The sequence below is a fragment of the Ischnura elegans genome, chromosome 4 (assembly GCF_921293095.1).
Source record: "Ischnura elegans chromosome 4, ioIscEleg1.1, whole genome shotgun sequence".
NCBI lineage: Eukaryota > Metazoa > Arthropoda > Insecta > Odonata > Coenagrionidae > Ischnura > Ischnura elegans.
In genome coordinates, this window is record NC_060249.1 from 96,686,855 (window position 1) to 97,785,813 (window position 1,098,959).

Sequence of the window (1,098,959 nt, forward strand, 5' to 3'; positions counted from 1 at the left end):
GCATGCATCTAATTGAATATTGAAGTCAGAATTCCTGAGAATAAAAATATCCGGTCGAAATGCCGATATCGATTATTTCTTTCCCTTCTGTAACCTCAGATTCACAGCTGTTAATTTTGTACAATATATTTATTATGTAAATATTTATTTGCTGACCTCGTTTTCGAAAACCTTAAAAAAATTTTGCCTTAAAAAGCTATGTACATGTTTTATAAACGTTTTTAAATTCAATTATCATAGAAATTTTAACCTTATTTAGCTCTTATCTCTACGTTGTATAAATTTGAGTGGAAAAAATAATGTGACATTTATTCTTAATTTTTTGGAATCACATTTAATTGACCCCTTGAGATAAGCCTCTATGCATGCCCTCAGATGCAATGAAGGGCTAAAATTTTAGGAAATATTCCGAAACCTACCGCACGTGCTCCCCGAATTCGGAAAATTCTGACTCTCCCTCAAGCAAAAACAGCTCATTTCCCTTTCTCGGCATTCTTTTTGTCGTGGTCCAGGCACGTCTGTGTTTACTGCCTGATCCCTTTGTCCCGTTTGGAGCGCAGCATTTCATTTAGCGAGCGAAAAGTGAAAAATGAACAGACCTACTCCTCGCCTCCTCGGTCGGAGCATCTCACCACCGACCGTGCAGGTTTGTCTGTAATTCCGCCCACCGCGAATGGACCCGAATATTTTGGGATGCTGCACACACGATGCCCTTTTTCCTCCCCACTCACCGCCTCTCTGTCCATCAAGGATTCCTGTGAATGAGCAACTCTTTCCTTTCACTTCTCTGAGCTCTCAAAAAACTCTATCGCCTTCCCTTGCCCCTCTGCTGTCATAATCCAAATCCCTCCCCTTTTACGTTCCATCACCTCCCCAGCTAAATATTCCCCTCTGCATCCTATGAGTCCCTCGAAAGTGCGCGCTGCACTCGCAAACAACCCCTTCTACCCTCTCTAAAAACATGTTCATTTGTGCGGTACCTTGCCAGCCATCTCTAGTGTATTTGGTCTGGAGTAAGCTCTCACTGCCTAGCGCTTGCCGTCGTTACTTTTTGCTCGTGACCAACTTTTCGCTATGTAAGGTCAGTGCTAAAGGGATTCTATCTAATTTTTACTATTTACAGCTTAAAATTTAGTTTTATTGGCATAATTACACAAACTTAGTTTATTCCAAGAGAGGTTGTATCAACATTAATATATCAACAATCTCTTGCGTATTTTGTGTGGAGTAAGCTTTCCGTAGCGTATCCTGTACTATTGACTAATTATTGGAAGTTATAAGTGCACACCTTGCAGAGCCAGCGTTAGGGGGCGTATGGGGCTGATAGAGTTGTCCAATCCTCATGGTAAGCACTCCTCTAGATATTCAAAACCATAATTATTCTATTGAACCACGAACTAAATGTTGTGCCACGTAAGATTTACCGTAAAATGATTGTATACGGATCAAGTCCTTAATCCTCACAATCCTTATCACTTCATTAGGTGGACGGAAAATATACCTAGGTTCTTTTCCCTATCCCATCTCCTTTATTATGCCTTAAGGATAAGGATTGAAACATATGGATGGGGATTTTTGAATAGGGATTGGTACTTAATTGGGGATTTTTAGTCTCTTACAAATTATGACAAGCCATCATGAGGTTTTTTGAGGGAGTTATACCTTATTTACTGTACTAATCGTAAAAGTACCCTTACCAAAAAATAAAAACTGTGCAAGATACTTCTCCTCGTTCACATGCCAAACTAACTTCTTGCCTGGGATATTCCTTCCATTCTCTCGTCCAGTCGGACTGGTATATGAGTTTCCCAAAAGGGTTTGTTTGGCAAAGAGGGTGTGGGCATAAAATATCGTATACGGAGTAATCTCGGGTTCGTTCGGAGCTTCCGAGTCCCTAGGGTAACCACGCCTTTTTGTTTTCTCCGATGTCATCGCCGACTTCAAAGGCATTTCGTTATGATCTAATGGAAGTAGGTCATAGGCAGCTTTTTTCCCTCAAAGTCAGGGTATCAGCTTTGGTTGGCTTACACGGAGCATTTGAGAATCAATGCGGCTTGTCTTTCCCATTCACTGGAAGATCCATTATTTTGAATTATATAAATATAATGCATGTATTCTTCCTTACCATTCAGCGCTAACGTATTTTCTTCCCTCAAACAAGGTTGTTGATTTTAGGAGGACGGGAGTATCCCACATTCTTGTAGGACAGGCATGAGTCACTCTGACCCTTATTTCTGTCATCAATACTTCCCACTTAAAAAAAGTTATATTTTAGTAATTCATTTAAGTGCTTTACACCATTAATGAATGATATTAACTTCCTCAAACTGTTTTATTTTTGGTTGAACCTAAGAAGACTGATACTTATTCATTGCGATTTAGGCAACCTGCAAATCATTACAAGCTCCTCATTAGAATAATGCCATAAAGGCTTCGAATGAATATTGATAAAAATGTATTCTTATGTGTCATAATTTCTGTAAAAAATTTCTAGGGCTTAATGGAGAGCAGCGGAGAATCTGTGGGGGCTATAGCCCCCCTTGGGTATCCAATTTACACTAGATAAAATAGGGTGGTTTCTTATTATTTTTTTGCCTAAATCGAAAGATTATTACTCCTAGAATACGTACTTCGCGCTTTTAGATTTTTAAATGACGATATCTATTTTTCGCGATCAAATGAAAAGTGAAAATTTTCAAGCGCACGAAAACGCGTCGGCTAAGTATGAATGCTGGGAAAAGCCCATGTGACATCATTCTGGTTCCGGCGGTCGCTGTGTGAGGCCACCATAGGCAGGTAGCAGAGTACCCTGCTAGCAGATAGCGCTTGGCTTTAATAAGGTCTATTTCCCTGAGCTCTGTGCCTTCTGACTCCTGACTAATCGTATAGAATCTAGGCCCCTGTGACATCACGTGGAGTGGCATTGCAAGGGTGCTAATCTGGCCTTTTTCAAATGAGGCTAAAATTGACCATAAAATTCGTTTAAATTGGGATTTCTAAAACCAAATAATTTGTATATTATGAATACACTAATGGTGACTAACGAATCGCAATCAATGCCTTTCGTTTTCTTTGATGAAGGATACTACCCTATTGTAATTTTTTTTGGACCCCCGCTTCTACTGGTAGGTTAACTACCACTTAGCCCCCCCTTGGCCCTTTTCCTGGATCCGCTGCTGCTGGAGAGGAAGGTATGCGGAAAACAATGCCGGAATGCAATAGCCTACGTATCATAGCCGTCCCTCTGGGAATAACAATCATCATAAAACTTCCTAAAAACAATTGTGGAATCTTCTTTCTGTTTCTGTATTCTAAGAGTGAAATACTTAATTTTTTTGAACTTTCGTTGGAATAGTGTCATAGTGAGAGATTAAATTCGATTTTGGTCGTGACACGTGGGTATATATGGCCCATTCCGTTCTGCTAATGTTTGTAGTGTTATCGCTTAGTACTCGCACCCTGTTGTCACATATGTATCTTCTCCTGAAGATTCCGCTTCTCTCCTGATGGCAGCAACTGAAAAAATATAGTAATAGAAAAACGTAATAAATGATGAAAAATACCATAAGTACCGGTTGCCTCATTCAAAACCCGTAATAAAAAACATGTTACTAATGTAAGATTTCGGATTTTTTGGAATTTGAAGATAGCTATTCTTTTTTAAATCTTCGGTAACACAATGTTTTGAACCAGATAACTTAAAAATGGTTACGAAACTTGAAGGGAGAAGCAAATATTCTTGCGGTACAAATGGACTCAACGTCTGAATATCTTGATTAATTTGAGTGATTGCAAGTTTTATAGGTTATATTACTTGGAAGCTAAACCTCTCTACTTTCAATTAATCTGGTGACGAGCATTCTCAAGTTTAGAATTGCATGTCTCCTGGCTTTTGTTGTGGACGTGATCTGGGAGCTGACCGAGTAGGTGTTTGTAAAAGTTTTTTAACTCTAGTTTTGGAGGCACCTATCACGTGGGGGACTCAAAGCTCCTTAATCTCGGATAATAGGACACTTCAAGTAGAATCCCCTGCTTCTTGCATATAATTCACGTCCACCAAACATTTTCCCTAGAATATCCTCCGTGTTAAATTAAATGCTCTGTCCCTACCCCTTGTGATGTGGCATTATTGTTGGAGAAGTCCAACAAATTTTTTACACCTTTTGATTCAGACATATAGGAAAGAGAATGAAAAAGAAATACAAAAATTAGAATACACACAGTCATAATGCAGCCAGTTCTCTTACATGGTGCGAAGGTATGGACCCTAACAAAACAGACCCACAAGAAGTTAATATCATTTTAAAATGAAATATATTGGATATTCAGCGCTTAACGTTTTAATCTATTATAATATTAAAAATTCTTAAAGAGAGTAAAGGCAATAGTCATGCCAGAGACACGCGGCATTACTCGTATTACCTTTTTCTGAACTATTTCTAAATGCTTCATATTTGTGTATATATATATGTGTGTATAGTCAGCACCGCAACACAGACATGCATCTGAATGTTGCCTTCATTGATCATCCAGCGCTTAACTTTTTAATAAATGTCTTGATTCTGCTTAAGTACTCCGGTTACCAGGGTAATACCTGAGTGGTAACCACTCTTCATGCAGAATTACGCATCTTCCTGAGTAGCGAGAGCTTTCCGTGTAGTTTTTACGTCTCTCCCCTCTCCCTCAAGTGTTTTTCCCCGAGCACTTTCATAATGTTTAAGTCAAATAACTCTTTCCGCGTTCCTCCACCCACTCCTGCACGCGCCGTCTCTCTCTCTCTCTCCTGCACTTCGTACTCGCTTTACGCCACGGTTTGACGCGCTGCTGTCTTGTTTTATTTATTCCACCGGTAGACGAGGAGTGGGGAAGGGGGAGGGACGGATTATCATGGAGGTGCGGGACTCGCATCGCATCCCCACGGATGGCTACGCTCATTTGTTTACTCTTTCAAGGGAGACGTTTCTCTTTTATTTCCCGCAGACCTTATGGCAGCGGGGGAGGTGCGTTTTATTTTTGGATTACCGGGATGAAAAATTAAATAGTGGACTGTGTAAAGACGGACGTAAAGATTTTTCCTTAAAGATGATATCACTACGCTTTGTAAGACCTCCATATAGTGCCCGATTTACGTGTGTGGGAAGTGGATAAAAATGATTGTCATGTTCAAGTCTCATGGCTTTAGCGTTGAATGGTGCTTCTGGTGGAAGACTTAAATAATTTTAATTGTATTTATTAGATACGTAAGCTAATTGGTTTAGGCATCATCCAGAGATTTTGCTTCCGCTATCATGTTGTTTATATATTCGTCTCCATGGTATTCTAAAATTCTGACAAGTATTTTTGGGTGGGTTTTAGTTGTCCCCAATATGTTCGTCGGAGTGTGGCATACATATATGCCGATTCAGAAGCTCTGTCAATGAATGCATACACACCTAGAATTCTCATTTAATAGTTCTAATCAAGTATACCATCTATACTTGTGAAATACCCTAAAACCATGGGCATTTTTCCCCCATGAGTAATGCATAAAAATCCGGAATAGTACCAAGAAACAAATACCTTTCCGTTGAAAATCCTTCTTTTCAGATTATGCGTGGAACCCTAACCCGTCTCTGCGTTCGATCCGCGAAGAGAGATTCATCCTTATTAATTGATCGCAATGGTAATATTTACTTATTCCGATACAAATATACTCCTTTTTTAGCATTCCTAAATATCATTTTTCTATTTTCGCGTGAGAATTATCCAAAAAATCATATTATTTCCCACCGTTTGAAGCATAAAAGTTATCTACCTGGAAAAGATAGATACCTGGAAACTTTCACGCAGTTCAATTTGGTTGCACAATCTTTTTTTCTATCACATAACTTGATTGATAACAAATTTAACTGCCAAATTGCTTGCATTGATGCAATGAATTCATTGAACCAATACAAAGGTACTGAAAAGAAAAACTATAAATGTGTCGGAGTGATTGCGCCAGTCTCATAGAGCGGCACAAGCATCCTCCTCCCCGAAAAAAATCGACGATAAAATTGGAGGGCGGTGCATTCAGAGTCAATTTAAATGCTCAAAATTTCATTTCTCCGTGAAAATTCCTTTATGCGTGCATTTTTTCTTTTTATATTGCCGACCTAACGTTTACTCCATGTAGAGGGAAAGAAATATTTACACAAGCTATGCAGCTATCTGAGCTTTGAGTGACATTCGAACTAGCTGATTGCCTTATCAGTTTTTTTAAAAGGTTTCCCTAGATTTTATGAAAGCACTCTGCTTTCCATTTTTTCCTTCGTATTTTTCCTTGATCAATTTTGTCCTCGGTATTCCCCCTGTGTTTCTCATTTATTGCCTTTCAAAAACCGTGGACCCCCTTGGACCGTGGACCCCATGTTTTCCCCTTTCCATTTAACGCGGCCGTCGGCAGAAGAGGATTAGAGGATCAGCAGTCTCCCGTCTCACCTTTATGAGGAAAACTTCTAGGAAATGAGGAAGTGAATGGGGTTATTATGTAAATGGAACTTTGGCCTTTTGAAATTTTTATCGATGACACATCCATATATTTCTGATAGCATTTTTGATGCTCAAAATTCCTTCCTATGAACGTGCTAGGGAAATTTTCAAGTATTATTTGGTTTAATGATGTAACTGTTGATTTTCATTTGGCTTAAATACATCGTACGTTAAAAAAGTGACAAATCCGTCCTGTTTATCGTGTGGAATTAATAAATTTATGTTCTTTCAAATATCCTACATATGTTGCCTCACAGAGTCTGTTCGTCGTTTCTCAAAGTATTTATTTAAATTGATACTGTGATCTCATATTTACCTATACCTTTGAAATAATTCACAATCTCTAGCCTTCATTTCACCCCTTCCAATGGAGATAATTTTCTCCATATCCTCCTTTTATTGGGTGAAGGTAAACTGTATGTATGCAAAAAAATATTATTTTAATTACTTGCTCTTTAGTTTCTCACAATTTTCTATTTATTAAATCTTCATATTTGATATTATCAAATCTTCATCGTATTGATCATTGAAAACCTAGAAATTTTTCTCTTTCCGACATCTTATCCATATTGTCTGAGTTCAATTTTCGCTAGTAGCGAGTCAGAAATGTAAGTTTGAGTTGTTGGCCACATCCTCAAGTTGGAGGCATGGTACTGGTTTATTGATGACATTGATTATGAAAGAGAAAAAATACCGTATAGAGTAATAAAGATAACTAAATTAAGAATACTCAGAATGAAGAATAAGCGGAATGCTTTGAAATTACCTTTACCTTTTTATATATTTTTGGCCACGTTTGGACTGATAGCGGTGCATGGGTTCCGAACTCAGTTTTGGGTTTGCAATCAAGGATGAGCATATTTACCAATGAAGCGAGCCTTATTGGTTCTATATTTTTTATGACTGTGTAACCTTTGATACCCAACCATCTTAAACCTCTCAAATTACTCGATTCAACCGATGTATTTCTTTCGGTTTTCGAGTTGAAGACTTTGGAGCTGTTGGAAATAAATCTAATAACATCGGGTTTACGAGGAGTAGCATGATCTTTGTGTACTCAGATCTTGTGCACGAAGGGGTAAATGCGAGGATTATGATCCCAAGGGGGCCCAATATTGTGTACAAACTCATTTCGTCTCTGCCTTCCTTCAGATTTGGGCGCGTTGAGCGGCTTTTGATGGCTTCACAAGGGGAGTGTGAGAAACCAAATAAGGCCCTCCGCTGATTCCTTGAGCCGCGTCCTCTACTCTCTCACTCGCTGATGGTGTTCTTTCTCTTTATACCCACTTTTCAAGGGCGGTCCTTTTTTTGCGGGAGAGTTCAGTAACGTGGGAGTGAAGCGCATGGGATAATCGTTTGATCGTAAAAGTTTTCCGGAGCCTTGAAGTGTGCGGGGGCGTGTATGTTGCAGCCAGGGATCTCTTGGCTTTGGCGGTAAATATGAGCCGCTCTTCCTGCGGCATCTTACCATGATATCCGTCTCCCCCTTGCCCCTCTTCGCCGATCCCCCGTGCGAAGTTATTCGTGTGTCGGCTCTGCCAAAGAGTAGTCGAATTTCTTGTTTACCGATAAAATTCTCCGGATTACACCGATAGAAAACTGCCTACTTACTACCTAACGGCAAAGATCGGCAACATGAGGTTTTGATATTATCTAAACATCAGGTATTTGTACACAAACTAAGTGCTCAAGTGTCGAAGCAAATATCTTTGCAAAGGGAGGGAAAAATCTGCCTAGATCCTACCTTTTACTGGTTACATCAAGTTGAATGCAATAAGAAAATGAGACATTAAGAGGGCGCTCAATCGGTCTTTTTTCATGTCATTTTACACATTTAAAACTTAAGCAATAATCTTGTAATTTTTATAATGCAAAGAGAGACCCTTGTGAACAATTTTTCTGTTTCTCAAAATTGAAAATTACGTATCGATAATTTCTCAAGTTTAAAATGACTACATTTGAGATGCAGGGAAATGTTGAAAAAAGTCTATTATTAATATCCTCAATATTCAGCATGACACATTTAAAAAATAAAATTGCCGCCGAAAAAGTCAAAACTCGATCAGTCGAGAGGAAGTGCACCTACAGAGGCGTTTGTATTATACCCTGACGTCGTTGAATGCCATTGGTTCTCGTCTTGGATGCGGCTATGCGTTTCCTTGGCCTTTTGTCCTGGGTCCCACTGTCAACTAGAGGTAGTGCCATGTCATCTAGCTGCTGTACTAGTCTAAGAATAAAGAAGAAGTTACGCGTCATCTTCTATGAGCCTTAGCGTACATTGCCTGGTCACTTGGCTGCAACACCTAGGAATGCATTGGTCGGATGTGTGATAGGAATATTTTATAGAAATGAGAGTTTCCGATACCTAGAAGAAGAGTTTAGTTTTGATTTGGAATACTGGCCGCAGGTTCACTCTGAGAGATCCACTCGATAGATCTAAATGACGGAGAGGTATCAAAACAGGTAGTTTCATTTTTTTCACGAGAAAATTTTGTGTTTTGAGAGATCGGGGATCAATGCAAGGGCGAGGTGTCGTAAGTAAGTGGCGTCTCCGTGGTCGGGTTGTGGAGGTGCAGGTTACCCAAAGGGAAGAGATAAATTGCTAGGGTATAAGGATCCGTAAGTAAGATTCAAATTTCAAATAATGGGAAAGGGTTGGGAGAAAAATGTCTGGGATTGTTTTGTCACTGATTTAACCTTTTTCGTCGTGGTTTGTCCCTTCTTCTGTCGCCACTGTAATCTTTTAGAGTGTACCTTGGTTATTTCGCTTCAGTGGCTTATGTTATTTTTTCATTTTAATGCGAAAGTTGAATGTATCAGCTTTGTGCTATCTCCGCTGGAGTAGATGAATTCTTCTTTGAAAAGAAAGATCCTTCTAAGGTACATGGAATAAGAAATAGAAAAAAACTTATAGAAGGGTAATGAAAAGTGATGTTAAACTTTAAAGAGTGATCCTCTAAGTAGAAATAAGTTGAATGGGTATTATGGTAATATTTCCTGGTCATATAATTTCCAACGATGGGACTTAATTATATTTTTCGATTCTGTGAAAATACTTCAGGAAAAAAAATGGAAATGGAAAATATTGTCCTGTTCCCTTCTAACTCAGGAATAGGGCAAAGATTTCCTTCCGTTCTCACCTTATTTACGTGATTATTTATTCTGACATGGTTAACTTTTATGGTAGTCCAGATAATGCTGTCTTGCAGTTAAACATGTTGATTCATTAAAAATAAAGATTTATGTGGAAATGTGCAAAGTATCATTACTTCATATCTTTTATCATAACTATTTACCGGTGAAGTTAGGTTTACTTGTAGTATTTGGCTTATCAACCCGGCTTGCTATCATTCCCTCATCATATGGCCTTCCTCAGCTCGACAAAAGGCCATTAATCTTTAATTCATCCTAGTATATTTTTCACTTTCCTTCCTCGCTTGCTCAACATTATTCCCTCTAGTACTGTTCGTGGGAAGCCTCCTTACACACTCAGCCTACAGTGCCCACTCCATCCTCACCCTTTGCGTCCTCCCTATCTCTCACAGCACCTCTTTCACGTCATAGGTACACATTATCTAGAACTTACTCCTACTTTTCTTTCTTCGTTCATCTCATTTTCTCCGTTCCCTTCCGTACTCCGTAGGTTGTTTAGACTTGCCACCAAGGTTCCATTGCTCCATTTTAAGCATTGTTTTCAAGAAAGTGGTCTAATAATTTCCTTTTTATGTTATTTCCCTCAAGATTGAGCTGTGATATTTTTTCGGCCGAATGATTGAAGAAGTGTTTACTTATTTCAATCAATTTTATATAATCTTCTATTTTCCTCAAAATCATGTTTATTGCTGGAAATTCGTGTTTTGCAGTAAAATCAACCAGAGCCATCAAAAACTAGCGGAATACACTATATCCTATTTATTTAATATGTTGAATACAATATAATATTTGCAAAAAATTTCTTCTGGAACTTCTGACCTTGAAACTTTTTCATGAATAAAATAATTCACTACTATTATTGGCAATATTATGACAATAAAAGATAACATAATATCAATAAAATTAATTTTTATAAATAGCATCTAACAATATATTTGACTATCACTTTTATGCTTTTTATCTTATTACCCTTTTATGATTATTTCTATGGAATGGTGATTAGTGCTGGGCGTTTACAAGAATAAATCTTCCTCTTCCGATCAGTATTTTCTTGCATATATTTTAAGGTAGAGAAATAGACTTTGATAGGACAGCGTTTGGCGGATTGTTCCAGGGTAAACCCGCGAACAAAGTTGGCTTTGCATCTCTTGAATTGTAGTCTATCGGTAGTCGCATTCTAGGCACTCATTATGCTCCGAGTCCGCCCCTGTATTGCTGCAATTGCCAAGTATGGAAATGCGCTCGTGGGCAGCTGACAGCTTTTTCCACAGGCTTCGCTTTTCCTCCACGGATGAAGGGCTAAGGTGCCGGGGGAGTTTATTACCGAGGGTAGGTAGTGGCATCGCGTGTGAGAGAACGCGACACTGTAGGGCTGTCTCTCGGCCTCGCGTTGCCACTCTTGGGGAAGGTGTACTGCGAGGGGAAGGGTTAAGGGGAACTCGAAAAGGGTTGCTTGCTGCTGCCTTTTCATTTTTAAGGATTACGGAATGCGAGGGGAATGGAGTAGTAAGCGGTAGTTTCCCCTCTCCTTCCCTCTGCACCCTCCGCCACGGCACCGTTCATGCACCGCGTTTCACGCATTGGTATTTCACGTGCGTGAGACACGCAGATCGTTACTCTCGCCACAGTTTCGCATTTATTTATTCCTTCTTTTTTTATTCTCCTTCACCCTTCCTCTCAACTTCTCTCACTCTCCGAACCTCGCCACGTATTCTGTTTCAACCCTTAGGTAACCGAGCCAGCGTCATATTATATTTTTTCCCTGCATTTCTTCCTTTTTTTCATTTTTTTTCTAGTCTTTTATTCGCACCGCTGTATTCATTTGGCGAAAGTGGTAGTGGTTGGGAAACTTACGGCGGTTGAAACGTGCACGCGAGGGGTCGTCACAAGAGTAAGGGTCGACAGCGAGGGAGAGAGAGAGCGCGCGTATAGAGATGCATTACGGGGGTTGATGTGGAGTTGAGGAGGGATGCTGGGGAGAAAGTCGCGGTTTTCTTGTGCCAGGGTCAATGTCACGAAGACTTTCATTTCTTCGTCTATGTCTGCTACTTTTTTCAGGGTCACCCTCATTTTATCTACGCATAAAATGTGAGCACGTGGCCATGGAGGGGATTATAGGGGTTTAAAAACCCCAACATTTCCTTGGAACTCCTCAAGATATTGCTTACAACTTAACATTATACCGAGTGTTCTTTGCGCCTATTAACAAAATATTTCATCTTCAAACTATAAATATCATGGTTATTTAATCATATTCTTTCAACTATAAATTAATATTTTTGCAACTGTCGCAAAATGACTCCCTTCACTAAGGGAACGCTAAATCACTGATGGACTTGTCATATATCGTGAAGGACAACTTTCTTAAAAACTTGCGCATCATCTTGGCATTTTCAGGGTACATAGATTCTACACAAGTTAACACTTTCTTGTTAGACAAATTTAAAACTTTTTCATCGATATTTTTTCAATATGATATTTTTATGCATGAGATGAAGTGTGCAAGATATTAACTTAAGTCTACTCTATGCTAGTACTATGAAAATTTCAAGATTATAATTAAATCGGTAGAAGAAAACGAGATGGTTCTTTTTCCACAGGATTTACTTTGACTTTACGCCTATCAACCGCTACATCATCATCAGATACAGTTGAAACCGAAGTAACACTTGCGGGTAAAAGTGCTACTTACCTTGTTTTCTTCAACCAATACGTAATCTTTCCAATATATCTCACCTGCCTTAAGGCCGGTATACACGGTGAATGATCATCCGAATGATTATGCTGAATGGTTACGTGATCATTCACAGGATCATGCGAGCAAAATAGAGCATGTTCTAAATTTCACTAAATGATCATGCGCATGAAGATTCTTTCGCGAATTGTTCCATCATACACGATGAATGATCATGCGCATGATCATGCTGAATGATCATGCAAATGAAATCATTCGCCGTGTATAGCGGCCTTTAGTCAATATTGTAATTAAATTTGGTTTGGTTTCAACCAGTTTTGAAAAAAATCGGTTGAAATGTGATGTCTCCTATTAATAAGCCCGGGGAAAGGGAAGCAACGTCAAGTTTGAGGTTTTTTTTGGTGGTATGGGGTAGTTCTCGAATTTTTGAGGATACCTGGAACAGGAGGATGATAGCGCGTTTGGCTTCGAAGGCGGTGCTTGTAAAACTTCCTCCTGCTCACAACACAGTTGGTGGGTGGCAAAACACGTGTTTCTGTCTTGTCACGGGTCATCCACACCCCATTCCCGGAAGAGAAGGAGGGGGGAAGGCGGCAAAAGAGAGTAGAAAAAGCCGTCAGTTTGAGTGGGTGGGGTGAAGTTCGGCGGTGGCCCTGCCGATTCACGACGGGGGTCCGGACTCCCTCGCCAGGAGGGGGGTGCTGCTAACATATGGGCGGGGAATGAGTACTGCGGCATAGGGCATCCTCCGAAAGAAGGGTGCCCTATATGTTGGGTGTTTTTATTAATTTTTTGAGTAGCAAACAAAAATGTTCATAAGACATTCTCGAGAGAATAGCACTAAAAATTAAAAGAAACTTTTACACAGTCCCTGGTAACATAAAATCATTTCACAAACGTTGTTACTACTTTACCTTATGAACATTCAGAAAAAGCACGCACGCACGCACGCAACGTATTTCACATCTTTTTATCAGTAGTTCCCAGCCAATGGCTGTCTACTACTTGTTTCAATTTCATTGTTGTCGGCCAGGTGTGAGTCATGCATATCCGATAGTGGGTTCAGAAGTAGGAATAAGTTAATAATAGCCAAAAAGATCGAAATTGATATACGACCCTCTTCGTCGTAAATGGGTTAAAACTTTCGCGGTCCATGATGTCCACAGGTATTCTCTTTTAGACGTACTCGATTTACAGTTTGGTTTACTGGCCAACAGTTCCATCATCACTGTTGGAGACCATCTCAGGGCAATCGGAGACCTCCTCAGGATAGTGGAGACGAAGCTGTTGGCCAGCAATTCAAACCTTCCAAGCTTTGACGCGGGTATCCCCAAAAAAGAATACCACTGGACCCTCTGAATATCAATGATTTGAAAAGCTCAATGGTGTAAAGCAGATATTTAGCGAGATATATAACTCAGAGGCAGAGAACAGGATACAACACAAATAAACAAAGATAAACTCACATCACTTTCATGGCGTAGACGTTTACGAGGACTATTGATGAGTATTTCTTCTTTTCGTCCCATCCAAAACAGCCTTTGTGTTGAAGCAGGAATGGGGAGCGCGTGAGCGTCTTTAGGTTGATTACTCGCTTACATCAAAGGTAAGGATTCGAAAACATGGTCTTTTGTCGTAAATTTTATAAAAATATTTGGAAAAATCTCAAATTAAGGCAAAAAAAATCGAAGTGCCTCGCAATGCCTCATTTTTGTGTGATTCTTTTAGTCATCATCCTCCGAAAAACATCGGTGGTGACCCTAATGGGGGAAATGGCGCTAATGGATTTCTCAAGAATTCCCAGTGCATCTGCCGGCCCACGGCTGGGAAAATGACGGATGACGCCGTCGGGTACCCTTGTAAGGTGTGCCCGGGTAATCCGATACCTCATCGGAGGGCGTCCGAAGTCACCGAGGCAATTTGTTTCTGCGGCCGGTTACAGTGGAAGTCATACAAGCTCTCGCGGCCACCCAATCCACCCACTTACCCCTATCCTGTTCCTTCTCCATCCTTTTTACGCAGAGAAATATTTTTTTTCGACAAAAAAAGCAGCGGAGGCCCCTTTTTTGTCCTTTCACGTATAGAACCATATTTCACTTCCACCTCTACGTTTATATCTCGATGCCTGAGAAATAGAGTTGATCAAAAAATCATTTTTTACGCATTGCTCTGTGGTAAGTGCTTAAAGTATTTGTGGTTGGTTGTCTCTATGACCCAACTGGATCACATTATGGCAGAAGTCTGCAATTTCATTGGATCAATTGAATTTTCCAGTAAAGGGTTAAAAAATTTATATTTTTTCCATAAGGTTTCTGATTGGATGATGTTTCAGTCCGTCTTCAGCTCTCGTGGTGTGCGGATCGGTTGTTCTGCTCTCGCTCGTTCAAAATGCCCTCCTGTGCAATCTGTATTCAAGTCGTTAAGCGTGGTCAAACTACCTTAACATGTGCCAAATGCAACGAAGTGTCACATTCACAGTGTTTGTCACTCTCGACAGAGGAAGCAAAGGTGGTCGCCGAGCGACAAAAGTCTTGGAATTGTGAAAAGTGTTTGTCCTCAGCTCGATCAATACGCGGCGACGACACTCCAATAAAACCCTGTGCCAGTGTGTCCCCAAGTGATTGCAGTGGATCCTTGCAGGAGTTGCTCGCAATGGTGAAAGAGATTCGTGAAGACCAGGTCTCGATTAAGGCTTCCATAAGTAATCTGGAAGATAAAGTTGGTAACTATAGCCAAGCTATCGGTGCAATAAGCTCCTCCTTATCCAAAATCACCGAAACTTTATCTCTTTTGACAAGCGACACCGAATACCTGAAGAAGAAACTCGCAGATGTAGAATTCCGCCTCAGTCGTGTGGAACAGGAACGACTGCGTAATATAATAGAGATTCGTGGAATCCCTTTCTCAGACACTGAGATCACCGAGGAACTTGTCTGCAAAGTGGGGGCAGCTCTAGGAGTTACGATCGAGACCAGCCAAATTGATTATTCCTACCGCATTCGACCTAAATCCCAAACGCACTCGTCCCAGGCCCAGAACACGCCGACAATTGTCGTTCGTTTCGTAAGCTCCCGTGTTGCCGCAGGGCTCATTCAAGCCAAGAAGAGGAAACCTAGCCTTATACTAGGGGACTTAAACACAGGCTTGAGCCCGAATCACCTCCGCATTTACGTCAATGAGTCATTATCCCCTCAAAATAGACGGCTATACGCAGCTGCTCGCGACTTGAAGAAAGAAGGAAAAATCCGTTATCTGTGGGTACGAAATGGACGTGTGTTTGCCCGTGTCAACGACGGTAGCGAGCGGCTTTCCATCGTCGTGGACGAAGATCTGAACAAACTCTATTAACATCAGGCCCCCCTGTTACTCCCTAGAGTCGACAGGTCTCGGAAAGAAATCACTGTTTGCCATGTGAACTGCCAATCTCTTATGTGCCACATTGATGAGTTCAGACTGCACTTCGAATCAAATCATACAGACGTAATCTGCTTGACTGAAACTTGGCTAAAACCCAGTATTATTGACGATATGGTCAAAGTTCATGATTATCACCTTCATCGTCATGACAGAATCGATAAAGTCGGTGGCGGGGTTGGAGCCTTCGTCCATAACCGTCTCAAATCATCAGTCCTTGCAACTTCGGCACCTTTGTACGAGCCGAGACCTGAATTTATAGTAATGGAATTAACGGGGGTTAACCTTTCAAAACTGCTATTGTTAGTCGTATATCGACCTCCAAAGGTCGGCCACATCTCTGATATCGAAAATGTATTTATTAAATTTAGTCCTACCTTTAATAACATTGTAATTGTTGGAGACTTTAATGCTGACATGTTGCGTGATAACTATTACAGCGCATTTCTACGTGACTTTATATACTCAAACGATCTGTATTTGCTTCCCTTGGACGCCACCCACCATACCGAAAACAGTCACACACTACTCGATCTCTGTATTGTTGATTCGCAAGATAAGATTTCCTCCTTCAGTCAGTCCCCTGTTCCTTTTCTCTCGGCCCATGACAAGATAACCGTGACATACAAATTTACTGGACCTAAAATGATTCCATCCACTCTTGTATTCCGTTCAAATAAAAATTTCGATACCGATAACTTTCAGAGAGAATTGTCTGAAACAGATTGGAGAAAAGTGCTAGAATCCACCAACGTTGACTTGAAAGTGGAACGCTTCAATCTAACATTTTTAACTTGTCTTGATCGGCACGCTCCAAAACGAACGATCCAACTTAAAAGACCGTTAGTTCCGTGGATTACACCTGAGTTGAAGGCACAAATGAAAGTGAGAGATAGACTGAGAATCAACTCCATTCGAACCAAAAATAATGCCATATATCAACTATTCATAAGGCAACGCAATCTCGTTAAGCGATTGGTGATCAAGTCAAAACAACAGCATTATACTAGTATTCTCTCCAACCTCACGAATTCAAACGACCTTTGGCGCGAGCTTAGGAATCTCGGTCTAGTAAGGCAGAGTAATAAAAGTTCAGTTCTCGGGCTATCATTAGATACCATGAATGAGTACTTTGCATCATGTGGCTCCCCCCTGCCAAACGGGAATGATGCCCATACTCCTAACATCCAATCTATTGAAACTTTTGTTCCGTTCAATGACTCAAACTTTTACTTTAACTATATAACCCCTCATGTCTTGCATAATGTCCTACGAAACACTAAATCAAATTCTGTTGGAATTGATGATATTTCGGTGAAATACCTTAAAGCCTCACCTTCATCCGTGATTCCAGCCTTACTTGATATCTTCAACTCGTCTCTTATGTCTAGCACATTTCCTGCAGTTTGGAAATCATCTTTGATTCGACCGATCTGTAAAGTTAAGACTCCCACTTCTCCAGGAGATTATCGACCCATATCTATCCTCTGCGCCGCCTCAAAATGTCTAGAAAAGATAGTCTATTCACAGGTAGTAGATCATCTAACCGCTAATCAGTTATTAGACCCATTCCAGTCTGGTTTTCGAAAGAACTACTCCACACAGACAGCCTTGATTAAAGTTACTGAAGATATAAGGTTTGCTATTGATAAAAAGATGGTGACAATATTGGTCTTGTTTGACTTTAGTAAGGCTTTTGATAGCGTGAACCATGCTCTTCTCCTACAAAAAATGAAAAATCTCAAATTTTCAAGTTCATCCCTTAACTGGTTCCATTCCTACCTAAATGGACGTCGTCAATCTGTCAAAGATTCCAAAGGAGACTTATCTAACTGGGTAACAACATCTAGGGGTGTTCCACAAGGTTCCGTTCTAGGGCCACTTTTGTTCTCGTTGTATATCAAAGATCTTCCAAATTGTATTGATCACTGCAAATACATGATCTATGCAGATGATTTGCAGATCTATTGCCATTGCTTTCCAAACAAACTCGGTGATACCATCAATAAGGTTAACGAGGACGTATCTGCTATTACATCTTGGTCTAAGCTAAATTTCCTCGTGTTAAACTCTATAAAAACTAAATCCATTATCATTGGCAATAGCAAGATAGTATCGCATTTAAATATCGCAGAACTGCCAATGATAATGGTTGAAGAAGTAAGCATACCGTTCTGTAACAGTGTGAAAAATTTGGGGCTGACATTAACCAACAATCTTTCATGGAAAGAACACACGATGAGGATATCCAACAAAATAAATACAATTCTACATCAATTAAAAATCCATAGAAATTTACTGCCACTTCAGCTAAAAAAGAAACTAGTCACTGCACTCATTCTCCCTCACTTAGACTACTGTAGTCTTGTGTATAATGATTTAACAGAGGAATTGAATATCAAACAACAACGTCTGTTGAACACCTGTGTGAGATTCATTTTTAACTTACGGCGAGACGAACATATCACACCATATTTTAAAAAACTGTCCTGGTTCGACCTTAAAACAAGGAGAAAATATAGCATGGCTTGTTTTATATTTAATCTATTTGAACATGATAACCCTCTGTATTTAAAGGACCTTTTTCTCCCCAGTTGCAAAAACACTACTGTTGTTACAAGACAAGACCCCTGTTTTCTGTATGCTCCACAGTTCCGCACAGCTACAGTGCAGAAGTCATTTACTGTTGTTGCCGCAAAGCTGTGGAACGGCTTGCCGAAATATGTTAAAGACAGTGCCTCACTGGAAATGTTTAAGAAAAGGGTTGTCACCCACCTACTATCTTGCTATCCATAAACAGTGATCATATAATTTAATAACCATTCATCTCCTCATTTATGTGACCTATACTTATTGTTGTGTTAGAAGTAGTAATCTAGTTTTTGTTCATTTGTAACCTAAATTTCCTTTTTTTTAAAGAGTGTTTCATTTAATTTTTGGTATGTTTAATGTTCATTTCTCCGCTTGAAAAAAAAAAATTCTTTTCCAGTTTTACAATGTCAATTTATGTTTACTATACTATGCTGTATACTATGTATATCTTTACTATGTTGACCGTACTGCTCACCATATTCATGATTTGTATGTTCCAAAGGAGTTATAACTCCTAGAGCAATAAATATGTTTATTATTATTATTATTGGAGTTCCGAGATTAATTTAAAGCTAAATGAATTTATTTATGTTCAATCGGAGTGATTTCGTTATTTTGAATCAGAAAATATGTTTTATAGCCTCTCTGTTTATAGCTCGACAAAAGGTGTCACAAATTTTAGAAATGTTGCGGATTTTGGGTATTAATTGGCCAGGTAAAGAAAGTCAACGCCACTCAGTGGCGCCGACTCAATGGGACCTTAGGGGGCCCGGGTCCTCTCAAAAATTCGTTATGGGTGTGAGGGAAAAAATGTGTCAGGCTTTCCGATTTTCCCCGAAGTGTCCAAATATCGAGATTCGAGTTAAATCGAAACTTGAAGCTTTTACGCGGTGGAAGGGCTCCATATTAATAATGAGATAATTGCGTCAATTTGGGCTCTTAATCTTTCATAAACCTTGTTTCAAGAAAAAATTCAATTTCAAACCTTCCACCAGTGACAAAATTCGGAGCAGTTCGCTTCATTTTCGCCGAGGAGGTGTTATCCGGAATCGTCCCTTAATTATTTTCCGTCATCCTCCTTTCCGCTTGCATGGGCGTGAATGAACAACAACAACAACAGGAACGACACAGCCGGCACCTTGTCGTCATCATACGAACAAGCGTGTTTTCTTTTTCACTGGCGTCTCTTCCTTCCTTTCTCATAAACCTCTCATCCCTCCCCACCTTCCTTCCTCAATCTCCCAGGCGCCACTATCGCACCCTGCACGTCCTGCTCGCATGCACTTCCCTTTCATCTGACATTCCTCCTTCCTTTTCAACTTCCTTCACATCGTCTCCTCTTCATTTACTCCGCCGTCCTCATGCCAAATATCTGCCACCCTTGTGCACGACGATTCCCAACGGACTTTCATCTTCTCTTGCTCGTGCACTTCCTCTGGTTCTCGTCTCGTGGTGCGTCTCTCTTACTCTTTCGGGTGGATTGAATTACGCACTGAGCGCAGTGTTTGAAAAGCTTTCCTCGCCACTTGTACTTGTTTTTCGTCAAAAACATCGTTTTAATGCAGTTTTCAGATCTTTTGTTGCGTCGCATTTTCCATAGATTCAAACCAATAATGAAAAACACTTTGTTAGTTCCACCAAATTCACAGAGTTACTATTTTATTACCGGTTTCGGCTCTTACACCATTTTCAAATAAAACAAATAAAATAAATACAATAATTTTCAAATACACTGTATTTGAAAATGGTGTAATAGCCGAAACCGGTAATAAAATAGAAACTCTGTGAATTTTGTGGAAGTATCAAAGTGTTGTTCATTATTAATATGGAGCCCTTCCGCCACGTAAAAGCTTCAAGTTTCGATTTAATTCCATAGATTCAAGTTCATGAGGATTTAAGGTAAAAAAGCTAGTTGTCATGTTTAATAACTGAGGCATAGAATTTAAATGATTTTATTTGCATGTAAGTGTCTAGAAGGAACAGAATAAAATCGATTCCGATAGGTTCAAATCCCAATTGATATATTTATTGGCCTGCGGGATGTAAGTTGTCGGCTACAATTGGTAAATTTTCAATTCCTTCAAATTATCTCTTTTCTTCGCTGTTTGTTGTTATGAATGCATTTATCAAATTTCGTAGCTAATTACACTTCTTATAGTATCAAGACGAGTTTCAAGGTTTATCAGGATATAAGGTTTTATAAGTATAAGGCTTTTGCATCCCTGAGTTTAAAGTGATTTGTATTTCTAGCTTAAATATACTTTCGCCGAAGTTAATATTTAGAGCATAATCTGTAATACAGGAAATATTTTATAAATGTAGGCGGGGAGATAAATGATCTCATGGGATGCAATTTAAAAAATTGATTTTGCGGAGCGTGACCATGTAAATTGAGTTTATTTCACGCCTAGTTCCTAAGTCTTAGTGTGGAGCTTATACGGCGTGAAACAGGTTTCAGCTCATAAGCCTTTTAATGGACAAAATCAGTTTTCCATGGACATCAGTGGTCATCAGTGCACGAGAGCTCATTGCTCTTCAATTCCGCCTTGAGAAACGAGCGATTTGATGGCCGCAAAAGTCATCTTAGGTCAAATCATTTGAATGTTAGCTTGAAGAACGGTACAGGACATTGGCTGCGGTTGGAGGCAGAAGTGTTTGTAGACTCATGCATTTTAAATCCATTTTACTGTCGATAATGCAGAGGAATCCATAATCGCAAAAATTATCTCAGTTTAGGACCCTCTGAATGCGAGCCGGAACGAGAGTGGAGGACGAAGGAAGACCGAAGTGTTTCAGTGACTCATCCGTTGACGGACGAATGGCGGACATGTATACGAAAACATGACGCTCCAGAGGTACCCTCATGTAAGTACTGCACTGATATGTGCTGCATCATTTCCATTGCTGATGCGAATGAAGCTACCATGGTCGTCGCGATATACTTCTTACCTAGGATCGTCAGAAAAGAATCAATAAATTAGTATGGAAAGGAATAATGAAATTCTGTAATGATTTGTGCACGTTTGGGGGTAGAATATTAGTTACATACATATAAAGGGGTGCGTAAGGTTAGGAACTGCTGATTTGGAGGATAGTATTATCGCGAAAATCATCTCAGTTTAGAATCCTCTGAATGCAAGTTGGAACGAAAGTCAAGGACCGAGGAAGACCAAATTTTTTCAGGAAGACCGTGCGTTGACGGACGAATAGGGAAGACAAACACGAAAACATGTCTCTCCTCAAGTACCTTCACTTAAGTATTTCCTGGATTTTAGCCGCATCCATTCCATTGCTTATGCGGAAGAAGATATCATGGTGGTTAAGTTCTTCTTATTTAGGATCATTAGAAAATGAATCAACACATTGACGAATTGAGGGGATGATATCATACCCAAAAGAATGTGGTGCAATGATTTAACAATGCATGTTCAATTCATTTTACTGACGATACTGTAGAAGATGTCATAAATGTAGTAAATCTAGTAAATATACAATCTGCACTGTCATGATAATCTGTGGGTGAGTTCCAATGCAACGCAAACTTGTGCATATTTTTTCCTGTGATGGCAACGTTTTCGATGCCAATATTTTTACGCTCATGTACCACATGCATCGAGGTCACAAAAATCATCTCGGCTTCGGATCCTCTGAATGCGAGTTGGAACCAAAGGCGAGGACGGAGGAAGACCAAAGTGATTCAGAGAGACTCCTTCGTTGACGGGCGAATGAGGGAGATGTAGTATACGAAGCGAGAGAATAAAGGAGAGGGAGAGACAAGGGCGAAGCTCTCTAATGAGAGGAAGAGGGTGGAAGACAGAGGAAAGGAGGGAGGGAGACGATTTGAATGGAGTTAGGGTGCAGGAAGGAAACCGAGGGTACACTACACTGTGCGGGAGGAGGAGGAATGGGTCTATGGGACGAAGGGGTAATGAGAGGAAGAGAGGAGGAAGATGCAAAGGGAATGGATGAAGAGGGGAGAAGAGAGACAAACATAAGGACGGAATAATGAGTGAAAACGAAGAGATGTGGAATTATCCATATTGGGTGCGTGAGAATTGGTCGTAGCGAAAGGCGGGAGAGAACCAACCATGTGTAGGCATCATTATAGACGCGCATGCGGGAGAAAAACAATCTTCACGGCCATGATAATCTGTATGTGTGTTTCCAAAGCAACGGAAACTAGCGTATATTTTTCCGTGATGCCAAAGTTTTCGATGCCAATATTTTTACATTCATGTATCACATGAATCGTGTACCGAAAGCTGGGTGAATGAATGAAAATGAATTTCGTCTTCATATATATTATGATGCTGTCGAGAAGGGGTCGGTAACCTTTTCATGTCTGCATTTTCGAATAGATAAGCCTGCATTGATTGCAAATATTAGTATCTTCCTGAAATATTTTGATTATAGATTGCCTTTGAATGCTAAGAGAAAATGGCATATGAAATTTTTCACCGACGTTTACGCGACGGGATTGAAATCAATTACATTTTCAGCCTATTGCGGCGATAGCGATGGAATGGGGTTCACCTGTCGGTATCTTAAAAGCTCGTGTTCCCTTTCGTTGCCGAACTTGATGGACCGCAAGGGCTTAGCAGCCAGGACCAATGAGCATCGGTAAAATTGCGATGGAAACTGTGACGTTACGTCGTAAATCTAGTTGATTTTTCACGTAGGCCCAGACAAGGGAAATACTCCAACCGTCGGTCACAAGCTGGATCAGGGAAAGACTCCACAAACAAGAAAAACAGCTCACCAGAAAAAGGTAGCCAAAAATAATTTACGAGTTATTACCGTTCGATATCTATTCAAAGTAGAGTATTCAAAATCAGAAGTATTACAGAAAACAATGATAGTAATTCATGATCCAAAAGGAAACATTACCAGCTAAATACCAGCAGAATAATTGCTCTAAATTTGCCATGTCTCACTAGACATGCGTCTACGACCAGGCCACGAGCAGAAGAGGGCTTGCCTATTGCAAGACGAGACAGGATTTGAGGGGAGGGGTTTTTCCAGGGAAAGGAGGGGTGGTCAGGGCGAAGTCTTGACTGGTGCGTCACTGCCCCTGTAGACCGGCCGCTCCGCAAAACATCATCCCCTGGGTTTGAGTCAACAGCATACCACCCAGAATTTTACCCTCAACTTCTGGGTTTGAGAAATCAGTCGAATCAGAGGGATATTCATTGGAACACATGGAGGGGAAGGAGATAGTGGGGTGAGGTGTTGGAGGGAGAGAGAGTTGTGATAGGACAATGGTAAAACTTCTCACTCCAAAGTGCAATACTATGGACTTAGCACCGATTTCCCCTTGCTTGCCAAGGAGTAAGTATTCCTCCGCAGTAGTCCTATATAAGTCTTGGATTGCAGGTAGGCTGGTTTCGGGGCTGTTTCGGGGCTGTTTCGGGGCTGTTTCGGGGCTGTTTCCAGAGGCTGAGTTTCCAGAGGCAGGGTTTCCAGAGGCAGGGTTTTCCAGAGACAGGATTTTGCGAGACAGGGCCTTTTGCTACAGGCCTTTTGCGCCAAAAGCCTTTGCGCGAAAAACCTTAGCGCGAAAAGTCCTTAGCGGGAGAAGTTCTGCGGATACGTTCGGAGGAAGTTTGAGGAAGTTCGAGGAATTTCTGGGGGAGGGGTACCAGAAATTTTGGGGGGGGACACACTAAAAAATGCCACAAAACTTAAAAAACCCGGATAACATATTGATCTGCGCAGTGGTCTGGATAGTCAAAGATCTTTGGTTTGGGTTCTGGTTCAGGGAAGTTTGTATTTATGGTAATCGATACAAATTTAGAACTTTGTGTTTATTAAAAATGACGTTTTTATTAACAATGGGAGCATGATTAGGAATTAGAAAATTTATCTGTGAAGGAACAGAATAGTGGCAGTAATCAAGAAGGTGGTTAGAATTTGATTTTTTTGTCCAAGAATCATTTTCTGGCATCTCATATTATTTTACACTTAAATTTTTAATCATCAGTATAACGTATTTAGTAAGTCTGTTGTTATTTTAACCCATTTTATGTCGATACTCTTTAAGAGAAATTCAATACATCAAACACCCGGTAAAACCTCATCGTCATTGGTATGCAAAATAAGATGTGCGAAAATTCTCTCCTAGCTTTTCTTTCAATCATAAGTGTGGTAAATACGTCAAACGCTCATCGGCATAACTCTTAGAAAATGCAAAGCAATGAAACGCTCCATTAATACCACACGTAATTCTACTTTTCTCCACCATAATGGAAGTACTTCGTTCACCTTTTGAATATAATCAATCTCATGTAAACACATCTTATGATAATAAAAATCTTCTTTTTTTTCTCTTCTTGGCCTAACATTTCCGGTTTTATCCGTTCTTTTCCTATTATTCCTGTAATTTTTGAAACCAAGTGAGTGATCTATGATTAGATCGCAGTGCCTACTTCAATACGAATATCATTTGCTATTTATGCTCTTACTTTTCTATTTCCTAGTGTTCCTTGGTTAAGTTTTAGGAGACGATGAAATAAAAATAAGATGCGCAGCAACTCAATAGCCTTGATTCTTTCATATTTGTGACAGAATCCTTTTCGCATAAAAATTATCTTGTATGCCTCTCCAATTTCTACTGAGGTGGATACTCATATCATCCAAAAGTTAGAAAATAATCCGCCGGTCTGTGGCGTTTCACAGAACGTGTTTTTCCACATCTCAATGGATATTAATTAGTTTTTTGAGGATTCAAAACATGTTATCTGGCCACGGAAAAATAAAATAGTGGGCAAAAGTTATTAATTTGAGACTCATAAGAAAAATGTAAAAGTTCTGTTGCGCCATGCATTTGACTAAAATTTCATCTCTTTTGAATAGTTACGTCACGTCCTCGCGCACATGAATACGCGAAATACTCATTGATTGAACCACTTTATTTTAGTAAATTAATTCTGAAGTATACAGTAAAAGAAAACGTAAAATTTCATTCCTATTTGTATTCATTCCGTTACTACTGCCTTAATTATAGCATAATGAAGTCGTCAAAATACATATCTACTCTGTCTTTTAAATAATCAAAAATCAGTATCGTAAATGTAATGGAATGAAGTGACATATGCTGAGTGAAATGGATATCTGTGTTATTAGTTCTTTTGGGAATCCATGATGAGGAATTTTTCTATCGTTGTCTCATCTATAAGTCAAGAAGTATCTAGGAATTACGTTACGCACATGCTAATGCCATTTTTAGTCCCTTTCTCTCGTCGTCATATGAGGATTACGCCTTAAATTTCATGAAAAACTTCTTTAACCGCTGTAGAAGAATCACCCTGGATTTGCTGTGCATTTCTCTGAACAAATATGTGCACCAGAAGACCAAGAACATGACGATTGCCGATTTATTTAATGATTCGATTAGATAGATGTATGATTAAAAGAAGAACACAATGGTAATTTCCACACTTTTAATGTCACAACTCAGCAACCTTTCTAAGTTTTCTAACTTTTTGGTTGCCGAGTTGTGACATTAAAAATGTGGAAATTACCATTGTGTTCTTCTTTTTATCATGGATATAAAGAACTTCCACAAAATCGAGCAGGATACGATTTTATAGATAGATGTATTCCTGATGACATTAAAGATTCCAAACAGGAAAACACAGGCCCTCGTGGCGCTTAAAGAATTCACTTGTTTATCACAGAAACGCTTTTCCCAGGATTTTCATATACTGTTCACCATTGCCCGACTGTGAAACGTTTGTTTTGAATCAGTTTATCGACCTATTATTTTCAAGTTAAGGTAAACCAAATTTCTCCTGCTGCTAATTTAAACCATCATTCACTCTTCTAATCCTATGGAGTGAAATCACATTCTAGATGTTTAAGAAAATAGAGAAAATTTGAACAAAGTTTTCCTTCTAATTGTATTCATCCGATTAGCCAACATTTTGAGTTCACTCGCGTAATGCCTTTTCGTAGATCCTTCACGGGGTGATGACGTGTAATATGGCTCACTCGAGAGTGAGTCGCGTTTCCTGGCATGCGGGTGCACTGTTTAAGAACTTTCTTGTACTTACTGGATGTGAATTATTGCCGTAATTACGACGAGAAGTCTTGGCCAAGCTCTTAAGTCTGTCTATGGTATGCTTCGTTCCTTCTTTGCAACTCTCACATCAGTTTTTTTTGCGGAAGTGGTGCGAGGTATCTCAGTATTGAGTTGAAATTGGAAGCGCAAGGGTAAGAGAGAAGGGTTTATTCGAGGAGCACAATGAGGTGAGGTATGTGGTTTCGGCGAAAGAAAGGGAGAGGGAGTTGGGCTGGGTCACCCCCCCCCCCCCCCCTTCGGACCCCTGACCCCAGATGTTTAGCCCCCTCGTGAGTGCCACATTCACTCGGAAGTTCTCAACGGATGGAAACCTTGTGGGATTTTTTTTATTCGTGGTTCGCGTGGTTTGGTTACGCCGTCTTTTGTTTTCGGTAACTCTCTTCTCGCTTGCAGCGTGGTGTGGGGAAAGTGAATCAGTCTCTCTCGTTCTCTGTGATTGTGAGATGAAGTAAGACTGTGGTGGCTCCGGAAGCTTTTAGTTTTGTGGTAGTTGAAAGGTTTGCGCGAATGCGTGAAATTTGGGGGTGCTCGAAGGTTATGCTCAACAGCTGTGAGAAAAGGAGTTCTATATTCAGCACCTGGGATTTTTTAAATATACCATATGAAAAATAATTTTATCCTTTTAAAAAAAATTTAAGTTTACTTCGGTATCATATACGTAGTATTTTTTTTCGTTGTCACTCTTCAAAGAGTTAGTGTGATGGCCAATAACTCATCAGCACTTAATCTCGCGGCTACACGTACAAGTACACGATAAATGTAACCTATTGCAAAGACACTTTCTTTAAACATTTTCTGGTCCGCTGAGTAAATCTGATGCATATAATGCCTGTGCGTAAAGATGATATTGATTTTGTACTGTGGCACATGCAGATTTCATTCAAACGACGAAGATAATGTAATTTCATCAAATGTGCTATATTCTCACCCAAAGACGTTACCGGCAACCATCCAAGTCAATCTAAAAAGCCAAATTTCGAGGCAGTGCTGCATGATTGTTAAAAAAGTATTTCGTGATCTGACGGACTACTTAATCAAGAAATAATCGAAAAATCGTGCTCCTAATTACATTTGAAAAGATTCAAAATGACACATTTTCGTCCATTGCTTACGTTCATTGAGTTAAATAATACGTAACTTCCCCTATTGTTGCTTGGCTACTGACTGCCCGTTTAATGTACAGTAATGTACAGGCGTACTTTTATTTTAATTTGCATCGTCAACTTTGATGCTATATTTGACGCATTGTCTGTGGTGCTGACAAAAGTCACCCCTTAGAAATGAAAGTGTGCGTTTTTGAGAAGGATTCAGATTTGAGTACATTTCTACCAGCTATAAGTAGCAAGTATTCTCAGCACGCGCCTCCGTTCAAACAGCAGATTACCCACCGCGGCATCGAAGCACGAACCCCAAAACACAAGCATCCCATTCTGCGCAGGGCAGCGCAATGCCGTTTGATAATACCGTTTCGCACACTTCAATGAGAACCCCTCACTACACCTGGTCGATCGGCGTGAGGCGCCATCAATTGAAGTTCAGTTCACTTCTGCTTACAGACGGCTACATTGTCGCTCTCTCCATCAGGTAATGAGTCCATTTGGTTTGTGGTGCAACTCGTTCCACGTAATGGTTAGAATTGAAGTTGCAATCGAATGAGAAGAGGAAGGATGGAGTATAGAATTTCTGATAGGCTTTAAAGAGAATATGATGTCGTATTGGTTGTATGTAATTTTACTCAATTGCATGAAAAAAAATAAAAAATCACGGTTTCACCGCATGTTTTGCAAATTCGCTTTCAAGCATATTTCCTTATCTTTCTTGTATCCAGATTCTCACGTCCCATTGATCCCTTAAAAATGCATAAATAAGTAATCAAATATGTCTTTGTGCAACTTAAATGAATTCGGCGATCATTGTTATGTCGATAAAAGGAGTCATTGCCAAGGTATCCTGTATGTCCATATGGGCATATTTTTCCCTGTGTAAGAGATATGTTGAACAGAATGGGTGATACTAATCTTACCTAATTTTACGTCGTCTTGCGTTCATAATGCCGATTGAAAAGTAATCTTAATTACAATGCATTAAATTTAACGGTATATATCTTTAAGAAACTTCAATGAAAAAGGTTATTTTTGATAGATTCCTTACTTTCATTAAAATTTCATTCACGGAAACGCAATGGATGGTTTATCCATCAGTACATACTTATATTTTTCTCGTTAAACACACATAACGGGAGGTGATGGCTTGTATCGATGGGTGAGAAGATGGATGAGATACGTAAAGTATATAGTTACGAATCTAAAGAAACCCTCAGTGCATCAGGTGATCATTGATGGACGCCATGTTTTTATGCCATCTGAATCACTGAGAAGGTAATGCAAAAAAACTATAGAATTCCATAAATGTGAATATTTTCATAGGTAACGCTTACATAAATCTACATAATTTCCCGCAAACCGCCTAGCGTTTGGGACTAGCGTTTATTAAAGTCCTTTATAGTTCGGGTGAAAAACGAATTCCCATATCTTCCGTTCGGCAAAATATCTCTCTTAATTTATCACTTCTATCGGACCTGGAAATATAGTGTGGCTCTAATATTATGTTCTCCGTGTCGCCCTTGAAGATATCCATTTTCAATTGTTCAAGCAATCTAAGCCTAGCGCACATAACGGAAAGAGAAGGAAAAAAATATTTATGTTGGATGAACAGTTTTCAACATTAGGCAGCAAGAGAAGAAGTATTAAGGAGCTTAGATAATTAGGGTTATTCTTTCCTTTCCTTCCTCAAATGTTTCCCCAACTCAAGAGCGATCTTAAACGGTCATCTAGCGTCGTCAAATACCTCGCTACAACCTCGTTACTCAAAAATCCTTTTCTTGAGGAAATCGAGGGTGAGGTAGTGATTCAATTCTGACGGTTAATTACACATGTTTCAGAGTTTTCATATTGATAACAAGTACTTACTTTCGAATCTATTGTCAAACCAAACGATGATATTCTCTAAGATAAACCGGATTTGAGACACGACTATGACCCATCACGATGACAGAATTAGATCAACCCCACTTAAAATAATACGGTTTATCAAAGTTTCTCTGCCAATCTTTCTATCTTTCCATGGTTCTCGCTTCTTCTACACATTAATTTTCTGGGCCTTTTTATTCCTTTAAAAATAGCTTAAATCGATTGGAAAACTTACAATTAGGGAAACTCACTAGGGATGCGTAGTTATATGAAGTATGGTGAACACACAGTCGTCGAAAATGCTTACGCCTTTAAATTATCAGAGCAGAGGATAAATGTATGGAAGGGATTTGGGAAAGAAACAAAGGGAATATTCAGCAGGGGTCTTGCAATATCTCCATCCTCAACATCCGTTGCTTGCAACTTTTGACCCTTATGGTCCCAAAATAGTCACCTACTCACTGAGATTATGATTGTCCTGGAGATAGGGCCTTCTCTTGTTTCATTTATATAAAAGTGGAATCTTGCAAAATTTGTATTGTCTATGACAATCCTGGCTGTTCTAGGTAACATAGTGGAATTAAGGATATCAGTAGCAGACTTAGATGCATCTAAGTTATCGGGGAAGTTTTAGAAATTGTTTTAGAGGTCTTTCCTGAGAGCTTTAGTACTTTTTACATACAATTCAAAATATTCTATTTATTTGAAAAATAGTTTTCACTCTCAGAGGTTAACATATGAGAATGTACTGAGAATGCAATAGAACATATATTATTAACATTATCAGCAGAAATGAGTAAAAATGTCACAAATACTTCCTTTTTTTAAAAATATGTATTCATTTTCTACAATGAATTTTTTTACCCTCTTTGTGTGGTGTAATCAATTATTGTGTCCAACTTTGTTTTCGTTACTGTGGGAAAAATTCGATGACTTCCCTGAAAACATCGAGTTCTCAGGACCGCTAAAAGGGATGAGGTGAGGCTTCTCTTTGGGGAAATAGAATACGTGAGAGGGCGCAGTTTACGACACCGTATTGAAGAAGAGAGCCATCTGTCGTCCCTCCTGACGTGGGCCACCGGCTTATGGCCTTTGTCCATTCCAGTCGGCCGCGTGGGCCTCTCGATGAGTACCTATCCACTAAAAGCCGTTGGCCCTCCTAATCCCACTCTAGGGCGCTTATCAATCCATCCAATCAACCAGCCAAATAGTCCAAATAGTACCGACGCACCGCCCAGCTAAGTATCTGACACCCACTGCCACACACCCTGCTCCGTTCTCCGTCTGAATTCTGGATAATTGCCCGCAGGGAGAAGGTTCTCAAGCACTAGACGGACATCTATACTCTGACGCACTCGATCGGATTTTGGTACGAGTGGGTGTAATTCTGAGCTAGAACTCCTGTGCTAAAATGTCTGTAGGAACCATCAATCTTTATTCTCATTGGGTTTAGTCGTTAGGCGCTGTAGATATAAATATGAGGCAAGTTATAGTAATAATTACAATAATGTTGTCTTTATTTCAATCGCATTTAGGACTAGACAGTCGTTTATTACAATTTACTTGTTTGACAATCACTTATTTCCATGCCCTGGCCGGTGGTAAATCCATCCAGTTGGGATTCCTACCCGGTACCGCCAGGTTGGCAGTAGGGGACGTCACCCCGGCGCCACCGAGCCCAGCAGTGCATTTGCGCCACTATCAAGCGACAAATGTATGGATTATTTCGTAGCGAATTCTTCTAGCTGATAATCAGCTTTTCATTATTTAATTTAAGTACTGAGGATCGCTTACACCAGAACACTTGTAATGCAGGAGTTGAAAGTGATGCAAAATCGATGTATGGAATCGATGCATAATGAGGCTTCACTTACTTCCACGAGTAATGTTCCATCCAGTGTCCTTTGCTGAAACAGTACACTGAGTAGGGCTCATTCCTCTCTTTTCGGCAATTCTTAATCTCATGGTGAACCTTCAAATGAAAACATGTCGAGAGGATGGAAGCCTACCAACTCAAGGCATACGGGTATGCAGGCACCATCCATTCATTTTCGTAAAAAGCCCTCATCACTCACAACGGAGATAGACTTATATTGTCCATTAGTGCAATTCTAACCGATAACTATTTCCCGTATGTGCTCTAATTGAGTTGGCTCCGCAAGCATAATTGTTCCCTTTGCTATCGTTCCAAGAGGTCGAGACGAAATCAAACACTGTGCCTTTTGTTGTAAATGATTATTTCTGGTTGGATTTTCAAAATTAAAGCCGACCTCAAAATAAGATATTGCTTGTTGAGATTTTTAACGTGCAAAGAGTAAGAGACTTGATAAAAAATTCTAGGCTCATAATTCCTGTCCTTAAAAGATTTTCTTTCGTCTTCAACGGAAACAGAGAAAGAATGTTTTATTTGAGATACATGTTGTATTCTCATAATATCCGCCCTCAAATAAATTAACATACCCACTCAGCCACCATTATCAAGTCATATTTTTGATCGAAACTTCGTGTCTTGTATAATGGTCAATTAATATCAGCCGTTATCCATTTACAACGGATTCACATCTGGCATACTCAGTCCCACTACAACCTTCAATTTGCTGGAGACACATTCACGTGCATTAGTCTACTTATTTTTTTATTTTCCCCCTACTAAAATGTATAGTTATCTCATCGAATGTATTATTTTGTTCAAATGATTTTCACACTTATGTTTTGGGAGCATAATGTTTGTTTCGATGAATTACTTTCTTTTATCGAGTGTAATGCTTTGTTCTACAAAATAAAATAATGTGTACCTACTACTAATGGTAGATCTTTCAAATCACGGCGTCTTCGGCAAAGCCCGACGAAAATAAGTTTATCGTTGCAAAATCCCCCATTTTAAGAATTATTTTTGTATACCACACAACTCACTGATCAATGGGTTTTGCAATACATTAAGAAAGAACTAAATACAGCGTGTGATGTAACTGAATAACACCTATCTCCTCTCTTCTTAAGTCTTAACTTTCTCCCGTTGATAGGAGTTAACCATCCTACTAGTAAGAAATTTTCATACACCCTCAATTTGTTATTATTACGTGCATCTGTGTGATTAAAATGTTATGGCAGTATTTCATGGCTTCGATTGAAGGAGATATATTTATGTTCTTAATTAATTAATTGCAAAGTAAGCACGAATAGCCAAGCAACTTTCTTTCCGTGCATAATCCGCGTATCGTACTCATCGTCTTAGTTTTCATAACTGCGGTTTCCTACCGTCACCACTCAGTGTACCGAAAGGAAAATTATGCGACGGTGCAAATATTTTTAATTTTGAAAATAATCTATGAACTGGAAACTCAGCTTTTTGTAAATTGTTTTAGCTGGCTATCATAATTGTATGAGTTGTCGCAAATTTGTACGTGTTTGGACGTCAGTGTACGGGTCGCAAATTATTTCTTTGTAACTCAAGTACATATCCATTATTATCCATTAGATTATGTTGAGCCATCCATATATTTACGTGTCCATGTTATCCTGCGTGCCACCTCTACGGTATTTGTCAGCGTTCTGTTCAATAATAGTATTTCCTCAAATTATGCACTGAGCTGCGTGCAGATCAGGGTGTGACTTGTTTTAAAAATATTCTCGATTTCAACTTCTTAAAATTCGCTACGGGGAGTGGAATCAATCTGTTACAAATTCCATGTCAACTTCTTAACATTTAGAAGTCGCTCAAGATCCCATAATGCAAATTCTATCATTTTTTCAAGTAAAGAAATCAACATCGTTTATTGAGATAAATTTAGAAATTGCAGAGCAAATGGGCTATTCTTCTCTCCATTTGTACTCCGAGAATCCGTTTTCAATGCACATATATACAAAGAATGCGGTCGCGCACCACGCTAGGTGATCTCGAGCCAACCCTCTTTTAAATAAATTTCCCATTACAACATATGGCAAAAATTAAGTACTTCTGATTACTTAAGCACTTTTCTTTATATCTTCGTCCACGTGCCAGCATCGTTTTCACTTTTGGGATCCTTTTCACTCTGCCTCTTCTGTTCAGGCCAACGAGATCCGCGGGAGACGCTCAGTGTCAGATCGCATAGTGAGCCCTCCAATCTCTGAGCTGAAGATCATTTCAAGACTTGTGTCGGCGAACCATCTGTGAGTGAAGCCTTATCCATCCTCATATCGATTTCCCATTGCCATTATACGATGTCCGTTACTTAATTGATATTTTCGCAGGGGAGGGGTAGCATATAGATGGCCCTCTATATTTCCGAAGTCGTCCTCTCATTATCTTCGATCGGTCTATCCACTTAATCGGCGGCTCGTCTTTCCTAGCTCTCCCTTTCATGTATCTTTCGTTTCTTTTCTGGTTTTACTTGCGAGGGAATATAGCGGTGGATGGTTACATTGGGAAAATTTAATTAAATACATTTTCTTCGCATCAGCACAGGTGTTATCCTACGCGCTATCTTATTTGCAAAAGCCTGTTTGTAAAAGTTAGTTACTGTTTATAAGGGTTTTCTACATATGACTTCTGTTTTCTCTCCATCATTTTTCTTTGTTTAGGATTGCATGCTTTTGTTTGTTATTCGATTCTCCTATTCCATAACCCAAATCATTGCTTCCTTCGATCGCTTTTATGGATATCAAGAAGTGACGAGACACGTTGATGTTGTTTGTGAGTGACATGTTTCACTCTGTTGTATGTATTCTTTGCGAAATAAATCTTTTTTTTCAAGAGGTATATTTTGTTATCCTTCGCTCCTAATGATAGGTAGATGTAAGCAGAAATGAAACGATTTGTAATTCTTTCGCTTCCATACTCCCACAACTACCCGCGCTGACAACATTCCTTAACCTTTATACCTGCGGTGAAAAAATGGGTACTGAGCCAGATATCTCACAGAATACTTGATTTTTCGCGCTGTGAAATCGCTAGCAGCAGACAGAAATAGATATTTTCCATCGAAAATCCTTTTCATCATCCGTTACATTAATTATTCAATCAAATTTAGATTTACATTTGATATGAACAACCCTTTATCGTCTTTAATTGGCGTAGCATAACAATATACAGGTTAAAGACTTCAATCGTTGCAGGAGAACGTTTACGAGACATAAAGTGACTTCAAAAATATAGCACAGGAGGGAGTCTGATGTACCTGCTGGTGAATATTTTTTCACAAGTTTTGAATGTTTCCCTTCCCATTTTACATCCTGAGCTTTATTCTGGCATAAAGTCATCACTTTTCTCAAAGAAATTTTCTAAGATCGGCATGTAGTTTCATAAATACTCCTCATACATCTTACAACTATCCTGTGATCCATGTGTAATATCCTCTTCTGATTTCAGCGATTTAATTCAGTTTAAGTATGAATTACTGAAACCGATCAGTCCTACGAAATGTTGTCCTGTCAGAGGAAAGCATATCACCCATCAGATTAAAGAATGTGATAAAAACTGTAATGCCATTGAAAAAAAGATTTTTTTGGGAATTTAGTCGTGTTTTTAAAAATTAGCTTTCCCGGGTGTATTGTCGCTGTGCAGTTTTTCGATTTGAGACAGTAGAAATATTTGGCAAATTGGTTCCTTCAAGCACAAAAGCGCTTTCTTACAGTGAACAGAGCAGGGTAGGATATCTGGCCCTCGACTCCGAATGTAATTCCGTGAAACGGATAAATCAATAATGCCATGTTCCTCTCCGCCGGAACCTCTCCCCCAATCAGCCTCCGCTGATATGAATTCATTCGTTCCATCATCTCGCTGTTTGCTTCCTTCCATGTCCTCTAATCTCAACCTCTCGAAATCCATTTCTTTTGTCAAATACTCACCTCCCTCCCTGATTCTACGGATAATAAGAATGGATATATCTTACCTGGACTCCCGTGTCTGTTGCTTATCCTTCCTTTTCTTATCGGTGTTTCCGTAGAAAGAGTTGCGTATGAAAGTGCAGGAATCTATTATGTCTTAGAGGCTAGGTCCAAAACTTACACAGTGAGGTCAAAACCAGGTGGCACGAGTTCTTTCGGTGGATCACGAGAATATTAATAGCATAGATAAACATACATGTTAATCCATTATTGCCTAAGCGTATCTTTAGATTTTCCAAGCTTTAAAAATTTATTAATTCTCTTAAGTTAGCTTTTTATGCAATTTCTTTGTAAGATATGACAGAAGAAAGTCTTTAGATGGTATACATGTAATTTAGAGTAGTTTATCCTACATTTTAGATTGGTTAGGCATTTTGACCAGGTAGATCATGAGGTATTCAGAAATCGCCACGCTATGGTCATGTGTTACTTTAATTTTCATATTTAGGATTGAATTATTTCAATCCAGTTTTCCCTGTTTTATTTAAAATAAATGGAGTAGTGTAAGATTTCACTTTTTCCCGGCGTATGATGGCGGTGAAATCTTCTCGGGTTTCCATCCGGGTGAGCTCCATCTCCATCGCTGCCGAAGTTTCGATAGAATCCTTTTCTATCGGCCCTGATGACGATAGAAAAGGATTCTATCGAAACGTCGGCAGCGATGGAGATGGAGCTCACCCGGATGGAAACCCGAGAAGAATTCACCAAATGGAATAGTACTGTATTTGAAAAGAAATAAATTTTGCATGCATCCTCATGCCAAAACTTATCTGTAAATTTCCGTCTATCTAATAATACGTCTCAGCATTTGTGTCAATAACACTTTAATTTTTTTTAGTTATTGCTAACTCCATTAATTGATTTAAGAGAGGCATAATTATTATATAATAATGATTGTGAGATAACTCAATGACAAATATAGTCTTTTGCCATTTCATGAAGAATGAATGTTGAACACTTATGTAAATGCTGCAAAAACAGGCTTTCTCTCAGAGTTGCTACATACCTTCATTGTAAGCATGAAATGAATCAGTGTTGACATCTAGAGGCATAGGGTCTCAGATGCTCGCAATATCAAGCTGTCTCACTTGGTATCCCTCGTATTTTGTTTCGCCGCAAGGCAGATTGAATCCGAACTTTTAATACTTAATTCTTCGTTAAACTTTCAGGAGGCAATAAAATCCAGATAACAAGACGGAATTCAGAGTAGAAAATAAATAGCTTTGCTCGGCATTGATAAGAAACAACTACGAGGCCGCGCTTCCCAAATTTTTGTACTTTGTATTTGTGCATGAATCATGCAAGGGTGGAAATGCTATAAGAAGAGAAGGGTGACCTAAAATTTTCTTAGCTGTCTCTTTCATCAGTGATTTTTGAGTTACTTCTGTCGCATGTGACTTGCTAAATAAACCCAGAAAACAACATGTGGGCTAACATTTACCACTGAGAATGGAATATGTGCCAAAGTGACGGACTGGTAATTAAATATCGCCGAAACAGCTGTACGATGTAAGCTGTCTAGAAAGAGAGGTCAAAAAAAGTTCCCAGGAAAATTCTAGAAAATGTTAGTATAATTTATTGCATACTGTCCTCATTTTATCGAACTTGCAATCATACGAATTTCGCTTTTTTTGCAACATTTTTCACGTTTTTATGAAATTTAGCTTTTATAGCAAATTTGAAATAAAGAAATAAAACTTGTAAGGCTCAATATTATTTTGATATGGGCACGACCAGGGTTTCGTAACGTGGTTACATCTTCAGCTAGACCTCAACGTTACGAAACCCGGGTCGTGCCCATATTAAAATAATAGTGAACCTTACAATGTTTTATTTCTTTATTTCCAATATGGGGATGTTTCACAGAGTAAAGCCTGAAGTTATCAGTTATATTTATAGTGAATTGTTGCAGTCTCTTTGATAAAATACACTTTCCATTTTATTAGGTTTCATCGATTGTCGGTCAATGAGATACTGTCTTACTGGAGGACGATAACGGGTAGCAAAGTGAAATCATAACTATTAATCCATCTGAGGGCGTCCTGCATATGGACACAGATGAGAATTATGAAGTATTGGCTTCAGAAATTAGTGGTATTGCTGAACGCTTATGTTTTTAAGTTGCCTTTAATATTCTACTAATTTCGTCTTTGAGTCACGGGGTGTCGTATTTTAAGGCAGTATATTTTTGAAGTTTGAATGAAGCACTTAATTTAAATTACACGGTAGTAGCGAAACATCTTTGAATGCCTAGCGGGCAGAAACGTTTTATTTGGGGTCGAAATGGGTCAATCTGTGGTATGAACACCATCACGGTGAAAATTAAGTCGGGCAAAGCGACCGATTGCATGTACCATTGTTCAATGGAGTGGACGACTCAGCGGATGCAAATAGCCTCGGGTCCAATTCCCCTTTATTGTACGGTCCGAGGTAGCTTTCAACATTGCAATATCCTGCATCGTGTAAAACAGCTTTCAGAGATGAGCCTCTCTCAATGGCCATAGAAATTCAGTATAAATGGACTTGGAACTCATCAATCGGAAGCAAACTTTTGTGCAATCAAACCATGGGAAAGGAAAAGTAACGTTTTTAAAAATAGGAATTATTTTCTATAGCTTGCCAACCGCCATATTGCGGCGCGATGCCCCCAAATAACTTTGCAAGAATTCTTCTTCTTTTGTTTCAAAATGTTGTCAGTTTTCCTGTGCCTTCTTCCTATTAAAGTATTGAATTTAATAATAGTTTTATTTCTGTACGATGAACCTAATTATATGACGACCTGACGAAACACGAGTCCTGGCAAATTAAGCAACCTGCTGAACTTATCTATGCTGCTGTTGCTGGATATGAGGTTATAACAAATATTATGCAGAGAAGGTAATTTTGGTCGATGAATCTACTTAAAGGCCCTTCAACAATACTCTGTTAATATCGATAATAGTCCATAAAAATTCTGAAAATTATAATGCAGTATTTTTATTATTGTTTATTATGCTCCCCAAATATAATCGAAAATGAAGTAATGCTTCGAATGCAGTACTTGGAACGTCGTTTTTAGGAGTCCATTTATAAAACGAACTGAGACTCACCTCGGATATGAGTTTTGAATCTATTTGTATATTAAAGCAAAACATCCGTTTAACTGGTATCTCTACGATTTTCTAGTTTAAATCTACATCAGTGGCGTTATCATGGGGGGAGAGGGGATAGATGCTCCCCAAAGCCTTAGAGAAATAAAAAAATAAATTTAAAGCTATTTTCTTGTTTCGACTAAAATATTCAGTTATAAAAATAATAATAGTAGTTATAAAAAATGAATCTGCCTAAAGCTAATTTTTAATGACCAAAGGATGGGAAATGTATCTCTAGGAATGTAATTTTCCCAAAACTTTCCCCATGCCATCCCATCCCATGCCCCTAAAGCACATTCCTAGTTACGCCACTGATCTACAAGCTACCCCGCAAGCCGCTTCAATTGGAGGACGTTTACGTGCTTATCGTAGATCCCCTGGCTGAAATTCGGGTATTTAGTTACCCCAACAAAATTATTCACTCTAGATATATTTCCGAGTAGATATGCAATAGAATTAGTTAGCGTATGTACATGATCGAGGTAGAGACGTGACTGCGAATGCCTATCGCTGAATGCCATCGTCATGATGTTTTCCTTTCACCGAATCTCAGGCTTCAATATTTTTTTTCGAAATCGAACGTTCATGATCGAAGAACCTCTTCATCGCCTCTCTCTGAGTGAAACATGGCAGTTTTCATCTTGCTTTCTTTTCTGAGAGTACTGTGGAATGGGAAGTTCTGCACACGGTGCGGGCGAAGAAGCCAGTTTCGCTCCTTGGGGCTCGCGAGGGATGCACACAGATGGATAAATAGCCGAGTAGCAAAGATTGAGCGTGAGTCAGACGTTCTCTTCCTCTTCAATTGAGGTGTCGGAAACGTTTTTATCGCCCTATAAGTGAAAAAGTTCTCCTTTCCGACCACAAAAAAGACCGTTTTCGCACTCCACTAGTTAAACTCTTAGTGGCCACACAAAAAATCGACTTCCTCGAAGTTGCACTCGACACTCGCATTGGGTTTTTTTTTTGTCTGAGCTTTCTCCATCCGTCCGGGAAAACTTAATCTCCCTCATTCTTCAGGACGCTCTCTCCTTACTTCCCAAAAACATCCTCAAGAAAACTCCTCCAATTTGCTAATACCTTAGCTTATCCCCCTCTTAACTTACTTTACTCCATTTGAAGTGAGTAATGCTTTCTGAAAGCGGCTAATTACCAAAGGAAAAAGGATAAAAAACATCATATGACATTCAATTGTTACATTGATTTTTAAAACGTGTTCTAGAATTTCCTTTTTATAATTTGAGCCATGTAAGCTGATTTTACTTACCAAACGCTGGTTGGGAGAATTTTGTTCTCATATTTTTACTCTGCGTTCAAATAATGTGCTTCATTGTTGTATGAAACCGTAATTATTCGCTCTATTTAGATTGTATTTTTGTAATAAGCCTGTTATACCGACAAGATAATTAAGGGTGTTGAAAATATATTTGGGTCTGAGAAATGTATAAATACATCGAGATCGTAGAAATCAGTGAAAATGTGTATGCAATAATTTTATTTTTTATAACTCTTTCCTTTCACGTAGCTCTCAAAAGTCGGGAACGAATCAGTAGGAGGTATGCGATAGCATGATACTTCAACAATTTAATTCCCCAATGCGAATGGCCAAGTTTTTAATTTTGTCGATTCATGCACTTTTTTTTTACAATGTTTTTCACCGTGATCTGTCGGCGACTGACCATCCATCATTCACCGACCACCTAGAGTTCGCGTCCTTATGAACTATGTAAAAATGAAGACTTCACATACTCGACTCACATACTGTACCTTGCTGTCACCAGGGATGGCAATAGAAACTAAATGAAAGTTAAAATTTAAATAGTTTCGTTCCAGGGAGCGATATGCAGAAACGAAACGAAATGGATTTAAACCCGGGGAGCTTAACTCGGGGTTGAAACTAAATCGGAATCAAAAATTCTACGGGTCGAAACTAAACTAAAACTTTGGGACGAAACGAAACGCAGATAATGTTTCGCAGCGGAGGGACCACGTGCTTTACCTTAGAACGGTTTAGTTCCGACCAACGCACCGAGTACGAAGTATGGTTGAATGAAGTAGAGGTTCGGCGCACCGCCATTAGATGCATAGGGCACTCATATTCTTACCACTAACAGGAGAATGGTGAACGCAAACCGGCCATTCGATTTTTAAGCTCAATGTTATAACCTCTCTACACGTATAGCGGAGTTTCGATTAATTTAGTTTCATTAAAATAAAGTTTCGTCCCGGGTCTAAACTTATCTCCTTGGTGATTTTAATTTCGTGCAGGAACGAAACTTAACCTATGCTTCGCATTTTCGTTTCCCTCCAGGTCGAAACGAAATATTTTCGTTTCGTTGCATTTGCCATCCCTGGTTGCCTCAGAATAAGTCATCAAGGTGTTGATAAGTAAATTAAGATGGAAAATAGAATGATTGATGGTTTTTTTGGGTTTTCAGAAATGTTGATTGTTGTTTGTTTTGCCATTTGTTTTTTTGCCAAATTAATTTGGCTGGAGTTGACATAACATTTTTCATAGCTTATGAGATATTTGGCAGCAAGGAAAAAATGTTGGTTGTCCTTATAAACCTAATCTCTCTCTTATTTTCGCTTTTCGTTAAAACCTCACTGGAATTTCATCTGAATTACCATATTGCTTTGCTTTGTCGTTGTTTTATAATGGTGTCCTCCCGAAGGATTGTTCAAGTACCGGTCACATTTAGTAGATTTCATGGAAGCCGAATGTAAAATTGATATCATTGCCTTATTTTATTATTCATTATGACTTTGGCAGAGGTATTTTTTCCTATTATGCAGAGGTAATTTTTTCCACCTGTATTTAAATATTAAGCGCTTTTGCGGACTTGTTTCAAAGCGATTCGCTGAAAATTTCCGAGTAAGCCCTTGAAAATAAACAAACATTGCTCTCCCACGAATTGAGTATTTACCGATCGAAAGGACTCGACGTTCGCGCAATGCCTCCGTGGACGTCACCGATGAAGAGGAAACATTTTACGACACCAGATCAAAGGCCCGCAATTCAGAGAGTGGTGTTTGCTTTGGGCCCAGCCATCCGGCGGAAGTGACACAAGCGCTCATGTAACAGACCCAATCAATCACCCCCCAACATAACCTTGAGGCCGCACTTAAAGTGGCCTCTCTCCGATGCAGCAAATGGGCTGGACGAGTGACGAACGTTTCCTAAGTTCGCAGTTTGTCAAAGATTCCCTTGGGTGTCTTGCCATCCAAATCGTCCACTGGTTCTCTCCGTTTCCGCTCATCCGGATGCATTTTCGCCCTCATTTGTTTCCATTGAGGAGCGAGGTAGCCTAGTGAGTTGACCTGTAGTTGAATTTGGGATGTCTACCGGGTGAAGATTTCCATGACTAGCTAGAAATATATCTTAAAATATTCCAAAACTATTTTTCTAAGTATTTTAATCAAATGCTAATTCCAAAAATACTCCATAGAGACCAGTGGCGGATCCAGGATAGAAACACGGGGAGGGCTAAGTGGGGGTACGCTCTCATCAGCAGTGGGGGTCCGAACAAAATTACCATTCTATCTAGTGTAAAATGGACACCCAAGGGGGGGTAATAACCCCTTAGCTATTGTTACAAAACACCTTTTATGGTGCTCCCGGAAAATATAGTATATATTTCATTATCATCGTTAGGTGATTGTCGAATTAGACTAGACAAAAAAGTGTTAGAACGTTGATTTCCGCGGCGATGGTTTGATCATTTCTTCAGGGTTTTCTTCCGCGTCAGCTTGTTTGTAGACAACAGTTTCGCTGGCTATCCTGCCAGCGTCTTCAGGTCGAAGGTGTCTGACGTGGAAGAAAACCCTGAAGAAATGTATACAATAAGGTTCGAGTCAGGAAGGTCTTATTCTGTGCTCCTGCAAAAGAGAAGAATTGTGATACCTGAATCGACACGATCAGTACATATGACATGGTCTTTCACGGTGCGAGCATATTTCAGAATAATCTTAAGATATTCCTCTAGCTAATCATAGAAATGACATCAATGGTTCGCTATCAAGGGCCAAAATATCGGTCAGGCGGAACAATTCATTATACATAATTGGCTAATAATTACCTGATTAAGGAGATAAAAAATAAACAAATGTCGTATCTCAAGAAAATACCAACATAAAAACACATGGTCTATCTTATAGGGACAATAAGTTGTTTCGAAGGTAATTTAGAGGAAAAACATAACCAAATTTAATTTACTTATCTATAATTAGCAAATTTTAAGAGGAGCCTTTGGTATATGTCTTCATAAGCAATCAAATTATTGCTCATAAGAGGTGTTGTGTGAATATCAATGTAGTGTATCCCATTAGCTGATTATGCCCTTAATTATTATGTAATACAATATTTTCAAGATTTTTTTACTATGATCTCCCTTTACGTTCCGTAACTATGTTTACTTATTTTCTTCCCTTTGAATGTTCACTTATTATCACTTGGAAATCATAATCACTCGAATGCAGCAGTTATGTCCGAACACCATCCGGAGTCATGCAAAAATCTTAAATTTCTCATCTCAAATACTTAACTTAAAATTTGCAATATAACATGAATCCACGAGATACTCGCGATAATCACGAAGACTTAGTTACAAGGCATCATTTCATGATAATTTTACAAAATGGTACCGATTCATACCGCATTGACGATCGCTCCGTGTTGGCACTCTCTTATAATTTTCGTTTCATGGTTAGATAAGAGTAGGGTAGGGAGTCTGGGGCCGTATTCTGTAACTCCAAACCGATCGGTGCGGCACCGATTCGTCGGGTGCGACGTCACACCGACTCCCGGTAAGAAGTCGTGCGATTCTGTACGAACCCAATCGGTGCGGCACCGACGTGAGGGCGAGAGATCGTCGGTACCCGTACCAACAGCAAAAAGGTGTCGGTACGGCCACCGACTAGTGGGTTTCATCAACTCCCCGGTGCGCATTGTACGTTTTATTTTGTTTTTATCTCATCACCGAGTAAATAATGAGGTTTGCTGCAATGTTATCTTTTTCTGCCCCTTCGAATAGGCCACTATAATTCACTGTGTCAACATCTATATCGATTACCTTGACATAAATATAAGATATTGGTTAATAAACATGAGGTTTGCCACTATATAATGACTTTCTCTCGTTTATGTTACCACTTTCACTCGCTTGTAATAGGATTTCTTTCATTCTATCATCATTTATTTGCTCATTTGACATAAAAAAGATATTTTTGATTAAATATGAGTTTTGCCGCAATGTTATCACTTTGTATCACTCTGAATAGGCAACTATCGTTTCACTCAATCATCATTTGGCGTTTCCCTCGGCATAGAAATAAGATCTTTTTATTTAAGTATGAAGTTTGCCACAACGGTATCAGTTTCTTTCATTTGTAACAGGCAACTATATTTCATTTTATCGTCAGCCATTGATTCCCTTGACGATAAAAGAAGATATTTGTTAATAAGTATGAGGTTTACCGCAATATTATCATTTTCTCTCACTTGGAATGCGCAACTTAAACATATGTATTTCACCCAATCACAATTTCTTTACTTCCTCGTCATTACACTTCTTTTAATTACACCCAGTTCCATATTTTTATAACAATTTCCTAACTTGTTCCTCTAATATGACATTTACATTTGCTTTTGAATCCTACGTTCACGTTCCATGGTATGTTATTTTCGTCTGCTACGGTGCCAATGGCATAACCTTCCGTTGATAACATTTAGACGGAACTTACTTAATAAAAACTATATTACCAAATCATGAATACATAGCAATAAACGGAACCAATATTTAAAAAAAGAAACTACGATCTCAAGGATAGTTTCAATAATTCATTCCAGCAACAACAATCTCCATCACTTACAAACTTTATTGTGATGTTGTAATATTGTTTATTTCGATTCTGTAGGTACAGCATTACTACCACACATTATATCAGCATTGTTAACAACTTATCCAATATCGTTTATCTTAATCTAGCAATAAGTCGTAATTTCCGCAAATAAAAAGATTGAGAATGACGACAACAAACTGTGCCAATGAGTCTTCACTTGTTTTTACCCTTCTTTCATTGGTGGAGACACGTTAGATGACTTCTAACTTCGGATATATTCGGATTTTCCCTGTTTGAGAAGGAGGGGGAACCGTACCGACTGGTTTGATACCGACGACCATACTGAATCGCTGAATTAGCCGTCGTCGGTATGGAAACCGTCGTCGGTACGGAATGATGTGCTGTCGGTGGGCTGGTAAGGGAAACCGACCGGTGCGGTACCGACGAAATACAGAATACGGCCCCTGGATGGAGCGAGAACTAACCGGGGAGAGAATGTTTATTTTCCGGCATCTTCATATCGATTCCGAGATCATTGAGTTTTAAATTATTGGATGAGAAAAAATAAGGTCTATTTATTCAGCTGTACATAACTTGACGTAAATAGTATGGAAACACTTTCCATATTTTAATGGTTTCACAGGAGAAATTCCGAAGCAGTTGAATCTGGTTTCGGAAGTATTGGCATCCCTCCTTTGGCCTGATCGATTTTCTCTTAATTTATTCCAGGAATAACATTGTATCGTGAATGTGAATGAGGTTTGTTTTACTACACATTTGGTTCTAGCCCTTATATTTATGGATCAAGTTCACGGCAAATAATGTTTACCAAAGCTGAATAAATATTTTTGCTAAATATTTTTGTGTGTTTTCAATGGCTGTATGGAAAATTGTGTCCAAGCCACCTCACGAGCTACGTTTTATTATTTGCAGGGAATCGTCTTAAGGCACGCCAGGTACCCACTGTGGGTTGTTTTGAACATTTAACGGTTCGTTGCAGATTGATAGTAAAATAGTTGAAGTTACGAAAGGAAATATTTTTTCAACCAATATTTTTGTATGAGGTATTTTAATACATTCGATTTTACTGTTTTATATTTCGTCAGTCATCATCGCCCATTTATTCATTGCATGGAGTAAAAAAAGTAGTTTTACCTTTTGAAAACTTAATAAAATATTGAAATTCTTCGGTCACTGACACATAATAGGGTTGGAGCCAGCTCAAGGGGTGACGGAGGTTATATCTGCGATGGATTAGCTACCATTGATGTAAAAGCTTTTCAATCGCCTGTGACGGAGACGGTTGATGCAAGAAAAAAGTGGATTTGGAATGAAAATGCTCCAGGGAGGAAGGTATTGAGGTAGAGTCGTCGAAAGATAGATGACAGAAAAAGATTGAGGAAGGTCTTGGATTATGTCGAAGCATCAAAAGGACGGATGTGGGCGGTCGATCATCTGCGACGTCTTTAAGAAAATCTCCGATTCCCTCCCAGTCCCCGCTGGCAGAAATGATTCCAACGGCAGCGTCTAGAACGCGCTAAAAAGTTGAGATAAGCCAGTGCATTTTTGATGACATCCAATGAAGAAACATTACTGGATTGTACCAAGGACGATATTTTATAGTTTGATCTCACATTCCATCATTTCTTTCTCCATCTTTAAGGCTTGCTCAAAATATACGGAGCGCACAAAGTGTAATAATTATTTTATTTCTTCGATCATAAAATACCACGTAATTTTATCGAATTCTCTGAAAGAAAAGTTCAACTTTAAGGAGCATAATTTGTTCTACCTAAATTTTTTTTTGTTTTGTTACAAAAATCTCTAAAAAATTCCTCTCTCTTTCGTCAAATATTACTCGATAATTGTGATGTTTTTTTTTTTGGGTAAATAATGAGGCATATTCATTGAGTGATTAATAATTCCTACGGCGTTTTCATCACCTTTTATTTCCTTGAAAAATTTGTATTGTTTTTCTCGTTTTTTCTGAGTTCTAGATCATTTTTCACGCAAACCAATCGGTTGGTATTGCTGGAAAATGCTGGCCGAGAAAAGACCTCACAAGGTATTAGTATAGCAATTACTTTTGCGGTGAAAGAAGCCTCCTCGACAGGCACATGTTTGTGGTGCTGAAATATCTAGTTTTAGGCGAGCATTAGTGAAAGTTGTTGGTTTTTGTGGACCTTTACAAGGTGAACCTCCTTCTCCCAATGATTACACACGAAAATACTCCAGCACATAGACGGATTTTGGGGGGGACGGGCGCACGTGCTCCCCCCAGACGCTTTAAAAAAAACAAGATTATTAATTCGGTTATCATTACGCCCGTTTTATTTTGTGTATTACGGAGCCTCAATCATTTAATTTAATATTATTAACTTTCATATCAAAATAAAGAGAAGATTTTCTGCAGTAATTGTTGTATTTTGTTTTTAATCTCAAATATGAGACGACCTGAAAGACCCTTGTGGCACCCCCAGAAAAAAATCCTGGATCCGCCCCTGCTCTAGCATTGTCGGAACGTATGACAATCTCCAGTTCACACATTGCATGTTGTCCCACGTACGTCCGGATAACTAACCACGAAAACCCCTCCGTATACTATCATTCCTCTCTAACGAGCCACGCTCCGCAACTCGTAAGGAGAAGCGTATTCGAAAATTTCAATTGATTCGCCCGCGAGTGAATGAGAAAAACGAAACGCGACCGTTAATTGCCGCGTAAGTACCCCTTGCGCCGCTACAATTGAACCGGGGAGGGGGAGGCTGTAAACGGGGGAGGGGTCCAGTTGTTGGACGACGAGAAAGGCGACGAACTTAGGTTTTCCACCCTTGCCCCAACCTATCCCGCGATCATCAAGGCCGAGGGAGGAAAGGGGGTAAAGATGCGTGCGATACGGGGAGGCAGGGGAGTGTACGTATGCGTGCAAGTTGCTGAGCGCGTAGGGTGAGGGATTGACGTATCCCAACGATGCGAATGGTGTGGGTCGGCTGAAGAGGGAAGTGGAGAATTTTTTTTTAAATTTTTTTTTGAGTTGATACGGGGGTGGGGTTTTCGCTGCTGGTGAGGTTGAATGGGGTAGTGGCACGTTGGAGTGCCCACTCTCCACCCTCCGGACTTGTGTTGTGTACTGCTGCGTCGAGAGGACTGCACAGCGAGAAGAAAAGGAGAAGGTTTTTAAGGGAAGGAAGGAGAGGGGAGAATTTTTGAGTTAGGGGAGGTTTTGCGCGATGTAAAGAGGTGGTGGGGGAAGGGGGAGAGTATATCTTTTCAATTGGGGGGTGGGTGGTGGGGTGAGGTGAGTGGTGAGATGATAATGAGGGAGGAGGGGAAGGGATGGATGCGTGGAAGCTTAAGGGGGATCTCCACCTCGGCGAAAAACGTTGCAGCAGACCATCACGATTCCTCACATCGTTGCTTAACCTTGTTGTGGTGGACTTCACTGCCTAATATTTGACCACATGCCAGCGCTTTGTAAATCCGATTGCTATTTCTGTTTCTAGTACTAGTTTGAATTGATGTTTTATGGATTTTTTTCATGTAATTAGTTTTATTCTTCATAATTTCATTTGGCTGGCTTCGGTGGAGGCGGGTTTGAATCTTCGCCTTTTAATCTTAAGGTCGCGGGTTCGAGTCCCGCCTGGGTAGATAACTTCTATCCAGGGTATAGATGTCAGTTATCGTCTATCGTAGTTATGATCTAACCAACCGATGTAAAGGCCAATCATTGCTGTTTTCGGGGTTAAGAAAATAAATAAATAAATAACTTAGTGTGCTAAGGATGCGCTCACTAGCAGCCTTTACTTCAATTTCTCCTTCAATTACTCTGGGCAGGTATAAACTGGTCCCTTACGGTTATGTCGAGTTATTACTATTCCCAATGCTGTGTCTCATTATTCTCAAATGCTTTTCTCGTGCCAACGGCAAGCTCATCAATGCTGAAATGGTTGTTCATTGTGCACCCAAGCAGCTGCAAAAAATCCGGGCTGAAAAGCCCAATCAATGAGGGAGCGAGCAAGCGAACTTCACTGTAGCAATTCATTCTGAGGGAAGGATGAATTTGTGCAGTTATCTTTCGAGGTATCCTTCATTTTATCAATGAATTCAATGAAATAATAGCCATTAAACTAGCATTTTCCGCATATGTTCAGCAGTTTCGACCCCAAGAATGAGCATATCACCTAATAGGAGCAAGAATTCCAGTATTATCACCTTAGCAGTTAATGGCAGCAAATTTTGATCTTTTAACTTCGAATGTAAATGACACGCATTACTTTACTCGTGAATAAAAAGCAACATTATTTAAAATGCTTACGGATGTATCCGAGATTTTGCACTTAATTGTGCGCAGAATTTTCCGCAGAACTTAAAAAATGCGTAAGTAAACTCAACGTTAACACTTCTATATTCAGCATGATCATGCGCATGATCATTCACCGTGTATAACGGAACAATTCGCGAATGAACCTTCATGCGCATGATCATTCAGTGAAAATTAGAACATGTTCTATTTTGCTCGAATGATCCTGTGAATGATCGCGCGATCATTCAGCATTATCATACACTGTGTATAGCCACGTTTACAAAGATATCTTTGAAAACCGATTCAAAAGCAAGAAGTAGCGACGAAAACGAACCTTGTACGGAATGGACTGAGCCCTCTTCTAGGTAGTCCCCTTGCATTAGCCTCAAATTAATTTTACATGCATTTATACCTGGGATGGCTTACTTAAGTATGAGTACCTACCGATCGTTTTTCGAGAGATAGGTACGCTCTCCGCCGTTGTAGTGTGGCTGAGCAAGAGAGTAGGGGAAGCGTTAAAGAGGGGTGTGAGTTAGCAGGGTTTCCACTGTCCCGGGAGGGGTAAGCGCGGGGTTGGGGTAGGGAAGGAGAGACTGTGTGTAGTGAGGAGGGGAGGTTTAGGTGGTAGGGGATGATAGCGAGGAGGGGTGGGATGGAGGCAGACAGACTCACAGACCACGAGAGAGGCCCGCTCTTCATCCGCAGCCGGCAGTTGTGTTGTGCCGGGCGTGAGGGGAGGTGCTGTTACGCTCGCCTGCCGGCCGAAGGCGTACGTCAAACAGCGAACCGTCCGTCAATGGGCGCGGACACTCGCCGCTCGACGTAATGCGCTCCTAATTTTGGATTCTCCTGCTCATACATCTCGATTTATCGCATGGTTCTGTGTGTTCGATTGGTGTTAACACTCGTGGATTTCTTCCTGTGAATGTCATAGACATAACCGATCGAAAACAATTCATCCTCACGGCTGTCAATCCCTGTGCAATATTTATGGAACTTAAACACTTCAATCCTGAATGAATTGGAGATATCACGTCGACTTCACGTGTCTCTGGATGCACCTCGCTTTATTTAGTGTCCCCAGTGTTTGGTGGATGTGTACCTACATTTGTGAACTTCTGCTAAATCTTTTGGAGAGACTCGAGAGAAAACATTCCCATGCCCCCTGGCTATCTAATATTTGTGCAATATCATTGTATTTATACATTTCTAACCTGGACGAATACGTGAAATTGCGTCCGTTTGTGTCGAGACTGGATACATTTGGACTGGAGCTTTTGGAAGGATATGCCGCCTCTTGTGTTTGTTGCTACGATTCCAAGTTGACAGTTTTTTCATCGCATGAAGGACGTGGTGCGTGACTTTTTTCTGTGAAAGAGGAATAAGTTATTGGTGTCTCAACCTCCTGTGGATACATAAAAAAGTTTTACGTACAGCGAAAGTTGATTTCGAATGACCCTGTTACTCTTCGAGAAAATATTCATCATTAGAAGCCAAATGTGAATAATTTATCCCATCAACTTTCGTTTGTTCTCCCATCCAGCGAAACACATGTGACTAAAGATGACATAAACAGTGTGACATAGAGGTGGTAGTAGTCAAAGTAACGGTTGTTCTTTGTCTAGAAATAAGTTCTTTTATTTCGACTTCATCAGTATCCGTATCTTCAGATCTGCACTCCTGTTCTTCCTCCTACTTAGGGATGTTTGTAGCGTTGAGTGCGTCGTGCCGAGCGTAGAAAAACTTTCGAACGGAACATTTCAGATTTTCCCGCCGCCTTCGCGGCCCAGTTTTGAAGGAACCCGATGAGAGATACAAGGGAAAGAAAATTCCGGTGACTGTAATAACTTATCTGCCATACTCCTCGTAATTATATGTGCATTTATGAGCGTAGTGTAGTTTTCATCAGCTAAATAGTCAAATAATTGTAATTTCAACAGTTTTTCGTCTCGAAGATGAAGTTGTTATAGCCGACGATTGTTGCACTGGGTAGTAATAATTCACAATTGGTGTATATCGTTAGAATTTGTTGGGAATTTTTCTGTGTAAAAAATGTGATTCGAGACCAGAATACGAATGAATTACATGTGTCGAAGATTAAGGCAGATGAAAAAATCGTAGAAATACTATAGAAAAGGGGTATTGTTTCACCACAACGGATTGCTATTTAAGTTACATGGCTTTTAACATTGGCCCTGTGGAATTGTTTAATATTTTATTTGTGGTTGCAGGACTGAAATTAAATTATTGATAGTCATTACCCTCAGATGAGATAAAATTGTGTGTCCAAATTTTATTGAATACGATATTTGTAATCAGCGAATTTGTAGTTTATCGGTGTATGGGATGATGGATAATAGTCTAGAATGCTCATAGTACACGGCGAACGAATACGCATATATATTAGCCCATGACAAGAGGTGTTGTAGCTAAACAGATCGTTGAATGAGCATATTCTTGAATTTGCAGTTATTCCGTAGGATAAAGCTGTTGTTTTGTACCTTGTAGGAAGGCGGACCGAAACTCTCGTAAACAGGACAATCGTTAATATTCATTTTGCCGGAGGTCTGTTTTCTCATCTCAGATATAGCCAGCTCATTCCCATTGATACAACTTCGCTCGACGCTCCATCAACGAAACGAACTGTTTACTCCGAAAACTTTTAGCACGCCGCAGACGAAACCGATTGCCGGCCGGCGCGTCGGGAATCGCCGGGAACGCCCCCTCAAGCCTCCCGTCCTCCGTCCTCGCTTTGTGAACCATTATGACCGTTATATGGAGCTTGTTTTTCTCCTCATCTCAGCCATTACTGGCTGATTGAATCATTTCCCAAAACTGATCTGGAAACCAGCCAGGAGGAGAAGCTCGGTTTTGCTATCAAAACTTCGTCTCTTCTTTTCAGGAGTGAAAGTTGAATTCGAGGTTATCGCGTGTGTTGATTCGGCGGCGACAGCCCGAAGGCCGAACGTTTCTGGATGAGAGGGAACGTGATTCACGGTGATACAGTAAGGAGGAAAGTTGGGAATAAGGTGAGTCATCTTTTTTTTACCCATTCGAATTTTATAAACCTTTTACGTTGCTACTAGTTCACCATGATCGAATATTTTTCCCATTGTCTTGAGATTGGATTTGGGGTTACTGTCGTAACTTGAATGATAATAAATATTGTATTGTCGCGCGAGTTTCACACGGCACATTTTTTTTGTGCGTGAAACATTTGATTTTGTTTCAAGTTTTTCTCTGTCTAACCTGTACCTATTTGATGTGTAGATTTTACTATTTAAGTGTTAAATAGGGTTTTATTTTTACCTTCTAAGAAATCCAATCAACAAGTGCAACAGTAAAAGTTCTGGTTGATAAAATAGCGTATACACTAGAAATTCCGTAAAAACAAATATTGATCTTAAAATGATCTCAAATCCGGATTTTAACAATTATGTTTCATTTTGGACCAGAGAGAAAATTACATAATCCCAAAAATTGTCACGAAAAATGGTAAATGTCTAAAAAAATCTTGTGTGAATACTACGGTTCGAGATATCACTTCATGCAATCGGGAGTCGCTATTCAAAGGAAGGGATGGAAGAATGATAACGAACACGTCGCGTATTCGTACGTCAGAACATCATAGTTCATTCCTAACCCTTTTCTGCGGTAAGATGCTACTTTTTTACGTAGCTTTGGAACTTGAAATTGTTTGCTACACCAAAGAAAAATCTTTCCGTCTTTAAATTTCTCATAACCTTCAGTTTTTGTATTTCTGTGAGAGTGAATTAGAACAACTTGTAGCAATTGTTTGCGAAATTCCTTTTCCCACTATTTATCTAAATATCATTTTTATTATTAATGGAATGACTAAATGCTTAAATTTAATCGAACCGTAAATGTATCAGACATTTTATGTCGTTGATGGTTTCTATGCAGGTAAATTTCATTTTGACAAGCATTTCTTTGTCTAGCGACTTTAAAGGCGAATGAACGCTGACAGTAGAAATTTTATTTCCCATTGTAAGCGCCGTGGAATTTATGTTTGCTATGAATGCTGCCTTGCTCATCTCCGTAGAGCTTTTTCCATCGCATCCACAAGTCGAACCTTAATGCCTATCAATTATTGATTACTATAATAGATTGATATTTCCATAGACAGTACCTATTTTTATTTTTTTATTTATTGTCTGTTTTTATTTCTTTTTTTATATTTCCAATAATCGTTTCTAATACTTAAAATCATTCGTCATTGAGGGTTAGATTAAAAGTATGAGTTGGTCACTCTTGAGGTATATATCATCTTTGGTGATAATATATGCCGACATGGTACTACAGTAATGACCGCAATGTAAAATATTTCTGTTCCTTATTTGTTGAACAATCATCGTCAAGTTACAATCCATAAGTTTTATAGTCAAAGATTTTACAGGTAAAGAATAATTACCCAGAAACTCACCCAAAAAATCTCAGTGAACTGGGTACTTGAATAAGATTCCTTGAGCGAAGACGCGTCGACTAGAGGAATTTGTGTTTAGGTAAAAGAGCTTGCGTTGCACGCTATTTTTGGATGAAACCACTTCCATTCTAAGTTCCATAGAGACCCTTAAAAAATATAATATGCGCTGTCTTAGAAATATTTTAAACTATGAAAGCACTTTTGAAGTATGGAAGAACTACCTTCTCCAAAGCTTTGTTGATATCGAAACGCGGGCCATAGTGTTCTTAATATTTGTGGTACATATGTGAAACATATGGGCATTTTCTGCTGAGAATCTTTTAGCCAGTACGCATTAATTTCTCTCCATAGACAGACTTTTTCGGATATTTTCAACAGGGTTTTAAGTCTTACATGAGCAATTTCCTAAAATTTTTTATTTTTTTTATTTTAATGAGGTGGTAATTTAATAGGATGCGAATGCTTTCCAGTTTTTGAATTGCTGCTTACTATTCGAGGCATTGGCATCTATCTCCATACCCCTTTTCACGGTTAGGGGCATCTTTGCTCCTCACATTCGCATGACATAACACTACACATGGCAATTGAAGAGATTTTTATGGTGACGTCACGAAATTCTCATTCGGGCAGCAACATTTGCAAGTTGTTATTTCTTTCCAAATACTTTTCATCCGTTGAATGCGTGTATTTATGCGCAATTTAGCATTAGTGCAATTTCAGCGGAATAACATAATTTCAGCTATTTTTTTGCAAAATGGCTGTACCTTAATAATAGGAAACGTAAATTGATGAATATGTGGTGAATTTTAGTTACCAATGTGTAATTCGTAACATTTCGTTTTAAACCTATTATTTCGCTCTCAAGCATGCAATGCGTATCTATCCGAATAAACTTTACAATGCTGGACTCAGAAATATGCATGGATCCAGGAGCGGCCAGTAGGGAATCATTATGGGATATTTTGTTGAGTCTTTCGCTTGCCAAGTAGCACAGTGGGCTGAAATCGAAAAAAGCTGGCCAAAAATCAAAACATCGACTTTTTAATTTCGTATCGGGAATAGTATATTATCATTTCAAAATTTCCAGGGCATGTAGAACAAGTTAATTTTTTACAACATAATTCGTTTTACTTTTACAGCTCGACAAAAATCAATATAAATCTATGAAATATAAAGTGCGCGATATTTGCGAAAAAAATTGAATGTTTTTCCCCAAGCAAAGAGATACAATTAATAATTCGGAATTGTTGAGGATATTTGTTTATAATGCTATTTTTTTAAAATAGGAGTGAAATTTTGTTGGAGTCAATTGCTTTTTATTAAATTTATGATTTGCTTAATATACCACAGTTTTTCGTTATTTTTTTACCTATTGCTAGGATGAAAGTAGTTACCGCCGCTCGCCGCTCCTGAGATATTTATTTACACCAGGAGTTAGACTGAAGTCTATATTATTTGACGGAAAAAAATCTTGCAGAAACATGCTCGGCTCCTATTTTTTTGTGGTACCTAAAGCAAAAAGATGTCGGGAGGTTGTCGCGTAGTAATTAGGCGCCGCAAAAAGTAGGTGGACGGACTATCAAGGGTGGCAGCTCTCGCTATTCTTACTTTCTTGCTGAAGGAAAACGAAGGCCCTGCCCTTGTACACGGAGAGAGAGATTCCCTAGATCCACATATCGCACCTCTCCACTGCCCTGTCATTTTTCTCGGCGTGGAAGCCCAACAATGGGCGTCGAGGGTACAGAAGACCCCGCGAACCTCGCGGTGGTCCATTGTGGTCGCGTGTGTTGTGCTCTCGGGGTCTCGAGACGGGAAGTGGTCGGAGAGGTAGGTAGGCTCTGTCGTTGGAAGGAAGGGAAGGCCATTAAGATTTCTTCCACGAGATGTTTCCGGTAAATATCTATTCCCGATATGCGACCGAGGGTCGGAGGGACAAAGAGAGAGAGAGAGAGAGAGTTCTCTCTTTTTATTCCTTTCGAAGGAGAAGGGAAAAAATACGATTTATCCGCGTCATAGATCGTGTCGCTACCGCAAGGGGGAGGAGAAAAAGGTGAACTTCTTTCCTCCTTTACGCTTCTGCCTCAAGTCACATAGCTCCTTCACGCCATCTAGCGTCTCAGACGCATCTACCTACCTTATCACCCTCGTCCCAACAATAAGAATCGGTTGCCTACTCCTATTGTAGTCGCCGCCTGCTTTCTCTCTTGTGTGTCTATCCACTGGAAACACTTTCTGTCGTTTTACATCTCAAGCTTCTTCTCTCGCGTTAACTCCTCGCTATGAGGAAGTTTTACCATCCGGTTGAGATGCATGAGCAGGTGAGATATTATCGTCGTTATCATCCACCACGCACGCTCCTTTGTTCATATCCACTTCGCTATACGTAAAAGATTTCACTCTTAGTAAAAAAAATATCATTATTCATAGCATTTTACACAATTCAAGTCAAATCGCTCTGAAGTAGGCAGTACTTATGACTTTCCACTTCTGGGAGTTCCTTCTTGATTATGAAATAAAACAGCGACATTCACTGCAATATTTTTTTAATTTCAAAGATGACTGAATCCATACCTTCATAGTACGGGAATGGTGTAGCCATAGGGGTTTAGAGTATTTCACTTAAAAGTTTTATTAAGCCAATTTTCATTTGATACTATGTATGTTTATCATTTACAAGTTTATATTTAGATATTATTGATATCAAATAAATATGTTGACAGCATGAAAAGTTAATCTTTATGTAGGCTGACTATTTGATCACGGATAAGATTTCTCTTGGAAAACGATGGAGTTGTACGCGGATCCCACAAGATCAATTCGGATGGATACATTTATCGCTTTATCTGAGAGTCCTGTGGTATAGAAGCACTAGGTTCTCAAACACAGAACCAACCCTGAGGGAATTTAACACCTTTGGAAGTTTACATTCTAGACTACAGTTCAATAAAGATCTTCAGAACTCATTGTTTAGTTCTGTACTTTTTTCAAATTTCTATGACTTTCCTACTATGTATTGCTATTGCGGCAGAACCAAATAAGTATTTACATGTCTTTTAAGATTATTCGGGATTCCTAAGGGAAAGAAATATAAAAAAATTATCTTTCACATCGAATTTTCACGTTATCTTTTGAAAATTTTTAAGGAATCCTATGAACAAAACAATGATACAAAGTAAAAATGAATGGAAGGAAGACGAATTACTCCTGAACCGGTAATCTGAACTATTAGTTTGCTAAATTATAGTAAAAGCAGTGAAAGAGTAATCTAACGAAAAAGTTATAACATGCTGGGCACCTGAAATGAATGGGTGTTATGAATCAACCTCTATCTGAAGCATAACTTTTGGGTTATATACGTTTAAATGTGGCCTCTTTTATCGTCGTTAGTTGCTGAGAGAAGGAAAAGTATCTTTCAACTACCTTTTCGTTCATTCCTCGTATGCGTTTCTGCTATGGCTTAGGTAAGAGAGAGGAAAGCATAGTTAACTGAAGTATTAGTTCTGAGCAATCAAAATGTCTCGCGTGATATGAGGTCCACCCTTCGTGATGATTCTTCTTTCTAAACTCTGGATGTAATCAGCCATTGTTTCCACCACTCCAGGGTCTCTGTTGGTTACACATTCATTTCTCGTCGAAGCTCTTTAAATTGTCTAACCCTAGCCCGTGAGGAGCTCAAAGTTTAATGACGTATCTGAGAGGAACAGGGGTTGGTAATTTGCCTTCTCCCGCTCGCAACTAGAAGGTAGGATCATCTGGAATACCTAGGCTATTGTTCTCCTTTACGAGTTTTGACTTCACCCTTTAACATCGCCGTCGAGAAGGCAAAGAAGAATTAAACAGCCGATTCTGTTGAGAGGGCTTTGCAGTCATATAAGTTTCTCAGAGATACAAGAGTTCTGTAAAAGTGGCTTTATTGCAATAAAGCGGTAAAATAATCATAATTTCGAAATTATTTTAGCGTTCCCCTTATTGAGATGGTGAAAATTTTCTGAAAAATCCATGCTAATCAGTCACTTATAATTTTAATATCTTTTTCTATATTTACAATTTCCTGCTTTCCTAAATCAATCCACTTTTGCGACAGCGATGGACTTAAATAATAAATGTACTGTGTGATCTTCTACCTAAAACATGGGCTGGGTGATAGAACGGTGTGCATTACGAAGATCTACATCATGGTGCGGGGTCTGCTGAAAACGAGTCACATTTTTTTACACAAAGCCTCCAGGATCACCCGTGATATTATTTTGTAGATTTTTATTATTAGATTTTGACTTCGAATGATTTTCACTCAACCTTTTCATCATTTACCACACGATTAAGTGTGCTTACTGGCTTCTTACCGAAATCCATATTTCGTTTTTAAATTACTGTGCTAATAACATGTTCCTTAAAAACGAAAATTTATCGATCGATAATATAAAATATCCAAGTTTTCGTTACAAGACGAGTTGAATATTGCTGGCGAGCGTGAGCGTAACGATATTGTAAATGATGAAAGTTGTATCCATTGTAACGATGCAATTTAGCTTTTAGCCTTATATTAATTGATTTTTTTTCTATTTTATAATACATTTCATTGTTTATAGAGAAATATTGTTTAAATTGTGTGATTCTTTATTGTGTACTATTTTGTTTCATCGTGAGAAATACGCATAGGTCTAGCGAATGAGCAATTAGGATGTCAATGTGTACTATAAGGGTTCATTGCTCATTCGTAAATAATCGATTTTGTAGTTTTAGTTGCGGTTGTATACATTTTAATTATTCCTATTACTTTGAATGTATGCTTCGCTGTATTTTATTTATCTGAAAGACATTAGCGACGGTGTTTTTTTTCATTTATATTGTCCTATCAGATATTATATTTTAGATATCAGATTTTTATTTCAAATCACGTGTTGCGGATTACTGTCGTATCTCCTTCATTATCCTGCTCTTTCATTTTTCGGCCTTAATATTATCGGTGTGGTAGTTACTGCATGATTTTATTGTTCGAAATGTAGGAGATTTTTGTCAGATACATGCTATAACTCAATGTAACGTGTACGACGCCCGTTTCTAGGATATATAGTGGCAACGTCATCGTGCAGAACTACACCCAAATATTATATTTCGGAAAGTTTGTGCCCGCTTTCATGAACGAATTCAAAACAAATTCCCGGAACAATTTTGTAAAAACTGCCCCCTTTTAATCGATGTGGCATTCACGTCACGGCCACGAATATTTTGATAAAGTCATCTCTTGATTTTGCTCGGACAACGTGACAGTTGGATATCAGCAAGACCCTGTCCCTTGTCGAGAACCTTATCTTTCTGCACAAAGGGAGCAAACTTGGAATTAATGAATATTTATAATCCCGAAAGTTACTATCGTTTTCGAATTTTCTACTCAAGGGAACCGTTATCGAGACTTTTATTTTATTCATCCTTCGTACTCAATGCTTTTAAAAGCCGTATCCGCCGTAGTAAAGGGGAGGATAATGTTCCTTGAATTTGGGCTAAGTGCGTAGGTATCGATCTCGGTTCTTCAAAGGGAAAGATCGATTTTCGACACTGTGATTCCCTCGCTTCTGGGGGTGAGAAGGCTTTCTGCAATACGGAGCCTTAACGCCGACCACTCTCCTCTTCCATTCAAAAGGCTTTGGCTTTCGCATTAATTCACGTATTTCTCTCTCTCTCTCTGAATTCCTCCCTCAATCACGATTCCGTTTTATTTTTCGCTTTCCTTCCTTTTTTTCCGTATCCCTTTCTTTTCTTACATGCGCGCGAGCGGACAGGATACCCGGCGTCGTCGCCCTGGCGCGTGCAATGAGCGGGGGAGTGCTTGTCCACCCTACCTACCACTGACCACTCCGAATTGATTTCTCTCGAGTTCATAGCGAACCTTGGCCGGTGAGAATCTTGATTATTACTTTTTACCCCGACCCCTCCGCGACGGAGCGCTTAGAGTGAGCTCAGGCTCCGATAACGCATCTAATCCTTGAAAACCCGTATTCGTCGTCCATGCTTAGGTTGGCGTTTTTCGCCAGGAAGTACGGAGGCATGGTTCACAGAACGAATGATTTTTCGTGTTCCCTGCTACTTCGAAGATAGGAATGTACTGCTAGTGGGGACTCTGCTTCTGATTGTGAGTAACAACAGGGTGGTTTCCTTTACTTTTTTACTGCCTTAATCGAAACATTATGCCTCCTGGAGTGCGTATTTCACGGTGTAAGATTTTTTAATGACGATATATATTTTTCGCGATTAAATAAAAAGTGACAATTTTCAAGCGCGCGAAAGCTCGACGGATAAGTATCAATGTTGGGAAAAGCTCGTGTGACGTCATTCTGGTTCCGGCTCCCACTGTGAGAGGCCACCTAGGTGCGAGGCTATGAGAGCCGTTACGATGCAGGCTGCTAGGAGGTAAGTACTAGACTACATTGCTAGCAGGTAGCGCTTGGCTTAAATAAGGATGATTAATACCCTATCAAACGAGGGAAACTTTCCGACCATAGGCAATTTTAATAGGTGATTAACAAGACATGTTTCCCTGAGCTCTGTGCCTCATGCATGCATTGTTATTTTCAAACGTGTAAAATTCCTGACTACTCGTATAGCATCTGGGCCCCTATGACGTCACGTGGAGTGGCATCGCATGGCTGCCAATCTGGCCTTTTTCAAATGAGGTTAAAATTGACCATTGCCATTCGTCTAAACTGGGATTTCTAAAATGAAATAATTTGTTTATTATTAATACACTAATGGTGGGTAACGAATCGCAATCAATGCCTTTCGTTTTCTTTGATGAAGGAAACTACCATATTGTGTTTCCGATTTTCCAAGAGCTTCCGTGCTTGTAGAAATATCTTATCAGGCCATTAATGATGTAATCACCTTCTATGCCAACAATTTAACTCTATTGTTTCCATTTGGTGTTTTGCAGGAAGAGTTGTAGTTACCTAATCACCGGTATTTTATTTAGAGTAATTACAGTCAGCAACCCCAAAAAAAGCAAATAAAAGGTGACCAGAGTTTAAATAATTTTTTATCTTTAGTTTACATTGAGGTTTGGTCAATAAAAAGTATTTAGCTCTTACCAACGTTCCTGTAGCTATACTTCAGTTATGGATATTATACAACCGAAGCATTTAAGCAGCATTGATAAATAAAATTAATGGGCAGTTTGCAATGATATTAACAATCAGCATATCTTAACAATATAGCACAAACTTTTCTCGTTTTCATGCGAAATAGTCTTAACAATGACAACGTAACGAGTAACTTCATTGGGAAACTCTGAGAGAGAATGCCATCATTTAGTTATTCTCAAACTGCATTGCTTTTGCATGGCATCAAGTAAATAGATGTACTCATTTGATGAAGTTAGTTGAAAGTAAAAGGAAATAAAAAAATAGCCAATACAACCAATTGTGTAAAATCAATAACAGTGTTGAATTATAATGAGGTTCTACCATTTTTGAGGCTATCGCCGCAAAAATGGTAGAACGCTGAACTTCAAGCATTTGTATTAAATTCTGCCGAAGCCCCACAGAATCGTGCCATACATCGTTTTATTTATTGTTTTTTTGACTACAACAGTGAATTATCAAAATTTGTCGAAACGTAAACGTTTAGCTTCTATGGTCGAAAGAGTGAAGAAGAACACACGGAAAACGATGAGACGAAAATCGCCATGATGGTCGAGTGCATGTGCAAGAGAAACGACATAAAAATTTCCGTGCGTGAAAAGTTTGGAAATATCTTTTTCGCACAGCATACGTAACTTCGTTATTCATATAATTTTCTACGCTTTGGATACAACTATGGCCGATGGTAAATAAAACTTTCAATAAAGTTCTTTCACAGTGTGACATTATTTATAGTAACTTTTCCACTCCATTAGCAGCAAAATTTTGTTTTGATAGAAAATTGTAGCATCAATCTCACAGTTTGATTTGAATGAATCTCCAATTTAATTTAGGATTTTCAAGTGAAACCTCTGATTATGCCGCTTGTCTTGAAAATTGCGTGTAGTAACAAGGGTTTTCTTTCCTTAAGTAGGTATTTGCTTCGTGTCTTAAGAATCTTCTTCGGAATGATATGGAGTACTGGCACGGATGACTCATGAAATCGTTGAAATCCTTACGCCGTTCGTGCTATGGTTAGTTAATTTTACCCGGAAGTAAGCAGCCATGACTCCGAGGAGTAAGGAGGGGGTTGTGGAGGGTGGCGACTGTGCTTTCGTCCCTTCCGGTCAGCTGGCGCCATGCGGACGGGAGAGCGCCCCTTTAACCAAAATCCACAACTATCAACCCCTCGCTCACTTCCCCATGCACGATATCCCCCAAATGATGCTCCTTCTCTCCTTATCATGTGGAGCCACTTGCTAGTGACCTGTTGTTGAGTGCTATGCGGACCCTCCACTTGATTTAGGATGTGCAATTTATAACTTTAGCTCGTATGTTGTCAATAAAACATTTAGCCATCATATTCGAAGAAATCCGGAGATATTAAAAAGCAGCATTTAGGTGCACGGAGGACTTTAATAATTCAACGAATACATTTTAAATTACCTACTTTTCCCACTTATTAGAGGCAACCAAAGTGATATTTTATACTGTTATTATTGTAATTATTATATGAGCAAGCAGCTACCGTGATATTAGCATGCAATCCTAGTGTATATAATATTATGATATTAGTATATTACCACCGTTGTGATAATTCTTTACCATTTTTTTTACTAATAATTCAAAAATTAATACTTTGACGAATTCTTGATTTATTTTTATTCGTAATTTTATTGTGTATGCATGTGTCAAAATAACGTTAATATTCTGATATCAATCGAAAATTTTCCTTTAGTTACGAAAGTATCGCCTTTAGATGCTTTGCAAGCCCGATACCCATAAAATATAGCTTTTAAAGCTTATTCACGACGAAAGATTCATCAGGTGGTAGAAAATAGGCAGGTAATGGGTATGGCCGATTTTATGCATGACTGCGAGTTAAAGTTGATCACTTGTGGCGCAAACGATTATTTCCACATCTTCCTTCCTTCTGTTCTCTGTCAATGTTCATGGCGCCAATGCACCGTGATAAACATATCCCTAAAAAAGAAAAAGAGAAGCCCAGTGTAGTTCATCCCAGACGGATACCGTGAAAAGAAAATTATTAGTCTCCCATGCATATGCATAAAGTGCAGAGCAGCCTAAAAATGTGCATACATTCCTCTCTTTTGCGGAAGACTTGCGTCTCGATGCCGATCAAAACCTTTTGATCCTCAACAATCAGGGGTGGATGGCTCCAAACCGTTTAGGCATTGGCGCCCGACGTTCTTTGAGGTGAATTCGTGGATCCGAATGATGGACGCTATTCCCTGTCTGCCTCTTTGTACTCTTGCCCCCTTGATCCTCCTCATCCACGCATCCAATTCCCTCGACCTTTGTGTAGAAGCCATTGGGAAGCAAATATCTCACGGAGAGGGAAGGAGATTGATGGCAAAGTTTAGGGGTGATTGGAAGGTGGAGATGATAATGAGACAAGGGTTGGGGAATAGAAGTGGAGGGGAAGGGTACCGAAGGAAGAGAATCTCTCTTGGTCCTAAAGCAGCGATATTTAGGTAAATGGCTGCCAATATTTGGCTTAAAATCCTTATATGATTTAAAAATTTTCCGGTGAATTGATTACGAAAGAATTTCTTTGGCTTCGCTTCTAGTGTAATTTTGCAGTATCACCTATGCATTAGCTAATTGAAAAACAAGTTCTTTTTCGAAAAGTTGATGCTACTACAAATCATCTATTATAAAAAACATTACGGTTCATGTACCTGTTTAAATCTATCTATACATAATATCAACTACTATCTAACACATTTACCTAAAAATACATACCTATTTTAATGCTAAAAAAGGATCTTTCCAAATTGTTCAAAATTGTCATTTCCTTGTCGACAAAAGCAACTTGTTTCAATTTTCAAGCGAGGTTGTAATACATATCCATTCTGAAATATTTACATGTACTTTTTAATAAATCCTATAATATCTATTCGTACTTGTAAAATATTATACCAAATGACATCACTAATGAGTAAATTGTCATTCATATCCTATTAAATCGTTGAAAAATTCTTTTTTTTAACCCTTTCTAAACCAGAGCTGCTTCTGGGAGAAATCGAATTTTATGATTTTTCATTTTGAAAACTTCAAAATTTTGCACTAAACCATAATTATTGTGGCAGCTAAATATTTCGTCATTACAATTTACACCACAATGTAATCCTTGGTTTAGATATTTCCTAAATAGAGCAGGAAATTTATAAATTTTTGATGTTGCTTAGGAGCAACATTGGGTTATAATGGGTTAATAAGAGGCATTTATTGTATACCTCGGGAAAACGTGTTTCTCTCTAATTGTTCGTGAAAGAGGCAGTGAAGATAACTTCTTTTCAGCGAAGATGACATTATTTATATTAATTTTCATAATATTATTAAAATATTATTTTAATAACCACCTTTTCGTTTGTAAAGGGAGTAACCTATATCCTTATTGGAAGAATATGCTCGGCTGGCAATTGGCACGTGGTTGTTAAGACGAGTGTGGTGGATCTGTCGTAGTTGAAGGATCACGCTGCCAAAGAGGACATTTTGGATCCAACGATCTGAAGTGGCGACGAATAGCTGAGAGAGTATTGTGTGTGACCTTTGGAACGAGCTTGGAATTCGGAGGAAATGAGGGTAGAGAGATGAAGGAGATTGGAAGGTGAAGGAGGGTTGGTAGGTGAAGAAAGTGGAAGTAGTGGTGAAAAGCGAATAGAAAATGCGGGAAGGGATATTAAAGTCAGAGGTGTTTGGAGGGTACTAGGGCTTTGGAGACAAGGGCAGAAGTGAGAGTGGAATTAATTTGAAGACTGCTGGGAAGAGTGTTTGGTAAGGTGTCGATATTTGAGGGGTCCAATGGTTGTGAGGGATGAAGGGATTACGATCGCTAAGGTGCGATGAGAACTGGTGGAAGACTTAGTGGGAAGAGAACGGGTTGAAAGAGGAACATTTGAACGTTGTAAAAGGTTGAAAGTAGCTACTTAACATCATGTGCTATTATATTAGTTGTGAAGTATTTTGACAAATTCTATTTAATGATTTGGTCCATGTAGATATCGTATAAGATTTGATTAGTCATAATAAAGAAGTTAATGAAAAACTCCTGCTTATTATTTCTATTGATATTTTTGATACAGTTCGTTCTTACGTCAAAATTAGGTATAAACCCTTAAAAGTTCTCATCCATGCAGTCAGTAGGAGATATGCTATAGGAAAAACTAGTGGGATAAAGAGGACGGTTCTTAGAAGCCATGACGCTTAGTGGGCAGAAATCGAAAAAAAAGCTTGACAAAACTAATATCTTCGTTTTCATTTAACGTATATCCACGATTTTTTCATCAATAATGATTTTTATCTCCTAAATACGAATCTAATGACAATTTTACTGTAGACCACCCAGGTCTACGGTAAAATTGACATGTGACATAAAATTGACCCACCAATGTGCGTCATGGCTTCTCTGAAACAATATAGCGGAAACAGTAAAATAGTTACCCTTCTTTGAAAATCAAAAGCACTGCATGTAAGATACATCATATTTTCCTACACGTAGGTACTATGAATGAATTATAAACATAGATCCATAACCCAGATTGACTTTTCCGTGATTCTTCGATACTCAGTATTGATACAAAATACCATATAGTAAGGATAGGAGTCTTATCAGTGTATTACACCGGAATTAATTTTTTAATCTTTTCATTAGGAATTAAAACATATTTCTGTATCTGAAATGAATGACTAATTACATTGAAATAATACATGCATGATAAAGTTTAAGGTCACGATCATCTGAATCAATCTCATCGCTGTTTCCGTCCGACTCTGTGTTCTCATCAATTAGGAAATTCCTAGCTTCTTTGGTTACTTTAACATTTCCCGATTTCACGGTCTGTTGATGATATTATGGGGGCAGAATATAGAAAAAATCTTCGAAAGATATCCACGTCATGACGTGGCTGAGAGACGAGAAGGAGTAGAATAGGTTGTAAAGACTCACCGGGTACAAGTAAAAGGTCCTATCATTGTGTTTTGTGGGATATTGCTTGGATTCTCACTGTCTCATCTTGGTTAGTGAGTCGGTTATTCCAATCAGGAATTGTAATTTTATTTATGAGGCGGATGAAGTGGAAAATAACATTACGGGCCAATTATTATCAAAGTACTAAGGTTTGCAGGGAGTATTTAAGAAGTATTCTTGCAGTATCCCCTCTCTTCAGGGACTTCTCTCATCTTTTTATACAAAGGCCAACTCCATTTTATTCTATATAAAAATTTTATTCTCTTATTTTCTCTCACTTCTTTACCCAATATTCTTCCCTCTAACAACGTTTTCAAAATCCCCTCCCCACTTAGCACTTGCTCAAACTATACTTTGTGTGAAGCTGTCTCCTTATCCACCATATCAAGCACTTCGTCGTTCCTCCTCCATTCCGTCCACTTTTCTTTCACATTATTCTCCACACCCACATCTTAAGAATCTACAGTCGTCTCTCGCCCTCCTTTTTAGGTGTCCATGTTTCCGCACCGTAAAGCGCTGCGCTCCAGATCAGACTCTTTACTAACCTTTTCTATAAAACCTTACGTAACGATCCTCTCATAATCTCGATATAGATTAAAAAAAAAAATAATTTCACTTCAGCCGCATGCAAAATTTACCACCTTCTCCTAGAGCTTTTTTTTCTAGTCAATTGATATCCAGTTTAGTACTCAATATAGTAATCTGGAAGTAGGGTGAGAGGATAGCTCCTGTGCGCCTTCAGTGATTGGATAGTAGCGTGGAATGACGCCAAGAACTCATATCTCCTCTTTCCGTGATAGAATAGAGCAAATGTTTTGGTGCCAAAAATTCTAAAAGTAGCCAAAGGGTAGATAGAAAATTGGTGAGAGTCTGGCCGGCAATCGGCTAGCCTTAATGAACCAATTATATTCGTAAATTAAAGAAAAAGAAAATGGCTTTCGAGCCCGAGCTTCTGTCTTCCTTGTCATTAAACTGCCTCTTCTATCAACATAGTTTTAGTATGTTGCAGACATCAAATTTAGTATGTTGCAAACATGAAAGGATAAACTATGCATGTTACAGGATGCTGATAGCATATGACCATAATACAACCAACATGTAATAAGCTCACAGCTGCACGCTAATACGACGGTCCGTCTGTTAGTTTTTAGACACCGATGAAAAATGTTATTTCATGAATTAACTTTGTATTTGATGTAATCATTCCTCTATTCATAAGAATATCCTTGGTTAGATTCAGGTATGTTATGGGTCCTCCTGGGACAATTACAAATAACTCCCAACATGTTTCACTCCAATACCACAATTCGGTATAAAGACGACGATAAAAGTGAAAAAATCACTAATTCCCGTCTCGGAATAAATATATATTAAGGAGCGCTCACGGTGTCGGTGATATTAAAAATGGCTGATGCTTTCAGTAAGACCCTTAATTCAGTATTATTATGGGAAATGGGAAAATAATCTATTGAAATATTTATAAACAAACTTCATGAAAAACTCAAATGCTTCTCCGACTTCGTGATCGTTAAATTAAATGAAATAAATTCAATTTAATAAAATGTACGATGACAAACTATAGTAGGCCATTGATACCCATCAGGTCATTATTGATGTTGTTATTTCAATCTTCGCGGTATATGCAGAAAATAAAAATCTTTCCGGTTAATTAACACCCGGAAGTTCCGGCACGAAATTTTGTGTAGCTGAGTGGGTTTGAGTTTGGGCGGCATGGGGTGACTGTGGGGGTCCAGAAATGCTATTTTATTGAGGCATTAGCCTTTCGCTCGGTGAAATTCCCTGCTACAAGTGGGCCGAGCGGCCGGAATCAGAACAGAAGTGATATTCTGCTTCCAGGGGTTTGCAGCCGCAGACCACCAGAGAGGGGGGAGCACGCCGAAAGGGTTGGAAAGCCAGAACGTCTCCGAAGGAGAAAAAAAAAAGAAACGAACCATTTGTACTTGCGGTTCAGGATTTATTGCCCTTCACTCTCTCTAGTCTTCCGACAAGCCTCCTTTGCACTGGCGTCAAAGGAGGCTGGAGTCTGCATCCCTACACCCTTCCTTGCTCCTTTGTCGCTTGCTTCCTCTATCGGATATACCCGTCCGTCATGCAGATATGCTTCCCGGGAATTCATAAGCCGCGAAGGGACCATGCGCGCGGGCGAGTTAAAAGGAGCCTAAAAATAGTAGCACGTATTACGTGCGCCTCCCATATCATGTCGAACGGGCCACCGGCGCGGTGGCGAAGAGAATTTAGGGTTCGCTTTGAATCACCTCTTCTTTTTTTTCGAGCGCCCAAGTATGCGTTTACCATCCCCTTTGAGTGAATCCTGTGAACACCTCTCTCATTGATGAAAGGATTTATTACCTTTTGTTGCCTCTTGGGGTGACTGTCAATTTTTTTTACGAAACCGACTTATTTGTTTTTACAGCGCGCAATATATATATTGAATTTGATCAAAACACTGTTTTATATTTAGAAGTGGCAAAAATTTTTTGCCTTACTGTTTCCGTAGAAATAATTGTATTTACTGAAATCTTAAAATCCCCGTTTTAAGCATAATTATTTGTGCCTGTGAAGTAATCGCGTTGACGCTTGACGATTTTTATCGGGGATAAAATGATTAAGTTAGTTTTCCTTTTTGAATTATAACTACAGAAAGTCACCTTATATGTAAATGTATTATATTAATTGAGTAATACTTACCTTCGTTCTTGATGGGAGCCTCAAGAAGGAAGTTATGAAACCAATTCATTTATTTCTACACCGTGAAGTGCGTATATTGAGGGCATAAAAAAACGGATTTATATTTAGTGGTGGAAAACTTTTTCTTGTCTTATCCTTTCTATGGAAATAAAAATCTTAACTAAAATCTTGAAACCCATATTTTACGCATATAGTTATTATTTTATTGATTTGAAATGTAATGATTTTCGCCGGGGATGAAAGTGTCAAGCACATTTTCCTGTTAGAATTCATCTACCTACATTCTAAACAATAGACGTGTGGTGGGGGGTGTAGGGACACCAACGTTTTACAAATAAAATGAAAGTGCTCTGACGAAGTTTTTTCCCAGCTTTATTTAAATTCTTTTATTGTTCGGGGGAAAAAGGAAGTCCCTTTCCAATCAGTTCAACTAAATATCTGTATTAATTCATCGGTTCTGTCAGGCCTGGAAATATGGCACGACTCTAATATGATGTTCTATGTATCGCTCTGAAATATATCTGTTCTCAATTGCTCGTACAATCTAATCATGACGCGCAGCCGAGTATCAAAGGGCTATTAGTCGGGCGTCTCGAGCGGAGTTTTAGAAAGTCGCCTTACTTGTAAATGTCTTTTTTGATTGAATAATACTTGCTAAACAGTGATTAAATTGGATTACTCTCTCGTAAAATCTCCAATACGCTATATGTGTATGTAACTTTTTGCTGGAAGTTCACTTCAAAATAGTGTTATTCATACGTCACTTTTAATTATTCCTTTCAATGTCTCATTCCTGTTTGGCTATGTTTAAGTACAATCAATCCATGCTGTAAGTTCAACTGCCATTAGGTGATTACCCAGGTGAGGACCTGTTAGAGATATATATAAGGATAAGGTGAGAAATGGGAAACCTTATGAAGTAAGTTTTGATTAGTTCCCACTCTCGTCTCCAAATGGTGGTGAGTAAGCTACACCAAGTTCCCTGATAGCAGTTCAGCTCAATGTATACATGAAAAAGCATAGAACTACTTCGTACCCTGTCGTGACTTAATACTTTGAGCGTCAGCAGACTCCTCCATATCGAGACCCTACAACTTGTTATCGAATCCGTCACAACTTCTCGATGTAACGTTTGCGTCATGCATTTCCATCAGTTATATGGCCTACAAATTAACTTGTTCTACTGATGAACGAAACAGCTTTTTCCCATATTTATCGAGAATAGGAATGTTATCGTTTTCAAAACTCAAGTCTCCATTCTCTATATACCTTACTCGATTTTTTCGGTTACCTTAACTCTCTAGTTATCGATATGTCAAAAAAAAATCACCTTTGTGGAAGTTTAAATATTTGTGCTCCTTTTGATGGGAAATTAATGAGTAGTTGCAACAGAGTAATTATTTTTATCAAAATAGATAAATACAAAAAAATCCTCTACCTACGAGGAAACGGTGAGATTGTTTTAGAAATACGTCCATTTTTCCAATTTTCCTATGATTTTGCGCGGGCTCGTTTGCGTCAGTCGTGTATTTTAAGGGGATACTTCGTCAATGGGTGGGATTTCATGGAGTGGAATTTTCGAAGATGGGCAATCAATTTTGCTTCAGTCTCAAGGATCTGTTTTCATTCAGAGACCCCACTTATTCCTTTCCCGAACGCCAGACAACCCTCGACGCTCTTCTTGATCGGTCTCGAGTCAAGGGGTTGCTACCTACGAATTTTGGAATGGCTGGTTTGGGCTCAACCAAAGCATCAAAGCTCATTGCGGTTGAATCTGCATAACAAGGGGATGAAGCGTGTCCTATTCATATAGTGCTGACTGCACTGTATTATTATTTTCAATTAATATTTTTCAAGGCCTTCTCATCCATAGCGTACTCAAAAACCAGACATGGCCTATAATTTATCCCGTCATTTAAGCATGCATTAAAGAGTATTTAGAATAATTTTATAAATGAATTTCATTTGTGTCCAAAATAGTATTTGCACGGCTAAATCGGTAGTCCTTTAAAAAAATACTATCATGCGTGTTGATGAGAACTCGCCTTTTTACTATATGCCAGAGGATTGCATCTCATACCTCATTTCGAGTGACAATTTTGGCTTGTAGACAAATCGTTCAAAGAAAAGTGATGCCGATGTTTTTATTTCGCCAATGTTACGAAGCTTTCGCATCCTTAAAATCCATAAGAGCTCAAAACATCGTTTTTCGTGTTCTTTTTTTTAATTCAATGCGGCGTGCGAGAACTGCATGCATCTGGATTCGTGAGAATGTCAGAAATTTATGACTGTGTGTAGGTGCATGTGTCTCCCTCACATTTCTTCACGCTTCGACATTTTTCTTTGCATTGAAAAGGACTCAAGTGCAAGATCGCGACAGAATGCTGGCTCAAATGTGTATGCATTTTCTGTGTGCAGATTGGTGAGTTGCATTTTATTGCCGTATTCAATGACTTCGAAACTATTTAAGGCAAGAAACTGAGTTTAAAATCGCTAGCTATTATCGAGAGATAATCATTAAGCCACTATCTCGGCACATAATAGTACTAATGCACGCCATAATGTTGCATTTATCGCCAATGTTTCGCGCAATCTAATATTTTTTGTTACCGTTGTGAAAAATCTTTATTTTATACAATTGTCCTTTTGAATCATATGCTCTAAATCTCCATCCATCCATCTCCATTCTACATCTATCTACATGCTGTAAATTGCATCCATTTACGTTCTACGGCCATTATGCTATTTAAATGCTTGACGTAAAAACTCGGTGATAACTACGGTCGTTACTGGAGTAGCAACAAATTTTTCTTTTTAAAAGTTTTAGATGTACGATTTTTCACTCTTTTCTCACGTAAAGACATTGGTAAGCAGTTATCTCACTCCCTCATCTTGGACCAGAGAGCTGCTAAAAATGCCAATTTTTCTTTACGCAAAATATCACTGTCGAACAAAAAACCTCTTTTTAACAAGTCAATTCCTCTGATTCTGCTCGTGGTGCGTAAAAGTTGTTTTAGCATTATAGATTCAAATAAAATAAATGGTTTTCCGAAGTGTCTTTGATTTACATATGGAATGTATTGTTTTTGCCTTTAATGCGGTGTGATGGCTTCACTATCCAACGGTGTTTTCAAAAAAAATTTTCATTAAGTTTGACCGCTGAGACACGTAAAAATATGCAGAATATCTTACAAAATCAGTGCCTGATTTTTTAATATTTCGAACTCAGTACTTATGAAGGGAACTTATCGATTCGAATGAAATTTTGGATATAAAATAATGTGAACTAATGCGAGTCATAAGTTAGAGGAATCTGGTAAGGGTTTCAGTGTTTCCTTATCCCTGAATATCCCTGAATGAATATGTAAAACTGGATTGGCTTTCAAGAATTCTATTTTCTTATCAAAATCATTGGGACTTTAACCTTTGCCAGCTAAAAAAAACTTTCAAACAGACTTGTCCTATACTTAGAGCAAGAAGACGGCTTTTCAGATGAAAAATAAAAAAATCGTGACTAACGAGAGATTTAATGGAGGAATGATTGTCCGATGGATAGAAGTGGGATCTCTAGGCTTAACAAATACCTGGGAGCACCAAGGATGGGCTAAAATCTTTCATGCCATACATTATGCTTTAGGGAGCATACATAACTTGTAGGTTGTTTTTTTTCGATTTATGTGTTAATAGTATAACAGGATGATTTTTTTCCATTCAAAATATATTTTAATTTTTCCCTCTTGTATTGACCTCTTTTTTAAATAATTTTCCGATGGATAGAAGTGGGCTCTCTAGGCTTAACAAATATCTGGGAGCAGCAAGGATGGGCTCAAATAAGTATCTTGGAGTTTTGATTCGATTGTAGCATCTGCTACATAGGACAAACATCACAGTATTTATAAAACAGGATTTCCCAACATAAATCATCAATAAAAAATATATTACTACGTGCCCTTGCGACCCATAACAAAATCAATAGCCATACCTTCGATTTTGACAACACCGAAATTTTGGATTATGAAATTAATTTGAAAAAAAGATTATTCAAAGAAATGGTTCATATAACTAAAACCAATAACCGCTGTAATAAAAGATCATTGGCAGGCATTGAGAACCTTAGTAAAATTTATTTTTATTTAATTAATCCAAACTGATGTTAACTAACAGGTTGTAAGTTAGGTATTAACTTAACTACTATCAATTGCCTACCCTGTGCAAAAATAAGGCATGTCAAAATTCGTGTGTCTTCTTATTTTTATTGTATTATTGTAAAAAAAATATTTGTAGTTTTATTTATGTATCAATATTGTACACTCGTTTTTAATTTAAAGCACTGGAGATCGTTTATAAATAAACCGAAACGTCGGCATAAAAGTTTTGCAACATTTTGACCTAGACTCCTTGATACTTATGACCATTATTCAAAATATACGAATGAATGGTCTCATAATTTATTCTAGGATCTTCTAGTGATAGGGACATAACGATATGGGTTAGTTATTCAAGCCAATGACAATAAGTTGAATTTAGAATTGATTGGACTATTTGTAGGTAACATGGAGGGATGTGTTATTTAAAACCAATATGCAGAAATCAATGGTCAAAAATCATTTTTAGTTTATGTAGATTAAATGTAAGCTAGTTAAGAGCATACAATTCTTTATCGTAGGTAAAATAGGTATTACCTCTTTGTGGATCGAGGGTACAATATATTTTACTTTTTGAAGCATAAGTAATTCTGATGTTTCTTCTGACGGTGCTGACGTATTTATTGACCGATTTTGCCTTATTTCTCCACCATTCTAAAGTTCTTGCTAATAGATTTTAAGCTCTACCCATATCGCCATTTATTTATCCGTCATTCACTCAATCGATGCTAAACTTTTAGTTCCATTAAAATTATGATATCGCTATTTTTTAAAATTCCAATCCCGGGTAAAAGTTTTAAATCGGAATTCAATAGTTCAAGTTTGTCGTGGCTTAATTAGTCCCAGCAGTGTTCCGCCATTAACTTTTGTGCCCAATTCAGATATGGATTTGGTATCGGAGAAATTTATTCATCGAATTTCTAGATGCTGCCTACTGAGAGTGCCTCAGACTGATCGTAACTTCTGCCGTTTTTTTCTGCATCAATATTTACTCTTCGTGTAGTGAGGACCTCTAGTGAGGCCTTCGTAGCCGCTTCCGTCGAAGCGTATTCAACAAGTGGCCTTTGAGAACGAAATTGGAGCATCAACCGTTATTTTGCGCCATAATTCTAGCATGTTAATTAATTTAGCAGCTTCAGAGAGCATTTCTCTATGATAGAATAATTGAATACATTAATATATGTAAATTTATCCATAGATGAAACGGAATTATTCCATAAATACCGAATTAAACTATCTAACATGCCTCCAAAATAGCCTGTTGTCGCTAAACATTGTGAATATTACCTATTAAAGTAATGATATCCATGCAAATAATGTTGGGAATCCGTTTTTATCCCGAACCATGAAGGACGTTAAATGATATGCGTAATTTTGTTTTAGAATTTGCTTTTTATACGTAAACGGCTGGCGTCCTTACACACCATGCCACACGCCTTTTTCGGCGGCTTTCGGGGTAGTATGTAGATGTAGATTAAGATAATTTTAATTTGCGTGGGATTTTATGCCTTAACTTTATCCTGCCGAGAGTACATCTATTCACTGCGTTTAGGTTAAATTCTTAATCACGTACACCTAAGACTAAGTACGAAATGAGAATCCTAGAATTTTTCTATCACGGAGAGGACTTTAAAATATCAATGGACTAAAAAAGCTAATGATTTACTCTTGTGCCAGGAAAAGGAGATCCACTTCGTTAATGGTTTGCGATTATTTCCAACGTTTAACCTACAGTTATTTTATAAATTTTCCGTTTGCTTTTGATTATTGTAATAGATGAAGCGAAATTAAGGTAGTGCCTAAAGTATTGAATATAAAATCCATAAGACCTAATTAATGGAGAACTGTAACGAAGGACTAAGAAGACATTTAAGCGAATTAAAGAAGACAAAGTGGTGATTTTATAGTGTTAAACAAATTGTTTGTTACATCAAGAAGATTAAGGATCGAATGTAAAAGCTCGTGGAGAGAAATTGGTGATCAATTTCATGAGAAATATTGATCAGAAACGTTCCATTCTAAATGCATAACAGCGAAATCCTCCAGTACTGATTCGTAATCTACTCCACTGCCTGTCCCTTCAACCTGGAAATTCTTGAACGCCTTGTTAATTTCTTTATTTCAGTTGTCGGACACCGTCTGACTCCGTAATTCTTCTCGCTCTGAAGTAATGTCTGCTCTATCATTGGTCCCACTATCCTCTCGTAGGAATATTTATGATCTTTTCTTCATTTACAATGCCTTAAATGGCAAGTTCCGATCCTCAGAAATAATCCCTTTCTTTTCACTCCACATCCCACCCGCTTCTCGTAATAGTCACCTACTACACCAACCTAAATTCCGTCTTTTTCTCTCCCAGAGGTCACGTTTTTACAGACTTCCTACATCTTTGAATACCATTTCGACTACTCACCTTTCCTTGGATCTTTCAGTGCCGATCAGATCATTGAAGAGGCAGCTTCGAAAAGCCATCTTGTGAATATTTTTTATAAATATCCTTTTTGTAGTTCATATTTGTTAAAGCTGCATATTTAAAGTATTATATTCAATGTTAAGGACGATTTGGCTATTTTTGGATGATTAAATAAAGAAATATAAAATAAATAAATAAAAAACCGTCACTGGAAAAGTGACGTAGATATCCATCGCGTCAATAAGCCCGCCTGTAATTGATCGCTTCAGCTAATATTTTATTCACAAATTACGTATCGATTCCCGGTCCCCGCTCTCTACTTTGAGAAATAGGCTCGCAAAAGAAACACATGTGGACCCGAAACAGTGAGTGGTGTGCCATCTCCTATTCTCCTCGGCTACTCTCGAGGTCGGAGCGAGGTGAAAATTGGACAGGTGAAAGACAGCCAGTCCAAGGGTCCCCTTCTTCCCTATACATATATCTCTCTCTCCGTTGTCCCAGACTACATCTTCCTCCAGGCTCTCCCTCTGCCTTGTCACTCTTGAATCTTTGCCCTCGGGTCAAACCCTCGTCTTCTCAGCGTACACCTGTGGTTGGATTTCTCATAGCTTATTGTCCGTTTTCGCGAATCTCTCTACCTCTAGTGCCCGGCCCATTTACGGATTGATTAAAGTATTCTTAACACTTTGAGTTCCCGCCGCTAATTTTAAAGCCCTACTGAAAATTCCAGCCATTTTTACTAAATTCGCAAATTGTTTTTTAAAACATTAGCATCAAAAATATATTTATATCGATGTGTATTTCAATAAAAATGAACTTTGCTCTTCTTTATGAATGAGTAGAGTAACATTTATTGCTAACTTTTAAACATATTTTTTAATAATGAAAACCTGCTGTTTTTGAAAAATGAAAAAGTTGCAACAAATGATGTACCGCCATAAAATGTATAATATTTTTTATCATGCTCAATTTGAGCTATTTAAACCATGGAAATCATACGAAAGTATTGCTCCAAGAAAATCATTCAAAATCCTGGATGACAAAAAGGGTCACTGCACCCTCAACGAACGGTTCTTTCCTCCAAAGAATTTTCACGCAAAGTAGGGTGAATTAAGGGTTCCGGTAGCTACAGAGGACTTTTCGCCCTCGAGACATTAAAAGAACTCTTTTTCCATCGATCAGCTGATTTTTGAAATAACAGAACCACTAAGCAGTAAACTGGAAAAGTACCAAGGGCGAAATATTACAGCTTCACGCAAACAAAATCAATAAAATAAATAGACGTAATATTACGGCCATGGCAATCCTCAGAAGAATTAGCAGGACGTAATATTACGCTTAAGGCACATAAGTGTTAATATTAATTAATAATAATAATATATGTTGAAAAATTATTTTTAATTTTAACCCTAAGGGACAAACAGCTAAAGATATTTTACTTAAATACCCAAAAAATACGTGGGGTTATGAGCTTTCTACTCCTATTTTCCAAATGCAGAGAAGCAATGTTATTTTCCAAATATTTTGCATCTATTTTGTGGGATAAGGTAAACGTAATTTATGAGTCGGGTTACATATGGCGATTTTCTTTTTAATATATCCCCTGTGGTTATGACTAAAATATTTTACATTATTTACCACGTACATTCTGTTGCTGAACCCCATTGATAGCCCCTTATTTAATGAAGTCTGTTGAATTTGGAAGTATTTTTAATTAAATATGGGATCTCCGTTATGCCAGAAACAGAAAAATATTGCTAGTGCATGCATGTAAACCACTTCCGTGAGCCTAATTTGAGAATGATCTAGTTGATTTGAACTTTGCAAATAAATGAATGGGAAAAATTCGAATATTATGGATATTTGGTATCTATAAATTCATAAATACGCGTCATTACTGTTCTACTTAATTAAATATCCTGCGTGCAGGAAATGGACGAAGATAATAGATTTTTTATTTGCAGTTAGAGTACAATATGGAAAGAAAAGAACTCTTGATTTTATGAAGAAGTGATACGGCACAAATGAGTTTTCAAAGAACCAGAGTACACAATCTCACTATTTCAGAAACTGCAATGATTCATAGCTTGCTATAATCCATTTTTTCTCAAAACTTTCACTTTTAAAAAAATAGCGCATTATAATATTTTTTCGCTTTTTAAGGAAAGCATAGTGACTAAATATATTTACTCGACGATCTTCCTCATCCTCAACCCACTTTCTTTTTTTCAATTATTTTATGGAGTTGAATGATATGGACACAAAAAAAGAGTGCAATCTTTTTATGAAAAACAACAAATGTATAACAAAAACCTCTGTGCTCGATTATTAAGTATTATAATCCCTTCAGGTTTTCCAAACGAAAAAACTGCAATGCTGTGTTTTACTGCTGTAACTGTTATTTTTAATCGAATTGAAAGTAAAGTAATTTTGCAACGTTAGTTGTTAAAATTATATAAAAAGCCATTTTTATTGATCTATCTCAGCCTATAACTCATGATCTCAGCCTGTAACTAATGAGAATTGTATTATCCGCCCGTTAGTTTCATAAAATATTGTCACTAGAATGTTTCATTTTCTCCCATTTTAAGCGCTGCATGCATGCTGAAGGTAGCTCAGTACTTATTACGTGAAGTTTTTGGGAGTCACGGTCCTGCCTGCCTTTTTGTGGTTAAGTGTGTGAATAACCACCGAATTTTTTTTTTCATTCATCCAATTTCCAATTATAAAGGTCTAGCAAAGGGCATAAGCATAAGACCAGGTCACAACCCTTTTAATTTTATTGTGCATCATGTGAGTTCTTAAAAAAATCCCAACACCTTCTTTATGAAAATACCCTCTGTATATGATGAAATTGTTGTGTGAAATCATTTTTATACGTACTCTCCTATTTCTAATTAATCCGGGAAATGAGTTTTTTAGTAATGGAAAATTTCAGGTCCCACTTATTTTTTATCTCATATTCGGTAATTACCAGACTTTCTTACTTTTTTTATTTTCTCTCGTTCTTTTTTTCATTTAGATTATATTAGCTCATCAGATTGGATTGCGTTGACTGGTGCTCATACAATTTTTGGAAAAAAACAAGAAATACCAGACCCTGGGTTTTCATTAAGCTACTTTGCTATCCTTTATTTGTTCTCATCATGTCTGCTGTCTTTATTTTTTCTCATCTTGTGACCGTATTATAATTCTGCATAGCTGCTTCGACATTTTTCACTTTTTTTAAGGAAATTAAATTAAATCCATCCCACCGAAATGCTTTTTATAGTCCCGTCATAATGCTTATTTAAGATCATTCTCATTTTTACGGCTTTCTTAGGCAGTCAGAAAAATTGCGGATATAAATTTGTCGATAAAATTTCGCCGTGTGAGGATGGCTCTGAATATCTCTTTCAGAAATTGAGGCGAAGAACATATTTATTCGCGATTAGTATTGAGTAGATGCACTTACTTATATTCCGTGTCCTGAAATAGATAATTTCCGGCAATTTGGATTCAAATTACTTTAAGGACGATATTTTGGAAGTAATATCACCCCTAAATATTAACTACAAAGGTCGTTCAATAAGTCTTTAGAAAAAGGTATAAAAACAAATTATATTGGATCGATTTTTTATATTTTTCATTATTGCCTTCTTTCAGCCATTTCAATTTGTTAAACATTTTTCCAAGCTTTTTAAGCTGTCCAATAAGTAGAAATTCTTGATCTCCTCAAAATTTGCATTGGTTTGGGCGATGAATTCCTCCTTAGACTTAAACCTTTTTCCGCCAAGCCATTTCTTCAAGTTACGAAGTTAGAAAAAAGTCATTGCAGGCCAGGTCTGGTGAATACGGTGAACTTTGTAAAAATTGATACCTTAATTCTGTAATTTTGGCTATTGACTCTGAACAGGTGTGCAACAGTTCATTGTCTTATAGAAGGAAGAAATTTTTCTGCTTCAATTGAGGGCGCTTTTCTTGATTTCTACCATCCAACCGATTTCATGATTTCTACCGGTCCAATAAGGATGCATAATACTCTCCTGTTATCTTTTTTCCCCATTTACAATTATTCGATCTTGATAATTCCGCACAGATTCCAAAATATCGTTGCCATGACTTGATCTTCCCCTGCTTTGGAGCCCGTTTATCTTAGAAATTCTATTGTTATGCTTGTTATTTGGTCTCAGCAGTGTAGTGATGATTGCATATTTCATCAAAAGTTATGAATTGATGCGGAAAATCATCAGGATTGCAAAGAAAAAGCTCTAAAACAGCCTTTGAGTTGACCAAACGATTGCGTTTATTCTCCAATGTGAGAAAACGCGGCAGCAATCTTGCCGATATTTTTTTTCACACCCAAGTGTTCGTGCAAAATTAATTATGCATTGCCATTGCCTATGGTATTACCTATATTACGTACTTTGATTCGTCTAGCACTTTAAACCATATCATGGATTTTGTCAATCATTATGGGGAGTAGACACTTCAACAGAGCGTCCGGAGCAACACTCATTTTTTGGATTTACGGCAATGTTTTAACTCATTTACCCAATTGTACATAGTTTCAAACACAAGAGCAGATCTTCCGTAATCTTCGTTCAAGTTATTTTTGATATCTTTCGGCGTTAACCCTTTCAAAAACAAGTTTTTTTCACCACATAAAACTCAATTTTATCAATTTTTATAAGCAAATGAAAGTTATTCACTGCAATCGGTGACAACAATGAAACTATGGGATGGATACAACTGGCTAGTCACGGGTGCTACTTTCTAGTCAACATTAATGTTTTGATTCTAAGATTACAATTTCTTGGAGATTCTAAATACTTATTGAAAGACCCTCGCATTTTCTAGTCGTCATGCTCATTCTCTAATTCTTATTTTAAGCTTTATTTTCAACGTACATACATGCCTATATGAAAAGTATTTTTCTGATTAAATGACGAAAAGGTGCGTCAAGTATCGGTTGATATTCAAGTATTCCAATAATGAGGAATCAATCCATATGGTATTAACTGTGGAAATCCTTTCCTCCGATTTCTCTCTTTTGGAGACACCTCTTTGTTTGACCCACATTTGTGTGCGATGTAAGTGATGTCTATTATGCGCCTTCCTCACTGATTTTTCTTTGGCTGATTCATCGGTCACGGTTTTTAATATTTAAGCTTCATTTTTATACCTTCTACGGTTAGCCTAGTGGGAAAACTGCTTGGCAACCGTCCATAGGGTTCTAGTCTCGCATGATGCCTTTGGATACTTCCAATGAATAGGAAATTATTAGGAAAGGAGAATCTCCTTAACCCTTAACTTGTTTTATTCACACGCCTGTGGATTAGTCTGTGGTGATACTCTCAAATATCCAAATCAACAATTGGATCACATCACTGAGAGAGTGAGTCACCTTTTACGAATGATTTTTACCTTACAGACATTTCTGTGATTCACGGCGATAAAATACTTTCATCATTGTACAATGTGGGTGGAAGAACCCGAGGAAATCGTTTAGAATAGGTTCCTTAATGAGATGGAGTCGTAGGAGTGAGGAGCATTGAGGTGACCCATGACGGCGTAAAGATCCTCACGTGAATATCTTCATTGAAAATTTTCGACGCTGTTCCATCTCACCCATCCTGTCGACAAACCCTTTTCCTCGTGTCCATGACTTCAACCCTCGTATCTCACGAATGGCTGTAAAGAATTCCTCCACTGTCCCAACCGTGGGGGAATATCTCACATTCCTCAAACACGTCTCGTAACTGGGAAGGATATTCTCTACGGATCGGACGGACAAGATGCCTCTTCTATTTCCTTGACCCCCACTCACCCACAAAACCTCGCTCGTCACACCCTTAAGGAAAGACCGGGGAGCGGGTTGGTAGGGGCGGGAGGGGCGGGAGGGAACGTTATGCATCATTCCAGTCAGGTCCGCGGAAATCCTAAACACGAAAGAGTGGAGTGAGCCGTCTATTTTTTTGGACCCATGTGGTGAAAGATGGATAAAAGAGACTATAGGACCTCTTATGACGTGGCGTGTATAGTAACTGTTGTGGTGTGGGATGAAGACAGGTCGCCGGAAACCTCACGGTAGGGTCACCCGCTCGGGAAAAGGCATATTTTCCTCGTCTATCTTTTCCTAGAGCAAGCAGCAGTCGGAATGGTTTCTTGTACGCGATCTCTTTTGATATTTTTTCTATATTTGACGCCTCCAGGAGTGCCTTATTCGAGGGAACAATCTTTATCTTCTTAACGAAATAGCATTAATCCTGTTCATATTTAGTAGAGGTTGCTAGGAGTGGGCCTTCACACCCACAGCCTTCATGATTCCGGTCCTTGGCTGGTATTCGTGCTAGGTAACTTGATTTTCAGATTGTAATATTGAGGGATGAAAGCGGAGAAAGCAAGGATAGAGGCCTTCGAAATGTGGTGCTACAGAAGAATGTTGAAGATCAAATGGGTCGACCGAGTTAGTAACGAGGAAGTCCTAAGCTGTTTTAACACTTTTTTGGAATCTATCTGTGGGATCACGGGGGAGAATCACAAATCAAAAATTATCTTCCTGCTCTAATTTATTCAGTGACAGTGAGATAAGGAAGTTACTTCAAATGAATCCTCTACCTCCAAGATTTTATGGCCTTCCTAAGATTCATAAAGATGGAACGCCTGTTCGCCCAGTAGTGTCGTGCATAGGCTCACCGTCCTATAAGCTGGCCTCCAAACTTAACATCATTTTTAGGCAATTGTCTGGTTTTTCTCCAAAATATAGCATTAAGAACTCCATCATTTTGTCACAGAAACTTCAAAGCCTCACGTTACCTCCAAACGCCAAACTAGTTTCATTTGATGTAAAAAATTTATTTACTTCTGTACCTGTACAGAAAACCTTGTTACTTACGAGAGACTTGCTGAAAGACTGCAACATCGACAACAGTGTGTCTAGTGAACTTCACCGTCTCATGGAACTATGTGCGAACCAAAATTATTTTCTGTATAATAAGAATTTTTATCAACAAACAGACGGCCTTGCTATGGGTTCCCCTCTTTCACCTGTGTTAGCTGAAATATTTATGGACAATTTAGAATGCCAGTTATTTGATTCCAGACATCCACTTTTATCCAACATCTTCTACTGGTACCGTTATGTTGATGACATCATCTGCTGCTGGACCGGAAGTGCTAGAGAATTAGATACATTTCTGAATCTTTTAAATACCTAACATCCCAACATTACGTTCACAGTGGAAATAGAATCCGATAAACAAATAAACTTTCTTGATCTCTCCATATCCATAGTTGGTGACAAACATGAATTTGGTGTGTATAGAAAACCCTGCTATAGTGATACAATCATTCCAAGTGACTCATGCCACCCAACCTCCCAGAAATTATCCTCATTTCATTCCATGTTGCATAGATTGGTGAATTTACCGTTAAGTGCTGTGAATTTCAATAGTGAACTTTCTAATATCAAGTCAATTGCAGTTTCAAACGGCTATAGTGTAAATATCATTACCAAAATGCTTCAAAGAAAGTTAAAAACGCGAGCTATTTCACAGCTTTGCTCCCTTCCCCTCATCACTGAGAAATCCAAAAAATGGTGCCGGCTATTGTTTGTAGGGGATCTTTCAAATAGGCTTGCTCGCAAATTCCCCAAAAATAAATTCAATATCTCTTTTTATAACCCCCACACTCTTGGTAAAGTTTTGTGCCGCAACAAAGACAAAATAGATTCAATCAATCAATCTGGCATTTACAAGGTTAATTGTGAGTCATGCAACATGTGTTACATCGGCCAAACAGGCAGAAGTTTCATTACCAGAATGAAAGAACATAGAAGGTGCTGGAAAAATGGAGATGAAACGTCACTTCTCGCTAAACACCTTCTTCAGACCTTACATTATTGTAATTTTAAACCTGAAATTCTACATTTAGAAAGTAAGGGTACAAGACTGGATGTTTTTGAGCAATTCGACATTATACAAAGTGATTTGAATACGCTTATGAATGAGCAAGTGTTTTTCACCCACTCCCCTCTCCTAAAGATACCCTTCACCAAAACAAATGGTGAAATTCTTTCCTCACCCACGCCTTAAGTGACCCCAACATCCACGGGGTGTTTCCCGTCCGCCCATCCTCTCTAAGCATTTGACCATTTTCTATTGCTGGCAATTTCCTCCCTTGTACCCCCGCTAACTTTCACTCCTTCTCAGCTAACCCAAAGGGACTCCTCACCCCGCCTTTTTTTTTCCTGCGTCGCTACTTACTCCTCTCACTTTCAAAAGACACGCGGCCTCTTTTTACCCTAAGCCCCCCTTTTTTTTACTCTTCTCAACACCCCCTCCTCCTGTTTTGCTATGGTCTTCCGCACGTGTCGTCATTTTACAGTTATGACCAGAACCCTCCCTCCAACGTGGGTTCTCCACATCCCGTAGTTGTATCTTTCCCCATTGTCTATACTCTGTACACCCGTTCCCACCCCCCCCCCCCATCCTCAAAGATGTCAAATCCTCTCCTTCTCCAATACTCTCCTCTCTCAAGGGTATAAAAGGGATCTTCACATGTGTTCAAGCGTCTTGTACAAGATGATGGCTCAGTGAGCCGAAACGCGTTGTACGCATTAAAAATTCTTGTGGAAAAGTGCTACGACCTTTCATTTACTTAAATATGTCTAACTTCCACCAATTGAAGCCTGAATATGTTGAACTAATTCTAGGATTGTTGACCAGTGATGATGATGATGATGAATTGATAGATGTGGTTGATATTTATTTGGGATTGGAATCTATTTCTTTATTATTTTCGCCGATATTTATCGATTATTAGTGGCCGTGGAATGCCCATGGTAGTATATTTCGATGGTCTTCCGTTTTCGTACGTTGTTGCATAAGTCTTTGAATGTCGGTGCTCGTTAGTATTTATGGACGTGGATTTTCAATGTTCCTGTTTATTTAACGGTTATCGGGTAACTATCAATTAAATAAAGCCCTTGAACTTCGACGACAGTTGATATACTGCTTTTTTTAATTGACGTTCGCCGATCGTACGGCTGTTGATTGTCTAGGCTCATCGATTATTGACGATCTTCGATAGACAGTTGTTCGCGCGTCTCGCAGTGGCCAATATTCCATGATTATTCCTACGAGCCGTATGGCCATGGGCTGGAATAATTTTCTGAATTTTTGAATTGATAGGATAATCAATGATATAAGCAGTAAAAGTAGTTAGCTGCCAATGGCCTTCGAAGATAAATCGTTCATTCCGTAAGTATTGAAATTCATCATCTCATCTTTTCTGGTCCGCCCTATTTTCTATTGGCTGACGATGTTATGAAACTGGGTCGTGCCTTTTCCAATATATTTGTGAACCTAACAAGTTTATTCTTCTATATACCGTTTATTATGCCTTAGAATGTAATTGAACCATAATGAAGAACGAGAAAGTAGCTTAAGAGGCGGCATGAATTTTATCAGGGTTTTGAAGTTTGTCCACATGCATGAAGGAGTGGTTTGGGTGATACGACTGCAAATAAAATGGTTTATCTCCCTTGCCGCTGGCGGAAATTCAGCCCTCATTTCTCTTGGGTTTGATTGCCAAATCGTTGGGATTGGGGAAATTGGCCTAAGTTTATGTGTCCTCCCGAAAGAGGGTCTGCTTTACGTGCACAAGGTGGATGGAGCACTCATGCTCCCACGAGTCCTAGCCATTTAAAGAGGACGTTAGAATTCATGCATGGAAGGAATATTTCTTAAAAATCAGACAAAAGTTATACAATTCTTCTAGACATACATTTATGTTTAGATGAATAAATGACCCTTTATTTTTTTCAAAACAAAAATGTGCATTTGTTAATAACGGTAAACGATTAGTACTTTCTATTGTCATTCCTAAAGATTTATTTGATCGATTTTTTCTTCCTTAGTATAAATTATTATTAATTCTCAATTTTCGTTTTCATAATTTTTCTTTGGCTCCTCATATTCGTTATTAACTCGTTTCTTTCTCTAATCTTTAACTCATTTCAGTTACCTCTTTACTTTTAATAATTTCGGTAAGACACAGATGCAAATGCATTTACAATATATTGCGCCACGGGTAATGTACAATATCGCATAAAATTTTAGAAACCTCAGAGAACAAATCGTTTCATATTGCAAAAATGGCAAGCATCCAATTCGTACAAAAATATTTATTTTTTTGAAATAATATTGTAAAATCGGCAATTGAAGGGAAAATGAAGTTTTGTTGACACTGCTATTTATGCAAATGTATAACCAATTCCAAACAATTTTCTTTGCACTAGCTGTGTCAGTGACTGTGCACCATTTTTTTTTAAATCTTCATATTACTTTTGGATTTTTTCAGTTTTTATGCTGTGAAAAATTTTTGTAGTAATTGCCTGGATTTACTCCTATTACTTTCGTCGTTATTTATTGATTACTTTATTTTTTGATCCAATTACTTTATTAAAAGGCAAATAACTACCTCTATATGATACTTATAAAATTGGAATCCAATGTTGTATTAACTTGATGTTTTATAACATTGTTTTCGATATCCATCAATCATTTTTACGAATAGAACTTAATTGTAAAAGTATTCAAATACAATAAAAACAGATTAACTAGAAACTTAGAACAAGTCCATATTTAAGCTGCTTTACAAATGGTTTGCTGTACTAATAGCATGGAGTGTGGAATTATTGACTGAATAAGCTTTGGCAAACCTAATTACTGGCTTTATAATGCTTGGATTTCCTCCTCCAATTATCTGTGTTTTATCGTCCTGTAAAATAAAAACTAATTAATTAAATAATTCATGGTCACCCATTGCCAAATGATTCACTGGAAAACATTTGAAAAAATATGAATAACTTTTGCATGAAAAGTTGTACGATTATTATTGTTCCTGTTTCAATGCTGCTTTTTAACTTTTTTTGATGCGTAGTTTTCCGCGGCGTTGTCTAGATGATGTCTCCATGCTTCTGGGTTTCACCACGAATTATTATTTATTTATTGTATTTTAACTTTTTTCTATATTTTCGGTAGTATATTTGATTGCATGTTTATGATTTGATGTGTATACTGTTGCATATAGGCCTTAATATTGTTAAGTATTATACTCCACATTAAAAATAAGATTTAAGCTATTTTAATATGATTTATTGTTTTTTTTTTGGACACATTTAAATGCGGAAGCCTGCTATCTTTCTTTTTGAGACCTGTCTTACTCTGGGAATTTCATTAAATAAGGATTTTCTCCTTCCCTCTTGAATTTCAAAAATTTTCATCGTAAAGGGGATCAGAAGCCATTTCATTTTCCTCTTTTGCTGCAAGAGCAAGAATCTAATGAATCTCATGATGAGTGTTCGCGTTTCCTCTATTTTCCCTCCACAAAATAAATTCGCGGAGATTTGAAAAAAAATACTGCGAATATGGTGCATGAGACTCAGTAATAGATGACGTCATTCAAGGCCCTGATTATCAACCAAGGCTGGAATTAATAGGATGGCTGTAAGTTTTTTCTGAATGCCGATGTCACCGAGAAATGTCGCTTTTGTCATCCCTAGTTCTCTGTCTGAATCCAAATGAATGAGGTTCGAGAGATGAGTTTTTTTACATTATTCTTCTATTTAGACGTGCTATTTTTACAATTTAATTAATTGAAGGTTATCTTTTCCGGCTGCCTATATTACTTATCCTGATACTTGTTTTCTGTGTTCGATTGCCCTGCAAAAGTGGTACTCGTAAGCCTTGTATTTTTTTTGCAGTTGACTTCTTTATCTTAATATTGACCGTAAATAAATAGTACATTTCCAATATGTGGCCAATTAAGTATTTTATGATTTTGTAGTACCGCAATTGAAATTTATGATCAATCATTGCGAAGTAATGCATTGGAAAAACATTGGACAAAGTACAAATAATTTTTGCATGAAAAAGTTTTACAATTTTTCCTGCTTGAATACAACTTTTTACCTTTGTCCTGAATTTTTGTCTTCGGTATGAATTGTTTATTTCGTCCATTATTGTTATTCTGTAGCTGTCCCGGGGTCAAAATACTCATCCGTAACTGACATGTAGGGAAACTGTAACTTCAGTGTATTTACTGGGCTTTTTAACTCGTTTTCTCGCAATAATTACAGTGGAAGAACCAAACCTCGAGACCTGAAGGATAGGAAATGAAACGGCTCTCATTAAATTGGAATGTTTTCGAAACATTTTAAAGGCTCTAATAGAAATATTCCTTTCCTTCCTGCCAACCGATGTATTTTCTTACGAATGCGTAATAGCGCGTCATTTCCGAATGTTTATTGAGGTGAAAAATTTTAATGGCGCTCATACCCAACTTTCCAAGTTTTTACGGCATAAGTGAAGTATTCAATCTCGTATTTACGCATTCATATTCTCATATGCGAGATGAATTCCTTCTTTTAATCCCTCTTTAAAAAAATTAATCTCAAGACCAAATGAAACATCTTGGCAGGCGTCTCATTTTTCAAGTCTCGCTCAGACGCTTGACTTCGCATCGTTATTTTTCCTTCAAAACGCAAGTTCTTCTCCCGTTGTAGATGATGCGTTTGCAAGTTAAAAGGCGTGGTATTTTCATTTATTTCCGGAAGCAGAATGTGCTTTTCTGAAATTTCTGGTGCTTTTTTTTACGGCGGTATTCCTAACATTGGTCTAGGCTCGAAGGAGGAAAGGTTGTTAATGTCTTGTTGTTAATCTCGAATATGAATTCTTTTCTTCAGCCCTTCTGTGCCATGGATTCGCTTCCTGAGGAATGATTAATGTCAAATATGGCTTTAAAGGCTGTTAGGAGCTTCATCCATGAGTTTTAGATTTTTTTTTTCTTTTTTTTTCGAGTTTCCAAAAAGAATTGCAATTTTTAACGGCTGGGAGCAAACCGACGAAAAATTCACGTCTATAAAATTCTTACTATCAATGAGTTCGTGCTAATTTGAAATATTTGCATAGTTTTTCACAGCTTTCGAGCAACAACGATTGATGTTTGCTAATTTTTAACTATCTTTGCCTTTACCTGCCTTATCTATGCCTTTACCGGTCAATAGTAACTTTTTCCTCACTAATCACTTGTAATATTTTTAATAAATAAGTGTAATGTTTCCTGAGGAGCATGAGATAAAATTGATCGTCCACCTAATTTTCAAAAACCTTATATTTGAAACCTTATACCAACTTTGATTTTCCAAGGCGCCACATACTCTCTAGCTTTGGATTTTCAAAAGATAGCTTCAAGCAGTTTTACAATCGATGCTTGAAATATTTATTGCTTCACACAGAACAATCTTGCTAGCAGGCGTTGAGTTTTTGGTATATTTTCTCAAATTCCGTAGCTGTTATCGCTTTTTTTTGTTTCGTAGACTGATGTTAATTATTATCCTCTTAATGGATTACTCTTGACTAGAGGAAAATTAGTAGTTCCCTTAGCACTGATCACGTGACATCACCAAAGTATAAAATAAACTCCAAAATATAACAATAAACGTCAAAATATTTACTTGACCTCTTTCAATTCGCGCCCACAGCCAGATCAATGATAGCCCGGAGTGAACCGTCTAACCTATACATACCGTCACATTAAACTATAATTTACCATAAATCGTTCGCCGTCAGATCTACCATTACATGGAATTAAGTTTCTAGCTACGTACATACTTGTTCTAATGTGGAATCTATTTAGAATGTATGTTATAAATATTTGCTACATCAATATTCAAAATATTTTTATAAAGTATCATAAAGTATGTATATACTTTCATAGTATTTACGTTATGATATACTATACTTTCTTTCACATCATAGTATAGTTTCATAAAGTATATACCTTATGTCACGGTTATTTCAAGTGTGTGAAATTATGTCTGTTCTTCATTTTATATATTATACTACGTCATTCATTGTCGTTTTTACCTAGTGTAAACTCAAATGGTCATGTTTCTAAGTGCATTTGTTCTTCTTATGACAATGTACCCAGAACATTGGCTAAATTTCATTTCGTTTCATCACGTTTTTTATGGGAAGGTTGTGGCTCCATCCAATGGCCACAGTTGAAAATCAAGTTTCTCATTTTATTTCAGCGTGATGTTACCGTTAGGCTGGAAGAAAAATGAAGCACTACAGAGCCACCGATTATATTCTTGCTCATTTTCGATGCCTTTCCAAGTTGTTGTGCCTGCGCTATCCCTTAGAGCGTGTCACTTGTTTTTCGTCACTCATTCCTCAAATCTGGAGAACCTCGCTTCTCAATCACTCGCCACTTTTTTTTTAAAGAAACATTTTGGTGAACGTAGGATAGCGGAAGTATTTCGAAATGATTGCGGAATATTTATTTACTGGATGCCTTTTAGTTCTTTCATTTTTCCGTGGCGAGCCTCGTATCTCAATTCAGAATTGTGCTTCTTTTTTACGCTCCCATCGTTGCTCAACCTCTATTTCTTTCATCAGGTTTACATTTGTATCTTTTGTGTGCCTTGGGTTTTCTTCGGAGTGGAGCGATGACGCTTCCTCGCGAATACGGGAACTCTCGTGAGTCCTCCAGCGAGGACGTTAGGGTGCTGGAGCGTTTCCGGTCCAAGCGCATTGGATACCTACGCTTGTATTGCATTCATCGCGGTCTTGCGCTACATGTGGTCACTGAGTCGAAATATTTGTAAGATATATTTCTTAAGTACATTGGAGATAGATATGTCACCATTTATTTCTTTTATATTCTGCAATTTCTTTTAACCCAAAGACTAAGGAGCGTATAGAATTGGGGTTATAGTTCATGTGTACGGCTAGGCAAACGCAACGGAAAACAATTGAATTTAAATGCATGATACATGAGTACGTTTTTGAAGAAAAACGTTTTGCCAAATTATTTAAAAATATAAGGTTATGAAGGTGTAATTTAGTCCGTGTTATAATCTTATCGTGGAACTAACAAAAGAATAAGATCTTTTTAATGGGAATAAATATAACCCAACTCATGGGTCGATGTGCTTAATATTAATTTAACTATTTATGTCCTAATTCACCTACCCTTATACGTGGTTGATAATAATTTTACCACTCTGTGAATTTCTCCAATCCATCATTTCCAGTGGCTTATGGATTAACTAGGGCTTATGCATAAACTTCCTGAGGAGAATGTAGGCAACTGATAAAATTTGTGGTTAACTTATTGAAAAATAGCGACTAACAGTTCCTTCAGAAAATTCCCTGTACCGCATATTATGGTTTCGTAGGCCATGAATCTTATACCACGACAGTTCAATAGTATGGAAAAATTGCTCATCATTCAATTTTGTCGATGAAGATTCGAATTTTTGTTGACCAAATTTATGGTTCTCTTGGTGTATCGTGGTCGAGTCCCACAAGGTTTACCCTGCGTCATTGCATCCGTTGCCTTTAGATTAGTTGACTTCTTATCTGCACTCGCTGAAGTCACCATCAAAAGTCATTGCCGGTTAGGTTCATGTGGAAGGCATGCGGCAAGTTCTAACTTATCGATTTTCAATAAAAGATTTTCTTTCTTCAGTCTGCGTTGCCTATTTTTGTGGTTCATAGGTTTCGTGATAGTCCCAAGTAAATAACTGTGGCTGGATATTTTTATTTAGCATTCGATATTTATAATTAAGAGTTTTGATCTGAGCGTTTTTGTCATAAAAATATTTCATAATATGACAATATCCTTTGTATAGAGTACGCTATTACTTATCGTGTTCAAATCAATTTAATTTAAATTTTGTCGTACTTGGTAGGGTTCTTAAATAATTGCTGGTAAGATATATTTATTGTGTAGAAAGAGTCAAATACATTGTATTACCTATATTCCATGATGGCTTTTTTATGTGAAATAAGATCGAGAAGAAATTCCATTGTGTTAAAAAATTAACTCTACGTACCTAACTAATCCGTTAAAAGAATGAAACCTCGACCTGTTTTAACTTTACTGGACATCATTCTGAGAAGAGATGTTTATTGTCGAATATGCCTGTGGGCGAAAAATGAATGTTTGAAGCAGTAAAGGGTATTACGTTAACTGTCTCTCTTCCAAAATAATGTTTAAATTGTCTTTCCAGAATTATTATTCATTTTCATTGGTTTATAAAATATTGTATGTATTCAAACTTTATAAAAAAATAAGCCATACCATTCTTGTACTTAGCGAGTTCATATGGTACTATTCTCTTTTGATGCCTTTTTTAATTTGCTCTAAAGTAATTGGTGTTAGAATTGATGGCGTTCTAATGCCGGTTAAATGAATTTTGGTTCATCAGAAAGTTTATGCGGCCGCAACTTTATTCCTTTAATAGTACCCCAAATATATGCATAAAAGTACTTTTCATTATAACTGCGAATCCTTCTTGGTTCATTTCTCTTCGAGACAATAGGGTAGTTTCCTTCATCAAAGAAAACGAAATGCATTGATTGCGATTCCTTACCCACCATTAATGTATTCATAATATACAAATTATTTGGTTTTAGAAATCCCAGTTTAGACGAATGCTAACGGTCAATTTTATCCTCATTTGAAAAAGGCCAGATTGGCGCCCATGCGAGTCCACTCCACGTGACGTCACAAGGACCTAGTTTCTATACGAGTAGATAGGAGTTTTACATTGTCTGAGATTGCCAATGTATGCATGAGGTTCAGAGCTCAGGGAAACATCCCTTAATAATCACACATTAAAAATACCTAAGCTCGGAAAGTTTCCTTCGTTTGATAGGGTAATAATACTCCTTATTTAAACCAAGCGCTATCTGCTAGCAGGGTACTCTGCTACCTGATAGCAGCCTGCGTCGTATCAGAGCTCAAGCCTCGCCTGAAGGTCACCTCACTCGGCGCAGGGGGAACCAGAACGACGTCACACGGACTTTTCCCATCATTCCTACTTAGCCGTCGCGTTTTCGCGCGCTTCAAATTTTTCACTTTTCGTTTAATCGCGAAAAATAGATATCGTCATTCGAAAATCTAAGAGCGTGAAATGCGCACTCTAGGAGTAATAATCATTCAATTTAGGCCATAAAAAAATAATAGGAAATCACCTTATTTGTTTATTTCAGTGGTAGATGCTCTTATTCCAATCGGCGTTAGTTTATCGGAGACCAATCGAAGTCTCTTATGCAGCTCCTTCCTTGCAACTTCCAAGTTTCCGGTCTCTTCCTCCCACTCCATAGTCTTCTTCGGCCACCTCAGCTGATTGTTGGGCAGTGTGGAGATGGCCTGCGGCAATCGGACTCATCTGAGCTGCTATTTATGGTCCAATAAATTCCGGGTCGCCTCCAACCTCTTATCGGCCGCCTTCCATGCTGTGTCGGCGAAGTGTTCCGGGCCATCGTCGGCTCCTTCGGGAATCCATTGTCCAGCCTGTGGTTATTAGAGTTTTTGCTTCTTCAAGGACTCTCTACTCAAGAGAGAGGGGGTATCTTTGTGGTTTACACGTATGACGACACAATCTCCACCAAGGAGGCAGTCTAGGTAGCACGTTACTGAGAATCACGAGGCTCTCTCAGGAAAAAGTTGAGATAAAAACCCTATTCCTAGAATATTTCCTGTGGAGAGGCAGGGACTCTCCAGTGGAACTATAAAAACGTTTTTTGAAAAAAGGAACGACGGAAAGGTAAACGAAACGTCATGATAGAGATAAACGGTCATGGTTTATTACGATAGAAGAGTATTAGAACGTCCTAGGGAAACAGTTTTTTGATGATCAATGAAACTTTTTTTTCCCTCTTTGTCTTTATAACTTTGTAAGTAAAAATGATGTAGTTGAGTTAGTAATATTTACGTAGCCTGCGTAGAGGCTTCATGGGGGAGTATTTATTTTTCAATTTTTTGCTTGGAAAAATGATTACCGTACCATAGATGACGGTAAAAATGTATCCTCCATAACTTTTCATCGTAGTCTCGTTGGAGGCCTCAAAGAACTGACATGAAAAAGAATGCGTGACTTGGTTGTCGGCAGAGGATAGGAGATAAGGAACACTTTATTTGCTCTCGAAGGGGTTAGGGTATAAAAATCCTTATTCCTGTGGGCGTCCCTTGTGATGACGAGATTAGTACGCTATTTTTCTTTAAGTTAACCCATCACGTAAAAATGACAGCAACTAATAATGAGGGTAAAATTGGAAGAAGTAATTATATAAAAAGACAACGATGCAATCATCACTGACTTTCTTGCTAACACAACACAGAAAGAAATGGTTTCTTTGTCGGGTGTGTAGAACTTGGAATTTTAATATCAGCGATTCACTTAATGATTCCTTCTCTTCAAGCATTTTAAAGGCACCATTTAACCTCTTCTTCCGTGAAGCCATTGTTTACAGTAATGAAATACCTACCAACTTAGTTCGGGCAAGGTCAGTTAAAAATACTTCAATATGGTAACCTTGACCCTTGCCTCATTTATGTTGCGGTAAGGATAAGAAAAACACAGTAGGGGGCGTGCACAGCGGCTTTAAGTAACTCGAAGCAGAAAGGAGTTACACAGTCGTAAAAGTCAATCGGCACTTTAACCTCAGGCTCGTTCTACTGACAGCGGCTTCCTCCTCTCAGAAGTTAAAAAGAAATACATTCATTTCGGAAACATTGTTGTCCCTTATTCTCCCTTTATGGTGACTATAAACTGTTACGGAGAACGTGGAGAAGAAATAATTACTCCTGTCACCCTTAGTAATTTATGACCAAAGCCAGACAAAGGATTCAAAAGCTGGAAGAGTAGTTCAAAGACCCCCTTCGCCGCTAGTGAGAACGTGACAAGTGTTTCATTGAGAAAGCTGTTGAAGGAGAGACAGATTGACTTCTTTAACTACACAGATTTCCTCATTCATTCTTTGCTTATGGATCTCAAATAATGTGAAGTTTATTATAATATCGATGACTTCATCATAAGGCGAACACAATCTTTATTTATTTTCCCTCCAGATTTCTCCAGCTCATGTATATTCTTTGAAATGGAGTCATTCTTTTGATCGTATCAAATTTAACGTTAAAAATATTGGTTTTTAAATAAAAATTATCCGTAATTTATCGGGTCAGTGACCTGATGTCTGTTAAATCACAATTCCTTACGTTAGATCTTTTCTTAACATCTCGAGTGCAATCAACTGAGCTTGCAAATTTCCTAAAGGAGTTGTACAAAATTTTTGCTTAACCTATAATCAGTCTAAATTCATTTTCTTTTATTTCGCGGTTGTGTTATTTCACGCATGAACTCTTTCTAACCAGCCTCTTGTCTGCTGGAGTAGTCCGTTCCATATAGAGCATTTTGTTGACTCCTTTATGTCCAATACAGTAAGTAGCCTCGCAGACATGTTCCCTTCGTTCGAGTCCATAATCCATACTCAACTCAGTCGTACGTTACTAAGTTCTCGTTCCGGAATGTGACATTGACTTACTGCTTCGTTAATGGTATTCACCCTTCCTGGATAGACTGTTTCTCTGATCTTCCGCTTTTATGGAATTCACCTATTCTAACCCTTGCCTCGCTATTTTGTCTTATTTCGAAACCGTTTATTGGTCACCGTTCGAAGCAGCCGCTGGTTTCAGAGATTGAATTTTCCGTTATTCATGAGATTAAGATTGCGAGCCTACTCTTAACTGAACTACTTAGGTTCATTTCACGTTTCTAAATGTTCGAAGGCAAAGTGAAATACGAATTAAATAATAATTATTTATTAGCTGAAATTTATAGCTGCTGGTAAGCTTGTGTCTATGATAATTCATAGGATTAAAAACATGCATTTGTGTCATAAATTTCACGTGCGTCACTTTTCAATAATGCTGCCTTTCTGTAAAACCTAGAATATAATATTATTCCCCGAAAACATACGATACCTGATAAGGGGCTGACCATTTATGAGTGAAGTCATAAATGGTCGGGGGAATCATAGGCAAGCTGAAGGCGATCATAAAAAACGGCCGTTATCTAACGTGGCAATAATCTATTGGGGGTGACAGGGTTGCTCTTGTGGTGCATTGCACTCTTATCTCTGTTTCCCTTCACGCCCGTCATGCCTTTTTGTTGCTTTTATATTACTTAAGTATCAACTCTTGTATCGCAAATCGCCCATTTAGCTCCAAATGAAACTCAGAAATGTGTTTAAAATTTGGGAGATCTTGGCCAGAAAGATAACGGATTTCATTTGCAGTTACATCGCTGGGCAATGCAATTAATTCTAATTCTTTGCATTACATCACTGATTACAGGCTAAAATTTGAAGCTGAACATTTAGATATATCTAGATTTTTAACTAGGGATGTATTGACGGATAAAGACTAAGCTAGAAGACCATGAGAAATCTATGGAATTAAAATTTAAAAAGCTGATTATCTTAGAGTTATCTGTAATAGTTTTAACCTTGGTTAAGATCTTTCTTCATTGCATATTGTCTCGATATGATTTTCATATTTGGACAACTCTTTATCATCAAGTGAAGGGGCTCCTCCATTTTTTTTCCTTTTTTAAGTTACTCCTTCATTCTCGGCCTGGTAGTGAAACAATAATTAAACGAGGAATTTCAGCCCCTTCTTGATGAAAAAAAGTGTTTTCCCTGTACCTTACAGCCGCTAACCGCTACTCTACTCCAACCATTATTCGCGCTGACATCGTCTTTTATTTCATCGTACGTACCTTGAGCAGCGCGAATAAAAATGTCCCGCCGTGAAGCCAAACTTGGGAATGCTCTCCAGACAACAATTTCTCGCGTAAAACGGGGAACAGTTTTTAAGTATATCGTGAGTTCCTGGGAGTGCGGAATAAAATGAGAAAAAGGAAGGAAGAATTCTTATTTTTTCGCCTCTTACTGGAAAAGCCACTCGAGGGGACACTTAATTTTCGCTTTAATATCAGAATCTTGGGGAATCTGCGGAGATTTTTCATGTCTGAGAAGAAAAATCCGCTGCCATATAGAGTCGTTGTTTTTATCGCTTTTTATGCATTGTCGAAGAATTGCTGCTTATTTATAATCAATCCTCTCGTTATTATAGCCTTGTAAAATTACAAGTTTTACTGCAACAAGAGGGTAAGAAGGAATATCTATCCTAATGTGGCCCCATTTCTGATCTTTTCACGTAATTTCTGATGTTTTCACGGTATTGATTTTAGTGCGTAGATTATAGTAGTTTGAAAATTATTTTATAATAATTCAAGTAGTAGATTTAAATGAAATTTGAGTCAAACCCTCATCTCAACTCGATTAATTACTGTCTTCCTCAGGCTTTTCTCCAGTAGACTCTCTGAGTGTGTAGTTTTGGCATCAGATTAATGGTTAGGGCCAATAGTGAACCACTTTGAAAACTTGTGTATTCGTAATGCATGCAGATTGAGAAATAACTCACAGGGAGTCCGGACACTGAAGTCCGTCGAGAGCGGACCGAGTCTATTCCCGACCTCGCGCCGTTAGCCGCAGTCTGGCGGCACCTGCATCAATCTGAAGGGTTTACCCTAGAAGACTTGTCTCAGTGATTTCCGCAGTGTCGATACGCCGCTGTTTTAATTAAGTCAACGTCACTGTGCCATCCGGAACTGAACTTTTTTCACTCATTCATACACTGTTTTGGGGAGGACAAGACCAGCCACGGTTACCAACGGGAACTCGTCTCGGTTTCATTTCCCTATGATGATTATCGGTTTACGAGTTCCCCGCATTTCTTTTGAGGAGTAAACGCCTACGTATTTACCTGACTTTGAGCGTGTAAATCCTTCGAGAGATATCTGCAGCTGGATCCCGAACTTCGGAAGGGAACGTGGCATAGTCTTGTGCGCGGCTTGGTGCACAAAAATGTCCTTTCGACCTGAGCCAAAGGCGTGTGGTATTACACATTAGGGCGGATCGGAAAAATCGATTTTTTTCAAATCCATCTGGCCCAATGAAAAAAAGTTGTGGGACCGATCAAAAATAAGGCCTGAAAAATTTGAGACCTCTAGGTGAACCCCTGACCCTCGCTCAAATGCAATTTAGGGGGGGAAGGTCGAAATTCGAGAAATATAGTTTTTTATGGTCATTTCCTATAGATTTTGCCGAGTTACTGCCCTTTAGGGCAAAATTTTCATGCATTTTGACGTATCTGCCACCGTTTAGCCACAAAATGCCTAATTTGAGTCCGCGTCCGCGAAGAAAATATTCCAACGCCCACGCAGCGTCGCGGATACAACAGCCACAGGCCGATCCCCTCCCCTCCACGCTCGCTTCTACCCCTCCCACGCCTCCAATACAGCAAAATTCATCCCGCGTATGCTGCTAGGAGGTCGTTTATCTTTGATAATATAAATCGGAAGATGGTAGAAGGTAATAAAGGAAGCTTAGTGGGACGACTTGTCCCTTATTAGGCGCCTCCTCGGGGTTAACCAAATCGATGTTACCAACTTTTAGAGAAGTGATGAAATAGTTTTAGATCCGAGAACGCAGGAAAGGAGCCTACGGTCCATGAAAAGGCCTCTCGAGTGGCTATAAAGGTGTGCGAACTATGGTGACGCTTCCCTTCCATTATGTGTGTGACTAAATGGATTTAGCGGTACAACAGAAAGTACTAAAATTTACGGAAAATGCGAATAGTCCAAAAGTATGGTTTTTGCTGAAGTAAAAACTCAAGCACTTTTGAAAGAACATTTGAAATTATACGATATTTTTGCGTCTAAGTGCAAGAAGGAGCATAAGGTTCCCCCAATGAAGTAGTATGCTGAGAGACCAGCGGACGAAACTAAAGATGATGGCTGCTGGATTGAGTCCTTAGGAAACTCGACAACTGAGGAAAAAAAAGAGAATCGTCGTAAAGCGTTGAGTCGACATCTTCAATTCTTGTATGGGAAAATAGTATCAAAAATTTTCTTCACCAGTTCATCCGAAGAAAATTAAACTGAAGTGAAATCATCCGATTTTTATCTCTACGTTCCTCATCAAATAAAAATTCAGGACTAAACTCAAACTGGAACTTCTGCGTGGAAAATGCGTCTGCCAAATGTGATAGATGTATATTCCAGAAGTGATGTCTGATGTATAGAAGTATACTCCAGAAGTGATGTCTGATGAAAAAAGGCAAGAGCACTTATCAATCCCAGTTTAGAGGGGAATGTGTTATGATAGTTGAAAAAACAGGGTCCCACTTTTGGGTTTGCGTCCCCCGTCGGAGGATTAGCAAAAGTTATAAAATCTGCGATTCTCGATTCCTTTCCGAGTGAAAATTAGATACACAAAAATAAAAAGGATTTGAATGCGATGGTGAATACCGCTAAATGTGTTAGAGGTATATTCTAGAACCAAGAAACAGCAATGATCGTCCCCGCAAATTTAGCGGACGCAAAAATCATAACTTCGTAAGAAACATCCAAGGTAGTGTGCAAGAATTACTTACGTAGACAGAAAAAGATGCTAATTATTGTGAATACGAAAAGTAAGATATCAAAGGGTGTCATCAAAGGGCTACATTTTTATGGAGTGAAAGACTATACTTTTGTCGGATGAAAAAAGACAAGAGCACTTATCAATCCAAGTTTAGAGGGGAATGTGTGATGTTAGTTGAAGAAACAGGGTCCCACTTTTGGGTTTGCCTCCCCCGTCGGAGGATTAGCAAAAGTTATAAAATCTGCGATTCTCGATTCCTTTCCGAGTGAAAATTAGATACTCAAAAATAAAAAGGATTTGAATGCAATGGTGAATACCGCCCAAAAAGGAGGCATCATCCCTATGCTACAAGCATAATTCCAACATCCCTTGCTATGTGAGTAAACTCTTCTCGGGATTCCCACCGGGTTAATTTTTCCATAATGGCAAACGTTTCAAGCTCCGACTCGGGGCTCATCATCAGGGATAAATTTCGTTTAATCCCGAGAAGAGTTTACCCACATCATTCGCGGGGAAAGCATCAAATCATATTTCATCCCTTATAGAGGTCTATTTGCTAATTGCACTAAGTTGACTTAGATTTGCGACATAAACATTGGAAGGGCAATCTAAGGACCGAATTTGCGTTGTTGACATATTGGAGAGAGACCACAGTACCTCCGGCTACATCTGACCTTAGTGCTGTGGATTTTCAAAAATCTATTGATGAACGTTCAAATTTGAAGTTAAATATTTCTTTTTATTATACATACGGACGAGAGATTCGTGAAAATTTTCACCAAAACTTTGTTGACAACAGCGAAAGACGAGGAATGACACTGATATAAGAAATACAGATTGGAAAGCAGATAATTGAAAAATTCTTTCGTGATTGTTCCTCCACAGACGATACTGAAAAATTAAATATTTAGAATAACGAAGTAAGAGGCACTTGGTGTGAATTTTAGTGCATTTGGCGCGTAGGAGAGGCTTGCGGGGAGGGGACGCGAGCGGCTTTCGCCCAAAATCCATTTAATCATATCTGTCGGACAATGCCGATATTGGAGCGCATATTCGAAGTTAGCACACCTTTACAGCCACTCGAGAGGCCTTTTCATGGACCGTAGGCTCCTTTCCTGCGTTCTCGGATCTAAAACTATTTCATCACTTCTCTAAAAGTTGGTAACATCGATTTGGTTAACCCCGAGGAGGCGCCTAATAAGGGACAAGTCGTCCCACTAAGCTTCCTTTATTACCTTCTACCATCTTCCGATTTATATTATCAAAGATAAACGACCTCCTAGCAACATACGCGGGATGAATTTTGCTGTATTGGAGGCGTGGGAGGGGTAGAAGCGAGCGGGGAGGGGAGGGGATCGGCCTGCGGCTGTTGTATCCGCGACGCTGCGTGGGCGTTGGAATATTTTCTTCGCGGACGCGGACTCAAATTAGGCATTTTGTGGCTAAACGGTGGCAGATACGTCAAAATGCATGAAAATTTTGCCCTAAAGGGCAGTAACTCGGCAAAATCTATAGGAAATGACCATAAAAAACTATATTTCTCGAATTTCGACCTTCCCCCCCTAAATTGCATTTGAGCGAGGGTCAGGGGTTCACCTAGAGGTCTCAAATTTTTCAGGCCTTATTTTTGATCGGTCCCACAACTTTTTTTCATTGGGCCAGATGGATTTGAAAAAAATCGATTTTTCCGATCCGCCCTATTACACATACAGGGAAGGGGTTCTAGTGGTGTTGATCCCTTTACACCCGGTGTTGATCCCGGTACACCACGCACTTCCATCGGCTTCAGCAAATGCCAGTGACGTCATGGCAAAATCAGCAGTACCGGAACGCACATTCCTTAATTTTTTTACAAGTGAAATATTAATATGTGTTTTTTTTTAAAGTTATTATTTACAATTTATTACATTTTTTTCGTTTTGGTTACGTATGTATATATTAGAAATTTTGCGGCAACAAAATTGATAAAAATGTTATTTGACTATTAGGTGTTTTTTTAATCAGTGCGCTGTGTTTCGGCGCGTTTCGGCACCATGACACCACTGGCAAATATCTACTTACCCTTGATGAAAAGTATCATACAGTCAATTTTACTAAAGAGTATTAGTTTATTCCAGTAATGCAGTGAGACTTAGATTGATGTAGAACCATTGAGAGAATACGCGACTCGTTGCTCAAGAGTTCTAGACAGGGCGGAGAAAATTTATGTCACGAAATTTTTTACCCTGTATGGCTGATGCCAAAAAAAAAGGAGAATGGAATGTGATCAGATGTGAAGTCTGAATTTCAGTCTATTCCATTCTCCTCTTACATGTTCATTTATTCCGTAATAATTACTACAGAAATTTTGGGTACCTTTAAACATTTTACCCCCTAGTAAATGAAGTTACAATTTTATACAAAAGTATTATGTTAGAGAGAAACAAAAATAATTAACTTTTAACTTACAAAATGAAATGATTAAGCTTTTAGTATTACAATAGAGTACTAAATTAAATTATTGAACATTTTCATTCTTAAGATTGGAAGTGTTTTCTTATCTTCTATGTCTTCCTTCTTGCTTATCTTCTTTCTTGCTTAACATGATTAATCTGCATCTTCTATCTTCTCCTCTTTCTTACTTAACAATTTTTAACGTCTTCTTCTTTCTTCTTCTCCTTATCTTCTTTCTTCATCCTACCATCTATCTTCATCCTCTTCGTCTCCATCCTCTTCATTAACGTCTCCTTGAATAATTCTGCAGTTAAAAGCAGTGATAATTTTCCCATTATTGGGTATTAGTTTTCCAATTTTCATCATTTCTGGTGGCCATTCTTCGAGGATTTTCCGTAGTTCAGCTCTTTCAGCCTGGTTTCATGGCTGACGCCAGTAGGAACAAATATTTCTAATGATATTAAGATCGAAACCGCATCATTTTTGAACTACAGAAACATTGAGGCTAGCGCTCCGATTGGCCGCGAGTTCTCTCTGTTGCCGGATGCTTTGGGCAAATCAAGACTTCGAATCAAGGGGGTTGTAAATGTCTGGCGGCGCTGCTTCCTAGTTTTTAGCGTGGTCTAGTCGTGGTCCCCATCTTGGTTTGACAATTTTTGGAATTATATTTTTGACTGATTTTTTGAGGTTATTAAGTTTTGTTCTGAAAATGAACTTCATTATTTTAAAAATGCTGCCATTATCATTACTATTTCGCCGGTGATTGACATTGGATTTTTCCCATCATTCGCGATACTTCTATTAATGTATAAACTTTGTGTTTGTTAGCCCCTCTTCTGGCGGTGATATCCTTGAAAATATACTTTATTACTCTAATTGTTAGATTCCCGTTGGCTACAATAAAATTAAATACCGGAATTAGTGCAGGTAAATGACTAGTTTACTCTCGCAAAATTTTATTTTCAGCTTAGCTGGTTGTAGAACGTAACCGTGGTGATTAATAATAATTTTTCCCTGGGAAAAGATGCTTGAGTCATAGCTTCGCGTAGCCCACCAATGAATTAAGATAAACATGTTTACATTGTGCGTTTCACAGTTAATTTTAATCTATTAACGAGTTCTGACCAAAAATTTCACCATATAGTAAGCATTGACCCTTATGGGATTGTCAATGTTTTGGTCAAAGTGGGCGTGGCTTGTCCTATCCAAGAACCCCCATTCCGGCCACCCTTCGCTCCACGCTCAAAACCAGTGGTGCCCCCTCCAGTTATTTACAACCTCCATGCTTCGAATACTTTACCTGTATTTGTATTTACTCTGTCCAGAGCATCTGACAACGTAGTAAACTCGCAGCCAATCGAAGCGCTTGGCTCAAAGTTTCTGTAGTTTAAAATTGGTGCGTTTTTGATCTAAAACATCATTAATAATTTTGTTTGCTATTCGCATTAGCTATCCAGGGTTCGAATTTCGTTTTATAATTTTTCTCCATCTTGTATGGCCTCGGCCATCGGTCATAGAATCGTTCATTCGGCCATAAAAAGCATCGCCTCGTACCAATGGCACGCCTCTCCTAATTCTTACCCGCTAGATGTCTCATTCAGCGTCCGCCGAGCGGCGACGCCGAGCGAATTCACACAAGTGTTCCCGACCGCCCAACTCGAAGCTGCCCTCTCTTCCCCTACTTTCGCTCCGTTTGTCGGCTCCGCCTTTGAGATTAGAGTCGCCTCCGACCAATCAACATAACCATTAATGTTGCCGCCTCCCCGCCCTTTAGAAAATGTTTTCCTGGCTCTTCTTTCATATACAACTGCTCCTGGGTATCTGCTCATTTCTTTAGAAGGATCTATGGAATAACTTCCTTCCCGGAACTCATTAAAATAAAACTGCGAATGATTTGTTCTTCCCATACGGTAGAATTGGATTTTGAAATGACTAGTGAAAATCTACATACTAACTCCAAACTGGGACGGTACTAACCCCTATAGTGTATTAGTAGTTACGCCATTCGTATAGGTAGTATATTCGTATGAAAACTATAATACTCGTATTCGTATGAAAACTATAATATTCGTATTCGTATGAAAACTATAATATTCGTATTCTTGTAACGAGTTCTGGTGGCGGGGATTCGTAACTTTACCACTAGTATGACCTGTGTCTTACCATTGATTTATTATTTTTATTATCGTAATCAGTTACAATTTGGCAACTGGTCAGGTGGTAACATGTACATCCAAAAAAGAAACCACAAAATAACCATAATGTCACGTATAAACTAGGCAGTGTACAAATTTTAAAAATTCAATTAAAATTTCGAAAAAATAAGTCACTTTTTTCAGTTTTCTCTTAAATATTTTTACATTACCAGGAAAGGGCTCAATTAACTCTGCAGGCAATCTGTTCCAATTTACAATTGTTTTATTTAGGTAGGAAATTTTTTGAACTTTAGTCCTCTGCGCCCGGCATTTAATTTTGAGCTGATGATCGTTCCTACCAATGAAATTAGGTTTTCCAACTTTGTTGCTAAGTTCTCTCAATGCTTTATCCCCTTTGTATATTTTATACATACTGCATTTTACGCCTTATAACTGATTTCTTCTCAGGATTTTTTCAGAGGAATTGCTATTTTTCCCCGATTCTGGGCCCTGTGTTAAGCAATTTTTAATTTACGCTCGTAATTTTATTGCTCATTTTTACCTCTGTCAATTTCAATTACAATCATTGCGAGATTTTTCTTATAGAAGAAAATGTTCCCATGCGAATGGAATGTTCGTTTTCAAATCATTTTCCTATTGCTAGTTGAGAGCATTTTTATTCCTCACATCGCAAGTGTCCCGCAAAAAGTTCGAAGCAAACTAGTGAAGCAAATCCTTATTTACTTATGAAATTTTCTTTTTTATTTAATAAAATTTTCCTTATTGAAGTAATAAATGGATTCATACGCCGATTTAATGTGTGTAATGCAATGTAATAAAACGGAATTTTTACTGTGAGATGAGGGAATAGTTTGCATGGAATTAGAAATTGTCTCAATCTTGCCATTACCACTAGGGCCTCCACGTATGTGACGAGCAAATTTCTTAACTTGATGCTCGATAATTGATTATTCGTATTATATTACCAATATCAATGAATAAGCTGTTCTTAGGTTTTACTCCTGTTTGTCCACCGAGAAAGCGTGAAGTATTTCATTACTCCCTCAACCGGTTGTGGCTTAATGGAAGTCCATTCTTCTTCGCGTTACCATCCTTGATGGCCCGCTGTGGCAATATAGGAACCTGGATACATAGTGGTATGGTATGGTATTTGGAGGAGGCGACCGACAGCTGAGGTCATTTGCGTCATGAGGGAAGGGTGTGGAAGGAAGGGTGGAGAGAAACCCGGCGTCGGCGTCAGCCTGCTCTTAACGAAAGGCGCCAAGGGGACCACGGCTTAACGTCCCATCCGACGGACGGAGTGATGCGCTTGAAATGTCCTCCACACAACATTCAAGCAGGGATCGGGCAGTCTCTGAAAATTCTCTGCCACTGCCGGGATTTGAACCCGAGCCCGCCGGGTGGGAAGCCAACACTCTAGCCACCACACCAACCCGATCCCCATAGTGGTCTGCGCAGTAGTACGGAAAGCCAAAGGTACGTGGTTCGATTCACGGTTCAGGGGAATTTTTTCTCGTGGAAGTTTATGCATCTTCAATTACAAATTTGAAACTTTAGATATAGAATCTTTAAAATTTGCCGGCCGATCAAATTCAACAATGCCTGATTAAAGTAAAGTATTCCATAACGAAGCATCTCAATCACTTAGAATTGCCGACGCATGTGCTCTTTCAGTCAAGAATCCACAGTATTTTTTTGTTTGGCTTCAAAATATAACCTGCGTGAAAGTAAAGAAGAAGATGAGCGTGTTCTAAGAAAGCGTTCTTTGAAGTGTAAGAGTAATTGAAATCCATATTGATGTGCATTTTACACTCTTCTAGATTCAACAATGCATGTACTTCTTCAGCTAGGGAGCCATAGCATTTCTTTGGTCGGCTTCAAACTATAACCTCTTTGGATGTAAAGGAAAAACGGTGGGCTTTGAGGAAGCGTTCTCTTAAGGATAAGAGGAATGGAGTTGGCGCCTCTCATCCTCAACTCTGCTCTCCACCTCACACCCTTGGCTTCCCCTTCCCTCACAGGCTGCTTACTTCCCTGCTTAGAAAATAAATCTGGTGTGTATCTCCAGCAAGAGGGCAGCCGAAGCGGAAGTTGGTTTCTCTCGGTGTTAGCATTATTTCCATTTTTTTCACTCTCTCTCCAGTTCGCTTTCTTTCCTTTAAACTTCCCCACTATGCCTCAAACCCTGAATTTTGCGCTCCCCTCCCCTTCCTCCTGTTGAGAAAGACTCAGACTCTTTGATGGCACGCACTACATCCCCTTCGTAGTGTACACCAACGGCGTGGGCTGTTTTTTCTCTCAAGACTGTTTTTTTCTCTCCTCGAGGGCAAAATCTTACGCGTGGACGTCTTGTAAACAGTTTTGTCTCATAGTTTGTTCACCTCGGCAATGTTTCAGCGTGGTTATTTGAAGATCTCCGACCGAATACATCGTTTTGAGGCAAAGGGAGCTTGGTGAGTCACGATGGGAATGATTCCTTTTACCTACTGGGATAATCATGGAGGAATAGGATATATCTGTGCGATCATCACCCCTTATTGAAAGCTCTCTTAATTAAAATTCATAATGATAGAAAGTTTACGTTTTGAAATAGAAAGTTTAAAGTAAGAAGATTAGTTTACTATGTGTTTCGTTATTAATCAACTACCAACTTGGAATATTTTGAGAGAGAAATTTCACTGGATATTTCCAAGCAGTCTATTTTCTTGACTGCTTGGAAATATCCAGGAAATATTCTCGATTGCTGACTGTGATGCATGTATCTTCTCTCTTTGCTCGGTATTTCGTGGTGGAAAAATTCCGAGTGAATCATCTTTCTGTTTATTTCGGTAAGATTCTGTGGGTCTTCTATAACTTACATCCCTCTTACTTGATGTAGATATTTGCTCAAGATTGTTTCTGGTTTCAATACCTACTTATCGTAAATTCATCTCCCGGTGGGATGGACTCAATCTATGTGTGAATATATTTTTCTATATATATTTTTTTATATCACGAGATGTGGGTCAATATATTTTTCTTAATCTGTTGTTTTTTTTGTTTTTCGAAGGTGGTTATTTCCTCTTGATTTCTGTATTGATACTTTCATTTAAATTTTGCACATTTATAAATAATATCAATCTTGAATGAACCAATACGCTACGGAAATAATTGTGTGCGAAAGAATTTGTGGTAAAGTAATTTGGCCAAATATCGTGTACAAATTATTTGCGTTCCTGGCAAATGGTGGTCGTATTTCATTCGACGCATTCTTTATGCTGTTTGACTTTTATTGACACTATTTTAGTAATTAGGTCTTAGTTGTGATTCAAAAATTCATGAGATTCCATATAAAATATGTTTTTCGGTGCTGGATCATTAATATGGTACCTGTGAATCTTTCACTGTGTATTTTTCTGTGTAAAACAGCGTTTTCTCTGTGGTCACGTTATGTTTATGCTTGTTTTACCATATGCCACTTCACTCAAACCCATTAATTGGCCTTGTCTTTAAGCTGTCATGTAATATGCTTATTTTTATATTGTTTATGTATTGCTTATTTTTTAATTATGATACGTATTCATGAATTTGCATCATGTAAAACATTGCAATGGACTCCCCGGCCTCGCTCATTTTCTCGCATTAAAATTTGGCTCATATTTTTCTTAATCGACGTTATTTTTTCTCTCCATATATTTTACACCTCCTTGTGGGCTGCTTCGGTTGAATAAAGGTCAATTACCTTATGGATATTTTGAGTTTATAAATATTTAATTCGTTCCGAGCGCTGCGTGACATACTCCTGCTCCACGCTGTTTCCCGGACAAGATCCTGAAGAAATCCACCGACCCAACCCATGTTAATTTTTCCCCCTCATCTTTCCGCTAAGCGCTTGCAATTTCACCGGAACGAAAGAGAGAAGGAAATTGAGAGGAAACCACGACCACGCTAGGGAGTTGCCGGCAATGCAGGCGGAAGGAACGAAAAAAATAAAAGAGAAAAGAAGCGAGAAAGGTCTCGCGGATCATTTTGCTCGGCGCTTTTTCGTCGCTCCTTCGCGACTCATTTGTTTTTCGTCATTCATATGTTTTTTTTTCTCTTCGTCCGTTTCCCGCGCCGGGATCACACACGTGACTGACTGCTTACCAGGTGCGTCTCTGTTCGCTCACGGGTGGCGTGAGCCGTTCTGTGTATGGCTCTGAAAAAAATAAACATGGAAGGCATTCATTCTGAGCGTAGGTAATACCTTCGTCGTGTGTGTGTGTGAGTCTGTGTTCGTATCGACGGAGGCGTCTGGGTCATGAGTCTGCAGGGGGTGGAGAGGAACATAGCATGGCCTTCAGTCTGCGCACCTAGTTGGAGCGTAATGGGCGTAGAGCAGTTGCCTGTGGCCCTCTGTTCACCGAGTCTCTTTTATTCTCCCATCTCCATCCCCTCCCTCTCTTTTCATGATCTCCAATTTCCGACGTGCACTTTCGACACAGCACTGACTAGAAACGGGCGTTTCAAATCGATTGACAGTGTTGGAACTAACTCCTAGGTCTATTTTTTTCATCCTCTCAAATCTTACGCGACATACCAGCTTATAAAACCTCGCAACCAGTTTTATAACAAGGCTGTAGCCTTTTTTATTTTATATTTTCATGTTTTGAGATTTTTAACTTCAAAGTACATTCAAATGAACTTTCCTCCGCACTTGAGAAGTATTCCAGATTTATATCATTACTAGAGCGTTTTACACCTACCCATATATTATGATTCCAATCAGTAATTTTCTTCATCCTTAACCAAATCTATCACTATCCACTCTTGACGCCATCAATTTACGACTAGCACATTCAGTTTATCAGCCCGAAGGTTGATTTTTGGAGAAGTTAGGGTAAAGCTCAGCCCAGATTAAGCCACAGGCGTGTGAATATCACGCATTCAGTGTAGGGGGGGTTCGTATCCCTAGGTTACTTCACACTTCCAGGATTTAATTTCGGGAGTGCAAAGGCATCACACGAGATTTGAACGTGGGACCCTTGGGTCAGCATCCAAATGCTCTACCAACTAGGCTACTAATGTCCTATTCTATGCTATTCATGATTTGCATACTCAATTCGTCACACCTAAGGTTGGTTTGGCTAAGGCGTGTGAAATTCACACATTCAGGGTACGAAGCCAGTTCCTTTCCGTGGGACACCTCGTACAGAACAGTATTTTTGTGTGAGCTATTCCCAGGGGTTCAGGCAGGGTGGCTAGGATAGGGACAGCCATTTGGAGAAAGAATTCGATAACTCCGTATTTGTAATTGAGCATAGAGGAGATGAATTATGCGGGAGGGGCTAGTGAGAAGAATAAATGGAAAAGTGTGCCAAAAAAAGGCAGAAAGGTCAGCGTAGAAATTCAATTTTTATGTTGGCCATTCTGCTTCAAAATTGAATTTTGAGCCATATTAGAAACATCGAATTGCCGTCCCCCGAATAGTAAATTTTTCGTATTTCACTCATCGCTATCCCTCCGAGGAACGTGCAATAACGGTCAGAATTTTCTCTGGGAATGAGAAGATTATTATATCCGCGAGGACTTCACCCAAGTTTTTCTAGAGGCTTTAACCCAGACTCAATTTTGTAACATTTCAGGCCATTGCACATGTCCCTGCTCTCGGGGCTACCACATCTCAGAGTGATAGAGTTAATGCGTCATTGATGGCATCAGTAAATTGCGATATTGTTGGCTAAAATGATGCAACTTGATTAAGAAGCTAATTTGCTTTACCTTTCTTGATTTCGTGAAGGGTAAGGACAATAGGACATCATTATTATGAGTGCTCAGGTTTCGCCCTAAGTGGATTCATAGTGCTGACGATGCATCTTACTATACTATATGCTTGACCTTTACTTAAGTATAAAGCCGAGTAAGAGCTATAAGCATAGTAAGCTTGGCTGAAATACCATCGCTGTGATCATCACATAGTGTCCCCAAAAAAATTCTTTAAAAAAATGAACCTCACCTGCAAGGAAGTCAATTTATCGAGTGTCAATTCCTCAACTCAAACAATTCCTTGAAATAAAGACATTAAAATAAGAACACATTATTTTCCTTACTTTTCGTTAATTCTTCTCGACCGTTTTCAAGCCATTACAATGGCATAAAGAGTGGCAGTGGATATTATGGCGAAAACAATGCCTAGGAAATGACGTTATGAGCCCTGTAGAAATCGGTCGACGTGATTAATGTGCTTTTTAATCTTTTCATCCCAAAGAAATTCCACAAAGTGAATTCGTAGACAACTAATCTAATTCCATTGATTTAATATTCCTCTGATTTTGCTATTATAAGTATAAACCCACGTCTTATTTACTACGGGAAGTAGGCAAGTTTAGATAATTATTAAGGATTTCTCTATCTTTAACGCTTCAGTTGAAATGGAAAATGCTGAAACATTTATTTCCACCAACACCCTTTGCTCGTATGTTGCGTCGGGGTTGTCAGGGGTCCATGAATAATTCACGCGGTGCGAGTGAGAGAAAGAGGTGATGGTTGGTTTCTGGCATGCGCTGGAATTGGAGAGTGGATTTGGTCTCGCCTTCATGCGACGCACCCCCGAATCATCCCTCCAATCTTCCCTCCGTCTTTCGCTTCGGCAGCTCTCGGAATGCATGTGCTCTAATTGGGCCTTTTTCAACCCCTTCCCTAGTCCATATTTTTTTTTTGGCTCTTTAAGAGAATTATACTAAGATATGCCCCTAGCCACCATGTTTAATTTCCTTTTGTTTTAAGACCCATTCACTGCACCTTACCTTGCCGTAACTTGAATTATCCTGTACCAGATCCGTCAATGAAACATTCAATCAATTTAATCACTAGCCGTGCATTACTCGTGAAATCGATTTCAGTGTGGCTAGGTTTGTTTTTAATGTCTATCTTTGCGTAAATATCTTTCCTGCTAGTGGTTTATTTCAAAAGAACTTTGAGATTTTTTATTCTTTTACTTTTCTACGCCACCCCGATAACAGCTCATTGAAAATTATTGTTGTACTAAGTTCGGTTCCGTGTGAAATTGGACATTCAGACAGGTAACACGCCTGAAGAATGGAAGACAAGTCGTTTTCGGAAACGTGGGCCAATATGATTGAATTAACTTATTGTAGAGACCGAGAAGAATTTCTGAATATTATTCACCAGGACAAGTTAATTAAAAAAATAAATTTTTTCCATTCAACCTTGATTTGACTGCCAATAAAGTGTCTATTACCCACAACTACGCTAATCGGATGGAGGCTGATCAAGATGCCTCCAGATGGCCTATTGTTCGTAAACGGGAAATCGTAATAATTGGTTCGTCTTCGCAAATCAAAAAAATTGCTCTTTCTTCTTCCGACTAATCGCTCTCTATCTTTCACTATCTCTTATTTATTAATTCACTGTTCTGCTCGTCATTGGCGCAGCGGGGGGGGGGGGAGGTTTGTTTGGGGGATAAACCCCCTCAGAACTCAGGAAAGCTTTTAAGTTTAATCACTTTTACTATGTAGACCTAAATTGTATGGTATGAAAGTTAGCAGGCAGACTAGGTTTTAACTTAGGAGGTTACTTTACTTCATTTGATTAATATACTTGTAGAAGAGTGTAAGGATTAATAAATTATCAGAAAGCCATAAAACTCAACATTTTGAGCCATTTGTCTTAAATATATTCTGGGGGAAGACCCCCCCCCCCACCTCACGCTTATCCTGGCTGGTATACTACATACCCCAGGTCTAGTTGCGCCTAAAACCCCAGCTAGCCTTAATCCCTAGTTGCGCCCCTGCTGCTTTTACCCCTCGGTCCAGTTTAGAAATAGTCATCTCCGAAATCTCCATAATCGTCATGGGTCGAAATTATTCCGTCGCCTTGCCTCTTTTTCTCGTTTGCTGTGTATTCTATTTCGCATCTCATTCGTTCATTGTGTTCATTGATTCATCCGGACTTGAGCCCTCAATGCTAAGGTGCTCGGCTTAAATATTTCTATTATTTTTTTCACCACCGTGATGTCGTGATCCTCTGCTATAAGATTGGTGGAGAGATACCTTGCCACGCGGATGAAAGATGATTGGACGTGGGGATTGAATGGATGGTGGCATCAATGATTCATCGACCGCAGATTGATTTCTGGGTTGAATTCATCTCAACTGAATATGTCTTCTTGTCGGGAAATTTGTTGGAATAAACTGTAAGCCTTTTCAGGCCATAGGTGGGGCCAAGGTTAGGCTATGATCGCATCAGTCACTCCGCATCGCCCTAGGCTTTGGTATTTATTGCTTTGTGAAAAGTCTATTTTAAAGCACAATATGCTTCTTTGCATAAATGGAAAATTTGAGCATTTTACTTATAATGATTACCTTGATGGTAACTTTCTCAAAAATGGTGCTAGAGTTTGTAGTAACTTAATTTTACGTATTTAGGCTTGAATTTCAGTTCATATTCAAGCCAGAACTAAGCAAATTGAAAGGAACATCGAAGGTCCTGAAACTACGAACTTTACCGCTATAGATTTCATGAGTTATGCCTGATATGAGTCGTATTTGGTTGAATATAAATTTTTCTGAGCTGTGGAATTTGCTGAGCCACTGAGAATGGGTTTATCTTTACCGTGAGGAGTTCGGGCTCTGTTTATTTGAAAATTTCCATCTGCCACTTGGTCGCTTTATTTTGAAGTATCAGTACATCACTAAATTTTTGGATCCAGGAGTGAACTTAAAATGCTGTAGCCGGGCTTTACGTGTAATTGTACCTTCGAGATTGGATGTATTTCATTTTGACTGGGCTACAGCTTAAACGGTGGAATACTGAACCATGAATTTTCGCCCTTCAATCTCCTCCCTCTCAACCATTTTAGAATATTCCTACATGCCATGGATGAAACTTGGAAGGGCTGCATGCACCGTGCCAAATTCGCTTATTGGCTTTCGATTTCAACGTTGGACTTCGTCCAGTTCGTTAGGTAAATTCGAACGCCCTTTTCCTCCCGCGTCCCTTAATTTTTTCTGCTTCTCCCCCTCCCTTTGCGGAGGTGAAAATCCACCCTTCCGAATATTCATGACGTATATTCGGATTAGTTGTTCAAGCGGAAGGGTTTTTGATGGGAGAGATGCTGGTGAAAAGGCCCAGGTATCTAAGGTGATAGACAAATTGAGATGTTTAATTGTTAATGACATTGACTACAAGTATGTCAAAGCTAGATAACATCATAGTGCAGCTGTTATCAAGCTAAAATATCTTTATCTGTTCCCAACGTTAATCCTAAATGTAATTCTGGATCCAGTACTAAGCATGCCAGTGGATGTCGTCAAAATAAATTTTTTATTGTTAGTCCCCGCAGTTACATCGTGTTGTAGTGGTAAAATATCTTAAATTCTCTATATATTTTTTCTAAGATTCACCATCCCGCTATTTTATGCATACATTGGTGATAAATGAACTAGCTCGATTGAATACAGCCCTGATGTCTTTAGGGTAATGAAGATATCCTTCCTGTGGTGACTATGCTATACTTCCAAATGAACCGCAGACGCAGTTTACTCTGAAGGCTGTGCAATTCGCATTAAACTAACTACCTAATTATGGGAATGAGCTTGTCTAACTATCTGGGTAACTTCTAATAATTTCTTCCGTTATTTGTAACATTAAGATAGCGAGATAAACCCTGTGTAAGCTTTTGTAGGAAAAAATTCCTACCTCTTTCCTAGATATTATCATTTGATTGATACATTATTCTGATCTCCTTCTATTAGATAAGGATTGTAGATTTCGTCATTTCCTCTAGTCACTGCTGTTGCCATTTACGAATGACCGTGATAAATTCGAAAATATAAACAAAGAATGAACATACTCTGGAGTTAAAAGTGACTGGTAAATATAACTGAGCTCTGGCTAGTTGCAGTAAATTTTGTCAGTGAGATTTTTTCCACCTGGGTGTTTACTTATTATTTCAGACGAGTTTCCTGAAATTTGAAATAATCATAATTTATCATATGATTTCTTTTCTTGGTTGTTTGATAAGTATATACCTGTGTACACTTTATCGCGTACAATTAGTTAACCCTCGTCACTTTTATCTCGCATCCACTTTTCATCTTTTATCGCTCATTTTATATATTGATTGCGTACTTCATGTTTTAAAGAAAGATTTTGTGCTTAAATAGACTTCGTGAAGAGTTCTCGGGATTGTCTCCGGGTCAAGAACGGTATAGCTGCCGACGTTTCGATGTCCGACTGTCCGACTCGATGGTCCTGAGGACGTTGGCGGAGTCGGACATCGAAACGTCGGCAGTTATGCAGTTCCTGACCCGGTGGCGATCCCGAAAACTCTTCATGAAGTACTTAAAATTTTGCTCTCCAAATTAACCATCGACTAAAGATTTCCGATTAAATCAAAACTTTTTGGAGGAACATTTCGAGAATTGCTGAACATTGTTCAAAATTATTTCTATAAAATATTACGAGTTAGGTGGTGCAGAAAGCGTTGCGCAGATGCTAAGCAAATTAGGCTGCGAGCCGCAAGAGAATCGGAGGCTGCGCACTACAATTAGATTTGTTGAGCAATTGACAATTGACAATTGGGAGCGACTTGGAGAACATCATATTAGAGCCCCACTATATTTCTAGGTCCAACAGAAGCGATAATTTAAAGGAAATATTTTACCGAACGGATAGATTTGGGAATTCGTTTTTCCGCCGAACCATAAGGGACTTTAATAAATGCTAACCGTAATCTTGCTTGAGCATTTGCTTTTTATATGTAAACGGCTGGTGTCCTGACATCGCCTGCCACAATGCTTTTTAGGCGGCGCTTTTAGTATGTAGATGTAGATGTGACGCATACAGTCCGTAAACCATAGAAAAAGGTTGGAGGGAGGGTTAGTCGAGAGACCACCTGGTACTGCCTCGCGGGAAGCAGAAGTGAAAGCATAAATAAATCGTGACGCGATCGGCGTGAGTCGCTTCCGCACCCTCTGCTCCGTCATGTACCCTGGTATAGCTTCCGACGGACCCTCTCCCCTTTGAAAATTCCGTCCATGCCAAGTTGACACGCCAAATAAATCACGTGGAGCCCGTGTGTACTCTTCATCCTCCCTTTCTTGGGTGTTATGTACCTACTATTCGCGACGATCCTGTAAACTCTTTTCATTATTTCCTCCCGGATACATCTGCCGACTCCTGTTCCTCGTGAGCTGAGGTTCGGCTCTCAGTCACGACGCGCCGGTCAAATAACTGGCTGACGGAGAATCATTCCATCGTCGCGTCTAGTGTCATATTGTACCATTAATACTTGAAATTAAAAAAAAATCAATTTTTTTCGTTTTATAAAAACCAATTACATATCATTTCCCATAAACGTTGTACCATTAAGTGCTACCAATCTGCTTTATGGGATTATTTGTTATACTTCATGTATCTACAAGAAGAAAATTAACCTATCATTATGTTATTGTTATTATTTAGTTTTAGTACATTTTAATGCATCTAATTTATACATTGATCAATAGAATATACGGAAGTTTATTAATATAAGTAGTTTTAGGTTATCTAATGTATTACTCGGCTACTGATGAGTACATATATTAAGTTATTACTACTGTTTTTTCTGAATTACGACATAAATTACCTGTGTTTAATAGTTAATGATTCTCTGCACGTTATTTTCTTATTATCTTATTAAAATTTCAACGAGGTAATTATGATATGGTTTTAGTTCAAAAATGGATATAAGTTATTCATTGTGGATGTGTAATGAAAAGAAATAACATATTTCTGGAATAAATACAAATTTTGTGACATCGAGATTACAATGATCGTGGGTTACCGAACTCTTGTTACTTGGGGTGGAATGATATTAAGGGGGAGGATGATATGAACTGGAAATAATCCTCTCTTGGCGATTATGCTAAAGAGATTTGTTAATTTCAAAGCTTTTCGTTTGGAGTTATCATTTTACGTTTCCTTGAGAAATGAAGGAAAAAATGTATCGTTGGAAGCTAATTATAGCCTTTTCGAGAGATTTGGAATGTACGGTCGATTCGAAAAGCGTTCAGAAAATCTCTTTTCGCGTTTGGATCCGAGGTGGGGTTGTTATCCGCGCTCCTGTTTTGTTGCGCGGGCACGTTTTCTGTTTGCCAACTGTTTGTCTCTCCCGCAAATTCCTTTTGTGCTCAGTCGATGGGATAACGATAGCTTAGCTCCCTTCCCTTTCAATTTCTTTCATCTTTTATTCTTTTCTCCCATATATCTCTCCCTCTTCCCAATCCCTGCGATTCATACGTTTTCTCTGCCACCTAACCATATATCCTTTGATGGGAAGTGAATGCCGCTCGAGATTTTGCAGACGTCACATCCGACGCGGTTGCGTGAGAAACAAATGAATGATTGCAAGCGCTTATTTTCACGCTCACCTGCCCTTCTTGACTCTCCAGTATGAGTTATCCTTCAATAAAATTTTAATTTGCGCAAAGGTTGTTCGTTTTATATATTCTTGCCACGGAGTGGATGGGTATATATGTATTTTTCTTGGTTTATTTTCTCTGTTTTAACATGGCCGCGCATCTGGTGAATTGATTTAGATTTAGTTTAATTCATTTTTTTAAGGAATGAGGTCCAGCTATTCTTTTTCTTTGCGAAATGTTTCCTCAGGCTCTTTATTTTAATATTTCCTAGCACGAGTAACTTCTTCTCAGGGATTGTTGGGAAGGATTAATAAAAATGGAGGAAAACTGCACTCAATTCTTTCAAGCGTGTGCGAGATTTGTTTTTTTTTCACTTACAACCCCAGGATGCATCGCGCTCCAGGAATACATTCATTTTTTTCTCGTTTTTCCACTCTTGCGGAGGATTACTTTTCGCTGCGGTGGGTTTCGTTATTTTTTTATCGAGGAACGATGGGAGATGAGAAAAAAAATAGGCAAGGGTGTAGGTACAGCTTGCGTTTTGTACGCCCAGAGGTTTTCCCGCACACATTTTTCGCATCATTCTTTATTTCGGTTCGAGTGGGTTTTATGCTAATGGCACCACTTTCCGGCTACGAATTATCCCTTCGTGCTGTTGCATTTTCCTTCACGGCCCGCGTAGCTGATATTTGCCTCACTGCTTTCGGAAGGGCTAAATTATTTGTGTACTTAGCATTTTTCCCCGTGATATCCTCACGAGTTGGGTATTGGCCTGGGAAGAGAATTCAGTCGGAGCATGACGGAGGTGGCGTGTCTATCGGCGCTTGCTTGTGCTCGCTGTATAAAACTCAATCAGCCGAAGAGATTTTTTATTCACTCGCCTGCCAACTCATATCGTTTGAGTTTTCACTCTTCCTTTTTTGTGTGGAAAGTTCTCCCATCGTGTGCAGTGATCGATCGCTATCGAAGAAACGCAAGAAAGTACTCAATGCGTAAATGAAACGAAGAATGTTTGAGAAATTCTGTGAGGACTAATTAGGTTCAAGTGAAACAATTTTATCTCTGGCGTTAAATGTACGTAGTCATTTTGAATGTTCAGTTATAAATGTAATTTTATTTTAGAAGGAAACTCTTCTCATGGTGAAATAAATGTACTCTTTTCCTCATCTTGCATACAATGCGAATCGTAATGTCGCGCAGTGGTTTAATTTTTTGCCACTTATAAAAATGACTTTATAGATTTACTTATTCTCGAAACCCTTTTTTACGTATTTATTTCTGGAAACATCATTTTTATTTTTATTGGCTGAATTACTTTCGCACACTCATTGCCATTCTGATATAGGAATTCGATTTTTAAATGAGGGTGAAAGAAATTAACGTCGTTTTTGCGAGATAGAATTAATAATATAATTTGCATATATATTGCTATAATCAGTGATAGAATCAGTTGCGAGATAACAAATTTTATGCTTACTATAATATTTGTTTAAGAATAAGTAAAACAATGAGAATTGTAATTTTCTTTGAAGTTTTTATTTTCGTGACTGTCAGGGTTAAAGTTTTACATTTACATCCTGGTTTTCCGGTAGACAAAGAAATTGATTCCATTCAATGTACTTGCACATTAGTTATTCATAATACACTCAATATTATTTTACTCACTAAAGATCCGAAAAATAAGACCATTTCAGGTAAAATTATCATATTTCAATTGTCTTTCGTCGAAGTCAAACCTATGTACAGTGGCGCCGACTCTAAGGGGCCTGAGGGGGGCCGAGCCCCCTCAAAAATTCGTTATGGGTGTCAGGAAAAATGTGTCAGGCTTATCGATTTTCCCCGGAGTGTCCAGATATCGAGATTCGAGTTATCAGAGTTCTAATGTTGATCATATGACTCTTCTAAAATGGTTAAAAAAATTATAACTCACTACTTACAAAATTTCCCGGGGCAAGCTCTCCGGTTTGGGCCCCCCAATATTTTTGGTAAGTCGCCATCCCTGCCTATGTACTTCATTAATGTAAATCGCTCATAATACCGTTATATTTTCAACAGTAGCTACACAAGAAATTTTAAATTCTGATTTCAGAGTTAGATAACAGCGACTAAGAAAATTTTTATTTGAATTCTAACAGCAAGAAATACCAATTGCAAGTGTCATTGCTTGAACACACTCCATTGGATGGAGAATCAATTGCTAAGATTTATTTTGGTTGGGTGCGCGAGCACCAGTTGGGGAGGTGCTGACGTTTTGGAGTAGGGGATTTTCAACAGTAATTAATGCGTAGCGGGACAGCTTCATTTGTAAGCACGCTTGAAGGTAAGAGTCCAGGTCACTAAAAATTCTTTTACTCCCAATGATTTTGCCAGCATGTGTCCACCCTTTTTTGTGCAGAAGGCATTTAGGGACACGCATGCATTATTTTGTTCACGTGCGGCTTACATGAATCTCAGCTGATATCCTGCACGTATTCATATTTATCTGAAACGCCTTATATTATCTATTGATCACCTCCTGTATACAAATTCAGCTACGGGAGGTTAGTGTGACATTACTCTGCCATTATATTTGTACGCACTTACCTCTCAATGTCGTGCAACAAAAAGTACCGATTTTACTCCTCTTTCTTGCCATTACAGAATGGGGTCATTTATTGTAAGTCGGCTAATACTTTCGTTACTTTGAAACGAAATTGAATTATTTAAGTTGCTACTAGATTGCGGTGGCTAGTCAGATAAGTAAAGGACCAAGTACGATGGAAATTTTAAGTCTAACCGATCGAGTGAGACTAATGTTACATATTTTGTAGCTAACTCATGAGGTATAGCCGCCTGGCTGGTAGCATTACGTTGGAGATGGAGTGCAATGAAGTTAATTCCTAACTTCAATACCCGCTCAAATCAATCACAGTTATTGGGAAATTTATAATGTACAATTACTTATCAAATTGAAATGATAAGTTGTCATCGTCTATCATACATTTTTGCCATATCTTCTATTTAGTGGCTATATTAATATCTATATATTTTACAGTTGAATTGAATATAGGCCTTATTCACTGCAATGGTCAGGAATCCGCTCAGTGGATATTTTCTTAGCGTAAGTGACTTTGTTTATCGTGTGGGTAGAGCCAGTATTTACATCAAAACACGGAGGGAGCAAAAAATATGGGCGAAAATTTTCGCTGCGAAGCATCGCGATTTTCAATGTCGTAAGTCAACCTTGACCATGATGCACTTAAAATTTTCATCATATTTTTAGGTAAGGACAAATTTATGCAGTCATTACGACACATCTTCATTTTGGCATTGAAAATGGGGAAGAGATGACTTTAAACTATAGTTTTTCTCCAATTTTACAGCAAATATTCATGCAGTTCCAGCCTAAAATGAATGTACCTCCTAATAGCTGCAAACATATGGTCCGCAGTCGCTGATGGTAAAAAATAAACAGTACCTACTTAATTTGAGATGTAAAAGTAACATAATATCAAGTGTTTAGGGATATTTAGGATATATTTTCTCAGTATATAATTAAAAAAATATACATTTAGACAGACAATATGGTTTACTTCCTCTGGCAAAGCTAAAATAAATGGGTCTTTGCATAGACGGATTCAGGAGGGGGGCACGTGCCCCTCCCAGACGCTTAGAAAATAAGCAAAATTAGGGATCGTATTGATGTGGTGATTAGCGTGTTGGCTTCCCACCCCGTGGGCTCGGGTTCAAATCCCGATGGCGGCATAAGATTTTCAGAGACTGCTCGATCCCTGCTTGATTGTAGTGTGGAGGATGTTTCAAGCGCAACGCTACGTCCATCGGATAGGACGTTAAGCCATGGTACCCTTGGCGGCTTTCGTTAAGAGCAGGCTAATGCCGACGCCGGGTTTCTCTCCATCCTTCCTTACCTACCCTTCCCTCACGGCGCAAATGACCTAAGCTGCCGATCGCCTCCTCCAAATACCTTGCCAACAAACAAAATATTTAGAACGGTTATTTATTTATTTCCCATTTCCCCGTAAACAGCACTTTGCGGCCTTTATAACGGGTTTTAGAACATCAACAACTTACAACACAAACGTCCATGCCCTGGTTAGGGATCACCTACCCAGGCGGGATTCGAACCCGCAACCTACGGACTGGCAGGCGAGGACTTAACCCCACCGCCACCGAGGCCGGCAATCATTACATTCGCTTCGTTTTGTGTATTATGGCGCCTCAATCACTATATCTTGTTTTTAATTTCAAGTATGGAAAGATCATTTGCCTATCAGACCCTTTTGCGCCCCCCCCAGAAAAATCCTGAATCCGCCCTAGGGTCTTCGAAGGCAAAAAATAAACGCACATCAATGTTAAATGGTAGACGATGAAAATGTGTCAAATCATCTCAGGGTGCTTACAGGCTTATTCTTTTGAACACTAACTTTTTAAAGTAGAACCCTTTCCGACGACCAAATTCAACTCATTATCCTAAAACCTTTTGAGTACCACTAAAGCAGGAGGGTGAGGTGACCAATCAACCGTTCTATGTGCAATCCCAAATCCAGAAGACGCCATCACGCACTGAATACATATACACAGACAGAGCTGACTGTAGGTTGGGGGGATGGAGTGTCTGAGATACATCAACGCGAGGCCATGTAAAAAAAAAATAATCTGCAACCCTCCTCAGTGAAAATCCTTACACTCAACCTCCATAAGACTACTTGTAGGACCCTTCTTTCCCCGAAGACTCCTGATTTCACCTCAAGCGTCGTCGGACGTGAGGGGGAGTTTCCAAGTCCTCTGACCAGGATTACGTGGCGCTAGGAAAGAAAAATTGAGGCTTTGGAAGACCATCCATCATTGAAGGGGAAGACAAAGAAAGGAGTGAAAAAAGACACGAGCAAAGAGTCAGAGGAGTTGTTAAGAGACTTGAAAATCTACAGGACCAGAGTGGTCGTCTTCGGCGAGGAAATGACCTAAGGAGCCTAAGGCGCTACTCACGTTCCGACCCGACCATCCGACACGACCGAACTCCCAGACCATCCCCGTCGGGGTCAGCTCTACAGACGGCCAAACCAATCCACCCGACCCGATCAACTTACCTAATTTTCCTCAGTACACAACGTGGTCGCGTGGAGTGAAGTTGGTTTCGGCTGGTGTTGGCTCTGCGTTTTTAGCCAATTATGTCCTCATTGATGACATCAAAAAAAGGAGAAGATTATGGACGAGGAAGTGGCTGCTTGAAGTTTTACCCTTATGAATCAACTTCGAGAATTGGGTGGAAATGATTTCCGAAATTATTTGTGGATGGACGAAGAGTTTTTCATGGAGTTGCTTGGCGAAATCAAATCTCAAATCGATAGAAAAAATAACCGATAGCGTTACAGACGTTGCGACGCCACAAAAATCGGGGTAGGGCGGTCGGCGGTATTTGCGTGAGCAAGACAACCTGCTGGTGGCCAATCTCGACTTCATGGGTGAGGACTATCAATTTTAATTTTCGAGTCTTGGTATCGAAATTCAATATCATTTTTGAGGGCTGACCATTTTTGTTAGATGTTTCCTGACCTTGAATATTGGTGGATGGACGATGAAGAAATCCAACAAATATCTTCAATAATTCTCAGGATTAATGTCATTACAGAATCACATAAGTGCAATAGTGGAAAAAAATATGGATACAGACTGTTATGACTTAATATCGTTTCCCTTTTCGAGGACTATGATGGAGCTTAATACTTGATTTATCTTAAAAAGAGTTTGAGAAGCATAAAATAGTATTTAGGCGATTTCGGCGAGTATAAATGCTTTTTCGGTCCATCTCGATTATTAAAATCGTAAGGCATGACATGACCGCTTGTCTCTAAGGTCAAAAGAAATCAGGCAAACCGTCCACACTGATAGAAACGGTAATAATTAAACTCTTGAAAATCATTCTTAAACCGAAATTTAATTAGCCACAGTTATTATCGATACAAGAGGTCGATAAGCATATTAAGAGCTTAAAAATCAAAGAAAGAACGATGAGACATCAAAATGTTCCATGAATGTTATTGGAAGAAGACAAGAGCACCAATCCATTCGTTTGGTAACACCAAGGCTCAGCTGGTGACGAGGACTACAAAATCTCCCAGAGCGACAAGCACTCCATTTATGGATTAAAAGGAGAGCCCCTATATGCATTTCTAACGGCCGAAGGATCCTAAAAGGGGCGTCTTCTGCTCCGGCTTTTCATCCTCACGCCCCCCACTCCCAGTCCATCATGCACGCCTGTTTTATCTCCCCCGAAATCACTGTCCAACCCTCAGACTCCACCAAACAACACTGTGCTCTCCAGCCCATATGACACCCCTCAAGCCCCGCGTCATAACCCTACAAAAGCGCGCCTATAGGCCCCGTTGTTTGCGGACCCTTGGCGGACCGGACCGTGGTCAATGAAAGAGTGACAATGGAAAAGCGGGACGCGACAACGCCGCCCGTCTCATATCCTCCAAAACACATGGCCGATGCGCGGAGATAACCTTCGATTTGCAACGCATCTCTATCCCTTTCCTTCGCCCTGTCTTCCCCTAGTCTCATTCGCTCTGCATCACATTAAATCCGAAGGGTAAAAAATAGTCTCCAGTCCTAAGGAAAAGCTAATATAAGGCTGTATTCGTATTTACTTTCCATATTATTCCAAGATTCATCTTTTTCACTTCAAGAATCTCATATAAAATAATTTCTGCATTAAACTCAATTTTAACAGTTCAATGTAAACGTCAAGATGCAGAGAAAGACGAAGGGGGCAAACAAATCACTTGCAGAATCACATTAGTTATAAACTTGATATGATTCTTGAGAATAAAAAATATAAATAAAAAAGTGATATAAAATAATCTCACGAAAAAATCAAAAAAATTGATGCATACAAAGTCTGTATCAGAGTAAAAGAAGACAACTGCTGTGTGGTCGTTAAAAAAGGATTCAGGAGAGTAAAAGACACGATAGTCTTTCCAAACAGAATTTTATTTTCATAGAGCCACAATAAGCCAAACATACTCCCATCGATTGTTAAAAAATAAACTGAACAAACGTAACTACGAAGATATTAGACCCAAAAAAATTCTTATTTGTTAATGAAATTCAAGTAGCACGCGGATGGTGATGAACACAACTTGTGGGCGACTTCAGTTTTACACTGAAAAATAGAAGATAACTTTTCGACACATATTTTCTACTACCTAATTTTTTTCATTCGCCATCTCATTCATACCCACAATTGAACCATCCAGCGAACAAGATCCATTCACTCCACTTTACCACGAATGCGCGTTGTGCTTGACCCCCCCAGGGAGCTATTACGGACCCCCCACTTCACTTAGCGCTCATGTCCGAGCCCGCGGTGTCGAGTTTGCCGCCAAGCGTTCGTTTCCCGCCCGCAGATAGAGGAGTTAAGGGGAAAAGAGGGGCTAATACATCAACTCCACCCACCGCCAGAGGCACTGCAAGCCTCTATTATCCTCGTCCAGAACAATCCTATTCCGCGCTTAGGGCAAATCTTTTTTTTCCCTCTCCAACCTTATTGTTGGTGATGGGGTGGGAACGAACTCTGTAGGCTGCTGCAACCCCAACTCAACAGGCGACGGTCCCCGTGTTTGTGGTTCATGGAATGATTCACTTTTTTTTTAAAAGACTGATTCTTCTCCGCGCATCACCAAGTCATTCTATTGCAAGGGAAAAAACAGAGAGGCTCTCGCGCTTGCAAAAATAGTCAATAGACTCAGCGGCACGCTATTCATACAACAGGCTAGGTGACCATTTTTGAATAATTTACGGCAAGCATCGACCGTAGCCAACCGTTAATAATTTAGGGCCGCACTAACCTGACAGTAAGCTCAACGTTCGAAAGTTAATGGCAGAGACTGGCACCCTACCTTTATAAAAATAATTATTACAGCACTACATACTTATACATCGAGGCGTTTAAAGAGATACACTAACATAATTTTGGCTGATTTAATATTGAAAAAAGTCATTTTTCGACGCACCCTAGTGCGCATATATGTAGATTCTGCTAGGACATAAGAGCCCACCATGACCAACAAGTTCGAAGCTGACAGCCTAGAGGAGGTGATTGTGTACGTAAATTTGCGTCGCTGGATAAGAAAATTTTGGCATAACTCATGGAGCGGCGCCGAAATTCAGCTGCATTCATGTAAAAACAGGATTCAAAAATGGTCTCAAACCGTCGAAAATCGGAATCGCTGAAAAAATTAACTTCTAATGGACTAGTTGGTGGTTTGAGGCGTCACTTTGTGGAATTTACTCATGATGAATGAAAATGAACTATGTTTTTCCTCGCCTGAGGATGACGCTGTGCGTCGAAACCGCGGTCGTGGTTAAATAAATATTTATATGGAAAAACAAAGTTCATTTTCATTCATTCTAATGGACTATGTATTTCTGTAAGTGGGCTTGGTGATTTTCTATATTAATGCGTAATAAGATGTTTTTTATGGTAGGTTAAAGCGATGCAAGGCCGGATAGGTATTACTTTATCCGCAGACGTAGATGCACAGATTAAGCTTGTGACAACTAGGGGTGCTTAAGTAAACGAAATACTCTTGTGAGATCAAAATGAAAAATTCATGAAACGAGATAGCTCCGGCGCGACGCTACGATTGCATAACGTGGGGCTACGGTCGCATTTGTGTTTTGAGTTGCAACTAGAAAATATCTCAGGCAGTCATCTTCCAATTTCGTACGATAATACGGGACGACTAAAAGCAAAATTTAGCTTTTAATGATGCTGAAAGAATGAGAGACTTTTATTAGGAAAATAAATGAAAATATATATGAAGTTCTATAATGCTTCCAAACAGGAGAGACAGTTATCAGCTACCTGATGAAATACCGAGGAAATTTCATGTTGGGATGTTATTCTACAGGAAAGTGGTAAATGGGCGATGGTCGATAAAATATAATAATATTAGTTTCTACGTGATCGCGAAAAAAATAATTGGTAAAATATTCTACTCCAAATGACATCCGAAGAATCATGATACCCCATTTATGTAAGAGTTTGGGGAAGATTTCCATTTTTTTAGAGAAAGATGAACCCAATGTGAGGCTCCTTGATATTTTTATATATTTTTATGTAAATCGAGTGACGCTTTTTTAATTCGTTTGCGGTTGGCCTCAAATCTGACAATATTTACCAAAATCGAGGAAATGGGCATTTTTGAAACATGTTGCTCAAAATATTGCAACATATTTCGCATATGTTGGAGATAAAACTTAGTAAATTGATTTTAATCAATTAACAAAATATTGCTATGTATTACTTCAGAGTTAGTGCTTTTCCGGAAAGAACACAGAATACTGCATCACATAGCGTCCGATATTTTGACTCCAATTGAGGGTCGTCTTTTTGGCCACCATGTGGTTTAATAGTCTATGTTTGTCCAAGAAAAGCATAACTCTCCATATCACTGGAAAACGCAGCAAATATATTTTAGAGCTTATCAAAATTTCAACTGGTTACTGCATTCAAAAGTCATAAATACAACGCAAATTAGTTAGATTAACTACTATCCATTAATCTGTTTCATTAATGGGAGAGAATAAGTTGATGTTCTTGAATTTTTAACTTCATAATACAGCTTGAACTAGGAAATAATTCCCCTTTGGAAGAATCGGTAAAGTAGGGAAAAAAATCAAGGTAATTTAAAATGAGAGAGGAGTACTCGGAAATGGTGGGATTCTTGGCAATCAAGGAAGCCTTATCGATGAGTCCTTGAAGGGATAGGAGTATATAATTTCAAGATGGCAGAAAATGCTTTGAGCTCTGCGTTTAAAGTCACCCATTTGAGTCGAGCCGCTTCACCTTTAAAGGAAGTCCTTTAAAGGTTTCAACCGTGCTTGTAATCACACAGGCCTTAAAGTAGAAGTGCGCATCTGTGAATGGAATCGGTATCGACTAGCATATTGCCCGACTCGTCATTAATATGAACGGCATAAATTTTCTCTCAGTGTAATCATAAAAAAGTCAATACTTTTTGTGTCGCTATATTTCTGCATTAAATCACATCTCTAAAACAATCTGTGGACCATATATATTGTAAACAAAAGGTTTATTAAACGTTTTTTATAATATGTTTTTTCTCCTCGGTTAATTTTTTGGAGGATATGAGGGATTGGATGAAAAATTAAACGTTTTCAATTCTAGTAATTAGAATATTAGTATTGAAACTTGGAAAAATGTATCCAGGTCCTTTGTTACGTTCGTTTTCATACCAGTAGAATGTTTGGTACTGCATTAGATTAATGGAAATTTCATCAATTGCAAAATGATTGCGTATTGTTTCCGATAAAATACACAAAAACGACAGGAGCTCACCTTATTTGCATATTTTCAATTGCTTTTGCAATGACTTCGGAAGTTAGGTGGCGTTTTGCATGAACGGAAACTTCAGCCGTGCAGAGTAAACTAGAAGTATAGTATTCGATTACTTTCAAGTTTGTTCAGGCGTCCTGCTTGATGCTATCTGTTCATTATTCTGATAGCTGGCCAAAGTGTATTACATATCGCTGCCTTACTGTAAAATATAGCAATATATCAGAATAAGAGGTCTCATGAATTTGCTCTTCATACAAAAGTTATCGGTTCTTGAGTCGGTATTCAAAGACACCTATCTTAAACCCCGAAACATCCCTAGCTAGTTTAAAGATCAGAAAAACCCTTCTTAAGAGCTTTAACGTAAGGACGACAGTAGAATGGTCGAACGCTCTAGATGTCTGCACAGATCCGCAAACAGAGGTCTTCTTATGATGTATCGTGCAACTGGGATGAATTTCACCATGATAGGTGGGACTTTGGAGGAGGTGACCCGCGGTTAAGGTCTTTTATGACGCAGGGAAGGAACAGCGGAGTGAAACCTGGCGCAGCACTAGTCTGCTATTAACGAAAGGCACCAAGAGCACTTGGGATTTGCGTCTAATCCTACGGACGAAGTACTTACTACACTATTTAAAGTTCCCAAAGCATTTCAGTAGTTGTTGGGCCAAAAAGGTTGAAAAAATCATCGCCACCGTCGGGATACGAACTATAGACAACACTATAAAAACACCACTCAAGCCACAAGACGAAGCCTCTAGACCGGGATTTTTCAACCTTTTTTAATGGATGGCCCAAAAATCGATTTCTCATCCCCTGGGGGGCCACAATGTTCCACGTCACTTTACCACCATATCAATCGAATTATAAAAAAATATATAATTTAAAAGTACAATAATCTTTATTGGTTGAAAAGTTCAATCAACCAATGCGATTTTTGACGAGTGTGTCGATATATGTTTTGTATTTTGTGGCGCAATACTATATTTTCTTTGGCCTCAAGGATGCGCAAGAAATTAGCTGGCGGGCTGCGGGTTGAAGACCCTTACTCTAGACGAAGGCAAGATTAGCCATCAAACCAACCGGGTCCTCCATCTCACTTCGTTGTAGACTGGAAGAAAAATCAGCACGGACACAACCACGCAAGATGCTTCCCTTAATGGAAAGCGCTATTCGATAGCAGAGGGCAATTGGGTTCTAATTTTACTCTGGTGAAGGCACGGAAGTCCAAGAGGTTAGGTTTGGGTGGACGAATAAGGAGGGCAAAGATGCAACGTGGGTCGAGGACATAGTATGCGGGATCAAACGGAAATTCCTTCTCTCTCCTCGGTCTGCGTCGGGATGGATCTTCGTGAGGCAATCCGTGTTCCCTTCTTCCTCAGCCGGTCCTACAAGTGGGCGTATTGGGGATAATGGAGGAGTTGGGAGAGAGGGCGCGACAATTAGCCGATCAAGTGACAAATGGGTCCACTTTCGAATTGAACCGGCGGGCCAGTCGTGGAAGCGTTGGATTCACTCGCCGGCGTGTCGCTTCCATTCTCGCTTCACGATACAAGGCGAGGACTGTCATCCGCTCGTATATCAGCCAGTCAGATTCGACACCGCAGTTGGGTTTGTGGCCTGAGTTTTCGGGATCAGTGCAAGTGGTAGCGGCACGACTGGGCTGTAAATTTATCCGTTGCGAAAGCTTTATATAATGAACCAACATTGCGGTCAATACAAATTAATACGGAATACGGCCGTATCCTCAGAAAAGCACTAGATTCCACTTTAATATCAATTAAAAGCACTTACCAAAAAGTGTTTTCGGGATGAGAAGTTCAGGGATTTTGCTTCCTTGGGTGCCAAGTGCTTTCTAATTCGGATACTAATGCATGAAATATTTACTTTACGCTAATATACACGATAGTAATCTAAGATCGAAAGCTGATAGGAATATTAACTGGAGCAATTCCATCTGAATTGTCGACGAAAGTCAAGCGTTTCTATTCCTTCAAAATATCCATCCAACATCGCTACTACGACCTCTTACATCAAATTCGGTTACGTACATGAAATGGAAATTATTATTTCACTTTGAAAATTTCGGTCATATTCTCCCAAGTTGAATGATTGTTTTTACTAATTATGCAATGTAATCTGAGTTTCGAAAAAAATCTAGTATGTAAGCATGGTCTGGTATTTTATTCCCTCTATTTAAATGCGCAGAATTTGGCATTAGAATGCCTGAAATAGTGAATATTAGCATTACTATATTAAGCATATTATTTTTTCTTATCGAAATCATGCAGGTCGTTGAGCATCTCTATCCTAACTCCAAAAATTAGTTTGCAAGAAAGTGTTCCGCCATCAGAACTGTGTAGCATAACTTTAGTTTCTAAATGCGTAGCTGGAATATTTTCTTTCGCCCTGTGAAGCTGCTCACTTTCCGGAAATAGAAGAGAATTATATGCGATGTGAGGGTATTGGAATGGTGATGCTAAGGGGGTAAGTCGGCGTAAATTTTCTCCGTCGGGGAAGGAGTAAGACGTTCCTAAATAAGCTTCTGCGGGCGTTGTTTTGTCTGTGCATCGCTTTTCTCGGGCTTAAATTTTCCGCTGCATGCTCATTTAGATGGATGGAGTCTCCCAGTTGGAAGGATATCGTAGGTGGAGTGTTGTTTACTACTACGGGGCGAGATATTGCCAGACCACTTACTCTGCAGGGGTGAATGAATGCTGTGCTATTGGAAATTGGGGTTATATTCTAATGGAGCCTTGCAGTTTCCAACATGTTTACCAGATGAAATGACGTTTCACTGGTTTTTTTGCGGATATAATTATTTTTTTTATTAATAAATTGAAGATAAGTATAAAAATTTATGCTATGAATGTTTTCGGATGATTTTATTTTCCTTCCATTTTTACACATACACGTTTTAAAATTCTATAAAGGCGTGGTTACACCGCACATAAACATGTATGAGGTAGTGTCTGTTAGCATGAATTATTTTTGGACCGGAACGAAACAGGCACGAATACATGAGCCAAATTCTATTTTCTGTGGATGCGTTCGTACTACTTGGGTGCTTAAACCGTGCATTTTTGTATTCATGCACGCGATCAAACATTTAGAAATCAACTCATACTTGCTATTGTATCGTTTAAACAGGCCTTAAGACTGTGTACATCCTTAGAAAGTATTAGATTATAGGGATCTGCTGCTCTGCTGGCGTGAATTGTAATCTATAAGAGAAGAAGAGCAAAAAAATCTCATAACACCCCGAAGTAAAACAAATGTATTTTAATAGGTCTATTGGAATGTACCATGGCGTAAAATTGAAAGTTTTCCTACGAAGAATTTCTTGGAGTATCTAAGAGAGCGATTGCAAAAGAGAAATATTTTAACGGGAAACTTAAGGTGCATAAGAAAAGAAATACTTAAGGTGGTGAAGACATAAATGGATCTAAGAGTAAAATATGAACCAGCCCTAAAAACAACAGAGACTTGAGAAATTTTGCTAACGGAACTTGTATGTGTTACCTGCCAGTCGTATGTATATTAAGTGCAGCAAGCATGGGCAACGTATATGAGTAATAATTTAAATGTACTTCGTTGTCATTCATCAATCCCCACCAAAATAAGTGGAAAAACTTCCTCAGGTAATTTCATCAAGAAAATGTCCTTAAATATCTAATCATCAAGTATCCTTTTCTTGATTATTGACTGCTATTTGTTTGTGTCGGCTCCATTTTTATGAAATGAACTGAACAGTAATTTAAATTTTATCATTTGAACACTTCTGAAGATCAGATCTCTGAAATTGAGTACTTTGGAAGAGCGATTTAAAATACTATCTCGACGGCTCACTGCGAGCATTTTTAATTAATCTTGGTTTTCGAAGTACGTACGTGTAGACCAAATATTTGTAAGTTGAAGTATTTGTGGAATATGCTCTTTTTGGCTGAGTAATTATTGAACACCTTCAGCGTCCCAAAATTTAAGCTCCACCACATCGGACAAGAAGGTAGGCCATTAGCCTTATTGTGGGGAAGGCTTTAAGAATGCATGTTCCTCGAGTTTAAGAACATGCTCGCAATGCTTTCTCGTTAGTTTTCTGGGAAAGTAATAAAAAAATTGCGATTTCGTGATATCCAAAATTGCATGTTCATGAGTTGACGTACTTCATATTGGAAAAATATTATAACTGCTTTTGGGAGTAAGTAATTAAAATAAAAACGAAAACATTTAATCTGTCTAGCAGACGTTGTCGTGAGTTGAATGCCTTCTCCAAAATCGTTCATTGTAGACTTTTTATTCTACGAATTAATCATCGCCGTAATCTCTGTCATCTTCGTGTGCTCTGAATTGAAGGTGACTACCCCGCGAGGGCTTTTTATTCAAACATCCCTCACCCCATCTCCCTCCCTCATTCCCCCTCCCCTCGGCCGTTCACCCCTTCCTCCCTCCACCCCTCCCGGATCTTCCCTCTTCTCATGCACACGCCCCTTCCCCCCCACCTTTCTGCCAAAGAATGGTCCTTTTTACACCCTCTTGATTCTTCCTCTCGACGAGCCATGCATAGAATGTAGCCGTGATTGGAAGACTGCATTTACTTTCTTTTGCTCAATCCACGTTTTTAAAAGCATTAGGTATATATTCATGGTTCCTAGCATGAACGATTGTGATGTATGGACGATCATCGTGTGTTAGGAAAGCGCCTCAGGTGTGATACAAAAACTCCAAAATTTACATCATGGGTGGTGGCCTGTTGACGATGCAGCAGTGGACGAAGCATGGGTGGCACTGCTGCTGTATGCACGTGCTAAGCTGACGCATCAATTGACTGGTCTGTTTTCGCTAAGTGCTCCTTGAACAAATCTTGCGCTATCGACTTGAGCATTTTCAGTTATTTTTACCGTGTAAAATATGAATATGTAAAATATGAAGTTTTTTCACATTCAGAAGCAGGTAAATGTTGACAATCCGTAATGACAACATCGTCAATTAGTGCTTGTTATTTGTAATCATTACGCCAACGGTATGACTCAAACGTATTCGTGTTTTTTTTTATAATCTGAGAGTTTCGGAGTTGTAAGACTCGAAAGTAACGAGCGATGCTCTGTGTAGTACCATTTATTCAACGCAAGTTATTGCGTTGCTAGGCTGATGAGATAAATAACTGTTTAATAGGATTGTGAAATTGTTTCGTGTATGTATTTCACCCTCTTCAATCTTTGCTTTCCATTTTGTCCTTGTTATAGGTCGGAATAGCCGATTGAAGTCAATGCACATGGGGGAATATTGGGATACTAATGGCGATATTTGGGTAATTTGGTAAAGCGACACAGTTATAAAAACATAGGAGGAGGAATGTGGGAAGGAATTGTTGGAATAAAATTGAAACCTGGCTTTAGGCACTTTTACAGAATTACTCACCATCAACAAAGTAAAAAAAGACCGTAACTTTAATGCAAACTTCGTGAAAGAAAGTTGCTTCCACTGAATTTTACCCTTACAGTTAGTTAGATTCCGTACATATATATCAATAACGCTCTGCATAGATTATCAAGTATTGAAAATTGGATATCTTGGTGTTATAGCTGATGATAGAAAAGAAGTATTCTTTACTAATTACTAACATTTTTTGTTATTAAGCATATCATAGGCATATAGGTATCATATCATATGTATAGGATTTGATATCATCAGGATATTTTTAATTGTAAATTAGGTGATGGTGTCTCGTTACTTCTAATGGGACAATCTTCAATATTTCAGAGAAACTTTGGACCTAGATGGGGCTATGTTGATTACCAGTTTCGTTCCTCTAGCGAATATTGCCTTGGGAAGGCGATGTTTGTGTTTCACGACGCGAAAAAAATCCTATACCCTAAGTAGACCACCTAAAGTTCATGATCTCCAAATCCCATGCATTTGCAGTCTGAATGATAAGGGACATAGTGCAAGGGAAATTAGGGTATCATAGGCCTCGTAGAAGAGGATTAGACATCGCCCTTCGCTCTAAGTCTCCAAGGCTTGTCGGAATACCCAAGTCACTGCGTACGACCGACTATCAAAAGGAAGTTCTTCTCCTGTTGGAGGATAGAGTCTCTTTACCCGATTGCTGATACAAAACGTGATCCACCTCGTGTACGGAGGGCAAAGGCCTAAAGGTATTAGTGATATCCCCTCTTATGCAACTTCCTCGTATGGATACTCGCTCAAGGACACCGCGGAGTAAAGAAAGAGTATCATAAAAATATTGCGAGGAAATAATAAAGATTAGATAGGGAATAAATACTTAGCTGATGCTTCTAACAGAATTTTCGTATGCATTTGTATCAACGACGTTTATGCATGTCATTTAATATGAATGCAATACCACTAAGCCCAATATTCGGGTTCTATGTTATGCTTGCTCCTTTTTACTGACTTTCATTAGTTTATTACTCTAATTGAGTCGTTAATTCGTGGTCTACCTGGCTAACAGCAGGTTTTCTAGCAGTTCAGATATGCTAGAAAATCTCTCGATTTTTTCTGTGTATTTTTGTGGCTTTTTATTCTTTTAGTCCTCTCGGATTCGATCGGACAAATTTGGCAGGGATTTGGGAAAGGAAAGTCCAGAGATGTTGGAAAAGTAAAGTTTATTACTTATTACATTGCACTTTGCATAGCGACCGCCCAACCGAGTCCAGCTCTGCTCCTCCTTCACCTTGCTTTTAACCCCAGTCAGCCGTTTGTCGTAATTCGGCAAACGGCGTTGCATTCACATTCCTCCGGGAAAGGTGGATGGCACAAAGGGTGGGGAGGAGGCGTCTCTGCGAGGGAGGGGAGTCGTTGCTGCAATTCGGCAATCGGTCTTTGTTGCACATTCCATCAGTGTGAGGAAAGGAAAAAGGTAGATGGGACAAGAAGGGGGGAGGTGACGAGGCATGAATGCTGACATAGGTACTTACAATTCTGTATTTTGAGGCATTTAGGAGATAAATTACTCTTTCAATGGTATTATGGCCTCGGGATTTTTAGGAAATTGTAAATGGAGACACCGGTACACAAAAAAGTTTTTATTCTAATTGCAAAAAAGAGGCAATTGAATTTCACTTGAAATGCTGAATCCAAAAAATGACAATGATAAATCTGTACCACGTTCAGGTACCATCTGCGGGTACACCTTTTAGTGTATTGGCAAGGATACAATTGGCTTATTGAATCGTAATGTTGGCAAATAGTTAGATATGTTTTCAATTAAACACATATAATTCACACTAAAAATAGCAACATAATTACGAAATCAAGATTCTTTTGCGTATTTATTTTCTTATGTGTCGTGTTGAATAGTCTAATATTCTAATTCCATCCCCTATCCCCATCGTTGGTGGATAGCAGTGGCCGTGTTTTATTAATCCATTTTTTGGTATTACAAGTGCTAGTGCAAATAACGTTGGGGTCTTATGAGTGTTCAAGTTTTCATCTGCAAAGCGATATTAAAAGAAATACATTTTCGGATAAAATATGACACTATAGCAACTTCCTGCTTTAAAATAAGTAAAGGATGCCAAATACATGGGAAATATAATGGTGTCTCGTATATTGTAAAGGGCGCGTCGACGAGTGTAATCTAACGAAGCCAGTAAATGCTTGACCAACTTATTTCAGGAACTGGGACAGCTGCCCATTTCTTTGGGGATAGGAAACGAGGAAATTATTCCTTTGAATAAGGGAGTTATTTTATAATTAAAGTGCCCTAAATTTTAAAATCCCCTCGCAAACTGAAAATCTTTTCTTCTCCTCTCTCTCTATAATCCAGCTCTTTAATCTCCAGCGTTTTCCTCTCGTCAACCGAATCCTCCAGCAACTGACCCGCGCACAACCGCCACTCCAGAGATTTCTGACCCTTCCCGTGCCAACCGCACTATCGCCTTCTCAAGCCCAGCTCCTTTGGTTTCAAGTCCTACTTGCCCCCTGCATTTCCTTCAGATATTCCAGTGCTTTACGTAATTCCCAGTCCTTTTGTGTTATATAAAATTTTTTGTAGTAGCAGTATCACCTCCACCGCTTCGCACGGCTACCATCTATGATAAATTATTTTATTCCTTGATTCGACTACCTGTTTCTCTTCATTAGGCTTTATGTCCATTATAAATATGAGTTTTTCGAGTATTTTAGGAACTGTATAGCGGTTTCCATGGTTCACCCGATCATTTGCCTTCCTCAATGTTATTTTTTAAAGCATTGTCTGTATTATTTTTTTCCGTCTGATGAAATAATTATCGCTGATGAAGTCTTCTCGGGAAATCATCCGGGTCAGGATGGACATTGCTGCCAACGTTTCGACGGTCTTCTCAGTCATCGTCATCAGGGCGAATCATTACATCATTATGCATTAGGGCGAATCATTCGCCCTGGAAGTACCAAATCCTTCATCAAAATAAATGTCCGCTGACATATATAAAAATTTTGCAGTGGCACAAAATTTGCATTGTTGGATTCCCTACGTCCTACGTTTATTTTATAGCACAGAGCGTATTTATTTGCTTTGAATATAATATAACAAATCCGTTTTAGCAGGCCTAAGTATTGAAACAATGGTACGACGCTACTCGACTGGACTAGACGACGATTGGACTGATTTTTAGTGTTTTATTCAGATTTCACAATAATATTTTCAGGTAATAACAGGTTTTTATTTCAACAATGAATTTTTAGTTTTCTAAAACCAACACAGTAGCTACGTACTTTATATTAAGTCGCCATGAATCCTTGACATCTCCCTGGGGCTAGCAAAGTGGGGTAGTCGTCTTCTCAGGAAGTGCCTTAAGTACGGAAGTCGATTTTCATTTTTTCTTCACCTGAATTCCGGACAAAATGACGCGGGCGGATAGGACCCTAAGGACCACACTTGCAACAAGAGCGAAGAGGGAAGAATTGGATTCTTCCCCAAAGTAGTTGGACTCCCGCTTCTCTTATAAAGCGATGCCTCAGTTTTTGGATTCTTGCGGCAGACCTCGAGTAGGATCTTCGAAAAACTGAAGAGAGTCTGAAAGTAAAAACGTCTTCCACAACGTCTGGAGTGGGGAGCATTATTCCCGCGACCTCATCGTGGTCCGCGGAAGATCTCCTGTTGGGGAAATATTTTTTCCATCCACATCGTCTGACTCAAAGATCCCCAGACGGCAATTTTCGGGACATTGTATTTTCAAGGAAGGATTACAATGTAGATTTCGACGGTGGTAGTGAAGCTTTTACAGATGGAAAGAAGAGTGGGCATTATCCGTTGCAGAATAAAAAAAAATACTGGTGGATTTTGGGGTAAAAAGAATTCCTCGCCTTTCCAAAAAGTTCTCTTTGTCCGTAGGTTTAGTTATTTGGAGTATGTTGGATCGTTGGAAAGGTGCTGGTGGTGGATTACTTTTTTCGCTACCTTCAGAATTAGAAACGGGTCGATCAAAACGGAGATTTTTTGTGGGTAGAATGTTGCGACGTATTGCAATACACAGTTACAAGCGGGAATATCATACCGTTTTGTATGTGGTCAGAACTGTTTAAGGTTAATTTCTGTATGTATTTACTAAACAGTTTTTAGTCCATGTAAGTAATATTTATTTTGTCGAAGGATGCGACGTATACCTCGTAATGTAAAACTTCTTCGAAAAGGGTTTCCATTTCACGTGCATTATAGTGTAGAAAGCTGAAACTATTTGGTATTTCTCCGCTTGAATAATGGCTGTCAATTACATTGAAAATGATACGGTACTTGAAAAACTTTCTGCACTCCAATGAAGGAGTGTTGAAAGATCATATCATATGATAGATTCTACATGCGTTTGATGTTCAACCAGTCAGATTGATGCATTAAAATCTGGTAAGCTTAATTTCAAATGTATAAACTCATGGAATTTTTTGTCAAATTTTATTTTATCTCGGCGTCAAGATTCCTCGAACTCTTTTGTTGCACATCCGTGGAGGGGTATCTAATCTGCACGATTTGAATCACGTCTAAATCAGTAAGTAGAGCTGCAAGTAGTTGTGTTAAGTAGGGCTGCATTTGTTTCATCGCAGGTTTATTTGAGTACTTGAGTGCTTTATTGTCAATTTTGGAGCATTAATGACAATTTCGAGAAAATCCAAAATTCTGAAAAACCTTCATAAATATTATCAATTCTTACATGACCCATCTCATCCCTACTTTATTTTTCCGCGCTATAAGTTTCAATACATTACTAAGTAGTAACCTGGGTATTTTGTGCTAAATTTAGAGAGTGGGCGGAAGGCACAATGAGAATGAGCTTTCAATTGCAATGTTACTCAATGTATTTATATAGACTCTAATCCACTGTTAAGCTTTAAAAAAATTTTTAATAGAGAAATTAAAAATGTATCACTGTCATGTCTGTAACGATTCTTCATCTTCCTCTTCCATCTTATAGATCCCTCCACTTCATGAGAAGAACATGATACTTCTCTACTAGACACTGAAGCGAACCTACTACTCTTTCATACATCATTGGGTTTTCACGAAAGGGATGGGACTAGCTCGTGGATAGAATACCGGGGATACATAAAACACGGAGGTGGTGATGGTCCAAGCCGTCTGTATGAAATCGGCCGGCGACTACTGTCACGTAATAAACTGAAGAGTTGCAATGTATGTACGAGTGGTGGATCTGACTGGTGTCTCACCGGTTCAATTCACCAAGCTATCAGCGCTGAGGCTAGTGTGTCAGGATCCCAAATTGGATAAAGAATCCTGTGAAGCTCAAGTCCAGTTATGCTAACAAGCGTATGTGACAAGGAGAGTGATATAATCCTTGTCGTTAGCGCAACCCTTGGGACCCAACATACAGGTGTTGCTTCGCGATGTCCAGACGCTTGGTTTTCTGCGCCAAATTGGCCACCCTGACTCCGTCTCCATAATCTTCTGTAGTATTTTCATTGGGAGTTGAACTTAGGAGTGATACTGGTTGCCAAGAGTGACGGTTTTCCGCATTCTTGAATTGTAAATAACAACTTTGGATGTTATGTACTCCATCGTTCACTAATTAGGAAGTAAATTCACCCGTGGTGTGTCACGTTTGAGTGTTCTCTGCATTTTGAACTTTTAAGCATTCATGTAAAAACATCTATTTTGCCACATTTGCCCTTAATTTGAGTTTTTTCAAGGCACTATCCGCGATGTTGATTCGTTTCATATTATTGATCAGTTTATGCGTGTACAAGGTTTCAGTTTCGTAGCCTTCTCGCTAATGTGAGGTACATTCTGATATTTTTTGATACATAGTCCATTCAGCATGTAAGTGTTGCATTCAGGCAGAGACCAATTTCAATGTATTTCATACCATCGAAATAGCCATGAACATTAAGTGGGTATAATTATATCAGTAATTAGAAAAATGTTTTCGTGAAATTTCAAAATAATAACAGTAATAAATATTTTGAATTAGTGTTTAAGTTTAAAAAGCCATTAGTGTCATTAAACTGAAGCCCCAAAATCCCCTGAGAGACAAATTCGTACTGCCAGGTATTTTTTTAGTGGTCGTTGTGAAAATAATTGTGGTGACATTCTTTTCAAACCCACTACAGCATTTCATACCGCTATCGTCGGAGGAAATGCAAAAATTTAATGGAAGTTGAACTCATCAAATGCGTTCGCGGATGTTAATGACAGCGATAAGCAGAAGATCGTTAACACCTTGCGAAAGCTGTCGCGACGAATATTTCGCCGTCTGAGTCGTCTCATGCGTCTCTTGATAAGAAAAAAAGTAAGCGAATCCTTCTTGTGCGAGACACCTCCAAGTACTCGTCAAACAAAAGAAATTACTCTTGAATCGAGGGGATGGAAGGTTTTCGGCAGGTCTGGGTCGAGTTTTTGTTTTTGAGAATGCATTTTTGAAGTGGACGGCGTTGGAGTGCGTCATAAAGAGGCGAAGAATGGAAGAAGAGAAACCGTGAGAAAGCGTTAAAAACGAAGGAAATTACCACAAAGAGCTTGGAAGGCGCTGGAATCCGGCGTTGAAATTTTTTTCTCCCGACAATGGGGGAAAGGGAAGGACGATAAAGTGCAAGGCAAGAGACAAAATGGATGAGGCAGGGGTCTGGTAAATGGTTTGGCGTGAAAGATTGGAGAAAATTGAGCCGTAAAAATACATAAAATACCTGCATGAGGCAAGCCCCCAGTGGAGGAATTCTGTGGTCGAGCGGCCTATAACAGGAGAGGGATTTTTATTTTTATTCTTGCCCTCACGAGGACCGAGGCGAAAAGAGTCCTCGCTCGTCGGCGATAATTGCGTATCGACAGTTTGCCGTTGTCTAAGCGACGCGGCTTGGCAGGGAACAGTTGAATGAGGGCGGTTGCTGTGGAGCTACCTAAAATAAGGGGCCTCGTAGGTGGATGACCTTTAGATAGAGTATTTACGTCGGCGATAATAGCTCCCATAGTTATCCAACCGAATGGCATCTATATCTGTTATCGTTTTGACGCATTTCTTTCTGTATTAAAATATAAATTGGTAGCGGTAGTGTGAACGGGAGTAAGAATAATGTGAGGAGTCCACTTGTGTACAGTGAAGCGTAATAGCCTCAGCAAAGAAGTCGGGACCAGGAAAATCGTTTTTATTTGAATTTGAATTTTTAAGGAAATGAAGATGATTTTATTTTTTAGATTTTCACATGTATGTTTTGGTTAACTGGCAGTAAATTTATATGAAATAAGAATCAAATTCTCATGTTTAACGATATCAAATAATCGGTACTCTTTTTCTGAAGATATATGCGTTTAGAAGAAAGGTATATACGTCTAATTCTAACATATAAAATTCTCGTGTCATGGTTTTTTGTAGACGAACTCCTCCGAAACGACTAGACTGATACCTATGAAATTTGGTGTGCATGTTCAGTAAGACTGACAATGTATTTTAAGCTATTTTTCATTTTTCTCCAGGGCCAATGAGGCCCTGAAATTGGCCTTGAGTCATTTCTATAAGAAATACATGTAAAGTTTTTTTTGATGCCTTCAGACCTTTTCTCATGCATGTTAAAATTATTGATAATGGTCACATTTAGTTAAGACACATGTCATTCGAAAGAAAAAGAAATGAAAATTTTTATTCTTGCAATCGGTTTTCTTTCCACGTGATACACGGTGAAATTTGAGAAACAATACATAAAAATGCTGAATTAATTTGAGCGTTTTTGGCTAATAATTTCTGTAGCAAAATAACGTTTGCCGAGTCAGCTAGTATCCACTATATAATTTGCCTATTAAGATTCATTCCAATCATTAGGGAAGCGACCCTCCCATTGAAACTCAAATGACTACTTGCACTACGATATAAATAATACAATACCAATTTTACCAGAGGACAATATCTCAGCTTCCTTCACATTGTTATTCTGCACCGTAGGTATAGGGTGGAAGTGCTGGGAGGGCGGATGTGGAGAAATGTGGTGGTTTTGGAGAGTTCAGGGCGCCAGCTTGTAATATCCTGATCCGCTTACCGTTACGTACTATTCTGCTTTCATCCCGGCTTTGTTTTCTGAACGGTTGTGCACATCTCTGCGCGCTTGCGCCCCGCACTTCTCTTTTTTTCCTCCCCATCAAAGTGTGACCCTTCTCTGGCATGAGTAGAATTTGGGTTTTACAGCCCCATCCGTTTACTACCGTGTATTGAACTTCGAATTTAATTCAGTTGTCTCTAGGGTAAGCATAGTACCTTTCTATAGGACGGATTTGGTTCCCAGAAGCTGAATTGCACGTGAGCGTAACTCGTTCATGGTGCATTGGACGACGGTAAAATGAAGGATGGCACACTTGAAGAGGATTCCTTTAATTACTGTGCACAACGGATAGGGTGATAAAAGTATTTAGTAAAAAATCGGTTCTATTTTTCTGGCCAACTGAATTGGTTTCTTTGCGTAGCAGTTAATTTTGTAAAATGAATTTTGCGAAAGCATATTAATTTTCTCTGGGAATTGTAATTTGGGATCTGTACTAACAAATGCAGCCCTTTGAATGTAATATTTATGTAATCAAGAAGTTAATGCTATCTTAAAAATACTCCTCATCGAATTGAAAATGATTAAAGCCACGGAACACTGTGATATTATGGTTACCTTGGTTGTAATTAATACTTTCTCTGGGGAAGAAGCCTACGTTAGTACCTTTGACATTGAGTCAATTTTTTCTGTTAATAAACGATTTATTTTTCAACTAAAAGTACCATGGTTGTATAAATGCTATGTTTGGTTTGAAATTTGGGAAAATGAATATCCAAGGGACCTCCTAGAGTGGGATATTTTTATGATCAGATATTTTTATAGCCTTCACTGTTGAGCCATTTCAAATTGAAACCATTTTTGGTTCACATCAGTATAGTGCAACATCTTCATATGCGTGTTCCAAGTATTGTGGAAGTTCGGAGTAGCCATTCATCTAGATATGGGTATTCATTGGGGGGCGATCATTCCCTCGTGGTACCGATAGCATCACAGCTATCTTTCATCTTGTTCCCATTTCCGGGGTCGAATGATGCACCAATTCTTTTCTCCCCTTTCAAAATTGAAAAATTTTGTCATGCACTGACCCGCTCTGGCGTATTCCATTCCTTAAAAAATAAAATTCATTGCGCACTTGAAACTCGTTATCTCACAGGACATGTATCTCCAAGTACGACCCTCCTTTATTCCCTTATGGAGCATGTGGTTAGTGCACCCTTTTTATTATGGACCCGAAAGCCTCGGGAAATGTATGAAGTCCAGGGGGCCTAATACCCCCTCAAAACAAGGAAGATTTTCGGCGTTTAATCTGTCTAACGCCTACCGCTTAGAACTACTTTAGTCTTTCCTATCCATCTATCAGTGCAATCTTACTTTGTCTAACACATAATTACTTTTACAAGTATTTCATGCGTAAAACAGCATGGGATTTCCTTTTATGAAGTGACAACACCTACCTTATATTAGTGAATTGGAAGCAAAGGGATACAAGTGATTTCTTTTTTCTATACACAGTTAGGTACAGAAATTCGGTATAGAAAACCAACGAGATGAATTAGATATTTGATATTGTGCATTTGATATTCCAGTCGATGTCAGCACAGAATTGAGGCACTCGTATCCCTTGGCAACCAATTTTTATGTATTTCTTCTAACAATTACCTTTACCTAACTCTGTTGAGAAAAAAATCACTTTTACCCCTTGGCTTCTCACCCCCTCATATGATCTTTCCCACCCTGCCCCCAAAGATATAATCTAAAAACGCGGCTGGTTTCGCCCGTGCTCTGCATTGGGGCAGTCCATCGGGACTTACCCGTATTTGAAACCCTTTTCTTTCGCCACTACCCTTGTACTGTCCTTGCGTCCATGCTCCCTCTTAGCTCATCCCATTCTGCAACCCCATCGGCACCACCCTTATCCACGACTCCTTTCCATTTCATTCCCGAAATTTGCAGTTCCTTTCTCCGCAGCCCACAGTGCACAAGCTTACCGCCCTCTGCGTAGGAGGGCACTCACAAATGCTCTTCGTCTTGCCCCGTCGAAGTGCACTCAACACTAGACTGGTCGTGTGCCTTCCTCTTATTATGCTTGAGCTCTTCTCCCCTGCGAGCCAATCCACAGATCACTGCCATTTCTCGCCCCTTTCCATTTGGGCCTCGGTTACTAAAGCGCTGGTTTCGTAAATATGTTAAGGGGTGGATAAATGCGCGACATCCTTGCTTCTATTTCATCCCCCCTTACTCCCAAGAGGTCCGCCGACTGCTGTGTTCCCGGGGTTAACTACACGTGATATTAGTATTTGGCAGAGATTTGCTAATGGAAGTTGAATGTAAAGAACGTTTGGCTTGAAATAGTGAAGCGGTAGTAGAACAGAGATGTGAGCCGGGATTGCCAATTGCCTCTAGCCGGAATGGACTATGGCATTGTCTAATTATTTGATATAACTGGATTTGAATAAACGTCGTCGTGAAGGATATCTTCAATGAATTTGAATTTACTAATATAATCAACAAATACATAAAAATATATGAATTTATTATTTATATTAGTAAAAAATCATTATGTAGTAAAAAAACTCGGTATTTAGCGTCAGTATGTTCTAAAAGCTTTTGCCGTCGGCCAGGTAACCTTGTTAGACAAGTAATATCTCAACATCGTGATTTTGCCTAGCTACTTGGGCTCCACTCTCTCAGCTTCGAAGTCGATTTCCTAACTGCTTGCGGAATATTCCCGTTCTATGGATAAAGATTCGCAAATTTTATTGATAAAACTTTTATTAGTTGTATTATTGAATAGTATGCTGCGATCGATTGCTGGACTGGTATAAAATAACCTGCTTATCTAGTATTACTATGAATAATGAATTGCTTGGAGCATATATCTCTTCGCATGATTCCACAATTGTATTCCTATGCTGCATTATATAATTTCCCTTTCCCAAATTCGAAATTTCTGGTGGAATTCACTTTTAATCGCAATATTACCAATTCTATGCCTTTAGATTCAATTAATCTCAGTCTTCGTTTACTAAACTCCTGTTTTTATTTCTATTTCTGTCTTTTTAGACATCTTTTCATGCCTGGATGAAATGATGGCTCGTTCCACTCTGTCGCGTATGATTTCTTTCCCTTGGCTTTTACACTCAATTCCTTTCAGGGACGAATCAAGGGGACTGCTGACTTTACCCCGGAACGTTCATCCTCTCTCTTCTTCTTGCAAGGGTCAGTGGGAGAGAAAGAATCCCTGGACCCCAGAGTACTTCCGACCCCAATCCCCACTCCGCCGTAGCATTCTCGTATTGGGGGTTTCGTAGGCTTAATCAGATTAGCTTTGGGGGTCGAAGCGGAACCGTTGCGTACCCCTTATACACATTCACCCTCTTCGCAAACCACCCCACCCAAGCACTCATTTGATTCCACCCTCTCATTCTCTCCTATATTTCGTTTTTCTCCGTAATGTATCACATTCGAAGGGAACATGACTGAAATAAAAGGTTCAAATCCTGCATCGAATCCTATAAAATTCCTTTTTCCGTACTGATTTTGCATGTTACAGCAATTGATTTATGTTTTAATGTGATAAATAATCAGTTACACGTATTTTTCTTACTAGTTATTCCCTTCACTCATACTTCTTTTGTTTTAAAATATTGGAGCATTACCTTTTTAATTGCGTCAGAATCTTTTATGCCATAGTCGAATTTGTAATACTTTATGTAGTGATATGTTTCGAACACATAGTATTTAGCGTAACTTAATGTGATACGAAGCACTCGTTAAATCGATATATCTATAAATTTTATCTATTATGATGTGGCGAGTGGTAACGTCTTCTGAAGACATCAAAATTGGACCATCTGAAGTGTTAAGAGTCTAGTGAGAAAATAGTCGATGTGTCATATCTACTTGTGCTTTACCCTCAAATAGTCTTGAAATGCATTTTGCACGCAAGTTCTTACGTACCTGTGTTTTTTTCTCTCAATTTCTATCATCTCGATGAGGTTTCCTTGAATTTTTGTGGTCTTCTTTGATCAGCCCGTATCCATCGTGGAGTCTCCGCACGAATCTTCGGTTGTTTGTGGAACACATATCCAATCGGCTGATTTCTAAGCTTCCGTAGCCGAAATTTATTAGTGTTCCAAGTTTACTGTTAGATGTGGATTGAAACCTATTGAGCACAGAGAAACTAATTTATAATAACATTTACTAGTCCATAATTGCTGTAAGTATGGTGTTATTATGAACCAAAGAATGTGTGAAAAATACTCTTTGCATTCCCTTTTGCCTATAGTGACCGCTGTATGAGAGTACAATTACTTGGAGTTTCTTTTTTTAACTATGACTTACTGATAATTATAGCCACTTATTATTAATTTCTTTCTAACTATTATTTCACTAGCTCATTTTCCCTATTCGGAATCTGATATCTGGTGAGTAGAACTCGAGGCTTCTGACCCAAAAAGTCCGTCTTGTAAATGTCTTATCTTTTTGGACACCTGCACCATAATATTCTTCTTGATACAGTTTTATAATTGTATGTTTATCTGAATGGGCCAAGGGATGGACCATTTCCCTTTGCTACTCTTAGTTCGTGAAAATGATACTTAACTGCTCATTTGGTGGTATATTCATCATTTGTTGTCTTTTGTCCCTTGTTTGTCGTATTTTCCTTCGGTTCTGATCACCTTGTGCTTTTTTGAACTGTTTATTGATACTAATTAATGATCTTTAAAATTACGGAGTGTCTCTACTGTTCTTGACTGACATCTCAATTATTGACCATAATATTATTGTATATTTATTTCCCGGCCGAACTGTGAGAATTCCTACGCGCATTATGTTTCTTTCAGGCTTAATATCGCTAAAGATTAAATAAAGATAACCTTTCCAAAGATGGTGGATTCTTGCTGTTGGTGAAAGTTAAATAGAAATGCGCAACGGTGTTAAAATTTTGTTTCATCGACTATCGATTTTGTTTACCTGTGAAACCTAATTTACTGCTGCTACAGCGCCTACAGCCTTTCAATTTTATTTTCAGAAGTATTATCAGCTTTGAAACTTTATTTTTAAACGAGGAAAATTTGTAATCAATGGTTGAACGATATAAAGAATCATTCACCTTTATAGTTTTGTGCGTAACACGGTAATATGTAATAACTCAAAATTTTCTTAATCGCCTCAGAATTGCCATTGCATTAACTCTGTGCCAGTTCAATATTGTTGGTTTCTGAATGATTGATCGATTGCAGCATAAGAATGAGATGCCCGCCGCACATGGATGCGGTTTTCTGAGATGAGTTATGTCGCGTAAGCTCGTAATCAATCAGATCAATAGGGTAGTTTCCTTCATCAAAGAAAACGAAAGGCATTGATTGCAATTCGTTACCCACCATTAGTGTATTCATAATATAAAAATTATTTCGTTTTAGAAATGCCGGTTTAGACGAATGGCAATGGTCCATTTTTATCTTCATTTGAAAAGGGCCAGATTGGCGCCCAAGCGATGTCACTCCACGTGACGTCACAGGGGCCTAGTTTCTACACGAGTAGATAGGAGTTATACATCGTCTGAGGTTACCAATGCATGCATGAGGCGCAGAGCTCAGGGAAACATGTCTTAATAATCACTTATTAAAACTGGCTAAGGTCGGAAAGTTTTTCTCGTTTGATAAGGTATTAATAATCCTTATTTAAGCCAAGCGCTACCAGCCAGCAGGGTACTCAGCTACCCGCCAGCAGCCTGCGTCGTATCAGCGCTAAGCCTGGCCTCAAGGTCACCTCACAGGGCGGCAGCGGGAACCAGAAATACGTCGTACGGAGAGATTTCCCGGCATTCATACTTACGCGTCGCGTTTTCGCGCGCTTTAAAATTTTCGCTTTTCATTTATTCGCGAAAGATAGATATCGTCATTTAAAAATCTAAAAGCGTGAAATACGTACTCCAGGAGTTATAATCTTTCGATTTAGAAAATAAAAAAGTAATAGGAAACCACCCTATTCTCTCTCATCACACTTGAACTACACGATAGGCGTGCCGAAGAAAACTTCAAGATGGCTGCAGTATGTTAGGCCCTCCACTGACTGGCATGCAAATTGATTTCATCCATCATATCAGTCCCCCCCTTCGCTAATTTTGCGACGTGCACAATGTTTTCACTCCACCTGTCTCTAATGCTTCTTTATTGAATCATGTATGTTTTCCACTTCGGCGACTGGTGTGCTTCGTTTATCAGCTCCCTTGAGGCGACTACGCCTGTCATCGTTAGTTTGAGTTCCAACGAATAAGAAGTGACTTCTCCACTTTTCTTCGATTTCCCACCGTTTTCACGCAATATTAGGAAATAGTAGCTTCTTGTATTCAACTCTTTTACATGTTGTATGGAGCTAATTTTAAGGCGCGTATTCCAATGTCTATTGAATTTTGCTTTAATGAAATGCTTCCTGCAATATAATCGTAGGCATTACTTTAGAGAGGTATACTATTATATTCGATTTCTTTCTGTGCATGTTATCTGTACCATGTTTGATATTAATAGTTTGTATTAATATATAGATAATAATAGACCTAGTTTACGAGAAAATGTTCTTCCATTCATGAGGATACTGGAATCATTTTTCGATGGGCTGCTCCTCACTCATCCGTGCGCAATGTAAATAATTTTGGTTTTCTTGAGAAATTTCAACTTCTTAGAAACTCTCAGCACTTCTGTTTAGTTTTAAATTTCATATATTTCTTGTATTCTCAATAAAGCCTCTACAATTTAGGTTTTAGTGGAAGGGTGTTGACTGTAAATATAACAAAATACTTATTTTAGCTTGGAGGAATGACTTCTACGATAGCAAATTATGGAGAGATTAATTTCCCTTACTGTGTGTGCAATCATTTATTTGTGGAACACGGGTGAAAGGTTTACTAGGACTAGCGTTGCATTACGTAGACTAACGTTGCATTCCCGATCGTATTTAGGTACAAAAATATATTTTTTTTCCGTATAGCAATCGATTTTTATTTGGAGAGCTCAATTTAAGCGGTTCGTATTTTTAAGGTAACCGATTATGGTCGTGGAAGCTTATGGTAGAAATGTGGTACCTACACCCATTGTATAAAACTTGATAGTTGGGCAAGCTATCAGGCCTCGGTAGTTGACAGGTATTCTTGAAAAAATTAAAAATTGTGAATGTACTCTGATCCGTTTCTGTGTTTTGCCTTTATGTATTCTCTCTTTGATGAATGAAACAATCAATATTGGAGTGGAGTTGAATTCAGTGTGGAGTTGGTAGCAAAGCAGAACCCTTGACCTTTCGATATGTGATACACGCTGTAGTACTTCCTCATTTTTACTGAGAAATTGTGAGATTTTTGGCAATAGTTAGATTGGTAAACAGGAGTGTTTTATTGGTTAATCCGTGATATTAAACTACAATGCTCATTGAGCAATCTCGTATGACTGTTGTTTCGAAAAAACGACATTTTTAAGTTTTTTTTAAAATTAAGAATCTATTAATTTTTCTGCTTATTGCGTCTCTTGATTTGTGTGTGACACAGGAAAGAGCGTTCCTCTAATGCGGTGGAAATTTTAACCTACTTACTGGATTTATTCTGATGTGGCCTTAAAGGCATTTTATGATGAGTTAATGAATTGCATTTATTATTTATATTTTAACCAAGGAATTATTAATTTGATGCTTGTGAAAAACTGTACTTACTTGAAGGTTGCAATAATCCTTGAATGAATACCTAATTTGAATATATGGTGATTGCTTTCTTTTTTTTATTACAGGTAAGACGACAGTGCCTGAAGACAGGCAGCTGCCTTGAAATCATGTAAGCACTAAGTGTGATGAAATATTTTTTAATGATTTATATGATTTAGATTGTGATATTTAACATGTAAATTAATATGCGATTAACATATCATGTAGAAAGATTTTATTATGTAAATAAGGTTTTGCATTTGATGCAAATGAAGCTTAATGTGAGCTTATAGCTGCGAGCAATATTAATGCAGGTTTTATAATTTTCCTGTTATTTCAAGTGTATTAATACACGTAATCCGTTAAAATCCTCGAATTTCTTCACAGACTCAAGATAGGTATGAAATTAGATTTTCATTATGTCATGTGCATGGTTCACTAAGCCATGGTTTTTGATAATCTTTGCGAAGCAGCTTCAATATGTTTGCCTAAGTCTCTATCGCACTCGAGAGAACATTCGTGAGAAAAAGAAATAAAAGGACGAGTACTGTAAACTTGGTATCTCATTCCTCTCCTCTTAGACTTCTGAGGGACTGCGGTCAGCACTCTTCTTCAATGGCTTCTGAAATTGATGGGAGTATAAATAAGGTATTTGGATGCGCGGGATGTCAGCCCTCGTACGTAACGTTGACCCTAATAAATGAGTGAATTCATAATTTTATCCCGTCATCTGTGATGCTAGGCAACTGAAAGATCGGCAAGTATATGATTTATACTGATATTGTCCTTCTGTCATTAAGATACATTTAGTCGATTTAATACTTATTAAACCTACTATCTATACATAAAAGATATAATTAGCGGATCGGGTTGATGTGGTGGCTAGAGTGTTGACTACTGTGGGGTTGGGTTCAAATCACAGCGGTGGCAGGGAATTTTCAGAGACTGCCCGACCTCTGCTTGAATGTTGTGTGGAGGATACTTCAAGCGCAGCACTTCATCCGTCGGATGGGACGTTAAGCCGTGGTCCCCTTGGTGCCTTCCGTTAAGAGCAGTCTAATGCCGACGCCGGGTTTTTCTCAACTCTTCCTTCCCTACCCTTCCCTCATGGCGCAAATGACCTTATCTGTCGGTCGCCTCCTCCAAGTACCATACCGGTATAACAATGTTACTTTTTATGTAAGCCAACTTTACTCACATCATAGGTTTTTCCTCACATAGCTCACATCGTATTTTTCGATTGTACATTCCGATATAAATATGTCAGAAATGATGGAAAATTTTGAAAAACCAAACGATAGAATAGGCCTGTTTGGGAATCTAAGATCGCTGGGGGAGTTCTGCCGCCCAAACTCCTCCGGAAAATGCCTGTCTTTCCTGATCACTGCCTGTTCTTACTATTTTCGTCTGCTATTTGTTCAATAAGGGATTTTTTCGGTGATATCTAACCTTAGCTTGATTAAATATGCACAGAAATTTGGTGTTTTCACAATTTTTCTAGGGTTTCACGAATTTAGAGTTGGTCGATTCAATGACTTTTTCGTATCTCATCTCGTTCACCCCAAACATTTGTACGAGTCAGTCAGGCAGTTGTCGGAAGAGGCTTTTTTTTAGTATATACATAATTAACAATGTAAAATATTTCTTCCGTCGCTATATTGGTATAATTATTTCGATTTCGTATTTCATTTCCATGCGTGGGAAATTCTGAATTTTTCATATTTCATCACGAAATTCGTATGACGCTATAGCGATGGGGAGTTTTGAACGACCAAAGAAAAAATATCGTTTGGAATCCAAAAATCATTCCGGTAATTGGAAGAATTACCGAACGCGGAGGCTTGCAGATGCACGAGTGCTCCCCTTCACTGATCTTGGCACGTATGCTCGCTATACCTAACCATTTCTCTCACCAGTGACCCCCCCTCCCCTGCTTCCAATCATGCCGGAGCAGTCGGTTGTCAAGGATTGTGCCGGGATCAATCAGCCTCGCGAATGTTTCCCCTTCTCGTCGACAGAGGACTCGCTTTTTTATCTCTCCCCCTCTATCTCTCAATCACGGATGCGTATTCGCTTTTCATTTTCGTTTTTCGATCGTTTTTTTTTCTCTACATCCCACACACGCGGGCTTCGCGCTTCTTCCGTTTTTATATTCACGCATCGCGAGGTGATTGCCTTCGCCGCTGTGGTATATTTGGTTTCCTTTATGAATGCCTGTGCTCACGTGTACGGGGTTTGCGACGATCTCGGCGATGGGATGTGGCCTTTGGAAATCCATACCCAGTGGTTTCAGAGTCGCATTTGGCAGTCGCGGGTGGGAAACGGAAAATTAAGGGATCAAAATGAGACAGGAAAATGTGAGAAAATCTTTTAACGAGTGACTTTGTTGGCAGCGTTGATAATATTTTCGCACCGTTAATTGAAGTCGGAAGGAGTTAATACGTTCTTCTTTGGAGTATTACGAGAATGAGGAGACAAGCTCTCTTTCTGAAGATTAAAGGCTGTTACTCTCAGTAAAAAATATTTTTTCTACATAATCTGTGTATATATTTAAAGTATGTATCATCTTCATGGAATTTTTTTATTTAAATTAGATAAGAATTGCAATTTACTCAGTTCTTTTTTGTGTAACTTTCAATATTCTTTATGGATAATTTAATTTTATGTCGTACTGGACAAATGTGTCTCGGAGTTTTGATTTCAGAAACGTTTATTTATTAGCCAAGAGCTATCAGAGGTTAATGTCGTCGAGTCATTTTAAAATCCTTCTGTGTACGTATGGAAATTAAGCATCAATTTTTCGGAGAGGCAATTCGAGGACAGAGTAAGGCCATGAGGATGTTAATAGTTTGCCGTTTTTTCGTCTAAGAGCATTTATAGGCTAACCATCACACTCAAGTTATTGATTGGTGTATCCATATATTATCTAACTTGGGAAAAACTGAATAGATGTACAGTTTCAGGAATCATGTGCATCATCTACCAAGCGGTCAAAACTGTTCGCTCACATTTTACTGCGTCCTAATATTCGGTCATTTATAAGCCCTATTACTCGATACCATAAAATAATTTCTTCGTCGTTTGGAAAAAAATGCAGTGCTACATTGTTTCCCTTCTTTCCAGCCTCCATTGTTTCCTTCCTCCCCTTTATTTGAAAAAAAACGTTGCCTAAAAAATTCATTGCCTTACTTAGAAATTAATTTTTTTCCGTTTTCACGCCCCTAAAAATGAATAAAAGTCTTGGGAATTCTCTCAGTTTACGTAATTTTTTCTTCACATTTGCGATAAATTTATATTTAAATCGTAGCTAATTGTGCCTAAAAGTAAGGGAGAAGGTAATGGTGGCAAACATTTGCTAATTAATGAGTTGATTCAAGGTCTTGGCTAAGGTTTTCTTATTGGTTTTTTGAATCTCTTGAGTACACATTAGTAATAGTAATATTGCGTATCAGCTCTGCTGTATAATCTTTGCATTTTATCTAATCGTTTTCGTAAATGTTCATTTGATTTATTTAATTTTTTTACGTCAGTTATGTTCAATGTGAGCCTTACTAATGTTCAAATTCGTACGTCGAATCGCTGGAAAAATCAGAGTGATGTTAAGGGAAATGAGAACCCACTGAAATAAGTCAGTTTGAATTTTTACGTTCCCCTTAACTGTGGAAGATTTTTGCCTGTTTCAATGCTTTTCACTTCTCAGATTTACCTCAAAAACCTATTGTCTCAGATTCAGAGGTAGTATTTTTCATTTTTCTCGATGTATTAGAAAATTCTCAGAAGTCGGTTACAAAACCAGAGCGATAGATTTTATGTAGAGTTCATAATTTTTTCCAAGATTTTCACGGTCCTGGATTCCATTATTTGGACGTAGTGTTTGCAAGGAATGGGAGTGAAGCGAAGTGATGAAAAAAATAATAAATCACGATTCTTGCTGTTAATGATTATTATAATGCACTTTCACGTGCTTTCCTTGCGTCTTTCGTCCTTCCATTCGCTTTCACGTCCGCACACAATGGAGATGGTTTGGGGCACGGAAATAAGACGTAAAGACAATTGAGCGTCTGGAACTTGAACGTGAAGAGGCGCTCGGCAGCAGTCATTTGTTTTTCCCCAGCGATTCCCACGTGAAACAATAGGCTTAGCATCCCTCCTGCCTTTGCAACCTGCTTTATCCCCCCGTTTTGATTCCTTACCACCACCCACCCCTTTCCTCCCTCCCCCTCAAGATCTTCATCTTACAACCTCTCTACCCTCTTCTTAACCATAAAATCCTATCTTCGGGAATCGAGGAAATTATTCCTTGGGCGTAATACCCAATTTCTATTATCTACATCCAATGGTCATTGGCATATTTTTCTAGAATATGTTTCAAATCCATAACGGCTTTGTATAATTTTGGATCCCTTGCAAAATAGTCGAATATCCTCAAAACTAGTGTGCTTGAAAGATAAAGGTATCGAATTTTAATATGCACATGTAATTATGTTTTATTTCGGCCATTCAACTCATATTTATGGTTTTTCCATATATTTATTGAAATGTCATCTATAATAGATTTAGCATAAGGATTAATTTTTGGAGCCGGGTTAGAGTATTTAATTTTTATGGCAAAGTTAAGTAGCTTTTTTTGCTTATTTTGACCTGACAGCGACGTCGTCAGCGTCGTGAGTGTACTGGCTGATACGGTTAAGTTTCTGATCGCTCCGCCGTTAAAGGACTGACATATGAAACTCATTATTAAGGAGCCTTATTTTCTCTTCCTGATACAACCTACTGCCAAGAAACCTATTTCGCATTGACGTCTAGTTTATGCTCGATATTATCATCTATTAAAAAAATGTTTTCTAAATTTTACTGAGGGTTTGCTTAAGTGAAGAATTTTCTTCTTAAATCAATTCCGTTAACCGTCTTCCACCTTCCAAGTCTTTCGTACCGTCTTTCTATCGCTTGCACCGTCACAATTTTCCTCATTTAGAGAAGATTTTCTTTTATCGCTCTCGAGTCATAACTTTTGTTTCTCAGCTCCGTCCTGACATCTATTGCTTCTCTCCGTGATATGTTCGGTTTTTGGTCTGCATCTCATGTAAAAAATAAAACTCATTCCCCATTTATAATGAGACCCACCGCCTCACCCTCTCGTAAATCCAAGTGAATCGAATGTATAATGCAAGAAAAGTGAAGTGTTTATTCGTAAGAATTAAGGTTGGGGGGGTGGGGGAAAGTGAAATATATGGTGTAAAGATGGAAAAAATACCATCGCAAGAAATGCATGCCATGACATCATTTTCTCATCGTCTGTTGGGTTTATCTCCCCATCCCTATCAACGTATTTTTTAAATGCTTCCATTCATTATAATAAAAGTATTTCACTAATTGGATGCTTTCGAAAGTGGAGGATTCTGTGGACAGTTGTGGGATTAATTAATATCATGCTTGTAATTCGTGCCATGTCCTGCGATTACATCACTGCCTGAGGTACTTACAAGGTACCTATTTTTAATTTTTCTTGCGGAGAAAAACTTAATGCCCCGTGTTTTGTCCTACAGTTAGCGCGGGTCATGTAAGTCATTCTTGGCTCGTGCGCGAATTTAATTGCTTTCCGCGAAGGATTAAATTACGGAGGTTTCCTCGGAGAAATGAAGGCTCCACGGCAAGGACTTACATTGTCCCCAATTTGCGTTGTTTGGTCAACAAACTGTAATATTATGTATGGCACACGAAGCGGATTCGAATCACTAGCAGTGCGAAAAACCTCTGTGTGATATAACCTTAATTTTACTGCAAAATATTATCGCGGTCGTTCACTGAGAAGAAGTGAAAGTCTGAGCCGGAAACTAAGAACCGCATGTGTTAAAAAATATTAAATTTTCTTAATGTTCTGTAAATTATATTAATGGGTTGGATCGTTATCATTGTTATCATTGGGATGGATCGTTAACAAAAAAAAGGTTAACTATCAGAAGGAACAAGTTTCTGGGGATGTCCAATAGGGTGAGTTGGAATACTTCCAACTAGGTACGTTAAGAGTTTATCCAGGGTAAGTCAGATTTACCTATAGCACAACGAAATGCATCAGCCACGAATTATGTTAGTTTCAATTCCTTTCCTTATTAATTAAGAACATTTTATTTATCTTGGCAAAATAACAATCGATTCACGCAGGAGAGGTTCAACACCCGCGCTACGCCAATACAAAGGCTTGTCTGAGGTAAAATATCTAGTGGAACTATAACTAATCCATAGTTTTTAGCTTTATAAGCCATTACTTAAACTTATTATCTTGTTAGAATTATTTTTGCATGGCAGCTACCCATAAAAATAAAATGTCACGTAAAATATATGGTCATCTCAAATTTGTAAATAAATCCCCACTTTTTTTCCCGTAAAAGTAGACGTGCGATTGATGGATGAAGTTTTCTTGTACCTGTCAATAAATTGTTTAATCAAATATGTGCTTTTAATCTCCTCTTAAAATTAATAACCTATCTAAATAGGCTTATATATTCGATTTAATCGATTAACCATAGGAAGTATCATATTGGGGAATTTTTATGGCTACTCCTTTTCAGGGTTCAATTTGTATAGTGAAAGTGAATTTTATTATAACCTCGATTTGGCGATGAAAATTTTCCGTGAAAAAGTTTCTTTGCTTTGCTAGAGAAATATTTGCCTTAAAACGATTTCTAGGGAGGCAATTTCGATGCTAACATCTTGAGGAGAATTTTTAGCTTTTAAACTCAGTGTACATTTTGAATTATTGTGACATTAAGGGAAATATATTGAAGTCTTTAGTAATATTTTCTTTATCATCAGAATTGGAACCTATAAAAATAAGGAAGAATTTATTGTCGAGTACTTCCTATGCTCAATTAAGCTAATGCTACGTTTCTTCTTGCAAACACATGTAAGTGATATGGGCAGAACCTCATTCAGGATTTTGGAGTACATAGTTATGTAGCTTTAGAAATTATCATTTGCACGCATAAGTTAGTGGTTTTCTTGCTCTAGGTATACTCAAAGAACTTGAATTGCGTAGTGGCCGATATGATGCTCCAAATATCATTCACTGGTCCAGGGCTATTTTCTCATGTTAATAAATGTAAATAGCTAATGATAGCAAAAATATTTTTGCATACCCTTTTGATTGTACCGCATTGATTTTAGATCATATATAGGGGTAAAATAATGTAATTCATTGAAAAGTGCTTTTCCTGCATCGAAATTACAGGTTCAGCGCGTTTAGGTTTGTTCAGCCATCCGTTATTGAAGAATATTTGCGTCTACCAACTGCTACCATTGTAGGTTGCGAACGCAGTAGTGGTGGGTTCCCCATTATCCAAAGGCATTTCTCTGCTTTGGGAACTTTTAGCCAAAAACCCTTTTGGTAAATGGAATGCCATTTGAGGAATATTTTCTATGGTTTTATTGCGTTAATTCTAGCGTATTTAATGTTCGTATTCATCGATTACAGCTGCAATGTTTGGTTATCATCAAAAATGTTGACATTTATGTTAAATTGCTTGAAATTCTTCCATCAAATTTAAAATTTTATTTTGTTGAACAATTTACGCACCCTTAGTTTAAATTGAATGCCAATGATAATATTTTCCGTTCATTGTGGTGCAAATTTTGATTACATATTCGTTTATTTAATGGTCTTTGCCCAGTAAAATTGCGTTGGCGTATCTGTCCGTTTGTTGTTTAATTTTTATTTATTTTATATTCAATGGGGAATGCGGTTTAAATTTTTCAATTAGTCATAACTCATTTAATAATCACTTTTTCTGTCAAATTTTCAGGGACAATTCTCTTGACTATGCGTTGTTATTTTCAAATGTACTTTTATTTTATTGTATCTGGTTAACTGTTGATTATCATAAGCTGTTTGCGCATATAGTTATGTACCAGTTGTGATGGCCTCTTCAGTTGGGCGTTCCTGGAGGCTGTTAATTTGATACCTGTACTAATTAATAGCTTTGGCTCAAGAGCAGACGTTGGTGTTGGTTTTTTAGAGGAAAATATTTTTACGTAAATGCTACCAATGTTAACACTTCACCTACAGCACGGTCCATCGGATGTCGTGCGGGACGTGTGCTCATAGTATTATTTTTGAATTGGGTAAATATCGAGCTAATTCCATTTTTTCGTTTTTCACCATCATTGCTTGACCATGCTTGCTTCTTCAGGGGAAATTATGTATGAGCCCTATACCTTAAATACTAATACTTTCATTAATTTACTCAATGCCCATTATTTTAAAATGTGCATTGATGGAATATGTCTTCTCGTCTATTTAACGTATACCTTGGACAGGAATGTTGATGTGAAACTCGTCCTCCAAATTCCAGGACCGAAATTTGTATATCCAGATGCTATTAAATTGAGGTTTAACTATTAACACGTTTGATTTTCTTGATGAACTAATATGTATGGCAGTACCATGTCAACAATTTTAACTTGATAAGGCAAAATTTATCTTTTTTTATCACTGAATAGGTCAGAAACTTCTCACTATCGAAGTTAAAATGTGTTGCTCATGATTGGATCACTAGTAGGTAAAACTCCTCTGTATTTCATCAAATTCTTCCAGGTTTTCTCCCGTGTTCAATTTCTCTGAGCAATAGTCACACTCAAAATATAAGCGGAAGCTTACATATGAAGTCTCAGCATGAGACTATATAATAATAGAGACTGTAGAAAAAATGTGTATTTCATTGGTGTATGTTAAACGTATAAATCGTGGCAATAGTATACTCATTTCAGTTTTTATTACTTAAAGGCAAACTGTTGTAATAGTTTATAGCCTCGTTGAATAATGGCTTATAGACGAATTTGTCCCATCATCTTGTCAGCTCGGGCGTGACGAGTTCCCTTCCCGTCCCCTCTTCTCACTGTCCCTTTCTATCCCGCCCACCACCAGTCATTCCCCTTGAAACTTCCAGCGACTGTCCGAATGAGTTACGGTGCATAATTTCGATGTCCTCCCAGCTCCCTTATCTCACGCAATTGCGACCCTTTAAACCGATATCTCTTGCCACTTCCTCCTCGACACCATATCGCATCTCATTCCTCGCTTCTATCGCCCTCGTGTATTTCTCCTGCAGAGATTTTTCTTACTACCCTCCTCCGCTCTCTTACTCTCTTCACTTGCCTCCTGTCATCCCCCTTACGGAAGTCCGTCATGCTATCGCAAAACCTCTGCGATTTGCGATAGGTCAATGCTGATGAGTCATTTGGCACGGTTGCAATCGAGGGTCGGAGCTTGTCCTAGAGATGAGTATTGATTGTGGAGAGTTTTTGGCGCATTGACCTTCCTTGTTTATGTTAGATTGGTGACCTTCCCGTCATAACATTGGCATGGTACATACGTAAAGTTGTATAATTTGAAACTATTTGCTACCCAATACACTGCTATATACAGGGACTATGTCTATGTACTACTTTGGTGGGAGTTCACTCACGGGAAAATTGGAGAGATGCCTATCGCGCTAAAAGGAATTCGTCTTGAAGATAGGTATTTAATCTCGGCACATTCTCTCTCTTCTTTTACTCTCATTGTGTTTATCCCAGATATTGGACCACTCAAAATGCCCGTTTTAAATGGATATTGATAGTGATAATGATTTTCAAAATCTATGGTGGTCAATGCGCTATCGAAACGTAGAAAGAGCAATCTTGGTGAAGGACTTGACTCACCTCAACTTATTCGGCTATCGATAAACTTTCTATTTTATAATGATCTTCGTTGTCCCGTTCAAGATCAAAGCTGCAAGGAGATAGTCTCTCGTTAAAATATTAAAATAAATTCGTCATTTACGTTATTCTCGTTTTACATTGCTACTCATGTCCTTGAAGGCCTCCGTTATGCCATAAAACGTTTGAGAACTTATTAATGAAATGTTGTAACCTTGTAATTAAGGAGGAGGAAGATGAAGGAATTAAGGTGACATCTGAAAACTAAGATTGCCACTTTTGTGACGTTGACTCATCATTTTTATGCCCTCTTAAAAGCTGAAATTGGCGAAGGCTTTTATCTAAATTACTGTTCTTTTGCAATTTGCTATCAATAATCAAACGACGTGCAACAACTTAGAAGTTTTTTACATGAGAAACAAGGTAATAACGTGATATTCCGTCTGTCAAGAACTTAACATATATAGAAAGGCGATTATCAGCCGAATGATGAATCAGTATATTATTACGCTATAGGCTAACTAGGCTACTCTACTCATCTTTTAGTTTTTTAAGAAGGAGAATGTGATTTATTCATCTGCACTTCAAACAAAACTTTGTGGATCTGTGGTTGCTATGACGGCTTCTATTGAATGATCGCTCAAATTTTATTTTCACGTGAATCACCTTTTTCCGGTTGCGCGAATTTGATTAATTTAGAAGCTTTTTCTTATTAATTGGGGTGACAAACTGTGGCCCATGTTGAGTTTAAATTTATTATTTAAAGAAGCAAAATATTTGTGAACCTCTGGATGCCACGTTATTTTTCATGCCAAACTTTTTTTTTCGCGCGACTTATGTGTTTTCAGGATGGAGGTTGGGATACGTCCAAGTTGTTAAGCCCCCTTGCCAGGGTTAGACATTACCTTGCACAACTTCGGTTTTTAAGTCTTATTCAGTATTTGACGTTTTTCCCAACACTCCTTTTGGCCGATCAAACGATATTTAGATATGTAGATTAGGCATAGAATTAAGCGGTCATTCCTCAGTGGAGTCGCCAGGGGGAGGTTCGGACCCCTCCCCTCCCCCGGAATATAAAAACACAATTACTCTGCTTCATAAAAGGAAACAAAATAATGAAAAATCATGAATTTACAAAAGGTTTCTTCGACAAATGAAGTTATTTTTTATTATTAAGTGTTAAAATTAGTTAAAAACACTTTACTGAGTACCCTGTTATTAAAAAATCCCCCCCCCTGATTTTACACAACGTCCAGAACGAAATTCCTGGCTGTCATTCGTTAATGGTCAATGTAATATTTTAGTGTGATAACTGATCTTTTTCGTTGTTCAGCGCGCTGGTTCATATCTACATGCACATACTACCCCGCAAGCCGCCTGTAAGGCCAGTGACAGGGTAATATCTGATATCGTATGTATTAAAATTCTTAGCTAAAGTGGTAAAAATGGTATTTTTCTCACTCAAGTTGAAATATGTTCATGAGAATAAAATAAAATGGAAAACTTCCACGCAATTTTATTTGCTAAAGTACCGACCCGGTTTCGAAGCGTAGTAGCACCTTGATAATGACACTACGTGTCGAAACCGGGTCGGTACTACAGTAAATAAAATTGTGTGGAAGGTTACCATTTTATTTTATTCTCATGGATATAAAACATTTCCACCAGATATCGCCGGACACTGTGAATTATAAAATATTTGTTACTCGCCTCATGATCTTCCATTAAATGGTGACTCAGATATTCTTTTCTCGCCATCTTTTTTTCCCGGATCTGGTGAGAGTGTTGGTTGGACCTAAGCGTTTATGCCCCCTTCCTTTTCTTTCCATTGCAGCACTGTCCCCGCTCGCCATTTCCGAGCTCCCTTCATATTCTTCCCCCTACGCCTCCACTTTCAATGAATCCATTTCGGGATGCAGGGGAGAGAGAGGGAGACGGATAAGTCGTCCTTATCCGATGGGATTCTGACCGGATGCGCGAATATCTGGAGCGTGAATCGTCATCCCCAGCATTCCCCTCTCACGCCGCACGTATCCCCTGGGCACCCTCCGCAACTGCCGCGCCGTCTGCTCGCCGACCGAGCGTAATCGGCTCTGCGCGCAGATTAACAGACGTTACAGCGCGCGATGTCACGTGCTCGGCGGTCGTAATGACGTAAAAAATCCATGAAATCTCATCCTGTCTCCTCGCCCGCAATTTCCTCCGTCCTGGCATGGAGACGACTTTATTAACTGCTAGGCAGCGAATAATTCAGGATTTCTAGGATGGATTTACGTAGTTGTCTATATTCTAACAACTTGAACGTTTTTTCAATGAGGTTCAGGTATAATGGTGTTTATAAACCCATGAAAGTGCTATTTTACTTTTTTACCCGAGTCACTAGAATAGATATCCAGGATTGGTTTTATATTCTATTGCAAGCAATAATGTTGATAAATCGTGAAAAGATCCACAGAGAACAAATCATCCGCCTTGACCGGGATTGAGGCGGATGATTTTTTCTCTGTGGATCTTTCGCACAATTGTGCATTGCGGGTGACTCCCGTATAAGTTCTGGCTAGTCCCGGTATACTTTAAACTAATGTTGATGAAGTTAAAACTTTGAATATATATATAAAAAACAGAAATTCAATTTCTTGGTACTAAAGGAGAAGTTAGAGCTCACTCCAGATTAAACCATAGGGTAATGATACCACATAACCTGGGTAGGGGGCTAATTCCCATCCCTGGCCCACCTCATACTTCGAGAAATTTTGTTCCGGGGTGTTCAAAGGCGCCCACTACACTGCCAACTTTCCCCGCACCTAATTTCTGGATCGTTGCATGCAGCAATAATCGGAATCCAAATGAGTTATGATTGAAGTGGTTTTTTTCTAGTGTCATTTGAATGATGTGATAATTACAAAAAGTCACAGAAAGTACTCTTATACTCGCGCTTAAATAAATTTACAGTCCATCAGGTATGCGCTGAAAAATATTTTTCTTGAGTAAAAAGCGTAGAATCCCTTAGAAGGTTGGGGGAGACGATATAAATTTGATGACATCAGAACTATTGCAGTAGCATGGATATCAAGGATCGAATGATTGGTGACCAAATATAAAGAAATATGAGAAAAAGGACGTCTGAGGCAAGACAAGCGAAAATAAATAGATATAATATCTGATTCCCAGCAGAACGCGAAAGAGATTTTAGGTAGCCCTTCTTATCATTTGGAGAAACGTATTTTCATAACAATCGACAATTTCGTCAATAGTTACAAGATATAATTTAAGGATTCCTTGAGTTGAATACCAATTCTTTGAATTATTTGCATTTAGAATCATTGTTAAAAACAAATTTCACTGTAAAATTTCTTATGTGTGAAAATTTAAATAAGCATGTATGTATCCTAATAGGATAGCGGAAATACACACAACGTACGTATTTAAGACGAAGCTAATACCAAGAACTTGTAAATAAATGGAAACATGTTTACTGGAAATCGATTCAAAATCTTCTTTCCTCGATGATGATACGTTTGCGTCATTTCTCATTACTAATGTCTCAGTAAATGAGCAAGGAAGAAAATACACTAGAAATTGGGATAAGTTGAAATTTATGGTATTTCAACTGTCAACTCGGGTTCGAATCCCTACCAAAACGCCTTAGGCTTGCATGAAGGGGTCCCCGTGTAGACATATCGACGCGCACCGCATACCCTGCGACTAGTAGTCCAGGACGTCATCTAGATGGATTTACCCCATTCGCCATCGGAATCTATGATATGGCTCCTCTATGCCAAGCCTAATCCATCCGTTTACCTCCTAGCGGAAACTCCCCCTGCCATATACCCCAACCCTTCTGCATCCGAGGGGCGAGAGGGTTGAACGTACATGCTACGCAAGGGGTGGGCTGTTTGTTCCCTCCGTTTCTTTCCGTTACCCTCCGCTACGCCTGAACCGATCTAGTGGCACAAAATCCCGGCCACCATAGCTCCTATGACCTAACCCCTTCTCTTCCGCTGTGCCTACGCATTGCGTGGGGTTGTGTCGCCCCTTCTTAGATTTTCGAATTCCTATTGGTCTCCTCCCACTCCCTCCAAGTTGCTCCTCCGCCCCCTCGGCACACTATCCTAGCTTTCCTATCACTCCTCGATCAGTGTCTTTATTATTATTTTTGATCCCCGCTATGCTAGGGCCAAAAGTGTTTGCTCCAACTCACTGTCTTATCTGGCTCTATTCGGTGACTCGTACGCGGGTCATTACAGGGTGTATAAATAACTTGGGATTTTAATAACATACCAGATGTTTGCAAATGCCTCCGAAAGTGGAAGTGATATTTGGCTATGTACTCACCCTCATGTATTCACAAAATATGTTTATCTATGTTTCAAAAATTGTTTACAAAATTTGTTTTAAAAGTGTTTAAAATCATAGTTTCTCATTTTTTCATCATATTATCCAGCCACTCAACAGTTTTGGCTCTAGTTATAGGCATGTATGCGATTGTTACCCAGCTATTCCTCATATAAGTGCGCCCTAAGTTGTGAAATGAAACTATGCCAAATAATAGCACAGCGGTGTAATGCTCTTTAACCTTGCGCTGATCGGTGGGGCAAACTTTGGACCCGCTAATTAATTTGGGCATGTATATCTGCATTAGTAGTACTTTTGATGAAATCCTTCATGCATTACCGTTGTTGAACCATCAATATTGTTCCTCCAAATTTGAGTCCTCATTTGAAGAGTTGTATGAAATATCAGCGACAGTGAACCTTTCATTGGACGTTTTAGGAATTGCTCGAGGAAACTTAAATTACTGCCCCACTTAGAATAGGTTGGCATGCAAAAAATACTACATTATCTCAATTAACGAGTTTTTTAATTCACTATTAAGCCTGTAAATATATGATTAAGTTGGCCTGTATCTATTCGAATACAGGTTCAATAGAATCCTATATTTACAAAATATGTTTTTCTGTTTCAAAAATTATTTACAAAATTTGTTTTAAATATGTTTAAAATCATAGTTTCTCATTATTTCATCATATTATCCAGTGTATTAAATTTTATTCACTATGGATGTTTCTCGGAATCACGTAGCTGTTAGTGGTTATGTTTGCGTGCAAGACTTTGAGTAGTGTACGATTTGTCCTGTATCGCCGTTAAGTGCACAACATATTGTGTGTCTATTTTTGCATAATATTATACTCTTTTCTACGTGTTGTAATACCCTCATAATATTTTTAATGTACGATAACTGAATAGCGGTTTACGATTGAATGCTACACTGGGGTTTGGTTTTCAGACTTTTTGACCCGTACGTATGATGTTGATGTCCTGGCTGCAAAACTCATCACAATATGTAATTTGGTCACGAGCAATGAATTTTCTTACTTAGTGTATGCTGTTCCTTGCGTTATGCTTCTCTCCCATACTCAAAAGTCAATGATTTTAACGCTTATTGGTTCCAAAAACTGTCTAACTTGCAGCTAGCGATTTTTCCGAGGGGCTCATCTAGCATTTGTAGCAGTGTTGCTGAAGGAAGATTTCGCTTCCCAATCTACGCTTTCGACGAAGTTTTTTGTCCGCGTATCAATTTGGAAAATCATCCCTTAAGAGTCGTTACTTGCTCTCCCCACTTCCGCACCCTCTGCTCCCCACCACAGAAGGTATGGGGGCGTGGGTGCGGCTCGGCGCCTCCGCGTGCCGCTGGCGACGCAAGCGGCAAGGGTGATGGCGCGATGGCTGGGATTCCGGGGGCACACACAGAGCGAGTCAGCGCCCGGCAAACATTCCTTAATTGCTCGTCAAATAGGGTCGAAAGGGGGAAGGGAGGTTGGGGATTCCATGGGTGGGAAAGAGGGGGTTGTGTGCTCTCCGACAGGGATGCAGTCTGCGCAGGGGTGGGATGGTTAGGGGTGCTTTCAGCGGGGTAGTGGCGACCCCTGATTCTCGTCCCTTCGACCAGCGGATTCCGGTGGTAGCCTTGTCCGCATTCTTTTGCTCCAGACCCCTATCTTCTTGGTAAGCGTTGTGCAGAAAAGGTGAAAATAAAATAGTGATAGTTTTTCACCATGGTTATCAGGGAATATTTCTTGGTCTTCGCTGCGCGGCCTGCCGCTGTTTGTCCCATCAAATCAGAGCGGTGTTACTTTAGTCATGGATAATATAAGCGAAATTTTTGTGATGATGTCTTGAAGTATGTAACGATTCACTAAATATATTGAAAATACTATATTTTTCAAAGTACGAGGGCATATTGAAAAGTAAGGTCTCCTATTTTTTAATAGATGGAAAATCAATTTATTCTCAGCTTTGCTTAGATCAGTGGAAAGTCTGAGCATTTAGCTATTTTTTGGCATAGTTGCCTTGGTGATCAATTATTTGCATCCTTGTAACCAGGTTTTTACTACCGGCGTCGTACCACTTTCCCGCCGCGTCGGTAAGCCAACTGACGACTGTCTTGCACTCCCTTCCCAAGGAGATTTTTGAAAGCGAGTAAAAGGTGGTAGTCACTAAAGTCAACTTTAGTCGATGATATCACAACGTAATTCATTGAGTAGGACGATCGTTTGAGGTGACTCATATGGACACGCTTTTTCTTGTATTTTTCTTGTATTCTCGGTGAGCTGCTGAGGAACCCGCCTGTTGGACATTTTGTTATAATCGAGGACCTTCGACACATTATTCTGCACAGATAAGTAGTCACACTCTTCTGTAAGACCTTCCCTTATCTCATGAAGGGTTATTCTCCGGTTATCGCGCACCATCTCGTCAATTCAGGCCCCGTTGATTCAGGCAAACGCGGCGAACCCGTTCGCTGCTCATCATGGACGTTTTCCCGTCCATAAGAAAATTTCCAGCACCATATCTCTAACGTTTTGATGACCATACACTTCTCACTTCCACTAACTGGTGACGAATTTCTATCGGATAAAATATTTTTGTTACAAAAATCGAATGAGTGAGAGTAGTTCGCACCTGACGGGCTAGCGGAAGCTCCATCCTAAACCAATGCCACGCAGCAACTGGGCGGCCTAAGATCACGTGGGTGGTTCTAAACTTTGGCGTAGGAACCAAGGAATGCAGTGCTGTAGTTTAATGTTACCTAGAAACTTGTGTTCGGAATTGGTGTCGTTGAAGACCTTACTTTTCAATACACCCTCGCACTATAGGAGTCTATTGAAATAAATCATTTTTCATGGATATAGGGTAATCATATGCATGCGAGTTATTCCTAAACTCAGTTTGAAGTTTTTTTTGAGGAATGTAAACTACTTTTGCCACAAAACTTTTGTCGGTTGCAAATCTTATCATTCTATTTTTTACCTGACTTCAGCTTGCAGATACTTTGCACGTGATCTGATGAATCTGATACTTCGTGATCTCATCTCTCACGTGCATGCAAGCAAGCAAACTCGTAGTATAGTGGTACTTACATTAGGAAAATTTTATTTTTCTAAAATTTCCCTTATCATATCTATATTTTAATGTTTTCATAAAAAATGTCTTGCTATAGTTATTCAATTATCATATGATGTATTTGCGTGATGATAAAATTTTATATTAATAATAGTTATTTTATTTAATACTTAAATATCTAGATGGAAAAATTTCTTTCGCGTGATTTAGCTGTCTGGAAATTGTGGCTGTAAAGTAGAAATATTGCTATGGATAAAGATAGATAAAACTCAATCACCCCTATGATTGATACATACGCTAGCAATCCCATCTTGACTAGCTATATCGGGATAAGATAGCTTTCGTCAACAAAAATTTTGTGGCACGCTGCGCCTTGTTTCTCGTTCCTTTTTTTAAAGAAAACCCTGTCCTTTTGTTACAAGAAAAATTACTGAAACACACTTTATTTGCGAATAATCTAACTTTAAGTACCGACAATCAATAATTTTTCCGCGCATGATAATTCGATATTCCGTATGCATTTTTACTGGATACAGAACCATTTTATGGAAGGGTCAATTTGGTTGCGTACACAAGCATTATCTGGTCCTTAAGAGGCGTATGAAATTCTTTCGTCACAATCGAATTTTTTATGCATTTTTTCAATGGTGAAGATAGAAGATTTGGTCAGTCTTTGCCAATTTTTTTTTATTTCCTATGCTAGCTGAATTTAATTTGCCAAGGTATCTTTGTTTCAATAAATATTTGGTATGAGATGAAATGGCCTCTTTTTATTCGTCCTTGATGAATATTAATGCGGGATTAATAAGGGTGACCCAAAATTTACCGAATAATTCTTTGTTGATATTTTTCTTGTATTGCATTCAATATCGAGGGTTGTACAAAACTAATAATTTGCATTTGCATTTACAAAACGCTTGCAGTGGAATTCGAACATTTTTCTGAAAAAGTCCTGTTTTGAGGTCATAAACCACTTTAACTCATTATAAATGCCTGGAATCCGTGCAAAATGAGGCCTTTCAGTGGAATCCCATTATGTTGGCATAACTGCCGTACATACAATCAATTTATTGTAACTGTAATATGCGTCGAGGAATTCATGGATATGGTCTTATTAACAGCAGAATAGAGAATATGTCTTTTTATTCCCATTAATCGCATTTCAGATGCGAAAGTGGTGAGCATTTTTGAGCTTCTTGTTCCATTAACTAGGTACACTCAATGGCCCTCGGAAATTTAATTCGTTGTTAATGTGTTTCCGTTGTATTAAAAAGAGTTGATATTTTGTTCAGATGACGGTTTATAATGGCATTTTTACGTCTCTTCGTAATTAAAGTATCAATTCCATTTGCTTTATTACCCGCCAATTGCATTTGGCGGCTATTTACTCCTCCCTCTTGTTTAGTTTTCACGACTAATGGCTCATGCCAAACGGGGTCAAGCGTAATGCGATTCCATCATTTCCAAAAAAAAAGAAGGATATTCGATGCATCTGGTTGCAGATGCGGTTCTCTCAAGTATTCTCTTATCTTTTTTTTAATGAATCCACCAACGCTGGAATTATTACTAGTAAAATATTGAATGTCTTTTAATTCATAATTTAACTAATTTAACTATCATTTTCTACAGTTACCTATTATAAGTCGGTTTTGTTAGATTATCAAATGCACCAACCGTTAGGCTTTATGATTTTGACATAAGGCTGTAGGTGATGTGTAGAACGGTGTAGGCTACAATTCCCGGTCCAGGAGAATTTTTTTCCGCGGCAATTAATGTGAATTTTACCGAGTTTACGCTGCAGGATTGAGATATTCCACAGACTTGGCATGGCTTTTATTATTATGCGTTGCAGCAATTTAAAGTTTCCATATTTGATAAGTTATACTTGTGGAGTCTCAGGAACAGCCGCGACTAATTACGCTAAGGGGCAATTTTCTGTGATAGCTTGCATTAGAGAGGCTTTTTGATGAGTCCACGAAAGATCTTGTCGAGTTAATTTCTTTGTAGATGCAAGTTGGTTCTGCGATTAAACTTAACAATCCATCCATTACCAAATTATCGCCTCCGGGATCGGAAAGATATCTCGTCTCCTTTATTATAGATTAGACTCAAACTGCGAGAATGGAGAATTCGGTCACATTGTTGGAGCTCTGAGGAAAGAAGCAAGTCATTTGATTGTCTTTTCCCTTTTCCCTTCAAAATGGCACATTCATAGAAAATTTTTGGTTTTGTTCAACAGTATCTTGGAGTTAAAATGGGGGCATTAGCTTGATTGGTTGGGTTGCAGATATAGGGGTTATTTGCTTAGTAACTTAGGGAAATTACCTTAATTTTCAAATTATGTGAAAGGGCTCTCAGTATAATTACATTGTTCAACAACGCAAGGCCATCTACGTTTTCTACAGCATTTTCCATGAAGGAAGCGTTCCGTTCCTAGCTCCCGGGTAGCTATAGAAGGGTTTCCCACCGATGATAATATTTATATACATACTACAATGCATATTACAATACGGATAAAGAGAGTAAAGTTTTGGCTGGAATCGTTTGCATATTTTTTCGTATAATTCTATTTATTCTCAAAGATAATGTGGATTGTAACTGCTGACTTATTTGGGTATGCATAAGGTACGGGGTATGACTGTTATTTCTTTTCAGTAGCATTCTATTCCTTATGCTAACCAATGAATTATTTTTTCATGACATGGTTAATTAAATTGTCGTTTTATCAAGTTTTACGGAATACATCTCTATGATATTCTATGGACTTCGTCATTACTCACTCCGGCGACTAATTTATTCGTCTAGTTAGGTAGATAGTCTAGGTAGAACCTTATTCCAAATACATCTACTCTTTTGCTGCAGTTTATTCGTAACTATAATATCACATTCCTTAACGCTTTTTGTGTAATTACATACTATTTAATTGAAAATCTTCCCTATGTCTATTTCTTTGTTGAAATTATTACTTAAATCAAATTTTGATTTTTGGGATCGATTTCATCTCTGATGTAACCGATCATTTATACACAACAGGAAATCAATTGTACTTAAATTTTAACGAGATCCAAATTAAGGTATCGTTTTTTCGTTCAAATGTTTTTCTTCCGGAAATTTATGGATTAATTTAAATGATATTACGCATTTTGGACAATTTAATGAAATCGGTGAAACACTATGACGACATACATAAAATATAGTGAATCCCTTAGGATGACGCATCACTATCACTCGCTTATATTTAGTCTTTTTTGTGGCATATTATCGACACCTTAAATCTTAGACAATCAACTGGAAACTTCATCAGGGCATGCGTAGTAAATTATTTTTACCGATTATCTGTATCTCAAGGGTACATATATTTTATGCATATCTTCTGAAAAAATACTTTTTTGAAATTTCAAGAAAATTTTGACGCTGGTAGAAGGTGATAGTGTTTCTTGCACGTAAGTAAATACGGGAGTGGCTCGTAATTGCGCGTTGTTTTCAGGCAATGTTCTTGGGCAATAAGTGTATTGCTGCTTCGCAATAAACATTTATATGCTATTTTTTCCATTTAGAAGTAGGTACTTAAAACTTAGGAAGTTGGACTTCGGTAGACATTTGATGACAGTTGATCTAGTGAATTAGCAGTAAACTCACTAAAATTTTTAGGATAGACGAATTATCTATTACCTTGTAGCCCAGTGATGTCATCTAATATCTAGCGAAGTCCATTTACTGTTAAATTTGATCGAGTGAATGTGTGTTGGGTAAAATAAAGGAAGAAACAGTTTGTGCGGGAGTGATTGGTATTCTTAAGGTGTGAATCGAAAGTTAATTTACCTAGTATAAACGCCGTCGCTTAATGCGAGCCGAGGTGTAACCGGGAACGGATGTTTGGAGCCGACTTAATGGCTCGTAACTAGGAATTTCAGGCGCCGGAGTGAGCGGGGAATGTTACGGCAGACGGGCGGGCGGCAGGGGAGGTGGGCGGGAAAATGAATATTCAAGAGACTCCTTGCGGGAGATTGCGATCTCGGCGGAAGTAGTGAGCTTGCGAACCGTTGTGCATGCCCGCCTCGCGGCCGCGAAAAAGCAATCAAGCCGGCGATGCTGTTGCTCTTTGTTTCCGGGGCTCCTTGATAGGCGCGGTATGTATTTCCTAGCGCTCACTAGTGCCTCAAATGAACTCCGCAACGGCTAGCGAAATTCCTTTAAGCTTCCGGAGCCTGTCTCATAAATACCAAAGTCTTAATCCCGACTCAACGAGGTTATTTTGGAGATCTGCTTAATTTTCTCCCAGGAATTCCAATGGGAAATATTAAATCGCCCCACCCGGGACTCGAGTGAGGAATATCGAATTTCACGAGGAGTGCTATAAAAATAGAAGTAGTTTCAGTGTAGAACACTTTTTAGGTGTGTAGAAAACTTTTTAGATCTTATTTACTTTATGGAGAGCCCAGGGAAAACTAAAGTCCCTCTGTTCTCTCTCTTGAAGTATTATTCGATGAATTTTGTCCTCTGCAACCACGTCATTATATTATATAATATATTAGTATCATGTTACTAGCCCCATTCGTAAATTAAGTATCCAATATAAGTAAGATGTTTACGTTAAAATTAGGAGATATTTTAGTATTCATACCTCCAAGTACTTCTGCTCTCTCCTTTAAGCATAACCTGCCTCTCTGTGGCATTAAGCATCTGATCGCTTCCACATGTTTTTAAAAGATTATACTATAAACGTGCATCTTGTGCCATTTATATGCGTATATATGTGGATTAAGACCACAATTTAGCCCCTGGTAATGAAGTATCGCAGTGATGGTTGGATGAGACCTATGAAGGGGAAGTTTTTGTTCTGTAACACTGCCATTATTTTTAGGTGAAAGAGATAAGATTTCAGAGGCATAATATTATTTTTCTCTTCCCGCAATATTGATTTGGGAGAGTGTTCGGGGAAATAAATTATTACTGAATTATTCTTTGTGTTTTTGCCCGAAACTGCACATTATTTCCCGCGATGGGTCTTATATGAGATATTCTTCGGGAACTGGCCCCCCTTCCCTGAATGTAGGAAAATTCAAATAGCTGTGTTGTGGTTTGTGGTGAGCTCTACCCTAAGCTACCCAAACTTCAGGATGAGTCCCTGATCGAGTGAGTGTTCTTGAAATACCATTGTTTTTAATTTTGCTTAATTTTTATTCTGTGAACTAATAACCACATCGGTGATATCTTTGTCGCCATCTGTTTTCGTGAGTAATGCCGGATCAATGCAATCAAATTTTTTCTTAGTGAAGACACCATACACTTTTACTTGCTATCAGTCTTATGTTTTCTCAATTTTATTACTGATTTGAACCAGCTACCATTTTTTCCGAGGACAAATGTGATACATTTTTAGCATTTTTCAGAGATATGGTTAACTATTTTTACGTTAAGATTATTTCATTTCATTAGTATATTTGATCACTGGTGCGCAGTCTTGCAGTAAGAAAATGGTATTGAGATAGTTCTGACAAATTTCACGCCCGATTTTGTGATATTCTTTAAAAAATTAGTTCCTACTGATTCCTATTCTAGCAGCCAATTACCTTAGAATTGTGATTACTTCGTAGACATCTGTAATGATGGGAATACGTAGTCTCGGTTGATGGCACTTGATGAGGGTATACTTCATGATTCTATCGCTTCCCCGGCGTACTCGTTACGCTATTCCATCCCATCGCCACTCCTACCGCATCCTTAATAATCACCCCATGTCGCTCAACACCTTCTCTCTCTCCTTCACAATTAGCAACCCTAAGGGCGCTCTCTCTCTCTCTCTCCATTCTCTCCTACAACCCTTGCTTCTTCCTCTCTGTTTCCAACCCCTAGTAGCGCCACCACATAGGCGCAAAATAGTCCTTCGGGAGCCGTTGTTGGAGGACCTCTCTCTCTTGCCTCCGCCGCGGGATTGCCCTCTGTCGGCGATAGTGCGAAGTGCCAGGCTGTCGCGGCCTCTCGCCTTCGGGCAACAAGTGCTCCGAGCACGGGTGTCGTAGATGGGGAGGGATGGTTGTCGACATCACTTCGCGCTCTAGACTCAGCGAGTCGACCATTCCTCCCATTTCGTCCCCGCTTCTATGCCCTTCCCTCATTACTAGCCCACTAGTTGCCTAGACTCTGCTTGGGGTGAAAGACGTGAACTCAGCTCTCGGTTGTTTGATCTGTGAGGGGAAAGTAAGTAGGTAAGAACAGACTTAAAAAAAGCATCGGTATTATGCTGATGGCTATTGACCCCATTGGGACCCAGTTCGTAATTAGCATAAATGTGCAGAGTGATCCTGTTCAATATACCATTACGGCGATGGTTTTTAAAGTTCTTAAATATTAAAAAAATCATTTGTGGTACTGCTTGTGGACAGCTCTAGTTCAGTTCTTTGTTTCTCTTATCTTTATTATTAAAAATTGATATCATTGTTAGGATTTCACTCAAAAACAAAAAAAAATCAATTGTTTTAATTGCTCATAACCCCTTAGCCTGAGCCCTTTTATTATAATCCAGGATATAATTGGGTTGTTTCCTATTATTTTTATTCCCAAAAATGAAAGATTATTCCTCCTGTAGTAAGCTTTTCACGCTTTTAGATTTTTAAATGGCGATATTTATTTTTCGCGATTAAATGAAAAGTGAAAAATTTCCAGCGCGCGAAAACGCGACGGCTAAGTATGAATGCTGGGAAAAGCCCGTGTGACATAATTGTAGTTCTCTCTGCGCCGTGTGAGGTGACCTTGGGGCGAGGATATGTGCTCCGCTTAAATGCAGGTTGCTAGGAGGTAGCAGAGTACCCTTCTAGCACGTAGCGCTTGGCTTAAATAAGGATTATTAATACCTTATCAAACGAAGGAAACTTTCCGTCCATAGGCAGTTTTAATAGATTATTACTAAGAGATGTCTCCTGACACATCTGTGTGACACAACACGAATCGCATCAAATTGCCAGGTCATGTCTTTCGAATATTATTCGTCTATGCTCTTAAGAAATAAATTCCACGCCTTACTGTGGATAAATAAAACAACAAAATATATCCAATGTTTTTCGTACACAGTCGATGATGGAGGTATACCTGGCTGACAGCTGTGCTGCGAGTCGTTGAAAACTCTCTGAAGTGGCCAATGAGCAGGCCGCCACTCGCGATCGCGGTGGCTGCACCGCCATTCGACAGATCGATCGACTCTACTCACCCAAATGTTCCCTTTCTCTCCTCATCCCAAGGATCGCGAGATACGAAACTCATTCCCCATGACGCCACTCTCTTCATTCGTTAGAAACAAATTGTTGGCCACAATGTTTACCAGGGGGTGTCCAAATTTGGCTTTTGGGGGGAGGGGCGACACCTGCCCCTCCCCCCAAAAGCCAAATGGCATTTATTTCAAAACGAAATTTTTTGACCAAATTTTCTTGAAATCCTAGAAAAGTGATAGAAGTATTAAACGTGTAATTTAAATAAAAATATTTTTTCGAGCAAATAATTTAAAAAACCAATTAAGTGCGAGTATAATTTTCTTGAAATTTAGTTTTCATAACCTTTTCTGTGTTACAACATGAACGACCACGGCTTGCCCCACTCTAGTTTTGATTCTGGTTACGCCCTTGTGCGGTAGCAATTTGCGTGAGTGCGTTTGACTTTCATTATTGGAATCGGCACGCGCTATAACGATTGCCAAGCTAGGAAATTTTTAACAGTTAAGTTTATTCCACCGTAATACTAATTAGAAGTTTTGATTCGAATTTGCAGACTATCGTTCATCATTGTAATTACATTCATCGGGTCCACTGTTTCCCATTCCAATAAAAAACCTGAATACCAAGAATTGACAGTGTTTGATTTTTCTCTGTCATCGGTGGATTATGCCACCCCGAGTTTATTTTACAACTTCTATCGTTGTCCGGTTTTCTTTTTCTCCTTTTGTATGTGAAGAAATTGTTGCCGTTGTATTTCGAAATAATGTTTTCTATACAATTTCTTTTGGCTATTTTGTTATCCCAATATAGCGTTCGGATTAATAATTTATAGTTACCCATAGATTTCTAGAATTTATTTCGTTTTCAGCTGTAAATCCTTTTCCGAACTTTCTTTTGAAGAAAAACTTGGAATCCATAATTTATTTGTTGATTTCTAATTGATACAGATAAGTTTAACCCTTCTACCATTATATTTTTCCTCCACCTCCCAGATTTTTTCCACGACTTCCCTTCTATATACCCAACCACGTTCCTTCCCCTTAAAAATATTTGGAAGCCATTACCATCCCATCAGCTATATTGCCATATTTTTCGTCTCTTTTTTGACTCGTCGGACTTCCAGTTGAAATAAGCGCACACTGCAGAATGGTCGCTAATTCCCTGAAAAACATCAACGCTTCGATCCTTTTGTATATTGAAAACTTAATTCAAGATTAATATTTAGATTAATTTGGATAAAGGAAGTGTTATCAATAACTGATGGTGTTTAAATTATTTATTTCATAACCTTACAATTTATAGTCAACGAATTTAACCTTATCGTAACTCTTATCATTGAATGAATCTTATTATTGATTTTTTTCTAAATTTAAATTAGCATATCTAATTAATTTATTAATTCAACAGAAGTGCGTGAGGTTATCCTCTCCCTGTACCCATTTTAAAAGGAATGTAGAGGGAAGCTTTTTTCTTACCAAAATTATAAATTAAAGATGGCATCATGTGAGAATGCATGGTCAGCTGCTGCGAGCGAAAGCATTTTGCAACCTCGGACTCTGGCGGCGTCTGTGGGGGGGATATCGTCCTGTAGAGGAGGGGAATGCCGGGTTCCAGTGAATCCACACTCTAGGGACCTATTGACTGAGCCCTTGGGCCGCGTCAATGGCCAGACTGGAAGGCGTAAACGGCTCGGCGTCGCGCCGGGCCCGAGTTGGCATTCCATTCAAGCTGTGCAAAGAATGCTGCTGGACCATTCTTGACGGCGCAGGAGCGGATCCTGCTTGCCGATTTCTATGAGCGCAGGTACTCGACAATGGCGAAGGTTTCAGTCGAGAAGGCGTATTCATTTCTTCTTTCAGGTTTCTGAATCGTCCGCGTTTAGTGTCCGGGTATTGTGCACGTGAAAATAAGAAAAATATCGTTCTTTTCAACATATGCAACACATACTGTGCTTCATTTTCCAATCTTTTTTATAATAAAAAACATATTCAGCCTTTCTCCTAGAGTGCTAAATCGGCAATCAGATAATTTCCGTCCCTTCAAATGGAGGCATCTGAATTTACAATCTTCCTTATTTAAAAATTTCAAAATTGTTATTTGAATGAAAAAATATTAGTATTTGTCATTGAGGAAAATTCCCTTATTATCATTTTTGGTGAAGGCGAGTTGAGGGAATCTATAAATGGTGGTTAGAAGTACTTTTTAGCTTTGAATGACTTTTAAATGGTCTCTTTTTACTGGATATTCTAAAGAGGTAAAACATCGCCATGAATAATGTACGTGTACGTGTGCATTGAATAATGGTGTATAAGGAGTATGTCAGCAATCATTATCTAACCGGTTTATATTGATGTAATTCTCCTTGATGATTACATCAAAGATATACAACTGATTATCATTTGACGAGTTGTAATAATGAAAAAAAATAGAAATTTGTGCTGAATAAACGTTGAAATTTGAAGCACCTGAAGAATATATTTAAGCAGTGATGGTACACCAATCGCTGGTATGAAAAAGTCTGCCAAATTTGTTTACATTTGAGCCCAAATTTCAGTTTTTCTTGGACTTTGACCCCTAAAACGCTCTAATTTTCATAGTGCTTGATACCATGCAATATGTGACTGCTGGTGTTTTTCTTATTCAAAGGGCTAAAACATAATGTAATGGGTATAATATGACTAGGAATAGCTAATATCATATTTTAGTAGTCTGTGGCTAAAGGACTGCTTGCGTTCTTTCTGAGGAGGTAGATATAAATATGAAAAACTCACATGCATCAGAAAGTATTTCTATGCCAGAAATTTAGCGTGCGGAACCACTGTCTCGATCGACGAATCAGAACGACCTGTTGCAAAAGAAAAGGGAAAAAAGTTTTAGAAAATCCTACACATCCGAGATATGGGGTGGAGGCAGAATGAATATTTGTCGGCATTTTGGTGAATTCTTCCTTTACTTCGGAAGTTGCAGGAAGGGCCGTAGAGACTGAAATAAATACCTGCGTATTTATTTTCCGCGTAGCTACTGAATTCTCTCCCTCCTGCAAGTCTTGAAAGTTCATCTCGCCATGGTGGATCGCAACGACGAGAGCAGGAGACATATGGGTGGCGCAAGTGGATTCTATTTTCCTTATTTTTAGCTTTTTTTTCAATGGCAAGCACCTCAGGGTACGGGGTTGAATGGCGCCGGGTCGAGTCAGGGTCGTAGGGGTGCGCTGGGGTGCACGCCGTGGGTCGCCTGTGCGGCGACTGAGAGGGGGGGAAATGAAGGGGAAGGGGCATGACAGGGTGTTGATGGTTGCTTTGGGTAGGTAAGGGTAGCATGTGGACGCCCAGCGCACCCCATTCTGTGTCGGTCTGGCCAGAGTCAACCCTGCCTGTTTCACATGGACGCGGACGGTCCGCGTTCCGCGTTACGCGCGCGGGGCGCGGAGGGCGGTCACCGTTTTTCACACAGGCGCGGAGAAATTCGTCCGCGTCCAGCACAATGTCAGCTGTGTGTAGCTTGCCAAGGTAGAAGAACGTCATACTGCCAAGTGCAATTCAAGCAATTACCTTACACCAGGTTAGAAAAAAAGTAAGAAAAGCGCCCCTCTAAGGAGTATTTGGGTGCAGTCTATTGTGGCACGAAGAATATTAAAAGCCGCTTTAGTGACCATATTTACTGAACTACGCGCTGATGAATATAATTTTTTAAATTATTTTCTCAGTGCCAATTTCACTATCCATGGCGAATAGACGCGCTCGCACTGTTATCTCCAAGCTTGCTCTAATTCTGCTGACATATCCGGTTGGTCCTCATAAGCCGTCCGCGTTAATATGTAAGCACAAACCTGTCTCTGTGTCCCGTACGCGCGTGGATGATTCGCGGGGCAGAGGGGCCACGCGGATGGCTTCTCCGCGTGCGGACGGTCCGCACTCACGTTTAAGCTTCCATGAACGTCAATGGAACCTTATCCGCGCGCGTAGCGCGGACGGTTCGCGTCCATGTGAAACAGGTGAAAGGGAGATAGTTTAAATGCAGAGCGGAGGATAGAGTTGGAGTGAAGGCTGAGGGACAAAGATAGGAAAGAACTTGGAACCGCGAAGGGTATATTGATATTCTATAACTGAGAGAGGGAGCATTTAGGTGGCTCTACGGTGATGTACCCATCAGCTGTATTCCCTTAGTACCTACGTGAAGAGTTCTCCGAATCGCCACCGGGTAGAAACTGCCGACGTTTCCACGTTCGGCTCGGCCGTTGAAACGTCGGCAGTAATGCAAATCCTAACCCGGTGGCGGTCCCGAGATTATTCACGCAGTTTATTCACCAAATATTTCTTCATTTCCAAATTGATTACGGCCTGATAAACAATAATGCCCTTTTTTGATTCGTTGTCTAATTTTTAGAGTTATCGGTGGTTCTTACAATAGTGAATATCACAGTGATGATGTTTCACGAAAATAATAGGCGCGGAAAAGGGGTATTTTGTTATTATCGACAATTCAACCAATATATCAAAAAGGACCTCATCCGAATATATTTAAACTTTACTTGATTTTATATGGCATAGACTTAGTCATTTAGCAACAGAAAAAAATAGCCATTTAATATTCAGTTCGCATAGAGTTAAAGCCGCATTTTATTGTAAGTGGGAGGAAATTACCATATTATTTAGCTTAATGTATGATGAAAATACTTGTAAATGATGAAAATATGTGTGATGAATAAAATTCTGTTATTCATTCACATTACTTCATGGTCTACTTTTACATGCTTAAGTTTAGAAAGTCACTGCAGAATTATGAACTAGAGGAATTATCAATGTACATTTTAGGATTCTTAGTTTAATACACGTCTATTACATTGACAATATAATTACATATATAATCATTGTCAATCATAATTTCTCACGAAGCATTACCTAATCACTTTTTAAATATAATGCCAATTAATTTAAGAAGTGAAACCTATCCATGCAACAATTTTGGTTTTTGACATTGCTTGATTATTAAGTTTTTACCGACTCAAATATGTATTCTAAAACATTTTACACAAAAAACATCTATTTAGCAATTGCATTGCGTTTGTAGCTCAAAATTTCTACATGTAATAATGTGTGTTCCCTGAGAGGTAAAATTTAATCTCCTCGGTTATTTTAGCAACCGATTTTATGGAATAGAATTTCTGAAAACGCTAGAAAATTTGCTAACTTATCCTCCAAAAGTGGACGCTAACATGTAAAAAGCGGCGTACTCATTTGCTCGCTTTCCATTAATCATAATTTCACCATGCGGCGTGTGTCTTTATAAGCCTCTCGCATATTACCTTCTCCAGCAGCCATAATTGAAAGGTTGTTTGAGAGGAATTACGTCTCGCTATGAAGATTTTCTCCCCATAAAATTAGTCCGCTATTAAAAAAAACATCACTTACGAGAAGCGGGAAGTTTTCCTACCGGTCTGCATTTAGTTCATCAAGGCCCGTGAGCGTATTCACGGGGAAAATTCTTTTTGCCTTTACTCACGTGCTGTTGTTAGCTGAACAGAAGTTACGCTTATGCGTTCTACTTGGGCATGTGAAAACGTTCGCCCATTAGGCCTCATCTTGTTATTTCAGCAAAGCGTTTAATGAATCGACCAATCGAACAATGTTCAATCCGCCTCCGAGGGAATATTTCACGCTATTTCATTCGACGCTTTCCACCGCTGTCGATTTACTCCATTCTTCACCTAAGAGGATTAATTGTTTAATCTTCCCCATTTTCTTCGTCTCTCGCCCTTCGTAGGTTTTATTTTGTTCATTGGGCTTTGCCCACGGATATGCCTACTTCACAGACACTGAGCTGGAAAAAGTTCAGCTCACGAGAGCTACACAGAATCTAGGTTAAGCCTCATTTGGTTTGGTGAGCACTGTGAACGGGAGATGGCTGGGGGTATTTAAAAATGCGATAATGTGGGTTATTTTTTCTCTTTTTCATATTGAGCGTTCGTAATCTGCTCAGTCCTCGCGCTATGGTGAAAATGGATTGTTTGCAAAGTACATAAGCTGTTTGTTAAAACGGTTACGACCTCCACTTCCTCGTCTAGACTTTTGTTTACAATCGACCACCCTTTCCTCTAGTACCTTTGAACATTCATGTACCGATGTGTGTATGAGTGTCTCAGGTGACGTGAAAATTTCTCAGTTCTTTCATTTATTCCTCGCCATATGCGTTTGTTATCCTGCAAAAGTTGCTCCACCAAAATTTAACTTCTTTCCTCAGTGCATGCAGGACAACGATCGTATTTTATTCGTCGAGGTTAGACGGTAATGGTATATAAAAGGGTAGCCAATGGGTACAAGTGATTGTTTTTATCTCAACAGAGTTAGGTTAAGTTAATTGTTAAAAGAATTACACAAAAACTTGGTTGCCATGGGATAAGCGAAAGGCATATAAATGAAAAGTTTTATTTATATAATATTTATAGTAAAGTGTTTACAATTGTATCTTACCGAGTTAATGCATTTTTTTTACGGCTGACATAGTTTTTCATCGGTGGAAATGTTTCAACTTTTTTATTTCAGTTCACAAGTCTGAAGTTTTTAAGGTCCCTCACAACGCGAATCAATTAAGGATTTGACATAAGCAACAATTCATTAGTGTTATTAAAATCCACAATTAAGATACTTACGCTTCATTCTAATTAGGTAAATTGGACGCACTTAGGGTGTCATCATAGTTTTATTGCTGCATTGCATCATCATTAGTAGTGATGTTTGGAGAGTGGGAGGATATTGATTCTGATTTAATTTACCTGATTGTAAGCGTTTCAATGGTTCTGTTACTGCTATTGCATTGTGTAATGGGATTCTATAATCTCTTTAATGGACCCTAATCTGTCTTTAGATTAATTGTTTTGAAGTAACCATTTGTAAGCTTTGAAAGTACATTTTTTGCTATCGCTACTGTTGCGATTCCTTTTCCGTTAATGAAGTTAAACATTGCCAAGCTATCGTTTATAAGTTAACAAATTGCACGTTCATCTATGAAAAGGAATGCTCACATTTTAGGACTTGAGAACATTCAAATACATGAGTTAAGTCTATCGCCAAGAACGATTGAATCAATTAGAGATAAAGGCTTTTAATAAATTGCAAGTTCATTTGCTAGGAGCTCAGAATTTCAGACAGTTAAGTGGTTTGCTGATTTCTGCGGAATCCATCATTGAGATTAAATTTCCGCTAATTTGCAGAATTAACAAATTATCGATTTTAAGAAACAGTTCGATTAAATGATTGGATCCTTGTTTTCGATATATATATGATACTATTACAGGCCGTAACGTCAGACATCACCTACTCGAATGCGAGATAATTGGTGATGATGGATATTAATATTTTGTACCAAAAATGTTGCTTTAAGCAGTGAACATTCTGAGAAGTATATGATAAATTTAAGATGGAATCACGAAAATTTTAATGCAAAGAATCTGTTATGCATGCGAATAAATAGGTTATGAAACTCCTAACCTAAAGTTTTTTTTGCATCTGATCGTTTGCGGTACTTACTTAGAGGTGACAAAATAGGAATCGGTCTATTTGGAGTGGGAGAGTAGGTAACTCATTTCGCTCTTTCTGTATTTTATGGAGTGTTTGATAAGCCACTTTTATCGATTTCTTTTGTATCCGGAACCATTTATTTACATCTGTGGGGAAAATTTAACCTTATTTTATAGCAATTAGTAGGTAAGGTGAATGAGATTTAGCTTAGAAAATCATTCTACATTCTTTCATTTAATCAGTTTTTTTATTTATATTTATTTTATTCCCAAACCACCGAATATAGCTCATATCGGCCATTTTATGTTGGGGTATTTCGCAAATTTAACAATTGGACGTACACAAATGACTATGCTCTACATAGGGGAAATCTACCTAGGCGGGACTCGAACCCACGACCACTTGTTTGGCAGGCGAGGACTTTACCCCGCCGCCACCGAGGCCGGCAAAAAGTACAGTTTATGAATTTCCACAAATCTCTTGAAGTGTAAGGGGGACAGTTACTTCTTTCAGTCTTGTTTCTTAGAATTCTCACTCCTTCATTGTTTTGCTGAAATCATTTTCGTTTGTTCTATTCTTTTATGTCTTCTAATAGATTTTCGGATACGGTGTAGGTGACCTATGGAATAAGAATCTGAAGCAGTGCTGAAATTCGGGAGCTCCCGGACTTAGTTTTCTGGATGTTTTCCAAGACCTATTTTCTTTCCTATTTGCGATGGGGATATTATCGTGCCAACTGTCGTACATGGCTTCACGGCATCAGGAGCGTTTCCCATGTTCCATTGCCTACCCAAATCCATTCCGTTGCTTCTAGTCCAGTTGGCGCCCTCGCTAGTTTTCTGAAGAATATTTCTTGTTCCTTATAAAAAATGAATGAAAAAAATGCTTAACCATTGTGTCCCAATAGCCGGAAGTGGGTGTATGTTTTGAAGACGTTTAAACGTAGGTACTTTGACTCTATATCGATCATTGTGACATCTTTACTATAATCATTGCGAAGATTAAATTTCCTGAACTTAAAAAGTACGGTCCAGTTAAAAACATCCTTCCTCTTGAATACAAAAACCTCTGTGTGAACCGTTGTTTGTGACAATCAAGAATAATATTACATTCACAGGCCCATTTTCTCATATCTTAAATATCTGTAAGTCCTTAGTGGTTTTCCTTACTGACAGATTACCGTTGTAATAAAAAAATCCATTAATCTGATTCGGCAACGCTCATTCCATGTATTTTATTCTTCTTTATTCTATAGTACCCTATAACACCTATTATACTTTTTTATCACATATCTTGTGCCTGTGGATTCATTAGTCCATTTAAAACTGTGACATGTGCCATTCATTGACCGCTATCATCCATAATTACAACTATCATCAACCGTTATTAGGTGAAGTTTTGAACATAGCATCTTTCTTGTATGCGTCGTTTACAATTAATAATGCGGAAAATTTACCTATGCCGCAAATTCAATACAGTTACAAGCGGTAGAGTAGTACGAATTGTATAACCTCCGTTGCATTTTTACGTTAATCGTTTTGTTCTCATTTGTCGTGATTGGACGAGGAAATTAAAATTCACCTCCTAAATTCCACACTGACAATTTATTACCGACCATCAACACCCTTCAAAAATTTTATCATTAATCTTGATAAATGTCGAATCCATAGTCGGTAATAAGTTGTCAGTGTGAAAAGTACAAAGTGAACTTTTTCCATATGCGCTGAATTTATTCATTTTCAACTTTCCCGTAAACAGCACATAGTGGCCTTTACGACGGAGGATTAACAAAGCACTACACAAATATCCATGCCCTGTATAGGGATCACCTTACCAGGTGGGATTCGAACCCGCGACCTACGGTTTGGCAGGCGAGGACTTTACCCTACCGATGCCTATCGTTATTCACGGTAGTTTGTTGCGTTTTTTTTCGGTTCGTTCATTATCCACATTTTCCTCATTATAGACGGTATTCATCTACGCTTTTGGTGATGCGTTACGGAGTCATAATCTATACACCATCAATGGTGATTAGCGAATGGGTCATCAAAATCACCAATTTCGTGTTAATATAGTCTGGTCCTTAGGTTCTTCACGTGCCATTTGGATAATTAGCTTCAGCGACGCACAATAAGAGAGGGATGAATGAAGGTCATGACGGAGAGGCTGTAAAGGGAGAGATCGTGGGTAATCCTCGCAACCACTCGTCAATCCTGCGCACTTCACATGATGGAGCTCCATATCCTTTTCCAAGCAAACCCTTTGATGCTGCCGCCTTGTTGGCACCGCACAGCCCTGGAGAAAAATTTGGCGAGGGTTTAGCGAAGGCTGACATCATGACCCTCGTACTCATCTAAACCCTTCGCACCCCTGTACTCGTCATCCATCCACCCTGCTTGTCGCGCGCTCAGCTCACTATAAAAGCCCCCATAGACCGACCGAACTTTATCCGCGGGGCGACAGATGTCTTCCCCTTTCAGCGGCGGCGGTGTAAGGCCGACTGATAAAAAATAGAATGGCTGGATCTGCTATCGCCTAGGTGCACCCGCTCTGCGGACAAGCTTTATTCGGCTCCAGCGGACGATACGGGGTGAGGTTGCCCATGCAGACCTGGTCAATGAGCTATCGAAAGCATCGTGCCATAGCGTATAACTTGCGATATTCATCACGACGGCTGGTAAAATAGTTTTATGATTCGATGACCTGTGGTCAAGTGGATTTCTTTAAGTTGCGTTCTCACAGGGCGATAATCGTGGAGAAAATATTACCTCACGATGTTGCCCAGCGATGTTGAAAGTGTCTGGATACAATAAAAAATTGATGTGTTCCGCGGCAGGAAATATCCGTTGGTGTTGTCGTGTATCCCACTCAAAATGGGTAAAATCACGTCACGCGGATACATGGACGTGGATTATGGCGGGAACTCCTTACTGTATATTCTTTCATGGCGTTTGAAACGAGTGCATGTAGGAATAGGAATATATGTTGTTATGTTACTCTTCATATCAATATGGGGCGCAGTGCTGACATTAAATTTGTTAGTACTTATTTGAAAGCTATAGTAAAGCATATTAGTTGAGATTAACGAATCAATCATTCTACTTTTTATTTTATTTCTGCTTGGAGAGGGAATGTTTTTATTTTTTATTTTTAGGAAAGTTGTTTATCCCTTCTCTTGGTCCGTTAATTTACGGGTTGTACTACCGTAAATAATAAAAAATAGCAGTCAATTGACAAAAGTTAGACGGGTGGCTGACTGTCGAAAGTCTAGAAAAAGTACTTTATTCACATCATCGGCATCTGCAACTGTAAATTGATTTCATTCATCTCAACTCGATGGCCTGGGTAGGCAACGTAGTAATACCTAAACGTAAAAATGAATTGGAATTTCTGAGGAAAAATATATTCAGTAATCAAAATTTTAAATTTAAACTTAAGACTATGCGGATAAAAATATGCTTTTCTTTAAGTATTCAATGAAAATTTCATTGAGTTTTTAACAAATTTAGGTGAATGAAATATCATTTTCCACTTAGTATGACTACATGCATGCATTTTAATTCAACAATAGACGGGAGAACAGTTCCACCACATCGGCGTAAGTATCCTAACGTACAGTTAACAAACAATTGTCATTCGTCAGGCTAAATAATGTAGTCTCGTGGTTGCGGATTGTGTACCCTTGCTAATTGTAAGTGATAAAAAATTCGCACGAAACAAGTATGAGACGGAGGTGATATTAGACGAGTGCACCTTGGAATCACCGTCCAGCATACGTACGTGGCTTCGGAAGGGGTCAAATTGGATCGACAGCTCACGGTCGAGACGTGACGGGGCATGTGTATTCGAATCTTCCTTACGGGCCGTTAAGTTCTGTAGTGGGCCGCGTGAATCGGAGCGGTAAGCCAGCTGTGGAGGTCAAGGAGAGCGGTGAATGGGTGAGATGGGATGGAAATGGGACAGCAGGAGTGTCCTGCAAAAAAAAAAGATCCAGAATGCAATGGGGGAGAGTAAGAACGGCAGAAAGCAGTCTTTGTGCAGAGTACCAGGAGTCAGCTCGCATCCGCCCGTGTTTTTAAGAAGCTCTAGTAGCTGGATACCTGCCAGGATATGACAACCCTCATACAAAAGGGTCTTTTCTTCTTACCACTCGGCATTTTGAATTGAGTCGTCTTGTCGTGTGCCATGCTCTCGATTGTTCGGTAGCAGATATTCGGGCCAGCGTCAACAATGCCTCATTGTGAGTTGGTACCTACTCCAGAAACTAACAGGTGTTCGGTGATATACGAAACAAAACGGTTTTATATGTTGGTATAGCGGGTGGTGTGTCATTTTTATGAAATATTTGCTGGTCGCGATAAAGCGAAAAAATATAGTCCTTCGAATTCGTAACATTATTCGTAACGTTAAAACTAACGAAAATGAATTTTACGCTACTTTGGATGCGTGGTGATAAAATTAATTTCAAATCGAAGAAGAGGAAAGATAAGGAGCAGCATTTCATTTAAATTTTAACCATACTTATTGCTAGAATAATTAAGTCCCTAGTAGACGTTTTTTTAGTAATTTATTCTTTTTCACCCAGCATATTATATTTTGCCCGTCCGATTAAGAAAATGCAATTAGTCGAGTTTGCTTTGCTTCCTTCTCGGGTGGGTTTATATTCAGTGATCTGTGAATTTCTGTGACGAGATAAAACGATGAACGTCATCATCTGATTTTTGCGTTACTATAGTTACAGGGTACAAAAAATGAAATCATTTAGCGCTAGAATTTTTTTTCGGTCTTTTGGAGTCACTTTCATTTCCTATGAAGATTGATAAGGGTTTGTTATGGAATCTCTCTTGTCGATTATAGGACATGCTTGCGCAACTTTTTGAGATTTGTTAATATTTTTACAGAATCATTTGGTGCAAGAAATAGCAAAGAGGTGGTATTCTCAGGGTACATAAGACAAGTTGAAATCATTCAGCATTGTAAATCTTATTCGATCTTTTGCAGTCACTTTCAATTCCTAAGAATATGAGTAAGGGTTAATTATGACATCTACTCTATCAATCTTCAAATTATTTGGCACTCTTTATAGTTAATATTTTGACTGAATTATTTTTGTGCAAGTTCTGCTGAAATAGCAAAGAGGCGGTATTCTAAGGGTACAAAAGACAAGTTGAAATCGATCAGCACTCGGAATATTTTTCGGTCTCTCGTAATCACACGCTTTTTCTACGAAGATGAATAAGTGTTTGCTATGGCTTGTTTTCTGTCGAGCCTCGAATTATTTGCACAACTCTTTACGGTCACTATTTTTACCGAATTATTTGGTGCAGGTTCGGTAGAAATAGAAAAGCGGCGGTATTCTCGGTAGCGTCCCCCCTTTCTAAAACTACTCGAATTCAATTGCGTGTATTTACAAATCGCATAACACCCTCTACATCCACACTTGAAAGTGGTCCGACAACCCTCTATCCCCTCCACAACGTGCCGAAAAACATGCATACGCGAACCAAAACATGCGACCATGCAACCAACCGCGTGCTTTAAACGCGACCCTCTTGTATGTATGTACCTCTCCCGCCAGAGGGGGGTGCGTATACCCCTCCCAATGCGTCCCCCTGTTCTGCATAAACACACCCAGCCTCCCCGCTGTTCGCCCATCCACCTAATTTCATCCACGCGCTCGCAATGGCTCGTAATGCAGTCTGCCTGCCACCCCGTCGTCTGAATCGGCGAGTCAAGGGAGGTGAAGGGGCAAAGAGCAGTCTTCGGTGAGGATCCGGAACATCACTTGAGCCGCCCCCTGAATATATGTATAAAAGGCCTTTAGGACTCAGAGCCCATTTTTTCGGCCTTCTCTGCACCCCTGCTGCAGTCTTCAGTACTTGCTCACCTACCAATTCCAAGAGTGCCTCTCACCGGTGACTGTGATGGCGAGTGGTGATAGCATTTTCGGCAGCCCACGTCCCGGATCACGCTGTTTTTTTCTAGATTTCTAAAATTTAAGGTTCTTCCCCAAAAATATGGAACCCGGGTGGAAATTAGGTAACTACATTTAGGAAGCAGCACACCTGTATCTTACCTTTCTTCATGCTACCCCTCAATAATGTTCTACTCCTTGTTTAAATATGTAGCATGCTACTGTCAGGAATACGTCATCCCTCATGTCTCTCTGTACATGATCCACCCTCACTCATCTCTTTCGTGTTTGTCTTATCCAATAATATCTCTTCTCTTTTAGTAACAACCAGGTTATAAAATAAGTTATGCATGATTTTTCTAGCAGCAGAGAAATAAAAGTAAGCAATTAAAAAAAAATGTAGGATTTTTCATGCTATGACTATGTTAATTTTAGTTAGGTAACCATGTGTGTATTATTTTTTGAAGACGGAAGTATTTCTCGATGTAGGCACATATAGGAGCCGGTACCGCAAAACTTTTATCCTATCTCAATGCAATTATCGATAATTAAGAACTAGGATTTCCAAGTCTGTTAGCTGGGCAGAGTAGCATTGAAAATCACCCTTAAGAATTTAAAATAAAAGCGTGGGTCAGCTTGCATAGCATGAAATATAATATGTTGCAAATAATTGTTTTTTTGTGCCGATTGAATTATTTTTTAATATCCAGCCATGTGAAACGTGGCAAAATGTATGGGTTATACCAACCGTAAGGATACGATAACTGGAATTAAAATTTACAAAGGTATGAAATTATGTTTTAAGTTTTGGAAATATTATTCAATATACAATCGCAGAGTTGATGCCAAAACTGGTTCCATTCCTAGAGTTAAGCTGCATCCAGTGTTATTTTTCGTACGAGTGGATTTTCACGTGCAAGCGTTCGCTTATAGAAACTGGCGCTATGAGAATAGTTTCTTTGGATGTGTATTTAAAAATCATGGATCAAATATTTCTGTGTCGGCAACTAGATGATTTTCGATGTATTTTCGGGCGAAACCAATCTTAAGAATCGGTTATTTGGCTCCAAAATTCTGATGCCGATTGGAAGGTACTAGGAAGTGCGCTTTCGATATAGTAGCCAAAAAGATCCAGCCGCTTTCCTTTGCGTACTCCCGGCAGATAATCTGTGGTTAATTTTTGTGAGGATCCAATTGTAATAATCGAATGATTGAAACTGAATTTATATTATTTTAAAGCGATGAGATATGATAGGAAATATACCCTCAGCTTGGGCACCAAAATTGCTTTCAATTTCTTCACAACGGGACGCGGTTCCTCGTGGGAGATTCCACGGGCGCGTATATGCATGCACTAGCATATCGAAACTGACGCGACGAGGTGAAGAAAAATGGTGCGGGGAGTTTTATTAGGGCGTCTGTGTGGAATGGCTAGGGGAAGGGGTTGCCGGAGGTGCCCCTGGGGGATGACGTTGTGTGGAGGGGGGTGGAACAGGAGGGGCGACCCAGCGGGGACAATCATTGTGTGTCCTTCGCCTTGTGTGGATGAAAGGAGCCTTTTGAATCATTCTTCTCCTTGGGGTGTGACGGGCCCGGGGGTCGATGGGTGGTTTTCGCGAGGAACCAATGGGCCGTGGTAAGAGCCCCCAGCCGGTAACAGGGATCCCCCCATATTGGCGGGAAGGGGCGACCCAGGTCTCCGTGTTAGTACCGCTGTACCCAGGATGCTGAATCTCCGTATTTGCTGCCAGAGATCTAGCGGAAGAGATTACTTGTGGAAAATTTTGTAGCAATCTATATTATTGGAATCTTTAGAAGGTTTAGACTCGAGAATGACGGTTAGAGTCACCTTTGTATTGCATACAAGTACGCGATAAAAAATTCGATTGATTTGAATTCGTGATAACTTGGATACGAAATTCTGTAATACAATAACATGCAACTGTAGTTTTTATTATTTTCTTGATACTCTATCAATAAAACTTACTAAAATAACGCTGGTTATTGTTTATACGCTTTTATATTCATTATAGCATTTCGAAAAACGTTTTTATACCAGCGTATAAATTAATCGTTAGCTTGTGAGTTCTCATAGCAATTGCTGTCTCTTCTTGTATGGTTTCTTCGTCTTGATTATTCGAAACATACGAGCCTTTTGAAAATTCTGCTTTTTGATCCTTGAAGGTGATCGATGTATTTTCGGTGACCAAGATGAAATGAATCACAATATTTCGGTTGTCTCAATCTTGTTCTTTTAATGGAAGACATACCGGAAATCCATTTGCATAAATTTTTATGTCGCGGATTTTTTTTTTCTAATTATAGTCCCCTAATCATTTTGACCGCGAGCTGAAGGAGCAATAACCTGATGTCGTTGCTTGAGTTGATGTTTTATCTAATTTTTCCTGGTGAAATTTCCAATGGGACATTCATCACTATCTCTTGATTCTCGGAAACGGAATGGGAGAATTAGAGGTCTAATCGTTCAAAAGCTTGCCTTTTCAATGGATAAAAAAGAGGTAATGGTTATGAATTGGCAATTATTTTAACATCTTGAATCGATGTTAGGATTAATGATGGAATATATTGAGATCGTCTGCCCATTAGGTCCTGTACAACTCGCTCATAATAAAAAGATGGCTGTCCTTTCCTGGAGGCGTCAGATTGATTGATATTCGTATTCGATTGATAATATTCCGACGGGATGAGACGATTTATTTTTTTTACGCAAATTGACTAGCCATTTAAAGCTTAGTTTGAAAGGCCACAGGACTGAAAGCGTCAGTAAAAGGAGGCAGTTTAATAGGCCTATTTCCAACTTTTAATGTTCTCCACGAGACGCACCGTAAACAGTCTGTTATTTGAATTCGTTCCGGAGCAACCATTTCCTTTCGGTCAATTTGAAGAGTCATGGGCAAGCGTGGTCATAACATAAAAGTTTTTAATTTCAGCATTGAATGCCAGGAGACTTCTGTCGGGGAATTTCATGCTAATCAATTAGAAAGCGGACCAGTGGCGGAGAGAAGCGGAATTTTTATTGCCGCCGATGTTTTAGGAGTGACTCAATTTCTATGAAAACATTTTAACAACTCACGGGACGTCAAAAGCTTGAATAGCTGTCGTCATACGGACACTTTTAGCCGCAGTGTCATTCGGCAATATTTACACTCTCATGAGTCAAGATGTAGCGCATTGATGGCAAAATTGTGACTAGCACAAAATTGAGTGGTTGAGAGTGAACAGTTTTTTGTAAAAAATAATCGCGTTAGCTGGAAATTAGCACTCGCATGATTATTTTATGCGCGTATATAGAACGAAATGAATTATTTTCTCGCAACGCGCATATTATTCTTCCTTCTAATCATTGATAACCTTGGCCTATAAAGAAGTTCCATCGAAATAAACTAATAAATTCAATCTTCCTTACCAGCAATATGACTCTACTGTGCCATTATTTTGATGTCACGAAGTTTATCCGATTCATTTGCATGCATGTGCTAAATGCATTATTATCTTAAGGCTTTCATCTCTTTTACATCGTATTGAGTAGATAGAGGCTTTCATGATACTCTCTTGTATCTATTATTGTCTTATGCTAATTATTTGTCTATGACATAAACATTTATTGTTTTTCGTTAAATCTTGAATTTTGTTTCACTACACAGTGAATGTCAGTGTCAATGCGAGTGTCAGTGAGTTGGAATCGTTATCGAGAATCAGGTTTGAAAAGGTTTTTCTTTTAGTGCGAAATGAATTTCTCTCAATATGGATTTGACCTTGGGGTGGGTTAATCAAGTGTTTGTCTCATCACCAAGTCATTAGATTAATTCAATGACATCGATTGGAATTTTTTGTTTTAGTATCTATCCTAAGGCGACGACTATGTTGAGTGGAATGCGAGCAGAAAGGGGGGCAACTTCCAATTTGATGGACTCATAATATAGAAAAACAAATTTTTAAAATCTTGATCCGTGTAAAAAACTTAAATGGGAGTATTTAATGCTAATAAATTTAGGTGTTTAAAAAAAACAGTAATAACTTTTTCTTGAGTAATCTACATATATTATGCTGATGTTAAAAATGCCTCTTCTAAAAAAAATAAAAAAGCACGATAATTTCGGACTCGAACTCTCCCAGAACTTTACGGCATCTACAGCGCACAGAATAGACTTACCTACTTGGCAACGCAGCCACGTATCAGTGATACACACGTTGAGTCCAAATATGAATATAAGGAAAGAAAAACTTCGCCATGGAGCCCGAAAGAAAACACTCCGACGGCTCAACATGAGGGTGGATGTGTATTACCGCAGTGCATTCTATCCGCTAATATTAATTCCGATTGGGTTTTTACTCCTTGACTTTCAATCCAGCTCCGGTTGCTCAGTCGAGTCGGCGTCCGTCTTCGTAGGCTGCTGGGACCGTGATGGTAAAGATGCTTTTTGCTTCATGTGCCAAACTTCCAAGTTTTCACCGACCCGGGCCCATCAGTTAAGTGGGACTCGTAGGTGTCCACATACTTTTGGAAAAGATACACACGTGTCAACACGATACAGGCTTAAAGTCGGAAAGCAATATTTTCCATTTCTTTTTTAGATTTTAGTGTTGAAATTACCAATCTCTTTCATAATGATAGTGCTAATGTTTTTACTCCGCAAATATTAATTTTTAAACTGCATTGTATAGGGCATTGATAACACGGTCATTTGAGGGATTCATTCAATGTACGCGGCCATTAATAGTTAAAATCGATCTTTAAGTTTGGAATATTAGTAATTTTAATCGAAAAATACTTATCCATGAATTATATATTTTATCACATGTAAACTTTTCTATAACTTTGCATGATAACACTAAATCATAATGCAATGTGCCCTTGGTGTAGATGCTAAGTATCTTTTTACTCCCTATGATGCTTTGCAGGATCGTGTGAAACGTTATTTGGTAGTTAAAAAAATGTCGTGCACGTTCTCCTCATGATACACCATCTCGGAAAAATGCCTTCCTACAGATCTGGTGATCGTCAAGCAAAACGTTTTAGTTACACGAGCGTCGCGATTCTCCTGGAGCACCTCCCGTTCAGTTGCAGCTGAGGCATGCCTCACATGTAGCCCGTAGTTCACAGCCTTAAGCACGTGCTTATCTCCTCCTGCGTTCACGTAAACCTTGACACTTTGCGAGGGAAACTTCGCCCAGACCCGAACCCATGATTCCTTTGCCCCATTCTTTTCTCCTTAGCTAGGCGACGCGACGCCACTATTATCGTCTTCTGCACCAGACGTCGACACCTAAACTTTGCCAAGCGCGCGCGCACACACGACCCGCTATTAAGCCTGTCGTCTCGAGATAGCACCACATCCATCAGGGAGCTTCTTCTTCGGGAGTTAAGATGCTTGTCAACCCTCTCTTCCCCCGCGATATAGCAGTTATATATCCTGCTCCCCGCCCCCTTTACCAACGCTGCACTTCCAATTTAAAATTAAAGCGAGGACTGAAGCAAAGAAGATGCAAAAAGGAGGAGCCAAGTCGTCACGTTGAGGGTTGATTTATGCTGCCATTTAGGGTACATGTCAATCTGTTTTCAAAAGTGTCTACTGCGCGGCGATAAGTGGAGAGCGAAGCATATTAGGCTCAGTATTTGCTATTAAGCATATCCATTCGTGACGGAATGAATTTGGAAATTATGAATTCGACAGCCTATGTCATCAAAAATATAAATGTTGGTGAAAAGCCGTAAATTTAATTTCCATTCCCGTGCAACTCGATTGATTGGAAATGTAATAAAATAGCTTTGATTGTTTCTTTTTCCTGGTTGCTACATTTTATGAAAGTAACCTCCGAATTTCTCGCCAGTACCCCAGAAAGAAGGATAACACTATGAGGTTTTTAAAATGAAATTATTTTTAAATCAAATCAAAGAATTTTCCAATCAAACAATCTACGAGGTGCTAATCTACATTGATGATAAAATTCAGTTTCTGATTTTCCCGCAGAATACTTAAGGTAATATATAGCTATGCTGTGTTAATTTGTCGTCTCCAGCAACGTGGGCGGCAACTTATTTAAGCCGATGAAAATGTTAATAGTGCGACGGAGCATTTTGTGGGTGACGGAAGAATCAGAGGTTGGAGGCTTAACTTAAATAGTAGTGGAAACTCTTATTTTAATGAAGTAAAAGGTTTTGGTACCATTTCTGAATAATTTTATTCATAAAATTATTTAAAAATACTATGGAGAAATCAGCTACTGTTTTTTTTATTATAATGGACTGCCACAAAGTGGAAAAGGTACGAAACGGTTTTTAATTCAAAAGACCGGTGAATCCTCTAAACCTAGTGGGCATTAATTGTGGTCTACAGTAGGGATCTTGTGTGCGTGAGGGGGAGTGATTTCGCGACTTTGCACTCCAATCGGTCCCCGGGCGAAAGGACTCGGCTGTTGCGCGAAATGGGGGTTGACAAGCCGACACCAGCTCCGCGTCGGGTCCCGATGATGCTTTTGAATATCACCCTCATCCCCACGGTTGCGGGGCGTGGATGCGTTTTGACGGGCCACATAGTTGGGAAGGGGAGATGTTTGGAGAAATGATGACTTGGCGAGATGTTTTATGGTTTTCCACGGGGGCGGGGATGGTTGGCGTACCAGATGCGGCAGTGCACGGTTGAGAAACTCCAAGGGTGCTAGAAAGGGGGGGGGGGTCAATTCTCTCTTACCCCCAAGATATGTTAATTTATTTAGGGGTTGAAGGGCGGGGTGAAGATAGGGGGTGCTTGTTATTTTCCTCCTCAAGCTTTCGGCAATGAATGCAATTCGTCATTTTGTCGTAGTGACGAAATAGGTCTTATTGGATGAGTGATGAATGATATCAAATCTTCATTGGTCTCAGATAAATTATTTTGAAATTTTAATTTAATATTAGCCGTTCTTGTGATGCATTCTCGCATACTTGGTGGTAAAATAGATTTATGAAGCTTTCCCTATCTAATTTTATATTCGAATTATTCTTTGATTTTTAAGTCGTTTTGGGCATTTGAATATTTTTTCTCAGTCCAAAATATAAAATTAAAAATCTTTTTTATATATTCAAAAGTTTTATATTCTCAGTGACTTTGACATCTCGAAGAAGTATCACCAAGTGGGTTGGAGCCATTGAAATTTTACCCAAAGACAATTATTGCTTATCAAGGAATTTTCACGGCATAGAATACGCATTTGTTCAAATTTAATCATTATTTTCCTGCAGCATATAGTGTGTATAGTGATTATCCATTACCATTTTTCCTCGCTACTCTCCAATATTTTTTTCTTTAAATTCAATTAGTGTCTTCGACTTCAAAATCGGATAATACTCCCTTTTAGCTTCTTAGCATTTTGATTTTACTGTTTTGATGGGCTGTAGGACGAGGATATGGGTGGTAGCACCTGATGCTTCTATTTCCCTCATCTTGCTTTCCGATATGAATGACATTAGTTATATTGTTCGTGAGGCGAAACAGGAATCAAACAATCTTCTTGGTGCTATCGATGTGCTAATCTACTTTGATGCTAAAATTCAGTTTCTGATTTTCACGCGGAATACCTAACAATAAGTTAATATATAGCTATGCTGTGTTACTTTGTCGTCTACAAAGCACTCACTGTATTTAAAACGTAATGAATCTTTTTCTGGATTTGAAGGAGTATTGCATTCGTTAGCGTTTCCTTTTTTTCATTTTCTTGATGTAAAAATTAATAATCAAGTCATACTTTTTTTGTGTAGTTTGAATGAAAGGCTCCGATTATTTGGGCATTTTTGTGAAAAAAGCCTCTTAAAATCTCAAATTTGTTGACGGCCACTATCATCTAACCAGTAGTCTTTTTTGTAGTCTTGGGTTTTACTCGTTCAATCAACCTAGTATATACTTAGTGTCAATATGGGATAAAATTTTAATTTCATTGACACATTCCCTTCCCATTGATGACTCAGTCAAAAACACGTCGAGTTTCAGGGTTAATTATTTTTGAAATATTCATGAGGACTAAATGCAATCCTCATGAACGTAAGCATGCGTCCAAAGACCTGTTTTTGTTTTTGGCAGCTCATAACTACTTCTCTTTTAAGCTCTCTCTCCAGCCCGTTTCACTGAATATCATTTACTGAATGTGTGCACAAAAAATGTTCCCACACGTACCTCAGGTAAACTGTTGCATTAGATTGAGACCGTGAGATAAGCGGCAAAAGCTGAGGCTCACGCCGGCTTGCGCTCGTCATTTCGGAGTGAAGGAGCCCATATTCCCCGCACCACGGCGCCCCTGTCGACTCCACCACGGTGCCGCGAAACCAGAGTATACGAAGGAACGTCATCCTTCACGAGGCGGAAACAGTATTGATTCCCTTGTACGCACGTGGATTTAAAAAAATCTGGCAGAAAAACGCGAGCCTGAAATCCATACTCCGTAAAAATTCCGTACGTTCGCGAAAATGTCTCACGTGTTTACTCCAAGCGCACGGTCCAATTAACGTCAAAACCGAATTAAAAAAAGAGCAGTAGGAGAGTAAGAGAGCGAAGAGGAACGAAGAAAGACTCAGAAAACGCAACATTTCGGCGTGCACTCGCGTCAATTAAGGGAATCGGTTGAAAGGGGCCATCGCTTACAGTCGAAAGGGGCCTTTTTTTGGCGCGCAAGGTAGGTATGCAGGAGGGGAAAGCAGATCGAATTGATAAAATGAGTAGAGATTTCGCTTTCGTGAGGAATAATTTTTCAAAATATGGCGGGTTTGGGTAGTAGAAATTCTGGGGGGGGGGGGAGAGGGAGAGGTGAGGATTTTGCTGCAGCGAGCCAAAAATATACGTATCTCAGGGAGGGAAATGAGAGAGAAAGGTGAGCTCTTCTTATTATATATTTTTTTTCTTCCTGAGACGCGCGTATTTTGGCATTGAGATTCTGAGGCGAGGGCGTGGTGGAATAAAGGGGAACGGGGCTTTACTTACTCTCTCCCTCGAGCTATTCGCGTTATTTATTTTTGTCCTTTTCAAATTTTCCCTCACCGAGAGTTTCATACCGGTCCTTTCTACATCCTGTTTCATATTTTTGGTCACTCGTATTTGTATCCATTTTGGCAAAGCAGCGTTGACAATGGGAGCCTAGTGGCCTAGTGGTTAACCCATTATGTGTTGCTTCTAAATAACTTCTTCTAAATGTTTTTCAGCTCTATCCATGAAAGATCTTAAACTCGTGTTCATTTGTGCCGTACATTTTAATGGAAAAATATGTAGCTAACACAATAATCATGATTGAGTAGAAAATTTTCACCTTTCTAAAACAGAATTCTTGAAGTATAATTTATCCCAAATGCAGCCGCGATATCTAGGTCAGGAAGGCTTGAGGTCAATGACTACTGAGTGAAAGGTTTCGGTTCAAAACTTGTGTGGTGCCACCGGACACCCACTATAAAATTGCTTCGATGCGTGAAGTGACCTAAGGAATGGAGAATCATCCCCCTGCCCTGAATATGTGCGTGATACTCGCACAACCGAGCCCTTGTCCGGAGTGAGTTCTACCTTCACCTATTCAAATCAACCTTCGAGTAAAATCGATGCGTGAGAGAGGAGTAGGAATACTTACTGTGTTTTACCAGGGTTGGCAATTATCTAACCCGCGTGAGCTGGAGAATAATTGTACCTTTCCTGTTGAGCATACAGAAATACGAATACAGGATCTCAGTACAGTTCAGTGGTGAATTGGAACCGAACTGAGCACAGGATATTTTATGTTCTGGATTTTATGTGTTTTCATACTGCATTCGCGATTACGGATTATTAATTGAATTATAGGATTGTGTTGTTTTTATAAATAATAAGTATGGCATATAAAATAATGAAATCAAAGAAAAGGCATTGGGAGTGAATATCCATGGAGAAAAAATTAGCATGCTAAGATTTGCCGATGACACAGCCGTTATAGCAGAAACAGCGACGGATTTGAAAAATATTCTGGTTAATATGGGTAGGGTAATGGGTAGATATCAACTGAAAATAAGCACGAAGAAAACCAAGATCTTAGTATGCAGCAGAAGAGAAGAAGCCAAGACCAACATTAAAATAAAGAAGCAAAAGCTGACAGAGGTGGATGAATTCTGTTATTTGGGAAGCAATATAACTAGTGACGGGAGAAGTAAGATAGAAATTATCAGGAGAATAGCCCAGGCGAAGAGAGCATTCCACCAAAAGAGAAACCTGCTTACAGCGGGAAACTTAAATATGGAAGTAAAGAAACTATTTATTAGAACCTACATCTGGAGTATGCTCCTATACGGAAGTGAGGCATGGACAATGACCGCAGCGGAGAAAGCAACGATAGAGGCCTTCGAAATGTGGTGCTACAGAAGAATGATGAAAATCAAATGGATCGACCGAGTTAGTAACGAGGAAGTCCTAAGAAGAGTAGGAGAGAAGAGAAGCCTCATGAAAACCTTAATAAGAAGACGGAACAACCTTATAGGTCACATCTTGAGACATGATGGCCTGATGAAGACAATCGTCGAAGGACAAGTGGAAGGCAAGAATGGAAAAGGAAGACCTCGAACCAAATATATGGAACAAGTAAAGAGAGATGAGAAAGAGAAGAAATACGTAGGTGTGAAAAGATTAGCTGATAGGAGAATTGAGTGGAGAGCTGCGTCAAACCAATCCTAGGATTGTTGACCAGTGATGATGATAAAATAGATAATTTAAGTATGGCATAATTTTCGAGAAAAGGTAAAAGTACCTACATTTAAAAAAAAACTGAACTTCAATTTGCAATCGTACTGTATCTCCATGATCGTCTAACCTCAACTTTGACCCCATGATTAGGCGTTAGGATTAGATAATACTTTGTAATGTAAGTAATCATGCTCCAATATACTGAAGATTGTACTGGCAATGGTGGTAAATGCATGGTGATACCACTGAGATTCATAAAATTTATCTTAAATGGCCTAGTGTAAAAAACAAATCTCACAGAAATTTATTGTAGCTATTGGGGAAAAGTTGGAAACTAAATTTGTATACTTAATGCTGCAAGAGGGAAATGTATAATATTTTATAGGTTCATAAATGGAATAAATAAATAAAATAGTTACAGCAGGCGAAGGAGCTGTATCATCACCAGTATTAAACCTTAAAGATAAACGATACGTGAATGCAGATGTCCACGGAAGGGAGTTGTTCGTTCTCGAGTAAAACATGATCGACGAGGAGGAAATCCTGAGAAACGAGCTAGGCGCCGAGGAGTAATATATCTGAAATAAAAGAAAAACTTCATATTTCCTTACTTCCTCGACAAAATTTGTAATATAAAGTTTTAAAAGGCCCGCAGCGCATTTTTTCCGATACGATATTAAGTATATTCCATAAAGTAACGTCATATTAATTATCATATGATCGACTTAAAGACATTCTTCAGAAACTAAGTTGGTCTCTAGGAATGATAGAATGTTAGTCAAAGTTAAACTTTAAAAACTAACGTTTTTATTTATGTTTGTAATTGGTTTAACCCAAAAAAATGCGATAGGTCCGTAGTATTTTGTTTTTTCACGTTCTGTGAAGTGGTTTTTAAGATATGAAATCATTTGAACGTAGGGGAAATCATTATCGGTATTAAATCATAATCATCTGATCCCTTTTGGATCAAATAAAATGATTCCTATTATTTTTTATTGACTAACTGAAATACTATTACTCCTGGAGTAAATACTTCACGTTTTTAGATTTTTAAATGACGATAGCCATTTTTCGCGATTAAATGAAAAGTGAAAATTTTTAAATATGAATTCTTGGAAAGGCCCGTGTGACGTCTGGCTGCTGCTGTGTGCAGCTACCTAAGTACGAGGCTATGAACGCTGCTACTATGCAGGCTGCTTGCTGCCGAGCATGGCGGTAGCGTAGGGTACCCTGCTAGCAGGTAGCGCTTGGCTTAATTAAGCATTATTAATACCCTATCGAACGAAGGAAACTTTCCGACCATAGGCAATTTTAATAGGTGATTATAAAGAGATGGTTCCCTGAGCTCTGTGCCTCATGCATGCATTGGTAATCTCAGACGATGTAAAACTCCTATCCAGTCGTATAGCATCAAGGTTCCTGTGACATCACGTGGAGTGGCATCGCATGGGCGCCAATCTGGCCTTTTTCAAATGAGGTTAAAATTGACCATTGCCATACGTCTAAATTGGGATTTCTAAAACCAAATAATTATTATAATTTGTCTATTATGAATGCGCTAATGATGGGTAACGAATCGCAATATGCGTTTTGTTTTCTTAGATGAAGGAGACTACCCTATTATCGAGGCATTACATCCTATTCATTTCTGGCAATCGGTGCATCGCATCGTTTCAGGGTCCCACAGTGCAAAGGATCACCCCGCTCCCCTCACACCCAGTGGAAAAAGACAGGGTGAGGAGTAGGGGAAAAACTCTCCCTTCGTAAATCTCACGTTCCCCTCCGCTGAGAAAAGGGGGGACCCTCGTCGTGTATACAAGTTTTTTTTAATTCTAAAAAGCGTGCGCTCTTCAGGTTTGTTCTCTCTCTCTTCTCTTGGCGCATCTCGAGGCTTGGGGTGGAAGGAGTAACGGAGGTTGGTCGAGGGAGAGACATTTTCGGGGCGGCTGGGTAGGGTTGGAGTAAAAAACATCTGCTTCGGAGTATGCACGTTCATTTGCGTAATTGAATCGAAATGCCCATTTTACCACGGGCATTAGTTTAAAAAAATCTGCGGATAGCGGCTGCTGAATCTGAGAAGAAAGAGAGGTATTTTATCACGTTTCTGTATCCCAGAGTGGCTTCAATAGCAAATGACTCCAACTTACTTTCCTTTGAAAGCCCCTGTAATTCTCATGAAATGAAATTTATGCCTTAAGATTCTGTAGACTGATTCATAGGCACTGTATTATGTTATTGTTGAAAGTATGATATTATTTATTTTGCAAATTTTCATCTGAATATATTTATTCATGTATCTAGTGAATGGGTTAATGTTGTCCTTGATCATGGTATCCATGCCATTTGAGTAGGTTGTGAAATAATGTTCACTTCAAGGTGGTGTCTGCGTATGCCTGGGAAAATTATATTGAATTATTATTAATATGGAGGATAATTAAAGTGGGCATCATTTGAGCAATGTTTTGTTCTCATTATTCTTTGGTGCGGAATGTGTCATGGGTAGGTAAAAGCCATAAAATAGAGGATAACAGTATTAGGTCACCCACCATACCTGCGGTAAGTTAAATATTAGCTGCTTTGGCAAGTACTTTCTCAAAACCTTATAAGCTAGAAAAAAAATACTTTTTTCTGGGCAGTGTAACCGTCGACGCTAATAATTTTTCTTTTAATTTATAGGACTCAGTTTCTATGTCAAATGCTTGTAGACGTCACAAAGGTTCGCGTAATTTTTCATTTTTTTATTGCCTTCAATTTATTTTATTGGTTAATATCATTCTTGATTATAGACCTTTAAATATAATTGCACCTCGTGTCTTTCAGTATCCCTTCATAGAGTAGATATTGCAAGATATGACATGCTTCCGTTGCGACTGACTCACTTTCGAGTAAAGCGTAATGTGCAGAGAGTGCAGTTTTTCCGAATACCCAAAAATCTTATTTACTAAATACCACTCTCCACTTTTGTTTCGCAAATGTTCAATTGTTATTTTTTTCTTTATTTGGTTATCGGATTGATGCAAAATATTTTCTTCGCTTATCGCTCCGTATGATTGAATCTGTTTTATCCCTTTCAAACATTCTACTCTGATATCCTACCGTGTATCAGAAATTGATACAATGAGACAGTAATTACGGTACTTCCAAACCTCGCGCACCTGCATAATTTCTGGGTACTCCAGTATTTTTTTTAACTCGCGCATTAGTTCAGAAATTTGATGGCGCGCAGATGATATTAATTGCTTTAACCGTTTGGAACATTGAATTGGAGGTATTCGATTCATAGCTCTGCGAGTTCTCAACGCCGTGATTCGAATTTTTGCCTTGTTTGTTACCCCGGTATTCTGCGACGGCGGCGTGGCGGGATGAATCAATGCCGGGAGCTCAACCCCATTAGCGGTTGGAGAGGGATTATTGCAGCATATGCACGCTCGTCGGTGAGAGGAGATGATATTCAGCATTTTACCCCCGAAAATCTCTACCCCAATCTCTCTCTTTTATGTCTCATTCCCTTTCGTACAACCTACCTCTCATGGAAATATAGGCCCCCTCCCACTTTTCATCCCCGACCTTGTCACTTCTCCCCTTACATTCCTGTGTTTATAACATGGTGGCCTCTGTTTTTTTTGCTAGAAATAGTCCATGGTGTTACAAACATATGAAATCTTTTAAGCTTAACTTGGTGGAAATACGATTTATCCATGATAAAATATAAAATAAAAACTGTGATTTCCACTCTTTAAAGTGTAACTCCACTACCAACCATTGTTTTGGCATTCAATGTCATTTTCAAAATTGACCTTGAAATTAATAAAGAATTTCGTAACCATGGTAGGTAGTTGCTAGGCAACCAGGTAGGTAGCAAGTTTTGAATTAAAGCTTAGAAAATACCATTCGCAGTACATACATTTTATCATGGATGTTGCTACATTGAATGTATTATTACTGGACTTTTCTGCAAAATATAACCAATTCGAAAAGGATAACTGTGGTTATCCGTCAATATAACCACGTGAAAAGTGACCTGTGAAAAATAAGCACTTGGATATGTTAGATCGATCCTTATTCTTTGAACGATTGTGGAGTAAAATTTTGTTGCATTTCATAGTAGATTCTTATAATAAAACCGAGCAGATTTCTTCGTCCGCGGCACCTGACAGCCTTAGCTAGCTGAGCACGTGTATATTTGGACATGATGGTAAATGTGCAAGTCCTCTGAGTCAGCTGCCGAAACATCACTGTAGTCTAAGCGCACTTTGTACCACTCATAATTTTCTGGTATCTCGCTGTCTTATGCTATTTTTATGGTTCCACATTTAGTAAAATACCGCAAAATATGATGGGGTATTTTTGGTTTCGTTTTCTTTTTCCACGGCAACTGTATGCCTCGGCTTTCTTTCTCTTTCTTCCTGTCACTCAACGTATTTCCATATTTTGGTCGAGGTTGAATGGCCGTGCACTACCGAAAAGAAGGGGGAAAATCCACGTGATGAAGGAATGAGTAAAATGGGGAGATGATGCGTTGAGTGGGGGGAAGAGAACGAGATGGGAGGGGTGGCATTTGACTCTGACGGGCGCGCGGCGCGGCGCCGAGCGCTTGCTGCAAGCGCCTGGGAGTGCGTGGTTGCCTAGCAACACGCCACCTCGCCCAGCTGCCAGCGCTCGTGTCTTCCTTCATTCTGGCGCGCACCTTGCTTGGTACTCGCATCTCCAGAAGGGGCGGAAAGGGTTCGGTTTTCGGATGGGGGCTGTGATTTTATGCGTGGGGAAGACTCATTGTGGTACGGCGGAGACGCAAGGGTTCACGGGCAAGAGGAATAAAACGGAATTGCACATCATATTCTCATCCCTTCCCAGTGAAATTGTGATTGATATTCAGGGTTCCTATCTCCACCTAACTTTGTAACATCTTTTTTTAATGAAACCAGAAAGGAAAGACAATGGCAGGTTCCACAATTTAATGATTGCTTTCTTTAAGAAAGGAAAGTCCTTTCATCTTCTGTCAGAAGGTTCCATTTATCCTACATAGTGGCAAATTGCAAGCATAGCATTTATATTACATTTCAACTTTCACCTTCCTAAACAAATAAAAAAACAATAACGTGACACAAAAAGTTTTAGGACCTTTGAAACCAGAATATTATACCAGACTATGAAAAACCAGAATATGAGAATTTAATATAATTGGCGGATTAATTAAAGAAATTACAAGTTTGCAGTTTCATTAATTAACCATTCTTTCACTTTTCTTTTCATTTCGGCCGAAGAGTTTAGATTATATAGAGCCTTTGCCATACAATTAAAGGTAAGAGGTACAACATATCTCAGCAACCTTTTACCATACATGATATTGTGAAGATACGTTTTCAACAAAGAACTGTTACGATTACCCATAGAATGTGTATTATAACATTGAATTTTGGATGGTAACGAGATATAAAAATAGTGGAACTTGCCGATCAGCTAATTACAGAAGTTCGTTTTTTCCCCAATCATTAAACTGGTTTGGTTAATGCTTTCAATTGCTTGTTAGTGGTATTCGAACTGGCAAATCACTCACAATGTACACCTACATTATTTTGTGTAAGGTAAACCGGTTGGAACACTAGCACCTCATGGCACACGCTTACGTAGGAAAACTGCGAGGTGGCATGTGTGTGTTTTTCTCTTCCGTATTGAATTTTTTATCTTAATATAAAATTCCGCTTCATCAGGATTGAATCTTCGTATTTTTTTCTCTTCCAACTTTCTCTGATTTTGTTGTTTGCTCTCTAACTTACTGACGAGATGTACGTTCAGAGGTACTCAGAGAAAAAGCGCGTGTTCTATAACTCAATTTTATCTCTTCCCTGCTTAATTCCATTTCTGCGGCATTACTAATTTTACCCATATCGCTTTACATATCCCTTCTCTTCCATTTTTATGAAACTTTCTTTCGTTCACAACTTCATTTATTCCATTTAGGCATTATTTCCACATCGTGTGCTTATCTTGTGAAGCGAAGTTTCCACTTATTAATTTTTATATCATCATCATCATCACTGGTCAACAATCCTAGGATTGGTTTGACGCAGCTCTCCACGCAGTTCTCCTATCTTTTCACACCTACGTATTTCTTCTCTTTCACATCCTTCTTCACTTGTTCCATATATTTTGTTCGGGGTCTTCCTTTTCCATTCTTTCCTTCCACCTGTCCTTCGACGATTGTCTTCATCAGGCCATCATGTCTCAAGATGTGGCCTATAAGGTTTAAACATTTGGGCATTGGAGAGATTTGAACGCCGACCCTCCCGTTACCAGTCATGTATTCATCCACTGCGCTATTCAGACTTCTAATTTTTATAAGGCTGACCAATTGTGTATTTTAAACAAAAGACATGCATAATTCACTCGTATTTATTGTGTTTGTGAAATGAAAATTTGACGTATGATGCTATCGTTACTTTTCAAATACTTGTTAATGTTAGACTGTTTTTGGTAAAAATGCGTTTTTTATTTTAATTTATTGCTTTAATTTTCAGGAGGGAGTAATGGATTCGATTAAACCAGAGCGGCTAAAGACATTTCTGCCAAAAAATATAACTAACGTCATCTTTTGAGAAAATGTAACACCGTTTTTCATATGGAAATTTATTGAGGGGATTTTAGCACAATGAAACACAATTTCAATGTCTGATTATTGGATATTGTGATGTGATCACAAGAAAAATTTCAAGTCGATTCGACGATGAGAAAAAGGCTAAAAATCAATGACAAGATTCTATTGATGAAACAGACAGACTAAGCAAGTCAAGAAAAGCCGAGTTTTAACTTTGGGTACCTACATTTGGTGGTCTTGTAAAATGCTATGATTCTAATATGATTTAACTCAATCTTTATGGCGAGAGGATGTGGAATTATTGTACTATGTAGGCTCCTTTGGATTTTTTCGCAATAGTTTGCTTAATTGAGAAAAAATACGCAAGTCAAATTTAATGGAATCAATAGAGCATTTGATGTTAACGCTTAGAGTATTTAATCATTTTTTAAAACAGCACCAGCAACGGCATTCGTAAATATTGGGTGATAGGTTAAGTCTGGAATTTATTTGCAGAATAAAATTCAGGAAATAGAGGAAAATTTGTTGTACACTAACGGACACACTTTTCTATGGAACTCTTATAAGTCGGCGGTCCATGTGGGTTTTGTTTGCACGTAATTTCGCAGTGTCGTTTGTAACTACCGGTCAGATTTTGGAAGATCGTTTATAATATATAATTCATCCTCCTATGAAATACTTCTCAGTATTGTTCAAATAAAGAATCATGGTATCTGTAAGGCAATCTTCCAGGTATAAGTGAAATAATCCGCCGGTATCGTATCGGATTCCCTACGTGCAGAATAATTTGACTGTTCTCCCCTCCATGGTTTTGCATTGCATGATCCAACCCTCCGTACACTTCAACTTCTTAAGCCGTTTGTAGTTTTCCCCTCACTTCTCTCGGTATATGAGGGCTCATTTCATTTCCATCTTTGGGAAGCACCATCGCCGGCACTTACCCGGAAAAATCCATTTACGGCGTGCAGCTCCTTTCCAGTGAATAATTTTTAAGCTGGTACTTGCTCCAAATGACAAAATTCATCTCCGTATTCACTTCTTATCACGAAAATAATTCTAAATTTTGCTTGACCGTTCAAAGTGAAATATCCAAGGTGAATATAATCTGCTCCTTGCAGCTTGCATCTTCCTCTTGCATTTTTTTCCTGAATATGTTAATTTATTCTCAGCCAAGTGCACGGATTTTAATTTTTGTCATTCTTTTCGACCCAAAGATTTCATTCAGCATAGCGGTTTTAGCGAGGAGAATAAGTGTTTTCCTTGACTTCCCCTTGAAAACATTATTCAGAAAAATTTCAGAATTTTTTTTTGATATGTTCACAGAAGAGGGCGTACGCTTGGAGGAAGGAGGATCCATTTGGAATCGATATTCTTTACATTTCCTTAGACAGTTACTCCTTTGTCGTGATAGGACATTCTTGGTTTGCGAACTTTCCCATTTTCCTATCGGATGTTTAGTTTAAGATGCCTTATGCTTGCTCAATTGACGCCACGTACGTAAATGTTTTTTATCGAAATCAAGCATTCACTTGAAAGATAATGAATTGACCTTTCCGAGTATTTTTTCTGCATGCATAACATCAATCATGGTTGAGTCATGATTGTAAATACGTATCCTTTTAAATTATTAAATACTTACTTAACTTCATTTCAATATATTCTGTTTCCATTTGAAGCATTCAATTGCTCCGCGTACGAGTTTCCTTTCTTTACCATTTGTGAGACCAAAAAGATAGGACCTCGGGGAACTAAGCTCTTGTAATGTTATTTGATAAAAACCATCCCTGCAGTTTAGTCATTGTGGAGTATTTACTTAACACACCATTGATTGTTTTTCATTTATTTTAGGCTTATAGTACTGGGAAAATTTGCTCTTTCTCTTGAATTCTGTTCGTTTCATCTAAGGCACGTTGTTCATCCTTTTTAATGCTCACGTGCATTTTTTTATGATAGACTATTCCTTATAATTCCCTGGCTTAGAACCATTTAATTACTTTTTTACTGTATTTTTTTCTAGCACCGTTGATGAAGACGCCGTTATTGGCAAAGTATTTTTTCCTCCTCCATATCTCTCCCCTACTTGCATTTCTATTCTCTTCCCTCTGTTCACTTTGTCTCTCATTTGATTTCATCTTCATCATTTTCCTTTCTGCCCTTTTCTTTTCGTCTTCCATCTCTCATGGTGTTATCGTGGTGACACTGCTTCTCTTTCGACGATTTCCAACGCAATCAAATGATCAATTTCATCTCATTCCTCATTCTTTGCCCACCTCTCCTCACAATTCGTCCCCATGTATGTTTATTCAAGCTCTTCAGTTCCTTCAGTATTCAAGCTTTCCTATCTCGGAATTTTACCTCTATGGCTGCTATATTTGTCGCTTTTTCCTCTCTTATCATGTTTTTTTCCATGAGGTTCCTTATTCTACACGACAGAAGAAGAAACGGTGGATTCTCGTATAGCATTTCCACCTGTGAAGGAAAATTCGCCATTTTAAATCCAAATTGTGGCTTAGACGGCGGAAACTTTTTACACATACCTCCACTTTTGAGGACTAAACAGTGGAATTCCATTATAAGCTAGTTGGAAATACATTACCGGCTAGTTCACGGCAAGTTGAAGGATTAATAAAATAATAGTAAATGGATTAGCGTTTGATGATGAAATTTATTTTCTTTGCCGCCGATGGAGGTATACCTACTTACCCTTGTATTCGTTCCCTTTTCCATTGAACAACTAGTCTATTGCTATTCCCTTAAGAGTCCCTAAAAGAGTCCTTAATGTGCGAAATTAATTATCTCCCTCTCTGGGATTCTGGGATTTTCTTAATTTGTTTGGTGGCACACAAAATGCTTGGACGGAATTTGGTCTAGTTTCTGTAGTGCAACCTATCATATAGCCTTTGAACTATTGCCTATATCTTTTAATACATCATTTAATTTTTTGAGGCAGAATTTTAAATTCCTGGAAATTTGAATTTTACAAATCTTTCTCCTCATCTCTTTTAAGGAAATCCAATGGTCCTATCGGTTTAAAATCAGAAATTTAGTTTGCCAAATGACGAAACACATATTTTATTTAAGATTACGCGACCGGTGGGTGATTCCGTAGAGGAAATAAACGAATGCCATTACTCGCCCCATCATGATTCCTTAATTACCGCAATAGTGGCTTTTATTACGCAGATATTTTTCCCTTCAAGAATTCTGACTACCTTTTTTGTTCATGGCACTTTTTTCTTTTGGTCTACCTGCGGTTCATTTTCCTTTTTCAGTGTTAACTGTTGCCTGGAATCTTGCATCGGTCGATGAAGGGGCTAATTTCTTTCAAGCCGAAAATTCGGAGTTACGTGGACTCCAGGCCCGAGGCTTTTAGTGGTTCGGATGCTCATATGAAAGCGTGATGGGTCTGCTTTGAAAGCTTTCAGCCACGTAATTGCGTAATTAGCCGGCGAAATTGGCAGTTGATCCTGGATTTCTCATTTGAAAGCGGTTCTCTTGTTGTTTAGCAAATGACCCCGTCGCGGATGATGCTTTCCAAATCGTTCATCACGCATTTCGTCGCATTTTATACATATACTAGCTGACCCGGCGAACTTCGTACCGCCTAACAATCAATGAACTTACAGTTTACTTACACCATTTATAAATCAGGAGCGGCTGTATCGTTTTTAATCATGTTTTATGTCATAATTTATTATAATAAAATAAGGGTACAAATTCAATAAAACTACGTAAATGAGTACCAAAATTGCTTGCCAGAAAGACATTTTCTTTATTGAATCTACATAGGGTGAATCGGAGCACGTTTACGCGGATTTTTTCAACAAATTTTCTTACGTTTTAGCTTAAGAAATGTTGGGCATTGTGGTTTAATAAAGCAGTTCATGAAATAAAAATTATACGCATTCAGTTGTTGGCTATTTGCGTTATTAGCTGTAAAAAATGTTTTTAGGTCCAAGTCCGTTGCATACACTTGGCCCATTCAGGGGGCAGGTTGACACGACCCCAGACCGACGCTTGACTGATGCTCAAAATCGTGCAAGAAAAGCCCCTATGAAGCAGCATTCGCATTAAATGACTTAAGGCGCGCCAGTTTTAGTATCTCTGTTTGGAAAAAATGCACTGTGTAAACGTACTGCATGCGTAAACGCACCACGGTGACCCCTACACATTCGGGTTTAATGTCTTGCGTCAAGCACCTTCTGAGAAACAACAGTTTTTGTTTTGTTATCAGGCGCAAGATGAAGCGGATGAAGCTAAATAAATATAGCGAAGCAAAGCAGTGACGCAGCGAGGGGAGGTTTTGGGGGATGACCCCCCCCCCCAAGAGCTTAGAGAATTTTTTAATGAAAGATTTTGTTATTAATATTAGGGGGACGGATGACTAACAAACAAAACATATTTAACTATTCACACAGCCGCAAAACCCACTATTTTGAACCATTTATCTCAAAAAATGTCTGAGGGAAGTGCCCCCACACTTCCCGCTTACCTTAGCGAGTTTTCTATACCCTACAGACCCGTGGTATTAGCTGCGCCCAAAACCCCCTATCCTAGCTACGCACTTGAAGCGAAGGAAGAAATACAGAGGATGGTTTATCGACTCGTGAACATAGCACGCTAAATTGACCATGAGAAAATCATGGGTTTTCATTAGCACATGAGCACAAACAACACAAAAACTGAAAGAATGACCATGCGATTTTTTAATCGTTATCACGAATGCAACACGAATTGTAAATTGAATACTTTTAAGCTCAAAAGGGCATATGAGTTGAGATCATGGAATCTACGGAATGAGGACTTCCTAACCTTTGAATTTTCCTTTGAGTAAAGTTGCGTGAATCACATTCATCGCCAATTTTTTTAATGATCAAACACGTTCCGTTGGATAGTTATGGTTGGTTTAGGCTTCGAAAGATCATGAGCACAGAAACTACATTTTTCTGTAAATCGTGCCTTGGTAAGCCAGGTACGTCCAAGGACTTAAAATATTCAGATAGATAGTTGGTGATTTCGTCTTCGTTTGTTACACATTTAAAAGATTCGAATCCATGCAGAGTACGAACTATTTGAATTTACCTCGTTTTAGTCATCCACATCTTCGTTCTTGCTCGCTAAATCAACCATCTTTGATTCTTTTGGTGATCAATCATATTCTGGAACTCTTTGTTGATGAGCAAACTACTCGATTCCTCGACAGGAACACGGACATTACCGTTTGTCAACAATTGCTTGGAGATTTGTTTACAAACACGGTAGTGAAGTGTCAACTCGAGCTGGGCCACGGCTGGGCTTACAATCAGCTCGAATTAAATTTAAAAACTGTAATTTCAATTTAATTAATATTTTGAATATATTTAGTAATTAAAATGTTATATTGTTACTAAATTCAGTTATTAAAGTGGTAAAAACAAAACAAATTATTTAATTTGTAGTTTTGACCGACTTATCAATTGTTGTGTTACTATAACTCCTAAATGCATGTCCATAGGAAAGAGATGAATTTTTTGTGTGAAATTATCCTTTTTTAATGGCCTATATGTTAACCCCGCCTGTGACGAATCCAAAGAACCAAATCTCATTGAAATCGGTGCAGCCGTTCTCGAGTTATAAGTGTTCTAACTAACACGATTTTCGACTTTCTTTTATATATATAGATATAAATGGCAACGATGTGAGCTGTCCTCCTCTTTACAGTTGGTGGTTATCAGAGTCCTTAATTTCTGGATTGGGGCATATATCCCGTTGATGGATTCAATTAATATTGGAAAGAATCTGCAACACGTAAAGGTTTTTACTAAAAGCTGTGAGATATCATGGTTTTGACCTTGAAACTTAATTATCACTTTAAAGTAGCAAAATGTGCTTAACTTTGGCAGTAAAGTACTATTTTTGGCAGTAGATTACATTTTATCTCATATTTTAGGTATGGTAGCACTGATGAACCTTATATCTTCAGTTATTTCCTAAATATGTATTATAATTTATATTTGCATCTCTCTTTAATCCGTTTTCATGGTCTATGTGCGAAAATATAGTTTCCCTGTAGGGGTATTCAAACACCCCACCACACTAACGAAGGTAGGGAGAAACAAAATTGCTCTTTTTAGTATATTTATATCTTTTCATATCGTTTCACAAATCGATATTTAGAGCGTATATAGTTATGGCTTGAACTATGATGTATGCACCGAAGGTTTTATGTCTCAGCTCTGAAAATGAATATACTTCCGGTGATGCTCATCACGCTATCTCTTATTTCGCTATCTTCATAGGGTAGTTCCCTTCATCAAAGAAAATGAAAGGCATAGATTGCGATTCGTTACCCACCATTAGTACATTCCTAAAATACAAATTATTTGGTTTTAGAAATCCCAGTTTAGGTGAATGTTAATGGTAAATTTTAACCTCATTTGAAAAAGGCCAGATTGGCGCCCATGCGAGTGGTCTACGTGACGTCACAGGGAACTAGATGCTATACGAGTAGTCGGGAGTTTTACATCGTCTGAGATTACCAATGCATGAGGCACTGAGCTCAGGGAAACATCTCTTAATAATCACCTATTAAAATTGCTTATGGTCGGAAAGTTTCCTTCGTTTGATAGGGTATTAATAATAATCCTAATGTAAGCCAAGCACTACCTGCTTACAGGGTACTCTACGCTACCGCCGTGCTCGGCAGCAAGCAGCCTGCATCGTAGCGGCGTTCTTAGCCTGGCACCCAGGTAGTTTCACTCAGCAGCAGTCGGACGTCACACGGACTTTTCCCAGCATTCATACTTAGCCGTCGCGTTTTCGCGTGATTGAAAATTTTCACTTTTCGTTTACTCGCGAAAAATAGCTATCATCATTTAAAATTCTAAAAGCGTGAAATACGTACTCCAGGTGTGATAATCTTTCGATTTAGGCAAATAAAAAATAGGGAACTACCCTATTATTGGAATGAAGATTGCATTTTAACTCTTCAAAGAGTTACTTTGAATTGTCGACTGAATTTGTAGTTCTGACGCAATAGTTTGCTTAACGCAACACTTTAATACCGAAACAAAATTGGAGAGGGAAAAAATTATACACGACTTTTTTCACTGGGGGTGTCCTAACACTCCACCATACCAACGGTGTACCAAAAGCCCACAGGACCAATGCTGAGTTAAGCATGGGCAGAAATCGTTTTTCCAACATATTTCTCATTCATTTAAATATTTTTGAATCAATATTACATAAAGTTGGACATCTTTGATGCATTTGTAATTTTACCTAGGTCCTTATGATCATCGAACAGTTTTTTTACCCCTTGAGAGATCTTTGATGTGCATCTAACTGTATGTCATGGCAGCTCAGTTTCGTTCGCCGCTGTGGAGTCTTCGGCATTCCATGCTCTTTGCTTAATCAATCAAAAATCAACCATGCCTGAAAACCAATAAGGGTTTTTGTAAAGGAGTTGATCATTGAAATTTTTTCTCCGCATGAGTTCGGAAAAATAATTGGCTCCCGAAAAACATGAAATCACAAGAAGCGGCCGTCGAGAAGCCGATCGGAGATGATACTTTTTTATTATTCATCTGCCATTATTTTCAAAGGGTTAAAACGTAAAGCATTCGGTATTCGTCGTTGGGAATGCATGGCGCATGTAGCGAATTTTGTCAGACGTGGATGGTAAGTTCATTAACGTGTCGAGTCTTTGATTTCATCAATGGTATTTGAGAAGCCATTAATTACCTTGTTTTTAAAATGTTTATTCTTATTTTCTCTTATTATCTATATGAGGAACAATTTTGCTCTTCGGAAAAAGTTTTTGATGAGGATATTTCTTGAGAGTGAAAAAAATTCGTTGGTTTGGCGAATAATGGAATTGGGCCCGAACTCCTCCAGTCACCACACAATACGCGCTCAAGGAGAAAATCTCCCAAGATAGGTGGAACGGAAATAATGTTGCATTGACTTAATTCCTTATCATAACATCATATTTTTTCTAATTGGAAGTGTCAGTGAGATATGGCTATTTCATAGTAAGGAATAATAGGCAACACATCCGTCACTGGATATTGTTTTGATCCATTATAATCGTAGGGAAAATTTTTGAAGTGCTTGGTTCATTCGGAAAGGAAACTTGCAATATTTTTTGTGGTAACACCAGGAAAGTAGAAATATTTTAGGTACACGGAAATATTATTTATAAGCCATTTTTGGATTTTGAAATTTATTATTTTTCAAAATGCAATTCAGTTTCCGAAATTGATAACGTGAAGTTCTGATGCCCATATTCGGATATTTCTGCGCGGCGAATTACACGAGGGTTTCATTACCTTCCAACTTGAAAATCCTGGGATATTTCTCTAACAGTTTCATTAGTTACTAAGGTAAGGATGAAATGTTTCATGAAATTGAAAAAATATTGTTTTGGGACTTATAATGATCCAGGTTTTCTACAGTGGAATTTGAATTATCTTAATAGCATGGAAATTGTTTATTTCACAAAAGTCTGTGTTAATAAACTGTCAGGTTGTTTTCCTATTGTCAGTAAAAACAATGACCTGAGAGAAGGCATTAATTCCGTTCGATCATTAAATTTTTGCAACGAATCACTTGTTTAAAACTTAACCTAAAATCTTCGCAGCAGCAACCGCCACAGCAACCTACGCGGTGGTGAAGAATTTCACTGAACTTTTGTGCTTTTTCGAGTGTAAATTTCTCAAATCGAGATATAGGCAAAGCTTGGTATAAGACTTCTCCACGGTACCTATAGGTTTTCTAGATGACAGAATGGGTTTGATTCGAGTGATACATCGTGTAAAAAAAAACAAAATACTCTCGCTATATCGGAAGTGAAGCGACACCTCAGCATTACCGTAGGTTTTTGGCAAACCCTTTCCTGGCATCGCACGACTGTTGTAGGAGGTCATTACTGAAATTAAAGAAACCCTCAAGAAATGCACTCCAAATATGACGAGTTTATCGCCGAGGAAGACGAAGAAGCAACGCCGAATGCTCGAAATGCATCGTCGCTAGTGTATTCCTCCGCCTCACCGGTTAACCACGAGTGCAACGCGGTGAGCCCGCGAACGCCCCAGCCCGAAGAGTAGCTCGTGAATCTCTCCACGTATACATTTACGTTTTTTTTTTGGTTCGTCTCCGTATCCACCCCGTCGCTTTTCCCCTTTCCCGTTTTCATTCTCCTCCCTTAATGCGTGCTCGTCATCATCGATCTGTTTGGTTTTCTTCGCCCGGGTTGAAGCAGCATCGTCGACGTCGTCGTCGGCGAGGTTTTTTGATGAATGCACGTTAAGGGCAGCTACGTCTGCAGAGAGAGAGAGAGATGGGGTGGAGTATCACGCGGACACGCTCCACCAACTTTTCTAACGATCAGCTTTCGATTGCAAAGGCGACGGCTGGGAGGAAACGCGTGGGAGGGGCTCTGATTTTTTTTGTGGGTATCTTCCAATAGAAAAGCTCGTGTTTACATCGGTGGAACTTCGAAATTCGAACCGATTGCTTTATTTAAAATTAGGGTTGCGATTCTCATTGAGTGATATTTTGAGGTATTCCTCTCGTATTTCACCGGGATCTCTGTTTATTTTGCACATTCGATTGTAACCGTGAAGGCTTGGAAATGGTGGGAGGGTGAGACTTGGATTTCTGTGGAAGGAAAGGTAGCATCATAGGAAGACGAATGTTTAACGTGTTAAGCTATGGAGCCTTGAAAATAGAGCCAAATGTTTGTTATATGATGTCACAATACTAAGAGAAATGGGATGTGGATCCAAATTATTTTTATTTACTGTCAGAATACTAAGAGAGATGGGATGTGGAACCATATTATTTTATGTATTGTCACAATACAAAGAGAAATATTCACAAGCCCTTTCGGATCCTCCACTTGACTGATTTAGCAACCTCAATTCTTTGTGCTATTGTAATTTATACCAAGTTCTGCTGCATACAGATATAAGTCCGATATTCCATCTTATGCAGTTTAATTTCCATGCATAAAAAAGTTCTTGAAATTAATCCTCAGAGTGGAGATTCCGGTTTCCAGTCGCGAAAAACCGTGCCATTTTCGAAGTAATCTTGGTAAGAGTTCGCAATGTTAGGATGGATTTCTTATGATATTTAGGAAACTTAGAAATATGGATAAAATAAGTGGTTGTTTTTATTAATGTGCACCACTTAAAATTCAGTGTCTCAGATCTATGACAGTGAAGTTGGTTATCATTATATTAATAGCGAAATCCAAATTTCAAATTGTTTTTAATTTCAATATGAATTATTTTTTGGTATCATTAAGTTTAAAATGAGCGACATTGAAATATATATTCTGGGTCACTGTAACTACGCCTGAACGCGGTGGTTAAGCCAATGGAACACAATTGAATTTATTTTCTGCGCTAACTAACCTTTGAAATGTTGTTGTTAAACTCTAAACTTAGCCATTATTTAGAATTCACTCTAATTCCTCTTTTAAATATGCGGAACCTCCCCCAAATTCATTTAACTGCTTGGAATTTCATTTTTAAGTGACCTGGGTACTTTTTACCAAATCACCATTAATCTTGTATATCATCTCTAAATTACATTTACGATATTTAAAAACGCTACCTATTATCCAAATAAAACATCGAAAAAAAGAGTAATTTATCTTTTTTTTCCTCCCACATTCGCTTATGCTTGCCCAGGATATTGAGGGCATAAAAATTTTCTTGCACTTCGTAGACCACTAGAGTCAGCTATTAGAACTCTGACTCTGTTGGCCGGTCAACTTGCTCATTTTTGGATTAACATCATGTTTTTAGGGAGTAAAATACAGTATATTCGATTAACGTCGCGATTAGCATTAGAAAGGTCAGAGAAATCTTCGGCAATACATATAGAACGAAATCAACTTTTATTTTTGGAGGGCTTTCCTAGATTTCCAACCCCGTAACCTAAAGCAAAACCTGCCTTCGACTATCAGCAGCGTTCAAATAAACCAAGAAAGCGGACCACAGAGTGCGTAATGGCTAGCGCGGTCGGAGGGGGTTGTTGCGCGACGCAGCCGTACCCCAGCCGATTGTTCCGTTAACGAAATAAACGCCAATGGAGGAGAGTCAGAGCAAACAAGCACGAGGAGAGAGGTAAGAAGAGGAAGAGGATTTCGGTTTTCCTCGTGGCGGAGCAATTCCTCCCTTCACCCGAGGGAACTCACTCCCATAAAAGCCCTCCTAGACCTCGCTTTTAGACGAGGCTGGTCAATAATGAATCTCCTCTCCGAGTTCTCCATTCCTATAAACATCTCTTCCCTAGTTAATCCCACCACATCATCCCCCAGGCCTTTTGCCTCCTTAGTTTTCCTTATTTACTCAATATTTTCATCTTTTTATTACCTTCTTCTATCTTCGTGTAGTGAAATTCTGAATAGGTACTGGGCCGTATATTTTTGTAAAATACTTGTCGACATCCTGCATTTCACCTTTTTAAGGAATGAACGATCGATTTCAATTCTTTGGCCAAGAAATAGATGAATTCACTATTGTGAGCATAATAATTTAAGTTTATTTCAGGCTCAGTTCACCACCTGATCGCATGAAAATTATTATTATAATGATTATTCCTATGTCTAAGCAATGGAAGTATAAATTCACGGGGAAGAAGTAACAAACTATCAGCAGTTTTATGTAATAATTTCCTTCGAAATAAATGTTTACTCTAATTATTCCTTGAGATATATTTTATATGAATCTTTCATAATAGAAATCAATAGTAAAGGTACGACTCGAACCTGGTCTTGCAAATCGTGTATCATTCATTCGTAAACTGGTACTTCACAAAGCATTGTTAGGTATTTACGTTTTACTTCACGGTTTAAATGGAACCGATAACTTTGGGCACCTTAAAAATTCATTTCATGCGTATTTTCTGTTCATATTGAGAGAGAAATAGAGTATAATTAGTTCATGGAAGTACTCGCTTTATGCTCCAATAAGTACAATGTCTTTGTTTTGATAGAAATGACTTATAAATTTTGGTTTTTGATAGACAATTCTGAATGACTGCAAGAAGACGAAAGCACCATTATTTTTTGCTTGTTTAAAGGAAAAAAAGTCTAGGATAGCGTCTTTGAGAGCCTTTATACTCCCTTACAGTAATTTTACGCCTCCTTGCTTTTACTCTTTGTGTGCAAAGATCAGCCAATCGCGATTCGTGGCTCCCTAGCAACCGTAAATAGCAACGGCAACATAATGGCGTCGCTGATAAGGCTTTCATCTCTCCTACAAGTAATTTTGCGCGTCCATGCTTCTCACTCAACGTGCAGCGGTCAGAAAATCGAATTTTCTTTATTCCCAAGCAATCGGAGACAGTAACAGCAACTTTAATCATCACAGCTAAATTGAGAAATAATTGAAATTGCCTAACAGTCATTCACTTCTCTCTCTTACATTATATGGGGCGCAATTTGTCGAACTGAAATGGTAGATACAGAAACACAGTCCGAAAGAAATTTGTTGAACTTTTTGTCGCCTGATTCTCGCTATGTTTTTGAAACGAGCATTGTCTCAAAGATACAGTGTCCGGCGTGATGCGGTGGAAATCTTTGATATTCAGCTTATTGAAACAACTTGTCTGTTTCCACACAATTTTAATTTCACCGTCCATGGTTTCGGCAACTTGTGCCATTGTCAAGGCACAAGTTGCCGAAACCATTGTCGGTGAAAAAAAAATTGTGTGGAAACAGACAAGTTGTTTTAATAAGCTGAGCAATGTCTCATTGATAAAAAGTGAAAATTGGTGCTGATATTATGACGATATTCCGTTAAATCTCCCTCTGCGAAGTAGGTGTTAGTTTCCCTACAAAGTTATATTTTTAATGAACAACTTCAAGATATGATGGTTTGGTTTCTAGATGCATTATATTTTGCTGCCTTACCAACAGCCTTTATCCATGCCGTTAACCCACTGCCGAATTCGATTTACCTACATATCGCTAAACCCTTATGGCACAAAAGTAATTTAACCTACCATTTAAAAATATATATTCGAGATATATCCTTAGAATTATTTGAAGTGTTATCTTCAACGTCTTTTATGTTTTTCATCTGTAATTTCATGAATAAAGCAGCTTTAGTCATCTTAAGAGACAAACTTGCAACGATCATGTGAGGAAGTTCGGTTAAGTGAAATTAATTAAGCTTCAAGGGGATAAATCTTAATTAAGTCTTTAAGTGAATCACCTGTATTTTCCTCTCTTAAAGGATATAAATTCTGCTTTGAAATATTCTATTTTGCGTGTATGAAACGGTCAGTTCGTCAAATTTCACCACCTCTCATGTAAAATCATGGACAGTTTTGAAGTATACTTCTCGTTCTTTGGTTCTGAAATGATTGTATCGTTATTCTACTTTAAATTGATTTTGACTTACCTGTACTAATCGATTATTTGGGTAATTGAGAGGAATTTTGAAGCAACATTTTTGTAGATGACATGATAAATTTTATCACCTTTAAAAATGTACCTACCCATTAATTGAAAACTTAGAAAAAGTGAATTTTGCACTGGAAATACGAAAAATTCTCGAATTTCAGTCTTAAATAAATTCTATTATTAAAGAGTTTGAAAAAGTAAGAAACACATTTTTTCCACTTTTAACGCGTCGCCTACTTCTCGGCCTATTCTTGGGTAAATTTCACCGGCATTTCCCTTTCATAGATTATTTGATGATGTCACAAAATCATGTAGAGAGAGTCAACCTTCTCATACCTCCTCGGCCATTTGGATGGACCTCGCGCGATTCGTACCTGTTGAAACTCTTACGAGTGATTCCTTCCCCCAGTAAAAGGATCGGAGCGAGAGCTTGAACCAGAACCTTAATGACGTCAGCAACTCTTAAAAAATGGGCGCCAACTTTCGCCTTTTTTGGCAGTGAAGATTTTTCGGTACTCGCACCGGGCGAGGTCTTCCATATCCAATTCATTGGATTACTGAATCACTGAGGACAAAGGGCAATTTGCATATCGAAACGTCGGAAGAAGATACGGAGAACCTTTCCCAGTGTGGGACCCGAGAATTCTTCACTGCCATTGTTCGCCGGGAAAATGCCAGAAATTACACCTTTTTTATCTAAAACTCACGAGAAAAAAGCTGCATTGGGATGGTTTGTTTTTTGCTGTAGCATATACATATTTCCCATCCATCTACCGAATTATTTTAATAAATTGGGGTGGAATTGACCAGTCTCATCATCAAACGGCCTGCGTATTTTCTAACCTTGGCTTTCCGCTCCTGTTTTCTCAGGTCCATGGTCGCCGGACCGTGAATCCACGACATCCTTCGCTTGAGGTCAGGAGTGAGTGACTCAGCTGCACATCCCGTTCACACCTACGAGGACGAACCTCTCCTTCGCGATGGAGAGCTCTGGGGGAAGCAGGGCCTCAGGGTCCCGGTCGAGTGCGGCCCCCGTCCGCCGACGGGCCACACCGATACCCATTCTGCCGCCCAGGATCCCATCGCCGATGCCGCAACCCGGGACCTATGAAGCAAGGTAAGAACCTCCTTAGGGCTATTTGTTTTCCATCCCACTCAAATGGTATGTGGGGATCGCCGCGATGCGCTCTTTAAAACGCGCCCCCTCGATGTTTAAAACTAAAGAAAGGAACCACAAATATTGACTAAACCTTTCCAGTGTCCCTCCCGTTTTAAATGTGAATACCACCTATTACATTCAGTGCTCTGATCTTGGCATGTGACTGTGATCAAATTAGCTCCTTGAGCATATGTAAAAATATCACGTGCACGGAGTCTTAATCGCTAGTACGTTTACATGTCCGTTTCAGCGACTATCGCTGCTATTGCCTTTAGGTATATTTTTTAGTAACTAATTTAATTGGCTGAAGAGGTGTGTACATTTCCTTCTTATGAGGTCTTCTCTGATATTCATCCTGTTTAAGTGAATGATCCCTCCGTTTTCGTTATCTCGTTATCATCTCCAGGGAATTTCTCTGATTTAAGAGTATAATAACTGATTGAGAATTAAGGATGATTTCATTCAATATTTTTCTATTATCATAACTGTACATAACCATTGCTTTAGCAATTTAAATTTTACTCGAAGTATATATTCGTCACGTTCTGCCTCAAGCGGAATTCTAAGCTATAATCTATCTAGAGTATACAGCAGTATTTACAAGTGTTTTTACTGGTATATTATCATTGCAATAATTGAATAATTTTTATCAGTGCAGAGTAAATTTTTGTTAGAATATAATTTCGAGTTACAGGTGAGTTAAAACACCCATTGCAGTTGAGGACAAAATTCACTTGCTAGTGGATTATGGGTTATCAGTTGAATTCGAAGAAGTCTAGAAGTGTGCTCTAGATTTGTGTCAGGTTGGAGGAAAAAAATTTATACCTTCGGATCCTCTTCATTTTGTGATTGGTAAGATATGCCATTTTATTTCTACGGTGAATATCCATACCCGATATTCTTAGGTGAATTTTTCTTCATAGGCTTAGTCATGGCAAAGGAAGCTTGTTTTTTGTAAGAAGTCTCTCGACCATGTTACATCGAATCCAGGTCACGCAGGAGGATTATTTAATTAAGTCCGAAGACCAAATCCATTTATGGCCTTCCGAAGAGATTTTGCTGATCCAGTTGATATCCATACTGCTGAGAAATTAAACGATAGGTGCGTCGATTTCTGCCTGGGCAACATAAAAAGAGTGTAGCCATGATTCGATTAAGTGTGCATCGTCCGCAGAAATTCGGTGAAAGTATTTTGTCGGCACGAGTGACTGGAATGCTTTTTATTTTTCGTGTGCCATAGTATACGGGTGCACACTGTGCAAACTATCTTTAATAAGCTTTTTTGTTGAAATATTGACTGCTTCCTTATATTGGTAAAAAAACGAACACTACGAAAAGTCATACATTGATTTATAATATGGAAATTAGAGTATTGAACCCTCTGCAATGAAAAGGGTAATTAAATAATAAAAATTAATAAAAAAAGCATATTTTAAGTGAGGGGAGATAGAATTTTAGGTAAGGATAAAATTAAAAAAAAACTTGTAAAATGGAGGATTCTACATCTCATAATTTCCTTTCAATCTCCTTCAAGTGTGAAAAAAGACTGGCCGTCTAGGAGTAGATAACCCTTTGTAACAGCTAATAAATTATAGAAAACTGGTCAAGTTATATTTGAAATTTTGTGTAGCTATTGATAAGCCGTAGGGTACGTAAATGGAAGGAGCTAATAAAAATCATTCTCTTTTTCATAAGAGGCAGCTAGTAAAGTATATTCAACATCAAAATAATAAGGCATTATCTGTTCAAGAATAATAGCTTATAAAATAGTTTTCAAAATCGCATTTATCATATTCGTATGAATTACGATAAATTATAAGTTCTTTTCGTTAATAAGCTACTTTTATCATTCTAAGCGTATCACGCTTCAACTTAGACAATGCAATTCAGAAAAATTGAAATCTAGTTTTCCCTCTGGAATCTGGATGCAGATTGATTTCATGGCATCTTACAAGGTAAATAATTAAAAGCCTAACGTCACTTTTAGAGACCTCCCTAAAACTTCCATTAATTATTGTTCATGTACATGCGAAGGATGTTATTAATTCAGGAGCAAGTAATATTGTCACTATGTGCATTACCCTTACGTACACGAAGGTCGACATTGTGATAGACTCATATTGCAGGAAAATGCAAAATTACCTCGTACGGCCTGTCCTCCCGGCTGTTTCGTAGAGTTATTGGAAAATTTCTCACAAAATTCAGTCAAATACATGCAAATGGAACAGCAAAATATCACGTGAAGATCATCAATTTGCATGGCGAGTAAATCAGTTTGAAGTCTCAGCCCGGGCGACCTTTTTGACCTGTAATATGCATCGTACTCCTTTCAGTGGTATTTTTTTACCCTTGAGAATATACTTCCCCCGTCTTTGAATATTTTTTCCTTGTTATTTTCCCACCGGAGTTGCAAGTACATGAAAAAACGGGGCTTGCTTACAATATCTATTGATTTCCTGGCTAAAGAGCGAGTTCATCGAAAGTTATTTCCATGGAAAATATCCTTTTGCTCCACGGGGAGTATAAAAGCCGGGAAGATTCTCATTTTTGGGCGAAGAAAAGGAGACAGGAAGGTGGGAGGGAGGGTAAAGGACTTTCATTCCGAGTTTTCGCGTCTTCTTTTTTTTAGCAGTTGTTCGAATAAAAAAACGAATAGTGGAAGAAGTGCATCATTGAGGCGGCTTGAGGGATATTAAATTATACCCTCGAGCCTTCAGAGGATAATTAATCCAGCATTCCGGTTTATTATAATACCCCGGCATCAACTTCACTGGATTCTCTTGTTTTGGATCGGGCATTCTCTTTTTCCTCATCTCTGCTTTCGGTGGAACAGACGTTGCATGGTTTGGGTCCCGAATTTTTACCTCCTCAAAAAGAAAAACGTCTGCCTTCTTCTTGGCAGAGTGGTGGAGTTCGTTAAACCGAGCTCATTTAAAATCTCTCGTTATCTTTTCCCCCTAATATTTCGTGAGAATTTCTGGATAATTACTGTGCATATATCCTTTGTTTCATTTTCGGTGCGATGTACTCTTCCGATTGCACCAAATAATAACCATTATGCATGCCTCTTTATGTAATGAGTGCATTCTTGATGGACTAGTGGCTATCAAGCTTTGCATACCATTTTGTGAGCTTCTTTTGCTAATAAAGAATTCCGAGATCATTAACATCCTATTTAGAGAATTATAACCACCATTATGGTCACGCTTTATTCCTTACTTTAACGGTTGGGTGCGATCAAATCTAAGACTGGTGAATATGACTAGTATCCCAGCTAAACTTCACGATTAAAAAATAATGGTATCAAGAATTTCATTCCATGAATATTCTCGCAATATTTGACTTTTAATACGCTTGAGTGCATTAATTAGCTGTCTGCTGCATTATTTATATTGCTGACATATACTTACGCTAGAAGTAATGAAAAATCTTTTTTTGAAACCAAATGCGCCTCCATTATCCAAGCATTAATTTAACTTTTTACTATTTTCCAGTTACTTTATATACCTCGTGTACTGGCATTTCATTGGTGTTAACTTGATTGAGATTCATTGCCACTATAGCGGTACCGCCTCGTCATGTATGAAATGAACGCTGGTATAATTAACGGAACCCTGATGACATTATAGGATCCGACTCGACAAGTGGCACATTCATAGGCGATATGTTATTCCCCTTGTGTCACCCTTAGAGGGAACTTTGGTTCAGTTTTGCTGGCGGATAATTATACCTGTCTTCTGGAATTCTCCAACGGTCTACTACGATTTCATTTGCTTCATCCGTCGACCCAATTGGTCCATTCCCGCGTAAAATAATAATTCTCATTCCTAGGAATATCCTTTTGGTTGTAAAATATTAAGAATAATTTTTATCCCTCTTATTTTTTGGTACTACGCCATAAATTAATCATTCCTTAAGGAGATCCTATATACCTAATTATGGTAATTGATTTTTTTGGGAGATAATGGAAGGAAATATTTATTCATTGACAGTGGTTATTTCATAATCATATTTCACAACTTGGGGTTTTTGGTTCATTAAATATTTTTCTTATGTACTATTTAAATTTATTTCCAAGATTGATGTTCCCTTACTATTTCCTAACTATTGGGTATCCGAAAAAATAATACGACGCAATTTGATGCCGCTATGTTACCTGAAGCCCTTTTAACAACAGCATCTTAAATGAAAGAATTTATTCCGCTTTTGTGACCGCACAATCACATAATTTATTGCCAACACTACGTTATGTGATGCCAGGTCGCATTACCGCTGTTTTAGAGCTTGCTTTTTTGATTATGAATGGTTGGTCAATTTCTTTCTACGTGTCAATTGTTATCATTTATATGGGAGGCATATCTACGAGAACTGAAATTTAATCGGTTTCAGTTGATTTTGACAAATGCAGCAGCGTGCATATGGTTCTACAAACTATATGTGCATCCTACTCGTATGAAAGTAGGTAAGGAAGAGCCGTCAAGTAAATCAATAACTTTTCGGGGGAAGGTTTTGTGTTTCTGGCTTTCTTTCTTTAATGTAGTCTTTGCAAAGGCGAATTGTTGCGGGCGAAGCATTTCTTCTTGCTTTCGACAGACGTTGTTACTTTATCCAGAACGTCTACAAAATGAGAAAATAATTCGGAGAATAATCCTTTCTTACGTCTCCGTCTTTGAGTTGCATTGAAAAGGTCGGTCTCGATAGGTCGATATCTGAATAGGGGTTTAATTATCGGTAATGGCTTCTCGAGTTTTTTTCACTTTACACTCTGTCTTTCTGAACCATTCGGAGGCGGAAGCGGCCTTTTCAGCCCCTTTTTGAAGATACAAGGAGACTTTCTGCCTCGAGTTTGGACTTCCGTCAGCAATCTAGTTCCAATTACTCGGAACCTAGCCTATCCATTTTTGCAATTGGATATATTGGTAGATTTTCTTGCGTCGACGCAATTCCATGGAATTATTCACCGCTAACAATATTGTTCCTTACTCTTCCATCAATGCAAAAATTACCGAGTTGCTATCTTTGACTACTGAATGAGCTTAATTCTCTATTGTTTCTCGATAAAGTTAATTGCTCTTTAACAGCTCTAAGTAACTAAAGTTTTGTAATATAATATGTTGCGATTTGCTACTTCTCCAAACGCTCCGTTTTCTTTCATTTGATCGAAGAGAAGAGAAATATTCTTCAAGGATGAAAAAAATGAATGATTAAAATGGGAGAAGATATAAGCTGCGTCTTAAAATGATATTGAGAAGATTTTAGGGAATTAAAGTGATTCTATACGCTTGGCTTGAATTATTTTGTAGACGGAGGAGAATTAATTAGAGTGTTATTTATAATAGTGAAAGTAAGGAGATGTTTATGTATTCCACTCAGTTGAAGACTGAGGCAGAGTAATGACAAAAACTTGTGACTTGAAGAGTCCCTACCGTTGCTGGGGGAAAGTTATACAATTCTGATAGTGTATTTCCCTTATTGTAGCTTTTGGGGACATGGTGCCCTTATGAGCAGGGTCTAGTTGGTGCACAAGTCCAGCCTTTGGAAAAATATATAAATAATTTTGTTCCATGAAAAGGAATTTTGGCCCTACCCTGATAGCATTATTTGGTTACTTGCTGGTAGCTTAATCCGAGGTGAACTCTACCTCCTTTCATGAATATCACCATAGAGTAAGTATATTAGTGATACATTAGTATAGTAGTGATATTCACAGATTAAAAAATGACTCAAGTGGTATTAAAAATATTATATTTATCAATTTATTGTATTTTTTAATTTTTGTAATCCCTGCTTATAACCAATTATCACTCGAAGTGTATTCACCGTTTCTTTGGACTTTTGGCATGACCTTTCAGGAACCTGTGACATTGTTTTATTTTAACGGATACAATTCTTCATATAACACTCGTTATATAACCTTCAATAATTCCATAGTTGTACTGTATTTTAGTCTGGAATATACGAATTCTAAGTGAATTGAATGAATTAAGGATAGAAGACATAGAAAACGCAGGAGAAAGAATTCTTTAACTGTCCAACTGAGTCAACCCAAGGTATTAGTATTAGTTACTATTACTTTTAAAGCAATGATTTTCTTTGGTTTTTATCTAATAAATTGAACAGGTTGTGCATAGTTATTGAGATATCCATTCAACCTCTCCAATAAATTAATGAAACCTAAAAATCGGATGAATATAATTAATCATGTGAAAAGCCACACGCAAAAATAATTCACGTTATTTACTCGTTAGCATAAAAGGCTTTGAGGAAGAAAATACTGGATATGCAGTGAATAGTATGCGAAGAATTAAAAGAAAGTCCCCTATATTGATTGGCATTATATGCGATAAGTACATTATTTATTAAAATCGGTCGGTACTTAAATAGCCTTATTCCCTGTCTCGCTCTTTAATATCCAGTTGGAGGCGAAAGAGGTCCGTGAATCAACACTCAAAGTTGCTAATGAGATTCCATTGAAATTGAGCTCATTGACTTTTGAAAATATGATACCGGTAGGAAAGCTACGGCCGGCGAGTCATTAGCGGCTATGGAAGTGATTCTAGTCCCTACGCAATTTTAATGCCGGATAATAGAGTAATTTCAGAGGGTTTGGTTTGCGCCGTCGTCTGGACAAATTAATGAATGCTTATTCTCAAGAATGAGTAATAGAGTGAGACGACTACATGCTTGAATATTAAGTGCGAGTCTGAGGGATCTCGGTAAGGACTCGTAAGAAAGCAAAAAGTCATGCGGTATCGTGTGATCTTGCTGCGAACAGCCACTGAATCGTGCTGCATCGCAACGTAGGATTAAAAAAAGGTAGCATCACGGTGCTTGTATGTGAAGGGATGCATGCTTTGCTGGCATCACTGAAACAGCTGTATTTATTTCATATTTGAAAGAGGGACTCGGATAGGTTACAGCGTAGGGCGAGACATTGAAATTTGATTTTCCACTGACAAACCAGACGATTTGAGAGTTATTAAAGCCTCACTTACTCCAACTTTAATTGGCGTACTTTAACCCGGACAGATAAGTGAAAAAAGATAAAAAATTTTATTTCACTAATATTAAATATACATTTGACCGATATAAATAAGGAGTAAACTTTTTAAAGGGTGTTAACTAGTTCACTAGTAATAAAATTCACCAAAAATAAGGGTGTAACGAGGGAGTTTGGAGTGAAGCACCCCAAAAGAAAGCATTTAATAATAATTAATTTGAGCTTAAAATTCCCGGGATAAATTGTTGCAGTTCATTAGATTGTATTAACAACAAACATAGTTTATTAGTTTATTATTATAAATTACAAATAAATCAGTTTATTAATATGGAGTTACCAATTGAAATTTTATCAATAAATAAACCCAAATATGTAGTACAATCCAAATGCTCAATTTATGTACACATTGCACAAAAAGTGCTATTATTAAACATTGAACAACTGCAGCACATGCTATTTAGTTCATTTCATGTTTTATTTAAATTAACCATTGCATATTTAGTGTTAGTACTTACTTTTATCTTGTTTTTGCTTAACCAATAGGTATCTTAATTTATCGAGATCGCTTTGCATTTGTGACCGCAGATCAAAGGTATTTGAGGCTGAGTAGCACAAAGCGGCATGCATTGCCACTTGCTTTTTCAGGAATTCCGTATATACGAAGGACATTTGCGCGTGTGGTCTGCCTGTTAACTTTTAACCTTTTTTCTAGTAGCAACATACGTTCTTTTAAATTCATGTTCTCTTGCCTCAAAGACTATCAATTCTAATTACGCATAGTTTTAGCACTATTTTCTTGGATAAAGTTCTTGCTGTTCTAATTCTGTCTATTTTAGTGTAAAAATTCAAAGGATTTGCTTATATTTATTTATTTATTATGTTTAACGTTTGCCCAACATATACATAATTATAGAGCGAGCAATACAAGAATATAACTACAAAAAAATTGAAAATAAATTCGTCACAGCCACAAAATAGAAACACTCATGATAACAAATGCTGAAAAATATTAACTTAATACTATCACAGTCGCGAAACATATTCTTAACATCTTTTACAAAGTAGTATTTCTTTTGAGACAAGTCTATATCGTTGAAAGTTTTGTTATATAGTGCACAAATCCTTCGTATGGGCGTATTGGAACAATAATTTGTTTTAACCTTTGATATGTAAAATTTTCTTTTAAACCGGCGATTAGCAAGGTTTATTAATAGATTACATTGGAATCTATTTGATGCCTTTCCTTCTCATTCTATTCCAGCATGAAAATAATTCGTGTGATACTTTCCTTGCCAACTTGTGCTGATGAAATGGCCACCATACTTTCCGTCTCTGATCAGAATATGTTGGGCAACGTCAACATTGCTTTAATAAACTCAATAACCTCCTGGGTCATCTTAGCACAGTTGCCATCGCATTGGTCACAGCATTAACTGAACACAATTTGTAAATGTCGCTTTTGAGCATTTAGTTTGCACACAACACAATCTACCACTTTTATATCTACCTTATCCAAGTGTGAAGTAATTGTAGAGCAAGAATTGAAGACTAAAATAAAGCTGGGCATACTTTCGGGCACTATAAATTTGAACACTTCATTAAGAATTCTACCTTTCACCACCGGCACTACATATCCACATCGCCAGGAGACCACCGCATGACTTCAATTGGAAATTATGCTTCAAATAATGCTGAAAATGCTATCAGTTTTTTAAATTTATTTTTGTGCATGACTAGTGCAAATATTTCATAAGAAAGCGATAGAACTGGCCCGGTGGCTGAGTTTGTATTTTTTTAATGGCTAGGTACCTAGTATCAAGTGGTTAAAAGTGGGTTCTACTTCATTTCGATATAAGTTTAATATTTGAAAGTGGACTACATCAATCGCAATTTGGAGTTGAATGAAACTTCATTTAGGCCTTCTACGTACTTAGGCTGATATTCATTATGTAAAAACCAATTTCTTTTTCCCTTCTCTAGGTAAATCCTCCCTACTGGCGTTAGTGTTTATGATATTTCCTGCAACAATGAGAAGTGGTACACGGGAATTTTACGTTGGAGTTTCATCACTGTTTTTTTTTTTTTGAGAAGGTTTGCGGAGAAATAGAGTTGTAGGGTCGACCCTCTGGGGGTTGGCCGAGGACAAAGAATGCCGATGTCTGAGGGGGTTTGCTTTGAGCGGATAATGGGGTGGATGGGACTGAAAAGGGGCCATCGTGATGCTGAGATATTCCCATAAGGAAGGGAGAGAGCATTGCATTTCCCTTTCCCAAGAGTAATGATATTTTACATTTCCTGTAATTTTTCTATAGTGTATAATTTTTTTATTTGTAAAACTCATTTTATTGCTCACTGAAAGCGTCACTGGAGGAAATGTCTTTACCGCATCATCATTTGGTGAGCAGAGGGAAATTTTTTTGAATTGAACCATGGTGTGAGAATCGCTATGTGAAAAAATATTAATTAACAAGTAATTCTTATGATGACATGAGTTATATACAACAAGGATGAAGTTCGCCATGAAAACAATATTTGGCTTTGATGAGGCTGCATTAGCTATTTGGTGCTTGCCTTCAATTCTAGCTCTTTTTAATCAAGATATCAATGTAAAAAATTAAAAGGTTTGGTACTTTTTCACACAATTAATTTAAGACGACCGGTTTCGTCGCAGAGGCGACATCTTCAGGTACAGAAATCGTTATTTTTATAGTTGTTTTGCTTTTTATTAGGTTGCTATTACGCGTTGGAGGGTAGGGTTGCGTTGGGGTTGGAGCGTTACTCATCTTCAGGGGAATTTCCAAGAGGGGGGAATGGTTGACAAATATATTCTCATTTGCTAAAATCCCATCCTGAAGTGCTTTCTTATCTCCAACTCCTCCAAGCAGCCCATCCTTCTTCCCTTTTTCTCAAGGTGGAGAATTTCCGGAACAAAATCGCTCCTGTGGTCACTCTCCATAGGTGCTTCGCGAAATGCGATTTGTCTATCTCCCCTTTTCTTGAAAGTCTTCAGTGTTCCTCTGATCTTACAACTAAATAACTATAACAATAACGATTTCTGTACCTGAAGATGTTGTCTTTGCGACTAGACCGGTCGTCTTAAATAAATTGTGTGATAAAGTACCAAACCTTTTAATTGTTTACAATGGATTTTCACAAAGTTAAGCCTGAAACAATCGAGTTTAAGATATCAATGCCCAAAAATGTCATAAATTCTTTTAAATCCATCCGAAATTAACAACACGATTGATACCCGGTCTGAGATTTGATTAATACAATCCATCTCTGATTGGTCTGTATTTTAACGAGTCAAGATTGGCCAAGTAAGGTTATTGTGAACGAGGTTTAATTCTGCTCCTGACCCAAGAAATTGACAGGTTCAGAGGTGATGGGGCGTGTGAGTAGGTGTTTAGACCGAAGAGCTATAGGAGATTGGGGGTAAGATTAGGGAAGGGGAGGGGTGGGACCCGACAGGGGACCTTTCTGGTGTGGTGGAGTAAGGGCTGGGAAGGCTTCGTCTGTGTGCGACGATGACTCTCTTCCTTCTGAGTCCTCGGGAGACGAGCTGCTTCCAAGGGACGCCGGGATTGGGATGGGGGGGGGGGATAGGTTAGTGCCGATGGGTGGGGTTGTCTCTCCCAGGGGGGGTGGGTTGGAAAAGGAGTTTTTGGGGGGGGAGTAAGGGGGGTCTGCGCGACTGTTTGTTTTCACTTCCACCCTTCAACCTTCCCCTCCAAAGAATGCTCCAGACTTGACGGAGTTTTTGAGTTGTGCAGGAAGGAAGGAGGGCGGGAGTTCGGATGACTGACTATTGGGATATGGGAGGGGACAGTTTGTCGAGGCACCGTTCGATGCTCGGGATGGCCATGCCTCATTTTCTTTCGGGCACCGGCATCGTGGTCGTGGGCGTTAAACGTCACAAGGTGACGCCATCTTCCTTATTGCGTATAGCTGGATTATGGGGTGAACTAGCATTTAGCTTGGCAAAATCAACCTTAAACTTCTTTACTTTGAAATATTTTGATTCATTAAAGTAGGAATATCCTTGTGAAATTTTCTTGAAGGGAATGAATAGCCGGGAAAAATATAAAATCCCAAAATTTTTCCCAAATTATTCTGCGTATTATTTAAAGTGCTTTGTTTCAGATTAAGGAATCTTATGGGTTAATATTGAAGAATTCAGATCAATATATTATTGAAGATATGAGGAGACAAAGCATCTTCTTTTTGATTTATTGGGCGCAAAAAATGTTAGTTCTCAGTCCTTTTCTGGGAAGACGCTTGGAATTTTCTGTATCTTGTCGGTGTCCTGGCTACGTCCTAAACATCTCGTTTTCCAACAAGCGAATCCTTTTTTCATAAATTCTAACTAAAGCACGTAACAGAATCATTATTATTAATTTATTATTTTATATAGTGAAACTGTATAAATAGGAGTTATGGAATATACATTACAAACGGATACTTCATCTTTTTAGATGATTTTTATTTTTTACATGAATTTTGGTTTCTAACATTGAAATAAGTCGTCAACCCTTACATTTCCATAATGAACGGATTGTAAATGCTTCGGAAAATAGATCGAGAATACGCATAGAGGGTATAGGATGAATAAGTGAGATATTATATGCTTGAGGATTTTAACTAAGTCATATGGTTACTTTTGAATTGGTGTTTGTCCTAAAAACTCCTGCTGCACGCCTATTGAGGCGACCTGCGGGGTATTATGCTATTATACTGACGAGGGTGAGAAGGCGATTTCAGTAAATTATGATTGGAGGGAGGGTAATGGTTAACTAATAATTTATTAGTTTCACCTATAATGAAAACTTTAATATAGTATTTTTTTAGAAAAAAGAGTTTTCAGAGATATGCATAATGGAGTTGTATTTCATGTGGCATTTCATCAACCATCACTAAGCAATCCCGCTAAGCCTTTGAATGATGGAGGAAGGATCATGAATTTACTGCTGAGAGCCAGAGGTAAGCCCTTAACTAAAGAGATATTAAGAGATTGGTTGTATACCAGCATGAAGGATGTTATCGCTGTTGTGGAGATAATAGGGGAGAAATGTTGAGAAAGGCTGAGGGCGGAACGAATTAGCCGCTTATATAACAACCTGCCTCAACCAAGAAAATTTGCTGAAATAAAAAAAATACCTGTCATTAGAAGTACTGAAGTGCGGAATGGTAAGCAGCACTTTCTATATTTTTGTCTTGAGTAATATTACGTAGATGTAGATGTCATGCAAATGAAGGATTGCTTCCCAATGACGCCAGACGAGACTCCTTTTTACCACATAATTTAACACTATTAGTTGCCCTGGGAAAAATTCCTCTTGACTGGGGATCGAAATATTTACCTTTGGCTTTCCAGACAAATGTGCAGAATACTACGCTCTCCAGATTCATTGATTCGAATGGCTAAAAAGTATTCAACACTTTCAGTGCGGGTGTAAATTTTGAGTTCATATTCAATGGCTATTATTTCGTTAATTTCATCTTTAAAAGACTGATTACCGTGCAATTATTTAATATAACCATAGTCCTGCGAAAAAATATTTTATTAAAATAATTTATTGATTTCTTAAGCTGTCATTCGCCATAGCTAATATTATATTATATTATGTATATTTACTACTTCATTCATTCACACGAAGCCTTTAGTGCAAACGTACAGATAATTTCATAGGGTTGGAAAGAATGGAATAGTAACGCATGGTTGAGAAAGGATGTGGACAACGGTGCTGTGGTAGATGGAAAAAGCCTAATGAAAATGGAGTATTTTTGTATTCGCCAAGAACGACTGCTTCTTTATCAACACTAGGACTTTAATTGATGACGACGGGCCGAAAAGAGAACCCTAACCAGCGATGACAGGGTGGGAGAATCGAAAGAACCGTCATAGGCCCCGTGACAGTATAAGAAGTCATCCGCATGGAATGTGTTAAAAAATTTCCATGGGAAGTTTATGTAGTGGAATGAGTAGTGACCAAACGCCCGTTGTTCTATCTCCATTACATGGAGTAATATGTCCTATGGTAATTACATGCTGCACATGTAACCGCCGTTTGCGATTCAGGATTGAAATATTCTAGGTCCACCTTGACCAGTTGAGAACTTAACTGCCATACTTATCGTTCACAGGAGAGCCGTTCTCTACGAAAAAAGTTGAGAGAAATGACCGAGTCGGATGCATTGCTGGACGGAGAAAGAAATCCGATGCATCGTGACGCTTGCGATATCGACCACGCTTTCACCTTTTACCGATATCGTCACGGCAACGGCAACGGTTTGTTGTCCGCCTCCGGCAAGTCGAGGTGCGAGGGATTTCGGCGTGCGAGAGGAAGGCGGCAAAATTTTGGAAGCTGGAGGTGAGTGCGAGGGGGGGAGTGAGAAGACACTTTGGATTCCAAGGTGGAAAGTGGGGACGGTTTTAAGGTTCTGGAAGGCGTGGGAGACGGGGGATTTTGGGCTGGGAAGCAGCGTTGATGTTAGGGGACTGAGAGAAATTGTTGGTGAGTTTGGAGACATGTGTGGGGGGAAGGAAGAAGGGGGTTGAAAAGGGGAGGGGGAGGCTGAGGGGGTCTGTCGATGCGTGCAGTGAGCCCCAGGGGAATTTTTTTTCTCCAGTGGATGGGAGGAGTTGAGGGTTGTGATGTCGGGGGAAATTTTCAGGGGTCACGTGCTCTGTGCCTCATTCTTGCGCACGCAAGGGAGTGGGGTGGGTAGAAAAAAAAATAGAGGGACGAGAAAAAAAAATTCACAGCATCGTGAGACAGTGCTGACAACCCTTAAATACTAATAAAAATCTCCACCCTGTCCGTCTTGAAGGATGAAGCGTTGTCTTCGGATTTCAAACTAATCTTTACCGTGTTAAACACGCTGAATATCCTAATTTGGATCGACGAATTTTCTCATGAGGCTATATATTCAATGGGCCGGAGTAGTATGGATTTGCTTTACGTGGGCATATTCAAGTGGAGCCGAAAAGAAAACATGAATGAACGAATAATTAATTGTCCAGGAAAATAGATGCGTTTCGAGTCACAAACATTTTGGAGAATCGGCCTCCCAGGAGTATTCATATTTATGAACAATAAATGTTCGCAAACTATTAGCTATTTGCTGATTTGTTTTAGTATAAGTAAACTAATCATTGGATAAATTTACCCTTGTGGTTGACTATTAGTTTGGCTACTATTTATCTATATTCAATAGCAGTTGAGGGACTCGTCGCAGATTTGCTTTAAAAATTAATTTTTATGGTAGCAAAATTGAGTAATATATGATATTTACCCGCATGCAGTTTCATTGTTTGATTACAGCTGATATTTTAGCCCGACACCCTCTATGTACGGTCGCGGTATTGGAATTAATAGAGAAATAAACCAACTTTCTGCAGCCACCATGCCTTACTGATACACTGATTTTACCAGTTAAACATGTACCTGATATTACAATTTTAACTCTTCTCTTATTTTTTCTGTGTACTCAGTATAAGTTGTTTTATAGAAAGACATATGATTATCAGCATCCATTATTATGCTGGGGGGGTTAAAGTTATGATAAAAATAACAATAAAGACTTTGAGATGAGCATGAAGAATACAGAACCAAAGAATAAACACTGCTAGTAGTTTATCGGCGGTGGTAAAAATAGCCATGTGACGGTCGATCATGGTTGTTTCACTATATGGCGTCTGAAGTGATTAACGAAAAAAAATTATGTAGGCTCACAAAATTATACATCCCTATTGATGCTCAGAAATGCTAGTAAATAATATGCTCTCTACTTTTGATCTTGGAATAACTTATTTTTTGCACATAATATCTTAAAAATTAAATAGGTTTTGATTTTAATTGATTTAACAGTTAACTATTTTAATAGATTCGTTCCAATGGTGGTCTTATTCATGAGAGTAGCACACCTATGGTGATGGCTCCTCTTCATGTCTCTTGCGGAATAATTACGCGAAGTCTAGAGGAATTTGTATCATTTGTATTTTTCTCATAGTTTATGGTTTTAAACCTTTTAAGAACTGTGTCTTACATCTAAACACAATTGGAAGATGCCTCTTTCTTTTTTAGAAATCTACAGCAAAATTCTATTAATGCATTTTAAGAGTTGGCTGTAAAAAACAGTTTGTTAAATTTTGACCGTTTATGATGCTCGCTGTAGTATATTATTTTTAACTCCCATCGATGAGCTAGATGAATGCTGGACCGTATTGATCAACGGTCGTCATGCCCTTACGCTGCTAGACTGAAGGCTTGTGAAAAGTTTCAGACATGAACACGAGCTTCCAGGAGGTGGGGGGTACAAGTCAACGCGTCTCAGATCAATTACTCCCTCGCCTTTGCTTTCTCACCATTATCCCAGGCGATTTACTGGGGCGAAGTTCCTCTCTGCTTTCAAATTTTTATATAAATATTCAGGAAAAGTTTCTCCCGTTTTCATCCTTCGGCTGCGAAACATAAAAAAGAGTGAGTGACAAGAGGAGCAGTGGTGGTGAATATCTTCCGTGTTAGACAAAGATTCATCCCCTTATCGCTGAAGGGTTTTGTCTCGCAGGAATCTTCATCTGTTAAGACTTTGGGGGCGTGGGATATTTTTTCTTCCAAGTTCCGAGGAAATGTTTAAAGTTTTGACGAGGGAAATGATGGGATGAAGTTATTTCAAAATGAAAAAAAGGTGTGAATGGATTGAAAAAGTCGAAATGGGTATTGGATTTTTGAGCGGTTCAAGATTTTTTGCAAGATTTTTTCACTCGAGATGCTAGGACACACGCATTCTATAGTACATTTTTGTCTACAGTCAAAAAATGTGTAGACGAATGTAATACTACCGTCGTATTCTCTTTCTCTATGTGTTATCGGTTTTCGAATCTTACCTGTGAATGTTAATTACAGCGTATTTTTACGGCATTTATAGGCTTAACATATGTAGATACAAATTATGCGGTTAAATACTAGTCGTGTTCTCAAAACTTTCTTTTAGGGGTAAAGCAAAGTAAAATTTGCCTTGTTATTTAGTTTCATAATTTTAATACTCATAATTTGCTTTTCGCGGTAAAGTTCATTTTTTTCGTACTTCTGTAGTGATGAGCTTATCTCAAAATCTCACTTTCTTAATTTTCTTAAGGGTTTTAAGTTGAGGAATACGAAAGTGAGATGAAACTTGTAATGTTATTATTTCCTAAACAAACATGATTGGATATTTCTCAAAGCGCATTTGATGTTGATCATTTGAATTGAATAAATATGGCTTGTTAGACCTCTTCTTAAATCCATCGTTTCTAGTTCACGTAAAAATATCTGCGTACGTCCCCTATCGTGAGGCAAGTTGATACTGTTATTTGCTACGCAAATGCGCTAAAAATTCTACTCATTATTGATTAAAAAACTTAATCTTTAACATTCACTGAACAAAAATGCATTACGGCATCCTCGTGAAATAAATGTTGATATATTGACTATGAAAGATTTAGCCAAATAAATCGTCAAAGTGTGAGGTGGTTTAGGATAAGGTACTGGATCACTGGTCCTAAATGGTAAATAATTTTTTTTGTGGCTTAACCTATGGTGAGCACAAACTATCTCCTATTCGAACCGACTATCAAGCTGAATAGTTCGGTGATTATGCGGAACTTAAATACCTATCAGGTATCATACATTGGCTAGTCAAGTGGAGATAGCTTACTGGACGTTCGACCAGTACAACCGCAACTTGACCCTTTAAGAGGAAGTCCTGGGAAATATGATTTTTATGTTTTTGCTCCCTCAGAAGTTCCCAAGTAGGACGCGGCCACTGTTGGTGCCATATCCAGAGGAAGACGACTTCGAGTGCCGCGGACGTATCCTGTCTCTTTCTCTCTTTTTTTTTTTTTGCTATTTTGGGAAGATTCTCACACACCGTCGGATCATATATATGTCCTTCCGCTCGGCCGTTGCAATTCGTTAAGCCCGGATGCCTCGAGCGTGATGCTCCGTTTAGAGTGCCCCGGGGTCGGAGGTGAGTGCGAAGGATGAATGGGGGCGCGGATGCTTCAGAAAGGGAATGCGAGAGAGAGAGACAGACACAGAAAGAGAGAGTGAGAGGGGGCGTGCAGTGCGCGCACTTCGCGGCGAAGATCAAAAGAATCCGTTGTGTTCACGTCGTCTCGTTCGCGGCGTTTGCGCTCCGAGCGCGCCTTTTCCTCCGGCGCCTCTTCGTCAAGTCCACTCGAGCCGCGTGGCTCTTACCCGGCGCCTCCACCATTTTCTTCCTTCTTGGAGGAGGATGCACAGCATGTGGCGTATCTCCGACCCCCTTGAAAGTAAAATAAAAATAACTCAACCCCGTCTTACGCGAGAGGCATTAACGATACGATACCCTGGCAATCGTAATGAAACGTGCCTTAACTTCGATGTGCAATGCTAAATTGAAATAAACACTTGGAATATTCCACGATTTTCAATTTGCAACACTCTTAATTTTGCGATTTTGGATTTGCAATTCTTACAATCGTGGAAAATTGCAGGTGATTATTTAAATGTGTAAAATTTCCACTCCATCTTGCTTGTTTCTTCTGATTTTACACAATACTAATGCCTGAATCACGCGACCATGTTTTTTCCTTCAATCAGTGTGATAGCGGTAGATTTTCTAGGGCCAAAGAAGTATTCATTTCAACTCTCCATTTTCTAAATTACACGGCCATTTCCGTAGTCCCTTTTTCCATCGCTTCTTTGTCGCTTTCTGTGTTTACAACTGTAATTACATTAAAACCAAATGTGGCATTGCAACCAATGATAGCGTCAGTGCTTTCTCATTGGCTGGAAGACGTTGCCAGTGATGGTTTCAGCGACGGAAAAATGGATAAGCTGAGTGATGGGATCCTTAGAGTCAGCGTGGTTTATTCTTACCTGAAATGCTCAATTATTCGCCATCATTGGAGCGATTGCTTGGAAGGGACGGAACAAATGAACACGAGAGAAGAATGAATAAAGTGTAATTCAGGCATTAAAGGAATTAGTAAAATTGAACATTGAATTTTCCAAAGTTACAATTTTACTTATATTAAGAACTTCCGCCACATCGTACCTCACATCATGTTACTCGTTGCTGCATTTTCACGCGCAAGTTTATGTGTCCTTGTATGAAGGCGAGAATGATAGAGAAAAAGTAACGTATAAACGTCCAATTTTTACAAATGCATGTATAGAATATAGAACCTGTTGTAATTTGGTCGTAGGTTTTCTGTTCCGGTCCAAAAATGATCCGTCCTTAATGTGGATGTCACGTATCTTGAGTAGGCATCGCAAATGCAGCGGTTTGTACTCGAATGTATAAAATCGTTTCTGGCTTGACTTAGCGGAAGTTCAATTTAATGGCATAATATGTTGAATGCATGGTCGGTAGTTGAGTTTTGTATTAAATTGTGGACATTTCCATTTGTAGTTTTTATCATGGTTTGTACCCGATGCTTATGTGATTCGATTCTTGAAGTCAAACATCGCCAGGACACATTCAACCTCTCACCTCCCTTTTTCTCTCGCTCTTTCCGTGTTTCCTGCCAACCGAGCCAGCTCGAATTGAAAGTAGCAGGGATATATATTTTTTGTGTGCGTTCGCGAGAGCTCGTTGCAAGATCAAAGGGAGTGGTTCCATTCACGGCTCTGGATGGGGATGGTTTGTGTGCCACGGATTCATTTGCGCGAAGGAGGTGAATTCCCACCCCTTTTTACTCACCTGAGCACTTCATACCTTCCGGTGTTGGAATACAGCTCACCCCCTTCATCTTCCAATGCTCAAAAACTCTACCCCAGTACATCCTTATTATGACGTCCATATTCGAGGAAAAAAATGCTTTACACCATAATGGTTTTTCTCCGAGTAACTATGAGTGACATGTCGAAATATTTGATTACAGAGTATATCCCTGAGGGTTCACAGGGAAAGGCTGAGTGGGATTTCAGCTTGAGGTTTTTGGGGTGGCCTGAGTGTGTTATGTTGTCATGGAAACATAGGAGACTAGAAGTGACCACCGCATGTTATTTAGGTTCAAAATATTTTCTATAAATACATTAATCCAGAGAAGAACTAACACATTGATTGTGCTGCAAAAGAATCACTCTGTTGATAAATTAACATATTTGATTTTTTTAATTCGAAATTTTGCAATATTTCATTTTAGAATTAAATGATAAAATACACACTATTCAAGAAATTTTTATGCCTTACGAGCATAATATTTTATGCTGATTCAATAATAAAAATCAAATGTTAGTCAAACAACTCATTATAAACATTATATGTAACACTCTAGACATTTTATCCAAAATCAAATTAAATGCATCGCAGTATTATGACAGAGAAAAAAAGTCAATGACGCGGGTACCTTTTTGTTCGATGTTTACAATATTTTCAGCATTTACGTTTTTTTATGGAAAAAGAAAATACTTCAGTGAATTCTTGCTTTTGCAGCCATTAGTTTACTTCGTGGTCTCCAATTTGATTACGCAAGGTAACGCTAGATATAATGGGCCCGTAAGTGGAAGTTTTGGTGAATTTTTTGAGAATAATTGATAAATAAATATAATGCAGAATGTGGGGATGTCTAAATCCGTGTGTGAAAAAAAGCGGTTTTTCGGGAGGAAGAGAACGGAGTTCTTGAGACGGATTGAGAAAAATCGTATGCATTTTTTAAGAAAAAAAAACACAATCTAGGAATGAATAGCTCAGGTTTGGGCCGATTTCCGGTTTATTTCTAATTGATTGTTCTACTCTTTTGGTCAAAAAACTCTTATTAAATTAATTTGATCTTGTGCGCTCAACATTTCATCAAACGCGTATAATTATATCTGCAAGCACTATTAGACTTTGCTACTTGTCTTTCAAATATTATGGAAAATGCTGATAGCAATACCTGCCCGTCATGGATAATATATTTTAGGCATGGTGATGGAAAAGGTGCTTACAACTTTATCTTTTTCTTTCTCCTTGAAGTCGGTTCAGTGCTAGAAGTGTTCTGCCTCCTTACGTGGCAAATTCTGGGAACGACGTGCGATCCGTTAGGGATCCTATGTGAGTGCAAGTCTCTTCCCGAATTCTTTGAGGTACGTTGCAGCCTCTTATCGACTGTGATGCCTAATCTACCGAGTGCGAATAACCATCATTGAATTTGTCCGTGGTGAAGCGTGACTCTTCGTGGGCCACCAGCACTCAATGTTATACCTATTTCAGAAATCCGAGAACTCTTTTTAGCTTGGAACTCTTTTTAGCTGCCGATTGGCACTCAGATATGAACCGGAAATAGAGGTGCATGGGGTAACGCCCTTTATTGGTCTCTTACATTGTGACGTCCACTGCCATTGCTCGAAAAAAAAGTATTCAGTAGCCTCTGGCACTGGAAGATTTGAAGTTTTACAAAAATTATGAGTATACTTTAGTGAAAGGGGGTTGGTTCTCAGATTCCCATGGTGCTTAGCGTTATTTCGTTGGCCACGAGAGAACTCGTGTGATATTTGTGCTCGTGGTCTCGCCGCCCTTATTTGAGCGCGGGATATGAGTGGAGATTCAGTTATTCAGGTCTCGGTTTAAGGCACCTCTCACACATTTTTCCCGCCGTCCACCGCGACGGCATGTTGTATACTTTGATGCTATTTAAAAATGCGTCTCAAATACCCTGCGACACTTATAAAATGGTCTCTGAATGTCAAAAGACTGAGTTGTATCACTGTGACTTTCCTCTGCCAGTAAAATTCAGTAGGGTTTATATAAAGGCGTCTCCTTCTAAAAGCTGGTGTCCCTCCACTTGAGCTTATACCTCAGGCTTCTTCAGATTATAATTACTTAGTCATGCTAAGCTGTTATTAAGGCTTAGTAACAGGAGTGCATGTTCTGTAGGAATCATAAAAAATGTGAACTCGTCTGACCTCAAAAACAGAATTTTTCTCGGGAGTAGGTACACTCTCAGAATCTTTCTTTTAAGTTTAATATTACCTCTGATGCGTGTGTGAATGGATTTAATTTTTTTCACCGGTAATGAATTGCGTTTCCAACCTCATCTTTCCGGTCTATTGGTTTTCATAAGTTCCGGGATATGAATTTTTCATTTCATTTCCAGACTCTTATTTGCCTTATTGTTTACGCTTAGCTGCTCTATTTTATGCTGGTGGTATTATTTACTCATTCTTTTGTCATGAGAGAGTCACTCAGTTTTTCGTCAAAAGGTTTTGAGCGCTTTGTGAGGCATTATTTTAAACAAGGTGGAGCTTCAGTCGCGCGAAGCTTCGACGACGTGGGACCATTGATTTTTTTCAATATCATTATCACAAATCTCGTCTTTTTGAACTTAAGGCCCTTTGTGAAATTCCTCCGAGAAATATCTCCATAAAAATTTCTCTAATAATAGCTCGATTCCATATTTCCTTTTTTGACTTGGGTACGTTCGTAAATTTCTATATCTCCGAGAAATTATTATCTTCTCTTGGCTGACTTCAAAAGACTATTATAAAAATTATTATGTAATTGCTTTACCTGAAGCATTAATTTTATCGCGTTATTATTATTAGTTGACTCATTGTTTTGAAGTTTACTTTTTTGCGATGTGGGGAAATCAAATATCAATTACTTTCGATAATTTCATCAATAATCAAACAAAATTAAAATATATATAGCCAAAAACTGGTTATATTTACAAAGAACGATGGTCTATTTTCGTCTTCATAGATAAATATTTTCTGTGAAATTCTTGTGGAAATTTAATTTGGTATATCATGTACCGTGTATATTTTGAAGTTGATTATGCGAAGTTCTATTCAAAACGTCCGTTTTCAGTTTTTTAAAGCAGAAAAATCATCCATATGCTATTGTAAGTCTGCGTATATGACTGGAAATATATCCCAAAATTTTGGTGAGGTATTATGTTTTTAAAACCATTGGATGGAGATTGTTCCCGCGTTATTAATACCGGCCCCGGGGGCGAGTATGCTTTTCATTAATCCATGTTGTCGAAACAAGAGGACTTCCTTGTTTCCGCGTCTTCCTCTCCCCCATAAGACCCAACGTACCACGAATGTAAAATTAATTTCCGAAAGTATTTGCTCTCCCTGCCTTAATTTCGGGGATTCCTCCTTCAACCTTGGTTTCCCCCATTCACACCGCAGCCACGGAGTACGGCGGCTGCATCAAACGAGCCTTCCGTTCGCTAGAGGGTTGAATGTAAGGAGGAGGGGTGGGTAGGACGAGAAGTAATTGCGAGACACCATAGCCCTGGCAATCAAAAGATTTCATCTGGGGGAAGGGATAACTTTCTCCTGAATGAGTCGCCCGGGTTCCGCCGCTGAAGTCTCTGGTCTCTTGATCGGAATCGCTTTCGCATAAACGGTTGTGGTTTGTTTGGGAAAGATATTAGAGATTTTCTTTCGTATTAATTGGGGGAAAGCCTATTATTCAGCAAAAGACACTGAAATGTTTGCTCTTGATCTTCAAGAGGAGGTGACGCCATGGCTTTCAAAACGGCTCAAGCCCACTTGCTAGAAATGTTGGATGGACAGTGTTTGGGACTACGACAGGTATTAATTTGGTATTTCTCAATGAATAAATTGTACACAGTGAAGGAGTCATGGGAAAAAATATAATTTACGATTTTGATAGCTTAGAAGATTTTTCAGAAAATTTGGTTCGTTTCAAAACTTTGCCGAATTGACTTGAGATTTTATGAAACCCGCAGGTTCAATTTCTTTGATATTTTATTTTTGTGGACTCCTTTTGGGTTTTAGTTTCTTAGTCAGTGTACAAGCGATCTGCTGTTGGCGCAAAGGGAGATATCTTAGACAAATCCCTAAATTTAGTTGTTGTAAGGAGGTAAAGTAAAGCTGGAGATCTGTTGGACGTCACGCATAGCTGTGCATCTTGAGGTGACTTTATTTTAGAGCAGGATATTGCTGACGATTTCTGCTCAATTCGTGAGAAAAATATCTGTAGCCATTAGATAACAGTTATCGCTACTATCCTGCTTTGAGTCAACTTACAATATCTTAATAAAACACAATATCTTTCGTGTGACGCAACTTAACTCGGTTGTTCGATTCTGATTAATAACTGCATATCAATAGGTTGACTACTCGAGAATTCAATTGAGTGGCAAAACAATTATGTTTGTTTGCGAATGGGAATATGTCCATATTGGTTCATTCATTATGTTCTAGTACACTAAATGCTACTCAGTACTTTGCTAATCGCTCGAGGTACTCGCAAGCACGGAAATCGGTTGTGGAAATGGCTTATCAACTTTAATAAATGATCATCATATTACTTTCCTGATGAACATCACGGCACGAAAATAACATGATTCGTACTTTACGCTAGAAGCTCTCTTTTCTTTGAACTTGAAGAGTGAATTGAAAATTACAAATTGATTTTATTGTTCCGATCAGGTCATATTTTCGTTGGAGTTGAAGAAATAAAAACTTGGCTTTTAGGGCCATATTTCCTAAGAAGTTCGGATACTGTTGTAGTAATTAATCCCTTTGATTTTTTTTATTCTCCAAGGTTCCTAGATTCGTCAATTTCGGATTTGTGGATTTTTGATGAGACACGATGGAAATGGAAATCCAGTGTCAATTCATTTAGTTTCATGTTTACATACGAATAATCGTAGCGATAACAGCTGTTGATTCTTGTACGGAGTCTCAAGATTTGGGGAGGAGGATGCGGGTAAATGCCGAGAAGTGAGATGAGTAAAAGGTGAGTGATGTTCGAGAGAGGGAGAGAAGTCTTTAATGGTGTGCTGGGGGAGTAAGGGATGAGTTGGGCTTCTGGAACTTCTCGCCGCCGGAAGTCCCTTAACGCCCACGTCCCCCTCCCTTCGACCCTGTCCACCCCCTCCCACCCTCCGCCCCCTGCACTCTCCCACCCCCTACTCTTCCTCGATGGACCGGAGATATGGGAGGCCCACGTGCTCCTTTCTCAAGTCTTCTTTCCCTTCCTCCCTCTCTCTCTAGCCGCCTTCAACCCTCCCAGCTCAATATGCATTTTCAAAAATCTACTGCAATCCTTTGACTCGTTCCGAATTCGACAACCCAGACAAGTAATATGCTAACTATCGGCCGAATTCGGAAGGAGATGTCCGAGGATACTGAGCTATTTCAAAAGGAAACCACGTGGGCAAATTATTGGGATTGTTGGTTATTTTCTGATATTTCTAATTATACTTTTGGAAATCAACTATGATAACGTAATGATTAATATTTTTAAGCTTTTAAAATCATGTAAAAGATCTTTCAGTTGAAATTCATTGCTAAAATTTATCATTTACTGGCACAGTGGTTTGTTGGTCTTATGCACTCGTGGTAGCTGACGTGTTACACTGTTTCCTTTCTAGCTTGCGAAGAATAATTTTTTCATCATAGTCATGCATTTATGGTTATTAGGAACCCTTTGAGTAATCGCCGTGAGATAGTAGAGGATATTTCAGCTAAAATGGATGAATTCCTTAATCTTAACTGCTATTTGTAGTTGCCCCTAAGATTCTAATTACTCCTCAAAGCCAAGAAAACACTTCCTTGATATTTTGCTTAATTTTCTTTTATTTCCATGATAATATACTTTAATTTTCGAAGTAGCTCAAATATTCATCCTATTAAAATTCGAAGAATCAAGCGAGATGGAGTGGAATTGATTCATAATGAAACACTGACTTGCAATTTTCCACAAAAATAAAATTTAATTCGACTCGTTTCGATGTTACTACATCATTTTCAAGGTACAACTGAGAGAGGAGAAATGGGCTGTGCCACGTGTATTCAAATGCTTTCATTTCTATGTTCAAAGTTTGTTATCCCTGGAAAAAAACCCTTTAATTTCCAACCTTTTTACCTCCTCTGGTTTTTCCACTCTCCCCTCCCCCCCCACGCCTTGCACTTCTACCCATTCCAGCCACCTCCTTGAGCACTTTCCATCCCATTTCTCCTCTCTCAGTTGTACCTTGAAAATGATGTAGTAACATCGAAACTCGAGTCGAATTAAATTTTATTTTTGTGGAAAATTGCAAGTCAGTGTTTCATAATTCATCCTATTACACCAAATATGTCATCACAACAGTATCCTCGATGCGTCGACCATGTTGGCAAATTACGTCACTACCTTCAGCACCGCCAACGGTGATTTAAGTCTCGAATCGGTGTCGTACCGACTTTGCAGCCGCAACATTGGATGCGATCTGTGATCGAGCATCCCACTCCTCTATCGGCATGATATAAATGACGTGTATAGTTAGTCGTGGTGGCTAATGGACATCGAGGAGGACTATAGCTTATATCCGTGGAGTATCATGTAGCAGGAGATAAAAATGCTTCAGAAATACATAATATTTATGTCGGTTTTTAAACCTTGGAATCCATGTAGTACTAGTTCAACATATATATATATTAGCAAAAAAACTAGAGAATAAAGACTTCGTATTTGGTTAGAGGCAGTTGAATTGTACCATATATCATGGTGAGTCTTCAAATTCATCTCTTTATTAATGGGTAGCACTGTTGCGGTCATAGGAGGAAATATATGTGCAGATTACACAAAACATAACAATAATTGTTGATGGATAAGTGGTACGGTTTAAATTGGTTGAGATGAGCATTAATAAAAATGGAAAACTCGAAAATTATGTAGGTTGGAAGTTTAGAAAGTTTTAAAACATATTATTAAGGCATTAATGAAGGGAAACGAGATATAATATTTGAGGGTACCTATAATACTTTGTTGCAAAGTAGAAAAGTTTTTTGATTAATGAGAATTTTGAAAAACTATTAAACTTATTGAAAGTGTAAATTTATATGCTATCCTTGGTTTGGTTGGCATCGCTGCTTCAGAAGGCAAGAATCTGAAATAAAGAAACTCTCCCATGTATTTAACCAGAGGAAGCTATTTTCGTCAGCGATCCATGCTGCAGTTTCAAAGACCTATGGAAAAAAGCAGCCGAAGATATTTTGAACTAATCCGTAGGATACGGAGAGAGGCAGCATGGTCTCGTGACTTATAGGAAGCGATTATAATCAAGTCCCAGGAGAGAAAAATACTTTGGAATGTGGCGACTGCTATATGACTGTATCTTTCATCCTCATGTATGGTGGAGTTAAAACTGTTTGTTATCAATGGACGTGAAGGTGAGGAAGAGTGAACTCATTAAATTTGAGAAATTTGGGTAGTTTGTTCTTCATTTCCTGATTACGTAGTCGCTTCAAAGAATCCTAAAGGTAATATTTACTTAAGGGTGAGCTTTCTTCTTTCGTCAACTTCAGGAAAGATATTATAAATAGGTAAATTTTACTTTGTGGTACTTCTCTGAAGAAAAACGTCGTCCAAAATGTAGACCTAATGAGCCCTATCCATTCAGTATTTCTTTCCTTATTCATTGGGAGGCCGGAGAAATGTATGGACGGATTTGTTGCTTGAATAACGTATGCGTTCCTTATAATGATAAATGTATTTGAGTTTCGGCCTTTGATGTGTCCATCTAAAACTCTGCGGCTCATTTTCAGCAATTAATGTGCGCCATTAGATATGTGTTTTCCGACAAATCGTTGTCAAGTCACCTAATTAGCTTCTGATGAGCATCACCTCTCCTCGTCACCTCTTTCATGCATATAGGGTGTCTTCTTTCAGGGCTCGCCTTCACATCGGTCTTCTAGCCTTTATCCGCTGTCGCCGTCCCGCTCTAGTGATCCCTTGGCATTCCAAGTTCACGTCTCGGATCATTTCGACCTCACTTTCTTTGGTAAAATATAGTCATTAGAAGATAATAAGTGTGAATTTGAAGGAATCTGAATACAAAGCTTATACTTTTAAGGGAGTTATTTCATGCAATGTAATATTGAAACAACCGAATTTTATTATTTTTATTTGGCCACGAATTTCTGAAATCTTGCTAAACAGAATGGTCCATTTTAGGTTTTCAAGGTTGTTTGTCTTTCATAGATACAATGAATATACCTCATCAATGAAGCTTTGATTAATGAAAAAACACTTCTTAGTGGGATAGAAAATAAAATGTGTAATACCTTGGTTACGCCCTTAACGTACAAAACACCGCCACAGTGAATGATGAATTGCTTCAATGAATGCACACTGAAAGACATTATACATAAATATGAATGCATAAAATATGTTACCAACGACGTTATGATAACTTAATGCCGACAAATAAAAGAGAAATCATAAAATACCCAACAATGCCAATAATTTGGTAACGTGGTTTCCCTAGGTAATTGCTTGGTATTCCGGAGTTTATTTTCGAATTCGGCCAATAGTTGGCTTATCACTTGTCTGGATTCTCGAGTGGTGATGTCAAGGGGACTCAATAAAAGGAGGCCCAAGAACATGGCGGTTAAGCGTTAAATCTGTTGCCCTTTTTCCCGCATTTTGTTCGACAGCGCCACTAAGCAGCTGCATCTCGTTCAGTGTGACTTTCGCCTTCAACCGTCGTGGAAGCTCTTTTTTGAACATAAAATCGTCTCGTATACGTTAAAGGTGTGGTTTATATTAATTTTTTGGCTCGGTTACATATTACGGCCGTGTATTTCATCGTGAACAGTGAATATATATGACTGAAGTCGCGAGTGGCGATATTGAAAACTGATTTTAATAATAACTAATATGGTCTTGGAGTAAGAAGAATTCAATTGTACGTATGGGAAAAAAAGGGTAAAGAATTTGACAAAATTCTTGTCATGAACGCTTTTTGCAGTTTTTTTTTCAATATTACAGTTAAAAATATAAAAAGAATGAAATCGTAATTTTGAAATGTGCAATTCTTTTTGCATATTTTATTTTATCGTCGAAAAAAACATTGTAAAAATCTTTCATGCCTTCACGTATTAATTTATGTAAGTATTATTCATAGTACTGATGAAGATAAAAGAAATGCATCGAAACGTCGGCGAACATTTTTGCATTTCATTCCCTGACCTATAATCAAAGACTATTTAAATTACTTACTATTAAATTGAGATAATGAAAAAGAAATCGATTTACCTGATTTAAATGCGCGTTGAGCGACAACAAGCGTAGCGGCGGACTTGAAAATCCACCAATGTAATGTTCGTGGTTGATGCCTAAACGTTACCAGTCTACGCCTACACACCAATGCGTCCTCTCGCTCTCCCGAATTTTTTTTCCTTTCAACATTTCCCTCCCTTTTCCCGTCTCCTCCCACAAGTGCACACTCGCCGTCATAAACTCCCCGGGAGACGTTTACGTTCCGCTCTTTCCCGTCTTTCTTTACAGGAGCACGCCGCCGCGCACCCTTCCGCCTGTCTTTCAGGGGCCAGCCGGCCCTGCCGCCTTACCCCCATTCCATTCCCCTACCCCTGCCTCCTTTCATCTCACATGGAAGCAGGTCTCCTATTCCTTCGGCTCCAGCCGATGACTGCAAGAGGCTGGCCGCATCCAACAATCCGAATTGTTCTGCCCGAACGGGGACGTTCTTTTAAATCATATTCCGCGGTCACGTTACCCAGCCCTTAACGTTAGTACGAAATATTTATTGAATAAATATCGTATAAAGTATAATATCTATCAACGTGAGGTCACTGTAGTGATCAGTTTAATGGAAAGAAATTGGTGTCATATATATTTAACCTTTAACGAAATACCACTTTTAAAGTACACTGCGAGTAAGTTTCGGTAATGTAGCGCATAAAAATCGTGATCAAGGGGCAGTAATAGTGCAATATATTAATGATTCGTTATTAATGACGTTAATGCCTGCTTTTTAAAGTTTTAGCAGAATATGCCGAATTTTCGAATTTGAGAATAGGTAACAACACTGTCGAGATTTTACAATCCTTTCATCGAAGTAAATTAAATGTTTTAAATTCCTCGATTAAATAACTGAAATCGAATTTGATGTATTTTCGGCATCAGTGGTTCATAATAAATTGGTGTGCTATTTAACCCTTTATTGGTCTTGTCGGGTCATATTGACTCGATTGGATTTACTTACATGATTTTTTAATTAAAAACTAAACTAGCATCGTTCGAAATTGGAATTTTTTCTAGTATATCATTTCTTGTAATTCTACCGCTGAGTAAAGTTGGATTTTCAAAGTATTACTTTGTTTCGCTGCAACCGATATTTTGACCCCGACGCGACCGAAGCGTATCAGATTGTTTCCGCCTTTGACCTTTTAACTATTTTGTCGGTGACAACGAATATATGATTTTTATTTTCCAAATACTAAAACTCTTAAGCGTTATTTTCTGAACACACCTTGCAGGGGAGATTGGGGTAATGGCGGTCACTATGATTTCTCGTAAAGTGGATAACTGATTTGTGCTGCCAACTCACGAAAGTTGATGGATAAACTACTGGAGTCTTCGCAAGCTTGCCAATTGTAATTTGCCTGTTGTGTAAGAAAGACTGTTTTTACGTTTCACCTTACAAGAAAGACAATAATTTACACCGCTATCAGCTCTTACTGTTTATTTTTCAAGGGAATAGACTGATGCAATTACAATGTAAGCCATATGGTTCTATCACGAAGCGTTTTATTAAGGGTTTGAGCTATGATAATTATTTTTTAGCCATTGAATGAAAACTTGTGGTTGGGGTGATGGCAGTCGCTTTGACAACTGACCGGCATCACCCCATTACTACTCATATTTCTTTTATTTTATGCTTCAGATGCCTAGGAAATACATTAGGAAAACAGATAAAGCTAAAGGAATTGCAGAAGGCTTAAAGAAAGCAAAAGCAGCCATTACTGAGGGATTATCGATTAGAATGGCTGCGGATCAATGTAAAATACCATTCAGCACGTTGCAAAACAGAATGAATAGTGGGCGTGATTCTGATCCAAGCTTGGGCAGGAAGTTTGACTTCCCTACTACACACAAAGCAACTATAGCTTGCCACGTAAAAACTTTATCGAAGATTTTCTACGGGGTCACTGCGTTGAAATAAAGAAAAATTGTATTTGAATTAACAGAAAAAAACAATTAAGCCTTAGGTTTGATAAAGAAACAAAAATGGCTAAAAAAATGGCAGTGATCTTAAAATTTTCAGCCCTTTTCTACCATGGAAAGATGTTTTTTTAAATCCATTCTTTCAATTACTTTTTTGTGATTTCTTGTACGCGGAATTATTTAATAGAAAAAAACATAAATATTTCAGTTTGGAGTGTTTATGTCATCAAAATTCCTCGTATTTATTATTTCAAAACCATTTAGTAGAACATGACATTACCAACTGCCTTTACCTCAGGGTAGGAGTAAGAGCGTTCAAAGCTGATTTTGCAATATTTTTATAATATCAATAGGTAAGCTTAATTAGGGCTCAATTAAGATCTGAAATAGGTAAAATATACTATATGAAAGCGATTCCACATGATTGTGTTCTAAATTTTAAATAAAGTGAAGCTTTATACTTATTTTCCCTTAGGTGACCGCCATTACTCCACTTGCCCTTACTACCCATGAAAGTTTGAAAGTAAAAGCATAAGTATGACGCTATTACCACGTCAGAAAAACTCGGTTCGGACGGTAATGATACGTTCCCTACAGGGATAAAAGTGTGCGGAAGAGGAAAAAATAAATATTTTTGCCTAAGATATATCTCTAAATAAATGAAAAGAATATGTTTTAATGAATGTGTATAAATGGAAAGGTAGATTTATTGAGTTAAGCAATGCGAACTCGCATTCCAAATGTAGTTCCGATCATTCATGAGTCCAAAATTTTCCTTTCACGGACGTTGAGAACAACGAATGAAGCCTATGAGGCCTTTATAGCCTGATTACTTGATTCTTTCGATTCCCACGACGAAATCTCTCCGAAGCTCATGAACCCTGGAAGTCATCTTCGAAGAAAAAAAAGGGGAGGTATTCCCCCAATCCATCTTGGCGTGCCGTATTAAGGCACGGGAGTGTTTTAATCTGACGCCGCCGTCGTAAATCATCGGAATTAGTCCTACCGACGAAGTTTTTTTCTCCCTGTTCCATTCCGCGGACCTCCTTTGCCGTCCGGCATCCTGCGCCGAAGATTTATAGTATCACGCTCGTAAAGAACCCTTGAAAGGGTCACGCCTGCCACTAACGCATTAATAAGCATTAATTTCCTCCCTAATGGCGGCTCCCCTCCAAAACGATAAAAAAAATACCCTTACGGAACGGAAATATCTTTTCCGTATTTTCGTGATGATAACGTGTGAATGAAGGTTTGAAGAATCTTTATCGAGAAAGAAATGGGTGAAAAATTTTTTTTTGAGTGATTCGGCTTTTCGTATGATATTTTTTTTCAAATCTAGTATCCCCGGAAAAACCAACCGCGGCGCATCTTTACGAATTGATTTATTTCGTACGCCAAGAGAGAGGGCAGGGATTTGTCCCCGCGCGTGAATTATCGCTTTAAAAAAAAAGAAGTCTCTCGCTGCGATAGGACAGATGAAGACTAATTCACCCATCAGCCAGCCGCCCCCCAGGGCATGTCACGGAGAAATGACGGCGCAAGTGGCGTATCAATTCAGGCCTCGTTAATTTAATTCTTTCCTCTTGTTCCTTCCTTTGTTTTCTTGTCAATTTTCTAATTGGAGATATTTCTCGGTTAAAGTGAGCATTGAAATATCCTTTCTAAAGCGGGCCCGTGTATTAGTTTCTGTCATTTGAATGCGACAAATTATTGTCTGAGCGCGTGATGAATTTAACCTTGAGCGTATGATTTCACTTCTTCGGTAAAATGAAATCTTTCTTCTAAAATTGCCAGAAGAAAGAAATTAAAAATTCTCAACTTTTTTTTAAGCAAAATATGATTTTTATTCAGTATGTATGACGTGTATCTAAACAATGATATAATTCTTTAAAAATTATAAGGAGAAAGAAATGAATATTCCTCAGCGTTTTTAAGCAATGTATGGTTTTTGGTCATTATGTATGACGAGTTCCAAACTAATAGCTTTGTAGAGAAAATCATTGAATTACTAAATTTTTAATTTGAAACATATATAGCGCTTCAGAGAGAACTTCTCGTGTGTCACGAGTTTTCCTTCCAAATATATTGGTTCAACTACTATAGTAGTAGATCAGCCGCATGCAAAAATGTTATTATCATTTCGATGTAAGCCGCCAATAGAATGGGAATACTTTGATCTCCGAAGACTGAAGAAGAAGAAGAAGTTTGGATGAAAATTTCAGTTGCGTAGTTTAATGGGCACAGCCCTTCTATCAGGATGACATCCATATCAATCCATCTGCTGGAGACAGTTTCACCGCTGTTTCGGCAGGCATCTAAAGAAATGATTTCCTGGAGGAGCCTACTGAAAAACTGGGAAATATCGGAAAACGATGTTAACACGCGGATTACATTTCAGGACTGGACTTCAAAAAGAAGACCAAATGTCAAGATATATCTTGTAATACCAAAATATTGTTAACTCTTTGCACTTATTTTGTTGTATGAATGCATAAATCCGTATAATACTTTTTGGGACACTATTTATTTCGTTAAATTTTTATCTCAGTCAGTCCTTCATTAATGTTGGCTCCCTTCTCATCGTATATTTATTAAAATTTACTGGTTCAAATAAATATCCACGATTTCACACATTGCCAAACCGTGATAGTCAATATAGCTCATATATGTAAGTAGATTACGTTATTTTACGCGGCCATTCGTCTATATATTGCGAATTTCACTCAATAATGTGAATTTCCGTCTCATGGGCATCATTTACAACATTCTAATCTCGTAGAGAGGAAGGATAGGTGTCAGAATGTCAAATTTTTAATTTGTTTGAAAAATACATTCACTTTAGCTCTGTATAATGTCTACACCGTGTAAGGGTGGGATATTTCAACCATGACATTCCAATGCTATCATCCATCTCCACTCGTTTGAGTGTATTCCTTATCAACCTTTTGAGTTTCTGAAGCCATTCAAGATACAAAACCACTCCAATTAGAATTCCAAGGTATTGGTTGCCCAGCACGACTCTTGGCTTTTCATAGATGTTTTGATCAGCGTTTTCCGAGGTGAGGGTTCCCCGTACGCGAAGAGATTGGAATCGAAAGATAAGGCGACGGGATGCTGGCGATTTGTCGGGCCAAACTTAATCAATCAGGAGCAGGCCATGGGATAACTGTGGGAACTTTCGTGCCGGGAGGGCCAAGTTTTGAGGAGGTAATTTTCGATTCTCCTCGAAAGAGGAAAGTGGTTAACACCCTTTGGGGTCATCAACTAACCCTATGATCTCCCATTCTTTCGGAGGGCTTTTTAGAGCCAAAATGGGATAGGTGCATGAGAGATCTTACAGAAATTCTCAATTTCCTTGTGTGAATAGGCAGACATGGTTGTTTTTTTTCTATGGTTTATTCCTTTTTACTCTTATTATTCCTTCGGAAGATGTGTCGGATAAGAATAATAAGGAAACGTTTCCCACAAGGGGAACTTCCGATAGTAAAATGGGAGGTGTGGAGGATTAACTCGAAGGAGGAGTGAGAATGGGTCGGTTAAATTCGTGATTGCCTTGATAATAGGGTTCGCACGATTTCGTGGATGGAGGTAAGGCGCCGCGTGTAGTAATTTCCTCCATTACGTCTGCCGCATGCCCCATCATATTTCCCACACTCCTTAAGCGATGCTGCGCCCCGTAATCGTGGATAATTTGCTTACTGCCGATTGTAGCTCGTGTCATACCTTCTAATGGGAATCCTAAAGCTATCGGTTAAAATGAAAGAGAAAGATGAACGAGGCGAAGACCAAAATAATATACTCCACTTGGTGGTTTACCAATCGGGCATTCATGCCTTAAAAGGTTTAATTTCTCTGGTCCTTTGAGTATCTTTCGACGAAGGAGCTGCATTGTGCAGTCTATGAATTCGTGCTGCAATGATTTTAAGTAGAAGTAAACTTAATGCATTCAAGGAGTTGATTTCTTGCGAATCTTGTTCGTGTAATGAAAGTCAGGCGTGTTTTGTTACCCATCCCATACCTAAAAATAGGAATATTAAAGTTCAAATGTTGGTAATGAAAGGAAAATATGTTTTCACCGAAGGGGGGTAGCAGTCCTTCAGAAAATATTTAGATATCTAGGTATTTTGCTTGTTTTATTAAATCAGTTTCAATTCTAGGTTCAGCGGATCTTGATTTCGACACTCAATTTTAACTGATCTTAGTTTCGAAATTTTCTTTTCTTGATAAATACGGAACCTGTGAAAAATTCAGTTAGTGAAAATAAGGATTAAGATTTTTTATGGAAGATATTTCCTTGCCAAATAAAACATTAAATTCAGAACATTCAACTCAGAACATTCAATTCAGAAAATTCAATTATTCCTAGGTATCTAAATACAGAATATATATTTAAAATTTGCTTAGTCCGCCACTAGCCACCTTTTTGAACAGAAAAACATAAAGATTAAAAACTCTTTTTTGATATTATTATGAAATGTGGTGGTTACCTAAACGAACGAAATATTTTCGCTGCTTCTTCTATAAAATTTCATTATTTATTCGAGATGTGAGTGTGGGGAAGAATGGAGAAGGTGTAGTGGACGGAGAGGAGGAGGATCGACGGAGTGCTGGATGTGGTGGGTGAGTAGAGGAGATATTAGATGAGATACAGAGGAGAAGGAAGGTGTATGCAGCGAGTATAGCAGGGAGGGGGTGTATAAAACAGTGTTAGAGGGTAGACTGTTAGGTAAACGAGGAAGAGGAAGGAATAGAATAGGATTATTTGGATAGAATGAAAGGTAGTATTGTGAATTGAAGAAGGGAGGCTCCCAGAATTCCTCTTAAGTCCTCCATGGAAACCGACCTTAATCGGTAAAATACTTTAATTATAATAATAATAATTTAAATAATAAGAAAGAAGGAGCAAGGGACAAGAATTGGAAAAAGAAATAAAAAGAATATGGTATATGGAACAGGTTTACATAACTCCAATTGTCATCTCAGCTACCGGTATCATCCCAAAACATATACAAAACAGTTAAAAAATACTCAACCTTCATCCAAATGCGTACATCAAATTGCAAAAGGCTGTAATAATTTCAACCTGTCATATCACGAGAAAATTTCTCAACGCAATCCAACAGTAAAGAGTTACCTTGGTGAGAACGCGAACGTGTTCTTTGCACTAAAACAACTCAGGGAAAACTGAAGAAAATTTAAAGGAAATAATAATAATAATAACTGGCACTAGCCTTATAGCTAGAAAGCTATTCATTGAATCAGGGTAACATGTAAGTGTCTTCAAACATAGTGTTTTACTTGTTTTCTTTGGTTTATCCTGTTTTAATTTACTATTATAGCATGTGTTCCAGATTTAAGCATTCATAAGAGTGTTTAAGGCAATGTATGTTTGTTTTGCTCTGTTATTCACGTTATTTGCACTATTCATGAATTGTGGCTCTTTTTATTCTTATGTCCATAATATTTTTCGATGACTCGGTACATTTTGCGGCCGATTGCTCAAGTGAATTCCGATTTGTGGACCGATGATTTTTTTATCGGGTCAGCGATAACTGTTGGCGTCAATTTTGCAAAGCCATCATTTACACATTTTTCTCTGGTAGCGTGTGGTCTTTGTTTGGACATTCCAATTCATTGATGTACGTTTCATCGGATGATTTGAATTTACTGCTGTAATTTTTGAAGGAGCTTTTGTTTTATTGAAACGTGGGGGAAATATTATATTACATACTTTGCTGAACGCATCTTTAACGGAACTCTGTGAACTTTGGAAATTGTTTTTTCCTTTTCTTTACACAATATTTGATTTTTTAAAGTATCGCTGTTCTTATATTGTCTTGATTTTCTTAATTATATTGGCAGAAATTTGTGTCACATGCTGTTATTCCTAATGAAGTTTTAAAACAATTACCACCATTCCTTGTATACTCTTGGAAAATGAATGTGTTTCTTTTCCATAGTCAACCTAATTCTTTTTCGGAGACGTTCAATCAGCTTTTCAATCTGGAGGTAAGTTTGATATGAGTTTGGTAGAGTTCACCTCTGACCAGACTAAGCCACGGGTAGGTGGAAAAAGTTCAGTTAAAGTGGCCCGTTTCGTTATAGTCACCTAGCACTCAATGTAGCCCTAGGTGGTAACTGAGGTGTCAACCTAGTACCCATTGGTCAGATGTCAAGCTCACTAGTCGTAAGTCAAGGTTTCGTCCACTAAATTTTTAAAATTTGGATTGCGACAGATCTTAAAAAATGAAGAGACTACATTTAGTTTTTAAACAATCCGTAGCCCATATCTGAAGCTATTTGCGACAAAAAATCGACAGTTTTTACTATTTTACAGATACTTCAATGTTGTGACGAGCTCATACCGAGTTAGTCTCCTTTTATTAGCAATTATTCTGTATGAGCTTGGCGTAGTTCGTCGTTTTTTTACCTCTTGTGAGCGAGTCATACCCTCAGTAAAAGGTCCCTTCTAATGCAGTTGTTGCGAATTTTTCTTCAAATTTCTTTGCGTAATTTTTAGTTCCAGGACTTGCCGATAGGGTAATTCTCTCTACTGCGCATCTTGTTTGAACACCTGGCTAGTTACTTCTCTGAGCACTCATTCGCTCCCTCTCTTTCATTGTCCTCCGACTTGCCCGGCTCACATCCTGCTCTTCTACTCCTCAGCGTTCTCGTCCACTTTTTTTTTGGTGTTTCCTTATTTCAAGCAAACAAACGAAGATTTTTTCGTTACATTACTTTTTTATACTTTCCCTTCTCATTTATAACGGCAATAATTTCGAAGATTGATTTTACGCAGCTCTTCACTCAATTCTTCTATCAGCCTTTTCCCATCTACATAAGCCTTCTGAATCATATCCTTCACAATCTGCTCTATATCTTTCACTTCTACCCAAAAAATTCTTCCCATGAAGTGTGCTTTCGGATCCGACTGAACTATTCTACCACTCTCTCCACTTTCGTAGATGGGCCTGACAAAACTTATCCGCGCCCGCCCAATCTCGAATTTCTATGTTCCTAGCACAATCATGCAAGTACTGGTGTCAGCGGACACGAATAGGGATGGATTGCATTCGTTCGGATGCGATAATCGCGGAGGATTTGGGTGAGATGAAAGACTGCTAGCAGAGAGAGGGAAGGGAAGAGTCTCCACTCAGGTAACACCGCCGCTTTTCATCCGCGTCTCTCGGCCGCCTGCCCGAAAATAAATACCCGAACGGGCCCTCGTCATTCGGCGCTGCGCTCTAGTGTCGATCCATCTCGCCTCGTGCGATGGATTGAAGTTGACAGACAGTTGGCTGTGAGGGGTTGAACCGCTCCGCCCAGTGATTCGAAAAACCACCCTTTTTTTCTTTACCCTCTCCAAACCTCCCTCCGCCTTTGTCCCCGTCACCGTGTGTGGCAGAGTACTCCTAAGACTTGAATGTGATGGGCCAGTTCGATGGGTGGTCTGCTCTTGCCAGCGACTATTGAAGGCTATATTAGACGATGGATTCTGATTTCGATAATGGGTTGTGAAAGCGGACATTGAAGAAACGTTCGTCAGTTTATTCCGCTATCTGAAGATTTTCGTTTGTCAGTCACCTTGTTAGTCAAACGTTGTCGATGGGCGACCGTTGGCAACGATCGTTGCAGATTGTCTTTTTTTTTTAGAAGGATACGTTTCGTTATGCCACGTTATACTTTGCCGAATTTCGCTCGAAAGCAATAATTTTTGATAAGGCAAATCAGAGATCATAGGCTGATGATGTTGTTAATCCACGTAAGTCTGGGAAATCGTCTACCACTGAAAGCAGGGACCCTGTAATATACTGTCATTGATATAAAAGATCATTAATTGTCCATTTTTCCATCATATTACAACCTTAAGGTTTCTACAAGCCTAGTTTGTATATTATAGCCCGCCGTTTTTACCTTTATCAAGCTAGTGCCTAGAGTTCCCCGACGTTTTTCATCATTTTGTCTTTGTTTTATATCTTGGCCGTCCTCTGGGTAATTCTTCCTCATTCCTCATTTCCTCATTTTTCTCCATAGCACTATTTCTCATGTACTTAATGAACTCCTCGATTTTTACCTTATCCGTCTAAGTGACCTTCTACGCACGTCACGTGCCCACTGTCATTTACCTCGTTGATATTGTTCTTGCCGGTTGAAACTAAATTTCAGGTCGATTTTTCGCCTTCATAATTTCCGCGCTTTGGTTGCACTTGGAGATGTCTCCGTAAAAATCCTCCTTCCTGATGCTAGTGTGATAAAGCCTCTTTGTTTTATTCCTTCTTTTTTCAATGTTATGGCATAAGGGGCCTGGTAGGTAAACCAGTGGTCATAGATTTTCCAAACAATGCTATAAATGCTGTATTCCAGGTAGAGCGGATTCAAATTATTGCTGACTTACCATATTGAGAGATTTATCAAATCCGTGAATAGGTTTGTAAAACATTAAATGTTGAAATAATGTATAATAAAATCCACCATGTCATTTTTAAGATTGATAATAAGCGGCTGACAAGACCTCGAAGACTTTAACTCTCTTTTGGTGAGCTTCTCCGAAGAACAGTACCGTGGAATCAGAATCCATGAATATCGTTGATGGCTCAATTTATCGCATCATTAACTAGTTCACCATCCTACCCCATTTAGAAGCAGCCTCAAAAATGTTCGAGGGGTAGGAATTGGGAATGGAGCGAGCCGGGGGAAGGGAAAACTTTTCTTCTCGATCTTGCCGTGGTGGCTGAAGAGCGGTCGCGCGCCAGTTCTCTCTGTGATCCTCGCCTAAGCCTACTCTCTTTGTATACAGAGCCCCCTCATCCCGAGGGGGCGTTTCTATAACAGGCACGTGAACGGGGGAGAGAACTGCCGGGAGAATAACCACCGTCGATGCCTTTTAGAGTTCATCGTATGTGCTCCCGCACCCTCTTTCCAAAGCATCCCATCTCCCTCTTCTGTTCCCTAAATCTGTGGGCCCGCTTTCTTTCAAGGAGCGGATGTCAGCTTCTGGGTTTTCCAGCTCCCCGCGTGGCGAAGCGGCGCTCAGCTCTCGTAGTCTTTTTATACCCGTATATACCGGGGTGGGTGAATTATTTCCAAGGCAGGTCGAGGTGTCGCGACTTTTATTGCCTGTGGCGGAGCGAAGCGTGCCCGCACTGTCAGTGATGATGGCTTCACGGTGGGCTCTTTAAGTGTGCTCTGTGTGTGTGAGGAGAATTGGAGATTGGAACACTGGGCTACCTACCGGAGGGTCCTGCATTTGATTCCCGACCGGAGCCTTTTGGCAACTCTGGCAAAAAATTTCGTATTTCGGCCAGTATTTATACGAAAAATTTCCTGGGAGGGGGGAAGTGTATTGATTCTGTGATGGTTCTGAGCGCGAGAAACTCGATTGAAAACGTTGCTGCTTTATTTGATGTACTTCGTTATATCGAACGCTGCGTTTTATATCACCTAGTTTTGATAGCTAGTGCACGATGGTGAAATATACATAAGTTTCCGGGAGAAAAAAATCCCCTGGGCCTGAAATCGAACCACGGGCTTTCTGGGCCACTGCGCCGACCACTGCGCTATTCAGTTACATGAATTCCCATGGAATTCCCATTGTTTCTCATGGCAATTTATGTACACATTTAGTGCTTCGTCTTATTTCGATATCTTGGAACGGATCTACCGACCCTCGCTAGATGCACCACGTACCCCTGACGTGTACCACAATGATATTCAATTTTTTGTTTGGGGGGGATTCCACAACCAGGGGGATCCTTTTTGGAAACAGGGATTCATTTGAGGGATTTCAACTAATTTTAACACTATAGGTTCGAAGATTTTCGCGGCGTTGATTAGATGAATGAGAATGCAGAGATCATAATTTTAACACTTTTCATAGTCGAAAAAACTTAATTTTTCGAAGAAATCTTTTGTAAATTCATGATTTTTCAGTACTTTGTTTTCTTTTATAAGGCAAAGTAATTTTGCTTTTATATTTCGCACCGCTTAGACCTCCTTCCTCGCTACACCACTGGTGATATTGCTCTTGCTGGTGGAAACTAAATTTCCTATAGATTTTTCGTCAGTATAATTGCCCCACTTTGGTTGCACGTGGAAGTGACTTCGTAAAAATGCCTCCGTCTACACACGGATGTGATTAAGCCCAAGTTGGGGAGGATGTTTTGAGTTATGTATCTTTAATGCATCTGCTTCATGATTTTGAACTCTTCATTCACGTTTACCATTACTCTCTATTCGATCTAATTAAGTTTTTTTATGCATATCTTTGGCATCTCGTTCAATATGTTAGTTTAATCTTTAAAGTATTTTATCTTTCCTTCTTTTTTCACAGTCATGGCATAAGGATCCTGGTAGTTAAACAAGCTTTCATAGAATTTCCAACGGCTACGATAAATGATATATTCTAGGTAGAGCGGATTCTAATTTTTTTGACTTACCATATTGAGAGATTTATGAAATGTGCCAATAATATTGGAAAACATTAATTGTTGAAATAGTGGATCTTAAAATCCGCATTACCATTTAAATTATTTCATATTGATTTTAAGTGATTAGCAGTAAAATAGCTAAAGTTGGGTAGGATGTTTAGAATTATGTATCTTTGAACATCTGCCGTATGATGTTGAAGTCTTGATCAATGTTTACTAATACTCTTTATCCGATGTATGTATGCTCGTTTTATGCATATCTTTGGTATTGCGTTCATAAAGATAGTTTAACCTTCTCTTCATTGTACCGCTACAGGTTTTTTTTTCTAGCTATGTTCAAAATAAATGAGTATTCGTATTACTTTTCAGTATTCATTTTTCACAGTGTAAACGGCTTATCATGGTCGGTACGGACGACCTTTGAAAATATAAATAGCAACGTAATTTTATGGCGGCATAATTGATGCGGCTTTAATTTGTTATTTTTTATTAACTCATAAAAATCTCGAGTGATACTTGAATAATTTACTTGAAAAAATTTCCAATAAAATATCCGGCGAGCGTGATTCATACAGACACTCGAGTTTAACGGAGAGAAATTTTTTTCTCTGCGAAAGAAACAATTCCAGCATTAAATTAGTAATAACTAGAAAATGTAGGAGGCACTGGGGTTGCAGTGGCATTAAAAAAATAAGAATAGCTCCAGGAACGACCCATATATTCTACGCCCGCACGTCGTATCCCTTTTTTAATGCTCTGTTTAAAAAAAAATGGAACTGGGCAGGGAAAATACACTCAAGCTTGCGTAATCTCTCGGTTAACTGAGTACAAGAGAATGCACCTCGGGTGTCCCATAGTGCTTTTATCCTTGGGAAATGCGAACGGATTGGACAGTGGTTGTTTGGTCATGTAGCAGCGGCGATGGAAACCAGTAGGAATGGAGACATCACGAGAGTTCCCCTTTTTTATATTTTAAACTTGTGGGACCGAGGGTACGGCGGTAGGGAATGGAAAAGGGTTTAGTCGTGTCCGTGCAACCACACTTAATCATTGTACAAAGGACCCGGAGTACGATGTCGCCTCAACCCTATACCCCCAATGAACTCTCCCCTCTCTCTCCCCCCCCATGTATTTTCCGGAAACCTTTCCCAGACCCACCCCATACCAGCCAGTGATGCCTCGTTCAGACTGCTATCGTACCAGCGATCGTACGAACTATCTTGCATCCATACTACTACGACTACGAATATTAAAAAACAGGAACCTTAAGTCGGCCTCTAAATGTGTTATCACCCACCACGCATTTAAATGGGTTTGCAAAAGTAGCCACTCGCGTTGCTGATGGACAAATTGATCCGAGTTTCACGGGGAAATGATGTATAATTAGGGGTGTAAAACGAATTTATATTCATGATGATTTTAGTTATCAAATTCATAACTCTTCAATGCTGTTCCTCGCATTTGCAAAGTAATGCAAAATATTGGAGAAAAAAAGGATCGCATTGCACTCATCACAGCGCCGCGGACATTTTTGAAAGCCGATTGATATGCGACCGAAGTGGCTACAGAGGTCAGCCTTCTATGGTATGGAATTGGGTCACCTCTGTGCAGTACCCTGAAGTAAGGGGAAACTTACGCTGCCCTCCAGTGCTGAAATAGAAAGTAAACGAGAAACTGACGGTTAGCGAAGCTGTTTAGGTATGTAGGGTTAAGATATTACTTTGTTCAACGTATATTTAAGGCATACTTCTTCTTCCGCCCATATTCTTCCTTTCTCGGACAACTCCATAAAAAAATGGAGCGATGGTAACTTTTCGTCTTTCTCTTGTCGTTTTCTCTTCCGCTTTCACAGCGCCTAACCATCGTAAAGTCTATATTCGGAACTATGTGTAGGTACCATTAAAATAGCGTGATGGAGTGGAATTTTTCCACATTGAAAGAAAACCTTCCTAAAGCATAATAAATATTCATTCATTCGTTCATTCATTTTTCCGGACTTGCGTTCACGCCAGTAGTTCTCCGAACTATCGTTAGTACGATCGTTGGAACAGTCGTAGTCTGAGCGAAGTCTCCACCGTCCCCACACCCTGCGTTACAGCGCGTGCGTTGGGTTAATGCAGAAATAAAAGAAAGGAGCGACGCGACAGTTGAGTTGCGAGGGAGGTACCTATATTGCCGTTGCTTCGGGAGCCTTTTGCTCTCCACGACCTCCTCCCCTCCCCCACCAGTTGACAAGATCTAAAACCCCTCAACCCTCGTTACATTCCCTGTATTACTACCCCATCTACGAGGCACGTATGCACAATGAAACCACGGATACCTGTTTTAATTGTTGGTCTCTCGCGAGAGTAAATTGTAGGAGCGGGAAAGAACAAATGTACCGCCGCCGCGCCGATGGAGTTGTTTCCCCTGCTATCCAGCCACCGTCTGCCACCGTTTCTCTAATCACCCGCCGGGCTTTAATGAGTCACACGCGGGGAGGCGAGACTTGGTGATACTGCGACGGGAAGCAGCCGTTATACGTTCGTGCTCACCTGAGATCCCTCTCTGCAGTTACGTTTGGAGGGCCTTTTAGTTACCCTCCGTATCAATTGTCACTCTACCGAGCAATCCGTGTGGGGCACCTGCTTTTTTAAAAACATTTATCACGTGCATTAGAGTTTGATTTGTCAATGGAGTAATTCGAAGAGTTAAAAAAAATGATATCGCACCAGTTAGTGGCTTTTTAGCACAGAGAAGTGGCGTAACTATGAGGGGGATGAGGGGATAGATAGATCCCTCCAAAGCCCCAGAGTAATAAACAAAAAAAAACTGATGTGTAGTTTTGATATATAATAACTGCATCTGCTTAGAGTTAAATTTTAAGCGCCAAAATTATGTGAAATATATTTTCAGGCATGTAATTTTTCAAAAATTTTCCCCGACCACCCCTTGCCTGGGGGGGTCGTCCCTGAGGCCACCCCATCCCCCTAAAGCATAGTCCTAGTTACGCCACTGGCATGGAGTAACTTTGTTGCACTGTTATTTTTGTTAACCGTTGTATCGATTGTCACTCTGACGAGCAGTAAGTGTAGGTAAACGATTTATTTTATTTTTTCCCGCTTTATTTAGAGTTTCATTGTGTTATGGACCAATTCGAAATGCTATATGAAATGATATCTCACACTTTAGTGCCTTTTAGTCATCCGCTTTATCTTGTCACTCTACCGAGCAGTAAGGGTGGAAACCAGATTTTGTATTTATTTTTCCGCGTGCGTTCGAGTGTGATTTGCTTACGGCCCAATTCGTAATGTTGTTTTAAATGATATGTCATTCCTTAGTGGCATTTAGCGTGAAGTAAATCTATTACTTTGTGCTTTTAGTTATCCGTTGTATTAATTGTGACTCTACCCAGCAGTAGCGTAGCTAGGAATATGCTTTGGTGGGATGCGATGGTCTGGGGTGGCGACGGGGAGAGGTGGGATAGAAGGGGTCAACCGCAAATTTTTGAAAAATCACATGCCTGAAAATGTCGTTTTGGCACTAAAGATTTAAATATTAGCAGAAGTAGGTATTACATGCAAAAACTAGGCAACAAGTTTAAATATTTTTTTATTTCTATGAGGCTATAAATATATTTTAGACTCATTCAGTAGGTGATTTCATGGAATTATTTCATTTGTATCCGATATATGTTGACCATTTTTTGGTCTTAGAGATTCTCACTCGGAGCAAATCAACATCTCACACTCGTTTTAATTGCTTAAAACCAGAATCTCTCTTTTTTTGCGGTAATAAATTCTATCCGTGGAGTGGATTTTCAAATTTAATGCTTAGTGCAGAGACGTGATGATTTAAAGCAAAAAGCTTTCACCTTCAATGATTGCTTTGATTGTGTTATAAAATACTGTACAATGTTTCCTTTTATTTAGGCATCGATTTTTGTCGTCAGAGAAAACTTTAGCCGCATTATCTCTTTTATATACTTCCTGGCACGAATTACGTTTATTTGAAAATTTTCATTCCTTACTATTGTGAGCATATCTAATTTTGCCTTATTACTGTAACTTGTCTTCATGAAAGCTAGAAAGCCGAACATTTTCACCTTTATTAGCTACACCTCTCTGAGGGTTTATTAGCTACATGTGAGTGCAGCTTCTCCCAATTTGAACCAACGTTCACCGATGCAGATTTTTTTTTAATCTACAGGGCGCGCTGGTTTTTAAATAGCAATTATTTAGCTGTTTAAAATCGGTTAGAAATATGTTTGAGAATCCCACACAGATCAATGCGTTAGAGTTCGACCAAAATTAGACAATTTATTCATAACTCATTTATATTCAGTGTTAGCTCGGTGCAGTGTAGCATTTGAATTCAGAGTACAATGTAAATGAGATTAACTTATTTACTAGGTCGTAAAGGTAAGATAGTCTCGACATTTGAAGTGAATACTTCAGGGCTATACTTTTAAGTGGTCGTGCGCTAAGCGTCACTGCGATAGCCTTAATGGTGGCGGTGGAGGTCCCAGTCAATGTCGGTCGAGCGAAGGACATTATGGGATTGTGGGGTTGCGCTTAAAGGGAGACCCGATTAAGAGGAGCATGTGCAGTGATCTGTCTGATTAACTTACGCGGCTAATGACGCAAATTGGGGGAAGCGGGTTGGTTGTCGCTCGGGATATATCGAGAGGCTGCCGGCGGAGTGACTTATCTCGCATCGGGGCCTGAATCAGAAGACCTCCGAGAGCAGAAATAAATATGCGGCAATTAAGGGGACCTTCCCGAGTTAATGAATCTCTGTTCTCTTTTCCTTCCGAATATTTATCAGCGTAGACTAATAAATTCGAAATTTGCCAGATTCTTCTTAATTATCTCTTTCTCGTCCTTGATTTATATCGTCTCTGGGAAATAATAGAGAAATATTTTGGCGTCGAATTTTGCTCTCCTGCCTTATGAGAAATCATATTATTAGTATAGTAAGGGTTATATAGGTTTTTATGCATGATAATTGTAGGACTACGCAAAAAATAATGTGAAATCCCATTTCGTAATTTCATGGTTACTAATGGCCATAGTATTTCTTTTCGTAGGAACGGAAATCCTGAATATATTTTTGGTAACTTTCGCACATAATATGACAGTAAGATTTCACAAAGTTACTACGTGAGTTTTTACAATTGAAAAATTAAAGGTAGTAGGTATGAATTAGCTCGTTAGACCTTTTGTTTAAAAACAAAGCAAGCATTGTATGAGAACCATATGTGAACTATGTGTGCTTTATTTGTAAAAATATATATAGTGCTACAAGAAAATCTAATGCTCATTTCAAAAATATCATTCATTCTATGTTAATGTCGTAAACATAATTCTTAAGATATTTCTGTGAGCAAAACAGCGATTGATGCCTGTGAGCTATACCAAAAGCTTTCTGAAGTAGATGAGTTAACTACTATACACCATCCATTGATATTCGCGGTAGTTTCAGCTGGGTTAGCTATTAGTTGCATGTCTCCTTTATGTACCGAAGAAGTAGCATGGAAGCCTAATTTGTATCTGAGTGTTTTATAGATAGTACGCTGTAGTAAACGCATTAGCTTCATCAATACAAAATATTATTTTAAGGCATTGCCTCGTATTTAGTGACTCTGCAGCGATGGAAATCGGTGTGTGTAATAAATGAATTTGGGCTGGACGAAGAGTTCTCTCTTTATGAGATACTTTTATTCCTTTTGTCATTGTTTTATAATTCCAGAATATCGCTGCTATAGGGATAGAATATGATGTATATGCACAGGATTACTTAACGTTAATGCTAAGCTGGGAATATTGCATAGAAAGAGCGCCAGAATGCGTGTGAAAAGCTACCTATAGTTAAAAAAGACGATAGTAATGATGAGGATAGAAACCAAACCCATTGCTACTTCAGTGGCACAGGTAGCTTTGTATTAGGAGTGAATACAAGTCTCTTGAAGACCTTGGTAAGAAGACGAAATAACATAATCAGCCATATCTTGAGGCATGGTGGCCTGATGAAAACAATCGTTGAGGAAAACGTAGATGGCAAGAATGGGAATAAGAAGACCGCTAATTGATAAATTTACCAGTCGCGGGTATTTTGTTGATAATGTCAGCATACGAATAATTATTGCAGGACTCATCAGTTTTTATGTTTTAATGTTTTGAAAATCCAGTGATTTAAAATGATAATTTGTTTTAAAAGAAGAAAATATAACACTCGAAATCTGCTGTTGAAAATGAAATGATCAAGATTTTTTGCCACAGCTCAAAATGTATGACGAAATTATAAAACTTAATGATTAAATTACTTTCAAAACGCAATTGATTTTTTTTACTTTAACCATGGTCATTATTCATGAAAATATTTTAATAATTTTATATTTTAGTATTGTTGAAACAGTATATTCAATTAATTGAACGATATGCACGAATATGAGATTCGTTGACAAAACATCCTCCTAATTTGTCGTATGATTTGTCATTTTTCTTCAGTCAATAATTCTGTAATTTTGTTTCATCATAGGGAAAGCAATGTTTTCTCTTTATTCATTCATATCCTATGCATTGGTTTAGGGATTTGTGTGTGGTCATCAACCATCATTTATCTTAAGACTAGCTGACCTGGCGAACTTCGTACCGCCTAACAATCAATGAACGTACAGTTTAGTTACACCATTTATAAATCAAGAGTGGCTGTATCATTTATAATCATGTTGACTTTATTATAATAAAATAAGGATATAAATTCAATAATATTACGTAAATGAGTATCAAAATAGCTTAAGAAATTTTGGGCATTGTGAATTTGCAAAGCAGTTAATGAAATAAAAATTATACGCATTCAGTTGCTGGCTATTTGTGCTATTAACCGTAAAAAAATGTTTTTAGGCCCAAGTCTGTTGCGTAAACTTGGCCCGTTCACGGGGCAGGTTAACACAACGCCAGACCGACGCTTGACTGATGCTCAAAATCGTGTGAGAAGCCCCTATGAAGCAGCATTCGTATCAAATGACTCTAGGCGCGCCAATTATAGTATCTCTGTTTGGAAAAAATGCACTGCGTAAACGTGCTGCATGCGTAAACGCACCACGGTGTGCCCTACACATTCGGGTTTAATGTCTTGCGTCAAGCACCTTCTGATAAAAAAGTTTTTTTTCTTATCAGGTGCAAGATAAAGCGGATGAAGTTAAATAAATATAGCGAAGCGAAGCAATGACGCAGCGAGGGGGGTTTATGGGGGTTAAAACCCCCCCAAGAGCTCAGAGAAATTTTTTTGTAAAAATTTTTGTTGCTAATATTAGGGGAACGGATGAGTAACAAACAAAAAATATTTAACTATTCACACAGCCGCAAAACTCACTATTTTGAACCATTTACCTTAAAAAATGTCTGGGGGAGGGCCCCCACACCTCTCGCTTACCTTAGCGAGTTTTCTATACCCTATAGACCCGTAGTATTAGCTGCGCTTAAAACCCCCCTATCCTTAATTCCTAGCTGCGCCCTTGAAGCGAAGGAAGAAATACAGCGGATGGTTAACCGACTCGTAAACATACCACGTTTAATTGACCATGAGGAAATCATAGGTTTTCATTAGCACATGAGTACAAGCATCACAAAAACTGAAAGACCGACCAGGCGATTTGTTAATCGTTATCACGAATGCAACACGAATTGGAAATTGAATGCGTTTAAGCTCAAAAGGGCGTATAGGTTGGGAATCAATTTTTTTAAATCACCACACGCGTTCCGTTGGATTGTTTTGGTTGGTTTAGGTTTCGAAAAATCATGAACACAGAGCCTACCTTTAGCTGTAAATCGTGCCGTGTTAAGCCAGATACGTCCAAGGACTTTAAATATTCAGATAGATAGTTGGTGATTTCGTCTTCGTATGTCACACAGTTTAAAGATTTGAATTCATGCAGAGTACCAACTATTTGATCCAGACTTACCTAGTTTGAGTAATCCTCATCTTCGTTCTAGGCCGTCAAAATTGTTCGCTCAATCTACTATTTTTGATTTTTGTAGTGATCAATCATATTCTGGAACACTTTGTTCCGAGGAAGTGAAATGAAACTGCTCGATTCCTCGACAGGAACACGGACAATACCGTTTGTCAACAATTGCTTGGAGATTTGTTTACAAACGCGGTAGTGAAGAGTCAACTCGAGCTGGGCTTAAAATTAGCTAAAATTAAATTTTAAAAATACAATTTCAATATTTTGAATATATTTAGTAAATAAAATATCATATATTTTCGGAGTTCAGTTATTAAATTGGTAAAAACAAAACAAATAATTTAATTTGTAGTTTTGACCAACTTATCAATTGTTGTTGCGTTACTAACTCGTAAAAACATATTACTAAGAAAGAGGTGATTTTTTTTGTGAAATTACCCTTTTTTAATGTCCTAAATGTTATCCAGGGCTGAGACGAATCCAAAGAACCTAATATCATTAAAATCGGTGCAGCCGTTCTCGAGGTATGAGTGTTCTAACTAACACGATTTTCGACTTTCTTTTATATATATAGATAGATTGGAACGACGCAGCTCTTTAGCGATGTTTTTCATCAGACTGTCGTGTCCCATCATGATGTGGCCGATCAAACAGCCCCATATTCTATCTAAGGCTTTCAAAATTCTTCTAATCTCTCTCACTCTCCTTAAAACCAGTGCAACACTCGCAAGATCTATCTATTTGGTCTTCATCATTCGTCTAAAACACCACATGCACCAATGGCGTAGCCAGGGGGGGGCCCCCCAGGCTACCTGGACCCCCCCGAAATATGAAAACAATTATTTTCCTTCATAAAAGAAAACAAAATATTGAAAAATCATGAATTTACAAAATGTTTTTTTTAACAAATGAAGTTTTTTTCGATTATGAAAAATGTTTAAATTAGTTACTTTAAAGTTTTTACCCTCTTTTTAAAATATTTTCCTCCATGGTTCTGGACCGCCCCCCCTAACGAAATTCTTGGCTATGCCACTGACATGCACTGAATAATAGAGGCCTTAATCTTGTAGAATTCTATTTTAAGTTGGGAAAAATAACACCGCATTCTGAAATTTTCTTACCTAGGTTTCTCTGATGCTGCCATCTTACTTCTTCATGTCGGTACTTAACTTTGAGAAATTCTTTGAGTTCGCTCAGTTGGCATGTGAAATAGTAGAAAACGTGACATACCCCAGAATTTCTCTCATTAACTGACATTCCGGCTTCAATTAAAATATATTTGGATAAAAATAGGTTATAATCTATCTTCTTTATCTAATTTTATTCCGTCTTAATTCTGCAGATTCATTACTTATGCCTGTTAGTGATATGGTCAAATGTCAGCAAATGATGGGCTTGTATCTGCATATCTCACTATTACTTAACGTTAGGATCATACCTTCGGTCTCAGTTAATAGGCTCCTATCGTATTGGGTAGCTATTCAGCATTCTTTTGCTTTGGGTATCTAGTTATTGCAATTATATGAAAATTTTGCAACTTCTGATGATCACGCACGCACACCGGCATAAAGTCAAAGGTTTCGCCTTAGCGTTATGGACTCATATTATAATGGAATAATTACCTACGTTATTACTCTTCCTTGCTAGCAGTTTAATTATTCCCATAGTTACAAAATGTAACTTTTGAAAGGAGTCTTAAATTTTTATCGATCTTCTTATGTCATCAATGATTCAATCATCAATGATACCTCCATTTATTGCTTGACTGATGAAGAAATATCTGCGGTTGAATTAAAATTTTGTATTGGTCTATTTAATATCATGTCAAAGAAAAATTAGATCGTTATATCACACGTATTGGTAATTCATTCGGTACATTCTGATGTTTAAGGTCTGATTCGTCAATATAATATTTAAAAATAGAATTCAAGGTTTAGCGGGGTCATAATCGTCAGGGTGGGCGAAGTTAAAGGCCTAATTTTACTTTCACCATATGAACCACATTCTCTTGATAATTGCATTGCTGAGATTGAATTGTTATTCAGTAGAGACGCTACCGTTAAAAATATGAAACTGTGATTGAATTCTCTTTTAGTGTTTAAACCGTAAGGCTAGTTTCGATATGCGCCGGTCAATTACAGAATTATATTATCTGAACCGTCTTGTTAAAATGCGTTATGTATTTATGTAGCCTCATTACCTCCATAAAACATTTGTACTAATTAAAAAAATATTTTGTTGCCAAGATCAAGAACTTTGACCAGATAGTCTAAATTGTTAGTCTGGGATATGTAATTGTGTGTTCTGTCGCTCTTTGCTATGCCTCTAGAGAAATCTAATGGATTTCCTAATCTCGCAATTTAGCGACATTAACTAGAGAACTATTAGTTAGCTAATAAACGTCTCCAGGGATTGCACACTCCCCCACCAACATGTCGCCTTAGTGTTATCGGTGGACGCATATTTGCCCAAAAATATACTGATTATCATGTTTTATCTGCACCATATTAAATCTATGACCATGACAATTTTCTCATAAATATTTATGCTAAACATCTCTTAACCCGCATTACCTAGAAGTTGCAGCAATATTATTATTTTTAAAATTATTTTCCATTCCCGGATTTTTACCTGACTTTCCTTCCGTCTTACCTTCCACTCATAAGGTACTCATCGGGTTATTTCATAGTCTCTTTTTCTCACGTAATGGTAAGGTCATCCATCGCATGCTCTTCCGAATAATATAAGTGACCTCCCCGCAGCCTTATTCGAAATTGGCGCTAAAAGGATAAGGAAAACGTGATACGTGGCGTAACCTGCTGCTTCCTTTTTGAAGCGCCACCGCCTAGCAGGCGATACAGGCCTTCGCCGCTAGGTGGCAGGGACGTGCGCTTTCGGATTTTCACACGTTTACGGGGAGTCTCGCTTGCTTTCCCCTGGCGCTGATGCTGGACGAACTCAATCCTCCACCTGATCGTCACTTCCAACAGGCGCGAGCGTTTTCGCTTTCTCATATAGGTACAAGGGCGTACCCTGGATGAAAAGTAGGGGGGGGAGGGAAGCCATGGTTGTTCAAGTTGTAGGTAAGATTTAAGCATGGAAAAGGTTAATTTAATTAACATTTTAAGGAAACTGTAACAGCTCTTTATTAGTTCTTAAAATTATTAGCTTGAAAAAATATTATTTTCCTTAAAGGCATATGCGATTTCTGCTTCTAGGGGGGGCAGTTGCCCCCTCCTGCCCCTCGCTGGGTACGCCCATGTGTAGGTACAGTCATGTTCCCATGCCTTCGAATTAACACCGAAGTTAGAAAATCGCGTTCATTATAGACACTAAGTGGTTCATTGCCTAGTGTGAAGGCAATATATTTGGTAGTCAAATGAATTATGGAGCGAATTTTGTCTCCCCATGTTATAGTATTCATACCCCAATTTAGAGGCGATTTGGATAAACCAAAAGTAAGCTATGGTGTTAATCAGATGAGTAGCGGAAATAGAAGCGAAATAAGGTTATTGCGAAGGCTTCCGAATAGGGTGGTTTCCTATTATTTTTTTATTGCCTAAATCGAAAGATTATTACTCCTGGAGTACGTATTTCACGCTTTTAGATTTTTAAATGACGATATCTATTTTTCGCGATTAAATGAAAAGTGAAAATTTTCAAGCGCGCGAGAACGCGACGCGTAAGTAGGAATGATGGGAAAAAAGTCTGTGTGACGCATTTCTGGTTCCCCCTCCCGCCTTGTGAGGTGACCTTGGAGAGGCTCTGAGCGCTGATACGACGCAGGATGCTAGCGGGTAGCTGAGTACCATGCTATCTGGTAGCGCTTGGCTTAAAAAAGGTTTAATAATACCTTATCAAACGAAGAAAACTTTCCGACCTTAGCCAGTTTTAATAGGTTATTATTAAGACATGTTCCCCTGAGCTCTGTGCCTCTTGCATGCATTGGTAACCTCAGACGATGTATAACTCCTATCCTCTCGTGTAGAAACTAGGTCCCTGTGACGTCACGTGGAGTGGCATCGCATGGGCGCCAATCTGGCCTTTTTCAAATGAGGATAAAATTTGGCCCTTGCCATTCGTCTAAACCGGTATTTCTAAAACCAAATAATTTGTGTATTATGAATACACTAATGGTGGGTAACGAATCGCAATCAATGCCTTTCGTTTTCTTTGATGAAGGAAACTACCCTATTATGAAGTGCCGATATACGATCATGATGTCCATGCTTTCACCGCATTATTCGATGTCAGATGGCGACCGTTTGTGGACCTGAGTGAAAAACGATCACAAGTGCCACTGCTTCGGCGTAAAACAACACTTTTATCAGACTACACGTCTTACCTGAATATCCTATCGGGATTAACGGTGAAACTGTCGTCATATGACATAAAACAACGCGGTTAAGCCCGAAAACCACAAGTTTATCATTTGTGAGAGCCTCAAAAGTATGTAACTTAAACGTTAATTTAGAGGTTTCAAAATCAAACTCTGAATTTGAATTTCTTTTACTTAAAAGCAATGAAAACATGTGATCAGTATAGAATCGGAGGAGAGGGACATGTCTCTATGAAATAACCTTTGCTGAAAATAATATTATTACAGGTTATTTATAGCAAATATCAAGGACATCTAGCCGTAGATGTTATTCTATTTAAGTTGGACGGCATTGCGTACTTTCAAAAACCCACAGTAGTATCTAAAGCATAATCATAAATAAAGTGTCAATGTGGACTGCTGAACGTACCACCGAGATGCATTTTATGAAAATACTTACCGATCGAAAATAATGTCATACACTGGTGAAAGAAGAAGCAGTATGGATAATTACTATTTTATCATCCAATTGATTTCGTAAAATTCCAACCATATCGACCGAAGTATCTTACTTTATAAGTAACCTGAGTTTTACATCACAGGTCCTTTAAATTAAAATATGAGACTGTGATCTGTATTATGAAATAACAAATCAACTTTGTGTGAATCTTCTCTGCGTGACTAAACTGCACTACCTATTGCTAGAAATGATAAGTAAAATATTTGTTATGAATGTTCGCCCTTCGACTGTACAGTTCGCTTGCCCTCTCTGTTGGGGGCGCAGCCAGGAATTAAGGCTAGGGGGGTTTTAGGCGCAACGAATACTGAGGGCCTTGGAGGTATTGCATACCCGTCAGGGTAAGCGGGAAGTGCGGAGGCCTTCTGCCGGAAAAAATTAAGATAAATGGTACAAAATGGTGATTTTTACGGCCTTATGAGAGATATTTTATTGATCCTCACACTATTCTATAAGCAATATCAATCCAACTAAGTAAAATAGATTTAACTTAAAAATTTCTGTGAGCTCTGGGGAGGGTTTTATCCCCCAAAACCCTCCCTCGCTGCGCCACTGCTCTCTGCTTTACCCTAACCATGGTATTTACCGTAAGGTATTCAGTATTCATCTGTAGTGCTAGAAGATACGAAGATTTATTATTTCTCAAGATTCCCGTAATAAATGCTTGGGCATCAAGTGGATGGCGCCGAGTTCAATCCATTGGACAGTTATTCGGGAACCTTATACATGAACTCGTTCGTTGAAAACCTTCGCCACCGAGGAAAGATGAATAATAACTTCAGGGAAAGTCGCAGCGCACAGCTTTGACTGGTTCGAATGGTCGTGAGGGCAATCTAGACGGGTCCGAGTGTTCAATTATAGTTACGGGATTGATGGGAAATGGAGATATTTGACCCTGAGGCGAGGAGGCTTCCTGACCCGATACCAGACGCTTGAATGATTTCCGTTGAATAATCGAGCAAGCTGGTGTAAATCCATGGACTGAACCTGACTAATTCCGTTGACAAATTATTCCAGAATCTTATCTGAATATGCAATGCAGCGGTAACAGAAAGGTAAAACAAAGATTAACGAATGGTATAAAGGGAGAATAGAAGGTTGATTAATAAAAAGTTATTTGGCGTGTATTTGTAGGAGGCGAACTACTGTTTAGATCATTTCGTCATTCTCTTTGGCTACCTCAATGGCAGGCTTTAATTTTTAGAATGTTTTACGCGTTTCTAACTGATGCTGTTGGCTCATATAAAAATTATCCTTGCCTGTTACTGATGGGTAAAGTTCAGGGAAGTCGGATAAAAATTGGTAGAAGGTAGTCATGAGTTGAATATGGAGAGAAATGAATAAGGTGCAATGCAATAATAGTGCACTGCAATAATATCATTAAGAAGACGAAGGAATGAATCAGAAAATGAGAAGGAAGAGATGGAAAAAGAGTGTGCTTTGAAGTTGGAGCAGCTATTTGACAAGCGGGAAATGAAGCTGATGATATTAGTTTTGCAGAAAATGTGAACGGCTACGGGATATATGAACGAGCAATTTTTAAAAATTGGAGGTAGTTAATCACCAATCAATATCGACAGTGGTTATCTGTGCTTATAAGCCTTGGCGCACTAGTCGCTGGAGACTGTATTTAATTTCATTTGAGTAGATTTATATATTTTTATGCCCAGTACCAACCCTTACAGACAACAGTGTTAAGTTCTTGACGATAAATTTTGTGCAGATGATCAGTGGCGGATCCAGGATAGTAACAGGGGGGGTAATCTCCCATTAGTAGTGGGGGTCCGAAAAAATTACCATTATATCTAATTTAAATTGGACTATATACGCCTTAGATTGGCTCCCCCATAGATCCACCACTGCCTATGACCGATTGTCCAACAAACCTAAATATTCTATGAAACATAAATTTCAATTATGGATAGATTTTCTGATTTATATAATCTCCAGAATATATTTCGCGTTTGAATTTTTATTATTTCACTCGTATCTTCACCTTAGAATCGGATATTATCACTGCCCTACACCTAAATTCATTCATTTTCTGGACATTGTGCATATGCAAGCGTCTTTTATGAAGAAATTTATGGCCTTTTGACTTTCAAATTTTAATAATATATTCAAAACATATGTATTTTATGCGGCGTTCGATAGTAAATTATTCAAATCAGCGTTTTTGTGACACTAACTACGTATCACGGAATTTAAACACATCCTTTTTTCACGTTTTCGTTTTATTTGGGTCAATATAGATCTGCGACCGCGAGGAATATTTATTTATATTTTAAAATTAATGTATCGAGCTGTAATCAGGGTTTTTATTTATGGTGAAAGTGTTTCACCGCACAATGTTCGTTCATGTGCGGTATCTAGATTTAACTAGTGTCGGCAGATTTCCCGTTGAGTGAGGGCGATCGTTATCGGTGCGCCAGCAGAAATTGAAAACCATTTGTCTTCTTTCCTATCGATCCGTATTTATGTCACTGTGCGACTTATTATTTTTAATTAATCGACTCTGAAGGCCTGGAGTGAGGGGAAAACAACTGTGGCTAACCAATAGCGCGTCTAGATTTCGCATTTACGTGACCACGGTTCAAATTAATTGATGGAATTCCTCAAAATAGAGGTTTCAGTGTTTTCCCTCCCATTAGAATAAATTCGTGATTTATTCTCCAAACTTTACAGTTGATTTTTTCAATCATTAAAAATATCAGAGAAAAATTAAATAAAAATTGGAACGAATAAAATGATTCATGATTTTTATTCATCGGAGTATTTTCCAAATTGTGTTTGTCATTAATATGAGTGTGACAATGGGATTTAAGGAGCCGATATACATTTTACCTTTTTAATAATAGCCTTTTCGGTGAAACCTGTATTTTAGATGTGAGATAGTTTTAAAATTTGTGTTGCATTTTAATCCAAAATTTTCGATATGTCCCGTTGGATCTAAATTCGCTTTACTCATGAACATACTTCTACATAAATTCAAGAAATATAACTAGGAATATCATGGAAGAATAAACCAAAAGTATTAGTATGTAAGGCAGGAAATAAAAATACGAATAGCTGTGATAGATGATTTGTGAAACCCATGCGAGTAATCTTTATTCTTAGACCTAACTGAGCGTAACCTCAGATGTTCACCTAACTGGCTATCTAAATATGATGAGTCCAGAGATGAAATTGTGAAGCCAATGAACCTTATGGTGTTCTTTGAATTATAAGTTCCCCTTTGATTGTGTCTCCAGCAGTCACCTCCACGTTCACTGAACATTAATTGCATACTATATGTATAGGTGCAATGGATTTGGAAAAATAATTTCTTATTTCATGTCGCTCAGTTTTTTCACATTCTGTTGCACATCTTGATCGCAGCAGCGTAAAATAATCGATTATTCATTTCTCTATGGATTGAATCCTAATAGATAACTCCCCTCATCCGGAAGAAATCGATAATCGCCGTACGCTTCAATTCACGTTCGTCACGGTTGTTTTCGATCCCGCATCGAAAGGAATTTATGAAAAAAATGAACGTGTTTCCGTCACTGATCGACATACTCCGGTGCTTAGAAGTTGATTTATTACGAACAGCGTCTCATCGCCATATTTCATCTTCGTAACATGCATTAACCACATCCGCGTGTTGAGTTCATCGTGATATAATCTGACTACACGAATACTGCGTAAGTTCACGCTAAGCCTTAAATGTGGAAAGCATTTAAATTACTCTTGTCCTCATAAATTTTAGTCGGTAAATGGTCACAGCTTTCTGCGTTAAATTTTTATTGTTTTTACTATTCCTGGGAATTTGGGTATTGTTAGTGACCACAAAAATCCTTCCCCATTTTTATGCTGTTAATATGGTGATCAATATTTATTTATTTTAAATGTTTTATGCGTCTCTGATCGTCTTACCAGGTCATTCTTTTTGCTATTAGAGTAGAGTAGTGCACTTACCTGGATAGCCCCGTCTTAAAAATTCTTAGAATCGACGTGTAATCGTGGAAGGGTGTGCTCGCGCAAGTAGACTGCCGATAGTCTTTCTTACCATCTCGACGGGATTCATACGTGCTGTTTTGAGTTTTCGTAATTGTTGTCAAGCTAAGCATAATTGAGTTTGGAAAAGAGCATGAGTACTCTTTGTAATGCTAGCCTTAGCTATTCTCCTTAGGAAAAATGTTTTTTTTTTGGACTAAATTTTCAGGTAACCTGAATATTTTCGAGATATATGGGCTGTTATTAATATTCTCTCCATGCTTGAGGGTGAATTAAGTATGAAATGGATGTAGCAACATTGGTTGCGTGAGTGTTGTTGGAGGCTTCTGCGGAGTGGTTTATTAGACGCAGCTAGTCTTCCGGGTTGGCCTCCGCGTGGATTCATCGTCAAGACGACAGTTTCACTGGTGTTCCAGCAGGCGTCTTTAGGTTTGAAGTGGACTTCAAACCCGAAGACGTCTTCTGCAACGCCGACGAACCTTTCGTCTGGAAGTTATATCGACGCAGAGGACAACCCGGAAGCCTAGCTGCTCCAACAGGTTGCGTGAGTTTGAACTCGTTTTTAAATTATTGTAATAAATAGCTTAATTATGGCAATGAGGTGGCGCTAAGTTCACGTTGGTTGTGTATTAAAGTAAGACTGTGTAACTTGTGAGTATGGCATAGGTCATCAAGATCTTCTTTTATAGTCACTTTTAAACTTTTAAGTTATGATATATACTGCAAGTTTTGTTGGAGCTTGAAAATGTTAAAATTACCATAGTAAAATTTTTTAATTCCTTTGACTGTGGATAAATTATAGCTGATTAAAGTTTGAAATGCGCATAATTATTTTTAAACCCTTTTGCTGCAAAAGTGTTCATTCACTCGAGAGAAACTGCTACAATAAGTACTACGTAAACACCACCAAAACTTCGTAATTTGACCTGCTTGTCGAGCATATTGCTTCGCGCGACAATGTAATAAAAATACTTTGCTACAGTTGTCTCTGTTTCTAACTAAAAACTGTGAAATTAATATTTTGACGAATAAAATTCCCATGCCCCAAGCAGTAATGCGAGCTAATCATCTTGAACGAAAAGTGGCAATTCGTTTCTGCAACTCTCGATTTTATTGTCGTAAGCTCCAAAATTCTCTAAAATTTTTGAGAGTACGACTTCAAATTATTTTTGTCAATTAATTGAAACTTTCTTTTCTTGACGATCTTGAGGTATGGGGGTTTTCTCTTTAGATGTTTTCAATTTGTTTCTTCTTCAAAATCATGTATAGATCCCAAGGTTTAGTACTTGGTCTACAGTATAATTCGCGTATATTTTTTTAATAATTCTCTCCGATTTAGCTTTTCGCCAGTTTTCCTTACCGTTTGTAAATGCCGTTGATATTTATTTTCAATGAATTTTGATATTTATTTATCTCAATTACCTCCGAAAAGAGCGCAATGAGGCCTTTGCATCGGGAGTTTTAACAATCAACATTTGACGATTACACACAATGTCCTGAAAGGGGCTACCTATCCAGGCGGGACTCGAATCCGCGACCTTCGGTATGGCAGGCGAGGACTTATCCCCGTCGCCACGGAGGCCGATATTGAAGTGGATATTTATTTAACATTGGTAGGTGTCCGGTATTGTTTTGAAACTCGCCAAGTATACAAGCGACACCTGACGACCTGACTCTTGTCCCGATCGTATTCGAATACTCGCTAGTTGATTAAGAGATAGGTGCGTGGTGTGGACCCCACTCCCTCACCTGCCAAAGAGATATCTCCTCTTTCCCGTACCTCTCAATACCTGGTATCATTTAATGGGAAGGTGCTCCAGTGATTGTCACCGCTTGCTCTCTCGGGTATGCGCTAGTGTACCACGCCCATCTGGAAACGCGTACGTGACAGGCTGGTTTGCTGCGAACCGTTAGCGGCCGTACAGCTTCCAGCGTACCATTCTTTCTCGTTCTCTGCATCTGTCCTCCTCAACATCTATCTCTCCAACACTGTCCTCATGTCTCTTTCCCGTTGTTAAGCCCTTGTCTCCTGATACACGCTCTGCTGCGCGACCTCCCTCTCAACTTCCCCCCCGCACGGTCTCTTCTCTTTGCGGTAGACATCTTGCTTACCAAGCCACTTCCACACATACCTTCTCCATCTCGAAACTATTGCATTTATAGCTACCTTCCACTGACAAGGCTCGTTGACTCTCTTACCCTCAATGTTGCTTCTGTGCCTTGTATGGAGAGCATCTGAATCTCGATTTTTAATTAGCATTTCTCATGTTGCATTTCAATTAATGCTCTCAAGTTGAAGTTCTCTACCTGAAATTCCTCTTACTCAGGAGAGGGAAACGATACATCGAACTTTTATTAGCTTAACTAATATTATATCTTTTCCTTAATTTTCCTTCTCTTTTAATTAATAAAGTGTATCTTTTGCACGAAACGAATTCAAGAAAACGAATTCTTGCTACAATTCCTAAACCTTGTTACTATCGTATAATTATACCCGAAGACACCCCGAAAGAAGCAGTATCCCCGTTACATTAAGGGTTCATTATGCGCCTAATAATATGTGTGTCGATGAATTCATCTTTTTGGCGATTGCTCCTTTTAACTTAGTCAGGTAGACATTATCTCGACAGATTTTACGAGTTTCCAATTTTACATCGTGAGATGGATACCATTTTATCTCGGTTTTATTCCAAATTATTTAGACCTGTAGCTTCCATTGCCCTAGACAATGTCCTGTCCTTTCTGGGGTCATAATTTTTTCTTGCTCCCTCCGTTACTCTATACCTATGCCGAAGTAGATGTATATCGCTCTCCCAATTGTTCAAGTGCTACTTCAACTACTTCATCTCTATTTTTATCTCCTTTTACTTTGGCACTTGCAGGGAGAAAGGCTCTTTCTCGGGGAAAAATACGTATCTCTTCGGATGTAAATTAGGTCGAGATGGTTGTGGAGTAGGAGGGAGTGGTGTTAAACAGGAAAGAGGGGCTGAAACGGCTCCTCCCCCGACTCATCCAGTTTGGGAGCGGCAATGAGGTGTCTGGATTCCTGTTCGCGCTTGTTGCCGACACCTCGGGCCGCGGCTACCACCACTTCTTCAACGCGCACGAGTAATACCTCTTTCTTCCCTCACCCAGTGATATCGCCATTCTGTGCGAAACCCCTCTCTGCCCATCCCTTCCTTCCTCTTCTCTCGCAATCTTTCTTTGAGAGCATGACTATTTCCTTCCGTTTCCCACTTTCTAACATCGATCGCAAACGGTTTTGCATGATTATTTTGCACGAGGGGTACGTGGATTCGCCTCTGTGCTTTTTAAATTCATGTTTATTATTTTATTATTTCCAGCTTACCTTTATACACCTCATTACTGCCTTCACAACTGGAGTTCCAACATTAACAATGCCAGCACAAACACCCACGCCCTGGATGGGGATCACCTACCCAGGCGGGACTCGAACCCGCGACATTCGTTTTCGAAGGCGAGGAATTTACCCACTGCCACCGAGGCCGGCTTTGAGGGAAATAGTGCGTTTTACCATCAACCATGAATTTGTAGCTTAGTCTTAGAGGTTTACAAAGTTTTTGTACAAGAAGCCCTTTAAGGAGTGTATAGTGTCTATGATGTCATTATGGGGATTACATTTTAAACTCAAAATGGAGTCGGAGGAGAATTCACGAAAAATTATCCGGCAGACGGTGGCAAAATCTCCCTCCGTAATAGTTATTTGGGGAGATTGAAGGGAATAAAAAGCTACATGTCTGTGCAATTTTTTTACGGGTGGAGAAGAATTGACTTAAAAGCAATCTCTGCATGCACCTCCCTTCTGCTGGTTTTATGCGTTAGCTTATATGTTGATGAACAGGTATGCAAATTTATTTGCTTTTTATCAGTATTCAACAGGCATGCGCAAATCAAATCACCCTGCATTAGTTGTACCTGTGCAACGAAAAATAAATTCTTTCCTGCACTGTATTTAAAACAAATAACGCATGATATAAGGTTACAAGCAAAGGATACGGTATGGTATTGGAGGAGGTGACAGACAACAGAGGTCATTAGCGTCATGAGGGAAGATTATGGAAGGAAAGGTGGAGAGAAACTCGGCGTCCGCCTTAGCCTCCTCTTAACGAAAGGCGCCAAGGGGACCACGGCTTAACGTCCCATCCGACGGACGGAGTGTTGCGCTTGAATTGTCCTCCACACAACATTCAAATAGGGATCGGGCAGTCTCTGAAAATTCTCTGCCGCCGCCGGGATGTGAACCCGAGCTCGCCGGGTGGGAAGCCAACACTCTAGCCACCACACCAACGCGATCCCAGATGAACGAATCTAGTGGGAATTTTTAAGTTTAGCCCCAAGTAAATAATGAAGATGAACTTCATTAAAATATAGATTTCTAGAGCTCGATACATAAAAAATTATTTTCTCAAGGAAAGAGTGCATGTCTCGCGAAGTATTTCTCAAATGTATCTACCTCGCGGATTTTTAGCTGTCATCGTGAATGGTATTGGAGGGCTAAAGTTGTCGTAAGCCATCGTTTTTGCAAAATGTACGTATAAGTACCACTGCATCAATAATATTTCCCTCATACAACATGGAATTAAAAGCATGACATGGATTACCATCGTCAAAATAAGCTCAAGTTCTGTGATATATATCCGAAATGAGTAACGATCATTTGTTAAGCTGAGGGAATGCGTGGTGCTTATGCGTGCCTGCCTATATTGTCAAAAAGTAATTTTTGGGCACTTTATATACTGTTATGTTTGCTATTGTGCTTTATTTTCCACATTCCTGTGTTCCCGAGTGGTAATAATCGAAATGAAATAATTTCGGTAGCTGTATCAGATTACATTGGGTTACCTAGGGTTAATGATTTTATAAATTGTATTGCTATTCATACTTTTTGTATTTTGTGCCACCTGTCTCTCTGATAAATAGCATTTAACTAGATATAATGTGTGCGATTTTATATTTTTGCTTATCTAAGTGTTCAGTTCAGTATAAATGCATGTTATGCGTGTGATGAAATAACTGGTATTAATTTTTCAAGTCTCTTTCGGCCTAGTTGACGCTTTGCCCTGAATTATATTCAAAATATTACATAATGATAAAAATATATTCTATGTGTGTTTCCTTATGTTATATCAAATTAAGTAATAACACTAGTGTCGATCAATAAAATATTTTCTTTTGTTTTCAGGTAAGACATGGAAATCTTTAGTCCTGCTTGATGCTGATTCCCGTTACGTAAGTGATTGTCAAGCATTCTTCCTCATGAATATAGCTCTCTCATGATGCCTACGGTGACATCTTTACACAAATTGATCACACAACTTTCGCAGCTCGTACATTGGTCACGGTTTCTACGCAGTTTATCACACTGTGAATGAAAAAGCGCTAAGAGCAAGTATTGCTTCTTTTTCTTGATATCTTGATTCTTCTATTGCGGAAATATCTTTTGTGCGTAGGTATGAAATGAGGTATCTTAAAATAATCGGCTTTGGTTCTTATAAGTATTTTTAAACAGTTTTATTTATTGTATATAAGCATTATTTTCAGTTCTATGAAATTAGTCAATTTAATTGAGCACCATTTATTCCGCCCGTTTCCTTGTGAAAACGCTCTCGATTCCTTGTTTGTTGTTCATTTTTCCTTCTCTGTATAATCCTTTTTCATTTTAAGCTCCTTGAATATTTCTCGCAATCCTTTCACACATCCTTAGCATATCTTATTCATAACGGTCAGCGTTTAGTTTTCATAACCATGTTTTACCTCTACTTTAAGATGGTTTTGTGCATCACGATTTGGCTCCTTCTGCTACTACTTGTAGTAACCGTTGGTTTGAGCAGATATGCTATCGCAAAATAGCTACGTTACGAAAACATTGTAGAAATCGTTCTCGTTTGATTGAGAGGGTTTCAGATAGGGAGGAATATTGGAGGGGTGGAGTTTTAGTAGTCAGCGCCTTGTGCGAAAATCAACTGAAGCGATATAATGAGTGGCTACGGTAATAAGACCTCGGATCGGACTCCGATTGCTAGGAAGAAATAAAAGATGGTTGTGTTGAGTACCCTCTTTTTCATAGGGCGTGTATCCGGTCCTGCGTATGAGCGCGCACGGCAACCGCCTCGAGGTGGAATGTAGAGGAAAGTGCAGCGTCTTTTGAGGAACAAAAAGATAAGTTAACGCGTAATGACAGTTAATGACCGGCAAGTGCTTCTGCTTCTTGTCCGCGATTCCGCCTGCAAACCCCGCTGCTATCCACTCCACACTTTACATCACTCTTTCCGTGCATTTCTTGAGCATCGTATTTCATTCTTGTGAGGCTGTTACGACTTGCGTTATGTGGTTTCTTGCCCTGTTCTGCCCATGGCTCTCAAACGGTTGTCCACGCAGATTACGCCTTTCTTTCTGAAACGTTAAAAGGGCTTAGTCGCTACGAAGAACATTCATTGTCCGTTTCAGACTTTATTTTTTAGAGCAATCGTGATGTCGTCACCCGCAATTATTTTCTCTAAAATTTATGAGATCTGTATAATTTCTATCAGTTTTTCCTTAGAAACTCAAGTCTTACAATTAATCCTCCGGTAGTATATTTAGTTGTATCTCCATTTGGTTTATTAATTAAGCTTCATTAATTTAACATCAGAACATTTCCCCGGAAACGAGGTTATCGCTAATCAAATAATACGTTTTTGGATAAGCAGAAGATTGACAAGGATGAAAAAATCTTTCTCATCGTTCATTCGGATTATTAGGCAATTCTCAAAACAGTATTAGTGGAATTGATTAATTGTTAGATGTATCGTAAATTCAAGAGAAATGTCGTCGATGTGTAAGAGGTTGATCGAATGATTATTCTCATAGGGTTTTTCCATAATTTAGTATTCTACGCAAACGTAATCTATGATTTCCTGATATGCTGAACTTGTTTCCAATAAAACTGTCTTCCGTGAGTCAGCGGAAATTGACCTTAGAATAGATTAAATGACATTATACGCTAGATGAGGTAGATATTAAGTCGAGAAAAAGTGACTGATTTCAGTCACGGTTACCATTTTGGAGTTATAATCAGTTGCAAGAGTAAAATACAGCCACCATAAGGCATTGGCCTAATCTGTGCGAAGATATAACGATATAAAAGGAGATGAAATGTTTCCCAAATTTATGCGCGCATACATCCCTTTTGACATTGTAGAAGTAAGGGTCTTAGAAGCCAATACTTTTGGAAAACGACTGTCGCAATTGAACGTGAATGCGCGGTAGAAAATACTACTGAACCCGGAAATAAATCACACTTTCCCTCTGCAGCGTGTGTACAACATGCAATAATTTTATTTTCAAAGTGTACCTGACGATGAAAACAAGGTACAAAACAGATCGTTACCGGTTACTCAGTAAGTTATTGTCTGTGATCGCAAGATACGATAGTCTCAGCCGCTGAGCGGCCGCAAGAGAAGAGGTCTCACAAGATACTGAGGCCCATTGCTCCACCCCCAATTCGTTCCGGCCGCGTATCTCACGGCGGCCTGGCTTTCAAAAAAGGGCCCAAAGCTTTCGGTTTGGACCTATGCCTCTACCGCTCCGGGCTTGTGTAGGACCCGGGCTAACAGCTGTTTCGTTTTATCCATTGGGTTGATGGTGGAGGGGGGTGGCTATAGTAACTCCATTGGGATATCTTTTTTTACCTCGAGAGGCTCGTGATATCTAAAATGACTTTGTTGTGTAGTTGCGCGGGTGCATAAAATTTTATAGCTTAATTATGGTACAGCTCGATCATACGATCTTGTAAAGCCACTGGGGAAAATGAGGTCTTTTTTGAGACCCTATGTATAATTAATTTCTAGATGAGATACGGAAGAGGCAGAAGATATGGATGGCGCTAGTACCTAGCGAGGAGGGGATGTTGAAAATAGTGTTAGAGGTAGAATGTTGGGCAAACGAGGGAAACGAAAAAAAGGAATAGGATTTTTAGATGGAATGATAGGGAATAGACCTGATTGTGCTTTGAAGAGGGAAGAATATGAAGGAAGGAGAGGCTGTTAGAATCCTTCCAAAGTGCTCTACCTACCTTAGAAACCTAACTTAATCGGTAGAATGCTTTAATAATAGTTCGATAGTAATGTAATTAATATTTAAATTCAATCGATGAATGGGAAAATAAAAGTCATAAAACACAGATTCTTCCAAATGAGCCAATCATTTTTGAAGTAATCAATGCTTAAATGTTGTCCCTAAAATATTCCATCGACGTGGTCCTAAATTAGAACGACCGACGCGTCGCTCGACGTCCTGACGTTCCGTTTGGTTTTCAGGTCCGAATTTATCCTCTATTACCCCGTATTATACCCTAAACATATCCAACGATGTCTTCCCTTTTCTGTATATTTTTCCAAATAGCGAGGAAATTATTTTCAGGACGCTCAACTGTCTTAGGGGTGTGGAGTATACTTTTTTAATTTAATTTAATGGGAAAAAATCCTTAACGTGATTCAGACTTATTTCTTAGAAATGATTTGGTCATAGAAAACAAAATTTCATTTTACCTCTGGGTGAATAATATGTTTTCAGATAGAAAAGAGAGTAGGATATTATTCCTAAATATCTTTCAACATGACGCATGAAAAGTGTGTTCTAATGATTATAAAATGTAACACACAGATATTTAGCTTTTAAAATTGCTGTTTATTAATTTGTTTCAAGGAGAAGATATTCGTGGTTCTGCATCAACAAATGCATTGTTTACGTACTAACAATGCCTATTGTTGATGCCATCATTGTGAAACACAAATTTTCTCCAGACTCACAGATGGAGCTCTATAAATGATCCTTTTGAAATAATATTGTGAGCTCTTTATTTGACTTATTTTGTTTTGGTAGGTATTCAACTCGTTCTCAAAGCAAATATGTAATAAAAATATGATGGGTATTAAAGTCGGCTATTCTTTGTAAATGCGTATTTATTTTTAATGATAGGTTGATACTTTGTTTGAAGTACGATTTTTCGTTAAGGGAAATATATTCTGGAAATAATAGGTATGTGACTGCACTGAAAAGGCTTTCGTGTTTGGGGTCGTTCGCTCAGTTCAATGACTTATGGGCTTTCTGATTGTTTCGAGCGCATTTGGAAAGCCATTATATTTGTAATGACTGAGCAGCTTTATCGTTATCTTTCTGTAGTAGTTTTCATAATTACAGCTTATCTGCACCCATTATGCATATATGGCAATGACATTAAGTGTTTGATTTAAAGATTTGTAGGTTAAAAATTGTTCGTAATACATATGTTTTACATGATATCGAAAAAATGACGAAATATTTTTTCAATGTAACATCGGAGGGAATGTATAAAAGAATGCTGAAAGGCTATTATAAATAAATTTTAGGATGAAGACAAATCCTTAGACCTATTGGTGACGGTGTGTGTTGTTGACCGAAAACTGACAGTAGGAAACTTAGTTGGAACCTCCTGTCATGTGCGTTTCCTCCTCCGGACATTCTCCTCTTGCGCTTATCTGATTTTGCATTTTTAGATTTACTGATAGAATCAGAGGTAGCCCGGGAGACGGTTCGTCTACAAAAATTTTATGTACATAGTTTATATATTTAAAACTAGCTGACCCGGCGAACTTCGTACCGCCTAACAATCAATGAACTTACAGTTTACTTACACCATTTATAAATCAGGAGCGGCTGTATCGTTTTTAATCATGTTTAATTTATTATAATAAAATAAGGGTACAAATTCAATAAAACTACATAAATGAGTACCAAAATTGCTTGTCAGAAAGACATTTTCTTTATTGAATCTACATAGGGTGAATCGGAGCACGTTTACGCGGATTTTTTCAACAAATTTTCTTACGTTTTAGCTTAAGAAATTTTGGGCATTGTGGTTTAATAAAGCAGTTCATGAAATAAAAATTATGCGCATTCAGTTGTTGGCTATTTGCGTTATTAGCTGTAAAAAAATGCTTTTAGGTCCAAGTCTGTTGCATACACTTGGCCCATTCAGGGGGCAGGTTGACACGACCCCAGACCGACGCTTGACTGATGCTCAAAATCGTGCAAGAAAAGCCCCTATGAAGCAGCATTCGCATTAAATGACTTAAGGCGCGCCAGTTTTAGTATCTCTGTTTGGAAAAAATGCACTGCGTAAACGTACTGCATGAGTAAACGCACCACGGTGAGCCCTACACATTCGGGTTTAATGTCTTGCGTCAAGCACCTGAGAAACAACAGTTTTTGTTTTGTAATCAGGCGCAAGATGAAGCGGATGAAGCTAAATAAATATAGCGAAGCAAAGCAGTGACGCAGCGAGGGGAGGTTTTGGGGGATAACCCCCCCCACCCCCCAAGAGCTTAGAGAATTTTTTTATGAAAGATTTTGTTATTAATATTAGGGGGACGGATGACTAACAAACAAAACATATTTAACTATTCACACAGCCGCAAAACCCACTATTTTGAACCATTTATCTCAAAAAATGTCTGAGGGAAGTGCCCCCACACTTCCCGCTTACCTTAGCGAGTTTTCTATACCCTACAGACCCGTGGTATTAGCTGCGCCCAAAACCCCCTATCCTAGCTACGCACTTGAAGCGAAGGATGAAATACAGAGGATGGTTTATCGACTCGTGAACATAGCACGCTAAATTGACCATGAGAAAATTATGGGTTTTCATTAGCACATGAGCACAAACAACACAAAAACTGAAAGAATGACCATGCGATTTTTTAATCGTTATCACGAATGCAACACGAATTGTAAATTGAATACGTTTTAGCTCAAAAGGGCATATGAGTTGAGATCATGGAATCTACGGAATGAGGACTTCCTAACCTTTGAATTTTCCTTTGAGTAAAGTTGCGTGAATCACATTCATCACCAATTTTTTTAATGATCAAACACGTTCCGTTGGATAGTTATGGTTGGTTTAGGCTTCGAAAGATCATGAGCACAGAAACTACATTTTTCTGTAAATCGTGCCTTGGTAAGCCAGGTACGTCCAAGGACTTAAAATATTCAGATAGATAGTTGGTGATTTCGTCTTCGTTTGTTACACATTTAAAAGATTCGAATCCATGCGGAGTACGAACTACTTGAATTTACCTCGTTTTAGTCATCCACATCTTCGTTCTTGCTCGCTAAATCAACCATCTTTGATTCTTTTGGTGATCAATCATATTCTGAAACTCTTTGTTGATGAGCAAACTACTCGATTCCTCGACAGGAACACGGACATTGCCGTTTGTCAACAATTGCTTGGAGATTTGTTTACAAACACGGTAGTGAAGTGTCAACCCGAGCTGGGTCGAATTAAATTTTTAAAATGTAATTTCAATTTAATTAATATTTTGAATATATTTAGTAATTAAAATGTTATATTGTTACTAAATTCAGTTATTAAAGTGGTAAAAACAAAACTAATTATTTAATTTGTAGTTTTGACCGACTTATCAATTGTTGTGTTACTATAACTCCTAAATGCATGTCCATAGGAAAGAGATGAATTTTTTGTGTGAAATTATCCTTTTTTTAATGGCCTATATGTTAACCCCGCCTGTGACGAATCCAAAGAACCAAATCTCATTGAAATCGGTGCAGCCGTTCTCGAGTTATAAGTGTTCTAACTAACACGATTTTCGACTTTCTTTTATATATATAGATTAGTCCGGAAGTGGTTGAGGTCAGGCTTCACGAAATTGCGTCACCGATGACCAAATTCCTCTTACTAGCTGCGATGTTTTGCAGCTAACTACACGAACTGTTGTATGCATTGGCGAGAAAAATTGATAGCATTGTGGTGGCAGGTTATATGAAAGCAAATCAATATAATTAATATAACTTATATTCAATATTATACTACAATTAATATAAATAATAATTAATATAATTCGCTTTTACGTCTATACTGAGTGAGTTACGCATATAATTTTTAAGGTGCACAGAAATTATTAAAAAATCTTCATATTAAAGCACGCAGCAAAATTTAATCATTGCCATTCATCCAAAGAACTTGTTTCGGTAGATCACCGTCGCTAGAGCCAAGAGTTTATAATTATTTCGGATATGTTTTTAAGCTTTTAATCCATTTGGGAAAAATAGGATAAAATTGCCCTGCAAAAACGTCATTAAAAATTTCAAACTGCTTTAATATAGCCTCCTGAGATTACTGATAAACCACTACAGCCATTGCCCACTCCGATGCATGAAAAGAAATCACATCAAAGATGACGCCATTATTCATATCGTTAAAGGAAACTCCTTGAAGATGACTGGCAATGGGTGGTAAGCATACCCATAAAGATTTATCTCATAAAATATCAGTTTCTACATCGCATGGATGTATATATTTGATTCTAATTAGGGGAATTGGAGTTGCGGACGTTAACACCGGTCCCCGAACGGACTCTTTTTATCACCGGCCACTGGAAATCGGTATCGGAGCAATTACATCAGTCTTCTGCGGAAAAACCACGGCAGCTTATTGCGTTCGGACACGGCAAGTTGGAGGTTAGGGAGTGAATTTTGGTTGGACTGTCGAGGAAGTGGGGACCATGCTTTGTGTATGACTTTAGAAAGCGTGCGTAGCTCACACCATTCAGCCTTAATGCGTTCGCGTGACGTTAGGGTGCGTTCCTCGCGGAAGGAAGGGGAGACGGAGAGTGACAGGCGTTCGGTCAAGAAGACGACAACAGGATAAGGAGGGCTGCTTTGTGTGTTTGATGTTCCACTCGTGGACGTCGTCGTGACTCTTACAAAGGGGATAATGGACCCCATTGTTGACCGCTCGTTTTTCTTTCCCTGATTCATTTTTGGTCAGTTATCTCGCGGAAGAGGTCTTCTCGCATCTTTCCGTGACTGAATGAGAGCACTTATATACCGCTCATCCTGTGATCAATGTTACTTATATCCAGGGCTGGGCAAAATTTCGAATAAAAGTATTTTAAATACGAAATTCAAATACATTTGTAATTTGTATTTGGTATTTTGAATGCACGACCTGAATGAATCTTCTATTTCGTATTTCAAATAGATATTTTTTCGGTATTTTCCCATTATAAAATTTAAAACAAATGTGAAATGCTTTTTAAGTAGCTCTTATAATATTTCTGTAAAATTATGTTTCAGAGATTACTTCGTTTTCTTCATGTTTGCAGCAATCCATGACGTGCCAAGGCAGGCTTTATTTTTCTAAGATGACTTAGTTTTCATTAAAAAAATGTATTTAGTATTTTTAAAGCTATTTAAAATACTATTTAGTAGTTTGTTTTCAAATACCCAATTATTTTGAATTTTACATACATTTGGAGCGGTATTTTGTTTTTAAAATGAACGTCGGCTTGTATTTTGCTCAGCCCTGCTTGTATCCTGCGTTTCATTGCTACTTACCGCCGCCCATGGCACATAGAGATGTGCGAAGTTTTTTTTTAGATTCTTACTAGAAATTGAAATGTGTGATGAAAGATGAGTCTCTTACAATGGAGGTTATTGAAAGCCTTATTCCAGTATTAAGGAATTTGAATGATCACTTTCAACATACTTTTAGAAAGCTTATTCTTCTCCTCTTCTTCGCTGCCGCATTTTCTTTTTATGACATGAGCAGGATTTTCTTCATTCTGCCGGATTAAAATTAAAATATTATATCTGATTACTTTTTGGATTCCATGTGAACAGAATTTCATGTTACAGGTATTTATGGCGTTAAAAGACATAATGGTTATTAGATGATAGTTTAAAGTATTCCTAGCTCTTTCAGTAATAGTGTTGTGGGTTGTTCATATCAGAATTTAGAATTGAGAATGAATATATCTGAAGATCGGTTTTTATAAGTAAGGACCCTAACAGAAATGAGGTATTTAAATCGGCTTTGGATCTTCAATTATGTGATATAACGTCCATTATCGAGTGAAATCTTCCTTAAGGACCACCATGCTAGAGCAATTACGTAAAAATCTAGAAGAGAACTGAAACTTTCCCTTCATCAGCCAGGATGACAGGAATTTCTGCTGTCAGAGCGATGAGGCCAAGCCTGTTGTGACCCTATTTCCCAGCATAGAAATCTGTCCGCGGGCGACATCTACCCCCTCGGATGCGACATTTGCGTGAATGCAAAACTGTGGGAACGGTTCATAGCAGAGATTTACCTCGGTGAAAGTTTAGTAATTTTAATATAGCCAAGAGGGACGAGAAAACGGCGATCAATTGCACCTTGGTGCTACTTGCTGCGTCACGGGAGCTTAGGAGATGAAATGTCTTATTACCGGTAACTTCACTTACTCTGACCTCGATTTTGCTGGTCAGTCAGTTTTAACTGATGTTTAACAACTATCCAGCCTCACTCTCATGAAATATATCAAGTGCAATGTACAATACACTTTCCTTTTCGATTTAATTTAATTTAATGTCTAAAGCGTCTTTCGGTGAATTTTGCTTTTAGAAATCTCTCTAGAATTCTATTAGTATCCTGCTCCGTTATAGCCCTTGTATGAATATTACGATGGATAACGTTGTGAACATTTTACAATAATTTCCAATAAAAAATGCATCAAGAATGACACCCTGGGACTAATATTTTAAGGGATCGCGTTTGATATCTTCGAATTCGCCATTGATCTCCAAAATGGCCTATTGTTTGTTGGACAATATTTATTATACACTTTCTTTATTTGTCATCTAATGCATTAGTATGCATGGAAATTTTTTAATTTCATTTGTGCCTTATATCGCTTACGAGTCCCTTTCTTCTTATATTTTGTTTAAGGAACCTTCTCAATAATAAAAAAAATCAAAGTTATTAATGACATGCATCGCAGGAATATATTTCTCACTCAAAATTGCTTTTTTGCGAATTTCCTTAAAGTACACTGCATCGAAAGAAGTTTTATCTGCAATGAGTATCAGAGATCATTCTAAAACCTACAATGACTTTTTCTCTCAAGGTATTGAACCTGTAATTCCATTAGAAGTCAATTAAATACATGGAAATATACATTTACTATCCGGTATTCCGATGGACATCTCTCAATTCAACTACTCATTGTAGGTATGTTAATGTTTGAAGATGAACTGTCAGAAATACCTCGTTTTTTTCAGACATCATAAGCTCGGTTTTTTGGTGATAAATAATTTGTTCGCCAATCGCCGGCAATCCATTACCTACATCTGAGGTTGTCTACTTGTGAGATTGCACGAAATTACGAAACCAAACCTGCCGGCGGGTATCGGTGTGATTGATGTGTGCCGAATACACACTCTTCATGTGAGGTTAACGAGGTTTCACCGTGGTAGTGCTCCTTTCATTGTTCATGGCAGGTGAGCATAACGCTTTTATGCTTGCGTATGCCTGTGCTATTCAACGAAAGGTCAAGCATCGCACAGCTTATTATCACATGCTCTCTAAGAATACGCTTTCATTTAATTTTTGGCCAGATAAGATCGTGGATGTTTGATAAAGGCCAATAAACAGCGATATTCGTGGGCACAGTGCTTATTTTTTTTTGAAAAGTTTTGCGTAATCAATCAGTATTAAAATTTGGTAAAAAATCTCATAAACACCGGAAATCACATACATCATCATCATCACTGGTCAACAATCCTAGGATTGGTTTGACGCAGCTCTCCACTCAGTTCTCCCATCAGCTAATCTTTTCACACCTACGTATTTCTTCTCTTTCACATCTCTCCGTACTTGTTCCATATATTTTGCTCGAGGTCTTCCTTTTCCGTTCTTGCCTTCCACTTGTCCCTCGACGATTGTCTTCATCAGGCCATCATGTCTCAAGATGTGGCCTATAAGCTTGTCCCGTCTTCTTGTTAAGGTTTTCATGAGGCTTCTCTTCTCTCCTACTCTTCTTAGGACTTATATTACTGCTTTTATGTACTATTACTAGTAAAAATTTGATTCTAAAAACAAAAACTGAGCTGTGGAATTGAAACGCGCGCGTACAGTTTTTGGATTTGTCTTACATGAGATATATAAATACATATACATCAATACAGTATGTACCCAATATATGTGTATCTGTGTGAAGTGAATATTTAATGATCTTTTTAAGGTTTTACCGCATCACAATATTTGAACGTGAAGGCGGAAGTTGAAGTAGAAATTTAAAAATTTGGCAACAAAATGAAGCGTTTTCAAGAATACAACGTAATACATGTACAAGTAAGACTGCCATGCACGAAATGTTCTAAATATGCGTTCCCAAAATGTTTACAAAATTGCATGTCACTTTTACCTATTTTTTTAGTAATGATGCATTTGATTTCTGTGCACCAATATGCTGGTGATTTTTGTAGAAATTTAATGCATATCGATTTTGAAACAAATCAATCATACCTTCAGGAACTTACAATTATATGCACGTATCCCACAATGGTGGTAATCCTCGTCATAATCTTATCAGGTTACCAATTATGCATAAGTGTTCTTGTCGTGTAAATCCGTCAGAGCCTGGATACGACCCAATACTTCACCAGAAACCACCAAGCTCAATGAACCCGTGAATGGTGGGCGGTGCTGGGAGTAATGATATCAGCAGCCAGAAAGTGTTGGTAGGGACCCCAAAGTGAGAGGGAGTAAAAGATTTCCCGTTTGCGATATGGCATCGCAACAATGGTCATTGTGCCTCTGAGGGGTCACCGCTTGAAGAAGCGCGAAATGTCTGGTGGCATAATCCGAATGGGTGGGATCCTCGTGATGTCGTGAGAATTAAAGGAGGGAAATGGGAGGCGTGTAGCGAGAAGGCTACACCTTCGACGACCCGGCCTCATTGAAAAGTCGTTGCCTCCCGACATCTCGTCTACCGTCCCGTTTCGCCAATTCAACTCCACCCATTCGCGCCCTTATACTAAAACCTGACCCCAAAACTTAAAGGGAAATGAATGACAAAACTGCGTTTGGTTCGTTCCGTTATGGGCTCCATCAAGGAAAGAAGTAAAAGTTTTTCTGCTTGGAAACGCCTTTAAAATACAAATTCAAACCACACCATTCCGACCTCAAAACAATTTCACTCTTAATGTTCCATGCATATGCTTTATGTAGCGTGTAATACGTACTTGCAAATATTCAAACGAATGATTGCATGAATATGGGCAGGAAAAATGTAGATTAGAGTTTTAACGTATAACTTTTGTCTAATACTTTATGATAGAGTGCTTTTATGCGGTTCATGACATTAGTACTTCAGCATATTTTCTATTTTAATTATGTTTTATTGATTTATTCTGGAATCAGAATCAAAATTCATTATTTAAATTGGCAGATGCTATATTTGGTTCGAACCGCCGGAAAAAGATCAACGCATTTTAGATACTTACGTATGTATTATCTTATGCTCTCCAGTTTATCTAATTACTCCCTAAAAGACCCCTAGTTTTTGTTCTTAATAAGAAATGATGGAATTTTCTCTTTTAATTGTATTCCGTTAGTACTAGATATTAAAAATGGAACTTGTTGACATGGAGCTGTCGTATTGTCATTAGCTTTAAGACCAGAAGCCGTAATTTCTAACCAAAATAATGGAGGTATCATCATTTTTGTTTTTAAAGGTGCACCCAAAAAATGGAACTGGAACCTGTCGATATAAAGTTGTCGAATTTTTCTTCCCTTTAAGACCAGAGACTACAAAATTTTGCCATAATAATTATAAATTTTCCATTCAGTAAGCAGCATTCTAAATGCTGCGCGGCGCGTTTAAAGGAAGCCACGATCGGTAAAATAAAGGGCACGATTATCGAGGAAGGAATTTCTCCCATCTCCCCTGTGATGAAGTATTATAAGTGTCTCGAACTCAAGTGTTTTTCCCATGGGTGCTCCTTTCCTTACCCCACGATGCCGCCACAGGTCGCCGCTTGCGGGATGAGCGTCCGACACCCCCGCTCTGAAAGGGACCGCTCTCTCGCAAAATGCCGCCAAACCGGTGGTCGGCTCTCTTAACACGCCACGCCCAACTTCTTACGTGCTCGCCGCCCCTCTAACTCCCATCCCACCACCCTCTTCTATATGCCTCTCTCTCTCTCCTTCTTTCTCCACCTGCGTTGCCGACTCTCTCCAACAACCCAACGTTCACTATTTTCACCCGCACCTTAAGGTGGCTCTGCCCTCTGGCGCCCCTCTCTCTTGATTTTTGTGCAATAGGGTAGTTTCCTTCATCAAAGAAAACGAAAGGCATTGATTGTGATTCGTTTCCCACCATTAGTGTACTCATAATAAACAAATTATTTCGTTTTAGAAATCCCAGTTTAGACGAATGTTAATGGTAAATTTGATCCTCATTTGAAAAAGGCCAGATTGGCGCCCATGCGATGCCACTCCACGTGACGCCACAGGGACCTAGTTGCTGTACGAGTAGATAGGAGTTTTACATCGTCTGAGATTACCAATGCATGCATAAGGCACACAGCTCAGGGATACATGTCTTAATAATCACCTATTAAAACTGGCTAAGGTCGGAAAGTTTTCTTCGTTTGATAAGGTATTATCAAATCAATATTGAAGCCAAGTGCTACCAGCTAGCAGGGTACTCTGCTACCTGCTAGCAGCCTGCATCGTAGCGGCACTCATAGCCTCGCACCAAGGTGGCCTCACACAGCGGCAGCCGGAACCAGATTGACGTCACACAGACTTTTTCCAGCATTCATACTTAGCCGTCGCGTTTTTGAGCGCTTGGAAATTTTCACTTTTCATTTAATCGCGAAAAATAGGTATCGTCATTTAATATCTAAAAGCGTGAAATACGTAGGTACTCCAGGAGTAATAATCTTTCGATTTAGGGAATAGTAAAATAGAAAACCACCCTATGTTTTTCCCACTTAGTTTTCAACTATGTGCTTTAATCGTCCGATAATTTTTCCAGGACGCAACCAATACATCTATCAGCTAAAAATCGGTGCAAATAAAACGAAGACATAAGCATGGAGAAAATGAAGTGAACTGCTGGGAAAACATAAAAATAAGAAAACGAAAACTTGATTTGAGTTTATTTTGTGCTGGAAGAATGATATCCTTGGGCTGTTGAATCGTTTTAGATTCTTCCCGATGCGGAACCATTCCAAATGCCCATTTCCTCATTATTGAGCAATATCTTGATTCGGAATCGTAAGTCATCAATCCGAAGATTGGTAATACCTCTCCGCTATGTTTTCTTATCCGATAAATTTATCATATTTACGCATTTGTTCTCTTTTATATTCTTAGCTAATTGTCCTGTGATCGTCAAACTCTGTATTTTCTCCCGTGCTCTTATCCTTCCACAATTGTTTTATTCAGGCCGTCTAGCCTCCCAATGTGGCGGAATCTTCTTCTTTATGTTTTTGTAGACTTGTCTTCTTTCCTTCTCATCTTAGCAATTCGTCATTTTTTACTCTGTTGATCCGATTAATCGTCGTCATTCTTCAGCAGCACCGTCTTCAGCACTCTTGACCTCTCTACTGCTGCCAACTTCCGTGCCTCGCTCCCACGAAGAAAAAAAGATCAATTTGCAGCATCTGACGATTTTTTCCTCACTTCCATTCTCAGCTATAATTGTAAGTAGCTTCTTCTTTATGTGAAATATCTCTTCGCCTGAGCTATACGACTTAAAATTTCCTTCTTGCTTCGTCCATCGTTGGTTAACTGGCTTCCTCGGTAGAAAAACTCATTCATTTCTCAAGCTTTCCTTTTATAATTCTAATGTTTTTCCTGTTGTTCTATCATTTTTGCATACTTATATCATAGTTTTCTTCGCATTGTTTTTTACCTGATAGATATCTTGGTTACGTGTTGAAAACAATATCGGACAACATCCCGTGTGCATGTGGGATAAAAAATGAATTATAAATTGGGGCTACTAGATTAGAGGATTTGATTCGTTGGGCTATTGTTGAGCGTTTGTGGAGTGGAGGATCGTAATCTCTCTGAAGATTAGAGAAACTTTAAGGAGTATATAATATTCAACTTTTCCTGGTGTCAAAACCGTGTCCACCGAATGCAGGACTTTTGTTTTAGCCTACTCAGCCTCCAAGATTTCCTTTTTCCTTTAAAAGTTGTAATGGCTACTTAGGGCGTGGTTCGGCATCTAATTCGCCGAATACGATCCACCATATTATTAAATGGGTCATTTTCATTAATTATTTTAAAGCCTTAGCTGGTAAATTTACTTGTAAAGAGAGAGATAATTGCTTATATTTAGTACCTACATTGATTATTTACCAGTGAGATAAAGAGATTTTTATGAAATTACCGGCTTAAAAAAAAATAAATCTACATTTCGGAGAATAACAAAGGCCACTCGTGCATAATTGATTTTTTATTTCGATTTTGTATGTGGTCATGGATGAGCCTGTTGTCTGATTAATTTTTACTCGTTTGTTGGATAAATTCTTATCCTTGTAACGGATTTTAGGCCTTAAATTCGGAGAATATCCTAAATTAGATGCATTAGTTAGTGAAAAGCTTTAATAATTGATAGAAGCTTTCACAGCATTTTCTTGGTAATCTGTACGTCGAAAACCACTGAAGTCAAGACAGCTTTGCCATTGTGCCCTCATCTAAATTTATTCCTGAATGTACTTGAATGGAGATGATTTATTCAAATTCAATTGGTATAGCATAACCCCTTTTTAAAACTTTCAAAGCTTTTGCTTTGGTTTGTGGAATGATTTCCGTAAACAAAGAATAATTTTAACCGGGAAGTGGACTTGAATTCAGAGTGAAAATAATACAAGATGATTTTTAATTTTCTAAAGGACATCCAATGTGATTATTTCTTTATACCATTCTTAAATTTTGAAAGCATTCAATTCTTTTTAAGAGCTATCTTAAATTAGACGGTGCCTGGAGCACAAATCTTCCACACATTAATGTGGACCAAGTTAGTCTCGCACATGAAAATTGTTACGTTGCATAGAGGAAAACCTCGTGAATATGGGCAATCTAATTGATTTTTTACGTAACAGTTGCTGTCTCGCTCTTTACATTTTTTATTTTATTCACAAGCGCCTCGGCCATAAATTATTTTCACCTCTTTTCATAGTGAAATATTTTCATTCAATGCACATAATGGCAGTCGGATGCGATGATTAATATGCGCTGCATTTTGTTGTCACGCCCGAAGTACCTCTAGGGAATGATGCTGTTCCATCCCTCCGCATTCTATGGCTCCATCGTCACATTCATCTCCCCTCTGCTTCCTCCATTCATTCTTCCTCCCCTATCTACATTCAACGTTCCTTCTCGAGTCGACCTCACCCCCACCAACCCGCCATCTAGTGGTGGGAGACTGGATCGCGAGGAATTCACGCTTCGCCCTTTTGATCCTCTTGCCAGTGTGTCCTTGTTCCTCTCCCCGCCTCGAAGGCCGCCACAAACCGAATGCGAAGCGAAGCAAGACAACTGTTCTCGGGGCGAAATCATTTTATCCTCGAGAAGCCTGGAGTAGCGAGCGTGAAACGGTAGAAAATAACGGACGGAGATTAGATATTTGAGAAAACTCATGCTACTACTGATCAAACTAGGTTTTTCGCATTTTATTTACAGCGAAAGATTTTATCAAGCGTATTATCTATTTATCTTATATCATTTAGAGTGGAAAAAACTTTTTTATTGTACCCAAATTTTCCTAAATGAAAAAGGAATGGGTTTTTTGTAAGACACTCTTCCAATTTGTCTATTTTCTTATTTTGAGTTTTTTTTCAATCCTACGTTTTAGCAAAAAAAACAGTAAATGCTATCTGATACTACATGATTACATGATACCTGGAGTTAGATGAATATTGTGCGCCGATATGAGAACAATCCACGATCTATGCGCGTAAATTGGCTAAAAGTCATCTTTTTTATTTTTCAAGTGCTGTGAAGAAACCTTTCTATTATGTATGTGTTATTTATGTAAAGTCTTTTTAATGAGAAAGAATTTTATTCGCGCCTTAATCACCACCATCACCTTCCTTTTTCTGCCATTAAAAATTATGCCTGCCTTTATGGGAACATTCGGAGTGTATTTTGGGTGCTATTTACGTCCTTTGCATTTGATCAATATTTATTGAGCCCATTTTAGGCCATCAAAGTAAATGTTTGCCTTGTATTAATTTTAAATATAAAAGATTTCTACAGTATTAAAATTATAATAAATTTTCGTCAATATTTCCGGCCGATCGATGTTCAACCTTGTACCTAAAGTCTAAAAGTTCTAGAAAATTTTTCATTGTGAGAGGTGGGATATAAGTATCGGAGATATTAGGACGCCTATAAGAGAGCATCAATCTCTTTTCGCATCTCATTTGAAATTTCACGTCCTTGATCCGTTTCTCTCCACATGAATCTTTTTTCTTATTTGTTCATCCCCTCGTGTCTTGCATGAACGCAGCTCCATAATCCCCTTTAATCCAAGCTCCGATCTAAATGTCTGAGTCGAAATATCGTCAAAAGATAGTCGCATGATGGAGACAGGCTGGAGCCGGAGCACATACACTCTCATGAATAGGTGAAGAAGCACAGATATATTTCCCACACCGGAACTCAAACATAGTTGCTCCTCTCGGCCCGCCCGTGAGAGAATGACGGCTGGAATGAGAGAATCTTCTGAGAGAAAAGGGTTTTTCGTGGGGCATTTCGTTTATAAGTTCCTTTGATGAGGATATCATCCGTCCGTAGATAAGCTGGAATTAGACCACCTATTTTACTTCCCATGTCAGTAGAAGATTGAATATGCTCTCTGAATGATAGCTAAGGTTAATTTTCTTGATCCAGAAAAATGTTTCTCTATTCAAATTACCCTTGAGTGACATGAATGCGTTTAAAAGTATGAGGAAGGAACCTATCGTCTTAAAATGCGCCCATAGTCAGTGTTAATTTTGAACTGTTTTAATCACTGTTTCCCAGTATTCAAGAGTATTATCTTCCTCTGTAATTTCATATGAGATTGAACTCTTTCAATTGCATTTAGCTCTACTTTGGGTTGAAGCTTTATGTGAGTTTAAACTCATATTGACAAACGATGGTTGTTATCTTTCAGCCTCCGATAGGTCATAAGTAAAGGAAAAAGATTTAAATGAAAATTATTTAGTTACAAAATTTAAGAGCACTCTTAGTTACTTTTCGACATAATCGCCTTGGAAATGGAGGAATTGGTCATGCCAGTTGACAAGCTTCACAATACCTTCTTGATAAAACTTTGCCACGAATCTCTTCCAATGAATTTTACCGTATTCCTGAAGCTAATATTCTGGTGAATGCGTTTCCCTTATAGCCGCATTCTCATTGAATCAGCAAATAGATTGAAGTCACGCGGCACCAGGTCGGGACTGCTCAGTGGGTGATCAAAAATGCTGAATTGGAATTTGTTGAGGACCGTTTGGGCTGCACCAGCGCTGAGAAGATGTGGTTTTCATGGATGAGAACACTTTCATGTCTCTTTTTTTGTCTTGAATGGCAATACTCAGTCGGCGTATTGTTTCACACTGATCAGCTGCATTTATCGATATCTCAGACTGCGTGAACTCCACAACCGACTCGCCTTTTTGAATCCATAACACGGTAGAATAACGTTTCGCTGATTGAAGAATCGCCGGAGTTGTTTGGTTTGCATGGTGATTTTTGGTTCATCTAAAGTTGTGATTGTTGCGTTGTTTCAAGTGTTAAATTGAATCCGTCAAATCTTTAGCCACAGTAGATTTTAAACGTGTTTCTCTTTTATTCCAGCCTTTATATCAACTCACCAACCTGTCTGTTTGTTTGTCTGTTTGTCTGGTACAAATCTTGTAACTGAAATTTGACTCACTTCCTGTGAAGCAAAAACGCTGAAATTTTGCACACTTCTTCATTTCCGATGACAATACATGAAAATATAACTTTTTCTCTCCAACCCCCCTTTAACCACCCCCCAGTCAACCTATAGCCCCCCAAAACATGTTTTTGATCTAAGAAGTTCCAAATGGTCGATTTTCGTGTTTTGCGACCACAGTAAAAGTTATCCACCATAAAATTTCCCATCTTTTGACACCCATAAAATCTCACCATATTCACCACAACTCAACATATTCACCACAAATCTTACAAATTTTCCTTTTTTCTGCCTTGTAACCTTTCCTTATTTTTTGTACACACTACACGAATCTTTACAATTTTCTCATTTATTCACATATACATTTAATTTGTGAAAACTGTACAACAGCTAATTATGATCTTCATATATTTATTAACAATTGTAAGGTTTTGTAAATGTTTGAATATTGTTTTACCGTTACATAAAACGTACGGGGTGGCATTTTTAACATAGGGGGGTGGCATTTTTAACATAGGGGTAGGCATTTAAAAGCATAGGGGTGGCATTTTGAAACATAGGGGGCTTACCATTCACTGAAAATTTAATAAATATAGTGCCTTTTTTAATACGTCACTTTTGGTTTTTCGGGGTCACTGAGTTTTTTTGCTTTGTGTCATATATAAACGTTGCTCATCCCCTGTAATCTAAATATAAAGGCTGGTTTTTAAAAAAAAATTTTTTATAAGAGCTTATTGGCATTAAGGTCAATAATGCCAATATATGTCACTTATGTTGCCACTCGGTGAGTTTAGTGACTGTCGCATCGCAGTTCACACTCGGCAGGAGAATCAGCTGAGAAGACCTTGTGAATGAGACTGCTGCTCACCTGAAACTGACTTCATATGTTTGCAAAATAATGAGGGCATGGTACTGAGGACGCGAAGTGACTGTAGCGCAGTACTCGCTTTTCGCTGTTATTGTGGCTTTTTCAGTGATCGGAGGTTGAAAGAAAAGAATTGATCTCTCACATTATTTCTTATCGGTATCCTTTCAATTTTACCAGCGCATAAATTTTTGTGTCATGTTGTAATTTTGTTGAAAAGAAGGCTCCCTGTTGACTTTTATGCTGATAGCAGTTGATTATTTAGCGGCTTAAATATATTTTGGCTTATCAGTAACTTTCTTTCGGAATACGTCAAAATATCCTCATTAATCAGAGAAACATAATGGACTTGGTCTTATTCAAATAAACCAAGGCATAAATTTTATTTATCTACCACCTTATAAATCAATAGTTTCCGTATATTTGGTACACATTTATTGGTGAAAATGATATATAATCTTAAATTTTTGTTTTCGGTAGGATTTTACTTATAGAAATCTTAAAATTAGGTTTTCTGGTGTATTTAATAGGTCGAACTAATTTTCTTCCGTTAAATACCTGATTACCGATGAATATTCACCCCCATTTTTGATTTTTTTCTGGATTAATGAACTATGATTGGATTCGTATTAACCCTGGAAAATAATTTTTCAGTGATACATGCGTCCAAATATTTAGACAAAAACATACTATATCATATAATTTAATCATTTCACGTTAAGTGTGAGGTAAGAGTACTGCTTAGTAGATAACAAATTGGTAATATTGAGTAGTATCATTAATGACGCCTTCATGAGTGTGAAGTTAAAAAATCATTGCTTCAGTAGAGTCCTCCAATGTCTTTGATCAGATCTAAAAACTTTATTTTTTTGTTTGTGGCTTAGAGTATTAAATCGTCGCTTTTGAATGACGTGCTATGCACTCGGGAGTTTTTTTTACCTTCGAAAAATCCACAAGTATCTCGCATCCAAGTCGAAGCGTTTTTTTTAAACCACCACCGGCGTCCACTTTCGAATGTAATGGAAGCGCCAAAAGAACTCCCACCCTTTCGCCGAGCGGGAAAATATTTATCCTCCCCCACAACTGGGTGTACTGCTACCTGCGTGCGTAAACACGTCCACTCCTCGGCGCCCATTCCGTGTCCCACTCCCGTCACTTAACTTGATTTATATCCGTCAACGGTCCTTCGTGAAAAGTTCCACTCACCGGGGGGTCTCAAAACTTCCCCTCACCATATCCCCTTTCTCATTGGTGTCCTCGCGACACGGAAGTGGTTCCAATCTCCTATCGCGATGAAAATTCCGGACAGCTTACACCGCCCCTTCCTCTTGCCCGTCTACTTTCTTCCGCAATGAGATTTTGATGTATTCGTGCTCGCACTCCGCCTGCCTGCAAAAAATATTTTGATCCGCGCTTGAAAATTGAGAGAGTTATAGATGTTTGTTTTCTTACGTGAGGATTAAAAAGAGGTGAAAAATTTAATGTAGGTATGCAATGTCAGTGAAAGTGAAGTATCCATTAATATTAGGAAAGTTTTATTTTTCGATATTGACTTTAAATTCGTTCGTATTTTAGCATAAGGGTATTTAGATTTTTCAATTACCTTCCCTTTTCGTCCATTATATTAAAATATTTTGCTGAAATAATGAACAAGGAACCGCAATGGTCAACATGTCACGAGTGCTGATATGTTGACCGCAGAGTCCTCTAGATTGCTCTCTCAACACTACTCTCTCATCATGTCGAGTCGTCGCATAGGCTTCCACTATGGGAATGACGACGTCCGCCATTGTTAGTCCTAGCAGCCCATTTACCCATAAGGAGATGTCGGCAGATTTCTTCGTTTGTTTGGTATGCAAAGAATGTTGGTAATTTTCGGATAGTTGATACTAATTCCCGAAACCTTCGGTAACATAAATACAAATTATCTAGACATGACAACAATGGAAACGGTGAAAATAAAGATAAAACCACGGCAAAGATTAAACGTATTACGACCTGATATAACCCTTCTTTTAATGGGTTGACAGTCAATTGCGCTTAATAATAACTGAAAATACTATTGTATATTAACAATCATGGACCATCAAAATAGCTTAACACAAGAGCAACTAGTGACTCTGTTTAATTACTCTAGAAGTATTTTGAAAACCATTTTTCAATGTAAAGTAGCAAGGCTGATGCTATAGAAGTAATGAAAAAATGGCATACCTGAAAAATTGCCAGAATATAAACAAAGGCAGTGTGAAAGAAAAGAACTTGTTATGTATAGTTCAATCTTACATTCAAACAAACACGTCAATTTGAGAAGCTACCTCATTTGATAGATGATAAGCATTAACAAAGACTGCGTGCCTATTTTTCAACAACAGTGCTGATTTCTCAAAAAATTATAGATGAATGATAATGCTAACAATTACTTCATTTAAAAATATACATATGTAGTCATATCTCAGCAAAATACCAAGCGCAGGTGACACGTATGGAAGATGAGAAATGACTTACACTACCTAAAGACACTATCATGAGGCATAATAGAAAAAGACAAACTACAAGAGATTTTAGGAGTCCATAACTCAGGGTAATAGGTGCTTATGACATGAATAAAAGCACAAATAAAGACATGCTCAGTATCTCCAGCTCCTAAGACTGCATGTAGCCATCAAAAACACTCAACCCCTCCCAGAAACGAAACCTTGGAATCATCCAGCCATCGACTATGCCAAACATGAATTACACACAGGGGATTTTTTCCAAGGAACGCTATCGAGATACCACACGTCAATGATTTTGGTTTCATGCAAAAAATTTGTATGAAACGATATACGATAAATAGAATATGAGATGTCTCCTCTTTGGTGTAATAGGCTTAGGATAATTCGCGACGTCGAAAATCGTCGGAACATCAGTAGGCTTTTAATTTATTCCAGCCTTCCTTCCGAGCGGATTCAAATTTTGATTCGTATAAGTGCACCTGCGGCAAGGAAAACGAAGATAACTCGCACGAAAATGTTTTCATAATGATTAAATGGCTAAATAATTACGTGCATGTACTGTATGTTGCCTTTCCCTTGGGCTACAACCTTGTCGCGGTGGAAAGGCTTGCGCGTTCCTAATACCCCTAGAGCTGCACTGACGGGATTAATTCTAAATTATTCCCGGTAGGGCCACCCATGCCAGATAGGTCGAAGGGTAGGAGCCAGACGAAAGGTAGTCCACGTGATGGTGTCACGTGAAAAACACTGTTGGAATGGAAGTGGGAAACCCTACCAACTATCTCTTCCCTGAAAACATGGAGTACAACCAAATGAGCCTCGGAATCTCATCGACCGGGACCCGTCCGCAAAGGGCGGGTGTCGGGCACGGCAGCGAGGTCGGCAAGGTCCTCGGGGTCGTCAACATGCGGAATCCTTGCAGAGACTTATCATCATCACCAGCAGTAGCAGAAATGAAGAGAGAAGAAGGCCAAGAAGATGGAGAAGAAGAAGTCGGCTATAAATGTAGGGACGTGGAATGTGAGGACAATCATGAGGGCATGGAAGTTAGAAAATATGAAAAGGGAAATGGATAAAGGGAGGATAGATAGCTTAGGATTATGCGAGGTGAGGTGGAGGGATGGGGGGACTATTGGAGTGATGGGTATAGGGTTATATATAGTGGTGGGGGGGTAAACCAGCGAGGGGTAGCTTTATTAGTATTAAACAGGAAGATGGCTAAGCGTATGGTAGGTATAGATCAGGTAAGCGATAGGATTCTGGTGATAGAAATTGAGGCGCGGCCCACCGACCTTGTGGTGGTCCAAGTTTACATGCCCACTAGCAATCATAGGGAGGAAGAAGTAGATGAGGTGTATGAAAAGCTCGAGGAAATAATTAGAGAAACCCCGGGTAAAAAAAAAATTGGTAGTGATGGGGGACTGGAACGCTTTAGTCGGAGAAGGGAGGGATGGAAGCGAAGTAGGAGAATTTGGATTGGGAATACGGTACGCTTGGGGAGAGAAAGCAGCAGAATTTTGCAGGAGAAACAAGTTATTCATCACAAACACGTGGTTCAATCATCATAAAGGGCGAAGGTACACATGGAAAAGTCCAAGGGATGTTGGGAGATATCAAATACACTACATTATGGTAAGACAGAGGTTTATGAATAGTGTGAAAAACTCGCGTAGCTTCCCAGCAGCAGATGCAGATTAAGACCACAACCTAGTACTTATAAAATGTAACGTAAGATTCAAAAGGCTTATATACTAAAGTTAGAAAGGCGAAGAAATGGAACGTAGAACACCTGAGGGGGAGGATATCAGGAACAAGTGTACATTAGTATACGGGAGACTGGAAGTACACAGACTGAAGAGAAAGGGTGGGATAATATTAAAACGGGAATAGTCAATGCGGCGGAGAAGTCAATTGGCTACGTTGACAGCAGAAGGATAAAGAAGCCTTGGATTACGGAGGGAATGGTAAAAGAAATGGAGGAAAGAAGAAGTGGAAGAACGTGGACACAGATCAGGGAAAAAGAATGTATAGGGAACTAAATAATCGATTACTACGTGAAACTAAGAGGGCAAGGGAGGATTGGTGGAAAAGACAGTTTGAGGAAATGGAAAAGTTCCAGAGGGATGGAGAAGTAGGCGCGTTGTACGCCAAAGTTAAGTCGCTATCGGACGGCAAAACAGGAGAAGCCATGTCTAAAAGTAAGGCTAAAGATGATAGGATGCTAACCGAGCGAGAAGATGTACAGAGTAGATGGAAAGAATACGTGGAGGATCTCTATGAAGGAAGGAACAGACCGGAGAGATTGACTTTAGAGGATGAAAGTGAAGTGGGGAAGGATAATTTTGGGCCGGGGATATTAGATTCGGAAATAGAGAAAGCACTTCGTGATATGAAGGCTAGTAAATCAGTGGGCGTGGACAATATCCCGTGTGAGCTTCTGGAGAATCTAGGGAAGGAAGGTAAGAAAAGGTTTTTCAAACTAGTACGCAGGATATATGAGGAGGGATGTTGGCCGTAGGATTTCGTGAAGACGGTTTTAATTCCGCTACCGAAAAAGAAGAAAGCTGTGGAATGCGGAGATTACAGGACTACCACCCTAATATCGCATGCGACGAAAGTGGTGCTGAGGATATTGAACATACGAATGGAGGCGAGGGCAAACGACTATTTGGGCGAAGATCTGTTTGGTTTTAGGAAAGGGAAGTCAACTCGTGATGCAATAGCGATAATGGTGGTGGAGAGGAACCTAGAATATAACCAGGACGTATATGCCTGTTCCGTAGATTTTGAATAAGCGTTAGATAGCTTGAACTGGTTAGAGTTAATGGAAATCCTCAAGAGAATAAGTGTATATTGGAGGGATAGACGACTAATTTGTAATCTGTATATGGCCCAGACTGCGAAAGTGTGGGTAGCGGACGGAGAACCTGGGTGGGTAAGCATTGGCCGAGGTGTGAGGCAAGGCTGTCCTCTATCGCCGCGTATGCCTACTTTTTATCGTATGCGCTGAGGAGATGGTAAGAGAAGCGAGGGATGAGTTAGAAGCTGGAGTAAAAGTGGGAGGAATGATGTTCAAATAAGAGAGCTAAGATAAGCCAGTCAGCGAGGAGGCTTCAGGCTCTAGTGAATGCGTTATACGAGCGTTGCGAGGAGTATGGGATGAGGATTAATCACAAGAAAACTAAGTTTATGCTGTTTTGTAAAGCATCACGAGCGAGGAATGTGAGACTTAAGATAAAGGTGGGTGGTGAATAATTTGAGCAGGTTGAGCAGTTCAACTATTTAGGCAGTACGTTAGAGGTAAACGGATACTGTAGTAAGGACATTAGGAAGAGAATTGCATTAGCAAAGGAGGCGTTCGTGAACAGGAAGGAAATTCTGAGAGGATTGTTATATAAGAGTTTAAAGAAAAGGTTAGTGAAGAGTTTGATCTGGAGTGTTGCGCTTTACGGTGCGGAAACGTGGACATTGAGGAAAGAAGACGAGAGATGATTCGAGGCATTCAAGGTGTGGGTATGGATAAGGTGAAATGGACGGAGAGGAAAAGGAACGACGAAGAGCTGGATATGGTTGGCAAGGAGAGGCAGCTTTTAGATGAGATACGGGGGAGACAGAATTTATGAATGGAGCGAATAATTAGCGGAGAGGGGATGTTGAAAATGGTGTTAGAGGGTAGAATGTTGGGGAAACGAGGTAGGGGAAGGAAAAGAATAGGGTTTTTAGAAAAATTGAAAGGAAGTAGGCCTTACAGTGAATTGAAGAAGGCAGCGCTGGAAGGATAGGGAGTCTCCCAAATCACTTCATTAGTACTCCATGGAAACCTACCTTAATCTTAATAATTATAAACTGTATGTTGACTATTATATTAATTAAGGAAGGTTTCGCTGTTTATAAATCGCATGTAATTACAAGGTGTAAAATCCAGCATGAATTCGAATACAATTATCTGCAAACATTCGTTACCAATAACGTAGTTCCAAAAGGGACATACTTAAATATTACATTATTTCAGTAAGTCTTTCATAAAAACTGGTATCATTGATTCCATTGCACGTAAAAGTTCCTCATGGTATTTCAAACGTGAAAGCACTTATTTGGTTACAAGTATAACTTTCAAGGACGCTTACAAGTATAACTTTCACGCGACGAAATAATAACAACTAACCACATTCCATCATGTGAATAGGTTGCGTATTCTGATGTTTATTGTTTGAATTAATCACTTGAATGTATCTCGGGTTACTTGTATTAGTTTTACGACACTATGAACGTTTTAAAACACACTATTGCCACAAATAACCTTATAAACATGAAAAACTCTCAACAATAGCAGGAATTATTATGCACTCTTTTCTTTTTACATTACGTACAACGTAAAACTGAGTATCAAAGGTATTAAACTTTGAAATAAATCACAGCCTTTCATCAACTTAAGCTGAAACTAAGTAAAAACTTGATCTTCATATGAATACTTATCCAATACATTGAATTAAATCAACTTCTAACTCACCTCACAAATTGTGGAAGACGGCTATGGTTGCCACTTATCCATCCCGCAAATTTGTAACCATTTCGCCCTTACCTCAGGATTACAAGGAAAAACAAAAACACGGAACCCATCCCTGCAACTAATGGAACAGCTTGGTGCAGAAGAACCACCCATCTCTCTTATTAATCAATTACAAAAATGGAAAAAACTGCACCTACTTGACGTTACGCCTATGCTACAACACAGCCCGCCATTGATGTTTTGGCCAACAATGGCGGATTGCGACGACTCAACTTCGTAGTTATTATATGGCAATATAGAGGACTCTGTGTTGACCGTTGCTGTGAGGGCCCTCTAGCGGTGGTATCATTCGTCAGAGATCCCTTGTGCCACTGAATTGGAATTATATATTGATATAAAACCATATATTTCTGGTTTTATCACAATCTTTGGAATTATGTTGTGATATTTAGATGCTTGGATTTGGCTAGTGATCCAATTCCTATTCAGCCGTACTTGAAGTTGGAGCTCATCAATTTCTGTATGCCAGTTTCTTTGGTAACGATAACGAGCCAACGTATGCAAACAAGTAATATTCCTCAATATGTTTATCTCATTGTGACAGTGAGAAACGTTTCGGAAATGTCTTATAGTTTACGAAAGTATTTGCAGTAATCTAGCTTCCGTCTTCAGCTTAATTGTTGTTATTTAGGTTAATGTATGAAGGTGTTATAATGCGAGTCCTTTCTGGTTAATAACTGATTATCAACAAGGTGGTCGGTAAAATCCATTCCGAAGGTCGCTCAGAGAAAATGGCTTGGTGGTGTAACTGGCTAATATGCCTGAACGACAATTGGGAGATCCGGGCTCGAATCCAAGCTAGGTCAAATATTTTTTCATGTCAAACTTCATCCTTTGGTTTATCCTAGCTAAGGTTGAGCATAACGATGCGATAGAAAGTAACGTTTCGAGGGTACTTCACTACGACATTGCGGTCCGGAATACTTCTTCAGCTGCTTTGGTACAGTTCAATCCACCTCTTCATAGATGTTATATATGCTCAGAAGCACGAAAAAAAGGAATGGAATTTCAAATGTGTATAGCGACCAGTTTGACCTTTCCAGTGCGAGTGAAGGAGAAATTGATACAAAGGCTTCTAGTGAGCGCGTGCAATGCACAGTAGGTACGGTATCGAGGGTACTACACTAAGGTTTAGCTGAACATATAAAGACATTTAGCATCCATATTTGCCACACGTGGGATTTTCATGTTAAAGCATATGAGCTCCGCAACACTAGTCTTGAGTGTTTGACTGGCGGTGACCGTGAACTTAGTCAAGGTTGTTTTCATGCTGTCACGGAAAAAACCAAGGGAGCCCTCTAGCAAGGTTGATCTGAATAGTTTCTGTGATCTATCCATAATAGCACACGTGTAGACTTCGTGTGGGAAGAAATGATACTTCTGCTGTACGATCTAAGCATGCTTGATAGGTAATCGTTATTGAGCTTTTGAGCGACGTGTACCACGTTGCAACGAAGAATTCTTTTTAGTGAGCTCTCGAGAAAGTTTTAGCTGACCTTCTCCGGTGATCTAACCACCATCCTGAGTGGGCATCTCGTGAATAGGTACGGTAATGCACGTCGAAAAAGAGGGATAAAGAGTTTCCGTCGAGATGCTTTGCATTTATTGAGTACCGCACCCAGCCCAAGTTCACTTTTCCGAGCCCTGCTCTTGAAGCACTTCGACCATTCCGTTTAGCGCAGTCGCCACCGATGGGTACCTCAAGGTGCTCTTCTCGGCTCGGTTGGGTTGTGCTACGATGATTGGGCTCGCGGTTCGGGCGTACGACGGTAGAAGGAGTTTGGCGGTCGAGTGTGGGGATGGGATGGAAGAGCAGTTAGGTCAGAGGAGTTTCTTTGGCTCCCGGAGCTGATACGGAATGGTAGGGCTCAATTAATTCCCAAGGCCCGCTAGTCAGCGCACGGCAATCAATGGAAATGGAAGGACAAATTTTTATTTTCATATTTTTTTTACACCTCAAAAGCTTTCATTTCTTTATATTTTCTATGCTACCCTTTTGAAAGTTTCTCCTTGTTGATTTTTTTCTTTTCTTTTTTTAATCTAACATCCAGCTGAGAGGAGTGACCGGGGCTAATGCGTCACGTGACAGCATGCGAGGAGAAACACGAATCGCTACTTAATGTTCATTTTTTTCCCTCGTACCCACTCCAAAATTTCACTCGGCACTTCTCGTATCCATCTCCTCTATACGGTGACGAGTAATGTCATCCCGCTCCCCTTAAGCTCTTCATTCTTGTTCATTGGCGCGTGGTTAAGTGGCATTAGATCACCGTGCGGAGGAATGCTGTTGGATGGAGCCAAGTCAAAAAAAAAAGAAGAGGAAAAAATATTAACTCTAACAGACGGGAGAGGTTCTGGAAGGGGAAATTTGGTGGTTTACCGTCTATTCACGTTTATTTTTCTCGCTTCGCGTCCTTCACGTTCTATGGGTCACGCGTGAATAGCCTCGCGTGATCACCTTCCCCTTGACTAAATGGTTACTGAGGGAACCGTTTGGAAATTTTCGTCGGTTTGAAAAAAATGTGGAACCACTCCGCCATATCCTGTCTCGTTTGTCAGCTTGCCTGTTTCACTACTGGATCGCTAGGTTTTCGTTTCGTGTTGATGAGTATCGCCATCAGACTTGATCGTGAAAATTAATGAATCATGCCAACTCGTGCGTTACAAGGAAGTTAAATTATCCACAAAAGAATATATTGTCAAAAAATATATGCCAAACCCTATCCTGGAAATGTATAAAATAGTTTCAGGCTTGACGTGGTGGAAATGCGATATATCCGCGATAATTCTTACTAATTGCTAATGGTGTTTGGAAATTATTTTCGTTCTTTTAAATTTTATCATGGAATTATCCTGGAAGATTCACTGATAAAAAGTTAGTGCAAAGAGGAAACAGTGTTCATTTATAAAAGCAACATGTTATTTAAAACGGCGTGCCGCTACGTAATTTAATTCTCAGTTATAATTTTGTCATAACAAATTAATAACAGATTTTCTTAACTTTATTCCGCAAATTAAAATAGTGCATTCACGCCTAATAATTTGTTAAATTCTACTCTCCGTTTTAAACGCGAATTTTGTTGGGATTAGTTTTAATTAAGAGTGAGTACCTATTTGATCAGATGTCAATTTTATTTTCCGTTATGCCTGGAAATTCTACTATTTGCTAGTATTATAACGCCTCACAGTTCATTAGTTCTCATATAAAATTATGAACTCCATCGTACAGAGGATAGGTGGAGGAAATGGTTCATATATCAACCTGTACCTCTCAGTAACTCGCATTACGGGTAAGGGGTCATGAAGGGGAAGATCATCCATCAAATGGCTCACGGAGCATCCCTCACACATTGGGACCGTGGCGAAGGTCACCAAACAGAACTTTTCGCACCTCGTAACGTGAGCCGGACCTCCCTTTCTGTGTGTCCGTCCCATTAATTATAATAACAAACTCTTCTGAGGGTAAAGTATACGGCTCGATTTCGGTTTACGAGGCTGTCCGGTTAGGGAAAGTGTGGTCGGGTGACCGAGATCACCGGACACCGGCAATTTTCGCCCCGTTTAATTCGCACCTATCACTCGAGTGTGGAAGGGAGAGAATGAATTCCGGAGACTGGGTTGGCCGACGCACGGCGGACGACTTCAGTGGTTTTAATTGTTCCCTTTCTAAGCTTTAGTGAGGGCTGTCTGGTAAGGTAGTTGCAGAGCCAGTTTTCGGTACTAAAATGGAAGGGAGACGCATAAAATCTGAGCTTGAAACTGTTTGTTGATGCTTTTTTGCGTATGTGAAAATATTACTTAGTTGTGACAATTTTTTTTATTTCCCAACATATCTTACAGCCTCACTAGATTACCGTGCGGAGTCAGTTAGTCACCATGTCCATTCGGTCTATTTGATTGTTTACTCTGGAGTTTTCAGAAAGTATATTTGGTATTGAATTGACGTATTGTATGTCCTCAACGCGTAAGAAGTAAGTCTCTTACTAAATAAAATTGCGTTAAATTGTATTAGTTTATGCAACATCACGGATCATTCAAAAGCATTTAAAACCTGTTGGTGAAAGTAAACAGAACATTTTGTTAAGTAAAAATTGATTAGTGGGCATAGCTCAATGTATTTACCAGTGGCGGACGCAGCCAAACTACACGAAAAGTTTAATCTGTCTTCAATGTTTTTATCCCATAAAGTTTTCGATAAATTTTATGAGTAGAAGTAGCATTGGCTTGCCATCTCTGCTTTCATATGCTCTAAAATATTCACTGCTCTTTATGCGTCATGTAGCTAAAGGCTAGAAATACATTTCCAAAATTATTTCATTCTAATCAGAATGGAAAAGGATGATTTTGGAACACATTATTCATTAATGAGGCCAATTATACTCTCAATATGACTCTATGCCCCGTAAACCGGAAGCTTCCATGAAGATCCCCGGGCCTTGTGGGAAAGTATTCAGAGCTTAAATAATCGCATATTTCATGGTGGATATGCATTGTTAGGGGACGTAGCGAAGCTTCAAGTCGGCCACACGAGGATACATTGTTAAGGGGCACTGCATAGAAGGCGAAGCCACGACGTACTTTCGGCTTCCCCCATTCTCCTTCGTGTGAAAGGATGTGGTTGAATGGTGGAGTGGGTCGTTTTCAATTGGGGTCACATTAATCGAACATAATGACTGGGTAAAGGAGGGTCTCTGCTCGGCTTCTTCATCCTTACCTCCGCCACCCATCTTTCCGACCAGGCACCTAAACTACCCCCTGAACAAGAGAGCGTTGCAGTCGGGGTTGGGGTTTCAGGGGCGTTCTGAAACTGACCCCTGACTCACTTGACTCCCTTAAGATGGAATGAACGCCTCTTCCCTATCTTCGAACACTCGGCCCCTCCTCGCTAATCCCAACACAGCTTTTCCTTCCCCGCCCCCAAAAATATGGCTTACACTTCATGGGATGACCGTTCGGCCCCTCCCTTCCATGCACCGATAGGCATGCTGGGATGAATGAGGTCTAACCATGGGAGGAGACTCGAAGCGCGTGTAATGGTAGGCTATCGGAAGAGGTTGTCCGCGATCTGCCCATTTAGACCCTTCTCCACCGCCATTATGGAAGCTATCCCCTAATACCAACTTCCTCAAAACCCCTACTCCTTGTACTTCTTTCATTGTTAACGATGCAGTAGCCATCTATGAAGCTAGGCTATCTGTAGACGGCTAAAGCCTCATTTTAGACATTGCCATGTTATATTACTTAGTTAATTTAGATAAAAAAATTGTGCTCCTTCTAAATTTCTCTCACGCCGTGAGGTATGGATAGCTCGTAGGATTTTAGATTTTCTAAATCATTACGCCTTATAAGCTTTCATTTTGCTCTTGCTCTTCCTAGTCAATATCCTTAAGAATTGCTATTTCATTTGTCGGCCTCCGTAGCGGTGGGGATAAGTCCTCGCCCACCATACCGAAGGTAGTGGGTTCGAGTCCCGCCTGGATAGGTTGCCCCTTCCAGGACATGGGTGTGTGTAATCGTCTGTTATTGATTAAGACTACCGATGTTATGGCCTCATTGTGCTGTTTTCGGGGGATTTTGGAATTTATAAATAAATAAAGGGTAGAACAGTAGTACAATTATTAAAATTTGCCATTTTGATAACGTGTAGCTCTATTTTTACGCATCCTGATTAAATCATAGAGAAAATTTCATTCTAGCGAGTCCACCTCTAAATTCTTAATAGAGAATGCTGAGCTTATCATCATCGTAAATAATTTTGAGAAATATTTTCAATCCAATTAAAATTTTCAAATTAGTCTATTTACATATCGTATCGTATTTGATATTTTCGTCAACTACAGATTCTTTGTCATATACTCATGTCGCACTTGGGAAAAAATGTCGTAAACCATCTATAAAATGCTTTTTTATGAAATCATTCAATGTCACAGTTTTTCATGAATAAATCACCAGAAAAAATTGTAACAAACAACCTTCAATCAATCAAAAGTCACAAACCTTTCCTTTTGACTGGATAACACCGCCAGTAATAAATATTTAAAGCCGCTCATATGTGCAGTCACCTTAAAATTCGCAGATAAGTATCATGCACATTGTGCTACCCTACGCTAGAAGTTGCCTCGATCGTTCGAAGCTCTGCAAACTGAGTGGGGTAATGGAAGAGGGGTGAGGAGTGTCGTTAAGGGCAGACGGGGGCCTTTATCTTTTGATGGACCGCCCACGCACGGGGAGTTAAAAGTGTCCCTTTTAAGAGAGGGGTCACTCGAAGTGCGGGACGCACCGAAAGGGGAAGTAGTCACCCGCGTTAATCAAGTTGCAGCGCTGCGCCAGCGTTCGCGTCGGGCCACCCCACCACCACGGCCAGTTACTTTCGTTGCCACCGTGGTGGAGTGCTTGGACGGCATGGGGGATGCATGCTCCATTTGACCCCGCAGGATGGCCCGGCAGATTACGCAGAGGGCGATGAATGGCGTTAATTTGTTAGATGCGCGACGTTTTAACGGGAATAGGGGACGCAATGTGGTGGCCCTGGATGATTGAGGAATGATCTCTCTTCCTTGCGTGCCGATATTCGCGTCGAAATTCGATTTGTATTTGTTTGGTTTATTTTTCCATATAAAGATGAAATGTAAACGTACTTTTTCTAGTATACTTATAGGAGTTGCCTATTTGAGGTCACTAGATTTTTTTATCAGCAATTGCGTGTAATTGAGTCAATGAAAAACTTTTCTTGCATCATCAATATGAAATACTTGTGAAAGTGACTGAAACCCAGGTCGTTTTGATGTGCTGTGAAATTTGATATCTAAATAGGTTATGTCTACAACAAGATACGTCAAAACAACAAGTTCATTATCAACAAGACCAGGATCTATTTACCGAGTGCACATTTACCCCCAAAAAATCCCCATTTTCCCTGCATGGATCGGCTTACAAATTATCTAGCTTCCCACAGAAACCGTATGGAAAAAATATATTCCCCGCTTTCCTATTGCGTAAACAAAATCTCATTGGAATTCCCTACGAAATTTTCCTTATAGATTGCACGAGATTAAAGGCAGGCGAATCTAATAGAAAATAAAATAGAAACCCGCTCAAAAAGTTTTCATCGGGATGTTCGTTTTTACATGTGGCCTTTTCCGTCCATGTAAGTTGTCCCTGTCTCTTTGGAGACGATAAGACTGAAAATGATGGCAGTAAAATAAGGGAACACGCGCCAAACTCTCACATGACACGTAACTAAAGTTCTCTTATATATTGTATGCTCTATTCTGCTATCACTTTCCACGATTGCGAGCATGAAAGTATTGGAAATTGTATTATTGTACCTTTGGAGAGTGCTTCGACCATGATCTCATGTCATTCTGGGTGAATTTCGACTCAGCGTCATTGTTCGGGGGAAGAAAAAATTATCATAGTGTAGCAACATCTTTCGATTAGTTGTGTTAGGAGTTCTGATCATTAGATTATATGTTATCAAATTATGCCAAAAGTAATCATTGATCAGCAGTCATTTCACGAAAAAGTTATAGTTCTATCTTTATGGAAATAATAGTGTATGTAATTAATGCATGGATTGTATAGAAATACCTACTTTTCGTCCAAGCCAATTTGAAGTTACTGCTATGACGGTCTGCGCCGTAATAAGTTAATTCAAGTAAAAATTCTAATTATTTTTTCTGGTAGTAATTAAGCTGGTAATTTATGCATGACTTTAATCCATACACCTATTAGGTTGGAAACTTAGTTCTGACCGATTTTAATTTTTTTAAAGTTTTTTTTTTCATGAATTTATCAATAATGTATTTTCCTTTCTTATTTATGTTCATCAAAGTCTAACTATATGCGCATCATTTTTTTACGCGGATGAAGTTATTATTTCTCAGTCAGCGCTCTACATGCGTCTTGAGAGCCGCATTCCGTTCTTACGAAGCAGATGTCGCTATTTCCACATTTGATTGATTGGTGCTTGGGAGGTATATTGTAGCTTAGTGTCAGTAAATGAATAAGATTTCAATGCGTTCAAAGCTTTGGCGTCATTATCAGCGTAAATTGGAATTTAATGCATTTACTAAAAATATCAAAATAAATTAATTTTATTGGAATGAAAGAATGTAAAATAAAATCAAGTCACAAAAATCCGATAGATTAGTAAAATTAATATAAGACACGGTCTTAGGCGTTACTTTGTGGAATTGCTTCATAATAGAATAAAACAAAATTACTTTGTTCTATTCCACACTTTATTTTAAATAGCACGACCCGGGTTTCAGCATCCAATGCTATCAACAATGTATTATTATGCTATAGTAAAATTAAGTATAGCAAAATTAAGAAATTTACTCTTCTAACGACTTGGCTAAAGATTTACATTGAGTATAATAAGTACAACTTGATTCAGTTTCATTCATTCGCATTATACCACTGCTTTCGAAAGCTCCTCTTCATCACCTATGCCATCCACTCAGGCAAAAATCTCAACCCTTGAGTTCTCAATTTAAACCCGCAGTTTGACGTTTCAAGTTTGGAATCGAAGTGACAGGTACTTAAACGATCGCCTCGGAATCTCGTTGCAGCGTGAAATCTCTTCACTATTCCAGCGTGAAATCTATTCACTTTTCCGCGTGGCCCCATTTTTTCCGTGCGGCCACGCGTGGATGGGTTGTCCCTTCCAGCATGGAGGGTCGCGATCAGCTTTCGCCTGTGCAGATGGGCGCTTGCGGTAGAGATCATATGCTCCGCTCTCTGAGCTCAAGTCCGGTTTTTATTCTCAAAATCATTCATCCCCTTCGGTTATTGTGGCGGGTGTGGGCATGAGGAACGTGAATGTTTTTGTCGTAATAGCCGCGCCAATCCCACTCAATCGGTTGTATTTTGTCATTTACCGAGTTATTACTTGTTTTAAACTAGGGTATTATTGAAATTTTCATGGTTAGTACGTTAAAACATTAACAAGGATCTATCTTGATGATGAAAATTTAGACCTTGTTTTTAATGTTGATAAATTTTTGGAAATGAAATGACCTTCGGATTGAATAATTGAGTGATGGAATGTATGCAGCTATGATTACACCAAGTAAAATAACACTTACTTCTGACAGGGTAATAACATGCTTCAGCATCAACTTTTCATAACCTTATCAGAAGTAAGAGTAAGCAAAAAAGTTCAGCTTAGAAATGATTAATATCCTAGGCCGAAATAGTATAGCGAATTCATAGTTTCTATGTAACAATTTTGCTAAAATTAATTATCATTGATGATTCGATTCATTTATCATTCGGTAAATGGATCATCGGAATCAATTTTTATTTGAAACTTTTCTGCTAATATATTGACTATATTCGGCTCATTTTCTGTATATTTTCTTGGAATACTAATTTTTAAAATTTATTTAAGGTCATGAAATATGAGGAAGATACTATCTCCTTTAATGCATTAAGTTAGCTCTTCTGAAACTTTGGTTCATCTTGATAGACAAGAATTCTTTCACGTGTCTTTGTTTGCTGTGAAAAAAATATAAGATATCATGTCATGATGCCACAGTTTGTTCATAGTCACAGGTCTTCATTAAGTCTGCTGAAACTTTCTAGAAATGTTAATGTTTCTGCAATTAATTGCTAATATTTATTCCACATTAATCCGATGGGATTAATTATTCCATATTTTCATTGCGGTTTATTGATAGAATATGACTGCATAATTAAAAATTTAATGCCTTTTTTGTACTTCTGGTTTGTTATTTTTCCTCTTGAACTTGTCATCACATTTTAACAATTAATACTATTAGATCTAATTTGACGATTGATAGGTTTAACCCCACTGATTAAAGTAATGTTCTCAATCATACTCGTCAATACCTGACCTCACGGTTACATGAAAAACAATTAGTGATAAGTGGTTATTTAGGTTGTTATAACGCAAAATTTCTTCTTTTCACTGGAAGGAACTATATTAATCAGTATTTAATTATCAATTCACTTTATTTATGTAGTAACGTCAGTTGCCTGTTTATTCTTTTTCTAATGTTTCAAACCAGGCTGTATGAATTGAATAAAATTTGTTTTCTAGCTTAGTTCTTATCATTTCATGGTGTAGCCTTTGTTTTCCTTCTCTAATATCTTGATGTGCCGAAGAAGGGAAAATACCCAAGTAACACCAGGCGCCAAACAAATTTGTCTTAGGTCATTACTAATATCTCCACCAGCCACTGTTTTCAACAACCAGATGAAGTATGCTCAAGCATTAGCAGCTCGTGGACCGAAACTGGTGGGGTAGGTTTATCTCACTTTTTCATTCTAAAAAAATGCATAAATCCAAGTTGGAGAAGCGTTAAGATAAAGACGAGGAAGCGTTAAAATAAAAATAAAACTAACGGACACACGCTTTTCGCAAAGAGAAGAAAAAAAAAAGTTTCATCGCTCAATTTATTATTTCGATTTATTATTCATTCTCTTTCTCTTATCATTTAAATTTTCAAGTATGCGCATACCTTCCGCTGCTCATCTGGTATTAATACACCTCATAGGCCAAAAATACACACTCGACCGGTTTCGGATGAGTCATCTCGACTGCCGGAGAAGGCTCGCGCGGCTTCCGCAGGTCACCCGATCTTCACCGCCACCGAAATCCACTGAATGAATAATCGGTTAGAACAAAAGACTGTCGACGAGGCGTCCCGAGGATGGACGTCTTCTGGGGGGGGAGGGACTCCTCGGGTTGTAGCGCTTTTTGTCAGTCTGTGGCGTAGACGAGTACGTTGGCCGTGGGTGTTGGGCTGAATTATCGTCCCGGCCCGAGAGGCGCCGCCGACTACGCCGGGAGCGGTGTGTGGGTACGTAGGTACTATACCTCCTTTTGAAATGTGGTCGTCAGACCGTGTGGACGTGTCCGGCCAAGAGAATTTCCGCACAAAGACTTTGGCGGCGGCGGCGTCAAGATCCCCTCGGCTCGGGTTTTGCGGACGATAAAAGGAGGCGTTTTGTTCTGGCGGATTTACGCTAATAAGCGGCTCGAAACCTCTTTTGTGTGCATCGTACGTGTAGTGAGGAGGTGCATTAATGAGGTCGGCACGTTTCATCCTGATCGGTAGAGAAAAAAATGTTGAGAGATTCTTGGGAGGTGTGGTGGGACTTATGGGGAAGTCCTGCCCAGAGGATCATCTCCAGGATGTAAAGAAGAAGCGTATACCAAGAGGTTCAGCCTTTTTATACATTTCAAAGAAACTATTATAATTGTGTGCCTACTGTAGTCATGAATATTAAATAAAATCTTTCCTAGAAGTTCCTTTATTCTAAAAAAAAGTTTCAAAAGGAGTAAGGTTTAAGAAGAAAGATACATCCCTGTGTAATTCGATAGAAATTTTTGATATTAGCATAATGAAAGGAATTATCCATTTTAAAATTTTTTTTATTCTGCTGAACCAAATTTCGGCACATGCCATTTTCAAGGCAAGATCGTTATTCCACTATTAGAAAAGATATTTGCTTACCTATTCCGTTTATTATTCCTATTCTTTTAAATAATATTTATCGTTTCATTTTCCTACTCGTAGTCCCTTTTTTGAGATATTTACGCACAGCCTATCTAATTCTATCCGGTTAAAATTATTATTAATTTCTATCCTTAATAGATGGTTAACTAGTTTAACATCCATCCCTCTGATAATCTAACATTTTAAAATGGAACGTGGGAACTATGAGTCTTCGAGTCTTCTTCTTATATAATGCAAAATTACAGTATATAATAAATGAAAATGAATAATCATATTGTATTTTTATTACAATTTGCCTGTGGTTATACTTCGTAAAACGGATAAAGTAGTAAGATTCTCTGGAAGAGAAATGCATTACCAAAGAAGGCGTTTATGAACAGGAAAGAGCTTATGTGAACATCGTCATGTAAGAGTTTAAAGAATTGGATATTCAAGAGTTTGATCTGTAGTGTAGCTATTTACGGTGCGGAAACGTGGACACTTAGGAAGGAAGACGAGTGAAGACTGGAGTCATTCAAGACTTGGGTGTGGCGAAGAATGGGTGAGATGAAGTGGACGGAGACGAGGAGGAACGATGAAGAGTTGGACATGGTGGGTGAGGAGAGGCAGCTTTTAGGCGAGATACGGAGGAGACAGAAGGTATGGACGGAAGGAGTGTTTAGCGGGGAGGGGATGTTGAAAACTATACTGCAGGGTAGAATGATAGGGAAACGAGGGAGAGGAATAGGATTTTTAGATAGAATGGAAGAAAGTAGGCTTTACAGTGAATTGAAGAGGAAAGTGCTTGAAGACAAGGGAGGCTCCAAGAACTCTTCTTAAGTACTCCATGGAAACCTACCTTAATTGGTTGAATACTATCATAACCATTCATGTGTTTTGTTTAACCATGATCATAACCATTGTTCTGTGAGTTTTACCATGGCCGTATTTCAATGTATATAGTAGGTATTGCGAATAATTCTTTACAGTGTATGTCAATTTAAGGTATTTCATTTCTGCATGGAATTCCTTGATATGGAAAGCAGTCACTTAATTTGGCCAATGTCGTGCCATTGCACAGTCAAGGGTTTTGGCGCCACTACAGCTCCGCCCGTTGGCGCTGACAAAGGGCGAGGTGACGCCGTGAGGCCTGAGCTAATGACCGCCGTCACTCCGATGCCGTAACCGAACGAAGGAGCGGCCAAAATTGACCGTGAAATGGTATTCCGCGTCACCTAAACCGCCATCCAGTCTCCTTCAAATCTCTCGATTGGATTGAGCAATAAATTTGTTTTTTTCGGAAGCGAAATAAAAATGTTTAATTCAAAGGTCATTTATGAGTTCAATTTTTTCTGCATCAATGTTATTTCTTCTTTATACCGTCTTTATATGTCCTCTTTAAGATTTGCCAGGTCAAGCTTCGGATTCCTATGCTTGAAAGTCGAGTTTTTTTTACTCATCCAACTCGGAGAATCATTAATTATTTAACATGTATATTATTAAGTTAGACATTAATGCGGGGCGGTTTAAGTCGGGAATAACGCCAGTAGGCGAGACAGGAAATCAATTACTGGGAAAGGAACAAATGGGAATAACTGGATTTGGGTATGGCATTAATAGCGAGCCTGACTGGAATGACAAATCGACGCCCCTTTTTAAGCCCTGCGGAGGATTGCCGCGTGGATTATTGACCAACCGATGGGGGGAGGGGGATAAAAAGAGGACAGCCGCCCTAATGTTCACATGGCTGGACCAAAAAAAAAAACATTATCATTCGAGTTATGGAGGAGCGCCGAATATAGATTGATCTCAACTTCAATGTAATTAACATATGAGCTGGTGGGGAAATTATGAGTCAATCATAATCGGTGAGACTTGCTGTACAATCTGCGTACCATTCTAAATGTTCGTCTGTATCTCGGATTCTGAGATTTGAAATCACATTTTTTTAAATTTTAAAATCGAAGTACATTGCTGTTCCTAGAATTTCAGGATGGCGTAGGTTGAATAAGTATTCATCATCCCGGAAGAAGAAAACCCTATGACACAAACTATGAAAAAATAAAATTCTACAAGCTTTTCATTCCTCTTCATTAAAGTTAAATAAGATAAAAAAGCTATAATGGAAATTTTTTGAGAATGAGCTGTGATAGAAATATCATAAAACCGAGTTATTCGTTGGCGATTATCCAGGATAAGTGTTAAAAGTCCTTCATATTGGAGTTGGGTATGATAACTACATTCTAGCATCAGAAAGTTTTTCAAAGGAGAATTGACGCTTCTAACGTGATAGATTTCTTTTTAGGAGTGATTATGCCCAATGAATACGCTACCCGTAAATAATAGAACGGGGTGTGTGATTGATTTGAAATATTTCCTTGCGAGTCAATATTAAGTTCTTTTTTCTCCTGACTTGTATTAATTGAAAATCAAACATTCTTGGAAAATTGTTGCACTGATTAGCTCAAGGTGTTGTAGTTTTGAAAGCGTGTGAAGTGTGGAGTATTTTTCATATAATATCCTTTAATTTGAGTCTAGTGATGGAAAAATTGAGGTCGAAATCGATTTTTGAGCGACTGAATTGCAGTCGAAAAGAAAAGCTCGACTTTTCAACAAAAATTGTATTTTAATCCTAACTTTCGATCAATCGAAAAAATCTACGGTTCTTAAATAGAAAATTGTTGTCATTCACTCGAAAAACACTGAAAATACTCAATTGAGTGGTAAAAAATTACTTTGAATATATGCTATTAAACATTAACAAATTCACGCACATTGAAGTTTTGGGATCAAAGCATGGAACCATTCGGCTTCGCTAAAATTTTTAGGAAATATTAACTGATTGAAATGCTTTCTTGATAATTGAGGGAATGACTTTCCAATTTTCATGGTTTTAGAGAAAATTATTTCGCATGGAACGGATGACGTTAGAATAGGCTGATAGTGACGCCGCTTAGATCAGGCGAAATGGTCAAGATCGAGTCGAAAAATCGAGTTCGAGATCAAAACTCGGAGTTGATGGCTCGATCTCGATTTCCTCGATCTTTAACTATCAAGATTGAATTTTCGATTTCATTCGAAATCGATTTTTCCATCACTATTTGCATGGTCAATCTCGAAATAGCATGCGAAAACCGATTTTAACGCAAATAAATAAAATAAAATCTGAGGCACCTATATATCCCAGTGACTACGTTATAGTTCCTGGGATTAACAGGTGTCGCAGATTTTATTTTTTTGCGTTAAAATCAATTTTTAGCATGCAATTTTTATTCATCAGTAAATTTGAAGAAAGGCGATTTTTTTCCTGGGTTTCATTCACCGTGAAAATCTTCAAATTATGGTTCTTCGTACAGAATTCCTTTTTTTCTGGATATTATTTCACACTAGAGTGGTTGATATTCGTGGCTAGCCGTCCAAAGGAAGTATGAATATGCGCATGAAGTTAGTGCGAGGTCCTAAGTTCACAGGAAGGCACCGTTCTCATTATGGAAACTGCTTCCCACTCCGATCTTAGGCAAATTTTTCAAGTCGCGTGACACCGTGGGAGCGTAATGTATTCGGGTGACGTTTAAAATGGATGTGTGACATCCGACCTCGGGGAAAAGTAAAAAAGAGAAGAGATTGTGGCCCACCCACGCGCGAATCATGGGCTTTGTGCGCATGGAAGCGTGAGGGGGCCACGGCTTGAAAAAGGACTAATCGCTCAGAGATCACCTCCGTTCCCCTCCTCACTTACGTTCCCAGAACGTCTTTCGAACTAGCGATCCTTCAAAAATCCTCGGATATTGTGTCTTCCAAATCTAGCCGGCAAAGGGAAACGCTGGGGTCCTACCGCATGTGCTTGAATCTAGGAATATGAATACCTATATTGCACTCGGGTACCTATATGTTAGCTCAATAAGCCTGACGAGCACTCAAATATCCAGCTGGAGCTATACAAATGGTGCTCAAGTCTAGGAATAGAAGTATTCATACTGTACTCGAGTACCTATAGATGTAGTCAAGTATCCTGATAATCACACAAAGATCCAGCTGGAGCTCTACAGATTGTGCTCGAATAAAGAAATACAAATCTTTATTTTGAATTGGAGTACCTATGGATGTAATGAAGTACTCTGACAGCCACTCGAAATTCTGTGTTTTCTTCTAGGTACGCCATGCATATTCCAAAATTCACGGACGAGTAAGCACCTCCTTCCAACCTGTGGCGGGTGATTGGATATCTACGGGAAAAAATACTTGAGTGCGCCCGTGAATACAGCGGAAATTTCTGAATCATAGAAGCATATAAAATTGCCACAAAAAACAAGCATAGTGAGGTTCGCTGCTGAAAAAATCTAATAGTTACGAGGAGGAAGTTAATTTTCCGTAAAATTGGCTGATTAATCCTAAAGCTAAGTAGTAGTGCGCAATCAAAACATTAGATTTATATATGTATAGCAGCTTTTCTTTTCTCTGATGTTTGTTGATAATCTTACTTCATTTTCATGATCTACCTACTTTAAGTTTCGATGTATATCTTATTTCGCATTTGTGGAAATGGATTAAAATAATGTGAAGACATGGGAAGTGTTTTATTTTCGTATTATATTCTTGGGCAAGGGCCCAAATTTCGTTCTTTTTATGTGTTTGAAGTATAGAACTGAAAATAATTTGAGTTATTATCTGTAAACAAATAATTTTAATGATTTTCAGTGAAAAGTTGCCGTTAATTAGAAGAAGCGATTAACTAAAACAAATTAACCAATTGCGCTTTTTAATTTAGTTTGAATTATATATTTTTTGATTCAATGAAACCATGGACTATGGAAGTATGGACTTAGGGATATACCGCCTATTACCAAACTGCAAGCCTGGGTTAGGAGTAAATTCATAAGGTTGTAGGTCAATAAGGTAAAGCCAAGGTAAGATAATGTTCAATTGTCTGTGCGGATATTCGAGTACCTTATGGATACCACCAATAACAATATTAGTACTTCAGTTCATTATGAGTACTCTTGTTTTTGTACTGAAAGTTGAGTACTCTAAACACCGCTCTCTTTTTCGCTATTCTATTCCCCCAGTCTCCGAACAAGTTTCATACTAGCGATATCTGGAAGACTCCCCCCAGCTCGAGCATGTGTCTTCTAAACCGAGACGGCTGAGGGAAGCGCGGAAGTCGTGCCGGGGTCGACCGCGGAAAATGACTCACGGAGCCAGGCGCCAACGTGCCTTTCACGTTTCGGACTCACTGACTCCACGAGACAATGGTTTCGGTTCCTTGGGTCATGTCCTCATGGGCGTGGCGCATCATGTCAGGAGCGGGAATCCATATTCATAGGCGCGGGGCGCTGTGGCCCAGGGCGCCTATGCTCAAGTATTATCCTCTAATTCGTCTCCTCGTATCGAGATGATCGATGACGGTCAACGCGTTTGCCTTTAGATTTTACGGACAACGTGGCACACTTAAAGAGTGAAGGTGCCGTGACTGGACTCTGGGCGTAGTGGCCAAGGAAAGAAGAGAAAAATTGCGTTTGCGAGAGGGACATTGAAATGAAAGAAACTAATGAATCGAAAGAAAAATATTGAGTTTGATGGATCGGAACGTTGAATGCGAGGAAAAATCGTTGTAACTAATATCGAGCATAATAGCAAGTAGCTTTTTTTAGGGGTAGTCCAAAGATAAAGGTTATTTTATGTAGAGACCCAGAAAAATGAATCATATGTTTGCTGGGAAAAATATGTGAATGCATGGTCAAAAAATGAGTATTGAAAGGCAATAAGAAGGCAATAATGTGATTTCGGAAGTGCAATTTAGATGACATTTTTAGATACTTTAGGTGATTGTGTCGTACAATTTTATTCTGCCTTTGTAATAAGATTTCACGGTTTGCCAGCTCTGGTAATAATATATTCGAGTTGAGGTGGTAATTTCGATGCATTATTTTGATTCTTCTTGTTTTCCTACTATTCTAGGTCGGTTCCAAGTTGACTCTTAGGAAAGGAAGTATTTTTAAATTCTATGATTTATTTTCAGTGATTATAACCTCTTAATTATGGTATGAGATTAGTTGTCATTATTTTAGTATGCTTTTTATAGAATGGCCTTCTGTATGGAAAATTCTTCATTCCAATATTTTACATAAATCAGCAATTCAGCAAAATATTGATTCGAATTATAACATTACATGGAAAAATATGAGGATCACATCATCTGAAGTATTGTTATGAAGATTTAAGATAGATGGCTTATATATTTATGACCTGAATTAGTGACTTACATTTACAAAAAGGGAGATTTATGCCTAATGAATTGAAGGTAGGCATAAATATAATGCCAATGAAAATATTTAATTGCCTTCATTGAGCGTAGTACAGTGAATAACGTGGAGACTTTTGACTGGCTCAACCAAAATACAACGCTTTGTAGAAGACATATTTACCTATTCTTGCCCTTCCATGCATTAAATGGCTACTCATATAATCTAACATTACTGTGAGCAATTTAGCAGTGGCGAATTCTCAATTCTTACCTCCTCAATGCACTAATACAAGCTAATTAAAGCTAGTCTATGAGAAGGGTTTTACTGAAAATGAGTTGCATGTATCCCTCCTGAAGGTACTTTTGCTCATTATTTTAGAAAGACTGGTTTTTGAAATTCTATCGCAAGAGGTGCATTGTCTCCAGCTGCCGACGTATTGTTCAAGTCTATTGGACCCCTACTCCCTCCGGACTTTTTTAAAAAATTCGACGAAGGGCCTCCGAGTAGGGAAAACCAATAATGAATTTTCTTTCTTTCTTCCTCCTTCCCATCAAAGTTTCTCGTCCCTCCGAAATATTTTTGTGATGGATAAATTTCTTCTTCGGCCCGCTATGGAAAGGTCTTGTGGTTTATTCAGGAAGTGAATAGATCCAGACAGTGCAGGCGTCCCAGTTTGCCCTCATTATGAGGGGGGGAGTAAGCGAAAGGCATACAAACGCCTGCCCTACTGGTGACCCAGTTTCATGTGACTGAAATTACGCGTTGCATCATATTATTATCGAATGGAGCCTTAAAATGAGGTGAGCGAAAAGGTAAGGCCATTTGAGCATATAGGTGCTATTCATTTTTGTCTTTGGAACTTTCTTCTTATTTTTAAAAGTATCATTTTGAACGGATGATTCATCTATTCAACAAAATTTTGTGGTGATTATGCGTTATTCACTATTTCATTATCATCCGCTAAGGAATGTTCAGCGGAGTGCTATCACTTGTTATTTATTATTTGATTTGAAAGATTTATTTTCAGCTAAAAATTTGTAGGGTCAGTAAAATATTGTGGCATATGAATTCAAACCCTTGTATGGAAACACCTGATATAATTATAATGATGTTGCTAAAAATCATGTTTGTTATAAAATCCTGGGTGTAAAAGATTCAAACACAGATGTGACTCGAGCAATTGCATTTGATAGTTTAGATTGATAGATGCATAGTTTTCTATGTGTTCCTTATAGTAATAATGTTACGTGATGCATCCATACAGATTTTTGTTCTATGCGTTAGTAATATTGTTTGAATTTTCAAAAACTTAGCGTTTGAATCGAATCTGATTGACACATGCTAATAATTGTTGCTTGTAAGGAGGTGATAACTTCATGTTGATGAAGACGTTTATACGAAATGTGTTCTCAGCATAAATATGCTCTTTCATGCTGGTGACGATGATTATATCCCAGAAGTAAAAATCTAAACTTGATAATGCACATATATTTAATGGTTTTCGAAGGCAATCTTACAGAAAAAAACAAGTTCTTAGTACATTATATTGAGTTGTTGATGAATTATTCTGAGCATAATGTTGTGGTGTCTTTGTGATGCAATACGTTGCAAAATAATTACCACATTAAAAATACTGCTCCAGTAGTTTAGAAAATAAAATTTATAACCATTCTTTCTTCTCTAGTTTTACAAATGTAGCGTGTGCGTTTCTCCTTTTTATGATTTGAAGTTAATTGAGGAACCATTTGGAGTTAACTCATAAATATGCAAATCTTAGTGAGAGAAATAGAAGAAAATGAATGTTATGCATAGCTCAAAAATTCCCGACTATATCAATTCAGGCCCTAGGCAAATTTAGGAACAGCACGACGGACCTCTACACTCAATTATTCTGCTAGCATTTTCTTTTTTTCATATTTTTAACATCCTTGTCCACTACATTTATTTTCTTTCTATCTAATCTTTAGCAGTTTTTTCTGCAATTATTCCGATTTAACTCTTTCGGGTCCTTCTAATCATTGATTCTCTTATCGTTTACTCAAATTTTGATTAGACGTTGTTCAATGTTCTCTGTGAAAATTTGATACTTAATGAAAGTACCTAATGAAAAACCTCACTTTACCGTAGGACAAAAAATTTCAACCCAACGATCACATGTATAGAACATTTAGATGGGTTTTCAGTCTTTAACTCAAGGTGCTCAGAAGACTTCACTCTTCCCCTATTCGTCTTGAGACTTCTGCTATAAATATACAATGGGCGTGAATTTTAGCAAATTCACTCGTGAATTCGAGAGTGGAATTCTTTATCCCGTTTATACTCTTGGCGATTTATAATTCATGCAACCACTCTGCTACTGGTTGATATTGCTGACACTGTTCATTTTCATGGTGTCGGATCATTCTCAGAATATCGTCTACCGTCGCGGGGCCAACGGTGAGTCTGGCGTTCAAATCTCCGAGCGTGCCGAGTTTGGCCCACGCGCCGGCAGCCCTCCTGAGAGTACGTGATCGCTCCGAAAAGGACGAGGTCCGGTTAAAACAGTCAATTGACTTTCCTTGTCCACCGCTCGGGTGTAGAGTGCGTCGACGTGATGGAATTGAGAGTGTGCGCCCGAAGTGAGGCCGGGACGATCCCCACGCGTGATTTAAAGCGAAGTCGACCAGCATTGATTAAGAACCAGTTTTTTCCGAAACCTTTTCAACCCATTATAACCCTTTTCAACCCATTATAACCCAATGTTGCCCCTAAGTAACATCAAAAATGTATACATTTTCAGATCCATTTATTTGAAAGATTTTTTTCTCTTTGTCCTTTTGTGCTGTAAAATTTAGTGTTGAAAAATGTAGCTGCCACAATAATTTTGATTGAGTTGAAAAATTTCACTTTTTTGAAAGTTTCAATGAAAAGTCTTGAAATTTAACTTTTTCCCAGAAAAAAGTTTTGGGTTGGAAAAGGTTAACACTTATCATCCTGACCTTAGTACGACACGGAACTTAAGTGCGACACGGAAAACATAATATTAGAGCCCCGCTATATTGCCAGGTCCGACAGAAGCGATAAATTCAGAGAGATATTTGGCCGAACGGATAGACACGGGAATTCCTTTTTCCCCGTAACCACGACGGACTTCAATAAATGCTAGTAGTAGTTTCCTTTGAGCAATTTCTTTTTATTTGTAAACGGCTGGTGTCCTAACTCCTCCTACCACACGCCTTTTAAGGGAGTTTACGGGGTATTATGTAGATGTAGATCTGTAGGTCTGTACTCCATTGCTGGCCATTTTCAATACTTTTGAGTTTATTCTTAACACGCAACCTTTTGATGCGAAGAATAGGTGTTGAGTATCATATTAAGAATGAATTTTCTTGGTTTTTTCTTCATTTGTTTATTTAGGGGTTAAAATTTGAGTTTTACCACTTTGTTAAAAAATGGCAAACTCTGATTTTAGAGCAGACGGATAGCCTAATATTACACCCGGAGCAAAAATCGAAGGATTTCATTTGGCGTAACGTTACACCCATAGCATGCAAATTGTTAACCCCTGCGATATAAGAGGAGCCTGAGGAGAAGGGATAGTACCGTGAAGTAATAAGGCAGGAGCAAATTTTGGCCTCTACACACGAGGCCGAGAATGTAGAAAAGAATCACCGAAATTGCGTGAATAAACTCCTCCCCTTATCTGTGCATTTACACCTACAGGCTACCTCGCAAGTCACCTCAATAGATACGTGTGGCGATGGTCGCCAGCCATTAACAAAAAAAAAGAAAAGGAACGGAAATGCACGTGCTGCGTTCCACGTAGCGTTTATTATTTTAATTTTTTGAGGGAAAAACGGATATCAATATCTATACGTTCTGCAAACTCTCTGTCTTATTTGTTCGTTTCTGTCTTCATGGTAGAGGACCGCGGATTGGCTGGTTAAGTCTGGAGTATTGTTTGATAAATGCAATTTATTTGTTAAATTCCTGATTTGACTTTATTCTCATTGAGTTTAGGCTAGGATTACGGTACCGAACTTTGAATTGAAAGTATTTTTATAATTTTTTTGATAACTTATTCTTTTTTCAAGTGTACTAATTTGTATCACTATCCAGTCATATGGCTTCAATGATGGCCTGAGATTACGAGTATTGCGCTGCCACGTTATTCTCTGCCCGTATTCTGAGAGTAGTTCAACACTCACCTCGTGTCTAGAAGCCAATTTTAGCTGATACAGTGTCGAAGTTGTATGTAAAAGTTTGGGCGAAATTCATTTTTATTGTAACGCATTTGGACTAGATTAGGAGAAAATAAATGGGGTCGACCCTCTAGATTTTCTAATACAATGAATTACAGGATAACTAATGGTTATAAGAGTATCGGACTAAGAATTCATTCATAGAATTTGTCGACAGTGTATCCATTTCTTTTACATAAATGTCTTCAGCAGCTAGTCAGACATGTAAATTATGTTTTATTAAAGGCAAATTAACTGCAAATTTGAGAATAAGACGTTCTATTTTGTATTACACGGGTTGTGCTGCGAAGCTTTTATTGAGAAATTTATGGGGAAGTATGATTTGCTGCTTAATGTGGACACCTATCCAAACAACTTATGTCAGGAAGTCTTCAACAAACCAGAGAGAAGTATTTCCTTATTTTTAATGAGAGTTATTCAGAATGCTCGGCATTTCCTCGTAAAAGTTGGGTATTTCTCTTATATTGTTTTTGATTTTTCTATTATGTTTTGGGTTGTTTTTGGGAAAGGTGAGTGTTTATTAACTTAATTATCAAATTTTCTCTAGTAGGATTGAACCACGGGCTATCAAAAATGGAGGAACCGATAAGTGGATCTGGGATAAGTTATATTAATTGTATTGTTTTACCTTATGCAACATGGAGGATGTATTTTTTTACTTTTACGCAACTTGGGGGATGTTATGACTAATTATTCTTTGGAAAGACACCAGCACTTGACCAACTCTCTCCCATAGATCCTTAACATTCATTGGAAGCGACTTCACCACTGTGGTTAATGGGATCTTCAGACCACCGATAGCCCTCGATTTCCCCGTCCTCAACGCTCTTAGAATGGTAAGAGATTGGAATGAATGTAATTTGCAAGACTGTCAGCTTAACTTCCGCTCCAGAGTTGAGAAGGCCCAGCCTCTTTAAAAGCATCGCTGGTTTTACTTTTCCTGTTTCTTATCTCTGGGGTTAATTTTTTAATGGACTCCTACTTGAAAAACATGGCACTTTAATCCTATCCTCTTCTATCAGGGCGTCAACCGTTAACGTGGAGTATATCTTGGCAAGTTTTCACTTACGTCTTGCTTTTCTTAATGTGAATCTTTCAAATCTCACTGTTTTAATTGATAGAAGCTATATGCGTAAATATATGATAAACTGCGGAAAAGCCGTGCATTTATTATTTACATGTAGAAGTAAATAAGAATACCTGTCTCAATCATATATGTGGTTAGTTGTTTATTTATAAATTCAATTAGTCGCTTCAAACTTAGCGGCATTTTAATTTTATCCGGCATTTTTAAGGTGTCAAGAATAGCCTATCACCTAAGGTTGGAGAAAGTTTTGAACTTTTTACACTCCGTTAGCGAAGGTTATCAAAGGATAAGGTTTTCAAACTCTAAAGCAAGCGTTGCCTTCTTATGACCTGCCATTCATGATGGTTGGCTTAACCTAGAGCTATCTTGAAAATGACTGTATCCATCTCGAAACCTTGGTCTGAATCACTAGAAATTTGTGAAATTTTATTAAAATAGAGGATTTTCTCAAATTTTGGAGTTAGTAAAAGAGTGCATATATTATTTTTGCTATATAATTATTCCATGTTTTCTCTCTCTTTGCAAATTTATAGATGGGGCTAGAATTACGGTTCTGTCACCGGTCTTTCTAAACCTATGACTGCTTTATGCTTCTCGAAGCTTCATGGTGTTAGGTAACTTTTGAGTGATATCTAGAAGAGTTTAGGTACAGTAGAAAGGAGATTTTGGTGTTCAATAATTAATTGCCTAGTAAAAATGCTGGGAAGTCAGTTTTACTTTTTCACATCCTTTTGTGGCATTTTTTAGTGTCCCCCCTCCCCAAAATTTCTGGTACCCCCCCCCCCCAGAAATTCCTCGAACTTCCTCCGAACTTATCCGCAGAACTTCTACCGCCAAGGACTTTTCGCGCTAAGGTTTTTCGCGCAAAGGATTTTCGCGCAAAAAGGCCCTGTAGCAAAATGCCCTGTCTCGCCAAATGCTGCCTCCGGAAAGCAGCATCCGAAAGCCAGCACCGGAAGCCAGCACCGAAGCCAGCACCGAAGCCAGCACCGAAGCCAGCACCGAAGCCAGCACCGAAGCCAGCACCGAAGCCAGCACCGAAGCCAGCACCGAAGCCAGCACCGAAGCCAGCACCGAAGCCAGCACCGAAGCCAGCACCGAAGCCAGCACCGAAGCCAGCACCGAAGCCAGCACCGAAGCCAGCACCGAAGCCAGCACCGAAGCCAGCACCGAAGCCAGCACCGAAGCCAGCACCGAAGCCAGCACCGAAGCCAGCACCGAAGCCAGCACCGAAGCCAGCACCGAAGCCAGCACCGAAGCCAGCACCGAAGCCAGCACCGAAGCCAGCCTACCTGCAATCCAAGACTTATATAGGACTACTGCGGAGGAATACTTACTCCTTGGCAAGCAAGGGGAAATCGGTGCTAAGGCCTTAGTATTGCACTTTGGAGTGAGAAGTTTTACCATTGTCCTATCACAACTCTCTCTCCCTCCAACACCTCACCCCAGTATCTCCTTCCCCTCCATGTGTTCCAATGAATTATCCCGCTGATTCGACTGATGTCTCAAACCCAGAAGTTGAGGGGAAAATTCTGGGTGGTATGCTGTTGACTCAAAACCAGGGAATGATGTATTGCGAAGCGGCCGTTCTTCAGGGACAGTGACGCACCAGTGGCGCAGTAGTTGAATTCGCCTGGCTACCCCTCCACTCCCTGGAAGAATCCCTCCCCTCAAATCCTGTCTTGTCCTGAACACGCAAGCCCTCTTCTGCTCGTGGCCTGGTCGGGGACACATGTCTAGTGAGAGATGGCAAATTTAGAGCAATTATTCTGCTGGTATTTAGCTGGTAATGTTTCCTTTGGCATCATGAATTACTATCATTGTTTTCTGTAATACTTCTGATTTTTGAATACTCTATTTTGAATAGATATCGAACGGTAATAACTCGTAAATTATTTTTGGCTACCTTTTTCTTGTGAGCTGTTTTTCTTGTTTGTGGAGTCTTTCCCTGATCCAGCTTGTGACCGACGGTTGGAGTATTTCCCTTGTCTTGGCCTACGTGAAAAATCAACAAGATTTACGACGTAACGTCACACTTTTTTGCTGTGCTTACGTGAAAAAAATTCCCTAATTCCGCTTAGCACTAACAAATTTTCTACACGAGAGTTTCGAAAAACCTCTTTACCGTTTACTCGAACCGAAAAATGAGAGGAAGAGTCAAACTTTTGTTGCACATCTTGTGATCAACCAAGCCCGGTGAAGCAGAATAGAAAGGAGGTTTTGGCGCCAAATATATTTCACGATTTTTCAGAGTTGTTTTGTCTATTTTTCAGAGTGGGGTCACACTGCGAAGTAAACAAAACTATGATCCCTATCTTGTTGTACGGTAACCAACTTCATACGTCTTCCGTGATTTCGACCACGGCGCGCGTATCTATCGGGAGAAAAGTTTGCGGGCGCCCCGCCGTCGGCGCTAGTGAGCCCGTCTTGTGCGGTTTTATGCAATATTTTTTGCCAAAGCATTCATGGCTTTATTCAGTCCCGACCTTTATTTCCTGTCACCATCGATCATTCCCATCCAAGTTGAATCCGAGAAGAAGTAGGTATTTCAATCCGTCCCTCGTATGTTTGTTGGGAAAAACTTGGCCGAGACGAAAAGGTGGATCAGCTGTTTATACACGTTGCCTAAGAGTAAGCATGTTTCGTTTCTCTCTCGGCGTGTGTCGTCTTGTTTTCTTTTTACGCGATCTGAAAGATTTAATGGCCTTAGTCGGAAAGTTTAGTGGCTGCATTTCCGAATGAAACTGTTTGCGAAGGGGTAAGTTATCCTTATCCAGGGCGTGGGCGTGTGTGAATGTCCTTCATTGTTAATCATTAATTCCTCATTGTAAAAGGCCGTAAATGTGCTGTTTGTGGGGTAATGGAAAATAAATAAAAATAAATAAATAAATTTCTCAGAGCGCGGGCGAAAGAAGAGGAATACTTTTAAATCCCCAGTAAGCATACACCTACTTCTCGTAATCATTGATGATTGCTTCCTCAATATGAAAAAAAGTGCTGACGTTTTAGATTATAGGTTTGTTCGTTACAGCTCCAATCTCACTTTTAAGCATATGAAATATGGTAGGTATTAATTACATAAGATTCTCACTTTCCGTAACCTATGATGCTCTAGATATGTGTTTGTTTTGTTAATTTATTTTACTGGCTGTACATCTCTCTTCAAAAATTACGTCGTTAATTACTTTCACTATCAAATTTCCACTGAGAATATTGAACCACGACCTATCACAAATTGAGTAACAGATAAGCGGATTTGTACTTAGAAGGACAGCAAAGAGTAATCCCGACCCCCCTCCCGAAGTTCGCCTTGAGAAAACGGTTTGGTGGTGTGACTGGCTGACACTCCTGACCGTCAATCGGGAGAACAGGGTTCGAATCCCGGCTAATTCCTAAATTTTTTCATGGCGAACTTCATCCGTTGGTGTCTTTAAATTGCAATCTTTATTAGAAATAACTTTAGCGAAAAAGACTGGCATGTTATCGTTATTCTTTTGTCTTTAAAATTGGAAAGTTTCGGAATCGTTCTTGTCTTGCGTGGCTTATTGGAGAATATGTGCCGAATTTTAATTACCTTTAAAAAAAAAAACAAACATAAATCACGTTTTATCATTACGGTTCAATACACTTCAGCATAAAATGCAGGTGAAACGGGCATGCTCATGTCTTACATTCAATGAAAACTTCTACTTAAGTATAATGTTTTTCAGCCCTCAGAAGTTGAAAAAATAAATAAACACGCATGTGGTAAAGAAGAAAAAAAAAGTGATGGAAGTAACTGGACCGGCGGACCGCAAACGAGGCGGGAGACTTAGAGTTGGGCGAACTTGAGGGTGGTGGTGATGGAGCCGAGGTGGAGAGATTAGATGCTAGATTAAGAAAGAATGTGGGCGGAGTAAAAAAGAAAAAAAAAAGACAAAGAGGTAGAGGGATCTGTCCGGGTGAGGAGGAACGGAGAGGGAGAAGTGAAAGTTTTTAGTGGACCAAAGAGATTGAGGTAGGGGAGAGAGAGGTTGAAGAGGGTCTGTGGGGTCGACGATCGTGGGGGAGGTTCATGAAAGAGGAGGGAGATTCAACCAAGAGTGAGGTCTTCTGCGAAGTGTGATGGAGGCCTATACGTTTTTTGTATTCAAATTTGAATGGCAGATTTCAATTTACAAGCAAATTCATAGTCCTAAAATTTAAAACTTTGAAGCACCTGTCGTCAACATATTTAGATACACCTTTTATTGAGGACGAATGTCTACATTAATGGATAAATAATTAAAATTCTGTCCATATAAAGATTAATCCGTAACAAAATCTACGTTTACTGTAAATCCTACTTTCGACCAATGACTCACTGATTCATAAACAAATTTTTGGAGTGAACGAGACATGAAAAAATTCAGAGATTCGACCCCCTCTAAAATCATCGAAATCGGAAAAAATTGTGCGCGCTATATCTATTACAGAGTTCCCAACTGCCACTATGCCTCTACTTTTTAGGAGAATTAGGGGGTCAAAAAAGCGATTATAATGAGGAATTTGAACATCGCGAAAAGCTTGCTAATGGCACCAAAGTGATTGTGGTAGCCATTTGTCCATCACCTTGTAACAGTTAGAAGCCTGGAAGCCAAGATCAGTTTTGTATTCCTAGGATTCAATTTATCTTTGACGCCCCCGGTAGTCCTCCCCCTGCATAGTGCTGGAGCCGTCTGGCCATGGCCGTCCACTGCCTTAAGAAGGTCTCCAGCACGGGCCTGGTTATACATAAAAAACGATCTTTAAGGGATAAATGGCATGCAAAAGTAATATACTTGCGTGAGTGACCAGAAAAGGCCGCAAAATCGGGTATTTATAATATTTATGGGTCCGAATATTACAGTTTTTACTCAAATAATTTAGTTATGAATGCCAAGTAAGCATTTTTAATGGGATTAAATTTAATCTTTAGGTTGGAGAAAGTGCCAGCTGAATGATTACTGTGATTTTTCAGACAAAAACACATTATTATCTAATTGTAAGAGTTATTAACACATTACTAAATTGTCGTTGATATTTCAATTCATTGGTCGGTTTAAAAAATGAGATATCTCTGCTTCGTGGAATTTATTGTTTCGATTACACGAGAGGTTGATTTCAGTGTGCTATTTTCCAATGAACTGTATTTTTTATGTAAATAACAGAGCTTGATGGAAAATATTTGTAATCATATCTTTCTTTAAAAGATGTTGAATTACTCTAAATTACCTGCATGACAAATGTAACAAAATACCAGTCGATATACATTGAGAAATATATGTATTCCAAAGAGTAGGAATAAACATAGTTGGTGAGTTGGGTACTTCGGGTACTTTGTTTGATTTGGATTGCGGGAAGAGTAGGTATTTGGAAGCTGAGTGGAAGCTAATCACCGGCTTATCTTCTTACTGAAGCTTAACAGGATGCCTTTGTCCGTGGAAACTCAACAATAGGTGTAAAATCACTGTTGATCTTACTTGGTGATGCCCTTTCTGACTTTTGTCTACTGTGGAAACTTAAAAAAAAACTCTCTTTTCTATTGAACCTTTCAGAGTTATGATCCGGATGATTCGGACATTTGAAATCCCTTTTTAACCCTTAATTATTTCTTTCGTGAATCATATTATTTTCAATTGCCTATGGTATAGATGGATTCGATTGATATGAATTACATTTTCATCCTTTCAGTGGCTTTTTTGTTACGAGATTAACTTCAAAGTGGAGGAATATAGTTTCCTGTCATTGTCAAAGTAGTAAAATAATCTTGGAAAAGTTTTATGCTTCGACCTCTAACTTTTTCGTAGAAGTTGCACTCCTATATCTTTCAAAAATTGTTGTGATAAGTATCCCATTATTTTAGTTCCATTTTGATATAATATCTATCATAGAGTCGTAGGAACATTGCGTATTGTCTAAACATCTTGGGGACGCTAAGTCTCCTTCCTAATCATGTGTAAATAAATAATTATAACACGCACGACCTACCTATCGTGGCCGGACATTGATTTCTTGAAAACCTTATGATAAATAATATTATCCATTTTGATTTTAAATTGTGCATAGAATAATAAGGGATTCAAATATTTTAGCGGACGTAAAGTGAAAACTGAAGTTTGCATTTTATTTTTGAGTCTTCCTTTGAACCAAAATCCTCGATAACGTGAAATGTATATCTACGCGTGATGGTCACTTTGGACGGTTTGGGAACGTTTTTATTGCAACCTAGATGCAAGGAAAATGAAAGAGATATTTTAGACTGCTTGCGCTGCACTATTGGATTTCTCCGTACTCATTAAGGCATTGTCTCACTTTACCGATAGTTCCGAAAGAGGAAGTTGGTGGACGCGTCGCTAAGTTTGAGGTATGTGCAATGCGATTTATCGGATGAGTGTGGAATGTCCCCCGATTTCCATTCCCGCTCGTCCTTTGGACGTTCAATGGGAAGCAAACGAGACGGCAGATATGAGAGGAGCAGGCCCAACTCGTGGGCGCTTTCACTGCTGATCAGCACGGGTGCGGCGACCGGTCGACGCGACCTTTTGTTCGATTGTTATTACCTCTCGATCCTGGAGCGCTCTATGCGTAATCAGATCGAACATTATCTCCCTCATCTTGATCGATTTTCTGGGTATCATTCACTTATCCATTCATCGCTAATTATGTGTAAACGAGCGTGATGCGCCCGCTCCCATCGGGCTTCCCCCGCTCTTTTCAATGCAGGTCCTTAGAGGGATAGGCGCCTTTCTAATTTTAAAATGTAGAAAAAAAGGCAGGGTCTTATGTACAAATTTAATTGGAATGTTCATGTGCAAATTGAGGTCAGTGGACCTCTTTAAGCACAACATTGGAAGTAATTACACTATCCTCTGTTAAACGCACATGATGACTCATACGAATCAACGGGAGACTTGAATGTGGAATCAGCCGCATTTTGATAAAAGTTATTTAAAGAATGCGAGATATTGTTGCAAATGAACAAATGTATCAGTTTGTGCGCCGTTAACGCCAGGAATTTTTACCGGTTTTTGTTTTTTGTTTTGTTTTTTTTTTGTTTTTTTTTAATTGCTTAAAAACCAATTTTAGGAAACAATAGCAATATTTAGGAAGTAAGATATGCGTTGCATGTTTTCGCCAAATTCTGTGCATTTTGGTACCTCATTTGTAGAGTTTGGTTGCGTATAAGTTGAGAAAAAGGTATCTATACAGTAGAAATAATATAGAAGATGTTCATAGTCCTTCGTCATCGAGCTCCATGAAATATTTTTTTCCAGCATGGAACCCACCACTCTTTAACGATTATCTCATATTTCATGCTGCGATGAATAGAGAATTTTTAAATAATATATTTGCAGGAGCTTCACACGTGCGCCAGGTGTTCAATATGATCAACTCATGTAAATACACCGACAAAATTTCCAATAATTTAGTCTAAAACCTTTCGCTTGTCTTGATAGATTGTCTGTGTAGAATTCATTCATCTATTCATCGCTAATTATATGCACATTTTCGTGGTCCTTCGACAATAACTTCCATGAAAGATCTTTCCCCAGCATGGAAACCACCACTTTTTTGACGGATGTATTGCATATTTCATTCTAGAAAGCCCAGTACATCTTTTGAGAGACATTTGGGCAGGAGCTCCATGTGTGAACCTTATGGTCAGCAATCTCGATTTCAAGTAGATCCACCTCCAACATTTCCAATACTAAAGACTAATGCCTCAGCTTTGAATCTATTACCCATTTTCCTTGATTTGTACATCATTTTAGTCCCAATTATTTCTTGAAATAGATTGTATCAACTAGAGAAATCCAACGCTACTAAACTGCTGTTTGTGATTCATAGATTGATTGGATATATTTTTCATGCCTTTTACATTTGATTCTCGATTAGATGTATGCCTAGGCTACATGAAATTTTTTGTCTATTAGGCCATCTCGTAATTGCTTTTTATGTAAAACTCCATGTTGAAGCATATTATGAATTTCACCCGCATCAATTTATAAAAATATGTGTGTTGATGAAGCGATTGTTTGGTGAATTTACTTGCAGCTAGATACATATATTCAGGTGTTTTCGACTATTCCACTCTTTTGTGTTTTAAATCCTCAATTTGACTCCATCGAGAACTCTGTTTCTCCTTCTGAATTCTCATCTAACTATGCCACAAGCTAATCAACCTTCTGTTTTTTTCAGGCGTACAACTGCTCCAATACTACGTATTTTCATTTTAAGGAAGGTTGAAAGGCTATGTAATATTTACATGTACGTTGAATCATTCACTAAGATGAATTATTATTTATGTTATCGTGATAATCGCTGTTGCACTGTCTTTAGTGGGAAGAGTCGCTCATTCTACCTAGAAATAATTTCTTGACAGATTAGACTTCCGCACGTACTCTAAAATGGCGTAAGGTGAGTGCATTCATTCCCGATAAGTAATTTGATACCAATCAATATATTTTTTCAAAATTAGGGGTTAAATTTCTTTGCCATACATTTTATTTGTCCTTAATTTTTATTTTTATTTTATATATTATTAAAAATAATTAGTTACTGAAACTCAATCACCTTAGTTATTCATTTCAAAATGTAAGGAAAGTATGGAATGAGGTGTATTTACCGAAGTTACATGACGTATTTAATGTTTTGGCAGTGTAGAAATGGATATAAAGTCTGTTCCATTTTATGTATCTCAAATTTGTCTAGGAAATTCGACATGAAGAAGATTGCACTGCAGTATTTCTTTTTACATAGTTATTTTGAGATGATTAGCATACTCACTCACTCTTGCCCTTTGTTGAAAGATTCCGAACTTTCAAAGCAGTGGGGTAGCCAGGAATTTTGTGCAGAAATTTTTTGAAAAACAGAGTACTAATTGTAAGTATGAGGGTTTTAAACTAATTTTGACAATTTTCATGATCAAATAAACCTGATTTGTCAAATAATCTTTTTAAATTCATGATTTTTCAATATTTTGTTTTCTTTTATGAAGCAAAGTAATTGTGTTTTCATATCTCGGGGGGTGGGGGGAAGGGGTTTGGTCCCCCTGGACTTCCCCCATGGCTACGCCACTGTTTCAAAGCCAATAATAACGTGTGATAATTCTGCAATGGTTCGTTTTTTGTCGTTCTTTATGGTAGTAATTTTTAGTTAGTTTATGTTTGCTGTTTGTTTATATTCTGTTAACCTTTGAGGATATCCTTTTTTTTACAAATGTATATCCTCAACGTAGCGCTCCAGTTCATGACCTTCATCTTATCATTGTATATATCAATACTAACAGTTTCGCCTCGTATGACACAGACACGATGTTTCGTAGCCTTTTCTCGTCTCCTATTCCGCTTTCGTGTATTGGTACTGCAGTAAGATTTGGTAGTAAATTTGTTGGTCTTTGGCCACACTATGCATTAACTCTTAGCATGCTGTGAGCGTAATGTGAAATCCTTCGATTTTTCTTAAGGGCGTAATATTACGGAATCCGTCTTTTGAAAAATTCTTAGTTTGCCATTTTTTCTACAAAATAGTACCAACCTCTAAATAAATAAAATAAAAAAGCAAAAGCATATGCATTCTTTAAAATGATACCAAGGGCCAATTCCTCCCATCAAAGGTTGGTTGTTAATAAAAAGCGCAAAGATATTGAAAATTGCTATCACTAGCGTACAGATCTACAGCACCTAATTCAATCAGCATGGTAAGTATTGAAGCAGTTTGTATATGTACGCACGACAGACTAGTTGAACGGAGATGAAAAGTCATTTTCCAAGTAAAAAAAACCTTTCGATTCAGCGTCTGGGGGAGGTGATTGTCCGAGTCCTCCACTGCGGTGCGAGCATGGCGATATAAAATATGGCCCATTTGACGCTGGGGTTGAGGGACGTCGGTGGGGCATTTGTCATGCCCCATTCAACACAGTAATGTTCTATTTTGGCGCCGCGCCTTGATATCTCGCTTCCGCCTCTTTCCGGGAACGTGGTCGAGGTCAAACTAATACGACCTCGGTGTGCCACTCCTGCGGTCGGTCGTGCGGCCACTCCCGCCGTGATCCGCACATTTAGAATGTGACGAGCATCGAGCGCACCCTTGCTTGCTCCTCCCTCTGCCTCGACAATTGATTCACCTGGATCTGTAAGCTTAACTAAGCCTCCGATAGGATAGCAGAAATTGAGATAAAGCTGCGAGCAGTGTATGCTGATGGGAAGGGTTGGACTTCAGCTGTGACGCGGGTTTAAGTGTTTTCTGCATGCGTGGTGGTAGAATGAAACAACATGTTTGCCATACTGTGTGCATATGACGGTGTGCGCGTGCATAGATAAATACCGTTTTAATTATGTACGAATCTCGTCAAAGATACTATTTCACAATTAAGTCGTACATATACCTCAGTCTTCTATTGCTTACAAATATTTTCCTTCCAAACATATCGTAATATTATTTTTTTTCTCTTTTAAGCTGCGTATAGTTAGGCGTAATACTTAACTTTATAAGTCACAAATTCTATTCAAGTCATAGTACTTAAAGTCATATAAAGATACATTTAGTTTTAACTCCAAAAATCATCTGTATTTATAAATCTCTAACGCTGTATAAATTTCTTTGCAACATTATTTTATATTTCCTTGAACCAATATTGCGAAAAAAAATATTCATATAGAGTAATCTTCCTCTGTCACACATCCACCGTGGATTGCAGATTGGGCAGAAACTAAATTTGAATCGAGCATTTGAATATTTAAATTACTTCTACTCTTAAAGATTTTGCTTCATTGGACTGCTTTTCACTTCAATAATATTTAGATGCATGCTGAAGTCATTAGTTTTTAATATTTTTATCGTAAATAATGAGGTAACTTTCCACGGATAAAACTGTTATAAAACAGCTATTTTTTGTGGAAATGCGTCAAAAATCATGTTATATTGATCATTGGCGGATTCAGGATAGGGACAAGGGAGGGGGGGCTAAGTGGGGATTATAATTCCAGCAGCTGTAGGGGTCGGAAAAATTACAGTTCTATCTAGTGTAAATTGGATAGCTAACGGGGGAAAGAGCCTTTATAGCCCCTCCTCGCCCCATAGATCCACCACCGATATTGAGTCTAGATATACTTGCAATGGAAAGCTTCACTTACGTCAGGACTACGTATAAGGCAATTTCATCCGTCGTGGTCGTTTATGATTCGCAGTCCTTACGGCCACGTTTATTTAAGCGCAAATGCGTCCGTGTCGTACACGCTTTACACATGGGCGTGTTAAGCTCGTGCGCGTGTGTGCCCCGGCAAGATGTTTTCGTTTCGTTGTAAGCGTGGGCGAACTAATGAGTAACACGTCGAAAAAGTGGACGGATACGGACCAGGTCCTAGGACGACTGACAATGCTTTTCTTGATGCATCGCGGGGTAGGGTAATATTTTGTTGTCTTGCCCGTGGGATTCATTTCGGTTCAAGGGAGCAACACCTCGCTCCCCCTCCGCCAACCCTATCCGACCTCCCCCCCCCTCTCACGTCGACTGACCACCGGCTCACGCCAGATGAAGAATCGATTGATCAAAGGTAGAGAGAGAGTACGTGATCGACATGACGTTGCAATGCTGCGCGTACACTCCGGACAAAAGGCACAACTCATCCGTGGAATTTCGGGTGCCGATCCCCTTCCCGTTGGCTTGACAGGTGTTGGGTTTTCATTCTCTGCATGACGATGCCTGAGGGTATAGACTCTTCCACGTGAGCGGCTTAAATTTCCTCCCGACGTCTTTTGGAGGTACGTCCGGGATCATTAAATTTTTTGCCAAGGTGTCAATGGAAAGTAAAGAATATAATCCATTAGCCAAATACAAATAAAGGTATAAATTACATTTTCACGCAGGATGTTTTCACAAATTAGAGATTAAGACGTCTAATATTTTAAAACAAAAATTTGCCAAATCGGGATATTGATTCCCCATTTTCTGTTATTTATTTTATTCAGCCTGACTGCGAAGCAATTTCCTATCTTTAGGTTTCAATATTGTTGTGCGATGGATTGGAATCTTTCAATAAATTCCCGTATTGTGTCCTCTTTACAACGGAATAGTGAAGCATTCGGGCATAACAGAATGAGCGTTAGGTTGCTGATCTGTGTCACGTCACGGATGAAGCCTTCGGACGCAACTATACAGAAATCCTCGAAGTGGCCCTGGGGTGTGAACTAAGCACCCTACCCTGGATTTGAAGTTATCCAGGTTGTCTGGGGTTAGGTATATCTTCACCAGTCCAAACTGACTGTAGTGTTAAATTACTGATTTTGAGTGTGTGACTCACCCTAATCAAAGCAGACGGTGTTATTTAATATAATAATAGTAAGAAAAACCAACATTTTCTATCGTCTTTGTCACAAATCGTTATATCAGAGCCAAAAATTAATTTAAACGTTCATATGTCATATTTCATCGTCTTATATTCCTTAAAACGGTCCCTTGAGACTTCGATTAACTACGAGAAAGGGACTCGTTGGATGAAAAATCTTTGCAACATGGTGATTGGTGTTGCTGAGTTTTATTTAAAAGCATTTTACTTCACAATACCATATGCTCGGAAGAGGATAGCCTAAATATGAAAATAAAATCCATGTAAAAGTAAAGTATATCCCTAAGAACAGTCGTAATCACATTCTCTCGTAATTAAAATGCATGCATCTATATTCGTGTAAAAAAGACTAGTATTATCTCATAATAAATCCTTTGGAAATGTATTACTTTAGTACGCACAAAGATAGTGAATGAATTTTCACCCTTATTTTTTTAAGCTATATATGAGAGCGCATTGGTAACCGCATTGGTAAGCGCACTGAAAAAATCTGTCATTGGTCAAGGTAATGTTTTTTGTCATGATAAGCAAGCAGTAAGATTTCTCACTGTGTGTTGGCCTGCAATAGTTGCACTCCATGGTGGCATATTCTTCGAATCCTCTTGCCTCACCCGCATTCTAATGATAAATGTTATTCCTATTTGAATCAATGACATCAGTGAATTTATTTCACGTACTTTTAGCATCCGGCCCCATGAACCTTTCCATCCAACTTCACGGTCACTTTTCATGCGCTCTGCGGCTGGCGTAAGATTTCTAGCGAAAGACATGGTGCACTGTTCATCTCTCCTGTCGTATGTAACACTTCATTGATTTGGAAACGGATTGTCACATTGGTGACCTTGACTATGAATCGACAACGGTTGTTCTTGTTTTCAAGTCACTAAGTTATGGAAGAAGGGAAATTGGGAGTCCTTCGAATTTAATAATTTTAATAATGGCAATGGCTATTATTTTATTTTTTTAATTGTGGCACAATTCATTTGAAGCGATTTTTGTCTACATTAATTGCCTAAACATATTATTTACTGTAATTATTAAGATGCCGCCAATTATTATATTATCAAGGCGACAGTATTTCATGTTGTACAATGTTGATTTTAATCTTTATTAACTGATGCACCGAATTTTTGAGGCATGTTTTGTAGAAAAGCAAAGTAATTTTATTCCAACCATCTTTATTAACTTATAGAAATCTACTTTTGCTGTAGAGTTTTTACTGTCACTGTATTATTTTATATGCTTTAGGTACTTTAGCATGGATTTTTTTCATATTTAGGCTCTCTTATTCCGGGCATAATGTATTTTAAAATAAAGTGCTTTCAAATAAAACTCAGCAACTACATCAATCGTCATTTTGTTAGCATTCTTCAAGGCAACGGGTCCTTTTTGTCAACTTTTCAACTTCCAAAATTCATATTGCGAGAGGTAGAAGTTCGTTTTATGCCAATATATTTCCATATTCTTATGTATGGAGACACTTAGCTCGTGGTCACAATTTTTTCTGTTTTGAACGCCAGCTTTTTTGATATTAACCTTTCGTCACCCTATTGTTTTTGCGGTTGTAAAATAAAAGGACACCTACAGTGGTTTGGGTCAAGGGAAAAATGCCATTTCTATATACTTTCAAGCCCACTTTCGACCACTGTCTGACTGATCCATAGAAATTTTAGGGGTAAAAGGAACGAGATAAGACTAAAAGTAATATGAAAATAATAAACAATAAAAATTTTCTGAAACCCAAGGAAAAATGCTAGAAACGCCACATTTTCTATCTATCACAGTGTTGCCTACTGCCTCTATGCCTCGACTTTTTTGGGGGTATTTGGAGGTCAGAAAATCGATGGTAATGAAGAATTATAAAAATGCTGAGAAGCTTTTAGTGGCATCAAAATCATTCAGCCATAGGTCCACATCTTGTCACAGTCAGAAATCCTGTAAGATTAGAAATGTTAGGTATTCCTTGGGTTCAATTTAAGTAGGTTAGACATCACGGGAATAGCAGCTCTTAAAGAAAAACTGGCAGACAAAAAATGAAAGAACTGGCAGAGTGACTTGAAAATTACAGTCCTTTTCCGTAGGGGTCTTTGGGGGCTGAGACACCCCAGCGAGCGACTGCGAGTAGATGTATGTGTTCGGATTGGTTTGAAATTTATTCTATCTCACCAATCGTTACACTACATATACTTACCACTGACCACAAGTCTAAGAATAAAAAAACAAGTACAATGAGTTTGTAATTAGATTATCTTATATCTGCTGTGACCTGAAAGAGTCCAAGCAGACTTTAGCTTACATTCGCTCGCATTCGTTTGAATGGAGGAAGGGAAGATTATGACTGCCTTCCTGTGAGTAATTACTTGCGAGCCATTACGATGAATAATTAAGTTTAGGATGATATATGAAAGTGTCTCCGTTTCCTTGCACTGGTAATTTAATGAATTGCCTTTTCAGGTAAAATTTATGCGTAATTTTATTCCATTCTACATTCTTTGTGAATCCAATTTTAGCCAAGTGCTAAATCATATATTTTAATGCCTTCTAAGGCTCTGGAACGAAATTAAATGGCATAGTCGTTAATTAATTCCACATTTTCGCATGACAGAAAGAATAACTCGTAAAAATAGCTGTCGGCATCATATTTTAAGCTTTTCGCTGTGAGAAATCTGGTTGATATAAAGAATATGTTCATTTCAATTAAAATATAGGAAAGAATACTTGCCCACATGACGAGAGAGGTTGAGGAATGGCACGCCTAAAGTTCCTTCAGAGCAGAAAGCAAGTTCCCGACGGCCATCCTATATCTTTCCCCGATCTCTGCGAAGCAGCGAGTTGATCCTTTGTTTGCTGTGGAAGTTTATTCTTCCCGCTCCACCTCGGGTGCGTCCGGCGATGTAAACTTGAATTGCAATTTTCGGCGGACAGTCGTATCTGCTGAACAAATCAGTTCGGTTAGTTGGGGGGGGGGGGGGGGGGGAGGGGAGCGAGCTCTCTCTGGACAGCAAGTCTGGGATGACACGGAGGGGGACAGGATCCTTATCTGGTGCGACTCATCTCTTTTGCAAATCTAGTCGGTCAGACTGCTGTGTCCCTTGGCTTATCAACGTGACGCCATCTTATCGTCCCCCCTGTATCGCCATCTTGTTCGCTTCTGGATGTCCCTCCCGTGACTCTTCCTACTCTATCTCTCTGCGAGCTCTTTTATCTTGTATTCCATTTCATCTTTCTCTGCCACCCCTTCCCCCACCCCACCCGTTTCCGTGTTGTTTTTCCCTCGAGCTCTTGCCCTGTTTCTACCCCACATTTCCGTGTTGTACTTATCAATCATTTGTTGTGTATATCAACCCTTTTTGAGCGATAAAGGAAATGTTTTTTTAGAAAGTTTACGTCGGCTGTTTTCACAATACATATTTGTCGTAATGAGATTTTGAGATGATGTTAAACATCCACGATTATTTAAATTGATGTCTATTTTTATTGTACAAGTGTTACAAAATGAAAGCCATAGTGATGTTTCAAAGCTTACGATGACACTTCGCTCCATAAATATTAATGTAATATTAAATAGCAATGGGATTCTTAACAAACCTCGTGTTATACATTTTTTCTTAATTTTATTCCTTCGTTCAATTTTTCTGCAGCATGTGATAGTGTGTGATATGACCTACGACATTAATAATGCATTCAAGGAATAAATGAATAATATATACTTCATGTATCTCTATATATTGATGTTCTGTTCAATGTAAATGAAGTAATCTCTGGCGGATATATGAATGATAACCTTTATCAATTTAATTTGATTATTTCAGGAATTTTCAGCACATATCTGCATTATTTCTCGCTATTCTATTGTGAAATTAAAATATAAATATTCATTAAAATATACGTGATACTAGCCAATATTTATTGTGTTTGGTTATTTATTGGTTCTGAGTGTATTTTTTAGATTGCGGTAACAATTAATCATCCAAATAATTTGGTTTCTTCTGTGTCATAGACACTCATTAGAGTATTTACCCATTTATTGAAATTGGGGATAAAATACTTTTCCATGCTTTAAAAAAACTACTTATCAAATTAAAATAGCCGCCTTTTTGACTGTCATAACGAAAGAACTTTGTAGTGACTGATAGAATTAATACTTACTAAAAATTTACACACACTACTACTATTGGAAAATATACGTTCACTCTAGTAGTGCCGGTGATTTAAATTGATGTAGTAAACTCATAATTTGCGATTAGGTCTTTCTTACTTGGAAACTATTTACTTCCTGACTACATATTCCGGATTTGTGTTGGTACGATGTGAGACTTCGTTTAAGTAAATTTATGGATGACAAGGTTAAATATTTCTCCCGCAATTTTAAAATGTATATACATAAGCAAACAGGGATACAAAGGTCAATTTTCCATCAATAAGTAATACATATCTTAGTGTAGGATACCAGTTACCTCAACTCTCCCACTTTTTACTCGACACTATTCATAATTAGATCGGGTCACTATTTATTAATTACCTATGTAATAACACGTTCAGCCATCGAATCCGTAATGGTTCTTCAATTAGGAAGTTTGGTATCACAAGTAACATTCACTGAACTCTGAATGAATTGTCCTAACGTATTGGAGTCCATTTTTTTCATACGACTCCATCATTTTATTGTCTTTTTTCTTGCTGGCGGAATCCCCGCCATTGCATGTATTCTCTTCATCGTTTCCAGCTCCTCACTCCTGGCGGAAGCACTTTTCTCGAACTCCGGAATGTTTTGTGACCGCGGAATCCCGCGATTCCGAACGTCGATTCCAGCGCGTAGCGGCATTCGTGGCCTGCAGACAAGTGCATCCTCTTTTTTTCCGAGAGCAATTGCAAGCATTTGGAATGGAAAAAGAAATTTTCTTGCCACCAAAAATGTGGTAGCATTTTTTTTCATGGAATTTCTCCCTTTTTGCAACCAAATATTTCATGAGACCAATTCTTTGGTAAACATGGTTTTTTTCTGCGTGCTAGAATTCGATTAATTTTGTTGAACGGGAAAAATTTCCTTCATTGGACTCACGTAGGTTTTATGGTTTTGTATGTAACGCAGGTGCGTGGATGTCACAGTCATGTGGATTTGTTTTCTTCTGCGGGTTCATTTTCTCTTTTTTCCGATTTTAAAGTTTTTTTCTTCCGCGCCTTGAAATCTTCATCAGAATCTTTCGGTGACAATCCTCCCGTCTTTATTGTGCATTTTAAGGAGGGAATGAAACTGTATCCTCTAAACGGATGAAGAATCTTTTAGAATGATTCCTGAAGTATTTCTCTCCAAAAGGAGAAAAGCATTGATGAAAACTTAGATTAATAGTCGCTATGAATTTATAACCACGTCCCAATGTGACGATATTGCCTTTATTTACAATTTCAATGTTGGCTATCCATGGCAACCTATCGAGGAGATTACTGGGGTGGTTGAGCATATCAAGTCACCATAACTGAATGTAACTTTACGTAATACATTTAAATGGGAATATAAGCGATTCCCGAACAAAACCTTCTATTGAATCTATCGAAAGGTATTTATATCGAACAACATTGTGATGTCGTTTTTTCGTTTTCTCAAGAGCGTTGCGCCTCAGGGGAATCAGAACCAGTAAATAGGACTCACATGACTGCTTCCTTGCATTGGCTGTCGATTCACATTGAAGGCTGTTATTTTAAGGAACACAATGGAGAAGAGTGAGCTGCTGCATAAGACTTGATCCTATTGAGAAGTCAGCCATCGAATGATTTAAGGGATGAAAGTAAAAGATAAGGCTAACGGTATCGGGTCAAAGACCTCACATCTGATTCCTTCGAGATCGCTATTATCCCGGGTCAAATCAGTTAGTGTGCACTTGTCTAAATAGCAATGCCTCGTTAAATAAAGTCTGGAGATATGAATCGCAAACTGGCTAGCTAGACTTCTCGTTAATTCAGAATTGCTCCTAACATTTGGGAGGTATGTTTGGATGATCTGCTATATCTGAACGTTAAGTGGCCAGGTATAGACAATAGCGTGATAATGACCGCCATTTATATGCGTAAATGTTGATAGGTGTTGGCAATTCACGGCCCGTAAGCATCATATGTCCCTGATAACCCTTCGCTTTCATTAAATACTTATACCTGTCAAATGCTTCAAATCCACGTGTCAGGTAATAGTAATTACTGTGCACATTTTTCTTTTTAGTGGTTATTTTCCATTGCACTCTACGGTTCCTCATATTAATGTTTTCATTTCCAGAAACAATGTTGATATTTTTGCCATCTTCACAAAAGACACGCGATGAATCCCTTTTGTATGATGACAAAATTCTCTGTCCATATGATGCAACCGTATAGTTTCTCTATTTTATTTTATTCTCAAACCACTGGATACAGCTTTTATTGGCCATTTTACATCGGGGTGATTAACAAATGTAACAAGTAAACGTACACAAACGGCCAAGCCCTGGACCGGGGAAACCTACCCAGGCGGGACTCGAACCCGCGACCTCTTGTTTGGCAGGCGAGAATGTTACCCCGCCGCCACCGAGGCCGGCAATCTATCACTTGGATAGAAAGTATTTTCACATGTACGCACAGGCTCTGTGTGCTACATGCGTTCGAAATATTCCACGGGAATAGCATTCATCAAGTCAGGTGGCATTTCCCCTCTGGCGTTTTCGCACCAAGTCTTTTTTTTTCCTAAAACCATATGATTTCGTCAGCCGTAATGGGACAGGCAATCTCGAAAAAAGTGTCAAAAGTAGCTGGCGTCTTCTTTTCTCATTTGGGCCATTCCTTTTAGACATCAGCCGCAGCGGCGGCGGCGGGGCCTTCCCTGTAAAATGTTGTGCGTGAAGGATGATGATGTTGAAGGGCAACTCCTGTTCTGCGCCGAGCAACCGGCGTTGAGTGGCAACGGACGGTTTTTGTTCTCTCCCTTCGTCCCGGACGAAATATAGCCGCCGGCACCCTGGGGGAAGATTTCTCACTCAGTTACACGGCTTCCCTGAATACATTTGCAATGCGGAAAAGGGAGATGGATGTTATTTTTTTATTATTTCACTTCTGATATCACACGTGTTGAATTCCGGGGTTGCTATTCCGAATGGCTTTTGATGCTAATTCCGTACATTTTTTATTCAAATCGAAGAAAATTCGTAAGACTAGTGACGATTTTTTCCCATCCGGTTTATGATGTGACAAAAAAATGACGGCTCGAGGTTAACATGTATTTTCATCGTTTGCCAGTTGGAGTCTAGTTTCCATGGATAATCCCTCCAGAATGTGAGACCAAGTTTGTTTTTTTACAAAAATGTGCGCATTCTCAGATTTCCAATTATAGCTTGCTAGAAAATCTTATATGTAAAAGCATTTGAAGTATTTTTTATGCCCATAGGTTAGTCAAAAGCAATTTAAATGAAAAAACAAGTGTGTTAGCTATTTAATAAATCACTGCAAATTTTGGGAAATCCTTCTAAATGGTGCCTCATTTTCCCGGTGACCCCTGATTTCCATCCGGTCGGAAAATATAAAAATATATATTTCCGTCAAATTGACGCGGAATATTTTTTAACTTCTCTTCTTTTATCATACGGGTTTAATGTCGGATTTGCTATTCCGAATGAGTCTGATGCCAAATCCGTACATTTTTAATTCAAATCGAAGAAAACTCGTAATAATTTTGACGATTTCCTCTCACCCGGTTCATAATGTGACCGGGAAAAAAAATACGGCTCGAGGTTGAAATGTATTTTCACCGTTTTTCTCGTTGGAGCAGGCTTGTTCACTGGTATTGAGTGGATATTGGTTGTCCGTAAGTTTTCTCACGGCTTATATAATCGCTCATGAGACCGGGAGGTATTTTATTTACGTCACGATTCTGTTATTTTCCTGGTCTCAGGTTCTGCAGAATCGAGGAGTAAAAAAAATCAAACCTCAATATAAGTCCTTAGCCAAACCCTCAGATTGGGAGACCAAATTTTTTTTGCTGATAAAAATAATGCTAAAAACTAATATTTACAAGTATTTGAAATATTTGTTATGCCCATAAGTTGTTCTAATGCAACCTAGGTGAAAAAACTAAGTGTGTAAGCTATCGAATCAATCGCCACAAATTTTGTAAACTCCTTAATGGAAAATTGGTGGCTCATTTTCCGGTGATCACTGCTTTTCAATCTGTCAAAATACATAAAAATTTATTTCCCGTCCAATTGACGCTACGTATTTCCATATATATTCACATTTTTAATTTTTAAAATTGACAGAGAATGGATTTATTTGGTGAATTTGTTCCCATCAAACGTTTTTTCGACAATAGTGCCATTTTATTGATTTAATTTTGATAGAATGGCGTAATCTCATCAAATATTGACGGAGAAGATTTTCACGTTTAGAAAACGTTAAAAATGTCCTTTCTTCGATATTCTTACGTACTGTAAGTACTTCATACCGTTGCATACCCTAACTCCTGCTTTGAACCACCAGTATCGCTCCAAAAATTGAATTCATGTAATACCCAACGGTGCTTTTAAACGTGCGATTCCAAATTATTTTTTCCACGCATTACTTCGAAGGCTCTAAATCAATTCAACTCCTCTCACCGGATGGCCGATGGCATCCGCTGATACGCTTCCCTACCCGTAATAAATTTTTTCACACGTTTCCCTCGCAAGCACCTCGCACACGTGGCGCCATCGCCGTTCAAATATTCCTGTTGGTGGGTATATGACCCTATCTCCACAAAGACGGCGGAGAAGGAGGGTTGGGGAATGAGATTTCGAGCTTCCGAGAGAAATACTCGGAGGAGAGAATCGCTCTCGGGGAAATGAAAAAGAATCAATTATTTTAAACGCCTCTGCTACCGAAGTTTCGTGTCCCAGAGTTTCGCTTTCAGAGAGCCACGCCCAGCTCTTCGTTTTGCGTATTGCCTCCGCTGTGGTAGTAAGTCAATCCACCCTGCGGCACGAGTTTGGATGGGGACAAGAGGCGTTAAGTGAGCGGGTTCGGCATTTTTCGGGGGAGAGCATTTATGCAAATCCACCTTTCGCACCTTGCCTTGGAACGAGATGAGGTGGGCCAAAAAAAAAATATTCCCCACCGTTTAGGTGCATTTTGAGATGATTCCTTCCCCTTTTTGCCCTAAAGGGAGTTGTCGTAGGCCGAGGAGTAAGAGCTAAAAGTCGAGTTGCCGTATTGGTGTTATGGCGTCGGGCGCATGAAATCTCACTCGAGGCCATGTTAAAACGATTTTTTTCTACCGCGTTTATTGGGGTCTGGCCCTGTTTATAGAACTTTCATTCCTTCAAGGGAAGGGAACAAGTTTCCATGTTTATTTCAGTATGATACCCTTCAGCATTCCAGAAAGAAAGTGTCGAAATTAAGAATGTTACGATTTTTTTACAGTTTTAGGTGAGATGATTAATTCCTAAAAAGTTAATGAAAATTAAGAAAAACATTGTTTTTCTAATAATAATAATACCCTTTTTTCCCGAAAAATATTATTTCAACCGGCCGACGTTATTAACGGACAACGCTACATGCATGATAGAGAGAGACGTGAAGATTCATGAAATTGTTACTGAAAAAAATTTACTCAATTATTCATACTGATTTACTACATACCTACTAATATCTGGTCCCTATTATATGAACTAAGGTATGGTGTAATGGAAAAAAATCTTTGGAAGAGTTTGATTACAAACCTCATGACGGCAGTGAAAATTCTGTCTGTTCTGTCGCTGTTGTTTTGATTTTACCATGAAATTATGAGGAAACAAGTATAATTACGGCGAAAATTGGTATAAAAAACTAGAACTTACTAGCAAAATTAGTCGGTGCCTGATCCATCTGTTTTATAGATAGAAGATAGCGATATAATCATAGAAAATTATATTTTCTTTCCGGAACCTAATGTCCTGTAGCCGTCACTAAATTTTATTCCTTTTTATAAATTTATAGTAACGCAATTAACGAAAAAATACCTTAAAACTAATGCGAATATAAGGCAATATATAAGCCTTGAGTGACCGGATCATGGTAGGAAGGGTAGGTTTCCCAGGGTAACTCGCGAAAAATAATCTGGTCCTCCGTTTCTACCATTTCTATATTGAGGTTGATAGGTATGCGCGCGGGATAAGATGAGACTCATAACCGTCCACGGCTGGCCGTGTCTACGTTACTTACGAAATCGTTATTACGGGAGGCATCATACTCGCTACCTATCTCTCCGCTGCTTCTAGTCAGTGCAATTATCCTGGCGCTCATTTAGTCTCCATGTTTAATAATCCGAGCTGAATCCTTGCTTCCATTCTTTGCCATCCATTTTGTCGCTTATATTCATGCTTTTGACCGAGTTTTTGTTCCAGCTGAAATCCTACTCATGACAAGTAGACTAAATGCTCGCCTACATTTTGGTTAGTGTTGTGACCACTCAGTCCGCGTAATCATTTTCTTGGAAGCTAGGTCCATGCTTTCAGTTTTAACCCAAATACCATCTACCATGCATACCTATTGACTGTTATGGGTAATGTACCTCGAACGAGTGTGCATAGTTAAAGTTCATTGCACTGCCGCATATCTTCTCCAGATAATGTCGTATTTTATGATGTTATCCAAAATTGTTTACCTTATCGCTATTCGCACAAATTTCGTTTAAAATGACTGGATCCATTGGATCTATTCTACTTGAATAATAAACTTGGTCATACACGCAGAATAACTATCGGGGCCATGAGGGACGTAATGTTATTTTCCGGCGAAAGATGTTAATGATGGAAATAAACTTAAATTCTAGATATTAATGGAGTTTTCTCGGGTTACCGTCTGTCGTGATTTTGGCTCATTCTGACGTCTCCTTAGGAACGTGTGCCATCTTCATGAGAGTATGGAACTCTGAAAAGCATAATTCAAGGTAAGTATAGCTATAGAAACTCAAGCAATAACAAAAATCCTTACCTTGATGGAAACTCTATAAAACTTTGTTAACAAGGCTTTTAGGCTTCATACATTCATGCCAAAAACTCTTGGCGACACGGTTTTTTAAAATAAGTTACATTGAACTTGCCGTAGTAGTAAAAATCAAAGAAGAAAATTTAAGTTCTTCCGCTAATTATTTATAACCAACTTTTGAGGTGAACTGCTAAGGAAATGGGTGTAAAAATGTGTGACGGTTCTTCCTGAATTCTAAAATAGGAGAAGAAAACGGAAGAAATGAAAATAATCAAATGTAAGAAAAATGAGGAATGCGAGTTTCGTAGTCCTCTTCTCTCGTTGGGAACACTTACAATAAATATTTTTGTGATATCTCTAAAAAAAAGGTAGTATTCCGTGTGATTTGAAGCTCTTCGGACGAAAAAATGAAGGGGAAGTCCTATTTGCACTCGTCGGGCCGCAACTGGTATTCGCGGCAAGGTTTTATTCGCATACTTAATGAGATGATAAGGGTAGTGACTAAAATTGTTAAAAACTGCTGCGGGCGATCAGAAAGTTCTACACATCTTGTAAAAGCTGAGAGCCGCAAGAGACTTGGAGGCTACGTTCTAGGGTAAGTTAACTTGAGGAATTAACCCTTTATAACCTAGAGCTGCTTCTGGGAGAAATTGAATTTCAAGACTTCTCATTTTAAAAAGTGAAAATTTTCTACTCAATCATAATTATTGCGGCAGCTACATATTTCGCTATTAAAATTAACAACGCAAAAGAAAACTCAGTTTAAGTCATTCCTGAATAGAGCTGAAAATGTTTTTGATGAATTTTTGATGTTACTTAGAAGCAACATTTGGTTGTAATGGGTTAAGAAAAGGTTCCTTTTTGAGTGGTACGGAGAAAATTATCTTAAAACCACATCATATTTCCAGGTCCGACATGAAAGATATAATAAGATAGTTATTTTGTAATAGACATGCAGAGTGCTGCAATCATAAGGTTGGTATACTTCAGCCTTCATTTCTCTCTATTCCAAGCTAGTTATTTTTCCTTCCTGAGCCTATTATTCCCCATATTTATTTTAATAATAATAATTCGTTTATTTTCGTGGGCACTAGATAAATAGAAGAAGAGATGTAAATAAATAGAATTACAGACAAATGCAACCAGTGCAGATCGCCAAGAGCATGAAAACAATTCAGCAAAACAATATTTTCAACAAAAAAAAAGAAAAAAAAATCGCTTTTAAATATAACTGACTGATTACAAGAATCTAAGGTGATAATTCGTTATGACAATAGTGTCAAACAAACAATATTTTTTTTTTCAAAAAGGAAACCAAAGCATTAGGATAATATTGTGATTTAGCACAGTTCTAAACTTAGTTAACCATTTATTCACATGTATAACAATAAAAATAATGATACTAATAATTAGGCTAAACATGAATATAAACAAGAGAAATTCAACTTGAAGTTAAGGAGGTATTTTTCAGAAACACGTATGTGCTATGTTTAAATTTATTGATGCTTGTAATGCTTCTTATTTGGGCTGGGAGAGAGTTCCATATTCTGTCTAAGGTATTTGGGCTTTGGTCTTCCTTTTGGGACTTTTCCATCAGTCTTTTCTTCCATTGTGTTTCCCTCTTAGCTGCTATGTCTGATTTTGAGGCTTATCCACCGTATTCTTCTTAGGCGTACAAGAAATGGATATACATATATCCGTATATATCCGTTTATATCCGTAGCAATTAAGGGCATTGATAAATACTAGGTGGAACTCAAACTGCAAATACTAAAAAACACAATCCTTTTTTCTAAGTGATCTAGATCAAGTTAGGGCTGATGTCCTTACGCTTCTCGCAACACTACTATTTGTCGTGGTTTAAGAGGTGGTGGGTAGATGTTAATGCGATAAGTCTATTCCATATTTTTCGGTTAGAATAGTTACTCCAAAGTTGACCCATGTTGGAAATATAATTGTCTAGCGGTGTAAAGTTAGCCGCGTTTCAGTTTGACGCTATCCTAGGTGATGGAAACGAAAAGGAAAAAAAATGATCGTAAAACGCGATGGAGGAAAGGCGGTCAAGAGGTAGAAACAATGAAATCCAAGCGATCGTTTTCACATGATTAGCGCTCAGATTACAGATAAATTTTCGGCCGCTGCCACCAAACCTGCACCTCTTTCCTATCTAACGCTAAAGTGATTAATAATGTATGGTTCTGTTTCTAGAAGTTTATATATTTTACTCTCAACTATGTTATTCATCAAATTATATTTTACTGGGTAAAACTGTGACATAAAACAGAATAACCGGTTAGGGTATGGTGGATCTCAATTTGCTGTCTCTTGAAGGACATTATTAAAAGATTATTATCTGATTTCCATATTTCAAAAATTTGATTTTCAAATGTGGTAGTCATCAAAAAGGTTGGAACGATTTAAACTAAACTTCGTGTCTAGAAAAAATGACGGGTGAAATAAAAAAGTAACAATAAAAATAATAAATTTAAAAACACAAATAAATATCAATGCATAATTACTTATATATAGTAAATATGTCAAACCATGCAACAAACTACCTATGTATCTCATTTTGTCGTTCATGTCCGACCTAGGAATATGTGTGTTTTTAAGATAATGTTCACATTGCCACTTAGAAAAGTACCTGCTCTTAATTGCTGAAGTTATCTTGACCTGCCACGTAGTCTCCAAGTGTCCATCAGCTGCCAGCTTTTTCTTTTATTTGTTTTCGTATTTATTAATTTTCCATGATAGAAGTAATATTTTGTGAACGTCTGAATCTTGTTTTAAACGAAAATGTGCAAGGGATGCGATGTGTAGGAATATCTATCCATCAGTAACCATTCCTTTTGCTCGCTGAATTTTTTTAGGAAAATGCATCACATTATTAGTTTACTAAGTGGATTTAATTATGCAAGTGTCACTTTCTGAGAATAGATGTTGAAGAATGTAGAAATGCATTTTCGTAGGGATGTACGAGTACTCGAAAATTCGAGTCGAGTCGAGTATTTGGTATTAGATTTGAATGTTTCGAGTAGCATTACAAATGTCCAGTCGAGTCGAGTAGTTCCGGTATCAGAGCTGTCGAGGGTAGTTAGTCCAGAAATCTGCCGACAGGAAGAGCTATCATGAAAAAATATTATAACGGTCCAAATGCTTTTTTACATAGCTGTTTCTAACAGTTCGGATACGTATACATTAATTAAATTGACTACATATTGCTAGAGGTTAATTCATTTCAATAGTGCTTATGGAACTGTTCAAAACATGTTAATTTTCATTAATCTCCTAATTCTGACACAATTACAACCGACATTCCTCATCATTTTTTCCTTTTTATATCAAGCTAAGCACTCAGAAGAGAAAATTCAAAAGGGGATTTGAAAATTTGAGAATAAGTTGTGGCATACATTACCATATTGCCAGATCCAGAAATGACCAAATTCGACTCGACTCGATACTCGAGAGTAGTTTTCAACTGGAATCGAGATCAATAAGCATTTCTCGCACATTGCACATCCAAACACATTAGGTGCCTCCTTAATTTTGATGATGAACAATCAGGGGGAGATAAAGGCGATTGAAGCTATCATAAAATATACTAAATGGAAGTGCAAAGTATCTCATGCAGCGAAATCCTATCCGCGCATTTGGAGACACAAAAGTGACTATATCTCAATTTTTAGATATTGACTCCCTGTGTTGCATTATAAAAATATTCCAGCAGATTTTGGCTAATGGTGGCTGGTTACATGCAGTTGGAAATCCGTTTTCTTGGACAAGCCAATTAATTTATTTGGATTTTGCTGTAACACTTGTGAATATATAACTTACGTTCCGTAAGTATTCCGATTGATAGTAATTCTATCGCAATCCATACCTTGCCGTAAACGGTATAGGAACGTGTTGTTCCCATAAATAGTGAAAGGTTGTAGACATCAAAAAGCGCTAGTTATATACGCTACCAATCGTTTAACATAACTATGTAAGGAAGCGATGTATATTTAAGAAAGTCCATCTTAATTTCTAGAATAAAAACATACATTCTCGCCATAACGCAAAACTTTGTATTTGAATTTTTCCATTGATTGCGATATGGAGTTATCCGGTGATGTTGTCTCATCATTCATGATTTTTTTAGTCATTACGGAAAATGCTGGCATCTCTCCCTCTGGAGCCTCAATGAGGCTTGAATAATATAACGCTAAAAGAGCAATGAATCACGACTTTAAGACTGCATATTGAAGGTTAGTGTGCCTCAGGCGGTGTCAGGCAGAAGAGAGATCCCCGCAGTCTAACTCACGCTGCCTTTCCTGGCTTAGTCCGATGAAATATTGTCTTCCGTCGCCGTTCTTTGAACCTCTCAGATGAGAAACAGCATCCAGCTTCGCTTATATACGCTGGCAAGTCCAATTAAGAGGGCAGGTTAGCGGGAACGTGGTATTTTCCCGGTCCTTTGGGCCAAATCTTGCGATTTTGAAGCAGATTTATGGTTAATCTCTGTTCAATCCACCTTGGTAGAGATATTTATACCTACGATGGAGCTTACTACCTCAGTTATAACGCTGCCGGCGAAAATAATTCAGGTGAGCTTGCTTTGTAAGTTGCTATGCCCGCGGAACTTTTTGAGAGTCATGAATCCGCTAAGCCTCGTGCAACGGTTATTTTTCCCTTAATTTGAATATTTAAGCCATTACTGTTGATTTTAAGAGATGGCCTTAGGCGATCACTTATGATTGTCTTTGGTTATACTCTATTCCATTTCAACCTTATTTTATCGATTCACTCAGCTCTTCTTAGAGAGAAAAGAGACAGCATATTACACCAGTGAAGAGAATATCCAACATACATCAAAATTTTTGTATTCCTGTCATTATCGCAATATGTATCAGCGTTTTTATGGTATTAAAAATAAGAATTATACTTGGCTCATTGGGTTAATGAGGAAATGGGATTCGTCCCCGAGCAGTTCACTCGGAAGAGAGTTCAACTTTTCCATAAAGTAATTTATTTTGCAGGAGACTATGCAGTTAAAATACCGAACAATTATATATAATATATTTTTCTCGCCTTGAGAATTTGGAAATGATGCCATTTTGTCTCAAGATGGCGGTTTGAGCGTCCCGCTGAGTTCTCAAATCTGTATCAAGACCTTATTTTTCGTAAGACTATGAGCACATATAGAGGGTACTACTATTTTTCTCACGCTCACTTAGAGACCTGACGTTTAGTGACTGTTAATAGTATCACTGAGGTCAGTCTTGTGATTTGCGGACAGCCAAAACCGTAAATAGGATCGGACCGTTATTTTTTCGTTAACTTCTCGACTTGTGACTATCGCCATTCCTTTCCTGTGTTACATTTCTCTCGTTTCTTTTTTTCGTGTCCGAGGGTGGAGAAATCAAGGGGATTGAACCGCTCTCCCCCGGGCTACGGTAGCGGGGAAGGAGGAGTAAGAGATAGGGGGAGGTGCGGGAGTAGAGAGCCGTCCAAAGGTAGCCGGAGCATTGGCTGACTTTTATTAAGTGGACTCCTTCCACGCCGCCAGAGCACGGGGCAATCTGGAAATTAAGTTGGAGGGGATTTCGTATTTTTTTATTCTTCTTGTTTCAAAAGTCACTCGTCTGCGTGAGCGGGTAGATGATAACGAGAAATCGCGTAGTCGCTGACGTAGTGGAGCTAGAAAGCGCGATTATTTATTTTTTTAATTCGTTTGAATGTTTCTCAGAGACTCCTACGGAATAACTAACTATTACATCTTCTGAAACGGAAGGTTGTTGCACGTTTCCACTAGTATTTAATGCGTACGATTCGTTTCGGCTCAGAGCCTTCATCTTGCACCAGATGGTGGCTCTATGAGTCGAAACGCGTCGCACGCATTAAATAAGAGTGGACAAGTGCAACTACCTTTCATTTCAATAAGTCGAACTTCAACTATAACACGTCTGAATTGGTTGAACTTATTGCATCCTTAATTAGTTTGAAATGCAAATTCAAGCAGTAAATCTATCACTTCAGTTATCAGTGTAGGTCCGTATATAGTGGGTGCATTGACTGGCGATGTTCTTCTATAAGATGTTTCTTCAGGGTTGTAAAAAATCCAAAGTTAATTTTCTGGATGTTGAATTTTCGTCCGAAGCTTAGCTATTGCTCTCTGCATCAGCTCAGGTCGCTGTATTTTTTTCTGTACTACTCGTTGCGTTTAGTTTAAAGTGGATCTATGTAGTGAATCGCTGCTGTAGTGGAGCCTGAAAACGCGATTTCTTTAACATTTGTTTGAATCATTCTCAGAAACCGTAGGGGAATAACTACATCTTGTACTACTTATGTAAAACGTGGCTGTTATTCTACTACTCCAGCCATCAATGTTTGTTCGTATGCAGTGGGTGGATTGCCTGGCGATGTTTTTCTGTGGGACATTTCTTCAGGACAATTAATTCCACAATTAATTTCCCAATTAATTTTCTCAATGATGAATTTTTATTCAAAGCGTAGGTATTACCTTGCACCTCAGTTAAGTTTGCTGTATTTACTTCTGTATTACTCGTAAATATTAGAGTAAAGTGACACTATTCTACAATCCATGAAGACTAAGTACGATAAAAGCACATAATTTTATTCAAGGTATGGTAATCTTTTAATAAAAAATTAATACATATTACGACTTTGTATTCATCTTCAAACCGATAATAGCTAGTTAAAGAGAATGGTGACACAGGTATATTCTTCCGGAAAAATATAAATACCATATAAATGCCTACGTTTAGAGATATTTGTGGTTTATTGTGCTCATCATAGAAGTGGTGTACATTCCTATAGAAAATAATTTGCTGACCCTTCAAATCACACGATTTAATCATAATAATCACACGACCATTCATCGATTTAATGCCTATAACTTGTGGATTCCCTTTTTCATACCCGAAAATATCCTCCTTTCGAACGGAGCTCGGTACAAGAATGGTCGAGGGTTACTTCAAATAGCTATTATGAAATGTGATTGGATACTTCTTATTCTATAAAATCTGATAAACACCGGTTTTGGAGGCATATTTTTCGGGTGCATCCCTCTAGAAGTGATTGCAAGTCTATAAGGGACCAATTTTGGGGAACAGGTGCTTCAAAAAGATCGACCAAATTGCACGATGATCGAGATAAGGTCTTTTGCTGTACAAAAAAAAGGAACATTATTTCTCCCTCACGACGAACCGTTCTTGTATGTGGTAAATAAAAGGCCAACTCCATTACGCAAGTTTCAAACTGCACACCTCAAAAAGCATTAAGCGAGGCGCGGGAGAGAATGGTGGAGACCATTTCATTATTATTTTCTTTTATCTTCTCTTTTTATTCGCATCAAGTCACGTATTTTTTGTGTTTATTTATTTATATGAGTGCGCTGCCTTCTCCAACGTATTGGCACCTTCGCCTTCAAGCGCCCCCTGTGGAAATTGTGAAACTTCTCACTCCAACCTTCTCCACGATTCGCTGCAATCTGTTTTTCCCAGTCGAAGCGCTCGCCATATAAGGAAGGCAGGTCTGTCCCCACTCCATCTCTTTCATATATGTGTTCTCACGCACTCACGCCCGAACAATCACGCACGGACACTCGGGACGTGCTCACGCACGTACGCTTTTTTCCTCTTCCTCTCCACCCGCCAATTCGAAATCCCCTCGCGGTTTCTTCTCGTTCTCGGCCGAATTCCACAGAATCAAACCTCTCATCCCATTGTCTTCGCACCGATCGATTGCGTATTTTTCGGAAACGAGGAAAATAGGTGTGGGCTAGCAATCTTTCTTTTTTCAAATCATTGGAATGGTGATGAGAGACCTTGGTTTTTGGCTTCGTAGGAATGTTAGCCAGATACTTACAATTAGCCAGCAATTGGCATTAATATTATTCCTGTGTTGAAAAATATGTAATCGCAACAATTTCATTATATTTATTATTCTTAATTTTATCATTCAATTTATTTATTATTTATTGTTATTTATGTCAGTTATTCTAGGATTGATTTAGTTCTCCTCTTCTTTAAGCTAGTACTTTCATAATAGGGTTAACAATCCTTCTCTTTTGTCCTTCATCATTTTTTCTCTCTATGACTGCTTTCTTTGTTCTTCCTGTCGAATTTTCATGTTACGATTGGGTTCATTCAACAGTAGCTTTTGTTTTTATGTCATCATCAAGATTTTTAGAAACCGTTTTTGATATTTTTATCGAACACAATGAATAAATATCAGATTGTACCCGTGAAAATACTAATTTTGGAAATCGCGATTGTGTAAAAACGTTGCTCTTGAAAAACGATGGTAATGGCTGCCAGTTATAAATGTTTTTGATACGAAGGAAGGAAGTTAGGTACTCTTAAAAATAAGATTACCTAGCGATCTCTCCAGCGTCATTGTAGATTACCATTTAAATTTACTTATCTTACCTTCCGAAAAAAGGTTAAATAAGTTTGACTGCTCTCTCTGCAATGTTTACGAATAATCAGGTCGGATATAGCAAAGCTTTAATTATTTTATCCCAGTGCGTACTGGAAAAGTTAAATGACTTGCTTTGAAAAAAAGTGATTTTGTTAATAGCTGCTGAAAGAATTTTGCTTGGAACAGTGCTTTGGAATTTAAAAGACATGACTTAGAATCAGTTTCATGTAAAGAATGTAACGAACCATGTGATTATGAATAAGGGTTTGGATTAGGACAAGGGTCATGAGGCCTTAAAAAATCCTGCCAGCCATCTACTAGAATCATGATCATGGTTTTGCTATCGGAACAATATCCTCCTGAATTCTTTTTCCATAATGATAAGGGCGGATATATTAGTAGAATAGAAATGGATTAATTTAAATTGATCATCGTTCTTAAAATCCATTAGCTAAAATTAAGGTTAAAACAGATCTAATGGTCTAAACTATGCTTTGAATTGCGTATTTCCCACGATGTGGGATATGTATTTGCGAGTATTCGAAATTGTAGGCACTTAAGAATTGGGGGCATGGGTCAATAGGTCGGTGGAAACCCCTTCAACCTCCCCACCAGCGTGATTACGATGGTGCTGCCATCACAATATCTTTCCTGCCTGGCTCCACCTTCCATACTGAAAAGGCTAGGTTGAATGGCGTCTCGGCTGCGATTTTGCTCGGGTCGCCGGCTGGAGAGCGAAGGGGCCAACTACCTAACCATACATATTTTTTTTCCATGACGCCCGGCTAACGAAATATCTCGTTCCTCTTCGAGGAGAGTTACTCAACGTTTCCTTCGCATCGCTCCCAATGGACCAATGAACCCGCTGCAGAGCATTATTACTGCATCATCGTAATTCATCGGAGGACGTTACCTCTAATCGCCGGCGACAAATTTGCCTTAGCGCACGTCTTTTTGTCAACTTCTCCGCGATTGGGTGAACTCGTGCGCCAGTAGTATACATCGCGTTCCAGTCAGCGAGGAATTTTATTAACAGTTGTCGCGACTCAAAATGGTTCCCAGATCGAAAATTACCGGTTATTCCGCGGTGACGGAGGGAAAGTTCGGTTATCAAGGTGGAAGCGTAAATTACACCCTTAGCCTTAATATGGTGGCAAGAGATTTATCTCAGAGGAAGAAATGGCGAGCTGCGACTCGTTTCATGATTATTATTTTTTTCTGAGTGGCGGCTAATTCAAGCGAGGAAACCTAGATTTATACGGAAGGTTTTGAGCCGTACTTAATTCCCGCCGAGACATTTGGATGGCAAAAGCAAATAGCCTTAATGTCTTTCAGTTTGGGGGCTTAGCATCGTGTTTTTTGGCCCGTTTTTATGTATCATTAAATTTTGAAATGACCAAAGGGAGACTTTTTTAAAGAACATAACTGTGATTTCAGCTGCAGCTCCTTGATTATCGCTCCAATTAATTTTTAGAAAAAATATTTTATAAATCATAATTTAATGGAACTTCTTCAAACCCACTGAGTGAATACACAGACTTGTCTCTTGGCACATTGTGTAGTAGCTTTAAACTCAATGTAAAGGCTTGTTCAACTTATAATTGATTATTAATCTTATTTTCGTACATATTCTGCCTATGTGAGGAAAAATCATATATATGAGGGTATTACAGTTTCTCCGGGGAAATGCCACATTTGATTTATTTTCACATACTCTTCTCTTAAAAACTCTTCTTACTGAGAGCGTTATCAAGAGACTGAGTAAATTTTCTATTAGCTGCAGACCAACGGAGAGCTCGTTGAATTTGACATCTGATGCTAGTTGCTTGGTCCAGAACCAGTAGACGTGTTGCAGCCTTTGCTCCTGAGATATGATGTCTTCTGTTGTTAAATGCAAAGCAAAAATTGCAAAATATAGTCCTGTTGAGATTGTCTCATCTGCCAAAATTTTCTATTTCAGATTGTCCACCGCATTTAACAAAACCTGCGGTTTAATCTGCCTAAAAACAAAGTTGTCAAATTTTCGCTTCAATTTGAGAGTAATGGCTCCAAGTATGCTTGGCGATAGGCCGTTCGTTATTCGGTTTACTTTATCCGTGTGATCGCGGTTGAGAATTTCTGAGAACTCCAAGTGATAATTATGCAGGAATATTGGAAATAAAGGAGTCAAACTTTCTCAGGTTCACTCCTTTGTCAGTTTTACTCCTTTATTTCCAATATGGAGAGGTTTCACAAAGTGAAGCCTGAAGTTATCAGAAAAGTATACAGATCATCGGAAACTGACAAAAGTGACTTGCGTGTAGTACAAGTATGATGCCGTAAGAGAGCTTGACTGGTTTACTTTAGTATATTCCAGGCTTTTGGAGTCTGCAGATGATGTGTGACTAGCAGGCTTTCAGACTAGAAGGAAGTATTACTTTACCTCGGCACGATTACAGGAAAGCAATTGATGAAGTTAAGTATTCCTTTTTCAAAGGTATTCCAGTGTACTTATTTTCATATAAGTTTTTTCTCCGTAGAGGATATTAATTTTTAGCATTAGAATTGAAAAAATAGCTACACATAAAAGAGTCTGCGTGAACTCTTTAACATACTTCTACTCACGTTGTCATCAGTGTCATATTAACACAAAAACGAAATGGTGTCATTCTCGTTGACCCTTTCCTTTTTGAGGATTGAAGGCTTTGCTTACTTTAAATATTCAATGTCAATAGCCAACCTGTGGTGACTGTTGGGATAAATCCCCAACCTGTTTTGCTGCTATTTTGCAGGTAATTTTTCCTCGCGGGCATCAAAATCTCCTAAAGGCTCTCACTAAATACAGGCTATGCAATTGTTGTTCGAATATTTTGATTGTTGTGGTTACAAGTATTCGCTGTATCTGTGACGTCCTTGTTACTCACTAATTAAGCGTTAAACTTGGAGCATAAAATAAGTGTATAGCCTGTAGCTGGTAATCTCAAAATTGTATGGGCTTTTGGGGCGTGATTGTAGCTATTAACGGGACTTCTTTTCAGCCCAATGAATGTTATAGTGTCTAGGCTGGCCGATTTTGTATGTATTATCCTAATATAGCTATACATAATCTATTAATGGGAATCCTTATTGTTTGCCATTTTAAGATTCTTTCTTTCACTTTCCCATAAAAAAAGTTTTGGCATACTTATAAATTGTGGATTGTCGAGGACATACGTTTTACGCACAAACCAGGGGGCATCTGTAGTTGAAGAGCCTTGAACCGAAGCAAGCGTGCCACTATGATTCGGTTTTTTAATATATATATATATGTTTTTGCCCTTTCAGCCTGTGCCCTAATATGTTTTCTGTGAGTGGTTTGGTAGTCGAGTGCAATAAACCGCGCGCTTGGCTCTCCCGCTCGTGCTGGTAGGTAGGGAGTGCTGTGCAGATCCGGCTTTTCCTCTCCTGCTTTCACCCGTAAGATAGTCCGACGCCTCATCTTTTTTTTCCTCACGAATGATTTTTTTTCTCTTCAAAGGGGTGCTATTATTTCGCGATCAGAGGTGTTTCGGTGGTTTATCGGAATATTTTCCGATTTGTTTCGATCCCATGTAGAAGGTAACGCCTTCCGAAAAATCGTGTCTGTGATTTTTGGAAGCGGTGTTCCGTGAAGCGATATCTTCAGGGGTAGGACCTCGCTTGGCCGCCTATCCAGAGAAACAATGTATCCCATTATTAAGAAAGCTGATTATGGGATAAGAACCGAGGTAGTAGAGTGAATAGAACACTTGGTAAGTGACCTAAGAGTCCCGGATTCACATTCGGAGTGGAATACCCCCGAACAAAAATTCTCTAAAGTCAAGGTGGCGCTGGTGAATCATGAATGTGTGAATTTTCTACGCGTGTGGCCTATTCCTGCTCAAATATAATAACGTACGTACGGGTTGAATTGATGAGCGAGTCCTATTAGGAGTTGGCAAAACGGAGAAAAATCCGGTGTGTGATAAGATTTAAGAACTTTCATTCGGTCCGGGTGCGACTAAAAAGTTTATAGCTTGAAATTACTATATCAAATATATTATTTTGACCTGTCAATTGAACCTTCTGTGTCATTATTAATGAATGTTTCCAAGGTACGGTGAATGATCGCGTTCATTAATGCAATTTGCAAATTACATGAATCTAAACTTCAGTTCTTGATGTTATTCAAACTTTTATTATTATTACTCACTCTGTTATTTATTAACAAGTATTTTTACCTCTTACCTTTTTAACCTCCAATGCCAGGAAACATCTCGAAATTTAGCTAAAGTCTAAAGCGAGAAAAGTAAATCATCATTCACGGTGTAGCAGGTGTACTTTCCTCTAGCAATCTTTGTGGTCTTGTTAGAACCAATGAAATTCATATAGCTCGTATAAATGAATGTGAGTGTAAAAATAATAATGCTATAATTATGATATAGCTATTCCTGTCTTAAATAAAATTTTCTACAACAAATTCTCTGCGACAATTTCTCTTTCCTTTGTTTGAGCTTGCTAAATAGTACGTAGGTGAAGAGAAATTGATAAGTCTGCAGCTAAATTTAGAGATAAATTTGATACGCCCTTCCTAGTCGTCCCTTATGTGTAGCACGGTGCTGTCATGCCTGGGCATTTACGCAGGGATCCCTGCTGTGGTCACCGGTCCTTCAGTCTTCTTCCGGAAAGGAAAAATTATTATAGTCTTGTCTCCATCTTCCCTTATGGATGGACTACATTATCTCGTACACTGTCATTTGCGTGGCACAGGACCTCATCAGGTGGACTCGGACGTCTCCCAGACATCAGTCCCACTCGAGGCGGAAAAGTGTATGTGTCTATATACATATGTACTAAATATAAGTTCTAGCAGGCCACTCGGCGTTTCTCGGGAAGGATAATACCTAGAGAAGTGGGAAACTTGGAACTTGGAATGCATGGTCACATAGAATAATTTTCATTTTGATAGGTAAAGGAACAAAGCAGGTATGATGATGGTATACCTATGAAATAACCAACAATGGAAATTTCCGTTTTCCGGACGATTTCCGTTCACCGCGCATGGGATCAGCTGGTACCCAGCTACACAACATTGATCATTGTGTGTCCGTACGAGCGTAGACCAAAAACGTAGTGCGAACGCTTACTCCAGCAAAAAGGTTGCACCAACAGGATTAATAGTTAAGTGTACAATGCTTTCAGTAATATTTCTATTCCAGCGTGTCGATATATGTGCCTACCCGGCAGGATGTCCAACCACAGACGGCGTAATAAACCGTAGAAAACGACGTAAAGAGCGCATTGGATACAACAAGAATAGCTTTACGGGCTTTGCAAGCATGAGATACACCAACGTACCAACTTTGGCTGGAATCCGTTTAAGCGTATGGATATACGTAGCGGACAAACAAACAGACATCCTCTTTTTGTAAATATATATAGTACCTCCGAGGTAACTGACACTATGTCCGTTTTCCTAATTTTTCAGGTGAGTAGTTATAAGATTTTAAAAAAAATTAACCATTAATTACTAGAAGATTAGGTTACTATACGAATAAGATTGTGATATAAAAATGTTGTAAGCTTGCTACATATCCTAGACCTTTACCTCCGACCAGCCGACTTCCAAATAATATATACAGATATATATATATTTGGAAGTCGGCTGGTCGGTCTCCAGAGCAGTTGGTAGGTAGGTTTTTGGTAGGAGTCTCTACGGAGGCGACCCCAGTCTCTAAAGCTACATGTCAGTCAAGTCCTTCTGTTTCCTCTTCTTCCTTTTTATTCGTTTCTTTCTCTCCTTAATATTCCCCGCTCTCCTGGTCTCCGTCACCCCTCTCCTTTGGCCCATTACCCGCTTCATTGAGCTCAGTCCAGCGTCGGCTCACCAAAGGGGGTGAAAATGCCGATCCCCCACCTCCGCTGATATCGCGTCTCGACCCCAATCTCCTCCTACCCCCTCACCCCCTTCTGTATCTCCAACCCGTCGACTTCCATTTCCATTAAATCCATTTGCACGGCCACAAAGTCTTCCACTTCTCTCTCACCGGCCGCTCCTTTCTTTTCGCCGAGGCACCGAATCACCAACTCACAGTCTTCCGATCTCTCTCTGCCGCCCTTAACCTTTCTCCTCAGACTTTTCCTCTATTTCCCCACTCCTTCTACTTCTGCAGACCACTCCAACATTTTCTCTCGTTCCTTTGAGGTGATCGGAGCGTTTTTTTATTTTGGAATCGTACTGATTTGTGTGAAACTAAGCACATTATTTTGGTGATATCCTGAGAGATAAAGTGCCCGTGGAAATTCAACTCACCGACTAGTTTAGACAGCGCCATATCCAAGATAGGGACAAGGGGGGAGCTAGGTGGGGCTTCTGGGGGGTATCTTACTAGGAGTAGTGGGGGTTCGAGCAAATTGACAATTTTATGTAGTGTTATTTTGATACAAAAGGGGGGAGGCTATGGCCCCCCTAGGCCCCCTGGATCCGCCACTTGTTTAGATTATATTAATAAATTTTTGCATGATGAGTTACCTTTGACAAACAATTAAAATTTTGTTTGCTATGGAAAGAAATGGTTTCATTTAATGGCCTCAATTTTTCTGTGTCCTACTGATTCACTCCATTGTCATAGGTTTGGATATCTTTTCTATATATTCTCTCTAAAACTCTACTTTTTATGCTGCGATTTTCATTGGTGTTAAAAGTAACATTCCCCGACACAGTCAAAATTGGGACTAGCTTCTACTGTTAATCTTAACGTAAAAAATGGCTTGCGAAAAAAAGATTACATCAAATATTAATCGGCCGATGAAAATTACTTTAGGTTGATGCTTGTTATGTCATTATACAATAATCGTTTACTAGCACATAAAATTCCAAACTCAAGTTCCTTTAGTTTTAAAATAGACAGTACAGCGCAACTTGGTCATTACGGCCTCGGCTGTAGCATCAGCGCAGATATAACGTCATTCGTTCCCAAGTCCCACCGCACTTAAATTATCAGCATCGATAAAACCTCTTAAATATTGTCAAATAGATTACAAAACCTCGTACATTACGTCAACAAAATCCGATTCCAAGCAACTAAGGACTGTTCAAAAGAAAATTATAGATTTCTTTCAGCAGTAAGACTTCATTGAAACGTGCTTGTAAGTCTAGAATTTTATTAACGTAAAGAATTGTGCCTTCACTCAAAAATAATACTGATTTCGTTGCATTAAACCAATTCATTTAATGACTTAAAAAATTAAAATTGCATAACAATATTACTCATAAATTTAGTTGTATTTACCCCAGTAATCTCATTAAAGTATGTATTTCATAAAATATGGTAACTTTTTACTCCTTCTGTTTTATAGATCAAATAGTTAAATAATCATTTTCTAGTGCCAATCTGATATAATTATATAATACAATATTTTTATTCCACTCATACGTAGATGCAATGCTAAGCAGTACATGTATAATTTGGAAAATAGGTCCCCAATTGGAATTAAGATTCCTCTTTGGGGTTATCGACTCTTATTAGGTACATATGGATTTTTTGTGGATGCGATGGGCGCTACATATATGAAAAAAAGAGTCTCCATGCTGGAAGTTGCAAAATAAATACAAGAGTTGCACAAAAAATTTGAATTTTCCTATAAATTTAATAATTAAGAGCACGGGACGAAGACACTGAGATTCCACTAATCTACCTCCTTCCATATTATTCAATGAAATCAGATACATCATTGATGGTAACCAATTAATTACACTTTAACGATAATTATATTCATTATTTGCATCAGTTATACATTTAGGCAACGCACAATATAGTTTGGGTCCCAGGAATTGGAAACATTTTTTGAACATTTCTATTCTATGTCTGGTACATTAAAAAAAATAACAGCGTCAATAATTGTATAGTCCCATGAATGACGTTATAACCATGTTATTCTGTATACCTTGTCGTGTGCGAACTGGCGTTATTCTTCTGTCCGCCTTTCGCGAGGCGCAACATTCCTCGCTACTTTCCCGGAAGACTGTCTATAGGAACGCTTTGCTGGTGGTCTCCCTTTATCATCAACCGTAATCTCTTGGAATCGTTCCTCATCCAATACTCGCCTTTTTTTATTTCATTCATGTGTTTTTATCATTCGTCTGCCCGGGCATGCGTGTGGTGGTCGCGGCTTTGATGGGTCGGCTGTTTATTTTATGGTCATCGTCGTGTGTGGAGGATTCACTGGGTGCCAACGGTTTAAGACTTTTAATGTCCCCTTTCACGGCATCATTTGCATACATTTCGGATGATCGACCGTTTTTTTTCCTCCCAGTCCGCTCCTAACCTTTCTGCGCCGTATCAGCTTCCCGCGTCTAAATTATTAAGTTGAGAGAGGTAAGACCGAAAGTCTTCCCTGGTTGTGGATTCGTGAGATTTTTATTGATCATTTTATAAACTTGAAATTTTATGTGTGCCAGTGTACATGTAGTATTATTTGTACACAATACGGGTCTGAGTCGCGGTTAAATTTCATATTTTCTCTCGCTCTTTTTAATTTTATAATAACCTCTTTTCACCTCGGACGAATGAATTAAAAATCGTAACTATATTTGGTAACGAGAGGGAAATTTTTAAATGTTCTTAAAATTTTGTAAGGATATATCTTTCAAGAACAAAAAGAGATATTAATGATTCAAAGGTGTTTTAAAAAAGTTGCGGCGAAAGAAATTTCTATTCGTGTAAAGAGGTACTATTTATGCCATGCCGAACATTGGAACCGTTTTTCATTAAATCCCGGTAAGAATGACGCCTATTCTAGTACTTAGTTGAAATTCACTCTTTGTTCGCATACTCGATCGTATGGCTATGCTAACCTCATTCCTTTAAACAACCAGTCTCGCATATGCATTATAGCTCTGCTTCAATTTATTTTTCTACACGGAGTAATTTAGACTTTTTATCACACGATCTTAACGCGGTAGTATTTTTTAGATACCCATTTCGTTAAGAGTAACTCAGTGGATATTATGAACCCCTACAGGCAAGTTGGCTAGGCGTAATAAGGTTCACATTCCTGCATGACTATCAAGGAATAAATAAATGCTTAAAATTGAGGCTAGCTTGGTGTAAGCTATAATAATTTGCTGAGTCGCGCCAACACTTTCTTACGTTTTCCAAATGGCGGCATTTATCCCTAGCTACTTATGTGACCATCCAGTCACTCTTGTCCCCGAATTTTACAATACAGGATTCTCTAGTCGGCCGCTGAATGTGTTTTGTACCCATCACGCATTAAAGTGCATTTTCGAAAGTGCAAAAGTGCATAGAGTTTCCAAAGTTTTGCACCTCCTTCAACAGTGGCCCAGGGAACTGACACCCCTACTCTTATTGTGTGAAGTTTTAAAACCTGTGACTTAATTCGAGGTGAGCTCTACCATCATAGATCCAAACAAATATTCTGGTCGGATCACTGAGCGAGTAAGTGATAAATTATGAAATACATTTCTTTTGAATGCAGTATTTTTCAATGATATTTCAATTTTCTCGCGAATATACTGTACCGCAAACCCTGACAATAAATGGACTGCTCTTCGCCCATCGCCATTCGGCGGACATTTTTGAAAACCAAACAAAATTCCCAGTAAGTGGTTGTATACCAAGCATGCATCAAACATGTATCAAGCTTCTACGGGGCGAACTGAGGCCTCTTTTGTGTTGCGCCCTTGCTTTTGTCCTTGTGACGCCAATTCATAAGAAATTGAATTATGTATTTCTCCGAACCATATTTTGCACAATATTATAAATTGCCTAAGCCGTATAAGTTGACTCTTAGTATTAAAGAATTACTTAGTTCGATTTTTCTCGCATTTTTGGTGGAGAGGAATAGGCACTGTCCTCGCATAGCAGAGAGGATAAAAATGTGTGGAAGAGAGGTAAGGGATATAAACGGAGGTGACAAATAGTTTATTGCGGGAAAGATAGCCAGAAACAATAACATTTCTTGAGCAGCATTCAAATTCCTCGGATTCGGATGAAAAATGTTTATGTTGGCATTTATAATAGTTAATATTATTTTCACCAGCGAAAAACGACTTGCAGAAATAAGGCTGGTCGTATACTAGAAGCGTAATTAGGCGACTTCGCGCGGCAAATCCCATAACCCAGAGTCTACCCGCGTCCACTGCAAGCGCTGGAGCTTCAGGCGTACTCTCGCTCGCTCTACACGTCCTGTTTAGGTTGGATCTGTCGCTCGTAAACGCTTCACCTGAGACCTCCTTTGTCAATAATTTATTTAATATGAAATCTATTTAATATTAAAAATATTACAAATAGTGCCTTGAGTTATCCGAAAGTAGTAAAAAAACTTTGGCGGTTCATTTTCCAAATCCATATGCAAATGGTTGTACTCGCCCATCGTCCTCCCCTTCTGATAAATTTGATTCACCCGACAAGATATTTTCTTACCGGCTAGTATCCAACTTCTTAGGAGGCAAGTACTGTGAAGCAGGTATAATTCCCCGAAACCCAAATAATTTCAGTCCTGAAGTCGTCAAGTGCGTAATGCTCGCGCCATAATTATAGCTTAAGACTATAGCTGTCATTTTCATGCATTATTATCTTTTTGAAATCGAGAGCCACTTTTTTTCGCTCTCTTCTGCTGAGTAACCTAACGAAAGATGTGTGTTTGCCTCAGCGTGTTCCTGCCAAAGCATTTTATCAACATTTAATCAATTTTATTCAATGGAACCTAATTAATTCTTATCGTCAATTATATTTCTCGTCAAAAATTGATGGCAGATGATACGCACTACGCTTGTCATTTTGACCGCGGTCCACGTCTTCCTCTCGAACGCCGAAAATCAAAAGCGCAAAGGATTTATGATGTACCCGCAAGGCAAGAGAGAGGAAATGACCCTAGACGAAATGATCATTTTGCGACCTCTCAGAGGTCACAGTCGTGACCCCTTCGCAACGGGAGATTTTGAGCAACAGTCTCACATTTCCCCGTCGAAACGCGGGTCATTTTCTTCCTGGCCAACGTTAAGCTTGTCCTTTTATAATCCATGTTTCGTTTTCTTTCTCCTTGTCGTTAGTAATGAGAAATGGGGAGGCCCATACGTAGTTTGAAAGCAGAACAAATAGCATTTCCTTTCATTCGTCACTAGTTTTCACTACTCTATATATGTGTTTTTTAAAATTTCATTTAATTTGATCATTTTATTTGCTACGTTGTATACACCATTCTGTGTTCATGAACAGTTTTTTGTAACCTATTTTGTGTAGAGTACTTTATTTGATAAATGGGATTAAACATGCTTCATTTATTCTGTACCTACTTGTTTTTGGTATAAATTTTAGCACAGAGTATTTCTTTGAGGCGCATAATTAATCTGCGAATTTTATTTTCCTTGCTATATTTTTTGCGCGGTAATCTAACCCACTCCAGGTTTTTATTTTTCATTATTCATATAATTGTGAAAAGCAGGTAAAATTAATATTATTATTGTTATTCTGAACGGCTTGCCAATGGTGATATCGCTCTGTCTAAATTAGAACATAGTGGGTGGCGCATAAGTCTCGATGCATTCCTTATTGAATGTGATGTTCTAATAAAGAAACTGGATTTTCACATCAAAAATTCCTATATGCGTGGAACTGTTTTAATTTTTCCAATCCTTCAAATGGCTATTATTGAGCGCAGATTACCTTGGAAAATTCATCGAACTGATTTTTATTAAATCTTCTATAACAAAAAAATTTTTAAAACGGTTTTCATTTATGATTTAAAGATTACAAAATTAGCATTAAAATAGCCATAGTAATGTTAGTAAGTGGCAACGGTATAGATATTTGTCAAGACACTTTTTTATCACCAAGTCGAGCTAACAATCACTTGAACAATCTCGTATTTGCTCCATGTGATGTATCATTCTTGTAGTGACTATGTTAGTGAGAACAAGTAAATCATTGGATTAATCTGTAGTAGCAAAATTAGGTAATTATTGCGAATAGCCTTCGGTGTAAATATTTTGGGGATCATGCTTCGTGTTCGGACGATTGCATACCTAGTGTACACAATAATTCTCTCTACCTCGTTTATGATATCATAATATAACGAATGCACGCCTATGCAGGGATTCAAGGGCCAAGGAAATGTGGGTAAACAAGAAAATATCATTTAAATTCAAAGCTACCAGTGAAATATCTGCGATCGATCATTGAACTTTCGGGGCAAACTTGTGTTGAGGCAAAGGAAAATGGGTTTCTCAGTGGTCAGCACACACCAGTGAAGTAAATTGATTTTTATTTCTTTTAATAACCTTGAAAATAAAATTTATCAGGGAATATTTTTCCATGGGAAATTGGAGGAAATGAATTCTTTCATACATTTACATTCTCGATGGACTAATGGAATCACATTCCTTATTAATGTGACACATTATGTATATATCAGTTTAAATGTTTCATTCTTGCATTTTAACCACTGATGCCAGCCAACATGTGGTTGAACTATGTCCTTTCACTCCAGCTGAGTGAACGAAAAATTCAAACCATCAATGGGTTCCTTGGCCCCCGTCTCTCACGAGACAAACTTATCGCCCTCAGTTGAACGAATTTTGCTATAACATGCATAATCACGCCTTTCTTCGTGCAAGTGTGGGTAACTCTCGAGTTAATGAGTCCAAATTGTGGGTGAGGCCGTGAAATTTGCCCGTGCGCTCCGGAAATTAATATCCAAATGCGCGTTGCCTGCGATCGGAAGGGAGGGAATTCCCGGAATGTATAAACGGCGCGAAAAGCTTGAAATAAGAGGAGTAGGTAATATGTGAAATTGTTTCCCTGTGGGAAAACGTTTTGAAGGAATTATTAACGTGGGAGAGTGAGGTAATTTGAGGATTCGTAAAAATTTGAATTTTGTGAGGGAAAATCCTCAAATGGTAAAAGACTACAAGAAAGAAGTTCGGTATGATTTTTTCATTTCACTTTTCTGCAGACATTTTTTGGTCTGTTTGTGTGACGCTTGCATCACATTTGTGTACCATATGATGGCACTTTGTACTATCTTATGGTTTGCTGTTATTTTTGTACCCTAGAGGTATTTTCATTTCTCTTATTTCATCAACTTCATGATAATGATCTTCCCAAGTAGTTGAAACACTTGGATTCTTAGATTACCTCAAATAAACTGTATTTGCGGCGTAAATAATTCCCAATGTTAGTAGTAGGTCAAATTTTAGCCACGGTTTTTGGCATTATTTTTTTTTTAAACATACTTTCTTCAAGGTAGAGCTATCCTACACTCGAAAGTCGACAATTTGCTATGGGAAACACATGCCTAATGGAGACGCATTTTCCGTTATCTTGATCAAGCAAGGTAGTTTTGAAGTAATGAAATGTGTTTCACTCAAATTTATTACTTTTAACCCTTTCAACGAAAAACAATATCTTATTATAAAATACTGATGAATTGATGAGGAATAGAAAAAATTTTTGAGTGATGAAAGGTTTAAATATATGGTTGTTTACAGTGATGTCAATACAAAATTAGCAGCGCCGGAACGCACTTTCCTTACCTTTTTTTAGAAGCTAAGTATTAATCTATGTTTTTTATTTTGTGATATTATTTACATTTTATTACGGTTTTTAAAATTTTGAATACCAATTTTGAGGAAAAAAATTGATAAAAGTGTCGAGTACTATGTCTTTTGTGGACCAGTGCCGGAACGGCGTTCCAGGCTGTCATGACACCACTGGTTGTTTATAATAAATAAAACCTCATCAATGAAACCGAAAGCATTCACCTAATATGTATTATGATTTCCAATACTTTTTTTATAGATTCCTTCACTGAAAAATAAAGTAAATGTATTCATTCATTGCGTTTTTTGCATTTTGAAATTTTCCTGCATCCATTTTTATTTTGGCCCTTACTTCTTTTCATTTTTGAGTAATTACGTTTGTGTATTTGTTTGCACTATCGAATTGAATCTTTCTGCTAGTGAAAAGATCTGATAAAAAATAATAACTTAGAACGTGAAACTTACTGGTAACAATGGCGCCAACAGCCATGTACGATTATGCCTTTTTTCACTTAAACTAAGGCATATTCGGTTTTAATAATTGCTTAGTAGGTGAGCAGTTTTTTTAATTGAGACTCAGTTTCTTTACTCATTATTTACCATCGAACATAATTACAAAAGGAAATCCTAGATTCCTAACAAAAGTTTCGTCTCATCTTTCGTTCTACTTTTTCCGTGAAATTCGAATAATTCCCAAATGAAAAATAGCATTGGTAAGAAAGTCAAGTCATCCATCCATTGGGCTTAATTAAACTAAGTGCCCTTTTGAGGGTGACGCCCTGATGTCCTTTCGGTTAGTATTAGTTTTATTTGCCTGAAAAAAAAGCGGATGTGTGTCCCTTGTGGATTCAGGGAAGAGTGGGAATGACCGAGTGAAGAGTTTCATGATGCATATAATTCCGTGCCGTGGCACTTAAACCATTGAAAGAATGAAAAGCTTTGTTCGAGAAAATACTCTATTAGTGGGCAATGCATGTGAGTGTTGGCGACAATTTTACTTTTTTCATATTACGATGACGTTGAAAGTTGCTTTCGTTTGTTGTTCCCTTGATTTAGGAAAGAGAAATATCTTAACGGGAATCCTAAATATGGTTCAAATGCGGTAGTTTGAGTTTAATTTTCTTCCCGGCTAATGATGGAGGACTTAATCTAGAGGCATATTAAATCGAATAAATAAAGTACATGCAAAATATAAAGGATCGAGCTAATATAAGCAAGGGATAAAATAAACTAGGAATCAAGTGGAAGGAGAAAAGAAGTGAGTAATTGCTAACTTAAGTTTATTTGGTACCATACATGCCATCATCGTACCATAACATATATGGTTATTATTTTATCATTATTTATTTTGATATTTTAACGCATGATCGTTATTCCATTTGAGTATTATAACTGATAATCTTGAGAATTTTGATGTTGAAAAATATGCTAATTCAGGGTGTATTAACTTAAAAAAAAACAAGAAAATCTAGAATACTCTGAGAATTTAGCTCTTCTGGATAAAATGGTAAATGTCCTGGTAAAATCGGTTCTTATCCACGCACCGTACGACAATAACTGGTCCAATACATTGAAGTCTCGCGACAATCGCAAAGCTAAGCAAAAAAAGGAGATAATTTTAATGATATTTTTGTTATACTTTGGTAGTTAGTGGATATGAGAGCTGAATAATCAATCTTAGGAATGTTGACTCGCGATGATGATGTTAAAATGCGTGCTGAAATTTTATGGAATATGTAGACGGTTTATCGAACCACGTATCATTCGGGTAATTTGAATGTGTAGCTAAGTTTCTATAATCTCAAGACGCTACGTTTCATCATCATCATCATCATTAGTCAACAATCCTAAGATTGGTTTGACGCAGTTCTCCATTCCTCTCTCCTATCCTCTAGCCTTTTTATAGCGACGTATTTCTTCTCTTTTACATCCTTTATAACCTGTATTATGTAACTCATTCGGAGCCGTCCATTGCTCTTCTGTCTTTCCACCTGTTCTATGGTTGCTTTCATCAGGCCATCATGCGTAATGTGGTCAACTACGTCGTCCCGTCTTCTGCTTAAGGTTTTAAGGAGGCTTCTCTTTTCTCCCACTCTTCTTAGCACTTTCTCGTTACTTGCACTGTCGATCCATTTTATCTTCATCATTCTTCAGTAGCACAACATTTCGAATGCCTCCACTCTTTGACTTCTCTGCTGCTGTCAACGTCCAATCATCGCTTCCGTAGAGAATCATACTCCCTAATGTAACATAACGCTGGCCTCGCCGTTTTCTTATACCCCCTCATGGTTTATGATAACAATAAGGGACCCACGATATTGTGAATTTTGAGAATAAACAATAGACCTAAATAGCGGCATCTGATGAATTGTTTATTTACTTCTACGCTTGTATTTTCAGCTGTCAGAAGATTCTTCTTTTTGCAGAAACCCTTTTCTCCTGCATTAAAATGATTTGACAGGTATATCTGTGGCCAGTAATTTAATATTCATGAGCAATAATTTAATCAACAGTGCTTATGTTTAGAACAGGGTAGCAACCTGTAAAACAAAGATAATCCCAAGTAAATCTGGAAATGCCAAAGAATCATTCAATCGCTGCTCAGTGGACACCACAATATTATTCCTCAGTCGTTAGGTGCGTATTAATTTCGCGGAGCAATAACCTCTGCCACTATCGATCATCGACACCGTTCGATAGTATCCTGCTCTCTTTAATTGAATCAACTCTGCATCCCGGCTCGACAGTAATCTCATTCATAACTTTACGATCGCGAACGTAACCATCATTACTTGAACGAGTCGACGTGACAAATAAAACGCTATGTTTCACTTTCGATTTGTTGGGTTGGGTGAAATCTCTATCAGCGCACAACGATTCATTGCATAATAACGATTCTTAAGCGCACGCATAGCCACAACAGATGTTAACCTCCAGTCTACTGTTTTCATAGTTCCTTCTGATCATCCGGTTAGCCTTTTTCTTGCCCCAATAAATTATCCCAAGGGACTCATTTCGCCTTCGACGTAGAGGTTATTACCTAGCAGGGAAAAGTTGTAACCCGATGCGTTGGAATTACTACCTACTGTCCGTATTTTACCTCGTTATCTCCACATGCATAAACAAAATATCAGATAAGCATGAGTATCGCTTATAATTACTTCAAAGTTATTCCTCTTCCCTGTGAATTTGGTTCCCTAATAACTTAGTTGTCTGCAAAAATGCCGTTCATCCTTATCAAACTATAAAGAGCCACAAAGTTAATGAGAGAGAATGATGTGGTTTATTCGCAGCCAATTTCTCAGGAATGAAAATAACTTCATTATTGGCGTAAAGGGCACCACAATATTGCGAAAGATATCTTAAAATTGGAGTGATGAAAAAGCATCTGCACAAAATAATGGAATTAAAATAGCTTTTGAGGTCAAAATCTGAATAAAACAATATTCACTTTCACTGATTAAATTAAAACGTGTGAATTCTTTAATCGTACAATTTATTAGAATTAATGAAATTTTAATATTTCCCTGTAATAGTTTTCCAAATGTTACCATGACAGTTCCTCATCCAATTTATCATTCACGCCGGAAAATACTTTTGTACACCTTATTGCTATGGTGGTGACAAATATTTGAAACTTATCCTTTGGAATGGAAAATTATTTTAATGACCAGGATAACGGGAGGTATATAGGTATGTAAAGCTGTTTTCAATAAATATGCCGTGTAGCAGCGATCCGAGATATTACTAATTATGTAATTCCAATTCCGGCGCCAAAATCTCGTCTTCTAGTAGAATTATAGGAATTTATTTCATAATATATTTACCTTTTCAGCACATCGTCATCTTAAGATGAACGGATAAGTAAGCTTTGACAATTGGAGGCAGGATAGAGTACGCGAGCTTTTTGTTAAAAAGCATCAACATTAAAGAACGGTTTGCTGGGAAAAGTCGATAATGTCGATGGGCAAGAGATGCAATAAAAAATGTTACTATTCTTTATATTTAACTCAATTTTGGCTTTCGAAAACTCATCTATTAACATTCTCGTACGAATAACACCTTTCACCGGGTATCATTCAAGCAGCCCTAGCGACGTATTGACCATTCTTAGGCGTAATAAGTCATTTTTTAAACCGTCAACGTTGCCCTGTATCGTTAAAAAAAATCTAGTTGCATGCGATATCAAAGTGGCGTCCAGATGTGGGGAGAGTAATGAGATGGCGTTGGAAAAAGGATTAATTAATGGGAGATCGCCCGGCTGCGCGGAAAGTGATGTTCGTGGATGTAAATGAACTGCCAAGGGGTGAAGCGGTAGCTTTGGTGTTTGGAAGGGGGTGCCACACCACGTAACGAAAGCAGGCGAGTAGGTGCGAACTCCTCTCTGGGGGCAGGTGAGCGGGTTATGGCGGGAAGGCGAGGCGGCATTGGCCGGCAGCATTCCTCCTTGATATGCCTCAGGCGTCACTCTCGTTGTCGGCGGAACTCTCGCCTTGCAACATTCCCATTTACTCCCTGTCCTTTCACCGTCATACTTAAGCTCATACGCTTCACTAGGCGCCATAAAAAAACTGTAATTGGTCGTGGTTGTCCGTAAAAGAGTAGGTTTATCAAATAATGCCCTCCGAGTCGTTACCATTACCGCTTCGTCGTCCCTGTTTAATTATGTGCACATGTTCGTATGATTCGTGGTTGCGGAGAGAGGTTATTGCTTTTGTACTACTAACTTGGATGTCAAAGCCAACTACAACTTTGCGTTATCTAAAAATTAGTTTCTTCTCTTATTTTTAGTTAAATTTTGAATTAAGATTTTCAAAAGGCCTGGATTTAATTATCTATTGGTTGCAGTAAGAATGAGGAAATTTAATGAAGTGTGTGGAATAGAATTATGTTCTTGGTATGATAGGGGTAGCGCCTAGATGAAATGTGAGGACAACCCTGCGTATTTTCATTTGACTGCATTAGGTAGGTCGTAGCTTGACTTTTGAATATTTTTTTTGTAAATAGCTCACGTTATTATGCTAATATTTTTAAAACTCTTTTTTACCATTCTTTTCCTATATTGTCCTCCACTTTTTCCGGTTTCATCTGAATTTTCGTCAATTTGGAGTTAATTCCGAAGTCCGCCGTAAAACCTTAGGAACCAAAATCTTAGAAACACCGTACCTTTGGCATTGATGTTTGTAAGATGTTTATGGCGCGCTATGACAGAGTAATCAAATAGCTTGGGTCTAGTGATATATTTTTCCTGATTTCTCATTGAACAGTTATGTTCCATACATTATCTGAGCCCGTCTTTCGAAATTCTGCTTCTACTATTGCCTGCCATTTAATGGAAATCATGACTTCGAATATTCCAGTGGATACCCGGGAAGGGCTGAGGTGAAATCATAGCTCAAATATCTTGATTACATGCAAATATTTGCATCAGAGCCCTATGGAACCCTGGAATTAGAGTGAGAGTTATTGCATTCTTCGTTTTTTTATCTCCGCATCAGAATGCATGGAACTTTACGGTCCTCAAACCTATTCCTTTGATTTATCGGTCCACGTAGATTTTTGTGATCCTAACGAAGCCGATTCAGGGAGGAAATCTTATTCCTGAAAAGACGAGGATTGTCGAATAATCGCTTATTTTTTCATATAACTCGATTTTCATTAATTTATTTCATTTGGGCAACAAATGCATTCGAGTCGTAATCAGTCGCATAAATTCGCATTTTATAAAATAATGAAATGGTTTTCCGCTTAAAATCTTAGGTTTGCATCTAACAAATGTTTCTTTTTTAAATTCGAATCTTTTAAACTAGTAAATTCAAAATGAGTAACTATTATTATCAATTGTTAATAACTGTTATAATTACTCAGTTATGTTTTTTTATATTCATGTCCAAGATATTATTTGTCGTAAAAAAGGTCTGATAATAAAAATGCTGACTACATTAACGATTTTAATTTCTCCTGGTGAATTATATTGATGAATTCTTTTCGGGTTTGCAGCAAGGTTAACTCAATCGTACAGGCCGGCATTTCGGAAGATGACTTGTGTCTGATTGTCAAGGCGTGCTACTCAATGGAAGTCTAATTTCACACTGAACCGGATCAACCGTTTAGCGAGCTCAACGATATGCCTCAGAAGTCGTCCAATTGGCTGAAGGTCATTTGAAATGCTTTATGTACTTTCCTTACGTTTTTTTATGCAGCTGATAAGAGGTCTCCTGTTATTTCTAAGATAGAAGCCGGTATCGTGATTGAAATAATCCTAAAATGCTCACGAGTGAGATAATTTTGGTGGATATTACAGTATTCCAGTTTTAAATTTTCCTTACTTTGAATGACGGTAGTTTGTAACCAGCCGAGACCTATTTGAGTTAGCCCTGTTTGTGTATTATGAATTTTAGTTTGAACGACATAAATGGACTATCAATTCCACTTAGCTCAAAAGGTTTATTCGAAGATCTTTCAATCTGTAACTCAACTCGAAAACTGGTCGAGTGAGTAAAAATAGAGCTACCCCGCAGCAACCCTTGTGCTTGTGACTTCCTCGTATTCAGCGTGGTTGGGTCAATTCCTTTCCACTTACTATTTTCAACAAAGCTTTGGTAATTATACGATGAAAAAAAAGGTTTAAAATTTAATATTTCAACTACCTTCACTGCAACACTGGCTTGTTTTTACCTTATTGTCCAACCTGAGTCGGAGATATTTTCTCATCGACTGGCACCAAAACAAAGGAATTCGAGAAATCAGTGTGGTTTCGTGGCTCATTAGACTTTTTCCGTGTCGATGTCCTGCGTTCCATTCCACCTCCCCATTTCTCAACAAGCTCTGCTCACTGCTTGCCTTAGCCGTCCGTCTTCCCTTCCTTTAGCCTCTCTTCTCTGTCCCAGTGATTCTTTTGCTTCCTCCTCCCTCATTAAATCTGGTCACAGAGGTTAGTGAAATTAATGGTGATTAGGGAAGGCCGCCGTTCGGACTTCTACATCGGACTCACAGGAGCGGAACTTTAGTCTCTTTTTTTTATTTTTCACAGGGGGCTTGCCCCGTCAAATCATTTCATTAGTCTCGGGGGCGTGTTGGACGAATTGCGAAAACTTGTATCAGATTTCGTCCACTGCTTCTCGTGGGACTAGCGGCCAGTTTTCCTATCCGCCGATTATTCTCTTCCTTTGTCGGCCAGTTGCGTATCTCCGACTCGCTTTTGGAAAAGAATGTGTGATTGACCCTCTGGCGTATAGATATTTCTGTGTCACTGCTTTATGTTGCGTGCACGGTGTTTTATTGTTCAAATAACACCTTTTATGGCCGAGGTATCTGGATTTTAGTGTTGATTTTTACTTAGATAAAAACATTTAATTTCATAATTGTGCTCTAAATTTTTCTCCGTTCTCATCGTGGATTCCACCACCATGTTTTAGTTTGAATAATTATTATTTATTAGACCTTTAATTTTCTAAATAAAATTAATATAATTTTGAAGGCTGCTTTTAGATTTAAAAAGTTTTATTTCGCCCTACAAACATATCACTAACAATAAAATATATAAATAATAAAAAATGAAACATAAGTATTTCGAAAAATTGTATGTTTTTCGAAACACAAGTTGATTAATGTATCTAGATGTCAAGCATGTCATCATTTGATACGGTCCGTACTTTGTTTTTTTCTTCAGTAATTATTCCATTGTCATCTCATGCAAGAACACAAGTTTAGCTCGTAAAATGTCCCGTCCTATGAATACATTTGTAATATTTTTGTTTCACAGCATTAAAATGTAAAAATTTTCCGTGAGTTCAAGCCAGCCAGCCGGCCCCGGTGGCGCCGGGGATGAGTCCTCAACTGATAACCTAGAGGTCGCGGGTTCGAATCCCGCCTGGGTGGCTTGGTCTCCATCAAGGGCATGGATGTTAGTGAATGTCAAGTTAATTGTAAGAGAGGACAATGTTGTTCTAAATTTGCTTGAATAATAAAGACGAAATTATCACTATTAGCACGTAGATTTCCCGGCTTCCAAGGCTCCTTATTACGAGCAATAAAGGCAGGGGGAAGACGCTAATATTTTCTGTAAATGATCAAATTGGCATGGGGTTTTTTCTTATGTAACCTTGATTTTTATAACGCATCTAACCTTGGTAAGTCAGCGTTTGCAATCTTTGTGGAGAGAAAGTCATACTATATTACCAATATTGACTTCATGTGGCTTGTTCCTCACTAAAATACTGAACTATTTTTTCACTAAATCGAGTATCTAAAATATTTCATAATGTTTTAGTCTCAGCTCAGATACCGGAATGTGCCAAAATTTCATTCTAAGTCATTGCTAGGAATAAAAAAAATACATTTCGCCTGGCTAATCAAGAGTTTCCTTTGGTTGATTCGCTGTTATCTATCTTTCTTCTATCCTTCATCTTATATTTTATTTAACTCCCGGGATGAATATCGAAGCAATGGAGTATTTAAATTTTGATTATTTTACATTACTATTTCTGTAGCTTATAGTAATTTATAACCAATGTGCCGTGTGCTCACTGGGGATTCAATCCCCTTTGATACTGGGCATTTTGCGACGGTAATTCGTGGCCGCGGCATCTAAACTGGCAGACCGAGACCCAATAGCTTTCGAGAGGAGATATTTTTTTCCGAGCAGCTAATCACAGTTGACCAGATGCTGCTTGCTGCGTCATCGTATTAAAAAAATCGGACATTCTGCTGCGTCATAAGCACTTTCCGTCAATGGTCACAATAGACATGTGGAGAGGGCACTGACTCTGCACGGACGACAGTATGTCATAGGGGACCACAGAATTTTCCTCCTCTTGTGTGTGTAGAAATTGGGCCATTCGAGTCCTCGTCCTTTTTCGGGTCCTGCTTAAGGATAATGGGATCATCGGGCTATGAATGGCCGGTGGCCAGAGTTCTCGGAAACGACACCGCAGTCGCATTCTCCTCGAATTGGGAGTAATTTGAGCCAACGACCGCCTCTATTGCTCTCATTGCCGCGTTGTGTAAAGTCGATTTTTTTGTGTAAGAGAGATTAATATCGGTGGCAACCATTGGCTAGTCTGAGGTCCGTCTCCATACTCCCAAAATGGAATGTCATTTCCTTATACGTTATAATCTTTCCTGGTGCTAATTTCACCTTATCTTCATTTACTGCCGCAGCGGTTTTAATTCCGAGTCTAATTATGTCTCGCGTTGATTATAATATATTTTGTGCCGAGAATGACTGTCTTTTTATGATTTTTATGAATGTGGGACTAGCTTTTCCCCCATTGTTAATCATTTTAGTGTAGAATTTTCGTTGAACACGTAGAGCGAATCTTCGGAAAATCAACTTCAACTTACTCTGGTCTTATTGGCTGCAAAAGAACCATTGTTGGAGACATTTTTAGTACTATTTCCTTTTCAATCATACTGGAAGAGAATAAAGTTTTAAGACTTGCCATTTATTTCAGTTTTTAAAGAAGAAAATTCTCAATTTTTTCGGCCCTAATAAAATGTAATATCACGTTAGTTCACCCACTTGTTCTTTGCATCCATCTGTTTTCACCTGCAGTGTGAATAGCACTATATTTACGTTTCCGAAATGTTAATTGATAGATAATTGCTGGTAGAAGCAAACAGTTAAATGATACTTTAACCGTTTGCTTCTACCAGCTTAAAGAATATCTTATTTAACTCATTGTTTTTAAATGTTTGAAGTACTTTGTAAAAATGAATACTATTGGAATAAGGTTCTCGAGTGTATCACTTGAAGTGAATGCATACTTCATTACCTTTCCGAGTATTTGGCCGTGCAGGTATTCCCATGTAAATTATTTACAAAATTTATGTGCACATATGCAATTTAAGAATACCGGGAGTAGCCACGGTGATAGGTATCTCTACGGAGTCACCCGCAACGCACGAATTGTACGAAAAATAGGTAGCTTACTCGGTCAGTACTAACGTAACGTTCGATTCTACCAATACTTAAAAGTAGAATCGGACGCCTCGGTAGCTTAATTGGCTAAAGCACTCGACCGGAAATCGGAGGGCTCCTGGTTCGAATCCAGGCCAAGGCGAATATTTTTTCCCCTCTGGGTTTATCGCACAATTTAAACGCATGCACTTTTTCGTGACTGATTTTTTTTCTTACCTAGACTTTTACTCTTCCCACGAAATTTTTCGGGAAGGGATCCATCATCAGATCTTTCCGAGAGTCCCTTGATATCCCGTGGGCCGTGGCATTGATACACGGAAAAAAAAGTTAAGTTAGAACTATCGAATTCTGATGAAATTTATCAAACTTTTGGGTTCATATGGCACATTGAAAAATTCAGTAATTATTACCAAACCAGTTTGATAAATTCTATCAAACTAATTTGGTAATTGTTACCGAAATGGCTACAGCAGTTCGATAAAAACTATCAAAATCGAAAGGGTAATAAAATCGACGTAGCGTGCACATGTGAAAGATTTTCAACCCAGAAAACACTATTATGATTGATAATTATAAAATTAGGAGTTTGGCGTAAGTTTCTGCAAAAAAAATACAAAAAAAAAGTGGAAAAACAACAAGCCTGCATGAAGCATTGAACGTGGGCCCTCCGCGTGGTAGTAACGGACTCTAACAACTAGTCTAAATTTTTTTTTTTATAAATCGGTTGTCATAATAATAGCTAACTTAAACGCTCTAATATAGTATTATTGTAAGTATTTAACCTTTGTTTTGAAATGTGAATAAGGTGTGACTACAGTTTCCCTTTGTATGCTTAAGAGGAATACTTGATGCACACAATTGCATTACGTAGTTACTCCATATGAATATCCAGTGCAGATGCGCAAGAAAACTTTATTTGCAGGCTTATTACATCGATATAGAGATGGCTTTAACGTGCTGGGTGATATCCTTAGCATGGATTGGGTCTAGTATCACGGCTTTTATCACATGTTATTAAACATGATCGCGAATGATTATACCTCAGGAATACCTCTAATTAAAGTTTTAATGTGTCGAAATACACTAACATCTCCTTACAGCTTTAATATCTATGATAATATGCGATTCAATCAATGTCTTTGATGCACCAGCTAACGGGTAGTATTGCAATTTAAAGCAGGAAAAAAACAGAAAAATGAACGTAAACAAAATTAAAACGTTATCGCCATCACAAATAATGAAAAAAAATCATTTCTACCAACTTATCTTTTATGTAAGGCCTGTTTAAGAATCTTTCAACTGCAAATGTGTATTGGTATAAACATAAGAGGAACGATAGACCGTTCGATAGATTACGAAACACTTGGTAAATTCTATCAAACCAAATTTGCATAGCAATGTAGAGTTTGATAATTTTTACCAAACAAGCAATCACCTTCGTAAAATTAATCATAACCTCGATAAAAGTTATCAAATTCAATATCGTATTGAATTAATTCGGTTATTTTTACGAAACTCTTCCGTACAATTGACCAAATTATGCAATACCAAAATGTTTGATGAAATATATCAAGAGCTCACGCTAGCGTTTGGTAAAATAAATCAAGTGCTTAATAATTTGCATCAAAGTTTAAGTATATTTAACAAAAATACTCCCTATCACACCAGTTCGATAGTTTTAATCAAATCTTTTTTTTCCGTGTACCAAAACACCAGCAGCGCGACCGACTTTCCTCATGCGTCATCCGCCTCTGACCAGCTGATCCACTCTCAATTGAGCCCCCACCCACCCCTCGGTCGGGGCATAGCAAACCTTTCCCATCCTCCTCGGCTCCCTCCCCCCCTGTAGCATACATACTTTGCCGCCCCTCCCGTTGCTCACTCACCAGGCCGCAGCCGAGCGCCGACCGGCCCTTCCCTTCAGCGGCGAACAAATCGGACCTTAGGAAGCGATTCGACCAGAAGAGGAAGACGGCCGGGACCAGGAAATACACGGAAAGTAGCCGGAGGGGGATGGGGGAGGGGAGCAAAGTAGGCGGGAGGAGAAACAAAGTGATGCTCGACTCAGTATCTTTGAATGCCGTCAACTTTTCATTAACCTCTGTTCTCAGCGATTGTCGATTTTTTTCTGTCGATACGTCGACGTTATGTCTGTAAATTGCCATAATTCATTGTTGACTCATGATGATATTACTGGTTTTTCAGTGGCGGTCGGTTTTCCAGTGTTATTTGGAATTATTAAGCGATACAATTCCAGCCGATGAAACTTATAGTCAACATAAAATCATTCAAAAATAATAGATTCGATTAATCTCGACATAAGACACTCATTGTTCATCAGACATTCATTGTTCATCAGACACGTCATCCCTACCAGCGACATCGAAACGCACATGGATTGACTTATGATGAAATGGGTCAACCTAGCATGTAATCAGGAACAGGGGCGCAGCTAGGAATTAAGATTTCGGCTGCAAAACACTGGGGTGTCTGAGGGTGTGGAATACCCACCAGGGTAAGCGGGAGGTGCGAGGGCAATCCCCTGGAAAATTTTCAGATAAATGGTTCAAAATGGTTAGTTTTACGGCCTTCTGAGGGATATTTTTAATTAATATTTACACTATTCTATAAGTAATATTAATCAAATATATTCAGTGAAATGGATTAAACTTAAAAATTTCTCTGAGCTCTCGGGGGGTTTTAACCCCCAAACCCCCCTCGCTGCGCCACTGATAAGGAAGTCCTATGAAAAGTATGAGAGAAGAGAGGCCTCATGAAATTGTTGACAAGAAGACTGAACAAATCTGATAGGCCATAACTTGAGACATGATGGACTTGTGAAGAGAATTGTCGAGAAGCAAGTAGATTCCAAGAACGGAAAAGGAAAACCTGGAATGAAATATGTATATGGAACAGGTAAAGAAGTATGTGAAAGAGAAGAAATAGGAGGTTGTGAATATATTGGATGTTTAGAGGATTGAGTGGAGAGCAGCGTCAAATCTATCTTCGGATTGTTGATCAGTGATGATGATCGGAAGTCACCAGGGTATCGCTTTACGATGATGATTTCGATTAATCGACACACCGATCACCCCCGATTCCCTTATACAGCCTCATTTTCTGCATCTCTACAAATAAAGAAAGAAGATCCTTCAGAAATCCTCACTCCTTGTCGCTCTCACCATCGCATTTTCCTCGGAAGTTATCGCGCAGCTAAGGAGACCCGTCCAGTTCTGCGCGATGCGGTCGAGAGGAGCAGCATCGGAGGTAGAAACAAAAAATAAAAACAAAGGAATTACTATCCTCTTGATTCTCTTTTTTTTCCTCTCTCCCGAAAAGCAGAGGAGAAATAAGAATGAAAAAAATGAAGGTATATAGCTCCGCCAATCTCCCCCCTCACTCCTCTTCTCCCGGGGGCTTCTCCTCTCTCCACCTCGACTCCCGCCCCCTGCCCCTCCACGAGAAATTGCCCCCACGAGAGAGAAGGGGCCGGCCGGTGTTCTCTCTATCTGGCGCGCGCCGCTTTCCTCATCCAGTGTTCTCGCGTGCAGCGTTCTTTGTGGGAGCCCGTCCGGCCGCCCCGGTCAGATTCGCCGCCCAGCTCCCGGAGGCCCCATAGCATCGACTGCTTAGGACTGCCATACACACATCTCTCCTTCATGTGAGAGCTTCCGTCAGTAGTTTACGCGCGAATCCACTTGGCGCAGGTGTCGCGGATCTCGCGATGGTGTCTCCATCTCTTACCCCCCCTCCGTGGTTACCCATTCTCCTTCCTCGTGTGCGATCTTCCAGGACTCCATTTGACTGACGGATTTCCTTAGCCGGTCGGCGGAAGAATGTGACACGCCCGCGTCGCCGCTGCCGGAATGATTTGATGCGTGTGGATACCGCAGGTGTTTTTACATGAATCCTCGTTGGGGAATGAATGTTATTTTTTAAAGTTTGCGAGTCTTAGTGTGAGGATCTCTCATATTGCTTTCATCGGAAGTGTCGTCGTGTTTATATTTCTTTAGTGCTCTTCATATGTGACTCGAAAAATTCTTGGAATTTTTAGGGCTGTATTTCCGTGTTACTGTGACTTGGTTGGTCTGTCCTAATCCTCCGGTGACCTAGTGCTTTGTAGCTGTTTATCTATCTTGTGCAACGTTTATCAAGCTTTCAGAATTACGAGGAATTGTTTCCAGTTCTAAGGAAGCTGTCATGTCATTCATTATTTTTGGTTTCATTTTTATGTAGATTTTAGGGTTGATTAGTGTTACTGTTAGGCAGTGACCTATTTATCGTTATCAGGTGTTACTCTGTATGGATTTTATCATTTCCGAAAGCTTAAATTTCCTTAGGTTGTGGTAATTTTAATATCATAATATATAATAGCGCTTGCATTCGATTATTTACAAGGATGATGTGTCTTTCCTACTCCATAACTAATCATATTCATTTTTGAGTGAATAATCCCAATCATCAGGAAACTGTGTATTATAAACAATTTATGGGCGATAAGTTGATGAAGCATTAGTGTTGGTTTGTGTTCTAGGTACTAATGTGTTTTTTCTTGGCCGATTACTTGAGAATTATATAGGATTTACATCACTAGTTCCTCGCTGAAAGTACGAGGAGTGGTCGCATGGACTTATGGATACTTCTCTCTGGATACATTTGCATCATAATGATAGGGAAATTATGCTGATGATGATCTAAAATTCTATCTAATTAGAGCCTTGAATTATCATGCACTCTTATGACTTCCACACGAGTTGGAAAAGTTGAAGAAAAACAAAATTGTCCGTTCCCGCCCTCACGGTTGAATTTCCTCATCCATTCCACCTGTGGAGTTCCTCGCCGCATTCCGGGGAATCTTCGACTGCGGACGCACGAAAGGCAATAAGCCCGCATTAGGTTCGGAGGCCGGGGGATACCTGTTGCGGATCCTCTGGGAGGAGAATAAAAGAGGTGAGTTCCTCATAGTGTTCGATCGGTTTTGGGGTGTCTAAAGTGCTCTCCCGTCCATAAACTTCCAGGCAGACTCCAACGTTGTAACCTACTTATGATGGGTAAAATATATGACGCACCTTGTGTTGTTATAGCAGTTGTAATTTTATTTATCTCAAGTGAAATTGCAATTTAAGCAATTAATATCACTCTCTGCAATATTAGACCGTTGCCCGGTGGTCTCTTGAGTGGGCAATCTAACAAGAATTAATTATTATTGTTACTGTAATATAATATTACTGATTAGGTACTTTTTAAAATCAGAAAATTAAACTCATAATTGATTACTTTTTTACGAAGTAACTGTAATATATCCCAGGGAGCGCAGTTACCTTTTCTTCAGTACTCTTACCACTAACTCTTACCTCATATACTTTTTGGCCATGACAATAAGACGTCTCAACCTATTCTGATTGCCCTTAAATTTTATTTTGTTTCCTAAAATGTTTCACATCCTAATATTAATTAATATTTAATTCTCAATCAATATCGACTCGGAAGGTGTTTAGCTATTTATCCTGAATGTTGTGCGGAATGGGTTGATTTTGATTAAATTAACAGTACACTGCTTAGGATACCAATCTACCAACACGTGCGTAAGTGAAACCGGTTTTATCGATCCCCAAATATCCTTTATATAATAAGGTAAAAAATAATTGATAAATTTTAGTTAAGTAATCAGTCGATGACAATGACCAACATTTTATGGTGGTGGTTGGACTCTAGTACCATGATCATTGATTCAGGATAATGGAGACAATTGAACCGCTAGCCTAAAACGTCGGTGAAGATGCAGCCAGATGATGTGACCCAGCTGCTAGTGATCGTTACGATGCTCCAAGGAATGAAGCAGAACTACTTGTCGTATACATCATACCACAATATTTGTCGTGCACGTTAAAGCCAATAATCCCTTTCGTTCATATTTTATTTGCGGCTGTAACAATTTTTTAAATATGGTAAGGCTCCAGGGACAGTTTTATTTCAGTCATAGCCACTCCAATGAAAGGAGCCCTTAACAATCCTTCTTATTTCCCAAAGATATCAATACCTCAGCTGAATGTTTACTACCAACCAAGGAATAAACCTCTACGAACAATTATGTAGGCCTTCCCATGGCTATTGCGCTTTTATCGCTACCATAATTCAACATTTAAACAATACATATGCATCTTAATGCGTGTCACTTGAGTTCGAGAGTGGCTGAGAAAAATTTATAGCATCCCGATTATGAGATTTTCTGGTTGAATAGCTTTTTCATATACCACTTCTTTCTTAAAAAAGCGACCCGGGTTTTGATGAATAATCATCATCATAATCATCAGTCATTAATTGATTATGTGTTAATCTTATTATTGCAACCTATTTCCCTAACGGAGGATGGGATGCATTTTGAAACGGACGCCAGAATAGGGAAAATGATGGGTAAAGACATTCGTTTATGATAGTGTTGTCCTGGTTTTCAATAATTTTTAAAATTTCAAAGTTCTCTCTAGAATCTAATTCGGGTCGGTCGTTGCATAATTTTAAAATGCTCATTTTAAAATTTATTCCATTGCAGTTACATATTCAGGGTTTAGCAAAGGTACTTTAAATTACTTACTTAAAAGGTACCAAAAGATACCTTAGAATGGAATACCACAATGTTAAAAATGGGTTAGTGAATTTTTTTCCCGATTATCGTTCACATTCTTTCTATGCTCATGGGAATCGTTATGGCTCGGTGGATTGTGATGGAAAGTGTTGACTTCCCACCCCGTGGCCTCGGGTTCAAATCCCGGCGGTGACAGAGAATTTTCAGAGACTGTCCGACCCAGTTTGAATGTCGTATGGAGGATATTTCAAGCGCAGCACTCCGACCTTCGGATAGGACGTTGAGCCGTGGTCCCCTTGGCACCTTTCGTTAAGAGTAGGCTAATGCCGACGCCGGGTTTCTCTCCACCTTTCCTTCCTTACCCTTCCCTCATGGCGCTAATGACCTCTATTGCCGGTCGCCTCCTCTAAATACCATACCATACCTCTAGGTTCATGCATTATGTCCGCGGTACCTCCATATCCATTGGCTTTCAGCCGATCATTCACCGCATACTATTCCCGTGCACTCGAATGGTGTCAGCCATTTCCGTGACGGGTCACGGGCCCAGCTTCGCGATCGTCCTTCCCAAGGTCTCTCGCGGGCATCCACCCTATCCGGGCCTCATTGATTCCCTCCCCATTTCATAGGCCATTGCGTCGTTTCGTTCCTTATCCTCTTAATCCTCCATGCTCCGCTGCCTTTACTCAAAAGACTTTTGCTAATGAATTATGAACGAGATAATATTTACACGTGATTGATTGCTCTTTTAATGGAACCATGGAAAAGACCTTTGCCATAGAAGATGTATGCAGTTTTATGCCCTAGTACTGATATTCATTTTACTGTCTGCTTCTACCCTTAAGGTCCTATCACTCTGAAACTCTAAAATGCTCTCTATTGGTCTGGTTACACGATACATTTACTGGCTGATTGCATAAACGATTTTGGTGGACCGGAGCGGATCATGTACGAGTGCATGAGCCTAATTAGAACAGGTTTTATGTTCTGTACATGCGTTTGCACAAGTTGGATGGTTATGCGGTGTATTTTGGCGTTCATTCCCGCGTTCATACATTCAGCCATTTACGTGTACGTGATAATGTATCCTGTGATCAGGTCTTAATGTACCTTGCTGAGGTCACTCATACGTAAGCATTATTTTCACACGACTGAGTCTTTGTCACCAATTTCCTATATTTCATATTAATTCCTTTTTCATAAAGCCTTAATTTCATAAAGCTTCCTATCTTATAGCTAAATTACGTAATTTTGATGCTCTAAAAATCACTAAAAATGAGTTAAAAGGCCATAATTTCGATGTTTAGGGAATAAATCCTTTTGAAAACCACGTTTAATGGAGGATAGCTATGATGATTTTCAATATATATTTGAACAATATTCGTGGGGAATGCATGTTTTCACTTCCTAGTGCACGTGTATTAGGGGATTTAATCCGTAGGTACTCTTTCTAAGTAACTATTAGTTCTCATCTTATGGCATTCTATGAGCAAATTGCCGATTCCTTAAGGAACCAAAGATATATATTTATATCTTTGGACAAAAGGTTCGATTCTTAAGGAAAAACAATTTCTTCTAGCATGCCATAGTTAAAAAAGCCACGTTCCATTGTCCTATGTCCCATCGGACAGAAGTCGTGGCCGAGTGGAAAGGTGTAGGAATTCGTTTTTCTCCGGAGGAATGAAGGCCTTCTATCACTAAATGATGGAATTCAAAAGTCTAACATTTCCAAAATGCGCCATATTTTGTTTTTTGCAAACGGCTGGTGGCCCACGCCTATTAATACAGATTGCAGAGTAGTGTATTGATGTCGCCTTGCTAATTTTCTACCTTGCTCAGACGTGCTATTGTGCTGAGCATAAGTTGGAATTTCTCTGTTTAATATAAAGCTTTGTGGTTGTTCATACCAGGTCTTTCGAGATGAGAAACCTTCCTCCTAGTCATTCCACCGAATTGATCCCCGATGTCATTGGTTTTACGACAATTTATTGATGATCATCGGCATACTTTGAAAGCAATATAAGTGTTTGCTTTCTCTTTTCTAAGTGTTTTAAGCAATAAAACCAAAAGGGTGTGCTTTTTCTCCTTCTTAAAATATTATAAATTCTTGCGTCGGTATCTGTCCATGGCATTGATCTGATAGGAGCAAAGAGGTCATTATGGTACGAGCTATTTCTGGAATTGCATTTGGTGCCGCATACAACGTTAGTCGTCTCCTGTTTTTAAATTCCTACCCATTAGAATAGAGTTCCCCTTTTATTACGGCTTTAATTTTTTTCGCCGAGAGATCTACTACCGGTGGCATAAAATGTACTAGTTAATAGGAAATACTTAGCATATACTACAAGCCAAATCATGTATCTAATGCAATAGGGCCCTCAATTTCATGAAAAATGCCAGCAATCGAATCAAATACTAGCTCAGTACTTATTGAAATATTTTGCTAGGGTATATCGTTGAGGCATTTTTTAGAAGAGCAAATAAAGTAAAATAGTTGTTCGTCGTTTCGCCCAAAGTTCTTTTTGAATGATGTAAGCTTAACCTCATTCTTTGAATATGAATCTGCATCGCTGTAAAACTTGAGCCGATATAATGTCTTCGCTAGAAAGGAGTGGAATTCATATTTTTTAATCATTTTATCCTAAAGGATAAAATCTGTTCAGTTTTAAACCATAATAATATATAACATTTGCTGATATTTATGTTAGAAACATGTAGTGGTATATATAAGTCCAGGTATTTTCCTTTAACCTATGCATATAGACCTTCTGCTCCTTTCATTAAATATTCAAATGAAATACGATTGTTGAAATTCCGAGGCACGCTTCGAAAGTATATGTTACATAGCATACCCTGAGGTAAGAATTAGAATTGTAATAAATCTGCTCTCGAAATGAGGCCTTATTCACGCTTTGAGCTAAAAACTTCTTAGAATTTACGGCTCTTTTATTCAAAAAGCGGCAACTTCATTGGTATTTGTGGCTTGAAGCTAAAGGATTGCGAAAGACTTTCGCGTACACGTATTTATGAGGTATTCCTAAAAAGAAGTTGCTTTTCTAACGTGGAGTGAATTTTCAAGGATGAATGAGGTCATTTAGAGGAAAGTAGTTCTCCATTTTTTTCCTCAATATTCTTTCAGCATAGTGGTAACTCACCCGTTTAGATTACTTAATACTTATCAGTGAAATATTCCTGTTTAATGTTGCTGAATATCGCAAATTGAGTTCTGGGGATAGAATTTCGCTCCCTTAGTCCCGGTAGAGAGTGGAGCTATTTTTGTAAAGAGTATATGCCAAATTATCAGACACGTGTGGAAAATTTATTGCTACATCTATATCAATATGTCTTATTTATTAGAATATTTTGTTTGATATTTATATCTCTACGGAAACAAAGCTCACTAATTTTCAACCGCATCCCTTGTGTATTCTTTTAATATGCAATTTTTGGCCATAAATATTTTATTTAGCAACACCAAGTGCCCTTGTGAGAAAAAACTACCATGGCACACTTTACTGTTGTTACAAGTGCGTGGCTTGGCTCTTCAAGTTCTATAGTAACACTTTTCATTGTTATGTTTTCGCTAAGGTGCATAAATTTTTCTCTTTTTTATATTAAAATCTATTTTCCTCAAAGCACCATTGAGGTATCCTTATATACTTAATTATTTTAGCAGACATACTGTAATAAACCATATGAAGAATTTCTCTGTGCTTTTTTAATAAAAACCATATTTCGCTCTATTTACCATTAATATTTTTTCCTGCTTGCCTTCATAGTCGTTTTAGACTGTTTATATTTATTAACCGATTTTTTGTGCCTTTGTACGTGTCATATAGAAATATTTTTTTTCTTATTACGTTTTCCTCCCATTTATCTGGGTGTGACAGACGCGCAGTATATTCCAGTGGGTTACGAGAGAATGCAGTTGAAGTCTCTAATTTTCTAGACGATTAATTTGATATTATGTTTAGACTTAACTTTTTCATTACGTTACTGAAATATTTATGTGCAGCTAAATTCCATGAACTCCTCTCTCGTTGAATATTCTTAATTCCATCCCTACGTGGCGATTTTCGCGGGTCCATCCTGTTTGAAAGGTATCCAAACGCATGGCTTTATTTTTGGCGAATCCCTTACATTCGTTTCCTTCTGTTATAATTGGATTCCCCATAATTCCACCATTCTTATTTATATCTCCGTATTGAATTACGAACACCTATTGTCTTCCTCCAAAGATATGCATTATCTATACCCGTGAGAGAGTCGGCTACACGTATCACGTTTGCACTAATTATAATTGGAAGTGGATTTTCATGAGTGGCGGGAACTTTCGAGCTTTCTCTGCGTTATCTTGGGGATTATATGCGAGAAGAAATTTAATTCTGTCATTTTCTACTTTATCGGAGGAATTCTTTGGAACTTTTTCCGTTTATTTTTGCAGGAGTCAGGCGAGACTTCGCAGTAATTACGCGCAAAAACAATCCCATGGGGATTTCTCGCCCGATCCTCCTATTGTTCTTGCACGTGCAAGGGTGGAGAGGTGGAAGGAATTATTTTTTTCGCCACTCGGTATCCTGACGTTATGAATGATCACCCGGGTGACATAATTCTCACGTCTTTCCAATTCTCTCCTTATCTGCTCGCACAACCTCACCCCCTCGCCTTTCTCAACTCCGCTTCTTAAGGAGCTGGACACCGTCTCATCCACTCCGTGACTTGTTGTCTTGGGGACGGGCCACGGGGTGAAGCCGTCCGAAAAATTTGCATAAATGGCTTCTTGGTTTCTCCTTTGCCGCATTCATTTCATTTTTATCTTTGTCATAATGGGATGAGGACGGAAACGTTCCAGGAATCTTCTTTTCTGGCGTACCGTTCCTCAGACTATAATCACGCCACATATATACCCACCCGTCACTGGGTTAATTCCGAGTGAATTCACGCCGAGAATTCATATGCTTCTCTTCCATTTCCTGCAAACCAGACCTTCCGGTTCTCCACTTCAATTTTAATTGTAAAAATATCATTGCATGTCATTATTTTTTTGCCTAAAAAATATATATTTTTGTGTGATTCCATTTACGTTCGCAAGTCTAAAGTTCTCATATCCAAAGAGATGCTTCATGCTTGAATATACTTGGCGTAAAATTATCATAAACCGGTTTGAGCTGGGTGAAGACAAATGATTCCAATTTCGCGTAATTGTCTCGTGGAGACTGTGTTGTAAATTTGAAGACAAATTTATATAAGTTTGCATTTTTAAGATAGTAGGTAAATATGATATAAATACTGTTTCAACACATAATGTTATGTGGGGTTAGCGAGAATATTTGGATGAACTTTAACGTAAGTGAAGGAGATTTTAGTTTACCGAGGGTGAAGGGAACTCATGAAGAGGAATTTTGAGTAGGTTTGAAAAGTATTATTAAGTGATAATACAATGAATAATAATATCAAGCTAATCCGACCCTTTACCTTAGACTGAAGAAGTTTGCAAGAGAAATGAATAGTGGGGGATTTGGAAGGGGCACGGGAAATTCGTTAAGATAGGTCTCACGGAGATACCCCCAGTGGCACCCACACGCTCCCGCAACAATGACGGTGGTTAAGCGCTAAACTGTCGTCACGAATCAACGGAGAGCATCCTTGTTTTCCCAAGGAATTAAACGCAATTAAAGCCTAGCCTCGAGGGTTTCTGATTCGCGGGACGGCCAGGCGGGGCAGCGATGATGTCGAGCTCCTCCCACAAGCGTCGCTGTTCACACCGCGGAGGAGAAAGACGAGGTTGGGTTGGAGTCACCGTGAGTCGGGACGGGCGACTCGAGTCGAAAAGGGGAAAGGGAAACGTTGAATGTCACGCAATTCTTTCCGGTTCCCAAAAATATTCATTTTTTTCCCTCTCTCTCTCTCTTTCAAAATTTTCTCGGCGTCATGCTTTGTGCGCGTGTGATGGTTATGTGAAAGCTGAAAGAGTGGATCAGGGGAGAAGAATGTGTTTCTCTTAACTGCCCCGGCGTACCTGTTCTCTCTCTCTCTCTCGGCATGCCTTAATGTCCCTTCGTGTCCCCACATCATGCGTCTTTATCTCTTTTCCAGGAACCTGAACAATAGCTCCTCCCAGCTCCTCCTTCGTTCCGGCGGTATTTTCCATTTATGGCGCATTTTCCCCTGCACTTACGCCGCAGTCGTCGTTATCAATGGAAAGGGAAGTTTTAGTTTCTTCCTCAGGGTCGTTTTGTGAAATTATTCTTATTTGTCCTTGCGTGAAAACTATCATTTGAGTTCATTGCTACTGTGGGAGCAATTGCTATCGTTGAGCCCCAACTACTTATAGGTGAACTAAGAAAACGTCCTTTGAGCGCTCTGGAAACAAACACTTATTATTCTGCATTTTTTTGGATGAATTTTTCTCCTCTTTTTAAATTTTTACTTCAATATTTGATGTATTTTCTGTAAATTTTCTAATATTTTATCGTTTCCCAGTTGGAGTGATGTCATCACAGTAGGTTTTTAAGAAATTTATGTGCGTGCAATATAAAGCAAATTTGATTTGAAAGCTTACCGGATACACGATTGCTTTCAAGCATATTTTAAGTGTTGAAATCTTTTCCATCAAATATTAACGGATTCATTCTAGTTTGTATCTTCAGGTCACATCTGTGTGCTGAAAAAAGTGGAAATACTTGCGAAACTCTCTTCGACAAATTTACCTACCAAATTTTTCCGCTTATGTATTTTCACACAGAGTAAGAAGTTTTTGGAAACGTAAATTTACATACAATAATTAGCAATGTGAACAAAAGTGCTTTTTTCGTATATTCATAAAAATTATTTCGCACATATGCGCCCATTTTCCTATAGACATTGAATGTATGAGTATTTTTACTCGTATTGATCATTCGATGTTCTTTTTATCCCTGCTAATCTTTCTAATCTGCTATGGGATTTTGTTATCTATCGTGGGTGTTGCACAATGGAGCAGAAAGAATATCCATTCATATCCACAAGAGCCTTTTTTTCAATTCTCTTAAAGGGCCTTTCAGTATTATTTTCCGACGCATTCGCGGGAACGAGGGACTGCAAGGCAAAAGAATCTCTCGAAGATTATTCGCGGGCGTCCTTCCGCCGTTGTGAGCGGCCAGCTGTCAAGACGTCCCAATCCTCCACCGCAGTCATCGCTCTTAAGGCGATGGCCTCCTGCGTGTGTGGCAAGGGACTCCACAGGGATGGGATGGGAAAACACACAGAAACAATACCGGCGAGGGATAAGTCTCATAGGTGCTGTCCATTGGACGGAATGGTGAAAGTTAGAGGAGGGAAGGAATAGTCAGCTTGTAGGAATTAAAGAGTGGTGGAGGTGAATTGATCAATTAAGGTATTATACGGGTTTGGGTAGGATTACGTGGAGACTTTTATGAATCACTCCGGATTTTCAGTTCACTATTAGACCGACTTCATTTTATTCTACAAATTAATGTAAAGCCCTACATATTACCTTTCCAAAAACATAAGTTTAATTTTTCTACCTAGAATAGAACAAGATCTAGAGTCATTTATCTTTAGAGAGACACGCTGAAATTTCGACAAATTTCCAACGTTTTCGGACCTATAAATTTTTTCAAAATCGTCATTTACCTCTGAAAATTGGTATTTTTCCATCTTTTACTAGGATCATTGAATACACCAAATTTGAAAGAAATCTGATTTGATCGGGATGAGTGATGTGTTGAATTCACTAGGAATGACCCATCTATTAATCCCATTGCCTTTCTTCCTGGCATAATCTCCTTTATCAAGGATTTTGTCATTCCCTTCCCGCCTCGTATCTACTCCATATCTCATGAAGAAAATTCCTCTCCCCTCCCGCTATGCCCTACAATTCAAAATAGGGAATCCCGATTCCCAGGCCCTTATCACGCCAATGATATCTCGGTCCTCCAGCGAGCGGCTCTAAAATCCTGTCTTGCTCCAGCATTTCGCAGAGTGGCTGTTTTAATCCCATTCTTCCTTCCTCCCTCCGGTGGCGTTGCGTCTCTCACCGCAAAATCTGTTATAATGTAGGCTATGGACGTGTGTAAGGTCGACGAAACGGCTAATTTAATCTTGACGGGACTCGAATATTCTGAAATACGAATTGGGGAAGCTTTTTATTGAGGTGAATAAATTTGTGCATAATTTGGTGGCGGGTCTTGTCTTCCTGCCCTTGTCTTCCATCCGCTGCTCTGAGAAATGATGGTAACCCCTATTCAGGTACACCGAAGGGGCACCTATATTCTACTCTACTGTTTTATTTATTGTATAGTATTTTGCAATTTATGAATAAGTGGATTAAATATTATTATGATATTATTATTATTATTATTACTCAGAACCACACCTGGTGGAAAACTCGAAAAACTTTCTTTGAAGCGATAAGTAGGTTTGCAAGTTTCTAACTGTCGCGTCGGTAGCAGAGAGCATTGTCGAGACGGAAGAGAGTGTTTGTCGTGAGGATTGGGTGTTCCTCTATGGAGAGGTCGCGAAGGGACGGATGGGTTGGCGGTGTGGCGGGAGAGGAGGCTGTCAGAGATGGGGGCACTGAGATGGCCGGTCGGTCTGCGGTTTTCCTTCGGTCCTCCCTCACCTCTGTCCCATTCATCATCTCACGCGGATCGTGAACCGGGTGCGCGGGGAGAAAATAAAAGAACATCGGCTCCCAATCCCTCTATCACTCATCGCCATCATTTCTCTCTCTCTATTGCGATTGGGTGAAACTTTCTAAATACGCGATACCAGTCGCAATCTCCGCGGCGTCCGGAAAGTTATCTCTCTTCCACGCGGCCACTGCAGTGCGTAGTGTATTTCATAATATTTTTCACCTCAAGAGGATCATCATTGACCTGCATTTGCAACGGGTACTTTCCTTTTTTGATGAGTTTCCTTACAATAGTTCTATTAGCGTGTCTTATTTATGCGATGGCCGGCGTATGGAGATGCCGGAAGAAAAGGCTATTGAACATTGCGTCAGAAATGAGCGTCCATGTAAGACGTGTAAAACGGTGTAAACTCATATGCACAAGTGTGAATGAATGAACGCAGTAATAAATACTCTATTTTGCCTTGATGTCCATTAATTTCTTCAACTCGTCAGGACATAATAATAATAACAATAATAATGTATTTTCTCCTACATTTTGATTTGACAGCTGATTAACAAGATAGCAAATAGAAGGAGCTTTAGGTGGTCTGTAAGGTCCTAGGACCAGAATTGAGCCACTATCAAATAACAAAAATGTATACCAATAAAAGAAAATAATTATGCAGCATGAGTGTCTTAAAGAATTAACATCAAAGTAAGTGTTCAATTTTTGTTAAGTATATGTTCATTGGAAAGATTACTCATATCTGGTGTCTTTAGTTAGGAAAATGAGGGCTATGGACTGAAAGTATAACTTGGAGATGATGAAGGAAGCTGAGCGGACTGTTATGCTCAGTCAATAATAAGAAAAGGACGTTTCGATACCCAAGCACGAAATTGTGGAATAGAAAAGTTCGCCTATGCCGTACATTGTAGTGAGCAAGAAAATTATTTTCTGTCAATGAAATTCCTCAAAAGGATTCCTTTATTGAACTACCACACAATCGTAGAACGTTCATTTAGTTAAAATTGTGAGACATTTATTATCTTCGTATATCGCTGCCCACAATTGACATCAACCAATCATGCCATCAGAAAATTTTCAAATGGGGCGTCATTTACTAAAGCCTACGTCCGCTGAAATTTTCCGTAAGAAATAAACTACGTCCCTACTACGTTCTCTTCCATTTCATCTGGCTACAGCTTCGTATTTATATTGCCGCATGGTATCGATGTACGGAGTCCTCTCCATTGAAGGTAACGTCATTCGGTGCAGTATGTTTTGGTATCAGCTGTTGGCATGACTTCTTAAATCCCATGCCTGTATCCATGGTCTTCGTCATTTCGTTGTCTAACTTTTGCTTCGAACAAGCGAAAGCTTTGTAAGGAAGGGGGGGGGGGAGCGTTCGGTCGTTTAATATGAAGTTCACCTGCACCATCTGGAAAGGTTTCTGGGTTGCCTTCCCCTACCTTCCTCTTACTGATTCGCATTCCAATAGATTACCGCTCGATTTCCTTAGCTCCCGCTGTTCCGCAACGTGGTGGAATGGAGGCTCCTCCACACGCGATGTTCACTTTTGGCCCCACATCTGAATAATCAATCACCGCTGTGGCAAGAAGACTTACAAATGGGGAGGATGGTGAATTAGGGAACTCATCTTATGAGGCGAGAGATGCGTGAATGCGAATTAAACTCGTTCCACTTTGGGGGATGGACAAAAAATCTCCCTTAAAACCGAGCAGAGTTTCCTCTTGCTAAGTTTGCGGTCCTCCAGCGGCAACTTTGCATCTAAACGGGAAAATTTGATCCTAACGTGTTTGTCACTGCTGAGGCCTTTTTTTATTGCTACCGAAATTTCACTAGCTATAGCTCAAGTGACTCTGCATCGTTGGAATTTATAAAATCCATACCAGTTTTGGTGTCCTCGATGACTACGAATAAGAGTTGGTTTCATAATTTTGACCATCCTGGATGAGGATTTTTTGTTGGCCTATGCTTCAAGCTTACTCAATGAATAATAGCTGAGGTATGGATTAATTTCTGTCTCTGTGACCATAAATGGCTATAAATGACTAATTGTTGTATGCTTGTTCTATACGACGCAATTAGGAGCCATTGCTATGTAAATAGAAGTTGAGGATATGTTATAAATTGTAACATCGAATCGATATTACCGATAAATTCTGGGAATAAGTTATATATTGGCGCATGAGTCTACGAAGGTGTATGAATGAAGTCCACTTCCTAAAGGCCTATTTCAGGTTCAAGTTAAACAATGCACTTGATTCATTGCTAACCATCATTAATGTGGTCATACGGTGGCAACTGACTGTTTAGTATAACTGAAACTGTCGGTGTAACGGTTTTGTTTTATTGTTTTTTGTTTGTTGTGTTTTGGTATAACTGTTGTTTCTGTAATTGATATACTTATTGAAATGTTTGTAAAATTCTCCCAGAACAAATTCATTGCATTTCTATTTAGAGATTCGCTGATTTATAAATTAATGAATTTTGTTGATTACAGTAAATTGGGTCAGCTTTTTACACTTAGATATATTCTTTTTCTTTTCTCAGGACAAAATCGGATCATGACAGACAGGGTCATCGAGATGTTGATCAACAGCACTGGTGAGTACCTTCGGCTATCTCTGCATGTGAGGAATAAATCTTAGATATTTCTTTAGGAGCCTCTGCGCGGGCAGTCTTCTGCCTCATTTGTAGCCTCACACACTGAGAATTTGAAATCCTCACCCCAGCCCTCTCAAAAATTATTCACGTTTCCGGCTGTCAAGATTAACTCACATTACAAAGAAATAGAAATGGGATTAGAATATAGGATGTGATGTTATCTTTTGGTGCTATTGTTCCGAGTTCTGGAAGAAAGGAAACAGATTTTGTGGAACAGTATTAGTTTTCCTTTGTGAGGCGGGATATCATGAGAACCCATTAAAAAACCACCTTCCTCTTTGAAAATTATTTCAATTTTCCATTTTCCGACCAAAATTAAAGGAAAATTTAATAGATCTAGGGCGTAGGTAGGCGAGGGATAAGAATTCAAAGACTCAAAGTCGGTCGCCATATAAAAGGCGGTGACATTTGTTAGCATCGCGGGGTAATTTATGGAGTTGACTCCAGATAAGGACGGGGAGGCGAGCATTCCTCCAAATTAATTGAATGCTTCATTCTTTCCTCTTCCTGCCGTGGAAATTCGGGTATCATGTTGCGCTATCGCGCACTTCTTAAGATGAATGCTCAACTCCTTTCCAGCCACCTGCCCAGAACACGAGAGGGTAATCACGCGGTTAAATGCCGCAATAAATCCCGTGTCCGATTCGGCGTTGCAACCTGCGGGCCCATTCCAATTTCCGACCTTCTTTTAAGTTTTACTTTTTCGGAAGGCAACCATGAGGAAGGACCAGATAATCTTTAATATTTTCCCTGGTTTATTTCCAAGTGAAATATATCATTGGCCAGAATTGAGGTGGTCAATGACCAGGTTAATTGGTTTAGATATATCGAGATCTATTAGGTATCTGGTACGTTTTTGAAATACAAACCATTACTTTTGGTAACCGTGGGGAATAAGTAGAAATTCGGCCGACGTTCCGACGCTCGAAGATCCGACGACAACTGAAATGTGTTATGGGTTAGAGGTGAAGAGGCTCTTCCCCAGCTGTAATAGGAAGACTGTATGATAGATAAAGGCTTAATACTTGATTTGATTTATTTATTTCTTTTACCTGGCCCAGATGAGGCCACAATCCGGCCCGCTCTTCCTCCAGGGCTCTCTTCACAAGGCTGTAGATACGGAAATGAAGGAATACAGTCATCAGCAAAAAAAATTAATATGATAATAGATAATTTATATCATTATGTAGCTAGGCCACATTGTATATCAGTCTTTACTTTCTATAAAACCAATAATTACTCTTGGAAACCCTGGAGGGAAAGTGTATGTACACTCAGCCTAAAGTTACAACTGCAACTGAAATATTTCGTGGGTAAGAGACGGAGTGGCTAATGACCAGCTGTTGTAGGATAGCGTTACGAAGAAACACGTGTATTGATATCTAATGCGTTTCATTAATTCGACAACTACAGTTGGAAACCCTGAGGTGCAAGTTCACCCTTTAGTTTCAGCGCCAACTGAAGTGTTTCGTGGGTATAAAGTAGGGTGACTGATGAACAGCTGATTAAGAATGGCGATATGAAGAAAACACGTGTATTGACGTCTCGTCCACCACCGATTTTTTTTCCGTTTCTTTAAAAAAAATTCCGGCGGCCTTCCTTTCCCTTTCTATCCCACACACACGAGTTTGATTCTAAATGGTATTCCTCCCCTTTTTTTTATCTCCCGAGAATGAATTCTCCGTGAGATTCGGCTCCCATTATCGTCGGAAAGCCATCGGGCTGTTTTTAAAGCGCTGAGGTGAGACCTTGGCTGACTCTGGGAGTCGTTGTAATTTGAAATTCGAGGCGTGTTTCCTCTCTGCTTGAGCTCGGGATCTTTTCGCAGATTTGTATTCAATTATCGCGAGTCGCACTTATTATCCTTTCGTTCGAGTGAGCAAACTCGGCGTGATGGTGCTAGAGGTGATTTGTGAGAGCCATCCTCGCGCAGGCTGGGAGGTATTATGTATATATTTGCATTCTTACATAGACTTATTGGTGATCAGGTTTGGATTATTCATGCTTTCCACCAAGGAATTTGTCCCTGATACCCATGTTCAATTGCTGTTTCTTTTCTGTTTTCATCGCAACCACAGCGTGACTTTTACGACTTATCTTTTGTTCTATCCTGTCTATTAACAAGCCAGACGTACGCAAGGAAAGTAGAAAAAAATCATTTTGCTAAAGTAGATGCGTACTTTGTTGTCTTCAATTTTCCTCTAAGTAGTATAAAAATAAGCTCTTATAAAAAATTTTTTTTTAAAAACCAGCCTTTATATTTAGATTACAGGGGATGAGCAACGTTTATATATGACACAAAGCAAAAAAACTCAGTGACCCCGAAAATCCAAAAAAAAAGTCACTATATTTATTAAATTTTCAGTGAATGGTAAGCCCCCTATGTTTCAAAATGCCACCCCTATGCTTTTAAATGCCTACCCTTATGTTAAAAATGCCACGAAACACGAAAATCGACCATTTGGAACTTCTTAGATCAAAAACATGTTTTGGGGGGGGGTTGACTGGGGGGTGGTTAAAGGGGGGTTGGAGAGAAAAAGTTATATTTTCATGTATTGTCATCGGAAATGAAGAAGTGTGCAAAATTTCAGCGTTTTTGCTTCACAGGAAGTGAGTCAAATTTGAGTTACAAGATTTGTACCAGACAAACAAACAGACAAACAGACAGGTTGGTGAGTTGATATAAAGACTGTAATAATAATTTAGCTCGCGTATCTGCCATGGTATGAGGAGTCAAATCGGTTCCTGACTGAAAAATGGTGCTTGTTAGTTTGCTGAGCCTTAATCGTGTTTTCATGGCTAGAATTTTTATGTGGTACAGTATGAGTCGTTGAGGTTCCTGGTTGAAAAATTGGGCTCCTAAGTTTGTTGTGCTTTTATCGTGTTTTCCAGGGCTAGAAATTTATCCAAGTCATAAAATGCAAATTCTTCCGATTCATGAGTTCAAATAGTAACCACTTTCTTTACGATGAAATACGTTCAATGTAAAGATTCATGTGACAATTATGAAAAGCTGCACGATATTTTGTTGCTGATAGGAATGCCCGAAACCGTTTATTGTAAATCGCTGAAAGTATGGTGATCGAAGTTGGGCATTCACTCTTATATAATAAATATCTTTTCAGAATTTTGATTTCTCTCACGTCCTATATTTTGATAGCGATCTTCTCAGCTTCATTGTTATCAAATTCAACTCTATTTAAGTCTAGTGCTGAGTTCCCTTAGATACATGTTGAGTCTAATTGTTTCTTTTTAGATTTATTTTCAGGAGGGTTTTTATATAGCCAAGTAAGTACTCCCTAATATAGAGCTAAATCGAGGGAACTTCGTTATTTGTCTGGTACCGATAATAATTTCATTCTATCAAAGAAGAAATCAGCGTGTGATGAAAGCGATTTTACAGATTTACACTGACAGAGAAACTGTGAGAGAAACTGCTCAAAGCTCACCCATACCATTCTCCGAACGCTGGCCTAATTATATTCTGATCTCTCGGGAGAAGGAAGGCCACTCGTCCGAAAACAAAGCGGTGGAAATGGTTGGATATGATTTACACTCGTATCGAAGAATCCAGGGATGATATTTAATCCTCTGATCAACTCATTGGGAGGAACAATTTCTCCAGAGGCTACCGTCTCGTCGTCGACGATCAGTGAACGAAAATACCGCAGGCGGAGGTGAGGCCTTTTTTTTACAATTTACGATCGCGCAGGGAAGAACGCAGGAAAAGCAGTGGAGGTGGTGGCACGTTGTATGGTGGCCGGCCACAGGGCCTCGGGGGGATATCAGATAAATCACGGCCGTTTAAAAACGGACTGTGGCCACCGTTGGGAGCGGTGCATGTGGATTTTATGCATGGAGAGATTAAAAAGTCTTCGGCCGAAATGATTTATTGGCCGCCGATTGATTTGTCGGGATGACGTCAACAGCCAATAAACTCCAAACCTCTCTCGGGCCTCTCTAACTAATCCCAATCTTCCATTAGGACATCATCATACATATGGAGGTATCGATGTTATTTTTAGCAATTCGTTTACGCTCTTTATGCCCAATTAGTGCGGAATCTCTTTCTTACGGAATACAATTTGGTGAAGTTGAATTATGATGGTAATTTAACTAGGTTTTTGGCTGTTTATGGATATCAAAGTTATTGACGGCAAAATATTGCTGCGACACTAGTACGAGTAAAGGAAGGGCAACTCTACGTTTGAATGTGATAAACGCACTTAGAAATTGGAGAAAATCTCTAGAATGACCTTTTTCAACCTTTTGAATTCTTCGAATGGGTCTATATTTTAAAATGAGATAATTAAAGCCATCTGAAAATATTTTCATGAGACGCATATACAAAAAGAATACTTGTTACTTGCAGGCAATATGTTAGATGACGAGAGTCTATTCTAGCTAATTTTCAGGAGATTTTTTAAAAAAACTAGTCCTTCCATGCACAAACAAATGAATGAAAGCTATGCTTTTGTTAATTACTTTGTACGTAACATACAATTTTGTTTACGTATCCATGTAATCCACGCAAAGATTCGAATTAAGTGCAGTAGAGAAGTATAAAACATAAAGTACTATCAGTATTAGCTGAGCACCAGTTTTTTAATATTTTGTCGTTAAGTGTGTTTATTTATTAATTCAGTGTGAATATATGTAAATGAAAAAATTGATTCGCTGATGACCTGCGTTCATTACCAGCTTTTAGCATTTCCTTAATTAAAGCTTTACTTTTTGGTATCTTTTCAACCACTTGTCCATCTCCGGCTCCATCGTCTTATTTTTGCAAATGGATGAAAGCAATTGGGAACATAATGATGTGGTGAGGCCTATTGTCCGTTGGAGGCTATCCTAAGGGATAGAGAATGGATATCCATAGTTAATTTTTTGTTTTCGAGAAGTGGTTGACTGCAATAATTTGGCGCTGAGAAATCAAAAGAGGATTTTAACCTTTTGGTTGCTGCCTTTACCTCGTGAATTTTATGCATTTAATTTCACGAGGAATTTTGTCGGCTTTTAACAGCCGATTATTTACAAGAAGCGTAATGAGAATCTGAGATTGCAGGGACAAATTTTTCCTAATTGTAATTTTTTTGTCATTGAAATATGCAGTATTATTGTATCGTATTTGTGATTTTACCTTAATAATAACGTACAATTTGTCACTAGGAACGATTGACTTCATGATGAGGTAGACCTCCACTAAGTTGTGCAGGGTGCGATATCTACGAAAGTAGAATTGGAGTTCTTTTGTGTTTGTTCATTCTGTTTGCGGAATCAATACAAGATGTCTATTAAATATGTAATTTTATATACGGGTGTTGTTTTAGTAGATATGCCACGCACGATAGCATCTAATGCAAGGTGACCTATTTTACGCACGACGGGCTCCGGTTGGGCTGAGTATATTCATTACACATTGTAGACTTGAATGCTTGAATTTTTGTGCTCGGCGAATCTGAGGTATTTCCTCGTCCACCCCTCCTGCACGAGTATACCTACTTTTTTGCGTTATTGCTATAGCTTTGTAAAGCTATCTGCCGGCCACATGTTGGATCTATAGTAGTATCCTATCATTCGTAATCGTCTACTATTACTGACGCTCTTCCTTATTTTTTTACGTTCACGTTAATTCTAGGCATAGAATATCATAAAACGTCCTCATTTTAGTTAGTTTTACCAAAAATTGTTACGTTATGTATGTATGTAGGATTATAAATATATGTATTAATAAATGTGCGATTTTGTATCTTTCATTTAATGTCTTCTCTTCTTCATATAATGTCTCCTTTTTGAATTAATGCCTAAGTGAGTAAGTTATGGATTTGTTTCGAGTAAATAGGAAGTCAAATAGCTAGTGGCGTCAAATATTTCGCAGAGTTTTATCTTTTTGGTGACTGCAGTTTTATTCATGTTTTTGCGTTCTGCTGAAGTTATGAAGGAGGAAATTAAGCGTGAGATCATCAAAACTTTCTGCTTACTTTCCGTATGAAATGTTTATGATGACAGAGATTGGAATATTTTTCGAATGCCCTTTGCGAGTGAACATTTTTTAGGTTTATTTTTCGGTATTAGGTCTCTGAATGCTTGTAAAGGGGGACTTATTCTAAAATATGATTCTTGTATCAAAGATGTTCCTCAATAAAAAAGCTAGTGTATGTGTAAGCTTTATCCCACTTCTCTATCGTGAAATGTGTCTCGCTGGGATCCAAAATTTAGGTATGTATATACCCAACTGCTTTCTTACCAGAATCCGTAGCGTTGGTTAATGCCGAAAAAATGAAGAGGCGCCTGTCCTTGGGGTCTTGTTTCCATGGTCACGAAGAAGCTCTTATGTATCCATTCGTCGTCCAGACGTGCTTTTCTCCTTCCAGACGACATTATGTTTTTAATAGCGACGTAAATTCCTCATAAAATTCGCTAGATATGATATTAAGGGGGATTTTCGCATTTATTCTTGCCACTCCTTCTTTCGCTTATTATAGTTAGTTATCATATCAGTTAAAACTCTTAAATTAATATTCAAATGCTGTATTTATCCTAGTAAAGTGATTATATTAAATAGATGATGAAGTATTTGTATGAAAGGCAACATACTATGCATTAAGTCACGGAGAATTGTATTCTCTTTGTAAGTTAGTTTTTGAGTAGTTTAGAAGTCTTATTTTTTCAGGGGTCGTAAGTAGTGGAAGTAATTTCAGTTATTGGACTCCAATAGTTTTTGCTGGGTGGAACATTGTTCTAATATCCCTGAATGTTTGTTTTACCATTATGATACGTTTCTTTGAGTGTCACTGCAAAATTGTTAAGCAGGCTGTACAAATTTAGTATGATGGTTAGGATGAGTAACGGTGATGGCCTCGAGTATTTGAAATTTATGAAGATGGCTGTAAATTAAGGTCATAATATGATGAAGCTGAGTCTAGTGAGCATGCATTTAGGTTAGCAATCGGATAGTTTATCTATTTTTTGCGTTCCTATCTCTTTCTTTCAACTTCCATTTGCATTACTGAGGTTATTTATGCATTTCGTTATATTGGCCTTTTTCCTTTTATTAAGTTTATCGTTATTGACTAGCCTATCTAAATGAACATTCAAAATCTTAGCCAAAGCTTTCCATATAATTTCCTTGTCAGATGGAGAGCTAGTTATAGGGTAGGTGAGATGCCTTCATGGAAGGCGGACTTTCAACATTATGAGATTTGCTTATTTTTTGACTGACCATTTTAATTCTCATATAATAACGATATAGTTTATAAGCAAAATCAGTTTTTGACTGTCAAAGAGCAGTTCAAGCATTTTTCGTTTGATATATTAGAGATTCCGAATTCGTGCGTATAAATTGAGGATTTCTTGTACAAAATGTGCTATTATTCAAGTATATTTGAGTGTTAAATATCATAGGCTGTCCTTATTTAAAATGAGTTTGCCTATCCTCTCATTGGTCGTGCCGCCTCTTCCTATTTATTTATGCATCTATACACAACTGATTTCAGGCGTAATTTTTTAGTCAATCCTTGGATTTGACTCGAATGCATTTCGTTGAAGCCATGAAGGAAGATTACTTACTTATATTTAACAGGACGGAATACTTTTATTTAGGTTTTTATTTAATAGGTTTCACAATTATTTCACAAATTTAATAGGTTTCACAATTATTTTTTGATGCGACTAGTTTCGATTCAAAGTGTCAGGATTGGTATTGAAACCTGTCGCATCAATAAATAATCATGGCTCCCTCCATTGAATTTCCTCTACGTACTATCTTGAAGGAAAAGTATCATATTGACACCATAGGGTGTTTTTGAACAACCTTTGTAATTTTATATCATATTTCCGATTACTTTTGTCGAGCCATAATTCGAACATGACTCTCTGATTCCCCAAATCTCCGGTGGATCCAAACGTGCGGGGATACTTTCGACGAAGTCAAGAGTTAGGGAAGCTTTCATTTCGATGTTATTTAAATAAACCCACTGAATTAAGAATCATGTGCGAAAAATCCACAGAGAAAAAATCATTCGCCTTGATAAGAATCATGTGTCAAGGGAAATTCAGGTTTTACGCCCCAATACGAGAATTGTTATTTCGCCGAAAAATCTCCAAATACTGATGGTTGTGAGTAGAAATCGGAGGGGAATATGTGACAATCATGTAAAAATTTAATTTAAAGGAGAAGATTTTTGGGCTGTGATGCCGTGCGCCACAATGGAAGGAAGGATAAAATAAATCGTGAGATCTTTCGTAAAACGTTTTTCGGGGAGTACCCTCTCCTGTTTCCAATGTGGTTTCTCGATTTACACGTCCTCCTTTGATGATTTCCCCCCTTTTCATTCATGCGCTTCTCGGATATTCTCTTTCTCCCCCATCTTCTTCGACACAGGAGTTCCCGCGGCAGCCGCGCTTGGCGCTGCTAGGTGGGGCTGGTCGGAAACCGATTCGGGCCCCATTTGATCGTCAAAGCAACACGGCGCGTCGATGCGGGCGCCCCTTCGTGTTTTTGGCGAACGCTCACTCGCTTTCGGCACGCGTGTTGCTTGTTGTGTATTTTTGCGTGAGCAGACTGCTACATGCCAAAAGGGGAAGGATATTTTTTTTATGTGTATGGAGATGAACGAAGTGATGAAGGAGGGAGGGATTGGGAAGAAAAAAATCAGAGTAGGGGAGAGATAAAGTATGGGTTTGGGGATTGTGAAAGGGACAGGGCGTTTGATTGTAGTTGTATTTGTGAAGTTAATGCTTATGCTTTTAGCCGCAACATAATCAGAGGATTTCTAGAAGCCTGGTTGCACGATGCATTAACACGTACGAGTTAATTTATTAATGAATTATAGCGGGAATGGACGCCAAAAATGCACTCAGATTGTGCGAATGCATGAATAGAAAATATAATCTGTTCTAATTTGCTTCATGCATTCGTACAGGTTGCGCTCCGGTCCACTGTTACGTGTTCGTGTTTATGTACCGTGTAACCTGTTCTTATAAGAAGATTGATTGGGGAAGGGAGAAAATTTTCATTTTCTTATCTGTTTAGTCTCACTTGCAGAGATAACCAATTTGTCCCGTTTCATGGACGCCGATTTTCTTATGAAAAATATTCTTCCCGCGCGCGCTCAGAATGTGCTAAGTGCCCAGGTATTTGCCTTCAATGGAATTCTGACTATCATATTCTGCAATTGAAAACAAAATTTATAGTTGTCAAAGACTCTACCAGCAATATAGGACTAATTTTGTTAATAAACTCATTGATAACATGTTTTTTTCATTCAATAACTGTTTTCAAAACTGAGTTTTATACTGTTAATTTCTATGGACAGCCAAAAAAATGCTTAAACCTAAAAATATAAAGTATAATGATTTGAAATTACTTCAAATTGTCAAATAAAAGAAGTATTATAGGTAAATCCAAAAATATATGGCGTATCAGTGATACGCCATATATTTTTGATATCAGTCATATATCAGTGATACGGTATCACACAATAAAAATGAGAATTATGATGGTTAGAGCGATTTTTCGGCAGAATGCAGACCGGTGGCCGGAACGGCTAGCGTGCCCATATGGGCACAACCCCTCCAGCAAGAACGAATCAACAGAATTTTAAAACTAAGTGTTTATCTGAATGCTTGGGCAGTAATTAAGCAGGTTATAACGGAAAAACAAAATAAAACTCCGAAAAAAAACTCCGCTGTTTAAGGGTTAATATAATGTCAATTTAAATCGCATGTTTTTCAAATTATCAATTGCAGTAACAAGCAAAATATATAGAGTAAACATAGCATTATTTATTAGAAATACGGGCTATTTAAATACCTGTAACCAACATGCATGCTAGCTCACAGATATTGATAGGAATGCTATTGATGCACAAAACTTAATTCTTGACAGGCTTTTAGAGTAGCTTGATCTAAAGTGTTACGTGTGATATAACATTTTGACCTGTAATTTTCATTTGAGGAGGCTGCGTACTATTTAGGGTACTGTTGGTGAAGACTTTACGCGGAGTAATAATCACACACTTGCTTTTTTGTTAAAATCTTGTTGAAAGTGAGTAAAATTGAGTGTATCATGAATAATGTTTCGTGAGTATGGGATGAGAAAAGCCGTTGGGAGCGATCGCGAAAAAATATCTCGGTAGGAGAGGGTATAATTTAGGGGGTTTTGTGCAAAGGATAGGGTTCTTGGTTGTGGTGGCGTTGGTGTATCACTCTTTTTAATCCTCTTGGGATATATTGGTGGAGTTAGGGGGTTCCATTCTTCGTTGTCAGCGATCAAATCTCTCTGAACTTCAAAGAAATCATTCGGAGTGATTGCATCCATTTGAATGGTGTCTTATGTGCTTGTTTGTGGTTATCAACAGGATTTCCAATTGCAATTTTCAAATTTCATTCTTTTATCACCATGAGAGATTGCCATATGTGATCGGTAATGAATAAATCCGAATCTCTACCTCGAGAATACCTGCGGGAGGATTCTTTCCAGAGAAAGAATCCACGCATCGCATCGGGAGTGACTTACGAAATTAAATACTATTGGCACCTCTCTCTGTTGGCTGGCGGAGTTCTTCGCAAGTCCTGAAAGACTATGTTGAATAATAAACAAGCCTACATTCACCGACCAAAAATGATATCATGAAATAACTTGATTAAGAAACAAGTCTATGATTTTAATTCCCCTCTACCGTTGGTTTTCGCGTAAATAATAATAGTATTCGAAATATTTTGCAGCTTATATTGGGAAAGAACGGTCATATTTACTAACAAAATCTGAATATCACGTCGTTTTTCATGCTTTTTCATGAATATGGTTTTGTGCATTAGTAGCACTTCAATTAAGTAGGAACCGTTCAATAAGATGCATGCTTACAGCTAGTGCATAGATGTTTCATTCAAATAGCTCATTTTTTTGTGAATGCAAAGTTTGAATACTGAATGTGAAATAGTCTGAGAAAACGCAAGAAATATTTAATAAATTTGAATTAAATCACAATAAAATGTATAGTGCTTCTGTAAATTTCGTATGTATTTTATGCCCGCTGGTGTATTGCGGCGAATTAGAAAAAAAGTTGCAGGGTAGTTCTTGATATGGTGGGATAATATTTTATTCAAAGGTTTTTGTACTTCATTAAAATGCGGTATTGATGATGCAGCGTATGAATGGACTCGTGAAAAATATGAATTGCATGGAAGCAAGTATATAATGTCCAGCGAGTTTTGCATGAATATTGTTTCTTTTGACTGATGCAATGCGGAGGACATAAAATGTGGTTGATGAACGCTTCCTAACAAATGGCATAGTGAAAATCCTACGTTTTTTACAAAACTTTCCGAGTTGGACGACTAAGTTTAATTGTTTGCAGCTCTCATGCAATGACAAAGAATTATGAATACATTGTAATTTCGTTTTCTGTCTGGATAACTCAGAATTACACGGTTAAAAGAATTTCACTTACTCCAAAAAAAGTCGCTTGACGTTGCTCATTTGTCTTTTATTGTCCTATGCAAGCCGGTAAGCGCTCTTTTCTCCAAATGAAGTATGAAGGTTTTTGATGCATTTTTGTTGGTTTGAGAACGTGAATCTTCAGATACGGGGTAAATTCTATGAGGCTTTGTAAATCTCATTTTCGTCATAAAATTTTTGTCTCAGACACGAATAACCATAAAGTTACGTCAATTTTTCTCGTGATTACGCCATTTTTCATAGAAAAGTATTCTCTGGAATGTTCAATGTTCATCCGTCAATTTATGCTTACACGAGTCCTATCTCCACCTTTCTTCTATTCATCTCGAAGATTTTTAATCAATCTAATTTATCCATAGCACAGGGTGCTCGGGTGCACAGGTTTCAATTCTGGATAATTTTACCGAACTATAAAATTGATTTCGGAAAAATTCATCAAAATATTCTCCAAAAGGGGAGGCATTGCCAAAAAATGTTTTTGAGCTGCGGTAGTGAAAAAGAACCCATTGTTCAGTGATAATTCATCTTCTCACCCCACTGAAGCGTTGAATTTCATCACTTAGCCAGTTTTATTTCAAATACAGTGAAACACACGTCCCACGGTTTGAAAATATTTTTTTATTGCTTCGTGGAAATTATATTTCGTTACATCATTTATGAGCATTTTTTAAAAGTGTGCGCTAGACAGGCACTCAGCAAATACTCCAATCGCTGCTTTCAAAGCACTCCAGTTTCGAACTGGATTGCTGCTGTACATGTTGTCTGTAATGAAGTGGTTTATCTAATTAATGGAAAGAATGACTTGTGTACGAGAGATAAGGCATTGAAACCGGTAGAGGGCAATGACAATGCGTCGAAAATTTCATAGTATTTTGTTTATATTCGGTTGAAATAAACTGCCGTAAAGTTGGATCGCCAGCAATTGAATTTATTGAAATCATGCTTTTGATATGTCATTTCGAATGATATTCATTCTTTTTAAACGAAATGAAGTGAATTTTTTCTAATGGAGAAACATAATATGCATCAAAGAATTCTTTTTTCAAGGTTCCCGTGTATCCTCCTACGAATGAAGGCATCGACAATGATAAGAAATCCATGATCTCGTATTTTGTTGCTCTCAAAGGTATGAGAGCTGGTTTCTGTGAGGCTTTTAATTGAAAGCCTCTCCTATGTAAATCACCAACTCATAAATGCTACTAAATTTTTAACAAGGCTTTATTTTGGTACAGGCAAACGAAATTTATAGCGGTAATCGAAATTAACAAATATAGGAACCAAGAAGACAGCTACGCTTTTGTGAAAGCATGGAAAGGCGTTTTGCGTATGCATTAGGAGAATTCAAATCCCCGAAGAAACGGTGCTATATTTACATCATCCCTCGGAAGTCTACACTCCGACAGAATAAGAGTTACCTCTCCTTTCATTCTGTAAAGCCAGTCGAATCTAGTAGGTGAAGTTCGTGCTAGGAGGATAGCACTCAAAGAACGGATTTTTAGATATTTATTCCACTTTCACTTTACCGGAGCTGTTTGCGTCGTGCGCCTGAGCATCAGCCCTTTGTTACCTTTGGGCTGCTATCCACGCTAAGAGAGCGCGACCTACCGTAGATCACGAGCAGAAATGCGAGCACGTCTCGAATAGGTTCGCATCCCGGGCCATGCACTTATAAATCACCCTCTCTCCGTCGCAAGAGCAATTCATCAAAAGCAAAGTGTCTTGTAGTTTTTGGGAGTGGGGAAGGAAAGTTTTTGCGGTAAGAGGTTCAATCCTCACCCGTTTTCGTTTGCGTCAGGGCACAGCTTGATATGGCTGGGTTCTTCTCGAGTCTTGACACTTCCTTAACCGGTAGGTTCCTCCCGAGCTACATCCATCGTCGCGACGCGTCGTGACACGTTACGCCCACGAAGAGTCGGGGTCGCAGTGTAGTGAAAGGTTTCCCGTGAAATTGAAAAGAAAATTCAGGGCTGCGATTAAAATTTTGCACTTGCCCTGCTTTTCTACCAGCGCATTCGTCTGGGTACTGAGATTCCAGCCTTAATCTGATTTAAAACAACTTTCCGTATTGTTTAATTCGGTATCTTTTACCCTCTTCCAATAGGTTTTATACAAAGGTGTTCTTAAATTGCTGATATGTGGAAAGACGAGACTGGGGTGTCTAACCTAAGTGTAGGAAAAACGCGATGTGACTGCATTCTATCTCGAGTTTCGGGCAAAACCATCGAAGTTATGTATGCAATTTTTGTTGTTATACTTCATATTCTCTCAAAATGTATCCACGGGTAGACAACGGCAATTTCATGGGAAGGGAATAACATTTACTTTTGTTATCATCCCTCAAGTTATCTCTGACTGCCATGAAAAAATCAATTTCTGGCATGATAAGATTCTAATTTACTAAAATAATTTCATGAATAGAGAATAATTATTTCGCAATTTTAGTACGGATATTGGTCGGTTTATTACAAATAAAATTTTTGTCAAAATTTTCTATTGATTCAAATTACTCGATAAGTGATATAAACTTTGAAAAAATGCACTGCGCACCGTTATCTTAATTGGTCGTAAATACGAATTCGAGTTCTAGCAGATATATTAATGGTCATTATTTTAAATGTGAGTCTGGATCGAGCCTCAGTTTGGTTTAGTGGTGATATAATCGGGAAAAAAGCTAAAATTCATTCCAGGTTAGCTTCATTCAACGAATATCCCGAGTTTTCTGTATGATGAGATCATCGAAGACCTCTGATTACCGTGAAAAATTGTGAAAAAATTACCTTTTAATTTTATGAGAGCACCCCATTGTCATTTAAAAGAGACTGTTATGAGGTCAACGTAAGCTTATAGCTTGACAGAACCAATGGTATGATTTAAACAATGGTGATAGTGTTGCAAATCTCCTAAATCCTCAAGTAGTTTCAGAGGTCTTTGGGAAAAAATTAATTTGAAAGAGAAATTTTTGCCATGAAACGTGGGCCAGATGTGGATGAAGTGCGACCTCGAAATGAATTCCTGTGGGTGTAGCATAGGGTGAGCATTTGATGTTTCGATATCGTGATATCTTCTGGGTGGGAGTCAAGTACATGCAACGGGAAGGTTTTTGTTCTGGGGTGACTGGAGCTGATGCCGCCTTGTCCTGCTTCAGCCCTCGGCCCCTGCCGCCTGCCACCCTCCTATCCATCAACCCTTTCGTTTGGTGGTGGGTTTTTGGTGCAGGGAGCTGACTCCGTGGTTTCTTTTGTCTCCACCCCATATAAAAAAAACACCCAAACAGTTCTCAATCCAACCCGTTCTCCCCACAAGTACATATCCTCGGTCCAGATACATCACCGCTCCCTCCCCTATATTCGCGTCCTGGCCATCGTCAATTTTTTTTTTGTTCTCATTATTCGTCTCTTCAAACTTTTTCATGCCCTTCTCCTCAATCATCTTCGTTCTCTCCCTTCCATTTTCTCGTCTCGCGTTTATTTCGTATGCGCTTACATCTCACGCCTGTCGTGTTCTTCGCTGTCGTGTTTTTTTTACCCCTTTGCTCTCCGTGATCATGTCTCCCTCTCTTAGCCAGCGCCCATTCGTGGTGCGACAGAAAATGAGGGAGGGGAGCGTGCAGTGTACAGTATTCTCAAACTACTCATTCTTCTCCATGCTCAGACTTGTCTGTTTGAAGAAAAGGGTAGGGAAGACAAGTTTTGTGGGGCAGTGAAATGGTTGGGGAAAATGAGAAAAAGAGGTTTTGGCTACGTATAGCGCGTTGGAAAAAATGTTATTATTCTTCTTCGAATTGAGCGTCGTCATTTTTCCTGACGAATGCGTTTAAAACAAAGCACGCAAAATATTTCTCAGAAAGTGGAGGTATTCATGGGCGATTCTGTTGCGCCGTGAAATTAAAAGACGTTTGGCCGGTCTGTTTCTCAAGTGGACTGGGTGCATAGCCATGCTACTGCGGAGAAAATTGTAGCGACAAGAGAAGCTCGTACTCCGGAGCGTTTTACCATGAACTCTTGGAGAATCATATCCCACTAACGTGAAAAGCCAGTTCATTTCAGATATTGTGTTTCATTACTTCTACTCTGGCTTTATTCGAACTATTGAGATGCCCCTTTCTTCTTAAATATCGTTCTTTTTTCAAGAATGCATGCACTTTCCCCACTGTCTGGGGTTTTATAAAAGTAAAAAACCGCTACTTTTTGGTCTTCTTGTAGCATGTGTATGTTAAAATATATCTCTTGTAGGTATATAATTTTTTATATTGTTTTAATGTGATTCTGAATTGAAAATAGCTTCTTTTAGATTCTTTCCATTGATTGTATAACTGGAAGCGTGTTTCTTGAAGGAATACATACAGATTTATTGGTTCTTAAAAATTGGTCGTAATCACTGTTACATGAGATATCATTTGGTCTTCAAAAGGCTTTTAATACCAATCTGTTTCATCCTTGCACAAATTCCGTTGTAGATGAACATTAAGCCTAAAGGAATGTCTTCATTTTTCATCAGCTCCTCATTTATCTTTCTATCAGGCTTAAAGAAAACCTTTGTCTCTTTCCGTTATGAAGACATCGTGACAGTTATTGGGCTGAGTATTAGATAATGCGGCTCCACCCCTTCCACAGCCATTTGACGCTCCGTTTACTTTTAAACTTGTTCGTTTTCCTTGGCACTTAGCCTTTCGGAAGATCCCAAGCGAGACTGTTGAATAGGAGGAAAACATTAAAAGAGGCGGAAGGAGGCATACATTAGGTCCCTTTTTTTTAAACTACGACCACGGCGAGAAAGTTGTTCGGACGGAAAGAAATGGCACCATTTCGGACTGACGGAATGATTGCTACCGTCTTTTTTTATGATACTTCCTATTCACTCATTCGTTCCGGCATGGAAATGTGTGTATGCAACAGTTCGAAGTGAACGCTGGGAAAATTTCGACTCACTCGGAGGAGTGAGTAAGAAAGGATTGGTTCGTTTCGTAGCGGAAGGGTAGCAGATGAGAGGGAAAGGGAGGGAGACGGAGGAGGTGTAATAGCCGTTCATTTAGTCGGCGTGTTGCAGGCGTCCCCCTTAAAGACAGTAATTAGGGGTTGGAGGAGGGGGTTGGGGGTGGGAGATGGTTATCTCAAGGGGACGGTACAGATGCAATCAGCGGCTTTCCTCTCTTGTCTTCTTCTTCCGAGTCACACGTTGACTATGGGCCCGTAGCAATGGGCGTCCTCGACCTCCCTTCTTCTCACCCCGTGCTGTTCTCCTCTTCGGTGAATTCACGCTGCTCTTGTTATCCTACGATTCTCAGTGTGAGGCATGATGTTCTCCATACCTAACATCATCTGTGATTTCGTGTTGATTTCGCGTTGTTCCTCAGTACATCGGTGCGAGAATCGTAGACAATGTAATTTTCATGAAATTTTAATCTTTGCTCTTTGAATTGTAGTTATTTTTAATTATGAAGTCTTTGAGAAAAAACTACTGAACGGTGTGTACGCGAACGAAATAATTACGATGGTTACGCGGCTTGCGCTTGGAAAAAAAATGTTCAGAGTTCACCCACGAATAAATTTAACGTAACTCCATTGTTTAACAAATTGAATTAATCCGCACCTCGGCATCCGCAAATCCGCACCTAGGCATTTTGCGGTGGGAGGAAGATTATTTAAGGAATATTTTCACTTAAATTAAGTTATTTTTAGCACTGATGATTCTGAATGCAGAGAAACGTACTCAATATACACATTCTAGCTCCCTTTGTATTTTGTGAACTTTTACGGAGTCCATTCCCATTTCAATGGAACAAATAATTATATAATGATGACTTCTAAAGGATGAGTATTTGACAATCGACCATTTTCTCTATCAGCTTTACTCGTAAGGAATAAATCTTGTCGGAATGGAGGATATCTGATGCTCAAGGATGGCTCGATTGGCTACTTGCCTCACTGTCTAACAATTTGGATGAAGGTTAGAAGTGCTATCACAGTAGAATGATGGTATCCGAACTTTATCGGCATGTGAAATTCATGTCGCTGTGAGGTACGTATCTTCTTTTAAAGATACAATCGGGACGTGGTCAAATAATGAAATATTATGAGGCATCGAGGTAGCTGCGTTTCGAAGACGTGTCGTACGTCATAATTGAAGTGCGAAAGACAACTTCGGTAAGGAAGACTTCTCCAAACGTACTCTTGGGAGAGTTGGCCATCACTCACTCACCCTTCATTCATCATTGGCATTCGGGGCTCATAAAAAATCGCCTTAGCGTTAGCACCCTTTGCATTATGCATAGCCTCTGAGAATGACGCACTTTACCTCGTCATCACGGCTTCTTTTAGCGATCTGCTCTCCCTGAGCTATTGAAGATGTTATCCGTTTCTCGCCGGTGCGACCTTTGTAGCAATCGCAGTTGCTAGAGTTGTAACAGAAACATCGGGCTTGTAAAGCATGCTTTCTTGTCACGCCGTGTCTCTGAGATGACGAAAAAATGAGCGCTCTTTTGATAGCGCGACGTGCACATGACGTATACCTTGAAAATTATTTTATCTTCTTGAAATAAAAAGTTTACTCCTGACTGAAATATGAGCAAAATTCTCTCTATAACACTCCACAAATTTATTTCCACTTCTCGTACTGCCGATAATTTTCCCATTAAAATTGAGTTTAAAGGTGAGAGTGGGCACTTTGATTACAGCTTTTATATGATATAATATTTTGAGGAGACGACCGACAGCTAAGGTCATTTGCGCTATGAGGGAAGGGTATGGAAGGAAGAATGGAGAGAGACTCGGCGTCGGTATTAGCCTGCTCTTAATGAAAGGGCGCCGAGAGGACAACGGCTGAACGTCCAATCCGACGGACGGAGTGATGCCCTTGGAATGTTCTTCACACAACATTCAAAAGCAAGGATTGGGCCGTCTGGAATTTCTCTGCCACAAACGGAGCCTACGGAGTGGGAAGCCAGCACTGCCTCACAAACCCAAACCCTACCTGCCACACAAACCCGAACCCTCCACCGCTTTGGGATTTATGTCAATGGGTCTCGGGTTCGAAACAGAATAAAGAATTTTGGAAGCTTTTTTGTAAGTATCCTTCAACTCTTTCAGTAAACAAGATAATGGGACCGGAAAAAAAGAATTAATCTGGGGTTTGGTAGGTAAGTGAGTGTTAATGTAGACTCTTCCTGCAATATTGTATCATTTTTCACCTCTCAAACTCCTCAGTCTTCACTCTTCCGGGAAATTCAGATGGGAGATGTCTACCAGATTAATTTTTATCGTTTCTGGTTGATTAAATGGTAACAAACAACATTGATATTTTCTGTGAATCATGCTTCTGTGTGATGCTGTTGCCTGACAGGAAAGACTGAAATAGTTGCAATAAAGACATTTCACTTAGCCAAGCAGTAAAAAATTCAATCGTCGACGAATTGCGTACAATACGCCATAACCGAGGATGTAAAATGACTTTTTTCTTTTTATTACATGGATTCAAGCCGACTCTCGGTACCGCATTTTCTTTTTAGTACTTTTTGCTCTTAATATTTCGCACAACTATGTGAACTTTTCTGTGTGAACCATTCGGGGATCCCTGTGCTTAAGGGGAGCATAGTCTCGAATTACGAGGATTGAATGTTTCCTACCGATCTGAAATCCCTACCTGTAGCCTTCGGAGTGTTTCTCGCGGCCAAATGCCCTGAAAAGAGGCGAATAGGGTTTTATACGACTGCGCTGTCTCGCGCAAAGCTCCCCGAAGCCACGACACCGGAAGTCTCGCCGATCCTCGGGCGATTTGGGCGTAATTGCTCCTATTTTATTTTATCGCATTGTTTCGTCCTCCCCTGGTAGTTTTCGAAAACCGTCGGCTGTTTTAAAAGGCGGAAAGAGATAGTGCGGTTCTTCCCATGCTTCCCTGTAGGCTTGGTCACGAAATGCCTCCAAAAAGGACTACAACATCGTGGCATTTTCCTCCCCCGAGAAAAAAAAGGACGCTCTATCTTCTGTTTAAATAAAGTAGAACGTAATCCGAGAGTATAATTACACTTGATTGGCACGCGGATAGGAATCGAAGCGAGGGTATTTTTTAATGTTTATTCTTTTTTCCGTTTTTTTTAATTCGTGGAACTATTTCGGGAGAATGCAAAAGGCCAGGTTTCACAGCAATTTTGTGCAACCCCAGTGTTCCTGTATAAATTGGATTAGTGTAAGAGATTATCTTTCTGCAGATAGCCTACCGAATAAAGAAGGAGAGCTCGAATTTCACCCAGGGTCAAAGCAATTTAAATATTCCTTTGTGGCTTATTTGATAATTGGTAAATTCCTCTTTTTATAAAATTGTTTGAGTAACTGTCCCGGAGATAAAAATCCCGTGGTTAAAAAATCATCTTCTGAGATATTTTTTGTCCGTTGTGTGTCACATTTGCTCTTTCACACCAGATATTCTCATAGCTCTAAAAGATTTTGGGAATTTGGTAATTGCTTTCGAGTTTCAGACTACAGATGATCACATTTGCGCTCGTTACTAAGAATATGCACTCTCGATGTTATCATGTTCATCTCAGCAGAGCATTCATTGGGATATCCATCGTGAAACCTAAAAGTCGCTCTGCATTTGTAGGTATGGGATGAACTTGCGATTGATACAGATAAGGTGTGTGTACTTAAGATCAGGTAACCTCAAAACATTAAAAGAAATCATCAATCTGCAATGAAAAGACGAACGGTTAATGAGTGGGATTTTAGCATACACGGAAAATGAGAGAGGAGTTGCTATTTAGATACCAAGTTCCATGCCTTTGGACGAAATCGGTTTCTTAGAAGGTATAACTTTACGAAAAATTACTTGTTGGCCATTTTCGCTTGCGCTGAATTCCTCCGTGGGAAAATTAACGCAAAAAGCCTACATTCATATCCTGAGGATTATCCTGATACAATTATTTTCCGTAAAAAACGCCATATTTTGGATAAGGTCAACCGATTCAGGCGTGATATAGTGGAAGTGGAGCGTATTGAAATAAAAGACGGTTGCTTTTTTCCGCAACTAATTATTTAATGCTTGCGACGCATTTCGGCTAAGAGATCCATGTGTCAGATGATGACTCTGTGAGCCGAAAGGCGACATACGCATTAAATATTTGTGAGAAAATGCAAATGCCTTTTATTTCAATAAATTATTTCAATCCACCATATTTTCCCTAATGTTACCTCAACCTAACTTAATGTTAACGCAGAAAGGTACTGTTCGCGTTCTGAGCATTTAAATGCTTCATATGCATCGATATGTCCCCACCCTCGGTCTATTACAAGACTGCCGGAACTAATGGACCGAAGATTGTGAGTTGGGAGCGGCTGCGGAGTGTAAACAAACGAACCCTGCTCGCCCACGCCGCGCCGAGGAACACCTTCCACTCCCCTCCCCTTTCCCACCTCCATGGAAGGGTTGAATGAAGAGTGAATACCAATCGCGGCGTTGGATCGCTTGAGAATAAATCCTAAAACCCCATTGGACGAAAGACTGGGGTCTTTCACGTAACATTTTTTCTTTACGATAGGATGACTTTTGGCGTCGACTCTCGTTGACAAGAATGGAATGCCCTCCAATATCTGCGTTGCACAAAGAAATTGTTTTTCCCGCTAACACGGTCTCTCGCTTCTTCAAAATGAAGGGTGGTTTTGATAGGCGAGGGTAGCTCAACACTGACTCTTTAGTTTGTGAATGGTGTTTATCGTCAATGGCCATACTTTATTCCTCATCCCTCACACTAGGGGTCTCTAAATACGCAGTAATTATTTCTAATCTTGATATATTTACGAATGCTGCGCGGGACATTTATTACCTCAAACTATATTTTTTCCGGAATTGAATGACGGTAGAGTTCGCCGCGGAATAAGCCTCAGGCGTGTCATTACCTCACGTTCTGTTTAGAGTATAACGGTGCCATCTCACATTTCGTGGACTTTTGTTTGGGTGTGTCCGAAGTCTTCTCCCGGATGTGAACCCGCAACCATGGGATCGTCAGACGAAAATTCTGCCACGAGAAATAATGTGAGTTAATACTATAATTTATTCTGTTTTGAACATTACCTCCTCTCCTAGTTATCGGTGGAACAACATTGACATTATTTTTTCGTGACCTTACTCATCTTGATCTTTTCAGGAAAAGGGGTTTGGAAATTTACTTTTCTCATTCCGTGCTCGCCATCAATGTCAATTTTTTTGTTCCCCTTTCCTCATTCAAGGGATCCCTAGTCAGGGACGGCGCTAGCAGGTGCGGGGCTAGGGGCGAACCTTCAGTGCGGGCCCCTTCACTTAAAATATTAAACTCTATACCCCATCTACAAACTCGAGCATTTTGAATCCCTGCCACTCTCTGGCTAAGTATGTGTTCCCCTCCCAAATTCAGACTTCGTAATTACGCCGTTATGATACCATCACGCAGTTGAGTTCAAAATAGTATAATACTAATAAAATTTATAATTATATTTATTCATAAAATTATAACGTAAAATAAACATAAAAAGCGCACTTTTTACTTTAAATTACTGCATTATTATTCCTTTTTCATAATATTATTTTTTGTCTAGCACGGACTTAACAATACAGTAATAGTTGAAAATGCGTTTTCAAACTATCGTATATTTTAATTTTTTCACGAACACGGGGCCACCCAAGGCGCGGGGCCCGGGGCAGTCGCCCCGGTCGCCCCGCCCTAAGGCCGGCTCTGTCCCTAGTGATGCACAATTATTTGTCATCTTGATATATTTATTTACCAGCCTTACGCGGGAAATTTCTCTTCCTCAAAATATATTTTTTTTGCATAATTGAATTGCAAATTTTGGTCCAAGTGAACGAAACCATTCTACACTGGGATTTGAGCTTCATTGTGGAAATCGGAAAATAGTGTACAGTGGCGGTGTTCGTTTATGGTTTTTGGTATTCAGCAACCGCTGGTTTTTTATCTTAGATCGCCAGAGGTGCATATTCTTCGTTTATTCGCTATCATTGAAATTGGCCGGTATTCTGAATCTATTGACTGCCGATAATCGCTTAGTCCTCCAAAATTACTTTTCTTCGATCTCTAATACCCCTAAAAAATAAATGAATATCAATAGTCGCCGGTCATAGATACCTTGACCATGGAGATTGGCAACAAAAGTCACCCAACGACGTGGAAAGCCTCAATTCTATCAAAAACGTTCGATGAAGTCCAAGAGAGTTGTACAATGTATATTATACATTGTACACTCAAAGTGTGATTGCTCGACCCAAAATTTTCTGAAACACAAGATCGTTCCTGCCGTCCTTTTCTTCATCGCTCATTCCGCCACTTTCCGTATTTAAAAATTTTCGTTCCATTAAAAGCCGAACGTAGCGTTGCAATCGCTGATAACGGCCATGCGCCCTGATTAGCTGAAAGATGTTGCCAGCGGTGGTTTTAATGAGTGAAAAATGAAAGTACTGACTGATGGGATTTCCATCCCCGGAAACATAGCGGAAAAATGATTGCTTGAAACGTCACTTTTCCTCAATCATTGGAGCGATCATTGGAGCTATCGCTGGAGCAATCACTCGGAGGGGACGAGAAAAGTGATCTTGGTGAATTCGTCTCGGGTTTTCCACCGGGTGAGTTGATTGTAGGCCGACGTTCCGGTGGCTGCCTCTTCCATCATGCCCTGAAGACGATAGCAGAGGCAGCCATCGTAACGTCGGCCTATCAATTAACTCACCCGGTGAAAAACCCGAGACGAATTTACCAGCATCATACGCCGGGAAAGAACAAAATCATTTGGAAAAAGTGATCTTTTGAATCAAGCTTCAGCGACGTCACCCCTATTTCCGTCCCTCGCCGTCTTTCTTTCCAGCCAGCTCCATCACCTCCCATTCTGCTTCTCTCTTGTTCACTCGTCTTCTTCCCCTCCATCGTTCCATTCATGCGAGACCGCTTCCTCCTCCACCCTCACTCTCCACGAAGTCGTAAAACAAACCCCACCTCACGGATTTATTTTCTCCCTCGTGCCAAAAGGGAGTCGAGGTTGTTGGCCTACGGAGCATGAGATGTGTACACTGTGAACCCCCACGGAGACCTCGGACTTCGGCTGCTCTAAAATTGCATTCTCTTTGAGGTTTATTTATTTATTTTTCACGTTTTCCCAATAACCCAATGGAAAGAATTTTTCAATACAAAGATTAACAACTCCAATGATTATTTCAAAAGAATTATTACATGACAAAAATATTTATTGTATAAAAACTCTCATTTTCAACCATTTCAATTATCTTCCAAAGAAAATATTAAATAACATACAAAAATGCATACTTTGCAGGTTATAATGACACATAATTATTCTTATTTATGATACTTATCTGGGATGTTGATGATACACTCTTCTAGGGCTCAATAATTCTTTGTTTAGGGTTAATCTTTCTGTAGCGTGTATTTTAAAACGTCTACAAACTGCAAATAATTAAAATGCACTTCTTAAGAAGACTCGGCTCTAGTAGTAATGCACCATCCTCTGGACCTGATGATGGTGCTAGGAGCGGGCTTTTCGTCTGAAAAATTGCACTTTATTTATTTGTAATAAGTAAACCTTTTCTAATGTATTGAATTAAATAGTGGAATCTCTTGAAGTCACATGTAAAATATTTTGTTCAGGGTTGGTCATTTAAAGAAGCTATTTTTTGAGAATAAATTTCGAAAATGATTCTGAAATGGTCAACGAATGAAAAACTGCTCCAGCTCCTGAATGTGGTCTAAAAAGTATGATAAATGTGCTCATAATAATTATCTTCTTAATTATTATTTTCAATTTAAAATTTGTATACAGGATACCTTGATACCTTGTTATCCTTGCTGAGCTTATCCCTGGTTGAGCATTATGATTCTGTGGGTATTATGATTAATGACTACCTATTGGATGATTACAAAGCTCTCTTATATTTAACCTTTCACCTATTACATGAAGAACGAGGATCCGAGATGTAGAAAATAACATCTAGAATATTTTAATGCAAAGAAAACAGTTTTTTTTCTCCTGTATTTGATTTTTGGTCCCTCTGACCCAGCCTATGCGGCCTCTTCTTAATGGGTTACGTGCTACTCCTGGCGAATCACAATTCCCATAGCCAGTATATTTTTAATTTTTAGGATAGGTATGCGAAGGTCCTCCATTTATTATTATCCCTTACCTTAACCTGTTTCGCGGCGCTGCACAGTGGTCGGAAATCGAAAAACGCCGGACAAAAGTCCGAAATGGCTTTTTTTGAGGTAGACAATTGAAATTTGGCACTAATACGGGGAAATAGTTGCTGATTTTGAAATAGCAAGTCATTTTTATTAAGTCTCAGCCGTTACGGAGTTACGGAGGCTTAAACATGACGAAATTTCGAAAAACACGCCATTTATCATTTTTCTTCGAAAATGTAAAAAGTTACGCAGATGGTAGAGCAGTGGATGGATTTTCATGAAATTTTTAACATGTTCATCTGTCATTATAGTTTCTTGCCTGTACTTTGCATAAGTTTCAGACATTTTTGTTGATATTTGTGTGCTGTAATGTACCAAAATGGCGGAAGCTTTTTTCAAGCAAAATTTCACATAAAGCAGTCATTATCTTTTTTATAAGAAATATGTATGTCGAGATATTTCGTAAAAATACTAAGAAAACATATTTAAACGTTTGTCTGCAAAAGGTTTGGGAAAAAGTTTGCGGCCCTGAGAGAAAATTCGAATTTTCGACCGCGCGTAGCGGTCCGGCTCCACGCGGCGGACCCCGGTAATATCGATTGCGTGTGATGGTTGAAGTTGTTTGCACCTAAATTCCTCAAATTTGCCTTTTTCAAGCAAAAAACACTTTTGTGGATTTACTAAGGTTCTATATCGAAGATATTTTGAAAGCAGTATTGGTCATTAGGTCATAAAATGGCGGACATTTTGCTAGGCAAAAGTTAACATAAAGTAGTCATTATCTCTGGTTTTAGAAAAATGTATATCATGATTTTTTGTCAGGGTATCAAGTAAACATAATTTTAAAGTGTTCTGCAAAAATCTGCGGAAAAAGTTTGCGACCCTGAGAAAAAATTCCAATTTTCGATCGCGTTTCGCGGCCCGGCTCGGCTCAGCGCGGTCTCGAAACTCCGACTCCCCGCACTGACGAATTTCTGAGGACCTTAATGTCCTGTATTCGCCTTACTCAAGACATCCATGCTGTCAATGATAACCAAATGTCATATATTTATTATCATGGAGGGATACTATATCCAGCGCATGTGTTTGTAGACTGTGATGCCTAACTGTGATGAATATGCTTTTCTTCGGTTACTCTACGGCATGTTTCCTCAAATCATAAGCGTATGTGACTTCATATAAGATGAATAGCGGGGCGTTTAGATGCTACGGTACGAAATATTACATAATAAACATGGTAAACCTCCCGGATAAGATTTGGTATTTTGCTGTGCGACTCCAAATTAGCTGGGTTCTACATGCCTGCCCTGTACTTTCATGGGGTTTCGAGGAAAGAATGGTGTCCCGCGGCGTATTTCCTGTCCCCGACCGAAGTGAGAAGGTTCGAAGTGCGGATTAGCCGGGGTTGTGAGGAAGAAGAATAAGGCTTTGTCAAACCTTCTTTCTCTTCTCACTCCCAAGGCGCCTTCAATGGTAAATTTGTGGTCAGACAAGGGTTTTCCCGAATTTCCCTTTCCACACCCTCATTGCCCTAACGTAGCTTAATGCTAAGTGGGAGGCCATTTCTCGTCCTTACTCCGTGAAAGTACTAAGCAATGAAAGAGAACCCAGCTCTTTTGAAGGAACTGATGTTATGTTATGAGTTTAACCTAATGGATATCTTATACTTTTAATTTTCCCGGTCATTCACACATGCTCAGACTCTGTTTAATGGATTTCTCGTTACCTAAAATGTTTCGTTTTCACACCCTTAATCCTTATCAAAACACCATCATATCTCCCTCTCTCATTTTCACCACCATTTTTTTTAATGCAACGGACTCAATTTTAGGAGATCCATAAGATGATGATGAAATCACATTGAAATTAACGCCACCTTGTCTTCCATTTACGACGTCTACAGAAATTCGGTATCTGATATCAAGTTATCCGTAATTCTCAGAACATGCTGTCATCAATGATTGGAAAAACAAAATTCTTACTTGCTAGTCCTCTGTCAGATCCTGATCACTTTCACTCTCTGACTCCATCTCTCCTTGGTCATCTATGTGTAGGAGTCCTCTCCTTCCCCTGGCAGCCTCCGATGCCTCTTCGGCTCCAAAGGCATACCAGAGGAAAACAGTGGATCTGAAGTTAATAGCAGTCTTTTGAAGAGGTCGTCGTTAGTGGCAACTCTGGAGTGCTTCCTAGTGAACCTTTCACGAAACTTTCTCCTATCTTTATTCCGAGCCTCCATCGCCTCTTCGGACAGCTGACCCAAGGGAAGAATTGATTCTTTCGAAATTTCGCCCCCATGAAAGAGTACCTTATGGACAGTGATTGGCATATAATACCAGGGGTAGAGATCCACATATAATTCTGCAGTCCTTATGCAGTACTGCGAAAACGCCTCGTTATTGAGTGGTAGACCGCTGGATATGGCCTTCAATATAATTGAAAAATGTTGAACTAGGTCATAGCTAACTCCTGGAATAAAAACATCGCAAAATCATTATTGAAAATTTAGCAATGAATTAGGCTATCGTGTGGTGTGATATAAGTGATACCAACCTATAAGTAATTATTTATTTGATATAAGCCATTACCTGTTAGTTCTGAAGACAGTTTTGGGGAATGAAAAAAACGCCTTGCAGTATTCCCATCATTTGTATTGCCTGACCCGGGTCTGGGCACATCAACAATTAAACCCATCCTTTCTCTAAAAGCTTTCTGTATCTTTGTCTTTCTCTTAGAAATTTGTTCTTTTAGATGACCACGAGCCTAAAGAGGAAAATCATCGAAATTTAGTGATAGTGATTTATTCTTTTACATCTTTGAGGTACTATGTTTTATCTAGAGTAATTTTAATGCATTCTAACCTGCCATTGTTTAAAATCCATACGATAGGCTATATGTAGGATGCATTCAAAAAATCTGATGTAACAATGCAGAGTTGACAAACCGAATGAGTACTTGTCTACATCAGTCGGTCGCCGTTTCATCGCATTGATGTCATTCATTTCGGAAGTTTTTGCTCCGCAGATGTAACATCTCATGCTTGCACAGTCAGTCAATACATTGCAAACCTAAGAGAATATTTTTTAAGGTTAATAATTTAAGCCATATATTATTTTACTTCATTTGAGATTGGAATTGGCCTTACTTTTCCGTTTATCATTGTTAATAGCAAATTGAATGCTACTGAATAACCCCTAAAATTCAATTTATCCAATCCATCAATCTGTTCTTTGATGTAATCTCTCTCTGCTTTCGCAACTTCTCTAGTCTCTTTTAGCCACTGAAGGCGAATAGGCCGGCAAAATCTAAAGTACTAAAAATTCCCGTAATGATTCCAATTAGAAAAATTACAGATAAAATAGACACGTAAATCTCATTGGGGCATTCGTATTGTCATTTAGTAACCTAAGAGGCACCAGGGAGCTCATAAATAAATACTCATCTGATGAGTCAGATAGTTCCCACAATTGCTTATATTGGGCATGGCCCGAACTGCCATCAAATCCATATTTGCACACTAGTGTGCAATCTACTTCATCATATGAGGTTTCAGCAGTTGAAATGTATGACAGAATTCGCGAAGCTGTGTGATTTAAGAGAGTTTGAAGACTCACTTCGCACATGTTTTCAGTTACTCTGATTCCTTCGGGGTATGCCATACTTTTCGCGTTTAGGACTCTATCGTAGCTTGGATAAAGCTTGTGTCCATAATTTTGAGCCGAGCGCCTCAGTGTATTGTACTGACTCTTCGTTAGCTCAGTTGCAATAACGAGAGGCACAGCTTCTTCAGGGGCCATTTCCCTCAGGGGATTATCCCTTTTTCTCCATTTAGACAAAACTCTTCTCGCCCTACTAGGAGTGGTTGTCGTTACCTCGGAAATTAGTTCGGCGGCCGCAATATCTCCTTCCTCCCTTAAACTCAGAGAGGTTGCCAATGCGAGCTCCGCAGCAGAGGAAGACATTTTAATATTTTGGACCTTACGTCTTTTTGATCTCTCCGAGGAAACACTAAAATCTATTTCAGGCCTTCCCAGTGAACCTAGGAAGTAATTATTTAAAAGTAAATAACCCAAGAATAAAAATATTATGTCGTTCAATGAAAAAGAAAGGTTTTCACCGGATGGCACTTACTTGTCTCAGCAGAAGTGCTAGTCAAGTACTGACGCACGGTGTCAGGAAAGTTCATCGACTCCATGAGCCATGCGTTATTTCGCTTTAAAAATGTTTTTTTATTCCGAGAACCTCTATTCCACCTTTGCAAATAGGGCAACAAAAAGCTTATTCTGACAAATTCACGAAGACTTCTAATAGCGTCATCAAATTGACCTAAATCTAATCTTCGCACAAGAAAATCCACCAAATATTCCATTTTTTCAGTTGGTGATTTGAGCTTTATGCGCGCCCATCAATGTATTATGGAGATCAAGCCGTGTGATAAAATTGGAAGACATATCCAGTCAGGACTGAAAAACTTGTCTAAGGTCTGAAAATTAATGTAATAGAATGAATCTACCCATTCCACAAATTGTTCAACAACGATAGGCAACATAACACCAGAAAGTAGGGGCGAAAAATCGGTATTGAAGAAAGTTTGTAAAAAATAGTTCAAGGGACGTAAGAAAAATGGGACGAAAAAGCACGAATGACTAACACCAGGCAAAAACACATGGAATCATATCTTACCTCGAATAAGGTGTGGATTGCTGACGAAAAAAACACCGATGTAAACCTTAGAAAAAACACTCGGTAAGGATTCCTATCACTCACACTCAATATCGCGAGTAAAAAAATATTTTTTCAGAACAGATTTCTCCCAATTCACTTCACCACATCACTTCACCACAAATGCCAAGATAGAACTACTGCTCAACATGGATTTTCTTTAAAGGATAGGGAAGGTCCACCCAGGGAAAACCCATCATAACTGTTAAAGGGTGCGCGGTGTCATAAAAATTCCCTCAGGGACCGAGTCGCATGGTGCTGTGAAGGCGGAGGGATTTGGCGGCTTGCAGTTTGAAAATGCAAAGAGAGTGGAAAGGGAAAACAGCCAACCCAACACCCTTCCAACAAAGAGTGTATGAGTAACAAAACACCCTCATGTGCACTCAGGAATTGAAGGAGTTCATAATTACTCGGAAAATTCCGTGGAGTAACCGAAGAAAAGCATATTCATCACAGTTAGGCATCACAGTCTACAAACACATGCGCTGGATATAGTATCCCTCCATGATAATAAATATATGACATTTGGTTATCATTGACAGCATGGATGTCTTGAGTAAGGCGAATACAGGACATTAAGGTCCTCAGAAATTCGTCAGTGCGGGGAGTCGGAGTTTCGAGACCGCGCTGAGCCGAGCCGGGCCGCGAAACGCGATCGAAAATTGGAATTTTTTCTCAGGGTCGCAAACTTTTTCCGCAGATTTTTGCAGAACACTTTAAAATTATGTTTACTTGATACCCTGACAAAAAATCATGATATACATTTTTCTAAAACCAGAGATAATGACTACTTTATGTTAACTTTTGCCTAGCAAAATGTCCGCCATTTTATGACCTAATGACCAATACTGCTTTCAAAATATCTTCGATATAGAACCTTAGTAAATCCACAAAAGTGTTTTTTGCTTGAAAAAGGCAAATTTGAGGAATTTAGGTGCAAACAACTTCAACCATCACACGCAATCGATATTACCGGGGTCCGCCGCGTGGAGTCGGACCGCTACGCGCGGTCGAAAATTCGAATTTTCTCTCAGGGCCGCAAACTTTTTCCCAAACCTTTTGCAGACAAACGTTTAAATATGTTTTCTTAGTATTTTTACGAAATATCTCGACATACATATTTCTTATAAAAAAGATAATGACTGCTTTAAGTGAAATTTTGCTTGAAAAAAGCTTCCGCCATTTTGGTACATTACAGCACACAAATATCAACAAAAATGTCTGAAACTTATGCAAAGTACAGGCAAGAAACTATAATGACAGATGAACATGTTAAAAATTTCATGAAAATCCATCCACTGCTCTACCATCTGCGTAACGTTTTACATTTTCGAAGAAAAATGATAAATGTCGTGTTTTTCGAAATTTCGTCATGTTTAAGCCTCCGTAACTCCGTAACGGCTGAGACTTAATAAAAATGACTTGCTATTTCAAAATCAGCAACTATTTCCCCGTATTAGTGCCAAATTTCAATTGTCTACCTCAAAAAAAGCCATTTCGGACTTTGGTCCGGCGTTTTTCGATTTCCGACCACTGTGCGCTGCTTCATACCCGTATTTTCTTCATTTGCTCCAAAAATCCTAACCTCATGAAACTTCTGCTTTTTCCCTCCATTTTACTTCTCAATTTTTTTTTCTCATAACAAGGCCTTTCCGCCGAGTTATTCTTATCTGATACCCCAGTATCCATATTCTCCTATTTATTCTGTTTACCTTCTCTTCTCTCCCATAATTCTTGTATTTTCTCATTATTCTTCTCTAGTACGTACCAGGGCTTATTTTTCTAACCATTCTTCTAAATTTCTCTATTCGATTCTTAGATTGCCACTGTTCAAACTTTTTCGCATGATTTCCAACTTTCCATCATTTCCAACCTTCTGATCATGGGCGGAGTTTAGATTTTTATGTTAGGGGGTGCCACTAATCCTACCGGGGTTTTAGGAGATGTTGAATATTCCCCAATGAAATGGCGGGGCCCCTAGCTCCCTTTCCTGGAAAATTTGTTTAAATTAGACTGTGAGAATAGCATGTTAAGGACTATTTAGGACTAAAATAGTTTGGCACCTTTACAGGTTTCGTGCTTTTTTCGGCCAAATTATCATTTAAGTTAGGGGGGCCAGGCTCCCCCTGCCCCTTTCCCCAAAACTCAGCCCGTGCATCTAATGCTGAAATAAATTCATCGGCCTCGGTGGCGGCGAGAATACGTCCTCGCCTACCATACCGAAGGTATTGGGTTCTAGTACCGCATGGATAGGTTTCCCCTTCCAGGACATGGATGTATGTGATCGTCTATTGTTGGTTGTTAAAACTCCTAATGTAAAGGCCTCACTGTTCTGTTTTTGGGGCAAATTGAGATAAATAAAATAAAAAAATAAGTAAAAAAGTAACGAAAACTAATTCATCGGCGCTGAGGGCATAGTAGCACACGAAATTCGGCGAGCTCGCGAAATTTTTCCCTAAATATATATATATAGTTCCTGAAGGCATATGCGGTCGAGGGGTGAACGATGACGCGTGTTCCCAGTCACGAACGCGGGCACCAAGTCAAAATATGCGTCGGGAACGTGTAATGCGAGATGGGTGCGTCGTCGAACTGCTGTGTTTTCACCCACCTCTCCCCGTTCTGCGCCCACCATCCCCCGAGGCCTTGCACTGCCGAAAACTCCTTCACGCCCTCTATAATACCCGAGTCTGCATATCTAGTTATTCGTTCCCACATCCTTCTCGGCGTGAGCTATAAATCCAGCCCCGAATGAAATATAATCAGCTTGGCCATGGCTTGACTTTTCGCATTGTTATCGCCCCACGCTATCCCTCCCAGGCTGGCGGAAGCGGTGGAGCTAAGGGTGTTGGTCCGCCTGTGAAGGTGCATGCCTGCATAAGCAAAAATTTCATCATCCCACGCACCATATAAAAGAGTGTTTCTGCAATTTTTACCGGTTTCGAAAAACTAAGGTTGTTTCTTATCATCTTCAACTTATCATATTGGTTGTGTTTAACGATTTTTTTTATAAGTCTACTTCAAAGATTTAATTTTTATGTTTAATGTTTCGAAACCTGTCGCGTGAACGGCGGTGAGATATACATGAATTGGCAAGAGAAAAAAATCCCCCTGGACTGGGAATCAAACCACGGACCGGTTTTCTGGGCCACTGCGCAGTTTGGCCGAAAAAAGCACGAAACTTGTAAAAGTGCCAAAATATTTTTGTCTTAAATAGTCCTTAACATGCTGTTTTTAATATTTAATTTAGTTGTAGTAGTAACAAACCTTCCAGGAAAGGGTCCCGGGGCCCCGTCGTTTCACTGGGGGATATTCAACTGCTCCTAAACCCCCGCGGGGGGGGGGTAGGATTAGTGACACCCCCTAACATAAATATCTAAACTCCACCCATGATCAGAAGGCTGGAAAGATTGAAAGGTTGGAAATCATGTGAAATAGTTTGAACAACGGCAATCTAGGAGTCGAGCAGAGAAGTTTAAAAGAATGGTTATAAAAAAGGAAGCCCTCGTACTGGAGAAGAATGATGAAAAAATACAATACAATACAGTGCTTCAAACCCGGGGCTAAATTGCATAGGTGAGGGTAGAGGTCAACCCGAAGAAATACAATAGCTTCTGAATTAAAAATATTCGGGGTAGCGGACCAATTCTTGGATTCCTGCTTAAGCTTTTGCTAAGGCTTTACTCTTAGGCTAAGTTTAAGGGACTCTTCACTCAGCTGCCAAGCTACCCACTCGTTTTGATATCATGCAATCAAATTGCAAAAAGTCGACGGAAAAAAGGATGAACGTACTACGCTATCCAAGTTCCTGTTTTCTGGTGACAGGGAGTTTTTTCTCAAGGCAATTCACGTGCAAAATTTTAATTTACTAAACTGAGCGCTTTATCTAAAAAAAATGATGAAACATCCCATTTGAATTACAGCTGTGAAGAAATGAGAAAGTAATGGGTTTAAAAATCTAATCAATGTCACCAGGAGAGAAAGGTGCGGCTGTGAGCTGTGAGCTCTTGACGCGCCAAGCTAAATTCTGAGGCATTGTATTCGCTTATTACTGTTTCTTTCCAGGAAAACAAATTATTCCTTTGCATCTCGGCTGGGACAATCAAATCATTACCTCTATCTTTACCCAACGCGTTGCAACGGTCGCATGGTAAAATTGGAAAATTACCATTTGTTGATTCTTAAATCCCCAATTGGTCCCCGCAAATTCTCCATGCACACTAACACGAGATTCACTATGCACTTTAATTTGACGTATAATACCGAAACCGAAGATGAGTTTATTCGTTCATCCTTTTTTCCGTCGACTTTAGTTAATTTGGTAGCATGATATCATAACGGGTGGGGAGCTTGGCAACTGAGTGAAGAGTCCCGGCTGAAACTTCCAAGTGAAGCCTTTACAAAAGCTTAAGCAAGAATCCAAGGATTGGTCGGCTACCCTGAATTTTTTTTTAATTCAGAAGCTTTTGTATTTCTTACGGTTGGCCTCTAACCTCACCTACGCAATTTAGCCCCCGGGTTGAAGCACTTGAGTGAGCATTTCTCATTTGCGAATATATTTTCTCCAAGAAAGCGTATGAAAAATGGAATTACGAAGCAAATTTTTCTGGTTGCTGTTGCAATGGAAGAGTGCAGGAGAAAACGGGGTCGCCCTCTTAAGCAAACACGTCCGCGGACCGTGGACTTTTTCCGGACGCGCCCATATCTGCTTTTGCTGGCACGTCCAGCTCAAGAATGCCTTATGCCTCCGTTGTCTTCGGCAGAGGAAAGAGTGAAGGTACGAGATCAACGAGATTGCTGAGAGGGGTAGTTGCGCGGAGATTACTAAGGATTTCAAGGAGTAATTGCAATTCGAGTTTGGCATATTTTTTCAATTGACATTCGACATGTTAAATTTATCGATCGGCACTTTGATACATGCGATATGAATAAGAACATCGAAATATTGATCGCGTTGATATCATCATGGGTTGGTAAATGAAAAAACTTAGTGTATGTCCACAGTTTCTATTTGCATACGATGCGCTTCAGCTTCGCCATCATTAAGAACAGATACCTGATCTGTACCTGATGAGTGCGAAGCTGATTCGCTGAAATGCGTCGTACTCTAATAAAAACTGTGGACATACACAAAGTTTTTTCATTTATCATTGCAATATGTTCCACAACATCTCGCCGAACACCGTTGAATTATCATTGGTTTTTAATTACTGTACTCGGCGCAATGGAATGATGATCGCAGTATACCACGAACAGGATCAGCCGATGTAAGAACGCGGAACATCCTTTTCAACTGTAGCAGTGGCATTTTGATTTTAACAGAGAGTGTGGGATATATTTACGTAAGCTTGGCGCTAACTGCGGTGCGTAAAATTTCGTAAAGAATCCCAGTGATTTATCGTTAAAACTGTAATCCAACCCAAATAATATATGTCAATCAAAAAATTCAAAGACTCATGAATTTTCATTCAAATGTAGCGCTAACCTCATAGGTCTATCCCAAGGCCGCCAGATGTGAAACATTATTTCCTCGATTGGCGATGGGCTAGCGTTAGTCAATTGTTTGTCTTCAATCTACTTCCTACCAATCATAAGATGTCTCCAAGTTCTTACCCCTGAAAGTCAATAATCATCGTTTATTAGTTTGTAAGTTATTTGGTTTGGAGTACCTGCATTGTCGTGCAAGCCCTATTTTTAATTTTGTATGTCCTTTCTGGAGTTTCCACGTTGTTTTTAATACTTTTATTTTAAATTTATAAATAAAGCTTAAGGTTATTCTTTTACAAATTCAGTAAGTAGTACATACAGTTGCATGTAGTACAACTCGTTACTTCTCATAGTAAACTTTATCTGCATAATAAACTTTCATTGTCTATACTTTAAAAATTATGAGTTGCTAATCCTTATGCGCACCGCATATAATTGTTGCACAAGATGCTGCATTCTACGCGTGGGTTGTCTGTCCCTAATGCAGATTATACCGACAAAATTCACTTATAATGGGACAGTTCTCCAACTCTTGCTCAAGGGGAAAGTTAAGTGTGCCTCACCTTCTAAATAAATTGACGCATCTCCCGCCGCCCGCGGTACGAAACTTGCACTCGCCCAAAGAATCGGTGGCGTGATTCCCCTCACAGCCGTTGTCTGGGCCACGGAGGTCAGGAGGGCACCGTGCGAGGACTTTAAGGGAGTGTCCCTCACTTCAGTGTGCGTGCGAGACCGGAGAGGGAAAGTTGGAGTGATGGGGGAGTTGTTGGCAGATTGCTGCCCTAAGTACGAACTGCATGTTAAGCGTTTTAAGTACGTACGTTAGCCTTGCAATGGAGAAGGTACATGCATGTCTCGCGAAGATCTATAGTTTCCTGTTTCATTGTTTGAGTGAATGGCAACCGTTGCATTAACAATAAAAAATATATATTAGCCACCGTTGTTCGGATTGTTTCCATCCAGGACCAAAATAGCTTTGTGCTTCGTGCTGTGCCGTGAAATTTTAGAGGTATGTTCATAAATGTTGCGATTCAAGGTTTTGGGTGATTATCATCTGTCGGCAAGCTACGTGCGCACCCTATTAAAACCTGTAAACGCCCGTTTCCATTGTGTTTTCGCGAGAAATTGGTTTCGGCTGAAAAGTTGAAAACAATGAATTTCCAATTTGGTAACATTTTGTGATTGCTTTGTGTTTGGCTTAATACCATATTTTCATTCCATATCATGGTGAAGATGTGCACACTATTAAGTATAACATCCAAGTCTTTTACTCATAACGCAGGTTAAAAAAATCACCGGTGACGTATGTTTGTCCTAAATATATGAGAATAAACTGAAATTGACCATTTAATTTTTCGTATATTATCATTTTAATGGCCTTAATACTCTATGTGCATTAAAAAATACAGAAGCGAATAAAAAATAATTTCAATTGAAACCACGTCTGCATCTCCATTTCTCTAGAAAAAAAGGTGTGATTAAAATTTTGTAAATTGTACCTCATCTCTTGATATGAAGTCCCTTCTTTCTAGTTCTATCAAATAACCAGTCAGAGTTTATTTGAAGCATGTGCATTTCTTATATGCATTAAATGTCTCTTGTTTCACTACATATCTCACTAACTTTCAGTGATAGTCTTGAGGAGAGAAGGCTTTGGTCTCCAATGGTTGTAGCTTAACGTTGCGATAGTAAAATCATGTACCAAGAATCCGACTTGCTCTTAAAAAAATTCAACGCCTGTGCCGTCCACGCAAAATCGCTATCAGACGTCTGGCCGAAGGGAGGAGATACGCTCACGGACCATCACCTGCGCTCTATCTCTCCCAGCCAGCACCACCTTAATTATATCGCTAGGCTCACCACGGAATTATATATTGTGATTCATCGTGCTTTTAACCGACATTATGAAAAAAGGAGGTAATATAAGGTTGAAAAAATAACGAATGATTGGGTTCTCCTTTAAATATTAGTTAAATGAGACATTGCAATATTTCCAAAGGATTCATTTGAACGACGAAGCGTTTCGTTGTTACAATAACATCAAGTGAAAGGTAAAATGTTCACTTTTGAGGTACGGGTGTAATATATAAAGAGTTTACACTATACACTCGGAAAATATCATGGTGACGGCGCAATTTTTGAACAAAAAATACGCCACGAAATAGATCAGTGAAGCGGGGCCAATAGAAACCATAATATATTAAGTTAAAAATATGGCGTATTACCCAGTGTTGGTCTATCGATGAAGTCGTAGCAGGTAAAATTTTAAGCAAGCGGGTAGTAACCATTTCGTATACTGGCATGTAACTGACTAGTATTTTTTTAAGTGGCTCAAAGTTTTAGGTTATTTGTGATACCAATCCGTTTGCATTATAAATTTTCTTTCCTCCTGGTTTAGCGAGAGTTTGAAATGGACGGAGAGTTGAAAGAAACGAGGAGGTACTAGAAATAAGAGGTTGAAGAGAAATAATCTCATGGAGAGGAGGGGAAAATATGGTTTGGATGGAGAGCTAACCTTGCGATAGGAGAGAATACTAAAAAAGATTGTTTGGGGGAAGAATTTTATACTAGCGGCTGACTCGTAAAAAAATGCTACATTTCAACCTACCTCAACTCATAAAATATCTTTAATAACTGGTTCCATGCTCATTGGACGCAGAATTTATCCATTGAATCGACCGTGGTGTAGTTTGTTTGGGACTTCGCGTGTGTCTGGACGGAAAAGGGCAATGAGGTTCGAGGGTGACCCGAGGTGAGTGGCCTCTCAGCCGACCGACGCGACGGTGCGTGCGTTGACCACCGAATAAAGTTGCACCCGGAGACCTCATATGCAGAGCATCGCGGGGTCATGAAGGGAATGCCTGAATGGGGAATTCTCTCGACCGAGACCACTTGCGGATGGAGCTTTCTTCGATTTATTTGCAGACTCCAGGGAATCAGGTTTCTGTGCTTGTATACCCAAATTCGGGAAATGGTTCATCAAAGGGTGGAGAAAAATTTTGTCACGAAATATTATAACCCTGGATAGCTGATGCCAACAAAAAGGAGGAATGGAATGTTATCAGATGTCAAGTCGGAATTCCAGTCTAATCCATTTCCTTAAACTGCTACCCTTCACTCGAGGGTGGGCAGAGTATAATTTCAAAACTAAATATTTCTTATTTAAATTAATTAATTTAGTTATAATCATATTTTCAAAAGCAACAATATAATAAGTTTTTCTTCCGCAAGATATGCCACATCGCGGCCAGCGGACTCCTCTTTTCTTCCTTTCTCTTCGGGTATCCAGTCAACCTGCCACTCAGAAAGCTGCAAGGAAAATTACAATATTATTTTTCTTTCCTCTTATCTCTTATTTCTTTCATCTTTCTTCGGAGTATCTTCTTCCTTCTTTTGAGCATCTACTCTCTTTTCACTTCAAGATTTTCTAAATAATTATTCAGGAGTTTGTGTTGAGAATAAGTGTAATATTTGTGGTGAGAATGTTAGTGCCTCTGTAATAGTGGACCCAAAATTTCTATCCATTTCTCACATGTGGTTCAAAATAGTGTATCTTATTGTTTCAAACTTAGTACAAGCTGATTCCAGTAGAAACTAAAATCATTCATGACATTTATGTTGAAAACGCACCATTTTTAAAGTATGGAAACTTTGATCCAAGCGCTCCGATTGGCCGCAAGTTTGCCTTGTTGCCGGATGCTCTGCACAACTCATGGCTTCAAAAGCTTCGGCTGTATTTGCCTAAGTCATGGACTTCTAAGTTTACTCCTTGCAACTTTGACGCCAAAGGATGAAATTTTACTTTTTCGGGAGAATCATAAGTGAAGTATACGTTGCACACTTTATCAGCTATAGTTGGTGCATGGATTACAAGGATTATTTATTTATTTATTGAGGGGTAATATTAAAACTACTTTTCGGTAAGATGTTTGAAGGAAATGATTGGTCTAAATTTTAAAAAAATATTCCAGTAAAAAATTCTTATTTACAAACTTGGTACCTCAGCGTCTGATGATTGTGGTATTATTGTTCCCCATTGTCATATCGAGATTGAAGAATTCAAATCCTTCCATTTTGAATATCCCAATAATTCCATTCATGTTGCTTAAGTCATGCAGAAAGATTTGGTGGTACTGATTTCATGTTCACGGAAATCGTTGCCATGTTCAAAATTTCAATTTTCGTTCAAATATTAGGTAGAATTATTACTATTTTTGTGAGTAGAAGATAAAAGAAGAATACCACCCCTAGAAGGTGCTGAGTAGAGCTAGGTTACTTAGAGCACAACTCCTTAGTATTGGATCTTCGAGGGCCTCGCGCTCAGTACTTTCTCGGATGGAAGTGGGCCACTACATTCGGGTGAGTGAGATGGATGATTCGCGTTCGGAGGACCACAAATGGCCAAGAGTGGAAGAACAATGGGTGGGAAGCCGTGACTTGTACCACTTAACTCACAGGAGGGAATATGATGGAGAGTCAGGAGCGTTATCGAGGAAGGCAAGTGCTCTCAACCGCTGATGTTCACCCGTTATGGAACTAGATGCAGTTCCAGTCTTCCCAAAAGTGAGGGTGAAGATTTTCCTGCTACTGGTGCATTTGATGTTGGTTGGATGTAAAATATAGATATTTTATTCAGTCAATCATTGGATTAATGAGATAATTTAATAATGAATACTTTGTGATTTTTTCCGTATGGTTAAATTTAATTCATAGAAATATCCTTTAAAGAGAAATTTCCTTCAGCTGTTCCGTTCATAAATTTTCAAGTAAAGATTTTTAAATTTCGTTAAATGTATATTACCTTTGAATCGTGGTATGTACATCAGTTGTTTTCCTTAATTATCACTCTATTATCACTAACCCTGTCCCATCTAGTGCATATGAACACTCCCAATGAAAAAATAACCCTGGGTGTCGTGGGAATGTGTGCAATGCGCATGGAACAGCTGTCTTGTCTACACGAAGCCGTCGCGACGTTTCAAAGAAAATATTCGGTTCATCGGAGATTGGAACTGTTATCCTTTCATCATCTACTGAAAATTGGATCCCACGTCATAGGTAGGCCATATGTGGTCTTTATCAATGTATTTTTAATATCTGCATCTCGGGAATAATATGTACGAATTTCCGTTATTTCCTCAAAATATATTGCCTCGTACGTTCAGCAACCCCCAACGTAAGTGCAATAACCGCGGTAGAAAAGGTCTCGTTTGATAGATCATTCGATTTATCTTGAAAACATTCATTTTTAATATCAACCGAATTTAAATACAGTGCCGCGGACCTTTAGGTTTCCAGAATGCACAACATTGCGCTATCCAGTTTCATTAACTATCATTGGAATTAAGGTAACCGGATATCGTAGTGATCCGCGCCGCGCCGTGGCCTGGAGAGCCAAAGATCCGTGGATTGATTTCCGGTCCACTGGAATTTTTTTCTGCGACAGTAATTGTGATGCTGTTCAACCTGTGACAGCATTCTGCGCGTTCTCCGAGGCCAGCGTTGGCGTACAGTCTAAATATTACTCCTGCACGTATGTAAATGAATTTTTTTATTTCCAATAATTATGCAATTTATATATTAAATTTAACGAGCTAATTGAGAGTGTATGAGTAAAATCTAACATTCTGTTCCACGTATGAAGAAGTATTGTACGTGATTAAGAAGATTTGGAAGTTGTTACTGAGCCTGTTTGAGAGGACAATCCAGCCAGTATTCTCGACACATGCCAATTATAGCCTGCTTATGCCAACGATCTACAGTAAGCTAATCCTATGGAGTATTACTTCTAGTATTCACCAATAACTATGCAACTAAGTGAAGGCTAATACTGCCACAACATTATGATCATAGCTAAAGGTATCATTGGGTCTTAATTATCTACCGTTTCATTCTCTTTTTCCATGAAAAATTCACCATATCTTTCATCCTTCGATAGGTATTTTATCCGAAAGTTGTCATTACCTACTTTCAATTTTTTAATGTCCCAGATTAATGCCTAATTTTTTCAAGATTTTTTGATTCCCATTATCCTCTGTCACCAAAAGTGTCGTTAAAAGAATTTATAGTACGTCTTTGCCGGATTAGAATTCATTCAATCACTCATTTGGACGTGGAACTCCGTTGCTCTTTCGCCTCTTAAAATTATTCGAAATTGATGACTCGCCTTCCATTCTCCTCAAACGCCAATTTGTCCTTGCCGTTGTCGCTTAATGAAAAGGAACCTCATGATGCTGTAATTTCCTAGTTCCTTTCTGCTAATGACAGGTTTTAGTTGGTGGACTGTCTAACTGAAAAATTACCCCCCCCCCCCCCGAAAGAGTACCTTGTCACTCTATTGAAAGAGTTTTTAATTTTTATCCTCTCACAGTTTTCATATTCTGAACCAAGTACCGCCGTATTTCTAGTAATTCAGATATGCCTTCACCAAACATTTTAGAAAAATAGCATCCGGTAAATTCACCATAATAAAGCTCCAGTTAGTCTAATTGTTCTATTTTGAAGACAAATATTTATTTTTTATTTAACCCCATTCCCCCCGGAAACAGCGCAATGAAGCCTTTACTGCGTAGATGGTTTCAACAAAAATTAGCAATAGGTGATCACACGTATCCATGTCCTTTATTGGGGAAATCTACCAAGGCGGGACTCGAACCGACGATCTTCGGTGTGGTAGGAGAGGATATATTCCTTCCGTGCCACAGGTCGATAAAAATGTGTTTATCTAAGGGCGTTGGCTTTGGTGGTCATCCTGCATTTATTTACGCCTCTTTATCATCTAAAAGTGTGGAAAATAACACAGTTGGTTCGATTAAATAATTGAGCCATAATCTGCGCCACGGGTGGGAAGTAATTATCCCAGTAACTTACATTCCTCAAAATCAACCATAATTACAATCGCAACCGCGTTGCGTTGCATTAGTTTTCAATCCGCCCATTAATTTACACAGATACGGAATTAATAACGCTCGTGCTTTGGGTCATGATGTTTTTCCACCCGAGGCTCTCCCTCCAGGAGATCGATTTATTCCAGAAATCGTGATGCGTGGAAAGAATTAAAAATCTCGGCCGCGCCTGCTAATAGGCCTGCGATGAGTGAAGGAAAGAAGGCGGAATTGGCTTGCCTCGGTTAGACTTGAGGGCGAACGAAATAAAACAGAAAATAAACGTCTCCCCTTTCTAACCCCGGTTTGCCTTCGAGCCTCTGGCACTAATTATCCATCTGGGGATCCCTATCTCCTATCTTTTATAGTAATAGCGCTGCTCGTTTGCGGCCCACCTCCGGTCTTCCCCACTACCGGCTTCCAGCCACTAACCCGCCTATGACTCCATTAGTTCAGGTCTCGTGTTGCGTTTTTCTGTGCAAAGGTTTAGTAGTCTACTGCTTACTTTTATTCCGAGCTTTCGTTAATTAAAAATTTAGTTTAGCTTTGCCATTCTCTCTGAAACGGTAACGTCTGCTTTTTGTTGCACCATGAAAATCTAAAATTAAAATTATTTTAAATGCCGTAGGTCACGCTACAGTAGAGCTTCCCCGAGTAAATATCAATTTTAACAATTTATTTGCTGTATATATATTAGGAATATTATACGAGAAGCCTGAGTAAAATTCACTTCTCCGCGGTACAATTAATAATTATAATAAATGAACTATGTAGATGTTTTAAATAGCATAAAAATATATTAATCATTACAATAGATGAACTATGCACGTGTTTTCAAAAGCATATAGATAAATGTGATGAACTTTAAGAATTAAATTAATGTCGGTGATTTTTAGATGCGTTTCGTTAAAATTTATCGAGATTTATGGAACTTTTGTGTATCTAGACCCTTAAGATCGATTATTATGGTTGTTTCTGCGCAAAGATAGATTTGAAAGTCGTGGGTAGAGGTAACCCCGAACTAAGGTTTTTGATTTTGAAAATTCTACGTCCACAATAGAGTTCCCATTCCCTATGATAAGCGACCTGTAATTGCTATGAAAATTCGTTCAGCAGAAAACCACCAGGGTTAATTTCTGTAAGGAATGGTTCAGGGCTTTTAAAGGAAGTGAACCGGAGACCCTCCGGTCCATAAACCCACTAGCAAGCCTCCACGACCCCGATATCAGATCGCAAAATTTGGAGTATTTCTCTGATTCTCCGGTGGTCCGATTAGTGTATCAAATCTCAGACTTCAGAGTTGTCCTCTAACTGTTTCTACTGACCATTATTTTAGGGAAACCTTAGAAATTGAGGAGTACGGAAATCAAATTCGTAGGCCCAGTCAGCTCTACCGGCAAATCAAAATAAAAAAGCGAAGCTTCCATTCCTATATTCCTCCCTCTGAGTCTCTCAGTTGGTAATCTCTTGATCCCGCATCCCTATGGTCATTAATTTTCCCCGCAATCAGCGAACGGAGCGGGAGGTCAAAAAGGAGCCAGCTTTGTCCAAAAGAGAGAAAAAATGGAAGTTGACGGTGATTAAGTCCCTCCATTTGTTTTGTTTTTTCCATAACTTTCGGCTGTTTTATTTACTAATTTATTTATTTTTTAGAATTTGGTAGCCACATACCCGTTTTTAATTCGCGTTCTCGCAGATATGATGAAGTCGAAAATATATTTTTGCAGAGTTCAGGTAGTTTTATATCCAGCTCTCTCTCTCTCTTCCCGTTTAAAAAAAAAGGCCCTGTTTCTCAAGTTTCTGCGGAGTAATTAAATATGATAGTGGTGCTGGTGAGGAAAATAGAGAATAAAAAATGGCTCGGTGTCGTATTCCCCATACTCCATTAATGGCCACCAATAAGGCTGCATTCGACGTGGAGAAATGAAAGGATAATAATTCGAGAGAGGCTAACGGTTCTCGCTCAGGAAGTAATAACTATGGACGATTTAATTTATGTAGGTCACTTTTTTTCGTCATCGGATTTTTACCTTGGGATAATTTGCTCGTAACTGTTGTTCCGCAAATTTATATCGTGATACGTATTTGTTCAACCACGAAGAAAAATTAATTTTTCCCGCAATAATAATCTATCTTTAATATAATGAGTCTGAAGCTGAAATAAAATACATACATTTAATGCCAATTGCCAGCCAGCTGTGCGTGTATGTGAGCTTGCCTTGATACAAATCGTACAAGGTAGGCTTTTAGACAACCCTAGCAAAGGCCCTTGAGTTATAATTCTCTGACGCCTGGAACTTTACAAATACCATAAAGTTTCAGAGAAAATAATTATATCTCAATTCAAGTAGTATCTCAGACGTGAAATTTGCACGTATGTGACCTCTATTCTCAGTGATAAAAAAATGTTCTTCGGGAATAAAGTATAGAAATCTAGTTTTAAAATTTGGAAAATATGTAACCATACGAATTTGTTAATGCATTTGGAAGAGGTCCTATTAAAATATTTCTAATTACGATGACTTGTTATTCTTATTACGGGTTTCATTTCAGCAGCTTTACATTATTTTCTTCTCTTATTGCACCTACTGAGTTGGTGCAATAAGAAAAGAAAGGTTTGTTTTGGGCTTATCTATATTTATCAGACGATTTCTCTGATTTCTCTTTATAAAATTATAAAAACCGGCTCCCATTAACCTCAATACTAATTACTATACAAATTTCAGGTATATTACGTACTTCCGTGTGTGGCTATGAATACTCTTCTCTAACTATCAGGCGGCTCATGAATGTGCAACATATGTACGCTAAGGGCGCCCGATGCAGCTTTTAACAATTCATAATCACAACGATTATCCCTGGAAGCCAGCGTAAGACATAATAAATAATAATGATAAAAACATTTATTATCGTGGACTTATTGGTATTTTACATTGAATGAACCACCAAAATTATAAATGTAAACAATTAACATATTAATAAAATATAACAAAATTTAAAAATCAAATATCCTTATTAATCTGAAGATAATATTTCATGAAGGGAATCAGAATATAACAATACAGTAGATACAACAATCAATTTCTCTTTTCATTTCAGCATGTTTAAATTTATTAAATTGAAAACTTTTTTTTAAAGCTTGAGATAGATTTACTATATTATTTGTTGGGATTCAAGCGAACATATAGTTGGCTTCCCTTGTTCCTCTGTGGTGCCTTCATTTTTTTCTGTTTCGCTGATATGAGCGTCTGAATAGCGACACCTCCCGAAGAGTGCGGCTTTATCACCCGTCGGAGGCGGCTGCCACACGCGACACGGTTAATAGTTTAGCGCGCCACTGCGCGAAGGAAACCACGTGACATCGCAATCTCTTAATGCGAATCGAGGCCACCCACGTAGCTGACGATGCCTCCCGACAATGGGCCCGCGAAAGACGGTGCGAATAAAAAATAAGGCACTCATGATCCTCACACTTGGGCAGAGATAGCTTATTCGTGGAGTGGTAAGAAGCGGATATGGCTTCGACGAGAGATATGATAGAGGTTGGAGGAGATAATAAAATGCGGAATGGTAGCGCTCTATCGTTCACGGCACCATGGTTACTATCTCGGGTGTTCCAAGTTCCCCATGCTTTATAGTGCCCGAAAATTTCGATTTGTTTATTTTTATTGCTAGCGTGTGCGCATTTCGGGAGTTTTCCTCGCGGAATTCTTTTTTTTTTGTTATTTTTAATGGCCCTAGGGAACATATTCCGTGTGAACTGGGAGGTAGTAAGTGCCTTTTACAGGGAAAGTTTTTCGACGTGAGTTGTGGGAAATTTGCTAAATTTATTCACAATCTTGAGTAACTTGGGTTCTTTGTGAATGTGGAAACGACTTAAAAATTTGCGAATTCAATGTTATTTAAGCCCAATTCATGACGTTTAATTATGAAACGGTTTTAAATTATTGTTGGTTATATGTAACGCCCATTTTGTTTTTAATTAAAATCTTTTCCGGAATCATCTCCTCTTTTATTTTCCTCTCAATTTCGTTCACTCTTTTTTCAGGTTTTACCGCCGTCTCCCTCGGTTCCCTTCCCATACCTCCCACGCTCCGGTTAAAATTGTATAAATTGAATGCAGAACAAGCGTTTTGTACCTTAAAGATGTCTGGGTAACGTTGAAACCTAGGTCGTAGTAAATTTTATAATCGTGAAAAATCGCTTCTATTCATTTCAACATTTAATTTTTTTAATATCTTAATGCGTTATAAATACATTTGATCGTGTTTTTAAAATTCCAAATTTTATCCTAATATTAGTTTTAAAATGTTGTTAATACTTCTTCTACTAATTTTTGAAATGATGAACTGATACTAGGAACTAATTCCTTTCATGTAATCCGTGTGAGAAGAGAAGGATATTGAAATGAATTTATGCTTTGTTAGCGGATTCATTGTGAGAGATATATTACGTGAGATTTATGGGAGTGGGTTTCAGTCCTTTTTAGCATTGAATGCTGAAGGAAGTTCCGCTTTAGCGTGTATCTTTAGGCTCTACTCACTCCATTCCGTCTCTGGACCGCCAATTAGGCGCCCTGCAAGTAACTATACGAAAGCAAACATACGAGAACAGCGATCCTGTCCTCAACGGTTGTTTTCCTTCGTCACTTCAGAGGGAGTGAATAGTTCCACAGTTGAGACTAGTGATGCTAAAAAAGCATAACGATGGCTAAGTTCTAACAACACGAATCTAAAAAAAGCAACTTTTCAGGAGAGCGAAGAAAGCTATTCATTTTTTAAATTTAATAAAATCTTAATTGAAATTGGAAATCAAAAATACATCAAACTAAAAAAGAAGCATACATTTGAAAAAAAAGAGTTGTTTTTTGAAAACGAAAATGAAAAGGAGACTTCGTTGATTTCCACTGATTTATTTCTTGCGTACGACAAGTTTCGAACCATAGGGGTCATTATCAAGTACAACAAATTTGAATGGTAAGCAAATATATGTACTTCTTTGCCTATTGTGTATTAACTTCCACATAGTTGAGCGTAATACCATTGAACGAGTTGTTTTTTGCTTGCATTTTATTGTTTATTAACGGTATTAGCAGCATTAACTGATACCGGCCAAATTTTGAGATACGTGTTGTTAGAACTTAGCCATCGATATAGTCATATGTGTACGATATTAGTATGGCTGTGGAAAGGTATAAATTGACCATGGGTAGGGATGCTATTTGTCGAATCACCTGCGAAATAACATTCTCAGGTATAAAATATTCGTATCTTAAGTATTTATTTTCAAACTCTTATGTGCTCTTTAATTTTCCTCCATCAGCTGATTTTACATTTTAATTTAATATGAATAAATCATTCTTTAATCTACCTGTGGGTCATATTTTACTTTTACTTTTGAAAATTTTTTTATTTTGCATTATTTTCTTGCTTTCTCTATGGAGCTTTAGATAGTGTCTTATGAAGATTATACGGTCCCAATATTAATGTGAAAAATATCTCGATATCTTTTTGGATGCAGATATTTTTTTATCTACAGCTTTCAAATTTTCATAAGTTTCATTCCTCAAGATTTAACTATAGACTTGATGTAGGTATTTATTTACATTTGCATCAGTTCAGCTTCTAATGCCTCGCTAGTTTTGGGACGTGCTAGTGGAATTGAAGTATATTAGGTTGGACGCAGTGATCGAATTGATTATTATAAATAGTTGCAAAGGATTTTTCATCGATATTGCGCTATCACATGGCCAGCTCCCGTTGGTATTCTAAGATGCACGGAGAGGGCATGAGATGTTGGAGCACTGTGAAGTAGGCATTCAATTATTCATTTTTCAAGAGTAGCTACTCATGTAGTTTGTTCGTAGTGCATAATGGAACCGGGTGAGAAACTGGCTCACCAACTCTGAATTGGTCCAATTCATTGATCTGTGGCTCACTTCGAAGCGAGCTTTAGCCTCACCAATCCAAAACAGCCATCACGTTGAAGCAGTGGTTAATTAAAATACCCACATTCAATAGGATATTGCATTGCTCACTAAGTTACAAAAATGAAAGCGTGATTATCATATAATGGAGCGAAAAATAGAAGATAAAGTCACCGGAGAAAGGACAATAGGTATCCACCCACTTGGAGCAGATTTAAAAGGACACAAGGATAAAGAAAATCGGGGAAAATTCATGGAAAGGGAGCAATGGAGGGCTGATGCTGAGGTACTTATCTTAGGGTTGCATTACATATATGATGCCATCTTGGTACGCGTATCTCTTCTCGAAAGAACTCCTCGCATTTCCATATTAGCTCCTAGAATCGGGGAATTTCCGAATGAGTTCACGCCAGTTTTACCCCACGTTGAGAACCTTGCAGCTGCCGCCTCGGTTCATCCGCCTTCCTCTGCCATTTTCTCATGGATGTTTGAGTTTGTGGATTATCTTCGCAAAACCCGCGCGCCTCATCCAACCACTCATTTCCCTCCATCTGGTCTCCTCCCTCTTGGTTGTTTTCGGCCCATCTTGCATTTTGTCCCGAAATGTGTGCCAGTGACGATGGCAGGAGAGCAAATGAGTGTTCCTCCGTAAAAGAAATTCACTCCGTATATATGTAGTTCACTTGTTAATTTTAAGCTCGTCTTCGCGTTATGGTTGTTGTTTCTCTATTTGGCAGTGTTTATTCAGTGGAGACGACGACGGAACGAGCGATATATACGCTGGCGTCACATGAGTTGAGTTTTCTGCTCTAACGGATCTACTCCTCTTTTCTTTTAATCGTGGCTTCGTCTCTAAATATTATTCCTATCTCCCGTGTACTCAGAGCGAGTGATTGTGAGATCATATTCCCCATCTGACGAGAGAAGGTACTGGGAATGATTCTCTGCGGAGCAGCGGATTGGTTGTGTTTCCACGATGTCAATATGCGACAAATGCTTGTGCTGTGCGTGTTCCAGAAATTTCAGTGTAATTGGGACGAAATAGTAGCATACCTCTTCTTTAGAGATTGTTCTGTTTGCTACGGATAAACAGTTTCAAGATCTGGAATATTATTTGACGCCGTTAATTTGTATAGCGAATAATTTGGGGAGAATATTTGAAAATTAATGGAAGCAGGCGAAATATAGTGGAATGACATCCTGTAAGTATAAAAGAATAGAGAGATTTTACTATTCTTTCATTTTTCTACAGGTTTAAAACCACAGGTGTAGTGTTAGTGAATATTTTACATACCTTGTAGTCTTTAAAATGAGATGGCTTCATTAAATATATTTGTGACATCAAAAACTTTTGGAATCAATGAATATGATCTTTTTAATGTACAATGAATATATTAGCCATTTTGACATGTAACATTGAATGACCTACTTTTTTGAAGACTTTTACGGAAAAGCCATTCCCTCTCACTCCCTATGAATGGTTTTACTTGTTCCTATAAATATGAATTCAAGGTTATCATGGTTTTATTAGGAATTCATGATTTTAACCTGGCGAAGAGAAATTCGATTGATTGGAAATTTTGGAAAAACGATTTTTCCGATAGGATGAGCATATTCTCGCGAGGAATATTTTATGCAAGCATAGTTTTTAACTCCTAATGTGAGATTTTTGGTAAATATTACATAATAGATAAAACGACTACACTCTTGATTTTTTGTATACTTAGTTTAGGGAAACTAAGTGCGTGCATCATGGTCGGTGCGCTGCGAGGCCGCGCACATTTGCGTGAAAGCAAACCTCTGCTACACCATCCTCTGGTCATCATGAATGAAATAAAAGTAAAAAAGGACGAAGACTAGGACTTTAAATAGCCCCTTATATCGTCGTCTTAACGGTCCTCCAAGGTCCGACTAATCAAACACTCACCACGCGAGCTCAGCCGGCCCGTGCAAACAACTCGTGCCGACTGGGTGGCGCGGCGTCGCCCGCCAGCCCGTGAGGAGGAGTCCGCCAAGGACGCCGTCGAGTGCCGATGAGTCTTCAAGAGAACGCAAATGGGCAGCATGCGGCTCTCGGACGAAGGGAAATATTTGAAAACATGGCGATGGGCACTCGGGCAAACTCAAACAATGGCAAATGTTTTTCCCATAAAGCAGTGTGTTATCTTTGAATGTCTCAATCGCTCATTCGAGCGAGCTCATCTTCCGGAAATTCACAGTTTTTCGTACTTATAGAGTTCAAGACGACATGTATATTTGCAGGAAATTTTAAAGGAAAACACTTGAGTAAGTCTACAAGTTAACGATGCGTATCTTTCATGCCAATTTATGTCTGCGGTAACCTATAACAAAAACTTTCGTAAATTATCGTGGGCCAGATTTTTAACCGCCAGATGGCATCGATTCGAAGATGAAAAAAGTAGTGGATCTGCGCATCAACATTTTTTGTTAGAAAGATAGTAACTAATTTAAACCGTTTATACGTTGGAAATTTAGCAAAGTGTTCGCATTTTTTCCTAAATGCGTGATGTATTGTCCGCTGGGCACAATATTTTGGAAATAGTTAATTTGGAAATAGTTAATTTCAATTTTACCTTTATCTTTGACAGAAAAATTTCTTGCTTAAAAAATTTCTGTTGTTTTATGCATAAAGCAGCAAATTTGTTGTGATCAATTTTAACGAAGATATAGAACAGTAATCAAATGCGAGGAAGTTGAAGCAAAATTCCGTGAGAATATGAATCATGCAGCATTCATAACAAATTCCATGTACGGTTAATATTGCAAGATTTAGCAGCTCATTTTTTCGGTGCCTCATTTAAGATGTAGTGAGCTACAACAGTGTGCCAATTTGCCAGCTTAATGCCTACATACATTTGAAAATGTCTCTGTGAACCGCATCGCGTCGCCGATTCTGCTGTAAGGTCTATGATACGCGAAATTATTCTCAATACTTAGAATGCGCATTAGGCCTTAATTAATCTTAGTTTCGCATTTATCAATTCTTGAAAGCCATATTTCAACCGTTAGGGAGCAATTCTCTCTATAGAGATCGTCGGCTTCCATGTCGCTGCACGCCGCACTCCCCAAAAAAATACGCCACCGATATCGAGAAATACTGTCAGTGGACCCTACCCTAAATACAATTTTTTCCTCATTGCAAAATATTCAGTGGATAAAACATTGCTGTTAAATCTAGTCAAAAAATATTGCTTAATTTTTTAAGTCGATAATGAATTAATTTCTTCGATAAAAATTACACTTAGATTTCAACCATGTATTCTGTCTACGAAATAAAGAACAGCGTTTTAGTGTATAAATATTTTTACATATATGTGCACGTAGCAATGAATATTTACCCATGGAATGCTTTGAAAATCTTATGCATTCCTAAAATTATGCATAGAATGAATTCCTGTGGACAAAATTATCTTCGATGTGGACCTAACTACCTGATAATCTCATATCATCATCGGATATTTATTATACCTACTTACGTTCTTCTCCAGACTGATCGATTGTTCCAGAGCTAAGTCTTTAGTCTCCATTCTTTTCCAACTCTCAATACACAATCACCGACGACGATGGCGAAGTTAAAAAAAAAATTTTCCTATGCAGCCGCGGAACCGTTAAAACCAGTATGCTGACGGACCGCGTTCGTAGATGGGAGGAAGGGAGCTGGACTACTGCGCGTGGAACAATGGGGTATGGGGGTTGCCTATAGGTGGCGAGTGTTAACAACAATGGCGGTGGGAGCGGTGGCGGAAGACGGAAGAAGATGGAGTGCGTTGGGGAGGCTGCTGCTTGTCGTGGTGCGGGTGCGGGGGAGTGAGGGGTGCAGGGAGGGCGGGAAAGCGAAGCGTATGAATGGGAGAGGACTGGCCGAGGTATGCACCTGGTGTGGTGGTCAGGGAGAGTGATAGCCGGGGAAAGATAGGCCGGAGAAAGGAGAGAAAGTGGGAGTCAACGCGGCGAGCTGGTTGGAAAGGCAGTACCCACACTGGGGGTGGGCTTGGCTCCACCAGCAACACGGATCAGTATGTGGAAATTATAGTTTTAAAATTTATTTTGACCATTCAACATTTAAATGAAAAAATTGACGAAGGAATCATGGAGTGCAAGCTAAAATTTGAATTGATGCTATTCCGGTCTAATATATCTGATTACCGGCCTAGGTCTATTTCAATTATTATTCATATTTATCTTGTTTCTATACATTTATGAGGAGACATAAAAAGATTGAGAATTTTCATAACGTAAGTAACCAAGTTGAGTTGAGAACTGAAACGAATGTGCGATGAACATGGATTCATAATTCTCGCTTATGTACACTTGTCTATCATTCCTGGGTGATAAATAATTAAATATTTTAAAACTGAAATTTGTACAATTGTATAAGTTCTATAATAATTAGTTGGAAGATGGAAGTTATTTACTGGATAATAAAGACATACATGAGCGTAATATTTGGACAGCAAAATTTTTCTAATGCCTATTCGTTAGAAAGGACTTATCTTATAATCCCAACGATTAATGTTTCGACACATTTTCCTCCGATTTCAGGGTAGGATGTGATTCGCAGGACAATTTGGTTTTACGGAGAGTGAAGTGTGGAAGTTAGTCACTACTAATAGTCACCACTGAGGGGATCGTGGTAGTCTAGTTGGCTGAGAGGTTTGTAACTGATCGATGGGTCCCAGGTAAAGACTTCGAACACTCCAACTCAAAAATCCTCGAAATGCGAGGTCGCCCATGGAAAGGAATTAAATATGCGTTCTATTAATTAAAGCCAATACCTCTACAGATATGTGAATAGCAGCTGTTTAAAGAATTCAATAATTGAAAATACGGAAAAGCAAAAATATGGAAAACATTAATACCAACTTGAGTGAAATTTCAAGGGTTTTAGAGCTACGTGGAACACCAGACCGGCATGGAACCGCAGGGCCTGCGTACGTAACTGCAATGTAAAATGTATTGAACATTCATGATATTTTTTTAAAGCGCAATAGGGTAATTGTTTGTGATAGCATAGTCTCAGACTAATTTTTATGTATCACTTATCAAAAAGAAAGCTCAAAATTATTTTTTTCTCCATAATTAAGTATAGAGGAAGATCAAACATGGATCTAATCTGGGATATGAATGAAACATATGAAAAATCGCAGGATTATAAAAAAAATTCTTTCATATAGCCTCTTACCGAAGCTGATAGTTTTTAATCCAAGTTCTTGATACCTTTTCTGATACGTTTCGCATCCTCTCCAAGGATGCCTATAAAATAATGACACCCTAACCATAATGTGTGAACATCTTTGCCTGTGATCTAGTCCGGGATAAGCTCTGCCCTCACCTATCCAAACCAACCTTCGGGTTGAATCACAGAGAATAGCTGCTACTGTAGTTCATCTTCAATAAGCATATCAGTAAAATTTATATTGCTATTTCCGCGGATAATTTTTTTCGTTCTAGCGGAATATGTTTTAAAACATTGGCCAAATAGTGTGTTTAGCTTTTAGATACTGCGCCCCTCTCAAGCCAGTCGTCGTTGTGTTTGTGGCTGCCGATCAACGGGTTGCGAGAATAGGTGGGAAGTTGGGAAGGGGGAGGGGGGAGGCTTCATTCCCGGTAGGGAGCCCCGTGTTCGGGTGGGAATTACACGGAGTCAAACGGTGGGTGGGTGCGGACAGGAGGAGGAGAAGGCGGGGATGCTGGGGTTAAGACCCGAGGTAACCGACAGGAAGTATCTGCGACTAGTCCCTCGGTCAGTAGCCGTGTTGAAAGAGGAGGCCATTCCTCTTTCGGAAAGAGTTAATAAGTGTGGAGAATGGAGCTAAGAGGCGAATCCGTTGGGGGATAGGGATGGATGGTGGGGGTAAAAATAAAACGACGGGAAAGAATCCAATCGCTGGCTTTCTACTGGCAAACACATCTCTCGCAACATCATCTCTTTTCGGGCGAGAGAAATCCGCTGTTGGGAAAGCCATAAATTATATATTAGCGCTTGGGCCTCATTATTTTCAGGCATCCTTTGTGAGTACGCGAAAAATATTGGGAAAGGTATCAAGATCTTGGATTACAAACCATCAGATTCGGTAAGTGGTTAGATAATATAATTTTTGTGGCTATACGTGTGATTTTTCATCTAGTTATCTCATTCATAACCCAGAATAGATCCATGTTTTATCTTTCTTTGTATTTTTTTCGAGAAGAGAAACGAATTAAGGACTTTATTTTTTTATCGGTGCTATATGAAATTGATTCTGAGGAGAGGAAATGTTTGAAATTTCAAGGAAAGTTGAAATAATCTATACATTGCCATTATTTTCATGACACTCGCATGTAATTTTACAAACAGTTTGCTCCGCTATTGAATTTCCTTTTTGCAACCGTCTCTTTCCGTCCCCGTGATTAATTAAACCGGCTTCTAAAATAAAGTATTGTGTGGATTAAGTTGTTGAAAACTTCAAAAACTTACTAATGGCAATTTGGCGGCAAAGAGAAGTGCGAGTTTTCTTCAAGAGCCTCAGAATGCTAGGATGTAGTCATATGGCTACGATTCGCAGAAATGGTGTAAATCAATATTGGCTATTAATTAAGTCCTAAATAAAACAAATCTATGTAGATCGACCACCCTGTAAGCGGAAGACGCTCCTCTATCTTTGCAATTTTTCATGAAGAAACACTGAATTAAGACCTTTCTTTATGGTCATTGCAATAAGGAACTGAGTCGGTTACCATGCTGTCATAACAGACTGTCGTTAATGAAATGAAAAAACTTAGTCGATTTCCACCAATTTATTTTAACGCATGACTAGTTTTGACGCAGCGGCATCAACATCAAATACTCATCAGTAACTATGATCCGTCAGATCAGTATCTGATGATGACGCTGCTGTGTCGAAACTAGTTATATCTTAAAATAAATTGGTGGAATAAAACAAATTATTTTCATTCCATTAGGTTAAAATGAAATTCAACAAACTTGAGACTAAGACGATCGAGGTAATCAATACTGTGCTGTTGCGCATTTAACAAAGTGTTATGAATGTTAGATGGTCTAGACATTGCAGTTACGTACGCTGGCGGATGTGGGTTAACTAGTCCCCATAAACAGTCGTATCACTTTTGGGCCGCCCGTAAGAGGCTTATGACATTATATCTTACAGTTCGTACAACACCTTTCGCTCTTACCACCTCCCCTTCTTTCTCCCTTTTTCTATCATCTCCCGTTCCCACCTCATTTCACTCACTCTACCCTCCAACCAAATTTAATACACCCACTTGTCGCCGTATTTGCCCTCTCCTTTTCGTTGTGAGCGCGCTGCATCCCATATTCATTAGGTTATCGTCTTCCTGACTTCTTTTTGCCCTCGACGGAGTTCCTTGGTCGCCGGTTTTTATTTTGCTCGAGTGCCCAATTACTTTCCCAGTGTGTACAAGGAGGCGTTATATATATTTCCCTCGATTATTTGCACTCCTCCCCAGCTATTCAAGGAGTGGTGCTTTCCTTAATCCGTCTTGGGATCTTTCAAACCCGAAAGTCGCCGATGGAAAGGCGATACTTACGGTACGTATTTGCTATGCTTGGGTTTCGTGTAAACTCTTTCCAGATTTTTTATCGTATTTTCCGGACTGTCATAACAGTGCATCGTGTTCTATGAAAGTTTATGGAATGAATTAACAGTCTTTAAGCGGTCTAGATTTAACTCGATATGATTTCAGCAGAATAGTGTAATTAATGAAATTATATGGATTAACTTGTTGGAGCTAGATCAATGGAAACAAACTTATCTTAATAATGGGCAATAATTAAACATTATTGCCTTTGTTAACTTATTCAATTTAAAAATGACAGCTTAATGTTGCCATGGCAATTTTGATTTATGAGCAGAATGTAGGAACGAAATTAATTGAAAAAGCTAATTTTTTCCTTCATTTATTTATGGAGGAGCATTCCAGAATGACAGTAGATTTTAAAAGTAATTCTTTCTTTTGAGATATCATCCTTTCTCTCAGAATTCATTTACATGCTCTATCTTATGCATATATGTTAATTTTTACTCTTTCGTTCTATTCATTAAAAAAATATTCCCCTTTATAATTTTAAACAGCGACCACTTTCCTTTTACGCTATACTGTCCTATAAATTAATTTATTCCGAAATCACTAAGCTTAAGTTTCACATATTTTTGTTAGGCTAGTTAAAGTGTCAGAATGTAATTCATCAAGTTCTTCATATTCATTCTGTCATTTTCACATTTCCTTTTGAATGCATAATTTATGGATTCATTAAAATGAGATAATCTCGCAGCGTGCTTGTATTGGACAACTTCAAAATGGCTCCAAAGATATTGTTTTTTTTTTAGATTGTTTCAGCTTCATTGCATTAGAAAACTGGATGTGATTATCCACGATAATGTATTATCCCCTACCTCTGATTTTCCTTGTATTCGACAACCTCCGCTCCCCTCATCGCCGACTCTCCCTCTAACCGCTAGGCGCAAGTACGTAACGGACGCGAGGAGATAAATAGACCTGCTTTTCTCTCTTCTTGCCATTGCCCGATCAGGATGGCTGAGGAACGGCTGGCCTCTGACCCGGTAAAAGTAAAAAGCGGGAGGGGTCTTGTACCACGAGAAGAGGTCAGAAGGGATGAAAGTTGGGGTATAGATGATTAAGCGTTGCAGAATTTTCGTGAGGCACTCGTTTTTGGGACAGCACAACGTTTAAAAGAGGCCTCGTTATGCCGTGAGGCTAATGAGCAAGAATTAGTGGTCACCATATGTTTCTTGATTAAATAAAACATACACGTGTTCTAACATTTTCGTGTTATCTAGGTTCTGAAAAGCAAGAGATAATGATTAGTTCGCTAACCATTCGATTTAAAGTAGGTCTAAATCTTTCGTTATAAATCCTTACCACTGAACGTGCTAAAACATAATTTATCAGTTTGACGTGTTGGAGATGTTATCAGTCTACCAGTCGCGGAGGATATTTTGTGATATTCCTCTTGGAACTAATTTTGCATTTAATTTGCTGCTTTATCGTTAGAATTTGGAGTTATGTTCACTTCTATCCCATTTTTTTCTTGATCGAGTGTTTTTAAGTATAAAATAACGTGGCATTTTTTGCATCAAACTGCGGTGACTTATCTTTGCTTTGATTCAAACTATTTTCATGTGACCTCCTAGATTCCTAAACTTCATTGGCTCTTTCTTCCCTGTCGATGGGACGTGCTCGCCAAAAGGAAGAGAGTTAAGGAATCAATTGCGGAAACCTCGCACGATATCACGTCTTTGCGTATGCATGTATTCTTTATTTGGGTCCGCCTCTTGCATAATGAGGCGATGGGTCAGAGCTTCCAAGCCTCGCGGGCATCGTCGTGACCCGTCGATGATCATGGTGGTATCTTTTTAAACGCCTTCGTATCCAGCGGTAGATGCACTCAAAACATTTTAAATTCTATGAAACTCGCGTGTGCATTGATATTTTTGCTTCGCCAATGTATTTTCTAATATTTAAAAAGATTCTATATATTTACACTTTCTCGGGTTTCTGCGCGGGTATGATATTCAAAGAGCGCCCAAAAAATTAAATAAATTGGCGCTCTTCGAATATCTTATCCGCGCGGAAACTCGAGAGAAGTTTAAATATTCTGTTCGCCGGGAAAGTGTAAAATCATGCATAACAAGCTTCGATGTACATACACTGTTCATTAAGCTTGTTGCGTGTTAGTCTGTCTACATTTTGCGCAGGCATTCTTTAAGGTCTATATCCATCGTACCAAGTGCTACAAGGATATGGTCTGGTGCGTTCGACGCAGAATCTTTGTATAAAATTTTAGACTTAGTATCAGAGCTGCAGCTCATGGCAATGCGCAAAGTTGCGGGCAAAAAACGTGCAAAAATGGTTCAAAAACTGCCCGCCCACAAAACGGGAGACAAATAGTGGCAAACCACAAGTAATTCCTGTCTCCCCACTGCAGTGGTGTTCCTCTTCAAAACTCTACCAAATGGTAGCCAGGCACTGGCATGACGCAGTTAACTCTTTAAAGACCTAAGTAACTTACCAACTGATTTTATATACTTTTTGCATGTCCTATTTTTTATACTTTTATATACTATTATATGTACTATATATTTTTTTATACTTTTGCATGTCCTATTTTTTATAATTTTATATACTATCATACTATACATACATATTTTTTATACTTTTTGCATGTCCCACTACTAATTATGAGATATTTAGAAAGACAATCCGGAAAAAAATTTAAAAAGCGTTTTCAAGCATGTTCCCTATTGGGAACACGCCACCATTTTTTTAAATTACTTGAAAAATAAATGTGCACTTGACCAATAAACTAAGCTAAAAAAGTTTAACAATGCAATATATATTGATCTTTTGAATAAATGAGCATATTTTACTGGAGAGCAAGTCTAGAGAAGAATATCGAATAAACCACATACTCACTACAAAGGTGATGAAATTAACCAATTTTGAAAATGTATAATTAACGACCAATGTATATTCAAGTAATCACAGGTACGAAATATTATTCTCATAATTTTCATAAATCTGTTCCTGAATGGGAACATTAGACTTTAAACAGTTAATTCGATTGGCCCCGAACCTCCTGTGATCATTTCTATCAATCGGCCAATAACTCTCAAGATTGGGCCATGATAATCAATAAGGTAACAACCGGTAGACAAGTAAGTCCAACCGGGTACAGAGTAAGTAATTAGGCATCGCCACTCTATGTTATGCGTCGAAAACTTATTTTATACGGTTCATGAAAATGTCGGTGCGTTAATTGTTTTCAAATTGATAGGATAATATGAAACTATTGCAGCAATAGCTGTTTTTGTGCGCCAAAACTAATTTGTTAGGTGACAGCGAGCCGTGAAGCAGTTGGGGACTAAGCCATTACGTGCCTGCTCATGCATGACTTACGACATTCCTCCTCGACCGATAATGTTTTCGTGACGTATTTCATTTGATATGTTAACCATCAGCTTAAAATTTTGGGGTGCGTAGAATATACTTTTTCAAGCAATACCTTGTGACTTAAATATAAAAAAACTACCTGAGTATTTTCTCATTTTTATACTTTAGACCCAGTAAAATGTTGACAGAGATGTACTCAACGCAACTTGAAAATTTTCAGGTTATAGGAAGGCTTTTTAAAAGTTTGACGCCAAAAATAGAGAAAAAAGTGCGTAATTACTAACTAAAACGCTGGGTAGAGCGCAAGTTTATGAGGGTTAGAAAGTTGGTAAAAATGGTTATTAATATCTATTCCTGCAAAAAAAATGCTATAAATGAATGCATTTAACGGCGAACGAGGAAATAATTTCCAATGGAGACGTCTTTAACCTCTCCTTGCGAGCAATTCAAATGTCTGTGGGTTTTCTCTAATCAATAAACGGTCAACAGGTCGCCATGCTATCGTCATTCAAGTACATCTGCTCGTCAATCGTAGAATCCACAGTTGATGCAATGAAACAACAAAGCCTATAGTCTGCCTGCCAATCTGCCGTTCGTGAGACAATTCGCCGCTACAATCGGTCGACCCTTAATTAAAACACGCAGAGTTTTCCAGCCGAGTGAACTTCCTGTGCCCCCAAGCGTTTGCACTGGAGACGTTTGAAAGGCGCGAGCAAAAGAAAGCGATCCCCGACAGCCCTGAGCTGCATCCTTTGAACCCTTATCCCTCTACATCCCCTTGTGCAAGCTTGTATGTCTTCATCGAACGGCCGCAATGACAAACTAGTTCATTGTTTTTTTCTCCCGTCCTGCTTGAAGGCAATACCTGGTGCTAAATCATCTTAGCAGTTCCTTTAATCGGACGCACATGACACTAAGGAGTTAGTGATGCTAGAGCAGTGAAAACTTTCGATATCAAATGGAACAATTGTAAATTATGTTCCATCATCCAAGATTTCGAAATAAATGAAAACAGAAAAATTTGAAATATTCGAATGAATGTAGTTGACATCGTGAAAGCTAAAGGACAGATTTGTAAAAAAACACTCCACCTCATTCCATTTATGTACGCCATCGTATAATTTAAAAATAAAAATTAAATTATATGTATTGTTGAAATTAAAGCAACCGTGATGAGGAGATGAGTAAAGTGTTTGCTTACTCATCGAGGAGTCTGAGGTTCGAAACCAGCCCTCAACAGCAGAAAATCGGGGTACGAAGTGACTTATATGAAAGCCCTCCCTTCCATTAGTGTTACATTCACGCCATTGGCGTGGTCTGGGATGAACTCTATCCTCATTCATGCAACCTGGTGACACTTAGTGAGGTGATGACGGAACAAAGTAATCCTCGCAAATTCCGATGCTGGCCAATGTTCCCTGACATCGGTTGTGACTCTGCCCGCTGATGTAATTATTTGTATTCACAGTGAAGTCGGCAAATAAATCATAAAATGAATTAGGGTAATCAAATACTCATTTTAGGGCCGATTGTTCCACTGAGTTTATTCATTTTCACATATAACAAGATGAGAAACCAAGGGGTACAAGAGATTTTTTTCTCAACAGAATTAGATAAAGGTAATTGTTAAAAGAAACACATAAAAACTTGGTTGCCAAAGGATACGAGTGAGTCTCAGTTCTGTGCTGACATCGACTGGAAAATCAAATACACGATATCAAATATCTAATTCATCTCGTTTGTTTTCTATACCTTATTTCTGTACCTAAAGGCCGCTATACACGGCGAATATTTTCATTCGCATGATCATTCAGCATGATCATGCGAATGCGATGACCATTCATCGTGTACAACGGAACAATTCGCGAATAAACCTTCATGCGCATGATCATTCAGTGCAAATTATAACATGTTCTATTTTGCTCCCATGATCCTGTGAATGATCACGTGATCATTCAGCATGTTCATTCGCATGATCATTCACCGTGTATAGCGGCCTTAACAGAGAACAGAAAAAAGAAATCACCTGTACCCCTTGGCTTCCAAACCACTCATATAACTTTGCCAAACATTTTTTTCAAATGCACTAGTATTCGCATTTCTTGTATTTCTGACTAATTCTCCCGCGGTGTATTTATGAAAACAACAGTAAATAAGGCACAATTAGAAAATCTTGTTTGGAATTTTTCATTCAAATAATATGTACTTTATTTTTTCCCCCGACAATCTTCTTCAGACGAGAGAGAGAAAAGAGAACGAAGAACCTTTTCAAAACTTTCAAGACAGGAAATTTGAGATCGAAACATTTCTAAAACATTAAGCCCACAAAGGCCATTTTACACAATGACTGATCTCGCACAAACTCTTCCTGATGCTCGCCTATACGTAGCGCGGGCGGGTGGCGCCATGACGAATCCTTTGAAGTATCCTTCATTCGCGCCCCTCTTTCGCGCGAAGAGACCACACCGTCGCACCCCCGACGCCCATCCTCCCCGTGTGTGGGTGCGAGAATGTAAGGCCTTCCACCTCTTCCACCGATTGCTTTCCATCTCCCCATCCCCCTGCCATTTTCCCATGCGTTCCCGCCCCGGAAAACACAACAAAGACTTCGCCACCGGTCATTAATGAGCATGGGGAAAGGATTGTGGGGAACTTTTCGCCCACTCCCTCCAGCATGACCCCTGCCTTTCCTTTCCGCCTTGTGAGAAGCCGGTATCCCGCTCACCAACCCCTTTTCTTAGGGGGTGGAATGTGCATCAAAGGGAGGTTCGATGGGGGACTCCACCCATGTGGGGGTAGCCTCCGTGGTTGTTGTTGTAAAGGGGTGAGGGTGTTTTCCCGATGGCAAGGGTCAGAATGGAAGGCCGAAGACTCCTTCCTCTTGCTTGGGCAGGTTTCCCCTCTTGTGCAGTGCCTTTGGGATGGGAATCTTGAGCGAGCATCAGCTCTATTCATTGAAATGGGTGGAAAACGTTTGAGAATGGGATTCGGGGACAGAATTACCGTTTAAGCGGGAAAGTTCGTTCAGTGTTGAAGAATTATGGTGCGTGTTCTTTGTTCAGGGAGAGTAGCGGATATAAAAAACACTAAAGGGGGAGAGACGCAGAAGGTATCTTGAGTTGCCTTTACTTTTATCGTAATAAAAAATAATCATGTCAAAATTTAATTAAAATGATTATACACACATAAAAGACAATGCCATCTTATGATATAAAAAAGTCACAATTGTGGTTCTGTAATGATTGGCAACACGGACGGACCCGCAAGGGAGGGGCGCGCGCCCCCATGCCCCCCATCTGTAGCCGTCACTGTTCGGCGATCTTATTTATTTGCGGTATTCGCCCGCGGGAATACATTCTTACTTCAATTTATGGTATTCAATTTATGTATGTAAATATCGTCTGGAATAACTCTTTTTTTATCGTTGCTCAGAGGTCTCCTTTGCTTGCCAGCGATCGTTTAATTTCAATAGCCTCTTTGTAGATCATAGGAAGTATTCGCAAACGCAACATCTTTTAGACCGTCGACACTCGAAATATGTAATTCTATCCAATGATACCATCAGAATTTAAGCTTGTTTACACGTCAAAGTTGACTGTTGAAGCAATCGACTACGTGTGGGTAGTGACTGCGAAGCCCTGCGAATAGAATAGTCCCTGATAGTGTTTCACAGTCCACATGTGCTAGTTGAGCGTTCGATTCAAGTCACTTCAACGTATAAACCAGACTTAAAGGTTACCATAGAATCATCTGTGACCGAAGCAATCGAAGAGGTTCTCGATTAATTCCACCACGGACCATTCGACCTGTCCTTACTTAAGCATACGACCATTTTTTGCATCCCTTTGGAGCAACAGCTCTAGGGAAAGCTACAGCGATGGCGAAAAAAACACCGTTTCTCGCTATCATTTCCAGCAATGATTCGAGGCTTTCATTCCTTATTTCCATAACTCATCATGTCCCTTTTCCTGCAGCTGAAACCAGAACTTGAACCGCCCTTCAGCCAATCAGAACACAAGTCCGCTCACCGTGATTGTAACGCCACGTTTGGCATATAATTAAATGACAGTTGTAAGTGCGAAAAGTGACAGAAAAAGTGATGGAAAAACGGAATGAAATGATTGATGGAACGGTATGAATGGATGGAAACGGACGGGAATGGAAGGTAGGAATGAATTCAGAAAATGATAGGTGGAGCGATTACTTTTTCGGCCGCAGAAAACCACGCCGCACATCGGCGTACCCAGCGATGGGCAGGAGGGGGCAGCTGCCGCCCCCCTAGAAGCAAAAATCGCAAATGTGTTAAAGGAAAATAATATTATTTCAAGCAAATAATTTTAAAAACTGATAAAGAGCTGTTAAAGTTTCCTTGAAATGTTGATTTCATTCACCTTTTCAATGCTAATATCTCACAACGTGAACAATCATGGCTTCCCCCCCTAGTTTTGATCCTGGGTACGCCCTTGACGCCGGGGACAATTTTGAAAACCGATAAAAATGCGACCGAAATGGCAACAGAAATCTGCCTTCTAGGGGATCTGACCTAGTACGCGAGACTAGAGAAGTGAGGAAAGAAAAAAAGAACAGGACGACAAGACTAGAGGACAGCGGAGGAAATGGTGGAGTGGAGGGTTAGGTAGGGAGGATGAGGTAATTGGGCTGATGGTGGGGACGGGGGAATAAAGGGAGGTAGGTGGCGGGAGGCGCCGTCCTCTGAGCGGTTGGGGAGGATAGTGGAGGCAATCCTCGACGGCTGAACGACTTTCCACCTCTCGCTTCATTTCGTCTTTCTCGGAAAGGTAGCTTTTTTTCCGAACCTTTTTTACTTTTCGTCATTCCTTCCCTCCTCATCTCCATTTTCCGCTCAAGTGGAAATGCGGAATGAGAGTGTGGGAAGGGAAGAACTTATGTATTTTGGCCGTAAGTGGTGTTCCCCCAAACAGTTAAAAGTTGCTTTCAATTCCGCCAAAGATTTTTATAAGGGATAATTTACAGGTCCCTAACTGGGCGATTAATTAAGGCGTTCCATGGGGTTGGGAGAGCATTTTGGAGCGATTCCTAACTCTTATTATTAATGGGTGTCTTTTCGGAGAGGTGAATCTCGCTCGACCAATTTGCTTTTAAAGATGAAAAGCCGCATCTGTCTGGATAAAGAATCCCTTTCCGGCTATGCCTTCAAGAGTCGTCGATAGGCTGGTTTAACTCTTTAGAATTTAAATCCATTCAATCCCTGTTTTTCCGCTTTTTTTACTTTTCTCGGGGCCACTTGGGGTTTATTTTTTCCCAATATGTTGGCGGAAGAATATTAGTAATTTGAAAATATCGTTGAATTTTATTGAATTCCTCTATCGTTTTGTTTCCTCTTTGGTGGAAAAGAATGTAAAATTTTGCCTCCGTATGGAATGGAAAAAAATATGGATGCTTACTCCTTGTGGTGTGATGAGTTATATTAATATGGAAAAACTCTACAAGGCAATTCTCATTCGGTTTGTGAGTTCGTTGCAAGAAATTATGTTTGCAGTCTTCGTCAGAAACGTTAAGAAACTCAGATACTCGGACTAATGAAAAGGTTATCCAAAAGGAAAATTGAGTTTAGTGCCGAAACATGTCAACCATGGGAATTTTTGCCGATGCTGAAGATCAAATAAGTATTTATGTAGCAGGAATGTCTTTGGTTTAATGGAAATTTTTGGCTGTATTAATATGCAGTTAGTACCGTGCTATTGAATTTTATTACTTTTTGTCGGATATTTCCAAATATTTTTCAATATCGAACTCAATTCAATGAAATGTTCAAGTCACTGACATCCGTCAGACGGTTTTCTGTGTTATCTTTTTCACAATGCATAATTTTTAGTTCAATATTAAGTTCCATACTCAGAAACCAACAGAGCCGTTCATTGCTACGCGTTTCAGAACAATTGAAGGTTTTATCATGCGGGAAAGCTGTGCGGGAAAACTACATTTTTCAATATGATTATTACCATTCCGAAAAAGCGTTTTCGTTATCCATGTCAGCACTTTAACAATAGTAGTAAGCGAATCATTGTGGACCTCGTTTACGCCAAGGGTAAATTTTTTCACGAAGAAATCATTTGGTTTTGGCCAGGATTCGAACCCGTATCTCTCTATTGCCGGTGAGGTATATCATCAGTCACATTACCGACATGCTCCAGTTTTTTCTTTTGCTTTATTCTTCCGAAGATTTATCGAAGAACCCGTTGCAACCTGTTCGCGTGGCTGTTACAAACTTACCGGTTTTATGCAGTCAAATATTGATTACGTATCGATGTTTAGGATTCAGGAAAAAAGTACTCGTTACCGATCAACGGAGTAAGCCGAGGCATATGCCTTATGGCGCGGTATTAGGGCTTTGAATTGTAATTGTCCCCTCTTCGTTTTATCCTTTCGCTCTTCTTTGCCCCCTTTATTTTTTTTAATCAATTGAATGCAATAAAGCCGCATGTATGTACATATCACCGCTTCTAGTTTCCGTCCACTCCTTCCGCCCTCCTCTTTCTCCTTTTTTATTACCTTCCATCTCTCCCCATCACAGCGCGGTTTTCTTCCATTTCTCAAGCCATCTATCTTGCTTCGTAACCTTCAGCCCTCGATTCCTCACCATGGTATCCATCGCCTCTCCTCTTACCGTTTTCCTGCAGTCTTTACATCTTCCTCCGTGGGCCATACTAACCCTGAGCTACTGGCGTGTGGTGAAGGTAGATCCCCAGGCTGGTAAATTTGTTGTTTACTTCCAGGGTGGTTTGGCAGCATCGCTAGCAGCAAGTCTACTCCCCCCCTCCCACCAAACTGTTTTTTTTTCCTGTCTATCTCACCCTTGTGAAGCGTAGAAATTGTGATAAGTGATCTGGGGACTCGGTAGTAGTGAAAGGTTAAAGTCCTCACTAAATCGTGGAAGGTTACTCGGGAATTCCACCAGGTCAGGTTCTACAACTCAATTTAGGCCGACGCGACGTTTCGATATATTCGAGCTGTCCATCGTCATCAGGGCGTGTCTAATCTTGGAAATCGTCCTCCTTGTATTCGGATGACGGCGGTATCAGCTGGGGCAGGAGTTACGTGATTGGTCGAGGAATTCCCGCCTTTTTTCCCGTTCCTCACGAATGCTCCTCAGCACCGGTTTCTATGAGGTGCTCAGTGTGTAACCAGTGTCACGGTTCATGGTGGTGTTCAGTCGAATTTCAATGGCCTCCATTGCAAGTCTTTCCCAAAATTTGTCTATCCGACTATTGTCTAGAATTTGTCTATCCATTGAAATTCGACTGAACACCATCATGGACCGTGACACTGGCTACATAGTTAGCCGAAAGGTGAAAGGATGGCACCGGCGCGCCGCGGTGGTCTATTTTGTACGATTTTTATAGCCAAATTTGATGCCTTTTTTACGCTAAAAGGTATGTCCGTTACAGATCGAGCCCTAGCAAGGATTTATCGCATTGGAAAATGTTGGCATCGCTTGCCTCTATGGATGGCTAGAATAATTAGTTGGACATAACACTCCGAATGTGATGACTGATGACTATGCTTGATGACATTTGTATGCCATAAGGGGTAATGATTATCTGGAATATTTCGATTACCGTTGTTTGTTCATCATCATACCTAAAGAGTTAGGTGCATTTGTGGATTTCGTAATAAACAAAGAAAAATTGGACTTAATGTTTAATGTGAAGATGACTATGAAAAGTTTGCGGTATTTCAGTAGCAAGGAATGGAAGGAGAGATAATAACCCGAGTGATTTCGGCAGGTATGTTCTTGCAAAATATATTTTCGGGGCTAGGTTCATCACTTATTATAATGGGTGGCAATTATATTTTTTATCTGATTGCTGTGTGGGCGGGACTATAGCCTACTGATTCGTGTCTGGAGCCTCGTGTGGAGAATATGCCATCCATCTTTTCTTCTCCTGCTTTGAGGGGTAATTTAATTATTGATTATTTTTATTTTGAGCGCGTGCTTACGCGTCTTGAGGTTTTATCCTGTTCTGCGTGTGAATGTTAAGCTACGAAAATCGATAACAATAACTCATAACTCATTCGACTCGCTGCTAATATTTTCGCACCTGTGATGTTGGATAACAAGAATTAAATGTTGGTAGTTGAGTGTGGGAGTGTTTTTTAATTAACGTTCTTTCATCGTTCAAAAAAAATTACCTCTTGAGTTGAAGCGGGTATCATTAATTTTACCTGTATCTCATTTTGCGAGTTTTCTGTTATGGTCATTTTATTGCTTACATAGAGAGATTTATCTTATTTATTTCACAAAATTTCAACCGTAAGTTTTGTCGTTAAAAAACTCTAAACTTTCCTTCCTCCATTCTGTGTAGGTACCGCTCCGAAATGTTGAATGTTTACTTCAGAAGATATTATCTTGCGTGAAAATCTCAGGTATATAAATCATTTCTAGGGTTTAAAAGAAGTATTTCAGAGGCTATCTGTCACTTTTCACGGAATATCACCACTTAACTTCAATTTTTTCTAATGGGATCTTAAAATCTATGTGTTTTCCATATTTTTATTTAATTTCTGTTTTTGAGGCTATGTATAGGTACAGAGCGCTAAATTGCATTGTCGGAATTTTGACTGTAAAGCATTGATGGGATGACCGTTCTTGTCACAGCTTTGATTTATTTGTTTCCTGCTTATTGAGCTTCCGGAGGCAAACCTCCTAACCCCTCCTACGTAATACGTCGATTAAAGTTATGAAATTAATGTTTTTTCTCAAATCAACCACCTTTCATGTTTATCTTTCCTTACTCTATCTCTTGGATTTCTAACGAAAACATTTTACTTGAAAGAGCTCTCGAATTTCTTGTACAGTTTTTATTGGCGAGAAAGTTGTGCATTCTTAATCGAAGAGTAACATTAATTATGATAACTGGATATCATTTATTTATTTTAATCTTGCCAAGAAAATCATTGTGCAATTGCTTAATTGAGTATATGAGTTAAACCTCATTTTGATCGGAGTTGCTGTCTCTGTTTGGCGAATGCTGTCAATTCAGTGCTATTAGCAATTACTTGTTAATGGCGCCAAGGTGCAATCAATCGCGTCACCCCTTTGTTTAGCGTTCAGTACTTTAATATGGCAGGCTTATGTTGCTTTAAAAGAAAATGGTCAATTTTACCGAGTCAGGCGAAAATCTAAAATAACCTCGGCTCCAGTCGTTCATCGTTCGCAGTTTTTTTTTATGGAAGAGAAATCAACGGAAGTTGGGACAAGCGGCTTATATATGAAGGGGTTCGAATGTATATCGCCATAACCGGCTGCATTTTGATTTGATAGTCGGGAGATATGAAGGAAACCGCGGGAAGGAGAAAATGCATAAATTCCCTCCGAACGACACTCGGGCTTCACGCGCTGCTCTTCGCGAGGCATGCCTCGGGTTGCCGTTGGGGACGCTCGCAAAACAAATGCCAGTTATTCCCGGGGCAGCCGTGATCTTTACGATCCCTTTACGGCCAACTCTTATATCCTCGCGAGATGTCTCCCGGCGTTGAGGGAAGAGTGAGAGTTGGCTGCAGGAGTAATGGCAGGAAGCTCGCGTCAAATTCTGAGCATTTTTACGTCCCTTCGCCAGATGCCAGCGTGCTTCGGATCAACCTTCTCAGAGGGGCCCGTCTTCGCTTGACTCACGAGTTGCGTATTATCCCTTTCCCCATTCCCTCCGTACCGAGTTATCCACCCGTCCCAGGGGGGAAATTTACTCCGGCGAGAGAAGCTAAGCTCCCGTGGGAATTTTTTTTGTAGGGTGGCTTCGAAATGCTGTATTCAGAAAACGCGGATTTGTGATAAGCCGTGCGAGTAGACTCGTGGGTTCGGCTGCATTGTTGCTTGATGACTCGGTACCCCAAAATATTTGGTACTTACAGTTTGATTCTCACTAGTTGTTTGAACTCCTATTTTACAGAATTTTAAGACGGACAGGAATGGTTATTTCTGAAGATGTCATCATTAACTCATCCCCTGCTTGTTTTTTTCTGTTTTAAAGTTTTTGAGGCCAGAAATACTTGTTAATACACTAAACTGTAAGATGTCATTCTTTATCCAGAATTACTAATCAGCGTTTTTAATGACCTTTTTGTGTGCAATAAAAATGATATTGTGCTGATTGTATGGTGTTTTAAAAATTAATTAGTCTTGTTGTTAGATTCGCTTCAAATTTTTCGCTATTTTTTTTCAACAATGTATTTGGATCTTACCTAAAGCCGGGTGCTAGTCATAAGATATCCTTGTCGTTGATCTTATAAAGTGGGGCAATACTTCGATAATTAAAAGTACGGTCTTCAGTACATAATTTTGCATAGAAGTATTTTCTAGTTTCTCATAACGGAGGGGGAGATATTTTCTTTGATGCTCTCGTCCCAAGTTTCTTAAGAAAATTACTTAGGCGTAAGACTGCTGCACCATATTCCATGGATCCGCGGCTGCAAGGTGCTTTTGCTGGCTCAGCACGTAGTGCTAGATTTTAATGACCGCCTCGAGTGGCTCTCATGGACGGCGGAGGTAATTACATGAGCTATTGAAAAGCTTTTGTGCACTTTATGGTCGACGGCAGGATCTATCCTCCTCCTCAGGGCCGCGCGCATATCGTTCTGATCAGCGCTCTCATCTCCAGTCCCTAGTCAGCTAGCCCGGGGACCCGGCATCGACACTTTTGAGGCTCCCTTGACGGACACTAGGAGGTGGAGGCCATCGCTCAAGACTCAAGCCCTTTTAATCATCATGCCGAGCACTTACTTATGCACATCCATTACACTTTCTCATTCACCGGCTAGCAAGGCGTTCTCACGTAGCCACTTAAAAGTCCCTCTCTCTCCGTTCCTCGCTAATGGCACGACCGATGTTGAACTCCCTCTTTGGATTCCATTACCTATTTCTCTCGATTGAAATCTTATCCCATACTCCTCCGGTTCTTCCTAACTCTCTCACACGCTCCATCTTATTCATTTGGAGACGATAACGCGGCTAGTGCACATTCTCCGACCTTTCTAGCTCTTTCTGTCTTCACCCGAGGCCACTCTTTAAATCCTTCACCTCTACGCCAGCGCCCTCTCTCCGTTACCAGCCAGCCCTCATAATTCAGTGTGCCAGGGAACGGACGGATTCAGCCTATTTACATAATATATCCGCGAACTGTTATCATCTCAAGTTCAGTTCTCACTTACCCTTCCCGTACTACCGTGCGTTAATCTCTCCGCCTTGACTCCGCGCCTAACACTGTTATCTCCCCGCGCTATCCCATGTGTTTAAACTTACCTGTCGCTTTGCGTTTGGAAAAATGCTCTAATGGATTGCCCTTTTCGTATTACTTCCCAACCCATTCATCCTATCTCCAGTCCTTCCTCCATGAGCGCTGCAGAATGTGACGGGACGCATTTGTTCAATTTTATATCTCAAATGGTTAAATATTGTGAATGTTCTCATATTATATCTCATAGCAATTTCTTCCTCGTAGCTGTCTTACGTTAAGCCCATTGTGTACAGTGTATATTCACAAATTTACGTGATAGACCCTTTTAATGACCAACTGAAAAAATCCAGCGGCGTCTGACACTGACAACAGCTGCACATAATCAAAATTATAAGGAATCGTCAAAATTGATAGTGTAAAAGGTTCTTCTCAGTCATTCCATGATGCAAAATTCAAAAGAGTTGGCGTTCACGGAATATTTTTGACACCAGCAAAACATTTTGCTAACCTCAAGATTAGAGTATTTTTTGTTAAACTATTTGTTTCACATTGTTTTTAGTTTTACCTCCTATTGAATGTAATGAGATACCTCTATGTTCAATTGACCCTTCGTTCACTCTAACATAATTTTCTGCAATCTTTAATGATTGGAAACAAAAGGTTCCAAATTTCAGTTTTTTCAGGCGCTCGAGAAAAAAATAAAAGATGTCATTCCTTGACTGGAATTTGTTGGAATTTAGTGAGAAGAATAAAGTCATAAATTTCAGTCGATCTCAAATCAATCTGCTTAATCTTTATTTGTTTCACCCTTTTACGTTTTGAGGGTAACTTTCCTTCGGTCTTTTTTATACACGCATTACGCGTTTTTAACTTATATTATCATGTTAAAATTTTCAGGGAACGGAGAGGAGACACCTTTTTATTTTTTCACATATCTCTAATTTCAAAATCTGTGTACAGAATTTCCTCATTAATATTAATGATTCGGACAAATTTGAAGACGATCTTTTCTAGGTACCCCGAAGTTTCAAGATGGTTGCTTTAGTTTTTATCCAAAAATAGGTAGCCTTTGGAGAGAAAAATGAGGCCCGTCGACTTGTAAAATACGCCTAGTATACAAGTTAGTCCTCAAATTTGAGTCGATTCGTTTTTTATAGAGGAATTGTGGTAATAATGCTCATTTTAACCCTCCTATTTGTAAGATTTAACACTTTCCCGGCGAACAACATGTAAAAACTTTTCTCGTGACTTTTTTTTGCTAACCCTCCTGTTCGTGTTTTTATTCGTTTCCGTTCTCAAAGTAACGCACAATTATTTTTGCTACATGACCCCCAAGTCTTTTCTTCCAGGTTCTAGGCTAGTTGACAACACACTGCGTCGCCGCGTGCCGCAAAGAGGGCAAGAGAAAAAAGTGCCCTATGGAGATTTCCTCCGCTCCGCAATCCTTTTCCACCCTCTCCCATTTTTTTCCTCACCGATGGACTCCACAAACCTTTATCTGTCTCAAGTCTCGTCTCACACCTCCGTCGGCGTCTGGAAGGGAGGCAAGGGGCGGAGAACACAACACCTACAATTCTTTCTCGGTCTTTTCTTTTCCGTGTCGGTATCCTTTCCGTCCTCCGTTATCCTGCTTGAAGCAACCTAGCGGGAAGAGGAGGAGGAGGCGTATAGATTACCGGACGGGTGGATCAGATTTTGCAGTCCGAGAGGGATAGGATGGGTGGACTCCAAGGAGAAAACTCTCCGATGGGATGAGGATGAAGGTTAAAGGAAGTTCTGAGGAGAAGAGGGAGGTGGTAGGATAGACTTCTGGTTGTGACTGCCGACTCCTCGGAGCTGAGGAAAGAGATTCGCTGCTAAGACCGCGAAGGTGTGGGAAAATGTGTGAATACAGCATATTTTCTCCACTTTCAATCATGGCGTGTTTAGCACTTTTCCGAAAGAGATCAGGCTGGAAGAATTATGGGACCACAGATCTATTTTTCGCGTGATATTAGTATTCCATGATGTTTCAACATGTTGGCATGTTATTAAGGTTATTAAGTCTCAGATATAAGTATATTTTTAATGCATAATTAATGGAGAAGTATTTTTTAAATTAAATTGAAATTCCAATTTTTTTTGTAACTAGTAAACAACGAGAATTGTATAATAAAGAGATATATTCGTGAAACTAGTATCTGGAGGTTTTCTCGATAATTATAAAACCGTGAGATGATCAGTTTTCTAGTAACATAACTTGGTTTGAGGGTTAAAATTTGCAACTGCCACGACGGTAACGATTGAGCATATAGAAAACCGCGGCTGGAGTGAGAGTTTCAGCCATTATTTACATATTAGGGTATAGTTGAAGTTTTCCCGGATAACCTATGTCTAAATACTCTCGCCCAGTTCACAACTTACTCCTCAAATTCGAGTTGATCCGTTTTCGTTCTCAACACGTCGTTCTGTACACCACATTTCCCACTACACTTTTCTTCCAAATATTTGTCAATTTTTTCCCGAATTTGTCAGTGAATTTTTTTAACGAAACGTTCAGGACATAGTACATTGCATGTTTTTCCGGTGTGAGCAATGGGGACCGCAGAGAGGAGGCTCAATTCCATCCCATAGAATACTGATTTCTGTTGCCATTTCGGTCGCATTTTAATCAGCTCTCTAAAATGCCCGCGGCGCGGTGACGAGTACAATACGATCCACTTCTTTCAAATTATTTTGCACAGCAACGTTTATAATTGCAACGAATAGCTTTGAATTTTTACGCATTTTATAGATCACATCATCATTCGCATGCATTTCCGTTTACACTGCTAAATATACCATATTTCCCCGTGAAACTCGGATCAATTTTTCCGTCAGCGACGCGAGTGGCGACTTTTGTAAACCCATATAAATAGGCAATGGTTTACAACGCATTTAGGGGCCCGCTTGAGAATCCTTTTTTGTAATATTCGTGGCTGTGAGTTTGATGTGGAGCATCCGAGGCTGATTCTCGGAGTGGGTGTCCAAGCGGTTAGCCACCTTTGGAGTCCGTGCATGGCGAGTGGACATGGTTCGATGGGAGGAAAACGCCAGGGCATCCGCCGCCGCGACTTGGAAGGGGAAGGCGATAGGATTCCTGCGACAAGTGTGGGAAGTCTGTTCTCGCCTCGGGTGCGTGGAGGAAAGGAGAGTCAGTAGTACATAGAATTCCCATCGTTGCGCGCGGCGAACAAGAGTGGTGGCGGAGCGGTAGTTCCATACGAGAGCGTTTGTGTCGGAAGTCTTTTGTTTTTTTTCTTCTCCCTTTGCCTCTCCCTCCGTTGGCCACTTGTCTTTTTGCAGCGAGTGCAAGGATCGATGATCGATATTTACGTGGCTCGCGAAGCAAAGCGTGTGAGTAGGTACACTCGCTGTGACTTCGAATGCACAGGTGTACCTTAGTGACTAATCGCACTAATAAACATTGTTTCCTCGCCATCAATAACGAGATAAAATGATAAACCAGAAAGGAGTAATGGATTACGCCTTCAGTTAATGGATATTCTGGCTGTCATGGAGGAAGAAACCGGCAAGGAATAAAACAGTTTTTTTCTGCGAAATGTAAGATGGTTAGGTAACCTCTTTCTCGATACGTTGAACCTAATTTAAAAAAAATAAAAATAGAGCATCTTAGTTCATATTTCCTCGAAGTTCCTAGTTTTTTGTTTGGAAATAATATGTTCTTATGTCAATACTATATGTTGTCATTATAATCCTAATAACAAAGGAAAAAAAATCTATTTTGTGATGATGAGAGTAGATGAATATTCGAGAAATAATTTACGGTCTACTTAGCTGTTCTTGTACCCATTTCAACTTTAATTCTACTGAAAAAAACTCCATTTGATCTAAATGTAAACCCTCTACCATGTGAAAAATAGATCTACTCCTTGCATGAATACATTTTTGTATTCTAAACTATGTTACCTTGTTAATTAAAAAATTTCGGGGTTATGGGAAGATGTGAATTCATAACTAAAGATAAACGTATAATTTTTAGAAAGATTTCAATAGAATTGATATACAAGATTTTTGGAGAATGCTTCATGTAATGAGTAGATGAGCGCATCGGATGCATTCCCATAGATTTGAGTATTTATAAATAATTACTACTAGGGTGGATATATTTACGATTTATTGGGAATAAATGGTATTTATGCTACTTTGATCCTTGAACAATATATTATATGCAGAGAATATAAATTAACGTGGTTCGATAGACCTAAAATGACTTAAAAATAGGCTTTCCTCGATATTCTTCGCCCGCTTTTTTTCTTCTACTATTTTAAAGTGAAAAACATCATTTGATAATGAAATTCGCCGCCTTTCGAAAATAAATTTGATTGTTAAGTGAGGTTGGTTTAAGGATGGCGAAACTTTAAGGGTAGTTTTATGATAGCGCAAGATATATTCATAGTGAATCGATTTCTTTTTTGTTTCCCTTGACTTTATTATCTTAATACCTAGTAGCGTCTCCGAGTAAAGGTCTAAAAATGATATGAAAAGGTTTGGTCAACGTTTCGTTGCATATTTTTTATCTCATTCAGGGCTACAAAAGAATATGATTACATTTAATTAATAGTTGAAGGCAAGGGAGATTATTACAATGTGCTTGTAAAATTATAAAATACAAATAAAACGAATTCAATTGTATTATTTTTAGTTTTTATTTTACCATCGTAAAAAATAGTAATAACCTTTCATGCCTTAAAGTAAAAACTTAATGTAATCATATTCATTTATAACCCTACAAAAGATGTAAATTATAGATCAAGACGTCGGGCAAACATTTTGCCTATAATTCGCAGACCTATAGGTATACTGCGAGACATAAATACAAATTATAGTGAACAGGGAGAAAATTCATGGGGGTTACTTAGCGGAAGAGAGAGAGGGCTGTTGAGGAGTATAACTGGGGAGACGAGTAGAGGGGCTAGCAAGAGTGACGGATGAGGGTGGGAACGAAATGAGATAAGGCGACACGCGGGGTGAGAATGGGAGATTCAAGGATAATGGAGCGGCCCTTTTCGGTGCCATGTTGTCACTGGAAGTATTCCACGCATCCTCCTTCCACGAGCCGACTGACTCGAGGTGAGGGAAAAGAATCTTGAAACATTATCAGGAGGCATTCTTCTCCGAGGCTTCCCAGAGTGGCTAAGGAATGTCTTTCGTTTGTGCCTTCAGGCAGTTGCGGTCCTGAGGTGGGCGTAGAGGAGAATTTAGTTTCTCTAAAAGGATTATTTTGGATAGAGAATTTGCGGATTATCAATTTTTTTTAGAGTTTCTGTTTCTGTCGTGTAGGTTTTTTTTAGGAGATCTATTTTTTTAATATATTTACGACGAAGTGCTGGAGATGGTGGGTGAGGAGAGACAGCTTCTGGACAAGATACATAGAAGACAGAATGTATGGATGGAGTGGGTACATAGTACATAGCGGGAAAGTGATGTTGAAAACGGTATTAGAAGGTAGAATGTTAGGTAAACGAGGGAGAGGAAGGAAAGAAATTAAAATTTTAGATAGAATGAAAGGGAGTAGGCCTCCCTGTGAAGGTAAGGAAAGAAGAGGTAAGCACATGAGGGGACGGGAGACTGCCAAAATGCTTATGAAGTACTCGATGGAAAACTACCTGAATCGGTAGAATACTTAAATTAAAAAACGCTACACCACTACAATATCCACTTAACTGATAAATGTACGTCTTTACACCATAGACTCCAATATTTACGATACATATAGAAACATATGTGCCCAGGACAGGGATCACCTACCTAGGCAGGACTCTAACCCGCGCCCTATGGTTAGCAAGGCGATGGTTTAACCTCATCGCTATCGGGGCTGGCAAATTATATCATATGTTTATTCATACAGAGGTAATGATTATCTAGAAGTTTATGCGCAGGTAAATGAAAATCAATGAATTTTCCTCAATGTCCGCACTATAAACTTAACTGTGAAAATTTATTTTCTTGCCTGATTATCTTTTTAATAACAATACTTCAAGAGTGTTGGTCACATTTTCCTGATTTTGTGCTAAAATGGTGGTGAATAAAAACATTTTGAATGGTGTACCATTTTGTGTAACATTTTTTCCCTGGCATGAAACTAATTTTTATTTAGTGCGATGATATAACTACTCCTTGTTTTAAGTATCACTGCAGTGATCATGTTTCTCTTGAGCTCTTGTTTCCATGGGGCTCAATTATTTCCTTGAGTTCATTAATAATTGAGTTCATAGGAGTACCCATAGGGACTCATTATATAATTTTGCGATTCAAAATCTATTTCCTTCATTAAAAATTATATTTTGTGCGCGGGCATTGTGACTCATCTTTTTGGATTTTTTATTCTTGCAATATCGAGTAGATATTGTACATTCTACTCTAGTCCAATTTGATCTACTTCGGCGCTGCAAATGGTCGGGATGTCCTTGTCCTTGCATTTCTGCATCCGTGGTCTCATACTCGCTTTGTGGTGTCGACGGTCGCCCTGGGGTCAGTTTTTTTTCTGTCTGATCTCGCTCTTCTTCTTGCCTTCGCCATGCACTTCCTTCCCTCAGCGAACGTGTTGCCTGTTGAGCCTGAAGCCAGAGCCATGTAAGGAGCAATCGGTCAATCTTCCCTGGTGGTTGCTCTTCCTTTGAAGAGACCGCCGCGCTGCCGCCGCCGTGCACCTCCCGACCGACGGGTCACTAATCCTCACTTGCACACCTAATCCTACCCTCTTCCGTTTTAAAGACAGGGTCGGAGTTTGCACTCGTTTGTTACTTCCTATCTATATTTACCGATTTTAATGTTTAGTTAATGTTTTTTTGGAGTAATTTAGTGTAAGTAGTGGTAGCTGACATGAGTTGGTAGATGTCCTTCGTGGTAGGAGAGTTTGGAGAAATTGTGTTTGCCTTAGGCCCACTTTGAGGGAATGCCTTGGTTAGGATCTGATTGAAACAAGTCAAATCTACGTGACGCAATGGTAGTGGACGAAATTTTGTGAAAAATTTTCGTATTGGGATGCGTCAGAGTCTTCAACTTTGTATTGTAAAATAGCATTGTTCGTTGTGAATTGTTGCTCTTACTCGGTGTATTAAACCTGTTGGTTTCTCCGGATAGCTGAGGGCAGATATCACCGTAGATTCTTTCACATATTTATGAATTTTACCTACACATTCAGTATAGAGAGGTCAGTTTTTATCGCTGGGAATTATCGCAACGCGAGGATTTGTTAGTTGAGGGTGTCCAATGGCTTCAACGAGATTTTAACCCAAGACCCTCTGGTGAGTAGCCAAGCGCCTACTGGGATATCATGTTCTCTTCTTTAACTTCAAGGATGAAATTTATTCTGAAAAATCCTTTGATTGTGCAGGGACCTGAACCGATATCTCGTAGTTTATGAACATGAGTGGTATAAGTAACACGATCTCGTCTTGGCGTACATTTAACTTGTTGTTTACAACAGGGAGGTTCATATCGTCGTAGGTTCTCTCGTAGTCTACCTAAATTTTCAAAAGGACATAATACGTATTTATTACATCTTGACTCATTTGCAACAACAGGCACACAAGGAATTAATAATCAAATATAGAACTAAAATTTAGTGTTTTGCCAAATTTATTCATTCAAGATCCAAATGCTGCTTCCAATTACTATATCAAATAGGTATTCAATACTTATATTAGTAGACCTTCCAAAGATTGACATAACGGCTGGTTTTTTATTTGGTGCTTTTGATTGTAATACGTTTTAGCCTGCTGAAAATTCTTTCAGGGTTTCAAAAGATAGATACATGAATGAACTTGTTGGAGCTACTAATTCACTGAAGTGAAATTTAGAGGTGTAGATATCTCCTGAACTCAACTTTAATAGGAGTTAGAATCTCTGAAACTGGCTTTTCGGTTGGCTAGGTAACCATCGTAGGATGTGTCTTAATCTGTCCTCTCCCTTAACTCATTTCCGCCCAGAAAACTCTCTGCTTGTGATAGTGAAAATATTTACATGCATGTACCGTGCTCCTTTGGTCATATTTTGTAATCCAGTGAAACATTTTATCGGTGCATCAACTTGTTTCTTCAGAATGACCCGTAGTCTTATAGCTACCCTATGGTGGTTGCGAGGCCAGAATCCAATGTTGTCTAATTTCTTCCAGTGACCTTGAAATAAATCATAAATATCCTGGGCAAGCATATTTTTAATGACGGAAGGTTAAAATGATTTATTTATCCCTGTTTAATTTTATAATATATGCATAAAATTCAATGGCAGAAGGCGTTCATATTGAATTTTTGATTAAAACCAGACTGTTTCCGTCAGTGGACTTATTTCGACCGGCTTCAAAAATAAACTAATCAGTGGATTCAGTTATTCCTAGCTTCGACAAAATATTTCTTTGACAGCAAAAAAGTAGTGCGGGTTATCTTCAAGGGCCTCCAATTTTCAGAATGGAAGGATGTAGCCATATGGTAACGGTGGGCGGAAATGGTTTGTCCTCCGGCAGAATAAGACACATTATTTTACCCGATGATGATAACCTAACCAATCGAAATCCAGTTCGTAGATATTAATTCCTATTTTAATAAGTTTTAAGAGATGCACTTCAAAATTTCAAAAAAATACCTTACCGCATTATAGTCATTAATTTGAATATATGTTAAACTGAATTCTAATAATAAGCCATCTCGTCATAATTTTGCTGTTTTTCTTTGGGGAGGAACCGGCAAATGTGATTAAGCATTTTTAAAATCAACCGAAATCGCCAGCTCATTTTCTGTTTCAACCATAATGCCGCAGGAATGCAAGTCACGTTTCAACTACCTCGAAGGGAAGCCGAAGTCGTTGCGGTAGGTGGCTCTAGCAGGGGGAATGGGAGTCTCGGAAAATGTGCGAGCTCATATTGCAAGGCTAGCGAATTCCTTGCAAATCATCCAGCCGCCTGAATCGTGTCGCGGCCGATGACTGATGCCGCCGTAATTAAAATAGATGTACGCACCTATGAAAGTTTAATGAGATAATGGACCTGAGAAAATGTAATTCAAAGCATCATAATTCAGTATTACGGTAAGACCGTTTTACCATGGTCGCTTCAGCAAAAGGGAACGATTTACTCCAAAAGTTTTAATAGGCTGTACTTCTTGTCCAACGTCGTGGAGTACGATCGTAAGTTTGCGAGTCTCATCATACTTCATTTAACTGGACCTGCTGATGCATTACCCTATCTGAAGTATTAACAGCGTACCTTATGGAGTGAAAACGAGTGTGCTGAAAGAAGACAGTATTTATGATTACGTACATTATACGTTATTCTTCGTCGGCTTTCAAGAGTAATGAGTTCCCACTCCTCGTTTGTTGAACTTTCTCCACTCCCATTGATGAATGCCAATTATTCTATAGACTTCTGAAACAAAGATTTCTTACTTTAATCGTGTGTGTCTCATTGAAATAGAGACTTTAATTTAACGCATGTTTATTCTGTTGATTTATTAGGCTGTTCGAAGACATTCATCAAAAGCATTCTCGAGCATTTTTGTCTTTTTAATATTTCGACTTCACCTTTTTTAATTCCAAATAATATTTTGATGCGTAAAGAATTAGCACCTAATTATGACATCAGATTTGGAAAATAGTCACTGACATGACTGCATTTCTCAGATTCAATGGAATTGAGGGTTGTAAATATTTCATGCAGTTGCATATTTGCACCTGACATCGATCATTACTTTATTCCCATGAGCATACTTTTATTTTTGAAAATAACCGCGGACAACGGTGACACTGGCTGAGGTTCCATGATTCGACTAGAGGTCAAGGGAAATCATTTTTCCACTTCAGCTATTTCCCACTTCACATAGGCATTTATAATGTGAAATACATACAGTTAAATAAACTGAAGTAACTGAGGAAATAATGCTTTTATGGGAGAAGGGTGTTAGATGAGCGAAAAGAGAGGAAGAAGAGAATAGATTAAATTGGCTGAACGAAAGTGAATGGTCCGTATTATGATTTGAATATGGACATGATAGTTCAGACTGGTTTTCAAAATGTGTCATTCAAACCTACTTTTAAAACGCATTTAAAGGAACCTGACCTGGCTTAATACCTTGGACGATAATATTAAACATGAGGAATTATTAAATATGTAAATAGTATGTTTACCGAACCCTGGACCAGAATAATTAATAAAGGATTCCAAACAATTAGCATTGGTTTCTAGCTGTCACTTACTCAGATCACATGTGCTTACAGCGATGAATTCTAAAATGCTGCTTTCTTCTCCGTTTCCATCCTGCCTTTCCTTTCCTATCGGCTCCTCACCACTATCATCATATCCTAACCTCGGCTCTGTGGGCCGACTCTCTTACCGGAACACCATCCCGGTCACGTCGGAGGCACATCCCCGCCGACCCCCTCCTCGCTGGCGGCGACTGCGGGTGACGCCTCCCGCCTCAGATAAGGATCGCCTTTAACCGTCGGCGCACTGCCACGGCTTTTCACCTCGCCATTACGTACGCCACCTTATCCCATGAACCTCCTCCCTCCTTGCCCCTCTCCATCCTTGCTTAAACCTCTCCTCACTTTTCCTGTCCTCCTATGTTGGCACTATTGTAAATAGGCACCTCCAACCTAATGTTAGAGGCCTTACTCCAACTTCGTGTAATGCTTCGCAGCTTGCTTTGCTCGGAGTCCATAATGATAGGTCCGATCGCGATTAATTGCCGGGTGGTGAATAATTGTTTCACAATATTTTAACCCTGGATAGCTGATGCCAGTAAGAACCAAAATACCAATGGATTTTAGGTAGAAAGCGCACCTTTTTTAATCCAGGTGCAAAAGCTTTGAGCCATGCGCTTCGATTGGCCGCGAGTTTGCCCTGTTGCCGGATGCTCTAGACAAATCATGACTGTGAATGCTTTGCCTGACGGATATTGCCATGTGTCCATGTGATCCGGCAACAGGGCAAACTTGCGGCCAATCGGAGTGCTTGGCTCAAAGTTTTTGTTGCGTTTTCGACCTAAACATCATTGGAAATTTGGGTTTCTACTGGCGTCAGTTATCCAGGGTTAGAATTTCGTGCCACAATTTTTCTCAACTCTTTAATCAGTAAGGTCAGTTATTGTAACATGTAGCCAATGTGCCCACGTTTGGGTGTCTTTAGGTGAACGTCTTTTGGCCCATTGCATGTGTTTACGCTATTTTGTCCATATCTCTTCTGTCAAGGAACTTGATTTTAAGAGAATCCGCGACGTATATATGTAATATGCGTCACTTTTACTGCAGGAAGTTCTCATATGTGATATTTTATTCATTATTTTCACCCTTCAAATCAAAATAAATAATGTCTTTATAATCCATCGCGTGTTTGAAAGATGTTTCTTGTGGTGCCGATCTAATTCTACTTTTATGCGTATTGGGATTATGCATTAACCAAAAATAGTTTTATATGCATGCTTAAAGGAAAACTCTACTTAGAGCTCTTTCCGTGCCATTGATGATTTTGTCCTTGACCTATCCGCGGCCTCGATTTAAAGCGAATTTTGAATCATTATAATCAGAACTATTGGTTCTAGCGGGAGCGAATTACAGAATTCAAGCAAGGGTGGATGTAAATATCATGATGGCCTTTGACAGATCGAGAATTATGTTCTTGTTCTAGTGTTTCCTAAAATAGCTAGCGTTAGGTTAATCAATAGAAGTGTTATAACTTTAGAAAATTAGTTGATTGTGTTATTTGGAAGGAGGATTCTTAAATGAAGTTCAAATTCGTAAACTAAAATTTTTAGGTGTTTCGGTGATTTTTACCAAATCTTTTAGCAAAATCGTTCTTTTGATATCTGAAACGATTCGGTGGGTCCTATAATTCAAACGAGTATACCGTGTTTTTTCAGGACTTAAGTGCTTGTAATTTGGCTGATTCAAAAATTCCTGCAAAAGAGTCTTCGTGCTTCTCCCCTGCGGTGTTTTTGACATAATTTGTCATGAGCAATTAAGCGAGAGAGGAAATATATTTTCAATTAAAATTACCATTCACAATCAGGTGTTTTTACTAATTAATGAACTGGTTTTAAGTATTTTTTGGCCGTCTAATTGAGTGATGATTGGCTAAGTCTACGTCCGGTAAATAATTGATGTATCACCTTCGATTAGAGTTGAAAAATGAGACATCAAATGAATTCATTGAATTGTATCGAAACGCCAAAATTTTATTTTTTATCTACTGGAAGAGAATAGAAAAAACTGGAACAATGTTATTTACGTACCCATTGTGACAGGTAAAATGAGTCAAGGGTATTTATGATTAAGATTTTTATGGTGTTGAAATGGCTTGCATGATAGATAATGAAAGCCTTCGGGTAGTTCGTAACCGAGAGAATGGGAAAAGGATTTTTGAACGAAGATGAAATTTTTAAAATTCTGTATCAGGTGAAAAACAAGGCATAGAATGCGTTTCATTTTAGAAAAGTCCGGTTTTTATCAACGCGTTGGAATATTTTTTTACATCGCGTAAATAATTTTTTTCTTCCCCATTACTCGCCATTTGAGATTCGAAAAAGCGATCGTTTAACGCCGTGTCCGATTTGCGATGGCCAATCCTCCGCGGATAGCTTCCCTCACCAAACGCCCTCGCAAACGCCTACACGAACCCAGCGAGGCGCAATGAGCTTCCTGGGGTTCAGATGAGGTAGGAAATAACGAGAATGAATGAGAGTTAATGTTTTCCCCTCACTTTGCCCATGGAATCGTGCCCATGAGCTTTAAATGGCCGACTTTAAGGCGATGGAAGCACTTACTATTGTGCATTTAAGCCATCTGTCCCCATCCTTATGTAGTGTATGGTACTTTTATGCGAAGAAAATTTATTATTTTTTAATTTCCCTATCTTTAATCCATTAGATCTTTGAAGCCTTCCTACTATTTTTTGCAAAATTGTCTTCCGCTGTCATGTAATTTTCTACACTTCTGTTTTGGCTACAATTCCTAACGTAATTGATTGCAAAATTTCTCATGGAAATCCAGTAAATTTTCTGCGACTAATAATTATAAAATTTATTTCCATATATTTCAAGAATCTTCATGATAAAACGAAAGAAGGGAAGATGAAAAATATGATAATAATGTTTAAGTAGCCACGTTTTTGGTTTACTTGTGTCTTATTTCAAGCATGGTTATTTTAAAGAGATTTTTTTATGTTTTACCAGAATCAAGTTTCAAATTTAGTTCCCATTGATATCGGTCATTGGTGGTATAAATGGACCATTTAGGCATTTAGTTTCAGCGGAAAAACCTCCCTGTCATAGAAAAGGGAAGTGAAATCACGGCCTATCGTTGGTGTTGAAATTATGTGGTTCGCTCTTAACTGGATAATTGTTACCTTCTCAAAAGGGCTCATAAATCGAATTTACGAATTAAAAGAGTGCCTAAATGCCCTTCGTTGGAAATATTCTTCCTATTTCCGGAAAAATGCGTGAAATTGCTGCCTACCACAATTTTTTATGTCCGCCAAGGCGTTTAGGAGCGAGTTTTGGAGACACGTTAGTGGTATAATTTATAGACTCGATCGTAATGCTCCTTTATAGTTAGCTCGGTGGTCGTGCTGTGATATCCTTCGTCATGAAATTTTATATGGGACCGAAACAAATAAGATTAATTCACAGTGTTCAATGCATCGCTGTATGCAACTGAAGGTTTTTTTAAAATGTCTTTCTACAAATATTGTAGTGGCGGTACTCACCTTTTGTCAGATCCGCATTGAGGTACGAAGCATATCATGAGGAGAATCATAGTACGATCATAATGTAAATGAATTTTTATGAATTGTGTTTTAAAGATTGCTACAGAGTTTGTATTCAAGGAGTATGCGTTTACTGTTATTACAATTCATAAACTAGAACTGTGACGGTGATAAATCCAAAGTCGCTTTTCCAATGCCGAACATGGAAGCTATAACAAGCCCATGGCTGTTAGAAAATGAATAATACTTGCCCTTGAAAAGAATGATCAATGTAACTGCCATTTATCGGAGTGCATAAGCATTAAAATTGTTATTTTGATTCTTAAAAATGTGGAAGTTGGTTTATTCCTCTACGCCTCTTTTGTAATAAGTTAGACATGTAGCTTTAGAAATTTTAACAGATATTCCAATTGAATAATTTTAAGGAAGATTTTCCGCTATTTCTCATAAATACATATTTTTGTAAAAGAAATTCACTTTCAATTCAAAAGTATAGAAGAACAAGCCTATTATAAAAAGTATCGCCAGCTTAACTACAATCTTTAAGATTAAATTTAAGGATTCTTTACTGGTATTAAAACGACAGAGCCACTTTTCTTTCACCAATTTTTAGACGTCAAATAGGCTCGAGGCAGAGATATAAGTTTGTTTGGGAAAATTATCAGGTCCACCCTGAAGAGTTTAATTAAAAATCGTGATAGCTAATTCTTTTCCTCTAGTATCCAAAAGCTCATGTTCTTTCGGTAGATCTTGGTTAAATTTAGACACTATGCTTACTTTATAGAATTTTCACTTTCCATTTTTTAAAACTTCTAGGCTCGTTACCTCAAGGGTCTTTTGCTATGGCTTAAGTGTCCCCTCGGGCGACGGAACCTTGTGCAAGCCTTTCCCTTGGCATCTTTTCGCGAGTGCTGTAGAGAGGGGGCAGAGGGTGGATGAGGTTGGGAGTTGCCCTGAGAGTGCTTCTAATTTCTCGATCTCCCGCTCAAGATTTTCGTAGCAGTAAAGGGAAAGGCTTTCGCCAAATTAGGAGCCGAAATGAAAAACGCTCCGGGGAACGTTTTGTGACCGTCTTCCTCCGAACTCATTCGCTTTCTCCATCCGAGAGTGGGACATTTCTTTGCGAAAATATCCTCAAGAGACAAATCATTGCTTTGTCTCGAAGAATGTTGTTCCTCAAAACTTGGCTAATGCTACTACCCTTATTCCGATCCAATTACAATGTCATTTGGAACGATTAAGAATGGGAAAGGAAAGTAAATGATAATGTTTTGCTGCGAATATATCCTAAAATGTGAACATTTTTAAACTTATTTAGTGTTTCGAAACATCCGGCTGCCAAATTATCAGCAGTATATTTCAACAATGAAAAATACGGGATCACCGTTACTTAGTTTATTCGGAAGTTAATATTGCGTTTACTTAGTCTGTATCAATGTATTCCTAGGAATTTTCATACTATGGAATTTCAAATGTGTATTTTAACAATTTTAATACGGTTGGGAGGAGTATTTTTTATTGTCTCGTAAGGCAGCAATCATTCTCTATTATCATTACGATTGTCATACCATTCAGAAGTTTTTACTTGATCTCCCAATCCATACTCTTTGCGTTCTTTCCTGTAGCGCCACATTAATTCATTGTCTCAATTTCCTTATTTCCTAAAAATTTTGGTGAATTTAAATACAGTAACAGAAAAATTTATTTATCCGATATCGTCATGAATCAGATGCAAGGATAGATTACAATTTCGTTGCAGAAATTCATTTCCATCGTTTAAAAATATTTACTTTCACCTCATGCCAATCCCCACTGGGGGGGGGGGGGGTGTGGGATTACGATCGGTTCTCGCCGGTTTAAAAAATTTTCAATTACGTATTCCGTCACTCATGAGGTATATATAACCTCGGATGACCCCGTTCCTCGCGCTGAGCTCAAATCCCTCTGCCTTCGTTCCCCAGTGAACCACCACCTTCGAGCCGTGAATTCGATAATGACCTATGACGACGCGATCTTCCGCGGAGTTCATCGAATGTTGTCATAATATCGCTTCGGTTTGCCCTGAGGGTGAACGCCGCGCCCAGATGAATATCTTCTCATATTCCACTTCATCATTCTTTCTCACCCGCACCTCTCATTCTGCATTGGCCAACCACGAATGCTGAAAATCCGCTGAAAGATACAGTTTCCGGCGTGATACGGTGGAAATATTTTATATTCAGCTTAGTAAAACCACTTGTCTGTTTCCACACACTTTTATTTAAACCGACCATGGTTTCGGCAACTCGTGGCATTATCACGGAAAAATATACAGTGTAATGTGATAATTATCTATGACTATTTTGCTGGTTTCTACTTCCAAAGTAGCAAAATCGCGGGGAAAATGAAATTTGTATCCTAGAATTTCTTCATATAATTCAAATTTCCAAGTGCTTGGCGACAATTGTATCCTAATTTCTCTGTTTTGTCACAACTTCATTAGAGTGATCTGAGTATATCTAAGACCACGTCGTAAATGTTACTGATTCTCAGAATACTTAGGTACAGTTTTCGCACGCAAAAAATTCTTGACTGCTGTACGGTTACATAATTACATCGCACTACTCAAAGAATCAGAAACAGGGATCCATCCACTGCGATTTGACTTGATTTTGATATAAATAGATTTTTTGTATCCTTCTTACATCATTAAAATACTGTTTTTTGGTGGCATATTGAGTAAGTTCAGCCCTGCGGCTTTTGCAGTATTGCAAATAGCTTACCTGCTTACAAAAATCACGCAACAATAGTGTCTTCTGCTACAGTTTTCAAGCGCCAAAAATCCTTTTCTGCGGTACGGTCACATTATTAAATCGCAATGCTCAACGAATCGGAAACTGGGGTCCATCCACTGCAATTTGGCTTTGATTTTTTTGTTCCAATCGGTGGAATACGGACCGTGGAAAAGTGAAGTTGTCCGGAATCCATCTGAGAGCACTGGGGCATTCGGTATTCCCCTCGCGCTCCTAACCGCCATCAAATCTGATGCCGCCCCCATCTCCCACTCATTTTCTTTCTCCGACCTCTGACCTTTCCGATACGCTTTGCAGTATTACACGCATGTTTTCATTGGCCGCGAGCCAAACTATTTTCTCCTTCACGCGTGAATTTATTATTCTCTGAATGATGCTCTTTAGTACCCGTCTCTCTCCCTGTATTCACATCCTTCTCTCTCTCTCTCTCGTTGTTTGCGATGTAAAAGGCCCATTTTCCATTCATTGTATGTCAATTGTATTTTTTTTCACGGTTATGATGCATTATTCAAGAGCTTCTTTTGCGAAAAACAAGAAAATGTCAACATTCGTTTTGCGTTTTATTAATAAATGTAGCAAAATTTATGAAGCCGGTGAATGAGTGATTTTTTAAATACTGGAGCCTAAAAATTATAACGTTTGAATGAATGAAGAATTACACAGTAAAATTGACCCAACTCAAAATCTGGGATTAACTTACGATTTACCAATTTTCTAACAGCTAAAAATACCGTTTGAGATCATTTTGTGGGTACTATTCAAAATAAAACACTTACAGCTTTAATAACGAACTGAGTAAAAATAGTGTTCCATGCCTCATTCCTGAAGTAAATTTGCCAATACGTTTAGTGATTCATTTTCTATTTCAGGGTGAATAATTATTTTCTACGTGTCATCATTTTATGCTGCTGTGCTTTCAGTTCCTAAACTCCTTCTCGCTAATAAAAGTCTTGCTGATCTGACATTACATGGTTGTTGAATTTTCGTGATGAGCAACTTAATCCACAATGACAAATTAGGTTTCGAAGTTCCCGTAAAGAGCTAAAGTAGTGTAGAATTAGCAACGAATATATATTTCCACTACTTCTTTATTGGCTATAATGGTTGCATGAAAGTTGATTACTGCGATCAATATTTAGTAATAGTTAATATTAAATATCAGAATTTTATTTTCAAGCAATATCATTACCATATCAACGAAGGAGTTCAATAAAAACACCGCGGCGCGCCATATAATCAAATTAATCGACCAACCCAGATCCATCGATTACCTGTTTACTAATCCTTTGCACTATAGTATTTGGTTGATACTTAACAGTTTTAGCTTGAAAATTGAGCAAAATTATATGATTTTCGCGGTCGAACATTTGTTCTTTTATGTGTCATCAACATTCATCGGTCGAAAATAAAGACAGAGAGGGTGTAAATAAAATGCTAGTTGAAATACAGTGATCACCGATAAACGCTTGCTTTATATGTCACTTAAATGAAGAAATTTACCAAAAGTTGCTATCTCATGGCTTAATTAAGGTATGCATAGTAAAATGTAAAAGCTGGAGTACATCTTTTACTTTTTCTGCCCTTCATTCTTCTTGATTAGAAGTCTTATCGGCTCTTCAACCGCGACAGTCTTTGTATTGCTTTCAACGCTTCCGAGTTTGTTTTGGACTCTTCCAGTATTATTGGAATCTGATTACTGCCGATTGATCAGTTTTTCCCCGACTTTTGGCTCGCCTTCAATTTTTTTCATGATTCAATAAATCATTAACTAATCAAAATATAAATATTATTTCACCTCCATGGTGTTGCCCTTATTTTATTTATTCTTGTATAGCCGAAAACAGCTCCTTTGGCATTTTACATCGGGGTTTTTAACTTAACAATGAAACTTACTCGAACATCCATGCCGTGAGTAGGGACAACCTACCCAGGCGGAACTCGAACCCGCAAACTCTTGTGTTGCAGGCAAGGACTTTACCCCTCCGCCACCGAGGCCGACGCACTTGTACATAATTAGTTTGTGAGCCGTCGAAAGTGCAGCACATTATAAAGACCCGATAATGACTTTCTTCTTGAAATTTGACAGGAAAAACCAAATGAAAAATTTACATGTAATACGTACCAGAAGGAGCTTGAAGACTTGTTGAGCAAAGCTTGCTACCGATGATTAGCAGTTTTCCGATTTGCCTCCTCGTGAACGAGATGAGATAAAAGAATACAGAGGAGAAGGACTCTCCTCCCCCGCCCCTTATTTCACTACAGCACCTGTGTACACCCACTCCCATCCCAACCTTTACCTCCCCTCCGTCTTTACACCCTCCTTCTTTCCCCCCCCCCGTTTCGTTCATCCCTCGAAGCGCGCTCTCATTCACATCGAGAGTTTCGACGTTCCTTTGTTTTGTGTTTTTATTTTCCCGCGCTCCGGAGCGAGACCGCCGAAAAACACTGTCTCCCTCTCTCTTTCTCTCTCCAACGCTAGAGTAAGCTCTAAACTGATCGCTATCGCTTTCACGATTGTTTCAACGGCTCCATCGATCAGGCCCTTCCCCCTCACGCCCCACCCTCCCCCCTACTACCATTTCCACTTCCCCCCTACCATTCTTTTCTTGTTACCATCGCGTTTGAGTAAGCGGTTGCTATGTTTACGCATGATTGTCTTTATTTTTGTTTTTTTGAAAAATTGGATGCTTAATTTACTTGATTAAAGACATTTATTCGCACTTTAAAAGTAGGAGAAAGGTTTTTCATCATAAATTATCATCGCAATGCTAAAAGAAATATTTCTTTCGCTAAATTGTGTTTTTGGTGTCTGGATTACCTATCTATATGGTCCAGTGTATACAGACAGCTTCTAAATTATGCGTTTTTTGTCAATTATTTTGTATGCATTTTAAGCCCACTGTTAAGGTATCCTCCTTTTTCTTTTTATTACCGTGAAAACATGAACTTTATGAATAAATAGGTGATTTATTATATCTTCATCCATTCGCAGTACGTCGCTTTAGCACATGTTGCTTTCAAACGTATTTTTATTTCAAAATTTATCTTTGACGGGTAAATTAGTGCTTCTTTCTGTCCTAATTTTTAATTACATTGAATTTTTTAAAAGTTATGTATAAACTTACGTAGGTAAGATACCGTGATAGTTTTGTAGGTAAAATACTACGATACTATTATATATCTCGAAAGCACCCTGGTGAATCTTTCAGTCACTCCCAGGGGTAAATCTTCGAAGTTGGAGGTGGTCTTGTTCTTAAAATGTGATTTTTGCATATTCATGTTTATACAATCTACGAGTGAATTCCGGACGCCTGTTTCAATCCAGGATGAACACGTTCCTCACCTATCCATACCAACCAGCTTGAATCAGTGAGTGACTGTTTTCCTGTAATGGTTGCGAGGGCGCGCCGATCGCCTTCACTCGAAGAATCGTATGGGACGTTGGTAATGCGTAAAAAGTGAATCTTTGCGGGCGGACGGCTGGCCTAGCGGCATTTCCATGGGAACACTGAGTACGACTTCATCTATGGCGGTCCTTACCCTCCTTAGCAGTACATTGCCTCTCATCTCCGCCCCATACCTTGCTCATGATCCACATCCAGTTCATCACCCGACAGTGCACTTCCTACTCCACCCTATCCCTCCTCCGAACAACCATGACCTATCCGTGACCATAAACTAGAACGTCCTTCTAACGCTAGTGATGGGAAATAATCTCTTAGGAGGATGTATCACTCCCGCAAACCCAGTCGTTTTTAGTAGCGCATTATTCGTTCATGACTCAAGCTATCATCTTTAACTATTAGGGCATGTGGTATTGACAATTTTCAACAGTTGCCTGTTTTTCAAATTTGAAAAATTCGCCGTATTTTCCTAGATATTGGATTTAAATTTCGGATATTCACTTATAAATGATATAGACTTATCGTATGTATTCCAAAAAAGTCAAGTTAAAAGTTCAGCGTTGAAGCAAGTTACATGTAGGGAACAAAGACAAAATACGACTGTTTTACCTGACCCACGAAAGTTTCTTTTGCTTTCTATTAAACACGATAAGTACTTGTCAAAATTCAGATGAATCACCACTACAAATATTTAATTATTAATGTATCTGACTCAATTTGTTGTGTTAAAATTATTTTCTACTTTAAATCTGTGACGGGCACGCTCGTTTTTCGATATTTCATTAGGTACTTCCCAAATTTCGGCGCCATTTCTTTGATAGTATAAGTTATACTTTTTATTATTTAATCATTCCCGGGAATTTTTCATGCATCTTTAAGTTTACGATATCCTGCAACGAAGTTTCTTTTATCCTTGCCTAGAGTGATTTTCAAAAGAATGACACTCATGCAGATCGGATTAATCGCAGTAAATCGTGCTTCCCCGTGTCTCTCTACACTTCTTTACGGGAGTTACGGACTCGGTTCTAAGTCTCGGGAAGGGAGAGGTAGGAAAGATGTCTCGTTCGTAGAGCTGATCCCAATCTCAAAAACCTCCGAGGCATCCCTCTACGCCCTTTAAATCTCGCTATCCGCGCTATTTTTAAACCTCTTCCACGCGAAGCGAAGGAGATGGCTTATTCCTCCTTCGGACCATCGTCCAACCCGTTCGTTTTTGTCCCTATACCTCTCGTCTCACCTTATCTCTTTGCAGCGTCTCCGGACGACTAAACCGTCTCCACTGCGCTCTTCGGCTTCATTTTCAGTCCGCGCCGTCTAGTGGAAGATTTCCGAAGCCCATTGTTGGAAAGTAGTGTCGTCCTTTGCTTTCTTCCCATCTCTGTTTGTATTCCTTCGATGCCTTTCGCAAATTTTTCTCCCGGACCGGAGAACTCTGGCCTATCCCTTTCGCCCTCTCCATATTCTTCTTATTCTTCCAAGATTTCCTTTTTCAATTCTCCATCAGTGAGGTGTGTTGTTTTTTGCTGTTGTTTTTCTCGTTTTATTTGACCCTCATCCTTCTCTCTCTCTCTATCTGCTTCGTTCAGGTCTATTGCTTTCATGAGTTCTTCTCTCTGACATTTCTTTCCCCTCTTATCCGTTCTTTCTCCTTATTTGAAGAATTCCTTTTTTTTCGTGTCTCCGTCCGCGAGGCGTCCTTTGTGGTCTTTTCCTTCTTTTATCCTCCTCCTCCTCTTCTCTTTCTGCTCCGGCCAGGTCCGTAGCTTACGTACCTTCCTCCTTCTCTTTCTTCGACTTAATCTTCCAGTGGAGTCTTCCCTTCCTTTTTATCGTTCCTTTTTCTATCCGACCTCTCCTCATATCTTATGATTCTCGTCCAGTGACCTCCCGCTGGTCATCCCATTCGATATCTCTGTTTGGTCGATCTCAGCGCAGTCGCTCTCTTTCAGTCTATGCTTCTTCCACATCGCGCGGGGCATCGGTTCTTCTTTCCGTTGGAAACCGCTATAATATGGTTAACGAGTTCTGTGAAGTGACTCATCGTTTCATTTTTGTAACCACTAAATTCAAGAATAATGTGCCCATATGATTTAAACCGGAAATGAAAAGAGGTTTTCTCGTGTGTGATATTGATCATTATTTTATAAAAATGCTTATCAAATGTTAAATTCATTTTCGAAACTCATGCATTATGAAAAACGAGCATAAATTTGGTTAAAGCTGAGAAGCAAAGAAGAAGAAGAATATAAATTTGGCAATCAACGGCGAGCAAGCCCAAGAACTTCGACCAATTTATAGGATGCATTTCTTTCGAATCGTTAGCCAATTCCAATGTCTCCAATGGATCTATAATTAATAGCTAGCTAATGCCTGCACCTCACCAGATTTTTCTTCGGCTATGCTACCCTTCGATTTCTTAAATACGCCAACGTCTTTTGCACTGGGTCACTCTAGCCTTAATTGTCCATTTTGGGCGTTTAGTCTCGTTATTTGTAAAAAAAATTGGAAGGATTTTATTTTACCCACTGATTTTGCTAGCTCATGAAGCTGGATGAAGTCTATGGTCAGTCTTCATCAAACCATCAATCGAGGAGATGGCATTTTTTTTCTAGGTTTGGGCAAACTATTTATCATTTTTGAAATTTTCGCAAGACCTAGAGTTTTATTTGGCCAAAAATAGGCAAAAATTGCATCTTCTTAGGTGCTCTCATTCCGTAGGGTTTTCACGCTTGGCAGAGGGGAACAACCTTCGTTATATCTCCACCCCGACGAGCACTCGGATAAATTAGACGGGGGTTCCCCTCCTCTTCCTCCATCCACGGCTCTATCCTGCCGTTCTATCCGTCGCGACTTTCCCTTATCTCCGCCGCCGCCTCGTATTTTGTCTTCGCGAACGCATCCCGCCCCACCCACGGGGCAGCCAACCCTTCCAATTCCACGAGGCCGTCTCATTTCGCTCCGCTCGATTGATGCCTTTGGCCTATCATCGCACGAATGCCTCCAATGAGGAGGGTACCTCTCTCTCTCTTACACTTATCTAATGCATCAGTGTGCAAACGTTGACCCACGTTTGCCTGAGTGCTGAGATTTTTAGGTGCCATGCAAGCGGAGGAAATGGGTGTTAGAGAATTGCTGGGGAGAAGAAAAAAGGAGAATGATCTATTTTAATGGAAAAACATTATTCGTCTAAGGTTTCTGCTAGAGCCTTAAGCTTGACACACCTCCCGAAATGTATGTTCTATCCTTCTTTTCTGTTCTCTGTTTTTCCATTGCAGAAATTATCTTCCAGTGCTACTTAAATGGTCTCATTTTCATTCAGTTGTTTTTTTTAGATTTTTGATCACCATTCCTCATTTCATCAGCAGATAAAACCTAGAATGATTGACTTTTATATAAAAAATTTTCATCTTAGCTTCTGAGTGTCACGGATTCACTGCAAGTAAAATCTGTCGGACGAAATATTTTTTGGATGAGAGAGAATTATTTTATGTTATGAAATGGGAATAAAATCTCTGATACGGACAAATATTTTGATTGTGTACGTTAGGATTATACAAACTACGCCTCGCGAACTGGCGAGGTTCTCTCATCCGCCCCTTGGAGACCTGAATATTAAATAAATATATCAGTGTGTCAAGATCTGTTGGCGTTTAAATCAACGCTGCTATTTTTCCGAGATAAAATTGAAGTTCACAGCGTTATATTTTCCCAAAAATAATTAAAAACATTATGCATTTTTTTACTACTGTTATTTAGAACTTGAAATTTTTGGCTACTCCTCAGTGCTTTGTGGTAGTTAATTCGGCCCTCGGGCTGAGATATTTAGAGACATCTGACATAGAGTAGTCATTCAATGCAGCAGGAATTAATGAGGCTAGCACGGCCAGCTATTGCATTGGAATCTTACTAACCTCTGTATCGCGATCATTATTACTTGCCATGCAGTGGTGAAATTACATAATACTGAGTTTTCTTGACTGTGCACGAAAAACATACTTAAACAAGTAATTTTCTCGTGACTATCAAGTTTTTGCTAATATTCTTTCTCATTATACTTGTATCAGAGATGGTTCCATCTTGCTATTAAAAACAATGGTAAAAAGAAAATGTTTTCGGTGCTTCCAATTTTTTGCTTTCTTAACTGTGAATAATAGCACATGCTGTTTTAAGAATCGAAATGGCACACATCTATTTGCACCTATGTCTTCTTTACCTTTTCCATGAATATTATTTTTGTTATTCGGAATTTGATTCATTTGAATCATCCATACAATCTGTATTGCTTTGCCAAAAAAATGATGCGATATTTATATTTTGTGTTTTGTTTTTAGAAATAGAATCATTTGCGCCAAACAAAACTAGAATTAATCGTTTTTCCTTAGTCATTCCGCCCCCTTCAACGTAAAAATACCACCACTTCTCGTTAAAGCAGTTAAAAAAGATATTCTCTCATCTGCTCATTCTTCGTGTCATCAGAGCTTGAGCACCAGGTCCGTCTTTTTCTTTGTCTTATTAGCATCTTCCTCCCCTTCTTCCTCACGTCCCGTGCGCGCATATATTTTGTTGATCTATGTTCCTCTCTCCACCCTTTGTCAACAAACGCGGTCTCTCCATCTTTTTTTTATTATTTGCCTCTTAAATTTCTTGTTACCATCCCTTGTTTGTCCCTTTTATTTTTCCTGCTCTTTCGCCCAATTCCTGTTTCGTCCTGTTCCGCATTCCGCCTCCTATTTCCTTATCTTCAAAATCTCTTCTCTCTTTGCGTTCCCTCTGTCCTTGCCTCGCACATATGTCGCTCTCTCTTTCTCTCTGTGTGCTTTTACCATCTTTCCCTCCGCCGTAGCCGCTGACTCCAGTTTTGACTAATCGTCTTCGCCGCTAGATTTCTCGCATACCAAAGCCTCCTCTCCCCTCAGCAACCTTTCTCTTATTCCTCCTTTCATATCCCACATCGTAAAAGGGACCAACTTTCGTAATATTTTTTTCGCAACACTTATTATTATTATTATTTTTTATTTGTTTTTTGTCGTATCCCGCTGACAGGTCTTCGAGTCTCGCGTTTTTAATTCTCCATAATTCTCTGTCTTACATTCTGTCTCTCCCTTCCCCTCCTTTCCTCACTCCCTCTCTCCATTTTTCCTTGATACAACTTCATGTTTTATGAGGCGCCGCGAGGAAAAGATATACCCTCTACTTGTCGCACTCCAAATTCTTCTAACTGCATATTTATTTTGCCATAAAAGAGGCTTCTAGAGTTGTTTTTGTATTTTCTTAGCATTTGGGATCTAGTTGGGAATATTTTAGATCTCTTAGATAGAACCTTGCGATAACTCTGCCATCTAATGTAAGATAAGTCTGCCGATAAGAATTTTTGGGAATGTTTTTGTGAAAAGAAGTCCATACCTAGGTGAAAAATTACTCAGTGCACTTACAAAAATTACTTATGCTCATCAGCATTAACATTCGTGAATTTGTTAATGAAGTAATTTACCACCTTTAGAAACCGTATTAAACTACTCAAACTCCAGTTTCGTTCATTTTTTGTTCAGTTTGTATGTTGTCGTTCAGCTGTTTCAATAAATAATGAAATAATAAGGTGAAAATATTAATGATAGGAGAAATTTGTTGGTATCTTCGTGACGGACCTCCCCACATATATGTTCTATCCTTTTTTCAGTTCTCTTCTTTCCCATTCCTGAGTTTCTTTCTGGTGCTACTTTACTGTGCTCATTTTCATTCAGTTGTAATTTTTTAGATCTGCGATCACAATTCCTCATTTTCATAACAGTAAAGGCCACTTCCAGCGAGTTAACTCTTTTAGTTAACACACAGCAAATAATTCTAAGAGGCAGCAAAAAATGGTAAATAATTCAAAGAATCATATGTGCATCAATCGCAGTCTTGATTTTTGCAGTACATGTGCGCTTTTAAACGCGTAACGAAAGCCTATTACGGTGTTATTTTATCCTATTGCTGACCTTTTTCTGCCGTAAAATTATGTTAGAGAGGATTTGCAAATAGATGAAAGCCGATGATGATTGATTGTAAGAGGCTAAAGTGAATCGTGGTACATTTAATAAAATTTTTCTTGGACTGTGCATAATAAATTGCTGTGAGTGTAAGATCTAACTGAAAGAATAGACTCATAATTGGATCAGACATTAGGGCATTCCTAAAATATAGAGTAGGTAAAACAAAGCCTCTTGACAGAGAGGAATTCGTATAGTCCCTCACTGTCATTCTATTCAAACAAAGGCATCACGATCTCACTATTCAATTTAAGCGACAGGTTTTATTTTCAATGTAGCACCTAATGTAGAAAGGCCAGACCAATGAATGAAAAATGGCCATAATGTCTGGCAGCCTGAATGCATGATAAATATTGGCAATTTTTGAAGCCTAGAATCTAGCCCGTTCTGTTTGAGAGGAAATATTAATATGTTGATTTTGGCTGCTTTTAGCTGATAAGCAAGCCGAAAGAAATGAATTACATGTAGTAGTATACTAAGGAAAAATTTCCAAGGGTACTTCCTTATCATACGGGGTTGAAATTTGGAAGAAACTAACTGTCAATGTTTAGCTATTATTTTTTTGTGAAATTCTCAAAAGCTATTTTAAATTCGTTTCGATTATCTTTTTTTTCCGGACCATTCAGAATTTTGGTAATTATCATGCTTTCCCTTTTTGGGTCTACCATGATAAACTATCTATCTATTAATTGGTGGTGTATGTCTTGACTTCGCCTCACAACGAGCGAAGCGCGTGTCGAAACTCTATTTCTTTATATTAGCTTATTGTTGGTTGTCTCAGGTGTACGTATGGTAGCAATTTTCAAATACAAAAGTTTCACTAGTATTTACCCATATATTATTAAATTTTATCCGCTTCATTCACTGTTTTTATGCTGAATAATTTTTTTCGTCATTGTTTCGAGTGTATGACAAAAAAGTCGGATAACTGTGCTCTTTGCTATGTATTTTTCTTGTGGTTCTCGCGTTTAAATGCTCTCTTTCGTAAGGCACCCGATGTTTGCACGACAGATTTGGCTGTAACTTTATTTTAATACCATTTCTTCGATGAATGGAACAGTGGAATTTCGTAAATTAAATCCAGGTAACACTGAGATTTATTTGTAACGATGCGTAGCGTGTCATTAAACGTTCAAAACTTTGTTCTTGTATTGCGTTCTTTGTCACGTATTGCGCAATTTCACGACCGATAGTGACTTGGAGGCAAATGCCGTGACGGATCATCCAAGTAGTCCGTGGTTATTTTTTCTGTGCCTAGTACACTATTTTAATAAAGTAAAGAGCTTTAATTCCACCTTTTTAAGTAACGCCTACAGTATACGCGCGCGGAATTAAATAGGCAATTATTACGTATGGCAAAGCTTAAAAATTTACCTGCGTGGAAGACTACGTTGAGAATTTTTATTCTTTTACGATATTCATATATTTAGTAACATTTCACATTATATTGGTTTCTGGCACTCCCTTACAATGCGGCATGATGAAAAGAGGGCATTTGTCATAACTCGAATAGAATTACTGTTTATTTTCTGTATTTTTCTTACAGAGGATTGTCCTTCACTTAAGTATTTCAGGCCTCTGTTCTTGAAATTCAAGACTTGCTTATCGTGTGATTGTGAGAACTGGTTGAATTCATACAAACGGAACTAAAGTTTCCAGAAAAGTTTTTATATCAACCCACGATGGAATAAAATCAAGAAGTAATATTAATAAAAAAATATTATGAAAGTCGAACTTGAGTCCTTTAATTGGCAACGGAGAATTTGGCGTTAGGAATAAAATAATTTTTTCATTGTATACTCGTATATCATCCGAAGGATTTCTCTTCCCATTTCTTCCTCCATTAAATTTTTTCGCTTATTTTCTTTTGCATCTTCCATTTGGAACTATCCTAATCGATTATGCGTAAAATCCACAGAGAAAAAATCATTCGCCTTGACCGGGATTCGAACCCGGATCCCTCGATTTCCGGCCGAGTGCTTTAGCCAGTAGCTACCGAGGCGTCATTCTTCCCTGTGGAAATGAATGAATGAATCAAGAATGACGCCTTGGTAGCCCAACTGGCTAAAGCACTCGGCCGGAAATCGAGGGATCCGGGTTCGAATCCCGGTCAAGGCGAATGATTTTTTTCTCTGTGGATTTTTCGCACAATTGTGCATTGCGGGTGACTCCCGTAAAAGTTATCACCGTGGCTAGTCCCGGTATACTTAAACTAATCGATTATCATAACGGTTGACTTATCGCCATAATTGCTGCCTCATCGGGTTTGCACGTTTTTTCCTATTCACGATTGTGTTTTTGAACGATCGAATTTAGAAAACAATACCGTTTCCCACGAATTCCATTCGCATGTAATCTTACCAGTAGAGAGCAATGCGGTTGCTCCAAGGGTGACAGAGCCGTTATTATCGCCGTCTGGTACAGTGAAGATGGTGCAGAAAGAGTATATTCCCACGGTTTGAAATGACGGACACAATGGAGATCGGGGCACAATTGGTTGCCCTCGGGTTATGAGCTCTTTTCGCTCTCTCGATGGTTAAGAATGCGCGAGCCACTTCGGTGTTTTTTTCTAGTGCCTCACGGCTTGTGTTTCATCTCCGTGCATGTAGCCTGGCTATCTATTTCCCGCCGCGGTCGTGATCGCTTAATAGAGGAGAGAATCCGTTAACTATTTTTTTTCAGTCTCCTTAGGCCATCCGAAAAATTAACACCAGAAGGACCAGAACCGTCATTTTAAGAGATATTTTCTTCTTGCTCAATCATATTGCCCAGAAATTTTTTTATGTCTTCTTGGTTTTTCTGACTTTAATTTTTTATGGTACGTATGCTTTAATATATAAATTAATTTGTTTCACATAGAAATGGAGTTAAACCACCTGTATACATAGCTTAAAAGATCAACGCCCGTTAACATGATGTAGTAAGCGTTTATATTTTTTGTGTAACGGTAGCGCGTGTTTTATTCAGGATATCACTACACATCTGGCCATTTTGATAATATAGTTAGCAATTTATTCATTTAACATTCCTTATTACATTTTGGATGTAAACAAGCAGCATATCTGCCTTACGAGGTGGAGTGTGGTAGGCCAGGTTAGGAAAAATATAGTAACGTCAACGCTGTTTATTTTGAATTTTTAAAATGTAAGGTATGTGTAAAATATTACTCATTGCCAGTTGTATCGATGAATAAAGGAAAAGGTTACATTTGAAGAAGTTATTTTTTATTTTTAGCATAAATGAATAAATATTTAAAATAACTTCTACCCGTCAAAATGGTCCTTCTAGGTAGCCGTACGACCCCGGTCCTTTTAGCGTTAATGTAAATTTGTTTGGTAGCTTTTGCCTCTTATTTTAAAATGCTCATGGGTAGCCGGTTAGTTTTCATTTTTTAATTATAGCTATAAGTTATATTATTCAAATTTAGCAAAATGGGAGAGTTCTTCTCATAAGTTACTATTTACCTCTTTATACCAAATACCTACTTACTTATTTATCGGCATCAAGAAAAAATAGTTCGCTTGTTTGAATTTCTCAATTAATTTGCTTGGGTACGTTAAATATAAATAAATCAATGTTATAGAAGTACTTTAATTATTATAGGTTATATTAAAATCACTATTTATTGAAGAGCAGATTTTTCATCAAAAGTGATGACTTTTTTGTTCCATCGTGGTAAGCATATGAGCTCTTTTAGGCCCTGACAGTATTGAGACATCAGATCCCCAGTGCATAAGCTTATCCATTCAATTATTTGGTACTCTTATGTTTTTTCATTGGATCTAGAAAACATTCTCATCTAGCTTTCCAATCACGAAAACCTTCCAAAAACGATTGAATTCATTCGCCTTTTCTATCTAACGTTACGGCGATAATAATCAGATTAAGTTGAAGTCTTATCACTTATTTACATTCCTATGTCTCACTCGAATCTTCTCCCTTTCATTTTCTTTACCACCAAATCCATCCTGTAGCACTTTCACTGTTTTAACTTCATCGCCGTGGGGATAGTTCGAAATTGGTTCTCAAGACGTAGAAACAATCTCAGACTCTTTCTTTTGGATATGATGAAAGGAAATTCCCAACTTTCGGTCCACAACCAAAGCTGATTGCTTGCGCAGAGATCAATCATCTTTGCTTCCCCAATCCGCTACTTTACAGGCATCTTCATTGATGCGATATAATATGCACTGCACGTACGTGGTCGTCAATCGGGACAAATTGAAGCTTCATGGGAAAAATGTGTACTCTCACTCCCTTTTTTCTCACCCAAGGAGAACCGGTGCCTTTTGAAATTCGATCAATTTGACGAGAAAGCAATCAAGCTCCTCGGTTCATTAATGCTTCCCTTGCTGAACACAGATGCTATCTTATAATTTTTTTATGGCCTCTGCATTCGTCGGTAAGTTAGTGTATCCCAAGACGATAACACAGAGGAGTTGATTCTTGGTAACTCTTGAGGCAAAAAGTTAGTCGTCGGACAGACTCTGCTGTAACGGACGTGCCAAGCATACCAACCTACTCTAAAGTTTCGACAGAGGTTGGAATAGGATGGAAAACATAGGCGTGCGTGTTTTGTGGTGAAAATAGTAATCAGACTAAGAAATACATTATTCATTAATATTGCTAAAATGAAGACCTGATTGCCAGCGTGATCTGCGCGTTCAGCTTTTTGCGTTGGTAACTATTTCCAACTAAAGCACATTTCCTAGTTACTAGCTCTTACAATCGTCAACGCTGGGAGATTAAAATTCATTATATGTTATGCTTTAGTGAAATCAGTGAAGTAGATGACAAGTTTCTAATTATACGAACGGTACATATGAATTTGACAATTTTAAATTTGAAAATTACTATTTTGACACATTTTCGATTATTTGCGTTATCGTTTTACAAGAGTGACGACGGCAAGTATCACTTACCAAATTAGATTGAAATAATAATATTATATATTATTCGTGACCAAATTTACGGTGAACATTTACCATGATGATGATGATGAAATACCAAGTCGAAATGCACTTATGAACATTTCTTGTTATATCTATCCGCACCAATTAAGGTTTTGATTTCCAGAATTACCGTTACTACTTGTATTTATCTTAGGTTCATATACAAGCACATCTTTAGAAATGTAATACCACCTCTTTTCTATAATGCTCATTACAGTAAATTTTGGAATTAAATAAAAACTTCAAGCGGACAGAGTGGAGAGTGGCGAGTGCTTTGGAGGGGGATGATTTTGGGAGGTTGAGACTGTTGAGAGTCTCGAAAACCGGTTTCGCGGTAAATTAGAATAACGTGCAAAAGGGAGGTGGAACCACCCTCAGAACTCGTAGCGCTCTTCTTTCGGGGGAGTCTTAAAGTAGCCGATGACCAAGGGTGGAGGGTGTCGGTGAAGACCGGGGCTGGAAGTTGGCCGGGGAAAGGCTCTCACCGTCACCAAGATCACCATTCTCCCCATTCCTCCCTCTGGAATCGGGAGGAAAGCGAAAATAGGGATGGAAAGTATGGTATGCTATGAAATTTGGTGGAGGCATTGTACAGCTTAAGTTATTCGCGCCAAAAGAGGGCAGGGGAATGGAGAGGGGAGAGAAACCTGGCGTCTGCGTAAGCCTGCTCTACTGATGATGAATCATTCATTCTCGATTGGGATTATTTTGTTATTTTTTGTGTTAAATAGTTACTGGTACATGGTCCTTACGTAGATATGTTGGATTTTCAGGGTATATAGAATTAATTATTGCCCAAATTTTCATGTAACTCGGGATATGTTTTATGAAAAAAAGTTCCAAGAGGAAAAAAGAGCTAAAATATCAGTTGCCTCGATTTTCTGCCGAATCTCTCCGAATACATCGCTCAAACAGAGAAACATAGCGAGTTTAGAAAACTTTAAATGCATTTATTCTTATCCTGGTTCGATACGTTGAAAAATATTGTCCCTTTTACTCATGCACACGAATTCACGCAATATTTTCATTGTGTAGACCAAAGGGCAGTTTCCTAAAAATATCTGGGGGATGCAATGATGAAATAAGCTCTCAAAATACCGCGTAAGATTCGCTTCTGAGAACAACGAAATAAACTCGCAACCATTCGAATTTGTACTTCGGACACGACACTCATATGCATACATGTTCTACCCTCATTTTTACGATCCCGTCGAACTCTTTTTCCGTGGAAATAAAGTGCACGAGTGGATTGCTTCAGTTATTGGCTCTGAAGTGAGGTTGGCAAGGGGAAGAGGGTGATCGGGAGATGGGATGACTCGTAACTGCTCTTCGGGACAAAACCGAAAGGGTTTTTCTTCGAGGGCGAGCAAGGAATGGGTCCGGCAAAGTGGTTCCCATACGTGTTCCAAATGGTTTCCTTCTTTTTTCCTGCTTTTTAGTATTGCCGCCTTTTCTTCCTCCGGGATCGGGCGACCTTTAGGACTCTCGGAGAATTTGCCGTCACCTTTGTGGCGGTGCAGAGGGAGTCCTAAAGAGAGTCAGTCCGCCCTCCCGTTCCCCTTTCCCGCTGGATGGGAAAATTTACGGAGGGCGAGGCATGCTAATTTAAAGTGGGATCGGCGCGGTCAGCAAGTCAGTGGAGTAGGAATTCTCGGTGTGAGTAAGGGGAGGGGGAGAGCTCTTTTTTTGGGAGGGTGGATCGGCAATTGATCGGCAAGCGAGGAAAAAAAAACTCTAGGGCGTGGAATGGCTTGGCTATTTTTAAGAACCAGCATTTCCTTGATCATCATCCAGCATTGATAAAAGTTTTAAGTGTGTGAGCCTCTTTTTGGTGATTTTCCTCTCGAATTTAGTATCAATTTCATTCCTATTACTTTGCACCTATATTGCGATCTCGGTAATCAGACTCATATGCAGCCATAGCATAGCCAGAATATAGAAAACGCCGAATGATTGAACACGTATAGGAAACAAGCACAATGCAAAAAAAACTTTTTAAGGCATCATTTTGCAGTTTAAGCATATATTAACGCTAACTCTTCCTACTGCTTAGGGTGTAAATCAATGCTGATAGGCACATTAACAATAACTATTATGGTCGATAAAGGCAGAATAAAACCTGGACACCAGTGTGACTCTGCAGAGAATATTTCTTTCAGTGTGTCACGTGACCAGTGGCATAGCTTGGGGGAGGGGAGTCCGGACCTCCCCCAAAATAAAAAACACAATTATTTTCCTTCATAAAAGAAAACAAAATATTGAAAATCATGAATTTGCAAAATATTTCTTTTACAACTGAAGTTTTTTTCCATTATAAATACTGTTAAAATTAGTTTAAAACCCTCTCCTTAGCAGGTACCTACCCTGTTTTTCAAAAAAATTTCCCCCCTGGTTTTGGACCCCCCCTGAACGTAATTCCTGGCTACGCCACTGCACGTAACAATGACGTCATGCAAATTATGAACTGACGAACACCAACATACATAATAATGAAAACAAACATTTGCGATTCATTAGAAAATATTTAATTTAAAACTGGTCTAATTATATTAACTTAATGGAGGTCGCCAGCCCTGCACGCCGGACGAACTTGCCGGATTATCGCAAGGCTGGACTGCGGAGATTGTACTGTTTTGTGTCAATTTTAGGCACTTAAGAAACATAAAAGCATCCACTTGCTATCGCTACTTGTTTATTTATTTCAATTACCCCGAAAAACCACACACTGAGGCTTTTAAATATTCTCAACAATAACTAACAATAGACAATCACACTCATCCATGCCCTGAATAGGGGTAACCTATCCAGGCGGCATTCGAACCCGCGACCTTTGGTAATTTAGGCGAGAATTTATCCCCGCCACCTCCGAGGCCGAGGCACTACTCTTCCATGGTGTGTGTTTATTAGTTTAAAATCAGGTATAGAAGATTCTATTCCCTGCTCTAAGATCATTTGCTTTCCTTGCTAATAATATTGTTGCAAATATGTTGTGCCTTAAATGTTCCCGTTTCTGAAAATTTGGAGAAAGATGTGAAAATCCTGATCTGTCGTAAAATCCCAAAGATTTTCACCCTACTCCTAATGTACAAGCTACCCGTCTCTTTTGTTTCTAGAGGTGTATTTGCATTGGAACTGAAAAGGAATACTTCGAGAGAAAAAACTTGTAAAGGAATATAGAAACTGAGAAATTAATTTTAAAACACTTGGGAACCTCGATGGCAGCGGTTCAATCCCTGAGTTTTTCATGCCCGTAATAATTTTGTGTATCAGTCGCAACTCTACTGGCTTCAATATTGACCTCAATGTTCATTATCCTTAGCATCGACAAGCGCAGTGCCTATATTTACCCCGGAATATAATCATAATTTTCCTCCATATAGCGCAGGCTATTAATTGACAACATTCGCTTAGGTCTTCGTCAAGGCTGTGACTCTAAGGGATGAAATCATGCTAATGAGAGATACGCGCAATGACGATTTGGGTTCACCCCGGAATCCGTTGGCAAGATTGGCCATCATGCGGCTTCTTAAGCCGGGGAATCAGGTGGGAACGGCTGCATATAACCGTAGTCTGTGATAACAGGACTAGAGTTGACAGGCATGTGGCCTGGGACGCCAAAGAGAGTAGTACACGTTGATTTCTCTTTTCCTGTTTTCGTGTTCCTTTGATGTGTTGAGACATACCTATGCCTACATGCCAAGGGACTCTATCATCGATCAAAGGCTCATCTATGTATGGTTTTGTGTCAAATACCTAACCAGTTCTCAGATCAAGTAAATATCTATTTTCCCATGACAATATTGATTCATGGTCATTTATCAAACAAGAGTAACGTATGATGGACCTCGTGAAAATCTTTTTTTAGGAAAACTAGACATTTTATGCTAAATTTGTCTGTGCTAAATGATTTTAATAGGAAGGATGAAATTACATTACCGCGCACTTCCTAATCATTAAAATTTAATAAAGACCTTACCGGGCATACTTAGCTTTTCGATTGCTATGAAGAGAGGGGAGACAAAAGAAGTGATCCAGGGTGATCTTACATTCCCTTGAAACCAATATTGTAATTCATGTGCTATTGATTTCAATATCGCCCATCAATAGCTCATGACGGTTTCTCTTTTATTTTGACAATTCTTTACAAATTCTCGTTAAGTTAATGTTGCTCGTATAAATTCAAAGTTGTGGGAGTTGATGATTTTTGTTGAAGCATTCAAAGAGCAAACGCAAAGGTCGTGTAGTTTCAGAGGCATGGGCGCTGATATTTGCATTTGTTTTCTACTTTTTAAATTTTACACTCTTTCCGGCCGTAAGCAATTGTGAAATGAAGTATAATGCTGTGATTTTGTTGTAGGAACTAAAAGGCATGCTTACATTACATTAATTTATAACATATCACTCTTTCTTGAAGATTAATTTATAACATTTTTCTCTTTCATGGGTGATTGATTTTCTATTAATTTCTATTTTAGAAGTGATACTTTGAAATCCTGTTGTGTGAAATGAAGTTTTCAGAGTAGTATGTAATGGTACATAGTTATTCATATCATTGCTTACGAATGCTTTTCTCATTTCTGATGCTTTTTGTATGCATTTTTTAAACCGAAATTTGCTTGCAATATTGTCAAATTAATAGGGAGATTATTTTTCTGAAATTTTCAGGTAAAAATTTGGTCTATGTGGCTTCCTAATTTATGGAAATTTTATGTGAAATTTGGCAATCATCATCTGCGAGCTATTGGCAAAATAGCCGAAGGTAAATCTTTAGCACCTGATTTTCAATTCTCCGAAAACAGCCCGCAATGGCATGTAGACCGAGGATCTCAGCAATTAACTGCTGTACAATCGCTAACATTCATACCCGGAATAAAGGCAATTTACCTAAGCGGGAGTCGAACCCGCGACCTTTGAATGAGCAAGTCTTTAGGAACTTCACCCCTCCTCCATCGAACCCGGAAATCGGTGAATTATTTTTTGGATTTCTGTGAATTTCAGTTTTCTAAGTCTATGGAAGTTTTGATGTAGTTTCACAATCAAAATTCTGTAACTGATTTGGAACTGTCTGGTATTCCATTTTCAAGTTTCTTTGTTGGATAGACGAACATCTTCACTCATCCTTTTCCCCTATTTTGGCGTCCGTATCAAAATCCTCCTCTTCTTTCGTTATGTAACTATGGTTACAATAATAAGGTAAATGGATAATAATTTACGCTTGGTGGTGATGATTATACATCGAAACCCGGGTCGCTATATTTAGAAAAAGAAGTGGTATGAATATAAGTTACCTAATCAAGAAACGTTAGTTTCACGATGTTTTTCAGGGCTCAGTTTTTAACATTTCATGAAGGAGAGCCATAGGGAGATGACTTTCCCATTTATGCCGCTCTATAGATCAGCCGAGTACCAGGTGTTCACTTCATCTCACTCTGTTATCGAAGGAGGGCAGGTCGCAGGCCTCGGTGACCTGATTCGACCTCTCAATGCCCCTGCCCTCTGACTGCCGAAGGTTGAAAAGACGCTCGCCAGGTCAGTTCCGCTTAAGGCCCCTTTCCATCCAGGAATCCCTCACCTCTAGCCACAACCTCCTCAAGGAATCCCCCTGCATCCGGCACGCAAATATCCAATCTCTCTTCATTGATCCGAGCGCGATAGCCTTAAACGAATATGTTCTTGACACATTAACGACGCAGAAACATAACGAGGGCGTTCCTAAAACAGGAAATTTAATTTTCTCCACTCGTCGATGGGACGTTTGCGGAGGCTCTCGTGGTTCCTCTCCGAATATCATGATAGCATACTCAATGGCTTACGTGTGCTGAATATAGCCGAAAAAGTCTCGTGGAGGTCGTGGGATGATTTTGCACGGCCAAAATTAAATGTCTAGGCTTTTCTCTTATACATGATTTAGCTATCTATCTCGTCGTGGGACAAAAACCGATTGTTTCCCGTTGGAGTTGCTACCGAGGTGTTGGTTTCCAGCTATAATCCAAGAAATCCTTCCTTTCGATGCATCTCCATCCGCAATGCGAAAATTTAGGCATTAGCTTTTTTATATATTGTTGGCGGCGTTGAGTGGAAGTTTACTCCGGTAGATTAGATGAAGCGATGCTGCATTTGGTGAAAATTGAAGGAATCACCGATAAATATGAAGATTGAAAAATTTCCGGATGAAAAATACGAGGATAAGACACATTAAGTGTCTTAAATATTATTCGCGTAAATAAAAAATTCCTAAAAACTCCGTGGGTGCATATTAAATGAAAATTATATATATTCATTTTTATCTTTATTTTAATTTTAAAATTTGATTTTACGCAAATTAATTACCTAGTCCAATCGTATCTCTGTTGGATTAGATTCATGAATTATTTCAGTCTAAAAGTTATTTGCCATGATATCGTCTTGTAGAAGCTGAGCTACATAAATAGATAAAAAACTTAGCGTCGAATTTAAGCGTTTTAGATACTAAGGTCTACTTGGAAATGTTCTACGCATAATATATGCAGCTGCTCATCTGGGAAGTCCCAGTTGGAGAATGTCATGGTTTCATCTGTTCCTCCTCAATATCTATTTCATCGGAAAATAAAATGTCCCATTGTTGTGCCAAGATGATGTCCCCGTTTTCCCGGAATGAGATAAATTTTCCGAGAGGGGAGTTCTCAAGTTAGCGGTGATGTTTTACCAAGAAGTCTGCCAGCAGAAGGACTCAAATTGGTCTTACTCACCCGCGATTAGCGTCTGTTTTATTGTGAAATGGTGACCCGAAATTGTTCTTCCTTCCTTTTAAATTTGACGATGGGCCATGTCGTAGCTGGAAGATGGTAAAAGGAAACGGAGAAAGGTGTTGGGAGGGGATAATGTGTTGAGGGATGCAAACATGCGGAGTATTCAGTGATAAAGACGTCATGTCGGGTCGTCGACGCCTTTTTGAACCGAACAAAAGTTGGCGTGTGTATTCTCTCAGTGACTGCGGTAAGTCTATGTAGCTTCATTCAGTCCTTCCAGAGCACGCATTTCAAAGAAAGGAATTCATGTGATAACTTAATCCCCCTCGAAGTGACATGCATTCTATAGCAATGAAAGATACTTGGTTACTTCCAACGCTTCTTCTTTAATTACTCTTTACGCCATCTTCGTTACTTACTATCTTTCATTGCGTACATGGAGCCCTTCTACCATGTACAAGCTTCAACTTTCAATTTGATGTCGACTATTAATTGCAGATCAATCAACCATTACGTTGAAAGACCATTAGAACCTTTGGGGTTTTCGGAAGAGCTAGACAGCTTATGTTTAATGTCTAGTGACGTTGTTAAAAGATTCTCTTCAGTTTGGTTCAAGTAACCGTACAGTGCAATCGATTCAATCGATGAATTTCCACCAATTGTCTTATCACACCTCTCAGCGATTGATGCTATATTATAAAACTTCCCGAGAGTTTAGAATTATTTTATCTAGCATTGGAGCTCATGTATTTATATATCATTTCCGAGACGTAAGTTTTTAGATTACGTCAGTAAAAATTCCCATGATTCCCGCAACCCTTTGTCTTAACTTTGTGTATGACTATATTGACGCTTTTGTTAATTTTTTACCCCATTCTCACAATGCGCTAATGGCCGTAATTTTGTTCATTCCTCATCCTATCCATTCATGTGCTCTAAACATTCATGTACTAACTTAATGCCAATGCACGCCTTATATATTTGCTATAAAAGTAACGAAAGGACGACAATGGACTACGTTTTTCTCACTTTTTCATGGCGTGCAGTAAACTTTATGTCAAGGGATCAAATTTAAAAGGCAACTACTTATCACACTTGTATGAAATGCAGTAAATGATAAGGATATCATTTTCACCGATTCAATCTGAATCCTAACATTTAGAGACAAGGTAAAATAATTTATTTCTCTAATTTGCCAATGCTTCAGTAGCGCCGTGATACGTCGTTGATGTTCGTGATTAGCCTTTGTGAGCATTCTTCTATGATTTCCACCTGAGATTCTCATTTGCGCCGATAGGGTTTCAAAAACCGCATTACTTCCGAAACACCTACGGTAATTTTGACCCTCGATCGCCTGAATACCCGAGATACACTATATTCCCCGTCTCGGTAACTAATATAGCTTGCATATATTGACCCAAATAAATCAGTGGTGAGGCTGTAGGGTAATCTGAGAGAGCGGGTATTCATAGATGGTTACAGGAAATATATTGCAATTATCAAATTTCGGAAGAGCAGGGCAAAACGATATTTTTCCTGAATATCCTCGGAGCCCTTTGCTTTGAATGTGTGGAGACTGGCTGCTTTACGACTCCTTACATATGACTTAAGAAGCAGTTTATCACCAGAACTGTATCACATGCTAGTAAACCAAGCTTTCGCATCTCATTAGCATGACGTTATTCAACAGTTTTCAGTACATTTTATGGTATTCCCAACATTAGGGAGGCGGAAGGTGGTAGGTAGTTTCATGCTCTTAAAAATTATCCCCCCTGTAATTTACGGGCGATTTAGAGAAGGATTATTGTTTACTTGACATTACTATGAACTTAGGTAAAACTCTGACCCATTGTACATGCAACGTCTCGATCAATGACTTGGTTATCGCTGCCAACGGCACTTAATCGGTGTTTTTTTATTATAACTGGAGGAAAAGTACGTTAGCTAAAGATAAAATTCTCCACAATATATTTTCATATAATTACGATATATTGTTGATTATATATCCAATATTTAGGACCATTGCATTTTTTCTAAATTATGAGAGACGCTTTGGCAGCACACGTCTAGTCCGTGTGAACACATGGGATTCGCTGCTCTGACTAAGAGTGAAGTGTGTGGTGCTGGGAACCTTTTCGAATACGAGAGAGAGAGAGGGAGAAGTGAACGGTCATCGAAGGAGATGAATAGTTTGAGCCCGCGAGGTAGGAGGGGAGGCGAGGAGGAATCGAGAGAAATGTTCGCCCAGGGGGCAGCTTTCGCCCGGGCGGTGCTAAGGGGGAAATGCCTTTGTCGGACCTGAGAAAGACGGCTTAGTGGAAGCACAATGTATGCTGTAGAGAAGGAGAGAGATTCTACATGGGAAGTGGAGGGAAATCCTGTTGGGGCATCGAAGGGAGCAAATGCTTTGAACTTCGGGCTTTTGAACTCCCCGCCTAGGCGTGGAATCCTATCTCCAGTGAAAAGCCACGGGGAAATGAATGAATGGAGTTGAATTGGTACCGTCAGAGCATCCTGTAGCGCATATGCTTCGATCCGGAAAAATAGCTCGATATTTTGAGTCATTCCTTGTTCACTGGGGCACAATTGGGGCACATATTTCATTGCAATAACCACTTCATTAAATAGAAATGTTTTTTCAGTACAAAGTTACAATTTCTTGTCGTACAGATGTATGGAAAATAGTATTCCATTAGAATTTAGACTCCAATTTGGGATTTCCGATTCATTTTAAGCTAGGAAGAATTTGGAAATAATGAAAATAATTTGAAACCTTTCATTATATTAATGCATTTTTTTATATAAGTTACGGTTTCGATATTTTATTTGATAATTAATATTTTATTTCATCTGTTTCCGTTGTAACTACATATTTTTCTCATCATCAACAATACAGAAATGGAAACCTTTTATACTTAAAGAGATGTTATTCAAGTAAGTATAAAAGAGTAGGAAAAGGTCTGAAGCTGATTTGATATAATTGCATACTTAACTGTTTTTCACTTAAAAATCGTTGATTTTAATTAGCAGAGGAAAAATCAATTCATGCAATATCACAAGTTACAAAGATAAAATTTTAAAATCAAACTAATCTTATCAAACTAATACTTGTACAACGTTAATATCAAACTTACGGTATTTAAATCATTCCATTAGCATTTTTCTTTGAATAAACTGGAAATGGAATTTGTATAATATGATTACATTTTTTTAAAGTTTGTCGTAAATTATTTCCCTACAATGTATTCACGGCGATTGGAGTCGGTATGAAGAAGTTGCTCATGAGACAGTGAAACGAGGAAATTTTCAGATTCCACCACCATTTCAAATGCTGCTTTCTCTGGTGTGTATTCCAACCTTTCTTGAATAGCAACGGGAAGAAGGGGCCAGAGATATTGAATGAATGAGGAATGAAATTGGTATTGATCTCGTATAGCCGTGATATTTTCCTCTCTTTCATTTTCCTTCTCACCCATGCAGTCGTTTCGGCGATGGGGGAGTCTATTTCAACAAGTGTCATGAATTAGTGGTATTATAGCTTAGGAACCACTTCCTTTCTTCCTTCGTTCGATGCGAGAAACGCTAGTTTGCCTCTAGGCAATCGTGACTACGAATGCTTTTGGCGAAACAATTGTTGCTGAGGTAATGGACGTAGGAAACCATCAATCAGAGAACTTTGTGTAGCGCTCTTGTCTTTGAGTTATCTTTATATATTCCCAACCTCTCGTTGTTCAGCCTGTTTCTCTGAAAAATTTGCTTACTTTGCCGAAGGCACCTAAAATTATACATGTTTCTAACGGTCCTATGAAATGTGAGTTTTTCTTTAACCGGTTATTTTCAGATTTTTATAATTAATCCACGTTCAAGTTAAAGCTGAAATTTCAAATCGTGTTTTTCCATAGAGCTTGAAAAGAGTTACCTAGCAAAGTGGTATCTTACAGCATTTTCCAACTTATGCTTACGTTAAAAATCATATCTGTCAGAAAAAAAATTCCTTCAAATCTTGGCCTTCTTTCTCTGCTGCATGGAATTGTTTTTTTTCTTACATTTCTAAACCAATTTTTTCACTTCCTGTATAGCAACATGTACAACCATTTCGTGATGGAAACACTAGTTATATTATATCCATATAAACGCTTCCGCAGTATGATACAATTGTAGATATAGATCTTCCGGGTTTTACTCCGTGTTGGTCAATATTTCTTCCAAATGACAGTTTCACCGGCGTTACATTCGGCTTTTTCATGTCACTGAAATAATGATGCAGCATTTCTTTTAGCCTTTTATATCCTAGACTTCGGACAAGTCACTCCTGATTGGCTGGTTCCAGTAGTCTTATCTCCTAATTGGCTAAATTAGATCTAAATGATGCTTTCCTGCGTATGCTGGTAGTGAACGCTGCTCGGTTGCTCCGGAAAAAATGTGCTGATGCTGGGTAAGGCCCGGAAGATCTGCATTTTCAATTTAGTTACCTAATCATTTATTTAACTTCCATTTGGCCCGCTAGTCATTATTTTTTCGATCCCCTTAAGACTCACTGACGTCGTAACTCCTCCCCGCACGTCTCACTTCAGTGGATTCAAAATTCATTCCTAAAAATCTCAGTGAAGTATTTATGAGGCAGGAAAATGTGCTTTCCATTACCTCCGCTTCGAGAACTATCGATTTCGATCGTGACCCGCAAACGTCAATATTTCTCTCACGCCCTTCCTCCAGTAAGGGCAAGCTCGCTGTTTTTTCGTCGAACATGTGAAAACGCTAAACGTGACCGATGTAAAAGAGATCGTCTAGCCCCCTGATTCGCTCCAGACTCGAATCTCATCGTTGTTATGTCCTCTCCACGGCACCCTTAACAGCAGCAGCCTGCCCTCTCTGGCGGCAGGCAGATCCTCCACTGATTGTCTCCCGTTGCGGGCGCCCTTTTCACAATATTTCGTGACTGGCGAGGCGACCCGACGGGAGTGTGGCAGCTGTGGAAATCTGGCGAGATCTGCCCGCGCACGATCTGGAACGGGAGCATTGTCTCACTCCTCTCGGATCTCATTGTCTCTCGGCGAAGACGCCAAAGTGCTGCTGCTTGCCCTTCTTGCGGGGCTGCCGAAGCCGCCGCTGCACGGTTGCGCGGTCGTGGAACGCACCATCATCGGTGGTTGTCTGGGGAGAGCGGTGGCTTGGGGGAAAGACTTCCACGCGCTGGTAGGAGGGTCATTGTGGAGAGGGTGGTCGGGGGGATTGGCTGCGAGATCCTTCGGGATGAAAGGGATAGGAGGACGAGAGTATCATGGATATTGCAGGCAAACGAAAAAATATGTGAAAGGCAGCGGCGTAGCGAGGGAGGAGGTCCAGGGGGTCCGGATCCCCCTCGAAATATAAAATCACTCTAACTTTGCACCACAAAAGAAAATAAAATATCGAAAAATCGTGATTTTACAAAAGATTTCTTTGAGTAAAGAAGTTTTTCGGATATGAAAGTATTAAAATTTATTTAAAACCTTCTACCTAGTACCTTGTTTTTCAAAAAAATTTCCCCCCTGGTTTTGGACCCCCTCTGAACAAAATTTCTGTATATGTCACTAGTGTATGGGGATTTGAAGATAGTAGGTCATTCCGTTTTTTAAGACGAATGATTTAATGGCATAAATCGATAGATGTTGTGCCGAAGGATAGGAGAAGAATGCGGACTATTTTGTAAAATATTCCAGAAAAGGTCATGGGGAGTAGGTCATGTCATAACTTATAAGTTATGGCAATGACGTGATGGATATAGTTAATTAAGACAAAATTTAGAGAAAGAGTCCAAGAAAGAGGTAAGTAAGGGCTGTAGGATACCAGTATTAATACTGCGATCATAAATGAATGAAATTAAGGAATAACGAACCAAAGCACAACTCTCAGGTTGGGTCAAATACAAAAGAGGCACTTATTACGCTAGGAATTTTAATTTAATTCAATTGAAGTATTTGACCACGAATGGTAAGCCCTCTTTTCCTAGATTTGAAAACAAATAATTCTATAATTTTATTTTGTTTGCTAAATAATGGAAAAATTTAGTCTGAAATATTTAATTTTGTGCATGTATAGTTATTAGATGAGGTGGTTATTAAAATGGTTAATACGCTGATTTTAATGAATGCTTTCTTTTTTGTTTCAGGTATGTACTCAGGTCTATGGATGCCATTAGACTTGCTGTGTTGGAAACGTGAGTTCTACGTAAAATCCTACTTACCGTTACTTGGTTCGTAAAACTGATATTTGATGCTTTTAGTTGGCCATTAACTATTTATGTCCTTTCTGATCCTACAATTTTCATTTACTCCTTGTGAGCAATAAAAATAAAACGTAATTTATTTCGGAATTCATATTTTAGCTTCTTAGAATTTTTCAATCTTATCCTAATCAAAAGATTTTTAAGATTCACCAAAATGTCAAATGAGTACCTATTAAGAATCTTTTTGATTACAGTAGAGTGTAATACCGTGAAGGTGATGAAACGCGAAGGAAAAATGTACATAAAATTATAAAAGAATACCAAAAATATTAAAAAATGACACGATGTACCTCTACGCAGTGCAGGCTGAAGCCTTTAGATGTAAGTACATTACTATAATGGCAAGGCAGGAGGAGCGGTATAAACGTTCATAGTTGCAAAATTGACTCGTAAAATAAAGTTCACCGGTGTGTTCATTGGGAAAACGTAACCGTGTGTAGGAGGAATGGTGAAGGGGAATTGCGGCAGCGGCAAGTCGCTCATCGAATAAAGATTTGAGACACGTCTGAAGCAACCGAGAGTTCTTTGCCGCGGGATGGCTTCGAGGTTTTTAATGCTGCCACTATTGCATGCAGGTGTGATACGGGTCCGGAGGAATGGAGAAATACGATAGGCTGGAAAATTGTTTCCACTGTATCGCTCCCTCTTACGACTTATGCGCTTATAGCTACCACGGAGTCTCGTCGACTATGCGTTCCCCGGCGGGAGGAAGGGTTCCCCGCGGTTATCATCCCTTACGCTCAACTCCCCTCCCCCCTTGAGATGAGTCTTCACCTTTCTTGATTACTTCGTCCGTCTCCCGTCCGCCCTGTGCGCATATCCAATCTATTTTTGGTCCAGCGACCTCGTCTGCGAGGAGGAGGAGAAGCGATAATACAAGTCGCGGTCGTTGCCTCGCAATCTCTATCCATCGCCGTGGCGTCCCATCGTTTCCCGCGCTTTCTTCCGGCATTAAATGCCTACTTGCCCCATTTGACTATCCATCCGTTTATAATGCCCGCGTGATGCAGTTCCATGTTCATGATCATACTGGAACACTCCCTTGTTCTACCCTTGGCGTTCGCCTTAAAATAATACTCACATGGTATCATTTCTGATGTCACCATCGTAAATAATATTATTTTGCCAAGCGGGGCATGGAAGTCGGACATACTCAATATTATCTTTTTTGGTTATTATGAGAGATTTTTAAATTGGGTAGCATTGAAAAAATCCACTTATTTGCTCTTAGTCGAGTGAACCCTAAACCGTGACCGATTAAAAAAAAATTAGGTCAGCATCAAAGCACCAATTAACTCATTTACCTACATAATAATCCATAATGTTGTCTTCATGTTAAGATGGTGGTACGCACGGTAAACATTTGTGTTTCAACTCCCCTGTTTTGTAGCTCCAGCCTACCAATTTTTTACTGATGTATTTTTCCATGTTGAATGTTTACATACTTTTCCAACAGTCTTTTCTATTGATTAAAAGGTATTGAACAATTCCCTGGATTTAGATGGGTTAGCATCGCTGTATAGAGCAAAAATCGAGATGGAAAATATTGTGCGATTTAGAACACTGTACAATATTTGTATATGGAAGGAATGCCAACGATCCCTGCCTGGCGACAAACTATTTTTTTTGCCAGTCCAATGCCTAAAAAATTCAAATACTAAAATATTTATTTTATGAGTGAGGTTTTGAAATGAACTGCAAGACGAGCGGTCCGTTTAAAACTTGGTGGCCTCAGCACGGACTTTGGCTTTGGGAATGGGCAAGTCTACTTTGAAGAAGAATTGTCACACGGGTGTGTGTAAGTTAATATTGTCTTGATTTAGTGCAATTTTGCTTGGGACTTGACTCCATTCGAAGTCTATGCTTGACTCAGTCCGAAGTGCTTCGCCTCCCCTCCAAAGTTCCCCCACCACAGGTACTTTCCTCTCCACTCGCGTGTCCAGGGGACTGCGGCCCTGAGATTACACGATAAGTGTCATTCATAGGCATTTTATTAATTTTACATTGCGGCCATGGGCGTACGCAGCATCAAAACTAGGCGAGGGGGGAAAGCCGTGGCCGTTCATAGAAAAGGTTGATGAAACTAAAATTTTAAGAAAATTATGACAGAGCTTAATTAGGTATTTTGATTGAAAAACATAATTATTTCTATTTTAGTTCCATTTATAATGATAATACCTTTTTTATTCAAAAAAACTTGTTCAAAACTTTTTTTTTAAGTAAAAATAATTTTCATGCCTGAGGAGGCAGCTGCCCCTTCTCGCCCCCTGCTAGGTAAACCTATGATTATGGTGACTATTTTCTATCCCTATTATATCGATTATCAAAATAGGAATAGCCTTGGATGAGCATTGCCTGTTTTTATACCAATGGGCACCATAAAATATTTATTGAATAAGAGTATGATTACTTTTACGAAGCGAAGTAGATAGATATTGATGTTCAATCGGATGACCCTAGCCCAAAGTCAACCCTGTCTACGATTGCCCTTCGTCGCCCGGCCTCATTACGCCCCGTCAAGTCCTTTCCATCTCGATTTGGTATCTAAGGAATATAGTTATTTCGTTAGCTTTGATATTTTAAATTCTATTTTCAGAGTGTATCCAATGTAGAGGTGCATAAGCATATAGGTCCTGAGAATAATTTTATTAATTTGTTTATTTTGGTTATCATTTATAACAAGATTCAACTTCAAAACTACGTTTGATACGTAGAGAGTCATTATTTGATGCTGATCCGTCACGGTCACGTAAATATTTCTTAGCATTTTATTATTTGTTTTATTTTGGTACATATTTGTTCTTCCTTTGGATTCCAGAGATATGGTTTTCATTGATGACATTTTTTGCTCAAAGTATACCTGACTCATTGCACTTGTATAGTTTTAGCCAGTAATAGTGACGCGTTACTATGATACCTTTGTATTTTTAGTTTTCTCTAACCAATGAATTTTTATTATTATTTTTCTTCCACTCTTTTATTTCAAGTTTTCCGACTCTGGCAAACTTTGTTTTAAATCTCATGGTTAATTATCATTTTGCGGATGCTATTTTCACAAATTATTGCATAGGATCTTATTAAAATAATATTCTACGTTGCAAAAAAGTGACTAAAATTTAAGACGCAATGAAAAAATACATATTTATTCTTAAGATGTCTTTCGAAGTGCGAAATATGTGACCACTGTTATCGAATGCTAGAATTTTATTGCTCTAATATAAGTGTACATAAATGTACAAGTCTTGCAGAGGAGTCAGTGGGGGGTCGTGTGAATATTTTCCGCAATAGATTGCAATCGAATATTGTTCGCAATTTCCAAGTGAATTTTTCAAGATGGGTTGACATGAGGAATATTGAGGGTCCCTCTTGACATTCATGTGTCAAATTCTTCTTGTTCCTACCTGTGACAGAAAGAATCGCACGTTTTTGTCATGCTGTAAACGTAGTTCCGGGAAAATATTACAAGGACAATATGAGGAGACGTTGCTAATGAACATTGAAGAACGTGTACTTGGTTGGCTGCGTGTCACGATTTGAACACGGATTTACATGTTTATGACATCACGCCTTGAGTGGTGTCCTGGAAATTTTTGTCTCTGGTATATAATATGATCATTGGGCCTGCCTTTAAGTACGAAACATACCACAGCATATAAAGGTGAAAGTCGTGTACGGTGAAAACCCTTTCAAAAGATGCTAAATGACCTTTTTGTGGGTGTTTTTTATCACATTTTATCAAGTAAGTGTCAAATTATTCGTTGTGACATAGTCACAGTTCCTTGAGATCCAACGCTTTTCATGTGGGCGGCGAAAATATTAGTGGAAGGATGTGAGGTTACCAGCGAAAAAAAATTTTACAAAGTTATTTTGAGAATTGCATTTTGTTTTGCGCGCAGTGGTCGACTTCATACCTTGTGCTTAGTTTGAACCTAAAACACGAAATATTTCAAGTTACGCAGCACTGGTTTACCTCGATTAGGGTTTATATCTCGTTCCGGAATTATTTTCATGTCAGTGGTAATCACTGGCACATATGGCCTTTCTTAACAAAAATGTGGTCCACATAATCGTTTAGAAATTTCTGATGCTATGTTGATTTTTTCCAATTTCACCGTGCTACGGCATGTGATTTTTTGTCCATAATCCTAAATGAAAGAATCGAAATATTTGTAAACTAGTATATAAAACTTATACTAACATAATACCTGGTGTGCAGTCAGAACAGCAATGTGGAAATCATTTTCTGTCGAAACAGGAATTCGTTGATTATCTCTGTTGTTGAGGCATATCTTAACGAGGTATGATGAGAAAATGGAATAATTGAGATTCGCTGATTGTAGACACTATTCACTCTCTTATTCAATCGTAATCTTGAAGTATTTTTTTGCCAAAATCTCGTTAATTTAGACGAATAATTTGAAAATGTTTTAAATTTTTAAAAATAAATTTGAAAGTATTATGCGTTTGTTTATAAGCGATTGCTTTTTTTTCTTACTTTCTGGCCGAAAATAGAAAAATATTGTTTCCTCATCCACCGTATATCCCTGTGTTTAGATATCTTCGACTTCTTGCCATTGCTAAAGCTTTTCAGAATCACGATAGTAGGAGGATTTTACATCGAACAAACTATATAGTGATCTTTCTCTTTTGTTGGCAAAATTGTTATATTGAATTGTCCCCATACTATTGGTGGCCCTCATTGGGTGTATTTGTTTCACTTGTATCATTTTTCTTGTATTTTATGTATGCATCGATTTTGATATCGCTGAAAGTGATGTGAAGTTTTTATCTCATGGGCCAGGTGCTCAAGAAAATAAATGAAAATATTTTTTAATAATCATTGATATTTGGCGGAAAAAAGTAACGCCTTGAGGTTCTGTGGAAGGAAATTTTGTGAGCACGGGATGTAAAACGGATGCAGAAAGATGAGTATTTGGAATGGAAAAATGAATAGCGACGAATTCAGGTCGGAAGTTCGAAGGGATCTGGATAGATAGCCCCCCGGAACAAACTCGTTGGTTAGCCCGTTACGGCAAGATGGTTACTCCGGGGTCTCGCGTGTTTGGGGTACGCTTTGGGATCACGAGTGTGAGGGAAGTGATTTGGTCGCACCCAGTCACCTCAAACAGGTGGTATCATCGTGATATTTGGAACCCGCAGTGTCCACGAACTGAGGTTCTTAACCCGAGGAGTCATGATTGCGTCGAAGTTTAGGGCTCAGTTGCGCGAAACACGGGGTGGAATTTATGACCGTGGACATGATGAGGTTTGCGAGTTTGCGGCTCCTTCTTGAGGGTGTAAGTGTAAATAGGCCCTCAGCATTCGCACTGTAATAGGATACTACTTGCAATTTGGATATTGTACCTACGTGTAATTGGCATGGAAAGTGCGCGAATGGTCTTTCTCCCTTTCAGCAGCTGAAATCTTTGAGTTACTCGCGAGATATTTCCTGAGTAGGTCTTGCTGGGTAGGCCTTGCTAATCACAAATAAAGAAAACAACTTTAATGGGGAAGATGGCTATTCACTCGCCCAAGCATGGGAACGTGTTTTAATATAAGAGGCAATCAACAGCAAAAAATCAGGAGATATGGCAATAGGGTAGTTTCCTTCATCAAAGAAATCGAAAGGCATTGATTGCGATTCGTTACCCACCATTAGTGTATTATATATATTGTAAACATAATGTAAAAATTACTTTTTTTGAGAAATACAAATTTAGGCGAACGTTAATGGTCAATTTTAACCTCATTTGAAAAAGGCCAGCTTGGCGCCCATGTGATGCCACTCCACGTGACGTCACAGGGACCTAGATGCTATGCGGGTAGTCGGGAGTTTTACATCGTCTGGGATTACCAATGCATGCATGAGGCAGAGAGCTCAGGGAAACATCTGTTAATAATCACCTATTAAAATTGCCTAAGGTCGGAAAGTTTCCATCGTTTGATAAGGTATTGATAATCATTATTTAAGCCAAGCGCTACCTGCTAGCAGGGTAATCTGCTACCTGCTAGCAGCCTGCGTCGTATCAGCGCTCAAAGCCTCGCCCCAAAGTCACTTCACTTTGCGGCAGCGGGAACCAGAAAGACGTCACACGGGCTTTTCCCATCATTCCTACTTAGCCGTCACGTTTTCGCGCGCTTGAAAATTTTCACTTTTAGTTTAATCGCGAGAAATAGATATCGTCATTTAAAAACCTAAAAGCGTGAAATACGTAGGTACTTCAGGAGAAATAATCTTTCGATTAGGCAATAAAAAAAATAGGAAACCACCCTATTGACACCAAAAGGTGGCAAGAGTAATTGCGCAGGAACACTTTCATTTCTGCTAAAGTGTTGATCTTCAAATTCTAACCTTTCCCATCCGTGAAAGATAAAAGATGATTACTAATCATTGGTATTATGAGAGTAATAACATGTTTGATTTTCTTTTATGTTACTCGACCTCGCTTTCTTTTGATTCTCTGGAAGGGTATTGATAAATGTTTATTTGATTACACAGCGTCTGAGTAAAATAGAATTGTTAAAGTTTCGAATCACATTTTTAAGCCTTTTTCAGCTACCGAGTCAACTGCATATTTTTATTACTTACCATGATGCTCTATCTGACGAGCATGATAAATTAATATAAATGAAAAGTTCGTGAAGAGGAATGGGATACAGACTTGTTCAGGTAGGTTTGTGATTTTGTTATGGGCTCTATGTATATCCTCGGCCTGGGCCAATAAATAACCAGAAAAAAGAACGATATATCGACTTATTTATTAATTTCCACCTTCCTCGAAAACAGCTCGCAGTGGTCTTTGCATTGAAAATCTCAATAATAAATAATTGTAAAAGCACGAACACTCATTCTCTGCATAGAGGTAAATTACCCAGGTGGGAATCAAACCCGCCACCATCGGAGTAAAAGGCGGGAACTTCACCCCGTCGCCTCCGAGGCCGGCAACTATGTATATATGTATATTCGGGATTAATCTGAATATCGCGAATTTTGCGGGTGCACGATACATCGCCTATGTCACGATCCCTTCGCACATTATCACTCAAATCATCAAATTAGACTCAATCCATGCCATGACGTAACCACATATTTTACTATCCAGAAACTAATTTGAAAGTGATAGTCTCAGTACACAGCTGCAAAGCTGGGAACTTGAGTTGTATAAAAGTAATAAAGTGATAATTCGGCCGAGCTTAGAATATATCGTGACATAATTATCTTATCGTTATCTGAGATATCCCTCAGGCATATTTACTTCCTATTGGTTGAGGTGCATTGGAAAAAGGGCGTGAATGATACGTTTCGAAGGTTTGATAGGAGACGGAATGTGCATTTGATGGAGCGGGGACGGGCGTTGAGTTCACCTCGAGTGAGGACGAGGCGTGGCCCGGCCAAGGGACCGATGTCCGATGCCGGGAAGGGTTGCGATGGCAAGCGGCTCGCGTCGGTGAGGGAATGATTTGAGGATGGAAAGAAGTTCACTGGGAAGAGTTTATGGTTCACCCCTCGGGGGGGCGGTTGGTTACTCGACGTACCCCGCACGCTCTGGATGGGTCAAGTGCGTTTCAGCTGTACATACGCATGTTATGTGGCTACGTCCATCCTTCCTGCTCCTTAGTCAGGCCTGCAATTTGTACTTTTTTCACGGAACGGTGCCCCATCCTTTGTACGTATGGAACGCGAAATGTTGTTGATGAGTGTCTGGCAGAAGGAAGCGAGGGCGGGGATTATTATTTTCTTCTTTTCTCTCTCTTTAGCCCTGGGAATCGTGATGGGCGCGTCCAATGTGCAAGATGCGCTCGAAGAAGGATGGTTGCCTGGCTTGATGCCGGCTCATTGTTGAACGTTATCGGTAGAGGGAGATGGAAAAAAAGAAATAATACCGCTTCGTGACTGTTTCGCAGATGGAATAATTGGTTCTCCAAAGACATCCATTTATCCGCTTGGAGAGCTTGTAATTTAAAGTTTATCTGATATGTCGTGTACCGTATTGCGGTTTTTTTTCTTTCTCTACGACGATGGTGACGTGCGCTAATTAAACTTTCGGACACGATATGATGCATGCCTAGGAGAATGCGGTTGCTAGTACTTTTTGCCCCATCAAATAGAGATGTTAATGACCCTAACATTCATACATCTTTCCACTTTACGAGGTGCGGTAATGGAGAGAGGAAGATCGTCAGATCTGCGCCTCGTTTCCTGGCTTTTATTGGCGATAACTTGCGGGAAAAGATGGGCATATTTGGAAGGGACTTTACGCGGGGGTGATACAGCTAATAGTTGATTTGTGAACTTTTTTCAGGGCTCTAAGAAACCTCGTTTATGTTTTGAGTCAGCTATTGCTCTTCTGTCAAGTAATGCGGAAGCTATACTTTTCGAATTCCTGGTCATTTCTGTTGACCTGCATAGTAATTCCCATTGATTGATGTGATACCCTATTTCAAAGTTCATTTCTGCTCAGAAAATGTGTTATCATTTGGAGATCCAAGTGAAGGAAGTTCGTCGTCCAAGAAATCTTAAAATTTAAGTTCTAATTATAGGTAAAAATAATGAAAACAGAAGCTATAGTAGGAATTTTGCAATCAGACCTGTCAGACTGTAATGGTAATTTTGGATTTCTCCATTTCAATTTTGTTCGCTTACGCAGAAGTGGAAAATCGCCCTTGCTCTTTTTTAATTTGAGGATTGCAGGATTTGAAAAATATGAGAAACTTATGGATGAGGAACACTCCTCATTTGATGATACTACCTCGCAACACAAACGTGCTGATGTCTTACTGAGCTGTCTTACTTTAAAACGATCGTCAAACCTTAGTCACGAGAAATTCTCACGCTGTCTCTGTCATTCCACTCCATCATCCTACTCGGCAATAATATTTAGCCGTTACGTTCTATTCTTCTACTGCTCTGAGCCCGACCTCGTCTTAGACTGTAAAATGGCGAGATCTTCCTCCACCGATAAGCGAGCGACTATGATCGTGGAAGGGGATGGTTTGGGGCACAGGAAGTCGCTAATATATGCACGCAAGGTGGTCGGGACTTTTTCCACGGAGTTCGGCGCAACACACGGAGAGGTACCTGCCCTAGTCCCTCTCATTTGCGAACATATTGTGCGGTTGTTAGCGGAGGAAAAAAAATGCCTCCATAGACTCGGTCGGAGAACTACGCGAGTTTATAACGTGAGTACGTACCGTGTTCATTGCTCCGCCTTTCCCTATCTAGTTGCCGTCCGAGTTGCTCGAAAGAAACTTGCTGACAGCCGTGAAGATAAAAAGATACGGATCTCAAACCTCGCGAGGGCTTCAAGCGAACGGGGCTTGGAAAAATGTATGCATATATATATCTATTAGCCGACTGTCAACTTGTTCGCTCTCCACCCTGCCGCCAATCCGACTAACCAACGTCCGTCTTCGGAAATATTTTTCCGCGGTGATCGCAGCGTGTTCTCACCGGGTGGCGCTCTGAAATCTGTCCGTCTCCGATGGCAGATCGGTGTGTACGTACCCCCAAGGACTCACGTGGGGTCTCGTGCCGGTTTGATTGAAATACGTGGCATTTGAATCGGGCGGTTGTGTGCAGGTGCATAGTCGCTGTTGGAAAGTGGTGTAAGGTAGGGAGTTGGAAACTGCATTGCACTGTCGCTGAACCGCATTGCTTGGTCGGTTCACTTAGCTGGCGAGCTCCGCGTTTGATAATGCTCTCCTGCGAAGCATATTTTATCAGCTCGCCGAGGGCTTTTTCCACTTTTCAAACAAATCTCTTTCTCCTTAACCGTCCTCTCATCACTATATGAGCATCATTGACTTGCATGATATTTTGTTCTGGAAATGCATAAAGGTGTAATATTTTCTCAAATTTATTAGGGATACACCCAAACTTTTCCCCACATTTATGGTTACTTCAATGAGAATAGTTCACGTATAAGTATACTTGATCGCAGCGCTGTAGCACTGACCACTAGCACTTTCTCTAACGTAAATTCCTTGAAAGTTATGTCAAAAATACGATTGCTTAGCTTGTCTGAGTAGATGGATGCTTTAGCAAAGATGCTAGCTGAGAATTATACTTCCATTCTTCCGTTTAACCAAAAGCGTAACTCTGACTGTATATTTAATTTGCGTTGCAAAATGTTCCAACTATTCGTTAGGAATAGTTGTTTTCGACTAAATGGTCGAGTAAGTGGTCATATTTCTATTCCGGAGAATAGTCACTCATCCTCAGTGAACTGGTAGTCCGGTTTAAATTAATTAGTTCCTCTTTTTCTCCATCTGGCTGTTCTCAACTGCTGAGTGATGGACATTTGTAATAAAAATTATTTTCATTATCAATATCCATGTCGTCGAATTTGTTTCCAATGGGTACTTTATTGTTTTCCTTTTAGTATTTCATTCATACCTTTGGGTTTCAATGAAAACTTTATCAATTATTTTTATTTTAATGCTCTAAATGGCTTAAACTAGCTTAAAGACGCAAATACACTAAATATTATGACAGTATGATCCATCTCAGTCGATTTTTATGAATTATTTATTTTGAATTCGTTGAATTGAAAAAACTCGGTAATTAATTTTGCTGAAAAACAGAGCCCAGTCGTTCTCGAGACTCAATTATTTTTCTCATTGAAAATCGCTCGAACCGCCGCAGAGATTTTTGCCATCGGCCTCCATTCAAATCGAATAAAACCAGTTTGAATCGCTCGAGCTTCATTAGCGTAAATTTTTCCCCTTGTGACAGGAACGTTTAGCAACTGTTAATTAAAATGGAGACGCGGATGGCTACAGTTTACGGCCGGTGGCACAGAGAAACGAGGACGCTCGGAGATTTGAAATCAACCTATCCTTCACTGTTGTGGGTATAAATATGCTAGCTAGAAGAAATGAGTGCCGTTTCGATGAAAAATTCATTCCGATCGTCTCTTTGGAACGAAAGAATATCCGTGTCTTCCGTTGGAGGATTTCATTCAGTAACGAGCTGGAATGTGATCATTCATTTGTCCGCGGCCTTTCGATTGATGACAGCGGCGAGTCGCGATGGAGAGCTCAGTGGAGGTGTGGCTTTTAGGAGAGCACATACCGCCGCCGTCCTCGCCCACGCTGGTCCGTGTAATTAGTGCTGTCTCTGCGAGCCTGGGAGTTACTCTTCTGCCGGGATAGACTGATTGCCCGCTGCCCGGAGAACAGCTCAAGTCACCGGCAAGGATTTAGCCATTTTATAGCCTCTGGGTATGGGAGTTTAACCTCAAGCCATTTGTTTTCTATAGTAGAGATACGAAATCAGTATAATTGTGAGCGTATGAGTATTAATACTCTTCCTTTGTGAGAGTAGCCCATTTCTACCCAGAAAACCTTCTGCTTGCGGTTGTAAAAACATTAAGGTACATTGTTCCTATGGTCGTGTTTAGTAATCCATTTAAATATTTTGAAGACGCATCAAATTGTTTCTTCAGAATGACCCGTAGCCATGTAGCTATACTGGCCTAGTTCAAAATCTAATGTTTTCACGCGGCAATTTCGATGAGTGACCTTGATAGAATGGATGAATCGTCAGAGAAAGCATATTTTGGAATGAAGGAAAGTAAAAATAATCTATACAATGCCATTTTATTTTTACTATTATGATACTTGCATGTAATTTATAGACAGTAGGCGTCCGTATTGAATATCCGTTGGCTGGTACAGTAGATGAGATCAGAAACTAATGATTTTACGCGGCAATTTCTATGAGAGGCCCTAACAGAATGGATGAGTATACAGGGGAAGCATATTTTGGGATGAAGGAAAATAAAAATAATCTTTACAATGCCATATCCATGTTTAATTTTATTATACTTGCATTTAATTTACAGAAAGTAGGCGTCCGTTTTGAATTTGGGTTTTCCACCCTTCTCTTATTGTCAATGGTCTTATTTTGACCAACTTCAAAAATAAACTAATAATTGCATTAAGTCATTGCAAGCTTCAACAGCATGTTTGTGATAATTTGACAGCAAAATGGAGTGCGAGTTTTCTTCAGTCTCTTTAGCTCAGAATGGTATGATATAGCCGTATAGGTGGGCGGAAATGGGCTAAGTGATGAAGGATTTGGTGCTTTCCCGGCGAATCTTCTGAATCACTGCCATCGTCTTCAGGGGGAATGAAATTCATTCTCATCTCGCCCTGAAGACGATGGTAGATAAGGCCTTTGAAACGTTGGCAGCAATGTCCATGCTGACCCGGCTGATTTCCCGAGAAAACTTCATCAAAATGGGTCAAGTGTTTCTAAATCATCCAGATGAGACGTGTGATACTTGTCTATATTAATTTCCAAATATTTTTTCCAGATTATCCGCTTATCCCCTTTCTTCTATTTCTTCTCCTCTCACTTTTTAAAAGCCAATTTTAATTAATTTTAATTAGCTTATTGATTGTCCAATGTTTTCTTTGCTTACTGAGTTGAATCTCTCTCGAATATAAATGGACCCGTACTAATTACATCCTTGTTTAAATTTAATTGATCTTAATGGATGCGCGTTAATTATTTAATGTGATTTTACAATTTATTTTATTCTATTTTTATTTGTGCCAAATTTATTTAATGAGCGTTTAATTATGCACAAAGTTTTAAATTTCCTCGTCATTATTGTAAGTTCAATATACCACTTCATTAGATGTTTTTTTATCAGTTATTTATACATATTCTTCTTAATGAGGCCATTAATAATGGTTAATGTAATGCTCTTCATTTTATATTCGTACTTGACCACGTGTCATTCATTTGGCGGGAAGAAGTAAAATATCAGATTTTTATTAAAGTCAAAGCAATCCTTTTAAATCACTGCACTTCACATCGTAAGTATATTTTTCTCTTCGTACCGCGCGTGAATTTTCCACTCCGTCATTTCCTTATTTTTTCATTGCCGTCGTAACTAGGGTGCTATTGGCATTTTAATGCTATTGGTATAATAATTTTTCATATTTTACTCATTTGGCAGAGGGAATTTACAAAATATCGAGATATCTTTCTCCTTTTCAACAATTCATAATTGAATGACGTATACAAGCCTCCTCCACCAATTCCATTTCAAATTCAGCTAAGTAAAATAATCCCTATTGATTGTTTGAAATAAAATACAGTTATTTCTTTTTGCTGCACTACAACATACTGTTTATTGAAATGATATATAAATATAAATATCATTATTAACTTTATCTTGATGAGTTCACGGAAATAGGGCTTTATAAAGATACGGTATTTCTATTTACAAGTTTCGTTTGAAAACCAATTACGCATTTACACTGATGTATACCTGGTTATAGCGAATTCAAATATTTCTTCCGTGATTGAAGCAATGGTTTTGGGGGTGGTGAAACAGAATTTTATATTTTCTACCATTGCTTTTGAAAATCGGTGTTAAATTCCCTCAAGTTGGTTAGTGCATCTTGGATTCTGAATCCGTTGTGCTTTAATTTTATACGACTATGCAAAGAAAGATGACTCAGTGGTTTCTACTTCAGAAACTCATTTCACTCATTCAATTATGTAACTATATTGATAAAATGGAAATGCTGCAACTCCCCATTTCTTCCTTTAGTTCCTTTCGTTCTATCTATTGTTCTTTTTCGTTGTCTTTTTCGGAATCCACTCCCAGTAGCTTAGTACTTATTTCTTGGCCTTTCCCGGGGGACTTCTCCTTTTTATTCTATTTTTCTCTCTATTAGATTTATCTTTGGAGTGTAGCATTTAACGGTGCGGAAACGTGGACACTTAGGAAAAAAGATCAGAGAAGCCTATAGACGTTTGAGTGTTGGTCTAAAGGAAAATGGAGAAGGTGGAAAGCATGAAGAGGAAGAGGAACGAAGTGCTGGAGATGGTGGGTAAGGGGAGGCAGCGTGTAGATAAGGTACGGAGGCGATAGAGGGTATGGATGGAGCGAGTACTCTGCGAGAGAAGGTGTTGAAAACAGTGTTAGAAGGTAAAATGTTGAGTCAACCACGGAGAGGTTGGAAGGGAGTTGAATTATCAGAAAAAAGGAAAGGGCCAAATTGTGAATTGAAGAAGGAAGGACATGAAATGAGGGGAGACTGATAGAATACATCTTAAATACTCCATGCAAACCTGCCTTAATCGGTCGAATACTTAATTATAAAATATTTATCATATATCCACTTTTTCGAATGGCATGGCCTAGCTACCGGGTCTTACCTTGGGAATGTGGTGCACTGATTTCACCCACCCGCAGATTTTTCAACGGCTCCTGAATGAGTCATAAGATTGGAATAAAATTAAAAAGCCAGGATTTAATGAAATGGAAGAGATTATTATGCATATGATTTTGTTTTTTCGCTTTGTATGATACAGGCAAAAATTTTATCGGGTTTTCCGCCGGGTGTGCCGCTTGTAAGCCGACCTATCTCGATAGGTGCCTCTGCCATCGTCCTCAGGGCTTCTAAGGACGAAAGCAGAGGCAGCCATCGTAACGTCGACCGAAAACCAAGTCACCCGGTGGTAAACCCGAGAAGATATCACTATAAAAATCCTGAGGAAGATGACAGAAGCAGCTATCAAAACGTCGGCATACAAGCAATTCACGACGTGAATAACCCAAAAATATTTCACCCATATAAGCTTAGAGGATGATGGGAGAGGCAGCCATCGAAACGTCGCCCTACAAGAAATTCACCTGGTGGAAACCCCGAGAAGATATCACCAGAAAGAGGTTAATTCAATCAGTGGCGTGCACAGCCGGGTTCAACACATTGACATGAACTTTGATGCGGATGGGCGGCTCCGTGGGCCCTACTCCACATCACGATCGTGGCTGGCTCGCTCACGCCTCGTCCCTTTGATCCTTCCGCATCTGCAATTCCCCCTCTCCCACCCCTTCTACACTGCAACACTCTAACCACCGTCTTCTTGGGAACGCCGCTTTCCACTTTGCCGATTTCATGCCTCCCTCCCCACCAAACGTATCTTCCAACTCTCCCCTTCTCCTTCCGCGATCTTCCTTGCCCTGTCCACCGGTGATTCGGTTGCCTGCGACTGGGGGGGAGCCATTACTATTCGCCGACTCCCACGGTGTGCCTTCGGCCGCGTTTAAGTGTTTCTTGAATTTCGACCGACTTCGCTTTACGGAGAATCTTTTCGACCATGGGGGGTCTGGAGATTTCTTTCATATATTAGTCGCTTTTTGCATTGATCGATCGAGGGTCATTGACAACATGTTTAAACAGTTTATTTTTACTTGGAAAAAAAGAACTCGTGTTAATTTTATTGTTTATTGTTAGTGATTGTTGTTGCAAATTACTGTAATTTTTAAAATGCCTTTTTTATGATTCTATTATTCGATAAAAATTATTTTTACAGAGAATAAATGATTTGAAACATTCTAATATTTTTCAACTTCGGAAATAAACAAAATCACTGTTATCAATGGCGTGGTTATCTTTCTTCATAAGAATTTAAGCGGCTATTTCATTTTGGGTGTCCAACAATACTAGCCAGGTGTAGGTAATCATACGCAGTCGTAAGAGGTGTGATGCTTACAATGAGAGGATTCAAAATTAGGCAGCATGATTACAATCCTATAATTTTTAAATCAGCAGTAGTTTTTTTTTTTTTCAAAATCAATTTTTTCATTTTAATTCGTTGAAAATTTCGGCGAATAATAATTGACAAAGATTTTCTAAAAAATTTTTTTTATTCCAAATAGTATGATTGAAAAATTGGTCCGACAATGTTCTTAGAATATTTTTGAATGTTTTCAGTTCAATGAAATATAAGTGTTTACGAACATGACGGCATTTTATCTTTAGGATGAACTAACTTACATATCAAATGTAAGGCATGTATGTATGGATTAAATTTTTCATTGGAGCCAAATTTTAGTGGAAATTTTGATGCTGAGCATTTAGTAAATTTATAAAGCTAAACATTGTGTCATAATATATTATTCACGAGTGATATCACAATGAAATATGCCTGAGGGCGTAAATTGCGTGGATAGATCATTTTCCTCTCAATTAGATTCCCTCTGGATATATTCTTGAAATAACCTATCATAACTTTTGATGCGTATTACAAAAATGCGTTTATGTACCTACCTAAGGCCATAATTATGTTTTTTGTCTAATTTATCAGATTAATGAACGATGGTAGTTTTTAAAAAGATATTTCATTTTTGCAATGAGGATGAAATAACAAAACATTCTGAAATTTTTAGGACACTAACTTTGAACTAGATGTAATGACTATTTTAAACTTACAGAAATGAGTTTGTTTATTTTTATCTGTTAATTTTAAATGAATAAAGACTATATCGCGTAAAATTCAATCTTAGAGTAAATACAATAGGAAAAGCACACTGTCTATTAAAATAATTAGAATTATTATTGCATGATAATTTAAAATTGTTGTTTTCGCTTTACAGCTCGAGCGAAAAATGATGATTGTATTATATATGGCTCACTATGTGTCACAAAATTGTGGTAACTATATTTTAGAACTTTTCTCGGAGTGACTACTTCGGAAGTAGATTTGATTCATCAGAGAGCATGAAAATTGAGTTTTTAAATACCCTAAAACCTTTCTAAAAAATGTTCTGAGAACAAAACATCTGGTGCCACAAACTGAAGATTTAAAAGCCAAGCGCACTCAATCACTCGGCACTTCCGAATCAATTTTCTGGGAATGTTTTAATCCACTTTAAATTAATTCTGAGGTTAAAAACTCAATCAAAGTTTAATTACGTTTTTTTAAGTACCGATAGATCTTGAATACTGCATTTTTCTATCCTTAAATGGAGTATATTTACTCTTATCGAAATTATCTCTATTGGATCACAAACAGATCCCATGTTTTAAGCCAAGGACGGAGTAGATTGTCTTTCATCCACTTAATTTTGGGGAATTAGTGGAGCTTGAGCTGTATGGAGGATTCTCTCTCCCGGGAAATAAATCAATGCGTCTCTCAGGGTTTGGCTTAGCCTCGTCCACTGTCTACGCTCTTGTGATCTTCCCTTTTGGTTTCACCTCAAGGGAGCCGGGCGAGCTATCACGCCTTATAAATTTTGCATCGCCACTCGCCGTTCGGTTGAGGTGTAGGCATAAAGGATGAAATAATGAGGGAGAGAGGGAGGGAGGCTAACCTTAAAATGAGGCTCTGTCTGATGCTCTGTAGTGAGGAGGGCCCATCTTCTCCAGGAGTGACAATGAAGTACGCTTATCTCACAGGCGGGAGGTAACTAGGGGCGATGTGGCCGATAATGCTCGCATTAGAAATTTATCGTGCAGGTTTCCGTCAACGTTTTGCTCGACGGACAGCACAGGCAGTGCAGCTTAAAGCACCCCCAATGAAGGACAGGCGACTGAAAATCTGAGTTTCCTTTCCTATCCTTAACCAAACGTGAGCCTGGTTTAAAGAATCGTTTTTTGAGGCTGCTTCTCACGGAAAAATTTGCCCCATACTCTCAATACAGTCTCAATATACCTACGCCCGGTCTCTCTGACACCGTTAAGCCACGGCAGTTCAATTTTTATTATAATGCAGGCAAAGAATAAAATGCCATGGCCCATGCTCTTTAGTATATTACTATTCGAATTTTCTCTTTTGCTATTAAAGTTTTCACTTACTGTAAAAATTTTACTTAGCTTAATTATTTGCCTCATAGAGATTTTTTTTTTGGCCCACAGACCGAGCGTCACCATTCGCGTCTTTAATTTATCCCATGTAATACTTAAAATGCAATTGAATGATTGCAGAAGTATAATAATAATTCGAAATATTTTTGGCTTTCCAGAAAATCATGAGAGTGTTATTTTATGATTCACTAAAGATAAAAGAATAGTCCATATACTGTACCATGAGGTCACAGGATTTTGGCGTTAAATAAATAAAAAACAACTACCTCACTTCATTGGAAAACATGAGGAGTAAATGCTTTTAAACCTCTAATTCAAAATTATTTGAGATCATTACATCTTTGACCAACTAAGGAAAGTTATTATTCATGGTAAAATACAACGCAGACTCCATATCGATCCAGAAAACAAAGGTCATCATTTACGCCGCAGTCGTGTACGTCACTATACTGTGGGGTTAAATTCTAAATATTCTAGGCATTGTTTTCTTTTTCGCTATATGTATGAGTCTTTACCACTGATTTTTATTCTAATCCCCTATATATAATAACGTGTGTCATACATGTGTTTTTGCCAAATGAGCATTCATTATGTTATAATCGTCAACATCTTCGTGAATTTTTCCATCTTATTAAAATAACTATTTATATACTTATGTTGGCATGAAAATAATTTTAGCTATAAAAGGTATATCCTTAGCTATAATCCGTCCCTCTTTAGGTGTTATTATGCAGACTCTGATTTATAGGCTGTAAAATCCGATCAATTTACCTCCACAATATTATTGCGGATCTCTTGGTAATTGTTTGAATAGGGTGGTTTCCTATTATTTTTGTATCGCCTAAATCGAAACATTATAACTCTTGGAGTACATATTTAACGTTTTTAGATTTTTAAATGACGAAATATATTTTTAGCGATTAAATGAAAAGTGAAAAATTTCAAGCGCGCGAAAACTCGACGGCTAAGTATGAATGCTAAGAAAACACCGTGAGACGTCATTCTGGTTCCCGCTGTCGGCGAGTGAGGTGACCTTGGGGCGAGACTCATAGCGCTGATACGATGCAGGCTGCTAGCAGGTAGCGCTTGGCTTAAATAAGGATTATTATTAACCTTTCAAACGAAGTAAACTTACAGAACTTAAGTATTTTTAATAGGTGATTATTAAGAGATGTTTCCCTGAGCTCTGTGTCTCTTGCATGCATTGGTAATCTCAGACAATTTAAAACTCCTATCTACTCGTATAAAAACTGTGACGTCACGTGGAGTGGCATCGCATGGGCGCCAATCTGGCCTTTTTCAAATGCGGTAACAATTGACCATTGCCATTCGTCTAAACTGGGATTTCCAAAACCAAATAATTTGTATATTATGAATACACTAATGGTGGGTAACAAATCGCAATCAATGCCTTTCGTTTTCTTTGATGAAGGAAACTACCCTATTAATCTGATCATTGAGTTCCATGCGTAAATAGAATTAGTAGGAATATCCCTGTGCTATAAAATTTTTGTAGGCTGTATGAACAAAGGTATTTTGCATGACGTGAACTCAACAGATGTTCTAGAGCGTGGTATTTATTTTGTTATTATATTTTTTAATGCACGGTTATAATAAGAAGTAATTTTTCAAATATTTTGTGTGCTTTATGTGTGTATATGTACTCACCATAATGAGGTTTGTTGCCGCGGAATATCTCTAATAATAACTCACAGCTTTCCGTGCCATAAGTAACCCAATTAATGGTGTTATGAGCAACTTTTTTACTCCAGGTTAAGTATTAATAATGTGATCCAATTTTTTGTAACACTAATTATATTTTAATGTACTGGTTTCCTTTGGCTAGTTTCTTTTGTTGGTCACTATCGACTAGAATGACTTTCCTTTTATTGAATGATTCATGAGATGCAGCCTACTGATATAAAAAAAATCAGTTATCGCTTTCGATACAGCAAGCCATTTCCCAGTCATATGAAGCAAATCATCTTGAAATCGGAGCTATAAGCGCGCAAAATTGAAAATAGCCGACTGATTTCCCTCAGAAGATGCAGCATGGCACGAATTTCCCAACCTCGTTGTAATTTCCGTGATCTGATGACCTCTTCGCAGCTGTTATGCGACTAACCCATTTTGGGGTTTCGAAATTCTCTCAGCCTATATTTTTATAATTGTAAAGGCGTTGAGGAAGTAATTTTTCAATGGAAATTGAGGAGAATTTCATTCAGTAATAGTTATTAACCTAATTTCACCACCTGCAGTAAAAAAAATTCCAATTTCTGTTTTACCCATTAGCGTTTATAGTTTTAATCTTCGTGCAGCATTTCTCCATTATCTGTGGAAATTGCTCCATTTGAACAGCTCGCTTAACATTAATGTTCTTGATAAATATTGCGTAAATTTTGAAGAGTGGACACTGACGTAGTTGTATCTTAAAAATGATATCGATTAGCCCTATGACAGTTCACTTTGTTCTTTTTTTAGGATACGATATTTGAAAACACCCGCACAAAAATTCCAGAGCGATAAAATCGTTTGCCTTAATCTAGACTAAGCTCTGTGTCCGATGAGTCCAGCCTTCGTGCTTCTACCGAGTACGATAATAATCAAAGATAAAATAGTGAAATGTAGAGAGTGCATTATTTTTGCCCCTGTCGTGTCAGTGACTCCGTCAATATTCACCCCTTTTATCCTTCAATATCTATCCGTAATTTCCGCATCGAATTTTTAATAGTTTGAAGATGACCATAAATTGGCTTTCATGATTGTGATTCAGTGGTTCATGTCGTAGTTTGAAATTTCTCGAAGAAAATATTACGAGGACGATGTACATTGAAGGTGCTAGAAGATTTTTTCGATCAGCGCAGTAGTGGACTTAAGGTTTCGACTCACAAGGAGAAATAATCATTGAGTGTTCCTGGCTTTGGAAATATGATAACCTATAATAAAGCAATTTTTGTGACCCCTTATGCAATAATATTGGCATAAATGTTCTAACATTTACTCGTATTACGATAAACGCAACCTGCAAATCTCCCGAATGGTGACCGCCATTACTCAATTGCATCCTATTTTGTTATGCTTCCACATTTTTTTTAGAGCTTTTGCTCTTCCTTCCATTTTCATACTGTAAACGGAAGAATTAACCTTTCATCTCAATTTATCACGTGTGCGACCTTTCCATAACGGCACCCTTTCTTCAGATCATAATGCAAGCAATTACCTGTGTTTCAAGAGAAACTTTGCCTCACTCGTAACCATAATGCGCCGTGTGCTTCCTTCATGACCCGCTTGTATGGGAATTATTAAGTCATACAGGGTAAATTTCCCGTCGAAGGGAGCATAGTTGGGAGAGAGCACTTAAGATCTGACTCGGTCTGCCTACGTGCCTGTTTAACGGGTGAAATAGGCGGTGGTGGTGGTTGGTAGTGGCGTTGATAAGGCTCCCCCTGGAGGCCGTCCGGGCAGAACTAAAAAGAGGGTGGCTGGTTGAAGGGAGATGGCGAGGCGGAAGCGATGGTCGGGCGTGCAGCTTCCAGGGGAAAGGCGAGACGGGGGGGCGTGGCGCATTTCCAGAGACGTAAAAGGGCTAAGGCTCGTAATGGCAGGTAGAGTGATGAGCGGTATTTAGGAGAGTCGATTGTTTCGCCGGTATATTTTCCTCTTCAGATATTTATTTATGAACCATTTCGTGTTACTTGGTCACGTGCTTTACCTTATAGAATGAATTACCGCATAACTTTATCAATTCACCACATTTTCAAATCAACTTAGTCAGTAGTAAATTAAGTCAGTATCGCAATTGTTTATGTAAAAAAATTGTTTCGTAAAAAAATTAACTGTTTATGTAAAAAGCTGTGTTTAATTTTTTGTGATAATTTATTTAGCACAATGTGTACCATTTTCCTCGAAAGTTCAACCATTTCAATCGGATGGGTATGGAGATGTATTTCACCTTTTCATCGTGTGATTAAAAATTATCAATACTTATAATGAATAGCCCAGGCGAAGGGAGCATTCTACCAATAGAAAGATCTACTTGCAACGGGAAATTTAATCATGGAAGTAAGGAAACTCTTGATCAGAACTTACATTTGGAGTGCGCTTCCATACGGAAGTGAGGCATGGACAATGAAATAATGGGTCGTGGCCTTCGAGATGTGGTGGCACAGAAGAATGCTAAGGAAGAAATGGATCGACCGAGTAAGTTAAGACGAAGTCCTAAGAAGAGTAGGAGAGAAGAGAAGCCTAATGAAAACCTTAACTAGAAGATGGAACAACCTTGTAGGCCATATCGTGAGACATGATGGCCCGATGAAGGCAATCGTCGAGGGACAAATCAAGTAAATGACAGGGACGGAATAGAAATACCTCAAATGAAATACATGGAACAAATAAAAAAGGATGTGAATAGCAGAAATATGTAAGTTTGAAATGATTTGCTGATGGAATAATTGAGTGAAAAGCTGCTTCAGAACGATCTTATGATTGTTGACCAATGGTAATGATGAATGAATTCAAGTGCATAAAAAAATCGACCAATTCATTCGAATTCTCGTAGATCCCTACGGTAAGTCCCGGGTCACCATCTGGAATATTTCTCCAAATAATAGATGTTAGTTGATACATACGAGTGATTTACTGATGGAAAGTTTTTAACTTTCTAAATTTAATGTAGTTAAAGCCATTTAAAAAACACCACAAATGGCCATTTTGTCAACCTATGACAAAAGAGTCGATTTTAAAATGTCTATTCTTTGGGCAATAACTGGAGGAGGTAACGTCAAAATAAATTTCATGATCTTAAAGAGATGTTTTGTTGTTTTCACTAACTAGTAAGAAAAATTTAAGTCAAATATGAAGCGTTATATAATTTTCATATCTGTTTCAAAATTAAGAAAAGGGGTTAATTCTACCATTTTGTTAGCACCCGCGAAAAGTGTTATTAGAACAAACATGAGCTTGGTATCTGACTCTTCCAAATAAAAGCCGTAGGATACATCGGTAGATTAGCTTCCTATTAGATTATGCTTTACTTCTACCAATTTCTTAGGTTATTTATAGAAAAAAGTTTTGCAATATTTTATCACGATCATCTAATTTCTTTGATTGGTGGCTTATTTTTGACTTCGAGTGTCCCATTTAGATTATATTTTTTTTGAGAGCCACGATAAATTTAATATTACGTTAAGTAATTTTCAATGAGGACACCGAATGCTATTTTATGCTTAAAAATGAGTGTGTATGAAAGAAAATCAGGGAAGTACGGCATTACTTGTAGACAGATATGAAGTATTACGATAGCTCTGAGCGGCTGGCGGGATACAGCTTTAACTTAAAAAAAAAGTTTCCTCATTTTCGGCGGGTGGTCCGGACCCCAAGGTTTCTCCCCTCCTAGGCTCACAAGACAATGGATGGCTTTCGATGTGGGCAGAAAATCAGGGAAGGATTTTGGTATGATAAAAATTTCACTCAAATCTTTTTTTTCCGTGCTGGAGGAGCTCGCTGGATGGAGATAGGGGCTGGGTGCATGGATGAGTAGTACGGCGGGAGGCGAAGAATTTCACGCCGTCTTGAGCGTGACTCCATATAATTGAGGCGTGAGGTGGGGAAGAAAGATGCTCTGGCAGGAGGATAAGGCTGCGAGGAGTATAGTCAGCCGATGTGAATCTTCGTCTCTTTCTTTTTTTTCATCCTATTTTACTCGAACAAGCCTTGTGGTTTTGCAAGAATGGGATGCTTGAGGTAGTTCACGGAGCTCCATTGATGCGGTCACAGGTTGGGCTGGGAAGTTTTGAGGAGGGATCGGGACTTCTCTCAGTATCCTTCCAACTGTCTTGAGCATATAAAATGGTGTGAACGATCGTATTTTTACCGTTAATCTTACTTACATGGGTTCGAGGTTTGCCTAGGTCTGACAAATATTCGACTTTTATCTGGCTGTAGATCTATCATGTAATTAAAGTACATTAATATTTCATCGATACATATTCCTCTTATGATATTTTGTTTCAACCATATTTTTTGGTACTTGCTATCTAGATTTTTTTTCTGGAATGAGGTACCACCAAAGTTATTTAGGTACCACCAAAATCATTTCCACTTAACTTTATCGATTCCCAACATTTAAAAAAACCTAGTGCGTAGTATTAAAAATAGGTAATAATTAATTGGGCCAGTTTGGTAATCGTATGTGTAAACGCTAAAAAATATAATATATGCTGCCTTAAATAATTTGTGATAACTTTTTTTCGCGATATGCGTTCCAATTTTTTCTCTATAGTTTAAAGTGATTCATCAAATCTTCAAAAAGCCTTTAGTACATGCTTTATTTACATCTACCTGCTAGCACGCAAGCTGCCTAAAAAGGCGTATGGCAGGGGGTGTTACCAGCTTTCTCCTAATAAAAGAAGGTGCTTAAGGTGGGAAGAGAGGGATTGTTGGAAAACAAGTTAGGGGATGTGAGGGAATAAGGCGAACGCAGGTGATCATACTATTAAGTTTAAGTTTAAGAGGAGCCGCGTATATTCCAAGTGTTTGTAGAAATCTTTTGAAACTTAATTTTATTACTGACCTGTAAAGGGGGTTTATGGTTCATTTTATGAAATTGATCCTTATCTTACAAAAGGAAAAATGTGAATTACGCCGATTTGATTATTTTGCAACCCAGGTTCCGATAATTCATACCATCTTTAACCGAATAGCTTAAGTTATCAAAACACTGGTCAAGGTCAAACATAAGAAGGACGACATATGGAAAATACTTAATTATTTTCCTCTGCCATTGTACTCATTCACCCTGATGATATCCAATAATAATTGGAATAAACATTAGTGATAGACACCTCTGATACTAATTGTGTTGCTCTGCATTAATGTCTCATGTGTAAGCTCGGATAGTAGATAGTCCTGAATGAAAGGATGAGTTTCGTCGGTGATGCATCTTCGTGACCCCCCTTCATTCCCCTAACCCCCCCCCCCCCTGAATTGGGAATAGTCCCTTCTGCAGTCTCCACGACTTCGAACAGCCTGCACGTTGTTCTCGTTTCAATCTTCGAATTACGCTGCCAACCCATCACTTCCTGGTTCACTCATGTTCACAATGACGGACGCGATCTTTGTTCAATCAGGGACCTTCTGTTTCATAAAGGGCTGACAATGAGTTCATTTTTCGTGTTGGATGGATGCCGTGAGTGGATATGCGGTGATTGAGACATTGTGGATGGTATGATTTTTATTTCATCGCACTAATGAGATGTTTCAATTCATAGTGGGTGCTGTATAAAAGTTATCATTTGGTTATTTATCGATACCTTAACCTTTTCCCTACTGTACACGTATATATACGTGTGGACGTTTCCTGACCCGGGAGACGACGGGCGTTAATAATGGCCATAGAACTTTGTTTAAAATTTGACAATGCTCAGATAAAAATGAGGAATTCAATTCAAAGTCTGTAATTTATGTGTAAGCAACAATTATCCATTTGCTAAATAAGCAATACATAAGTTGACGGCGAACCAATGCCGCAGGTATGGTCATTAACCGGGAAAGGAGGGAACACAACTAATCTCGGAGTCCGAGATAATGCGAAGTCCCTGCGTGGAGGGGTCGAAAAAGGTTCAGCGAGACCCTTCGTATCGAATTCCCTCCAAAAATGCTCCGTACCACGAGAAAGAAGAGTTTCTTGGGGCTCAGTACAGCAGTCATGCTAAGGCGAAAACTCCGCCGTCTAGAAAGGGAGTTATTTCCGTAAAATGCAAGCCACTCTCGACGAGTTTGATTCAGGATAATACGGTTGAAAATTTGGTGTGTGGTCACATCATGATATGTATCATCGGAACTTGGGCCATAAAATAATCAAATCAGTGAATGTCACGTTATTTTCCATTTCAATCAATACGAATCAATTTCTCAAAGTGAAATATAAATCCTCAAATCAGGTAATTCATAAGCTTAGGTTCTCAACAAATTTCTAAAAATACCCGTAAGAAACGCCGTCATCTTTGTTATACTTGCTAGCATGATATTATGCTCTGTGGTTAAGTTAAGTTTTTGGTATTTATAATAAGTATTCCTCTCTGTATTTATCTTAACGCTTAAATTATAAAATAAACATATACCTATCACTATTAAATATCATGTCATGCTTTTTTTGTTGTTTGGGGACCAGGGGTGATTTGTAACACTATTACAAATTATTTTCAATTTAATTAGCTCGTCCATTCAGTGGTTCAACCTGTAGATTGGTCTGTATAGGCGAGGGTTAAGCTTACCCCGAAATTAGCCAATTTGGCTCGTGAAACTCTCAAAACCAGATTAAATGGTGTAGCTCCTACTGTAGCCCACCTTCGAGGATTTTTTTATCGGATGTCCAAAGGCTTTAACGAAGACGTAGTATTAGCTTCTGTTTTCCTGACTCTTCCGTAAAATGTGGTGCATTAATCCAAGCAAAAAATAAATGTCATCCATTTTCCACGTAGGTAACACCCATCATAATGGTGGTCCTGATATGTCTCTCTCTCTCTCTCTCTCTCTATTTTCTCCTGCTTGGACCTGATATTTCTTCCCTTCTGCAGTCTCCACGACTTCAAACAGCCTGCACGTTGTTCTCGTTTCAATCTTCGAATTACGCTGCCAACCCATCACTTCCTGGTTCCCTCATGTTCACAATGACGGACGCGATCTTTGTTCAATCAGGGACCTTCCGTTTCATAAAGGACTGACAATGAGTTCATTTTTCGTGTTGGATGGACGCCGTGAATGGAGTCCATGGCTTCAACGAAGACGTAGTATTAGCTTCTGTTTTCCTGACTCTTCCGTAAAATATGGTGTATTAATCCAAGCAAAAAAAATGTCATCCATTTTCCACGTAGGTAACACCCATCATAATGGTGGTCCTGATATGTCTCTCTCTCTCTATTTTCTCCTGCTTGGACCTGATATTTCTTCCACACCCTGATGTGACGTTTTCGACTCATCTCGTCAACCGTGAAGCCCGGGTGTGCCCGTTTGTCTACCACGCCATCTCGTGAACCTTAATCCGCCATTCCCGCCCCCTCCCTTCCTCTCAATCCACACGACCATACCTTTCCACTGCTATGATCCGAGGAAAATTTTCTTCCGGATTCGAGGGCCATGTCTTGTTGAGCGTTCGCTCACCATGCTGTTGGCCTGGGTGTTTTATATTCTCCACGGTTATAGCGGCGAGGATGCATCTCCGTCGGTGACGTTCTCGGGAAGACATATGCCTTTTATGGTTCATCACTCCTGAGGGGGATGAACCAAAATAGGAGTAATGAGAAAAAAATTGAGCTCCCGAAGAATTGATGTATCTGAAGATTGCTAATTTTCGTTCAAAAGTAGGTCATCTCGAGTTATTTTTCTGTAGATCTTGGCATCGTTAGTGGTTATTTCCATCAGGAGACAGTTTTATTACCATTGGAGGTGGTTATATTGTGCTTATCATCTAGTTTTCCGATTCAAAATCTCAATGAAAAGTTATGAGACGCAATTAATTTCAATGACAATGGAAACTTGATATTATATTTTGATATTAGCAAATTACAGATATTGAAGTTATGTTTCAGAGCTAACAAAAAATAATGGCATAAATGATATATTAGTATGTTTACGCCACAAATGTGATTGCCACGATTAAGGAATCCGAATAAACGGAGTGTTAAAGGACAATATCCCATTATAAATTGGGTAATTTCTTGAACTCTATTTTCGCCGACCCGAATCTGTGAAATGTGATTATCACTACACTAAACGTTAAATTTGTGAGTATATTTTGACACAATTTAGGTAAATTTTCAAGTTGAGCATCATCGATTAAACGACAAATTCGATCGATGACCAGCAACCACGGAACATGAGACACTTATTGTTGTTAGAGAAAAGAGATGAGAGAAATGAACCGCTTTCCCTTATAGGTGTAGTTATTTTTTTATATTTTATAATTGGTAACTACGTCACTTCTACAGGTGCGATAGTGTGATTAAGGTATTCTCATAAACCTTATTTTATTTATAGAAAATTATATAAACATTTTAGGTTGAGGTTGGATAACGTGGATTTAGTTCAATGGATAAATTTCCTGATATGCTTGCATGTCCCCTAATACCTTTTGTTCGATAACGAGGAGTATCCTATTTCCGGGAAATATTTCACCTGAATGTCCCCCCCCCTGAACCGTCGATGGGCCGTGTTTTTCGTGTTCGCCGCCTCGGAAAACATTTTATTCCTTCCACTTAAACGCTTGCGGACACGGGAATCGTGGGCCATCGTCCGCGTGCTCGAGGGACGATGGTAAAAACTGGAAGATAAACACTCCCCCGCATCGTCTTTTCTGGTCCGCGCTCCGGCCGTTACAGTTGCCGGCAGGGGGCGCGAACATCCCAGCGTGTGCATCTTCCCCGCCGCGATCCACATTGTGTCCCGCGGTATCGCACCATCGCCTCGCGGTGTTCCAACCCGCCCCGTCTCCTTGGGGCGCCCTCTTCTATTTACCAATCTCACGATCGGGCACTCCCCGTTTCAATCGGGCATGAACCCGCGGCGTACGAGCGTGAACTCCCGACCCCTCCGCCTTCTCATCTGCCATCACCCAACAGTCTACTTCAAGCACAGATCGTGTCCTCTCCTCTTTCCCCAGCCTTTGTCCCGGATTCGCGAGAAGAAATTGTATCGGGGTTATTTTTATGCCTGAATTAATTGTTACCAAGGATAACGCAGTTTTTTTAATTCTTAGTAGAGACCTAATAATCAAATCAATTGTACCAACTAGTGCGGGACCATCTAGGGAAAAACTGGGCTCACTCTACCCTTCTTTATTGCGTAATTCACAAGATTGTGGCAAGGCCTGGACCGAGCTCTATCCTCACCCGTACTTTAGAGTTGTAATATTTTTCGAGTGAGTAAAAGACATAATAGAGTGGTTACTCTTTCACCTTTTCCGTAATCATAATCATATTAAAATAGAGGGTCGTTTCATTTTACTGTACTTATTAAAACTCCATCAGGGCGAACTAGGGAGAAACTGATCTCACTCTACCCGCTTACCGTGTAGCCATGCGATTATGGCATATCCTGGGTCGAGCTCTATCGTCATCTATTCTTTAGGGTTGAAACATTGTGTGAATGGGAATGACATGTAACGTAGTGGTTCCTCTTTATCTTTTTTTTTAAGGATTTTCCATGTTCTTTTGTAAATGGAGATGATGAAACATATGAAGGCTTTGGGATGATTCATTTGATGGTGAGTGTTTGGAGACGTCACTCGGGAATTCTTTTTTCACACATTCCCTGCATGATGGCTAGGGAGGAGCGATTTATGATTTTGATTAGCAGTGGGGCAAAAATTGAAAATCTTAGTCCGATACTTCTTGAAAAACCAAAACCCTTTCACGTTTCCTTGATAGGTATGATCGATGGTGGGCTAATTTAATCGATATTGTTCCTTGAATTGTTGCAGCGAGCTTATTTATTACAAGCAAAAACTTTATATTCTCTAAATTTTAAATTCATATTGAAGAAAAGGAGCAGACTCTAGCTCGAAACTGGCGGCATATTTTTAGTTTGCCAATATATTCCATTGTCGTGTTATAAGGGAACTTTTCTGAATCCTTGAGGTTTTAATCATGGCTTAGGCGAATGGATACAATGCAAAGAAGTCGAGCTCTGTTGTTCATAAACCTACGTCTGCAAGATATCCTCCGGATCAGTTATGGGCGTTTTGCAGGAAGCAAGTGGGTATTTCTTCCCAAGATCCAATAAGCTACACACCACAATGATACTTATGTGGTAGGGATTAAATCTCACCAAGCGCACAAATCGCACCATTCATTGTGCCACCAATGACAGTATTTAGGCCCAAGTCGACTTGATATGAAAATCATGCACTTATCGTCCCGCTATTACCAGTGGGTGGTTTATTCGCCAACATTGGGTAAAAAAATAATCAATTTACTGAATTTTCCAGCGAATGACGATTTTTTTATACGGAATTAATGTAGGTTTTGCTCCGTAAATCGAGTGATAATCTATGATACCTTCGTGTATCTCCGTCACACGCATAGAAATATCTTTCTCCTCATTTCCCTTTTGCCGTCCTTGACTCCATCCCTACGGTTCATTCAAGTCAACGGTCGTGTCCTACATCAATTGGAAATTCTTTCGGTCATAGGCGTTTTCAGTGGGGGGTGGTGATAGGTCACGGGAAGGAATGGTTTGTCCGTTCCAAACCTATCCGCCCACGTCCGACACGGAAAGAGCCTTGTTTGTACTTAATTAAACAGGAAGGAAAACAATGTTATACAAATACGCCCGACTGATGGAGATTAATGATCGGAATCGTCCGTCGATGACCATGTGGGGTGGGAGGGAGAAGGTAGGGGGTGGAGAGGGTTGGTGAAGGGGGCTGGATGGATTGAAGGAGAGGATTGCGGGAATGGGGAGGAGCAGAAAAATGAAATAGGTAGCAGAAAATTTTAGACACTTTCAGGGAAAATTTCAGGGGGAAATTAAGTCTAACGAGAACTGAAATGCGGAATTGTAGCATTTGCTCTTCCACGTTGTTATACTACGAGCTTTGAAAACACATAATAATAATGTTTATTTTCCATATTATTCTCAAACAAAATATTAGGAGCTTTGGGTAATCTAGAGGGTGGACCTGTATTTAGGTGACCATCATTACATAATTATCTTCCATGCCTTGGTTTATTTAGCGGAAAAAAGGGCATGTACCAACATTATCAAAAATAATATCTTTGACTAAATATGCTATTATAATTATCAAATTTGAATTTATAAAGTATTTCTTGAATTGTATGATAAGTCTTTACATTTTTTTCGAAAAAGATGAAGACTTACTGCTCTTTTGTACTCAAATGGTAATAAGTGGTAGACATTTGCCCCAATGTATATAAAACTTCTTTTTAACAATAAAAATTTGGGCCTCGGTAAGCGTGTCAACACCCTACGAAAATGCTACTTGCGCGACCTATTTGACACCGGTAACTTTGTTCCACACAAAAAAGTCCAAGTACTTTATACACATACAAGTATACATCCCCTGAGAGGGAACAGTTAAAAAATTTTGAAGAGCGGAATGAATAATTCATAGTAATTTTGCTTTAGCAACACCTGAATGAGCAAGCAGCCAACCAAATAATTAATGCATATAAAATATCAAATTTTAAATATGATGAGTGACTGTGCATGATATTGGCCTAGCTACTCCGAAAGGAAGAGCAAACTACTGAAACCTGGACGTTAAAACATATCATCCCTTAATTAATCAGCGTCCATGTAAATCTATATCCTGAACTCGTCTTATTCAATCTTTAGAAGCATAATTTCATGAAGGGAGTGGGTATTCAACCATCGTTGTATTCTTCAATTTCTATTTGGTTGAATGATTTACTTTTAGATAAAAATCCGGCATCTTGTTGATGGAATTTCCATGGTTGGCGATGGAGAATCTATGTTCAAGGAAACAAGCAGAGAGATGGACTCAAGCAGTGTGTCATTAATTGAAATAACTATTTTATTCGACCTGCTTTTACCCTGGAATAGGTGAAGATTGGACCCCATTAGCTCATAAATAAATGTCATTCTAATAGCAATCGCCAATTTGCGCAGGGAAGAAGTACATATCGTAAGAGATAGGCGTGAATTATATAATATTTATAATATAAATGCTTTTCACCTTTACTGAGAAAAAAACCACTTCATCAATTATTGCTTTAATCCTAAAATTGTTTTGAATGGGCAAGGATACAGCTCACCTTGGGTAAAGTTACGGTCAGGTGAACTTGACTCACTCAGGATGGAGGGACCAGTTCCTTTCCCTCAGTTGCCACTACTAAGTTGCTCTCTGAGGACTTTAGGGGTGTCGGAAGGCTCTACCTGGATTTGAAATCAGGAGCTTTTGATCGAAATCCCAGGGTTCTCCAGTGTAGAATCTACACCCCACCTACTTCGCTTCCTCTGAATTTAAACAGGGACAGTAGAAAGCGCTATTATAACCCCGTTTTTGGCAATGGGCAGACTTATTTAAACACCCTCGAAACCGGAAAACTGTGCTAACTTTATGTATGATTTAAAACTTTTCCGGCGAATAAGGTAAATAAAATAAAATTTCTCTAATATAAGCGCGGGTAAGAAAATCTAAGGCAGCTGACGTTTCAGGTTCCGTCTTGTTACCCATTTTTAAGGCTATTGAGGTAAAATTTTACTTTGCTAACCATGGCTATTAAATTTTACGATTGTGTTCAAGGATACAGGCATACTTAAACAGGAAAGCACTGCATGAAATATTTAATTAATTATATGAGATATGTATTTATACATTAAAAATTGTTATGTTTCATTTAGGAATATTTATTTTTGTTTTTCCCCATCGATCGACACCCAACTGCGACTCTCACAACGAAGGTATTTCAGGATCACCTCAGCGGTACCCGCTGCATATCAACTCACCCCTCATATTTCCTCCTCTAGATACATTAGAGGGAATCTCCGCCCCCCGCGGTCACAGATGATGAAACAGATGAAGTCTGCCGATAAAAGGCTCCTGTCCCGGCCGACTCATGACTGATTGCCACGATATTCCGGCACCCCCGTCTCAACACACTCACCCGCCGAGAATCAAACCTCCCTCACAAACAAACCTAGTCCTCATTCGATTTCTCATGCCCAACACTTGCCGCTACGCCCGACAAAAGACCAACTTCCTCGCACAAAACAAACCCTCATGGATGGATAACGTTAGAAAATTTTTTTTCCCCTGGCACCCTCTGCCCTCTCCCAAGTAATGAATCCTACCATATCCCATCACTCGTATCCTCAAGGTAAGAATGTTCGTTTAAATATTAAGGCCCTTTTAAACGATACATAAACACTGACGAGTTAATGTCTGTTTGCATGAACGATTTTTGTGGACCGGAACGGAACCTGTACGAATGCGTGAACTAAATAAAAATGTGTTTTATTTTCTATACATGCGTTCGCACAAGTTGGGTGGTTATGCGGTGCATTTTCGTGTCCATTCACGCATTCGTACATTAACCATTAGCCATTAACTCGTACGGGTTTATGTATCCTGTAAACAGACTTTAAGATTTGATCTCTTGTAAATGTTTCAGAGTGCAATATCCGCAGACGACTTCAATAATATTTTGAGAGTCCGTAAAAGTCAAAGTAGATGGAATGTGGGAAACAAATCAGCGAAAAAGATTCGAGGACGGAGGAGCTTAAAAATTCATCCAGTCTGAGAATGATAAGAAGCTTCTTGCTTTTGGAAGAAACTGCGTGGTTAAAATGCAAACGAGACGAAAATATTTAAATCTAACGCAAGACAAGTACTGTAGGTTATTATTACAAATATTGAAGTTCTGAGAGTTAGGTGGGGATAGGATGCGAAGTAAAACAAAGGTAATGCAGTATATTACGTATTTACGAGACAATGCGTAGTGTTGCACCAGTTTATCGAGGAATACAGAGTTTATCTCAAAATGATATGGTTATTATTTATTTACAACATTTTTTCACAATCGTCAGGGTTAATTTTATCATTATTATTTAAACTCAGGCAATTTTTCTTTTTTTTAATTTGAATTCTTAAAAGTATTTTGTTTGTATCTGGATTTTATGCGAAAATACTCAATATGTACCTAAAAAGTACTTATTGTAAAAGGCTATTCTTAACCTTAGTAGTTCTTAAGTAGTTCTAAACGTTAACTCGAATATATGCTACAAAAATGTTTGTTTGTAAATTATTCAGTACTTCAGTGTATTCTTTTCCTTTTTAAAATTGAATACATAAACATGTTTTGAGTCTACTATAATTTAAATGACAAAACGTTGTTCGTTGCTATGTTCCCTTTATTTGTTCCAACAAATAAAGGGAACATAGAATTACAAATATTTGAGTGCTGGACAAAAATGTGCAAAAAAAAACTATTCTTTCGTTGATGGAACTGTGGCTTAGCACATTCAGTTTTGTTTTATAACCTAACAAAATACTTGAGTCGGAGCTGTGGAGCGGCTTGGGTAAATTTTTCTGGCCCAGGGTCACGCGTGGAATGTCCGCGGTCGTGACGTACCGCTTTTCGTGCTTGATCGATTGAACTGTTCTACCTTCCTAATCGCTAACGCTCGTAGTGAGAAGGACCATCACGTGTCGTATGTAATGTGGGTTTTCTTTCATGGTTCAACATGTCCGTCGAGCCATCGTGGCCTTTCCCTCAACACAACCCACGTTTACTGGGCTTTATTTCAGGCCTCTAACCGTTATTGCCGCGTCAGACTAAAAACCGTTATTCGGCGTTGTATATTGCGAGCACGAAGCCATGTCTCGCGATTTTGTAACAATTGTGCTCATCAATCTAAAGAAAAGAGGCCAATAAAGATCCTATGAGTGATGGCGGGTAATCCTGCGTTCACCTTCGTCATATGTTTCTAGTGTTTTCTCAAGCTTAAATGTATGCATGTATTATATTTTTTTCTTGAAGCTAACCCAAAAAGTGTTGTTTTGAGGGGAATATTGCGAGTTGTATTTCATATTCTTCATGAGAACTTGACGGTGTCCTATTAATTCCCCTGACCCCATGACCTCCTGAATTTATGACAACGGTCCCCAAAGGAGGCATTGTAGCATCTTATAATTTTATGTTTAGATTTTTATCTCAAAATAACTGCAGATCTCTTTACATCAAATACCCGAGGATCGTGTGCTAAATCGTTGAGTACCCACCGCTATAATGATGGAATGGATCATCAATTTAGTATTATTAGATTAAAATTATTAATTCCTGACTTTCACTCTCACTTAAGGCAAAAGAAAACTCAATTTCCCATTTCAATCCCCGTACCAACTTTTCATTCTTTTCGGCTCGGGTTAGTGACGTCCAATAGAGATAAATTCAGGTCCATTTTGACGATAAAGGAAATATATTTGCATCTATTAAATAATGTATTTATTTTTGGGGTCCAAACTACATAAATATGTGATGTGAAACTGGGAAATAATGATAGTTTTAAGTCTAATTTTTCCCCAAATCCAACGATAAAATGAACAATGTGTTTCTTGCCAACGCATTGGGTCTCCTTAAGTAGTTCTGAAGAACATGGAATATGCATCCCTTTATATGCTCCACTCAGCTGGGATATGCTGAAGGGAACTTTTTTTTGGCACGCTGGAGAAAGGAGAAAGAAATCTATATCCCCCATGCCCATTCGCAAATCGTCATTACCAAATTTTTACGACCGCGTTTTCTTTTTTCTTTCGTCTTTTACGGCTCAAGTTACACGGATGACGAGGTCTCCAGTTGGCGCCCTGGCCGAACCACCCTGCGGAAGAGACCGTGGTTGGTGGTCACCACACACACGCTGCCCCTCAACAAATTCGTTTCGTTTTTATCGGCCCTCGCCCTTAAACGCCTCGTTGATCCTGTCGAGAAGTTGTGGTCGTGAGGGAAGTGTGTCTTCCGAAAATTCTATCCGAGCAGTTTTATGGCCGTGCGAAATGTGTGTGGGCACTTAATCCCTTAATGGGATGCCTGGTCCGTATTGAAGGGGGTCCTTATTTCTTCCTTGGGAGGGATCTCGATCCTCTTATTCGCTATTCCCTTCCCGCTCGTGTGGAGACCTTAGTTTGCTTGCCGTCAGCACCTCTCTCTTCTCCTTGCTTGTGCTATCGTTCTCGTCCACAGGATGCTGCGCTGCCCCATAACCCTCTTAGGGTCATCTATTTGGAGTGGCACTGGTGAGAAATTCCTAAGGTTTTTTCAGATAAAATGTAACGTCTTCGATAGAATTTTCTGTTATCTATTTTTTGGTACATCAACATGCTGTTTTTTAATTTTACTTTTATTTTAGTGCTTTGTGTAAATAATGTACTGTATAAATAATCCTTGTCTTTTATTAATGAGTTTAATTGCTGCATAATTAATGATTTGAACTATTAGCTTCCCTAATGCCGATAAATCGTGGCATGAAGAGTCCCATACGGCTAAACGGTTTTGTGAAACTGTCGTTCTCCATCCGCGTGAACCTATACGCTCGTATCACTGTCTAGTAAGGGTTAATAATCAAAATAAAATATTGATGATAATGAATAAGATCTATTAGTTTTCTTTGAAAATTTTCCAACTTTGCGTCTGTTTTTTCATCATTATTTCACATCCTTTTAAAATACGTCTTCATCTCATGAAAGTGCCCTCATTATTCTTTTTTCATGGCTATAATAACTTTTTCCTGTAACCTGTAGAAACTGTAAAACAACTGTAAACTAAAAAAAAACTATAAGCCGGTTTTACGTACGGTGAACGCTAACCAAAGGATGATACAGCTTTTATATGGGCTTAGTGTAGAATGATACAATTTTACCCTGAGGTAGTTGAAAGTTATTTTTACCTTCGGAATAAGATCAGACTTCAAGCTAACAAGATCTTTCATCATCCGCCAGGTAAAGCTGAAGGCTGTGTCATTTTATGGCTTTCGCAAACCAGACATCATAGAACAGGGTACATGTTTCTCTTGACCGAAGTTCCTCATCGCTTGTGGCTTATTAATTTTCTGCCTGTGCAGCAGTGCGTCACGCACAAATTATGGATGTTGCGTGGACGCAAGTATGAGTTCTTACGCGCTTAGCAACCGAGGTTGCCTAAGCAGGGAAGTATTTCTTAAGGGTGGGTCCTCGTACGTCTACTTTGCTATTTCCCTCCCCGTGCCGAAAGGGTCGTTCCCTTCAAGTGAGCCCATTCCTCCATCCCTTTCGCTGTCATATCGTTCGTCCAGTAGCGTCTTCGATCGGGAGCGACTATCCCTCCCTTTCCATGTCGCTTGTTTTATTGCTACCGAAGGCGGTGCAGGAGGCGAATTTAACTGCCCGATCCTTGCTCACGAAGATTTCTTGGGTCGTAAACTCCCGGCGTGGTTTTGAAGCGTCTCTTTCTCTTTTTCCGCACGCGTCATTTCGATTCTGTTGATGACAATTCCATGAACGAGGCCATGTTTTCGGCAATTTAATAGTTATCCATCTGCCATCAAAGTGACCCACGTCAAGACTTGAAGAAGTTGAAAATAATGTTTCTCATTTCACATTCTGTTATTGTTTAGAAACATTTCATAAGTTTTACCATTGCCGTAGTTTTTCATTGATCATTAACATTTATTTTTGTAGGCGTATGTTTTTGAATAATAGTAGTAGTGGTATTTTGAGGAGGCGATCGACAGCTTAGGTCATTTGCGCCATGAGGGAAGGGTATGGAAGGAAGTGTGGAGAGAAACCCGGCGTCGGCATTAGCCTGCTCTTAACGAAAGGCGCCAAGGGGACCACGGCTTTACGTCCCATCCGACGGACGGAGTGTTGCGCTTGAAATGTCCTCCACACAACATTCAAGCAGGGATCGGGCAGTCTTTGAAAATTCTCTGCCGCTGCCGGGATTTGAACCCGAGCCCGCTGGGTGGGAAGCCAACACTCTAGCCACCACACCAACCCGATCCCCTTTTTTGAATAATTATAATACCTATAACTTTAGAAAGAAGTAAGAACTTTTCTTAGTCACATGTAAAAATTAAATACTTTCTTAAAGTCAAGAAAATTCTAAGGAAAATTAAAAATCTCTTTCCCTTATTTCAGAGAATGACTTATTAAGCAGTATGATGGGCTTAAGAATCATGAAATGTATTGAATTATGTCTTATCGAAACATAATTATGAATTTACGGAAATGGCAGTTATTTAGATATTTTTGACATAAGTAATAATCATTTACCATAGTGAAACTGAACAAAGCCGAGAGAGCTATGTTACTTCACACAGAATATCAACCCTAAAGCTGGTGAGAGAGGATAGGGGTCACTTAAGACTAAGTGCAAGTCGAGAGAACATATAAATTTGTTTCAGGCTTGATTTTGTGTTTTTTATCATGGTGAGAGAATATCATAGGCCCAGAGGGCCAATATAAAGACATAAACCGCATTTACCGCAACTTTGTGTAGCATTTAACCTTGGATAAATACCCGTGGAAAGTAGCCCACCCTTATCACGTGGAACTAGTCCGAACCTGAACCATCACCTGGCATAACTTTGGCCAAATTTTTCATGATTTCTTGGAAACGAACAAGCTTATCTAACGTTAAAATCAATGAGCAATTTACATAAAGTGGTTAAATTATAAAAATTAACACGTTAATTTAATACTGCTTCTTAACCTTTGATTATTATTTTAAAAAAATTTGGCCCCAATTTAACTTTAATTGGGATAAATTTGTGCAATCTAATGAAAACATACAAATCTAGTTCCAAACCATGAGTTAGAGTAAAGATTCCCCACACAAAATATCTCTCAGTATATACTGTTTCCAAGTGCTCACTGATTTTTATCTGTAAATTTATTTTATTCGGGTACCACTATGAACCTTGATTCAGGAGTGAAGGCAATAATTCTGCTGAGGTAGACTAATGCTAAAATAAAGTCAATAACTCAATGCAAATGGAAAAATACACAACTATGCATATTTTTTCTTCTCTGGGACAATGTTACCTGGAAAGGGCCAAAGTTACCCTAGTTGACGGAATGAAGATATTTTTCAGTACTTAATGGAGTAAAATGTCCATAGAGGAAATGTCTTCACCCCTGTTCGCATATGAAAGTGCATAAATGGCGTGGGACTAGAGGGAAAATGTGATATTCTTCACTACCTCACATGTTACCGCTTTTTCCCCACTTTTGAGTAGTATTAAACCATGCCTTGGATAAACACCCGTGAAAAATATCCCTCTCCGTATAGGCTATGTATGTTTTAACACTTTCCCGGCAAATGGAGAGAATATTTTTTTTCGGGTTTCCACGCGAGTAAGAAAAAATAAGGCAGCCGACGCGACGTTTGAATTCGCTTTAAATTTTTAACCAGTATCCTTGAGAATGGGTGGCGAGACGGAACTCGAGACATCGGCTGCCTTAGATTTTCTTACTCGCGCGCAAGCCTGAGAAAAGTTTTAATCATTATCCCCTCTACAAACAGAACTAATCCGAACTGGAACGAAGATATTTTTCAGCATTCAAGCGGAGTAAAATCTCCATATAGAGCATACATTAACAGCTACGCGCATGCGCATTGAAAGCGGTCGTCACAGCGTGATATCAAACGATATTTAGCCCACTTGGCTCCCGTTGTATCCTCGGGAAAGTGGAAGCAACAAATCAACCGCGTAGTCCAGCGGGCGGCCAGTTCACTTTCGCGACCCCTTCAGGTTGACTGCCCCGGCAGGCCGTTCACTGGACCGCCCGTCGCAGCACTCGCGGGCAAGAACTCTTCGACCATCTCGGCGGTTCTCCGTGAGAACGACCGGAGGCAAGAACGCATTATACATATATATATTCGCCCGTTATGACGCCATAAATGGCCGCTCCATCCTCTGCCCCCGCGCGGTAGTTGCATTGGCTGCTCTACGGTCGCGCTCCGGGACGCGCTATTAGCATCTTAATGCGGCCGCGAACGTTTATCACCGCTCCTCGGTTAAGTTGGAAACTCCGCGATTCAGGATATGCATCTTTGGGATCGTCTCCTCGAGGGCGACAGAGCGTCCTTCGCGATGTTATGACGTCATGCTGCTCCGTCTAGTGCACTTCGAAGTAGGTGTGATTTTTGATGAGAAAATATTTAGTCTAATAGGAGGTGCAGAGGAGCTTCAATTATCCGTCATAATGAATGATAAAGCACTAAGAGATAGTTTGAAGAGACGAATAATGCTAAAGAAATCATATTTATTCAAATATGATTTCTTTTGCAATTTTATTTCGGTTTATAGTTTATAGGTTTTTTCTTAGAATCTCAAGAGCCTATCCCATTGAATTCACTGCATTTCTACCTTTAGGTGGGGATTAGTAGCTGAATGAGAATATAACTGATTCGTGAAGTGATAGACATGTAATCCAAAGAGCGGTTAAATATACGAATGGTAATCCTACTGTTTTTTTAAGAAGTTTTAATTGCGAATCATACTGATTACTATGCATAGAGATTTTCGAATATTATTCACTTTATTAGAGCTATGATAGGAGGAAAACAATATTTTATGCAACATATTACATAGTAATGGCCCATATGGAAAATAATCTATCGGCTACATCCAAATTCAACAGCGAAAGCAGAAGTATTCTATTCTGTTATTATAATTATCTCATCATTGATCTTTCACATTGCTTATTGGATTATCTGTTGATGTTTTAGAGTTTTTTTATGTTTTGCTCGTTTTGTGAATTCGTTTCATTACTTTAAATTTTATTGGTAGGAAACTATGCTATATATAATTAATTCCATCAATATATATATATTTTTAAATTTTCAGTATTTTTCTTTGAAATGGTAATCTTTTAGTGATTCTGCTTACCTTGCAAAATACTACGCTTTAGAATAAATGGCATTGATGATGCAATAAAATGAGTTGTATACACCAGGCAATGGATGAATATTGCTTAGTTTAACAATCGATCCCCCAGTTGGCATATAATACACTAGAACGACTGATATTGAAAGAGCTAAAATCAAATAGAAAGTTCTCTCATCCAACCAAATGGAATTAATGAACATTCAATCTCTTAAAGAGTCCTTCACAGAAGCGATAGCATGGCAACCTTTCTGCCTTGTTAGAATGCGGGTCAGATATTGCCAGTCACTGCGAGTATCATCTTTTTTCTACCTTGGCTCCCCGATTTCACGACTGCTGTGCCATTCTAAGGTATTCGCCAAGTCATGCGAGTATTATTTTCGGCCGCTCATATCCCTCAATGCGTTTTCTTTGGATCTCAGGGATGATGATGCCGAACGCTTCTACAATTATGCTAAGCCTTCATTGAATCAACTCCGAATGAAAGTATTATAAGTCAGCGTTGCGCTGACTTTCGGAATGAGTGTTGAAATCTTGAACTAGTAAGTCATCTAAATGGCTTACATACATGACATTCGTTAACCTGTGTATAACTTTCAGCTTGTTTCTCATCTTGATTATTTTTTTCGATGCATGACTTCTTTCAAAACATTTTTAGCTAAGGGAGGAAATATTTTTAATTGTTACATTTGGCAGCATTGCGTTTCTTTCAGTTTCATTTTTCGTAGTATTTCTGAATTATACATATTTATGTTTCATAGAAATCGGAAAAAATATTTAGTAGAATGAAAAGAATTCCCTAAGGCCCCATCAATTCCCTCTTTTATGGGCAAATTAAACGCTCATGTAAAGGAAGGGTTTGGTTGGAAACATAATAAAGATACACTGTTGTATGTTCCACAGAATATTTAATAACCAACCCAAGTTTCGACAATACACTGTCATTTTCAAGATTAGGGTTTTGTTATTTCATTTGACATTATCCGATTCCTTAACTTACACACCAAAAAGTTCGGCTTAAGAGAATCAATTCGATGAATGCTGCGGGCGGAGAAGGTTCATTTGTTGATAGGGAACAATTTTCATGCATTTAATTAATTAATTAGCTGTACTTGGTGGATACTAATTGAGAATAGTAGTAGACCTTATCAAAATACTATCTCAAATGCTATTGACATAATCAATGCATAGTTGTCATGAGATATAGTGGACATATAGTTTCCATGGCGTGCTGTATTGGATATTGTGTTATCTTCCCAATTCTTATGAATTCAATGCAAAATTCAACCTAAAAGAAAATGCGATATTAGTGTGATATTTCGTGGATATGGTACACATTTTTCGGAGGTTACACGAACTCAGTCAAGCTTTTATGTCATATGAAATGTAAAGGTTTCAAGAAAAGGTTTTTAACCTAATGATAGTTTAATTTCCATATAATATTCTCCTTCTACTTCAAATTGAAACAATAAGCATTACACTTGAGTGCGGGAATTACATTTAGCTGTATGGTTTCTTCTATTTAACTTTCCGTAGTATTTTAAAATGTATAAGAATATTGGTCTATGTATCATAAAATTTTTTCAAAGCTTTTCATTTATTTTTATTACATCAAATTGCACAAGATCCTAGTTCTTTCTCGTATTTCTGCGAAGACTTATATAATTCTATTCGAATGAGCACCTTTCCTGGAGTTAATAAACCTGTAGCTACACCAGAAAACGGTGTCGGCCGCGAGAATTACTGTGCCCGTGAACGAAGCCTTCTGTAATTTAATGTTTTAAGTCAACCGTGTAATTGGATATCCCTTTATACTCGAATCCCCTGAGTAAATTGAATACTCCATGGGGTTCTGCAGAAAGACAAGTACCTTATAGTAATTTTCCTCGTCCCTTTTACAACCACATCTCCTGAGTGAATAATTATTCCTCGTTCGTACATGCATATTCTTCCTTCGTGGCTGTTGATTCCTCGAATATCGGTAATGGCCGCGGCGCAGTGGGTAGTCTGGTAGCCGAAAAGACCGTACGCTCTCCGAAACTTAAAGATTGCGCATTCTGTTAAGGTCACTGACTACTTGTCTCGCCCACTCCCTCTGATGAGTGATATGGCGCGTGGCCGTTTTTTTATCATCAGCTATCTTTTCAAGGGTTCAGTGTCCCATCGGTTGGGAACTTCTGTGTATCAAATGTCATTAAGGTTGGTTTGCCATTCCAAAATTGGAATGATTCGCACAAATATTTTGCGAATAATTTATTAATTTAAGTGTACTGGGACTAGCCACAGATGTAACTTAACAGATTCTAGGCACAAATCGTGCGAAAATTCCAAAGAGAAATGTGCATTCGCCTTGACCAGCGAGATTTTTTCTTTGCTATTTTGAAAACGTATTGTCATTTGCCACTGCAGACGAAAAAAATCGAGACTGATACGTAAAATAATAGTGGAGTAAAGTTAGAGATTTAAATCCTATTTTTTTATTTATATTTTTTATAGGCACTGTATCCTATTTAAACGCATTTTTACTGAAGTGATTTAGCGTCAATCGCATCATGTCTCGTTATAACATAGAAAGTAGATTGGAAACGCTTATTATAATTATCTTGAAACAGCTACTACAGGAATGTTTTGGCAGCAATGGACATTTTTCGTACGGTTACAGATATATCACCTCAAGAACCTCGAAAAAATGTAGTTTTCCAAATGAAATTTACATAGTGCGTCTTACGGAATGCCGTTTTTATGACCGCCTGTGTATAGGTCACTAAGAGGAATTCATTTAGAAGTTTTCGTGAAAATGGCAAGAACTTAGTTTCCCATATCTACCCCCTTAAAGAAGACTATGCCCACCCGTCGTTCAGCCGCATACCTTTTCACTTGGCACTTTTACTTATTTTAGTGTGTTTAGGCCTCTATTTCGTTTTATAAATTTTATTACACGTATTTTAGTTATGTTGTGAATCCCGTAAAATTGATCATATGTCAATACTGCTCTCAGTATTAGGAGCATTCCGAATCTATTTGCGTTCCCAGGCTAATCTATGCACTAGTAGACCAATTCCTCCCTTTCGGAGGGGAATAATTACTTGAATTCCTCCGTGAGCCGACGATTGCTTCGAGAAACATGGGTATTCGGCTAAATATCACAGCCGCGCCGCCAAATACCGACTCCAGTTACTAGACGACTACGTGGACGCTCATGTCTTTGTACTTCCTCGCCTCCCCTCGCTGGAATATCCTTTTGTTTTATCTCCTATGTTTTGTATAGTCCTAACCTACTTGGCTGTCTCCAGTGAATTTCTTTAAATGTAATTTCTGGCATAAAAGTCATAATTAGACGTAGAATGGCAGATAGTTAATTAAGGGATATGGTTGGGTAGGAAAACGGAGTTGGGGTTCTGTGATGTTTAATTTGAATTTGATTTTTCAATTGATTGTTTTTGAAGAAGGAAGTTTTTGAACACATTAAGGTTTGCTTTAAGTTCGTGAAGAATCGGAGTAATTTGGAGGTATTTGCGGAGGTCCCGGTTCCGAATTAACCAGGGTGTCTTTGTAATCGACTACCATTTGAGCACTCGTATACACGTAATTAAGAACATTGGTAATTTCATAATGCTGATAATAGCAGAGAATTCAAGAGTGGAAGCACTCGAAATGTGGTGCTACCGAAGGGTGATGAAGATAAAATGGATTGACCGTGTAAGTAACGAGGAAGTGCTAAGAAGAGTGGGAGAAAATTGTAGCCTCCTAAAAACGTTAGCAGAAGACGAGACAACTTAGTTGGCCAAATTTTGAGGCACGATGGCCTGATGAAGACAATCGTTGAAAGACAAGTGGGAGGGAAACAGGGCAAGGGACTGCCTCAAATGAGCTACATAGGGCAGGTTATAAAGGCCGTTTTACACGGTACACGGAATTGCGCAATCTGACGTTCGTGCGAAGGCGCAATCAAAATTGCGTCGTGTAAAGCGGTGCATTGCTAGAACACATGCGAGACGGCAAAATAGCCCCTGTTCTAATTTCGTTCATGCATTCCCGCGATTCCGCGCCATTTTAGAAATTAATGCAGCTCTAACCTGCGCAATTCTGTGCCCCGTGTAAATCGGCCTTTAGGATTGTTGACTAATGATGATGGTGATACCATACTTTTTCCTTGGCGTAGGAGTCTTGCATTTTCGGCAGTACACATCACCAACCTCCCAAAAAAACGTCCTCCCGTCCACGGTGGAGGTCATCGCTGTTCCCTGCTGCACCCTCCCCGACCGGTCCCCTGCCCTCCCCCAGCCACTGCACCGTGACGAACGCTTCCTCCAGCCTCTCTCCCTCGCTCCCTACGACACCACCCGCCTCGTCCGTCTCCTTCCTCCTTCAACCAACTCATAAATCCCAGCGGGACCCCCTGCCCATCTCCCCCGACCAACACGAGGGATCCACACGCCGGGTCCTCCACTCCATCCCTCCTCGCATAAATCTCGGCGAAATTGATAAATCAATCTTCGGACTCGTGCCGTAGGTTAAGGGCCACACGTATTTTTTTTACTAGTTTCTTCGTGGAATACGGGAAGAGCGGTGAGGATATCAGGAAGAGGGAGGCGTTTGCGTTATTGCTTCGGCAAGGGAGGCGTTTATTATGAATAGGAGAGGGTTGATGAGAAGATCGCTGTTAGTGGGTGTTAAGAGGAGGGGCGGGTTTTGGGGGGTGTAACTGGGGACATGATCCCCCTCCAAATTTTATCAATTTTAAATAATTTTTTATTTGTCTAATATTTTTTTGTATCTTTGTAATGGAGTATTGGGAGTGTATACCCAAATGCATGGCCAGAGTCCCCACCGTAAGAGATGTTTGAGTTGTATTTATCGTAGAGTTTAGCCCAACCTGCTGTAAAAACACCCGTCTCTCCCGGGGATATTCCATATTCCCCGCACCTAGGTCATGACCCCCCCCTCCCAAAGTTAATGATGAATCCACCTCTGGTTAAGGAGAGCCTTCAACGGCCTTTTTATCGACTCATTACTCGTTTAAAGCTTTTGGCACTAGCTTGATATTTTCTGAGCGTTAACTAGTAAGCATTTTTCAACAATTGCCTATCACTGAAAATTGTTACCTAAACATTTTGACTGGTGTAAAATTTTTTTATTTGATAAATGAGAAATTTTTGACGATAGCGAGGTTCACTGAGGTGAAGGAAGTCGAGGAAATGTCAGGGGAATTAGATAATGGTCCAGAAAAATCTCCAGAGGTGCAGTAAAATAATGAAAATTAAGGTATAAATAAAAGCGCACAACGTTTCTGTGCTGGAATAGCAAGGTGGGCGTTAGCTGTCGTCCTAGCTGGGCAATAAGAGACAGCGCCGAATTGACGCTACTTGAGTTTATTTCTGATAATACTGCTGCTTTATTTTATGCATTAATTAAAGTCCTACGGCCGTTAAAAAATTGAAAGAAAATAAATTCCCAAAGGCTGAACTCATTACTTGGCGAAAAGGGGGGGGGGGGGCAGGAAAGAGATAGTAGTAGTACGTTGCGAAGTTAGTAAGGACGTCAATCGGATGGCATACAACAAATGTAAACTAAAAACACAAGAATACACGCATAAGTGGAAGCTCACTCATTCATCCAGCAGTTTTCTAAGAGAAAAAATTTCCACGTAAGTTTCAAGCACGCGCACACTCAAGTTTACGAATTTTTACCTTCCCCTTCACCCCTTCGGTGTCATTACTAAATTCCAATAGCACAATCATTCCCTTTCTTTTCCCCCCTTTTTTGCCCAGTAAAGAGCACGGCCTTGTGAAATTCATTTTATTTCAAATATTTCACTCAATTTCGCAATATACCTCGCTGCATTTTTCCATAAATTGCCCAATTAAGACTGATTTACCGTTGATGTAAGGCCAGGGAAATGAAATAAAATCTGAATGGAAATTAAGGAAAACTTGAGGAACGTGAAATATGAAAGGCTCGTATAAACCCTGAATGATCAACTCGATGTACCTCTATATTTTAAGATGGCTATGAAAGTTCTAAATGATTCATGAGTCGCAAGGAGAATGTGTAATAAGTTTACTGGGAGGGCGGATAGAATGAAGACTTTAAATAAAGAAAAATCTCATGTTCCATAAGCTGCTCAGTTATTCCCATTATGTCTATACTTCTTCGGTCCATTTCACTTCTTGCTCTGTCAATCCATACTGCGTGTTGTAATTATTATGTTGCATCTATTAACTTTGTCGGACCTAATTTCGGGAAATGTATAGTATTTTTATATTCTGGAGGGAACTTTACCCATTTTATGAATGCCATCAGCTGAAGCCACGTACTATAAATGGAAGAAATACATATAAGAGTAAATTTTGTCTCTTATTTGAGGAGCGTAGCTAATAATTCAAAGTCAGCTACTGCCAGGAATTAGTGTCGAAAAAATATTCTCAAGCCACCGATTTTGTATATATTCTTTTTAATTTAGCGATTCATCACGTGACTCAATTCTCTTCAATTCCTCACGTTACTTTGAACCTTCCTATATTCCCCTTAGTGCGCCGAGGTAATGCTTTATGCCTTTCCCGTTTTGTTTTTACATGCATTTTCTTCTGACCTCTTTTCTTTCATCCTATTTTTCTCCTCTAGGCATCTTTACACGTCCACAGAGAATAATATTTCAACTTTGACCGCTCATTCATTACAAGGGGCCATCTATCCTTTTTCACGCGCTCATTCTTTGAGTTAGATTTTCATTTTTTACACATTTTTTTTTCTCTTCCCACTGGTCTCTCTCCGCTATTGGATACATCCATTGAGACGTGTTATTTTGAGAGTCAGTCAATCCCGGGAGGACATGCCGATAATTTACCGTCGTCGTCTTCAACTCTCCTGTTGATTTCCCCTTTGGTTACTTTTCATCGCCTTTCAGTTGCCGGGAAATTAATTACGGATGCTTCGCAGCCGTGTTATGACGTTGTCGAAGTATTGATTGGTCCCAGTCAGGTTGTGAAAACCACGCGCTCGCAGCTAAGAGGAAGATATTTTACTAAGAGTCGTTCCGTTTAGGGTTGAGCTGACGAGAATATTTTCCTGTCGTGCTCGTGACGGATGTTTTTTTTCAGAAACAAGTGGTAATTAACAAACGCAACGCATTCTTTGGTCTTTGATGAACTTGGTAATTTTCTTCGATATTCTCTTGAGTCAAGGGAAGTAACGGTGAGAAGTGCATTTGGTTGAATTTTATTTTCTTTGAGGTTGAAGTTCGAGGTTTGACTGATGTATGCATGCTTAACTGAAGAAACGTTGTGACGTGACTGATACCTCCGTGACGATGCAAGAGTTCCTTTTAGCATTTACTTCGATAAACCTCTCGAGGTAATAACCTATGTATTTTAATGCAACTTGCGTACAAATATATATTATACGGTTATTTTATTTAAATGTCCATGGAGCATAAGGTTGGGCCTTCAATATTTGCATGTATCTCAAACGTTAAAATTTTACATCGACATATTCTCAGACGAAAAATTCCTGAATTAAGAGATACGAGCGTGATGCGTCCGCTCCCAGCGGGCTTCCCCCGCTCTTTTCAATGCAGGTCCACAGAGGGATAGGCGCGTTTATAATTTTAAAATGTAGTAAAAAAGGCAGGGTCTTATGTACAAATTTAATTGGAATGTTCATGTACAAATTCAGGTCAGAGGACCTCTTTAAACACAACATTGGAAGTAATTACACTATCCTCTTTTAATACTTGTATGTTTAAAGCGCGTTATATTGCAAAAAATATAATAATATGTATTTGAAACTAAATTGGTATCAATTAAATATCCTGAAATAAAGGTTTGCTCTGCACCATGGAGGAAGTGCGTGACGTCAAGATGGCGGATCACCTCATCCCCTAAGAGAAATATCAAGGGCCATTTTTTAAAACCAATTTTAGGAAACAATAGCAATATTTAGGAAGTAAAATATGCCATCGCATGTTCTCTGATAAATTCTGTGCATTTTGGTACCTCATTTGTAGAGTTTGGTTGTGTATAAGTTGAGAAAAAGGTATATATACAGTAGAAATATATAAGGAGATAGGCTTATATTGGCGAGGGTCCACATTACACATAATACAAATTTCAGGTTTGGTATGTTAAGTTACTTACGACTAATTAATCACTAAAATAGCAAAATATTACCGTTTTACCCATACTAATATAGAATTAAGGAATTAGAAAGGATTGTAGCGTCACATAAAATGCGATTCTTCAATCTAAGCCCACGTAAATGTCAAGTGAAGTAAATGTCAAGTGAACTCGCAAGCTAACAGTTCTAGTTAAAATGGAATGGACCTTAGATACATATTTTAGTTGTGAATTCAGCTATCGGGTGTTTACAGGAGCGGCAGGAAGTAGAATAATTATTCAAAGAAGAGACTTCAGAGAGGGAGAAATAAGAGAGGCCGCACCTGTGACAGAGTTTGAATTCCACGCCGTTAAACATTCATTTTCCGTCCCGCTCATGTCCCTTTTTATGATTTCCGGTACATGGATGTAATTATTAATGAATTTCAATACAACCTCGCACAAATAAGCTATTCGGAGAAGTAAAATAAGCAGGCGTAAGTGCTCCTTATACATTGCATTTTCCTCCGTATAAGAAAAAAATCCGTGTACTATTCTTTTCAAGGTGGAATCAGAGATGGTTCCATTTGGAGCTCACTCATTCAGGGTATTTCGAAGAAATCACACAATTTTCTGCGTTATTAAGTGCGATTCACTAAAGAAAAAGATGTATAACAGTGAACGCAAAGGTATCATTAAATTCCACTGTGATCATAAGCCCAATGTTGACAATAGTCGCCAGAAGGATTCGCGTCCTATCTGACATGGGTAAGTGCGGATTGATATATGCCTACAGCATTATCCTTTTCTCGAAGCACCCGAGTTGTGTCCTACCCTTCGAAATTTTTTAAATTTCCCAGTACTTGAACCAAGACCTTTCATTTTGGGAGCTAGTAACCGCGAGTACTCTAGTTATTCCCTTGGGTCATTTATTACTTAATTATTATTTCATTTAGATGGTATTTTGGCATGTGGTTTGGTTTTGTATTGGTGGTGGTTATGTTTCTAAAAAGCTCATATTCCTCAGGCGTGTCATTCATCAAGTGGTGGAGTGCATAGTCACAATGAGTCAGCAAGAAATGATAATGTATATTGATATTCATTAATTACCCATTATTTTATTTTCTCCTCTTATTATCAGTAAATTTTCGGTGAGTGTTAAGACTGAGTTAATGTTCATGGATTTTTTTATATATTTGCGCTCTCAATAAAAAGGAAATATTTTTAGACTCGTGCACATTTGGAATTTTTTTATGTTAAAGATATTTATCTGCTGCGTGTGCCTAGCGCATTCCTAGCGCATCATATTGCGAAACTCTTTCGGTGTTACTCTGTTTTGCAACCACCGTGATTTTCGTCAGACTTCCTATTAAAATTGGTATCTTCGATATCCATCTATTAGTTTTATATTCCCTTAGAGAAGAGGCGTTAATCATGTGTTTATACTGTATATAAACGGATAAACATATGGGTTTGGTACGTGTTTGGTTTGGTGGCATTGGTGGATTAGATTTATGAATTTTCCCGTCCTTCATTTCATTCAGATCGTCAGGGAGACCATAATCCTTTCAGATTGACACATTTTCTGGCAACACAATAAAGATAAAGCCAGAATTTTCAAAATAGAGTAATACTGTTTCCCTAAAAAAATGGACTTGAAATGGACATGAAAATATAGTCTCGGCGGGACTGGGGCAGATACATCTCTTATATCGTGCACCTTATTTTTTATAAATAGTATCATAGTTTAAATATATTTATCAAAGATTATTATCAAATCGCCATTCATAGACCGTGAACGTTGTTATTTATTAGTGCAAATATATCAACTGTGAAGATTTCCAACCAGTGGAGTAACTAGGAATTTCGTTTGGGGGGAAGGTCCAAAACAAGGGGGGGAAATGTTTGAAAAACAGGGCACGAAGTAGAGGATTTTAAACTAATTTTAACACATTTCATAATCTAAAAAACTTCATTTGTCTCAGAAATCTTTTGTAAATTCATATTATTCAATATGCTGTTTTCATTTATGAAAGAAAGGATATTAAGTTTTTATATTTCGGGGGGGGTGGGGGGGGGGTCCGGACCCCCTGTAATCCCCCCCCCCCGATACGCCACTGATTCCAACAGAAAATCTGGTTTTCAGGGGATTTGCATGTAGAATATATTGAAAGCATTATTCTGAATAAATGCAGATAAAAACAAATGGCATTATACAAATTTGTGTACCTCAAACAATGTAAAATGTTTGTATGTGTATATTTTCATTACCTTTAATATTTAATCGAAAAAAATATGCATATTTTAAAACAAAGACATATAAAAATTTTCCACCATAAGAAATTTGTTTTTCACCTATTCGCATCGGATATTTCAATTTTTAGTCGAGAGCACGTGACCCGAGGAGCCCATAAATTAAAATATTTTAAAATGCATGGAAAACACCAGGAGTTGCTCTTGGTGGGGAATTATTGCGTACGCACAGTATTTCCTTGATTTGTGACCCTTGGAAATGGGATATCTCCTTGTTTTCCATCCCGCTCGCAGAAATTGTGAGAGTAGTGTAAATAAAGAGGAAAGTGTTTGACCTCTGCGTTCTTTGCTTGTCGTAATTTTTCTGCTAGCCTCAATGGAATAGGTAGACTCCTGGAAAAAGAGGGAAACCTCTTGAGGCAGAAGTTAATTTATGCTTTTGTTCGGCGACTATTAAATTTCCAGCATATTTATAGCCTGAATATTCATGCATGCACGCTGTTCCTATGATGTTTATTCATGAGTTATCATCATTTATATGGTAAAATATGTTTCAATGCTTATGTTGACGGTCTTTTATTTACCAATTCCTTACTTTCCAATACGACGACGGTATTGCGATACAGGTCTCTGCTATAATTTCTATCAATAAAAGAATTTTGACTTAAAATATTTTTGAGCATTTTTATCCCGAGTGTCTTAAAACACAGTGTAACATGCTTGCATTTTCATTCATGACATGTTTACGAACGTATAATCACAATTTTTTCCTGCGTATTGATTATTTACTTTCATTTATGTTCTCATTTAGCACTTATATTAAATCTCTTCGCCAAAAATCCTCAGGTCCGCTGAAAATGAAAATAAATTATATCAATGAAAATTTTTCTCATTCATGAAGAACTTATCGAATATTTAAAGTAGCAGGTGTAATCCAGCAATGAAATATTTCACCCTCATTGTAAGTCATGAATGTTGCCTTTTAAGTCATTGAAGGATGGATCATTTTTAAATAGGATCTCTTGAATAATATACGCAGGAATAATTATTCACATAAAATTTTCAGCTTGGAATGCTTGAATAGAAAAAAAGCATAATACCACTATCAAATGACGTTTTTTCGCTCTGGTCGTGAAATAGCTACTAGTTAATTCAAACTTTGATGCATGTATTTTTAATAGTCCTTCACAAAATATCTGGCCGTAAACTATCGTTTTGACGAAGGGTCAAATGAAATACTAAATGTAATGTACGAATATTAAATTACGCATATTAAGATTTGTTTTAAGTTTTTGTAGGGTGAAAAGGGGAATTTATAACAAGAGTTGCAATTTTACTCTCGCCTTCAGTGCATTACTCTACCGGAAAAAGGTGATTAGCGTAAACTGCCAAACAATTAGGCTATCATTTTGAGAATTGACTCATTAGATATAAGCCACAGTTAAGTCATAGTTTCTTTCGTACATTACCTTTTATCAGTAAAGTTTATAAATATACTAATTACAATAACGTACGTCTTTGGATGCAAGTTGCAGCAATATCAAAGCGTTCATTGTTGGACTTAGCGAAAAATTATTTATATGTATCGATGTTAGCCGCATATTTTTTCTCAATTTTTCTTTTGATTTTTCAATGAGTAGTTCTTTTTTAAACTTTTATTTTTAAACCGTATATTTTTTGTAAAACTTCACATTTTATCGCATTATTTATTATTAAGAAAAAATTTTATGTTTCAATTTTTGTGCTGATTGCAGCAATTTAATGTAAAATACAAGATTTGTGACCGTATTTCCATCTATTTTCCACTTTCAGGATGACTTCGCCCTACGCATTGGCATCCGGTGTCGTCATGGACCCGACATTGGCTCCGAACTGCGTGCAGCCCAACGGCTCCCACCGAATGGGCAGCGCTCCACAGCCACGATACAACATCGACGACTCGGTCAAGACGTGGATCAACCCGCGGCTACTTTCCATGGTGAGTTACCCACTTGAATAACTGACCTTTAAATCTGGGGTTGCGTATTTCAATTACATCAACACGGTTTGTTTTTCATTGATATCTACAGGCATGTAGCAACTTTTGAAATTCTCGCGTGCTCTTTAAATGAGTAAGTTTGCCATAATTCGTTGTCTCCGGCGTGACTTGGAATCGACGTAACATAGCGACATGTAAAAAACTTAATAAATATAATAACGTACCACTTACTTTCGACGTGGCGCGCCATCATCTGGTGATCACATAAAATAATGACGTGCCACTTCGAAACCTAAGTTGTACAGTATTAAATCTACGTGGAATGGTAAAGTTTACTCGAACTTGTATCTTTTTTAACATTATTTTCTATGATTTCCGAGTGAAAATTGCTCTATTAGCACTATTTATTTTACTTGGCTTCGAATAGGCCGCAAAACTGAACGACTTGCCTGAATCAATCAAGGTTTTCCTGTGAAAAGATTTTTCAGCCTTGTGATTCAACTTCCATACCCCAGGTCCAATATCACTTAAACATTTCTCAAAGATTCACCTTCGCTTGTATCTATTTCTCTCTTGTCATGAGAGGCCAAAGAGCTGGGTAAATTTCAGTGCGTCCTCCATTCACTAATATTTTTAACGTCTGTACATCATGTGGGGATGAGGCCGGCGAATTTGAAAGAGTTTTTCTCAGGCAATCACCATAAATATCCAGCTAACCCATTGCTCAAACGTAATCCCTTAGAAAGACGTAGAAGGAAACTTGTCTAGTTCAATAGCAGAGCGATTACCGAAAGGACTACACTGACGAAGAGATATATATTGGTTTGGTTTCACCCTTTAGTGCTCCTGCGGGAACGGATTTCAAGAAGACTGCACCAAGAAATGCATCACCCAGCTGCTACCACCGCAGACTCCTTGCTCTTTTTCGGGCTTTTCCTGAAGGCGCGATGGAGGTCGCTGTAAATCAGCTGAGGCGCTCTCTCTCAAAAGGAGATTTTCCGGCGACCTCTTGCAGCGGCTTGTTCCTTAACGACCGCGGTTAAATTAGATTCTGCGCCGCGGATGTGATATGGGCCCCGCGGAGTAGCTTACCTCCCAACGGGTGGCTTTAGGCATCGCAATGCGCACCAACCAAATTGCATTGTGGGTTGGTTTTACAACCGTCTCGCTGAAAAACTTAACCTCCGAGCCAACTGGAGAGACGTTCAAGGGTGTTTATAGTCGTACAATCTTTGAGTTGCATCTCGAGAAAAAAAATCATCCGTTCATTATTTATTTTATCGCTACGCCTCTGATCAAATTCACACTTTAGCAAGTCGAAATATTTATATGGCTACCGTATTTATTTATGGCGGGTACCAAATCTATAAGAACCATAATTAATTTGGTTTAATATCGATCTCTAACTATCAATTGCCTTTACAACTCGATATGAATAAATTGGACATACACTTATGAAAACAGCAGTATTAGTGAAATGTGTCGTTTCATCTTAACCAATATATGTTAGATTCAGACTTAATAAATATGTTCTTGATTCAGGGAAAAAGAACATTTTTTAAACTATCCCGATGTAATCGTTTCCAAAATTTCTTCTTGAAATTCGAAAGGAAATGATTTGAAAATGAACTTGTCTGTAAATACCTTTGTACATTAATAGATTCGACAAATACTTGATCTTCTTCTTATACCTATTACATACTTTTTAAATTATAAATCCTTGTAATCCTAAATTGTGTATCAGTGTTCTAGAATGAAGAAAATATTATTTTTAACCTTTTAGCTACAATTATGTTCCAAATTTAACTTTGAATTTTTTCACCAGAGTAAATTCCTTAGGTATGTGACCAGATTTCCTTAGGAATTCTTCCCATTTGCTAAACCACCATTGTAGAAATTCATGATATAGGTTTTTAAGGTCACGCCGGGTGGAGGCGTAAGTTCACCGGAACTTTACTGTAGACTCTTCCTCCGTACGAGTTCCATACCACCTCAGTACCAATTCAAGAAGTTAAGTCTTCTTTCGAAGTGTCTCTTGCTTAAAGTTTTAGGCCACCTTTTGGGTTACTTTTTTTTTTGGACCAAAAAACCCTGTTCCCATTTTCTCCCCCGCTAGTCTAATACTTACCTACTTAACAAGTCTTGCTGCCTTCCGAGGATATAGGTACGTCGAATAGGTGCTTTCGACTGTAGTTATGTCACTAGACTTGTGCACGTGGCTCTGGAATACTTTATTTTGCACGCCTCGAAAGTGGATTACTGCTCTGGCGATTGACACAAAAAAGTTAACCTCGAGACAATGATTGGCATGTTTCATGTAATATGGCGTAGTGATGCTCCATAATAGAAAAAGGAAAGTGTGAGAAGTGGCTGAGCGTAAAAATGTTGAGGGAATTTTGATTGGAGTCAAAGCTTAACACAGATCGCGAGTATTTTAGTATTTTCTGCACAAAAGACGACTCTTGATACGATGAATCTTTCCTTATAAATGCATCGATCATGTCAGTTTATTAAATGCCCTCAGTGCTGAAATTCGGCATATAAGGACGGTGAACGGCGCATAGTTAGCTGCACCTATATCTCTCGTGGTATTCACCCTCATATTGTGAGTAATCTGTGTTTTGAGTTAATATTTTTGAGATTTATTCACTGAGTTTGAATGCTCTTCAAGTGTGTCACTTTATGCATCTTAAAAGTGTTGGAGTAAATATGTTGTCATTTCAATGCATTTAAATTTTGTGTCCTGACGGATGCATTACCACGTACTTTTTCATTTAGATGTAAAAAAACCTATTTTGATTTTACTTTAAAAAAATGAACTTTTTAAATTCTTATCGCATCTTGAAAAAAATCCCAGCGTCAAATCCAAAACTGGAAAAGATTGATGTAACCAATTGGTTTTGTTATTTCTTCGGCAACATTCGATAGCCAATACTGCGTAAAATTAGTTTCTGGCGAAAAATGTACGGAGAGGATATCGTTAAATATATCGCCGGTAAATACTCCATAATGACGAGACTGTTAATGTTGAATAACCCTTGCTGGTGTTCGCAGGCATAATACCCAACGCCGTGGTTCCCCACGGGTCTTGCACGTTAGAGAAAAGATGCATGCCTCAAGGGTTTCTCTCTTGACGTGTTACGATGCGGCGTCACGTCGTTGTGAGGCCCACTTCCTTAGTCGGAGAATGTAGGTACACACTGGCGTACATGCATAAATGTGAGGCTTTGAGTATGAGAGGTGCCAAAATGACGAATAACCGTCTCGGAGGGGAGTCGGAGCGGTCATCCGAGCCGAGACGATCATCTCGGAGATGGATAATCCCTTCGCGGCGGACGAGGTGACGATTGCCGGGCGCCTTCATCCTCCCCGCCCCGTCTTCTTCTTCCCTTTCATTCCCCTTGCAGCTTACCCGGTCTTACCTTGACTCGACATTGCTTTACGCTATAGTAAATATAAGGAAGGGCATCTCTTCTCCTCCCAAAATCAAATAAGAAAGAAATATCGTCCAGTAACGGATACAGAAAAAACTCAAGGGGTGGCCCAAAAGATATTTTGAGCTACCGATACTACCATAATGAAAAATAACCAAGTAACTTGCAAATTTTAAGATTATACGCATATACAAAACAATGCTATCTAATTCTAAATGCGATGGTGGGTGGCGTAACAATATGGAACTCCTTCATGATGTACAAAGGGTAAGAAAAGAAGACTTTGCTGTTCCACAAAATAAAACATATATTTTTGACAAAATAAAATATATATTTTTTAGATCATCATCAGCCCAGATGGTGATACGCCTTATCGAAACCGGTCGCAAATATATACTTTATTTTGTGGAACAGCAAAATCTTTTTTTCTTACCCTTTGCCTATCTAATGATATAAAACAGTTACAATTGTGGTCCTGCAATGTTCGGCAATGCGGTCAGCGCCGCAGGGTGGGGCGCGCCCCCTGCGCCCCCCATACGTATCCGCAGCCTATATCGTCAAGTAACATAACTAATCCGAATTATTTTTTATGATATTTGTGAGAGGGAATGACCGCGGAATAGAGTGAGGCTGGTCAAGAATCTGAGTTTTTCCCGCTGAATGACTTGAATGAATTCTTCTCGGGTTACCAACCGCGTTGAGGTCTACTTTTGTTGGCCGATGTTTTGTTCGAAGACTTTCCCAACATCTTTAGGGCTGATCGATAATGCCCTCCCTTACGTTTACCGACATCGCCATCATCAGCACTGAAGTTATTGGGAAAGTCTCCCTGAAAAACGTTGGCCATAACCCGAGAAGATATCATTCAAGTGATACTGGTCGTTTATCCCATTTATGTTGACCATATAATATCAAGGAGTGCTACCATATTAAATCACCTCACCTAACCTCATATCAGTCTTGCGCTCCAAAATATTATCCATATTCGGCCCAGGCTTTACGGATCCGTCCAGTCGTAGAGCGCTGCGATTCTAATCCAGTGATACTTCGTTCAGTTATGAGTTTTTATTTAAATTGTCCATAAAACTGGGATTGGCGTCCCTCGCTTGGTAGGCCTAAGAGTCTAAGGCCGCGTGTATCAGTCATTTATTCAATTACACTATTTACGCTTACTTACTCATATCCTATAAAATAATGGGTGAGTGAAAGTATTCGTTTCGTTCCCATATATCTCCCTCCAATGATCCATTGACTCGGATAAATGATCTCACATTGACCCACTAGGTCTTTTTTCTCTACGTTATGAATACTTGCTACGGTGATGAAATTATGAATGATGAATATATGTACTTATGTCCCATTCACTCTTCATGCTTGGGGCGCTTTTCAGACTTAATGGTGGTGTAAGATTTTACACTTTCTCGGCGAACAGAATATTTAAACTTTTCTCGGGATTCCACGCAGGTAAGAAAACATCTAAAAAAAGTATAATATTAAAAAATCGATAGTTATTAATCGAAAAATAAATCGTTAATCGACAATAGTAAAATTTAGAAAATCTTACCCTCGCGAAATCCAGAGAAAAGTTTAAATATTCATGGTGGTGGCTTTCAAAAAACTGCTCGATAGCATTCGAAACACATCCAGAAAGGCCAACGAATGTTCAAATATTTACTTTCAACTATAGGTTTCTAGACGCAAGAATAGGGGAAAAAGATGGATGAAAGAATATAACACATTAAAAAAAAACCAAATAAAATAGAATAAAAAAATTCACGCATAGAATATAAAAAACATATGTTCCCCCTATTTATTCTGGCGACCACTTCTAAATTCATTTCTTCACAGGTTAGGTAACTAGGTTACAATAATAAGTTAAATAGATAATATTTTTCGCCTGATAGAGATAATTATTCATCGAAACCTGGTCACTCTGTGTACAAAAAGAAGTTAGCCACACAGTTAAAAAATATGTTTTTCTGTCAGAAATAATGTCCAACATTTTGACAAGAATGGTTCCCTATTTTCTCAACTCACCCCAACACAGAACAACCGCTTATCAAAAATCTTTCTTTGTTGAAGAGGCACGATTATGGAACAGTGTTCCAAAGGATTCAAAGATTTTGTCTCTTTTCCTGTTTTCAAACAAAGATTTTTTCGATACCTAAAAGCCCTTGAAAGTGTATAACCTCTTTTGTTATTTCTTATGTTTTATATTTTCATTTTATTTTCATTGTAATATATCCGCCCATTATTAATTACTTATTTTTTGTATTATATACTACATGGTATAACCCCAATATGTTCGAAATGGGCAATTTCTTAGAGCATTAAACATTATTATTATTAATATTATAATTGTAAACTTTCTTTGGTATTGAAATTTGCTTTGAGGTATCACCTTCATAATCATAACATATAAATACTCTAACCCTAAATTATTGTAACAAATTGAGAAAATTGATATGAAATACGTTATATGGAATTGTTCAGTTTGTTTGTAGTTGCTTCATTGCAATATTATGCTCATATATTTTTAAAAGATTAAAAAAATCAATTTCTATGAATTCGATTACAATTTAATTACATTCAGTTCTGTTATTGCAGTTTTTGTGTTTGCATATACTTACAAATAATAAGTATTAAATGAGTATTATTATTATTATTATCATTACTATAAAGAAAATAATTAGTGAATTTGGAAAATGCAATGACTTTGGCCACTTTAGCATGCGCCATTTAGTGCCGCTGCTTCTTATCCATCTGTCTTTCGAGAGAAAGCGTTTTCTTAGGTCGTTCACAGCATTTTCATGTCTCCGCCTATACAACGCTATGCCCGCTCACACTCTCCGAAAATGAATGTTATATTGTTCGCTCTCTCAGTCATGTCCTTAATGTCCTTTGGCGTCGGCTTTGCATATCGCATCAAATAAACCTTTCCGCATTCTCGTGTCCGTTTGCCCGCTTTATTCTGTAACATGAGAACCCTCACGGGGCGGAGTTATGTCGTAATGGACCCCATGGGCGCATACCCTCAGACGACTCTCGCTCTTTTCGCATGCCTCGACGTGAAAGATGCACTCGCCTCTTTTCAAGCAATGTGCAATAGGTCTGAAAAGCAAAGGAGACTCCAGATTGACGTTCATAACCGTAAAATATGGTGTATTTGGATATTTAAAAACTATTTTCCATCTTAGGGGGACTCTTATTTAAGCTTTTCAACCCTTTCCGATAATATGGCATTTTTTCGGTTCGAAATCAATAATTTTATTTTCCTAATTCCTATCGAATGGTAAATGACCGGTATCATTATCATTATCCAAAAATCCTAAGATTGGTTTGACGCAGCTCTACATTCCTCTCTTCTATCCGCTAGCCTTTACATAGCGACGCGTCGCGACGTAGTTCTCCTATATGATTATGGTATGGTTTTGTTGTAATCTTGGACATAAATAAACGCTTAGTGTGGTATGTACAAACTGAATTTTCATTTTATTTTCGGCTCTAGTCAGACTACTTTTCATGTGTCTAGTGTGTTGTTTCAGCTTTAACAATTAACTCCAGCTGTTTTATCAGCCTCTCTTTGAATCGGTTGTCACTTTAGGTTTAAACCGGCCTCACAAGACACTGTATCCTGGAGTCACTAATAGATAGCTGTACCATAAAATTGGTGACTTTCGGCGATACCTAGTGGAATTTACTGAGAATTTTGAATGAATAACTGAAACTGTTTTTTCCATAGGATTTTTTTCATTGTATCACGACCATGGTTTCGTTATCTTCTGGTAGATGTAGTAGCACCACTTTCTGGTTTAAGTCATGATATTACAACATATACAAGAAAAAACCATGCTCAAATCCATGGACGTGATTCAAATAATAAAATCTGTGGAAAACAAAGTTTAAGATATCCATTCATAATAGCTCTACTATATCACATTAATTTCTCAACCCCTTTGGAATTTGTAATCAATCATTTTTTTGTTCAGTTGAAGTTGCATTTTCCCTGGGGTAGAAGGTACCTGTTTCCCTTCCCTGTTTCTGCTTGGCCTAGCTTCAGTTCATCCTCCTGAGAGAGAGATACTTTAGTGGACGAAAGCGCGCGCACACAACGGTGAACTTAATGGGAGTTATTGCCTTGGCCGCTTTACTTGGTACTTCGCTTGGGCAAGTTAAAAGAACGGGGTAATGGGATAGGTTCCAATTTCGAGGTTGTTATTTGCAAGTTATGCGTGCGGCGTGTAAGTCACCACTAAGCCCACCTTTTCGGTTGTTTGGTCTGTGCCCTTCTGTGCTCATGACTTCGCTTATTACTGTTTCATGCGCTCGTAGCTTGGAAACCTTGCCAAGGGAAACTTTGAATCCGGTATTTTCCGTGATCCTTTTGCTTTGGTAATGGGATTTTGATGCTTGCGGTTCGAGCTAGCTCCAGTTTTAGAAATATGCGCCCCCTAAGGGGAGTTCTGTGAAGTTTCCTCCTATCTCCGGAAATGTTTTCTTCATCCTTTGCTTTGGGTGGAATGGTCTAAAAAGTGGCGCGTTGTCGTAATATGGCTGTACTTTCATTTTTTAAGATAATGAGGAGAACTGAACGTCGAGCCTTGAACATGGAATTGTGCATGAAATAAAAATTAGAACAAATCATTTAAGAATTGTTGGAAATACAAGTGAATAAGGCTCCTTTTACTTTTGTATAATTAAGAACGAGCATTGATGCATTCGTACATAATTTGGGATAGATGTACATTGCCAATTTTCATTGAGAAACATCACCTTAATTTGATTTATGTCAACAATTATGCAGCCTTAAAACTAGAAGAATTTGCAATTTGACGTTAAAAGTTTTAGTTAAAATATTATTTGAAATTGATTGCCTCGCATGAAATTCTCTCAAGTTTATCTTACTTTTTGTATTTAAATTTTTGCTCAACTTTGAATGCCTATTGATATAGTTGAATCTTTACTTGATTTATTTTAATATCGATTTGCCGATCCTCTTTCAAAGGGTTTCTGTAATTTATCTACTAAGTCAAACGTCATCCCGTCGACGTAAATATTCACCCTACTATATCTTCCTGATTTTAAGTGATAGTTATTTAGATGTGAGATTTTAAAGTGGAAAATGTTATTCCATTTCTTGGAACACTGGAAACCTTAAGCTAATTTTTTTATGGCAGTTGACTCATGGGACCTCTGAGGTTTTCTTTTATCTTCCATATTCGTTTGCTCCCAATGATGATGAATTCATCTCTCTCTCTCTCTAAAGCCGCGACTATGCTTTATCTTGAATGTTTATTTGCTGTGGACGGTGAAACCATCTTGTCCTCCTTTCTCTCCTTTATTTTTCTGTTATGTTTGTGCATGTATGCATTCGTGTATTTAAATGTCCTTTTAACTGTGTCTGTATACATCATCTTCTCGGCGATTCCAAATGACTCCATCATTAGGATTTCATGCATCTCGTTCCATCTTGTCTTCATCTTTTCTGCTCGGCAGAATAGTCCGCGAGGTTTGAATAATGTACTCAACGCGGGCACGTCGCGGCGTTTGTTTTTTCCTCCTTTTTCCCTCTCGTTATTTCCGTAGTCACCAGGAGGCGATGACGATGAATAGGTGTGTTTTTCGCTGTGGTCTGCTTCCTTTCCCTATTTCAGAGCACCATACCCACTTTCAACCACCCCTCCCCCTCTTGTGTCCAGGAATATCGCCGATTCCCACTGCGCCTCGCGATTTTCAGATTATTTCTCGCGGTCCCCTTCCCCCAACCTCTGAGCGTTTTCTCCGTCCGTTTCCATAGCTTCGCCCGTCCAGCTCGCGAGTATGTTTGCTTCGTCCCATACCGCGAAGAGCAGAGTGGTGGACTATCGCGAAAGAGAATTGTAAACGATGTGCGAAACAAACAGAAGAGATGGGATAGTGCAGTCAGGCGCATTCGTCGTGTCCCGAGAACGAGAGATAATACTTTTCTCTCTCCATTGTGTTTGTGGCAGTTTGATTATTTTTTTAAGTCATGTCCCTTTGTGGGAGCTTTGTTTGTTTTAAAGGCGCTTGGAGTGAATGTTTAGAAAAAATCTAACTTACATCTTATTCCCCCTCATGGCATAAAATTTATTTCTGGTTGAAGAAAATATCGCGTAATCTCGAGTGAAAACTTTACACGTATTCACCCACAAAAGCGCATCGAGGTCGAAAATAAGATTTTAAAAATAATTTTGTTTACTATGACTCCAAACTAGTATCCCATGAAATTTGGCAATTCTATCATTAACTCTTTTAATTTCTCCTGGTGAACTAAATTGATGAATTCTGCTCGGGTTTTCAACCAGGTTAACTGAGTCGCATAGGCCGAAGTTTCGGAAGACGACTTGTCTCCCATTTTAAAGGCGTGTTACTCAATGAAAGCCGAATTTTACAATAATTGAATTAAATTCATCACCATCATAACTGATTCGATAAGAACTCATTTGAATTCCTGGATTTTCACTTTCGGGCCACTGTACAGGCCACTAAGCTCTAAAGAATCGTTAATTTTTCTATTATCTCAATTGAAATGAACTCCGAAGGCATTTACACGGTACAAAACATTGATATATGGCTAGATTTCTGATCCCGAAGACTCATTTAATTGGTAAATAATATATGTAATCTCTTGTTTGAACATTTTAAAGATGCTCTTCCGTATCTAATCACAAATTTTACCTGAAATCTTGAGTTATCCTTAACTCAAGTTCTCGTACATTATATACGTTATGACTTTGAACACTCCAAGTATCATAAAGAGACTCAATCTTTGGTAAAATCTATAGTTTTTGAAGCCTAAAATGTTTCGTCAATCACCTGAGTGTGCAAAATGATTCGATTAAATATATGATTTAGTTAGAGCGTAGCGCTCATTAGAATAATAGCTATTATGGAACATTATCTCTCTGACGTAAAGGAGTCGTAGACAGCTACGAGACTTAAGAAAGGGTAAAGAAAATCTTTTACCATCGGAAGTTATTAATGAGGCAAAAGTTCAAGCCTAAATGGCTCAAATGATTTACACAAACCACATTCGGGGTACAAAATACTGCAGGAATTAACTTCTCAAATTAATGGAGTCGAGAATTCACACAGGAACTACTGAAAAAAACGGCAGAAATTAAGGCTTTCCTTCCGACTACGAATAAAATCCGCGACCCACTCAAGAGGTTAACCGGATCCATTACCAGCATAAATATTCAATATCGCGCGCTCATAAAAACTAGGTGCCCAGAGGAGTCAAAAAACTTTTTTATCACTAGCGCGGGAGAGCCTTGCCGAAAAAATGAACCTTTGTCGCAAAAGGACGGAAAGGACGACCGTGGCTTCTCGCTAATTCTGCCGCCCTCCGAAATAAAAAGGGGATGAAAGAATTTTTGGTACAAATCTGGTCCTCCTTCCTCAATTTTTCATTCACCGTCCGGAGGAAGCCTCCGCAGGATTTTTACACGACCAGTAGAGTCCGCGGAGATTCACACAAAGAAGACCGGTGAGAGAATAGACACGGAATATAAACAGGTACGGTGATGGTTAAAATATTTTTTTTAATCCGGTCATTTCCGAGGCGAATATTAAAAAAATAAAAAAAAACAGGCAGTCCGGAGCCTTTTCTCTTTTTCATCGCACTCGGCTTCGAGGGTAATCCTTGTTTACTCCGGTATTATACTCCCCCTGCTTTGACCTGTTGTATGCTCTTATTCTTCTATCTTTACGCGCCTTCGTCACCATCATAAAGCTCTTTTAAGATCCAATAAAACGTCGCAGGAATAAAACTTTTTGTGGACGCTGTAGACTTCTGTAGACTGACTTTTGTTAAATAGTTGTTTCCTTGATTCCTTTTCCAGAGAATTCCTTTTATTTTTGGTCCCATTCCATCGATGGTTTTTCTAGCACCTTCAATTTTCCCCTACTCTCTCGCTTTGATGAAAAAAGTTTAAAGAATGCACAAGTGTTGCTCTTTCAACGGGAATAATGCATATAATATTGCATACGTAAATGCCGGTGTTATTAACTGTAAGACGTCACTACATTGAACAGTGGCGTAAATAGGAATATGCTTTGTGGTGGATGGGATGGCCTGGGGTGGCAACTCTCCCCCAGTTAACCCCAGGGGGTCCAGGAAAATTTTGAAAAATTTATGCCTGGAAATAAATTTTACATCATTTTGGCTCCAAATATTTAACTTTAAGCAAATGCAATTATTACATGTCAAAACTAGACAATAGTTTTAAATATTTTTTTATTTTCCTGAGGCTTTGGGGGGGGGGGATCTATTTCCTCATCCTCTATAGTTACGCCTCTGACATCGAACATCACATAAATCATAATGGGACAAAAGGAAAACATAATAGTAAGGTGACACTCGGCATCGGCGTGATCCTGCTCTGAAAGAGTAATTAATAAAATAACTACAGCTTAGTCATCCGTACTACGGTCGAATTTAAGATTTTTCTAATAGTTTTGTTTATAATAGAATTAGAGCTCGAATTTTCTCCAAAAAATATGCACTACCTCAAATATATGAACCCAAAGCCTGTGTGAAATTATGAATTTTTAATTACAACAACCCCAAATATACCAAAATAACCAAAATGAATCTCGATTGCAAATTATTTCATAAGCTTTCTATTTTATTTTGATGTGTGGCACCGTTTTTATGGTAGCGTAGCGTTACTAGCAGTACTCAGTGCCGGGACAAAAGATAAGAGAATAGTTTCCCTTCTAAGATTATAAGTCACGAAAAGAAGATCAAAGTCATTCTCTGGCGTATGCTTTCTGAGAAGTGGATTTTTCGCATTTCGATATCTGGTTCATGATCATCCCTTCCGTCTTGGGTGGTGGCTTCTCTGGGCACGAGTAATCGGCGTATGATCAATAAGACTGCCAGTCGCTACACCTCAAAGCTCACTAGACGAGGCAAACCGGGCGATTTAACACGTCCTTGCTACGTGACATACAGTTTAATCAAGCTCCCTGTGTCATCCCTACAGTAGAAGTCCGCGGACGTTCGACGGTCAGTGATGCCCTTATTCACTGGGAAAAGAGAGTACTGTCATTATGGTGATCTCTGAAGTCCATGGTTTTTATTATTGGTTAAACCTTTACCTTTACATGAACTTAATTCCCAGCAATGCAATAAGCTGATTTATTATTTTTTCTTATAAATTTAGGTATGATATGTTTTTAGATGAAATTAGTAAATGTATTATCTTACCCCATTCAAAATTTCAGCCGTTATCAATTTTCAACACCTTGTTTTGGCAGATAGGTAGGAAATTTTGTCGATGACGTAAAATGATAATTTATTGCACTCCGTTTTAATCATTTCACTGTACTGGAACACCTCGAAGTTACGTCTTTTGTGAACAAGTGTGAGGATGTTTTCTTATACTGACCTATCGTTCTTTTCCACTTGAAATGCGCTCGGTTTCAGGAGTTGGTGTAACAACTATTAATTGTTATTACCTACTGTTATCCATGTTGGTGTTGGAAAAGTTATGGACTTTTTATCTTAATGTAATTGTGAATTCACTCTTGAATTTTTACCCTCAGCCTGAGGTCAATTGAATACTCAGGGAGCAGGTACTGAGAAAAGCAATAGATTTTACTAATCCAACGGAGGCCTAGGTAAAATACTGGATGCCTGAGGCAAATAAAATGGAATTGTAAAAGATAAATAATATTAATTGAAGAAGATATAAGAAACCAATAGTAGATTGGAGAAGTGTGTCAAACCAAGCCGTATTATTTAGATATTCCTTGTAAATTATAAAATTAGCTCCGAGGTTGTAAGATCGTAGCAGACCAAAGAATAGCCGTATTTGCATGTATTCACTCTAAAAATAGGCTTCAAAACTTACTCTATTCATCACTTTAATATAAGTGTCCCATTGGTAGGTGATTATCTCGATATAAGTCTATCCTATGTTCAAGAAGTCTTAGCTGAGTGCACCATTATACATATTTGTATTTTTTCAGCTCTTTCGTTGATTCGATTGCAGATTCTGCGTCGAACTTTCTTTCACAGAATGAAAATGAATCCTTTATGAATGTTCTCGCAACCACCACCCGAGACGTGAAGGCCGTCTGGTAAGAAGCCTTCGGGATAGGATGTTTTCCATCTCTCCCGTCCCGTATCGCCGATCGAACGCCGGGAATATCAATGCTCGGATTCGAACCGCTGTCTTCCCGAGACACTTTCGCTCCGTCATCTTGTCCTCTTAAAATTCCACCGTCTCCTAATGGCTTCCCCGCGGGCTTAATCTGATCACGCGTCTGTCTCCCGTACGCCTCTATTATTTCAGTTCCCGGGAGTGGAAGACGCAGCAGCGAGGTGGGAGGAGATAGAGAGCGTTGCATGTTGGTGTGGACTTTCTCCGAGCTGTGCGCTGTGCGTGTGTGTCGATACAAGAATGGGATCCCTGCAGCAGTCGCAAAAGGGAGCGAGATGTCTTCGACCGGAGTTGTTGCCCTTTTAAGGCCGGCAGGCAATTTCATTGTTCGGAGTTTCCTTTATTCGCCCGTTTTCTTTTCTTTTTGTTCCACCTCTCACGCCAGTCAAAATGCCCCTGGAGGTATTCGCAGTACCTCCTTGCTGCAAGAGTTTGAATGCTTACCTAACCCTTTCGACTTAGGAAAATCCAGTAAGTTTCTGAGACTTGTGTGTTAAGAAATATGCCAAGAAAGATCCGTATCAGTCGATGTGATGAGTCACATTCATGAGCAAAATCCACTTGGGACGAATTTTGAATTCACTCTATCAATACCTTGAGAGAGGAGCTGTTAGACCAGCTGAGTGCTTGCATGCTTTCAAATGACGTAGCGATGACGTGGTGGGATGGATTATTGAACAATCCTTGGATGAATTGAATGCTCGAAATTTAGAACGTCTTTTTTTACAGGCGACGCCTTCACAGTGTAGAAAATTATTATTTGATTTCCAGTATAAGATTAAAATCCACCTGTAGGGTTTTTCGTATCGGCTATGTGTTTTGAAATAAATGCGATGGGTACCATCAGTTGAGTCATTTATATCTAATCTTTTGATTTATTTGCTATCCTCTCATCAAATTATATTTTTACCATATTTTTATCGTACTTCTTGATACTTGTGGTCAATCAAGCGCTTTTGTGGCGTCATTTACGTTCTTCGTCTTTTTTTTTAATAATTCGCATCGTTAAAATACCACTTTAAGTTTTCATCTGTCAATTAAAATATGTGTTCACTTTGTGTACCTCATTTTTGGTGTAGGTTTAACGGTGTCCGCTCGAATCCAAGTATTAAATTAGGCAGTCATCAAGTCAGTTTCGGTGGTTTCCACGTGATCGGGTAACCTCCTTGGGCTAACGGCTTCAATATTCGAGTACACATTGGGGGCATTCAGAAAAAAGTGAACGGTCTCCTACGCAGTATTGAAGCACTCTGCTCCATGAAGCACGAAACTTGGACTCGTGTAGTAAATGACTAAAAACACTTTTTGAGGAATCTGGGATATCTTTAACCAAGCACAGAAATTACCATAAAATAATTTCATACGGTGCATTTGGATAATTGATGTCTCTCTTGGAGAGAATGAATTTTAATTTGACGGTTTACTTCTTTATGCCCGTATTTATGTACAAATGGTGGTGTTATATTGAGCATATTTTGGATCAAGTGCGGAGGATGTAACCTCCGTCATAACGTTTGATTTTGCACCCTCGCATAAATTCAGCACTATAAATCGACCTTTGGCTGGCAAGGAATGGCTTGGAATTGGCATAGGAGCCTTTATAATGGAAAAGCTTATGAAACAATCTAGTTTTATGAACGGAGACTGGTGTTTTCCTGAATTTGCATTTTAAGGAAACACCCTCTCTTCTTTTGAAGGAAGTCCGGCATTCCAATGAGGAGCTTAGTGCTGACCAGAAGTATGGCATGAAAAGCCACTGCTTCTTTTGCATTACAGTTTTCAATAGTCCATGTTCATTCCATGAATACGTCAGCTCATATAGCCTAGAGAAGAGAAAGTGTTATCAATAGACTTCAGTTAATTTTTTGATTATATGAATGTAAGATGGAGAGTTTTCAAAACAGCAAGTAAAGTTGTAGCTACATGAGTCGAATATTAGCATTATATTTGGAAAATGACTTTTAGAGGGTTATGTTGTCAGTTTTCTCACACTTTGCTTGGTGAAATCGATAGCAACACAGTAATCGATAGTGAAGCAATGGCTGGATAGCAAAAGGAACGATAGGAAAAATAACAGGAAGCCATAAAAGAAAGTAGAGGTGATTGTGTCAGTAGTGACCAGCATTGAAAATGCTTCTGGCCTCAATCCAATGATTGATCGAATGTGAGCTAAGTTACGCGCTTATGAGTTCCACCGTGTCCTATTCGTTCATTGACCGCTCTCCTCCGTCCCTTTCCAATCACCTACGAGCCAAGTTCTGCATTGTGCGAAGCTAAGCTATAAATTGCGTAAATCATTGTCTGTTGGGAAATATGGCACCGAACTCGTGTGGATGGATTGTTCATCTACACGGCTGCTTTGTGCTACTGAGTCTATCCATATTTAGGAGTGGTAATTGGAGTCCTCAAACTAACTGTTTCTAATGTATCCATTAAGTATCCATCAAGGGTTTATCCAAAATTTAACAGTATTAAGTTTGATGGTTGGCATAGTGTCCCAAAATAAGTTGGTAGCTGATCGACCTTGCTCTAGCCTTGCATTTTTTTTTTGTAATGTCCTCATTTACATTTGGTTCTCTCAGCTCATCAATTTATTCGAGATTGGTTTGAAAATGTGAAACAAAATATCACTAGAATTTTGAATGGAAATTATAACGTGAGACCTACTCAAGGGGCCAAAATAATAAATGTGCTTTCTGTAAAGTTTAAGTGACCAAATTAAAAATAAAATGGCTCAATTCCCAAAATAGATTTTTTTATTCCTTGAAGGAATTGCTAAACTCACTGATTCATGAATGCACACCAGATGTTGCGGACAAAAGAACTTCATCTATGGAGGTACATCCGTCTCTTTAGATATTTAAAAGATCGGTATAATTTTATTTACAACATTAATCTCTATTCAATCGTAAAAACATGCATTTAATACATACTAAATTGAATTTTTGGCCAATGTAGCGGCACTAGACCATGTTAGTACTACAGATTAGGGATTGAAAATATACTCATGTTGTATTAGTCGGACTTTAAAAAATTAACATCCAGATGTCTCCTTTTTATTTTAATTTTGATGGCAAGAGATTGGATAACACAGAAAAAGTTGCCTTAGAGTGACCCAAAACACGTCTATTCATATTTTTTTCTACTGGTCGTGCGGACCATGTTGTGGTGCGCGGATCGTATTTTAAAACCACCGACCTCTGTCGGCGGTGGCGCATCTCGGAGCTAGGCCTGCTTTACATCATACAGCTTTATTGCCTATGAGCGCATGATTCAATCCAGTTGAATTAAATATAGGTGATATGAAATTCAGTCATGATGCTATTAAAATTTATTTGAAGTAAACATGTCATCTATGGTGAAATACAGCTTTGATGGAGAAAAGATATGAAGGTAATAATCATGGGCTCCTCCGTTACACTTATGCATGCATCATCTCACTCTTATAGGAGCGCAAAAGCGTTCGGTAAAGCCAGAAATGCCTTTGAGCTAGTGTCATGTGATATTCATCCGGTATGATACGCCTATACCCATGAAGGGTATTTGCGTGTCATAGCATGCGTTTAAATTCTTTATATTTGTCCCATTGAGATTTTTATTTAGCATTTTTGGCCGCGGAAGTTAGGTCCTCTGTGGTAGATGCTCCGCGGCCATAAGCAGTGATTCAATAATATGGTTGAAATTCTTTTTTATTCAAAAAGTAAAAATAAAAGAGTGGTTATAGCTTAAGTTAGTAAATTAACGGGGCTTATTTCAGAGGGTTTGCTATGGTTATATGGGTGGTGTTTTAGGGCCAAGAATGGTGCTAATACTCATGGTGCTAAAGTGAGGGAACATAAAAATATGGCAAGAAATATAGCTTACACCTTTAGAAGATTATTTTCAGAATAATTATGTGGCCATAACTTGAATAGAATGAATATAGTTCCCAAATGATCACGCGAACGATTATCAAAAGATTATATTACACTTTCCAGTTAGTGAAAAAGTGTTTATGTATAAATTTATCTCTTCGCGCTTCATAAATAAGAAATATCTCAAATCTATCTTATGGCAATTAAAAAATGCAGAAAATGTTTGCTGCTAGGACTTGAAACAATAAAAAATTTAGTCGGAAGTTTTAAAATGATATTAAAAGGTTTCCATAGAATAAAGTTGGTTACTGATTTTCTGAAAGCCAAATTATTGTATCCGTTTGACCATTTTTACCAGCTTGATATACCCTCAGCAGTGTGTGCCTTTTCAACTCATCGCTGCCCTTCCCTGTGCTCGCGAAGTGGGATTGCTCTACCCCTGCACGTAACTTACATCGCTTTCATTTCCTCTTATTGCTCTTCGGAGAGGGAAAATTGATTTCATCTCCCTCTTCCCAAGCCACTCCTCCCTATTCTGTTCTCCGAGCTGTCTCATCGAATACCCTGTACCCCTTACGCCCTTCCTCCTTCCCCTTTTTTTCGATGTGCATTCGAAACTGTCAATCCCTCGTCTTACCCTCCTATCCAAGCCCATTCCTTAAGGTCACATCTTCCTCTCCACACTCCCATTAACGCTAGACAGCATGGTTGCTCATTCAAGACCCTCCTCCACTCCCAATACCACTCGAAGGACTTTTATGGAACAGGTACACACATTGGCATTATTACTTTCGCAATAATCACCACGCAGTTTGCTGTGTGTCCCGGCGTTCTTGGGTTTACTTTAACCTTAACAGTGACTTATTATTCCTACGTTAATTATATAGGAGGATTATTTGATAGGTTGGCGTAAAGCTCTCCCCTGACTATGCACCGGCGCGGGCGTTCGGAATCAATCATTAGGGTTCCTCTACTTTGCGAGGATCTGTTTGAGGGTGTACGAAAGCGCCGCTCAGGATTTGAAGCCGGTACCTGTCGATTATGAGCTAAGCGCTCTATGGAATGGGCTGCCACGCTTCCTCGGTTGATTTTGTTTAAGTGATTGTTTTTAAAAGTAAATGTAGGGTCTTCGAGTGCACAGAGAGTTAGGGTACTTTCGGAAGAATTCCGGCTCAACCGCGGATAAACCTTATGGTTAAAACCCAAATCAGCAATCCGGTGTTCTTTTATGATAGTCAATGCCGAGGAAAATCCTAGGTGGACTACGAAAAGGACGACTTCCTCATCTTATACACGTGAGTTAAGGACGCGTCTGGATTATTGAAGAGGAGTATATAGACCCAACCCCACTCCTCAAGAGAAACTTTGTTTTTATGATCATCTCACTCAATTAGTGATACAACCCGAAGGTTGGTTTGGATAGGTGCGAGTAGAGCTAACCCAAGAAGGAAGTATAGCTCAGGTGCAGATGAGTGAATAACACTCATTAAGAGCAGGGTGGTAGTTCCTTTTGCTGGGTCATTTCTCACTTCAAGAATTTTTATTTGGAGGTATCCTTAGGTTTCACTCAGGATTTAAACCCCATACTCCACTATCAGCTGCCAAGTGCTTTATCCACTAGGCTTTCACGCTCCTCACTATAATCATCAATTAGTTTATATCATTTGCCGAAATGTGTCGTTTAAAGCATTTCAAATTATGTAGGGTGTTCTTTGTTTTCAATTGAACTAAACGAGAATGGAGCGGTGATTTTTATTTATGAATGTAACGCTTCCTTAACAGCGAATTTAATATTTTTAATCGTGGTATGGAACCATGCGTGGATGAGAAGAAAATACTTTGTCTCATCCTTAGTAGGTATATTGCGCTAGGTTGAATTTATTGCATCTTCTCTTCCGCAGTACGTTTTGAGGGGCCACGAAGACCATTCCTCGCTCGTTATCTACGGTCGAAAGAATTGAACTTTGGCGATTCCCGACGGTGCCGTAGGCGGTGGTGGTGGTGATGTGTTAAATCTACATCGTTACGAGGTTTTTAGTTCCTGGGGGCGCCGTTCCCATTCACGAATTTCACGGGATGCAGCCAGCCAAGGCCGTTATTCAAAGGGATGCACTGGTCCCAATCGGTGCATGTATCAAGCGGACTCCTCCTACCACGAGAGTATGGCCAGCAAGCTTCCGCAAGGTTCCGAGTTTCTTCGTAGTTTTGCTGCGAAAATAAATTTTGCATTCCGAAAAAGGCTTCGGCTCGGATGCGGGGTTGTACGTGTGCGTTTTCAGGATGAAGGGAGCCTTTCTCGCATGTACGACCGTCGATTGAGGAAACGGAGCGTATCCTATAAGATGCTTTGCGGCCCAAATGTATCAAGGGGCCGACCTATTTCCTTCTCTTCGTACTTTTGCACTGGTGAGATATAATTTTTAGCCGTGGATCTTTGGCTAAGGGTGTGGTAAGAATCTAGCGGTTTTATGACCAAGGATGGATCCTGAACTAAAATTTAGTTTTTTGGCTGGTACTTCTTACCCATTTGAAATTATGACTTTCTACTTATGATTGGTCGGTTTATTCCTATTTTTCTGTTTCCTAAGATTTATGGCCCGTTTCCCGTTAATTCAGTCAAGTTGTCGTCCCCGTTTTTTTTTTAGAAATGCGTCAAAAGGTGAGGAGGGAAAGAATATAATAGGCAGTATTTCATGGGCGTACCCAGCGAGGGGCACGGGGGAGCGCAGCTGCACCCCTCCCCCAGAAGTAAAAATCGCAAAAGTCTTTAAGTAAAATCAGTACTGAATTAAAATGAAAGCATTCAACAAATTTTGTTTAAACCCGTGAAAAATGATATGTACTAGAATAAGATATGTAACTATTTTTTAGAGATGTAGATATTTAACTATTTTTTCAAGGAAATAATCTCATAAACTAATGTCACAACTTGGTTTGCTACCCATAGACCATGGCTTGCCCCCCTCCCCCCAGTTATGATCCTGGGTACGCCATTGCAGTATTATCAGGGTGGGGAAAGGCCTACCGTATGTTATGTTTAAAATATGACATTGGTGTGAAGACAAGCACGTATCTACACAAACTGCTGATAATACGATTATCATCTAAACCTCCCGTTGAGAAACCTTATAAAATATGATCATCATCACAAGTCAACAATTTTAATATTGTTTAGACGCAGCTTACCGTTCCGCTCCCCTATCTTATTGCTATTTCATAGTGGCATATTTCTTCTATTTTACCCCCGTATGAAATATGTTGATCAAAAATAATTTCTATTTTCAAAATTGATTAATCAGGGAAGCAAATCGGATCTTTATCTTTCGGGACCAACCTTGCTGTCTTGGATCCTCTAAATTGCCAGTCTCATCGCTTTTGATATTGCATTTTTATATTATATCATGTATATGGCTATTTTCAAGTCAAAACCAGTGCTAAACCCCTTATCTGCGCCGTATTAAGGCTTGGTATGAATGGTTCGAAACATTCCAGCAATTTCCTCAACCAATTATTGATGATACAACCATAAATCACAATACTTCTAAGTCGTATCGTTAATTTATGAAGACCATTTGCTTGATCAAATAAGGAGTAATGTGCACATCGTATCGGTATGGATGATGGTGTTCCTTTTTCTCCTCTCGGATCAGAGTCGATACTATACTTAATGACAACGATCAATAAAAGCAATCGTTACCGCACATCTTTGAGGAGTTCCCAGATTCTCTTGAGCCCTCATTTCTAAACCAATAATCCCGCTCTCGAGCGATGAATCGGGTGGGTACCTCTCCACCCAATATCTCAACCTTGGCCATGATGACACTCACTTCGTCCCATTATCACTCTCGGAGGAATATGTAATCCCCGGTTACATTGTCCTGGATCGGCGCAGGGGCAGGGCCCGCGATAATTCATCCTTCCTTCTTAATCCCCTTAAAACTTCTTCTTATTCCAACCCTCACTTCATTCGTCTCTTTGTGAGTGATCGATCTCCTCCCATCCCATCGATGATGTTGCTTCCCTACACCCCCAATGAAGCCAAGGAAGTGTTCTGTTCCCTCTCTTTCAGCCCAAAACTCCGCCCCCCACTGGAGTTAGTTCTTCGCGTCCCTCTCTGTTCCTTACTGGAGACCAAAATCTGGTCTCCCCTCCTCGTCCTACACTCCCCCTCCTATTGCCCATCCATAACTTAAACATCTCCACTCTCGGCGTTATCCCCTCCCCGAAATTTTCCTTCCTTCGCTAGAAACGACCCTTTCCGATTTTTTTGCGTGTGGGAGGCACTTCACCATTTTATCCTCTCGCTTGATCTCCTTTTGATCCATACTTGAGGTGAAGAATCTAGTAAGCCAGGGGTCTTCAACCTTTTTTAATGCAAGGCCTAAAAATCGATTTACAAGTCGTCCGTAGGGCCACAATTTTCCATGTTACTTCACCACCACATCAATAAAATAATATAAAAACATATAATTTCAAAGTGCAATAATCTTTATTGATTAATGAGTTCAGTGCGATTTTTGACGAGAGTGTCTATATGTATTTTATGTGTTGTGGCTCGGTACAAAATTTTCTTTAATCTCTAAGGGCCGCAAGAAATTATCCGGCGGGCAGCATGCGGCCCGGTAGCCGCAGGTTAAAGACCTTTGGTGTAGTCCTTCGTCGTTTCTCCTCAATCAAACAGCCTTGTGACCATACGCTAGGTTAGGGGCTTTACTTAGAGAATAACTTGATGGGGCACATTTTTTCCCAGGAGACACTTATAATAATATGTTTTGTGCTCTGAGTACCATTTGTTATTAATAATCGAACCCGATTGGAGTGCAGTAGCTGGTTAGCATTGTACTTTTGTTCTTAAATTTAAAATATTTCATCTAATTTTATGATTTGTTAAACGGGGTCATTGGAGAAAAATTAAGGTCTTTAGGTCGAAAACACACCATATTTAAAATAGAAATTTTGAGGCAAGCGCTCCGAATGCCCGCGAGTTTGCCCCGTTGCCGGATGCTCTGGGAAGAGGAAATGGCAAATGCAGGCGGAGCATTCCAAGTCATGAGTTTCCCTGAGAATTCGGCAAACAGGGAAAACTAGCGGCCAATCAGAGTGGTTGGCTCAAAGTTTCCATAGTTTCAAAATGGTACTTTTTCGAGCAAAATAGCATTAGTAATTTTCGTTCCTACTGGCATCAGCTTTACGTGGTTAAAATTTCGTGACATAATTTATCTTCACTTGTATAAATCGTATTTCAATGCCTTACCGTCATCGGCGTACCCAGCGGGGGGGAGGTGGGGACAGATGCCCCCTCTAGAAGCAAAATCAGAACTTGATGGAAACGATAGTTATCAACAAACTTTTTTTAAATCCACGAAAAGTGATTTTAGCATGCAACATGCAGCTAATATTAAAATAGTTTTTTTCAAGCGAATCATTTTAAAAACTAATAAATTACTGTCATATATTTCTTAAAAGTTTGTTTCATTAACCTTTTCTGTGCTTAAATTTTACAACTTGAACGACCATGGTTTCCCCCCCCCCCCCAGTTTTGATCCTGCGTACGCCCTTGCTCACCGTCTCATCACCGTTTTCTGTTATGATTTGGATGAAATTTTCTGTCTCTCATTCTGCTGATCGTAGGTTAGCCGTAAAACTCTCTCTTTAATTGAAAGACCATATTCTTTTCCAATATGAGATGTATTTTGCATATTAATTTAAATGAACACCTGGAATGATGTTCTCGTATTAGACCATTAATAAATTCAAGTCGTAATTTTGTTTTAGTGTTGGTTTATGTATGTATATGGCTGTTGTCCTGAGACCCCCTGCCACATGCCTTTTTAGGCAGATTGCGTGGTCTTATGTAGGTGTAGATGTAGTTTGAGAGCTAAAAATACGTTTGAATATGTGTTAATACACTTGTGAGCATAATCCATAGCTTACCGTCTAGATTCGTGACTGACACCCATTCGCATCATCTGAAAGGGTTTTGCACCTCGATGTTTCTGTTTGCCCGTGCTTTCGAGCGAATGGATGTTTTCATTTAACGGCAAAAGTGTAATGAGCGTGAGGGCGCCACGGTATAGCGACTCCTTTCATCAAAACCACCCTTCGTCCATCTCATTAAGTTTTATCGTTACCGAGCTTCACGGAAGCATGGACTCCCCTCTATCAAAACGATTCACTCCGGTCTGATTTTTCGTGGCTCTGGGGCGTCTTCGTGCGGGGATAATGCGATGTCGGAGGGGCGGAATGTCTTAATACTCGGAAAAGATTTTAAGTATGGTGCGGCTCGGAATTGAGTCGGTCTGATTACAGTGCCGAAGTCATCGACATCTTAATGATGATCGCGTAATGCTTCGTCTCCGGTGTTTTTCCCCCGTAAGTGGCTCAACTATTGGGCCCAAATGTGCGATGATCGAATGCGTTTTGCGAGATTGTTTTCGGCCAAACGCCTGCCGTGTGAGAATTAATGAAATTATGCCCTCTTCATACATTTTTTAATTTTTTTCTCGCAAATCATAGGTCTCCATTGGTGTGCCTACATGTGTACGTTTCCTTTGACGTGGATTCTTGGAAAATATTCAGCCAGTAGAATCTGTTCAGCGTTTAATATCCTCAGATTGGGTAACATTTGTGTTAAAAGTTCATTTCCATCCGATTATACCCCAAACTCTTTAAATTATTTGCTATGGTCATAGATTTTATCAGCGTGCTTTCATGGTATGTAAGTGATTTATTCCACATTTTATTTTGTCAAAAAATCTTTTTAGTAATAAGGTAGATCCGTGGCTTTTTGATGAATTTTAATTAGATAATAATTTCTCGTAATTCCTTTCCATTTGAATTGTTATTATTATTTATCTTTGTATATCATATTATTATTCAAATATAATTTTTTATCACATTTTTCGACCAATCATCTGGAGTTAATGAAATTATAAGAAGGGCTTTGAATTTATTCCACACAGAACATGAATGAATTCATGGAGGTCCATATCTCCATGCAATATTTCCCGGTTTGTTAACAAACGTAATGAATTGAATGATAGGAGTAGCTATACATTTCGTGTTTTGTCGTTGACCTTCGTCTCTCGGGTAAGAAAAAAACGCATTGCATGAAATATAATGGATGACTTTTCTCTCGCGACTAACTTATAATCCCGTGAATATATATTTTTTTCATATGATTCTGCTTATCAAAGGTGCGTCGACACATCTTATACCATATATGTAAATTATTTCTCAAATACATACATAATTTATCGATATCTGATTTTGTCCTTATCCGATTCACCTGCTTCATCATTGAACTTCTGATTTGGAAATTTATTCGGTGTTCCTTGTAAGTCAAATTTTGAAAGGTAATATTGCCTTAGATAGGGTGTGGGTGAAATGAAACAAAGAAAATTCTTTCGGGGCATACCTTCACGAGAATGAATTGCTGGCTAGTATATTCCTTGATAAGTAGTAAATTGCGTAAAGAATTAATGGGAAGTTACTGTTGCTTATTAATTTTAATTAGCCTTGCATGAATAATGTTTGATGGGAAATGCAGGAGAAGTCCCGCAAGAGTTGAAAATTCTTCAGGGAAGAGAGGAGGCGGGAATCAATTGAGATTTATCGGGTGCCAACGTTCGCCGGGTAATGTAAGGGTGCATGCCCACCAAAGGGACGGGGAGGACACATGTTTCAACCCTTTCCCTTAACCCTCACTCGATCGGTTTCCTCGGCCTGCCAACACAACACCACGGTGACATTAATCCTCCATGTCCCAGTACCTCATCGCCTCCTCCTTAAGAGGTACTTTAGCCCTCAAAGCAGGCGGCCCAATCATGGCGTAGTGGACACGCGCCCCACGGGTCGTAGTTCAAGCTGACCGGTGCCGGGGAAAGCGGAGGGCGACCTGTGTCAAGACTCGGCCTCGGATTAAGAGGCTGTGTGGGCTCGGGCCATCCTTTTCCCGACACGGCGAAGAGAGGACGGGGGAATTCCTTTGGCCTTTCCGGTCTCCCTCGGGAGGGATGTCTCGGGTCGCCGTGATTCATCGCCCGGCATCCGTTCCATTAGCGGCCGTCTCCTGTTTTCGTCCGGTCTTCCCCGATTCGAACTCCCTTATCGAGAATCCCTTTCGCTTCGCCCTGCTCCGTGGAGCTCGCGAGCCTTTGTTTGTATAGAATCCTCTTGTGATTTCATGTTGCTGGATCGTGCGTATTTTTTCCTTGCCCCTTCAGCCGAAGATTCGATCAATAAGTAATTCAGGGTGGCCACTCTTCTGAATAAAGATCTAGAATAACTGGGTGTATGGAGTGCAAAGGAAAATTAAAAATAATTAAAGCAAAATTATGCTCCTTTTCAGGTTATGTAGTGACGTTTCATTATCTTCTATCACCAAGGTAATCTTCAAAATTTGAGCATAGTATCTCCAGAAGTCTGGTCAAATGTTTTTTTTAAACTTTAGTTAATTATCTTCCATGTTTATCTCCGTTATCGACTTTCTTTATCGAGAATCTCTTTTGCTTCGCCCTGCTCCGTGGAGCTCGCGAGTCGTTGTTTTTTGTATAGAATCGTCTTATGATTTCATGTTGCTGGATAGTGCAATATTTTTTTCTTGTCCCATCAGCTGCGTATTCGATCAATAAGATTTTCAGGGTGGATACTCTACTGGATGAACTGAAAATGATAGGAATTCAGTGAGTGTGGAGTTTATACGAAAATTGAAAATAAATAGGGAAAAATTAATTTCGTAAAATTCATACGGTGATGTCTCATTATCTTTTAACACCAAAGTAATCTCAAAAAGTTTCGAGAGCATAGCATTCCCAGCAGGCTAAGCAAATAGTTCTATATAAGACGAATCTTCAACTTCACTCGACCACATTGTTACCATCTGTAAATAGGAGGAAAAGTAAATTCTGTAAAATACATACTCTGAAACTTAATGGAAAATTGAGGTGGTAGTCTGTAAAGTCCGGAAAATCTAGGGATGATCTGCTGGATGCTGAAGTGATTTCCCTCTCCATTAATGGTAGAAAGATATCTACTTACCAATTTTCAAGTTTTTTTTTAACGAGCCATATTTTAAAAGTTATCAATTATGCCATGTACGGGTGGTCAAAAGGCTGTAAATGAGTATGATGAATTCTTGAAACCTGGGTTTTGACTAAAATAATTTTGTAGTGAACCACGCTAAGTTAGTTCCTTTCTATCATGTAAAACCGCCTCATGGTTAACTTTGATATTTTATGATTTTTGTGGCTCATTTAAATTGAATCAACTACTGATTTCTCTCAAATAAACATGGATTTCCTGCAAAACTGTTAGAGGGAAATTTCTTTTAGCACCGAGCTAAAAACCCTCGAGGTATTTGAATGGTAAACTTACGTTCAATATGTTATCATAAAAATAAATGTACGGTCTAATTTGAACACAGATATGGTTTTATGTCTTATAGAACGTCTACATGAAAAGAGAAAAAATGCTCATTCTTTGGTAATAGTTGATCGTAGCGTATCTACACAATGCAATTGTGATGCGAAAAATTGCCATCATATTGAAATAGTAAAGACTGTTGACGTACCAAAGCGCGTTGTTTTTTAATGACAACACACGTTGAATCTTGTTTCTATGAGACATATTAGTCTTTTTATACAGGTTAAATTACATTAAAAATCGATTTACGTAACTCAACTTCCTACAAACAAAAATTAATTCTATCCATTCGAAGGAAAATCTAATAACAAAAACATTATTTAAATTTTGTTCTATGAATAGATCTCTATCTAGACAATAAAAAATCGGTGGCACAAAATTGATATCTCCTAAGTACAAGATGTATGTGATATAGTGATGGAGGAAAAAGCTCACCGCTCTTCAAAGAAGTATCAAATCAAGTATCAAATCAAATCAAATAAAGTATCAAATCTGTTAATATTGATTTTCCTGGAACTTATGATTGTTTCAAATTTCAGATTACTTTTAAACTCTATAATTCCTTCGATTAAAATAATTTTCGCATTGGATTGATGCAGCTAAATTTACTTCCATTTCATTTTGTTTCGATTTTTTTCATTTACAATTGCACCTTTTCTTGATCCTCCTTGTTGTCTATATATCGTATAGAAAAAGATTTTTAGCGTAGAGATAACTGCTTAGATATCCATTTTCATTTAGTGTCAAGGAGTGCTTTAACCTTTCAAATCATTTACCCTAGCACTCTATCCATGCCAACATATAGTAGCATCAGACTACAATAAGTATTGAAAAGCAATATAATTGATACTTAGTTGTTTCCCTTCTGTCTGGATAGAGTGTATCACATGAGATTGCTTCATTATGTTGCATTAACGTTCGGCTTCTACTGTTTAACTTATGATCGCAATTCGCTCTCATGCCTTGCATTGTCTATACTAATCTTTAACCAAGTTTGGATGATCCTTACCTTATAGGAGATAACGAGTTTTTGTTATACCTAAATACCGATCAACTGCCGTGGAAGGAATGTGCCTCACACAAAGATTAATAGCCCAGCCCATCGAATTTTCCTACTTTAAGCGCCGTTGTTATAGCGAGGCAATACATTTCCGAGATAAAATCTTCGGCCTGTGAATGGCTGCGCCAGACCGAACAGTTTCTTGTCTTGTTAGCCGTGGTATACATATTCTTCTGGAACTGATTCTCTCATCTTATTAGATAAACTTGTTGCAGCGTTGCCGATCGCATTTGTACTTGTCTCCTTCTCTTCCTTTCACTTTTCCCAGAGCCTTTATTTATTGTGTCCATTCAGTCGGTTTTTCAGCGCTACTTCCTTTTCCCTGCCAAATAATAGATATCTAACCAAAAGAAAGAAGCCTTTCACGTCCTTATTTATTTAACGCGCGTTTTAGCGGAGCTACAAATTTCTTACCCGTATCCGTCAAAATCTGTGGTATTGATCGCTTGTTTCTGCAGCGCTTTTATACTAATACATTTCACTATTTTTCTATTGACGAATTGACTTACTGTTTGCGTGCATTTCGAGTAGATTTTTCTCTCGGGGTAATATTGAAGTGCAATATATATGAAATGCATAATTGAATATCGTATGATACAAGCACGTATGTGGATATAGTTGATCACCATGAGTAGAAATATCATAATTTTTTCCTCTCTCACCACCATTTTTACGTTTTAACACTATAATTGCAATAGTTGTTGTACAATGATATCAGTGTGACTGAAGTTACTAGCTACTCAAACTCTAAAGAATGTATGGTATGTTTACCATCAGGGCAAGATGAATAATCGACGTCTGAGCAAGAGAAATTTGTTAGGTTGAAATGGCAAAATCCGAGGTCGAGTCATTGGTAAGATTGGCTGAGTCCGAAGTGAAATTTTGTTTTATGTCGTTTACTCCGATTAGTTAGTTTATTTTCATAAAATTTAACATTCATGAGCGAGAGGAAGTACTAGGGTTCTTATGAAATCGATCATCAAGTATTTTACTGTTTAAAATTTGTACTGGGTGAGTTGCTTGTAAGCTTATGACTTCGCCGCTATCATACGCCGAGAAAGATCAAAGTCACATATATAGCTGTAGTAGTTTAAAAATCAGGCTCAAACTTACCCTGCTATTGAAGAGACGTATGTTCCACCAGTTTATAAATACAAACGCTCGGTTGAGTTTGGTACCTCAAAGCCTTTAGATTGGAGGTGGTTCAGAGAAACGCTTCGTGAAAAATATTCCCACCTTTCATTCAGGACTCATTCCGCTGCCTTCCCTTGGGGCAGAACCTTACCCATGAGCGAAAAATATTACTATATTTTCCCTCTCTCTTCCTCCACCTTCTTTTTTCCATTCGCCCTCGATTGTCTCTCGTTCCATCGCTCGATTTATCTCCATCGGCTTCCATCCTCCGTGTATCCCTGAGGTGGGACAAGGTGTTAACGGTGGTACCTTTTTGCGAGTGGGTGGACCACCTTTCCGCTCCGGCATTATTTTTTCAGCCGTCGACAACACACACACACAAGAGGGCGTTGACTGCCAAGATTGAAATGTCAACGGGCAGGGACAGAGATGAAGAGATGCGTATAAATAAACAAGTGAGAGTCTCTGCTCTGGGGTGGGGTCGGTTGGTTCGGGCTGGTCCAAGCGATTAATTCCGCCTATGTCGGCAAGCGTCTTGCCTGTCGCCATGGGTGATGAAGTTCCCGAGAGTCATTGAGCCCTCAGGTGTCACGTTTAACATCTTTTATGTCGTCCGCCGTCGTCGTCGTGTGTCTAGAACGTGCGGTGATCGGTTGGAGGTCAACGTGGGCGAATAGGGGGGGAGATCGTCGAAGAAATTAATCCTGCGATGAAAGGGTGTGAGTGAGGTTGAAGGTCGAGTAGGGCTCAAGTTATAGTGCTCCAGTTATAGCACTACGCCACTGCCTTTCTCAAGAGAAATACTTAAAGAGGAAGCATTATTGAATTCATTGATGAAGTCGATATTTCAAGGAGTTTCCGTTTATTAAACATGTCAAATGTACTTTACACTATCCAACCATCTTTTTAACTACCCCTATCGATTTCAACATAAACACGTCAAATTAATGGTTTGCGAGTTCACTTCGTGGAATGGTGACAGAGAGTTATTTTAAATAATACTGTGTGGAATATTACAAAGTTTATTTTTGAATTTAAACGTCCAAAGTGATGTAAGGGGTAAGCTCCCATCTTGAAAATGACACATCGTTGTTGAAACCAATGGAGGTAATTAGTAAATACCAAGTATTAAATCATGTAACATGTTTAAGAACGCATTATGCCTGCTAAAATAGTCGCACATTTTTTATTTTCCCATGACGATTAACTTTTTCAAATCTTGTCTACTTTAAATGCACAATTTTTAAATTTTCACGGCGTTGAAATTAGGCCTTTATCAACAGTTTTCTGTACCTCAAATGTATATCTTTTCAAAATTAGAATAATTAGAGCCGTAATAGTGAGTAATCTATGTATGTTCGTTCATGACTGCGCGTTTAACCCGTACGTGAACGCAACGCAAACTTTGAGATTTTTTTCTCGGTATTTATTAATGCGTAGATCATATTTTTAGCATGCATACTTCAATGCTTTTCAAAATATAATGAAATTTTCTATTAAAAACATTTAATAACTTTTGTTTTTACAATGACCTTTTAATTTCATGTTAAGTCGTTATTTTAGGTTATCTTCTAACTTAGCATATAATATAAAGTCTGATGCTCTTGATGATTATTCTACAAATACATTCATGTACCTCTGCACCAAATTGGGCGAATTTGACAAAGTGGTTTTCAAATTTCACGTGAGACCTGCTCGTGTTCATATTTGGAGTTTTAATGTTACCTAGTAGCATTCTTGGGATTTAATGGGTTACAAAAATACTTTTCACGTATGCGTATGAGTTGTTCAGGCAAAGTATATTATTGAGAACATTCTTGGCGCCCGATCTTTTCAAATAAATACCTTCTGCTAGAGACTTGAGAGAATTTGTTGCAAAGTTGGACTCTCTTTTACTTTGTCGTGTTCTTCGTTTTGTGGCATATCAGTATTCCGCTTAAAGATTAAATTTATTCTTTTCCAATAGTTGTGGTGTACATCTTTTAGAAAAATCTAGAATTTGTTTAATCATCTCCTGTAATTCAGATCCCAGTAAATGAATTGTCCGGCGGAAGATGTCTAATGGTTTCCCTGAGCATTTTTAGGTGAATCCCACAAGAGCATGAAACGCTGTATTTCCTCATTTTCGTCTCACTTTCATGTTGTTAGCGATGCAATATGTGACGGAGCTTCATCAACGTGAGAACTTCATTAGCGACCTGCACTGCTCCTGCCCATTTCAACCTAACTCATTTCCAGGTAGGTAAAGTAGCGAGGCTTCGGATGAAACCTCTCACACGTTAAACGAAACCAAACTTCTTTGATGGATTTCCAAGGGTGTTTGATTATCACCTGTGTATGTGCGATCTAAAGACTTCCTGCAGACGTTTTACTGCTGTGAAAACATTTGAAGGAACATCTGCGATTGTGATTAGTTTTCTCCATATTTCATATACGAGTTTCGTACTCGAGGAGATTTTCTTTCCAGTGAATATCTAAGTTACATCCACATGGTGAGCTCGTTGGGTGTTTATAACTGATATCGCATGGTGGAATTCTTGATAACCTTCAACGCTTTGCTGATTGGCCATTTTCGAGGATCAATGAATCCCGTATTTTTTTTGCTATTTGCTAAACATGGGAAGTTACTTCGATTATTCGATGCTTGTCTATTGTCTATTGTTTTGGTGAGTTGCCTATTGGAATTTACTGATATTCGAGTCACACGTTTCGAGACTAATCACTGTCTCTGCTGCAATGCATGTTTACATCGAGTGGTATGGCCCTTTAATTCACTTTTATTTGCGAATATCCTCCTCGGTATACGCCACACACTAAATTGGTTCTTTAGTTAAAGAAAACATTTAATGCTTACAGTTAGGTATGCGCATCTTTTATTTATATTTTTAACATATTTTCGTAGAAGGAAAGCGGAAAAAGCTATATCGAGGAGTGCATAGACATTTCTGAGCGTAATGGAGCTCCTTATTGGTATCTGAATATATAAACGTTCTCGTGTGGTATCCACATGCAAAATAGAGTAATTTTTGATCCCGCTGCGTCTATTTTAAGAACGGCCAACGTTCATCGCCGGTGACCTGATCATTGCAAATAGCAATGAACTAAGAACTGACTTGTTTTTAAAGAATATATTTTTTATGCGCATTATCAACACTTAACGAATTAATCTTGCACATAGATATTCTATGAAGAAGAGTACTTCTCGAACAGTCCAATATGAAATATAGAGAAAGGTTCACCAATTACTTCCGCAGATTTCAAAGTGGCACATTATCCCTGACAAAGTCTCCAGCAGAGGGAAAAAGACGTAGCCCGATTATATGATTGACGGGGATAAACCCAACAAATAACTCGCTTTTCCTTAGTGATATTTTCTTTTGATCCAGAATAACTACTTAGCCATGCTAAAATATACGGTCACCAAGACCATGGTTATTCTAATGGTCATATTACTGCATATCCATTGAAATTTACTATTGATAGCGCATTTGGGCATCAGGTTATCTCAGCAGTACTTCAATCTCGGAATTTATGGCTTAACAGAGACATTCGTTTTCCTACATCAATATACAGTGAAACAATTCTCACTGACGGTCTTATGCTCATTTTATTTCTTGAAGTATTTGTTGGCTCACCTTTCTTTAGCGACTGTTGCCATGTGCGAAGCTTCACTGCCCTGGAAAGCATTAGTCTTTCCACTACGCTTAAAGGTCGCATTATGGTCGATAGTATTCCCCTCATCTCGTTCGTTGGCCTTTGCTCGTATCGTAGTCGATTTCCTCACGCATATCTTTTCGCTTTTGGCTGTCGAGCGTAGTCGTAAGTATAGTGGAGGACCGTAGACAATCGAAAATCGTTTGTTAGGATATAGTCTGTTTTAATATTATAGATAAAAGACGTCGGCATCGTTTTATTTATCGCTATTAAAGTTATCACATTTGCTTATTTTTCGTAAAAACAGTTCTCATTCTATTTTATTCGTTGAAACTATTCCATTCAGCCCCCCAAAGGTCCCAGTACTTATCCATGCTGATCATTGCTGTCCTTATCAATTTTTTACTTATAAAATAAAGTGCTGGAATTCTTTTAGTAGGTGGGGGAATAAATCAAGTTCCAAATTTATTTAATCGAATTTATTTTAGGATAAAAATTTGTATGATAACTATGATTTTAATAGAAAAATGCCAAATTTTTATCTGAAATCAATATTTTTATCAATCAATCAATTTCATCAGCAGTTTTTTTACAATTGGTGGTTAATAATAGTGATTTTGATCATTACTAAAAAATTTAGGGGTGAATTTGAAATTCAATACTTTTATGAATGCATTTTATTAAGCTCTTGAAGTTTATATCAATAGGTAACGATCCATAACATTTGTGTTTCTTCAAATGCATTGATGTAAAAAAAATAAAAGTAGGCAGGGAAACGTCTACTTTGGTCTCGTTTTGCTAACGTAAGTGCTAATATTTCCTAATTTTCTGTATGCTGTCATTCGTCTATTTACTTCATTAACTCTCACTATCTCAGCGGCATCTCAGGGAATGCTTTTCAACTTTCCATTTTGAAAAACATCTTGTTTTATTTCTGAGCTTCTTTAAGAGCTCCCCTGCTCCATATCATATCGGTGCATCCCGCAATGTTGACTTTCTCTCGGTAAACGAGATTATAGCCGCTTCCCTAAATCCAGTTCGCTGGAGATAGTTGCGAGGTTGCATGCAGTACTGTCATGGATCTTGGGAGACTTCTTATATTTTTATTAACGATGCAGTAGATGGATAAAAAATTACTTCAGCCCCCTTTCATTATAGCCTCTCACCCGAGAACCCCGAACTCATCCTAATTCGCTCGCCATCGCGTGCCTTGCATCACGTAATGAAATTTACCGGATGAAAGCCTTAAAAATGAAAGGAAGCGAAAAAAGCAGTAATCACTCATTTTTTGTATCTACATCGCGCGTGGCTTGGTGCGTGATTAAATTACTACTCAGAAAATTGGTCCAACTGGTGTTACATGAGTTGTCGACGAGTAAGAGGAATGAATGCAGGTTAAAAAAATCTTTTGATTTTTAGCCTGTGTTCACGGACCGAAATTAATCTGCATAAAAGTATGCTGTTTGTGTTTATCCTCGTGTGGGATAACTTTTGAATACCTTCATTTATATTTTAGAATTTCTTTCCGTGTATCTTTAATTCTTCTGGCCGCTTATCATCAAGTGTTAGTTTATTTATTTTACAATAGATTCTTTTTAAGTTATTGTTCTGGAATTTATTATTCTTGATATTTCTTTGGTATCTCTCAAGTACCTCTAGGAAATTCTTCTGCTAGGCATATATCACTCAAGTACATTACATGGCGTTTTTTCTTGGTAGATACCGTTGAGAAATGACACATTTATTCCATTTAATGGTACAAATTTTCTTTTTATTTTAGCATACATAAATATTAACGTTTTGTTGCGCGAAAATGTGTTTCATCATTAGATGAACTAGAATTTTACGCACACTAAGGAAATATTTTTAAAATTTTAAATAGGAACTGTTTTAAAAGTTTACTGCTTTCATTTGGTTAGTTCAATATTTGCTTTTCGCGGACGTAATCTTGAAAAATATTTTACCTCCATTCCGTTTTTTTCTTTAAAAAGTAAGATAAAATTAGCTATTGGAAATACACGCAAAAGATTTTGGAATTCTGTTACAATCGATCGTTTTAAACTATGCCACATTTTATATGGTGATTTAATAATTTTTGATCATCATTTCCGGAGTATTTATATTATATCAAGAGGTCATTTGATTTTTGACAATATTATCAATTCTCAAAGTCTCTCCAAGCGGCAAACATCTCCGATCTTGATTCATATGATACATCCTAAATGCGACATGAGATTTAAGCTTGTGCATGGCAATGGCACGCACTGATAATGCCAGATCGGACGGCAAAGCAAAGGTGTGGTCTGTAAACTCTCTCCTTCAGTCCGTGTAATTCATCTTGATTCACTTTTACTCAGCCGAGATATTCTTTTATCCCGGTAGTATCTTTAGAGTCGGGGAGAAAGAGTCTTTCTTTCCAAGGCTTGTGAGTCTCATTTTTCAGCAGCCGACCGGCGATTTCACTCGAGTTAGCGGGCACAGCTTACTCTCCGACGACATCCGTACCGCCATCTCAACTGCGGCTCTCTCAAGATGCCGGTCATGCTTCGGATGAAGGGACGGACACAATGCCCAAATCCTTGGTATCATTCCAAGGGATGGGGGAAGAAACATCTCTTCGCGCCGAACAATCGTAATTCCCAGCGGGGTTGGCGTCTTGTTTTGAAAACGTAACGAGCTCCCCCACTGTTGATAATCACTTCCATAAGGCGTTCCGAACGAGTGAGAGAGGGGAAAAAATATCATCTCGAGCCGACTTTCTCATTCAGTACCCCAGTTTAATGATGTTTTAATTGAATTCCGCTCGGGATTGGCCGTAATGAGAGGCAAGACGCAATGCGAAGGCACTTGAAGAATTGCAGGTCGAGTGATATCTTCACCCGAGAAGTGAAGGACTTTGTCACGCTGAAAGGATTCTGAAATTGAAAATAGAAAAGAAGATTATTATTTTCCGTTACAAGCAGTGATTTTTTTGTATAAATTGAAGATCATGTAAGATTACGAAAGCCAGTCATGTATACTTGCATAAATATATACTTTAACGGATCTGAGTGCGTGGAATTTTTGTTAGCTATCTGCTTCCATAAACTAGGGTTAAGTTAAGCTTCTCGCCTAAATGCAGGTGCTTAAACTATCCATTAGAAACTCTTCATAGCAACCGTTCGTATGCATCGTTGCTTAGAAGACGTCGAGAATTAGAAGACACAGTAGGCTAGTCTGTTAAGTTTAGCTCTTGTTCCAAAAGCTTATTTTTCAGGTATATTTTTGAAAAATTTAATACTTTTTAATACCCATTCCTTTTTCTCTTTTCCTTGGCGCCTGTGTTAATTAATAGTGATCGGTCTGCGTACATTATTTTCCCTCAGCGCAATTTAATAGTGCCAATATTTCTAATATTTTCATGGCTTCGAGACTAGTGGAGCAATCTAATTAGAAAACTTCACGAGTTATATTTCTTGTTGCCTTCATTGTAGTAGTTTTCGCGTAGTGAAACATTTTTTTGTGACTTTTACTGGTACTTTCGCTAACTAGAAGCTAGAATTTTTTCCTGCCTTTAATACTATACTTAATAGGCTTAGTGTGAAAGATGCAGTCTTTTAGGAGAAAGTATCTCCATTAATCCAGTAGGATGAGATGATTACACTAGTGCTGAATTTTAATTACCTACAGTTTATTGTTATTTGTTGGTTTTCAAGATTATTGTCTCTGCACTATGTCGCATAAAAATCAGGATGAAAAAATAAGCTTCTTTCGGCTATGAACAGTGAAGCATATCGATGGTTAAGTTCTAACAACACGTAGGTATCTAAAAAATAGCAATTCTTCAGGAGCGCAAAACACGATTTGTATTTTAACTGTATGCAATATTAATTGAAATTAAAAACCAAAAATATATAAAACTGAAAATGAAGCATACGCTTGCAAACAAAGATTTGTTTTTTAGCTTGAAATTTATTGTTTACTAGCAGTTTTAGTAGTATTAACTCTGATACGTGCCATAGAACTTAGCCATCAACATTGTTATTGTTGTAGAATCTGAGTTTTTCCCGGCGTATGCTCTGCAGGAATATTTTTCGGGTTTCCCACCGGGTGTCGTATCGGGTTGTAGTTCCCAACGTTTCCATGACTAAGTCCGTCATCGTCATCAGGGTTAATAACATTATAATAATAACATCAACATTGTTAATGTTATTGTTTTTGTTTATTATTGCTGTTAATGTATTAATTCGGACACATTTGTGATAAGAGTATGGACGCTGGTTAAAAATTGATGGCTAATAGTGACCATTTATTTTCATCATATTGCACCATACTCAGAGATCCTTTAATTTCGTGTGCTTAGTGCGGTGGCTTAATCAAAATGGATCTCCATTTATCTCGCCTCACCGTGCGGAGTTACCTGTCTGATTGCAGAAAACTAGAACACCAAAGAAAGGGGTTTTTGGAAAATTCCCCATTAAGAGATCTGACCCACTCTAGCGACCCGAAAGGACAAAGGGGCGAAGAAAAAAGATGATAGACATCGGACTGTCTCATTTTTTGCTCTCTTCACTCTTCTTGAAAGCATTTTCAAAGAAAATCCGTGGATTTGGATCTTCTTCTTTTTGCCCACGGAGCCTATGAAAGGATGAATCCCATGAGACTTGGCTTTCGTGGGTTAAAAAAAAAAATACCTTCCAAGCGGTAGTCACTGGCTTCGCTTCCTTGTCCGTCGCTAACTAAGGAGCCTTACTCTTTCCATGTTTTTTCCTTCCCCAGTGGGAGGTCTGCGAAGACCCTTCCCATCCGTGTTATCCTTTCCAAGTGGACAGATGTCACTAAAAATTTTGGTTTAAGAACGTTCGAAACCGATGTATTTGCACAATTTTTTTGTCTAAAATCAAGATTCAGAGGGAACATGAGATTTTTTCTTTGAAAAACAAAATGATTTTTGGATTTTCTTCCGTGTCATGGAAGTTGTAACTTAGGGTGAGATGAAATGTAATGTAATGCTACTATATACTTAAATTTAAAGTTTATATCTTTGTTCCACATGTGAAGATTGTTTGAAAGCAATGCAGCAATAAGTCTTAACCCTCCGTTGGTCGCTTGGCGTCTAGCAGACGCAAGGCCATTTTCTTTTCTTAGCCCACATCGTATTTTCATGGGGAAGAAACTCGTAGGTACCGATTACATGCAAGTTATTATTTTATGATCATGAAATAGTCACCGATATCATTTTGTGTTTTGTCACATTCATTGTATAAATTTTGAAATTTGTTGTACTTTGGGAGTCTGATAGACGCCACGTGACAACTTGAGTTACAATGCGTCACATGCTAATAGCTTCGTGATATTAGTCGCAATTTTTTAATGCGTTTATAATTTAAACTAACAACTACTTAAAGCAATAAGTTTTGTATATGCGCCTTATTGCTACGAATTTTTTATTGTAATCCATTTAACACCTAAATAAAACTATTATTGCGAAGAATTTACTATGACTCTCACATAATTTGAGTGAACTTTGGCGTATTATACATCGTTTTCCCCTCTGCTACAGGCGTTTTTCATAGCTTATTACATTGATTTAGATGAATAATATCAGGCGTAAGTCAACACACAACAATTTTTTGGTTGCATCGAATAATAATTTTCCAATCTGATAGGAGATATTTTCGTTCAAGTTGAACTGAACGCACCATATATAAAATGTCTCAAAAGTCAATAATTCCACCTGCAGTTAATGTTATTTGTTACTTTATTAGGAAAATCCGTACTGTGAAACTGTGGAAAATATGTTTGCATTTATGGCTCAAATTCAACGTATTGATATAATATCGATGAAAGAAAAACTGTAAGAAACGTCAAAATGAGAGTATTTAGTCTTTGATTAATGCAAATATCTCAATCATTATTATGCAGAAATTTGTTGTCCATTCATTACATTAAGTATTCAATGAACTATTTATTGCAGTTAAAACAGTTCTTTCTACTTCCATGCATTTTTTATTGGAATTCTCCTTTAGCTCCAATAAATAACTATTAGACACAGTATTAATATAAATAATGATCTATATTAATCTCAAATTATACACGACGTTGTTGTCTCTTTGACTGATTGATCTTATCCTGTAACTAATCAACAACTTTTAACCCTTGACAACCCTTCTGCTTATTTCTTTTCATTTCAGTTAGCAATTGATTAATTTATTAACTTCAACATGTTTAACCATTCCAAAATGGTGTCTGTGAGACGCCACGCGACAAATAGTGTTCCAAAATGTGACGCGACTGACGGAGGGTTAATGGGTTTAAATTTAAGATCTCTCAATGTTATACATAAGATATTTGTTCCAACATAATCAAATCGTTCAAGAACGGTGCAGTGATAAGTGTTAATAGGGCTTTGATAGATAGATTAAACTATGCAATTTATAATACATCATTTATGAGTTTGTGAAATATTAATCTTGAATTGTCAGGAAACAAAAAAAGAAAATCATTTCCCTTTAGGTGATTATATCGGTGGTTTCAGAAAAGTTTAAGACGTACGTACTCTGCGTTTAAGAAAAATGTTCTAGGGACAGAAAGTAAAACCACATTTGCCTTTTTTAACAGCATTTCACTGTGAAACAGAAAAATATATGGGAACATAGCGGAGAAAAGTAAGGAATTTAAGACCTCTTTTTCGTGTGAACGACTATTATCACTATTTTTTCCAATTTCTAGTACCGTAATCGAGGGCATTTTATTGAGGTAGATACTTACATGGGCAGGTTAAATAAATGAATTTTTACGAGTAGTAAGGATAGTTGCTACTTGTTGAGTGGGTCTAAGAGGAGATCCTCTGCCCCTTGGTCGCCGCTGGGTCGTGGCTAGTCCCGACAATGGTCCTCCTCGCCGCTAATGAGGTCCTTCCCCTTGGGCCCTTGGATCTCCGCTATCGGTAACCGACCCCCTCCTCCCCACCTACCGCTCCCCCACCCATTGTTGTGGCTCAGCCGTTCGTATCTTCTTCCCTCGTCTTGCACATCCGTCTTGCTGCTTCCGAGACCCGCCTCTGGTCCTCCTGGCTTCTCGCTTTCATGATTTACGCCCGTTTGCGGAGGCCTATAAAGGAGTGTTTATAAGGACGGGATTCTCGGGGATGGCACAGTGGAATTGAAATTGTTGGAATGCCATAATCGACGTGTCTACCTCGAATGGGAGTAGCACACAATAATTTGTAGAGAATGGGGTTTTTACCCCTTAGTTGATCGTAAATTTTCGTGGGCAGCTTTCATGTCATAAAGCTATTGATCACAGTTTTTCTCTTCATAGATGAATATAATTACTTCTTGTCATTTTTGCATTTTCACGGAGCATATTAACTCATATCGATGGCTAAGTTCTAACAACACGTATCTCAAATTCGACCGGTTTGAGACAGGTATCATATGCAATAATATTAAAAAATAAAATTCAAGCAAAAAAAAAAAACTTTTTTTTGCAAATTAATGCTTATTTTTCAGTTTTATGAACTTTTGGTTTATAATTTCAATGTACAAGTAAAGCAAATTAATCACTTTTTTGCTCTCCTGAAAAGTTGCTATTTTTGAGATACGTGTTGTTAGAACTTAGCCTTAGATATATTGAGATACCATTGTAATATAACAAGTCCTTATCCCCAATAGTTTCACAGTTTTGGAGGGTGGAGTTTTTATTCCTCTGTATATCACTAATTTTTGGACATTGTTCTGGTAATCGTAATCTGGTAATTACTGATTTTTCCTGTACTTTACCTGAATTTGTTCCTTCTTTCATCTACTTACGTTTCAGCCGAGCGTTATGTCATGCCTCAATTTTAGAACTGAGTTTTCCTGCTTTAGCTTTTTTGGAATTCAATGAATAAAGACCATAGTTAAGGAAGCTAAAGATATCAAAAAGTTCATGACTAGGGTACCTGTGTGAACTTGCTGTTCTTTTCGTCAATGCTATCATACAACGTGATATAACACAATTTGATCTTGGAACGTATTCATCGCCGTTGGAATAATATAGCTCTTCTCTCTTAGTAAATGATTGATGGCTCGGCGAGATTATAATGTTGTAAAAAAACATCCTGAACTCGTCTTTCTTTTCCGGAGGGGTTTCTCGGCTGAGACAAAAGGAGAAAAATAGATTCCTTCCTGCTCTCGTAATGGCCTCCAGCGTGCTCTTTTTTGTGACCAAAACTATAATGTGATTTTATGAACGTACCTCCCGAATCGCTACTCATGCATTCAAATCAGTTCCATTTTTTGTGTTTATTTTTTTATGGAGACCAATTCACAACTTCCTGTGCTGTTAGAATTATGTCTTCACCCTTCACAATTGCTCAAAGGTTTCCAATCTTTAATAATCTTTCCTGTCGCGCGCTCGTACTTAAGCTTAAGTCACTTTCTCTTTCGACATCCATGCTCGGTGCCTCAGCAACTTCCTCTATTCCTTCATTCATACCGTAATGAGTCTCATTTTTCATCTAATTTCTCTATCTTCTACTCTCTATTTCCTTGAGATATCTTTTATCATCATATGTGACCCATTAATCACTCCACAAATAAGCCCTCATCGTAGAAGAGATGCATTAGATGCTTCAACTTTAAGATTCAATTATTTTCCATTCTGTCACTTGATTTTTTGCATAAAAATCGAGGCACTAATTTGGAGAGCTTTATTCAGTAAATTAAGTTTTTTTTGTCTCTCAATTTTATCGGTAAAAAGGCCGAAGAGAAGGATTAGGGTATTCTTAAAAATGTCTCCCGCGTAACTCAATAAAGTATCCCGTAGTGATCATTAGATATCTCCAAACCAAGCGTATTGAGATAGGAATTTTTTACATCATCATCTCATTAGAAAAAAATTGAGATTTGAAAAATTTCTCTCGTCCTCATGTCACTTATAGTCACCTCCTTTATATCAATTAATTATGTAATTTCATACCAAATGAGAAAATATGCGGATTATTTTTGTATATTAGCTAATTAGTCATCTTGTGCCACAAATGGAGTGCACAGTGAAACCTATATAGTCAACGGAGTTTTAGGAGTTGTAGGAATTTTTGACTTGTTAGTTGTTTTATAGTCTTATTCCCTCGTTAACGTTTTATACTTCAAGGTTCAGGTGATAGTGTAAATGAAATTAAATCGTGTTCCTCCAAGTTAACGGAATGAGAATTATTTTTCCTTGGGTGAATCAAACGGAGACTAATGTGTTAGATTTCATTGCATACGGAGAAGTGTTGTTGGAGCTTTGAGTTCCGAGAATGCGTTAAGTGTACAAGAAGTGGCTTGTAAAGTGGCATTAATCTCTGAGATATTATATTATGCTCGATCTACGAGTTTGACGTTACTTTAATAATATTTACTAATACGTTACTTTAATTATAATTAATGCTCAATTCATAAGTTTGGTTTTTATTCTTTACTTTAAATAAGTATTAAGCATTTCAGTCACACGACACAAGTCTGGGCATCTCATGCTATCATTGCTTGAGATTCATTCCTCTAGGCCTGTCAATTTTCATAATAGTTAGGGATCCTGATCAAGTGCTTGATATTCATTAATCATGGCGGATTTCCAGCAAATGGCGTTTGGGTATCTACCATTTTATATGTTACGATGTACATTGCAGTATTCGTTTAAGGGTTCTGGCTCAATTTTTACCTCATTTTAACGCTTATTTCAATTTTTTAATTAAAAAAATTATTTCGTTACCCTTAAAATATGCCAAATAAAGTGAGGAATTGGAAGTAAAAAATCAATATTGTCATTTTTAGATTAATATTATACTATCTTCTTTATCTTTTTACATATCATGCAGTTTTATGAACTCTGATCTTGAAATCAGTTCATCATCCCTAGAGAATCAAATTGAGATTTGAAAAATTTCTCTCGTCATCATGTCAGTTATAGTCACCTTCTTATTATGAATTAATAAATTAGTTTCATGTTTAATGAGAAATTTGCGGTTTATCTTTGTACAATAGCTAATTAGGCATCTTGAGTCACAAATTACGTGTACAGTGAAACCTATATCGATGGCTAAGTTCTAACAACATGTATCTTAAAGTCGGCCGGTTTGAAATAGGTATCTTAAACAAAGTGTAATGCCATTAACAAATGAAATACTAGCAAAAACCAACTCTTTGTTTGCAAATGAATGCTTCTTTTTCAGTTTTATGTACTTTTGGCTTTTAATTTCAGAGTACAAGTAAAAGAAATTAATCGTTTTTTAGCTTTCCTGAAAAGCTGCTATTTTGAGATACGTGTTGTTAGAACTTAGCCATCGATATAGTCAACGTTCCATGCTCGTATGTTTGTGCCATAAAGTTGATATGGAAGCTTAGGCCCTCATTAACTCTCTTAAAATTTGGCAACTGAAGTTTTTCTAATTAGGAAAAGTAAGAGATCCTATCAAAGACTGGGATAAAATTCGGCACATCGGGCCATGAAAAGTTGAAACTCCATAATTGGGGCGTGCACTGGCATAGAGAGCCGGGGGCGTATTCACGTATCTATTTGTGTATTTCTCCTCTCTCTCTCAGTCATCCGCCGAACCCGTCCGGAATTCTCCTTAGCGCCGAACGCATTCCATCCCCAAAACAAACAGAATTACGAACGGGGAATAACATCGTCGGAATCTCGGGCGAGAAAAGAGAATTTGCAGAGTAGGACTCGTTGAAGCAAGAATGCATCTCTCCTCACTAGGGGATGTTGTCGGAGTCTCTTTTATTACCGTGCAGGAATCGATGAACTCGCTCTCAGCGAGTGAAAAGTAGGTACCGCATACTGACTATTCGACTCGAAGAAGCGCAGAAGGTGACTGGGAAACTCAACGAAAAAATTGACCGTCTTCGACTTTTCCCTCATTAAGAAGAATCGAATGGCGAGTCTCCGTGTACAAATTAAAAGGGTGCACACCTTGTCTTCCCGCTCATCGCCCAGGAATTCAAGACCTGAAGAAAATCCCACGTCCTTATGCAAATTATCCGGTAGCCGAGAATGTCTACGGGCGGTCTCCTTGAGTCTCTCGATCTGAGAATAGTGAGCGAGCGAAATGAAATTCACGGCATAACCAGGTCGTGTCGCGGCGTTCATACTCGTGTCGTGTTTCCCCCTGTGTGTGGGACGGCATCGGCGGAAAACATGAAAGAAACGCGATTCTTTGAATGCCTAGCGTAAGAGAGGTTCGCGCAACTACCGTCCGCATACCAGATCCCTAGCCAGCTTGGATAACGACATCGATACGTCCCACAGACCGTCGACTCGCGGGTCCATTGTTTCACTTGCGATTTGAAGAAAACGTCAATAAGGCTTTTAACCTACTTGTTCCACGCCAAGGAGAAGGGAAAGGGAAAACCCAGGGATACATCCAGACCTCGTAACCTTAATAGGGGCCCATCTATTGTACACCAGCGGGTAAACAAACAATCCGGAGGCTGGAGATGTTGCCATTCGTGATGTGCTTTCAGTGGGAGCATTTCGACGTTTGTACTTTCCATCATTAACCCCGCGCAACACCTCATCACTTCTGCAGCCTCCGTTAATTAAAGGAAAATATGAACGCGGAAATAGGCCTCTCTTTCGGCCTTGAAACGGGGGCGCCTCGTTGCCGATATCCCTGGCCGAGAGACCGACTGAGGGACGCCTGCATACGGTAGGTGGAGCAGCGGGTAAGGAAGGAACTTGGGAGGGTGGTGCCTGGAGGCGAAAAAGGTGAATAAAAAATAGCCGTGGGAAGGGTCCTTCCGTGATCGTAAGCATTGCGGTGGCTGGGACTCTTTTTCGAGGCACCTGTGATCAACGTAGAGAGCTTTTCCCCTCGGGCTTATTCTACAGAATGAATACAGGCTGCTTTTGTTGCTATCACCCAGTAGCACATTGTAAAGAGCCGTAACCCTTTGGGAATGGTCCTTTGAGTGCGGAGTAGAAGTCGTGTTTTGTTAGACTCTACTTCCTAGCCCTCTGTAAGAGAGGCAAGAAGTTTTACCATTGGATAAAAACTACCGTCATTACATTAGAAGGAATCCAAGGTGCCTATTTTAGTTTTTTTGTTGTAAAACCAGGCAAATAAAGGACTATTTATGCTTAGTATTCTTCCAAGATCCGGCAATTTTTTGATAATATTATTAGCCCATTGTCTTCTATAAATTTTTATCGACGCTACTACCTTATGTGACTATAATTTTAGTAAAAAAATATGCCTGTATTCGGTAGCTGTCGTGCATGTACACTCCTCTCTTCCCCAAAGCCCATCGTTAAATTTTACGATACTGATTCGTAAATTAATGGTCGAGTGATAACATTAAATACAAGGAAACTCGACTGCTCCAATGAATATATTCATTTAACAATGCATTTAACAAACTTTTTGGGATTTATTCCTGTTTAAATTAGAATCACATGATGCATTAATAATGTATGTATATAAAACTTTACCTTTGTGGGATAAACTATTAGGGCTAGAGGAAAATATTCGTGAAAGAAAGAATACTTACTACTTCTGGGAAACTTCTGCTTGATGGAAAAATTTGATGCTTTTACCTATCTAACCATTTATAATCAATCCTGAATGGATTTCCCTTTGCAGGTTCCACTCAAAAACGTCATTAACGACACGACTCGATTCGGTGTTGCTATATCATTGCCAAGTGTCCGAAGGAACTTTCATTCATGATTGAACAGACACCTCACCGTAAACAACCAGTTTTAGTAGTACCTCTTTGAGTAGTTTTTTTTTCGTGGTAATTACACTAAGATATACAGGCTAGGTAGAAAGCAAAGATGGTAGCTCTTGAAAGAGTGAAATAGACAGGTCCTTCTTCTACTCTGCCCGTGTTCTAATGACCTCCAACTGGAGAGAAAGGATTTGTCATTAAAAAGCGCGTTGATGATGATGATGAGCCCACGTGACGCGAGGCGCCAAGTTCGGTAGGGATGACTCCTCGCCTCGATCTCACTCGGCGGCAACGCGCCTATACGATTCCAACAAAAGCTCTTCACCTTAACGTCGCCCTACTTCTGCTCCGATGAGAAAACATCGGGAACTTGTTCAACGAGGCAGAAAATAATAATCTAGTCGTCCGATGAACCCTTTGTCTCCGTCGGCATAACTCGTTAATGGGCACCACGGAATCTCCACACGGGCGAGTTAACGAAACATTGAAATCCGACGCTTTCAGATGCCTCAACGTTGACAGCTGAATGGAATGAATGCATGGTCAGAGTCATTATGAATGCTCTCTAAATCAGGGTTTGACTGTAGGTGATTGCATCCAGTCGCATTGGAATAGGATTTTGGATAAATGATGTGTTCAACTTGCTTTCAGACGTGGAACGAGGATAAGTGGTGGGTAATGTATTTCTTTAAATCTGGAATTTGTATATCAACTCGGATATGTGCTGCAACAATGATTGGTATCAGTTAAATTCAAGCTGTGGGATTTCAGTCCGTAATGCGCCGGCAGAATCGAAGCCAATTTCTTGTCAAAGTAATTTGTAGCTACTCTATTGGATGAAATTATGGCGTAGATACTTAAGCGTTCTGTCACTTTCTAAGAAAAGACAATTACTCACTGATAATCGAATTCAAAAATAATTTTTGCAGTATACACCATATTAAAAGCAGGAGATATTAAGCACAGGTTTGGTGAATTTTTTTCCAATATTGCTAAATAAACCAGCTAAGTTTTGACTGTTTGGCTACTTTTTTAATTTAACGATGCCATTTATAACTTTACTAAAGAAATTATTCCTTGGGGTACTAAGCTTGAGGAGGAAAGGAAATGATCGAAGGAAAAGATAACAGCATCTTTAAATTATCCTCTTCATTTGGTTGAAAGTCTGTATTTCATAATTAATACAGTTAAATCCTGACCTCAGCAAATTTCATTAATATTTTTGAAGATAACTTTTTAAACGTCTTTCATACAAAATACTTGGGGGTATTTGAATCCTTGTACGTAATACAAATTGGTTCAAATGGAATGTATGTAGAATATAAAAAAAAAATTTAGCCTGACTGACTACATTTTCCAGATTACATGAATTCGCTTTTTTCGGCGGATAACATTTGTAAAATTCTTTTGCGCTCACTACAAGGTAAGAAATTGAGTTTCCTAGAAAGGTAAAAAATATATTTATCACAGTCACCCATTTTTTATATTTTTTAAGACCCTTATTTCAGCTGGGAACGGCAACATATGGCCTCCCCCTTTCGTGGATTGGGCGATAGCAACCTTCTATTAATATTCACATCATTCATTTTTCCTATTCATAGCGGGAGAACATGGACAAGGACTCCTTTTCGATATGGTGGCATGCATCGGGACTAGCGCACTCCACTGCATCTTTGGGCTCTTGAGAACGTACATATTCACCAAAACCTTTACCATATGGGCTGACGAAGGATGAATGCCTGAGAAGAAAACTCGCTCCAACCCTTTCTCTGAAGCGCTGCTTTATTTTCCGGGCAATTTGAGTCCAAGGAGTTCCTTTGGGGGTTAGGCAGGGGTTAACAAGCCATGAATGCCGCTGACAGGACCTCTTCCCATCCTCTTCAACTCGGAAAGCATCCCATGCATAGAGCGCTTTCCTTCTTACGGCTATAAACCTCGTCTTTCAGAGTGGAGCGTACAAATGAAGACGTGAGCTGAAGTAAAGATGTGGATTTTCTCGTGGTAGCATTAGTGTCACGAGGAATTGAGAACTCATCATATCTTCAGCAATTAGAATCGAGGATAAATTCATCCTAATAAAATTTTAAAGTTAAATTGGAGAAAATGTCTTGGCTCCACTTGTTCCCGGGACTGTAAGAGTCTTAGAGGGCCTGCGCCGATCTGTTGAAAGTAGTTTCTCGACGTGAGAAACTACATAAGTTTATATAAGCTTATATAAATTTTAAATTTTGGTGCCATTTTGGCTATTTTTGCTGATGAAAAACGAGGAAGGAGATGAAGAAACGTTAAATTCGTAATTTTGTAAAAATGTTACCAATTTAAAGAACTTAAGAGAAAAATATTGAAATAAAAGAAATAAAACAAAATGTCACCTATCAATACACTATTTTAAGTCTTCACATTCGAGCACATATTAATGGCAAGGAATTAGTTATCCGAATTATACTCTTTAAACGAAATATTATTGAAGGAAAATATAAGGCTTGGATAGGAAATGAAGTAAATTGCATTCTCACAATTTTCCGTGTTTTCATAAAATTTTTATGTATTCATATAATTTTTACCTACCATCTTCATCTGATTACATTTGTTGCTCTTGTTCTTCTACGCATCACTATGTCATACACTTGTCAGTATCGATCTGTATATTCGGGAAGTAGGTATGGTGCAAGGCGTATCAAGCAGTTCGATTGTTGGGTAGGCCAACGTCTCTAGAGGAAAGGTAGTTTCTCACGCCGAGAAACTACTTTCAACAGATCGGCGCAGGTCCTCTCAGACTCTTACAGTCCCGGGAATAAGTGGAGCCGAGACATTTTCTCCAAGCTGCAAGTGGCCACTAAGGAACCCATCACAAGGCCACCCTTCGGCCGAGTTCAAGTCGGGATAAGAACCCAATCAAGCCCCTGCAGCGAGGAATGGACCGGGCGTCTTGGAATAAATGTGCTCGTCCGGGTTAACTGCGGCTAGTGGGACGAACGCATTTTCCCTCGAGTTCGTCTTGCATCGAGAGAACGAGACCCTTGAAGATTTGCCTGCATTTTTCCGCCAACTCATCTCCATAAGGATTGTTGTGCATTCGCTGCTTGACCGCTCATTTTCCGCCCGTCGCTGCATCTCGAGATTTGTAGCGAATCGACGTTTTTTTGTGTGTTATTCCTTGGGGTTTCCTTCGCGGGGTAATCCCGTTCAAATGGTAGTGCATTCAGATGGGTGCATTTTCCTGGCGGTGATTGGGCATGTACCACGTTATTATGGGAACGGCGCCCTTATTGCCCTTCGCCGTGTATTGAGATCGTAGAGAGCGCTCTTCTTGGCTGGTGAGAGCGAGGCCGTGAAGACTTGGCGTGACCATTCGAGTGGTGATCTTACGTCCCGTGTGTTGCATGTTCCCTATGGTTTATTTAACACGGACTACACGATTCGAAGCGGGCTACTTTTTTCCAAATTATTATCATTATTAAAGTCGCCATCAACTGATTCTCTGCCCACTAGCAGATCCCAAACACCAAAGTCGTCTTTACCTCTTCCTGTCCAAGACCTCTCATAAGCGTACCCAGCGAGAGGCAGGAGGGGGCAGCTGCCCCCCTAGAAGCAAACATCGCAAATGTCTTTAAGGAGAATAACGTATTTTCAAGCAAGTAATTTTAGCAACTAATAAAGAGCTGTTACATTTTCCTTAAAATGTTGGTTTCATACACCTTTTCCATGCTTAAATCTTACCTATAACCTTAACAACCATGGTCTCCCCCCCCCAGTTTTGATCCTGGGTACGCCCCTGCTTCCTCTATGGTTTCCTTATATGTAGCTTCTTCCTAACCTCACTGCGTCTATCATTTTCGACCTCCTTCTTCCTCTTTTCTTTTCTCCTTCCACTGTTCCCACGACTGCTGTAATTAAAATCCCCTTCCCTAATAAAATATGCCCGATCCAATTCCGCTTTCTCTTTAGTACGTTTCTCAATAAAGTTCTTTCCCCTAACTCTTTACTTCACTTCACATTCTCCAACCTTCTCCACTCATCTCAAAAGCATTGATCCTTTCCAGTGGCGTAACTATGGGGCGGGGGTGGGAGCCTGAGGGAATAGATCCCCCCCCCCCCAAAGCCTAAGAGGAAAAAAAAAATTAAACTATTGTCTGGATTTGATATGTAATAACTGCATCAGCCTAAAGTCAAATTTTAAGTGCCAAAATGATGTCAAATGAATTTCCAGGCTCGCTATTTTAAAAAAATTATCCTGGTCTACCCGTTTACCTGAGGGGGGGGGGTAGCCCCCATGCCCCTCCATCCCCCCAAAGCATATTCCTAGTTACGCCACTGATCCTTTCCCTATCTCTTCTTCCCAAAATCCACCTTAAAAGTAGAAATATAAAAGTATTAGGTTTCAAAGTACTCAACCTATTAATGTAGGCTTACATGGAATAGTTAAGAAGCATTCTGGCAGCCTCCCCTACCTTCATGTACTTCCTCTTTTCACAATAAAGCCTACTCATTTTCGTACTATCTAAAAATGGTAGTCTCTTCCTTCCTCTACCTCGTTTACCCAACATTGTACCTTCTAGCACTGTTGTCAACATCCTCTCCCGCTAAGTACCTACTCCCTCCATCCATATATTCTGCCTCTTCCATAGCTCATCTAGAAGCTACCTCTCCTCACCCACCACATCCAGCACTTCGTCGTCAATCCTCCTCTCCGTCTACGTCACCTTCTCCAATCTTCTTCTCACCTACACCTTGAACGCCTCCAGCCTTCTCTCGTCCGCCTTCCTAAGTTTCCACGTTTCCGCACCGTAAAGCGCTACTCTCCAGTTATTCCTAATATTAAAAAATATATAATTGCATTTACATTCTTCGGTGTTAGAAAGAAAAGTTAGGCTACTACTACTATTCAGGTTAGCCGAGCAATATCTTTGTCAGCCAAATATATTCCATTATTTATGGAGAGACTGCTGCGAAATTTTATTTTTATGTGCCATTTTCGGCTGCTAATTTTAGTGCGTGCTTGCATTGTATTATTGTAAAGTAACATATTTTTATCTATTACCCTAGATTGTGAAGTTACGTGCGTACGATCTCTTATCTATACGGCTTTTGTATTCCACGAGTAGGTACATCCCATATTTGTACACACGAAAATAATTTCTATCGATCAAGCTCCATTTCATTACTCACAAACTAACGCAGTCACGTTAATAATTTTTTGAAGTGATTCGAATCATTATCATTATATTCGATGTGTAACCACAGTAGAGATATTATAATAAACTACTTGAATAAGGAAACTTTTAGGCAAATGCAACGATTCATCGCGAGTTACTGGATGCCTTAAATGCATCATGAGTTGTCTAGAGAGTAAAAGTTTCTGTAGTTTAAAAATGGTACGTTTTCGACCTAAGCAGCTATTGAGGATTAAAATTTCTTGACGTATTTTTTTCCACTTGGAATAGGTCATTTTGAGAAAAGTTTACCAACTCATTCCGCTGTTCGATGTAGCGGAATTTTTGAAGTACTTAGTGGGAGTTTCACCCCAAACGCTATGTCGGTGTCGTGGAAGACTTCTGCAACTAAGAGGAGGGGCTCTAAGCTTGCGACCACGGCTCTCCCCTGAGGGGGCGGCCGGAGCATATTTTATTCACGTGGTCCCACCCCCACCTGTCCAACCTCCGTCCCCATATTCTGATTCCCTCAAGGTACGTTTTCCAAGGAGCGACTGTAGCGATGATCGCCGGGCGATGATCGCTGACCGATGATCGCTGGACGATGATCGCTGGTTAGCGGCCGCCTTGGTGTTTTCTTAAAAGCGACTGCGATTTTCTTCTGAAGCGAGAACCCAGTAGTCTCCAAACTCTTTACCTGTGCAAGTGCGTGAGAGCATGAGTAATAAAAAGAGGCGTATTCTAGCGTTTTTACTGAGTGAGGAAGAAGACGACGACGACATTGCAGAGAAAATCATTATTTCCAAGAGAAAGTCTGAGCATCAGATATATAAAACAAGGAGTGAAGAGGGATACTCACATATGCTGATCGAAAACCATTTGCGAGGAGACAGTGAGAAGTTTTGCGAATTTTTCCGTCTGAACCCCTCCCAGTTTAATTTTATTTTAAGCTTAATAGAGGATGACATAAGGAAGATAAATTGCAACAGACATCCCTATCCAATCAGACCTGATGAAAAGCTTGCACTTACTTTGAGGTAAGTCGGAAATTAATTCATGTTACATTTTGGAGTTGTTGACAAGAAATCTCTTTATTCTAAAATGATTTGGATACATAAAGTGGTTATTAAAATCAGTGCAACTACCTTAAAAACTGTAAGAATTCACACCCGCTCCTTCATAAATGTCATGCCTACCATAATCACTTGGTGAAGCTGGTAGAGAATTCCCACTAAGTGGAGTTAATCCACTAGTTGCTGGTGAGGGAGTGGAAAAGGTAGTGGACAAGGAAGGACTGGGAAGCTGACGCTCCACTTGCCTTCTCATTTCGGTCTCAAAATTAGAAACAAGCGTTAAAGTTTGTAATTTTATTTGGGTAATGAAATCTGGACTAAGTTTCTTAACTGTTTTAGCAATACTTTTAAAAAATAAGTCCACTTCATCCTCTTCTTCCGCTAATAAACTTTCTATGATAGTTTTGCGTTCATGGTCCCTTTCTTTTAGGTGCATTAAAAAGTTATCCTTAGCACTTTTTTTCACTTTATTGGCTCCACCAACATTCACTCTGTCTGCCGAGTTCACCGAGGAACCAGATTCCCCACTTACGCATATTCCTTCGATCTGCTCACATTCAGGTTGGGGTCCACTTACTTCCCTCTCGGATGTGATTTCTACATCAGCCGTATCCTTTTCATTGGATATGGTCTTTCTGGGGGCCTCCGTGGATTGCAAGAAAGATAACTTTTCTTTTAGCTGCCACTTTTTTCTTTTCATATCGGGAGCAGCCGCTGAGCCTGTCGGTGACCTTGCTCTTTTTCTCCTGTCATAAGTGTCTTTAATGTTTTTCCATCGTTTTTTACAATCTGTCACTGAAAGAAGGAAAACATTTTATCAAGTATTGAATAAAGATTGTTGAAAAACAAAAGTATAATTATACTCTACTTTTCGCAGGTTTTTGGCGACTGGAGAGTCTTATCATTCTCTACGGTTTCAATTCCGAATATCTGCCGGTGAAATAAGCAAGATTGTTGCTTCTACATTGAGCGTCCTGAGAGAAAAGCTAATGCCATTGTATTTGCCACCGTTATCGCCTGAAGAAGTATTAAGTAAAACAGATCAGTTCTACCAAAGATGGAATTTTCCAAATTGTGCGGGTGCTATAGATGGAAAGCACATTCGGATTGTCTGTCCTAGTAAGACTGGTTCCCTTTTCTTCAATTATAAGGGCTATTTTTCCATCGTTCTGCTGGCTTTGGTTGACGCCAACTATAAGTTCATGTACATTGATGTTGGCTCCTACGGAAAGGAAGGTGATAGCGGAATTTTTGATAGGTCAGACATTGGGAAAAAAATTGCTACTGGGTCCCTGCTTCCTTTGCCGCGTAAACTACCTAATTCTGATAAGGTACTTCCATGTGTGTTAGTTGGTGATGAAGCCTTCAGATTACATACAAATATGATGAGACCCTACCCAAGAACTGATGCAGCAGCTAACGAGCGAAAAGCTATTTTCAATTACAGGCTTAGCCGTGCTCGTCGAGTTTCCGAAAACGCTTTTGGATTGTTGTCCCAAACCTTCAGGATTTTTTACACTCCCATTCATTTACTACCTTCACGAGTTGATGACGCCATCATCGTTTCTTGCTGCTTACACAACCTGCTAAGAGATGACTTCATTTCATCACATGGAAAAACCAACTGTGATTTTGAACCGGCAAAAGATTTGCCTTGTCAAAATCTAATTAGTTTGGCTGGCACTGGAGGTTTTGCAAATCAAGAAGGTTTTTCTGTGAGAGATTCTTTTGCAGACTACTTTATTGGAGAGGGCAGTGTAGGATGGCAAAACCATCATGTGAACAGAACGGACAAAAATTAATGCCCTCCAATTTTTTAATGTTATTTTTAAATGATTTAAGTAGTATTATTGATAAATTTAAAGGATACATAAAGCACTCGGAGAAATTACTTCGATCCATTTAAAATATGTCAGCCAAGGCATTAGATACAGGTAAAATGAAATCACTTGAGGTCGCAAGAGAAATTTTGTAATTTGTGGATGTATTGCTCGTAAAAATTCAAAATGCTTATTGTCTATTATTCATATGGAGAGAAAAAATATTATGAATGTATTATTATGAATAAAGAATTACCAACTCATCAAATTTCTCATTTATAATATGCCATCGAAATGCAAGTAAAGTGTTGCCCACGGAGCTATCGGATTCCTACTGAAAGCGGTGCTGAAATTATGCAAAATTACCCTTTGGAAACTTTGCCTTGATATGAAACAAAGCCCTTACCACTGAAGTTATTATCCACCAGTCCCAAGTTAGCAATTAATTAAATATTGTATTATATTAGTGAAGCCAATTGCCGATTAGGAATTACGTAGTAGGTATTTAATGACAGCTTATATCCACACTCGTGCTAGAAGAAACCCGGCGCAGTTACACATCTACAGTCGAAGAAAATTTTCCCTTTTTGCCGTGCAGCTAAGAATCCAAGGTCATAGACTAAAAGAGTCCGTAACTTATTAGGAGTATATCTATGGGAATTCTTAGAATCTCATCCAGGAGACGGGATTAAGCTAATAGTTATCAAATATGTTTACTGAGTTGCAGCAAAGGAACTTCATTAGTCTCATTCATAACTACACTTGGTGGTCATTATCAACTGGAATCAATCGTAATTATAGCATCCAAAAAATGTTAAATGGCATAATATAACAATTAAAAATTAAATTCTGCAATCTGGTGAAAGAATAGTCATTATCTAACAAATCGAAAAGATGATCTGAAAATGGTTAACGAACTAGATCTGTTCAAGAAATAGCAGATACAAACTCAAGGAAATTTTAGATTGTGATGAACTCACCTGGTCTTCTTACATATTCTGCGATCTCTTTCCAAATATTGTCTTTCACACGTATGTCCCGGTATAGTGGATGGTGCAAATCATACAGTGCTGGATGGTCTCTCACCTTTTCAGTCAACTTTTCGTCTTCTTCCGATGAAAAATTCAATTTTGTGGTGCTGCACGCCATGATATCACTTCATTCACCGGCAAATAATCGCTGGCGACTGCGATTCCTACCCCTCTCTGGGCAGGATACCATAATCGCCCAGCGATCAAAGTAAGCGACTCCCGCAATAGTCGCGTGTTGGAAAATGGTTACATTGTAGAGCAACGTATGCAGGCTGTCGCGATCATCGCTCAGCGATCATCGCCCGGCGATCATCGCTATAGTCGCTCCTTGGAAAACGTACCTTCACCCTTCACACCCCTGCCTCTCTTTTCACTCTCGCTATCTCCGGCCTTTTCATAACTCCGACCGACTACTTTCGCCTCAGTCACGAGTGCCCGGTAATAACTTGTGGCGGGGGGAGGGGGATGCCACGTATCTGCATGGCCGTGGAGGATGGGGAGTAAGGTGGGAGGGAGTGGAAGAGAAAGAAGGGTCATTTAGCCGTTGCGGGGATCAGATTCCAATTTGTAGGACTAATGACGCGCCCCGGGGCCCTTAAAGGAGTATACGCTGCCTTGCTAATTGGGCGGCCGGCCACTCCCAACTCTTCCTCACCCCACCTTCCGCCTCAATATCCCATCCCCCCCACCCCTTCACCCCTCCTTGATCCCTCCAACCGAGTAAAACTTCCCCATGTCCCAAATCACAGGTTGAGCGGGCGATATTTCCACGTGACTTTATTTTTTTTAACCATTTTTCAGAAATAAAAAAATGAGAGCTGGTCCAGCATCTTTGCGGGTGTATTGGCGAATGTTTAGGGTAAGGGGAAGGGAGTTTGGAGGTTTATAAACGTTATACTCCGTCCTCTTGCTCCATAAACTATTCTTTAGCACCTTACGAGAACGTTTTTCGGTTCCTTTGAAGTCTCTCTCCCCCTACTTCCCGAAACGGTTCTTTTTATTTTTGTGGGGAGATTGGGGATAAATTATTATTGTTCCTCTCTTTTTTTTGTGCGTACTTCTGCATGCCTGCGCCAGAGATCGTGCGAATGCTGTCGGGAGGGTGGGCTATTTTGGTTGGTGGGCCGTCCGAGTCATGATGTTGTTGAGGGATGGGTCGAGTTCGCTTGGCTGTGGAGAAGAGGTGGGCTGTCTGGTCATATAGGAGGAGGCCGCCTTTGAAAAGGATAGCTTCGGTGCTCTGATTTATGCCAAACACATTATCCCATGCGACGGTGCGCGTAATCGCCTGCCCCAGACGATAAAAGCGTGCACACCACGTCTTGTGGGACACACACCGCATCGCCCCGTCGGCGTTTGTGATGTTTTAAGCTTTTCTCATTCTTAACAGCCTGCAAAAGTGGTCCGCCAGGTAAGATTTGACTAGTTGGCGGAGATCTCGATCAGCTACCGACGCGCAGATGTCAGAAATCAAAAACGGCAGGAGATAAGGTAAACTCCTATCTCTAGGTAATAGTATACTATTCCATCTATTTAAAAAAAACTATAACAGCCCGCAAAAGGGGCCCGCCAGGTAAAATTTGGTCAGTTGGCGGAGAGCTCTATCAGCTACCGACGGACAGGGGTCAAAAATCATAAACGGTAGGATATAAGGATATCGTCTTTCTCAAGATAATGATATACTACTTAATTTATTCCCACAAAAAACTATTATTTATTTTTATGGACTTGCCATTAATTGAGCATATGTTTTAAGTAACATATTAATGAAGGTTAAGAATGGCCTTATTTCCAAAAGAAAAATAACTTACATCGATTTTTCCTCAAGCATCTACCAACTCTATCCTTTCATTCAGGTTTGGAAGGATTTTTTCAAACGCATATACGGGTATATCATTTTTTTAAATGGGTTTCGTCCGTGGACTATTAAACATCCATTTGAATGACTGCGATCTTGATTAATATTGCAAAAAGATATTACTCTTAAATAATATGAAAGATGATTGAAAAATGATAAATAATAAAATGTGTTGATGCGCTATAGCATGATTTGGAGATAGGGGCATGGATATCTACCTGCAGTTCAGTTCCCATTGATGCGCTTCACGGAGCAAATAATAAATTTTTCTGTCTTATTTTGTATAGCTACCCGTATATGGGTTAATTCGGTCCCTTAAATATTAAGTTTTAACTCTTAGAGGTATGTCTATGCTCCTTTATCTGTCTTCCACATTCGTAGCATATAACAAAATATTATATTTTCATACTCTTCAGGAAAATATCAGATTTTTTTAGGTTTAATGTATGAATTATGTTATAATATTAAGTTAATTCGTAGTATTGCAGCCCAAAGATTAGTATTTTACAGCCATCAAATTCTTCTCATTAACATGGGCGTACCCAGCGGGGGATAGAAGGGGGCAGCTGCCCCCCCTAGAAGCAAAAGAAAATGTAGTTCAAAACGAAAGTTTTGAAAAAAATTTCTTTAGAGCCAAGAAAAGTGATTTTAGTATAAAACATGCAAAAAAATTAAAAATATTTCATTTTTGAGCAAACAATCTAAAAAAGCGTTGTAATATTTTTTTCGAAATTTTTAATTCCTTAGCCTTTTCTGAGTTATAACTTGAAAGACCACGGTTTGCCCCCCTCTAGTTTTGATCCTGGGTACGCCCTTGCTCTTTTATGCTAGTTTCTTCAGGTTTATGTTGAAGCAAAAACCCAGTATATACTGATTGAAAAATGATAAATAATAAAATGTGTTGATGCGCTATAGCATGATTTGGAGATAGGGGCATGGATATCTACCTGCAGTTCAGTTCCCATTGATGCGCTTCATGGAGCAAATAATAAATTTTTCTGTCTTATTTTGTATAGCTACCCGTGTATATCTCATTGTTCACTGTACTGGGGTATACTATCTCATTGTTCCATCAAGTCACACCAAAATCAATTAATTTCATTCTTCAGGTTCCTTACGTTCTCCCTAAATGGTCCTTCTTAATCAGCCCCGAATTTTTCTTCCTCGTTCCTTAGGGTTTCAACTACATTTTATTTCCCTCGTAACTATTGTATCTTATGACAAGGCCTGATCCACAGAGATCTTCCCTGGAGTATGGTGATTCACACTCTCCTTTTTTCTCTCATTCTTCGGTTAACCCCTTCGTTTCTCGCCCTACTCGTCCATCCCTTCACATACAGTGTGAAGTCCCACGTGCAATACAGCTCCAGCTAACTTTCGAATGGCTTTTTCTCAGAAATGGTAAATCTTAGAGAAAAAAGTACGGAGACAATTTTGTAGATAATTTACTGGTCTTTAAGTTTGATACGAGCAATTTTTATCGTTAAACTAACCGTTTGGCCAAAAATATACAAAAAGCCCATTTTTGTGACGTTTGACCATGAATAAAATTTTCAGCACTCAAGGGATCGATGGGGACTTTTCAGGATTTCATAAGAGTTGGTATTCCTAACGTTCCTGTAAATTTTCAGCTTGTTGTGAAATTATACATGGGTCAATGTCTATTTTGACCGGGCTATACTACATAAGTCACGAAATGTTATCATTGCCAACATGTAGTAGCCCTTCCACCACGCTCATGCTTCTTGTTTCGATTTAATTTCGGCACGCATGCCTTGGTATGTTTTAAATTCAAACGGTGGGCACGAAAATCGCAGTGCGTCACTCAAATTTCAGTTCCCATGGGTGGATCGAAATATAAATAAAATCCATGAGGGAGCGGCGTTTCTGCTCCCATTCCGCCCCGATGTGTTTTGAGGGTGGGGTCGGGGTCGGAGGATAGAGACATTTAGGGGGAGAGGGACAAAGTCTCAAAGATATATGGAGCTTAATACGCCGTCAAGTGATCCCATAGATGGATGCGTTGCACGACCACTTTCCGAGCGCGCACTCTGGATTCTCTCCGCATATGCGAGCACTCTCGCCGAATGCGCGTTGAAACCATCTCGCGGGTGACAGACGGGCGAAGGGTGGGTAGTCCAGCTGGGGTCGCCGGAGAAGGGAGAGCGCGCGTATAAGGGGAGGAGCGAGGGGGCTTGCCCGAGGGGGTAAGCCTTGGAGGTCGTAGGGTGTGTGGCGGAGGGTGACTGACTGGCGGCAAATGGAGGGGGCGGTGAGGGATGCGCGAATAAATCTTGCAGTCCTCCGCCCCCTAAACCCTCTCTCCTCCGTGTGCGATTTGATACTGCTCCTCAATACGAGAAATGATGACGGTGATTACGATGCATCGACGTGAACATGTATTGTGGAAATGCTGAGAATTTTATTCATTTTTAGCATCATTATCAGTGATATCATAAAATGGGACGTTAGAATGGGCATGTTTAGTAAACGAAATGGCTACTTTTCTCTTGCGAAAGGTACGTACTCAGGAGACCACTGCAAGACTTTTCTAGATGCATGCGGTAAATTTCGATTATTCATGTTTCATGATTTCTGTCCCGAAGAAACAAAACTTCTATGAATATGTATGTAAGCAGTGTTTTAATGGGTGTGAAATATGCCATAGTTCATCCTGGATATTGTAAATGTGTGCGTATTTTTTCGCCAAACTTTCTGGTTTGACGCACAGTGGGTAACTTTCTCTTCAGCGACTGGAAAGTATACCATGAGCATTCTATTTCTCTCCAGAGAACAGACCTCTACATATGGAAATTTTAGCAACGTCTCATTTCCTAGCATCATCTCAGCACCCCTGGTGATCTTATTTCAGATTGATTTATTTTTTTAAACGCTGGTCACTCCTATTGAATCCGATTCGAAGAGGTCATTATCCAATTTCTTTTGCTTCCCAAGTAAATTGATACTTTTTCAGTATGAATTAGGTTGTCTTCTTGTATAAAACTTGTTAACTATGCGTGATTGGGGATGGCGAAATTATAGAACCCTAATTTATCCACCAGGGTCTTCGAACAGGGAACTAGAAGACAATTCCCGTAGAGACCAGTTTCATGAAGATTAAGTCGTCAATTGCACGTATTTTTCTAAAGGGTAAGATATTTTATCATTAGCGACATCAAGATAAAATTTTAAAAAACTTCCCTGACAATTTTTCTTGCATTTCACTTTATATTGCACGCGTGACCAATGTGAAATTATCGTTGATGTCCCCGTGATAGAAAAGTATATGGCTGATTGGAAGTCTAATTATGAATCTCCACAGTGATACCCAAGAGACAAACATCTGTACGACCCAACTGCATCGCAATACTAGCTAGGCTGCATCTTTTTTCCCCTCCCAAAACCAGTCCCGTGCACAATTCCCCTGTCGTAATGGCCATGGGGTGTCCCCCCGCCTTAAGGTGCCTCGCCAACACTTCCGATCCCTCCTAGCCCGATCTCTCTGCATCTCCCACAATTCGCTTAAGCCGTGGCCACCTCCCCCGCCCCTCTCCGGCCCATCTCAATGAACGCTTTCACTCCTTCCCCCACCCCAAGCAAGTCCTCCGCCGTATATTCAGTTAACGACTCTGAGCCCTCCCCTTCTTCCACTGCAGACTCTCCCCACCTCTTCGCGTCTCCCCACTGCCAGCCTTACGTGCGTCGGGCCATAACCTATCCCAGAAACATTTTCGTCATCCCCTTAGCTCTATCTCGTCAATTTTAAACTCCTAACTCGAGGATCTACCTAGTAACTTTTTAAGAGGCTGTGCTTTCTTCGAGGAGTAAGTACCCGAAGTTTGATATTTAATAACCAATTTATTTTTTATATGCATGAATTGCCATGAGAAAAAATTCCCTTGAATCGGGAATCAAACTGCGGACCTTTGGCTTTCTGGTCCCGATGCCGACCTCTACGCTCTCCAATTTCCTGATTTCCTACGGCAATTGTACCGAGGCTCATGGTACTAGATGTAGTTTATTTTTACTAGATTTAGTATTTTTAATTTCTGGGGACTTCACTAGGGATATTAATTATTGGAATTAATTTACCAAACTATTTGACTACTTCTGTAGAAGATATCAATAATACATTCTGAGCCAATCAAGTAACTTCGTTGAAGACAGCCTGCCCGGGAGAATATCTCGAGTCTTGATAACAGCCAACTTTTATTAGTAGAGACCTAATATGAGTTAATAATAACTTAAATTAACTTAAAAAAATCATAAGTCTATGTTCAAGAGCAATTTACTTTTGATTTATTACAAAACCTAACCTTAACCAAAGCCTTAATATACCCTGTAATACTCAACTTTTGATATTAACGTATTCTCATTAGTTGGATGTCTCATGTGAGCCCCTCTTGCCAAAAAGCCAACCAACTTGTGAACGATACATTTAGTCCTTTCCTTTTAGGACCCACTTGTAGGACCTTTTTGTTGTTTTTGATGTCACAAAATTAATATTTATTTCGTGAGAACTAATAGAGCCTATAGCAATTAGGAAAGTTCGTCAAAACAGTTAAACTATGAAGCTATTCAATTATAATTTTTGACCTAAATTTCTTGGGAATAGGTAACATTCGAAAGGTGATCATAAATCTTCTGTAATCGTGGAAAATGACTACTTATATTCTAAAAGAAAATTTATGTAATCAGCTCATTTATAGTCAGAAAAATAAGAAGAATAAACTTTTAAGGGTTTATTATTCACTCGTCGATGCACATTCTCATAGGAAAACTTGGGCAAACATTTTTCGCACATTGATTTGAGATTGTAAATGTCATATTTACGCGCGTTCTTTGTCGCCTTTCTCGCATTTAACCCGTGCTGAACCCGAGACTCGGCAATAACTTGGCGAAGCGCGTCCGTAAAAGTTTTTTCGCCTTAGGGCCTTCCTTTTAAAGTCAATTCCTTCGAAACTTCCTGGTACGAAAATACTTCTCTTTTGCTCCGAATCACTTCCTCCTGATCGTCAGTTCATCTTCACCCTTGCCATTAATATCCAACTCTCCAACCCACTCCTGCATTCGACTATCTATGATTCTGCCCATTTCAGCCACTAATGGCTTGCAGGACCGACGCAACGCCATGTGCATAAAGTTCGTTTCCTGTGTTTGGTGGCTGCGTCTGTTGGTGATCATCTGGTGGGATCATTTACAACATTTTCCACTTTTGGGGAATTGAGATGAGAGATAATTTGTGATGAATTGGTCGATGCCCTCGGTCGTGATCTTATATTGTGACGCGAATGCACGGGTTTGCCACCATGACCCGCATTGTCGTTAATAACACGTTTGATTTGAGAAAATTTTCGTTATTCTGCATCGTAAATAATGTTTTCGTCCAATATAGGATCATAATTTTCAAAAATAAGGGAAGGTTCTGTGTAAACATTTTCATAATCAGATAACCCTAAAATTTTATTTGAATATTATTGCTAATTTACTTATAAAGGATGGTACGAGCAGTATAAAGCAATTGAATTGTTTATTTCATGGAAATTTTAAAAATTAAAATTATTATTTAATACTCCCAAGTTGCTGTTAGTTTCACCACTATCAAGTGTTATTTCCTGCGACGATATTGGAGTCAAGGATACGGCGTAAACCTATTTTAAAATATACCTTTTCCTGTGAGACAAACGTAAGTTATTTTATTTTTCGTTGAAATTCTGTCAAAAATCCGGGAGAGAAACTTCATGCAATCCTTACTTTATTCAAGATTACTTTGGAAATAAATTGATGAGAGGGCCTCGAAATATCTCTCAATTACGAATAGGTATATTGTTTATTTTTCGTTAGCGCGCTCTAAACTCGCTTCCATTTTTTTTTTGGCGGGAGTAGGGTTCATTGCGGTGTTGATTTTTGCCAGACTCCACGCGAATACCTTGTCTTCAAATCCGTTGCTTTGTTTCGGTGCCTTTGATCGATCGAGTGCCACGAGAGAGCGGGGCAGGAATGTTGATTCCGAATGCTTCCCTCCCGAGGCGGATACCCGGCTGTCGCGTGATCGGTGCACGCGCCTCGAATTCTCCACTGCCGCTGAAAAATCGTGTCACTCTCGCTGATTGAGCCTTCACCGACGCGCGGGAATTCTCCGAGCCGTTCATTCCCACCCTGGGAACAAACAGTAAAGGCCTTTGGAGAGTTCTTCCCCGCCGTTACTATCATTATTACTCAGCAAAATAGCACAGCGAAATATATTCATGGTACAATCTTCCATCGTGTATCAGCGCCAATAGAACTCAAATTATCAGATAAAAGTTACATACCCCTTTTAGAATTTTAATAGGACTTCGTTATTAGATTGAAGACAGGATTTTTTCTAGAATATAGAATATCTATGCTCTGAAATTCTCCGTGATTGAGCCGTTATATCTCTAAATTAGTACATACTTGGAACTACTTCACAGAATGGAGTAGCAAAATATTTAATTTTTCATCCACGTTCAGTATATCTATCCCTGCCTCAAAGTCAAGGACGAAAGTTTCATATTTATCATGCAATAAGTACGAATGTTTTGTTTATTTCCTATAAAGAGTTACTATCCAGAAGCTAGAATTTTTAAAGTTAATGTAAACTGAGCGATTCGGCTGCTAAACCAGTAAGCAACGGCGGAAAACTCTAAACAGATGACAGATAGCAAACAGTTTGTTAATACTTGTGTAGCTTAATTTTGTTCTTGCTTAATTATTTTACATGGGAGCAAAGGAAACTGTGCTACAGCCGAAGTTTCTGAGACCAGTGAAATCTCACTCAAGATTTAAGAAGTACGAATGGATCAATAATCTAGTGTTACAATTATAAGAGGTGTAATCACATTTTCATACTTATAAATATGGGGTGGTCCTGGCAATGGTTCCATGATTATCATTCTCACGTAGCATTTCGAAGTTACGTTTTAGCATTTTATAATTGGGACAGTGACATGGGTATAATTATAACTATGAGTTTCTCTAACTTGCACCATTAATGTGAATCTACGATGCAATTGTAATCTCCTATGTAATTGGCTAACGAAATATATCCGTCAAACCACTAGTAAACTCAGTTAACTCGAACCATGGGGTCGATGGAGCTGAAGAATTAAGTCATTCATGCCAGCAAATCAGGGATGTAGGTCCCGAGCATTCTCTCTTAAGAGGTGTTTGACCCCAAACGTTGTAGTTGTAGTTTGCAGCCAGTGCCCTGAGTCACCACTACGATAAAATACCCTTGAACGTTAAACGGCTCTTAGCAACCAATTTACATTTAATTTTTTTGCAAAGGAAAAAAAATTCCTCTCCAGCCTTCAACGCTGAAAATTCTTTTGATCTCGATGTAACTTGATGTAGGTGCTTGCTCCACTTGAATGGATAAATCTCTGAAATATGTAGTTTCCCCTGCTTCGAGCATGGTAATTTCTGAACTTGATCATAAATTAAGGACTTGAAGGAAGTATCCATGTCTAAAAGAAAAAAATCAAGTGGATTTCTTTTGAGACGAGCTGGGCGATGGAGCACTTATTTTTCCCATTGACTTTTGCTGACTAGTAATTATCATGCTCCTTCGTTTGTGAAAAAATGAGGGAAAGAATTTTGCTCACAGAGAATAGTATGAAGTTACTTTTCGGTTTGTGGATAGATATGTACTTTTTGCTATGGAAATTATACATATTTCAAAGAAATCGAGCTGAAAATTCATAAGATACCCACAACTATTTGAAGTACTTATGTTATGTAATTAGATCCCAGTAATTTCGGGCTTACGACTATGTTTTTTCCCCAAAGGCAATTATAGAATCTAGAACACAGGTGTAGCACTTTAGCTAAAATGAAATGGCAATGTCCATTCATAAAAGATAGTAGAAGCAACTAGCAAAATATGATATACCGTTTTCAACTAAAATATTTTTGAGTTTACAAACTGCGGCTGAGATGAAAATATTGTGGCGGAGTGCTGTCTAATTTCGTGTGATCGAACATCTTCCTTATCACCTAATCAGAAAATTCTTTTGATCAAGTTCTCATTGAAGGCATTTGGCGCCCCCCAGGTTTTGTGAACCCCCATTATAAAATCAAGGGCAATCTTAGAAGGAGGATGGAAAAAAAAGGTAAAGCGTTTCCCTTTGAAAATAATGGAATGATGTCGTAATTTTTTTCCTCCCGCTGAATTTTCGCTGACAAATGGTTGACATATGCTCGGCGTCTTGCGGGAAAAAATATTACGGGCGCGTAAGTCTGGGAAAGCGCTGAGGCGGCACTGTGGCAACCGCCGTCGTGGTGTTTGTGTCTCTCTTCGCCGTCTCCACTTAAAAGAGGGAGACACCCTTCCCAACTGGGCTCTTCCTTCCCCATTCTTTCCGCAGTATCCTCTTCCGCATCCTGCCCACATTATCCCGCCCATTCCCGACGGCTCCTCCCCTCGTCCTGTGCCGGGTCCATCACACTCCCCCCCTTCCTCAGCATCCGACGTCGTTGGCGACGCTTTGGCGTCGAGTGACCCGTGATCTTCCTCCCGCACCCCCCGCAACTCTTGCCCCTCCTGATCTCTTGAATTTTCTCTCTCGTTCTTACGCCGATTCCGCCTCATCATTTCCTCGGCATTTATATCCTTTTTTCGTGGGGGTCGGCTTTGACGTCCTGCGAATGTCTTTAGTCACCAAGTTCAAGTTTTTTTTAAAAAAAAGGAGCTTTTGGGATATTATAATTTTTAGCACCAATATTCGTTTTGAACAGTACCTACCTATGGTCATGAATTATCTAAGCTATTTTCTATGTTTTTATATGTAATATTTTTGGCCACCAACTTCAGGTCTAAAATAAAAATTTTGCGACATTATTAATCTTATCATCGATATTCGTTTTGAACATTACCTGTGGTCATGAATTACGTGAGCTATATTTTCAATTATTTTATTTGCTATTACGATAGATCTTACGTAATCTATAATTGTCTTAGTTATCCCTAGAGTTTTACTGACCTCTACCTTTTATGAGCATGTTCGCAATTATTTTAGTGCAATAAATCTCAGTACCTAAGTGTGTAACATTTTGTAAACAAGACCTAGATTTTAGTTCTATGTTTTTCTATTTCCATGGAAACATGTATCAAATTTAACCCTACAACTGCTTGTATACTTTGGTTTCTTCTCGGTGGCGGTTTTCTTTGTCCACCGGCATCTTGTGCCCTTGAATAATATTTTTTTAAACTTAAATTCCATTTAAATGTCAGACAGATACGATGATATTTCCTGAATATAGCCCTTAAGCGCTTACCCTTAGTTACATGATTTCCTTCTGCTGAAGATATTACCCTTACTTTTTTGACGTGACCTGTATCTTCCACCTACAGCGGATTTGTTTCCTGAATTCTTTTCCTCTTTTTCGCCGACTCCGCTTCATCTAATCCCCGGGTGTAAGAGGTTCCTTTTTGCTAGGATATACTCTCGGATGACCAAGAGACGTGTTTTTTCTTACCGTCAGCTTTCGAAAAGAAATGTTCATTTGGGTGAATGTTGCGGTTATTTTTTGTTCATTTTTATGAACTCCGCATGATGATGTAAGTGCAAAAGAATTCGCATATGGTCTCACTAGGTGGCACCTAAAGTCCTTATTGAAATAAGATTAGTTTCTTGAACATTTGAATTGAGTAAAATATCATCAAATCATTTTTATCAACATAAGGCTTAAGGCTTTTCTTAAAGATTTTGATTGTGATAGGTAGTTATTCTTTCTTGCCGATATTTTTCCAGTTCATAACCGTGTATTTGTATCATTGACATGTACAATGAAGTGACGTGTACATTAGAAATACTCAATTAAAACCTTGTGTATTCTATAATTGAGTCTGTTATCAAACGCGTCTCTCACCTGCTCATTCATATGCAAACCTATTCGTTGACAGTCTACATATTTCCTCTAAAAAGAAGAACGAATGCCCTTTAATCTAATTATCTTCATATCTTATAGCTACTAGTAGCGCATTTTCTTCATGAATGGTTCTCCCCCTATTACTGCAGAATGTTTAGAAATGGCCATCTGAATTGAGCAATGCCATAATAATTTCTCGCCATCAAAGGAATTCATTCGCTGATGCATTTGAGTGACAGAATTCACCTATATTTGGTTGTGCACAGCCTGTTAATTAGCTTTGCGTCACAAACTGCTCATTTTCACCGTGCAAAAACCAATTAACTCGCAATAATTTAAGTTGATCTACCCCGATCGAATGATTTCTCCCAATCAGATAATTTCATACCCTGATGCAGGCTCGTGACTCGTTTCATTGCTCACTAATTAAGTTTATTTGGAGTAATTAAGTATACTCCTGCCTAGTTATACCAGATTGCTACCAGGAATGCATGTATTTTGAGTGATTTATTCGGATATTTTATGAAAATGGTGTAGCATGTGGCCTGTGTGCATTGGAAATTGGGGTGCAACATAAGCACTTGCTGATTACGACGCTCTTATCGTGTACTTATGAATATTTTCCAAACTTTTTTCCATATATATGCATACTGTATTCAGAGAAAGTGTGCCGTAATCTTCGGGTGTTGTGGAATCGTTCACCACTTTTTTATTTCAAATAATCTAATGAAAGAAACAATTTCGCGCTTCACAATGAAATTTTGATGGGAAACCCTTAGAGCAAGTCATTCCCGCAATTATGCCTGGGAAATATAAAAGCAGTAGTATCAAGACACCAGTATTTTTTCTGTTTTTCGATCCGTCGCTTACTTACGAATTATTGGCGGCGAAAAATTGACGGCCTTAACCATTTCGCATATATGTTGATGACGTCATGAGCTCATTCAATCCGGGTCACCACTTCTCACAGCCTCTTGTGGTCTATACTGCTGTTTATACTCTTTTGAGTGATTCATTCTGCATGTGAAATGTCCTCCTTGAAGAAGTAAATGCATTAGAACTATAATGACGTATCCATCCCATGATAAGTGAACTACAACGTTCGTGCTTTCTTATTTTCATCTTTCTAAAGAATGGCTTAATGGGGAGGATTAATGGTAGATAGGAACTCTTTCATGCATGAGCACAATGAATCAGTGATGAATTGAAAAGAGACTTCTTTCCTGTTTAAATAAAAATTATTTCCTATTCAAGAAGTCATAAAACTATAAATATATTTTGAAGTGGTTATAAAATTCAAGCGCTTGAACAACTATTATACATTTGGGCGATGAAAAGTATCGAAATTCTGCAAATTTTTGTGTTGAAATTTCTCTTTAAGCCAGCAAACATATGATTGGCACGGAGAAAGTTTTCAGCATAAAATATGTACAGAATTTCAGTCACCTCAATATACATAAATGTTTAAAGTTTATGGACTATTTAATATATTAAGGCGATAAAATGATTTAAATTTTATAAATGCTTAACCTTAAAACTCTGTCCATAACAATTAGCTCTCGTTTTAACTAATGTCGACATCTTACTGGCACGAAGAAATTTTTCTGCATAAAAATTTGCACAATTTAAACCGCTTCAATATAGATATAAAATTTTCAAGTTCCTGAAATATTTTATACATTGAGGCGATAGATGGATTGAAATTTTGCAAATATTAGCGCTGAAAATTCTTACCATGCCAATAAGCTGGCAGAAGAATTAAGCTGTTTAAGAATATAAGGTGTCGCCTTGATAAATGTCGACAGCATATTGGTTGCGGTGGAATTTTTCAGCATAAATATTTGCAGAATTTCAATCCCATCTCTATATAGATACATATTTTTTCAAGTTCATAAACTATTTTATATATTGATTTGTAATGATTGAAATTATGCACATTTTTATGCTGAAAACTTTCGTCGCACCAATAAGCTGCCGACATTAATTAAGATGTCAATGTTAGTAAGCAGGACGTGATTGCCCGTTTTGGTCCTCACACGAGTTCGACCCCGCGGAGGATTGTCGATAAGCCTGACCCTCTCCGACGAATGAAGACTTGTTTTTTGGGGGCCCGTTCACGACCCGTGTCCTCGGTCGTGACGGCGGCAGGTTGACCGGGGGTCGCCGGGTTCAAATCGCAACGTGTGGCCCACCACTCATCAGCGGCCACTTCCCTCATCCTACTCTCTCCTCCACAGATTCTGTTATTTTTTTCATTTTTTAAATCTTCTTCCTTATGGGTCTTTAATCCTTTCGGCCTCATCCTCCCATTCCTCCTGCTGAGTTTATCCCTTTAACATCCCGCGGTGCGCGCCGAAGCATCGTGGGCAGGGAAGTGTACTTCATGTAGGGCACCGAAACGTTAGCTTTTTCTCGCAATTAAAAATGTTTATTACCGTAGTTGAATTAGCTGCGACGAAGAAATAGTAAATAGAATAGCGAGGGCGGAGAGGGCTCTCTACAAAAAGGAGAATATTCTTGTAGCTGAGAATACAAGCATAGAAGTAAGGAAACAATTCATCGGATGCATAATATGGAGTATGCATGGTTCTTTATGGGAGCTAGGCTTGGACGTTGACAGTAGCGGAGAAATCAAGAGTAGAAGCATTCGAAATGTGGTGCTACCGAAGAATGATGCAGATGGAATGGATTGGCTGTGTAAGTAACGAGAAAGTATTAAGAAGAACGGGAGAAAAGAGAAGCCTACTAAAAACCTTAAGCAGAAGACAGGACGACTTATTTGGCCATATTTTGAGGCATGATAACCATATGAAGACAAGCGTTGGAGGACAGGTGGAAGGGAAGAAGGATAAGGGACGGCCCCGAATGAGTTACATAGGACAGATTATAACGAATGTGAAAGAGAAGAAATACGTTGCTGTATAAAGGTTAGCGGATATGAGAGAGAAATGGAGAGCTGCGTCAAACCAATGTTAGTATTGTTGACTAATGATGATGATGATGATTGCCATAGTAGGTCATCCAAAGAAATGATCCTTGGATATTTCTCTTCATAGAACAGTCTTCCAATTTCTTTGGTAAAAAAGTATGGTTTCGCTAGTTGTGGGCCCTGTCGCTCTCATAGCGGCACGGGTATTCCCTATCCTAGTCTTCCATCCCTATCCCTAACCTGGAGGCGTCGACGGGCTCCTATCGCGGCGGCGCCTCTATCCTTTTTCCTTCCCATTCCACTCCCCACCCCGGGTGCGCGGGCTTATCAGTTGAATTACTGGGACCCGGCCCCTATGCGTTGTAACCTTCTCCGGACCCCCCTTGGGTTCTCATTCTCTGCCATAGTAGGTTATCCAACGGAATGATCGATGGATTCTTCTCATTATAGAGTAATCTTCTGATTTCGTTGGAAAATTAATTAATGGTTCTTAGTGGACCCCGTTGTCCCCATGGCAGCTCGTGTTTGTCCCTATCCCCTAATTTCCATTCCTATCCTTTCCCTGGAGGTGTCGACGGGCTCTCATCGCGGCGGTCTCTCCTATCATTTTTCCCTCCTCATTCCTTCCCCTCCTGAGACGCGCGGGCGTAAAAGTCTCGGACTTGGTTCCCGGCCCTCGGGTTGTAACCGTCGCGGAACCGCCCAGGGTAACCCTTCCCTAGTAGGTCATCTACTGAAAATTCTGTGAAATATTTTTATTTATAGAATATTATTCCATTCCTGTAGGAATAGCAAATCATGGTTTCGCTAATATAGGACTCCGCTGCCCTAATGACGGTGTGGGATTTCGTATTCCTTTCCTTCCTTCCCTATCCTTGCTGGTGTCGTCGGGCTTTCATCACGGTGGCGCCTCCTATCCTTTCTTTTCCTACCTCTGCCCTTCCCCTCTTGAGGTGTGCGGGCGTGAGAGTCCCGGACATAGGTCCCAGCCCTCGAGAGTCAAACCCCGCGTGCCCGCCCTTACTCCTCTCCGCTACCCGAGTAGGTGCGGTAGAGGATGCCTACTTGATGGTAAATTGACAAAAAATATTTAAATATTGACAGTTATTTTTTCAATTTCATCGTCAAATTTCAACCTTGTTTCAGGCCTGACCGTATGTCGCACTTCTGTGTGCTTGGCCTGTGCCCGGCAAGCGAGCGCGTGTCTGATTTAGGCTAGGATGAGTGCTGCATGCCTGGTGTGCGATCAGGGGCGGATCCAGGATATTTTTCTGGGGGAAGACACAAGGGTCGGACAGGTTTCTCATATTTGAGATTAAAAAACGAATGTGACAATTACACTGTGCGAGATATTCTCTTTATTTTAATATGAAAGTTATTTATATTAAATTAAATGATTTAGGATATGTAATACGCGAAATAAAACGAACGTAATGACAGCCGTTTTAATAATCTTGTCCATTTCTTAAGCGTCGTTCCCCCCCCCCCCCCCTAGATCCGCCTATGTGTGGAATCACCCCGTGTCGCACACCCTGGTGGTGGCTTAAACGGTACCTCGTAGAGGAAGGTATACTTTCGTCCCATTTTACTCATTTTAGCGCTGAATTGATGATGCGTGGGCTTATAGGCCAAACATAATGTGCGGCCCTCCCAGGAGACGGAGGAAGGATGGAACCTGCCCGCCTGTGTTGAAAGAGGGTCTGTGGAGAGGGGGCATATTTTATGAAAATTCCAAGATAAAATTGGAAAAGAACTGCCAATATGTTTAACATTTTTTCTATATACCAGCAAGTTTGTATCATCTACCGCGCTCACTCGGGTAATATAAATTTTAAAATCCATTAGAAAAGCAGGAAATAATATGCAAATGAATACCAAGTTAACTAGCGCATATTCATCATCATTACTGGTCAACAATCCTACGATTGGTTTGACGTAGCCATTCACTCAATAGTGAATATTGTTCGACAAAGAAAAGGGATTGTTTATTGATTTTTGATACCGGCCCCTAGCCACGTTTCTGTGTAGTATTCAGTAAAAGCCGCTCCCGATTTCGTGTGCAAACGACTTTACGTGACTAATTTTCATTAAATATGAAAAATTAAGTAATTTTACCACCGTAAATGCAACTTGATTAGTGGTTCCTTGAGGAAATCCTGCTATTATATTGGGGCGTCAATGATATAAAGTTAAACTTTCGGCCTTAAAATTATTAAGAGACTATAGTAGGAGTAAACTTTTTATTCTTTTCAATTTAAAAAATATATACTCCTTTAGAAAAATGGACTTGTAGTACTTGCACTGAACCTGCAGTCTAGCCTTGTGTGCGACGTAAGTTTCCGCCCCTCCGGTGAACGTCACTGGCGTCGCCACGATCAATCAGCGGGGCCCTTTGACGTGCGGACCTCTTGCCCCACGAATTAGTCGTTCGATCGGTCGGTCGATCCTGGGGCCGTAAACGCCGTCATCCCGGTCCCATTAGCCTTCAGATATTCGCTCATCGCAGGCGGCCTAAACAGACTCACTCTCTTCCTTGACGGACTCTTGATTACCGAATAAATCTCCGATCTCGGGGCCGAGCGAACGGTTGTTGACCTAATCGCCAGACCTCGATAATTCGGAATCGAATTAGTTCAAGCCGATCAGTCGCCCGGCCGTGCTCTTTCGGTAATCCGTCGTGAAATTTGGCTGCTCTCTCCTCTCGTTCGCCTTGCTGCGTCCCGTGAAGAGCCTTTGATCGGGCTTTTAAATCCGATGCGCAAAATTTTAATGCTTGATGAAAAATCTGGATGCACCACTATTTGGCCCTTACGATTTTATTTATGAATGCATTGATTTGAATGTTTTTAGTGACTGCAGCAGTGCTATTTTTTACTTGATGTTTCCTTACTATTTGATTATGATCGCTTCGTGTCAATTCATGAACACGCAATAGATACACGAATTTGTTGTTTTTAATTTCTTTTACTATACCGACTTTTAGCTGACCACCAAGATAGCGTGAAATATTTACCAGTTTATGGACATTTATTATGAATATCTTTTGAGTTATGAAAAATAATAGGCATCGTGTTTATTGCAGAGCTGTTGAGCTGATATTATCGGGTTTTTTGACTTATTTTAAAAAACTTGCTTATTGTTTATGCGTCATTGTAGGATTGACGTCTTCTGTCAATTTTCCAATAAAATTTCGCAGCTATTGTTAGTTGTTCCTTGTTTCCCACGAATTTGTTCCTTCAATTAGAATATTTGCAATGGAACTGAATTCGTTGGTTAATAATGAGACCGTTATTTATAACAGTTATTACAACTTTCAAAAATGATTCGTTCAAATGAGGGGGAACGAATTATTGCCGTTAGTCATTTCGTAATTTTCATTTCCACCATTTTGATTAACCTTTCATTTGATGCCCACGAATGAGCCCGTTCGCTACGGTGGTCACTAGAAATTGACAGAAAAGTCTAAAAATAAAAAATGATGGAATTGCAAAAATAATGCTAAATGAAAAGAAAATAGCATGCATGGTCAACGAACCTTGGAAGAGTCCAAATCACCGCGGGGAGTCATATCTCATCCTTTTATGGAGACCCCGTGTCCGATGGAGCGAAAAATCGTTTCAACCCTCTACATGAATCTCATTTTATGACAATATATTTTTGGGCTTGAACACATTTCCATTTTTTTCTCTTCGGCAGGGTGAAAGATATGGCAAAAGGGTGGAAGGGTCTGACGTCATGGTGGGGGTTTAGAAAAAAGTGGGAGGGGGGAGTTGGGGGGGGGTTTCAATTTCTCTTAAGTGTCTCTGCGATAGACTGCATGCGGTGCAAAGAGGTTTGTTGCACAGAGTGCAATGCGCAGTAGCATGAAATCTCTGCCAACTTCGATACACGTGACTTCTTCCAACTCTTTGTTAAATCTTCTTGGGTTTGACACTGGGTAAGGCTTTTAAAGGTCAACGTTTCGATGAAAAACTCCATCATCGTCAACTCCATCATCGTCTAAGATAGGGTCAGTCTATATCCTGATGATGCTGAGGAAGTTTCTCATCGAAAAGTTGACCTTGTGAGCCTTATCCGATGCCAAACCCGAGAATATTAAATCAATAGTATTTGCCGGGAAAGCTTACGATAATTAATTCTTCCTACTCCTATGAATGAGAGTAGAAATATGTTAATAATAGATTGTAGCTGAGCAACGCGGCCTGTTGCACGGTAGCATGTAATGCCTGCCAACTTCGTGATAGTGACTTATTCCTACTCATATTGGTGAAAAATACGCAAACAGTTTATACAACGAATATGGGTATAAGATAGGAGAAATACATGTGTATAGTTCCAGAACAAAATGAAATGAAGACCGATTGTTCCTATTTGGAAAACCCTAATTTTGAATGAAAGTATGCAACTTATGAACATTTTCACTGAACTTTTTTTATCTGTTACGACCCGTTTCGACGCTTAAGGTGTCAATAAGATGGAAAAATACATGAAAATTTGCAAATGTTGTTTACCTTCATACTCCATGAATTTTCCCCCGGTGAAAGTCGAATCTATCTATTTCAACCCAAAATTTTTTCACTTTGGAAGTTCAAATAAATATTTAATCAAATTAATATTACGAAAAACGTATTTATTTAAGCTTTTGAGCGATGTATTGCATTTCCATTTCATTCTTATCAGTTTTTTATAAGCGATTTTATCTAACCATCTAGAAATAGTGATTGCGCCCTCAGACATTAAATCGCTCCGTTTTGCTGGAAAAATGGGACAATGACAAAATCCTCGCGCTAGAACCTTTTTTTTCTTGGGCAAAGGATGTAAATAGTAGTAATTAAAATCAAAAAACTCGTAGGAAAAATCACATTAAATTTCTTAAAATGGTAAAATGGGTAAAAGGTATTATGATTGCCGTGACTGGCTTCATCTCGAGGCGAACACCTAGTCATATATACGGGTACTTCGCACAAATGGATACATTCAAGTAAGTCTACTTTTTGCTGGTCTCTGTTGAGTCAAGTATCGCCTAAAGATTGGAAGTTCAAGGTATCAGGTCCCATCTGGTTAGGATTTCTCTGTAGTCTAGTCAACGAGCGTCGAAAATATTCCGTCGAAATTCGGTTTGACGATTAAAGGATAAAAATCAAACCACTGTGCAATTTTTTTCGCATTGGCATAGCTGGATCTCATGAACAAACACATAAAACCCATTTACTCCGGGGGCCAAGGGTCTTGAGTTATTCACGAAGGGTATACGTAAAAAAGTTGCATTTATGGAAAAGGGCTCTCACCCCTGTACATTCTCTGAGGGTTTAATTGGGTTCTGCTTACCTTGCATAGCGCTAACACTGTGCAAAAATATGCGTCTACACAATTTTTCCTCGTTCGTCCATAGACTGCAATTCCAAAACGCTATTATTAATATGTCCCTACACAATTATTTACCCCGATGTGAAATGTTTTCGAGGGGCTATTTTCGGTCGTGGTTATGCATATTTCAGTAAAATAAATAATCACGGTAGTTAAATCTGGCTAAATTTATTACTCTATTCGCCCCTGCCGTTCTGGTGAGTTTAGCCAAGGAGTCATCGAGCACGGGTCATTTGCGGGACTCAGACTCAGACCCTCACACACTGCTCCCCCGTTAACCTTCCCCCTCACCCCTCTCCCTCCCGCTGTCTCCTTTGCTTGACTGATGGGACTGTAAGCGTGGGTGGCGAGCTTAAAGGGATATAAACTAACGGGATGGATGACTGGAGAGTTGTGGTTTTGGAGTGTGCGTTGTCGGAGGAATGCGATGAAAGTCGGTTCTTTCATGCGTCCAAGTGGGTGGCTTTCTCCGTCAGGGTTTGGTCATTCCTTAATGGTTGGCGGTTTTTTCCGCGCGTAGTCTGATTACAGGAGGAGATATGAGATGGAAGAAGCTGAGGGTCTCATAGCGTTTCTTGCCGTGCAGATTTTTTAAAAATCGAGAAATCAGTTTGCTGACCAGTAAACTGAAATTTTATAAAAAAGTACGACTATTTCAATGGTTTTACACTATTTTATTTTAACTTTTTTAGTTGTGGAGGCATTTAAAGGATTAGTGAACGTTTTGCTCAAGCCGGTGGTAGCAAATTCAGGGTATATACAGGGTAGATAAAAATTACGTACGAAATTATAACCCCGGATTGCGGATACCAGTAGGAACCAAAATTACCCATGATGTTAGGGTCGACAGAGCACCATCTTTAGACTACAGAAACTTTGAACCTAGTGCTTCGACTTGTCCGATCCATCCGACAACAGGGCAAACTCGCGGCGCTGGAGTAAAAGTTTCTGTTGTTTAAAAAAATATGGTGGTTTCCTATTATTTTCCTATTGCCTAAATCGAAAGATTATTACTCCTGGAGTACGTATTTCCCGCTTTTAGATTTTTAAATGACGATATCTATTTTTCGCGATTAAATGAAAAGTGAAAATTTTCAAGCGCGCGAAAACGCGACGCGTAAGTAGGAATGATGGGAAAAAAGTCCGTGTGACGCATTTCTGGTTCCCTCTCCCGCCTTGTGAGGTGACCTTGGAGAGGCTCTGAGCGCTGATACGACGCAGGATGCTAGCGGGTAGCTGAGTACCATGCTATCTGGTAGCGCTTGGCTTAAAAAAGGTTTATTAATACCTTATCAAACGAAGAAAACTTTCCGACCTTAGCCAGTTTTAATAGGTTATTATTAAGACATGTTCTCCTGAGCTCTGTGCCTCTTGCATGCATTGGTAACATCAGACGATGTATAACTCCTATCCTCTGGTGTAGAAACTAGGTCCCTGTGACGTCACGTGGAGTGGAGTCACATGGGCGCCAATCTGGCCTTTTTCAAATGAGGATAAAATTTGGCCCTTGCCATTCGTCTAAACCGGTATTTCTAAAACCAAATAATTTGTGTATTATGAATACACTAATGGTGGGTAACGAATCGCAATCAATGCCTTTCGTTTTCTTCGATGAAGGAAACTACCCTATTGCGTTTTCGACCTTAACATCTATAGCCATTTTGGTTACCACTTGCGTCAGATTATCTTGGGTTAAAATTTCATGACATAATTTTTCTTCCACTCAGTACATATGGCTCTTGTCGGCAAATTTTTTCACGTCAAGTGCAGTTCTAACTGGTGTTCTGCGAGGATTTTTGTGATGTCGGCAACGTTAAAGAGCAAGCCGAAACGATATGTATCGTTTGAAGGTCCTGATCAGTGACTTGACAGAAAATTTACATGTGGTATCGAGTGTCCTGATTTCCGAGCTGATTTCGGCGAGTTGAGATAAGAAACAAGTGGAGGAGACGTTAGCAACGGACACCGACGGAGCAGATAGCCAACAGAAATGCGGGGGAGGAGGTGGGGATACGCTGGAGAATAGGTTTATGGGTGGGATGAGGTGGAGGGGCATTGACTCTTTGGAGCGGGGAGAGGAGGAAGGCCCTTCGTGGGATGATTAATGACCATGTCCCCTTCGTGGCTTTCCATGCGTGATTACAGCGCTGGAGTGGTTGGATGCGGAAACACACTGTCTTGGGTTCTCCTAAGACGTCAATGTGGTTGAAATTCAGTGACCAACACTGCTTGCTGATAGTTTTAGTTTTTTTTTAATTTTTCTATTTTTTCGTATGTTGCCAAGTGCTTATTTTACCAATTCAGCGTATCGTGTACCGTTTCACAATTGTTTTGAAAATATCACAGCAATAGGTATGCATCTGCGTAAATATTTTTTTGCTATGAAACGACTCAGGATATACCTAAAAAAATAAGTAGACTGCTATCATAAAACATAATATGGTCGAAGTAGCAGCTGTTAGGTGAAAAAAGTCTCAATCAATAAAAATAGAGCTTTTGACATAATTGCTGTCTAAATGACCCAAAACAATCTTTATACTTCCAAATCGCTTTGTAAGTATGTAGTTATGTTCCGATAGAAACCTCTTATACATCAATAATATTTAGGAACCTCAATGAAAGACATAATTTTTAGCAAAAAAATTTCTTTTGCTGGAAATTGCGAAACTTTGAGTCATTTTTCTAGACATATTTTGACACCTAGAGATGGTGTGAGTGGCGTACAATATTCAAAGAATTTGAAGAAAGGCGCAATATAGCAACTGATGCCTGCATTCATGCCTGCATTCATGCCTTAAATTTGAAATACTTTCCGGCGCTTGAAGATCACATTTTCCTCTGCACTGGGTGCGTGAAATATTTCAACCCAGCGTAATAATCTTTTCGAATAAGTGAAGATGGTAGAGATATTGAACTGTTTAGAGAGGCCGTGTTTTATTCCAAACCGATTTTTTTCTATCAAACATAAACCAATGTTTTTTCCGTGTGGAAGTTCGGAATTTATGATTCGACCGACTCGGCAACCGCTACGAAACTGGGTCAATTGAGAGAATGGTCCAGTGGCCGCTTCTTATATTTGCAGTATCTCGATCCTTCCCGATGATCGTGGTTCCTCTGCTTTATTACTTTAAAAAATCAACTTGTTGTGGTGAAAAAAATACGATGAACGTGGATCTCTCATGACTGAATAGTTCATTTATTATTCACCATTGCTTCGAGAGCATTTATTGGTTGCATCGTTTCAAGGTGAATAGTTGTAACATAAGAATGCAATAGTTAGAATAGTTACATAAGCCTTATTGTAATTTGTTAGATTTTAAATTGATATATGTTCTTACAGCTCATAAAAAATGGCAAAACCAATATTTTTTATAGAAAGTAACATTTTAAATTTAATTCAATACGCCGAATTTATTGTGAAATGAATTGAAATGTCGAACGATTTTTGGAACATACTATTGACAGGATTTTAGGATCTAAAGGGGGACAATTTTTAAAAGAATTGACATCACATATGAAGTTTTTATGCAACGTGTTTGTAGTCTATTTTATAACTTATTTATTATTTACCTCTTTGAACTCGAGCAACATGAATAATAAAAACATTTAGGAAGTGAGAGAATCGAGGTTAAAGTCACGCTACGGAGTTATCCACTGAAAAATGTTTGCCCTGCTATTCATGCGAATGACCTGTCCAGGCAGGACCTATTCAGAAAGGCCGGATACTGTGAAGAAGTCAAGACAGCGAGACAAGAGGTAATAAGGATGGAGGACAAAGGAAATAATTACATCATTTTGTGCACGGGCCAACATGATCTAAATTCGAGAGCTTCGCTGACACTCTAATAACGACGGTGACGTCATCATTTTCCCTGAAGTGTAATGTTAAATAGTTCCTACAGATTTTGAAGAGAGTTACATAATAAGGAATATACGGATTTTATGTGGAGAGGAAGGGCTGAAAAGAGGCAAGACACCCAACTACTATCTCATGGGAAATGAAGGAGTGAATTTGGAGTACATATTTTGTTATGTAAGATGAGAAAAGTTGTGGAAACCGCATAATGAATGTTATACTCCCGTTTATTTTCAAAATTAGCGAGTTTAATGAAGTAAATTCCCTGAAGATAGCCCTTTTGACAACTTCTTCAAATTTCCCTCGCAGCAAAAGTAAATCCCTTGACTTGCTCTCTCAAGAATACGGAATTTATTAGTATTTATTGTATCGTCATCACTGGCCAACGGTCTCAAGATTGGTTTAATGCAACTCCCCACCTAATTCTGCAGTCAGAAAAATCTTTTCTCACCTGAGTACATCTTCTCTTTCTCATCCTTCTTTACCTGTTCCCTGTGTTTCCAGTTACCTGTTCCTAATACTCGAGGTCATTCATTTCCGCTCTTGCCATCTACTTTTCCCTCGGAAATTGCCTTTATCATGCTATTATATTGTCTCAAGATATGGCTGATGACACCATTCCGTCTTATTATCAAGGTTTTCATGAGGCTTCTCTTCTACCCTACTTGCCCAAGGACTTCTTCATTACTCCTCGGTCGATATATTTGATCGTGGTTCAACCTCATCATTCTTCTCTAGCACCATATTCTCATAATCGATCTTTTTGTCTTAATGACTTTTTACGTTACCTGGAGAATATATGCGCCATTTATTGTCAACTTTGCGTTTATAGTAATACAGGGTGAAGTAAAGTTTAACCCTGGATAGCGGTTGCCAATAGGTAACAACATGCCATGAATTCATCACGATCTCCGTTAGGCAAAGCATTCGAAATCATGGGTTGCCCAGAGAATTCGTTAACAGGGTAAACAGGGCCAATGGAAGAGCTTGGCGAAAAGTTTCTGTAGTTCAAAAATTGTCTTTTCGACCTGAACATCATCGGTAATTTTGGTTCCTACTGGCATCAGCTATCCAGAACTAAAATATCGTGACATAATTTTTCTCCTCCAAAGTATGTAGTTTTTATTTTTTCCCCACGAGTCTCAGATTTCATACCTCTCTCGAAGCTCCGCGTTTTAGAAACTTTTTCATATCCCTTTGCGGTGTCTTTGTAGAGTGCCCGCCATCAATTCCAAACTCTTTGTAAACGCCTCTGAGTAACGCCTTCGGGGAAGAGGAAGAATCTGGAACATGCGTAGTCGTCGGCGGCTGTGAATCAGCCGGCAGGGTTAAAGAGTTTAAGCGAAGAGAAGGGGGTTAGAACGGAAGGGGTAAGAGGTTTGCCGCTAGGGGAGGTTGTATGGGAGGGGAATTCGGAAGGGTCATGGGCGTCGCGGCGCTGGTGACGGCGACGCATGCAAGGCGTCCCATTGTCGGCCAGTCAGGGAAGAACTACGTCTGTTCCCATCCCACTTGGTCTTATCCCGCCCCCTCCGGTCGTCTTGGAAACGGAGGAATCCGGCGATGGGGAAGATTAAATGTCACCTCCCGGAACTTTCCATCAAACTCTTCCATCCATTTAATCCACCACCCCCTAAACCCACCCGAGACCATTATAATTTTCTCGCTCTTTTCAGCGTCCGGCGCGGCTTGTTTACTTGTTTCGAGGACGAGTGGCAAATTACCCTAAGAGGTCCAAATCCTAGATTATGAGAAGAAATTGGTTGAGGATCTCATCAAAGCGTGTTGCAATCCGTAGTATATATTCGAGTTGTAATTGGAAGCAAATTTTAGGCTATGAAATTTCTTTTTTTTCGACTCTGAGGTGAAAATCTTTTGACTCCGTTACAATAGAGATTTGACGTTTGTCATTCGCTTTGAACTTGCTTCGTAAAAATTGATTATAAGATGAAGACATTATGATGAGGCTGTAGACATTTATTTTAAGGAGGCATGTCATGCGTGACAAAAAATGATATTTCTTAGAAATGTTTTACCTTATCTAATGGATCATTCGTCAAAGTTTTCTCCATTCAGGTTTTTAACTGTACCTCTCATTTTTGCCGTTCGCAATTTACTATTGGAATTGTAATTAACAAATCTTAATTGTCACTTGCATGATCATTTATATTCCCACTATACGATAGTAGCCATTAGCATGTTTACGGTAATTTTACTTGCTCATTTAAAAAAATTTAATTCTTTATTAACTCCGTAAAATATTTCACAGTGAAACGGAATGAATTTTCTGCTTTCCGTTTAGTACCTTTTCCTCCTTTTCTATTGTCCATTTTTCGTGATTCGTCCGTCTAAAAGAGAGCGTTTCATTTACTGATGAGATTCATTTTTCTATTACTTGTTCATTATTTACCATTGCCATTATATGCCTGAAGTATTTACCGACTCCGTTGAAGTATGAGGAGGCGTCTTTCTTCTTTAAAAATAACATTTTTCATCTTGAAGATGATGATTTTTTTTATTCAGAGCCCTCACTGCTTTCCATCTCGTTGGCTCGACCTTACCTTATTTATAAACTCCGGGTATCGCTCAGCACTAAGTCCATTTGAAAGGCCGGCTCCCAGAAACACCCGGCTTCCTCTCGGTCCATTCCAATTGACTTTCCCGCTATAACTTCATCCTGTCCGGCCGTGACGGCGCTAATTGCTTCCTCAGCGTGGGCGGAAAGGGATCTCAAGCGCCTTCTTTTTCCCTCTCAAGAGGATGGGGGCAGTGAATGGAGTGAGGAGGAGGTGGAGGCAGATATCTCGTGTCCACCTACGTGGCCGGCGGCGTGTGCCCTGTCCATTGAGTCAACTTAGGAAGTCCGTCTCGGCCCGCCTAATCTGTTCCTGCCATCTCCGCTATCATGGGGCCGGCTGAAAGACGCAAACGAGGCGCGGGGTCGTAATCTTCTTTTATGAAGTCCTCCTTTTCTCGCTTTCCCTCCCTTTCTAAACGTCCGCTGAACCCTCTCTCGTGATCTTCTGCAGGTAATTAATGGCAATTTTCACTCGCCCGAGTCCGCCGGTTGAGTGGCGGTCGGGGAAGGAGAAAAGAAAGACAAGTGGTTCCAGCTCGGATCCTTGCGGTACTCCTTTTGGATCGCCTCCTCGCCTGGGCACGTCACCTTTCTCGGTCTCTTCTTTTCTCACGTTGAGATAAGAGCATCAGGGTATAGGGAAAAATAATCTGTCGGCAATGAAAGAGGAGGGGAAGTATTAGTGGGATGAAAGCTAGGTGTGGCGGAAGGAAGAAATATTCTCACTTCATTAATTAGATTCAAGCCCTTGTCTGCCTGTTTTAAATATGCATACCCGTCTCTCTGCTCTCTCTCTGCTTCGCAAACTACTTTCTCATACTCCTCCCTCGTGATAAACTGGGGCCTTATGCATTTCATGCACTTGTGGCGCTCGTTCAATCGTGGTGTCGTTAAATGAGGGCTATGGAACTCTTTAGCTATTCCAGCATATGTTCTTAATGAAGAAACAAGATCACTCCTCTCTTATGTCAACACCAAGGTTATTTTTTAATTAAATTTTAGCCTTTTGGATAATCAAGATGAAAATAAAAAAGCTCTCTAAAATATGATGTGCTAGTATTCATTTATTTTAAGAAATGTATGGACATGTTTTATGTCTATTAATCATGGATAGTTAAGAGAAATTGATAACTTATTTAAGTATATCAATATCTATTTGATTTTCCATAGTTTTGTTATTTTCGTAAAAATGATTATTCCAGTGCTATTTACTATATATTATTTTATTGATAGCACTGCTAATGCATAAAATTTGACTCATCCAAATGTCTTTTTCTACGAAAAAAATCAGAGCTATGAAAGTCCGAAGTTTCCATAGACTCTCAATAATATGAGTTGGAGGAACGAAGTACTGATGATTTGAAAAAGAATTTAGCCGGCTTTCAGGACGCAGAGAGATACTTAAAGTTATGGCTTAGAATCTCTTATAACTTTCTTTGGGGTCAAAGATAAATGGGTTATAATATGATAATTCGGAATTTCCTTTGCCTGCTTATTTTGCTTATACACTTCCTGCATGATACTTTTGGTTCCCCAGGTCCACTAAATATTTCAGAAAATGAATCAAGTTTTGCTACAAGTCTTGCTCGAGTATTTGCGACAGTTTCTGAAAGCTGACGTTAAATTAAGGAACGCTTGGAAAATGTTGTCTACGCTCTGTTGGCCATTAAGTTTCGACTTTCAGTTCTTCGACTCATACTCGTTAGTGTTATAATAAAATTTAGCGAGCCTTTTGTAATGAGGCTATTTTTTATTTAGTTTAATCTTTAGGCGGATATTATTATGGTTAACTAATGATAGCTTTTTCAAGTTGTTATCCTTAACGTTTGCTTCATGTTGTAGTTTTTATTTCACAAAAATATGAAGAATTCGTTTTTTCATCTTTCTTCTTTTTCTATCGGACGCTCTGTTTTTTAATTAATTCATAATTTTTGAATAAAGGCTTTACCTCAACGGCAAAGTTTTTTTGTATTTCCCTCCTTTATTTTCCATCTGAGAGAAAATAAGTATGACGTTTTCTCTTAGTGCTAGTTCATTGCACTGAAGCCTTATTTCCAAGATAATTCTAGAGGGAGAAAGTTGATTAATGAGCGCGCGAAGTAGATCTTTTGTCACTCTATAGAGGAATACTAATCAGCTCAAATCAGTTCTGTGCCTACCATTTGTGCATGTAAGATGTCATTTTAAGAGCCTTGTAAATATTCCGATCGTTCCCTTAGATGGTTAAAATGCTGCTGGCTCGGTGCCAATTATTCTGGCATCCCACTTCTAGCGGCGCGAAAGGGTTAATGTAACTATGGCATAGTTGATATTTCTTGTCAGATTACGTTCTCCGGAGTTGGAAGTCTCAAGATGTCTCGGAGTGTGTGACTGTTTTGTTTTATGTATTATCTAGTAACTCAATGGCATCTCCATATTATGCTGTAATAATACGAAGGCTTTTGCAATTGTGTCGTCCTTTTATTCGCGATTGACTCCAAATGTATTTGCATTCATTTTTATAGTTTATAACGTGCAAACATTTTGTTACGGTAGCAACTTGAATTGGTGCTGTAAGCTTTACGCTGCTTCTTTGGACAGCCATAAGTATCATAAATACTTGATGGTATATTGAGCCGTGCGCAACAAAGCGGTGGTTGTGTGATATGGCCATAACAAGTGAGGTCTTTGTAACGTAACAAGAGTTACTTGTTCATCCAAATAAGGAAATATCCATAAACTCTAAATTATATCTCCCTCCCATATAGTAATTTCGTGAGCATAAACATCATGAAGAGTAATCACAATTTTGGCGTTAGTACCGGTCTAATTTATGAGAAGCGTTGACTCTTTCTGCAACTGTTTGATTTCCATGTGCATTGCCGCATTTTGCATTTGCTCAAGATGTTAATTTGTTCGTGTCCGGGTCATAATCTTCCCTTTGTTTTTGAAATTCCTGGTACTGAGTCGAGCTCATTAGTAATCCGTGCCCTTGATGGCAGCGCTAATTGAAGGAATGTGTGCAAGGACGCGAAAGAGTAAATTAGCCAAACGATTCGAGTCAGTGGTACTCGCAAGGATTCTGATGAGTAGAATGCGCTTCGTTTCAAAAGATATCCAGCTTATTTGCCTAAGGTTTGCTTTTCAATGTGGCTCTAACTACGGAGATGCAACTTACCACGGGAAATTTCTCATGCAAGTCATCCCTCTGGACTAAATCCCATCCGCGTTTTCTCGAATTCTTATCCTTCTATGTCCATTGACTTATTTAAGGTATCTTAAAAGTGACGGCTATTGCTCAGAGATTTCTATGAGACTCTAGCTCCTCGTATGTCTATCACATTTAATGAAGAAAGCCATAATTTCAAAATTTTTTATTTATTTTGAACTCTTTATTAACTTGAACGGAATATTGAATTATTTTTGATGATTTCGTGGACAAATAATTGAATTCAGTTTTGAAAGTCATTTATAAGCATCAGAAAATTTCCATATTAAGTGGAAGTGGAATATAATATTATTTTCAACCTTGAGGCACTTTTCATGTTAGTATTTGAATTAATGGTTTATTTTTGACGAGGTTTATCGAAATTTGTTTCTATTGTACTCATTGTAGCAGGGATCTGCGACCCGTGGCCTACACAACTAGTAGTTCTTTTAGTATGCTGAGTATAATAAGGTTTCTTGCCTATCAGTGAGTGTATCACGTAACTACCATTGTTTATGTCTCTCCAGGGATTTATTTATTAAAATTTCTCGTGAAAGTACAGGTATTACGGACCCATGTGTATGTTAAAATTGTTTGCTAGGTAATAAGAAGAACGTTGTCCCTTTCAACGACTTACATGATTAGAAATGGAAATTTTATGTTTACTTTATATTTTTATTTTTTATATTTATCTCAATTGCCCCCGAAAATAGCGCAATGAGACCTTTACACCGGGAGTTTAAACAATCAATAACACACGATCACAAACATCCATGTCCTGGAAGGGCCAACCTATTCAGGCGGGACTCGAACCCGCGACCTTTCGGAGTGATAGGCGAGGACTTATTCCTACCGCCACCGAGGTCTACAGTAAAAAAATAGTAAAACATAAGTTCATCCATACGCTTCAATTTTTAAAATTGTTATTCTTACCTAACTTCTGCAATGGCGTGATTTCTACCCTCCATTATATCGATTCTGTGAGAGATCGGAAGAATTTTTTGAAGTAAAAAATGAACTAAGGTCTTGTTTTGGAGTGGTAGATACATCCAATATCCGTAATCAAAGAGAATCACATCCGTAGGCTTGGAGCCGGATGAAATATTCTATGAAGTTGGGTTGGATGTTTTAATTAATCCAGGCGCCTTTCTCTCAGCTGGTTTGTTAATTAATGCGTTGGCCGACCAGTGAGGAGATTTGTGTGGTGAATGTTCCGCGGATTTATTGAGGAGGGGAATGAGTGATTTAAGTGTGGTATAGTGCTGGCATTATTGGTATACTTCCGTGGAAAATTTTCCAAAGTCGCATGACCTACTCTCGTTTTGGCACCCAATGGACTACCAGGAAGTGCAATCCAAAGCCAACGCCATTCGGAAATATGATTTCATTTGAAAACATCCGAAACTTGAAACGCATTCTAATGGGTTGATCGAAACCTTATCATCCTTCGAAGGTTTTGATTGATCATGATTACCTTAAGGTCATGGAGGTGTTCTGCAAGGATTGAATTGTGCTAATAATGAAATTCATCGTTATTCGTATGGAATTCGGCTTCTTAACTATAACAATATGTAGGTATTATCCGTTTTCTAAAACGTCGAAGATATTTTAATGTATTTCAATCACTATATTTCTATTTATTAAGTATATAATATATTTTCATAATGGACTCGTCGAATGTAGTCAAAATGGTATATTATGTAATTTTTGAAAATAAATCTCACTCTTTCAATGAGGTTTATGTCGGGCTTTTAATGAGTTGATTGATGGATAGAGGCAACGCATAGGGAATTGGTGAACTATTATGCCACTCAACTCAATGAAGGCCTGGAAAATGGAATAAAATTTGATTGAATGTATAATACGTACACTGCGTTGTCATAGCAACTTAAATTTTTCTCCGTGTGTTGAGTTACCGCCAATCATTATTATGCCAATGGAAAAGACGAGTGAACGAAAGGCTCGCGAAAAAGCCACATTTTATCAGTAATTGAATAAACTTCTGTAATGATGTCGGAATTTTTTTTTCACTTTCGTCCCAGGCTATGAGCAAGGTGCGGTTTTGAACTATCTCGCTCTAATCAAAATAATGTATCCTTTCAAATCTTCATTTCACAAAAGATAACCCAGATACAGAATCATGAAAGCGGAAAGCAATTTTTTTAATATTTACTTTGCGTTATACTTAGTCTTAATGACATCATTAAAAATATTACCTTGGAATCCCAATATATTGCCGGTGAATATGTGGCCTTTAATAACCTTGACCTGATTACTTTACTTGTTCCGCATGTGAGTGCTACCGTTACTCGGTGTTAAAAAAACTAATCCAACCTCATGTAGATATTTATACTTTCTTTTATTTATATTAAGATCAGCTCACTTTTTCAATATTTTCACCGGAATGTGGGGAAGAAATGAGGTCAGAAAAAATGAAAATAGGGAATGGAAAACCCATTGTATGTGAGGGAAAATACAATGACTACAATGACTTTACGTGGGACTTGCGATTTTTCCTTGTAGGCATTATTGAATTCAGCTGTGAATATCGAGATTTTATATGTTACATCGTCATGAATTAGGACAAACAATATAGAAAAAGCATATTGAAGTATATACGCGACGTTTGAATTTATAAACTTTTTCTATTCAATTAATGTAGTTAGTTGTTTTTTGGATGGCTTCAATTATTTGAAAAATCAGTTTTTGTGATTTTTTCCTTCGCGAAGAATTTCCGGCTTATCAGTGTTTAAAAAATATATTTGTAAAGTTGTTTATTTTTTTCTGTATTTTATGGGCAATTATTTTAGATTCAAAATAATATTTCGGCATCATTCAAACTTGTATAGATTTTGCCAAGTAAATATGTAACGACTACTTGTGGCTGGTTTGACCATGACTTTATACTTATTGGAGTTTTCATTGTGTTAGCCCTTTTCCATCAAAAGTGTGAATATATGCAGCTTATAAACTTCGGAGGGAGCTGTTAGAGAATAGGTAATTTTAGTAATATTTTACTCCATCTGCAAATGTTATTTATGAAATTTTCCATAGCGGACCTCGAAGTGGGATACGATATATTCTTGTTGGGAGATTCGTTTTAGTTGAGCATTAATTTCTCTTTGTTAATATGCTTATATGAAATGTACGCCAAAGAATAAATCAAAAAACTTTTAAACGCCGTCTTCTGTAGAATATACAAGTATCATTCTCTCGAAATATCATAAATAAGGTCACATGTAATGTGCTCATTTATTTAAAACCTCAAAATAAGTTAGCTCATGCGTTCATTGGGATATGATATATCTCATTCCCTCAGGATATACATTTTACTCATGCAAAAAATACCCGGCCATGAGACGAGATGTGCACTCTTTGGGGAAAAAAGGATCAGTGAGCAATCTTCTTGGAAGCCTTTGAGGGCTTCCTACCAGTTGCTTTAATAAAGGCCGCGAGAAAAACGTAAAATCAACTCCAATGGCAAAAACAAAATTAACGCTCGTGAAAAGGTTCGGTCAATGCCTTCGCTGTCACTCTCTTTGATAAAGGGATAACTCGGGACTTTTTACAGTCTTTACATGAGCAAAAGGTTATCCACGACTTTCGCTAGTCTGAGGACGAATAGTTGGTACTCGCGTCCACATTAGAGGAAAAAAAAGTGAAAGGGACGTAGGAGTGGGGAGGGGGGTAAAATGGAAAATAATTAATGGAAGGAGAAATCCATAGAAGTGCAGCTGAAAAGAGTCGGGAGCGATATCCATTCTACTATGTATTTTATTGCTTTTATTATAATTTTCTTTCCTTCTTTGCGAGTGCCGATCTCCCCATGTCAGCCCGAGAGACACGTCTGAACTCGGGGACCAGCGATTTTTGGTCGGGAAGTACATAATCGGAGTGAAAAGGAATGAAAACGAGGGTGGAGCTCCACCCCCACAATGCTGCTTGCATTAAACAACCCTACTTCCCCCCTCCCCTCTTGTCTCCTCATTCCTCCAGTGTCCACGCCGCGACGCTGTTATGCGTTGTTGACGGTGGCGACGGAGGCGTGAGTGCGGAGATTCGGGGAAACTGCACGGGCGCGCGCCGGTGTCACTAATTGAGAACACTATATTCACGCTCATTATTGAAGAGAGGAGGACTGAGGGAAATGATTTTTTTCCCGTTCCATTTTCGTTCGAGAGAGAGAGGAAAACATGGCGTGAAGGAGGCATAGTGGGGGTTGAGTTATGAGAGGCTACCGCGCGACGTGGGGCTTCCATCGGAAATTTAGCCATTTTTTTCCCCTTCCCTTTTGGTACATTTCGGAATTTTCTGGCAACTTTTATTTTTAATACCATCCTTCCCCACACCCAACCAGGGTTCGCTGCATTTTTCGATCCGTAAAAATGGGGGCGGGTCGTATAAAAGTAGATGCAAAAAATATGCATCTCGTTCCTTTTTTCAGCGATGTTTTTATGTTTTTCCCTTCGGAAGAGACGAGAGAGGATATTTTAATTTTATATCATTTCTCATGTGCGTGGGAGTGCGTTTTTTCTCATTTTCAGATTAAACTAACTCAGCGGGAAAACGTTTTGGAGGGTTTTTACTTCGACGGTTTTGTTTGCATACCGTTTTTTTCCGATGGAAAAGGATTTTTTTGAAAAAAAAAAAGAAGAATGCGGAAGGGTTTGGACGTGTTTTTTTATTTTCTGTCGGGAATGCTTCGCCGCCTGGATCAGGTTGGCTTTTCCTCTAACCCGGTTACTCATTTGTCCCGTATTATGCGGAGGTGTTGAGTTCAAAATCTCTAGAGGGCTGCTTCCTCAAAACCCTTCAACCCCACTCTACCGAAAAATGCACCGCCAAGTGTGTGTTCGGGTGGCGAGAACGGGGGAGTATTTTTGGCGGGAGTTTATGTGTTTCGCGTTTCGCCGCCTGTTTCTCTTTTGTTTCTCCTCCTCCCACTCGCATCCCTCCCATATCCCTCTCGCGAAACCACTATCATGGCAGATTTTCTCCACTTTTACCTCTTTCACGGATGTTTTTTTGATGTAATTTGCTCCGCACTCTGCTTGTTATGTGTTATCGCCGTCCTGACTTATTATTTTTTTTCAAAATCCAGCGATCGAATTTTGAGGACATAAAAAACCTGTGGATTGAATTCATGAAAGGAATTTGCGAATCTTTAGGAGGTGACTTGAAGTTAACGCATGCAGCGAAGAATACCTCAATTATGAGGAAGAAATAAAAGTCTGTAAAAGAAGTAAAAGTCTGTAAAAATATGTGCCTGCTTTTTCTAGTTGCTTTATAAGCAGCTTGATAGGGAATTGTTTAAGGAAGATTAATGGTAATGAGAACGTCTCATAATCTATTCAGTTAATTTTGTACCAAAGCCTTTTTAAAAATGGAAAATTCTTCATTCGTTATTGCTAAGAGCTTTCGGGCGTTAATCCATTACTAATGCGTAGAAACGCCGCGAGAGCACAGATCCAACTCTTTCATTCGTATTGACATATTGCGAATTAGTATCAATCACAATATACTATGCTTTTGTTCTGTTAGTATCCATTTAATTTTTCTTAACTTAGTCTTATCTCTCAAAGTATAATGAATTTTTAAAATTTGTGAATTTAATTTTTCTCTTGCTACACCAATCTACCATCTACTTTTCTTCGTTGAGGTATAAGGGCGAAAAATAATTATCGAGCAAAGGTAATCTGTTTTTTTACTTTGGTATTGCATTATTTCCATTCTTCGCTCTGTGATGGAATCAGTTATCCTAAATTAATATTTCAATTAAAGCCTAACGTTAATAAATTTCATACCGTTTCATGCTCAAGCTCTTATTAAATTGTGATTTATCTTTTCTATGTATTTTATATTGCTGCGTAAAAATATTTTTAGAAAAAAATTAAAAGTGATACAATAAAACGGAATTCTTGAAAGTGGTTGTCATAATTTGCAGTATAGTTTCAATTTTGTCGTTTAATAAACAGGACTGAAAGTGAGTAAGTGGTGAGAATTGCAATTTAGTGCTTAATCAACCTAACATTTTCGGGCATTTGAATAACTTCCGCATTGTACGACAATACTTGCTCTAAGGACGCTATTTTTTGTTCTTCATTAATCATATCTACGCTCTCTAAAAATACAAATTCTCTATCATCTTAATGCTCTAATCTGTAAGTGATGCGGGAATCCGTTTTTCGGATTTTGACATCAGAATCGAGATTATTCTTCATGCCTTTCTCCGTGATTATTGTACGAACTTCGTTTTTTAAAATGAGTTTGCCTCTTACTTTTCTAACAGTTGAGTTATAATCAAGTTTACCCATCTTACAATATTTGGTGGTGGCTGATTTTCACTTATAACATTTTGTGCCGATTCCATTCAAGAATACAAAATCTTGAATGTTATACCGTTCTATTCTCTATTTAACTGAAATATTTCACGGATATTCACTTTTTATATTCATATAATTTTATAGTAAGGTATTTTATGTTCTAATTTTGACATCGATTTGTATATCCGTGCTTTAAGATCGAAGGAATGTAATATGCCGGGAATTATGGAGTATAGGTCATTCCGTAGAAGCACTAATGTCGTTTCGTTGCTGCCCTCTTTTTATGCATCGCATTTTGACAAAACTGAGGTCATTATGTTTAGGGAAACCTGTTATCTTGGTTTACTAACAAAACAGAATATTAATCAGACCCACAAAACAAAGATATTTAGAGCCCTTCGTTTAATTTTCATAAAATGCAAATGATTACATTTAGGTATGAATGTTTTCTCGAGAAAAATTCACACGAATAAAGAAGTAAATAGTTATACAATACTGAAAAATATATCATGTAAAATCTTAAAAGAGAATATTATGTTTAAAAATTAGAGATCATTACAAAAGCACTGGGTCATTGAATATATGTAAATTGTAATCTGTGTATGTTAACAATCGAAGCTCCTGACTATTTGAGATAATTTTCTCGTGGCCCAAAATGAAATTCCAACAGATGGAATTAAATGTTTGTTTCCCTTCCGTAGCTCCATCATACTTGTTAATGAACGAAGATATTTGCGATGAACGTCTACCTAAACGGATTGGCGAGATCAAACGTACGACGACCTCCATCGCTACTAGAGTGAATTGAAAATCAACTAATGTTTTCCTCCAATTTGTACTCTTCAAGCATGATAACAGGATAAAAAAATATTCTAGGAAGGAATACATTTTCAAAACCCATGTCGTACCGCGGAGGAAATGATTTTGCGATGCGTCTACAGATGCATGAGATTGAATACGCAAATTCACGTTGCCTCCACCGCCAATCATCGGAAAAGAAAAAACGTACGGGGAGCCTAGAGTCCTCCTAAACCTCCTACCTACCTACCTTTTTGGGCCAAAAACACCACCGCACCGCCTCCATCGCCGCCGCCATGAATATAAGCACGAAATTCATGACTCACCCATGTTGTCCCTTTAATTGAACTTACTCCCCCGTGTTTGACGTGAACTCCTCCCGCAACAAACCATCGCCGGCAACTCAATTCGCGAAAGGAGGGCGAAGTCTTCGAACGTTTGCATACTTATCTGGTCGCATTGAATATTCGCAACGCCCGACCCCGGACTATTCTCTCCCGCCTGCGACTTTTCCGCTTCCATATCTGTTGTGCGTTTTATTAGGGATGCACTGATTGAATCTCAGTTTTTTGCGACGTGCTCGTACTCTCCGAGTTTTTTTTTCTTTTTTATTTTCTGCTCCGGAGCAAGCTCGTCGCCCGATTGCATTTTGTACCATGTTTCTTGCGGGGCGCGGCGAGGATTTCTTATTCGTTCCTTGGCGGGACTCGAGGGTAAACTGTAATGAGCAAAGGAAGGTGAATCTCTTGGAAGGTGGGGAAGAGGCGCCTTGTCTTCCGGGGAAGATTTTGGTTTGTAAGCAGCCGAAACATTAGGAAAGATTTAGCATCAACTCCAATCATAGTATACCTGAAAAATGCTCTACAAAAATTTCAAAAATCATTCGCTACCACAAATAAATCGCTATTAAGAAATCCCTGGATCTTAGACCCTGCTATAAAACCAAAACGAAGATACCCTAAATCTGTTCTTAACGCTTTGAATGTTGGTCGCTAATATAAAATCCTCTGTGAAAAATCCGGCCATTTTTATAAATTCAAACATTTTTTAAGACATTAGCCGCAAAATTATATTTATTGCGAAGAGTAAGTATTTTAAAGAAAATGTACTATGACTTTAGTAATGAATAAAACGTTTTGCTGCTTTTAAAACTGTCATGTAACAATGAAAACCTACTGTTTTTTAAATAAAACAATTTGCAACAATTGACGTACTGCCATCAAATAAATTATATTTTTATGTTCAATTTGAGCTATTTTACCCTAGGAAAATACAAAATATGTTTTTTAAATGTACTATTACACCCTCGGCAATATTCAGAACTATTACCAGGACCTAATATTACGTCCATGGCACACAAAGTATTGACCCTACCCACATCCCCAACCCTCGTTACGTAATCTATATGATATGACTCTGTACAACCTTTAAAATAAGTGATTTATTTTTCCCTGTGACGAAAATTTTAATCGCAACCCCCAGGAGACTACCATTTTGGCTGGGACATGAGGCACCACAGATCAAGAGAAATGCGAGCGAGCGAACTGTCTTAAGCGTTTGAAGCCTCCCTCTCTCCTCGTCCCATCTGCCATGGAGTTTTGACGCCACCGGAATATTACATCATCCTTATTTCTTCCTTCGCTCCACATTTCAACCGTTTGCATTCATTCGCCTAATCCTCCAACCACTCCCTTTTGTCCATGAAGATTTTGAGATTGAATGCAAACGGAAAGATACATGAATTTCTTAATCTTTCAAGGACCATGTTCCTTAACGGTGGATGACATTGGCCATCGAGTATAAATTACAAAAGTTCTCTTCCAGCTTTCTTGGTATTTGGTCATTTTTTTACAAATAAATAACCAAAAATAAACACTTCAGCCAAGTATACTGATTTGTAACAAACTATCAAGTTGATAAATGGTGATGGAGGAAGTTAATGAAATGACTTGATCAATGAAAAGTGAGAAAAAGAAAAGTCTGAAGCCCAGAAGATTGGTACAAAAATACGGAATTATGGCAAAATGAACTATTGATAATTATTGCTTTAAAAAAAATTCCGTCTACGATGGAGAAAACCACAATACAAATTTTGCACTTGAGGTATGCTAATCACCTAAAAAATTAATATTATTGCATTAAATAATTGACTCTGACTCGGTAATACTCTTTGAAAATTTCATTTCTTCATCAACCCAATAAAACCCAATGTTGCCTCTAAGCAACATCATTTAGGAAATGTCTAAACTATGCATTAATTAGTGGTGTAAATTCTAATGACGAAATATTTAGCCGCCACGAGAATTAAGATTGAGTTCAAAATTTTCAACTTCTCAGAATGAAAAATCTTGAAATTTGATTTTTCCAAGAAGCAGCTCTGGGTTAGAAAGGGTTGATGATTTTCTGTTATCAATTGCTAGTGATAAACCGTTCTCGTTTGTGGATCTTCAATGGCTTTTAAACTATAATTCTCAAGATGATTAAGAGAGCTGGAATCACTCGTACTTGAGTGTAGCATCCGTCGAGCTCGTTGCTTTCCAGCATCCGTCGGCATCGAAAGTTACACCTGCCATGCCGGTGATCATAAATATCAGTCCAGGTTTAGATAAATAAAACAAATGAACATGATAATGAAATGGCGAAAGCAAATTAGTGTTGTTGTAATTGTGTGTCGCCTTTTTTGCTTACTTATTCTCCAGGGTTAAAGTGGACGTAATGGAATGATACTGTTTACCAATAAGTCACCCTTATTGCGAGAAGCGTTTTCGCGTGTGCAACGGGGTGACCCGGGTTACTTCTTCCGTATTTCAAAACCAAATTCAGGTTACTTTTTTAACATAAAGTTCCCCATGACGAAGCACATGGGAGTGCCTTTGGGTCAGTCATGTTTTTTACAAGTTCATGAAAAACTTTGGGTGAATTTTATGCTATGTTTTTCAGCTTTTGTGTTGTTATTTTTTCTTTTGCTGGTTTTAGTTGCTAGTGCCGAATCTTTGGTCATGGATTGCGGTGGAATATTACCCTCAATCTAGTCTGTGCCTTGTTCTAGCATGCTTTATCTCATGTATACATCGTCTTATTTCCGCATCACTGGCGCGAGGTTGGGTTTTACATTCTCTTCTCGTTGCAAGTTTCATGTTACTCTTCTGAGTGTTCAAGATCGGAGGCGAGACTCAGACCATCTCAGTCATTTGGAGCTTTGTTTGCATCCCGAAATGCTTGGTGGAGTAATCTCCCGTAAAGTCCACCATCCTTTCGTTTTTATTTCATTTTTGCCCTTCTCAAGCGGAGTCATCACTTCTTCCGGTGCAACTTGCCAGTGGAGTCAGAGGAAACACTACTCGAGGAATCGGCGTCAATATTGTTACGGCTGTCGCTCGCAAAGCAGAGTTTCCTAGGTTTTTCTGCCATGGCTTACTCTTCAAGTCCAATTGCAAATAAGACCTCGGCGCAAACATCCTTAACATCCTTTTACCGTGGAGCCTCATACACTGTCTATTTCTGGTTTTCTATCCTTGATTTTATCGCTAGTTCAGACATATTTTGAGTCAAGAAAATGATTATTTGTTATTCAAATTCGCGTTCAAAGCACAATTTCTCAGAAATTACCCTTCATATTAGCTTTGTGCAGAAGCGCGTGACTCCTCATCTTCCTCATTAATTCATTACTATTTGTTCACTAAACTCTATATTCCTTCCATTACTTGTGGTTTTCCAGTCTCTTAGAGGGAATTTAATTTCTACAGTAAGAGATTTTAGAGACTGCACACTCTAAATTTGAACACTTCTGGACTGACATTATACTTCCGGACTGTCTTTTCTTAACCAGACATAGTTTAATTTTAAGCGTTTTTATGGGCGTTCACTTAACTTTACGTATTAGTTTTATATTAAGTTATCTACTACTCGGACAGTGCCAAAAGTTGAAATGCTCAGAATGCTAATGACTTAGGATAAAAAATATAGTGTCATCCTTACGTGTCTTAACTGTGTCAATAGATTTTATAGTTTTATACGCTGTATTCACTAAGTAACTTATTTGTGAAACCCTTGATGTAAAGTTACAAAGATAAGCCGTTATTCTCAAATAGTCTTTCTGAATGTTTGTCAAGTTTTCAGCTGTCACATTTTATACTTTGATTTAAACATGCATGAGATTGGACATAAGTTTTCAACATAGGCTCTTCTGCACGTACCTATATTCACGTTTAAATATCTGATTCTGCATAAGCCCATCGAGTGCATCAGAGATGAAACCTTGAGCAACTGGGCTTCTTTCAGAGATTCTAGTTGCTCAAAACAACGGTTGGTGCCGAATCGGTAAAAAAAATGACCTTCCTTATGATTGGTAGTGCCTGTCACTACTGTCCATTACTTCGTCCAAATTGCGTATTTTGTTCCATTGCAAATTGCGTTGCTTCGTACCGTACGAGATATCACCCTCACACGTAATAGCGGGGAAAAGCAGACAACAATTGGTGCGAGTTTCCCTTCAAAGAGCTTTCTTTTTCGCTTGGGTGTGATGAAATGATGAGTGGTTGCTGATACGGAATTCAGTCGCGTTTGATCTGAAAATTCGTGGCCATGAACCTTTTGGTGGGAAGGGTGGGAGATGAGAGTGCTTCTGGAGTGGCAGATGAGCCTTCAAGCTAATGTTTCCATTGTGAAAGCGGTCATAGAGAGACAGGATCATGAATCTTTAAGCTAGCAGCTTTTCAAATGCACAATATTTCTTGAATGGAAACGCTTCACGTACTATCTAGAGTAATTGTGAGAAAGATATTCCTTCCTGAGTATAAATTGCTATTCCTTTATCGCAGAATAGTTTTTAAGTTTGAAAAGTATGGGAACCGAGGGAAATGGTTTGTTTAGGTAATTTTTGCCTCATGATGAGTAACATTAGGATTGAAATATGTATATGAATGACTCGTTGAATTTCAATTTTGACAAGTTCATCCAGAAATACTTTTTGCGTTATCTTTCAGTGATAAATTACGGTGTTATTATTTGCGTCTGTCCACTGAGGCATTACAAACAGTTTTCTACTACCTTAGTCAAAATACTATGATTATGAATTAATTATGCTTTATGTATACTCTCTCAAACTTGCTTGATGGTAACTTTGTAGGCTTTGTACGCCTCATTGGTCAATATTACCCCGTGAGAAATAATCACTAGAATTACATGAGAAGAAGAAATATATATTAAACACCCTTGATGATGGGCTTTATGTATGACGTGATCTGAAAAAATGTCCTTATCAGATAAATAGTTTGCTTTTCTGTTGGTAAGTGTAAAGCTTTGTATTACGTGTTCCTATATTATTTTTTTTACCGAGGTAGCCAACTCTCTCATTTAAATTGTGTGGGATGAAAGTGGTTTCTGAGGACAGAAAGTGGTAATGGATTGGCGGACATTGAGTGTATTAGAGGACTGACAAGAACTGCCACTGATACCATTTTCGAAAAAAAAAACACAAAAATTGCCCTTTCGAAGCAAAACCTGCAATGTGGAGCCAGATATATCACGCTGGAACTGAAAAAGACGCGGAGGTGAATAGAAAGGGGTGCTTTTACGTTCCAACACCTTAACCAGTCTTGCACTTGAATATCTCCCTAATGTGTGTGTGTGGGGGGTAGAAATTCGAACCCCAGCACCCCAACTCGCGGTAGCCAGGATTTGGGAGTGGTGTGCATTGCGGAGCACTCAAAAGAGCAGCAATGTAACGTAGGGCCGTGAAAGGAAGTGAGCAGTGAAGCTTTTTTTGTTGGGAAGAAGGGGTTAGAGCTGGTCTAAGGGTGTGATTGGAGTCATTTCAACGCAGCCTACCACACCATCTCTGCCTTTGATCTGCGTGCTGCGGAAAAGGATTACGATATCGTGGGAGTGGAGCCGTTCTAAGCCTAGCGGAAAAGAAATGAAAAATTTCTCCACGCGACTATCATGCCCCCCACAATTCCGATGAGATAAAAATGTTTTGAAGGAAGGAACGTATTTGATTTTTTGGCGTCACAACTTTTTTCGCTAGTAAATGTCTCTTGTCGAGTGCATTTAGTATTTCCTACTGACATTACTCCATTTCGCTTTTCAGATTTAGAATTATATCTATATATTCGTGGTGGAATTCAGTTGAATAGTTTGTGCCCTCTTTTTTCAAGTTGTTTTCATGTGCCTAGGGTAAAGTTTCCATTTAAAATAAAGTGAATGTATATTTATGTATTTAAAATTAAGCAAAGGGATTGGTAGATTTAAAGCATATTATATTCAACCTTAAAACTATATTCATCGGTATAGGGCAGCGGTTCCCATCCAGTGGCATGCGTACTCCTTTGGAGTAAGCGACGAACCAGTCGCCTGCGGTACGCCGAAAATAATCGGTAATGGTGGATACCAGGAATTATGTATCTCTTAACCAGGAAATACGTATATAGATGTTGTATCGGGTATTTAGAACAATTTTTTTATTTATACAATTATTTATAACTGAAAGTGTTACCTACCTGCAGTGAAATTTAATAGTATATGCACGTTACATGTTTGGGGGTACAGTAATAGTTATATAAATATGGAAGGGTGTGGAAGGAAAAAAATTGGGAACCGCAGGTATAGCGTATCAAGAAGTATAATTGGTGGTTTAGAATGCTAATAAATTATCCCGAATGTTGTGGACTGTTTTTCAAATTCATTTCCCGCATCGTGAAATGCTTATTACGGAGGTGAGGCTACTGTGAATTCTTCGTGACGGGGTTATCGGGCAGGGAAAATATACCAACTGGTGTTAAAGGGCCCTTTCTCGCCCTCTTTGTCGGCTATCCTTTGCCCTTCCCCGATTGTGCTAATGGTTTACGCTCGCAATGACCTTTTTCGAAGCAATTTTCCCGCTACCATCACACAGATGGTTGCCACGCGCCGCTACGTTGTTGGGCAGAAAAGAAGGCCAGAGGAAAGGTGTTATGGGCCGAACTAGTTTTAAAAGAATCCCTTGGCCAGGTGGCATGAGCAATTAGACAAAATTCTTACCATTTGTCATTTCGAGGATGAAGAGCGCATTTGCATAATTTTGTGTGGTCCCATATATTTTCCCCGCACCTCTCCACCTCGGATGTAAAAAGCATTTCATTCGGTGAAAATGAACTCAACTTTGTTGGATATTTAGAATGCGATAAGAGGAAAAAAAATTATGTGAGTGATGGCCAGGAGGTTGCGTGCTCTGAACTCAGACTAGAGAATTAAAAACGAATTCAAATGGAAAACACGCTCCACCTAAAAGTCGTTACTGAATTTTATGATAGATTTTCTATTATGACCCTCGTCGGTCGAAGTAATTGCATCGGCGCTTCATCAATGTCAGTGGGCAAGGGAATATTTTCATGCCTGCGGAGATGCATGCGGGCCTAAACATTTCGAAAGAACGCGTTGGATTTGTATTTCATAACAATATCTACTTTTAAAATGCATAGGTAATTTGCCTTTTTATTTATTCCTAGCTATCTAACCAAAAAGAAACTATTTTAATGTGTTCCAAAAGTATTTCAATACTTACATCTAACTGTAAACCTGCCGTGCCGAAAGAAGTGGGAAACTTACAACTTGCATTTAATTAATCGTGTGGGATTTTAATGTTTCCTCTTTGAGAGTGTATAAAGGTATGCCAACCCGGCGGGATGTCCAACCGCAAAAACTGTTTGACGTGACATAGTAAAATGTAATGTGATAATGACGCAAAATACTGATTGCACGCAATTAAAACGACGTTTGGAAGTATAAGATGCAACTATTTGCTAACTTTGATTGTAATCCGTGCCACCGTATGGAAACGCATAGCGGACAGACAAACAGACTCCTCTTTTATAAATATATGGAAGAACTAACTCATTCTTAGGGGCAATTCTGAACCAGGGTCGTACATATTAAATAAATAATCTTGGGTTTTATAAAGATTTTCTCATTTTTCTGCAATGTCGTACCAAAAAATTCGGGAGGGACTATTTTATCTTTCCAAGCTTTGATAAGTTGGCCTCATAAAAAAATGCACATATTATTGCCTGTGAAATTTAAGTTCACTTTATGGAAAATTATTCTCAACTCCAATTGAATTTCCATTATGTGCAATGATATAATTCCTGAGGAATCACGAATCATCATTTTTCAATCATAGTGTATTACTATCATGTTAAACAGCTTAGGAGAATATAATTACTTGTCTCTCATCATTGTTTTATTGTCCGTCAAATTATGCATTCCTACCTTGGATTTCTTCCCCTCTGACATTAACCCTTAAAGCAAGCTTGCATTCATTTTCACTCTCTCACACATACTCACGAAACTTCATCAATCATTTCCGCTATCTCCCCATCTTAAAATGAGCTGCCGAGTAAGATACAGAGGCATGTAATTAAAATTACACGGAACGTTTCTAAGTTTTTCCTTAATTCGCGCAGCGTCACACCTTTCTTACCTTGAACTGCTCCCAGTTTTCGTAAAAAAGTGTCTTTTGAGTTTATTTGGAGATAATCTTGTAGAATCAACATGATTTTTTCAAAAGGCTCCAAATGCGTTTATATTAATGCTTGACGACTCATTGTTATGCCAGCAGCCAAACATATTCATCATCTGGTTCTTTTAATTATAGCTTGCGTACGAATTAAATGTTACATTCTCTTATATCAGTGCATTTATTCCGCTAATTCATTTTATTTTTTTGCATATTTTCCAACGGCCTCGCCATATTCTCGAAAGCCAGTAAGTCAGCATTCTTCAGAATTTCATTTTGAATGGCATTTTATGGATCTTGTTACCATTTCTAAATACGCAAGATTACGGTCCCAGTTGTGTATTAAATTAATGTTTTAATGCATACGTGATAATCAAAGCACTGCCACAGAGCCTGTAATAAATCTCATTAAAAGTTTTTTTTAAGATACGGCAGGATATGTAATCGTAAAAAAGGAAAAAAAGAAAAAGGAGTATAAAGAGATGGATTTTGAATTATGATAAAATGTTATTTAAAATTCAGAAGCTCTTAGGAAAACCTTAGCAAATTATAATAAGGCAGCTTTCTGACCCAAGGATTTCAAGGGAAATGCGTGAAATGTGTGAATCACCAATGGTTTAATCGAAAAATGTCAATTTTTTCTTCTCTAGAGGATAATTCAAATATATGCAGTAAATTTCTCTAGTTGAAATTTTATGTTCAAGGTCTTTTAAGATTTTTATTTCGTAATTTTTATTTATATCCAGTTTTTGTGTCCTAATAGTAATGATGTATCTTTGTTATAACCTCGGAACTTATGTTACTTGCAATCTGTTTTTTTTCTGCGTACTTCTAGCGTGGTCCTTGTTTTCAACGGCTATTTTATGTCGTATGCAAATAGAATGGACAAGGTGAGATTCAAATTTCGCTGATTCAATGCTAAATGAGCCATGAGCACAGGGATACCTAATAAAACGTGGCTCTCTTTTCATTTACTTTTATTTTTCATTTTCTTGGGGCTGAGTAGTTTTATTTAAGTAATATTTCTTTATCATCGGTGGTATTATTCGCCTTTAATCTCGCGAGAGTGACGTAATCGGATATGTTTTAATAATGTTTTTGAAAAAAAAACGCTTCATATTAGTATTCCTCCTGTCTGTTTTTACCTGGGGGTGCGAAGGTCAAATTGGAGGAGCATTGAGCTATATATCGGACGGTCCTGAGTCCAAACCCCGGCTGAAGCCTTCGGGTACCTACGCCCAAAAAACTTTGCTTCTTTTTCGATACGTGTTGGTCCTGAGAACTGAAATCCCCTCACCCCCTTCCTATCCTATCACTATATATGTCACCCCTGTATATGTGATGTCACTCTGCAGCTTAATAAGGGGTGAGATCTACCCTCAGATATTCAACCCAATCATTGCAACGGTCATAAATATCAAATAAGTAATATTTCAAAGGCTGCCGCATGAACGGCGGATAAATATTCATGAATTACCATGAGAAAAACTCCGCTGAACCGGGAATCAAACCACGGACCATGAGCCTAGTCAGAAACATCATGTACCATCAGCCTCGCTCCAATTGCTATGGAGATTTAGCAACCAGGATAGCGTAGTGGTCCGCGCAATGGCCAAGAAAATCAAAGGTCCGTGGTTTGATTCCCGGTTCAGGGAAACATTTTCCCATGGTTTTTCATGTTTACCTAATTAGTGGTTATCTCCCTAATTATCGCGCGGTTGAATCCATTCTATTTCATTTCCTTTACGCGTACTAATCCCTCTTCTCTCTTTCCTCTACCTTCCAAAAGGTCGGCTCCGGCTCGTCTCGATCCCACAAGATGCAGCAGCCGCACTACCTCCACCCGATGACCCACCGCTCCGCATCTCCCGGTCACTCGGACAGGTCCAACGGCGGCGCAAAGTACCCTCACCCGCCGCCGCCTCCCCAGCGATCCTCGGCGCTCTCGTCGCTGTCTTCGGCCGCGAGCGGCGGCGGGCGGAGGGGGGGAGGCGGGGAGGGAGGGGCGGGGGCTCCGCAGCAGGAGGGGGGGATATCCGTGGTGGGGATCGGAGCGGGCGAATGTTTCTCCTCGGCTTCGCCGTCGGATGTGGCCGCGCCGATTTCCACCAGTCTCGCTCGACGCACGGGCGAGGACGGTTTGGCGGGCGTACACGCGTCTGCGTCATCTGCGTCTTCATCTCGCGCCGGCAACCAGAGGTCCTCCTCCTCGTCTTCGGATTTGAAACGCGGGCATTACTACCATCACCACCACCACCATCATCACCACGGGCACCACCACGGAGGTGGCGTTGCAGCCAGGGTACACTCCGCTGGTGGTGAGGACCCTTCGGGCATGAGTCTGAACGGTGTTGGAGCGGGCGGGGGGGTCGTGGCGACCCCCGGTCAGCCCGGCGGCGGTGGGACCCCACTGCAAGGTGGTGTGGAGCCGGGGCAGACACCGTCGTATAAATCGTATCACCACGGTCATCACCACGGAGGTCACCACGGGCACCACCACCACGGTCACCACAACGGCAACGGGTACCATGGAAACGGAGGGCCCGGGATGGTGAACGGGGGTGGTGCCGTCGGCAGCGGTCAAGGGAGCCAGAGGGGTTCCTCCTCCTATGCCGCCTACCTGGACTACAACGGTTACTCCGAGACCAAGTACGCGTACAGCGTGAGCGGGATGCCGGGGACACCAGCGCAGGCCTCCGCCGCGGCTGCATTCTTCGCAAGGTGAGTGTTCGCTCGGATTTTCCTCTCTTGTTTGTTCTTGTTTGTTTTTGTTGGCGTGCGGCACAAGTGGGTGGACCCATTCACGGAGCAACGTGGGAGCGGTGATGGACTGCGCTCGTAGATTGTGTTATTACCTTACCGCGCCGTCAATCGCGCGGCAAAAACAACAATTGACAGTTGCTGCCGTTTTAGTGAACGTGGTGCTCAGTAAGTGTCAAGTAATTTACTCAGTTTTGCCTCGTGATCAGGTGTTGTTTCTCGCGGCCAATTGGATATCTACCTACACAAGTGTCCGGCATCTCGAAAGAGATTTCTGCTTTAAAAATAGGTGATGTAGACGAGGTGTTTACGGAAACTCCTTTTCTGAGATGTTCGGTGTAAACAATCGTGCGTTTAGTGTGGTTAAATGTTATTCATTACGTCGTTATGCTTATTAATTGGATTGCCACTAAGTGAAATCGTAAATCAGGTACGGAAAATGAGGGTATTGAGGATTGTTTGTGATATCTACACGTCAGTGAGAATACACAGTGTTATAAATTTTTTTCAGTTTCCTAAATAAAGTTTTACCGCGTGCGATTCGCGGTATAATTGGTATGCCCATTTTATCTACTACAATTATTGAGTCAGGATACTGTGTTTGTGTGATCACAGATCTTTCATTTTGTTTTGCTCACATTTAAGTGAGGGAGAAGCTCAACTTCAGCATGGGAGTCTTAAACTTGTTTTGTTTTTTAATAAAATTTGTTTTTTACACGCAAAGTAATATACATTCCTGGCTGAGTTTCATGACGCCATGAGAAAATACGGCATTGTTTACTTTTCATAAAAGGGAGTTCGTCCGATCATTTTATTTCTCCCGCCGCTTAACAAGTTGCCTCGCCGAGATAGTCGAATTACGGCCGCAGGACCCCCGAATCTGGATTCTTGAATGATCTGACCCCTTAGACTCCCAAAAAAATATGAGAGAGATACGTCTCAAGGCGGGAAGTTGATGCGACCCGTCCACACATGCATGTATAATCGAGTTAAAATAGACTCCCAGAGGGATGTTTGATGCGGTCGAGTATATTCTGTGCTGAGAGCAGAGGGAGGAGTTGACGGGATCCATCGGAACGGGTAACCAGCAGTTGGGAGTTCTTTAAAAGATCCCTGAGGACCATCTGTCAGGGAATCTTTCCGCCCCCTGTTATTTTTTTTAGGTTTTCATTCCTCTAACCACACACCTATTTACTCGTTTTTCTCCCCCAAAATGTGTTTTTAGAGCTTGGTGTGGACAGGACCAATCATCCCCATTTTGTGGGAGGACGGGCGTAATTTTCTCCTTGTTTGGAAGGAGAAAGATTCCGGTCCATCTTAGTTTCCGTTCCGAAGGCTTCGGAGAGAATGTGTGTGCTTAACCTTCCCTAATGAAGGTCCTTTGTTCGCGTATCTTCCTCAAACAAGTGAACCGGCGAGTGTGTTTTATCCGTCGATGCGTGGACGATATTGCTCAAGTGTTTCCGAAGGCGATTTTTCAGCATATCATTAACATATACATACCAAGCCGTAGGGCGTCTCAATTGGGGTGTTGCGGGAGTGATGAGACACCAGCAGTTAACCAGTAAGAAAATACAAAAAAATAGAGTTTAGCAAAGGCGCGCATTGTGAGTGATGTGACTGTCTCAGACAGACCTAAGTTTTTTTAAAGCCCCTTATTTCTCGGTGGAAAAATAAAATCCTATGACTTCGAATTCGGCAAATCATCTCTTTTATTTAGTGCAGTCACTGTTGGGTCTGGAAATATGTTTCGTATTTATTCCTGTTTACACGGTACATTAACTCGCACGAGTCAATGTGTGATTGCATGAACGATTTTAGCGGACCGGAACGGAACATGTACGAATGCATAAACCAAATTAGAACAGATTCTATTTTCTGTACATGCATTCGCACAAGTTGGGTGGTTACACGGTGCATTTTCGTATTCATTCAAATGATCATACATTTTGACATTAACTCGTTTAGGTTTATGGAGTGTGTAAACAGGCCTCAAAAAATGATTTCTGGTGCCCATGTGAATGATCTATGTCCTTAATTACTCAGGAAATTGAATCGCAAGCCTGAGTCTCGAACGAATATCGGCCTAATTTTGTTTAAGCTTTAAGTCAACTTAATCTTTGCTCGCTCGTAAAAGTTTTTCGACGAATCGCGCCGCTTTTCATATGATTTTTAAAATTTAGTTCGCGGATGAAATCTTTTTGTACCAGATCCCTTATACTTGCGGCGTATTCGGAGTGCAGCCTTATTACTCACAGAGGATTTCATTTTCTTTCGATTTTACGTGCCCTCCCCGTGTTTTCTAAAGCCTTAACCTCGGTGACAGGTGCGTGTCAAGCTGCCATGTAATCACCGCGTGGCCCCAATTTACCCCGTCCCGCCGATGTTGAGCGCGGAGCTGCACGAGGCTTATATCATGTCGGCGGTGGTCATTTTTTGTGGCCGTTCACGTTTTCAATAAGGGAGGAAAGTGTTTATCCTCCCCAAGTGCTGTGAAAGGCTAATGTCCTCAATGAGGGGAATCAGGAAAGAAGTAGTTTCCCGTCTCTTACAAGCTCAGGCTAGAGACCCTATCTTCTGTATCATCGGGTCAACTCAATAGTTATATATTTTTTAACTTATCGAGTTAAATTCAAATTAGTTAGCTATGATCGGATTTGTTCCCTTGTTTTCAAATGAGCCCTTTTTTATTCATACTTTTTTAAGAAATACGGCGCTATGAAAAGCTTAGGGAATAGGCTCGTCAAAACAATCTTATGATTGACTAATGATGATTATGTCTATGAAATTACCATTGTCCAAATATCCATTGCGTAGTTGTATGTTTTATCATTTTAAACATGTTCAGTTGTTGGGGTAAAATAGTTGGCGAACGGACAGCGTCCAATTTAATAGTTTAATACGTTTATTGAAAATATGCTGCTTATGTCCATTCATTGTGAATTCATTATATAGTCAACAGCAAAAAATTTGGATGTATTACTGAGGCTTTTCTTCTCCTTCACAGAAGTGAAGTGTCATAATTTATATTTCGGACAAATATGAAGACCCACAATTAGGTTTCCAACGCGATTTCCTCCGGTGTTTTTCAACTTGTATTATGAAATATGAAATAAACTGTGATGGATTTAGCACTAGGCTATAAAAGCGGCTACTTTCGGGTCTCTAAGCCTCAAGAAAAAATCGATATTTAATTTGAAATGATAAAATAAATCATCAAAATTATTTAAAAAATTTGATGGTTATAATACAAAATGAGATATGAAGTGAAACACTTTGCACTTTCCGCATAAAAATTTATTAAACAACAGACTAGACAGTATAGACTGTAGTTTAATAAATTTATATGTGGAAAGTGCAAAGTGTTTTACTTCATATCTCATAATGGATCTCCACAAAGTATCTCCCTCATCCATTCAATTCATAATACAAAATGTTTTGTTTACGTCCTAATTGGAACTTCTATACGCATTTTGTTTTAAAACGTAAAAAATAAGAGGTAAACCTCTCTCTGAAAAGGGGCGAATCTACCTTGTATTAATGTCTTATTGGATTTGATATTGAGCAATCTGACAGTGAAATTTCTCTTGGCTACTTATCACTCGACGAAATTAATTCACATAATGTTGACTCCAACCGTGTTCACCGCAGTGTCTTCGAGGATGGAACACTTATTTCTTTTTATTAATTCCGTCCTCCTCAAGAGTTATGAAATCCTTACGCGTGTTGGTGTGCATGTGAGTGTGGAAACCTAATCTAGCGGCATTCGCGATGGGAAATACTTCTCGGGAGTTAGATCCTCCGGCACAAGTTACAAGAAATTTCGCCACCGCTTAAATTATTACGCAACGCCGTCCGAGGCAGCACTTGTGCCGGTATGCGCTGTCTCGCGGTATGACCAGTAATTTTCATACAGCATAAACTCCCGAGAGTGCTCTTTTTCGTTCTCTGTCTCCAAGTCCTAGGCTCGGAGCGAACCACCTGTTTGACGGGTTCCCGCCGCTCTTAACTCTTGGGAGTGTATTTTGAGCGCATCCCTCTCTCGTGAACAAAGTTTTTTCCCTACGGTGGAGGGAGAGAGAGAGAAAGAAAAAAATATACACTTACAGACGGACGTCATTTTTCTCTCGGCCATAAAAATATTTACCTCCCCTCTTTTTTGCATCTTCCCTGACGACACTTGGCGAAGAAAAAAAATATATTCTAGTGAGAAACATATCCTTCAGAGGCTCTAATTCTACGTATGTAATATCTTTCGGAACAGGAGTTGTAAGCGGTGGCAAGTTGTGAAAACAATTGTGGTGCTAGAAGTCATACCTGTAGATGTCAATTTCCTCCTGGCCGTAGATAAAAAGAAGGTGTAGTAAATTATCTTTGCAGGATCCATGGGTTCTTTCTATTGATTTTGGAAACATTTCCGTTTTATACATTATTAATAATAGTTATGTCTGTAATGATCACAGGTTCCCCCAGTTACAATCATTTTTATATACTTGGGCAAAAATTCAAAATACACCCATTTTCTAGGCGGGACTCGAACCCGCGATCAGTTTGGCAGGAGGGGACTTAACCCTACAGCTACCGAGGGTGGCCAGTAGTGGAATGTTAATTTTCACTCTTGGCCAATATTTATTATTGTATAATGGTGATAGTTCGAGTAATTAGTTCCATTATTAATTATTTAGGGCGTAATTCTTCGAGTGCGAGGTGGCCCAGGGGAGGGACCCCCCAAATATATTGAATATGTGTTATTCACTCGCGTGTAGCTTAGTCTGGGGTGAGATCTGACCTCACCCATCCAAACAAATATTCAGGTTGACACATGTGAGTGATGACATTGCGTCGTAACACATTTTTGGTCGGTGCTTCATAGAAATACACTAGTAACCATGGAAATAGCTGCTGATGTCATTGTCATTGTCATGTGTGATTCCTCAATGCATACCAATAAAACATTGGTAGTAGCTTTAAAAATCCTGTTTAATGAATTACCAGGTAACAACGTATATAAACGTGGTTGAAGATTCTTCCGGAATGAAAAAATTGATATAATGTGCTGAGAGCTGTCCTCAAGTGCTTGGGGAAGTCACGTCTAGTTATAGGGTGCGTTATTCAACACTGCCTCCATGCTCGGCAAAAGCATCAGGTTAATTATGGCGAAGTAAAAAAACACCAATTTTCCTTAGGATGTTATTTTTAATAATTACTAGCGATCACCAGTTTGCTTGCTGTAAAGATACACAGCCCATTTTAATGAATTACCTTTCCTATCTATGTTTTCATCGTTATTTAAATTAGTGCCCGCGCGTTAAAAGTGAAAGTATTATTAATCTCTTAATCAGGGTGGGATTTCGTATGGATTGTGTCCCACGCTGTCTGGGAGCAGCCTTCTTTAATATTAACTTCTTCACTCGCGTCCTCTACGTCTTTCGAGATCAGGTTTTCTCGCTTAACGGGTCTGGGGCGGGAAGGGTAGGCAAGGGGGGGGGGAAGGGGTGAGATAGTGCAAGACACTCGCTGGTGTGGGGTGCAGAGGTTGGTCGCGGATCGGAAATAGACACGCCATTGAAGACGTCGCAATACCCCCGCTCCGCGCGGATTGCTACCGAGGAAGACCCACGCCTCCCTCTCAACCGGTCGCATATTGTCTTTTTTGGTGACGGATTACTTGCTTAAAACTTGTGATGATGTCATCTTGAAATTTTAGCAGTAAGTATAATTAATAATAATAATAATTAACTCATTTATTGCTCTAGGAGTTTTAACTCCTTTGGAACATAGAAATTGTTAAAGTGGTGAGCAGTACAATTAACATAGTAAAATGGAATTAACATAGTAAAACTGGGAAAGAATAATTTCTTTTTCTAACAGAAAAACGAACATCAAACATACCAAGAAATAAATAACACAGCCTTAAAAAAGGAAATTTAGCTTAAAAAATGAAACAAGAAATAGATTACTACTTCTAACACAACAATAGGTATTGATCACATCAATGAGGAATGAATGATTATTAAATTAAAGTCATTAAATAAAAGTATGGTAGACTTTTGTCAACATTTTAGTGTTTAATAACCATGAAAAAATTGCTTTTAATAACCGAAACATCTTTCACCATGCAAAGAGACAGAATCCGTCACATCCATTGGAACTCTTTTCAAGAAAACCTTTTTTGGCTGCATACACACCCTCGAAAGTGTATGAATCTAATTAACGGTGTCCGGCGATATCTTGTGGAAATGTTTGATCTCTTTGTGAATAAACTAAAATGGTTAACTTCCTCACAATTTTATTTAAGCAGCAACCTTGATAATGACACTACGTGTCGAAACCTATGAAATGGTGCTTAAATATAATTGTGTGGAAGTTTACCATTTTAGTTTATTCTCATGTATGAAATCTGTTGTTACTCCCTCTCTTTTATATTCTCATGGTACATTTACTGTAATGCATCCGTTCACCTCTAAATTTTCTCCTTATAATTTTATTTAATTCGTCTATTATTTGCTCAATTGTATTGTGTAACACCTTTATTTTCTTAATAGACAATTCCAAGAAGAATAAATCCTACAATTATTATTAATTAGGTAAGATTTTTAAATATAAAGAATAGATATTAGGTTGTCCAGAGTTTCCTTTGCTTACTTATCAATGATGACCTACTGATCAATTGAATTGCGTTTTGATTTCTCGAAATGTGAACACCTTATAAGATTGGGGCTTAGTTCGAAAATTTCCCTTTCATTTTCTTCTCCGGCGTGAGGTTTCAAGCGAAGCACGGTTGTTCGCGATTGGTTAGATTAGGAAATGCCTTTGAGAAGTCCTAGCGACTCGCTCGTGTTAATTAAATACCGCGATAGAAATCACGGTGTGGCTGAGTTTCCGAAGTGGATTCATATCTAAATGTGTTTTCAGCGGCAAGTTTCGATTTCCATCCAGCAGGACCGATTTAAATAATGAACTGCGTTTTTTAAATTTTTATTAGTGGCAGTATTTTGTTTACTGCTATTTGTGAAAAATATTTTACCCTTAGTGATTCATATTAATAAAAGATAGTAAACTTTCCCCGCGAATACTATCGATGATATCTTCTCGGGCTTGGCACCGGGTAAGGTTCTGTAAGGCTTCTTATTAAATTTAAGTCCCTGCTCGATCGTGAATTTTAGGAAGGAAGCAATGAGGTTATGAAGAAATGGAATTAGTGTTAATTTGCTCGCCCGAGAGCATGATCAAGTCAGGGGAATCACTTGCCTTCCTGAGACAGATATTCTATATCCACTTTCCCATCTGATTTAGAAATGACTGAATGCCCTCAGGGGAAAATTCGTCCATAATACAGAGCAGTATATTAAGTACTTTTAGGTAGGATTAGGACCCTTCCTTAAAACTATTGATCAATGTAAGGTTATCCCTAAAATGATTATTATTCACATTTATTTTCTGATTCATGCGAGTTCTTACTCGGATACTAGGACTCTGTTAGCTTTAATATTATGTCTCATGTAATTAGTCTTAGTTTTGCTCAGAAATTGTCACTTTATCACACTCAGTTTTATGCATTAATAGCTTCGTCACTGGTTTATTCCCGTATTTATCAACGATGGAAATTATGAATCGATAAATTTTAATTTTTAATGTGTATTCCTAAATTAAACAGTCCGAAAACTCAAATTATGATATGAAAATATTTACTTCCGCTTCTCTGGTTGCATTTTTCTTTTCGGCTATACTGAGAGAGTTATTCGCATTCTTTTTACACTGATGATCTTATTGAGGCAGGTGTATGTTATGTCTTTATTTTGTTACGTGCATGGATCCAATGCCTTTCCACTGTCAGAACTTATTCGTTGCTTCTCTCGCAAAACTCCGAAATATAGATGTGCTAGATAGTATTTTATGCGCTATCTTCCTCCCGATCCTATTGAACCTTCTTTCCCTCATTTTCCACCGACCTTTTCCGTGGAATATTTTATTGTAAATCAAAACTCTGCAATTACCGTAGTAATACAAGGTTTGGAAACTTGGGATTTTCGAAAAAGATCTTCTCGTCAGAATATTAAAATATGCTTTATCCTCATTCTTTCCCTCCATCAGAATCTTCACAAATAATTGATTCACGGTGCCTGCTTTAATATATTTCGAATGAGTTCTTAAATGGAAGTAAAAGTATTTTAATTATATTATGCAGAACTGATTTTTATTTAAAAAAATTAATGAATATTTGCCTTAGTGCCTATTACCAACCAGAGTATTCTTAATAAATACATTACGTTTACGCGTAAATTGTAGGTTTATTCATTTTATGATAGATATAATTAAATGGGTGCAAATACCATGCAAATTGAAAACAGTAGTTTTCTGTTGATATTTTAATAATATTGATCTAAATAAATTTCTATGACATGATGATAATATTAAATTTTCATTTTAACGTTGACATCTTCTTCAATCCAATCTCAATCGCCTTCACCACATCCTTTTATTCATTAAATTCCCCTACGGGTTACGTTACCTAATGCAGCTTATGTTTTTTTCGTGTGCCCTTCATTTAAGTAGTAATGCTTCGGTGATTCTAGCCGCAAGATAATTTCTTCGCTCCGGCGGGCAAGTTCCTTTACCTCTTCCTCAGGTTATTTACGCGGTGAGACTTGCGATTGGAGAGGTAGGGAAAAGAAGGAACGCGTGAGATAGTGAAGGGACATCTAAGAGACGGAAGAGGAAGATTGGCCGAGGAAAAAGCAATCGCATCCGGGCGGAACACGAATGAGTCTCCTCTTCTCCTCCAGCAAATGATCTCGTTCGATTTCCGTCCTCTTACTGCGGATAACTATTCTCATTTGTTTCGGTCAATGTCGGAAACTGGTCTCGATTACTATGGTCATCGAGTGCCATCTTTTATAAAGACCTTTTCAAAAGTTCTCATTCCTCTCTCCCTCGTCGCATTTTATGGTTAACGTTCGGCTTCCGATCAAGGATCGGTATTTAAATTGCCGCGTTCAATGTTTGAACGGAGCCGACGCCATAAAAAGTCTCGAATGACTTCCCATGACCCGATAAATGGCCGAGAGGAAGGATGCTATGCTGCGGAATTGAGCCCTCACTCCGCGTAAAAGATGCTGTGACGGCTGTTATTCAGGAGATTCACGCTGAGGGGACGAAGTATACTTACGTGGTGGTGACTAGAGCTTGAAGCTAAGGTTGTGTTTAAGAATGCTTATGCAGTTTCAGGTGGCCAGTTTTTCTTTCAAGACTAACCAAATACTTAATCAAGAGAGTATATCGATAATAAATCTTGGCGAACTGTGGGATAGACTTGGGGAAAGTCACCTTGTGCATCAAGAAAATAGTACTTGCAGCCAGAGCTGGTAGATTGCTCGAGAAAATAAATAAAAACTAACGACGAAATTAAAAATTCCCCGCTACATCTTTTATCAGTTTGTTGCAACAGCAGTCCACGGTTACAATGATAGTTATAGCATACCATAAAGGCCTGCTTACAAGATACAGTAACACGTGCGAGTTAATGTCCGTTTGCATGAAAAAATTTTGTGGACTTGAACGGAACATGTATGAATTCATGAAAAAAATTCGAACACGTTCTATTTTGTATACGTGCATTCATACACGTTGGGTGGTACACGGTGCATTTTCGAGTTCATTCATGCGTTTATATATTTAGTCAATACTCGTACGTGTTAATGAATCATGTCACCAGGCCTGAAGATGATAAAATGGCGCGCTGATAAGGCTTAAGGTTGGTACAAATATTTTAGTATAAAGTCCGGGTCCATGATGAGAAGCTTTCCACTAATATTACCTTGTTCTTAATGAAAAAATATTAGGTATAAAGGTAACCACATATACGTCGTACTGTGTTTCAGTATTATTTCGAAGATGATCCAAAATGGATGATATATACTCAGAAAAGCTAATCGCCCATTGGATTTGAACCGAGGAGTTCAAGTTCGTTTCGATACAACACCTATTTCAAATGAGCATAAATATTTTGTATTTGTTGAAGATATGAGCGACTCCACACTATTCTATGCAGGGTCGTGGTTTGAGCGTCAATGATTGTCAACTCATAACTATAACTTTAAAATATGCTCGTCTGTTCGTAATTTTGTGTTAATAGGGTTTCGGTCAGATTTTGTATTTTAATTCTTGGCTGAAAAACATCATAGCATGTTATGTAAGAGTAAGTTCTCATACTTTTTAACATTTGTTCCTAATTGACCCATTAATTTTCTTTTTAATTTAAGTATTTACTTTAAATGAAGAGTGTAAAGCCTTGATTCTATGAATAGACAGTTTTTTTTCAATTTTATCCTTGCAAACACTGCGGGATCGAGTGAAAAAGGTTGAATTGTTGCACATAATGCCTCCAAAAGTCTCAATTTGGTCAGATGTCATGCCATCAAGGTTGGTGATGTAAGTTTTCTTTACGCTAATGGGGATTAAACGTATCGATTTAAGCTCCATGGACTTACTGAAATATCCGTGGGCGAAACCATTTTGATTTTTATTCTACGAGCGAAAGAATAGCAGGCGAAAAAAAAATTAAAAAAACCTCCGCCCACTCTCTACACAATCTTGGTGAAATTTGAATGATGGATGCAATTAAAGCTATCGCCCATAGGATATGAGCTAACCCCTCGATAATTTATCGGTAATAGTGAAATGACACATTTATTTTTAGGCGATGTGTCAACGGCTTCCAAGAGCTTATATTCTTGATCGCAGTCATCAATCCCAACTAATCCATTGGTTCTCGTGCCCCATTTCCACTCCCAGTTTCTGTTCTCATCGGCGATATGCAAATTAGACGGAGCAGGTGGGTGTGACTGCCTCGAAAACGCTCATCAACGACTAAACATCATCTAGATATTGATTTTTCATAGGTCTAGTTTAATTTATGAGTGGGATATTTTTATTAATACCTACGTTTTATAAAACTCTATTTCCAAAAATGACGACGAGGTAAATACCGAATTCAAACTATTAATTTTTATTTATTAACTCCATTTTTGTGGTCTTTATAATATTATTTTCTCTTGTGATGGTTTTGATTTTAATTAATAGTTCATGTTATTCCGGAGTGTATGTACATATTCTCAGCTCATTAGATCAAAAATTGAAATAAATCTAATCATTCTTACCTGCGCCGACTTCGTTTTTCATTTTCTTCATGATCACCGGCCGTATTGTTCCATTGTCGTCTTGGTTAACTTTAATGTTAATGCTAATATTGGTGATATTTTTGTTGAAATTTCTTCGGCCTTTGTAGTTCCGTAAGTATGTATTTTATGAAAGAGAGAGGTCGGGAAAATTCAGACTTCCAGAAATGATGTAAACAGAAAACAATTATTTGTTAGCGAAGTATACTCGGTATCGTGGTTCAAATAGAAGTGTGCACTTATATTCCAGGTGTGTTTTGTCACGATTAATGAGGTAAAATTCTCTCTGCGAGATAAATTTCACTCAAATTTTAAATTAATTTAATTTAATTTTTGAAAATCACCGCGTGATAAATTTGATGGACTCTGGCGCAAGATAACGAAATGGTTAGCGATGCGATGCTGAAAATTTACTTACTTTTGCCACGAGACCGTTCCATTTTATGAAGCCACACTTTCAACCATATCCAGGAAATGGTATCATTGTACTGCCGTCGATGTAATAACCTGAGATAGGAAGAGTCTGGTGATGTGCCTAAATTAATCAAGCGTGGACACAACAGTGTTAATATCACACCATTTTCATCATCACCAGGTCAACAATCTTAAGATCGGTTTAACGCAGCTCGCCACTCAATAGGGTAGTTTCCTCCATCAAAGACAACTAGAGCCATTTATTACGATTCGTTATCCACTATTAGAGTATTCAAAATATACAAATTATTTGGTTTTAGAAATCCCAGTTTAGACGAATGGCAATGGTCAATTTTAACCTCATTTGAAAAAAAGCCAGATTGGCGCCCATGCGATGCCACTCCACGTGACGCCACAAGGATCTAGATTCTATACGAGTACATAGGAGTTTTACATCACCTTATATTACCAATGAATGCATGAGGCACAGAGCTCAGGGAAGCATTTCTTAATAATCACCTATTAAAATTGCCTGAAGTCGGAAAGTTTCCCCCGTTTGATAGGGTATTAATAATAATCCTTATTTAATCTAAGCGCTACTTGCTAGCAGGGTACTCTACGCTACTTCCATGCTCGACAGCAAGCAGCCTGCATCGTAGCGGCGTTCATAGCCTCGCACCCAGGTGGCCTCACACTGCAGCTGCCAGACGTCACACGGGCTTTTCCCATCTTTCTTACTAAGCCGTCGCGTTTTCGCGCGCTTGAAAATTTTCAATTTTCATTTAATCGCGAAAAATAAATATCGTCATTTAAAATTCTAAAAGCGTGATATATTTACTCCAGGAGTAATAATCTTTCGATCTTTTAGGACAATAACCTTTCGATATTGGCATTAAAAAACAATAGGAAACCACCCTACTGTCCCTCGACGATTGTCTTCAACAAGCACATCATTTGGTACGCTAACTTTTTAGTGAGTTAATGTGATCGCGAAAGATCACGCTTTATCTCGTCATATCTAATGTGCGGAGGAAAATAAGATTAAAATGTTTTACAATTCGTGAGTGGGAGACGACTCTCCGCAAATCTCATGTGTACAGAGTACACATATCCCTCCCTCTGGGGTCGCAGAAACGGCGTGCCCTTCTGCAGGGACATTCTTTGGCGTGGAAAGGTTCAGGGTTGGGCTGACGGGAGAGAGAAAAAAATCTAGGGAGAAGTCAGCCGAGCGAGAAGAATGTCGTATAGGAAAAATAGCAATCCATTTTTCTCGTCATCTCTACGCTGACTTATAAGCCGTCCCCACGACTTTCCTTCCCATCTTTCTACCCCGCATAAATTTTCTGCGTGCCGCGATGACGTGCTGTATTAAAATTTTAAAACAGCGTAGTCAACTATTCGCCGGATGATTTGAATGGGCTTGGTCGAAATATGTTATTACGGCTGACACATATCCATCATATATCCATTTTGGTCCTTTCCTGAATGTTTTTTTTACACCAGCGATTCATTAGAGATTTCCTACTTAAATTTATATTCCCCCGTTATAGCGTGTGATGCAATAAATGTAATATTCGGCATTGATGCAAAATGGGAGAATTCATCCTGGGCACTCTTGTGAATTAGAATATTTTTCAACGCCTGGATGAAAATCATTTATGAATCTCGAAGTGTAGAGTTACAATAAAGAAAGCATTCACGATTAACGTGCTTCAATAAGTAGAATTCAGATTTTTTAGATAACAGATATTGAGTATAAGTACAGTTGGGTGTATAAAAATTCTATTTACCTGCAATTTTAACGCTTTACTAAGAGAACTCATCGACCTCTGATCAAAAGGATTAACGTATTATCTTTGTTTACGTAGTCACTGCGTCAGTTTTTAGTCTTGACAGTGATATAATTATTGCAAATGTACGGGTTGTCTCCATGCACTTCCTCATGTAAATAAATCCATTGAGGTTTAGATTTTTTCCTATTGACTCGGCTTCAAGGTCGGATTGCAGTCAAAAGAAGAGTTTTGTGGAAAACTTTCATTGGTGCTTTGTCGTGTAACATGGTGTTCGTTTAGGCTTTGAAATGAGATTCTCATTTTCTTGAAAACTTCAAAATAGGATTTTTTTAATGATCGCCGTTCCTCCAAATTTTAATCTTGGTTTTAAAACCTAAATAAAATTTAGAATGCTTTAATGTCATATATGTCTATTCAAGAAGTTTTATTCTCTAAGTCCTGGATGGATTAGTAATAAAATAAAGACGCCCTGTCTAGGACATGTGCTACAAAGTCCAAGCTTATTGTGTACACTGTTAATTATGGTTTTAGGTCAAACTGCCGTCATCATTGCCTAGTGCTGTCACCAAACGTAACGTCCTAACAATACAGTTGAAATATGGTAGTATTAATTGCACGCTGTTCACTAAGCTATTTTGAATAATGAGGTTCTTTACTTCCTCCAAGTTGTGCTAAAATGCTTCCTTTGGCTTATTCATTCGTTTACCTTAAATTTCTATCTTATGCCTTACGATAACCGATCGTAAAATTGCATATTTTTTATGCTTCCTCTCAGTATCTTGCGAAAATATCCGACTTAACAATCAAAAGGGGTTAAAGAATTATTATCATCGACCAAATTTTACATCATTGTATTCCACATCATCTTATGACGTTATCAAACATCTAAAGGTGATTGTTCGCGTCATGTCCGAAAAGTAAGCGCTCTTTACAGGCAGTGCTTCCAGCGGTTCCTAAGCAATTCAGCGAGGGTTGTGTTTTGTTTTCATAGAGAGCTTAACCCTTCGGTATCTCCTGTCATCGAACTGTGACAACAATGGAGGGTAAAGGAAGGAGTGGGGGTAGACCGGGACGTAAGCCTTAGCACACATACATAACTCCTTCGTGGACCAATTCGACTGCTATACCGCAAGGGTGGGTCCATCGCTGGATTGCGGTCCAGACATGCTGACTCACCGCCGAGAAGGGCTTTAAAGAGGGGCGGGGGTGGGAGGGTAAGGGCAGAAAAGATTTGGAGGGGAGGAATCGGTGGGGGAGGGGGAGAAATGCTGATAGATAAATGCCAAGGGGTTTGGGGGAAGGAAGGGAAGCAGTGTGAGAGGGGAAAGGATAAGTGGTCCAGAGGGGCATTAATAAAAAAAGGAGGAACGGGTATGATTCTGGGCGTATCTCCCGAGCGTCCTCGAGTCCGAATGTGCTGAATGGCGGGACCTTGACAAGCGGCGCTCTCCTGGGTTGCGACTCGTCATCACTTGATAGGGCGAATGGGACATGATATGTCGGGCGCACCTCGGGGAGTGGAGTGGAGGGGGGAGACGTAAACAGGAAGCAAGGCCGTTCTTGTTGCGTCGGCCCTGCCATCTACGAATCCTAGGCTCACCGAGTCTATAATATAGCTATCTTGTCACGTTCTTCCCCTACTTCGCAAGCAGATAATCTTATTACGAAAGTTAAAACGCAATCATCTGAATGCGTTGTTAGTTGAATTTCATTTAATAACGCAATCAGCTTTGAAAAATAGGCTTAAATTTGTGGCGATAGATAAGGGAATTTAATGAAAATTTTGAGCAAGTAACTTAAACTTTGTTTTTCCGCAGAATTTTTTATTGAAACAAGACCATAGTTGCGACGGTTAACGTCAGACCACCAGACGGCCAGCAGAAGATGACGAATCTTGACGGAATATTACGAATCCTACTCCCATAGAGTTTATATACATAGCTTTCCGATTAGGTTTTTTTACTACTTCGCAGACTGATCATCTGATTGCGCAAATTATAACGCAGCCATCTGATTGCGTCATTAGTTGAAGTTTCAGCTAATAACGCAATCGGATTAAAAAATGGCTTGAATTGGTGTTTTGGCTATCAGTCCTGATTATAGCTTATTTAACTGTGAAATCTGGATAGTTTTGCCCTTCAGTGACGCGAGTGGTGACTTTTGTAAAATATTTTACATGCGCGGTGAGGAAGGATGAGTGTGGATCGAAAGTAAAATAAAAAGTTATCCTTTGGTAGAGGATAATGGAATACTTCCTCAATTTGAACAACACATCCAGAGGCTGACTTGAGGATCTTTTTTGTAATATACGTGTCCAGTGCTGTAGATCTGATAAAACTATATTACGCTCTCGCTTTACGATGATATTTCGTTCATAAAGACCTATCTTGGAGCTAATTCCATCATATGTTGAATCAAAATTTTTCTCCAGACGTGGAATCAGTTCTAATAGTATCACCAAATTCAAATGCTGCAATGTTCAAAATGAGTTTCGTTAACAGTAGAACCGCGGACGCGACTTTTTTGTCCCATCGCCCTTTGCAAATGTTTGCCATTCGTGTACTAGTGGTTTGATCCCTTTGAAATTTACTGACTTTAACTTTTTTTATGCTCTTTCGAATGGTTGTATTGAAAATATTGTACGATGTTTAGATCGCGAGAAAAACGACGATTTTCCTAGAACCGCGGGATGGGACTTTTTTGTCCCATATGGGGAAAGCATACAATTTCAGTTTTTTTGTGCACTAATTTTGTATTTAGCATAATAATAGTTTATTACGAAGGGGATAGATGCACAGATACCGTTATTCTGCCAGTAACAAGCTCAGAAGGGAATAATCTGTGCACTGCGGCGGCCGCCTACTCACGCAGCGCTGGCCGCGTCACCTCTGCCCGGCGCGTCTGCAGGTCTGAGCTTGCAACCAACACGTCAAAATAATTTTACTGTATTCCTAGTTATACTTAATAAAACGTTTTAAACATTACCTAAACACGTGTTTTGTTCACACAAACTACAAAAAGAAAAACCGTCAATTATACTTAAACATGACAGGATCAACGTATTTTGTCAATGGGACAAAAAAGTCCCATGCCGCGGTTTTGGTGGGGTTGGAAAGTTCAGCGGTTCTAGTGTTAACAAATAAGGCGTGAAATCACACAATTGATTTGAAATTTTGAAAAGCGCCCGCTAAATGAAATTAGGTATGCCGAATTCATCGCAAATCGAAACCAAGGAAATATTCCCACTTTTTTCGTGACATATAGTTTACACAGACTGTTTCGTTAATTACCCCAAATATCATTTTCGACAATTTTACATTGTACCAAAAATTGTTGTCGCAAATTAGTAGTGTGCGTGACCAATAGTTTTCATGTCCTCTAATGAGACTTGATAAGGATAGCTGTGCATGGAAATTGGAATAAAAAGTTATCCTTTATCGCAAGTAAAAAGTTGCCCTTTGCTAGGGTATAAAAGAATGCTTCTACAGTTTCAATTTCGTGGCAGATGGAGAGATGCTTATAAGTACGTCTCGTTACTCATAAGTCGGGAAAAAAATGTTGACATTAAGATATCTGTGTTTTTCTCTGACAGTCTGATTAAGCTGCTTTGTTATAAGTACGTAAAAACGAAACGTGAAGTATTTGACTCTTCCTCCTTATATAGTTGAAAGAGTGATGTCGATTTGCTAGCATCGGATATGAAATAAAATAATTTTTATTTGTATTCGAAAGCCAAATCTGTTACAAGTGATGGAAATATTTACCCTTCCCTTTTCTTCAAGGGCGTTCCTTATTCAAAGAAAGTTGCCACAATATCCCATTGGAAGTAATATAACATTATTGCATAAAAATAGGCTTAAAGATGTGTTTCTTTCATGTGTCCTTTATGTAGAAATGTGGGAAACGCTGACGGAGTATGTTCTCTTTTCCAAAGGAAGTCCTACTACGATGTTCAATGAAAAAAAAATTTTTTCAAACTTTTAGGGGAAATCTCTCCCGGCGGTGATTTTTCTCAAATGAGACTCAAAATGCATGATTTAGATTGATATCCGTAGTTTTGAAATTTTTTCCTCCCTTTTTGCCGCACTCGTAATGGATACTCAGCGCTATCCCGTCATCTATTACAACCATCCGGTTTCACGGAGCCGAAGCGTAGTTAGTCGAAGGAAAGGTATTATTTACGTCCGTGGCTCTGACATAGGCTGTAGTTACGTGGTGCTATTTGTCGAACTTCATCGTGGTTTTATATTAATCACTTGCTGGAGAATGATTTATCCAGGTCTCTAGCATGAGTGAGGGTAATTTCTCCGACTTCGTCATCATGCCTTTCATTCCGTGGACTAGCTGCTTAAAGGAATCAATTGCACCTCTTTTCAGGCATTTTCCTGCCGTTGGCCGTCCTCGGGCATTTCATAATCATATTTCCCCGCAGTTCTGCCGACGAACTTCCATTATTTTTCGGGGTCGGTCTCGGAAACTGGTAAATGGTTACTCCGATGGAAACACAATGCCTTACGTTTCTCATTCTCTGGCTTGAATTCCCCCCCCCATCCCGACCAAGACCTTTTGATCTCAGCTTTCATGCACACGGACTGAAATGACGTATTTTTGTTCGTTTTTTTCTTTAGCGGGAATTGATCCGATTCAATTTGTGTTTTCATCAAAGGACACTGGCCTTACCAAGGGTTAGTGAGGATAATCTTAAGGCTGTAATTTATGTACCTACGAGGGGTTTGTGATCTCAGGTACTTGTTCAATATACCTATGACAATCTGCCATAATTTTGGCATTATATGGTTTTGATATCCTTAACAACAGATTTGTAATTTTTAATTCACTCGCACAAGTATTACTGTTTTTATTTTGACTTTACTAGGCGCTGTAGCGTACAATACCGCAAAGATGAATACGATTATGTTTTCAATAAAAAACAAATATTTTTCTAAAAAGTATAATGAGAATTATTTGGATATGTTTTTCTTTTGGCATTGCTTCATTTTCATTGTCCTATGAGATTGGTTGCATAATGTTACCATATGTATGTATTATCTATATTTTCCGGAAAAATTGGATAGAAATGAAATCATCTTAAATCCATAATAAATAGACGATCATTGAGAGAACTTCTAATGATAACAATCTATTTTTCTGCCCGAGGAATACCTTTTAAAGAAGGTATCTCTACGAGAGACCTTTCCACTTTCAGGTTCCAGGAAGATGTGGCAATAAACATGCTTAGCTGCAGGAGCTTTTCTTTTAATTTCGTGGAATGATGAAGAAATTAAGTGAAAAATTAATGGCCTCAACGTTTGCTTTTTGAACCACGTTTATATCTACCCTGAAAAAAAGACCTGCATTACGGTGCAATCATGGTTACTCTTTATTTTCATTCCTAGAATCCGGTTTCCAGTTGATTGCCAGGTTTTTAAGGTTGGCAGATGTTCTCACTCAGTCTTTGATCTTGTCCGATTTCCGGCTCTTCTTTTAACAAACCAATTGATAATTTTCTAATTGCGGTTAGCGATAAATATTATTTCACTCATGAAGTTTTTGTTCCTTTGATAAACATTTAATCCGTAAAAAGCAAATACATTAGGTAAATTAACGTTCAAGCATCTATTTTGTTCCCCCCTATGTCCATTGTTTTTTTTTAGTGCTGAGGAACGTGTTCATAAATGGACATTTATGAATGTGGCTTCTTCGACTTAATGAGATATTCATCTAGCTTTGGGAGAGTCAAACTGCTTGATTCGATAGTCCTAACTTGCACAGCTACGAAATAGCAGTCCCATTTCTCTACCAATTATATGGTAATTGTCCTGAAACCTTTTGTGAAAGTTTGTGTTATCCTTTGCTAATATCAATTTTACAGCATTACGTAAATTCAAGTTTTTACTCACCATGGCGTGAAAGAATTACCAATCAAAGGGTTGAGTAAAAGTTCAACACTCGTAAAAAAAATTCTGGAGATATATAGTCTATAGTTTTGGAATGATAATGGGTTGAACAAAGATTGAGTAAGGATTGAAAATTTTGTCTGCGGGAATGACTGTCGACAGCTTATTAAGTAGCCGATATTTTGACGTCCTATTATTATCATTATCGAATTTAAAACTGGTTTGTCACCTCAGATCGCTTCTTGCCCCAACATCAGAGCCAAGAGATTCGAGGAACATGAAAAGTTTGAACCACCCAAAAAGGCGTGGAGAGTTGTTTAATCCCTTTTCCTTACGTTATAAGAAGATTTTCATGTCGATGCCCTGCTTTTTCATTTGACACCATAAAATTTCTAATTCACCACCTCATATTTTGGTATCTGCAAAACTCAGTTGTTTACAATGACGCCAAATATATTTGTATGACATATAATGAGGATGATTAACTTAAGAATACCGCGACTATTATTGGGTATAGTGTACAAATTTCCACAAAGAGTAATGACGCTTCGGTAGCTTAAGCGGCTAAAGCACTCGACCGGAAATTAGGGGATCCGGGTTCGAATCCCAGTAAAGGCGAATGATTTTATTCTGTGTAGCACAACCAGGTTGATATTTGCATAAATTCCTCGATTACCCATTGTTAGCAGCATGTAGCATATTGTGATATCGTATATCATGTATCGCCTTCCACACTTACACTCTCGAATTAAACCCCTATTCTCTATGCTCTTGAGATTGTCGGCGACTCGTGATCTACCGAGCGACACCCCTTGCACCCGAAATATGATCGTGCGAATTGAACGGGAGGGCAGTAAACCTTGACGTCGTCATGACGTGTGGGCTCTCCCGGCACGCACGGCGACTCGGGGAGTATTTGCGTGCCAAAGGGATAGGTGCGCACGGAAGGAGCGGTGCAGTCGTGGGAGTGCAATGGGGTTCAGTAGTCGAGGAGGGAGAGGGGGAAGGAGGAGGGGAGGTGGAGGAAGTCGGCTGGACGCTGCCCATGAATCGCCACCCTCTTCAATGGCGACTGCGCTGACCCCCTTGTCGTGCACTCTGCCGCGACGACCTCAGAAGTAATGTAATGTCTATTTGTCTACTGGCGAACAATTCGAGACTCAAATCACCGATGGCGGCGCTGATGGCAGTGACGTAATTTGCCAAAATGGCCGACGCATCCAGGGGCGCAGCTAGGAATTAAGGCTAGGGGAGCGGGGGGTGTAAGCGCAAAACACTGGGGTGTTTGAGGGTATGGAATACCCGCCAGGGTAAGCGGGAGGTGCGGAGGCCCTCCCCTGGAAAAATTTCATATAAACGGTTAAAAATGGTGAGTTTTGCGGACTTCTGAGGGATATTTTGTTAATATTTACAGTATTCTATAAGTAATATTAGTCCAATTAAGTGAATTAAAGGATTAAACTTAAAAATTTATCTGAGCTCTGAGGGGGTTTTATCCCCCAAACCCCCTCCCACTCGCTGCGCCACTGGACGCATCGAGTATGCATATTGTTGTGATGAAAACATAGGTGTAATAGGATGGATCGGCGAGCCACTAAGATATTAAAATGGAAACTATCAAGGAAGATTTCTTTTGACTTTGAGGAGGTATTTCGAATCCTAGGGGCAACGACAAACAACAGGTAAGACTAAGGAATTAATAAATTTTAATTGAAATGTGCTCTACTATCTCACGGCTATTACTCAAAGGGTTCATAATGACCATAGATGCATGATTCCAATAAAAAACATTCTTAGCAGACTATAAAAATGTGCATTACGTCGGTTACCCCAAGTGCATTAAACAAACAAACCACCGACCGTCCCAGTGAATGATGAATTATACCAACGAATGGCAACTAAAAGGCATTTTAAATGAATATGGATGCATAAAATATACTACTTACGACGTTATGATAGCTTGAAAATATAATTAGAAAAATCAGTAAATTCCCAGAAATACCAATGATTTGTCAACGTGGTTTCCTTAGGGAATTGCTTGGCATTTTCGGAGCCCTACTTCCGAATTCAGCCAATAGTTGGCGTATTGCTTATCTGGATTCTCAAATAACAGAGCAGATTTATCGGGTTTCACTCCGGGTAAGGTCCACCACATCTCCTTCCAACGTTTCGATGCGAATTCAACATCCAACTTTAATTCGGAATTAATTGGATTCCGGAACAGCTGCGGACGATGGGCGAAACGTTACGTATCGAAACGCTGAAAGGAGATATGAGGCACTGTACAATAGTACAAAAATGCTACAATAGTACATTTATTATTTTACATCAAACAGGATCAAACAATCCTATGGAATCAAATGGAGATAGAAATAGATTTCCTTTCCACCTACTCGGTATAAAACCCGAAAAATATTTACTAACTGAAGAGTTGATAGAGGCTAGAGCGTTCAAGGTGGCTGCTTGGTAACCAAAATTTGAAGCTCTATATATTCGGTTTTATGATGGGAAATGTGTAATGCTTTCAAAACTTTAAGATGGATTTTACGGTAACATATTATCCCCCCTTCCTTCTTGACTAATAAATTCAAAATATTTTTTTAAGTTTATTTAAACGCTGTCCATTTCTGGCCGAAATGGATAGCATTTAAATGAACGATGTCTTCCGAATCAGATCCATCACCTAAGTAGAGTAGCCTCCTTACTTTCTAGAAGATATTTGGAGAACGGTAAGGCCGCAAGTAAATTGAAACGTTGAAACAATTTTGTTTACAAACAGATTATTCTTGCGTGTTTCATGAGAATAGTAAAATTTTCCATCGAGGTAGACAGCATGTTAACATGCCTACGCATGTCAAACAATCCATTCGAAGAAATCAGGGATCTTGTCAGACACGGTTCGAAGGAGATGGGGTGGGCATCCTTGCAGTTGGTGATCTGGGTGTTTCTCATTTCAGTCTTGTCTTGAAGACTAAAAATCCTTTACTAGTGCTACCTTGAGACAAGACTGTAGATGTGTAGGGGATTGTGTGCGTGGGGTGGGGGACGGGGGGAGAACGGCGGATGGCCGTGTCCTGGCGGTCGGGAGTCCTCGAACACGAGCGGTGAACTCGTGCGTGCGAGGAACGCGGAGTTGCGGCACGCCGTCTGACGTCGAGTCGCGTCGTCGTCGGGATGGACGCCTCCGTGTGCCGAACCGCCCCCCGTCCACTTGTCACGTGCTCTCACCCGCTGCGGTAAAGCGGAATGGGGTTCAGTGTTAAGGCCGTTTTACACTGGGCACGGATTTGCGCAGTTTATAACAGAATTAATTTCTCTTTCAGGCGTCGGTCATTTGGCCATCATATACGTCGGTCATCCCGTATTTGATAGATTTTATTCTCACACCTCTCACCCTTATTTCCCCGGTTATTTATATCTCCCCAATGTCTTCTAATGCTTCTGCGAGCAGTTTGTCTCCTACAATGTAATCCTCGTACAAATTGAATAGGCATGATGACAAGCAGCAAGCCTGCCTGACTCCTCTTCTTGTACTTTCCTTCGTTTATCTCACCGATTCTTATTGCAACTTTCTGATCGATATATATATACTTTTTCAACCTTCTCTTCTATATCCATGCTAATAAGGCTATCCAATGCCTTAATGTTCAATAAAATCGTGAATAGACACCTAATAATAAATGACGAGTAAGTGATTATCTTTGGTGACAGAGTTATCGGTGTACAATGATTTAAATTTTCTGCGGGGGAATCTCTTTTACGTGTTCTTGATAATTTTTAAGGCCTCTTAATTTTTATTTATCAGCCTAAAAAGGTTATCTATATTTGAAAATAGGGTAGCAATGTGTACATAAAATATAAGCACTTGAGATAGATAAGGAAAACAGCCGATTATTTTAATTGGACTTATGCCAGCTTAAGTGATATACAATTTGCATTCTATATAAATTAACGACTAATGGCGATTGAGCAAACATGTTTTGCAATTCATTCAGCTAAAATCTTCAAGTAAGCCTGTATACGACATGCTTTTTTGTAGCATAAATCGACGTACTATCTTGTAAAATAAATGTGAACCAGACTCATAAAACTTTAAGCACTCAAGATTACCGTATCCTCTTGAAAATGGTCTTTCTCAGATTACCCCCCCACGTTTCACGCGCGTTCAGTTCGAGCAGTCCCATAAAATGGGTAAAAATGTTTGAAATTGGAGGTTTCAGGTTTCCCGGGGTATATTTCTAGCCCACACTACCTGTGTCTTCTTAATCCTCATTCGATTGCTGCGTCTCTATCAAATCTTTAATTTCAGCATTAAAAAATCGAGAGATCACGATGGCTATAGGTGCAAAAATTCTTCGCCTCTTCATGGAGGTAGCAGTAGCATTTCTTGCAGTAGTTTTTCACTCGAAAAAGTTCGTAATTTTAAAACGAAAGGCAATTTTCTCTTCTCTTATGTAATCTAAGGTACGGTTATATTGTGGCTTCTCTTTTATACCGTATTTTTTCTTCCCCATTCCTTCACTACCTTCTTCTACCACGACAAGCATACCACGATTATTTATAGAAAAATGCATTAAAAAGCTTAATGTAATTCCGAAGCAGGTTTTGTGCACAAGGGTAATTTGAGAGGAATTATTTACGAAGAAGTTTGAATTTTCAACCGTTCTTTAAAACCTTGTGGAAGTTACAGATAATGCTCCATTTTCATACAGGTATTTGATGTGGTATAAAGTATACGCTATTCCTTATAAGTATTTCATGTTGAAGAGATTAAATAAAGAATGGTCTACGGAAAAACCTAAATATGAAGTAGTTTTTAATTGTAAAATATTAGAGACACATAAAGTTGAATTAGCTATCTGGAATTGCAATAGATGGTTCATCTCTCCGGCTTTGATGACTTGTATATTTCTAAATATGCGTAAATTTGTATGTATTTTATAATTTTCTACTAAAGAATAATTTGTAGCTATCGTTATAGCCATAACTTATCTAATTAAAGAATATACTGAGTTCTCATTAATATGAAATATAATGGGGTGTTGGACGGGCTAAATTTTATTTTTTTAATTTATCAAATAGCGTATTAAAAAAAAATCATGGGATACATTCATTTCATCGAAGCTCAATGTATGCTGAGTCGAGCAATGTCTATGTAACGAGTTTTAGCTCAAAATGTAATGGTTTCCAGCCGCCACGGTCTAATGAACGAGTCGTTTTGGAGCTAGGCTGGAACAAAAGGCATTGGTCATGACACCATTTACCCTCCTCTGGTAACTCTAGTCGGATGTGAATACAAAGGGCATTGAGTTTGAGAGGTAGGCGTGAGGACGATGCATCGCGATGGGACCTTGCCCTGTCTTCTAGGCCCTCCATTCTAGGGGTGTCAATTATGGGCAATCGTGACGTGAATCCAGCGGAAGACTTGACTGGGGTATTGGAGGCGCGCCTCTTCGTATTCATCCGGACGGTCGAGTGTATTTTCCTTCTCCTTGGCAATGACTCCTTTGCGTAGTCCGTATTATAAGGTCTATGCACCTGTTTTTCGGAGCGTACACTTCAGATCGTTTGGTTGGGAATATATTCTCAGACTACTCGGGACATTAACAGTGGCCATACTCATAAAATTAATCGCTTTTCTTGCCAGGAAGACTTTTGATTTGACTATTATGTATGAGTGGAAAGGTAAAAAGTAGTGCAATTTTATCTCGTAGACGTGGACTTTCTAGTGTTAAAATGGTCTATGCAGTATTCAAATAATATAGTCTTCAATATATACTTGCGTAAATAAAAACGAACAAACGTATTAATCCACCAATTTATATACGCGGTACGACTTGTTTCGACGCAGCGGCGTCATCCTCATGGTCGAAACTAGTCGTACCGCGTAAATAAATTGGTGGATTAATACAAAGTTAGTTCGTTTTTATTTGTTAGAATGAACTTCTACAAAGTGAGCCTATGACTATAGAGATTATATACTTACGTATTAGTTCATTCAATAATTGAGTGAATATTTGGATGAAATTGTTGTTGTACGCAGTAGTGAATATGATTTCAAGTCGTACTCGGATGTAAGCCAGTGCGAAATTTCTCTTTCCAATCAAATAAAATTGTTTGCTCTTCCGAGGCTGAATCCATAGAACATTTGTATGTGGACAAATCAGGCAGAATTAATTTCAATAATTCATTGAATACTTGTCGAAACTGTTTTCCGAAAATGCAATTTCGAGTTGAACTCGGAATTAATCGGATCCACAGTTGGTTTTCATTCTCATACAAAAGTATCCTCGTCCTGGAAGGCCCAAGGCTGTTGACTGATTCCTTGTAGTGTTTTAATGTGAGTAATGTACACCATAATTTGTATCCCTTATAAAATGGATTCTTGACGGAAATAGTTTCCTTAGACTACAGTGAATGCGAATTAGAGTTGAAGAAACAGCTGGAAAACTTGTTTTCTGTGGCCTGAAAATACTTTTCTCGTCTCAAGAAAGCAGATTTGATCAAACATTGTAATTTGAGCAATATAAGGCATAATTTATATCGCTAATGCAATGGATACTTGGCCCAAACTGTTTCCCTGGCTGCGGTGAATGTGATTTCAAGTTGAATTCGGCATGAGCCGGCTGGGAAGTTCGTTTTCAATTCCGCGAATCGATTTGCCGTGTGTGTGAGCCCTCCGACGATTGTCGGTGGAAGTGAACAGTCGTGGAAGCGCGCAACTATTTGCTAAGTTGAGGCCGTGAGCATTCCAAACGCGGTTACCATTCCGACCGTAGTCGACGGAGAATCCCTTTGAAGGCGGCTCCGTCGTCGGGGAGATGCGATGATTGCGTTTAGCGGGTTTAACAGCGAGGCAGAAGAGATGAAGATCTATTAAGCGCTCTGAACCCCATCCTCAGGCAGACAGCAATTCGAGCCAAGATAACGGTGTACTCAGGAATTGAAGATTTTAGTGCGTCCTGATATTAAACTTGGTCATAATATATGCAAATCATTATTACATCCGTTTGCCTAACGCCTCGTACATATGGTGGCTAAATAAGGAGATTCGAGGTAGTGCCGACTTGAAATGTAACCGCTGTTAAAATTGCTTCCTCTCTTGGCTTTGCTGATTGGAAGTAATTTAAGACTCCCGACAAATACTAAAACCTATGAATGTATTAGGAAGTTCATAGTAGTTACCTGTTCATCAATTTCAGTTGATTGCTTGGGACTAGTGTTGTGTGCTATCAAAACGTTATGTTATAGCCAATAAATCAATTCATCAATATTTGATGCACATTGGTAGAGTTTTGTGTAGATATTTAGCCTCTGCCTGTCATTCTAACCATCAACTTTGCAGTCTCAGAACTGTATCTCTTCTTTTATGCATTTCCTTGAACATCATAAGGAGGAGATCATGGTGATTAGATTCTCTTATAGACGGACTCATTATAATGCGAGTCCCGCAAATTCTTATGTGCCATTTAAATTATTTAAAAACACAGTTTCATTATTTTGTCAAGGTATTCTTGGATTTACAAAAGAAGAAAAATTATAATATCGAATATTATAGAGATGTAAGCATGAAGGTATAAAATTACCATTCAATATAAATTTGAGTACTAATGTTGTTAATGCTATATAGATCCCCAATATTGAAGTTTTTCGGTATTACGTATTTCTTTCAGCACTTATTCAATATAAGTCTTTTGTGCGTTAAATTTGTATGTCTTTTGAGTTTATCTCCCCTTGTTTAACTGGGATATTGACGTTATGTGAAAATATTCAGGATACATGATATTGTATTTCGTAAATATCTCATCGTGTAATTTTAAGTGACGTCGGAATTTGGTTTGACATCTTTAACACTTGGAATGCTGGATATGCATGGGCACTGGATCGTGCTCCCAAGTGCATTCCTGTCTTTCCCGCGGCCTTTGCCGGACGAAGTGTAATGGCCCATTCATTGCGACTACTTCCGCTTGAGGTGTCCTCCGCGCGGCTTATTTATTTTCGTTTCGGAGTCTTTCTTTGGCGAGAGCAATAGGGAGTGCTTTTCAGATACTCAATGGACTCCCGCCACGTACATGACACGCTTTCCCGCCTTCTTTTCCGCGTTTACGCGCGCGCGCGCGCCACCAATGTTTCCACCGGCCCCCTCCGTAACCAACTTACGTCGGCTTCATTGCTTTCTCATTCCGTCCCTCTAAAACCAGACCTGTGCCACGACGCACCACCACACTGCCGTTCATCATGCAACCGGCATTTTTTCAGGATATGATAATGGTTTTTTGTCTTTTCTCACTTCATCATCGTGATTGCTGAAAACATCAACATAGTGGTAATCATTCACTTTATCTGACTTCAGTCTAAAATATAGTGTCTCATTGTTTAAATAAATGAAAAAAATGTACGCAATTGTGGAATATCGATAAGACATGCGATAATAAACGGTTTTAGTCGCAGTGAGGACACAAATATATTTATAAATTACGTCAACAAAATTTAATTTAGCACCATAGGCGATAGAGTTCATAATTAATATCGTTCTTCATAGGCACTTTTACCTAATGTATTGGGAAATAGAAAAGTATAATTGTCACTAAATGAGCTCTTACTATGAATTCAAGGGGTTTAATTTACGGTGAAACCATTCCAGATGCTCCGATTCTTGTAGCCGGGTGGCGTAGAGGTCTACTCGAAACATACGCACGGCTGTATTCAAGGGTGGAGAGATTGCGAGAACCCCCTCCCTTAACGGGGACCCGCTCCACAAGCCCTCATTGAAGGAGTCGTCAAGACGACAGGTGTGGAGCTTTAATTCCATGTATAGCTTGCCGCTCGTGATCGAGGGGACAAGTTCTCTTTCTTTCTCTCCGTCAGTGCGTGCTTTCTCTCTTCCACCATTATTTCTCCTCTCCTTAAGGTCCGTCTTTCACGAATTCCGTGGCTCTGCCATCAATTTTGTGTTTCACACTAGTATTGTGACTATGCGCGGGCCAATTTCTTTCACCATTGGTTTTACGTGCGTCTTCATCTTCGTGTTGCGTCCAGTTGACTGTTCTACGAGTAGCCGGCTTGCACGAGGTTCCAGGAAACTAGCGTTGTTAGAGGGAGGTGACTTTTCTCGCGAGAATTCTGTGGTAGCCACGTTATTTCTTTTTACAGGTAATGGCCTTTATAAAAAAATAGAAAACTACTCGATCACATTGCATTTGAATTTGAAGAGAATTAATATTTTAAAAACATATTATCTAAAATTTCTAATTGTACTGCAATGATTTAGGTTATTACCCTTTTAATACACTTTCTCAACTCATTGGTTGAAAAATATTGGTTATAGGAATTTTGAAGATTACAGAATATTTGTTTACAATCGCATTTTCTAACAAAATTTCAGTTTTTAATTCAAAACAGATGCTTGCCCATTTTCCATTTCAAAAGTTATATTATTTTTTTATTTTCGTCTTAGTAACAATATTTTTGCAATTTTGAAGCCCTGTTTACTCAAAAAATAACAGTTCCTGAATTAAAAAAAAAGATTTATTTCTTTAATAAGCGTCATTTATCAATCTACTGCGAGCCACAGTCAAATTATTTGTCAATTCAATAATAAGTGAAAACGGAATATTAAAATAAATTGATAGATCAAATTTAAAAAAACCCTCATTTTAATTTCAAATAAAAAAAAAGAAAATATTGAACCCTGCCTCGGCACAAGTCCCATGCTTAAATTTAACAGATAAAAATCTACGAGCTCAAAACCAAAATCGTGGTGCCCAATCTCTTAACACATGGATGGAATGCTATAAACTCATCGTAATACATTTGAGATTTTAGTTGAGCCATTGTAATAATTATTTTTTGGGAAAAGATTAAATCTAAGGTGGTGAAATTGATGCGCACCACGATTTTGGTTTTGGAAATTCGTCTTTAATCTGTAAAGTTTTGACGTTTGACCTCGGAAAAAGCCAGGATGGTTTATTTTATTCTATTTAGTTCGAATTCAAATTGCTGATTAAGTTTTAAAAATTAATTAGCATATTGAAAATATTTTTTATTTAATTTTTTCAAACATTAATGGAAATGCTGTCACTGAACTCGAATGGTTACATTCTCTCAGCCCAGAATAGCGGGAAAGTTTTTTATCGCAAATCGAGCGATTAATATAAATTTTAACAGTCGAAATTGCGGCTCGTGCTTTGGCGTTCTCAAGAGACCTAGAAATAGCGTAAGAAGGCATTTTCAGCAGACTGCACTGAAAATTTTGAGTCGATGGCTAATCGGGAAGTGGGTAAAATTTGAGTCGAAAAATTTTTCAACGAAGGAAAAACAAACAGTAGAAAGCGACTTAATAAAAACGTTGATTAATGGGACGGCATGTAGATGAACTGAGCTAGTTATTCCTCACGAAAAACTCATTTTGTATGTTCTTTGACGTCGTAGACAGGGTAAAAAGTAGCTGATTGCGCTTCTGCTCGACGTTTACCGACTGAATTGCGTAAATTATAAATGCTCAATCATCCCTAATTCTACCGTTACACTCTCTTATACACGAGTCAGCTGATGAAGAACATGAACTTGCAATCTCTTTATTTTTTTATGCTCATCATCTGCAAAACAGCGGTCATGTGCGTGGTCCATCGTTTTCAGTGGAATGGGAAGCAAACAAAGCGGAGCGACAGGGAACCAGGAAGGGAGTGAAGTGGATAAGTTCATGAAATGTTACCGCTGCGAAAACTTCTTTGTGCCCACGGATCATGGGTGGTCTGGAGTGACGCGACTCGGTCTCCCACTGACTGGATGGCCGGGCATTAAGAGGATAGGGGGTCGGAGAAGGGAAGTAGGACTGGCGGGGTTCCGAGCGAATTGGGTATGGGGAATTAAAAAGAATTGGAGTGGGCGAAAAATAATACTAACAAAGTGCCCTCTTGTGTCATAGGAATACAGTGTCCATCCTTTCTGCCTGTGGGCATCCTTACTTTCCAGCAGTTGAATTGTTTCTTCCTCATATTCATTGAAGGAGAAAGTTAAGAGATGCACCACTGGCCTAATGTAAGAAAAACAAACTTCCCATCATGTTGAAATCTTATTGAGGGAGTTGAAAAAAACTACGATGACTATTGATGCCTTTAGTCTTGGCCTATACTTAATGTATTTTAGATGCCATTTCGGGTGAGCCTGGTAGGTAGAAAGCTGGCTTTGAAGATAAAGGGTCAACCGGGTTCAAATCCTAAGTGAAGCCTTTGTATATCCACTTACACAAAAATCCTATAATAGCGAGGTAGACCCGGGAAATAACAGAGTTCTAACAGGGATGTCTGGTGAAACGAAACGAAAATGTTTCATTTCGAACCAGAGCGATTAGAAAATACGATTCCTGGGTTTAGTTTCGTTCCTGCACGAAATAAATATCACCAAGGAGTTTAGTTTCGACTCGGGGCGAAACTTTACTCCTGAGAACGAAACTAAATTAATTGAAACTCAGCTGCTCATAGTTAAGTTTTGATCTCAGAAGTTGAGTGGAGGGGGATAAGAGTGAATAGTTTCAACCCAGTACGTATGACATACGTGTAGAGAGGTGAAAAAATTGAGCTTAAAAATCAAATGGCCAGTTTGCGCTCACCGTTCTACAGTTGGTGGTCAAAACATGAGTGCCCATGCATCTAATGGCGGTAAGCCGAACCTCTACTTAATTCAACCATACTTCGTACTCGGTGTGCGGGTCGAAACTAAACTTTTCGAAGGTGAAGCACGTGATACCTCTGGTGCGAAACATTATCTCTGTTTCGTTTCATCCCAGAAGTTTAAGTTCAGTTTCGACCCGAAGTAGTTTTTACTCCGATTTCGTTTTGACCCCGAGTTTAGCCTCCCTCTCCCCGGGTTTAAATCCATTTTGTTTCGTTTCTACATTTGGCTCCCGGGAGCGAAGCTATTGAAATTTTACTGGTTTTGTCTTTCGTTCCGTTTTACTTACCATCCCTGGTTCTCTTCCCACCTATCCAAGCCAAACTTCGGTTGTAATATCTGGTTGAGTGAGAACCTATTATTGACTGCTCCGTTCCGAGGGCGGGCGTAAGGGTGCCCATGAGGCGGATTTCAGGAGGCGGCAAAATTTAAAAAAGTTAAAAAATAGTTATTTAAGTATTCTAATTAAATCATTAAAAATAATTATTAACTTACAAATTATTAGGCAACATTATGAATAAAATTTCTTAATAGCAAACATATTGTGCATAATTTCAACTATCATTTCATTATAGTATTCTACCGATTAAGGTAGGTTTCCATAAAGTATTCAAGAAGTGATCTGGGAGCCTTCCTTTCCTTCCAGCACTGCCTTCTTTAATTCAATGTAAGGCCTAGTCCCTTTCAATCTATCTAAAAATCCTATTATTTTCCTTGCCCTCCCTCGTTTCCCTAACATTCTACCCTCTAACACCATCACACCTCAAAAAAATAGCTTACGGAGGTATTATATTTTAGTGGTGGGAGGAAAGGGGGAGGGAGCGAGGGAGGATCAGGGAAGGGGAGCGGCAAATCTTTGACCACCCTTCGACAAAACTCCTAGCTCCGGCCCTGCAATGGGCACCGAGGCCCACTAAAATGAGACTCTTAGCTCCCACGATTTTTGGAAAGAGTCGTTGCAAACGAGGCACGGGGCGTGTCGTGGCTGCTGTAGGCGGGGCTGCATTGGACCCTCGTGAGCCGCCTCCACTCGCCAAGATGTGTCGTAAACTCACGGCATCATTTAAACTCCTCGCCGTCGTCGGTCAAACCAAGGCCAGCTCGGAATGTCCTCATCCGTCGCCCCCAGGCCGTCTTCTTGCTACCGTTCCTTCTCATCTTTACGGCCGCGTCTCAAACTGCTTGTAATTAGCGCTCGGCTTGAATGGGACCCCGTGCTTGTCCCTGTTTGCCATCTCGTATTTTAAAAAGTCTTGCCCCGCTCTTCAGCTTGTTTTCAATCCGGACACGCTGACGCCGTACTTTCAGGTGACGTTTTTATATTTCGCGCAATCGTAAACATTCTGGCCATTTGCAAGCGTCCGAAGCAGTCCATAAATCAGTGGGCAGAATTGCGTTTGAATTAACTATCTCGCCATGGACGATGCAAATGTTGTGAGCGAGTCCGCGTAAAATTAATGACGATATTAGATCGTTGGTAATCGTTTCATGCTTGCCTACGAGGCTTAGCTTTTCTTTCTATTTGTACATGGCGTTGCGCCAGTGTAGTTGAATTGCAAATTTAGTTTCTGTGGGGATATTTGTTTAAAATATACATTATTCGTTCCTCTTCCGAAGTGCTTATTAATTCGTCGCAGTGGTGAGTTTTATGTGCGGTTGATGTTAAGCCGTAGTTTAAGGAAATGTCGCAAATTAGCGTTTCAATTTTTCCTACGTCGCTGGAGTTTAACCTACATTTTAAAAATCAATTGCATCTGGAATATTTTATACCGATGCTAATAGGCTTCCTTACGCCCGATAATGATAGAAGTAAATGTTAATTTAATTTATACATATACGTACTAAGATCGATTCTAAATGAACAAGCAGTGAAAATAGATTTTATTTTGATCTCCAACAGTCACTTTTATTTCTTATTCGATTGTATCGTTATCGGCCATTTATCTGGTGGAAAAATGTTTTAAAACCTTTTCATTTAGTATTTCAATTGTTATTCCTAGCAGTGTCACCTTGTAAAATCACGGAATTTATACTGTAATGTTAATTGCTTTTCTTTTACAGGTGAGTTGATAGTGGCCAATATCCTAAGGAAAGATTTATCTACTTACCTGTGGATGGTATGTACTCTCAACTCTTTGTCTTCTTAGTAGGTATTTCTTATTTTTCAGCAAAATATTGTTGGAACTCAATGAAGATGCATTTCGAATGACGAGTTTTACTTTTCTTGTACTTTTGCCGTATTCCGTTTTCTTTAGGATGGTTTTTACCCTAAAATAAATAGTCCAGCGTTTCTAAATTTTTGAAAAATTTTCTCCTAAAAATCTAACCCATTTTCTTTGGCAGCCAAAGCCTTAGTGTTCATGAAAACCTTGTGAAGTTAAAAATTTCAATCGCCGTCGAAAATCAGCTGCGTTTCTAACCTTAATGCGCATCTCGAGTTACTGGATAATGTAGTCCATTTGGTAGATCGGTTTGCATGACTTTTTTATTCCGGGAGGAAAGGTTTCCTCTCGGACGCAATTAAAATTATCGCTCGTAGATTATCTTCAATTTTTTACGTAAAAACCCATTTCCGGCGAGCGACGGAACCGTGGAAGAAGCATTTACGAATGTGGCAAGAGAGCCGGAGGGCCCTCTCCCGAGGCGGAACGCTGCCATTTAAACGGCGATACGGGTGTGGGCCGTCCAAATGGCCCCTGTCACTTGCCATTTCTTGCACCTCTTACTCTGCAGCGCCGAAACGAAGGCACTCTTATATGACCGTGCATTCTGCTGGCCAAGAGCTGGAGCTTTGTATTGGAGAACGTCTCATTGTGTATGGTCTCACTTTTCCTTTCTTTTCATTTTGCTGCCACCTATTAAAGATATTAAATTTCGCTATCTTGCATACATCATTTATTGTAAACTGCTATTCTCTTTTAAATTGCGGAATCAGAATTTTCTCGCTGTCTTGCTTGAAACTTCAAATATGCCCTAAGTGGTAAGTGTCTTTTGGGAATACCTCTAAGAAAGTTGTATGAGCATATAAGTGGTATATATTCATAGAATTCTTTTGTTTGACTTTTTTTTTTGATACATCCATTATCGAGAAGAATGATATTTAGAATTTATGAGATTTTTGTTTATTTATTTTTATTTATAATGCAATGTTTTCAGTACGCGAAGCGTATTAGTTGAGGAATCTAGAATGTGGATAGACAAGTTATTTTCATCATTTTATTACTTCTTATCAAATAGTTGGGTTGCAAAAAAAGACTGTGAGGTACTTGATCGTGTTATTAATTGGTAAAATCATTTTTCTCGCTTTTAATATACTCCATATTCCCTTTCGTAAGGCTGCGGTGTTGAATAAATTCTGGTTTTCATTTATACTACTCTAACTCAATTGCATATCCAGAAAGTAGATCATAATACTCTGGCGTTTTCTTCTAATTAAATACGTATTAGCATTCATCATTTGGCTCTCTCATGAAAAAGCTGGCTTGGCCAAAACTGGAGAAGCGTAGCGAATGTCTTAGGTGAAAAAATACAAATTATCGCTTATCATAGATCGTCAGTGCATCCAGCAGTTTCCATGCTGGGCGGACTTTTCAATTTGGGACTATCACTTTGAATTCTCTTATCTCCTACATTTTGGGGAAACTATGAATCCCATTCTTTGAAGCTTTGTTCTGTAGTGGAACTTCTTGATAAGTTTAGTTGCGTTCCTGATTTTTTAGGTTGCATTTATCTCGCATCTCTTTCGATCACTCCACATAAATTTAACTCATGACAGGAGGTTGTGAGAAAAGATGGCACTTTTTTGAGAGTTAATAAATGGCCCGGAAGTAATTCTTTCATTGTTTTGTTAATTCCGTTGGATAAGAATTTTTCCGGAAAATGTCTAAATGAGGGAAAATATTAATAGCAGCATTTTTAAAAGTGAGATTTTGGGTAATGCTATCAATCTCTGCATTTTTTTGAGCTTGTGATTCTTTGAAAAAGTGTTCATGTAGTAGCAAGCATCTTCTTGAGAAATCATTGATACGTTCTTTTCTTGATGGGAACATATATATCACACATTTAAATTGGTCGAGGTATGTAGTAAAGCCAGGTATTCATCTTGTATAGTGTGAAGAGAGAAATATTATCATCTCTGAGAGAAATCTTCAGTGCCGTCCGCGCATATCTACTTATATACAGTTCAAATGGATGTACTAAAAATTACGATGAAAATCTTAAGAGGAAATAACTGGCTGTCTCTCGCCGGTATTGCCTCCGTAGTTTTGCGACTATGTAGAATCGGATTTCATGTACCTACAAGGTTCCTAATTCTTACCGTCTCTCATACAATTTTAAGAAATATACGGAACTCGTTTATCTGCTTAGCCGTAAGCGCCGCTTACCGTAAATATATGAAAAAGCGGACGTCTTGGAGTGTGTGCCATGTGCATGGTACGCATTGGAAAATGACCGTTCTCTGTTGGGTCTGGATGGGTATCCTGGTTTGCTTGATCCATCTCTTTGGGATCCAGGTCTTTTGTCCTAAATTTTCACCGGTCCACCTCAAAGTCCTGGCTCTCTAGCCGAGCGATGCGTATCATTGAGCTTGATGAAAAGGTGTATACAAAGGTGTGCATAAGAGCCCGGCTCTGTCAGCAGGAGCCTCTCATCTGCCACACCATGGAACCCCGCGGCCCGTGTATCCGCTTATTTTGGGGTTGCGCGGACCGCTACCTCCGCTTCTAGATAAAACTCGGGAAATCACACGTTTGGGAGGCGTCGGGAAACGAGGTCCAATGGGCTGCCGGGTGCTAAGGCTAAATGGAAGTCCGCTCCTTCCGCCACCTCCCATACATGCTGACGGGAGGAGAACTAATGATACATTCGCGCCAGGGCCACCGTTGGACCGCATGTGGAGAAGAGTCACCCTCGGGGCTCGGTTGCCGGAAAGGTGTTTTCTCTTCCTACGGATCAAACCCCTATCGCGTTCAAGGGCGTGTGTGTTATCTGCTCTTGAGGGACACTAAGCAGATACATTTTGTCCGCCGTAGGGTCTATTATGATCTCAGAATAAGGAGGAATCCGTGCCACTTTAATTGGGTGTGTCCATTTCCTCTAGTGGCGCCAAGATATCGGTAGATTTTTCAGGGTACCACACCTATTCACGGCCCCCTAATTTATTTAATGTGAATTGAGTTTTTTCGGCAAAGTTCCTATGCTTATATCTTCCTATGGTTATAGTAAGGATCTAATGGGTTTTTCGTTCTTTTATGATACATACTGCGTGTAGTTTTAAGATACGTAATCTATGTTTTCGGTGCAGTGATCTGTTTTCCTTGCGGGCGTAAGAGGTCGGAAAAAGGGAGAAAGTGAAGTGTGGTGATTAAAAGTTTAATATCATATTTTTTCACGGGTAGTTCTCAAAATATGACAAATGAATACGATTTAAATTGTTGGATCTCGTGTACTAATCGAGTATCCTATTTTTATTTGGTTATCTACTCTGAAGGGACGCTAATTAGATACTTTTTGGTACGCCTTAGAGTCTATTCTAATCTCAGAATGAGCAGGAGTTGTGTATCACCTGAATTGAGAGTGTCTATTTCCTATAGTATCATCAAGATCTCAATTGAGCTTCAAGGGCACCATAGCTATTCACAGCCCCTCCTTTATTTGATATTAATGGATGTTTATCAGCATAATGTCCATGTTTGTATCTTCCTGCGGCTGTTGCAAGGAGTTTATCCGTTTTTTATTTGTTTTATGATGTTTATTGTGTTTAATTTTAAAATAGGTAATCTGTTTTTGGCAAAAAGGTGAAAGTGAAGCGTGGTGATAAAAGGCTTATTGCCATATTATTTCACTGATAGTTCCCAAAATATGATAAATGAATATGGTTCAAATTATTGGATCTCATGAGCTAATCGTGTATCCTATTTTATGTAGTTATCTGCTCTAGAAGGGTGCTAACAAGTAAGTAACTACTTTTTGAACTCATGAACTAATCCGGTATCCTATGATCATAGCTCTACATTTCCTCATTCCTAAGGTTGTCAGTTACCACTGCCTTTGTTTTTTGGTTGATTATTTGGTTATGGGTTACTTAAAAATATATGTGCATCAAATGAATTCCGTTTCCCTAATCATATTGCAAGTAGAGTTATTTCTAATAAGTTCAACAAATTCAGGCTCCAAATGGTGGAAGTTAGACATATTTAAATAAATAAAAGATCGTAGCACTTTTCCACAAAATTTAGTAAAATTTAGTACGCAGTAAAAAAATTTGGGGAAAAGTGTTACGATCTTTTATTTATTTAAAGAGTTATTTCTACATTCTCCTTTATTTAGTGTTACAAAACTTAATTTACCATTTTACAAGCATATTTTCAATCGACGCAAATGAAAATAAATGATAACTTATTGTAGTTCTCTACGCCTTAATTGGCTGCATACTTTTATATATGTTACAAATAGCCTTGTGGTAGCCTTTGATTGCTCGTAGTTAAGTGCGCAGATTGACACTCCATATTACCTCCTATTTGATTCATTGTACCCGGTTCTCATACATTGCAAACAACCGTAGTGCAAATTTCAGTTTGCAGAAGGCTAAATTCAAGTAATGGATGGTGCTCATAAAAATTCCATTAACGAGATGCTGGTATAGCGAACGATTGCTTAGAGGAAAATTTAACTTATTATATTTATAAGCGACTTCCGCTAATGTTTAAGTCATTTTTTTCCCTGTACTCACTAGTTTTCGTGTTTTATTCTTTTAGCCTAGTTTTTGGACACCAAACTGCCGAGGTTGGTGCTTATTGTGGCTATCCTTGTGCGTGACTTGCCGGAAAATGGAATCAAAGTACATCAAAAGTCAGGTTGTTATTGGTGGAAGGATGAATTAATTTGTGCCTCTCGATGCCTGAATGAAACTTTAGTCGTTCATTTTGACTTATACAAGGATAGTGTTGACGCAATAAAAATGACAGTATTATAGGATTGTTCGAGTATGGAAACGGTAAGCAAGGCATAGAGTTATTGAAACGCCTCTTTATCAACGCAGGAGGTCTCTGGAATCGCATGGCGACATCCCAACCTGCAGGCTCAATTACTGTAACCTTTAACCTGGCAATCATTGAATATTTTATTGGGCAATAATGCAATTTTATGTGAATCTACTCCTGTCAACTTTTCGAAGGATAATGAAATTGGCAGTTAAATGTCAATGCATTTTAATGCAGCGTCATGTAGGTTTGTCCCTCATTTGGCGTGCGTACTGAATAAAGCGAAGGCCGACTTTTATAGTCCCGCGTCAGGTGAGATTGTAATGAATTTATGTATCTATTTGTGAAGTTCTTAACAATTTTTTCATAATGTTTAAAATTTAAATTTTATATTAAATTTAATTTTAAGGTTTTATGTTTATAGTTTTTGTCCTAGTTTTTCTTTATTTATATTAATCAGTTAATTAATTAATTATTATAAATAAAAATCAACGCAAGAGAATAAAACACGAATACTAGTAAGGATCGGGAAAAAATTGACTTTAATAATGGTGGAAGTCGCCAATAAATATGATAAATGAATTTTTTCTGTAGGCAATCGCTCGCTCTGCTAGAATGTCGTAAACGAATACTTACAAGAACCTTTCTGTACTTCAATGGAAAAACTGCCTGCCTCAGTGGCGGCGGGGTAAAGTCTTGCCAAACCATAGTCGCGGGTTCGGGTCCCAACTGGGTAGGTTACCCCTATCCAACGCATGGATATGTATACGTTTTATATCAAATGAAAATTATGCGTACTCGCAACCATTATGCATACTTATGAAAACTTCGATTTTAAGGCCAACCAACGCTATTCCGGTGGTGTGACAATAAATAAAATTACTAAATTTCAATTACGATAATTGAGAAAGAAAATATTACAAAATCTTAGTAGGAAATGCAGCTAAAATTGCAATTTTACCTACTTCGCCTTTTTTGACATATTATTTGCGAGTACGCATAATGTTCTTTTTAAGATTGTAATTTGTAAATTGTAAATTGTAAGATACAATTGGAATTAATTAACCACCACCCCCGTTATTGGTAAGCGACAAGGGTTTAAAAGTTCGTTAGTTTACTCCATTGACTGAATATGTAATATTGTAATCCTCTATGCAATAGGATTTTTCCAATTCCTGGTTGAAAGCCTGTAAGCATATAATTTCTTAAAAAATAGTAATTATTAATGTTAGTATCTATTTAATACTTCTAATTGTATAATAGCTCTTGTAAAATAATTTAATCTGTATATTCGAATGATTACCTATGTCATCCATATTTTTTTGATCTGCATCAGTATAATTTTAGTTGTATTTCTATGAATATAATAGCTATATTAACTATAGCTATTTTGCCGTTAAATAGCAATGGAAGGTGATTTAAGCTAAGATTAAACTTCCGTAACAAGAAATTTCTATTTCTGCGATGGCGAAGTACCCGTAGTACCTACCTAGAAACCCTAGAAAATATATGATAAACCTAAGGACATAAGTTACTGAACTCAAACATGTATTCTGGAATTTGCTTAGAGTGACCTTTCTCTGTTTCTCAAAATCATGCCTCGCGCCTGACTATCCTATTATTCCCATGGCGATGTTCTAAATCCCGCTTCCATCCCTCGTTTTATTTTTTTGCTGTGTACAAACAATGACAGGATGAAAATTCCGAACGCGGCTGAAGGTTACGTCCCTCTCCATAGACTCCGTTCCGCCTCGTCCCTTCTGCTTCGGAGAATGAAAGTCATGGGAAAACACACTGGATGCAGAGCTGTCGAGCCGTTTAGGCTGCGAAGTTTATAGCCCTTCGAAACGCCAATACGTGGGCGTATATATCGAACGAGATATGCTAAACGGTTCAACGCGAGGTTTAAAAGATGGAAACGTTGTGAGGGAATTCTCTGGTAAAGGAATCTGGATTTGCTCCCAGTCATTATCATCATGCTCTTACTTTCTTTTCAGTCCTTATTGTTTTTCGCTGGTTGAGTGATGACTTGTAGTTTATCCATTGCTGCCCAGAAAAGTGTCTGCTTGCGATTTTGAAAATATTTAGGTGTTCCGATCCAATGGTCGTCTTAAGTTATCTTTTAAAAATAGTTTTGTCATGCATTAATCAAACAGTTTTCTCAGATTTACCGGTGGCCAAAGTGCTAAAGTTAGCGTGTTAAAATACCATGGGATCCAGTTTATACCTGCATATAAAAGGGAATGAATCTTTTGCGAAAGCATAGTTTTGTATGGAGGAAAGTAAAAATCATCTTTTCTATGTCCTATAAAAGCGAATGAACCTTTAGCAAAAGCATAGTTTTATATGGAGGAAAGTAAAAATCATCTTTTCGATGTCCTTCTAATTTTACTTCTATCACACCTACATCTTATTTACAGACAGTGGGCGTCCATATAGAAATTCCGATATGCACCTGTCTCTTTCAACCAGTGGGATTATTTCTACCTGCTTCAAAAATAAACTAATATAGACTGATTAGGCTAACATTACACTAAGCAGGATATTTGTAACAATATAAAAACAAAATAATTTGTAGTTTATTGCGGAGGCTTCTGCGGTGATTAAATTGATGATTGATTTCTGGGTCAATTCCGCGTCGACTCATATTTTGGCGGACGACAGGATCGGGCGCGTTCCAGCTCCCGTCTTTCGGGTCCAAATGATCTGCAGAACTGCAATTTTTTATAAATGAGGCTAATCAGGCGCATGCTCGATTTGAATTCCATTGTTGGAAGAGCCGTTTGAATGATGAAGCTAAAGGGTAGCCGTCCTCCCTATTAAAGTTATTTTCATGATTCGCAAATTCTATCGCTTCCCATATTAGCCGAGGGTAACATTTATTTTCTCTGGCGATGATTTTTGATTCTTGGAATAGTATGACGTGCCCAGGTTCCGACCATGCGTGCTTCACAACCGCAAAAAGGCGAAACTTTTTCATTTCGGTTGTAGAATGAAGACGTACATTAAAGCAGCGCTCTTAACTTTGAAGGGTAAAGTTTGAAAAAGTTTTGTAAAATACATGTCGGATTACGTGGTGGAGAATATATAAACCTTACCTGTTGCCAGTTGCATGCCTTGATAAATTTAAAGGTTTTATTCTTAGTAGGCTTTCCCTAAAAGTAATATATATTTGATTTGAAGAATCATTGCTCAGCTGGCGAGGACACACGCGATCTGCCACATATTTGCGTAGATTTGAGCAACTGTATCATAAATAATATTGCAAAAATTTATGTGTACATATTGTAAAACTCCTCACCTACGAAATTGGTTTGATATACCTCGAAAATGAGTATTTTAGGTAATATATTGAATTGCTTTATGATGGAGTGTTAAATTGAAATATTTATTAAGTCTTCGATAGCAAACCCTTAATATCAAGTAAATGATATTTACCCGTAGTCAAAAATTAGGTACTGACAGCCTCGATTTTGTCTTTCACAAGCCACAAAAGTAGATTAATATTGCCAGTCAAACCATTTCTAAGGAGCTGTTTCACTCTTAAACCCTAATGATGGTAAAGATAACAAAAAGCTTGAATATAGAGGGCAACCGGTGCTTTTTCAAGTCTACTAAAATTATACGCGGGCAGTTTTTGTTTTGTCTTTTACAAGACACAGAAAGTGAATTTTATTACCAATCAAAACATTTGTACGGAGCAGTTTCACACTTAACACCAATTATGGTATAGACAACGAAAAGCTTGAGCATAGGGGGAAACTGATGGCTCTTTCATTCAATTTGGTGGTGATAAAAACCATTAAATTAATTGTGGATGGATGTACTTCTCTGAACTCCTTGTATAGAGATTCCTCTTCTCAAATCGGTCCCCCTAAGTGTTTGCTCTACCTCTCCTTCGTACATCTCCTCTCTTCTTCCCCCTCCTTCCCTTCTCCTTTGCCAACTCACCAGTGGAAAGGTGAGAGAGTGGTATTTTGGACGCCAAATTCTCCCACCCCCCTTACCTCATCCTCCACGGCTCTTCTCAGTGCCACCACAAAAGATCTCTCCCCCTTTCCCCTGAGACCCCCCCCCCATCACATCCCGCTGCCACGCTCGGGTGGTTGCGAGTCCTCCAGGTTTTAGAGAGAACTGCGTTTTCTCCCTTTCTCTCCCACCTCCTTGGCCTTATGCCTCGAATCCCCTTGCACCCACGGAGGGAATTTGCTCTCCTTGAGTCCACAGTCAGGTCTGCATATCAATGGGGGCGTTTGACGCCTTTTGACTTTCCTCATTTTGAAGGATCAGAGTGCTGGCTAACAGGCTACGGCCGCCTCTTCCTTAAAATGATTTTTGGCTTTCCCTCGAAAATTGCCTTGAGTTCATACTTTTGACATAATTTGGTTTGTTTACCCTGCATGCATTTAGATTTGCATTTAATTAATACATTTTCTTAGTTATTAAAAATCTGCCTCCTTTAATGGGAATTAGCGAAGGACATTTGGTTCTAAGATTGACTGTATACTAGTCTTAATATAAATTATTGTCTTGTTTAGAGTTTTATTTTGAACGGCTCTACATTTTGATAGATTTTCTAATCACACTCTCCCATTTGCTCCAAATATCGTCAGTTAATGCATCTTATGAATTCAATTTAACGTTCGATTGATTTTGGTGGCTGATACTCCAGTTAAATTTTATCGATTCGATCTATTATTTTACGCATGCCTCTCCTTGCTGCCAGAGAAAAGTGGTTAAATCCATTAGCATAGTCAGGATTTTGAAATTGGGGAGGGGGGGGGGGGATTTACCGAAGATTCCGGGGTGTATGGAAAGCACGCGCGGGTAAAGGGGGGTCCGAAAAAAATTTGGGATTTTTGACGTTGAAAAAGTGATTTTTAGGACTCAAAAACAGTTTATTTGTACGAGTATTTATTAAAACAAAGTAAATAAATTGGATGAAAGAGCCTCTTATATAGGCTCAAGGGGAGGGTTGTAACCCGTAAAACCTCCCCTCCCCCGCCCCCAAGGCTACGCCCCTGGTAAAATCTCAATAAAACACACTAATGGCATAAACTGTAAATATTTTGCTAAACAGATGATTAGATCCAAATTGGTACACTCTGTCTGAAATAATTTTAAACTGTCACGAAGCACAAATATTCCATGACATTCATCATATGGTCTTATCATGACAAGTTCCTTTCGGGAAATGCTGCCTTGAAAACATTTTAGGCTCATTCTTTTGAAAACACTCCCCCTAGAATGAGAGAAACGTTGAGTCGAAAAATTTTCCAATGCGCAATTTCCCTAAAGGAACTCACCGGATAAATAAAAGAAACTGCGAAAATCTTCAGGCAAAATAAAATATTTGGTTATGATATTATATGTCTCGAATCACATGTTCCTCGGATTTTAAAGCCTGCATATCAATCGTGTAATCGTACTGTATTTTTACTATGTTTTTTTAACGCTCAGATTATCTTAGGAGATGTGCTTCGTTCTTATTTATTTATGTATCAGCCTTGCATTTTCGAGTCCACATAAATGTTAAATTAATGTAAATGATATTTTCAGCATCGATTACGAACGTGCTACACCTTTTAATGATCACCCAAGATGTTTATGAGTGTTTCCAACGGTGTACTTCGATCAGAATTTGTTCGTTACTATTCAATTTGCCAACATTTACTCTTTATGTTGTTACATATGCTCGGACATAAATGTCACTGTTAATGGAAAAAAATTATATGATAAAAGTGCTTCGATGTCAGTCAGAAATCCAGTAGTGAGTCACTTGGCTGTCCCAGTCCGTAATGGATGACGTAAGGGTATTTCTTCCTCTTTTTTTTGCCCCTATTTCATCTTCGTGGGAAGAGAATAGGCGTATGGAGAAATTTCCCTCCAGTGTAAGCGTCATGCCTTGTTTCTAGCCTCTTTTCTCTTGCAAAAGCTTTGGGTTTGAATGCGTCTTTGTTATTTTGCTCGCGTAGATTGTACAAAAAATCGGGTTAAAGCCATTTATTTTATCAATTCAGGACTTTTTGTGTTGTCAAATTAGCTCAAATTTGTGCGCATGTGTATAAAGTATTAATATACATTAGTTTTTGCTATTATACTCACTATTAGCACCATATGAGCAAGGTTTCAGCAAATGCATTGCCATCATTGACGTAATTGATGGTGCAGAGCTTCCATCGTAATAAATGATTGCAAATTATCGTTTGATATAATACTGAAAATTAGTGCTAGAATGCGCGATTCATTTAGTTTCTTTATTGCCAATTTAAAAGTTTTCTATTTTCATCGGTACTGCGCGAAGAAATCAATTTGTTTTCAAGGCAGTCTAGTTTATTGTCTCTTCTTCGTTGTAGTCATGGGAGAGAATCAGAACGCTGAAGATTCATTACGTATACGAAATGACATAAGGCCTCTTAGTATTATCTCGAAATCAATTCGAAGAAACTGTAGGCTGATTGAAATGACTTGGTATTGGACCGTGTATTTCGTGAGGACGCTGTGCGGTGCTAGGTATTTCCCCGAACCGTTCCGAACTCTTTTCCGAAAGATTTTTCCTGGCAATTTCATCTCACAGCGGGAAAGGCAAGCTATCATAGGCCTTCGTATATGTCCTGAGTGAAGAGCAGTGCCTCTTATGAATGCTCAACGAAATATGCACGGAGCGATTGCACGGGAAAAAAAGGAAGCTGCAGCAAGGTTGCTGGGATTCAAAACTTGTCATCCCAATGAAACGGAAAGAAATCCCGAGTATCCCCCACCCTTACCAGTGATTCGTCTCGAGTTCCCGAAATTTTTCCATGCAGGGAACACGGTCTCATATGTCACTCCATATTACGGCGGTCATGCACCCTTTATGAAAGCCCAGGTGGGCACTTGACCGGCTTTGCTCGTGTCGCCGTCCTCAAGAAGTGGTTTGGGCGATCCAGTCATATGGACGAAATGCATTCGATTTGGAATAGTATTTCTAAAACGGCCGAATTTCAATAGGAAAAAATCTCACAAGTAAGCCAGGTTCTAGTTTAGTTTATACGCTATCCTGTTCTATTCCACGGTAGAAGAGTGTACTACTAATTTAAATAAAGCCTTACAGTTCTATAAATAACGGCTATATGCCCCGTTGAGTTTATTCATCGAATTCTATGTGAATATTTTAAGGATAATATTTTCGTTTCTGAACATTCCTCATTCCCGATTAATTCAGCAAGACTAATATACTCTCTTAACTCTATCATGTTAAAATAACTTAATATGCGACGCATCCCATCATTATTTTGATAAAACTGTATTCTACGGCTGACTACTATATTTATATGTACCCTTTTCAGCACCTTTGTGAATATAAAGTCATATAGCGACAAGAGTTAAGTTGGTAGTAGACATTTTATGGGTAAAAGAGTGATCATATAGCTAGTATCACTCGAAAGGAACACGTTTCATAGAATCGAAGTAGAAACCAGATTTAATAACGGATTGAGTCTGTGTACATGTTTTACTCACCAGTGTCTAAACTCACATTCCTTTGATGTTTGTGAGCACTACCATCGAATTAATCTGGAAGCCTTCATATTTGATCGTTTGGCACTGTTGTCAAATAGTAACATTATTGTTGCTCTGTCTAATACCTACCGAAAGATCCAGCAGATAGATCCATCTTCTCTGCATCGTGGAATTTGGTTAAATATTGCAGTGGTAATGCAGCTCTTCCTTCCATCGCAGTGCTCACGAAGACTTTACTGGTACACAGAAGTATGGCTTCGGTTTTTCGAAGGACGTGTATAGAGAGCGGGGAGATTCCAGATGAAGGGAAGTTTTTCAAGGGTAGGGTTTGCAAAGGGAGGGTTGGTATCATCCGTGGAAAAATTAAATGGAGAAGGAAACGAAAAATAAAAACGAAGTAGGGAGTTGGGGGAACCTTTACCCCCACCACTTCTTCCTTCCCAGAAAGCATTTCGACCGAAATTAAAAAAGAAACCACATTAGGGAAAACGTGAATGAGAGGTTTTTATCTATTTTTTCCGGCTCGCAGTGTGACGGGAGTGGGGGATGAGGGTAGCGGTGGTGCGTATTGGGGATTTTCATGAAGTTGGGGAGTAGGGTGAGTTCGGCAGGTTTTATTTTATTTCGCGCGGGAAGGGTTTTGCTTCGCGGAAGGGGTTGCGGAGTAAAAGGGTGTGCCGACTGCGAACGCTGCCGAGGCAAGGGTGGCGGTTGAATTCATGAAGCAGGAAGGGGACAGAGGAAAAGTGAAACAAAACGTGGTGGACGAAACCGTTCGCTTCAAGGATTTGAGCCATATTGGGGTGGGGCTTTGGGAAATGTGGGGAGGTTTTTCGGCGCGTGTATAAGTGGAGATAATAATTTCCGTGTGGTTACAAAGATGTTCGTGCACATTGGAATGTGTAATCTCTTGTGCTTAGTGGTAGAAGGTTTTTTTGTATCCGAGAAAACAAATGATGCTACAAAGAAGTGAAGAAGATATAGATAGTAGAATATGGATATAAAAATATCCATGATGTAGAATGCATTAATACTGCCTTAAAAATATGAAGAAAGTTTAGAAATATTCTACAGGGGTCGTAAACTTACCCCCGGTAATATAATGATATTACATATCAATTAGACTCCCTGCATCACTACCTCTTGTTTAAAATTGTTAGTAGGCCCTTAATATTTCACGGAATGTGTGCATCTTTATAGGATATTAATATTTCCCAAATTTTAAATAAATGTTTGCTTATGCTGTTACGTTATATTCAGATGTTTTCATTTTATATATTACTTTCAATTTATTGTATATTGTCTGAGCGATCTAAATCTTAATGTGGACAAAAAATCTGTGATGACGTTGCAAGGCTGATAAAATGATTGTGAAATGAAAAATCGTTGAGCGAAATATTAATTATTAGTTCATACTGTTTCTAAAGGTAAAAGTTATCGTGGACCTGGACTTCCAAATCCGGGCTTAAAACTACACGAATGAAATTGTAACAGTGCTCACTTTGTGGAATTAAATGTCTAATAATAGTAACTTTTACAATCAACTTCAAAGAAAAACTTGCACAATCCGGGTATCGATTCCGGAGCATCATTATCATCAGTCCATGCGCGTACCCCCGCCACCACCCGAAAAGCAAAAATTGCAAGTCTTTAAGAAAAATCAGTACTGAATTGAAACAAAACTATTTAACAAATTTTCTTTTAACCCACGAAAAATGATACGTATTATAATAAAATATACCTATTTTTTCAAGGAAATAATCTCATAAACTAATATCACAACTTGGCTTTCCTCCTGTAGACCATGACTTTCCCCTCGCTAGTCATGGCATGCCCTCCCCCCCCTAGTTATGATCCTGGGTACACCCTTGCATCAGTCATTTGAAATATAGCTCCCAATGCTGATGCTGCTGCATTGAAATCCGGATTGTGCAAGTTTTTCTATGAACATAGCGGATTCCAAAATTTACTATTATGAATGTATACCTACTTAAACTTCATTTTTAGCGAGATTCGTCGACCGATTTTGAGGGACATTTTTTCTTGCGTCGCCGTATTCAAGAATGTTCGTATCAGTATGCAAGTCTCCCCCTTTCGCCGCAATTCCCTCCTTGCGAAGGAGCGGAGTGACGCGGCGCGAAAGGGTCTTGACGGAGGGTGTCTGTGACGGGTGCGGAAGAGGTGTCGTGATTGGGGTGCACGTCCCACTCCGCCCGGGTGCCTCTGAAGATATCCTCGCCTTTATTTCCTCCTCGTGCTTCCCGCGGGGTTTTTATTGAAGGAGGGAGAGGGTAGGGGGAAGGTTTGTGAGTGGTAGTTTCTTCTTTGATGACCGAAATGACTAGAGAGTGAAATAAAAAAAGCAGAAAATTCGACACCCCATACCACTCTCCACTCTTCCCCGAGAACTAAGGGAAACATGCGTTGTATGTGTGTGTGTGCGTATATTCCCAAGTTCCCTCCGTATCTTTAGCCACCCACCCCACTACCTTGCATCGTCGGTTTCCCACAAAACCCCCATGCGGTTTCAATTTTCTTTTCTTTTTTTTTTAATTTCGCCTTTTGGATCTCTCTCCCCTCCAAAGCTTCCCCTCTCGCGGTGGTCCGCTCATTTACCCCCTCCGTGAAACCTTCCCCCCACCAATCCCCGTCTCCTCCCTCCCCTATATCTCCCATTCCTTTTCCCCTCACCCGGCGTTATAACCCCTTCTGGTTCAATCCTTCCCTCCCCAATTCTCTAATTCGTTTTGACTCTCCCGATGCTGCGCGTTCGCTCATGGTCCGTCAGTACGTTCGTTGCCACTCCTGCACCTGTTTCGTTTTCCGCTGTTTTTAGTATTAATCAAAACTAATAGAATTAATAGTAGCGGGCGTAACTTGGTGGAAATCCATAATCGCAGGAATAGAAGGATCAACAACTTTGCTATTTCCACATAGTAATTTATTGACACCGACAATGGTTTCGTTACAGATAAACATTACCAAGGTTACAGGGTAACATTATCAATGTCACCTTGATAATGTTTCTCTGTAACGAAACCATGGTTGTTTTCAATAAAGTACTATGTGGAAATAGAAAAGTTGTTGATCCTTCTATTCCTGCAAAACTAATAGCTTATTTGATTTTTCGGGGATCGGGTTGGTGTGGTGGCTTGAGTGTTGGCTTCCCACCCCGTGGGCTCGGGATCAAATCCCGGCGGAGTCAGAAAATTTTCAAAGACTACCCGATCCCTGCTTGAATGTTGTGTGGAGGACATTTCAAGCGCAATACTCAGTCCGTCGGATGGGAAGTTAAGCTGTGGTCCCCTTGGTGCCTTTCGTTAAGAGCAGGCTAATGCCGACGCCGGGTTTCTCTCCATCCTTCCTTCTATTCCTTTCCCTCATGGTGCAAATGACCTCAGCTCTCGGTCACCTCCTCCAAATACCATACCATATTTCATATTTCGCTGACTCGAATCGGCTTCGATAGTCACTTTCTCTGCCAATGGCTGACATCCATAATATAATTTCAGCTATTTATTGATTTTCGATCACCACATGGTTCTCTATTGCCGCACCATTTTTAATCACCATATTACTGCCACTAGTCAGTTATTTTATTTTTTCATTGTTTTCATTTTAAATAAGTTGTATAGCGGTGACTGGGAAATCTAAGTTGAGCGAGAACTCAGCGTCAAATATGATAAGGAGAACAATTTCTTCTTCCGAAATATTTGGTCTTAGATCGGGGAACGAATTATACAGTCTTCCAATGAAGTAATCTTAGTGTACTTTATTATCAATTTTTACACATTTTTACTAGCTTATAATACCCGTAAACACCGAGGCACGATCTAGCTTTATCGGAACGTACCGAAAATTCGAAAATATGTAATTTTTTTTTAAATTTCGATGCATTATTGCTCTTGGCCATGAGTTGTTTTAGATATATATATTTTAGAACAGTCTCAGTTGCATGCCAACTTGAAAAACTCCCTTGAAATTTGAATCCACCTCGATTATTTATTATGTATTCGTGTGAAGTTCAGAGAAAATGGTCTATACTAGGAGATAAATGAATGCTAATAATATTTTCAGTAAATATGTTTTGAGCAGGTTGGCTATTGATACTCCGGTATTCGGCAGAATTCATATCCGGAGCAACGCAAGTATCTCAAAACTAAACCCAAAAGTGATGATAAAGGTATACTATGCTTTGTATTACAATTTGTCATGATAAAAACGTAAGAGGAGCAAGTTTTAATTTTATGCTACCGTCGTTAATGTAACGAAATACTTTATAAGACCCGTACTCTTACCCTTATGCTGGAGAGCGACATTAATGAGTTATTATCCAACACGTATAATCAGTTCTTTAAATCTTTGGAATACAAAATTCCATGACCTTTACGTTCTCCAAAAAATTAATGAAGGGTTTCGGTCAGCTAATTGAGTATTTCCAGCTAAATTTTCTCACCTGGTCACCAACCTGCTATACTAGTTGATAATCGCTCAAAGTTTCGATGGAAGGGACTTTTGTGTTGTTATTAATCAAAGTTCTATCCGATTGTGACGGTGGTGTGGGATTGGAAAAATTTGATTATGAAATTATCAAATCCCAACCCTGCCAAGGGTTTCCACAAAATTTCATATCATTGTTTTGCCATAATCGGAACTTCGTGCATCGGATCGCTTGAATAAATTTGAATGAATATAATGAAGTGATTCCTTGATAATCGGCTATCAAAATCGTTTCTTTCCCTTTTGGGCAAGGAAGCGTGAAAAATATTTTCACTGCTGGGAGTATTTTCGAGATGAAATGATCAATCCAGATGTTTAAGCTGGATTAAAATGGCTGCACACTTCGGGAAATGTGATCGAATTTCTGTTGTACTCTAAATCTATTCAATTATGCCTGATGATGTACATTTATACGGTCAACCCAATGACGGTGAATATTATTTTTTTTAGCAGTATGACCTATAGTTAAAATGATATCAACATGGTTCATAGTAGCATCCAAGCACATTCATTCTCTGCACGTACTAGACGTCTATATTCAACCTCAGGTCGTACATATATGAAGTTTCAAACATGCTATTATAGTCAACTCTTGTTATTACGTTGAATTTTTTATAGCTTAACTTAAAGCTTCATGAAATTCATAAATAGGTTTCTCTTTCATTAATATATAAGTTACTGAGTACCAAAGGGTATGTCGGGATACATACACTTATTACTTTGTCCTCGGGGCCTCTTCCGTGTTTTTTTAATCCATCTTTATTTTTTTATTTTTACTACTAAAATGTTATTGCTATTTTATCTTACCATTGGAAACTAATCTATCTTAGCGAATATTCAAATAATTATATCGATCGATTGAAACTACACCTTTTGGGATGATAATCTAATATCTAGGTTTGTGTCATCATTTCTTAAAACGTGCTTTTTTCTTACTGGCAAACTCGTTTTTACTGGAAGTAACAACTCGCAAGACTGTTATTCCCTATTCCTGACAAGCCTCAGATAGATTAGCTAGGGATACCTTTTCAATGTGAAGTGTGCATAAGAGGCATCGCGTAAACGAAGCTGATTTAGTAACGATCCCCTGTCACAAAAACCGAACCGATGAGAATAAGTAGGTACAGTGGATGGACAGAGATGAATTTCCGGCCAAATTCATGTTTTCGCTTCGGAGCGTGGGACTGCGGGAGGTAAATAAAAGAAAAAAAAAAAGAAAATCCATCGTTCCAATATTACGCCGCTGTTGTTCCGTAATGATGGAATCGGTTAATAAGCAATTTACGATCAATCATCCGTGATGTTCGTTTCGACAGAATCGCCGACTAGTCATTGGGAATATCCTTTGCTCACCCCTGCCACTGGCAACCGGAGGCGGTTACATAATTGAGTCCATCCCCCCGAATACACGCCGCTAACACTGCATTCATTTGCAGCCGAAATTTTCCCAGCAGAAAAAATTGATTTCTTTCGACGCCACAATATTTTTTGTCCTCCCTTGTTGCTTTTTTGACGAGTGAGATTCGTTTATTTTATTCAAGGAGTATCTCTGTACCTCACAGGCTTGTGCAATTGTTTTAAATAACGCTGAGGATTATATTAAAAATTTGGTAAAATAATAAATTTCAAACTTAGTTTTTTTTAGCCTTTCGCAACCGGGGAATTTTGTGCACGGGATATGCAAATTCCGAATTTTGAGGGTGAAGTCTGAGATTTATCCGATGTGTACAGTAGCAGTTTTTTTAATGATTGAAGCCCGAAAGGGAGTTGTCACATATCCAATATCATTCTATTCTATTAAAATATGTTGAGGGAAGCGAATGTTGTCCACCAGTTTCCAGTTATTCGGGATGGGCGTTTTTATTTTTTATATGCATGCATTTGGACGTTAGGCTCAAGTTTCTGGAATGATAGAATCGCCTGCGATTTGGTCCTCCTGGGAAATGTGTAACTTTGCGCTTTGTAGTGGAATAGCTTATAACCGAGCTCGGGTATCAATATCCCTATCACCCTTTTTATATTACTAGACTATATGACTTTTTTGTATACGAAATGAAAAATATTTCGACGATATATGGTTTAAAGTTTCATTAAATGTTATTGTTAATGGAAAATATAAACAATATAATACATTTTTATGTCCTTTAACCATTTCTTAGAAGTTAGAATCTATTGAAACCTAATGCATTGAAAGTGGTACGATTAGTTAAAGCTACATTTTGCCTTTTATATTATTTTCCAATCCATATTTCTCCTTTTTGATGATCTTCTTTGTTCTATATAACCAAAAAGAATGAATGATTCTTATTTAAAGTATCATTTGGCGTGGTTTTAAATTTTCTACTCTCAAAATGCAATTTCCATTCTTTCCTACGCGCAGTGGATCCAGGATAGGGACAAGTTTAACTAGGGTTAAAAATTCCAGCAGTAGTGGGGGTCGGAAAAAATAAACATTATATCTAGTGTAAATTGGATACCAAAGGGGCTATAGCCCCTTTAGTATCCAATTTACACTAGATATAATGTTTATTTTTCAAGATATTTTCAAGATATTTCCCCCCCCCCCCCATAGATCCGCCACTGCCTAGGCGCACCTTCATTTAGGCTGTTACTGTAACGAATAATTTTGAAAATTTCTTTTTACATTGATAGTCTACTTTTCCCTTTTAAGATTGATGTCTTTCAATGCTCAGAAATAGATTTTATACAGATAAATTCTCTAGCGCATCATGAAAGCCTGTTTTGTTCATTGGCGCTCGCTTGCTCAATTTAATCATATGTATGCTATTTATGTCTACGAAGAATTCACACTTTTCCAAAAACCCATATAAATATCTAGCTCATGTAACGGTAGACATATTTAATTTTTGGCCCATCATTCCATACGATCAGAATGTTTTTGTGATCCTTGTCATTGGTCCATCTCATCTTATTTTCGATCATAAAAATTGAAGTCAGCGTCTCCGAAAGTGTTAATGTGATATTTCCATAATGCAGGGTCGAAGTCATAAAACTTAGATGAAACTTGAAAGTCGAAATGGGCACGATATTATTCATAGCATCATTCCCTCGTCTCCCAATTTCACCGGGTTCTCGGTTCTCAGCCGTCGTCATGACGACGAGGCATAGAGCGATTGAGTGATGGTGAGTTGCCACCTAGACGAAAATCTCAGTGTCGGCGATGGATGGCCCATGTCTCAGGGAATTGACCCGGTGCGCCAATGGATTTCACAGTGACCTATTACCGCCGACTCTCTCTCCATCTTCTGAGCCTCTAAAATCTCACCTTTGCACCTCAAGGTATCTTCATGTCTGTCTAACCAGGAAGAAAATATTTCTTTCCGTACCTTTATGCCATTGCCTCAATCTTTGTTCCTGGTTGAATTGAAGCCCTCAATGCATAAATTAGTCCGCTGGCAGGTAAACTTTCCAATGTTAATAATATCTCTTTTATGAAATGTCTTTTCCGACTACTCTTCATGGCCATCTCTCAGTCATTTTTCCTGTTTTATTTTAAATCCTAAGGGAATTAATAACATTGCAAGTAGGTAGGTTTATGCTATCTTGTTCATAATATGTCTGAAACACTATTTGACTCATCCGTTCCTCCGATGCTGCGCGTTTGCTCATGGTGTGTGAGTACGTACGTCCGTACATTTGCTTTTTTGATACCTGGTTGACGTCATGATTTATTAAATAATTCACATAAAATGTGTGATGGCTAATTCAGTATTGGCTCTTTCATTTTATCCATGATCTAATAATTTACCCCATCACTTGCACTGAATAAGAAGAATAAGGTGCCCCAAGTATTTAATGATACCCAGAGGATACACATAGTGAGTGCTATCATCCCTGGCGTTTTGAGAACCATGCCATTGAAACTATTTTTTATCGTTCCAGCCTCCATTACTGAAGTCCTTCCTTCATTTCCCAATGCCTTAGGTAATAGGCTTCGTTCTACTCTTATTTTTCCCGAATACCGCTTTCTTACTTTAATCGCTATGTTTTTATCAAAAGATATTTTTCATATTATTCACTTACATGCAGGCTTCATGAATCCCAACAGAAAAAAAAACAGTTACGAACCATGTTTCCGCTTCTTCCACATCGGAATTTTAAGGGGAAATTTTTGAAAAATTGGGTACTAAGTGATGGGTTTTAAACTAATTTTAACACTTTTCACAATCGAAAAAAATTGTTAAAAAATACTTTGTAAATTCATCGTTTTTCAATATTTTTTTTTTACGAAGGAAAATAATTGTGCTTTTATATTTCGGAGGGGGGGGAGGTCCGGACCCCCCGCATTCCTCGGGCTATGCCACTGGGTCTCGGAACTGTAACAGGACCAGGCGCTAGTCATATATTATGACTCATCGTCGCCTCTGCTTTCTCCTCGCTATCCTTCTAACGACGAGACCTGTCTCTAGAGCTCTTCTCAGTGGGCAAAAAATGACGACTCCTGAAAAGCCTCCCCGCGGTGACCGGGTCGGATCGCGAGTTCTTGACTCGATTAGTTTCGGCCGCGCGGGGTCATTTCGTATTCCCCAGCGTTAGGAGGTGGCTGTGACAAATGTGGAGCGGGGCCCGAGGGGACCGGTGTCCCGGCCAAGAGGTCGGCGTTAGCCGGGCGGTGGTGGTGGGTGGAAGTCACTCAGTGTGTCTGAGGAGAGAAGGCCCAACGTTTTTTTTCCGCCTCGAACTCCCTCAAGGCTTCTGAAAAGTGGATCTTTATCTTGTTACGAAGGGAGGGGTGTATCAAGTTGGGGTTAGACTTAGAGAGCCCTCTCTTGAGGCTGGTGGCGTGGATTTGACGGGTGCTTAGGTCAGGGGAAATTGTGGGATAATTTGGGCTGGCTTGGGTTGAGAAAAAAATGTTTATGATACCCTATACTCTTAGGTTTAAGCACCAACGATCTCAGTGGTTTACGGAGTTCAAATATATCTTATGATGAGTATCTTGGTACATGGGCGAGGAAACAATATCCTTGAATAACATCATGTGTATGCACTATGGATACGTCCGAGAAATGGTGAAATAAGATAGATATTTTTCTCAACGGATAGAAGACATTTTTTCTCGAACAACAAGTGACTTCAATGAAGTCTTGTTTTTACCTAGTCAGATTTACCTCTCAAAATGCTCCGATAAAGATTTTGGTACTATCGTGTATTAATACGGCTGGTGTCCTAACACTTGCCACGCGATTATTATGTTGTTGTTGTGCAGATGCAGATGATTTTAAATATTTCACTTTTTCGTTGTGAATGCGGTCGTTATCACTAGCAGAACGAAACATGAAACGTCTCATAAAATTACAAAGCGATAATTATTCAAAATTGTAGTTCTGTTAGTTATTGGCGTACATTGTGTAATCATTGTATGCTCCTTCTCTATACCCATTTGTTTTTTATCATTTTGTAGTTCTCCAATTTCATTCTTTTCATCCAAGGAATTCATTCTTTAATTATTCGATTCTTAACTTTAAACGAACTTTCTCTACATCTTTATAAAAAATGCGATAATAAATGTACTCTGATTTTGAAATAATTAGCTAATGGAAGTCACCGCCAAGAAACTGTATAGTCAAACGCATTTATTTGTACCATATCCGCTAGCACTCTTACTTTTTTTGTACCATTCACGCGAGGAGATTTGTTTATTGCAGTGCATTTTCAATGCTTTTCGATTTTTTTTTCGACAGCATTATTTTCTCGAAGTCATATCGTACATACATGATGTGAATGGTATAACATATCTTGAATGATAATTTGTATTTGGAATTGTTCCTCTCGTCAGATGTTTCTGTTGCCTCTGGGCGCCCATGTTAATGTACATCAAAGATTCAATATTTTCAACTCTTTCACAACTGGAGCGGCATTTCAGAAGAACTGAATACTTCCCACCGAGGCGTGGCTAATCTAAAGGTCAGGAACGACCTTCTCAAGACTTCTGACGAGTTTTTGTTCGGCGTTTTAAAGCAAACACTTCCAGATGACCATTTTTGTCAGATACTCAGTGAAACGTCGCTTCACGCGTTTCCAAAATCGATTTTTCCTGAATTAGCGCGTGCTGCACCGTGGAGGAATAGTTTGACGCGTCAGATTTATTACGTGGCTGAGTCCGAGGAGTTTATTCACCGTTCAGTGTTCACCCACGTTCCTCTTGCTTAGCGGGGTGCCTCGGTAGTCCAAAGATACGGTGATAGACACTCCCGTCGGTTGGCTTAAGGTGTGAAAGCAGTCAAATCCATCCCAAGGTCTCTCTGATTTACATAAATCGCTTGAAGGTAATAATTTGAGGATCTGCGCGGTAAAAATCTGGGATTAATTTCATCACTACATCTCTAGATGAAAGTTTAGGGATGAAGGCTGTATTCCATCAAGGTTTTCCGGAGCCGTAATATAATATTGCATATTTATTAAATTCTCCACTGGGGATAAGTTGTCTCCATGTTTGTGAAGAGTGGTCATGCTGAGAACTTAATCCTCGCGAAGCGGTTGCGATGAATCATGCATGATGCTGTTATTGCGGCTGCGGAAACATTTTTCATCAAGTCTCATTATTCCTTAAACCTCCATTTTGTTTCCCTTATTAGGGCTGTGAAATTGTTTTTATTTAGTAAAGACATTTCGATGTTGGAAATAACTGCGGAATAAGCAATGGTTTATTTCATATCAGTTTAAGACCGAACACAAAGTTTTGCCAAATTTTGGGATGATAACATGGAGTAGATTTTATAATATTTCCGTTTGTAATGTTTGCTCTTGCTGCGGGGTAAAAAGGAGCAATATCTTAGTTTCTCACCTCAATGAAGACTTAAATTAAATGTGACAAGTTTTGTCGTTTCATCTAAGAAACTGACGAAATATATGGTGAAAAATTGAATTCATGCAAATTTGACTATGTCGCTAGAATACTTCGTTCGCGGAATTAGGATCTTTTGTACGATGAATTTTTTATCCGGAATTCCATCGGATGAAACGATGAAACTTCTCATATTTCATTTACCTACCGGAAAAAATTGGGTAGATGAATGTGATGAATGTAAAAAATGTTATCAATACGAAGGAAAAAATTATTATGTGCTATATATCTATCACTGAAGTTAAAAGGCTGAATTTCATAAGGTAGAAGGGGAAAATTTTGGTCTTGGAGTATTTTCTTACGGCTTGAGGAATAAAATTACCAACAAAATAATATTCGCTATTATTTCAATGTAAAATTACCTCACTGTATTCTCTGTATTTTTTTAAAATTTCATTGAAGGATTGCTTTTCAAATATACATCTCAATGAAAAGATAGCTTTCATGTATCGTTGGCAGAATTTTCTGACGAAGACATTTAAAATTTGAAAGTAGAGAATCTATTCACAGGTATGTTGAAAGTCTAAAGATATATTGCAAAAATATGGGCCTATAGGTTAGGAAGAATGCGCCAAGTTCATGTTGAAAATTCTCTATGGCAAATGATATTTAACAATGTATGACGGGACGCACTTACCTGGTCATATATTGTGTGCCTTTCTCTGGTAATATTTTATCTCGACATTGCAAACACATCGAATAGTGTCTTCAAATTCACCCTTGGTACCAGGCCTTGAGTGGGTGAGTCTAGTTGTAAGGAGGAACAAGGGGGAAGTTCGCGTAGTTGGACTGGGAAAGTGAGAAGGTGTATATGTTTCGCCGGTTAAGGAGGCGAGGAATTAGTGTACGCCAGACGTCTAATCGCCTTCCGCACAAAAGGCACGAAATAGCGTTGGCGTGGACCGTCTTGCAACGCTTGTTATGCGTTCGCGGCCGGCCCATGACGAGATTAAAGGCACAGCATACACAGTCTTCGTTCCACCTTCCGCGAGCGTGCAGTTTCCATCTAAAACATGCATCCATGTCTGCTGAAAATCCTTTGTACGGGATCGGAAGGGTTGATGCATTGTGATCAGTTCCCAGAATCATGCTGGCGCATTTTCAAGGCAATATACGACGTCTCCAGCTCGTACTCTATATCATACCACGCTCTCTTGTAAATTCTGAAAGAGCATATATCTTGGAAAGATTTATTCATTCATGCGGGATGAATCTAATAAAATTATTCAGTGTTGCTGCGAAAAGTGTAAAAAAAATTTTCTTTAAAGGGAAGGGTGAACCTTTATTTTATTTTAGTAAGTATAGAGCTCAAATATTTATGCTGGCTGAACAAAAAGCTTTCAGCCTATACGACAATTGCTAGTGGTTTAATTTTGATTTTGTTATTTACCCACCCTTTTTAAAATTAAATTTATGATTATATATCAACAAAAGTATATAAATATTTGCGTGGGAGTGATGAAATCAATTTGCTTTAAGCCCGGAATTCACACGTTGACTTTAAATATAAATGTCAATCGAAAATGCATCTTATTGATAGATTGAAGAGTTCATTTAAATCGATCGTTAGGTCTAACGCAATGACGCAAAAGAACGCTAAAACTTAATTTATGACACGAGCCCAGCAGATTCTGCACCAAATTCGTGATTACATGACTTTTGATGCATAGTCAGATTCGCTAGCAAAACACATGATTGCGCTTTTAAAGTAGGCCTTACATGGAACTGAGCTAATAATTCCAAGGTTTTTGAGAATGCGGAGATGATATCATTTGGCAAGGGGAGACAGTTGAATGGAGAGATTAATATGCCAGGAGCGATATCTGTGCTGTATAAAGAGATTCAAATGCCGATTGAAGAGAAAAAAAAATTAATAGGTTAGGAGAGGGTTAGGAAACGATTGTCATTTTTTTCTTCTTATCCCTCTCTTCTGATTGATCTTGAACAGCTCCCATGAGTTCTTTTTCGCTTATTTTCCTTGGAAGGACAACAATGCGTTACCCAGGTAGACCCCATTCCTCCAGCGAGTAGGTACATAACGTTGTATCTTCCCTTTCCATTTCATCTACCTCTCTCAACTTCCATCTCAATTTTCCGTCCATATCGGTTTGAATGTATTCAAAGATGGAGCACCGCGGCGAGGAGTCTTTTCTCCTCCACCATGCTCAAATTTCAAGTTCAAGGTCTTCTTGCATCCAGGGAGTTACGTAAGAAGTCTGAGAGAGGGTGAGGCTGAGTGCATGCTTTAACGCTTCTTAGACTGTTGAAGAGACACATCACTCCCGTTTCACTGCTTTTTTTCTTGATGAATCACGCGTTCAGAAGTTATGCTATAGCATTTAAAATTTTGCGTATGTGCAGTAGACACTTGTCAGAATTTGTTTTTATCTCAAACTTGTTTGAGAAATAAAAGTTTTGCCTTATATTTTCCTCGTGTGTATTTTTTTTGTGATTTAGGTGTAGGCAAGTATATGCTAGGGTATATTCGTAATCAAGGTCGTTGCGAGTGGGAGGGTTTAGGGGTTTATAACCCCCTTTCCTCCCTCGGATTGCTTGGGAGAAACATTCTAAAGCTTAACCCCTCTTACTGAACCTCTCTTATCCCGAAATTTACTCGTGGAAGTACCCCTCCTCCCCAAGTGCAACAACTCCCTAATCATTCTTCCCTGCTGTGGCCTTACTCTGTTTCTCTTCAAAATTTCAACAAAACAATTTCAGATTATAACATTAAATGCGCCGCAAAAATGAGGCCAAAGATGACAAGTTGTGTAGGAGTGATGCGTCCTTTTAGGCCTAAGTTCGTTCACACCAGTTTACCTTGCCGCAACTTAGGTCATTCACTCTCCTGAAAGTAATAGCACTCAAAACACAGCTTTGTTCCCCTATCATTTTACCAATCAAATTGAACGGGCTTCGGATATTTAGAAGTAAACGGCTATCAATATAAATCGCTCTTCGTTTTCGGTAGGGAAGCAAAATAGTATTCTTTATTCAACTAATTATTGCATAAAATTGAATTTAGATACTTTAAGTTATCGTGAATTTTCAAACGCTTTAATGTAGTACGAATTAATATCCGAAGTCGCACGAAGTTAATTCAGGTAAAATTGTTGTGATCTCCGTGTGGCCGCTCAAAATATTCGTTAGCCGAAATCGTCCAAGGCTTTCGGCCTTTTTGTACACCGTTATTTAACTTGTGTATATGTATGCAGGCGCATGGATATTTATAATAATGTTTATAAATTCTCGAAATCTATTGATCTAACAAATTTAGTCGTGCTCATTGAAGATTGTCACTCTCAAATAAATGTTCAGATTTTCCCGTAATATTTGACTCACTCAGCTCTCTATGCACCCTAAAAATGGAAATACTTAAAATTTATGCTTATGCAATTACGAATATTAAAGGATAAGTTAGATAAACGAAAATGCGTAACTATAGAATTACTCACAATTAGTTCTTGGTGGCACTTACCTTTTCAAAATTACAAAACACTAAAATTCTAGTCCCCTAAATTGTCAATTTACGATTCAGGTTCATTCAGAGTGGGTGATATTAAAAGGAATTAATTATTGTGAGGAATTAAAAAAAATTGATTAATACCTTTGATAAAATTAGTGTAGAGATTTCAAGGCACGGATGATCATCAAAATACCATTAAGATGCATATATTTCAGCACTCCCAGAAACACGTTTACTTTGAAGGTTATTCCAATTCTTCCATACCTCCTTTCAGAAGCTTCCACGCACGCGTATGGCGTAGCATGTCAGCGTGCGTGGAAATATTGCTGATTTTAGTCTTCATTTTTCTTATTTCTGATATTCTTTTTTTCATTCTCAGTGCAGATCTTGTGGAGAAAGTCCGCCATTTAGGCGCCTCTAGCACCACAGGGAATAATAAGAAATGGGAAAAGCGATGACTTGGATTCCGTCCAGAACCTACTTCATTGTCTTTCCCCGATCGGCGGTTTAAAGTGAGTCGCTAGGTTGGAATGACATTCGGACGTGTCAGGAATCATCATTTACGCCGAAGACCCTTGTAAGTTGGAGTCCTCTGGTTCTGTCCTGCATTGTCCATCAGTAAGTGTATCCCAACCCATAGGCGCCGGTGTTGATATCTGATTCTGATCGTATCGTTGGCTTACCAGGTTCTTCTGCTTGCTAATATGAGGCTTGGCTAATGTCGTGACTTTTGTTTCTCCGCGGCTGTTCTTACTGTGAAGTCGATTACGAAATGAGTGTCGAATTTTAAAGGGATAAAATATGTCTGAGGTTCTTAAATCATGTGATGATCTTATCTTCTTTTGATCGCATTTAATAGTTAGCATATCTATATTTATGATAGACTTACCGTCAGGGGGGCAAAACTGTTTCGCGATGACGTAGATTAGAAGGGTGAATTTGTAGTTTTTTATTTAGATTTTATGGAATCCTTTCTAGTTTCGAAAACTGTCGTCATTGTATGACAATTAAGCTACTAAAACTACTAAGCTACTTACATATCTCTAGTAGTGACGTATATACCTATCAACTAAATAAGTTAAATGGATACTCAATGACCGTAAATTCATTTTACTCCCCTCACTCCCCCTTAATCAGCCTCAGTGGCGGTGGAATAAAGTCCTTGTATGCCAAACTGTAGGTCGTGGGTTCGAATCCCGCCTGGGTAGGTCGTCCCTATACAGGGTATGGATGCTTGTGTGTCATGCTGTGTTAATTCCTCCGTTGTAAAGGCCTCTATGCGTTATTAACGGGGAAGCTGGCAATAAATTAAAATAAAATTAAATAAATTGATAGTTATAATTTTTAATTAGGTTGCAGAATTATGATTGAAATAAACGTCTTAAAAAAAAGAAAGAAAACCATTTGGCTTTTGCGCACTCATGGCGGATTTCAGTCTGAGAATTACACCTGCTGCAGGAGTCAATGAAAACTTTACAGGTACCTACGTTGAATGACGCCAATTGGATATTTAGTATAAGTCAGTGTTATAAGCAAAAGGTCGTTTCATCCGGATGGTAATTGCAATATCATGCTATGTAGTCATCCACTCTGGTTATAAGTATAAAGGCACATCCGCGGAATCATTTTTTGTGTAGCAGACGCTTCTCTTGCTTTGAAAACGTTGGCACTTAGTTACGTGATCGCGTTTTTCCGTCAATATTTCCCGAAATTTATGCCCTCAGTAAGGAGTTCTTGAAGGGACTAGCAACTGCCATTAATTTTTTCAAAAGTGTTCGTGGCGATCGCTTTAGCCGGGAGCCCATATTGGACAGCGAGGTTAATATATATCCCACTCCAAGGGCTTTATGCCTTTGTGTGTGAAGGAAAAATTCTGACAACACGCCTTATATCCTCAGTAGGCTATTTCTTCAGTTTATGCGCGCCACACTCCTTCCAGCATCGTGGTTCCCCAGTTGGATAACTTGTATAAAAACGCGGAGGAAGCTTTTTTTGAGCCGCATATTTACGAGGCCATATTGTTTACACCTTCCACGGGGTTTATACCACGTCGTCACTTTCAGGAGTCCTCGACCCCGATCGCATAAACTAAAGTGAATTGAGTGGAAAAAAGTAGAAGAGATGGTAATAAAAGTGGAATATTACGGAGAATCTTTGGAAAGGAAAAGTCAAGCTAGGGAATGGAAGATTAAAAATAGCTTGTATTTTTTTTGCTAGGGAAACGTAAGTAGTTTAAAACATGTCTTTGAACTTAGTATAAGATGACAATGTGGAGTGACTTTGTAGCATAAAATACTCTATTGTCATTTTAGAATGGGTATGGAGTGGAAAGAAATTATATTTAGATCAGTTAACTAATTCTACCTACATAAAAATTGTCGGGGTGGATATCGTTGCGTTTCCGCTTGATACTCATGGATGTTCCATGAAATACGCTAACATTATCCTTGCATCGTTTGAACGTAATTTTGGAGTAACAACGCAACTTATTGTGGTTCAGAGGATTGCAAAATGCGTTCTAATCAAAGCCGTTAAGAGAATATAAAACCATTACTGCTTCTTTCTATATTTCATCTGAGAAAACTCACATCAATGCTCCACTACGTAGGCAAGCCTTTCTTAACCGTCTGAGTGGGTATATTTTTCTCGAAACGAGACACCGTTGTCTGTGCCTATCGGTTTCTTTGACTTCAGCTGGAAGCGACTAACTTATTCTATTTCAATGGATCAGCATACTATTCGCCTCATTTTCAGTTAAATTCTTCGTATCCTAAAACCACTCTAATGCTGCGTTTATGTGCCTTCTAAAACATGAAGCTGTTTGCACGAAGTATCTAGATGACTACGAGATGGACGATTTATCGCACTTTTCTTGTTACAAAAGACCGCCGTACTGTGGGTCGATCTTTACCGACACATTTTTCCCTTCTCTTCGTCCTCTGCCGAGTCGGTGTGTGATAATCGCGTACAAACCTTTGATGCCTTTGCACGGAATCCAATCTTTTCGAGCCTTTTCATCCTTTTTTTACTACTACGGCTACGGTGTCGTCATTCATCTCTCTCATTGCTTTCGGAAAACGTGGACTACCTCCTCTCGGATTGTTTCTACTTCCCCACGGCAGGTTGTCTGGCTCCCTGGCAAGTGAAATCGATTCCTTTTAGCTTTTTATCCGATATCACCCGTCGTGAAAAATGAACATGGAAAAGTGTTGAGTAAATGGCCGTGAAAATACTTTTGCCATCGTTCATGAAAATATGGCGTTTTATTTTTTTTGGAGAGGAAAGTTGAAAGACTCCTGCTTCTACATTTTATGATATAATCCCTCTTCTATTCATGGAAGAAATTATCTGGAATTAAAATACCCCCTCATTCACAGGAGCTTCTTTTTCATTCATCCCCTTAATCTTGGTTTGACGTGACAAGTGCTGATATGCGGTAGCGAGTTCCTATCACATTGTGCAATCATTTGAATATTATCTTCGTTAATAAGAATGCTATCGTCCGCTGCCAATGGTGCAGAATAATATTAGGTACAGCCAGGGGCGGACTGGGTACTTGGGCTTATGATGTAGCTCCTCTTTCCGGGAAATTTGGGGAATCGGTCTTCCCCTGGAAAATTTTAGGGAACTGCATGCCCGGAAGAGGATTTTGACGCTATTCTTGATCTTAAAAAAACAGATAAAAGTTAATAAAAAATTGAAATTTGGTAATAAAATATACTGTTAAAAGTGAGAATTTCACAGCTTATAAAATTTAATCATAAAATATGGTTCTGTTACCGATTATTTAGTGAATTTGTACCTTGAAACAGCGTTATAATATAAAAAACCCTAAAATAACTTTTTCGAATGACCTATTGAAAATAGCATAAGGTTTTAATTTTTATTGTGATGCGTAAATTTTATTATTTTTACATAATCTTTTAACAGTGAGTAGGATGTAAATAAAGCAACTTATGACAATGTAGAATTTTATTATTGCCAAAATACTTAGGTTCAAGTAATCTGAGTCGTCTTTATTTCACCTTTCACATTGGCTTCACGATAGATCCGCTTCACGATAGATACCCTCGAATCTCGGGTCCCTCGGCGATTGCGGACCAGCCGACCTGGCCAGACCGCCCCCGGGGTACCCTACTTTTGATTAGTTGTTTGTTCGCTTGAAGTCTTTTATTTCTTAACTTTTTGTTTGTGAAATAAAAAATAATTAAATTCTCCGATGACCTCGCTAACTCCCTTTGGTTTTACTGCAGTGAGATTGGATATATCCGTTATTAATATTATCCCTTCATTATAAACGTGGTATCCGATGAGTTTTGTGAAATGTTGTATCATTGGAATATACTTTTACGCTACCGGGTTTGTAGTATTCATCTTGATTTTAGTCAAGAGCCTATTTTTCAAGTTACTTGTAAGCATTAATTAAGGTAACGGTTTTGTTTGAACTTTGGGCCTTGTCGTACCTCTCATTTTTTCTCTCACCTGAGGTGGGCGGAGTTAATTCTTCAGATTATTTCACTAAACGTTTTTGCTACACGTTATCAATCAAAATAAATTCGGTATTCTGTCGAAGCCATGACGTTTCAATGCTGGCTTCGGGTTTTGCTCACCATTCAGCCAAGTATTTACTAATGGAATCAACTGATTTGAGCGTGGTTTGGTTGTAACGAGGATAACAAAAAAACACAATAAACTACCACAAAATTTATGTCGATTTCTTGTCTTGTGAATGGTGTTATAACCGTCAAAACTCCAAAAAGGCACCATAAAGTTTGCTGAACTGTACTGTGTTTTTTGTTCTACCATGAAGTAGATATTTACTATCAAAAATATAGTGCTCTAATTTAACTTGCGGTTTGGGATTGACACGAAGCCGCCGTCTGGTTGGAAGATACAGCCATGAGAATCTCTCTTATTTTGGTTGATGCGACGAGGTAGGTTCAGACTGACGCGTGTCGAAGTGAAAAGTTGTTGGGGGAAGTCCACGGCGCGTGGATGGAGGTGAGTGGGGTGGGGAAAGCAGGGAGGAAGCGAGGGTCGCATTGACTTAGATGGCGCTGAGGCAGGAGAGAATCAACTGGGCCTTCATTCTCGCTTCAGCCGCGTGGTCCTTTCTTCCCTCGGTGCGCGAGATGAGGAGACTTCTACTTTTCTCTTGGCGATCGATTTTTTCCCGACAGAGTGAGAGAAATTCATTCAGCCGTGGAAAAAGCAAAATAATCATTGGAATTTCGTGATACCGATTTTCCATTATTTTTGTAAGTGATTTATGTTTTGTTACCAGAGTGACATACCTCCTTTGGTCAACCAGACACAACCTTTGCCTTTGGGAACCGAGATGAAATGCTTTTAGATATATTTTCGCCACGCGAATGTATAAAATGAGAAAATTTTGTGAGAATAACATGTAAAATGGTATCCGGATTAATGAATGGAAAAAAATTCCAATTCATAGATTGATGAAATTGCACCAAAACAATTGAATACCATTATCCTATGCACAGTCAGTGGATTCAAATAATAGATTACTTAATTTATCCGCATGAGATTCATTAACGTAGTTAATAATCCCATTTTGCGAAGGACTAGGAGTTAATTACGCCTTTGGTGCCTTCTTAAGAAATATGCTTCGACGCAAAATCCCCATATGATGAATATCATTTAAATACATGTTGCCTTGCAAGGATTCATTTGTGCAAAATCTTATGAGTGGAACATGGAGGACACGTCTGAAAAGATTATTTTTCTCCTACGATATGGGTTGGTTAACCTAACAACTCTGTTCAGTAAGATTTTCCATAAATTACACAACTAACCGTGATTTTTCTCGCCCTTTACGTTGATGTCGATAAAACTTTGCTGATCAAACTTGTAATTCTCTATTACGAAGGATGTTGTTGTTAGGTTAACTCGAATAAATAATTTGCTCTCATTCCTATGTCCTAATCGTGATAACTAGTTTCTTCCTGGGTAGTGAATAGTCATTCATTTTTCTCAATATTTCTTTTCGCAAGGAATAGGAGTGAGCATTGTATTATCAAGTCATAATCTGTCTGTTGGCATGAATTTGCTGAAGCGTTATCTTCTCCGGCATTAACTCGCTCTTTTCCCCTGTCTCTTTGCTTGTCTTATATGCTCAGGACGTTTATTCTTTACCACCGTTTGTTCCTACCATTAGCGTCTCCATCAAGTTCATGCATCGTAAGATATGCATAATCATCCAGTCACTCTTCACTCACAATAGTCATAGAAGGCTTCATCCATTTTACTTACGCTTTTTCCCTTCGCATTCTGTATCACCTGACAGAAGCCGTCAAAGTAGTCATTTTCGTTTCAAAATTACTGCATATCTGATGATAAAAATATAAACTTGTTCTTACTTTATGAAAATTATGTGTTTTTGTTGCTCGCATAAAAGTACAGATATCTTTCTGCATTATTCACCTTTTTATATGCCGGTGAAGAGCTTAATCAACTCTAGGAGGATGAAATTAGGAGTTTCACTTGTGAATAAATTATTGCAAACAAGAGTATATTACTTTGGAAAGAGAGAATAAATAAAACTTAAAAAATAAATTGATAATGAGGAACCAAGTAGCGTGCCTCGATAAATTACAGACTTATTCCATCGATTAAAACAGATTACATACCTATTTTCAATCTCCAAGTGGTTCATAAAATTTAATTTGAAAAATGATATTTTATGTGAGTTGCCGAAACCAAAATATTGCAGGTTATTGGTGAATGTGGATGGCCAGTGAAAATATCGTTCGGCTGATGCTCGCGGGGTTGTGGTTTGAAATCCCTTGTGAAGTATACAGACTCTGAATGTGTGAATGCCACACGCCTATGGCTTAGTACGGTTTGAGCTTATCCTTACCTATCTCAACCCATTTCAAGGTTGAATCTTTGAGTGAGTGAGCAATTCTTAGGGGGCAATTACAATAGAAGTTTTGGGGGGGGCAAGCCGATTCCCACCTAATCTGACGTGGGAGAAAGGGGGGTTCTGGCAAGTTTTACGTATTTTTTCCACCAGAAGCAGTGTAAAATGTGTGCTAGACTATGATATTTGTAATCTGAAATACTGGTCTTAAATCGAAAATAAAAATAATTATACATAAGTTCTTAATAAAACCAACGCAATGAAGCGTAGGTTGAGGTATTTACATGCGTTACAATACGTATTTTGAACAATATCACGTACGATTAGAGGTGGTCCAAAAAGTCGTTGAAATCACCTCACGTAGTTAATAGACTATGTAGATTTAGGTCTATAGATATGTCATCGTTAGTTTCCCGCGCCAAAATAAAATATCTCACTGAGTGGTGGAATTAAAATAATTGAATGTGCATTGAACATCGGCGGAAGGCAGTTTATCAGCTCATACTGATCTTCTGGTCGCCGCTAACCTGACAAAAGGAGACCGAATTGTGTCCATTGCGCGTGGGTGGTAGGAAATAAAACCGTAATGGGATGGGTACTAGGTATATGGTGCGGGCTCAAGGTTCGACAATGGATGAAATTTCCGGAGGTTTGCGAGGAGGCGATCCAGGCATCAAGAAGCCTTAGGTAGTCTTTCACGGGATGACCTCAGTGGCGGCGGCTTTTCAAAGTGAAAGTGTTCCTCTTCATTTTTTTTATTGGAAGGCGAATCGCTTCAAGTGATGAGGGGCGAGCTGTTGCTTTCCAAATGGATATTCGACTCAAGTTTATCTCTTTCTCTCCTTCTCCTTTACTAAGACTTTCCGATGCGAAGAATCGTTACGAAAAGGTTTGCCGAAGTGGGTGTGGCTTCGTAAAAGTTTCCATCAAAGCCGACCGGCATATTTTATTTCTATTATTATTACTTAACCTGCCTCTTTTTATTAACGCCTCGGCCAAATAGAGCGTGCGATATAATTGTGGAACGAAAGAAAGATGTAAGAGGAGGATAATGGGAGAGGTTTTTTTATAAGGGGGAAAAAATGGTGGATTGTTCGAATTGTCAGCGGCCGCAACGGATGGTTGGGTGGAGGTGTAAAATGGCCGTTGAAAGAATTTTCATTACTGCTCCCATTCGTCCGAGACCGGAATTGTGTTTATTTTCGCCTGGGCGAGGTCCTCATTGTTCGCTTCGTGAGGGAGGATCGTATTATTTTTTCCGTGTGTTCCTTTGTCGCCGAGGTACGGTTAGGTTAAAGGCCGCCGTCATTCGCTGTTGGATAGGATTCGGATAGAAATAATTGCTCTCGAACGGGACAAGTGCCGTGAGGATTATTATTTGCCATCGCTCCTCTTGGTGCACGTGACGCTTTAACGGATTCCTCAAGTGACTTTTGCTTGCGAGGGGAGATTTTTTGTGTGCAGAGTTAGAGAAAAAAAGGAAAATCGCCTTCCGGTGTATACAATTATCACGTCTCCCTTATTGGCAACATGTTGTGGGCTGAATCCTTCCCATCTCACGCTACGTACTTTCCTCATAATTCGTAATGCTAGATGAAAATATATCATTACTCATGACAGTTCCCGCGTTTTTGTGACGTTGTGTGTATCTTTCGATCGAATTGTATTTGCAAAGGGTTGTGAATTATTATGAATCGATGAATAAATTTGCAACTATCCAAACATAGATTGATATGAATAATATATAGAAACTAACAGACCACGTTTTTAGTAACATAGTGAGTATGTATTAGAAAAAAACTAAAATAACAAGTTTATTTTGCAAATGGTAGAACGAATACAAGTTATGTGTACAGCAAAAAAACACAAATGAGTTCGGTCTTTACAGAACTTATGCCGCTTCCTGCTGGATATTTGAAGACGGAATTTTATGAATTCCAATGGTGATTTTGAAATTCCTGGGTAATAATTTTCAAATTTTTCACTTAGTTTGTTGAACCAAAGCGATAATTTTAAAATCCATGTCGGCTCCTGTGTGTAAATTATTTTACTCTTACGCTGATTTACACATATCGTTTATATCCTTACGATTTCATGCATTCATTTTAGTGTAAATTTATTTAGTGCATGTAATTACATGCTTGCATAAATATTCACACTGTACATGAAGCTATATTTTTCCTTATTTTCCCCATGATTGGCCTATTGTTCCATTAAGCCGTTAGAAATATTTTTGAAACCCTATCATTTAAAGACCTCTTCTGTAAAAATTTACCGTTGCCTTTTCAAGATTTTTCCGATGCTTTTTCTCTCTCTCTTTCTTTTAGCCTCTCAAAAGAACGCTATTTCATAAGCTTTCATTTAAATTTGCCTTTTCACACTCAAATTCAAAGTATTTTTGGAGAGGATTAATATTCACCGTAGGTACTTCCAATGGAAGTTCACCGCTCAGAAAAGTAATATCGTAGAAATACACACAGGTCCTCGATATTGATGTGTACTAAAAAGGAGCGAAGCGTAGGTAGATGAAGTAACTTCCTAGAAATCGTGTGCGGACCGTGGGAGAGCATTCATCAAAGGAAGCGAAAAACGTAATTAGGGCTTCATTGCGTCAATTGGAAGCGCAGCATTCGACTGGAGCTTGTCATTCCATTGGCGCTTGACGAATACAATCTCTGGATTTTCGATCAGAGTGCGTTTGCGGCGCTCCTTGATGTGAAATGAGTTCTCAAGCGGTCTTTCCGATCGCGGCCAACTATATTAGAGGCTATAATCACGCCACGTATGCTCGCGGGAGAACTTCATTAGCGCACTCTGACGGAACGCTTGTGGAAAAAATTAATTATTATTTATCATCCGCGGACATCTGGAATGAATTACTGCCGAGGGTATTAAATCGGTTGCGCCACGAATCGAAAGGCAGTAGTGCCTTTGAATCAATGTCCTAGATCGAATTCAAGGCACCGCAGCGATGAGGATTATATCTTTTTTTCCACATTGTATGTCCAGTTACACTCTTGGCGAAGGCAAGAGAGACTCATAATACAGGGAGTCAAGAGAATGATTTACGCACTTGAGATCGTGGTATACTTCATACTTTATCGATCCCACGTTCTGCCGACTCGGCTTAAAAAAAGGTTGTATTTAGCGATCGGTGACGATATGGAAAAGTCTCAACGAATGGCCCGCCATCCTTGGAAAGCAGAGTAATTTATGGTGCCACCTATATTTAAGCGGGGAAGGAAAATAGGCAGGTATTTATTTTTTGCGTCAGTTATCTTTTTCCTCCCTGCTATTCCAGCGGGCTATTTCCCTTCCGCACATGGCACGCTAGCAATTCAGGCGCCGCCGTGCTAAAAAAAGTAAGGAAATCAGCCAGGAGTGATCGTTTGCCCGTTGGGATTTTTCTCGCCCGTAAAAAGATGTGGGCAGCGATGCGATAATATTCGGCGCCCTCTTCTTCCGTTCGTGTCGGTGGGCATGGTTTCCGTCGTGGGCGCCACCGGTCGCCTTTGTCGCGGTCGGTGCGTGGGACAAATTTTATAAGTTTGCGGGGGAAGGTGGCGTTGGAATCCGCCCAAATGGTAGCCCTCTGACTGGATATGGAGTCGACGATAGAAAATATTTCCCTAATTTTACGTTTTCAAGAGTGGTATGAAATCAATGGTTTGCGAGTTTACATTGTGGAATAGTGACATGATAGATTAAAAAGTAAACTTTTTTTAATTCCACACAGTATTTATTAAAAGACTCAACCGGTTTCGACCTTTTCAGGTCATTATCAAGAGGTGAACCTTACTCTTTTAACAATGTCATAGTAAATGTACCTAGGAGAGCCTGGAACCCACAACTTTAATACGAAACACATACCCACTGAACGAATAAAGAGTCGACGTTCGAAAATATTTTTCTAAATTTCAGGTTTTCAAGGGCTGGATAACGAGGTATTTATTAGCATTTTTGACATTAATCCGTAAGTTGCACTTTAAAAAATGTCATAGTATATGCACCTTTGAGAACCTGAGACTCAAAAATATAAAAGCAACCCCACTAAATGGATATGGAGTCGATGATCGAAAGTATTTCCTTTATATTGGGTATTCAATGGCTGGATAACGAGGGATATATCAGCAATGTTGATGTTAACCCATAAATTTGCAAATAATGCCGTTCTAAAGGCACCAATGGGAACTTGAGACCCACAAGTTTAACAGCAAGTACATACCCGCTGTATGGGGAAGGGGTTGGATAATGAAGGATATTTCATAATTTCAGGTTTCATAGAGTTGGACAAAGATGAATTGATAAGCTATTGTGACTATAAACCCGTAAGATATACGGCAAACATATCTCACACATCTTGCATTTAAGAAGACCAAGGACACAAAATTTCATATCGAGTTTATATTGCAAATTATGTCTACAATAATGAAAAATCAATTTAGCATTAATAATTAACAACTAATAGAATCATTTTTGAGCTTCATTTATAATTTTTAGTGTAATCATTGAATTAGGATCAATCCGCAAATTAGAATTCGTTGATGTGTGGCGTCTCGATCTGCGTACCTTGGCTGGTGCGTGAGGCAGATTTTGAAAGAGGCGACCGACTGGTTTAGAACGATGCCTATGGTATGGATTCGTAGACAACGAGTGAAATGAAATCCCATACTTTCAGAGTTTCTCGAGTTGGAATAGCATAAATATATTAGTGCTTCGTTGCATTTATAGCTAAGGACATATTTTGGTAAATGTTTGAGCACATTAATGTAATGGCCTAGGGTGTTGAGTTCCTGAAATTATATGGCATGCATTCAATCCGTAATGCAGGATTTAGTTTTGCTTAAATTTACTGTTGTGAATGTTTTGTGGACCTAGAAGCTAATACGCTGGCTTAGTGCGATGCTCGTACTTTAATTATTAAATAAGTTTTTAAAAATTAACGCCGATGTAAGTGTAAAATAGTACCACTTTTGGCTATATGTAACATAACCCCACCTTTTCCATGTCTCATTGTCAATAAAAAAATTTTAGCCGGGAGACGTCATAAATTTAACAACTTTCGGAAACATTGCATAGTTTTCATTGGCGAATAATGAATGCAAACATTTAGTAAGTATACCCCAGGTCCCTATCAGCCTTCTTCAATTGAAAATCATTTCTTTTCAGGCTCCATAATCTCCAATAGTCCATTATTTTGGTTTAAAGCTGTCTGTGCATGTTGCCATTCTGTAATGATTCATAAAATTTAACAATGTTTATTAGAAATTTTTATTGTTCCTACTTTTCAAATTCAGGCTTGCAGTGCAGGAATGATTAAAAACGCAACTCATGCCATACGGTCTGATTTTCGTTCTTCTTTTGTTTTTCTTCTCGCCACGCGTGGCTCCCGTCCACATCTCATTTCCATTCCTCTCTCCTCGCACACCCAACGCCCTCGCCCTCTTAAAGATACGCGTCTCACCCAGAACGGGCGTTGTCCGGCGATCCCAGATCCTCTGTGCTAATGCTATATCTTCACATACCACCGAACAATTTATATTTCAATCGCTATTTTTCGCGAGGGATTTTTTTTAGGTGGAAATATTTCCTCGCATCGCGTCGCATTTCTTTCGGGCGTCGCAGCGGTAGGGCGCCAGGCGTTTTTCGTTTGATTTTTTTATTTTTTGGGGGAGATGTGTAACATGCTGCTGGTCGCAAGATCCTGTCACTCTCCTCAAAATCTCTCTGACGCCCACTTTGCCTCTCACTATGTTCTTTGCATGTCATTCTCTACTCTCCTGGAGGGAGGAAAGAATATACTATTATACTTATTACTAGCTGAATTTATTCAGGGGTGGAAACGTGGTCAAAGGGTTTTAAAGTGACCCCCTCCCCCTTTAAAAGAAAGTGAAAGGATATATTTAGGTGAGCCTGTTTTTATGATGAAAAACCATAGATTTTTTGGGGATGGGTTTAATTTGTTTATTGTAATGCAATAATTACAGTAATAGAGTGTTGACGAGGGCGAGATGAAAAATAGACAGGCCGTAACCACTACACGTGATAACTTTCATTACGCATCGTTGTTACTATTAAATATTGAGAATAATCAATTGGCTTGTTTTTTAAAGACTTTTTCGATTTACTAGCCACCAGAAAGCATATGTGACATGCTTCGTGACATTCTTGGTCGTCTTAAAATGTTGATATAACATTTCCACTTGCCCATAATTATTAAGCAATCACTCAAGTCCGTATGGAAATCAAACGTTCAGCACAAGAAACTTTGGTCTTCTCATCTAAGGTATTGCCTCATAGCAACGCTCCCATGGAGCCTCGGTCTCTAGTATTCGTTCGTATACCACTGGTCAAAAACTTTTCCCAGCAAATTGCGCGCGTGTTCTTATGTCACTGTACAGTTCACGCGCTCATAGGGTCCGTGGAAAATGGAAGATGCTGAAAGAGCCCAGGGCTCCCCGAGGCCTTCCTTATCCTTTGGCTCTGGGGCCCCGAAGGGTTCAAGGCCGCGGCTAGTATATCCATCTTAGCAGTCCGTTATTCCATCCTACGCGAATAGCTCGTGCATTAAAACGTTTATATGCTTAAAGATAAGTAGCATAAAAATATTATGCACCCAAGCTCCTTAAATCAGTGTTTTAACCAGTTTGTATTTTATATTTTCTCGGTGCAGTTATTGCAATAATTCCTCTTAGGAATTTGCGGATTAATTTATTCAATGTACAGAAAGTTAACTAGAAATTCTTTTTCCATGGAAGACGGTAAAGCATAATGAGGAGGAAAGTTTTAAAAAATTTTCGTTGCCTTCGTTTTTCAATGAAATCTTTAAAAAATTACATTGAGACACATTATTATATCTTCCAGTAACAAGACGTATGAAAAAAAATCTCCCCGGAATCAATTTGTAGATGCTGTTAATAAAAATTTGTTTATTCATCATTTTCTCTACAAATTAAGCTGCAGAGATTCTGTTGAATACCTGCATTCCTTTATTTTGGGGACGGCTAATTAAATTCGTCGAAATGTTACCCAAGGTCGCTTCCATTCCATTAAGGTAAATTTTTCCCGTTGGTCTATTATTGTGGAGGGGCATCTGTTTTCTCTATGCTATTGCTTCCTAGACTATGTTTTTTCTTCTAGCTAATCACATATTTGTCCCATCACGTGTAAAGCGTGTATTTTATGAGATTTTTTGGTCCAGGTCATACTCAGTTCTATCTCCCCAGGTCTTGGCGATCAGCTTGGATGACGTTGATTTTGGTGTTGGTGATGATTGGTTTGATGCAGCACTTCCATGATGTTGTTAAAGTGGCTGGAATTCAGCCTTGCTAATAGTGAAAGAAATAGGTCATCGTAGATTTATATCACTAATTTCGTTTTATCACTAAGGGTTTTTAATGCAGTTCATATTATAACGTCTTCATTTGTGCATTTGTCCCTTCACGACATTGGAAATCTGCTTAATATTCTATTGTTGAAGTATTTTTTTTATTTTTTGATAGTTTTGGACGTCCATTTTCAGAAATACGACTGAAAAGATATTTTTTTCCCTCATTCAACTAGGAAATTCTCTGCACGGAGTAGATTGTATGAAGGAGGCTATTCTATAGACTGAGTATTCCTCGTCAACCATGGATAAACATATTTGCGGAGAGAGAAAGAAATAGTGATGGGAAATATGATTAAATTACGAAATATAGTTACGGTCTTATGGAGACGTTACTTTATCTGGGTCATTCTCCTACAATCGTACAAAATTATGTCCATGGACTGCCAAACAAAATACCAAAACTTGTAAATCAAACATAAAGTGGCATATTATTTTATGTAACCTTTTACTAATTTTAGTGACAAATTAGCGAAGAAAAAAATTATATTCCCCAAATTTAATGTCCACAGACTATGATTTTTTATCATGTCCGTGTCCGTGGACAGTCCCATATAGATTTTCGAAGAGGCGTTTATTGTATTAACAAATTTGACTAAATACTTTATTATAAAATCTATGATTAAACATGTTAGAACAATATGAACATTCCAAAATAGTCTTTTTGGTTAATTTTATGTCATAAAATTTATTATAAAATAAAATAAAACATTTGTCCTACCGAAAAAAGCATTGTCCGAGGACACACAGGAAAAAGGGGGCATTGTTCATAGGATATGGTGGCAGCCCTGAACAACCAGTGCGTAGAGAAAGATATTGCCAGCCAGATGTTGTCAGTTCATGATGAAGCAGTTCCACTATTTAACGTCGGAGACCATGTCTTACATTAAAATGTACGTTGTTTGGAGATTCACCCATGTACAACTACAAAATTTTTCTCAAATATTCATCATCTTTATATTGGTGTTTTCCTTGTTTTTCCAAATCATTGTTAAGTTCATTTTCATCCTAAGTATTTTCCCACCTTCAATATCCGGCGATCAAATCTTTTTTATTCATTGTGAAATAACATACCCTATAAATAAATCTATATGACGTAGTTTGTCCACTCAGAATAAAATGTTTTACATAAAAACCTATTTACATTTTTTTACTTTCAAATAATCCTGAAAAAATGCAACAATTTTCCAATATTATGTTGCTATTGATCATAAGAAGGTCATTGGCGATCGATGAATATAAAATTCTTTATTTTTCGATGCATTAATCAATCCCTCACCGTGCGAGCCATTTCTCCTGGTCATTATTCAACGAAATCTCACGTTTAAAATTTGGACAGCGCAATAGAGTAACGAATTCATGGCTAGCCATCAAAGCGACGGCAGGTGAATTACAAAACTGCTAAATTGCATTCCATGGAAGTGCCCTTCACCCCTTGCAAATTCGTGTACTAATTAATCAATTTGCCGTAGCCTCAATGTTTTGAAATCATTTAACAATCGGGCGAACTCCCTAGCACTTCCGGTTCACCTGCGTACAGCAATTGCATGCCTCACACTTGAGCGTGAACGCTCTATAAAAGCATTGCGCTCATCATGATCACTCTGTGGATGAGACGTCGTAAAAGTAATTAAAAATTCTCCTCTATTCACCTGGCATTATCGGAGTTCCGTGGAAAAGGTATTGCTTGAAAACCCTTCATCATTTTGATTGGGCGAATCAATCACGCGGTCCATGGGCGGGACCATTCTTTATCTTATTTATCACCGAGTCGTTCAGTTTTTTTTTGCCATCAAAGCGTATATATCTGTGAGTTGTGTGCGAAACCATAAATGAAGGTCTCAGTCACAGTTTTTACGCTCGTGAACGATTCTGAAAACGATAGAAAACTAATCTATTTTTTGACTTCACGCTAACTTAAGGTGCATCTTTCCTTATATACAACCACTGGCTGATTAGATAAAGACGTCATTTGGTTGGCTCGCGACTTAAAATGCAGACATATTTTAAATCGCTGATCAATTAATTAATTATGCATGCAAGGCACTGGTTTCGAAATAAGTGCTCGGGACTCGGAGCGAATTTCCTTTCATCGTGAGTGTGGCTCCTTTCGCTAAATATAAGCGTCGTGCGTGTAAGACGATGTGCCAAGAGGCGGGAGAACGTATAGGATCCTGTAAAGGTGTGTCATTTTTCCGCGACGGGAATTATTAGCAAGCTGTGAGCGCTTGAGGTCAGCCAATGTGACCATGATGGTAAATTGAAATTGCCCGAAGTAATTTTAAACCGGCTTAATAGGTTGTAAGTGGACAGCTAAATTAATGGCTGTTGCACGAAAATAATTGGGTGGAGGAAATTAAAAGTTTAGTCTTATTTTTTTTTTCATTTAAACGCCGCATTTTCTCCTCAAGTTCATTTCCTTTGGTGGGAGGAAGGAAGTTCGTTCCATGTGGATAGAAAAATTGGTTACAATAATGATAGTATTCTGAAAAATTCTTAAAAATTGTTCATTCAAGTATAAATTTATTGGATTTCAATATATAAATAATGCATACCTGTGTATAAAGAGTATTTTGGAGTCTCAATGATTAGCATGTGAATACAGTAGCTTTTGAAAAATATTTTCATGTGTTCTTTCATGACCGCACTACCTATTTAAAAATCTTCATCCTTGCAGAGCATGCATTTTGCCTTGCGTTTTTGTATAAACGTTACTAAATCCTGAAATTATTTTCACTCATGTGTTAGCACAAGTATTTTCAAGGTTATGGTTTTCTTTGAAGTATTATGCTGTCTTGCTTACCTCGAAGATCATCAATAGGGGCAATTCCAAGCCTTATTACGGAATTCGTCTGTATTTTCCCCCAAAGTTGGTTTGTGAAAACATGAACGGTCTATAATCAGTAGTGAATAAATTATTTTTCATTGGATGACAAACTCTTCTGACATTAAAATCAATCTAATCCCTAGTTAGCACTCATCCCTATTTTTACTCTCTGAGCTCATTTCATGGAATTGCACGACAAGCTTAAGCAATTCTGATAATGGTGAAGGCTGTTAAGATAATTAGGTTTTGCACGCTGAATTGCCCCGGGATGTGATAAGCGCATTCCATTTCGGGAGCAATGACAGCGTTATCCTCTTCCACTTCATTCGAGATGTCTATTTTTTTTTAAATTCGATTCCATTCATACTTTATCTATTAATGTGTCCGTTAGTCCTCTAGGCATTCAACCAGAGTCTTTATGTTCCGCTGATATTCTCCGCCCGAAGGATCCTCCTTAATGGAAGATAAAAATGAAAGAAAGTCTGAATGGGATGCTCGCCTTCCTTCCGACTCTCTCACTCGCTAGATGCGTATCGAAATGAGACATAGTGTAATACAAGGCCTTGTCAATTAATGCGTGTTTTCAGACTGGTCTGCTCTCTTCTGGCCCCAATCTATTATCTCGGATATGTTAATGGGACCACGGCGTCCGCCCGATCCCGTCGATTTAAATAATTGGACTTTCATGTTTGTATCGAGCTATCGAAACTCTCGCAGCTATTCACCTCCGTTTTTCTATTGGTGCCACGTCCCAATACTCGCCTTTATTTTCCAATCATCATCGTCATAATTGGGGTTCATCAACTCGTTGGGGGGCGTTTGTATCCGTGGTTGGTATTTATTAAAAAAACTTTTATTGCAGTATTGTCGAATGTAGTTGTAGTATTTTCAAAATGTATTAACCCTCTGCTAACCCAGAGTTCCTTTTAGGAGAAATTAAATTTCAAGACTTCTCATCTTATAAATGTGAAAATTTTCCTGCCAATCATAATAATTGTGGGAGCGACATATTTCACTATTAAACTTTACAGCACAAAAACACAGGTAGTTTAAATATTTTTTGAAAATAGCTGAAAATGTGTACATTTTTTATGTTACTTATAAGCAACATTGGGTTATGATGGCTTAAAGCGGCTGCACGCAAAAGAACACGTATAGCTCCACCCAAATAAGGACATAGTTAATTTCAGCGTAATTGATAGACTCAGCTATTTCTACGTTACCAATAAGTATTTACCATGCATAAGTAGTGTTTGAACTAATTAATCTGCAAATTTAGGGAATGACACTATTGAATTCCTTCATGTGCACTATATTCTCATAATGGATTTTGTGAAGTGTGCTGTGCTTTAACCAGCATCTCTTATGTTTAATAAGGAAATATTTGAATAAATATTTGCAGTAAATTCCTTGAAAAACTTATTTTATTCACCATTTTCACTAAGTTTTTAGCAGTTTATTGCGGCCATTTGTCTCGTTAGGGTTACATATAGTACGATATATTATGAGTTGCAAAAAAACTATATTTAATTTTTAATACCTTAGAAATAAGCTACTTATTTCACGTAATGTCCTCTTAGGAATACGGAGTACCTGCTTATCCACAAATCAACTGTCACGCAGTAGAGAATTGGCACTATATGATTAAGTCTTATGGTAGTATAGTATGGTATGCCTTGAAGTTCCTCTCCTCCTATGCTGTGCGATCACCTCAATTAATCCAAGCTTTAAATCTCCGCCAATTTCTTTATAAATGATAGAGGAAAGCAATGAGCTAATTAAATTAGTAGAACTTTCTAGAAAATATTACTCATTTCATGATCTGTTTTTGCCTCGTTAAAATAAAACAGTTAATGAATATAATACACTTTAATATTATTACGATTTTATTAATTTAATAACTATCAGATTCATAATTTTGCTTTTCATTATGTATTTTAGTAAATGAATTCACCATGATGTTCTTTTTAATTTTGAAAATTTTTCATTCTTACCACAAAAGCTAAGAAGTTGTCAGTTTTTTACGTGTGTATTTGAGGAATGTTTGTCAGAGATCAAATTCTTAAGTTAAAGGACTAAACTTATCTAAGTTACAACGTAATTTTTACGATACGTGTGCCATTTTTTCTGCATTCGATTTTCATACATAAGCAACAATCGTATTATGCTGGACAGAGACTGAGGTCATTCTTATCTGTCTGTCTAATCTGGCTAAGATATCGAGGGCTGCCATCAATCTTGTATTCACAAAACTTAATGCTAAGAATCTATCCAAAAGCTTTTCCTTTACATTTAGTATAGAATTTCGTTACGAAAAAAGCTTGATTTTTCCAGAAGACAAACCAGTTTACGGTTTCTATTAGTCGTAGGAAGTCGTAAGACATTCGAAAAGCAGTGAAGACATTTTAGGTTTGGTGTCCCCTCGACACCGCCAAGTCCCAGGTCCTATCAGCGCCTTTCAGTGGCTTTATCTAACTCAATCCGAGCCTCCATTACTCAAAATTGTCCGCCTCCATTAAGGTCATTCGTTCTCAAAAGGGTGTGTCCCGCCGCGAGGTTCTAAGAATAAGGGAGCTTTCTTTCACGATAGCAGCGGGGATTCATTCACTCACCCTTGCCCGAGATATCTGGTTACGGCCGGGTCTTTGCGCTATCTTGGCGCGTGGGCCACCGCCATCCGATCGCTCAAAAAATAGCGAAATAAAATAAATCTGGGAGAATCGAGCCGTTCTTCGACTGTTTCTTTTTTTCTCTTAGTCGGGTTGGTAGTCTACGACTTGGATTTATTTTTGTCTGCCCGCTGTGATTATTGTCATTTTGCTTGGTGATATCTCCGTGGGCATTTTTATAACCGTGCTTGTATGGCGCCATGCGGAGCAGAACGTTTCTCTCATTTATGCATGTTTATATGTATGCAAATGGAGTAAAATATCGTGAAGCCGTTACTCTTATTTGATGAGATGGCGCGAAAATTCAAATCTCGAAAATCGTTTGGCATTCTCCTTTAAAAAAATGGAGGATAAAGTTTTCCGGAGCTTACTATCTACTTATATCCGATTTCATTCAGATCATGTTTCTCATTTTTTCAATGTGCAGAATCTTGTATCTCCCCTAGCCTTCCTGGGATAATGAGTTTCAATGAAATCAAATGCGATCGATAGTCTTGAGAAATTACTTGAACTGGTCTAAGTTCCGTTATAGTCCGACCCTTAACACACTAGTGATAGTTTTAACTCACAATAATTATTTATATACATTTCGATAGGCACACGTAATGAGTATCCCTACATGCTGTGCTAGTGGCGGATTCAGGATAGGGACAAGGGGGAGGGGCTAATAGGAAGTGGGAGTAATCTCCCAGCAGTAGCGGGATCTGAAGAAAATGTCTATTCTATCTAGTGTAAATTGGATACCCAAGTGGGGTGCTATAGCTCCCTTACCCCTCCCCCCAGAGATCCGCCTCTTTGCTGTGATATATATATATATATCGGATTAATAGTAGTTTAGCCTATTTCATAGCATGTGTTGGTACCATAGTAAGTATTAAGCTTTAGTATCATCGTCTTAAGTCTACAATCTAGAGATTAATGGCCCAGCTCTCCAATATTACGATGGCTAGGTTCTAACAAAACGTATCGCAAAATTTGGCCGGTCTGAGTTAATACTGCTAATTCTGTTTATGGACAATAAAATTCAAGCAAAAAAACTCTTTGTTTGCAAATGCATGCTTCTTTTTCAGTTTTATGTACTTTTGGTTTTCAATTTCAGTTAAAATTATATAGAATTTAAATAATAAATCGTTTTTTTTTCTCTCCTGGAAAGTTGCTATTTTGGAGATACGTGTTGTTAGAACTTAGCCATCGATCAGTTAACATTTTTTTCAGTTTTACGCATACCTTTTATTTTACATCTTTAGTAACCTGCTCTGTGTGACTCATTCTGAGTTGGCTATCCTTCCACGATCATCTTCATCAGGACATGATGCCTCATGATGTGGCCAATTAAGTTGTCTCGTCCTCTTCCTAGGAATTTTAGATGGATTCTCTTTTCCTCCACCCTTCTAAGGATTTGCTCATCGCGCACTCAGTCGATCCATTTTATCTTCGCCAATATTCTGTGACTTTTCATTTCAATGTTTATGCCAACCTTGACTCCTCTGCAGTTTATAGTATCCATGCCTCTCTGTTATGAAGAAACATGCTCCATAGGTAGCATCAAGTGAATTGTTCTGACCTTGTTTTCTCGAACTAGAGTAAGGCCTTTGATAATTGACTTCAGATATTAAAAAAAATATTAAGAGTAAGTTTACATAAAATTTTCGATGATGTGGACTGAAATTTGTATTGTTTTTTTTAAATATTGTTACTTGTGCGTCGTGTCAACGGAGTTATGTAGAGATAAGAAAAATCCAAAACATAAAGGTATGCCTAATTGCTTGTGTACATGTATGAATAATGCCGGTCTTCACATGAGAGCGGGTTTGTTTTCATCGAATGCTCGATGTAACGAGGAGGAATTCATGTCTGTTGAAGTGCATTAGCCCTTCGCGTACTAATTCCAATAAAATGCTCGCGAATGGAACTCGGATCTCGGTCGAACGGGCTGTCAGTTTGGTACGTCGAATCTGTCACCTCGCGCTTCAGCGAAACGAACTCGTAAACGGGTGGAAAATTGCTGGAGCGATGGCGAGACGTGGAAATTAGCCTCGTAAAAAAATATAACTTCGCTTTTAGTTGCGAGTCAAATGATTTTCCTCCCGCAGAGATTTGCAGCTACTTTCACCTCAAGCGATTTTTGCGAAGTAACGCCTGAAATCACTTACGGAATAGCGGAATTGAGTTCAAGTGTATTAGGTTTCCATCTGCGCCTCTAGCCACGCCTATCCGCTTCAAAGGCCGCGGAGGGCATGGAACGTCAACCTTGTTACTTTGTAGTTCAATCAAGATGTGGTTTTGACCGGAAAATTTTGTGGTAGTTTCGATTTATTTCTTCTCCTCAGTTTCTGGGATGATGAATTCGATTCTGAGGTTTGTTAACCAAATTTCGTGATACGAAATTGCAAAAAAGGCAAACCACCGATAAATATTTCCTTTTTTCATTATAACATAGTCTGTTAACTTTAAAGGAATAACTTTTGTCTTCATGTTCATATTTTATATGATTTCCTACCAAACTTAATCCGTAAGGTTTTTCTCTCCTTCGAACCGCGCCACTTGGATATTTGTGTAACTTGCAAAAACATTCCTTCTTTGCAAGCTCTGACTTATACGTTAATTAAACAAGGCTACACTTTTGTTTAATTAAAAGCATGAAAAAATGCAGAAATCTATGCCAAAATAGCTTTCCTAACAGTGCACTTTTTTACGCCATCTTATATGAGCTGCCACAAAAATATCATTCTCTTTGATGATACCGCACCAATGATATACTTTAGCTGGTGCACTTTGTATTGGTTTTGCCGCTACTGGGTCAACCGTTTTGTAACGCTGAATTGATAATATGTAGATCAATTGTAAAACTTAATTATTTCAAACTTTCGTTTATATGCAATTATGCTTCTACATTTTGCATCATAAGTTCTGTCCTGAAATGGAGTTTTTTTTAGAAAACAACGGTCTGAAGTCATTCAGAGAAATGTATGATTAGCAACCGTCTTCAACCATGTAAATAATGGATCAATAGAGCCATATTTAGGGGATTTCTTATGCTCTGGGATCAATACCTTAAGACATGCGTTATGTAAGTTATATTACCTTAGGAAGGTGTATCTAAACCTCTCAGTCATCTATCGCCTTACGGAATCAAAATGTAAAACGACTATGTTTTTGCAATTTCTCTTTTGATAGAAATATATTTCAGGGAAATGTAGAGAATATGATGTGAAAAATGTCTCTGGACTCCTGGCTTTGCTTATCTACTCAATCTAATACGTGTGTAGTTGTTATTAGTGATACATATATTCTTATGTTATATTTTATTCGGTTTGACAAAGATGCATGCAGAGTTTTCTTTGAGATTCATTTTCACTTGTTAATGAAAAACGAATAAAATATCAGTCTCCCAATCGAACCGTGAAAGTATTTTATATCTTTGACTTCTCTGACCTAAAATCAATAAGTTCAAAGTCTCAAATATACATCGAAAGAAGGCCAGACAAAAATATATGTATTCTCTTTTACGCATTGAACCAATATGTTCTTACAAAGCACATTTGTTGTGCTCGCCCCTGTTTTTTACTAATATTCTGCTACTCAACCTCAAAAAAGGTTTGGATTGATTTTCACTTTTGAATTTCCTCCAGGGTATCACCGTTTGAGTACGATTTCATAACTTTTGCAGCAGTAAAATCATTCGCCTTTAAATGGACACGAAATGGGATAGCCCGAATTCACGCCAGTTGTCATAAACAGATGAGCGACCAAGACTGTTTTCTTGCGATAAAGTAGAAATTTTAATAAGAGCGGAAGAAATAGCTGTTAAATATATTTTCTTACTATATTTGAAAAAGGAATTTTAGAAAGGCAGTCCAATTGCTCCTAAAGAATCGTTGTCGTAAAAAATGATAGCCTCTTTCGTCCTTCTCGGTATTGAAGTTCCCCGAAAATATATTTTTAGGGCGCTTGTATCTCATACGACGCCTCACGATTCTCACGCTTGATTTGAGCCAAAGTCGAGACAAACAATACATTGTTACTAGGAAGGATGGAGGAAGGAGGAGGACACCTATCATGTCCATCTCGAGCGGGACGTGAATGTTCTTGCTAGATGCCCTCGAGATAGGAACGACCTGAGTAATTGCCCATGCATAAAATTTGTCCGGATATAACCCTCGTTTCAATCCGCTAATTCGTTTTCCGTGCTTCGTTCCGTGGTCTCGAGAACGTGGTGAGGACATTTCGAAGATCTTCCCGGGGTCTTGTTGCGCGGTAAGGCACCTTACCAACCTATACACCTTTCCAACTCGCAGTCATTCGCGTCGTCTCGCTTCGGCGTGTATTATACAAGCAGCGGGGGGTTTCCCGGCACGGCCCGCAACGGGACTCGGGGCACGGTTCCAGATCTGTTCGAGAGATGTCGCCTCTAGATCACCCAAGTGGCGCCGCGCACTCCTTGAAGAGGGCGTGGTTTTCCAAGTGGGAAGAGAAGGGCTATTCATTCCGAGGGCGCTAAAAACTCCCGCCATCCTCCACTGCTTTCGCACTCCAGCACTCATTTGTTTTCGTGTATATTCTATCTGCACCGTACCGACATCCTTCCGCTCTTTATTTATGCCAGATTCCAGTTTACGTCCATCGATAGCGGAGTCTCCCGGCGGCGGTGCCATATACTTTTTGGAGACACCGAAGATTTTAAATTCGCAGACACTTTCAAGCCCGATAATATTCCAAGTCTTCTATTCAGCTTCCTACTCACGCTGGCAAAGAAAACAGGCTACGACCGGAGTCAAAAATAAAAGAATGCATTATCTTCTTGATCCTGTGATGTGTATGTCTTCGTATATTCAGGTCTGAGGTTTGTTTTCAGGATGTCGTGTTGAGTGCCTCCTCTTTTCTCTGCGTTCCGTCACGCGACACAGTCCATGGTTGCGTTAATTGGGGTCCCGCTCATACTGATAAGGCGAAATATATTTTCCTTCTCTTGCGATGCGAACTGCCGTCACCAATAATTCAGAGCGAAAGGTATACAATTAAAGTAATTGGTTTATTGCCCAGAATTATGTACGCGGGGTTGCATGGCAACGTTTTGATTATCTACGAAGTCGTATTTCTGTCCCTTAGCCTTTTCCTTGTATTTATAACGTATTTCTTTTTGGAAAATGCGGAAACAATATCCTTATGTTTTCTGGGATACTTAGGTATTGACATTTTTATATACTATTTGGCGAGGGCTTGTGAGTCTTTTTCATTACAGCTTCAATCCATTTGCAAGACTTCTAATGAGAATCTTTTCTTGAAATCTTAACAACTCTCGGCTTTGAATAAAAATGTTTTAATGCAACATTTCTCTGAATATTCCATTAATATGTATACACTAATTAGCTTTTATGCAGCAATTTCATACGTAATTATCTTGTATAAGTGCTATGTAATTACTGATTTAAATGTACTGCGGATTTACGAGCATTTTAAAGTCAGTGTGTGAAGCGACAGGGAAATAATGGAATCAAGACATCACCCTAGCAATATCGCGCAAGTGGGGAAAGAAAAGGGATTAATAAATGCGAGATTGTAATGCTGATTGCTGGGCAGTGAGCTTTCTCGGCGCTTGGTCCTGTTTCATTCATTTGTTTTAGTTATAACAATCTTGAAAACTATCAAAAAATAATTGGTCACCTCTATTTTCAACCCTGCAATCTTAATTGCCGAATAATGATGAGAACAACTTTTTTTTAACTGAATGCAGGTAATTTTTTAAAGGCTTTTTTCAGTTTAAAGTGGCTAGTCGTTAGAAAGTTAATCGTGATAGTAGAATATTGGTATTTCAACGTACCTCGTTTTACAATACTGCTACTGCAAATTGTTGCTATATTGTAATAGGTTTCCCTTTGCCAGCAAAATGGAGGTTGACATAGTGGACGTAGAGCTGTGAATACGACATAATATAAAGACTAACTCATGAAATAAATCTCAACAGCAGTAATTCTGCGATTAATATATATTAGAAGTGGGATTGGTTGATACATTTAGTGGAAATTATTTAAAATAAATAAATACTATGTTGAATCTTACTTTTTCTCACCCTTTTGCTCAGAAGATTATGTATTTAAAGAAAAGAATTGCTATAAATCTTCCTTACGTGATAAATATTTTTGTTTATTTCTCGTTTTCTAGGCCTGATTTAAGTTTTGATTCACCCTACCATAGGGTGTGCTAGTATTCTTTCGTGTTTACTTCGCATAGATAGTCTTGAAATGCTACTCAGGTTTCCCACCGGTTTTTGGTTCGTAGGTATAACATTATTACTGAGGTACATAGTAGTTTATGGCAAATTGAATGATAGTATTTTGATACTGAATTTAATGTTCCTACATTCCGACTTCATTTTGTTTGCTATATTATACATTTTATGACACATATTTTTCTCCGGAATATATTACTCGATGCGCCATTGACAGAGCTTCGGAGTAAAAATCAATTCCACCGCCACTTTGCATAATTTCTTTGCATTTCCTTATCTTTTATTGGATTCTTTCCTTTCTAGACTCGCATGTGGTATTAAAATTTTATCCTTGCTTCGCAGCCATACGCAATATTCCCACTAGTACTTCATGCCTTGAGTTATCTACCAACTTGCAATTTGAGCTGCACATCGTCTCATGTGACAAAATCTTTTTCTTCGCAATCCCAAATATGGATTTCTATGATAGTCTATTCATGCGATAATTAGCAAAGTTGTGCGCTTATTAGCTTATCCTATGATTCAATGGATTAATCGAATTCTGCCGCTTATATGCTTATCCATAGATAACCCAGTTTGCGTATATTGCACATAGATAAACAACTAGGTTACTTGTGGAATGGAATGGAACTGAACTCATGCATGCGTGAGTGTATGGGGAGGAAAGAGAATGTGAAAATCATGTAATAGGATTTCTGTACATGTAAATATAGGAACATGTGTTGAAATTATTTATGCCAATGATTATTTATTGGGTCATCTATTCCGCGCAGATGCAAATACATCACCAACATCTCAGATCATTACGGTAGATCACTTGTGGGCCATAATGAAACTGAACCCATGCGTGTGTGTGCATACCTACATGAGAACAATTTTTCCTGTCAATCGAGAATAATCTTTACAAATGCGGCATTTTTTGTTTTTCAAGCAGCGCCGTGCTTTCATTGCGATAAATGACCCAAATACTTATCGATTCTTTGCTGCCGTTGCGAGCAATCGCGCCACCAGCTTCCGTGCGGGGAATAGAGACCCAAGGATGGAGGAATTACCTGTAGGTATCGGGTGTCTTGCGCATGCTAGTGAACGAAAATTCATGGACTTAGGATCCTAGTCTATTTACTTGGGCACGAAGTGATCGTTAAATATTCCAATTCAGAGGAAAAGTGAAAAAAAGTTTATTTTCTTCCAACTTCTCATTAATCTTTTTATAAATAATTTGATGTCATAGAACGCTAATGGAGCTTTGAGTTTTCGCTGTATGACTTTTGAGTATAATAAAAATATTTTAATAAATTTAGTCAATTTTCGATCGAGTTAGTCCTGTATTTGACTACTTTTGCATTGGAAAACGTTAAGAAGTAGCAAATTCAAAATAATTTTACATTATTCCTTATACACCTCCTCCTTTACGGGTATAAAATAATTTTAAATAAGTAAGAAATGAATTTTTCAGTTAAGATAATCATCTTGAAAACATGAATTAATAGATAGTTTATGAAACTTCTGGACATCGCTAGATGAGTTTGGAGGGCAATAGAGGTTTTTTATGCTTTTTCTCAGAACGTCTATCTCCTAGCATACCCCTTTATCGTCTGTTTTACATGATTCGAAACGTGAATTTAATTACATTTTAACAATATTACCTCTGATAAAGACATTTCCAAAATTAAGAATACGAATAGGGTATTCGTTTCATGACAAAAGTGAAAAAATTGCATATTAGCGGATCTCATTGACTACCGACGACTTCAAGACGTCCAAATCTCCGATTGCCGATGGAACCTTGAGGAGGGTAGAAGTTGGGTGGATTTTGGTGGACCTGATAGGACGATGGAGTTGTCGCCTTACTTCACACAATTACTCTAGGTCCTCCACAATAGCCAATTTAGATACATCGTGGGTGAATAGCCTCTGCTGATTATACCTGAGACAATTTTGGTTTTTGTGCCAATTTGCATCAGATTTGACTTAGTATACGCAAAATCAGATCCCATTTTTTTCACGCAACAATTATGCAGTATCAGTTGCTAAAATTGAGAAAACCTTTGTTGTTAAATTTCTGTTAATATTTCTGATAACGTACGTCTATCGAGCAACATTGTTATATTTTTTTTTAATATCCTATCACTGTACTCCGTACTTTGAATAAAATTGGTGAATGACTGCTAGCAAGTAGCGTTCAATGTGTCAGAGTAGTACGTCGGAATCTAGAGATAAGTTCAGCACATTCTTAACTGCCCTCGATAATCCAATGTATTTCATTATTTATGGCTTTATGCCTGAATATGTTTAGGAGAGAGTACTTGAACGATTGAAGATAATTTATATCCTACATCTTAATTTGCATCGTAAAATAATTTGCCGCGCCTTAAGGTATCCCGTTGAGCCGGGAGGAAAGTGAGCCAGGATCATTTCCCCGGCGAGTCGCTCAAGCTTGTAAGTGGATTATGCTCAGGGGCCACTCGATCATCGACTTGGAGGACTCGGGACAGACGGAGACGGACGCCTTCGCTAACGGCCCAATGCTCTCGTCTGAGTGTGTGTTTGTGCCAGCGCGCGCGCTTGGTGTGCATCCGACTACAGGTGTCTTCTTAAAGTCTCTCTTCCTCTCCCTTTTGCCACCCACTCGGCAAACCCTCCCGCCGAGAGGAAATCCCCGCTGAGGCTGACAACCTGGGGTCGCCTCTCGGGTCAGGCGCTAATTCTCTCGCCGACGACGACTTCGCGATATCCTTGCATCCCCTCACCCTCTCCCTCCCGCGCCTTCGGCCTCTTCCCGCCTTTTAACATTTCCCGCCATCTCTCGTCCTTCGCCTTGACTTCCGACGCGTTTGTAACTCAAAGGACTCACATACTTGAAACTCGATTTGCGGCACTGACTTAAAGGGAGTAAATCCCTGCCCGAAATTGCCGTATAGCTAATGCGGGCTGGGAATGGTTTAGCGGTGTGCGTATGACGAAGGCGATCTTTCCTCTAAGATATTGGACTTAATCCGTTTCTAGTGTGGGTATTTGAATCAAGGTATCGTTTGCCTTTATATTTAAGAATGTCGCTTTTTGTTCTTTGAGTTTTGTCTTTTATGTCGCGCATGCCAAAAGAATAGTCGGAATAAAAACATGACTTAAGTCTTTGGATTTTCTTGCACATTTTACTGCGAGTTCAGGTTGTTTATGTTAACTACATCACATTTTTTTTTGGTCTAAGGCAGCCCAGAGTGATCCATTTGCTCCAAGGAATACAAACCCCAGAAATTACACTTCGACCGTCGACAGCTCTTTGAAATGCAGAGGCAGAGGATGATCAGAATTTGCATACCTCTCTAATGCAGAGAGGTGTACCCCAGTCACTAGCTCGACGAATCAAATGTTAGCAATGAAAGTAGGTAATACTTTTGTTTCATGTTAACCGCATTCATCACCAATTTAATAACTTGGCATGTATTGCAGGTGTTACGAAAAGAACATATTCCAGGTTGAAAAAGTGTAAGGAAGACTAAATGCGACTTAAAACTGCACATTTTTATGCCTTTTCTCTTCTCAAAGAGGTACTTTTGTGTTAAAATGAACGGAAAATATTAGTGTTTTATCCACGATCCTACACTCTGCACTGTAAAATGATGGTTTTGGGAGTCGTAAATGGATCGTGTTTGAAACGTAGGACTTAGAAGACTCTTAGAAGATTGATGCAATTAATATCATAGAGTGAAATATGTTTTATGCCTCTAGAATAAATAAATGTTTTTAAATAAGCCAGTGGAAGGCTCGATAAAATACTTAATTGGCCAAAGTGTTCTAGGGAAGGAGGACACCTACCGAAAGATTTGAGTTTTAATGGAGGAACAGCCATATATTGCAAAATTTATATATGGGCCAATAAGAAAAAAGTAAATAATGTTTAATGCACAGTAGGAACATAAAATAAGCAAGTTCAATGCTAATAAAGAGCCCATTTAGTTTAAAAAATTAACCACAACTTCTTGTCGCCTAATAAGTGTGTATGTAAGGAATTCCATGGATGCAGAAAAATAATATTCTCCTTTATCGCTATAGTTTTTAAAATTAGTTTTGCTGATAGAAGAGTTAAATTTATTTATATTCCCTGCTGAACAATTTTAAATCCATTGCTTTTGCATAGGTTTTGCCTTCGGCAGCAGCGGGAACAGAGTATGGAATCATACCTTATGAAAAGGCAACTATTCTTCCTTTCATTCCCACATTTTCCCTATTCCCACCGTTAATCATGTCCGGTGTCCCGAAGCCCCATACCACCCTCCGTGGACTCGGCTCACGTGGTATGTTAATGCGGACGCTCTCCTCTCTCTCCACCCTAACCTCTACCGCCTCCGACTTACCGCGGTTCTAGTTTGTCGCCCCTGGGGGATCTGCCCATGTGCCGGTGTGGGCGTTGCAGAAGGCGCGGGGGTTGGCCGGGTGCAGTTGGGTGCGGCGGGCACTACGTGGCGGATCTCGAGTTACGGCTCCGTCCACCTCCTCCCGGGAGAGATGAGCTGTCCCTTGAATGCCTCGCTGCGATCCCTCGAGCAATATGGTTATGGCTCCGGGTGTTTATTTCTATGTTAATGAGCGTTTTGCCTTTTAACCCATGCACGACTGGAGAATGTGAGATGACATCACTGCAGGTCATTGCATACCTAAGCAGGTAATTTGCAGTAGAGTTTTTTTTTCAAGGTTGAACCTTCAATGTGGAATAGATTATACTTCCTTGGTGGCACTGTGCATTTTCCTTTCGGGGGCAATTATAATCTCTCTGCACTGGTTCAGCTCTGTCTTACACATCACTCAAGAAAAAAAGCTCCTTACAAACCTACGTTAATCGGTAGAATACGTTAATAAAAATGCTGTTTGCTGACCATAAAAATCTGTAGAAATGAAGCCTTAAGAGGTCAATGTATAGGCAGTGCTAAATTGGTATTCAATTTGCGAGAAATACGCTTTATTCCGGTGATTTAACATGGGCTGCTTTGAGTGCCACCAAATAAATGAGAGTATATCACAATGATTAATTTTTTTATCGTCGTAATGGTAGTTTTGGGTGTCAACTGATGCCAGATATCATACTTGTACAAGATTAGTACTGCTGAAGAGGAGAAAAATTTGGATATTTCGATAACTTAGAGGATAACTAGACTTAATTATATGAATACCCGTAGCGAAACCTGTCGTGTAAATAAGGTTCAACTCTCGATAAATGTCACTATTTATTATAATTTCTGTGCTACGAGCTGTTCTTCGATTAAAACGGCATTCGTTTTGGGACCTTAAAATCTCATATCTTCTCAACCTGGACAGAAGGGTTGTATATGCATTTCGCCCACTTGTTCCATTATGGAAAGAGGAAATCTTGTTTTTTGATACTGCAAAATTAAATATTCAGCTATAGCATTATTAAAGTTTTGAACTGACCGACTCCTTGCATGACGCTGTAAGTTCTATGTGGATTAATTCATTTTTTGTTTTGGATTATTTCAGTTTCATGGTATCCAAAATGAGAAAAATAGCTGCCAGAATTGAGGTTTAATTTCATGCCAAGAGAGGTTCCATCATTGTTATTTAAAGTTTACTTATTGATTACCGTTCTGAGTGGAAAATATTTGCCGTATTGTCGGAAATTATTCAATTTTGAGATACCTCTCTCTTGTTATTTGAACGTACGTCACTGGATTGCGCGCGGGTTAGATTATTTAAGAGCGCCGACGTTTCGGGCACCGACTCGCTACCCATTCTCACGGCTTCTCAGTAGCCGTGAGAATGGGTAGCGAGTCGGTACCCGAAACGTCGGCGCTCTTAAATAATCTAACCCGCGCGCAATCCCGAGAAGATTTTTCTAAAGTTATTCGCCGGGAAAGTGTAAAATCATATATGTACGTCACTGGGTTTTTATGACATAGGAACGGTATATCTTATGTAATTCCGTATCTGGATACGGCTGATTACAAATTTAGTTACTGCAATATTTTTCCACAATTTATTATCATCGCTTTTATCGCATATATCAGGTATATTTTAGTTATTTTCAGGACAGGTGGATTTGAAAGGGAAAACAACCGGAAACCGAGCTACGTTCTCATTGGAAGATTGAAATGCCTGCGGGGGAAAGTGAGCCCATAAAATTACAAATTGCTCTGGGGAAGAAATCTTAGGCTTGTAATTACACCGTAGATATTGCATACAGGGTTAATAAATGTATTCCCCTGCGGGAGATTTAAATTTCAAAGATGGGATTGCGTTTTATTACCTGCTGACGTAGATTTCGTTTGGGAGTGGCTCACTAATCTCACACATTATTATTACCTCTGCCTTCTCCGAAGATTGCGGAGATGAAAAAACAGAGTTCTTTGTTTCACCTGGGGGGTATGAGTTTCCGGCTGGATGCAAGTGATGTCAAACTATTTTCAATGCTAACAATATTGCCATATTTCTCATTCAGTTATGGAATGAAAGTTTTTAATGTTTCCACTGTTGAAGAAATACGATTTTGATAAGATTAATGACTTTGCAGCCGGAGTTTAAGTATTAAAATGTACGTAAATCTGTAAAATAAGTTTGTATGCACATTCTAGGAGAGCGTAGTGGGCCGGGAGGTGGAGGCTAGTAATCGGAATATCCCAGGTTCAAGTCCTGGGAAAAGTCATCTTATCCCCCTAGAAAATCAAATCCTCATAGTACGAGGTTTACCAGGCTGAGAAATTAGCCTCTTATACTGAACATGTGGTATTACACGCCATTGGCTTAGTGTAGTGTGAAATTACTCTTACCTTTACTAAACAACATTTGGGTCAAATCACTCATGAGTGCTAATTTCAGAGAAATTATTCGTTAACTCTTTTGTCTTGATCCAGAAAGTTTTCAAAAGGGAACCATTGCCACGGCTGTTTTCAAGTTCCCTATTCATTTTTTCGCAACGGTTTTATTCTTTGCCATGCGTCGGATCAGTCGAGAAAAGTCTTCCATGTATCACCGTATTTGGCCGATATGACTGAGCACAGTTCGTGAATGGACACTTTGGATTTTCCCATGCCGTAGTTCCTTGGTCGTTTAATATTAATAAGTACACAAAGCTTAAATAATGGCTGGCCTTGTAGCTACATGAGAGCTCACTATTAATTTTGGACGATTCACTTCCTGAAGTTCCCTTGGGCTTGATATTTCTCTACACCTAGCAATGACATGGAGAATGCATTCATTGGTATCCCTCGAGGAGACATCCATCTCTTAAACACTTTGAAGAAATTTCCGTTCATAGCATTGTCCTCAGTCCATGCCAATGCGCTTTCGCTGCACCACCTCCTGACTAGATAAAGCGACCTCCAGTGCCCACTGTCACTCGCCATAAGTCTTCGTTTGCTCCGCGTTACCCGTGGAATGGACGGACACTAAAGGCTCCCCTTACAGTTACACGGCCACGCAGATGGTCGATTGGTCAAGCTTAAAAATACGCTCTCCAACCGCGGGATGATTAATTCAACCGCTTCAAACCGAACGCCCTCATAATCTTACCTTACTCTCCGCATCTTCCTTCTTTCTCATACACGATTTGACGTGATATTGCATCAATGGGAGTAGATTTTTTTATTATCACCCGATAAGTTTTCACCAGTCTGGGAAGGTGGTTAAAGTGTTAAAGTCACCTTCACAGCAACAAAACTTTTAGTGACCAAAAAGTTGAAAAATAGATAAGAACATTTGCTTGTAAATGGCGTTATGTGCCGAAACCTGGGCCTGTAAAAAATAAATAAGTTTGGAAATAGAAAATTGCTTTCATTATACGTTAAGTATACAAGATTTTCACCGAATTACGCAGGAACTGTATCTTTTATCAATATGTTAAAAAAATACGCTTGTTTACAATAACTAATGGCGGCATAACTCGAAAACGTGTGTTCATTAGCAAGGAAAATTTTCAATTCCTCTTTGATATATTTATAAAGAAAAGAAAGATAGTGTCTTTCGGTGGTCTTGAAATCTGCCGTAGTTCCTCTAAAATTATTTCTTAATTGGAAGAATTAGAAGCTGTGATTGGGGGAATGATTCCCGTTTTGGTTTGGGCCATAATAAGCCAAGCTGATGTGGAAGGGGATTAATTGTCGATCTTTGAGCACGTATTATATTCTTTTACTACCTCGTGGATAGATAACCGGGTCCGTGGTCCTTAATAGGGGAGTGTTCTGAAGTTGGAACTTGCTTTACCGCCAAGGAAGAACTTTTTAAAGCTATGCTATCTTTGGAACAAGGTTTAACTATTTGCTCCAGCCCTTTACTTCAAGGGTTAAAAAATTTAAACATGAACTATCACATTTAAGTATTTATTCGATAATTTGGATCAGGAAAAATCTAATTTTTTATTGGGAATATTAATAATCATATGATGCATATTAAGTTCTTATAGTAAGAAAATCTGTTCTTTGGTTATTCATTTTCACTATAATTCATATGATTCTCCATTCGACCATGTGTTTAAATTTAGTTTTCTCTTTGAGTAGGTATTTAGTCGAATGTCACCATCTTTTTCGACTCTAAATATCACAAAATACATGCCTGAAAGTAGAAAAAAGTATCCTTTTTAAATAAATCTCCGTCCACTGCAAAAATTCTCTCATCTCAAGTGAATGGCATCTTTATTTAGGGTTAGTTTTTAATCCTTACAGTTATCTATATTAAGATCATCTTGTTTTCGCAAACTGTCTCCTTTGTCACTGCTATTTTTGTATAAACTATTAGATGCTTTGTATTAATACAATGCTATTTATGTAATAATTCCAAGTCAGACTCTCCTGCGGACATTCCAAGTCGGATGACTCCTCGCAAATATCCACCTGTTTGAACAGCCTTTTCAAGACTGTTATTTTCTGATTACCGTAGGGTACACCGGTGTTAATCCAGGTTGTGTTACATAAAAAAGTTAGAAAAAAAATCGTTCAAAGAGATTCAATTTGTTACCTGTCTCCCGGGTTGAAATTAATTCTTGCCTCTCATTGTAACACGCAAGATTTTTTTTACCACCACACGAATACCTCGGGACCTGGATTACCTCAGAGGAGTCGTCGGGTCGGTATGTATACACAACCGGTGGATGGCATTTTAAACGCTGTTATAGCTCGCAAGCACCGCGGAACGTGATCCCTAACAAATTATCATCGGGCACACACGGGAAAAAAAGGGTCGCAAGCGTAAAACGATTCCCTTTGGTAAGTTATGCGAGCGCCATTTTATCTTTGAAAGGCGCAGCTCCTTGCTCAAACTCCTTTAAAAGAGGCGTGTAACCCTTACCTTCTGGGGCGCAGCAGGTACTAAATCTCTGTCCACGCCGTCTCCTCCCTGGAGTATTTGACACCTCGCGGAGGATTCTTTCGTAAGGAGTTGAATTAATCCCGCCCTCTTAAAGAGTGCACGCCGGGAGACTCCCTCCCGTAGCATTCCCCTTTCGAAAAGAGACCAACGCTGCGGGGGATGGAATGCTTTCACAGGAACCTTTCGTCGAAGCGGGTGCCCACCCACTAAGGCAAGAGATACCGCCTCTCCACCTCCGAGGTTGGGTTCTTGAATTCGACTTAAGGGGACGCAACACTCCCACTCGGCCGGTCAAATTTTCTGACCTGTCACTTGTTTGAAGCTTATTCTATCATGATGAAATCAAGATGGAATTGACCGTCGTCAAGTGTTAACTGAAAAGAGTGAACATTTTGTCTCAACGTTTTCTCTGAAGTAGGCATCTCAAATATAAATTCATATTAGTAGCATTCGTGGCTGATAATAATAATAATATACCATATCTCAACGCAATTCAATAGTAAATAGTTACTTTGGTGAGAACCCGTGCTCTTTACACTAAAACAACTCAGTGAAAACTGAAGAAAATTTAAAGGAAAAAAATAATATAATAACAATAATTGCTACATTGCTTACGGGTGCCCCCAACCGCAAGCAATTCAATATAAGAAAAACACACTTAAAACCACCCATGCCCTGGATATCCGGGCGGGACTCGAACCCGCGACATTCGGTTTGACTGTCGAAGACTAATGATTAATCCCTTCTGTCACCGAGGCTGACTCTCTCCGTCTTTCGGGTTTTCGTCGCGTTGGTATTCAGAGGATGATGACCGGTTCATCTGATTCTATTAGGTGCTTTACTGGTAGAAGTTCTGATACTGCCATTTTGGCTGCGTTGGCTGAGGACTATATAAACGCAGCCAAAATTCTAATGTCGGCATTTCGACCTGAAGACGGGAGGTGGAGTTCCGGTGAAACTGTCACCCCAAGACAAACAACGCGGCGCAAACCCGGAAGATGTAGAGACCCATGGATCTAGGACGTCACGGGGTCAACATGTTTCCGTTTTGTACTTGGACAATCTAATTTTACTTTAAAGGGACAAAAACTTTAAAGGGAAAAAATGCCCCGGTCGGGTTTCGAACGCAGCACTCAAAAATTCGCGCCAACTTCTACCACTTGAACTGCGAGGTTTTTAGCTGCTTATAAACTTTCATAGTCGAAAAAGATACTTCTACTTGAGATGTATTTCTCTTTTTACTGGTCTTGTTGTTTACATCTCTACTTAATTTACTCGCCGAGTTCAGTCCCTTCGAGACCCTGTAATTATTGTTTTAATGGCAGAAATAAAGTAGAAATAATGGGTGTAAAACCTTAGCTTATAGAATGGAGGTACTCAACAGAAGTTCTTAGAGAGAGGAGGTTGAACTGAGAAGGGGTGAGAAGTGATTTGTCAGATTTGCAGATTCTGGTGGGTACATCGCTATATTTTCGCTTGGAGTGAAAGGCGACCCTGGAGTGAAAGTTGAATTTCTATTTCTGGCAAGTGGAAGATTGTATGGTAAGAAAAGTGTAATGTTTCGTCGTTGAAGGTTGTCAAATTTTGTTCATGTAGGTAACAGTCACTAGCTTTAAGAATACCCAGGCACCTTATGTTTTTCTCCAGTATGAGTATCAGAATTTTAATAATAGTTTTTGTTCATTATTTAGCCCCAACATGAAATGAATTGTAAGTTTCAAATTTTTGAATAATCTATCTACTATTAATGGTTAGATTAAAACATATTCAAAACCTTAATTCAACACGGCTGGAGAAGAATAAATATTAAGTATTCGGTTTTATAAAATTAGCACTTACAGCCTAGGTGCTTAATTTCCATGAATGATATTGCACAAAGATTTCTCCCATTTTACCATTCGTTGTAATCTTTATTGTTAAACTATATAAAATTTTGTGAGATAGTTAGTATTTTAAAACTGTGCTAATCCTTCAACTGAACGTGTTTGTTGTCGAAACAAATGTGAAAAGGAATGAATTAATTTTCCGACTTTGCTTACATCAACGCTTACCCCTGTTGAGGGTATTGCTCAGTTTAGGGCACTTTAGTGAAGGGCATGAATTTAATATGAAGATAATGAGAAATACAGTAGTAAAAAATTTGGAGAAAATTTCATAATGTACCTACTCAGTACATCATTACGGTAGGTATTATTAAAGTGGAAATTTTTATTGATTAAACATAATGCACATGTAGAACTCAGTATGATGTAACGTAGCGTCAAGCGTGTAACGTCTCGAATACTTGATCATAATCTAGAATGGATTTGCTGAATTAGTGGAATTGTGCACATCAGTTGAAAATTTTTTCCGATTCAAAATAATTTATTTCCTTTCGCAATGAAAAGGAGCTAATTTAAGGACTTGGGTGGGCAATTCTTTTTCTTGCGTGCATCCTGCGACTGAGGTTTCTTCTCCTGCCTCGCCAGGATGTCATCGTGCGAATAACTTTGCGGATAAGCGTCGTGGATTGCGACTCCCAAAGCGGATCGAAGGAGGTGACTGCTCTTCGCCGAAGAAGTCAGCGAATATTTATCTCTGGGTAAGGTGGACTCGCCGCTGCGCCACCAGTACCTATACGCTTCTGTGGCCACTTTCACGCTACGTATCATCTGCTCTCTCCCGGCAACTCTTTGTCAAGCTTTCAACTTTCATGCAAATCTTTTGCCCTCGTGTTGACTTTGCCACCTGAGAAAAAGTTTTACGATTTTATTTTCTTTTAAAAATATTTCACGAAAAATCGCATATTGATTAGGAACAAAGTTGTTATAAAATATTTGTGAAAAATTTTCATATACTTCCTCAGATTTGTAGAATAATGCATTTTAAACGTGTAAATTTGCTTACCTCAGACTGATTGTCTTGTTAATGAAAGTATAATAGGGAAAGGAGGATCGGTCATTAAAAAACCGTGGAATGTCGTCTAAATGAAAATATGCGAAATAAAATTTTTATATAAAAATGGCATGTATTCATTTATTAAATATGTAGTATCCTTAGATTTACATATGCCACAATTTAGCCTATTTTTGGCACCTACCTGCCTTCAAATTACCGGATTCTTTACTTTGTCTTCGTATTTTAGCTGGATATTGATGAGTTTTAATCGAGAGATTCTGTCCGTATCATTTTTGTTAGGTGTTGAAGAGAAGCCGCCTTCTTCGCTGGCACACGGTGACTTAAATTTAATTTTCTAGCTATTAATAGTTATTATTGCAAGATATAGTGTATAAATACGCAAACATCGCGTTTATAAATCATAAATTCTCTTTCTAAAGCAATTTAGCCCTTGTCGGATCCAATTCAATAGAATCGCATATATTTGTCTATTTTGTATCCTTAAGAAGGACATGATAACCGGTCCGCAAATCATTACGCACATTTAGAAAATACAATTTGGATTAGTATGACTGAAGTTTCATATCTAATAATCAACCATGTCTATTACACTGAAGACTCAGTGTGTGCATATTTGTTGGTAAATCATTCGCTAATGATGGATTAATATAATTGCTCATCGGCAGGATAATGACAACCCAACCAGAAATTAGAATCTGTAACTGGTCATTGGTTTTCTATGATTCTCTCTACAAAAGACAGTCATGGAACTGTGCGTGTAGAACAATGGCCAAAACGAAAAACGGTAAAGAAGCGTAAAAATTCGGGCCATGCATCCGTGATCTTACAACGCATAGCTCTTGGGACAACTGATTCCCAGCTCACGAAGACTACTATAAGTCAAGTGAAGTTAAAATTTACGGACTGCATCTTGAGCCAACCCTTGATACAGCTGACGCCATTATCTTTTCCACCATACTGCCAAGTGCATAAGAATTATTGATTCCGCCTCACCTCTGAAACAGCAGCCCTTGTCCTTCTCCATTTGGTCGTTACAGAAATGCAAACCCTCCTACTCGATCGCTTGATGTTATTTATGAACGGCGCCTAGTAGTCGGTTTTTTTTAATACATCCATCCAAGGAGACAAACATTTTCCCCTACCTCCGGGGAACCCTCATACCCTTTTGTTCGACGTCGGACCACCCAGGAGTCTGGCGAGAGTTGGTTGGTTCGTCCCACGAACGACAAACCACCGGACCGGACACTCACCGAGGATATAGGTTCCCTCGGATGGGGGTGGAAGTGCAGGGGTTGACTTTGGGGAGGGGGGTTTGTTACGGCTGCAAAACGTAATATCCGAAGTCGACGTCCACCTTAAAACCAACAGCAGGATTCCCTTCTCGCTATAACCCACACCACCGTCGCTCCGAACACGATTTATAATCTGTCCCGGGGGAGAAGGGTGCGCTTGTACGAGGCGGGGTAGGGAGTGGGGAGGTTTTCTGAGGGGTTGAAAGGGAGGGTGGGTGAGAAGAAGACTGGCGGTTGACGGGGGAAATGTCTGCGAGGGGTGAAATGATGTGAATTTGTGAAATGGGCCTGTTTGGTGAGTCGGGGGAAGGGTTGAATGGGGGTGTGGCTGTTTGTAGAAGGGTGGTAAGAAGCGCGAAGACTAACCTTGAGGCGTAAGGAGGTGGTAGTATCGTTGCAGCCCATGTTTTGTGGCATCTCCATGCGAGTCTCGCATTCGTAGATGGCTTTTCGACCGACGCGCGAAGCAACGAACTGGAAGAGATACGAGGTTAGCATTTCAGGCAGACTTGATTCTCTGGAGAACCATTTTGCACTGAGATGTTCCGGAAAGACCTAAGATCGTCCGATCTGAGGTTTCTTGGAATGTTTTCGCATTTAAAATGCAAAGAAATCTTATCAAAAATTTATATTGTGTACTCATGTGACTCTGTTACATTGAGCGATGATGTGAGCAAAGTTCAGTGTGAACTAAATTGATATAGCACTGAGCAAGTATTCGTCTAATGGGCAAAATAAATCTGAAGTCGGCTGCAATATACGTAGATAAGGTAAAGAGACAAATTCGGTAATATATTTTAAAAGTAGTCGTTATATGATATGTTGATAGTTGTCTCCTAGAATAATAAACCAATTTATATTACAAATGTAAAAAAATTAGGTATTATCTAAGGCTAAATCATTTTATTTCGCCAAATGAAATTAGGTATTATCTATGGCTAAATCATTTTATTTCGTCAAATTATATTTCAGTTTTGGGTGGGAATCTCTTCACCTCGATTTTTCCTTGGATTCTAACTATCTTGCAGCTGCGTATATGTAAATTCCGGATGAATGTATTATCAATTCCTGTTACTTCATGACCAACAGTACGCATGGATGTGAATCGAAATGCGCAGGTCCCTGGATGAACTATTTAGAAACATTTAGCACAGTGTTTTTTTGGGGTGAAAAACTCTGGTCATTCATAGAGCGTGTAGAGTGTGGTTCATCCTAGAAAAAGTAATTCTGTGGTTGGATTACCTGATATTTTTCAAATTCATTCAATTTCCTAGATTTGTGTACAGAATTTTGAAAATGTTTCACTTGTGATGGTATTATCGAAAAGTATATTTTTTAAGATAAGAAATTAAAAATTTATTTCGTATGATATTACAAATTTGCTTCTGTATTTTCCATGCTTAGTTTAAATGCTGTAACTCATCACCAGTTCCAGTCATCTAAGTAATCATTAATATATCGATATTTAATTTTAATTTAATTTCATCTTGTTAACTCAACGACCGTTGATTTAGTTTTTTTATAATTTAATTTTTCATTTCAATAATATTTTTAATCTCACTATTTGTAATACACATTCCTTTTATTCATTGGTTGTTGTCCTGTCTTGACTCGACACTAAAAAAGCTCTAGTCATTGTGTTCATTTTTGCTGATTGGGTAGCCTCAATGAGATCATACACCATGTAAAATGGTTACTTCTTTTCGCCGCAACCTTTACTACATAACTGTGCGTGTTGAGAGTCCCTGTCGAGGACTGTTCACTGACAACGTACAGCACCCTACCTTTTTAAACGTTCGTGTTTTTTTTCGGTGTTGAATTTATGTTTGCGTCTCTTGCGTGGACCCGGAATACTTCACGTTTTCCGGTTGACTTTTTTCTTTCCCTTACCTCTTTTTTTTCTGGAACCCTGTACCTTCCTTTAATCTTGTCGCGTTGGCTGCCGAGAGCCACTCCGTGAAAAGCGTTCGTCTTTAAGAGGTGATCCTTGTTTCCCTTCCAGATCTTTGTCCTCCGGAGCCGATTAGGAGCTGTTTCCGCTTGTTCCATTAGGCTACGTGATGTCGTTTAAACGAGATCACTTTCGTACTTCTAGTTGTAAATAATTGCTAACTAAATCGTATGTTTTTTATCCCAGTCAAACAGTATAGAGTGTAGAGAAAGGGATTTCAAACAGGGCAATAAGTAAAATGAAAGGCTGAATAAACATCCGTCAAAAAATACAATTATGTACGGACATTATCAGTCAGGAGGAAAATGCTGACAGGAAGTTAATTTTAAAAAAGTAAGCCTAAATCAAAGAGGCCTATCTACCACTTGGTGTACGAGGAATCTGTAGAGGAAGTGAAGGGTGTTGAAAATTGCTTTTTTATTGGAATTGTTATTTGGCTTAAATTTTATGGAAATCGTTGTTTGAATTGGTGTAACCATCCTATGGAGGTTAGGCTTTCTATACATAAATGCTACGTAAGTTCATAGTGTACAATTACACATATTTTAATATTGAACTTCACTCTAACGTTTTTATTAAAAGACTATTTACTTATACAAATTACTAACATAAAATATACCAATACCTTTATATTACTACGATTAAAGTTTTGAGGGAAAGTTGCTTTTAATCCTCGAAATTTCCATAACGTCAGTCACTTTCCTTTATTTTTTTATTGCATTGGTGTACTTTAAGTTAATAGTTTTTGGATACAAAGGCTACATTTAAAGCACGTGTTGAAACTGCAAGAAGAGTCTTATCACGAGTGTACTTGCTTTAATTACAAGGGAAGGGTCTTCTTAACTTTCTATTCCACTTTCGTTTTCCAGTTATTTGTGCTGTAATTTTTCATCTAGGTGGAATATCTGGGCTTAATGACCTGTCTCCACATTTGTGCAAGTTCCGGAATATATTTTTTTTCCGCAATCCCTTTAATTTGTTAGTTTTTGCCCCCATTAGTTAAATTCACTAATGTCGAATGTGACTTTTTCTATTAGCTATCCGGGAGCCCCGAAGTATCAGCTCGTAGCTTATGAATATTTGAGGGGATATAAAAACCATTTTATTCCCTCTATATTATATTATTATTGCGTATCTGTTTTCTAGTGACACTCTTTGCTTTTCGTTTCAGCTGGTCTTTTGTAGGTCTTGTACACGAGCCACTTTTCGTTTTTTCATTGATGTTTAATATTTAATACGCTATTGTTAAAATTTCTGAAATCAATGTGGCGCTTCGTTATTTTTTAGTTTTTAACTGTAACTGAATACATTTTGGTTAATCTATGCTGCTGCAGAATTGAGTTTGGGCATAATGAATTTACCTACTCTTTGACAAACCTTTTTAATAATTAATTATTTAACAATACGTGCTTGTTGTTATTTAGCTTTGAAAATTTTATGTTTAGCGAATGGAGTGTGAAAACATTTCCTGTATGCTTATATGTACCAATCGACTTTGTGGGAGCGTTTAACTGTGATATTTTCATGAGAATATTCGTTTTTGTGAATTTAGTGTAAAATCGTTCGTGGTCATAAAGAAAAATGCTGCGTATTTATAACTCAAACCACAAAATTATTATATTTATATGTAAAAACGCAAAATTATTTTAGATATACTCAGCTTTTAAAATGATTTTTTAGGGGTTAATTGAGGAAAATATGTAGTCGGTCCTTGAAGAATATGTTCGGAATTAATGTTATCCGTTGGAGCAAGACGTAATTTTTTTGCGTTATTGCCACCGCTGTGGAGAATGTTTTCAAAATCATCCTTATTTGGCGCTAGTCATTTTGCGGAGTTTATCCAGCATTGTCCCAGATCCGATGTTGGAGTTGAGCCAAGTACCTTTCGCGTCTGAATGAGAGCGTAACCCGCTAAGGTGGAGTTCGCACGGGTTTTTGAACGTCCTTAAATTGGCCCGCGACTGTCGTTCCACCGAACGCACCTACTATATTTCATGCTTTAGAGCCGCAGAGATCGAGACCATTGTGAAGGAACCTAGAAAGAAAAAAGTGTTGGTATGATTAATTTTAAATTCCCTAGCTCTTAGCGCCCGTTATACGTGCTTGTAATTATTGAAGCAGCGAAGTCGAGTTCGTTAATCCCGGCCGAAGTGCACTACTAAGCCGCGTTCCCGAGGATAAAAATTCTTGAGAATGCTCAGGTGTACACGCGGCTTGTGAGGAACAGCCTCTCATTTATGAATAGCGCCAAATCGAGGGCGTATTTTGGTGAGCAGAATGAAAAAAGTCTCTAGTTCTTGCGCATGGTTTTGCTGCCACTCTCCGCATGCCCACAATTTACGGTTTTCTCCAGTTCATTCATACTTTTGTGCTGGCAAACAATCCTTTGCCTCCGTTGAAAATTGCTTTGCTTGCTCTTTCTTCAGTCTTGGTTAAACTTTTCGTATTTCTAGGGTATAGCTCTTGGTTCGAAATGGATGTTGCTTTGTAATAGCTAAAGAGTTAAAAAGAGAAGAAAATATGAAAAAGAAGCAGCGATTTTGTGATGAAAGTCTTGTCCAGTTTTTATTGCTGTGTTTTAATATGACTGCGTATTGAAATATATAACTTTTCAGTGGAATTTTTACGGTATTTGTTGGCAAGAATTATTCAGCTATTCAAAGCAGACTCCTTCATTACACTCACCTTGTACGATATTCTGATTTAACTTCATTCAATTTTAATTCCAAGGAATGTTACCGTCTGTCTATTATCCGACCAATCTATTTTAAGTCTGTCTAGTTGTTAATAATATTCTGTCAGCTGGATATGTTTCCCTATAATAATTTTACCTAAAACAGTAATGTTGCAATATGTGCTCCAAATAGCAAAAACTCAGTGATGTATTTTTTTGGTAATTTTCGGAAGTTAAAGCTGATGCTTATGTTCTTCATTTTTCAGAAAAAGGTTCAAATACAGATTTCCTTCTAGTGGTGAGGTGTTCGATTGAGACGACTCACCTTGTACTACATGTTAATGCAACTTCATGTGTTCAATATAGAGTATTCATTCCTTATTCATTTCTGGCCGCAACAGATTATTGTGTTCGCCACTTCTGTCATCACCCCAAAACGCCGCGATGCGAGTGGAATATATACCTTGGGATCCGCGTTTTTGCAAAAGATCTTTTCGCAATCTCTGGGCGTCTGCCCTCTCGCATATTCGTCTGCTGTCGTCCGGCTTCTGAAGTCGCGTCTTTCACCCGCGACATTTTGTTCAAGCACTCGCTTCATTCCGCGGGATGACAAATGCGCATATGCAACCTCGCTCAGATTTGTCGACTGCGCGGGTAAAGGAAAAAAATACTGAAAATATGCCAGCGACCACGTACTCGTCTAGAGGAAAGAAATGCTTCAAAAGTTGTGCACCCACTATGTAACTTGACGCAAGCTTGAGTTGAACGAGAATTTGTGTTTCTTTTATCTTGGAAACGTCATCGCAACCCACCAGCCAGTGTTGATAGAGGCTTGAGTGGTAGGGTGAACAGCTCAGTATGTTTTTCGGACATGGGCGGAGGTCAATTTTTCTCATTTAGGAGGTTGACTTCCCTAAATGTCTTGAAAGTCTTGTTACAATAGATTATTTAATTCAATTTCTGATAGAAGTGCATTTCAAGCGAACTAAGTTCTGTAAATCCGGGCTTTCATGACTCTTGTGCTCTTAAATGTTGGTTCATCATCCATATTAAAGACATTATTTTATGGATCTCTTATGTATTATTCGGTTCTCCTAATTCCATGTTTCTTTGCAAAACAAATCTATACCACATGTAAATAGACGGTAATTCCTTAAATTGAAATGAAAACTCAAAACAGATAAAATCGATTCGGCCAAACTCTTATTTCAGAGATATTTCTACCATCAACTATCAAAAATAAATTTTTGACAAAATGAGGTGAGGATTTAGAAATAACTTTCAAACTTGGGTAAAAGGTTTGTCTTCTTTACCATATTTTTTCTATTTTTTTGGTTTTTATTTTAAATTTCATTTTCTAATTCACCTCACATTTTACAGTTACGCGGTTGTAATTTACTATTTTTCGGTGATATTTAAAGAGTTGAGAAGCCAAGGGGTACAAGTGATTTTATTTCTCAACATAGGTTAAGTTAATTGTTAGAAGAAATACACAAAAACTTGGTTGCTAAGGCATACGAGTGAGTCTCTGCTCTGTGCTGACATCGAGTGGAGAAGTCAGATTCATTACCAATTATCTAATTGATCTCGTTCGTTTTCTTTAACTACATAATTTCTGTACCTAACTCTGTGCAGAAAAAAGAAATAACTTGTACCCCTTGCCCTCTCACCCATTCATTTATTTTTCTACATCCCCCGCGTGCCCTTTCCGCGTCTCAATACCTTCATCTAGCTGACCTTTCACCTCATCTTCGCGGCGGTGGCTGCACCCCTTGCGTACACCCTCGCTCGCGTTCCTCCCCCGCCAAACTTTTCGTCATTCTTCCTCTCCCCGTAAACGCACCCTCTTGTCGCATCTCGCCTTCAGCCACCCCTTCACGACCCCCCGTTCCCCTGTGTTTCACCACCCTTCCTTCCTCATTGCTCTACCCATCTCATCAAGCCCAAACAACAGGGCAATGACAAACCCTCCCCACGTCAGTTGAAGGGTGCTAATAGCTATGAAAATCTAAGAGTGAACACTCCACGTTCTAAGAAAGTGAAGAATTGCTTTTCTGTTCAAGACGATTGGAAGACTTTTTTAACACTATTTTTTGTGAAGAATACAATCGATCGCATGAAGAGATTGAAAGATAATTGAAAATAAAAGAAGAAATGAGAGCTACTAGCTCAGTAAGGTTAATGTGAATAAAGCAAAATAGCCGTTGGAGAGCCTTCATTGGCTCTATCGTAAGTGAATTGGTTGTAAATATTCCTCTGTATTAAATTGATTCGATTTGATCTTGTATGAACAAAAAATATTTCTGGACTGATTACAGTCGTAATTAAGTAGCTGACTCAACAACCACACCAGGACCAGAGGAAATGCTTAATCTGTTAGCAAATACTTGCGGTATCTTTTCCTCTCCTTATAGACATTGAATAAGAGTGGCATGAACTAAGTGATGAGAGTTGCAAATATGGCTGGAAGGGAGATGATTACATATCCATGTATTAGATAGCCTTTCAAGTTAATTATCTCCAAATTTCATTTCACAAATAAATATTTTAGTTGAAAGAGTACACGAGAGTTTGGTTATAATCACTTAAATACAGGTTTTGTACGGTTATTCGTCCGTTATTGTATAAATGTCACGCGGGTCATTGTTAAACCATTATAGCCCAATGTTGCTTCTAAGTAACATTTTTCTAAGTAACACTTTTCAGGAAAGATTTAACTACGCGTTCTTTTTTGCTGCGAAGTTTAATGATTAAATATGTAGCTGCTACAATAATTATGATTGAGTAAAAATATTTTACTTTTTAAAAATGAAATATCTTGAAATTTAATTTACTCTAGAAGCAAATATGGGTTTAACGATTTCATAGAGGCAAATACATTGCGCGTATTCAAGTTTCAACTCCACCGCAATTCTGCTTCTCAATACAAGAATCCAATAACAAAATCTCAATTAGTTTCCTAGCCGTGACAGCCCCTACCCTCTGGTCATATTCCTCCCTCGCCCATTTGATTCGCCAATAAGTCTACGAGAGGCAACCCATTCCTCTTCCGTATTGCAGATGTCCCTTTTCGGCTTGCAAGTGAGATGGGTGGAGAGGGATGCTAAGAGATGCCGTGCAGTGCTAGTATGGTGCTGCTGCCTATGAGTGATGGGGAATAGTGAAAAATGAGCGCATAAGCAAAGCTGGGTTTTAATCCTCACAAGAGGTCCCGCTAGTGATAATCTCTCCTCACACCAGCTATCCTTGACAACTCCCCTCTGCAAAATATATTCATGTTTGACTACGCTGGCAGATCGGTGATGTGCTCCTCAATGTTTTCACTTCCTTTTTTTCCCTTTGTCACAAGGATGAAGGCATAATTTAGACTAAAAAATACCACATGTCGAGTTAAAACCACTGAAGTTGTTATTTCCATTCTGTTTATATCAATAGAATGACCAAGTTTCGGCAAGTCAGGTAATCAGCTGAATTCTATAGTGGTGAGTGAATTTAAACCGCGGGGAAGTAAATTAAGTCGAAAATTGAAGCTTGTGCGTGGTGGAAGGGCTCCATATTATCAATAACAAACACTTTGTTACTTCCACAAAATATTTTTTTAAATAGCTATTTTATGACAGGTTTCGTATTTGAAATTTGATAATGGTGTAACAGCCGAAACCGGTCATAAAATAGAATTTTTTATAAATATTTTGTGGAAGTAGCGAAGTGTCTGTTTTTGAAAATAACGCGGGGAAGTACCTGCGGTTTTATCTCAATTTATAAATTCTTGAGGGTAGCAGGTAGCCCAGTCGTTTTAGCGCTATGATACCAACCGTTCAGTCAAAATATCCGGTATAGACTGAGAGCAGTTGCATTATATATGAATTGATGTGTTGGAAATATAAAGTGAGCCAAAGGAAGGATTTGACCTCCTTCCGCTGGTTTTATGAAATTCACTATCCTACAATCTAGTCTTTGATGCACTTTAACCTTACTTACTTACCAATCCAAGCTAACTTTCCAGTTGAATCTAAGTGATGGGATTTTGACGATAGCCTCCACAAATTCAAATAATATATTGAGAAGAAATCCCAATTTAGTAGTTTTTCAAATTTAGTAATTGTTTCAGTCGATAGTATTGTGTTTATTGATGCGGGACTTTTATCATTTCGGATTACTCAAGGTCTCATTGATGTTAATATACTTGTCATAAGGCGAAAAAAGTATGAGAATGGGTTATACAATCAGATTGCCATGAACCCTATGCAACTATTACAAGTGGATAAGGTGGTGTGACCTGGTTTTTAATCTCAAGCTCTTTCTAGTACCATTCGTACGCTTATTCCTATACTTAAGTCTAAAGATAGCTACCAGCATTACAAAATGTTCTTGCAGCGGCAATATAAAGTTATGAAAACTTAAAATTTGTGGAAAACAGGAATAAACTTTTCAAGTACCTTCTCATTCTCTTCATTTTATTTTTAGTCTTCGCAATTTTTTGCAGAGCTTTCATTGAAATCGCTCCAAATACAGGATTGAAAATTTGTAACCATTTTTCTTCCGATGATATCCATCAATCGTATATGCGGGACCCATCACGGCTCGCATGGGATGGGTTGAAGACGTTGATTCTATGGGCATCATATTTTCTGCATTCGTCACTTGGCCTTAATCGCTTGTGAGGGACTACGATCATCTCCGGAGAGAAAATTTGTGATCCATGCCTTGCTTGACGAGTCGATATTCCTCGGAGGAAGGGTAGTAATATAGGCGACCCACTATTTTAGCGGAGTAATTGCGATTTCGTGAGTGGAAGATTACGGTCGACTACCTATTTCCACTCGAATGAGACCAAGCGTGTTCCTTTTTTACCGTAGATAAGTGGACATTTATTCACGAAAGTCATTATATCATGCGGTTTAATGTGTCGCTTGATATTTTCCATTGCTTGAGTACCGTAGGCCGGGCAGTGGCTATATTCAGTCCAAAAATATTTCTACAGACTTGGTGGAGAAATGTAGGGCAAATAGTGGAATGAGAAGTTTATGTTACGGTATTGAATTCACCGAAAGTATTTTAGTCCAGGAAAATTTATTGCAGTGTCTTTTAATGACAAACTCTCTGCTGTATACAAACAGCGCATACTAAGTGCTGCGATTTTGGCATTATATTATTCTTGTCAAGCCAAGTACGTTCAGTCACGATAGCTAGAAGCTGGAACTTGGGCTATGGTGAATGTACACTTACGAATTCTACTCGTACTGCATTTTGCGGCATCACGTTTAAATCCTTATGAGGCAAGTCAAAATAAAATACTCATAAGAGCACAAGGGCGCGGTTCTTTTTGCAAGTATAAGAAAAATATTACGGTTCAAATGTTGAAATCATCTGATCATGTCACAGTCACGGATATCTTTTCTCGTGCGAACGTATTCGCTACCCCATGATCTGGATTTAATAACTCACAAGTAGCTAATTGAAGGGTGCTTGAAAGCTTAGCTACCCAATCTCTGAGATCATTGATAGCTCAATAACTTATGGAGCAATAAACGAAAACTTTCAATTCATAACTCAATCAATCTACTCTCTAGATACTGGAGTGTTATGAAATTAATAACCCGACAACTCTTGCGGGATTATTCGGAAAATACGAGCCAATTAGGTCACACAGCATCACTTTTTATTGCAATACATATTCCGATCACCAAACCGCTGGAAAAACGAGTTCTCATGATAGGTGCATCGGAGCGATCCTTCTGGGAGGCACTCGTCACGATTCGCATGTATTCTTTTTTCCCATAACCGTCGCGTTTATTCCTGCACCTCCTTTTATTCCCATATATTTTTTTCGGATTGCGGTGCATTTGCGATTCAAAACACGGGATGGATTAAAAAAAAACGAATACGCAAACGGAGTGGGTGTAGGTAGGTACCTGCACGCGGCTTTCGGCGAGCAGTGGTGTGAGGAGAGACAATGCATCCGTTTTGACCCTGTGACACGGAGTCCAACAAATCAAGGCAAAAATCTTTTCCATCCCTTGCCACGGCAATAGCTGTTTTCCCAGGAGGGATGAGGGAGGGAGTTCTTCCATAAATGGAACCTTTTTAAATGCACTACCGGCATGCGTCACGATTCCTTCCTTTCTTTCTTTCTATCTTTCCGCGTATTGCCTCCCTCCTGACCATTGGAGATAGTGTTTTTTTTTTTTACTTTTTCTTGCATCTCGGTGGATGAAATGAAAGAGCAAAGGCGAGTCGCGTCGTCCGCAGAATGTAATCTCTGAGATCTTTCCGAGGTTTTCCACTTGTTTGCTTCGCCCGTCTCTCGGCGTGGGAGCAGCGGATCAATTTGTTTCCGTTACGGGTCCCCTTCGCGTACGGGGTTTCCGAAATAGAAATTTCACGTACCTACCTTCCCGTGTTTGTTGTTTTGTGATTCCGCGACTGTCTTCATTCTATGCGTGCCTCTTAATAGCTTTGGCGATTGATTCTCGTGCGCCGTTATGCTCACCCACGGCACTGAGGCAAGTAGGATGACGTTCTTTTGTATATTTTATCAACCTGGAGAAGGGTTAGAATTATGAAACTCTGTCAGGGTCTTAGCCTATACTGTCGTTTGTGCTCTATTAATTGGGAATTTTCCACAAAATATTTTTTCACCCAGCCTGTTTTGTTATGAAAACTAATATTTGGTTAACCGCCTCAACTATCATCTCAGAACGGGCTACAGAATGTTATAAATATAATATGAGTGCCGACTTTCGGGCATTCCTCCGTGTTGAGATGTCCATAGGCGAAGATAATTTCTCCAACCATCCTACTGCCGTCTTCAGGTGAGAAGACCTCTGACCTGAAGTGTCACTTCTGTCCTGAAGACGTCAGTAGGATGGCTGGAGAAAATGTCGTCACCTATGGACGTCTAAACGCGGTGGTATGTCCGAAACCCGAGACTCATGCGAAGAAACGCCGCGGAAAACTTAGATCTAACTTTATAATGATAACGTTTTCTTTTAAATTTAGTTAAACTGTATTTATGTAAGTAGATTTTTATCAATCTAGAAGGAACACTACATTTTATAAATTTAATTTCTCTTACATAAAGTTCAATTTAAGGCATTTAGTCGTGGGAACTTCAGAAAACTGGTTCTGTACCATGAATTTTGCAATTTTTGTGCCATTCATATTGTGTGGTATTTATATAATTCGGGAATGAAGCTATTTACCTTTCTGTTTCTGTATTCCGGCAGAGTTGGTATTAACCATCACTATGAATTTTTATGATGCTTTAGTTCTCTGTCAAATCTAATACATGTATCTATGCCGCCATGGATTACAGTTTAGCGTAAAATAATAGTATTTTAACCAAACGGCCTCTAAGCGAATATAATTTAAAAGTCAATGACTGTTGAGAATTACCAATTCCACCAATATACAAATAATCGCTGAATTTTTCAGCCACAAGCAATGAATCTTTCCTTAACAAGTGGAATTCTCGAGTGAATTACTTATTTCATTGCCCTTTAGTATTATAAGTTTTCGCACCCTTGGCTATTTTACAATTAATGTAGCAATTAGCTCAATTGATACGCATTAATAACATTAATATTGGTTGGTTGCTTTCGGGAAATGCTGCGTAGTTAACATTATCTAATTATCTTATTATCAACATTCTTGGAAATCTTGAATGAAAAGCCTACTACAGCGTGCTTTCTCATTGATCCCATCTTAATGTCGCAATTTATCGGCTTTAACCCTTTCTTTCACCAGCTGCTTCGCACCTCCTTGGACCATCTTCTGCCCCGCCCATATCTTCTGGCAGTCCCATTTCGCCAAGCGATTGTTTTCTACCGTGGACGGTCCCTGCCTACCATGAAGCATAGTCCACTACCCATTGCCTACCCTTCCAGACTGTATGGCGGAAAGTTTGCGCCGGGCGAAAACCAAGCGTCGGCGACCCTTTTCCCGTGAAGCATAAATTTATTCGTCTCCGGGGGTGTAGTAAATTGTTACTCCAGCGAAGCCCCATGTGCTCGTATGTCCCCTTGCTTCAGTGGCGTCGGAACCGAGCCCCCTCCTCCAATACCCTGATAGCACCCTACCCCCATCCGTCCCTCACCCTCTTGCGTAATCCCCTCGTCTATACCCCCCTATTTCATATCAAGGGCGTCGCTACCTCAACGGGTCCCCAGGCCTCCGAGTCTTTCCGGTAATAACCCCTGCTACCCCTTTGCTTTAGCACCGACCGTCCTTGTTGCAAGTCTTCCCCCGTGGGTCCACCACCCAGCACTCATTTTCTCTCGCACACTTCATCGGGGACACCCCACTCCTTCACAACAGCGTCGCACGCACGGACATAACCGATTGACATGTTTTCAATTTGGTTTTTTTGAGTTGCCGTCGTAAATTTTGGGAGGCCCGCACCCAGAGAAGTGTGGAAAGCACGTGAAATGCATGTGAATTATGACTGCGGTATCGTGCTTGCCGTGCACACTTTGATTGACGTGTTTTTAGTGTTATTTCCTACTTGCTATCGTAATTTTTCGAGAAGTTGTCAATGATCGGCATAAGGCTTTTCATAAAAAAGTTGATGTGGTCGGCGTCTCGTTTTTTCAGTCTCTCACTCCATTTTTGAAGCTGAAGTCAGTTTGTCCTTGTAGTTTTGTTTTTGTTTTATTTATCCTGGCTCGAATAAATAAAACAAACAAACATGCAAGTCTATGTAGCTCTTTCTTCCCCCACCCAAACTCTCATTTTGCACATATCTATAAGATATTACATAGGGCTAGCATAATACCAGACGTAAGTTGTTATGTCAAAAGTCAAATCTTGTATTTACACGAGAAAAATTTCATAATTTTCTAAAATAAAATTATCAAGAAATTGGGAAAAATTAGAAATAAAAAATGAGCACATTTATTTATACTTGGCGCATTTATTTTTAATGGCGTTTTACATCCGTATATAAGCCTAAAATAACGTAAAACGCATGATTTTGATGTTGTTGTGTTGTATTCGGCAAAGGAGAGATCCTGAAACTGAAAAATACCTTACCTTGCTCGACGATCGATGGTCAGGAATTTGGAAGCTTTAAAGCAGCATTTCTGAAATTGGGATTAACCGATCTTGGTCAAGTTCGCATTTCCTCGACGCTCGTGCAGGTTCATTGCGCTTAGCTTTCCCTAGATTCGAGGCATCTTTTTGCTTTCTCGGAACGGTGTGATCATTTTCCCCAGCGCAGTCCTAATCCTCACTCCTCCGGCGAGGAAGTTAATAAAAATCCGCGTCAGATTTATAGAGAGTCGGTAATAAAAGTTGCATTTTGGATTTATGTCCGTGCCCTAAATTTGGACTCGCGGAAGGGAAGCGGTTTGATTTATTTCTCCTCACCTCGCCCGTCTCGCCCAGCCGGCATTAATATTTATCCGAATCTCCTTCCAGAGGCCCGTTTTTGAATTCTCGGTGAATTCTCTGGCGAGGAAAAGATTTCGTGTGCACGAGTCGGCTCGCTTTCATTTCGGTGCATTCTGTGAGTGAAACGAAGCGCGTGACTCCGGATGAGAAGTCATGCCAACTGTATCGTCGTAAACGGTTGATCTTGGCGCGGAGTTGTGTTTTACTGTCTGTATTACAGCCTGTGTATGCCGTTCGTGCAGTGTAGTCCATTGTTATTTTATTTTTTTGAGGGCTTGAAATAAATACGTCTGGAGTTTCAGGTGGTTTTATTTGTCCGGTGGTTTAATATATATTCAATGTCATTTCATGGTCGTCATTGTTTGACTTAGTATTTATAAATACGATTTTGCCCATTGTAACTTGCATTTTATTCTTATCGTTTTACCTTTTCCGTTTGTAAATACAAGAAGGAAACCATGCTTACTTTGTTTGTTTTCTCTTAGACATCTTCTGAAAAATAAAGGGCGGCTTTGAAAACGATGATTACACTTAATTTTGATATGAACTCCCTAAGCATTTCTACTTCAAATAGATTCTTTATACATAAAAATTCCTACCTTTCGCACTAGCTGGTGATATATTGCTATGCATGATATTCAATAAAATAATCGCTTAAAGATAGATTAAACTATCGATTTTTGATTTCATGATGACCATTGGCATATTATTTAAATGAGCCATTGCAATATTTCCACTTAGTTTTATTCTTACACAACGCGTTTCGTCGTTACAAACAACATTATCAAGAGTAACATTTTATAATGTTGTTTGTTCCGACGAAACGCGTTGTGTAAGAATAAAACTAAGTGAAAATATTGCAATGCCTCATTTTAATAATGTGCCAATGGTCATCATGAAATCAAACATCATACAAGATACCATTGGAATAGTTTCCCCTCATTATCCTTCTATTATGTTGAAAAAGGACCTCAATGATGCATTACTTTTAGTGGGATTTCCTGCTGCAATATCCCATCTTGTATGCTTAAAAAACCCGTTATGCGCTGACTTTAAACGGCAAGACAAGCACTGTTTGGTTGGAAGTTCGACCCTAATGCCTGTAATGCATGGAAAATCCACGCGGGTAGGCAAGCAAATTTGCTTCGGACTAATGGCCAACGTTTTCCATCCACGCGGCTAAAATATCTCGGAAGAGGGCAGAGCGAACTGTGTTGATCGATTCCCTTTAGTAATTCCCGAGGCCGAACCGTAAATCACAACCGGTCGTGGAGTCATTTAAGGATAAAGTTATCCCTTATGGGATCCATAAATTTTTTCCAGTCTTATTGGTTTCCGATGGATTTATGCGGTCTCTCCTCTCATGTGCCGCAGGCAGCGTTGGGTACTCTTTTTCCTCACGTCCAACTTCTCCACGTGTTTCTCTAGGCTTTGGTTTACTTTGATGGAGGCAGACCAATGCTGTGGAATCGGCGAGTACACTTAATTTTCATAGGAACTTCCTAAGTATGCATTCCTCTTCAGTAAGATTCTTTTCACAATAAAAAAATCCAGAATTTCGTACCATGTGGTGATTTGAAATACATCAATCATATCAAAAATAAACCATATAAATATATATGCACAATTTTCAGTACAAGAAATATTTCGCTAACAGTTATTTTTATCGATTTCATGCCCGATGTTTGGTTTCATTAAGGCCATTGACAATTTCCCTTTCGCTTTCCCTTACCCACTTATTGTGACGTGGTGACAGTGATGTGGATCCAGGAGATTGTGAAGAAGGGTAAATAGCACATAAAATTCGTACTAACAGTTAGAAGTTCGTAAAAATATCATCTTGATTGGTTCATTTCATTAGAATGGGACGAAAGTGTTTACCGATTCATATAGTTATGCTTGCTCTCGGTAAAAGTTTGTTTTGAATTGTTTAGTTTGCATTCACACCGTTAGACAGGCGTGATTTTTGCGAATCAAATCCTGCTTAAAAGTTGGAGTAAGCTGAGGACAAAAATGATCATAAATAGACATCGTGAAAGTCTGAAAAGAATATAACGATCCAAGTCACATTCCGCAGATGAAATTTTGCTAGCAATTTTGAGTCTTAATCTAAACAAGAATTTGAGAATCGTCGCGTCCATCTATTGATCATTCTAATAGCCATACCTACAATAGGGTGGTTTCCTATAATTTTTTATTGCCTAAGTCGAAAGATAATTACTCATGGAGTACGCATTTAACGCTTTTAGAATATTAAATGATGATATCTATTTTTCGCGATTAAATGAAAAGTGAAAAATTTTCCAGCGCGAAAACGCGACGGCTAAGTATGAATGCTGGGAAAAGCCTATGTGACGTCATTCTGGTTCCGGCTGCCGCCGCTGTGTGAGGCCACCTTGGTGCGAGGCTATGAACGCCGCTATGGTTCAGGCTCCTTGCTGCCGAGCATGGCGGTAGCGTAGAGAACCCTGCTAGCAGGTTGCACTTGGCTTAAATAAGGATTAATACCTTATCAAGCGAAGGAAACATTCTGACCCAAGGAAATTTTAATAGGTGATAATTAAGAGATGTTTCCCTGATCTCTGTGCCTCATGCATGCATTGGTAATCTCAGACGATGTAAAACTTCAATCTAATCAAAGGACCCTGTGACGTGACGTAGAGTGGCATAGCATGGGCGCCAATCTGGCCTTTTTCAAATATGGTTAAAATTGACCATTAACATTCGTCTAAACAGGGATATCTAAAACCAAATAATTTGTATATAATGAATATACTAATGGTGGGTAAAGAATCGCAATCAATGCCTTTCGTTTTCTTTGATGAAGGAAACTACCCTATTATGTTCAAATTTAAATTTTTGACAATACTAAAATTATCTTACTGCATGTAGCTAGTTAACTTTATGCTCCTGCAATCTCTGCTGCTCCTCCCAATGAATGATGGGACCCGTGGCCGTGGTGGGACTCGTAGCACGCCTAACCGGTTTGTGGGAAATCCAAATCTTGGCGAAGACGATATTTTTAAGGTGAATTTAATTTTTGGTAAAAAAATAATCATAGTAGTTCATGAAAGATAAAATATGCATTAATATATTTAGAAAACAAAAAGATAATTAAAGACATCGGATAACAATTGAGCCTCTTCGAGACAACCTTGCCAACTTGCCGCTTAACACTCCACTGACGGATGTTGCGGTACATTCCAGGAAAACACCTTTACCCCTCACACCTGCAACCTTTGTTGCTCCTCCCAATGAATGATTCAGTGAGTAAAATAAAGCAATGGATTTGTATTGTGCGAGTCTCCACGATGCTAAAACTTGATTGGGAGTTGAAAAATACCGGATGGAAATCTCGGGGACTCTTACTTATCGGTCTTCGCCGATTGCAAGCCGGAGAACGAACGCATCCCCGCTAGATTTGCCTCTCCTCGTTGCGATTCCCTTCGCTTTTCAATTTATGCAGATGGTTTTCCGGAGATAGGGAAGAGGGAAGTTTAAAGGGGTGAGGAAATGTCGTTCCCTGGGAGGGTGACGGAGGCCTCGCTGTGGTGCGAGGTAGGGTGTAGTCCTGCGTCGGAGAAAATGCACGATTGGGGAAAAATTTCCGATTAGTTGAAAAATAAGTCCTTATTTTTAGAATTTCTGGACATTTTTGTCTCTGGTTGACGGCGTCTATCTTTGTCAGCAGTGGCGCGATGACGTACCACGGCCGGTATCAATCGGTTTACCAATGGCTGTGAAATCGTGGCTATTTTTATCCCCACCCAACAAAAGGAATAAAAACATTTTCAACAGCTCTGTAATTATTGCATCAGGTAAACAAATGAACGTGGTAGCCGAGTACGTCAAGATGTGTACTACTCATTATTCATACAAAAGCAGGTTAGATCGTTGAGTGCATCCTATAACGTCACGCCAAATACCCTTACTACGCGCTTTTTCCAGAATCGCTATTTAGCAATATGACTGGAGAAGCATTTTTAATTTTCTTGAGCATTTCCATCATTCGATTCCCCACTATGAAGGAGGTAACTTTTTCTAAATGTTTATGCATACATTTCTTGAGTTTATGATCACTTAGTTATGAGTATTTTCTACATCGTTCGAAACCAAGTTCAGGGCAGTTAAAAAAGTGACGGAGGCCCAAATTTATTATCAGTGCAGTTTTTTAAGGTTTAATCATAGTTTTCTACTTTATTTTCGACAATATTTGCAGAATTTAGCACTGCTCTCGTGTACGATAATTCTGACCCCCTCACTGTAGTGGCTATAGTTGCAGTAAAATAATATTTTATCCTTGAAAAGTGGATGTTTGCTTAAAGTTTATCGAGGAATATGTGTACAGGACGCGGAGCAACTAACGGAAAGTTGGATGCTGCAACAAAATTTGGTTGTAAATACTTTCGACCTCCAATATTGTAGTGGTCCCACTTTGGCGCGGGTGCTGAATTGGGACGGGTCCTTAGCCATATTACCCCTCCTCCTTTTAAATACTTTCACTGACGTATTTTTAATAGGGAACCACCGCCGCTTAGCAAGATTGGATTCTCCTCTCGCCGGAAGGGACGTTCGCTCTCATTGTCAGTGGAGAAGACATTGGTACATCTTTAAAGTCGGATATTATCCATTGCCAGTTACCATCTCGAAGTCACCGCTTCACTATTGAGGAACAATATCAGTAGAGAGAGCGTTGTGGACTTCATCTTCAAGGAGAATGTGAGGCCAGCGTTGAAGCTTACGGAGCTACATAACTATTGAACGCCTCTGCGCTGGTTATACTAATGTATTATTTAATTAGTTCTACATGCTAGCTATCAAGGGCCTTTGAAATGGATAGGTGATATTAAATTCCAACTGATGCATGATTTGGAATGAAATAAACGATAGCTTCCTACGAATGGTGAGTCCTTAAGTCTACTCGATGCATAGCTTCAGTAAATTTATTCGATCAAGATCTAATTCTTTGGATGCCTCTTTGTTAACTAATCATTGATATCAGTTTGTCGTAAAAGACACTCTCCCTCAGTATGTATTTGAGTATAAAAAGCTAATTTGCTGTGATTATGAAAATATGTTAATGGCTATATTTTAAGGTTAAACTAAGGTTGTTTCAAATTCACTTGACGTTTGTAACATCTATTTTAAAATCCTTGAAGCAAAGTTTTTATTGCTGTCATAATAGAGCCTGACAAGATTCTTGTGAGAGGCTTTGGTAAATCGTTGCCTTGGCACTGGCCTGGGTGCCCATCAGATAAGTATCTAAGCAGTATTCTGGTCATGCTTCCGGGGACATCAGAGTAACCTTTCGCTTGCTGCGTACGCGTTGTTTGCATTTTCGTTTATTTTGCGCAGATATAAATGCATTTTGCATTGCCTAGCAGCAGGGCAGTGATCTCCTCTCTCCGCTGAACACACCGAGAAATTGGACGACCCACTTCACGGGTTGTACGAAGTAAATATACACATATATTTAACCGTATTTAATCTTAACACTAATTTAGGTATTTTTTTGCCCTTACGTGACTCACGTATGCAAAGTCCCGGCCACTTCTGGAAGAGTTGAACATTTTCTTGGTCGCGGGAAAAACGATCCTGAGAAAAATTCCGAGAACTCAGACAATCGCCCTCCATCCCGCCTAAAAAAATCAAAATAGCGATCCAATTTTTGGGTATATGTTTCAACGGCCCTTTCTGAAAAAAAAATAACTTCAAATGTCATAATATATTTGAAAACTAGATAGATGTTCAATCCCTAAGATTTACTGCTTATTTCTCTACCCAACGACGGTAAAGCAAAAACCTGCTGATGTCCAGGTTTTGCGCCAGCATTTTTGGAAATTTCAACGAGAGAATAAAGAGTCTCCTGAGTCACGTAACCTGTCACACGCCGGATTTGCAATTTTTTTACACCACTTCCAAATGATGCGAAGGCTTGAACTTTAATGAGGTAACAGCCAATTGGAAGCCCTACTCGGTAAATGTAAAAACAAAAATGTTCCCGCTTTAAACAAAAAAAAGTTCCCTGGAAAATATTCGAAAATATAAACTTTGGCGCTAAACGAGTGCGCGCAGCGCTGTGAGCTTTATCTTAAACGCGGGTGAAGTCTGTAAACACTCTGCTCCAAAATATTCCCTCTGGTCGAAGCGATTTAGGGAGTAACCGTCAATATACGGAAGTTTCAAACCTGCGGTTTGAACTGAAGCTCTCTATATCCTTACTACTATCTCAAGGCAAAATCAATTTTTTGTCAGTCTTGTCGTTAAAGAGCTGATCGAATCCTGAGTGATTCCTTCCATTGTAGAATTGCCTTTTTAAGGCCTGAGTTCTTCCATCGGCTAAAAAAAACCTGCACGACAGTCTCAGTTTGGAGTGAATTGTAATAATTCATTCCATTTCTCCCTATGATTTATCTACCTTACGTTATAGAGCTTGATTTAACAGCATAGATTGCCACATTGAATGCTTACTGGTTGAGTGTGAACATATGATCTCCTGCATTCTTAATCATATGAATACTTTCTTATTGGTGCGCGTATGGTAAGCGCGTGCGTATTGCTTTTATATGCGTGTTTTATTGGAGACTACCCACCACCTTCATATAGTATATCTGCCACTGTTTCCGTCGTATGCCAAGGGGTTTTGACTAATATGCTCCCGTTGCCCGTTCGCTGTAGGGTGTCGAAATATTTGAGATTTTAATGCAAGGGTGAAAAGTAATCAAGTGTATCGAGAGAGGGGGAGGTTTAGGGATGGGACTTGCCGAAATTAATTTGTATCGGGGGGTCGTGTCATCTAGGCATGGGGTGGAAGGCTGGTCTGTGGTAAACATGTGGGGTAGATTTGGATGCGTCCCTAGGGGTCTTGGCGCTGGAGGATATTGGTCCGCGGCCTCCGCATTGTATACAAATACGCATACTTTTTTATGATGGCAGTTTAATAAAACGTATTAAATGTACTGCTTTAGCATTTCAACCCCTTTGGTGTTCAGAAAAAAATTGCATCGTGCGACAATGCAGAACCTTTTTACCACTGCATTTATCTGTGAACACTTTTCCTTACACTTTGTCACTTTCATTTTATAATGTTTCAGAAATGAGGATACTAATGTAACTACCAATGTTTTATTTGACCATGATTGTGACGTTAACACGCTGATAGCAAATGGCATGTTAGTCCCACCACAAACTAGATCACTAAATTTATTTGTGAAACATTTTCCTTATAGTTTGTAGAATTCATTTCATAATGTTTCAGAAATGAGGATAGTGTTCTGCCAATGTTTTATTTTATCATGATTATGACGTTAACATGCTCATAGTAAATGAAATATCAGTTCTAATATGATTCTTGCCTTCGCATAAACATGATTCACAATTAGAGCGTGCTTGGAAAAGAGCTATTCCCTTTCATATTTCTTAGAAAGGAAGCTTGAAAGGACTTCCTTCTATTCAATTTTGGAGACCTTGTCATTATTTCATAAAAATCGGGGATATGTTTTCAATATTCTGTGATGTTATATTTATAATTTTGAAGTATAATACTCATTGGTTTTAACTCTTATTGAATCTGTTAGAATTTGGAGTGATGATTTGGAATAACCATGAATATTTCCTTTCTTTCAGGTATGTGTGGCCAAAATGTAAAATTATATCCTATCGGCGATGAAACACTGCTTTGAGTGAGTAAATCCAGTTTTTAGTTTTAAATTCAAGGTTATATATTATGTAAATGCTACAATAGATGCTTGCAATTGATTTTATGAAAATCACTTAGCTAAATACGGGATACCTTGGAAGGTACCTTTATTTTATAAGGAAAATATAAAAATTGATAAACCTGGTATTTTAAAGTTTTTCATTATGATTTTGATTAAATTTCGTAACTTCTTGTTGATAGTTTCTTAGGCCCGGAAAGACAACTCTGATGATTTATTTTCAAAGTTATACTAATTCATTATTTTCATCTTATATTGTACACTCGGAGCTTCATTACAATTCTCCTTATGAATTCTTATAAACGTAGTGCCTTAATAATTCAAGTCTGCTATGGAGTGATACATTATTTCTCGCTGATTGACCTTGCGCCAGTTTATGTGGAAGTATTAAAACTTCGTAGGGCGGCACATATCATCTTTGGCGATGATATTGGCTCCGTGGTAAAAACTCATTATTATACCCCACTATCCTCGCGGAAAGAAAGCCGTACCCAAGTGTCTCTTGGCTCCATCTTCCGTCATTTATCACTGCTGCATGAATCATTTAGTTCTCTTTTCATCGTCAATGTATCCTGTCGGAAGGGTAGCATTTTTATGAGCCTTTAAATCTCGTTTTAATCCATAGCAGTATAGTTTTTGATGGTTATTTCCTTTTACCTCTTTATCACAATGTCATCTAACATCTTAACCTTAAAATATGGAGCTAAATGCTACCGTTTTAAAATAAGCAAGCGAAGAATCAGTTGTAGCGAAATTAGGATTATATTTTCAATATCAGTAGTCTCTAGAGTTATCGTCTACCCCGTAACAAAATCATCCTAGATTGGATGCACTTCTAGAAGATTATAGAGCAGCAGGTTTTAGGGACGAAGAATGCTTGGGATATTGCTAAGTTCAGGCTAACTGAATACTGAGGCTATTGGTGAGAGGAAGTTTTTTCATGATTTCTGTTAGGGAATGAGAAATTGAAATCATATACAGGGTTTGTCCGGAAAGTAATAGGACTGAGTCAATTTAAAAAAAATTATTGAGCCAATCGTTACAATTCTTTAAAAATTTTCAAAATAGGCTCCTTCTGCGTCGATGCAGCGCTGCCAGCGCGATTTCCAAGCATTGAAGGCGTCACAGAAGACATTCTCCGAAATAGCCTCGAGAGCCGAGGTGCATGCTGCTTGAATCCCCTATGTCGTCTCAAAATGCTTGCCTTTCATCGGCCATTTCACACAAGGAAACAAAAAAAAAGTCTGGGGGGCCACATCTGGGCTGTAGGGCGGCTGCGGAAGGGTTGGGATGCCGGCATTGGTTAATTAGCTGTTCACATGAAAGGCGATGTGAGCCGCAATTTCTAGTCGTCAGTGAGCACTTTTGAGGCCATCTTCGCGCACACATCTTGCGCATGTTCAAATGCTCCATCACAATGTCATGAACCACAGATTTTGATAAATGTAACATCTGGGCAATTAAACAAATGCTTAGTCGACGGTCTGGGTTCAAAACTTTGTGCACACGAGTCAAAATGTCGGTGTTTGCCGAAGTCACAGGTCTTCCAGTACCGTCTTCATCAGCGACCTCTTCCCGGCCCTCCAAAAAGGCCTAATGCTACCGAAACGCACCACTTCTTGCTAAAGCAACATCTGGGTAAGCCTACTTGATCATAACAAACGTCTCTGTCGCATATTTACCGAGTTTCACTCAGAATTCAATCGCGTACCTCTGCTGTAACGAACGCTGCATTTTCGGCTTGCACCACTCACAGAAACACGTCGCGCAAAAAAGTCTGTCCTGACTCTCCAGGTGCTCGCAGACAACTGACCAGCCGCTCGTTCGTTAGCTTGAAACACCCTCTACCAAATTCAGTCGGTGCAAACACGCTCCGAAGTACAGTCGCGGTGGAAGAAAATCAGTCCTATTACTTTCCGGACAAACCCTGTATAATGATAAAAATTGTACTGGGCAGGTTACGTCACATGGTTACACGAAATATTAGTTGTTGTTCTGAAGGATATAGCCTCCGCTGACTCGCTGTTTAAATAATAACTATAGTTGTGAAAATGGGGAATGAGGTAATGAGTTCTGTTTTTGTGAGGAGGTTAGCAGCCATGCCATTGTGAACTGGAGTTTTAAACTCTCATCTTGGATCAAGTTAAAAGAATTAAAAATTAAACTGTCTCAGTTATTTTCTAAGGTTCAATTTTTTGGAGATAGATAAGCCGTCATACTGACCCGTAGATACCGTTTATTGAGTATCATTGCTAACCAGTAATTATCAATCATCAAACAATAATTTTCTCTCTTATAAACTAAGTAAATTGTACCGCTAGTTTTAATAGATACTTCGGAAATCTTAAATTAGCCAATTTAATATTGTTGAATAATAAATATAATTTATTATTTGCTTTATAAATTTGCAGTTGCAATAATTTTACCGCTTAAGGCAGCTTAATCAGTTATTTAAATGCCCTCAGACGTCTTTGAAATCATGATCTTTCATTTTTATATTCAAGAATTTTCTTTTCCTGCATGCCTGCATCTGATATTTAACATTTTCCTTTTTAGGGAGCTTACATTCTATCCATATGTTTTGTTTGGATCCTTTTTCTAAGATCCTTTTCTCTCCCAGTAACTGCAATCTTTGGAATGCATTCCCCTTAATTCTTGGCGTAAGTAAAGAAAACTTTTAAACTTAGTAATTTAATAATCCTACTTGTGTGTTGTGAGACAATGAAGCATCGTTTAATCAACTTAGAATATATATAAAGTTGCTATTTTTGGTTTTAATATCCAGTCCAATATCAATCATTTGTAGATATTAATTTGCAGCCGTTTCGTGCATAGAACTCAGCTGTGACATCAGCTGTGTTTTTCCGCACTAAGTCTTTCCGTTCGAGGCAGCCTTTACTTCTTGACAGCCTTATGTCTCCGCAATCGTAGGTGGCTTGAGTTCAAGTCTTGATTACGTATAATTTAATGCAAGTTTTTTCATTAATTGTGAAATCATATCCATCTCACAATTTTCCATTATATCCAAGATATTAAGCGTATTTAAAATGATATACGATATGACTTTGAAATAGACGATTTTAATAGCGATGCTCTTGGAAAAGTCAATGAAGTGGTGGGAAATATTCAAAGGAGGGAATGGTAAAAGTGTGTAAGCAAGTCATGCAGGTATAGATTTTGTACATTTAATCAGTTTGTTTTAAAAGAGCTCAAAAGATTTGTTGATCTATGTGCATGTTGATCGTATCATGTGAGTGTACAGCGTGGATAGACTTACGTATTTTTATGGGTCACTCTAGGCAAACTTATTACGAAATAAAGTAGGACTATTGAAGGAACCAGACAGAAAATTAGTCTAGAAAAGAATAAAAGGCACTGCTGAAATTAGTTTCTGCAGAACATAATTAATAAAATGGGGGTGTAGCGTATGTTAACACGGAAGATACACTTTTACGGTCTGACGCGAGTATCCTTCATCACTGGACGGCACATTCGGCCAATCATTTAACCCTAGGAAACACCCTCATATTGCCTTAGCCTTGGATTCGGTCAACTTCACCAACCTCGCCATGTTGGTAAGGGACTGTTTATCCTGGGTGTTATGATTGCTAATGCACAAAATGCATGCATACATATAGGTAGCAATATGCACCTGTTGTAATCATTCATATCAAGCAGTCTAGAAAAGAATGATTGGAACACCTGAAATTTGGGTCTGTAGAATATTATTAATCAAATAGGGGTGTAGCGTATATTGCCTTGGAAGATAACCTTCAAGCACCCCTTGGCTGCAAGGGAAATTGATCGAGCACTGTTTTACGGTCCGAAGCGAAGATGCATCATCATTGGTCGACACATCCAATCATTTTACCCTAGGAAACACCCTCACATTGCCTCAGCCTTGGATTAGGATCAACTTCACCGGCCACGCCATGTTGGTAAACGCGTTATTATCCTGGATGTAATGTATTTATTAGAGATAAGTCGATTCCACTTTTATTGATTCCGATTCCTATATCATTGATTCTTATTCATACTGACAGGTGGTAACATGGTTGATTTGTCATCGGCATTGCGGCCATTAAAATTTTAGAATTGAATGGAATACAATAACAAAGACAATTATGTGGCCCAAAAAGAATACTTATAAATAGCGAATTAGTATTATTGTAAAATATCCTCAGCTATAGTAAATTAATAAACTAAATAATATAATATAAATTGTTAACTTAATAATGTTCAGTGCACAATGGCTCAAGTGTGTGGCGGCCTTAATATCCCAAGCTTATTATCTGTTTTCAAAATATTTATCTTCCTGGAATCAATGAAATCGGAATTGACTTTAGGCTATCGATTCTCGATTCCAATTCCGTGCCCAAGAATCTTTGGAATCGACTCATCCTAGTTTTGATAAAATTATTACCTGGGCACATAATATGGGCGTCAAAATGATATGCCGCTGTACTTTACAAATTTATATCTGGACTTGTGCTCTTGCTAAAATAAAAATTAATTCGTAATTTTAAAGAAAATTTTAAAGTTTTTTTTTTTAAAGATAAATTTTTATGTAGATCAAGAAAATGGCTTTTGCGTAGTTTTTGAACGAAAATTTTGTTCTCAATGAACGAAAACGTTTAATCATTATCTAGTCCTACAGTTTACCCCGGAACAAGAAATATAACTGATAGAAACATTTCTTAATTTATTTGTAATTTTTCTATGATCCGTAATTTATATTGACGCATAGACGTATTAATATTCATTATTATACCACACGAACGAGCCCATTTATAAATTCAAGTACAGTGGCACATCATTTTGACACCGACAGTGTATTTTGGATTTTGCACTTTTTTTTCGTTCCATTCTTGGGTCGTACGGGGAAGTGGGTATTCTGCAATGATGGGGGAAGCAGGAAAGCTGATGTATGCAGGGCTGGCATGAGTTTTGCGAGTGGCGGTAACGCACACATGCGTCGTGTTAGCCGAGCGATTGAATACTAGCGCCCGGTAATCACCGTAATGGGTTATTTTGCATAAACAAATGGACGAGCGTGTTGCGGGGGGGCTTAGCAGTGAGGCACGACTTATCGAAGCCGTGTCGTAAACGGAGGGGTGAAGAAGGGGGTGCTCCATTGAATTTTGCGGGGGGTTAAGGGTCTCTCTCTCGAAAAGTGGATGATTTATGCTCGGAAATAGGATGGATGTAAATATTCGAATGGATAGGTGCCTCTATTCGATTCGGAGGCGATCAAGTTCCAGCTTAATTGGATTTCTTACCCATCTTCCGTGTTCATACTTTTCCGCAGTAGAGAAGCTTTCGTGGGCTTGCTCTTTTTTATGGTTTCATCTTATGAAATGAGATTTTTGAGCCAATTTCGGGGAGTGGTCTTAAAATCAGTGAAATGCTTTTTGAGAACGCTGTTTCTCAAAACGGTAGTGGTCATAAATTCACTGTGCTGACGTTTTGGATTCGGCAGTAAAATATTTCATATAAATCAAATTAGAATTGTGTTTTAGCTTTAACTATAAAAAAAAACCACTGGTTTATAATAATTTTAACTAGTATTGTATAGCTTTATTCAATTCGTCGTTACCGATTTTTGATTATGGATAACCACTGCTGATATTATAACGAGCAATGTGAAGATTTTTCAGCTTTAAATTACTCATTTTGTAACATGTAGCAACTTTATGTAAAGTTAAAACAAATAACTTTGAGAAAGTAAAAGGCTTGGAAAGAATTTCGTTGAATTGATTTCTTTCCGAGTTTTTTTCTGTCGAAATCGAGCATTGGGAAGATATTGAGTGTTTCTGATCGTTTTCATTTCAAATTATTATGGACTGATGGATTTATTGTGGCCAAAAGACACATCTATGGAGAGTACTTTAGGGATGGCATGTAACATGAGACTTTTTACACGAAATTACCTGAGTTTGCTGTATTTGAAAATGTTTCCTTATCAATAGGCGTTGGCCAATGCCACAACTAACGGTAATAATAATTATATCTGGGGTGTGAGGCCATGATCATTGCCAGAGAAGTTATAGAACGTATAGAAGAGTAAGAAGAAAAGTTTTTATTAGTCGTGAGAACGCAGTATCACACATAATGGTGGCCTGTAAATTTTCGATGAAGTAGAATAAAATAATCTGTTGGTTAGAAATGGGAAATGGATTGGCAATAAGGAGAATTCAAAAATGAGTCTTTTTGCACTTCGTAAACTTTTTGGAGTCCAATTTCATAAGTATTGGAGTTTGGAGTTCCGTGATGGCAAAAAAAATCGCTGAATGGAATATTGAGCAGTTTCATCTCGGAAGTGAAAAAGATATGGTGAAAACGTGGATAACGGGTGGGGCAGGTAGAAACTTAATTTTCATTTCCCTCTTACTCAATCGCTAAGATTAAATATTTTATGAGCCTGCTTGCGAATAAAAAATGGCGTCTTTGGGATTGCCGGTGAAGGTTGGAAAGCAAGAAGATGGGAACTACTTAGTCCTGTCATTATGTGATGTTTATAAAATTTCATGTAAATCCTACAATGCCTAGCTCTCAAAACTGAGTGACCAATTCTTAGAAGCTTACTTATGGAAGCTATGAAATTTAGAGACTTGTTTAATTCAAAAGAGGCATTATTTCTTGAAAATTTCAATATTTTTATCTATTATGCTAATTTATTATCACTTTTATGAAACTAATTTTTTGTTGATATTTGGTGATCTTAAGTGGCATAATGTTCTAATATATTCTACGTAGTCTTCTTGTTATTAATTAGCCTTACCTCCCATTACCAACGCTTTCACGGCCTGAGCAACCTCCATCCCTCTCACTACCTCACCCACCGCTATGATTGACCATAGAGTAGTAGTAATTTTCTTGAATTAATGCAATGCTGTGAAACTTTGGTACTTTGCAAAGAACTAAATATGACAAAAGCCAATTTTTTAATTCCTCCAGTCGCTTTTCTTTTGAAGGGTTTCGCGAAGTCAAGCCCGCTACCATTCTTTGCTAAAGTTAAGCTCTCTATTTCATGATCACTGAGCCTATTTTGCACGTAGTGTTTCACTCACTTGAAAAAAACAGAGCATATCGTTAGTTGATACGGTGATTTCTTTATCGAGTCAAACCCTTATTGATTACCATTTTTTTCCATTACGATTTTTGATATGAATTATTTTTAATCCATCATTTGATTAAGTAGTATTAATAGAGAGCCAGAGACTTTCAGAAATCTTATTCTAATTGAGTGAATTCAACATATTTCCCTCAGTAGTATAGTTTGTATAACTTATATGTCTACTTCATCTCACTTCACTGCAAGTCTAATGAGCCCTTATTCTTCTCTCATCCATCTAAAAATCAGTACCATACGTGAATATATCATCTGCTCAAATCCCTTAAGCCTGAAGCTTGTTTTATTATTCATTTTTTCTCGTCTCTTGGGAATTGAACATTACCGTGTTGATCAAAAAGTTTACTCATCGAATACGACTACAGGGTGGCGGAATAACGATGAGCAACATATATATTGGATTGAACATGGGATTACGAAGGATTAAAATCGATTGAGTGCGACGATGTTGCAATGTTGTTTCTGTTCCCGGATGAGAGAAATCTTCCTAGAAAATTGTTTTTTTACGCGGTTCTGACTGAACAAAAGGGGAAGAGAATTCGAGGGAAAGGCTATTTGGGGGGAGGGAATATATATGTTTTTATTCATGGAAGAATAGACCAAAGTGAAGAGCTCTGTGGTGAAAAAAAGTGATCCTTTTGTGGCTGGAAAGTTCACTCGAGGAGAATGAAGTCTTTTGAAAATTACGCTTTTCCTTATTCTCCTACAGTTTCCTTATCCACCTCCCCTCACTCTCCCGCCCTCCTATATCACCTACCGCCTTTCAATTCCTCTCCCATCCAACTCCCCCCCTCCACCCTGAGGGCGCGATTATCTCCTCTCCATATCTCCAAGTCCCCGGCACTATTGCCCGCGGAAGAAAGGATTTTTTTCTCTCTCCTTTTCCCCTCCAATGTTAAATCCAAATCCTCTCTGGCGTTTCCGTTTCCGTGAAGTCCACTGTTGGCCAATAATGGCATGCAATGGGGTTCGGTGCCCCTTGACTCTGTGTGGATTTTTTTTCTTTCTCTTTTGTCCGACGCAATAGTCGTATCTGTGCATTAAATTCCCTCTTTCAAAGCATCAAGAGTCTTTTTCCGAGATTCTGTTGCCTTGATAATGGTCTAATTTCTCTTTGATTTGGAATATTTCGGATAGCATCGATATGGTTACTCCTTTCTCATTTGCCTTTGTTCTCGTTTCCTTTTTTATCGGAAACTTTTTGAGTGGTGACTTTTAAATGGTAAGAATATGCATTTAATGCGGGTGATTGTGTCGTCATGGGAATATTGTCTTATTGTATAAACTACTACTTATGTTTAAGCGGCTTGTTTTTTGGACATCGCTTTATTGTAGCTCTGTCGTCTCAAAATTGCATTCCAAGAATTCCAATTTCTTTTTTTGTTTTCTTTTTTTAAATTTCTGTTCTCACTTCTTTTCTGAATCAAATTGCGATAAGATTGTATGTCTTCCTAGAGTAGGTCATTATTAAAATATATTCTTTATTATTTATATTTATTATGTTCAAGTTTCTGCTATGGTATTTCCCTTACAATTTTTTGTCTAATTTCCTTGTTTACTTAATATTTATGTCAAAGTAACTATCATTTACTTTATAAAATCTCGAAATTTATTGACATTTTGTTGGCATCATAAACTTCCCATTAACCCTTAAGCGGTGACGTGCGGTCTGAGAGACCGCTGCGTTTCAAAAATTATGAATATTTTCAAAATTGCTTTTTCAAAATATCTATAATCCTCGTAAGCGTCATAACATTGTATAAAAAGGACTTAGCACTCGTCAAAATTTAATGTTCTTATTATTCATTTCTGAAAACTTGCAACTGATTTTGAGTAGCGGTCTGTGAGACCTCACGTAACTAAATTGGAAATCCAATAAACGTAATGCTGGTGGAAATGATTCAAAAAGTTGTTAAAATAATTCCTAGTGATTTTCAAGAGTAATAATAATAAATAAAATTTATAAGGAAGCATTTCTAGTTGCAAAACGTGGATAATTAAGTACTTAATTTAAAAAAGTACCGTTATGAAAATAATAACTCAAGTGTTTCTGATATCAGATTTTTGATCCTGTTTCAAATAACAATTTTTACTGAAAAAGTTGGTTCGTATATAAATGCATAATATTAAATATAAGTTTTATAATAGTTGAGAAGTCAAAGAAACAGTAAAATAAGCAATAAAAATGACTTTGCGACGTTTTACGAATTTTTGTTTCACTGCGGTCTCCCAGACCGCACGTCACTGGTAGTGTATCAAATATTACGCATCACTGGTTAAGGGTTAAAAGCAATGCTTGGATGCGCTAAAATTTTAATATAACTTTGTAAAAGCTTTACTTACACCATTATTATGCAGTCAATATACTCACGTCACAACATTGTGACCATCGAGAGTGCTCTCAAAATATCTAATGGCTGTAATTTAAAGTTAACTATTCTTTGTGCTTAAATCTTGATAGTTGTTCGTTTTCCTATTCTGGGCTGGCTTATATTTATAGAAACTCGTACTTTAATAATTTATCTATGGAAATAGTATTTATGATATATTATGAATGAATATTGTACGTAATGCTATTATGGGTAAACTTAAGTTGATAAGAACTCGTTCTTTAATAATTTATGCATAGAAATAGTGCGTCTATGGCATCATAAAAGAGCAATTTCAAAAATTCGTATTACTGATCTGAGGTTTACATAAGTCTACTCACAACCTGCACTCAATAAAGAGCTTCCTGATTTATTTCTGAAACATCGTCGTCCCATCCTCAATCGCTTGGCTGACTTTACGGTCTACCTATATCTCCCTCAGGTACTCACCCCATTTCGGATTTTCCAATCTTGCCTCCCTCATTCAGGCGGCCCTTCAAATTTCCTACCTGGCCTCAAACAAGCTTTCATCTCCGATATTCAGCGACGACGATATTCCCTCGCGATCCGCAATTTTTTCCTTAACCTCAGGAGAGGCGGGGTGGAGGAGACATTCCAATTTCTTCTCCATAATTTCGGGGGTTACGATGTTGGGGGCTGTATATATATAATATACGTTGGGGGCTCTATAATATATACGCACACATGCGCGAACAGGTAGGTATCTCTTACCATTCCAAGGGGAGACATCTTCGGATGCATCTTAATTTTGGTATCTTCGGGTAATGTACTACCTACCTTGCTTCCTCTCCGCTCACCTTTGCGGTCTCATCAGCGGTGAAAATCTTTAAGATGACGCGTAACAATTTAAGCTTACATCGTACTCATTCCAAGAATTTCTTATCTGGACCCTCAACCCTGTAGACCTCGATGGGAGTGTTCTCTTTTTGGTTCAACCTCCGACCCTCATTGGCAAGAGTAAGGAAGGGACATCGAAATGGATGGGGGGTATGACGATGAAGAGGAGACTCTTCAAGGTGGTGGGGAAAAATATGTGCCCCTCTGCTTTTTAATGGGAATATCTTGGAGTTTGGTTTAATCTCTCTGAAAGGGTTTTCTGTGGTCCTTTCGCAGCTTAAATAATTTACTTTCAAAGGTGCGTCTGGGAATATTTTCTCGTGAATTAAGTTCTTTCTCAATTAAGAGCACCGAAAAATTTCTGCTCTTAAATATCGATATCTAAACTTTTAATGTAGATAGTCCAATAACATTTCTGTGCCTCGTAGGTAATGGGCACTATGTTCGTTTTCCTAATTTTTCAGGTGAACAGTGTTTTTTATTTAACCAGTAATCACTAGATGTTTAGGTTACTAAACCGATAGCATTATGATATAAAAATGTTGTAAACTTATTACCTATCCTTAGTAATTGCTGCTTTCATATTTTTTTAAATCATAACTCTGCCATCCTGAAAAATTAGAAAAAAATCACATAGTGTCCTTGACCTCCGAGTTACCATGTTATTTGACCGCTAAATTTGTAGGCAATTAGCAAATCAATAGTTCGGTAATTGTTTTTATTTGGTTTCAATTTCATAGGATGCCCTAAGTATGTTCATTCAGCAGGCAGTCAAATTATTCCTATATGTAAATATGTAAATGCTGGAAATTTACCGGTTGATGAATCCCATCCTGCTTCGAGCAAAAATTATTTGAAGGTGGCGTTAAAAGCTGTGAAATGAGTTCTGATGGGGAAAGGAAAATCTTTCTCCGAGATGTATTTTTGCATTTTAGGTATTTAAGTAATCAGTGTTGTGAATTATTTTAATGAATCCGTTTACGGTTCCGCGCTGATGAAGGCTGAAGTGTACACCTTAGCAAGACGATCTCCTGCTTTCTTTCTTGATATCGGACCGTTGATGTATGACACCGTAAAATCTATACATTCTGCTCTTGATTTTAGAGAATCTATTGAAAGTATTTTAACAATTGTTTGTTTTTGAATTTTGGCTTTGATAATAGTGGAATTTAGTTATTTGGGGTGCTAGATGTACTAATAACTGCCCATTTTTTTATTATAATTTTCTATTTTCCCTAAATAAGACGTTATTGAGTGAGTTATTTAGAAATGTCACTATTCTCTTGCCGGTACCGTTTATGGATAGGTAATAATTTGCCGCTGTCCTGATCTACTCGCTATCAGATGTATTTCCTAATTTAGTGTTAAAGTAATGTTTCTAAGTTCGAGAAAGCCCTTATTTCTTCTAAATTTTATCCAAATCAGATGATTGAATAATGCATACATATTTACGTAGAATAAAATAAAAAATGGAACTTCCAAATGCATAAATATGTAAATATTTCCATAAATCATGATGTTGATGAAATTTTTGATTAACCCACGGCCCTGATTATGTCATACGCTAAAATATCTTATTCATCGCTTATTTCTCTAATTGCATTAAGATATTTAGATATTCCATCCGATTTCTGTGGTTTAATCGCGATTGGTCCATCTTAGCACCTTAAAAAAAGGTGCTCGAAATAAATGTTCAATTCGAAGCGGGCCCGTTACAAAATGCACCCACTTATCCTACAATTTTTTTTCGTCTTACCCACCGGTTTCAGAGAGTTGAGTGTGCGAGTTGAAAAACTGTGTTTTTCTCTCCTGAACACCCATCTTAGGGGGATTTCCGATCTCGAGAACCAGCCGTTCCGACAACTCGAACGAGGAAGTCCTCTCCATTAAATGTGAGGCAAAAGAAAGGTCCAGCGATGCGATCAGAATGGGAGTTCATGAGGATCGGGTTTCGCGGGGCCAGACCGACGGGGAAAGTGGGGGTCGCAGACCTCCCTATCGGCGTCCTATCCCACTCACCTGCCTCGCGCTCTTTTTTTCTCCCCCGTAGTCGTCCACTGTACCGGTCATGTTCATTTATCCAGCGCCCAAGAAAGCTTGAGGTTTAGCAAACTCTCTGCTCTTTTGAATCCAGATACTCTTTGAGTCGTCTCAATGGGTTGAATTTAATGGATTCCCCATATTAAAGAAGTCTTTAGTGGGACAGACAAGGGATTGAGTGAAGGCAGGGATAGAGTATGAGGAAGGCAGGGAAGAAAATATTGTGCAAAATACACAAAAATTACATTATTAGAAAATAAAAGTATAAAAGGGTACATACACCATTCCGTGGCAGATTTTTTCTGAGGAACTCTCCGCGAGGGTCTCACATACACTCCCTGTTAGGTTTGCGAGAATTTCTCCTGCGGCAGTACCACCTTGGTGCCTTTAAAAAATTATTTTCGATAGATGGGATGGATATATGAATGTTATCGTGCTCCTCTGGTGATATGAGTTGATTACATTTTTCTTAATTTTCATTCCTTTTTGGCAGCTATTCACTCCCAGCAGTAATTCATTTATTAGAAACCATTTTGCGACCAAAGACGATTACAAATTTAAAATTGATTTTTTCGGATTCGAAAAATAATAAATAGTGAGTTTTCACGGAAAAAATACCTTCAATGGAACAATTACACATTATATACAGCTAGGTAGAAGTTAGCTATGTAATATTAGCTTAGCCGGAATTAAAAATTTGGATATATCGATTGCCAGTCAGGCGTGCTAGCCAAGTAAGCACGACATCCGTCGCACGTACCACGCAGTGGACGTATGGCGTTAACACCATGTTGTGTAAAACCCATCCCAAAGTCCGCTCTTAGAATACAGCTTGATGGTATAATTTGTTAGAATGCCTGATCGGTAATTGGGAGATTTGGATTCGAACCCCGGCTTGAGGAAATATTATTTCAGTGCGAACTTCATCCTTTCTTTATCTTTTTTTTAAAGGTTACACATTTCATGCGTAGGAGGATGATTAATTGGAAGCTTACTTTTAGAGGAAGGTGAAAGGTGAGCGGTGGGGAGTAGCGACTACACAACTACGTCCTCGAGTCGGTTCCCTTGCCAGAATGCGAGTGAAGAGACTGGGCTGCGTGAGGGTGCTCATATTTGCATACACGAGGAGTCGTCGGGACGCAAATTACAAGCCTCCCCTCCTTCACCCGTCTTCTTTCGGGCGATTTTTTGGCTTGCGCAGAGGTTTTTATACGCGCCCTCGGTGTGCTAGGCGTGAGAGAATAATCCTCGTGGCTCAAGCCTCCCCTTTCATGCACTGCGATTCCCACCGCACGTTGCTCGGGAGGCACTGCGCTGGAAAGGACGTAGTTAATGAATGCGATCGCATGGCCGTTAGCTCCAAGAAACTCTCTCTCTTATTCGGTTTTTGTCAGTGTTTTGGAGGAAATAAAACAAGACTTTGGAATTGTTTGACCTGAGGATTGATTCAAGGGATCCATTTAAAAATCTCAAAGAAATTTATTCGTTGCAAGATAATGAAACTTAGTGATTGTTTATGCAATAGAGTCGGTTCCTTTTATTTTTTTATTGCCAAAATTTAAATATTATTACTCCTGGAGTACGCAATTCACGCTCTTAGATTTTGAATGACGATATCTGTTTTTCGCGATTAAATTAAAAGTGAAAATTTTCAAGCGCGCGAAAACGCGACGGCTAAGTATGCTGAGAATGCTGAGAAAAGCCGGTGTGAAGTATTTCTGGTTCCCACTGCCGCCATGTGAGGTGACCTTGGGGCTAGGCTTTAAGCGCCGCTACGATGCTGGCTGCTAGCAGGTAGCGCTTCGCTTAAATAAGGATTATTAATACCTTATCAAACGAAGGAAACTTTCCGGCCTTAGCCAGTTTTAATAGGTGATTATTAAGGCATGTTTCCCTGAGCTCTGTGCCCCATGCATGCATTAGTAATCTCAGACGATGTAAAACTTCAATCTAATCAAAGGACCCTGTGACGTGACGTGGAGTGGCATAGCATGGGCGCCAATCTGGCCTTTTTCAAATGTGGTTAAAATTGACCATTAAAATTCGTCTAATCTGGGATTTCTAAAACCAAATAATTTGTATATTATGAATTCACTAATAGTGGGTAACAAATCGCAATCAATGTCTTTCGTTTTCTTTGATGAAGGAAACTACCCCATAGGACGGTATATGCATGCCAAGAGATACATGGTGGTTTTTAGTGGAATATTTCGAGTAAATACTATAGAGCTTTGCTGTCTGTAGGGCGGATGTAATAGATATTACTTATGACTACTGGATATAATGTTGTCATATGCAAATTTAGGTCAGCTATGAAATGATGATTACTTATGTATTTTGCATAGTTATGATGCACAAGGTTTAGGATAATTTTAATTAAATAAGATCTCATATAAATAAGTTTTACATAACAAGAATTTTATGAAAGTATGGTGGAAATGGGTGGAAGCACATAACTTCATTAATATTTTTTTTGAAAAGTATGAATGCAATTTTTTTCTTAAATAGTTCAACGGAAGATTTGCGAGAAATCCTGCATTCCCACCTTAGTGTTAGTGAATAAATAGCATGAACGTGTTACGTAGCGAAAGCGATTCGAGGGGATGTGCAAACTTATGTCCATATATCATTTAAAATAATGTTACTTTTCTCCTTCCTTAATGTTATTTTTTAACTTGTTTATATCCATGTAGACTCATTCTGAAAAAAATTACCTACTCTTTAGCAGTTCATGATGAAAATAATTTTTTTGTCCATTGCGTCTTTCAACCCATCGTGACAGCTGTAATCGTAAAGAGTAGGTATGGAATCTTGATTCCGTATCACCTGCACCTCTTAGCAAGAATTCTTGATGGGATTTCTCGTCGAAAAAACATTATTAACATTTCTAAAAGGTGCTTTTTTGAAGCCAAGCGTTTTACACATCTTTTATGTAACTAGAAATAAAATTAATTTTCAAAGGTTGGCGCTCTGCTACTCCTCACATTTACTTCTTCGTATGTCTTGTATTGTAAATATGGTACCTACGTGAAATGATGCTTCTCGTCGTCCGCGCATATCTTCTTTCACTTTCTCCAGCAATCTCGCTAATGTCTTAATGTAAATTCCTCTCCATCTACTTGTTCATTCATTTCATTACGTAACCGTCTCGCGTAATAGGTACACCTACATCCACTGTTGTAGTTATTTTTTAAGGGGAGTACAATGCTGCGTATCGCACAAATGAGTACAATTGGGGGAAAAAGTCTAGAAGATGATGTGAACTATTAGGGCGTAGCAGACGGTGCGTTGAGTTTCTTAGCGTTCCTACGTATTTCTTTCTCATCTTGCTTGAATGACCACCACGTCAGAATGAGTCCCACTGTCCATTGTTTCTATTCATGGCCCCTACCTGTGTTTTTGCTCGTTCCGTCGCTATCCATTTTTTTCCCCGAGGCTCTTCTTGACAAAGCTTCGGGCGCTGACTTCGCCTACCCCGTCTCTGAAAGAGGTCCCTATGGGAGAACGCTCCCGTTGTTTTGAACTAAATGGAGGTGCATGTCCTTTTGGGAATAGGGGTTGCATTTAGAGATGAAGGCATTTCGCTAAATATTTGAACGAATTAGAGTCGAGGAAATTGGAGCAAAGTACTTAAACGTGTTTGGAAATTCACTATTTTTTGTGATAAAATAACGTTCTCCATCCTCACTGGATGTCGCCATCCACTTTAAAATCCGTTGGAAATGCTATCAGCAAAGGCGGTATACTGTCCATCACCTTGTATTCAGAGGTACAAGTGTCTCAAATTTCATGTGGTTCTTATTATTGGCAAGTCCTTTCAGTGATGGTACTCAAAGAAAGGAGAAACTTCGATTTTTACTACAAAGAAAGGCTCCATAATTCTCCCATATAGTAATTATAGCTCGTTCTAATGAAAGTTAACGGTTAATTTAGCGATTACCTCCTGTAGTCTGTCATGAAAAATAATCGTATGAACGAGGAAAAATTTACTGGGATATTTATTTATATTTTTATATTTTCAGTGCTCACCTTTCTTTACGATCATCGCTTGGTTGGTAAAAAAAAATCCTCAAGTAAACCATAACTTCGGTGCGAGAAATTTTGGGTACAGAATTTCCTTAGAAATTAAGACCATGCATTTTATTCAAATTTGGAGATGAGAAGCAAAAATTTGAAAGGTTATTACTAATGTAAGTAATGCAGTTGCTTTGATTACTGCTTCGTCTAAAGTGAATGCTTCGATTGGAGATATGTATTATGTTCGTGGTCACCCAGTAAGCTAGCCAGCTCTGGGAATCATCAATTCCATGGCTGTTCATGCATTTTCTGCTTAAATCGTCCCATATTTGGATAAAAATACATTGCTGTGTGGGTTTACGCGTTGTGTTCGGTCGTTCACCCACTTTTAGGCCGTATTTGTGTTTTCTTTTCCAGTTCATGCATTCTTTATCATGCATTTTCTCGTTTTCATTTCAAGGAAGCGATTTTGTTTCCATGTTGCTCAGTGTCCTGCGTTTCCCTTTCTTTGGCTCTCAGTATAAAGAAAATGCTCCATTGAATCTCTGCTCATGTTACTTCCGTATTTTTGTATCCCTACTAAAAGGTTTTCAAAACATTGGCTTCATGGTTTTTCATTTGCACGAGGTAGCGTGACTCAATAGGAAAGGTGTTTTCTCCTACTTAACCGTCCCTATTTACAATTTAATGCAATATTAGTCTGTGATTACTCGTGGACTTAATTTTTGTTGGAAATTATGACAGCAAAATAAGGAATGTGTGAACAAATATTTACATACTCTGTCGTGAAAAATTGGATAATATCAGTGATTACGAAATTACTCGAAGAAGTAACCGCGGATTAGCTGTTACCGAAGCCATCTTTACGGAGTTACTTGTCTTTCCCGATATTTGAACTTCGTTCTCAATCCCAATGAAGAAAAATTATTCTCTTTTCTCTCAATTTACCGCTCTTTATCTACAGTCCACTGGTGGAACTCATAGCTCAGTAAACAAAAAAAAAATAAGTCCCTTAAAAGTAATGACTTAACTTATGTAATCTATATAATTCATGTCACCTATATTTAGTCATAAATATTGGTTTACATTGCGGAACAGGAGCTTCGTAAATATTTTAGTTATTTTCTTACGGGAAATAATTTTTTCCGAGAGCATATTTCCGGGGTCAATGAATTATTTTACTGTTTTCACCAAAATCTCAAGCTCCATGATGTGAATGTCTAAAACATATTCCGTTTCGGGGACAAGTGGAGGGTTGTATTCGCGGGTTAACGGGCTGAAGAGTGCCAATCGTCTATTACAACTTTACCCTTGCGATTACCTACACTAAGCAGGAGGTAGAAGAAATCTCATGCCACTCGCTTACTGAAAAGCTCCTCTCTCACCCCGTCCCGGGCCATAAGGGAAACTTCTTCCATCAAACGAGATTCTTACCCTCCCCCCTCTCATCACTCGCCGTTTTCTCCGTTCCCTAACTTCTAATCGTCCCTCCCTTCCTTCAAGAATCTTCCTTCATTCCCTCCCACACACACACAAAGTAATCTCTTCTCCCATTCCCTCCCTCTCCATTCACTTCCACTCTCATTCTTCTCTCGCATCCACTCCCTGCTTTTTTATTATATCTTCGCGTTCCATCTCCATAGTATTCATTATCTCCCGGCTCCATTCTCGTCTCCATATACTGCCTACCCCTTTTCATTCTCCTCTTTCGCTTCCATCCCCTTCGAAAAATCCCATCCTTGCTCACAGCATTCTCAGTTTAACTTCCTCGTTCCCTCCATCTCTTTTCTTCCTCTCATCGACCATGCTCCTTAAACACTCTCTCGCGCGTCGTCCCCGTAAAACTCCCGCGCTTTTGCTGAAAGAACAGTGGCGCCCCTTTTCCCGCCACTTAACTGTCGCCGAAACACTAGCGCTCTCTTCCCCGCCAAACTCGTCAACTTCTGCCGCGCATTTGTCGTGTAACCGAGGTCAGAGTGTTCACCCATCTTCAAAACTGCAATAACCTGGATAAATCTGTTGCATTTATGCGGTTACTTTTTTAATACTTATAGCTTTACCAGCTTTACGTTGTGATAACACGAAATTAGAGGTAAAATAATTCGCATTGTTCTGCTCACACTTGCACTTTATATCCGACCTTGGTTTCTGCAATACTGCGTCAGTATTATGGTACAAAAATTAAAATTCAATTCTTAAGTAGTTTTTGAATGTTTGCTTATTGATAGGGTATTTTAGGCAAGGGTTATTATCATTTTATAACTTTATATGATATGTTCTGGAATAAAGTGTGTGTACAGAGTGAATTTGTAATCCCGACTTCATGCATTGATGAGGCTATTTACGACGCTTCAAGTAAAACAGTTAATATCTGCATTTCTAGGCATTTCACTTATCGTTTTAGACAATTCCGGGAGACTGATGGATGCTCAGATCTTAGAAACTGTGAGGCATTCTTCCTTCTTGTTGCCGCGAAAGGATTGAGTTTTGAATAAATTTTATTTTCTCGCGAACGCCACTTTTCCCCGCGTTTATCAAAATTTTGAACACAATTGAGAATTTTTATATTTAGTAAGCATATGATAAATAAATATAAAAATGTGAGTATTTAATTTTGCGTTAACGAATAAATCTGCTTTTTCAAACTTAAAAATTTTCAACGGCTATTTCCTCTGAAATAATTCGTACTCAACAATGGAATCTCAACTCCAGTCTGCAGAAACTTCATCACCATTTTCTTGCGAAATCCCCGGCCCCTTCTCTAAAGTTTCCATCTCCACCCATTATATTTAACTCTTATCGTATCACGACTTCTTCTCATTCCTGTATCGCGGGTGATGCGCGTATTGGGTAAATATTACCCTTTCTTCTTTCCGAACCCATACTATTCCTCTTGGGCCGAAGTTTTGATGGGATTCGGCTACTTCTTTCCTTTTCTCTTTTTTATTTCATCATAACAGAGGGTCTTTTTCATTGTATTTCATATTACTTTAAATATTTTTTAAATATTTTTTTCCTCGCATTTCTCGCCAGGCATTTTCATTATTCTGGCTTACTACGGCCATTTCGCCGCTTCATAATCCCTCGAAGCGTCCAGAAAACGAAGAAATGTTGGGTGAACGTTGTTTTTAAGATTATATGATGCGCAGTTGGGATGTTATTCACTATTGCACGATGAACCCTTGTAATGGGGATTGGTTGGCATGATCTAATCAGATAAAAGGCTACGTGCTTATAAGGAGTGTTTAATTTTTTTTTGTTCACAGGATTTTAAAGTACATCTATTCTTTTGGTAAATTCTTGAATCCGCTACCCATCCTTTACATTATCAAACTTAATGTTTTGTAAACATTCGTATTTCATATTATTTTAAGCATATTTTTGAAACTCTCAATAGCTATGCTGGCTTACTTGTAAACTCAACTTCAGACTTTGAACGTGAATATTTTATCTGCGGTGCAACCTGCACAAAGTACCACCTACTTCGCACGACCACTTCTATGAGCGGCGAGTTTTTTTCATAGATCCGAACGTATTTCCAGGAGAAGCATTGTTAATTTCCCCTCTTACAAGTGCCAGTGGGAGACTGGTAGCCTGGTGGATAAAGAGCTTGGCTGATGATAGAGGGGTGTCGGGTTCAGCTCACGGTTGAAGCACTGTAAGGATTTTCATGAGATAAAATTTTTGATTTTGCATCCGGCCTCGATATTATGGAATGGAAGAATAATTCATCAAAATGTTTTTTACGTAAAATATATTTAGCATTTCTTCTTTGAAGATTGATCTTGCAATTTGTAGACTCGCGTGGATATGGAACACACTACCTTAGTTTTCATAAGTAGTATAAACATTATCATGGATGTCATAACTTCTTCATTACATTGCGTGTTGGTAACTATCGTTATAGATCCTTCTGGTACTCTCTCTGTTATCTCTTTCTCCAGTTTTTGCATAATTTCTCGTTCTAGATTGTGCCAACCTCTCCAACTTATGTTTTCCTCAAACTTCACGGAACTGCGATCATGTTTCATTCGAAGTGGAAAATTTTTATGTTCTCGTTTGCTCCTCTTGCTGCTATCGGTGTATGAGGAATGAGTTCTTGGGGGTTGTACACATGACGGACTTTATATCTAGAAAGGGGAATCCATTCTTAATATTTTTATTTGCGTCCCCGGTGGCCTCGCTGGGAAATAATCTAGAGGGAATTTTCTTGCTCAGGATTCTTCCATGCTCGATTGCTTATTTTGGATTCGAATGACGTACACACTGAGTATTTCATTTCCTTCCCTGCTTCTTTTCGATATCTTATATCAGAAATGGTCCGTTTACTCGTACAGATTCAAATATTTGTCACAAAACAACCCATTCAGAATATAAGTGTTTGGCTTGGCATGTCAAAAAATTCCATCAATTCGATCCCGTACAAATTTACTTCATTTGTACAGCAAGGTATTTTGCTCATAAATTTTCTGAATAAGGTCAAATATGACGGATCACATTTCTGTCCTTTTTTATAATTGTTCGTGAAGAATGTATGGAAATTGGGTGAATCCGTATTTTATGATATTATATTTATTATTATTATGTTGGGTCCGAAGTTACTAATACGGAGAATATCTGATCTGGCAAGTAGAGCAATCATTCGTCCTTGATAAGATTTTGTTTTTGTGTTAATAACATCTCATGGTCTAGCGGAGAAAATAAATTCAGTTATCTTCTTTCGTTGAGAACCTTATTTTAAATGTCTAGGTTCAATCCTCAATTTATTACGCTAATTTTAAAAATGAACATAATTTTTGTGAGAAACAGTATGAGTGTGAGTTTTTCCCTAAAGGAAAATATACTCGACACTCATTGAGATGTGTAACACAATGCATGCTGGTAGCAAAATTGGCAATTAATTACATCGTTAATTAATTTAAGGAATTTCATATATAACGTGGGATACCGAGTTCGGAATTTTTAGACTTCTTGTGGAATGATAATCGATATCACGATATTTACCGAATGTCGGAGTTATTCTCTTCACGGAAGGGACGCTAGCCATGGAAGAAACCCTATTCTTTATGCAAGGGTTGCTATCGGAGTGATTTGTTATGGATCCCGTATTTCGTTGAATGAATTCGTGTGAATTTTGGAAATATCCGGGGAGAGAATGTGTACGAGCTTTTAAGTGAACGGTTCTTTTGACGGAAAGGTTGTTAAAATAATTCAATATTCAGCTCACCTCACTCCGAGCTACCCAATTCCATCCTTTGTTTTCCCAAAACCTATTTCTCATTTGGCTCGATCATATTTACGTGAGGTGGTTACTTTATGCCTTACCTGGGACTCAATGCATTTTCTCGACTGGGATGAGACAGGTTTCACAATCTGGTACGACATACGAGACAAATTCTCCTGTCGCCGAAGTGGCATTCCGCTTCCTTTCGTAAGTTTTTATGCTCCCGGATGCTCCACATTTTCTAAAAAGTACCATCCAGTGTATTAATAGTTTTTTATTTATTCTCTTACCGAGTTTTCATCCTTTATTTCAATTAAAGAGAAATTTATTATTAGTCTTAACAAGGATCTTACTGAAATCCTGCCTTGCCTTAAATTCAGTACGAATGTTTGAAAATAAACAAAATGTCTTTTGTAATTATATTTACGAGAGATTTCAGCATTATGTTGTGATTTACTTGCCCGAGTTTCTTAAGTGAGGGTAGTGTGCTACAAAATTATCTCCTATTCTGCTCGAAAATTATACGCTCTCTCGAATGCGAGGAAACTGAATGATTGGTTTGGATAAGGAAGACTTTCTATCCAATTTTCGAAAAATCTTATCATTTTCATCATATAATTGTTTGTTGGTATTAAATGTTGCTCAATGATCTTGTTTCCAACTTAAGGACTTAATATGATAGTAGTGGAATGGATTCATGAATGTTTCATTCACGAATGTTATCATTCACGTGCTTAGATTAAATATTTGTGGGTGGGGGAAATTGAGAATTTATCATCTATTTGCACGATAATAATAAATATGGACCGCTATAAACTATATCATATAATTTTTATTACGTTTATACATTGTCATTGGTAACCCTCTATATTATGTAATCCTTACCATTCTTTAAGCCTCGTGCTCATCTAGATCTACATATATCTGCTAACACCTCGACCGAAAACGAAGTTATCTTCCAGTTGGTTTTAACACTTGTTTTTCTACAAAATAGGCAAATTTTTATGCGTTCAAAAACATTATATTAGGATGAAATAAGTATTCTTAAAACGAATTGATAATTTTATATGTACATGATATAGTTTCAATGTCAAACTATAAGTAAACTTCCCTGGTAATTCCTGTCACTTCACCCCATGAACTCATTGGCATTCGAGTAAACTCTTCATCTAATACAATCCCTTACTAGTTCCCCTCTCAGATGGCTGGAGCTGAAGGCTTTAATTTGACCTTGTCCGCCTTATTAACGAGCTTCATGGTATGCGCTCTTGCCTAGAACTCTTCTTCTGTCTCCCCGCGGGCGGGATAGTGTTGAAAGATGGGGGTTGTGGGGACTAAGGGTAGACCCCGCGGCGTGCGTACGCGGTCCCTTGGGCGTAAAAATTGGATCCTCCCCTCACCATGAAAGGAAAACCTTAAGTTGAGGATGACTGACAGCGCCTTACTTGGCAATTCATCTAGATGGCTCGCGTCTCTGGGAAAATGCGTGGGCCCCATTCAACAGCTATCCTATTCAACCACCTCCTCGTCACTCCGCTCTGCTTCACCATTCTCACTCTCCCTGTGGTTAATTAAATGCTTATCACGCGTGTTCACACCACGTCTTCCCTTGTGTTGTTTCCTGGCACTCCTCTCCGTCCCCTTGATTAGCCTCACCCACTTGTCTTTTTCTATGTTTCCGTTCCCCCTCACCTTTCTCACCCCTGACCGTGGTTCATAGACCGTGGTTGAGTTTTGTTCCGAGTTCCACCCGCGCCAGGTAAAACCTCTCTCCGGTTGGAAATTAATATCACCTGTCATTCTTCTTACTTTGAGTCGAACAAATTCCCGATAACCTAGGGTTGATGTTTGGTCTGGAATATCTTCTTTTGAGGACGCGTTAGGAATTTTGTCGAAAAAATAAGCTGGCCTCTCAACATAATAAAAAAATTGTTGTTTGGTTGCAGTAGCAACTGATGATTTACTATTGACTTGACGCAGGTCTTGATCTATATAAAAATATTCGGAATAAAAGTTTGTTTTTTTTCCTATCCCAGCTGTTAAGTACAAATTCGTGGAAATATGGAAAATTTCTACACAAGGGAATAGCACAAATGGAGGATTTCATGTATTATTTCTTTGACATTAAACGAGTGGTAAAGAATGTCAATTATTTGTGTTGATACTGTTTTTATGGAATTTCTTCGAAATAATATATGTCCAATATATTCCGGACTAATTGAACTGTATTGGCGTTGGGTTCAAGGAAAGCTGGGAATGAATAAAAAACTATGCAAGCAAAGATTTTTATCTTCAAAAAACCTTCCGTATTATGTAATATTTACTATATTTCGCCCAAGTAATGCGTTTTCTGTCATTAATTTCAGGATGTAGGTGAAGATTTCATCATTTAAAATATGGAATTACGCTAAATGGAGAGTCATTTCCGTACTATTCCGTATGAATCACATAACTGATTAAAATCGCTCATTATTATTGCTTTTTTATTGTTTGAAGAAGAACCAGGGTGATGGCCAGTAACAATTATAGTCATTGTATTTACTTTGCTTCTCATTATTTTAGTAAATACGGTATTGATTGATAGCGCTCCCCCCTTAGAGCCCAGTTGTAATAATGCAATAATTTTAGGTAACCGTAACGGTTACTTATGGCGATTAGCATTTATTCTTTCTTACACATTATTTATCGGAACTGGGAATAACACCTTTTACAATATGGTTAGTATAGTTCCGATCCTTCCATTTATGCATATGTACCTAATAATGTACTAATAACCAACTATATGTACAAATTCTCCTGATGGGGCATGTATTACTTTTGCAATATTATATTTCGGAATATGCGGGAATTATTACTTTCAGAAATTGTTGAGAGTTGATGAAATGAAGGTTAAATATATAGTAGGAAAAGGGTATCGTTTTTCTGGGAACTTACGGAATACAAATGGGGAAAAATTAATCTTGTACCGTGTAATCTACGCTCACCTCCTCGTTCTAGAAAATTTTGAGCATCAGTCCACGTCGGTGCATTTTCCGTTCTGCTTCCCAGTGCACAGTGGGCGGCGTCATCCTATCGGGGCTAGTTTCCTTCATTCCCGCAGTTGCTCCCTTTTCCATCTGCTCGTGAGGAGACATCACGCTGTGCCTTTGTTACCGATGGGAGAGAGGCGATGATATCTCGTAATTAGTTGCGTTACTAAACGGAAGCGATCCCCACATGTGGTCGAAACGTCGACTAAGTCGTGGGATGTAGTTGGATTTGATGAAACGATATTACTGTAATAACAAGAGTTAGAACACAGTTGATGGCTTGTAACACTGCGGAAAGAGGGAGCAGAATTTATGTTCTCGGCAGTTTACGAGTAAAAATTCTAGTTTTGAGCATCAAACATTATTCTCTTTCATTTCTTCGTATAATTAAGCTTAATTTACTGCCTTTGGTCCGATGTAATATTTTAAAATTAATTTTCTACTTAATTAGTATAGGCAGAAATTGCAAAGGCAAAAAGGCAAAAATTCTCTTGGAATTGGGGAAACTGTTTGTAATTTTATCAGTGGGTCTGTGATTCATAACTGCAATTGTGCAAAATTTGAAGTGGGAGATAAAAAACCACAAGCATAATTATTCGTTACAAAATTACATAATAATGAATACTGTTGCATAAATAGCAAAGTGTCGCATATTGAAATCCTCTAATCGGTTTTATGATGATTTACATTCTCTACTTTCAAGTTTCATTTGTTACGAATTTGAACACTCTAGCTTAGTCATACAGGTGAATAACCTTATCAATAGGTACTGATTCAACTTCTCGCCACTGTGGTAACCACGTGATTCAATTAGAGCAAATGTTTCAAAAGTCTCGATTGTCTGTCTGAAGATTGCACTCCTTTGTTGTCTAGATTCAAAATGAATCGAAGTTGACAGTGATAAATGGCATATGCTGCCGCAAGTGGGGATTGTATCCTTACCAAAAACTTAGAATGCTGAAAGTGCCATGACGTAGCGGAATATTAGACATCCATTCGAGGGAAAATACGCAGAGGGATATATACTATTATCTTCTATTCTCGTTTATCTGCCTAAGACCTTATCTAACCGTGCTACTTCGCTCACGAGTCCACACGCAAACCCTCTCTCTCCCTTCAGTTTTCGAATCTTTGTTTCCGCACAAGTGAGAACTTGTTTCTTTATTGTTATCCATATTCACTTGGACTAACTTCTCTCGTTTTGATGAATCACCTTCGCCTTTGAAGTTAACTATACTTCCAAATCTTTTTCTCTCCTCTTGTCTGTCACTTCCTTATCTTTTTATCGCCTATCCATCTACTGCCTTGTCATCTGCTGATTGTTTTCATTTTTCTCAGTTGTGCCAGCTCGAGCGTATTCCCACGTTACCTTAAGGGTGCGTTCACTTCAAGCCTGTAGAAATTATGCACGTTCTCCTGAAAATCGTGCAGCTGATTGCTACTGCTAGCGTAACGTTTTATACTTGTAGAGCCAACTACTCATTAGCCAGCGATGGATTATTGCGGTAGGCCATACTCGGTTTTAGCCTCGGGATTGCGGCGCAATACACTCGATCAAGTTGGCTTCGGGCATGTTGTGCCTAAGTGACCCTAGGCAGCGTGTTTGGCCGAACAGAGCGTATTACTACCACTCAGCCTGGCACATTTATTTCTTTTTGCCATAAATATTCCCATTTAGCACTTACGATGTCATCTCGAAATTTAGGGTAAGCTATCAATGAAACCGTTGTCCATATTCACGTACATATCGAGCTTGAAAATTGTACCTCCTCGATAATACTGAAGGAAACTTTTCATACTGTGCATTTGAACAACTTTTGATAACGTTTTACTCTATTTACTGTGAAATTTCGTGGTGATTGCGATAGTTTTATTATAGTAAAGCGCCATTAAAACTGATGGAGAAGATGCATCCTCGTAAGTTCTGGGAGATGTATACCAGATATTACGCATTGTTTTCCTTTTTGTACTTTTACACATGACACAAACATAGTTCATACAAGCTCTCTTTCTAGGTATCTAATTCGAGGCATTGAGTTCTGAATAATATTATTTGTACAACAGTAGGATTTTAAAAAATGTATACATGCGTAAACCCCAGTATCAACCGTATTTTTAGGCATAACCACGAGCCAGCCAGTGTTGAACCTATCGAAAAAAATCGGCTATGTACGAAAAGTTCGAAAGTTTAGTACCTTTTCTGACCGCTTGTGCCCTTCTAAAACCAAATCGCGTCACTATATCCGTTTGAAATCAATATAAGTGGTAGATTATATTTTATTTCAATAGTACTTACTTACTAAATTTTCAAAGGCGAATTATTATTTTCATAAAATTCATTTCTAAATTTGTGAAGTTATATTTTCTCGGAAATGAGAATTCAGAGAACTTTGTGTAATGCATTGCTACCTTGGGCACGAAATTGTCACCGTGATCATCACTTTGTTTTTCATTGTGGAAACAGTAGTTGACCTTCTACTGGATTAGGGTTATTTTTTATGCGCCTCGCCGGCGCGGCTTTGCTTCTTCTTCCTTCAGTTCTTTGCATAGCGCGCAGTTCCTGTTTCTTTATCAAGGAGATATCAAAAAAATTAAAGGAAATAAATGTTCGTCAAAAGCATATTCATAATAATATAGAAAAAAACTACCGGAAGTATTTACAGATTATAATTGAAGTTGTAAGTCAAATTACTATGGTATGGCACTGTTTTAGTATGGTATGGATCACATTCACTGGCTTTTATTATAAGCCCTTGGTATGTATTTCCAATACAGGTGCCGAAATCCGCACGGGAGAAAATTTAAATGCTTGAATATTTTCTCTAATCCATGCATGACTTGCCACAAAATATTACTTCTGAAATAGTGAGGTAGATGTGTCTCAATCATTAAAGAAAAGTTTCGGACAATTCTGAGATGCTGTATTTGAGAGAAGTTAATTAAATTTTCTTCGTAATTACGTAGGTATGTAATTACGTAAGTACGTAATTAAATATAATTACGTACATCAATGTATGGAATGGGAACTTGTTGATTTTTTTACACATTAATAGTCTTGCGTAAAGGTCTAATTTTGAAATAAGCCAAAATTCATGGCTTTACGACAATTTGGCGGCGAAATATAGGGAATTACATGATTCAAAGCACCTTTTTTTTGGTAAACATGCGAAATAATTAAAATGCGCATATGACTCAAATGTTTTTGAGAAACGGGGTATATTTACTTTAAGGTGGGTATGCACTCATACAAAAACGCTTGTTGAATTAGAGGTGGAATGACTTACCTACATATACCTTGTATTACAGTAGATAAAGTGTTGGCTTCTCGTCGTTTACCTATGTTCTATGCGACGAAGAGATTTTCTGCCGCGCGAATTGAGATAATGTTTTTATTTATTTTCTGAGAGGATGAGGAGACAAGAATTGTGGGAAGTAGGTAATTCATGCAAAGTTAAGGTGCTCGAAAGAACAGTTTCGGAGATTGTTCAATGCGATAACTAAATGCTTAAAATCGTTCCAAAACAAGTGCTGCTGCGGTAATAGAGGTCAACCTATGAAATGTGAGGAAATATTTGTGTTAAGGTATGCTCTCGTTTTGTTTTATTAGCCCCGCCCGTGCATAATGCTGCATGGTGATCATAAATCCTTAGTTCAAGTAAATGGAGATGGATCTCATTTGTTTGTTTTGCTCCGGTCGTGTTACAATGATCAAGGTGGAATCTCATTCAATGCCTAATTAAGGGGCTGGAAGCCCTACGACCCCTTTACAACTTTATCCTGCTCTGAGTACACTCTGCTCTAGTGCCCCGCGGAATAAATATTTTCACATGCAAATTGTCTTCGTACATTTTTATCTTTGAATAATCACAATCAAGTATATAGCACCTCTTGCCTTGTAAATTAGTTAGTGTGAAATTTTTTTAGGATTATGTTTTATCCCTTGGAGAGTAATATTGAAAGAGAAATGTCTGTGTCAAAGAACTAGGTATCAATTAATACGGAAAGGTTGGCGTACGAAAATTTATTTAATGGATTCGAAACTCTCCAGAAATTATCAATGGAAATGTCTAGAAAACTTGCCCTTTTCACGGTGATGCACCAAGATACTGCGTGATGCCATTTAAGTTTTTGGGCATTTCCTCGACAATATTGGCTAATGAAAGGATGTAGAAAAACTCGGGCTTGATGGGTATTAAAATATCTAATTTTTATTTGTCTTGTCAACTGATGATGGAGTTTTGATACAACCGTCTGTCACCTTAATATTATTCTAATATTCTTTCTATCTTTTCGGAAATTGGAATTATTTTGTAATTCCTTTCTGGGCATGGCTTCGGCAGAGCCTTAATTATTTCATTAGAGTGGTCCGATGACGGCATGAAGGTTTTACGAGTATTACCATATTTCCATTAATTTTTGCATTCAGCTATACTTTTATGCTTACCTTATCCGTTTACTTGTTTAATATAGTGATTTTTTCTTTATTCGTAAAATATATTAATCATTTATTTCTTAGGTTATGTTTGCACTTACATAAATTTTGGCCTAGTTTCCGTCGTGGCACAATAAATCTCGTGCCAAAACGTATCTTTTTACAGTATTAAATGGAAATTTGAATATGTGCTATGATTATCTCAATCAACTTCAAGTCTCTCACAAATGCATTTTTTTCTCTCTAGGGGTACGTAGCCTTTATTCACTGTGGTGAATGCGTAGAATGTCAAGCCTTATCATGTGTCGGACAAAGTAAAACGGTGGAATGGCATTTGTTTTGACTATCTTAGTATCCTCCGAGCTGAACCTCTTAATTGTTCCGTCCCATTGACCGAGTATAATGGTCTTAAAAGGGGGCCGTAAATTCAGCGTGCAAGTGAGCGGTGCTGCTTTGTTTCCGAATGCTTCGCGCCGACACCGTGGGACGCTCGGCCGGGAAGGAATCTTATTCGCCCCTTAATAGGTGGGAGGACAGTGCTGTCCACGCCCCCACCCCTTGCCCACCCTCTCCTTCACCCCCTGACTTTGCGCTTCCCTTCCCAGCACACCTTTGTCCGCGGACTTGTGGGCCGCCTCCGGGCTGTTTATTTTTCGCCTCCAATTCCTTGGGAATGTAAATAATGCACCACCAACTCACGGGACCTTAATCAGGGAGTCGTTACACCATCGAAATGTTAGGCGTAGATTATCACTGATTCGGAAAAAATTTCTCATAACTATCCGATACAAGTACACATTTTCTATTGAAAATTGCAATTTGATGGAATGCTGGAAAAAGGTGCGGTTAATTTTAAATATGTTGGGCGTGGATTATCATTATGTCTGAAAATTAATTTTTCTCTGAAATATCCGTTGTAAGTATGCAATTTTTTATTTAAAATTGCAATTAAAATTGCAGTAAGATGCGACGGCGGGAAAAATAAGTAATTTTCGGGTTAGCTGAATGTAGTGTTCACGAAAATAATTATTATTTTGATAGTGGAAATTGCAAACTGTCGACATACTGAAATAGTCTATCCACCATTCATTTTACAAGAGCCAGAGTTTGAATATTGTGTGTTATAATTTCAACAGTTTCCAATAAATAAGGGTGAGATTATAAGGTTCTCCTAAGAAGGAGTATATTCTCAAATTAGTAGTATAGTTTATAACATTTTCACTTCATCATATTTGTTTAAATAATTTTAATTAACATAGTTATTAATGTCATGAACTGTATGGTATAACTTCCTTTGCAGTTCAAAATAAAACCTTATTGCTAATTTTCCATTTTTTAATGTTTTTACTATGTTTTGAACGATAGAGGTGGAAACAAGTGAAATTAGACCTGGTTCCATTACAACGATTTTTTATTTGCATCAAGTAGGAGGCTCGAATTCTTTACCATTTGTAGTTTACGTTATAATTTAGTGATCGAAACAGCATGTAGTACTTCGCATTGCCTTAAACTGTTAAAATTGTATTACGAGTTACTTTTAAGGAGTTAAACTTTCTCCAGTGTGGTTTATTGGGGTAGGTAAGACTCGCTTTACCATTATTAGGCCCATCATATACCCTAATTAAGTTGCAACTCTGAGCTCTAGAGTGAACAGTGTTGAGAGAAATTGGCTTGCTACTCGCATTATGAATGGTTAACTTCCGCTGCATCTCCCTTGAAACCCGACCCCTTTAATGAGGCCAGTCATAAAACCTACTTGTTTTAATGTTTACAGCACCTCCCCAAGACAGCTCCTCTAGGCGTCCGACCACTTCCTTGATTGCATTGCGGGCTTAAACCTTTACTTTATAGCGGCTATAGGAAACCCTGGACATGGTCACTACCGCTATGGTATCTCACGGAATCTACCCTTCCTGTGTGTCTCCGTAATATAAATCATTCGTTTAAAGAGATCCCATGCCTCTCTCTCTCTCTCTCTCTCCCTGCGTTCTGCGCGAAATGCCCCGCTATTTACCGCTTTCTGGACGCCCTTTTCAACCTCCTTTGAGGAATTGACGTCTCCTCTCCTCCCTAACCCTCCCCACAACATTCCCATCCCTTTTCTCCAGCGAGCCATTGTGGTGAGAGGGGCTTCCTATGTCCGCTTCGCGCCCTTAGAATCTCTCCACAGAACTCCCGGCTTTGGTATGCCTCGGCTTCCCCGCTCCCTCTCAAGGTCCTCCCGCAAACCGACACCTACCTCCCTCCCTGCAGCCCCTCTCTCAGCTGCTTTTAATCTCCCATCCCCCATCAACTCGTTCCCCATATCTCCTCTTCTCCACCCACGCTGAGGATCCTTGGGCCATTGCTTCGGATCTTCCCTCTTATCTGGTCCGAACTGCCTTCGCCTCTCTTAAAAACCTTTCGGGTCCAAAATCTTTGACGAGCGAGCTGCCATCTCACCCGCAACCCGGATTACGGTGTAATTTCGGGTGACGGCAAAGGTTATGGTGCTAGGTTTGACGATTATGACGTTTCTATTAAAAGGGATTGTTTTTTTATTAATGTATTTTCTTTATGGTCAAGGCGAAATTACTTTCTTGAAGGGTTAAAAGTAAATCATGAGCTCGAATGCGAAGGAAAATATTTATTACCCCTTTAGTTTTTGGAAACAGGGGTTATTCTGCCTTCATTCAAACTGTAACGGCTTTGTGATAAGCAAGTTTTTAAAAATAAATAATGGCTGTATGATATAGATGTATTTTGATTTATCATTATCTAACTTTAGTACATTGGGAATAAATATTCTTGTAAATATTTTTTTATTGATTGCTTATTAACATGAAATGATATTTTTATTATCTTTCTTGTTAAAAATATTTCATCTCCCTAATGAGCCTGCTCATATGTACTTCATTATCTTGAAACGATTCAGAATCACTTGTTCTAAGAAAATGCCTTCAATGAACCGATTTTCCACAGCTATTAAAGTTTGAAATCTCTGTTGACTATTTTTTTTCTATTTTCTATGACTTTTCCTGAAAAAATAGCGGGTTTAATTAACATGGGGATTAATTCAACTTGATGTTAAATTTTAAATATAAAGAAAAAAGTTACGAGAAAATGTTTTTATCCATGAGTCAATTTTTGTAAAAAGCAGCATGTGATGGCTTCAAGTTATCTTTGTTAGATAATTTAGGAGTTTAACATTCCAAGTTGCTCAATGCAGTGTCAAGCTGTCCCAGAAATTGCTCTTCAGTGCATGAAAACAGAGTTGCCGTGTGATCAATTTGCTAGAATTATTTACACTCATAATTTGATTTGATGTTTTAAAAACTTTATAATAATGCCATATTTATTTTCTTTTTCTCCTGATACGAGTACTGAAAATCACAATGAGTAGAATAGAATTTTCCATGATATTTTATTCGATATGAAAAATCTTTTACATTAATTTGTACGCACTAAAGTTATGCAATATACCCATTCAAATCACGCCATCTTTTCTCTCCGTTTTCCTTTTCTTTCCCATATTCCTCCTAAAATGATCCCCATCTTTTCCTCCCTCGTGGTCCTTGACTTGGATGCTTCGCCCGCGCACGAAAACTCAACTTCAACCGCTCTTCTTTCACTTCCTTCTTCTCTACTTCCCTCTTGCGGTCCCTCCTAATTCATCCCAAAGTAGCGTTCCACTTTGGGATTCTTTCTGTATTTCCTGTATATACATCTTTCATCCGCTTATCTCTCCGTTTCAGTTCATTGCTCCTGTTCTCCTTCGGTCCATTTACCGCCCCCCCCCTCCTACCACCTCTTTAATCTTTCCTTTCATCCATTTTTGTCCCTGTCCCCATGAAAAGATTTTTCAAGACCTTGAGTCTCACTCCTCCCAGATTGCAGTGTGCGCGCAATTCACGTCGAGAGGAACTCCGGCTAAAAGGGTGGAAACGTTTTTCCGCGGAATGTACCAGTGCATTTACTCTAGCAAAATCGTTTTCATATATATTAATTTTTCCATGCTGCCTGATTTATGCCTTATTCGCTGTTGCTAAATGCGTGGATAGCAGTATTGAAACGCTGTGGCATTTTATTGGCATTACTGACGTATTTTTAGAAAGCTTTAAATTCAAATGACAGTGCTTAAGTAGTGTTGCTTGGTTTGCTGAAGTTGTTTGCTGTACTTAATGAAGGGAGTTGAAATAGTCTTAAGCCGTATTTAAACGATACATTTATCCGCGGTACTTTTACTCGAACAGTTTCGCAAAATTAGAACAGAGGCTATTTCCTTGACATGCATTCGTGCTTTTGAGTTCTTATAGGTATTTAACAACGCCTTAAGGACTACGTGGTTGACAAAAATTACTCTTATTCACATAAGACTATGGAATACGTACCATCCTCCTATTTAAGAGATACTTGAAGAGCATCCAATGCATTTATACACATTTGAATGGACTTTTTGCCGTAAATAACCGGTTTTTCTATTATTAAAACTTAAATCACATAGGGCATATTTATTGAGAAATAAGCACCAACAATATACACATTTTTAAACATATACCTTTTTACCGCTTTTAATGAACTTATGCTATATATAGTCAGTTATGATTTATATTGTTTGCTCATTAGTGAGTATTAAACATTGTGCTTAATGAAGTTGATGGTTGTGCTTAATGATAAAGATAAATTTATTCTTCCACACGAAGCCGTGAAGCAGTCAGTCATTATCAAAAAAAATACGAAATACGAAAAATACCCTTAAAAAAATACGAAAATTAGAAAAGATGAAGATTTTTTGGTTTGATGAAGATGATTTGGCTGGTTAATTATTGCCATTTCATGGAATAACACTTGCTATGGTATGCATACGACTTAAGCGTCATAATTGTCTGTATTGCTTTTTCAGAATGATCTTCATTTTTTTTGCTTTCTATTTGTCGTCTTACGGAACCTATTTCAAAAGTTTTATGCGTTCCCTTATTTTCGGAAATCCATAACCCTTTTCTCATGTGTTCAAATAGCTCTTTCCATTTATCCCCTATGCAAACCCTATATTATCTTTGCACTTTCCGTGTATTTATGGCACTTTTTGGTGGATAAGAAGTTCTTAGGTCACTTGAAAGCTTTTTATAGCCTGTGTTGAACTTGCATGGGGTTGTGGAGAGCATTGCTTCCCTCAATGTCAGCTATCTCGGATTTGAGGATCTCTTGCTCTTTTGCTGTTTTATGCCTTTGTTTTCAACGCAGAACCCCGACTCTTCTTCTCTGATCAAAGATAGCAAAGTATGTCTTCTTGTGTCCGACTTTGTTTCCTATATTTATGAGAGTGGACTTCTCTGAGCCCGATGAGGTTTTAAGCTTGCAAACACAGTTGATTCACGTTTTCCCTTCTTCTATCTGTGTTTTAAATAAGATACATTTTTGAAATTACTTAGGTAAGAATTTCTTCGTGGGACATTTACCTTACTTTCTGTGACGGTATTCTGACTTTTTATTGACAAGTTATTACATCTTATGTCGCTTTGGCAAATACCTAACATTCGATAGCGATATTTCTCGGTTAAAGTATTTATACTATGAAATTATTGGATTAAAAAATTTCTCTTGATGGATGTTATAATTTTCATTGTATTATTCACTATTTGTTTTTGCTCCAATGTCATCAATTCCGTTTTCAACTCATAAAATACTGCTTTGCATACAACGGTGTATAATTACTGAAATAATCGTTAAGGAATTACAGCTTTCATCTCCGGTCGTCTTATATTTTGGAATTGTTGTAGAAAGACTTTATACACTCTTTTAATTCTATTTATACTTAATTGATGTGACACTTTTAAATTCATTACATTGTCGTCTACACTTTTAAATTCATTACACTTGCTGTCTTGCCTTCGAATCTTTCAGTCTTCGCAGCATGTTCGAACCTTTAAATACCTTTGAATGTCGGCTCTATAGCCTAACGCCTTCACCGCGAATCGCCTTATTTCTTTGTCGTATAAATGGAGGTAATGCCACGTACTTTATTTACGTTAGATACTCGGAGGCGAGCTCGTTTCGTAATATATCATTTGGTAAAAGAAAGGCTCGGTTCCTTTTATGGCTCGGAGAATCATCTCCGAGGCTCTCGATGCGCCCTTGAGCATTACTTTCGCGTTAAGGGGTAATTGTATGTCGTCGCCATTTCCTTAACGGAGAGCTTACGCCCGTGTAAAGTGATATCTTCGCGGTGGAGTCTCAAGGGTTGAGACCCAAGGTGCAACCAGAGCCGTTGCTCGATGCGAGAGATTGGTCTCGGGGCCCATCCGGGGAAGAGAACCCCTCGCTGGAGGCTTATGAAAGCAGAACCTCTCGGTCGACGTTAAGGGGGATATGTGCTTATAATACAGGTGAATCAGGAGTATTTTCTCGGATAAATATATTTATACACGTCTTTAACGGAGATTTAACGGGGACAACCCTATACGAAAAGAGTATATTTGTATCAAAGGTTGACGTATTTATGAAAGTGTGAGTCAGGACCAAGCGTACATCCCATATTTTTGGGCGCATGTACTTCCAGGAGATGCTCAGGTAATAATTTGAGGAGATAAGTCTGTTAATAGGTATGGCAAATGTTGTCTGCCGGTGTGAGCAAAACCGTCGTTTATTCCTGTAATATCTATTTTCGATAAACTCAAAATAAGATGAAATGGTATACCAGTGACCTCTCTTATTTCACCTCTCTACCCATCTTATCTTTACATTTTAACTCTGCCTAACAGATTATTAAGTTGTATCATATGATTCCGAGGTTTAATGTTTTCGTATGCTCTTCGCGCCTATATTACGTCTGGATACGCTGTCCCGTGGTACCGCTGCTGTAAACGAAACGAGGTCATAATGATGTATGGGGTAAACGTATGTGGCACGACCATTTTTTTCGTTGGGTGCATAGAAAAATAGGTAAACGGTTTTTCCACGGAAAGGTAGTATTTAATTGAGTAAAATTTAGGAATAATTTGCATTGAAGACAGGAGTTGACAATTTATTAATCATCAGTTTTTGAAAGCAGATAATTTTTTTACTAAATTTATCTGCAATTATTCACTGATAAAGCCAATAGAGTTAAATAATTACTATTAAGTAGTACTTATTCAACATGTAACAATTAGGTAAGAACTTTTTGAAAATTATATAGTCGAGAAACGTGATAAAATGGATAAATAGATGTCAAGAATGTTATCATTACTTTAATTGTACCACAATGCGTGCATCGTAAAATTAAGGATCACAAAAACTCAAAGGATGATTTTCACTTCATGTCGTAGCTTCTTAGCAGTTAAGCGAGTAAGAATTGGCGGAAAATATCTTTGACCACATGCTTATAATGCTTGAAAGATAAGAAAGGCGTATATGAAAGTTTAACTGCGACGATTTCGCGAGGTTTGTAGAAAGATCATTTGTGTAATACATGAGATGCAAGCCATCGACTTGAAAAAATATTGATTGAATCATGTTAAAATATTTTTCCGTATAGCATAAATATTTTTTTTTTGTTTTTCTGCATCATTAATATAAAAAACCTTGTTTTTATAATTACTGATTAATCACAGTCATGAGCTTGATGGTAATAAGCTTCTAAAGGTGAAAAGATCGCCTCTGGTACTTCATAACCTGTAGTGGTTCAATGACAAGTATTTATTACATATTATGCATTACAAGAAGTAGGATTTAGAGAAGAACTATCCAAAGAAGCCACTGTTTAGATATTAGTGCGATCCAAGTAACTCACAGTATGTCCATGATAAAAAGAAGAACACAATGGTAATTTCTTTACTTCTACTCTTCTCACAGTATGTCTTAGGAAAAATAAAATTTTTCTCACTAATGATAGCTTTCTTTCTTTCTGTCTTGCCATCCATTTTTTCTCAATAAAGCTATTATGGTGGGTGACGGAGCGAGGGGCGTTGCTACCGTTCCTTTAACGATTCACTCACCGCCGTAGAGATACAAAGAGAAATACTTTCGCAATCCTAGTAGGTATGTCCCCGAACGGCTTTCCGGGCGTGGTGCCGAAGGGTGAATGTTAAACCAAAACTTCCCTCCTCTGCTTGCTTACGTTTCTGGTGACGTCGGTCCCCGTATCGGCGGCAATGAATCCAAGTGCTTGAGGGTCGCTCGTAAAAAGATTGTATCGCCGCAGCGTCCATTGGCTTGAGCCGGGGCGAGTCAGTCGTGGTTTTTAAGGGGAGGGATAATTGGAAATAGTTGCGGTGTCGGAGCCTAAGAGATAAGAATGCTAATATTTTTCTTTGCATTCCTCCTATGCTTGCGAACGCTGTGAAATGAGCAATCTAAAATGAGTATTCCCGAATGTTATAAGGTGTGCTCTTTAAGACAATTTTTGATGATGTGTTAATGCTAAGCCTATATTTTCAGAATTATTTAAAATCTTCCTATAACCTGCAGTCTATAGTAGGTACGAACGTAATTAATCCTCTTTACAATAAGAAAGATTGTAGGGAAATCAGCAAGAGTTCAAGTTATGAGGTGGGTACAGCATGTATTTTACAAATCCGTAAATTTTATTGGAACCATATTTCATCTTTGATGGTTACAAACAGCAAGTTGAAATAATGAACATAGAATATCAATTAGGTGGATAACTAAAATTTAGGTGACTATTTGCTATAGTATATGCCTATTTTGACTGCTTTAAGTAATTTACTAGTGTCCATGCACCGGAAATATCGTGGAGTGACTTTTTTTATAGAATATAGTAACTGAACACAAACCTAAACAGTACTGAGCACAAATTAGAATCATTTCTTCGTTCATATGTTGACCCATTTTTTCAATAAACTTATTTCTTTTGGTGTAAGCCTGAGAATCGGAAACTGCGCGTGCCTCCTACTGATTAAGGCCAGTCGGGATTATAATATTTTTTTCAAATGGAGAATAAGAATGGGCACTAGAGTCAATCATAATAGTATTTATGCGTTTATATAAGAAAAAAAGTTATCCTTGTGCAAATATTTGAAATACCATATTGTAATAATGAATGCAATCGGCAAGAGAACAAACAACTGAATGCAAAGAAATTTTACTTCTCATATGTGCTAGCACCAGACCTATGTAAAAAATTTAAGATGGTTTCCCCAAAACTATACAATAAGGGGTACCTATATATTCCATAATTATTTAAGTATGCCCTAATGTAATATATTTGAATGTAAATGGAATAAAGTTATATTATTATTATAAGTTATATTATTATATTTTGGTTCAAAGAGGTGAGCAAAAGAAGAAAATATTCCATTCATACAAATATATCATTCTTTATCGTCATTATGAATATTTCACAAGAATAGATAAAACAGGTAGGTACTTAGCAGAACTCGTGAAGCTATGCCAGTGTTTGAGAATCATTCCACATTTAGTGCAATCTGATCCTCAAAAAAGCATCAATTTCAACGGTTATGTTTCCAAGAGCAGACTTTTAACATGAACTTTAGCGTCATATAAATGTCTTTGCAATATAAAGCCATTCTTAATTTAAATTTTAATCCCTCTCAAGCCTTTATCTCTACAGACTAAAAACAAACAAAAGATTATAAAAACATCTTCAAAGGGTTTTCTGAGTTTGCATTGTTAAACGAAGACTATTTTCCCAGGTTTATAACCTCATCATACAATCATAAAATCATTCAAAAGCAAATAAAATGTTCCATTTTAAAATGCTATGCGGCTTTTAAAATATTATTTCATCGTTTCTTCGGGATCGACAGAACTGACGTACATTTAGTAATATTTCATTTGATATTAAATAATCTCGGAATGAGTTGTTTTAGCTCGCGAATCATGTGGTAACTTGACATTTTTTCCCTTTTTTGTGTGAGTCACCGACCCCTAGCAGGCATACCCTGTGGGAATCACTTCGTTATATATGACCAAGGAGTCGCCATTATTTTGTCAGGATCCTTATCGTGTCCTCTTGAGGAAGACACAATCTTTCCCGAATCGAGGACAGGAGTTATGCCTTTTTAATTAGTCGCGGGCCGTAATTGTTGGCCCGGCAAAACGATTTATGATCTTTACCTTTTTCTAACTCTTTTTTTTTGTGGCCGGATCGTGCCCGCCGATAAGGGCTCAAAACGAAGCTTCCGGTTGGGACGATCCGTCTACGATGGCTAGTGGGCTGTTTAGGGCGAGGATAAATCAGTGCCTTCAAACTAGTGGGATACAGTTAGGAGCATACCGTTACGTAAAGTTGATTATTACCTAAGCGGTTGAGAATTACTTACCCTTGTCAGGCCCATTCATTCCGTCGTAAGCACCTATCATTTTCAACTCTTCGATCTTCAGAACTGTGATTATGAGAATCAATCCAATTTATGACGAATAGAATATTTTCAATTCTCTGTAAAACTTCCATTCCCTATTACTTAATGATTCCGTTGTTAGAAACAAAACAAGTGTCCATTAATTAAATTTTTATCATTTAAATGAGGACCATTGTCGACCTGAGAAAACATATGAAAACTATTTTCTCGGAAATCACTAAATTTGAGAAAACTAACGTAATAAAGCGTGTATTGACTTGAGAAACCATCTGAAAAACTATTTTCATGAAAATCACTAAATTTATAAAGCTAACGTAATATGTCGACCTGAGTACACCATATGAAAAGCCATTATCATGAAAATCACTTATTTTGATAAATATTTCTAAATATAGCATGAGCTGTTGTTCTATCGTTGTAGGACTTCACGATATGTCATTTGCATATTTTTGGAAAGGAATCGTGTACTCCATGGTCGCAGCGGCTCGGGTTCAAATCCGGGATGAACCATTCCGGCATCAAAAAAATAACCCTGAAATGTATAGTAACCCAGATAAAGTATGTGTCACTACATGTTTGAATTTTACTGGCCTGTGGCTCTTTGCGGATCGACCTCTATCCTTCTTTATTTGAACCAACCATCGGCTTGAACCACATAATGAATAATGTATATTGACAATTTGTCGTCAGTGAAACACACCTTATTCCGTCATGACGGGGCACAAGTGGATACAAAACGCTGATAGCAGGCTTACCGAATTTATTTTCGCGGTGATAAAACATCAAAAATAACAGGCTATATTTGGCTCCATGTTAATTTTTCCTATGTCCCCGCGAAAACCAAGCCAGAGAAAATGCCTCACATGGAAACGATTCACGTCGAATGCTAACGACAATACTGAATCAGATTATTATTTTACGGCTCTTCCAAAGACTTATTTTTGCTTACTTAAAGTTAGAGGAATGCTGGGTCCAGTATTTAGAGCTTCACTTTTGCATATACATTTAATAATTAAAATTTTTATATATTTAATAATTAAAATGAATGACGGAAATTAAATGATTGAAAATATTTTTTGATCCACCCTTGTATTCCTAATGCCTTAATTTCCTACTAATTATAGTTATTGACGTCAGTGGATAATTATTTTTTTAAATAATACTTACCTTTCTCGCTTAAAAGTCTCGGTACTATTACAGTATGTATTACCTGATTTTTGGGCTTTTATTCAAATTTCTCGGGGGCAAATTTATACTTATTTCCGTTCCTTGAAGAGCGTTTCCATAGCCTAGACTAAAGTGGCGATTACTACGGGTAATAACCTATGATGCTATGGTTTGATCAAATTCAAGATCTCTCTAAGAACTTGCTAACATATAGCTAAAATTTCCAGCATGTTGATGAACCTAATTTTTATCTATTTCGCTTAGAAATTACTACACATCATGAATATATTTTAATTTTATAGCAATGCTGCCATTCAAGCGATAGATACGTAGTTATTCGGTTTTTTAAATTGAATTAATCCTTTGCTTCAGACTATGTCGTTAAAAGGTGTGCTGAAATAGTTTTAATTAGTCCCTTAAAGTAAAAAAATTATTGTTTTTTCCGATAAATTTGTTGAGCCCAATATTTATACTGCAGAACCTATAGCTGAAAATATTCAGGGCATACATTCCTTACCCAAGTTTTTTTTAATAAACCCACTGGATTGATAGAATTTCTTTGTCTTCCTGCTAATGAAAATAGTTTACGAAATACTTTTTCGCTTCATTTTCCTGGAACGCGTGGGCTCCATCTTTCTTTTCTTCCCCAGCCTTTCCATCATAAATATTCAAGTTGTAGCTGTCGGAAGCTCAAAAAGTAAATAAAGCGGATTCTTTTATTGCTCTCGTTTACCATGCCATTTAAATCACAGACTCTGCGAGGAATATTTACATGGGAATCGAGTGTCTCTGGTAAATAACATCACCGACGCTATTGGAGAGTATTAACGGAGTGCCTTTTTTCAAACTATAAATAGTTTAAATGGTTACCTCACCCTTCTGCCCAAAACAATTGCCTTTTCAAAACTCCTGAATATTCAGTGAGGACGCTTTGAAATAATAACCCCCTCAACCCTGTCCTTTCGTAGGATCTGGTTTGGGAGGAATGTAATCACTGCATAAACGTTTAGAAGCGAATGGGAATAAGGTAGCGTGCCACAATAAATAACTCCGTATAATGGCCGCAGGTTAGATTTTGTTTGCTGAAAGATTTCCTTCACCCTTTACTTCATTTCCGTTTCGGAGAGATTTGTGGGAGGTCCCCTTGACGGAGAACTTCCCAATGGCTCCATTAACTGCCTATTATTCAGAATGATATATAGTTCAGGTCTTTGAGTATTATTGAAAGGAGAATGCGCGCATTGTTTGTATTCATCTGCATTTTACTTTGGCTTGTCATGTGCGAGGAGCCAATGTTTTTTAACGTGATAAGATGATATGACATCGCTGTAGCCTGCTTTTATCTTTAAATTGATGCACTTTTAGCAAAGATTTCTTCAAAAAAGAGCATCAGAGCATGATATGTATGATGCTCTGGTTTGATCCAACTCAAGATCTCTCTAGGAACTTGTTAACATATTGCTAAAATTTTTAACATGTTGATGAACCTAAACTGCGTATTCAATGAAATTCACCAGAAGGTCTTATTTTTTATCTTAAGGCTACATTAAAATGTTAATTAATTTATATTTTAGCAGTATGAAAAAATATTTAAGACTGACAGCGTTTATATATTTTTTCCATAGTAAATTGAAGGTTTCAAATGTGTCTCCTCTGAAGCATTGTCGAATGATAACGTACTTCTGATTAGTTTTAACTTTTCACAGTGCATATTTGGTAATCATAAGTTTTTCTACCATTTCCCGTTACTTATTTTGTTAAGATATTATTTTAAACACAAAAGCCGTCGCCAAGCTTCATTGAGTCATTATAGCAAACTATTTTATCTTCTGAGCTCATTGAGCAAGTCGAAGCAAAGTTCCTCCATAACGGTGTGGAGTCAGTTACCTGGGATCCCATTGAACTGCTCTTTCCAATGTAAATCGTCTTAGAATGAATATTTCGGCTTCTCTTTGCAGTTTCCATCCCTCCCCAAATACTCTTCCTCCAAAACTCCTCCGGGCAAAATACTAATACAAATGTCCCCATGCTTCAAACAACAATGAATGAATAGCATGGCTGTTAATTTAGAAGCACATGAAACCTACATTGAATGTCCTATAATGCTTCATATAGAAAGTTCAATTTATTTATCAGTAGATACCTATCGAATTTTGATTGATGAAAGCATGTATTTCCATGATTTGAAAAATTAACAAAGTTTTATCACACATCTTTATTCAGTTGACCCAAGTTGTGAAGGTTTGCGCCAACACCTTTCTTAGTGTGTGGTCTTTCAAGAGGTAGATAGTACTAGTAACCCAGGCAAGTTTCATAAAAGTTTTAATTTCACCTCCTGAATTGGTACAAATATTTTAATTATGATCGCATATCATCCACCACTTAGATATAAAACTGTCAAGTTATGCTGCTGGTTATGAGTTTGAATTGAGGGTAAAATATTCATAGAAATACCTATGTATTTATTCTTGTATTTTCAATGGCCCGACAAGGACAAGTCAAATTGCGGTGGACTAACTGACGGGTCCTCAATTCCTCCAATTCCAACTGAAGGTCTTTCAATTTAGATTCCTTTCCAGAGTATAGAGAGAAGAAGGCCGTGTGATGTACAAAATGTTTCGTATAATAACGATCATGTTAAGATGATATAGAGTATAAATGCGAAGTTTAATATCATGGTAAGTTACTGAATACAATTTTTCTTTTTTTATTCCTTTACTTGCCGTTCTTTATTGGTCTGTTTATCACTGGTTAATAGTTTTGCTGCTGCCTTCTCATAATTAAATAAGCTCTATGATTTTATAGCAATAATAATTAAGAGTTTGTTGTAAATTTTCATATTCGGGCATTGACTTGTGATAAAGGTGACTGTGGATCAAGATTTCCAAGGTTAAAATCATCAGCAGGAGTGCCTTTTGAAAGGGAGGTGTGACAGTGAAATTTTCAATGGTTACCCTTTCCTTTGGTATTCCTCCGCGATCAGTGGAAAAGCAATAGAAATAATTCTCTTCTCGAGGTCCTCAGTGAATGCTCTATTGAGTCTCTACGAGTGGTTAGACATCCAAGGGCAGGTGTCGCCCAATCATGACGGAATGCGGTCTACGTGTCACACCGACTCCGCGTGCCATCCGGAATGCAAATTCCTTCACCCATGAGGTTTCGCGGACGCTGAATCTTGAATGACGCTCCGTGAACCGGAAACTTTTGACAGAGGTTGTGTTCGAATTGATAATCATCGGAATCACCTTGACTCTTTCACTTCGGCATGCCTTCTGCAAGTCTATATTTGGCGATTGATATTATTCCTTGTTTTCCTTTACTCTTAAAGTCAGTAAGTACGTAGATCTTCTCGTTTATATGTGCTTCATGAAGGTGCTTCGTACATTTAGATAAAATATTTTGGTGAGTTAACTAGTCACAATAGGTGCAGTATACATGTCTTTTCATTCACTTTCTTGATCGGTCTCCACTAATCAGCCTTCTCAAAAAATTCTCGTTGCGAATTTTCTTTCCCCTTTATCCTTTGAATAGTGTCTTCTTATGGTCACAATGCGCTGTGATGTTGTCGATTACATTAAAGCCTTATTAACGAGATATTCAAAGGACATATTTTTCCTCTACCATTCTGTAAACTGCCTCATTACTCTCTTGCCACTTCTATTGAACCTTTAATCTTATGAAGTTGCGCAGGGGTTATATAGATAAAAAATTAGGAGGGCATATCTGCTTTTTGAAAATACTATCTTCATGCTATATTTCGAGTTTCGATTTTTTTAATCCAGCGGGATTTGGTTGGTGGTTGTTTGAATGTTTAAAATGAGAAGTCACAGAATCAGTGAACATTGGTGAATTGATGATTTGGGTACAGCGTACGTAAGGGATTACGCCAAAGGATCAATCATACCTGAGTGGATGTTATTGATCCGTGAACCTTTACTCCAAATAAATCGTATTTTACCTTGGTAAAAAATAGTATCTGGGGTATATTCACTTTGATAAAGGTGAAGATTTTTAGCTATGATTTATTGTAGACTAAAAAAATCACATTCCCTCGCTTTCCCTGCACATATGTGCATAGGTAACTCTCATTTCATTTATCCTGTGGAAAAATAGAGAACAGATAGGAAATTCTTGGTACTTAAATCGTTAAAACATTGTCCAGAAAGAGTTGCCGTTTGTAATTTTTACTAACTACGTGTAATTGGTCGTAGAAATAACGTAGATGGAACTAGAAGATCTCCAGAGCAGTTAGTAGGTCAAAATGAAGTACTTAGAGCTACTGCAGTAGATTCCTTGTATTTTGGAAACCATCAGAGATATTTAAATATCGGTAATGCAGCGAATTAAGGACCCTGAATAAATTATAGCAACGGGCATTGTTTTCATCAAAGATTACAACTCGAACAATGATGGCGGAAACTTTTGGATGGGTCAGACTGATCTTCACCTAGCTTGTAGTTTTAATCTGATCCGGGACATATTTACGGTGCGTGGTTATCTTTGTATCCGTTCATCTTTACGTAGATGACGAACGATAAATAGAATGCTCTATCAAATAGACCTACCCTCGATATCTTGGGGAAAAGTATGTATTAACGCATGGCGATTAAGGTGATTACTGGGGTCTCTAATTATTCGTAGTGCGTGACGAACCCGGTTCTGCTATATAAAATGAAGATCGCAAAGGATGGCTGCGCGACGCCTCCGGTACTTTCGATTTGGAGGACGGTGGAGGGAGGCGGGTGTTTGAAGGGGGAGTAAGAATAGGTGTGAGGCAGTGGGATGAGGATGGGAAGTGAATTCAGAGACAGACCCGAAAGGGGGCATCTTTATTCATTAGCGGACGGGCGGTGGGAAGGGGAAGGCTCGGCGCCCGCCCTCTTCCCCCCTTCCTCACCACCCCCACCCCTCATATCCAAGAGACAATGGAATGAGCCGGGTCGAGAATATAAGTGTATACTTACTCGTCTCTACGTAGACTATACCTACTGCTCACAAGTCTATCTGAAAGTGAATTTGCGGAGGGGAGCGGCAGAGATTGCTTTGTGCGATATATCGATTGTATAATATGTTCAATTTTCATTCAGGGCAGTGTTTTGGTTCATTCTTTGATATTTAAGATGGTAAGAAGCTGATTACGTCACGCATAGTGCGTGGCTGTCGGAAATGGATAAATACAAACCTTAAAAAGCAACACGTTGCACACGGTAATCATTTCCTTCTATTTTTTGCTACTGAAGTTTGTTTTTTAAGACTAACTTTTTTATTTTCTACAGAAAATATCATGTGTATAATAAAAAAACCCTTATTATACTCTGAATATATTTCTGGCTTTCTACGCTCGGAAATGTGATATTGTCCCTTTCAGGTACCTTCGTTTATTCCCTCTCCGTTTATGAGTTCGTGCGATTATTCTTTCTTTGGAGAAGGGTTGTCCCATGTGAAATGTTATGATTTGCTAGTGCCCAAAGGATACGGAAATACCTAAGTAATCAAATGAAGATTATCTTTGCTATGAAATCCGGTGATATTTGTGAATAGCAGAACACGAAACTTACAATTGAAGGATGAACATGAAAATTTATAGCTATATGTTTTTGAATGGAACATATTCTATGTTTTTATTTTATCAGAATGATAGATGCACAGGTGAGGCAAAGTTGGGAAGGAAAGCAGTGGTGGAAACTTGCAATATTCTGCACCATATTTCCCCACAATTAAATGTAATTGATGTTGTACATTTGAAATAATGCATTGAACTCTTGCTTTTCGGTCAGTCTTGAAATTTGTTTGCATTGAGCGTTTCTATATGGTACGCCGATTCACAAAGCAGTTAAAATAATTGATTAAGTCTTACTCCTCGTGAAATGAATACTCTCTGGAAAACCATTCGCCGTCCTTGATAGAGTAGAATGGAGGCAAAGGCTGCAGGTATTGCGAAGGATAAACTTGCAACGGCTGAATTATCCAAAGATTGAAGCGATTTATTGGAAAAATGAAATCAATTCCTCTTATTTAAATATAGTAGCACTTTCCCATAATATTTCAATACGTACCTACAAAGCTTTTCGGCTCAATGAGCCATCATCTGGTACAAGACCACCCAAGACCAAGATCCATAATCTTGTACCAGATGATGGCTCTGATAGGGGAAAGGCGTGCTACCATCTTTTATTTAAATATGCCGAACTTCCACCATATAACGCCGGAATCTGTTGAACCTATTCCTCTTATTAAAAACGCTGGACTTTTCAAGAGCATTTTTATTTTGTATCTTAATTTCTTACATTTGGCACGTAATTTTGGATTCAAATTGCAATGCAGTGTAGGCGAGATATTCGCATTAATATGTTCTCTCTTTGGCAGTTTTAGAGTGGAGTTGAGAGGCATGAGACCTTGTGGTCATGTTTCGAGACCCTATTAGTTCCATGGCGGGTGGTGTGATGAAGGTGTGAATCCACTTCGGCTCAATGAAGCGAGGTTGCGGTCCTGTTGACTCAAGTGGTTTTGGATGGTTGATGACGTGAATCTCAGAGGCGTGGATTGGAAAAGCCAGGTGGACCTCCCTTGACTCACGGAATAATAAAAAAGACCCGAGAGGTTTCAAATAAAAAAATATTTCTGACACGTTTTGCCGGTTCTTCTCCGTAATGAGGGGACACCATTGTATGATTCCGGAATTATTCATCGGATTCGGCCATTGTTTGTTTTTTCTCTGACCCTTCATCTTTTTTTTGTTACATTTTTTTTATTAAGAGGAAATGAGTCTCCCCGTCATCAATGGATCTTTAAGGAAGTTGAGCGTTGTCGTGTTTCCGCTCTCCGTTCTTCTTTTCTTTCCCTTCTTCGTGTTTCTAGTTTTTAATTTATGTGATCTTCTATTGCTGCAAAGCCATCTATTCCTTATTTATTTCATGCTTTTTAATTAGGACTAATCTATGTCACTTGCTTCAAATGTAATCGTTTGATTCATGCCTGATAAAGCGTATGGCTAGAGGCACCAAAATTTCACGAATAACAGTTTAAAATACTATTTATATCCAAAGCATTCGTATCCATAGTTGTTATAAAGAATATAAGCTATGTGTACCTAGTATATACTTGCAGAATTTCTATGTAGTCTATGTCACAATCATGTTAAGAAAAACTCTTCAAATGAACTCAGACATTTCGCTGTTCGCGAAAACTCGGAACTTCTACCTATGGAATGTGTTTCGATTACTTTTGTTGGAAAAAGTAGAAAAATAATTAATTTAGGCCTATAACATGGACCACTTTTTTATTTCTTCGTCTCAAAGGTTTATGATGTAACCTTTGGAATTTATGAAGTATGGACTCTATTAATCTACTACTTGGTATCCTTTTCGCCCCATTGACTTGGTATCCACTTAGCTGATGTAAATAAGTATTATTATAATTTTCTTTTGCCGTAACTCACAATAAGTACCTATAGCCAAGATGTTCTCTTGCAGTATATTTTAGTGAAAAGTTTTGGTGTATTCAGCATTTAACATTAAAGTATATAGAGTTACTAGATTTTTTTTATTTTATCAAGACCATAAATTCCGTAGTTATGTACCGTTTGCATTTTTTCAACCCCAATGCTCATTATTTAAGGTCCGTAAGTCATCGTAATCATTCTTCGTCAGCTTCCTCAAATTATTTATCGTCTGGTATCGTGAGTAACGACATATTCTGTGTTTTTATTTTTGATTTCCTCTATTTTGTGCTACGCTATTTTTTACTATTTTTTTATTTTCTCTCGTTGTTATTACCTTCCTGTTAAAATCATTAGTGAGAACATTCAAGGTCTCACCTGTAATATCATCCATTAAAGATTATCAATAAAACGTTCCAACATAGCTCTGCAAATGCTCTGTACGTTGACTTGATGGGCATGTTAAATGATGGAAACCATCAAATTTATCGTACTCTACTTGTTGGAGTACCTCACTCGATACCGTATGTTCGCCGTTCAGGCTTTCGTAGGCATTCCTGTAACGTTCTTCTTGGAATTTCTGTATCGCAAGTACTCTTCCCATCCTATTAGAGTGAGTAAGGTGATAGCGTTGGAAGGAATCGTCTCAACCAATCCGAGGTATCACTCACGAGAGGGAAAGATAAGGGCCACTCTTAGTTCCGAGAACTTCGCGATTGGAATGCCAGCCTCTTAGAAAATAAAAAAAAACCTACGCGCTATTTCGAATAAAGCTCGCCTCAATGGCGCGTCTCAAATGGCTTTTTCTCGCGTCTACGGCCGTAATTACGCGCATGGGAGTTAAAGACATGTAACCTCGATAAATGGATAACGAAATTCCTTCACCTTCTCATTCGACCGTGTTGATCTCGCTCAAACTATAGTGTGTCCACAAAACCTTCTTCCATTTAACACTCTAATTATTCTCCAACAGCATTCCTATTGTCACACCCCTAAAATCTAGGTAATAATCCTTCCATTAAAGCTTAAAGTCATCTGAAACCTCCGAATTCTTTAAAGTTGAACCAATTGAATTTAAATTTGTGCATAGTTAGAGAAAACGTCGATTATAATCCAAATGATAAGAAAAAGTATAAAATTTATTTAATTTAATGAATCAATACTTTACGGGTTTCGTTGACGCTTCCATCCAAGGAGTGGTTTGCGTCCTCCTTATCTGGGATGGACTTTTATTTTCTCAGTATAACCCCGAAAATTAATAGAGGACCAAATTCAAAGAGAAATTTAAGTTGGTGTTCAATTTCTAAATCGCTTTTGAAATTAAAATTATTCGCTATTAAAAACACCATTTTTGGAAAAACCACGTTTCAAATGGTTTTTCACGTATACATCAAAATCTACGCTTAGCATAAAAGATAAACAGAAATTTATCTCATAAAACAGCAAAGAAAACAGTTTTTTTAAAGGGATGATCTGAAAGTAATATAAAGCAAGATAGGGATGGTGTAACGGATAGTAAATATTTTTGTGAATACTCGAATCGGTCTAATATCGGAAAAAGGATTGATTACAAGGGCATAATGCTCTCGAATCTATTCATATATTTTCATTTACGTTAGTTATTTTTTAATGCCACCTCTCTCGTTTCTTAAAAATCGCATTAGTCTCACTCGGTTGGTCTCTTTTTTACGGAAGTATTATTTGTTTATAACTTATTATATCGTCTTGAAGTTTTCGGGGCATATCAAGTAGAAACCTCTCAATATTTACTAATAGGTATCTCAAATTTGAAAATTTAGCCCGTTTTTCTTTCAAATTTGAGATGTAGGAACATGGTCACAAGGTTCTACTTTTCATTCCCTGTTGGTTTCAAGGTGATAACTCAAGTTTCAAACGAGCTATAATAGGTCACCCGGAAAGACAATACGACCGTTCGAGAGAGAGTGATGCGTCCTATTAACCTGTGGAATGGAATGATCTCGGGGGTGCGTCGCTCGTCGTGATCCTTTTGTTTGTTTTCGCGCCCTCAGCGATCCAAATCGTCTCATCTTCCACACGGCGCTTGCTCTAGAGTCAAATGGGGCACACCCTGTTGAATTGTTGCTTTGGTGGCCTAGCGACTGGCTTCGCCCGCCATTCCGACGAGGAGCTTGCTTTGAAAAGGGGACGGCAGATGGGGTTGAGGTCGGACAAGTTGGAGCGAGTGCGGCTATCATCGATGCTGAGCTCAACCGTTCATTATCGTGTTCTTCACGCTCGCTTTGTGGCGCCAAGGAGGAGACTGCTTGCTAGGCCCACTACGGAATAGCAGGGCTTTATCTGAATCATGGCCGTACATCTAAGGTCCAATGAAGAACTGATTTTAGAGTAACAGACACGCAAGTATCGTTATACTTGTAGAATTTATAAAACTGTGGCGATCAATTTTGAGGAAATAAATTTTCATTACATCAGAAGAACATAAAAGTTGTCACTTCTAACAATAAGGGAAGAAATTTGTTGCGAAAATGTTTTGTTATTTTTGGGTTTAAGCCCCGATAATATAATTTCCGGTCCAGCCTGCGATACTAATATGGAATGAAATTGCATTAACCTATATATATTACAGACTTTATGTCTCTATTTTATGACTTTAATTATTCGTTTGTTCGTATTTATTTAAGGCATCGCTTTAAGAATCTGAAAGGATCCAATTCCTTTAAGCAATCTGTTTTTACGGTGGTACCTATGTGTGATGCTCCAACGTGATCGGAAGAGAATACTATGAAAGTCTGTTCTAGATACAATTTAACTCTTGAAATTTTCCATAAGGCTTGCTTTTTCGATGCGAATCAAAGTCCATTGAAAATAATGACCTGAGGATTATTCGGAGTATACTATAGGTTTAATTGTACTTGATATCTCTTCTGGGTATGGTACCTGTACACTTTTCCCGACGGTTGCAGTTACAGTTCAGTATTAAAAACACGTAATTTATCACGGTATGACGCCTAGTAGAGAACTATAGGGACCAGCGTCCCCTGGAAAGTGCATGTGATAGTGTTTTTCGGGAGCTGTAGGATTCGCATGGCTTGTAACATCCCATTTTAGCGTTCATTCAACCTTATCCCTGAATGTGACGGCCTGATTCATATCGCCGGTTTTGCAGACCCCTGGGTCTACAGCCAGCAGAGGCAGGGTCGTGAGTGTGAGTAAAGAATGCGTCCATAGAAGCTTGATCGTTTATGCGATCCCTTGGTTCTCGCCATGCGTCTTGAAGATCTCCCGTTGGAATCGTACTTGCTCAAAAAGATGCTTCTAAGCATGGTCTATATCATTTCTTTGGCGTTGTCGCGTTTGTACTACATCGTAAATCGACCATATCTGTCGTCTTCATCAAATTTCTATGCCGTTCATCACGGTTAGAGTTGGGTGGATGATGGATTATGCCGAAGAGTTACCATTCCTTCGTCATTTCATCTCAATGTAAATGTATGAGCTCTTGTTACTCAATTCAAAGGAAAGCGGTGGTGGATGGGAATGGTTTTGATCTCCTCCATGCATAAATCCCCATGATTTTGTGTCTATCATCTCAAATCAAAGCCATAATTTAGGTCGTGAAAGTTAGATGAAACCTGTGGTCAGACGTGCACATTTTTGTCATATGGAATGAAATATTTTTTTCTATTTTTCACAATGATTTTGAGCTTCGTATACTTTATAATCAGATGACTTTATTATTTCAACTTACCCGAGCAATTTTTAAGGCCGTTTTACACGGGGCACGTAATTTCGCAGGTTAGAGCTGCATTAATTTCTAGAATGGCGTGGAATTGCGCGAATGCAAGAACGAAATTAGAACAGGGGTTATTTTGCCGTCTCGCATCCACGCATTCTCGCATGTGTTCTAGCAATTCACCGCTTTACACGACGCAATTTTGATTCCGCCTTCACACGTACGTCAGACTGCGCAATTCCGTGTACCGTGTAAAACGGCCTTTAGGTTGACCAGTGACGTAGCAAATTCAGATTAGATTCTCTGTTTGTATTTATGAAATATTTTCACAGTGCAGAACTACTATTTATTTCATATAGGTAGTTCAAACCTAATCAGTATGGCCTTAAATTCATATTCCCTCTCATCACTGACTTTGTGTTTTGCGTTATACTTTCTCCACAAGTAATTCTATTCTTATGTTCACTTTGCTGGGGAAGGTGTTTTTGAAAGGAATTTTTTTAATTTTATTGAAGTCTGATCAACCCATTGAAAAAAATGCCCACTTCCCTGTATTGTATTCTGTGCTTTCTTTTATCGATTCATTCCAACAGTTAGTGAAGATAGCTCCAGTAATATTCTGTTGCATTGCCCTAGTTAACCTGCAGATGTATGAAGAATAATGTAACTTTCTATAATAAATACTCAAACTTCATTGAAGGCTGATCAACCCATGTGTTGGAAAAAATGCATACTTCCCTGTTTTGCATCCTATGCTTTCATCTGCTGATTCGCTCCAACAGTTACTGAAGGTAGTTCCATCCTCATAGGAATGTATCTTCGTTTCCGTCTTCCGTAGAGCGATCTTGTCCCTGCGACGCTAGGAATGGAATGTATTGGGTCAGTATCGCACGCGGAATCGCCGGTCGCCGCCTCTTTTCCTGCCACCGCAAGGTCATCCGTGCCCAATGAGTTATGCCCTCGCTCCCGCCTCGCGTTTGCATTTCTGCCGTTGCTGTCTCCTCCGTTTCGGTATGCCGACGAATATCCCCGCGACTTCCTCCCACCTCCCTCATAGCACCATATTCTAAGGGTGTTTGGGGTCGATGGAAATTTCACTTGGTAAAAACTTGCCTGATTGCATGAGGCATTGACACCAGGAGCTCCGTAGGGGTCATTTTGACCAATTTACAAGTTTCATCACCACTGTTCGAGTTGTAACCGTTGAAAAAAGAAAAGCATGCATTCATAAATGGGCCGTTATATGCGGCCTAATTTGTATTTACTTAAGTTTCATAGATTGTGAAATATAAGTGCTCTACCCTATTTAAAGTCCCGCGTGGGCCATTGTTACCTTAGCTTTTTTATTCTCAGGAATGAATTAAGGTGAGACATGCTTCTCTGTAGCTCATCGGCAGTTTTTCACGTGTACCTGCTGATGCTTTTTAATGATTATCTAAAGAAATCTCATATAACTGTGATAATCTCGTTTGTCTCGATGTTTTCCAAACCTTAATTGGTCTTCTACTGCGCAATAGCTACACCCGGGTTGAAGTTTCTACCCTACACTGTGACAAAGTCGTTGGTTCTGAAGGATTTCAATTGCATAGTCGTCTTGAAGGGGAATAACCCTATTCTAGAAGACTCGATTGGTTCACCGGTAACTCATGCCTTCTCTTTGCCTAAGTCTTTCCTTATTGCACCTTACAGATAAATTTTAGGATCAAATTTCGTCTCAGTGTAAGGAATAATTTAAGGTCACGATTCCCCGTTGGGACATATAATGCCATCGCTCTTTAAGAATAGGCATGAAAACTTTTATTTGTGCTGAAGTGTCGAGGAAACGCACTTATTCTCACAGGGTAACTTTGTGCTTAAACAGCCGTATAGAAATGAAACCTGTGCACATCCGCATTTCGTTGGTTATACTACGATATGGACGCCTATAACCGTGGTAATAAATATGTGGGGACGTCAACGCATCGAAAGAATGTGTTCCAGAATCGCCGCAGATAAATAGTTTAATTGCCACCTTACAGATATCGACGATTCATCTTACCTTGTTAGTACGCGATTGAGAGTAAGGCAACGACTGTTTTCTTGCATCGCAAAGTGATATGTCTTCGAACGGTTTTATTTCTGCGATTTGGAACTTTATACGAATGGGCGCTTTAGTAATGCGCGAATTGCCGTTCAGCGTTCGAATGTATTTATCTGATTTATGAAATCCTTATACGCCTCGCCGAATCCAATGTAATTTGATGCGGTGTTTAAAACGCGTTCGCAAGGGGTGCAAATGCGTCACCCAGGGCAACTCCCCTCGGCCAAGCGAGGGCGACATTTGTGCGAGGATAATGTTAAGAGGTCGTTTATTCGTCTCGTAAAGATGAAAAAGACGTATTATGTCTTTAAGTTTATCGCCGCCGATCATCCTCGGTATTTTTCTTTTTTTAACGTCCGAGATGTGACTCGTGAACGACATCGTCAACGCGGAAATGATTCGTCTTCGGTGAGAAATGGATACCCTTATTTTATAGATTTAAGCAGATGAAACGCTTCGGTGCGGAGAATTTCACCATTTTCGTCGCCATTTCCAAATATATTTCGTACATAACAAGAAGAAATAGGTGACTAAACGGTCGAAACCTTTTTTTTTATTTATAAACTTTTATTTTATACAATGGGAAACGATAAAAATTTCCTTTTGGACTGATGCGTTTTCGCCCCCACGCTTTTTATTCGAGTTTTTTTTTTACCGTTCATTGCGTACGGTGACGAGGGCCTGGGAGGCGAACGTATTTTAGGGCCGAAGCTTATAGTGGAAGCGAAGAAGGTCCTTAAATCGTCCTCCTAAACGTGTTGGCTTTGGGCACTCGGATCCTTGATGAGCGACTGCGACCCACATTAGAAAAGGAATGATTCAGACCCCGCGGCAAGGATATGAGGGGATAAAATAAGGGTCCTGAAAGGGCCATCAAACGTTCGGTATGAATGACAATCGGCTGCCTCCGGTGATGGTTTTAGGATCTCGTTGGGGAGGGCGTAGGAGAGCATAGAATTTAGTATAGGAATACTTTACATGTAAAGGTATTTAAAATGAAGTCTATTTTTATTTATAATTTATAAAGGCTTCCCGATTGCAAATTTTATACAGTGTGCGATTGAATATTTGACCTCTTTTTGAGTGCTCAGAATTTTTTTTTTATCTGGGAAGAGCTGAAATTCGTCCGACCATTTGCATGGAAGTGTTACTTAAAACTTACCTTAATTAGTGTGTGCTGGGAACATATCGATGCGTTAATAATTAAATTATTGTAAAGCTGTGCTTTATGAATATAAAACGATGGAGATGTTTAGCTAAGAATGTGAAGCTGAAGAATTATGTCGGAGTTGAAGGAATAGTTGGTTGGAAAATTGAGAGGAGAGCTACTTCAAATCAATCAAAGATGATATTTAGCTGCAACATTTTTGCGAGCACCACAGTTGAAATTTGATCTTTTTGAGCTACGATTGAATATTTGACCTCTGTTTTAGTAAGGTAAAAGTAACTTGTGAGTTAAGCGCAGCGTTAGTTTTATGAGTTAGCATAGTAATCAAAAGTGAATATGTATATACTTCCTGATCGTCTAAGATAACGGTGAGAAACCTTTTAATTATCATTTGAATTCTGCGTACCAAACAACTGGATTAACTAATATCTCTATACTAATATATATGGGTGTAGTTTTATCTTGACAGCTATGTAGTAAAATAGTCGGAATTCATTTACATCGCGATATATTTACGTTCCGAGTGATGACGAGCAAGAATTCATGCATATGCAGAAAGGAAATTCACGGAAATGTGGAAAAAAATAGAAGCATTTCTTACATTTTTCTTAGCAGAACATGCGAGGGAACAGGTAGCGTGATTTATGCTTTAAAACGTTGGCGTATCCAAGAGCGCACAATGCAATCCCCGTGGGCTTATGCTCGGTGACCTCGCTTTGAGGCAAAGAAGCGGATTTCCGGAAGACGAGATGCACTCCCGCGAGATTGGACGTGATGGCGGTCTAATTCTCCGCAATGATAAACCTCACGGGTTACTGCTCATCGGATGAGACGCCGAGGCAGTTCCCGCGGTTATTCCAGGCTCGGAGAACGAGCGCGCTATTGGGAATACCAACCCACCTTCCTGCTCCTTGAGCTGGCGAGTCGGCAATTGCCGCCAGCTCGGTGTGGCCTCAGCTTCCGCGGGGACTGTCGCGTTTATTCAAGACGGTGAATTTTATGTGCGAGGAAAGCAGAAGCTCGCGTCGCGAGATCGAGAGAATGAGAAACATTGAAGCTAGGATGAGGCATAAAATTTTCCAAATACGTGGAGAGAAGCAAATCAGGTCATGAAAAGAAGGGGGCAGTAGATGTATAGGCCAAGGAGAGATTTCCACAGCCAAGGAAAGGGCATGGTCCATGCGGAATAGCGTTGTAAAATGTGGTATTTCCATTCTTCCCTCACCCAGTGAAGGTCTTAGGCTAATTTAGTGTTTTTTAAATTTTTTTTCCACATTCAAGATGTATTTTTTTCCTTTTTGCATACAACGATGATGCTAATTTTCATATGAGGCACAGTTTTGGATTGATTACAGCTCCAACCGTTAAAAATATTCTGTGATTCAAGTGGTTGTTACCTCTCTTAAGATCTACTAAATTAATTTAGTTAAAAGATATGAAAAAACGGAGAGAATTTTTTTTATAACATTGTATCCGCTGGTCTTAATGATATATTTCTGGATTTAGTTTTTAACATACGACGTATCAATAACTTTGCGTTATGGTAGATAAACTACAAATTTATTCTTCATATGCTGTCCCAATTGGATAAAATCATCGGATTACCTACTACAGATCTAGGTCCTGCTCACTTTAGGAAATTGAGACGATTTGGTAGACTTCATAAGATGAATGTGATATGTAGAGGAATGTGTGATCATGGAGACTGATTTGTTGGAGGCTCTTGCGTTCCATTTAACAATCCCAGAAATTAATCTCTAAAAGTAAAATCGTGTCCCTTTAATACTTTATGACGATATTGAAAGAAGCGTCGATTTATCGATCTATGAATGTGCAATGACGTTATCCCTTAGCAATTTTCAGCAATACCACTCATAAAATTAGGCATTCGTTGAGATCGGATTACCTTGAGTTTCTATCTTTATTTTACAGCGTGTGACGATTAAATGTTTCAGTGCAGCTCTTCCATTAAACACCTCTAACAGTTTTGCTGATATTTCCTGTCTCTATTAATATTATACTATGATCCCTCCCGATAATTATTCTAGCTACGGAAAATGTCATGCTGTAATGGTATTTAAGGTAAAACTGAACCTTTTATGTCATACCTGGGCAATACTTTAGCTCGACGTGAGCCAGTAAATTCAACACAAAACATTATAATTTATTCTAATAATTTGCACATTTATTTTGAATTTCAAGTGAGTTTTCCTTTCTAATGCATTATATTTCTTTAGTTTACGACCAAATATTTACATACAAAGATTTTCCTAAAATATTTTATCAAAATTAAATTCATTTTACAATTGACTCTGTATCTACATCTAAGCTTTAGCATTCTAAGTTATGAAATAGATTTACGGTGCTCGCTGCCCAATCAGTTTAATCATTTCTGTACAATGGATGTTTATCTTTCGTAATCATTAGGTATAAAGGACTATGATCGGGAACAGTGTAGATGCTCATGCATATCAATGTTAGTTTATCTGTATTGGAAAATCTTGATTTACCATGGACTACATGGAAGGGAGGTGAGAGAGCTGCCTAATGTGTTAATGCATTTCTTATTAATTATTGCCATGTTTTTATTGAAAATGAAAAACCATTCGCCAAATGAACAAAAATATCCATCAAAATTATTAGCTCGATCCCAAGGTTTTTCAGCATGTGAAAAAATTAAGATGCGAAAGAAAGAAGATGGGCATATTGCAAGTGAAACTACTTCATAACCGCTGAGCAGTGGATTTTTACTTCAATTTTATGAGCCAGTCATGAGATATTCGAAGGAACTAAAGAAGCGTGTGCGTCGTAGAAGTTCGCGAGAATCCCGCCGGTAGCTGGAAGCGCTGCTGCGGTCGATGATAGGGTCGCGGGATAATCTGAAACCGCTTGAACCCGGACGCATCGGCCCCTGGTGGTGTTGATGCGAAGTAAGCCATCCTTCGCTGAAAAGGGTTTGAATTATGTGTTTCGGATAGGTGGGAGACATCTTTTCGAGCTGAATTTCCGCGATGATTATCCCATTTTTTGCTCCCTTTCACCACTTAACCTTTAGAGGGTAAGCTATTTTTCCCAGACCATACAGAAAATTGGGCGAAGCTGCCATATTGATATCCTAAAAAAGGAATGGAGCTGTATTTAATTTAGGTGAATAGGTGGATATTTAAAATTCTAGGCAATGCGATTGGTATGTGCACATTTGATTGTTACTCATATATATCAATGGCTAGACCTACATTCTTTTGCTGCTATTCCTATGAAACCTCATGAGAATCAGAATTTTTATGGTATCTAATATGACTACTTTGCTCAATAAACGTGGACTCGCTGTAATGACATTTTTTTGGGCTTGGTCGGGAATCGAACACGTAATTCCACTTGATGCGCTACCAGTAACACTACCAATGCGCCATCAGTAACACCACAAGGTAAATTTTCTTTCGAAGAAAATTTTAAACCAATTGTGCAATATGCAGCGATGATCTTCCTTCTTCTCTTCTTTGGTTGATTTTCATCTACCAAAGAAGACCGAGGCATCCTAGCGCTATACGCCTGAGAAAACGTTACCTTGTTCGACACACGGTACTTCACCGATATCTCAAGGAGCATATTAACTCACGACACGACGAGTCGAGGGATCATAGGTGACGTGAATCCTGCAACTAGTTTATTTTCTGCCGTATTAAAAAAATCCATTCGATAAACCAAAAGCCCGCTCTTATCCAGCGCCGTGTACCGGGTGTCGTCGTTGGGGAACGAGGAATAAATTCAAAGGAACGTGGGAAAGGTGAGAAAGTTGCTGGGCTACGGACGGGTAAGAGGAAAATCCACCAAGGTTAAGGGGGTAAGGTAAGAGTCCGCGACGCGGTAAGGCGAGATGACAGCGCTGGCTGCATCCTCAAGGATGTACCGTCACGTTTATTCTCATCCCTTCGCGAGACGGACGGGGGTGATGCCTGCGTAATGCGGCCCCGTTGTTCGCCAAACCCTGAATTTCCTCTCCGACGTCTATGAATCAAGCATCGGTTTCATTCTCTTACATTCATACGGCTTCGTGAGGAATGGAACATCGAAGGGAAGGAATCCTTGAATCGATATTCCTCAAGTTCTGGGAATCGGATGAATTGTTTCAACTGAGCATTAATTTACTTTCGTGTCACAGGCGTATTTATATGATAGTTATCCCACCAATGGTAGTGTTAAAAAATGCTGGAAATTATTCTCCGTATCCATTTTGTCTTTTTAATATACTTATCTATTTTTTATTATCGTCCCTTCACAGAAACCATTTGAAAACAATTCTCGTTGGCTATTTGGCTTCCTTGAGACACAGCGTTTGGCAGAATTTGATTGTGTCGTCAATTTAAATATTTATTTTAGCATTTATGGTCATTAAACTGTATTTCCATACCACTCTCAGTCATTACTAAATTACACTAATTTTTTGACTGGTCTCTCCTTTACAACTTTGGATCTTTTTCATTTTAATTACAAGCCACTAGTTTTTACTTCTTTATTGTTCTGATGTCAAGACATATACTTACTGTTCAACTCAATTTTAAGTAAATTCTACGTATTCCATTTTATTAGAAAAAGAATTGCTAATAGAAAGTATCTGTAATGATATATTTTGTAAATTCGCTTTGAATCGTTATTTTACAAACTAGATTACCACGTCGTTTCATCAAGTTTCTAAAAGTCTTCGAAGAATCGATTTAGTGTTTGATGCATTTCCTCCGATGCTGCGTCCTTATGGCCACTCGCCTGGTATCCTGAATCCAAACCCGTTGTCTTCTCCTTTGCCCGCACAATACATAATTCATTAGACGGATGAACAAGCGCTTGATGTCGGGGCCCTCGTGTCTTATATAAAATTCCTCGCTGGAATTTTCCCGTGCCCCCGCGACCTCCGCCACCGTAGGTACCTACTAAACTCCAGCTTCCCTGAAACTTGTTAATTCCCCAAGTTTATTCCCCTATTTGTCTACGCGCGGCCTGGGATTCAGAACATTCCTCTGCGCCCCGGCAAAGTTCTCTCTACTTCTGAGGTTCACGGGGAATATGCGAAGGGCAAAGAAGGTTGGCTGGTTGTACACCGAAAATTGCCGCCACGGTTTGCTGGAAGGAGCTTGAGAGATGGGTTTACCTGCCTTTCCCCGATAAGAAGGAGACACAGTTTTACCTGCAAATCTAGGGAAGCGCTGGATTAGGTTACGTAAGTTTTCCTTGGGAAGGGTGGAAGATCCTTCTGTTAAATTAAATAATACAATGCATAATTAGGTGTAGAATCTTGGGTTTGATGGAAGAAGTAAGTGTTTTTAATGTATCGATTTTTAGGAATGTATGGTTTTATGTAATGGAATTTGCATTCTGGGAGATAATTACTGAAATGATGATGAATATATTGAAATCAATGGTTTCAAGATTCAAAATATTACATTTCACGTATTTTCTCCAAATATTGGGTTTATTTACTCATCGAATGTATCTATCAAGTTTCAAGCCTGGCTGTTAGACACTGATAATAAGAAAAAAAACAATTAGAATTACTAGCGTAAAACATGTGTCACAGATTACGAATGGAGTAAGAGAGAAAATTAGGGCTGAGTACATATTTTATCTATGATTAGTTGATAAGGAAATGGCGTTTATAAATGCGTCAATCCCACCTTCTCACTATGGATGGTAATGACAATGATATTCATTAGGGTCAACGTACATTTGAAGAATAAGTACCTCTCATGTAGCTTTGTCTTAGCGGTGCTTCTTTTTTTTATTGTTGCATGAGGTACTGTACTCAAAAAATTCTAATTATATCCCTGCCAATAACTTTCTAGCTTTGAGCATTTTTAACGATTGATTTTTTACCTTCCTTTGCTAAAACAGGGATCAATATTTTTTACATCTTATTCGCAAAAACGTTCTCTACTTCTTTGAAGAAAGTGGCTAACTGGTGCCTTATTCATTTTATGCATTTTACTGATGCTTTACACAACATTTTGTAACGTTCTTCCTTTTTCACTTACTCTAATTTGGCAAGCAATTCTACGATTAACTTTTAAGGAATGTCTTCTAATAATGAGACCTTTTTTAACTCCTATTAATGTCACATTTGGAATGCTGGACCACCGTCTCGAAATTAATTCGAATATCTGAATTCCATTATGCTTCTATGTAGGTTAAGCGTTTTCTCGGGTCATTTTAATTCACACCTCGGCTCTCTGCATTTTACAATGCGGCACCTACATTGGTAATTACAGTGGGACCATTGACTTCTTTTTTTTTTATTCTTTCATCAGACGGCCTAGGAAATTTAAGGCTCAAGTAGAGAGCTGCATGGTGATTTAATTAGCCTCTCAGAAAGGGTAATTGCGGACCATTAGCAGTTTTTTCACCCTACAAGAAAATGCTTTCAGAGATAGCCAAGGAGGCCCCTTCAAACTTAAACTGCGCCTTACCTAGAATGCGACTATATGGAAATGGGTAACGGCGGAGCGCGGCCCGTCCCTGAAGGAGATAAGAAGGGAAAAGGGAGCATTTTATATGAGGGCGATAGAGAACCTCGTACCTACTTGGGACCTTCCCTACGCGAATTTCCAACGAGATTGCAGCCATTCTCGCTTGTTTGCCTAACAACGCCTTTCGCTCCAGCTTGCTAAGCGGCTTATCCCCACCAGCCCGCAGTGGAGTGCAACCCTTTTTCTCCCTCGCCTTTGGAGTTGATAAAACCGTCAAGCCATCATATTTTTTTTCTCTCTCCTCATCCACTATCCTATTTTTATCACTGCGCTACGCGAAAAATCTGCTTAAGCAGCACCATTCAGGAGCGCGGTATAATACCTGTGTAGGCAGGGCACCGCAAATAGGCATTTCGGGTGAGTCTCTATACATACGTATAGAAGAATATAATTTATTTTTCCTCGTCGCCGTAAGAAAGCAGATTGGCATCAGGGTATTATTAAATTCCAAGTTTACTTCAAAAGTCTGTATAATCGCTTTTAAGTTTTGAAAGAATTCATGCATGGTATATCATGTATTTTTCCATCATTCTTAGAGGACTTTTCATGCCCTTTTAAATGTGTATTCCTTATATCCCATTAATACTTTTCCTATTCCTATTTTTTTTACTTTATTTTACGTATACCGTAAACGAACCTACTTTATTTCATTTGTATATATTAAAGTATTGCTCCTAAGTATATTAATTTTAAGTATTTCCGCCTTATATTTACTTTTTTGTAATGGCACAGGAATCTAATTTCTTCAATTGAAGTGGAATTAAATTGAAATAAAAATATGCATTCATCAGTCGCATTTCAGTAATTGATTTTATTTTGGTTCTAAAAATTGTCCTCGCCATTGCTTCGTAACAGAATGATATTCCGATAAATATTGGCACTTTTGATATCTTGTTAACATTTGAAGTTGAAATGCAACATTTTTTTCAGAATAACAGTTTTTCTTTCTTTGTATGTTGCACACTATGGTCCTATTTGCTATTTAAAAATCGTCGTGAAATTTTACCAAAAACATTTTATATAGTATTTATTTGGATAGCATCGCGTTGAAGTGATATATTTTCAGCATATATAATATATTTTATCTCAAATGTGGAGGCCTCCTTTCGCAGCAATCTTCCAATGTGCATAAAATCCCATTAGAATAAAAAAATAATTTTTCCATGCTTAAATCACCCCTGAAACTCACGTAAGTTTTCGTTCGAGACCGGATGGAAGGCTCATCTGTCGACTTAAAGTGGATACCGTTACTCACGAAAGAAGTATTTCCCTCTCTGTACGCCCTTCTGAAATGCACCTGATCCCATTCTTTGTCGACCAAAGCGTTTCCGATAGAAAGCCATTCCAGCGACAAATAAGTCCAAGGGAGAGGGAGAAGCTGCGAGGGGTATCCGTGTCAGGGTACCTGCTTTCGTGGGAACAGGAGGGGCTGGATAAGTAAAGCGGGAGTTAAGGTTTTGTCGAAACCTTGAGTACGAAGCTAGCACCAAATCTCGTCCCTCCTCCAGCCTTGGGGACACGTGTATTCCCTTAAGCGAAGAAAAATGACGGAATTGCAGTGGGGCGATGTAAAAAAAAAGAAAATAAGACGTAAAAATTGCCGGACACGTCGAACCGCTTGGAGTATTTGAGTGGTGGGGAGGGAGGGGATAGTGGTTGGTCGGATAGGTCCAGGGGTTCGGTGTGGTGAATGATAGTTTTGTGGGGGATCTACGAAGACCGGAGCTAGACTGAACTTGACGCCAAAATGATCCTCAAGACTTTTGGACGGACCAGGCCAGGGATTCTATTTTTCCTCCCCTTCACAAAATGCCCGCTCCCCCTTTTCAGTTTTCTCCCTCGCTACTAATACCCTGTGTGCACTCTTGGTCAATCTATCCCTTGGGAGGGATCTCCTCCGTACCCTGGTAAGAAAAAAAAGCCTCGATGGCCTCCGCTTGGTTCCTCGTTCATGGGTTTGAAAAAGTGTTTCTCCCCATTTCGCCCTCTCAGAGTTTTTGGAGTATAATTCAGCGGCTAGTAATACTTCGTACTAAAAGACAGGTGAGCTTCATGTATGCACACTAGGTTTTTCATTTCTTCCACACGAATTTCTTTCGAATCCATTAAATTATAAAATGAGTGAATCATTGAACCTTTAAATTTAACTAAGCTTGAGTAGGATTATGTACTTATTCAAAGGATGAAATTTCTAAAATTTTATTATTCAATGTGACGCTTATATAATTGCTAAAAGCTGCAGTATCTTCTTCAGTTTTCTTGCAAAATATACAGTATGCCTTTCTTGAAGTTTTTCTTTTTGAGAAAATCATTATTATCCAGTTAGAATATAATTACCCTCTATTTATGTGGATTAAAGGGTATCATGGTGAAAAGTAAGCGTTCTCATCATCGAATTAATTGAATTCCTAATTTGATTGCATGCTATCTCTGAAATCGTATTTTAAAAAATCAATGTTCTACATTGGCAGGCAATAATGGCTGTTTTCAATAATGGCATAATATTTGCAGCTTTTTAAATGGTTAAATGATAATTCTTAAAATTTATCAATTCATGCAATTTAATGGTAAAATATTACAGACTTTTTTCCCCGTGGATATTTAAATCTTGTGTACTTGTTGCCCCTATAAGATTGGATAGGCTCCTCAAGATTAGTTGTGCAATTATAATTGGAGTAATTTTCTTTTTCGCGTTTATAAACATTTCATTTTCATCGCATGAATTACAGAAATAAGTATTTTTATCATTTTGAAATTCTCTCCGTTCTTTTCTTTTTTGAGTTGTTTATGTACTGTTATCTAGTAAATTATGTTCTGCATTCTCTGGAACTCTAGATTGACTCCAAATATCTTCGTCTACGTGGCTTTTCCTACTGAATTTGATTTACGATCGAATGTGGAGGTGTTTTGCGACTTAAATTCACAATTTAGCGAGTTACGAACTGCCTCTCACACTTTTCGATGGAGAATTATCTCGGTTGAAATATAATTTTGTGCAAATTGCCGTCTGATTTTGAAAACCGGATTCCAGCTACAGTGTAGCTCGGGCAGCATTATTTCATCAGCGGTTACGGTAATGGCTTTTCTTTTTGGAAAATTTTACGTAATAAACGCGTCAAGAAAAGGCCGATGATCAATATTTTAAACCTCCCCCCCGGAACGGTGCTATTATCGCTTGAACTAGCTGTAGTCCCATTATCGCTCTCAATTTTCTCCCGTCCCGCCCTTCACCGACGTTACATTCTCGACGCTCGTGACGCGAGCGCCCCGCGGCGATGGCAAGAACTTAATCCTTCGAACCTTCACCAGCCAACTCTTTCCTTCTCGCGGCTTCCCCAAAAATCCCCCCGAAAGACCAATTTATCTCCGGCAATCGAAAGGAGGCTTATGTCTGGTTAGGCCCGCCGAGCCTTTTCTCCCGGATAAAAAAAAAAAGAAAACACGAAAAAAATCGTGCGCAAAAGAATTTGTCCACCTCAATTCAGACCTGTCGTGCTTCCAACGGCGTCGCTGCTGTTGGAACTAATCCTACTCTTTCGGAGTACATTCATCATTCTAGCGGGCAGAAGGGAGGTCCTTTTTCCTTTATGCTCTTAGCGTTCTACTGGAGAAAACATATAACAACATTATTGCAACAAGATATTCGATGATATATATTTTTTCAGTTTATTACAGTTCAGGAGATTAATTTCATCTTACAAACAGGTCTAATTATGGCGTTTGAGCCATTTTATTGAGCCATTGGCAATTTTATTATTTTCCTGTCTGACTCAACACGATATAACTAGCTGTTCCATTCATCTTATTGGTTATGACAGCAATACATTTTATTCTTCGCAGGAGTGGGTTCTAATTGTCAGAATAAAATTGGGAATTTTTAGTGAAAAATATATACGTGTTCAGATATTCACGCAGCATGTTTGAAGGTTTTGTGTAAATATTAGAAATATGTTTACGTAGTAAGACATCTGCATTTTAAGATGCCTTCTTGGTCTAACAATGTTTCGACTTGTTGTATATAATTGCACTTCAATTGGCAAAATGAAACTCGTGGTGTAAAAAAATATATCTTTAAAAAAATGTTATTGCTGACTACCACTCTTGCTGAAGTCTCATTACCATTATAGCCATTTCTGTTCCTATGGCAGCAACTATCCCCGTTTAGTGTACTATATTTGGGCAGAATACCCTACCTCCAATATTTAAAAATATAATCCAGCAATTTGAATTCTATGTCTCGGTATTTCATTCACTAATTTATAGGAAAAGGTATCATTCCGGAAAAGGGTATATTTACAATGGGTACATTTCTATTAATGAGGTTGAACGAATTTCCGTTTTAACGCTGTAACGTATGTCTTTGTGTAAAACTACGTTGGTATCGAAAATTGGGAAGAGTGCACCTAATTTCAAGCTACGCAACGAGTGTGCATTGTATAAATATATGCTTACCGTCTCCTGTCGGAAACTGGGAGTATCTTTCCCCGTAGAGTAACTTTGGGTTGTTTTTTATGTATAATCTGTTTAATTTTTCCCTCTTCTGATGAATTTATTTTTTCTTTATAGGTGAGTTACGTTTTGGAAGTAAAATCTTTGAGCGCTATTCTGAAGGTGGACCTGGTAATTGTGTGAGTAATAAACTTCTTATTCCTTGTCTCCCCTCTTAGGTCATAGCCCTCAGTGTTCCAAGGAATCAGGCTTTTGTTGTTTCGGAATGTTTTGTGCTACTAAAAATCGTCAGCACCTTTTCCAATGCCATTCTACCTACTTTTAATGAAGGTTGTAGAATAGCAGCACTATAGATGTAAATGAAATCAATCAAAGCGTCAAAGTGCGTCAAAAGCCTGATTAGCAGAAATATTTGAGGAATGCGTTTTCCTCTTTGTACTCTCTAGTGCTTCCATATTTATGGAGATGAGCAGATAGTATAGAAGCCTCGTTAGATAACCACAAAACAGTCAACCTATGCATGATTTATTACGATCATTATCGTAATAAATTATTCATATACTTTCATATTTACAGTATTTATCTATTTCGATTTTAACAAAAAAGAAATACTTACTTTGTAGAACTTGACTGCCTTTAGAATTGAGGTTGAGTTTAGGGTCCGTCGGCCGTATATAATAGGCCGTCTTAATTTAATCTGCCGTTATTGCATTTAGTTTCTCATCGTGAATGTTTATCACAAACCGGCATATTCACTACTTTACTACCATAGAGAAATTTATTTATCTTGGGAAGTAAATTTAGGTAGGTATTATATTTTTGCTGCTGCCAACAAATTTATCCGTAATTTCCACATTTTATGTCGTAAAGTTTCCGTTAAAAGTTTTGCAACTGCCATTGGGTTTACGTTCCTGAGTAAGTCAATCCGAAAGTAAGGTTTGTAATAAATTTTCCTTCAGAGACCAAATTAACAATGTATAAAGTTTATTTAACTATTTAAAGGTTTATTCATATATTTCGATAAATTCTACGTAGGAAATCGGTGCTGCTTTATTTACGGTACTTTTAATCTCTCTTAAACGCCAGACTAATTTTTTTCTAACATTTTTGACAATTTCTCTCGCGAAAACCTCTTATGAGGTCTTTCTTCGCCTTGAGATACCCTTTCTCTAGAGCGTGCATTTTGAAAGCGTTGAACGTGCACTTTATGCACGCTTATTTCTCTGCGTTCCTGTCTCCCATAAAAGTTTATTAGGTTTTCCAGCCGATCAATCAACGCTAACGTCTTTCTTCGCTTGGTGAGAGCAACCTCGCCGGGGAAAATTTTGCTATCCTGAATTTCAACTTGTTCTCCTGGCTTCTCTCGCCCATCATGCATCATGGAGTTGAGACTATGTTTATTTCGAGCGGAGCTTGTTTCATTATTCCATCGAGACTGTGTTTTGTTCAGCTCGTTATTTCGAACTTAACAATTGAAGCCTTAAAGTTCAGGAAATTGAGTTCAAAAAGGTATGTTCCACGCTGTTGTTCGGAGAGAAGTGTGTCTGACGAAATTAGCAATTGCCTTTAGGGGTGAAATGGATGCTAATTAGTTCTATCCTGCAGTAGTATCCCAGTCAGTCTCTTTCTCTTGGTAAGTAGGGATTTAGTTTGCGTGAAATAAGTACCGCTTTCTTTCAAATCACAATATTTCACACTGAAGTCTTAAGAATCGATGAAACAGTCACTTGATAGCTACTGAATAGGACAGTTTCATTGATAAAGTTTCTAACACCTAGTATTCCCATTCAAACTTGTTTACCGTTTAATAGCCTTTTAAAATTTTGATTAAAAAAACCAAGGGATGTGTTGTAAATTTTCTTATTCGTGTCAATAATCGTAATATAATATAATTGTGCAGGACTTTAAATTTTTTTTTAGTATGCTTATGACTCAGGGATGAATTTTCATGTAAGGATTTTGGTAGTGAAAGTCATGAAATTTGAAGCATCCAAAATACAATTTACACGTAAGTAATGAGGTTGCGGTATTTTATCGTTTAATGTCACTGTAAAATTTTAATTAAGAATTTTGTGAAAATTTTCTGAAATTGCTAGGTGAAGAAATAAAGATAATAAAATCTATATTGAAGTGCTGTGAGAAATGCCAGGAAATTTCACTGCGTACTAAACATTTGAAGTATTATTTGCTGTAAATCTAGTTACCCTAACTTCGCGTGCGTGATGACGTTTACCAAATTATGAGATGATTCGTATGGAATCCAAAGGTAATCCTTGGTATCTAGGTAATGAAGTCTGACCAAAATCTCTATTGTCTCCGGCTCAACTTTGTGGATGTTCATTTTGAGCAAATGAGAAGAAAAAATGGGGGGAAGGAAGAAATCACCTTACAATTGTGATGTATAACGGCTAATTCTTTGCTTGAACCCTCTGTAGCTGAAGATGACGCCGCAGTGTCGTAACTGGTAGTACCGCGAAAATAAATTGGTGGAGAAGTACAAACTTTTTTTTCCTTTTCATTTGCTGTGATAAAAACTTGTGACATTTTGACGGTTTCTTATCAATGCTTTTTTCCGGTAAAATTTATGTACTTAATGATACTACCGGTTTCGCTTTACAGCATCATCAGGTACCGCATCATAGTACCTGATGATGCTGTAAAGCGAAACCGGTAGTGCTATTAAATTTCAAAATTATGGAAATTGATCGTGCTTTTTCATTTTTTATTATGTCACGTTTCCACTCCATATTGCCTGAAACCTCAGATTATTTAATGTACTTACGCCAGCTGAGAAGATAAAACTGCTGAAACTCTTTATCCCCGAAAATAAGTCAAATGCTAAAGTAGCGAACTTCATCCGTCAATTTTTCATTATTGACAATATTCAAATCACTTTATCCCCTTCCCATTTGATATTGCGAAAATATTTGCTGTTTTGAACCACAATACGGCACCATTAACATCATTCAGGAGTGTTTAGGCGTCCATTGAATGAGTCCTACCACAATTAAAATGATATTTAGTACTCTCTTTTCCCTACGCAAATAAGTATGCTAAGATAAAATAAATTAAGAAGCTTATCTGCTTTCCTAAGCCTCCGTGGGAAGCGTGAAGCATGCCATTAATTACTACGAGGTGTCCTTCTTATATATAATTTAAGTATAAATCGTGTCCTACTGGTAAATATACTCTCAAAAAGTTTACAAATCACAATATGTAGTATATGAACTAAAACTCTTTTAAAACGAATTTTGGGAGACCAACGTTCTATTTTCTTATAAACTTGATTTCGTAATGACCATAATAAAGGATTTTGCCCAATGCATCACAGAATTGCCAGCTAATATTCCGCATATCGTCTTGATACCAGCAACAGATCCATAATCATTAACTCTCATCCCACAGAACGCATTCAAATGGTGCTCACTCCTTATTAATTGCATTTTTTAATACTAATTCATATATATTGAAGTATAATTGTTAATTTTAATTTGCTGATCGCCAATGTAAAGTTAAAATTGGCGAACATAAGAATTCCCAAGGAACCGGGAACTCACCTCGATATAGGCGGGATTCCGTTACAAGCTCGATTGTTGCATTGGTAAGTTTAACTGTATATACCCCAATTCGTATCAATCAGTTAATCCGCATGGCCGGAAATTATTCCAAGAACCGTCATACTTTCTTTGAGTTCTGATCATGAGCAGTAGAGTCTGGCACAAATATTTGAGTTTGGAAGCGGTCAAAGTGGCGGTTTCCATTGTATTTCATTCTAGATTGCTTAGTGAGCGGTTTCCCGCCGGAGGATTTTTGCTTCCCATTATTGTCGCCAGGTGGCAGGCAGCCTGTGAGTAAATTATTGCCGCCTCGCGCTCGGCATTTGTTGACGCGGCTCGCCGCCGCCATTGAAGGTGGCGCGAGTGGAGTTCTAGTTGGGAGAAGGCCGCCGCGAGGAGTGAAAGACCGCCGAGTGAATAAAGTGAGGTGAAGGAATGTGACACGTCGTTCTCATAAGAAATGAATTCAAATGCATTACCCCTTCGGTTGACGTAATCGCCCTAACGACTGCGAGGAGATGAGAATTGAATTCTGGTTTGATTCACTGGTGGGGTGGGGGATCTCGTGAGTTCGCCTAACTTTCTATTCCTCGCACCGGAACTCATATCGCTATTTTTCCCACTCCTCCCGTCCCCTCACTCCAACTCGTCTGTTGTGATTTATTACCTTAACTTCCTCTCTCCGCTTCGTGAATGATTGTACCGGAATATGGGTACTTGCACGCACACCCGCACGTTTCACAAATAGAGCTTATCTATTTGCTTGTATTAATTAAAAAAAATTTGCTTTTATTCGAAAATAAAAGAATGCTCTAAATGACGTAGGTACAAGCACCAATTTTTTCACACTAATCAGGCATGTCATACAAATATCATCTGCAATATAATTTTGCCGTGTGAAAAATTACCAAGCTGCGTTTCAACCTACGTGCTCTTAATTACCTTACTTTTAATTATAAGTAACTTATATTCAACGCCTTAATAGTATCCCATATGGTCATACGTGCCAGTTTGACTGGAAAAAATCTTTAAGACGGCATATAAAAACCTAATCTTTGAATTGCTTGTTAGTATTTTCCTTGACCAAAATTTTTGATTGGTATAATTAATCAGAACTTTGTTGGTAAATCACCCGGAAGATTATTTTAATTCAAGAAATCGCTTCAATTAATTCCTTTCCACCATTTCAAAAATTTTGATTTTAAATGTTTCCTTGTTAACTTTTTATTAATTCTCTCATATTTCTTTACCTCCGCCCGATTCGAAGACTAAAGTTTCTTGAGGCTTGCGAATTCATAATTCTCATTTATATTTTGCTAATGTTAATTACTATCACTGAAGAGATAAGTGGATAAAATTATCAAAACGTTACGTTTGTAGTAAAACAGTTATATCATTTATTTGAGGGATTAGATAACTGGTCAACCTCGCAGTATTTCCATTCATAAGAATGAGAAATCGGACGCACAGGAATGATGGTGCTTATCGATCTCTGAGTCATATCATATTTTTTCTTGGAGTTTCTTTGACCCAGAACACTATTGCTTGATGTGAGCAATACCAGAGTTAAAAGCATGATTGAACTTGAGTAATCGGATGGTCGCATTGGGTCAAGGCTGCACCGGTCTTATTGTATTCTAGCTGTAGGCGTACAATTGCTCTGGATGAAAATAAGGCTAACGTTACAAGCGTGAGAAAAACGAAATAGACTTAGACTACCCACCATTAATAATGAGGAAATACAGTGGATTCTATGTATATTTTGCAAGAGTTTTTTTTCAATCAGCTTAAAACTTTGAACGATGATATCTGTTTCAATTGTGCCGTACATGCTAGCGTCTTCTATTCATTTCAGTTCTTTCATATTTAATGAAGGATTCAATAAAAAGTTTCTTCATAATTGCTGTTATCTCCTTTTGATTTATTAATTATTGAATTTCAGTTACTAGAATGATTTCATTTTTAGCCATAGCGCACTAGTGAATAGTTTTGCCTGTTGTCGAATTTTACAATCTCCTCTGAGTACAATTTGAGTATGAGCGATGAAATATGACTGCGAGATATCTATTTAATTTCTGAAACGACATTTATCCAGAGAAACAATATTTTTTTATCAATCGACCTTTTCTTCGAATGAAAGGCTGCTGTATATTTATTAAGCGTCGATATTGTTTATTTGTATCAGTTAAGCGTACGTCTCTAATTATTTACGGTTACCGATGTTTCAACGTTTTATAGAATAATTTATTTAAGCTATTTATGAATAGCCATATCTTGGAAAATATAATAATATAATAATAATATAATTTTATTCCACTCATATTCAATACATTACATCGAGAAAAATAAAAAAACCTGTAATAATTGTGGAATATATAGGTACCCCTTTGTGGAAAGGTTTTGAGGCTACCATGATACACTATTTAGGACATAACTGTTGCTAACATACATAACAAATACATTTATTTCGTTTAATTGAGTGATTTGTTTTCTTTAGAATTGCATTCGCTTGTGAATTTACAGTAATTTACTCATGGATAACTTTTCTTAACACGCACACTTTCATAACACACTTTCTCTCATAACGCATAAGAATTACATACAATATGCCTTTATTTGAAAACGTTTATAACACCTTACTTAGCAAATACTCTACTTGCTCATACTGCATAAGCCATTTTTTAACTGCGGACATAAAACCCCATCTCTTCTCCTTCTTTGTCACACTTTTTGGCATCATCCTATATAATTTTGGCCCCAAGTATTGATATAACTGTCTATATATTTCAGTCGTCGGCCTAGGTAAATCAAAGTTTCTCCAAGATCTGATGCCATAAGTTTGTCGTCTGGCCTTTTCACCGCTACGGTCATAGAAAACTCTAAGGACTTTATAAATGAATAGATGCCTTAGTGGGAGGATATCTAATTTTTTGGAAAGAGGAAATGAATGGCTTTACCTATACGATCGCGTTATAACCCTGATAACCCTTTTTTGCTTTTAGGAAATACTCTCGCCCTACTGAAGAATTTATCCCTGAAACTTCCTTTTCCGGCGAAAATGATTGCAATATTGATAACAAGGATAAATAGCCTAATTTTGGCCGCTTAGACTTGGTCGAAACTATTATATCATGATTAGAAAGATTAATTACGGGCGGTATTCCATCTTTCCCAGAAGGGGCTATTCTATTATATTGCAATGGGGTGTAGATAGTTTATATGCATTTTCAATAGAAAGTATCCATGGTCTTTACTGTAAACTATCAATTTTCATTGCAAAACAGGTAGCAATACAATAAAGTCCATATGTAACAGGACCAGTTCTTAATCATAAAATGTATTATTCTCATTTCTCAGCAAGTTGTTCCTCAAAGTATCACTGTAAGGTCTAAGATATGAAAAATACTAATTATTCGGAAGGCGACGCGTGGAAAAATAGTCAAATATTTTTGTAAGTATATAATTTATGCCATAAATTCTTGTGATGCATACCCTTTCTTATGCAATATTTATACCCTCCATATTTAAAGAGCTGGAGTACTTAGTAGCAAATAGTTACGCAGGCTGCATTTTTATGGAGTTGCATGGAGGTACCGCATTGCCAACCCTTGTTCTATGCTAGACATCGCTCAGATTAAGGGGAAAAATTTTGGTAGAGATCATACGGTTTCTATTGTGAATTTCCTGCACCACTGGAGCATGTTATTTACTCTCCATCGTACCCCGGTCCAAGTTCTATCCTCGCTGGACTTTTTTCTCGGTCCACATCGATTTTTATATTGTTTTTTCTTTCTCTGGATCTTTCTTCTTCCCTTAGAGCGTTCCACTTCACGTTTCCCCTTCCCCCTAATACTTCCCTTGCTTGGCTGAATTTCTTACCGCATAGATACGTATCTAGTCTTCTCTCGTTCGTATCCATATCCAATCCCGTCCTAAGCATACTTTCCATCTTGAACACGTCACTCTCATGATGGTTCCCCATGTCTTTCTTCTGGCTCATATGATGATGCATTGCTTTTTATTCGCCGTTCATATTATGTCTTATTTCTTGTGGCAAAATACTCGTATAAAATTTTTTCTTGCAAACTTTAAATCATCCGGCTGTAAAGCATTGACAATTTACATGAATTTCCAGTGTCTTAAATTAAATTTTATATTCGAGAAAATGCTGAGCTCTATTATTCAAAATTAAATTCAGGCATATACTGAAAGATTTTAATTTAGGTGCCGTGACATTTCTTCATGAATTATTAAAAAGAGTAATATCTCAAGGAAAAATACCTCTAATGGACTAATGGATAGAGCGTTGGGTACCACGTTCAAAATCTTGAGTGAATCCTTCGGACTCTAACAGACCAAAATACACCGAGTTGGAGTTAGATCACGAAAAATTGACTAGATTCCTACCCTGAAATAATATAATATTCATCGAAGTATCATAATCGTGTCATCCCCTCGAGCATGAATCATTATTCTAATCCTGATCGCCGTGATAAACTTTTTCTGTATTTTTATCTTGGAGTGGAGGGATCCCTGTCCCCTTCATCTATTCCTTAACACTTAGAAAATCCCTCTGTTCAGTGAAGCGTTGATAATGCTAATTATTTTCACTGGCAATCTTAATTTCTTTCACTGGATACACATTTAGCTAAAATGATTTAAACGAAAAGTTTTATAGATATAGAATTTTATTAAGGCATTAGATAAGTAGTTATACTCAGAGTATTTAAATGGATAAGAATGAGAAATCGTGCGTAGAGGAAAGATGGAGCGCTTCGATCTCTGAATCGTATCTTATTTTTCCTTGGGGTAATATTTTAAGAACACCTTTGGGTGAGCTTCACCCCTACTCATCCAAACGAACCTCTGGTTCGAAACGTTGAGTAAGCGTGTGAATTTATTTTTTTAGGCCGAATAAAATGATTTTCATTGGCAGCATACGTTCGTTGTTTGCCAACATTTTATTCAAAACCTCACTTCTTTAGAGTTATATTTCGTTTTTGCCGCGTGAAGGACGGTAAAATTGTCATAAATTTCCATGAGAAAAAAATTCTCTTGGCCCGGGAATCGAACCACGGACCTTTGGCTTCCCGGGCCACTGCGTATACCACACCTTATTCAGGTTTCAGATTTTCTGTGGCAATGGAACTAGATGCTGCACACTCGCGGTACCATGAACCTTGGTACAATAGGGTAGTTTTCTTCATCAAAGGAAACGAAATGTATTGATTGCGATTCCTTACCCACCATTAGTGTATTCATAATACACAAATTATTTGGTTTTAGAAATCCCAGTTTAGACGAATGGCAACGGTCAATTTTAACCCCATTCGAAAAAGGCCAGATTGGCGCCCATGCGATTCAACTCCACGTGACGTCACAGGGACCTAGTTTCTATACAAGTAGATAGGAGTTTTACATCGTCTGAGATTACCAATGCATGTATGAGGCACAGAGCTCAGGAAAACGTCTCTTAATAATCACCTATTAAAACTGTCTATGGTCGGAAAGTTTCCTTCGTTTGATAAGGTAGTAATAATCCTTATTTAAGCCAAGCGCTACCTGCTAGCAGGGTACTCTGCTACCAGCCTGCATCGTATCAGCACTCAAAGCCTCGCCCCAAGGTCACCTCACTTGCGGCAGTGGGAACCAGAACGACGCGACGTCACACGGGGTTTTCCCAGCATTTATATTTAGCCGTCGCGTTTTCGCGCCCTTCAAATTTTTAACTTTTCATTTTATCGCGAAAAATAAATATCGTCATTTAAAAATCTAAAAGCTTGAAATGCGTACTCCAGGAGTAATAATCTTTCGATTTACGCTATAAAAAATAATAGGAAACCACCCTATTGTCAAGTAAAAGTAGGAACCTAGATAGCCCACTGGTATTCACAGTCTAGAAATGTAAAGGTCCGTGGTTCGATTTCCGATCCTGGGGATTTTTTTCCGTGGGAAATTATTTGAATCTCACTTCTTTTGCTGGAGAAAAGAGGTGATACAAATCTCGGAAGGGGTGAGTTAACTTCCGTATATTTTCTGCGCTGTGGCTGCATGTGAAGCTTTCATTGTGGGGTGCTGCGTCCAGGTACTGGTCTGACTCGCGCTCTCGAGGGTATTCCCGTGGCATCCTTCCTCTTCCTCGTGAGCGTTCCTCTTCACTGCCTTCGCTTCGCTCTCCACCCCCAAAGAGAGACTTACCAAGAGTGATGTGCGCGCGACCGACAGCGGCGCTCCTCCGCGGTGTCGACCGAGAAGCTGGAGGTGCTATGCGCCGACCAGACCGTACCCCGCGAACGCCTCCTATGAGCGGGAGTGGGAGGTAATTTAAGAGCTATGGCGGTGCCATCTATCATCGGCCGCCCGAGACCGTCCGCTGAGTTCGCGCGCGTGCATTTTACTTTCATTTTTCTTCTTGTTTTTTTTTTTGTTCTTTCGGTGGGATGAGAAGGGTTGAAGTGGTAAAGTGCCGGCGCATTGGGGGTGGAAAGATGAGTTCAGAAACCTTCTCCCACAGTGGTTGCGTATATTATGCCAGTGCCCTCTCCTCTCTGATGAAAAAAAAATTTAAACCCCCATTTCCATGCGAGTGTCTTTCAGCAGAATGCATCGGCTTCGTAAGTTCTTTTTTTTCGTTCCCCGGACGAAGGCTAGGATATATCGCCGTCTATTTCTTTAACCTCGTTCTCTGTGTATTTCTTTGGCCTTGTCACTCCCATTCCTTTAGCCTATCAGCGAACGAGGAAAGTTGCCAAGGATGCCTACCGGTGAATTCATGTTAATGCACCCGAGGTGAGTTATGCTTCCGAGTTTGTTAGATGCATTTTGTTGCGAAGGAGCGAGTGTAGAAAGAGATGGAATCAGGTCATTGAATCCCGTTGCAAGTAACTCATGTACTCTTGGTTGGTTATGAATGCCAGAAGAGTTATGCAGATGGTGAAATATCTCAGACGCGCAGAACATGAGGAAGAACTATGTCGGGAAAGACGATGAAGAAAGTGATTTGATTCATACATTTGAGAATACCCAGGCAATTAACGCCTCGTTAATTCATTATTTCAAAGTTAATTTGTAAAAGAAATTCTGAATTGCACCATGAATTATTAAGGCGAAATGAAGAGCTATTATTCTACTTTATCTTTTTTATTTCAAACAATTATTTTAAAGCTTGAATACATATTTCTTTCAAAGAAGTACAATTTTCTCCCCATTTTCATTAAAAAATTGTATTTATAAATGCCGTCGTCATAGTCGTTGTATTTAGGAACTTAACATTACTCAAACGGATAAAGTAATAAGGAAATCAGGCAGAGAATTGAGCTAGCAGAGTTCATAAACAAGAAGGAACTTATAAGAGGATCTTTATTAAAAAGTTTAAAGAAACAGTTGGTGAAAAGTCTGATCTGGAGTGTAGTGATTTGCGATGCAGAAACGTGGACTCTTAGGAGGACGAGAGAACTCTAAAGGCGTTCGAGATGTGGATGTGGGGAAGAATGAAGAAGGTAAAGTGGGCGGAGAAGAGGGGGAACGACGAAGTGCTCGAAATGGTGGGTGAGGAGAGGCAGCTTTTCTGTGAGATAGGGAGGAGACAGAATTGATGGAGCGAGTACTTAGTGGGGAGGGGATGTTGAGAACAGCATTAGAGGGTTGAATGCTGGGTAAACGAGGGAGAGGAGGGAAAAGAATAGGATTTTTAGATATAACGAAAGGGAGTAGGCGTTATTTTAAATTGAAGAGGGAAGTGTTTGAAGGAGAGGCAAGCTCTCAGCATTCTTCTTGAGTTCTCCATGGAAACGTACCTTAATTGGTACAATAATAAAATGCAATAACAATATTCAGCTTCCATCCGAGTTATTCAATGCTGAGAGGATATATCCTACCTCTGACCGTTCTTCTTGACCAGAGGGCACATTGTCGCAATTCAGAGCATTTTGTCGTTCGGGACGGGACGGCAGTTTGATGATACAAACGCTCGTGCGGGAGTCGGTCATTGACTCCGCGCTCCGCTGAATTGAACGCGAGAGAAACTCGACTCGTCGAGTGCACGCCCTGAGCAATGTCAACGTCACGAATCTAAAACACGGCAACGGCGGCGCTCCAACAATACCCCGCGCCGACACTGTAAATACAGGGTGCCGCATGGTCGGGGGCGTAATGCGCCGACAGCATCCGCAAAGCTATATCTCGCGCATCGGCATTAAAGCGAGGCGATAGCATCGGGCATGTGGAAGTGGCAGTAAATAGCGCGCGGATGATCCTGACAGCTCGAAGCCATTGGCGCAGCGGGAGGACGGTCAGCGAGGCCGCGGAAGTGAGAGGGGTTTTGTCGGGCCCTGCCCCGCGGCTCCGTTGACACTACTCTCTTCAATGGTCCTCCTCAATTGACAAAGTGGTCAACTTCTGCGGTGGTCTATGCGCGGATATCACAAGGTTATAGATTGCTTGAGTTATAAAGAGATATGCATCTTTCAGAGCGACACGGTGAACATCATATGAGAATTTAACGATGTTTTTAGGTCCGACAGAAACAATAAATTTAGAGAGATATTTTGGTTAACAAAATTCTCCAGTAGTCATTCTTTTTTCCCCCGAATAATATAGGGCTTTAACCCTTTCACTTAGAAAATGTGCTTCGGGCTTAAAAATACGAAAGAATAATCAAGGGTAAATTATTTTTTGTAGGGAAAATAAATGTTTAATCCATGTTGAAGCAAAAACCCACTATAGTTTCACTAACTTTCTTTTACTGCCTACTAGTTTCGACGGCTATAGCGTCATTATCAAGACAAACAGTGTCTTGATCATTAATCATCATCAATGATCATGTAAAGACAAATAGCGTCATTATCAAGACAAACTGTTTGTCTTGAGAATGACACTATATCCGTCGAAACTAGTCGACAGCAAATAAAATTTTGTGGAACTGTAGGTACTGGGTTTTTGCTTCACCATGAATATCTCATCGTTCCATCAAGTTACGCCAAAATAAATTTATTTCATTCGCAAACTATTTAATCATTGCGAGTGCAAAAATAATGGCCAGTCGTACGGCCTGTTTCAGTTTTTGTATATCCTAAGATGGCCGATGTATTGGGCCGCTGGCATTGAAAGGGTTAATAAATGCTAGATGGGATTCAATAGTCATATAACTCCAACCGCACCTACCACTTTCCCATGTGTTTGTTAGTGACATGTATCCTACCTCCCTCCGCCTCATTCTTATTGCTCCGTGGTAGTTTGTGTATATAAATGAAGGAGGTTATTTATAACAATCACCTTTATAAATGCAAGTCAATGTGAACTGTGGAAAGCATTGCATTTTTATTTAGATTTACCCAATAGTTCCATCTATATTTTCAACAATAGTTAAAAAAATAAAAATGCGTGGTAGCATAGTACATGAAGCGCTTGGCTTCTAGCCATAGTATCCCGCACTAATATCGCAATTGAAGCTTTTAGGCATCTGCGAAAAAAATCCTCGAGGTAGAATGTGGTCCGCGTAAAGGAACCTTGCCCCCTAATCTGAAGTTGTGAAAAATTCACCCGCTTGTTGCTTAGTATGGGGTGTCCTCTACCCTCACCCATTACAGAGTGAGTGGTCATATCAAATGTCATATATTCGAAACATCCAATATCTAAGCCGCAGTGTACCTACCTGGGGTTACCAGGATGTCTAGTTACGATACATATGTTAGCTAGAAATATCTGCCCAATATATTTTGCGCATTGGGTCCCAAGGATTACGGTCATTACTCCCGATAGTATGACCTGAAATGGTCGCAAAGCCGCGGAGGGAAAACCAACTAGTTTAAATGGCTACTGGAAACAGTCCACCAAATATCTTCTTTCGGCAAAAAACCTAGGGCGATATTTTATATCTGTTTACCAGCAACGCATGCAGTCGTCCTTATTCCATTGAGTTTGGAAGATACTAACAATTAATCTTTAGACCACCTCCGAAATCAGTTTATGCAATGGATAGATAAGAAAATGTAACTAAGCGAAGTTTGATGAGTATTTTCTACTTGTTATGTCACCTTTGGTTCACATTCTTATCACACTGCCATACACGGCTTTAGCGCAGATATAGTGTCCACATTTAGTTTTGGCTTCTTTGTGGCTCATATTTCGTTGAGTTGCTATAATTCTTGGATGCAACGCAAGGGTCTAGCACCGAGCACCACGAATCTTGGAATGTGAATCAAGAACCTGGATATCATAATGGCCTGCACGGTGGCCCAGAAAGTCATAGGTCCGTGGTTCGAATCACGACCCTAGGATGTATATCCCAATGTCAATATATGTGCATTTCATTGCCGTAAATGCGACAAGTTCGAAATATATGACTTATCAGTGTTAGGTTTACGGAAACTCATATTAATTTACAGACCTAAAGTCTGCATTAGCAATAAATTCGAGTCGTCAAAGAGGTTTTTTAAGGAAGTTTAGAGCTAGTGTGTATTTAAAACTTGGAATAGAGGTTGTTTTAAAGAAATTAAAAGCCAGAATGACACAAATTTAGTCGCTTAACTTAGAGTAATAATCAATAAACTTAGCGTAATTGATCTATTTGTGGCATATGTGACAATATTTTGACCGTCGATTCTATTGTGTTTAAAGAAATGAGTTGATATATTGTATACACTAATATTTTATTTTTAAATTGAAATCGAGTAATCTCTAGCTCTTATTCATCATCATTTGTTTTCAATATTATCCAAATATTAGCTATGATGATTGTATATTTTAAATCTCTCCGAGTTCACAGTCAGCTTAATGGTCATTCTTAAAAATTCTTCACGATTGTAAAAATTGTCTCGGTAGGACTGTTGTGGCCATTTTTTATGTTCCCTTGCATAATGCATTGTGAAAAGTCAAATGCATGGCAGTTCTTACTTCAATTACCCCTATCTTCCAGTTAACACTTTTTAATAATTATGGGTTAATTTTTCATCTGATCCAATATACCATCGGTACAATTACGATCATGAGCGTTGTTCGGCCGATGGGATATTCTAACCGCATTGTCCAGCACAACTGGCCGTCGCAATTAATGCTTGATTAATTGCAGCAGGAGGCGAACATCACTCCGACTGGGCCCTGTTCGACCACATTGTGCCACTCAGGGGCACAGCATGTTCAATTAGCTCCCTCACTCGGTACCAGCGTGCCTGTAAATTTCGATTGATTCAAACCAATCAAGTTCGACGAACCCATTGCAGCAAAATGCATTTGCTCCCCATGACCAGTTCTGCACCTTTTTGATATATTATTTAAAATAAATTTATTAATAATGTTTAGGTGTGTCCATTTAAAAATCATGTTCGTTTAATTAACGTGTTACTTGAGCTTTAGAAGGGATAAAAAGTGCTTTTTGACCTTATTTTGTCAATCTATAACTTATCCAAGTTTTTTTATGGAAATACTTTTACAAATCTTATATTTTTTGACCATTCACTGAAACTTATTATGTATCCATATCGTAGGTAGTACAGTTGTTTCTCATTTTTCCTTTAAGAATTGAAAATGTCAATTTATTCCTTACGATTGCACGAATTTCATTCTGAATGAAGTTTCACTGTCTTATTATGGACATTTACATGATTCTCTCCAGAATACATCATTATTCTTTTTCACGGGAATTCTGCATCTTGAGGCTCTTATCGCATTATGGCAATGATTTGGAAGAAATCTTATGCGGTCAAATTGGTTATTTAGTTCCATCCATTCTCTCGGACCTCATAATTTCGTACTGATTCTATGCTTGGATAATGGATGCCTATGTGTACCCACCTAATATTTTTTCTAGCGGTTCAGCTTACACGATCCACGTCTATTGTCCAGTGAAACGTAATGAAATTAACTAAAGCATACTGTAATTTCTTTTCTCTTTGTATTAAATGTTAATTGGTTAAAAGCGTTCGAAAACTTGTCTTCATTACGCAAAATATTAGGTTCATAATTTATTCCGAGCATACTGTGGCCGGAATTTTTCTACCGTCATTCCATTGGGTGTACCTTAAAAAGTGTGTGTGTACTTCAGTTACTTATACATGCGTTCCGCATGATCTAATCATCATGCATGCGTCGAACCCACAAAAAACATTTTTGGCTATGTCGCCTTGTCAATTTTTAGGGGGCCCCAACGTCGATTTCGATTTTGATGGTCGATTATTTATTTATTTATTTCAATTACCCCTGAAAACGGCCCTACCCAGGCGGGACTCAAACCCGCGACTTACGGCTTGGTAGGTGAGGACTTTGCCCCACCATCATTGAGGCCAAGCGAATTTAGAAAAAGCGATCAGCATAGGTCGGGTAACGCTGGGGCCACCCAAAAATTGACTCGGCGATATTGTCCATAAAGTGTTTTAACTTAATAAGAAATATTCTCTTTAGTCCCTGTTTGCGTACTTCAGCTCTGTGGTAATTCTGTCTGTGCCGAGTCGATCTCGAGAATATGTAGCTTGGGGAGCGGGTATGGATAAATACGGCACTTGGCGGACACACGCGAATTAGCTCTCCTCCCGCGAGCGAACAACGCGGAGGTGACAACAGGTGGCCAGGAGGAGGTGTTTTGTGTTTCGCACGAGGCGCGGGTCTATTTCCACAAAGCTCCGCTCTGCAGCTCAACTGGACGAGTAGGCATAGAAGTGGGCGCTTCTGGGAAAGGGGAAGACTCGGGCAGGCATCGCGCGATGAGGCAGGCAGGCAGCATTCTTTATTTTTTTCACTTTTATTATTTTCATTCTCTTTGCCCCTTCGAGAGAGTCGTGAGTTTCGCATTTAAGTCTCGCGGAAGTCTCTCTCGGAGAGATGAAAGAGGCTACCGACTCCTTCAACCGTCTCAAAAATAGAATCGAGTTAAAAGGGAAGGTCAGAGAGAGGAAAAAAAACAACTGAGGAAAGGATTCGAGAGGGAAAAGCGAGACTTGTTTTCGCTTCGGTTGCGTTTGTGTAGATGTCATTCTAAATGGTTTCATTTCGGGAAAAAAAGGTTGGAAGTCGGCGGGATAAATGGCTAGTCTCTTTCGACCAATTGGCTTCCTTGGCAGTGCCTATTTTCTCCCCTTCGGTGGAAAGCTTCATAATTTTCTGCTCCCGCCACGCCGCCGATAATATATGTAACTCGCTTTCGCGGCTCTGCTAATTTTTTCGTAGCGGACTCGCAGATTGCCTCCCTCCAGGCTTGTGATGATTTCCATTGAGGTAGGGCAGGGCGTTTTGTCGCCTATAAATAGCAGCGGAAATGAGTTTAAAGTGAATCCTTGTCTAGCGGATTTCCATAAAATGTCCGCGGTAATGAGTTCTCGTTTTTAACTAATTCCAGACACGATGAAATTGGTGGTAGAAGGTAATAAGCTCGAGTACTGAGCCTTATTTATTTCATGCGAGTTTTGACAGAAAATAGATGCGAAGTTAGATTTCGTGGGGGTTCAACTATCATGTGCTACTCCGTCAGATAAGGGCTCGTAGAAAGTTGTAGGCTTGAGTTCTCCTTATTTTAAAGACCAATTATTTCAGTATGCGTTTGATAAAACCGTGGAAATATGAACTTTATTTCAAAAAACGAAATTTACTATAACATTTTTTCTATTTTTTGGAAATTAGCTGACGATTTCTAAGCTAACATTATCTTCAGTTGTCAGAGAGGGTCTTTTAATGGCGGAATGAATTTTATTTTTTTTCCATTGCATTCAGCGAAGGGTACGTTTTACCCGACAATAATAAAGTTAACTTATTATATCGCGGATTCAACGGAGAGATTTCAAGAATGACTGTATAATGAGGTTTGGCGAATTCAGTTTTTATTGACGAATTAGCTTTCCTGGGAAATTCAATAAAAAAAGATGGTGATGTTAGCCTCAAGAAAATAAGATTTCATCCGCGCTATTCACCGGGAAAAGCTCAGATTCTTCAAATAAGATTATATTGATCGAGCAATAATACTGGCTTGTGTTTGAGAAGTAATATGTAGGTTAACGGAAGGTCAAAATTTAAGGTACATAAGTCAAATAGAGCATTTACAATAATATGAAAAATATTTTAAATGCGTGATTTGAGATATGTTGAGTTTTTCTGACCTTCTTATGTAGCCTCTAGTCATCGCGCATGCACGGGAGTAAATTTTTAATGCAAATAATGGAATATGAAATTAAGAATTTGATACTTGTACCAAAAGTTTGAGGGTTCTAGGTGAACCCTTCGGAGGATACAACGTACCGGGGCCGGGAACCAAGGCAGTGGCTTATACGCCCGATCACCCGGGGAGGGGCTGGAGAGGAAGGAAAAAGGAAAGAGGCGACGCCGCGATAGGAGCCCGTCGACGCCTCTGAGAAAGGAAAGGAGCGGAAGGAACGGGACGAGGGAAAAACACCTCAGCGCTATAAAAGCGAAGAAGGCCCTACTATTAGCGAAACCAAGCATAAGCAATAAATGTTCCAGCGATTCTAGTGGATTTTCCTATGAGGAAGAAAAATCCATCGATCGAATCGTTAGATAATTTGATACTTAGATAGTTAAATAAAATTGAGCGCTCTTGACTTTAATGCAGAAAGAAGTTATCAGTACGAAAAAAGCGTAAGATTTGAGTATACTATGGCCATTGTATTTTTAAGATTTCATGTATATGAATAAACCAAAGTACTACTGGAAAACAACATTATATGCATAATGGAGTTGGTATGAGAATTATGCGTTAATTTATTGTTCCGGGCTCTGTTTCAGGTCAAAATGAATCATGATTTTGCTGATATTTAATTCATGGCGGGCGTGGCCAAGGAAATGGGGTGTCAAACCTCTTCCCAGCCAAAATGACCGTTAAGTGGATATCGTATGCAATTGATATGCTAACGTGGAAAAGTTGAGTTAAATTCCAAATCCAATAATCTTGCTATATGAGGTTATTATCTATTTACTATTTTCCGCTTTGATAATATATTAGCCCAAACACATAATCTCAATCTAAAATAGACTTATCATGGCAAAAGAACCCCTTCAAGCATCCCACCCCAGCCAAATTCCTCTACAGAGCACGGTAGTGGTTTAACTAAAAAAATAAGAATCAAGTTATCTGATGCATAATTATAATCGACTTGAAAAGCAAAGTAGTATATGCAGAACTTCGGTCGTGTGGTTGATCATGTTCACTTGTCTTGGATGCTGTGTGGGAGGTGTGTGAGGATGCCCGGAGGATTGGGAAGATGTCGGACACCGGAGACCATCACGGATGACCAACAAAACGCCGCCCGACACCTTTTCCACATCTTCGAGAGTCAATGCGTCCCTGGGGTGGAAAGTGTTCTCGAGAGCCATCTGTCTCTCTTGTTGGGCACCAGAGATGAGGAGCTTGGGCGGGGGGAATAGGCGGGCAGTAGTTAGGGCAATGGGGTGGAGACTTTTCGCATTTATTAATTAGATGGAATGCGGGTCGGAGAGGAAAATGAGAGGCCCGAGGGAGTCTTGGAGGTGAGAATCAAAGTAAATGGGTCCGTTGTATAACAAAGGTTTTTTTCTATTAGATTTACGTGCGACGTTGAAAAAGTAAATATTATTGTTAGCTTCTAAATTTTGAGACAGAATATTAGCATGGAAATATTAACCGTTTGGGAGCTCTATAAAACGTGATTTAATCATTGAAAATATATCTATTATTTTATTGCTTTTCGCAGTTATTTCACTTGATGGCTCTCATCTTAGATGTCATCTCATATCTCGATTGCAGGAAATATCAACCAAATAGGCAATTTTGTGTTTTCCTTCTCTCTATAAATTTTGAAGGTGTAATACATTAAAAATGTAAAAGATCGAATTCGTGGAAAAAATTGTGACCTTTAAAAGTAGTGTAGGTATTTAAAAAAAATATTTCAATGTCCTCTATACATCTCACGGTCCCACGAAGCCACTTCAGTTTTCGGGGTAGTAATTCAGGGAAACGGGATGTGTTTTATTGAAAATTATTTTGCATAAATTTAACGCATGCAACCACGTCGAAATGGATGGAATGGCCTTCGAAAAAGGAAACAGTGTATCAATTGCACTACAACGATCCTTTCATTTCTTATGACAACATTCCTTGAAAAAAAAGAAAACCGATGGGCTGCGCGTTTACCTGATGGATGTGACATATAGTAATGTTAAAATGCTTTTTTAATGCCCCAAACATATTTATTTTCCTACTCAAACAAGTTGAAAAATGCCTGTGTTGAGCATTAATAGTTTTATGAACGTTCTGGAACTTCTGTTTCGACTCATCTTTTACTGTATTTGATATCCTACATTTTTTCTGGAAGGAAAAATTGAGTGTCACGGAATGAGTTTTATCTAAATGTTCCTCAACTCAAAGTTCCAATGCCACTGAGCAACATCAGTTCGGACTTGTGTAGTCGGCGTGGGCTTTCCTCAAGAGAGACCGCGAGTCCGTACTCATCCCACACACGGCGTGGTAATTCAATGGACTCGCGGGAGGTCAGAGAAAAGCAGTTGAACGCGGCGGCGGATAATATGGGTGTTGCGACGGTCAAAGAAGGAAGGGAGGGAGGTCAAGCGGAACAAATTGTATAATTAAATACCCACCCGGTTCCGTTGTTCCGTGAATTATTGGTCGGGATTAGAGTTCGCAGTGTTCTCCGCTGGGCGATTTAGAAGGAAAAGCGGCTCCAGCAAAAGAGGATGTACGTATTCGTAAAAGGGCTGCTTCGCGTAGTCTCTTACCGCCATATCTTTCCCCTATCATCTCCATTTCTCTCCATTCTAGCGTCCCGACGCGCGAGGTCGTTACTTTCGCTCGACTCTCGAATGCGTTGAAACTTTCCCCTTCGCAATTGTTATGAATCCTTAAGGTCAGTAACGGTTCCAAAGTGTTACATCAAGCTACGCGGGTCGGAACCGCTGATAAAGCTGTTCGCGGCTTCATATTATTTAGCTCTCCGAGCCGGACTCTATTTTCACGCTTGCGCGTGATTTTAACGGTTGTCTACTTCCCCTTCCCTGGTACTTCCTGCTGACTAGCCCTATTTTTCTCAGAATGCCCGTCCATTTTCACGTTAGCTCCGTTTATGTCTTTAAATTTTCATCATATAATTCACGATATACTTAGAATATTGAATATGTTTACCATGCATGCTATAACATTTTGTATTATTCCAGTAAAACCCAGCAGATGCCCTTCTTGTATATATCTATCGTTTAGCATCTGTGTGCACATGAAAAACTCTAATTGAATAGTTATAGTAATCGAATAGTTGTAATTATTTAATGGTAAATAGTATTATCATGCTTGATCTAATTTGAATACAAATATAATTGAATTTCACTCTTATCACCAATAATTAATTATAGCCACAATCACCGTTTGTTATCTCATTACTGTCGGTTTGCCATGAAGAAATTCTAAGGCCGACTTTAGGGTAAAATTTTGGGAAAAAAATTTTTTCAGCGAAAAATATACCTGAATCTACAATTTCTCAGGAAATATTTTGCGTGTTAGGCTGAGATACTTTAATCATTTCCTTTTTCAAAAATATAGGGATAATGCATCTCATAGGCTAGTGCATCTCTCCATTGAAAGTTATGTTAAATTTAAGCATGACCACTAATGATTACCATTTTATGATGTGAATACCACTTTTCTGCGTTATGTACAACTGGTAGATAGAATGTAATGTACCATGTAATATCTCCATTGTCTCCTACCTCGACAGAATTTGACAATGGCATATCAACCGGTAACATGAAAATGAGGGAAAAATGCTAATAAATAAATATGTCGTGAATGTCATGGGTACGATGTATCATATCTTACTATAATATTTTATATTTAGTTCGTTCTTCGACGAGATCATTCAGTCTCACTCTAGTTTTGATCTAACCGTTGATACACTCACCTGCCGTATGAAACTCAAGCTTTCTAAATGAAATTAAATAAACCTGCTGTAAAGTTGATGATATGTAGTTTAGGCAATGTTCACCGTATAATACCCTTTTTAAACAATGTATTAAGTTGGATAGATCAGCACTGAGATAGTAGTTAACTTTCTAATTCGATTATAAGCTGTTTTCGTGTCTGGTTGTTCATTAACTGTTTGAAAGTAAGAAAAGGCATTGTTCAGATTCGCAACACGACACTCTCATTCCGTCCGACGCGCTTTTACGAGCAGGTGCTCTACGTTACCTTTAAGCTGTGATTGTGAATTTGTTTGTGCGCTTAAGTGATAGTGACTTTTCGACTACCTATCGGCTAGAAGAAAACGCTTACATGTTTATTGGTCTGTGCGTCCGAGCTCGTGCTGCGAAAATGAGGTTTATAGGTTCCCAATGGCGAGACAGACCGCGAGTGCTAATACTCGCTTCCTAGACTAGCCTTTTCTCTTGCCCACCTGCTCTCTTGCGTACGGTATAAAATGGTCGGATTTTATGTATATTGTATTGCAGTTTCATCTCGGGCACGCATATGGTCTTATAATTTTAGTGGAATAGCATGGTCGTGACTCCAAACTGGGTCGATTCCGACTGCAGTGAGGCTATAGTCGATCGGCGTTTTAGCATTTCGAGTCACAATAACGTGTTCGACTTTATTGATACTAACGTGCCGTGTTGAAACCGCGGCTCACGTAGATTCTCTTCTGCGGTCATTTGCTTTTGAAACACGTGTAGAGTTCGTGGACATTTTCACTGACTGACCGTTTTGAAAACATCTGCGCCCCTTCAACGGCTGTAAAATCTTGTTTTGAGACTCCAACTTAAGAGAAGAAGTAGGGAAAGGAATCGCTAGAAGGTGAAACAGAAAAAAATACACGACTTTTTTAATGAGCTTTGCGATAGGCTGTTTCCCGAGAGTTATAAGTTTGCGCTATGCTATTGTAATCAGTGATGAATTTCGAAATCATACAATTATTCCCATCTCAACGTTGAATACTAAATGTTAAAAATCCCTTGTTTTGATTTAGTGACTTTATCCTAATGGGGCTCCCAACTTTTCAAGGCTTTTATCCGGCAAAGCTGCCAGAGATGGATACAGAAATTTTCATCCTCGCCTTTCTGCTTCCTTTCTCCGGATTAACACAATTTTAATTTTCTCGTCCAGGGCATTTGAGTGTCGCTACTTCATATCGCTGGGATGTGAAAACTCGTTTCCTAACCGGAAGGTACAAAACTAAACTCGAAATGTAGCAGCGATTTTTCTTTTGTCATCGCTTGAAAATAGTTCACAATACCGCACTTATTGTTAGAATATGAACGTGTGGCATAGAATAAACGATAGTTTGCTTCGAGTATTTTTGCTTACGCCGTAGACATGGTTGTGAAATCAATTAAAGCATTTGTAGATGCACACAGTAATCTGTAGAGTTACATTCATTCCTGTAGATAGGCATGCTATACAAAAATAATAGGTATATCCCCTTTGCTACTATGTGTAACCAGAAGCTACGTGACAATGTATGATAAACGGTACATAGAAGTCCGTTTTTCCTCTTCAAGATCATGAACTTTGTCTCGTAATTGCAGTATAGGAAAATATATTCTTTTAATAATTGAAAAATTCAGTGCCCAAACGCCAGCGTGAAGCAATGAATTTTGATATAGTGATGGTCTGCCGTGTCTTAAGGCCTGTTTACACGGAACATACGTACTGGTTAATGTCTAAATGCATGAACGCGAGAATAAACGCCAATATGCACCGTGTACCCACCCTACTTGTGCGAATGCACGCACAGAAAATAGAACCTGTTCTAATTTGGTTCATGCATTCGTACATGTTCCGTTCCGGTCCACAAAAATCATTCATGCAAACAGGCATTAAGTCGTACGTGTTAACGTATCGTGTAAACAGGCCTTTACCACCGTGGTAGTGCATAAACGAACGTAGGTACGTAGATCCCCGCTTTACCTTCCGGGTTCGACTTAAGATAGAATCGGCATACGATCTGAGCTGATTCTGCGCGCGCTTTTTATAATCTCAAATTCTGTCGAGTTCGATTTAACTCGCAAATGCCTCATTACTCAGGTAATTATGCATCTTTATTTTCCTAAGGAAAAATGTTTAAATAGAAACTTGAGCATCCACTGGTGCTCTTAAACGGATTCTTAGTCCGAAATGAAAGCCGATTCAGCATTAAATGGGATTTGCTTTACAATCGGTCCTTGGAAAAGAATATTAATTGCCAAACGAGAATATGCTTCAAGGGTTTTCAACCCGCTTTCCCCGGGGCTGCATACGGCCCTCAGCTAATTTCTTGCGACGCCTAGAGGCTAAAGAAAATATTGTATTGCAGCCAAATATCGATATACCTACTAGTCAAAATTAAACAATCTCACAATTGATTGTTTGATCTTTTTATCCAGTAAAGATTATTGTACTTTCTTTAATTCTATTGATGCACGTACAAAAACGCGCAGCAATGCTTTTAAGTCCGTTCCATCGCGGTATGGGAATCCTCTATCACATTCTCATCTCCCGGTCACATCTCTTCACTCTCTGGGGAGATTCCGATCTCAGCATGACGTAAGGCAGTGTCGTAATTAACTCCAGGACAAACCGAAGCCATCGAGTCGATCCCCTTCGAAGCGCGCGGTGGTCGGCACAAAGGATAGTCGCGTAGGGCGGCTGGCATCGCTGCGGCAAATGCAGAGCGTCATATTTAAGCACGTTCTTGACTGCAAGCGTCCCTCCCATACAGGTATGTGCAATGCGTATCACTAGTAGATTGGCTGCGTAGCGGCGTTAATTCCTTCCATATTTGACCAAAAGACTTGGGAGGAAGCTTCCCGTCCACTTGACCGCTATTTTTCCCTGTCTTAGTCCTCATGTTAAAATTATGCCCCCCTTTAAAAATTTTTAGGGCTTAAATAAGTTGGATTTCATGAAATTTTTCTTAACCTCAAATTTGAAAACTTTGCCTCAGTATTTCCTCGAGTTTAATTTTTCAGTTTTAAGATTCAGGAAAAATTTGAAAAAGGTTTAGTATGTACGCCACGAATACTTCATGATGATAATATAAATTTTGCACGGATAATTAGACGTCAGAGAATATAAAGTACGTTTAGTAGTGAGAGAGTAATGAGTTATCTTGGCAAAGAAATTTGAATGAAAAATTCCTGAACATAATACACAATCTGGATAAGTCTACTGAAACATTCGACATTATTGGATTGATGCCTATTTTATTACGCGCTTTTTATCAACTTGCTTCGTCTATTTTTCTGTTTCATGTATGGAATCTTGTAATTGATTTTTAACCCACATCTGAGGAATAGGCTTGAAAGTTTGCATACTTGCTTACTTGTGATGACAATACAATTTATAATGATTGGTCATCTGAAATTAATCAACTAAGTTTCCAAATGGAAAAATAGCTTAAAATTTCTTAGTAGCATCAGTTATAATTTTTGGCAGGAATTTCTTTAACAGATCTGTTTAATCGATTACCACTAAAAAGTAGAAAATAAAATGAAAATAAGAAAGACTAAGGAACATGAATTTTCCAAAAACAATGCCAAATGCACAAAAAGGTGAAAAATGACCTTTTCATCGCTCGGATCTACGTCTGCATACTACCCCGCAAGCCTCCTAAAAGGCATGCTGAAGGGGGTGTTAGGACACCAGCCATTTACACATGAAAAGGAAGTGATCTTACGAAGTTACCACTAACATTTATTAAAGTCCTTTGTTACTCGGGGGAAAACGAATTCCCATATCTATCCGTTCGGCAAAACATCTCTCTTAATTTATCGCTTCTGTCGGACCTGAAAATATTGTGGGGCTCTAATATTACGTTCTCCGTGTCGGTCCAGATATCCATTCTTAATTGTTCAAGCAATATAAGCCTAGCGCGCAGTCTCCGAGTCTCCAGCGGCTCCCAACCTAATTCGCTTAACATCTGGGTAACGCTGTCTGGATAATAAACCTTGGGTACTGATTAGGTTTAGATATTAATATTACGTGCCAATCCTTACTCACCTATCTGGCTGTTCTTCGCACATGCCGCTTATTCGAACCCTGGCCTGCTGAGTGCTAAGTTGCACCTCTCTTTCAGTTTTTCCTCCGAGGCTTTTTCACAACATACTAGATGAAAACAAGCTTCCTGTGGGCTCTGCCACTAACGTACGAACCGTCTCGCTGTTTATTGACCGATTCATGCGAATCACAAATCGTGACACAGTTCTACACCCTCTCCTCTCTCCTGTCCAGCACCATGATACCCATCATGCCTCACGGTTGGTCACGCGTCTGAGTGCGGAGGAGATTTGAGTTCCCTCATCTGTCACTCTCGGCCCGGGGGCCACCTCAACAATGGGTTGCCCCGGGAAACCGAAGGGAAGTAGAGATGAGTCAAGGAGTTGGCCATACCTCCAGGCGCATACATATTTAACGCGTGTACGGAGGGCATTCTGGATTGGCCTGTGGCGCGATAAGGTCTCGGATTGACAGGGGAAATAATCGGACGATAGGGGGTGGTAGCGGACAGTGAATGGATTAAGAATGAGGTGGTCGAAGGGTTTAGTGCGGATAAGGTCTGATCTGAGATAGGGGGCGCTCCGTCCGGCCACGTTCTTCGAGCGACGACAAATAGAGATTTCCCGGTAAGGTCCGAACCAAAAAAAACATTATTTCCACCGCTGTTGTCCACCAGCTAGTGCCGTTATGTGTTCGAGTTGATAGTGGACAGAGATATCACGCCGGGGTAGTGGCCGAAGAGATCTCTTTCCGCCCAAAGGAAACGGATGTGTAATTGTGTGGCTGGTGAAGAGCTCTGCTCGAATTCTATGCGTGAATAAGTTGATTTTTGGTACATTTACCGTTAAAATTGGACCATAAACCATGAAAGTTGTGGATAAATACTTTTATAGATAGCATATGCCAAGTCGCAATTCATCCAAACCTCATTCGCCGAATATTATTATATTGCTTCAATAACCCTGATCTCAATGAAGCATTTATTACTTTATGCCAAGAATTATGGACCAGTTATATAAAAATCACAGCCGAAGTTGTTATAGCTATTACAACGAAAGCCACAAAAATATTATTGCTTATCATTGGAAGAAACTATTGTATTTTACACTACAATTTTGGCTTTCGTATCACTCAAATCTGTTGGCAGTCGTATTACTGTAATAATTCGGCAAAATCTATATTGGTTTGGTTGCAAAAAATACGTTGATGTGACCTTAGTGTTACTTTTACTTTTAAACATTTTACGTCGCCATTCGGATACGCACTGTCATTAAGCGATAAGTTATAAAATCTAAAGGAATGCGATTGCTGTTTCTATAATTTAGTGACACAATTCGTTTTTTGGCTTTACAAAGGTAGATTCAAGGCTTAATTGCATTCTGCGAATCCTTGTTTTAGATGATTTCTTTCTAATTTTTCATTTTGTAATAACTCATTTTCCCGGAGCTTATCATATCTCTATGTAACTTAACGACTAGCATCAAACTACCTTTCGTCGTCGAACAATATAGCATGGAATTAGCTGCAGAATAGGACACCAAATTTTACCTGCTCTCGCGTGAAAAATAGACTCTTAAACACTATTTTGCCGTCGTGAGTGTACACTGTATGTTTAAGGAATTTAAATCAGTATTTTAAAAATATTTTCCCCGATTATAGTGCGTCTACTTAAGGCAATGGTATTGTTAATCGTTTGTATTACGAGTGGTGAGATTGTAAATGACTTTGGATCATATTTAATGTAGTTTTGGACTCGTTTCAAAGACGTGCCCTTCAGAAAGAGGATTGTATTGTTGACTTGTCCTTCATAGACACCCTGAGAGGAGTAACTAATGGCACTAGTGTTTTGCATCTTATCCCTTCCGTTCCATCGTTGAGAGAATGACGCATGTGGGAATGGAGGCAAGGATCGCTCGATCAAAACGATCATCCGAATATGGCGAGAGCGTAGAACAAAAGGGGATTGCCAAACTCAGGGACGTGCAGTCCCGCCGAATAATCTGAGGAAGGTGACTCATAATCAGGTGTTCGAGGCTCTGCAGCCGACATATTGTTTCATCTTCGTCTTCATCCATCTTTCCAGCCGTGAATGTCAAAACGCATACGGGGATATTTTAGCCAGCTATGTAAGCTCGCCCAGGTGTGGCCGCTGGTAGTTATGAACAGTGTTCAGTTGTTTTTAAAGTTGTTTTAAAAGTAATAAATCCCACCCCTCTATTCTTATATTGCCTCTTCACGATTGGTGATACATCTTATAAGCCTTGAGTAGTAAACATCTAAAAATTGTATTATTTTTTTTTTAATTTTCAAAAATAGATAATTGTCTTTTCAGAACTGAAAAATCGGATTTTTGTCTGCAATATATACGGGTAGATACCTATTACCACAATACTAAAGCAAATGAGCAGCAGGCAACTATACTTTGTAATGAAAACAGTGAACAAATAATATAATTAATAATTTTTGAGCTTTTGGGGAATAATTAGTGAAAGTATAGGAACTGCACTGCCTATATTACGACCAGTAGGTAGATGTAGTTAGTAATTAGAAATGAAATATTTACGTATTTTTACATTTTTTGATATAGAAAATGTTTGAATTCCTCAGTTGACTAATTGAAGCAATTTTTTTCATAATTTAAACCAACCTATTTTCAGTCGGTTGCAATATTCAGTCATTATTGTGTCATTTTTTGATGGAAGTTTACTATATTTCAATCATTTTTTTAATTTTCTATGAGTTTTTAGGAAAATATGAATATGTATAGCATCTTGGGGGTCGGGCAATTACCTGACTACTTAAGGAAACATTCAATGTTGTTTAGTTAATGACAATTATTTTCATTACAGTGACTCAACCCATATAAATAAAGGAATGTCAAAGATTGAGATTGAGGCTTAATGGTTTTGAATTATCTTACATCGAACCCTCGAGTTTTAGCAAGGCAATAATTTGGAAGCTTTTTTTATTTCTTTTTCCCTTGCTTGTCATTACCCAAATCCAGTTTTTTTATGGGAAGGAATGGGATTTTTTGCCTGAATAAACATCAAAGGAATTTTCATCACGTTTCTTCGTGCGTAGTGCTAATTCCAGATTTTAAAAATTAATTTTTACATTTAATAATTATTTTAATTTTTTTGTCTCTTTTGAAAGACCGCAAAACTGGTATTGTAATTATTACACCCAAGTTGCTTATGCCAGTAAGTTGGACTTGTTCAATTGATGTGAGCGTTAAATCTGTATCTCACCTCGTCTCTTTTCTTTCATTAATTTTCATGACTTCATTTTTAATTTGTAAATTCTGCTTAGAGGCTGAATAAGAGTTGACATTATTTACATTCCTCATATTTTTAGTGTCTTAGCCACCAGGAAAATTATATTTTATGCATCCACAATTTTGGATGCTCATGCATATTTAATGAAACGCAAGGATGAAATCTATGCTGTAATTTGTAATGAAAGGATAAAAATATTGAATTTCATGATAGCATCAAAGCCGTTAGTTGAATGTGTTAATAGGCAGAGGAACAAGGGTTTGACTGACAGTATGGAGTACTGAAGGTCATGAATTGACATAAATATGAAATAATAACCATAACTTTTAGGAGTTTCTCCGTCGTGGATAAGAATCGAGCGTCTGCGTCCATACAAAACAGGATTTAAACGCTACTATAACGTAATAAGAGGATAAGAAAATAAATTTAAGTTAAAATATCCAAATTCTGCGCAAATAAATATCTGTGGCTGCGTCATCGAGGTATTGCAGTACTGAGATCTCCCTATGTGTATACGCTCGGGCGAGGAGCTGGTGGATAAATGGAACGAATGACATTCACTCATGGGATAAGTCAACGGGAATTGTGGAAGTTTACCTCCCAGTTCTCCATCGAAGAATGGCGGTTACATACGGCAAGGCCTTTGTGACAATATTGCCGCTAACTCATCCTCACAGGGGAGTGCGAATCTACGTCATGGTCGGGTACTCTGAGGTATCAAGACATTGAGCGGTGTGCCTCCCGGAGTCTTTTTTCTAACTCGAGTGACGAGTCATCCAGTCAACAAAACGAACTCTCCTGCCTGCTCCTCACTGGTTCAAGAGTTGTGACCCAGTTTCAATCTTCCCTTTTTGCCTCCACCGATGCAGAACGAGCGGTGAACTATTTCATCCCGAAGACCCCTTCCTCCCGCGTGACGTAAGCATTGAATGATCCCCCGATGAAGTTCAGGAGGCGTCCTCATCTCCCAGGAGGCAACGCGATTCCTCGGTCGGCCCGTGGGGAAGTCAGTCTCCCGGTAAACTTCGCTCCACGGAATCTATTGCTTTGCGTCGTTCGTTTCATCCATGGTGGATGACTCAATTGTGACCGAGTTAGCTCAAGAGATGGAACCATACCCTCATAAATACTACGGTTATGATCCGCGCTGGAATGATTCAAATTATAGGCGAGAGTAAATGGAAACTTCTAACAGCGTGGATTCTTGTGGCTTGATTCAAATGGAAAAGCAAATTTCGGAAAACCAAACTTCTCGAAAGAGGCAAGATTAACGTTTTTCCTACTCTTGAAATCGTCATCTACGGATCTATTAGTATCCCTAATGATAAAGTCATGACGTATTCACCTCTTTCGAAGTTCAACCCTGAGGTTAGTTTGCAGCTCGACGCCATTCCTCTCTACTACCTGCCTTTCTCTACACTTCTGTAGTGTAACCCATATCATTCACAATCTGCTGTATTTGTGAATTTCTAGGTCGCCCACGGCAATTCCTTCCCTGCATAGCTCCTTCTGCTATTATTCTAGCGATGTTGTCGTGGTAATGGTACCAACAGCTGTAGTGATTTTCCACACTGTTTTATTTGCTGTAACGGTGTCAAGGTTTATGCATCATAATTAGAGCTATCTCGTCCGTACAAACTGAATCAGCAACTCTTCAATCAGAGACAGCTCTTGATAATGATGTGTAAACATTCATACTGATTGAATAAATAAAATAGCGTGGGAAATCATAACAGCTGTTTGTATCATTACTATCGATGAATTTCCACAAAGTGTATCGTCAATAATCGATCAGATGCTGTCGTGTCTTAGACTGTCCACTACGTGCTTTCCTCTTTTCGTATGGGTACACCTCCCCATGGATCTGGTTTCCTGAATTATTCTCTGTACCTCGACATTTGTGATCCTCTCTCTCTCTCCAGCTGAGCTTCAACGTCCATCTGTAAAGACATATCTCCAGGGATTCTAGCCGCCTTCTCTCTTGTATTCTTACTACCCATGTTTTGTTCCTGATTGAGGTCACAATACGAGCAAATTATTTCATCATCGTCTCTTCTTGTTTAAAAAAAAACTGCTGCTCGGGATAGTGAGTAGGTTCTTTCTCAGATAGAATACAATTTTGGCCAACTGTATTCTCCTCATATTTTCTTTCTGGCTTCTACCATTTCTTGTTATTTTGTTTCCCAATTAGAAGAATTTCTCCATCACTTCTAACTTTTCTCCTCCAATTCTTATTATGTATTGTACGTATCTTCTCACATGTTGTTCTTCATTACTGCAAACCATCACTTTAGCTTTGATTTTGTTTATTATAATGCCATGCTGGCTACAGAAAATCTTACACATTGTGTGGAGTATTCTTTTCTAGATCTTCTTTCGTCTACGCGATCACTACAGTATCATATGAATAACGCAGCATATCTACCTTCCGCCCATTAATTTTAGTCCCCTCATCAGTAGTTTCACTAACTTGGTCCATAACTTTTTGGATGTTTTAAACTCTTTGTGTAACGTACATGTGATGTTGTTTCATAATATAATTATTTATCTAGGTACTACTAAATATATTATAGGGAGTAATATTTTTCCTAATACTGTTGATAATCAATTTATTGATGAGTTAAATACTGATGAAGTAGGATCAAATACTGAAAATAAATTTTTTATCACTTTCAATTTATTGTTTATTTTTAACGAAGGTTTTATCTTGCTCTCTACTTTGCATTTTAGGGATAAATAAATAATAATTAATTGCTATTATAATAACTAGAGATAAAGTAAATAATAAATGGAATGTAAGCATGGAATAAAAGAGGAATAAGTGTGCATCCTTTTCTCAAGCCTTATATGACATATCATGGCATACTTATTGTTTTACTGTATTGTTTGCAGGAAGACATGCCTATGCCGTGATTGTTACTCGCATTATGATCCATTGCAAGTAGGCGTTTAGGAACTGCAAGGAAAATTATAATTAAGTTGGTGAATTTGTTTTAGAAAGTATTTTACCGACATTATTTTTACCTATAATATTACTTTATACTTTGACAGGTGCTGACTCGTGTGGTTTTCAACTTCTTAAGAAAATGATACCATAATTTGAATGCATGCTAAGAATATAGAATCCTTTATGATAACAAAACTCAAGCGAAGTGTATTTTGTGGTTACAAATGAATGGTCTCTGAGAACCCTGATTTATTTTGGTCAAGAATTCTCTATCCTGTCCGCGTGCGTTTTGTGTTTTTAAGGGGTCATGAACTGGCCTTCCCTGTCAAGTCACCAATCATTGTGTAAATAGCGTAAAATGCTGAATTATAAGCAGTACGCCAAGGTAACCAAGGAGATATTTGAGTTTCCGAGTTTAAATCGACCTGCGTGGCCTCGCAGTTCAGCGGCAGCGACACAGATAGCAGCACGATCTACTCCGGGGAGCTCTCCTGCGTTTTGGTAACCCGTTCTTGGTGTCCCACAGACTCTCTACTCCAGATTGTGTAAGCTAGGTATTTCATTAGAAAATGAAGGTGACAACTGACCCGTATGTTTGTTCAGATAATGTGGCGAAGTATACCATACATGCTACATGGATCTTCCAAATTTAACGAAACAAACTAAAGCAAGCCTCTTAAAATATGCAACGTTTAAATATATCTATCAGTTATGTTACGTAAACTCGTTCTCCTCTATGATTAATATGTCCATAATATTTTAATAATATCCATGAAAGCAGAAGATGTTCCTTTAGTTTGAAATTGCCGTCCGATCACTAGTTATACCTTTGTGAATAGATTTGGAATATCATATGGAAAGAAGTCTGATTGTGATTTATTTATAAAATTCAGTGCGTAGGAGAGAATCTATCATGCTGTATGGTAATATATTTACTAATCGGAGGAGCATTTTATATATTTGTTTTTGGTATTTACCTCTTTGGCCTTAAAGGAGAAATTCCTTATCTACATTCGCCGTTTATTTCAAATTTCCGTTAAACCCAATAAATTATTTTACTATTTCAGTGGGAAAAGAGATGGAAATGGAATTTTTATACACCATTTAAGAACTCTATAGTCAATAACTTCTTGAGGATGGTACTTATGTTACCTGTAAGTGGTAAACGTGCTGTAGTGGCAGTTAAATTTACAGTTCATGTATGCAGTTTGTTATTTTTCGGGTGTTTGTCTTTGCAACATCCCCTAATGTATGAGACTCTTGAGACGCTTATCCACGTCAAAATCTATTTGATTCACATTCTAATTCTATTCTCTTTCTTTGTCGCCGGCATTAAGAGTTTGTATGAATTGAATAAATAATCGTAATAAATTCGGACAGTTTTTGAAGGTTCCAATTGCTCTTTGGAAGGTAAAATGATGACACTTCATGTAAAGTCAAATGTTTTTCTTGAGCTTTTTGGCTACTGCGAATGACATTTTGTGTAGAATACGCAAGTTGGTGTTCCTGTGACGTTTTCCTTTGTTATAGTAATAATTCTTGGTAAAGGTGATCAAATTTAAGATCAGATAAGTCGCTCAGACAAGTACGCCTAGGATATTATCGCGTTTTTCAGAATTACTTGCATCTACTTATGCCACATCCATAGTGAATCAATATAAATGCTTTCATTTCTTTGGTTTATTTAGAATGCCATTGTGATGCTACAATACCTCATTAAAGAGGATGTTGTTTTTCATTTTTCTTGTAGGAGTCAGAAATAATGAAGTTAAAAAAATAAGCTTAATCCGTCTAATAATTTTTTGTCCCCCCTGAAGAAAGTAATATTTCAGCCCTTTAAGTTAATCAATCGGGCTACTTTTATGCGTACACGATCTTTGTATCCTTAAGTATCCCTTAATTTTCATTTCACTTCCAATGTAACACATCGAGGACGTTAGACTAGCTAGGATTGTTAGGAAACGGTCATTCTCAATTAGAGTGGCTGAACATGATTGTAATGTGAAGAAATGAAATAAGTGGAATGCGCAGGCAGAATGCCATTGGGGTGCCTTCCTTCACGGATTTGGAATTCGTAGCTCAGACGTGGTCATGCATCATGTTGTTGGAAGCACGTCACGATGTCAATGAATCTTCTCGATCGTGGATTCTCCGATTCACTCACGTAATGTGCTTGCAGGTGTGGTATGATGTGGTTAGTTCACGTGCATTCCAAACGTCATGGGGTGAATGCAATATTGATTTTAGTCGCGTAACGGCGTCCCTCATATTTTATCGATCGCATGCGCACGGTCTGTTACCATTAAACCGCGGGCTTGAAATTGAAAACGAGGAGGGTACGTGACTAGAATCACCTGAAATACAGCCGGTGGAACAAGTGAAATGGCCTCCTCGTATTGGGCAGTTTCCTTCTATTTTCATCACGTTGGTATTCCTACTTTTATCTCTTTTGTGATACCAGCTCCTGTTGAGCAACACGATGCTGCTTTTTACGATGACCTCTAGTTGGCGTTCGAAGTAGGAATATAAAATACCGCGTACATCCCTTTATAGGTAGTGCAATTCACCGGTTTTTTGCTCACGTTGGTAAGAATATACTTCATACCGCTAGGGCCGGCATTCCGTAGGTAATATCACACGGCTTCTTCATTGTGAATTGCAATATTCCTTATGCACTATGTGGATGTTTTAGATGAAGACTGTTGGTGGCATGGCTGAAGAAGTAGCTTGGATGAGAAAAGAAAGAAGGAGCGTTATTTATTAGGGACAAATTTACGCACAAAAACGATTTCGTTCTTGAAGTTGACTGTTGAATGTATTTTTTAAATTTATCTTCTTCGCACCGAAAAAAGGGGGACTTAAAATCTTTACAGCAGGGTAATATGATGAATAACAACGTGAGGTGATCACAACACTTATACTATGGATAGAGGCAACGTATCCTGGTGGGACTAAAACCCATGACTTCTGGTTTGGCTGGCGAGGACTTTGCTTCACCGCCATAGGGGCCGACATCAAATTTTTACGTACTTTTTAGCCGTTCATTCTAGTAATGTGTAATGATTTCCTCCGCAAAACATGTGGTGGTGGCTAGCATATACTTGCGCATTGTAAGGAGACGTCCTTTTTTTTATGTCTTAAGAGCTGTCGCAGGTGATTAGCGCAAAGCTCATCCATAGTAACATTTGTAAGGCTTTTGCTCAATGATCTGGTGAAGGAAGATTTAGATGGACTACGATTGGATTAGTTTTTGTAGATTGTTTTAGACATTGTGTTTTAACGAATTCTCATGTAAACATATTTCACGTCATTGACACTTTGTGTTATTACTTCCGAAAAGATAGTCTTAATGTTTAATGTTGTGTCTTGTGCATCTTGATGTTTTCCAACATTATGCTAATTTCACCAGAAAGTCTCTTTCTATTGACATTTCAACGTAGAGCCTAATTTGGTCCTTGATATTTTAGGGTGTCGGATAGTGCGTTAAAACCTCTCCATTCTAAATTTCAATTTTATTATCCATATCAATTCAACATTCTCTTCGACTATTCTCATGTAAGCAAATTTCACCAATTTCTTTGATGCTGCCCCACGGATGTGTAACCATTCTGTAAAAGCTGATCTGTTGCGTGATAGTTACCTATCTCCAGAAAAATTAATTCTTTAATAATAATGAAGTCTTAATTATTAAATATTGACTCATATGCATATCTATGTTTTCCAAAGTATATAAGTAGATGGATTATAACGCAAAGTATATGAGTGTATTAGTGTAATGGAAAGTATTTAAGTATATTGGTAAACATAGAGATTGTATTTGTATATTTCCAATGATGCCAGTTTCACCAGAGTGTTTCTTTCTATTGACATTTCAATCTGGGGCCTCATTCTGCCCTTGATATTTACGGTGTCGGATTATGCGTTAAAATCTCCACTCCCCCAATTTTTTATCTTCACCTCTTTCCACTCGGATTTCACGAGCACCCCTGGCTCCATCCCCACACACTCGCGTAAATCCGTCGAAACATTTTTCGCTCCCGAGGATTCAACGCGCTTCTCCAATCGGAATCTCGGGCGTGATTGAGAAGGGAGGCTCGGAGAAAAGGGAATCAACATAGAGGAATGGTGGGGAGATATTTTTCCCTCTCTCCTCCTGCCCTCCTTCGTTTGAGTGGACGCCGGGTTGATTTTGTCGAAGGCAAAGGGTGCTTTTGCTCGGGGTCTTGCGTCTGGGGGTGGTATGTTTTCGAGATTGGATGAGGTCGAGTGTAAGGAGAGAGTGGGATGGTTTAATGTATGGGTTGCGGGTGGAAAAACCCCTGGGTTTGATGCTTAAGAGGACGTCTCACACCCCCTCTATCTCTCGACCGGTCGTATTTTGTCTTTTTTTGGAGACGTGTTACTATACATCTACATCTAAATCTACATACTACCCCGCAAGCCACCTAAAAAGCATGCGGCAGGGGGTGTTAGGACACCAGCAATTTGCACATAAAAACGAAATGCTCTAACGAAATTACGACTGGCATTTATTAAAGTCCTTTATGGTTCGGGGGAAAAAGGAATTCGCATATCTATCCGGTCGACAAAATATCTCTCTTAATTTATCGATTCTATCGGACCTGGAAATATAGTGGGGCTCTAATATTATGTTCTCCATGAGTTACTATTATATTTAATTCTCGGAAATTCATCGTGAAATTACAATAGGGGGTATTGAATAATTTTTTGCCGGCAGGTGTCTGTATCTCAATTAGGAAAAATACTTCTTAGAAAACGCAGATGTGAACATTCAGCGGAGAGGTTGACGGTATATGATCACGTGTGTTCATCTTTGTTGATGACAGTTAGGCCGGAATTTCAGCTGGCTTATTTAAGTCGATGAAGTGCAGAGTGGTGGTAGAGTCCGTCTTATATACACAATCGTCGGTGTTAGGCATCTTCTCGTTATAAATATTCTGCGTGCATGGACCAATGAGAAGACGCCTGACTTCATCAGATACGTGTAAAAGACGGTATGTACCACCACTCTGCACTTCATCAACCTGAATAAGCTAACTGCATTTCCAGGTAAACTGTCGTCTGCATACATTGACACACGCAGTTCATATCCTGCAAACCTTTCCTCTCAATCTTCAGCATGTTGCGAAAGGTTAAAAGGATTAAAGAGGCGAACTTTTGAAATTTGAGATACATTTTTTTTGTGGAAAGAATCTACGCTATGCTCCATGAACTTTACAAGTTGATGGCCTAATTTAGAAACGAGTAACCCGTAATTAAAAGTAATCGGTCAAGCGAGAGTAATGCATCCTCCTCAGCAATAAGGATCTGTGAGCCTCTTGCACTGCAGAGTGTCGGAATGGGTGGTAAAATTTTCGTGTGGATTAACGCTGGCTAATTTAGATTCCTCCAGGGTGTTTTTTTTCACAGAGTTTACGTAATATGTAATTATACTCAGGGGAAATTGCTTAGGTATGTTGCATAAAAGGAATGGCCCTAGATTATGTCTATGATTATTACTTATACTTGTTTTCAAATAAATAAGATGCTAAACAAGCAGTAGATACACTCAAACATGAACAATTTTAGGTATTCTATCCGAAAAAAGAGTTTGTTTTAATGATGGTTTTAAAATAGTTTGTATGAATTGAAATTTTGTTATCGTGACGAAAATTTACGGGTTAGGAAAATAAATATTTTAAAGCTTAACTGCTTGGGACAGAAGGACTGAAGTTCAAATGCATAATGAAGGATGCTTTCAGTCAAACTGTAGCATAGTGGGAACTATAAATTATATGAGTATCTTGATAGTAAACTTGTCCACCGATGTTTTCTACGTCTAGTTTTCAGTGGGAAGGAAAATTATCCTTGTGTGGCAGATATTTGATAATAGCTGGATTTGACTTTGAAATATAGAGCTTTGAAGAAGTGATGCATACGCTGAAGATATTTTTATGTATTTATAGTACACAAAAAAATATTATATTATTGTTGTAGAAAATATTAGAACTCCAAGTAAAAATTATATAAAGACGTCATAGTGAAAAAACAAATGAAATATTTTCCCTTGCCTATCATATTCGTTTTTCAAAATGATACCAGTTTTTCGTAGACTTTGTGTTCAACGTTGGTGCATTCTTTTTCTACTGTTAAAGCACAGCATACTTGATATTCATCAACAGCAGAAGAATGTAATGAGTAATGCATCATGTGGTTAACGGTATTTCACTGGATATTAAGAGTAAATATTGCGGAAAAAATGACAGCATTAGTTTTTTAAAACTCAGCCAGAGCGAAACTCTACTGCCTCAAAATTGTAAAAGGCATAGTTATTTATTGCCATTCTGTAATTTTTCGTAGCAATTAAGAATTGTAGTTTATAAGTTCCCTATTCACTATATTTATCCTATCGTCAGTCGTTTTTTTTTCTTTTAAATCGGAAGCAATTAGTGGAGGGTGTGATCGTGGCATGCTGTTTAGGAAGGGCTATGGTGGGGATGGTTCGGGGTTCATTTCTTATTCCTCGCCTCATTCCCTTTCTTTCCCTATCTCATTTTGGCCGCGCGCGCGCCCACGGACGTGTGATGGGATCTGATTGGTCTGTGCGAGGAGCGAACGGTTGGAGCAGGCGTCGGAAATAATCGAGACGGAAGAGGAGAGAAGGAATGATTTCGAATCGCTTTTGGGTGGGGTGTGAACCGAGAGAGCAAAAGAGAGGGTGCGGTTTTTGGGGATTTGAAGGGTGCTGTCAGGGTGAAGAAAAATCCTCGCTGGAGAGGTTGAGAAGATCTAAGTTGGAGCTTAATTTCGATTTGTCCATTCCATCCCGTTCCGTTGGATTTGTGCCATTTTGACGCATTTTCCCGAGGGATTCAGTCGTCTCAACATTCCTGAAAATAATTTTAGGAATTCTGTACCGTCTTCCATAATTTTACTATTTATTATTATTTTCGTCCCAATATTGAAAAACTGCAGACATCCCATCTATACGTACAACACATTCAGGCGTGATATATTGGTAGTTTGACAGATTGAAATAAAAGGTGATAACCCTTTTCCGCAATAGGGTGGTCTCCTATTATTTTTTATTGCCTAAATCGAAAGATTATTACTCCTGGAGTACGTTATTTCACGCTTTTAGATTTTTAAATGACGATATCTATTTTTTGCGATTAAATGAAAAGTGAAAATTTTCAAGCGCGCGAAAACGCGACGGGTAAGTATGAATGCTGGGAAAACTCCGTGTGACGTCGTTCTGGTTCCCCCTGCCGCCTTGTGAGGTGACATTGGGGCGAGGCTCTGAGCGCTGATAAAACGCAGGATGCTAGCAGGTAGCAGAGTACCATGCTAGCTGGTAGCGCTTGGCTTAAATAAGGATTATTAATACCTTATCAAACGAGGAAAACTTTCCGGCCTTAGCCAGTTTTAATAGGTGATTATTAAGGCATGTTTCCCTGAGCTCTGTGCCTCATGCATGCATTGGTAACCTCAGACGATGTAAAACTCCTATCTAATAGTATAGAAACAAGGTCCCTGTGACGTCACGTGGAGTGGAATCGCATGGGCGCCAATCTGGCCTTTTTCAAATGAGGATAAAATTGGCCCTTACCATTCGTGTAAACCGTTATTTCTAAAACCAAATAATTTGTGTATTATGAATACACTAATTGTGGGTAACGAATCGCAATCAATGCCTTTCGTTTTCTTTGATGAAGGAAACTACCCTATTTTTTAATACGCGCAAAGCGTTTCGGCCAAGGAGGTTGTAATTATCTGGAGGCGCTGTTTCCGGGGTTTTTAGCGTAGTCAAAGTTCCGCCATCTTGGTTTGGACTTAATCTCCGACTGATATTTTGAGGAGGCTAAGTTTTGTTATGAAAATGAACTACATTAAATTAAAAAAGGCTTCCATAATCCTTAGTAATTGGCCTGTGATTGTCATCGGATTTTTCCCATCATTCGCGATACTTCTATTAATGTACAAACTCTGTGTCTGTTAGTCGCTTTACTGTTGGGGATATCCTTGGAGACATACTTTTGTACTGTCATTTTAAGATTTCCGTTGGATTTAATAAAATTATATGCCAGTACAAGTGCAGGTAAATGACTAGTTTACTCTAGTAAAATTTTATTTTCACCTGAGCTGGTTGTAGAACGTAACCGTGGTGACTGATAATAATTTTTCCCCGGGAAAAGTTGTTAGAGTCATAAGTTCGCTAAAATCTACCAATAAAGTAAGAAAAAAAGGTTTAAATTGTGGGTTCCATACTATATTTTAATTTATTAACGAGTGATGACAAAAAAATTCACCAAATAGAAAGCATTGACCATTATGGGATTGTTAATGTCGAAGTGGGCCTGTCTTGTCCTACCCAAGCACCCTTATTCTGGCCTTGCTTCACGCTCGAATCCAGTGGTGCCCCCTATAGATATTACAACCTCCTTGGTTACGGCTCACAGCCATCAAGTGGTACAAGACTTCGGTCTGGTGACAGATAATGGCTCTGTGAGCCGAAACGTGTTGTAACTACATTTTCATTCATCCCTATCCTAGGCTATTACCTTCGATTCCTTGATGTTCCCTCATTCATTCCTTGCTTATGTACCTCCAAGACTTATATCTTGGTTTTCCTCATGGAAGATTTCCTTCTTTTTTCCCTAAATTACACACGTATCTCACGATATCTCTGTGCCTAATGACATGGCCATTGGCCACTTCACCTGATTCCTCTCTGTTGAATTATGCTCCTCAGTTCACTTTCATCCTGCAATTTACAGTGCAGCTTCTCGATTCCCACCCAATCCATTCATTTGATCTTCATTACCCGCCGCCAGGACCAGATCTCGAAGTCTTCGAGTCTTTTCTGATCAACTTCTCCACTGGTCCATGTTTCTGATCCACTCAGTGCCTCTTCCCTCAGGAGTGTTTCAATATGCAGTTTCCTTGTTTCAATCCTAAAGCTCTCGGAGCAGAGGAGCCTTTTTGCCATTAATGTCATTGCCGATATGATGATTTGCGTATGTACGCCTTTTCCATCCCAGATAGTGTTGCTCCCGAGGTAGAGAAATGATTGCACTAATTCTCATCCGGGAGGCGTAAGTCGGACACCTGCTCAGTCCCCCGTTCAGAGTTATTATTGATGATAACCTCTCGGTATTTTAGCCTGGTCAGGTGTCGATTACATGGCCTTATCTTTAGTTTTTTGATTAAGTGATGTGATTCCTGCGAATATTGCATTCCGTTTAAATAATCAGTGGTTTGGATATTATAAATAGGTCGTAAATAGATAGCTTTTCTTCTGACCTGTTTACATACCTAACTTCGTCCATCCAATGAAGAGGGATTACTACCTTCGTAATAGTGCTGTGTTGTTCATGAATGAGTCTTTCAAAATGAACGATTTGACGGAAGATTCAAATCCGGCGCATCCAAATCGTTCAAAATGAATTATTTATGTGGAAGATTCAAATCCTCCGAAACGTTCAATAAGAACTATTTGTATTCGGCTTGACTGCGTTGATGTTGCTACCCAAGAAAGGCAGTGAATCATCATTAGATTCTGACTAATGACCATACAGGTTGGCAATGAAAATGAACTCTTCACCATAATTACTATTGATTTGACTTGTCGGTATGTGCGGTATGTATTTTAGTGTGACGGAATTTAATATACACTGATTTCGTAGAACGTGATAAAAGCTTTTTCACGGAGTAATCAGGGCTATAAGTTTAAAGAAAATTAATTCTTTAAACTGTTTAACGGCCGTAGTTCGTTCAATCCCTTATAGGGCTATAAGTATTCTTCTGTATTCCTTTGCCTATATCAGTGAAATGAAAGTTCTTGAGGCACTGGAATTTTTTTATATGGAATTAAAATGAATTCTTCATTCTCACAATTAAATGTTTTAATAAGCATGAAAGTCTTTCAGAAATAGTTGCATGCAATGGAACAGTTAAAAATGTCTGTAATCTGACCGATTAAACTTCGTTTAAGAGTTAATTACATTTAGAGCTATTGCATTTAACAATCCATCGTGGACTACTAATTTTGTGTTGCATAATATTCAGACAAATGGAATAGGTTTTAAAATCTGAAAACTTTCTCGTGATTCCTTTAACATGAAAAATTATAATCACTGTGATTGCTATCCGTCATAATATTTGAAATGCATTAAGTTGACAGATTCTCATGGATTCAAGATTCACACAGATTCAAATGGATTCGATAGTCTCATGGATTCGAGATTCCCACAGTTCATTCGTTTCGTTATGAACGATTTAATCATTGACACGAATTAAATCCCATGAACCGAATCCACAAAATGAGTCGAAATCCTCACCTGTACTTCGTATCTTGACTTGGTGTTACCCCGCCGAAGTTACTTGTGGAGTTAAATTCGGCCGATCAACTTCCAGCTGAAGTATGGACCTTCCGTTATTGAATCAGTTTTTCAGTCGTAATGTGACTTGATTAACGATTCTAGTGGCAATGGTCAACAGCTTCCTATGCGAATCACAGAAATATTTTAAGATCCCATTTCATCACAGATATCACAAATTAATAAATGCTAAAGACTAATAGTTATTCTCTATGATCAATGATCGTAGTTAATAATTAACTAAATTATTTCTGATGCGGTAAATATTTAGTCTGCTGCAGTTCTACAATCGATACCCGAGATTTTATTTATTGAGAAATCAATTTCAGGGACACAATCAACTTTTACCTTTATGTAGCTACCTATTTTGGTTTCGGGTTGCGCGATATACTAATTCTCCCGCTTGTCGCTGATCCCTACATTGGGGTCGACCTACCTAACCCCATCTATGGGTTTACCGAGTAACTACCGCTGCATGGTCACGGAGTTTCTCTTTCCGCGCCCTTTCAAAGAGCCTCGTGTGCTTTATCCGGCAGAAAGTGGTGACTCAACCATTCGCCATTACAAAACATCATGTTCAGTGTCTGAGATGCTTTCGTGCAAGATCCTACGGCAAAGGCATGCGAATGAGACGCTTATTTGTCCTGGTCAGGAAGAACCTTGAATCGGCTTTTGCTTGGGACTCGGAGACTGCGCAAATGGCACATAGATTGCTATAACGAATTATTTTCAAACGGGCATCTTTCAGTTTGACTCAGAAGGTAGCAATTTGGGAACCCATTACATTTCCTAGTTCACCGGTTACCTTATAATATCATAGATACATTGCGCAAAGGATGGGCGTAATAATTGTTTATTCTTATGGGAAATACCGAACCACGATGAAAAAACAAAAACATAAAGAAACATTGCCAACTGACGCCTTAATTGAAACATTTAAGTTACTACCCATTTTACGTACAAATGGATGGTACCCTGAGGCCCCCCGGCCAGTAGCTAAGGTAACTTGTAGAGCTGTATGAATGTGGAAAATTCAATTGAATCGATGGCTCATTCCTCCATTTAAATTCTCATTTAATTTACGCTGCCTGTAGTAATCGCTTTTGCCGTTTACTTATATCCGAATGCTCGTGATATTTGAATCTGTATCCTTAGCAGTCGCTGATGCATCTCTTTGGAATTTTTCGGTCAAACTTTTATTTGAAATATCGTGATCTATCACCGATGACGGCTTTTGATATTTAATTAATATTTTCTCTTGAATATGGTGCTCAACAAATCTTAAAGTAAGTATAATTGTTAAGCCCTGAAAAGGTACTGTGCCTCGTAAATTCCATAATTTATTATTTAAAACTATGGGTTCAACAGTCTGTCATTATCAAGGAGGACAAAAGAATGCATTTGGTTTTGTGATGTGACATTTCTTGATAATGACACGATGTGGAGAAACCATGTTCTAAAATATTAACTTTGCTACACATGAAGCGTTTTTAATTTTCCTACCCAGCGGTTTAGTACAACCCTTTCAAGACTGCGGGGTAACTGAGTTACCCCATATTATGTTAATGTTGTACAATTTTTATTTTGTCCCTTTGATATTTTTTTTGTATTTGAACTCAACCACTTTGCCGTTATTTTGGCAACGAATGATTTTTTTAAATATAAATTGTTTTTGAAAACTTCAATTTCTATTGTTGAGGTAACTGAGTAGCCCCACACAGCTATTGTTGGGAAGAAAATAACTTTTTTTTATAAGAGTGCAGGGATGAAAGTTGAATGCAAAAAATTAATTATAGGTATTATAACAGCGCTAACGGCAATATTCTACATGGTGGCGCCTTTTTTTACTTTTCTTCATGTCATGTTAGTCAATGTACAGTTACAATAGCACAATATGAAAGATTTCTGCCGTTTCGCAAAAAATCAACGTGAAACCCTAAATTTAGCCCACAATGTATTTATAAATTAGACAAAACAGAATATATTTGTTTGAAATATCGTGATCAATCACCGAATACGGCATTGGATGATTTAATTTTGTATTTTCTCTTGAATATGGTACTCAACAAACCCAAAAAAGTAAGTATAGTAGTTAGGTCTTCAAAAGAGCCATGATATTGAATTTCAGGAAATAATAAAATACAACATAATGCATGAATTATAAATGGGGTACCTGAGATACATTCGTTCGCGTGAGTCTTCTAAGCACAGTCATGGAAGTGATAAACAGCCAAAAAATACTTTAACTTTTGCTACATATTCCATTACTTGCCGATTCTATTCTCTCTATAATGAGCACCGATTCAATGCAAATTATGTATTTGAGTGCTGATTAATTTTTTAGTACTAGTTGAGTGATTTCCCTCTCTGTTAAAAGAGGTATTTTCATATAAATATATAGCATAATTTCGGCTCTACAGGGTTTAGTATTCTAATATTTTATTAAAACAATATGATAGAAAAACCTCATTTACTCTGCGATGTGAATAAAACATTTGGCGAAGGCTCATGTTTCTTCACCCTCTTGAGGATACCTTAATCCCAAGAGAGCAGGTCCTAAATTTTTAATTCCGCTCTCCTCTTCCGGCACACAGTAAATTTCGTGTGTCTCCCTACCGCTTTCCAAAAAATTGTTGGTTTTCCACATGAAATGTGGAAACTTGCCCAAAATATTATGATCTTCTTTTTGGCTAGCAGAACGAGAGGAATAAATCTTTTTTACAATTCGTATTTACCCTGATCTTCCTAATTTTAATTACTCTCGCCGGTAAAAAAAAGTGGAAATCCTTTCGGCGAAAGATATGAATGTATTATCTTTAACTTCTCTGCGGTGTAATTTTTAGCTTTTGGCTGTCTCCCAAGTAATTGCGGTAAGTGGTCAAAAATGGGTTCGGTCCAAATAGTACCTATCTGTTTGCGAGATTAATGAGACCTTCGGTCCCGAAAATATTAAAAAATCGTGTGTGCATTGGTACAGCGAGAGGGAAAGCTTGATAATTTATAGATAGATTAATTTGTGAAAGTAGGAATTTAAATTTTTTGCGATATCGTGGTTAAAATTACCACTATTCCAAAGAAGGTATTTACATAGGTCTAAGGTCCCTTCAGCCATTTTACATTCTCTTTTACGGAGTAAATTATTCCTAAAAGCATTTTTGGAATCTGTTTAACAGAAAAAAACTATCTACCTTCCAAGGCAACATTTTAATGCCATTAAAATAGTATTTGCAAAAAGACGTGAGAAAATAATTGTGCTTTAGTTTTGAAAGAAATCATGACAAATATTCTTCACCTATCCCTAATGTAGACGTGTTTTTACCATATATTTTCACGTAGTATTTGTCAATTGCTATAAATAAATATACATATTTAATAATTTAATATTTCCCATTTGTTATAAATAGCCAAAAAATATTCCGCGATTTTTGTGAAAAGCCTGGTTTTACATGGATATTTGTATTATACCAACGCCAACATTTTTTTCCGTCTACTTATTAATATTTTAACCCTTAAATAATGTCTCTGGAAATTAATTGGTGGGTACAATAACTGTCGCTTTGCTTTCTTAGCGAAGAGGCCTTGGTAGAGCATTGATCTTTGACTTCTTCCATGAATATATTATTCCATGTGAAGAAATCACTAAGTTATAATTTTTATCCTCCAACCTCTCTCTTCTTTTCTATTCTCAGACTAAGAGGTTTTTACAGATTTTCTACGCCCCCCTTTGTGCGTGAGCGTTTACCTGGAGTGAATGTTTTCCAATAAAGACGAAAGTCAATATCCTTAGTTTTTTTACCATGTTTGTTCACGTCTTTTTACATTCGCTAAATGTAACTTTGTGTGTTTTTAAATTTTGTATGTTGTTTTTCAAATGTGTGCTTGCCATATTTGACTGCATTTAATTTCAATAGCAACCTGACAATGTATTGAACTTCATATAATTAAAGTATGACTAGGGTTTAGATGGAAGATGGGACTTTCTAGTTGAAATTTTATTACTATTAATATCGCAAAACTCTGCTAGGTATGACGACAGAATATGGACATAATTAATATTATAGTTCTATTTTGTGATATAACCATTGCCACCATGCTCTTATTTGGCTTCAAATGGAGTGAGTCGCACTCATCCCTTGCCTCTTTTGTTTCCGCGTTGAACGCTTTTTGGAGCCCAAAGTGATAAGTGAGCATGAAAAACAATGGGATCGTCTTTTTTTGGTGTCTGCGGTCGTTAATGCGAAGCAACAGTTTACCACAAATCGGGTGTTTTCAAAGACGAGGAAACAAAACAAGACATCTCACTGGCCGAACCATCTTTCATTCCTGCCGGCAGCCTGCGTGGCGTCTTACCCTTACAAAACAAGTCCCTCTCTTACGCACTCCGTTCGTCACCTGACGCGGCATCCACTGTCGTTTGTTTTTTTCCCTCGTCTTTTTATTCCTCCGAGTCCCTTTCTCACTTTGCCTCCCCTTCCTTCTGCGATCAATCTCAATAAGCGAGATTAAGCCGCTACCATGGTGATGGAGCCTCGTGATTACTAAGAGGCATGGCTGTCTTTCCTCCTTTTCCTTTATCTATCACCTTCCCTCAATTTCTGATTCTCCCTTGTTTTTCCTGTTGGAGTTTCGTGAATCAGGGAGAATGAATCGATGTATTTTTTTTCGTAAATAAATGGCGGGAATTTATTTATTTTTTTTGCAGACGTGAACCTCCGCAAAAAGCGTCGACTGCCTCGAGTTTATTTCCTTTCCCGAAAATCCCTCATTTCCCTTTTCGTTGATTTTCGTGCACCCTCCTGTTTTCCATTTGTCGGCATCTAATCATGCCTGTCTGCTGAAAAGTGAGACTGTAGGTACCTGAATGCGTGATTTGCTCCAGCGTTTTCAACGTTCCCGAAAGTTTTCGTCTCGTCTTTGTTTTTTTTTCCTTTCTGCGTTATGAATTAGGAGTCATGAATGAGTGTATGAAGGGTTTAAAGAAAGATGTCTCACACCTAATGAATCAACATCATATCCTTTAGCACCTACTTCTTACCCTTGTCTCTTCTTGCGGGGCTTATTCACTTTACTCCCTTTGAATTTCAAAGTCAGAAACTGTCTTCGATGACGTGTTTACGCCTTTTGATTTTAAACACCTTTGTTCTTCATTCGTGATTTTTGTGTTTCTTGTGTGATCCCAGTAATGAATATGTGTATGTAAGTTATTAATGATGAAAGGTATTCAAATAGTCACCAAAATTATTTCATGGCCAGAAAATGTTTATTTTTCGTGCAAAATTAAATTAATTCCTCGCTAAGACGCTCAAAGTAACCTATTGCGGATAATACAATATTTTAAGTTAAAGATTCAAGTTATCTTCATTTATGTAGTTTGAGCAGTTAATTATCATCTGATTGTATCTGAAACTTGACATTTTTGCAGAAAATTATCTTTCGTCGTTCAATTCATAAAATGGAGTAAAACGTATTCTTAATGCTACTAAGAAAAAAATTCAAAATCATAATTGTATCCCAGTTTTCAAACCGTTGTTGTAATGAATTGTTCAAAATGTCTCCGAGTGAGCAAATGACAATGTCTCCTGATTTACTCTGGTGGTGGGTCTTTTTTAAGAACAGCCACTGATAAATGTATCGCAGGAGATTGAGGTAGCATTCACATTCCTAAAGATTTTAGATAAATCATTTTAGTTCACTCTTGTTAATGATTTCAAAATAGTGGCAGAGATTTCGCATTGCCAATGAGTATATGAACGCGTAGGTTCGTGAAACGTGCAGAAATGAGCTAATTGTAATAATAGTATAACTAGTTTTTTTTAATGAATAACTTAAAGTTTGTTAATCCACAGAATTTTTTTTATAAAAGCACGACTATGGTTTAAAGTGTTAGCATCATATTCTGGTCCAGACGCTTAACGCCGAAGGCGGATTTTGACGGTCAATGTCACCAGAATATTACGTTTACCGTCGAAGCCATGGTTGTGAATTGATAAAAAAATCTGCGGAAAAACAAATTTTAAGTAATTCATTCAAAAATTGCAGCAAATTCCATTAAGTATCACCGGAAACCACCAAACTACTAGTTTTCTACACTTTCTGTCAGTGGCTTAACTAGGATTATGCTTTTGGGGGAGATGGGATGGCCCGGGATGGCGACCTCAAGAGGACCGGAAAGAGGAGGAAGGGGTCAACGACAAATTTTTGAAAAATCAAATGCCTGAAAATACATTTTCACGTCATTTTGGCTCTAGCTTTAATTTTTTACTTTAGACAGATTTAATTATGACATGTCAAAGCCAGAAAGTAGTTTTAAATATTCTTTTTATTTCTCTGAGGCTTTGTGGGGGGGATACATCCCCTTATCCCACTCTTTAGTTACGACACTCATTTCTGTACTTGTACAGTACATAATGAATAAAAGCAAAAAAATACATACTTACAGGGTGTTGCTGTTATTGATCAAAATCAAGCATCTTCATCCGGCGTGCATTAAGTATATACTAATCTGAATATTGATTCTGTGTCTGCTTGGGGCGTGGTGGCCGTTTTCGTACGAATAAATATAAAAGAAAAACGAAAAAAAAGGGTCTTAAGGGTGGCTAACACGTGGATCACTCGGATGGAGTGATGCATTGAGGCAGAGGCTCCGTTTTCTGATCTGGGGTGCGAAGTGAAAAGCGAGAGAACGGAAAGAGGATGGGTGGCATCCTGGCGATGAGGGATTGGAAAACGAGGACTGAGATATATCTGCGTTCGCCAGGGGGCTGGGTTGAGGGGTGGGAAATAGCCCTCGTTCGGCCCACCATACCCGGGGGCGGGACGCCTAGCAACGTAGAACGGAAGCCCTATCTCTGCCCTTAAACCAACCCTTATTCAGTCATCCTCCTCATCTGCGCTTCCCTGGTATTAATGGAAGAAAACTTGAGAATCTTATCATACTTAGATTTTTCTTGGTCATTAGGCTTTGTGTGGTATAACTTGTTAAAATATTTAGATGATCTTTGGATGATGATGGTATATGATTCTACCAGGTTACGTAGAAATGAATGTAAAATGCCGATATCGGCACTTCGACATGAAGACGCCTGGTGGAATCCTGTTGAAAGTGTCACCCTAAGGCAAACAAAGCGGCGAAAACCCGAAAGATGGAGAGATGATCTAATCAAGGACACCACGGAAAACTACGAGGTAACATTTTTTAAATGTGCTTCAAAGGATTTGACACACACACTCGACCCGTGTATTTGTCTTCCGTCGTGACATCTTCCTTGTTAAAAACCTGAGCTATTATTTTTAAATCCTCCGCAAAATGACTAGTGTATCTCTCCCAAGGAAAGGTAGTGAGGAGATAAAGCAAAAGAATGCTATCTGAAGGAAAGGAGTAAGGTTTTCATATATAAATGCTTAGAAGTTTTAATGGAGATATCCAGCGTTACTGCGAAATAAAAGGCAGTTTGAAATGGCGTAAGATGTAAATCGATATTGAGAGGTCTCCTAGCTAACCCATGTTTATTAACTGTAGAATTGTAGCCTGAGTATCATAACCTGCTGCTTATTAAGATAATTCAAATGGCGGTGAAAAATCGTCGATGAAATCCATCGCTCCACCACGAATTGAGAAAGCAGCTCCTAATGATAGGAAAACATAAAAATTGCCGTCTCTCCTCCTCGGGAATGAATTGGTAAAATTACGCGCGGGCGACTACTGCGGTCTGGGGAAATCCGTTGAGTCTACGGTTTTGTCTGCATGGGAATTTCATCCCTTAGTCCAGATTGCAGGGCGCCTCACTCAAAAAGGCCCTCCAGCGTTCCTTGCCCCACACTCCCCTCATCCTCGCGCTATTTCCTTCCTTTCGCTTCACTTCGGAACTCATCCCTTTTTGGTATTTTCGCCATCATCATCGCCGTCGTCCGCTTACTCTCCACGCCTTGTCTTTCTCTCAGGCCGCTCCCATTCTCTCTCATCTTCGTTTTTCACTCCCTTTTCGTTTTCCATATCCTCTTTTCTTCCTTTTCTCCCAATCTCTTTCCCATCATTTCCCAGTCCACTTGATTTTATCCCTCTTCCATCCGCTGTCTACTTTTCGTTCTCAGGAAGACGTCAACCGCATGGCTTCTTCACTTAATAGCTCTGATTGTATTGTGAACGAAACTATACGCTAACCACGTGGATCCTCCAATTAGGAGCTTTGATTTTATTTTGAACGAAACCATGCACACCTTTGGCAAGCCAGTTAATTCAGAAAATTTGTATTCTATTATTCATGGGGACACTTTTAAATGGGGCATTAGTTGTGCAAAATATGGACAATGTTGCTGAAACGTGGGGAAATATGAAATGTTGACGAGACTCAATCGAATTGGATCACAAAATACGATGAATTCGTGCCATTTGATTTTGAAAATTTTTAATCACTACTTCAAAGGAATCAGATAAGCTACGGCTTTCTGTCACTTCTCAGCCTCAATGAACAATCAACGTAAAAGTTCTCCTTTCAATTTTATTCTGTCACCTCTTTGCACATCCTCTTATTCATTTTGTCGAGTCTCTGAATAACATTAGACCCCTGTAAACTCCAATACAAAGGGCAATTTTAATGCGAAGTTGAATTAAACTTTTACTGAAAATGAAGAGTATTTTGTGAGAGACTGCCTACCGCGGAGCTTCAAACCGTTCACTTTTTAAAAAAAATCAACAAAGTTGTTTCAGAGAACATCAATCCCCGTAAAACTATCACTTTCTCTTTGCTTTGTTCTCGTACTTATACTATCTATGCCATCCAATCTGCCAGCACGGAAGTCTGATGACACGGATGGTCATTTTTTACGCCCAATCAACGAATCTGCAGGAAATTTTATTTTTCGTTTTTAGTTCATCCCTCTCCCTAGTAATCATGATTTTACCATTATTCGCCGTTCTCTGACATCCCGGATACTTTAAATCATCCCCAATAAAAAAATGCCCTATCCTATTTTCATGACTACCGGGTGACTCTTGTTTCCTTTTACAGCTGAATTTCTAATTACAATGCCACGGAAACGATCTGTTCTCCCTGCGGCAGTTGAGAAATATCACGCTAAATCGCGTAGAATGGGTAGAAAGATGCGGATGAGACAGTTGGGCCTTAGTTCCGAGATTCTCTATCAGAATGATGTGAAACAAGAGGTTCATTGTTGAAAAATGACCATTTCATTGAGAACGTTGGTGAAGTGAAATGGGTTTAGTTTTTGGGGTGAATGAGAAAATCGACCCCTTTCAAGGAAATCGACTCTTAAGTCTCCTATTTAAATGAGAACATTTTTCACACTAAAATATGAATTTACAGAGGGAAGCATGCCTGAAGCAAAAACATAGCTGCTGTGGGTACCTACCTTGAAAGTATAGTGCATCACATAGAAAAACAATAACCTTTGGGCAGCTTTTTTATTAAGGTTTGTATGTGAAACGTTTTCTGATCTATTCGGCGTAGCTTTATATTATTTTTAAACATTTCTGTTGTTTTTAGTTTGTTTTTTGTCGGCATTTTTTGTATCAAACTATGTGTTGTAATTTGTAGTTCGCAACCGCAGAGGAGAGATTCCGAAATTCGCGGAAGTAATAACCGGTGCCTTCATTTTAGAAGAATATTTTCCAGGATGCATCATTCTCTCTGCTTAGAATATTTGTTTGTTCTTTACTATGAAAAATAGCAATGAAGCCAGATTCCTTATATTAAGACCTTAAGGCGTTATAACAGACATGAATTTTGGGGAAAATATACATCGGTTGTAGACTTTAGCGGTACATTTCTTTTAAATATTCATCTCCACCCCTTAAATAAGGATATACCATTCTTCATTTTCATTGCCCTATTGTTTATGAGTGATGTGAAATGTATGTAAAATATCCGCAATATATGAATTGCGCACATACCAATCGATTAATTTGGCTTTATTAAATTTAAAGCTACTGATATGAAATAATTAGAAAGTGATAGTGACTAAGTATGATCTTCTTTTATCAAAAGGGACAATTGCTAAAAGGAAAATCGTGTCCTACTGTACGGGTTTGGAATTCATGCTTATCGTTTTCGTCTAGACTGTATATCTCTCGTACAAATCGCTTTGTTATTAATGATTTTTTCTCTTATTTTATTTATTACTGGCTGCAGTGGTAGATTATGGTGCCATGTAGCAACGGTGTCTTAGAAAATATAAACAAAACTCCAATTTTCTATGATGATTCTACTTTATTAAAATATTTCGTTTTTTACTTCACGAATCTCGTAAACAAGAAAGTTACAGCTACTCATTGTCAGAGATTCGGTAAGGAACGAATAAATCGACCAGGAATATGTCAATTTAAAATAATGGAACAGATCACAATTAGCGGAAATAATTTTATATCTCTTCTATGAAAATATAACCGAATAAAAATATGGAAATAATGGTAGGGATAACTTTGCAAGATAAAGACTGCAATATTGTTTTAATAGGGAATGGTAGGGAAAGCTAGGAAAAGTACTCGAGGGATATCATATTTATTTACCAATCTGTCTAATTAATGCACCATTTTTGAATGTTAGTGGATTTCATAACATTGTAAAATTGTAACATTGTAACTTGTAACATTTGCGTAGGAATTCCTGAAAAATGTCAGGTTATTATGTTGCCAACACTCTAAATAAAGTGTTTTCCAATTCATCTGTGGTGAAATCTCACAGCGCTGTGTCTAAATGTGATGAAATATGAAGTTTCATTACTTTGGAGCCGTTCTTCTGCGATTATCCCATCTAGATCCCGGAAATGGCATGCTCAGGTATTCACTCGTCCCTCGCTCTCATTATCCTTCCTCCCTTTCTCCATTCACATCTTGCGAGTTTTTCATACCTTTAATTCCTTGGCGAGCCATCTTGTAATCTTGCTCCTTTCCCCGGGCCAAATCTCTCGCTTCTTGGAAGGACGACGAAATAAAGAACAAGAAACAATACGTTGTGCACCTCTCACTGAGGTGGACTGTGATGCCCACCGTGTCCCGGGGCGCTCATCGGTTCCTTACTTCGTTTTAATCGCAATCCCTTGCCTCCTCTTTTGATGCGAGCGAGTGAATATAGAGGTCACCCGCTTCGTTAAAAGGTCTTCATTTGTCACAGGAGAGGGGGGTAAAGGAACGGTGGGTACTCCTATCTGAAGAGTTTGACTGATTACCCGAGCCTCTAGGGGTGTGTGGGTTGTTTGTAATTTAGGGGACGGCTCTCATCTCCTCAAGGGATCGCACTTTTGATGGATTATCATTAAGGTATCCCGTTCTGATTGGTTTGGGATTATTTTACACCCCCCTACTCTTCCTCCTGCCAACATTAACTCGTAAGACCCTGCCTTCTCGAGGGATGATGAGTGAAACGAATCTCCTCTACATCGCCCCCTACCATGTGTCTCTTATTTCGCATTTGTATCATCTATTCACGTGATTTAATTTTAATTTTAATCTCATGGCTAGAAATGATCAATACCTAGTCACAATTGATACCTCGCTTTTATCATTTTATGCTGTTACACTCTTGCCTTTTGTGCGTATACTCTTTCATAATTTATGAGAATGATTAGTCCTCTATTTCACCCTTGACTCATCCAACTTCTCCAGACCTCACTTGGGCCTGGTAAAATAAACAGCAAAGTCAAGTCAGAAAATTTTACCACACTTCCACAAGTTCTCTTTGCCAACATGAATAGGTAGATACTTCCTTAGCGGTATTAATCCGTTTCGAAGGACCAAAGGTAAAGCAAAGTTTATTGTATCTTGGATCTGCACAATTTCCAGACGAGGACTGAGTTTGAAGAATATCAGTTCATGTAAATATTGTTGTTAGAAATGTGTTTCATTAGTAAATGTAAGGCAAAATTTTATTGTATCTTGGATCCGCACAGTTTCCAAACGAGGAATGAGTATGAAGAACATCAGCTCATGCAAATAATGCTGTTAGAAATGTGTTTCATTAGTAAAGTTAAATCAAATTTTATTGTATTTTGGATCTGCACAATTTCCAGACGAGGAATGAGTTTGAAGAACATCAGCTCATGCAAATAATGCTGTAAGAAATGTGTTTCATTAGTAAAGAAGGAGTAGACTCAAATTGTTACTGACGTATTGTGAGATTTAAAAAATCGTCGATTTTTTAATGTTAAAAAGTGCGGGCATAAACGCTCAGATCATATGCCAAGATCGGTGACTACGTACTAATCCATTCATCCCTCTTCACGGAAGGGAAAACTCCGCCCCAATGCGTAAATTGCGATTCACAACCCTGGGGGTATATCTAGGGGAGGTGCTAGGAGACAATCCCGAGCATGTCTCTCGACTCATGGCATCCTTACGCTCAAATGACCTTTTTAATAAAATATAGTTACAACTCTTTGTAAATTATTACAGCCATATTTTAGGATCGGACTTGCTCTTGTTTTTATTATCATTATTATCTTGTTAGTGATAGGTGCAAAATGGCCTTAGCCGCCGACGCGACACACCCTATAAAATAACTTTTACTCCACTTATTTGCCAAATTCATCGTTTCAGAAACCAATCTTAAATCGAAAGTCTACCGTATTCATTTTTATGTTGATCAATTTTTCACGCGCATTTCATTTGACCGTATTGTTTTTGGGAGTAGGGTGAGGACTGGTCGAGATACAAGAAAAATTGAGCATTCGACTCGCAAATTATGGCCACTCTTCATCCCCATCCTCCTCCCCAGGAAAATTTCCTTTAAAACCCGCTCAAAATTTCTCCACAAACACCGTCAGAGGATTTTCTTCACCAATCCACCCTTCCCCTGCTCCTCTGCAATCCTCTCCTCGTTTAAAAATCCCTCCACAATCTTCTCTTCCGACTCTTTTATAAATATATATTTTTTCCCTCCCGCTCCGCAATATAGGAGCCCATCCACGCTCAGGGAATCTTCCGATTAAGGGGCGCTTGGCGGTGGCTTCGCGGATTCTTCCACACGTTTCCCCTCGCTCTTCCCCAATGCGCCACCCGCTGCCCTCGGTGAAAAACCAACCCCTCCTCCGATCATCCAATTGCTGAAGGAGTTAAACCTTAGAAGGGTATATCTAGCCATTTTTGATACTTTGTTACTTTTTTAAATATTCTTATCGAGTATGTGATCTTAATTTTCTTTCAAAAATGCAGTGTTTTGTTCAGTATTCACAATAATTATACGATTGTAAAGTAAACTCTTCATCGTGCGCATTTTCGATCAATTTTGGTGTTGTTAAACCTAAACGACGGAAATAACCATTTTTTACTTAATGATTTTATCCAGAATCAAATGTTTTCTGGACTGAATTTTTCTCGTATTTTAAATAGAAAGAAAATTAAATCACTTGAATTAAAATTTGATATTTCAAATGATGATTTACAGATATTATTCGCCTGACCGTTAATTTGACCTTCCCGGCTATGGTGCGTACTAACACGCAGGCGTATGTAAAAAAGTTTATAATCTTTGTAGTAATCAATAGTTGAATAATAAACTTTTTAAGCTCCAAATATCAGAATTCCTGTAGAAGTGTTTACGCGTTCTCTTTCAGGAAAGTGAGGTGGCCCGGCGGCTGCAAACGTTTCTTTGACTTTCGTACGAATAGGGTCTGGTCGAGTCCTGAAACTGTGGGTATTTAGGGTCGACAGCTCTCGATCTAGTGAGTGATGCCTGAGTTAAGAGACGAAACACCTAAAACCGCCATAACCGGTGGAAAACCCGTACAGACTTCATCAAAGTCTCCCATTCTTGATCCCTTTCTTCAATTTAAATAATACCTGGGACTCCGAACTAGCTAAAATCGGTAAACCCGTTTTCTAACTCAGTAACAAAATCCCATCTTTCTAGTGATAACATATAGAAGGGTTGCTCGGTGGTGGCTCCTCACATTCCTCCACATATCCCCTCGGTACTTCCCCTATCCCTCCCCCGAGCGCCACCAGCAAACTCCGCAAGAACTCAACCCGCCCCCAGCCATCGGATCACTAAAGGAGTTTAACTGTGGATGAGCTTTCGGATGGGAACCTGGCAGTCATTCCGGGGCACACTAGATTGACTATGGCCATATATTTTCCACAAGCCTTCATCTCCCATCCAACCTCCACCCAGTTTTAACTCCATTTACCACCCTCACCCACTTGCGATGCCCCTAAAGCCCTGGAGGAAAAAAATATATAAATCTCCTCCCGCAGGGTCTCTCTGAATCCCACCCCAACCCCTCTTCGATTCTCACCGTGGTAAGTCCCCACCCCCTCTTCAAACCCCCCCAGCCTCCTTCACCCCCGCTGCAATTTCCCTCGACCCCTTAATCCGCATTATATCCTTCACCACGTGCGTTTTTCCTGCCTCTTCTCTCCGTACCCTCCCTCTTCAGCGCTATCCCCTCCTCCTTCAAAGTTTCCCTTTCCAGCCCGTTGAAAACCAGCGAAATTTCCGTTCCCATCCAGAATCCAGGGCTTCTAGGGTGGAGGGTAGGGGTGTTTTCGTGGCATTTCCCTTCTTTCTCACTAGGATGCTCGTCATGATGAACCCCTCCCACTCCTCGATTCCCTGAATCGCACCTCATATCACTCCCGTAATCTGTGTTGGAATGCTCAATGTCATGGTGACTTGAGAACTTCGTGAAATTGTGCTAAGCGTGGATGCTAGCCCAAACGGGCGAACATGCCCAGTGGTTGGTTGGAATTTTATGATTTGGATGAGCTGACTTGCCTATATTCCTCGTCTCTGCTTTAAATCTGGCCGATAATACTTGACTCCCCGCCATATGCCCTTGCTGAGTGACATTTTTCAATGCCAGAACATTGATTCAACCTTTCCCTAGATACTCTGCATCGCATCTCAAATCACTCCCGTAATCCGGACTGGAATGCCCGATGTCACGGTGACTTGAGAACATTGTGCGAAATCGTGCTTGGAAATATGCTCGAGCAGACATGGTTTGTTGGAGGAATTTGTAAGCTTTGGTTGAACTGATCTACATGTATTCTTTGTCTCTGCTTCAAATCTGGCCGATATTCCTTGACTCCCCGCCACATAACCTCCTGAGTGGCATTTTTACCGCTAGAACTTTGATTCAACCGTTGCTGGCTCAATAGGGTGGTTTCCTATTATTTTTTTATTGCCTAAATAGAAATATTATTACTCCTGGAGTGCGTATTTCACGCTTTTAGATTTTTAAATGACGATATCTATTTTTACGGATAAAATGAAAAGTGAAAATTTTCAAGCGCGCGAAAACACGATGGCTAAGTATGAATGCTGGGAAAACTCAGTGTGATGTCGTTCTGGTTCCCGCTGCCGCAAGTGAGGTGACCTTGAGGCGAGGCTTTGAGCGCTGATACGACGCAGGACGCTAGCAGGTCGCAGAGTACCCTGCTAGCTGGTAGCGCTTGGCTTAAATAAGGATTATTAATATCTTATCAAACGAAGAAAACTTTCCGACCTTAGCCAGTTTTAAAAGGTGATTATTAAGACATGTTTCCCTGAGCTCTGTCCCTCATGCATGTATTGGTAATCTCAGACGATATAAAACTCCTATCTACTCGTATAGAAACTAGGTCCCTGTGACGTCACGTGGAGTGGAATCGCATGGGCGCCAATCTGGCCTTTTTCAAATGGGGATAAAATTGACCGTTGCCATTCGTCTAAACTGGGATATCTAAAACCAACTAATTTGTATATTATGAATACACTAATGGTGGGTAAGGAATCGCAGTCAATACATTTCGTTTTCTTTGATGAAGGAAACTACCCTATTTGGCGAATTTCGTCATGATTATGCGAATTGCAACGACTTAGTAATTTTCCAAACAACGTTTGGAAACTTACTTTGAAACAACGTTTGGAAAATTACTAAGAAACAACGTTTGGAAAATTACTGAGTCGTAGGAAGGTCATTGCCATAGGAAGGTCATTGAAGACAGATCCCGTTCTCCTGTTGCGTGGTGCTCATCGCATCCTATTCTATCACAAATGCCACCATATCCGGAAACAGTCATTTTTGCATTCCTGTACACAGTTGGGTGGCTTGTGTTGGAAAGGAAATATTAAGGAAATATTAAATTTTATTTAATTGTTGATGTCCAAATTTTACCCATTACTCTAGCTCACCTCTTTTTACGCATAGACGTCTATCTTTTATAGACTATCATATTAGTCTTTAGGTAGTTCAAAGGCTCATAATGTTATACCGTACCATAATTGTTTATTCTTTCGTTTCAGGTATGTTTCCGGTTTTTTTTCTGTCTCTGGGATGTATTCTACCTTGCCTCTTTATGATTGCTGACCTTGTTGACCAATTAAGTAAGTTGTCATCTCTATCGTTCGTTCGTTTTGTTTAATGAAAATATGTGTTACTGAATGCAGTGGGAGGGATATGAGAGTTCTGAAGAGCCTTCTATTTTTATTGGGTGTCGGAGTTCATATTCCAATCCTTTAACTGGTAGTGCTCCTCCCTAACTCTTCAGTATCAATGTATTTATATTTTATTGTACCATACATGTTTTTCATTTCCTCATTTTTAATATACCTCCATTCAAAGTTTTTCATTGATCTGTCAGATGTAACAATTAAATCCGTGAATGAAATAATTTCCATTAGGATAATTTTTAAATACCTCTTTTGATAGCTCCATTTGTAATCGTTTATAGAGTCACAACAGACCTTTGGAGCTGCTGAATTTGAGATATTGTGCCATATTTATTTATAATTGTTATCTGACCATGTTGAGCTTTTTGATTCGTGTAGATCTTATATTTAGGGTAGAGAAAGAGATAGTTATATAACATTTTTGCATGATAGGCGGACTCTATTTGCATGAAAGGGACAGTAGTTTGTGTAAAGGAAAAAAGTATTATGGATTCATGGTTTCCTTTCACATTTCGCACCTTAACAAATACTGCACGATTTTTCATCCGAATTATTTATGAATATTGTAAATCATTAATAATTTAACCCCCAGATGCCTTTCACTCTAATGGTTTTAATGAAAATAGAGTTCGCATTTTAATGAACGTTTTTTTATAGGTTCATATTATGACCTAAAATAATTTGGCCATTTTATGACGCACCGTTGTTGGCGTGGAACTTTTATGTGAATAAACTGAAGAGACGGAAAGCCACCTTACATTGTAACAAAACAATTTATTGAATCAACAGATCAGCCAATTGGACTGGAGAAAACAAAAAAACTTGACCTGAGAAAAAACAAATCAATGGAATAACCGCCCTCTTCCGTCTACGGTAGAGAAAATTATAGTCAATACTTCAGTAGGAGCATAATTTAATCCCTTAAAGTAGATTAGATAAGCGTATTATAGAAATTCCATCATTCCTAGTTATTAACTCGTATTAACTCGCACTTGAGCACGCTTCTACATTATTGCGTTTATGATCCCCTCAATGTGAGATATTAGGTATTCCTTCTGTACTTCCTCTACGTATTGTTCCTTATCAATTCTCCCATTATCTTAATTAATTCAATCTATAAATCTACCCCTCGAGTTGGCATCATTGGGGGATTAATTCTTAGACATTTGCTCCCCCATTAAGAAGCGCTAACGTTGCCTCGCGGAGGGAACAATGGAATCCACAGCATTCATCGGCGATTCCGATGGATTGGCAGCACTGATCTCTCTCTCTCTCAAGGACTTCCTTCAATTCTCCCAACTCATGAAAGCCGCGTGAGTGAGGCCCCTTGGCCCTTTGCATTGCCGAACTGCCACCCCGTCAAAAGTTCCCCTCTCCTGTAGTGTACCTCCTTATTCAGGGGCCCCTTCTCTCTCTCTCTTTCCCCCAACAAACTTCCAATAATATTGCACCCCCTCCTACTGTGCTTTAGCGCTCATCCCCACACCCCATGTTACACTTCCCCTACGGCCCTTTAAGGTTTCACTCGAGATCGGCGGAGACGGCAAGGGATGATGATGTTCTTGATTAAGATGAGAGGATGGGCGTGGGGGAGGGGTATTTTGGGAAGCCCTGGCCGCCCCTTGCCATCCCTCCCACCCCTGTGAATCGTTCCCGGTCATCATCCCAACCCTCTTCCGTGGGAACGGGTTCCTATAGCCTCTCCTTCCCAAACTCTACGCCTACCACCTCTCCCAATATTTTACGCTCAAACCTTTTAATATCGCAGCCTCCACGTCTTCGCTTCGTATCACCGCTCCCTCCCTTCCTCAGCTCCCACATAACGTTCCCTTGTGCATCTTACCCCCTTCCCGTCCGTGTTAGCTTATATCCCCTCCTGCCTACAGTTTTGGCTCTTCATTCGCTGGGCGAAGCCGTGACCGAAATAGGAAGCGTGTCATTTTGTGGGAGGTTTGTGAACAGTAGAGGTGGCGTGGCATGAATCGCTCCATGCATTCTCATTTGATATTGCGCCGAGTGGGTAAAGTATCAGGGATCCTAATCTTGTAGGTGGGTGCTTTTCTATTAGATGTGCTTGTCTAATCAATATTCGTTATCTTAGTTCCCTGTATTTTTGCTCGGAGAAAGTTATTTCTCCTCCTTCATCGTATATATGCTGTGATATCACCATTTTTAGTTTGATATGAAGAATAAAGGCTTTAATAATGATTTGAAAGTAATTAAGGATATTTTATTTTCTAAGATTACAAAATTTTAAATACCTAATTCTAGTTAGATGAAAATGCCTAAAAAATTGGGATCGATATATATTCAGACGTAAGCTTGTGCGTAAAATTACATGAGTTAACAATCTAATTCCGAATAGAAAATGTTATTATTTTTGTAAAAAAACTCTGGAATCTCATTTTTGATAGACAATGAAAGAGCAAGGAATATTATGAATTGTTATTCGAAACAAATTACTTTTGCCATAACATATGGAAAAAAGTGGAATTTCTTAAGAATATAGCTCTTTAACACATTTTAAGGTAATTTAGATATTATGGTCGTCATAATATAATATAAATTATTTTATAATTTTAGTATCATTGGAAGGAAAAAGCAACGTGTATACTTCAATTCAAGTTGTTTCATTGTGTTTGATAATGATGTTAAACACGACTCCGCAAATATAGGAACCAAGCGATTGTTACAGCTAATATGTAAATAACGTTCGAAAATCTGTTTGGCCACCACTATGTTTCTATACGTGAGGCTTAAATATCAATGGATGCAGACGGAAGGCAAGATGTAATATGGGCGACTTTCGTCAGTTGTAAAGTTATACAGTCACCCTGCACTATTTATTGCCATGGTGTTGATTTACCTTTGATCGATGCTACCTGTATTAATTGTTTTAGTTTATTGAAAGTTTTCGTTTGTTATTCCTAATTTTTAAGAAGAGGAGTTTGTTATGAAACTTAGTTATATATAATAAAATTTCCAAATAGAAATCCAGCAAATTTAATGTTAGCTGTGATTTTCCCCAAAATTTCATGCGCAGTTTTCTTTTTCACTCATTATTGAAGCAGGAAAAATGGGCGTTTCAAAGGAACTCTTAATTTGATGAGGCCTCTTTAGTGTTATTTCACATGAAAGAGGCTCGTATAATTCATCTCGAATAAGAAAAATAAGTAGGACTCTGTTTCTAAACGCTTTACCAAGACACCCTCACCTCTATATTTTATGTCCTCTCAGCAGCCTCTTGTGTGGCTCCTCATTCCTGGTTGAGCCGTGACCGAAATGGGAAGCGTGTGATTTTGTGGGAACTGAGGTTCTTTGAATCCGGGGTTTGCTTTGATGGGGGACTCGGGATCTCACGTGCGTCGCCTGGTGGAGAACGTAGGTGGTCTTCGTTCATCCAATGTCGAATTTTTCGGAATGAAGGAAGACCGTGCACTGTCAAAGACAAATGGATTTTTAAAGTTCATATTTTTTTCTTACTATAGAAACTCCTTTATTTCAGAAGGTAGATTTCTTTTTTAACTTTACCGGCTAAATATTGAGTAAGACATGCTAATTTAATTAACAGCTGTGCTTCCGCTTGTTCTATCTAGAAGTCTTGTATTTCCGGGTTTCATTCATAGCATTTTTTTACCCAAAAGTTATGGTTTATTGGGCCACTCAGTTTATTCTTTTATAAAATTTTCCTTTTGATTTCTTAATGTTTTACCTACGTAAAAAGTATAAGTTTTAAACGTGCAATGGCCGATGTAAAGAGGTAAATTAATCATGTGTCATTAACTCCTGCCGTGCGATGCCGCGAGAAATATTTCTGAAACCCTCTCACACTCAGCTCTTCTTTCTCACGCATGTTTTAATGTCGTGGAATCATGACCATGTTTTTATGTATGGCGTTTGATTGGGGATAATTATTTCGGTTGGGAGGGCCCTCATTTGCTCATGGAACCTCGCGATAAGTGCCGCATGGCATACTTCGACCATCAATATCCTACTGTTTCTACTTATTGGCTAAATGTAAACGCATTCTCGTAATAAGGCACATCTTGTATTTAGGTATCTTTTGTTATTCCGCTTCAATCATAATCTTTTTTGCCCGTTGTGACGGAGCTAGCTCTATTAATTTACGGAAAACATTATTAGTAAATATAACACCTAATTAATTTTCTTTGCTATTCTAATAATATTTCATCATTCTCCATCAACAAAACGTAATCAAGGCAAACCTTTGAACATACTCCTTACAGACAAGGGCCGGAATTTAATTATTCCTACCCGTTAATTTATTCACGTGGATTATTAACCCTAACGGCGTTTGTTTCTCGAGTGTCTAATTATATTCAAAAGGGCCTTTTTACTGCTATTAGGCCTGTCAGACTGGATTTTAATAATTTAATTTTTTGATATTACATCGATAAAATATTCGTTTTTCTTTCGCAAAATTTGCTTTAAATCATTCATGTTAACTACTGCATGATTTTCTTGTTCCTACACCTGCGCCTGCTAACTTTCCGCTCCCATCAAAAACTATTTTCCACTATTTCATCTCAGCATCTGTTTGTCCGGTGAGAAAAAAATGATTCAGACGTTCTATTTCGTAGGAACTAATCATCTGATGAGCGCTGTTGAGATATCGAGATTTTCTTTAAACTTTATAAATGTGGTGTTCTTTGAAGCCTTTCAGTGATTTTCATATTCATTGCAAGCCTTAGTAATTACTTTGTAAAGCGCCGGGTATCTGGTTTCAAAGATAATATTATAAAAGTATGCATATACTGCGAATCTGAAATGTAAGGGAATATGTCCTTAGAAAATTTGCATGCTCCCCATTCGCTCCCTTATTTTTTAATTTTAACTATGTGTCAGTTCCCACTTTTCTTCTAAATGTGTGTGATATTTTTTCTTCCACATCCTGGAATTCCAGTGGCATATTCAATTTATTCCTCTCCTATCTCTTTCCTATTAAGGTAACTCTTTCGCGTGAGGTAATTCCATGTCCTCCTTATACCTTTACCTCTGCAATCGCTGTTCTCATAGATGCTACTGAGATAGTGATATTGATATCCCAGTTTGGCCCTCATTCTATGATGTACTTTTTTTATTTCATTAGATAGATACGTTGGTAGACTTTCTATTGTTTACTACCAGCAAGTTCTAATATTTATCGTTGATTTTCGAGCCTTTAAATCATAAAAATGCTTTTTTTAGAGACTATTATGTATTAATAAAATAGCGATATAAGAGGTATTTTACTCATCCACGGTAATTAAACTGTATGGAATAGGATATTTGGGTGTCAACCCGCAAAAGTTACACTTTGTGTCGCTGTTTATTTACCATCTTCCCTTCCTTTGGTAGTGGTCACTCTGACGTCATCCTTTTGACGTCCTCTCATGCATTCCTTAAAATTCCCTCTCATCTCTATCTCATTCTCTTCCTTTGTCGCTCTGTTTCCAACTTTCCCTGGCAAGTCCTTTCCTTTGTCCCAATCCCTCTCGGACCTCCTCCCAAGTCACCGCCTTTCCTTCCTCCGCCCGCAGTGACAGCCTTCTTATGGACCTTGAAAAATGGCCTCTCTCCTCGTGTCCCTCGCCTCGATATCCATCGTTTGTATTCTGCGAGAGTTGTTTAATCTCATATTCCCCCCTCGTGGTCCCTCCCACCCTCACACAGTGGCACCCCCCGCCATGCACCTCCTCCATATCCCCTCCCCCTTCTTTATATATATACACCCCCTTAACTTCCATCTCTTCTGCCTTGGCGCCCCCCATGGGACTTATCCCTTTTTCTTCAACCCACCCCTTCCTCTTTTCTCCTCCCCTCCTTACAGCCTTCTTTCTCTCCCCTCTTTCTTTATCTCCTATCCCTTTATCCTTCTCGTCCTCCTATTCCTCTGTTATCCTCCCTTTTCCACTGTTTTTTTCCGCGTTATACTTCCCTCTTCATCGCCCGTGTCTCCTCCTTATCCACACGGTCCTTTATTAAGGTCCCTTCTGCCTCTTTTTGTTCTCACGGCATCGCGATGGTACGATCTTCTCTCCACTTCGGGTGTCTTTTTGTCTCAGGTGTGAGAAGTGACTTACCGGTGTTCGACGGCGCGTTGGTCGTGACGATTTGGCATCGCACGATCAGTCATGCATACATTGTGATATGTTTGCTGAGTTGATTAAGTTTAGTATAAAAATTTTCCAGATTTTTTCCTCGTAATTTATTTCAATGGCTAATAATCAATGCATCAAAAAAATCATGCTAAATGCATCGATCACTAAATTGACCAAAAAAGAAAGTCAACAAGAATCTTTTGCATGTAAATTTCTTTGGGATTGGAGAAATTTCCATCTCCCCTGCCTCAACTGAACATGCATTCGCGCTCGCAAATTGATTTATTTGCTGGGTTGATTAGTTAAAGTCTCTAATTTTCCAGATTTCGTTTTCTTCTTCTTCTTTTTATGACATAAATTTGCCTACAATGCGATGTATGCATCGCTCGCTAAATAGACAAAAGAAGGCTGGCAGGCATATTTTGCATGTGGACTACCTTCGGATTGGAGGAATTACTATCACTAATGCAACAAAAATATTTGTATCTTTATCCTCATATTCTTATCTCATGTTTCTTATGGGTAGCATTAGGATAAATATTATTGAATGTTTGAGGCGTAACTTGGTGAAAGCTATTCATAATTAAATTGAAAAGAAGAACTTTGTGCTTTCACATTAATATTTATTCACAATAATATTCATTTATTATTTTTTAGTGAATAAATATTAATGTGAAAGCACAAAGTTCCTCTTTTTAATTTAATTAAGGATAAATATTTTTATCTCTTCATAGACATAATTCCCTCTTTCCGATTCGGCAAACCTTCGGCGGCGGTCTCCTATCTTTGCCTTGGTCCGGTCTCCAAATTACTTAGCGTTTCATCCACGGTCTATATTATCAGGTGTTGGGCGATGACCCGTTGCAACCGCGACCTGGAAGATGCGCCAGGACTAAATTTTAACTCACGTAATACTCTTATATGCATGCAAGATTTTTACGGCATCAAATATTAGGTCCTAATATGGAATCAAATTTTTGTTAACCATTGCCTTCAATTATGCGCTCATTGAAGGACTACTTTTTACGATGGGTTTTGAGACGATAACGATCAAAAGTACCTACACTTAAACATAAAGTATTTGGTCTCATAGGTATCGAGGTTTTGACGGTTAATTTATTGCAGGAGGTATAATGCCGATTGCGTATATTACAGCCACCGTCGATTCCTTTTAATGTCTCCTAATACAGTGATAAGGAGTCGAGCGTCTTTAAGATTAAGTTTTATGTTCCTCCCCCTCCCCAATATTCCACCCTCTCCCCCATATTATTTTGATATTCTCTTTCCTCATCCATCCAAAGCATAGGGTCGACGGGTTGTAGAGGAGGGGGCGCATCTAGCCCTGGTATTCACTGTCCCCTTTTCTCTCCCGGAGCTCCTATTTTCCACCTTTTACACCCCCTCCCCATGTTTCAATCCCCCACCCCCAACGGTTTTATGCTACGGCCACCCTCAAACTACTTCTCTCTTCCTACCCCAACTTTTCTACTCCCTTTCTTCCATTCAATCCGAGCTCAGTGTTTCCCTAGTCCCAACAGCATTTCTATTTGTGGCGATGGACACTCTCGTGTGGTTGGTTTTTCCCCAAGGTTTTCATGAAGGGGACCTTATAAGGTGAGATGTTGGTGGGTAAAACTCGCGTAATGAAAAAGGTGGCGGAGACTTTGTCATTTGTCGAGTTGCGATGATTTCAAAGAAGCAATGGAATGCAAACTGAATACTGCGTTAAGAATGAGATTTCTTTTATATGAATGATAGAAGAGGATGTTTCTCGTCCTTACTAAATTTTAAAATTTTGATGCTTGAATTTATGCTTGGAATGGTTACTCAAATGATTACGACGTTATTCGTGGAAAGATATTAAAATTGTACCCTGCCGAGACTAGAATGCAATTAGGGCAATAAAAATGTACGCTCGATTATAAATTCCAATATACCAAGCCCTCTGTCACGATTTGTTCCCTCAGATATCGGAGTATACTTATGACTTTACGTAAGATCAATATGTTTCAAAATCAATGGTAAAGTATTAAAAAATCTCGAAAATAAGGTACACATGTCTAATATGTATCTAAATGTGCGATTTTTCACGTGTACTTGAATACTTGCTACCAGGACCTGCACCTCATGACCAGCTAGTGAACTACGAGGGATTGAATAATTTGATTACATATGTAATGCATTAGAAAAAGAAACTCTTTAGGTTTTACCAGATAGTAAGTATACGGTACAGAGTAAGTATATACTTTCTCTATGGTTTTTCTTAAGCTTTCTGTCCGAGGGATTTTCACGGGCTAACTATACTACCTTACTTTTGGCTTTGTACTTACTTTTGGCTTTTTACTCACTTTAAGCTTTAGATTACTTCTTCGTTCTCGGGAATTATAGGTTCACAGATTTTTTTTATTACATTTCGTCGCAGACATGATTATCATGTATCGAATTTCATCGAGCTTAGTAATTTGACCTCACAGTCTTAGTCCGTTGCTATGATGTTGACCGTAAGCAAATTGAATATTTTTGAGTTCCTGTTTTCTCAGTGGTACACTAAATGTTACACGACTTTCTCAGACACGCAAGATTTGATATCACGCGATCGTCCTTTTGATATCGATGGAACTCTTAGTAGAAGCAAGAAGCCGCACGGCGCCGCTTTTATAAAAAAATGAAATTTTAGTAATGACTGGTAATTTAGACATTAGTAAAGGTCACGTTATCATAAAAATATTTTCAATCAAATCGTCAGCATTCATTTTCCAAGACACTTATAAGTTTGAAAGAGTGTTGTGTAAATTATACACAAGAATTTTGGTGTCGAATTTGTCAGCCTGTCCAGGCGGTTTTCCAAGTCTGAAATTATAATAAATGAAATTTTAGCAACTCTTTTGAGATAATACATTTTCGAATAGGAGGGATCTTATTGGTGCCATATTTGTGTCTTATGGTCCTTAAATGCTTTTACTAGCGTAAATGTTTATTCTGCTGTGTATTGATATGCATTTTGTCATGAGCCTCTTATTGTTAGTACGTTAAAGATACTCTATGCTTGGTAAAGTATTCATGTGGTACTCCGGCTGAGGCTATGTGCAGTAATATTACTCATGATGATTAGAGATTCATACATTTGTAGCCATCGCAATGAGTGTTAACCCTTAAATGCTAACGGTAGTCAGAACTTCAGTAGGCTTGAGAAACGGAGACAATTGAGTTCCAGATTAATGTAATTCTGGTGCTTCGATGAAACTTCTTTCTTGCAGTGAACAAAAGAAGCATGGAAGTTCAAGTCTTTGTTGGAGTTTATTTATCAGCCCCATGGCTAAGAGTTAAATATTCATTATTCATTGCTGAAGGGTATTTGGGAATCCTATTGTTATTGCTGAAAACACTGCCATTCATTATAATTCTTACACTATTTTAAAATATTTTCCAGAATGATGGACTCGAAACGAATACTTTTCGATTCAAGTTCAATGTCATACCAACAAATACTTGGATAACTTGCCTTTTTACAACTTTAAATTGATTATTTATTTCTTTCTGAAAATTTAACCCCATGTATTAAAGTTTATGCCTATAAATATTTCTGATCGAATTCTAAACTTCTATTTTCACAGTTAGAGTTGATGTGTTTAGTTTACTTTTCCAGGTCTCACTTTAGCCCTCATATCCTCCTATCTATTTATAGGGGTTTATTCAAGAAATATTGGTAAGCAATTAAGAGTGCAGAACTTTATTTCCGAGCATCGTAATTATAGTGTCAATCCCATGGTATGATGATATATTATTATTTAAGCGTGATTCGTAAATTCCTCAGAAATATAGATCGCCGCTTGTATTGCAATCTCTCTTATGGAAGATTTCCATCGCCGCAAGTCTGGTTTCCAAGTTATCAATATCTCGTCTTGTCTCTCGGCCGTGGAGCAGACCGCAGCCGTGCGTATCGTAAAGAGACATTTCATCATCTGATCGTCTCCCCTTTCGGAGCCAACCCCCCCAGTTTTTATTTCTGACCCAACCCCTCCCCATATACACACTCGAATACAATCCCGACTCACGCAGTCCGACAATACGCACGTAAAAAAAAAGAACTCGTCCACCCTCTCCCCGACCGCAGGCCGTGTTATTCTTTTTTTCGGCCATCCTGCCCATAATGCCTTCCCAGAGGACAATATAGTCTTCCAATTCCATCTCTTTTTTTCCCTCTCTACATTTTTTTCCTTCTCAGCCTCTTGGAAGTCCTTCCAATTTCCTCCCCTTCGCTATTTCACTGCCTTCGCCATCTTCTCCTCAAAGGCCATAGGTGAGCAAAAGGTTGTATTTTTACGACATCGGGAAGGACGGTACCTCAATTCCCCATTCGTTTACGCTCGCCAGGGTGTATTCGCATTTAAAATGGGAAAGAAAGGAGTGAATTCTATTTGTTTCCTGACTGCACTGCCTGCGACAGTAGTGTAGTCTGTTCATGAGCATTGGAACATTTAATAGTTCTCTTACGTGTATTTGCTCAACGGGAAACTATTGACTTATCACAGATCACAGATTATATGTTTCCACGCAGTCCTAAACACAGCTATTTGATTAGGATATCCGCCTTTTACATTATAGCCCAGGCTTCAACTCGCCGCAGCGGCTGTTTTAGCCGACCTCAGCGGTCGCGGGCTTGGGCAGTTTTTTAAGCAGTCATCGATTTGCATCCCAACGAATGATATCGCCGAGCTATTTTATTTATTTTTAGAAATGTGTTTAATATTTTTGCTATTGATTTGGTTTTTAAACTGATATACCAATTTTTAAGGATACTCTGATACTCTTGGCAATTATTCCGTCAATGAATTGTTTACCAAATTTTTGAAAAGAGATTAATTAAGTTTTTGGTTTCAGTTATGCTGATGAATGCCCATGGTTTTTGTTAATTTGTGGATGAAAAACTATGAAAACAGGCTCGTAGCTGGAAACGGAGCACTTATGCATCAAGCTCTATGATAAATCCAAGTATTTCAATGACTTGGGCTCGTTGTCTGAAGTGAACATATATATTCAAAGAAATTTGCGCGAAGCAATTCTACCGGGTGTTTCAGTCATCCTACTATGCTAATTCGTTTGGTACAACACTTTTTATGATAGCCATACGTCTGTATAGAGTCCAGTCTTCTATGATTTCCTTCGGAGGAGGCGAGTGTACAATCACGGCTCGTTTCGAGAAGGAAAAAGATCTGTTGGAGCGAATTGAACCTCCGTGTTATATTTTTTTCTCTCTCCTCCTCCCAAGAAAAAGATAAATATTCCCGATGCATGGCGTTAAGTTCCGTCCCGGAGCCGTAATGTTTCCGTCTTTCCGCCGTTGTGTGAAGGGGGAGATACTTCCGCACTTCCTGCCCACTCCCCTCCAAGATGGCCACCACCCGCGAAGTCGTTATTCTTTTGTTATCCTCTCTCTCCGGGAGGGAGAGAGGAAGGATGTGGGAAGTGGGTGGGTCGTCCCTTTCTCTGCGATCCTCGGGTTATCCGCCTCTTTGCAACTCGCGCCTCCTTTCCACGCGTCCAACCAAGGACTCATTTTTTGGCTGAAATACGTTTCCGCGCCGAGTGTAAGAAAGGGGCGTGGCCAGCATCCTACATAAAATGGGTAGGCGGAGTGGGTCCAAAGGAGGGTTTCGATGTTTTCTTTCCGTAAGTTAAACCCTTTAAGGCGCAAGATATGTTCCAATTTTATTTTAATTCTCCGAAAATTTAATAAGGTGTGTATGATTGTAAGAATTGGTTCTATTGAAGAATAGGCTATTAACTTCTAGTTTTAAATTATTTTTGTGATATTCTTTAGATATTATAGTCTCCACATTGTTTAGAACATTCAGTTGAAATGCTGTTTACGAAGTGGGAATTTTAGTAGTTTGTAACAAATCCATGAGCAGGTTAATAATAACAGAACATTCGGTTTATCCTTTGTGTGTACCTATCCTGTGGAGTTAGAACGAAAAACTCCGCATTTGTGCTTTCATTTTCACAAAATTAGTGTTTCTATGTCTTGTGACACATTGGTCCCTATGGACTATAAGGTTGCGAGAAATGGCATATTATTTCACGTCCCAGATTGAATCCCAGGAAGTATTAGAGATATCGCTCTCATATAAATGTTTTTGGAATCTACGCATTTGTATTAGCCTGAAAACGTATTTTTTTATATAATCTAACGGCTGAAATATTTATTGACCTTAAAGTGTTAAGGATAAAGGACTCCACTGTGTTCTCAGAATCATCATGTCGATTGTATCTAAAACAAACCTTCTATTTCGATCAATTGAGTTTTTTGTTCTTTCTCTCGATCTCTATATTTAACATTTATTATGTCTTGGAGTGTAGATCTTGAATAATTCATATGAGAATTCTTCTTTAAAAGACTCTATGTTTCTTTACCTATTAAAGGCTCAAATGAAAGGGAAAAATAAAGCATCATTGATGTATCTTCTGATCTATCGATTGATTGTTTTTGTTTTGTGTGGTTAAGTTTTCCACATGCGCTGAACACTAAAATCCGAAGAATATGGTTTCTTGTGAAAGATTTATTTTCAACACATGAGCATAACTGCCTCAGCTATCTAAATGAAAACTTTAGGTTTGTCATAAGTTTTGAATTGTTTAATTATTTATGATTTACTCTTAAAGTGGATGAAAACCGAGCATAAACATGGACGAAATTAACTTGGACTTATAAGCCCTGCCCTAAAACTATATCAAAGAAAGGATGCGTATGATGCTATATTTTCATGACTTTCCAGCATTGAATGGAATATTTTGGTTTGGAACATTGCATTATTGGCATTGAATATTTGTGATGAATACTGGTGTGTTATTCCTTTAGTCCTCTTTCAAGGGAACATAACCATTCATGTCGTCATTCACTAACAATTTTTCCCAAAATTTAGGAGCCCTTTTTGGAATAAGAATATACTCTACATGTATTAATTACATGTTATAAAACACTGGACCCTTTCTTTTACGATTATTTCTATCCAATTCTTTTTAAGAGCGTGTTTGCCTTGTGGGTTGAGAGCTTGCCCGCTGACCGACAGTCCCGGTTTCAAAGTTCTCAGATTCCCATTAACAATACCCTCGTTCCGGTGGGTTCCGGCCAAAATTAAGCACTGCCCGGGGGTTAGCTCTCTCCAATCTGATTTCCATTTGATCGCACTGATAATGAACCTTATAACTAATTTAAAAATAAATATAAAAACAAAACTTTCGGTTGAATCATCAGTTTTTAGGTCTCTGGTCGTTGTATCTGAGGTCGGCCGCGGCGATCCATGTTCCTCCTTACGGCGCACATTGTGCTAGAATCGAAAAAAAGCTGGCCAAAACCTCCAACGCTATTTTTTGAGCTAGGAAGTTGAAACTTCGCACACATATTTGTAAATAAATCGAGCATAACTTGCAATATTTTTCATTCCTTTGCCTTCATATTAACAATATATTTGTGATCAAAGTTGAACTAATTTAGCAAAAAACGACCACCCTTGGTTTTTTCTGAAAATACCCAACTTTATTCTTGTGAAGTTTTCCATGAATAGTTTAATTGACAAAGCTGTTATGCAGCACTTCTTTTTATTCTATTGGGAGGGTTTTCAAATATTTTGTTATATCATTAGCCATAGATATATGACAAAATGGCGGAGCCTATTTTCAGCCAATTATTTACGTAAACGTAGAGAAAAAGTAGATACTTCCGCGGACTTCCGCAAAGTGACTTATACCACGTCGTGCTATGAAGTTTATACATTGTGTATCTAAAGTAAAATACTGCATCAACTCGCAACCACGAATTTTTACGGCGCGGCGTAACTCCTGTGGCATCTTCTTTGCTTCACGGCCGCGTTGGTTGCTCGCGTGGGGGGAAACCCCTTGACGAAAGTCTCTCCTTCATTCGACCGATCTCTTTCTCTCTTCCCTTGTCCCATGTGTATTTGCCAATGTTCCTGCCTTCCACACCCCCGCCTCTCTTGCTCCTCCACGCGCTCTCGCTTTGACTCCGCGCCGACCGCGTCACCGTCTCCCTCTTTGCGTGGAATACTCCCACTTTTGCGCCATCCCTTGACGCGTTCGCTCTCTTCCCATTCCTTCGTAGATTTCTTCTTTCTTCGGCGTGAGGAGGGAAAATGTGAGAGTTCCGAGCAATGCCATTCCCAATGGCTTTGGAAGTTGTGAAGTGGATGGAATGCGAGTGGGTTGCTTGAGGGGGTTCACCACCTTGTTTAAGAGGATTCACTACTTTGCTTAAGGTGGTTCATTGACATGGCGGAAAGTTCCGCTGCAGGGCGTCACGATTTCTCGTTACGTGACTTAACCGTGGTCATTGGCAAGCTTAAATTTGTCAGAATACCTTTACCTGAGGATGAGTTAGTGACTTCATCACTGACAGTATTCATTAGAGTGTTAAATTTGAGGAAAAATAAATTTTAAGCTAACGTTTTTTCTCAATTTTTTCCACTTAATAGCTTCAAATTTTCCTTATTTGTCGAATATAATCGTCCTACATTATGTAATTCAATAATCAAGAGCTACATAATTGAAGATTTTGATGTTTATTGATTTTTAGCTATGTTTTTTCGGTATTTTCGATAATACTCAAAACCGAACGCCTAAGCGGAAAGTTATGGGTTATGTGGTTAAGTTCACGACTGCAAGATCCATAACAAATGCATTTCGTGCATTTTGTTGAAAAAAGTATTTACCATTGTAGACGGATTGAGTTTAAAAATAAAAATTAGGGCATGCAGAATTTTTATAATTCAATTCTTATATTTTTAGTTAATTCTTTCCAATTAGCGAGCGTCATTTTCATGTTACCAAGGTGATTTAACTTCATAAAGAGCATTCATTTGCTAAAAGCTAAAAAAAGAAAAACGGTGACGTTCCTAAAGTTTATTGTATAATAATTTTAATGGTGGTTCTGACATTAAAACGTTTTATTCCTCAAAATAGCGGGTAGTAATCTTGCAGTAAACGACATTTAATCTACACCTTGACAAGTGTTGTCATGATAATCCGAAAGAAAATGCGGATTTTCACAGGCAATATCCAAAAAATACAGCACGGAGAATGTATTCACTGTGGCATAAATTTTTTTGACGTATAGATAGAAATGTATACTTTGCAAATGATGCATACTTTATTTCTCGCTCCAAATAGGGATATGAGGGGCTTGAGTTTCGACCATGTACCACAAGCCCCTTTCTTGAATCGTATTATTCTCTTGACTCACTTCTTCCTCTGTGAAACTGTTTCAGCTATTCTTCATTTTTTTTCCTCGCGTCACATCGCCGCTATTTCGTTTCTTTTCTGATGGACCTTCTACTTCTTATTCATAGAGAGCTCTGCTTATTATGAGGGTGGGTGCTCAAGGGGAGTGTCTGTTCGATAAGTTTCCCTTTCTTCCATTTGCATTTTCATCGTCCCGCCTTGGAAATCCACCCCGAAGGAGTTGGGACGTGTGCTAGATTTCAGTCGTCGTCGTAACGTTTGTGGGGATATGTTGGAGAGATTCGTTGTTCCAGTAGTGTACGTCCCTCGATATATGCCATCAATTTTTACGATTTCTCCCAAAGAATCTGAATGGAGTCGCTTTTTTTTCGGAATGACTTATGTTAAGGTCCATCGATATGCTTGCTGACTTGCGGGGCCTGCGTTGCTTTGCATGTGCAAGGTTGATATTTATGACAAGTACAAGTGCTAAGGATGTTCAAGCCATCTCTCTGTTTCAGACGATAGCTTATTATTGTTATTTATGTTATAAGCTTAAAATTACTGGTGACCCCAACCTTAACTCTTAGTTTGTTCAAATGAGTTATTTTTAGTCCTCATCGAAGGATTATTGGAAACCTCGAAGGATATTCTTTATAACCTCGCGTATTCGGTAACTTAGATTCAGGTTGGTCACTAATTAACTGAAGCTGCGGTGTAGGCTCCACAAGCACATGTTTTTTCCGTACATGAAATGGTGCTTCATGATGATGCCACCCTAATATTGGGAGGTTTGAACTAAAGAATTCTTAATGAAATGATTCAATGCCTTGCTGAAAGACGGATGGCAAAAAAAAGTTTTGTATTCACCGCTGTTTCCAAGGTGATGTTGATTTTTAAGGAATTTATCCTTTTTACGTTAAAGTTGACGACAAAATTTTAGACGCATCTCCAGCTACCTTAAAAATAAACTTTCTGGTTTGCCGTATTTGTGTTTGGTGAGGGATTTTTGGGCACTAGCAGTGTAAAAGATAGATATAGGGTGAAATATTACTTTTGAGGGTTTGGTGTTCTGCTTCATTACAATAATTGTGATTTTTTCTCGTGGGGAAAAAACTGTTAATATCCAACCCATCAAACCTATTCTCGTTAGAATTTGTTTTCCACTTTTGAATCCACTAAGATCTGGAGTAAATTAATGGTATTTTTTTATCTCTATCCTTGAATTCTATTTGTAATTATTGTCGGATGACCAGAGACGCGACTGGTCAAGGACGAAGATGATCCGACAGCTGGCAAAAAAATACATTGTTGCCTAGATACATAATAATATAAACTGTCTACCATCATATTAATTTTTACTGATGACTGTATTCCTTCATTTCCGTATTTATAACCTTGCAAAGACATCCTTGGTCCAGAGGAAGAGGGGGCCGGATTGTGGCCTCATCTGGGCCTGGTAAAAGAAATAAGTCAAATCTCCAAAACATTGTATCTGCTGAATAAATGAGGGAAATTATATAGATGGACTTGTTTACAAAAAAACATTATAGTTCAAAGTTTAGCTTATAATAATGTTTGATAATAAAAATAATCCAGCAATAGATTAAAAAGCAAAAGAATTGAGGGTGGAACACAATTCCTTGACATTATGACGGAGTTATCTTTGTGGTGCATGTGCCCATGGCACCCATTTCTTGGTACCCCAAGTTTTAACGCACCATAACTTACCTTTAAGACCACTCAAACCTCAAGAGGTTCTCAAAGGTGGCTTTCCTATTGGCGATCCTTCTGATACAGCTTTTATCATCGTGATATGTTCTCTCCTCCATATTTTTCCCGCTTACTTGAGACTTCTACTTTTGATTTACGCTACAATGTGTGGGTCTTCATAAAGCACTCGTGGTTCTTTGCTGGTTCGGATCACTCATATTCCATCACCGGGCCAAAAATGCAATTTAAAATTTTATTTTCGAACTCATTCACTTTTTTTCAGTCTGGTTGTTTTGTGTTCAGAAACGCCAGCGAGTGTCAACGTAGGGGAATATATTTCTATTGAAATGAAAGGTAGTTGTGCTTTTTCGCAACACTTTATTGCGTAAGACACGTTTCGGCTCACAGAGCCATTATCTGGTACAATACGTCTTGTCTTACGCATTAAATTAATTTGGAAAAGTGCAACCTAACTTTCATTTCAATGTTTCGAACTTCCACTATATCACGCATGAATCGGTAAAAAATATTTATTCCTAGTTCAACTTCCAATTCCTCCATCAGCTTCCATCGGCTCAGTTCAATTTCGCATTCCCGTTTCGGATCAGTTGGTAATATTTCCGTTCCGTTTTCCGCACCGAACCGCATTGCATGGCGCTTCCTGGTCCTGAATATCAATGAATGCAACAAGAGAGGGTCCTGGGCCAATTTAAAACGCAGGGGACAGCTTCCAGGAGACAAAACATCGAGAGGAGGGACCATCCATCAGATGTTGACCGTTTCCTGATCGATGGTCCGGACTTCAAAGTCATTTATAATGATGGATCTAGCCGGTGGACCCATTCGTGAAATTTCTTCGGGCGGGTATTAATAATTCGGAACAAATTAACTGTCTCTATGTTTTCATTTATCTCCCTGGTTTGACAGGAGGGATGCCCAAGCGGGCTAATTTGACGAGGAAAGCTCTGAACCTTGATAAGCCGTTGTTGTGCATTGGGACGCCTTCCGCCAGTTGTAATTGACTCTTTTGCATAATTATCCGGACCCAGTTCTCCATTAACCACCCAAAATATGATGGCCATGATTAAATAAAAAAAATTATTTCCACATTTTAATATATTACTGTATAACTCCACTAACGAACATCTTGTCGATACTTTATGCCATTTTAAAGGTTAATTTGACCTTAAAAATGACAAAGAGTAACAATTTTTTGCGCATGTTTTATCGTATCGCATTTCCAACACGTCAAACTTGAAACGATTCTATCCAAACAAACATGAAATTATCGCACTGGAATACAAGTCATACGAGTATTTATTTTTATGTTGATATTCATTTTCAAAAATTTAAATTCATAATTCTTGGGAGCCGGTGTCTTTTCACCTTATTTCCGTGAGGTGAGTAAATCGATTGAAATTTAGCCACGTCATGAAAGTTTGGAGGCCCAAACTTTTATGTATATTTTTTTCTACAACTCTATACTTACATGAGGTGTCGTGACACTGTTAACTTGTTTATTATCATGGTATTCACCCTTGTCGCCGACTCCCTTAATCCAAGGTTAGTATGCATTATGCTACGGCAATGACATGTCGGGATTTATGGTCAATTAGAACCGCAAAGAAGCTGTTGTTATCTTTCAAGTAGTGTTGAAGATTTGTTTCGTAATCGAAATGAATTGTAATTCAGTTAGAGCCAGCGTTACGGAAGTAATAAGAAGTTTGTACAAGCATTAAGTGTCCTCAATCTCTCTTTTTATTTAGATTTGTTGGCTGTCAGCACTTAAAAATGAGGGCGATGGTTTATTTTTTTTCTATTTTTTATGTTTTATTTAACTACAAAGTTTTAAACTTGTTAATTCTGGAGTAGATACCTGTATAATGTGTTCAGTGTCTTAAATATACTCTGGCTGTTAGGATAAATAATTAAAATAAATACTTGTGCGAGGGAGGCTAAAATAAATTGAAGCTACTCTGAAAAAAAAATTCATAAGTCCCTTTTAAATCGTAGGCTTACGCAATAGCTTGCATTTTCTTTGCTGGATAATGCAGAGAAACCCATGAACACTCGAGTCTGAATACACTATTTCACTATTGAACTTCCCACTTAAAGTAATATTGGCTAATGATGTGTCCTCATCCTTGATATCTCAACCCTCAATCCCTCTGTATCCCTCAATCTACTACTGATTCTACTCGCCTTAATTGTGCTTCACTTTATGTTCTCCAAAATATTTTCCCATCGATATTTTTAAATTTAGAGTCATAAAAAATTATGCTTCATCAAAATAAATTTATGGCACGCAAAAAAAAGTACCTATATATCTCGCTAAGCATTTATTTTTCGAATACTTCTCACATTTTAAACTCTACCTTATTTGACTCCAAAATATTCTTATCACGATGTGATTAAACTTAGGAATTTCGCAAAATAGGACATTTGTCCCGATGATCTTGCCCTACAGAAAATAAAAAAATTTCTATTCCATCCCCCACTTCCCTCCGCCCATATCCTGGCTTACCCTTCCCTTATCCCACACGGTTTAAGCTTCACCCCTACCGATCTCCTATCGTAAGCGTATTCTGTGCGCGTCACCGAGCATCTGTCCTATGCGAGAGGGTTGCTTCTAAAAGGGGGAAGGGGAAAGCTTAGGCGTGTATATCTTGGGTGGGGGTGGGTGGGAAATAAGGGTTGGAGTGTGGGAAGTTTTGTGCTCTGGGGGTGGGTTTTTGCGGGTGGTTGGTGGGGAGGGGAGTTGGGCGGAAAATAAGCCGAGTTCCCGTAGCATGTGTATGAGTGTAAAACTGGAACTGCAAGGAGAATGCCTTGGGGTTCAGCTTAAGGTATGCCTAGAGCCCCTCCTGCCGTCGCTAGGACGTTCGGGACTGATGGAATGTTTCCAAGCTGTGGCCTCACGGTTTTGACGCTGGCAATGGACGTATTGTACAGTCAGAATGGAGTAGTGAATGGCATTATTATACCTCTCGAGAGTACTCAGTCAGCTTAGTGTTTGGATTTGTGAAAACATGGACGTTATTCAGATAGTTGGTAATATTTTTTAATCATATTTTACCCCATCATACATATCTGTTCATTAATTAAGCGAATGTTCCGACGACGGATATTAGACGGAATAGTTCAATGCTGTTTGTTTGGAGTGTGCAGTTAGTTGAGTTCAGATATCGTGCAGCGCTTTGATTTTACATTTTTTCACTACAATTACACACGCTAGATTGCATTCGCCGCGAAAATGCCGTCTTAGGAACTCGCTTATGAGGAAATATCTCCTAAGATTTTTCTTTTTTTAGACCCGGATATCATAATATATTATCGAGTGCGATATTTTTCTTGCAGAGTGGTTCCAGTTTCGTACGCTGGTATTTGCGGCTAAAAGGATTAGTATCTCGTTTGCATTTTATTGCTATAAGGGGTAAGTCTTCCCGATCACAAGTTGCATATGATATGTACCAAACAGATTCGATTCGACTTCTAATTCCAACCTTTTCGGAATATTTGAGCTGATATTATCACCCCTCCTTGATTATGATATCTCCCTATTGGTAGCTTTATTTGGGCCTGTTGATAATAGCACCAACCAAAAAAACCAAAATTACGATCAAAGCATTGAGTTAGGGAGAGAAGTGGAATCATACCTCTCCACTCCTGATTTAAATAGCTATTCCATCCTACACTATCTCATCGGATTCTTCATAGATTGAATGTCCTTCTTGTTAGCTGGTCGCTTTATTGTTGAGTAACCTGTAGTGATTTTATATACTTAACTTTCTCATCTCTTTGGACAGTGTGGTGAATCTTACGTGCATTTTTTATTCGACGCCTCATCCCTCTGAGTTTTTGCTATAGATCACAGTCACCCCTTTGTTTCCAACTGTTTGGCATATTTTTGTACATTTCCAACTATATTTAGCTCAAAGCATTCCTAACATTTTATCGTGAAAGTGTGACCTATGAAATGGAAGTTATTCCTTTCCATAGTAAATTATTCGTATTTTTATGATCCAGCGTATTTAAACTAAGCAGAAGTCTGACAGAACAAATTGGTCGTCGAATATATTTTCGTATTTTTTTTGGTTTGTAGTTTTTGCTTAAATACAAAGAATGCGGAATCTTCGAATTACAGATTCGTAGATGAAACTAAACACATTTCTCGGTGCGTATGCTAGCGGTCATGATATAAGTTTTGGGAAATGACTTTTACATCGAGAAAGTGCGTTCCTACCGACTATGAATGCTTGAGAAAATGAGCTCCAGGGTGCAAAGCATCGGCTTCAAGGGTGCGGTGTGTAGGTTTGGGGCCCATTTTTTCATGCTGAAGAGGATTGAAGCACTCTTCTCAAAAAGAGGCGAGGGTCGTGGGTTGTCGAAGTACTGGGAAGGGGCGACCCTGTCTCCCGGGTTTTCGGACTTGTAGGGAGTCTGGGACCGGGTGGATACGCTGCAGTTTCCATGGAATTTGAGTAATGAGTATTGACGATATAGGTTCGAAGGAGTTTTTTATGGCTCCAAAAAGGGAACAGTCACTCTTCGAAGTTATTGGAGATTGGGGATGCAGATGGTGGGATGGGAAAGGTGGAGGGTTTAAAGGGATGGTTATGTGGAGGGGCAGATTGAAGGCGCATCTCCATAAGGCCGATAGCTTCTCTTTTTTAAAGCCTTGGTATTTTGCGTGACTGCACTACGAAGTACCCGCTGAAGATTTCCCCGAGTGTTAAGGCAAGGTAGAAAAATAAGTTTCGGGGTATGGAATTTTGTTGCCAAAATGTAGCATCTGGCCTCACGTCCGACTATATTGGGAAGCATCTAAGACAGTTGAGGACCCTATGATTCATTTCCAATACCTCCTAGAGGCAAAGCCCAAGAAAGCGGAAAGTGTAAAAACTTGGTGAATTTCTTTACAGGTGATGAACTTCTTAAAAAGTGTCGATAAAAGTTTTAGAATAAGTAGGCTGAAAAAAGTTTGGAAAGTTGAAAAACTTCCAAAAGTTGAGCATTATATATCTTGTGGAACATGAGTGGTTTGACCTCCGGTCTGTGCAAAGTATTTGCAATGAAATTAGGTGAATATGGACAATTTTCGTCATTTTATTGATTGCGAGCTTTTCCTCACACGAACTACGGAAGTTATAATTCTTTACTTCATTTTTTTGCCTGCTAAAAACTTAATTTTTAGCAGATTTGATCTACTTGACCAAATGATCTGAGCTTATTGTGTGAGGTAGATAACTTCTATGAATATGAACGCTTATTTATTTAGTTTAAAAAATAATAATAATTTGTAAAGAAAACTTCTATCTGAATTTGAATAGGTCACAAACAATTTTATTATCTAGAATATTATTTATAATACCAATTAAGTCATATTAACATTAATAACCGTAACTTATGCATCCCATAGTGGTTGACCAAAAGAAATAATTATATGCCCCCTCTCCACATTACTTCAATAAAAAATATTCTTACTGTTTTATTTTGAATAAAAAGTGCTACGCCCACGTATACTGGCATTATTGAAGGCAATTCAGGGAATTTTAGGAATTTGAATCGGGGTCCTTGCTTGCGATCAAAATAACGAGCATCCGGAGCAGCATTACAGCCGTTAGAAGGGAAACCGACAAGGTATGCTGCATCAACGGGGGCGCATCCAAGTCTCTTTATGTGCCTCCTCTCAGTGAGCATTTGGGCCGCCGGGAAGGGATGCGTCTAGGGCTTTGCAAGGAAAATATAAGTCCCACGTATGGGAATTGCAGAGGATATTTCAGGACTCACGGGATCCGCCGTATCCTTTAAAAGAATGCGCCGTTTCGGACGATGAATTACGACCGAAGGCAAGGATATCGGAGAATGGGCGAAGAGGAGTGGAGTGGAAACGCGTTTCACGGTGGAGCGATGGGGGAGTGAGGTTCTGGGATTTCATCAGCAGCGAGAGGTATGGGAGGAGAAGCGATGAGGACCCAGGTCGGCCCTTGGGGTACACCCCGGATCAGAACGGTAAAGCGGCCCGCAGGATCCAGAGGTGGGAGTTTTGCATGGGGGACTTGTTTGTATCTTTTTTTATTTTTTACTCCCAGAGCATATTGGGAGAGATAGGCGGAGGTTGCCTTAGGCGCGCGAAGGGCTTGTGCCCTTAAAAGAGAATACAAGACAAGGTGGTGGTCTTTTCTGCAATGGTCGGACGGGACTCGTAGAAAGGGGATTACCATAATATTCGCCGTATCTCCCAACGCATTCCTGAAGATCAGCTGCTCTTCCCCTCCTCTCCGTGTTCCTTTCTACTATGCGCCCACGCACTTTTTTTGTGGGTTTATATCCCCATCGACTTTGTCCAAGGCCCAGGTCTCCACTTTGTGATGATGAAACGGCTTATGTTTTTATTTGGACAGAATTTACGGATATTTTTATTTCTTGGCTTTGGATGTGTTCCCTGGAGGAGTTGAATCGCATATCGCATTGCTCCTGACTATCGTTTATCCTGGCTAAGGGAGAAAACTGAGAATTGGATGAAAATCGAATGCGTCCGGAATCGGGCCATTTGTGTGGCTAATGTTAAATTAAAAATTTTATCTTTGATTATTTTATGTTTTACGGATTCCGAAGTCTATACTCTGATGTGATAATGTTTTGTACTTTGGGTTTTATATAGCTTATGATTTCTGGCAAATATTTGGGCGATTATTTCGTTACAATAAGTACTCGCTTTGCCAAAAAAATAATTTTAAAATTATTTTTTTATCGATTTTTATCGATTAGGCATGATTAAAAGCTTTAGAAGAAATGTTAGTCGTTAGATATGCATGGTTATATATGATATTTTTTTATATTTGAACAAAGTAAAGGTTTTTTAGTAATTTGTTCTAGTCATTCAGTTTTAGGCTGAGCTATTGACTGATATTTTTGTTAAATATTTTCTTTTCCCCAAAAATATGTTATTTTCTTGGAATTTTGGCCGGGTAATAGCTTTCCCAAGTCACGTAACGATAGCGATCGGTAGACACCAAGTGACTGTGGCAACACCATTGCCATGCGTAATCGTGTGCACTATTTCTCTAATAGCACTTCCTTTCCCAGCGATATCTGCACTCTTTTACGAATGCCCGAGGAAAGCAGTGGTACTTGTTTCATTTTATGTTCGTTCTTGCTGCAGGCCGCACGAGTTCAAATAGACAGGAAGGAGAAAAGAATTGGGCAGTGAATTTTCACAAATCTTTTACTCGTAATTTTAGTAGTACCTATAAGTGTTTCGAGCTCCAGTGCAAAGCTATATTTATCATCTGTGGAAAATTTAGCTTGCACTCATGCTAATTAAGTGTCATCTGATTATAGTATCCGATTCAACTTACTTTTACCACTTTTGCTATTACCCAGATTATTTAGTAGCATTTTCGTCAGCAGCAATGATAATCCTTGACTGGACGATCACGGCTCTAGGGTCCTCATGTGATAATGCCTCACATATCGTGCATTACTCCGTGTCCTTGCGTGAATTTACAACCCATATAGGTATGCCGTACTCCCTTCTGACGAGAGATAATCACGGGATGCTGGTGTAAATATTTCCGGGGACATCTGCATTCACTCCCTAGTGAGCCCCGGAGACGCGATGGCACTTCCCCCATTTTCTTCTCGTCTCCACGATGGTCAGGGCCCATTCAGATCGCTCGGGAGGAGGAGTTGAACTTCATTGGAAATGCATTCGGCTCCACTTTTCTTCGGGCGCACTGGGCTCTATTGCCCCAACCCCCTTCGCGACCGCCTCGCTCCGCAGTTCCGGCATAGGAATGCTTGGAATCCAATTTAATCCCTTCCTCTTCTCCCTCTCTTTCCGTCCCCTCTTGAGAGTCTTCGCCCCTTCGTCCTCACAGTTTTCTTCCTTCCCTCCGCGTTCTCCTTTGGCTTTCTTCTCTGCAAGATACGATTCCGTTCTAGCCAAGCTCCATCAAAAATTTGTCGCCGGCATTCGAGGCATAAGCACAAAAAAATTTTATTCAGAAAACTTGTAAAAACTCATTGTAAGGGAACGTATTTTTGTAATAACGGAAATAGGAATGAGAAAACTAGAGGTTATTCTTACGTGAAGATTATCTCGTTATAGATGGAATATTTGAAAATCCATTCAGCTATTTATTGGCATATAGAGTTAACTTTGCTTGTATGTGAAGGATGTACGAAAAATATTTATTTATACAGAAATTGAGTTGGCTCCTTTAATAGATTTACGCTTTGCTCCCCTATTTAAATGAAGTGATTTAGCTGAACGTGAAAACTTTTACAGGATGGGGTTTTGGGTATTAAATATTTGAATTAAGGTCTTCGTTCCTGTAACCCTTCAATGAAAATTGGTGCACGTTTCACCTCTGGCTTCGTTTAAAAAACTTTTCCATCGCCACCATGATCAGCAATCACGGTCCTCAAATGGTTCGACGTAGCCCTTCGCTCTATTGTCATATCAACTAATCTACTTATTCAATTCATTGCTTTTCCTTTTAGTTATTAATCCTTTTGTTGTGTAGCCGAAATTTCCAAGGTTTACCGAGTGAATGTTAATGATGGTTTTTTCCTGTGTTCGCACCAGATGAATGTATCGATGTTCAAATATAGCCTTCTCATTTCAATCTTCAAGTTTTCTTGTTTCCCGCCCACCCCCAATGATATCACGCTCCACGTCCCAATCCTACACCTTTTCTGGTGTATCCTTCCCCGTAGTCCCCACCCAAAAATCCTATTTGGGACTATTTTAATTCAGGAATATTTTGCCATGGGTGCATCTATTAGGAAAGATAAGGGGGTGGTTCCCAGTTAAATCATCAGAGTACTTATACCGTAATTATGATCATATCATAGGTTTCTTTATTTTAGTCGGTCGCAAGCATTATTTTGGGAAAGCTGAACAAGTAAATGAGGTCTCTGTACCACCCTCCCTGGCTACGCGGTTGCACGTTTAGTGACCTAAGAAAACTTTACCATATTTACGTAGAAGTACACTTTTATCATTAAGTAAATACTTTTGTCCATAGCAATTAATTTGGTCTGTTATATCTTTGCCTGCCCAGTTAAAAACCCAAGTAATCTTCATAATCTTAATTTAGGTAGTTACATAATTTTTCCTCGTTAAATAAGAACGTTTATGCACGATGCAAATTAATTGGTCAGTCATAACTCTAGTGAAACGCTATATCGTTGAGAATTGTGCACCATGATTGTAAAATAAATGCTTCAACATACCTTTGCGCTATCCATACTTGCGCTAGAGCGAAATATGACTCATCCTCGATTGGCCAATGGAATAGCTATTTTGAGATAGTCAAGAGGAGGGGCTAGGAAACGTGGATATTCATTTAGGTGCGGGAGCGCGTAAATGTGTGCTCAAGGAGTTGCGTCGGAGCGTTGCCGCTGAGCATGAGGATGTTGGCTGCGGAGAACGGGACGGTCGGCCGCAGTTCCCCTCGACTTGTGCCGGGTAGGAGGGAACGGAGGAAGGGGGGTATAGGAGGAGGGCCAACTCGAGAGGGAGGCAGGAAGGTTTGAAGGATCCCCGAAAGACAAATGAGGGAAGAAGACGAGTGAGCCAAAGGAAGGAGTTAGGGTTTCTCGTGTTTGCTTCTGTCATTTGTTCTGCCCTTTAAACTCCCTCTCCCCATCCCCTTCATTGGCCCCCTGGGACATCCCTCAAGAGGCTGCCTTTTGATTGGATCTCTCTCTCACGGTCTTCGCTTCCTCTCCGTAGCGTTTAAGCACTTCTGTCTATCCTGTTAATCTTTTCTGTTAACTACCACCCACTCGCTCGAAATATAGTGTGCGACCTACTGAGCATAGAGTTAGCATATGATTATTTTTGTTGCCCTAATTAATTCATTTTTGAGTTATTTTGCTTAAATCAGTCATTGATGTAGTGTTTTTAAAGGATACGTTTGAATATAATTATACTTCAAATTGTTTAGGTTCCATAAAATATTTTTTTTTCTATATCATTACAATGTCGCTGATATTCCCTATCATAGAGTGGCGTTTACCGCTACTTTATTTTGCCAGCAACCTCCTTATTCTTCACCGCCACTTGAGTTATTCCTAATTTTTAAAATATGTATCCTTGAACTGATTTGGGGATCAGACATGCCTCAGAATTATTTTCGCTGGTTTTTTTTGCGTTATGCCTTTTTTATGTATTCATAAATTTTTACTCTGGCATCCAACTGTTATGTCGGATACTTCACATATCATTTACTAATATTACAAGACGATTTTCTTGCTCTAACTCTACCGTCTCTCTGCCCGTATCAAATGGGTTCACAAAATTCGCCACTCACGGCGCAGTTGGTGGAGCTATCCGTATTTTGCTTTGAAATGTCTATTATTAGGGCTTGTAAAGGAATTTCTTTTTGCGATGATTTAATCTTTCGATATTCAGGAAATGTTCTTGGTTTTTTTCGACAGACTAATGTCTCCATTGCCTCTAACGTCTCGGTACCCGACTTCGCCACCGTCTTCAGGGAAATGAGTCCTTATCCTGAAGACGGTGTCCGAATCGGGAGGCAAAACGTTTCACGTTGCACAGACGCCAACCAGGCTGAAAATTCGAGATCAGTTCCAATTCACCGGGATAGCACCGAGTCATATTTGTAATCTATCGAGTTCATTACTTTTCGAAACTATTCCCTACGAGTAAAAATACACCATTGCAGGCATTAAGAACGAATTGATTATTTTTCACTCATCGGCACGCAGCGAAAATGTTTGAAAACGAGCCAATTGACACCATAAATCAAGGTTGTATGTTTCTGAAGGGCGGAATGGGTTTTCCTCAATTTAGTCTCCTTGCCCATCCTTAAGCGGGATGGAGTTGAAACTCCATTTCGTTCCGTCGTGATGCTTCAGTTTTTACCACCCCGGATCTTAAATCACAAGCGCCCGAATATTCTCCGACAACCCCTTCTCTTCATGTCTCGCTTCTTTCGGTCGGACGCGCGTCCAAACCATCTCCCGATCCCTATCCCACTTCCCAGCACCCTCTCATACTGACTCCGTACCGTTCCTCATTTTCTTCAGGTGGTAGGTTGGCGACTGTGCATTTTACAACTAAACACTTTTCACGTAGGTAATTAATAAACATGTTATCTTATCGTATAAGACATCCATCGAGGTTAAGAAGCATAAATAGGGTTCTCTTTTACATACACACATATATATCAATGGCTAAGTTCTAACTATACGTATCTCAAAAATAGCTATTTTTCAGAAGAGCAGAAAAAATATTTACTTTTTTTAATTGCATATATGTTTAACTGAAATTAAAAACCATAAATACATAGAAATGAAAAAGAAGCATACATTTGCAAACAAATAGTTGTTTTTTGATTGCATTTAATCTTTTATTAGCAGTATTAACTCAGACCAGCCAAATTTTGAGGTACTTGTTGTTAGAACTTAGCCATCGATATGTCCTTTTGTACCGACAACGTTGGTTATATAATCCTCATATTTTAAGCTAAAAATTACTCTAAATATGAGCAGACCGTAGCGCCATTTTTATTTTACTAACCTGATTTGACGTAAGTTGCGGCAAACATTTATTAATAATACCTTTAGAAACACGGTGGCGTACCTAAATTTAATGTTGCTGATGATTCATATTATATAAAACGGACATTGAATCAGTTTTTCTGAAAATGGCTCGTACATTCTAACATTAATCAAAATTTTTCCAATGATTATTAAGACAGAAATCACCTAATGACACTTTTTTTAAATTGCTTATTTTCGAAAGCAATTATGATAAATTTTTGCAGGGAAGCCTATTTTATTGCGGTAATCGGTCGATTCAGTTCAATTTGGGGAGCATATTTTCAAACTTTCGTGAATATGACGTACACTTCGTTTTTCGAACCCGCCCTCTTAACCCCCGCCCCACCAAAGTCCCAACGCATACCCATCTTGATAACCTCTCCGAAGTCCCAACCCGTCTGGGCCAAAACCGATGGTCCTCCCCCCACTCCGTTTTTCTCTCCCCTTCTTCCCCCCCCCCCCCCCCCCCGAAGTCTTCTTCTTACCCTGCTCCACCACTCATCGGCACTTGCTACCAGTTAACTAATTACTAAGCCCCTCCCGGACTTCTCCTACCCTCCCACTTTCTGCATCTTTCCTTCATCTCTCTCCATCTCACTGCAAAACCTTCGCTTTCTTTCCCCTCCTCTTTCTCACACACAGATATCTTCGGTCCTTCGGTCCCATCCCTTCTCTCCCCTCCCATACCCCACCCTCCCGCCCTCTGGAGGACCCCCTTGTTAATTACCGGCAGGAGTCTCGCCTTGTATCCGGAATGATTAATTTCTCCGGGCGGCTGTAGATGGGACGACTAGCGCGCGTGGCTCGGAATGGCTGTTAAGGGTGTTGGGGAAGATATGGAGGGGATTGAAGAGGGGGAGGAAGGTGCAGTTTCTTTTCCTAAGAGATTCTCTTCTTCGGAGGAGGAGGAGGAGACTGTATCTCCTTCCCACTCCTGGACAATGGTTTTTTTGGGGAGTTTTCGAGGTGGGTGAAGGGAGAGAAGCAAAGAGGTTAAGTTTGGAAGATCAAGGGTGGGAGACCTTTAACAACGTAAGCCCTTTATGTTTTAGACTCAATGGGTCGTGGAAAGAGCAGCACTACAGGGTTCGTGTCTTCACCCTTAACCTCCTCCTCCTTCTCGTTGCTTCCTGTCATCTACTATTTCACCTTTGCACCCGCGAAAGTTTCATCGAATATATTAACGGGAGTTGGGCTGAGGATCACTGGTCTTATGAATTACGGACCTTGATGAGTTATCTGAAGCAACTCATCGTCCCTGCGGGATGGAAATGTCTCGTAAAAATATTAAAGTTATCTATAAGATGAATTAAGTTTTGCACGGTCAGTATGCATTCCACTTTTTCTCCAAAAAGTTTGAGGGTATGAAATTCCTTTTGGGCAATCAAAGAAAAATTATTATTTTTTCTACTGTCAGTGCCAATTTTTGCAATATAGTCTGCGTAAAAAACTAAAATTTTGAGCGTAAGTGTCTATCAATTATGTTATTATCTTGGTGAAATGCATCGATTCGTTGTTAAGATAACTATCTAGATATTTAATTTTTCTATTTACCTTTGAATGCAGTGTAGCACCATGTCTACCTTGATAAAAAGATATTTATTATTCCCATTGAGCAATTCTAATTCAAATCGTATCCCTTGTTCAGTCCAAAAAAGACTCGTTGTTTTCTCGCCAACTCTTCATACGCTCCTCATAGAATCATTTCTGTCGACTTTTCGTTGGTAAAAATATGATTTCACTCAAATGTAGTAATTAATACATCATTTCATTATCATACTCATGAAATAAATGTAACAATACCGTTGGTAAAAGATGTCCAATCATGAAACTTAAGTTTTTCAAAATAGACTCTTAAAAATAACTGTAGTCCAACTATTTCCTATAAATTCCATTCCTACAAAAACTTGCTGGTAATCATTGTTTTACCTGTTTATTTTGAAATATGTGATCATATTCATGATGGTTTAATCTTGAGAGTTGATTTTTTTAATGCACGACGTTATGTCTACGGAATAGTTTCATCATTATAATACTTTATAAATACGTTGCTGTTAGGACTACTTTAATATTTATATATTTTTAGTACATTACATGGTTTCTTTGAAGGAAAGCATTGATAAATTCTTACCATGTATTATGTACGATGATTATCTTTCCAGCGTACCAGCATCAACAAAATAAAATTATCAGGGTATATCTAAAATGTGTGTAATCTAAAATGAGGCTAATACTTGGTGACACTAGAAATCAAATGTTTTACAATCATGCATGATGTCAATAGTTGTGGTTGCTCAAATTCTCGCCCATAGTGTAAGCTCTCGTGTATTAGTTCCGTGTTCTGTCATCCTAGAGGAGGTCTTATTGGAGGCTTAGTATATTATTACAATATCCCAAGATGAAACTCCTTCATCATCAATCGTACTTCAATATGTCAAGAATGCTCCATTATGTAAGAGTTTACAGCAGTTTTCATATTTCTGCTAGCTAGGTAACATTTCAAATACCTCGCATTTGGAATTAAATTTTCCGCCTGAATTCACGATTGAGATCTTGGATTTAGAACAAGGAATTCAGGATTGAGTGCAGCTTCATCACCACATATTTCAGATATTCATATCCAACGGAATGCTTATTAGTCTCCATAACATGTTTTATATTTATCTCAAAAGTAGTCCTCAGTGTGTGCTCTGTGAAAAAGAGCGGAATTTGCAGGAATCTCAAAGGCATCTACGCGCTTACTAATGAAAAAAGTTTTCGAAAAAGCATTCCGCTCTTGTTTAATATCCAGTTTTTTGAGTCTGTTCTCGCTTCTAACTTGGAGAATAAAGTCAAATATCTGAATCCATCATGAAACAAATGTTCCAGCTATGATATTTCGTACGATTTTTCCCCATTGCCTCGGGTAATTCCCTTTATTTTCTGCTTAGCCTCAATTAAATCCGTAAACAATAGACTTTTGTACTATATATCTGACCTACATGCTCATATATGCTTTGTTTGAAGAAGTGGATGTTATTCCATCACCGCGCGCTCATGCTCGGAAAGCTGTGAACAAAATAAAAAGAACCGGTGGGACGCGTTCTCCACGGTGTCAGTTGCGAACGAGGACCCACGCCGGATTTAATTAAAGTGTTTCATTATTATCTCTCGCCTTAACTCTCAACAGTTTTGCAATGACGCACACACATACATACAAGCATACACACATGCCGAGAGAATGCCTCACGCCGCGTATATCTCCGTGTTTCCGCGCGAATAATTACAAATTAAACTACAAAATATCCCCCGGCATTTTTCTGTGACTCTTTCGCAGCTTCGTTTTTTTCCTCTCCTCACCCTTCTACGGAAAGTTGCGAATATAATGCGTCTTTTGTTTCGAGTTTTTGTATTTATCCTCTTTCTCTCTCTCCGTTGAGTCTCCGAACTCACCCTTGCACGCATAGCGCCTCGCTTTTATCCATTTTCTCGGCATATTTCGGTTCTCTTGTTTATTTTTTTCGTAGTTTTCTTTTTTTAATTTTCTTTTCATTCGCTCTCCGCCATGAGGAGATCCAAAAGAGGAGATTAAAGAGATCGCGTCGTTTTTTTCCCACATGATGCCGACCTCCAGGTTTCGGACCCCATTCATTGGCTTCTTGGTATTCTACGAGTGCGTTAACCTTCCCGAATATAATCGGCTGTTTCGCTAATTCGAGGTGACATCACGCCAACCCTCCGCCGAATGACCCGCCAAGGACTGCTGATGTAATTATGGCATCGGATATTTTTATAGTTAGGCGCATTTTTTGCCAGCCTCCGGAGTTTTTATCGAGGTAAAAAAATATATTCACCTCACCATCAGTTTGAAGCGCTCTCCCAAGTAACAACCGTAGCGTAGCTACCGTATGGGAAGCTTTCCTACCTGGCGGCTAGTGGTATTTAGTGGATAAAATACAGTTTAGTGTGGCGGATAATTGGCGACCCTACCGCGTTGAGAATCAATGAAAAGGTCCGGTACCTTTTTCTCGAGAAAGAGGTGCTACACTTCGTCTCTGTCCTCCATGGGAGAATTTTTGAAATATGAAGCCCTGCTGGAGTAATTACTATTGTTTTCAAGTGTAGTAGTCAATATTTTTACATCTTTTAATGGTAATAATTGATCTCCAGCTCACAAATTTATCTATCATTCACTGAATAAATGTTTTGCGAACGTCACTTTTGGATTTATAATTGAATAAATGTTTACTCCGTACTATTTTTCGGGGAAAATGAATGGATAAAGTATGTAACGTGATCACTAGAGCATTATGATTGAGTTGGCCTGCAAAGATAGAAAATTACCTAATGTGATCGGTTAAAACTTGAAGCTTTCGAAGCAGTGACTTCGTCCTTGGCCTGAGACAGAATCATTCTGAGTTGAGTGTTTCTTTTTGTGTGCCTATGTTGACTGATTGTGACTCGAGCCATTTATATTATGTGCTACGTGCATCTCATTTTTCCACAACATTATATATATTCTTCAGATTGAGTGTTTCTGAGATTGATATATTTTGTATTCCAATTTTAATTCCCTAGGTATGACTTCTAGGCGGAGTCTCCTCTAGACTCTAGCCTTTTCTTCTTCCGTAGCTGGTGAATTTCTCATATCTTGTTCACTGCTGGGGTCCGGGATTATTGGGTGACTTTTCAAAATTTAAGTGTCTCTTTTTCCCTCGATTTGAGGCCGCGGATGGAGTGACTTGCATTGAACGGACAACCCCATACTCTGAATAATGACTTTCCAGCTTACTTAGTTTTTTACTCATTGTAATACTCTTCTACTCCTCGAGTACGGGGTAGCATAACTATTCAATGTGGAAAAAAGCAGAACGTTGGACTTGCTGACAGAGTCTCAGCCCATTTACCAATGGACTCCATTAGCGCCACTTTTTATCCTAGTTTACATTTATTTTTTCAGTATTCACTCAATAAATAATATAAGAACATAAAAAATAAATCTTGTGTATTTTTCGATGTTTTAATTTTATTTTGATTATAATGCAGCATTCAGTGGGGGACGAAGAAAAAAAAATATTTTGAAATATTTTTCTAGATATACGAGGACCGTTTTTTTCAAGCTCCGATGGTCCATGAACGGATGACGAAATGATTGATTAAAAATTATTTCATAGGTAAATCTTGAGTACAATTTTGGTGTCCTTTTGGCGATCGGTGATCCAGGATTTGGTCGTGGTCGTGGACTATCATTTCTATACCTTCTTCATAGAATGTTGCCGCCTATGACTTCCAATGAATGCTGCCATTGTCCTGAAGAATGTTGTCATCGTTCGTTTAAAAGCGTTTCCCTCCATGCCACATCTTCATTTCAGCCTTAACATGGAAGCCACATGGAACTAGGTTGGCATTGCACTGTGGATGATCGAAAATGTCCCATTGAAATTGCACAAGGAGTAGTTGGGGAGCATCAGCGCTGAGATGACGGTACTTGCCATGGATCAGAGCATTTCCAGAAGTCAGCATGTCTCTTCTTTTGTTTTGAATGGGAATGGTCGTAATTTTTACACTGTTTCATACTCTAGCCACAGTGCGTTAAAAAAAATCTCTTTTATCGGCATAAAGGTGAATATGTGTCAATGCTGAAGCCATTCGACGAGTTTTCTGGCTTTCCCTCCGCAGTGCACTCTTGGCGGGAGAATCAATTGAGACAGTGTAGTTAATGAGATTGCGGCTAACCTTAAACTAACAACTTACGGTCAGAAACGTGTGTTACTTTAGCGTGAGTTGCGGAAGACGTGCAGTTTCCCTATCAGCGCAGTACCCGCATATCGCTTGTACGGTGTTTTTGCTGAACTATCGGAGGTTGCAAAAAAAACGGCCCTCATAATTTCCCATTTTGAATAATTTCCTTTAGATTAATGCATAAAGTATTACTAGTTTCAACATTAAAGGATGTTTGCCTTGCTGTTAAAAATTATAATAGTGTACCGCAGATAATCTTACTAAGGATGAATTTTTTATTTCATGTGCCAACAGGTACCCTCTTTAAAAAATTTTCTCCGAAGAAACTCAGCGGGAGCCATTCTGTGAAGAAAAAGAATATTCTTTTGTCACCGTCTATCACCGAATGTAAAATTTTGAGTCTCATGATCTTGTCAGGCTCAATTTTCCTACGGAATATGGATTCGAAGCTTGCCCATTACTGCTGAAAACTTCTATTAAAAGTTTAGCAACTCTCAGATAAAAAAGAGAAGGGGAAAATTAGTGGTGTGATAGCGATACACCGTGCACCGATAAAAGGCGTCTTCTAATACGTGCACTTTGATTATGAAGATCTATCCTGAGTAACGAGCTTCATTTCCAGTTATATTTTTTATTCCTCGCAATGGATGAGTGGACGGATGCGACATCTGCTGGTTTCTCACAGTAATCCCTTTATCCACTAATCGGCAGCTGCATTGATATAAATGAAATTAGAGCCCGCCGGGAAGAAATCGAGGGAAAAATGTAATTATGGAATTAGAGAAAAAATTATAATCGGAGAGAAACCCGTGGAGCGGAATGGGTTCTGTATGGAGGGGGGGGGGTTGAGATGTGAGCTATCCGAAGCCCCTCTAGCGGCATCCTTCCGAAACTCGCTCTCAAGGGTTATTATTTTTTTTTCAGGGTATGATTCAGGCAGCTTGAGGTGGCAAAGGATGAGAATCGTAAGGGTGCTAGGGTCAAATTCCACTTCCCTCCTCTCCCCCCAGGGGAAAATCTCCCACCCTCCCTTTGTAAGTTTTTTCCTAATTTAATTTTCTGTTTGATTTAATTCATCTCCTTCCCCAATTTGCCCCACCCATCTCCCCGAGTTGGCGTCAAATTAAGTGAGAGGGTTACAAATTTAACCGAAAAAAATGGAATTATTATTTTTTTCTCGAGATGAGCGGGTGTTTTGGAGGAGTTTTGAGAGGTGGGGGTGTGGAGAGATGTGGGAGTTTTTTTACAGATGGAAGGGGGTGAGCAGTATGGGGATAAAAAATCATTCTTTCGCTTGTTTGAGAAAATAAAACTTATATATTTATCGTCACCTTAAATATAAAACCTCTAAAATTAAAAATTTCATAATAATTACATTTTAATGCCATCCGTTGTAAAACCTTATTTCGTGTAACACATATGAAAAAAATTCTATTTAAAATTGAATTTTATGAATATAAAATACAAAACAGCTATTTAAATGTTGTTGGACAAGAAAAATAAGTTTTTTTATACTGCAAACTTGGATATTTGTCATTTGCAAGGTTTTATATTCAAGGTGATGATATATATGTATTCCCTTCACACCTCATAGAACGAGCTTATCTCACGTTTTAGCATGTACCCCATCTGATCTCGCAACAAAGGACTCGCCCCGGTATTAACAATACAACACCCCGGGAGCGTGGTGTGTTTTTATTTTCGTGCACATGCAGGGTTTACTGTTGAAATTGCGCTCATGTGCCAGCTGTTTGCAATCCCAGAAGCCCGAGCTCGTTATGTAGGTCACTGCTCTTTATCCTTAGATATTCAGTATCCGTCCCTGTAGTTGTCTCATTGGATCATATATCATTCCGAACTTAGGCCTCAACGTGTTTTACACTGTAGCCACCATAATCAATTTCCTGAGAAAGCGCTTTCGACGGTTTTGGTCTGGCAGGGCTTATAGTTCGGAGCGCGACCTATTTCGGCATAACTCCCTCACGGAGACATCGCGTTTCCGCATGCATACATATTTTTTTGCGAACGTCATATTTTGGCGGATAGGAGAACAATGAGCCTTGCTAGCGTATAGGATGGAGAAGCTAACGTTGAGATAGTTTTTTTTAATATTGTAGAAAAAATAAGTGTTGATTCCATTCATGCTTCTGCGGCGGAAATGAATAGAATTTTGGTCTCCACAAAAAGGCGTTCGTGTTCGATGTTTTCGGTACAATATTTCGTATAGACGTAGGGGAAGGTGTTAAAGGAATTTTGCACATTTCACTTCGCCGAAAGTTCTATTCTATTCGAAATAATCATGAGCTGTACACTCTATGTGGTCAGTTATGAGGTGAGCGAAATGTTGCATTTACCATTATAATTCTTCAGATTGCTTGCGGGCAAGCGGTCAAGCTATTCCCTGAGCTATGTTTCCCACCGTTCTCACGTTATTTGAGGCCGCCGGAATACGCTCCTTTTTTTGATGGAAAAGCAATTTTTTTCCGTTTTATTTTTTATGCCCGTATGCTTGCGAAACGGATAACAATACTTTCAGTTCAGCTTTCCTCTCGTCCTGTGTCTCGTTAGCCTTTATACTTTCCATGGACACCGTTTCTATTGTTTCATTCATCGTGCAGGTCCTGTATTATTTTCCTTTGGTTAGTATACTCTGTAGTTTTGATGAGGCAAAATAATATCTGGCCTCGCCTCTTACATAACTACCGACTATAACCACAAAAAATATCGACCAATCCGATAGTATCTGTTGCCGGCTTGCAGCATACATCTTCAAGGTAATATTTCATAAGAAATTATTCTCGGCTATGGTTTCTTTTTATGTTGAGAAATGAAGTAATTAAAATAGTACCATCGCAATTTTGGAAAAAATGTCATTCTACCCATTCCTTTTTGTCGAAGTCTTACGTTAGAGTCTGCTCTACCGTTGGTATGCAAAGCGTAATAAGGAGAAAAAATACGTAACAATTTGATATTTTTTGAATTTACTTTTTTAATGGAAGACCACGCGTGAATCAGGCATAATTCAGGCATCTTTTTCACTATTATTTTTGTCACTGTATGAGAGATTTCTTTTTCGATACGACTCAATTGGTGCTGTACCAAGGAAATCAATTCCCTCATGCTGAAACACTGAAATTGAAATGAAATTCAGGTCATGATATATTTCCTTGCTGTTAATGAGTTTTTGGAGAAGAAATGCTATGAGGTGGACACCAATGGATTCGTGCTGAAAAAATTATCGCTAGTTTTGGGATGATTGCGATCCGAAACGAATAACGTCCGTTGACTCTTGAATGTTGGCAGCAATGGAAAAGTGCCCAAGAACGCGGGAACTTCATAGTGACCAGGATCATCCTGAGAGAAAGATTTCAGATCCCGCCCTCCTTGAATTTCATTGTGATGCTAATCTTTGTTCATGTTAAAAAAAATGAAACCAACATATTTATATTCATATTACATTCATGGTTACTATTCCATGCTGAAATTCTAGTTTTTGTGAATGCGGAGGGAAGGTTTTCAGGTACCTGTGAATCATTGATGAGTATTTGCGATGAATTAGTTACGCTTTCAAGGCGTACTGAAAGTGAAATCGGTTCAATTTCAGTAGCAAATAACGGCAGGAGCTGTGTGCCCTTGGATTTTGCGTTGAAAATTTAGCGAGGGAACAAAAGGTGCACATTAACTCATGTCCTTTCCCTGAACATTGTTGCATCCTATTCGTGCAGCAATAAATTTGGAAATTTATCAGAGTAGCGAGAGAGTAGCAGATAACCCTTCTCTTGGATGCGTTGAATATACCCAATAAGAATTCTCGCATATTCCAAAACTAACGGTTTCGTTGGGAATTCCGCTACCCACGTGATGCGTGGCCATCCGTGAAAATCCATTTCTGTTTACCTCTTGCAATGAACCATTCATGATATGACGTCGCATAAACTTTCATCACCCTGTGAAACGACCGTTTTGCGCAGTAATCGTCATCGCTGTAATCATTCCCCAAGCGACGGAGGGGAGAAGGGCATCCGTCAATCAGACCTTCCCCATTCTCTTTCAAACCCCTCGTGACCCGGCGTAGGCGTTGCTCATGCATTCATGACTACCGATGCAATTTGGTGTTCCTCCCATTCCAAAGCTCGGGTCATAAACTCGAATAGATACCGTTTCTTTGTTTTAAAATTTGCTAACAATTTTTGACCATGGGAGAGGGCAGGACTACCTAGTTTAAATTTTCATCAACTACATCAATATTTGGCTTAACCCCAAGACTTGCTGAATATTTTTCCCTACCTCACCCACTCAAATTCATGCATCTCACGTGTGTGGCGATTTTACATCTTATATGGTGCAGGATTGGACTGACCAATATTTTTTTTATGCGAGGGAAAGGTGAATGAGAAAACTACTACTTTTATCAGTAGGTATATGAGCGGCGCCAAGATTATATAGTCAAGAGTTTACGTCGCCTCTGAGGACTTCGACTTCCCAATTCCTTAATCACTCCTCTCTACTGACTATTTCAACTCTTACGTGTCACTTTTTTGCGTCTTTACGAAATTGCGTCGCTTTCACTACAGTGACAACTTCTGGTCCAAATTTTAAATAGTTACTGCTGGAGTTTCATTTCTCCCTTCACGTATTTGTTTTAGTTGAAGTTATTTTTTTGGTGACACGCTTTTTCTCTTGCATCTTTTTTCCCTCTACTTTCCTACTACAAAATTATGTTGCCACTGCACATTTTACAATATTTTAAACCGCCCAATTCAATAGGAAATTTAAAAATGTAAAGAACTTGAACTCAGCACAATTATTTAATCCGTAGAGATATTTAATGCGTACAAAGTGCAATCGCCTTTCATTTCAATATGCCAAACTTCCACTGTATCACGCTTGAATCGGTTGAAATTGTGCGCACAAAATCCCCTAACTCTTGATTAAATTTGTGGTATTCCATTATAAGTTTTCCTGGATATCACATAATTACTCATACCACTTCTTTTTTGCAGAGCGCGACCCGCGACGTGTCGCGTTCTCTAAAAAAATCGTGGTATAATTAATTGTGATATCCAGGAAAACTAGAAATTGTACGCATCAAATAACTGTGGGAAACTCCAACTAACTTTCATTTCAGTACGTTGAACTTATACTATATCTCGCCTTAATCGGATGAGAAATTTGAAAATTATAATTTTTGCCAAATTTTTATGTTATTTATCATAAATTGTGCGAAAATAAGTGTGGGTTTTCTGTCGACTGGGGTATCTCTTACCATTACAATCCAAACGTAAGCGTCGTAGATGGAAATTTAGCTCTCTCACCACCGCACCACCAACTCGATACCCTGACACCCAGTAGTCCGCGCACCCCTGCATTGCACACCCTCATCGCTGTACACACATCACACCTCCCCAATGTTTTCCTCGAACGCGGGGCTCCCAGGGGCGACCACCCCAACCCCTTGAAGCCAAAACTTTCTCCCTATCACGCCGGCCTCCATTCCGCGCGGGAAATACAACACCCTTCCTCGGATTTCACTTTCCCTGGCAAGTATGCATCCCTCTCTACATCCCTGGACTTATCCCATGATCCTCTCCGAGTACGGGTTCCTCGCGCCCTGACCAGCCAACCAACCGCCCCCCTCGCTCTGTTACCTCCTCCCTTCAACCCTTTTCCTTCAGCTCTCCCATCCCTTTGCAGGCATTCCCATGACTCCGTAACGACTTATGGGCCGTTGGCTTTGCGCGAGGAGCGGCTAATTGAATATGAAACAGTATCAGGGAGATGTCGGATTTGCATTTTCATGGCGGGGAGGGTGCGGTGGTGGCGGGCTCTCTCGGCAGCAAGGCCATTCCTCCACGGGGTATGCATGCATAGCCCGTGTCTCCCTCTATTTATTCTCACCTCTCTCCTGTCGACCCCGTGCTGCGAATCAGTTAACGAGACGAACACAGTGTTTGGTTAAATAATTAAATTTTTTTAAATAAATAAATATAAAAAACCGGTAAACCGGTAAACCTCTCGACCCTACTGCAAATCACTTAACAAGAAGAACGCGGCGTTTGTAACAGGGCGTGGTTAAATAATTAAAATGGTTTAAATGAAGAAGTGTAAAACCGATTTAACTGTGAAAATAGAGGTATGTGCGCTTTTAATAGAAAGTTATCTCCCAAATCGATATTCCATAAAGTCAAAATTAGATTAGACTGTAATCTTCGGCGAGCTGCTATATGATTCAGAAACGTCAAATTTGCCATAGAAGGAGAGAAAATATCTTATTACGTTTTAAAATAAGGTATCAAGAAACAATTGTGTGCAGTCCACGAATGACGGAAAATCGAGGCGAAATGACAATGATGAAATAAAAATTAATTACGTAAAGCTGAAAATAAGCGTAAAGGGGAGGATAATAATGACGTGAGCTTGGCGTATCCTCGAAGTACCACCCTGGGGCGGACGGCGCCTGTGGTGGGGGGAGGAACAGAGTAAGGACCTTGGGAAGATAGGTGCAACGGAACTGTATTTCGTAGCTGATATTGATAGTTAGATAACATTTCGACGTGACTCATACCGTTTTTCAATACGTTGCCTTCTTCTACGACGACGACGATCCTCAAAATTGACGGGTTTATATACCCAAAGTCCGTCCAGCCTCCGGTGTGTATATATACCACCTCTTCGGCGGCGATGATTTTTACGCGAAGTGCGTAAACAAGGGAAAATGACGATGCAAGTGTATAGGGACCAGTGTTACCTTTCCAGTGTTAGTGAAGGAGAATTAGAAAGACAGGCTTCTAGTGAGCATGTGCAAAAGCACTCTAAAGTTAATAAGACTACATACTAACGGCGTCGGAAGCCGTGAAACGGCCCTGAGTGGCCCAAAAATGACACTTCAAATTTTTAAACAATTATTTTTGAGTTTTACACAATTATATCATTTTTTTGTTGCATACAATGCATTTTGTTCGTTTTATATTTTTTTTGTACATATTTTATCAAGTTTTTATAATTTTTTTTGCTTGATTTTGAACAATTTTTATATTTTTATTGTTTTTAAGTATTTTTTCTTTTTTTTTCAAACCACAAAAACAGTTTCACAATGACAATACTAATAATAATTTGAAAGAAAGACATAGGAAAGAATTCGGTATTAGCGAAATAATATTTCTTTTGGAAGTCTGTAGCTTTTGAAGCGCTTGAAATGTTCTGGGTAATCCCATAGTGTTTTTGTGAGCGGATTACGTGAAAGGGAGTTCTGAAGTCGCACAGCTTGTGACTTGATGAACTCGTGTATTTTGGGTAGGTTACCCACCCCCAAATATCGTCGGCCTGAACACTTTCGCAGATAAGTTGATGACGTCGTGATTTCATGCCCAGTATTCCACCGCTTCTTATTAGTACCTATATTATTTATTCCTATTCTCCTCGTAATTGTCTCACGAAGTTCGTTATTATTGATCACCCTTACAACGGATTCTATTTCTTCTGGCTCATCCCAATTCATAAAATGAGCCAAAACTCTAGTGACGTCACCTACTCATGAAACGTGGGAGGTTTCTTCAGCGTTTTATAATTTTGAATCTATAAGAAGAGTGCCTGAATGAGAAAGATTTTATTGCCACAATTAATCTTTCCCGTCCATCTACCGAGTATTTTTTTACTGGACCAAGGTGTAGTGACGAACTAAAAACTAATCGCTTCTCTGCCTATTGTTGAAGTACATATTTTATTGGAAACTTTAGTGAATATGAGTGCTATTTATGGTTTAGAATAAATTAGTTCAACGGGTGAGTAAGTTACGCGCCTGACTCACAGGTTTTGAAGTTTTGGTCCAGTGAAGAGGTAAAAACTTAGATAAAAGCCAACTTTTAAGCGAATTAACATTCCATTTTTGGGACAAATATACTTTGACTTTACTCTTAATATAAATTCTTTAAATTATTTACAATATTTGACCGATTCATTTTTAGCGTAACTAAGGATCATGTTGAAGCGCTTAGGTCTGAATTTTTTTTCACATATTCAAATTCATACTGCCTCATCTGCATGATAACTACTCTATCTCTCTCCATATAGGCACCTACCCCTTCTCATAATGATACCCATGCACCAAAACACGACCCCTCGCGCAAGCAGATTGCTGCAGCTTAGACACGAGCGTATTTTCGTGTCGGTGTCTGCTACGTGTACCTGCGTGCATTAACAGGCACGTCAGGGGGGCAATGGAGTTTTTTTATTTCCCATGGAGCACTCCGTTCCCTTTAACGCAGTTCTTCACCGAGCTCGTTAACCCTTTATTGCCGATGCGAGTCCCAAGAGGGCGGGAGGGTGGTGTGCGGGAATGTTTCAAATGAAGGGCACGATAGCCAGGTCGCTCTTCCTTCCTTGCTTGTCCCGCCATGAATACCTTAACCGCCGCCGGGTTCAACGCCGAACTGCAGCGCGATTTTTATCGTTCATTTTGTGAATGCACCTCCATCCAGGCGAATGAAGTGCTTAAAACTGGCTTCGTCAGTGGTCAAGGCATTAAGTTTAAAATATCAGTCTTGTGTCATTAAGGTTTATGCTTTATGCCGATGTGGCGTGTTGAATAGCCACTCGTGGCTGTGGATGTTCTGGCTGCCTTCAGAATGAAGCACACGGAAGCGGTATTAATTTAGTCATTCATTGTGCCGTCGAAGTTTTGTGCGACTCTCAGCCCAAGTTACGTGTGAGTTGAGTTTTTCCTTATTTGTTCCAATATGTTTCGTTTCCTGCATATATTTCAGCCTGTTTACAAGTTCAATTTTTTATGCGTGAAAAAGTCGACTGGTTTTTATATATTTAAATTATGATTTCCAATACTCTTCTCCAGATGTAATGGCAGTTTTCGAATAATTCTTCAGAGAAGATTGCGTTTAGGTTGACCCCTTCTTGACTATCAGAAATTTGTGGGATGGAATTTAATTATGGTTTTCTCTCGGCGCTGGATTTTTAACTTCTGTGGCACTTAACTTCACCTTATTCGAAAGCATTAAGTGATAATGCTGTGTAGTTCGTTATGTAGTATTTGCTGTGTAGTTCCGCTCATCCTGATAGTACATTGTAGGAGTTAAGTAGCTGACTTATCTTTTTTATTTGTCCTCAATGAAATATATATCATTTTTTTGTAACCTAATGAATATATGACTGATAGTTTCTTCACTTTACATTTTTACTTCATTGCGATTTTTATATTAGGTAAAATACCGCCAATATTGAGTTCATTTAGGAAACCTACGTTGACATTGAATGGGCCAGGATGTAAATATTAATCAAATTAGGTAAGTAATTATTTTCTAACCTGAATATAGTTTCATTCCAGAAATTTATAGGGATACTAGTTGTTTGTATGTACTGCTCTCCAAATTATTGTTTCGTTATTTTTGTCCAGGCACGACAATTCACTACTTTTCTTGATGGTAAATCAAAGCGTCTGCTTAAAGTCAAAGAGGAAAAAAGACAATTTATATTTATCATTATCTTATTGAGGATTTTCAAGTCTTTGGAGAATCTTCCCTTGGAGTTTTGTTTACTTATGGTAGAATGTAGGTACAATCGATTCTTACAGCAGTACTTTAAAGCCTTATGGATTATTTTTTTCTAATTTCTCTAATTCATTAAAAGAGGATTAGTCGGCAGTATTGCATTATATTTTAGGAACATATTTCACTATTATACTATAGAGGTCACATTACTGTTATTTTTTCCGCTGCGCCAAGCTTTAGCTTTACTAACCCTTTGCTTCTCCATTTTATACAAGTTTAATGTGCCTGTAGAGGTGTGAGGAGAACATTTTAGATGTATTCCGCACAATTTTAACACTTTAAAGAGAAGTGGTACATAAAAATTGGCATGCACTGGAAATGTTATCTTTGAGTTTTTATAGCTTTTTAACCTGTGACACATCTCTCAGGAAATAAACTTAAGATTCACCCCACGAATTATAAGGCTATTTTATGGTGTGCCAGATAAGCAAGTTGGTGTAAATATTCATTAACTGAAGGAATGTTAGGAACTACTAAGCCTCCCTTTGCGACTTTTTTCAGTAAAAAAAATCATTTCGCGTATGTTTCGGTAATATGTTTTACTATGAAATAGAATCTCAATGCATTCGACATTGTCGATTTAAACACCTCGTTCTTTAAATATTTTAATCCCCGAAATAATATCGATATTAAGTTTTCCTCGTCTCAGCCTAAACTTTTTCTGCCATTGAAAAACAAGGAATATAACGTAAGGTCCGCATGATTGTACTCAAAATTCGACATGAAAACAGCCCTTTTCCTTTTGCCATTCAAAAAGCAATATCTTTTAAAATAACAATTCTAACTCTTATGTAAGTATTAGCCAAAATTTTACTAAGGTATAAATGAATTGGTTTCCTGATGGTATCTCGTGCAGTACTATACACAGTAGTTAATTACTTAAGCGCAAAGAGGCATTTGCTTTAACAAAATTTACCTGCTGGTAAGTTTATATTTTGCGATTGCAACCAAAAGGTCTGGAGAATAGGGAGCCATTTTTCTTCGGCTTCTTCTTCTTCTTTTTCTCGTTACAGTACACACTGTATAAATTGCTGGGGAGCATTTCTACTAGGTTGAAGCTAGGAGACAGATTCGTAAACAGCGTTACGTGCTATCTCATTTCCGCTACGGAAGGTCGCCTACGCGGAGTAATCTATTTTATGTACCTTTGCTACAGTGGGTTGTCCATTATCAGTAGATTAGATATTTTTCAAATTACGACTCCCAGCTAAACCGCATTTATTTATAGAGCTTCTTTCCTTTCTGTGTTATCAGTTTCGTTATTTCAACTTACCTATACCAATAAAAATTATGTTAGCATTCTTGTAAAATAGCTGAATTTATGTTTAGTATTTATTTTATATGAAAAAGATATCAGGATGAAGGTTGAACGTTGAAATTACTGTGTGGTGAACTCAGATATCGAAACTTCATGCTGATTACAACAATCGTATGCAATTCAGCAAACTTTTTATCATACTCTTATATACTGAAATATGTTTCATGTTATTTTTATCAGTTGTTTCAGCATGCATGTAGGTTTACATTATTATAATAACCATAGTCAAGTTAAAACTTTCCTCTCTGAATTGGCGGCTTAAAATATTACTCGTTACTCAAATACATTAAAATCATACAAATATTAAAAGATTTAAAAAAATGATTCCTCTATGTTAGCTCTAAAGTAACCTCTCTTTTAAGCAAAATAAGTTTTTTCAGGTTAATTTTTTGCTCTTTACTTTTGACCTGAATCCATGGATTAAAAAATTGTTGGAACTATTATCGGTGAAGCATCGCAATGACGAATTAACATCCCAGGATAGCGTCTAGAGTTCCGTGTAGACTTCATAAATGGCAATATTTTACACTTACCTTCTTTATTTTTGAGTCATGTGGAAGTACAGGTGTGATTTAATGCTTAAATTTCTGCCGATAGCTATATTTGATGTAGGGTGCCAACAATGAACAGGGGCTTGGAATAAGAACTTGCTCGCACAAGCTCGAAATAGTGATTTGCACTTCATTTGTAATTAATAAATCTCCAAAATTTACATCCCAGACACGTTTTCCACGTTGATTACAGGTGAGCGAGAAAGGTAACATGTTTTTTTTCCTCCAATTCTTCGAGAACGCGCCGACGTTTTAAGTTCTGAAGGGCCACTTCATCATTTTTTTTCATCTGCCTCGCGAATTCCTACGTTTTTTTCGCAGATTAACGAAACGGTTGGGACGTCTCCCGAGTCGAGAGATTCGTTGTTGCTATTATCATTATATTTATTATTTTTTCCCTTTTCTGCATTTCTCCATCACGCTTTCTCCCCTCCCCCTATCCTCTCTTTTGAATGTTCCCGTGCCTTACCGCGACATCTTTTTGCTCTCATCCAATCGCTTTTATTTTATTTTTTTTGTGGACACACGGTTCGTCGGACAATGGGGCATCGGAGTTTTCGCGTCGCGCGCGCTCGCCAAGGCGGCGGGAGAGTCGGTCGTAAATGCCAGACAATCGTCCTCGGCCGCCGTTCGCGTATCGATTCGCGCACAGGTGCTTTTTCGCTTCTTCCTCGTCTTCTTCGCTTCGATCGGCCGCAGCCCCGTCGTCCGCATTCTGCAGCGGGACGGAGAAAGAGGATTTCGCGAATACGCCGAGACTGCGTCTCTGCTTTAGCCGTGGAACGAAACGAAAACGAAATTTTCACTCACCGTTTATACTAAAGACGAAATATGTGTGCAGGTAAAAATGACAAGACTAAATTTATTGCCGAAACTACCATCGTGATATTTTTTCAATACGCTAGTTGTTTCCTTAGGAGTAAATTGCCCTATTATGAATTGGTTTTTATTAAAAATCGAAGATATTGCTGCATAATTGTTGAATTACTAAATGAATCTTGATACATATACGAGTATTTGAATGAAGGTCTTATCCTTGAGATTGGCAAATGAATTTTTTGTAATGTTGGCAAGCAATGCGAACTACAAATGATCAGTCCTAAAGATTAAATGAAGCAATCAATTGAAAACTTCAAAAATTACAATATATAAAATTAACTATATTATTTATTTACCCCTTATTGGTATAGTTCTATTAATTAGTATGACTGCATTATTTCATACAGTATTTTATAAATATTCATACAGTATGTTTATTAAAAGATAATTATTTAATTCACTCCAAAGGTAGGGATGCAGCTTATTCAGGGAAATAACTGCGGACTACCCGGGAGTGCTCCTTTACGGAGTCACCCTCAAAGGCGCAGAAAGAGCGAAAATTCTAAAGAGGACATATAATTTACGTAATTGGGATACCGGTTCCGACAACAAGAAAAAATAACAATGCATTTTATAATTAGTGTCCAAATTACACTTTTCATTGTGATGACACACACCGATGTGTTCTAATTGTTTGCGTAATTGACTCTTAATAACATCTCAAACGAAAATTTTAATTTTCTAAACGTTTGCAAACATTTTTCAAAAAGAAACATATAGTGAGAAGAAGCGCAGTGAAAGTTAGTGAGCGTCGTTCAAATAAATAAGGACTCCGTTTAATGAACTAAAATCTTAAAAATATTTTTTCTTTTTGTATTATGGGAATTCCAAATTATTGCAAAATCTGTGCTAAGCATTCACTTCGGAGATAAAGCTTGGCTATTTGCTGTTATTTATTATGCGCTACATGGTGCTGGTAATAAATCCCTGCTTACGGAAAAAGTATACCCTCTGACTTTTTGTTGAGAGAACTCTGTAACCAGCCTCGATACCTACGCTTGATGCGTGATGCACGACGCTTTTTTTAAAGGGGGATCAGTTTTTTAAATGTGTAATCTATGATAGTATTCGCATATCAATACTGAAGGAAAATATTTAGCTCGACATAATTTCAATCTTCTTTTTATTCTAAATTTCGCTTATAAGTTTCATTTGCCTTCGGAGGACTAATTATTAACATCGTCTCCGTTGGTATTAAATTTATTGAGCAGTATGGACGAGGATTAACGCCTCCGAATCAAATTCTCACCTTTGCCCAGAATCATCAATCGACGGTGTAAAATGTCCTCGGTGAATTCGCTACGCTTGATTCCTCCGATTCGTCGTTTCGTGGCGCGACGCCGCTGTCCTGGGATCGGATTTCAATCTCGTATTCCGAGTCAAAGGGAACCCGAATATATATTCCCCTATTCCCAACTTCTTCTTCCAACCTCCCCCTAAACGTCTCTCTCTCTCTCCGTCTCTCTCTCTCTCTCCTTCTGTGTCCCAGCACTTCCCCCTCCTCCTGGTGATTAATATTTTCCCATCCATTACACCTCCCCGCCACAAGGTACCACCTCCCCTTTCGAGCGAGCACAAGGGCGCAACGTCGACGTAGCATGAGCAGCGGGAACAACAGTGCGTTCCACAGACGGGAGCCTCCCTTCCACCGCTCTCCGTTCATCGCGTCAAACTCCTTCCCCAAACTCCCTCACACTCTTCTGAAAACAGCCATGCTCCTTCCAATATGACGTCTAACACCCAGCGTTTGCGAGTCCCCCCTCCCGATTTCACATTCCCGCCGCTTCCATTTACTCCTAGGACACTCGCAGATTTGAATACTAACCGGAGAAAGTTAACATTTAACAATGCAATTAATAGTATAAGCAGGTTTTCAACTGGTCCTCGCATTATTCCGCTGATGTTTCCATGACTGAATTCATCGTCAGCGGCGTGTAATACGCAGTGGAATACCTTCAAGGATTTGCGGCATTTGATTTTCCGAAATACTTAAACCTTTTCCATCGAAATTTTTAAATTCAGCTGAATTTATGTGATTGAAATATTTTTTATTTATTTTGATTTTATTTCATGAAGTTTATTTGGACGAGGCCCTTATATTTATTTTGGCACTCATAGATATATCCAAATTCATGAAAATGTAACCAGTTTTCAGTTAAAGTATTCGCCTGTTTTCCACCCGGCCACGTATTTTCTTGCGTATGTTTCGATGGTTGAAACGTCTTCAGCCATATGTTTGATCCGGTGGAGAACCCGTAAAAGATTCTATACATATTTTTTCCAAAAAGTGAAACATAGTTCACCGACATTATTTAGAACGGCTGAATCCTAAGTCTGTGAAATATATGGAGTTTATAAAATTTACAGTTGATATTTTGTACCTGAAGGAAGTTTATTTTGACGAGAACAGTGTACCCACGTCTATTGTTGTGTCAACTATAGATATGTTTAAAGCTCTTTCTATGTTACAATATCTCAAAAAATCGGGGTTCGATTCTTTGCGGGAGGTGATATACTTTGGAATGAATCTCTCAAACATTTCACGGGGGCTTAGGCCTTTTGAACCCCTCCTGCGAACGGCCTTCAATCATTATTGTAATATTTCATGATTTCATTAACTTCATCTTCAAAAAAGTCCCCTCGAAGGAATCACAAATGTTTTTCATACTATTATAAGTAACTTGTAAGAAACTAACTTTTTCATTTACTGTATTTTTTGTCTTAATTTTATTATCAATTGACGACTTCATCAGTTAAATGTGTTTCAGCGGAGTAATAGAAAGTTTTCTATCCGCCGCGCGTCAATCTCGTTCATCCCTCTCCAAACCCCCTTTCCTCTTCTCAACAGCCCTGTTCCTTCCAATATGATGCCTTACACTAAGCATTTGAAAATTCCCCTCCCCAATCCTAATCCCTCCCACTTCTATCGATTCGGGCACGTAAAAAATAACATATACCCCGCTCCGCGATGGAATTACCTTCGAGAGCATCTTTCAGTTGTGTGACGATGGAAATGTCAGAATTCCGTGCGTGGATTCGTAAATTTTGAGCAAAATGAGAAACCAGACATTGAGGAAGGTTAAGTAAGGTCGTGGGATTATTTATTAAGGTCTAGCTAAATTTCGTAGAAAAACCATTCCTTCAACTCCTATTATGGTAATATAAGACGACAGACAGTGACGTAGCTATAGATCACCCTCTAAGCCTCAGAGAAAAAGCAAAAAATTATTTAAACAATTATCTAGTTTTGATGTATAATAATTTAATCTGTTTAAATTTAAATATCATTTATGAATATCATGGCAGTGAGACGAGTCACTGAATACCAACCGGTGAATAACCCCCGGATTAGGGGGGATCACACCCAAGACCCTCCCATCCCCCCAAAGCCAAAGCTTATTACACTAGTTAACGCCACTGAAGACAGGAATTGTTGAAGCTTGTGGTACTTAACAAATATTTTTTTATATTCAAATTAACTTTATTGCTACTTTAAATTTATATTGGATGGCCCTTGTGTGGATGTTAATTGTCGCTTTAAACTTTGTGGATAGTGAACTACTACCTTCTCATTATTACATTCTTTAGGCATTGTCAGTAAATAGCCAAGTTTCTAGCAATACTTACCCTGTTTTCACTCGTGTATCATTCACTTTTCGAGAATAATTATTATACATTGCTTGTTACTATAGCTGTATGGGTTTAAAATTCATTTCATCTTCCTCTTTTTCAAAATGCACGCAAGTGGTGCACTTTTTTCCTGGTGTAAAATCATAAAAAACGAATGAAAATTCATCAAGGGAAAATCATGCACTTTGGCCTAAAAACTAATCTTTAATCCCCGAATACACACTGAATATTAATAAGAGCCTCGAAAATAAACGAGAATAATTTTGCCTTGTTAGACTTATTTGTTAGAAAAAATCCTCCGTACGTAATTTAGAAAGATTCTGGTTGGATTCTAGATAGGTTCATTCCTGTGGAGCATTTTTCCTTTAATTCTCCTTTGATCATGATGTTCAATCATTGAAGTACGCGAGGCTTAACCTCCTTCATCTTCACAAAGAATGAAGATCTTTGAAAAAAACAAGGAATGCATTGCTCAAACAAAGCGCAGGGCTTTAGTGGATAGGTTCTCTAAGACAGATCTCGAGAGCAAATTACGAAAGCACGTGTCACGCAGGACAAGTAGTCATCCTTGTTAAAAGTATGGGGAAGGAGAAATGACTCGTATTTTGCATTGCAGGTTGAATACCTAGCTTTCCTTGGATCGCATCCGTCATCTTGTCACCTTGGGGGTGGCAAGGATTCTTGAGAGATGTACTTGAAGGGAAGTTTCTGTGTTGGGGAGGGCACATAGGAATGTCTGCCAAATGGTAAATGGCAGGGGGGTGAATGAAAGGTATTTAGTGCTCCTTGGTTAGTTGGAATTCGGGAGAAGTAAGAACCTGCTGCGCTTGGTGAGGTGTTGCAGCCTGCGCCACAAAGGATGAATTTTTGCAGTAATTGCAAGACATGGTTCATTTTAACGTTGAAGTTGAGGAAAAAAATGTGTTTATAAAGAGTAACTTACGTTTTTCCCAGTTTTTGATTCTTGTTCAAGCAATTTCGACCTCAACAAGAAAGATAACAGATAATAGCTGGTCCCTTATCAACGCATGTGAACAGCATACATTACTAAAATGAAGAAAGTTTAGTGCCTACACGTTGAATTGACTGTGTGAAGCCCTGAGTGACTTATGGCCCAAATGAGTGATTCATAGTGCTGACGACGTGGGCCGAGCCGGACATCGAAACGTCGTCAGCAATACAGTTCCTGACCCGGTGGCGACCCCGGAAACTCTTCACCCATTACTTACATGTATTTCCATCAGAAAAGTCCCGTGGACCGGGAAATTATTCGAAATATTACACATAACCGCCATGCGCGGCTTTAGCACAGTTTATAGGCTCTCAGTGGCCCGGAAATCCAAAGGTACGTAATTCAATTCCCGGTCCAGTAGTATATTTTTTCATGGCAATTGATATCCCTTTTGGCATATAATATTATAGGTTGAATAATATAGTGTAATATTAATAGGAGAAATAGTATAATAGGTAGAATATAACCCTAAAAAAGTGGAATTTTATCCCAAAGATAGATCAGCATGATACACGAGGTAAAGAAGGATCGTATTAGCCATCTGGCGCGAGAACTTGGCCACTGATCGAAAAGTCTCGGTTTCTAACCGCAGGCGAAGCTCTTTGACGCCCGCAGAATAACTCTTTCATTTGTGAGGTGGGAGAAATATAGAATCTCCATCGTGAATGTGTGAAATTTAAACGACTGTGACAATGTGATATGGTGAGCATTGAGGTCTATTCTTACCTATCCAAACAAATTTCGGGTGGAATCACTGTGTATGTGACCCGAGGCCAATAACGTGAGCTTGAAAGCTTTTCTCTCTTATAATGATTGTCCAATTAATTTTATATGCCATACAATCAATCAACTGAAACGCTCTATACGAAATTTAATCCATAGGTACTTTTCACTTATAATTTCACGAATATCAGTTTGAACTTCTATTAATTGAGTGCTTTAACTCTTTCTGGTGAAGCCATTTTCAGAGAATCGTCATGAGTGTGGAGGAAGTACATGTTCTCGAACATAAATTTGCTTAGCAGAAAAAATCGGAAAATAGTATCAAATTTACGAATTCTTTTCATTCCCGCGAATAAGAAAAAAAACTTGATCAAATTTAAGATGGGACTACACTCAATACAGAAATCTGTTAATAATGAGGAATTTCTGAATCAATCTACTATTTGAACGCGAAAGAGTGCTTTTTTTGTTTTTGATAAGAGGAAAACGAATTTGTCTTTCCAGTAGCTTAAATTCTAGGAACGCTAAAATTGACTGGTTAAATTTTCCTTCTGGAGAATGGATGTCAAATAATGTATTTTATTCACGAGTATTCATAAGGCATTTCGCTTATTTGTATACAAGAATTTGTGTAGGCAAGCAATTATTTTAAAAAATAGCTTTCCGTCAGTAAATTTGGAGGGCTTCATTTTTATCACCTTATGGCTAAATGGAATTCGAGGGAACTGATAACCTATTATACAGTGAATGTAGGAATGCGGAAAAAATTGCTAGCTTGATTCTTGGGAAATACCAGAATCGGATTCGTGACTCATTCTTAATTAAAATTTCCCAATGTTTTCTTGTTGTCGGCGTTAGTGAATAGGGATAAATGCTGAGGCAATGGCAAGCCAAAGGTACTTCGTGAGAAGTTAATGGCGTTTATTTCTCTGGAGGAAGAAAAGTGCTGTTTTTCTTTATTTTAAAAATTTGCTCTGGTGTTTTTATAGGGTTATGATTGGAGTAAATCCACCCCTATTTCATCACCTTCATTCTACCACATCTCTTCTCGCATGACAGGCTTGGAGAGCGAGCAGCAGGATACATTTTTACCCGTATTATATCATCATACTCTTCTTTTTACGGTGTACCATAAAGTGACATGTGTGGTGTTATGCTTCTAGCGGGAACACCAGTTTAATAGAGAGATGAAGCGAGTAAGTGCTGGTGATAAGTTGGTTCTAGGTGTTAAAACCGAAAAAAATAAGCTTGCAGACTCTGATAGCATTCTTTGAGGTGGAAAAGAGCTTTTTTCTCTTCTCTTGTCAACTGCATGTATTTAACTTACACCCAACGTAATGTTCGGGGTGCAGTTGTTTTCTTATTAAAGTCAACTAGAAGTGCCTTCATGATGTGTACTTGTTTATGTGACAAAAATCTTTTACCGTGGTTTTAACCCCCGTTGGCCTTAGTTTGTTATGTTGCTGTGATGAAGAGCCCAATTTTCTTCTAGAATGAGCTTTCAAAATTACCAGTTTTACTACGAAAGAACATGAAATAAATGTTATGACTTCACGCTCATTGCCGAATGAGTGTGAAGAGTTCTATAGGCAGCATAGTCGAATCTTTATTCGTAATTTATTTAAATATGCAATATTAATCAACGTGGCTGTCTACGTTATTTGTGATGTATTTTAGTACTGATGATGACAAGCAACGTGTACCAACGTGTTGTGATCAAAAATAAATTCACAAATTTATACTATGTAGATTTATACCACCTTTTTTATTGAGAAAGAATGGAACATCCCGCTAGATTTCATTATGTAGCGCCATTTAATTTATATCATGTCTTAATTTTTCCATTTTTATGACACTATCTCCCCTTATGCTACGCTATTTCAACTCCCACTTCATCACTATGCTGTTCCCCCTCCCTCCTACCCTTCTTCCCCACCCCCTAGATAACGGATACAGCTTAAAAAATTTATACTAACCACGGTTTAGGAGAAGACGCCGATAAGGGTGTGGCGACGTGTATACGCTGAGATGCGTTCGCCAGGGTACGCAATGCAAGCGGCTGGACCACCATGGGGTTCGCAGTGGATCCCTGGAGGATCTTTCGGAGGGGAGACGTGAGGGGAATCCTGAGACCCTGGGAAGGAGGAAGAGGCTGGGCTGCCTCTTGTTTTTCCCTCTGGACCACACACAACTAAACTTTTCGGCGCCCTCATTAGTTTGACCCCTCCTTGGACCCTTTTGCTGAGATCCCCCAGACCTGGGGTTATGATATCCTCGCGGCTCTCCTCCGTCTTCCGTTACCATTCCTCATTCCGCGCTCCCTTCTTTAATGCGACATCATAATGTTCGGCGTACGTTGTCTCTTGGACCACGGTGTGCAGTCTTCTCACCCGCTCCTCTTCTATGCCTCTTTCTCTCCGTCTTTTCGTGTCTCTCAAAGTCTCGAACTTCCCCCATACACGCATTCAACTTCTCTTGAGTACTGTTGCCAGGACATAATTTCTTTTCCTCGTACGATGCCGTGTGGTTTAATCCTTGCAGCTGAATTCAAAGGATGATGAAACCTCTGTTTCGACATTTTGTACAATCAATACGTTTATTTTAAAAATAAGGAACGCTAAATTGTATGAACTCGGCTCACATTAAAATATAGCAGGAAAAATTTCTCCCTTAAATTAGTTAAATTATATTCATCCACAAGTTTTATTTTTCCATCCTGCTTGAAAAAAATTCAAATTACATGCGAAATTTTACTTCAATCCGAAATAAGTTGGCTATCATTCATAATAATGGAAGTTTCACTTAAAATATTCATTTAAAGTTTGGATAAAAAAAAGACATTAGCTTGCATTTTTCATTTGATGCTGGTAAAAAGTGTGTAGGCTTCGCTTAAATTGACTGCTGTTAATTCATTTGTATAATCTATTAATAATTTAAAACTCGAGAAAACTCTAGGATGGTGGCAGGAAAGATGAGCCTTTCCCTGGCCACACGACTTTTCCAACGAATATAAGCACACCTCCTGTACCCCTTCCTTGTTTTCCCTTTTCGCTCGCTTCAGTCTCGGGCTTTTTTTTTAAAGGGGATTGTGTGTCGCGTGACCCCTGTGTGGAAGTCTTTCACTTAATTTAGTCCACGTGGAGACCCGAAAAGGGTCCAGAGTGATGTCCCCTCACAACTTTTCCTGTTCCCTCCCCAGCACTACCCGAAACCCTCCTCCGGAGTGCGTGTCGCGAGAAAGGATGTACTGGCTGGGTTGTTGCCTCGAGTTAAATCGTCGTCCGAGCGAGCTTTACGACCTCGGTGAAAGTGAGGTGCCCGCTCCGTCATGAGAATGTTGCACACGATGGGAGGTTGTTTCCGTGATGCGTTGACGCGTTAACCTCTAGTGGTGTCAATGATGAGGATACCTAATTTTTCATTCTCCCCGGGCATAAGTTGTAACAAATATCTTTAAAATGATACGAAAGTTGTATTGACGATTACCACCAGAAGTCTCCTAACTTTTCAGCCGCATTAACTATTAAAAAGCAGCTGGGGGCTGATTACACACTGTAGGTCGAAATAAAAAAGAATCAAAACATTATAATTATTATTTTTATTTTATTATTGTTATTATTAATATTTCTTTTAATTATTTATTTTATTCGGTGACTATATAATGGTACATATATACACCACTTATAAACACCTTTAGGAGAACAGTTGTTGAAATTGTGTCCTGAATGCCAAACTTTTTCTGTATAACAAAATGTCTCTAGGGGCAGGAGAGAGGGCCTCGCGGTCCGTGTCTGGCCTTCCGGACTTAGACTGGACATCTCCTGTGTCCGGCAAGGATGAAATTCACCATTAAAAATTAGCTAAATGATATTTTAGTGGTTCATTTTTCATGGTGAATTTTTATCCTTTCTGCTAACTTTGCATCGATACCCTTAACTGCGTGTGTAGTTATTTCATGTTAAATTTATTTTTTGATGATATAGCTTAAAATTAAAAATGTAAGCCTTTTTTTAAACAATGGTTAATCTCTGGTTTGGGAAAATATGCTTCCTCCCTCTATTTATTTATTTTTCGATATTACCCGCTGTTTGATGGCTCTCTGTCTACCGCAAGGCCGTCAGAAATAGATACTAGCCTGAGTCCACATTGCCTAGTGGATCTAAGAATAGTTGTAAGCGGTTGTTTAGTGATTGATACGATTTATCCGATAACGGGAAAATACCATGCTCCGTATTGTCTCTCCCCTACAAACGTTACCTACTGAACTGTGTGTGACTTCTAATAATGATGCGAAAATGAAGCATTATTCTCTGATTTCTTTTCCTTATTATTGGTTCGAAGCGATTTTATTCATTTTGTTTGTGTATCTTTCCATTTTCATGGTTTTGACAATATTTTCAACTGGGCCGCAATTGGATATGCGTTTTTTTTGCAGAAAGAATATGATTGGTAGAATGATACGGTAAGCCCTCGTTTTTTGAATACGAGTCTTCCTGTTCATTGACGAAACTCACCTGCAGAAGATAAATGAAATAGATTTCTGAGATTTTTCAACTAACTGTAGCATTATTCTTAAAGGTATTCAGTGATCACGGATTTTGACAAATTTCTCAAATCAGTGTCTCGGTGATCTTAGTCTAGAGTTTTGAGTCCATATCGTGAAGGCCTCCTCTCAGACTCGACGTGTTCTTAATGAAAAAGAAAGGCAGCAGACCTGTCCTTTATTATGCTTTGTTAGAAGACGCATCGAGTCTCCCTGGTCCTTTTTCGTAGCGAGTGCATCCCAACCACCAAACTAATGCTTGTGACGCTGTCTTCCAGAACTGCCTCGCATCTCTCAACTCCCCCTGTAATCTCCAAAATGCTTTCTCGTTTTATATAGCTATCTATGCATTTCTCGCGCTATCCTTGTCCTTCTCCGCTTCCAAGCTCCTACAAACTAGCTCTTTGATTAATCGGCTCATTTTCCGTGTCCTCATTGCTCCACGTCAAGACCTTGAGCTAACATTATCCAAAGTCTGTTTATTGTTCTTCCTTCTCTGAGTGGTTTAAAAATGTTTTGTGGGTGTAAAGGGGGCGAGTTTGTCTCTCGCAGCATCTGTTGAATTTGTCACTGTCACCTATTAGGCCTCTCTTTGAAGTTTATCCGTCATTCAACGTGCGTTAATGACAGTTGTTTTAAGTTATCAGGAATAAATAATTCTTCTTGACTGGCTTATTCTCTCCTTTCTTGCTGAAGTGCTCCGTTTAATTACCTTTTTACATGCAATGGCATATCTTATTATATTAGAGTAATTAGTAATATTTTTTCTGTTACCTTTTTTATTTTTTCATTAACATGCATATTTATTTAATTATTTTTCATCGTCCCGAAAACAGCTCATTTAAGGCCTTCTACATCGGAGGAAATAACATGGCACAACGATTATCATACACAACCATTCTCTGGGTAGGGGCAACCCACCCAGACGGGACTCGAATCCGCGACCTTCGGTTGGCAGGCGATGACTTAACCCCGCCGCCACCGAGGCCGGCAAATTTATTTAGTTGATTTCTCGGTAATTTTTTTATTTTATCCACATATCTTCATACATAAGGGAAGTACATATTGTGTTGTACTTCCCTTATTTCTCGTAAAGAACTTGGTCAATTCAGTTTCCATGGTGCAAGTTCTAAAAATAAGATTTAGTTTATTTTATTCCCAGATTTTTAGAGAGATAGTTGTAATCTTTTTGGTGGGGGACTATAAGTTTTCTCCACAATGGCTTTCGTTGGCTTTGGATTGTAAGGAAAATTATGCGACTATGCAGAATAAAATTTAATAGTTTATAGACTCTGTACGAATATTTTATATTCCGCATCTTAAAACCTATTGGCTACACATTGCACTCGACTGTTTCTTGTATTTTTCTTCTTGTATTTTTTCAACTTGTCAGTTGTTTCTTGCATGATGTGTGGCACTATGTGGTTGAAGTTCTTAATATTATTTAAATGGAGCATCTAGTGAAAATATTGCAATGTCTCATATGAAATAAATATCAGCTACTTTTGCATCGATGTAAATTGAATTATTTCACTGGTAGGTATGTGAACCTTATGTGATAATTTATAAACAAATTAATTTTTATTCCATGAACATTACTATAATAAGTATGTTTTTTTTCTTTTCAGGTATGTTCCTATCATGCTTCTCAATAATGCGATATCGTAAGTACATACATTACAATGCAGTTGGGTAATCTATGAACCTGGCCTCGGCCACAATATTTAACTATATATATATATATATATATTGCTGGAATGAAATTCTAAATTATCTCTCAACCCTTTCCCAAGACTTCATCGCCGCCCACGGTAGGTAGTAAAGTCACCAAGTCGCTGTCGATCAATGCTGGGCTCGTTGCCTCAATTCGTAACATATAGAGGAACTTATCCCTAAGGCTACGAATGGTAGAAGATCCTTCTGTCTTCTGAACACAGCCTCGCGGAGGTACACGGTCCTCAAAGATGCGGGATCATGTTAAATTACGCTCCGGAGGTTGTTTGTGCTTCGAGTTCGATTGACTGAGGAAACCCGTTCTCTCCCTCCCTGCGCCTCAAACGCCTTTCAGAGGAGGCATGCGAGGGAGCAATCATTCTCGGCTTGTCCCAAATGGCTAGATCAAGGAGCATTCAGCGGTCTAATCCTGGGAAAATTCGCCTCGGAACGGTGAAGAATGCATTGAAAGCACGTTCGATGGAAGGAAGTAAATGGGAAGTTTGGCGTGACAAGGAGTCAAGACGTATTACGTCTCACTATCTTTGTCGAGGAGGAAACTAAGGAGCTCAAGTGCTTGACGCAATAGGTTATTGGATAGAAAGGAGTAGATAATTGTGAATTCAAAGTGCTTATGATGGTTAGACTTACAAGAGTAAGTATCACACCAGCTTAACTGGTCTTTTTTTCGTGATTTGTACTCATTTAAAATGTACTGCAAACATCTTGAAATTTAAAGGGTGTATACAGTATATACATGGACCATTGACAATGTCTGTTGCTCTAGGGATCTAAGAAATTAGTATTTGGTGAGAATATTTCCGGTATAACGAGTCGTTTACATTTTAGCATGAACATCTTCCAAAAAAATATACGGTTTAAAACAATAACATTATTTTTTGTGAGGCTGAATTTAGGGCTTAGTAATTTCTTTGATTTGAGTTGTTAAATCTGGAAACTATATTCTTCGCTCTATAAGTACACATTTTGATGTTTCAATGCATTTAGGAAATATTTTGCACCTCATTTTTTGGGCTCTGAATTTCAGGCAACGTATTTCTCCGGTAAAAGTAAACGCAACGGTCTGCGATAACAAATTGATAACGGCTCTCAAAGCTGATCAGTTTTTATTTTTTTCATTCGAACCACTAGGATAGGTTATGCAAGACTGTAATACATTCAGGGAATGGCTTAAAAAACTCTGAATATGGGGAGCTGTGGAATGCAAGAAATAACATGGGGGTGATGAAGGATCTAAGGTTTTCCCGGCGAATAGACTGGAGGAAGAGTTCTCGGGTTTCCAGCCGGGTCCAAGGATTTTTCTGCACCGACGTTTCGAAGGCTAAGTCTGCCATCGTCTTCAGGGTGAATGGATTAGCCAAGATGTGTCCGTCTTATATACCTTCGCATTGGGTTCGCATTGTTCGTATTCTGTCAGCATTGGTGAATGCTCTTCTTTAGCCTGAAAGTCCTCTATCAGGAAATAATGAAGCTCAAAATCTAAGTGCGCCTCGCGAGAATTCCGCCCGCGGAAAAGGTCTTCGTAACCCTCATGTCTACCCGCACCCTGTGACCCATCCCCCTTCGCCAGTTCCATCTGCTTTGGATTCCTTCCAAACTTCCTACCTTCCCCACTTCCCCTCTTCCACTTCAAGACTACTTCCCTCGTTCATTTTGTCATTAGGCTCATTTTCATCACGCAGGCCGGAGTTTCCTTCTCTACTTCCCGTCTTAGTTCGCCTGTTTGGATATGAAGTGCCCGTTTGTGCTCCACGAGGTTCCGGATGGGGGAGGTAGGCTAAACTTTTCGGGCGACTACTCCACGGAGCATTTTGGGGGTGTTCGATAATTATTTTAATGAAATGCTTTGTTACTTTCGGTTCTGGAAATCGTTTCGGAGACGAAATCAAATGTCTGGATGGACCAAGTGGTTGGGAAATCACATCTCATCTCTTGTTTTCGCATGGAAGGAGTTGGTCTCAAGTCCCCCTGAGCTCGCCTTAAATTTATCCATAAAGTTTAATGCAAAATTATTTTCTCTTCGAGTCCCCGCTAATTTTTAAGCAAGAAATATTCGTATTGTGTGGCATTATAGAGTTATCTCATGATTAGATGGAGCTATTTCCGTTAATCTTTGTGAATAGCTTGTGAAAATTCATATGTAAACTTTTTCACCTACTTAATTCTCAATTTCCATAGTAATATTTATTATAAAGATGAGTGAGTAAAGTTTCCATATCCCTATGATTAACTCTCGCTCATTTTCTGCTAGGTCAGAAGTAAATGTCTAGATTTTAATGTACCACATTAACTTTTTAGTTGTTGTGTTTTAATAAAACCAGTCGATCAGTTTTCATTGGTAGGGTATGATTTACCGAATGCTGCTTTAGGTTGCCCATTCTTATGGGTATGTAATTTATATAAACCTTTATTAATCATAAATACCCTTTCACACTACGCATTTAAATATTTTTTATCTAAGATGTATGTAAAAAGGGAGAGGTAATTACCTATTTTTTTAAATTAACGCAATTGATTATGGGTCTATAAGCGTAGAAATACCTTGTACAGTACATTTCCATGCTTTTCCTCCATTTTCATTTCCTCATGAAAACATTTTATGCATCGAGTAATTGTTTGAAATCGTTGCGAATTAGTCATTCCCGAATTCAGTACGGGCGAATCTACCCCTTCCAAACTACCCTTACCCATTGACGGAATTCCCGGAACCCTCTGCGAAACCCTCTGACCCGGCAGTTTTTCCGCCTTTAGTCCCACTTCAAGCTCATCGGCCTCATTCAGCCGATTCAATTGTCTGAATCACACGAGATCCACGGAAGGTTCCTCGTAAGTGGCGAGGAACCCTCTTTTCGGTTTAAATGACTCCGAACATCGGGTATAGGGGCTGCGGATGACTCAGAGTGGTCCGAGAAGCTATGGGAAGTTTTGCTTTACGTTTCTTAAGATTCTCGAGAGGGTGATGAAACCACGACTATTTGTGAAAATATTTGGTATGTAAAGTTTAGGTGTGGCGGAAATGGAGAAAAGATGTAATCGAATTCGGCCTTGATGTAGTGAAAGGTAGGTATCAAATTTAAAAACATGAAGCTTTTTACCATCATTTCATTTTCTTTAATACGTCTTTCATATTCATTATCAGATCAAAACATGCCTGTTCAATCTATCAGGATATTTACAGCGACCTCGATTAAGCAATCATTATTACCACACATTGCTTTAGCGTAAGTAGTACTAAAATTGATCATTTTCTCTTTCCAGATTTTGAACTATTCCACATCCTAATGTGGTTGAGTTAGAGATACGGAGTATCCTCGTTTCCTGAATATCCATTTCGGCTCCCAACTTCAAACAAAATATTTCTTGATTTCAATGGGGAGTTAAAAAGCTCTCCTCCCCGCTTCATTTACCCCAATGAAGTTCTCATAGTTGTCTCAGCCTTTTAAATGAATTCGTACGCTTCTTTATGATTTTTTGTGATTGAAGAAAAATTGAAATGAATGTTCTATTTTTAATAGCCCGTTTACCCAATATTTTCTGGATCTTTTTATGCAAGCGAAAAGTTTATAAGCCGGAGTATTATTTTTCGAAATTTAGATACCTTAATAGTCAGGTAATAATTTTTACCAGCACCTTTAATTTCTGTATTTAATGGATTTCCGTCGTATTCAGAATAGTCGTATGGAAGATACTTTTGGTAGAGGTATGAGGGACATTTCTGCATCCTATACGAACGTCGTATTCCAAGCAAAAAAATAAGAGACAAGATACGTCCTATGCAAATTCCGGTATTATTAAAGTAACTCTTGGGGTAAGCATGGTAGCATAGCGGATAGAATGCTTGGCTGCTGATCGAAGTATGTTGGGTTCAAATATTAGTTGAAGCCGTTATACATTGCAGAGTAAATCGACGTATCTATGGGAAAAGAAATAATCCCCTCTACCCTGAACGTGTTACACTTATACGACTACAAATATATCTGAAATTAGCTGTCACTCATTCAAAACAACGAGCGAATCTAATCCTTCGTGAGCAAAAGTTACTCTCACATTATGTTGCCTGGGGATGAGAAAATTCATATTGAGGAATAGTTATATAAGTTGCTTGATACCGCTAAAGTAATAAGAATATGACGCCAACGAGGAGGATATCGCTGTGGGAGCAATAAGTGTTCCCTATATTTTGTTCTCTGGTGGGCGAGCGTTAATCACTTATCGTTGTAAATTCGAAAAGATTGCGGCGGGTAGAGCGTCTTTTGTCATCATCGGATGCTCTCTCTTTCCGCGCCCGTTAGAATGTCTTATCCCGCCGAAACCAATTCCAGCCTTGATTGGGATAAAGGGCATTCGTCGAACCTCGACACTCCTTCCCATTGTCTAAAGGACCAAGCACGCGCCTTTATGGAAGATGCGGGGGGAGGGCGAGAGGAGGCGTCAACGCTTCTGCAATCGAAAGATTGGTCTTCTCGAGGGAGGGGGAGGGAGCTGCGTTGAGAGGGACGGGGGTGCGGGAAGAATATCTCAAAAAAGACACCCCCTGGTGAGAGTGGGATCGAGGATAAAGGGAATAGACTTATCGCCCCTTCCGTCCCTCACCCTCCTTCGACAATCTTCCTTTAGAACAAAAGGTGTTGAGGGCGTCGGGGATGAGCTCAAGGAGACTGAAGGGGTGAGCCCTTTTTCTTTCCGAGATTTGCTCCTAGTCTGTCTGTCGAGTCCGAGGAGAGAGTTCAAGATGGGATTCATGGGCAAGGTTTTAGGAAAGAATTTCGTCGTCTCACAGTAGTATCTTTCTTTGAGCAGTTCGTAGCTGTAGCATCGTCCATCGTGGGATTTACTTGGAATGCCGCGGGTAAAAATGTTTTCACTGGCAAAGAATGAGACCGAATTCGCCCTTCATTTGGTAGAATTTGTTAGCATTAAAATTTGATTCGCTAAAATCATGAAGTTACCTATTTTCAAAGCGAAAACTCCAACGTGCTAGAATTCCGAACATCATACGATGGAGGCAAATGCATGCCAATTTAATTCGCTAAAGTTTGAGAATATACTGTAAGTAATCTTGGAAATATATTTGAATTGACAATTTCATTTAAGTTTTTGCAAAAGAGGTTATAGTGTAGCAAAAAATGTCCATGAAATTGACATGCTAATTAAAGCAAATGCGACTGAAAGGCCCGCTAAGAGGCATTGAATTCCGCCAAGTCAAGATAATGGTAAAATGTTTTGAGCCCAAACACTTCGTCTACATTTCATGCGCGGTAAATATGCGTAAACACCATGGTAAACATGGCGTATATTTAGCTTTATCATACAGTGTTATACATGCTATTGTTAAATAACAAATGTAAATCATGGTTTTAAAGTGCGAAAAATCCATAGAGAAAAAATCATTCGCCTTGAATTCCGGGGATTCCGGGATTCGAATCCGGTCAAGGTCATTTTTTCTCTATGGGTTTTTTGCAGATTTGTCCATTGCGGGTGACTCCCGTAAAAGTTATCACTGTGGCTAGTCCCGGTATACTTTGAACTCATGGTTTAAAGGTTAAACATAGCTTTACGTCCAACATTAACATGTTTTGTTTGCCTACCAACTCGCCTTTCGTAGCTTTATCATTTGTCTAAAACTCAGCACCTCGTCACATTGCCATCCACAGTTATGTTTTTCTCTTTGTACACTCCACTCCTTCCCATGAATTCAGATGGGCGCGAATCTCCTCACAAACTTCCAAGCTCCATCTCCCCTTTCGTACTTCTCCCCGCCCAACCCCACTCCTATTTACATAAATAACTCACTCCCTGCCTGCCGACACCCGCGTCTCTCCCCAAATCCGTCCCCGACCCTGCCGCCCTCCCCTCCCTATTCACTTTTCCAACTCTCGGCGATGAGAAGGGATAGGGCGAACCCGACCAGGGGCAATGCCAAGACTCCTTCGCCGTCTTCGCCTCCCATTGTTTCCGCTTCGGTCGATATTAATCAGAAATAAACTCTTTTGTCACCCACGCCCGAGTTGAAAACGAACCTCACTTGACTAAATGTTCTTGATTTCTGTGGAGTACGTCGTTGCTCACTCTATAAGATTTGATTCGTCGATGTCTTCTAAGTGGATAATTAATTTTTAGAGGTGTATTTTGCATTAGGCGCTGCCCGAAATTCACTAGAAGTTAAAGGCGCAGCGAGGGGGGGTTTAGGGGGATAAAATGCCCCCCTGACTGAAGAGAATTTTGAAATGTAATCCATTTTACTTAATTCGATAAATATTACTTCTTGAATAGTATAAGGATTAATAAGATATCCCTCAGAAATCCGTAAAACTCTCCATTTTGAACCATTCGTCTCAAAAATTTTCTGGGGGAGGGCAACCGCACCTCCCGTATTCCATATCCACCAGAATTTGTTGCTACTTAAACCCCCACTAGCCTTAACTCCTAGCTACGCGCCTGGTGGAAGTACTGCTACTCCTGCGGCGTAATGGAAGGGAAAACAGTACTGCCAATTTTTTTAAACCAGTTATTTCAGAACGGTCAGTAATAGCTGCCGTAAACAACTTCGGGGAAGTTCGGAACCATATAATTAACACTTTCAAAGTAAATAGAATAAATAAGTAAGAATCTAAACTTAAAAATACATGCTGTCCCAAATGGAATAATGCTCTCAATGATAATACTTTCGGAGTGTAAACTTAGTCGAGAACCATTGTAGATGGAGATGAATATCCTACTGGTCACGGTCTTAGAATATGAGAAGGTCTGGACACTCTCCGTTCAGGCATGGTCATTTAATGAAGCCGTTTCCCGTTGAGGCCGGTAGGGGCGCCACCTATCCTGAAGGGCAAGTTTCCTACGTATCTGTATACGATACTTCAGTAATTATGAACTAATTTATGGCAAAAATGAATATAAACACATCGACAGTGGTTATAAGTTAACAATTTCATATGCACTTAACATCTTATAGCGAAAAATACCAATAAATCGTTCTCATACGCGAGTATTAATCAAATGGAAGGCGTTGGATTTCAGCTTCGTCTGCTTCCATACCTTTGTAAAATCAGTTACAGCCATAACGAAAGATTGTCAGCAGTTAAAACCTTATGTAGTGAGGAAAGATATTTTTAAGGAAATAATTATTTATAGCTATCTTGTGGTAAACGTTAATATAAGTTGTCATAGAAGCTACGTACGCACCATTGCCTCTGAGCCCATCGGCATGTTTCCACGGCCTTATAAGAATATAGATGTTATTCCTTGCTTTCAAACACTATTTACAAATATAATATCAGAGACGCAAACGGCTTCTTACCAAGGCCGAAGTGAAATACTTCTTATGAAGTGACGTATGTTAATGTTTTTAATCTCCTGAGTCTCGATCAAGTGATAATAATAATGGCAGGGCACAGCAAACCTAAAAAAATGATTCTATCCTAGGGACGTTTTGCGGGTATAGAATAGGCATATTTAATCGTTGAACAGGGTGAATAATTTCCGGAAGTACCATTATTACCGTTAAAGGCTATTTTATAACGATGCTTGCCTACTCGCCAAAGGAATAATTTGAGATTTAAGGAAGTAAAATACCTTATGAAAGATAAGAACGAAAGAGATTTTGCAAATAATTTCGGATAAACTTCCACGAAAACAGTACAATGGATATAGTCCGAGGGATTTGCGGATGTCTGATCACTTTCAGGTGCTGGCAAATCTGAAATATTATCCCTCGCCCAAAAATAAGATGAGTAGTACGACAGAAACCACAGGCTAATACTGCTAATACGCGGTAAATGTACTTTTCATGAGAGTTGCACGTACCATCGATAACAGCTGCATTAAAAGAAATAATCGAAAGAGGTATTAAGAATGAAAACGATTCACATTTTTCCAACGTATATATAATGTACACACACATCAAATCTACATTTCCAGAATGATTACATAACGTACGCTATTGAAACTGAGATTATTTATACAATCAATGCAAGGTAATGTCATGAAAAATAAATTTTAAGTACTCAGAATTTAACATTTCTATTAATTCTTTCTATTACTAATTTCTATTTCTAATTACTAATCATTCTAAGAGATTCAATTTAGTAGGAGAGAATGATGAATAGTTGATGATAGCCGTCGCACATCTTGCATTTTCTCAGTGTTACTTCATTCCTCCATTGTGAATGACATTGACCACTGGAACAGCAGAACCTGTAATTTAAAATATGTATAAATTTTGGAGCTTTAGCACACCAAAAAAAGGAACCGTACAGCTATTTCATCGCTTCTCAGGGTCCTTGGCGACTCTAAAAAGCGAAATCCCCGAAGTCTTGTGGCCATAACCAGTGGTGCAACGCGGTACCACACATGTCCACGGCATTTTCCTTTTTTCAGTAAATCCGCGATATATATCCACGAAATATTAATGTAGAACAATAAGGAAATAATGCAGAAGGCTAACATTCGAAAACTAATGAAAACTAAATCTTAATTAATTACAAAAATGACTATTTCCACTCACCTGTAGTATGCGCTCAACAATGCGGAAATTAACTTACCCGCTAATTCTTGCCCTCCAGAATACGTGGCGCCGCCCCGGCAAACGTGCGGCAGGTTGAGGAAACGACTTCAATAAAAGACCGTGGGTTCCCAATGGAGTGGGATAGGAAGTGTCATGGGGCTGCTACTGGTAGTAAATTGTTTTTGCCACTAACGACGTGCACTTATCGGAATAATTCGGGAATCATCATCTAAAATGACGAATTTCACGTTTGCTAAATTCATAGAATCTCTTAATTGTATTAAAATATGCATGATGAATCTCACTAATTCTGGAAATGAAGGAGAAAGTACCCTCAAGCGGAATCCGTGTTCACATCATAAAGCAGTTCGTAAGGACGGGATAGTTTATCCATCACAATTCTTCGGGAAAATTCAATACTTTATGTATTATACCCATGCATGAAAAACTTATTGATAAAATAGTTCCGTGCGTCGCATTTATCAGGAATTACTACGAATTTGCCACTGGAACTCTCTCAAGACATTTTTCAATATACCATTTATAAATCACAGCATCAAGTTAGTAAATAAAGATTTCATTTTTTCAGACATTCATTCACGCACTGCTTGCCATTTTCTCATCCGATAAATCTTTTAAAGTGCAAATTAAGGAACAATTTTTCTCAATTAACTTCAATATTCTGGATTGATCCCACAATGTTTCATTTAAGTGCGTACTATGTGTCAGCAAACGAACTAGTCACTATATTACAGTGACAAATGAACAATTGCTTCCGTCCGTATACTGCCGCGTAATGATAAACACATGCCCTCTGGGTGCAGCAGTCGCAGTAGCTCCCGCGGAGGACAATGTAATCAATTAAGTGACGCCATTGTTTACTCCGCGATACTGCCTGGAGATTTCTGAACTCTATGGTAGCACTAGCAGTACATTTAGTAAATTACGGAACACGGCCATTATAAGGCGCCACTTGATGATACCACAACGTGTGATATAATCCAGCTCAATTTGCAGTTTTCACATAAAACTTTTTATTTTTCGGCTTAGATATCAATATTATCTGTCCGTTACATTTTGATGGTTACAAGCATAGTTGAAACGTTTTACGCTTTTAACGAGATCAGGCTCACCATTATAGGGTGTTCAAAATAATTTTTTCACTTGATTTAATATTAATCTTCGCAGTATATATCCAGCTGTTTTTATTTAATTGATAAACTTCGGGAAGCAAAAAAATTGTTTTACTGCAAAATGTCACCAGACTCACACACATATACATTTAGATTTGTGCGTAATTTGATAGAAGTCCTGAAGATGTGCTCCTGCATGGGTTGACCATAAGAGCATATCCAGTTGTTTTTTTATTATTAGCTATTTTGCAAGGACCCTTGTCCTGAAAATGTCCATTTCAAAAAAATATTATTGCGAGAAGATGTGCTATTGAAACGTAGGCAAATGAATGTGCATATCTGTTCAAATTTTTCCTTACACGACTTCATTAATAATTTATTTTATTCTAACATTATTGAGAGTGATTTATTCATTTTTAATGCACGTTATCGACTTTAATGTGCAGTGAGTTCAGTTTTAATCATGCTTGAAATTAAGTAAGCAGTAGCAATCTTTGCGAGTAAGGTAGGGAATAATACGTTCATCCCATGTATTATAAATAACATACGAAAGTATGCATTTATAGTGGTGGTGTAAGATATTCTATCGTGAAGAATCTGTACTTTTAAAAATTGAAAGGTTATAAATAGATAAATCGGATAAATGAATCAAGAATCTAGCGTTTTTCAATCTGCGTTGTATGAAGTACGCTGCGCTCTGAGCCGTACTTTCGAACTTGCTCCAGGGCTTTTCCTGCACTACGCTTACTTTTCCAAAAATTTCTATAAAATGTTATGATTTTTGTCCATAGGATTTTAACTTGTTCCCCACCCATGAGAGTAGCTGGTTATGCTCTCGGATTGTAAAATTTCGTCAAATTCGCAGCTCTGCCACCTGAGGACGCCGCCTCGAGGAAATGCCTCCCCCGACCCACCCCCACCTCCTTGCCCGGCGACCGCGAAATCCCATCTCACCGTCTGGCGGGCTGAGAGATGACGGCGGAACTTTTCGATAATAGGCGAGCAGCGAAGTCGTGGCATTTACAGCTCCGGTGCGGATCTGTGTGGCAGAGACGTGCGAAGGAAAGAAAGGGTGGGAAGAATCTTGTGCGGTGGCGGGTGGGAGTCGGAGGAATTGTGATGCAGGAAGGTGGCGAAGTGAAGGTTTGGGTATGTTGGCGCAGTGTATTTGAATGGGGGAAAAGAGAGAAATCGCATAAATTGCCTCTCCCCTTCTCCTGGGTGTTCATTTCGCGACGGGATGGAATGCCTCCTAAAGCGAAAACCGTGCTATTAATCCCGTCACACTGAGCAGGATTTCCCAGGGTTTCCTCCAGTACACTGCTTATCCTCCTAGTAGTCTTCTTCTCCCCCAATCCCCCCGCATACCACGGCAATCCTCCTCCAATCAGAGCAAACCTCGCGGAAGCCGTGAGACCATGAATGTCTTACGGCGAATGAGGAAGCGCTCTGATCAATTAGAGTTTGGATTTCTACACACCTACCACCCTCAGGCGATATAGACCTTTCTTTTGCGCCCCCAAGTAGCAGACTTGCCGGGATTTAATTCCTTCTCGTCTGTTTTGGTCGCACTCGTTATCCGTGCCCAATCATAGTACCTACTCTATTGGTAAAAAGTTTAAGTTGAGAATAGCGTGCCTCGGCCATTGTGAGGCGATGAATGGGTGCTATGCTAAGTTGTTCTTTTTGCTCTCTCTCCGTCTTCACCGTTTTACGTGTCTTGTGGGACCTAGGAGTGCTGTACCACGATTACACCGATGGATTGAACGTGATGTGGCAATGTCGTAATTTCTCGCTAGGCTGGTTCTTGACACTTTCAGCTCGTTAGAAGTTCACTTCCTGGCGCATGTTTTAATGATGTTAATTGCTTTGAGGAAATGTTCAAGTTCTATCTTATGGGGGGGGGGGGGGGTAACTACGTACAAAAAGCGTCGCAGCATATCATCACGATTTTTCTGTTAGTTCGCACCTTAATATTATTTCCAAATAACTGGGAAGGATAATTTGGAAAAAAGATATTTGCAAATACGGGTAAAGACTGCAACAATATTATTGTTTTTCTTCTTTAAGGCATACTCAAATTTTACTGCAATAAACAACAAACTTGTTTAGTTCATACTAATTAATAGAGTACTCTTGTTAGCAGTTTGTTGGAGAAATGAAAATTACAATGTTTTATGTTTATTATATTATACTCACTTAATAAAACATCACGTAATCCACCAGAGAGTCACATCCATGCACTAGATAACAAGTAACAATCACATAATTTAGTATCTTCCCATAGAGCAAGCTACCGATCAATATCAGATCATCGCAGTGCTCTTATGAGAAATTGCTCTATCAAATCTTCCAAATCACCACTTAACGACAAGCATTCTTACAAGTGTGTTCAAATTGTATGCGCAGACAAAAATACTTTACCCAAATATCTCTGTCATCTTTTATTAAGACCCCACTTCACGTCACACTTTGATCGGACTAATATTTTAAGCGCAACCCTGGGGCACGTGCTATCCCAGAATAGATAGGGAAACTTCGCGCCATCCACTCGAATTTGAGTCGGCTCCTCGCATTTGTTTCCGGTGGAAATAGGTCCGGAACTAATGCCACGTTCAAACAGCGGTGCCGTGCGTCACATCACTCATTCCCTCGACCGTCTTCTAACCCCGATTGGCGTTTGTCCCTTCCGTTCAACCATAAACTCTTCTCTCCCATGCCACTCCATGTGGTGGAGCTGCCTCACACGATTCTTCAGCAAATGGCGGGGAAGACTGAACCACGCACGCCTCCGCTATCCAGAGTGTTTAGAGCTAGAGCAATAGGTCCAATTAGGGAGGGACTCTTGCCTGCTATTCATCAGCTTGCGCCTTAAGGTCCTTGTGAGTGTGTTTGCTTGCACGCGGGAATACTTGGGTGGCTTAAACGAGTAAAACTTTGTGATTAATTGGTCGCCAGTTTATGAGATGCAATGGGAGTTAATCGTATCAGAGCTGTGAAATTTGTCAGGGTTCTAGTAGGAGAATAGAAAGCATTGGAGCGTGGAAACTTGCGAATTAAAATCACTTATTTCCTAATTTTTCAGTCTAAAAAGTCTATAAAATGTTATTTTGATACAAGTCACTGGATTTTCCTGGCTTATGACTACAAAAAGTAAAACTTAAGGCTGTAAATTCTTACCTTTATTGTTGCAAATTTAATGAAAACGAGTTTTTGAATTTATCGATTAATAAATAAATCATTGTCTACTATTCTTCATACCTTTTTGAATTTTGAGTAACCTTACATACATAAGGATTAGTATAGAAACAAAAAATTTTAGAATGCAATTTTCCCATTTATCATATTCTAGATTTTATCAGGAATAGGGAGATACTTTTTAAAATATTGATTTTTTCCGAATTTTCAGCATTATATTGATAGAACTTTTTAAATGCACTTAAAATTGTATATATACTTTATATTGATAGCACTTAGTAATTCTTCGTCATTCAATCATATGGCGCCTTCTCCGTAACAAACATTTCGTGTAAGTAGTAAAAAAATTAAGGAAATTACAACAAAATAATTGTGTAGCCCAAAATTTGAAATGTTTCGTGTGTTCTTTCCGTTAATTCAGCGCTGACATCCTCACTTGATATACGGCGATGACTCCGAGCGTTGACTCTGGCGGGTTAATACGAGCCCGTGAATAATTTAATGTAAATTGCTGCAAGGCAAGTCGGGGCACTTCCCGTGACTTCTACGCGCGAAAATTATTTTCCAGGCCTGGGAATCAGCAGCGCATGCTAACCTCAAGTCACTCCGCGCGCGACTCGCTTCAATGACCTGCGAAAGGAACAAATAGGCGGGCACCCACGCCGCACCGCGGGTGGGCAATCGCGCTGCCGCTTGAGGGTCGGAGGGCAAGGGTCGACGTGGTGCGAGAGCTAACGAACTCCTTCCTCTTCACCCTCCGTCGCGGGGAAGCTCCAGACGGATTTCAGTGTAGCGGATCCTTTTAAAAAGTGTCATGTCCGCGAGGGTGATGGCGGAGAAGAGAGGCGAAGTAAGGGGAGGAAGAAGAATGAGGGACTTTTATGTGCATCCCTATTTCGAGGGCACCTTTGGTTTTGGAAGTACAGCGCAGATTTTCCTACGAAGGTTTTCGTGGCTTTGTCCTGAACTACTGTATTAGTTTTCGGCTTTGTCGACGTTGTCATCATGGTGACGGTGACGTTTCACGTGCAGTGCTGTAGGCGTCTTCAGCCTAGGTGAAAGTGAATATGTCTACAAAGTCAAGTCAAGTCTTCAAAATCAATAGGTCTAAATGGTCTAATAGTTTAAAGTCTCCTCAATTTTTCCTGAAAATTTCAATATGTTAGCATACATTTCAGCTGATTAATAAGCCGCCAAGATAAATAAAAATAAAATAAGACCGGTCAGAAAGGAGAGATGCATCCTTTCTTGCCTTTGAATATCACGTCTATCGTTAGAAGACTAATTAGCCGCAAAGATACCTAAAATAAGACCGGTTAGATGTAATGACCAGCCAGAAGAGTCATGCATCCTTTCATCTCTTTGAATATTACGTTCCTCATTTTTCTAAGCATTATTTTCATGAATTCAGTAGGTACGGTATAATTTTATGAATAGCCGTGCTATGTAGCATCGTGTTGTAAATTCGAATACTACTTCTAAATATAGGGTAGGGCCACACGGTTTATTTCAAGAGTTAACGGATAAATCAAGTATTTTAAGTGCCATGGAAAATATTCCAGCTTCTATTGTGTTTTCATTCCCTTATCTCATTATCAGAAGGACCTCGATGAGAAAGAAACGGTAATGCTTGAAATTTTAATCTCTGTGCAATCGCCTAAATTTTAATGCCTTTTTACATGAATTACCGGAAAAAGTGCATTGTTTCCATATTCTCAAGTTCTAATTTTTCGGAGTTCGTTAAAACATATCCGCGAGAAGAATCACACGAAAAGAGCAATATTGAAGCCCACACACGAAGTATTACAGCGTTAAAGACTGTGCTGATTACCTGTGCGATTGATGAATCCGTAATTTGACACATAATTTATCTCGAACTAATGGCATTAACGAAGAGAAAATTCATCATATTCCGAGCAGTTAAAAAAAAATCCCAATTTTCTGGATACCGGAGTTAAAAGGAAATTGATTCATGTGCTTGGTTTTCTCATGAAAAGCATGGGAATGAGATCCATGTTTGGGCATCGTCCTTTATTTCTGCTTCCGTAATATTAATTTCTTTTATGGCCGCGTTATAATAGCTATCATCTTTTTTAATTCACAAATTTGCCGTTATCTGCGGGACGAAATAGGTTTGATGGGTTGATTTTCTCACGGTACGTGATAAATTGAATCCTCTTGTGCGGCCCAGGCATTTTCATCATCTTGCAAGCTGAAAGCAGGAACTTTGATTCAGTCGGTGATTTAGTAAGCCAGTAGCCTTGAGATAATGTCGGATACCGGATGTAATCACTCTAGTAGTCCCAGAGTTTGACGAAGCAGTAGGTACTAATCGTTGTAGTTTTGACTACCTAATTTTATCTCTCTTTGCTTCTCCTTCTGTTTATATGTATGTTTTTATATTCAATTATAACCTGCGTGATTTATTATACACATTAATTCTTTAAATGACTCAACACCATACGCCTAAAAATACAATATAAATAAACAGATAGGAAAATAACGGGATAGGAACGCTTAGCACAAGTATAAACAAACTCAATTGAAACCACACACACTTATAAAAATGAACTCAAGCATGAAGAAGTCACATTTTTGCTTAAAAAAATGCACTCATATACTTATAACGGAGATGCTGATCACCCCATGGTTGACACTGCATACAAACACAATATACGAAGAGCTCTCCCTTAAAACTTTCTTGGCGTGATTCTAGATGGTAAATTAACTTACGAGGGTCACCTAAATACTGCATTTCCCAATCTATATTCGTCCGGCAAGCATTAGCTTCACCCTCCCACAGTTCCCGCATAAGGTTATTCTTATTGCAATCCGATACAGATGCGATATTTTTGCCCAAACAAGACGTTTACATGCCAAGCTTGAGCATTTTCAGAATAAATCTCTCCGACCGGCCAACTTAAAAGTTCATATAGATGGTCTATTTTAATGCACTACTTATTGACATTTGGGATCCAATATAAGCTCATGACAACATATCGTATACTGCGTCATCTGGTGACTCTTCTGTGAGTCTCCCCTATGTCTATCAGGTCTTCTAGATTTTGGAATTTTCGATAATTCATTACATACTCAGTAAACGAGGAAAACGAGTGCCTAATGAATCTGCGAACATATTATAAATATGCAACCTATCCTTTGTGTGGTTGCAAAAATGATACACGATAAACAAAGAATATTACAAATTTAAAAATATAATCAAGAAAAGAATGAAGACATAAATCGTATTCGTAGTGATGGATATGGGTCGTCATGTCCTCTTTAAATTAAAAACACTCCTTTTTTTCACGCAAATACTACTACAAACTGACAACCAAACAAATGTGCAATTTTTTATTGACGATGTAAACTGTCTGGTTTGGGTGAGCCACTTGAATCTCCGATAAAGTTGATTATCGCGCCTTCGGCGCACGCCTGCAGGGTATCTCTCTTTCATGGGCATCCGTTCCTGTTATTATGATGCATATAATAAGTCTTTTTTCTTATGTTAGGTATTGCAATTACAGTATTTAGTAATGCTTTTTTCAGTCACATTCCTGCGTTGCTATTCAATTAATGACCGATTTTCATCTATTTTATGCGCTGACATTGGCCTATTGGGTTTATTAGACAGATATAATTGATAATAGTAATGCAATATTTTTGTTAAATACCAACCAAAATGCATTCTACGATGTTTTGAATTAGAGAAATGGTAAAAAATGCATTAGTCCCGCCTAATTTTATCAAGTAAAAGTGTCTTAATGGTACGAACAGTCAACGTATATTTCTTTCGCTTTAACGTATAACGGTTATGCATCGTGAGTGTGAAAATTAGTAGAAAAACTTTCTAAATGATTTTTAATATTCTTGATGAATGCTTTTCCTCGTTAATGGACACGCTAATTGCCTATTTTTATTAAACTAATGGAATCGCTGAAAAGAAAGAAAAATACTTAATTGAAAAGGCATTTTAGCGTAATCCACTTTCAGCGAACGAAGGGATTTTCATTTTGAAATCGAATTTGCTGGAGAGTTAACATTTCAGCTTTTATAATTGAAATTTTTAAGCCCATTTAATTTCAATAGGGCTTGATTCTAATTGAGCTGAGTATGGGTGTCCACGTTTAGCGCTTCCTCCAATTATTATCATTCAATCATCCGACGAAGTGGATGGAAAAACTTTTGGACGCTATGCGAAGAAAACCACTTCCGGATATCGATCTTTGAAGGGAGCAGTAGCGATTTCCAAGCCTTTGCAAGGAATTCATTCAAAACTTCTCATTTTAATGCATCGCATTCAGTGAAAGCCCTTCTTCTTCGGAGAAGCCATACTTTTCACGGAATTTATTTTTTCTACCCATTGAGGAAAATTGCCGGGTAAAATGTTAAATCTCTTGTTCTTGTAATGGTCGTATATCCACAGATTAACGAACTGAGCTAAAATCGCTCAAGGCAAATGATGCGGGGTGGTTTTATTTTAACCTCGATTTTGTCATTATCTGATGGATAACGATGACTTCAAAGTCTTTCCCATTCTCCTACGGCGTTCATTTTGCTGTCTTTCAGCGATTCCTTTATCATGATATTCTTTTAAAGACTGTTGTAGGATTGAATAATACTTGAATAGAGCGTCTCATGAAAGAGATTTGAAGTGTATCTTTTGTGGTACATTGAGGAAAAGAAAGAGGATGCTTTGAAAATTAGTGGAAAATGTTAGTTACGGTATTTTGAGTAGAGAATGGTCTTCATTCCTTTTTGATCCATGGAATGATTTAAATAATTCTATTTTCGTATTCTGTTAATAAGTGTTTGTTTGTGTCTATGGGAATAAAGAATCGATTTCCTTTTTAAAAGCAATATCTCCAATAATCACAAAGCATGGGTATTATTTCACGCATCATTGAGTGTCATTCAAGCAAGCTGAAGCATGATCTATCATGGAAATATCATAGAAAATGTACTTTTGGAGCAGAGAATCTCATAATGCTCAAGTCTTTAACATATTATCATTGTTATGTTGTAGTTCAAGTTCTGTTCTGTGGTAATGAAAAGGTTTTTCTGTAAAAATATACTCCCTCAACGGTTTTTATTTTTCATCATTATTTTGATGGTGAAGAATGTAGAAAAATTGTTTTATTTGGCTAAACTAATTTTAACATTCTCAATTTTTAAATTGTAATCCACACCTGCCTTCCTTTTCCTTTCTACTCCATTATTTTTCGTAAGTTTCTTTCCTAAGGAGGCAGCGTGATTGAAATCTGATCCTTTTCACATTTACAGGAGATGCGACGCGATGAACCGTCTTAATGAGTCGTTTTTTCAAACTAATCCAATTCCAATCGCATTGCCCACTGCTCGGAATCAACCGCTCGTGATAACAAAAAGTCGGAATAATTCCGATTATTGTCGAGCACTTATCGATCCTCCATCCCTGGATGGGAACTGGTCACCTAATCCTCAATGTATTATGGACTTAAGACGCATTTGGCGTAGTCGCGGCCGAGCTCTATCCTAACCTATCGAAATCGATTTTCGGGCTGAATCGCTTATTTAGTGATCCCAAGACCGTAGTCACGAGCGTGATATCCCCTCCATGTTTTAAGTTCATTTCCAACACTTACCTAGAATAACATGATGTGCAAACATCATCCATCTTGTTCACCTCTGCCCGTGCATAAACCGACCTCTTTTCAAAGTCCTTAATACGTTGTTACCTCCGACCTGAACCACACACTTCCACTTACTCACACGTATACGAGAAGTAGAGAAGATTTTTTTGAAAAAAAAAATGTAAATACCCAATTATCCCTACCTCTCTCTCTCTGTGGGAGGGAAAACAAATCCTTTTCACGCTAGAGTGACACTAACATACCCTTGAATCGTGCATCGGTGCGTTTCTTTAGGGCCTAGATAGGGTAAGTTTGGGGGAGGGTGGTCGAAAAAAAATATAATCCTCCAGGGTAGATGGGGAGAATGCGATAAGGACTCTCTGTCTCTCTCTCGGGGTTATATTCGAAGGAGAGGAAGGAGGGAAGGACAAAACGGCCTCGTCGCCGCGTATCGTGGTCGTAATTACACGTGGCGTTTAATTAAACCCACCCCACCTCACACTCCCCCTCTAGAGGCACTGATTTGCCGCCGTCGTCTTTTAAACCCCCGTCACATCCCGGGAGTCCCAAGCCGTTCACGTGAATTAGCGGGAGGGCTCTTTTTTTAAAATTTCCCACGCCCGCAAATTTCCCCCTCACGTCATCAATCCTTCCAGCTGACCCCACTCCACCACGGTGGCGAGTCCACCACCCGTCTTCACATTTCTCTCGGATGCAATTCCCTTCATTTTTCATTCCTCAATTGCTGTCACACCATGACCTGTTCTTACTTCGGTTGGATCAGTCGAAATAAATATCATATAATGTGTATTCTATAGGAAACCATCGACTATGATTTTATCAATTGCCTCTTGACTGTCTGTGACCGCTTGATTGCTGGTGGGGGATCGGGTTGATGTGGTGGCTAGAATGATGGCTTCCCACCCCGTGGGCTCAAGTTCAAATCCCGGTGGTGCCAGAGAATTTTCAGAGACTGCCCAATCCCTCCTTGAATGTTATGTGGAGGACATTTAAAGGACAACACTCCGTCCGTCATGAGGGACGTTAAGCCGTGGTCCCCTTGGCGCCTTTCGTTAAGGGCAGGCTAATGCCGTCTCCGGGTTTCTCTCTACCCTCCCTTACCTACCCTTCTCTCATGGCGCAAATGACCTAAGCTGTCGGTCGCCTCCTTCAATCACCATTGATTGCTGTCAGCGCTTGGTTATCGATAAGTAACTGAGGATCCTTGAAGTCAAGGGTAAAAATTGCTATTCTCTGAGTGCAGTTCAGCACCTGTTAAACCTTTACTTTTCTATAAATCTTTTATATTTTTGTACCTGATCGTTTGATCACACTAGTCTGAAGTAATATCAGTGTATGATGTTAAAACAATACAAAGAATTTCTCATTTACTTGCCATCAATTAGGCTGCTCTTGGATGTTCCGTTCTTAAATTATCATTCCTCCATTGCCTCCCTGCCTCAAAACTATGTCCTGTACCTACTTCGGTTGTGCTATTCAAAATCACGATCATAGAATACGTAATATTTTCTTAACCACGGAATGCGGTTTTATCGATTGTCCTTTGATTAAGTGTGGTGACTAGATTCGTTCAATGGTATCAGGCTCAACTATGTGGAAGTTGATATTCACAAATGAAAATAAGACTTCGTTGACGTCCACTGATTTATTTTCTTGGTACGACATGTTTCGATCCATAGAGGTAATTTGTAAGTACCAGAAAATGACCAAGTACTTGAAAATGGTACGACAAATGAAAATAAGATTTCGTTGACTTCCACTGATTTATTTTCTTGGTACTTGGTCATTTTCTGGTACTTGACAATTACCTCTATGTATCGAAACATGTCGTACCAAGAAAATAATTCAGTGGAAGTCAACAAAGTCATATTTTCATTTGTGGTGACTATATTGTTTATAATGGGGTTTAGGAATACCTTTTCGTAGCCTCTTGAAGACTAAAGTCTCTTGGATTCGTCATCGGGGCATTTAAGGGCATTCGGCGAAGCAAAGAACGCGAGGTGGCCGTGTGCTGCCACTGAGGTCACCTGTTAAGAATGGCGCTGTCAATGGCGAAACCTTCATCCAAAGGGCGGAGAGGGCCTTTGCTCCGATAAGGACCCTGACACGAATGAAGACGGATGGCTCGCCCTGCCACTTCACGGGATCCTGAGAAGGAAAGGGTTATATTAGCGGGGGTGTTGGGCCGATAGGGTTTTCGGGGGTCTTCGTATTTCCGGGGACGGGCGTGGGGAAGGGTTCAGAGCAAAATCACATCGATGGAGATATTGCCAAGGCAATGTTATCAGGGTACGGAGGTTTCGGACCCCTCTGGCGATTTTAGGGGATCTTCCTCCCTTCCTGCCAAAATATAGGCACCACCCCTTACATTTCGACTCTCCAGTACTGGTATGGAGTATAGGTATGCACGTGAAATACTCTGCACTTACTAGGGATTTTAACTTAATGGTGGTTAAATTTTTTCAATAGCCTAACTTTATTTAAGATAAGTATAACTGATTCCACTTGTTGAAATAAGTTATTTTGTTGATAAATAAATTAGTACGCATCAAGTATACGAATAACGTCTCACATCATGTGCTTTGTCATAATATATCCTGGGTTGTATTAATGGTCACATTTAAGAACCCGAAAATGATAAGCAATCATACAAGAAAATGTATGTTCCTTCTAGAATCTCACTAATCAGTAAGTTATTTCACACGATTTCGCTAAGTATTCGCTATGCAAATCTTTTTTCGGGATCATTAATGATTTTATGAAAAATTTCTTTTTGTCCTCAGAAAATAAATTTGCCAATATTGTGAAGAAAGTTAGTGTAAAAGAAAAATTAAATACATGGGTTTAAAGATAGAGACTTTTCCCCTTTTTCCTCTGAAAATATAAGTACCATCATCATATAATATCATTGGCACAGATTCAGGTTACACCTCGTTTACACGCACAGTTAAATAATCGCAGAAAATTTACATTTGAATAAGAGACTGCTAATATCTTGTGCTGATCTGTGAGAAAGATAACATTTAAATTTTCATAGCATATCGCTTCCGTTCTGTGGGATTGGACCCTCTAAGGAAGGAGCAAAAACATACTCCAACGATGTCCTGAGAGTTGAGAGGGATAAGGTGATTATTAGGGTTCGGTGGGACGTTTCCCAGGAAGGGAGTGCGAGTCGAAACCCTGGACTTGAGGGGTTGGTGCCTTGGAGGGAAAGGGTTTTTTGGAGGGCAGGATCCGATCAGAAGGGTTAGATAAGGGTTCCCAGAAGAACGTCTCACATCATTTTCCCCTACCCTGTCCCTCACGTATCAGTTGCTCGCTTAACGTATAAGCGACGCTATAAGGTCCCTTGCCTGAGGCGTTCCCAACGGTTATGAGAGTTTTAATCGGTTCATAATATTCATTGAGCGGGGAGGGAAAGAGTGTAGCACGCGCATTCAAACAGTTTGATTATGTCATGAATTTGGTACCGTATCGATTAGATTTCGTTCATTACTCCGCCGCGGAAGAACCCCTCGAACTATTGGTTGGGGTTGGGAGTTTTTGAACCGTTCGGAAATGAACTTGATTGGGAATAAACCATGGAGTTTCAGCCAAACGTACGGTGATAAAGGATGTAAAAGTTCTTTTAAGATAAATCTGCGTAATTATTCGATGTATTTCTGTCATTTTGGATAATTTTGGCTTCAGTAGTCTGAACTTCGTGTCGTCGTGGTTTTTTTCAGTCAACGAAACTACAAGTATTATAGGAAATTACGTACGAAGTACGTTATTGCACTATTCATTGATGCTGACACAGGAATAAATGAGAATTCCCATTTCTGTTTCTTAAAAATGTCTAAAATAATATTTTACGGGCGTAATATAGGTGTGAATAATTTCTTCGACGTTTATTAATACGTCTTTTCAATTGACTCACTGTTTTTGCCGTAGCTAATTATAATTTCTTCTTCTGATTGATCCTTAGACAAATATGGATACTCTCCCTATCTTGAGTGTTACTATGCAGAAAATAAAACCAATAACTGAATTATTATTGGCGGCATTTACTGACAGTATTTTCTGTCCTCTTTGTGATTAGTCTTGCTTTGCTTGCAGTCACATATTGAAAATTTTGTTGTCAATTTTAAAAATCATTGTGTTTAACGGGTTTGAAATGTATAATAATAATTAACCAATTGCTGATTTAACCCATCTGTTGTCATATCGTTTCTTCCCAGCTTTCTGCGGTATGATGGTTTCCCATTTGTAGGGCTACACCGCGCCCAGCTCGTTGACAACAGTTTTTCCAATGATCATACTAGCGTCTTGAGGTCGAAGGTCGCCAGAGAATCACTAGAAAAACTGTTGTCAACAGCAAAGCTGGACGCGGTGTAACCTGAGAAATGGAAAATCATTAGTTATACTGCTGAGTCTTAAAATGAACTAAACACTAAGATATGTTACCTTTCAATAATTCGGGGTAATTTTTAATTATTCCGCCTGCTAACTACCATGAAATAGCTATCTGAAGATTTTTATTTGTATATTCCGTTATTTAATCACGGTATTTCTGAAAAAACCCGGTGCGTAATCTGGCTCATTTTCCCTTTAACCGCTACGCCTTGAATGCAAGTTGGATTAGTAGCTTAGGTTTTACAGCCAATTGAGTGCTTATCGAAATATTTTCGATTGTTCTGGATCAAACTTACTCGCGACAAAAACTGCTAGGGTTGAGACGGGGTTACCCAGATGCTAAGCGAATTATGCTGGGAGCCGCTAGAGACTCGGGTGCTACGCTCTATACTTAGATTGCTTGAATAAACGAGAATAGATATCTTTAGGAGCGACACGGACAACATCATCTTAGAGGCCCACTATATTTCCAGGTGCGGCAGAAGCGATAAATTAAGAGAGATATTTTGCCTATATATATGAGTTTGTTTTTCCCCCGTACCATTAAGGACTTCAATAAATTCTGGTCGCAATTTTGTTTGAGCATTTTCTTTTTATATTTAGACGTTGTCTTAACACCCCTGCCTACTTTTTAGGAGGTTTTCGGGGTAGAATGATGACAGTTAGATGAAACTGCCGATTTTATTTCATTTGGATCGAAAAAAATTTAGGATTTAAACGTTCACTCTTGTGGCTCGTGCCTACTGGATTGTCGCATCTCTGTCCGGTCATTGGAGGTAGGTCGCCAGTGTGCAGTGGAAATGAGTTCGGTGGTTTGGCCGTGGGATAAAAAAAGTAACAGAGGGTTAAATGGGGGGGGGAGGTAGAGGAAGAAGAAGGAAATCAGGCAGAAGAAGAGTTCATTCTCTTAATGGTGCAGCCTCTTGTAATGAGGTCCTAAAAGGGTGCTTGAAGAGCGGGGTGATTCGTCCAAAACGACCTACTATTGTTTTGAGCCGTTTCCCTCCTAATGGGGTTGTTTTTTTTCCTAGCCAGCGAATCCGGCCGCTTGAACGATACCATATTCCGTGTCGTTTCCAGGGATTTCCCGCGCAAATAAAAGAAACTCTTCTCTTAGCCCTCTCGAACGAAAATTTTCTGCTTGCAAACGACGGGAGATTTCATCTGTTTGTATGCCGTCTACCTGAGCTCGAAATAACTCGAGTATTTCGCAAGTTTTCCTCATTGGCAGTCCTGTAGCTTTACTCCGAATCTCAAAGGAGCGGGGAAAGATTTTACTACGCAGGGCATCATTGCCTAATTAACTTCAATCTCGAAGCCCAATTCTAAAAGGAGGGACTTATTTTCCAGAGTTTTTTCTTCTGATTTTGATCCTTGGCTGTATGGGATGTGCCTAGGCATCCTCGGTGTTAACTGCCTTTCTGTAGCTGAATTCCTTTCTGCTAATATTCCGCGATTGTGAAATATGTTCAGTGTTTCTCATTCAGTTTATGTAGCTAGAGTTTATGTTCGTAAGCTTAAAGGGATTTTTTTTATCTGAAGGGCGGAGTAGGTACGCTTTTATGATTTATTTTTCTTGCCGAGTAAGTCTGGAGTGCTGCCTCCATGGATTTCAAGTTTCTTCATCAAAGGAGCATCTAAGCTGTCTGAAAATGCCTATTTCAAAGATTACGCTTTCCGTAGCATGCCTGCCCTTTATACCTCATCGTGAAATATCTTTAATTTATGAAGACGCAGTCTGCCTTCGTATAAGTTGGCGTTTAGCTCTTTTCCTGGTCCAGAGTCGGAATATTCATGTAGCTTTGAAATTTTTGCTATCAGATAGTCAAGATGGCATGAAATTCAGAAAAACTTTGGCGAACTGCTTTGCCCAAACAAATTTAATTTGCATGTCATCAATTTAGTGTGAACTGGATACTCCTGAGAATTGATTAGTCAATCTGATGCTTATACTGTAGTTCTGTTACGTTTTTTTTTCATTTCTTATTGTTGTCGTACAATACCTACAAATTCACAATGAATTTCAATAGCACCTGGGTTATTTTGTGAGTTTAGGCTGAAAAGTTAGACTTTGCATGGTTTATCGTCAAATAGTGACTATGGTCTAAAAAAACAAACTTTTATATCAATTTGACTGACAAACTCTCGGGCTTTGTGATTTATTTTAGTAGCATACTAATAAGCTTTATCGATGATTTTGTTGACATTTACTATTCTTCTCACGGTTGGCTACTACTGACACCCTGTTCCTCAACTAGTCTGTTAAGAATCCATGCAACCTCTTTTGTACTATCTGACACTAATTGCTAGTTAAAGAGGAAGGCTTATGTGCCATAGGAGATTAAAATTTTCTATTTAATTTGCTTATTGTCTCATTAAAATATGGCCCATCACTCAGACCCAAAACATTAATTTATAAATAGAATTCGTTGCATGGAAGGGAAAAGTGAGATGCAATAAAAAACATGATCTTGCTCATTCAGCCATTTTATCATACTTAAAATAATAAATAAACTCGACAGTTGCTGCACAAAAGTCATGAGTTCGTGACGCAATTAGAGTTTCGAATCACCAAGTTATTCAGAGAGAACTGCCCGTTCAGGGGATGAATCAACTTCTATGGAATAATTCAGACTATCAATTTTTCGCCGCGTAAAGCTAGAGAAGTAGGCGGAGGATCGAAAAAACTAAAATTGCCGTTATTTTATAAATGTTTAATCTTTATCAAAATCGACCAAAAGATGAAATTGTTAAAGTCATTTCTCCGATCGCTATGCCACTACGATGTTATTAAAGGTTTTCCCCAGGTTTAAAGATAGAGCCACCGCACTCGGTGTTAAGTTCTCAGCTTATTCTCGAGCGCATACCTATCCGATTCGTTTGAAGTCCCTACACGAGGCATGCCTTCCGAGGTGCGTGATTCACACTTGTGGTATCAACTTCCTTCCGAAGGCGTTACTTCGATGGGAAGGGGAGAGCGCAGATGGTTTGTGCAAGGGCCTTTCCTGATTATCGGCCCCCGAAGAACTTGCTCGCGTCCCGGCGGCATAAGGGAGCGAGCGCGGTATCAATCATTCTTATTGTTTCCACGCGTGCGTTTATCCCGTGTGTGTATATATACCTCCGTCTTTGCATCCCTTTTTGATCGCGAGGGGTAGGGGAGATATCGGCTGTGGCACGGCGTCGTCCAACGCGCGACTGCTTCCCTCTCGAGAAGGGAAACAAAAAAGACTCGAGCATACGCGAAACATATAAATGCATGCGTGGCGTGGAGGGGTTGGCAAGTTTTCTTCATCGTGCGGAGCATTTGTTTTCCACTTCTCCCTTCTGCAGTGAGAACTCCAGATCGAATTCCTATCCTTCCCCATCCCACCCTCCCCTTTGCTTACCCTTTTTCCGAACCCTTCGGGGGAGGGGGTGGGGGTTAAGGAGGGGTAGGGGAGCGAATACAGGGTGTTGAGGCCGCGTCACACCGATAGCGAAGATATGCGAGAAAATTGTCCTCACAACGTGTCCTTGGATGTTCTGAAAGTATTCTCCGCTGCCCGTTCACGACAAATGCCAAACATGTGAAGCTATGTGACATTGGATAGTGCTAAGATTTACAGTTACGCGAAATTGGATGGTGCTAACCTGGTATCATCTCTATGTTATGGTGAATAAGACAAATAGTTGGCTTCTGCGCATGCGATTCGCGTTGACGTTTTAAAGACCAAGATCACGTGAAAAGTTTGATTGTTTTAATGGACAGATTACGTGAATACTGTTTGTTTACTTAATAATTATTTCGACTGGAAATTTTGTTTGGAATAAAAGTTCATGCTTACGAAGAAAATAAAGTGCCGCAATTTTCATTATATCCTTTGAATATTTCATTTAATAGCTTTTTTCCATTTTCTGTCAAAGTTGAGTGTTTAAATATTGACTTTGGCCTGAGATTACTGCGCAGCCACATTAAGCACTATCTTATGGGGTCCATTGAGGCCAATAAGAAAGAAGTATGCCTTTCAGATGCCTTGAAGTGTAATCCTTGCTTATCCTTGCATTCGGAAATGGTGGACTTATTTTTCAGCATGCCCTGAATGTAATGCTGAGTAGGGAAATCAATGCGTGGTATGATTACGTTGCTGGTGTAACTTAAGGACAATTCAAAGCGAATGCTATGCTGTACTACAAAACTATCCCCGCTACGTGCTCTCAATTTCTCTTACGTAATTTATTTTTTACGTGTATCCAGCTGCCGCTCTCAAATAATATTAAGCTGAGGAAACTTTCTGTGCAAAAGACAGTAAAATCCGCCTCCCCATTTTCAGGTTAAAATTGGTGAAACCGATTGTAAAAATAAACATTATTCTGAAAATTTACACTGTATTTAGATAATTTAAATTATAGCACGAGGACGAACTTCCGCAAACTTACGCCCGTTAATGTTGATCTAATTATGCACTGCATACGTACCTAATGCTCTGAATATGCGTAGGTACTAGATATAAGTGATGATCAATACGAGAAGCATCCCGCATAGCATCGCCTCAGCTGCGTGGCAGCTTATGGGTATAGATGTGTCGGAATGGGTGGAGTGGGTTTTCCCTACCCCACTCCTCTCCCACAATCTATACCTCCCCTCCCCTCTTCTCACTTCACCCCACCTCACCCCTCTCCCAGCTCAACCCCTCCATTTTCCCAATCTCGATTGTTACTCGCGTCGCCGAACAGATCTCTGCGGAGTTGACAGGGAATGGCTTCGGGTCCGCGCGCTGTGGAAACGGAATGGGAACCGTTCGCTCGAAAGGGTGTTGCGCTGCGTGGGGAAGTAGAGGATATTCCGAGAGGGGGTGGATGCCGAAGGGGTGAGGGTATATCTTGGCGTGGGGGAGGTTGGCGTGATGGGTTGAGAGGAATGGGTCTTCCGTGGCGCAGTTTTGGCACCGCCGTCGCATCCTTGCATTTTCGAGTGGCGGGGAGCGGTGCGCGTAATGTAGTGGAAAGGTTAAAACCTCTCTACCCACCCTCCCTTCCTCATCTCCGTGTCTGTGAAACACCCCGCTTTCCTTACCAACCACTCTCGTACGCAGATTTTCAGAAATTGGACTATTCTCGATAGGTGGACGAGGACTTTGGGTGGGAGGAGCTTTGGGGATGGGAATGCAGGCCGGTTGTTTTTGCCAGAGTCACGTGTATGAATGGGAGTTACTTTTTCACTCGTTTTCGCCGAGTTAAAATGTTGAAAAAGTTGGGTTTCTTGGTTACATGATGTGATTTTTACATAAAAACAAGTTAAATATGTGCATTCAATTTTAAATATGACTACGGTGGATGCATAAAAATTGAAGCACAACCATTTTACGAAACATCATTCTACCGCTACCATACGCAGATTTGTAGAAATTGGACTATTCTCAATCGGTGGACGAGTGGAGGAACCGGTAGGAGGTGGAGGACCTTGGGTGGGAGGAGTGTTTGGGATGGGCGCAGGCCGGTTGTTTTTGTCAGAGCCACGTGCATGAATGGGAGGTACTTTTTCATTCTATTTCGCCGCGTTAAAATGTTTAGGAAGTAGGGTTCATGCTTACATGGTGTAATGTTTACATTCAAACAACTCAAATATTTGTTTTTAATTTTAAATATGAGGGGGATGAATGCATAAAAATTGAAGCACAACCATTTTACGAAATATCATTCAGCCCCTTCCGTGCGCAGATCTGTAGAAATTGGACTATTCTTGATAGGTGGACGAGGACATTGGATAGGAGTAGCATTGGGGATGGGAATGTAGGGGAGTTGTTTTTGTCATAGTCACGTGCATGAATGAAGGATGCTATTTCATTCGACTCCGCCGAATTGAGACTTCATGATAGCATGAACTCTACAGCCTCAACTTTTAGGTAAGTTCGAGATGTGTATTTAGTCGGCAATATGTGTGCGATGATAGCATAAAAATGGAAGGGCAATTAGCCTATGAGATGTCATTCATTAGCAATAGTCCAAAGATTGAAGAAGGTTTTCTCGAGTTGTCAACTGGATCATTGGCCCCATCTACTATGTGTCGACCGCTCTTTCTACTGCCATATTACGGGAAACTACCGAAACGTCAATCCTTAAATAATTTCTATACATCACATAAACCTACCGGTAGAGCCTCAAATCAATTATTCAACCAGGAGAACCTTTAATCAATGATTTGAGGTTTTTCGGTTGGTTTCTTCATCAAACTGCTCCCTATGTTTCTCCCTATGCCTTCTTTTACTGTACACCCCATCCACTTGTCCTACTAAGATTAAATTGATGGGTTGAGGCATAATTTTGTGAGAGCGATTCATGATGAAGAATCAAAAAGAAGAAACTTTGTTCTTGTGCATGAAATATAATTTAATGTGAAAGTAGAAAGTATCTTCTTTTTCATTATACTTACTAAGATTGTTTTCATGAGACTCGCGAGTTATATGATGTAGCCATTTAAGTGCTCCCGTCTTCTTCTCAAAGATTTCAAAATATTTATTGTCCATCCCACTCTTCTCAACATGTTGCTCATATGTTATATCCATTTAATATTCACCATTCTTCTGTAACACCATACTTTGAGAGATTTTTTTAATCTTCACCGCATTTTTAATATAGAAAGGTAATAGATCGGCTAGTATTTCATGAAGAGATAAGGAAGTGTTACTAGTTATGAATGATATTGACATTAAATTGTCCTCCGTGTATTTTGCAGACGTTTTTCCCGGGACATTTAGGTGGGAGAAATTTCATCGGTTTTTCCACGACGATTCTTTGAATTTCTTCAGGAATTTTATTGTTCATATTCTACATCGTCATATTTTATCACCGATGAAGATGCCCGGTAGTCCTGATTACAATGCGCACATCATACTTTGTCATGTTCGCAAAATTAGAACGTATAGACCATTGCAAACCAAAAGCAAATCCTTTCTAGGGGATAATTTTTATTCGTGTATGAGAAAAACAGTAAGGTTTAGATATTATATAGATATTTTTAGCATAAACCTTTATAAATGTACGCAGGGGATTTTATTTACTTTTCTTGCGGTGACTGAAAATTTATAACGCTTCCTCTTAGCATTATTCATGGTAATTTAACCTAATGCTGAGGAATAGTGACGTTAGTTTTAGGTATTTTATTTACGTTTTAGTAATTTTTTATAACAATTAATATAGGCCCTGTTTGTGATCTTATTTTGCAGTCAGTATATATTACTGTTTTCGTGACTTGTTTACTCTAAAGAAGCAGCATTTTTAAGAGAAAAAAGCTGGCCTAATTTTATCAAATTAAAAATTATAATTATTAATAGTAATTGTACTTGCCAGCTTATTTTTCACGAATTTTGTCGATTTATAGATTTTTCATGGTTTTTGACCTGTTTAATTGTACTAGTAAAGGTTTAATGTTTTAGCATGGCATCGCTTAAAAATATTCGCGAGAATTTCTGCCTGAGAAAGAAAATCCATTCAACTTTAAAGTGTATCCATTGTCAAGCCTCCCGGCGAAAAAAATCTTGCCCTTGGGAAAATTGGAAAAAACTGGAATATACTACTGTAATTGAGCTTACCGTTTGACCGCACTCTCCGGTGGGCCCAAAAAATTAAAAAAAATGGTGACCATTTAGTGGCCGGTGAACCAGAATGCATTCCCCGTTTAAACATATTTTTAGAACTCTTATCCTCCGGAGGTACCGACTTCCTCCCCTCCTTGCCGTTCCCATCACTTCTCCGCTTAGTGTATTCGAAGGGGTGGAGAAGATAGGAGATGGTTATATGCAAGGGGGAAGACGGTTGGTTGCATGCGCCCCGAATAAAAGGGAGTAGCCATTCTCCGGGTCTTCCCGTCGACGGTTCCTCCTCTGCCTCGGCAAGCGGAATGGAGCGTGCAATACGGCCGACTGAAGATTTGATTTGCGGCAAAACTTTCAGGTGGGATTTATACTTTTTTTCATTCCTCCACTTGTATTGTTTTTTTCAGAGGCTTCGTTCTTTCATTCGTAAAATGGAAATCCCTGAGCCTCATGGTTGTTTTTTATATCTTTTTCTACCTTGCTCACTTTTTCCCAGCTTTTTTTATGATTTTTGGACTAGGTTTTTTCCTGTTGTGTTTCATGATCCCTGTTGACGCTTTAGGTTTACTTAATCTCCTTCATAATGTAAACAGAATCTCTAGTTTGGGTTGAGGGGAAGAATTGCTAGCGTCGTGCATCGTTTAGGTTGTCTATCCTATCTTTTAGCGACATATTAAAATGTGGAACTTACATATCGATACCTATTACGTTTTACCTTTTTTCCACATAGATTGTCCGTCTTGTGCAGTGATCTGATATGGTGTCTACTAAATAATTTCAATATGTTGCAATGTGGATCTTGATTTCTTCCTGACTTAGCGTCAAATAATATTTTATTGTTCCTAGAAATTGCAGGATTGACATAAATAGTTTTACAACAGGAAATGTTCAACTACGAATTATTTGGAAGTGTAAGACTCCTACGCTCCACCCAAAGTCCGTTCGCATTTACGATAATAAAGCGATATTTTGCTGGGTAAGTGTTCCCATATTCCATCCAGTGGCATTTGTTACTTTTAAAATTTATAAATAAAGTTTTTATTAACCTATCTGAATTTTGATTCGGTACGAAAAAACTCAGATGCCTCATGGTAGGGATATGTGTGCCAGTAATATGAAGCATTTCTCCATCAATTTTAACTATGATTGGATTAATATATGCGTTTGGATTAAAAATACTGTAAAAGAGATTTTCAATCTATGAATTCCTTTGTACCAATGAGAAGTATTCCAAATTTTCCCGTAGGTTCTGTTATGTTTATTCACAATAAATGCGTGTGTACCATCTCACTCACAGTAATTAATGCACCTGTTCTCAGTGTTCCCGATTTGCTTATTCATGCACGATGATGTGAGTGATTGAGTTCGAGCATGATTCAATAATTTTGCGAAGTTATTCCCGTCCTTCTGAGCATTTTCTCTACATGTCGTTGCGAGAGCTTTATTTTGACGCATTACATAAATTTAAATGAGTATTCGTGCGGCTGCTTTAAGCGGCTTTCGTACCTACTGCCTTAAAAAGCGTTTTCTAATTCAGCCTCATAATTGCAATGAATTGATTGCGGTGATATCAACTTACAACCCTCAAATAGCATCCTCATATCTTTATCTCTCTGTTTCAATGGCGACGTAATTAATATAAGGGACCTTTGACATCCCATCTATTCGCACCCTTTCATCTTCTATGCCTCAGAATCATCCATGTACATTTGATTTCTCGCTCAGAATATTTCCAGGTAATGCGGGAGTTGGAAATCTCCACCCCTCCGTCGTCTGCACTTGATTACCTATACCTATCATAGTCACAAGAGCGGCGCTTCTGCCTCGGCATGGAAAATTCCGGACGTTCCAAAGGGTTTAAACTGTTGCCGTCACACACCGGTACGAAATACGGGATATGGGTGAAAAGCGGAGGAGGAGGTGGGCATTGAATTTATGGCAGTTGATAATTTCCCCAGCCGACACGGCTCCTCCTATTTGATTTGATCGCAGACCTACGCCAAACAAACAATTTATCTGCCTGATTGCCGTTTCTGCATACGCCTCCCGTCCGATTGAATATTTCAGCGAGTAAGGCAGAGTGGTAGGTAGGTAGAGAGAGATCCAATAGAGCGCTCATCCGTTGATTCCCTCTAATTCGGGGAGCGTTCGGCGTGCCCTCTTGAGGGACGAAAGGGAACCAAAAGGTACGTTTCGAACGCAGATACGCGCGGTGGTCCCGAAGACTGCACTGAATGCAGAGAGCGATAGTGTGCGGTGCTTACGGACTGAGAAAGGACCGGGAGACTGCAAGTGCTCGGGGGATTCCCACGCGTTGGGGTATTACCCCGCGAGAAAACCTCCAGGGTACGTTTTGCTGGGTTTATATCTAGGTGGAGCGTAGAGTGAGTCTGGGTTCTAACCACGAGAGATTCAGAAGCTTAGATTGTTCATCCACGTGCTACCTTGTGAGCCGTCTCATTGCGCGTTACGTTAGGGGCATTAGGACACTAGTCGTCTCCGAGGAATAGAATGCCTACTATTAGTAATTTAAGTGGGCACATAATTTTTTGATGAGGCCAAAATATTCTTTTATTCATTAAAAAAAAACTTTTTCGCATCATTATACCCTTTTTTGATTGCGGTGATAATTAATTACAACAAATTACGGATTAACAACTAATTACAGTGCAAGTGTTTTCGGTAAAGTATCTCCGTTATTTGATCGTTTCTTTCGGGCCGAAATATTTTTTAGCTATTGAGAATTAACCTGTCAGTGTAACATAACAGGTGTTATTTTGGATCCATAGTTCAAGATTCTTTATAACCATAAAAAAATACATCGTTGAACAAATACATATATCTGAATTGGTATTAAATGAGAAAATGGATTGGTAATATTTAAGATCGGGTCTTAATCAATATAATTCCTACGCAGTTCTAAATTTTAGCGACATGCAATTTTTGTGCTGGTATTCATCCCCTTACCACATTCCTAAAGTGACAATTTCCTTCTGCGTATTCCTAATTCAAGTGTAAATATACATTGGTAGTTGCTAACCAAATATATTACTGGTGAAGTCTATAAAACAAAACTACTTGTATATGGTGAAAGGAATGGCGATGAGTGAGAGGGCGTCATTGAGTTTTATGGAGTGAGAGTTTCTCATATTTTCTACACAGACTTATTGTTACACTCATGCGGCGTGGAAGACGATTGTTGATAGGTTTTTTCCCGTATCAATCGATTTTATGTATTAAATAGAGTCAATTGGGCACTGCAAAAATAAAGTCCATCTCCTTGTTTTACAAAACCGTAAATCCATGTTTTAAAAACCACTTAAGTTTAAAATTTTAAATTTACTTGAAATGAGGATTCCCATTCGGGAAGAAAACTATGTATAGCCGAGTGAGGGTTTACAAATAAACTTTAGATTATTGGAATGAAGATTAGAAAATTTTAGAAACTGAAAGATATTACGAAAAGTTGATGGATATCTGAAGTGCAGATCAAGTATAAAATGCAAGCAGTGTATAGGGGATAGGAGAACGCATAATTCTCAAAATGTTATGATATTCTACTCAGTTTTACCATGCAATTTATCTTGCATCTGATTAGCAGACTTCTGCCTGATACAGTGCGTGCTAAAAAATCCTGAGCTAATTGCAATACCTTCACTCTCAGTCTGCAGAGCTGGTTTTCATGTAGCAAGCTTCAATCACATCAATCATACTCCCTAAATGCCACTAACGTATTTCAAATGAAGACTGAATTATATTTTTTACGAATTGCAGTTGGTACTATCTCCTTTTGCATTCCCCGTCGGCCGGCGGATTTCAGAGCTCCCCGCGAGCACACACCAAGCGTTCATTTGGTGGGCGATGCGTCGGATCAAGCTGTCGGATTGATTGGCCGCTTTGCGACGGACCTTGTCGGGAGCCGTAATCGGATGCAGCCGCCGCGTTCTCTTCACCCCCGGCCATAAAGAGATATTATCTGCGAATTAGCGTGCTGCTGCAGGGGAGGGAGGGAGAGTGATGTGGTTATGTGAGTCGTGGGAAGAATGACCGGCGCTAAACCTCTAACGTTCGCGGATCCATACTCCTCCTTCCTCTCCCGCTGTGTTGTTGATATCAAATCGTATTGATTATTCATATAAGTTTCCCGTAATTATGATATCAATGTTCGAGATGTGGCTGTGGAGAAGAATGGAGAGGGTGAACTGGACGGAGAGGAAGATGAACGAAGAAGGGTTGGACATGGTGGGTGAGGAGAGGCACTTTTAACCCTTAGAGTACGTTAACGTTTTTATACGTTTAACCAAGATTATTATTTCTACATGGATATCTTGCACTTGGGCACTTTACCTCACCACAAGAATTGCTAAGGGGCTTAACTCTACCAGACCAGCCTTCGTGGCAGGGGGTGCCTCCTGCACAGAGGGTCTCTTCTGCACTGGCTAGCAGCAAAAATTGAGAACTCCCGCAACCTAAGGGTTAAGTGAGATACGAAGGAGACAAGGTATGGATGGAGCGCGTACTTAATGGGAAGGGTATGTTGAAAACTGTGTTAGGTGGTCGAATGCTAGGTGAACGAGGGAAAGGAAGGGAGAGATTGCTGTACTACCTTATTGATAATAGACTACTGCCGTATTGCTGTACTGTGTGCTGTGCTCAACTAACGAATTCGCTCAGATAAAAATTTAATATTGTAAATCTCTTGCGTTTTTGTTTTAGATATAACAGATGTTTGTGCCCTTTACAATGAACAATGTCACATGTTGGCAGCTTAATTTGTAAAACTGAACAGAATTGGCAAAGGAAACTAAAAATGTGTATTGGTTCATGATAATTATTGTCTATTATATTTTATTCAGTTTCACTCGAGTTTCATAACATTCGTTAAGTGTGTATTTATGCTTTAAACATTGGTATTAAGAAGGCAATAATAACCTGTCCCTGGTTTTAGGAAGCGCTTCCATTATCAATACATCCTATTGTATTACTCCATATACTTAATTCCTTAAAATGTGACTTATGAGCTTTAGTAGATAATAACTTCAATGAGTTTTTGCCTCTTTGATTAATCTCAAGAATTTTTGGTATAATATGAAGGCTGTTTTTAAATGTTGGAAATGGTAATAAACGATTAAGTTTTTTCATCATTTTAGGAATATATTAGTAACTAAATTTTAATAATTAATATCTCGAGTTTTTTGCTGAACCTTCTAAATAATAAAATAAATAAATTGGTCAATCTTAGTCTTACTTAATCCAAAAGTTAGCTTTAAGGCAACGAACCATTTGCAAGTCTATAACCATTTTCTAGCGTATTATGTTTATTTGTTATCTAACAGGTACCTAATTGATACAGTTATTATCTATTTCCCTCATTTTTATTATTCGATATGGAGATCCAAATGGAAAAGGAATTCATGCCTATGGAGTTTAATGGGAAGCGCAGGTGACTCTTTAGCTTTTTCTGTCTAAGAAAATTAATTAACATTAACGTAACCATAAAGAGTGAATATTTGATGGACGTGACCGCATTTTATTGGATTATTCATCAAATGCGGATAAGCCAGTTGATTTTCGAAGCTAAATATCCGATTAATTCGTATTTAAATTGGTGCGAAGCCTTTTATTTTTATCAACCTCTAAAGCGCAAACACCTATTTTCTCTTTAAAAACATATTCGGTGGATTTCGGAATAAATATAAATGCCCACGCTCGGAGCGTAACAATAATAAAAATCTCTCTGTACTCTAAAATTGGACCGAACGGCCGGACACGGGTTAAAAAATACCCGAGTTGGCGAATAAAATCGGTAACAGACCCTCGTAGTGGTTGCATCAGGGTAAACACATGGCTTTCTCTTCGCTACCTTCCTCCCCCGCTACCTCACACCCACGCCGACGAGCTCTCAATTTTATTACGCCAAATCGCGTCGCGAACGTAATTAACGTTCTTTTGTTTCTCCCGGTGCGCGTCAGAGCAAAACTCCACCGCACGATATAATTCGAGGTGCCCTTTCCGTTTTCTGACTCGCGGTGATGCTGTTTTAGGTGGGTGGTGGTTGGGAAGCCAAACCCATGCACTCCCGACGTGTTTGAGCGCTGGCGAAAGAGTAGGCAGGAGGGATGCGGTCGTATGCACTGTGGTGATCAAACCACGCGCTCGATCGAAGCGGGTATGCGTGCGTTTGCCGTGATCGAGATTAGCGTGTATATACAGAGTGGGACGCGCGTGTGGTCGGGAAAGGTAGGTAGATAAAGGCGGTTTTGGGTGCTCGGGAAAGTGGCGAGAGGCGCCAACCGCATGAATAAATAAATGACGATCGCATTAGTAGAATTCCGATGCGTGGCCCGCGCCGCGGCCGTCCGCGGACCTATTCCGTCTCACGATAGCCGACTCGTAAGCCTTTCGTGCAACTAGTGTTTAAAGTTCGTGCTTCTGCTAGTATTGAATTTTAGCGAGCTACCGTCGTGGACTTCTTTCTCTAATTGAAAAGACTCATTAAGCAATTTTTATTTTAAAATGGAATCGGAATTTTCTTGCCTCCTTTCATTAAGGCGGAGAGGAGATTAGTGTACTTTGGTGACACGGTGCACCTTGCTGAATATTCGAAATTTCGAATTCGTGATCTCTCTTTTCATAATCCTTATTAATTGATATAAAAATAATGATTAAAATGCTGCCGCTCTTAGTGGGTCTTTCTACCTTAGTTATTTCAAATGATCTTTTTGTGGATGAAAACAAATCTTAAGCTCGACAATGGCTTTTAATTGCCTATTCCTAAAAATAAACTGAAAAAACTAGGACATAACACATTTGGGTCAATTTATCTCTACAAATTCTTTGAATTTTTAAATTTATAGTCATGAATAGGGGGGACAAAAAGGATATCGAATTTTGGATGCATTGGAAAATACATACAGCCAAAGTCTTTTTGCTTGAACATTGGTAAATCACATCACCATTATACTGCTTTGTTTAGTTACTTTTTGTAAATCGATGCATCTTGCTTGAACGTAATTATTTTTTCAGTTTCCTCATGTGGGTGTGAAATGAACGCATTAGTGCATTGAGCTGCATTTGACGACATGGCCGTGAAGTATCCATAAGGTTAGGTACGCTCCGCTGCAGGTACCCACCACCACCATAATGCGACTCCTCGCCTCATTCCCATGCAAATTTCCTTCCGTACTCCTATCCACTCTTTCTTCTCGCTCTTTCTCTCTCTCACTCTTTTACCGATCCAATGATTTTCCATTCCCCGTCTCGGTGGCAATTCCCATTCCCCCTTCCCTCCTCTTCTCAATTTCTCAATCCTCCCGAGTTTTCCCTCCATCCTCTCCCAACCCATTCCACATTCACTTCCCATCCATTCCTCCACCTCCCACCAAAGGCTCTCAATTTCCTTACCTACTTCTTCTCCCTTTATATACTTTTTTTCCTCCGGAGTTTATATCTCTCCTAGGAGAGGTTCCTTTGTTCCGTCTCTCCGTTTCTTTATCGACCACGCGCAATGTACCTTGATTTGGGTTCCCGGCATGAATAACAAGCAGCCTTGCCGACTGCGCACCGGTGTCTCCTTCTTCTCCTTTTCCCTCGTTGTCATTGAGGGAGTGGTGGGACTGAGCGGGGGAGCTACGAGTGTACCCCCCCTTTTGCCTTTAAGGAGACTGTCGTGGAGACGGGTGGAGGAATAAACCCCCCTTCCTCTCGCCCTTCCATAAAAAACTCCATCTGCGGTATGCCTCTTCGTAGTACTTTAGTTGCAATTCCGTGGGACGTAGTCCGCAAGCACCGAGCACAGAGGGCTTATCTCCTTTCCGCGTCGTGTAGGCGTAGTTTTTCCATTGCTAGGGGCCATCTTGGTATCAATGGAAAGCGGATTGCGTAGATGTTAGGGCAGCAGTGGTCCCCGTTTTCTCATTTTTGCCGGAAAAATCTTATTTTGAATCCTTAAGGCATATTTATTTCCTATTTCCGTGCTCAATAAATCATTTTGCTACAATTTTATGTCTCTGATCGGTGATCCACAGCTAAAATCCGGGTCATCCGGTGGGATACCCGACTAAAACCAAAATATTTTTTCCTTTGAATGTTTTCCTATGTAAGCCGAGTGTATATTCGAAGTCCGAATAGCGTCACCGTTATATTAGGTAAATGGGAGTAATTCCCACGCAAGTCTTCATCGAATTTGAGGGCTTCGAGGGATTTTTTACGATGAATGTGAATCATGGAAAAGGGACTATTAAAATTAATATCACGTCGTTAATTGATTATTTAAAAATGTACGATTACTATCGATTCATCAGCAGAATTTCGCTCTCCTAAACAGGGAGAGTTGCTCATTTGATGTTATTTTCAGTGGAAAGGAATAAATACCGTGGATATAAATTATGATTAATTCGCAAAATCCAGACGCAAAAATCACTCGCCATGATTGATGAGGTCAATATGGATACATTTTTTCTGCAGGATCTGCAGGAAAAATATCAGGTAAAATCAAATTTAGTCATAGGAAAGAAGCATAAATCTAGCAAGGTACGCTTTTTGCTTAGTCTAGTATAAGACCATCCTTGCTCCTCTACTGTCAGCATTGAATGAGCTTAGTAAGTGCTCCTGTTTCCTAGAGGTTTAACCATTAAAGATACTCTTTTCCATGATAACCTGGAGTTAATACTCACCCATATTAACATATGTGTGTTAAGGTTGTTGATGGGTTTACCTGCGTTTCGCAGTTTGATAAAATATCGTTATTGCTATTTAGTTGCTGTAAATCTATCACATATTATCGAACAGTCAACAACTGTCAATAGTTCAAATACGTACTCCAATTAGTTAGCTGAGAATGCTCTTTCTTATTTCTCTGACTCATTACTTGCTGAGGAACGCCATTCGCGGTACAAAGAACGTCGCATTTTTGCTTTTCGAGTGTTTTTTTAAATTTTTAATCCAAATATTGGTTCGATTATTCGGATACTCATCCAGAGAAATATGGCCCACGATGCTCCCACGTTACGACGCTCCGTATGCCCAAGTGGCCCCGCCGAATAGGGAAAGTCCGCTGATTGGGGGCAAGGGGCGAGACGGACCATGCATCACAGCGACGTCGGCCGGGGGCCGGAGGGGGTAGATTCGGCGAGCGGGACCTTTGGCCCCGTCTCTCGCCTCCGTCGCCCCCAATCGCATGCCTCTTGAATCGATCAGTCGGAGGGCAAAAGAGCACATCGGACATTTCTCATCCCCCATCACCCCTCTCCCTATGTACGCCAACCATCACAACGTAAATGGTCTATGCATCCTATACTACTATACTTTAACGATCCTCCAAAGCTCCACCACTAAATTGTGTCCTAGGTAGTTTTATTTGGAAAGGAAACTTAATTAAGTGTTCATTTTACTGGTGGTATAGGAGGCATTCTTTTATCGTTCTCGGTCTATCAACCCTATACTTTATATATCTTTCCAATCCTCATCGATAAATTGTGTACTGGGTAGTTCTATTAGAACGGTAAATTTAATTCCGTGTTCGTTTTACTAGTGGAACGGCAGGCATTCTTTTATTAGGCGTTCATTTGATGATTTTCATTTTATTATGATTAATATTTTAAAACTTCATAATATGATTTGATAAATTTAAATACTTGTTGCGCATTCTTATTAAAATATTGTTTGTTTTTAATTAAAAGAAAATTATAATGTTTGTAAAAAAAGCGAGTGATAATGCAACTCTTTCATTTATGCCAGCAAGTTTTCAATACCTCTGCTTCCTATTAAAAGCTTAATACTTAGAAGTTTCAGCGGTAAGCAGTTATGGTAACATTTGGCGGCTGTTTGAGATTTTTTTGGAAAACGAATGAATCAGGCACTTAAAGCTAAATTTTGACAAATATAAAATTATTTAAGCTGATAATTATGGCCACCTGGAATGATGCATGTTTTACTTCGGAAAAACTCATGAGATTAGAGGTAATGAAATATTTTTGTGTAATATTTTTTGCTTAAATTTTCTTTCCGACTTCAGAAATAGTTTTTGCAATATTAATTTAAAACGTTACTTTTTTGGGCTGAGGATTGATTAAGTCGTGATTCGACATCGATCAGACATCATGGTGAGAGATTCATGCAGACACATAAAAATGTTTTGTGTGGTAGATAAGTATTGGTTGAGCCTTTTTTATTTCATCTTTGCTATGTATTTATTGTCGGCGACTCGTCTCATATTAATAGGGCAGGTAATAATATATTACAAGTTAATTTTATTACTTTGATTCTTATGTCATGAATTCATATAATTTTTGGTAAACATTTTTTGCAATCAGTGCATTAAATAGATATTGTTATTTGATGGCGGAATGACATAATATTTTTGCAAAAATTCCAAGTTTTCTCATTTATTTAGACCGACAAGTTGTCGATCCTTTCTTTTACGTCATTCCATCAACCTCCGTGCCTACTCACACAGGAGCGCCTCTCCCGTTTCCGAGTAATCCCAGCTTTGCGTCTGCCGCTTGACTGGAAATAGACTGTCTAGCAGATTGTTTGCGGATGAATCTGGTTAGCGGCTGGGGACTTACCAGGTTGACTTCCCCGAGTCGATTCTTTCCCTTGAATCGGATGGAGTGGACTCTCCCGGCCTGGGCACCAGGATTTTTGACCCGTTGCCCACCCTCCTTGTGTTTCACCGCAAATCGTGGCGAGTATCGGCTTGGCTGCGTCTGGTCTACGGGCATTGTCCGATCCCGAGAAGGACCCAAAGCCCTTTATGCCACCGACTTCTGCTTGTTTGCTCTCGATATAGGAAAATTGCGTGCGGCCTTGCAAAGCAGATTCGCCATTAATTCCACAGTTTACGTTACCTAGTTCCGCCTGCGTGACTTTATGCGCGGAAATCGATGTCGGTGGCTTATTCAGATTAAAAAGACGTTTTGATCGAGGTTGGTTGGGGTGGAAAAGGTGGAGGCTGTTTTTAAATATACCCATTCATGATCTTATGCGGTGCTTTCTCCTAAATTAGTCTCTGAGGAGTAGTGGCATCTTCTCCGACTCTTTCATTGACTGTGCAATATTTCAGCTTAAATGTGGGTTAACTCTTTGGATCCTAGCTAAGGTAATTTTTTTTTGGTTAACGTTTCGATAAAACAGTCTTCCATCGTCTTCACAGCAGTTCCTCGTCCTTTTGATAGATGATGGAAGGTCAACGGAAGTTTATCTGTCGAAACGTTAGCCGCAAAACTTTAAGTAGGCTATAATCCTGAGCGGTATTTATCTGTTTAATTTTCCGAGAAAGGGCTAACTCTAATAAATCATATAGGTCATTTAAACTTTATTAAATAATTTTTAAATTTATTATTTACTGTGATAATTATATTCTCTCTACACAAAAAATTCTAAGACAGTAATGTATACTATTTATATCTCAACGTATCATGAGGACTTCTTTCTAAATTCGTCTTTGAGAGAAGGGATAGAAGTTACAGTAAAAATGTACAATTTAAAAGCTAGCCTTATGACTAGATTCTGCTGTTGATGTAATTATATCGCAGTGTTGATCATTTTAGTTTATCATTAATGAAATTAATGAAAGAAAAATCAAAGATTAATATAAAATAACAGATGAGAACAAGTAGAGATTTACTAAATTTGTATCAAATGTAGTTATATACCATTTCCTTTGTGAAAGCATGAATTCAATTTAATGAAAATAACGAAGGAAACTCATTGCAGGATCCTTACTTCAACATGTATGTGACAGCCATAATTTGTGCTCCCGTTCTAAAAAATTATTTTAAAAAATTATAAGGGTCATCGTAACACCCGAGCATGTAATGATCAGCTCTCGGCAGCATGGCTATGCTGACAACATGTGACCTTAAATCTTGCAATAGTCGCTTAATAGTCCTGTACAATATAAACTGTAAGTTCCGGGAATCTACCTCTAATTTAACTTCTTTAATTGCTTAGCTCATTATGCAGGCCAAGGCTACATTTTATAATGTGGCGAAACTGCATTATATCTTGTTGTAATTACTGTCATTATTGTAATGGCTATGGGAATGCCGTCCATTTTTATATGCATTCAGCTTAATAAAATGCAAAGCAATTACCTAAGGTCAAGATCTTTAATTGCGAAGGGATGTAAGGACACTCATCCCTGGTTGTAGGTGGTAGAAAATGTAACCATCCCCTGTAAAAGTTTCTTCCTTTCAACCATCCTACCTGGTACTTTTATAAACGGCAAATGTGTCGAAAAGGACCCTTTTTGCGTCCCACCTGGGACGTTTAAAAGATTCAAGAGACCACTCGGGACTAACACCTTCGTACGCAATCCCGTACGCTTCTGTCCTTGACACACGACTCTTTTGTCCCGCATTTAATGGGATAATTGATTACATAATAAGGCCTTTTGACTCCGTCTATGTTTAGAGGAATTACGTGGCGAGGGATGGGATGTGTGGAGGAAGTAAAGGGAGGAATTCGGGTGTGGATAAAAAAAAAAAGGCCAGACAAGGGATTTGCGTCTGGCACGAGGATTAGGGTGAGACGCCTCGCGTTGTTCTTTTTTTTTCTCTCTCCTCCCCTTTTCGGACTAGGAGAACTAATCACAGTGGCCCATTCTTTTCCATCCTTAACCCTTTTGCCATTGCCTTTCCTCCGCTTTCCTCTTCCTCTCCTTTTTTGCCCTTACGTCTCCGCTCTTCCTTCGCTATTTAGTGACCCAATTTTCTTTCTCCCATCTCGGATAGCGTTGTTCCCCCTAGCCTCTCCCTTCTCTCCTTCCTGTAACCTCTGAACCCTTCGTCCTCTGCACACCCACTTAACCACCTTCCATGATTCTTCTCTCTATTATTAGCTCGGCCGGGAAGGAAGAGACAACCTTTTACCCCGAATCTTTCCCTCGTATCTCCTCCTCTGTTATTCAGCCTTCAGTCTAAATTTTATATCATGCAATGCGTTGAGGGGTTGATCCAGTTTTTTCTTCTATGGCTGTCAATCTTCGTGAATTCGGTCAGAAATTATTTGATAATTCTTAATGCTTTAATTGTAGAATTATAGTAATGGTTAAGTTATTTAAGTAAACTGGAGTAGTGTACATTCGTTGCAAGCGATTACAATGGAAATGATAACGATGAACTGAAATATAAATAGGATCTTATCCGGCCAAATCTTCTCTTTCACACCTCATCAATCCCCTATGTCTACGCTATTGGCTTTTCTCTTCCAAGCCCATCTACTTCATTACTTTAATCCCTCAAAAATTTTACAAGGAACGTCATTCTTCTTCTCAGACATCCATTGAAGGCGATCGATAAGATAAGATAAGAATTTTCCTCCCCCTTTGAATTCTATTATTCAATGACTTTAATATTTTGAAATTCTTAAAATTAGATTTGTTTTGGACACCCCTACATAGATATTAATGTACCTAGTACGTGTAACATCGGAATATCCGATAAAACTCAAATTACATCATTAAATAGGTAATTATGTGCATTAACTTAATAAAATCACGTTCTATTATTTATGAAGTAAAGGGACAAGTATTGATGTATGTTGGTATGTTTCTCAAGATATGAGTGAGTAATAAATTATGAGATGACGCAGGAACAATTGCTATGGGAACTAAGAAACCTGGATAGCGTAGTGGTCTGCGCAGTAGTCCTGGAAAGTCAAAGGTCCGCGGTTCCATTCCCTGTCCAGGAGAGTTTTATCTCATGTCGATTCATGAAGTTACATATGTTCATCATGAACTTTACGGTGACACACAATTTAGGGGTCTACGCGACAATGGATACGTCTGAAAAGAATATTTATCTAGTTTGCTCCAATTGCGAAGATACAAGTAGGTACGTAACATTGGGAAGATAAAATGCTAACAGAGACCTATTGATTGCGAGACGCCTCGTGGAACAACAGAGGAATTTAGGAAGATATTGAAAGTAGTGGACGACCGGCTTAACACTCCATCCGTTATAGCTGAAGGGGTAAAATGATACTCACCCGTTCGCGAAATAGTACGTTATATGCGTTCGGAAAAGAATGGTATTTCCCATGACCTTTGACTGCATGGTTTACGACGACCGTTCAACTCCACATTACGGGAGCGTCGCCTTGGAAATTGAAAAATAACAAATAAAACTATGGATTTGGGAAAGAATTCAATACTCGATAATAGCGGTGAATTCTTCTCGGGTTTCCATCCGGGTGAGCTCCATCTCCATCGCTGCCGACGTTTCGATAGAATCCTTTTCTATCGTCATCATACGCCAGGAAAAAGTGAAAACTCGATAATAGCTTGTCCTGCAGTGAGTAGAATGTTACTTTTATTAGTTGGTGGCGGTGGGCGTCCGTTGGGTAGTTCTCCGGTTTTCCGCGAGGGTCCGCCAGCTCCCTTCCAACCCCTAAGCCTAGCAGCATACCGAAACTGTGAAGCCTCCAGTTAAATATCTCCCCCTTGACTAGGATTGCAAGGCATATGAACACTGTCGTCCACTCTTTAAAACATTTTTCCGACGTTTAGTCGGGTTATATAAATGACAAATAAAATTTTATATGAATTAATAGATATACTGGCATTTTTGATCTAAATTAAAAGTAAGTGCTTGGGATTGGGTATGACAATATATATTAATAGGGTTATTTAGAGGAAACGGCACATCCCATTCCCAACAATTATATTTTCTATCCTTTTAGACTACTCGTTTAAACTGTCTTAATTCCAATATTTTAAATCTTTTTGTGCTACGTTATGTTATTTTAATTTCGTAAACTCTAATAAACCTAACCTTCCCACTATATTTCAACTGAATATACATGATGAAAACTAACCTCCGAGATGATATGCTCTTCTGATCAACTAGATAATTTTGATGGTCTTCTACTTGAAGTCGTTAGGCATATTTTCTGTGGGTTTCTTGAGGTCCTACTCGGAAGCTTTTTCTTATTAATGAGGATAAATAATCGTGGTTAATTACTCAATTTTACAATTCTTTAGCGTTTCAAGTGCGCGTTTCATGTTTTACAATATTTCGAGCGTAATTTTCCTTAATGATCGTTGTGCTAAGATGCATTGCATACCTATCAGGCACCCCTAAGAAAACCCAACTACCTTCATGACAGTCTAAATCCGCCCTCTACTTGAAACCATTAAAATTTAAATCTTTCTTAGTAGCGTTAAAAGTAAATGTAAGTTTAAATTTAAGCACCGTGTAAAATGAGGAGGATTAGTTGGGAACGAACATCTACATTTAAGACAAACCAGGTAATATAAAAATTAGCCTTTCGTCCCTCTTAAAAACGAGGGAAAAATGTTGATTTAATCATTAAAAGGAATAAATTTTCCACCTTCTGTACGCTCTAATTTTCTTATCAACTGAAATGAGTGTGGTTTATGAATCTTGTTAATTGACTTTCGAGCGTATTTGTTTGGAATCGCCCATTCATACAAGTACTCCCTTGAATATCTCGATTTTTAACTATCGCACAATTAGTTCTAAAAATGGCTAGACCTCTAAGTGTCGTCCAATGATTCACTATTTAACAGTCGAGGTAAATGCTAAATATCCAACGTGTTCCATTTCGGCGAAGAAAAACAATTTCGGGATTTAAACCAATACGCTTTGAGTTGGTATAAAGAACTCTGCCCTCGCAAATTAATAAAATAAAAAGTGCTGGCATTTTTCTACAAACAGTTTAAGATCCCGACCATATCCCGATCATGAATGCATATGAAATCACTAAAAGATTTATTGAAACCGTGAGGGTGGGATTTAACTATTTTGGGGACATTTTCCAGAAACTTTCACTCTATGAATGTATTAGAATTAAACGAGAAGAAGCCTGGAAACATACTTCATAAACTGCCGTTATGAAATTATGACAAGAACATTTCCAGCTGTTTTCGATGGGCCTCACAGTTAGCGAAACTGTAGGGGTGCAGTGGTAAAGCTAAGGCCTGTATGTATCTCCGAAGCCGCTACTACCCTTTCCACAGCCTCTCTTCGTCCGAATGAACGTAGTTAGCGCCGCCAGAGGGCAGGCCATGCGGGCCGTCGGAGACGCCTCGCTAATGGCCCACGGCACATGCCGCCACACGCGCCACGTGGTCTCGATTCACACGCGCCCAACGCCCCTCGGTGAGGGAGTGGGGGTCACGTGACCCTCCCCCAGCTCCTCATCATCACGGTCGGACCCCGAGAGAGAGAGAGAGAAGCTGGGCGCGTGGGAATGCCCGATTTCCACATTAACAACCGTCCGGTAAACCCCTAACGGACTGTTAGCGGACATTCCCGTCCACCATTTCAACCCTTCCTCTCCCGGCGCGAGGCACCAAAAACCACGATATTGGCCCGGTTATGCATTTTTGGCGCCATTGTAGCGTGGGCATGAGTGTTATCAACATGAGCAGGCACTGTTTTTATTATATCCAGTCCAAAACTTGGAAACGAAATGACTTTCTCTCTTTGTGTTTTCATGAAGTGACACGTGGCATTACTCTAGGAGTCATCATCATCATGAGTGAACAAAACTTATGTTGGTTTGACGCAGCTCTCCATTCCGCACTCCTATCCGCTAGAATTATCATAGTGACTTATTTCTTCTCTTCTATATCCTTTCTGACTTGTCTATAACTCATTCGGGGTCGTGTAAAGGCCGTTTTAGACGGGGCACAGAATTGCGCAGGTTAGAGCTGCATTTATTTCTAAAATGGCGCGGAATTGCGCGAAGGCATGAACGAAATTAGAACAAGGGCTATTTTGCCGTCTCGCATCCACGCATTCTCGCTTGTGTTCTAGCAATTCACCGCTTTACTCGACGCAATTTTGATTGCGCCTTCGCTCGTAGGTACGTCAGATTGCGCAAATCCGTGTACCGTGTAAAACGGCCTTAACTCATTCGGTCGCTCATGTAACTCATTCGTAGTCGTCCCTTACCATTTTTCCGTTCCACGTATCCTTCACGATTGTTTTTGTCAGGCCGTCGTACCTTATAGTATGACCAGCTAAATTTTCCCGTCTTCTTCTTAAAGGTTTTAGAAGACTTCTCTTTTCTTCCACTCTTCTTAGAGTTGAATGTAATAAACGGTTGCTAAGCATTTTACCCGAAATGTCACTGCGATTAAAATTTAAGCTAAAATCGCATTTTTATTGGTACTCCTGTTGGGTTCTTTTAATGGATAAGAAATTGTGATGAGAGCCAATAAAACCAATCATTGGTGGATCTATTCACTCTAGTAGTGGATATCAGTTTTTTTTTGTGTTCCATATGCCGGACGCTTTTCCCTGGAGGAAGATAATAGTGGCAATGAAGATGCACATTTTGTGGTTGTTGAAAGTAGCATGCAAATAAGCTCTTATAAAATTTTTTTTTTTTTAACCAGCCTTTATATTTAGATTACAGGGGATGAGCAACGTTTATATATGACACAAAGCAAAAAAACTCAGTGACCCCGAAAAACCAAAAGTGACGTATTAAAAAAGTCACTATATTTATTACTACGAATCTGCAGGCGCTCGAAGGGAAGAAACATTTTTTGACGATTTTCGAAAAAAATCTAAGTGCCGAAAAATTTCCAAGTCCAGAGTCCGGACTTGGGACGACGGAATTCGGACGAAATTTTTCCAAGTCCGAAGCCGGACCCGAGACGACGGAGGGACTGAAAAATTTTCGAAAGCGGGGGTCTCGCCGAGTAAAGCAAGACGAATCCCCCAAGCTAGGGGTGAGTCGATGGGAAATTTTATGGTGGATAACTTTTACTGTGGTCGCAAAACACGAAAATCGACCATTTGGAACTTCTTTGATCAAAAACATGTTTTGGGGGGCTATAGGTTGACTGGTGGGTGGGGGTGGTGGTGGGGGGTTGGAGAGAAAAAGTTATATTTTCATGTATTGTCATCGGAAATGAAGAAGTGTGCAAAATTTGCTTCACAGGAAGTGAATCAAATTTCAGTTACAAGATTTGTACCAGACAAACAGACAGGTTGGTGAGTTGATATAAAGACTGCAAAAAGATAGACTTTAAGTATGAGAAGAAAGGCTCGGGTCATCTAATCTTTTGAATGAATAACTCAAATTTATGCAATGGAATAAATTATTAGATAAATTTAATGTTGTACTGAAACCATATCGCCTCTCTTCAAAAATATTTAGGTACATTTATACTTTGTATACTCTCTTTGATTTAATATTAAAGTATATCTCTTGGATTAAAGCATGCCATATATATCAAATGAAGACCATCCCTGTCTGAATTTAAGTCCCTCAAAATTCTATCAGGGAGCGCCTTCCAGCGACTATGCTCTGCTTGTACATTCAGAAATATTAAAGTTTTAAAATATAATGAAATGGACAAAATATGAGATTTTTTAGGCTCTCTAGTTAAGTTACATGTAGTTTGGGCTCATATAAATTTGCTAAACTGGTACTTCCATTGTAAATTCCATGTGACTCCCGATTACTGTACTAGGTAGCACTTATTCTTCAACCCGAAGTTGGTTTCTATAGGCTGGAGTAAATGCCTAGACTAATCGGAAAGGACGTTGGCGTAGAGGTTTTATTTATTCACGTTGGGATGAGCAACTTCTTTCCGAATCCTCTCACATTGTGATGGTTTTTTAGGAGGTTGCACTTGACCACTCCATCAATTCCAATTGCCTATTTCTCTTTCTTTCTTTCTTTGATAAAACTCTAGAATTCTATATTGTATCGAAGAAATGTAAAGTTTTCTTTAAAGTAATGCTCTAGCGTACTTCTGTTATAACAGAATACTCTTCTCTTAACGCACGACTTGAGCCTCTTTAAATATCTCGATTTTACAACGTGGGTGTCCAGTGCTGCAATAGATTTTCACTGTTTTTTGTGATAACCGCGCAATGCACAAACTCACACTGTTCTCTTGATTTTGTTTGTCTCCTAACCTGAAATCCAACCAATTTTTTTCATGAAATTTTTACGCTTCAACCGGTTGCTCGTTCAAACCCTTTCCAAAACAAAGATAACAAAAAAATTAAATGATACGAAGTGATATTTTTCCATATAATCCTTCCATCCCTTTTTGACACTTAATCATCCGGAAAGGCAACAAGTAAGGTTTCACATAACAGATGAGTGTAAGAGAACGTGTTACCCAGGGTAACCGCCAGGTTTGATTGCATTTTTTACATTAAAAAATCTTTTTTTCGCTCGGTGCCCGTACACTGAGTTCGGAGTGACTATATTTTGATGACACGCTGTAGATTTTTCCCCCTCTCTGGATCGTAAAAATTAATCGTCTCGTATCTCCCCAATTTCGTTCGCACACGCGATGTACATCGATAATTAAGAGATTAAAAATCTTTTTGTTACGGCCTTTCCAAGTGTAGACTATGTGCGATACGATGCAAATTGGGAAACGACCCATGTTTTCATTGTGTTTTTAATTTTGATGGACTCTTCATTTTCGAGTACTTACGTTTAAGCTCTTGCACACCGCGTTACCACTGCGAAAAATCCATGGAAAGGAACAAAGTGGGAAAAATTGTCTGTTGGAGTCAGCGTAATTGTGTATTATTTGATGACTGACTGATGGATTAAGGCTTGGATTGCCAATATTGTGGCGTTGGATATTTTTTTGTGAATTTTTCTTTCCTTCTTTATATTTCAACGCAGTTCTTCCATGATAATTATTTCCAGAATGACGGAAAAGGTTCCTTTTTGTGATAATTTTTATTTACCAAGGCCAATGAATTAGCATTTACGATTTAGCATTCAGTAACGCTGACTATCTGTATGAGATGCACATATTCATATACTTATGGTGATTAAAATGCCTATGAAAGACAGCGTTTAATAGTGAATTTGATAAATACATTTGATTACTCGAATGATATAATGAGTATTTATTGGTTCGCTGGTACATAGATAACTAATATCTCTACCATACCTCCATATACCTACATCCTCTGTTCCGTATCCGTAACTTAATTATTTTCATTTATGAATTCAGGTATTTACAATTAATTTATCATTTCTGAGTAAATTCATAAACTAATCCCTACTGATCTCACAACTAAAATTTCTTTTGATGTTGCTGTTGGAAATAACACATCTCATTTAATAGTCCTTATTTTTTTCTTTTAATTCTCAAATGATGAGATTCAATATGTATAAAAGAAATTTTTGTTAAAAAGAAAACTAGTTGAACGGGAAACACCCGTTATACTATAATATCCTTTCTTACTTTTTGGTCTCTCGTCTTCCTCCCTTCGCTCCCTTAACAATTTTCGCTCTGCGTACAACACCGGTTAATCGTTCCCTCAGAAGTCTATTTTATGTTGCTAGCTCCTTGCTCAGCTTTTATTTTTTCCCTGGGAATAATTAATGGGCCGTCAACGGCACAGCTTTAACTTCTAATTTAATGACTTGGTTCCAATACTTTTGTAGTTCTTTTAATTTTCCTATTCTTGCACATTCTCTTCTCAGCAGCACTGAGTTCTTTACGTAAGAATTTGTTCTTGAATTCATAATGAGACGGCCTGCTTTCACAAATTGATGCCCACCTGGATTATGCGCAATGGTTTGAATCGCAAACCGAGCAAACACTACTTTGGGAAGCGTGATTATTACTTTTTGATGTGGAGCATTAAACCTCTCTCAACCTAGTTGCCCAGAATAATCTATCCGGCGTTGGCGGTGGAAAATACTATCGGATTCAGGGCGCATTTATGGCAGAATTAACTGCCGCTCCCAAATTACAAGCCTTTCGAGCAGTTATGTTCCGTGCAGATGCTGTGTTCTTTCAAGTATTCAAGCCTCCTCACGGCAACCGCACCACATTGTTACCCCCTTCCACTAACGCCGTATGAAATAGTCTATTTCCCATTCATCCTTGAAATTAGCCGATGGATTTGAAATTCACATGAAGGATATACCTAAGTGAAAACCAATACTTTGAGTATAGGAAGTGGATTTGCAGTGATGGATGTTTAATAATCTTAGAATTGCTCTTGCCAAGATTATAATAGAATTTTGGAAATAGTTCATACGTGAATGAGCTTTGGCTTTGGGAGTAGTGCTCTTCAAGTATGACAATCTTTTTCTGCTAAAATAATCCAATACGAAGGATGAAGCAGATATTGTAGGATTTAACTTAATATCCCTATTATTTCTGTGAGAGTCCACTACACACTTATCAAAGAACTTTTTCATAAAATAAAATTTGCATTCGTAGCTTTCACAGACTCCCTTAGCTCTTGTTGCTCAATTTGTATTGGGGAGTTGGATATCTATAATTTTGAATGTGTCTAAGTCATTTGCAAAGAAATTAGGTCAGGATGGAGATAAATGAGTATTTGTGCTAGTAATTGTATGTAATATTAAAAATATAAGCGATTTTCTGCAACAGTGCCAGTGCAGATAGGAATCTTACTGCAATAAGGGCATATTAGATGGTATTGTTGGTAGGGAAAGAGATCATTGAAAGAGCGTAGTATTTATTCATTAATTTTCTGTGTATTCGGAATATAAGTTTAATAACCGGGTGTTCTTAGAATGGCATTGATTCACATTTTTCAATATTTAAATTGGTGCATGTAAACCAATTTCCATTGACAGGACGTTTTGCGATGCAGTTTTGCATAAAATTCTGCCACAATAACCCGTCTGCTGATTCATTTTCTTTGATTGTTTTAGTGAAATGAAACAAGTGGATTAGCCTCAGTATTTTTTCTTTATTTTTCAAGTATTTCATTTTTGTTGTGCACATAATTTTATTCCTCAAAATTTTCTCGAACTCACAAGAAATATTATACTTTTACTGGCTATCTAAAGTTTGAAAAGGCATTCTGATATAACTTCCGTTTCGAATTTTCTTTAAATACCTTGTGTCAGTTACATAGTATGTTCCGCCTATCTCTTAAAGCCACTTACTCCTAAAAGTGACACATTTATGGTACATATACTTTGGTATACATACTTCTGCGTAGAAATTCTTCCAGGTCCCTATGAAAATACATTTTAATGCGTAGAATTCTTCATTTTGATTAGACCGCATAAGTAATATATTTTGAAAAATTTTCCAATCTCATCGGATTTCCAAATTTTGATCGTAAATTTTTATCCCAGTTCGTTCAGTTAACTCGAGAACTTGTGTGTCCTCCTCGGACCGGGTAGAGGGAGGGAGCTGGTGGCTGTGAACGCACATGCTGGAAGAAATGCCATTATTTTTCGAGTGCGGTAACCGATTTCCCCTCTGAAGCCTTAAAAAAAAAAGACACGACACCAGTGCCGGGCATCGATACATTGAGAGCGTCATCAAATTTATGAATATAAATGACTGGCCGTAAAAGGGAAACAGTATCGGAATAGAGCAGTAGATGGAGAAGAGCGGTGAGAGGGGTGAAAATCTGGTTTTGCGTTTTGGATTTAAATATCGCTGCAGTCCTCTCCATTCCATATCCGATGGAATCCTACTTCCATCCATCCCCTATCCTCGCTTCGCCACCCACCAGACTAGGGCTATGCACTCACTCCCTCCCCTTCTCTACCCCTAAACGAGTCCATGTATGTATAAATTTGTATGCTTGCGTGGACTGCTACGCAATGCGGTGTCAGGATGGAAGGTAGGGGTTGGGAATGGGGAGGGGGGGGTTTGGGGTTCGTATGGGGGATGGAGGTTGGAGTAGGGAGGGAGAGAAAAGCAGACCGTGGAACTCATTGGAGAGCTGCTTATCTTGGTAACCGTTAATTATCTGAAATTTAATTGGATATTTTCGTGAATTTCCATGTTGTTATTCGGAGAAAGACATTGGTCCACGCATGAAACACTGTCTCCCTTCTATGAGTTGTACTTATATCTTTTTGCTGTAAAGCATTTAATTCCTAATGCCGGCCTCGGTGGCAGCGGGGTCCTCGTCTTCCAAACAGGAGGTCGCGGGTTCGATTCCCGCCTCGGTATGTTACCACTATACTGGGGCATTGTTGTTTGTGTACGTTAAATTGTTAACATGTTAATAAACCCGGTGTAAAAGGGCGTATAGAGCTGTTTTCGGTAATATGGAAAGAATAATAAATAAATAAAAATAAATAAGATTTGATATTCATTCCTAATTTTCGTCTTGAATGAAGAGCTGCCTGCATCACTATGCCAGATGCCATCAGTCCACCCACTCTGATGGAGTTGTATTTTAAAACACTTTAGAAGTCGGTATGCATACAAATAAAAACTATTAAATATTTTGCGTTATTTTTTTCCAGTATTTACTTTTCTACCCTCGGAATTAATATTGAAATTTAGTGCATTTGATGCTATTTTCCAACAAAATCTTGTATTTATATCTGGTATTTAATTCTAAATCCCATATCTGACCATCCTCTTTAAGACTGCCTAAATTGCGGCCCCATAATTCGAGTATGCATTTGACCTGTCGAGAAATTCTAAAAGACGCTGCAAAGAGATGCGTAGTGCTTTTGACCGTGTAGCTGCGCTCGTGCATCAGGGTGGGTGTTTATTTACAGTCCTGACGGGGTGTACCGCCGACTAATTGATGCTTTGCCTATGGATGCTTTATTTCTGCTACCTTCATTACTGCTTGACTTCATTTAGCAATATTGCTGATCCTTACTACATTTTTCCATTGTATCCATTTATACGATTATATTACCATCGATATAAATTCCGAGAAATATGAAAACTTCAGAATGAAAATCTGAAATAGCCATGAAAACGGAAAATGACAGTTGCTGTGCAGGAATTCCTCGAGGAACCCGCAGATTCTTTGCGGATACACCCGCTTTCGAGCCGTTCCGCCGTAATCGCGTCGGTCCTGCATTGTGGAGTCAATCGAATTTGTTTGCAGCCGTGGTGACCCCCTCCCTCCGCCCTCGCATCTCCTCCCACTACCCCCTCACCCCAACTGCAGTCGTGCAATCCTCGTTTATCTTGGCGTGTCTCGCGACCCCCAACCCCGTGACCCCTCACCCCCGTGGCTCCCACCTGCGACCCTTCCCCTCCTCCCCCGCCGCCCTCGCCGCGTAACGTAGCATTGCAGCCGGGGGCAGTGGGGGCATAGGGGGATGTTGATGGCACCTCTGGCCCCTCTATGAGCGATCGGCCCCACGAGGAAACCTCGGGGAAGAGTGTGGGGAAGGAGGGGGACAATGGGGATGAGTAGACTGGTGCGTGGCAGGGGTTGTCGTTATAAGGCGTATGTGGATGGTGCTCCTGAACAGTGCCAACATGGCATCGTGGGAAGGAGGGAAAGAAACGCAACATAGGTATGATGGGAAATTTTATGTTGAATGTGAACTATGTGAGTAAATTGTGAATGGTGAGGAAAATGTTAAATGCTGACAGATACTCAAGATGCAGGCCATAAATTAGAAAATTAGGATGTTCATTTCACGTAACCGGAAAATTTTTAAAATTTCCAAAAGTTTTTGGCCCTTTAAGTAACGTGTTGAATGTGAATTTTAAACCAGAGTAATCGTTGCGAATATTTACCACCACTTATATTTAAATAACCAAAGGAAAAGATATCATATATGCTACATTTTCCTATTACTATTTTTTTATTTTAACCAATAGAGAACGTTTAGTGAACTACTTAATTTTTAATGCAGCAATTTCACTCAACATGAAAATTATCCTCATCTCTCGTCACATCATATCGGTGAAATGGTAGCCAAGACCATCTTTCCCCATTGAAGGAATAAAAAAATAATACCGCAACAAATCCCTCTATCGCGAAGTTCTCATGAGGTCCCTCCCACCAAAATTTTGATTTTAAAGTATGTTCCCTCCATGGAGGTTTGACTCTTCCATTACATTTGACAAAATGAGCACGAGTTAATTTTAAAGAAGGTAAATCTAAGTTAATTTTTACGGCCGAACTCTTCTAAGTTTGATGATTTTGTTCCAGTCGTAGCATGCATCTTAATATTTCTTTTTATGCTGAAATAAAGATAGAAATTGAAATCTACTAGATTGGCAAACAATCTAAACTGCAGTCGTTTTACTGTCATTCCTTTTAATTGTAATTGCAGCACTATCTTTGCGGATATTCCACTTGATAGCTGACGTAAGAAAACATAGTATGAACGAAAAAGTTTGGCCTCAATTAATAGTGCAGATATGAATTTTATCCAATATTCGGCAGTTCTCTCTGGCGTTAGCTTTTTTTGGAGTTCACAGAGATAAATAATTTATTTTTATCATTGTTTAAAGCATATTCGATTGATGCAACGGTGAAGGCCATTTGTTGATCAAAGGTGGTTGTACGAGCTATTTTGGTGTATATAACGATAAATATATTAATTTTTAATGCTATGTGCAAACTAATTTCGTTGATACAACAGTAAAGGGTATTTTTGATCCAAGGGGGTTTTACAGCATTTTTACAGATTGTTTGCTGGCACTCGGTATGGACGAATCGAGCGAACAGGAGCAGCAATCGGTGCGCTCGGGAGCAGAATGATGAATCGACCACCCTATTGCTGCATCCACACTTTTTCTCATCCCGGGCACGGATAACGTCGTTGCCAGGTTTCCCTCCTCTATGGCGCGCGCCCTCAATTCTTCCTCGGCCGCAATAGCTCCCGCCCGTTGAATGGCGCAAATGATCTCATTAGACCCGCTCCTCCCGCTACAACTGCGGCTATTACGAGGTGCAGGGCATGAAATAGGGGAGGATGGGCGCGGGGAATGGTCAAGGCATGCTGATGAAGAGAGGGAGCACGTGGGAGGAGATAGCGCAGGTCGGCTGACTGCGTGGGTACCGCAGGGATCCGCGCTGGGTTGGCCGCCGTGCCGTGATGGAATGGCTGGCGGATACAATGAGGTCGAGGGGGTCGGACGAGACAATTCCTTTATGTAAAGAGTTATTCGTTCATCGTCTGTGGAGTGCGCCGCGGGTGAGGTTCTCTCGCGATGCCTTGGCTGGGCAACACTAGGTAACGTTAGTCTTTTCGACAGACTCACAGCAGTTCGGATTCGGAGTCCAGCAACGATGAATGAGGAAGTATAGCATATTTTTATCACTATGGATCCTTAAGTCAGTTTGGTTTATTAGATTAATGTCTTGAAATTTTTTCTGATTTTACCCTTTGATATAATCCTAGATGATCGTGCTACGATGTTTAAGGTCAACAATGCTATATTAAGTCGTTCCTCCAATACGATGATTTCTGTGTATTTATTTGATGATGTGCTGTATATTAGGAAGTTGAAATAAAGTGGTATTATATTTTCTTTGGTAACTGAAATACCAATGAACGCTATAACATGGAATTACATATTATCTATGTAAAATCCTTCAACCTCATCATGCAGAGAAGATATTCTTATATTTCCATCCGTTTTGGTGCTACAAATCTAGTGTTTCTGAGTGCTGTTCTTCAAACTAAGGGGACGAAACATTGCCCCATATGCTAGCTCGGACGTTGCGGACTGCAGAAAAGTGAAATGGTGCAATTGGATCATTGTGGGAGGAATTGGGTATGGTTGCGCTAATTGGGTGGCAGAAAGGCGAGTGTCCTTTGAAGCGCAATGAGCTTTTACTCTTCGAGATTTTCTATTGGTAAGGTTAAGGTTTAAGGTTAACTCAAGGTTTTCCTCGCAGGTACATCTACCTTTTGGCATATCGTTGAATTGAAAATGTGCCGGCCCCGTTGATTGGGAAACCGTAGAATGTAGTTGGATATAAAACATTAGGTAGCCCTAGAGATCTAAAGCTACACTTGTGTACAAATTAGAGTGAATGATATCCCGTGTCTTCAATTCCACTTTCGTTATTCGTATTTTTACCCGTTGGTGTAATCCTTCAAGCCCTTTTTTTATCATATTTACACGAGTTACGATTTTATAATTTTAGTTTTTTTTTTAATTTAAGTAAATCTAGTAAAAAATAGTTTTTAGAGGTGTGAAGGAAAAAATATGTTTTTTCTCTCTTATTCTTTCATTTCGCTCCTTTGAAAATTTATGAAATTTTAAAATGTAAGTTATTGTGTTTCCTAATTTTCTGCACCATTGTGATCTACTCTCGAGTGTTCTCCAAGTCATTTCTTGTTATATTTTTCGTGCCCTCTGAATATTCTATTCCATCTTGATTAGTCATCCAAAATATTTTAGGAATATCGCTTATGCGTAGACTTGTATATAATTCTACCTCAGTTTTAGTTGGGTTATTATTGCGAGTGATTTTTGTGAAAAACTTCCGACTTCTTTTTTTGTAAAAGAACATGCTAGATTCTTGGACTTCATAAGTTTCAGACTTTCATTGGCTGTAGGTCTTGAAACGTTAGCTGTATTGGATTATTGATGCGGAGTCATGGCATTTCTAATTGGAGTTGTATTAATATTAAGTAATATTTCGATGAGTTCCTCTATTTTGGGATGTAATTCTCCTTATCTCTTACGTCGACTGACAGCGAGGATTAAGATTCCATTCAGGGTGGAAACATCGTCATCTCAATCTATCCTCTCTTTTACACTTAGTATCGCTTACGGGGTTGAATTTCAATTCGGAGAAGTCTGCACGTCTAAATCCATAAGTCTCATCTTACTCAGGCCGATTCGAAGTTTAAAAGCTCGGGAGCCACCGCAGGTGCGCGGAATTCAGTGCCTCAAGTTTTGAGGGACGTGGGATGGAAATTTCAGTTCGTGGATGGAGTTTTACTCAAGCCACGGGAATACCTCTATCGCAAACTATGCTCAAAGTTTGCAAGTCGTGCCCGAATTTCGGAAAGATATTTTAATCAAAGGAGGTGCGAATATAATATGCGTTATCCTCGAGATAAATTCCATCCCTCACCAAGAAGTAGATACATTGAGTTTTGATGTGAGTTCACTAAAAACCTTTACTTGTATCCTGTTAATTTTATTTTACACGATAATATGAAAAATAAGTTTTCATCTAATGCTAGACTATATAATAGAGGCATTTTTCCACTATGAGCAAAAATTTGCGGCTTGGGTATGCCAAATATGCATGCATTATCTCTCATGTTACTTTCAATGAAATTGCACCTTCCCAGACATATTCATGTTTGGTAACAGAGAAGTATTTGCTTGCAGAAGAAATTCTGCTTCGCCTAGGTGACATAAGATTGGATAATCATTAAAAAATATAAAATTTCATATAAATTGTCTTTTAATCATGTTATGATAGATAAATGATCTTGAAACGCAAATATTTTCAGAAGAGTAGAATGAGAACATGAAGTTATAAGCTGGAGCGAACGACAGTGGAGAAATGAAATCACAAGCGTGAACACTCCAATTGTGAACTGTCGGGGGAAAAATAGCCATATTATTTGAGCTTCAAGTGCCTCTTTTTGGCACTTAAATTCTGCCACAAAGAACCAACGAAGGACATTGGTCAACCAATTTACTTATCGCAGTCTGTGTTCACACTTGTGATTTCATTTCTCCCTCGTCTTTTTTTTTATTGTCGGCGGGATTTTCAACGTCCGACGAACCCATTTCCCACTGACGTTTGTTCGCAAAATCGAAGCCTTATTACAGTCTCCGGGATCCAGCATTATCGTCCGTTGAAACGCGGCTCGGATTCATTCACCCTTTTTTATCCCTCGTCGCTCGGACGCAGATGACTTTTCCGCTCGCAGATCGACCGTGGCGACACCGTCGACCGAGGCGGGGAGTTCGCATCGGTTGGCACCGCAGCGCCGCCACATCGAGTGGGGGAATAACAAAGCAAAAACATCGCTACCAAGCCATTCACGCGGAGTGGGTGTAAGATAGATGGAGGGTGGCGAATAATAACCGCCGCGGTACCATCCTTTCACATACCCCTTGTTTTGTTTTATTCCCCATCTTCTGTAGAGATAGATTTTAGATTCCACTCATTACGCATCGTACTCTTTGGTATCGCAGTTACAACGGGATGCACGATGGCTTCAAAGGCTTTACTAACAGGGATACGTCGAAACGATAGGTGCTCCACGTGAATACTTCGGTCCGAAATTGGTAAAAGGGTATATCGTCCTTTAAGCTTCCCATAGAGCGGATGCATGGACGTAAAATTTCGCGCTTTTTAACGAAGAGTCCATCGCGAGTTGTTCGAGTTTATTACGCTTTCAATCAATGCATTCCATCGAAATGCGTCGTTTTATAAGGCAGACGACGTGTTTTCATTAATGGGTATACGGACACCAGTCGAACATAAAATATCCATCGTCAAAGAGCTTGGTCCATGGAAACCGCACGTAGTCATCCATCATCAACGTTTGTGTTGCACGTGCCGTATTTTCTTCTAGTAGCATTGAGTCATTAATATCATAAACATTATATTATTTATAAACAGTGCGAAGAAATAATCGATTTACCCCTAAACTTTCTTTTATTGAAAACATTAAACAGCCTTTTTCAACAGTAATTTATATTTGGTTTTATTTTCATTTGTTAAATATTTTGCACTTTTGTTACTGAAATATGCGTAATAATACTTATTTAAATTCCCACATCTATGTAGGGCTGCAAGGAGATGTCAATAATGATATTCAATCATCAGAAGTGAGTCTTTTCTGTAACTCAGAGCAGTGATCCGTTTTTATTCACTCAGTTTTGACATCCATTGCACCTATTGTAATTTAAAGCTTCATTCTTCTCTCTTCTAAAACAAAGCTATCTGAAGCCTCTATAATAGCATTATAAATTAATAAATTATTTTTATTTTCATGTTGGTAGTTATAGTTATTTGTGAGCGTTAAATGTCTATTTCAATTGTTATTTCTGCCTCCATGATACTAGATTATATCTTATGAGATTTCACCAAAATGAGTATACTATCATAGTTTTACCTTCACGTGATTGCGCAAATTCAAATGATAGGAAATAGCAGGATAAGTGATTAATTTTCATTTAGTGTGAGGCATAGTTCAGATTTTATTGTACCTACACATTGAAATGCTGGCGCACCATTTTGAGGTGAATTCTACGGCTGAAATAACTCTAATAATAACGTGTTTTATACCTTTTCACTTCATCATACGAGACTCATTTCATGGTAATTTTATCTCTTTTTTGCTTTTGTAAAGTTATGCCTAACAAGCCATGTCACTGTGCAACATGCATTTCGGTGAAAATTTTCAAATCAGATTATTCCGATCCGAAAACCCAAATACGGTCGTATCAGTGGCTCTTTTGTGACGCATCCAAAATACAAAAAGTTAACAAAACTGATCAAATCAACTTTGTACCTAATATGATTGAGAGATTGCTTTTTAAGCGATATGTAATCGCTTTGACGTGATTTTTAAATATTTAATGAGGTTCATTTGAACAAAAGCTTTGCAAGAATGATTTATTTCGTGGTAATTTATATTTTGCAGTTAAAAACTTTCTTTGCTTCTTGCCATATATTTTTACACCTCCCATCTCATCCTCTCATACCTTTTTTCGCCCTACTCATTCGGTAATTATCACGACGTTGAATCCTTTTCATAATTACGAAAAGCATAATTTTTATTCATTAAATGCCAATAATATCTTCATAATATTGTTGAAGAGTCGGGTTACGGACCTTTTCCATGCATCAAGTTAATATTTTTACTAATAGAAACATGCAAAAATCTTAGAAAAGCTAAAGAATTTACTCGCCAGGACGAGTTGACCTGGTAAAAGCGACTCCGACGATGGCGGGTGAAGTGTTCTAAAATTTATTTCGTTCTTCTCTCATACTCCCCATAATAAATTCGAGTATTGAAAACAATGGAATTATAACCTAATGTTGTGAAAATTAGTCAAAATAAGTTCTTAATTTTATTTAACTTACTTTGTATAAATCAAAATAACAATTACCTATAAGTACGCTTTTGTGAAAACTTACGAGAGCAGTTCTTTTTCATCGCCCCCTTCCGTATAAAGTACCTTTATAGCTTCAATATCAATAAGCTTTAAAACATTCGGGGATAGAATTGCGTAGTGGTAGAAGCTTTTAACTGAAATCGAAGAATTTCTCTTGTAACCCTCAAAAGGCCTTTCTATCTGAAAGATATTCTTCTTATATTCAAAAATTAAGTTGACTATTATATTTCTAAGGATAATGATGATATTTCTGGTAAACTGTTTGGATAAATGCTCCTCCATTAATATATTGATGGAATAGCGTTGTAATTACAACCCGCTGCTGAAATGTATCCGCTATTAATGTTCTCTACTCACTTGACTATGAAATTGCCCGTGAATAAATTGTACACAGCCTGGAGGGAGGTGAAATTGCTCAGGGGAATAGACAACGTGGAATTTTGCAATGCTATCAGTGAGCTGAGACCCTGTCCCCAAAAGGGGGACTGGTGATTTGTCCTAGGCTGGACCGTTCGGGGCGGGCGTTGTACGTGGCATAGGAAGGGGACAAACATCATTTGGCTGGACCCCCGAGGGTTCTTAACCCTAACTTGGCGGGAATGTTACTGTGAAATAACCTTGCTTCGTGCCGTTCTCGAATCAACGGCGTTGTATGCACTGTGAATGTTCCGTGGTGCTATTTAACGTTTTGATAGGGTTCCGTTTGCTGCAGACTTGTGATAGGTAAAAAAGATGATATTGATTACCGTCTGTATGTCCAAGGTTAGCGCAGGCTGAACATTAATGTCGTGATCAAAAGTGATTGACTTCATAATTTCGCTTCATAAACTTCCGTTCTAATATTGAATGTAGGTATTAATAAATGTGGATCAGTACTTATCTCATTAAAAATATCCTTCATTTCAGCTAGTTTCTGCTTTGCGCTATAAATAAAGCATTTAAAATTGGTGGTTTCCGGTGATACTTCGTGGGATTAGCTGAATTTTTGGATTAATAAAATTTAAATTTGTTTTTCCATAGCATTTTTACTAAATCACTACCACGGTTTCGACGGATGACATCATTTCCTGGGTGATGAAGACAATGACATTGACCGTCGACACCATTGTCGCAGTTTAATAAAAATTCTGTAGAAAATTTTTATACATCAAATATACAGGATTTATCTGTAGCATATTGTTTGCAATAATGCACGCTACTACGATTTATATGTGGCGCCAAAATGCTGTCATAACTCCCAATCAGCGCTTTGAGAATCGAATGTTTGGTTGATGGTATCTTAAGGATAGAATAAGAGTGGGGGAGCCTGATTTACAGTTGTCATGAAATTGCTTGTTTTATGCTTTCCTGTGACTTAATGCTGTGTGTGATCATCATCCGTAACCTCTTTAACAGTATGACTTGAGTTCAGCCAAATTTTAACGCATTCGTTATAGCTAAAGGAATACCATATTTATTTTTATGGGATACTAAATTTATTCGAGCCCCAAAAGATAATTATAAGAGGCTTATAGGTCGCATTTATAGAAGCTAGAAGTACCTGCTGTTAATTCTTCCAAATTTAGCTATTAGTTACAATATTCCAGAGAAAAGTGTCTATTAGAAAATGCATACATCAGCTCAAGCTCACAACATCCTGATTTTGTATCAATTGAAAGGGAATGGCGAAATATGGTCGCCAGTTGCAAGTTACCTACTGTTTGTTTTATGGTAAGTTAATGTATTCTATAGGTTTCGTTAACTTGATACGAGAAGCTTTAATTGCTTCGAAATGTAGTTTACAAATTCCATCTTCCCAAACTCATTTTTTCCTTTGCCCCTTGATTAACATTTTGGTAATCAGTGAAGAACTCAAATTATTAGACTTAACAAATTCGTTTCACGTCACGAATGTTAAGACCTATGCTCTCTCCACTAAGAATCGAACCACGGACAATGCACTTTGTGGGATGCTGTTCATCTCATAGTACTACCTAAAAAGTTAAACTCTCTCATGTAAATATGAAGGAGGTTCATAGTGTTAATTGGTGCTCTGGTCCAGAAATTTGTACGTCCTTGATTCAATTCTCGGTCCATTAAAAATATTTCTTGTGATATATGAGCTCTACGTTAGAGTATACCAAATTTCCACCTGCAATTATAGATGCGACAGTGGAGATAGCGATTCACTGCTCCTGTTTTGTCGCATTTTCGTCATGGTCCTCTGGAAATTCCGTTGACTCATCGGTGGCTGCGACAGATGGGTGGTCGTGGGTGGGAGCCGCCGGAAGTCATGGACCGTTGGTTTAAGGGAACAGAGTGAGTTTCTGTGTCCTCCCTCCTGTCAGCAGACTCAAATTAACGATGACCTGATGAAATATCACCGTCCGAGCATATGTTGGTTACATTTATTTCACCATCTAAACGATTAGGTTGTGTGGAGAATTATTGGCATCTTCTTCATGGAATAATTACATGTCCAACGATCGAACTTTCACTACGTTTTCTTCACTGATGATAGGTACATAAATCAACGAATCCCTATTTGATTATGAATAAATTATTAAATGGTGATTTGTTGCTTAATTCATCTTATTTAGATAAAATAAAAAGAAGTTTGACTTGAAACTTTTGATGGAAACAATAGGTAGGGAATGAATAGGTATACTAGTGAAATCCCTGCGCACCTCGTAGGTATCTCGAAATTGATTACTCTGGGAATCATTTATTCTATTTTATTCATTAATATACTATCATTAATTCAGAGTTTGCAATTATATTTCGTATTTAATTACACAGAATGTATAATTGACTCTTTCATTCACATTCCCACGATTCTATTCAGTATTATTTTTCTTGCCTAATTAATAAGAAGACCCATAACCACGCAGTACGTGGTAATTGTCCCATGTCAAGCGCTGATGCGCGGTAGTAAACTTTATGTCGAATGCTTTTGGTGATGTCCAGGTACCTGCTCACAGCTTATTGCATCTTTACATCGCGTCATAAATTCCCAACCATCCTGTGTTTGGTGTTTATCTGAAAGCACGCCTCTATTCACTCTAAATTGTTTCTCTGTTGTGTCCAATGCCCCTTTTCATCCCGGGGTAGGCTTTAATTTCCTCCTCCGTGAAGGTAGATGGCAGTGGGTGAGGCATATGTCTCGGCAGTAAGGCTTGGTATATTGCCTGAAATGCGTTAAATAATATCAAGGTTCACCCTTAGTCTTCCTTTTATGGCATAGGTTTTTCTCGGTGTCATCTCCCTTCCTTTTTAACGATACGATCAATGCCGTTTTTCCCTCATCCTATCTTCCAGCTGACTTTCTGTCGAAACCCCTAACTTCCCCCCACCAGGGTTAGAGAATTCATATGACGAGGTAAGCCGCACTAAATGGGATGTCAGATGTCAGGATGTTTCGAAATGCCGGGGGAAAGAATACAGTTCATCCCTTCTGCCAAACACGTCAGAAAGTTGACATTAACACGCGCACATTAAATGAATTTTTGGGAACTTTTGGAATCCTCAGAGTCCTTGATTTTTATGATCGTTGCATTAAATGAAGTGGCGAAGGTGAAATAGAAATTTGATGTCTTATTTGTTGTATATTGAAGCTGAAATTGGGTATCTTTTGTCTGTTTTATGGATATTAAACCAGCCTAGCCAACTAAACCAGCTTCATATTCGTGAATCAATTTTGGGCGTATTGAGTAAAATGTAAACCCGTTATAATTTATTAGTTACTGGGTGGCGATTTGCCCTCAAGGTTAATTTTTTTAAATAACGCGTCATAAGTATTGCTATTAATTCCGATTCATGTTGATTGGGATAGTATCTATTGCGTCAGAAAATATTTTTGTTGCCCTATCCGATTCTAATCGAACCTTTGAGTATGCTTTCAGAACCGCTTGCTTAATTTGTCTGGTTTCTCGCAATTACTTATATCAGCTTTTTGTCGGAACACGAGAGTTAGCACAAATTCCTTTGACTTAGGAATAGATTTTTTCTCTTCATTTTCTCTCTTCATTCTGGATCCGAAGTGAGATAAATTTGTTGAAGTAGTGTCGCGCGATGCATTTAAAGCATGCAAAAGTGATCCATGATAATTTTGCGCCCAGCTCTTTTCATCTAATTGGGCTATGATTGTTAAGACCTGATGTTTTGGAATAACTCGACTACCGAGCTGATATTTGGGACCATGCATCACCGTGATTACAGAAACCTGATCGTGAAATCTGAATTGGTACTGAAATCGGAAGTTGAGGATTTTCAGGCTCAGTTCATTAAAATTAAACTGATAGTACCACAATAAAAATTTAAATGAAATTCGAATAACTTGGGCTCATTGAAAGGTGTGTCTTCCTGTAAGGGTGGATCTAGGTTTATTTCTGGGGGAGGGACCAGGGTCTCACAGCCAAATGGTCTTCTAATATTTGGATTAAAAACTACATGCAAAACTTAATACACGAAATATACATTTAATTTTAATATAAAAGTTATGAATATGTAAATATTTATAGCTTTTACGTTAAAATATAAAGTTTTGCTGTGCCACATTGAATTTTACACGCATAATTCCCCTCTGATAAGAAAAAAAGACGGTTGAACGTATAAAAATATTTGTCCGTGAGGAAATAAAAGAAGCCTTCACGGAAAATATATTCGGGAGCTATCAAGCTCTGTTTGCGGAAATCTTATTACAATTCTCTCAAAGATGAAAATTGGATTGTTAAAATCTGGACGTGAAATGAAAAGTATTATTTTATTTAAGCTGCACCTTTACCCTTAAGAATACCTTTATCGTTTCTATTTGTCCTGAATATTCCGTCAAAAAACACTTCCATATTTTATCTACATATACGAGGTACCGTGCAAGTCACTATCAGGGTGTGTGGCACGGATTGATTCCATACCGGACTTGCAGAACTCATTCTAGCCTTAATCATACACGAACTCGTTTGCCGGACATGAGTCAAGCAGAAATGACAGGGAAATGTGGTCAGACCAGAAACTAGGAGAGTGCTAAGAACGCGAACTTGCTACCATGCAAATAAAACTATTAGTTGGTAAAAGAAAACGAAAATTTATTGAGATCGTTGAACGCCTATCCCTCTCTCCTAAGTGCTAACTAACCATATCCCTCCCTGCGAAAAGACAGACACCTCCCCTCGCCCGAAAAAATCTTAGCGCTCCCCGATTCCTCTCATTGTCTCCACCCATCCCAATCCGACGCTATCCATTCGCCTCCAGAATACTCCCACACACAAAACTCCCCCATTTTATTTCCCTCCACCTAATGCCCGGACCACGTGCTGCCCCGGGTGGTCATGGGAGGGAATCATGGAAGAGGGAATATTGGTGGGCTAAGCCGCTGGGACCGCGGTGTTGTCTGGGAAGAGAAGGAGGAGGAGGGAACGTATGTCTTTTCGGCTGTTGTTGTCTCTCCTTCCCTTTCCGAAAGCAGAAGACGCCAAGCCAACTCTCCCACTCCCGCTTCCTATAGGCGCCCGATCGTGGTGTGGTCAAGGGGAAACTTTGCCCTCATCCCCATATACAACACTGCTCTGCTCCCATCTCGCATCCGCGCAAAGTACGTGAGCCATAAAGACAAACGCAATATTATTTTCCCCCCATCTTTTTTCCTCGGTATATGCTCCTCGCCTTCACCCCACCCTCCCTCGCTCCTTCCCGCATCCTTTCTCCTTCTCCCCGCGTTCTTCCATTGGCTATTTAAGCGGCCGTTGTGGAATGGCGGGAGAAAGACGGGGAGTGATTCTCCCATGTGTTTGTGAGCAGGCCAAAAATGACCCACACGAAAAGAGAGCCCAGGGATGCTTTTATCCTTGTCTTCCCCTTCCGCCGTTTTGTTTTCCCGGTTCCCTATTAATTTTCTCCTTCCCTTTATTTATCCATGAAGCACTAACTATATTTTGTAAGAAATGTATTTATAATACTTAAGGGTTTCGAAATATCATGATAGAAATTCTTAATACGTTTAAGTAGAGGGTCCAAAATGTTTTACAATAAATGTATTTAACGTCCAACGCGATTATTTTCTTTCTCAAGATAACAGAATCCTTTCATAAGTTAGTTCATTAATTACGCGAGGTGATTTATTGCACTTACAAGATAGATAGAGTTAGAGAGACTTACAAGGCTGTCAGTGAGATATCGTGAGATTTGGCTCGAGCCCCTCTCCTTTCCTCTAATCTCACGTGAGATTGTTCCAAATTCATATTTTAGTGTAAATCCATTAATCTATGCTTCCTTGGGTTAGATTTATTAAAAAACAAATTGTTTAGTTATTTTTCAATTATCGCTCAAAACAAGTACCTATTTCAGATTACTAAGATCGCAATTTTTCACTGTTTCTTGCTGAAAAAAATTCCGTGATACTTGCGAAGACTCCCCCTCTCCCCTATGTGAGATTCCCCCCCCCCCCCTTAACGCCTAACGTAATTAAAAGATACCCCCTCAGTCGTTTTGGCTTACAGTAGACTTCCCTTTACCCCCTCCATATCGGTCCAAACAGTTTCCTCATGAGCGAAATTCGGGGATTTTAGTATTCTCGATAATTTTATCCAATAATTACATCAAACGCGTCTTAAAAAATTCAGTAAATAAATTTAAACTGTATTATTATTGTCACCATATACCGAAATAATATCTCATCAAACTTGCATTTTACATACCATAATAATAATACTATTTTGTGAGTAGGTGGGATGACGTATAAGTTTTGTTTTATAAATACAGTCTGGAAATCAACTTACCCATATTACTTGCTGTTATCTATTGCCTGTTAATGAAGTGATCGGCGTTGGAATAACGCGTTTCATATATTTAATGGAAAAAAATCTTTCGTGGGAAGAAACGTCAGAATTTTTGGCATAATTGGTTGATTCTATCCAATACCATATTGCGGCAAATAATTCTTGGACTTTGTCGTTCATTCAAGTTGACTAAATTGGCAAATTTTCAATTCAACCAATACCAGATGGTGCCTTCAACCATTAACGATAATATGCGAAATGCATCGCTGTTACTTCTGAGCAACGAATATTACAAAAGGGGATCCTCAATTTGGCTTATAAAAGTGTTACCACCCATTTTCTATTTAAATGGGTTTACAAAACGTATAAAATCATTTCAGGATTGATTTGGTGGAAGTTCGATATATAATTACGATGAGAGAACGCAAATGATAATTCTATACTCCAAGGAAAATGACAACATGTGTTGAAATATGGGTTAGTCCTTGAGTTTTGGAATTAAAAAGTGTGAAAATTACCATTTGTGTTCTTTCATCATGGGTCTACAAATTTGCCACTGGCGTTACTGAAGGATAAATTTATCCGACTTCCACTGGAACAGAAGGTATAATTGGGGGTGCTAAGTCAAATGTTTGTACATTATAATGTGATCTATCAAATTCATTACTTTTCAATGCTATTCCTCGGTATGACAAACATTACACTGCAAAATATAGGATAACAGTGGATCGCATTGCACTCATCACCGCACCGTGGACATTTTTGAAAAGAGATTAAAATGCTACTGAAGTGGCAAAAGAAATAACCCTTATCTGGAATGGAAATCGGCCTCCTCTATGGAGAACCCTTTTACTGTGCACTCTGTTAAAGAGACGTCCCTCGACGGTGTAACTCCTATGCAGGTAACCAAATTCGGGAGTGATATACGTAATACAACTCGCCATATTGATTTAGCTGTATCGTCGGCAGCCAGTGCTTAATGCCCTCCTGGCACGTAACTATTGGTCAGCGAGGGATAGTGATCTACAGCGTGCCCCTATGGAGTAGCACTCTTTATCGACACTCCTTTCTTTCCCTTTCAACTGATTCCCGTGACATGTATTTTGTCTTGTAGCGGGAGGTCTGGTCCCGCTGGTTGGTTGCGTGACTCCACATCTGCGATAAGGTGTCGTTAAAAGGGTCTTGCAGCCAAGTTCGCGGTCACTAGAAGGGCATTTAAAGTCCTTTTATTCCCTTATAAAACCTTCATGTATGTTCACTTTCTCCATCAAATAATTAACGAGTGAAAGCAGAGGTCTCTGTATTGGAATAAATCTCGTGATAAGCTGTGACTACTATTGTGACCTAATGAACTGTCTTGTTTCGTAGTTGAGTAAACAACTGCCTTCATAGCCAGTTTTTTGTTCAGGTTCCTCGATAAGCTTAAAATATTGTTATAAATATTGCATTAAGGAATTGGTCTCGGGTTGGGGCACGGTCATTATAAGAATATGATGGTGTATAAAAGTGCAAATTCCATGTATATTTTTATCATAATAATTACTTCAGAATGTTCCCCAATTAGGTGAATAGTTCAAAAAATATCTCAGTTTGGGCACACACAAAAGATACATTCGGTGGGACATATCAACCTTCCTCAGAGTTGGGGAGAAGGCTCAATAATAAGCGTGTAACGTAAATGTTTATGCTAATAATAATAATAATTACATTCGAAAGTGAATTGGCATGCGTAACACGTATTTTGAGCAATTTTATATATATATATATTTTTTTTTTTAATTTTTGCTTTGTTTATACCTCTCGGCTGTTGTCCTAAAAACATAATTAGAAAAATATTTTACGTTGGGAATGAAGAGCATTTGAAAAATGAAACAATGAAGAATAGCGTCTTTTCATGAGCACTTGATCACTTTTTGGATCCTCATTGCTACTTGTAACCGATCATAGATTGAAGCTCCTCCCGCTATAGAGTGTGTGTTCCCGATTTGGAAAATTAATGTTCAAAGGTAGATGGTAGATAACACACCTTAATCAATCTAGAAAGATGATTGATCGGAGAAAATATCTAGCTGTACTACTAAATTAAGGTCACTCTTTCCGCAAAGAAATCTATATTCCGGGAAGGAGATAGGTAGGTACCTTCTCGGTGGCTCTATTCAACCCGCCGCTGCAGCCACTTAAAATTCCTCCTGTTTTCACGGTCGACTCATTTTCTTTCTCGCCGAGAATCAAGATTGCCTCGGCAGCTTCCTCACTCCTTTCTTCATTCCGTTTTCCCTCCTCTCCTCCTTAAAGAGAGTCCGCGTTGCTCTCTTTCGATTCTCTCCAACCGTCAGCTGTAGCTTTCCTTTTGCGCATTCCATTGGGGAAACGGCAGGAAGATTCCTTTTCACGCCTCCTCCTGCTCAATACTATTTTCCCTTCCGCATCGGAATACCGTCCCTTATAGCCGCCCTGTTTTTCCCACCCTGCCCCATCTTCTTACTCTGGCGGAGCGTGAGATTCTCTTGTTCTACCAGAGTTCTATTTTCCGCCGCCAGGTGGAGGACTTCCGCGCCCTTCGTTCCAGCTTTTTTTTCCGTTTCATGGTGAACTCTTGCGTTCCCCACCAGCGACTACGAAGCCTTGTGTCGCCTTCCTTCTGTTTCCCGTTCCAGGTTCTTTAAATTTACGGAATCCCATCTGCGTCCCATTTCTTTATTTTCGATTTCTGGTCTCGTGGAACTCTTCCTCGGCGGGGTTGTGCCCAACCTCGTCCCCAAAGCTCTGAGTTCCATCGCCAACAATTCTGCTCCTCAGATGGCGTAATCTTTGAATTGGTATTGCGTTTTGGAGAGGAGTTTTGTTTGCTTTCCAGACGATTCCATCAGCCTTTTTTTCCTAAATTAAATTACTCAAGGTAATATTGTGGTATTTAAATTGATTGGAACGTGAATTTTACGCTTGCTTAAACCTTACTCAACATTTACGTCGATGCTCGACTTTTAAAGTTCAAAGTCTCTCAATTCCTAAAGGGGAATGAGTGGGATGCGACTGTACTTTAGAACGATCAAGTTAAAAAGTGATACTTAACACGAGCACTTTTCAATCACGAAATTTACGTATCTACTCTTGATAATCCTTAAATAAATTTAAACAAGAGCCAGTAAAAGTGCTATATTTTGGATGGAAAAATCATGCATGGTATTAGTTCGCTTAAGTCATAGTTTTAGTATAGCTTATAAAAAAGATCAATGTTCACGATTTAATCACACCTTTGACAATTAGAAATGGAAAGGATGATTATATACCTATAATTAATCGTAGATGGCGTAACTTGGTGGAAATCCATAATAGCACGAATACAAGGATCAAGAAATAGCAAAGTTCTTGATCCTTGTATTCGTGCGATTATATACCTGTTTTATAAAGATCATTTATTTTTAACGAATTCATTTTTCACCAGCATATTGACTTACAGCTTTGTAAATCACATCTCTTGTTTTTTAATTCCAAGGTGATCGCTGTAATAGTGGTCACTCGACCTGCTTTGCTCAATTAAGTTCGTTCTAACCATGCTCGTGAAAGAAAATGCTGTAACAAAATTGACGGTCTCGCTATTTTCGGATCCATTGACCCTTATCTCTTCCACGAAATTAAGCTTATAGGTCAAAAAGTTAGCGATGGAGCTCCCCCGAATTTGGAATAAATTTTAATCTCCATTTCGATCCCATAAATCTCCGGTTTGATTTCGTATTCAGTGGGCGGGATTTTTTTAGTATACTGCCAGCACTAACATTCGCGGCGCCTTCAACTCCTTGGGCGCCTTAAGGTGTATACATGAGGTATCGTGGTTCAAATTTTGTATTCGCTCTATCTTCGGAAAGCGTCATCAAATGGACACCTTAAGATGAATTTCCCGAGAACAGTAGTCATATCATGTCATGTAAGTCATTTCATGAAAATTTCGATACTCTTTCCAATGTAGGTTATTACTTCATCGACTGCTGGCGAACAAAAAATAGTTCAAATAATATTATTCTATGCATTTTTGAGTTGCCGTTTGAAGTACAAGCTTTATTATGCTTTTATGGCCATACTTGAAATGGAATTAGAAACATCGTGATGTTCACAACGGAATATACATGTCATTATGGTAAAAAAGCGATTTTACGTTCCTCGAATAGCGTCTGTGATACAGCTTAAATTAAGCTCACCTTTTCGTCATAATCAAATCCTTGAAAGGTATCTTGCCTTAGCACTTTCTCAGTGGTTAAATTTTCTTATATTGGGTACCGTTAAGTGTTGACAAGAGGTATTCACTGAAAATACCAAGATGTATTCTATTTTATACCAGTCATATGTCCGCAAACTAGGCACTACAAGAGCGGCCGAGCGGCAATGATAGTGCGTTCTCGTAAGGTGAGGATATAAAGCATTTTTCGACACCCACGTGCTCTGCGGGGCGTGATGCGTCGGCTCCGCCCAAGAAGGCAATTCCTCCGCTCCCGACGAGACGCTGACGGCCGCAGGAATTAAGGTAGCACTTACACATCGTCTCCGTGTATGCTTATTCCAACACTCCCCGCCCCTCTAATTAGGCGCCCCGCCGACAGTGGGGCGTGGTGCTCAACCCGAATTTAGAATGATGTGGCTCCAGCACTTTATTTCTTCAGTTTTATTTTTTAAATCTATACGGAGAGCATCGCCTTAAATTAGCATTCTAAATGACGCCCATGTGTTTTCAAACTGAAACAACTTCTGCCTGCATTTCTTCATTGAGTTGAGGCAGTTTCCATGAGCAAGTTTTTAACGAGTCTGTTATCGAATCAAATGTTATTTAATAACTTCAACTTTCAGATTCTTTCACCATACGATGTTTTCTCATTAATCTCACTAGTCTTCTTTTAAATTACTTAATTGTTAACAATTACTTGGACAATAACCTAATATTTTTTTCTTCTCTTTTCAGGTAAGAAAATAATCTGAAATCCTGATTGTTCGGTTGTAATTGTAAGTAATTCATCCCTTTTCATAGATTAATCACTCAATTATACTCGTGATTAGATACGTCAATTGTGTGTTTGTTTAATAATGACTACGACGAAAGAAATTGAGTCGTTTTAAGGTGCTACGAAATAGGCAGTGTAGTTTCTCAAATTATTTTCACCGTTACGCTAAGTTAAGTTGTGGTGAGCGAAAATTCATGCATGAATGCTGTTGCTTCTGGGAAGTCAACTGTCGAAGGCGTGGAGGCTGAAAATTTCGGGCACCCTCCCAAGCGGGGAGACCGCGGTGGCCGGGTTCCCACGGCGCCACCCGCCCTTCCGGAGCGGGCGAGTCACCTCGGACAGAATACTAAACGGGCGCCCACAAAAAAAATCATTTTCAGTGTGGCCAAACCCGGTTGGCGGTGACTAACCGGTGGTGGGAATTTTGCGCTGGTGATGCTCACATAAGCATCGGAATTGGCTACGCTGTGGAGGTCTGACGCAAGTGAAACTGTAGAACTCTTCCAACCTTCCAAGTTGCTCTTTGTGACTATTTATCCGCAGGGTTGTTATTTCTTGCGTGAAGGATATTTAAAAATAAATTCAGTAGCCTTCGCAGAGATGCGATGGAGTTGTTCCATCGTAAGAGAAAGAATTCACATTGACTTTTACCATTTTTGGATGAATGACTTAAACATTTTTTTCCATAGAATTTTTATCAAAACACGACCATGGTTATCGCCAACTTTTGGTCTGGAAAATGTTCTGTGGGAAAACTTATTTTAAGTTAATCAGCCAAAATTTTCAACTAGTTCCGCAAGGTATCGCGGGAAACGACCAACTTTAACTTATTAACTAAAGAAAAACCCTCAATTCTTTTTGAGCCATCCTCTGAATTCAAAATTAAACAGAGCACTTTGTTCCGATGTTGACCTACCACATCAAGTACCTCCAAGTGTAATTTTAAATGTTTACAACGGTAATGACGTTTGCCTAAAAATGCCTAAAAACCTGTTTTTAGGGGAGCGCAAATTATATCGTTTAAATGGAAGCGGTTGGAGCTGGTAGTACATTTTTAACGAGTAAAATTTTATTTAGCTGCTACTGGGCCAAACTCGTGGCCAGCAGGGCGGTAGAAATTCTGTTCTAGGAGTGGTTCTATGAAATGGCTAGGCAGTGGTGTAAAGACGTAGTTAATATGCTGCAACTCATTCATCTTTTTATCCCCCATTCAGTTTCTGTGTTTGTTTACCCGCAGCGTTATTAATGCTTTTGTGGATAATATTGTATGCTGATATGCGGTACAGGCCTATGAATTCCATCATGGAAGAAAGAAATCATCACTTGAATAGCCACTTAAAATATTAGTTAATGGTTTGCCACTGTACATCGAACTATATACTCCTTGGCTCTGCGTTAGTGAGGAGGGCGAAACAACCTGAAATAATTGCGTAAATAAATTGTTGATTTTATAAAAAACTGTAAATGTGACTTTTTAAATGAACGATGGCCCTTGAAGCTCTTGGATACTGGGGATTTAATTGTAAAAAAAACCTTTGATACATTCTTTGATGACTGTAAATATCAGCTAACAAAAAGTAATTGTCAAACTGACTCTGCAAAACGTGTATATTTTAGTGTTCAAGTGTATGTTTTACGTACTTCCCCCTTACACTCATCTTAACTGATAATGGCAAGCGTAGGAGTTTGTAAAATGTTTTTCTCACATAATTAGTATTACATTTACTTATTTATTTCAATGGTCCCAGATTCATTGAATTTTGCTGTATGTAATGGAAATTTATCACCTATTGCACCTTGATGAATTCCATTATTGCCATTAACCCTCATATGGATTATCTGCGCCTTAGCGGCGCTCGTGGTTTTAAAAGTGGTGTAAAAATTTTCCATTCCGATGGATCATTTTGAAATTTTCAGTAGTCTATTTTTTCTGCCTTCTTCGTCTAACTACAAAATTTAGTTGGCATAGTGTTGATAGTTTACATTTTATTGGCCTCTAATGGAAAAAATTACGTCGTTGGATTTTCGGCGCCTCTGCGGCGCTCAGTATTTCCTCGTCGCTACGTCGTTGACTGCACTCCCAATGTTAATGTCAAAGCATTTATGTTTCGTATGAAATGCTATAATATATTTATTATCATATTATTTATATTTCTAAACATTATAAACAAAATGAAATTGTTAAACAAAAGGAAAATATTACCATACCAAGTTTGCTTTCTATTAAAGCTAAGAATCAAAATATTTGCCTCGTTATGATGTTCATTGACAAAACTTCATCTTTTTACAAGAATTATTCATAAAAACTCATGGCTAGTCAAAGTTGTTTTCTCATGGGCCGCCGACTTAGTTTTGTTTGGGCCGAGAATTTCCTCATCGCTACGTCAGGGTCTGCACTCTCAACGCTAATGTCAAAGCAATTATGTTTCATATGAAATGCTATAATCTATTTATAATCCTATTATTTAATTTTTTAACTTATAAACCAAGTGAAATTGTTTAACAAAAGGAAAATATTACAATACCAATAGTGCTTTCTCTTTTAGCTAAGAATCACTATGTTTGCTTCGTTATAATGTTCATTGACAAAACTTCATCTTTTTGTGAGAATTATTCATAGAAACTCATGGCTAGCCAAGGTTGTTTTTCCATGGCTTCCGACTTAGTTTTGCTTGGGCACCTTCTCCGCTCCGCATCCACGTACCTGCCGTGGTGATAGTCAGCTTTGGGTAAATCCTAGAGTGACTCTGTTTAGAATTACTCCAAGCAGCAATTCTAAGAAAAATTTAACACAATGCATTATTCGAATTCGTAGAATAATGCTTCCTCACCGTTATGTGAATATTTCTCTCTGAATGGGTAACTGTAACTTGCCAGGAGATTCATAAGTTTCACCGACTACCGTGAAGAACACATCGCACAGTTATTGTTATGTCTTGTACCTTCCATTCGAAAAAAAAAATCCCTTTGCGGCGACGATAGTCTATACAAAATTGCTGGAGTTTATATAGCTACTGATGACGTGACAGTTTACCATTGAGGTGAAATCAAGATAACTACCCAACTAATTGTGTGATAGAAAATTATTTCTCTTTCCTGACGATGAGTTTAGACTTTGCATGGTAAAAATCGTTTCAGTAAAGGACAATTTACCGTGAGGTGAAAATTTGTGAACATATTTCTCGTTTCTTTGTTTACTGAAATGCACAGATGTTTTGTGCATTGGGGGTGTTACTAACGTAAAGGGGTGAGTGAGAAGGAGAAAGGAGAAGGAATGCCAGGAGGTTGTTTTGAGGTGAAGGGGTGGTGTTGTGTCGACTGCCAAGGATCGGGGAATACCCAGATTGTTAGGACAGGTAGGAGTAGAAAATCCTTATCGCGAAAAAGGTTGGGAGTGCAAGGAGGCAATTAGATACAAAAGCCTGCTTTTTCTTCATCCTTCCAACGCTGCATGAAGGACAGGGAACAAAAGCCTTGTCAAAACGCCCCGCGGTGGCCCTCCCTTCATTCCAAGAAGGTCCAGCTCGGGTGGGTCATTAGGGTGGAGAGAAGTTCAATCAAGTTTTGTGGGAGGGGGGAAGAAGGTGGTGAATGACGAATAAGGGAGCTTAGTGGGAAGGTATGGACTGTCTCAATGTTTGGGTCAGTGAAACGCTAAGAAAGGAAACGGAAAGAAAATGTGAGGGAAGTCCTTCCAAAGTGAAGGTATTTTTGTCACCCCAGAGCATTCTTTCATCAGTTTCTCGCGCAGAGCTGGACGAAAAAAAAGCAGCTGCTCCTTCTCCCCTACCACCAATAACACATACTTCGAAGAATTTATTTTTTTTGGACTTCCCACCAATCCAGGAGTAAAACCTAATCTTATGCACTCCTACGCAAAACATTTACCCGTCCCTATCTAAGGAAACCTTTCCCTTAGGCTACGCGTCCCCAGTGGGGGAATGGGGCTCCGTGGTAGGAAAAGAGTACCGACTCTTCTAGCTCCATCTCCAAAGAAGCGTTGGGTTCTTTGACACGCCGCTTATCATCCCATATTATTTATATTTCAAAACCCATAAGACTTGATTTTTTTTTATTTCAGGACATTAGCTCCCAGAATATTCGTAAGATTTGTCTTGATCGCCAGAATCTTGTAAAAATCACGAAAGTGGCACTCGTCTCTTCTCACTTAACCTACATATGTTCCATTATTAACGTTTAATAACTTATCCTTCTATATACACTGCAAAGATATAACATATGGGTGGACGCAGTGAAGCAAAATTATGTCATATGGGCATAAACGAATTTTATTCGGTCATCATTTTTAGCATTTAGATACATAAAATTATAAACAATATAAACATTAAAAAGCGGAGTTTGTCGAGCTCTGCATATCAGAAAAATATTTCAAACAACAATTACACACGAAATTAAAACTTTCACTCAAAAATAACAAACAAAGGGAACTGAAATAAAGAGCATTACGGCAAGAAATGGAAAAGAATGCAGCGTTCAAGATTTTTTGTTATAACTTCAACAATAAGGGTTTAAATCTAGCAAAATACGGTAAGAAATAAAGATAATAGATGTATTTACCATTATCAATCAAAAAACTTGTAAATTCAGGCTAACGTTGAAGGATAATAGCAAAATATGACGCGGCGCCGCTGCGGCGCCGAGAATCCAACGACGTAACTAATTTTGTAAATCCATATGAGGGTTAAATCCCTTTTTGATTGAGAAATTTGGTCATTAACCCTTTCATTAAATGTCATCGGTCAGTGAATGTTAACGAGTTTGCAATTGAGATTTCCCGTTCAAATTTCGTGCAAACTAATTTACTTTTATTTCCGGTCCCTCAGTTTGATGTTTGAGGAATGGAATTGCCTTCCATTCTTCTCCGATTTTTGCTAAGATATAGATTGGACATTTTGACGGCGAATTGGGTTCCATTTCATCAGTGAAAAATAGAAAGCATTGAATTTATCAGGATAAAATCTATCTCCAGTTTCAATGTCGATTTAAACAACCCGACATGCCGCATATTTTTAAAATATGAAATGAGTGTAAAGGTTAGAGTTTCATTAAATGTGCCGCGACAAACAATGCTGCAGTCACCTCTATAGCGTTTTTTTTTAAGATTAATATTGATTTTTGAGCCTGAAACTAGATAAGCAATATATTTGTTATTGTAGGTACTAAGTTTTTATTGTACCACTGTTATAAGTTATCTTTTGGTGTCTGATGTTGCTCTAATGGCGTGATTATGATTTGAAATTTTTCACTACAGTAGAGACACCTAAAATGGTTGCTCACCAGTTAGCTTACTTCTTAGTCAGCTTACTTACGTATTTATGTATCTACGTATGGGAATACCCATTAGATTGCTACTTTTCTATGACGAGTTAGAGAAAGCAGCCATAGTGATCATAATAACATTTCATCACGACGATTCTTCCAGTTTGTCCCTTTCTAGGACCATCAGCGAAAGAGGTAAATGGCATATTCGTCAGAGATGAGCCATTTGGCCTAATTTTGAATTCCTAATGGTAATTTTACGACGGACTATGCTTGTTGAGTCTTCGGAAATGTAACGAAATCCAAAGGAAGAAATTGGTCTCATCTACATGTTCCATTGGCTTCATGGATCAGTAGCTGCGGAATAATGTAGGTTTCCTATTTTTCTACAATTATAATATTTTAAATAGATGGAGAGAAGTTGAAGGAAAGCAACTCAAAATTGTATTTCAACCTTAATGAAACATTTTATTCGTCTCAGTTTATGTTATTATTGAAAAATTAATTAATTAAGTACTACCAAGAATTATTCTCTATAAAGATTCCTCAGCCAGAGATAGTAATCCTTGCCTGTATTTACAAGGATTGAGATCTGTTTGTTGGTAAGGATATTCTCGTTCCAATTCCGTCGCGTTAAACCTAATTAATAATTAGACAGGTTCGAGGGAGATCCAAAGTCCCTCTTACGAGAGATTCGGATGGATATCTACGCCCTGCGCTTCTGGAGTGTCCCCGATGTCGTTAAACCTTTGATTTTTTCACCCGCGACCGCCCCACGAGAATCCTCCTACGCTAGGATTGGAAGGGACTGGACATCAGGGTTCCATTTGCGGCGTGACCAACGGCGAGTGTCGTTCCTTGTTCGTTTCGAATCGTAAGTGTGACTGATATCGTCTTTCTCGTTCTCCAACATACCCCTCTATAACAATGGGCAATATGAGCTTCCAAAGCAACCGCACGTGCTGGTACTGGTTCCTTTTCTTGGGAACGTGTAGATTTTTGCACATTTATCATGCGAAAAATTCAGTTGTTATAATAGGATTTGAAAGGATAATTATGATATACCTGCATAATCAGCAGAACTTTAAAGGGTATGGTATAGTATTTGGAGGAGGCGACCGACAGCTGACTTCATTTGCGCCATGAGGGAAGGGTGTGGAAAGAAGGGTGGAGAGAAACCCGGCGTCGGCGTTAGCCTGCTCTTAACGAAAGGCGCCAAGGGGACCACGGTTTAACGTCCCATCCGACGGACGGAGTGTTGCGCTTGAAATGTCCTCCACACAACATTCAAGCAGGGATCGGGTAGTCTCTGAAAATTCTCTGCCACTGCCGGGATTTGAACCCGAGCCCGCCGGGTGGGAAGCCAACACTCTAGCCACCACACCGACCCGATACCCCATTTTAAAGGGTAAGGATCCATTCACTCAGATTTAAAATATAAAATTGGTTTTTAAAGCTACTGAAACTCATGCGTTTTCTTGACATGCACATTTGTAGAGATAAGTTAATTAGTTATATTATTTAAAACCATTTCGGTTTTCATTAAAATCAATTTTCCTGAAATAGCGCACCAATGAAAAATGAGAATATGTCTCACAAGAATAGTGCGTTTTGCATTCAGCTCGTTACTCTCCCAAATTAAAACAATAATTATTAAAATGAGACATTGCAATATTTCCACTGTTGTGAAAGAATAAAACTATAAGTGGAAATATTGCGATGCCTCATTTTAATAATATTACGAACTTTCACCACATCGTGTCTAACATCATACAAGTTAAAACAATAAATTCGGTTTTTACGGTTACTTGGGTGGAGATCTGATGATTGAAGTTTTACTATGTTAAATCATTTGGATTGCCATTTACAGCATTTTCTTAGAAAGGCTTCGAAGGCCAGTCAATCAGATCTTCATTTAGAAGGATGATTCTGCTGCATAGATGTCTCTATTATCTCCTGATCAAATATGCTGGATTATGGATTCCATTTTCTCTTTAAAACAAATAGTAAGGCTAATAGAATTATTTTCAGTTTGTAATGCAATTTAATCCCCGCAACTTGACTAAAATCTTTTATCATCTGTTTGGCTGCATCTTTGGTAATTTAATTTAAAAATACATGATTCATCCAGGTAAAGGGTTAAATAAAACCGCAGAAAAAAGTACTGAGCGTCGAAAGTTAGGAAACTTTAGCCTCAAAGAGCCTTAAAATCATTTTGATTTAGTTTACGTATGAAGATAATAGTGATAACGATTTACTTCAGATTCTGCGTGTTAATCATGCTCAGATATATCATATCTTACGTAACTTCAATGAAACCGATATTATGTGAAAATTAATACTGCTATTTCTATTCCTCCTGCTTAGGTGTTACAATAATAATAGTTTGTTGTATGAATGCGCAAAGAGCGAATTTCGCCGTTGAGGGCTCGTATGCAAATTTCCTTCGACGAATTCGGTATCATCTCCATGGTGAGCGGAGGGGAGTTTTTGGATTGAGAAGCGGGATGGCTTTTGTGCCTCATATGGAGGGAAAACAACTCTGCAGGGGATGGTTCTGTAGGAATGGCCGATGAAACCTACAGCTCACGAGGTGTGCGTTATCCCCGCCCTTACGATTATTTGAGGAAATGGGGCGGAGCGTTTGAAGGAATGGCTTTATTTTCCTTTTTTTCCGCCTTGAATGCCTTCCTAAGCCTTTGGCGACGTATCCGCTCCTCTTCCAGCACGAATAAAATGTTGTGAAAAAGATTATTTTCCGTGGTTTTTCTCGGGAAATTATTCTATCTTGTTTGTTTCTTTTATTACTTTCTTTTGTTCCCCTCTTTGCGTATTATTTAGTTAGGTATTTGATGCAAACCATGAAAGGTAGTTTTTAGTGCGAAAAAAATTATACTTTTTCTAATTTATGGTAACAGCTTCTAATGTAAAGATTAAAGAATCGTTTACATATTATTTCCGGGAATTGGTTCCTATTGCCACCGGTCCGAGAGCCTCAAATTGATCACTTTTAATCACTTCCTGGCTACCATCTTTATCACCTCATAATGAGTTCTACGAATGCCTAAGTATATACATCGAAGTAATTCGTCAAGTTTTTATTTTGAGTACTGACTTTGGAAATTTATTTAATTTTTTTACCGAGAAAAACGATTTTTTCTTATTGATGGAAACAGCTACTGCTGTAAAGAGTAAGAATCGTTTACATATTATTTCCAGGAATAGGTTCCTATTGCCACTGGTCCGGGAGCCTCAAATTGGCCCTCGATATCGGGGAGTACGGCAAGCAGTGAGATAAGTGTCATCAATATGGATAGAGTGGGTACATTTCTTATGGGTTGGTGCTAATGTGCCAAACACACTTGCAGAGGCACTATGCTACCATCTTATTAATGAAAGCAATTTTTGATGAAGGATTTGATGCTTTCCCGACGAATCTTGTTAATGAAGTCTTCTCGGGAAGTCAGCCGGGTCAGGGTGGACATTGATGCCAACGTTTCAATGGCCTTCTCTACCATCGTCTTCAGAGTCTTCATTCGCCCTGAAGAAGATGGCGGAGAAGGCCATTGAAACGTGGACAGCAATGTCCACCCTGACCCGGCTAATTTCCCTGGAACACTTCATCAAAAAGCGATATTTTTTGGCAGGCAGTTGGGAAGGCTTTCGCCTGGCTTAGTTGAGTACCTACCACATGGCGCCGCTAACTCCATTTGAACTCTGGTGCGTGGAAGAATTTAGAGAGAGGGTATAAAAGTGGATTAATTACGACTTTGATTCGTCTTAATAGATTGAAACGTATTTGACTAAATGGTCTACAGTTTAAGTTAAGCATCAACGAGACTTCCGGTCCAATACCTTTCAAATCATATTGTTGAGACTTTTTTAAAGAGCATGATAATCTGGGGCGGCCTCATCTGGTACATATGGCAAAGAATATGGAGCTGTTTTGTTATTCCTGAAGGACTTTATGAAAAGAGATACCAATACCATATATCTGTGCACAAAATGTAGAATTATTTAGTGTACTTCAGAGGTAAACGGACGGTGGAATTCGTCAGTGTCGTTGTGATCTTTTTTGCAGAGCAATAATTCGTAAATATCAAATTATTCGTTTTTATCCTTTTGTTCGATATGTGAGCGGAGAAGAATGGAGAAGGTGAAGTGGGCGGAGAGGCGGAGAAACGACGAAGTGCTTAACATGGTGGGCGAGGAGAGGCAGCTTCTACATAAGATTCTGAGGATTCAGAAGGTATGGATGGAGAGAGTTCTGAGGTAGGGGGTGTTGTAAACTGCGTTGGAGGGTAGAATATTGAGTAAACCAGGGAGAGAAGAGAATGGAATTTTTAGATAAAATGAAAGGGGGTGGGCCTTAATGTGAATTGAGAGGGAAGTCCATGAAGGGAGGGGACTGCCAGAATACCTCTCACGTTGCGTACCGGGGCATTTAGATTCCTAGGAACGCCGAGATTGGAAATATGTGCCTATTAGGGCGTAATGCCTTTGATTTAAGCATGGTTAAAAGCTAATGTTTAAAATATAACTTTACCCAATCAAACTTTAAGATGCATCAATTTACTATGAATAACGAACAACAACTGAAAACGTACTAACGAATACGTATTGTACGCTTTAAAATTGTTTAGGTAAATGACGGGAATCTTCGTCATCCGTTCGGAACGTTCGGGAAAAAAATTACGAGAATTCTCGCCATCCGTATTCAACGTGTTAAATACTCAATGGAACGTACCTTAATTGGTAGAATGCATTAAATATAACGAGTAAATATTTGAGGTTTTACGGTGTCATTTTAATCGGATCTAACGTCGCGGCTTAGACCAGTTGGCGGCAGCGCGGATGAAAACTGGTATAGTCATCATTATCGTAGGTGATTCTGTCCCCAGACAGGTTTCGATAGAAGTGTTGTCTCCACATTACTCTGTCCTGGGCATCTATTTGTAATCCCTTCCTTCTTCGATGTTCATTAGCATTCCGTCTCCTCATCCTCCCTCTTCCTTTCTTCCCTTCTATTTTAACTTCTGTTCGTAGTCACTCTTTAAAATATAACCTATCCATTTTTCCTTTCTCTTTTTAATTTATCTCGGCATACTTCTTTCTTCTCCTATTCTCCTCAGTACTTCTTCATTCGCAATTTTACCTTTCAATCTAATCTTCTCCATTCGTTGCCATAGACATGTTTTTTGAAGCCCTCCAAGTACTTTTCTTATATCTTCTTCAACGTCCATGCTTCGCATTCGTATAATGAAATGCTCCATATACTGGTATAGTGTACCTTACTTTTTGGCCTTTCCGTTATAACACCCGACTATGCTATTCTTCAAAACCCTTAACCACTGAAAACCTCACAGGGTCTCGCACGTCTTCACTCTTTCTCTTACCGACCGCCATTTCTCGTCCCCTCGGCGCCCATCGAGGAAACGCCGCAGTCACCATAAGTATCCATTTTCGCAAGTGTGTATACATATGTGTGTGTGTGCTTCCTCGCGGTGTTAAAAGTCTACCCCCCCACGTCGAGAGGTTAGTTAGTTAGGAGGAAGAGGATTCGAAGGGAACTCAGTGGACGGCGGTGTGGGGTGCCAAGGTTGTCCCGGGACTTGATGTGTGGATACCAGGGGGAAAAGGCTTGCGTCGGAAGTAGTTGTGGCGGAAGAAATTGCCCATTACGCCGACCGCGCCACGCTGGTTCCGTGCTCATCCCTCCAACACGACCTGAAACACGAGGAATCTCCTGCCAAGGACTAACGCACTCCTTTTCTCCACCGCGGTTAAGTACGAAGTGCAGCGCACTACAATTGAACTTGTCCTAGCTTTGCTTATGGTTAACTAGACCATTTAGAGTAGTCACCGAGTTTTCACAAATCGCGATTACGTTTCTATGGAATTTAGCAATATTTTTAATCGTAATTTTGACATAAGAGCGCTATAGGCTGGTGGGTAGAGCTCAAACCTCTACCCACCAGCCTACGCTTTTGGAGTAGTCCTGGATGGGATATATCCTTAACAATCAGATCTTCATGAACATTGAGTGAGTGATTTCCATAGTTTTTAAGAGAACATCGCACTGTGTAAAGATTTTCCATATAGCACATTTCAATTACGGTTATGGAAAAGGATATTGATGAACTGAGCTTTGGGCATCTTCGTAAGGGTCCTGGAGGAATCCTTTAAGTGCCTACCGATAAAAATCCTCAAGGAGTGAGATGATAGAGAAAGGCACTGACTCCTCAACCCTGAATGTGTGTAAATGACACGACTTAGGCTTAGTTCGGGGTGGTTTCTACCCTTATCTATCCTATCATCCGGAACACTTGAGTAAGTGATTTCCATAATTTGAAGAATTTTCCATTTTCGTTTGTTCTTTCCAGTTACGACTATGAAAGACTTTGTCGAACTGAACTGTGCGTTACCGTGAATCACGCGATTTGATTGCCTGTACCAATGAGCGATACAAATCAGGCAATGTATAGCCAACCAAGAAATAAACCTTCAAAGAATATTCATGGTTAAAGCGAAAACTATAGACAGTGTTGACTTTGTCACTTGCCATAAGTAAGGGAAAATAGCACATATTTCAATCTTCGTTCTTCCGTAGTCGAGTTACACCGCTTCAAGTTGTCGCCACCTCGCTTACGCTCACCTTGAATTCTCAACTCCTATGTCACGCTAAGTAAAGTAAAGTTACGTTGTTGTGAACGAAGATTAACCCCTTCAGGGACTGAGGCCGGCATTCCCGGATATCCCACAACCTCACGTGTGTTCGAGACAATTGAATAAAAGGGGTGAGTCATCGTGTGGTTTCGTATATTTTTTTATAATTCTTTTGGCGCGTGGAGGAAGACTAAGGCGTTGATGCGTGGAAGCACCACTCCCGGATATATTTTATGAGCGAATGGGGTTCTTTCTTTTCGTATGGGTTTACGGGAACTACGTTCTCAGCCAACGCCCGGGGATATATTTGATTTTCCGGTTGTTGAAGAATATTCATTGCTAACGTCTTCGAGTCTTGCCAAGGTCTGTATTCTCCGCCACCCTCTATGGAATCACCCTAGTAAGCGGGTTTTGTACGAGCTATTTCTGTCGTTATATCAAGGAGTTGTGGCAGTGGTTATGTACCTGTAGTGAATTTAACTATGGCGTAGCTTTTGTGGTACTTACGTTTCTATGTAATGCGCAGAAAAAATCTCATCATCTGGAACGTTTGATACGTAATGTTCGTGAATATTCTTGGGAATAATCATGGATCATAATTAGCGATCTTCTCTAGTGGATTTGCGGATTGTTCTTGATATCTATTTGTGGATTGTTCCGATTTTATTTGATTATGATAGAATGATGGTGCTCGAAGGAGTTCCACGGCAATATGGGGTGAACACTCCATTAAAATAATTATTTACTCCCTATTCAGGTGATAATTATCTCAATACGACTGGTAAAGAAAATTTTATATCACCGGAAAACCTGCTAACTGCTGGGTGCGCTAATCTGAAAGGTGTTATAATAATAATAGGTTTTTTATTCCATCTTGCATAGATGAGACGTGGACTATGAATATTTAAAAAATTCTAATGTCCCGAAGTTGGTTAACATGAAGTGGTTAATAGGGATAATTAAAAGATGCTGAATATAGCTTAAAGAAAGTTCCTTGTAACTAAGAATCCGGGAAGGAGAACTACTCATACCATTTCATATTCTGAAATGAAATGTATGAATTTGTAAATCAATTTAAAGAGAATATTTTGTTACGAGGGGGAGTGGAAGGCTGCTTCTATACAGCCCTAGTGTTTACCCCGGCGAAGTTGGAAAAAATATTATTGTGCTTTAAAGATTTCCTTCGGACAACATTTTTGTGTCTTGATTCCGTGTATGCTATTCGTCGCAATTTTGATGGCAACTGAAAGAGGCGACTTTGGGTGAATCACATGATATGCTGATTTAACCTTTTACTTTCTAGCTTACGCTCAGCTGCAAATTACGCGCCTATTAACTTTAGGCTTCGAGTTAATCAACATTCTTCTCCGAGGCTTACCAATATGTGCCCTTGGTATCATCCTACTGCTGCCGCGAAGTCTGGGAGTTCAGAATATATGTCTTATTAAACATAATTTAATTTTGTGGAAAGAATTCAGGTACCTACTGTACCGGTAATTCTAAAGTTTTTATGCCAAACCGACCCGAGTATTAACACAGTGTACCTAGCCAAAGTTGGAAAATGTAGATTTATATTAAGTTTGTGGAAAGAATTCAGGTACTGTACCGGTAATGCTCAAGTTTTTATGCCAAACCGACTCGAGTATTAACACAGTGTACCGAGCCAAAGTTGGAGAATTGAGATTTATAATAAGTTTGTTTCATAATGAATGATTATTCATTTCATCATTCATTATATTTTTAATTACCCGCCCTATATATTTACCAGTTGTAAACAGTAATTTTTTTTTAATTTCTCCCAATTAAACTATTTTACCATATAGATCCTCTCTCCCTCAGGTCGAGCGAAAAGCTTAGAAATACGCGTATTCCACATGATCAACGGCACAGTTGCGGTGTGTTTTGATCTGTTTGACTGTGGAAACGTATTGAGACGGTATACAGGAGGTCACAGGTTGTGGCGCAGTGTGTGCCATGCGCGGTCAGGTGATTCTAAGGCCGCACCCACTAGATGGAGTAGGTGGTGTGACGAGATGGATCGTGGGTTCAGAGGCCCCACGACACCCGTGGTGCGGGCGTAGATTGAAAAGAGCGCGGGGGAAGGGAGGGGGCGGGCGGCGGCGGGGTGGACCCTGATGACGGTGGAATGGGAACGGCTGGTGCTGCATGGGAATTGGGACCATAGGGGGTTGGAGACAAATTGGCCCTTCCTCCGCGTGGAGTGAACTCCTTTCTGCTTGCTCTCCGTCCACCGGCCCTGGAGGAATGGAGGCGTGGAGGGAGTCGTCCTTTGAATTAAGATAAAGTTCGTAAGGAGAACAGAGAGTGCATGGGAGTGTTACGCTGATGTCTCCCCGTTGTCCTTCTAATCTGTCCTCTCGTCCTCGTCCCTCCGCCCTCTCCGATGCTTCGTGTGGAGGTGAACCGGCTCTTCTCTGTCTCCTCCCTACTCTATGAGTCGGTGTGAAGTCCTCACGAAATCGTTATTCATCGGCAATGATTTATTTCCATTCGGACGAAGCGGTCTCTGTTGATTCCCCGTTGCGGTAATTTTTCGTGAGCAAGCTAAAAAAAGAGTAAGTAAAAAGGGAAGGATTACTTAAAAGGAAGGATAAGGTGTTATAGGCTGTGCGAAATGCACCTAAATTAAAATTAAAAATAATTAAAACTAGGAACAAACTCTATTGCTTACCCTCGCACCAAGCAGATTCGCCCATTCCGTGCTGGCCTCAAATACGCTCAATCTCAGGTTTGTAAGGACTTCTCCTAAAGCATATATTAGAATTTAGAAAAAGAACATAGCAATTTTATTAAGCACAAACATCATTCACTCCATTTTACTCTACTACTATACTGCTTAAGAACGTACACAAATTGGTATGCCTCTAGAAGCTGATTAAGGATTTTCTCTTTCTATTTCTTATCTTCGCCTATTCCTGCTTCGGTACTACGGTATACCTATATTGTAGATAGCGTGTTTAAACAAGTATCCTCCTCATTCCCACCCTTTATCTTCGAAAATATTTCCGTGGTATTAGTCTCGTATTAGTTGAATTGTGCTGATAAAGCATCGCTTTGAAGATTCCAAATATTTTGTTTACTCTCGGGGCATCAGATTATGCGGTTTATTCTTATTTCTAGCAAAAATCATATACCAACCATAATTATAATTGTTATGAATTAATTTAACCAAGAGAATTTATTACATTTACCTTAGTAAATAGTTAAAAGCCCGGAGCCGTTTTTAGAATCGAGATAGGAGTCACTCATGGAGAATAATTGGCAAAGTGTCTACAGTGCATACGGTTTGCGCAGATATGCTAATAATCTGTTCTTCAAGTTAATAATGACAGTTTATGCTTTTGTTTGTTCATTTCATCATAAAAGCATTCGATCTGATTTTCTACTATAGATTGTTGGTGTACCAGCCTTATCTCTTTTTTGGTTATGAGGGGAGTATTGGCGACAGAGAGAATAGTGTAGCTTTCAATACGCCTAAAAGGGACGCAGGAGAGGATATGGTAAGTTATCGATCGGGACGAAAAAACTAAAGGAAGAAAGGATACCCATTCTGTGAGCGATCGCCCTTAAGGTTCACTGTTTTAAAATTGAGTAATGATCCGGTGCGATTCAGAGTTTGGGATAAGTGAGTGATTGTTTCCATGGATGCATTCCTTTTTCAAATTCGTAATGAATTGGACGTGATTCAATTGGATTATCATGCTAAAATCTGGTAATTCAGAGTGGCAGGCAAAGCACAACGAAACGTTGAATGTACCAACCTCGCGGCGTGATTTAATTACAGTCTCAATTCCTGGTTTTATTTCGATTTCACCGATTAATTATGTCATGAGCTGCTTTAAAGAGTGAAAATTTGGTAGGTATGAAATTTGTTTCAATAGAATATTTATTGATCAAAATACGATAATTATTTTTTGCTACCCCTTTCCCGGGCATCACACGTGTAAAATTATATTTGCCGCAAAAATTTTGTTTCTGACAATGCATAGATTTTTTTCATCGCTCGTCTGCGATCTTCAGGGAACATGCCGTTAATTTTTCTGAATCCTAAAACAAATTATATCCTATAACACATTTTATATGGACATAGTTGTACGAAATCACAATCCCTATAAAACACAATTAATGAACAAGTCATTAACAAAATGTATGTTTAGTATGAATGTAAAATAAATTATTTTAAATAAATTAAATTGACGTTTCTTCTATATTTATTATTTATGACCTAATTAGGCTATATCAATTAAAACGCATTTCAATTTCGTGGCATTTAATCGGTTTTTTTTGCTTTTGTATAGCAATTGTTTAAATGTATACCGTATGTAAGGTCAGAAATTATAGAGGGGCGAAGAAAGATAAAATAGGTCACAAAGAACATAGAGTACACGTTTTCGCCTTTCTATTTAATTTACTCTATCTTCAATGACAGAGGAGAAGCAATTACTTCCTACAGTTTGGATGGAAACATTTCATTATCTATGATTTTCCACTTTTCCTTTTAGCTTCTCTGAAACGTTATCTATGGCACATGAATTGTGGAAAATTTTAAATCGCGTTCTCAACATGTTATACATAATTAATTACTGAAAACGGACATTGAGGAAGTACCTTAAAAATTTTAGCATCGGAAATTTTCCAATAAATTTAAGGGAAACAATACTTTACCAATTATTATAAGGTTTAACGGAGGCGTAATAATACTTAAAAGAAGGATAAAGGGAGTAAATTCGTTAAAAACACTAAGTGATGGAAGATATTTCGGCCTAAAAATACTAAATCTTTATTATAATTTCAAGGAGTACCTATACTTCAAATATACCTACCGAGTGTTATTATCGGTCTAGGGAAAGAGGTGGTTCGTATCAAAATTATAGCAATTTTTTCTGTGGTGTAAATTCCGTAAAATTAAATACACCTCATTTCAAGTATCTTTTTAGCAATTTCTCTTTTTCTTAAGGCTCAGAGGATAAACTCCAGTCGTTTCTTTGATTCTTTATAAGATGCATGAAATTGTCCGACATTAGTACATCTCTGGATTAGTTACAGACATGGCTGTCCTCATTGAAATGAAGACAGTTCATCATGGTAAGGAGAGGGATCAACTCCTCCTCATGGTACAAAATATGCTAAGGAAAATGGGAGCGCCTTTTCGGAGCGCATGACAAAAGGTTGGAGTAGGCAAAGAGGTGTAAAAGAGGAATATCAGCGGTGCGTTGCGAGGAGAGACTCGAGGAATGGCATGAGAATTCGAGGGCGATGGGGTTCAAGGGAGAGGTGGTAGTGGAGGCTTGTTGCGCGAGGAGACCCTGAAATGGGTGACGGGAGGTGCAGATGTCATGGCTGGGGAATGAAATGGCTTTCTTAATGACTAGCATGACTATGTTGTTGCCACATGTCTTTTGGCTCCAATCGGAACAGGTGCTCTAAATCTACGCTCATTGCTTAATTATATCATGGGAAAACCGGCTCTTGCGAAGGCCTATGAGAATTTTTTCCTTTGATGGAAGAAGTAGCCATAAAAAAGTATTGTTTATTTGTTTTCTCCCTCGGTATTTTTCTTTTCCATATCAATCGATTACATTCTCTTACAATTAGATCTATTCGTTGACCTGTCGTGCTTATGAAACATAAAATTAGCTCTGATGTTGTACTTTTTTAATTAACGAACGAATTTAACGAACTTTTCTGTGCTGACTGATCAGAAAACAACTCATCGAGCTACGAGATGCCAGAGGGATAAGGCAAAGGAGATATACGTGGGTACAAAATACCCTCTGAGAAGAAGGCTACACGCGTACCTTTTTCGGAGAGCATGACGAAGGTAGTTGGAGGTATGGCGGGGTAGAAAAAGAGGCATTTGAGCGGTAAGTCGCCGAGACGGACTCGAGGAAAGATGTGAGAACTGCGGGAAGGGTGATAGGGTGCGAGGAGTAGGAGAGGGATGTTTTGGAGGGGGCGAGCGGAGAAAAGGGTGGCGGAAGGTGCGGGGGACGTCGCCGGGGGAAGAAATGGAGAGAGGACCCCCTCTGGCCTGCGAGCAGAGTAATTGGCGGGAGTGGGCTTCGGAGGCTCCGCGACAGATGTGACTCTAATGGATCTGCGTCGTGGATGGAAAGAGGGATAGGGCGAGCGGGTGAAAAAAAATGCGTCGGAGAAGGAAGGGTAAGGTAGGGTGGTTGTAAGATTGAGGTGGAGAACGGAGGGGGTGAAAAGGAGAAGAGTAGTCATAAGGCGCCCTCGCATCGGTGTTGTCGAGAAGGAAAGGGTGTGTTGTACAGGGGTCCGAGTGGGTTGGTTCGGGGAAAAAATAAGAGTAGAAAATAACGATGATAGGGTGTTGCATTGTACTGGAAATTGGTTCTGCTGAGAGAGAAAATAAATCCCATCGGTCGTTTGGAAATCATTTTATTTTTTTCTTTTTCTTTCTTCCCCTGATGCAAAAAATTGAAAAAATTTTCTCAGTACCTCGATTTCTGTGGAAGCTAATAATGATCCTAGGAGATATTGAGTGCATTGAGCTTCTTATAATTTTTTTTAGATTTTCTATGATGTCAAGCGGCCAACTTTTATTTCCTATGAGATCAGCCTTTTTTCCAAATTTTAATATTTTGATATTTTCTTCTTTTTGATAAACACTGCCGGTATCTTATTGAAAACTGAATAGATTTGTGAGAAGTGATCCAGAAATCAAAGTCCTTCTTGCAATCGGTTAGAAAAGTAGAAATGTATACAAGCGCCGATAGAGATAAATGGCAGGTCGTACATTTCCCAATACTTACCCTTGCAGATCAAGTGTTCAGCATTGAAAAAAATAGAATTTACTGATACTTCAATAAGGATGTTCATAATCTCTGTTTATAAATACCCTTGATACTTACGTGGACTTTGGTCATATTGCGTCAGTGTGTGAATTTTTATATGTTGCTTTTGTATTTTTATATGATGTAAAGCTGCTTTTTATTTGTATTAATTGTATTTTTCCAGTTTTTAGACAGTGGTTAAACTTCTGGTGCGATAAAATAGATATCCATGAAGCATAATTTCTCATTGTATGTTGACTTGATCTAAGAATTTTAAACTAACATTTGTGTCCCTAAATGAAAGTACATATTTTTCTACTTTATGTCGTACTAAGAGTTCCTAATCAAGTGGAACTTTTTACGACCTAATGATGATATAACTTACATAGTGGGAAACTGGAATATTTCTTGCAAGAAATACGAACTGCTTTTATTTTTGTTAAGTCAAAAATAGCATTGAAGACAAATGAACGCAGCAGGCATAATTGTAGCCCGAAGATATCATGTATTTGCATTGGCTTACACATTTTATGACACTTGGGATAGAATAAGACTTAAATGAGAATATTGAAAACAAAAATGAATGATGAACATTACGGATATTCCTACAATGCAAAATCTTCGAGCTTATAAGATACACCATTTTCATGTATAAGTTTTCATTTCCTTATTAGCTATGGATAAATTTCTAAAAGTCATGACAAAAAATGTTTAATACATAGTATTCATATTAGCATGTGTCATGATAGATTGATGCAAGAACTACTTGTAACCAGTGAAAAGCTTTTTAAAATAATATTTTTTGTTGACTTAATTTCAATTTCAGGTGTTCTCTGTTTTAAATTTGTTATGAATATAATTTTTCCAATGCTATGAATCCAAAACTACAGCGTGTGAAGAGGTTTTCAATAGGGTAGAAAGCTGGTTGTAGGAACGGGGAAATGAAATAGACTTGCACAGAAGGCTAATTTTAAGCATAATAAGGATACTTTTAAGGCTATAATCTGTTTTTAGTCGATCTCAATTCTCATTCGTCAAAGATTTTCATTGAATGAATGTTTTTTTACATTTTTTTACAAAAAAACTTGAGAATTGATGATCAAATATATGAAATAAAATCATGCTTAGGCGCTATGAAACTGAAAGTGTCTTTCGTCAGCTTTTTTAAAGTGTCCCTCTTAATTTCATCGAATCGTTGGCTTGGAACCACACACGGTCAAATCCATTCCGTACGAACCTCTTGCAGACCCTTCTCCCTTTGTCCACTGCAGTCGTAACTCTCTTGCGGGAAGTAGAGGCTAAACCGAGTCCTGGACGTGGACAGGGAGAGAAAGAGAAAGCTGGAGAGGATGGTAGAAGAGTTTAGCATTTGCTTTGACGAGTGTTAAGCTCAGTGGCTCGAAAGGAGGAAAGTGTGGAGAGAAGCGGAGGGTTGGTTGCCTGGAGGCACGGCATAAAACAAAGCGACGTTTATGGAGAAAGATGTTTTAGGGGTGGGCGATCGAGTTGGATGTCGAGATCGACATAAAACGAGGCTTTCGGTTTTAGGAGAGGATGGCGGCTGCCGAGTGGCAAGCGCACCGGGGGCCCTCCGGGTTTGTTGGTGGGGAGTTAAGGGCCTCCCTCTCTGCACTCTCTCGCTACATTTCATCTCATCCCTATACACTCCGGGCTGAGATGCGGAAGCTTACAGTCTCACCGCCGTTTGTGAAGTGCCGCTCGTGATAGATGTAGTCTGTGACGGATGAAAGTGACGGTGTAATTAGAGGGGTTAAGTGGTATTAGCGGCAAGTATATATATATGTATGTTCTATCTCTGTAAGCGGGAGATAATAACTTTAACTGATACCTATCTAATAGCATGGCTTCACAGATCTCTTGATGATTAAAATTCTTTCTATCGGTGCTTTTTACAAAATAATTAATTGATTAAATTAGATATTTTTAAAGTAATTTTTTTATATAGCAACTGGCCCCATGTCTAGGTATTCCTGGATATCCAATTGTACTTAAGGATCAGCGTATTTAACATCTCACCTTCAACTTATGCCCAGGTAACGTATATTTAGGTTATCCTTCGTGAGATACCAAATCAAGTGCTTGCACAAAAAGTTATGATGCATAGTTTTGCATATGCTAAATGTTGTCTCCTATAACGAACAGCATCGAGTTCAGGGCTTAGTTTTTCATAAAGATTCATGAAAGTGTCCCAGTATTTTTTATGAGCTTTTAATGTCCTTGTCGATAATCTTTTATAGTCTATGTTTTTCCATTTGCTCCCTGCAAGTCTAGTAAGGAAGAGACTATTCTCTAGATTTTTCGTGGTTTCATTGCGTATTCCACATTATAAAAGTATTTTCTTAACAATTTCGGTTGGGAATAAAAATAAAATATGCAGTACCTTCATCCCCTTAGCCATTTCTTTAAATTATTATTTTTTTCCCGTTGCCAAAAAATTACTTTCATTTCAATATTCAGACCGCTCACTTCCATGGCTGCACTCCACTAAACATTTTCTTGCAACATCACATCATTTCAATCAACAAGTGCCTCACTTCCAATCACGTTGACGATTTAAAGTGTGAATCTAGTGAATAATTTTCAAATAAATCTAACATGCAGCTGTAGGTTAAACAGTTGCACTTCATCGTTGGGATAGAAGAAATTAAAACTTGGCTATTTAAACATTTTAATATATTGAGACCAACCATGGTTTCGTTACTGCGTAACATTGGTGACAGCTTGATAATGTTACGCTGTAACGAAACTATGGCCGTTCACAATAAATTACCATGTGGAAATAACCAAGTTTCTATTTCATGTATTACTACGATAAGGATTTCCACAAAGTTACGCCCGCTACTATTAATTATTAATTATAGTTGCCCTTAAGTTTGATAAGAGACAGTAAGTTCAGATTTTTTAAGGCACGACGTTACAGTTCGCATTATTTGACGGTGAGAACTCTATCCTTGTAAACCACGTTCGATCTGAAGGCCCATTTAGGATACATACAATGGTCATTTTAACGCCTTTTACTTGCCCGTTTTCACCCTACCGCCTAGTCGATGGAGATCTGAGCCCAGACATTGTCATCGTCAGTCACGAGATAGACAAGAGTCTCCGGGGAGAGTTTGGATCGACTCCGGGGAGTTGGTAATCCTGCGATATCGTCGCCGATGTCGGGGGAGTTGGCATGGCGGCAACAAACCACGGGCCTGAAAAGGGGAGAGTTAGTCTTTCCGTGGTCCGGGTCGTAAAACTCTGCCGAGCACACGGGGGGCCACCAGGCGTATTTGTCTCCGTTTGCCATCCCTGGAGCCTCCGCACTGGCTTTATATCCAGTCCGCATCGCGTTGCATCCTCCAAGCGTACTTGTCCCCTCCCAGCCTCCGGCAGACCGGAACCAGAACGCCAGGCTACCCCGCTTACCTCCTCCGGGCCTTATGCTAAGCGACACTCGATCCACTTAAACGGAGAGCACAGTTCCCAACGAAGTTATTTGATTTCAGGGACAGTGCCTCTAGTATTCCGGAACATTCGGAAAATCAGAACTATTTCTGGAATGAATTGTGTAATGAGAAGTAGGTATATTGGAAGTATTATGGGGCTATAGTCGAAAATATTTATTCATAGGTCGTTTCTCTGGCATTTTCCCATAGTTCAGAAAATGAATTGAGTCCACATATGGGGATAATAGATTTTCGGACAGAAACAGTTTCTCATATGTCATCTCCATGTTTAGATACTTCATTTTTTTCAAAAGAAATTCTTTGCGAAAGTTGCCACCCTATAGATCAGCGTCATCAATATTCGGTTTTGTGTCAAATTAGGGCGTTATGAGGTAAGAGAGGAGGAATGCTAAGTATCATAGTCAATGCTAATTACTGGGGCCCTGTCTTACCCTGAAACATTTCTCCCTCCATAGATTCAGTTATAGTCTATGTACCGCAGTATATAATCTATACTATACTATATATATTTCCGCTTCTTGCTTCGTTAGGCCGAAACCAGGCTAGTGTATACATATACTACGCATTATAAAAATTCCAGCTACGTGGGATCTCGTTGATGAGATGGATTTTTACACTATTTTATACTTAAAGATAATATGTATTGTCTCCTTTTTTGTGAGTGGCGATTAGGTACTTGTAGCTTATTAGTAGCCACACCTAGTAAACAAGACTAGTAGATTTTGGAACGTAGGTTTTCGCAGCGAGAGGCATCGTTGCTGACGGCTTTCGGGAGCAGCTGCGTGTTGCGCTTTGTCGTGCGATCTTTCGCGTCCATTAGAGGGCGCATCATCAGGCCATGAATGAAAATTCGGAAAAAAGATTTTCCGAATTTTCATTCATGGCCTGATGATGCGCCCTCTAATGGACGCGAAAGATCGCACGACAAAGCGCAACACGCAGCTGCTCCCGAAAGCCGTTAGCAACTAGTAGATTTTAAATACACCAAAGGATGAAGTTCGCCATGAAAAAATATTTGACTTAGCCGGGATTCGAACCCGGATCTCCCGATTGCCGGTCAGGCGTGCTACCAGTTACACCACCACGCCATCTTCTCAGAGCGAACTTCGGGATGGGTTTTACCGAACAAGATGTTGACGTCACAAGTCCACACTGTGGCACATGTGGCGAGGGTCGTGCTTACTAAGCCACTGTCGGGGAGAAAAACCCTTATTTTCCGCTGGTCTGCGGCGACGATTTTCAAAGCACTGAAGGAACAAGTGACCTTGTACGCAGTCACGCGCACGGGTGCAAAGTTAAATACACCAAAGGATGAAGTTCGCCATGAAAAAATATTTGACTTAGCCGGGATCGAACCCGGATCTCCCGATTGCCGGTCAGGCGTGCTACCAGTTACACCACCAAGCCATCTTCTCAGAGCGAACTTCGGGAGATTTTGTCATCTTAAGTAACATTGTTGATTTTTCCGTTATAACTATCGAATATTCCCGAGTCCAGAATTATCCAATTGTATTTTTCTGTACTTTCCTTACCTACATTTGTATGCTATTCTACCGTATTACCCTAAGTCCTGATATCCTGTACTTATGCAGTTTTTGCGCAATACATGTCCTGCCACCTCCCATCTCTGTCAGAGAACAGAGAACCATGCCTCACATTACAAACCGTTGGGTCGGCGTAGTAGGTATCCCCGGGAAATCGTTTGATTTCATGGAATTCCGTTCGAATGGTTTTTGGTGATTCAAATCATTCTCCCGCTCCAGAGGTCGGGTCGGGGAGATATAACGCCGGCGCGGTGACGGAGCCGTCTGCGTGGGTTTTATGTCTGCCCCAGGAGAAGGCAGTCAGTCGGGTGTCTTTTCAGTCCTGAGGCCGAAAGGAGGCTTTTGGTCGGTCGTTTTGTCTTCACCAATTTAATGGTTCTGTCTCGGATGCCGAGTCTTAACTGCTCTAGAGCCTCCTAATGTTTTGGATCCTTGGTGTTAGCCGCGAAAATTTGAGGATGTGCCTTAAAAGCCATCGGTTCTTAAAGGATTCTCGGATGAAATGTACCGAATTCCTATGCCTAGGGCAGACAAAAGCGTTTTCGCTCTCTTCGTGGTCACATCAGAGTCATACCTTAGAATTGAGCTCGTAAGGGTGGTATAATCTTGGAATTTCATCGGAAAATAATTTGTATTTGTCCATTATATTATTATAATGCATTTTATTTGAGTCCAATTAAATTTCTTCCGTCATTGAATTGTGTGAATTGAGTGGTATTTATTTGTTTTAATAGCCTCCACGGACGAGAAGATATTGAATCTACTTACGTAATCAAATATTTTAATTTTCATGAGTGGGTTTTGCAGAAGCTTACTAACATGCAGAAGATGGATCGGGATGAAACTTTTTAAATGATTACTCAGCGTTTAAATATTTTAGGAATATTGATAATTTAAACAAGGTTCCACGCAATGGTTCTCATAGAAAAAAATAGCTGTTTTAATATCGGAAGATTATTGTGCTTCGATCAGCTAAATATTACTTTTTGGGGTATATGCGATAATCATAAAATGGACATCATATTCATAACATAACATGATTCGGTGAACATAAAGACCGTTTCCCTTGTATTGAGTCAACATTGGAATTTAAATTAGTTTTTTCTTTATTTTCTTCATTAAACCAAGATTATTTCGTATTTCAACGTCGGCCGCAATTTTATTCTCCTTACAAGTACTTCTCTTCTCCGTACCTTTACTGACCTTTGTTCAATCACTTCGTAGAGATTATTTTTGTTCACAATATTTCCATTCTACTGAGAGACAACGGGAGTATTTTCCGCTGGCACCGACAGGGATTATATGAAACAGATAGTATGTTTAAGCCGTTAAAGCAGAGTCTGCTAATTATCTTCCTCTTCCGTATATAAACCGCGTAAGCCGCTCCCCGTGGATGACAAGAGGAGGAGAAAATTAATGCCGTTTTTCCCGGTTTTTCTGTCGACGAAAAACTTAAATAAGAGAGTTTTTAGGAGTATGAGGAGCGGAATATTTACAACCAGGGATTCTGCTGGTTCCCTTTTTTTTTGCTTGAGGGGACGGTTTTTTGGTGAAACTTTTATTCTACGTAGACATGTCATAACGGGACACTTCTGAGATGGGCTGCGAAAAAATAAGTTATTTGTAAGAGTGAAATGGAAAAATTTATGGATATTTTCCTCCACTAGTCCATTTTAATGCTTTTTCATTATTTTCTTTCTGATTAAAATCCATGCTTTGTATTCCATTTAGTGGAATGTTTTGAAAATTCTGTTTTTTACCATCACTGAAAGTCACAGCAAGTATTTTAAGCAATATTCGGAAATTTAATATAAAAAATGAACTTTCTCCTAATGGTGGTTTTCTTCCACAAGATGTGATTGCATAGGATGTTTAATCTTATGTTTTATGTGCTTCTGGATAAGAGAACTTGATCCTGTGTAAGTACTTGGAGATGGTTCATCTATAGGCTCAATATAAATAGTTTAAAATGCTCTGGAGTGTACCTACTCAAACCTTGTTCTTGTATTTTTTGAGACTATGGTGATCTTCTGCACCAGAAAAGGATCTCAGTGGTTATCATTTTGGTGCAAATTATGCTGCCTACCCGTCATACCTCGGTGCTTTTTGTTCACCTACAATTAGCCTTTTTTCCCGAAGGTCTCGTAGTTATATTAGTTATTTCATTCAATAATCGCATCGTTTTATATATATTGAGCCTATTTCACGGTCATTTTTTTGTTGTTTTTTTATTAAGACGGTTGTATCTCTTCTTTCTTCAAAGCTAAATTGTTTTTCTGACATCATAGTTTATGCACTTTATACATACTTTTGTCTCTTGTGAAAATTTAATTATTTGCATCGTAAAAAAATTTATATTGACAAAATTTAGTTATTAAGTACCTTCTTCAGCGGAGAGAGTTCGATTTTTACGTTTTTTTCTTCTTTTAATTGTCCGAATCTTTCGTCCAATACTAGGCTGCGACCTTCATTTTTTTCCCCTTAAAGGCGACGTCCTGCCGCCATGCTCGATTCAGTTTTAATTAAAACCCACGGACATTCGGCTGTTTATTGCTACCCTCCCCACCCGAATTATGAATTCGTTGTTTTTAATTAACCCGCCTTAAATGAAAAATCTTGCCATTTAGGAGCCATTATAAAAAAGTCTGAGCAATCATTCTTACGTTTTGGCCGATGGGGAAAAAATGAGGGAAAAAGCTTAAAAATGTGGAAAATTGAGAGAATGAGAAATGAGGGGGGAAGGAGGAGGCACGCGTTATAACTCCTCGGAAGACCTCGACCCCCTCCGTGGTCGTCTTCGAGATCTCAAAGTCCTTGATGATGAAGTATGGGGGATCCGTATTGAGTTTGGAAGGCATTATAAAATGTAAATATCTGCCTGTCCTACAGAGTATAAGCCAAACACGTAAAAGGGATATGCATCTATATGAACCATTGAAGAATGTATGCGAGAGAATTAAACAAAAAATCAAACAAAATAATGAAGATATATTCTGTTCATAGATAAAAATTCACGTAGTATTTGCCGGCGTCGGTGTGGTGAGCTAAATTCCTCGCCTGCCTAACCGGAGGTGGCGAGTACGACAATGGCCTTGGTAGGTTACCCATATCCAGGGAATGGGTGTTTTTGAATGTTTACTGTTGATTGTCAAATCCGCCGACGGAAATGTCATAATTTGGTGATTTATTTTGTTAAGAAATAAATAATGTATTTAATAAAGTGACTCATTCGTGATGCAAATTCGTTCATGAATATTTTGTTTCGGTAACCAATTATATTTGCAGGCAAGAAACAGTTTCATTGAGTGGAGAATGTTTGATACTAATTTTTTGCGTTGTAATCATTCAAAATGGCCCCGTAGCATTCTGTATCGTTACGTATGCATGTAATATATTACTATGGAGCATTTCTTAATCATTTCATTTCTATCTTTTTCAGGTCAGTATTGACTCCTGATACTATAGTTTAAAAGGTGACGAAGGTAAGTTTGAGGATTCGACTTGCTGTTTTTTTTCAGAGCATTCATTATTTTTTCATAAATTGGCCATCATAAAAATTGTCTTATTTGCTCAATATCCAGAAAATTTTCCGAAACTTCACATAATTCTAGTTGATAATTCTATCGAGTATGTTTTCATCGAGTACACTGTGCCTTGGGTTTGGTAAAATTCACTACAAATGGTCGTCTTAATCGATGTGAATTGTTGCTTGTGCTTGAAAACATGTTTCTCTTCGATAAATCCGTATTTGTTGCCGCTAAATAACGCAGTGTAAACTTTCAAGGCAACCCAAAGGACTGAGTGTGCATGTCCTGCACTAAGACGGTAATTGTAGGGGAAAGCTGTGTGTATTTTTGATTACTTTTTCTGTTCTGATAATTCTCCGATCGTCTCACTTTGCCTGAGGTATATGCTGCAATGCATATTGTTGCAACTTTTTATTATTAGTCATGGTTTTTGTTTCTTGGGGTTTTCATTTTTACCATTTTCTTTTTTACCAGGCTTACATATTTCTTGAGGCTAGATTACTTAAATCGCGCAAAAAAACCTGCAGGAGTGATGGTTAATATGGGAGCTGAAGGAGTGAATTTTGTGAGATTTTTTAGTACTATACGTTACCGTTCATTCTCCTACATAATTGCTAGTTCTTTACCAACGTGCCTTTTAGGTAAGTAGGTTGCATCTGGTTTTTTTTAGAACCATTTCAATATACCAACGTACCTAATTGTTGTGAATTTTTCTTAAATATTTGAATACACGTTTTCTGGGGAGAAATCCGCATTTCTTGAAACCACAGTACTTAAATTGTTTAAGACACGTATAACTGAGGGAATATGTCCTGGATAGATGTGGGGATGAATTTTGGGGGTAGGGACTATGTTTTCGGATGTTATGGGCTCGGGGCAGCGGGACTCATCCCCTGACCTTTGCCCCACCCTTCTGCCAACAGCCCCCTCACCCCTTCGGTCTCAGGAGCGCTCTTAATTAAAGGAGCAGGTGGTCATAAAATTCGTTCGTCCCTTTACCGCCTCAGATCCGGAAACTAGCGCCCTCGAAAACAGCGGCGGCGTAAGCGCGAACTCTTAATCACGGCTCTTACTATTCATGCGATCATAAAACAGTGGAATGGCTCTGTTAAAATTATCTCCTCTCAAGGTGCTCTTACGGACGCTATACCCCCCAGATCCTCCAACCTGACTCATTCTGATATCCACAAAACCCACTCCTGCTCCTCTTCCCACTCATTCTGTCCTTATTCTCATCTAAAGAGCCCGGGGTGTAAACTGAATATGTACGTATGGGCTTTGGGCATTCAAAAATGCTATTCTTCATCCCCTTTTCTTTTTCAGTACTGCCTTTTATTGTCTTCCTCTGAAAGGTTGGGCTTTTGGCATTTGAACTTTCAATCAATTTTTTATTTTATTCAGCAACGATCCTGAATGGAGATTCTTAATGTATTCCCTTTGCGTTCGGAAGACTACGCGTATATTTTTTACGAACACACCGTCAAGAATCCGTTCATGACGCTCGGGGTACAAGTTCTTCTGCTTTTATTGTTGCCATATTCTAATCCGTGCGCTCTTATACATAAAGGGAGGCAGGTTAGTGCCTGCACATTCACTGCAGGATAGCAATTTAGTTTTGGATCCTCCTCCTCTTCAGGCTGGGGGGTTTCCTCTCTCGTCCATTTCCTTCCAGTCTTAAAAGCTGAGCATCCTCCCGAGATTAAGTCAATTTCCCTGTTTAATGTTCCCTTTGAAATAGGAGATTACTGCGCATGATTTTAAACGATGTTAATGACTGGTTTCAAGATTTTTATTGCTGAAGTTGAGGGTACAGCCGAGTTTATCACTCGTGACGAGCCAAGTACTCAATGAATCTGCAAATTATATCTCCGCGCTTTGCTGTGCGTCATAATTAATTGTGTCGAGTTTTATATTCTAAATGTAAAATTTGAAATTACTTTCTTTGCTTAATTTTGAATAGAAACTTCCATAATTTTTTCATCCTAGCTGTTAGGTAAATAACCCAGAGTTATATCAAAATCTTAAGTTTCAAAACATTTTTGATGGTCAACGTGAGAATAGGCAAATCTAGGGTGCTCTTTTTACCTGAAAGTGTAAATTCTTTGTAGAACAGGAAGAAAACTTTAGGCTCTCTCTTGAAGTTTAAGTTAATTGTGCGTAATTATTTTGGGTTTCCGTATTCGCCTAACCCCTAAGTAAATTAAATGAAGCAATTATGACAAATATCCGGGCATCATAGTATTATTTATGTTAACGATCGCATGCGGACATTTGTAATGACAGCTTCTAACTGTCGTTTGTATTTGCTTCAAAAATTAAGTTGAAACCAAAATAGTATAATATGTTCGGGTTCAAAATGTAAAATTATCGTTATGTATTCCTCTAATTTTATAAGACCCTATAATTCTCTTCCATTAAGCAAAAATTAAATTTGATAAAGAGTTGTTAGGGTGTATTGACTCCACTTTGAATGAAAGGGAAAAATAAATATTTTTACACACCCCGAATATGAAACGTTTTGTATCATATTCGCAATTATTTTATGAATTCACTCTCCCGCATTGTTTTATGCTAATTTAACTACACAATTAACCACTTTCCGCTTCAGTGATGCTGATATTGAGAAATATCTGATTTCCTGTTTGATCATGCTTTGAATATTTTGTGGGACATTAATTTGATGCGTGAATTCCGCTGTCTAAAGCCGTCAAATATTTCTAAAAGTGGTATTGAATCTCATAAAAATATCAAATTGCTTCATTTGATACCTCTCGGGTCACCCTGAAGTACCAGTCATTATTTGATTGAGCCACAATTGCCCATAGCATTTGAAGCGATAACATAGTGCCCGTGATGAATAGTGGTTGATGATCTAAAGGAGTTGCTGAGACATAGTTATTAATTAGAGACATTGTTGTGAATGAAGCGTTATGGGATGCTGAGATCCTTTATTAGGGAAGAATATTGGAAGGGAAAGATGGGGAAGAGGAAGATAGAGATAAGGAATCATTATTATTTTAATATTCCTGACTTTATATTCTTCATTTAAATGTCGCTTTTGATTTTATTTCAGCCTTCAACTTCGTAGATGTTTATTTATGCACCGCGTATCCTAGGGGTCTTTCTCTGGCATATGATGCTTCTATAGTTCCCATCATTCCATCCTATATTTCTATTCGATCTTCAACACCGGCAGCCAGCACCATTTCTCGAAGGCTTCAAGCCATCTGGTCATATTTTCCATTTGTCCACAAGTTTCTGATCCGCAGAATGCCGCTTCCCACACGAGTGTATTTACATACTGTTTCCTTCTCTCCATTACTATGCTATTGGAGCATAGTAGCGTCCTTATGCATGACATCCAAGCTTTGGCTATATAACGCTTTACCTATTTAATACTTAATTCATCTCCTATCGGTCTTCCATTCGACACAGCGCTTACATGAGAAATATAATAGAAAGAACGAGTTTATTCCTCCGAAGAATGCAGATAAGTACTTTAGGTAGATAAAGGAGAAAATAACAAAGAAAAACAACAGGAAGCTTAAGTAACTGGCATAGGTAGAAATTGCAGTACATTTTGCAATCATAGGGTTGCATTGCTATGAAAAAATATACAAGCTGGATTCTTCAGGTTTGTCCTCCCCTCGGCTCTCCTTATCGCTTTCAGCTGCTAGTCTCTTGTCACCGCGGAATGCTATTCCCTCGAGTATGTTTCAATCCAATAGGGAGGGGGCGGCTACCTTCCCAGCATCCCGGTCGCGAAGCGCAGAACCCGCCCCGCGGCGCTTTCCCAGCCTCACCAATTGAATCGCGCGATCGCCGTCGAGGACGACTCCGCGGAGGCCGCGATGGGACGGCGCGATACACCGGTCCGCTCTGCCAGTGTTCCCAGCTTGAGTACACATACGCATATAAGAGTGTGGTGTCCTCAGGCCGTATTGGAGATGCGGGAATCCTCCTGAGGCCACCTTCCCCCCTCTCACTCGAAGCAGAGATATCCTTCACCATCGGTATACTACTGAATTGAGCGATGCCTACCTGCGTGTTGAGGAAAGACCTGTCGCCCCCCCAGACGTCGTCGGGATTGTATGCCTGTAGCAACTACATGATTTTCATCAGGAGTCAAAACAATTTCTTGCAGTGGGCACCAGCAATTTAAATTAAGCAAATGGTGCTTTGTGAAACATATAGTGTTATAATCATACCCATTTGTTCTGGTGCCCGGTGCACCAGGAAAACGTGTTGCATCATATCATGCATGTACAAACAAATGATGTTTATTGAGTAGGTAGAGTTGGGAAACACCACCTCCATGTTATTTCCCAACCATGAATTCCATTGGAATTGAAAAAGTTTTTGTTGTGCTGTCGATGATTTGTCCTCAAGAATATTACGTCCGTTTTCATCCAATATTTCTTGTACTATATTGGCCGTTTGGAACCAGTTACTTGTTGGAAAACAAGTTCACTCAGGTCGTTTTCAAGCGTGGAATAAGTAATCTCTGGAATAGCTTTATGAAAAACATAGGTATTAAATTATATCTGTTTTGTTATTTACTTTACATCATGAACGTACCGACATTTAAATAAAAGCCAATCTGTCTTTGTTAAGTATACTGATGAAATTTTTATGTGATAATTACATATTTTTGCTCAGTCTTACGGCATGACAGGGATGTGAACACTGTGTTTTCTGATGTTAAGTAAAGAGTAAGCTGTCAATGAGATCGATAGTTGAAGAGTTCACTTCCATTGCAACAAAATACTAACAGCTGTAGTAATTTTCAACTCTATTTTATTTGCTCAACCAATTTCAACGTTTACACTTCATTATGAGAGAGCTCTGGATAATGATGTGAAAATACGATAACGGTTGAGAAAATACGATGGTGAGGAAAATTATTACAGCTGTTAGTACCTATTTAATTAGCAATAGGCTAATATTCATTTGAAGCCTTCTTCTACAGAGGTTTCTGTCAAGAAACGCATATTTACGATAAGCACGTTTTTGAAGTGCATTATATTTTATTATTCAAGCGAAGTAGACTGGGATCTGCTAGAGACTCGGAGGCTGCGTGCTAGGCTTAAATTGCCTGAATGATAAAGAATAGATATATTTATGAGCGACACGGAAATCATCATCTTAGAGCCACTTAATATTCCCAGGTCCGATAGAAGCGATAAATTCCGAACGGATAGATATGGGAATTCGTTTTCCCCTAAACCCATAAAGGACTTTAATGAATGCTAGTCGTAATCTTGTTTAACCATTTGCTTTTTCATATGTATATGAGTGGTGTCCTCCTCTGTCACACGGCTTTTTAGGCAGCTTGGGGGTAGTAGGTAGATTTATATTAAAAGCTATTTTACTCCTATATTAAAATTAGGGAATAAATGCAAGTAGAGGATCCATCCGAAAACATCAGCACCTAATCGACAGTTTTAAAAGTGCAGCGAGGAATCGATGTACAAAATGCAGGACCTAGGCTTAAAGATCCACTTACTCTCATGTTCCCCCCTTCGTAACGGTGGAATATCCGTTCAACACCCTCTTTGCTGGCTCCCGCTTTGTTTTTTACCCTTCGACGTTCGGTGAGCTATAAGCGTTTCCTCTCGTTGTCCCGCCCATCGCGCGTGGATTCCGATCTCTTGGGGTAGGCTCCTCCGTTCATCTATTCTTGTCGCGGTGGCTCATTAGGGCCGCTGGACGGTTAGTGGCATGCGCGTTGTCGGGAGGATAGGAAGATTGGTACAGCACACCAAGCAGCCGGTCGAGGCCCTTTCCGGTGTGGTAAGGTTCAACCACCCTGAAGGAAGTTGCTCCGTGCAGCATCGTTGGTCAATCACTGCGCAAAGGAATTAAAAGCCCTGCAAACTTACTCGATCAGTGGCTTTTTTACAACGTTCTTCTTAACTTCACTTCATGTTTATCTGTGACAGCGAAATTTTGCAAGCGATTTTAAACTAATTTCCCGGTAAGCCATAGCTCTGAAATTTTCAAGAACGATCAATTATAGATGAAAATGCATGTTTAAAACAACGTAAGCTCAATACGATCAATATTTCTCGAATTTTCAACATCACTACATGAAATATGCAGATTTTCCTCAAAAATTGCCATAAAATTAATGGTGACGCATGCATACTATCATTTTCAGATTCAAAATACTTTATTACTTTCCTCCATGCGGCTAGATTTGGATCACGAAAGGAATTGGGAAACCAAGAAGCATTTCAAATGCATTTATGTAATTATGTTTAGGAAGATTATCATGTTCCCGTGCTTTGATTAATATGCTTCATGTTCAACTTCTTTAACGATGAAATGTTGTATGGTGTAGTTAACGGAGCAGTTGATATTCAATTGTCAAAATAACTGTCAGTGATGGAGAGCATTATGGCGGTAAAACAACAAAATTTAAAAGCGAACATGTCTAAAGGAAATTGTTTTGCTAAATGGAGATTGTTTTTAAAAATCTAAGCTACCAAAGTAGAATTATTTTCTATAATCCCACAAATATAGGGCATGTGATAGTTATACTAGGGTGTAGTAAAGTCTACCCTAGACTAGTGTGTTTACCGACGAATAATTATATCCACTTCATTTTAGCACTTCATTTGCAAAAGCCTATGCCTATAAAGCCTATAAAGCTATATGTGAAAATTGGTGGGATCATATTTACGTAAATCGTTATATAGTACCAAAATCACTGTCTTGTTTTATAAAATAGGAATTAAAAGCCACTCAGTTTCATAGGAGTAAAAAATGTTCAATACATCACTCAGCTGCGAGGTGAAATTTTCGAAACCTTTTGCAAAAGGAAAAAAAAATGCCTAACTGTATCGTATTTCTTTTGTTCTCGACAATTTACCTTTCATGTTGGCGGCGTTCGCTTTTATCCGGGAGACCGAAACAAAGGAGCAAAAAACTTGCCGAGGGAATCGGTGAAGAGGTCGAGAAAATAAACTGAGAGACGCTAAGAAAGTTGTTGGAAGGTACTCCGTGGAAAAAAGTTGCGGTTTCCACATACTTCTCCTCCCATTTCTTTAAGCTGCCGATCAGCTCTCGGAGTTTCAAGTGGTCGTATCGCTACTCACTCCACTTGGCTTTGTAGTCGTCCGGCATCTCATCGTTTTTTTGCTATTTTTGGACGGATGGGTATCACTTTTAGTGGATTACATTCAATTTCCGTCAGATGATCAATCACAACCTGCTAAACGTGTTTTGAGACAAACCACAGTCTTAATTTGAACTGAGCATTCTGAAGGTAATGGCCCTGCAGCCTTGGATACTAATTCGTATCGCGTTGTAATGTTGGGCTAAGGTTCCGTAATGTTATAACTAGGCTTTTGCTACACTCACATTAAAAGATATTAAATATTTTTGTTCTAAGAGAGTCAGTGCCACCTTGAAGCCTAGTAAGAACTTATTCCTAGAATAAGTTGTAGGAATCAATATCTAAACTCTCAATCCGAAACTCCTAAAATGGATAGTTTTTGGCGTTACTATGCGTCCACTTTCCATCACAATAATAATTAGAATCTTATTGCGGCATTGTGTCTATTCTTTATCTTGTGATTTTCTTATTATTTGATTTTTTTATTTGAGCAAATTTTGTGAAGCAATATGTTATAGATACTCATAAGTTTAAAAAAGTATTTCTTTATCTCGTTATTGGGATACAACATATTTGATAGAGCAACCCAGATTGGAGTTGGGTGAAGATAGAGTGGAATATAAAATTTTTTTAAATTCGTGCATTCAGTAAATATTTTCTACCCTGAGTATATGTCGTAGTAATCATAAATTTAAACAATTTATATTATAAACAAACACGTCTTAGAAACGTGAATTGGGCTCTAGAGTAAAAAGTTTTGGGGCTTGTCGAATTATTCTTACCTTAATAAACGATTTTAATATTTCCTGGTGAATACTACTGACTAATATTTCTCGGGTTCTCAGCCAGGTTTATGCTTTTATATAAGCCGACGTTTTGGGAGACGACATGTCTCCCATCCTCAAGGCCGTTTATTTATACAGCTGTATAAAAAAACATAAGGGTTGAAGGCTTATATAAAAGCATTAACCTGGATGAGAACCCGAGAAATATTCGTCAGTATTTTTTCTTAATTTCCTGTGCTTCTGTTGAGGTCACGGTGTAGTGTAAGCGTCGCACTACCCACGTACTCTGCAGCCCTTAGTACGACGTTTATATTTCTCTTCTCAATATTTAACCGTCATTTTTCGCTTGCGTACCCTGTTGTTATAGCGGGATACGGTACCTCTTTGAGCGGAGGGTAAGACCTTTATCTCCCTTTATTTTTAACCGATTTCGAGTTCAGTTTTGAAACACGGCACCCCTACTCGGCCACCGCATTCCCTTACTACCAAGAGCTATACGGACCAGTTATTATTCCGATACAAACTCGCTTGGAAGGGAAGGGTATAATAATAACCCCGGTAATATAGTCACCAATCTATTGTTCTTTCATTACCGACATGCATGTCTCTCGGCGCCCCAGGCACACATTTTACGTCAAGGCATTGCGAGAGCCATTTTTAAAGGTTCATCTCACTGCGAATGGTATTTTTTACTTCATTTCCTGCTTAACTGAAATATCAAAAAGAGTCAAATATTTCAAAGTAAGCATCATTTTGATACTTATGATTATAATATAATTTTATTTTTATTTGATAATTATATTCCATTCTTATAGTTAAGTATGTATTATATAGCTCCTTCATATTCTCTATGAAAAGTGTATTTGGATTTAAATTTCTTGAAAAAAGCCCTAAAACCGGAATCAATGAAGAAAGAGAGCTATAATTTACTCTACTCCGCTCTACTCCGAATGGTTTAAAGATTTCAATAAAATTAATAATTGTAATCCGGAAAGCAATCCAGGTAGCAATGTGAAATTCAAATATTCCCCCTTAGTTTCATTGTCACTAATAAAGCGTTACAATTTCACTTATGAGGCTTTCATATCTTCTTTTTGTAGTCGATGTGGTTCTTCATGCCTCGTATACAGAAAAATATATTCGCAAAAGTGTTATTTTTATTAAGTAATTTTGGGTGGGGAGAAAACTTAAAATACCTGCATATGTGATATAAATAAATACAGATTGCTTGTTGTGGGCTTGATAACGCTTTTCATTTATTTCTACTACTTGCGCATTTTTGTCTAAAGCTTTAACATGCATTTAACTTTAAATTGTTTATTTTATTGCTTTCCAAGAGTTTCATATGCCTATGTTAAAATTCGTAGTTATTTAGAGTAGATTATAGCTCTCTTTCAAATAATGTTTGATGGATATACTGTTAACAATCTTCACTTCTCGATGCATTTAGTTTTTCTGTTTTTCAATGTATAAAGTCTTTTGAAATCCCTCCAGGCATGAATAGATGGATATTTATACTTTTGAGTCAATTTTCATCATTCCTTGGTTAAAAAGCATAAATAAACATTCGGAATGAATATTGAACGGTTAGTGAACGTTATTTGTGCCTGAAGTGAAGAGAATTTTACTATTCGGCGTCAGTGAATTGGTCCTCAAGTCTTTAAAGGGATCCATTCCCTTCGAACATGTTTAAACCAACGCGACGTCCGTCTAGACGCGGACGCAGCGCTCTCTTTTCTCGACGAGGCATACCATCGCACCCACAATCATCAACCGTCTATCTACCTATCTACCGTCCGTCCTCTTGTTTTGAAGGGAGACACAACTTTGGGGCTGACACAAACGCCAATAAAGTGATATCGGTGATTGGGCCATTATTTTAATCGTTAAAAAATGTAGGCTATACCAGATTGATGCCGTAAAAATGCATCATATAAATTACGAAATGTAATTTCTAATTTTGCAAACTTCATTGATTAATAAAATCAATACCTAAGGGTTTGCATTTTCGCTTTGAGGAATCATGACATTAAAAAACTAAACTTTATTTTGTTCCACAAAGTATTTATCTAAAAAAATTAACTGATTCCGACCTTTTCAGGTCATTAACAGAAATCAAAAAAATTATTACTTCATCTTTCACATCTTGATAGTGACCTGAAAAGATAGAAACTGGTTGAGTGTTTAAAAATAAATAAAACCGTGTAAAATACTAAAAAGGTCAGTTTTTAAAATTCTCATTGATAAAACGAAGTATGCATTAAGTCGTGCAAAAAAATCATCAATGTTGCTGTAATGCTTATTTAGCACTTTCCCGGCGCATGATATGAATAAAATTCTCTCAGGATCGCCACTGCATAAAATAATTAAAGGTAGCCAACGTTTAGGGCTCCAACTCGTTGCCCAGTTTCGGTAAGTAAGGATGGGAGGGTAGTGTGAACCTCATCTCTCTTTAATTTTATTTTTCGGTGACCTACCCGAGAATTTTGTTCATGTATACGATATTTATCCAAACCAAACTTTGGACCAGCGTTTGCGTTAGAGCCAGCCACAACGTTAGTCCACGTCTGCAGCAATGCTCTCTTATGTCCTCAACCCTTTGATCGCCCCTCGACATTATCAACTCACCACGCGCACGTCTAAAGAGGCACGCACATACTGAGCTCTGGACCACGCTTGCCTGCGCGTGTGAGGTGCGTAAACACTTGGCTCCAGGGATGTTCGGTACACGCTCACACATTTTCCCTGCGTGTTTCAACCCTCCACGTGGAGGATTAAAAAAAAAAACAACTGAGACTCAAATATATGCGGATTATTACATTTTTTAAACATGCGCTTCAAAAGTTTTGACGAAAGATGCCGTGCTCCCGTTTGACGTGGCAAAAAATAATTAAATCGTTTTCGGTGGTGAAAAAAGTTTTTTATTGTAAAAAAGGATAATTTTTATTATTATCGTATTTTTCCCCTCCATGGCTTGTTTGCGAGGACTGCTTTTTTTTCTTGCGGTCGTGGTCGATTTTTATTTTTTTTTCATTGTTTTAGTGTGCCAAGCGTTTTTAGGAAGGGGCCTCGCTTTTTTGAAGGTTTGTCCATCGACGTTGTTGTTGTCACCGTTATCTTTGCTGTGGATGCCGAATTTTTTTCTCGCGGACAGGGATCTTTGCATGTGCTACAGAGAGGTGCGATAAGCGGAGACCGAGCGTGTTCACTTTATGTCCTTCAAAATATTTGTTGCTGGATTGCCTTTCTCCCTAATATCGTAGCCAGTCATGTTTTTAAGCTGAAATAAAAACAATATTTCGTGTTTATGAAAATCCGTACTTGTCTGTAGTGAGTAGGTATACATTTGTAGAAATTTAATGACTGCATGCGTCGCTGTCCATTGCTTGGGATTATGTACTGAATGAGTGGTTCCAACTATGAGTAGGTGATATTCCTTACTAAATAATTGATAATTTTATCGTCGCGAACTTGTTGCGAAAGCCAAGCTGGTAAATAAATGCAGAGCCTGAATTTGTATTCTTTCATGCCGCTTTACTGTACATACTGTCGTTTCATTTTTATGCATGAGTAAAGTTGAACGGTGAAGGAGAAGTTTCAAAATGACAGTTACACGAGCCACCAACTAATCGCGTTTGTTCAATTTAAGGAGCAATTCCATTCAATACATATTGCTAAATTGTATGGTAATTGTGAAAAAAAAACGTCAGGTTGTTAATACTGTGGTGACAAAAAAATAAATTATCTAAATCAAATTATGTCTTTTCATTGTTCGAACTGTTCGAGAGTTGGAAAATGGTGAGTAATACTGGCTCTAACCCGAGAAATCAGCACTGTATTAATTTCACGTACTTTGCTAAGACTGTGTTGTTACACGTAGAGCATTCAGATATTCAGTAGTAGAGCTTTTCCTCACTGGAATAAGTTGAAAGTAAAATTTGGCCCATTATGCACACAAATATTAATTTTCACACTTTTCAGTTCAACACTTAACAAACGACCACGGTTTCAACACAATGCGTCATTTTCAAGTGACAAAATTGAAAATGATACAATGTGTTGAAACCGTGGTCGGTCGTTAAGTGTGGAAATTACCATTTGTGTTCTTCATCATGGATATACTTCCTCAAAATCAAGCCTGAAATGACATATGACATTGTTAAGCTCCACTTTTATCGTCCCTAATGACACCTGCCTTTACGCTACATAAACGTAACAGCGTAAATATCATTTTGAAACCTTCATGATATTAAAACAAAAAATTTGATGTGGTGAAGAGACTTGAATAAGGCAATTGCGCCAATAACTATCCACCATGTTGCCAACAGTCGGTATGACTATATGGGGACAGTGATTTATTTCATGACTATTTTCAGTAGTTTGCCGGGGGAAGCCCCGGTTTATCCATCAGAGGTTTTTCCAATTATGCATATCATGAAAAGAAAACATTTTTTTCAATTCCATCACATTGACCCAACCTGGGACTCCCAGGAATAATATTTGTAGGTGAAGAGTTCTAAACTGCTGATCTAATTAAATCTACTGTTATCCACAATGCTACTTTAAGACGAAATGCGAAAATGGTTAGCTTCCCCCCTCCCCCCTTAGCAAAGGGTGTGATTCCAATGAAAATTTTGCTTCTTGGGGCTTCGTTAAAATACGTTATTTGCTTAATTAAATGAGATTGTATGGGAAAAACCCTTGCCATACTTTAAATGCATATATTCCTGGACTTTATTTCATAGCACGTGAATTATAGAAGCGATGCTTTATCCTAACATTCTTAGGAAGGATGATGTAGATGGGTATTGTTACGGGGAAGCTGTTCACTATATTCTTGGTTTTTTGTAATGATCTATTCGTAGAAACCACTTAGATGTGGAATATTTTGGCTGTAGGAGTTATTCCAGAAATTATTTTAGCTTGTTATTAGAATATTGTAAAAATGATAAATTGCTTACATCTACATAATATCTTGCGGGCCACCTCTAGGGTTTTTGGGCAGGGGGTGATCAATCATCAGCATGCAGCATGAAATAGGATTCCAAAATGCACACCACGTGGTACAAAAACGCCTACTAAGAAATTATGCTACCGCATTCATTCAAAGGCAAAACTCATTTATAAAGCCAATAAAGCTAGAACACACAAAACATGCTGTCAGAAAAAATAAGAAAATTTATAAATACGCCTAAAGGTGAAGGTACATATGTAATTAAGCTACAATACAAGACATCCAATCTATTTGTGAGTTCTAAAGCTGCCGTTATAGTATCTTATTGACCGTGGAAAAAAGACATTCTGAATCAGTCTGTTCTACGTTCTATCTCTCTTATTTTATTCGTATGATCTAATCTACAGATTATGTTGACGTTCTTAAGGTATGGCGAACTTCGTCAGAAAATACACTGCTCTTTAATTTATTCAATAGGTTTTGGTCTATTTTTTAGTCTACTGTCTGACAGAGATTCCCATCCGAGGTTATTCAAAAGGTCAGTTATTTCCCGTACCTGGCAGCTCTTCTTTGCACGCGTTCTAACTCTAATTTTAAGCCTATTTCATAAGGATTCCAAACTCTGACAGCGTATTCTAAATGGGTGTTTACGAGGTAGCTAATTTTTCTCTCACTTTGTCGTCGAACTTTCCTAATATTCTTTTAGAAAAACCCAATTTACAATTAGCATGACCCGTTACTTCCCGAATAAGTTTGTTCTATGATAGATCGTCATTGAGTCTAACTCCTAGATATTTCAAGGATTATACAGTCTCTAATTGAATACCCAGAATGATACAGCTATGTCGAGGGGAGTTATTTTCTCCCAGAAAATCATTGGTACGCTTTTTTTAATTTTATTCTAACTGCCATACATCGCACCACGCTTGGAAAACTGTAAGGTCCTTCGATAGTTCATCCCCATCTTTCCTGGAACGGATTTCCCTGTGAACTAAAGCATCGTCTGCAAATAATCGTAGCTTACAGTGTACTTTTCACCAATGACGTTTCTTTAAAGTGAGTGTTCAGTGAACGTTGCGCTGAAGTCAATTTATTGGTATTTAAATTTATTTAATAACGTATTATGTGTTATTTGGCGATAATTTTTTTCCTGGTTAGTGGTGTGGATGACCTAAATTTGGGGAAAATCGTGCCCAAAAGGATATAGGGGTTAACTTCTCAAGCTACTAGAATGTATTTATTTTTGTATTTTTTCGACAGCTCTACGCTATTCTAGCCACAGTGTTCACCTCCTGCTATGTTTATGTGTAGTAATTTATAAGACAAAAACTTTTAACCCAAATATGTGTTGTTCCTTGTGTTTAGTTAGAGATTTCGCCTATGCTGGCTGATAGCTGTGATCAAGCCTTCACCTCGAGGTAAAGCCTTACTCTTCTTTGCTCGCCTTTTTATTTTCTCCTCATTCCGAACCTTTGCTCTTACCTTCATACAGTCCCTCATTGATTACAACGCGAGTTTTCAAACCATTACTGTGGCATGCAACCGCGTAGCGTAATTTTGTATTTTTTAACAATTTTATGGTGATACTCATTTAATAGTTTTAATCTTCGTTCCTAAGTACCAAATGGGTGTAAAAGTTCATTATAATGCTAACCTTAAGCCTTTGGGATACATTTTTTTACGTTCATTTTTAAATACAGTCAGATTTCTATAGTTGAGTTTTAACTCCTTCCTACTTGGTTTAGGGAATAATTCATAAATTTACCCTCTCATTATCAAAAAAATATCTTGTTGTATCCATTTTGAAAACATAATTGGATTTTTCGTCGTCAAAAATTGAAACCGGCGTTCATCTCCTCTCCTCGGAGTAGGAGCTTACTCGTCGTCGCTAGCCTTTTGTTTCTCCGCCTTCTTACGCTATTGGCGCTCTACCCTTCCCACGGCGTCCCAGAGTCGACATAACGGGACGATCGATTGTGATCAACTCTTTCAATCCACCCCCTCCCTTTCCTCCTCTACTTAAACCTACAACCCCTCCCTCTACCCTTCCCTCCTTTCTTAAAACTCCATCCCTTAACTCCGGTCGAGGCCTTATCTCGGGAAGGGTAGGGGTAGGAATATCATGAAACAGCCATTCACCCCTGATTAAATCTCCATTAGTTCACCTCGGATATCAGCTTCCCCCTTCCCCCCCTGCCTCATCGAAACTCGCTCCCTCTTACACACCAAGACTATGGTGCATGCATATTGCGTTTCTTCTTTATCTTGTCGGTTGTGTGAGCGTTATGGTAAACAGGGAACGAGGAGGTGGGGTTTTTCTTTCCCATGATTTTTAAATTATGGACGTATTCCTAAATTGCTTCCAGCTTTGAAGCTCGAGGGAAAAAAAATCGGTGATCACGGTAGAGATGAGGCTTAAGCATGAGGATTGTGCGTCGTAAGATCAATTCGTTAAGGCGTTCTTTCACCTTTTGAGCCCGATAAATTTTTAGGGATGTAGTGAACAAATTAGTTATGTTATACGTCCAATAACATGCGTTGTTGAAGTGGTCCATGAGGTAAGAACTCAAAAATCTATGTATCAAAGTATGAAATAACCAGTTGAATGGGTGAAGAATTTATGTTAGCAAACAATGGTAAACGTAATGCAAGTGATTGCGTATTTAAATGATTTTGTTGATGACATTGTTAGCAACATTTCCCCAGTGGTAACATTAAAATTTTAATGTTAAAATTTTCCACAATATTCATATTAATTTTTATTTTATCTATTGAGCATTATGGAGTAGTCAAATGTAATAATGACATGTCCTTTTACACTAGATCTTCAGTAATTCATTGCATTTTTTTATATTAATGAAGAATTGTGAGTGGGAAAAACTATAAATCGAAGTCGGAAAATATCAAATAGATTTCGAAATAAAATTTACCGCAGCGAAATAGTATTCATCAATTCATTTATATGGAGGAAAAAACAATGCCTATCAACTCAAAAATTTCTGGATTTATTGACATACCTAGCTAAAATATGAAACTTCGGCCTTTTAAGCAAGTCTAAATTGTGTGTTTAATGATGTTACCTTCATGTAGATCCCTATCGTACTAGAAGAAAAATCTTCCGAGTCTTTTTTGCATTTTACTAGAGTTGTCTGCGGATATTGCTTTTCTATATCAAGCCGCGTAAGTCAAGGTATCTACTCATGACGGGAGTCAGAATGAAATCCGTGTATCCTAAAATTTTTGAAATTCAAGAAGGTAGAATGGCTAAGAGCTTATTTCATCCACTCCTCTTTTTGACTTACTTAGTCGGTATTCCGAGGACACGTTTTACATTTACATCCTCAACAACTTTATGATCATCGTGTTAGAGAGGTGAAAAGTCTCAGTATTTGTGTGTCGAAAAAAGTGCCGGCATAACGTGCGTTAAGGCAGTTCATCAAATCAACTCAGATTTTTTACCCCGTTTGAAACTCTTTTCGATTTAAAAAAAAAATAAACCATCCTACAAATGTACACCGGAGACAGTCAGTCCTGTTGGTGTAAAATATAACTTGCCGGTTAAAACCAGTAAAGCTTGACGTTTTGATAGCCGTGTAAATTTTCCGTATCGCTCCAATTTTTACTGTTCAGATGTTTTTAACGACTGGGCGTCATGGAAGGAAATCAGGTGGAGGCGCTTTTTTTAAATGTCTTTCGAATGTGGTGATTCAAATCCTTTTACGGCTGTTCTGACTCTCATACCTTTATGTAGTTAGGTTGCCAAGTAAGTCCTTTATTGTGTTTATGATATTGATGGCTTGACAAAAGTTCAAAGCCACTCCTAATCCAATTAAGGTATCGATTACAATGTTTTTCAAGGTGTGCAATCGTTATCTGAGATCGAAAGGCCCTAAAAAATATTATGCGGCGGAAGAATTGAATTTTAGTGCGTCGTTGATGTTAGGTCGATGTTAACTGATCGATCTTTTTTGCATAATTTTATTTACGAGTCTTTTCGAATGTCACCCACTTGATTATTTTGATCGAGTTAGTGTGTATTTTCTTATTTTCCTTGTCATATTATCTGGTGTTTTTCCATAATTACCTAAGGATTTCTATCAAGGTTGAGGATTTTACTTATTTCCAAATTAGAGGTGAGTTACCATTTTTAGGATAAATTTAGCAACTATTTTGGGCGATTAAAAGATAATTACTGCGTGTTTCCTGTATTTTTTTGGTATTTTTCTTAATGAGCATGAATTTTTAGAACACCTGTCAGCATTATAGCCAAATTTCGCAAAAAAAAAGCTATTCAATGGCACTTCATGATTTGATAAATGCATATAAATTTGATACAGAGTGAAAAGTTATTGAACGTATTTAGACAACGTTTTGGGCTAATTCGAAATGTCTTGGTACTAGATCAATGCCATTTCTCATAAAAACGGGTGCGTTTGAATAATTCCTAAATGTTTAATGTTTTCAGATGTTATATGGCACTTATTTTCTTCTACGAGCAAGCGCTTTAGATTTGACCCCATCTATCAGAAGTTATCTTCATGGTTTGTGTTTATAGAGTTGAAAAAATGATGGAAGTAGCTGTGATGCGGGAGAAGAAGTGAAATGTCAGACAGTCTTTCAAATCCTACAATGTAAATAGTACCAAGAGTTTTTTAAGATAATTATTCCATTCCATTCTAGGTATTCCTTCAAGTCCGGCTTACGTAAAGTCGTCATGCATGGAATCCGGCGTTTTTTAGAAAACTATTAATATGCTAGCAATATTAATGTACTACCCCTTTATTTCCTAATATGAACTTATAATTCATGTAGGAATGAGTTGGATTAGGGTTCAGTTGACAAGGGACCTTTAGAAAATATGGCACAATTTTTAGCAAAGGTGGACTGTAATATTGATTTTTTGTTTTACCGCTACGTTGTGGAAATAGTTAATGCCTTTTGCGTAAGTAAGGCAATGCAGGAAGATGAGTGTGACTAAAGAAGAAAATCTTAGAAACCGAGTTCGCAGAATTGTTGTGCATTAAACATTTGGGGATTGACAAATTTATCATTTTTATTTTTCACGACGAATAAAGGTAGTAATGTGGTAGCCGTTTAATTCTATAACTGTGTTTAATTTACTTGTATAATTCTGCACTTTTTTACTAAAAATTTTACTTTTTTTGCTAAAATTTTGTGACATGGAATGCTCCCTTGTATTACCAAAACTATAAACTTTTTGGTTTGAATTCTAATAATAACTTCACTACTTCCCTGCGCAGACTTGGTTACTTCAGATTTTTTGTCCTATCCTGCGTCTATTAAAAGCTTGAACAAACCGTACTTTCCAGACCAACTATGTGCACATGAAAGATTCTTTAACGCCGTAGAAAAATCAGATTTGTTTTATTCTATTATAGAATTGTTCATTAACCTATTAGTATTAGTTCTTTTCCTTTTTTGTCTGCATCTTAGTCTCTTTTTACTTTCGGATAAACTGTTGTAACTCGAGTCCTAACATTAGTTAGTTGACGACTTTGGGTCAACTAGCTCTGATTGTTTATTTAATATGCAATCCCCCTGGAATTATTGGCCTTGTTGAATAAGATGCATGGCTAGTGTTGGTCATGCCTTACATGGGAATTAATTTGTTGATGAGAATTTTATCCTTCCAGTTGTTGAAGCGTGTTTGAAAATCTGGGGCAAAGTGGTAGCCAAATGGATTGAATGCTAAGCTATTAACAGGGGAGTCCTTTGTCCTTCCTCCTGCACCTTCAAGCACGAATATTTATATAACTATTACAGTTCAATCAATGTAGCACCACTGGCAAATCATAAATTATCTTTTTAAATGAAACTTGAACTTGTTAAACGGGTAAAATACAATTCCTTTAAACTGGGATGAGCTCCAATATACATCAAAGCAAACCCACTGGTTGGTTTGATACTTTGTAATATCGCGCGAATAAAATTTGTTAGCGACACCAAGCTACACACCAAACTTGCATTTCCCTAGCGTCTACCTTTGCTAAACCAGCCGCAAGCAATTAGGCTTCTACGAATGGTTTCTTGACGTTATTAATTCACATCAGTCATGAAATCGTCTGCAAAACTTAGTTCAGGCCACGGTTTTGTAGGCTACCTGTTCGGTATATCAATCAAAAAAGTAACTTACGTCTGTAAATGTGTCACATTTTCTTCCTCTGCGTGGATATTTTTTTCCGTCCAGGCTCTCAGATCGCGTTCACTCAACTCCATTTCCACCTGACCATCGTCCGAATTTCCGTCTGTCAGGCCATAGTCGTCTTCTCTGCCTCGGGACATAATTCATAAGCGTCGAGGCAACAGTGCGTTCTCGGGACGGTCATGAAAGTCAGATGACGTTCCTCGACCGTTTCCCCCTCATCCGTCTGGGTTTGATGGCTGCGACCGTCGACTGCATATTGCTCCTGCCTATATGGACGTATCGGCAAGTGAAGGAGGAGATATATGGACCCCGAGTTGGTATCGGGAAGCGCTTACATTGGGAAGTAGGGCAGGCGGGATGGTAATTGGTGATGAAGGGGTGGTAGGTTTTCCGTTTTATTGCGGGCCAACGTATGATTCGATGATAGAAAGCCGTCCAAATGTCAATTTTAACCTATCTGTCTGTTTTGTTTGCGAATATCTCTTTCTTTTCGTCCTATTTTGTCATTATGCGTACCACCTTGGCCCTTTCTAAATTGAAGTACCGTCCGGACCTCATTTCTCGCACATTACATATCCATGTCCGGTGACGAATTACGAACTAATTACCTCTTTTTTATTCGTACACCAACTCTCACGAATGACATTTTTCGTCTTACTTTTCAGGAAATAATTTAACGAAATTTTTATTAAAATGACAGTCGAATACTATGTCCTCGAGCCCGTGCTTATCAAGTTAGACTTTAAAAATAATTTACCTCGATTAATACATTATTGCAGTGATAGCAGCAAAGGTAAAACATAAAATTATCATGTAGTGCTGGCCCTTTTATCCCCTGGCCCAGAGAATGTTTTCTGGAGTTGTCTTTTCTTGATCTTTCTCGTCACAAAGCATCGGAAAAAGTTCTAATTTTTTATACACCAATTTGAAAATGTACGACAATGAACACACACGAATGGCAGCGAGAGAGCATAAATATTTCAACTACGGCACCTAACTCGCCAATGAAACTCGTTGACCTCCTGTGTAGAGTCTAGGTCTTGTGAAGTAACCAGGTGAGATACCTTCTGTCGACTTGGGGAAACATTGATTTGCATTTAAAATAACAGCAGTATTACAGTTACAGCTGACCTCCCAGCATCAACAAAAAGAACGTCCTTTGATAATCGTGCAAGATGACTCCCGTAATAGCGCTGGACAAGAATTTGACTTATTTACATTTCCATTGGCTGTTTAGAACCTTACAAACTAACCCATTACTAAGTTCCATAGCCAATTTAGTTCATATTGATTCAATCGACCTCTGTGACGGGCTAATTAATATATGTTTGCCCTACGACCCAATCCGAGTCTCCTAAAGACTACGACGTCTCTCTTTTCATTCCCTGCGCGAAAGGGTTTGGATGGCCTCGAATTGAATTCGTCATCTCTCAGCGCGCGTGAAAACCAACACCCAGCTGTCAAGAGAGGAGAAAAAAACGAAAGAGAGAAAGCATGCGGAATGCTGGGAAAGGTTTATTTTTTTATTTCGCGATTGATAAAAGGGTTTAAATAAAAAAAAGAAGGGGGAAGAAATCCGGGCGGATTCCCAACGGACCGCTTCGGCGATGCTCATATGTTTTTTTCCGCTCCCGCTGCTCGGCTCCGGATTCTCTCTCTCTCCTTGACAACCGATGTAAATGAACTCTCATTGGACTCCGGAAGTGGCCGGGGAGGAAAAGAGAGGAGGAGTTCGCCCGCGCCGTCGGACGGCTGGATACTTGACCCATCACCCTCTCTTTCCACTCCCCTCCTCTCGCACCTCGTCAGAATGGAATCGTCCCCCCCTTCGAAATGTGTGAGGGAAAGGATATGAAACAGAAGAGGGAAAAGGAGAGTGAGAAGTTTGGAATGGAACCGGAGCGATCTTGAGATTGTCAAGGGAGAAAGGGTTTGCTCTCGGTATTGTGTGGTGGATCTGAATTCCTTTGTGACCTCAAGTTTCAGGCCACGTGACTTGTTTATGAAGCGATCGATCGCTGGTGGCAGTGAATCCTTTTCGGGATTTCATCCGGGTTATCTCCTCAATTTCCGACGTTTCGATGAAATCCTTAATAAATCGTCATCCGGGTCTATGGTGCGAGTTTTTTTTTCTTCGCCTTTTTTTTCTTTTTCTCCTTTTGTTTTTTTCTGCCACGCCGTGGGCATGTTATGGCTGTACAGGTAAACCAGGTTCATCTTTACCATTCAGTTAACAATTTTATTATGCCATATTTATATGCTTATCCTTAGCGGTCATGTTGAGTCAATTCTGATTGGTGGAGACCGAGTTCGTTTTCCAGCCATTTTCAAGATGGAATTCCGTGCCATACTTAAGCCGAACCCCTCGAGTGGATCATCTATTGAAGGTTTTTCGGGATCCGATCTTGAGAATGGTGAGATAACGAGCTCGGACTTTGCTAATGAGTATTGGCCCGACATAATCTCCTAGGATATATAAAAATGGCATATAAGACTGGCATAATCGGCCCTGATGATGATGGAAAAGGATTTTATTGAAACGTTGTCAGCGATAGAGATTGAAGAGATAACCTGGATGAAATCCAGAGCCATCATCCACCGGGAAAAGTGAAAATCGCTGGAGTTTCGCAATTGTTGTTACAAACTTACACAAGTTGCATTTACATTGGTGAATATCTGTCGTGATAAAATTAGTAGCTGAATGATTAGGGTTTACCGGTGAGTTGAATGCTACAAGGTCTCCCTGGATTTGCAACGAGTGATTTTTCTAACGTTGCCGACGTTTCGGCAGATGACCTTTCTATCTTCCTCTGTGCGTTTTCGCTCTGCTGTGGAAAAATTCTCTCTGAGTCCGGAAAACTGTTTTGAAACTAATTAGTTGCCATTATTTTCGCCGAGATTACCCTGGTTTTGTTGATAAACCAACTGGAGATCCTTTCGATATATCAAATGAAACAATAAGGTTTTTAATGAACTTTCAATTTTAGGTTTTGCGGGTGTTCCCGACATCTCCACATGTTCAAAATAGCACAAAGATTCCACTAGTGTGTTCATGTATATTCGCCTATAAAGGTTGTTCTTATAGACATATTAGTACAGGTTAATGTATTTGCATTCATATGTAGCAAGTCCCTCCCTCTATTCTCCACTTATCAGCCGATCATTTATGCAGCTCACTAGTTACGAACGCTGTACCCGACTTTTGTGAAATTAACATTACCTTAAATAGACTAGGGCTTTTTTCTCTCGCGTAATTATCTAATTTTGATTTCGCTCTTTTTTTGCTGTTATATTGTCATATATACTAAAGTCCGATCTTATTCTCCATTCGTAAATAATGCTAGTTTTTCCATTTATGGGCATACTTTTTCCATCTTCGTTTAATTCTATCCGATCTCATAATGTTGGAAAGGGAAACTGTTGCCTATAAAATGAGATTTTTTTCTGCCATTTTTTTAAACCGTAGTCGCGTTGCTTCGCAGTCATTACAGGTGAATATTTCCACTTATTCCAACAATATGTTTTTCTATTTTTGTTTAGTAGCTTTTACCATCTTTTAGAAGGTGCATTTACAATGGTAATGGTATGGTATGGCCGACTTCGGTGGCGGCGGGGTAAAGTTCTCGCCTGCCAAACAAGAGGTCGCGGGTTCGAGTCCCGCCTGGGTAGATTTCCCCGACCCAGGGCATGGTTGTTTGTGTACGTTTACTTGTTACATTTGTTGAAAACCCCGGTGTAAAATGGCCAATAAGTGCTGTATCCGGTGGCTTAAGAATAAAATAAATAAATGGCCGATAAAATGTAGTTTATTTAGACATCATCGTGTGAATAAGCGAACTTAAATAAATCTTTTTCAAATATTAATGAGTATATTAAGGAGAATTTTCAAGAAAAAAAAGAGATTTTACTGCCGCAATCCCTCAATAAAACTCGCTAGTTTTCATTTTAAAAATCCGTATCATTTCTTCCCTCTCAGGTTGGAATAAATTGGCCTTCTGGGTCGCATCCAAGCGTTTAACGCCAGCGCATATTCGCGGCAGGCCGGGATGAGACCGGCAAATGGCAATCCGTCGCGATTCCCCGAGACGTTTTGGTCGTCCCGCATGCAGGAGCCCCATTAAACAGCGACGCCAAGAGCCGCCACGCCAACGAATTTCGTCTAGTGCCGCCTTAGCCGGCAACAATAGGGGCATGCCAAAAGTAATTGCTCTTTGTTACTCTCGTACCCTGAAAATGTCTCCTGAGAGAACTCGAGTACTCTAAAAATGTACAAATAACCATATTATTACTTGAGTACTTAAAATGGCTCTGCGTAAAAATTGTTTTTGCGTACCGTTTTTAAAGCATAAAACCATAACTCGATACACCCGCGAGTAGTGATAATTGTATAGTATAATTTCGTTTTATTGATTTAGAAAAATAAGTAGGTACATAAAAAATGCAGCATTGAGATATTTAGAGGATATTTTGATTACCAATAACGTGAAGTTTTATTTAGATTATGACCTGTTTGAATCAAATACAGAAAATTTGGAAACATTGGAAAGAAATAATTTATTAACTGATTTTTTTAGAAAAAAGTTTTAAAATAATTCATGTATTTAATTATATTAAAAAAGTAAGTAATATCTTGTTAAGTAGATGAATGTAAACTATGGTTGCCATTTTTTTAATCAGGATATTTATTGTAATCATTGAGAATTCAGTATTCAATCGGGTGTCCTTGTACTCATTTTTGGACTCCGGCATGAATTTTCGTATCCAGTAATCGTTCCGTTAGTCGACTGACAATAACTGATGGGCTTGATTAAGATATGGCCATCTATAAATCATATTTATACTCCAATTTATGAAAATTCTTCACGCTCTATCCATTTGGAGTCAGTCAAGTGGATTTTTGTAAATATGAACCGCGGACTTGGGCGATGCGCGTGACAGTTGACTATTTGGATCATTAAAAAACTACTGAATTTATTTCCGACTAATTTCCTTTAAAAAGTACTTCATTTTTTAATGTTATCTTATCAGTTTTGTGAGAGGAGAGAGTGGTAGGTTAATTGGTTGCGCGGTTAGCTGGTGACCGAAGAGTTTCCAGTTGTTACTCCGGGTGAAGACTCTGACACCCCAATTAGAAATCTTCTTGGTGTTATGTGGCCTTGAGAGAAAAATTGGTTACCCTACCCTGAATGTGTCAATTTAAATCTCTTTCCTCCTATAAAACTTACCTTCGGGTTGAGTCATCGCTTGAGTGAGTTAAGTGTATGTATTCCTGGAATTAAGGCTCCAGCGTATCAGGGAAAACCGCTTCATTGGGATAATAATCCTAGAATCGAAACCCATTTTGATAATCAAATTCATTTCTCTGTCATTTATTGGGGGAGAAAGTCGTTTAAAGGCGGTTCGCGACGCAGGTATTTGCCCAATATTTACTTTGATGCAAAATATATTTCTTATAGCAAACGATTGTGTTCATCCTCTCTCTCCATTGGACTAATCCTGAGCTGTTATTCTTTATCATTGCCTCATGCCACTGCGTAATTTATGCATGTGTCCAAGCGTGGAGGCAGAAGGAAATATTATTTAATATTCGATATACCCTTACAATTTCTGATAAATTTTTATCGTTGTGTTACTTATTCATCAGTATCGGTAGTAAAATTAATACATTTCAGAAAAAAATGGATTTTATTCCTCAAGCAGTCTGGTTTACAAAATGTCAACTCCCGTTAATACATATTTACGTAAGTAATATTATGGGTCAATTGGGAAGCGATTTCGTTAAGGCAAAGTGTACAGGTCCCAATTTACTTAACGCACTTGAGGTATTTTTTTACATTTATTTATGCGTTATCTATTGATTTTGATTTTCACTTGTACATTTGAGGTGTTAACTACATTTTTACTGTAATAACTTTTCGCGCATCCTTACGATTCGAAGAGTGCTGGAGTTGGTGGAGGTTGACTGCCTTACTAGTGGCGCGACGGGGTGGTGTCACGCCGTGAAGTTTTCGGCGGCGCTCGACAATCGAAGTGCGACAATTT

General features: G+C 38.8%; 3 protein-coding genes across 3 annotated transcripts; all 3 read left to right on the forward strand.

Annotated features, from left to right (window-relative positions):
- Positions 1-49,314: 49,314 nt before the first annotated feature.
- On the forward strand, positions 49,315-566,845 carry LOC124158201. Its single transcript, XM_046533388.1, has 4 exons — positions 49,315-51,582; positions 215,488-215,734; positions 400,648-400,701; positions 566,659-566,845. Exons 2-4 carry the CDS (start codon positions 215,598-215,600, stop codon positions 566,843-566,845), a joined length of 378 nt encoding a protein of 125 aa, XP_046389344.1. The 5' UTR covers positions 49,315-51,582; positions 215,488-215,597.
- Positions 566,846-617,964: 51,119 nt separating this feature from the next.
- LOC124157820 (protein ANTAGONIST OF LIKE HETEROCHROMATIN PROTEIN 1-like) lies at positions 617,965-620,557 on the forward strand. Its single transcript, XM_046532850.1, has 2 exons — positions 617,965-618,446; positions 619,360-620,557. Exons 1-2 carry the CDS (start codon positions 618,127-618,129, stop codon positions 620,282-620,284), a joined length of 1,245 nt encoding a protein of 414 aa, XP_046388806.1. The 5' UTR covers positions 617,965-618,126; the 3' UTR covers positions 620,285-620,557.
- Positions 620,558-668,436: 47,879 nt separating this feature from the next.
- LOC124158202 (POU domain, class 3, transcription factor 3-like) lies at positions 668,437-669,342 on the forward strand. Its single transcript, XM_046533389.1, has one exon. It carries the CDS (start codon positions 668,437-668,439, stop codon positions 669,340-669,342), a length of 906 nt encoding a protein of 301 aa, XP_046389345.1.
- The last annotated feature ends 429,617 nt before the right edge of the window (positions 669,343-1,098,959 follow it).

What these genes read in the sequence shown, in the direction of transcription:
- LOC124158201 (XM_046533388.1), top strand. Translation starts at nt 215,598, where the DNA reads ATGGAGAGCTCTGGGGGAAGCAGGGCCTCAGGGTCCCGGTCGAGTGCG. An exon ending in CCCGGGACCTATGAAGCAAG is followed by an intron (nt 215,735 to 400,647) that starts GTAAGAACCTCC and finishes TTCTTTTCTCAG; the next exon opens with GACAAAATCGGATCATGACA. An exon ending in GATGTTGATCAACAGCACTG is followed by an intron (nt 400,702 to 566,658) that starts GTGAGTACCTTC and finishes TTCCACTTTCAG; the next exon opens with GATGACTTCGCCCTACGCAT.
- LOC124157820 (XM_046532850.1), top strand. Translation starts at nt 618,127, where the DNA reads ATGAGTAATAAAAAGAGGCGTATTCTAGCGTTTTTACTGAGTGAGGAA. An exon ending in AAGCTTGCACTTACTTTGAG is followed by an intron (nt 618,447 to 619,359) that starts GTAAGTCGGAAA and finishes TACTTTTCGCAG; the next exon opens with GTTTTTGGCGACTGGAGAGT.
- LOC124158202 (XM_046533389.1), top strand. Translation starts at nt 668,437, where the DNA reads ATGCAGCAGCCGCACTACCTCCACCCGATGACCCACCGCTCCGCATCT.